This window comes from Schistocerca cancellata, chromosome 2 (genome assembly GCF_023864275.1).
Source record: "Schistocerca cancellata isolate TAMUIC-IGC-003103 chromosome 2, iqSchCanc2.1, whole genome shotgun sequence".
Taxonomy (NCBI): domain Eukaryota; kingdom Metazoa; phylum Arthropoda; class Insecta; order Orthoptera; family Acrididae; genus Schistocerca; species Schistocerca cancellata.
This window is the reverse complement of record NC_064627.1, coordinates 513,235,356-514,260,656: the sequence shown is the minus strand read 5'-3', so window position 1 is coordinate 514,260,656 and position 1,025,301 is coordinate 513,235,356. Positions and strand designations below refer to the sequence as shown.

Genomic DNA, 1,025,301 nt, shown 5'->3' with positions numbered 1-1,025,301 from the left:
TCTTCTGTACATGCGAGTTAGAATGTCAAAACTGCAAATCTTTGTATCTGGAAATTACAGGCAGAAACTACAAAACTAGATATCAAGAACACACAAGAAGCTGGAGATATTAATAGCCAATCTACCTTTCCTGGTAATCTAATAAAGCATGTGCATGACCCATCTAACATGGAATAGGATAGGAAAACAGTTAGAATGAATAAGTACAACAGAAAATGCTGATTTCAAAGGTATACTTTCACATACAAATAGCTCTGGCGATGAACAAAAATGTATTAAAAGACCACAACAACACAAATAAGAATTCACTGATCATGTTAGCCACCAAAACAACAACAAAAAGACATAGAACATAACCATACTGAATAATTACTTAATGCTACACAAAGAAACAACACGCACACACACACACACACACACACACACACACACACACACACACACTCACAAACGAACGAACATCGAACTACATACCGGGAACAACAACACAAACAAAAGAAGAATAGACAACACACTGTTACAGATGGTAAGGTTAGATATAGTAAACACACAGCCATAACACACACTGGTGAAAGTGAGGAGATCAGCTGCTATATTTCGAAAATTGCCGCAAATCGAACATTCTGGTGCACGGGGACCAACTTAGTAGAATTCGAGGCCAGCACATATCTACATCTATACTGCTATATAAAGACAATTCGTTGTTTCTATTACTAAAAATCTCGAAAAGTACTGCATCGATTTACTTCAAGTTTTGACACGATACTCTAATGAACATTGGGACAGCCAAATCTCGAAAAGTTCTTGGCGGATTTATTTCAAATTATTACACAATAGTCTAGTAAACATTTGGAAGGATATACAGCAATAGACTTAGAGAAAGGTTTTGACGATGTTGACTGGAATACTCTCTTTCAAATTCTGAAGGTGGCAGGGGTAAAATATAGGGAGCGAAAGGCTATTTACAATTTGTATAGAAACCAAATGGCAGTTATAAGAGTTGAGGGTCATGAAAGGGAAGCAGTGGTTGGGAAGGGAGTGAGACAGTGTTGTAGCCTCTCCCCGATGTTATTTAATCTGTATATTGAGCAAGCAGTGAAGGAAACAAAAGAAAATTTCGGAGTAGGTATTAAAATCCATGGAGAAGAAATAAAAACTTTGAGGTTCGCCGATGACATTGTAATTCTGTCAGAGACAGCAAAGGACTTGGAAGAGCAGTTGAATGGAATGGATAGTGTCTTGAAGGGAGGATATAACATGAACATCAACAAAAGCAAAACGAGGATAATGGAATGTAGTCGAATTAAGTCGGGTGATGTTGAGGGTATTAGATTAGGAAATGAGACACTTAAAGTAGTAAAGGAGTTTTGCTATTTGGGGTGCAAAATAACTGACGATGGTCGAAGTAGAGAGGATATAAAATGTAGACTGGCAATGGCAAGGAAAGCGTTTCAGAAGAAGAGAAATTTGTTAACATCGGGTATAGATTTAAGTGTCAGTAAGTCGTTTCTGAAAGTATTTGTATGGAGTGTAGCCTTGTATGGAAGTGAAACATGGACGATAAATAGTTTAGACAAGAAGAGGATAGAAGCTTTTGAAATGTGGTGCTACAGAAGGATGCTGAAGAATAGATGGATAGATCACATAACTAATGAGGAGGTGTTGAATAGGACTGGGGAGAAGAGGAGTTTGTGGCACAACTTGACTAGAAGAAGGGATCGGTTGGTAGGACATGTTCTGAGGCATCAAGGGATCACCAATTTAGTATTGGAGGGCAGCGTGGAGGGTAAAAATCGTAGGGGGAGACCAAGAGATGAATACACCAAGCAGCTTCAGAAGGATGTAGGTTGCGGTAGGTACTGGGAGATGATGAGGCTTGCGCAGGATAGAGTAGCATGGAGAGCTGCATCAAACCAGTCTCAGGACTGAAGACAACAACAACAACATAGCAATGCATAGGAATTTTGTTGCTGTGAAAATGTGCTGCTTCGTTTTCTTTCTTGCATTCCGTTTTAACTATGACACCAGAGCATTTACACCATTAGACAACTTGTTTCTCATTTACAGGGTGATTATTATTAGCGTTTAAAAACCCCAGTAGTGACATAGATGACGCTCAGAGAAGTAATTTAATATAAGATACATAGAGCCATCGGGAATTACCACAAAAACAGATGACAAATGTTGAACATGTAACGTCACCACATGACGTACCTCGTCGTACGAGCAGTAACTGGGCTTGTCGATCATATCCTCGCCGGTAGGGAGCAATGAGTTCTACATGTCGCCCCGCTTGGCTACTCTTATTTTCGAACATCTTTTGTAGATGTGATCTGTTGTAAACGTAGAAGTAACAAAATTATTGACCTCGCTGTAACCAAGCAAAAGCTGTCCTTACTTCTTGTTTCTTTCACTTTTTTTTTTTTTTTTTTTTTTTTTTTTTGCATGCTCTTGTTTACTTGTGATGCAATGTGATAGGTTTCTGCTATACTGAGCTTCGCAGCGAACCAGTGGAGAGTGTGAAACCGGTAAATAAAATAATCATTATTTACCGAATGCAAGCACATAACTGGCTAACGCAACGCGTGTCCCGAACCCTGAGCTCTTCGCGCGATCAAGTCGCGCCCGTTGGCCCGGAGCCGCACCGGAGTAAATAGTTGACTTGTATTGTGATGATCAAGTACGACAGACCGATAGGCTTCATCACTGCACTTGTGGCGAGTAATCTGAATCATCCGATACGTTGTAATCGTAACCACTTAGAGATGCGAAATACTGCCATTGAAGCTTCTATCCTCACAGATCCAGCAGCTAGAGATGTCTTTTTCATATCCCATAAACCAATCTCTACATCTACATCTACATCTAGGTGATTACTCTTCTTTTCACAATAAAGTGCCTGGCAGAGGGTTCAGTGAACCACCTTCAAGCTGTCTCTCTACCGTTCCACTCTCGAACGGCACGCGGGAAAAACGAGCACTTAAATTTTTCTGTGCGAGCCCTGATTTCTCTTATTTTATCGTGATGATCATTTCTCCCTATGTAGGTGGGTGCTAACAGAATGTTTTCGCAATCGAAGGAGAAAACTGGTGATTGAAATTTCATGAGAAGATCCCCTCGCAACGAAAAACGCCTTTGTTTTAATGATTGCCACTCCAATTCACGTATCATGTCTGCGACACTATCTCCCCTACTTCGTGATAATACGAAACGAGCTGCCCTTCTTTGCACTTTTTCGATGTCATCCGTCAGTCCCACCTGATGCAGATCCCACACCGCACAGCAATACTCCAGAATAGGGCGGACAAGCGTGGTGTAAACAGTGTCTTTACTAGACCTCTTGCACCTTCTAAGTGTTCTGCCAATGAATCGCCGTCTTTGGTTTGTTCTACTCACAATATTATCTATGTGATCGTTCCAGTTTAGGTTATTTGTAATTGTAATCCCTAAGTATTTAACTAAATTTATAGTCTTCAGATTTGTGTGACTTATCGCGTAATCTAAATTTAGCTGATTTCTTTTAGTACTCATGTGAATAACTTCACACTTTTCGTTATTCAGGGTCAACTGCCTCTTTTCGCACCATACAGATATCTTATCTAAATCATTTTGCAAGTCGTTTTGATGATCTGATGACTTTACAAGACGGTAAATGACAGCATCATCTGCAAACAATCTAAGACGGCTACTCAGATGGTCTCCTATGTCGTTAATATAGATCAGGAACACAAGAGAGCCTGTAACACATCCTTGGGGAACGCCGGATATTAATTCTGTTTTACTCGATGACTTTCCGTCTATTACTACGAAATGTGACCTTTCTGACAGGAAATCACGAATCCAGTCGCACAATTGAGTTGATACTCCGTAGGCACGCAGTTTGGTTTGAAGACGTTTGTGAGGAACGGTGTCGAAAGCCTTCTGGAAGTCTAAAAATATGAAAGCAATTTGACATCCCCTGTCGACAGTACTTATTACTTCATGAGTATAAAGAGCTAGTTGTGTTTCACAAGAACGATATTTTCTGAAACCGTGCTGACTATGTGTCAATAAATAGTTTTCTTCGAGGTACTTCATAATGTTCGAATACGGTATATGTTCCAAAACCCTACTACAAATCGACGTTAGTGATATAGGCCTGTAATTCAGGGGATTACTCCAACTTCCCTTTTTGGGTATTGGTGTGACTTGAGTAAGTTTCCAGTCCTTAGGTACGGATCATTCTGTGAGCGAGTGGTTGTATATAATTGCTAAATATGGAGCTATTTCATTAGCATACTCTGAGAGGAAGCTACTGGTATACAATCTGGACTGGAGGCCTTGCCTTCATTAAGTGATTTAAACTGGTTTGATACAACGAGGATATCTACTTCTATGTTTCTCATCTTGACAGTTGTTCTTGATTGTAATTCTGAAATATTTACTTCGTCTTCTTTGGTGAAAGAGTTTCGGAAAACCATGTTTAATAACTCTGCTTTAGTGGCACTGTCATCAGTGACGTCACCGTTGTTATCGCGCAGTGAAGGTATTGATTGCGTCTTGCCACTGGTGTGCTCTATGTATGACCAGAATCTCTTTCGGTTTTCTGCTAGATTTCGAGACAGAGTTTCGTTGTGGAAATTATTAAAAGCATCTCGTATTGAAGTACGAGCTATATTTCGAACTTCTGTAAAACTTTGCCAATCTTGGAGATTTTGCGTTATTTTAAATTTGGCATGCTTTTTTCGTTGCTTCTGCTACAACGATCTGACCCGTTTTGTGTACCATGGGGGATCAGTACCATCACTTATTAATTTATGTGGTATATATCTCTCAATTGCTGTTGATACTATCTCTTTGAAAACGTTCCACAACTTTTCTACACTTATATGATCATAACGGAAGGAGTGAAGACTGTCTCTTCAAAAGGCGTTAAGAGCATTTTTATCAGCTTTTTTAAATAGATATACTTTGCGTTTCTTTTTTTATGGTTGTAGGTGTTACGGTATTCGGCCTAGCAGCAACTGCCTTGTGGTCGCTAATCCCTGTATTCATAACAATACTCACTATTTGTCCAGGATTATTTGTTGCTAAAAGGTCAAGTACGCTTTCGCAACCATTTACGCTACCAATGGTCCCAACCTATTTACCCATTCATTTTAAGGAACTTCAGTTCCCAGTCAACGTTTCGTTTGGAGTACCTAGTGATCGGCAAACTCGTTAGTCAAAAGAGCCAAATATCGGCAGTACAACGAATACAATTTTGTTTAGAGCCAAATTTTTTAAACTTAAACTACATACACTATGTGATCAAAAGTATCCGGACACCCCACAAAACATACGTTTTTCATATATTAGGTGCATTGTGCTGCCACCTATCGGGCATGTACTCCATATCAGCGACCTCCTTAGTGATTAGACAGCAGACTGGGGCGCTCCGCGGAACTCACAGACTTTGAACGTGATCAGGTGATTGGGTGTTACTTGTCTTACACGTCCGTAAGCGAGATTTTCACACTCCTAATCATTCCTAGGTCCACTGTTTCCGATGTGATAGTGAAATGGGAACGTGAAGGGATACGCACAGCACAAAAGTGTACCGTCTGTGGGCTGACGGAGACCGCCGACAGTTGAAGACGGTCGTAATGTGTAATTGGCAGACGTCTATCCAGACCGTCACACAGGAATTCCAAACTGCATCAGGATCCACTGCAAGTACTATGACAGTTAGGCGGAAGGTGAGAAAACATGGATTTCATGATCGAGCGGCTGCTCATAAAACACATATCACGGCGGTAAATGCCAAACGACGCCTCGCTTGGTGTAAGGAGCGTAAATATTGGCCAACTGAACAGTGGAAAAACGTTGTGAGGAGTGACGAATAACGGTACACAATGTGGCGATCCGATGGTAGGGTGTGGGTAAGGCGAATGCCCGGTAAACGTCATATGTCAGCTCGTGTAGTGCCAACAGTAAAATTCGGAGGCGGTGGCGTTATGGTGTGGTCGTGTTTTTCATGAAGGGGGCTTGCACCGTTTGTTGTTTTGCGTGGCACTATCACAGCACAGGCCTACATTGATGTTTTAAGCACCTTCTTGCTTCCCATTGTAGAAGAGCAATTCGGGGATGGCGATTGCATCTTTCAACACGATCGAGCGCCTGTCCATATTGCAAGGCCTGTGGCGCAGTGGTTATGTGACAATAACGTCCCTGTAATGGACTGACCTGAATCCTACAGAATACCTTTGGAATGTTTTGGAACGCCGATTTCTTGCCAGACCTCACCGACCGACATCGACACCTCTCCTCAGTGCAGCACTCCGTGAAGAATGGGCTGCCATTCCCCAAGAAACCTTCCAGCACCTGACAGAACTTATGCCTGTGAGAGTGGAAACTGTCATCCAGGCTAAGGGTGGGCCAACACCATATTGAATTCCGGCGTTACCGATCGAGGGCGCTACGAACTTGTAAGTCATTTTCAGCCAGGTTTCCAGATACCTTTGATCACATAGTGTAGATAGGCATAGCTTTATTTACTTAATTAGGGTACTCCTAAGCTGACCTTTGCCAAAGACAACCTCATTCTGGATGAGGTACTTTCGCTGAGGTCAATCCCTTCCAACTCTCCCATCGACACTCGTCTTGTATTCTTGTTTCGTCTATCTCCTCTCGTTCATCCAATCTATATGTCCAAACCATCTCAGCAAACCTTTCTCTATACTTGACACCTCATCTTCTTTCATTCCACAACGCTCCCTAAAATTGACCTAATAAGCGATATTTAACGTTTTAAGTCTTAGTAAAGCTTTAGATATGTTGAATAAAACTTGGTATCACACACAACATCGATTCTATTTATTAACAAAAGTAAATTGTAAGATATGCTAAAACTAAATCATAACAATTACTGACGTTTATATGTCGTTAATTTTAGGTACGACTCCAGGTTCTCATCAATAACAGGACTTCTCAGTTTACTCTTCACGAGGTTCATGTTTGGAAATGATTGTTCGCATGAATATGTAGACCCGAATAAGGAAACAACAGCAAACATTAATTTTTGCTGTTGATTGTGAGTCAGGAATACTATCCTACGTGTTAAACTCTAAGATGTCTTCAATAATTATTGATAACATTTCTCGTAGAGGAGAGCGGACTTTAACAATGGACACAAATAGTCTCGACAAGAAAAACATTTACTTTGATGGTAACTGGTTTTGGTCTGTTTTTGACCGCCCTCAGACACTCATACTATGATGGTAGGTGATGGCGGTATGACGTTCAGGGATTACAGCAGCCGACCCATTCACCGCCACTGCATACCATCGTGGTATGAGGGTCTGAGGATGACTGACCGAAACCAGTTACCATCACACTAAATGTTTTTACGGTCGAGACTATTTGTATCCATTTCTAAAGTAAGATGCCTTCGCTTCAGAGCACTCGACCAAAGATTATGACACAACAGCTAACCATGCAAAAATACGATTTAGAAAACCAGTCATACTCACTTACCTTTAATTGTTATTACACAAGCTGATACATCTTTGTCACTCTCATCGTCTGTTTCACTTATTTCCGACTCGGAATTACTATTAAAACGATTTCCAAATGATCCCTGCTACACTGATGTTACAAAAGTCGTGGGATAGCGATATGCACATAAATACAGATGGCGGTAGTATCACGTACATAAGGTATATAAGGACAGTGTATTGGCGGAGATGTCATTTGTACTTAGATGATTCATGTGAAAGCTTTGCCGACGTGATTATGGCCACACGACAAAAATAAACAGACTTTTAACGCGGAATGGTAGTTGGAACTAGACACATGAGACATTCCATTGCGGGAATCGTTAAGGAATTCAATATTCTGTAATCTAGTTCAAATGGTTCAAATGGCTCTGAGCACTATGGGACTTAACTGCTGTGGTCATCAGTCCCCTAGAACTTAGAACTACTTAAACCTAACTAACCTAAGGACATCACACACATCCATGCCCGAGGCAGGGTTCGAACCTGCGACCGTAGCAGTCGAGCGGTTCCGGACTGAACCGCGTAGAATCGCTCGGCCACCGCAGCCGGCTGATAGTGCCTAAAGTGTGCCGTCAACCAGTGCGGGACGTGCGACGACCGTAGCCGTTAGGACAGTGCGCCGACATCTGGGGTTAAAGCAACTGGAATCACTCAACAGAGGAAAGTCCACTGGACCTGACGGGATACCATTTCGATTCTACACAGAGTACGCGGAAGAACTTGCCCCCCTTCTAACAGCCGCAAGTCTCTAGAGGAACGGAAGGTTCCAAATGTTTGGAAAAGAGCACAGGTAGTCCCAGTCTTCAAGAAGGGTCGTCGAGCAGACGCGCAAAACTATAGACCTATATCTCTGACGTCGATCTGTTGTAGAATTTTAGAACATGTTTTTTGCTCGCGTATCATGTCGTTTCTGGAAATCCAGAATCTACTCTGTAGGATTCAACATGGATTCCGGAAACAGCGATCGTTTGAGACCCAACTCGCTTTATTTGTTCATGAGACCCAGAAAATATTAGATACAGGCTCCCAGGTAGATGCCATTTTCCTTGACTTCCGGAAGGCGTTCGATAAAGTTCCCCACTGTCGCCTGATAAACAACGTAAGAGCCTATGGCATATCAGACCAACTGTGTGGCTGGATTGAAGAGTTTTTAGCAAACAGAACACAGCAGGTTGTTCTCAATGGAGAGACGTCTACAGACGTTAAAGTAACCTCTGGCGTGCCACAGGGCAGTGTTATGGGACCATTGCTTTTCACAATATATATAAATGACCTAGTAGATAGTGTCGGAAGTTCCATGCGGCTTTTCGTGGATGATGCTGTAGTATACAGAAATTTGCAGCATTAGAAAATTGTAGCGAAATGCAGATGATCTGCAGCGGATAGACACTTGGTGCAGGGAGTGGCAACAGACCCTTAACATAGACAAATGTAATGTATTGCGAATCCATAGAAAGAAGGATCCTTTATTGTATGATTATATGATAGCGGAACAAACACTGGTAGCAGTTACTTCTGTAAAATATCTGGGAGTATGCGTGCGGAACGATTTGAAGTGGAATGACCATATAAAATTAATTGTTTGTAAGGCGGGTACCAGGTTGAGATTCATTGGGATAGTCCTTAGAAAATGTAGTCCATCAACAAAGGAGGTGGCTTACAAAACACTCGTTCGACCTATACTTGAGTATTGCTCATCAGTGTGGGATCCGTACCAGATCGAGTTGACGGAGGAGATAGAGAAGATCCAAAGAAGAGCGGCGCGTTTCGTCACAGGGTTATTTGGTAAGCATGATAGCGTTAGGGAGATGTTTAGCAAACTCAAGTGGCAGACTCTGCAAGAGGGGCGCTCTGCATCGTGTTGTAGCTTGACGCCAGGTTTCGAGAGGGTGCGTTTCTGGATGAGGTATCGAATAAATTCTTCTCCCTACTTATACCTCCCGAGGAGATCACGAATGTAAAATTAGAGAGATTCGAGCGCGCACGGAGGCTTTCCGACAGTCGTTCTTGCCGCGAACCATACGCGACTGGAACAGAAAAGGGAGGTAATGACAGTGGCAGGTAAAGTGCCCTCCGCCACACATCGTTGGGTGGCTTGCGGAGTATAAATGTAGATGTAGCTGTAGAATGCGCTATGGCAGCAGACGAGCAATGCGAGTGCCTTTGCTAACAGCACATCATCTGCAGCGCCTCTCATGTGCTCGTGACCACATCGGTTGGTCACTAGACGACTGCAAAACCTTGGCCTGATCAGATGAGTCCCGATTTCAGTTGGTAAGAGATAATGGTAGGGTCCGAGCGTGGCGCAAACCACACGAAGCCATGGACCCAAGTTGTCAACGAAGCACTGTGCAAGTTGGTTGTGGCTCCACAATGTTGTGGGCTGTATTTACATGGATCACTGACTGGAAATGGTTATGTTCTGTTACCTAGAGACCATCTGCAGCCATTCATAGAGTTCATGTTCCCAAACAACGATGGAATTTTTGTGGATGACTATGTGTCATGTCACTTGGCCACGTAATATTCGGGACGATCTGAGTGAATGGTTTGGCCGCTCAGGTCGTCCAACATGAATCCCATCGAACATTATGGAACATTATCGAGAGGTCAGTTGGTGCACAAAATTCTGCGTCGGCAACACTTTCGCTATTATGGACGGCTGTAGAGGCAGCACGGCTATATATTTTTGCAGGGAAGTTCCAACAACTTGAGTGCGTGCACGCTGAGTTGCTGCACGACGCCGGGCGAAACGAGGCGCGACACGATCTTAGGAGGTATCCCATGATGGCTGTCACCTCAGTGTAGTTCATTAATACATAAATATTTTTTGTCGCCCTATCTGACGCTTTTTAACACACTTCGGGAGAAACTGTTCCACACTGTTCAACAGAATAAATATTCCTTGAGGTGCGTCATTCTGCGTCTATTTGGTCGCGTTAAAATTATCCTAGGCGCCTTACTTCGAAAAATTACCCACCACCCACTTTCGCAGACGTCGTCATAAATAGCAAAAGCCGGCGCGGATGGAAGCGAGTACACTTTGTCCACGGCTGTATAGCGCTACTTCTTCAAAATGGACTGGCGCGAACCGTAAACCGACATCTGTGCATGACCTAAGAAATTTCGAACGCGCTGTACTTCATGGAAGAGCCACAATGAAGGGGCCAAAGAGCCTCGCGTGGCTCGCTAGCCGCCATTTGCCGACCACTGGGAATACCAATAGAGAAGGCTCAAGATGAGGGAGAGGTGGTAAGAGGTAGTCGACAGGGAGGAGGGGCGGGGGGTGCAGAAAATGGACATCGAGAGGGGAAAGGAGGAGATGAGCAGGAGGAGGAAATGGAGAGAGAGAAGAGGGAGCTGGGGTTGGGCAGAGACAGGGCGATGAGGTGATGGACAAGAAGAGGGGGGGGGGGAGGAGAAGGAGGAGGAGATAGACTAAAAGAGGGGGAGGAGGAATTGGACAGAGAGAGGGCGAAGAAGGAGATTAGGATGTACATCCAATAACCATAAGTGTTTAGCAATTGCATTGTCATCATCACTAGTGGGTTCATATAATAGCAAATTGTAAGTAGAACCAAACAGTAATTTCACCCAGGACTGGGTCGAAAACATTTTTCTACATAAGCGATTTATCTTTTAGCGTAACCCCCCCCCCCCTCCCTCCCTTTCCCCCATCTTCCCACAAACACTTTCACCTGTGTCACTTTTCACTACTAATCCTGATATGCATTGTATACAAATGTTGCAATTGAATGCCCATGGCACCCCTCTGAGTCTAACCACCAAGTGGCCACGATTTATGACTCGTCCTCTATAAAAATCTTACATTTATTGCGCCTTTCGCACCCCTCTTAGCTTGTCGCCCCAAGCGGCGCTTGTGTCACTCTGACCCTAAGCAAACCCTGAGTATTGGAGCAACAGGGTTACAACACCCAAAGTATCGTTATCCAAGATGGCGGCGATGACGTCATCCAAGATGGCGACCATGATGGCAGCTGATGACACAAGTAGTTTTTTCCAAGATGGCGGACTTTGGCGTGAAGTTTGAATTTTGGCGGGAAAGTGCCATGCCCCCTATCCCAGAAAAATGATGGGAAGTTCAAATTCCAAGAGGATAATGCATCACACAATCAGTTATCTCTACTAACCAAAGAAAATCACGGGAAGATAGCTCACTTGGGCTACCTCCACTAACCTAAGTCAACCGACCGCCACCTCTTCCTACAAACTTCCACCAAGTTTGAATTTTTCCAGTAAGAAAGCTCACTTGTTGTTTCGCTACTAAGCAAAGATAATTACGAGAAGATAGCTCACTTGGCCTACCTCAAATAACCTAAGTCACCCGACCGCCACTTCCTCCTAGAAACTGGCGCTAGACAAAGGTCACTTGGGGCTTAGATCCTAAGCTAAGAAAATGGCGCGAAAGAAATGACACTTGTACTAATCTTGATCCCCACCTCATCCTAAGTACTCGCCAGCGAGAAGGACTTGTCTTTATTATTAAACCAATTTCATGCAGATGTGCTCGCTACTGGGTCCAAAGCCCAGCTGACTTCGTACACATCGCCACCATGAGAGGGCGCTCTCATAGCTGACATAATCCAAGATGGCGGCATCCAGTGTGTTCACCACCAGATGCAGACTCCAACTGACTTAGTACATTTCGTCACAGCCAGAGGGCACTACCGTGACGTAGGATGATGGCGCAAGTGCCGTAATCCAAGATGGTTGCATACATTTTGTTCGCCATGTGGCCTAGTACATATTGCCAGCACCAGAAGACACTACCATAATGTCAGCTGATGATGCAAGTACCATTATTCAAGATAGCTGCACACATTTTGTTCGCCATGTGCTCTAGGACACAGCCACTGCACGATCCCATTATGTAATCCAAGATCGTCGCTCGCAGTACGTCAAACACACGTCACCCCTGTAGTAAAGCGCTGAAAGAGAGAGATGCTGTACTACTTCCTCTCTCACGAATCTATAATGGCGTTTGCTGCACGTGAAGAGACCACGAGCGCCACAGCGAGTCATCTGGAAGTATGCTAGTGAATGTAAATGAACACATGTGACACCCACATCGTGCATCTAACTTATCATTTACCTAAGTACTATATTCCAATTCAATTTTAATTGTAGTACATATATGAATCTACGATTTCCATATTCAAATATCAAATGAGAATTTTCCCACTTTCCCTCTAGGAGCGCAGTGTTCATTCATGACGTAGCACCCTCCACCCCTAGAATGCTGCACTTCCATTGGCTACTGCATTAGTCACGTGATTCTACGCCTTAGAACCCCAGATGGTGGTCTGTAGAGGGAAAATGGCACGAAAATGACTCAAGATGCGCTGGGCTGCTGGGGAGAGTAAGGAAGGAGTGCATTCCATTTATTTTTGAACATTTTATTTAGGGATGGAGTACATTTATCACACTGATACAAAAGACACGCTCTCACATGCTTGGAGCCATCTCACAGAGCCCACAGACCTGCAAACTACTTGTAAATAACGCTCTCCAGACACGCAAACAACTTCTAAATTAGCCAAATAATTTCAGTACACACTTGTAGACTACTCCTAAATGATGCAGCACAGTGATGTGTAAACACGCTCAGTACTTGTAAACTGTCCAAACAGCAAATGGCACAGCCTACAGGCCCACTCGCATAATAATGCAATCAACTCGCACATGCACTGCCCCCCCCCCCCTCCCCACACTCTGTCCACAGACCGCAAAGTGACGCAGCTGTCAGCTGTCAAACCACTCACAGGCCGCCGATCAGGTCCCACAACCATGAGGAGGCCACATACCTCTCATGCTTAATTTATGAGAAATTCCTATCCAAACACGTGTTCATCTAGACACAGGTCCTGGCGCGACCATCCAGGAACCAACGCCGCCGAAAGTAGGTGAAAGTTGCATCTTGGAGCCACTGATGACGCGATCGGATGGGAGCGAAGACTTATTTACAAACTGCAGACGTTCCAAACTTCGCCGCGCACGTGGGTTTGTCGCTACCCTCACTCTAACTGCGGTATGGCGAAGACGCTGCAGAAATCCATTCCTGAATAGCACAAGCTGCTTTCTCTTTAGCGATTCTAACAGACCATGCCTGACGTGTGGTTGGCGCTTCGCTGCACGTAGTTACTTACCATTGCAAGCGCATATAGCAACGTTCTGAGTGTTATACTGAAGCCGCATTGCTATCTAAAATAATAGCCATGTCGTACTCTAGTAAATTGTATAAATACTTAATGTGCGCTTTTGTAGGAGTTGTGTTGTCTCGGCTTGTATGCACGGGAAGTTCTTGCCCTAACAGAACCTCTTTACGAAAATAACGCACAATAACGTCGAATGCAGTCTTCCTCGCGGACCTAACGTGGTACCTACACCATCACATGCTATCCTTCCTGCTCTCAACATACACAAATGTTCTCACCTCTATGTAGATGCTCCTATATTCCAGCACAAAGGATGTGAATGAATAGAGCATTATGATTGGCTATTAACGAACTTACTCGCCGAAAAACTAACACCGCCGATATCGAAACACTGTCACCCTTTTTTCTTTCTGCAGACGAGACTTTCAGTGGTTATTTTACACAGATCGCCATATTGCACTGACAATTAAATCATATAAACTACCATACATATCGTCAAATATGGAAAGACTCTTACAATAGGACACACAGTCATCCTCCCCACTCTTGCCATAACATAAACCATAGTAACTTTACAATGCAATATATACACATTTTACACAACATAAGCCACAAAAACTTTACGATACAATATATATATACATTTTACACAAACAGTGCAGTTATCTTTTATATCTGTACAGAACCCAAAAAAATTATCGTACGCCTACACTCACACAGGGTATATAACACGATGCTCCCCAGTCCCATTAAAGCATTTCCACCTTTCCTTTCTTTCTACAGATGTGACATTCACTTGCAATAAACTATTTTACACTGATCGCCGTACTGCACTGACAACTAAACTTTGCAAAGTGCCATACATGTTGTCAAATACTTAAAGACACCTACTCATTTACACTGTCGTCCCACTTATGCCAGGAGCTTGAATATTAGAGCGTGAAACCGATATCCAAATCAGCAATATATCAATGCTTACCACGTCGATGTAGTAAACATACAAGTCGTATCATATGTCATACAAAATCACCCCTTTTACACCAGAAAGCACTCAGTGAATCGAAGTCACTCTCAGAACTAATGTGCAAAGACAGGCTCGTTTTCTCCTCAGTACAAACGCACTACTGTTTTTGGTCCAGACCTGCCTGCTTGCTTGCATTTCTACACCCATCTCCAGACTCTGGGATTACATAAACACAAGTATTTCCGTATCGTCTGCCATAATATTATATCATTTTCCCTGTACTTCTCAATATCAAGCACACAGCAGTTGCCACACGATCGGTCATGCAGCTTAGTTCCAAATATATAGACCTGAAATTATTTCTCTACAAACCCGAAACTTTAGCTACGTGGAGCGTCCTCTAGATAATTGAGTAACTAGAAACAAACAGATCTAAAATGATATTTCCACCCGCAAATACCAATCTCGCTGATGTAACAGATTCCAAATCATGCCTCGAATTTACAAGCCAACTAAGGTCTTTCCCATGTCTAGAGAACAGGCAAATGTGTCTTCCACATGACAGATGCACACACCACAATCGATCTTCTCTCAACGAAATAAGGACCCAAATGTGCAGAAGCAGTCAACCGAACAATTTACATGGGAGGGAATAACAGTCGGCACATCATCTACTACTACTGTTTCTGTTTCTTTCAATCAGCCATCGCCTATAACTCAGAGGATATATGGCAGAACCTCTCATATGGTATCGAGACAAAATGTGGTAGAAATACTATAGAATTAAATAGTTGGGGTGATGTGAGGGTGTCGCAAATACCGCTTACATACCACGTTCCTTAGCCGAATCACTTTCAAAATGGGGTAATTTTATCACAAGGTTGCATCATGAACTGGTAATACACATTCCTACGATCACCATCATGGTATTTGTCCGGAAAAAATCACCTCATTCAGAGGTAATGTCGTACCTCGATTCGTAAAGTGGGTATAGCTTTTAACATGGATACTTGTGTGCACTTGTAGAGCCAAGATCGCTTGTGACAGTTACTTAATGGTAGTTACTGCAATCGGGTTTTTCTTTAAAATCTCTCCGATTACGTCTCTCTTTCTAGGACAGGGTGGTAGGACTCGCAAGAAAAAACCTAAGATACATGCACAGATCGAAGATTTTCGATCAGTATTATTTTGTATCGCAGGCAATCATCTATTGATGAAGTATTATACTTAGTAGTAGTAGGGAATGGGTGATATGTTCGTGTTTGTGCATAAGGTTTATAAGGTATGCGTTTGTGTAAAGGATATGACTATGTCCAGTCGTAAGGAGGATACAGATTATTGCTATTTCCAGAGCCACTGCCGACAGCAGGGTGTATTTCCGACACTTCGCTCATTGTCTAGTGCCGTTCAATTGAGACCGGGATTGTAACATTTAATTTTAAGTATAATGATAACAATATATGTGACCAGTTTTCTGGAATAATTCCGTGTATGGATGAGCTGTGGTGGGAATGATTCACGTTCCCCATTAACGGCAGCAGTTGTCCGAATGCAGAGGCCTGTTGAAGTGTAGGAATGTATATGAGTTAAATTTGATGTCTCTAGACGATCGAAATGAGAACTAATACTAGATATGTATTGGGTGTCTTTCCTGATCAAGTGGAAATTTGAGAAGATGGTGCATTTGCCATGACTGTTATTCCCTCCCATGTAAATTGTTCGGTTGACTGCTTCTGCTCATTTGGGTCCTTATTTAGTTGAGAGAAGATCGATTATGGTGTGTGCATCTGGCATGTGGAAGACATGTTTGCCTGTTCTCTAGAAATGGCAAAGACCTTAGTTGGCTTGTAAATTATAGGCATGATTTGGAATCTGTTACATCAGCAAGATCGGTATTCGCAGGTAGAAATATCATTTTAGATCTGTTTGTTTCTAGTTATTCAGTTATCTAGAGCATGCTCCATGTAGCTAAAGTTTCGGGTTTGTAGGGAAATAATTTCAGCTCTGTATCTTAAGAATTATGCTGTGTGAGCGATCGGGCCGCTACTTCTGTGTGCTTGATATTGAGAAGTACAGGGAAAATGATATAATATTATGGCAGATGATGCGGTAATACTTGTGTTCATGTAATCTCGGAGTCTGGAGATGGATGTAGAAATGCAAACAAGCAGGCAGGTCTGGACCAAAAACAGTAGTGCGTTTGTACCGAGGGGGAAATGAGCCTGTCTTTGCACATCAGTTCTGAGAGAGACTTCGATTCACTGAGGGCTTTCTGATGTAAAAGGGGTGATTTTGTATGGCATAGGATACGAATTGTGTGTTTACTACATCGACACGGTGCACAATGATATATTGCTGAGCTGGATATCAGTTTAACGCACTAATATTCAAGCTCCTGGCATAAGTGGGAGGACAGTGTAAATGAGTAGGTGTCTTTACATATTTCACGATATGTATGGCACTTCACAAGGTTTCGTTGTCGGTGCAATACGGCGATCAGTGTAAAATAGTTTATTGCAGCTGAATGTCACGTCTGTAGAAAGAAAGAAAAGGTGGATGGTGCTTTCCTAGGACTGGGGATGTTATATAGCCTGTGTGAGTGTAGGCATACGATAATTTTTCTGGGTGCTGTACAGATATAAAAGATAACTGCACTGTTTGTGTAAAATGTGCATATATATTGTATCGTAAAGTTTTTGTGGCTTATGTTGTGTAAAATGTGTATATATTGCATTGTAAAGTTACTATGGTTTATGTTATGACAAGAGTAGAGAGGATGATTGTGTCTTATTGTTAGAGTCTTTCCGTATTTGACGATATGTATGGTAGTTTGTATGATTTAATTGTCAGTGCAATATGGCGATCTGTGTAAAATAACCACTGAAAGTCTCGTCTGCAGAAAGAAAAAAGGGTGACAGTGCTTCGATATCGGCGGTGTCAGTCTTTCGGCGAGTATGTTCGATAATAGCCAATCATAATGCTCTATTCATTCACATCCTTTGTGCTGGGATATAGGAGCATCTACATAGTGGTGAGAACATTTGTGTATGTTGAGAGCAGGAAGGGCAGTACGTGATGGAGTGGATACCATGTTAGTTCCACGAGGAAGACTGCATTCCATGTTATTGTGCGTTATTTTCGTAAAGAGGTTCTGTTAGGGCAAGAACTTCCGTGCATACAAACTGAGACAACACAACAACTCCTACAAAAGCGCACCTTAAGTATTCCTGGGGGACTACACAATTTATTAGAGTATGACTTGGTTATTATTTTAGATAGCAATGTGGCTTCAGTATAACACTCAGTGGCGAATGTGACAGCGCGCACTTCCCTGGAAGGTCGCGCCAGGACCTGTATCTAGGTGAACACGTATTTGGATAGGAATTTCTCAGAAATTAAGTATGAGAGGGATGTGGCCGCCTCATGCTTATGGAACCTGTGCGGGGGCCTATGAGTGGTTTGACAGCTGACAGCTGCGTCACTTTGCGGTCTGGTGGACAGGGTGTGTGTGTGGGGGGGGGGGGGGGGGGGGGGGGGAAGGGGCGGTGCTTGTGCTAGTTGATTGCATTATTTTTGCGAGTGGGCCTGTAGGCTGTGCCATGTGCTATTTGGACAGTTTACGAGAAATGTTTACACATCACTGTGCAGCATTATTTAGGAGTAATCTGCAAGTGTGTACTGAAATTATTTGGTTAATTTAGGAGTTGTTTGCGTGTCTGGAGAGCGTTATTCAAAAGTAGTTTGCAGGTCTGTGGGCTGTGTGAGATGGCCCCAAGCATGTGAGAGCATGTGTTTTGTATCAGTGTGATAAATGTACTCCATCCCTAAATAAAATGTTCAAAAATAAATAGAATGCACTCCTTCCTTACTCTCCCCAGCAGCCCAGCGCAACTTGAGTCATTTTCGCGCCATTTTCCCTTTACATACCACCATATGGGGTTCTAACACGTAGAATCACGTGACTAATGCAGTATCCAATGGGAGTGCAGCAATCTAGGGGTGGGGGGTGCTACATCATGAATGAACACTGCGCTCCTAGTGGGAAATTGTGAAAATTCTCGTTTGATGATTGAATATGCAAATCATACATTCATTTATGGAATATGATTATAAATGAATTGGAATTAAGTACTTGGATAATTGATATGTTAGATGCACGACGTGGATGTCACACATGTTTAGTTACATTTGCTAGCATACTTCCAGATGACTAGCTGTGGCGCTCGCAGGCTTTACACGCGCAGCAAACGCTGTTATGGACACATGAGAGAGAAAGCATTACAGCATCTCTCTCTTTCAGCGCTTGACTACAGAGGTGACGTGTGTCTGACGCACTCCGAGCAACGATCTTGGATTACATAATGGGACTGTGTAGTGGCTGTGTCCTAGAGCACATGGTGAACAAAATGTGTGCAGCTATCTTGAATAACGGTACTTGCATCAGCAGCTGACATTACAGTAGCGCCCTCTGGTGCTGGCAATATGTATTAGGCCATGTGGCGAACAAAATGTATGCAGTCATCTTGGATTACGGTACTTTGGAGTCGTACCCTGTTGCTCCAATACTATCGTGATTTGTAGTGCCCTCTGGCGGCGACGAAATGTACTAAGTCCAGATCTCGTGGTGAACACACTGGATGCCGCCATCCAGGATTACTTCAGAAATGTGAGCGCCCTCTGGTGGTGGCGATGTGTATGAAGTCAGCTGGGCTATGGACCCAGTGGCGAGCACATCTGCATGAAATTGGCTGATTAATAAAGACAAGTCCTTTCCGCCGACGAATGTTTAGGAGGAGGTGGCGACTGAGGTTAGTACAACTGTCGTTTCTTTCGCGCCATTTTCTTAGCTTAGCAGAGATGCCCCAAGTGTCCTTTGTTTAGCGCCAAAATTCAGTCTTGGCGCCTGTTTCTAGGAGAAAATGGCGGTCGGGTGACTTAGGTTAGTGGAGGAATGCCAAGAGAGCTATCTTCCCGCGATTTTCTTTGCTTAGTAGAGATAATGGGGTTGTGATGCATTATCCTGTTGGAATTTGAACTTCCTGCCATTTTTCCTGGGGAGTGGAGTTTGGCACTTTCCCACCAAAATTGAAACTTCGCGCCAAATTCCGCCATCTTGGATAACGATACTTGCGTCATCAGCTGACGTCATGGCCGCTATCTTGGCTGATGTCATCGCCGTCATCTTGGATGACGGTACTTTGGAGTCGTACCCTGTTGCTCCAATACTACCGTGATTTAACCTCGCACAACTTGTGCTACAAAAAGTTATTTTTCGCCCAACAACAACAAAAAACTATATAGTTATAATTCTGCATTTATTACACCATGCAATTATTATGTACAGAAAACAAACACTGCTGGATAAAAATTAGTACATCCTTTTAGAGTTTTCCAATTCACTCAAGATTTATTGTTGCAACAGTGCATATGGAGTACATGGAATGATTTCATTTACAGAACAGTAGCACAAGCGGTTGTGAGATACCGTATATCGACCCACGATGAAACACCCATATTGGTACGTGGTTTAACCTCACGGGCGGCAACGTAATCACTGACTCTGGCATCCAGTCGCTGCTACAGATGATTAATACTGTCCGATACGTTATGCCAAGCCTGCTCGACCTGTTCATGTAGTTCTGTAAGAGTTGTCGGTTGACGAGTTGCAAGAGTCAGTTCTCGTCTCTTCATATCCCACATGTGCTCGGTTGGAGACAGGCTAGGAGATTGGGCTGGATAGGGTAGTTGCTGCACGTCTTGCACAGCATGCTGAGTTTCACGGGCAGTGTGTGGACGAGCATTATCGCGTTATAATAACATATCATCTTCCTCTTGCAAGTACGGCAAAAGAATAGATTTAACAACATTTTGCACGAACCGAGTGCTGGTTAGCGACCCCTCCAGAAACACCAAAGCTGAACGGGAGCTGTAGCTTATTGCACCGCAGATGGCGAGGCCTGGGGTAGGGCCTGTGTGTCTCGGATAAATGCACCCAATGAGACAGCGTTCACCAGGTCTACGTCGTATGCATAAACGACCATGACTTTCGTGCAGGAAGAATGTGCTTTCATCGCTGAAGACCATGGTGCGCCGTTTTATCTTCCAAGTGATCCTCTAATGGCATCAGTCAAACGGTACACGTCGATGCTACGGCATGAGTGGAAGACGGGTTAGACTTGCGTGAGCCCGTGCTATTAATCGGTTCGCAACAATTCGTGTTGACACGTCTGACCTCACAGGCCCCCTTAACTGTGCTGTTGTAGCTGTGCGATCTGCCACTGCTGCCCTTACAACACGATGATCCTGGAGGGCGTCTGTGCTGCGTGGACATCCAGAACCTCGTCTACAGTTGTGAGACAGTTGGCGTGACCACTGATACCAGCATCATTACACAACTGATGCAACACATCCATCTTGTGTGGCAGTTCTCTGAAAGGACTCTCACACCATTTGGAAGGTCCTAATTTGACCCCTTTCAAATTCGCTTGGTTGGGTGTAGGAAGTATGAGTGGGTGTTCGTGGCTTGCCTGCTTGCTTCAAAAGTTTGCACGACACTGAGCCTTCTGGCTGTGAACCCTCGCTCTTAAATAATAGTGAATAGATGGCACTCTGGTAGCTGTTGGTGGACGACGTTCAAAACAATATCAGTGCATCTACTACCCCACAGGTAGCACATGCCGTCATCGGATTAAAATCGATGTCGTCTTTCCAGTTTTTTTTTTTCAGTGTACATTCCAGCCCACTGAAAACTCATAACATAAACAGAACCCAATGCGTATGGAACAAAACAAGCGGCCTTTCATGAAGTTGGAAAAACGGATCACATCTTCGAAATAAAGAAGAGTGGTTTGTAGGGTTTGTAAAACACGTACCTAGGAACGATAAAGGAAAAGGAAACTGTCGCATGACATTAGTGGCTGGTAAACCCTCAAAGATAAATTCAGGCGTTTAATTGGAAAGGATTTCCTTCTTCCTCGTAAAATGGCTCATTTTCTCGCGGTTTGTGAGCTTTGTGTGTAACTCATCACCTGTTGAGTGTCGAAGACTGTGATGGCTGTATGTTGTTACGTTTGTGTTGTATGATGATGATGATGATGGTGATGATGATGATGATGATGATGATGAGAGAAGAGGGCAGGTGATACTCAATGTTGCCACATAGCCTAATTCTTTCCAGTAGTACCAAGAGGACCACCGAGGTTATAGTCCCCATTCAATTAGCGTTAGTGATAGGAACAAACGAATGAAAGCAGTCAATTGGAAACTACTCATTCGGTTGAACTTGTATGTATCGGCTGAATTATTCATTCATTCTTTTGAGTGAAACCAGTCTGTAGGAGCAACCGAGTGAAAAAAAAATCAATTCAGTCGATTGCAGCTTTGCGTATAAGGTTATTATTCAACCATTTCTTTCGAGTGAAAGAAGTCTATGGGAGCAGCCGAATAAAAACAATCGTTGCTGTCGCGTGATTCATGACGCATTCACTTTTGAGCGTGGACATTCGAACGTTTTGGTACTGTTAAATCGTTATTGCTGACAGCACTCTAATCATCTGTCATCACTGTTATTGTCGTTCCGATATTTGCTTTTTACTGAGTGCCAGTATGTAGCTTTTAGTTCAGTTTTCGTCCTTGTTTATGAATAGGCGTTCTCTTAACAGTGAACTTTCAGTTCAGATCAAAATGTTGCATTGGAAAGAATCTTGTGGATGGATAAAAGATGATCCTCAAGATAAATTCAGTGCAATATAGACTGATGAGCCAAAACATTATGACCACCTCCTCAGTCGCTTGTTTGGCCGTCTTTGGAACGAAATACATCACTGATTCTGCGTATCACAAATCCAACAGTTTGTTCGTAGGTTTGTGGCGTTAGATGTCTACGCACAGCTCATGTAGTTCGCCTAAATAACGGGTCTCGATTTGCGTATGCGATGATGGCTCCCAACAGCGACCCAGATGGATTCCATAAAATTTACATCAGGCGAATTTGGTCGCGGAGACACCAACCTGAGTTCACTATAAAGCTCCTCAAACCACTGTAGCACGGTCCTGGTTCCGAGGCACGGACAATTATACTGCTGAAACATGTACATCACCGTCGGGGAAGGCTTCAACCATGAAGGGATGCAGGTGGTTCTCAGCTGTCAGCGTGTCTTCGGTTACTACCACAGGTCCCATGCAAACGCAGAAGAACATCTCCCATAGCATAACACCGCTTCCATCAGCCAACATCCATGGTGCGCTGCACGTTTCGAGCCGCGTTCACCTCGATGACGGCGTTTATGGAGACCACCATCGACATAATGTAGCAAAAATGTGATTCACCCAAAGATTCGACACTTTTCCTTTGGATGACGGTCGAGTCCCGATGGTCTTGTGCCCACTGCAATCGTAACTGGCGATGTAGTTGTGTCAATGTATGAACACGTAGGGGTGGTCTGCTGCAGACCTCCATATTCAACAATGTAGAATGAACAGTGTCCTCTGAAACACTTGTGCGTGTACAAGTGTCGTGGTCTTTGGCAGGCATGCTGCAGGTCAGTATCTGTCCTACTTACCAGGACTGTCAAGCGTCCGTACCCCACGTTCTGTGAAGAGTCGTGAACGTTCAAGCATTTAGCGCAGAGTGGTAGTTTCACTGTCCTTCTACTTCTTTCTGTCGAGGCTCACGATAGTAGCTCGTGAACATTCGACCAGCTTCGCCGTTTTCGAGATACTCGTTCACAGATTCTGCGCAGTAATAACCTGCAGTTTGTCAAAGTCGCTTATCTCAATTGATTTCCCCATTTGCAACCCAAATCTTCGCTAGGGTGAGTCCCCATCTGTGTCTGCTCCGCGTGTCCGCAACACCACCAGGCTGCATCCACCGTTGCGGTGATGTTTTAGCGTTTCAGTGTACAGTATCTGCAAGGGTGGTTCACATACGGAAAATATAGTAATTGTTACAGAAATCCGAAGAAAATTAACAGAAGATGGCAAATATTTGTCGCAGAAAAGAAATTTCCGAGAAGTGACAATATACACTTAAAAAGTAACTGATTAAGTCACGAAACAATTAAACGTATTTTATTTTACATGTTTTCTATTCACGTCACCTCGGATTTACCGAAACAGAATTGTCGGTGATGAGTGTACACCAGCGGAAAGAGGTAGAGCTACAATAAATTTAAATAGATAAGTAACTGTTCATTTATTTAAACACAAATTTATAATCCCCGACCCCCCCCATCCCCCAGTTATTAACCTTTTAAAACAAACCGAAAATCTATATTTAAAGCTAGTTGGACGAAAAATTTGTATCAAACAAATAAATTCAGAAATTTTGAAAATACCTTATTTTTAGAAATATACTTTTTATTCACCTCTCCTTAAAATAACACACTATATTTGTCATTAAAAAAAGTTGACATCCGTAATCATGGTGCAAGTATAACCGAATAGGCTAAAAACTGTATAAGTGAAATGACTCAAACCCAGAGGGTGAGTGAAAACAGTCACTCAGTTATTTAATGTTGATTGAAACCATTCAAGGGTGAGTGAAAAACATTCGTATAGCTGACTTGACCACAGAGACTGGTTTCATTTGGTTGTTTCTTTCGAATGAAAAATCCGATTGAATGAAAAATCAGTCAACTAGCCAATCTATTGTTAAAACCAGTCGGTTGTTCTATCACCAGCTGGAGGCTCACCATCAAATGTTTCATGCCCTCTCGGCATGACACACTGTGGAGCCTTTGAATTCATTCCATGAAACTGATGCAAACTGCGTGCCCCACCTCTCTCTCGCAATGATTTGAACCAGCTACCTGGAAATCGAATGCCACTGCCCAGCCGCAGCAGCCATGTAGGTGGGTGCTGGGAACAATGTTGCAGTGTTACACAGCAATATAAAAGTGGAAGTACTGTGTTTAGACACCATGATAACTACAGTATATTCCAACATAACACAACGGAATACCTACTGAGTACGGATGACACGTTTATTGGTTTGTTACAGATGGTACGGACAGACAGTCATGCAAACAAACTCTGAATACTTTAACTGAAAACTGTCTCCAGCAACTTGAGTGACAACTCACGTTATGGAAATATTTTAGAACTCGTAGCCACATATAGGCCCGTACTTATCAACAGTGTTGGGACCTAGGGTGAGATTAGCGATCATGATTTCATCATGGCCTTATGACAGTTAACAAATACATCAAGAAGGCTAAGAGGATTTTTCTGTTGGAATGTTTTAACAAGAAATTGTTAGGATTCTATTTACACTACGCATTGATGTATGTAGTTCCATCTGGACGTAGAGGAATTATGAAACCTGATCCAGAGTAGATTTGTACAATCAAAGATTGTCCAGAACCTCAGAATATAAGGCAGTTAAGGTCATTCCCAGGATTAGTGGGGTTTGACCATCTTTATTTTTATGGTCAACCTATGAATGCTTGACATTTGTTAAAACTTCTTAAGCAAAGATCAAACTGTGTTTGCAGAAAAGAGGAATCAGAAGCTTGTAACGACATTAAGTTAGCTTTAGTAAATGCACCTATTTTGAAACATCTGTGTATCGATAAACCATTTAAATTTAGTACTGATGCTTTGAAATGTGGAGTTGCTTGTGTACTACTTCAGGGTGAATGATATCCTACTATAGAAGCACATAATACACTAGTGATTGCCAGTAGAGCTATGATCAAATGTGAATTGAATTATACAGCAACAGAAGAAGAATTATTAGCCATAGTAAACAAAAATTCCAAGCTTTGATCTGTGGAACCAAAATAGAGGTATATACTGTAACAGTTCCTGCTACTTAATGTAACTGGGTTTTCTCCTTGATGCTGTCAATTGTCAGGATGAGCATTCTCAAGCATTTTGTCAGGGTGAAAATATTAAATAAATAAACTTTTCTCTCTTAACAACATGTGGGCAGGGTGGGTTCTTCCTTGGCTCGGGTATGAGGTAGAATGAAACAGCATTTTTACATAAGATAACTTTTATTGGAAGTTTCGTACAACTGTATCTTACTGGGACGTTCTGGTTCAGAGAGCGGCAGCCGTGTCGTTTGCGTAGCCTTCTGCTGCGGCAGCGGCAGCGGCGGCGGCGGCGGCGTCTGATTACGCGTAGCTGTGAGTATCTCGTGTCGCCGTCTCGCCCAGCTGACCGGAGACGCGCAGCGCGAGGTGGCTCGTTTAATTATTGCGAGCAATGTCGTGCATCGGATGGTGATACCTTGAATGTGGCGTCCCAGTGTTTCTCTTCTCTAAGCGGCCGCGTGTGTTGTGCGTCGACCAGCGGAGCGGCGCGGCAGGGGAAGGCCAGTGTCCTGGACCCAAACCACGGACTCCCGCTTGCCAGTCTTCGGCTGTCAGGTCTTCATCCCAGCTCACAGGTGACTGCTGATGTGAGGCCGTCTCCTTCCTGTCCTCACGAGTCACCCGGGTGCGTAAAATCAGACTTCAAATACCTTTTAACTTCTGTCTTCTGGCGCTGAGGCTGCTGCTTGCTATTCCATTACAGCGGCGGACTTGTTGCGTCTGTGCATGATGTCGTCTCTTCTTGCATGACGGGCTTCAGCACCGAAACTGACTTAAAACAACTGCTACGCTTCTTCACTTCTTCGTCTTCTTCGTCGCTCGTCTCCGTCTTCGTCTCCGTCTCCGTCTTCGTCTTCCGTCTTCGTCTTCATCTCTCGGGCCCACTGCGTCTCGCGTATTAATTCACTTCAGTTTACTGGAGGTGAACGACTTCAAGGCCATTGCCTCTTCTGTCACGTTGAAAAGATTCTCGAAGAATCTTCTTAACGTCGGTCATTGGCTCTTGGAATGTAGGCGAGGGCCTTTGCTCACATGCGACAACTGAGAAACACGTGAGCCGGTCATTGCCTCTTCTGTCACATTGAAAAGCTTCTCGAAGAATTTTCTTAACGTCGTTCATTGGCTCTTGGGATGTAGGCGAGGGCCTTTGCTCACATGCAACAACTGAGAAACACGTGAGCCGGTCGGGCGATGCCCTGACGGCTGAATCAACAGCGCCCGCTTATGTGGAACTTGCTGACTTCATGGTCATTGTCTCTTCTGTTCTGATGTTCTGCCCGCTGAATGCCAGTATGTAACTCTCTAAACTAAACCAAGTTTTTCATTTATATTCTAATTTCTACTTCACTTTGATTTCACTAATTTATTTACTTAAGTACCACTCAACAATACTGATCATCAAGCTCTAGTGTTTCTCATGGAAAGTCGCTTATTAAATAGAAGGCATATGTGGTGGGTGTTATTCTTACAGAAGTACCAGGCTCAAATTAACTACATTAAGAGTTCACAAAATGTGATTCCTCATGTACTATCACGTCTTCCATTGGGGCTGAATCATGTGATACGGACAGAAGATCCTGGAGGTACTTTCTGTATATATTTTTTAACATTAAACTGCACTAACAACAAAGTGTGGAGATTAGCTGTACACATAAAGAAGGACGCAACCGATGATCCATATTAAAAAGGTAAGTGGTTAATGATCAAACCAGGTTCAACCATAGATGAAAGAAAATTGGAATGGATGACTCATAAAGATGCATTATTCTGGAAAGAGAAGAAAATAAGGTTCAAATGGAAACTTTGTATAACTGTCACATTAGAATTAGACCTCATTACATTTATTCTCAAGGGGTATGGACACTTTGGGGTATGGAATTGCGTAAAGCATATAGTAAAATTCTATTATTTTAAGAACTTAAGTAGAAAAGTACTAACAATAGCAAAGAACTGTGAAGTGTGCCAAAGGATAAAGGCCAACAATTGAGATTAGTATACAAGTTGTAGCCTATAATACATAAGAAACTTCATGACCTTACTGTAGCAGATTTTTTTGGTAAACTTCCAGCAGGCAGGGAGGAGTAACATACATACTTGTGCTAGTAGAGTGTTAGTCCAAATATGTTAAGCTTTACCCTATCAAATGTGCAAATTCTGAGACAGTAACATACTGTCTGAGAGTATACGAGGCCTGTTCAAAGAATTCTGGCACTCTGTCCACAAAATTTTTCTATGCTTACATTTTACTTATTGTGCATAATCCAGAAGTAGTCTTGGTATGCCTCTTCCTGGACTGCATAAAGTGCCAACTATGAATTTGTATTATTTTTTTCTATCATTTATCATTGCAAATCTTTATGCATTCAATGAGGTTTTCAATTTTGGAAATAAAAAAAGTGCATAGGGCCAATTCTGGAGAGTACAGAGGATGAATCAGCACAGTGATTTCATTTCTTGTGCACTAGTCATGAACCAACAGGGATGAATATGCAGGTGCCTTATCATGATGCAAGAGCCATGTATTGTCTCACCACATTTCAAGCTGTTTCCTACCTGAATTTTCTCGCAGGCATTGCAACACGCCCTGATAGTACCTTCGATTAACAGTTTGTCTCTATGGCACAAATTCAAGATGAACTAGTCCTTCAAAGTCAAAGAAAACTATCAGCATGGCTCTGACTTTGACCTGATCGGACAAGCTTTTTTTGGCTTGGTGAAGTTTTCCCCAACTGATTGGTCTCAACATCATAACCGTAGACCCACATCTCATCAGAAGTTATGATACTCTTAAGAAATATCTCATTCTCATTTGAGTGATCCAAAAGCTGTTCACAGACTGTGACACAAACGTCTTTCTGGTCTTGACTCATGAGCTGTGGGACAAACTTGGTGGCTACATGATGCATTTCAAGATCCTGTGTCAGGATTTCATGACATGATTCACCTGACAGTCACTCTTCAATTGGTATGCACAATTTCATTGACACTTCTGACATGAGTGTTGTTGGTATGTCGAAGAGTGTCCTGAACAAGGGTCATCTTTAACTTTCATCCAGACATTTTTAATCCATGTGAACCACTTGTAACATAGAGTATGTCTTAAGCACTCATCACTGTAGACTTTCTGCATCATTTGGTGTGACTCTGTAAAGTTTTTCTTGAGTTTCATGCAAAATTTAATGCAGACTCGTTGCTCCTCTAACTCTGCCACCTTGAAATTTGCGAACTGTGTGACACAACATTCTACTCAATACAGCACTGAACAACTATACAACAATAAAACTTCCAGCTGTTACACATTAAACACTGGCTTGTGCAGAGATGCACACTGCATTTCCCTCCAGCATACTAGTGGTAAGAAATTGTGGGTGTTCCATAATGTTTTGAATAGACCTCACATGTTATAGATGTGGGAAAGCTCTGCAGATTACTAACTGATAATGGACCGTGATTCACCAGCCAGGCATTTAAAGAATTTTTAGCCTGGGAATAAGTAAAAATATGGCTATTTCCAAACATTACCCATAATTAACCCTGGTAAATGAATAATAAAGGAAATTTGGCATCTTTGTAGGAGATACTGTCCCACAAAACATATATCTTGGGCACAATTAATCCCCGAATTTCAGGTATGGTTAAATAATCTACGAAAGTTGACTACAGGATTATCACCTGTGGAGGTAATGGATAAACCGTCCATAGGAAAATAGTTATTAGACTTTTTAACTGGCACAAAGAAGAAGAAATAACTACAGATGAAGTACAGATGTGAGCTGAGGATCATTTACAATATAGTGTCCAACAACATCTGTGGCAACGGAACAACCTTGTCCAGGTACCAGAATTACAAATTGGTGATTTAGTTTTAAATTGTGATCATCATTTAAGTTCAAATACTAAAAAACAGGTAAGTAAATTATTATTTAAATATGTGGTACCGAATCGTATAAATAAGATACCACATCCTAAATCAGTGTTCTTAGTAAATCCAGAAAATGCTAAAGAAAAAGAATTATATAATGCGGAAATGATGAAATGATTTCAGCCCAAACTATAACTAGCTAATGTTCATTAATATGATATCACTACAATTAATTTTAAGTGTTATTTGTTTAGAATCAGTATATAACTCAAATAACATAAAAGTAATCATCGATAAGTTTTCTTGATGATACATGTAGGAAAACAGATGACATGGAGTTAACAAGGAGGTTTAAAAAGAGATTAGGAAAGATGTAGCCTGTTCATGTTTTTTGGAGGGAGGATTACTCTAAATGGTCTCCTTTTTGTATGAAAAATAGATGACATGCTAACACTGAAGAGGTACAGAGGTCACTGTCACATGAGGTAAAAAAGAGAACATGGTCAGAAAAGTATGATTGACAGTGAAAAGGTAAAAAGGGGATGTGCTGTGGAAATAGTTAGAAGTATATGAAAAGGACAAAGAGGAGGCCTGAACAAAGTAGACCGCAAAGTGACAGGAAGTCAGAAATGTCTGGTGGATGATCTCTCAGAAGGAAGGTTGGACAGTATTGAGTTTTGAAGGAAAACAGTACTTGAGTACTCATTATTATGGTAAAGTAGGGATGCGACGTAACTTGTTAACATAATGTCGACGGTTGTGTTGAGTAGGTTATCCCATAGATGGGAACCAATACCATGTTTGGATGGACCAATATGAGGGTTGACCCCAACCATATTTTTGTTGATGAGAGAAGGCGGTAGAGGAGTACATCACATCACATTTTGAATAAATAAGGATAGAGTACTGATCCATGGAAGAGTGGAGCAAAGATTAAATTAAAAGGAAATAAAAGGGCAAACGCCTAAAATAAGATGAAATTTCCTTTAGACTTGTAGAATGAAAAGCAAAAATAATAAATAATTTTATCTGACTTGACAGTTCCGAGATTCATTAGTGGAATACTGTCATGTTCTGGGATTTGATCCTTATAGTAAGGTACTTTAAGAAAGTCTGTAAAGAAGTGCTAAGGCACAAGCACATTCCTGAGGTCTAGAAATAAGTGATAGGCCAAGTATAACATGTATTTGTTAGAAATCTGGAGCCAAGAAAAGAATGAAAACCAAGTTGGTAAGGAAACCATAAAATTGTATAATTAAGAACCTGTGTAAAAGACTGGATTCTTTATTAATCATACTAATTTTAAATGGTAGAAGTAATTACTCAGAAAATCTTAAATTTTAGCTATACTATTACAAATGCTCTGTGTGTCCACCAGCAGCAGCATCAACAACACCTAGATGGTAGCTTAATTCGTCATAAACTTTATACACTGTATCTGCTTTTACAAAAGTTATGGCAGCTATTATTCTGTTCTTCACATCTCCTATGCCATTAGGGAAAGTGGATATGAATGCATTTTCCTTCACATGTTTCCACAAGAAAAGAATCGAAAGGGGTCGTGCCTGGCAATCTTGGAAGCCAAGAATGCAGGGCAGTGTCTCAGGGTCCCATGCACCCTGTTCACCATTGAGACAGTGTGCCGTTGAGAAACTGATGTCTGTTGGTGAGCCAGTGTGGTGAGCTTCATCCTCTTGGAAAAGAATGTCATTGGAGTCTTCCTGAAGTTGTGGAAAAAGCCAATTTTCTTCTGCAGGTCACTGGTGTGATGACATCTTTCCTTCGCAATGACAGGAGAGCACCATCATTCTGGTGCTGAGACCTGGTAAAAACCCGCTTGATATGGATATCTATCAGATCATCAGCCTCACCAATGTTCTTTGTAAGCTGCTGGAATGTATGGTATGTCGGCGGTTGGGTTGGGTCCGGGAGTCATGTGGCTTGCTGGCTCCATGTCAGTGCGGCTTCTGCCAGGGTCGCTCTACCACTGATCATCTTGTGTCCTTTGAGTCTGTCATCTGAACTGCCTTTTCCAGATGGCAACACCTGATTGCCGTCTTTTTTGACTTACGTAAAGCATATGACATGACTTGGCGACATCATATCCTTGCCACATTGTATGAGTGGGTTCTCTGGAACCACTCCCGATTTTTATCCAAAACTTTCTGTCACTCATACTTTCCGTATCCAAGTTGGTGACTCCCATAGTTCCATCCATATCCAGGAGAATGGAGTTCCGCAGGGCTCTGTATTGAGTGTTTCTCTATTTTTAGTGGCCAATAATCGTCTAGCAGCAGCTGTCGGGCCCTCCATCTCATCTTCTCTGTATGCAGACGACTTCTGCATTTCGTACTGCTGCTCCAGTACTGTTGTTGCTGAGAGGTGCCTCCAGGGAGCCATCCACAAGGCGCAGTCATGGGCTCTAGCCCACGGCTTCCAGTTTTCAGCCACAAAGTCATGTGTCACGCACTTCTGTCGTCGTCGTACCGTCCATCCGGAATCCACACTTTACCTTAGTGACGATCCACTCACTGTAGTGGAGACATATCAATTCCTAGGACCAGTTTTCGATGACTTGGCTCCCTCATCTTTGTCAGCTTAAGTGGAAGTGCTGGCAGCACCTCAAGGCCCTCCACTGCCTGAGCAACATCATGCATGCTGCTGCAGCTCTACATAACCCTTGTCCTATCCTGAACTGACTATGGGAGTGTGGTTTGTGGTTTGGCAGCACCTTCAGCATTGCATTTACTCAACCCTGTGCACCACTGTGGGGTTTGTTTAGTGACAGGAGCTTTTAGGATGTGTCCAGTGACCAGCATCCTGATGGAGGTTGGTGTCCCTCCACTACAGATCAGATGTCCGCAACTACTCGCCAGTTATGCAGCACACATTCATAGTTCCTCTGAGCATCTGAATAACCATCTCCTTTTCCTGCTCGCAGCAGTCCATCTCCCTCATTGGCAGCCTAGATCACGGCTAATGATTGCGGTTCACGTGCAGTTCCCTTTTCACTCTCCGCTTTCACTTCCTCTCGATTCTTGATGTGTTCTGGGCCCCTGAAGTGGTTTACACTGATGGCTCAATGGCTGAGGGTCACACAGGCTTCACATATGCTCATGGAGGACATATTGAGCAGCACTCCTTGCCAGTTGGCTGCAGTGTTTTCACTGCAGAGCTGGCGGTCATATCTCTTGCTCTTGAGTACATCCACTCATGCCCTGGCGAGTCATTTCCCTGTGTACTGACTCATTGAGCAGCCTACAAGCTATCGACCAATGTTACCCTCACCACCCTCTGGTAGCGTCCATTCAGGAGTCCATCTATGCCCTTTATCTTGAGTACATCCACTCATGCCCTGGCGAGTCATTTCTCCTGTGTGCTGACTCATTGAGCAGCCTACAAGCTATCGACCAGTGCTACCTTCGCCACCCTCTGGTAGCATCCATTCAGGAAGGAGTCCATCTATGCCCTGGAACAGTCCCGCCATTCTGTGGTGTTTGTGTGGACCCCAGGACACATTGGAATCCCTGGCAATGAACTTGATGACAGGCTGGCCAAACAGGTGACGCAGAAACCACTTCTGGGGATAGGCAACTCCGAAGCTGACCTATGTTCTATCTTACACCGCAGGGTTTTCCATCTTTGGGAAATGGAATGGCATAACAGCATGCACAACAAACTGCGTGTCATTAAGGTGACTATGAATGTGTGGAAGTCTTCTATGCAGGCCTCTCACAGGAAATCAGTTGTCCTCTGCCGGCTCTGCATCGGACATACGTGGCTAACGCATGGTTACTTACTCCATCACGAGGACCCATCTCAGTGTCACTGTGGCTCCAAAATGGCAGTCATCCACCTCTTGCTGGACTGCCCACTTTTAGCCACTCTGCAGCATACTTTTAACTTTCCTAGCACTCTGCCTTCACTGTTGGGCAACAATGCCTCCACAGCAGCTTTAGTTTTACATTTTATCCGTGAGAGTGGGTTTTATACTACTATGTAGTTTTTAGTGAATGTCCTATGTCCCTCTGTGGCCTCCACCCTAGTGCTTTTAGAGTGGAGGTTTTAATGTGTTACAGAGTGGCTGGCTTTCTCTTTTTATTCTCGTGGTTGGCCAGCCACTGTAATCTGCTTTCATGTTTTACTCTCTTCTGTTTCTTCTGTTCCTTTTAGTGTTCATTACCTTCCCTTCGTTCTTGTGGATTTTCCTGTCTTTCCGTTTTGTGCTATATGATTCGTCCATTTTATTGTCACATTTGAGGCATTGTTTCATTAGGAACAAGGGACCGATGAAGTCGTAGTTTGGTCCCTTCTCCCACCTTTAAACCAACCAACCAACCAATCTAGCATTTGGTAATCAACCCGTAATTTAGGTAAGGAAACATTTCTACAAACTAAATCTGTTGATGCCATTATTGTTGGTTTCCCTTCTCTAAAACCATGTTGCTATGGGTGCAGAATTTAAAATTTATTTATAAACCTCACAAGTCTACTCTTCATTACCATTTCATTTACGTTTGAAAAACTGGGAATAATGATATTGGCTTGTAATTCCCTAACTCACCTCAGTTTTGTTTGTTAAAAGTTGGTTTCACTTCATTTGCTTTTAGTGAAACTGTAAATATATCTTCCTCTATTGCAGCATTCAGCTCACATGTTAATAGTTTTAGTATACTACTCCTACATTCCTTTATAGGTGTGCTATAATTGCATCTAAGCCAGATGAACGTTTGACTTTAACTTTCTTTATTAGGTTTTGAACTTCTGTATCAGTTGCCAGGATGAATGCATTGGTTTGGTTTGTACATGGGATTTTTGTCATTATACTTTCTTCGTCTGTTTTATTTTATTTTATCATTCCTATGCTGCAGTTATATAGTATGTGTTAAAGGCGTTTGATATTTTAATGGAATCTACATCATTTTTACCATATTTCAGTGGGCAGGTCTGTCAATTTTGTTATTTTTCCTCTCTCTTCATGTATGAAGGATCATGGGTCTTTTGAGTAATCTCTCCTTTATCTGCAGCTGTCTTAATGTCATGTGACTAGGGCCTTCCGTCGGGTAGACCATTCGCTGGGTGCAAGTCTTTTGATTTGACGCCACTTCGGCAACTTGCGCATCTATGGGGAAGAAATGATGATGATCAGGGCAACATAACACCCAGTCCCTGAGAAGAGAAAATCTCAAACCCAGACAGGAATCGAACCCAGGCCCTTAGGATTGGTATTCTGTCACCCTGACTACTCAACTACCAGGGGCGGACAGCTGTCTTAATGAAAATGCCTTTGTTTCTCTGATGAAACTGTAGTAACCTTTCTTTTTTTTATTTTGTACAAAGTATTATATACCGCAGTGGTTGTTTCGTGACAGGGCATCTGAAATAACAACAACAACAATAACAATAATAATAATAGTAATAATGAAAGAAAGATAAAATTAACTTTTGTAAGTTTATCTGCTCCTTTTCTCCCATAACTTCTGCTCATTTCTTGTGTTAATGTCTATTAAGTGATCAATCATAGTTTTACTATGTTTAGTTGCTCTGGTGGGTTTATCTATTTTCTATCTATTTAGCCTTAAAACATGCAGGAAGTCTGATACGTCTTAGAGTTTCCTGTATTTTTTCTGGTGTCTATGTTCAAATCCACAACACTTGTTAAAAAAGCTTTTTTTTTCACTGCTATAGCTTCAAATCTCACTATTCTAGCACATTTTATGATATTTTGGAGGGATTTGATTCATTTGTGGCTATAAGAAAAGAACTCCACCATCATTATGTAATGTGCTGCAAAAACTGATTACATCTGCATAATTTTTCAGATTGTAGACCTCCATTTGATTTTCTTTTTGTCCATCTTCTGTGACTACTAGAATGTTTGGCTTATATGATACATTCTATTTATTGATTGTAATGTACCATTGTCACCTTATTTTCTGTATGTGCTTTTTGTATGATTACACTGAACAGAAACACTTTTTAATGCACCGATTTGTTGAGATTATTAGATATTTCTCACTCATTTTCACTAATTTAAGTATAGTCACCACCTTTTCACATTGCACTCCATATCTTGTTGCAAAGACCATAATGTCAGTTTTTGTAATACTGAGTTTTGCTACCACCAATTATGAAGAGGATATATTGCTACTCACCATAAATATTGGCATGTTCCTAGTGCTCACAGGGAGATGTAGAACCTACCAGTTACTTACGTCCTCCCAGAGCAGTAGCACACAAGTTTTGTAAAATCAGTTTGGTTGTTAATATCTTCTGGATACTACTGTTGCCTTTAAATTTATCTTGTAGAGCTGGTCCTAATAGTCAGTCCCAGTTATCAATTTTGTTTGCCGTGCTTGGCTCCTCTTCTCTGAAGATTATGTGTATCAGCTGGAAAAAGAGCTAGTCCCAGTTCCCTCATTTGAGCCATATACTTCAAAAATAATGCTTGATACAATGCACTTTACAGTAAGCACAAGGCTCCTTCTCTTTGGTTCATACACAAAAATGTGAGGCAATTTCTTTTTATTTTACATCACATTCGTTGCTAATACAGTGTCTTTGGCTGTTCTTTGGTGGACAGCCATAAAACCTTTCATCAAAAGCTGCATGGAATAACACATCCAGCAAAGCAAATGGAAACATCCATTCACCACTCATGTCCACAGAGGAGCAACTCCTGAACATATTCTTAACTCTGCATAAACAGGAGCCTAGCGACAGTGTTTTGCTCCACTTGAGTGCTCTTAACATAAAGACTCTTTCTATCTCTATTTATGTGAATATCTTCCATTTGTCAAAGAGCCTAAGAGTGTACAATGGCATTTCCTCATGAAATGTCATGTTACACTACATACTCCCTGATTCAAATGGAAGGTACCATGCAAACTTCAACACCTTATATGATTTCTACATTAACAATGAAGAAATTTCTTATTATCTAATATATACTTCATTGTTTCAAATTTATCCTTCCAACAAACAGGTTGTCTCAAAAAGAATGAGCTGATTTTGGACAGTGATAATTATGAAGTCCAAGTCGACCTTGAACGTCTGATGACATGGTGGAAACAGCTATATTCAAAAGCTGCAGAAGTAAATTGGCTTTTTCCACAACTTCAGGAAGACTCCAATGACTTTCTTTTCCAAGAGAATGAAGCTCACCACACTGGCTCACCAACAGACATCAGTTTCTCAATGGCACACTGTCTCAATGGTGAACAGGGTGCATGGGACCCTGAGACACTGCCTTGCATTCTTGGCTTCCAAGATTGCCAGGCACGACCCCTTTCGATTCTTTTCTTGTGGAAACATGTGAAGGAAAATGCATTCATATCCACTTTCCCTAATGGCATAGGAGATGTGAAGAACAGAATAATAGCTGCCATAACTTTTGTAAAAGCAGATACAGTGTATAAAGTTTATGACGAATTAAGCTACCATCTAGGTGTTGTTGATGCTGCTGCTGGTGGACACACAGAGCATTTGTAATAGTATAGCTAAAATTTAAGATTTTCTGAGTAATTACTTCTACCATTTAAAATTAGTATGATTAATAAAGAATCCAGTCTTTTACACAGGTTCTTAATTATACAATTTTATGGTTTCCTTACCAACTTGGTTTTCATTCTTTTCTTGGCTCCAGATTTCTAACAAATACATGTTATACTTGGCCTATCACTTATTTCTAGACCTCAGGAATGTGCTTGTGCCTTAGAACTTCTTTACAGACTTTCTTAAAGTACCTTACTATAAGGATCAAATCCCAGAACATGACAGTATTCCACTAATGAATCTCGGAACTGTCAAGTCAGATAAAATTATTTATTATTTTTGCTTTTCATTCTACAAGTCTAGAGGAAATTTCATCTTATTTTAGGCGTTTGCACTTTTATTTCCTTTTAATTTAATCTTTCCTCCACCCTTCCATGGATCAGTACTCTATCCTTATTTATTCAAAATGTGATGTGATGTACTCCTCTACTGCCTTCTCTCATCAACAAAAATATGGTTGGGGTCAACCCTCATATTGGTCCATCCAAACGTGGTATTGGTTCCCATCTATGGGATAACCTACTCAACACAACCATCGACATTATGTTAACAAGTTACGTCGCATCCCTACTTTACCATAATAATGAGCACTCAAGTACTGTTTTCCTTCAAAACTCAATACTGTCCAACCTTCCTTCTGAGAGATCATCCACCAGACATTTCTGACTTCCTGTCACTTTGCGGTCTACTTTGTTCAGGCCTCCTCTTTGTCCTTTTCATATACTTCTAACTATTTCCACAGCACATCCCCTTTTTACCTTTTCACTGTCAATCATACTTTTCTGACCATGTTCTCTTTTTTACCTCATGTGACAGTGACCTCTGTACCTCTTCAGTGTTAGCATGTCATCTATTTTTCATACAAAAAGGAGACCATTTAGAGTAATCCTCCCTCCAAAAAACATGAACAGGCTACATCTTTCCTAATTTCTTTTTAAACCTCCTTGTTAACTCCATGTCATCTGTTTTCCTACATGTATCATCAAGAAAACTTATCGATGATTACTTTTATGTTATTTGAGTTATATACTGATTCTAAACAAATAACACTTAAAATTAATTGTAGTGATATCATATTAATGAACATTAGCTAGTTATAGTTTGGGCTGAAATCATTTCATCATTTCCGCATTATATAATTCTTTTTCTTTAGCATTTTCTGGATTTACTAAGAACACTGATTTAGGATGTGGTATCTTATTTATTCGATTCGGTACCACATATTTAAATAATAATTTACTTACCTGTTTTTTAGTATTTGAACTTAAATGATGATCACAATTTAAAACTAAATCACCAATTTGTAATTCTTGTACCTGGACAAGGTTGTTCCGTTGCCACAGATGTTGTTGGACACTATATTGTAAATGATCCTCAGCTCACATCTGTACTTCATCTGTAGTTATTTCTTCTTCTTTGTGCCAGTTAAAAAGTCTAATAACTATTTTCCTATGGACGGTTTATCCATTACCTCCACAGGTGATAATCCTGTAGTCAACTTTCGTAGATTATTTAACCATACCTGAAATTCGGGGATTAATTGTGCCCAAGATATATGTTTTGTGGGACAGTATCTCCTACAAAGATGCCAAATTTCCTTTATTATTCATTTACCAGGGTTAATTATGGGTAATGTTTGGAAATAGCCATATTTTTACTTATTCCCAGGCTAAAAATTCTTTAAATGCCTGACTGGTGAATCACGGGCCATTATCAGTCAGTAATCTGCAGAGCTTTCCCACATCTATAACATGTGAGGTCTGTTCAAAACATTCCGGAACACTCACAATTTCTTACCACTAGTATGCTGGAGGGAAATGCAGTGTGCATCTCTGCACAAGCCAATGTTTAATGTGTAACTGCTGGAAGTTTTATTGTTGTATAGTTGTTCAGTGCTGTATTGAGTAGAATGTTGTGTCACACAGTTCGCAAATTTCAAGATGGCAGAGTTAGAGGAGCAACGAGTCTGCATTAAATTTTGCATGAAACTCAAGAAAAACTTTACAGAGTCACACCAAATGATGCAGAAAGTCTACAGTGATGAGTGCTTAAGACATACTTGATGTTACAAGTAGTTCACATGGATTAAAAATGACTGGATGAAAGTTAAAGATGACCCTTGTTCAGGACACTCTTCGACATACCAACAACACTCATGTCAGAAGTGTCAATGAAATTGTGCATACCAATTGAAGAATGACAGTCTGAGAGATTTCGAAAGAATGTAACACTTCAGCTGAATCATGTCATGAAATCCTGACACAGGATCTTGAAATGCATCATGTAGCCACCAAGTTTGTCCCACAGCTCATGAGTCAAGACCAGAAAGACGTTCGTGTCACAGTCTGTGAACAGCTTTTGGATCACTCAAATGAGAATGAGATATTTCTTAAGAGTATCATAACTTCTGATGAGATGTGGGTCTACGGTTATGATGTTGAGACCAATCAGTTGGGGAAAACTTCACCAAGCCAAAAAAAGCTTGTCAGATCAGGTCAAAGTCAAAGCCATGCTGATAGTTTTCTTTGACTGAAGGACTAGTTCATCTTGAATTTGTGCCATAGAGACAAACTGTTAATCGAATGTACTCACAGGGCGTGATGCAATGCCTGCGAGAAAATTCAGGAAGGAAACAGCTTGAAATGTAGTGAGACAATTCATGGCTCTTGCATCATGATAAGGCACCTGCATATTCATCCCTGTTGGTTCATGACTAGTGCACAAGAAATGAAATCACTGTGCTGATTCATCCTCTGTACTCTCCAGAATTGGCCCTATGCACTTTTTTTTATTTCCAAAATTGAAAACCTCATTGAATGCATAAAGATTTGCAATGATAAATGATAGAAAAAAATAATACAAATTCATAGTTGGCACTTTATGCAGTCCAGGAAGAGGCATACCAAGACTACTTCTGGATTATGCACAATAAGTAAAATGTAAGCATAGAAAAATTTTGTGGACAGAGTGCCAGAATTCTTTGAACAGGCCTCGTATACTCTCAGACAGTATGTTACTGTCTCAGAATTTGCACATTTGATAGGGTAAAGCTTAACATATTTGGACTAACACTCTACTAGCACAAGTATGTATGTTACTCCTCCCTGCCTGCTGGAAGTTTACCAAAAAAATCTGCTACAGTAAGGTCATGAAGTTTCTTATGTATTATAGGCTACAACTTGTATACTAATCTCAATTGTTGGCCTTTATCCTTTGGCACACTTCACAGTTCTTTGCTATTGTTAGTACTTTTCTACTTAAGTTCTTAAAATAATAGAATTTTACTATATGCTTTACGCAATTCCATACCCCAAAGTGTCCATACCCCTTGAGAATAAATGTAATGAGGTCTAATTCTAATGTGACAGTTATACAAAGTTTCCATTTGAACCTTATTTTCTTCTCTTTCCAGAATAATGCATCTTTATGAGTCATCCATTCCAATTTTCTTTCATCTATGGTTGAACCTGGTTTGATCATTAACCACTTACCTTTTTAATATGGATCATCGGTTGCGTCCTTCTTTATGTGTACAGCTAATCTCCACACTTTGTTGTTAGTGCAGTTTAATGTTAAAAAATATATACAGAAAGTACCTCCAGGATCTTCTGTCCGTATCACATGATTCAGCCCCAATGGAAGACGTGATAGTACATGAGGAATCACATTTTGTGAACTCTTAATGTAGTTAATTTGAGCCTGGTACTTCTGTATGAATAACACCCACCACATATGCCTTCTATTTAATAAGCGACTTTCCATGAGAAACATTAGAGCTTGGAGAGCTTGGTGATCAGTATATACCTCTATTTTGGTTCCAAAGATCAAAGCTTGGAATTTTTTTTACTATGGCTAATAATTCTTCTTCTGTTGCTGTATAATTCAATTCACATTTGATCATAGCTCTACTGGCAATCACTAGTGTATTATGGGCTTCTATAGTAGGATATCATTGACCCTGAAGTAGTACACAAGCAACTCCACATTTCAAAGCATCAGTACTAAATTTAAATGGTTTATCGATACACAGATGTTTCAAAATAGGTGCATTTACTAAAGCTAACTTAATGTTGTTACAAGCTTCTGATTCCTCTTTTCTGCAAACACAGTTTGATCTTTGCTTAAGAAGTTTTAACAAATGTCAAGCATTCATAGGTTGACCATAAAAATAAAGATGGTCAAACCCCACTAATCCTGGGAATGACCTTAACTGCCTTATATTCTGAGGTTCTGGACAATCTTTGATTGTACAAATCCACTCTGGATCAGGTTTCATTACATTTATCCCTTCCAGACATTAAAAATTATGGTTCTTCCCTGCTGAACTGTGACTTAATTGTAATAGATTTTATGTGAAACCTCTTCAAATTTCTTTTAAGTAGAGTACAATGTTCGTTGTAAGTTTTGAATACCAACAATATGTTGTTCACATAGATGATTAGATCTTGTATGAGTTCCTTTCCTAACACTGCATTTAACGCTTTAATGAATACTGACACTGAAACGTTCATACCAAATGGCAAAAACTTAAATTTACAGGACTTAGCTTTGTACAAAAATGCTGTATTTTTCCTAGAAGCTTCAGCAAGTTTTACCTGTCAGTATCCCACAGTCAAGTCCATTGGACTAAAATATCAAACTCATTCAAATTTTGCTAAAATTTCATCAGAACTAATTAGTCTATCTCTTTCCATTTCTATGTGATCGTTTAGTGTTCAAGCATCGAGCCCTAAATGGATTCCTCCTGCAGCTTAAAATACCACCAACAATGGATTATTGTAAATGCTAGGGCTATGTTCCACAATATTATTTTCAATCAATTTATCTGTTTCTGCTAACACTGCTGAGAATATACTCAAGGGCAATAGGTATTGTTTACAAAAAGAGGTGTCTTGTCCTTTATCCCAAAACTATGTATGTAATCTCCTTGTACATGTGATTTATCTGATAACTTTTTCAGATTGTATCATTATCTTACATAAATCTACCGTCTGAGAATGGGTTAACAAATCTGATTCACAAGCTTTCATTTTAATCTGTTCCCTCAATGCCTCTTGGGGACTAGTTGGATTTTCTGAAGTCATTGTCTTTAAGTGGTGATTAAATGCAATTCGTAACTCTCCCTGTCCACCAGTTCTTAAATGTTATCATATAGTTATGGTTATTGTATGCATACCTTAACTCTTTATACCCTTAAGAAGTTAAGTAGGGTGTACATCACTATTGATTTTAAATTTTGGAAAGTGCGTCTATAGACTGCCATTATCTAACTGCAATTCTTCCAATAATGTACTAGTGAAACGAGATTATACCATGCACTTATTTTCTTTAAGTTCTTTGCATGTTTTACCCAACTCATCCAATAATTGTTTACACTCTTTGTTCTGTTGAATAGCCTCTTCCCTGAAAAGTGTAACACTACTCAGACTTTTTTGCCTTCTCCTGAAATTTTCCTCCATGCTAGTAATCATCTGATGTGAAAAAATATTATCCTCATTTTCACACCTCTGTTCTAGTGGTTTGGTACATCCCTTTGCTTTTGTGATTTGATCCCTAACAATTTCATATTCCTTTTTCACAAACTCATGGACACTGCCTATGTTCGTATGCAGTTCTTTAATATGTTCATGTACCTCCATACTCACCAAGTCACAATGCTCTACAATTTCAGTTGTATCTCCTCTTTCAAAGCAGTGAGTATACTATCTATCACATGTTTTAGATGACTGCAGAACTTCAGGAGCTTCTTGAATATTCAGTTCTCTTAATTTAATGTTATTCCTTTCTAAGTTGATTATACTGTTACGCATTTTTGATAGTTCATTACTGATCTTATCGTTACTGTCCCATATTTGTGATAGTTCATTACTAATATTATCATTACTGTCTTTCATTTTCTTTTTAATGTTATCCTCTTGGGTCTTAAACATTGCCACCAATTCTTACTAACAGTCATCACCTTTTCAAATTTCATAGGTAAAGTTGTCACATCTATTCCTTGTGCATCCATGGTCATTTTCCTAGTCAGCACAGACATATGCTGTTTATTGTACCTCTAATTACAGGAAAACATCATAACTTCATTTACACGTTTTTCACTTCTACCTTTTACTCACTTATAGTCTTTTTTTGTGTATCAGCGAAATATCCACAGTGTTACGGTATATTGATAATTTTTACTTATGGACCGTCTGACAGCAACTGAATAAAACACGATTTTAGTGCCATACGCGTTTCGCCTTTATTTTCTGCAAGGCATCATCAGTGGCAGGTTGCATGGACAGTTTCTTACATATTACGCTCCTGTTGCATTTTTGGTGTTGTTCTTCTTCTTATGAACGCCAATTTGCGGTTTTTTCCACATCCCACAACACTATGCACTGAACGCTTGTTTTAATGCAATGTTTTGGTTTCAGTTGCTGTCAGACGGTCCATAAGTAAAAATTATCAATATACCATAATATTACACACAACTGAGGAAGATGGGACTACAAAAGTTGAAAATATCCACAGTGTGCACAAGTTTTGATGCAGTGTTTCAGAGTGGGTTGCAGGGAAGTGGATTGTTAAGGCCAATATTAGACTATTATAAAACTTGATAGCGTAATAAGGAACTTTGCCAAAGTTAGGCATTGGTCAAATTTTCTTTGATCAAATCTAGCGCCTCGCCTTAGATTTGATCAAAGGAAGCATTCGTCTTATGTTTACTGCATGGAGATATCAACCACATCAAGCACTAGCATCAGTGCAGCTGTCTGACACACAATTTGTATCAATATGACTCCCAAATTTACACGGTGCGTCGCATATATAACAAAATTGACAGAAATATTTGAGGCACATGAAGCACTGTGTAGCTTACATCCTGGATACAAAAACAGAATAAAAAGTGAGAGCTATAAAAAATTGCGGATGCTGTTAGCCATGAAGTATGGGTATGGTCAGGATATATATACACAATCCCCCGCGCCAAAAAAAAAAAAAAAATATATACTCCTGGAAATTGAAATAAGAACACCGTGAATTCATTGTCCCAGGAAGGGGAAACTTTATTGACACATTCCTGGGGTCAGATACATCACATGATCACACTGACAGAACCACAGGCACATAGACACAGGCAACAGAGCATGCACAATGTCGGCACTAGTACAGTGTATATCCACCTTTCGCAGCAATGCAGGCTGCTATTCTCCCATGGAGACGATCGTAGAGATGCTGGATGTAGTCCTGTGGAACGGCTTGCCATGCCATTTCCACCTGGCGCCTCAGTTGGACCAGCGTTCGTGCTGGACGTGCAGACCGCGTGAGACGACGCTTCATCCAGTCCCAAACATGCTCAATGGGGGACAGATCCGGAGATCTTGCTGGCCAGGGTAGTTGACTTACACCTTCTAGAGCACGTTGGGTGGCACGGGATACATGCGGACGTGCATTGTCCTGTTGGAACAGCAAGTTCCCTTGCCGGTCTAGGAATGGTAGAACGATGGGTTCGATGACGGTTTGGATGTACCGTGCACTATTCAGTGTCCCCTCGACGATCACCAGTGGTGTACGGCCAGTGTAGGAGATCGCTCCCCACACCATGATGCCGGGTGTTGGCCCTGTGTGCCTCGGTCGTATGCAGTCCTGATTGTGGCGCTCACCTGCACGGCGCCAAACACGCATACGACCATCATTGGCACCAAGGCAGAAGCGACTCTCATCGCTGAAGACGACACGTCTCCATTCGTCCCTCCATTTACGCCTGTCGCGACACCACTGGAGGCGGGCTGCACGATGTTGGGGCATGAGCGGAAGACGGCCTAACGGTGTGCGGGACCGTAGCCCAGCTTCATGGAGACGGTTGCGAATGGTCCTCGCCGATACCCCAGGAGCAACAGTGTCCCTAATTTGCTGGGAAGTGGCGGTGCGGTCCCCTACGGCACTGTGTAGGATCCTACAGTCTTGGCGTGCATCCGTGCGTCGCTGCGGTCTGGTCCCAGGTCGACGGGCACGTGCACCTTCCGCCGACCACTGGCGACAACATCGATGTACTGTGGAGACCTCACGCCCCACATGTTGAGCAATTCGGCGGTACGTCCACCCGGCCTCCCGCATGCCCACTATACGCCCTCGCTCAAAGTCCGTCAACTGCACATACGGTTCACGTCCACGCTGTCGCGGCATGCTACCAGTGTTAAAGACTGCGATGGAGCTCCGTATGCCACGGCAAACTGGCTGACACTGACGGCGGCGGTGCACAAATGCTGCGCAGCTAGCGCCATTCGACGGCCAACACCGCGGTTCCTGGTGTGTCCACTGTGCCGTGCGTGTGATCATTGCTTGTACAGCCCTCTCGCAGTGTCCGGAGCAAGTATGGTGGGTCTGACACACCGGTGTCAATGTGTTCTTTTTTCCATTTCCAGGAGTGTGTGTGTCTATATATATATATATATATATATATATATATATATATATATATATATATATATATATTTTATAGAAAGAAACATTCCACATGGGAAAAATATATTAAAAACAAAGATTCCATGACTTACCAAACGGGAAAGTGCTGGTAGATAGGCACAATAAAAAAAACACAAACACACACCCGGAAGGTGTACACGATCAAAGGCAGAGCCACGTGTGAAAGCACCCACGTGATTTACCAACTGTCCTGCCTACACTGTGACGCTTTCTATGTGGGAATGACCAGCAACAAACTGTCCATTCGCATGAATGGACACAGGCAGACAGTGTTTGTTGGTAATAAGGATCACCCTGTGGCTAAACATGCCTTGGTGCACGACCAGCACATCTTGGCACAGTGTTACACCGCCCGGGTTATCTGGATACTTCCCACTAACACCAATCTATCCAAACTCTGGAGATGGGAACTTGCCCTTCAATATATCCTCTCTTCTCGTTATCCACCAGGCCTCAATCTCCGCTAATTTCAAGTTGCCGCCACTCATACCTCACCTGTCATTCAACAACATGTTTGCCTATGCACTTCCGCCTCGACTGACATCTCTGCCCAAACTCTTTGCCTTTAAATATGTCTGCTTGTGTCTGTATATGTGGACTTGCAGCTCCCGTAACAAATTGTGTTGTACATCTTTCACATCTTGCCGTGAAGTCCACGGCTTCACCCAAGTATGTTTCCTTTCCTTCTGCTTATCTTGCAAATGCAATGACAATGCAATTGCAGTGCATACAACTGCAGACAAGGTATGAGGGTTGTTTTTTAAGTAAGGGCCGTTTTTATTTAAAAAAAAAAAGATACAAATACTTTTGTAAAAAAACTTCTATTTTCTGATTCTACACACTTTTACCTATTTTTCTACATAGTTGCCTTGTTTATTTAAGCACTTGTCATACCGTGCAACTAAGTTTCTAATTCCCTCTTCAAAGAATTCGGCCGCCTACTCCAACAGCCAAGAGTTCACGGCCGCTTTCACTTCATCGTCGTCATTGAAGCGCTGCCCGCCAAGATGGTGTTTCAGGTACCGGAAAAGATGAAAATCGCTAGGAGCAAGGTCGGGGTTGTATGGTGCATGATCCAAAACTTCCCAGCCAAAAGAATCAAACAAATCCTGAGTCTTTTGAGAGGTGTGAGGCCTAACGTTATCGTGCAGGAGCAAAACTCCTTTTGTCAGCATGCCGCGCCTTTTGTTTTGAATTGCTCTGCGGAGCTTCTTTAGAGTTGCACAGTAGGCATCTCAGTTGATTGTCGTTCCTCGTGGCATAAAGTCCACTAGCAAAACACCGCGCCGGTCCCAGAACACAGTTGCCATAATCTTGCACTTTGACAGTGTCTGTTTGGCTTTGACCTTGACGGGTGAGGTTGTGTGTCGCCATTCCATCGATTTTCGCTTGCTTTCGGGAGTGATATGGGATACCCATGTTTCATCTCCAGTGACAATTTGACTCAACATGTCATCCCCTTCTTCCGCGCAATGAATCAAAAAGTCCAATGAAGTGGCAAATCTCTTCCCTTTGTGGTCCTCTGTGAGGAGTCTGGGTACCCACCGAGAACACAGTTTCTTAAAGTTTAAGTTTTCAGACACAATTTTGTACAAAACTGATCTTGAAACTTGTGGAAATTCCAAAGAAAGAGTGGAAATTGTAAATCTTCTGTCCTCACGAATCTTTGTTTCGACTGCAGCCACCAAATCATCAGTGATCACAGAGGGCCGGCCTGAGCGTTCTTCGTCATGGAAGTTTTGACGGCCATTTTTAAACTCTCTAACCCATTGATGCACTTTACCTTCACTCACTGCATTCAAGCCATACACTTCTGTTTACTGACGATGAATTTCTGCAGCTGATAGGCTTCTTGCGGTCAAAAAACGTATCACTGACCGTATCTCACATGCGGCGGGCGATTCAATAATCGTAAACAATATAAAGTAGCACAGCGATGCGTACACGTCAGCTACAGAGCTGCAACTTGCATCAGTGTGAACGGGAAGGATACTGGCAAGTGGCGCGGTGGCTTGTTGCGGCGTCCGCGTGAACTACGGGACTATACGCGCGAACGGCCCTTACTTAAAAAACAACCCTCGTATAATTTTACTTACGGCATCAGTGGCGTAGTGTGTTGATGCTGGCAATGACAATTCATTGCTGGGAATTCGTTTGACCATGAAGTAAATAATTAAATCTGTTCTTGCTCTATGGTTTACAGATTCTTGTATGTACCCTTGCCCACTCAGTAAATTAGTTATACTCATAAAATGAACATTTCATAACAAAACATTTGCATTATATGAAGATGGTGTTGCCAACATCAGCACACTACACCGCTGATGCTGTAAGTAAAATTTAACTGCAGAGAATAGTATTAAGTAGTCATCAGTCCGGCGAAATATTTGATGACAGTGTAATATCCCCTTTTGCGCCATGTCAAAGAAAATTTGATAGTATACTACCAGCCTAAGCTCCATCTATTATCACGGCGCCATGGTTGCCAACTAGAAAATCACTTTGTTGCGAGCATCCGAATCCAACTAACACTTAATTTTTAATGCGACACACTTGAGATTGTTTTATAGATTGACAGATGCACAACAATAGTGTAAACTGCAATAATAGAGTCGTCACAAAAACCAGATGTTATACAGAGGCTGTACAGTAACGGAAAGTACAGTATAAGCTTACTATTACGGCAGTGGTGATAGTCATACGGAAGATTGGTAGTAGGAGTAGCACTCATTTGTTTTCCTGGAATTACACGACTTCTGCTAAACTAGGGCACAACTGGACAAGAATTCTTGCATGTCACTCGGGAATCCCAAAACACATCACTCCTCACACTGTATAGGCTATACTACCATATTACTGTGTTTCTAATTATTTTGAGAACTGGTAACATTAGTGGAAGAAAAAAGAAAATCATTACTATCGCTGAAAAGCTACAAATTTTGAGAGTTGTGAAGATAAACAGTAATCGAACGCGAGTGGATATTGCCAAGGAATTTCAAATTACTGCACCTACTTTAAATTCTATAGTAGCAAAGGCAAAGGAAATTGAAGATAAGTGCATGTGTGTTCGGAATTTCTTCTAGTAATCGGACACACATTCAGAGTGGGAAATACGAAGTCATGGAAGACTGTTTGTTGCAGTGGTTCAGGCAATGTAGAGCAGAAGGCATTCCTATTAGCAGTACAATACTTTGTAAAAAAGCAAATGAATTTGCAATTTGACTTGGTGTGGAAAATTTCAGTGCTTCATCAGGTTGGCTGCACAAATTGACGGTAAGACACGGCATCAGCTGTCAGAATGTATGTGGTAAAAGCAAAAGTGTCGATCCCGAGACTGCGCGAGATTGGAAGGAAACCCATTGGAAAGAACTGACATCTCAATATGGTCCTAAAAACATTTTCAGTGCAGATGAGACGGGCTTGTTTTACAATGTAATGCCTGACTGCACAATGGCATTCAAAGGTGAGAACTGCCATTCTGGAAAACTAAGTAAACAATGTGTAACAGTGCTGTTATGTGCTAACAGTGATGTCTACATCTACATCTACATTTATACTCCCCAAGCCACCCAACGGTGTGTGGCAGAGGGCACTTTACGTGCCACTGTCATTACCTCCCTTTCCTGTTCCAGTCGCGTATGGTTCGCAGGAAGAACAACTGCCAGAAAGCCTCCATGCGAGCTCGAATCTCTCTAATTTTACATTCATGAGCTCCTCGGGAGGTATAAGTAGGGGGAAGCAATATATTCGATACCTCATTAAGAAACGCACCATTTCGAAACCTGGACAGGAAGCTACATCGCGATGCAGAGTGCCCCTCTTGCAGAGTCTGCCACTTGAGTTTGCTAAATATCTCCGTAACGCTATCACGCTTACCACATAACCCTGTGACGAAACGCGCCGCTCTTCTTTGGATCTTCTCTATCTCCTCTGTCAACCCGACCTGGTACGGATCTCACACTGATGAGCAATATTCAAGTATAAGTAGAACAAGTGTTTTGTAAGCCACCTCCTTTGTTGATGGACTATATTTTCTGAGGACTCTCCCAATAAATGTCAACCTGGCACCCGCCTTACCAACAACTAATTTTATATGATCATTCCCCTCCAAATCGTTCCGTATGCATACTCCCAGATATTTTACAGAAGTAACTGCTACCAGTGTTTGTTCTGCTATCATATAATCATACAATAAAGGATCCTTCTTTCTATGTATTCACAATACATTACATTTGTCTATATTAAGGGTCTGTTCCCACTCCCTGCACTAAGTGCCTATCCGCTGCAGATCTTCCTGCAATTTGCTAATGCTGCAACTTCTCCGTTTACTACAGCATCATCTGCGAAAAGCTGCATGGAACTTCCGACACCATCTACTAGGTCATTTATATATATTGTGAAAAGCAATGGTCCCATAACACTCCCCTGTGGCACGCCAGAGGTTACTTTAACGTCTGTAGACATCTCTCCATTGAGAACAACATGCTGTGTTCTGTTTGCTAAAAACTCTTCCAGCCACACAGCAGGTCTGATATTCCATAGACTCTCACTTTGTTTATCAGGCAACAGTGCGCAACTGTATCGAATGACTTCCGGAAGTCAAGGAAACTGGTGTCTACCTGGGAGCCTGTATCTACTATTTTCTGGGTCTCACGAACAAATAAAGCGAGTTGGGTCTCACACTATCACTGTTTCTGGAATCCATGTTGATTCCTACAGAGTAGATTCTGGGTTTTCAGAAATGACATGATACGCGAGCAAAAAACATGTTCTAAAATTCTACAACAGATTGATGTCAGAGATATAGGTCTATAGTTTTGCGCATCTGTTCGATGACCCTTCTTGAAAACTGGAACTACCTGTGCTCTTTTCCAATCATTTGGAACCTTCCGTTCCTCTAGACTTGCGTTGCGGTACATGGCTGTTAGAAGGTGGGCAAGTTCTTTCACATACTCTGTGTAGAATCAAATTGGTATCCCATCATGTCCAGTGCACTTTCCCCTGTTGAGTGATTTCACTTGCTTTTCTATTCAGTGGACACTGATTTCGATGTCAGCCATTTTTTCGTTCGTGCGAGGATTTAGAGAAGGAACTGCAGTGTGATCTTCCTCTGTGAAACAGCTTTGGAAAAAGGTGTTTAGTATTTCAGCTTTACGCGTGTCATCCTCTGTTTCAATGCCATTGTCATCCCAGAGTGTCTGAATATGCTGTTTCGATCCACTTACTGATTTAACGTAAGACCATGATGGGAGTGAGAAGCTCCCCCAAAATTACGATCGAGAAATTTGCCAAGCCCCATTGCTTTAAGAACATTGTCACGTTTCCCACAAAATACACTAGTAACAAGAAATCGTGGATTACGACAAATGTTTTCAAAAGCTGATGTGTTGACGCGAAAACAGGTGCAGCAGGCTGGAAGATTTTATTGTTCGTAGACAGGTGTGCAGCACATCCTCCCCTTACTTCCATTTGAGAAATGTGACAGTGGAATTCTTTCCAGCAAATTGCACGTGTGAGCTCCATTCACTTGACCTTGGAGTAATACATAATTTCAAGTTGCATTATCACAAAATGCTTGTGCAGCATGCCATCAGGTGTGTAAACATCGAAAAAAAGGAAGAAATGAAAATAAACATTTTACAGGTAACATTTTTACTTGCCATTTATTTCATATTGTGCTACTGGAGTCAAAGAACATTTTGAGAAATTATTAATGAATTTGTTTCTTCTGACAGGCAATGCACTACGTTGCAGCTTCATGGCACAGAGTTTCAGACGATACCATTCAGAACTGTTTCCGAAAAGCCGGATTTGGAAATGAAGTCCATAATCATGGTGGAAATGATCATACTGACGATATTTCACTTAAAGATGAAGAATGGAATCAACCTGAAGAGCAGGCATCATTTGAGGATTACGTGAACATGATGAAAACCTCATCACTACATAACCCTTGACTATCACTGAGATAGTTCATTGTGCTTCGTGGGATGAGGAAGAAACTGATGATGAAGATGATACAGAAGAGCCTGAGCATTCCTCCATGACGTTTAATGATCCAGTAAATGCGTTAGAAATAATTAAACAGTTTGTGATGCACCACAATGTTTCTGTCGAAATAATGACAGAGTTATCCAATTTTGAGGGTACAGTGTAAGCTATTGGCGCATCAAAGAAGAAAACAAGCAAAAATTACAGACTTTTTTACAAAATGACGTATCTTCTGTGTAGAAGTTTACATTTTTCTTTGTATCTTTGTTAAGTATGGTATCTAGTAAGCCTATATAATGTTTTGTATAATGTGACTTTTTATTTACTGGATTTTTCATTTTTTACCAATTAATTTGATAGTATGGTGCTATATTTCAAATATACCTTTTTCGCACTTGTACGTTTTTTCTGTAGTCCATTGAAAAATGTATAAACATAGTTTTACTGTACTTATAATACTAATAAGTCATTGCTTACTGCACAAAGTTACTGTGATCTCTTTTTCACTTCTTAATTATATTAGCTAGTTATTCTCACCCCCAAAACACAGAGAAATAGTGTTCCCAGTTGTGATAATCACAGCTCACCTGATGATGAAAGCAGCATGCTGGGGATGAACTGTGACTGCTCTGTGACTAAACATGTTGAAAAACTGTGCCGGGCTGCCACTGGACTGCCAACAAATACCCAGTATCTCACGACTGACAAGTGTCATGACAGTGTGCCCTGTTGAGCAGCTGAAAGGATGTCTATTGGCTGCTACAAACTTGTCACTCTTCCTCTATAAATCAGCCGAGAATTCTTCCATATTGTAACACAAAACTGACATGTATAACTTGTGTTCATATTTTCTCACACATACACAACAATTTAACAGTGTATCCAGTTATTATAGTCAACCATACGATGTATCATTTTCTTTTGTGAAGTTTCTTATTTTCTTGTAAAAGTACATCAGATATCTTCTTCTTTTGCATATTAACAATTTCTTCAGTGACACTGAATAACATGTGCTCTCCTATAGACACTGTTCTCCTGTAACTATTTGCTGTTGTTGCCCCAGGGAACACATATTTCTTGAATATTACTCATTATGTTTCTTCTTCTTACCTTTTTTATGTCTCTTTCTCTTGCCATTACTCAGGTCTGTCACAGTCACCATATAACATGTTTCTACTGCTCGCAGGGAGACATTAAACCTACCAGTTATTTACATCCTTCCGGAATAGCGCACAACTTTTGTAAAATCAATTTGGTTTTTAATATCTTCTAGATACTACAATTGCCCATAAATTTATCTTTTAGAGCTGGTCCTAATAGTCAGTCCCAGCTAACAATCTTCTTCACTGTGTTTGGATCCTCTTCTCTGAGGATTTCATCAGTTTCTCTTCTCTAACTCCATAAATCATTCATAACCAGAATTCCTTCATTTCAGCCATATATTCTAAAGATTACACTTGATACAATGCACATCAAAATAGTAAAAAAACTATTACTGAAGGTATACCTAGAAGAAGGTCACAGTAACCATGGCTGAAATGTTGGTTTCTCCAGTAATAGTTCTGTTCTATATGGCATGATACAATACCCAGAAAACTTTTATGTCAAAGTGTGATGTAACTTCTTGCAACGTCTCAAGCAGCTACATATCACAGAATCTCATACTGACCAGTTTTGATGGAGTATCCCTGTTCACCAGGGTGCCACTGAAAGACTTACTGAAACTGACTGCAGAGGAATTTGACAATGCTCTGTTGGACCTGTTCAGGCATATAGTGACCTCAACTTATTTTCTGTGTGGGGCCAATACTGCAAGCAGACAGAAGGTGTAGCCATGGGCATCCCAGTGTTTGTCAATACATTCGTGGAGATACTTGGAGAGGCAGTAGAGACAGTTAGATACAAACCTGCATGCTTCTTCAGGTATGTGGGTGATGTGTTTTTGATCTGGTCTCACGGTAGGGAGTGGTTGCATGAGGATCTGGAATATCTTAAATCATTTCATCCAAATGCTGGATTCACCATGGAACGAGAAAAGGACTGTCAGTTGCCATTTCTGGATGTACTTGTCAGAAAGAAATCAGATGGGTTATTTGGCAACAGTGTCTATCACGAAACTACATACACTGATTTATACCTGCTAGCCACCAACTGTCATGACCCAGCTCAGAAGAATGGAGTTCTGAAGACATTGGTCCACAGGGCACACACCCTGTTGGACTTAGATACTTTAGCAGTGGAAATAGAGCTTCTACGATCAGTGTTCTGCAAGAATAGATACATAATATCAAGTTCGTGTTTGTCCACCTACCAATAAGTGAACTACTGAGAAATGTGAAACATGACCTGGGACTAAGACAACCAAAAATTTATAACAACTTTACCCACATAGCAAGTTATACATTGGCAAAACAACTACAACAGTGGACATTAGATGTAAAGAACGTCAAAGGCACGCTGCACTAAGACAGGCAGCTAAATCAGCTATTGCCCAAAACTGTCCGGAACTCAATCATTCCACGAACTACAATGAAACGAAGGTGCTGGCACTGAGCTCCATGTAGTGGGACATGGTTATAAGAGAATCTATAGAGATAAAGGTGGTGGAAAACATCATGAATCATGACACTGGGTACCAACTCAGTAGAATCCACAAAAAGAAGAACTGACAGCATGGGACAAGGGAACGAACCACGGACAGAATCAGACCAAGATGGAACATCACAGGACACTTCCAGCAGGAACAGACTGCAGAGGCAACACTTAGAACTGCACCAAAGCAAAAACAGAACACCAGCACATGTATGGATATAAAAAGGGAATGCCAAAGGACACTTCTAGTGGGAGCAGACTGAAGACACAATGCCTGGAACTGACCATGGAGGGGAAGGCCATAGGTACAAATACTGCACATGTCCCACTTGATAAGCAGGCTCAGGTAGCACCTGATGAAGATAATAAGTCACATCAAAATGTTATGCAGTCTCTGTCCCACATATCAAAAATAGGATTATCAGTGCATTCACCAGAGCTCCTGGGAATTTTTTTTGTAACGACAGGTTGCTGAAAAGTAATACCTCCGAATTTTTTATGTGAAAAATCTTAAAGCTTTTTTAAATAGAACAAATGAAGATAATAAGTCACATCAAAATGTTATGCAGTCTCTGTCCCACATATCAAAAATAGGATTATCAGTGCATTCACCAGAGCTCCTGGGAATTTTTTTTGTAACGACAGGTTGCTGAAAAGTAATACCTCCGAATTTTTTATGTGAAAAATCTTAAAGCTTTTTTAAATAGAACAAATGTTAATAACATTTTACATATTTACTCTTCATGTCTACATATTTATTTCTCAACATAAGTCATCCTGACAATGAACATGTTTTTCCCAACGAGAGCCCAGTTTGTTAACACTGTCTACTGTAGAATGTTTGACTTCATTGACATAGCCACAATCTCACCTCTGCTAGCAATGTTTCACCACTGTCAAAGTGGAGTCCTTGAAGCTGTTCTTTAAGTTTTGAAAACAGATGAAAATTGGATGGGGTCAGTTTGGGACTGTAGAGAGGATGATTGATGCCAGTGAACCAAAGGTGTTGGATTGTTGCAGATGTCACAGATGTTCCACTTGCAGATGAATCTTCAAATTTGAAACTCAATCATAGCATGCTGTTTCTCATGCACCACCAGAGTCACATTACACTTCACCATATTATATACTACAGTTTGAAGCCCTCTAGTGGCACAGGACTGCAAATATTAAGACATGAAGAATAAAGAAGTAGAACGCTAATAACATTTGTTTTATTTATAAAGCTGTATGAGTTTTCACATAAAAAATTCAAAGGCATTATTTTTCAGCATGCCGTCATACTATTTTTTTCCATTACCTTTGCATCAACATTCTTGCATCCTTACATGAAGGAAACTTTTAGGATTTTATAACAATTGTATATCACCTAAGCAGGTATCATAGGTAAAAGCATCTCATACAAGGTGTGATTGGAAAGTTTTAAGAATGGGCTTGTAATTGTACAATGGTGGTACTTACATGCTACTGATGCATCTATTTCAAAATAATCCCCTTCTGACTGAACTCACTGACTCCAACAGTGTTTCCACTTTTGGAAACATTCCTGGAGATTTTTTTCCCTTATGTGTGTTAAGGATGCTCTCCGAATTTGCCTGAATGTCTTCAATTGAGTCAAATTGCTTCCCTTACAGTGAAAATTTCAGTTTAGGAAGCAGGTAGAAGTCCACAGGGACCAAATCAGGGGAATATGGCAGTTGTGGCAGCACAGGAATTTTGAATTTGGTCAAAAATTCAACGATGGAGAAGGCATGATGAGCCAGAGCATTGCCATAGTGTAGCACCCAACTCCTGTCTTTCCACAATGCAGGCCTTTTCTTCCGCACCTTGTCATGCAAACGCTCAAGGACACATTTCTAATATTCCTGGTTAATTGTCTGTCCTCCAGAGGCAAATTCACGATGCACAATACCCATAGAATTGAAGAAAATCTCCAACAGTCTTCACCTTCGACTGACTTTACCGTACTTTTTTCGGTTGTGGTGAACCTGGAGTCTTCCACTGTGAAGACTGCACTTTAGTTTCAGGATCATATCCATATGTCTATGATTCATCACCTGTAATTACCCTATTCAACAAATCTGGATAATTTTTAGTCCAATTAATCAGTTCTTTGTACACTTCAAGTTGGTATTGTCTCTGGTCACTTGACAACACTTTTAGAATGAATTTTGCAGACATTTGACACATGTTCAGATCTTCAGTTAAAATTGACTGAACCGCATAGAAACTTACATAAGTTCATCAGCCATCTCCCTGATTGTAAGTCTATGATCAGAGTGTACTAAGTCACGAACTTTCACAACAGTTTCATTCGTTTTTGAGGTGGAAGGACGGCCGGACTGTGGTTCATCTTCAAATGATTCACAGCCATTTTTAAATCTGTTGAACCAGACAAAAACATTTGACTGGCTCATACAATTATCTACAAAAGCTGTTTTTAATAGTTCATAAGTCACAGAAACTGATTTCCTTGTTTTACAACAAAATTTCACACGAAGTCATTGCTCCGTTTTCAAGCCCATTTTCACGCAGACAGAATCCAGCAACAAGCCCTAACAGAATCGCACTCAACCAGCTGCCACAACGAACTGAATAAAGGAAATGCTGTTTCCTATCAGAGGGCTTACAAGGACAAGGCAATGACTCACTCCCCACCCTCTGTGTACCCGCCTGCCAAACCAGTAAGCAGTAGTGGATCCATTCTTAAAACTTTTCAATCACATCTCGTATTTACTACAAAAATGAAACTCTTTGAAGTTCTGAAGGTAGAAGGGGTAAAATATTGAGACTGAAAGGCTATTTACAACTTGTACAGAAACCATACAGCAATTATAAGAGTCAGGGGCATGAAAGGGAAGCAGTGGATGAGAAGAAAGTGAGACAGGGTTGGAGTCTATCCCCATTTTTACTCAATCTGTACATTGAGCAAGTGGTAAAGAAAAGCAAAGAAAAATTTGGAGAAGGAATTAAAGTTTAGGGAGAAGAAATAAAATCTTTGAGGTTTGCCAATGAAATTCTAATTCTGTCAGTGACAGAAAAGAACTTGCACGAGCAGCTGAACAGAATGAACAGGGTCTTGAAAGGAGGATATAAGATGAATGTCAACAAAAGCAAAAGCAAGAATAGTGGAATGTAATTTAATTAAGCCAGGCGATGCTGAGGAAATTAGATGAGGAAACAAGACACAAAAAGTAGTAGATCAAATGTTCTGTTTGGGCAGCAAACTAACTGATGATGGCCACAGTAGAGAGGATATCAAATGTAGACTGGTAATGGGACGAAAAGCGTTTCTGAAGAAATTTTAACATATAATATATAGATCTATGTCTTGGAAAGTCATCTGTAAAGGTATTTGACTGGAGTGCAGCCATGTACAGAAGTGAAACACAGATGGTAAACAGTTTAGACAACAAGGGAATAGAGCCTTTTGAAATGTGATACTACAGAAGGATGCTGAAGACTACATGGGTAGATCATGTAACTAATGAGGAGGTACTGAAAAGAACAATTTTTGGTACAACTTGACTAAAAACAGGGATCAGGTGATAGTAAACATTCTGAGGCACCAAGGGATCACCATTTTAATATTGGAGGGAAATGTGGGGGGGTAAAAATTGTACAAGGAGAATAAAAGAGAATACAGTAAGCAGATTCAGAAGGATGTAGGTTGCATTAATTATTCACAGACTAAGAGGATAGAGTAGTGTGAAGAGCTGCATCATATCAGCCTTTGGACTGAAGACGGCAATAACAACGAGGACATGTGATCATCTGGATACCACCCTATGACATCACCTTCTGTTGGTCTTAGAGCAGCGTAGGCCAAGTAATTTATTGAACTTCAAATTACTTTCTTGTAATGAACCAAGTGCCAATCTTAAAAATATACAGGGTGTTAAAAAGCATTCCATATTTTGATAGCTGATAGTATGGACCAAAACAAGAAAAAATTGTCCAGTAAACATGGTCTCAAAATGTATACCTTAAGAGCTATGAGCACTTGTTCATCTTCACTACAGTGAAAAACTGCAAGCTCTTTGCTATTACAAACAAGCTTCAGAACACAGTAAAGTAATGAAAACACATTCTGTTGCAGTGAAACAGCAGAGCTTCTAACGTAATCTGCTTGATTTTATACACGACTTGCACTTTTGAGCCATCAGTTAAGAACCTGCCCCATATAGTGTCCAGTCATAGTAAGGCATGTTTCTGTCTGAAGTCTTAGGAAAGCATACACACTTTGAAAAATTCCAAATTGGTATTGGATGTGCTCATATGCATTGGCCAGGATGGCGCCTGTTGTAGCAGGACAGGCAAGTCATTTGATAGGAAATGAAGATATCTTGCAACAGTCAACCTATTTGGGACTATGTAAGGTGCTATTAATCTATTGTCAAAAATTCCTGCCCATATATTTGCTGAAAATCAGCACTGATGCCTTGTTTCTTCTACTGTTTGTGGATCTGCATCAGCCCACACATGTTGGTTATGAAAATTGACAATCCCATCTCACATGAAACTAGCCTTGTCTGCGAATAGTATCTTTGTTGTAAAAACATACCATATCTTTGCAACAGCCATTGACTGAAGTGCTTTCTGGCACACCGATTTTGTGCCTAAAGGGACTGTATATGCTGTATATGACATGGGCATAGCAACTGCTTACGAAGCATTGTGCAAGCTAAGAGAAAGACTAAACCTGACAGATGCTGAAACTGTACATACCCTACTTGCAGGACCCTCTTCCACTCATTGCAATAGTCATTCCTCTACAACAGTATGAGTGGTGCGAGGTCTGTCACAGTCCACCATTGTTGGAGCTATAGAGCCAGAATCTGCTACTCACTGCTAAAACAGCTGAATGTTTGTGCAGATTGTATCCTGCATTCTGGGTATTTTTCAGCATGCAGGATATGGGTTTGGCCATTGCTTCCATTTACTAGACCATAATGAAAGATCCAGTCTGCCATTTCCTGTCTGGAATAATAGGCCTCCATTATGCTAGTAAGTGCAAAAATAAAACTACAATGTAAAATCTTCTAAAAAATGTTTTAAAACAAAAACTGGTTCCAAAAGAACTAATATTTGTGCCACAGTTATCCAGATCTGTGAACATAATTTACAGTACCAACTTTAACACATGTTTACTACATGCTGTATCCATGGACCACAACAGAGGAATGTGTTACCATTTGTTTTCTATAGATCATTCTTAATAGCAAAGAGCTTGCAGTAGAAAAGGTGCATTTGACAATAGGGATGATGAACAAGTGCTCATAGCTCTTAAGGTATGCATTTTTGAGCCAATTTTTCCTCGGCATTTTTTCTTGTTTTGGTGCATACTACCACCTCACAAAATATGGAATACTTTTTTCACATTAGCATATTTATATCTAATTTTGTTCTTTTAGGAGAGAAGTTTGTTGCACCAAAAGTCAATTGGAAATTGTACCCCATTTACATTGAAGTACACTCCGTTGCTACATATGTTGCATTCCTTGAACACATATCACTGTTTACAGTGACTGTCATTCAACTTAGAGAATTTTAAGCATTTAACACTTCTGGATCATCAGTATATCTGTAACCATGGATAACTGATCCCACTGTATTACTGTTTGACCTATATGCAGGGAAATGGTGCTCTTGAAGTTACAGTTTTTAAATGTTTTGAATGATGTATTAATTTTGAAAGGAATCTCCAATACAGCACAACTGTAGTCTAATGCATAACCTAAAATGGACAGGCTAGAGAATTGTTTTTATTATTCTAAACATCCACATAAGAATTGTTATAAATGTGATGCTGCAGCATCAGCGACATGGTTGGGTAGTTCCATACCCAAATATCAACATATGGCAATGCAGTATTGGAGATGCAATCCTGAATTAGTACTTAATTCAAAGAATTAAAAATTATACTCTCAAAGGATCACTTGCCTGATCCTGACTCTAATCATCATAAATGACTACTTTGAAATAATGGGTGACCTAGTCATTCTGTGATGCATTAAAATTTCACACCTAATTTTTTTGGAAGGAGTCCTGACATCATACAAAACTGTAAAACACAAACCACACTCACATCACCATCATTCCAAATAGAGTGCAGGTAATGAGGGAAACCCAGGTGTACTCTCAGGTTGTCATATAGCCTTTTCAGTTCCAGTGATAAAATTTTAAAAAAGTTTTTGTAATTTGTTTTTTTGTTGTTACACACAGTTACATTCTAAATTACAAAGTTTATTTTCATTTTTTTCTAAAATATTTAAGGTCTGCAAAAGTTTGCTTCAGGTCTTAACCAATAGAAGCAACAAACTGTTGCCTCATCAGGAAAGAGGGAAGGAGAGGGAAAGACGAAAGGATGTGGGTTTTAAGGGGCTCCGGAACGCCCTATACTTGCAATGTTAAAATAACGCTTATAAATTACATCTTTCCTCACAAAGTATTTGAGGTAGGAAGTTGAACTTTTTACAGATTATTTATTGGAATATGGGCTACAACTTAACACAGGGATTTTACAAAATTTTAGTTCAGTTATTAAAGATGATTTTTTTCAATTGTAATGAAAATTCACGACATTTTTTTGCTATTTTTTATTAATATATTCAAAAATATACAGTTTTTTGGAAAAAGGCTGTGTTAAATTATGCAAAAGGTACTGTGTAACATTTACTGAAAGTTTGAAACAAATATGTTTGGAATATCCTTAGGAAAACATGTAATTAGTATGAGAAAATAAAAGTTTTGGGAATCGAGCGACAAAGATTGGATTAACTTTTTAGTGCATTTCAGGTCCATAGGATGGATTATCTTCATCCTCTGCAAACTCCTCCTCCAGCTTCCTCTTGTTCCTCCTCCTGTTTACTCTTGCTTGTATTTCTGGACTCTTTACAGCCCTGTCTGCAGCCCGAAGGCATTCCTTGTCTAAAGCAAGCATCGCTCGTACCATGTTAGAACCTATCTTCATTCCCATATTTCTAAATACCTTGCACCTTACAATGTTGCCATCATTGAAAGTCGCAACAGCAACTTTACTTTTACTCATTATTATACTTCAACAAAACAGAGACTCAAGAAACAGAATTAATTACGAATATTTTCGAGATAACAACAGAGTAAATAAACATGAAACAATTGACAATCACACCAGCGATATATATTGAACCATCACAGGTTAGCCACAACACATGCTTTATCTCACATCACTAAAATGTACCTGATGAACACGGTCGTTAATAATAACACCATTTGACAGCAGTTTAACAGCGCCACAGTGGGTCACGCCCATGTAGAACACATTTCAAAAAAAATTTAAAAATAGTTGTAGTCTTCGGAATTTAATAAATTATATATCTATTAAAAGGTAATAGTCTGCAGATTCAGAAAACGCAAAAAGTAAAAATTGAACTTTTCATGATTTTGAGCCTTTCCGGAGCCCCTTAAGGGAGAGGGTAAGGAGTCATTCCAGTCCCGGGAGCGGAAAGACTTACCTTAGGGGGAAAAAGGGACGGGTATACACTCGCGCACACACACACATATCCAGACACAAGCAGAAGCAGGCAGGAGCAAGCAGACATATTATGTCTGCTTGTGTCTGTATATGTGTGGATGGATATATTTGTGTGTGCGCGAGTGTATACCCATCCCTTTTTCCCCCTAAGGTAAGTCTTTCCGCTCCCGGGACTGGAATGACTCCTTACCCTCTCCCTTAAAGCCCACATCCTTTTGTCTTTCCCTCTCCTTCCCTCTTTCCTGATGAGGCAACAGTTTGTTGCGAAAGCTTGAATTTTGTGTGTATGTTTGTGTTCGTTTGTGTGTCTGTCGACCTGCCAGCACTTTCATTTGGTAAGTCACATCATCTTTGTTTTTTTTTACACACACACACACACACACACACACACACACACACACACACTCACTCACTCACTCACTCACTCTGCTGACAAAGGCCTTAATGGCCGAAAGCTATGATTGTGTGAACTTTTTATTGTGCTAGTCGCGGCTAAGCATCTCCGCTATATGCTGAGTAGCAACTTTCCTTCTCTTATATTGTTACATTCCATTCTGTATTTTCCATTGTATGATAACACATTAAGATTTTTATTCATGAAAATTAAAAAAAAAAGTTTTTTAAGTACACACAAATATATATTTCACTTCTTGTCTATGGTTCTTGTGCATGAAGTAGATCCTTCATAGCTACATTTAGAGGCTTTCAAAAGATCGTAAATGGCACTGTAAGCCGAGTGTGGTGTGATCTAGTGGCAAACATTGAAACTACACATCCTGCATGAATGTGTGACACACGTCACAAGTTGGTAAAAATCATTAGTTTTACAATGTGCTGTCCCACTCTGAGAACTGACTTTTCCTTTGCTTCTCTCTCTCTCCCCCCCCCCCCCCCCCTTCCTCTCCAAAAATACTTTATAATAGTTACTGTACAATTTTCAACATAACACAGACATAGTCTCATCCAGTAACATACAAAAAATGTACTTGTTATTTGGTTTATTCTAGAAGTTTCACTTTTTTCTTACGAAATAATTAGCACTGCTATCTTTCACAGGCTAGAGCTACAGCATCATCACTATGTTTGATTGTGATCATCTTTTTCTTCTTTTCCTCCTCCTCCTCCTCCTCCTCCTCTTCTATTTAGAGCGTAGTCATTATTTTTAGCATATTGCCAAAGCCGACCAGATATTTGGCATATTTGTTGATTTTCCTGTGTTAATTTTTAATTTATGATAAATAGTTTTAGTATGATGTTGCTCTGGGATTCATTATATATGATGCAATACATTCAAGCATCCACCATCTCAGATAGCTGTGCACATTAAAGCACCACTTCTGGGACAGGAAGGGGTGCCGGACCCGGACTGAATCTGCCTGGCAGATTAACGACAAGGGTTAGTGTGCTGGGCAGTTTCACACATCTCACTACGTGAATACTGGATTGGTAACAAAGTTCCATCTCAGTTACACAATTTGTAAACACTTAGAAAACTTTTGCTTACTTTCACAAGAATTACACTACAAGCACACAGTTGGGATGCACTCATTCTGTCCCCAGGGTTATGGGGTGGTGACACGAAGAACATCCATCCAGCCACCTCTTACATTAACCTTTCCAAATCAGTTAATAACCATGCCAACCCTGTGCTGAAGTGGGACAAAGGCACAAAACAATGTAGTGGTATTACATTCAAGCACTCAGATTGCAGTGTTATTCATTGTTCTCAGGTATTTGATATCTCCAGTCGATTCAGTTATACCTACATTTACAGGTGTTAACCTGTTGATCAGTGCCAATTTCTGACAGAGGAAAATTCACAATCATCTGATGACCACAAGTAATGTATTGACATTGCTAGATTATAATGTGGTCTTCAGTCCGACTTAAGATGTATTTTGTGGAGTTTTTCTCTGTTCAGGAATTTCTCGTTGACAATGATGTACCATTTAGATCCCACTGCCAATGTTGGGTGAACATATCTCCAGATGATGTTCCATTTCAGTCAATGAGATTTTTCCTCTTTTTCTCAAATGGTTCAGTCAAACTGTAAAAATTTATTTTAAACATATTGCCTTTCAATGAGACCTTGGAAAAGGGTCACTGGGTGTTGCTGCCCAGTACATCTGGGATAAGCAATATGTGCCCCATGTATTTTAGTTTACTTGCTATTAAAATATCTATCATCTTCAACTTTTGAAGTAAGCCCAGTCCCCTGTCAGAGTGGATTTTCAAGTGGCTCTTACTTTGTTTAGTAACTATCTCAAAGCATAGGTGTAATCATCTGAGCTGGAATTGCATTTAGGTAACATAGTTGTTTTCTTTGTACTGAGCTTGGCTCCTGTCACTGTTGTGAAGTCTCTGAGAATATGTGCCAACTTTGAGAGAGAGGGACTTCAGGTGCTGATATAGTTACACAGAAGTTTGCATCCATTGTGCAAAACATTTTGATGTTATGGCATGTTAAACATTGCATCTTTGGTGCTATGTTAACCAAAAACAGTTCGACAGAAATACCATACATGGCTACTGACAGTGGACACCCTTGCCTCAGGGATTGACCAGTAGAAGAAACATCTTTGCTCAAGTGCTCATTCAGTAAGACCTCTGGCCTAGTGTTCGTGATGATGACCCATTTCCTGGAGTATCTGTAATAGGTAATTTGTGGATGGCATGGTCAAAAACTTTTTCAAGATCATGAATAGTAAGCTACCTTTCATTTTACTTTCTGCAGCTGTGCAGAAACAGGGTGGAATTATAATGCTTCAACCAGGTATGTCACACTTATGATACATCAAGGCTCTTTTCAAAAACAGATTTCATCCTTCATTTCACCACTCAGGTTATTATTTTGACATTGAGGTCTGTGATAAACTTCATTGTCTCCACATTCTTGGTAAAATGCATGGAAAGGCCATCAGGACCCATTGATTTTCCTCTCTGTGCCTTGAAAATTGCTAATTTGATTTCATCGTGCTGAAAAGATTGTTTATGAATAATTCTGTTTTCCTGTATGAGATTCTTCTGAAATATGTTGTTTAGCTATGCATTGGTACCTGTACAAGAGGTACCTCAAGTACTACTCACCCCTGTGGATCCTGTCTACTCTGCAGAAAACACAGGATTGTCATTACTTATCCACTTGACTGCAAGTGGCATGTCAATGATAGCTCCCGTACAGGGTGAGCGGGGACCAAGGATGACTCGGGGCATTGTACTGATCCCACCAACCAACAAGTTTGAGGTGCTGTCTCTCACTGAAACTGAAACTGTCCAATGGAACTTGCTTCATCAGTTCTGGGGAAACCCGTTTTGTCTGGTGTCAGGAGGAAGCATCACCAAAGGGTAGGGAGGAAGGGGCAGGGGTGTCTGTTAATCGTCAGAAGTTCAAAAGTACGGCAAATCATGGTACCCTTGAGGGAGATGGCAGCAAGGGACAGGAAGTGATACCAGGTGCACTCAGTGTGTGTGCTGTGTACGTCTGGGGGCCTCATTCAACATGTTGAAGAGGCTATTCCAGCAGCTACTGAGAGAACAGGGTGCAACCAACTGCAGATTGTGGCATTTGATGGAATAAATTATGCCTGTTGTCTGGGCTCCAAAGTCGTACTTGGGTCATTCCAGTGATTGGCAGAGGAGGTTGAGATGACCAGCCTTGGAGTTTCAACAAAGCTCACAATTTGCATCATTGTCCCCAGAACTGATCTTGGCTCTTTGGTTCTCAGTTGAATGGAAGGACTAAAACAAAGACTTCAAAGGTTCTGTGACAAGCTCAGCTGTGACTTCTTGGACTTGCGCCACAGGGTTGACAACTGTAGGGTCCCCCTACATGCGAAGGGTGTGCACTACACATCAGAGGTTGCTACTCGGGCAGCTGACTGTATGTAACATACGCACAAGGGTTTTTTAGATTAGGCGACTCTCCATCCAATCGAGATAACAACATCTTTAGGAAACTGGGTGGTATTGGTGTAAGATCAAAATAAATGCCTTCAACAGGTGAGAGCATTAAAATCCTAATGATAAACTGCCGAAGCATTTGCAACTAAGTACCAGTGTTTTAATCGCTTCTGAAAAGCAATGAAGCTCACATAATACTAAATTATTAATGGAAAATCTCATATAAAGATGTGAAACAAATACTAACAAAGAGACAGAGGGGCTGGCCAGTACTTAGCTCAGTACAGCCGATAGATACACAAAACAGAACAGAAAATTTATGTATCCTAGCTTTCGGAACTTTGTTCCTTCGTCAGGGAGGAGAGGGGGGGAAAAAAGGGAAGAAGGGAAAGTGGATTCAGTTACTCACAACCCATGTTATGGAGCAACAGGGGAAAGGTAAACAGGGAGGGTAGCAAAGATGGAGGCATGGGTATCAGAGGGAAGCCAAAGAAATTCTACTGTAAGTACTGTGCCAGCTTCAAACCAAAGAGGATGCATACAGAAGTAAATAGGTATATAGTATAAAGATAAACACAATTATGTAGGATGTGCAATGCAGGCACATCAGCTGATAAATGACGTGTTGTTTCACATGTGGACCTGCCTTGAATTACATTGGTATGACAACTAAACTGGCTGAGCGCATGAATGGGCACAGACGAACTGTCCGCCTAGATGTCCAGTACCCAGTAGCAGAGCATGCCCTCCAGCATAATTCTCGGGACCTAGGAACCTGCTACACCGTACGTGCCATTTGGCTTCTCTCACCCAACACCAGTCCCTCGGAACTGCGAAGATGGGAACTTGCACTCCAACTTATCCTTTCATCCCGCCATCCCCTGGACTGAACCTATGTTAACCAACCTCACTCCTATTTACTCTTCAGTCTTCTCTTCTTTCCCTTTCCTCTTTAGCCATTCACGCGTCTTTTCATCCTACATAGTTGTGTTTATCTTTATACTATATACCTCTTTACTTCTGTATGCATCCTCTTTGGTTTGAAGCTGGCACAGTACTTACAGTAGAATATCTTTGGCTTCCCTCTGACACCCATGCCTCAATCTTTGCTACCCTCCCTGTTTACCTTTCCCTGTTGCTTCATAACCTGGGTTATAAGTAACTGAATCCACTTTCACTTCTACCCCTTTTTTTCCCCACTCTCCTCCCTGATGAAGGAACAAAGTTCCGAAAGCTAGGATACGTAAATTTTCTGTTCTGTTTTGTGTATCTATCGGCTGTACTGAGCTGAGGTAAGTAATGGCCAGCCCCTCTATCTCTTTGTTCATATAATACTAAGTACAGAAAGCTGGTTGAAACCTGAAATTGATAGCAGTGGAATTTTTGGGGAAAATTTAAGTGTATGTCAAAAGGGTATGCAAATGGGAAATGGAGGTAGTGCATTAGTAGACAAGAAACTCAAATCCACCAAGATAAAAATTGAAGCTGCATGTGAGATTGATTGGGCAAGGCTAAATATCAGGGATGGCCACAAAATAATAATTGGATCCTTCTATCGCCTGCCACGACTCGTCTCTTGATGTAACTGAAAACATTAGGGAAAACCTTAGTTCACTTGTACAAAAATGTTCACCAACCATACTGTAATTATCAGTGGAAACTTTAATCATTGGTGGAAACTTCAATCATCCAGAAATTAATCTAGAAAATAATTGTTTTGTTAGTGGTGGGCATTATAAGACATCCTGTGGAACATTACTAAATGTCTTCTCTGCAAATTATCTAGAACAGATAGTTAGGAACCCCACTCATGGTGAAACATATTGGATTTAATGGCACCAAACAGACATGACCTCTTTGAGGATGTCCACATCAAAAATGATATCAGTGTCCACGATATGGTTGTGCAACAATGATTACCAAAGTACAACTGAAACAAGCACAAAGATGTGTGTGTTCAGTAAAGTAGATTTAAAAAAAATCAGTAGTGTCATATCTTCATGCGGAACTTGAAACTTTTAGCACAGGGCAGGGGCATGTAAAGGAACTATGGCTCAAGTTTAAAAGAATAGTTGACCAGGCACTGGATAGATGTGTGCCCAGTAGAACAGTCCATAGCAGAAGGGAATCACAACATACAGTCACTATAAAGAAACTTTAAGGAAACAGGGATTACTGCATAACAGGTGTAAAACAAATTGCAGTGCTATAAATAGACAGATGTGAATGAAACGTGTGTGGATGCCAAGAGGGCAATGCGTGATGCCTTCGATGATTACCGTAGCACAATATTGTCAACTTATCTTTCACTGAACCCAAGGAAATTCTGTCATGTGTAAAGACTGTTAGTGTCCAGTCCCTAGTGAACAATACAGGAACAGAATCCTTGTACTACTGAAAAGATGAATGAAAGAAGTATTAGTGTAAGTGGTGTTGAGAAACAGCTGAAATCATTAAAACTGAACAAAGTCCCAGGGCCTTATGGAATCCCTTTCAGATTCTATACTGAATTTGTGGCTGACTTACCTCCTTTTCTAACTGGAATCTATTGTAATTCCCTTGAACAAAAGACCAAGCCCAATTCTTGGAAAAAAAGCACAGGTCACACCCATCTACAAGAAGGGCAATAGAAGTGATTCACAAAACAACCATACAATATCCTGGACATCAATTTGTTCTAGTATGTTAGAACATATTCTGAGCTCGACCATAATTAGGTATCTTGAACAGAATGCTCCCCTAATGCCAACTGGCATGGATTCCAAAAACATCGATCATGTGAAACCCAACTCGCACTTTTCCCATGTGACATACTGAAAGCTTTCGATCAAGGCAGTCAGGTAGATGCAGTATTTCTTGATTTCTGAAAAGCATTTGACTCAATAACACATCTATGTTTGTTGTCAAAAGTTTGATCATGTTGGATATCAAGTGAAATTTGTGACTGGATTTGAGGATTTTTTGGTAGGGAGGACGCAGCACGTTATCTTGGATGGAGTGTCATCGTGAGCTGTGGAAGTGGCTATGGTTGTGCTCCAGGGAAGTGTGTTGGGACCCTTGCTGTTCATGTAGTATATTAGTGACCTGGTAGACAATATTAACAGTAACATCAGGCTTTTTGCAGACGATGCAGTTATCTATAATGAAAGACTATCTGAAAGAAGCTGCATAAATAGCAGTCACATCTTCACAAGATTACAAAGTGATGCAAAGATTGGCACCTTGCTTCAAGTATTCGGAAATTTGAAATTGTGCACTTCACAAAATGAAAAAAACATAATATCCTATGACTGCAACATCAATGAGTCACTGTTGGAATCGGCCAACTCATACAAATACCTTGGCGTAACACTGTGTAGGGATATTAAATGGGATTATCACACAGGCTCCGTTGTGGGTGAAGTCGGTAGTAGACTTTAATTTACTGGTAGAATACTGGGGAAGTGCAACCAGTCTATGAAGGAGACTGCTTACAAATCACTCGTGCGACCAATCCCAGAATATTGCTCAAGTGCATGGCACCCATACCAAATAGGACTAACAGGGAATATTGAATGTATACACAGAAGGGCAGTTCAAATGCTCACAAGTTTTTTTTAAACTGTGAGGGAGTGTCACAGAGATACTGAAGGAATTGAACTGGAAGACTCTTGAAGGCACACATCAACTATCGTTTCAAGTTAAATGGTGACTCTAGGAACATCCTAAAATCTCCTACATATCGCTCACATAGTGATCTTATGGATAAGATTAGAATAATTACTAACACACAGTGGCATTCAATCAATCATTCTTCCCATGCTCCATACGTGAATGGAATGGGAAGAAACCCTAATAACTGGTAAAAATGGGATGAACCCTCTGCCAAGTATCTCACGGCGGTCTGAAGAGTATAGATGTAATGTAGAACATCTAAGCATCTACGCTGGGGACAGGTTTCTTTACCAGAAACATAACAAGCGGCAAAGGCACGATTTCATTTCCTTATATTTGTTTTTGGTTTCTGTGTAAGGGATCTGCTTTGTAACTTTTATTCTATGATTTTTTTTCTTTCTTCAGTGAATACCAGGCAGTCTCGTCTCTAGACCCAGTGGCTCCCAGAACAGCTGATGTTGACTGCTGGAGACAGGCAGTCAGTGCCAGACTCATGGGCTGCTGTCCCAAATTTTCCGCAAGTCACTTCATCTCTGCTGCTTAATGTTATATAGCAAAATTGTTAGCATTTGTAACACCTCAAAGAGTTAGGCATCTAAGCTCAGCCCAAAGACGGAAGAACCCTTTCATGATATACTCACCTAGTGATGAATTAAAGATCGTAATGAAAGCTGAGGCTTATCAGTCTCTCCATTATGCCTTCGTAATTCCTCTAGATCAAACAGAAAGAAACACATTCTGATTTATAACTTCTTGAGCTCCATTACTAAATACAGCCAGATTATCAGGACAACTAGCCTCTGTCTGTCTTTTAGAAGAGTGGGTGTTGTTATTCCCAGATGGCACACCTATTCTGCAAGAAGAAATTTGATGTTGCTGAAGCATGCCCACAGCTTATGGTTACAGGAGGCTGGTGGCATTCACTACTCTCCAAATTCAGGAAACCTGTACCTAGTCAACAAAGACTGAGCTTCCTGAAGTATCCACTATTTGGCATCATCCAAGGAGCATGTGAGGCTTGCCGAATGCCACAGATGCTGCGAGCATTACCACCCCTCCCCTCCCCTCTCCTGTGCAAAAGTCTCACATTGCCATTTGAGTGATACATTTGAAACAGTTTTTACTTTTCTTTACAAAAATGTCTCTGCATGTTTTAAAAAGTTGTTAATAAAATGACAGATTTCTTTACTGACACACACATTTGCAAAACATAAATTTCCATAGAAAATTTATTTACAGAATTGGAAGTACAATAAACAAAGGAAATTTCAAATAAAATGTGTATGTATGTATGGAATATTGTTGATGACATCACAAAATTCTACATAAACCTGTCAATCAAAGTTGAATCTGAAACAGCTTCCATTTAATGCTTCATATAATTTTTTTCTGTCTTCAGAGGTTTCAGTACATTTTGCCTCATCACAGTTCTCCATCTCTTCTTTAGCATTTGTTGTTGTATTGCTGGACAATGAAGAACATTTTTTGAAGAAATGAGACTTTTTGTCTGGTGCTACAGCAGCCACTCTCAGCTGTGTTTTTGCTGAAATATACAACAAAACTAAGATCAGCAATAACTACCAAAGTTTTCAAAATAAGATCTGGATAACAATTTACAACCTTGAAACATCTGGTATACGTATCTGCAATTAGAAAACATGCAGGAGCAACATTAATGGGTACAGCTGGAGCAGCTGAAGACCCTAATAAACAGTGGAGTTGTTATCACACAGTTCACGTCAAATTGCTAACTGACGAATTGGAACAATACAGTGGGAACCTGTTCCAATATATAGTGTGACATTTCTGCAGATTGTACTCTACAGCCTCCCTCCCTCTGGTGTCTTTTTTTTTTACTTCCATGGGATTTGGGGGTGGGGATACAGCATGTGCACACCCATGTGTGCATTTGGAAGACGTTAAAACATAACAAATAAAAAGAAAGATTGCAAGTAAATGTAAACAGATAAGAAAGGAAAATAATAGATCATAATTCTGGTTGGATGGAAAGAAATGACAGTGATAGGCTGAATATCAGCACTTTGAATGTGGAACGATACTTACAAAATAAGAGCCAATGTATTATGAAATATGCAAGCAGTGGACCGCAGTTGGAGACTCAACAGATTGTCAAGGAATAAAGATATAAACTGGCCCACGACTTGAAGTGTTAAGTTCGGTATTTTCTTTCTATATGATATACAGGCAAACCACTCAGAACTGACACATGTGAAAGAGAAAGACTTGGTTGACACAAGAAACCTACAAGAAATGATTGATTTCAAAGCATTTCTGTTACTTTCAAATGAGCTGCTGTATACTTTGTGTACAGAAAGAAAACAAAACCAAGGTAGAAGATATGGCATGATTTCAAAAAGTAATTGCCATGACTACTAATACATCTACCCCACTGTGACCCAAGACAGTCAATGCCTTCATGGAAAAATGTTTACAGTTGTTTATTGTACCCTGGCATGCATCTCTTCATCCGAAGCAAATCGACAGCCACAAATGTCTTTTCTCAGGGCTCCAAAATACTGAAATTGCACGGGCAGAGAACAGGGACTTCCCAGCATAAATTTTGCAGTGTAGTCGAAACAACCTTAGCAAATGTGGACAGACCTACAGAAGTTTCACTGGGAAGCCCTTACACATCCTGCATACAGTTCTGATTTCTCCCCACACAATTTCCACATTTTTGGAGACCTGAAGAAAGAGATTCATGGCCATCAATAAGCCAGATGATTAAGTGCATGCCTGGGTACAATCATGGTTCTGTAGGCAACTGTAAACATTTTTCCATGAAGACATTGACCATCTTGTGTCACACTGGGGTAAATGTATTAACAGTTATGGTGTTTACTTTTGAAATAATAAATAGTTTACTTACTTTTTTCCATCTGTCTTGCCTTCATCTGACTGTCTCTTATATATGATGATGATGGTTGTGATGATACCTCATATTAACATAATTTGGCGCCTGAGTGATCATCAATTCCTTAACATCATTTTTAGCAGACTGAAGTGTCAAAATGAAACTACCCAACTAGTGCAGAAACATACACATGTCAAAAACTGAAATATATCCATTGTAACTGAGATTATGAATAGTCTTCACAAATATGAATTGTCATTAGCATGCAACCTCATGTTTTTATGAATGAGTGTTTCAAATTTCATTATTTTCTTTTTCCTACTATGGTGTGGTACTACCTAATGTATTTATCTAATGACTCTAGATTAGTTTACATAACAAAGTATAAAAAGGTTTTCTATGTTATAACTCAGAGGGCAAAACCTTAAATGTATGAGGGGAGTCCAATAAGTACTGCAACACTTCTTCTGAAAACAGTTTGGTTTTATTCAGGATTCCAATACACCATATTACTCCCCACTCTTTTGGCTACAAAATCTTATTTTTCAACATAATCTCTGTTCAATGTGAGGGCCTTGCACCACCTTACTGGCAGGGCCTGCATGCCTGCACGATACCCTTCTACTGGTCGATACCTGAACCAGTCTTGCTACATCATTAACCTCCCCATCACCCACATACTACTTCCAACAGAGTAAATCCATCATTAGGCCAAACAGATGGAAGTCTGAAGGTGCTGCAAGAGCCGGGCTGTAGGGTGCATGAGGAAGAACAGTCCAATGAAGTTTTGTGAGCACCTCTCAAGTGCGCAACCTTGTGTGAAGCCTTGCATTGTCATGGAGTAGTTCATGTGCATTTTTGTGGCCACAAACATGCTGAACTCATTTCTTCAATTACCCGAGAGTAGCACAACACATTTCAGAGTTGATTGTTGCAACCTGAGGGAGGACATCAGACAGAATAAAGTCTCCAGAGTCCCAGAAGACGGTCACCATGATTTTACCAGCTCAGGATGCAGTTTTGAACATTTTCTTTGGAGGAGAGTTGGTGTGTCACCAGTACATGGATTGCAGTTCTGTTTCTGGTTCGAAGGGATGAACCAATATTTCACTGCCCGTGACAAATGTTCAAACAAAAAGGGTCATGATCAGCCTCAAAACGCGCAAGCAGTTCCACATAGATGGTCTTTTGTTGCTCTTTAAGACTTTCTGTTAGATGTCGAGGACCCAGCCAGGTACACACCTTTGAGCACCCCAACTGACGGACAAGTGTGTCAGCACTACCAACAGAAATGCCCAGCTGAGCATGTGATCCATCGATTACCTTGAATGAGAGTGTCTGCACATTCCAACATTACATAAGTCACAGCTGTGTGTGGCCAGCTGGCACACAGGAGATCTGACAGGTTTGTGTGACCTTGTTGCAATGATGAGAGACACAATGCACAATGACTCAAGAAGCTTTTGTTTACTGCCAGGTCTCCTTAAACACTCTGCAGGTACCTATGAATATTTACAATGCTCTGGTTTTCTGCCAAAAGAAACTCAATGACAGCTTTCTGCTTGAATGCAACTCCATTGCAGATGCCATCTTGAAGGCTAGTACTGCACTGCCACCTATAAGAAAGTCATGAAACTATATGTGCTGAAGTGGCAATTCCCCAAAATGCCCAACAAAAAAATTTGCGTTTTTTCAACCACAATTGGACCAGAAAAGAAAAGCGTTCATTACTTACTGAATGCCCCTCTTATATATGTGCCTAAATTGGGGGCTGAGTTACCTTCTCCAACATATTTCGCCTTGCCTGCTCTGCCCCAGGAAGAAACAAAGTTTCAAAAGCAGGACAGTGTCACGTACTTTTAAGTTTGACTGTTGGCAGTACCAAATATTTTGCCCCTGAAGCAATTCTGTCTTATTATTTGCACCTACTATGCTTTGTCATGTCCTTTCTAGGTATTACATTAATCTGATGGTTTCAAAGCACTTTACAATATAGCACAACAGAAAGAAAGAGATAACAATTTCTAAAGCATGCAGTAAAATTTGCAAATTTTTTTTCAAATGAGTTATTATGGTACTCATATTTAACATTCCCTAAACAAATATTTTTGTCAGTTACAATTTACACTGCTAATTCTACACAGTCTTTCATTTTATAATTCTTTCTGGCTGCAATCATAAGTTTCAGAAATCACCTTCTATCAGCCATTTATCCTATATCAATTTTGCAGTTTCCCTTCACAGCAACTTTAAATTTTTGTTGTATTTTCTCAAGTTCTACATTTCTTCTTAGGCCAATTTTTTGATAATCATCAAATTCAATTAAATCATTTTTCTAAAGAATTCTTGAGTTTCCAATTCCTAGTTCTACCATAACACAACTTCTGCTACAAAGACAGACAACCACTTCACACAAGATTAGTGGTGTAAGCACTAATTAAAGTATATATCTAATTTTAAAAGATATCATACTCTTGTTAAATTGCTTTTCCTCCTCCGACATTTTGACTCTGTAGTCACCAAATGTTGTCCTCATAACTTGGCGTTTTTTTATTAAAGGTGCAGTTTTGCTCTTTAGTACATTCAATGCGCGACTGGCATCTTGAGCTGGAACAAAAGTAATTTAGTTATACTACCATAAAGCTACGCAACGTATGCGAGTTGCAAGCAACACTAAAGATTTATATATAATACTGTGATCACAGACACCTCTGCAGTCTTATGCAACACAAAATGCAATTGTTACAGGTTGGGCAAGGCATGAGCCATTTACATTGGAGTAGTTTCCAGGGAGCAGTTGGTGCATCAGAAAGAGTATGGAATGGTAATCTGAGGGTTGTATCCCTATGCATAAACATTTTTTCCTTTTTATTTTTCAATTTTTACATTCCTTACACTGAAAATAAACTGAATTAATGCTCAATATATTATATCTATTAATACATTCACAACAGGCATTTAAAAAAACAGGGAAATTTAGGTTTGCAAATAAATTTCCAGGAAGGGACTGAGAAGTGTACACAAGAAAGTTGTATACAAAATTAGATACTTGCACTATTTTACTGTTGTGATTTATGCATGTTGGTATGATATTCATAGTAAAAACAGGGGAAGAAATAATTTTCTCAGCACCTTACACATGTTATAATTACATCTAGTTCTTTTATAAGTACATAATTGTTTTAAAGTTTCTACAGAAAAATAAACTTGATTTACATTTATAATAGGTACACTCTCAATGCACTGTTTGGCAGTGAACCATGTGTAACACACCATTTCACCAAATATCGGCAAGGATAGCTGATGTACAATGGAATGTACAGCCTCATGGGGGATGCGATTTCTTTTTCTCTCTCAATGAGATAAGAGCAGTTTTGAAACTTTTCTATCAAATTCTTTGCCTGACAATAACAAGAAACATTGTAAGGTTGCACTAGCAGAATGTATCTGGAGAGTGGGGGATCATTTTAATACTGCACAATGGCAATCCTTCACCATCTTAAATATCTAATCCCATGATTGTGGATATGTTTGTTTTTGCCAAGAGTAAATTAATAGAGGAAATTCGTTCCCCTGCATGTAAGAGTTCGTTACATCAGTCAAAAGCTTTTTCTTTAAGACTGCTTTAAGTTTCCCTGATTGTGATAAGTAATGATAGTCCCATACTTTGCCACATAATCATCCACCATTGTTTGAATCTTCAGTTTAAAGGGCCAATACTCTCTTATTGGCATATGTATACTGTTGGCAATAATTTTCCAGAAAGGTTACAGCATACTGCACTTTATACAAGTGGCTTACTTTGTTCATATACCGTCATTTCACAAGAACTACTTTTTCCTCTCAATGGTCCAGGATTTGGTTATATGTCAATTGCTACTGGCAACCTGCAAAGAGAGCATACAAATGTGAATATTTTTTTTGTACGTGAGGTTAAAAAGAGTATTTCAGCTGATGTCAATGAATGAGGATTCTCCACTTGCCTGTCTGGGGGTAAGAGCCCGAGCCCCACTCAAAACTTCTCTTCCCAGCAAGAGTTTCCTCTAGAGTGGCAGTCTCTCTTAAATTTCCAAATTTCTGTTTGATGAATCTTATGCTTTTGTTTGACCTCTCTGATCATGTTTCTGAGGTTTTGAATTCCAAATCTAGAAACTCACTCACAGCAGCAAGTGCCCATTGTTGAAAGTTTCTCGTGGTGACTTGTTGGTTACAACTCTGCACTTCTACAAAGTTATCATATGTCCAGGTAACAACAGTATTACATTTATCCTTTCAGGTTACACGATTTATAATGAGTTCTTCCCAAATTTTCAAATCTTGTGTATTCAACGGTTTTACATTTATCCTTCAGGTTACGTGATTTATAATGTGTTCTTCCCAAATTTTCAAATCTTGTGTATTCTTCAACTGATGTTGTCCTTTCGCTTTTACATTCTCCAAATTTTGGGTGGGTTTTTGCAAGATTAACCATTGTGACTGAATGGAACGAAATCTAGATATTCTCATTTTTTACATCAGTGAGTCTTTTATACACACTTACAGCTATAGTTTAAGTGAAGTGACTCTGACAAAGGAATAATCCCTGTTCTCTTCTTTGGACCTGGAACCATTACTGGAGCCAACCGAAATGATCATCTCTTCAATTTGTTCTTCCAGCAGTCCATCATGAATCCATGTCTTCTCAACATACCTTCCTGGTATGGCTGACTACACGAGACCACAAAACATAATCAGTTTTTATGGTTACATTTCAATTATTTAACTTGCTGATATTCTAGGAGATGATTGAGGTGTGTAGCTCCTGGTTTCAATTCTACATAATGTCAGGCAATTTGGACAAGTTTGCCAAAAAATAACATAGTCAAAACACACAAAATACTTTTAAAATAGGTTTAGTGCACAAAACCTGATGTAAGGCTGATGCTAGACTGACATGTACTAACTGCTGCCACGACTACTGTCACTAACGGTGTTATAAGATCCAACAATTACAGAAGCTTTTTATATATTGTTTAAATCGAGCATAACTGAACTTAAAATTTAAATTTATACACTTTCATAAAACTGGTTACAGATTTTAGCTTTACCAATCATGACAATATCTATGATACACTTACTAGTTGAAAAATCTGTTTTCATATTAAAATTTCATGAAACATGCATCATTAATAATGCCTTAATCTTTTCTGTTAATTGCTTTTCAATTACAGTACAACTTTTGTTCCTAACATGAATCCTGCAGTCAGCTCTATCATAATTACTATTACTCTTCACTGTATTAATCCCACAAAGAATAATTTCAGCCTTCATGTTTACATTATGTTTAACACATTTTTGGATTGCAATACAATCTTCTTATAAATAGGTTGTAACTGAATATTACTGGTTTCATTTCATCATAAGTTAACATGTATTCATACATAAATTAAGCTAGCAATGTTACAATTTAAACTTCTGCATGCCCTTTGCATAAACAACACAGCATGATGGTATAGCAATTTCTGATATGTGTGGAATTGTATTCTTCATTTAACACTGTCTTATTCTGCTACATTACAACTAGTCCTGTAGGATAACATCCGCAATGGTTTCTTTTAACAGCATTTCAACCTCACTGAGCATAAGCTGCTGCTTGTTTCTTGCCCCATTATCTTTGACCTCGACCCTTATATGCTCAATTACAAATTCCATTAACTCTACCTTATTCATTCCAGGTTTTATTTTATTCAATACAACAATTCTTTGTACTCAAAGTAAAATATCCACTTCCCTCGACTGTACTGTTAGAGCTTCCTTTATCACAAGAGAGTGGTATGTCACATTGTCCATCACTACTGTCGAAATCACAGGAATATTTTGCCACAGAACACTAGAAAACCAGTCCATGAAAATTATAGCATTCATTTCCTCACAACAGTCACTTTACTTCCTGAAGTGGACCAGTAATAAACAGAGCCAGTGTAAAGCACCATTAACCTGTCACCCTCTCCTAATGGTGCTTTCGTCATTCCTTGTCCTGCATGGTCCATCCACCCCTTGGTCAACATGAGACAGGCGTAAACCCATGTCTCATCCAACCACACCATGTCTTCAAATGAAATGCTTTTTGTGGCATGCAGATATTGGTACCTCGAGACCACTATGTCATTTCTCTCAATGATAAACAACTGAGACAAAAACTTTTCATGCAGTAAATTACGCTTGTAAAAACAATCCTGAAATGATGACCTACTCCTATTGAATAGCTCCACTCCTTTGGTGTTAAGAAGAAGTTTATTTAAAGAGGGTTATTCCTTATTCCACAAAATTTCACGATTGCAGCCTGATAACATCAACTTCATGCCATGATACTTCAGCTGACAATCACTCAATCATCTTCAGTTGAGTGTTCTGCTGGAGATCGTTAGTTCACAGCACTACTTTTATACCAAAAATAGGTGTGACGATGCATATGCAAAGACAGCCACTATATAAGTGACCTCTGTCAAGTTACTCTCCTTCAAATATTGCTCCATCTATGGCGCGCAGGCCACGAGAGTATTAAATTTATGATGGAGTGGAGAAGGGTGGCTGTCTGCCATTTCTGGACATCTTGGAACCGGATCTAAAAGCACAACAGGATGGGGAGGGGGGGGAGAAAGTAACTTGCAGTCACATGGGAGGGGGGGTGCCTACCCTAAGGGGATACACTCTCCCTCCCCCCAACCCTGAAGTGGAGGACTGCTATAGTTTAGTGTAAAATCTGCTCTCCCTCAGAAAAAGTAACACTTTGGTAGAGGCCATCTCATCATCCACAAGGATCGCAGATAGTGAGATAAACAGGCCTAGAGCTTGCCACAGACCAGCCAGCAGGTCGCACTCAACAAGAAAATGTGCTATCGCCACTAAACTACAGCAGTTACAGTGAGGCGTATCCTCCCGACGCAGAAGGAACTGGCCGATTCATAGTTGGCAACACAATGGCATCTGTTTTGAGGGGCCTGGGAAGATGCATGCCGCACCTTAGTGAAGATCTGAAGCCTTGGAAAGTAGCTTAACTTTCTGCTTATGCTTGTGAGACTTCAATTTCTGTGAAGATTTCCCCATTTTATCTTCAGTGTGGGAACCACTGGTGCAGAAGGTATAGGGGGCAAGGCAGCTGGCATTCCCTCCCCCAGCTCTAGGACCAGAGTCAGGACGTGTCGTGCAAGATCATGTCACCGCATAATGTATGGACAGTGACACACCAGTCACAAAATCTGAGACTATGTCACTCAAATGAAGTCTTTCAAACTTTTTCTCTGCATCTAGATATGACAGGCAGTCAAGTGTTTTATACTCTTGAATTTTCTTCTCCTCTTGAACACTGAGCACTGCAGTGAATGAGGAAGGTGCAGTTCCAGAGAGTTGACGCATTGAGGGGGTTTGGTCACAAGGGCTGCTATTGTGGGATGCCCGTCCACATGCTCTACAGATAGCCTCATCAGAACAGTGGGAGGATGTGTGTCTGATACTTTGGCACCTAAAAAATCTCACTGGAGGAGGAAAATAAGGCCCAACATCACACCTATAAACAATGACCTTCACCTTCTCAGGAAAAATGTTGCTTTCGGGGGCTATGACAAAAGCTCCAGTGTCCACTCTATTAACCTTAGGTCCCTCCTGGATACAGAGAAGAAAATTGGACTCCATGCCATGGCAGATTATTACACAGCTCTTCATCAGCTTGTAGCATTAAGTCCAGATGCAAGAAACACCTCGAATTCCTACTGAGCTTGTTATGAGAAGAGATGGTGACTGGTATATCTCCTCTCTTGACGCAGAACTGAAGTGCCAGTGATTGATCAGCAAAAATCCATTTCTGATCTTCTCTATTAGAGCAACTTCCTCAGACCAATCTTCAATATTCTCAATGAAAAACAATGGCTTCGTTGTAGCGAAAGATCCACCATCAGTTCAGGAAAAACCAAGAACTCGGCAAACTGTCCACTTCCTTTTCTGGTTACCTGACACTTAATCTTGAGGCAGAGTCAAAGATGCAAATGCCACAGGATAGTAAACCTCTGCATTAAAATCACAATTACTCACTGTCCAGATGGCCATGTTGGCACAGCCACAAAATCCTTTTCCTGTGTATGCATCCAGCTCTACTTTATGCTTATTTGGTTTACTACTTACCCAGCACCACCTGTTACTTTAAACCCACTCACATAAATACATGGAAACTGCTTCCAATTTTAAGATATGCTAATGGAGATGTAGATATTACTTCCCTACTATCTACTACTGATCGTTAATTATAGTCTCCCAAACACCAACAGTGCTCAAGAGTGGGTTGCACTAGCATTCTATATGCTGTATCTTTTATGGCTGAGCTACATACACTCAAAATTCTCTCAACAAAACGAAGCCCAGCATTCCCCTTCACTACTACCAACCTGACATGCTCATTTCATTTCATATTGCTTTGCAAAATTACACCTATATATTTAATCACTGTGACTGTGTCAAGCAATACCCTGCTAATGCTGTATTCAAACATTATAGGACAGTTTTTTTTCCTATTCATTCACATTAAATCATTTTTTTTTCATATATTTAGAACAAGCTGTCATTCAACACATCAACCAGGAATTCTAAGTCATCTTGTACACTCAACAATGACACCTTCCAGCACATCAAAGCATAATCAGCAAACAGCCATAAATTGCTGTTCCTTCTGTCTGCCAGATCATTTATGTATATACAGAATAAGAGTGGTCGTATAACACTTCCCTGGGCACTCTTGATGATACCCTCGTCTGTGATGAACACACACATTCAAGTACAATGACCTGGGTTCTATTACTTAAGAAGTCTTCGAGCCACTCACATATCTCGGAACCTGAACTGTATGCTTAGACCTTCATCAACAGTCTGCAGTGGGGCACCATAGCAAATGCCTTGGGGAAATCTAAGAATATGGAATCCACCTGTTGTCCCCCATCCATGGTTTGTAGGATATCATGGCAGAAAAGGGCAAGCTAAGTTTTGGACAAGCAAAGCTTTCTAAATATGTGCTGATTGGTGGACAAAAAATTTTCCATCTCAAAGAAACTTATTATATTCGAACTCTGAATGTGTTCAAGAAATTTGCAGCAAACCAATGTTAAAGACATTAGTCTGTAATTATGCAGATCTGATCTTTTACCTTTCTTTTATATAGGAGTTAGCAGCACTTTTTTTCAGTCACTTGGGACTTTGCACTGGGTGGGAGATTCACGATAAATGCAAGAGAAGGAAGGGGTCAACACCACTGAGTATTCTCTGTAAAACCCAATTGGTATTCCATCTGGACCTGGTGACTTATTGGCTTGCAACTCTTTCAGCTGTTTCTCTATGCCAAGGATGCCAATTTCTGTCCTCCATGTGGGAGTCTGTACGACAATCAACCAACAGTATGTTTCATCATACAATGTATGATTTCATGGCTGGTACTGATGTCACTTAAAACTTCCAGGCTGTTACACCATAGTCGATGTATATAACTTTCTCCTAATATTTCCTCCGCGACAGCAAGACACATCTTCAGAGGTAAAATGGTGAACTCGAGGGAGCATCGAATATAAAGTTATCCATAAACAAACTGGCAACAGCTGGATTAAGAGGACTGCCCATAGCACCGTGTCAGTCCATTCATAAAATCATTATTGTACTGAAAATAGGTTGTGGTGAGGCAGAGTATGAATAACTCCACAACCTATTTTCAATACAATAATGATTTTTATGAACGGATTGATTGGGTAGCTATGGGCAGTCCCCTTACTCCAGCTGTTGCCAATTTGTTTATGAAGAAATCTGAACAACAGGTGTTATGGACTGGCAGAAAAAGACAGTCAGGTGGTACTTCTATGGAAATGATACTTTAGTAGATGGACACATTGTGCACAGCAATTTCATGCATTCCTGGTACATCTCAACAGTACCAATCCAAAAATACAATTTGCTATGGAGACAGAACAAAAGCCAGCTGAATTTCTTGGATATGTCTGTTGTCAAACGAGGGGATTGGACATTGGGTCATATACAGGAAAGCCACATATATTGAATGTTACTTGCATACAGATTTTAACCACCACTCCAGACAAAAAATGGGGCTGATTAAAACCTTGGTAGATAGGATGCACAAAATTTCTGAACTGGCTTACCTAAATGATGAGCTTGAAAATCTATGGTCGACATTCAAGAAGAATAGTTGTTCTAACAAGGTTATAGATAGAGCACTTCGCCCTAGGGAGAAAATCAGGATCAATGAGGAACGATGGCCACCCAAAGGGAAAGTTTTCCTTCTGTTCATCAGCTTGATTACAGATTGTATTGGGAAAGTTTTGAGCATGTACATTCAGATGTACCACGAAGATAAAAGAATATTTAAGACCAGCAAAAGATATACAACATCCCTTGCCTACACCGGCTATATATAAAATTCCCTGTAGTTGTCTACTGGTTTATATCGGCACCACAAAATAAAGTGTTAACACCCATCTCATTGAACACAGGAGGAATAGCCACGTAGGATATACAGATACATCATCCACAATGGACCACCTTTACCAAGAGGATGATCTTGAAATAAAATTCACTGAGACGAGTGCCATATCAAAATCATCGCATTACCATGCAGATGTGTAAAGAGAGGCTATTGAGATTTATAAACACCATAATAATTTTAAGAGAAAAGAGGAAGGTGTTAAATTAGACAAAATGTGGATGTCAACATTGCAACTTAAGAATGATGTCTCATTACTTTCAATTGAGAATGTTGGCAACACAAGCAATAATCTTGTCGCCGACATCACATGATAGACTGTGGTGCCCTCTAAACTGCCTGTATATTCGGCAATCCCTCGAGTTCTGGTTAAAGTTTGTGTACATTGACAACAGCCTACTAGTCCCGAAGCTTTAAGTGAAAATGCTATGTTTGCATGATCCTCCTGTGTAAATGATTTCTTAAACATGAAACTTAAAACTTCAGCTTTCCTTCTGTTGCCACCCCAGACTGTTTGAAGAGTCACTAAACAAAACCCTTTAACCTGGTTAGCGATTTGTGATTTTATGTATGACCAGAACTTTCTCGGGTTCTTCACAATATTTTTCACTAAGCTATGATGGTGAAAGCTGTTACATGCTTCACGCACTGAACTTCTTAAGGAGGCATGAATTTCTACTAACTTTTGCCCATGAACATTTGCACTTCCTTTTTTGAACCAAGAGTGCAACAATCTCTGTTTCCTCAGCATTTTCCCAATGTGATTATTAAATTATTAATGCTGAGGAAACAGAGATTGTTGCACTCTTGGTTCAAAAAAGGAAGTGCAAATGTTCATGGGCAAAAGTTAGTAGAAATTCATGCCTCCTTAAGAAGTTCAGTGTGTGAAGCATGTAACAGCTTTCACCATCATAGCTTAGTGAAAAATATTGTGAAGAACCCAAGAAAGTTCTGGTCATACATAAAATCACAAATCGCTAACCAGGTTAAAGGGTTTTGTTTAGTGACTCTTCAAACAGTCTGGGGTGGCAACAGAAGGAAAGCTGAAGTTTTAAGTTTCATGTTTAAGAAATCATTTACACAGGAGGATCATGCAAACATAGCATTTTCACTTAAAGCTTCGGGACTAGTAGGCTGTTGTCAATGTACACAAACTTTAACCAGAACTCGAGGGATTGCCGAATATACAGGCAGTTTAGAGGGCACCACAGTCTATCATGTGATGTCGGTGACAAGATTATTGCTTGTGTTGCCAACATTCTCAATCGAAAGTAATGAGACATCATTCTTAAGTTGCAATGTTGACATCCACATTTTGTCTAATTTAACACCTTCCTAATTATTAAATTATTAACCCACTTGGCACACACATCTCCAGAGCACGATTTACAATCAGTTCAAACATTTCATATAATTCCCCTACATCTGTCGTATTAGACCTAAACGAAGTCAATTCATTTATCAAATGAGATGCTAGTAACTGCTTATGTGCTTCTTCTAGCACAAATACTCCCCTAACATTCTTGACAGATTGATTAGTTTTAGTAGCCATCGTTGGTATGGTGACAACTTTATCAGTAATCTCTTCTCTATACTGTCACCGCCAATAAGATTAGGCCTGTTTGTAGGTACAAGTTCTACAATATTTCCACCATCTGTGGGTTGTCTAACCAGCTTTCAGAAAACTGTGTTCAAATGTACTTCACAAGATTTTCCGTCCGTATCACCTGCAGTGAATCTATAGATGTCCCAGTCAATACTCAATGTTCAGAAGATTATAGTCACCTGCAACTAATACTGCATGATCTTGGCATTTTCGCACTGCTGAGCGTAGACTTTCCTTCAATGATTCTACAATAATTTTAGCAGAACCAACTGGCTAGTAAATCATTTGATAATTAACTTGAGTTCACCTAAGCCTGCTACTTGTGTCCACTTAACTTCACAGTCAGACTCAATTTTGTCCTCAACAGACAGAATATTTTTGCTGACGGCAATGAACACTCACCCTCCTACAGCACCTAACTGTCTTTTTAATATACATTCCATAATATGCTAAACATTTGAATAGTCCAATAATTTACTGTTAAAATTTTGACAGTTGAAGTGCCTATTTTGTACACTATCTGTTTCCACACTATGCATATCAGAGGACCTAAAACTAGTGCCTAGTCTTAAAGAAAAAACCTTTGCACTCCACTACCTGAGTAGCAGCTTTCTTTGTGTAGAGCTTTCCTGACCAATCAAGAGCAGTTGTACAACTCTACACCCCACAACAGAGGTCTGGAAATCTGCAGCCATGACCACCACAGATTCAACGGAGCCTCTGGTTTAGACTCTCCACTCGGCAGCAAACCAAAGGACCCTGATCAACTCTGGGTACGATGCTGCAAATTGTGAGCTTTCTTTGCACTGCCGACTACCACACCCTGCCCCCTCCTTAGCCACAAGCACAGTGTCCTCCATGTCTGGATGAGGCCCCCCAGTAAACACACTGAGTGAATATTGGAACTTGGAGTAACAAGTGCAGTGAATGCGGAGTCCTGTGTTGGGTACACTGGGAGGTGCCCACACGCAAAAGAAGAGACACCTGAGGCACCCCACTGCTAGGGCCAGTTTATCCACTGCTGCCACACCCCGAGGCAGCACCCTGCAGACTGTTTAATGTGTCCATAAGTATCTTCTGTTGTTCACAAACTGCAGCCTGCTGCTCCTGAGTCTGCATACAGCATGCACGCAACCTATCCGTCCTAGTACCACTAACTTGAGTATCAAACAATGAAAACAAATAGAAAAAGCTATTTATGTGATTCACTAGTCTCCTGGTGCTTCACCAATGGAGGCTGGCAGCTGACTGGTTGTGATCAATGGTTATTGGCCATCTAACATGAATGACTACAGCACTATAGACCATGTGAGTGTAAACTTCATCTTTACTAAAATGTCTGGCAGATTTGCTGTTGAAATGTTGATGTCATCTGTAAACATGATATATTTGCACTCAACACTATTCACAGCAGCAGGCAGATCATTATTAAAAATTAGAAACAATAAAGGACCCAATCCTGTGAGATTCCTTTACCAATAACACCACAGTCCGAGACGACAGGTGGTCCTGATTCGTAATCCACAACTTCCATAATTACTTTCTGCTTCCTGTTAGATTTTGGCAGGTTACCTAATGAACCCTGATACAATACTGCTGGGCTTACTCTGATAGTAGCTGGTGAGCCACTCAACTGAAGGTATTGTAGTCAGATCACAGAAGACAGCCACTGGTGAACTGTCCTCCTTTACTGACTAAAATATCTTCAAAAATTTGAAGACTTACTGTTCAGTCAATGCTTTTTTTTAACCAAATTGTTTTCTATATAAAATACTACTGCCTGTTCAGTAAATGCCTTTTTTTAAACCAAATTGTTCTTTATATAAAATTCTTAAGTGTTCAACGTTTTTGACAATCCTTACATTCAACCATCTGTCAAATACTATTGAAGACACTGTAAGATGTGAAATCAAACTGTAATTGTTCATCTTTGAAGCACCCTTTTTTTTTAAATAAAAAAAGGTTTAAAAGTGGGAATAAACCTCAGTAGATTGCCAAGTCAACGAAGTGGCTCAGTATTAACATATTTGCTAGAGTATTGTTTCAGTTGCTTGCTTGAGGTATTGTCCGAGCTAGATTAAGGATAATTTTTTAATGACACAATGGTATTCTTAAGTTCTCTGGTTCTTATACATTGTCCAGTCACATTAATGTGACCAGCTGTCAAAAGCTAGAATAATCATCTTTCACAGTGCATACTGCTCTGTGACATGCATGAAGAGAGTCAGTGAGGTTCTGGAAGGTGCAATAAGGATGTGGAGCCATGTCAACTCCAGTGCCATGGCCAGCTATGCAAGATTTCTCAGTTGGGGATCCATGGCATGAACAGCCTGATTGAGATGGTCCCACAGATTCTCAATTGGGTTTAAATGCGGTGAGTTTGTTGGCCAGGGAGTATAAAACTCATCCTGGTGCTGTCCAAACCATGCACATAAGCTGTGGGCTGTGTCAAACTGCATTGTTCTGCTTGTAGATACCAAGGACAAATAAACTGCATGTAAGGGTGGGCATGTGCCCAAGGATAAATGCATACTTCTGTTGATCCACTGTGCCTTACAGAATGAGATCACCCGGAAATGCCATGAAAACATTCCCCAGATCATAACACTTCCTCCTCTGGCTTGGGCCCTTCCGACGATTGTTGCAGAATATTTGTTTTCATATGTTTCATGCCACACACGCCAACAGTCAGCTGTCTGACAGAGCACAAAACATTATTTGTCTGAAAAGGCTGCCTGTCACCACTCAGTGGACCAGTGGATGTCCAGTTGTGGTACTGGCATGCAAATTCAAGTCTTTGTCAGTGATGAACAGCATTCAGCATAAGTGGATGAAGCTGGTGCCTGCTGTGGAGGCACATACCCAGCAATGTCCACACTGAATGATTTTTAAGTATAAACTGTTGATAACCACTTGTTTCACCTGGTTGGTCAGTTGCTCAACAACCACATGTCTAATCGCTAGCAGACATCTCTGCAGCCGTCATTCAACCTTGTTATCTATGACCCGTGGTGCACCACAGTTATTCGGTGCCAGTTTTGGATAGTGCCATTTTTCCATGCACAATACACTTTAACCATGGTAGCAAGCAACAGTTTACAAACTTAGCCGTTTCCGAAATGCTTCCACCCTAGGTCCAAAGGCCAATGATGATGCAGCTCCGAATTTCAGATAAATCGCTCCTTTTTGCATTACAAAAACAACTGCACTTTTTCTTCCCCTCCTCCCCCCCCCCCTTTCCTGACACGCTTCATATACCCTCCACTGTTAGCACTGCCAATTGCCATCTATGTGTGGTTATTGCACATTGACTTTAAACTGAGGTGGTGGTCACATTAATGTAGAAAATAACATTTCAGTGTAGTGTTTAGATCTTGCTATTTGTTAAAATTGACCGCCTCACAAAGATCTGACTTACAGCCTGTGTGTTCAGTGACACTTAGGAAGTGTTCATTGAAGATCTTAAGGGGGGGGGGTGGTATCACTAATTATATATTATTGTGGTTAATGACGATGTAGGAGGCCTTTAGGGGAACAACACCTGTCTCACTTTTTATAACATTCCACATACCTTTGACGTTGTTAGTTGAATTATTGGTTATGCCCAACACACAGGGTTGGAAAAGTGACATGCCTTGCGAGTTAGTGAAGACAACAGATGTCAATAAAAATGAATGTTACCAAATCAGAGTGCTCTGTGGCATAGCCCAAAGTCTACATTCAATCCATTTCACACACTTCTTGTTATAAAGGACAGACTACAAGGTAACTCAAAAAAGCTGTAATACATCATAGACAATAATATGACAAGCATTTTGATAGATAACCTATTATGTTCATAGATCATACATCAACTACGGGGAAGGGAGGGCGCAGCTACTCAATTTTTACCACATCTTTAACCATTCCTATATAACCTTCACACGGCTTTTTAATTTTTTTATTCTCTTATGTTCACAGAATTAGCGTTACACACACACACACACACACACACACACACACACACACACACACACTCTCACCTTGCCTTGGAGTCATTTTATCTGTATGAAGCACTGCCTCCAACTGCCGAATACACCAGTACAATTCTAACTGAAACTGCTGTGTCTGTTCACTGCTATCTTCTGCACTTGCAGCAATTTGGTCATTACCATTATGGATTGGTTTTGACCCATTTTTACCCTTGGAAGTGTGACCCTATGAAAAAGACAGATCACATTTATTTATTTATCAAATAACACTTTATCATACACCCTATAAACATTCTATCATACTGCAATGCCTATCACACAAGGATGTAGCTATACATACGTAAACAACAGTGTGTTAGTGTGTTATTTGAAGCATTTCCTCCAAATTTCCTTGAGACAGTTTATTGATGGTCACCATAAAATCCAACTGGACAAGTTGGTGCCTAATGATTAAATTTCATTAATAACACTTAAGATCAAATTCAACTAGATGTCTTCACATTTTCTTTCTTTCTTAATTCGCTCCTGGTGAATACCGAAGCAGTTCCACGAACTGCTGTCTCACAGTTGTCAACATTCTAATAACACACACACACACACACACACACACACACACACACACACACACACACACGTATGTACTGGTGGTCAGTTTCTCGACACACACACAGTACATAGCACTGTCCATTCAATGTCGTTTAAAAATAAATAAATCAAAATTATAAGAATATGCCTGCCAGTTGAAGGAAAACTCCTGATCTACACCTCCACGTGGTAGAGTGTCAACAGTGTCACTTCATGTGATGGCTAACATAGACATGGACCGAGGGATGACAGGGATAAGTCATCACCCCAGCATATGCTGTGCAGGGCACCCTCTTGTCCTGGAAATGAGAAATCATTTCCAAAGGCAGTAGAACCAGCTGATTTACAATGGCATAGGATGTGAAAGGCAAGGGGAAACCACCATATTAAAGAAGTACGGTTATCCCAAGCATCAGCAGTAAACCATGCCAGTATCTTCTGTAAAAGTTTCTGGAGATAAAATAGTCCCCCCAATCAGATATCCGGGTGGGGACTGCATAAGATACAGACAAGGCGAAGAAAAAGAATCCAAATTTTAACATAGCAACTTGGAACATGAGAACGCTGCTTCAGTGTAGCAAATAAGAAACTCTAAAACTTGAAATGCAATGATTGGAAATCGATATCCTAGGCATATCGGAGATGAGATGGCCCCAACCAGGTGATTTCTGGTCTGAAGAATACAGAGTCATTCACATTGGAACCGACCAAGGTAGACCAGGAATGGGAGGAGTTGGAATAATTTTGAGGAAAAACTATGGCTCACGTGTCAAGGGATATGTGCAATATAGCTGTTGAATAATGCTAGTCAAACTTGAAACTAAACCAAAGGACACTCTGATAATACAAATATACATGCCAACATCCAAAGAAGAAGATGCAGTCATTGCCGAAATATATGAAGAAATAAGTAATGCAATGAGAAATGTTAAGAGAGATGAGCACATGACTGCCACTGGGGACTGGAATGCGATTGTGGGTGAAGAACCGGACGAAGGAATTGTTGGCAAATATGGACTTTGACGAAGAAATGAAAGAGGAGACCGACTAATCGAGTTCTGCTCGAGGCACCAATTAGTTGTTGCAAACACACTTTTCCAACATCACAAGAAAGAAGATACACATGGAAGGCCCCTGGAGAGCTGAGGAGGCAACAGATTGATTACATTCTAGTGAAAGCACATTTTAGGAACCAGGTAAAAGATTGCAGGAGCTATCCATCTGCAGACATAGGCAGTGACCATAACCTGGCCCTGATGAAAAGTTCACTCAGATTTAAATGTTTGAAGAAGAAGCCAGTAAAACTTAAATGGGAACTAGAAAAACTGAAAACAGAGACTGCCAAGGCACTATGCTCATGAATGGATTACAACAGATATTATTGAGCCTATAGAAGACAGGAGATTAAACAAAAAATGCACCTGTTGAACAAGGAAAAGCTGCATACAGAAGACTACGGAATTTAGTCAATAGGTAATCTAGGAAGGCAAAAGAAAATTTTCTTGAGGAAGTATGCAGGGAAGTCTAAAAAAATATGCAGAATGGATGAACTGATTTAGCCTACAGAACACCAAATAAATTTTGTAACAAACGTAAAACAACACTCACAGCTACATTAGAAAATAAAGAGGGGAAAATGCTGTTTGGTGAAGAGATGGAAAGAATACACAAAGGAGTTGTATGCCAGAACACCTCTTTCGGAGGAAGTAATACAAAGAGAAGAGGAAGTAAACGAAGATGACAAGGGAGATGACATCTACATCTACATCCATACTCCGCAAGCCACCTGACAGTGTGTGGCAGAGGGTACCTTGAGTACCTCTATCGGTTCTCCCTTCTATTTCAGTCTCGTATTGTTCGTGGGAAGAAGGATTGTCGGTATGCCTCTGTGTGGGCTCTAATCTCTCTGATTTTATCCTCATGGTCTCTTCACGAGATATACGTAGGAGGGAGCAATATACTGCTTGACTCTTCGGTGAACGTATGTTCTCGAAACTTCAACAAAAGCCCGTACCGAGCTACTGAGCGTCTCTCCTGCGAGTCTTCCACTGGAGTTTATCTATCATCTCCGTAACGCTTTTGCGATTACTAAATGATCCTGTATCGAAACGTGCTGCAAAAATAATTTGACAAAGCTCTAAAAGAACCACACGACAACAAACCAACGGGTATTGAAGATATCTCTGCAGAACTAATAAAGAATGCTGATGACAGCATGAAAATGATACTCCTTAAACTTATTACGTCCATCTATAACACAGGAGAGATACCGACAGACTTCCAGAAATGCATCATTGTTCCTATAGAAAAGAAGGCAGCGGCTACAAAATGTGACCAGTACCGAACTTTAAGTCTAATATCACATGCATGTGAAACTTGACAACGGGAAGAGAAGAGAGAAGATGGGTAAAGGCCCAGGAGATGTGGTACTACGGTATAGAAGGTTGATGATGATGATGATGATGAACAAAGTAACACATGAAGAGGTGCTTAGAAGAGTCTAGGAAACCAGATTTCGGTGGAGGCACATCCAAACAAGAAGAGAAACTTTTAGGGCACATCCTACAACACAATAACATCGTTGGAATAATAGCAGAAGGAGCTATTGAGGGAAGGAATCAGTGGGAGCGACCAAGGATATCATACATGCAACAGATCATTAATGACACTGAATGTAACACATACACGGAATTGAAGAGGAAGGCAGACAAAAGAGAGGAATGGTGCTCTGCTGCAAACCAAAGTCAGGGTTGAACACTAAAAGAAGAAAGATGCAGCCTGTCAGTCATCATCAAATGGCTTTACATAAATATTATACAACTTTCTCAGCGATACACATTACGGATATTAACATCCTGGGGTTCAAATTCACAGAACGCATACAGCTAACCCAGCTGCCTGCGCCACGCTATACGGGAACACTGAGTAGTCAGTGGAAGCCAGTACAATGTTGCCTGGGTCCATTAACTGAAACGTTTCAATTACATTGTGATGTTTAGTTATAAAACACTCAATGCTTTGTAAAACACTCAATGCTTTGTATAGCATGTAGCTTCTCTACATATATCAGATGAACTATACTGATCGATTAATATATACTTTTACCTCCAAGTCTTGAAATCTTCCGTTTCTAAGACATCGACATCGACGTGCCGTTAAACCCTAATCTTCCTTCCTTTTTTCTTCAAACCTCACTTGCTAACCTATACATAACTCAAGTACGAAACCATCACATTCACAGAACGCATACAGCTAACCCAGCTGCCTGCACCACGCTAGACGGGAACACTGAGTAGTCAGTGGAAGCCAGTACAATGTTGCCTGAGTCCATTAACTGAAACATTCCAATTACATTGTGATGTTTAGTTCTAAAACACTCAATGCTTTGTATCGCATGTAGCTTCTCTATATATCAGATGAACTATACTGATCGATTAATATATCCTTTTACCTCCAACTCTTGAAATCTTCCGTCTCTAAGACATTGACTTCAACGTGCTTTTGAACCCTAATCTTCCTTCCTTTTTTCTTCAAATCTCACTTGCTAACCTATACATAACTCAAGTACGAAACCATCACATTCACAGAACGCATACAGCTAACCCAGCTGCCTGGACCACGCTAGACGGGAACACTGAGTAGTCAGTGGAAGCCAGTACAATGTTGCCTGAGTCCATTAACTGAAACGTTCCAATTACATTGTGATGTTTAGTTCTAAAACACTCAATGCTTTGTATCGTATGTAGCTTCTCTATATATCAGATGAACTATACTGATCGATTAATATATCCTTTTACCTCCAACTCTTGAAATCTTCCGTCTCTAAGACATTGACTTCAACGTGCTTTTGAACCCTAATCTTCCTTCCTTTTTTCTTCAAATCTCACTTGCTAACCTATACATAACTCAAGTACGAAACCATCACATTCACAGAACGCATAGAGCTAACCCAGCTGCCTGCACCACGCTGGACGGGAACACTGAGTAGTCAGTGGAAGCCAGTACAATGTTGCCTGAGTCCATTAACTGAAACGTTCCAATTACATTGTGATGTTTAGTTCTAAAACACTCAATGCTTTGTATCGCATGTAGCTTCTCTATATATCAGATGAACTATACTGATCGATCAATATATCCTTTTACCTCCAACTCTTGAAATCTTCCGTCTCTAAGACATTGACTTCAACGTGCTTTTGAACCCTAATCTTCCTTCCTTTTTTCTTCAAACCTCACTTGCTAACCTATACATAACTCAAGTACGAAAACATCACATTCACAGAACGCATACAGCTAACCCAGCTGCCTGCACCACGCTAGACGGGAACACTGAGTAGTCAGTGGAAGCCAGTACAATGTTGCCTGAGTCCATTAACTGAAACGTTCCAATTACATTGTGATGTTTAGTTCTAAAACACTCAATGCTTTGTATCGCATGTAGCTTCTCTATATATCAGATGAACTATACTGATCGATCAATATATCCTTTTACCTCCAACTCTTGAAATCTTCCGTCTCTAAGACATTGACTTCAACGTGCTTTTGAACCCTAATCTTCCTTCCTTTTTTCTTCAAACCTCACTTGCTAACCTATACATAACTCAAGTACGAAAACATCACATTCACAGAACGCATACAGCTAACCCAGCTGCCTGCACCACGCTAGACGGGAACACTGAGTAGTCAGTGGAAGCCAGTACAATGTTGCCTGAGTCCATTAACTGAAACGTTCCAATTACATTGTGATGTTTAGTTCTAAAACACTCAATGCTTTGTATCGCATGTAGCTTCTCTATATATCAGATGAACTATACTGATCGATTAATATATCCTTTTACCTCCAACTCTTGAAATCTTCCGTCTCTGAGACATTGACTACAACGTGCTTTTGAACCCTAATCTTCCTTCCTTTTTTCTTCAAACCTCACTTGCTAACCTATACATACCTCAAGTACGAAAACATCACATTCACAGAACGCATACAGCTAACCCAGCTGCCTGGACCACGCTAGACGGGAACACTGAGTAGTCAGTGGAAGCCAGTACAATGTTGCCTGAGTCCATTAACTGAAACGTTCCAATTACATTGTGATGTTTAGTTCTAAAACACTCAATGCTTTGTATCGCATGTAGCTTCTCTATATATCAGATGAACTATACTGATCGATCAATATATCCTTTTACCTCCAACTCTTGAAATCTTCCGTCTCTAAGACATTGACTTCAACGTGCTTTTGAACCCTAATCTTCCTTCCTTTTTTCTTCAAACCTCACTTGCTAACCTATACATAACTCAAGTACGAAAACATCACATTCACAGAACGCATACAGCTAACCCAGCTGCCTGCACCACGCTAGACGGGAACACTGAGTAGTCAGTGGAAGCTAGTACAATGTTGCCTGAGTCCATTAACTGAAACGTTCCAATTACATTGTGATGTTTAGTTCTAAAACACTCAATGCTTTGTATCGCATGTAGCTTCTCTATATATCAGATGAACTATACTGATCGATCAATATATCCTTTTACCTCCAACTCTTGAACTCTTCCGTCTCTAAGACATCGACTCAACGTGCTTTTAAACCCTAATCTTCCTTCCTTTTTTCTTCAAATCTCACTTGCTAACCTAAATATAACTCAAGTACGAAAACATCAGCATAATCTACTAATACAAGCGTACTTTTCTTGTCTGAGGCATTCTCGATTATAATGTTTTCCAATCACTTGTATATATGTATGCTCTTTTTAGATCTACTTTGCACCTTAGTACACACACACACACAGCTAACCCCACACGTCGAATTAGTTGCAAACAATCCGCTTCACACTGAAGTCACTTAAAAACTGAGGAATGGATAGAAGCAGTGCCACCTAGTAGCTGTGGTGCAAAACCAGGGTAACTTCACTAACTTGTGTCCATAGAGTAAGTATGTATTATGTTTGTAAAGGCGCGTTTACACTAAGTTCGCAACATTGTACGGAACATTGTTCGTGGCTAGTAATGGACTACCGAAGTTCGCAACATGGTGGCAACATGTTCGCAACAGAAAATCAATGTTCCGAGGCTACGTCGGCAGAGATCAATGAACATTGTTCGTGGCCTGCTACGACTGCGCAGCGCTAGTGTTCGTTTGCTCTGAGCTGGAGTGCAGTGATGCGTTTATTTCACGTCCCTTCATTTTTATTTGAAATGCAGTGGTTACGAGACAAAATTTTCCAATTGATATCGCTCTATGAGGCACGTTGCGAAGGTTATAAAAATACTAAAATCAAACATGATTCATCACAAAAAGATGCTGCGGTGCTCGGCACCAGCAGCAGTGACGTGGACAAAAGAATTAAATCTCTCTTGTCTCAGTACCGACGAGAGAAAATAAAAATATAGGAAAGTAAAAAATCTGGATGTGGTACAGACACACTTTACGAAACGAAGTGGTTTGGATTTAAATATCTACGTTTCCTGGATGATATCCAGGAACCAAAGGAGACCCGGGACACAATTGAAGAGGTACACAAGGTTATACTTGCAAATGATTAACTTTATTCTCTTTCCAACAATTTTAACTGTAATTATTTTGCCATGGAACACCTCCTTGTGGGCTCACAAAGTAGTTGGCAAATTCGTTGCGAATTTCCTTCAATGTTTGAGAAGTTCTCCGTGGTAGACTTGGGAGTGCAGAATGGAGGATGCATTAGCATCTTGTTTCCATGCCCCTGGAATGACTTCACCTGTTTGTGGACAAAAAGAATCTAAGCTTCCTGGTAATAACTACTTGACTCCGAATTTCTTCTTAAAAAATTGTGCAGACACACCGCTGTCATTGTGATGGTTTGTACCTTCTGTGGTTGTAATAGCATCGGTTTGCCGAAGACACTCATCCTTACCCTTGACAATTTGTAGTTATAGACTCTCTCTTTCGAGCCTCTGTTGTGCCTACCTGGATACGGCTTCATGATGTTTTCCTGTAATGGAAAAGCATCTTCTGCCGTGAATACGGAATACGTATGGTAGTGGCTTTGTCCCTCCATGTAAACACTCGTGACGTGGCATGTTCAGTTTGTTTTTGTGAATTAGCTCTCTTATGGAGGCATTCTTGAAAACACCTCCATCAGAAATCCTCCCTTGGCAGCCAACGTCAGCATATAAAAAGTTGTAGTTGGCGTCAACAACAGCAAGCAACAATGTTAAACGATCCTTTATAGTTACAAAACTTGCTCCCACTAGTAACAGGGCACTTTAGAACAATGTACTTCCCATCAACTGCTCCCACGCAATCAGGGAAGTGGAGTGCCTGGCGGCACACACTTTCTTTTGAACGCCATTCGTCTTCAGTAGCTGGCACCTGAAACAAGTAAATTTGGCATCAAATTTCGCAAGAGCTACCTCAACATGCAGCAGCTGAAACAGAGAAAGGTGAAGAGGACAGCACACCACCTCCACAAAAAGAGGCCAAGAGGGGGGTAGGGGGGGGGTGGAAGAAGCGACCCCATACTTCATGCAACAGAAATGTTGCATAATGCATAATATTATGCAGCAGCAACATCAACGCCGTCAACAACAGGACTCGGCAACAGATTTCGGAAAATTTGTTATCACTAAATTGAAAGCGCTTCCGCCCTCTGAAAGGGCGGTGGCTACAAAATAAATAAGTGATGTGCTGTATGAGGAAGAACTGAATGCTCTGAGGAAGCAGCAGCACACAATAATAAATATAGACGCAGCAGGATCATCAGCGTCAACTTCAACTGCAGATTTCCCTATCACATTCATTGGCAGCATATCTGATTTGGATTCTGAAGAAATTATATTCATGGAATGATGCAAATATAAAAATAAATATCTAATCAATTAAATACGTCGCAACGTGGCAAGAACAGTGACACAACTCAAAAATGCAATATTTGAGAAAATACTTTTAAAGAATTATACTAAACTTATAGTGAAGTAGTACAAGCTTCTCTTATATTTCAAGTAAGTATTTAATGGCAGTATATACTGTTATATTATATACAAAAGTAATACTATAATTGTATCCATATTTTTCAGTGAAATAAACTCAAAACTGCCATTTTCGAGTTTTGTCAGTTTTCTTGCTGGGGTATGTGTTTCAGTGCTGTTAACATAGCTTAATTACCTTAACATAATCCTTCAATCGTTCAACCAAAGCTTCACAAACTTCCAGAACTATTTGAGACATGGCTGGCTTTGAAATGTGGAATAAATATGCAAGACTTCGATAGGAGTCTCCTGATGCCAGAAAATGAAGAGTAACAGCAAGTCTTTGCTTCACAGGGATTGATTTTCTGAAATTTGTGTCTTTCTTTGTAACAACTGGTCCTATAATATAATTGTGTTTTAGTGACAGCTATGGTGCACTATTGTCGTTGCTCTGGATGTTAAAGAGTAGTATCTGAAGGGAAGACCAGTTACTTTTCACAGGTATGTACAACAAATGTACTATTGTTGTCATGAGGCACTTTATATGTTGAAAAATATCGAGGCATGGTATTATAAGGTCTTGTATTGTAGAGATAATTTCAGCGATTTTATGGCCATATGTTTACAAGACAGGTGGTAGATAAATTGGGTCTAGTGAAGCAGGGGATACAACCTGTCAGTCACTTATAGATAATAATGTCTTCACTTTCAGCCATAGATAAAAAAGTTCTGTGTTCCAGATAAGTGCTATCATTGTACATTAAAATAATTGAATGTGATTTCAAAAGAGATCGCTACATATTGCTCAAAATATTCTTCATGTGCATTTATTTAAATAATTGGTTGTTTGCAATTGATTTGGTACTTAATTCCATTCTTAGTGATATCGGGGTAATTTGGACTATTAGTTCCTTATTTTAGGACAATTTTTAGTATCTTATTTTCGTCTGTAGGTATGGATTTATCTGTTCTGATGAACCTGGATGAATTGAGAGAGGCTAGGGGCGTAAGCATGTTGGCTATATATCCAACCTCTAAATGATTTCACAAAGATTTACTAAAGTGCCAGAACTTAACATAAGATCAACAACAGAACAACTATATATTTTTTAAAATTTCACAGATCTCTAATACAAAGACAAATACATCAAAGATACTTGCACACATGTAACAGAAACAAATATGAACTTGTAATATTATTTACAATCCTTTAACACTCTCCAGCAATTTCATATTTCATCATCAAATCAAAAATTTAACTCAGTCTTTATTTTCGTTGGTTACTTCCATCCCAATCAAAGTTTTCATTCTTGATAGTTTCTTTGCTGATAAGCCCTTAGTAAGAATGTCAGCTGCCTGATCTTGTGTTGACACATATTCGACATTGATCTTCTCATTGCCTAACTGTCGTACATACTGATATCATGTTTCAATATGCTTAGAGCATTCATAGAATCCTTCCCCTTTGATACATTTAATAGCACTTTGATTGTCAATGTGTAAAGTAGGAATTGAACTCTTTTTCAACAACTTCAGTTTCTTTCAATAAGAGATCAAGCCATACTAGAGATTTACTTGCCTCATTGGCAGCAATAAATTCAGCTTACATTGATGATTGTGCGACACATTTCTGTAGTTCACTTTTCCACATTCCTTGTCCACCTCAAAACTTCATTAAAATTCCACTTGTTGAACATCCAGTCAATTTTTCATTTGCACAATCAGCATCGCTATAACATTCTATAGCAGAATTGTTCATTTTCCTAAACTGAATTCCATCATTTATTGTATTCTTCGAATAGCGAAGAATTCGTTTAATTAATTTTAGGTGTGCTTCAGTAGGCGAATCTTGTGCTCTTGAAGCAACATTTACAGCATAAGCTAGATCTGGACGTGTCCCCAGTGTTAAATATGTGAGACTGCCTATAATTTCTCGGTAAGTGTCGATATCAGTAGCTGGTGGTGAATTACCAGGTATCCATCCAGGCTCAATTGGTAATGATATTGGCTTTGCATCAGTCACATGATATCTGGCTAACACTCTTTTTACATATGCAGTCTGATTAATCTTCATACAATCATTTAATCTTTGGACTTGCAAGCCAAGATAACAATCCACTTCACCTACTACTATATCAAACTCTTCATGTAATTGTTTTGTGTAATTATGAATTGTTTCACCAGGTCCTATTATCAATCCCTCATCCACATTAAATAAAACGATTAAATTTTCATTAAAATACATACAAGGATCAGCGCTACTCTCACGCAAATTTGATTTCTTAAGGTATAACTTTAAACACTCATACCAACATTTTGCTGCTTGCTTCACTCCATACAAGCTTTGGAGCAACCTTCAAATACGGCCTGTGCCATCATCATAACCTAGTGGTTGTTGCATGTAAATTTCTTCCTCCAGTTTACCATTCAAGAATGCTGTTTTAATGTCAAATTGTTTGATGTTCCAATTTCTTGAACAGCAACACACAAGAGGGCTCTCAGAGTTTCTAACCTAGCCACAAGACTGAAAGTTTCAGAAAAATCAAGCCCTGGCCTTTGGCTAAACCCTTTTGCAACTAGCCTTGGTTTGTACCATATAATGTCATTGTTATCATCCAATTTAATTGCAAACACCCGCCGATTTCCAATGGCCTTCCTTCCAGCTGGTAAATCAACTTATTTCCAAATACCAACCTTTTGATGCGAGTCCATTTCTTCATCCATTGCAGCTTTACAATTTTCTGCATCTTAGGATTTCACTGCTTCATCATAGTTCCTTGGACCTTCTCTCAGCATCATCGTCTTGGGTCGCTCAGGTTCATCTAGGTAACATATCGCCCTTCTAATTGTTTGTCCCTCAAAACTCGGTGACCATCTGCATTTTCAGTCGCTTCTACATGATGATATTGATGATCCAGGCTTGTAATATTTTCTTTTGATATTTCGTCATCATTAGAATCAGATGGTCCTATATCATTCACAGTCGATATGTCAACTAATTTGGTAACATCACTCTTCAATGATTGCTTCAATTTTTCATCGTTGAATTTTACATCTCGGCTAACAATAACTGAATGCCTATCTGGAAGGTATACACGATAGCCACACTCATCATAACCAACTATATAACCTTTCAGAGACTTGGCATAAAATTTTCACCATTTCTGTGCTGGAATCCAGACAAAACATTCTGTCCCAAATACTTTTAGATGATTAAACTGACTCTTCCTTCTCAAAAATAATTCTGTTGGTGTCTTTTCTTTAACCTTCGTAGGCACAGTTCGCTTCAGAGTGTGAGTAGCTGCAAGTACAGCTTCTTCCCGTAAAGCTTTTGGAATATGCTTTGCTGACTGAAGCCATGAACGTACCATTTCGCAGATATCCTAATTTCACGCTCAGCAACTCCATTTTGCTGTGGTGTATATGACACAGTCAAAGAATGTCTCAATCCAATTGACTCAGCACATCTTCTCAGATCGTTATCGTCAAACTCCTTGCCATCATCAGTCTGCAGTTCTTTAATGGTACATTGAGCTTGTGTTTTCACCAACTCAATAAATACTGGCAACTTCTCCTTTACATCATCATTTTTTAGTAAAAGATATGTCGCTCTGAAGCTTGAGGAGTCATCTTTAAAAACAAGAAAATATCGATGGCCAGCTAATTCGTTTTCCTCCATTGGACCACAGACATCAGCGAAGCTAATTCACCTGGGCTAGTTGACTTGTCAACTCGTGAACCAAAAACTAGCCTATGACGTTTACCCAGCATACAACCTTCACATAATTCATTGTCTAACCTTACATTGATATCACGAGCAGTCAAAACTGATTGTACATGTTGTTTGTTCTGGTGCCCAAAACTTTCATGCCACAATTGAAGAGTATCAGAAGCTTCCTTTACTACACAGGACTTCCTTGCTTAATCACTTTCACTGCCAAACGATAACGTTCATTCTTGCTTTTAGATAGAGCAACAGCAATTGGAATATTGTCTCTATAAAATGACCATATTTTACCATCTTTTTGATACTTTGATCAAGACCTTTTTCTCCGGCCTTTTTAACATAAAATAAATTACAGGCACCATCTGGACAACACCATACATCTTCAAAATATCGTCTAGTCCACTCCCTTCTATTATAAGTTTCAACATCAATACGACCACTCCCAAATGCTTTGATATGCACATTATTTTTAGCACTGTACATTTTCTGTGGTATATCAAAAGGAGTGTATAAAACATACCAGTCTTGACGATTTGTAACGTGATGCGTCGCGCCACTATCAATATACTACTCGCCACATTCTGATACATCTACACTTGTAGGTAAATTACATAGTTTCAATAAAGTTTCTTCTGGAATTTCTTGTGACAATGTTTTCACAGCTGATAGAATTGCAAAACCATCACCACCACCACTAGGACAGTTCCTGGAGATATGACCTTTGCTTTTGCATTAAAAACACACTATGCCCGTTTTGCAGTCTTTCGAAATGTGTCCAATCTTACCACGTGAAAAACATTTCTTCACATCGCGGTTTCTTGAATTTTGCACCTTTTTCGCATTATCCAATTTAATTTTGCTTCGTTGCTGTGTAGATACACTTCCCTTGGTTCATGAAAAGATTGCAGCAGCTACATTTGTTTCTTCTCTGTCTTGAATTCGCAGCTCATAATTCAAACACCAATTCTGTAGTTAATGCCATGTTTTGTCAGCTTGTGGTAGATCATGCCAAGTTACGTAAATGTGATCAAATTCTTTTGACAGTGTCTGAAACAAATGTGCACATAAATCAGCTTCCACTGTTGGTTTATTTGGCATAGACATATTTATTTCTACTTCGTCAAATTATGCTAAATAAACTTGCTTACCGCCTGACCATTCCCCTTTCGATATTGTGAAACTTATGTCGCAACAAGCGATATTTTCAGCAGCTTCAATATCATAAACCTCGAGTAATTTATCCCAAACATCTTTTGCAGTTTCACATGTAGCTACTCGAAGTAGCGGTTTTGTTTCTAGTGACAAAACAAGACGTTTCTTCGCTTTTGAATTCGCTTTCGTCCAAGCACTTAATTTCGTTACATAATCTTCAACATTTGTTTCTGGTTTCACAAAAGATCCGCATACAACATCGTAAAGAGCGTGACATTCCAAGACAGCCTTCATGGGAATACGCCAGGTTGCCCAATTTTCTTCGCCATTGAATTTTTCAACCTGTTGTTTTTCTTCAGTCAAGATGTTTTGCCCTTATTTTCTCTTTAAGCTTACAAACACGTCGAATAACTTCGTAAACTGTCCTCAAAAAGGGTGATCGCGTCACAAGCCGTCTGCTTGAATTAGTCGATTCTGACACTATTAAACACGTCTCAATTATATATCAAATCAATGCTAATCTCAACCACGCTCCTCTGCTTCCATGATAAGATAAAAATACATATATCCAAACTCTAAATAATTGCACAAAGATTTATTAAAGTGCCAGAACTTAACGCAAGATCAACAACAGAAAAACTATATATTTTTCAAAACTTCACAGTTCCCTAATACAAAGAACAAATAAATCAAAGATACTTGCACACATGTAACAGAACCAAATATGAACTTGTAATATTATTTACAATCCTTTAACATTTACAAATGTGTGGTCTCGTTGCCGAATATGTTCGATGTCGTAAGTGCAGCGAACATAGGCGCCTCACAAGTGTACATCGTCGCCATACTCACGACTTATTCATATGGCGTTGCACAAAGATCGGTTGTGGCAGTCCATTAGATGAGGGGCATGGTTCGAAAAAGCTAAGCTCGCCTTGAGAGACATTATGAAAATCCCGTACCATAGGCTGTGGCTGTGTGTCCATGAATGTCGTGTGAGTAAGCATACAGTATGATAGAAGAATTTAAAATATGCAATAAAAATATTCTAATCTACTACAGCTGCTGTATGATATGACCACTATATTACTTGAGCTATTCCGAAAATTTGTTGTATCATACTTAGTGATTAACAACTATCAACATCTCTCATTAATATTTGTTAAAATGTTTTTATCTGTATGTATGCTGTGTTTATCATACTGTTTCTTCTTTTGTCATCTGGCATGATGTAAGTATGTTGAGTTGTGTAGTAGTAAAGAACAGTTTAGTGATTAATTAATCTTTTTTCTATAAAGTGCCAGCCCACACCACTTGTCTTTAGAGATTGTTCTCCTTAATACTACCACACTGGACAAAGGAGAGAAGTAGACTGACAGCTGAATACATAAAATGGTAAAATTTTATTTAAGTCAACATAAGGAACATTTGGACAAGAATCAGTACAGTGAAAAATACACTAGGGATATGGGACCTAAAGTAAAGTAGGTGTGCATGATGTGTAGGCTATAACATTTTTATTTTGTTTGTTTCATATCAAATGTAGTCATATGATATCATAAAACTGATGTAATAATGGTCAATTTGGCAGTCCTCAGTGGTTTAGTCTGGATCTTGATAGGGAAACTGCAGTCACTGTTTTGCAGTAATCATACCTGCTTATCTAAAAGAAAAAAACACAAATCTAGTGCAGATTCCCTGGGCTCTACCATGTATAAGAGGTGTGGTAGTCATACTTTATTTAAAAAAAAAACCTTTCTTTGTTCACATCCACTCTGCAGAGCTTAGAACATTAGTTATGGTTTAGTTTGATAAATATACAAATTTTGATGCAGACAAAGCTAGTTACATTGAGCTAAATAGTGAATACAGAAAAGAAATCAGGTTAGCAAAGTGTAAAGCCAATGACAATTACATTAGTAAGTCCCACAACAAGTGCAAAGCTGCTTGGTGGAATGTTACTAGGACTGAACTGGATAGAAGCAAGAATTATAAAAATGATGATTGTGATGTTAATATCACACAGATGAATTATCTGCCTATTTTGTTAATGCTTGTGACAGAAGTTCCTCCATTGTAACTGAGTCTAATAATAAATATAAACAGGACATAATGGATGTTTTCTCATTCCTACAACATTCTGAACACATTTCCTCTACACATGAGTGGAAAGGGTCTATTTATCTAATACCATAAAATCAATTGCGACGTTAAGCAGCTCAAAAGCAGAAAACATTTCTGGTTTGTCTAATTTTGTAATTTAAAAAGTAGTATACATAATTGCATATCAACTCTGTTTGCTTGTAAATTGGATATTTAGTAGTGGTAAACACATAAAAAATGACAGTAGTCACACAACTATACAAAAAGGGAGATAAGTCATGTCCAAGTAAATATAGACCAGTTTCTATAACACCCATTTTATTGGAAGTAGCAGATTACTGTATGCAATTCCAAATCTTTAGGCATCTATCTGACAACTACATTCTCAGAGATTCTCAGTATGGATTCAGACCTGGCTTATCAACCATGAAAGCAGTGGAAAATATTCTCTCTTTCACTTTGTCTGCACTCAAATCGAAATGTTATGTCAATGCGATACTTGTAGACCTGAATAAAGCTTTCAACTCTGTCAGCCACAGAATTTTATTAAAAAGACCCTTATGAGTTAAAAGGTGAAGTTCTCTGATATCACGTTATCTGAGTGAGAGAAGACAAATTTTACATTTTAACAAAAACGAACCAGACACTCTGGGTGTAACACATCTACATCTACATATACGTGATTATTCTGCTATTCACAATAAAGTGCCTGGCAGAGGGTTCAATGAACCACCTTCATGCTGTCTCTCTAGCGTTCCATTCTCGAACAGTACACGGGTAAAACGAGCACTTAAATTTTTCCGTGTGAGCCCTGATTTCTCTTATTTTATCGTGATGATCATTTCTCCCTATTTAGGTGGGTGCCAACAGAATGTTTTCGCAATCAGAGGAGAAAACTGGTGATTGAAATTTCATGAGAAGATCCCGCCGCAACGAAAAACGCCTTTCTTTTAATGATTGCCACTCCAATTCACGTATCATGTCTGTGACACTATCTCCCCTATTTCACGATAATACAAAACGAGCTGCCCTTCTTTGTACTTTTTCGATGTCATCCGTCAGTCCCACCTGATGTGGATCCCACACCGCACAGCAGTACTACAGAATAGGGGGGACAAGCGCAGTGTAAGCAGTCTCTTTGGTAGACCTATTGCACCTTCTACGTATTCTGCCAATGAATTGCAGTCTTTGGTTTGCTCTACCCACAATATTATCTATGTGATCGTTCCAATTTAGGTTATTTTTTTAATTGTAATTTCTATTTGTAATCCCTAAGTATTTAGTTGAATTTATAGCCCAAAGATTTGTGTGACTTATCGCATAATCGAAATTTAGCTTATTTCTTTTAGTACTCATGTGATTAACTTCTCACTTTACTTTACTCAGGGTCAATTGCCACTTTTTGCGCCATACAAATGTCTTATCTAAATCATTTTGCAAGTCGTTTCAATCATCTGATGACTTTACAAAACGGTAAATGACAGCATCATCTGCAAACAACCTAAGTTGGCTACTCAGATTGTCTCCTATGTTGTTAATATAGATCAGGAACAATAGATGGCCTATAACACTTTCTTGGGGAACGCCGGATATTACTTCTGTTTTACTCGATGACTTTCCGTCTATTATTACGGACTGTGACCTTTCTGACAGGAAATCACGAATCCAGTCGCACAACTGAGGCGATACTCCGTAGGCGCGCAGTTTAATTAGAAGACGCTTGTGAGGAACGGTGTCGAAAGCCTTCTGGAAATTTAAAAATATGGGATCAATTTGACATCCCCTGTCAATAGCACTTATTACTTCATGAGTATAAAGAGCTAGTTCTGTTCCACAAGTACGATATTTTCTGAATCCGTGCTGACTGTATGTCAATAAATCGTTTTCTTCGAGGTACTTCATAATGTTCGAATACAGTATATGTTCTAAAACCCTACTGCAAATCGACATTAGTGATATAGGTCTGTAATTTAGCGGATTACTCCTACTTCCCTTTTTCGGTATTGGTGTGACTTGAGCAATTTTCCAGTTTTAGGTACGTTTCTTTCTGTGAGCGAGTGGCTGTATATAATTAATAAATATGGAGCTATTTTATCAGCATACTCTGAGAGGAACCTGACTGGTATACAATCTGGACCGGAGGTCTTGCTTTTATTAAGTGATAAGCTGCTTTGTTACACCGAGGATATCTACTTCTCTGTTTCTCATCTTGGCAGTTGTTCTTGATTGGAATTCAGGAATATTTACATCGTCTTCTTTGGTGAAGGAGTTTCAAAAAACCGTTTTTAATAACTCTGCTTTAGTGGCACCAGTGACTTCACCATTGTTATCGTGCAGTGAAGGTATTGATTGTGTCTTGCCACAGGTGTGCTTTGCTATGACCAGAATCTCATTGGGTTTTCTGCCAGATTTCGAGACAGAATTTCATTGTGGTTATTATTAAAAGCATCTCGAATTGAAGTACGCGACATATTTTGAACTTCTGCAGAACTTTGCCTATCTTGGGGATTTTGCGTTATTTTAAATTTGGCATGCTTTTTTCGTTGCTTCTGCAAAAACGATCTAACCCGTTTTGTGTATCATGGGGGATCAGTACCATCACTTATTAATTTATGTGGTATATATCTCTTAATTGCTGTTGATACTATCTCTTAGAAAACGTTCCACAACTTTTCTACACTTACATGATCAGATCGGAGGGAGTGAAGACTGTCTCTTAAAAAGGCGTTAAGAGCATTTTTATCAACTCAGAGCCAGATATATTTTTGCGTTTCTTTTTGATGGTTGTAGGTGTTACAGTACTCAGCCTATGAGCACTGCCTTCTGGTCACTAATCCCTGTATTCGTCACAACACTCACTATTTGTCCAGTATTATTTGTTGCTAAAAGGTAAAGTTTACTTTCGCAACCATTTACGCTTCGAGTGGGCTCATGAACTAATTTTCTGAGAAAGCATTCAGTACAATTTCGGATGATGTTTTTTGCCTGCCGCCGGCTTTAAACGTATAATTTTTCCAGCATATCGAGGGTAGATTGAAGTCACCACCGACTATAATTGTATGAGCGGGTTACTTAATTGAAATGAGACTCAAGTTCTCTTTGAACTGTTGGGCAACTATGTCTTCTGAGTCGGGGGGTCTGTACAACGATCCAATTAATAGTTTAGTCCGATTGTGAGGTATAACCTCTACCCATACTATTTCACATGAACTATCTACTTTAATTTCGCTACAAGGCAAACTACCTCTGATAGCAGTAAATACTCCACCACCAACTGTATTTAATCTATCCTTCCTGAGCACTGTTAGATCGTCTGAAAAAATTTCGGCGGAACTTATTTCTGGCTTTAGCCAGCTCTCTGTACCTACAACTGTTTGATCTTCAGTTTGATCTTTCTATTAGGGTTTGGAGCTCTGGTTCTTTCCCAACACAGCTACGACAATTTACAACTACAATACAAATCGTTTCTGCAATTACCTTACGGTGTTTTACCTGCCCACTTTCTGACGGACGCTCTGTCTGTGGTACCCTGAGACCCTCTAACCTAAAAAACCGCCCAGTCCCTTCCACACAGCCCCTGCTACCCGTGTAGCCGCCTCCTGTGTGTAGTGGACTCCTGACCTATTAAGCGGAACCTGGAAACCCACCACCCAGTGCCGCAAGTCAAGGAGTCTGCAGCCTAAACGGTCACAGAACCGCCTGAGCCTCTGATTCAGACCCTCCACTCGTCTCTGCACCAAAGGACCACAGTCGGTTCTACCGACAATGCTGCAGATGGTGAGATCTGCCATAATCTCGGAAGCAAGACTAGCAGTCTACCATTTCCACTAGCCACCCGAAACCAGACAGAATCTGCTCTGATCCAAAGCGACACACATCATTGGTATGGACATGAGCCACCACCTGCAGTTGGCTGCACCCTGTACTCTTCATGGCATCTGGAAGCACCCTTTCCACATCAGGAATGACTCCTCCCAGAATGCACACAGAGTGCACACTGGCGTCCTTCCCCTCCTTGGCAGCCATGTTCCTAAGGGGCCCCATTACGCGCCTAACGTTGGAGCTCCCAACTACCAGCAAACCCACCCTCTGTCAATGCCGAGACCTTGCGGGCCGAGAAGCTTCCTCTGGAACAGGGTAGACGACTGTATCCGGCTCAGCGACATCGTCAACCACAGATAACGCCCGAAATCTGTTCGTCAAACGAACCGGGGAGGCCCTACAATCAGCCCCACAGAAAGTTTTGCACTGCCTGCCAGACTTTGGAATGGTCTCCCATTCCACCATGGGTGAGGGGTCAACGTTCAGTGCAGGCAGTAACCGGAGAGGTCACAGCAGTGGAGCGATCGGAGGACACATGGGACGTGCTCGACGTCCCTCGCATCCCCGCATCCGATCCCCCACAGCGTCGCCCCTTGGCAGCAGCCTCAGGCTGTTTTACAGAAGCCAATGCAGCCTGAAGCTGTGAGCGAAGGGTCGCCAGGTTAGCTCGCATCTGTACACAACAATCACAGTTCCTATCCATTACTGCACATCTGCTGTCTGAAGCTCGTAAAAATATGTAACAAGCGAACAGAGTACTCGCCTTAGTAGTAGCAGGAACTAGCGGTGTGCTCTCGCTGACGGTCTAACTGACACTGAGCTGTTCTAACCAAACAAAGAAAAGCCTGCAGAATACGAGAGTCGATACAACGAGTCGAATGCAGCGGCGGTAATGTACACTACACTGTTATTGAAATAAAAGGTTGTGACTAGTAAGCACTTGAACACGCAAGAAATTACAAAAATAAACTAGTAACTACACAGATAACTGAAAATAAGTCGCTCCTGTTTGAAGCTCGTAAAAATATGTAAAAAGCGAAAGGCGTACTCGCCTTAGTAGTAGCAGGAATTAGCGATACACTCTCGCTGACGGTCTAACATATGGTCTAACTGATGAGGTGTTCCACAAGGTTCAATGATTGGACGCCTTCCTTTTCATAATTTGTATACACGATTTGTTCAATAAGATACCACATAAAGCCATATTAAATGCAGATTACACCACCTTCGTTCCAGTTGATATTTCCTCAGACACAATCAACCAGAAAAGTATAGAATAACTCAGAATATGGTTCAGAGCAATCGAATTACAAATTAACCATTCTAAAACAGTAAAGATTTCTTACAGTCTGTGTAACAATGACAACTGTGTTACCTCAGTTAAGTATCTTGACATTTATCTTAATTCAAAATTCGCTTGCGAAACACACACTAACTATGTATGTAAAATTTAGCCTCAGTCAACTATCTGCTAATTAAACTTTAGACTTGTGTGCCTTTTTTTACAGCCACCTCACATATGCAGTGCTGTTATGGGTCAAAAAGAATTTTTATTTGGCAGAAAAAGACCATTAGGTGAGTTGCTGGAGTAAGAAACCATATATCATGCAGTGAATACCTTAAAGGGCTCAAAATACTGACAGTTGCCTCACTGCTTATTCTCAGCTGCTTGGTGCATATCAAGGAAAACCAACACAGCCGTAAACTGTAACCATGATACACGTCAAAAGCAGATTATGGACTTTTCAGTTACTGCACTTAAAGAAACCCAAAATATTTAAACCTGCATAGGGATACAATGATTTAATACGTTACCACCTACAGCACACATTGTATCACTGAATGTCTTCAGAAATATTACTAAAAGGTGCCTTGAACTAAACACCTTCTATATGATAGAAGAATTTAAAATATGCAATAAAAATATTCTAATCTACTACAGCTGCTGTATGATATGACCACTATATTACTTGAGCTATTCCGAAAATTTGTTGTATCATACTTAGTGATTAACAACTATCAACATCTCTCATTAATATTTGTTAAAATGTTTTTATCTGTATGTATGCTGTGTTTATCATACTGTTTCTTCTTTTGTCATCTGGCACATTTATATTTAATCATTACTGAATGTGTCCAGTATGAAGCATATGTATTCCTTGATCATTTTAAACATAAAATGTCGACATCAACTACATGGAAAATACTTGAAGATGGATCAATAAATGAAATCAAATCATGGTTGCACTGTGGTTGTAATTGTGTTAGCTAATAGATTGGTATTAGCTATCTAAATACCTGGTAATTTCTAGCAATAACAACACACATTTTACCACCAGTTGTAATTAACTAAATCTCAAGCCACGATTTTTTTTTATAATTAGCTTGTTAGACTATTCACCACATCCACACAGAGAGGACAAATTCAGAAGTTTCAGCATGAGTTAAGCAAAAAGCACACATTACCCTGCAACCACCCTGTATCCAAGGTTTTACTGACTTCCACAATACAAAATCAAATTAAGTGAAGATACGCAAAATATAAAATTTTATGGCGAATCTTGTTTTTGTAAGGGTATGAATACTCATTTTGTATTTCATTAGTACCAATGTTAACACTGCAATCACAGATTCGATGAATTCCAAATTACTGCATCAACAAACAGGAAATATTAAATGTGAAGATGAATCATGGCTTGACAATAAAATGAGACAAACACGCAAAGTTCCACAGTTTGGCAAACTGCTGCGATTTGTGGCTTTTGCAATTCCCAGCGATTTCATGGTGTATATTTCTTTTGTTTCTCCAACCATTTACTGACACACAAATGTTTTGGAAACGTCAGAGGTTAATTCATGCTGAAAGTTTTCATTGGTTGATGGTAACCTTGTTCTCATTGATTGACTGCACTGTCGAGCCTTATGTTTGACATGGAATGTATTTTTGGTCAAGGAAATAAGCACATGTCTGTCGCATGGGTAACAGCTCACTCATATCCCTACCGGCAGAGATATACCACAGTCTAAGATAACAGTCGCGACACTCATTGCTACAAAAGTTGTTACCGTTAGACAGCTGGAGCGACACTAGCGCTCTAAGCAGATAGAAAGCAAAACTTCAGATGCGTCGTAAACACAATGTTTGTTTTACATTTCCTACGTGATTTACGAAATATTTGAATTATTTTTTTGCCTCCAAGACTTTGTGTAATATAACAAGACAGAGATGTCCAGTGGCAAGGTACAACACATTTGTGAAGAAACACTTGTGCCATTGGATAGAACTGCAGGTTACCACGTTGATATGAAAGAAATATAAACGCACAGATTGAAATGTAAGAAGCACAGACATGTACCTCTGTGCGCAAAAGAGATCGTCGTCCCATTTGTCATTCCACAGGCTTACTGTGGTTTAATCATTGTCACCTGTTGCCACTAGTACGTCATTCATCTTTATCGTATTCTAAGTGGGACAAGCAACTGCCAAATCGCGGGAGAAATACGCAGTGCGTGTAAATCCCAAGTCCTCAAAACCAATAACACTCTCAGAAGTGCTCTCATATGTTAAATTTGCCATTACAGGCATTTCTTCCAATGACGTATTCATTAGTTTATCGGTATCGGAAAAATGCTGTACCTTATGCTTTAAAAGGTGGAATATATTGTCGCTTATCCCACATTTTATTTGCATGCCTTCCACATACCTCTGTAATGTATGCACTGATGGAAGCATAAAACATTCTGACAAAACCTGTATGCCTTAGTGCTGTAATGTAATAAATTTAGTGCAAACTGCTTATTTTCGTCTTTCCACCTTGCAGCACGTTTCTCCTTCAGTGGCATGATAATCTGACTTAACAGCAAGTGAAGAGCATCTGTTTTTAAATATTGGAATCTTATAGTCAACAAAATTTGTTTTTCCTTCTCCACTTGATCATTCTGATACAGTTTCTGTTGCTGTCTGTACTTAGAATGATAGGCACTTTCCTCGTCCCTTAATAGTTTTGCACAAAGTCTAGCAATCTGCACATCCTGACACTTCACACACTTTTGCAAGACATGAATAACTGCACTTAATCTAGCCACTTCATCGTCAAAGCAGGTCTGCTGACGATTCGGATGAATCTGGCACTGACATATTCACTAGTTCTTAAAAAGGAACATTAATCATTAATACTCACGTAGTTTCCAAGCGAATGCTGACGATACGGTTTAGTAACCTGATGGTATATACCTCTCAGGATCCTTAGGAAACCTACGAAAGACAGATGAGGTGTCTTCTTCTTGTTGTTGCTGCAATTTATTGCATTACAAACGCTCACGTTTGTAAAACCAATTGTACAAACCAAAATAAACAACTTCTATTCGCTTTCACGATCGCACCAAACTCAACATTTTTAATTATTGGCCGCATCGCGCGCTGCTGGCGCTATAGGCAACAAAATTGAAGTGAAGTGTCGCGCCTGTTATGTTACTGTGGATACACGAACTGGAAGTGCAGTTGGTTCGCAGGAGCACTTATGAGATGAATGTTGTTAACAAAATATTTGTGATAAGGAAGAATGTAAATGTTACTGCTGCCCTTTTCACTCGCAGCAATTTGAACTGTCCTCTTAAGTTACGTTGTGCAAGACGCGACAGTTGGCTGCGACTGCGACGCTGCCCCCTCCTCTTTTCCCACCCTGGCAGACGGCGGCACGGCCGCAAGACGACTGGAGTCGTCGCCGTTTCCCAAGCTGCGGCCGGCGGCGGCGGATTCAAATACATAAGAAAAATAAGAATTCCGATTTTCTTGCTGTAAAAAATACTGTATGTTAATGCAACAAAGTTACATCGGCTCCCAGAGTTAGTTTTTCGCTACAGATTCTCCTTTTACTTTAAAAAATTGAAAAGTATCTCTTCCGGTTTTGCGTGTTTTTTTCGCTGTATATTACTTCTCTATCAATTGTGAGGAAAGTAAAAGGCACAAAAAATTGATGTTTGCGTATCTTACAGTTTCACATCACAGCTTGATAATGAGGTGTCTATTTTTCCGATATTCGTCAAAGTTATCCCGATACTTAATTTACAAGTAACCTACTGCATAAAATTTGAATTGTGTACAGTGAAAAATGTGGTCGCTGGCTACTTTAGGTATGGTTTCCGTTAGGTCATACATCGTTGCCGATGAAAAGAAGCTAACCTATTGAAATTATTTTTAAAGTTGAGATCAGAATGATATCGAACTTCGTTACCGAGATTTGGGCTCATATATCTCCGGGAGCGTCGCGACTAGCCGCCAGTTCTATCGACGCGCAACGAGAATCGTGTGGTCATCACACGATAGAGAATGCATTTGTTTTGTTTCGCTGACACATTTGGACCTAATGAAACCATTTTATGTCATATTTCTCCGGTATGAGTTACTAATATTTCTCCATATGCTCTTGACAATTTCATTTAAAATGCCACGAAATGTAGGTTTCTTAAACCCAAGTGATCAAGCAGAAGCCATTTTCGTGGTTTTGCTGAGGCATCTGAACCTGTTCCAAGCTTTCTTTCTCGTTTATTTCTCTGATACGAGTCCCGAATATTCCTCCATCTGTTTTTGCACATTTCACCTAAAATTCCAATGAAAGATAAGTTTATTAACAATAACCGCACGCTTGCGTCATTGCATTGTTTCAAGTTCCTGACAACAAGATAGGGTTACACCTTAAACATCTCTAGAATTTTCATTCTGAACGTCTACAGTATACACTGGCAGAAATGTGGAAGAAATAATGTCCGTGCTTGTTCACAAAATTTCCCCAAATTATACTTGTCAGTTTCTCCCATGCAGAAACTTTTGGAACAAGCTAAGGCAACTTTCATAGCCGACTGAGTCTTTATTCCCATCCAAATGAACTTCCATATTCTTATATTCTGACAGCATACATCGTTATGGATGACATGAACATTTAATCTTGCCAAGCTGCACTCAAAAGATGACTCCAGGATTTACAAAAGACGAATTTCAATTGTGAACTGTGTCAGACCAGAAGGGCCTTGTAAAACAGTAGTGCACTTTTGGCACAATTTTTTTGAGCACCATCTTCTACCAATGAATTGAAGCGAATGTCACAAATTACTTATTGCAGCATACTGTTTGCGCAATCTGTTGAGAAACGCCTTCCTCAAAAACGAGCATCTATTGATTACAGAAAGCTGTACAACAATCTGGTGGTGGTTTTTCACAACTAGAAGGTATCATCAAGACACCAATCTACCGTTTACTTTCAAAGTGAAGGTATTGTAAAATGTAACTTTCTCGTTGTTCTTTAGATTGTTCATTTTATAATGTACTTGACGTTTTCAATTTTTATCGTCACAAAAAAGAGTAATGCGAAAATTGACCTTCAAGTTCATTTTCATCATTCTAATTCTACATCTGCATGGATTATACTGATTTTCATAACAGGCCTGAAAAATTTGCATTAATGGGAAAATATTATATATTTCACTCACCTGCCAGTTTCAACTGTGCACCAATTTCTTCGCAAATTCTGTCTCTGAACATAGTGTCTCTATATTTAGGGTTCTTCAAATCGTAAAGGCAAGGATGTCGCGAGACCAGCTCACAGAGCATCACATCCTGTGGGTGGCTCATTTCAGTTTCCCTTGACTGGCTCGACATCTTTCTGGCAGCCGTACGTCTTTGTGTCGTGCGACTTCCGTCGCAACACTGCTCACTGGTGCAGTGCTGCGGGAGCTGTCGCAAGAGCCACGCGTCGCATCCCAAACTCGAACTGCGCATGCGCCAGCAAGCAACTTCTGACGTCACGTAGCGACCTGTCGCAGTCGCTAGTGTGCGTCGCGTCTTGGACAACGTACCTTTAGTGTGCTCCCTGCCGCCGTTGGATAAGCAGCTGCCAGCAGCAAGTCGTATACTCCTAGCTCACTTATTTGTTACATAGTTTAATTCTTAATTTCTTTGCGGGTTTTTGGGTACTTGCATTGTTTAATTCATAAATTTCGGGCGTATTATAGTATTTGAGAGTTGTAGCATCGTGTTTTAGTACCTGAATAGTGTGAATTCGCGTAGTCGTTTATCTTCTGTTTTTGTTTTGAATGGCCAGAGTCGGTTGGTCACAGCAAGTGTGCTCCCTGCCGCCGTTGGATAAGCAGCTGCCAGCAGCAAGTCGTATATTCCTAGCTCACTTATTTGTTATGCAGTTTCGTATAAGAGGTGTAATTTCGAGTTTTAGTTACTGTAATCGTAAATTCAGGCAGATTGTAGCGCAGTCGTTAGGCATTTGTACAGTTTAGTTCATACATTCTTTGCGTGTTTCCCTTGCGTTATCTAGGCAGGGACTCATGTTTCGGATGAGGGCTGAGTTGGCATCCCTTTGGTCACAGCTGCAGGCGGCGCTGACTTCGGTCGCGCAGCTTGAGGCTGTTGCCAATGGGCACCACTGTGGGGAGCCAGACTCGGGTACACGGGGATGTCAACCTCGTCCCATCTGTCCCTAGATCGGTCTGCCGCTGTGGTTGCCCCGGTTGCTGCCTGCAGTGGGGCTCAGCCCTCGCCTGTGGTTGATTGGGAGGTCGTACCAAGGCGTGGCAGGCAGCGAAAGACGTCCCCAGAGGCTGATCAGAAAGCCTCCCCGGTGTGTCTGACAGATTTCGGGTACTATCTCTGGCTGAGCCAGATGCAGCTGCCTGCCCTGTTTCAGAGGATGATTCTAAGCCTTCAAGGTCCGGCAATCGCAGAGGATGGGCTTATTGGTAGTTGGGAGCTCCAATGTTAGGCGCGTAATGGGGCCCCTTAGGGATATGGCGGCTAAGGAGGGGAAGAAATCCAGTGTGCACTCCATGTGCATTCCGGGTGGAGTCATTCCTGATATGGAAAGGGTCCTTCCGGATGCCATGAAGAGCACAGGGTGCAGCCAGCTGCAGGTGAGGGCTCATGTCAGCACTAATGACATGTGTCGCTTTGGATCTGAGGAAATTCTCTCTGGATTCCAGCGGCTATCTGATTTGGTGAAGGCTGCCGGTCTTGTTTACGAGATGAAGGCAGAGCTCACCATCTGCAGCATTGTTGACAGAACCGACTGCGGACCTTTGGTGCAGAGCCGGGTGGCGGGTCTGAATCAGAGGCTCAGACGGTTTTGCGACCATGTTGGCTGCAGATTCCTTGACTTGCGCCATAGGGTGGTGGGGTTTGGGGTTCTGCTGAATAAGTCAGGAGTTCACTACACTCAGCTGGCGGCTACACGGGTAGCAGAGGCTGTGTGGCGTGGACTTGGCGGTTTTTTAGGTTAGAAGGCCTCAGGAAAGTACGGGGTGGGTTGCAATCTCAAAGGGTGCATGGCAAATACAGGACGTGCTTGGATCAAGGAACAGTCGGAATTGTAGTTGTAAATTGTTGTAGTTGTGCTGGGAAAGTCCCTGAGCTTCAAGCGCTAATAGAAAGAACAGAAGCTGAAATCGTTATAGGTACAGAAAGCTGGCTAAAGCCTGAAATAAGTTCTGCAGAAATTTTTACGAAGTCTCAGATGGTGTACAGGAAAGATAGATTAGGCAGAATTGGTGGTGGAGTGCTTGTGTCTGTCAGTAGTGGTTTATCTTGTAGTGAAGATAATCCGTGCAAATTGGTATGGGTGGAGGTTATACTTAACAACCGAACTAAGTTAATAATTGGCTCCTTCTACCGACCCCCAGACTCCGATGATATAGTTTCTGAACAGTTCAGTGAAAATTTGAGTCTCGTATCAAATAAGTACCCCACTCATACGGTTATAGTTGGTGGGGACTTCAACCTTCCCTCGATATGTTGGCAAAAATACTTGTTCAAAACCGGTGGCAGGCAGAAAACATCTTCCGAGCTTGTCCTAAATGCTTTCTCCGAAAATTATTTCGACCAGTTAGTCCACGAATCCACGCGAATTGTAAATGGTTGCGAAAACACACTTGACCTCTTAGCCACAAACAATTCAGAGCTAATAGAGCACGTCCAGGGTCAACGTGCAATGCAAAACGATGCGGCAGCCTCCGCTCCACCGCTCACGCAGCCACAACACGTAGTTGCACCAACTTTTCGTCCTTTTGATTCTGCACTGGAAAGCTGGACGGAGTGGTCACGCCAATTTGGATTCCATCTCGCCACCTACAGAATTCAAGGTAACGAGCGGCAGCCTTTCTTATTATCTTCCATTGGAGTGACCACGTACCGTGTGATAGTCAAATTATTTCCCCGACACGACGTAGCAACTCTGTCCTACGAAGAAATATTGTCTGCATTAGATGCATATTTCAAAGAATCAGTCAATGTAGTTGCCAAACGGTATACCTTCTTTTGTACAAAACGTACAGCAGGTCAGACTAATAGGGAGTGGGTTGCAACCTTGCAAGGCCTTACTAGGGATTGTGCTTTTGAGTGTCAATGTGGACTCCCTTATTCAGATACTATGGTACGTGATGCAATTGCACAGAACGTTTCTGATGTTCGTATAAGGGAACAGATTTTGAAACTAGTCAATCCCTCCCTTCAACATGTGATGGACATATTGGATCGGCACGACACACTTGACTTTACTCAGGAATCATTTGATACTTCGCCATCCGTGTGTCAGGTTAACCGGCTCGCCGGTCGAGCTGCACGGAACAGTAAACAGTCCATGCGCCCGGCTGTGCCAATGCCGCCTGGCTCTAAGCCACGTGTCCCGCGCCGGCATGCAAATGCAGTGCTAAAATCATGCCCACGGTGTGCTACTAGACATTCGTGTGAGAATTGCCCGTCATGCCAAGCTATTTGCTTTTTCTGTAATAAAAAAGGACATGTTCAAAGTGTTTGCCAGAAAAAGCTCAGATCAGAAGCTCAAAACCATTCCACGCCCTTTGCTTCGCGCCGGAATCAGAATCGAACCAGGGATACTCAGGCTCGCGACACTTTGCCCATGGAAATTCATGTAGTTCATTCCACTCCGCCCAGTGCCACTCTCTCTAACAGTGACTGTGTTCGTCCCACAAATAGTGTGGGTCAACATCGCCAGAACTCTTGTCAAGTCGTAAGTGATTTTGTACCAGTGTCAGTTCACGTTGCACGAGACAGTCGCTCTTGTCGTCAGCAGGACAATAAACTTTTTGTGGACTTGGGCATTAACGGCAAAGTAATACCATTCCAGCTCGATACCGGGGCTGCAGTTTCACTGATCAATCAAGACACTTACAAACTGCTGGGCACACCTCTGTTGCGTGCCGCAAATGTTAGGTTAAATACCTATTTAGGTCACGAGCTCCCTGTGTTAGGACAGTGCAGCCTTCTTGCAACATACAAGGGACAAACAAAACTTGTGTCATTGTAGGTCCTTCGTTCTTCTGCTGCAGTGAACGTGTTTGGTTTCGATTTATTTCAGTTGTTTAACTTGTGTATAGTAAATCAGGTCCTATCAGTTAACCAGACTGTGCCTTCAGACAGTGTTTCTCGTCTATGTGCCGAGTTTGCAGACATTTTTGCACCGGGCCTCGGTTGCACTAAGAACTATCAAGCACATTTGGAACTGTAAGTCAACGCGCAACCGAAATTTTTCAGAGCGCGCAATGTTCCCCACGCATTGCGTGATGAGGTCGCAAAAACATTACACGATTTGGAATCACAAGGAGTAATTGAACGTGTGCAGGCTTCTCTGGGCATCACCCTTAGTAATTTTGCCAAAGCCTTCCGGAAAATTGAGACTTTGTGTGGAATTCAAGGGAACGGTGAATCCACAACTAGTTCAAATGGTTCAAATGGCTCTGAGCACTATTCGACTCAACTGCTGAGGTCATCAGTCGCCTAGAACTTAGAACTAATTAAACCTAACTAACCTACGGACAGCACACAACACCCAGCCATCACGAGGCAGAGAAAATCCCTGACCCCGCCGGGAATCGAACCCGGGAACCCGGGCGTGGGAAGCGAGAACGCTACCGCACGACCACGAGATGCGGGCTCCACAACTAGTGACTGCAACTTTTTCTTTACCCCGCCCGGAAGATCTTTTTGACAAACTGTGCCCAGGTAAATATTTTTCGAAGTTGGACCTAGGAGATGCGTACTTGCAAATACCGGTGGACGAAGAATCCCAGCGCGTTTTGGTGGTTAACATGCAGCTTGGTTTGTATCGATTCAAACGACTGCCATTCGGGTGTGCATCCGTCCCTGCATTGTTTCAGCAATGTCTACAAACTGTTTGTGCGTCGGTCCCTACTGCAGCAACTATCTGGACGATATTGTGATCTCCGGAAAGACGGAAGAAGAACATTTAGCCAACCTCCGAACATTATTTCAGGTCTTGCGACAAAATGGTCTTCGCTTGCGGAAGGACAAATGTGTGTTTTTTGCTCGTGACTTACCCTATCTGGGACATGTACTCAATGCCCAAGTCATACATCCCAGTCCAGAGCACCTCCGTGCCATATAAGACTTGCCTTCGCCGCAGAATTTGAAGCAGCTACAGAGTGTGCTGGGAAAAATAAATTACTATAACAAATATGTGCCACATGCCTCTTCCATTTCAGCTCCGCTTCATCGCTTACGCCGTAAAGGTGTTCCGATCGTCTGGACGACGGAATGCGAACGCGCCTTTCGCCAGTTGAAATCGGCGTTGCTTTCCAATACTTGCCGTACGCCATTCGATCCCCGGAAGCCCCTTTTGTTGATGGTGGATGCATCGGATTTCGGGATCGGTGCTGTGCTTGCGCACAAAGATGGTTCGCACGATCGTCCTATTGCCTTTGCGTCCAAATTGCTCTCGTCTGCGCAAAGAATTTATTCACAGATCGAGAAAGAAGCATTGGCTTTCGTATTTGGTGTTACAAAGTTGCATGATTTCTTGTATGGTCGTCACTTTACCATCATCACAGACCACAAACCTTTGACATCGCTTTTTCATCCGACCAAGCCTGTACCTCCACGTACAGCGCAGAAATTCATTCGCTGGTCTATTTTCCTCTCACAGTACCGCTACGATATCTTGTATCGGTCCACTGCTAAGCATGGAAACGCCGATACGTTGTCCCGTTTGCCTGTTGCTGAGCATAGAGCATTCGATTCCTTCGAACTTGCTTGCATGTTCATTGATTCGGAAACCGATGACGTGGTCGAATCGTTTCCGATTGATTTTCGTCGTGTAGCTACAGCTGCCGACTCTGTTGGTTCGCCGATTTTTTGCTCACAAGCAGAGACTTTTTGTACGACGTGGTGTTTCGCTGTTGCGTTCTGATAATGATCAGTCCAGGGTAGTGGTCCCACGTTCGTTCCAGTCCTCTGTCTTACAGCTTCTCCACCAAGGACATTGGGGTATAGTGAGAACGAAACAACTTGCTCGTCAGCACTGTACTTGGTTCGGAATCGATGCCGCGATTACGAATATGTGCTCTTCTTGCATGGTGTGTGCCGGACAACCGTCAGCACCGCCGCGGAAATTCTTTGCATGGCCAAAAGCCACTTCCCCTAGGCAACGCTTACACATCGATTTTGCTGGTCCATTCTGGAATGCTCGATGGTTGGTTGTGGTAGATTCATTCAGTAATTTTCCTTTTGTTGTCCAGACGTCTTCTATGACGTCATCTGCCACCATCCAAGCGTTATCTGCTATCTTTTGCATTGAAGGTCTTTCACAGACTATTGTTTCCCGCAATGGCCCACAATTCATGTCCGCAGAATTTGTCATTCTGCAAGGCCAATGGTATTCAACATCTGACGTCCGCGCCGTTTTCGCCACAGTCAAACGGTGCTGCTGAGCGATTGGTCAGGACTTTCAAGTCACAAATGTTGAAGTTGAAAGAGTCACATTCTCAGGAGGACGCGTTATTGCTCTTTTTGTCATCGTATCGCTCTCAGCCCCGAGATGGTCGCTCACCGGCTGAGTTGCTCCACGGTCGTCCTCATCGAACCTTGATGTCTTTGCTACATCCGCCGCATCAGGTTCCTGTGCAGCAGCAGACATCTGCTCTTGCCCCAGGCGACGTTGTCTACTACCGCAACTATCGAGGTTCACGGCGTTGGCTCGAAGGGCGCATTCTTCGCTGCCTCGGCCGCGCTATGTATCTGGTTTTGGGGGCCTCTGGTGAGGTGCGTCGGCATCTCAATCAGCTGCACCTCTGTCGTCGCACGGAATCTGCCGCTCCCCGTCTGCTTTCAGCGACGGTGCCGTCCGGTCAGCGCCCTGGGGACCCATCTACTGGCTCGCCTCAGCCCCAGGTGTTACCGACGCTGCCTTCCATTTTGCCCCATGGCGACGCGCCGCCGCCGCCGCCGCCGCCTGTTCTCCCGCCGGCGACGCCCGCAGTGGACGCGTCGCTGCAACCGCCGGGCGCCTCCCTGGGTCACGCGCCGCCGATCGCTTCCCGTGACCAGTTGTCCTCCGACTTGGAACTCTTGCCCGCTCCGGACCATATGTCGTCTTCGCCCGTCGGGTGCCCCGGCCCGATGGAGGTCGACCCTTCGGCCCCTCCTGTCTCTCTACGGGCGCATACACCGCATGTTGGCGTGCACCCTGGAGCAGGTTTTCAGGCGTTTCCTAGCTCCCCTCGGTCCGAATGGCAGGGTGCGGGTGGCACAGCCTCGCCTGTTGTTAGGTTCCCCACCTCGTCGCATACGTCAACATGGGGTCCTCCCCACGGCGGGCGGAAGCCTTATGCCTTAACCGTCCGCCGATTTGCGGGGGAGGAATGTGGTGTCACCGCCAGACACCACACTTGCTAGGTGGTAGCCTTCAAATCGGCCGCGGGCCGTTAGTATACGTCGGACCCGCGTGTCGCCACTATCAGTGATTGCAGACCGAGCGCCGCTACACGGCAGGTCAGGAGAGACTTCCTAGCACTCGCCCCAGTTGTACAGCCGACTTTGCTAGCGATGGTTCACTGCCAAAATACGCTCTCATTTGCTGAGACGATAGTTAGCATAGCCTTCAGCTACGTCATTTGCTACGACCTAGCAAGGCGCCATTACCAGTTACTATTGATGCTGTAAAACATGTACCGTCAAGAGCGACGTTCACCATTTATGGATTAAAGTTAAGTATTCCACAGCTACGTCCTTTTTTGCTAGTCTAATTTCCTTGACCTGTTCCAGACCTGACGCCAGCCTGCGTGAGCTAAAACGCGTGCCTTTCGGCTTCCTCTCAAAAACCGGGTTGGCTCTCTTGCCAATCCACAACAGAGAGCATCATGACTGATACAGGGATTAGTGATCACAAGGTCGTTGTAGCTAGGCTCAATATCGTTTCTTCCAAATCCACCAGAAACAAACGCAAAATAATTATATTTAAAAAAAGCGGATAAAGTGTCACTAGAAGCCTACCTAAGAGACAATCTCCATTCCTTCCGGACTGACTATGCAAATGTAGACGACATGTGGCTCAAATTCAAAGATATAGTAGCAACAGCAATTGTGAGATTCATACGTCATAAATTGGTAAGAGATGGACTGATTCCCGATGGTACACAAAACAGGTCCGAACGCTGTTGCAGAGGCAACGGAAAAAGCATGCGAAGTTCAGAAGAACACGAAATCCAGAAGATTGGCTAAAATTTACAGACGCGCGAAATTTGGCACGGACTTCAATGCGAGATGCCTTTAATAGGTTCCACAACGAAACATTGTCTCGAAATTTGGTAGAAAATCCGAAGAAATTCTGGTCGTATGTAAAGTACACAAGCGGCAAGACGCAGTCAATACCTTCGCTGCGCAGTGCCGATGGTACTGTTATCGATGACTGTGCCGCTAAAGCGGAGTTACTGAATGCAGTTTTCCGAAATTCCTTCACCAGGGAAGACGAATGGAATATTCCAGAATTTGAAACACGATCAGCTGATAGCATGAGTTTCTTAGAAGTAGATACCTTAGGGGTTCCGAAGCAACTCAAATCGCTTGATACGGGCAACTCTTCAGCTCCAGATTGTATACAGATAGATCTGTACCTACAGATTGGAAAATTGCGCAGGTCGCACCAGTGTTTAAGAACGGTAGTAGGAGTAATCCATCGAACTACAGACCTATATCATTGACGTCGGTTTGCAGTCGGGTTTTGGAGCATATACTGTATTCAAACATTATGAATCACCTCGAAGGGAACGATCTATTGATACGTAATCAGCATGGTTTCAGAAAACATCGTTCTTGTGCAACGCAGCTAGCTCTTTATTCGCGCGAAGTAATGGCCGCTATCGACAGGGGATCTCAAGTTGATTCCGTATTTCTAGATTTCCGGTAAGCTTTTGACACCGTTTCTCACAAGCGACTTCTAATCAAGCTGTGGGCCTATGGGGTATCGTCTCAATTGTGCGACTGGATTCGTGATTTTCTGTCAGGAAGGTCGCAGTTCGTAGTAATAGACGGCAAATCATCGAGAAAAACTGTAGTGATATCAGGTGTTCCCCGGGGAAGCGTCCTGGGACCTCTGCTGTTCCTGATTTATATAAATGACCTGGGTGACAATCTGAGCAGTTCTCTTAGGTTGTTCACAGATGATGTTCTAATTTACCGTCTAGTAAGGTCATCCGAAGACCAGTATCAGTTGCAAAGCGACTTAGAAAAGATTGCTGCATGGTGTGGCAGGTGGCAGTTGACGCTAAATAACGAAAAGTGTGAGGTGATCCACATGAGTTCCAAAAGAAATCCGTTGGAATTCGATTACTCGATAAATAGTACAATTCTCAAGGCTGTCAATTCAACTAAGTACCTAGGTGTAAAAATTACGAACAACTTCAGTTGGAAAGACCACATAGAGGGAAGGCGAGCCAAAGGTTGCGTTTCATTGGCAGGACACTTAGAAGATGTAACAAGTCCACTAAAGAGACAGCTTACACTACACTCGTTCGTCCTCTGTTAGAATATTGCTGTGCGGTGTGGGATCCTTACCAGGTGGGATTGACGGAGGACATCGAAAGGGTGCAAAAAAGGGCAGCTCGTTTTCTATTATCACGTAATAGGGGAGAGAGTGTGGCAGATATGATATGCGAGTTGGGATGGAAGTCATTAAAGCAAAGACGTTTTTCGTTGCGGCGAGATCTATTTACGAAATTTCATTCACCAACTTTCTCTTCCGAATGCGAAAATATTTTGTTGAGCCCAACCTACATAGGTAGTAATGATCATCAAAATAAAATAAGAGAAATCAGAGCTCGAACAGAAAGGTTTAGGTGTTCGTTTTTCCCGCGCACTGTTCGGGAGTGGAATGGCAGGGAGATATTATGATTGTGGTTCGATAAACCCTCTGCCAAGCACTTAAAAGTGAACTGCAGAGTAATAATGTAGATGTAGATGTAGGTTCCTGCCCAACCACATACTCGGAAATCGCCACATATTCGGAAATAAAACACCAAATACTTATTTAAACTTCCGTTCTCTAATCAGACAGAAATGTTAAATAACAAGAAATATTACAGGAAACTGGCAATACTTTCATAAGAAAGGCCCAGAATGTGCTAACAACACTAAAGAAAGGTATTAGCATCTAGAGAGATACAAACCTACATCCTTCGATCCCAGAACCTGCGACCTCATCCATTATGTTACAGCCATGGAGGTAGAATAAGGCGAGATGGCGCTACAGATTTACACTGTACGTTGTTTTGAAGCCAGTGGTCGGGGCCTGCCGCCATCTTCGATCCCCCAAAACATTAACAGACGAGTGTTTACAATTGCTTCTTGTTCGTTATTTCTGTCGTGTGCACGCGATATTTGTTTCATATAATAAATGTTACATTGTTTTAGTGAACAACACAGCATAAGGAACGCAACTTCAAACGGATTCGATACAGTAATACAAAACGAAAATATGACGCTTATGGCCACAGTATTCCTTTTTGTTCATACACTTCGAATAATCGAGACGAGAAGTATGTGCTATGAAAACTGTGCTTTCGTAATCCATTTCTATTCACTTTCATTGTGTTTTGTGTCGATAATTGATAAAACCAGAACTCCAAAAGCAATGATTGATAGTTTAAAGGCACCGATTTGTATTCGTTGCATTTTCAAGTCAAATGCAAATTTTAAATGTTCAAGTTTGCAAGAAACTCACCTTATTTCCTTTGGTGTCCCACATATGTACTCAGGGATGATATAAACAAGCCAGCTGTCATGTCAACAAAGTGAAAGATTCGTTAAATTGCGAAGGAAAAGAACTTAATTTAAGATTGTTAGGCACACTGTAGTTTACACATCTGCTTTGTTTTTAAATTGTGCCTACCAAGTGACATTCAGTGCGGCAAACAACAGCAATTTACAGGGTAACACGACAACACAGTAATTAATGTAATGATATAAATAGCCTGGACTTAGATAGAGAACTTTGCTTTAACAAATATGTAACACTTTAAGTACTTATAATTTAACCATTGTAACAGGTGTTCCACACATTATACTGAAGATTTAATTAACTATATGTAGTTACATTACTTTTATATTAAATTATTGCATTTTAAAACGTCAGTCCCCATTTCCAGGATATTTCTTACCAGGACTTTTCAGTTACTTGTGAGTAACCAAGCAATGAAAACCAAGGGTATTGCTCACCTCTAGAGAGCTCTTCGCGTTGGACTGATAGGAAATCTAAAGTCAAATCAAAGAAATAAAAACATACTGTAAAACTTTACAGTGCATCAGAATTTCAAGTATATATAAGAAAATAGCGCTTAAATAAGTCCACTTACGAATGAAATGTGATTTGTTTAAACTTTAGACAACAATCAGAACAATTAGTACACCTGTAAACGACGCAAGCCGGCATTTTTCATCAAAACACTTCACCACTACACGGAATCAAAACACCAGAAGCGAATGTTTTGGGGTAGCTAACATGGCGGATCTTCGCTTGGGCCGGCTTCAAGTTTGTAACGTCACGACAACTCCTCTTATTTTTACCTCCATGGCTACAGCCTATTCGTATGATATATGGCTTAAGTCTCACTATCATAGTACCTCTTAAAGGCTTCTATGATTGACATGTTATTAACTGACATTTAACGATAAGGGTGAAGTGTTTGCGACATATTTTCAATGCGCTGTCGTCTTGAAATAGCATACTGCAAATTATATACGAAATAAGCTAAATATGCGAAAGCAAATATGGCACCTGCCGAATCGACTGTCGATATTGCATGTGGCTTCAAAATGGCATCATGATTGCAGGAAGTGTTGTGAGATGAATCTTACCAGCAGCTTTTGACAGAACTGGTATTCAATATCTCGTCATGGAATAAACATGTACTCCTGCTTTAAACAGTGTTACTTCTTGCCAGTGAGTGCCATCATTTCTCAGTGGTTTGCAGGATATGCATGTAGCTGTAGATGAGTATGTGTTGCAGTCTTAGCGAGTAGAGCAGTTGTAGTCAGCATGGTCCCTAACGATCAGTACTGGGTGTTCCAGTTTTCATGGAGGGCGATAGGCAGTAGGGGTTTTAAAAAATTTTAATTATGTTTTGATGAAAGTTTGACGTTAAGCATTTGGTAAATAATTATTATTACATGTTTTCATTTTCTGCAACTCTGCTTTATAAACTCAATAAAGCAAAGTTGTTTCCCTTCTTTTTAAGTAACAATTACTGTGGAATTGGAGGGCAGTTAGGATATTTTACTGCTAATGGTAATACAGTAGTGGACAGCAGGTCAAAACGTTGTCTACCCCTGGACTAGAGCGTTCTTCCTTTATATGCTAAAAATTCTGCAGCAGTTGCGAGGTGCCGGGGCTAGCAGTGTATTTAACACTCAATTCTACTAGAATCTCCATATGTACATGATGCTCTAAGCCCCCCCTATTCTAACTCCAACTTTTTCTGTTGCACAAGGATAAAAAAAATGCGCGAACTGACTCTAATCAACCCTGCTAGTGGAGTAGAAGAGATTTTGGCACCTGCAATAATTTAATTTGATAAATAAGTTAATTAAACGAAGGTTTCATTAACATAGTGAGGAATGATGGGGTTGCTCTACCGATTAACAGAATGAAAGTTCTGTCCAAAATAACAATATGATTTATTAAGACTAAACACAAAATAATAAACAAAAACACATGAAACATTAACAATACATCAAATTGGCTCAAATTGGATACTCAAACAAACGCTGTGAATGTGAAGTTGTCCCTAAACTAGATTGTGAGGATTATGACGAAGTGGTATGTGCAGCCAATTCCTTGCAACTCAAATCTTAGAGAAAACACATAGCCAACCCAACATTAATTGCTGCTACCCAAGACAGAACAAAGTTAGAAAAAAAGACGAACAGGCGCGCTCTGCTGAGCTCTGATTATCACCTAGGAAAATCCCTATCTGCCGGTGCTGCGGACATACATTACCAAACTGACTTCTTGACTCCCAGGACACGATCTGGCGTACCGGAGCCGTTGGCTGGTTGCTTCGACGTCCTCGACCGAAAGGCGAGAGCCGACTACCCACAAGAGCACCCGTACAAAACCGAACACAGAACATTCCCGCCCCCACGACAGTGGCCGTGGTTAAACGTTCCAATCAGCAACCCGAAAACCAGCGGAAAATTCCACTCCATTGCCGGAACGCTACCATTCCACCAATGGAGATTCTTGGCGCCAATTTCTGCGCCGATCTTGCTACGTCACGGAGCTATGCCCTGAGCAAGCCAATCACAGTTACTATTTTGCAGAAAGCGCGGGAATTTTCCCGCCACAGCTGCCTGGGTACACAAGTCATTCCCACGCCTCGCTGGTAGCCCGCCAGAAAATGTTTTCGCTAAGTTTCTGCGAAGTAACGGAACCTCTAGCCCCGCCGCTACTTCAGGCCCTGCGGGCGTGCCTCTTGACAATGTCGGCGTCTGGAAAGCATTCACTCGACTCCCTCACACCTGTCGGCTTAATCCTTTCAAAGTCAAACAAAGCCCGCCTGTCACTGGACCACCCGGGTGACGAGAGACGCTGCGTGGGAAGTCCGCGTGTGAAGGAATAGCAACTTTCCACTGCATGCAATTAGAGAGGAGAATCGTAAGATAGAAATATGAGAGGGGGCTCTTGCCACCTCTCACAGTTACACAAATGTGTTCACACATTATAACGGGTACTACAAACAATACATTTTAGCAGAAATCGGTGTATTAGATTCATCCTCTTAATTTTATGAAGATTTCAGTGGCCTCCATTCACCACAAGAAAGTACAAAACAGGAAATCAAATAAAAATAATGTGGAGTATGAGCAATATACTTACCGTGCACTTAAATCGAGCAGTTACTCAGAGATCCATAAGCAGTAACAAATAGACATGAGTCCACAGGATAATATGCAAAGAGATCAGATATTGTTTTGTATAAACCAGGAACAAATATGAAATCATTACCTCCCAATAATGTAGTGTAGATGCAAAATTAAACAGAATACAAGCAACGTATTTACAATGCATCTTAAATACTGAAATGCACACAAGATCATAATCAAGAACAGAATGCAATAAAACTAGCTTATGTGTCATGTCACGTCAGATGATTTTTTACGTTTTGACATCTGCTAAAGCGCAATTATTTCCACTTGGTAATGGCCACATGGCCGACAATAAACATATTTAACAGTCAGAAGAGAACCATGATGTTCTTACAAAATTTTACATGGTTGCAAACTCCAACTATGTGAAATTAGTCTTACTTTTTGATTGAGATTTCTTGAATACACTATTCTGTGAAGTCACAAAAACGTTTCCAGTTATACAATTTACCACTAGACTATGAGACTCACCCATTAAGCATAAATGAAAAATATTATCATCTACTACTCTTAACTTTGCAAAGCATATTTGAAGTTCACTGCCAGGTCACTATGAGCCATACTGTCATTCTCTGTTTTCATATTGTAACATGGGTTTTCCACTTCTTATAATTTGGCATTCTGTGGTGTCATCTGTGTGTAATTACGTAGAATGTTTCTATACCTTGTGACTGCACCATGAACAATGCAGTGACAAAATGGCATCACATGTAGGCATAGTAGTGAATCGCTCTATTGAAATTCTGAATCTAATTAATTCAAGCTGTATAGTGTGCGAAAAACAGTGATAAAAGGTGTTTGAATGACCAAGTGACACATGTGTGGGCTCACCTATCTTGTTTGGCGAATTTAAATACGCCAAATCCGTGGTGTGAATGGGTTTAACATACTGTAACTGTCAAAAAACTGTCAACACGTCATTCAGTGCTGGTTTGGAAGAATCTGTGGTACAAGGCCTCAAACCAGAAAATTATTTGCGGAATATTGCTGGGTATACTCCTCAAAAAAGTAGAATCACTTTCAACTCCTTTGTTCTCAAAAAGCAAAGAAATAATCATGCTGGGCGATTTTAATGAAAATTTTTTTATCAGTAGTAATGATAGAATAGATTCTGAGAATATAATGAGGTCTTTTCATCTGAGGGTAATTGCTGAATTCCCCACATTAATACAAAAGGACTGGTTTGATTGACAATATTTTTGTAGACAATAACAGAATTTATAACATATGTGTAACACAGATCATAAATGGTGGTTCTGACCATGATGGGCTGCTGTTGAAAATAAATGGTGTAAGCCCTGCTAAGAAGAGTAGTTTTATTATTAGATATTTTAGACTAATCCACAGTTAGGATCTGGAAATCTTCAGTAGACATTTGCAGCAGTTGGAGTGGGACACAGTATACCATGTTAAAATGTCAATGGTAAATTTAATCTATTCCTGAATGGATTTGTTACTCTTTTCGAAGCTGTATTTCTTAAGATAATTTCAAAAAGTACCATCTTGAGTCATTGCAAGAGATAGTGGCGCACTAAGGGAATCAAAACATCCTTTGAAACACTCAGAAATTCTAACAAACTTCAGGATAGGAAGCACTACAAATTATATTGTGGTGTCCTAAGGAACATGTTTATTGAATATGAAATTTACAGTTCAAGTAATAAAATACAAATAATTTGGAAGGTGATACAAAGGGAGACTGGAATAATTTCAGAATATACAGACAGTATCAAGATGTGTCGTAATGGCAGCATGGTAGAGGAAGGGAAATAGTTGCTAATGTTTTCAACAACAATTGTTTGACAGTAGCTGAGCAAATTGGTTGTAAATTGTCTGCGGATTGCAGCCACTAAACTTGGCACAGATGGGCACAGAAACCCAACTAATCAATGTAGCTCAATGATATATTTGTATCTCAAACACACTATAAACAAGCATGCATGTACACAGAAATGATACAAAACAAACTGAAGTCAAAGATCTTCTCTTCCTTCATCAAAGTTGTTCAGTTCACTGTTGATAGTCGCCACAGAGCCCCCCCCCCCTTTCCCCAGCAGTGCGGAGCACAAGGATGAGGAGGGACTAACAAGGCTGGTGTGGAGCCATGTAGGGTAATTTGGTGGTCGGCTGCTGAGGACCATGTGGGTTGCTCACGTGAGCAGCTGTGTCATGACACAGAAAATCATGGCTGGCTCCAAAGCAGGAACAGCTGGACCATTTCTCAGTGCCCGATGCAGGTCGATGGCATGAATGCCTGTAACGACTTTGTCTCAGAGTCAAATTCGTCAGTCTGGAAAGGAAATGGTTATCTCCATAGAGCGCTGAAGATCTTGGGAAGGTGTGAACAGCAGAACAGTAATGGGGAGGCAGTCGTCTCTGGCAATTCTGGCCATGATATTAGTGATGTGGGTTGTGGATGAGTCATCATGTGTGGGCAGTAGAGCAGCAAACCTGAAGACTGCTGTCACAGAGTTGGATGGTGGGGTCCTCAACACGAAAGTCAGAGATGTTGGCAGTGAACACAGGAGCACTGCGTAGGGAGGGGGCAAAGAAGGTGAAGAACGCTCGCATATCCCAATTACACCTTCCAGAGGGGAAGTGTCATGTGAAGAGGCAGTGTCCTGGCACACACTGGATGGAGTGTCACACCAGGTAGAGTCGTCATCACATAGGCAGGGGCTTTGTTACAAGTCAGTTCCACGACAGTGGTGATAGTCGAGGAGGGCTGGTTGCCCAGGATCCAAGAAGGTTTTAGTCTCTTGATGAAGACTGCTTGGGATTTCCAGTTGAGTAAGGTGCATGAACAGCGTCCTTGCATAAATTATGAATTCACAGTGATCCAGTTCGTTTTCTATAAACACACGTGACAGGGTGTGTGGTCATTGGGCTGGGGCATGTATGTTCACAGCGTGTGAGCAGACACACTAGACTAGGGCAGGGAGCTCGTCCCAGGGCATGAGCTTGGAATCTTCCACAAACTCGGTCATTAACACTAGGGTCTCGCTGTAGAGGATATCTGCATGAGAACCATTGAACTCATCTTTGTGAGCAGGGCGAATGCTGAGTAGGACCCATGGCAGGGCCTCTGACCAGGAACCACCTTGGCACACTGAGCAGCTTCCAGTGTGTGGTAACAACATTCTAGAAGCCTGTTGCTCTATGGCATAATTCAGCGAGAAGTAAGGATTGAAACTGTTGTCCCTTGTCAGTGGTAATAGCCAAGGGATACTTGAAGTGCACAATCCACTTGGTGACACAGTCACATGTAACCAGATCAATGCTGATGTCTGAAAGAGGTATGGTGCTGAGTCATCTGTTTACCTAATTAATGGCTGAAAAATGTACCAATACATCTCAGATAGGGGAAATGGGACCACTATGTTGAGATGCACATGTCAAAGGTGTCCCTTTGGCATGTCAGATATGCCCAGTGGTGGTTGTATGTGACGTCCGACTTTGCTTTGTTGACACAGAATGCAAGCAGGAGTCGGTTGTAGGTTTAAATCCTGCCTCGGATATGGATGTGTGTGATGTCCATAGGCTAGTTAGGTTTAAGTAGTTCTAAGTTCTAAGGGACAGATGACCTCAGATGTGAAGTCCCATAGTGCTCAGAGCCATTTTTTTGAGCAAGCCGAAGTCCATTTGTGACAGTCGTTTTTCATGCCAGGCCAAATGAAATTCTCTGTGAAGAGGTGTGTTGCAGCCTTGATGCCTGGCTGTGTGAGGTCATGGGTAGCTGAGAAAAGTGTCAGTCAGAGAGGGGCTGGGATGGGAAGCTGGTGACTGTCTATAGATGTATCACATAATATCATGTGAAGAGCCAAAAAAGGTGGCAGGAGACCAAGGCCAACGCCGAGTTAGGTTCCTTTCACAGATTTTGGAGTTAAATATCATCTGTCAGTCGCCATTCCAGCTCATACAAGTCCAAAGGGAAGTGATGGAGTTCACTCCATTATGGAGCTCAATCTGGAAAGGTAATCTGCAACCATATTTTCTGTCCTTCAGATGTACTGAATGATGGTGGGATATTGGATAATCATGTCTATGTGATGGTATCTCCTCAGAGGAAGTTCCTGTGCTGGACTGTGAATGGCATCGGCAAGTAGCTTATGGTCTGTAAAAATTGTAACCATGTGCCTTTCAGCGTCGTCGCTGAAGTATCTGATGGCTTCATAAACCACAGGTAACTCACAGTCGAATGCTGACAACTTGTATTGAGAATGAGATTTTCACTCTGCAGCGGAGTGTGCGCTGATATGAAACTTCCTGGCAGATTAAAACTGTGTGCCCGACCGAGACTCGAACTCGGGACCTTTGCCTTTCACGGGCAAGTGCTCTACCATCTGAGCTACCGAAGCACGACTCACGCCCGGTACTCACAGCTTTACTTCTGCCAGTACCTCGTCTCCTACCTTCCAAACTTTACAGAAGCTCTCCTGCGAACCTTGCAGAACTAGCACTGCTGACAGAAAGGATATTGCGGAGACATGGTTTAGCCACAGCCTGGGGGATGTTTCCAGAATGAGATTTTCACTCTGCAGCGGAGTGTGCGCTGATATGAAACTTCCTGGCAGATTAAAACTGTGTGCCCGACCGAAACTCGAACTCGGGACCTTTGCCTTTTGCGGGCAAGTGCTCTACCATCTGAGCTACCGAAGCACGACTCACGCCCGGTACTCACGGCTTTACTTCTGCCAGTACCTCGTCTCCTACCTTCCAAACTTTACAGAAGCTCTCCTGCGAACCTTGCAGAACTAGCACTTCTGAAAGAAAGGATACTGCGGAGACATGGCTTAGCCACAGCCTGGGGGCTGTTTCCAGAATGAGATTTTCACTCTGCAGCGGAGTGTGCGCTTATATGAAACTTCCTGGCAGATTAAAACTGTGTGCCCGACCGAGACTCGAACTCGGGACCTTTGCCTTTCGCGGGCAAGTGCTCTACCATCTGAGCTACCGAAGCACACTCCGCTGCAGAGTGAAAATCTCATTCTGGAAACATCACCCAGGCTGTGGCTAAGCAATGTCTCCGCAATATCCTTTCTTTCAGGAGTGCTAGTTCTGCAAGGTTCACAGGAGAGCTTCTGTAAAGTTTGGAAGGTAGGAGACGAGGTACTGGCAGAAGTAAAGCTGTGAGTACCGGACGTGGGTCGTGCTTCGGTAGCTCAGATGGTAGAGCACTTGCCCGCGAAAGGCAAAGGTCCCGAGTTCGAGTCTCGGTCGGGCACACAGTTTTAATCTGCCAGGAAGTTTCATATCAGCGCACACTCCGCTGCAAAGTGAAAATCTCATTCTGGAAACAGCCCCCAGGCTGTGGCTAAGCCATGTCTCCGCAGTATCCTTTCTTTCAGAAGTGCTAGTTCTGCAAGGTTCGCAGGAGAGCTTCTGTAAAGTTTGGAAGGTAGGAGACGAGGTACTGGCAGAAGTAAAGCCGTGAGTACCGGGCGTGAGTCGTGCTTCGGTAGCTCAGATGGTAGAGCACTTGCCCGCAAAAGGCAAAGGTCCCGAGTTCGAGTCTCGGTCGGGCACACAGTTTTAATCTGCCAGGAAGTTTCAACTTGTATTGAGAAACCGTGAGTTTCCTCAAGAAGGACCATAGTGCTGGGTTGTATCACCGATGTGTTGCTGAAGAACAGTGCCGATTGAAGTGTCACTCGCATCAGCTGAAATGAAGATGCATGTCTCTGGGATCGGATGTGCGAGCGTGATGGCATAAGTAAGTTCAGTCTTGAGTGCGTTGAACACTTGAATTATTTCGTCAGATAACTGTATTTCTCGTTTCCCAGAGGTGTTTTTCTCATCCGAAGTATCTGTGACTGGGGACTCGATGGAGGCGGTGTGGGGCAAAAGTCTGCAATAGAAAATGACGCAAATTAGGTTAAGTCATGGGTAGGGGGTTACCACATATGAAACTGATGCGATCAGAGGTTGGACGGACGTTGTCAGCGTTGAAGGTGCGATGGAGGAATGTTACAATCACATGGTCCAAATGTGATTTGTTGTCGTTAGTTTCTATGCCCGACCCTCGGCCAGATGATGCTCGTGTTCCAGAGTGGGAGAAGGTTATGATATTGTTAGTGTAGGCATTGCATCATGTGAAGTTGTACAAGATACAGTCAGTGAACCTCTGCCATGTCTGGTAGCGTTTCTAGGCCCTAAGGCGTATAGTGGAACTCGAATAGGCAGAATGATGTAATGATTGCCACGTTAGCAATGTCGCCTTTGCATATAGGGAGCTGAAGGTATGCTTTCTGGCAATCAAGAACGTCAAACACTCATGTCCCATTAAGTAGCTGGGTGAATTCCTGGATGTGGGGGAGAGGTTAGTTGTCGATAATGGTGCGAGCATATAGTTTTCGATAGACACAACACAACTGGACCAAGCCATTGTGCTTAGGCACAAGGTGAATGGGTGACTACCACTTACTTTCTGAGGGTGTATGATACCCTCATTTAAAAGGCATTAACAACCAATTTCGTGTGGTGTAGTTTTTTGGGCAGGAGGTGGTGAGCCTTGTGGCACATGGGAGGGTCTTCTGGCATAGTTATCCTGTGGTAGGTGCCATTAGTGATTGTGCCTAATTGCACATCTTGCACATACGAACAGTGAATACAGCTGTCATTGTGTGGGATGGAGGCACAGTCAGACAGTACACAGGGAAACAGAATGTCACTAACCTTGGTATGTGGATCCTGACGCCCCGGTAAGGGCGTGTCGGCTGAGGGAGGTGTTTCATAATCTGCAGTGCACTGGTGAGGTGGCAGTGTGTGCAGTGAGCATGCCACGTTTCTCCAACACAGTGTCAATCAGCTGTTTCAGCTTGACATTGCAAGCATGTGTAGGGTGTTAATCTTGGAAGGCTTGATAATATTCTCCACCAGTGGGGAAGTGAGGTGAGCAGTCAGTCTAGAGCGCTTGGAGAGGCAATGATGGGTGGAGCTAGGGACAGAAGCTCCAAAAGATCTTGTGATGCATGGGGCAGTAGCATGGTGCAGTAAGCATGCCGTCTGTAGGTCCAGGGATAGGCCAGAATGCTTGAGGATATCGATCCCCAGTACTGATTCGCCGATATCAGCTACGCGGAAGTCCAAGTAAACTCCATCCCCAGCGTAAGCACGACCAGAAATTCTGTTGCACAATGAATATTGATGGGGGATCTGTTGGCAGTGCATAAAGAGAGTTTCAGCCTGATGAAATTCAAGATGCAGAGTCTTCCACTAGATTTTATGGCAGTGTCTGCTGACTGCTGATTGTGATGGTGCTGTGTGCAGTTGTCGCGAGCCTTCAGGCCTAGAGCTGCCCACGTGCAGAGTTTGGGTAGCCCTGCATGAGGCCAATAGTTTCTCACTCTATTAGCAAATGTAACATGAAACCAGTAGAATGGGTATGCGGGTGGGGAGTGAGGCACTCTGCTGGAGGTGACCTGCATGTTCTGGTGAAATAGCAGCACAAGTCATCGACAGTTGGGGATCTGGCAAAAGTAGTGCCTGATGTCGGCTGCTAGGTGGCTGTGGATTGCTCTGATATGCCGCGCCTGCTCTCAGTTGGCCCCTGCCACCCAAGCGTACCATAGGGGCCAGAGAGTGTCTATACTGGTGCCAACCTTGTCATCTGCTGGTGTACTGTAGGCGTGGGAATAATGGACCATCTAAAATCAATACCATTATTTTAGTTCTGAATAATCGGTATTTCTCGGAATTGGTTGTAACAGGTGTTTTCATTTTTAGCTAACAACCAGGTAAAAAACAGCATACCAATTTGCCACAGCAGCAGTGCTAGACTTTTTGGGTTTTAAATAAAACATTTTCAATAAATGAGTAATGTTCATTCGTAAGCTTCCCGCTGGCTTGAAGTATTGGATTACTGTAGAAATTGGGAAAAGTGATCAGCACTACTTTATTAACAACACCTACGGTAAGAAACTAGCAACAAACACATGACCTAAGAATCGATTCAGCATTTCAGAGAGAATAATGCATATGTTGCCATGTGGCGTGGCCATTAGAGTTTACTTGTGTATGTGCAGAGTGCAAAACTTGCCCAAACCCGGTCTGTAAAGTAGTTTCTAGCTGTCGTTCTCGGGCATCAGTTTAATTCCAGAATGGCGCGACCTCTAGTTTCGAAGTATTTTACGAAGTGTGGTAACAATGAAACATAATCCTCCATTTGTTTTAAGGGATTAAAAATTGGAAAAGGTTCAAAATACTCGCAACGTCATACAAGGAGGAAACATCCACAGCGTTTCTTGGAAGAGAAAGTAAATTTGATTGATAGACACATAATTTTACTGAAATGCTATAAACTTGAGATTATAACTGAACCCTCAATTTTGTGATTGCTTCACAGTGAACAATTCATATCATCCAAAAGCAATGCTGCAAGAAGTCATCAACTTGTGATTTTTCGTTCTCACTATTGCCACGCCCATCTCCTTCACCTTCACCACCTCTGCTGATGGCAGTGAGACTAATTTCTGCTACAGCCTCACTCCCATATCGATCATGTTCTCCTACTCCTTCACGTTCATTAGAAATTTTCCATCTTTGTTTGAAGTCTAAGTTTATTACTGAAAGAAATGACAATAAAGAAAATCGAAATTTGGCTATTTCAGAAACTGGTTAATTTTGATTGGTTTTAAGAATCAGGTTAAACTGTGCATACAAAGAACCATTGTTTCTGGAAATCGGTTGTTTCAGAAATAACTGCCATCCATAGTGTACTTGCAGTTAGGAATAACAGTCTATGGCGAATAATTATGTGGGCCTGTTCTGCAAGCCAAAACTTAGTTTCCAATGGGTCTGATCAATGCAAGAGAAGCTAAAGCTGTAATTCATGCAGACTTTTCACTATTTATGGTGTCTACATCTACATCTACATACAGGGTGTTACAAAAAGGTACGGCCAAACTTTCAGGAAACATTCCTCACACACAAATAAAAAAAAAAGATGTTATGTGGACATGTGTCCGGAAACGCTTAATTTCCATGTTAGATCTCATTTTAGTTTCGTCAGTATGTACTGTACTTCCTCGATTCACCGCCAGTTGGCCCAATTGAAGGAACGTAATGCTGACTTCGGTGCTTATGTTGACATGCGACTCATTGCTCTACAGTACTAGCATCAAGCACATCAGTACGTAGCATTAACAGGTTAGTGTTCATCACGAACGTGGTTTTGCAGTCAGTGCAATGTTTACAAATGCGGAGTTGGCAGATGCCCATTTGGTGTATGGATTAGCACGGGGCAACAGCCGTGGCGCGGTACGTTTGTATCGAGACAGATTTCCAGAACGAAGGTGTCCCGACAGGAAGACGTTCGAAGCAATTGATCGGCGTCTTAGGGAGCACGGAACATTCCAGCCTATGACTCGCGACTGGGCAAGCCCTAGGACGACGAGGACACCTGCAATGGACGAGGCAATTCTCCGTGCAGTTGACGATAACCCTAATGGCAGCGTCAGAGAAGTTGCTGCTGTACAAGGTGACGTTGACCACGTCACTGTATGGAGAGTGCTACGGGAGAACCAGTTGTTTCCGTACCACGTACAGCGTGTGCGGGCAGTATCAGCAGCTGATTGGCCTCCACGGGTACACTTCTGCGAATGGTTCATCCAACAATGTGTCAATCCTCATTTCAGTGCAAATGTTCTCTTTACGGATGAGGCTTCATTCCAACGTGATGAAATTGTAAATTTTCACAATCAACATGTGTGGGCTGACAAGAATCCGCACGCAACTGTGCAATCACGTCATCAACACAGATTTTCTGTGAACGTTTGGGCAGGGATTGTTGGTGATGTCTTGATTGGGCCCCATGTTCTTCCACCTACGCTCAATGGAGCACGTTATCATGATTTCATATGGGATACTCTACCTGTGCTGCTAGAACATGTGCCTTCACAAGTACGACACAACATGTGGTTCATGCACAATGGAGCTCCTGCACGTTTCAGTAGAAGAGTTCGTACACTTCTCAACAACAGATTCGGTGACCGATGGATTGGTAGTGGCGGACCAATTCCATGGCCTCCACGCTCTCCTGACCTCAACCCTCTTGATTTTCATTTATGGGGGCATTTGAAAGCTCTTGTTTACGCAACCCCGGTACCAAATGTAGAGACTCTTTGTGCTCGTATTGTGGACGGCTGTGATACAATACGCCATTCTCCAGGGCTGCATCAGCGCATCAGGGATTCCATGCGATGGAGAATGGATGCATGTATCCTCGCTAACGGAGGACATTTTGAACATTTCCTGTAACAAAGTGTTTGAAGTCACGCTGGTACGTTCTGTTGCTGTGTGTTTCCATTCCATGATTAATGTGATTTGAAGAGAAGTAATAAAATGAGCTCTAACATGGAAAGTAAGCGTTTCCGGACACATGTCCACATAACATATTTTCTTTCTTTGTGTGTGAGGAATGTTTCTTGAAAGTCTGGCCGTACCTTTTTGTAACACCCTGTATACTCCCCTAGCCACTAAGTGGTGTGTGGCGGAGGGCACTATTCGTTCCAAAGTCATATCCCCGCCCCCTCTGTTCCACTAGCGGATCGCGCGAGGGAAAAACGACTGTCTGAACGCCTCAGTACGAGCTCTAATTTCCCTTATCTTTGAATGGTGATCATTGCGCGATATGAAAGTTGTTGGTAATAGTATACGCTCTACATCCTCGGGAAGATCGGATTTTGGAATTAAGTGAGCAGCCCCTTCCGTCTAGCGCGTCGTCTATCTGCAGGTGTGTCCCACTTTAAACTTTCTGTGAGATTTGTAACGCTCTCCCGAAGGCTAACTGTACCAGTCACGAATTTTGCCGCTCTTCTTTGGACCTTCTCAATCTCTTTGATGAGACCCAACTGGTATGGGTCCCATACACTGTATCACTTCAGGATTCTACCAATAAACCGCAATCTAGAGTTTGCTTTACCCGTTACTTGCATAATCTGATCGTCCCATTTGAGATAATTTCGAATAGTCACACCCAGATTCTTGGCGGATGTTACCGTTTCCAGAAACTGGGCATTTATTTTGTACTCGTACATTAATGGCGATTTTCGCTTTGTTATACGCAGTAGGTTACACTTACTAATATTGAGAGATAACTGCCAGTCATTACACCACGCATTTATTTTCTGCAAATCCTCATTAATTTGTTCAGAACTTTCGCATGATACTACTTTCCTGTAGACTACAGCATCATCGGCAAACAGTCTAATGCCGCTGTCAATATCATTAACCAGATAGTTTATGTAAATCGTAAAAAGCAGCGGACTCATTATGCTGGGCACATTTGATGTTACGCTTGTTTCTGTTGAAGTCTCCCCATTCAGGACGACATACTGCTCTCTGGCTGTTAGAAAACTTTCTATCCAACTGCATATGTCATCGGATAGACCGTAAGCGCGCACTTTTTGGAGCAAGCGACAGTGCGGAACTGAGTCGAGCGCCTTTCAAAAGTCGAGGAATATGGCACCAACCTGGGAGCCGGTATCTATAGCCTGTAGTATATCACGCACAAAGTGGGCCAGCTGTGTCTCGCATGACCTATGTTTCCTAAAACCTTGCTGATTACTGCAGATTGACTTGTAATTACGTGCATCCGATTTTCTACCCTTTTTATAGATTGCTATGACCTGGGCCTTCTTCTAGTCATGTGGAAATTCCCGCTATTCCATGATCTCTGATAAATTATGGATAAGAATGGTGCTATATTTGTAACATAGTCAACATAAAATCTTACGGGGATACCGTCTGGGCCAGATGCCTTCCTGGCGTCTAAGGATCTTCACTGTTTTACAATCCCAGATACACTAAACACTACGTCAGCCATCCTTGCATTTGTTCGACAATTGAAAGGGGGAATGGTGCTGCAGTCCTCTACCGTAAACGAGTGTTTGAAAGCTAGGTTTATAATTTCGGACTTCTGGTCATCATCATCCGTTACATTACCCTTACTGTCAGCAAAGAGAAGGTATTGAATTACTTGTAGCGTTCGTAGTTTTTACGTACGACCAAAATTTGTTGGGGTTAATTTTAGAATCTGTATTTAAAATAATGCTTTCAAATGCTTTAAAAGAATCTCTCATTGACCTTTTGACAGCTGCTTTCATTTTGCATAATTTCTATTTGTCAGTGGGGCAGAGACTACGTTTAAAACGACTGTGCAAAATTCTCTGCTTTCTCAGCAAGTTCGTTGAACCAAGGTGGATCCTTTCCCTCCCCTGTATTTTTGCTAGGCACATATTCCTCTAGTATGTGGTAGACAATACCTTTAAATTCCGACCAAAGATGCTCAATATCTTTGTGTCCCACGGAGAATGCTTGGAGGTGACTATGAAGATATTCATTAATGACACATTTATTTGCTTTCCCAAACAAGAAAACTCTACGCTGTTTCTTTGATTTTTTTGCAGCGTCCGCTGACGTAGAAGCCACAACAACATTATGGTTGCTAATACCTTCTTCTAGATTAACTTCCTCAAAAAGATCAGGTCTGTTTGTCGCCAAGATACCTAATATGTTCCCATCTCGATTTGGTTTTCTAACCAATTTCTCAAGGCTGTATATTGAGAGCGCTCCTATAACAACTTCACACGAGTCTTTGCTTCTGCTCCCTGTGATAAACGTGTAATTTTCCCAGTCAGTGGACGCCAGATTAAAGTCTCCACCTGTAACTAGTGGATAATTTGGATATTAATTTCCTATGTACTCGAGACTTTCCCAGAAACGTTCTGCGACGTTTGTTGAGGATGCTGGTGGTCTATAAAAACATCCTAATACAATGGTCACTCCTTGTCCGATTGACAGCTTTATCCAGACTACTTCACAGTCTGTCCCAGTATCGATCTCAACTGCATTTAAACGGCTTTTAACTGCAATGAACACACCACCTTCCATAGCATCAGTCCTATCCTTCCTCAACATTGTCCAATCCAAGTTCAAAATTTCACTGCTATTTATGTCTGGTTTCAACCAGCTTTTGGTACCTAATACAATATTGGATTTACTACTGTTTATTTCGTAGAGTAATTTGGGGATCTTGCTACAGACACATCGTCAATTTACTTACATGCGGCGCGGGCCAATCCCGGCCGGCCGGAAGAGTGACGTTTATCGCTTCCCCCTCTTACGAGCAACGGTCGCCCGGCCAGCTGCAGCCTGTTTTTCAACTTCCGGTACTCCATCAATAGCCCGCGCAGCGCTAAGTAATACTAGCAGTGCCGCGCTCCTAAGCGCAGAGTCCGCTCTCTTAAGACGACGTAGTTATCGTCACCGTTGTCGGCGCAGTCTTTCTGTGTACAAGTCTTTGAAAGCAGTAGACATTGACCTTGCTGGCCAATTCAACAAACAGCAGCTTATTAATGGTCCAAATGTCTTTTGTGGACTGAGAATACAGTTCACATGTGATGTTAGTGCTGTCTTTGGAGGCAGTGCATGGTTGACCTTGGCTGTTGTGTAGAGGAACCATGCACGCTATGGTGGCCTTGAAGTTTTCCATGATGCAAACATTTTGGCTTGGAGGACCTGGAGTATAGTAGAGAGTACAGGATTACTAGCGAAGGTTCCCTATGGCACTTTGGTTCCAGACAAGCCGTTTAATTTGGCTACAAGGAGAAAGAAGAGATGTTGGACATGAAGTCTTAAACCACGTGTACATAGATGGCACCAAACTTGCAAGGTCTATCTTTAACCAATATACTCCTTGTGAATATCAAATGCTTCAAATGGCTCTGAGCACTATGCGACTTAACTTCTGAGGGCATCAGTCCCCTAGAACTTCGAACTACTTAAACCGAACTAACCTAAGGACATCACACACACCCATGCCCAAGGCAGGATTGGAACCTGCGACTGTAGCGATCGCGCAGTTCCAGACAGTAACGCCTAGAACCGCTCGGTCACTCCGGCCGGCCCCTTGTGAATAATATGGGGGATTGCTTCAGCTGGTGGACACAATAGGTAGTCGACAATGACAGACTTTGCCATGGCATATTTATGGTGTGACGGAGGGTACATAAGTAAGTCATTTATGACATCAGTGGAATCATGGACATGGCTGACAAGGCAGACGAATTGGGCGTCATCACTCAGAATGCCCTGTATGTCAAGGAAACTGTCTACCAATGTGAACCATATATTGGAACTGCCCTTCTGCAACTGAGGTAGCTTCGAGGACTTGAGGTTCTCATCTCAAGTCAGAACTTGGTGCATAAGTATTGGCTGAGCCAACATAAGGTGAGAATGCAATGACATATCCACTATGGCAGGAGCCGGAAGTGGATTGAGAGCACCATGAGGAGCGAGAAGCTGATGTGCTGTGTCGTCTGGGGTCTAAATGGGAAGGGTCAAGTGGTGACAGCAGGTGATGCAAGATGTGGTAGGTATGGGCACAAAGTCAACCAGTGAGGATGACACAATAGTGGTTGTCAAATAGCAAGGTGGTAGACGTGCAAAAAACGAATTGGTTGGCCTAACAGAGAATTGTCCATCTGCTGGGAGTGAACAACTGGCGGAGCTGCTGGCAGCGCAGTGGTGAGACATTGCAAGGTGATACCTGGCTTGAGCAGGAGTAAATCATGGTCTTGTGTAGGTGGTGAAACTTGGAGACCAACGCACTGTCAGGTGTATGCAAGTACAAGAGTGTATTTTTCTCACCACTGCATTCTAATGAAGATTAGGTTGGACACATGGTGCTCAGTAGAATATGAATTACATGTTCACTCCAACTGCCTCTTGCATCATTGATGGCACTTGTGCTTTGCAATCTTAGTCAGGTAGGTATACAGGAGAAACAGAATCCGATGTGCCACACAGTAGGGGATTCACTGTTTCAGTTAATGAACACTGAATAAGACACGAAACTGGTAATCACATAACGAAACAGACTTAGTGCCACCAATGTGCATTTCAGCTGCTAAACTCGATGGAAACAGACGCAGAAACTCAGCTAGTTGATATACACTGACAGACAAAAAATCGCAACACCAAAAAATAATTTATATAATGTAAGGAAATTTCGGGAATAAATTTGTTTAGGTAACATATTTAAGTGATCAACATTGCAAGATCACATGTTCATGTAAATGCAAGATAACCCATTAAAATGTGAAATTATGGTATATTAATAACTGGTGTAACTGCCAGAATGTGAATACAAATATGCGAATGTGCATGAATTATGTGGTACAGGTGCCAGATGTCAGTTTTTGCCACACTCGGTCAGTCAATACAGGAACAGTTAATGCTCTTTGTGGATGACTCTGGAGTTGTCATCCGATGATGTCACCTGTGTACTAGACTGGAGATAGATCTGGTGATCAAGCAGGCCAAGGTAACATGTCGACACTGTGTGGAGCATGTTGGGTTATAACACTAGTATTTGGGCGAGCGTTAGCTGTCCGAAAATATCGCCCAGAGCGCTGTTCCTGAATGGTACAATCATGAGACTGATGCACAAATTTGCAGTCAGGGTCGTGGGATAACCACGAGAGTGCCCTTGCTGCCATAAGAAATTGCACCCCAGACCATAACTCCAGGTGTAGTTCCAATGTGTGTAGCATTCAGAAAAGTTGATTGGAGGCCCTCAATTGCCCTCCTCCTAACCAACTCACAGCCATCAATGGCAGCTATGCAGAACCCACTTTCATCAGAAAAGACAACGGACCTCCATCCTACCCTCTAATTAGCTGTTGTTTAATACCACTGAAGTCGCAAATACTGGTGGTTTGGGGTCAGTGGAATGCACTCTACAGGGCCTCTGGCATGGAACTGTTCTTGAAGTAACGCATTTGTAACAGTTCGTTGCATCACTGTGGAGCCAGCTCCGGTTCAAATTGCCGCTGCCGATGCAGTGCGATGCACCAGAGCCATACATTGAATGCTATGATCTTCCCTCTCAATAGTGTCACGTTGCCATCTGGAGCCCGGTATTCTTGTGACCATATATTCTCGTGACCACCGCTGCCAGGAATCATGTACAGCGGCTATATTCCTTCCAAATCATTTCGTAGTATCGCAGAAGGAACATCCAGTTTCTTGTAGCCCTATTACACGACGTCGTTTAAACTCAGTGAAGTGTTGATAATGCTGCCTTTGTCACCTTAAAGGCATTCTTGATTAACATCAGATCACCACATCCAGTCTCAAAAGTAATTAACGCTAAAGATCGTTTAGCGTATACTTAAAGCAAACCTGATTTACAACTTCATAGCTGCGCTACTAGAGATACTATTATACGGCTAGCGCGAAATTTGAATATACATCATCTTTCATATGTAGAAACATGCCTAGCAATTTTCGTTTATGTCGCAGAACTCCTTTTTGGTGTTGCGGCTTTTTCCATCAAGGTAAATCAGTTATTTTTTCGTTTCTCAAACACACTAAAAGCAAGTATGCACGAATACAAAAACAATCCAAAGGCTACCAAACTGAAAGATCTACAGTTTCTAAGTCGAAGTTTCTCGGTTCACTGTAGATAGTCGTAACAGAAGTACAGTTGAGTCCTTGTACCTTCTACAAAAGTCAGTGCAGAACAAAATTAATTAGGTGCATGTACCCTGTATCACAACTACTGAGATTCAGGAGGTAACGAACCAAATGAAAAACAAAATACCACTTTCGTGGACAATAAATATATCAAAGTAGTAAAACACTGCTACATATTTATTCTTAAAGTTATCTGTCTCATATTTAATGAGTTTTTTTGTCAAGGTATAGTCCCTAATAGTTTCAACTTCGCAATCGTTATATCACTGTTCAAAAATGGCGATAAAGCTGAAATTTTCAGTTACTGGCCAAATTTCATTGCTAGAAAGTCTTTCAAACACTCTAGAGAAATGTATTCAAGAGAATTATAGTTCATCTCAATAAAAAATAACATCCTTAGCAAAAATCAATTTGGTTTCCTGCAGAATATTTGAACTGAAGAGGACATTTTCTCATTTTTCAACTAACTCTTCGAGTCCATAAACAATAAAATTGAAACGTCCCCTTAGGACAATTTCTGAATTACTGTGCTGATAAACCTCTTACATTATTTGGTTTTCAAACAGCTGAGCAAAACTGAACGTACTCAAACATTCACTAAAGTGACACACAATATTTTTAGCGCAACGCAATCTGACTTTCAAAAATCCCTACAAAAGAATGCCCTGACTAACATTAACCTATACCTTTCACAAATCACTTACCTCACAAAAATCTTCATTACTCGAACTACTGCAATACAGCGAGCGTCAATACTGCCAGCTAAATAAAAGATTCAAACTACGGAAGGCACTAACTACTGATAGGGATAGTTAGCAAATGAAAGATTTTAATAGAGAACAAACAATGTATTTACCTTAACGATCATAATATATATAGCAGTTCATGCCAACCAGTCTTACAAATTTCACAACTCCGCCATCTCTCTCCCCACATCCACCACTGCTGGCGGCTCACCTCCAACTGCGCAACGCTACGCGCTGTTCACGTCCAGCTGCCCAACACTACAATGGCAGACAACAATGCAAACTAGCCACAGACTGCACACAGCACAGCCAGTGATTTTCATACAGAGAGCGCTACGTGGCGGCGGCGTTACCAATATAAGAACCTAAACAGCCTACTTACATAGCCCCCATGCTCCCCACAAAAAAAATTTTACAAATTGTTTTGGGCACTGGGCAATACATATTTGTTAAAATTTTTCATGATCGTAATTACAATAACAGAGAAATCAAATGCACACACTTATTGATACAATGTTGGTCAAAAGCTAAAATTTTCTCACAGTCCATAAAGATAGTCCTGATCATTCATCATAATAGTAATTACAGTTTTTTTCACAAAGTCTCATTAGTAAAAGAAATTGCACACAGAAGTAGTGGATTTCCATGCAGTCTTGAAGAAGTAGTGTTGTCCTTCCAACGGAAAGACAGTGCTGACTCCTGACATGCAGACAGGTAATGGGCCACAACAGAGCAAACCCACAGCAGAGTCAGTCGAAGTTTTGAAGAATATTGGTAGGCAGGTCATCACAGAGTAGACCCACTGTAGTCCTGGTAGAGATTAAGGTATTGGTGGGCCACCAGAGGTGCAGACCCACTGCAGTCCTTGTAGAAATAATGATACTGGTGAGTCAGCAAATGTGTAGACCCACAGTAGTCCTTGTAGAAATAATGGTATTGGTGGGTCATCAAAGGTGTAGACCCACTGTAGTCCTTGTAGAGATGGCCAGCAGCCATCTGCTGCGACTGTGCAGGTGCACAATCACCATCGAAGAGTCTTGCAGAGAAGATAGCAAGTCCATAAACCACCACTTGTACACTCACGAAGTTTTTGGAATTGTCCTTAGAACCAACTATGCTGTTATCCAGTCCCTTGCTGAATTAGTAACACATGTGCAAACACTAACAGTCCCAACTTCTCACATATTGTGCATTACTATGACCAACAGAAATGTGTGCAGTGAAATGAATGCTTACAAGTTACTTAATTTGATGAACTGGTGTCAATTACAATATTATAACATGAGAATACAATTACAAAGGTACAAAATACATCATTAAAAACATAACAATACAGATAATATTTGTAGTAATACAGGATTTACAAAAGAATAGAAATAGACATATACATCAGTGTTACAGGAATTATGACATAAGTAAATACATAAAAGATCAGAATAATTACTGAAACATCAACTTCACACATGAGCATTAAAACAGAACAGAATAAATAATGTCTAAGCATATTTACAAGGTAAATAACATATTATTAATGCCAATTATATTTGAGGATAACAGTATTCCTCATCATAGTGAATGTAGCTTTATATTAGAAGAAGAAAAAAAATTCTGTGAAACAGTACACAGAGACAGGAAGAAAACAAATACACAAGGGTACACAAACACCTAGTGGGATAACACAAAATGACAGGGTTCGTTTTCAGTGTAACATTTGGTACTGCAGTCCAACCCAAAACTTCATTCCATAGATCTTTTTTTTCTTATTTCAAAATTTGTTTCCACCAAAAATATCTTATCCAAGTATGCTTTTTGTATTCTGTTCATATCCTCTTTCAAAAATAGTTTTTCTCCACTGTACACTACTTTATTTTGCCAAACCATTTTCTTATAGTTTCTCAATACATTTCTTCCAATCCATCATAGTTAGTTTCTTATATAGTCTATCCCCTCTTAAGCTAACTTAAATCTACTGAGCTCATATGCTAAACTAAGGGACGAGGCAATGCAGCAGCACAAAACAATTAACACAAACAGGAATGATAAAAAATACAAATGGCAAAGCAAGCAGCATAAATTAGCAAAGCAAATGCAATATTACAACTAATATAAGGCAATGCGCAGCAAACAAGAAAAATAAATTCGTAGTAAAACTGGCTTAACAGCGTAATACAAAGTCAAATTCAGTAACATAATGCCTGGCAAACAGCAGCAGCAAATGCAATAACTTATATCTAAACATGACAAAGCTCAAGCAGAAAAAAAATATTACACTAAAGACAACAGTGCAGACAAGGGAAATGCATATTCACATCGTAATGTCTATGTAATTAACGTGGTGCACCACAAAAACTAATTCTACAAAAAATTACCAAGTACTTGAAAAGAAAATTATATATGCAGTTATTGTTATCAGTCCCTTCTTATTGTTCTTTCCATTCCAAGAGCTCCTTTTTCGAAGAATGTGGATCATAAAATAATTATTTAATAGATCTGTTGACAGAAAGTGTTCACATTAGCAAATGCATCTAAGTTTATTTCATAAAACTAATGCTGCAACACAGCTGGAAACCAGATATTAAACAAAATGAGCAATCTCTCAACTACAAAGACAATAGATGTAAAATGTTTCTCATCATTTCATTAGGGATTTTAGTAAATATCATAAATTAATAGCTCCACAGTGTTATCATGTTTTCAAGTTTGAGGGTGTCGTATTTACGATGCTTTCTACAAAGGAATGTCAATAGCGAGGATAATGCCCTCCCCTTTCTTTTTCTACCTGTGCCTCTGAAAAGGCACACGCTAATGGCTTTTTCTCCAGCCGTCTGACACAGCTGGGTGCCCACAACGCATTACGTGCAGGTGCTCACTTAACTTTCTTATGGAAATATTTATGACAGCAGTTTCCGCTAAAGTGACAGTCTGATATAAAAATATTTCACAGGTCAAGAATTTGCGTTACAAAGCTGTAGAAACAAAATCCTATTGATATAACAGTGCCCAAAAATTTTCATCGTCATTGTAATACAATCACACATTTACATACATTTCATAACTCTTAAAGTACGATTCTTGGTTTCCAACAACCTTTTTCACAAACCAGAGTCCCTAACCACTACTCTTTATCCCTTACCTTATTCGTCGACACTTCTTCAATATTTCATCTTAATAAATATGTAGCATAATCAAATTCCTCATATAACATTGGCTTACTGATCATAAACATACCTCAACAGCATAATACACATTGTCGTCGTAAAAATAACATCGTAACACCTCAGTCAAATCTCAAAAAAGTCGTAGCTTTCTGCAATAATTTCAAACCATAAAAAATATTCTCTGCTCATTTCAATAGCGTCATCTACCTCGAACGTACTTTAAAATCATGCTCCCTTACCAAATACATCATTCAAAGCTCTCATAGTATCACAATGGTTCCAAAAAAAATTGAACAGTTCACAAAGTACAGACAAAATACAATTTCATAAGTGTGAAGTCACCCAACTGTGTAATTGCGTAAACACGTGTCACTGATGTAAAAAAAAGTTTATCTCTCAGTTAAATGATCAGATAGCTGTGTAACTTATGTGTTAGAGGAATATGGTACCGATGTGTAAAGTTGTATAAGCAAATACCATATTAGCTAGGGTTCCTTGTGCTTGCCAAACACATGGTACACAAAGTAGGCGTGTACCCCCCTGAGGATTAATGTAATTATACCCTCAGGTGTTACAGATTACAACAATGGAATGAAATGTATTACGAAAAACCTTTGTATCATTGTACTTCAAATATCTTTAAAAATAAATGATTTAAGTACAAAATTAATCACTCAAATACGTGTACTGTAGTGCTAAACTGTGCGTCTTGCTGTAGGATAATCTCTGTGGAAGTGTCGTAGGTATCGTCCTCCGAAAGCTAAGTTCTGCAGAAGTCAGTGTACTTACCTCATGGTACACAAAAGTGAAATGCTTTGCGTGTAGATACCTTAGTTATTACGCTTATTGCCGTGATGAGGAAAGAAAAGGCTGTCTCCTTGTAGCTATAGCACAAAAGTTACTACTAAAACATGTTTTACTTTACAGAAGAATTCAGAAAAAACTGTGCAGATATAAAACAGATACACCGCAAAAGCAACATTGTAAATTGCCACTCATTAGCAGCGTCGTGATAAAATCGTGTAGCTGTCACATAAACTAACCACTGTCTCATCTGGTATCTCACAGAAAGTACCTTAAATCCAGAATGTATTTTCAAGTAAACCAAAATGTTGCATTAGAATCTCATTAGCAGTACCAGTATATGTTCTAAGTATGTGAGCCTTATAGTCGTTACTTAATCGTGCAACTAACAAGCAAGAATGTACACACACAATAACACTGTGTCGTCTGTTCGCAATAACAATGCATTCGTAATTTCTTTTTAAATAAGTTCTCTTGGTTCTTGACTGGATATTTAACTTCAAACATTGTTGCATGGTAACAGTTTCTAAATCATACTAGTAACGTGAAGTGAAACGTTTTATGGCAAAGACAAAGTTAAAAAGCAGATTATCTTTCAATAAACGGTTTTACATGTGAAATGTGGTGTAAACCTTTACTCTTCCTAGTACGCAGAGTTTCAACTTCAACGTAATTATCATGTGGTATACGTCGGATTCTGTAAGGTCCATTGTAAACTAGAAAGAATTTGTGACTCAAGTGTTTCTTCTTATGTGACAATGAATGAGCTTTAATGATAACTTTCTGACCAATATATAATTTCTTTGCATTTGCTTTACCGTGTAGTTTTCTCCTTTTGTCTGCTGCAGATTTTATATTTTTAAGAGCCAATTCAATTATGTCTTTGTGTCGAAGTTTACGTGTATTCGGGAAAGGTACAAGCTCTCTGATTCTGTTCGGTGGTTCTTCATTCTTCAGTACAAGAGTAGGTGGTAAAGCAGTGGAGTCATGAGGCATTTCATTCAGCACGTTTTGAAATAAGTGTAAATATCTGTCCCAATGCTGATGCTTTCTGTGACAATAAAGTCTGCAAAGCTTACTGATTTCTTTCATAATCCGTTCGGAGGGGTTACAATGTGGTGAATACAATGAAATAAAAACAGGTTTGATTTTATGATTCCGAAGCATGCGTGACCAAACAGCAGATCTGAATTGCGGTCCGTTATCTGAAATGACTTTAGCAACGTGGCCAACTTCAGGTAAGAAATTTTTGACAAAGGCGTTGGATACAGACCGTCCAGTGGCTTTACGTAACGGAATGAAAGAAACAAATTTTGAAGTAAGTTCAACAGCGACTAGAACGTATGAAAATCCATTCGATGTTCTGACAAGGGGTCCCAAGAGATCAACAGCAGCAAATTCTTTTAATTTAGAAGGAATAATAGGAAACAACGGAGCACGATGTGAGATAGTAGATGGTTTCGCCTTTTGACCAAGTTTACAAATAGACAAGACTCTTCGAATTCGCTTTTCCATATTGTTAAAATAACAAGTCGTTCGAAGAATATGATAACATTTTCGTGGGCCAAAATGTGCGTAGCTGAAATAAGTCTACCAAATGAGCTTATTAACAAAATCGTCAGGAATGCAAAGTACCCATAGCTTGTCATCAACAATGCAGCGTTTGAACAGTATGTTGTTTCTAACCAGATAATAATGCCGAATCTGTGTGTGTGTCTTTTCATGCCATTTGCTATTGATGTCTTTCCAAATCGGATCTTTATCTTGTTCATGAGCAATGTCCTTTAAAGATGTGGTGATGAAGTTTTCAAATGCGACTTTCTGAATGTAAAGAATACTGAACGTTTTCTCAATGTTGCCTTCTGCGTTACTTTTCTCAAGCCCAACCGGTGCGCGTGACAGTGCGTCCGCAACAATGTTCTCCTTGCCGGGAATGTAGACTATTGTGAAGTGGAATTCTTGCAGAAACAATACCCAACGTTATAACCTGTCATGATTTAATTTTATAGACATAAGAAATTGTAATGCACGATGATCACTGTATACTTTTACGTGCTTACCAGAAAGAAAGAAACGGAATTTGTTAAATGCCCAAACGATAGCTAAAGCTTCTAATTCAGTAACGGAATAATTTTTTTCAGATTTTATTAGCACTCGGCTAGTAAAAGCAATGGTTTTCTGAACGGTAGTGTCATTTTCTATGGCTTCTTGAAATAAATGGGTACCAAGACCGACTTTAGAAGAATCCGTGCTAAGGCAGAAATCTTGTGACAGATTTGGATGAGCTAGTATTGGCGCGTTAAGTAGCGATTCTTTCAAAGAATTGAATTCCAACTGTGCTTGTTCGTCCCAGTTCCAAATAGTATTTTTTCCAGTGAGAAAACAAAGTTTTGGTGTAACAAGAATTTGCATATTCAGAAAACGACGGTAAAAATTTACGAGACCTAGAAAACTGCGGATTTTTTTTGTGGATGGAACTGAAATGGCTCTGATTGCTTCTAACTTTTCAGGATCCGGCTGAATGCCTTCAGAAGAAATAATATGTCCCAAAAACCTCACATTTGACCTACCGAATTCAGACTTTTCCAAGTTAACTGTAATTCCAGATTCTGCAAAAATACGTAACAAACTGTTGAGGATGCGATTGTGTTGTTCCCATGAGGCTTCTGCTATCAGAATATCGTCCACATATAAGGTGATGTGACGTTTTAAGAACTCAGGTAGTACGGAATTTAACCCGCGAATGAATGCTCCTGAAGAAATGTTCAAGCCAAAAGGAAGTTTCCAAAACTGATAACAAACGCCGAAACAAAGAAAAGCTGTGTATTTCCTACATTCTGGATGAAGTTCGATCTGATAAAAGCTGGATCTGAGATCAATGGAAGACAACACTTTTACACCATTAAAATTTTGAAGAAGTTCTTCCATCGTCTGCGGCCTGTCTGTTTCAGGAATAATGATAGTATTGATTTGTCTCGAATCTAAGACAAGCCTGATCGATCCATTTTTCTTCTCAACAACATGTAACAGATTGTTGTATGAGCTTACTGCAGGCTCAATAATGCCCTCGTCAAGCATAGATTGTATTTCTGTTCTAACACGGTCCCTATAATGTGCTGGAATTACGTATGGTCTAACACAAAATTTAGTATGCTCACGAACACGAAATTGGTATTGAAATCCCTTGGTTGTTCCTGTTTTGTGAGTAAAAACTGTGGAATGTGCTTGTAAAATCTCAAAAAGGTCCTGCCTATCAGTGTCATTACAATTCTCAATTGTTTGAATCTTATTCTGAATTAACTCATTAATTTCAAATATGCCGTCGATATCATCCCTGACAGTACTTGCAGAGTGATTGTTAGTGTCTAGTTCCGAAGAAAATTCTGAACTGTTGTCTAACAGAAGGTAAAGCCGATTAATTTCCTCGTCATGGTTTGAGAGCCAATCTTCAAATTTCAAAGCTATTGACTTACCTTCCTTCTCTAAACTTACGGGTATTTCAGCATCGTGAAAGTTTAAGATTGCTTTGTATTTATTCAAAAAGTCTACTCCCAATATAATTTCCGTCGACAATAATGGAACATTAAGAAAGGTCATAGAGAAGCTGTGGCTTTGGCAAAAGAATTCTAAATTGGTTTGTTGGCGTACATCTACACTTTTTCCAAAGATTGCACCTTGTAATTTAATCTTACATAACGGAAGTGTGGGGCAATCGTTCGATTTGTTGCATTTGCTAAAAGCTGTTTCACTAATTACTGAAATGGGACTGCCAGAGTCAAGTACTGCTGTAAATTTTACGTCATTTACAGTAATGTGAATCACAGGATATGCAATGTTGTTATGTTTTACGTCGTGTTCCTGGAGTAAGATGTCCCTAATGTCTTCCATTTTTACGTAATTACTAGCTACGGCAGCTGCGTCTTCAGTTTCATAAGTACATTTTGTGGCTGCCAGTGGTATGAGTCATTGCCTATTGTGTCTTTGTTGGCGCGCGTCGTTATTGGGATTTGGAGACCTAACTTCTACAAATTCACCTTGTCGAGAGGGCTCTGCTCTGTTTGAATCCCGCCAGTTCTGATGCAATTCAGGTCTGTCGTTACGATCATATCGTCTGTCGTCATGTCGGTAGATTCCATAGTTTCTTTCTTGTCGGTCACGTGGTGGAGAATTTCTCCCTGAATCGTAACTGCGCGCTGGACCGTTGTATCTGAAGTTATTCTGTCTGCCTTGATAATAATTATTTTGGTTCCCATATTGTCTGTTTCTCTGATTGTCTCTGTGATAGACATTACCACAGAGAGGTGATCTTTCCCTGTAATTATTACTACTCTGCCAATGGTTGTCATACGGGTGGTGTCTGTTTCGGTCACGATTTACGTTGAAAGAATAGCCTTGTCGTATATTATTTCTGTCATCACGGAATTGTGACGGATGTGATCTGTAATTGTTGTGCTCCTGTTTTCGCGTTCTGCGATTGTCAGTGTCAATTTCCAATTCTTATAAGAGTTCTTGAACAGCTTCAATGTCGTCTTTGCAACGTCCTGCCAAAATAATATGTCGTAAATGTTCAGGTAATTTGATTAAGCAAATGTGGATAAGTTCTGAGGGGCTGTATGGGTTTGACAGGTACTGATTCATGTGCAACATGTCTTCAAAATATTTCACAAGACTGGAAAATTCAGATTGTTCGTAATGTTTCATCATTATGATGTTATGTTTTACTCGGTCTTGTGTAGCTTGAGACCAATATGCTGAGAGGAAGGCATGATAAAATTCTCCTTCACTGTGACAATCGTGAAAGACCGAACGCATTCTTACAGCTGGTTCATTCTCCAAGTAGCCACACATAAATTCTAACCTGTGCTCCAATGACCAGTTGGGAGGAAAACAATGAGAGAATTGATGGAGCCACGCTTGTGGATGAATGTCGTTGGCAGAATTCTTGAACGTTTTGAATTTACGTGTAGTAATGAACAGCTTATCGTCATAATCATTGTGTCGGCGAGTAGCATATCGGTCAAGTTTTCCTGAGTTTTTGCAAGTTGCGTAACCGAATCGGTAGATGCAACTGAGTCAATTTTAGCTTGCAAGGTCTCATGATTTTCATAAACAATAGTTTGCAGTTCTTTTATGGCTGCTTTGTGAATCTGTAATGCATTTTCATGCTGCGAAAAAATAGGTTGGAAATGCTCACAAATTTGTGTTTTTACGTCATTACAGACTTTTTGACATTTCGATTCAATGTTATGTAACTCAGTAGTTAAATCTTCACGTGTTTGTTCAAGCTTATGTTCCCCTGTGTCTAACTTTTGAAGCTTTTGTTCCATTGCGTCTAACTGTTGCTGTGTTTGTCTCTGGTGTTGTTCCATTACGTCTAACTTTTGAAGATTTTGTTCCATTGTGTCTAACTTTTGAAGATTGTGTCCCATTTGTTTCTGATTTTGTTCAAGTGTTGTGTCTAACTTTTGAAGATTTTATTCCATTGTGTCTAATTTTTGAAGCTTTTGCTGTGTTTGTCTCTGATTTTGTTCCATTTGTTGCATTAATTGCAATAATAATGTATTAGTGTCTGGAATCTGTTTTTCTATGCTTTTTGGCAGTGCGTTTTCATCGGCAGCATTCACATTTTGACAAGCAGAAAAAGTGTCTTGACTCTTTTGAGAAAACGGTGAGGGCCCAAAACCTAAGTCTACAGTATTTGCAATATTGTGTTCTGTCATTTCGGTTTCCTGAGGCGAGCTGTTGCCGACCGATCGATCGATAATGCTTCCCTGTTCACTACCTGTTTGACTGTCTACACCATTATTTGCCGCCCGCTCCAGTTCCTTATGCACAATTACCAAATTACTACTTCGAATGTCTGTTAATTCACTACACAGTGGTGCTGATAAGCTATGCTCGTCGTCACTATTATTTCTCAGTTTACTTTGGAGCCTAGTGTTACGTTTTTCACACGCCATTATTGTTACAATATTTCACACGATAACACAGAAAAGCACAATTTGAAGAGCAAAAATAAGAGAACACATTAACATAGCACTGAAAATAATATCTAGTTAATTGCAAGCGCAGCTGTGAAATACTTGGTGCAAATCTACATGCATGCCACAACTGTTTTACAGTACAACAATGAAAGACTGCAACTACAAAGGAGATTCTCTCCAAAATTACGCGCTAGCAATAAACAATAGCTACACTAATTACACAAACTACAATAAAAAAATCAGAAGATTCCAGTGAGGTATCCTAGGCTAAGGGTCGACATATGAAACGTCCCCTTAGGACAATTTCTGAATTACTGTGCTGATAAACCTCTTACATTATTTGGTTTTCAAACGGCTGAGCAAAACTGAACGTACTCAAACATTCACTAAAGTGACACACAATATTTTTAGCGCAACGCAATCTGACTTTCAAAAATCCCTACAAAAGAATGGCCCTGACTAACATTAACCTATACCTTTCAAAAATCACTTACCTCACAAAAATCTTCATTACTCGAACTACTGCAATCTACATCTACATCTACATCTACATTTACATCTACATTTATACTCCGCAAGCCACCCAACGGTGTGTGGCGGAGGGCACTTTACGTGCCACTGTCATTATCTCCCTTTCCTGTTCCAGTCGCGTATGGTTCGCGGGAAGAACGACTGTCTGAAAGCCTCTGTGCGCGCTCTAATCTCTCTAATTTTACATTCGTGATCTCCTCGGGAGGTATAAGTAGGGGGAAGCAATATATTCGATACCTCATCCAGAAACGCACCCTCTCGAAACCTGGCGAGCAAGCTACACCGCGATGCAGAGCGCCTCTCTTGCAGAGTCTGCCACTTGAGTTTGTTAAACATCTCCGTAACGCTATCACGGTTACCAAATAACCCTGTGACGAAACGCGCCGCTCTTCTTTGGATCTTCTCTATCTCCTCCGTCAACCCGATCTGGTACGGATCCCACACTGATGAGCAATACTCAAGTATAGGTCGAACGAGTGTTTTGTAAGCCACCTCCTTTGTTGATGGACTACATTTTCTAAGGACTCTCCCAATGAATCTCAACCTGGTACCCGCCTTACCAACAATTAATTTTATATTATCATTCCACTTCAAATCGTTCCGCACGCATACTCCCAGATATTTTACAGAAGTAACTGCTACCAGTGTTTGTTCCGCTATCATATAATCATACAATAAAGGATCCTTCTTTCTATGTATTCGCAATACATTACATTTGTCTATGTTAAGGGTCAGTTGCCACTCCCTGCACCAAGTGCCTATCCGCTGCAGATCTTCCTGCATTTCGCTACAATTTTCTAATGCTGCAACTTCTCTGTATACTACAGCATCATCCGCGAAAAGCCGCATGGAACTTCCGACACTATCTACTAGGTCATTTATATATATTGTGAAAAGCAATGGTCCCATAACACTCCCCTGTGGCACGCCAGAGGTTACTTTAACGTCTGTAGATGTCTCTCCATTGAGAACAACATGCTGTGTTCTGTTTGCTAAAAACTCTTCAATCCAGCCACACAGCTGGTCTGATATTCCGTAGGCTCTTACTTTGTTTATCAGACGACAGTGCGGAACTGTATCGAACGCCTTCCGGAAGTCAAGGAAAATGGCATCTACCTGGGAGCCTGTATCTAATATTTTCTGGGTTTCATGAACAAATAATGCGAGTTGGGTTTCACACGATCGCTGTTTCCGGAATCCATGTTGATTCCTACATAGTAGATTCTGAGTTTCCAAAAACGACATGATACTCGAGCAAAAGACATGTTCTAAAATTCTACAACAGATCGACGTCAGAGAGATAGGTCTATAGTTTTGCGCATCTGCTCGACGACCCTTCTTGAAGACTGGGACTACCTGTGCTCTTTTCCAATCATTTGGAACCTTCTGTTCCTCTAGAGACTTGCGGTACACGGCTGTTAGAAGGGGGGCAAGTTCTTTCGCGTACTCTGTGTAGAATCGAATTGGTATCCCGTCAGGTCCAGTGGACTTTCCTCTGTTGAGTGATTCCAGTTGCTTTTCTATTCCTTGGACACTTATTTCAATGTCAGCCATTTTTTCGTTGGTGCGAGGATTTAGAGAAGGAACTGCAGTGCGGTCTTCCTCTGTGAAACAGCTTTGGAAAAAGGTGTTTAGTATTTCAGCTTTACGCTTGTCATCCTCTGTTTCAATGCCATCATCGTCCCAGAGTGTCTGGACATGATGTTTCGAGCCACTTACTGATTTAACGTAAGACCAGAACTTCCTAGGATTTTCTGTCAAGTCGGTACCTAGTATTTTACTTTCGAATTCACTGAACGCTTCACGCATAGCCCTCCTTACGCTAACTTTGACATCGTTTAGCTTCTGTTTGTCTGAGAGGTTTTGGCTGCGTTTAAACTTGGAGTGAAGCTCTCTTTGCTTTCGCAGTAGTTTCCTAACTTTGTTGTTGTACCACGGTGGGTTTTTCCCGTCCCTCACAGTTTTGCTCGGCACGTACCTGTCTAAAACGCATTTAACGGTTGCCTTGAACTTTTTCCATAAACACTCAACATTGTCAGTGTCGGAACAGAAATTTTCGTTTTGATCTGTTAGGTAGTCTGAAATCTGCCTTCTATTACTCTTGCTAAACAGATAAACCTTCCTCCCTTTTTTTATATTCCTATTAACTTCCATATTCAGGGATGCTGCAACGGCCTTATGATCACTGATTCCCTGTTCTGCACTTACAGAGTCGAAAAGTTCGGGTCTGTTTGTTATCAGTAGGTCCAAGATGTTATCTCCACGAGTCGGTTCTCTGTTTAATTGCTCGAGGTAATTTTCGGATAGTGCACTCAGTATAATGTCACTCGATGCTCTGTCCCTACCACCCGTCCTAAACATCTGAGTGTCCCAGTCTATATCTGGTAAATTGAAATCTCCACCTAAGACCATAACATGCTGAGAAAATTTATGTGAAATGTATTCCAAATTTTCTCTCAGTTGTTCTGCCACTAATGCTGCTGTGTCGGGGGGTCGGTAAAAGGAGCCAATTATTAACCTTGCTCGGTTGTTGAGTGTAACCTCCACCCATAATAATTCACAGGAACTATCCACTTCTACTTCACTACAGGATAAACTACTACTAACAGCGACGAACACTCCGCCACCGGTTGCATGCAATCTATCCTTTCTAAACACCGTCTGTGCCTTTGTAAAAATTTCGGCAGAATTTATCTCTGGCTTCAGCCAGCTTTCTGTACCTATAACGATTTCAGCTTCGGTGCTTTCTATCAGCGCTTGAAGTTCCGGTACTTTACCAACGCAGCTTCGACAGTTTACAATTACAATACCGATTGCTGCTTGGTCCCCGCATGTCCTGACTTTGCCCCGCACCCGTTGAGGCTGTTGCCCTTTCTGCACTTGCCCGAGGCCTTCTAACCTAAAAAACCGCCCAGCCCACGCCACACAACCCCTGCTACCCGTGTAGCCGCTTGTTGCGTGTAGTGGACTCCTGACCTATCCAGCGGAACCCGAAACCCCACCACCCTATGGCGCAAGTCGAGGAATCTGCAGCCCACATGGTCGCAGAACCGTCTCAACCTCTGATTCAGACCCTCCACTCGGCTCTGTACCAAAGGTCCGCAGTCAGTCCTGTCGGCGATGCTGCAGATGGTGAGCTCTGCTTTCATCCCGCTAGCGAGACTGGCAGTCTTCACCAAATCAGATAGCCGCCGGAAGCCAGAGAGGATTTCCTCCGATCCATAGCGACACACATCATTGGTGCCGACATGAGCGACCACCTGCAGATGGGTGCACCCTGTACCCTTCATGGCATCCGGAAGGACCCTTTCCACATCTGGAATGACTCCCCCCGGTATGCACACGGAGTGCACTTTGGTTTTCTTCCCCTCCCTTGCTGCCATATCCCTAAGGGGCCCCATTACGCGCCTGACGTTGGAGCTCCCAACTACCAGTAAGCCCACCCTCTGCGACTGCCCGGATCTTGCAGACTGAGGGGCAACCTCTGGAACAGGACAAGCAGCCATGTCAGGCTGAAGATCAGTATCAGCCTGAGACAGAGCCTGAAACCGGTTCGTCAGACAAACTGGAGAGGCCTTCCGTTCAGCCCTCCGGAATGTCTTTCGCCCCCTGCCACACCTTGAGACGACCTCCCACTCTACCACAGGTGAGGGATCAGCCTCAATGCGGGCAGTATCCCGGGCAACCACAGTCGTAGTCCGATCGGGGGATGCGTGGGACGAGCTGGCCGTCCCCGACAAACCCCCATCCGGACCCCCACAGTGATGCCCATTGGCAACAGCCTCAAGCTGTGTGACCGAAGCCAACACTGCCTGAAGCTGGGAGCGAAGGGATGCCAACTCAGCCTGCATCCGAACACAGCAGTTGCAGTCCCTATCCATGCTAAAAACTGTGCAAAGAACGTCTGAACTAATCTACAGAGAGCGCAAACAAAACGACACAAAATTGAAGCGGTTATTAAAATACAAGATTGCCTAGTAAATGCAGTAATGCTGCCACTTGTGCACTGCTGACACACCGCTCGGCGGCGGAAGGAGACTACGCGATTTAACACTATTCGAGTACTAAAACGTGATGCTACAACTCTCAAATACTATAATACGCGCGAAATTTATGAATTAAACAATGCAAGTACCAAAAACACGCAAAGAAATTAAGAATTAAACTATGTAACAAATGAGTGAGCTAGGAGTATACGACTTGCTGCTGCAGCTGCTTATCCAACGGCGGCAGGGAGCACACTGACTGTGACCAACCGACACTGGCCGTTCAAAACAAAAACAGTTGACAGACGACTACGCGAATTTACACTATTCAGGTACTAAAACGCGATGCTACAACTCTCAAATATTATAATACGCCCGAAATTTATGAATTAAACAATGCAAGTACCAAAAACACGCAAAGAAATTAAGAATTAAACTATGTAACAAATGAGTGAGCTAGGAGTATACGACTTGCTGCTGCAGCTGCTTATCCAACGGCGGCAGGGAGCGTCACTACTGCCAGCTAAATAAAAGATTCAAACTACGGAAGGCACTAACTACTGATAGGGATGGTTAGCAAATGAAAGATTTTAATAGAGAACAAACAATGTATTTACCTTAACGATCATAATATATATAGCAGTTCATGCCAACCAGTCTTACATATTTCACAACTCCGCCATCTCTCTCCCCACATCCACCACTGCTGGCGGCTCACCTCCAACTGCGCAACGCTACGCGCTGTTCACGTCCAGCTGCCCAACACTACAATGGCAGACAACAATGCAAACTAGCCACAGACTGCACACAGCACAGCCAGTGATTTTCATACAGAGAGCGCTACGTGGCGGCGGCGTTACCAATATAAGAACCTAAACAGCCTACTTACAAAATGTTATCAGTGGAATCATTTGTGATATATCCAAAGCATTCGACTGTGTGGATCACAAAATTCTACTTATGAAGGCTGAGCGCTATGGTAAAACAGGGATTCGAGTCATTGGTGGTTGATTACCATGTGCTAATGTGCTACATCACACTATAAATATTTCACTAAAACTATGCCATTTCTCTTCGAATGCGACCGAAAATCTCTTTGAATGTGACTCAAATCACACAAAGATTACGTTATTTCTTTTTCTGGTAAGAAAATAAAATTAACGAGAACATGTTTTGTAGCGCCCTCTCTCTGATACCTAGAAACCAGTGTCAAGTGCTGAAATGATGGACAGCCATACTACAAGCAACTGTTTTCGACTGTGCATGCTCTGGTGTGACTCCATCCCTTCTGGCTCTATGAGTGCTTCATTGTTCACAGCACCAGGTCAATATATTTTTTTTCAAATTAAATGTAATGTACTGCACAAGCATAGAGTATAAGGGGTCTTAGACGCCAGGCTGCAGCAGCGTTTCTGTGGGAAAGTGATTAGCTGTTGTTAAAGGTAATTTTTTGACCCAGTTACGATCCTGTTGCTACCAAGTTCTTCTTTTATTCCTTACAATATCAAGCGATTCATTATAAAATTTGAATGCATGTATATAGCTCAATTTACACACCGGTTCATAAAATTAATATATTCATTTCAGTTATGATTACTACCCTTGTAAGTCAAAAGGCTGTAGATGAGTGTAAAATTTCTCTGCCTCGTGATGACTGGGTGTTGTGTGCTGTCCTTAGGTTAGTTAGGTTTAAGTAGTTCTGAGTTCTAGGGGACTGATGACCGTAGATGTTAAGTCCCATAGTGCTCAGAGCCATTTGAACCATTTTTTTGAGTAAAAAAAGCGTGTATAAGTGCAAATTTAGTACTAAGCTTGTTTTCTGTAGTGCGTACCACAGCAATGAATTTATTAATAGAAGGTGGCATTTTCCATTTGTAATGTATTAATTTGATTTTTGCGCGACCTGTTTCAGCCTTCTAGGCCATTCTCAAGTGATTTTGCGGTTCTGGAATAGAATATTATGACTTACATATTGAAATATCACTTCTTCTCCCTTTTCCAGCAAGACAACCCATGAAGGGCCTGGGCCTTGTCCAACACCTGTCTCCTCCAATACTCTCTGACTTCACGAGCCTTCTCCAGTTCTGTACTCCAAATTTTCGCAGATCTGTCTCTATACAACCCAGCCACCACAATCTTTGTCTCCCGACTGAGGAGCTACTCTCTGACTTTGCAGTTCTTGGCTCTCGCTGTTCTTCCATTCTATGCACATGCCCCAACACTATACCCTTCATGCTTCCACATGTATGGTTATTCGTTGGTTCTTATACAGGGTGTTACAAAAAGGTACGGCCAAACTTTCAGGAAACATTCCTCACACACTAATAAAGAAAAGATGTTATGTGGACATGTGTCCGGAAACGCTTAATTTCCATGTTAGAGCTCATTTTAGTTTCGTCTGTATGTACTGTACTTGCTCGATTCACCACCATGATTTCATACGGGATACTCTACCTGTGCTGCTAGAACATGTGCCTTTACAAGTACGACACAACATGTGGTTCATGCACGATGGAGCCCCTGCACATTTCAGTCGAAGTGTTCATACGCCTCTCAACAACAGATTTGTTGACCGAAGGATTGGTAGAGGCGGACCAATTCCATGGCCTCCACGCTCTCCTGACCTCAACCCTCTTGATTTTAATTTATGGGGGCATTTGAAAGCTCTTGTTTAAGCAACCCCGGTACCAAATGTAGAGACTCTCCATGCTCGTATGGTGGACGGCTGTGATACAATACGCCATTCTCCAGGGCTGCATCAGCGCATCAGGGATTCCATGCGACGGATGGTGGATGCATGTATCCTCGCTAACGCAGGACATTTTGAACATTTCCTGTAACAAAGTGTTTGAAGTCACGCTGGTACGTTCTGTTGCTGTGTGTTTCCATTCCATGATTAATGTGATTTGAAGAGAAGTAATAAAATGTGCTCTAACATGGAAAGTAAGCGTTTCCCGACACATGTCCACATAACATATTTTCTTTCTTTCTGTGTGAGGAATGTTTCTTGAAAGTTTGGCTGTACCTTTTTGTAACACCCTGTAGAGTTCGTACAGCTCTGAATTAATCCTAATTCGCGAAGCACTATTACCATATACTGCTCTGTGTATTTTGGATCATACGTTGCATTCCCATGGATCCAAGGCATTCCTGATCTGTTGTGTTATTGTCCATGTTTCAGACCCATACATAACGACTGGTTTTATAATCATTTTGTGATCTATCGTCTTCAGCTGTCTTGAAATGTTAGAGGATGATAACATGTTAAGGAAGCTATAATAGCATATTTATCAGCAGCTAATCTTGCCTTTATATCTGTTGGTAACATCTTATTTTCTGTAATCATTTTTCCCAAATACTTAAACTGATTTACTTTTTCAAAACCTTTAAACTATTCAGTACCTCCCCACCTCGATTTCTTTCTGGTGTTGATCATTATTTTGTTTTTTCCTTACTTATGACCAGTGCATGTGCAACCCCTTCACGTTCCAAAACTACATAGGTATCCAGCAAATATTCTCTATTTCTCCTAAGCATAGCTATGTCATCCATAAATTCTTTATTTTGAGTTGTCCCATTGAAAACAGTACCATCTGGTTTGTTTGGCAGTTTTTGCATTACAGCCTCCAGAGCTAAGTTAAATAGTGTCAGTGATGGATATTGTCCTTGCGTTGAAGATTGAAAACTATAGGATTATTTGCCATTAGCATTTTGGAGTTGGTGTTGCTTAGGGTAATTTTCACAAGTGTTATTAGTTTTAAAGGCATCTCCAGCTCCCATAACACCTTAAAATAAGCTTTTCTACTGGCATGGTCATAAGCTCCTTTAAAATCCGCATACAGCTGATGCACCATTATATTTCAGTCGTAACACTTTTCCTATAATAACTATGAGCGAACATTTGATCTGTTGTTGCTCTTTCCTTTCTGAAAACAAACTGTTGTTCACCAATCACAGCTTCTGCATATGATCATAATTTCTTTTCAGCCTCCTAGCCGGTATTGTATTGTGCTATTCCTCTATCACTACTGCATTTTGTCCATTACCCTTCTGATGTAGTTGTATAATGATGGATGTGTTTCAGTTTGATGGTTTTTATTCACTTCTCTATATTTTCTGAACCGGTTCATGCTTTTTTTTTAAATATCTCAGTACCAAATACATGAATATTTCACTTGGTGTCTTATCTTCCCCCTCCCCCCCAACTTTGTAGTTCTTCAATGCCTTAACAGTTGCAAATACTTCTTCCAATGCTGGTTTCTCTTCATCATCATTGCTACCAACTTGTTCCACCTGTTCCTGTTCTTCAAATTTCTTGGTTTCCTTGGACTGCAATAGCTCTTTAAATTCAATTTATATGTCATTATGTAACATTAATATATTCAATTTAGTTACGCTTACTATCCCTGTTAGCCAAAAGACTATAAATGGTCATAAAAAAGCAAGTATACAAGCAAATTTAATGTGAAAGTTTTTTTCCATAGTGCAATAAATTTATTATATAAATGTAGCTCTTTCACTTTCACTATATTATTTTTATTTCTTCACAACTAGTTTCAGCCTTCTAGACCATTTTCAAGTGACATTTGTGGTTCAGCAGTAGGAAACTGTGACTTACATATTAAAATGTCAGTATCTTTAAATTTGTGTTTTCCATTCTTTTGGTTCACAAACACTATCTCGTTTGTTTGACAGCTTCACATTTATAAAAGTATTGTAAATCAGCAGTTGCTGCACCAACAAGACAACATTTATGAACAAAAACGAATAGAAAACGTAAATTTAATGACACTAACATTTCAATTTGTAAAGTCTAGTTTTATACTGCAGATTGTAATTCACCCTTGTAAAAATTATTTTGTGTGTAATGATTCTGGACCAAACAGTCCATAAGTTAATATTTACATTACCTATACAAATAAATGAATGCATTGTCGTTAGTTTTTTCGAGGGCAGCTAGGAGGTTCCTGTCTGCCTGCTTTTGTCTTTTGCCTTCCTGCTCTCATCATGTAAGCACTGTACTCTGTAGTTCTGTATAAATCACAATGTGTTAATTTTCAGACAAAATATGTCTGAATACTTTCTTCATACTGTCCACATATTTATGCTAACTTTAATGTATTAACAGTGTAGCTTCTCAGCCTTTTGTCAGAATGATGCAACATGTAGACATGACAAAGATCCGCCACTGGCATGACTTTGCTATAAATTTTCAATACCTTCTTTTCTTTCGCTTATTATACAACTCGAATCATCAGTTATTCTGAGCAGAAGTCTGTGAATTTCAACTAAATACACCGAATAGAGTGATTATCAGGTTGTAAAATGCAATTTACATTTGAAAAGTCCATCAGTTCTCATGGTTGGTTGTGCTGCTTCCAACATCAGTCTGTGATAATTTCATCTCCCTGCTTCAGCAGGACCACACCCATAATATTATTAAATAATGTCTGCTGTATAAAATGGTAATGTTTTAATCGTTATAATTGTTTATCTTCCTTTAATGGTTAAGCAATGGCTCAAAACATCATTGTATGGATACCAAAACCTGGCAATGAAAAATTAACAAGCCGCAGCAGAATGAAAAACAACATTAAACTAAGAGAGAATTTAGTATTGTGCTTTACTGCTTGATGTAATGAGTGCTAGACTTTGACTTTATGTTTTATAAATCTAACTATCTCAGCAATATATTACTTTTCTATCTTAGTTAGTCACTTACTTTCATACAGTGCAATACATTTAACAGTGCCAAATATAACAAATTTAGCTGATCCATGGTGTATGATCTTGTTATATCTAACACATAATGGTGTGTTCCATTATTTAAGTGAATGCAATCAGTATTGTGGTCATTGAGCAGTGGTATTAATAGTGTCCATTGTCAGTTAATGTTATTTACTGGAAAAAAACGTTTATTGTATTATGGTCAAAACAGGTAAGAAACAAAAAAATGACAGAAAGACATCCTGGGAACATCTCTTCTGATGAAGAAAGTAATGGAGTAGAAATTAATTCTGACATGGAGAATATGAATGCTGCAGTGTGTAAAACTAATACATAATCTGAAACTGACACATTTCAATAAATATGCAGTAAACTACTAGTAATGATCAGGTTGCGAACACAATGATTTGACACTCAGCTGCCCTGCATTCCTTCCAGTACAAACTACTAGTGAACTCGATATTCAACGAATGTTGCAAAAAAGATTAACTAAATGAACACTCTGTATATTAAAGGTGCAATGATTTCCAAGTTCGATGAACTCACAAAAATATCACAACAGAGATTTCAAACACACATAGAGGTAGAAAACTCTATAAATGATTTCTCTTTATTACCTTTAACAAATCTTGAACAGCTGGATGAACATAACGTAGAAAATTATAGAAATGACTTCTTGATCCGACCTTCTGTCATCGCAGAATTAACAGATGATTGCAGTAACACATCAAAATTTTAAAATTGCTTTTCTCCCTCGCCATCTGCCGACGATAATTTGTTCAGTGGAAGTGGAAACGTTGATGCAGTATCTGGAGTCAAATAGAATGCAAGTGACAGACAGCCACTAAATAAATTTATCAAGGATATGAATTGTGGCACTTTTGTGACGAAATTTAAGAGAATTTGTATAAAAAAGTTTTCAAAATGGCCTTAAAACCTCACATCACTCATGTACACAATGTGAAGTCAGTTGAATTTTAATGCATTTAGTAAATATTCTCACTTATGTCCATTAGATAATGTGTATTCCAATGTCAGTAATGTTTTAGTATACACAATAGACTGTTATGAAATCAAGCACTATAGTAATATTCTATATGGAAATGTATTTTTTCACAGCCAGCCCCCCCTTCTAACAGCCGTGTACCGCAAGTCTCTAGAGGAACGGAAGGTTCCAAATGATTGGAAAAGAGCACAGGTAGTCCCAGTCTTCAAGAAGGGTCGTCGAACAGATGCCCAAAACTATAGACCTATATCTCTGACATCGATCTGTTGTAGAATTTTAGAACATGTTTTTTGCTCGAATATCATGTCGTTTTTGGAAACTCAGAATCTACTATGTAGGAATCAACATGGATTCCGGAAACAGCGATTGTGTGAGACCCAACTCGCTTTATTTGTTCATGAGACCCAGAAAATATTAGATACAGGCTCCCAGGTAGATGCTATTTTTCTTGACTTCCGGAAGGCGTTCGATGCAAAACTATAGACCTATATCTCTGATGTCGATCTGTTGTAAAATTTTAGAACATGTTTTTTGCTCGAATATCATGTCGTTTTTGGAAACTCAGAATCTACTATGTAGGAATCAACATGGATTCCGGAAACAGCGATTGTGTGAGACCCAACTCGCTTTATTTGTTCATGAGACCCAGAAAATATTAGATACAGGCTCCCAGGTAGATGCTATTTTTCTTGACTTCGATACGTTCGATACAGTTCCGCACTGTCGCCTGATAAACAAAGTAAGAGCCTACGGAATATCAGACCAGCTGTGTGGCTGGATTGAAGAGTTTTTAGCAAACAGAACACAGCATGTTGTTATCAATGGAGAGACGTCTACAGACGTTAAAGTAACCTCTGGTGTGCCACAGGGGAGTGTTATGGGACCATTGCTTTTCACAATATATATAAATGACCTAGTTGATAGTGTCGGAAGTTCCATGCGGCTTTTCGCGGATGATGCTGTAGTATACAGAGAAGTTGCAGCATTAGTAAATTGTAGCGAAATGCAGGAAGATCTGCAGCGGATAGGCACTTGGTGCAGGGAGTGGCAACTGACCCTTAACATAGACAAATGTAATGTATTGCGAATACATAGAAAGAAGGATCCTTTATTGTATGATTATATGATAGGGGAACAAACACTGGTAGCAGTTACTTCTGTAAAATATCTGGGAGTATGCGTGCGGAACGATTTGAAGTGGAATGATCATATAAAATTAATTGTTGGTAAGGCGGGTACCAGGTTGAGATTCATTGGGAGAGTCCTTAGAAAATGTAGTCCATCAACAAAGAAGGTGGCTTACAAAACACTCGTTCGACCTATACTTGAGTATTGCTCATCAGTGTGGGATCCGTACCAGATCGGGTTGACGGAGGAGATAGAGAAGATTCAAAGAAGAGCGGCGCGTTTCGTCACAGGGTTATTTGGTAACCGTGATAGCGTTACGGAGATGTTTAACAAACTCAAGTGGCAGACTCTGCAAGAGAGGCGCTCTGCATCGCGGTGTAGCTTGCTCGCCAGGTTTCGAGAGGGTGCGTTTTTGGATGAGGTATCGAATATATTGCTTCCCCCTACTTATACCTCCCGAGGAGATCACGAATGTAAAATTAGAGAGATTAGAGCGCGCACAGAGGCCTTCAGACAGTCGTTCTTCCCGCGAACCATACGCGACTGGAACAGGAAAGGGAGGTAATGACAGTGGCACGTAAAGTGCCCTCCGCCACACACCGTTGGGTGGCTTGCGGAGTATAAATGTAGATGTAGATGTAGATGTGATCTGTGGACAGTAACTTCATGTTATGATAACGTTGTACAGGACATCAATCTTGTAACACACAACAAAAGGCAGAACTAGACACTGTCCCATCACCTAATGTCATAAATCTAGGGGCAGTAATGAAAGTTTCACATGTTTTCATGTCCCACAACATTTTGTTCAAACACAAACAGTTAAATATTCAGATCTGAAATGGTCTTCAAAGAGTTTTATTGCTAGACGATTTTGCAGCCATACAGGAACTAACACAAGGCCCATACGACCACAAGAAGAAAAATATATAATAGCAGGTGTCAGCTGGATTTCCACTCACATTATGACAAGTTAGCCATGTATTAGGTAATGTGTAAACAAGAAACAAAAACAATAGCAAAACGATTTCTCATGCTACATTCCGATGTGTAGCAGACAGTGTAACCAATCTATGACTAGTGACATATAAACATCACTAAATGGGTACAGTATGACACATCATTAGCTTCAATCATAATCGTAAGGGGGCACAGGTTAATATCAAGAACCACAATACACAATATAGTAATCAGAGACACCCTTGTGTTCTTATTGAGGTACAATGAAAAGATAGGTCTTTATGATGAGTTACCCTAAGAAAATACAAAATGTCATTGCCAAAAGGATGAAGTGATACAGGCCATAGTGGAAGCTATTGTAAGTGGTGTACCGACCACAACTGTTATAGACATGTGGTCAGTAATATGTGCTGATCATACTATTTTTATAAGAGGTTGAGGAAATTAGGCTCCATCCCACGTTTTCCTCTCCAGAAATGCCAAATCGTGATCGCAGTTGACGTTAAGTCATGTGGTTTTAGATGCAGCTTTTCATGACTGGGATTTCAGGCTGGGATATGGAGTGATGGAATGCCCATTCCTAGTAAATTATCGTTTCGTTACTGAGTGCCTGATGGGTATAATTTTCTGATGGAGAAAGACGCAATAATCGATTCCTCCTTGGGAAGATGTTTCTTGACGCACAGTGACATAAATATTGAACTACACTCCTGGAAATGGAAAAAAGAACACATTGACACCGGTGTGTCAGACCCACCATACTTGCTCCGGACACTGCGAGAGGGCTGTACAAGCAATGATCACACGCACGGCACAGCGGACACACCAGGAACCGCGGTGTTGGCCGTCGAATGGCGCTAGCTGCGCAGCATTTGTGCACCGCCGCCGTCAGTGTCCGCCAGTTTGCCGTGGCATACGGAGCTCCATCGCAGTCTTTAACACTGGTAGCATGCCGCGACAGCGTGGACGTGAACCGTATGTGCAGTTGACGGACTTTGAGCGAGGGCGTATAGTGGGCATGCGGGAGGCCGGGTGGACGTACCGCCGAATTGCTCAACACGTGGGGCGTGAGGTCTCCACAGTACATCGATGTTGTCGCCAGTGGTCGGCGGAAGGTGCACGTGCCCGTCGACCTGGGACCAGACCGCAGCGACGCACGGATGCACGCCAAGACCATAGGATCCTACACAGTGCCGTAAGGGACCGCACTGCCACTTCCCAGCAAATTAGGGACACTGTTGCTCCTCCATATCCCAGCCTGAAATCCCAGTCATGAAAAGCTGCATCTAAAACCACATGACTTAACGTCAACTGCGATCACGATTTGGCATTTCTGGAGAGGAAAGCGTGGGATGGAGCCTAATTTCCTCAACCTCTTATAAAAATTGTATGATCAGCACATATTACTGACCACATGTCTATAACAGTTGTGGTCGGTACACCACTTACAATAGCTTCCACTATGGCCTATATCACTTCATCCTTTTGGCCATGACATTTTGTATTTTCTTAGGGTAACTCATCATAAAGACCTATCTTTTCATTGTACCTCAATAAGAACACAAGGGTGTCTCTGATTACTATATTGTGTATTGTGGTTCTTGATATTAACCTGTGCTCCTGGACCATTCGCAACCATCTCCATGAAGCTGGGCTACGGTCCCGCACACCGTTAGGCCGTCTTCCGCTCACGCCCCAACATCGTGCAGCCCGCCTCCAGTGGTGTCGCGACAGGCGTGAATGGAGGGACGAATGGAGACGTGTCGTCTTCAGCGATGAGAGTCGCTTCTGCCTTGGTGCCAATGATGGTCGTATGCGTGTTTGGCGCCGTGCAGGTGAGCGCCACAATCAGGACTGCATACGACCGAGGCACACAGGGCCAACACCCGGCATCATGGTGTGGGGAGCGATCTCCTACACTGGCCGTACACCACTGGTGATCGTCGAGGGGACACTGAATAGTGCACGGTACATCCAAACCGTCATCGAACCCATCGTTCTACCATTCCTAGACCGGCAAGGGAACTTGCTGTTCCAACAGGACAATGCACGTCCGCATGTATCCCGTGCCACCCAACGTGATCTAGAAGGTGTAAGTCAACTACCCTGGCCAGTAATATCTCCGGATCTGTCCCCCATTGAGCATGTTTGGGACTGGATGAAGCGTCGTCTCACGCGGTCTGCACGTCCAGCACGAACGCTGGTCCAACTGAGGCGCCAGGTGGAAATGGCATGGCAAGCCGTTCCACAGGACTACATCCAGCATCTCTACGATCGTCTCCATGGGAGAATAGCAGCCTGCATTGCTGCGAAAGGTGGATATGCACTGTACTAGTGCCGATATTGTGCATGCTCTGTTGCCTGTGTCTATGTGCCTGTGGTTCTGTCAGTGTGATCATGTGATGTATCTGACCCCAGGAATGTGTCAATAAAGTTTCCCCTTCCTGGGACAATGAATTCACGGTGTTCTTATTTCAATTTCTAGGAGTGTAGATAGCTTAGTCTGCACCCCGGGTGTGATGCTAATTGCCTTCACCAAATCAGCCATCTGCTGAAAGGAGCCCTGAGAACCCAAGCGGCAGGCGTCATTCGTCCCGACATATGCCACTATATGCAGCCGGTTGCACCCAGTGCACTCGATAGCCGCTAGCAAGGCTTCTTCCACATCATGGATGAGACCCTATGGAAAAAATACCGAGTGCTCACTAGCATTCTTTCCCGCCTTACCTGCAATTTCCCTGATATGCTTCATCGACCACCTGACACTGGAGCTCTGAATAACAATCATACCTACCCTTGGCACTTGTCAGGACTGGGCAAGAAAATCGGCCTCTCGCCCAACAGGAGAGGTATGCTGTGCTGGCCCTGTGTTGTCATCAACACTAGGTAGCACCTCATACATGTTGCTATGAAGCAGTGGGTCACCAGGGGATTCCAACAACACACAAAGGTGTCGCAGGTCTCGTCACAAGCGCCATTTGATGTCGCCACAGCTCGGAGCATTAGTTGGAAGCATGTCAACAATAGCTGATGCAGGTTCCAGCTATTTACAGACAGCAGTCGATTCTCCTTGTACCCACTCACAACAAGCACAGTCGGTAGCCATATCGTAGTGTGTAAAAACAGGTATAACATTTCAAGTGGCGCTACTGAGTGTGGAATGTATGCAGAATATAGCGAGGAGAACAAAGATACACTAAAAACTGTTCTGCAGATCTTTCACTATACTTAGAGACGCCAAACTCTCAAACAGTAGATGTATCTACAGTTATCTGTTACTAGAAACTCTGGTTACCCAAAATCTACTACATGAGGTAAGTATGCAAACTAGAATTTCTGATGTAAACTATATGCTGTGTATCAGCACGAGATTTAAACTTAGTGGCTTGATGTGGAGGTTCTGACGGCGGGAAAATTACATTAGGAAGCCGCTTTACACAAGGATATGCAGCAAGAGTTATGCAAAAAAGAAAACTTAGACTAATTTGCTAATCATTAATCTACACAGGTACACAGTAAAACACACAAGTATAGTTCACTTCTTTGCGGAAGTACGTGAAAAAAAACAGAAACTAAATTAAATGACTGTGTATCAGAAAATTTTTGCTGCTGCTACCACTGCTGGCACATCCACTCAACTGAGCATCTGCCATTACACTAGTATGACTTTGTTACAAATTTTCAATACATATTTTCGAAAATGCGAAATACTTTATGAAATGTGTTTCATTTTAAGCACTACTACAAGAACTGAATATGTAGCATCGACATTTCACTTTTATTTGAACGCTCTTTGTATGAATTAGAATGTAAATCTTAAATTTTGTCATGTGACTGGTAATACTACTATAATCAGATTATCATTTCAACACATGGACCTCACTTTTCATGTATCTAGTTGTATACTGATTTAGACTGTAAACCTGATGAACATTTATGTATGGTTATGACAAAAATAATCAGACATGTTCTGCATCCTAGTGACAAATCTGTGTCATGGATACTTGGAAGCTGAAAATAAATAAGATAAAATAATAAATAGTGTGTGAAAGCCAAGCATTGTAAAATGATTCAACTACATCCGACATATATATCTGAAGCTGTATTTTGCCTAAATTAGTCCTTTTTCATCAAAAAACTAGGATGGCACCTCTCAATGTGTCCATAATAAGGAAAGCACAAGGTGAACCTTGTTCGTGAAGTAAAGGATCGAAATTACTTCAAAGGCTTAATCATTTGTTCCATCAGTGTAAATACAGCCACTGTGATAATTTTTCAGCATTTCACCTTGAGTACTAACCATAATAATGAGAAGAAAGTTTTCTTTTCACAAGAATAAATACCTTAGGCTGCTTACATCTTTTAATCTGTAGAGCAACACAAACAGATTATGGCTGCTGTTGATCTCATTAACCCTTTTTGTACATTAGTGTTACATGTGAATCTGAATTAGTGTATTACATAATATTATATAATTTCTTTAGACATATTCACTCTAACTTGGAAGCACATAGAGCTTCTCTTATTCTGTCATATACTGTATGGAATTGTTTCCTTTTGGCAATGTCAAGTGCTAGCTTTCTTCTGTATTTGTCAATCCTTAATGATTTACAACATTCTGGTAACCCACATGTGTAGTCACACATATTGGACTTTGCATTTACCACCTCCAGTCTTGGTTACTTCAATACTGGCAAGATATACAACTTGTTCTTTGTTACTGGTTATGGGACATTATCTGCTTCGTGTTGTTACGTTAAGTGACAACATGTTTCTTTCATTCTGCTGGTTCCCCTCACTGAACTTCTAGAAAAATTAAAATGCAGTCTCTTTGATGTGATCGACACATCATGTTTTATGGCCAAATGATCGAAACAGAATATCTTAGAAACAACTAATACTAAATAACATTCTGTGAAGCACATGCGTTTCTTTCATTATATATTAAATTACCATCCTCATCATCTTATTTACCACATAAACTTTATGAATGTCTGGAAAATATTTGCACCTTCAATTTTTGACTGACACATGTAATTTTTATGGAAGTGTCTGTAATACATATTTTCTTCAATTATTTTTATAATCAAATCTTTTTTATGCACTCTAAACATTAGGCATGTAGTCACTCAACAACACACTTCCTGCAAGAGATCTAGTCTGCAGAGCGATAGACACACATTAGGGGCTAGACACAAGTTGCAAGGTAGAGGCCCTTGCCTACATGATGTTAACTAAAGTTATCTGTATAGTCATCAATGGAGCATTGATGTTTGAAGTTAATGTACTTAGTGAGTAAGTGACTGAAGTGAAAGTGGAAGCAAATATATCTCGAATTTCTACAGCAATCATTTATGGCAATCAAATGACCTAATTACAAAATTTTGTAATAATATAAAATTATCACAGAGAATTGTCCGTAATTCACATGGTGATCCTTGGTATGGTGATCCTTGGTACTGTGTAATAATGTTGATTTTATAGACCCACTTCATGATTTGTTTGTAAGTGAATCGTTTGTGTCATGTGAGTAATTTGTGTGTAATTAAAAGTGTGTTGGTCAAATCTATTATTTTAGTAACAGGTTATGGGATAGGCATCATCAAAATGAAAGAAATATAGTTTTGAAGAAGAAGACTGAAAAAATTCTACGTGGACTCACTGAAAGAATTTTTCATGAGTGGCAACATGAATCTTCTATAAGAAGCTTACCCACAAAGGGTGAGCCTCTGATACAAGGCGATAACCATATAGTTTAACTTGCTACCTCTCTGACACAGGTATAGGAATAAAACAAGTTTCGAAAAAACTTATGGGATGGATGTGACAATTTAATTCTCCAGTTTTTTTCCAAGAAGACATCATTGGATGGGAAGGAATTTGTGCAGGAGGCATCACTTACATTACCAAACATCTCATTGTCTCTCCCAGATTTTAAATGTGTCTGTCGGAGTTACTCTAAAGCAAAGGGAAGGGACAGAGGCGATGGATTGAAGGGGTATCCCCCATCTCCCCCCTCCCACCACCTCTCCCTGGCTACACCTAGGGAAATACTGGCTGAGGGCATAGGTCTTTGGTGACGTGGCTTGTCTGCTCAGCAGAGTTTGAGGCCCCATGACCTCAAGGGATGTATCATTGATACAATCCCTTGGGATAGTGTTGACACTAATCAAAGGTGCTCCTCCCCTTCCTATTTGATTAGCAGTTCCCTTGTTAACAGACAGCAAATGAATAGCTTTGACTATCGGGATCCTACCATAAACTGCTGCATGTAGATTTCGCTTCGCACCATCTAATCGACTGATCTTAATCGAAGCGTGACACTGGTTTCAGGCCTCATTATTTACTGTTTCTTTCGTAGAATTTAGGACTAGCTATAACCTTTCCTCTGTTCCTGTGATCATAGATTCCATGGTCATAAGCTACACTGTTTGATCCAAGATTTGTACCTCAACTTCGCCCAGCTGTCTGTGCAAGGTTTCAGAAGCACTTGCGTGCTCGTGTACCCTGTCATCTATGTTACTCACTTGCTATTCGAAACAGTCGGACCTACAAGGTAAATTTCTTTGTATCTCGGCGTTTCCCAGCAGTCCTCTGTCCAACAGGTGGTTGTGGGCTTCTAGTTCCTCTTCTAATTGATTACCTAAAGATTTGAACTGAATCTCAATTCCTGCTTTCTGGGAATCCAGTTACTGATAAGTAATCTCGGTTTGAGAATTTACTTTCTGGTTGAAAGCACCAGTATTCTGAACTTGGGAATCGAATTTCAGATTGAGAGTTTTAGCAAGCTCAGCATTTTGTAAATACAGAAGAGCTTCCACTTTATGTACCTGAGCCATCACTGTCTGCAAAAGACTGACGCTACCACTAGCGACTGACTGCGAGGCAAAACTTGCCTGTATGGGAGGTACAGCGAGAGGTGTTGTGGTCGGTATCATAGTGGTAGTATCAACGACGGCGACGTCAACAACAATAGAGACAGCTGTAGTGGCATCGGCGATAGTGTCGGTGGCCACGTCATCGGCCACAGTTGCAGCCGTCACGGCGTTGGTGGGGTCGCTAGGCGTTGCTGTGCGCCCTCAGATCTCTATGTGGCGCCTGGAGCCGTCGGAAAAAAGTCCGCAACAGTTGGTTGGGCGTCACCATCCATGATGTTGTCCATTGTGGCATTGCTGGAGCTGGCAGACAAGTGTTGTTCTAACTGCTCATGTTGCAGCGTCAGTCTACCGACTTTCGGCCTTAGGACTTCTCTCGTGGCTCTCGTTTTATTTCTCTATTGGTTGATGAATCTCCTCTGACTGTCGTTCTCTCCCCAAAATTCTGTGGCGATAGTGTCTGGCACTATCTGTAAACTTGGTTAAAGAATTTGTTTTGTCTGGCAGGATGCTGTATAATGCTGTCACTGTTGCTACCAGCCTCAGTTCTCAGGCTGGGTCGAACATCTAAGGAAATGCTTCAGCAGGGGGGCTGTAAATTTCACTTCCCACAGTATGGTTAGTGAAAAGTGACAACCTGTCATTAATGTGGACTCAAAACAGGACCTGTAACCATTTCCCAAAGTTGTGCCTCCACACCTAAACTATCTAACACAGTGCTTGTGTCCTAGTTGACATAAATGAAAAGAAATGTCCCAGTTTGTGAAAGAGATTAATATTAAGAGACCATTAGGATCTGAGATTAATTTCTGCTCCATGATAAGGCGTTGACTATGTCCCTACTTGCAGGGGCCACTGATTTGTATGGATACCGGGCAAAAGGTAATAAGGATTTGCAACATTAATAAACAAAATATCTAGATGCTATAACAATTGATATGCATTCTGAAGTCAGAAAAAAAGCAAGATATTGTTTAACTAAGAGCAGCATCCACAGACAGAAACACAATCATGAAACTACATAAATAATTAATAGTGAACTAGAGCTACACAAAAAATACCTGAGAAAACATTAGAGAGAGGACGCTGAACCATCAGAACCACATTTAGACAACAAAAGTGGGAAGATGTCAATAAATGATTGACACTGCTACTGATCTGTGCTATCGTGAAACTCTAGCGACTGCCAGGCGAACGAAATGACGATCGAAATCGGCGATATTAGTAAACTCTGTTCAAAGTTCTTGTAATGGAGAGTTGAATTTCACTACAGGATGATTGTGAATGCCTGCAGTGAAGGTCAGGTCGTTGGAAAAGCAGCTACTCCTAGAAGATCTCACTGAATGGCTGAAGTGACAATAGACAGTCCTTTAAAGTACTAGCTGGCGCGACACACCAGTATACCTATGGCCTCAAAAATAGTGCTAGTGTCAACCTGGTCGGTGGTGAAACGACTAGATCTCCCTGATGGGCCATATATAGACAGATAGCATCCTTTTTTCCCAGAGATTTCCTAACCTGGATCAGTCTCAAGCATAGAAATAGTGCATATCTCATTACCAAGTTGAATCTGTTTGAACGGTTGCCACCTTCTTGAACAAATTATCAACTCCCAAAACGATGGCGGCCTAAATCTCTTTTTTTCTATGAATTTTCTTTAATTCACATATCAAAGATATTCATTGTAGTTAATTGCAGCTTAAGAACTCTGAATGAAGACAAATTTAGACACTTTGACATAGTATATTAGTTTCTAGTCAGTTCGTTGTACAACTGATATTCAAGAACTGCAGAAAAAAATTTAATGTTTCTGCAATGTATCACATACCTTTTATTGTATTGGGTATAGGGCAAGTTAATTTTGATAAACAGAGAGAGAGAGAATAAGACATAAAGTCAGCATGAATTTCAATTTTCAAATATAAAAAGCCAAATAGTTTTAATGTAAATTTACAAATTAGAGCTATATCTTATAAATGATTTCTAACAGAATTTAAATTTGATTTTTCATTGTATGAATGGTAATTTAAATGCATAAGTTACAGACTGTTTTTCACAGCTGAACGATTTTTTTACATAATAAAATCGAAGGTCCTTAAGAAATGTTCCAAGTTTATTTTGGAAGGAATTTTTATTTTCCTATTGTTCTATTTAGTTATGTTGGTTATTTAATTATTTATCTGTAATGAATAAAACTGTTTCCTATTTAATGCTGTTGTAGACTGGATCCTGTGGATAGTACTGATCGTTCTCACCATTTTTATTTTCTTACAATTGCCCAGTCTTGTTTACAGTAAACCCGTATCTGAATGGGATGGATTTATAAATGTGAAGGTAATCGGATAAAAGGAAGGTAAGTTAGTCTCATTATATTTTCAGTGATGAATAATTATCGGCACTTGTCTAATTTCTTCAAGTTACAAACTGTCTTGACTGCCTTTTGCTTTCCTTTTAGGGCCTTCTTTTCCTCATAACATTAATGCATGCCAAAGTAAATGAGAGGAAGTGTAGATACGATGTTTGAATTAGTTTTTACTTCCGGTACTTGGCTTATCATATGTAGGTTGTGGCAGGAGATTGAAAATTTCGTCTGAAGTGTTGTCACTTAACAGTACTATTTTAATTTTCTTTGTAACTGTATTCCTAGAAGTTCAGTTTCAGACCTGAACGATCTGTTGACATAATTCACTATTGCATCACATTATTCCAAAAATGGGGAAGAACAGGAATTCATGAAAGCAGTTTTTCTTTATTTGTTATTATCTTATTCTAATAAAAATAGTCAATACTCAGAGGCATCGAAACGTCTACTACTTTTGACAAGGACCTTCTGTCTGCAGTTGAAGCTAAAATGAGGATGCCACCTAAAAATATTTTTTTTCGTTTGTAATAAAAATGGTTATGGTGAGATAAATGTACTAAGCGATCTTAGATCATGTGAAATGACCAGTTCCCAAGTTGAAGAATCAAAATCCAAAAATCCACTAATGTATAGCTATACGAAAATATATAAATGTCAGCTTATATAAACACATAATGTAATCAGGATGATGATTATGGACTTCTTAAAAAGAAAAGCAGTAATAACAAATTATTTGAACTTTAATTCTGAAATGTATTTTTCAAAGATGATTTTGCACAAATAAATCGGCATACGATGGTATTTTCTTCGCTACATGTTGTTAGAGGTAAATCTCTGTCTTTGGGCAGTAAGTAGTACGAGTTTGAAGTGTGAGGATGGAGTACGAGTTATCTGTGTTGTTTTAGCATGCTGGCGAAGTTGATTTGTATTGTGAAGGGAAATGACTCTAAATATATCTGTTCAACAATAGAAAGTCCACTAGTGTTCGTATTATTTAACAAAATGAAGTTGAGCATCCTCTAGACCACTATACAAAGCTGCATTTCAGAATGGACTGAACTTACAACTTATGACAAAGAAGAACTGTTTATTCAAATTCTACTGTTGGTATCTCTGTCTGGACTGTGCCACTACTTCAGTGTGCCAAGTGCTGTGAAAATGCGACCACTGCCCAAGTTATTAACTTACTTCAAAGTTAATAAATCAGTTTTTGGCTAGAAGAGGGTGGTGACGGTCAGACCTTTAACATAAATACTTAACATCATCTATGTAAGGACGAGACAATAGAGCCCATAGATCGAACGCTATTGTATACCACACTTAATTAGTGATTTATTGTACAATTTTTGATGGTCTTCTAATGTATTCTTTGATATCCCTATGCCTTAATATTGTCGTCTGCTGCCTGTCTTCTTGGTAAGGGTATATAAGCTGGTTTGGACTGTCTCTTACTCATTTTGGATTAATTTGTGATTCAGAAAGTCATTGTTGGTTGTGTTAAATGATTTTGAGATGTTTGGTAAAAATACAGATGCTTAGTAAAGGATCATTACTGTGTTCTCTTCAGTCCAGATCTTTAAGATTGTAAATAGTTCTACATAACTGACATGCAGATTCAAATTTTAAAAAAGCCATGAGATTTTTTGAGTTCTACAGTAAAAACTCTTGCTATTGCCTTCAAAAAAGCCACGAGACAAAATACTGTATCGTTGTCATTCACATTTTCAATTTTTTCCATTTTCAAAGAAGTATTTCATTGACTGATTTTAAGATACCAGGGAAGTTTCAATTTGGAAGTATGTGTTAATGATGTACATCCATAGTGTTATTGAACTAAATGACTTCTATAGTGTTAAAATAAGGATCAACTGAACAGCTGCATTTCTAGTGTCTGGGTTTCTTGCGTTTTCTACCAGATGGGATTTTTTTTTAATTTAGGTTTCCCTGTGCTAATTCACAATCTTATCATCTTTCTGAAGGTTTTTCTCCTATTTTGCTGCAAATATAGTTATCATTAATATGTCTGTTGCCTATCATACTATTGAATACTCGATTATATTTTTTCATTTACACATATGAGTCAAAATATCACGACCACCTGCTTAATAGCTTGTTTATTCATCTTTGGAACGTAATACATCACTGATTGTGCGTATCAGAGATCCAACAGTTTGTTGGTAGGTTTGTGAAGGTATGTAGCATTAGATGTATACACACAGATCATGTAATTAGTGTAAATAAAGCGTCGCACTTTTACGCTCGTGGTGATGGCGCCCGATAGCGACCCAGATGAGTTCCATAGCATTAACATCAAGCAAATTTGGTCGCCGAGTCATCAACGTGGGTCTACTATAATGCTCCTCAAGTACTGTAGCACTGATTCTGAGACACGGACAATAATACTACTAAAAGTTGACATCGTCGGGGAAGACATCAAGCATGATGGGATGCAGATGGTTTGCAAGTGTTAGCTGGTACTACAACAGGTCCCATACCAGTGCAAGCAAATGTCTCCCATAGCATAACTCTGCTCCCACCATCCTGCATCAATGTCACGCTGCGCATTTCGAGCCGCCATTTTCTTCGAAGACGACGCTTCTGGAGACGACCATCGAACAAGTGTAACAAAAATGTGATTTACATGAACAGCTGACATATTTCCATTGATCGACGGTCGAATCCCGATGGTCTCGTGCCCATTGCAATCGAAATTGATGATGTCGGTGTGTCAACTTATAAACACCTAGTGGCTGTCTGCCGCAGAGCTCAATGTTCAACAATGTCTGATAAACTATGTGCTCTGATACACTTTTGCGTGCACCAGCATTGTACTCTTTCAGCAGAGATGACACAGATCATCATCTACCCCACTTTACAGAGCAGACAAGCCTCTAAGCCCGATGTTCTATGAAGAGTCGTGGACATCCTACCATTTAGCATTTAGTGGTAGTTTCACTGTCCTTCTATCTCTTTTTGTAGATGCTCATGACAGTAGCAAATGAACATTTGACCAGCTTCACCGTTTTCGAGATACTCGTTCAAAGGCTATATATAATATCAATATGCCCTTTGTCAAAGTCACTTGTCTCAATGAGTTTCCCCATTTTCAGCCCGTATCTTTGCTAGGACGATGCCCCATCTTTGACTGCTATACTTACATACTATTGTTACTGCGTCACAAGCCCACAATGCCACCAGTGGCATCCAGTGTCGTGGTGGGCAGTGGTCATAATATTTTGGCTTATCAGTGTGTTTTCTGGTGCAGTTTTATTGATTTTATGTAATTAGTGGCCAAAAATTTTCTTTCTGCCTGAAGCTATAATGCCTTTTGTCAGCCAGCAGTTATTTATAATAATTTCAGTTCTCCAGTTTTGCTTTGGGAATGGTGTTTGAAATAGCACCAACACACATTGCAGAAGTCATCAAACGTACTATCTACTTCAATTCTACAAAATACTTGTTTTTTTTATCTCAACAGCACAAATTAAATCATCTGATATTGTCATCAGTGATATTTCTATATTCAGTAATTGTGTTCTATGTCCCCCATTTTTCTGAACATTTAGCTCAACTGACTGTAATTATGTTGTAGGGACAATGTAATCCATAATTATCAAGTAAATATCAAAGTTAATGACATATAAACTTTAAAAATTTCATTGTAGGTGATGAAATCTTTGAGCAATAATTCTAATTTGAGAGTTGACTGTTAGTATTAACACAAAATTATTGACTTTGCACAGTACATCAATTCTCTGGTCTGCATCCTTCAAGCAATTAAGATTTAAATTTTTTTGATAAATTTAATGTGAAAATTCTATCACATTCAGAATTATTAAGCTGCTTCCAAAATAAATAATGAAGTTTTTCTAGATTCACGTGGAGACTTTTAGCAACTAATATATGCGGACTTGAGGGCCTGTTTTCTAAAACTATGACAGTAGATAAGAAAATGGAGACAGGAGCATTTTATATCCAAATGATTGTGTTTCATCTACCAACGACAGAGAAATGTTTGTAAATGGCGGAAATTGAATTTTAATGATGAGCTATGGAAGTGCAATGATGTCTTCTTATGCTATGACGCAGTATGCAAGCCATTGCAACCATCATACAATGGACATTACTGTGTCATCAGTAGAGAATACAAGACATTCAAAGTTGATGTTATGGGTATGCCAACCACCACCAGTGTCGACAGGCTTAAACCTAGTTTCCGCACACCCTACATTGGTACAGACTTATCTACCCACACCAAGGAATCGACAAATACTCTAGCCGCTGCATCACCCATTACTGCTCATCTGCAATGGACGTTGAAGGCAACCTCTAATGTGTCACAACAGCCTGTGCATGACCTGTTGTTACATGATCCAGGCAAGAAGTCTGATTCAACAGAAAATATCGCTGACATTAAGGAGGGAGAGGTGAAATGCAGTGTTATGTGCTGTGTAATGCTATGCACAAGTGATAACTATTTTTAATGATTATCTTTGGCGCAGTCGCTGACTCATGTATTTCTTTTGTTTTTTTATATGTTTTATTTTGTTGTTGAATGTGCTTTTTAACAGAGTAGTATGAGTTGCAGTTTAATTTTTATGTCGCAGTTAAGGTAATTATCTACCTCTGCAACACCTGGTGACCCCAATGTGATCACTACTGAAGCAGTATTTAATTGCGTGACAGTAAAGGTGCTACCGTTTTGGCAACAGGACCCTGTGCTGTGGTTTGCCCAACTAGAAAGTCAGTTTGTGCTAGCGCATATAACTGTAGGCGACACAAAGTAAGCGTACAGTTATTTAGTTGCTGCAGTCAATGAAGACAGAGCCACAGAAGGGCAAGACATTCTGGCATCACCACCGAGCACTGAGCATTACTTAAGCATCAGGAACTCCCTGATTAACTGACTCTCGCAGTCTGAAGCGAAGATATTGGAGAAACGACTCCACGCTGAAGAACTAGGCGATTGCATCACATTGCAGCTATAAAGCCGACTGTAAGCATTAGGGAGCAACGCAATCAGTGATGGCATACTATGGAATATATGGTTATCATGCCTACCACACGATGTGCAGAAGATATTAATGGTGAGCGCCAGCAATCTTGATTCTTGGTGCACTTGTGCAAACCATGGATGACATAGCAGAAATTTATCCATCCGCATGCATTGCACCACTCTACAAGCACAGGTTGCTGAGCTCACCATGCATTACGGACCCAGACACCTAGTAACTGATCTCGTCGTCACTGCTCACTGGAAAGGTGCAGCTGCTTACCTTCATCAGCAAGAGCTTGTTGGTACCATTGACAGGACGGATCTGAGGCATGGTACAGGGAAACTCAGCAGAGAGTCAGTGACGATGGTCTCCGGCTCTCCAGATGGCAGCCATCGACTGTTTGTAATGGAACATGGCACAACGTTTTTGGTAGACACAGGTACTGACATGTCAGTCCATCCATCAGCTATATCGAAAGCCTGTTGACTGCCGCCAATGGTTCTACAACCACAACATATGGTCGTGTCACAATACTGCTGAACTTAGGCATGTAGTGTAAATTTGAAAGGCAGTTCTTCATAGTGGACGTGACACATCCATACTCGGAAAAAACTTTTTATCGTTTTATGAACTGCTGTCTGACCTCTGTAACCGACGCCTTCTTGACACTACTACCGACCTGCAAGGCAAGGTAGTGTGTGCCATGTGGAAGACACAACAACATGGGTGATTACCAGTGATTCTCCGTTTATAGAGCTCCTCAGATGGTTCCCAGAGATCACATGGCAGATTCCCACACTATATTTTGACTACGCCTGGACCACTACTTCATGCTCTACCTCACCGTTTGACACCCCAGAAACTGAAGATAGGTAAGTAGGAATTCTCGTCAATTCTTGCGCAAGGAATGTGCCGCCCATCGACCAGTAGTTGTAAATCTCCACTTCACGTGGTTCCAAAAAAGAATAATGGGTGGCGTTCATGTGGCGATTATAGATGGCTAATTACCGGAACTAATCCAGATCGATATCCAGTACTGCATATCGAAGACTACATTCAGTATCCACAGTAAACACGTCTGTTCTACACTGGACTTAGTTTGTGCATTCTACCAGATAACTATGACACGAGACGATAATTCTTAGACTGCACTCTGCACACTGTTTGGACTATTTAAATTTATCCAAAGGGCTTTCGGACCCTGTGATGCTGCCCAAGCATTTCAACGATTCACGGTTGAAGTCACATGTGACTTAGACTTTTGTCATATGTGTACTGATGATGTCAGTCATGTGAAACTCGGATGTAGAACACCCATCACAATTACAACAGATACTCACTCGTCTACATGTACGTGGCCTGCTCATCAACTCATCGCAGTGCATTTTTGGAGCAGCTGAAGTACAGTTCCTAGGTGTACTGTCAATGTGCAAGGCACACGCCACAGTAACAGAAATTAGAAGCTATACTTAATTTTCCACAGTCTACAACAGTAAAAGAAGTACAACGATTTCTTGGTGAAATCAATTTTTACCATTGATTTGTTCCCAATAATGCCCTCGAAGCTGCTCCACTGAACAAATTCTTGCATGGTTCACCAAACCCAAAGGACAAACTCCAGTGGAATAATGAGGCTGTATTGGCATTTACCAAGTTGGAGACTACCATCACATCCTGTGCGCCCTGTTCCATAGGCACCTCTCGCCCTAATGGTCGACACGTCTGCCACAGCAATTGGTGCTGCATTGCAACAGCAAATAGACGAACACTGGCTGCCCTTAGACTTTTTCAGTAAAAGATTATCGCCATCTCAACAGTGTTGGTCCACCTATGATCGTGAACTGTGTGCTGCTTATGCTGCTATCAAGAAATTTCGTCACATGTTGGAGGGACAGCAGTTCACTCTCATCACAGATCACAAGCCACTAACATATGCTTTCCGCCAGCGTCCTGAGAAAGCGTCACTTCGACAGTTGGGACATGTCGACTATGTCGAACTGTTCACTACCAATATTGTTCACATTGACCGAGAACTGAACATGCCAGCTGACTGTCTCTCTCGGATTGAAGCAATCACTGATGCAGTTGGTTTTGAACCTCACTGCAGGGAAATAGGTAGATAGTGAGTTACGAGATTTGTTATCACACCATCGGGCTTACAACTCTGCCGTGTTACACCGCCACCATCAACTGCGCTGCTGTATTGCAACATCTCCACTAACAAATCGCGACCATTTGTGACCACTGGCTTTCGCCAACAAGTAATCGCCTCCTCATATCACATGTCGCACCATGGAGCACGACGTACTACCAGCATGGTGAAACAAGCTTTTGTCTGGCCACATACAGACAAAGATTGCAAGCAATATGTATGACAATGTGTGGCCTGTGAATGAAATAAAATTATCAGCACATTAGGTCACCTCTTGGCATGTTTCTTTCTCTGAATCATTGATTTGAACATGTCCATCTAGACCTTGTAGGACCTCTGCCTCCATCAGCAGGATACACCTACTGCCCTACAGCCACTGATCTTTTTACACGCTGGACCAAGGATTTCCCTATCGGCGACGTTACCGCCGAAACTATCGCGATTGTTTTCTTCCAGAAATGGATAGCTTGTTTTGGTGTGTCTCTAGGAATTGCAACAGTCCAGGGAAACAATATGACTCATACCTGTTCAAAGCATCCGCTGGGTATTAAGTAGATTAGAGCTACATCTTTCCACCCAGCATCGAATGGTTTAGTTGAAAGCATATACCACCAACTGAAAGTGTCGCTTTGATGTTACAACTCACAGTGGTGGACAGAGATGTTGCCCATGGTCTTCATGGGTCTCTGTGCATCGCTGAAAGGGGACTTCTAAGCCACAACTGCAGAACTTGTTTATGGCCAGCCGATAAGGCTGCCTGGCAAGACTTTGCTGATGTGCCAAACGACTGCATTGACCCATCAGATTTTATACAAAACTGAGTACACACCAGCAACTACATCCTATTGCTCCAAGGGATCAGCAGACCCATCGCCCTTTTGTATCTGACAAGCTACAGGCGTGCCATCATGTCTTCATGTGGCATGATGTAGTATGTAAGCCACTACAATGGACATTACCATGTCATCAATGGGGAATACAAGACATTCAAATTTGATGTGATGGGTATGCCAACCATTATCACTGCTGACAGACTTAAGCCTGCTTTCCACACACCCTGTGTCGGTACAGACTCATCTACACAACCTAAGGACTCGACAAATGCTCCAAACGCTCCACTGCCCATTACAGATCAGCGGCAATGGACGTTGGAGGCAACCTCTAATGTGCCATGAGTAGTCTGTGCATGACCCGTTGTCACCCAGTCTGGACGACTCGTCTGATTCAACAGAAAATATCTTTGACACAAAGGAGGAAATGGTGAAGTGCAGTGTTATGTGCTGTGTAATGTTTTTCACAAGTGATAACTATTTTTAAGGACTATCTTTGGAGCAGTCACTGACTTATGTTTTCTGTTAATTTTTATAAATGTTTTATTCTGTTGTTGACTGTGCTTTTGATTAGAGTGGTGTGTGCTACAGTTTAGTTTTTATGTTGCAATAAAGCTGATTATCTAGCTCCGTAACATGTACTTCAAATGATGTTGTGTTGCTTTCCTAGAAATAAGTGATTATGGAGAATAGTTGAAAGCTAGAATGAGGTTTAACAACACTTTCCCACTTTACAACATTTTTATTTACTTAGTTGAATACAGAGCCCATATTTTTGCATCATGTACACAAACAAATGGATCAAAACCTGTGCTTCCAAAACATACAACGAAAAATGAGAACAGATCCACCTCATGGCAGTTGCTGAATCTCTTGGGCAAAGGTGCATGTGCTCAGCTTTGTTACTGAAAGAAGCCAAAGCAGTGGTCACCAGGTACACTTTCACAGTTTCTGTCTCGTTTTCTGATTTGTGAGACGAAGCATTGTTTAATTTGCGGGTTAGGCGTATATGTGAGAAGTAACATGTGAGTATGGTGTGGCAGCTGTTAAACTAAAAATAAGTTATTCAAAACGCAAAGACCAATGAATACTATTAGGTTCTAAAATCATGGAAGACTGATGTGTGTGTGCAGATGATATTTACACATCAGCTGTTAGTTAGTTTGCCAAAGCAGACAGCATATTCGTCTCCAAATGTTGTTTCTTTTGTAAAAGTGTTCGGGGTCCCTGATTTATATCTGCCTGAAATTTGTTTTCGGACATAACATTTGGGTTTTGTCTACCTTGTATTTATCTTTAGTGACACCTCTAATGCCATAAACTGCGTTATAATGGTAATAGCCACCCGTATTATTTCACCTGTGTGAACTGTAGATCAAGGTGCCACTACAGGAAGCCACAAGCTATGACTTCACATTAGCTGCCTGTGTAAACCTGGTTCAAGTTAAATGACTTTATACTTTCTGACTCTAAGGTCAAGTGGTTGGTAAAATCTTTTCAGAGGTTGGTCGATTGGCCAGTGTAGTGGTGCAGGGATGCATCTGCAAGTTTTCATTTCTGTTTGAGGCTGGTCCTTAACACATTGCAGTCCGGCCACAGGGAATGTTGCAGCCCCTTAGAAGATGTAGACTTTTGCACCTTTTTTCATGGCTCCTGGCCAAAAGATAATGAAGAAAAGCAAAACCCTTAAACTTATGTTTGTATTATCATCCTATGTCTCAACATTTGTTTAACATTTTTTGGAAGATATCACATATTTACAGAATCATTATATTTTGAAAATTAGAAAATTCAGAGATAGAAAAAAGTTTGTAATTGCAATAAATCGGAATTTATTATAAAATAAATGTACAAAACTATTTCATTGAATTTATACAAGTCTTTTCATTGAGCAAAATTTGTCTTTGTGTTACATTGCTTGAAATAGACAGGTAGACACAATCCTACTTTACATTCTTCACACCACCATCTGGTCTCCCTTCTCACTCGTTTGCCAGTACTGCGTGCACCCTTCTCAGAGTAAACAATGCAGTATCTTGATGCATACTTCTGGCTTGTTGTCGATGGGATGTGAGTGGGGAAATGCCTTGCTGTTAGCCTGTTTGCTGCTGAACCCTGCTTTTCATCTTCGTTGAAGTTTGGTTGGTTGGTTTGTGGGATTAAAGGGACCAGACTGCTATGGTCATCGGTACCTTTGTTGAAGGCTTCACCTGATTTCTCGAGTATTTGTTTTCCCATGTTCACCATAAAACTAAACAAGCTGGTTCGTTTGTGAGAGGCTGAAGTTTCTTGTACAGAATGTAAGAATTGACCACACACATGATAAATACATGAAAAAATACAATTTTCCAGTATTTCATCGTTCATTGTTGAATATAGTAGTAGGTCACTAGCTGATCTCCATGATCAACACCAGTTTCATTTTCATTATAATCAAGTATGAGATCAGGCTTCAGTTTTTCTACCACTCCAGCCTCGGATTTTGTCTTTGTAAAACTACTTGTCATTCTATGTTTGGTAGAAGGGGCAAACACATCCCTAGTATCTTTCCAGTGAAGTGCTAGTGTGGAATTTGTTCTCTTGAATGCTATTTCAGCTCGTCTTAGCTTATTCTGTTTGAATTCCTGTGGTAAGCCTCCTCTGTTACTCATTACTGCGCCAACAGCAGATGCGCCCTCATCAAACAATCTTTCAAATAATTTTACAGAAATATAAAACTGGTCAATGTACAGTGTATGACCCTTACGTACATAACTGTTGCACAAACGAGGCACCACTGAATCTGCACTGTTGTCTTTTTCACCTGCACCAGTGTACACTTCACAGTTCAGTACATATCCTGTTACTGAATCACTTAGAATGAAAAATTTTATACCATACCTGCTCGGTTTGTTCTTGATATATACTCGAAATCGAATTCTCCCTCTGAATGGACATAAACCTTCATCAACTGTGAGACTCTCGCCAGAATAAAAGCTATTCTTGGTTTTCAGTTCAAAGTTATTAAAAAGATGTCGGATTTTGTGTATAGGATCACGGTTTGGTTGACCACTTCGTACGTAATTATCCGTGTTATTCACGTGAAGCATAAAGTGAATTGACGTAAATCTGTCTCTTTTTCATGATTTTTGCAGGTAAAGAGGAATCTAGCTTTAGCTCATTGCTCCATTAGTCCGTAACATTTGGTCAGTGACACAACCGAGAATATAATTGTTACCCTTAAACACAATGACTAACCATTATAATTACCATCTATTTCAGAACTATTTTCAGTTTCAAATCCCTCATCGTCAATTTCAGATCCAGATTCTTCGAGCAGCCTCAGAATTTCCTCTTCAGTCAAAACGTCCCCCATTTTACAACCAACGCTTGCGATAAAGAGAACTACAGAAGCACACTGCAAGGGCGAATGAGCGGGAATTGTTTTGGCGCCTTTGATACCATCTAGCGGTCGTCCGATATACTACAAGAACGAAAAACTCAACTCCAGACGTCATCGCACAGACGTAATTCACAGCAACCTGAAATAAAAATCAAGATTCTCCGAGCGCCGACTATTTACGGCAATAAATGCGCGCTCGTAGTTTCTACGGGCAGCGACCAGAATGTTAATCGATAATTTTTCCCTGCCTTTAACCACGGCCGTCTAGATTTTACTTTCCAATAAGTAACGTACCTTGCCGAGCAAAGAGCACTTTCTGTCTTAATTGTTATTGAAATTCGATATTTTTCTTAGCTCAGACTCAGATGTTGTTTGACTACACATAAAATCATTATGAAATAATAAAACCTACATTTAGACATCGGTGCGCTAGATTACTAGAGCCTCGTAAAGTTTACGATTGCAGTTGGTACCAGTTCACGGTTCCCGCCAATCTGGTATTGTGAATAGGGTGTATAAAAGTGGCCTTTTTGTAGTATATCTACTTATTTTGTATCTGACATACGATTGGAAACCTTATAATTGTAAATAACTAGTGATTAAAGTATAAGTTAGGACTTCTTTTTAATAAAACATGAAGTAGTAGTAAAATTTATGATAGTAAGTAGCAACGTAACGTTATCCACACTAATGTTTTAGGGTGAAATATACATCTAGATGTCTCCACTATAAAAGACAGTGCCTTATCTCGATCTGTTATTCTGAACTGATGATTGAGGCGAAGTTTTTAAGTTCATTCTGTGTTATCATCATTAGGTTATGAGATAAAATAAATTTAATCAACCTCCTTTGGCATCGTTTCAAAGTATTCCACCAAGGGCTTATTTAATACAGTATTTCTTTTTATAGTCGGTTCTTCATATACCAATACTTGACCATGCAACCACCAGGTGCTTCACAGTCGATGTAGCCAAAAGTATATCAGTACTTTTCACAGTGTGGAAATTATAGCCTTCGTCGATGGCACAAGAGCGTCATGAATAATACCTTTTGTTTCATTTCGACTTTGTTACATTAACATCAACGATGTCAAAAATTCAGTTGCAACGTAAAAGAGCCAATGGTTTGTCTTAAATTCTCTCTTCGGCCAACTTTTGTGCAATTATATACCTACCGTTAATCCGGAACAACCGTCAGAAATGTTTACAGCTGTCTCACAGTATCACTGGTACCACAAAACGTCAATCACACTCATCATTCCTCACAGAGCTGCCAAGTCAGAATACCATACATTGATAGGAATAAAGTTCTTATTATAGCTACACATCGAAATTTACGATACTACTCGCTACAGTGACAACGCTGACAACACCAGCTGAACATTGATTAAAACGTTTTGAAAGAATGTTAATACCAGTGCCATAATAACATTATTTGCACGAATACTTTGACATTGTAGGAGAATAATCGAAGCGTATAAATTTTGTCAATTTTCAAATAGGTGGAGCCTATGTTTCCTAGCAAAAGTTACTGTAATACCAGGAGTTATTCATCCCTTGTAGCCTACTTGCTTCTGGTTGATTTTGCCCTTGTTTGTTTGGGGAAAAATAAGACTTAAATGTGCAGTGAAAATATTTGTGAGAAAAAATGAAATTTTCCATTTATATTGTCTTATAATTCAATTCTGTATTTCAGTAGGTGCAAGCACACTGCACCCCTTCCCTCCCTCTCTGTATCTCTATCTGTGTGTGTGTGTGTGTGTGTGTGTGTGTGTGTGTGTGTGTGTGTGTGTGTGAATACAATGACTGTTACTAAAAAAATAAGAAAAGCGTGCCAGTGGATCACGAGCAGTATGGAATGCAATGTGGTCAAAGGAAAGGATTAAGATGACTTTTTAGTGTCTAATTTGATTTATGAAAAAGACATGTGTTTACAGCAATAAACAACAGACAGTACATCTTATTCTGTCACTCATCATCCCCAATGTAGTCTTATTATGCAACATCTTTGTCTCATTGCGTTCCGTACCCATATCCATTACCTCGACTAAAACCTCGAAGTTCAATCTTCTGCTGTCGCCCACCACGTCTAACTCATTCATTCCATTGTAGTCAAGTCCGCTGCATTCTCATCAGCAACTCCAGTTACACAGTGCATGTTAACCTGTAATTATGCACTGCTTCATAAACACTATTGCATCCTGAATATGTTAAATTTGTTTATATGTTTTTATTATGTTTCAAGGTCTTATGATGTTTGAAGACTAGGCTTTTGCTAACTGCATTGTCGTTTCCATACTGTAATCAATTAATGGAGCTGTCATTTCTGTGTTCCTGTTAGTCCGACATGTTGTAATCATATGCCAATGTGAAATATGTGTATTTCTAATCCATAACAAAAACAAATTAAACATAACTGTCCTTAATTCACTGCTAATTCTGTCTGAAGAAGAATTAACTCCCTTAACTTCTTTCACAGTGGACAATTGAGCTAATGCTAATAATGGCTTAAACAAAACATTACAGTCTCTTGTAAAGGATACTTTTATATAGATGATGAAGAGTAACATCTTTACAAAGGGCAAAGGGTTTAATACCCCAGTGAGACCTTTGCAGATATTTCTGACAATTACTGAAATACTGTGCTTAAATGTTTAGAACACATAGATCAAGCTTGTAAAGGAATCTCCAGTTGTGAAAAGGTGCATAGGTGTCACAAATCTCTCATTGCAAATATAGCACTCCTATGATTTGTTTCTCAATGTTGCATATTCAGTCAGAGTCAACAGATGTTCCGTGTTCTCAAATGATACTTCATTAAAAATTTTGAACTGTCTAGTACTGTCTGCAAACAGTTCACTAAATATTAATGCCACCATACAGTTCCCCACTTTTCAATATTGGGGTTGCTCATTGCCCTTTCCCTTTTTAAATGATGGTATGCCTCGTACTGCACTCACAATTTGGCCGACTCCATTGTGCTTGTGACCTGGAACCAGCTGTATGTCCATGAACACTTGGTATGGTCTTCGCTGCCTTATGTGGTTTTGTGCGATGCAGTGTGGTGCGATTCAGCGTGTTGTATGGGTATGCTTTGTGGTTGAAGCTACTCACAATTGCATCTTTGAATCAGCCTTTCGCTTGTGTGGATTCCCACCTTCCTCCCAATGTGATTTTAGATGCTCTATTCATACATTCCATTTATCAGTTCATCTGCTCCCTTTGGCCCTTCATCCAATCATATTTGCCTCTCATAGCAGAAATTGCAACATTTTCTATCTGGACTGCAAGTAAATATGTTTGTTTACAGTCATGATTTTGGCTTGCTATGGCATGCTGAACTGACAGGTCTCTATGAAGGAATGATTATGCCTTGATGCACTATGATTATGAAAAATAATCTAATAACAGTTCAGCTGGAAAATTTTGTCATTTCTTTTGGTTTATTAAATAATACTTTTAATTAGGGGCTTCATAATTCAATCTGTCTCCTCACAGAAATACCAAACTTTGCTGTGTAATCAACAGGTATGCTATACTTCATTAGCTATCCTTCACTCAAAGTATTTTAACTAAACTCACTTCTTATTGCTGCCATTTATTCACGTATCACCTATAGTCTCAATGGCAGGCTTCACTAATCCACAAACCCACCACTTAATGTATTTCAAGAATGTTTTTATTTAAGTGTAGGGATTGGCTGTGAGGATACAATTAATGTTGCATCCCTGTCTGCACAGAGGATATGTAAGGTTCCTGCTGGTGAAGTGCAGCTACTGCAAATGAGGTGCATGTCCTAGCTTCAGACTAATGGTTGATTTGCAGTTGTAGGTTTTCCCCTCGTCTCTTGGAAAAGCAAATGATAGATATGCATCAGCAACAGTTGACTATGGTGACAAGACACATCTTTGGCTGCCCATTTTTTCTGCAGGAGCTGTCTCAAGATGCTAGTCACCTCTAAAATGTGTTCCTGGAATCTAAGCACAGCCATCACAATGATAACATCATATTGGATACTACACACCCCTTGTGCAGAAAATGAGTTTAACTATGAGTGGTGCTGGTGCTCGGGTGATGTAATATCCCTGATGAATTACTGGTATTCAGTGTTATCCTGCCGCTCGTTGCTGGACATCCTACATTTTTTTTAACTTTCTCAACTACATTTAACTCAGCAAAAGTTTCAGTTCTTTTTAAGCAACATTTTTTAATCTTTCATACTGTTGACCACTCTAGTTTCTTTTGCGGCTGAGCCACTATTTATACTTCATTTTGTCATGTAGCACGTGATTATTAACCCCTAATGCTACATAACTGTTTTTACACATAGTATAAAGTCTCGCCGCATGATTTGAAAAGCTATTACAGCAATCTCTCCCTTCTTCCACTCTCCTTCTGTTGCTTTCTGAAATAACTATGATCCTTTGTCTGTCTAATAGTCATAGTATGCTCTGGTATTCAAACTGTGAAAATATCAAATTTACTCTCACAGTATTTCTTTTTCTTACACTATTTTTCTGTAGTAATGTCTTTGTTTTTCATTGGCTTTTTAAAATTTTATTTATAACTAGCAAACCCAGAAATTATTCACAGTTGCTAAATATATATTGGAACTGAATATATGTTCTGATCTCCTCGCCCACCTCTCTGTGTCCATCCCCTCTCAGGTCCGTCTCCACCTCCTCCCCTCTCTGTCCATCACTTCCTCTCCCCCCCCCCCCATATCAATTTACTAACCATCCCTCCACCTCCCCCCTCCCCCCATCCAACACCCACCCCTCTCTGCCCATTTCATCTTTCCCTTACTCACTGATCTTGAGCGTTGTTGATTGTCATGCACTATGAAACCTTGATTGGGAATTGAAGTTGCATAAAATAAATGGATAAATCTGTTGGGATCATTGGTATATGTAGTATGAGAGACCTCACCAGCTGTTGGATCTGTGATGATAGTAGCGTAAATGACAGTATTTCACATAGTTTTAATCTGCAAAGAGGTAGGATTACAAACTTTTGGATGATTCAGATAAGCCCTCAGCCATAAATACAGCTTAATTGTTTCCTGTTAAAACCATTTGTAAGGAAGAAAACATGCCAGCACACAGTTGGGTGCCCAGTTTTTGTTTAAAATTATATGTAAGGAGAAGGGATGTATATGAAAGAAACAGTTTGTCTGATGGTTTATATGCCAAGCTATTGGAGTTAAAACTAACTTCAAGAAAGAAAATGAAATCGCACATTTTCACAGCACAGCATACCACACTATTTTCTTTGTCGCAGTCTGGTTTAAGAGAAAACCTGTACATTGCTATTTAAAAAAACATATAACCAATATCCGTCTGAATGTTTTGTTGTTTAAAACAGAAAATATGACTAATGTTTACTAGAGTATTGTGTAAAAATTGGAAGTAATTAGGCCAAGAACTTCACGAGGTATTTGCTAACAACTTTTTCTTGTTGTCTGTCCAAATGTTTATTACAGTATAGTTTAAAAATTTGAAGTAAATTGGTCATGAAATTTTCAAGATGTTTGTTGACAACATTACTCCCATATATATTAAAAACAAATATGTAGCCTATGTTTTTCTAAATTTTTAATAGAGTATCATTTAAAAACTGGAAGAAAATCGCTCAAGAGATTTTTAAGATTTTTGGTAACAATGTTAAACATTGACTTATCTTTATATATATAACAAAATAGGTTTTAAATGTAAATTTTTATACAGTATATATAAAAAATATTTAGCCTTTGTCCGTCTGTAGGTTTATTACAGTATCATGTAAAAATTTGAAGTAAATTGTTGAAGAACTTTTTGAGATTTTTACTAATAATGTTGCCCATTTATGTAGTACATGTATACTTATATATTACATATACACTACTGGCCATTAAAATTGCTACACCGAGAAGAAATGCAGATGGTAAATGGGTATTCATTGGACAAATATATTATACTAGAACTGACATGTGATTACATTTTCACGCAATTTGGGTGCATAGATCCCGAGAAATCAGTACCCAGAACAACCACCTCTGGCCATAATAACGGCCTTGATACACCTGGGCTTTGAGTCAAACAGAGCTTGGATGGCGTTTACAGGTACTGGTGCCCATGAAGCATCAACACGATACCACAGTTCATCAAGAGTAGTGACTGGCATATTGTGACGAGCCAATTGCTCGGCCGCCATTGACCAGACATTTTCAATTGGTGAGTGATCTGGCCAGGGCAGCAGTCGAACATTTCTGTATCCAGAAAGGTCCGTACAGGACTTGCAACATGTGGTCGTGCATTATCCTGCTCAAAGTGCCGTCAATGCGAACAAGAGGTGACCGAAATGTGTAACCAATGGCACCCGATACCTTCACGCCAGGTAATATGCCAGTATGGCGATGACGAATACACGCTTCCAATGTACGTTCACCATGATGTCACCAAACACAGATGCGACCATCATGATGCTGTAAACAACCTGGATTCATCCGAAAAAATGGCGTTTTGCCATTCGTGCACCCAGGTTCATCGTTTAGTACACCATCGCAGGCGCTCCTGTCTGTGATGCGGCGTCAAGGGTAACCGCAGCCATGGTATCCAAGCTAATAGTCCATGCTGCTGCAAACGTTGTCGAACTGTTCGTGCAGATGGTTGTTGTCTTGCAAATGTCCCCAGCTGTTGACTCAGGGATTGAGACGTGGCTGCATGATCTGTTACAGCCATGCAGATAAGATGGCTGTCATCTCGACTGCTAGTGATACGAGGCTGTTGGTAGCCAGCACGGCATTCCATATTACCCTCCTGAACCCACCGATTCCATATTCTGCTAACAGTCATTGGATCTCGGCCAACGCGAGCAGCAATGTCGTGATACGATAAACCACAATCGTGGTAGGCTACAATCCGACCTTTATCATAGTCGGAAATGTAATGGTACGCATTTCTCCTCCTTACACGAGGCATCGCAACAACGTTTCATCAGGCAATGCTGGTCAACTGCTGTTTGTGTATGAGAAATTGCTTGTAAACTTTCCTCTATCAGTGCATTGTAGGTGTCGCCCCTGGCGCCAATCTTGTGTGAATGCTGTGAAAAGCTAATCATTTGCATATCACAGCATCTTCTTCCTGTCAGTTTAATTTTGCATCTGTAGCACATCATCTTCGTGGTGTAGCAATTTTAATGGCCAGTAGTGTAGTTTTTAAAAATTGTAGCCTGTGGCCATCCGAACATTTATTAGAGTATCATGTAAAAACTGGAGGTAAATCGATCAAGTACTTTTTGAGATGTTTGGTAAAAACTTTAAGCAATGACTTAATCTTTATATAGTAGTATAGATTTTCTTCCAATTCTTTTATTCTTTTATTTTATCCTGTCTGCAAGACATTGTACCAGAATTTGCGGGTTTCAATGGGCAGTACCAAGCTTACGTCTTCCCTGATTTAATTTTTTCGCTGTGTCCACATAGAAAACACATCAACCTCATCCCATGTAATGAAGCTACAGATTTCAATTGTTCAGAATCGGCATTATCACCATTCCATTGATGGTGGTTGTACTAAAATGAAGACTATTTCTATTGTACAAATTCATTAATTTATTCAGTCAATATTTTACAGATTGTCTTCTCTGAGATCTTTACCATTCATAGAGTGGTTTCAACAAAGAACAAGAAATTGTTATTTAGTTTACAATGGTTATAACATTTTTACAGTTATATATATATATATATATATATATATATATATATATATATATATATATATATATATATATATATATATATATATATGTACTGGCAATGAAGGTTAAACCACATTCAGTCATTGTCTCCTTTGAGGTGGCTCTGGCTGCCAACTGCTGCAGTGGAACCCAGGAGTACCTTGAACATACAAACACCAACCGGTATAAGGTCTTATCATTGGCATATAAGGTTTCTAATGTGATACACTGGTGATAATGTCCCTTCATTGTATTAATAACCTTAATAGGTTACAGAATCAAAACAGTAACATTATTTCTGGTGCATATTATTTGTTTATAACAAGTTACTTTCAGTTAATGGAACCAAATGCAATAAGTGATCTTCATTTAAATGCCATGCCAAATATTCTTTATTTGATCTTTCTCCTGTTAAATTTATCAGTGCATTGAATTGAATTGAATTTTATTTGATCCTGTAAGATTACATTGTGTAATATAGGACATGTCAAAGTATTAACATTCTTTATCATTTATTTTTCTACACCTTTAGCTTACATTTTTACATCATTGATAATGAGTAACAATATATACAAATTTAATGGCATAAGTATTCTGCAACGCTGTAAAACTCTTTTTCAATGAGATAGTCTTTAAGTTTCTTTGGAAAGTCATTGTGAAGTACACTATCTTGCAGGGTTTTGGGCAGATTTCTTAGTAGTCTGATACCAGAGTACTGGGGTCCTTTTTCTAGCATTGCCAGTCAGTGGGGTATGCTCCGTACTTCATTCTTCTTTCTTGTATCGTGGGTGTGTACACTAGCATTTGTAATCCAATCCTCACTACCTTTTGTGATGTACATTATTGTTTTGTATATATACAACGATGAAAAAGTTAAGATACCTAAATTCTTGAAACAGTTTCTGCATGTTTCAGAGGTCTTTCTTCTTAAAATGGTCCTAATTGCTTTTTTTTTTTTGTAATGTGAACACTCGTTTTGTCTCTTGTTTGTTTGAGTTTCCCCACACAGCCACTCCATACTGTAAGTATGATTTGGAAAGTCCATGATACACTGTACACAGAAGGTTCTTGTCTGAATACTGTGGTAGCTGCATCATTAAGAATATGACAGAGCTCAGTTTCTTGCAGACATTATTAATATGTTTTTTCCATTTCAGTTCATTATCCACAAGAATACCTAAGAATCTAGCAGATTCTACTTCTTCCAGCCTTGTTCCATCAACCTCTAAATCCATGTCTACAGCCTTTTCCTTGTTTTTAAACACTGCATACATAGTCTTTTTTAGATTTATAACCAGTTCATTTTCCAACAGCCATTAAGCTGTGACATTTGCAGATATGTATGCTCTTCTCTCAAGCTGTTCCATATTTTGGTCACTATTTAATATTGTCATGTCATCAGCATACAATATTTTCTTTTCTTCCTCCTCAACACCTATATCATTAACAAATACATTAAATAACAATGGCCCCATTACCGTACCCTGCGGCACTCCATATTTGATGGATTTGGTTTCAGATTGGTACGAGTTTCCTAATGATGCATACTGCTTGCGGTTGCACAAGTATGATTTTATCCATTCACCTGGTTGCCCCCGAATGCCATAGTTGCTTAATTTTTGTATCAGCATTTCATGGTCAGTGGTGTCAAACACCTTTGAAAGATCCAGAAACATTGCAGAGACAACCTTTTTCTCATCTAAGGACTGTAAAATGTTTTCTGTTAGACTGACAATTGCTGATTCTGTAGATTTACCCTTTCTGAAACCATGTTGTGAGGTCATGAGAATGTTATGTTTGTCCAAATAGTTAACTAATCTGGTATACATAAGCATTTCTAGGATTTTTGAGAAACCTGATATCAGTGAAACTGGTCTGTAGTTGTTGGGATCATCCTTACACCCTTTCTTGTACACTGGCACTACCTTCGTTATCTTCAGTTTTTCTGGAAAAATTGCATCTCTGAAAGAACAGTTTGCTATGTTCAGCAGTGGTGTTGTTATCTCCTCACATACCAGCTTTATTACATGATTTGATATCTCATCATCACCAGCTGATTTCTTGGACTTCAGTTTCTGTATAGTTTTCCGCAATTCATCTTCCGTGACTGGTCTTAAGAACATAGTACTGCATGATCTTTTTGGTACCTTAATACCCTTCTGTTTTTGACTATTTCTTTTCAATTTTAGGTTTTCTACTACACTGATATAGTTATTATTCAGTATGTTTGCTATTTCCATACCATCTGTGACCACTGTGTTGTCTACTTTAATTGACCTAATACCTTCTTCTTTGTTTGACCCATCTTTTTCCTTTCTTTCAGCATTGATTGCATTCCAAGCTGCCTTTGCCTTGTTTTTTGAGTTCGCTATAGTGGTGTCAATTGCTCTTGCTTTCGCTTCTCTTATTGTTTATCTAAACTTCTTTTTTAACATTTTATAGTTTTTAGCTTCGCCCATCCGTCTCATGTCCTGAAGCTTCCTTCGCTGTTCTAGTATTTCACTGGTAATCCACTGTGTTTGATCTTTCTGCCTTTCTTGTCTCTTTACTTTGGGAAATGCTACATTAAAATGGTACTTAATTGTTGAAATAAATGCATCATATTTTTCATTTACACTCTGGGCCTGTAGGGTTTCATTCCAGGTTTCCTTACTTAACATTATTCTAAAGATGTTGATATTTTGTTCACTGATGATCCTAATTTCTTTGGTTGTTTGTTTTGGTTCTGATACTGTGTCATTACTTCTGCAAAAGCTGATTAGTTGTCCATGATGATCAGATATTTCTGTCTGAACTACATGTGACTCATAGTTACACATATTAGTAATTATGTTGTCAATAATTGTCTCACTTTGTGAAGTCACTCTTGTTGGTGCAGTTATTGTCACTTTCATGTTATGCTGTATTAACAATTCTTCAAAATCCTGTCTTATTTTTGTGTCTTTTCCCATGTCAATGTTGAAGTCTCCACATATAATAAGATTTCTCTTCATATTCATTCACAATAAGCTAGCAACTTTTTTTAGAAAGATGCTAATATTGCCACATGGTGACCTGTACACACAAAACACTCTAAAATCCTCTGCCACTATACCAGTAACTTCAAAGTCTTTTTCTCTAGCTATGGGAAATGTAGCAGCTTCACTGTTTACATTCTTTGATAGAGTACCTGTTTTAATATATATACAAACGCCACCACCCTTATATTTAGATCTGCAGAAGTAACTAGCTAGTTTGTAGTCCTTTATTGCCACATTATGTATTTTACTTTCAGTTAGTCCATGTTCACTTATGCATAATATGTCTGGTCTTACTTCACTCAGGAGTACTTCTGCTTCTAATTTTTTGTTACCAAAGTATTGAATATTTTGATGAAGTACTTTTGTGTAATTTTTCTTTTGTTGGTTTACATGTTGTGAGCTGTATTCTGGGGCAAATTCTTTAGTATCGTCTTTTTTGTATGGTGCTTATATTTTTCTTTTCCAGCTGGAGTGTATGATTTTTCACCCCCTTCAGGCCATATTAGTTTCCCTTGTATCTAATGATTTTGCAGACATCTGCAAACATTCTGCTGAACGTTACAGACCCCAGTCTATGTAAATGCAAGCCATCCTTCGCTAGTGAGTTTTCACATAGGAATTTGTTTGGGTCTATAAAAATTGCCCCAAGACGATCACATTGTTCTTTAAGAGCACAGTTTATTTTGGCGATATATTTTTCACTCACCGACCTTCTGTTTATGATTCTGCTAAGTATCAGATGAGATCCTGCATACATATTTCTTGCAGAACGAATCATGTTTCTTGTTTCGCTTGCCATTTCTTCCTCACTGCTGCTCCTTAACGAATTCGTTCCAACATGTATAAACACCCCATTATAGTTATGTCTGGTTTCAGAATCTAGTTCTGTAGTATCTTGTCTTGCATTTACCATATTTTTAAAATGGTTACCGAGTTGATGCGTTCTAATACCAGGTCGTACGTCGATCTTGCAATTGGGGACAGCGATATTCTTCAGCAGCAAATCGCCAATTATTAAAAAGTCATTTTCCTTTTGTTGCGTATCTGTCGCCTTGTTTTTCCTTTTGCTGTATGTCACCACCTTCCATTTATATTCATCTTCCGGTTTTTGGCTTACTGAGTTTACCGAGACATCAACGGGAACACCTGAAATGTTGTTTTTAAAGTACTATCGGTCATTCGTATTTTCGCGATCTTCTTGCTTTTCCGTTTGATGGCTTTTACAAGCACAGGACTTATTTTCTTGTATTAATGTATCGTTTTCTTTCCTGATGGTTGAAAGTTCGGTTTTTAATGCCTCAATGTCACTTCGTAGTAACTTTATAATTTCGTTTCTTGTATCAACTGAACTTACAAGATCGGCTGTTTCGTCACGTAAACAACCGTGACATGTCCACGGAAAATCATCGCTGACGAACTTTAGATTTACTTTCGCGCACTTTTCGTGTAACCAGAAGTTGCATTTGATACACAGAATACCCTTCATCACACGCTTTTTACATTCTCTACACGAAGAACTGTTCATTTTTTGCCTTTTTAACGAGAGAGAAGCGTCACTAACTTTCCTATCGGTGCCATCTTACTACATATTTAAATGATAAATTATTATGCAGGGCAGGGGGAGAAAACAATATCTAAAACACTTTAACAGTAAGTTATAAAATAAGGGAAAGGCAGTCGGTCACCTATAGTGGATCAGTGCATGCAGCACAGAAACATGTAACAGGAAACAGCATCCACACTAGCTTTCGAGCACAAGTTCTTTCTCTAAGAAAAGCACACACAACCACACCGACATCCAAATGCAAATTCCTGTGGGCACAGTAAGACTGATTATTGATGCTCGATTATTGAAAGCAGTTGCTTGAACTGATGGAAGTGGGTGAGGGTAGCAGGAAAGAGGCAGTTCTTTGGACAGATGACTTTGTGGCAGCATAACAAGATGAAAGGAGAATAGCATTTGACTCCATACCATACCTATGCCTATTGTCAAAAATATTATCATGTGGGATATCAAGTAAAATTTGTGACTGGATTGAGGACTTTTCGTATGGAGGATGCAATATGTTATCTTGGATGGATAGTCTTCATCAGATGTAGAAGTAACTTAGGGTGTGCCCCAGGGAAATGTGTTGGGACCCTTGCTGTTAATGTTGTATATAAATGACCTTGCGAACAACATTAATAGTAACCCCAGAATTTTTGCGGGTGCTGCAGGTATCTACAATGAAGCTGCATAAATATTCAGCCACATATTGATAAGGTCTCAAAGTAGTGCAAAGATTGGAAACTTACTTTAAATATTCAGAAATGTAAAAATGTGCACTTCACAAAATGAAAAACATGACTATAATATCAATGAGTCACAGCTGGAATCAGTCAACTTGTACAAATACCTGCATGTGGCACTTTGTAAGGATATGAAATGGAATGATCACACAGGTTCAATCATGAGTAAAGCGGGTGTAGACTTCGGTTTATTAGTAAAATACAGGGGAAGTGCAATCAGTCTACTAAAAAGATTCATTACAAATCACTCATGTAACCAGTTCTAGAATATTGCTCAAGAGTGTAGGACCCATACCAAATAGGACTAATGGGGGATATTAAACGTATACAAAGAGGGGCAGCACAAATGGTCACATGTTTATTTGATCAGTGGGAGTGTGTTACAGAGATACTGAAGGAACTGAACTGGCTGATTCTTGAAGATTGACGTAAACTGTCTGGAGGAAGTATATTAACAAAGTTTCAAGAACTGGCTTTTACCCTTGAGCGGGCGCGCCTATGTAAACAGTACGCCAACCACAAATAACAATTATTTGTATCATTCCATTGTTGTTTTACAGTTGTGAGCCCACTTCTATTCCTTCATTATTGCTTCAGCTGACACAGTGATAAGCTTTGATTTTATACATCCAAATGAGCAGCAGAAATATACACTGGTGTCCAAAATTAAAGCAACAAAAGGAAGCTTTGCAAGGTTGAGTTTATTTTGCCACAGAACAGTGTAAACAGGTGATAGTAAAGTATAAACAATATAGAGAATACAGAACGCAAATGACTGCAACGTACATAATGATAGACAAAAATGTTCTTCATTTTTTCCAATTTAACGGATTTACAAACACACATTCCGACAACTGGTTAATGTACTCAGTACAGGGTGTGTGACCACCTCTGACAGCAATACAGGCCTGATAATGATGGGGCATGCTGTGAATGATGTCATCATTATCATGTTCAGGCAGTAACGCCCATTCTTCCTGCAGAGTTGCTCACAGTCTTGGAGAGTGATTGGTGGATGCTGACGTGATGCAAGCTATCTCCTTAGTACATCCCAGACACGCTCTAAGGGATTCAAATTGGGAGAGTGAACAGGCCATGCCATGCATGCAATATGTTTCGTTTTCAAGAAAACATCAACCACCGACGCTCTACGGGGTCAAGCATTATCATCCATTAATAGTACATCAGGGCCCACAGCACCTCGCAACAGCCACTGATGAGGTCACAAGATTTCGTCACGATACCTGACTGCAGTTAAACTTTGCTGATTCACCTGTACAATGTCATGAAGAGTTCAAGTGGTGAACATAATCCCTGCACACGCTATTAGTGATCCTCTTCAATCTCAGTCTCTTTCCACAATGTTTGATTCCCAAAATCTTGTTCCACATTTGCCCCAGATGCAAATCCATTGAGAATCAGTCTTCATACTAAATCGGGAGTCATCTGTGAAAACAACATTGGCCCACTGTTTGAATATCCAGGTGGCTTGTTGGTGACTCCACTCTAGGTATTCCCTTTGTGACGGCGTTCTTCCTTTGTTGTCCTCAGTATTAATGTACTGCCTGAAAAAATAGGGGGTGGAAGTGCAGTACTGTCCACTGTAAATGATGTAGCCGACAGGTACACATTTGTGTTTCACAGTTGTTTACTTTCACTTTTCACAACCCCCCATATACACATTTAATATGGCCAGTGCACATTAATAGTTTTCAGGTGAACATCCACATACTGCTACAATAGTTTACTGTTGAATATCTAAGAGCAGTAAAAAACATAACCACAAAGTTCACAATTCTTGAAGAATAGAAAGGTACGTATGGAGCAGACCCTGTCATAGTTTTAACTCACGGCCTAATTGTGTAACACTTATTTCACAGTTAAGTTGGAGCATTGTTGTTGTTCTAACCAACAAAGGTTTCTCGTCTGAAACTTGGCCGTGGACTGACTGTCTCGGGACCAAAAATTGGGCCCTTATATATCCTCACGATAATAGGTGCTTAAACTATACATTATTGTAGTTTAATTTACAGAAATTACAATTAAAACTTAACTCATTAAATTAACTGAATACATCGAAAAATTGGTTCTTTTTAACAGCTTCTTCTACTACAAGAGTTAGGCCAAATTATTTGCTTAAATCATGGAATTAACAAATATCATTATGCAAACAATACTTTTGACAAAACTCTTAATTGCTTTGGAATTAATAAAGGACTGGTTCTGCTAACATCTTTCCAAATAGTGCCAAATAGATCCTTTAAGAATACTATTAGTTGTTCCTCCAAATGTTTATAATTAGTACAGAATTTATATTTGTTTATATGTCAACAATAGACTTTAAGTTATGAAACAATTACTGATTTCACCCAATAACAAAAGATACTAACTAGGCATAATCAAAGTAAATTAGAAAACCAATTACATACATAAAACTAATCACAAAATTAGATCTGGTATTAACAATGAGGACCAACGTTACTCTTTTATGAAAATGCAGATTATATTCACTTACATACGTTAATCGTAATTAGTTAAAATTGAAAAAATGAATTTAAAGAGGTAGATGGCAAAACAAGAGGGGTAGTAAAATTATTCCAGCTTGCTTCATCACACAGGTGAGAAAAAAATCAAAGATGCATGCAAGAAAATGACCCAGATACTGAGCTAGCAGCACAACCCCGTAATTACATCTACATCTACATGATTACTCTGCATTCACATTTAAGTGCTTGGCAGAGGGTTCATCGAACCACAATCATACTATCTCCCTATCATTCCACTCCCGAACAGCGCGTGGGAAAAACAAACACCTAAACCTTTCTGTTCGAGCTCTGATTTCTCTTATTTTATTTTGATGATCATTCCTACCTATTTAGGTTGGGCTCAACAAAATATTTTCGCATTCGGAAGAGAAAGTTGGTGACTGAAATTTCGTAAATAGATCTCGCCGTGACGAAAAACGTCTTTGCTTTAATGACTTCCATCCCAACTCGCGTATCATATCTGCCACACTCTCTCCCCTATTACACAATAATACAAAACGAGCTGCCCTTTTTTGCACCCTTTCAATGTCCTCGGTCAATCCCACCTGGTAAGGATCCCACACCGAGCAGCAATATTCTAACAGAGGACGAACGAGTTAGTGTAAGCCATCTCTTTAGTGGACTTGTTGCATCTTCTAAGTGTCCTGCCAATGAAATGCAACCTTTGGCTCGCCTTCCCCACGATATTATCTATGTGGTCTTTCCAATTGAAGTTGTTCGTAATTTTTACACCCAGGTACTTAGTTGAATTGACAGCCTTGAGAATTGTACTATTTATCGAGTAATCGAATTCCAACGGATATCTTTTGGAACTCATGTGGATCACCTCACACTTATCGTTATTTAGCGTCAACTGCCACCTGCCACACCATACAGCAATCTTTTCTAAATCGCTTTGCAACTGATACTGGTCTTCGGATGACCTTACTAGACGGTAAATTACAGCATCATCTGTGAACAACCTAAGAGAACTGCTCAGATTGTCACCCAGGTCATTTATATAGATCAGGAATAGCAGAGGTCCCAGGACGCTTCCCTGGGGAACATCTGATATCACTTCAGTTTTACTCGATGATTTGCCGTAATCAAATAAATGTTGGTGTGAATCTGAAGCAACTGTACTGTTTAATGTTGTAAGTGGGTCATTACTGTGGGGCAACACTTGAATGCAGCAACAGAGTGATACAATGAAAGTTAATTTTATTATTGTTTGATCAAACAGTTACTTAGCTCATATAGTATAAGTTTATTTTACCACTTTAATTAAACTAAGATTAAAATATGATTTTGCTCATACATGTTTACCTTTGTAACATTAGGGCAGTTGTACATATGTGTGTATAATGTACACCACATGCCCACTCATGTTATGAAAATTGGTGTGCTCTCTCGAGGGTTAAATTATGACTGCAGGAACACACTGCAACCCTCAATGTATCACTCACTTAGGACTCTTGAGGATAAAATTAGAATAATTATTGAAAGCACAGAGGCATTCAAACAGTTATTTTTCCTGCATTTCATGCATGAATGAAATGGCAAGAAACCCTAATAACTCATACAAGTATAGATGTAGATGTAGAGTAGAACAAAAAAAAAAGGTGTAGGCAGAGGGAGGGTGGAAGGAGAGAGAAAGGTGAAGATGGAGAAAGGAGGGGAGAGAGGAGGGAGAGGGGTAAGATGGGAGATTGGGGGGGAGTGAGAGAGAGAGACCACAGGGGAGGGAAGGGGAGGAAGAGTGGTGGGGGAAGGCAGTTCACGGTCTGGGTGGAGTAGTAGTAGAGTGGACAGAAGGGAAAATTTATGGTGCAGCAGTGGGAACAGGTTACTGGAGGGGGTTTGTGAGAGTGCAGGGTGTGCTGGAGAGGCAGTTCCTATCTGCACAGTTCAGAAAAACTCGTGCTGATAGTGAGAATCCAAATGACCAGCATAGTGAAACAGCTCTTAAAGACATACGTGTTGTGCTGTGCAGCATGTTCGATAACTGGACAGTCAAGTTTGACACAGTTTTGCAGTGTCCGTTTATGGAAGTAGACAGTTAGTTACTTGTTATACCGACATAGAATGCTGTACAGTAATTGCAGTGTAACTGATTTAACAGTCATCTGCTTTCCCATATGGCTGTACCTTTTATTAGATACAAAATGCCTGTTATTGTACTATGGTTGGAGGTGGTGGGTCAGTGTATATGACAGGTCTAGCACCTGGGCCAATTACAAGGGAATGACGCATGGGGTACAGGTTTGGGAGTAGAGTTGGAATGGGGATGAATAGTGATGTTCTGTAAGTTGGGTGGACGGCGCAACACTACTTTGCATGCTGTGGGTAGGATTTTAGGTAGGATATCTCCCATCTCCAGGGACAATGAGAGGTAGTCCAAGCCCTGGAGGAGGATGTGGGTGAGCTCAAGGCCAGGGCGATACTGGATAATCAGAGGAGGGGTGCTCAGTGGCCCGTTAATAGGTTTACAGGTAATAGAGGAACAGATGGTACTGGAGATTTGTTTATGGATGATCTGGGTAGAATATTATGTGTCAGTAAAGGACTTTGGTAAAGTTATCGGTATATTTCAACAACTCTAGCTTTCCATTGTAGATGCAGCATCCATAGGAAATGAGGCTGTAAGGAAGTGACATTTTGACATTGAGTGGGTGATAGCTGTCAGAGTAGAGGTGCTGCTGGTGGTTGGTGTGCTCTAAAAGGACAGATAGATGTGTTTATGCAGCTATCAGAGACGTGGAGACCAATGTTTAAGAAGGTGGCTTGATTGTTTGAGAAGGACCAGGTGAAGCAAATAGGATAGGAAGGAGTCCTCCAGATGGTCCATAAATAAGTTTGTATGGCATAGTGCATTGCGAGTGCCCAAGGCAGCATCTACATACATGTGACTACTCTGCTATTCACACTTAATTGACCAGTAGAGGGTTCTTCAAAGCGCCATCAGACTATTTCTCTTCCATTACCCTGTCTAACAGTGTGTGGGAAAAATGAACACTTAAATATTTCTGTATGAGGTCTGATTTCTCTTATTTTATAATGAAGCTCACTTCTCCATATGTAGGTTGGCGACAGTAAAATTTTTTCACATTTGGAGGAGAAAGTTGGTGACTGAAAGTGAAAAGATTATGATTGCCATCCCAACTTGCTTATCGTCCATGTCACTCTCTCCCGATTTTGCAATAATACAAACTGAGCTGCCCTTCTTTGAACTTTTTTTATGATCTCTGTCAGTCATATCTGTTAATGATTCCATATAGTACAGTAATACTCTAGCAGAGGATAAATAAGCACAATGTAGGCAGTCTCTTAGGAGACCTGTTGCATCTTCTTAGTGTTCTGCCAACAAAACGTAGTCTTTGGTTTGCCCTTCCAACAACATTATCTGTGTGACTATTCCAACATAAGTTCTTCTTAATTGTAATTTCTAGGTATTTAGCCAAATTGACAGTCTTTAAATTTATGTGATTTCTTGTGTAACCAAAATTTAATGGATTTCTTTTTGTACTCATATGGATGAGACAATTGCCACTTTTCAAACCATTCAAATATCTTGTCTAAATCACTTTGTGATTGGTTTTGATATTCTGATGACTATAGTTGATTATAAATGACAGCATCATCTGCAAAGAATCTAACAGGGCTGCTCAGATTATCTCCTAAATCATGTATGTAGATTAGGAACAGCAGAGGGCCTAAAACACTCCTTTGGGGAATGCCAGATAACACTTCTGTTTTAGTATTTTAAACATAGCTGCACAACAGCAACGGTTCCACGTAATAAAATTATAAACAGCTGACTAGTTGCAATGGATAAATAATTCTTTACCTAGGTTTCAACATATTTAAATTTGTCTTCTTCAGAAGGTGGCCTAAGGACAATGAACATCATAGCTTACATTAGAAAGGTATGAAACTTAAGTCAAGAATAGATTTTAACATAAATTATAGAGCTCTTGCATTACAGAAATATGAGAACAACGACTGGTACTTACAATTTTACATTAGTAAGGACTAATGTACTATCGCCGTTTTTACAAATGTCGGCATAGATCCATTTGTCAAAATTAAAATATAGCCGTAGAAATAGGGTTTGTCATGTAAATGTAAATTAGTACATGGATCTTGCAGAGCTCACAATCGACTGAGTGTAATCGGCCAGCGTAGTTACTCTGTGACCAGGGCAGGTGGCGCTCATGGCGCGAACCATGTGCCAATTGGCGTACAAAAGCACCGTGTAAATTATCAGTATCAATAACGTCCTTAGATAAAGTGACAGTAAAAAGAAGGAAAGTGTTTAACACTCCCGTTACAACAGTATGGGAGCCTTGATACAATTAATGTAGTTATACATCAAAAAGGCAGGTGGCGCTTACGCCGAGAGAGTTACGCACAGTGGCATATACAGCCAAAATATAAAAATTACATTACTATATTAGTGAAGCCCACAAACAGTATATACATCAGAACTTTAAAATTGACAATAATGGCTCTTAAGACAGAATTGCGAACCCTGGTCCACAATCCAGTTAATACACATTCGCAGGGAACCAATGTTTTAGAGCCAGACAAAATCACATAAGGACCGATGTAGTGGCAGCCATACATCGTGAGAAAAACACATTACATAAAGGGTAGTGTGCTTAAAGCATTGAAAGTGCATCATAGCTTCCTGAGAAAATAGACCACTAAGGTTACCAGCATTAATGTTATACCATAAACAGTACAGGTTTAAAGCTTTCGAAAAATTGTCTACAAGCAAGGTTCAACTGGTCGTTCAGTATATTACCGTCCTTGAGCTCTAGATGTTTAAAAATTTGTAACTCTTCCCACAGATCTAGTCTACGTCCTTTGACTTCTCTGTGTAGGATAACAGTGTCTTCTAACTGTTTAGGTGTATGGCCGGCTATCAAGAGGTGTTCAGCAAAAGTAGAGCTGTGTATATTTGCTCCTTTTTTACCTAATAGGTGTTCTTTATATCTTGTTTTCACAGTTTCTGTTTTACTCTATAATTTTTTATCAATTACTATGTATTGTGACCTTTCTGGGAGGAAATAATGGATCCAGTCACAGAGCTAAGCAATACTCCATAGGCATATAAATTGATCAGAAGTCTCTTGTGAAGAACGGTGTCAAAAGAAATCTGGACATCTAGAAATATGGAATCAATTTGAGATCCCCTGTCAATAGCACTCATTATTTTGTGTGATTAAAGAGTTAGTTGTGTTTCACAAGAACAATATTTTCAGAATCCTTGCTGGCTGTATGTCAGTAGACCATTACCTTCAAGGAAATTTATAATGTTTAAATACGTATATGTTCCAGAATCTTACTGCATATTGATGTTGGTGATATGAGTCTGTAATTCAATGGATTATTTCTATATCCTTCTTGCAACTCTCCAATCTTTTGTTATGGATCTTTTGTGAAGTGAATGGTTATATATGATTGCTAAGTATGGGGCTATTATATCAGCACACTTTGAAAGGAACCTTATCAGTATGCTAGGTGGACTGGAAGACTTGTGTTTATTAAGTGGTGTAAGCTGCTTTACTACATCGAAGATATATACTTTTAAGTTACTTGTGTTGGCAGTTGTTCTCGATTCAAATTGTACAATGAATTTGTTTGTAGATGTGTCCTTTGAAAGTAAAAACATTGTGAGTCAGGATGTGGTTGTCAAGGAGGATTCAGAAAGAGGTGTTGGGTTTGGTATCAGGTGGATGTTGGGAAAGGTAGTGTTCCATGGAATGGTCATGGGGGATGTTGGTGTACAAGGACGTCACCCACAGTGACCAACAAGGAGTCTGGTGGTAATGGGACAGGTACTGTAGAGAGACAGTGGAGAAAGTGAGCAGTGCCTTCTATATAGAATGGGAGCTGTTGGTCAACAAAGGTGGAGGTTTGTTCTGTGGGAGCACTGTACGCAGCCACAGTTGGATAACCAGTCGGGAGACCTGTGGGATTGGGTGTGTGCAGTTTGGGGAGTTGTTGAAAGGTAAGAGTGCAGGAGGTTGCTGGTATGAGGAGGCAGATGTATTCAGGTGTCAGGAGCTGCTTAAGGACTTGTTGGACTTTTGTTTTGGGATCATGGTTATGTTTGTAGGCAGAAGTGTCAGAAAAGTGGCAGAGGCACTTAGCCACAAAGTCACTATGGTCATGACCACTGTGATGGATACTTTGTATGTGGGAAGGATGATAAGGTCTGCATTTTTTTCAGGTCACACATAGCAATATGTCCCATAGACGTGATGTTAAACAAAAATGCAGGCCGTATCATCCTTCCCACAGACAAATGCTCCTGCTCAGTGATCATGAATCGTAGTGACTACGTGACTGAGTGTATCTGCCACCTTTTATACTTTTGCATTCAAATGTTACAACCATGATCCCATCCCAGAAGTTCAACATTATCTCAGGCAGCTCTTCTAGACCATAAGTCCATCCCAAAACCTGACAACTGAATATGTCTCTCTCCCCACACCATCAACCCCCAGCAGTTCTGCATTTTAACTACTTTCCAAACTCCACAAATCCAACCCTACAGATCTCCGTATTGGTCATCCCATTGTGGCTGGGTACAATGCTCCCATAGAAAGAACCTCTGCCTTCACTGTTCAACACCGTATTGGTCATCCCATTGTGGCCGGGTACAATGCTCCCATAGAAAGAACCTCTGCCTTCACTGTTCAACACCTCAAACTATTTACTGTAACTTCCCATTCTACATTAAACACACTGCTCGAATCCTTCACAGTCTCTCCACAGTTTCTGTCCCATTACCACCAGGTAATTGGAAGTGATGTCCTTGTACACTAACCCATAGTCTAGACTATGCCCATAGTCTAGTGGCCATTGAACACTACCTTCCCTAACTTCCTGCTGATACCAAACCCGCCTCTTTCCTAATTGTCCAAGCCAATCACATGCTGATCTATGCTTATTTCACCTTCAAAGGCCAAATCTACAAGCAAATCCATGGTTCTGCTATAGTATTCGTATAGCACCATCCTATGCCAACTTATTTATGGGCCATATGGTGGAATCCTTCATATCCACTCAACACCTAAACCCTTTTGACTTGTTCAGATTCATTGGTAACATTTTTCATGATCTAGATTCATGACAAAAACAACCTTTACTACATATTCCAACTCGAGCCACCTTCCTAGCTGTCAATCTCCACCTCTCAAATAGCTCCATAAATAGGCCTGTCAATATTTGGTGCATCAACCACCAACAGCACCTCCACTTCGACATGTCACCTGTTCCATATAAAAAAATCTCTTCCTTACAGCCTCTCCATCCATGGACACTGCATCTGGAGTGGAAAATGGGAATTGTCGAAATATACTGATAACCTTATCAGAGCCTTTACTGACAGACAGTATCCTTTCCAGATCATCCATAAACAAATCCGTGCAATTTGCTCCTTTGACACCAGTAAATCTGTTAACCAGCCACCGAACAGCTCTCTTGTGATCACCTAGTATTACCCAGCCTTGCAAAGCTCACCCACATCCTTCATCATCCTCTCATCATGTCCTGAGATGTGGGATATCCAACCAATCTGCCACTCCTGCACCCTACAAATGATTCCCCTGCTGCAGTATACACCTTAACACACACAATTACATACAAACCCAAATGGATACTCCTGTGGCCACAGCAAGCCTGACTGTTAAAAGCAGTTGCCTCAGCTGATGAATGTGGGAAGGGGCAAGGGAAGGACATTTGAAGGGAGTAGCAGGGCACCCATGTGTGAGACCTGTCACATATGTCCATCCACCACCTCTTACTGCAGTCCAGTCACAGGCACTTCCTACATAATAAAAGGCATGACAGTGTGTGAAAGCAGTCATGTTTTATATCAACTATGCTGCAATTACTGTACAGCATTCTATGTGGATGTGGCAAATAACCAACTGTCTACTCACATGAATGGACATTGTCAAACTGTGACAAACTTGACCATCCAGTTGCTGAACATGCTGCACAGCATGACACAAATGACTTCAGCAGCTGCTTTTCTATGTGGACGATTTGGATAATCGCACAACTTTATCTGAACTATGCAGGTGGGAATTCTCTCTCAAGCATATCCCCACTCTCACAGTCCCCTTTGCCTAATTGTCTGCTAACCTGTTCCCATTGCCTCACCTTACCTTTCCCCTTCTCTCATCTGACCGTACCACTCCTTTGCTTTCCAGATTATGTACTTCATTCTCCCACAACTCTTGCCGATCCCCACCCCCAAATTCTCTCTCTCTCTCTCTCTCTCTCTCTCTCTGTCCCACCTCCCCCTCTCTCCCTTGCTCCCTTCCTCCTCTCCTCTCCTCTGCTACCTTTTCAACACTATATTTTCTCTTGTGTTTCCATGGTGTCGTCTGACCAAAGACCTGTCTCTTTCCTGCTGCCTCCACCAAGTGTCCTTCACTAGCCCCTTCTCACGTCTGTCAGCTCGGGCAACTGCTTTTAACAGTCAGGCTTGCTGTGGCCACAAGAGTATGCATTTGGGTTTGTATGTAATTGTGTAATTTATTTTGCTAAACGAAAAGATCTAGTGCTTGATGGCTAGTGAGAATGCTATTTTCTGTTACATGTTTCTGTGTTCCACGCATCAATTCACTGTGGGTATATACACTATGTGATCAAAAGTATCTGGACACCGCCAAAAACATACATTTTTCATATTAGGTGCATTGTGCTGTCACCTACTGCTGGGTACTCCATATCAGCAACCTCAGTAGTCATTAGACATTGTGAGAGAGCAGAATGGGGTGCTCTGCAGAACTCATGGACTTCGGACATTGTCAGGTGATTGGGTGTCACATGTGTCATACGTCTGTATGGGAGATTTCCACACTCCTAAACATCCCTGGGTCCACTGTTTCCGATGTGATAGTGAAGTGGAAACGTGAAGGGACATTTACAGCACAAAAGCTTACGGGCCAACAATTGAAGAGGGTCGTAATGTGTAATAGGCAGACGTCTATCCAGACCATCACACAGGAATTCCAAACTGCATCAGGATCCATTGCAAGTACTATGGCAGTTAGGCGGGAGGTGAGAAAACGTGGATTTCATGGTCGAGCAGCTGCTCATAAGCCACACATCACGCCGGTAAATGCCAAACAACGCCTCAATTGGTGTAAGGAGCACAAACATTGGATGACTGAACAGTGGAAAAACATTGTCTGGAGTGACGAATCACGGTACACAATGTGGCGATCTGATGGCAGGGTGTGGGTATGGCGAATGCCCAGTGAACGTCATCTTCCAGCATGTGTAGTGCCAACAGTAAAATTCGGAGGCGGTGGTGTTATGGTGTGGTCGTGTTTTTCATGGAGGGGGCTTGCATTACATGTTGTTTTGCATGGCACTATCACAGCACACGCCTACGCTGCTTCCCACTGTTGAAGAGCAATTCAGGGATAGCAATTGCATCTTTCAACACGATTGAGCATCTTTTCATAATGCATGGCCTCTGGCAGTGTGGTTACATGACAATAATGTCCCTGCACAGAGTCCTCACCTTAATCCTATAGAGCACCTTTGGGATGTTTTGGAACACTGACTTCGTGCGAGGCCTTCCTTACCGACCGACACCAATACCTCTCCTCAATGCAGCACTCCTTGAAGAATGGGCTGCCATTCCCCAAGAAACCTTCCAGCACCTTATTGAACGTATGCCTGTGGGAGTGGAAGCTGTCATCAGTGCTAAGAGTGGGCCAACACCATATTGACTTTCAGATTTACCGCTGGAGGGCACCACAAACTTGTAAGCATATTCAGCCAGGTGTCCGGATACTTGTGATCACATAGTGTAGATAAGTGGTTGCCTTTCCCTTGTTTTACATGTTGCTCCATCCAGGAATTTTCAATATTGTTATTTAGTGTTAAATTGTGTAAAGTTATTTATTTTTTAAGATGTCTAATGAATTGTGTTCCTCAAGCCTATATGGAAATTTATTATCTTGCAGTTTTCAAAACTTCATATTGTATGGAGCTATGTTATGAACCTATTCCATTTGTCTCATGAGATCCTGTTCATGTAGAATATAGCCAATAAAGTAATTACTGTATCTCAATATAAAACACTTTGTAAATCTTCATTTTCTCAGTAAATAAGTCTGTAAAAAAAACCACACATCTATGATATTTTAATTTACATGAAGAAGAAGTTTCCAGAAGCAGTGCAGAGAAAACATTCATCACTAAAATACAAGAATCAGTTTGCAGCTTTACTCATTAATGCATAGATTGATGAGATTGTTAATAGCTATGGAGTAGTGTGCTATTAATTATTTAATAATTTTCCTCCAGTTGTAGAAGATCTTCCTGGAAATTCATTTAGATATATCATCATTTATCTGACGTCTATTGCTTGACAAAGGTCTTTTCAAAACACTTCCATGCATATGTGTCCTCATTTGAAATAAAGTCTACACCTGAATTTCCTTCCTCCTTTGTTCCTGTGTAGTAAAACATGTCTTGATTTTAATTGTATTTGGTCTTCAAATTTTTGTCACCTATCTGATAACCTTACAATATCCCTTTTGACCTTATTTAATTCCCCATCCAGCTACACTAACAAATCTTTGAATCTCTAAATTCTGCAGCTTGTTATCCCTAAATAAAAAATAATAGGAGCACTTGGGTTCTTCAAGTCCATGATATTATCTATATAACTAAACTTTGTGAGGAATGTGCAGGGAGTGTAGTAACTTGGCATACCCCATGATCAGAAGTCACTCGGCGTGAACAGTAAGGTAGGACATATGATCAGTATTCATTCTTGGCAGAGTTGCATTCACTGCAGTCTTAGCCCAATTTGAGTGCTTCTGAATCAGGGAGCCTAGTAGCTATACTGCTTATTTGAACTCTGTTAAAATGTCAGTAAAGCCCTGGAGTCTTCAGTCAATATTGTCATTTGTCAGTCAGTCAGTCTTTGTGTTGCCTATAACACGTTTGGTCAAGAGGATAGCAAATGTGACTCACCATGCTGTCTAAAGTGTGGTGTTTGTGATGTGTGATCCCCATAAAGTAATCCATCGACATTGTTAGGTTATGGGTGCAAATAGCTGCATACCATAATTTCCTTGATTGGGCATTGGGATCAAACTTTGTTGGCTCACTTTTTGAAGCACACTCGCATATCTACTTTTTTGTCCACACATTCTATTGGCAGAATTAATCAACTATGATGTAATGTTGTAATGTCAATATATTACATGTGTTTTTACATACATGTCATAATAATAATAATAATAATAATTAGTATTACATCATTTGTTGTGTTTTCAGTCATTGTCAATATTGGTATCAATTAACTCGCAAAGGAAACTTTAAATTAATGATATTATCTATATAACTAAACTTTGTGAGCAATGTGCAGGCAGTGTAGTAACTTGGTATACCCCATGACCTGAAGTCACTTGGCCAGAACTGTATGGTAAACAATATAATCAGTATTCATTCAGAGTTACACTCATTGCAGTCCTAGCCCCAATTTGAGTGCTTCTGAATCAATAAAATGATCTGAGGAAACAGCTTAATGAGAATGTTTAACATAGACTAAGATAAATTTGGTCACATCTTCATTTATCTTCAAGATAACTACACCAAATGTCGTAAAGATATATCAAATAGCACAGTTGTTGATACTAAGAAATAATATTACATGTTTTATGTGAATTTATGTATTTTCAGAAAACAGATGCATTAATGAACATCTTTTTCAAAAGTGGCTGGTTTTGTTAGACTGTACTGTTGAGCAGTGGATATGTGTGTGAAGGGATCGGAAGAAGAATGTGTTTATCATCAATTTCACAAGGATTAGTTTTATGACATCATCTGTTGTGTTTTTGAATGCACCCTTACTGGTAACAAATAGTTCAGTTTTTACCATTAGAAAGAACTATCAACTACACTCCTGGAAATTGAAATAAGAACACCGTGAATTCATTGTCCCGGAAGGGGAAACTTTATTGACACATTCCTGGGGTCAGATACATCACATGATCACACTGACAGAACCACAGGCACATAGACACAGGCAACAGAGCATGCACAATGTCGGCACTAGTACAGTGTATATCCACCTTTCGCAGCAATGCAGGCTGCTATTCTCCCATGGAGACGATCGTAGAGATGCTGGATGTAGTCCTGTGGAACGGCTTGCCATGCCATTTCCACCTGGCGCCTCAGTTGGATCAGCGTTCGTGCTGAACGTGCAGACCGCGTGAGACGACGCTTCATCCAGTCCCAAACATGCTCAATGGGGGACAGATCCGGAGATCTTGCTGGCCAGGGTAGTTGACTTACACCTTCTAGAGCATGTTGGGTGGCACGGGATACATGCGGACATGCATTGTCCTGTTGGAACAGCAAGTTGCCTTGCCGGTCTAGGAATGGTAGAACGATGGGTTCGATGACGGTTTGGATGTACCGTGCACTATTCAGTGTCCCCTCGACGATCACCAGTGGTGTACGGCCAGTGTAGGAGATCGCTCCCCACACCATGATGCCGGGTGTTGGCCCTGTGTGCCTCGGTCGTATGCAGTCCTGATTGTGGCGCTCACCTGCACGGCGCCAAACACGCATACGACCATCATTGGCACCAAGGCAGAAGCGACTCTCATCGCTGAAGACGACACGTCTCCATTCGTCCCTCCATTCACGCCTGTCACGACACCACTGGAGGCGGGCTGCACGATGTTGGGGCGTGAGCGGAAGACGGCCTAACGGTGTGCGGGACCGTAGCCCAGCTTCATGGAGACGGTTGCGAATGGTCCTCGCCGATACCCCAGGAGCAACAGTGTCCCTAATTTGCTGGGAAGTGGCGGTGCGGTCCCCTACGGCACTGCGTAGGATCCTACGGTCTTGGCGTGCATCCGTGCGTCGCTGCGGTCCGGTCCCAGGTCGACGGGCACGTGCACCTTCTGCCGACCACTGGCGACAACATCGATGTACTGTGGAGACCTCACGCCCCACGTGTTGAGCAATTCGGCAGTACGTCCACCCAGCCTCCCGCATGCCCACTATACGCCCTCGCTCAAAGTCCGTCAACTGCACGTACGGTTCACGTCCACGCTGTCGCGGCATGCTACCAGTGTTAAAGACTGCGATGGAGCTCCGTATGCCACGGCAAACTGGCTGACACTGACGGCGGCGGTGCACAAATGCTGCACAGCTAGCGCCATTCGACGGCCAACACCGCGGTTCCTGGTGTGTCCACTGTGCCGTGCGTGTGATCATTGCTTGTACAGCCCTCTCGCAGTGTCCAGAGCAAGTATGGTGGGTCTGACACACCGGTGTCAATGTGTTCTTTTTTCCATTTCCAGGAGTGTATATAAATCATTTTGTCTTATATGACGCTCTCATGAGCGTGCTCTTTCTAACAAGAAACCCTTCATATGCAGGCTTGCTGCCATAGCTTTCTAGACTTCTGCAGTAGGAATATATTTGACCCAGTGTTCCTAAAAGACCATCCAAGACGAAAGCTTGTATGCGTCTACATGTGCCAATGCCATTAGCTTAATTTAAAAATCAGTTTTTCGTTCAGTGGAATTTTCAGTACTTGGATTTTTGTCATTTCTAGGTCTGTTATGAATATTTTCTATAATTACTACATATTTGCATCAATTTTTTGAATATATTTGAATATACACATGGAAATAAAATTATAATGATTTTATTTTCTGCTACGGCTTAATACTTGTATACTCAAACAACCTTTAAATTATTGTAGATATACTTTATTTTTCAGTTAACAACTGATGCTAGAAGGCAACAAATCACAGATGTATGTTGTAACAAGGTTTGCAAAGATTTTAGACACTATTGGCAGTAACCTTGTTGCGGTGAGATTTCATTTTGTAGTTTGTTTTTCGTTTCTTTCCCCTTGTTCCAAAATATGTCAGTAAAAGTGTTCAAAATTATGAGTGGTAAACTAATATTTTTTCATTTTGTATTTCATGAGGTGTTTTTAGGAAATGTAAACAAATTTCCAGTTGTTCGCAAATAATGGTTATTTCTGTTGCTTCTGATGTAAAGTACTTTTGTTTCTTTTTTATGTTGTTTGTAGTGTGTCCAGAGCTGTTGCTGATTTATCAAAGTGGCAAAGCTGAAAAGCATCAATGTTCTGTTTTAAATGTATGTGGATGCCTCTGATTATCTGACCACTGTGCTACACTGAACAGCTTGCACAGCATACTTTAAGTATGCTACTATTTTCTGTTTTGCTCTTGTGTGATTTTATTTTGTGCACTGCTAGCTATGCTAACTTGTTTTTTCAAGAATAAATTTTTAAATCTGTCTTCTTCAGTAAGTAACAATTTTTTGGATACACATTCTAGATACTGATGCATGCTTGCATCATTTGCCATGGTGTAGTAGTTATAATTACTGTTTGGCATGCGAGTCATCAGTTTGATTCTGCCTTCTGCAAATATTTATGAGTTGATATTACTGATTTTTGTTAGTTCTTGTTTTTTACCCTGTACTTGAGTCCAGATTGTACATGACCACCAGATAACTCCGACATCAGAATCAGCTTGGTACCAATAAAGCTACACAAAATCTGTCACCTCCACAGGCAGAAACCTAAATACAAACAATATGTGGGAACAAGACACTATACTTGATGGCTATAACAACATGTGACCACTTTATTTAACAAAACACATTTATTATGCTGGCCTGCCCCCCTCCCTCCCCCTGCAGTGTGGGGCACGCAGGAGAAAATGTGATCAGCTGTGTTGTGGTAGGTTCGTGAGGGAGACATGACAGCACCATTTCTCGAGGCTGGAGGCAGTATGATGTTGTGGATGCCAGAGGCCATGTAGTCCCGTAGCCAGTAGGAGAATTCAGAAGTCAGCCCAGTCGAGAGAGAGGGATTGTTGGGTCCCGTGCTGTAGAGGGAGGGTGCTTGTTGTCGATGGAAACGTTGTACTTGTCGGTGTCATGTAGAAGCTGTAAGGAGCAGAGAAGAGTGAAGTGGGTGGTTGCTGAATTTTTGAGCATTTGTGGAGGACTGTGGAGAATGAAGAGGGTGTTGTCTCAGAGTTGGAGAGAGAGAGGGATTCTTGACACAAAATGCAAATATGTCAACCATGAAGATCGCAACACTGGGAGGAGAGTGAGTCAACGCTGCTATGGGGGCCACACTGGGAGAGCACACATCATCCAGTAGGGAGTCCTCACACAGAATGTTGGTGTTAGTGGTTACAGAGGGAGAGGTGAACTTGGCTGACAGTAGGCTGCTGCATTTGGAGGAAAGCAAGTCCATGGATGACATTTCAAAATCGGAATGTTGACAGAGGATCTTTGTCACAGGTTCAAGCAGGGTTACCTTGGTTAAGTGACAATCTGTTGTTCCCTGTTGAGGAGAATGTCCAAAGTGTTATTTGTTGGTCAAAGCACCTTGTGCAGGCTGGAGGAAGGAGGGTGTAATGCTGCCTTGACTGTGTCACCTCGCAGCATAATCAATCAGTATGTCATGATTGCAGATGTTGGCAATGTGCAAGCGGACGCAGTCAACTAAGGCAAGGAGCTTGGCAGGGGAGAGGAGGTCAGAACCTTCGACACACTTGGCAGGGAGTATCAAAAGCTCACTGTATAAGAATTCAGCTAAGGAAGAGTTTTGGTTGTCTTTAAACGTTGTATGATGCAAGAAACAACAATGGAAGAACCTCTGAAAGGAGCCACAGAGACACATGAAGGCCATTTAAGTACCTGATGCCAATGCTTGACCAGTCCATTGCTCTGGTGTGGTATGTGGTCATGTGGAATTTGTTGACACTGCACAGGGCACATAACCTGGTAAAGGGGAATGACTTGAATTGTCTCCCGTGGTTGGTCATGATAGGAGAGGGCAACTGAAGCAGGAGAGCCATGTAGTGATGAAGGCTCATGCAACCAAATCAGCAGCCTCCATCCACCTGCTGGCATGATCGATGACTGATAGTATGTACCTAAAACCACCCAAACGGAGATGAGGACCCATGAAGTCGAAGTGCGCATGGCAGAATTGTCCTTTCAGTATTTCAAATTGTCCTAGAGGGGCATGAGCATGATAACCAACCTTGTTACACTGGCAAGGTACGTGTGTGTGCATCCAAGACCAACATTTACTTTTTACTCCAGGCCAAATGAAACATTTTGTCACAAGATGCATGGTAGCCTTAATTCCTGGGTGTGTCAGGTCATAAATAACCAAAAAATCATATTTCAGAGGGAGACTTGGACCAGGGGACGGAGAGTATGAAGAGGTATCCCACAGCACTGGATGTGAAGAGCTGGGAAGACAGTGGGATTCCACTGTCAGTGCAGACGTAGTATCTTGCTGCAAGTTTTGAATGCCTGGGTCATCCATCTGCTGGGGCACCAGTTCATCCAAGTCCAAGGGAGAAGAAATAGGATGCACACGTGACTTATAATAGGTGACAGTGTTATTGCTCCCCCCCCCCCCCCCCCCCCCTGCTGTAACAGACACCTGTGGTGTATTGACCAACAAGGTCCATATGACAGAACTGTCATGGGGGTATATCATTGGCAGGATTACGGAGTGCATCAGTCAGCAGTTTGTGATCATGAAGCTCCTGACTTCATATCCTTTAATGTCCTTGCAGAAGTATTCCAAGGCCTTTTGAATTGTGATGAGTTCCTGACCGAATGCTGAACTCTTGCTTTGAGAAGGAAAGAGCTTCTTTGAGAAAAAAATGGAGAGGTTAGTTGTATCACCGACACATTGCTGAAGAATGCCACTAATTGATTATGCAATTACTTCAATCATGATAGAGATGTGAGCATTATTAAATGGCTGAGACAATAAACCCTTTGCCACGTCTGAGCAGTATTCTTGAGACCATATGGCATAAAGCAGTATTAAAACGAGCTGAACAGCATAATGTACATAGGGATCTGATGATACACTTTGCGACAGTCAGACACACTAAAAATCTGTGTAGCTTTGAGTTGTTGAGCAAAGTCTTGTATGTGAGTAATAGGGTAGTCGTCCATAATGGAACAAGCATTGAGCTTGTGATAGTCCCCACACAACCAGAACGAACCGTCCTTCGCTGAGTCTAGATGAATGGGCAACGTCAAGTTGCTATCTGGTGGATGCACAATTTTGTTATTTAAGAGTTCACAAATGGCTGCTTTTGTGTGATGTATTTTCTTAGAAGTTAGGTGTTGAGCCTTGTAACAGCCTATAGAGCCTATGGGAGGTAATGTTTGTGATCATGCAAATGAGCAGTTTGTATACGTGGGAGGAACACTGATCTCATACTGATACGCCAGTATGAGATAGAAGTGCCTGATCTCATGAAACAGTCATAGTTTGAATGTCACTGACCTGTGATGTATGAAATGTAATTGGGGTGAGGGAGCAGTGGACACAGAGGCAGAAGCTGTGATGAAGCAGCTCCGAAACGATTAGGTCATTGTGCAAAGAACATGAATCAGGTTGGCTGATGAGCAGTGGACATGGAGACAGAAGCTGTGACATGAAGCAGCTGTGACACAATTAGGTCATTGTCTGTGCAAAGAGCTTGCACCAGGTTGGCTGACACATCAGCGATCAGCTGATGAAGGATGTTGTTGTTGGAGCGGAAGGCACTGATCTCACAGTGCTGATTCATAAGCTCAGCTAGTGAGCTAACGAGGTTAACTGTCAAATGGAAGGACTTGGAGGAAATGTGAAAAAGGGGATCACAGTGAACCAACAGTGAGGAGGAAGGGTAGTAGGGGGTTCATACTCTACCAGCTATGGGGGAAGGTCATATTGAACAGCGATGAGACAGGGGGGTGTCGTATTGAGCCAGTAGTGAGGGGGAGGGGGATCCAAGGAACTGGGAATATGTGTGCCCATTGTGTGGGGGAGTAAGATGGCTGAATGCAGATCAGGAGAGAGACTGAAATGCTTAAGGAAATTGTTCCTGAGGACCAGGCTGTCCACATCAGCAACATGGAAGGTCTGAGGGAATTGTAGATTCAGTGTAAGCTGAAGGTGGAGGTCAGCAGCGCTGTAGACAGCGATGTCGGAGTTGTTGGAAGCACAAAGAACTAGTGTCATTGTGAGAAGGCTCAAAGGAGTGCGGAGGGGGAATGACTGTGGCATCCTCCCCATTAATAACATGAGGTTGCTGGCAGAGTCCAACACATAGAGTCTGTCACTGGGAGGAGTTGCCATGTTGGACAACTGATGTGAGTAACAGAATCCTGTACTGTCGCTATGAGCCGTGGCCCCTAAAGTGACCCACATGTTAAATTTGGGGAGATGTAGGAGGAATGACTAGTTGTCACTGAATCGCCATAGGTCACGTGTTATCATCACTGTGGGCTGTGATGTAGTCAAGCCATCCAATGAGCTGTGTTAAAGGTCATTCGTGACGTCCGAGGGGGGAGGGGGGGGGTGCAGTAGAGGACAGAGCAGGAGGTGTGAGCAGCATTGTGAGCAGCAGTCAACCAGGTGGCTGGGAGGTAGCTTGTTGAGCTGTAGCAGCTGGTACATGATCTCGACCAGTTGGGCGCGGAGGTGATGCGCAGGAAGCAGGAGCATTGTTACTATCCTTACAGGTTGGCAATGAACCAACCATAGTGAGAAGTTGTCGTTGTTGGATGATACAATATGTCTGATCCATCAACCAATGTTTGGATTCCAATATGTCATCGAAGTGTGAAAGTAACTGAAGTTGCAGGCCGGCAGGAAGTTTGATGAGCCACAGTGTCCACAAGGTGACATCACTTGTGTCCTCAGAACCAACGTGTGCTCGAGGGTACCTCCACAGCTGCGAAGGTGTTCTTTCTTGAAGTTGTACCTCATGGATGATGTAATGTATCACCTCTTGACGGAGGGCATGGCATGTGCCCAGTGATGAGAGACTTTGCGGTGGTTTATTTATATTGAGTAGGCAGGGTGAGAAGCAATCACTAATAAGGTCTGTATGATTGTGGACTTGACTCATAAGACAAATAAAATGAGCTTCATAATTAATTATTCCCTGAATGTTGAATATATTGTCCACCAAAGCAAACCATAGTTTTGGGCTCTCTTTCTACAGCTGGAGAGGTTTTGGGAATCTGCCCACAGAAATGTGCTGCAAGAAGCAGGGTAGTCCATTGGCTGACAAGCAGATGGCGAAGATGTAGATAGTTGAGGAGGGACACCATTGTCAGCAGAATTTTGATGAAGACTGCAGACGAGATAGACAGAGGATCTGATGTGTCGTCTGAGGCCTGCATGAGGGGGATCGGTGGTCACTGTCCACGCATCACACTGGTATGGCTGGCACATAAGGTAACTCACTGGTGCAGATGGGACAACTGTGGCTGCAGGGAAACAGTTCAAAAATTTTGTAGGAAACAGTTTGTATGAGTGAGTGGGACATGGTACTGCATGCTGATAAACAAAATTCACAGGCTGCTGAAGCAGTAAAGATGAGGTGGCAGTGTGGCAAACTGGTACTGTGATGTGGCATCATGCTTCATATTGTACAGCACACACTCTGGAGAGGGTGAATAAGCCTGGAAAAACACATAAGTACAAGTAGTTCCTGCCATGGTGGTGTCGGTCGGGTGAATTTAGGCTCTGAAGCAACAGTATGAAGTGAATGTGCATGTACACATGAATCTGGGAAGTGTGACAAAGGCAAAGTTTGTGCTTCACAGTCAAACTTCACTGTAGGAGCCAGCTATGAAGGGGTCAAGTCACAGTGTGGTAAGCGATCCACTGTTTACAGGGGTTGGTGTGAAATCGGTAATACACAACCCGTTTTTCGAAACTGAAAGAAACAAATTGGGGTCACTAAGCTGGGAAAGAGGCACTATACACGGTGAATATGACATGCGACCACTGTATTTAACAAAATGTGTTTATTATGATAAACTGATAATATATCGTAATTTGCTCACAGTGGTGACAGAAAACAGACTGAGTCCAAAACCATGATATCATTGAGCTTCACATCAGTTTAGGCAGACTATCCAGAGTCATTCTACGATCAACAGTCACCACAAATGCATTCCTCTGACTATCTGTGTCGTTGAGGTAATATTGGACAGAAAAGCATCAGTGAGTCAAATACATATGAGACATCCATCACTGTTTTTGGGTGATGCTGGTCAGGCTCTGACTAAATGTATCAGAGATTTGACATATCCATAATTACAAAAGCTAGATGACATCACTTGTCTTGCCATTGTCAACTTTTAGTGGTACAGCCCAGCAATGGTTCGAGAACAACAAGATAAACCTCAAGAGCTGGTTCAAATTTCAGGTGGAAAGTAAGAAGACACTTTGGGACAATAGACAGTAGGTAAGCATAGTTGAAGAACAACTGAAGAACATATACCATTGCCAGGGGTGATGACTTGGTCATATATACAGTGTGTTTTGGGGTGTGTCATAGAGTAAATCCATAAAGACTAAAGCTGACAAAATTTCACATCTAGTTGTCACAGAGGATGCTTGTCAATTACTGCTTTAGAAGAATGTCACCATCAAATCAATGGACTTCACCAAGTAGTGCCTACACATTGATGAAATGCTCCAGAATAGGTTACACCTAAAGGTATTCAATACAGTTGCCAGTGTCGTACTCATGGCAGACCATCAGACCTTGCATTGCTAATCTGGCTATTAATCAGAGAAGAAATACAAGAGTTTATGATGTCTCTTAATGCTGAACCAGATGGCCAGAAATAGCAGCACTGAATGCCGAATCCAACCAGGAGGAAGTAGCATCATTTGTTGAAAAAGTTGATCATCTGCACCAATCTCAACAAGGCAAACCAACAAAAGAGAGTTGGAAAACCTGTAATTATGCCACAATCATCAGATAAAGCCTAAATTATCAGTGATTCAGATATACCTGACTCCCTTGCAAACTTGATCACTACATAGAGAAAAAGAGAACAGAATACTGGTATTTTCCATTGTGGACATGTCATATAGTACTGTAGAAAAAGACACCAAACAGCAGAACAGTTCTGTACATGCCACTGAACTCTTATAAGTAAACAGTTGACCAATGAGATTAGGCCCACTGCCATATTCTAGCTGATGTTGCTCTCCATTGTGTCAGTGTCATACCCCATCACCATTCAAAGGTTTCAGCCACTCAGTCAGTCTCCAAAATTGGGAAAGGTAAATTAGGCAACTATCTATGGATGTGACATGGCCACAGATGAAAATCTTTCTTGTGTGATAACTGCTAAGAAGTTGGGAAATCAGATCGCTATCATCACTGATGACCAACCACTCTGGGCACTAGTCAACCAAGAGGCACCATTTTCTTTAATATTGGATGCTTATCATTACCAGCTGAAGAAGGCTATATTCTGAGTCTTATAGGTCATTGTGATGCAGATTGTAAATGGAAAATATGTCCAACTAACAAGAATTCACGTTTGTGAGGATAATTATCAGTGAGAGAACAGAGAAGTCTAAACTGCAGAGGTCTGTTTGGTAGCAAAAAAAGAACTTAACAACAGTTGATACCTGCATGCCTAAGATGATCATAACCATCACTAGTGGACACCAAGAACTCTATGTCACCAACTGCCATTAATAGCTGCAACTCATCCACAAGAGATGTGCATAGGGACCACCAAACCAGTCCCAGAAGGTCAACTCAATGCTGTCAAAATGATATATTGTGCTACACTATCATTACAGACTACCCACGAGAGAAATGTACAGTCCAGCCACCAGTGGCTTGTCCATGGAAAGTATTTGTGAGTCTTTTTTATTTATTTACTCGTTTAGTTCCGTAGGAGCAAATCTCCAAGGTCACGGAACGTGTCAGTACATGAAATTACAACATAAATGTAATAACAGATAAAAATAAATGTTCATGAACCTTAAAAAAGTCAGCCCATAAATTTGAGTAAACACTATCAACAATACAATAAAAAACAGCTTAATTTTTCAAGGAACTCCTCGACAGAATAGAAGGAGTGACCCATGAGGAAACTCGTCAGTTTCGATTTGAAAGCGCGTGGATTACTGCTAAGATTTTTGAATTCTAGTGGCAGCTTATTGAAAATGGATGCAGCAGTATACTGCACACCTTTTTGCACAAGAGTTAAGGAAGTCCGATCCAGATGCATGTTTGATTTCTGCCGAGTATTAACCGAGTGAAAGCTACTTATTCTTGGGAATAAACTAGTATTGGTAACAAGAAACAACAATAAGGAATATACATATTGAGAGGCCAATGTCAAAATACCCAGACTCATGAACAGAGGTTGACAAGAGGTTCGTGAACTAGCACCACTTATTGCCCGAACCGCCCATTTCCAAGCCAAAAATATCCTTTTAGAATGAGAAGAGTTACCCCAAAATATAATACCATATGACAATAGCTAATGAAAATAAGCAAAGTAGACTGATTTTCGTGTCGAACGATCACTTACTTCTGAAACCATTTGAATAGTAAAAATGGCAGTATTAAGTCTCTGAACAAGATGCTGAATGTGGGCTTTCTACGACAGCTTGCTATCTATCTGAACACCTAGAAATTTGAACTGTACGGTTTCACTAATCGTATGCCCATTCTGTGAAATTAAAATGTCAGGTTTTTTTTTAAATTGTGTGTTAGAAACTGTAAAAACTGAGTCTTACTGTGATTTAGAATTAGTTTATTTTCTACGAGCCATGAACTTAGGTCATGAACTGCACTATTTGAAACTGAGCCAATGTTGCACACAACATCCTTTACTACCAAGCTAGTGTATTCAGCAAACAGAAATATTTTAGAGTTACCCGTAATACTAGAGGGCATATCATTTATATAAATAAGGAACAGGAGTGGCCCCAACACTGATCCTTGGGGCACCCCCGACTTGACAGTACCCCACTCAGACCCCGTATCACAGCCGTTATCAACATTGTGAATAATGACCATTTGCTGCCTGTTGCTAAAGTAAGAGGTGAACCAATTGTGAGCTACTCCCTGTATTCCGTAATGGTCCAACTTCTGGAGCAATATTTTGTGATCAACACAATCAAATGCCTTAGTTAAATCAAAAAATATGCCAAGCGTTTGAAACCTTTTGTTTAAACCATCCAGTACCTCACAGAGAAAAGAGAATATAGCATTTTCAGTTGTTAAACGACTTCTAAAGCCGAACTATACATTTGATAGCAAATCGTGTGATGTAAAATGATCAATTATCCTTACATGCATAGCCTTTTCAATAACTTTTGGAAACACTGATGGCATAAAAATAGGTCTAAAATTATCTACATTATCCCTTTCTTCCTTTTTATAAAGCAGCTTTACTACTGAGTACTATAATCGCTCAGGAAACTGAACTGACAATTCCTAAAGGAAAAATTACAAATATGGCTAAATACAGGGCTAACATGTGCAGCACAGTACTTTAACATTCTGCTAGACACTCCATCATTCTGCTAGACACTCCATCATAACCATGAGAGTCCTTAGTCTTCAGTGACTTAATTATTGACTCAATCTCACTCTTGTCTGTATCACAGAGGAGTATTTCAGACATCAGTCTCGGAAAGGCATTTGCCAAGAAAGTTATATGATTTCCTGTAGGAACTGAATTTTTATTTAATTCACCAACAAAGAAAATGATTGTTAGATACTGTACATATATCTTCATGATAACATTTTTAAGCACCTTACAATACTGTTTGTAATGGGCTACTGTAGCTTGGTTGTGACTACTTCTAACATTTTGATATATTTCCCGCTTTGTTCTACATGATATCCTTATTCCACTAGTCAGCCATCCGGGCTGCCCATTACTGCTAGTACCCCATTTAGAATGTTCTAATGGAAAGCAACTCTCAAAGAGCATGAGAAATGTGTTAAGGAAGCATTGTATTTATCATCTATGTTATCTGCACTATAAACATCCTGCCACTATTGTTCCTTGACAAGGTTTAAAAACTCTCTATTGCTGTTGGATTCACTTTCCTACACAGTTTGTAATTAAACATGACATTGATTTGAGTACAAAAGCCTTTTAGTGTTAAAATTTGTGCATCATGGTCTGAAAGGTGATTCATGCTTTCACTAACAGAATGCCCATCTAGTAATGAAGAATGAATAAAAATATTGTCTATGGCTGTGCTACTGTTTCCCTGCACCCTAGTTGGAAAAAACACAGTTTTCATCAGATCATATGAATTTAGGAAATCTACCAACATACTTTTTCTTGCATCATCATATACAAAATTTATATTGAAGTCACCACATATAATTAATTTCTGGTACTTCCTACAAAGTGAATCAAGAACCTTCTCTAGCTTGAGCAGAAATGCTCTGAAGTCAGAGTTAGGGGACCTATAAACAAAAACAATTAGAAGTTTAGTTTCATTAAATTCAACTACCACTGCACAACATTCAAATATCTACTCAGCGCAGTGTCGTGATACGTCTATGGACTCAAATGGAATACTGTTCTTTATGTACAGAGCCACTCCCCCACCCCACAAGGAATTCCTTGAGAAACAGCCAGATAATCTGCAGCCTGGTAAAGGAAGCCTCCGAATTGTCAGATTATTTAAGTGGTGCTCTGATATACCAATAATTTCATAGTCAACATCTATAAGCAGTTCACTAACTTTATCTCTAATACCTCTTATATTTTGATGAAATATGCTAATTCTTTCTCTACTTGGAAACATTACATCCTCGGAAGATGAGCCCTTAGTTAGAGGGACTTCCTTTAAGCAGGTATACCTATCAGCTGACTTCAATCTAAAAAAGGTGCACCTCTAACACCAACTACTACAGGGGTTTTTCCATGAGTGACACCACCACCCACTACACTGTCACCTATAAGCGTAGCCAGCATCTCCTTCCCATACCTATAGAGGTGCAGGCCATGCCTAGTAGGTTACAGTACGCTTGTTCGCCCACTGCTTAAATACTGCTCAGCAGTGTGGGTCCATACCAGATAGGGTTGATAGAAGAGAGAGGGAAGATCCAACGGAGAGCAGCGCGCTTCGTTACAGGATCATTTAGTAATCGCGAAAGCGTCATGGAGATGATGGATAAACTCCAGTGGAAGACTCTGCAGGAGAGACACTCAGTAGCTTTGTACGGGCTTTTGTTAAAGTTTTGAGAACATAACTTCACCGAAGAGCCAAGCAGTATATTGCTCCATCCTACATATATCTCACGAAGAGACCATGAGGATAAAATCAGAGAGATTAGAGCCTACACAGAAGCATACTAACAATCTTTCTTTCCACGAACAATACGAGACTGGAATAGAAGGGAGAACCGATAGAGGTACTCAAGGTACCCTCCGCCACACACCGTCAGGTGGCTTGCAGAGTATGGATGTAGATGTAGATGTAGAAACCTGATCTACTGATAGACCCAACTGGCACCACTGAGATGTGACCCATGCCCTCTACCATCAGCACCCTCCCCAGCCCCACGTTAATGCGCCTAAGAGCCGCATTAAGGTGCGGCAGATCATGACACTGAAACAGTTGCACGAAGTGCACGTTAGTGCCACCAGTTTGAGTAGCTATCTGTACCAGGTCACCACCTACATCATATTCCCCGACCCCATCGAGACTGTTCCCTGCTCCACCCACTATCACTACCTGATCCTCCTTCGTAAAATTCTTACATAACTCCCCTATGCTGTCAGTCACCTGAGCCAACCCTGCACTAGGCTTCACGATGCTGGTGACCTGGTACTTACTCCCCAACACTTCCTGCAACTACTGGCCCACACCTCTACCGCTGTGAGAACTACCTAGCAGCAGAACCATCTTATTTCTGCTAGACTTTGTGACTAACCTAGGCCTCCTAATTGTTGAGGACTGCTGCAAGTTCCCTACATCTACAGCTACACGAGGCTCCTCTCCATTCAACTCTGGCGGTTGGTCATGTCTATTGCATGTATGCAAAGTAAAACTGTCTGAATACCTCTTCTTCCTAGCTGCCTTCTTGCCAACTGCTAGTTCCCATTCCCCATCGCCCTTCACCCTCTTCAACCAATCTAGTTCCTCCTTTGCATTGTAACTGCACCTGAAGGGCACAGATCTTACGCTGCTCCTCTATCAACTTATTTCTACTATAGATTCTGCATTCCCAGGAGAGGATCTCACTAAAATGACCACTGGCTTGCCCACTGCATCCCCCCAATGAAAATACTTTGAACAAATCCCACACTGTAACCCACATCTCACAAACCTATGACATACTCACAAACCTATGACAGAGCCCACACTTCTCACTCATGGTAAAATTTTACAGTTACTGAAAAAACTATGTGTCTACATTACCAAAGTTCAGTTACACCAGTAGAACTATTTAAGAACTAACAATAATGGTATAGAAATTCTCTGCCTATTAAGAAAGCAACTACTTGTATTAATACTGCTACACCACAGCTAATACCAATACCAACAAAATTTAACAAAATTATTAGCTAAAACCAGAAAATTCAAACGGCCACTGGAACACTAAGCAAAGTTAAAACACTGAAAGAAAATTTTATCAAAATATTTCACTAGAAACAATAATAAACGTCAGTTGAAGACTAAAGCACAAAATTTACTAAACGACTTCGACGCACAGAAAACTCTAAAAAACCCAATGAGTGAACGATTACAAAAGTTTATTATGTTGTTATTTCACCTCAAACAGCTGAAAACTATTAAATTTAATAACAGTATTACAGAGCACAAATAAGTTTGTCAGTACTTAGCTTTATAACCGCTACAGCTGCAGTGCATGTCGCAAAATGTAAACACCCTACTGTGGTGCGAGGCTTAGACGAACGACGCAAGCACACTCACGAATAATAGACCACTCGAGTCAGTAACACAGGAAGAAAGACTGAGATTAATGAAAATCCACTAGTAAGTTACTTTTACGGCAAATATGAACACAAGTAAACTTTAAAATAAGTAAATGAAGTCTAAAATTTTATAAAATATTAACGAGCAATTTCAACAGAAGTGCAGCACATGTGACGTCTTGGCTATTTTGCACCATTTTTTAGATACATTGAAGTCTGAAGTGGAGACAAGACAAACCAAACAACTCAATGTGAAGTACCATATCAAACACTGGGGATCTTCCCCTATCTGTCAGTACACATCAGCTGAACAACAGGTAATACAGAGGGAAGTGGAGAAGATATTGTGAAATGACATCTTTCAACTGTCAGGAAGTCCTTGGGACACTTAGCCAATTGAAATGGGGTTTATATTGATCCAATAAAAGTAATCACACAAAAGATTTCAGTTATAAGGCACTGCCATTAACAGAATTTCTACAGGGAGACATAAGGAACAAGTAAGATTTCTCTGTATTATCAACAATGTACAGACATCTTCATCATTAGCAGTAGAACTGCATCTGTCCTATTGCCAGTAGCACAAGTGTGTAGTTCCATCTCTGCAGTATTGTGCAAAAGTGTTGGCATTTTTGGATGAGAATGCTGAGACAGAACTACATACTGATGCTACTGGTTACAGGATAGATGCAGTTCTACTGCAGAACTGTAAAGAGTGATTGCTTACTCCTCCAGAGTACTCGGCAACTCCAACAAGATACAATCTGTGACTGAGAAAGATTGCCTTGCAGTTGTCTGTGAAATCAGTAAGTTCTGAACTTATTTATATTGCAAACCTTTCGCAGCTGTCAGTGGCCACCATTCTTTATACTGGTTGGCAGGCCTGGTGGATGCATAAGAACAGTTGGCAAGAATAAGTACTGAAGCATCAGGGATATGGTGCCACAGTAGCATAAAAAATTAGTGCAAACACAAGGATAGTAATTGCATTTCATGGAATCTGTTGGCAGAATATTTCACCACTGGTGATATCACAGTAATTAACTTTACACCACAGGCGGATAAAGACAGTAGGACCCTAATTCATAATGTTTTCTTTGGTGAACCTCAAAGCAAGAAAATAACTATTTACCCAGTAACAAATACTCCTGAGTGGAAATAATTTAGAATAATTAGTGACTTCAAGACAAATATTTTTAAGAATAGTTTACAAGACATGACCTATGAAATTTATGATGATCCAAATGCTAGCATAACATTTGATCTATTCCATGATAATTTCATATCATAAATAACTTCCCACATAAGCTAATCAGAAAGGACATTAAACAACCATAGACACTAGAGGGATTAAAATATCTCATGAAAGGAAAAGGGATATGTATCTGTTGGCAAGAAAAAGTAGATATCCTGCAGTAATTGCATACTACAAAAGCTATTCAAAAATGCTAATAAAGCTTATTAAAAAAAAAAAAAAAAACAAGGAACATGCTAAAATGTTGAAACCCTTAATTCTTACAACAGACTTAATGCTATATGGAAGGAAATGCGAGATGGTTCAACCAAGCACAGAACAGGATAATATCACTATTGAACTGAATGGAAGGACTATAAATGATCAGTCACAAGACATGTCTGAAAGAACAGACACCACAGGTTCATGTAATTGATTCACCTCAATGAGCAATGAATCTACAACCTTCAATGCGGATGCACATTTATGTTTGACCTCTAGCAGGAATCTAAAATTAGTGACATGGACAGGGACTGTGGATATGTGGCACTTTTTGAGAGCATACTGAGATAGTCTGCATGTTTGTGATAAACACTGTGTCCGAGTGGCACAGTGGTTAATGCAACTGCCTGGTAAGCAGGAGGTCCCGGGTTCAAGTCCTGGTATGGCACACATTTTCACTCGTCGCCGATGATTCTCCATGTAGTCCCAATGTAGCTAATAACTTTAGTTCCTTCCCTTTCCTTTCTTTTCTCTCTCTCCACCTTCAATTTACATAATATTATACATTCATTCAAAAACAAAAGCTCATCTCATTTTGAAAGTGTTTCCAGTAGAATACCAAAGATTTGCACATACAGGGTGGTGCATGATAAGTCACCTGATTTGTTTCATGAATAACACATTTGTTGTTACAAGACTTGTAATTTATTGATGTAGAACTAAAGAATACAGCTTGGAAATACAACCTTATGAATCACTTGTCCAATATGACTGCCATTTTCATTTACAACTTCTTCAAGTTGCATACGTGCATTTGTGATGACTCTCCCACACAAATCTTCTGGAATGGCACGGCATAACTCCACAATGATGGCCCTAAGTTGCACTGCATTTTTGGGTTTTCTGTGGTACACCTTCTCTGTAAGGAACCCCCAAAGGAAGAAGCCATATGGGTTAATGTTCAGAATGTGGGGCAGCCACATTTCTACTCCTGCATAATGTTCTGGAAATCTGTTTGACAATACCCTAAGGCCAAGTCTTTCATGTAGGAAATCAAGCACAGTGTTGGCAGTATGAGGTTGTGGCCCATCCTGCATGAACCATTGTGTCTGCAATGGAAGACATGAGGCCATGAGTTGAGGAAAGAACTGGTTGCACAGCTTGTGTGAATAGTGTTCACGGGTTACTGTAGTGTCGATGATTCCAGGCTTGACATTGTGACCCACACACACACTTTCCCCCTGTATGTGTCTTTTGTTTAGATTATTCACAGAGGTTCACGTGTGCAGAATCGAATGTTCTCTTTTGTTCACAAAGCTGTTCACGTAAAAATAAACTTCCTCAGAAAACCATGTGTTGTGTAGCACTGCCGTTTGGTCTTAATCGGTTGCCCACCTTGCAAACTGCAGTCTCCACTCCTTATCTCTCGCAGTAAGCTTATGCGCCACAGTCATCTTGTGTGGATACAAGTGAAGGTTGGATTGAAAGATTCATTGTACACATTGGCATGAAATTCCCAGCTCAGCACTGTCTCTTCTTGTTGATTTACTCGGACTATGAGTCAAAGCCACTCGAACTGCTTCAATGTTTTGCAGCGAACATACGTTACGTGCATGTGGCCACTGACACTCTGAAACAGATCCAGCACTTTCAAATTTTTGATCTAATCTATGTATTGTCTGTGGGCTGGGAGCCCACCGTGTGCTGAAATGAACATGAAACTTTTCTGTGTCAATGTAATGCTGTCCATCACTGCTAACAGTAACACAAGCTTTGTCTTTTGTGCGATGGTCAACCGTCCTTTGTCTGCCATGACAGCAAACTAAAATGGCAGACTCACAACGGATGCGATGAAGTCGCAATGACATCTGGTGTAATTTCCATGAACTGCATGAAGTTGAGCGCACAGCTTGAAAGCTATTGCCCCAATAGTATACTTGTAGGATCAAAATTCAATCTGGTGACTTATCATGCGCCACCCTGTATAAGAACCCTGGTCTAATCTAAAATATGTAATGTGTTACTAACTCAAGGCATTTTTTGAGAGAGACTGAAATATGCCATTGTCAAACCCCTATTTAAGACAGGTAATAGGAATGGTGTCAATAACTATAGACTTGTTTCACAGCTGACATCATTCTTCAAAATTTTTGAGAAAGTGATGTATTCTAGAATAGAATCTCACCTTAGCAACAGTAATGTCTTCAGCAAATCACAGTTTGGGTTTCAGAAGGGTTGCTGTACTGAGAATACCATTTACATGTTCTCTCACCAAATTTAAATTAAATAATAAAATAGTGCCAATTGGTATTGTCTGCAATCTATCTAAGGCATTTGAATAGACATATTAGTAAGTTGACATATTTGCTTATTTTCATTCAGTAATGTTGTAAATAATCCACTACAGTTTAAAAGGAACAATTATGTACGTAATTACAATACCAGCAGGTAAAATGAATTTCATTACTCCACTTTAGTGTTGTTTTCAGCGTAAAAAGGGATGGACGATGCTGTAACTAAATTTTTGATCATTTACCCAGTGACAGACAGACATGACCACTCTTCCAGTTCTGTAGAAGGATTTCTATTATTGTAATGCGTAAAAAATGGAGGATAGGAATTACTAACTCACATCTGTGTATTAAATAACTTATAGATGTTCAATACGTAGCTATATTTATCAATTAATTTGCTTTGTGAATGTAAAACAGCTTGTTCCATATCGTAAGATCTATCATGCAAAATTATCCATGGATCATGAAACTAACTAACTAACCAGTGATCACTGTGCGAACAAACATTGTAGATGATGAAAGGGAAGATCCAGTATAATGAAAGACCATAGTGGATTTACAGAGAAAAGAAGCTACCCAAGGAGAATTCAGTTTAATAGATTAGAAGTTCTAGAAAACGAATCATGATCCAGGGAGTGAAAACAGTTTCTTTTACAGCCAGCCATACTCTCCAACATCAGGTCATCTGGGATTTTGTTGGTATCAGAATCAGGTAAACTGCCCAAGTCCCTACCAATTTTTCACACATTGTGTCAAGTACTGTAGAGAATGTCAACAACAGAATCAAGTTCCTCAGTCTGTAACGACCTATTTCACCTGCAGTTGCTGTGTTTCACCAGGCTGGAATTAATCTAATGGAGATATTTCAAAAGCTGACAAATGCGAATAAATGAACAGTAGTGTGCAGTGACTATCTCACCCACTGTGCTGTTTCCAAGGCTGCACAGACTTACAAAGCTCTGAAAAGTGCCAGATTTCTTATCAAAGACATAATTTTGATGCATGGAGCACTATGTGCAGTAATGTACGACCATGGAAAAAATGACTTAGTTTAATTTGGTGTTTTTACAATGTTACATCATCCACAGGATGACAACTGGCTACTACCTGAAGACAATGGCCACAAGGTATGCCTCAGTGTGTTGATATTGGACAGGGATACTAGGATAAAATACTGCCTGTTTGACTTTTACATACAACTCAGCAAAGCAAGATACTACAAATTCTATGTCATTTTTTGTGATCAGTAGGCTAAAATAACACTGGATATTATGTTCCTGTTTCAATCTGTTAATGCTCATAATGATTCCCTCAAACAGCTCATCACTAGAACTGAAGAAGCTTGACAGCTGGCACAAATACAGACCTTTGATGCCTATGATAAGGACTGCAAAAGTTATAATGCCAAACACAAATCTGTAAGCTACCACCAAGGTGACCTAGTATGTATTTTTAAACCCATGCAGAAGATCAGGCTGTCAAAAAATTATTAAAAAGCATTGCTTTGGCCAGTAAAGATTCCTAAGTAGGTTGTCAGGCATCACCTACAAAGTCAAAAATGGTGATCTTAGATCTAGGAAACAAATTTCCTTTGCATGAAGTTCTATCATAGACCTAAGACACAGGTCAAAGATAAGGGCTTTCAAAACAAGAAACTTGAATATTTGCCCAACAAATGAATTGACATGATGAAAGCAACTCCATTTAAATATCACAGTGACCATGAGAGTGTGACAAAATCACCAAAGCATGATAATCTTCCTGTGCCATTATACAAAGGGCAAATGACTAGTTCCAGATCCAGAAAGCTGTAGCTCACTCCAAAACAGTAGGCCGATGTTCTGCCAGGAGAGCAATAATAGTGTGTGCTGTATATCATCCACTGTGGTGTGGTGATTGTAGTCTCTGGCTGGTGAGTTACTGCCCACAGGTTTGATTCCTGTCTCCACAAATTATGATGGTTTGATTTCTGGAAGGTTCTGGGACCTAATGAAAAATTGTAATTTGCTGGCATACTCCATGTATGTATAAATAGGAGCACTCTCTTCTGAGGCAGGTGGTGCTGGTCTACATATACCTTGTGTGTGCTCTATAAATGTAGTTTCTTTGTGAAATGTTTTTTCTTGTTGATGACTCTGCTGTCGTAACTGGTACTTGATTCAGAATTTTGTGAGACGTAGATACTGTATATTGATATACTTTCCTGTTAAACTTGCTACATTTTCTGTATTGGTTGTGAGCTTGTTTATTTGTACATAACTTGTCAGTGAGGTTTTTGGTGTAATCTGGATCTACACCTATGTTCTGCAAACCACCGTGAGGTGCATGGCAGAGGGTATGTCCCATTGTACCAATTATTAGGGTTTTTTCACATTGTATTCACATATGGAGTGCAGGAAGAATGATTGTTTCAGTACCTCTGTGTGTGCAATAATCATTCTATTTTATCCTCACAATCACTGTATGAACAATATGTAGGGGGTTGTAGAGTCATCATTTAAAGCTGGTTATTGAAACTTCATTACTAGACTTTTTAAGGATAATTTATGTCTATCTTAAAGAGCCTGCCAGTTCAGTTCCTTCAGTATCTCTGTGACACTTTCCCATTGGTCAAACAAACATCTGACTGTTCGTGCTGCCTTTCTGTTTGTATGTTCAATATCCCCCGTTAATTCTATTTGGATCCCACAGTATTGAGCAATATTTTAGAAATGGTCACATGAATGATTTATAAGCAATTTCCTTTTTAGACTGATGGCGCTTCCCCAGTATTCTACCAATAAACCGAAATCTACCACGTGCTTTACTCTCCAATGAGCCGAAGTGGTTGTTCAATTTCATATCCCTCCAAAGTGTTACAATCAGATATTTGTACGGGTTAGCCGATTTCAACAGTCTCACATTTATATCATAGTCATAGGATACAATGTTCTTTTGCTTTGTAAAGTGCTCGATTTTACATTTTGGAACATTTAAAGCAAGTTGCCAATCTTTGGACCATTTTGAAATCTTATCAAGAGCTGACTGGATATTTATACAGCTTCATTGTAGATAACTGCATCATCTGCAAAAATTCTGAAGTTACTATTAATGTTGTTTGCAAGGTAATTTATATACGACATGAACAGCAAGGGTCCCAACACACTTTCCTGGGACACACCTGAAGTTACTTCTACATCTGACGATGATAAGATAACCTGTTGCGTTCTCCCTACTAAATAGTCCTCAATCCAATCACAAATTTCAACTGATACCCCATATGATCTTACTTTTGACAATAAACATAGGTGTTGTATTGAGTAAAATGCTTTTCGGAAATCAAAAAAATACTGCATCTATCTGAGTGCTTTGATCCAAAGCTTTCAGTATGTCATGTGAGAAAAATGCAGGCTGGGTTTCACATGTTCAATGTGTTAGGAATCTATGCTGGTTGGCATCGAGGAGGTCATTCTGCTCAGGAAACCTCATTATGTTTGAGTCAGGAGATGTTCTAAGGTAATACAACAAACCAGTGTTAGGGATATTGGGTGGTAGTTTTGTGGATCACTTCTACTACCCTTCATGTAGACGGGCATGACCTGTGCTTTATTCCAAGAACTGGGCAGCCTGGTTTTTGTTCACGGGATCTACAATAGATTATTGTTGGAAAGGGTGCTAACTCAGATGCAAATTCGGTATAAAATATTAGAGGGATTCCATCAGGCCCTGAAGCTTTGTTTAATTTTATTGATTTCAGCTGTTTCTCAATACCACTGATGCTAATACCTGAATCATCTTTTCAGTCGTAGGAGAATGAAATTGGGGACATTATTGTTGGTTTTCCTTTGTAAAAAGGTCCATTTGAAAACAGAGTTAAGCATTTCAGCTTTTGTTTTGCTATTCTCAGTTTCAGTTCCTGTTTTATTTGCTAGGGACTATTCTGCTATAGTATCCATCAAAGGCATCGTTCATTACTCACTTGACAGCCAAACACATTTCATTCAGCATGTCCCTATCTAGAACCTTATGTTTTGTTTTATACCTATTATGCAGTAATCTCTGTTTTCTTAAAAGTTTTGTTGCAGTGACTTTATACCATGGAGGGTCGCATCCCATTATTGTTCTACTGTGTACATATCTACCCAGTGCATGGTCAACTATTCTTTTAAACTTGAGTCATAGTTCCTCTACATGCATGTGCTGTGCGCTGAAAGTTTCAAGTTTGTCAATGGCTTAGGACACTACTGATTTTTTTATCTATACTTTGGTAATTGTTGCCACAACCTTGTACTGGTTACTGATACCAGATTTGATGTGGTTATCTTCAAAGAGGTCAGTTCTATTTTTTGCCATTAGATCCAATATATTCTCCTCATGAGTGGGGTTCCTGACTATCTATTCTTGGTAGTTTTCAGAGAAGGCATGTAGTAATGTTTCACAGAATGTGTTATCATGCCCACCACTAACAAAACAGTAATTTTGCCAGTTAATTGTTGGATGATTAAAGTTTCCACCGATTATTAGAGTATGATTGGGGATCTTATGTACAAGTGAACTGAGATCTTCTCTGATGTTTTCAGTCACATCACAAGATGAGTCTGGCAGATGACAAAAGGATCCAGTTATTAGTTTATGCTCACCCCTGATATTAAGTCTTGCCCAAACAGTCTCTCATGCAGCTTCAGTTTCTATCTTGGTGGATTTGAGTTTCTTGTCTACTGTGACAAATACACCAGCTCTATTTCCAATTTGCCTGTCCATTCGATATACGTTCAGTGTGTCCCCAGAAATCTCACTGCTATCGATTTTGGGTTCCAACCAGCTTTCTGTACCTAGTATTATGTGAGCTTCACTACTTTTTAGGAGTGCTTCAAACTCTGGCACTTTGTTGCGAATGCTTTGGCAGTTAACCATTAGGATTTTAATACTCTGACCTGTGGAAGACCTTCCTTTTCATCTTACACTGATACTTCTGGGTTTCCTACAGCTATTGTTATCTAGATTGAGTGGAGAGTCACCTAATCTACAAACACCTTGTGTGCAAACCACACGCTCTCAGCTACCTGAGTAGCAGCCTCTGCTGTATAGTGCACATCTGACCTATTTAGGGGGACCCTACACTTCTCAACCCTATGGCACAAGTCCAGGAAGTCGCAGCCTAGCTTGTCATAGAACCTCCAAAGTCTCTGGTTGAATCCTTCTGTTTAACTCAGAACCAAAGGCCATGATCAACTGTGTGGACAGTGAGCAAATTGTGAGCTTCATTGAAACTCCATGCACGAGGCTGGTCTTCTCAACCTCCTCTGTCAGTTGCTGGAATGACCACAGTTTTCAGGTGGGTGTACCCTGTTCCCTCAGTGACTGCTGGAACAGCCTTGTCAACAAGTTGAATTAGGCTCCCAGTCATGCACACCGAGTGCACCTGACATTCTTTCCTGTCCCTTGCTGCCATTTCCTGAAGGAGTACCATCGTTTACCGTGTTTTTAACTGCTAAAAATTAACAGACCCCTATCCTTTTGTGTTTACCTCCTCTTGACACCAGGCAAAATGGTTTTCCCCAAAACAGGTTAAGTGAGTTCCACTGGCTCAGTTTCAGTTTCAATGAAAGACAGCACCTCAAACTTGTTGGTTACAGAGATCGGTACAACACCCTGAGTCCTCCCTGGTCCCTCTTCACCCTGCACAGGGCACCTAAATGTACTGTTGACGTCCTACTCACAGTCAAGTGGACGAGTAATGACAGATTCTGTACTTTTTGCAGAGCAGACAGGATCCACAGGAGAGAATAGTACTTCAGGTACCTCTGGTACCAGCATCATAGATACATTATTCTCAGGAGCTTTTCCATCACACCAACTCATAGCAGCTGCCAATTATCTGACAGTAGTCAGGACAATTTCCAGCTGTGTACAAACATCAACCATTTCATCCCATGTTCGAGAACAGTGTTCACAGTGGGCCGCATTTTGGGTGGTGCAATGTATTACAGGGCAGTGAACAATTAACTTCAAATTAAGTCTGCTGACTATCTTTTGAGCCGTTAAGCTAAAAAGTTGTCCATTCCTTATAAGAATGGAAGCAAATACACAAAACGAGATTTATATTAAGGCAACACAAAAACCTGTGATAAAAATTACTAGTTTCCTAAAACATTTTAAGGCTAATTATAATTGTTTGGAAACTCGAAAACAGAGTTAATTTACAATAACTGTGAATAAACAGGGTTACTCCTCTTCAAGGGAAAACTAGATGTAATACAGTATGTTAGAGTATCTGCTACAGTAACTAAATCACGAATGCCAATTTACTACATATTGTTCATAGATTATGCAAAGGACAATGGTAGCTTTGAAAATTCTCAAAAATGCATGTTTATTTGCGTTGATATAGAATAAAATTAAGGGTTGATGTTTTCTTCGGCAGTAACTGTGAACCACAAACATTGATTTGCTATGAAATAAGTTACGTATCCAAAACACTCATACTGATAAGTTAGGAAAATAAAGTTTTGTAAACCTGCAAAAATTCTCAAAAATAACGTGTTACTCACATAATTTCACAGTGAAATTAGGGAACAATTGTTCTGAACAAGAATAGGCCTACTGTTCTCAAAAATTTTAAAAGATCACAATTAAGTTTAAGCCTACAATTGACAGTAACTGCACAAATTGTTTCCCAGCACTTATGAATGCTCAAAATTTCACAGTATATCACAATACAAACAGCTATTGATGCTATCAGTGAGAGATTATGCAGAAGTGACGTGAACAGTGAAATTTTGCAAGTCTAGAACTTCAGATCAGTACACGGTTCTCGTACACGCAGTCTCACACAAAGGAAAATTCCAAAGTTGGCTTTTATATATAAATAAATGTGTGTATTGCAGAGATTTTTTACGTAACTGTTTCTGTGCACACTGGCATGACAAAAAAGAACCATTGTTCTTTGCTGTTTTTTTACTGTCATTTGTTCCTGTTGAAGGTAATTATGTGTGAGGGGTAATGTAAATGCTCTTTGCAACATTGATGTAAAGGCAGAATATTTATGTTTACTTAGGTGATGAGGTTTGTTGTATATAGTGGTGTAAGCGGATGGTTACTGTGAATGTAGAGTATGTGTTATTGGTGTTCTTTACTGATTGTCAGAAAATAATTTGGTAGTTGTCTTCATGCGTAACTGGAAACCATTTTTATTTCTTTTAATATGTTGAATTCACAGAGTAACTGCTGTACTTCTTCTTGCTTCCATCAAACAAGAGTATTGTGTCATTAACTTATCTCTTATTACACAACATTCTAAGCAAGTGTGTTATCTTTATTGAAACACTTACTTTTTGAGCAATTTGTGAAGATTTCTGCAAGAAAATGAGGTGTACTTCTTCACAGGGCTAGACCTTCCTTTTGCTTATAACTTTTATTATCAAAGACTACATAATTGTTCACATTAAGTTCTGTCACTGTCTGAGTTTTCAAAAGTCCTTGATATGTTGATATTGATTTTATCTTACAATGTATGCTTTTTTATTGCAAAATTTATTAATAAAAGGAAGGAGCAGACATGTTCCATAATTTATCTTGTTCATTATTCTTTGTATGAAAAATAATTTCCTAAAAAATGTTAGCTTCATGTGATCGCTTAAGGGCTACTAAAATGAAACTGTGACTTTTTTATGCATAGTTTCTTTTAAAGTAGATAGTTCTTTGGCTCAGTTTCTGAGGAAAGAGCCCTTGTGTCAGTTGATTTGGTTTGTGTACTACCTGCTCAGGCTGAAGTATACTGACTTCATACTGTCATACCATGAGTTTTTCCGTAATCAGTAAGTAATGTAATTTCTGACAGAGGAAGGTGAATCGGAGTTATCAAGGTAAGGGTTACCCCTGCTCAGGAAAACATCATGTACAGTGCTTACATTATCTGCTGCTTTTTTAAAATTTATTGAGAAAATGTTAAAGCTCTGGCAGTGCCCTTAAAAAATTATATTCCGTCTGCACCACCTTTCACTTTGCTGTTTTTTTTTTTTTTTTTTATGTATATGATGGCTGTTAGGTTTGTTGATAAGCTGCTGATGAACAAGTAGTACTGAATCACTAGTGCTGTCCTTGTCCAGGTACATATCATTTATATTATGCTCAAAGTGAAAAAAATACAGTGTTTATAGGAAGATATTTTAGAAAATCAAGACTTATTTTACTTACAGTGCTGAATAATTATATGTACTTAATAGTCAATGTATTGTGAAATAGCAATGTATCCAAGTGAAAAGGAATATACAGTTGTTACTTAACTTTACAGATAATTATAATATAATAAATATTCATTCTTGCATACAAAACTTTAAGACATGAGAGAATGCCAATGACTTTCGTGAGATCAAACTTAATGTTTCTCAAAAAAATCATAATGCTGTAGACTATAGAATCAAATTTAATATATTCCTTGCACAGAAATTTTATTCTTCTTCCTTCATTTGCAAGCATGGAACCATTACAGAGAATCTATGATTGAAAACTGAAGTTAGATTTTAATGCTTTTCAGCATGTAACTTTCATTGACAAGGAGTACCACAACAGCATCTGAGTAGGTATATCATACCACGACTGCATGTGACTCTGCTTTATTTACAACTTTTAGAGCGTTATAAGTATTTCATACCAACAGGCATTCCATGCATAACATATGTTAAATATAAGTTGCTTTTTATTTTCAGGTTCTTCAAAATGCTTTGCCTTGCCTGTTAAATAACATCTAGTGAATTTTTAGGGACCTTGGAAAAATATAAACAACATAAATTAGTCTGAGGCATTAGGAGCTTCATTGACTCAAAGAATAACAAAATGACCAAATGAGGGCAGCTTCCATTAAGGAAAAAGTCCAATGAAGTGTTTGCCTGATAACGGAGGCAGCACTGACCCATGTCATCCTGCACTGTGAGAATAAATACAATTACATATAAGGAACAAAGGTACATTTTAATTACCAAAAGCAGTAAAGAGAATTATTTACCATGGTGAAATGAACAGCTGCTTTCTTGTTGCTTTGTTTCTTATTTTGTTGAATACACAGTGTTTCTATATTTCAGCTCTGCAGATCATACGGACAACAATCAGTCTGAAAAGGTTACTTTGTCTTTCCAGATATTTACTTCACCTGTTAGAACTATAAGACATGTAGGTGAATGTTTCTGTTGCTAGGGAAAAACAAATTACTGAAAAATTAGAGGTTTGAATAAACTTTGAATCTAACAGAAATTACAGTGAATGTAAAGAAAAGCAAGGCTAAGTTTGAAACACTAGTTAAAATATCAATGATGACAAAGAAAAAATTAAAAGGAGTTGAGAGCAACTAGAAAAAATTCTTTCCTGCCACACATTACATGATATCAAGAACAACATTTCTGAAATTTGATCCATAAAAGCAAAATAGTGCATAGAATTTTATTGCTGATTCTCGAGTAGATGTATTGCAACAAAAAAATAACCAGCTGCTGAATTCGAAAAAAGGTATTGTTAAGATGATAAATTAATTCACCAGTAGAGAATGCAGGTGAAAGTACATTGTGAATGAATAACTGACTGGACAGTAAAAAAATGATCAGTTATGGCATGCAGGGAATAGTATAATGTTTATTTTATGTCTGTATTTGTTTCACATTCTGGTGATTGATGTTGTGATTGTATGACAGGATATGGAATGTGTCAGTATTACAAATTTGTTATGGTATTATGTGAGTGGCACAATTATTCATATTTAAATATCTACACCTTAGGTTCTAGGGCAGAAAAATAAATTTTACAGTTAAATAAACATTACATAAAATATATTATAGAAAAATAAATACATTTACAATAATAAACAAACAGCATCACAAATGAAAATCTTGGAATGTATCTGAGTGTTACAGGTACTATTCATTGTGGTTCAGGAACTTTGGTGTAATATAAAATGACCCTTGGTGCACAAACTGCCACGAAGTTGGGTTTTTTAACAAGAGTCATCTACTAAACTCTTAATTTGTGAAGGGATGGCATTAAATATCTTACAGCCACTGAAGTTGACCTTGCATACCATACTCAGGTTTGCATGATCATACTGGATACTGGCTTTTCTTCTTGTACATGACTATTGATACACACTATTAACACTGAAAAGGGGCTTTTTTCCCTTGTGAAACACAGCAGGGAGAATATGTATATATATTCTGCAGTGGATGTGAAGATTTTGATTTCTTTAAATGGGGTCCTGTATGTGGCCCTAGGGTGGACTCCACCCATGATTCATATGGTTCTTTTCTGTGCACATAGTGCTTTTCTAGAAAGTGGCTGATTTCCACAAAATATGATCCAATATGCCATAATAGCATGAAAATAACCATATTAAGCTAATTTAATGGTTTCCATATTGCTGTAAGAGCAGACAATGCATAAAGTGTAAGTTGCAGAATTCAGTCTTTTACACAGATTCAGGATGTGGTTTGACCAGTATAGTTTGCTATCAATTTGTAAGCCAGGTGTTTTGAATTGTCCTCCATAGCTATCTGCAGGTCACCTAGTTTTCCTCCTATTTCTTCATCTTATGAGATTGTAAAACTGGATATAGTTTGTTTTGCTGTAATTAACAGAAAGACTATTTATGTTAAACCAGTTCACAATATCCCTAAAAACCTTTTTAGCTGATCCATCAAGTTTGTCTAATGAATTATCAATAATAAGCTTAGTGTCATCAGCAAAGATGATGAATTTATAATGATCTGTACAAAGAGGTAGATCAGTAAAAAATAATAATAAAAAGTAGGGGGCTCAGATCTGAGTGCTGAGGCACTGTACATATGTTGGTACCCCATTCCAATGATGCTGAGACATCTTCTCAACTATCCAGTGCAGCTTTGTTTTCTGTTTGAAGGATATGAATAAAGTCACTTCCTTGCCACTTATTCCTACACATTTAGCTTTATGTGAAAGTATTTGGTGACTGGCACAGCAAAATACTTTTGATAGGCCTCAAAGTATTCCAATCATCTTCATCTTTCTACTGATAGACCCTAGAATATTGGCGGCAAATGCAAATATTGCATCTCTTGTTAGCAACCCTTTCTGAAATGCAAACTGACTTTAGCTGATGATATTGTTTTCATTGAGGTGGTTAACAATCCTGGCATGCATTAATTTATTTAAAACCTTGGAAAAACTTGTTAGTATTGAGATTGGCTGATAGCTTGCAATATCTGCCTTATCTACCTTCTTATAGAGATGTTTCAAAACTGCATACTTAAGCCTTTCGGAAAATGTTCCTTGCTTAAGTGATGCATCAAAAATTTGGGAAATGATTTTACTTATATGATTGCAGCAGAATTTTAAAAATTTGCTATACAGTTTGTCAACTCCAGTAGAGTTTTTACTTTTCAGAGATTTAATGACTCTTTCTATTTCTGAAATAGTGACTGTTGCTACTTTGATCTGTTGTACTGTGTAGGTACAATGGCTTGCAGAAAATTTGTGGCTTGATTTATGGAGCCTTGTAATCCTATTTGTTCTGTTACTGTTAAAAAGTGTCTGTTGAATACATGAGCAACTGTTTTTGGATCACATTATCCTCATTTTTTATTTGGTTATTTTCATTGTAAACTTCACTTTTCCGTTTCCTTCTTTAAAAATTTCCAGATAGTCTTTACTTTATTACTTGCATTACAAATTTCTGCCTTCAAGAACATGTCTTTGATGCCTATATGGTTTTGTTAAGAATTTTATTGTACAATTTGTAATGCATAATCTTATTCAGATCATCTCTTGGCTACTGCATAGAGCTCCCTTTTTGTTGTACAAGAAATTTTGATGCTGTTAGTGAGCCAAAATCTATGACCTGATTTAAACAAATTTTCATTCACTAACTTTTTAGGAAATGTTTCTTCAAACAGAATTGCAGCCTGACTGATAAGTACATTAACTTCGGAGTTTACATCAATAGCATCATATACAGGAGACCAGTCCACATGCTGTAGTTGTTGATTAAAGTTTTCCATGGTATGTTTGTTTATAATCCTGATGTTTTTCGATATTTGTACGTTTGTACGTTTATTTGGCTTATGGTTAGGAACTTTCCAACATGATCAGAGGCCACTTATAATATGTTTCACAGTTAAATTATTGTATGCATCCTTATTTATAAATATGTTATCTGTTAAATTATTAGAAATGGCTGACTCTAGTTGGACTGTCTAGTACTAATATTAAGTTGTAAGAGCATATCAGGTGTTGAGGATCTGTTCTGTTTCTGTTTTCTGTTAAGAAGTCCACATTAAAGTCACCCTTTACAAAGAATGATTTAGTTTTTCTAGACAGGCAAGAAATATTGCAACACTCCCTTTCTCATACTAGATTTATAATAATGAACAGCTGAACAGAAGTTTTCAGTCTATATGATATGGATCCTGTTCATGATATGATGTTCAGAGAAACACAGTGTACCTGGTTCACTTCTATATTTTTCATCTTTTAGGTGTGTTAGCGGTTGCTCTTTTTTATTCTTATATTTTGATGAACTACAAAGTTTGAGACTTGGTCACCACTGCATTTGTGTATTTATTTGGAGCAGTTTTTCCTCAATAGACGATTTAGTCCTGCTTGAGGCACTGGAGGCCTATTTTGAATACATGAGACTGATGTTTCACATGGTTTTGAATGCTTTTCTCTCATGGGACTCATCATAAAAAATGCTGAGTTACCTTTCTGTTGTATAAGGCACAAGTTGCTGCTTCTGCTGTGTGTTGTAATGTTTCAACTGCAGGTTTTGGTACTGATGGCACTGCTGTTTTTGAGGAGGATGATGCTGCTTCTGCCAGTGGTGTTGTTGGTCCCACAAATGGAATTACATTGTTCATCTTCTCTGTGCATGCAATGATGTCATTTATTATTTTACATATGAAGTTCTTTCTTTCATAATTCAAATGCATTCCATGCCTGGTATGCTGGCACCTGTCCAATTTACCTATATCGAGGATGCTGCATTTTCTGAACAAAGAACACATTTATTATTATTATTATTATTATTATTTTAATGTTAGTTTGATGGAATGTACCCTGTCAGTCCAAAAAGTTTCAAGACTAGATTAATATAAACTGGAGAAAAGTTAACGCGATGGCTTTAATGCTTCAGTTGTTCTACATCTTCTCCCCCACTTGAGTACAACAAACAGAACGTCCATACAGTGAAACAGCCAGAAAAGTCCTTCTCTGGAATGTTCAACATTGGGTTGATTGTCAGTTATTTTGCCAAAGTGTTAACCCTTCATGTGAATTTCTGCACTTTGTCGTTTTGTAGTAGGTTCGTACTGAGAACACCAACCCACCAAGTCTCATCAACCACGATGATTTTTCCAGAAAAGAGTTGTCCATTTTTGCATTTCAGTCAAGTTACAGAAAATATTCACACTATTTATTTTGTTCAGGAATCAAGATGCGTGGGACAAACTTTGGATACACTTTTCTCCACTTCAAAACATTCTGGACAATGGTTTGACAATTTGATTCAGAGATGTTGCTTCATATGTTCGCTGATAGGACCTCATCAAATGAACAGGAATTTTGACCAAATAACGCATCAAATTTTGTGTGATTATTATTTTGTTGCTAGATAGTTGACCAAGCACTGGATAAATATGTACCTACAACAGCTCATCATGGAAATGACCCTCCATGGTATAGTCATGGTAAAGAAACTTCTAAAGAAACAATGACTACTGCATAATGGGTTTAAAACAAAGTGTAGCACAGTAGCCAGAGAGATACTGAATGAATTGCATTTGCCCATGACACCTTCAATGACTTCCATAGCAGGATGTTGCTGACAGATCCCCCATGAAACTCAAAGAAATTCTGTCTCTGTGTAAAGCATATCAGTGACATCACACTTATTTTACAAGCCCTCATGGATGACACAGGAACCAAAGTTTTTGGTAACAAAGCAAAAGCAGAAATACTGAACTCTGTCTTTAAATGTCCTTTACAATGGCAGATACAGGAGTACTGTCAAAGCAGTGTGAAGGCAAAATGAGTAATACAGATGTTAGTATCACTGACACAGAGAAATAGCTAAAATCACTAAAATGAAATGAGGCTTCAGGAACCAATGGAATCCCTGTCAGTTCTATACAGAATCTGCAGCTGAGTTGGTTCCTGTCATAATCATAAAATACCATAGATCACTCAAACAAGAGACCATGCCCACTGCTTTGAAGAAAGCGCAGGTCACACATGTCCACAATACAGATAGTAGAATTGGCCTGAAAAACTTATCCAATATAATTGATATCTTTTTGTTGTATAATCTTAGAACTTAGTTTTAGGTCAAAAATAATGAGGCAGGTCAAACAGAATGACATTTTCCATGCCAACCAGCATGTATTACAAAAACACTAGTCATAGTGTTCAACTTGTGCTGTTCTCAAATGGTTCTGGAAGCTAATGATTAAAAGTTATTAGGTGGATTCAGTGTTTCTTTACTCCCCGAAAAAGTTCCACTAGTTCCACACTGACATTTATTAACAAAAATATTACTATGTGGGGTATCAAACAAAATTAGTTGCCAGATTGAGAATTTATTGGTTGGGAAGATGCAGACTGTCTTGGATTGGAGAGTCATTGACAGAAATACAAACAGGGATGCTCCAGGGTAGTGTATTAGAACTATTGATGTTAATGTTGTGTATTAATGATGTAGAACATAATATTAATATCACCCTGAGACTTTTTGCAGGTGACACAGTTACCTGTTGTGAAATACTATTTGAAAAAAGCAGCACAAATGCCCAATCATACCTTGATAAGATTTCAGAGTGGTACAAAGATAGACAATTACTTTAAAAATTCAGGAATGCAAATTTGTGGATTTCACAAAATGCAGAGAAATGGAATCCTTTGAGTACATCATCATTGGGTTACAATATTGGAATCAGTCATCTTATAAAAATTCCGGGGTGTAACAATTTGTGGGGATATGAAATGGAATGACCACATAGGCTCAGTTGTAAGCAAAGCAGTTGCAAGGCCTTAGATCATTAGTAGGATACCAGGAAAATGCAGTTAGTCTAAAAGGAGATCACTGACAAAAAACTCATTCAACACATCCTGGAGTACTGCTCAAGTGTGTGGAAGCCATACCAACTAGGACCAGCAGAAGATATTACACATATAGACAGAATGACAGCACAAATAGTGACAGGTTTGTGTGACTCGTAGGAGAGCACAGAAACCCTGAAAAACATTAATTGACAGATGCTAGAAGAGATATGACAATTAGCTCACTTTAATTGTTCTCTGGGGTGCTTCTGATCCTGCCAGGCAAGTTATTATTTTACGGTGAATACACCTTTACAGACAATAATCTGTGACTTCAATAAAACTTAGTTCTGTGTGTCAAATGTATCAGAGCTGACAATTTTTCATCATGTACTCACTTAAAAATTGCGACAGTCTGAATACCTGCACAGAATCCTAGGATGAAACGTGCCATCATAAGGATCAGTTCACACTCAGAAATGGGATGGAAAATGATAGGATGGAGGGACAGATCTACAATGTAACGTGCAATCAGAACCACGATGTGACCTTATTTTCTTGATACACAAATCATTGTTTGTTGCAAAGGAGCAGTCAAGCATAAGAAACTAGATAGTGAATGCCAAACTCCTATTAATGTAATGTCAAGTTTAAACATAGCATCATCAATAAACTGATAAACACAATCAGTAATCAGGTTGGATTTTTATGTTCTGAGTAAACATAGTGATAATAAAAACTGGAAAAGTTATTTTGTCGAATTTCAAAATGACCAGGTTTGACTACCTTTGGCATAAGACCAAATGCCTGCTTTGAGTGTATAGACATCTCCAGTAAACTCTTTATGACCCATGAATAAACATTGGAAGAAAAAATATAACATTTCCTTTATAATCTTTCTTTTTTGTTACAAAAAGCAATAATATGATAAAATAACAGTAAAATTTAAATTTCATAGTGAAAGTATTTGGATGGTTTCAAAGTAAAACCACTGGGTCTTCTGATGATTTTCAAGGCTACATTTTTTTGTGAAATTTTATGAAAAAGTTCTTTGTTTTTGTTAAACACGAATCAACATTGCATATTTCACACATTGATCTTGTGTGATGCGGTACTTTGGCAGTTCTACAGTGTGCACATCTTTGAGATTGTCCTCTTTCTGGCGTATGGGATGTATTGTCAAAACACTTAGCTGGTGCAATGAATGGCTTGAATCTGTTCTGCTGGATCCGAGACCTCTTGCGATTAGGATATGATGAAGATGCTCCAACTAGACTGTCAGCTGCAGAGAATCTGAATTGCTTTGAGGATATTTGCTCATGACTGCAATGTTCCATATAAGTGATGAAGGCATGGTATAACAGTGACATCAAGAAAGTGCCAGAAAATCCTGTGCCACCACTTTTTGCTTTTTCTATCGATCTCATAGACTGATTTTAACATGTCGGATTTGTCTGCAAGCCTCACGTAAACTGTGAAACGCATTACAATATCTGGTCATAAAATTTCTACCTGGGAACCATCTTTACACTTCTGAGATGTAGTGGAAATTTGAAGGAAACTGTATTGGGTTGCGAGCTTTCCAAGCAATTGCTGAAATACCTTTGCTGCTACATTGAAACTGGAATTCTCCCCAGTTCTGAAGTAAGGTGTTTTACAACTCGGGAACCAAAGCACTTTTCTCTCCCCTGGCCTATTTTGCCACTATAGAGTTGATACTTGGAAACATAACCAGGCACATGCTGCTTGAGGGTTGACCACCAGTGAAATAATCATTGATTCATCCACAGTAAAATGTTCTGTTGCCTTATAACTTTCCGAGTACCTCTTGCTAAGTCAATCCAGCAATTGGCATATCTTGAGCAGCTTGTTGTAGCCTTTCTCCCCCTTTTGGGCTAATGATTATTATCATTTGCATGTGTATGCCATAGCAAACAAGAAAAACTGTTCCGAGGCATGAGAACTGAAATGTAGGAATTATGGAGAGCGGGGGCTGAAGACCAGTAATCCCTATGTGAGGATATTTCTTGATACCAATTAATAAATTGATGGCAATTAATTCCTTCATTTCTCATTATCAGTTGGTCTGAAAGCTGTGGAAACTCCAAGCTTTTGAGTTGCATACATATTGGTTTGAGATATTAGACGGTCTAGTAAATCATTACCAAATAAGCAGCCAAATATGTCATTGGGGTTTACTTTGTTAAAATGGATATTTGAACCATAATTATCTGAAAATTAAATAGTTTCTTTTGCAAGCATCTTTTGCACCCATTCCATATGCTCCGTTAGTTTAGCATTTACATTACATACATCATCGTCACTTTCAGCACAAACATTTTCACAAACATCCCCTCCAAGTTAAACTACACATTCTCTTCAGGTGGAATAAGTTGTGCTTGTTGATCAATTTCTTCTGATTCACTTTCAATATGTGAAGCAGCTAATTCTGGATCACTTGGAGTTTCAGTAAGTATGTCCATTAGCATATCTGTGCTGAGGTTACAAGCTCTAAATCTCTGGTCTCCTCTGTGGTTTACTATTCATGCTGACACTATAAAGAAAAAAAAGTCTGCATGTTGGTTACAAGTATGGGTTCCACGCCCTGGCACTCAGCACAACACTACACTGAAAAGGTGGGCAACTTTCAACAACCACTTTTCTGCTGCAGGTAGTTATCAGCACTGATGCTAGGTGCCACCAGCAATCAGTGTGCAATGACTTCAAGATAAAAGTAGTGGGCCACAAACAGAAGCAAAGTAAAAATATGATTTCAGGCTGAAACCACTGGGCCAGAAGGAGTTAAGATGCTTTGGATCCTGTTAATTGTTTTATTTTAGAATAATTATTCATTTAGACAAAATATGATTACTGCACATCAGAAATTACCTACAGTTACATCCAGTATTCTGCAAGAGAACATCCTCTGAAGTAAAAAATAATAAAAACAGCCTCACACTATGTGTCAAAATGAAAATTTGCCATCCACAACACGTTCCTCCTTGACAGCTCCTTCTGTCCATAATTGGTTATTGTATAGGATCAAGTAAGTTATTTGTTTGTTTCACCATAAAAGCCTCAAAACATAATATAATGTATAGTATGTGCTTGTACAAATTTTTAAATTTCAGATTGGTGTGTGTAATTGATGTGCAAATGACATGCCTGAATTTATCATGTGTATTGTAAATAAGTCTAGGAGAGATGTAACCAATTAATTAACTGATTTTCCTGGATTTATTTATTTATTGGAGGGGGGGGGGGGGGCAATGAGTACTCAAGGTATTTTTCTCAGGTACTTGTCTACATTCAGCACTTGTTTGGAACGTATATATAATTGGAAAGTGATTAATAAAGCATACTATTAGCATTTTTTGAAATTTTAATTTATTTACATTGCACAGAAACAGTTCACTGTAGATTTTATAAAACAGCTTGTTTCTTCTGTTATGCATTAGAAAGGAAATTATACCTTTTGGTCAATGCGAACATAATTTTCTTCAGTATGATATCTGTTTATATATGAAATAAATTTCAATGAAAACAATTTCATATATATGAATGAAAACTGAAATATCTACAGTTTGCGCTCTTCATTCTTAAGCAGTATTTCTACATCTACATCTACATGAATACTCTGCAATTCACTCATAATAGCCCAACAGAGGATTCTTAGAAACACCTAACCATTTAATTGTTATCATGTTGACATTAATCAGAATGTAAAGTGATGCAACTGTTTCGGACAGTAAAACTGTAGGAATGGACAATATGTCCTGCACTTCAGACATAAGTGTAGGCTGTGTATTTCAAACTATTCTCCCAAAATCAGATTACCTCATACATCACCACTCTCTGGGGACCTACTAATGTACTTTTAGGGAGAGGGGAAGGATGAAGGATGCATTAACAAACATGTAGTCTCTGTTATACTGATCCGGCTGTATAATTATGTGATTTCAGTGGAAATAGAATAAGATGTAGGCAGATCCACATCAGAATTTAAATATGAAAGCTTACATTTAGATCTAGATGGAGGTTGTGTGCTTCTGAATGTTTTGGAAGTGGGAGCTGTATTTTTCAAAGGATGAGAGGAGAACACTGGCTGAAAGATATGTTTGTTTATATGATTAGTGTAGTAGTTACGGGAAAGGAAGATCTGGGAGAGAGGTAGTTTGTGTAGAAGGTAATGGATTCAGTGGTGGAGCAGGTTCATCTGCAGACTCAATATCACATAAGGCTAGTGGAAATCCATCATGAATTTAATCAATTAATTAATTAATCAATTGATTTAAGACTGACTTATCTCAAAAACTTTGTGTTACATGCAAATTTGTGAATGATACATTGCCAGCCTGCCTCTAACAGGATGGCCTCACAGTTTTTCCAGTTTGGTGAAATTAAATTCTGCTTGACTTGGGCTGATTCAGCTGAGCCAATCACTCAAAGGGATTTCAACAACCCTGGCAGCATTACAAACTCACCAAAAGACATACTAGGTCATACAACTGCTGATGCCATTCACATTTTGTGACAAGGTGATTTTTAGCATGTGTACTGGTTCATACAGTAACCGACATTGTTTAGATGCTTCAGAATTGAGAATGAAGTATAAAAATTATTGATTGTAAAAAATTACAGTTTTCTGTGGTTATCTAACTGTAAATGAACTGTGCTGGTGCTCAATGTTTGGCAGTTCATCATGAAGAAAATGTTACTACTCTGTGGGAATCCACACGGTCATATCAGCTTTTCACATAAGTATCAGTGGTATTCTAATGTGATGTGTTCTCACGGATTAAGCATAAAAAATGAGACTGGTGCTGTTAGTTCTTAGACACTTTATGGAGCCTTGTGCACATTCTTTCGATTGTTTTGCTGCACACATTAGAGAAGGAAGCTTTAAGATATAGTACTCCAGGTGTGCCACATGTACTGAACATATGTGGCAATTTAACTTTGGTTAGAAATTTTGTCAAATTTACAGAGCCACTGAAGATCTACAAGCCAATAAGCATATGATGATTGAGTTTATAGCAATATGTTATGATGAGTCCATATGTCTTACTGATCCAGTAAGTTTTTGTGTGTGATTTAAAGTTTAGGAACAAGATATATTATCTCCATTTTAAAGAAATACATCTTGTGGTGAAATAAGTAAAATCATTCCTGGCAAAGAAACTTGAAACAAAACACAAACATTTGGTTGTGGTGTACCTTGAGCATTAATCTTGGGCATAAAAAAAACAATTGTTAATAAAAGAAATTGAGGTCCAACAATTTATATCTGATCAAAACTCTCAAAGAGACATTATATAAATATCTTCAAAGGTGGAATTTTTGGTGTTGCCAATAGATATTTATAAAAGTAAATAAAATTATCCTAGCTTTTGAAAATCGTAGTTCCTCCCTCAGGGATGAAAGAGGGATAGGTTGGAGAATATTAAAAAGGTCACTCAGATGCCAAGATGAAAAAAGTCCACGTATTGTCAGGATAAGGAGAGACAAATATGAAATGGGGGGTGTCAGAGGGAACAGGTCAAAGAAAGTGCATTTGGTAAGCACAGAGCCAGTTTTATTCCAGAAATGATGAGGACAGAGTGACAAGTAACAGTAGACTAAAGTGATGAGAAATGAAATGAATAGAACAATTACAATGTAAGAGGAAAATGAGATTGTGGGGGGAATGAAGATGAAAAGTGAAAATAAAGAAAATAATTAAAAAGGAAGTATAAAATAAAAAAGATGATGATAAAGAAATAGGAAGAGAGGTTTGTATATTAAAGGATGTGTAAGTCCAGGATGGTGTTGGAAATCCAAGAATTTGTTGAAGGAAAAAGAAATCTAGTATCAAGTGGGAGGATCCAAATAGCCTCTACAGTGTAGCCAGAGCCCTTGAGTAATCAGGTACTGCCTTCAAACCTCTTATCAAATGCATCTCACCTTTGGCTGACCGGCATCTCCAACTCATCACAAATCACCTTCTGTCCTACATATAAGACATCAACCACTTGCTGGAATCTCTCAAATCCATTCCTATTCCTCCACCACCTGGCACCTCCTTGTGGCTATCAATGTGACCTCGCTGTAGACAAATATCCCACACACATGGACTCACTATCTTTCCCAAGGCCCATTTGAAACTCTCCCTAAAACATTATTTGTTTTCACCACCCTAGCCAATTTTTATCTGTACTCATAACTGAGGACCAGGACTACAAATAAATCAGAGAGACTACTATGTAATCTATGATGATCCTGTCAAGTACCAACCTTTTATATGGACCATATGAAAAAAGTATTCCTCAAACCTGCAAAGTGGCCCTTAGACTTCTTGCAGATTTATCAATGACATCTTTGTGGTTTGGACACATGGTGAAGAAAAAACCCCATTACTCCGTGCAACAGCTTTTCCCAACTCAAAGTCTTGTAGTCCTTTCCCAGAGCCAAAGCCACCTTCCTTGACTTTGACCTCCATCTCATTTAAGCCCACATCAAAATCTCAATCCATACAAAAGCAACCAATAAGAAACTATGTCTCCAATTTGGCAGCTGCTTCTCATTCCATATCAAATGATTCTTTCCCTACAGTTTAGGCACTCATGGCAAATGTATCTGCTCCACCACTGAATCCCTCAACTTCTGAACCAACCAACTCTCCAATGTCTTCCTCTCCTGCAACTACCACGTAAACCTTATTTGCAGACAAATATTTCAGCCAGTGACTAATACAGCTCCCACTTCCAAAAATCTCAAAAATACATGCCACCATCCAACCCTCTTGTCACCGAGAACTGACCAGGTATCAATACATTACTCAGTTAAGACCCTAAAAAGCTATCCTTTTTCACTGGTTCCCTCCCTACATGACTCATTTTCATCTTCTGTCACCTCCCTAGCCTCCATGACATCCTTGTCAAGGCATATGAGATATGACATTCCCAGACCATAATCTCTGCACCAACACTGTTATGCCTGCAGCAGTTCCCGCTGTAAAACCTGCCCCATGCACCCACCCACTTCTACGCACTCCAGCTCCATCACTGGTAAATTCCACTATTTAAAATGTAAAGAAACTTGTGAAACAAGGTATGTGTTCTTCCGCAGCACACAATTTTATATAGGACTGACCACCATTAAATTTGCTGAATATATGAATGGGTACTGAAGTACTGTCTGCCTTGGGGACACCCAGTATCTCATTGGTGAGCATGTTCTACAGTGTGACTCTTGATCCATGTACCTTATTACACCACATGGCCTGTCTGGATTCTTTCATCTGATAATGGTTTCCCTGGACTCAGCAAATGAGAACTTGTATTCCATGTGTATAAACTGGCATGATTTATTTATTTTCTTTATCGCTTTTTATTTTTTATCTTAGTGCTCCATCTCTAACCCCTTCCTGCCTCTCTGATTGCTTTTATTCCAATCTCCACTTACTTCTACTTCTTAATTGCATTACTGATTTCTCTTCCCCATTAATCTATCTTTCCGCCTCACTCACTCCTAATCACCTCTGGACCAAAACTGGCAAAGTGCTTAAAATAGCATACTACACACATCAAAAAAAGTTTTGCATCACCTTGGTTCCCAAAGTTCCGGAACCTGTACAGAAAACTGGAATAGAGATCAACATAAACATCATTTCCACCCTTTTTATTGCTCATGAAAACCACACATTGCACGTTGTACCGTCATACAGAGAGACCTTCAGAGGTGTTGGTCCAGATTGCTGCGCAAACTGTTACCTCTAATATCCAGCAGCACGTCCTCTTGCATTGATGCATGCCTGTATTCATCGTGGCATACTATCCACAAGTTCATCAAGGCACTGTTGGTCCAGATTGTCCCACTCCTAAATGGCGGTTCTGCGTAGATCCCTCAGAGTGGTTGGCGGATCACGTTGTCCATAAACAGCCTTTTTCAATCTACCCCAGGCATGTTTGATAGGGTTCATGTCTGGAGAACGTGCTGGTCACTCTAGTCGGGCGATGTTGTTATCCTGAAGGAAGTCATTCACAAGATGTGCATGATGGTGGCACGAATTGTCGTCCATGAAGACAAATGCCTTGCCAATATGCTGTGATAATGTTGCAGTATTGGTCGGAGGATGACATTCATATATTGTACAGCCGTTATGGCACCTTCCATGACCACCAGCGGCATATGTCAGCCCCACATAATGCCACCCCAAAACAGCAGGGAACCTTTACCTTGCTGCACCCGCTGGACAGTGCGTCTAAGGCATGTAGCCGGACCGGGTTGCCTCCAAACACATCTCCGACAATTGTCTGGTTAAAGAAACATACGACACTCATCAATAAAGAGAACATGATGTCAATCCTGAGCAGTCCATTGGGTTGTTGGAACCATCTGTACCACGCTGCATTGTGTCGTGGTTGCTAAGATGGACCTCACTATGGATGTTGGGAGTGAAGTTGTGCATCATGTAGCCTATTGTGCACAATTTGAGCCGTAACATGACTTCCTGTTGCTGCACAAAAAGCATTATTCAACATGATGGCGTCGCTGTCAGGGTTCCTCCGATCCATAATACGTAGGTAGTGGTCATCCACTGCAGCAGTAGCCCTTGGGAGGATTGAGCCAGGCATGTCATTGACAGTTCCTGTCTCTCTGTATCTCCTCCATGTCCGAACAATATCACTTTGGTTCACTCCTTCCGGGCACAAAGTAACAATGTGGACACAGTCGAACTGCAGTATTGACTGTCTAGGTATGGTTGATCTACAAACAACACAAGCTGTGCACCTCCTTCCTGGTGGAATGACTGGAACTGATTGGCTGTTGGACCCCCTCCGTCTAATAGGCGTTGCCCATGCATGGTTGTTTACGTCTTTATCTCTGAACAGTCAAAGGGACTGTGTCTGTGATACAGTATCCACAGTCAAGGTCTATCTTCAGGAGTTCTGGGAACTGGGGTTATGCAAAACTTTTTTTGATGTGTGTATCATTGACCATTTACCCACTCTGTCACCTCCCATTTCATCTTTGTTTCCCCTTGTCCTCACCACAGGTGATCCTCTCCCATCCTGGCATCTGAGTGACCTACCCTTCCTTTTTAACCATCCCCAACCTACCACTCTTTCCTCCCTGAGGAAGGAACGAATAGATCCAAAAGTTAGGATAATTTGATATGATGAACAATGGAAAATCCAGGATGGAATAACAATAATGTTATGAAATATTATGGTCCGGCCTTACTGGTCAGAGACAGTGGTTATGTGTGTACTAGTTGTACTTGCGTGAACGTGTGTATTTACCCTATTTAGAAGAAAGCCTTTTGGCTGAAATCTCAGATGTGTAGCAGTCTTTTTGTTGTGCCTGTCTGCGACTCAACATCTCCTGTGTGTGTTTGTGTGTATGTGTGTGTGTTTGTTTGGTAGTTCTTCATATTTCATGTCTTGAAGCCACTTCAGTATTGCTCAGTTATTCTGCCTCATAATTTTCTGGGGTTTCCTTTCGATAAAATTAAGAGCATGCAAATAAACTATTTTAAACTTAAAAGTGTGCAAGTAATCAGAAAAACCATTCCAAAATTATTGATACAAAATAAAACATATCTATTTCTGCATACAGTGTAAGTGGATACAAATAATTTGTTACAGTAATTATTAAAATTGATGTAACATGATAATCTGGTGACACACAATTTTCATGATAACTGCATAAAACATGTCCCACATTCTTGCAGATCATGTGTTCACAATATTTCACAGCATGTATGAAGAATTACATCAGCATTTACTTGATTGAAATATAAATTTTTTATGGAATTTTATTGTGTGAGATAATTTCCGAATTGCAAATGTTAAGAAATAAATGTAAGTCTGTTATTTGTTTTGAATATTTCAGCCAGTAGATCATGATTAATTGTAATTCAATCAGCTGGTTTTTAATTTAGATTGCACATCATGAAAAGTAGATTTGGAGATGGAACTTTAGAGGATGGCGCATGAGAGAACTTTTGTAAAAAAAAAAAAAAAAAAAAAAAAAAAAAAAAAAAAAAAAAAAAAAAAAAAAGGTCTGGTTATTACCTCAGGTGAATGTAATTTCAGTAGTTCAGGAAATGTTTCATATATAAAAGTGTACAATAAATAAGACATCTGTCTTATACATTATTATTTGGTAAAAACTCAAGTTTCATGTTCTATGTTCTAGTACTATTAACATGATGTTTATGTAAATTAGATAAATTTTCAGTTACTGATCATTTAATTTCTTGTATGGAAATGTGCCAGTACATATACTGAGATGAAAAAGTCAAGGGATAGCGATATGCTTGTCTATTGACATTGACAACTCTACACAAATATTGCCGCTCTTGATCTTTAAGTGAATGTCATCAACCACAGCACTGTCCATGGTGAGAGATAATGCCTGAAAATTAGTATTCTCGACACACTCTTGACACTGTGGATCTCAGGATATTGAATTCCCTAACAATTTTCAAAATGGAATGTCCCATACATCTAGCTCCAACTACCATTCCATACTGGTGGTGACACTATTGTGTACATGAGGTATAAAAAAGTAGTGCACTTTTTTGTGTGTGGACTGGATACAAACACACCTCTATCACATAGTCTTGTAATCACTACAAGTAGAAGGCTGTGTTGTGGCCTAACTACAGATCTGCAGCTGTACATTAGCCAGGTTTGATGGGTTGCCAGCTCAGACTACGACAAGAGCTCACAGCTTGAGAAAGGCTGAAGCCACCCCATAAAAAAATAATGAGTCACTGGCAGGGTGAGAGGGCAAGCAGTCCGTAGTGCTTAATTCTGTGACAAGTTGGCACAAACTGGCCTTAAATTACTGTGCAATATTGCATTAGCAGGGCTGTGATTTATGTGAAAAGGTTCCTGATGTGGGTGTGACCGCACAATGGGAATTAACATCTTTGAATGTGGAATGGTAGTTGGAGCTAGATGTATGGGACATTCCATTTTGAAAATTGTTAGGGAATTCAATATCCTGAGATCCACAGTGTCAAGAGTGTGTCGAGAATACTAATTTTCAGGCATTATCTCTCACCATGGACAGTGCTGTGGTTGATGACATTCACTTAAAGATCAAGAGTGGCAATATTTGTGTAGAGTTGTCAATGTCAATAGACAAGCAACACTGCATGAAATGAATGTGGAATGTACAACAAATGTATCCCTTAGGAGAGCATGGCAAAATTTGGTATTAACGGGCTATGGCAACATACAACTGATGCGAGTGCCTTTGCTAACAGCACTACATTGTCTGCAGCACCTCTCCTAGACTCGTGGCCATATCAGTTGGACCCTAGACAACATGAAAACTGTGGCCTGGTCAGATGAGTCTCAATTTCAGTTGGTAAGAGCTGATGGTAGGACTTGTGTGTGGTTTAGACTCCATGAAGCCATAGATCCAAGTTGTTAACAATGCATTGTGCAAACTGTGGTGGCTCCAAAATGGCGAGGGCCCTGTTTACATGAAATGGACTGGGTCCTCTGGTCCAACTGAACTCTTCATTGACCGGAAATGGCTACGTTTGGCAACTTGGAGACCATTTGCATCCATTCATAGACCTAATGTTCCCAAACAATGATGGAATTTTTATGGATGACAATGTGCCATGCCACCGCACCACAGTTGTTCACGATTTGTTTGAAGAACGTTCTGGACAATTCAGGCGAATGATTTGGTCACCCAGATTGCCCAACATGAATCCCATCAAACGTTTGTATGGGACATAATTGAGAGGTCAGCTCATGCAAAAAATCTTGCATTGGCAACACTTTTGCAATCATGTATGGCTGTAGAGCGAGCATGGATCAATATTTCTGCAAGGTACTTCCAACAACTTGTTGAGCCAATACCATATGAGTTGCTGCGCTGTGCTGGGCAAAAGGAGGTCCATCACAATAAAACTAGGTATCCTGTGACGTTTGTCACCTCAGTGTATTATGCTATAGCAAAATGCTAATGCATCCTTACCCACCCAGATAACGAAGCATGTTGAAGTGCCCACTTCCAGGACCTAGAGTGATACATTGTCTCCAGATTGAATGTGCCATTTGGATTAACCTTTTAGGTAAATAACAGACCAGTTTCCAGGTCTCACCTCAGTTACATGATGTGCAAACAAAAACACTGTCTCATTTGGCCATGCAATATACACTATATGCGGATGAACTCCTCCCTGTGGAATGGGGAGTGAGATGGGAGTAGCTTAAAAACACCTTTGAGAGTGGTAACCCCTTCATAATAATCATCTATATACAGGTGTGGTTCTCCACAAAATCAGAGAAATACTGTACCAATCCTGACATGACATAAGCTAGATATAGGGCACCAGAATGAATGGATGGACTAAAGCATCCTTAGTTTATGTAATTCACGTGGTAATGTTACATAAAATGCTATGGAACTATAAGATGAAGATCAGGTGCCACAGTGCAAACACGTAGTGTTTTAATCACTACAGGTGAACGGCTGTGTCGTGGCTTAACTGCAGCCCAGCAGCTGTACATTCGACTGCCTCAAGGACTCATGGGTTGAGAAAGGCTGAAGGCACCCCAGAACAGGACAATGGGTCAGTGGCAGGCTAGGATGGGCAAGCAGTCCATAGTGCATAATTCTGTGATATGTTGGCACTAAATTAATGTTTTTATCTCAAGGCACATCACAATAATGATTTCAAACATAATTTTAAAAGTGGTTTTGGATCTCTTCAACTGTTTCCTTTGTATCTCATACAGGAGATTTATGAAGACTGTGAAAACTAAATTGCAGTATATGTCAAAAAAAAACCATAAATGTATATTTTCAAATTCTCCATTCATAAATAGAAAGTACATCAGTGTTACCAAATGGTGTTGAATTTTACCCAGCAGTTATTACTGATTTCACAGATGTGCACTTTCAGACAGACTGGATTTACTTTGGTTATTGTTTATATTTTTTATTTTTTCTGTCATTCCAACTCTCCTTGAATCTAAACCCATACTCACTTTCACAATTCTGAGCAGTGTATTTGCTGCTTTTTTTTTTTTTTTTGTATGCCTTCCTGCAATCTGATCTACACGAAAATGAACCACAGCACGTTACTACACTGTATATTAGACACAATGTGTTTGATACATGGTAGCATGTTTTCTACTTCCTTTGACACTGGGATAATATTGACCAATATTTGTAAATCCCTCTATGGAGTGGAAGGAATCATCAGCTGTTCTTGAATCATTCCTAGTGTGACAATGTTTGTGGGTTTTGGGCACTTTACAATGCTGTCAAGAGGACTCTATTTCTATTGTCTATCATAATATTTTATATACTGAAAAAAAATTGCCCAGTATTTGTATAGGTACATAATTTGCTCATTTCTGTGCCAGATGTAATCAAGTCATGACAGAGGACTTCATTATTTTACTTAGCATCATAATTGCACTGCTGTTTTCAAATTGTAATGTATTGTGATAGTCCAGCTTAGTGAAGAGTAAATCTAAAGATCAATGTTAGAGCAAATTAAAATCAATATATTATGTATGACATTTTACAGTCTTTATTATTCTCCTCTCTAGAGACAGGGCATGGAAAATATGTACTAAATACATCTTGGGCATACTGTATTGTGTCCCTTTAAGTATGAACTTCACTACAATGGCAAATAATGGCAGACTGCAAGAGAGTAAGTGTGTTGCAAACAGTTGGCAGTGTGCTTAGAATCAAAATGGTGTAAATTAAAAGATAAAAGTGATTTACTAAGTTTCAGCAACATACAATATTTACGACACAAATATACCTTCTTATCTAGTTGTTGTGGGAGGTCTAAATATGCTCATCACAAATCAAATTACTATATTGGCTAGTGAAACATTCCACTGCAGATCAAAAATTCACTTTGGAAGAAAGAGTCATTCTGTAAACAATTTCTGGGCCATGGATTATCCACTTCTTCACTAAATCCTTTATTTCCTCAATGGATGCTGGTCCACAAAGGTAGGAAGGTGAGCTTCTTTGAAGTTACTAAAGTAGGAGAGAGGTATTGCTAGAATTGATGTGAAGATGGTTCACAAGGCAGGCCTCAGCCAGCAAAACTACTGTCCACAAAAGGCAAAACTCGTGAGTTCAATCCTAGTATGGCACACATTTTTATTCTGTCAAGAAGTACCATAACATACACCCCACAGCAGTGTGGAATATTACTTCGAGCAGGAAGATTTACACTGAAAAGAAATTTTAGAAGGTGGCTAAGCCATTTCTCGGCCATATAATTTCTTCCATAGGGCTTGAGCAGCAAGGTATGTAGGAGAACTTCTGTGAGTAGGAGAGAGGAACTGGAGCAGCAAAAGTTGGTGTGAGTTGTTCCTGAATAGTTCAACTGGTAGAGCGACATGTGTTAAAGGGAATGTTTGTGGTTTGGTTCCAGTCCAGTACACAGTTTTATTTTGTCAGGAAGTCCCACTACTCTGTCTGTTGTCAGCTCTTAGTTGGCAGTGATCCTCTGACTGTTATCGGGCTTATAACCCAAAGAGACTTTATCAACCAATCTTTTGTGTAGGGTTGTGAGTTGTACTGCAGTTATACTCAAGTAACAGTGTGTAAAAAGCTATCAAACATAATAATCTCAGAAAATATTTGCAAGCATACAAACTTGCACTATGCATTTTCAGCTTCCTCTACCCTCTTGTAACGAATTACAAGGAGCATGATTTTTCTGTTCTGAAGATGAGTTGGTGGAAAGTCTGACAGTAAACAGCTAAATTTGGTGATGATTTTTAAGAGTTACATTAACCAAAAAACTAAAACCCTTAATTTTACAGTGTTTACATAGGTGGCTTCTCCCATTTATCCTCTGTCACTGTAATTCAGTTTAGTTGATTCTTATGAAAAAAAATTGATGCACAAAGAATTTAAACAGTTTCAGCAATATTATGATATCTATGACATAAACTTTTTTAAATCTTTTCTCTAATGGAACACTTGTGTTGTTATAGTGAAAATTCTACTATCAGAAGATGTTCTGTTGGTATGCACTAGATACAGATAATGCATTTTTGTTGGCTGTGGAAATAGCATTATCAGATATTGTAACATTTGGATATATTATAGCAGATTTTGTTACACGTTTTATCATAACGAACACAAAACTCACTTTATTTGTAACCATCGACAATATGTTAGAATGGCACGAACATCATTGTAGGCATTCTGCAGATTTGTGAAATGATGGAAACTTGTAATATTCTCAAACACATAAAAAATAATCATATTGATTAAACTAATTTTTTTAGAAAAAGAAAATTATATATATATATAGGGTACCACTTGCTTGAAGTTGAACAGAAAGTATTTTTACTATATCTGATACTGTGTTTCTGAAACAATCCATACCAAACATTTCACTAGCTGCCATGCATTTATTTGTAAAGAGAAAGATGAAGCATCTCCCGACTAGGAAGTAGTGTCATGGATAAACGCATCCATGGTGTCAGGTATCAATGGAATACAAGTTGTTATTACATTCTCCTTCCTAACAGTGTAGTTGTCATGATTACTAATTTATAATGCCTCCTGATGTAATGAGACATAATAGTTAACAGAAAACCTGTGGTATTTTTTTATATTGGGAATGTGGTCACAGATTTTTTATTACTGCTATCTTTAGGAACCTGTCACCTGTGAGCCAAGTATAAATAACTTTTGCTAAAAGAGTTCTGTGCTGTAAGTTTCCACACACACCTCCACTTTACTATCCTGGCTGACTATATTGTGCCAGAACTGCAGAACAATTGGTGTGAGGATTTGTGTATGGTGGAATGGGGGAGGGGGGGAGGAGAGAAAGGAGGTGTGGAGGGGAAGGCTGTTGCCTGGGAGGGAGAGGCAGCAAGTGGCACCAGTAAGCTCTTTCTGGTCGCTACCAGGGAAAGTTATGCACATTTCACAGTGAGGAATGGGGTGGGAAGAGGAGATAGAAGAGAGGAAGCAGTCATCTACATCTTCATCCATACTGCACATGTCACTGTGTGGTGCCTTGTGGAGAGCACTTGGGAACCAATCACTACCCCCCTCCTCCCCCCTTCTCTTCCTCTCGCTAATGGTCCACGGGAATAACAATTGTTGATAAGTCTCAGTGTGAGCTCGGAACTCTCTAATTTTACCTTCAACATCTTTTTGCAAACAATTTGTAGCAGGAAGCAATATATTGGCTGACTCTTTTAGGAACATACACAGTCATTGTTTTAACAGTAGCCCACCATACCTCTTTTGTAGCATCTGCCAGTAGACTTGGATGAGCATCTCTCTGAAGCTTTCATACTTACTAAATAAACCTCTAATGAAACATGCTGCGTTGCTTTGGTTATCCTCTATGTCCTCTACCATTCGTATCTGGTGTGTATCCCAGACTGATGAGCAGTATTCAAGTATTGGTGGAATGATGGTTTCATAAACTACTTACTTCACAGTTGGACTGCACTTCCTGAGTATTCTTCCAGTGAATCTTAGTCTAGCATATGTCTTCCCTGTGACTAGTTATGTTTGGTCTTTCCAATTTAAATCATCCATATGGATACTCCTGTACATTTAATGGATGTGACTGCTTCCAGTGATTGTCTACAATAACATAATTACACAACAAGGAATATTTCTGTCTATTTATGTACAATACAAGACATTTGTTTATGTTGAGGCTCAGTTGCCAGTTCCTGGACCAAGCTTTGATCCACTGCAAGTCTTACTGCAATTTGCTACAATTTTCTTGCATTGTGATTTCTCAACAGCACTATCTGCAAAAAGCTTCATGGAACTTCAGATGTTGTCCAGTTACCTTTACAAATGTCTGCTTGTGTCTGTGTATGTGCGGATGGATATGTGTGTGTATGCGAGTGTATACCTGTCCTTTTTTCCCCCTAAGGTAAGTCTTTCCGCTCCCAGGATTGGAATGACTCCTTACCCTCTCCCTTAAAACCCACATCCTTTCATCTTTCCCTCTCCTTCCTCTTTCCTGATGAAGCAACTGTTGGTTGTGAAAGCTTGAATTTTGTGTGTATGTTTGTGTTTGTTTGTGTGTCTATCAACTTGCCAGCACTTTCGTTTGGTAAGTCACATCATCTTATATACGAGGGCAGTTCAATAAGTAATGCAACACATTTTTTTTCTCGGCCAATTTTGGTTGAAAAAACCGGAAATTTCTTGTGGAATATTTTCAAACATTCCCGCTTCGTCTCGTATAGTTTCATTGACTTCCGACAGGTGGCAGCGCTGTACGGAGCTGTTAAAATGGCGTCTGTAACGGATGTGCATTGCAAACAACGGGCAGTGATCGAGTTTCTTTTGGCGGAAAACCAGGGCATCTCAGATATTCATAGGCGCTTGCAGAATGTCTACGGTGATCTGGCAGTGGACAAAAGCTCGGTGAGTCGTTGGGCAAAGCGTGTGTCATCATCGCCACAAGGTCAAGCAAGACTGTCTGATCTCCCGCGTGCGGGCCGGCCGTGCACAGCTGTGACTCCTGCAATGGCGGAGCGTGCGAACACACTCGTTCGAGATGATTGATGGATCACCATCAAACAACTCAGTGCTCAACTTGACATCTCTGTTGGTAGTGCTGTCACAATTGTTCACCAGTTGGGATATTCAAAGGTTTGTTCCCGCTGGGTCCCTTGTTGGCTAACCGAACACCATAAAGAGCAAAGGAGAACCATCTGTGCGGAATTGCATGCTCATCATGTGGCTGAGTGTGACAATTTCTTGTCAAAGATTGTTACAGGCGATGAAACATGTGTTCATCACTTCGAACCTGAAACAAAACGGCAATCAATGGAGTGGCGCCACACCCACTCCCCTACCAAGAAAAAGTTTAAAGCCATACCCTCAGCCGGTAAAGTCATGGTTACAGTCTTCTGGGACGCTGAAGGGGTTATTCTGTTCGATGTCCTTCCCCATGGTCAAACGATCAACTCTGAAGTGTATTGTGCTACTCTTCAGAAATTGAAGAAATGACTTCAGCGTGTTCGTAGGCACAAAAATCTGAACGAACTTCTCCTTCTTCATGACAACGCAAGACCTCACACAAGTCTTCGCACCCGAGAGGAGCTCACAAAACTTCAGTGGACTGTTCTTCCTCATGCACCCTACAGCCCCGATCTCACACCGTCGGATTTCCATATGTTTGGCCCAATGAAGGACGCAATCCGTGGGAGGCACTACACGGATGATGAAGAAGTTATTGATGCAGTACGACGTTGGCTCCGACATCGACCAGTGGAATGGTACCGTGCAGGCATACAGGCCCTCATTTCAAGGTGGCGTAAGGCCGTAGCATTGAATGGAGATTACGTTGAAAAATAGTGTTGTGTAGCTAAAAGATTGGGGAATAACCTGGTGTATTTCAATGCTGAATAAAACAACCCCTGTTTCAGAAAAAAAATGTGTTGCATTACTTATTGAACTTACTTATATATATATATATATATATATATATATATATATATATATATATATATATATATATATATATGGAAAAAATATATCTAAAAAGAAAGATGATGAGACTTACCAAACAAAAGCGCTGGCAGGTCGATACACACACAAATGAAAAACCCAAATCCTTTCGTTTTTCCCTCTCCTTCCCTCTTTCCTGACGAGGCAACCATTGGTTGCGAAAGCTAGAATTTTGTGTGTATGTTTGTGTTTGTTGTGTGTCTATCGACCTGCCAGCGCTTTATATATATATATATATATATATATATATATATATATATATATATATATATATATATAGAGGGAAACATTCCACGTGGGAAAAATGTATCTAAAAACAAAGATGATGTGACTTACCAAACGAAAGCGCTGGCATGTCGATAGACACACAAACATACACACAAAATTCTAGCTTTCGCAACCAACGGTTGCTTCGTCAGGAAAGAGGGAAGGAGAGGGAAAGATGAAAGGATTTGGGTTTTAAGGGAGAGGGTAAGGAGTCATTCCAATCCCGGGAGCGGAAAGACTTACCTTAGGGGGAAAAAAGGACAGGTATACACTCGCACACACACATATCCATCCACACATATACAGACACAAGCAGACATATACAGAGGCAAAGAGTTTGGGCAGAGATGTCAGTCGAGGCGGAAGGGCAGAGGCAAAGAAGTTGTTGAATGACAGGTGAAGTATGAGTGGCAGCAACTTGAAATTAGCGGAGATTGAGGCCTGGTGGATAGCGAGAAGAGAGGATATATTGAAGAGCAAGTTCCCATCTCCGGAGTTCGGATAGGTTGGTGTTAGTGGGAAGTATCCTGATAACCCGGACGGTGTAACACTGTGCCAAGATGTGCTGGCCGTGCACCAAGGCATGTTTAGCCACAGGGTGATCCTCATTACCAACAAACACTGTCTGCCTGTGTCCATTCATGTGAATGGACAGTTTGTTGCTGGTCATTCCCACATAGAATGCGTCACAGTGTAGGCAGGTCAGTTGGTAAATTACGTGGGTGCTTTCACACGTGGCTCTGCCTTTGATCGTGTACACCTTCCGGGTTACAGGACTGGAGTAGGTGGTGGTGGGAGGGTGCATGGCACAGGTTATACACCGGGGGCGGTTACAAGGGTAGGAGCCAGAGGGTAGGGAAGGTGGTTTGGGGATTTCATAGGGATGAACTAAGAGGTTACGAAGGTTAGGTGGACGGCGGAAAGACACTCTTGGTGGAGTGGGGAGGATTTCATGAAGGATGGATCTCATTTCAGGGCAGGATTTGAGGAAGTCGTATCCCTGCTGGAGAGCCACATTCAGAGTCTGATCCAGTCCCGGAAAGTATCCTGTCACAAGTGGGGCACTTTTGTGGTTCTTCTGTGGGAGGTTCTGGGTTTGAGAGGATGAGGAAGTGGCTCTGGTTATTTGCTTCTGTACCAGGTCGGGAGGGTAGTTGCGGGATGCGAAAGCTGTTGTCAGGTTGTTGGTGTAATGGTTCAGGGATTCCGGACTGGAGCAGATTCGTTTGCCACAAAGACCTAGGCTGTAGGGAAGGGACCGTTTGATGTGGAATGGGTGGCAGCTGTCATAATGGAGGTACTGTTGCTTGTTGGTGGGTTTGATGTGGACGGACGTGTGAAGCTGGCCATTGGACAGGTGGAGGTCAACATCAAGGAAAGTGGCATGGGATTTGGAGTAGGACCAGGTGAATCTGATGGAACCAAAGGAGTTGAGGTTGGAGAGGAAATTCTGGAGTTCTTCTTCACTGTGAGTCCAGATCATGAAGATGTCATCAATAAATGTGTACCAAACTTTGGGTTGGCAGGCCTGGGTAACCAAGAAGTCTTCCTCTAAGCAACCCATGAATAGGTTGGCGTACGAGGGGGCCATCCTGGTACCCATGGCTGTGCCCTTTAATTGTTGGTATGTCTGGCCTTCAAAAGTGAAGAAACCGCTCCCGGGATTGGAATGACTCCTTACCCTCTCCCTTAAAACCCAAATCCTTTCGTCTTTCCCTCTCCTTCCCTCTTTCCTGACAAAGCAACGGTTGGTTGCGAAAGCTAGAATTTTGTGTGTATGTTTGTGTTTGTTTGTGTGTATATCGACGTGCCAGCGCTTTCTATATTATGAAAAGTAATGGTCCAATAAGACTCCCTTGGGGTACTGATGTTACTTTTATGTCTGACTGTACTGAAACAAGCTGGGCACCAGTATTTACTGGCTTTTGGGTCTCATGGATAAACAGAGTTAGCTGGGTTTCATGCAATTCTTGTTTGCAGAATCCATGCTGATTGCTACAGGGGAATTTTTCAGTCTCCAGAAATGTTATAATACACTCTAAGACAAAAAAAGATGATGCACCAAGAAGAAATTATCCGAAAGGGATGGAAATTGGCAGATGTGATGTACAGGGTGATTATAATTAAAGTTAAACTTTCAAAATGGTGTAGAAATAACACCACTGGTCAGAATGATGTCAAATTGCAAAAGAATATCATTGGAGAAGGTGGAAAACGTATGACAGAAGAAGAAAAATAGTGTGAAAATTGATGAATAGATGGCGCTGTATGTGTCAGAATACATATATGAAAACACCTAACATGGGCACGACCCATTGAAGTTGATATAAACATGCCAAGTACATGGCGTTTTCTTCTTTCGCATCTGTGATGTTCGCCATGACTGTCTCAATGCAGGATCGTGCTCTGCTTTTTAAAGCTGTATAACAAGAATGATGACTGTGCACATGTCACTCTGCAGAAGTTCTGGACACTGAAGGGTTTGAAAAAAGGCATTGGCCTGATGGCTGCAGTGGGTCTTGAGAAAATGATTCGGAAATTCGAAAAGACGGGTTCTTTTGGTGTGCAGCCTGGTAGAGGGAGGAAATGAATTGATTCAACATCAGTGGAAGCAGTGGCCATAGCAGTGCAGGAGGAGATGAGTGGTGGTGTGCAAACAGGTAGTTTATGGAGAATTGCCAAAACATTGGACATACCCGTGAGCATGGTGCGATCAATCAATGCCAAGCTTAATAACTGCTTGCATAGGGGCCAGAGGTGAGCAATGTATTACTGACTTGCTCAGTTTGTGAAGCTCTTTCTCTTGAATGAATCATCTTTTTCTTCTTTTTTAGAATTCAGATGGGTCGGATTGTGAAGCAAATTCAACATGTTATCCTCGGCAGCATATTCCACCACTCGTTAGTCAACTCTGCTGTTGTCCGCAGTTTGACAGTGGCCATTCACTTGGATGGGCAGTGGTTGGTTGTCCTGTCTTCATAAAATGTGGTGTAGAAATTACTGTGGAGTTGGTATACAATATGAGTGCTTCAGCAGGGCTCCTGCCTCTGATAGGATAGGATAAGCCTACAGTAGGACCGGAGAAGGATGTATTAAGTTTTTGAGTGTAGTGCATGGGTTTTGCACCTAGGTCTTCCACAAGGATACGATCCCTGTGTCAAGGGTTTGTGAGTAGATACGGCATAAGGATGGACTAAGATGTTATGTAATGCCCTTCAAAAGGGCCTTTTTTAGCATCATGCCAAGAAATGAGGAACATCCTAACCACAACCTCTCCTACACCTTCCAGTGTGATATTCTAATGTAAACCCAACCTACAAGATATTTAGTCCATCCTTAGACCACATATACTCCCAAACCCTGGTCTCATGTGTTACATCTCTGTGAAAGATCCAAGCCAACAATGACCAAGAGAGAGGTGACCACTCATTGGCAGAACACATTGCTGAACACAACATGCTCATTGTCAATGGCTGCTTCATTACCCATGTCATATGGACCCTTTTCCCCAACAACAGCTTCTCTGAATTACAAAAACTAGGGTCTCGTTCTTCCTCTGTTTGATCTTCTCCTCCCAGTCCACATCTCCATATCACTTCTGTGCTGTGCATGACTTCCCCTGCCTGTAACTAGAATAGACTAACTGATGCCAAACTCCTATCCCGTGCACACACTGCCACACTCTCCCAGCCATCAGTCACCCTTTCGTAACTTCCTTCCTCCCCTTCCCCAACTCCTTCCTTGAGTTGATTTGTAGTCACCACGCTGTAATCAGCCAGTGACAATGTATCTGTGATCTCTCTCTCTCTCTCTCTCTCTCTCTCTCTCACTCACTCTCTCTCTCTCTCTCTCTCTCTCTCTCTCTCTCTCTCTCTCTACTACATGTATGTGTGTGTTTTAAGGATTCATCTGAAAACTAGCAAAGTTCTGAATTCTCAATCATGGTTATGTGCACCTATCAATGACACAGCACCTCAACTATTCAGTGAAATGCTGTCTGTACTCCTACAATTATTTATAGTGGCCTGTTAATAAGTTTCTGTTTGAGGACATTGCTGCTGTGTTTATGTAACGTAGCACAACTCCAATGTTAGTATATATGCACTGACATGTAGGTAAGGGATAAATGTGGAACTTGTGTCTTTTTGACGTACATATGGTAAATGTGGAAATGTGAACTGTGGAGAATGAAGAATGTGTATAGGGCAGACTGTCTGCTGAAAAGTGTGTCGAAAACTTTCATTGTGTAATGAGTATTGCTACTCCATGACTGTGCATGTACCCATATGCAATTGTGTAATGCAGGAACTAGGCCAACTCAATTGGGAGATGACACTCGGGCATCTGCCCTGCAATCCTGATATCTCCCCACACAATTATCACAATTTTGGTCCCTTAAAAAAAGGCTCGGATGTTTGACAATTCCTGTCGGATGAGGATGTGCAGCAGGCGGTTCGGACTTCTTCATGCAGCAGGACATGGTGTTTTACCACATATGTATCTTCAATCTGTGCATTGGCGATTTTGCCTGACTGGCGTACCAATTCTGGGCTGCACAGCCTTCAAATAGAAACTTTTTGATTGTCCCTTATATATTCACTTTATTAAATTAAATAGCAATTATGAAGCATAAATTTGCTAAACAAGTTGTTAATGTTGATCTCAAGAACAGGAACAAAGTAAAATGTTGAACATGTATCATGTGCAATAAATTTACTTTTATATATTATGCAAGAAGTAGCAGAAAAGTAGTACAAATGAATGTGGCAGTTATTTCAGTGGAGGCTTTCTGGTTGCCACATAGTTTACCTACAATAATTTATCCATTGTAAATGAAGTAATTATATGACAATTCTTAATTTTAGATTGTGTTGTGATAAGAGTAGCCAGTCACAACTACTGTAGCTTCATTTCTGTACATCACTAATTTCAGTCATTTCCAAATGACAGGACTGCATAATACCAGTCACAGTGTAAAGAAATTCATCTCTTTCAACACATGGCTGCTCCCTGTTATTCCATACAACCAGTCTGCCTCAGTTTTAGTGAAGGAGATTCTGTAGTTTTCTTAAAATTGGACAGGATTTGTTCAAAACCCAAAAAATATATATTCTATCATCAGGGGTACACACAAAAAAGAAACTTAAATCCATGTCTCTTAATTCTTCATACATTTCTCCAACACAGAATATGTAAAGCTACCAAGTGTTCTCCAAAAGTGTGAATCTTCTGAATGTCACTATGTAGTAAGAATGAAAGTACTATATTCCCAAGATAATACTGACAAATTGATGCATAATGTGTCTTCAATGTACATACACTTGGTTTCCTCTGTTGCAACCTTTTGCACTCAGCCCCTTTCTCTTTTGACAGATCCCAATCTAGGAACCATTATCAGCACAGAATAGTGCCTGACCATAATAGTTACATTTATAAAAGTTTTTCATCAGATGAGAAGATAGTACCCATTTCTGTGACGATCACAGAACTTTTACAATAAAGATAGCAGAAGTATGTACCATAATTAACAATGTATGTAGATTAACACTAGTCAAAATTGTATCTTAGAATACTGAACAGAAGTAGGCTTCTTCCTGGTAATGAATAAACTGTCCCATTCTGCATCCTTGAAGGGTTTCCAAGTACATGAATCCAAATTAAATTGATCTAACCTGCTGCATTAAAATATGAAGACAAGACAATGAAATGTTGGATGTATATTACCAAAAATCACGCTGTGTCATACAAAAACATATGTCTGGTGATAATTCCATTTCCAATGGTTGCAGGACAAAATCACACTAACATGCGAGTTGGTACTATTTTCTGGTGGAAAGTTTTATTTCTTCAGGTAAACTGACTAATAAAAGAAAGTGATTATGAAGACGCACAATTAATAAAATCTCAATAGAAGGAAAGTAGTGGTCATAAATATAATGAAATAAAAATGCAATGGTTCTCTTTATTATTTATTAACTACTGTATTCAGAAAATGGGGAATAGGGATACTTTATATTTACTTTTGTCACTTCCATCACAGTTACATGTGTGTTTAGATGAAAGTGGTTTATACCCGATCATGCATCTGAAGGAGTAATATCTGCCTCATTTCATGGGGTTAGACTGTGTTTACCTATTCAGTGATATGTGAAGACAACTCATGAATAACAATAAAGATTAAATATTAATTTAAGTGAACAAAGACATAATGAGAACAATATATAATGTTACAATTATCATCATAATTTGATGTGGAATGTAAGATTGGCACAGAAAAAACTGATCATTTCTCAATTGAAACTATTACTATTATCAACATTAACAAAAAGTATAATGGGATCAGAGATGTCTTCACAAAAACCGACTTAAAATTCTTTCAAGATATTTTTGATGTAGGTTAAATGTAGGTCAGTCAAAAGTTTGTGAAAATTGTTAAAATGAGTTCCAGTGTGTTTTATGGCAGGAATGCATTATACCTCAGACTGTGGTATGACCCCTCTAATATTAAGAGGAATTTACAAATTTAGTACAATAGTTGTGTGTCATCAAACACAAGTTTCCACTTCCTTAAAATATACTTAAATCTGAGCAATCTGAAACATTTGTTGTATTCATTATGCCGAAAGTGTCTTCTTTTTTCCTATAATTTCTGCCCATGTGCTGTATGCTTTAAAGAATATTTAAAGAAAACTACACACAAATATTTCTATGTACTAATATGAAAAAAAAGCAGTTCACTTCCCACTTCATGCCACGAGTGTTCAATGCTGATTCTTTGGCACAATCAGTACAACAAATTAAATGTTCAGTCTATCCATATTTCACATGCAAAATATCTTGAAAGACATATTCTTTGTATAAATAACCATTTTTTAAAAAATAATCACATTTTGGAACTTTGGTGTGATCAATATTCTATCCACTCATTGCAGATATTAACTTCCACAGAGAATAGGTGCATATGTGTTATACACATTGCAACACCTAATTGTTATACATGTTATTCAGTAATAAGGAGAAAATCAGGTATGGAATGAGAGTCAACACTCAAACTTCTCACCTATTTTTAATGACATTACGTGAACATCTGAGTAATTTCAAAAAATAAAATATTTCTTTTACTGTCCATTTTCTCCTCATTTCTAAATACTGTAATATAAATTGTATAATCTAACAATAACACAACAAGGTACAATTAATGATTATAGTGATACTTAAATAACAACCATACTAAAAATATCACAAAATGATGGATGAAATCAAAAAATAATGAGTCACTGTCACATCCTATATGAGATCCACTTTTCCCAAAAGTGACCCATGTTTTAAATCTTCTTTGATCTTCAAAAATAGATTCAACTAGATACAGTACACTGGACTCAAAGACAATCAGCCTACAAGACAAGTGAAAGAGTGGGAAACAGGCCTTGATTTCTTATAGTCAAGGGGGGAATTATGCTTTTGCTAGTAATGTTCAAACACAAATACAACTGTCCAAGGTGCAACATAAAGAAATTGTATGATGCGTCATATATACTTATTTACATGTTCATTGTTGTTTTTAGTGCATAAACATACAATTTACATTATGATGGTTTCCTTAGATTCAGTGTTTGTTAGCTGAGCCTGGGATAGTTAAAGTAAATAATGCATGACCTAATCAAGCTGCTTGCAGGGTTGCCAAAAAGCCTGATGAAAGCTAAATCTTTACCAAAATTAAAGAGAAAACTTACTCTCTACATTTTCGGTATGTACAAATTATGGTGTACAGTCCTCCTTTCCCCTCTGTAAGATGTGTTTAACCTAAGCTTGTATCATCTATGCTTGTAACAGTGGACTTCTGAGCCCTAGTGGTGAATGGACATTATAAATTTTTGTATTTCAAACAAAAAGGAATCTTTTCAGAATTAAAGTAAGGCATGCAAGTAAAAGCTATGCATATGTGAAAACTGGCTTGATATTAAGTTTGTCTGAATGTGTACTGTGTCCAATCTTATAAATATATGAAATTAATAGATACATTTTTTAGGCTTAATCTTGAGGTGTAAATGAATGATGAGCAAGTTTAACATGACATTGAAAAGATCCCTTCTATTTGAATCCACTGGAAATTGAAGACAGTTACATTATTTTATAATTTCCTTTATACGTGTAACATATATATATTTATATATATTATATATGAGCCAAAATAATTATGATAAAAATTTATATTTTTAATCTATATAATGGTACACAAAGTATGTATATTACATCTGTCACTTTCCAGTGGAACAACATGCACATTAAAATATATCTCTAAATGTACTGAATATACTGATAGCCTAGGAAGTGTAGTTTTGAATAGCTATGAGATCTCTAGAACATTACAATGAATCATTCTCTGTCCTGAAAAGCAGTCTACACACACACATGTGAACGAATGCGCGCATGCTCTGCATTATACAAGGAATAATCCATATAAAGCTCTGTGTGGAATTCTGATCTACATATACCCACGAGAGCTTTTTCGCAGCCAAACTAAATATTTTATTTGTGGCTGGGTCAGTTATTGGATCTAAGCATACAGAAAGAAAGCTAAAACTACATCTTCACACTCAAGTAATAGGTTACATGCTATGTAAAAATGCAAGGGTATATATTGCTTTAAACAAAGCATGTCCATTCTTGAATGAATACACAAGTACTCTTACCTACATAAATAATTACTGAGGGAATACATTATCTACCTTTATCACATTACATTTTATTTTATTACATTACTAATGTATAACTACAGCATAAACTCTATATGATAAAAAATCTTACAACATCTGTGAATGGAGCCATGGGAATCTAATCTGTGGCACTTTGTTTGTTTAGTGTCTATGTGGAATATGGGAATTTATTTAAAGGTAATGGGTAGCAAGAATGGAAGTGCTTTGTTTCCCAGTAAGCCACAGTGAGGTTTGAATTAAGGAGTAGCAGAATGCTCTCGAGTCCCAGGTGCACGACAACAACTGTCTGAATCTGGGAAATACAACCTGTGGACAACAAGCTAGCAATGCTCAGTTTTCCGTTGTGTCCTTTATCTTATGCATTTGTGACTGGGATTAAAACAAGTGATCAAAGCCATTATTATGGTAACATCTAGAAGCTAGCAAGCAGCGACTCAAGCTAACCCTGCTCTGCCGGAACTGTTCAGTAAAAATGCTGCCTAGACCCTTGACTACAGTCAATTTTGGAAGCTCACTCTTCTAAACCTTGGTATTAAAGGGAAAGACTCACTTCAACAACATGGCCTAAATTTTCATTAGTCACTACTTCTAACTCCGTAATAAAAGCAACAATCATTTCTCAAAAATTGTTCATTATTAACGTTAGTTCATGTATTCTTGCACATATACATATATATACATAGAACATTCCCTTGTACAACAACACCAGATCTGTGGCCTATACGTTTATAAGATGTGGATGATTTGTGATGAGGATCAGTTTGTAATACTGAAGGCTAGTACAAACAACATAATTAATATAAAAACAAGATGACAGAAGAGTTTCATCCACTAAAGAGAATTTATTATTATCTCAAATACTTCATTATCACATTTCTGTTTCAACAAGGTATGTGACTGTAAAAGATTTTACATATATACAGTAACATCTTGCCCTTTAATACCAAATACCAATTCACTGACATTGGGCAACTTGACTGTTTACCGACAGAATCCAACCAAAACAACACACTATTGAGCCTGCTATGAAGGAAAAATCTTTCGCCCTGATGTAACTCTGATTCTTAAATGCTGTACAGGAACATTTACTTCAGTTTTAAAAAATGTGGCACTTCTTTCATCTGAGAGATATCACGGAGTACAGTAAAGATTTAGTGCAAAGAAGACCTCCAGATTACATACATTCATTCTTGCGAGGCTCTTTGGTCCTGTTTGCACTATGTACAATTTAAGGTAAATATCCAAATATGTTTTTGTCACAGCCTCTAAGGACAGAACACCAGTTAGAGACTGAGTTACAATCACTCATTTGACTAGAACCAATGACTGATTTTTTTTTTCGTTTCATCTGCATGTATGTCCTGGCAGGATATAACAATTGAGAATAGTACAGACACATGACAAATAAAGCAACACTGTGGCAGTGACTTTAGACAGTCTTTTATATCATATTTTAATGAAAAATTACTTATACAGATCTTACACAAATTATTACAAATAAATATCAAAACATTTTATAAAGTCAGTATGTTGATGTTTGCATTATTTAGGTTTCCTGCCAAGTCATACAATCAAATACATTGTAATCTAATAAACAATAAAATTATATTTTATCTGTATATTTCATTCAGATTAATTGAAATGTGGTGACTCAGTCTGTAACCTGCCAGTGCTGATAATCCCCGTCTATCTCACTTACACCTTCATTTCTTCTTTTGTTCTCCCACTGATAATAATATATTTATGTCCAACTTTCACAATCAGTGGGAGACTCTCAGGCCTTAAGCTTCCCCACTAGTTACTTCAAGACCTAGGAGCACATTTGTTAAACTACTATTCTATACAGGGAACGATACAAAACAATATTTTCGTTAACCACCCCTTTAGAAGGGAATTATTTATGTAATACAAAAAGAAACTAGGACAGTGAGTATAAAAACCTTCCCTCTCAGTGTATCTTGTGGACTTGAGCGCTCCTACAGAAGGACAGGCCTCTTCCATCGGCTGCCCACTGTGTATCTGCACACTCCACATTCACAATGCCTTGGCAACCTGTCATGTTAGAACTATATAATGCAAAATTAACGTTATGCATCAAGATATTCTTTGTCATTTTATGACTTTATAATTGTTACAATAATTATAATGATATAAACATTGTAATAAACAAGTTGATTTCTTTGATAAGTAAACAAAACACTCTACAAATCATGTAACAAATATCATCATATTAGTGTAAACTAGGAATTAAACGCAAATACTTGTTGAGAAAGTATGCGATTTGATGGAAGGACATTATCAGATGTAGTCGTATGTCCTTGATCCTCCAGTTGCACCATCTCATTAGCCGGGGGCAGTGGAATAGGGATGTGATAATATTTACACAGTGGGCGAACACATTTCCCCTTCACTGCATCCCGGCAAACAGTAACTTTCATGTCCACAACCTCCACGTGACCTGCAACAAAAATTTCACAATGACAAAACTCTACAGCTAGTTACAAATGTAGCAGGGCAGAGAGACAATCACATTTTCTGTAACTGTTTGGGAGTAATGTGTGCTTGTCTTGCTGTTACACATTACCAACAAGTGAAAATTTTGTACATCATGCTGCACACTAGCAGACTAAATATGAGGAGTTATAGATGGTGCCTAGGATTCAACTGTAGCTATTCCCTCACACAGTTTTGATAAAGTGCATTTACAATAAGAGAGAAATGGAATCCCAACATTACTGTCAAATTATTTTCTTCACCATGACAGCTGCATGTACAGCCAACAAATTTCATCAACTCAAGTCATTTTGGCACTACAGAGATAATGACTACAGTAAATGTGTGCACAAATCCTGCTTTCTAAAATTAGAGTAAAATCACAAAAGCAGCAATAAGCCAAGAAAATCAACTGGTCCAAAATGTAAGTATGGTGTTAACATGGTAATGGTTGTTAATCAAATTCCCTTGAACCATTATTTACTTGATACAATGGAGGGGGGCCATTAACAGTTTGAATGCAAGTGCAACAAATGTAAAGGTAGATAAATATTTGCTGTTCAAAAATGATGCCAACAAATTCTCATTTAGGTTTGGTCTCCAGAAGGCTCAGACAGCAAAGGTCTATGATAGGTGCCAATCAAAGGTATATTATATCATGCCCTCAAGTAAACAGGACTGTGGCTCTATTGCACTTAGAGTTCCTTTGCTGTAGACACCATAACAGTAATATAATAGAGCACTGAAATCGAAAAGCTTTATGAATGTGGTAAGTATTTGTTATATCCTAGCCAGTAATGCCAACCGAGCCCGCTGCCAAAAGGTTGGCAGCATCAAAGTCCGCACGCCGTCCGCATAAGCAGCGCCAGCGATACAGGAAATCGCCGCAAGTCTGCGCGCGCCACCGCTGGCTTCTGGCTTCTTAAGCGCTGGAGTCGCGAGCGCTAGGACAGTTCTGTATTCGCCGCTCAGTTGTATACTCGCCACCGATTTGTGTACTTGCTAGTCAGTTGTGTGTTCATCGCAGCAGAGTAGTTGTTTGTCGTCAGCCGACGCTGACCTAGCCGCTCCGACTCGAACTAGACAGATTTCTGTAGACACGGAGTTCACTACTGTGTTTCTGTATCTTCGTTAATAAAGATAAGTACCGACTTTTATTTAATCAGAGTGTTTGGGTTTTCATCTTTCTGTTCACTGTTCCAGCGGACTGGTCGGCCCGCTATTAAAAGTGTGGCGGTGACTTCGTAAGCTGTTTCTACAGCGAAGTGTTTGTCGCTACGAACGCCACCACAAAAGTATTTGAGGTGACCAATCACATATTTACAGCTAATCACCTAACAAAGGGGTGAGAGTATTTGTAACAGGCACTTTAAGATGCTAACTGGACTGCTCACAAATCGAGACCTGCTCCTAAAAGTGACAGCCACCATCTTTCAAATTTACATGATGCTGGAACCTATTATTGTCCATAAAACATGCATAAATAGATGTGTGTGTGTGTGGGGGGGGGGGGGGAGGCACTCAGAGCCAATTACAGGGTGTATATCTTCAACAGGAAACAATTTTCCAAAGCATGGTCTCACAACCAGAATTTTATAGATCATGTCTGGAATTCTTTTTAGAAAGAATTTTGGTGCTCACAGTACTCCTACCTCAATCCTTGCTGAAGGATTTCAAGGAGAATAGCTTTCACTTCCTGTAGACCTCATAGGCACCATTCAGTTACACCATCATTTACTAGTTTATGTACTGTGTTGATGCCCATATGGAAATTAGTTGTGCTATATCAAACTGAGACAATCAGCTCTTTATTCCTAATATGTTCTAGGCTCAAATATAAAATCTTTCCATTGAACTATTTCGTTTAGGCCATACCACATGTTCTAAACTTTCAATCAAGTTCATCCTATTTGATATACAATCTATCAGACACAGTGACCTTTTTGAGTTAGTTTTTGCTCTGGAAAGCAGTATAATACCATGTATGGTAAGTGGTCTCTTTCTTATAATGAAGCACATGTAATATGTGTGTTTCAGTTTCACAATAATACAAAAACTTCATCTACCTTGGTTATTTCCAAATAGAGATAATACACTGTTTGGCACATTGGGATGCGATGGTACTGAAATACAAAACAGAAGTATACACCAACAATCCACTGATAAGTATGATTATTGTAGCCATTCGGCAGAAAGGTTAAACATAACAGTGAACAAGAATAATATTGGAACAGATACAACAAACATATCTCTCAGCTGTAGGATTCTGAAACACCTGTTTGGGATCACTGAAATTTTGTGGCCATTTTGGATGCATTTCAACAAGCAACATTCATAGTTGGACAATCAGGAATCATAAACCTAACATTCTGAATACATATATGTAGTTGAGCCAAAAAATAACATTGGGTGGAGAGGTTCTGGAGATAGGATCTCCATCTAGGTGGCTCTACTACTCACTGATTTAAGTCAGTTGGCCAAATGCTCTCCATGCAGACATGTCAATAAGGTCAGAGAGCTTGTTTTCAACAATGCTGTTTCACGTGTTCAGTGATTTTTCAGTGGCAGATGTGACAGAACAAACAGTTAACATAAGGTGTTAATCAAAAGTTGATACAGGTGATGAGACATAGTGTTCTGTTTAGGCCCTTGAAACAAAATGACATTTAAGCCAATAGAAGCCATCTTAATTTTTATGACTGAAGTGAACACTCTAGCATGAAGTTGATCCACGAAGATATAACAGTTAAATCATCAGCACTTTATTCAAGTACTAAAATGGTTGTATGAGGCTCCTCTAAAGAAACTGCCTGCCTATATTGTGGTCAAAGGTTTTACTTCATCACTGTAACCATGATAATGATCACTCATCACTGAGTTTCAAACAGTTTATACTAGGTATGGGTGCAAGTGATTCGTTTTGTTCAAAAAAAGTAACTAAAAGGGAAGTATCGAGGACAATGAAGAAGTGAAACAAAAACTAGCTAATACATAAGACAGCATTTACAAGAACTTTGACCCAACTGAAACTTCTACACATACAATATTTGGTCAGCAGACACAAACAGTTTGGCATCAGAATCCATAGTTAAACCCATCTATCAGCAAAAAAGAAATTCTTGCTGCTTTTGTGTCCCCCTCTACACTACCTCAATGATAATAAAAGAAGGCAATTCAATTAAACAGAAATGCAATCATGTTTGAAAATAGAGGTCAGACCTGCAGCTGTATGTGTTACTCCTCCAAATCATTAGTTTTCATGTACATTTTAATCAATTTGCATTAAGTCACATAGAAATTCTGATGTTTGAGGGAGAATAAGGAGAAACAATGAAAGAAAAGTAGTGTTTAGATGGCTCTGGTTGTCTTTCCAGTTGGTTGACATCATTTATGTATTATTTCCTGACTCTTTAACCTAAATTTGTCAAATAACTGTTTGTATATCATTCTGGCACTCAGTTATTGGCAATAATATGCATCTAAAATAAAACGTTGTATTCCATGCTTGAGGTGAAAGTAATTCATTAGTCTTCTTCGCTAAACTCAGTCAGATGTGCATAACATAATGAGCATTTATGATTTGTCTTTATTCATTCATCACTTTTCTTTTTAGTATTATGGTTCCCAGTTTTTAGAAACTCTTAAAGTTATTGGTCCTGGCCCTGAATTTCTGTCTGTTTTATTAATCAAGTCCTTTCTCTTTTTTAAAAAAACTAAAATATTGAAAATATTTGCAGTTCTACTCTTTCAGGTACTCAAGTAAAATGGCTTTAACTCTCCAGTTTGCATTTGAGAGTTCTAGGATTTTTCTACAGAGATCTTCATTGTTTCTTCATATGTAGTTGCCACTTCACATTATTTTCTGCCACACAATTTTTGAAGAGTTTTCTTTTTATCCTTGCTCTGACTTTATTTTTAATGTTTTGAGTGTTGCAGTGTACCTTGCTATGTTGAGTGCTTGTGATTTTATTACTACATAATGATGTCTGATCTTTAGCTATGGAGATGATTTTTGATTCTGGGTATCCTTGAAGAGTTGTTACTACTTTGTTTTCTTTTTCGGTGTCTCCATCTGTAGTTAAGTCTGTTAGATGAGGTACTGCAGATTCAGAAAAGTAATCATAGACATGCTCATGACCAAAGTATTTCAATTATTCTTCCATTAATAACATTTCTCTCTTCAAGATATGCTGTTTTATACATGGCATGTCAGTGTACTAAAATTCTCTCATAATCTATGAAGTGAAATAATGTAGAATCTCTCAGAAAAGATATTTCAAAATATTATGTGGTCTATATACAATGGATAAGAAAGTCAGACACCACTTTGTTTAAGGAACTATGCAGGCATTTGGCAGAAGTTATTTAGAGAAAAAGTACATCTGGATGGGAAAGTGGTGACAAAAACTGCATTACTGAGATATTGATTGCCTTCTAGTGTCAATTTGCTCTGCCATTTGTTTCAGTGGTGCTCTTTAATATTTGGCGAATCTGAGGATGATTACTTTTGTTATGTATCTTGCCATGAGTTGTGTATGTACCTATTGTATTGGACACTGAACTGCCCACATTTCTCTGCCAGTCTTCCCACAAACTAGTTCCAGCGAAAAGGTATCTTTCAATCACTTAACACTCCAAGTGTTCAAGAATCAAAGTATGCATAAACATGTGGGAAAAATCATTAATTTTTTAATTGTGTTGAAAGTTAATGTTCAATGTGCTTTGAGGTAAAATCCAACAGTTGAAGTTCCAGCCAATAATTGAAATCTATTTTCTTAGATGATAAGGTGATATTATCAATATAAGTCAATCTTTTCATGCACTCACTGTAACATTAATGACAATTTGATGCTATAGAGAGAAGTATACTTTTGAAATTTATGTGCATCTGGCATAAGTCTGCCTTGAATATTTTAATAGCAATAGTGAGTTGTCATTTAATCATGACAGGACTTGTTTACATTTCACAAGCAGACAGATATGATTGTTATGTACGGTCATGCAAATGATAATTCGAATGAAACTGCGAGGTTCTACAAAATGAATTCCAGAGAGAAGACAGCCAAACCAATGAATCCTTGCTGTTGTTTATTTCTAAGTCAGTAAGATGGGATCCATAGTACCACAAATTGTGGATCAAGGTAGACCAAGTTTTGCTCATATGGCTGACTGGGAAGACTGCATTCTGCAAGCTATCAAAGGAGATCTAGATGTTAGCACATGACACATGGTCATAAAATGTGATATGGCTAGTACTATCACATGAAGGAAATATCATGTGCAGTTCATGTAACTGCATCATGTTCAGTGAGTGCAGAGACTTTCAATTGCCAATCACAAACCACGGGAGAACTTTTGTAGATGGTTTATTGCTTTATCTGTTGAACCATTGCTAATGTCTTCAGTCTTATTTGCATATGAGACAACATTTTGAATAGCATATTTTTCCAACAAACATTTGTGGGTGAATAAAAATCCTTGTGATTCAATTCAAGTTAGATGACAGAAGCAGTTGAAGATCAAAGGAAAGGGCTGGAATTTAGAGGATTGTCAGGTCTATGTGTTATCCTAGAATGTTTTAAAAGTGACTTCTATAAAGACTTTATTTACAACATATGAGAGGCTTGCCGCAGGATAAGAGCCGCAGCAGATAAGAGGAAACACAGTTTATATGTTACAGTGCTCTGACACATTTCAGCTGCATTGTTTGGAATGCACTGAATTATACTTGTCATGAGAGATTTAGACGTAGGGGAGAACCAATTCAATGACTTGCATGTTTCTATAACCTCAAATCTTTTAATAGTTATCTGTGGAGCAACTTAACAACTGGTTTAAGCAGCAAACATTCCTAATGTAAGGAAACTTCACCAACATACCGTGTAAGCATTAAACATCATTATGATGAAGCCATGTGGATGTGTAGAGTGATTCAGTGTGTAATAAATGTTTCTAAATATGAATCAATTAGTCTTTCATTAACCAAATAAATAAATAAATAGATAACATGAAAACACTACTCACCAATTGGCATATCCTGTAAATTATTTTATTTGCTAGAGATATGGTCATTCTTTGTCAGTCATAAAAAAGTCTGACAGATGTGTCAATAAAATAAGCAATTCAGACACAGACGTAACCTCTTATTATCACCCCAAGTTGAGACTCATTATGAATGTTACATGACTGGCCATATATCTGGCAGATCAGACCACGATGTTGTTGTAGTCTTGAGTCCAAAGAATGGTGTTGGTTGGCTCATTCAGTGGAAGGGGACCAAACAGTGAGGTCATCAGTCCCATCAGATTAGGAAAGGATGGAGAACGATGTTGGCCGTGCCCTCTCACAGGAACCATCCTGGCATTTACTTGAAGCGATTTAGGGAAATCATGTAAAACCTAAATCAGGATGGCTGGAAGCAGGTTTGATCCATCGTTCTCCCAAATGTGAGTCCAGTGTGCTAACCACTGTACCACCTCACTTGGTAAGAATGGTATTAAGAAGCTCTCCACACTAATCTATCCTCTGCAAGCCTGTTCGTCTCTACATAACTATTGCAGCCTACATACATTTGAATCTGCTTACTGCATTCCAATCTTGATCTCTCTCAACTTCCTCACCTTTTCCATAAATCCCTCCATTACTAAACTGACAATACCTTGTTTCTTCCAAATGTGTCCTAAAAAAATCTTTTTTCAGTAAGATAGTGCTGCAAATTTATTTGTCCCCAATTTGATTCAGTAACTCCTCATTAGTTATTCAGTCTACTCACCTAAGCTACAGTATTCATATGTAGCAACACATTTCCAAAGATTCTATTCTCTTCTTGTCTAACCTGTTTATTGTCCATGTTTCAGTTCTGCATAAGGCTATAATTTAGCCACATATCTTTAGGATAGACTTCCTAATAATTTAAATTTTATATGTTAATAAATATTTCTTTTTTAAGAAATATTTTTCTTGCTATTCCCAGTCTGTGTACTATATCACCTGTACTTTGGCATCTGTAATTTGGCAATCATGTTATTTTGCTCCCCAAATTGTAAAATCATCTTCTATTTTTACTTTCTCATTTCAAAATCTAATTGCCTCAAAATTGCCTGATTTAATTTGACTATATTCCATTGTCTTGTTTGATTCTTTTTGATGTTCATCCATAATCTCTTTTCAGGACTACCCATTCCATTCAGCTGCTCCTCCAAGAACTTTGCTGTCTCTGACAGAATTAGAATGTCATCAAAAACCTCAAAGTTTTATTTACAAAATTAGGAAAAAATAGATTGCTACTCACTGCAAAGATGACCCATTGAGCTGCAGGCAGAGACAATGAAAAAATTATAGATGCCAGCCAAAGCCTTCTTCAGCAAAGACAACACACACACATTCACACAGGCAAGCAAACCTCAAGCACGTATAACCACTACCCTTGACAACTCAGTAGGTCATCTTTATGATTAGTAGCAATCTATCCTGTTGCTGATACTCCAACCTGGAGTTTCCATTGTTCAAAGTTTTTATTTCTTCTCCCTGAACAATAAATCCCTCTCCAAATTTCTACCTGGTTTCCTTTACTACTTGCTCAATGTACAGATTTACTAACATTAGAAATAAGCTACAAGGACATGGAATGTAAGGGACACAGTAGTTGAGACAGTAATGAGACTGTCTTCCACACTGTTTCATTCACTTCTCAACTACTGCTTTGCTTCCCTGTCCTTCAGTTCTGCTAACTGCAATCTAGTTTCTGTACAGGCAGTAAATAGCCTTTCTCTCTCTTTATTTTATCGCTTCTACCTTCAGAATTTCAAATAATGTATTCCAGTCAACATTGTCAAAAGCGTTCTTTAAATCTACAAATGTGATGAATGTAGATTTGGTGTGTTCTTACATTTCTGTGGAACCCAAACTGATCTTCCCCAAGGTTAGCTTCTACCAGCTTTTCTATTGTTCTGTAAATAATTCATGGCAGTGTTTTGCTACAATGACTTATTAAACTGATAGTTTTGTAATATTCACACCTGTCACCCACTACCTTTTTTTTTTGGAACAGGAATTATTATGTTACTGTTGAAGTCAGAAGGTATTTTGCTTGTATTGCACACTAGCTAGAGTAATTCTTTTGTGGCTGGCACTCCCAAGAATATCAATAATTCAGATGGAATGTCATTTATTACTGAGACCTTGTTTTGTCTTAAATCATTTATAGCTCTGTCAAATTCTTTTTGCAGTATCATGTCCCCATCTTTTCTTATTCTAGTTTCTCTTTCTTTTGTATGAAACTGTCTTCATTTCCCTTGCATAGCCCATCTATAGAATCCATCAACCTTTAAGCATTCCCCTCTTTTCTTACTAGTGGCTTGCCATTTGAGCTCTTTAATTTTTTCTTGTAGGTGCCATCTATCTTTTCACTTGTCATGCATGCTTAAACAACCTTGTAACATGCATACCCATTTTGCACTTTCTATCAGTCTCATTTTTTGATGCCTGTATTCACTTTTGCACACTTCATCTGCTGCATTTTAACATTTTTTCCACCTTTCATCACTTAAATTCAGTATCTTGTGTGGCATCCAAGGATTATTTCCAGGTTTTGTCATTTTGCCTATTTGATCCTCTGCTCATGAACTAGTTCATCTTTTAAAGTAGCCCATTCATTTTCTACAGTATCCCTTTCCCCTGTTTCTGTCTTTCATTGCCTAATGTTCACTTAGAAACTCTCAACAACTTCTATTTCTTTCAGCGAATCCAGATCCCATCTTTCTAAAATTTCTTCAGTTCTAATAAGTATCTACAATGGACATTGTACAGGATTTAAGTATAAAATTTTACTTGTGTACCCTACAAATGGAGGCAAAATTATAAATATGCTCCTCACAAAGATAGCCAAATGTGTGTATAGGCTTACTGTATACAGGGAAAATACACACTTAGTTGGAGACAGTATCAAGTTGAGTTATTAAATTAAATATTTGATTTTTAATTATTGCAGTACTCAAGTTTTAGCACTGACCATGTCCAAATGGTGTCTTGAACTTCCTGGGCTCCAGTTTCAGTGGGATATGGTCATTAAACACACTTACTGCTTTAAATGTTGTAGGAAAGCTCTGGTATAATGTAATACTTTTGAAGTAAAGGAGACCACTCCTGAAAAGCAGAATCATTGAGACACACACATTTGCATGTGCCCATCGATGACTCAGCACTTATTGCTTTAGCAATACAAGGCTATACATTCAACGCTAAGTGTCAAGAGTCAATTAGAGGAATGAGGGATTCAAGTTACTTCAATAAACTGAGATATTCATGTAATAAATTACACAATGGAAAAGGAATTATGTTAAAAGAAGTAGGAAAATATTAAAACAGTAACAATCTACATTATAGCAGAAATGGTGGATTACATGTCAATGAATGTTTCAAGGCATCAATCAGTTTCACTAACAAGAAATGATGTCCACCATGGACATTTACATGGAGTAAATTGGGAAAAAGAAAACAGTAAAAGCAGACAACTGAAATAAGACTGTCGAACTCTGTAAAAGTATTTCAAGGTGCATATGGGTACTCACTGGTGCTGAAGAGAAGAAATCTGTTACATTCATGTAGCTATGATAAGCTTCCAGAAAAGTATCTGTAGAACTAGGGCACCATTTTATGCTCTGAGAGATAAAGCTCGCATCACTTATACCTTAAATGGAAACATCAGTTTTATCCACTGCTCTCCAATTTCTTTTGCTAGTGAGACCTTTGACTCCATATGAGAGAATGAATACTGTGGCATTCGCACATCCAGATTTGATAACCACCTACTCATTATTTCTGAAGTCACAGAATTAGTACTCATAAAAGATGGTCTGGAATAGTGTAAACCATCAACTTGAATATTGACTGAAATAAAATATTTAATAATAACAAATGTTATCCCCAGATTCAGTTTCTTCTTTATGGGTATTATAGACTACTTGACTATATGTTCCTTAATTTACAGCTGTTGGTCATCATCATTGTACTGTACAGTTCCCAGCTGCTTACCAAGTCTGTTTGGCAAATAGGCCTCTACATCATCTTCTGTCTTCCCTCCAACTCTGTGCCTCCACTTTCTTTCATGCACAGTCCTTCACTCCTTTCAGCCGCTTGGCTCTTGGCTTTCTTCCTGGTCTTTATCCCTTCTCTTTCATCTTGTATATCTTTCTGAGTATCCTGTCCTCCTCCATTCATTTGACATGTCCATACCATCTAAGTCTTGATCCTGTAATGGTTCTCCTTTAATTCCCTGATCCTCTCAGTCCTTAACCTGTTTGTCTTAGACACTTCAATACTGTTTCTCAAGAATTTCATATGACTAGCTTGTATTTTACTTCTCTCTCTTTCATTTGATATATATATATATATATATATATATATATATATATATATATATATATATATATGGTTATAATAGAAGGAAACATTCCACGAAACATATATATATATATATATATATATGTTTTGAGGGATATCCTTGCTCCATATCAGGTTTCTGACACTCTTCCAGAATGCTTATGCTCTTCTCCTCTGCTTATTTCTTTCTCTGTCAGTTCTTCTTGGTTCTTGTACACATTGTATATATATTACCCATCTTTCCTCATAGCTTACCCCTATTTTTCTCACAATTTTTAACTTCTTGCACCATTTTACATTCTTCATTCTTGGCAGCAACTTGAATGCATGAGCTGTTAAGCTAATTGTGCAAAAATTATCACACTTGTCAGCTCTTGCTGTCTTCAGAACTGTGTTGATGATGTTTTACCATAAGTCTGATGGTATATCTCCAGTCTTATACAGTCTACACACCAAGGTGAATAGTCATTTTGTTACCAATTCCCCCAACAACTTTAGAAATTCTGATGGAATGTTATCTATCCCTTCAGCCATATTTTATCTTAATCATCCAAAGATCTTTTAAATTCTAATTCTAATACTGGATCCCCAATCTTTTCCCTATTGACTACCGTTTCTTCTTCTATCATGACATCAGACAAGTCCTCCCCCTCATAGAGGATTTCATTATACTGTTTCCACCTTCCACTCTCTCATCTGTATTTAGCAGTGGAATATCCACTGCACTCTTGATGTACCTGTCCGTGCTTTTAATTTCACAGAAGGTTCTTTTGATTTTTCTATATGCATAGTCAGTCCTTCTTTTTCGATTTCTTCACATTTTTCATGCAGACATTTTGCCTTGGCTTCCCTGCACTTCCTGTTTATTTCATTTCTAACTGACTTGTATTGCTTTATTCCTGAATTTCCCTGTACATTTTTGTACTTCTGTCTTTCGTCAATTAACTGAAGTGTTTCTTCTGTTATCCATGATTTCTTCAGAGTTATCTTCCTTGTACCATGTTTTTCTTTCCAACATCTGAGATTGCTCATTTCAGAGAAGTACATTCCTCTTCAGCTGAACTGCTTACTGAGCTATTCATTATCACAGTATCTACAGCCTCTGAGAACTTCAAGCATCCTCTCTTCATTCCTTACTACTTCTGTATTCCACTTCTTCACACTCCAATTCTTCCTGACTAGCCTACTTTGTCACTAAACTTTGAAAAAACACACTACATGCAGTTCAGAACTTGTAAGGGGTGTCCCAAGAGTATATGTCTAACATACGATGACAAGAAGATAGAAGAAGTGGACAGTGTTAAATTCTTGGGATTACAGCTTGATAATAAATTCAACTGGGAGGAGCAACCACAGAACTGCTGAAGCGTCTTAACAAATCTCTGTTTGCAATGCGAATTTTGTCAGACATAGGGGATATAAAAATGAAAAAGCTGGCATACTATGCTTACTTTCATCCATAATGTCATATGGGATTATTTTTGGGGTAATTCATCAAGCCAAGCTAAAGTTTTCTGGGCACAAAAACGTGCAGTAAGAGTTATATGTGGTGTGAACTCAAGAACATCCTGCAGAAGCCTGTTTAGGGAACTAGGGATACAAACTACTGCTTCCCAATATATTTATTCCTTAATGAAATTTGTCATTAAAAATATATCACTTTTTCAAACCAACAGCTCAATTCATGGAATCAATACTAGAAATAAGAATAATCTTCACAAGGATTTAAAGTCACTTAGTCTTGTACAAAAAGGTGTGCATTATTCAGGAACACACATTTTCAATAACTTGCCAGCAGCCATAAAAAGCTTAACAACCAATGAAATTCAGTTTAAGAGAAGCCTAAAGGATTTATTGGTGGCCAACTCCTTCTACTCCATTGATGAATTTCTTAGTAAAACTAACTGATTTGTATATAAGTACAACATAACTTCTGCACAATTTCAGTGCAGTAATCTGTTCATTGAAAATTTGTGTGTGTGTGTGTGTGTGTGTGTGTAAGTATAATCTAACTTCTGCACCATTTCAGTGCAGTAATGTGTTCATTGTAAATAAGTATTACAGTAGTTGTATTACATGTTTATTACCTTATAAATAAATAAAAAACTTTTTTATTTTAAATTCAGTGCATTAGTATTTGTAAAATGACTCTTAGTGTTCATTAAAAAATGACGATCATTCCACGTGGGACCTGTGGAATGGCACATTAGCTTATTTGTTTTAGTTGTAAATATTTGTCATGTATTGTTGTTTTTCTGACATGTTCCACATCCTGGAGGACCTCCTCACTACGGATCAATTGGAATGAAAGTAAATCTAATCTAATCTAATCTACACTTCAGCCTGCTTGTCATCATTACTAAATTGTGATCTGAGTCTATATCTGCTCCTGACTACATCTTACAATCCAATATCTGATTTTGGAGTCTCTGCCTGACCATAATATATTCTAACTAGACTCATTCAGTACCTCCCAGCCTTTTCCAAATATACTTCCTCCTCCTCCTGTGATTCTTGAACAGAGTATTCGAGTCTTTCTCTTCTATCATTCCTACTACCAAGCCCATATTCTCCTGTAACCCTTTCTTCAGCACCATTGCCATTGCCAACAACTGCAGTCCAGTCACCCATAACTTTAGATTTTCATCTCCCTATATGTACTGCATTACCCCTTCAAGAATCTCATAAACTTTATCTATCTCTTCATCCTCTGCTTGCATCATTGGCACATATATCTGACCTGCTGTTGTCGGTGTTGGTTTGTTGTTGATTCTGATGAGAAAAATCCCATCACCCATCACTGAACTGATCACAGTAACTCACTCTCTGCCCTACCTTTCTATTCATAACAAATCCTATTCTTGTTATATCATTTTCTTGTTATATCGTTCCCTGCACTTGTTTGACCAGAAATCCTTGTCTTCTTTCCATTCCACTTCACTATATCTTGATTAAGTTGCAACATTTCTCTTTTCAAGTTTTCTAGCTTCCCTACCACATTCAAACTTCTGACATTCCACACCCTGACTCACAGAACATTACCCTTTCATTGATTATTCAAACTTTTTCTCATGGTCACCTCCCTTTTGGAAGTCCCCTGCTGGAGATCTGAATGGGGGACTTGCCCTGATAGTCCAGAATCTTTTGCCAACTGAGAGATCACCATAACACTTTCTCAATTTTGGGCCACAATGTCATGTGGATACACATTGTGTGTCTTTAATTCAGTGGTTTCCATCGCCTTCTGCATCCTCACTGTTGATAATTGCTGATTCTTCTGCCTTTTAGGGGCTGTTTCCTAACCCCAGGGCAAGAGAGAACCCTGGCTTGACAAAGACATTGGCAGATGAAGGGTAAAGTGAACATATTGAAATATAGTCACCAATTTCTTCTAATTTCTTATGCTGTACACTACATACTTGTTTTTAGTTAATTGTATCTTGCCATTTCAGCAGACTTTCTTTGGCTCAGTGAGAGGAGTTGTGTTGTTATTTCAGGTTCCCCATATTCTAACATGACAGCTTAGAAGCCATGATCAAAGCAGCCACATAGATGCAATACTTAACATCCAAAAAGCATTTGATTCAGTACAACACTAATGCTTATTAATGAAAGTAAGATCATATGGGATAACAAACAAAATTTGTGACTGGATTGAGGATTTATTGGTAGAGAGGAAGTAGCTTGTTAGCTTGGATAGAGAATCATTGCCAGAAGTAAAGTCGGGCATTCACAGGGGAAGTGTGTTATGATCAATGCATCTGACATAGTACCCCACTGCACACTGTTAAAGAAGGTACAAGCATAGACACTAGGTTCCCAGATATGTGAGTGGCTTGAAGACTTCCTAAGCAATAGAACCCAGTATCTTTTCCTCAACAGTGAGTGTTCATCAGAGACAAGGGTATCATCAGGAATGCCCCACGGAAGTGCGATAGGATAGCTCCTATTCTCTGTATACATAAATGATCTGACAGACAGAGAGAGCAGCCATCTGCGATTGTTTGCTGATGATGACGTGGTGTATGGGAAGATGTCACTGAGTGACTGCAGGAGGATAGAAGAAGACTTAGACAAAATTTACTGTTGATGTGATGAATGACAGCTTGCTCTAATTGCAGAAATGTGTTAGTTAATGCAGATAAGTAGTAAAACGGTCCCATAATGTTCTAATACAGCATTAGTGATGCACTGCTCGACAGTCACATTGACTAAATATCTAGGCACAATGCTGTAACGTGATATGAAATGGAACAAACATGTAAGAACAGTAAGAGGGAAGGTGAATGGTCAACTTCAGTTTATTGGGAAAATTTTTAGGAAAGTGTGGTTCATCTGTGAAGAGGACCATGTACAGAACACTAATGTGACCCATTATTGAGTACTGCTGGAGTGTTTGGATTCCCCACGAGGTTGGATTAAAAGAAGACATTGAAACAATTCAGAGGTGGGCTGCTAGATTTGTTTCCAGTAGGTCTGATCAACAGGCAAGTATTACAGAGATGCTTCGTCAATACAAGTGGGAGACCCTGGTGATAAGGCAATGTTATTTTCATGGAACATTATTGAGAAAATTTAGAGACCTGGCATTTGAAGCTGACTGCAGAACAATTCTGCTGCTGCTGATGTACATTTCACGTAAAGACCACGAAAGTAAGATAAGAGGGTGTATGACTTTTATGGAGGCATATAGACACTCATTTTTCCATTTCTCTATTTGCTAGTGGAACAGTAAAGGAAATGATTTGACTAGTAGTGGTACAAGATACCCTCTGCCATGCACCATGCAATGACATATGGAGAATGTATGTAGATTTCTGTTCCTGTTGTACATTAATGATCTGGGAGACAACATTGTTAATAACCTCAGCTTTTGCAGACAAATGTGGTTAACTATTAATGAAGTACTATCTGAAAAAACTACACAAGTGTTCAGTCATATCTTGCAGAGATTTTAAAGTGGTGCTAAGGTGGGCAACTCGCTTCTGATGTTCATAAATGTAATACTATACACTTTATTAGAGAAGAGGGGGGAGGGGGGGGGGCATTTTGTGACTACAGTATCACTGGATCAAAACTGAAATCAGACAATTGATCAAAACTGAAATCAGACAATTATTACCCAAGTGTAACAGTGTGTATGAATATGAAATAGAATGATCACATAAGCTCATTCATAAGTAAATGTAGTGACAGGCTTTGATTCAGTGGTAGGAATCAGTCTACAAAGGAGAGTGATTACAAAACATTTATATGACTTATCCTAGAAAACAGATCAAGTGGGTGGGGCCTATACCAAATAGGACTATCAGGGGGTGTTTAATGTGTACAAAGGAGGGCATCACATACAATCACAGGTTTATGTGAGCCACAAAAGTGCATCATGGAGATACTAAAGACTTGAAATGACAGATGCTTGAAGATAGATATCCTACCCTCAAAAGTCTACTTAAAAAGTTTCAGGAAACAGCATAAAATGAGGAATCTGAATATGTAGTACAACCTCCTATTGATCTCAGAGGAAATGCGAAAAGAAAAGTAAATCCAGAAAAAAGCTGCAGAAAGAACTGTCAGAAAATAACAAAATACTCATATGTGCTGACAGCCATGGAAAAGGAGTCTTGGAGTTATTATATAAAAATTTGGATCGGTACATGATTCATCCTGATGCTCTGGATTGTGTTGAGGATAATATTGTACAGTAGTCTGGGGGATTGAGTTAAAAAGACTGTGATCCTTATTGGCAGTGCCACATAATTTTACTGAAATGTATAGGAAATTGGCAGCAGGTCATTTTACAAAGGCTTTTTACAACTTGTACCATAAATATCTAATTATTCTTGATGTACTTAAGTGACATGACTTCCCTATTTGGTTCTTGGGCAATGATGAAATAATAAAATTGAGTACTGACCTCTGAAAAATACCTGGTACATAAAAAGTATGGGGTTTAAAAATCTAAGTAATCAGTACAAAGATCTTGGAAGTCACTGTTTCACATCTATCTTATGGGTAAGATGTATATAACTGCGTAAAAAGAATGCTGAGGAACAAAAAGTTTGCTTGGTTGTAGCATGAAATATAAGGAACAGTCCAACCACAAAAGCTGTCAAAAGGAACCTGCTCACTATGTTGTTAGTTCACATTTAACACAAAAACAGTAATTAGAACAGGCACATACAACATATATATTACTATTAATTATATTAATATTTAATTAACTACTAACTACTAATTATATTACTATTAAGTATATTACTATTAATATACAGTCAATAACAAATAAGCTCCTAGAACTCCAGTACTGGCTGGAATGTTTAAATTGTAATGGATCTTTGGTGAAAAAACATTGGAAGTCAGAAACTAAGCTATGAAACAATAGATGTATATTGTCTCTATATGGAAATAAATTCTGCAGCTGTGACTATACTGTTTCCAAGACTAAAATAGTAGCTTTCTATCTCTCCTTGAGAATAAAAACTGCAGAGAGCTATTTACCTGACACATTAAGATCACTAAAATTTTACAGTATAAATGACAAGTATATGAGGCTGACTATATAGCTTCATTGATGTATAGGGATTCGTCCTAGGCATTCCTCTTTAAAAAATTAGGAATTCTGACAGCAATATTTCAACATATACACTTACTGATGTGTTTCATTTTAAAGACTTAGTTCCCATACATATCACACAACTCATGTTGCAACCACAATACAAGGAAAAAGCTTGGCCTTACATTGTGTACTATAAATCCTTAGTATTTTAAAAAAGAAGTGCACTACACAAGTACAAAAGTGTTCAACGCTCTCTCTCCTTAAAGCAAACCTGCTGCCAGTGAACCTTCAAAATTTAAACAGCAACTTAAAAAGAGCCTAACAGAAAAATTATTCTATACTGTAGATGATTATTTATGTCAACACTAACAATTTCTTTAATTTGTTATAATCTGCAGTTCTGTTCCACTTGTAGTAACTTAATTCTCAGGAACTTTGTTTTGTGATAAAAGTGGGTTAAGTAATATTTGTGCTTGTAACATTCTACATTTTAATACATATGTAGTTGATTGGTTATCAGAATCCTTTAGCTATCAGTAAATATCTGTAAACATTGATTAGTCAATGGTTTGCAGATTCTGTAAATATCAATTAATCAGGTTCATTTGCAAAAATATTTCACTGAATTGTTATGACTGGACCATTTTTTACATTTTATTTGGTATATTTCAGTTTACATTGTAATAATCTCTGTGAAATGTATTTCTTTATTTACTTATCCTACATTCAAGCAAGTCCCTCACTAATTAGGTACATAGGATTAAAAATAAATAAAATTTGTAATTTTAAATTTAACTGAATGAAATTTACTTCAACTGCTAGGTACATCTGATCATGAAGGATCCTGGCTTAGGTTATCTACATAAAATAACACAGATGGCTGTTTATTTGAACAGTGAAGAGTAAATAGACACATTAACAAATTAAAGCTAAATCAATTAAAAATCCAGATTAAACATGTGAATGTAGATTTTCCTGGCACATACTGCTGATGAAATTTTCTCGAGCTTCCAGCCAGGTGGCTGCATTGAAATTCTGTCACCAGGGTGGAGGCCCGAGAAGATTAAACATAATGGAATTTATTACACACAATATGGGAGCTAATCAGTCAATCAATAAATATATATATACACCAACTGAAATCTTTGGATAAATATTTCCCAGACACCACAATCAATGCTGCTAGTGGGGCTCCCCACATCCTTTTAAATCAGTAAGTCTAAGTCACTTGTACATAACAAAGGTACATAATATTTACATTGCTAATGTAGTACGATACATTAGGAATCTACTATAAATGTAACACAATTCTGAACTGCAGAGAGATACAGTCTTAACTTATTTTTTATAAGAAACTTTCAAGTATCTGTGGGTGGATTCTCAGGATATGACATGTGTTATGCAGCAACTTTTTGTCAATGGAATTTGTCATTATTGGAAATTAAATGTCATCTAGTTCTTTATTATATTCTTATTTGCCTTGTGTCCTCAGATTGTTAATCCTAGATTCAGTCTGGGGCACATCTGGAATTCACCATTACAAATTTGCAGTGAAGCTGGGTATAAACTTTTGGAGCACATTTAACTGTATTCATCACTCCAATCCTCATTATATTTTTGACACTGCTTCTACTTTGTTTGCTGCCAACTCTACAGATGTCAGTCTACAATGGACAAATAAAGTAATCTTTGTGGTTCCAGACTCTCCTTTCTTTCTAGATTATCTATCACAGACAGTAAAAAATACTGCAATCAAAATTCTTTTTGCAGACGAAATACTAAAACAAACGTTCCATCTTTTTACCGTATTTGCTTCACACATGTACAGCTTTTATAAAGACAGATCAGTCAATAAGTGACTGCTATTCTGATGTGAGTTACAATCTATAACCTGCATATATCTACTACATGGTTCTCTTAGGTCATGCCTTAATATTATGGGTATATAAGCCAATATTTTCTACATTTTAAATGTGTTATTACACTAATGAAAAAATACAGATATTTGCTAAACACTGTGTCCCATGCTATTGTACAATACCATGGGCTCAAGATTAAAAAGAGCTCTAAATTTTTCTACAGCAGTTTAATTCCTCCTCTTTAGAAAGACTATCTGGAACCATTGTTATTTTTCATGTATAGAAGTTATGGAAGACTGCCCTCAGATTTCAATATGTTTTGCACTCATTGTAATATGAGAGTTATCAATATACACTCCTGGAAATGGAAAAAAGAACACATTGACACCGGTGTGTCAGACCCACCATACTTGCTCTGGACACTGCAAGAGGGCTGTACAAGCAATGATCACACGCACGGCATAGCGGACACACCAGGAACCACGGTGTTGGCCGTCGAATGGCGCTAGCTGCGCAGCATTTGTGCACCGCCGCCATCAGTGTCAGCCAGTTTGCCGTGGCATACGGAGCTCCATCGCAGTCTTTAACACTGGTAGCATGCCGCGACAGCGTGGACGTGAACCGTATGTGCAGTTGACGGACTTTGAGCGAGGGCGTATAGTGGGCATGCGGGAGGCCGGGTGGACGTACCGCCGAATTGCTCAACACGTGGGGCGTGAGGTCTCCACAGTACATCGATGTTGTCGCCAGTGGTCGGCGGAAGGTGCACATGCCCGTCGACCTGGGACCGGACCGCAGCGACGCACGGATGCACGCCAAGACCGTAGGATCCTACGCAGTGCCGTAGGGGACCGCACCGCCACTTCCCAGCAAATTAGGGACACTGTTGCTCCTGGGGTATCGGCGAGGACCATTCGCAACTGTCTCCATGAAGCTGGGCTACGGTCCCACACACCGTTAGGCCGACTTCTGCTCACGCCCCAACATCGTGCAGCCCGCCTCCAGTGGTGTCGCGACAGGCGTGAATGGAGGGACGAATGGAGACGTGTCGTCTTCAGCGATGAGAGTCGCTTCTGCCTTGGTGCCAATGTGGTCGTATGCGTGTTTGGCGCCGTGCAGGTGAGCGCCACAATCAGGACTGCTTACGACCGCGGCACACAGGGCCAACACCCGGCATCATGGTGTGGGGAGCGATCTCCTACACTGGCCGTACACCACTGGTGATCGTCGAGGGGACACTGAATAGTGCACGGTACATCCAAACCGTCATCGAACCCATCGTTCTACCATTCCTAGACCGGCAAGGGAACTTGCTGTTCCAACAGGCAATGTACGTCCGCATGTATCCCGTGCCACCCAACTTGCTCTAGAAGGTGTAAGTCAACTACCCTGGCCAGCAAGATCTCCAGATCTGTCCCCCATTGAGCATGTTTGGGACTGGATGAAGCGTCGTCTCACGCGGTCTGCACGTCCAGCACGAACGCTGGTCCAACTGAGGCGCCAGGTGGAAATGGCACAGCAAGCCGTTCCACAGGACTACATCCAGCATCTCTACGATCGTCTCCATGGGAGAATAGCAGCCTGCATTACTGCGAAAGGTGGATATACACTGTACTAGTGCTGACATTGTGCATGCTCTGTTGCTTGTGTCTATGTGCCTGTGGTTCTGTCAGTGTGATCATGTGATGTATCTGACCCCAGGAATGTGTCAATAAAGTTTCCCCTTCCTGGGACAATGAATTCACGGTGTTCTTATTTCAATTTCCAGGAGTGTATATTCCTCTCACAGTCAGCCTGTCTGAATTAAAAATAAGCTGTTTTCATGCAGAAACTCTTTAACAAAAGTGTTGTCAACATCCATAAACCTGACTCAAAAGCATTTATCATTTTCATTCAGAACATAATTAATTTTTTGCTCAAACAGCCCAACAAATTAATGAATTATTAAAGCTGGTGAAACTAAATAACATAATAATTATTATTAAATTATTGAAGTTATTGAATGGTTTCCTGATGCAGATGGAAATAACAACACAGACTATGTTTAGTTACCGTATTTACTCGAATCTAAGACGCACTCGAATCTAAGCCGCACCCGAAAAATGAGACTCGAAATCGAGGAAAAAAATTTTCCCGAATCTAAGCTGCACCTGAAATTTGAGACTCGAAATTCAAGGGGAGAGAAAAGTTTTAGGCCGCACCTCCAAATCAAAACAAAGTTGGTCCATTGTAATACGAGACACAATTTAGGTCGAATGAATGACGATACAGCTACAGGAGTTTGGTTCGAGTCGTAAGCTTAACAGTTAAGTTTTACCAGGTAGCCATTGCTATACGTCAGGCGCTCCGTCCGTATTTATACGGGTACCCTTCCTTTTCACGTGCTTCGTCTGGTTTGAATCGATTGCTTATTTTGCTTTGATCTGATAAGTGCCGTTTTCTTTGTTATAGGTGTTAACGTCACTCTGAGCTGAAAATGCATTACTGTACTGTGTCATGCATTGTTTGTCTCATTCTGATAGTGCGTGTTTACGGCCTGTCGCCGTGCGCGGCATGGCTGCTTTTGTGCGCGCTACCGCCGCTTACAATTAAAAAAAAAGAAAAGAGAGGAATCGCCTCACTAGCGAAACAATGGCAAGAGACTGCTATTTGTTGTTACTTACACTGCTTTCTTTGATAATGATCAACAAGAACCAAATAATAGACTGCATATGATAGAATATGTTCTGAACGAGAGTTAGGCGAAAATTTTTCTCCGTTTGAAAATCTTTGCGGCCGCTTCTCTAGTACGTCAAATTCTGCACAGGAATTAGTCATCTTAGATTTAAAAATCTAATCAGTTGCCGTGCTTAATTTCTGACTGTATCACTATTAGGCATAAGAAAAATACGAATGTAAACATGACACTATACGTATATTCTTCCGCGTTTGCTGTTGTCTCACTCTAGTTTCGTAGTTTATTAGGCAGATAGGATTTAAATGAAATAGCAGCAAACACGAAAGAATACGTGGCATAATGTTTACATTCATATTATTCTTATGGTGAAGAGAATACTGCATGTGATTCACATTTCGTCAGGTTCCTATTAGCAACCACCTCTGCTCACACGTAGTAAAAAATTCAACACGTAGAGTTGGCCATATTGACAAACATCCCAAACAGTCTTGCCAGTCGGATTTTCGTAGTACATTGAAATTCTGCTACATTCGAAGATGAACAATACGGAATTTGTATTTACTTCGTTGGATAATGTACGAAAATGCAGTGGTCGAAACTCGGGGCGGAGAAAAAAAGCTCGTCTTCCACCTTTTTTTTAAATTTATTTACTGACGCAGAGTTTTTGGCGCCAGTATTTATCTCTGTGCCTACAAAGCATCCCCTTGTAGCGCTACATATATTCGACGGCAGAAGTTAGTTGTGGCGGCACCTACCAACATTTTTCAGAACTTCCACTTGCTTTGCACTCGATTCTAAGCCGCAGGCGGTTTTTTGGATTACAAAAACCGGAAAAAAAGTGCGGCTTAGATTCGAGTAAATACGGTATACACATAATAATTTCATGCAGATATCTGCAATTCCTGTTTCTGTTCTCCCACTAATGACGTGCCACACTTGGTGAGATACTATAGAGGGTGATTATAATTAAAGTTCTAGTTTCAAAGTGCTATAAAAAATTGAACCACTGCTCAGAATGACATCAAATTTGAACATCATAGTGCTGACAGAGGGGGAAACATTATGCAAGCAAAAAAAAATTTAAGGAAAATTTTACCACTAGATGGCACTGTAAGTGGCAGAACATGCAAAATAAAAGATGTGTCATACATGACTGTTCGTCAGCACATGCCTGTGATTCTCAGCATGACTGTCTCAATGGAAGATCCACACTGCTGTAAAGCCTTTTTACAATGATGGTGACTGTGCACCAGTAGTTCTGCAGACGTTCCCGACCCTCAACGGTATGAAAAAAGGCATTGGTCTGATGTCTGCCAAGGATCTGGACAGGCTCTTTTGAAGTGCAACGTGGGAAAGGGAGGAATACAACTGATCTGACACCAGTAGAAGATAACTTATGTTCAGAGGTTTCTTCATGCTGACATGTCAATAAAATGGCTCTGAGCACTACGGGACTTAACATCTGTGGTCATCAGACCCCTAGAACTTAGAACTACTTAAACCTAACTAACCGAAGGACATCACACACATCCATGCCCGAGGCAGGATTCGAACCTGCGACTGTAGCGGTCACGCGGTTCCAGACTGAAGCGCCTAGAACCGCACGGCCACACCGGCTGGCACACACCAATAAGACACATGTTTCCTCTGGAATTTCTTGCTTGCATGGAGCTGGACAATGAATGACCATGGAATGTTCTGTGGATGGACAAAGCCCATTTCCATCTTTAAGGACTTATAAATACAAAGAAGTGTAGAATACGGGCCAGGAAAAATCTGCTCACACATCAGTCATTACAGCTTCAATCTGCAAACGTAACTGTGTGGTGTGGGTTGATAACATTGTTTATCAAATGGCTGTATTTCTTCAAAGAGATGGGTCCTACTGGTCTTGTTACCTGTACCAACACTGGCTAATGCTATAACAGTCTTTTGTACATCAATGTCATTACAATCCTTCAACAGTGTTGATGTATGGGTAGGATCATTTTTATGTCCAGCTCGCACAATCTTAATTCATGTGACTTCTGGCTGTGGGGTTATTTGAAAGATGTTGTGTTCAGAGCTCTGATTACAAATGCAGCTGATTGAAGGCAAGCACTGAGCAACGCAATCTGAACATGACCTGTAAGACACTCTGATCTGCTGCGGAGTAAGTTGTTTTATGATGTAGCTTGCTGCAGCATACTGAACATGTCTTGTGCCAGTCTCACAACAATTAAAAAGACAATCAAATACTGATTTTTTCCATCCGATGTGGTACAACCTTGCCATGGTGGATGGCATTATGTAAATAACAGTGCCGCAACTGTTTAATGCCAAACTTATGCAGTCATGCACATTGCACAGTATGGTTTGTTTAATGTGCAACTCACATCATAGCTGTTGTATTGTGATTCATCTGTCATTTGTAGCCAAACCCATTTACATTATGACAGTGTTTTGAAACTAGAACTTTAATTATAATCACCCTGTATATTCATTTCTTTATGGTATGGCATGTGATGCATTGCTTACTTCAAATCATTTGTTCTCTGAATCTAACAATAGAGTCAACAACACACCAGACTACACAACAATGCTATCTGTCAAAACAGAAGAAACAGCAACCTGTGACTTCTTATTACACAAGAGAACAGTAAATATTTGAGATTACACTTTTCTTTTGAGTGTGGGGCTTCACTGATATCAAATTGAAATTCAAGTGTCAGTAACTTGATTCTGAAGGAATTTGTCTGGAGGCAGCTTTGTATGGAAGTGAAATGTGGAGAATAAACAATTCAGAAATGGACAGGAGCTTTTGAAATGGAGAAAGCCATAGATTATGTGGGCAGATTAGATAACTAACAAAGATGTACTGAATCAAACTGTAAGGAATGGTTTGATAAGACACATTCTGAGACATCAAAGAATCACCAGTTTGGTAATGGAGAGATCTTGGGAGGCAAAAAGCACAGAGGAAGGCCAAGACTTAACTACAATAAACAGTTTCAAATACATGTAGGTTACAGAAGTCACGCAGAGATGAAGAAGCTTGCACAGGATAGACTAGTGTGAAGAGATGCATCAAACAGTCTTCATACTGAAGACCACCATCACAACAACAACAGCTTCTTATAATGGTATTCCTCAAGAAACATGACCTACAACATACATCATATTCTAAGGATTTAAAAAGTGTAAAATTTGCATTTTTTAAAAGGAAAAAGTATTGTGGTGCCTAATTATTGAATCAGTTCACTATAATTGATCCAGCTTGAAACCACAGTCATAGTGTTCTTATCTTTATTTCTGTTCATAGATACTCTGTACACTCATGACTAACTCAGTTGTGATAGGTTAAGGCATTAATGATAATCCGCATCAGATCTTCTTTTACCAATACTTGCAGAGTGAACTGAAACAGGACAATTTTGCAGTTCCATGCAAGCAACTTGAAATTCTTGTGCTTGAGCATCTAGGCATCAGCCAAGTCCAATTGTTAGTGAAAATTGAGAAAAAAAGGGGGGGAGGGGGGGGTGGAATGTTGTGGTGGTGGTGAGTCAGCGTACTTGTCATCATGAAATCAATTTGTTTAAACAATCATTATAGACATATTAAAAACAATGACAACTTGATACTCCATCTTGAATTAGCTTCAAGCTGAAATTTTACTTTAACAAGGAAAAAGCACCATAAAATTTATGGAAGTATTCTGCTTGTACCTTCCTGAAGATGAACAAATCTGCAGGCAGGCCGATTACACAGTTGTCGGTTAAAATCTTGGCACACCGGGAGGGTGTCCAGTAACTGAAACAGGAAATTTATAGTACAGAATGTAACAAGACCCCAAAAAAAATTATGCTCTCATTTAGCAATAACAAATTAGATGATAAAAAATGTTTCTTCACTCTGTTATATTATATATGATATTTTATGTGATTCAAGTCACAGCTATATTTGACAGGAATAATTACCAAGCTACAGAAACATGTAACGTGCATTTCTTAAATTCATGTAACAATTAAAAATGCAGATATGGACATGCGTTACTATATATTTATATACTACTCTGTTTCTGAAAACCTCACCATAACTATTGCTTCTCAGCATTCAACAAGTAACATAGTTTCCTTGAGGGTTAATATAAAGCCAAAACCAGACAAATTACAAAGAAGTATCACATGCATCACTGCTTAATCTGAAATTTGTTGTTCAGATTTTCTAAGAAATGTGCAAAAATAGAGATTCTTAAACTGTTCAAAGCGCATGTTAAGTCCTACCATTAAACTAAGGAATGACAGATTTTTTTTCTGTAAATATTAAATCTGTTTTGATCTCTATATAAAACAATATGAATTTGGATAAAAAACAGTAACATGAAATACGATGAAATAAAAGCTCAACTACCTGTCCTTGATCATCTGTGTAGACCACAAAAGGAGCATTTGCGGGCACTGTGGCTAGAGCTTGGTGCCCGAACCAAACGACATGCAGCGTAACAAGCATGTGGCGGGCGTACGTGAGAAGGCAGCAGTGCAGGCCAAGGGGAAAAGCACAGCCAGATGCGCATCAGCGTTCATTACCATTTTATGTTTCCCCACACCGCAGCAGCACATTCCGAAGATGGTGTACGTATTTCAATAATCCACAGCGGCACGACAATCCGTTGCATTCCATCAAGGCACACCAATGTTTAAACCACCAATACGCACACACATAACACAAGATAACGAAATAAAGAGTTGTTTTATTATGTAATTTTTGAAGGAATGACAGTTAACCGCCACACAGTAACAATGAGAGGATATTAAAAATTTGATATGTCGAGGAAAACGGAACAGTTCCGAGGTGTGGGAGTAGAGCGATTGTTGGCGTGCGATGGGAATCGTTATTCAGCCAAAGTGTAGGAAAGCATGAAAAAAAGAGAAATAGCAGAAAAATTACATAAGGCATGCGAAATATTAAGAAGATAGAAAACTTAATATCAAATACTAGTGTTAATTTGGCTATAGCTGTAAACATATTATCTCTCTCAAAGCTGGTTTATCACAGATAAGAATTACTGCTCAGTCCAAGTGAAAAACACTATTCTTTGCCCAACGTCACATAAAGCTACTACTGTTTTATGTCATGCTCTTTTCCTTAAACAGAAAAAAGTGTTTGGTTTGAAGAAGTTCAGGATTCTTAAAAGGAAAACCGGCTGTTGTAGAATCTTTTGCATATAATGTGAATTTAATAGAAAAAAAATACTCTAGATATAGGATAGTTAATCTTGTGTAACATGTATGTATGTATGATTTAAATACAAATATATTATATATAAACAAGAAGGATTGAATATATTGGCAGGATCATTAGGATACAGTATCATATCTGAAGTACTTCATCTTAAAATTCAGTCTTTATTGACTCAATGTTGACAATTCAGTTCAATTAAGAGTGTTGTGGACACACACAATGTGATGTTTCTTTAAATGACTGTGAGGTACATTACTTACAAATCTCATTATCTGAATGATAGTGGAAAGTGTTAAATACATATGAAAGAACAAATACAAATCTTTACAACAGTAATATCAAACACGAAATTACAATTCAGTGCTCCACAGCAAGCTGTACTACATGGTTAATATGTTTCAATGCGCTTACCAACTAAACACACAACAAAGGTCTGAACAGTACACGCCATGAAGAGAAAATAGCAAAAAACAAACCTACTGCGTGGTACTGCTAGTCATGCTCCAGTCTATAAAACTATTTACCTTGGCAATACTAGTTATAGAATAGTGTTTGCTCAAACAGCTATCATGTACAGAATGTATTCATAAGCAGTGAAATAACAGCAATGTAATGATAGAAGAACTGTTATTTATATAAAAATTCACTCAGATATATTTGTTATTTTAAGAAACACACAGTAATGAGGGACCGTTTTGCAGACAATGTATAAATGCTCCAGCCTCAATAACTGACTTGTGTTGTTTCAGCATTTCCTTAAGGAAACTGGCATTGATGTTAATAAGAGGCATGAATGAATTAATAAAATGAATGTGTAGAATGTTAACAATACCATTTGAGCGGTATAACAGATGTATACATATAACCCATTTTGATTATATATTCATATTTAAATATATGTACATATAAGTCAAACAACAAGCACTGAAACTCTCTGTCAATACATACATGACCAGAGATATGGACATAAATTTATTTCATTGTATGCTGCTGTTCAAGTTTTTGGTATCTATTTATTAACTTAAAAAAAAGTAGAAATGAAATTGTGGGAGTAATGTTCAGAAAAAAACTGCATTAGAAATTTTCAGAAGTTTCTGAATATTTTACACTCTTCTCTATTAAATTGCTTTTTTTCCTGACATATTGTATTCTCAGCACATGAAAAACAGTGTTTACTGAAGAGAAAGCATGAAAAGTATTTCTCAAATTTGCAAAAGCCACAAATGCATTCATTTTTCCGATAGTACGCTTTCCACATTTACAATGTACATAGCAGACAGTGCACTGAAGATGTCAAAAAGCAATATTTATACCCAAAAAGTCAATGAGAATAAATGACCATCTCTGTGATTATAACTTAATCATGCAACCATTACATAAATGTTGATTTCCGTGCTAGCATTCTAGAACTGTAGTTTGTTTCTTTTGTTGTAGACAGCTGTACATGTGACAGATACTTTGTTAACAGATTAGCTGTTACTATGCAAATACTGGTAGTAGCCCATTTCTCACACTGTTCTGCATTTCATTCACCCTTACTCCTTGAAATAAGCAGATTGTTTTACAAAGATGCAACAGATGTAAAGCTACAGGATAACAACAATCATTTAGCAGTTTGACATGAAGTTGTAATGCTACAGGTAGTGTGAAATATGACATCAAGTGCATTCACTACGCAAATAAGGACTTAGAGACAAAGACTGGTAGTAAATTAAAACTTGGACTTATAAATATATTTATATCGTATAGAATGAGTAATATGCAACAAATTATCTCTATAAATTTCAGAACTCTCTACTATTGCTAACTCCTGCAGTTCTGAACATTTGAGGAACAGGAATGAAGGTTAGTATTAGAAAAGGAATCTAACTGCCTTACCTGATGGTGCCGCTCTATAGACATGTAGAGAAAGGAACGGAACACTGGAAAACTAAAAATTTAATTTTATGGTTCTGTAATTAAATACTTTATTTATTTTGTTTCATGTAAAACTAAAATGTAGGAATATGAGGGGATGAGAAGACTGAGAAAAGAAGCATTAATAAAACAAATAATCATGCATTTCCAAGCATTATTATTACAAATACTGGCTGGTGTTTGTTTCTTTACATACAAAGATCAGCAGGATTAGACAATACAATACACATTTGTATGGAATACAGTCAAAACTCAGTGATGGCAATGGCAAATAAGCGTGACAAGTCAGGCAGACTGTAATAAAAACCCAAATCCTTAAAAATCAGTACAGGACAGTAGCAGAAGGCACTTTCTTCGGTATGCCACGAAATGAAGCGAGCATAATAATGCTGCAGTGTGTGACCCAATGCCCACTACAATTGTCTCTGTTGGGTAAGCACTTCCACAAGCATCTGATCAACATTACATTATAAGTATAAACTGGCAGACACTTCAGTGGTTACACAAAACTTTAATAGCACTTGAAATAAGGACAGAAATTAGATTTTTTGTTATAGCTTAAAACAACATCTTAGAAATGCAAAATGTTTTCATAATTAGTAGAATAAAATTCTCTTTAAATATTATATATTTTTATTTATATATCTTTCTATATCCTACTTTAAAAGAAATTATTTCATTTTAACATTAATACCAAAATATTAAAAACATAGGTCAATGACCATTAAGATACTATACTAACTTGCTAACATAGGAACACTTAAAAAGTAGAACTGTATGAATTCATTACAGCAGCACCATTTTACTTTCAATTTTTTAAAGAAAGAATGCCCCTTTAAGCAATTAATTATTTGTCAAGGTGCTGTACAAATATGAGGAAGCATACAGTTCCTTTATGAATTAACTACAAATATAAAAGCTCTCTACATAACAGATTATGTACTGGACAAGATTCCAATAATAAGAAGATTGACTAAAAATAACAAACAGATATACAATAATAAAACTACAACATTAAATAAGTGAATACATAGCCATAAATATGTGGCACATAGTGAACAGGGAACAGCATAACCCAAAAAGCCACCAGATGAGTTTGTATTCTTTAGAAGAGACTGAATATTATTATTCTTTTACAACTTGATATCTTTAATGTTGCTTATATGTACAGATAAATGCGAGTGCTTTGGATAGTAAGAAATGGGTCTTCTTGGGTTAATAACAGACAACTACTGTGGCACTAACTAACAGATTTTAAAAAGTATACAATGTCCATATATCTACCATGCTAAATTTCTACTGGTTTTGTTTATTTTATGCCCCACTGCATGCAAATCAGGGAGACAGGGAAATTTCATTGTCAGAATACAGTTCTCTCTGGCACTTAAAATTCAAAACAGTAAACATAGTTAAAACTTTAACTGCCTTTTACACTGTCTGAGTGAAACGGCACAGAAAACTGATACAAGGAACTATGCTGACAGAAGAACTGTTTATTTTCATACAGCACCACTGTCATACATAATTAGTTCTACCTAAAGTTAATTTATCACAGCTCGTTACAATGTCAATGTGACTACGAGCCATAAATGAGAGCCTCCCTTGGGTGCCCTCATGTGGCAGCATTCCTCCCCCAACATATACTAGCCACACACTTTTTGGTCCATTAGTGGCAAATGAATGACTTTGTCATAAGACAGGAGAATTTTTCATTTTCCCCTGTGACCTTTATTCCTCATAATTTCAGCTGAATTTTGACTAGACATTTTAAATGTTTATAATACACAAATGTATACAAAAATTTATGTAGTTTTCATCTTTTTGTATGGTTGAAGTGCTACACTTGTAATGACATTATTATTGTTTGATGGGGTCGTAAATGTGCCATAATGAGCCATCATATGGCTGAAAATACCATTACTGACCACAGGTGTGGGAGGCTGTGATACAACAGCGTATGGTGAAGGCATCAGTTGTGGCCTCAAAAACTGGTACTGGGGCATAAGGGCAGATGGATTAGGGGCTCTGTTAAAGGTAAACAGTCCAGGTTGTGGTTGTGGATAAGCCACAGGGTGTCCAAGACCAATCCCAGGTACTGTTCCAGGTGACGGAGTTTGAGGAGCAAATCGTGGAGGTGGGGGAGGCATTACAGCTACAGCCTGTTTGTTGAGTGCAACGCCAGTATAATTGAGTGCCATCATGGGGTTTATTCCAGATGCAGCCATCTTCACTGCTTTTGCATAGTTCTGTTGCGCTACTTCCTTTGCAGCAGCGGCAGCAGCAGCCGCGGCTGCTGCTGCTGCTGCAGCTGTCCCCGGATCAGAAGACTGAGATGGGGCAGGAATGCTACTTGCTGAGGGCACCTTCTCTGGTTCGTCCGACTTTGAAGCTTCAGCCACATTCACACTGCTGGTTCCAGGTGAATCAGTAGGGCTGAGGGAGGCACTAGTCACAGTGGCAGTGGGGGTACTCGAGTACTCACATGACACTGGGACAAATGGCTGCTGCAACTGCATCAGCTGCTGGTAAGTTGTGGTGTTGGGCTGGTATACAGGCATTCCAGATTTATCTGCGGCTGGTCGCTTATAGGGGACCATTCCAGGGAAGCCCTGCAAAGAGACTAACTTTTACTCACTTCTTGAATACAAATTGTGCATGGAAAATGTGATTAACAGACACTGACAACACACACTTATTTCTGAATAAATATCTTCATTTCTACAGATTACAAATTAAAGAACTTATGGATCTTACAAATCTGTCAGAGCAAAGACAAAAGGCATTTAAATTCAAATTGGCACCATTTACATTCTATAGTGATAGTTCTCAGTACTGCAATAATATGCCACACATACCAAAAGTTATCACAAAAACCCATATGCACTAGCCAGTACCCAAATTTAGCACACATTTACTTGAGTGTAACAAGTTAACATTAAATCATCAGCATCAACATATTCCTATGATCACATGTGAAAGTCCATAAATGGAACTTCATTTACAAACAAGACATTCAGAAAAATATTCTTGTAGATGTTAGCTTAGAAGGCAGTTTGATAAAGTTTTTACCCAAAAAATATGCAGCAAATGACAGTTTTCACTTCAAATGACAGTTTCACTTCCATTTGTGCAGTGGATGTAAAAATCTTTGCTACAATTCATACACTTACATGCAACATTTTAAGGGCATTGCTTAATTGAAAATGAAGATTGTACACAAGCGCAAAAATGACTTTTCAACAAAGTTGTAAGAGGAAACTGTACGGTGAACCTCAAATTGCGTTAAAGCTGCTGGAAAATGAAAACATAGGACAAAATTATGACTTTCGAATAGAGCTCTCAAAATTGAATTTTTGGCCTAAAAAGGTTTATGGTACTTTGTGCCAGTTCAGTGTCATCAAAAGCTTACACCATCTCACACCAGCTTAACAAGGAAGTGGGAACTGTTCATACTAGAAGTGTAACTCGAAGACTCTCACTTTTGTGTCTTTACTCATGTCTAACAACCAGAATTTTGATAGTACGTTGTCAAAAAGTTCATGTGGTTGTCTTGACTATGTTTATGTTATTTGCTCAGTAATAGGCATTTGATATGCTTGTAGTAGTCAGACAATGTGACCAAAATTGCCAGGAAGCAAAGCAGGTTTATGCAGAGAGATACCTAGGTTACCTAAAGTGGTTGCAACATGTTTTTGGTGGTTGGAGGCATAAATTCACAATACTGGCTGCACACAATTGACTCCTGATCATAACTAGTGATTCAGAGTATGTTTTAGAGATGATCGGGATGCAGAGGTTCTTGCTGCAATAAATCTCAAACCACATCTTTCCACACAAAAATTGTCAGTGCATTCTGAAAAGTAATGCCTCTGAATTTTTTATAACTCTTAAAGCTTTTTTAAATAAAATAAAAATCTTTAACAGGCTACAGGCTTATTCTTCATGTCTACATATTTATTTCTCAACATAGTAATGAGCACATTTCTCACAACAAGAGACCAGTTTGTTGATACTGTCACTGTAAATGTTCGAGACTGTTGATGGCACCACCAAGCACGTCGCCTTTGCTTGGACCACTTCACCACTATCAAAGTGAAGTCCTCAGAGGTGTTCTTTAAGTTCTGAAAACAGTCAAAAATCAGACTGGGCCAAGTCAGGGCTGCACAGAGGATGATCAAAGACGGTGAACCCAAGGCAGATATAGTGGCACTAATGTGTGATCTGGCAATGTCATGCTGAAGGAGAGGATGTTCCATGTGTGGTCCAACTCTTCAAATTTGAAAATCAATAACAGCATGCTGTTTCTCATGCACCAATGTAGTTACTTTACACACCTCCATGTCACACACTACAATTCAGAGCCCTCTAACTGCAGAGGGCTGCAAATATGTAGAAATGAAGAACAAACATGTAGAATGTTAATGTTTGTTTTATTTAAATAGCTTTAATGGTTTTTTGCATACAAAATTTGGAGGCATTATTTTTCTTGATGATTTCGAAGTCACATTCATCAGAGGGGAAATGATTTTGACAAAAGAATCATCCACTCCAACTGATTTACAAATCAAAATTTGGTCTTCCAGACTTCCATTCTTTGGACTACTGAACACACGTCCAAACTCAATAACAATGTAAAAATTCATAAGGTTATACCAGCAAGACAATCAGCATCTCTGGAACACAAATGTTTGGTGTAGCTTCATCCATAATCAAGGTACTGGACCTTCTTTACAGTCAGCTGTATGGTCAGCAATTCTCTAAATTTCCTGAACATGCATTGACATATTTGCTGGAAGGCATTCCACTAGCTGTATGAATGTTAATGTGATTGCAGTAATTGCAGTAATATGGATATCTGGCACATCTGGTCAGATTTTCATGATTAATGGAATGGTCATAAGATTTAACTCATCTCGATTATTTATTCTGCCTACGTCTACTGAAAAGAGAATTAAATTGTAACCAGTTGCCAAGATGGCACAACCTTCTATCATATTCAAGAAATAGCTGATTCTTTACTGATCTTTGCTGTTTTTATTTAAAAACTAAAATAATCAAATTACCTAATGAAAAGAAGGCTTAAAGTATCCCAATATGGTTCTGAATATTGCACAGTGCTGTATGTCACATGGCATGCTTGTCGAACCAATGGCCTTAACTATCTGGTAGTACCTATTGGTAATCTGAAAAATATCTAATGTGCGTTTAGGTGAACACGTACTACAGTAAACAGTCCTATGGAGTTACACAAGTGTACTAGACTGGAATTCAAACCTGGATCTTTCCCTTTTGTAGGCAACACCTCAGAGATTGAGCCTTCAAGTATACCAATTGACTTGATTTTAATCTCTATTCTGACAGTATTTAACCCACACTTTTCCAAACACCATAGTGTGTGTCACCATACCTATTACCACCTCAGAAAGAAACAATGTGATGTGGAATGTGAAATGTAAATTGGATTCTGGAATTTCCAAGGTTTCAGAATAATGGTCCACTTCTTAATTATCATGGAAGATATCTATTTTTCCTATTTCATATGTGACAGAGCAAAGTGAAAATTTCTCAACATGTTTGCTATTATCAAGGAAACTCAGCCTGAGAGAAATTGTGGAAGGTGATTTACTACCAATAACTACTTCTTTGCAACATTCTTTCTACATGCCAAGTTTGTAAGATGATATCCTACACCATAGAATCCAGTTCTAGAACTACTGACTGATCTTAAGAAAAACTCAACGTAGAGTATCTCTTAATGTGCTGTTTACTAGCTTCAAATATTTCATCCTACTTTTCCATTAGAATTAGAATTTTATGAGATCATATGTGGAAATGAGGAATTTGCTGCCCACTGTTCTCTGACTCTGCTTGTAGTATCTGCATTTGAAATTTTCCATCCATTGTCAGTACTTGAGGACTACAAATAAATGAGCTTGTTATACAGTGTAAACTTTATTCAAATCACCTATATGGGAAAAGTTTATCCAAAAGTACTCTACTCACTGTTTGCAACCTTCCCCACCTACTCCTCTGCCCATTTCAACCATCATTTCCCCATTTCTTAAATTTATTATTTTTATAATTCACTGGATTTACTTGGTGATGCCAAAACTTCAAGAACATAGCCAAGACACCAATGGTAAAAATTATTAAGTGACAGAAAATCAGTAATTTTTTAAATTAAAGGGTATGCACATTAAAACAATCACATTTTATCCTAAATGCTAAAACTGATCTAAACTGTCTTGACTGATCTTAACTATCTCATGTGTTTCCAATAATTTCTGCTGGACCTTGCCCTTTTCCCTATTTGATCCTCTGCTCCCTTGACTATTTTGTGTCTCAAAGCTGCTTATTTATGTTCTATCAGGAAATGTCCCAATGTTTAAATCTAGAACAACTAAAATACACTAAAATGTACACATTTATGAAGTGAAAACTGACAAGAAACTTCCCAGTAAAGTGACTTCCAATTGCTTGACATTTTTTGAGAATGTAACTTGCATGTAAAGCAGCCACTGTTCTCACAGCAGTCTCTCAATAACTTCTCTGGATAGAAAAACATACTACACTCCAAAGTTTTGACAGAGTTAAATGTGGTTTTTGATTGTCTTGAACCGTTGACTTTGGCATAGTGGGGTGGCTTGTGTGTCTCAGTGATAAAGATACCTCTGATGTATGTGCAACTACATGAGAGAGAGATATCGGTGGAGTAATCTCACTAGCATATCATTCCTGCAAACGGGCAGCAATCTTTTTAGTAGGTGAAGGGACAACATTCAGAATGATTGATGATCTGTCCTGATAACATTAACCAAATTGGCCTTGCAATGTAAGTACTAAGAACAGCAGAAAGTAAGGGGGAAACTACAGCCGTTACATTCTCTCAAGGATATGCAGGTCTACTCTATAGATTAAAAATGATGACACCTTATTGGGTCAAATATTCTGGAGGTAAAATAGCCCCACCATTTGAATACAATAGAACATAAATAAGCAGCTTTGAGACACAAAATAGTCAAGGAGCAGAGGATCAAATAGGGAAAAGGATAAGTCCAGCAGAAATTATTGGAAACACATGACATGTTGAATATAACTGGCAAAAAAGAAAATATAAAAATGCAGCAAATGAAGCAGGAGAAAAGGGATACAAATAGCTAAAAAATGAGACTGACATAAACTGGAAAATGGAAAACAGGAATGGCTAGAGGAAAAACTCAAAGCTGTTGAAGAGAGAGATGTTGCCAAATTAAAATTAAAGAAACCTTTGGAGAAACGTGAGGTAAGTGTGTACCTCACACAGGAAAGAACAGAAGGCTGGAAGGTAGAATTAATAGACTGCAGGGCTGCACAAAGGAAATGAAACTTTAAGATAATATTGTGGAAAGGGAAGAGGAATTAGATGAGATGAGATGGAAAGTATTATACTGAGAGAAGAATTTGACACTGCACTGAAAGACCTCAGTTGAAACAAGGCACCTGGAGCAGATCAGTTTCCTCACAATTACTGAGATCTTGGGAGAATAAACCAGCACAAAGATAAAGGAGACAGACAAAATACTCTCAGACTTCAAGAACAGCATAATAATGGAATTTTGAAGAAGGTGGGTGTTGACAGGTATGAATATTACTGAAGCATCAGTTTAGTAAGTTATGGTTGCAAAATACTGATACGAATTATTTACAGGAGAATGGAAGATTGATACAAGCCAACCTCATGGAAGATAAGTTTGGGTGCTGAATAAATCTAAGAACATTTGAGGCAACACCAATCCTACAACTTATCTTAGGAAGAGACTGAAGAATGGCAAACTTATAACATTTGTTGATTCAGAGAAACTTTCAGCAATGTTGACTGGAATGCACTCTTAGAATTCTAAAGATAAAAGGGAAAAAATACAAGGATTTAAAACTTGTTACAGAACCAGACAGTAGTTATAAGAGATGAAGGATGTGAAAGGAGAGCAGAAGTTAAGAAGGGAATGAGACAGGGTTGCATTCTGTCCCCAATGTTTACTCAGTCTTTGAAGAATGTGAAAGGGAAGCAGGACTGAAGTGGAGAGTGAGGCAGGTTTGTAGCCTAACTCCCTTATTATTCAATCTGAATATTGAGTGGCAGTAAATAAAACCACAGAGAAATTAAAAAAGAGCATTAAATAAGCTTGCCAATAGTACTGTACATCTTTCAGAGATGCCAAGGAAATTAGAAGATCAGTTGTACAGAATGTATGCCACTGAAAAGAGGGACTATACACATATGATGGTAATGAAAGTAGTTAAATGAAATCAGGAGATGTAGAGAAAATTAGATTAGGAAATAAGACATTAAAAGAAGGACACTTTTTGCTAGGTGCACTAAAAAATATCTGATGATGGCCAAAGTGGATGGGATATAAAATGTAGACTGGCAACAGCAAGAAAAGTGTTTCTGAAAAAGAGAAATTTCTTAAAATGGAATGTAAATGTAAGAACTGGAAGTTATTTCTGAAGGTATTTGTGCAGAGTGTAGCTTTGTATGAAAGAGAAATTTGCTCGCTAAACACTTCAGACAAGAATAGAATACAAGCTTTTGAAATGTGGTGCTGCAGAAGAGAAGAGGTACTGAACCAAATTTGGGGGGGGGGGGGGGGGGGGGGGGGGGATGTATGGCACTAAAAGAAACTATAGGTTGATAGGAAATATTCTGAGGCTTCAAACGATTGCCAGTTTGGCAACAAGAGGGAAGAATGGGTGATAAAATTGTAGAGGGAGACCAAGGCTTGATCACAGAATGCAGGTTCAAATTCAGCTGTTAAGGAGAGATGAAGAGACTTTCACAGGATAGACTAACCTGGAAAGCAGCACCAAATGGACTAATGGCCACAAAAACAGGTCTATTACTTCGGAAACTGTGGCTGAAGTCTCACTGGATATTTTGCCACAAAGCAGCAAAAATATGAAACTAAGCTCATAGAAGAGGAAAAATGAAATCTGGCTTCCTTCAGTGAGATCATTAGATGTTGCACTTCTGTTTCTGATCTACCTAAATTACTTACTAGAACCTTTCAAAGACTATTAACAAATGGCCCAGTCTACTACAGCCGAGACAGTTTTAACATGTTCATAATTAAATCAAGGCAAATAGCTTAACTCTTCTATTTTTGAAAAAATTACTCATTCCTCAGAAAAATAAAATTATGTGCAGGCCACAGAATAAAATATGGCTGATCCCTCATAGACTGAAACTCTGCCTGTGAAGCTACTTCATGTCTAAATAGTACAAAATAAATAAATAGTGATCAAAACAATGAAAAAAGCTGGTCAAGAAGTCTGATCAAAATGTACAGTTCAGCATTTCAATCAGTATTTATAATGTATATCTAAAAAGAAAGATGAGTATAATAGAGGGAAACATTCCACGTGGGAAAATATATTTAAAAAGAAAGATGATGAGACTTACCGAACAAAAGCGCTGGCAGGTCGATAGACACACAAACAAACACAAACATACACACAAAATTCTAGCTTTCGCAACCAACGGTTGCCTCGTCAGGAAAGAGGGAAGGAGAAGGAAAGACAAAAGGATATGGGTTTTAAGGGAGAGGGTAAGGAGTCATTCCAATCCCGGGAGCGGAAAGACTTACCTTAGGGGGAAAAAAGGACAGGTATACACTCGCACACACACACATATCCATCCACACATACACAGACACAAGCAGACATTTGTAAAGGCAAAGAGTTTGGGCAGGGATGTCAGTCGGGACGGAAGTACAGAGGCAAAGATGATGTTGAAAGACAGGTGAGGTATGAGCGGCGGCAGATTGAAATTAGAAATTAGCGGAGATTGAGGCCTGGTGGATAGCGAGAAGAGAGGATATGCTGAAGGGCAAGTTCCCATCTCCGGAGTTCTGACAGGTTGGTGTTAGTGGGAAGTATCCAGATAACCCGGACGGTGTAACACTGTGCCAAGATGTGCTGGCCGTGCACCAAGGCATGTTTAGCCACAGGGTGATCCTCATTACCAACAAACACTGTCTGCCTGTGTCCATTCATGCGAATGGACAGTTTGTTGCTGGTCATTCCCACATAGAATGCGTCACAGTGTAGGCAGGTCAGTTGGTAAATCACGTGGGTGCTTTCACACGTGGCTCTGCCTTTGATCGTGTACACCTTCCGGGTTACAGGACTGGAATAGGTGGTGGTGGGAGGGTGCATGGGACAGGTTTTACACCGGGGGCGGTTACAGGGGTAGGAGCCAGAGGGTAGGGAAGGTGGTTTGGGGATTTCATAGGGATGAACTAAGAGGTTACGAAGGTTAGGTGGACGGCGGAAAGACACTCTTGGTGGAGTGGGGAGGATTTCATGAAGGATGGATCTCATTTCAGGGCAGGATTTGAGGAAGTCGTATCCCTGCTGGAGAGCCACATTCAGAATCTGATCCAGTCCCGGAAAGTATCCTGTCACAAGTGGGGCACTTTTGGGGTTCTTCTGTGGAAGGTTCCGGGTTTGAGGAGATGAGGAAGTGGCTCTGGTTATTTGCTTCTGTACCAGGTCGGGAGGGTAGTTACGGGATGCAAAAGCTGTTTTCAGGTTGTTGGTGTAATGGTTCAAGGATTCCGGACTGGAGCAGATTCGTTTGCCACGAAGACCTAGGCTGTAGGGAAGGGACCGTTTGATGTGGAATGGGTGGCAGCTGTCATAATGGAGGTACTGTTGCTTGTTGGTGGGTTTGATGTGGACGGACGTGTGAAGCTGGCCATTGGACAGGTGGAGGTCAACGTCAAGGAAAGTGGCATGGGATTTAGAGTATGACCAGGTGAATCTGATGGAACCAAAGTAGTTGAGGTTGGAGAGGAAATTCTGGAGTTCTTCTTCACTGTGAGTCCAGATCATGAAAATATCATCAATAAATCTGTACCAAACTTTGGGTTGGCAGGCCTGGGTAACCAAGAAGGCTTCCTCTAAGCGACCCATGAATAGGTTGGCGTACGAGGGGGCCATCCTGGTACCCATGGCTGTTCCCTTTAATTGTTGGTATGTCTGGCCTTCAAAAGTGAAGAAGTTGTGGGTCAGGATGAAGCTGGCTAAGGTAATGAGGAAAGAGGTTTTAGGTAGGACGGCAGGTGATCGGCGTGAAAGGAAGTGCTCCATCGCAGCGAGGCCCTGGACATGTGGAATATTTGTGTATAAGGAAGTGGCATCAATGGTTACAAGGATGGTTTCCGGGGGTAACAGACTGGGTAGGGATTCCAGGCGTTCGAGAAAGTGGTTGGTGTCTTTGATGAAGGATGGGAGACTGCATGTAATGGGTTGAAGGTGTTGATCTACGTAGGCAGAGATGCGTTCTGTGGGGGCTTGGTAACCAGCTACAATGGGACGGCCGGGATGATTGGATTTGTGAATTTTGGGAAGAAGGTAGAAGGTAGGGGTGCGGGGTGTTGGTGGGGTCAGGAGGTTGATGGAGTCAGGTGAAAGGTTTTGTAGGGGGCCTAAGGTTCTGAGGATTCCTTGAAGCTCCGCCTGGACATCAGGAATGGGATTACCATGGCAAACTTTGTAAGTAGTGTTGTCTGAAAGCTGACGCAGTCCCTCAGCCACATACTCCCGACGATCAAGTACCACAGTCGTGGAACCCTTGTCCGCCGGAAGAATGACGATGGATCTTTTTAAATATAAAAAGAAAGATGATGAGACTTACCAAACAAAAGTGCTGGCAGGTCGATAGACACACAAACAAACACAAACATACACACAAAATTCTAGCTTTCGCAACCAACGGTTGCCTCGTCAGGAAAGAAGGAAGGAGAGGGAAGTTTGGTAAGTCTCATCATCTTTCTTTTTAGATATATTTTTCCCACGTGGAATTTTTCCCTCTATTATATTCATATCAGTATTTATAATGTTAATGTCTTGACAATTTTTCTGACAATCTGCTCACAGATGTAAGACAAGAGTTTGGAATGCCTGTCAAGTTCATACAGGTAAGTAAAAATTTCATGTGAAATAATATCAGTTTGCTACATTTATGAAAGGGGTAAAATTAAGTTATCATCTTCACAACTGATAACCAACTGTAATATGTAATCACATTGTTTTTACTGGTGCCTTGTAATGATACAAAGTTTTCAGGTTTCCAGCCAGATAAGCTCACCAGTGACATTTCAATGAGTATCACTTTTTTCATCTGATGGGAAATTCAGTACATTTATTTATTTATCATTTGATGAGAGGAGAAAATTCCAGACAATAAATGTACATGTTTCTATACAGACACACACACACACACACACACACACACACACACACACACACACACACACACACACACACACACACACAACAATCTCAGGTTCACAATGAGTTAATAGCCCTAAGTTCACATCTGTAAACCAGCCAGAAACTTCTGCAAACTAACTGTAAAGGTCTTTCAATGTTTCTTTGAAGGCTCTGAGGGAGCATTCAAATGTTATGTGATGTACAGTTTGCTGCTCTTCACCGCATCGCATTGAGGAGTGGGCTTCCATCCCCATTGGTACAGCAATATTTTGCATTTGCACTGGTCAGTTCTGATGTGATTCAGTATTCACCAGTGTTGTTGGGGTAGATGAAAACCTGCTGGTTGCTCCCAGGGAATTTTAATTATTTGGTGATTAACCAAGGAAATCTGCTCCTGCCACTCTCTGATTGTTACAGTCATGTTGAAATGAATGTTCTGCAGACTGATTGCTGTGCAAAACAATGGTTTTCCAGACCTCATTCCCCGGAGTTCTGATAATGAAAATTCTGAATGAATTGGCAATTCTGGATTTTTTTTAAATTATTATTGTCCACACATTTAGAAATTACTGTGGTCTTCTTTGCCTAGTCAGCATTGCGGGTCTTCTGTATCATTCCCTATGCTCCTCAGAGTACGGGACATCATCATCATCATCTTATGGATGGTGGTGGAATATTACTAAGAACTGGTGGTCAGTGCATGTTTGTGGGGTGAATACACCATGTAATGAGGTACACGGCTTTACTGAACTCTGTGTCAATTACTTTAGAGTGAGCACTGTTTAACATTATGGAGCAGTAGTACTCTGCAATTGAGTATGAAAGAGCTAAGGCTGATGATCTGATAACTGTTGCAGTGGCACCCCAGGAGTTCCTGTTAACTGCTGGAATATATTGTTCTGAGTTTTGATTTTAGCTGCCACATTCCAGAGAGGTGTTTTAGTTGTCAGTTGTCTACCTATGATCACACCTAAGTATTTTGGAGAGTATTGGAAGGCCTGATCTCTAAATGTGATGTTATGTCTGTAATTTGATTGTTTATTCCACACGCAGAAAGTTGATACAATAGTCTTTCCACAAGTCAATCAGAGAGAATTATGTTTGAAGTATCCACCCAACATATTCAGGTCTGATATTAGTGTTGTTTAATCAAAGTAATATTATCAGTGTAAATAAATTTCCTAGACTTTGTTTCTGGAAGGTTGTATGTATACAAATTAAAAAGGAGTGGACTCAAAACAGAACCTTGTGGGATACCATGATTTATTTTATGAACTCTACTTTTACTGTTCTATGAGGATGCCTGGAAGTAACTGTTGTTCAGCATGTTGCCAATTAATGTGGTTAATTTCCAATATGGAATGACATTGATGACTCTGAGGAGGAGTCACACCAGATGATTTCATTGGCTGCAGTTAGGTCTAAGAATACCTCCGCCCTCCAATGTTTATCTTCTGCTTCTCAAAGCTGTTATCAATATAGGTTGCTATTGTCAGCACCTCTTCTCATATCTTCTTCCTGGTCAAAGCCCAGCTTGGTTTATAGTGACGTGTTTGTTGATGGCACACCAGATTCTGTTATGAATGATCCTCTCCAAAAGTGTGAATGTGATACTAGGAAGAGCAATATAGCAGTAGTTTTCAACTTTTGAGGGATTGTTATTTGGCTTTAATCTAGCAATGATCTTAGATTTTTGATGAGTGGCAAATGTCCTATCTCTTAGATGACTGAAAAGAAGTTGTTCAGCCATTTGACAGCAGAAACTCAGGGTAAATACCATAAATGCCTGCTTCCTTTCCAGATTTCATGATCACTGTAGCTTCTGTGTTCTCCTATAACTGAAATGAAATGGAAAACTTGATGTTTTTGGAGCTGTCTGTTTACTTAGTTTTAACTTCTAAGGGATGCCTAACTTCTCATTTGATGGGTTATCTTTTGTTGGCTTGGAGGTGGAGATCACATAGCTGCCCGTATAATCAATATTTACAATGCATTTTTGTCTGGTGATGGCCCAGGCCTTCCCAATGGAGTAGGTATGGTCCAAGAAAGCTGAAGTTTCTTTCCATCTGCTTTGTATGCTCTCATTTAGTGATTGTAGAAGATCGGAGGCAGTTGCAGGATTAACACTGTCTTTGCTTTACTTGAGAAGCTTTTTGCTGTCTTCTTTCCAGCCAAGAATATTCTTCGTGGTAAACTCTTGGTGTGCATTGTCTTGCTGTTCTTTTCAGTAGTCCAATAAATCTGTTGTTGTTAAAGGTGAGTTTTTATCTCTCTGATGTTGGCATCTGGTTGTTTTAAAAATTAAAAGCTGGTTTTTTTGAAGTTATATCTCAGTTTTGGATAAGAGAGGCTAACAGGAATGAACAATTCTGTCTGAGAATGCTGACTGTGGAGAATATGGTTACAACTCTGCGGCACACTTGAAGACTGTGTGATAAAGCATAGGTCAAGTCTGCAGCCCATTTTCCATCAGATGAAAAAAAGTTGCCTTGACTTTTGTACTCTACATAAATTTGAGGATTTCTGTTCATGTCCAGTTAACAAGTTTTTGTGCATTTGCATCGCTTTCTTGATATTCACAGCGTATATGGTGACTGTTGAAGTATCCAGCAATGATACATGGTTGTTGTGGTGAGAGCAAAGCTGGAGACTGTCAGTTACCTCTTGGTGGTCTATCATCAAGTTCTCCACAGGTTACTAATCGATATTTAGGGTGACTGTCTGCAGTTACTAGCTTAAAGCCTGAGATTCTTCCTCTGCTATGAAGTTATTCATTGCCTTCCACTGCATTTCTTGGAGTAAGATAATGTCAAGTTGGTGCTCTTTCAATGTTTTGAATAAACATTTACTACTCTTTGGTTTGCTTATGCCTTCTATGTTCAGTTGGTAAACTGATATTGAATCTTACACACCTGGCCGTCTTGAGAAGATACTCTTTAGATGTCTTTCCTTTTTAATCTCTGACTAAGAGGTCATTTAAGGTAGTCCACTCTCATCTTAGTAGTTGTCAGTTGTTAACAAAGCTGTACTAATAAATTTATGGAACTTAAAATATTCATGATATCCACAACGTGAAGCAAACAACTGTTTTATTTTACTAAAACCAACTATTCTGCTCAGAGTAAAGATTTGGAAAAAAAGAAGAAGAAGAAGAAGAAGAAGAAGAAGAAGAAGAAGAGGGCAGTTGATTAAAATGACAGCCACTGAAATGTCGCACTTTTTATAAGTTCACCCAGTTGGAAACCTGATAACTTTATGTTAAGTGCAATATGTTTTCCAAATATGGTTCTTCTATTTACTATGTTCATGTTTAATCATCAAATCTTCCAGTATTAAAGGATTCAACTCCAGTTTCCTCATATATAATATTCCACATAAATGTGTTTGCTGTTTTAAATTTCAGTAAGGGGCAATAAGTTTTTATAACTGCCATAAGTTGTTCTCCAGGCATTGGCATGGAATTCAAACACTTTTGCATGATGGTACTATGGTCAACCAGAACTGTTATAGCATCACAAGGCTTCATTAAATACTTATAAATCGAGTTTTTTATTATTATTATTATTTTGTTTACACAAAAGCGTATGGTCCGCAATGGCTGATTTGTTCAGTTGGAGCTTGCTTGTGTAGTGCACATGTTTCTCCAGTCTCTCTTACAACACTCCTATTATCTGTCATTTGTACTTCTTTCCACAGTTGCATGGGATTCAATAATATACTTCTGGTTTTCAAAGTTTGAGGCCATGTTTGACCATGCCAAGGGGCATTCCACAACACATATAAGACTAACTCAAACTCAGAAAACCAGGACTATATCACATTCTGAGCAACATCAGGCACACCATAAGAATGGTGTAAGAGAGACTGGAGGAACACATGTAGCCCAAAAAATCAGTGGTACCTGTGACCAAGAAATATGGAAGGTGTTTTTGTCTGGGGGATCAGGGAAACCCCTCCCTCTATTTTGTACTAGTTGCTGCTCAGATGTTCTTCAGTGCTTAGGAGTAAAGATTACATATTGTTTCCACAATCATCACACTTGGTGTTTGTCTACTATGGCACTCCACAATGAAGGCTGCCAGATTTTGGTAACCAAGGCAATGTTTAACTGTCTAATACAATATGGCCATTTCTGTTACTGATGGGTTGAAACAGACTCATAAAAAAGGCTACCTTTGTTACTCGGAATGCCCAATGGCATTTGAGGGCTGTGTGGTTTATCAAAAATGAAACCCAAAAAATGGCATGCATGCCACCAATCTGGCATACAGCAGGCAGCCCTGATCAGTTTGTGTACACAGGTTCACAGTTCTAGGTGTGCTCCAATGGAACACTTGCAGTGTTTAGGTATGTTACATACTTGTGCACAATATGACAGTAATCACATTCTATGGTCATATTTCATGATTGTAGTCTTCACACAATGTAGAATGATTTCCTAGTTGCAGTTTTACACATCCATCAATGTCAAAGCAACAAACCCTGGATGAACTCACATGTTACGGCATATAAAATCACTTTCCAGGATTCCGGTCATTCCATCCTATTCACAAGCTGATGTGGAAACCTTTGACAGTGAGGATATATACAGGAATTTGCTTTCCATTTTCATTTCATTTCACTGAATCAGTTTGGAATAAGCTGACTTCACAGTCACACAAGAGGTGCATTTCTGAGCCCACGTTTCACCAATGTACTATTTTAAAAAACACCTAATGTTCAGATACATTCAGGACATTCATTCAGTGTGTTGGAATTTTTAAAAATGTTGTTTCATTTACTGTAGAAAACGTTTCTTTTACTTTTTAAAGGAAAGATGTGGAATAAATTTTCTTAAGAAGTTGAAGATAGTTTGAGCTGACATCTGATAAGAGTGTGACAAGCCCTGAAGAGGAATTAGTGGTTGAATGAAAGAGAGAACACATTGCTCCAATTTAGAAATACCAAAGAGAGACAGCTGTTATTTCAAGAACCACAAATGAAATTATATACAGCAGTAAATTTGTAATACAAAGGTAAACTCAAAAGTTAAAAAAAAAATAAAATGAATTAGTGAACAGAACTTGATGACTTACAAGACATCAGGACTTTGCTTTGTGTGAAATAAAGCAGTGAAGTAAGTCAGACAGTTAACACACTCAAAGGAGATTATCTTGCCATTTTAGTTAAAGAACTAAATAATTCAGAACATATTTTAGTTAGAATGTGTAATCAGTAGCAATAAAACAAATATACCAAAGGAAATTACTTGTCTATAACACGTAACTACTCATGCATTTAAAGAAAAGAAAATGCACAGAGGTCAAGAATGTGCTCAAACACAGCTGGGAATTGGTTGCAGTAAAAATAAACAACAGAAGAAATTCTAGTGTTTGAGGGAAGAGATGCTACTGTTGCAGAATATGTGGGAAACTGAATGACCCACAACCTATACACAGTATTTCAGAATACTAATCAAACCAGACTATTGTGTTGCAGTAAGCTGCCAGATCATGGTAATACTAGTATAAAATTGAGAAGAAAGACAGAAAAATGACTCAGGAAATCTTAGAAATCAAAGGAAAATAAAAATTTATGAATCAGAGGAATGGTTTACAGATACAGAGAAGAGAAAATGCACAATGACATAAACAGTATTTCCATTTGATGTCCTGAATTTCCATTTTATATAAACATAGATAAAAGCAAGATAGCTCTCATATGCAAAATAAAGAACTTGAAAGCATCAGATTACAGCATAGCAATAAACCTCTAAAGCTTGTCAAATAATATAAAAATTTGGGGATATTACCACAAAGCAATATGAACTCGAACAAACATGTGAAATCAATAGTACAGAAAGCCAATGGAGACTTAGATTTGACAGAGTTTTAAGAAAGGGCTGAGCATCTGTTAAGGAAATCACATACACGACCCCAAAGTAATCTCTTCTAGAGTACTGCACTTACTTCAATCAGTCTTAAGGAAGAAATTTAAAAAAATCAGACTATAGTACTAGTACTGAAATAAGATATGTATAGCCTACACAAAAAAGTAACAGACAACTTAATTGGAAATCCAAAGAAAGTTGTTCTTGCAGAAACAAGTAGAGTAAATTTAGAGAACTGATACTGAGAAAGGTTGTGCAATAATTCTACTGATTTTGTTATGCATCTCACGGAGTTATGAGAATAAGAAAGATTAGAATGTTTACAGAGACATGTAGTCAGCATTTCCTTATTCAGTGCTTGACTGGAAGAGGACAGGGAGTAACTACTACTTGTATACAATACTTTCCATTGGGAATCTATTGGGGCTTCCAGAATACACATGCTAATGTAGAAGAAGATCAGAGACATAATGAAGAAGAGCCAGTCAAGGTCAGGGAAGTAATCAAAACTTTTTTTTTCTTTCAGAGGTCTACATGAAGGACTATCTAAATGTTGATCACATTTTCCACAATAAACCATAATACTACATGCAACATTTAGAATGTGGTTGAATACAATACAAATAAAGATATTGTTCAATAGCCAGTGCTGCATTAGGACTGCTGGAATGTGTTTAACAATGCAATAAGAATAGACTACAGAAGTGAAGGATATTTGGGATTTAGTTCCCATCCAGCACAATGTTTTGAACTATCATGAATGATCTGCTTATAATTTTTACTCTGAATCAAAACAAATTCAGTTCACCAATAATGGTGAGAAACACAAATAAATAAATATCTAAAACTTGTGTTGAGTGCAGGAAGGGGCTAGGGCCGAGGGGGCAGATAGCTGAAGAGGAAAATACACTACTGTTATCTTCTGAAAAAATTGAACACAGAGAGAAAAGTAAGACTTAACCACAATAACTGTCTTGCTGCTTAAATAATATGCAGTCAACCCTTAAGGAATAAAATAAATAATGCATGTATAAAATGCAAACGAATGATCAAAACAAGGATCAGCACATATTTTTGAAACATTTTCATCTTGCCTTAAAATGAAATATCGAAATAAAAATATAAAAATCTTTGCTCTGACTATGAAACATCCATCAGCTAAAAGAAGACTAACAGGACACCTGTAAAAGTATGTAAGACAATGTGATTTCTTGTATTCATAGCATAACTGTTACTTAAGTTGAGCAACTTGTGTAATCTATTAATGCCATGAAATATAATGATGTACTGGAGAACTAAAATCATGATGATACTGAAAGAAGGAAAAAAAATGTTAACATTAACTTACAAAGTTTTCGTAGTAGAATGATCCAACAGTCTTCATATCCATCTGAAAAAGGAAAATAATGTAGTAAATTAAGCATCAGATAATAATAAAATATCACCATTTAACTGATTAAAATACAATGCTGCTTAAGATTCAATATCACTACATGAACATTAAATGCTTATTTGCACAGAATGTAGAGAAACCCTATATTAAAACTGATTTCCTAATACTCTCATATTAGCTTACAAAGGAGCAATAAAGTAGAGTCTAACATTTGTCTGATCTAAACCCTTTCCAGGTGATGATTTGGATTTGCAAGAGTGCTTCATTCTGGACAACCGAACACAAATATGATTTTTCATTAATTACCTTAAATATAACACATGTTCTTTGAGGTAATTAGTAGAGGACAGTCATCAGTATTCATACTGGTAAAGTAATTATAACTGAAAAGGATCTAAAAGTGAATATTTATGCAGATTAAATTTAGTGTCCTGCTTCTGGCACCAAAATATTTTAGTCCAAAAACATATGTAGCTCTGGCCATTGGGTACCTGCATTTAACCCCCTCCCGCCACCAATTTCCCTCTCTTTCCTTGTGGCCATTACCCATTAACAACCAGTTTGTTCCTAAAAATTATCCGTTTTGGGAACCAGGAAAAAAGGGAGGGAGGTTGGCAGAAAAAGCAACAGAAGAAGGAGAACAAATGGGAGCATGGAAAGGGTAGGGCCATATGGGTAATTGTTTTAAATTTGATGTGACAATATGCAGTAAAGCAGTACAATTCTAGCAATGTTTTGCAAAGCTTGCTGTTCCATTCCAGCATGAAAACTGATGCACAGGAATAGGACTTGATGTGAATGATTACATGACTTCACTTACCATAAGAATAATTAGTAGCAGTTTTATTACTTTAATCTTAAAAACAGGAAATTAAGGTAACAGGTGTATATAAGGACTGAAACAAATCACAAGAACAGAACACAGATCAGAGATTTACATCAGTTTGGTCCAATGACAGTTACTGAATGTTTTGCCTAGATAAATTTATCATCAGTGTTCCACAACAAGGTAAGATGGTGCCAAGGATTGCATTTACTACAGTGCAGCAAAGCGTCACTGGGAGAAGAATCACTTAAAACAGTCAACGAGAAGGAGTCGAACAAATTCAAATCCATCACCATAGGCACTGTTCCCACCATTCTCTGCCAGCAATTACAACTGATTCTTTTTTTAAAAAAGCTTTACATGCATTTTGAAAATTATCAGATCCTAATTGTCTGATACTCAGATGAAAGTTCCTATATTCCAGGGACAGACTGTATAATTTTTTATTTGGACAGTTAGGAAAAGGCAACAAAAGTTGAAGAAGTTGCTAGAATGTTGTGTCTTACAATGTGATTCTGATTCTAAAGGGAGCAGAAGTAAATTGATAACATGCCAAACACGCGCGGAAAACACTAAGCCATTATTTCAATAAGAAGCGATTTTGTTGGTCTTTGGAAGGATCGGAAGCACACCAGCATTGCAGGCCTTGCACAACATGCTAACAACTTATGTTTCCTCTACTATCTTTTTTATACTACATGTTATAAATTAACATCTGAGCTACATAATTTTGTACTTTGATATATGAAGCGAAGTGATAAGTTTACTGTGCAAAGTACATAATTAAAAGAGCATGAAGCATGATCACATGACAGTAAAGCAATATAATCTTCTCCTTGCAAACTACAGCAACAAATTTTAGATTAGCATTACAAATTTGAAGAGGCATTTGAAAGAGTGACAGAAAAAAAGGAAAAGAAAAAAGTGACCACAGCTCTATAGTGCTGTATTTGGCATACTGTTGATGTTCAGAACTAAAGCATCAACAAATTAAGAATTGCTCACAATTACAATTAAACAACTACCCATCCATTCAGTCCTTTCATTTCTTCAGCCAGTGTTATATCACAATACAGATGTAACCTGTAATGTAATTCACAGATAAATTTTTATGAAATAGCATGGGAAATCCATAACAAACATACAAATGATTTTTATATGCTTGCGAAAATTTCATCTCTCTTCTGAATGTGTCCACAGATTTTTAAAGGCTTACACATTAGTAAATAGCCTATTCATTTGTCAGATTTAAATTAGAAACTTAGTGTCTTTCGACCGATAGCCATGTGACCCTGCTTACACTCAAGTTGAACTACATCTACTTGGGAAATCAAAGTGACATGCAAAGCATTATGGTACCAGTAGTATGTCATCACTAGGGTCGCGGGCGCGTTTCTTCCCCACTTCCACGCCGCCAACAGTTGCCACGGAAACGGGCTATTAGTAGCAGGCAGACAAGCAGCCAAGCATCGGGGAGGCCCGAGTGGGAAGAAAATGAGCACAACAAATCAGAAAAAAAATAAAAACTTTAGAAAGGCAACCATCAATTAATCAAAGGTAATAATGATAATAATAATAAACTATAATGAACCAGCACAGAAGTGATCACTCAATCACACTGTGTGAAAAAGTGCTGGGCAATAATAAGACATGGATATTGCACAAAATGATAGAAGAGCACATAAAAAGAGATGTAAACGAGTGTCTTTAAGTGAAACAAGCCAACCGTATGTTGGTATACACACATACAGTAGAAGAGGTGTGGTACATGCAGCTCTTTGTTGTTACTGAAACAGAACTGGCTGAGATGAATTCTGACACAAGAGCAGTAAAAGTGAAATCAACATTTACATTCATTTAAGTTAACTACACACGTGACAGTATATGTCTTCTTAGTTTCACAGTTAAAATGTCTCATTACACAGTTAGAATGCGTTAATAAATTTCATTCAGAAATTCATGCTGGAGACTGGTTCTATGTGAAATTAAACAAAAATCTGTAGTCATTTCAATATATTCTGCTACCATACAAAATATATTTCATGCTCTTGTGTTTTAATGCATCTGTCAACAGCAGGGAATATAAGAGACATGACTTGATGTGGCCCATAACCTACAGCACAGTTTAAATTTAAATAATGGTAGCAGCATGCACACCTGTAAAGCAAGGAAACACAACAACAATGACAACAACAATCATTAACAATCAAAGCACCTTTGCCAACTGTTCAGCACTCAAGCATATACTTAATTCAATACAGCGTGTAGGATCTAGCTATTGTGGTGAGCTGGATACAGGGATTGGTGATGAGTTTTAGTTGATGAAAGGAAAGAGAAATGAAGACTGTAGGTGTATATCAAATCTAACTTACAAAGACATAAAACTGTAAAAAAAAAAAGAGTTTACTTTCTTTTAGATTTCAGATGTCCACAATCAGGCACAGTTCTGATGACTGATGTGAAGGCATTCATAAAGTGTGGGTTCTGTGGTATGCTGTCTATCAATGTAAAATAATTATGAAATATATTAATTAGACAAACTTCAGAACCATTATTTATATACTACATGCCTTCACATACCCTGAAAAACAGAAATAATTTAGACCTTAACAAAAATTTAACATAGAGACAGGAATGCCACAATAAAAATACTACAATATGGAATGTAAGTATAAAAATCATTTATTTTATAGTACAAATAATTATTCTATAAACAAACTCATGAAAATTTGTAGCAGCACCTTTCACTGCTAACAAGCCCTTCGCTGGAGCAACACAGCATCTCTCTACCTTCAGCTTACCTACTGTTGAAAAATTTATGGATGGTGCACTGCCCAACTTCAGAGTGGTTTACTGATGGAGCAGCTTGCAGAGGTGATAGTAAAAATTGGTACCTAGATATTACACATGAATTTTATTTGCTCACTAATCAGGTTCAGGTGGAAGAGATCAGTCAGACCCTCCACTAAAAGATCTGTACTGGGTAATTTTGCAAAGGCCTCTGAAAGTAATAATTTTATACAGTGGCTAACAATTATCTAAGAGGGTGGCACTGACGCAAACTTGATGGGCAAAGAGAGCACTCAATAACTACAGTGGCAACAGCTATACAGAGTGACCAAGAGAGACAGAAAAGAGAGAGACTGCAAAAGTGCACGCGCACACGCACCAAGCTGATGATGGGCTAGGCAAGCCAGGGGTGGGGTGCATTACAAACCAGGTGCAGGACATATGACCACGGCCCCAAAACCTTGTGGTGATCTGAGCGCAGGGCTTGTCAGCACAGAGGAAAAGGACAGTGTGCAGCACACGAGAGCTCCCGGGGTGAAACGTCTCGTGCCGAGCCTACGGTAAGCTACAGTTAGTTTTACAGGTTGCAGGAACAATTGGGACAGGTAGCACGCTACATTTCACCCCGAGACAGAAAGAGACAACAGGTTTAAAAAATTCAGAAACATATGGGAAATGGTACTTAAAAACAGTCTTCTGTTGGAACACACCCAGTTATATGCTGGAAAGAAATAGAGTAAGATAGAAGAAAAGAACAGTAGTGATTTGCTACAACTAACATTATAGAGAAGAGGAAAAAAATGATAAAAATGAACATAATTTTCTGCATACTACTTGAAAAATGAAACTAATAAGGCACAAGACACAGAGAAAAATAAAAAGAAAAAAAAAAACACATGTGACAGCTAGGCGAGAGCAGAAGAGCGCGGGGGCTCCGTGAATGCCTACCGGGCTGGCCCGAGACTGTGCGGCCTTGATATGGGCTTGGAGGTGCAGAGGGGGGTGGAAATAGCGGCAAGGGTCGCGGTTGCATCGCCCCTTCACTGCGTCCATGCAGACCGTGACAGTGCCGTCTTCGTTGGCCGTCACGGTGTCGGGGGGATGCGCAAAGCGGCACTCACTTTCAGCACGTTTGCACGCCCCTCGTTGATATTCACGACAGACCTATAGCAGAGACGAATGAAGCAAGGCTACAGCTACAGCCAGGTGATAGGAAAGGGCAGAGGGGCAGGTCAAGGCTTCTATTCTACAAGGATAATTGTAGTTGGGCGATTTGTGCAGGCTTGCTTAAAATAGCATTGCGATTGTGATTCAAGCAACATATTTCGATTACTTCAACACAGAGAGATAATGAAATCATGACTTAGCTATTCCTGATATTCTGAGTTGCCAAAGTTATTCCATTTCCAGCATTTTATTGATATTCAGTGAGATATGTCTTGCAGAAAGTGAGCTAACTGAAGTTATCACATTGGCAAACTGTTAAAATACATAAATAGAAATTCATTAAGTTTATTATTTAATTAGTATTTGTGAAGTGATACAGTAAATATTTAAGGATAAGCTTCACAACAACACAATTTAATTTATTAGCATTTCAGTGACTAAAATACAATTGATTTTCAGCATGTTTAATTCCAGTCACTTTCAGATGGATAAAAATTAGTCATTCTGTTAGTTGAAACCGAGTTAGTGTGATAATAATGTGGCTGGAACGTATTTTGGAGATGGATATTTCTAACTAAAGATTTGGAGACTGCTAAGAGCAATGTTGCAAATGGTTAGTTGATAATGAAAGGGTAAGCATATAGGTGCAACTGCAAGAACCCTCGCAGAAATAGAGCACAACAGAAAGTGAAAGTCTAAGCTCAGGTTTACACAAGAAACTACTATACAACTGCCCTCAGCATTTGCCACCACCATAATATACTGGTCCCTTGGCACACTCAAAGACACGACACAGGAATGAGTTCCACCCAACAGTTAATGTTAATTTCTAGTTCAGATTTCATAACTGTGTTAGACATTTCTTCTCTGTTGATAAGTTATCTTTATCAGTTATAAATTTAAATGCACTTACTAAATATAAATAGTTCAGAAACAACACCAAGATTAGTGTATTTATAATGCCATCTGAAAGAAACAATACACTGAAATAAAACTACCATATAAGAAAGTGCTGTTAAGTACAACCAAAACGAAATTTTATTACAACAAAAAAAACCATGCAGCCGAAGAACACAATCACCAAACAAGGGCCCTAAAATAAAAACAAGTGTAAAAAATACTGCTGAAGGCTGGAGGGCGAATCATCTTTGCGGCGATCGAGCTGCACTCGATGAAATAAAATAAAAACATACGAGTCAAAAATTAAAATACTAATTACATACAACATGAAACAGGCTACAAATAATTAAACAAATTACACAAGAAATAAAGTAATACAAAATAAAGCTTATTAAAAAATCAAATAATGCAACAAATGAAATCTACTGTCCAAAACAAAGCAACAATTAAAGAATGAAGAACAATGTCAGCACATACCTCTAGCCTATCAGAACGGGGCATCTTCTGTTGTGCAACAACTGTTTGTGGCACAACTGAGAGTGGAGAGCCAACTGATGCAGGATCTGGGCCCAGAATTGCAGGCATCACTGGCCCCGGTGTGAAGTATGGACTGAAAGTGCTACCCACCTGAGGCATTCCGGTCAGGTATGGACTGGTGGCCTGCTGGGGCAATCGCACAAGGCACAAAATTTTTAGTGAAAATAAAATGAAAGATATTTACTTTGGAAATTTAAGGACATAAGTATATATTTTTATTATTCTAAAATAAAGTTCCCACTTGTGAATGAACTGAAGGAACATTGAACAAGAAACTGAAGTGCAGTGTAGCAATCATATAAAACTGGATCAACTTTTTTCTACAGTGCACTGGATAAAGTGTTCTGCTCTAAAGTAGTATTTAAAATAATCTGATAAACACAATAGAGTCCCTGAAATGATATCTCTTGATACACAAAGTGTGTGAAATAGTGATCTTAGTGATATTACATAACATTTTTAAGTTACTGACAAAATGAGGAGTCTAAGATTCATGCATATGATGTAAGCTTATAGAAGTCAGTTTCTCCAGATAATCACATTAATATTTTTTGTTGTTTCCTAATACTGCTATTTTGTAATTGTTCTTCTTTACAGAGTAGTTACTGGCCATTCCCTTAGCACTGAAATCATTTCAAATAGTTTTCATTGTTAAAATCTTAGCCATACGATGGCAATATTTGCACATTACTAAAAACTGGACCATAACTCTTACCATTAAGAAGCAACTGCCAAAAAAAGCTGTTCATTAAGCATACACTCAATATAAATCTAAGCTATAGTGTGAAAGCCACTACACAGCATTTAAAACAGGTGAGTCTCTCAAACTGAGAAGGCAAAGAAGTTTCATCAATATTAAATTAATAGTTTTTCCCTGGGAAATGATTACCCAGCATTAACTTAGCAACAGTTTTAATCTCATCTATACGGTTTGCTGTTACATTTACTCCTTCTATTGTTTGTATGCCACCCAGGACATTCCCATATGATATTAACATTTACTTTGCTGTTTCAACTGTTCTCATAAAGTATGTTATGGGGAAAAGAGATTATTGGAGTTGTATGGAAAAGAAAAAATTCTGAGTCAATATTTCCAAAAATACAAATTAAACTCACGTAAATGAGCATTCGCTTAACAATCTACCAGCTCCCCGTATTCTCCAAACTAGTATAATACCAAACAGGCAATCTCTTATTGTTTAAGAAATTCTTCTTTGGCTTCTATAACTTAATCAAATTTAACAGCTTTTCACATCTATATGTACATATGAAAGAAATTATGGAATATATTTCAATTAAAGCCCATCATATATCATGTGACTTCCACATATACCAAGAGTGAAGAAGGAATGTATAGATGACATGGTATATATCAGCAAGAGCACCCCACTAGTAACCATATCATACAACAGCTAAGTGATACAACAGTGCATTGATTATATCCTCTGTGGCACAAAGAACATCATAACCATTCATTCAGCTTGCACCATGAGTGAACTGATCCTCTTTATCACAATATTTTGAAGCATTCATAAATAGATAGGCAATGAAAACCAAGGAACAGCTCAATGATTCACTAAGTAATTCTTAGCATTTTTCCCTGAGGGATAATAGTACAGTATATTACTATTTCTGTTGGCCCACACTCCTCACTCTACACAAAACAAAATAAAGCCAAAAGATGTTGCACTGACAATCTAAACAAAATACACGCAGAAGTACATGTTAAAGGTTCCATGGCTCTATTAGTATAGGGCAGTTTTTCTTTTTCTTAAATCAATACCCTTCCCCACCATTAAAGGGAAGGCAATGCTATTTCAGTTTCTTGACTACCTCACTAACATGATACTATAAATGGAGATTACACAAATCTAAACAGACACACTGGAATTTGAGCTTTTCTCCTTCAAAGTGTGCAACAATGTTTTGGCCACTATTTCATAGCCATAGTGAGAGAGGAGGTAGGCTGTACATTTGTAAGCAAATCTGTCTTAAAGAGTTGGTGGTACAATTTACAACCACTCACTTTAAAGAAACTGACAGGCAAATTTTTATAAACTACTTATAATTAATGGAATGCTTTCTGTTGTTCATCTGAGTTGTTGATTCCATTTTATGCTTAAAATGGAATAAACAGCTCAGCTGCATACTTGAAGGAATACCATTAATCAGTCATGGAGAAAACCTGAGATGTTGCTTATATTTACATTATAGAAAAAAGGAAAATAATGAATTCAGTTATCTACTCCTAAACCATTTTAGGAAAGGGAAGCCCCACCACTTGTTCACTTTAAACTAGATTATAAACTCAATCTTCCACCCATAACTGATTTGGCAAGACAACTGGATATGCAGCATCAACATATTATAAATTTCAATATCAACTGTTTTTTCTTGTTCTTTGATATTTTGCACTCTTATTTCCACTGCCAATTATCCCAATATGTTGTTTAAGTAGTATGTTCTCCACAGGCTCTATCAATACAATGAATATGTATCATTTACCACTTCCTAATTTTATGCTTACCACTTACCAAAATGATCCTCTACCATGTACTGCAGAATTGTATTATAACCTTTATTATAAGAGTATTCTGCTCGTATTATAATTCTCACTACTAAAAAGCAATGCACCTATGCTGGTACCTATTATCAGTGTTCAGACTGCAAACATTCCAGTAACTGAATAATGCAATAACAGCACAGAAATAATAATTTTATTTTAAGGGCACTTATTTCAATTCACATATTTTTAATGAGCTGATCTGCAAATATTTGATCCTTGCTTTGAAGGCTCTACATATGACTTGTGGCCTATGAGTGTGGAACAGAGCTGGGAAACAAATTTTCTAACTTCTCATACCCAATTACTGTGATCTAATTTGTCTACACTGGCATATGTACAATGGAATGCAAAAAGTCAGTATCTGTGGGCACATACTGCTACAGTCTTCTTGCACAGTAGCCTGACTGGAATAAGTAATGTCCACAATGAAGCAGATGTAGTGAACATGGAAGACGCATGGAGAAGTGAGGCAAAAGGGAGAGGGGCAACAAGGACTATGGAAAGGAACCTTACTCAAGGCTGTCTCCCTCTGCTTATTTATCATTTTTTCTGCCCTTTGATCCCTCAATATTCATCTCATTCCCTCCATACAGTCACACTGACACATGTGTGGATATAGTGTTGAAGTTTTTGTTTATGTGCCTATACAAAGTAGAATACTTCCATTTGCTATACAGTGAGTGCATATCTTTACTCATTCCACTGTTAGTTTTCAACCCAGAATTTCCCATTATCACATTCATTTTGTTTGTACTGATTATGATAGTCAGTGCTCCAAGAGCTAGAGCACAGTTGTACAACAAGAATCTTCAAGAATTTCTAATAAAACACATACTCCATTACTGAAATATATTTCCCAAAGCATATTAATGATCCAATGTTAAACTATATACGACTCTCTGTGAGTGATAAATGGCTGTACATGCATAGTTCATTTGTTAAGAGTTATAGATTAATTCTTGTGGCACCAAACTTTATAATAATGCATTGTCATTGGTTCTACACATTAAGACACAAGCCACTACAAGCTTTGATAGAAAAGATAAGAGAGCTGACAGTGAGAAGATTACAGAAGCCAAACCATGTTACCATTAAAGGCTGCCCAAGCGTCAGTGGGGTAGCAAACGGCAACTTCCCGCCAACCTCAAAAATAAAGAAAAATGTGAAAACATAGCAAAAATATCACTTAAAGTAATTAGGAGTGCAAGACATGGTGAACTACAGCATTCCACAATACTGTTACACTATTATGAAAAAGAGGGATAACTCTTGTCAAACTAAGCAAAACAAATCATACATATGGGGTATATCAGAACCATGCTATGAAAAGAACTTTCAGGAGAATGTGTTAAATAACATTTTCTATGTCTACAACAGTCTCAGTGTTTCACACTCTGCCATATTATACAACTCATAACATGGCTTGACATGAAAGCTAGGTAACTCAGGCAAACTTAGGCTGCCTGCAGCATTACTTGGATGTTGTTGCAAACTACATTCTTAAAATTACAACTTTTTACGAAGAAGTGGAGTGTTCTAATTGCTAGAAGTACAGTAAGGCTACCTAAACCAACATGAAAATATTAAATTATGGTAACAACTAATATATTTATTGTTGAAACAAGTGTTATACTTAAGCTGCCAAGTACAAGCGAAACACAGTTTTTCTTCTTATTTGCTATTAGTCAGTAACAAATACATGCCATGATAAATCTAAGTATGTACACAAATCTCTGTACTTAATCATTCTTTCGTCATCACTCTGAAGCTGGGCTATTCCTACTGCAACTGACCCTGCAGAGCACCTCAAAATACTAAAAGGAAATATAAAACATATTGCATATTGAAGGACAACATCACTCAATAGTAAGTGAAAGTACAGCTGCTGAAACAGAAAAATAGAAGAAAGGAAAGATGGAAAAAAATGTGGCTTGTAAATGGACCTAAACCATGATTCAGGTTCATGGTCAGTTATACTGTAAACTGAAATATTTGTATTGTGAAAGTCTTTTTACTTAGCTTAAAAATTTCACAAAATTATTTAACTAGATCTTACTGGATTTCTTATTGATTGGAATCACTTCATATGAATTCATACCAAGCCCCATGATAGCACAGTACATCAGGGAGAGGGAAAAAAGCCAATAACTTCCCCATATCCCTTTATTTTATTGTGCTCATTATCAAAATAAAAATTCCTTGTGGATGCCTTAATTCAACAAAAATACAAAGTTATGGTGATTTCCCCATGATAGCACAGTACATCAGGGAGAGGGAAAAAAAGCCAATAACTTCCCCATATCCCTTTATTTTATTGTGCTCATTATCAAAATAAAAATTCCTTGTGGATGCCTTAATTCAACAAAAATACAAAGTTATGGTGATTTCTTTTACAGACTAGAGTTTAAGAATTAAGTGCAATGTCAAATTTGCTGAGGATTTATCAGACGAGAACTACAATCTTCTTTTTGTGGCTTCTGGGCTCAGCATCAGTTGCAATTCTGTGGCAAATCACATTATTCTGTATAGAACCACAGACAGCCAAGTTGCAGCAAATAGTGCTATTGCTTATGTTACAGGTGAATCATAATATTTTTTCGATATATCTCATGTTATTTAATATGCCAACTCTCTTGACCAAAAAGAGAAAAAGAGAAAATAACTGCAAGTTCAGCTGTGAGTGCTCACAGAAGAGATGTGTCTAAAACAACAATAAAGCAGTAACAGAGTCGGCAATAGGAGGTAACAGAGGGGATGGATCCAAGGATAAACAGAAGCGCAAGCATGCTGGTGAGTCTAGCTATGGTGGTCCGCACTTACCACAGTGACCTGGCCTGGGATAATGGGCTGCCCAGGAGGCGTCAGCCCCATTTGCTGCATCAGAGCGTTCTTTAAGGCCAAGTGATTGCGACCGTTAATCAGCAGCTGATCCTTCAGGTGCTGCGGTGGGTGGAAATACTTGCAAGGAGGCTTCTCTCGGTTACACCGCCCCTGAAACAGTACACACAAAATACAATTAGCTCATTACCAGCAAACCCAGATTCCTTAACGAATTGCAGTCCCTTGCATAAAATGGCTTCAAACATCTGATCACTTTACAAATGAGTTAATGTGTTCAATTTTTTTACTTTACGTGTGTAAGTGAGAAAAAGTTATTTTTCCCCCAATAGATCATATTTTACAATGATATCAGACATGTCATATTGGCAGTTCTTCAAAATTTGTCACTGACACATATAGCACCTGCACCAATGATTTTTATGGACTGAATACCACCAAACAAAACTGAGATAAGTGATGTAATAATAATGCCCTTAGGAAATTTGCACGTTAATTTAAAATACAGTAGACAAATAAATTGCAGTGACAAGTATTTCTCCGTATACCACCAGAATGTCAGGTCAGTCACAAACAAGGTATCAGACATTGAGATTTTGCTAAACACTAAACTTCATTTTGTCAATGTTCTATGTTTCTCAGGACATTAGTTAAAGGCAGATCAGATTGCTTCATTTATAATACCAGGTTACACACTTGCAAACTACTTCTGTAGAGGAAAGTACAAAAATGGAAGTACTGCTATTTTCATTGAAAGTGGGCTGAAATTCAAAACTATTGAAGTTTTCAGTACCTAATACAGAAAGAGACTTTGAAGCAACAACTGTAGAGCTCAGTGGTGCAAATACAGTTGTCATTTGTATCTATCGCTCACCAAACTGGAACTTTGAGGTATTTATCAATAAACTTAAACATTACTAAATAGGATACATGTATGCAAGAAATCAATAGTGCTGTGTGGGGATTTCAACACTGACTTTCTTGCAACAAGCAGGAGAAAAGGACTGTTGCTCAACCGAACAGTAAACTTTCAATTCAAAGCAAACAATCACAACCCCAATAAGAATCACAAAAACTTCTGCCACTACTGTGGACCAAATATTTGTTAACACACCCTATACAGCAAAATGTGTAAATAAAAATTTTAGTGATCATGAAGCTCACGTGTAACCCTCTCAGACTGTTTACTATCAAGACAAAATCATAAAAGTACTGTGACTGCAAGAAGTTTCAACACACAAAACACGGAAATATTCAATCACTTGTTATCAAGAGAAAGAAGTTTCTCAGTTGCGTGACACCAACAAAAAGTTTGAAAAATTCTCTGACATCTTCAACTATTGTTTTGAAGCAGTATTTCATCTCAAATCACGGGTGGTAAGAACACAAACCTAAAAGCAAAGTCATGGATAACAAGAGGCATAGAAGTCTCAAGCTACACAAAAGAAAATTGCTCAAAAGTAAATTGCTCAGTTACAGGAAAAACCACAACATAGCCTCTCCCCTTAACAGTTATATCACAAAATATATTCAGGTGTATAGAAAGGTCATATGTTAGGCAAAAATAATGGCCAATGTAAGTCTACATCAGAGTCAGAAAATAAAAGCAAAACAATCTGGAATGTAATAAAGCAGGAAGCAAATAGTAAAAAGGAAAATATCACACTGAACTGTGACAACAAGAGAGTTACTGACCCACAGCAGACTGCAGATCTCTTCAGGCAGTACTACGAAGACAATACAAAAAAATCTAATAATTAATAATAAGAAAGATAGCCAATTAACCAAAAGAATAAAGTAAATCCTTGCCTCCCACTCAGTCCATCTCCATGACACATCCTTGAATGACATCTTTCACAGAAAACGCTTTAGAAGCACTGGATACTACAAAAAAGAAATGCTGCTGGTATTTTCTTAGATCTAAGCAAAGCTTTTGACAATTTGGGCGACAGAATGCTGTCGGAAAAACTCCAAAAGTATGGCATTAGAGGCATCACATTACAATGGTTCTTCTCATACCTGACAAATTGGAAACAAAAAGTAGTAATAATATATGAACTAAATGATAGCAAAAGAACATGTTTTTCAGATGCAGGCAAAATCAAAACTGGAGTCCCTCAAGGTCCATTCTTGGGCCTTCTTACAGGGTAAACACAAACACAGTATGAGAAAATATAAATCAAGCTACAGACCAGATAAGTGGTTGGTTTGGAGGGAATAAATTAATAACAAACACTTCCAAAACAACTGTGCTTAATTTCTGTTTGAAAGGGGAAGCCTGTAACACTTCTGTAACAATAAATGCCAGTGGAATTACACCCTCACTGAAAACAAAATTTTTAGGCATATGGTTTCAAAATGATTTTAAATGGCAGAGGCATATAACAAAAACAAATACAACAATGAAAAAAGTATGCTACAGCCAATGCTTACTTGCACAAAAAACAAGCTTCCACACTATTAGAATTGCATACTTTGCCCAGTTCCACAGTATTCTACAGTATGGAATTATATTCTGTCATAGCACAGCTGGCCAAGCAGTTCTGGGCCCTTCTATCTGGAACTGCACGACCGCTACGGTCGCAGGTTAAAAACCTGCCTCGGGCATGGATGTGTGTGATGTCCTTAGGTTAGTTAGGTTTAAGCACTCCTAAGTTCTATGGGACTGATGACCTCAGATGTTAAGTCCCAAAGTGCTCAGAGCCATTTGAATCATTTGGCAGCACAGCTGCTAGCTCAGTAATCTTCCTGGCCCAAAAACGAGCTATAAGAGCAATGCACCATGCAAAACAGACTGACTCATGTAGGTCCCTCTTTCAGAAGTCTTCCATCCTCCCTCTCCCCTGTCTTTATATTCTAGAAAATTGTAAATATCTGAGGAAAAATATCAAAGAGATTAATAAAAACTGCAATGCACAAGAACATAACACAAGGCAAAAAGACAAACTCCATGTTTAATCAGTAAGGACAACAGCCTTCAAAACCTCCAATACAAATAGTGAAATGCAAATGTGCAATAGTCTGGCACATAGAATTAAAGTTATTTCTTCATTTTCTCTGTTTCACAAATCCCTAAGGGCATTCCTATTAGATCACTGCCTCTATTCAGTGGCAGAATTCTTAAACCATGTGAAGCACAATAGACATGAAGCAAGAATATTAAAAAACTACTACTGCTGCTACAGCAATATCAACTATAATGAATTTATTGTACTATTAAAATAAATTTTGAAGTTATATGTAACTTGTGTGTGTGATGAACAAATGACACCCCACAATCTGTAGACACATACTGGATGAATAAATAAATAAATAAAATTAATAATAATGTTAATAGATAATCAGTAGTAACCAGCTACTGCAGATATGGTAAAAAAAACTCAGAGAAAACTATATTTTTAGTAATACACAGTTACGATAAATACTAATAGCCTGCACTAATTTATGTTATAGTCTTGGATAAATAAGCAAAGTCGACAAATCTATATGTTTTTCCATACTGCAGAAAATACTAATACCTTTATACAAATTGAAAACTAATTTTTTAGATCATACATATCAGGCATACTGCAGAAAATATTTAGGCATTTTTATATCTGGAAAACTCTTTAAAATCATATTTGCACTAATACACAGAATCAGGAACAATTTTCGACTTAGTCTGCACGTTCCTTTCTGTATTTTCAGCACTACAAGGTGTCTTCCATTTTTCCTTCTTTTGGGGAATTTGATACCACATAAAAACGAAATGTTTTACTCAATTTCCAACTTCAAATTCACATTTGTCCTGTGGTAGATAACCGCCAGCACTGCTTCCCCCTAGACCAACATCTGGGGAGGAAATGTATCTTCAGTTTTCTTTTGAAGATGCTCGATTCCTTTATGCTCTTTATGTTAGCTCTTGGCCTGTTAGAAAATGAGCTCTCTGCATCTGTAGGGTGTTTATTTGTCATTTTCAAACTTTTGCTGCAGATATGGTAATTTTCTCCAGTTCTTGTGTTACTGTCAAGAAAATCTCTGTTTAGGGGTTGTAGTGCCTCAAGAATTTCGGGATAAATTCTAGAAACACTCAGCCTTCCATCATCTTGAACACCCGAGATTTTAGGTACGAGTGCTGGAGAGTGAGAACGTTTCTACCGATCCACCTGTTTCTATGTGCAGGTCGGAAGTTTGTTATTAGAAGACTGTAAGAAGGGTGAGTCACTGACAATGACATGCGTTTGCCACCAGTGCCACAGAAGGCATGATGAAAACTCAGGGAATAATTATGTAGTGTCGTCTGATGTGTTAGTGTCTGTGGTGATTGTAAAAAAGACTAATGAACAACTGAATATAGATTTCTATGCACATTCATGTATAGGACTCGCTAGAGACTTACTTTATATCTTAGATCTGCATGAGACAGGACACATGTGATGTCCATTAATTATTGGATTGTTACAACATATGATATTATACTTGTGTTTATTGAGTCTGACATTTAAAGACACCAGATGGCTTGCCAGAGTTTACTTAATTATGTGAAAAGGAGTAAATGTTGCTTTGTGTTTGAGAGATGAAAATATACCATGAATGAACTGAAAGTGTTCCACAAGTACACAAATTATTTCAAGAATAGAGATGTAGCTTAATAAATTCCTGTACTCACTATAGTCTTTGGAGAAGAAGCTTTTGGGAGATCGACATAGTTGATTACCTGGAGAAGAGGATCGGCTCCACACAATACATAAGTCAACTGCGAGAGATGTGCGAGTCTTGCGCCCCAGTACCACACTGTCTCATGTTGTCAGAAAAATGTTAGAACATGCTGTGCAATTTACTATTAAAAAAGTATAGTCTGTATATGTACAAAATTGGCACAGATGATATTTAATATTCTTTTCATTTCTTTTTACAAGAGTCCTGTGGTGTTTGTTTTGCTAAGCATCTGATTGTTTTCTTTTAAAGTTTTAAAATTCTCTAAATGTGTAAATCTGCTATTCCTCCCCATGTTGGCATACAGTACAATATATGTCGGAAGATAAACCCATATTACATTTTTAACAATGTTTCTGTATCCACCTTACGGCATTAAAAATATATTTGTACTTATTTTTAACATATCTTAAAACTGATGTTTTCTCATGTCAGAAATTTGTCCACCTTTATTCCCAGGAACCTATTGCAGTCCATTTCATCTAAGTCGATGATTAGGATAAAATCCTCTGACCTGTTAGTTTGTTTTAAATTTTGTAGGCTGCCCCCCCTCCCAAAACAAGCCTTTCTGGCATTTACATGCTAAGAAGTGGTTCTCTTTTCCAAGTCCTTCAGTGAGTGGCTACATACTAGTAAAGTTGAGTCATTGGTATACTTAATCACTTTTTCATTTACTGCAATAGGCATATCATTTATACACAAGATAAAGAGTGAAGGTACTAGTAATGAGCCCTAAGCTATGGTATTCCACATTTTACCTGCAGAAAATCAGAACAGACATTTTCCTTTGCATTTACAGATTTCATTTCAGTATACTGTAGTCTATTTTCAATAAAGGTTCTTATAATACCCACAGATAAATTCTATGACAGGCAGAGTCAAAAGATTTGGAAAGGTCTAAGTATACACTAGATTATAAGGGCTGATCAAAAAGTTTCTGTCTGAGGACACTGTTACACAAACATGTAACAGAGTACGACTACAATGCACCAACATGTAGGTGTGGGATTGGTGTGGCTTTTGTGTCTTCTGATGTGCATATGAAAGACACAGAAATATGAACTGTGGCAATGTTAGTATCAAATGCTGGGCGCTGTTATTCTGCTGAAGGGTAAACAATGACAGACATCCTTCGGAGAATGAAGAATATGTATTGGTCAGCACGTCTGTCAAAAACCACTGTTGTGGAATGGTTGTTGCTGCTTCATGATAATACACACTCCCTTACTGCAAATGTCGTAATGCAGATGTTACGCTAACTCAAGTGGCAGACACTCGAGCACCAACCTTAGTCCTGATCGCCCCTCATGTGCTTATCATACCTTCAGTCTCTTGAAGGACTTAAAGGGTCGATAATTTCTGTCAGATGAGGATGTGCAGCAGTGAGTTAAGGACTTCTTCACACAGCAGGATGGACAGGGTGCCTTACCAAACAGGTATTTTCAACCTGGTGCATTGGTAGGCCTGATTGGTGTACCAGTTCTGGACTATACGAGCTACAAACAGAAACTTTTTGATCGTCACTTATATTACCCTTCGATGATCCCAGGCCTCAATGATGCGTGTTATGAAGTTTTCCAATGCAGTCTTAGTGTTGTGTCTCATTTAACATGTCTTGTTTCTCTATGAAGTTACCACTTTTATATTTTATGACTGTTTCTACTACTTAGACAGAACAGTTGTGATCGTTATGGGTCTATAGTTTCCTGGATCTACTTTACCCCCTCCTTTAAATACTGACAGTACCTTGCAGCTTTTTAATCATTTTAGAATACTATTTCTACCGTTACTAAATTTATCAGGAATGTCAGAAGCTTTGTAAGATACCTAGCACAGCGTTTTATCACTTTTGTTGATATGCCTTTCAGTTCTTCTATATTTTTATTTATGTTGATACTGTTTGCAAAATAGGTAGCAAATGGAGTTGGTAGTAAAGAAGTAATAAATTAAAACGTCAGCTGGACTGCATGAACAGCGGAAATGTAGTAAGCGATAGAATTTTTTGTCTATCAGCATTTTGTGGAAGAGTGTCAGCGAGAAAAAGTTTCCTAAAGGTTTGAAATGATGTATAAAAGTTGTTGGAAGTTACTAAGTGCCCAAATACTGGACAAATAGAATCCGGGTATTTGCGCGCGATGCCGCTTCAGATTTATACTATACCTGTCTTATTGCGTTCAACTTTTATCGTAACGTTATACTATTAGTACCTCTAAGTGGGTATATTATAACAATATTTTAAATTCGATCAATAATTTCGTGAAACATTGAAAATCAAATTTTTGTTGTCCCTGGATGGCGTTACTTAGGCAACTTTCAACTGGAATGCGTTCCGAAATAGCGATTTAGTAACAGATTATACAGCTGATAGTATTTACAGTTCAACCAGCTGCCAGGTTATGCTTCAACAACTGATGATTATGAGGATGTAAACGTTAAGCGTACTCCTTCTATGTTAAGCTTTCACACTAATTATGGATAGCTCGTGAACGAATCGTTCAAAATGAAATTTTCACTAGTATGAAGTGTGAGGCAAACACTCAATTTCAATGAACTGGTGTTTCAAATACTTCTTGGTTCTCTCATAAGTCATTTGATTCGGCTGCAACAATCTCACTCTTGCCCTCTCCGTCTTCATCGTCGCTGTGTCACTCATCGCCCTTCTCTTCACCGTGCTATCCTGTCTATCAGCTGTGGTCTTACGCCATTAAGGATACAAATGAAGACACTGACAGTGTGAACACAGCCAGCATGCAAGTAAAATGCGTACTTTCTGAGCCTCGAAGTGAAGCATGTGCAGAATCCATGGCAGAAAGAAAACTCTTCCTGTAGGTATGTTTATTTCACGCACAGTACTCAAATAATTACACTAAATGACACTCTGGGGATTAGCCTGATTATAAAGATACTTCTATGAGTAATATTAAACGGACTAGGTCTCACTTCTGAAGCGAATGTTTAGATATTTCCGTTTAAAAACATGATACACTCATTTCCTATCCTGCCTTCGAGAACCCTCTTTCACATATCGTAGAGGTTGCAAAAGTACACAGTCGCATATTTGCGAGTTCAAAAAGTGAGAGCTGCACTGACTGCCGTTCAGAACATCACAGAAGCGGACAGCCTTGCCTCTGTAGGGGGGGTTCTAGCAAATACAACGATGGAAAAAAATCGTAACATCAAGAAGGAATTGTGCGACTTAAACGAAAGTTGGTAGGCGTGTTTTTTAAAAGATCATGTCTATTCAAGTTTTAGCGTCAGTCGCATAGGATTAGCGCTAGTAGTGCCACTATGAGGACGCAGATCAGGTCTTCATTCAAATACACAATGTAATGGCCGTGAGCGTTATTTACTATGAGATTGGACGCGGTTGGTTGAAGTTCGTCAAGAATCTCTTTAAGGCGACAAAGACGCCACTATCAACACCTCACTGAATTGAACGAGATCATGTAATAGGGCTACAAAAGCTGAAATGTCCCTTCTGTGAAATTGCGGAAAGACTTGGCAGGAATGTAGTCCCGCATCTACACCAGCAATTGGCTCCACCGTGATAACAAACTGTTACAAATCGGTTACTTCAAGAACAGCTCCGAGCCAAACGCCCAGTAGATTGCATTCCACTGATCAGAAACCACCGCCATTTGCGACTTCGGTGGTGTCAAGCGAGAACTCATTCGAGGTCAGGGAGGTCTGTTGTGTTTCCTTATGAAAGCTAGTTCTGCCTCGGTGCCAGTGTGTTGGTTAGAAAGAGACCAGTTGAGGGCGTGCAACCAACCTATCTGCGTGATAGAAACACGTACACCTGGAGCTATGGTCTGGGGTGCGATTTCATTTGACAGCAGGAGCACTCTCGTGGTTAAAAAAAAAAAAAAAAAAAAAAAAATGTTCAAATGGCTCTGAGCACTATGGGACTTAACTTCGGAGGTCATCAGTCCCCTAGAACTTACAACTACTTCAACCTAACTAACCTAAGGACATCACACACTTCCATGCCCGAGGCATGATTCGAACCTGCGACTGTAGCGGTCACGCGGTTCCAGACTGTAGCGCCAAGAACCGCTCGGCCACTCCGGCCAGCCTCTCGTGGTTATCATATGCATCATGACTGCAAATCTGAGCGTCAGTCTGGTAATTCGACCGGCTGTGCTGTCATATGTTTTCCAACAGGACACCGCTCGCCCACAAACCGCTGTTGTAACCTAATATGATCTACTGAGTGTCGATATGTCCCTTGGCCTGCTCGATCACCAGATTTATCTCCTGATGGGCCTATATGGGACATCGTCAGACACCCTGGTAACGCTAAATGAACTAACACAACTGGCGGCAGACCGAACGAAGAATTCCTGCCCCACATCAGAGTGAAACAGAACGACAGACAAAGCGCTATGCAACTGACTAAGGATTTCGTACCGTGCATCCGAATCTGCCATTTCAACATTGAGGACATATTGCCCTCGCAAAGTCTGGTCAACTCTTAATCGCATCAGAAACTGTGGGAGATGCGCCGACTCCTCACACAGATGGGGTAAACTTCCTTCGGCCGCTTGCGACTGTGGCGCTGAGAGACAGACGGTCAAACACATCGTGCAGGAATGCCCACTAAGGCCATATGAGGGTGACCCACAGGATTTCCTAATGGCGACCCAAGAGGCAATCGACTATATATTATCTAAGCTGGACGTTTGTGATTGCTCTTCTGTGAGTGTAAATTTACAATTGGTGGTGTCCTTATATACAAACTGTTATTTATTGTTCTGTTTGTACATATGTGATTTTTTTTAATCGTGTTGTTTCTTAAATTTTTACTATGATGTTATGAGCCATACGCTAAATAAATAAATAAAATCCAGCACCATCCACAAATAGCATTAACCACCCCTGTATTGATCGACCAAGTGCAACAGGCTTGGAACTCCATCCTACAAACTGACTTCCGACACCTGTACGACACAATAAATGCCCGTTTGCATTCTTGCATTCAACATTCTAGCAGTTACAACGGTTAATGTACCTGAAGTTCACATTTGCAATAGATTATCTTGCGCTTGCATTGACCTGTGATCTTGCAATGTTAATCACTTAATTATGTTACCTAGACAAATGTATTCCCGAAAATTCTTTACTCTACGTTAACTATTTCGCGGAGCTTCGATTTTTTTCCGTCAGAGTATATTTTCACTTCCACTATTGCAGCAGCTCTCGGGTGTGGATTACACTACAGCCTGGAAAACACGTCATCAAATTCAACCCAGAGACTGGAAGTATATTTGGTAAATGGAAAGGTGATTTTTGAAGTAGCAGTGAATGCGTCCGTCATGTGTTTCTCCCAACGCCTTATCAAGTTTAATTTTACTTTCTCACCGGAATTTTTTTTTTTTTCAGAAAATTCGTGTAATTTGAACCAGGATAAAATAAAGTTGCTTCTGCCAAAACTGAATTAGCCTCTCTACTGCGAAATCATTGGTTTAGCTCTTAAGCTAGCTTCGCAGCCATCTGCTGACCACCACCACGAATTTCAGTGTTACTGACAAATCTTTAACACCATCTAGAAAGACTGAGGAGTATAACTTTCCATGAAATGGTCACCATTTCACTGCTGAATTCCTCAGTATAGTCTTCAAAAACTTTGAATGCTTCACTGGCTTGTATTATACTTACAGTGTCATCTGTAGTCAAATTTGGAAGATCCCGATAAGCGATAGTTATAAGCGACACCAGGAAATTCTTGACATCAGCTGTTCTTTGCAGCATATCAAAGGCTGAATTCCACGTTGTAATGGTATCCTGTTTTAATGTATTTAAAATTTCAACATTCCTGCGACTTTTTGATTTTCGTGCTGATCTGCGAATGTTTCTCAAAAAAGTGGGATTTTTTTTTGCTTTATTCAAAATTAGTTGAATGTTCTGAAGGCCATTTTAAACAATTAAATTCAGGCAGTGTGCAAAACAAAGTATGTGTTTCCAATCCGAATATTAGCAGCATTGTCGCTAACTACACACACGACTTTTTCTCCGAATCCATTGCCTGTTAATACGTCACGGTTCTGAAGTGTGGCTTTCATCGTATTTAAAGCATTCTACGAGGGCAGAAGCCAGCTTTAGCTCTTTAACAAAGTGTGCTGTCATCGACAAACAGCTCTCATTTCTGACTGACAAACTGAGCAGCTTCGTCAGGCTTTAGCACTTCATGAACGATCTACTGCAACTGAACGCTTCACAGTAAAGAGTTTGACAAATTTCAGAGCCGTGAGTACAGGAAGATAAAAGACTTTGTATACTTTTAGTTTAGTCTTGATGTTGAGTTAATCACCTTTCAGCAGCGGGTACATTTGGTATAAGGATTGATTTCCTTTGCTACAGATGTTAATTTAGAGCCGTTAATGAGATGTAGGTATTGGATATTGTTTTTCCATTGTAGGGTGGCTCAATTTGTAATAATTTGATCATCCTGTGTTATTCGTTTGTTGGTAAACATAATAACCCGAGTTTTGTATTTATTAATTGCAATTTTCCAAAGAAGAGCACCTTTCTGGATTTCTTCGAAGTGTCACTGTAATTTGCGGCGATGGTTTAGGTTTGAGTAGCGTCTATAAATAGCTGTATCGTATGCAAACAACAATAGTCGCCACCAGGTCGTTGCAAAATGTCGTTAGTGCTGACAGAATAAAGGGTAGGGACGGCCGGGGTGACCGAGCGGTTCTAGGCGCTACAGTTTGGAACCGCGCAACCGCTACGGTCGGTTCGAATCCTGCCTCGGGCATGGATGTGTGTGATGTCCTTTAGGTTAGTTAGGTTTAAATAGTTCTAAGTTCTATGGGACTGATGACCTCAGAAGTTTTTGTCCCATAGCGCTCAGAGCCATTTGAACCATTTTGAATAAAGGGAAGGGTTAATAACGAATCATTGACGTAGAACAGCTTTCTATTATGCACAAATGATGATGCAATTTTACTAAAAGGCGTAGGCAGTTGAGTTGAAGTAATCCACAAATGAATCCTAATGTCACACATGATTAAATCCTTTTCCTGTCCTGTGCTTTATTTGCTAGGCTATGTAGATGTGTTCAAAAAGTCTCACTGATTGATAAATAGTGCTGTGTCTTCCACGGAAACTGAACTGCTGTGGAGTGGTGATTTATCTTGAGTTTTGGAAATCGCGGAAAAAATTTTGGATATTTTTTCCAGAATTTTTCCAAGACAGCTTAAAAGAGAAACTGGTCGATGATTTTGCAGAAACAACTGATCCTTCCTGATTTTGGTTGGGTTATAACTTAAGCAAGTTTCCATACTTTGAGGAAGGAAAATTTATTAAATACAGGTGCCGTAAATATTTGTAACGAAGTCGCTACTATTTGGAGACAGATGCTTCCCAGAGATTTAATTGACCCGCCTGGCATATGACTGATTGTGGGAATACAGTTGTAAGAGGGGGGTGAGGCTCTAAACGCTCTCGAAACCGATCTGATGACCCACTGGCTCAGAGTCAGTCGAGGTGTAGTTAAGGCGTGAGGGTGGCCTGCCACAGCATGCAAGTCTCGAGCTGTTACTATGAAGAGCAAACTATGATTTCAATTGAAACAACGTGTGATACACGCGAATGGAGAGTGACTAATTATACGAGAAGTAAACTAAGGTGACAAAAGTGATGGGATACCTCCTAATATGGTGACGGACCTCATTTTGCAGATACTGGACATGGCATGGATTCAACAAGTCGTTGGAAACCCCCTGCAGGGATCCACGCTGTCTCTATAGCCGTCGTTAACTGCGAAAGTGTTGTCGGGGCAGGATTTTGTGCACGAACTGACCTCTCGATTATGACCCATGAACGCTCAATGGGATTCATGTCGGGCGATCTGTGTGTCCAGATCATTCACTCGAGTTGTCCAGAACGTTCTTCAAACCTGTCGCGAACAACTGTGGTCCAGTGACATGGCGCAATGTCATCCATAAAAAGTTCCATCGTTTTTTCGGAACATGAGGTCTATGAATGGCTGCAGATGGTATTCAAACAGCCGAACATAATCATTTCCAGTCAACGACCTGTTCAGTTCCATTTAAACACAAACCACATCATTATGGAGCTACCACCATCTTGCACTGTGCCTTGTTGATAACTTGGGTCCATGGCTTCTTGGGGTCTGCGCCACAGTCGAACTCTACCACCATCAGACATTACCAACTGAAATTGGGACTCATCTGACCACGCAACGGTTTTCCAGTCGTCTAGGTTGTAACTGGTATGGTCACGAGCCCCGGAGAGAGGGTGCAAGCGAAGTCGTACTGTTAGCAAAGGCACTCGCGTCGGTCGTCTGGTGCCATTGCCCATTAACTCCAGATTTCGCCGCGCTGTCCTAACGGATACGTTCGTCGTACGTCACGTATTGATTTCTGCTATTATTTCAGGCAGCGTTACTTGTATGTTAGCACTAACAACTCTACGTAAATGCCGCTGCTCTCCTCGTTAAGTAGAGGCCGTCGGCTATTGCGTTGTTCGTGGTGAGAGGTAATGTCTGTAATTTGTTATTTTCGGTACACTCTTGATACTGTGGATCTCGGAATATTGTATTCCCTAACGATTTTCGAAATAGAGTGCACCATGTATCTAGTTGCAACTACCGCTCCGCGTTCAAAGTGTGTAATTTTCCGTCGTGCAGTCAAAATTACCTCAGAAACCTTTTTACATCAATCAGTGGAGTACAAATGACAGCTTCACTAACGCACTGACTTCTTATGCCTTGTATACGGGATACTATCGCCATCTGTAATATGTGCACATCGCTATCCCATGACTTTCGTAACCTCGGTGTATATACGCATTCATGCAGCACTGAACACTGTCAGTCAGGCGATACCACTACTCTTTCAAGTTTCATAATATGATCAGACAAACAAAAATGACCACATCCGTAGCCGAATGGTCGCCGGAACGTTAGCTCAATGTATTAGGTCAGGGGACGAATCACGCTATGTAATAGAAAAAAAAAAAAAGAAATGAACTTCTCACCGACAAAATTTGAAAGATGTATTGCAGCATCCGCACAGAACCACTGACGATTAACGACGAAAAAACTGATCGAAAGAAAGACGATAGAATCGGAGGAAAAGTTAGCGTCACTGCCTTTGGTTATGAAGGACCCGCATTCGATGCCTCAGATTTTTCTATGAGATATGGAGGTTTGGTACGGCACCCACTCAGCCCTTTTAAGGCCAACTGAAGACTGCTTGAATAAAGAATAATCATCATGATTGATCAATTGGCAATAACACATGGAAGGTTTGGCGATATGTTGATCACATTTTCCACGATCATAGATGATGCCTCGCTTTGTCTTGTAGGCAGCAGTCGGCCATCGGAACAGGCGTAATTCGTAAATAGTACTTGCTTTTATTTTACAAGCAAGAAATAAGTACTTAAGGATACAGGGTACTTATAAATGGTGGAAAAATCGAATTTTTTATGACTTTATTAAATTCTGTAGTCTTTCCTGATTACATTGCTATATGCATTAAAGGGTTTCAAATGAAAAATTACCTATATATACCAAATTTTAAAGTTACAGTCATGTATGCCGCCATGCCCCCTTTATTTCTATTACAGGAACCAGTATAATTTCGAAAAGAACTGTGAACTTCCTGTTTCCAGCGATTATACGTGTGATACATTGTATGTGTTGGTAATAGTGAAGGTTTCTAGTGTCTGAGGCGCTGCAGTCATAGACTGTGCGGCTGCTCCCGGCGGAGGTTCGAGTCCTCCTTCGGGCATGTGTGTGTGTGTGTTTGTCCTTAGGATAATTTAGGTTAAGTAGTGTGTAAGCTTAGGGACTGATGACCTTAGCAGTTAAGTCCCATAAGATTTCACACACATTTGAACATTTTTTTCAGAGGCGGGCTGTTAGATTTGTTACCGGTAGCTTTGATCAGCCCCTGGGGCAACGCTGACGCTCTTTTCGCGACACACTATTGCGGAAATTTAGAGAACCAGCATTTGAGGGCGACTGCAAATCGATTTACTGCCCTCCGCCCTCCAACGTACATTTCACGTAAAGACCACGAAGATGTGATGAGACAAATTAGGGTTCATATGGAGGCATATCACTCACTCCGTCTTCAGGCCACAAGTGGCCCATCGTGACCATCCGACCGCCGTGTCATCCTCACATGAGGATGCGGATAGGAGGGGTGTGTGGTCAGTACACCACTCTCCCTGTCGTTATGATGGTTTTCTGTGACCGGAGCCGCTACTAATCGGTCGAGTAGCTCCTCAAGTGCCATCATGAGGCTGAGTGCACCCCGAAAAATGGCAACAGCGCATGACGGCCCGGATGGTCACCCATCCAAGTGCCGGCCACGCCCGACAGTGCTTAACTTCGGTGATCTGACGGGAACTGATGTATCCACTGCGGCAAGTCCGTTGCCATGGAGGCATATAATAGTCATTTTTCCCTCTCTCTATTTGCGAGTGTAAAAGTAAAGGAAACGACTAGTAGTGTGATACGTATTACCCTCCGTTATGCTCGGTGGCTTGTGGAGTATGTATGTAGATATGGATGTAGATGATATACACTGAGGTGTCAAAAGTCATTGAAACGTCCTTTGAAGTGGAATGATCATATAAAATTAATTGTTGGTAAGGCGGGTGCCAGGTTGAGGTTCATTGGGAGAGTCCTTAGAAAATGTAGTCCATCAACAAAGGAGGTGGCTTACAAAACACTCGTTCGACCTATACTTGAGTGTTGCTCATCAGTGTGGGATCCGCACCAGATCGGTTTGACGGAGGAGATAGAGAAGATCCAAAGAAGAGCGGCGCGTTTCGTCACAGGGTTATTTGGTAACCGTGATAGCGTTACGGAGATGTTTAACAAACTCAAGTGGCAGACTCTGCAAGAGAGGCGCTCTGCATCGCGGTGTAGCTTGTTCGCCAGGTTTCGAGGGTGTGTTTCTGGATGAGGTATTGAATATATTGCTTCCCCCTACTTATACCTCCCGAGGAGATCACGAATGTAAAATTAGAGAGATTAGAGCGCGCACAGAGGCTTTCAGACAGTCGTTCTTCCCGCGAACCATACGCGACTGGAACAGGAAAGGGAGATAATGACAGTGGCACGTAAAGTGCCTTCCGCCAGACACCGTTGGGTGGCTTACGGAGTATAAATGTAGAAAAAAAAAATATCGTGTCGGATCACCTTCTGGCCGGGTGGTACAGCAGTTCAACGAGGCATGGACTCAACAAGTCGTTGGTAGTCCACTGTGAGCCACCTTGCCTCTATAGCTGTATACAATTGCGAAAGTGTTGTCGGTGCAGGATGTCGAGCACGAGCTGAATTCTAGATTATGTGCCATAAATGTTCGGTGGCATTCATGTCGAGCGATCTGGGTGGCCAAGTCATTTACTCGAATTAACCAAATTATTCTTCAAACCAACTGTGAAAAATTGTGGGCCGGTGACATGACATCGTTATTTGTGAACATGAAATCCATGAACAGCTGCAAATGGTCTCCATGTAGCCGAACGTAATTATTTCCAGTCAATGATTGGTTCAGTTGGACCAGAGGACCCAGTCCATTCCATGTAAACACAGCCCACACCATTATAGAGCCACCACCTTCTTGCACAGTGCCTTGTTGATAACTTGGGTCCATGGCTTCTTGGGGTCTACACCACACTCTAACCCTACCATCAGATCTTACCAACTGAATCGGAACTCATCTGACCTGGCCACGGTTTTTCCGTCTTCCAGGTTCCAATTGATGCGGTCACGAGCCCAGGAGAGGCGCTGCAAGTGATGTCGTGCTGTTAGCAAACAACTCGCGTCGGTCGTCTGCTGCAATTGCTCAAATTTCGCCGCTCTGTCCTATATGGATACGTTCGTTGTGCGTCGCACATTGATCTATGCGGTTATTTAACGCAGTGTTGCTTGTCTGTTAGCATTGAAAACTTCATGCTAATGCCGCTGCTCTGGGTCGTTAAGTGAAGGTTGTCGGCCACTGCGTTGTCTGTGGTGGGAAGAAATGCCTGAAATTTGGTATTCCCTCTTGGCAATGTGCATCTCGAAATACTGAATTCCCTAAGGAGTTCCGAAATGGAATGTCCCATGCGTCTAGCTCAAACTAGAATACCGCGTTCAGTGTCTGTAAATTCCCGTCGTGGGGCCATAATCACGTCGGAAAACATTGCACATGAATCACCTGAGGATGAATGACAGCTCAGCCAACGTGCTGCCCTTTTATACCTTGTGTATGCGATTCCATCGCCATTTGTATATGTGCATATCGCTATCCCATGACGTTTGTCACCTCAGTGCATACACATACTGAGAGAAGCAAGTCAAAAGTAAAAATGCTATCTCTATTTTCAAATGTTTCTTCGCGAAAGAAAACCCACTCGCACCACTTCAAAGATGAGTGATACACATCTAATTGTCAGTGGAGTCGACAAACTGCTGAACTGGTTAAAACTGGAAAAAACTCCAGAGCCGTATTGAGTTCTTGCCAGTTTCAACACATAATCTGCAACTGTGTTAGTCCCCTTTTTAACCGTAATATACTGTAAATCCCTCGAATAAATACAGTGTCCAGTAGTAGGAAGAAGGCACAGAACACACTAGCCTACAACAAGCATAGTAGAAGTGAAGCAATAAACTATCGTCCATTATCATGACGTACATCTATTATAGAATCTTAGAACATATTTTGAGCTCAAGAGTAATGAAGTATCTGTGCCACTGAATGTTCGTCACGCAATGTGGTTTCAGCACGATGGTGCACCACCTCACTCCTCTCGAGTGGTTAGGAGATATCTCAACAGACGATATGGTGAAAGATAGATAGGCCGTGGTGGCCCAACGGCGTGGCCGCCACGATCGCCGGATTTAGCTCCTATCGATGTCCGCCTGTTTAGCTGATGCCGGCACGGTAGCTCAGCGTGTTCGGTCAGAGGGTAATGTGCCCTCTGTAATAAAATAAACTGAGTTAATCGATCAACAACGAACTTAAATGGATGTCTTACGACATCCGCCCCGAGAAGATGCAACGAACTAAAGCGAACAAAATGAAAATAAAAAAAAAAGCTGAGTGGTAACGTGCTTGCCTCCCATGCAGCGGTTCCGGGTTCGGTTCCTGGCCAGATTAGAAATTTTCTCAGATCGTGGACTGGGTGTTGTGTTGTCCTCATCATCATTTCATTCTCATCATCGGCACGCAAGTCGCCCGATGTGTCGTCGACTGAAATAAGACTTGCACTTGGCGGCCGAACCCGAATGGGGGCCTCCCGGCCAACAATGCTATACGATATTTTCGTTCTTTCACTCCTATGGACTACTTCCCTTGGGGTCCCATGCAACGTTTAATTTACGAGACTCCTGTAGGGACAGGGAAAGATCCGGTAGCGTGAGTTCTGGCTGCCGCGTGGTTTGAGGCGCCATGTCACGGACTGAGCGGCCCCTCCTGCCGGAGGTTCAAGTCCTCCCTCGGGCATGTGTGTGTGTGTGTGTGTGTGTGTGTGTTTTACTCTTAGCATAAGTTAGTTTAAGTAGTGTGTAAGTCTAGGGACCGAAGACTTCAGCAGTTTGGTCCCTAGGGGTTCACGCACATTTGAACATTTGAGTTGTGGCTGCTGCACTAGAAACTGAAGAGACATCAGGTGGGATATAAAGTGTGTACCAGAACATGCTTCGTAGATACAACGTCTGTAACAACGCTGGTTGTCGTCACATCGAGCCGCTGTTGAAATGCATCAGTTCTTCTCTATAAGTACAGTATGCTGGGTTTTTCTTCGTTTTGGAATAATATAAACAAGCAATGTTTAAGTGTTGATACAAACGAATGTGCTTAAGTGATAAGTGGATGTTTCGTCACGTTTCCTTTCGAATTGTTACCTAATGACTGTATTGCGCCACGAACTAATTCAATACCTCAAGCGGAAGTCGATCAGCTAAACACCTGAACTGAAACCGTCATAGAACGGAAACGCTACGTTTCCGGACATCTGTTCCTATACAAAATATTATGCATTCACTCTCGCCTACAAGTCCTAGAAGTTTGTAACGTGAATTTCCGAACACCCTGTATAGAGTCCAATCTACAGATTGACTTTTAGTGTAGCTCACAGAGTTAATTTATCGCTGGAACATTACTTGGACAACGCAATTGCTACAGCGCTATCGCAGGTCGCGTACGATCGTTGGTCGCTGGAGACCGCGTGCAGAACGCAGCTCGAGGGGCCCGCTGTACTGGAGGAACGCGAACTGGCGTGCGAGCAGTCGCTCGTGCTCGGACGGCCCCAATCAGCTAATTGGTCGCATAAATCTATCCAGCGCGGGGGCGCGCCCCATCGCTTCCGCTGCAATCCAATTTATGCCGTGCCGGGATGCCACGGAGACTTCCGCCAAGGGCGGTGACGCACGAGGACTCCACCGCCTGCAGGTCACGTCATCCTAGTCTCAAGTGTGTCGTCTCTCCGATATCGATGCCACTGAAGATGAGGCTCTTTTGCCCCAACAGTGGAGGCCTTGGGAAAAGATCCATGACCACTAATCTCTGACTGATTCGAGAATGTTCGTAAGCTCACCGGGGAATTTTTTTGCATTGCATTTAAGTTACCTTGCACTTAATGTGAGGTTTTTCTCACGAACGAAACGATTAAAACTACAGAAAATACTAGGCCATTCGCAAAGGAAGACGCAAAACTATAGCTGGGTGCATCTTTGTGGGATGATATACACGATTTACAATGGCATTCAGTATTAGATAGTTTTCAGAAGGTTGTTGGTCCATCAATTGTTCTACTGTCCATCTAGTTCACGCACTTGCCTCCAGAAGCGCTGCTGTTGTTCATTCGCATATTAAATCAGCTTACATGATAGGAATAGGAATGATGTCTAAGCCAGGCGCGGATCCAAAGTTTGGTACTGAGAGGAGGGCTCAGATGTTTACTTCGTAATATCACATACCATCACATCCATATTTAACGTGCCACAAATGTCTTGGAGTTTAATAATAATAAAAATTAAATATATTAATGTAATCATAGTAATTAGTTTACTTTGGAGGTTACTCTAATGCTTCTGCTTTTTTCTTTCGGGAGGGGGGAAGTAATGCCCCCCATTTACCCCTCCTACAATCGTGCCTGCTCTAAACAGTGGTGTGTTTGGTCCAAATACATCTACATCTATAAGGGTGGTCAAATGGAAACGAGACAGATGTAAAAAGCACGTAAACTGTTTATTTTTTAAAAAGTAATCACCATAACCGTAAATACATTTATCACACTGTACGACAGACGCTCAATCCCTTCATGCAAAAATATCTGCGGCTGCCTAAGGAATTGATTGTTCCCAGTCATGCACCTCGGCCACAAATATCGTTCTTCATGGCATGAAAAATGGGGACGTATCGGGGCTGTATGGAAGATGTGTAAGGGCTTCCCAGCGAACTACTGCAGCGTAGGTCGAAACAACCACCTCAACATGTGGGCGGGCATTTTGTGGGCAGGTTGTTTTGACTACGCTGCCAAAGTTTCGCTGGGAAGCCCTTACACATCTTTCATACGGTCCCGTTACCTACCCATGCGATATCCATATTTTTGGAGCCCTGAAGATAGAAAACTGTTGCCGTCGATTCACTTTGTCTTGTCTCACAATGAGGTAAATGCATTTATGGCGATTACTTTTGAAACAATGTGCTAAACTTTCTTAATTGTTTTCCATCTGTCTTGTTTTCTTTTTACTTATACGTCTATAGCATGAAAACAACTGTGAAGTAGATGGCAGAAGGTACTTTCCATTATACCAGTTATAAGAGCTTCTTCCCGTTCCATACATGTATGGCTTCTTCCCGTTTTGTTCAGGTACTGACCGCGGGGAGAATGGTTGCTCGAATGCATCTCTGTGCACTGTAATTATTCTCATCTTGCCTTCGTGATACCTCTCTTAATGCTGGTTTTGAAACTTCGTAAGTAGGCTCTCACGGGATAGTTTGCAACTTCCTTCAAGCGTCTAACGGTTCAAATTTTTGAGCTTCACCTTGACGCTCTCCTATGGGTCGAACAAACATATGGCCATTCTCGGTGCCCTGATTTGTGTACGTTCAGAATTCCCTGTTAGTCCTGTCTGTTAGTCCACACACTTGAACAATACTCTCAGAAAGGGCTGCACGAGTGTTTTGTAAGCAATCTTATTTGTGGGCTGATTGGATTTTCCCAGTAACCAGTTAATGAACCCTAGCCTGCCACCCGTTTTTCGTATATCCCTACAAATTGTTATATCCAAGTGATTTTACTCGTCAGTCACTGATATCACAGCCATACGATACTATGTTTTTCCTTTTGTGAATGGTACAATTTTACATTTCTAAACATTTAAAGCGAACTGCCAATCTCTGTATCATTTAAAAATTTTATCAGTATCTGATAGAATATTTGTACAGTTTTTTTATATATGTTTCATTACAGATAGCCTCATCGTCTATTAAAAATCTCAGGTTGCTATTAATATTGGCAGTACGAACAGCAAGAGGCTCAGCACACTTCCCTTGGACAAGCCTGAAGTTACTTCTACACCTGTCGATAACTGTCCATCGAAGATGGCATGCTGCGTCCTCCCTACCAAAAGCCGGCCGCGGTGGCCGAGCGGTTCTAGGCGCTTCAGTTCGGAACCGCGCGACTGCTACGGTCGCAGGTTCGAATCCTGCCTAGGGCATGGATGTGTGTGATGTCCTTAGGTTAGTTAGGTTTAAGTAGTTCTAAGTTCTAAGGGACTGATGACCTCAGATGTTAAGTCCCATAGTGCTCAGAGCCATCTGAGCCATTTGAAGCCTACCAAAAAATACTCAGTTCAGATAAAAACTTCACTTCATACACTGTACGACTGCAATTATGATAATAAACATAAGTTAGGTACTGAGTCAAATACTTTCTGGAAGTCGTATCACCGATTATTCGCTCCACTGCACCAGAGATGCTGTTTTTCGAAATCATCTAAGTGTCCTGTTAAAGGTGCAACACACACAAGATCACTGACATATCTCCACAAAGAGAAATCGACGGGAGGTTAAATTAGCTGGCAGAGCAGCATCGGCGTATGAGATTATCAGCAAAGCCGCGCCAGCATCCTGGTAGAATGGCATTCAGGCGATCACGAGCAAAATTAGCAAAATCACCTCCTAGTTGACGTAGTAACTCTATGTCTGCTAATCGCACCAAATACACTGATTTTTGCCGAGTCTCTCTCTTACTTAAAAGTAACTACATAGATTTCTGAGTCTCAGATCCGAAAATGTTCGTCATTCACCTTCCTGCTCAGGTTGAATGTTGTCTCTTTACTGAAAGTTATCTAATCAGGCTTGTTGAATTAATTACTGCTAATCAATACGTACGTAGGAGAGTATTACCGCGTCTTTAACATCACTTTTCCAGTCCATAATCGCATTCTCTGAATTATGCGGAATCTGACTCTAACGAAATTCTTTAAAATAGTGAATAATTATACCAAGTGACGTCACATTGGTCCCAAAATAAGTTCAATTCAAAGGCAGTCTATTTGGTGCCATCGAAGGTAACTCAGAACCAGTCATGGCACTACGAGAAATGCAATGGAAATGCTATTCAAGAATGGGAAGTTCATCATACGCTTTTAGACAAAAACATTCAGACTCTGCTTTTGAGAGAATGAGAGAATGGTTTAGTAGACTATAGTGAAGTTTTCATTTATTTATTTTTTATCATTAGCATATTTAAAAACTGGAAATTTGTGGTAAGGTCTTATGGTCGTCGGTCCCTAAGCTTACGCACTACTTAATCTAACTTAGACTAACTTACGCTAAGGACAACACAGACACCCATGCCCGAGGAAGGACTCGAACCTCCGACGGGGAAGCCTCGCAGACCGTGACAAGACGCCTCAGACCGGCTAGTCCGCGCGGCAGCATATTTAAGTCACCACGACTCAAAGTATGATTGTTTTCGGTAAATAGCTTTTTACTTAGCTTGGAAAAACGCATATTTAATCTGTACGAGGAAAATATATCATGCACTATGAGAGAAAGGAAATGTGTAAAACCGTTTGTTCAAAATTCCTGAGTCTGTGTACAGATCATAACTTATTGTTTGGTACCGCTGGACCCAAAACAAAATAAACGAACTGCATTTTACGGTATTCGGGTCGGGTAACGTGATGTTCCTGACTTGCCACTTTGGAGGCCCCCCTATTGGATTTAATCGTAGTTTCTTGTTTCTATATTACCACTTGCGTGTCGCGACAGTACGCCGTTTCAAGGTAATGGCACACTGAGAATTTACCACAAACGTTACTGTTGGTACTATTTGTTACAAATAAATGTCTGTTAATGACACATCGGTGGAAAAAAGCCTTTAGGAGATTAGAAGATAAATAACAGCAATGTTCTAAATTGTATGTGATCTGGGTGGTCTTGTGGTTAGAAACGTATGATTATGAAATCATAGGATGTAGGGTCGCGTCTTGTTACATCCTCATATTTTTTTCTTATCTTCACATTAGTCACAGATTCTGGTTCTTTCTTATTCATGCAGCAAAAGTATGTTTTATAATATTCGATGTTGTTTACGTGTAAGAGCTCTTAGGAAAGAGTACCTTCAATTTTGTGACTTCAGTCTGATTAAAAAATGAAACATGAAACACCTGTAAGTGAAACGACCAGCAGTGATATTTGTATTCTTGATTGTCACAAATACTTCCTCATATGCGCGATTTCCGAGGATGTGGTTTGGCAGGAATCTAAAAGGGCAGCTTAAACTGCTGCAAGTGAATCGAGCAGGAATGACGTTCATATTCTTGCTTGTCACAAATATTTAGCTGCGACCGAATCGTTAACGCTTTCGTAAATTCTGCGATCAAGACTAAGCGAGCGAGGGACATCGTGTGACCTGAACGCCATCGGAATGCCAGTTGCAGCTTCCGAATATTAGTACTTGTCCGCACAGAGGCTCTACCGAAGCAGTTCTATTGGGTTTCGCTACCCTGAAAAGCTACTGATTATTCGTGCTTCGGGCCGAGTTTTCCCTAGCGATAAGTTTGATCACATTATACAGATCTCCTCAAACGCTGGAGTACAGCAAAATTTGCTCGACATGTAGCTACTCCTGAAAGTATTAGTAAATTTGCATACTTTGCATTCATCAGTGTCATAAGGAACAATTTTTTGAGGCAATTCCGCACATAATCACAAAGTATTCATTACACAAAAACGTGCTTCTAGGATAACATCCGGCGTCCATTCTCGAACGATTAATCGTTTGACGTAAGTTGCTTGTTGGTAGTAGTTTATTTTACGGGCTAGTTTCTGGCGCTCGCCAATCATAGGCGGTATCTTGTACGTAATGCTTTTTAGAGTATGCCAGTGATGATATTTCGTAATAATCGTGTAATAATACGATTATATGTTTTATACATGTACATATATGCCATCAGAATAAGGTATTTTTTACGAAAGTGTATGCAGTCGTCAATGGCAATTGCCGTTCATGTAATTGCCAATGACAACTTTTTGTACAAGACCTTTAATTTTTCTACGTTTTCACAAAAGTTCTTATTTAAAATTACTGTTAATTATTTGTTACAATTTTGCAAATGTTTTTCACTTTCTTTTCCTAGAGCGTAATCAGCTTTCTTATGCTTCACGTAGCCGTTTACAGAGATCGGCGAGAACGGGGATCTGCCCTGTGGTACGTCTCATCTTACCCCGTAACTTGTCTGCAAGAAGCAAATTTGACATTACACTTGGTGAGGAAACACTTGTTTACCGAAATTCCATTTATTTTAAATTTTCACCAGCTTTCGAGTAACTATCCAGCAGGCCCTGTGGTACGTCTCATCTTTAACTTGTCTGCAAGAAGCACATTTGGCTTTACACTTGGTGGGGAAACACTTCTTTACCGAAATTCCATTTATTTTAAATTTTCACCAGCTTTCGAGTAACTAGCCAGCAGGCAATTTTTTCATTGTACAAATCGACAAATGACTAGTTACGTGAGATGGTGAATTTTGGCGCCTGAACCACCTTTTATCACAAAGGCATCCACAACTACGACACACTCCCCAACTTACGAACGCTAAGCGGTGGAGGATCCACCCCCCCCCCCCCCCGCTCCATCAATCCAACCCTGTTTAATTCACGGATGCTACATAGATCGAACTGTCGAGGGTACGCTTCTGGGTAAGATCGATTTTCTATGTTGGCGAAACTGATATGTTTCTTAGCTCGTCTTAGCATATTGGCTCACGGAGTTTCCTAGCTATGTTTTTTCTGGATGCACAACGCCTGTCTACTCTCGACTACTGCTTGGGTTCGTCAGCATTTCTGTCATGTTCTTGCGCTGACAATAGAAGCCTTCAACGTAACTCTTTTCTAATATTCCATTAACCCAACATGCTACGAGACCACGTGAAACGAACAAAACCTAAAAATTGGTGGTACAAAAGACTGTAGACTATCGTTTTCGTACTCCTCAAATGAATATCAGTATTTTTTCTATAGCTATATTTATGTGACCATTTAACTTTAAATTGTTCCGGATTGGGAACTCCAGGTATTTGATGGTAGTGTGATCAATGATCATTGATGGATAGATCAAACTAGTTAAAGACTTTTCGGTCGTTTGGCTGTGTGTCATCATGCTAGTTCCAGTCCTCTCTCGTGCTGGCAGCTGATGTTTCTGACGCCGTTTCGGCTTTCGAAATTACATATTTGTTCTCGAAGACGGCCCCCGAGCCGTGCTGGCTCAGCAGCTAGCGCTCGGTCCTCTCCTGCGACTGTGGAATTCGTTCATTACACGACTGCGCTTTCGTGAGCGGCTGTCGCAGAGGGCTGCCGGCTTATTAATGGTCGTGTTTTTCGCGCGGCGCCCAGAAGTCAAGTATTATTCGTTTCGGCGAGCACCCATTTATCAACGCCTCTCGCCGAGGATGTACTTGTTCCTATACGCAGAGCCCAACCTAATGCGAGTTCTGTGCGGTGACAAATTCTCCCAGCGTATTTTGCGACAGATAGTTCTCCCCTCTTACGCCTTAGAGATACTGGGTGCACATGTCACTAAAGAATGATCAGCTAACAATAAAAAAATCTTCCTCGTGAAAATGTCCGTGTTACAATATAGGATACACTTGATTTTAACCTGAAGTAGCTGGCCCATGCCACTCAGGAGCTGGTTTGTAATTTTATAAATTATTTTAATAGTTCCATGGAGTGACAGTTTTTCATTCGTGTTAGAAGAATTTTAAGCTGATAAAGAACCAAGCAGTCATAGGATCGGCAAAATGAAGATTTCGTTCAGATATGTAGTTCTTAACGCCAACGAAAGTCGAGTCGGCAGCCATTACGATCGCAGTGAATAGCCTTCAGTATCAAACTTCGACAGAAATTTAAGGGCATACGAATCAACGTTTCGATTGCTTCTAACAGCTATCGTGGAAAATTTTCTGCAGTTTTACTCCTGTAAAAAAAAAAAAAAAAAAAAAAAAAAAAAAAAAAAAAAAAAAAAAAAAAAAAAAAAAAAAAAAAAAAAAAAAGAAAACGCTTCTGGACAGACGTCCCTGCTGGATTTTCATAAGTCTGCGAAAAGAAAATTAATTACCTTCATCAAGAAATCATACAATTCTCAGGTCGGAACCAGCAAAGTGTAACGCTGCCAGTAATATCATACCCTGTTTTCTTCTTAACCTAAGTCGACGAGCACGTTCCATCGCATATGTCTGTAGTATCTGTCTGCCCTGCTGCATAGCATAATGCAAAAATCGATATGTGATTCTATCGGGAAATAAACGTTGTTTAGTATTACGGAATCTCCACTGATCTTCTCAGTTGGAAGAGGACAGTTGTGTACTCTACGTGTCCTCTGGTGTCCTCAATGTGTAAACAGATCGCCCTCGGTGCAATGTGATAACAGATTCATCAAGTATCCCTAATATTACGTGCGTCCACCCTCTGATGTGCAGTTATTGCGTTACTTACACCATTAAGGTATCTTCTTTGTATTCAGCTGGTTTACTAGAGGTTTGTCAACGCTGTACCATGGCTGTTTTGTTTATGTAGTCCTCGTCATACTATTTTCTTTGACACTGTACTCTCTGCACGTAAATAAAGCTTAGCAGATGCCTTTGTGGCACAAGTCGTCGTATTAGAAAGTGACATTCCTTAGTACTTCCCTCATTTCCCTATCAGGAAGTTTTGTTTTTCTTCCATTACTGTGATTAACAGGCGAAGTTACCAGTTGTTTTCTGCCATGCAGCATCACCACGTACCTCTAGGAAGATGTCCGACTATTTTCATGGATGCATAACGTAAATGGGCATCGACAATTAGTCCTCGCTAAGAGTTCACATTATTTGTCCAATTCTGAATGAATGCAAAAGTATTGCGAATCTGTTAAAGAAGTATTGTTAGCGTTTGATCTACTCTTATATATATACAAATACACTAAAAAATAATGGTGTTAATTTAACGCACCGATACCGGATGTCATCTTTGATCCATGACGTAGTGATGATTTGACGCATGGCGTCATTAGTGCGCATACAGGGTATGAACAGAACACTAACATTATTTAGTTTGAATCTACACTATGGTTCGAAATGTAGGTACTGGCGACAACGGATTTCTATCACAGCCCGTATTATAGGCAAAGCTGAAAATTGATGGTCTGGTTGTGAGCTGGTGTTGTTCACGAATGCAAAGTCACGAAACTAACTATAGTTCTTGTGATCGTCGTTGAAGAAACAATATCGCGTAAGTGACTCCGTACAATTTGCCGCGTAAATACAAAATCGTGCGCATCCACAGCACGCTGATTCTGCTTGTTACGAATCCTTACCTGCTGGAAAGCAGTTATTGTGTCAACGCTCCAATTGGCGTTTCACAAAACGATCTTTTCAACGAGTAATAAATCGTTGCTTACCTGAAAGTAGCGCATGCAAGTGGAGATTTATTTTTGTGAGTGATTGACAGCGGCCAGCCTACACCGGTGGCAGACATTGCGAAGCATCAAACTATGTCATCTGGAAAATCGTGGTGTTGTTTCGTTTCTGTTTCATATTAAATATTTTTAGAATGAGGAATGAATCTCATCTTTTTGTGCATCCACTTTCCTGCGGTTAAATAAATAAATAACGTCTTGTTTGCATTTTCTATTAAGAGTGCTACAACTTTTATTGGCCGCAGTGGTCTAAGCGATTGGCTTCTGATCATTCGTCCGAGATAGGTCAAGGTTCGAATCCCAGTGAGGGGTCGGCCAGGATGGCAGAGCGGTTCTAGGCGCTACAGTCTGGAACCGCGCGACCGCTACGGTCGCAGGTTTGGAATCCTGCCTCGGGCATGGATGTGTGGGATGTCCTTAGGTTAGTTAGGTTTAAGTAGTTCTAAGTTCTAGGGGTCTGATGACCTCAGATGTTGAGTCCCACAGTGCTCAGAGCCATTTGAACCATTTGAACCCAGTGAGGGAAAGACTTTGCGGTTGTCTAAAGGCAGCGGCTCTTTCCGTTGCTAAAGTTTCGTACTTAATAACGGCTGTTGTAGTACTGAGGTAGGTAGATTCAACGAGTTTACTTTCGTTCAAGTAAGTAAAACTTTATTAAGTACCTGTCCCGTATGCTTTTGGAAACAGTTCGGTGTTTCAGTTTTTCATCTTTTCCATTTTTTTCCTCATCTGCTCACTTTTTTTCGCTGACCGATTTGAAATTAATTTTTTTTTCCTTCCTTTGCCACCTCTAAAATTTTTCCGCTCTAGGCGGCCGCCTAGACTTGCCTAATGGTAGAAACGGTCGTGACCACAACTACGGGATTTCCCTGACCCACGTCTTTGAGGATGTCACGTGAGAAAAGTGCAATTTGCGTTTCACACGATGGATGTTTTGGATATCCCTACTGGCTGGGGTGCCCTGTTTCGAAATAATGCTGCTCACGTGTGTGAGGAGAACAGCAGCACAGCTGTTCGTGACTGAGGTGGGGCGGCAATGCGCAGCGGTGTTCTGGAGGAAAGCGAGCCGTCTCTGCCGCGTTCGGCTTGGCGGGCAGGAGCGGAGGGCAGCCGGGATGTATTCTGCGCACACGAGGGACGCGGGCGCCTGCCGAGAATCCTAAAGGAAGCCACCGCGCCGCTCCGGTGAATAGAAAATGCCCAACTGATCAATAACGCATCAACGGCGCGCGAATTACCCTCCGTGGTTCTCGACGGCGGTTTCCGCCCTTACAAATTACCTTCACTAATGGCGTTGTAAAGGATCACGTTAATAATGCCACGTATCCTTCTTTGTATGTCAGAGGCTTTGGACCTAAGTGTCGAAAGAACAAATGTGTCGTAATCGGTATCATCTTGATTCTTACTTTGGGTAAAAATGATTTACGATAAGAGCCTGTCCTTAACGAAAGTAACAAAAATATGTACTCTAATAAAGAGGCACTGGGAACTAAAAAAAGATGATAGGAGCAGCAACTGCGACATTATGCAGATTACAGTGTAAGTGTATAGCACGTGGAAGAAATGAGAAGATTATTTCCCTTAACGGTAGTAAAAAAATTTCCTAGTGCCACTAGGCGAACTGAGTTACGCCGCAAAATTAGAGTATACACTACAAAACTCAGGTGATTCTCCACCAAAAGGGGTTGCACAAAAATATGTAAAATACGTAAACGCAGCGAGAAATGCATGCTTGAATGTAAATTCAGATGCTAGCCAAGCCTGCAGGTTGTGCTGTTGTGTTTGTCTTACGTCCTCAATACGCTGTTAAGTGTCAGTCGAGCTTAAACAGTGTTCTCTGTAGCTGCGAGTGCATCATGTCGGAGGCCAGTGCATTTGAAAGTCAGCAAGTTGTTAGCGACTGTATGGTGGGTGCTCCGGTAACCAAAGTACCTGAAGTGTTTGCTGTTTGAAGAGGTCTCGTATTGAAGATTTATACCGCGTGTAGGAAAAGCGGAGTAAGTCACTAAGCGGACGAAAATGTGTGTTGAGTGATTGCGACAGACGGTCACTGAAGAGGATTATGATGAAAAAATTGCGACTAACAGTCATTGAAGGGGACTATGATGAAAAACAAGAGGATGACAGCTGCAAAAGTTGCTGCAGAACTGAAATTCGCACTCGTAGCCATATCGTGGTATTCCATGGGCCCCATGGTTGCGTTACTTCCAAGCATTATGTGACCATTTTGGATGATCAAGCCCATTCCATGACACAATATTTGTTCCCCAATGGTGATGCTGTGTTCAAAACGACAGGGCATCTGTTCATACAGCTCGCATCGTCCAGGTCTGGTTTTGTGAGCACGAGCATGAATTGTCGCCTCTTCTGCGGCCACCAAAATCACCAGATCGCAATATTATTGAGCATGTGTGGTCTACTTTGGAGATCGCTATCCACCTCCATGATCGTTATCTAAAATTGCCACTATTTTCCAAGAAGAATGGTATAAGATTCCCTTGAAAACCTTACAGAACCTGTATTTATCCATTCAGAGGCGACTGGAAGCTGTTTTCAATACCAACGGTTTCCCTGTACCGAATTGGGAATGGTAATGTGTTGTGCTTTTGGTGTTTCGATATTTTTGTCCATCCCTTTACTGTCTCCACGTGCAACACTACTTTTTTCAGCGTCGTTATGTAGTGTCCGATCTTCGTTCGCTCTAACTTCTTTTATCGTTATCAAACAATTAGCTGTCACATCTTCATCTCATCTTACATTCTCTCACTACTCCTATTTCTTCCTATTATGTATGCCTCTATGTACTTAAAGTGTGCTACGTTTCTGCGGTGCCTTACAGTGGTTACTAGTCTCCAGGGGTGTTCAGCGTCGTTTCCTTACTATAGGCTATTCTTAGTTCTATCTTTCTGGCTATATTGTTGAAGCTGTTAGTCCACAACTTCTTTTGTCGCACTTACCACGCCTACGTAGTCCGCGACGGATAAGCAGTCCACCAGTGCTACCTGAACTATCTTACCCTGTGGTTTTCTGGAATACCTATTCTCTCTTCTGTTTTATCGCTTCGTCCAGTGTTGTGGTATAGATCTGTCCCTGCTTGACGATGGATTTTTTTCTCAAATTCTTCTGATTCTGGTCTCCTTACAATTATGTCTGACAGCATCACGGTTATAATTTCTCATGTACTGCTGTCTAGTCCTATTTTAATTACTAGACTCCCTGCGTCCATCTGCTAATCGACTATTGCGCCGCGAAGCTGACAAACATCTTTTTCGCTTCTAAGCCCTGTGGAATGTATGTTATGTTACGTTAACCGGGGACCTAGAAACGACGGAGAGGCTCCGTGCCCGCCGCAGCCGCGGTGGTCTGCAACCCCACGACGACTACCGCAGTCCACTTCACCTCTTCGCCGCCCCACACCGAACCCAGGGTTATTGTGCGGTACGGCCCCCGGTGGACCTCCCAGGGAGCGTCTCGCACCAGACGAGTGTAACCCCTATGTTTGCGTGGTAGAGTAATGGTGGTGTACGCGTACGTGGAGAACTTTGCGCAGCAATCGCCGACATAGTGTAGCTGAGGCGGAATAAGGGGAACCAGCCCGCATTTGCCGAGGCAGATGGAAAACCGCCTAAAAGCCATCCACAGACTGGCCGGCTCACCCGACCTCGACACGTATCCGCCGGGCAGATTCGTGCCGGGGACCGACGATCCTTCCCGTGCGGAAAGCCGTGCGTTAGACCGCACGGCCAACCGGGCGGGCCTGTAGAACTTAAGCTGCTTCACGGTAAAGATCTATTCTGTGCACCGCCGTCCTTTCCCAGAGCCAACGTCGTCATTTCCTAATTACTGTCTCTTGTTTTGTTTAGGTGAAGTCTCGACACATATTCTAGCAGGTTTCTAGAAGTGATATTCATCTGTAATTGTTGAATCCCTCGTGCTATTCTTGATATATACCGATATTATGGTCGCATTCTTGCTGTACTTTACTTTTCAACAAGATCTGGTAAACGTCCTTGGTCATTCTGTCTGCCAAATCCCCGTCTCTCCATTTTTACCAGACACCCACAGCCAGCTACAACATCCTGAGGATACGCAGACTTTGTGAATGGGACCGAAGGCTTTCATATCAGCGTTTCACATCGGCTGACAACGAGAGAGGTGGTGCAGTGATCAGCACACTGGACTTGCATTCGGGGGAGGACGAAGGTTCCAAGTCAGCGTCCGGCCGTCCAGGTTTCGGTTTTCCGTGATTTCCCTACATCGCTCCACCAGGCATATGCCGGGATGATTCCTTTGAAAGGAAACGGTCGATTTCCTTCCTCCATCCCTGAAAACTTCCGATATTGTGTCTGTATCTAATGACCTCGATGTCGGTTAAACCCTAATATTCTTTCCTTTTTCCCAACGGTTTCGTAGTAGATGGGACGTTAAACACCAACATTCCTTCTTTTAGATAGGTTGACGTCAAATGACCTATATACGAAGGTCTCGGAACATAGCCCATGATACAAAAAGAATACATATAGGAAACAAACACCTGTCGGAAAAGTGTCTTAATAAGAATCGGATGAACACCAAAAAGTAATTAATTTCGGAAATACATATATCTAGGTAACATATTTAAATGATTAACATTGCAAGATCATAGGTTAATGTAAGCGCGAGATAAACCATTGCTAATGTGAAATGTGTAACCGGGAGAAAGTTGAACGCAAGCATGCAAACGTGCGTGCTTTATATTATACAGGGCCGGATGTCAGTTTGTGAAATGGAATTCAATGCCTATTGCACTTGGTAGGTCAATACAGGGACGGTTAATGTTGTTTGTGGGTTGTTTGTCGATGACACCGAAATTGATGTCTGATGATGTCCCATATGTGCTCGATTAGAGACAAATCTGGTGATGGAGCGGGCCAAGGGACATGTCGACACTCTGTAGAGCGTGTTGGGTTACAGCAGCGGTATGTGGGCGAGCGTTATCCTGTTGGAATAAAGCCCCTCGAATGCAGTTCACGAATGGTAGCACAGTAAGCCGAATTACCAGATTCACGTACAGATTTGTAATCAGGGTGCGTGGGATAACCACGAGAGTGCTCCTGCTGTCATACCGGCCTCCTCCTAACCAACACACGACCATCACTGGCACTGATGCAGATCCAGCTTTCATCAGAAGACACAACAGACTTCATTATCGGTTGATACTACTGAAGTTGAAAATGGCGGTGGTTTGGAGTTACTGGGTGTCATGCTCGGAGTTGTCCTTGAAGTAACCGATTTGTAACAGTTCGTTGTGTCACTGTGGTGCCAACTACTGCTCGAATTGCTGGTGCAGATGCAGCACGATGCGCCAGAGCCATACGCCGAACGCTATGGTCTTCCCTCCCAGTAGTGCGACGTGGCCGTCCGGAGCCCGGTCTTCTTGCGACCGTATATTCTAGTAATCACAGCTGCCAGCAATAATGTACAGTCGCTATATTCCTGCCAAGTCTTTCTGCAGTATCGGAGGAGGAACATCCAGCTTCTCATAATTCTATTACATGGACTGGTTCAAACTCAGAGAGGTGTTGATAACGACGTCTTTGTAGCCTTAAAGGCATTCTTGACTAGCATCAACTCACCATCTCCAATCTCTTAGGTAACTTACGCTCACGACCGTTATAGCGTGTATTTCCTGCAAACCTGCTTTGTATTCTCATAGTGGCGTTACTACCGTCCCTGTTATGCGACTGGCACAAAATCTGAATAGACATCATCTTCCATATGTACAAACACTTATGGGTGCTGCGATTTATTTTTTCCGTCAGTGAATTTGAAGTTGGACTTTCTGAAAACAAAAAGGCGTGATCAAAAAGTTTCCTTTCGAAGGTCGCACATCCCAGAATTGGTATGCCAAACAGGCAAAATCGACGTGAGCATTGAGGCAACTATCCCAGTGACGAAATGGCTTGAAGATACACGTTTGGTAAAACATCGTGTTTTGCTACGTGAAGAAATCCATAACTGCTTGCTGTACGTTCTCATCCGACAGGAATCATCGACCCTTCAAGGCCTATTTTAAGGGACAGAAGATGTGATTATCGCTTTGAGGAGAGTTCAGGAGCGGGTGCTCCAATGTTTCCCACTTGAGTTCTTTGTCCGATGGATGTCTACCGGTGTTTGTCCTTCGGCAGCCAAGAAAAAAATAACACCACTTTGGTCCTGTTTGGATGCATTTGATAACAATGTCGCCGTAGTTCGGGTTTCTGCATTTACCGTGGGGGCGTCGGAATTACACGAATGCCACACCAGTCCATTGTCTTCATGTCGGTGCTTATGTACCCACATTAAAGTCACGCTACGTTGGATATACGCTGCAGCAATGCCTCAAACGGAAAGTTTTCGATGGTCCGTTATACAAACCTACACCCCCAAGAGGAAATGAAATTAGGACAACAACTGCAGTATAGTACATGGAGAGCACTGAATAGACTAATGACACTAGTCGCTGTAAAGTAAACTTGATCAAGTGGGGCTACTCTGAAGATGACCAGTGTAAATGTGGAGAAACCCAGACTTGCTCATGTGCCTAAGGATGGAGTGTGCTTGCACAGCAGATCTATTTTTATGCAATGACAAGACTGCTAAGGCACCAGAGTTTTGGAAGAAGGGAGTTTAGATGTTCTTGTCCGGACACGGAAAGTAAAATAAAGTAAGTAAGTATGTAGATGGGAATTAATTAGGAAAGATGAGAGGGAATGTAGAGGGAATTAATTAGGAAATGGGACACTAAAAATTAATGTAGTACACGAGTTTTACTATTTGGGCGGAAAAATTTCTGATGTTGACAGAGGTTGAAGAGGTAAAAATATAAGCTGGTAGCATCAAGGAAAACTTCCCTGAAAAACATTAATATTTCTATACTTATTAATAAATTAAGCGCCTGCTGCAGTTTTTTGTCTGTATATTACCGGTAATCTCAAGTATTACTATAAGGATTTTGATACGGTTTCCACTATTAGCTAGACTGTTGACGAGGAAGGGTTGTGTAAATAATTTATTGTCTATAGTAATACTGAGTGTGTAATATATGTAACGTAATGTGTTCCATACATAACTGCTGTTTGGAATGACATCGCGTGGCAAAAACGGGGGCTACGGCATGGTTAACTAGAGAGCAGGCGCTGTCTAGCGTGTAACGTATTATTTCTCTATACATCTTGTTTTGTTGACATTTTAAATTTAAATGAGGGCAATAAAAGAAAAAAGACATTTGTGCACGCTAAGCAAAAGCCGATTACGTTTACAATTGTATCTCTATGTAACCATTGCAAACACAGTGGTCTCGTAATGAAAAGGCCAGACAAACAAAACGATTTAATTGATTTTTTACACTGTTAAAACTAACTACGTTTTTTAGCCTAGTTTTTAGCTCGTTTCCCTGCTTGATAGACCACAAGTGTCCTGTATCAAAAACTGCTTATTATTCACTTCATAACAATAAACGACCTAACTGACAGTACAACAGTGATTACGTAATGGGCACTACACTTCCATATGTCTGCACTGTATTATTATTATTATTGTTGTTGTTATTAGTATCAGTGGCGATGGTCAGACACAAAGCAGTGGCAGCCTGAAGTATTACAGTTTCTGCCACTTCAAAAGTAAGGAGTCGAAGACAGAAGTGACTTACGATAGTGGACCTAAACATAGAGCACACGTTGTAATTTTAATGAGGATGCATGTTGTGCGTGAAGCAAGTGCCGCTAGAAAGAGGAGTGTAACAGGTGTCTACCCTGAATGTGGATAATTGGCTTTCTTTTCGGAGGAGATGGTTTAGGTCACACTCGCAATGCACTGACAATTACTTCTGCTTCATCATTCTATAAAAAAACGGTCATTACAAATAAGGGGTATCAATTGTCTCTTAGTTTAATAATGCACCTACAAAGACTACCATTTATCTTCCATCATTTTAAAAATTGATAAAAGAAATTTCTTTTTCATTCTAAAGTTTAGTTTCGCGCTGAACTTCATATCGAGAGAGAAAGAGAGAGAGAGAGAGACAGACAAGGCGAGGTGGTGCTAGGTAATATCTGGCTACATTCTCGGGTGGTGCTTTCCGAAAGGTTAGAAACCACTGGCCCCAGTAGGGCATAACCCGAGGCATCAATGAATCGTCAATTTGGTAATGGAGGGAAGTGTATCTTATAGAGAGGAGTCTTAAAAATTGCAGAGGATGATCGAGGATTGATTGCAGTGAACGGGTTCAAATCGCTGCAAGTCGCAGTTGCTATGCAGATGAAGAAGCTTGTACGGGCTAGACTAACGTGGAGAAACGTACCAAACGAGTTTAGGGGCTGTAGACCACAACAGCAAGCTTGGACACACTGGCCAGTCAGTGTAAGATACGTGTTTATGAAGTTTCGCCCGTAGCTGGACCGTGACAAGTTTGAGTTGTCGTCGGCAGCGGCGCGGCCCGCCGCCTTCCGTCATACGCCGTGGCTCGCTCAGCTCTCGTTAGCCTGCCGGCGCGGTAACAAGCACTCCGGGGAGGGCGCCACGTGAGTTACGCGGACACCAACGGCCGGCTGGGGACCTGTTCGCCCGCCAGCGGCGCTGCCTGCAGCCATCCTGATTGGCTGCCACTGCGCCCGTCTCTCATCTCCTCTCTTCCAAGAGTATTTTTTTCCATTTTCCGTTACATTGCTATCCGTCTGATTGTCACAACCTGAAATGTTTTGAAATTTGAGGTACTTTCGAGAACACACCTTAGTGGATGAATGACGCTTTGAACCAGTCTATGAGATCTATTTGGATATCTCCCTTAGTAGTACAGTCCCCCTCCCTTTAAACCTATTCTCTCTCCGTACTTTCAGAAAGCGAATCCGATGGTTTAAGTTCCGCGCCTACACAACCAGGCTTCTTGATATCAAGGTTCTGAGCCCAATGAGAACGTAGAATTTCGGGGCTGTTGTCGATGATGTTAGATGTCATTGCGTATTGATACCGCGTCATCCTTGCATAATTTTCCGATCCAGATTCTTAGCCTTCTTATTGGGCTGCACGTCGCATGTAGCCGGTTCCCAGAAAAACGTCGGTTTCGAAGACTCTGCAAGAATGACGTGGTATCAATACCTAACAACATCTAACGCGTTCTCTATGTACTTGCAACCGACAGTCTACTTCATTTCACTTCTGAGCCAAAACCACATGTTCCTGTTTCTAGGTTCCTAGTAGCGAGATAATGACGCTGATAGGAGGCTGTGTTCGTTGTTAAAGATTAACGAGTGCTTCTGGTAACTTCCACGTGCCATTTGCTTCAGAAATCGAGATTTCAAACTAGGATCCCGCAGCGTGAAGATCGTTAAGGCCTGAGCACTACTTTACCTGGAAGAAGATAGGGAAGCGATATGCCGTTGCCTTATCGAAGAGCCAGTCCCATAATTAGCAGGAAATGTTTTGAGAGAAATCACGGAAACTTGTCGCAGTACAAAATTAAACTACGTTTAATTTCCTACAAAAGCGTTCATTTTTTCTCAAGGACTAATAGGTTGCGTGAAGAGAGTATGCTCTGTAGCTTAGGTAGTTTTTGTAGGCTAATTCAATGTAGTTTCCCGACTTGATAGACCGCAGTTTTCCAGGATCAAACTGTTCGTCTCAACTTCCTCTACACTGCTGTGGTTGCTTAAAACTGTGACAAGGTCTGGATAATACAGAAAACAAATAACAAGGTACATTAAATGTGTTATATCTCAGAAACCATTCAGAATATGGCATATGCCCATGTGAATTTTTTATTTGTTCAGAATCACCATAATACTACCACCCCTCAAAGCATGTACCTTTCCTCCTGACTCACCCTGCATGTAATATTCACATCGCCGGTTTCGACGCCAAGTTGTTATCTTCAGTTGTGATTAATGCACTAAGAAGCAAAAATGGCTCTGAGCACTATGGGACTTAACATCTATGGTCATCAGTCCCCTAGAACTTAGAACTACTTAAACCTAACTAACCTAAGGACATCACACAACACCAAGCCATCACGAGGCAGAGAAAATCCCTGCCCCGCCGGGAATCGAACCCGGGAACCCGGGCGTGGGCACTAAGAAGCATTGCCAAGTCATTCAACTGTTATTGTTACATACATTGAACACCTCGACGTTTAGAATACGTCAATGAAGATACATGACGTCGTCTCACGCTAACTTCCATTTGGAAATGTGTCACTTTTTTAAAAGTACTTCGAGGAAATGGAACTTGCGAAGAACACGTCACGAAACAAAGGTTACTCTGACCTGATTTCACACTGAGAGCAACACATTTTGACATGTCGCGCTCAACGGAACTCGTCAGAATTCCTCAACAAATAATACAAATCGTCACATCACATGATGCTATACCACATATTAAGAGCTCACTGTCATTGCGTATCACTGTATGCACGACGGGTGTTCACCTGTATTAAACGGTTATTTGGTGTAATCCATGTGTGTTTGTAAGATGTTAATACATCTTTGGGTATGGAGTGTAATGCTTGGTCAGTAATCACAAATTTTCCAAATTTTGTTGATTTTGATGAGGCGAACTGAAGAGAACCGAAACATTTCAGTATCCAGCAGCGCAGTGCTACGTGTGAAGGAAAGACTGACATGGCCTTTGCTGACAGTGACAGACCGTGGAGTTTTGCGTCGAATGGGCTCTAAACGTAACGTCGATGTGAAAACGGTGCTGCCTACGTGTACCACACTATGAGATATGCTGTGCTTTCCCTTGGATAGGATCCCTATGTCTCATTCTGCAGTCATAGTATTAACAGACAGATGAAATACCAGCAACTGGGATTTTTGTTTTACACCTGCTGTAGCCTGCCCTAAATCTGATGTAGACAAAACTGTAATCGAATCGTTGCTACGCTTTTCATCTGGTCACGACAGTAACCTCTACCTCATGAAGCTATCTCTATAACGCTAAACCCCAGCTGCATTACGCCCGAGTGCACATCATTCACAGAACACCTGAGCATCGATGTTCTCCAGTAGACGGTTTTACTCAACCACGCCATGTAAGTAGCTTGGCGGGCAGTATGGCGACGGATTGCCGACCTTCACGCCGAACTGAACATCCCACGCATCTCCGATCACATCACATATGCAACGCCTTCATAGAATCGATGAACTCAGGCCCACTACCCGACACCCGGAGTACACCGGTTCTATCGCGCCACAACGGTGGCGCCGAGTGCGGGTCCCTCGTGCAATCATCGAGGCCCGCCAATAACTGGATTCAACGGTAACCAACACCTTTAGTAGGGCCACGGGCTACGAGCCCTCCCCCCTGCTTACGTCTGAATAAAGCGTGAATAAATCCCTGTACCCAGACATCCCAGAAGTCCAGCCGTAATGCAAGGTAGTACTTCGGTTCACCTCACACACGCAAAAAAAAGTATGCCGGACACACACCCATTATTTCTCTGAATGTGTAATTATCGACGTAAAAGTAAGTGAAGTTGTCCTCAATGCGAATGTTGGTCTGAACACTGCGTTGCTTTACTGAGCATGAGCCTAGTGGATGTGTTATAGCGTTGCCTTCTTCCGCCAGGACCTTAGTTTAACGTGTTATTCAAAACACGGCGCAGCTCGGTAGTTTTCACTTTAACAGATCATTACCATAGCTGAAAGAAGCGACAAGTGACAGAAAAAGCCTCAAGACCGGCGGGAGATGGAACCGGGACCTCCAGCTTTGCAGTTCGATACTCACCCACTAAGCCCTTTCTTTGTCTCCTTCCTCCCTTTCTGTCTCATCTTTCACCCTCCTTAAATAGCCACCGAGACACACATAACGATTTTAATTGCAAGCAGTGACAGCTTAAAATTACCCAGCACTCTCTTTATATTTGTTTTCACTTTATTCATTTATTTGTAAAAGTAGTAATTATTTATGCTATTCACTTCATGTTTCTATACTATAACCCTCGCAGCGTTTTTTTCTTTTTTTTAAACTAAGTAATACAAGCCGCGGGAGTATCGATAATGTAGTGAAGTGGTTAGCCCAGGATCAAGTGCTAACCATAATTCTATAAAAAGCGATGTCGTGGTAGAAAGGACTGAATAAAACTACAGTGCACTTATCACACATAACGGAAACGAATGGTGATATACTGAGAACATAATGTACGAAAACAGAACAGATAATTTACAAAATTAATAGAGGACAACCACCATAAATTACCGACAGTGTGTGTTTTCGGCGTCAAATGGAAAACGAACTGTCGACCGGAAAAGTATGTGCGAAACACACAAGACGTAAACAATTATTTAAATGAGGCATAAAATGCAGAGAAACCTCGTGGTAGAAGCATAAATCCTAACGAATGTATCGGGAAGATGGCGGAACACACGAGTAACCGACCCAGTATTCGCTGAAGACAGTGAAACTCTCAGTTCTATCACGACAATGCTGAGCATATTGCTGCTTCACTACCTGCCAGCCCTCTAAAACCCACTCAATAAATAAAGTCATAACACTGCACTCGTCTAAAAGTATTCCTCGTAGAGATTTAATATTTAGACGCACCTGCTAAACTGCACACAAATAATGTCGCCCAGCTCATATATGCGTATGGGAGTTCTGAAACGTAGACACTTCGACAACTCGCATGACGAACATTTGTTCTACTGCAAGCAAACACGTGTAGAACATTCCTTGTGTGTACTATTTAGTTCCGTACTTCAACTGGCTGGTGCCAAGCTTTCAAGTAGTTACAAAGTCGTCCTATAATAGCGTTAAAAGTTCACTGCTAAAATGATTGCTGAAATCTTATCTACAAAAGACAATATGGGAAAGGCCTGCGAAGGAGTGGACAGCCGTCGTCAGTTCACAAAAGAAGATTGTAGGATCCAGCCATACGCGGAATGAGCCCTGTAGTTTGTGCTCCTCTCCTGAAACTGGGATCGATCGGAGCAAACAGTAAATTATTCGCGGGCTGTGGGCGTGGCACCGGTCACGCCTCCATCTACCGGTGACGTCAAAAAGTAACAGCCTGCTATGAATAGCCACAGCAGTTCTCTCGAGCAAAGGTCACCAACGCAGAACGAACAAGCACACGCCCACTCCCTCAAGCCTTTCATACTGCCTCGGTTTGCTTAACTAATTGTTCTTCCAATCAGATATTAAATGAACCGCTGAGAGAAAGGGCAAATGTGTGGTGGTCTTAGAACATCGATGGCCTGAAATGATTACAAGGTGATTGTCAAACACAGAAAACACTGGCTTCGATAACAATATCATGCCACTAAAAAAGGGGAAAAATTATCATTGTGAACGTATCAACAGAAATGTAGGCTGCGCGTGGTTGATAGAAAGGATTCTTACAGCACTCATATTACCGATATGAAATCAAAATTTTCTGAGGCTTTTGCGAACTACAAAGAGCTTTTTTTCGTCATGAAAGGGAAGGGCGATGCTTAGATTCTAGCAGGCTCTTTTGATCGGAACAGACAGTCAGTTCTAAAGAACACAGATATTCCAGCTACTGATCGACCACAATCCGTCCACACCCAACGAGTGATATCTGGCAAAAGACAAGCCAGGTAAGTCGTGACATATGTTGCGACATTCCAAGCAACACGTGGGCCTAACTGGATACTGTGCTGAAGGGAATCGCATCTTCCTCGTTGTAGAGTCTGCTGTTAAGACAAACTATTATTGCTAGTAATATTCGCAGCAGATGATACCTAAACGCTTTTGCCATTTTGCATTTTAAGTTACTTGCGTATCGAACTCTCCACAACGTCAAATATATGGGTGCTCTCCACTGCATAGACCAAGATCAACTGAGTCATCTGAAAACACGATCTGGTGCCAAGTGCAACACTTCTGTCCGTATTCATGAGTCTTCCCCCAAAGGTGAATACTTTCAGTAGTAACACATACCTCATGGAAGTTGTACAGGCGAAGCCATCATTCAATTATCTGCTGAAGATATCTCAGGACAACACCACGTCCGAAACACATTGCTCGAAATGCTCAATGTTATTTCCACTACATCGCTAGGATTCAGTCACTTGGTAATATCTATTTTGATGACAAACCTGATGTTACAGAATTTGTTTATAGACGTGCCCATGATGAAAAAACACAAAGAGCAGTCTGAAACTGAAACATCTAAAATGTGAATGTCAGTGCCAGTCAATTCGCTTAATCAAGTACAAGATTATCTGCTAATGCCATGTGTTGAATTTAAAGCATCTCCGCATTATCTTACGTTGTGAAAGTGGGTCCAGCTTTCACTCATTTTCGTTGTTTCATTCCATTCTCACTCGTAACAACACAAACGTAGCATTAAACTGCACAAACTGTACAGTTGTCAGAAAATCCATTCGATTATCTGCATCACAATTATTCACATGTGGAACAAGTTCATACTTATCTGGTAGTTTATTAATAACGTTGCCATTTTTCTTGTGGTTAGAGTATACGATAGCTGTGCCCACGTAAATATACTGGGGAAAAATAATTTACCTTGACGATACAGCTAAAATATTACCCGTTACTATAGTGCTGCAGGTTCCGCGATTACCAACGTAAGGAGCTATATCTCCCTTCTCACCCTCGAACAATTTGACGTCAAGATTCCGTCATCTTAAAGATTACTTTCTGATTCGTGTTTTATATTGTCGTTCTTAATCGATTTTTTAATGACTGTTATTAAATTTTTAATGCTGCTGAAAATATTTTTAGTGTAGTAATATCTTCTAAATTACTTGGCTGGTACTTAAACACTCTCTCTCTCTCTCTCTCTCTCTCTCTCTCTCTCTCTGGGAGGGAGAGAAAGAGAGAGAAAAGAGCAACAAGTGAAGCAGTCAAAAGTTCTATAGGGATAAACAGGAAAGGATGCATGTTTCGCAAACATAAGCGATAGAAGACGGTAGAAGACGGAAGTTTTATCCTACATACGATGCAAAAATGAAAAAAGGTAAATAACTGATCGTGAGATGGGAATTGGAAGCAATACAAGTTATCAAACAAAACAAACCATGACGCCAAGATCAGACAGTTTCGTTAGCTACACTCTCTTTGTCGTTGACTTCACGAACTTCAGTGCTTCAGCCGCTGGAATTTTCATCTGACAGCCAAAGGAGCGCCGTTAAAACGACTATAAACCGTTTCTTAGTGGATGAACTTCATTCTGTACACATTGTTAAGAGTATTATTTGTATCAACTGAACATAGGTCAGTACATAAAGAAGATTATAGGACGGGGTTGTTCATATTTACAGTTTCGAGGATGGTTTTGGGTACGTGAAAGTAGGTTTTGTCATTTTGCCTCTATGTAGTAAACTGTGTGATGCTAGAGAAAGTGTTGAGGAACACCTCGTGAAAGAAGTGAGACAAGTGAACGACATTATACTACTTTGCATCGTGCCCCCTACATATTGTGTCACCACGTCACAGTCAAATCTCACCTGGATAAAACTTTAGTTGGCAGTAGAAGACAGAAAAGAAAAACTTGAGGATCCCAAGCCTACAGATGCAGTATCTGTGAATTACAGAGGGTCTTAAAGATGACGCAGGTACACCACAACGTTGAAGGCACTAGATATCACGAAACCTGTGACTATGACAGTTAGTGTGTTTGTGGCCATGTAAATCACAGTTGCTGTTTGGCACTGTACTGGTGCGTTTGAAGATCGGACTTAATAGCTACTCTTTTAGATATATTGACTTCAAGAGATCGCCTTTTAAGATCATTCACATTCACTCATCTGATCTTGTCATGTTACATTTCTGTATGATACTGGAGAGGTCACTATCTGAAATGTAATCGAAATTGGATGTTTGACCTGTTCACACTTCACTACAGAGGACTGTGCGGGAATAATTAACAATTGTAACTGACAATGGAGGTAGCAGCACACGAAATGACAACAAAGTAAGAGTTAACATCGAGGTGTAAGCGGACTCGAGTCTGCGGCTCGCCACAAATAAAATTATGTTACCAATTGCATCCGTCATTTTCTCTAGAATGTCAATGCTTCTGCGACGCTAGCTGCTCGTTCCATCAACTGGGTGTATCCAGAGTCGCGCAGATACATACCTGAAACAAGAAAAACACTAGTTAATCTCACGTGTGCTTGTAAATAAAAATACAGTGAAAATTTAACAGACAGGCTCTAGTTACCAATATCGTGACAGAGTTTGAGAGCCTGATGCTCAACCTAAAAAAGTACACGAGGTACGAACGATATCTTCCACAACGTACCGCTGTGGTGTAGGTGACACTGAGACAAACAATTGGATACAGGGCACTGGTGGTCTATCAAGCCGGGAAACGACCTCAAACTGAGCTACAAAACGTAATTAGTTTTAACAATGTAAAAAAAACAATTAAATCGTTTTGTTTCTCTGGCCTTTTCATTACGAGACTACTGTGTTTGTAATGGTTACATAGAGATACAATTGTAAACGTAATCGGCTTTTGCTTAACGTGCACAAATGTCGTTTTTCTTTGATTGCCCTCAAGCGCAAGTTTAAATTAAAAATGTCAACAAAACAAAATTGTTAAAAAAATCTGATCGATTAAGCCGGTGTTGTAAGAGGGTGAGAGGACAATCAAAATCTCACGCGGTGCGTGTGCACTGCATTTTGGGTGGTTTTTTGTAGGCCAGTGTGAGGTTGTTTGATAGACCATGGGTGTCCTATATCAAACTGTCTGTCTCGACTTCCTCTACATCACAGTTGCACGTTGCATACTGTTATCGTTTACACGTTGCATGTTCTTGTAAGGGCGATATTTTCCGTGGACTTGTTTCATTAAGTGTATTGGAAGTTTCCACTCGAACCAGGACAGTCAAAGAATTTTGAAAGAATGGTCCTCACTTGTGACATGTTATGGTTTGAGTACGAAATGTGCCGAAAACGTAACGCAGTGAAGATTCATCGTAAATCTGTTGCTTACTTTAGCAAAAGGAATCAGTGACAGTAGGTATGAGATAACGATGAATGATTTATATATACTTTCACGTTACCACAGGCCTTAAGGAAAGAACGACGATATCGGAATACATGTACAGTTTCGAGTACACACCATGTCCGAAACACGCGAAAACAGTAGATCGTTCTTGCAAGTTAAGAAACGTTACAAATTTTGCTTATCTTTATCTGTTGGCTTTCTCAAAATCCGCGAAGTGGGTAGCCTTCTTCCGAAGATGTGAAGCACACCCCTATGCTATTTCTTAAAGCGTTTTGTGAAATTTATGTCTTTAAGCAAATCAGTTATCAACTCGAGGGTTTGTTTAGAGTGTTTTAGTAGAGAAAGAGCTATTGGAAATTTCCTTCGTCCGGCCTAAGAACGTACTCAATGTGGAAGTTATACGAGGACCTATAGTTCAACGGTGAATGAGGACCATAGTACAACTTGATTTTCCACGTAAATAAAGTATTTTCGGAAGTATCGTTAAGTGTCGTCAACAGTCGTAGCACCAATAGGGGTTTCATTTCTAGAATTGTAGTATAGCACTTACCCGTAAACTGAAGACTGAATGACATTACAAGACTCAAGGCAGAGATGATGAGTGAGCATTTGTCTGTTGCAAGTGTAAGGTAAAATAACCCGACAATGTGGCGCAGCTCATCATCATTTGTTCCTAAAAGGGGCAGACAGCTTCCCGTTGTTGAGGAACGCTGGTGGCTTTATCCTTATTTTTCTTCGACCTATCTGAACAATAAGGTCGTTACTGAACTGGGCGAATGACATTCACAGCCACTCAGCCAAGCGATAATTAGGTGAAGAAAAAGTGTGAAGTAAAATAAAAACGGGAGCCGAAGCATGGAACTCTGCAGGAGGCAGAGCACACGGAGAAACGGCTGCGGGCAATTCTCCGGCAACTTGAAACTTGCATGAAGGCGGGCGGTGTCCGCCCGGCCGGCGCAGCCAGGTGGGGCTCGTTGCAGGCTCCCGCGGGAGCAGTTACTCACCCTGAGAACTTCCAATGCATTTCAGAACACGAGCCCTCCTTTACCAAGTTTCTAATTTCGTAGCGTACGCTGCTGCCGTCGCACAGCGTAGGGGCGAGACGAAACGTTTCTCGCGGTTGTGACTCTCTCAGCTGCCACCTAAGCCAGAGCCTGTTTTACATAAGACTCGTACGCAGTGAGACGCTTAAAAATTCTCTGTTTAGCGAAGCTCTTAAATCCAAGTCTCGTTTCAGTCACGGGACGCAAAGCGTGTGGTATCATCCCCAAGATGTCTGTGCGAATAAAACTTTTGCCCAAAAGCTTGACCAACGCAACCGATACTTCTGCTGACAGTTCTTCTGAAGTGTCAACATCTTATTCTCCGTACGGCGAAAGGAAGTTCCCGTCAGCTAACAGCGCTGTTGCCAGCTTACAACTGCGAAATGCAAACGGCTTTCGCAACACTGACTGCGACGCTGAGACATTGCCAAGAAACGTAAACAAAATTCATTATATATCTTCGGGATGTTATTACAATGAAATGGCATTTCCGCCTTCGACTATAATGGCTGTTTATTTCCCACTGTTGCCCAGTTTTGGCTATTATGGCGTCGTCAAACGATGGTTGGTGCGCATGCGGGTAGATCGCCATGCCGTCCGTCCAACAGCATGTGGCGGGAAACCAATAAAATGAGCCACTTTACACGTGACTCCCCCCATGAACCATGGACCTTGCCGTTGGTGGGGAGGCTTGCGTGCCTCAGCGATACAGAGGGGCAGCAGCCTTTTCAGTAGTTGCAAGGGCAACAGTCTGGATGATTGACTGATCTGGCCTTGTAACAATAACCAAAACGGCCTTGCTGTGCTGGTACTGCGAACGGCTGAAAGCAAGGGGAAACTACGGTCGTAATTTTTCCCGAGGGCATGCAGCTTTACTGTATGATTAAAGGATGATGGCGTCCTCTTGGGTAAAATATTTCGGAGGTAAAATAGTCTCCCATTCGGATCTCCGGGCGGGGACTACTCAAGAGGATGTCGTTATCAGGAGAAAGAAAACTGGCGTCCTACGGATCGGAGCGTGGAATGTCAGATCCCTTAATCGGGTAGGTAGGTTAGAAAATTTAAAAAGGGAAATGGATGGGTTAAAGTTAGATATAGTGGGAATTAGTGAAGTTCCGTGGCAGGAGGAACAAGACTTCTGGTCAGGTGACTACAGGGTTATAAACACAAAGTCAAATAGGGGTAATGCAGGAGCAGGTTTAATAATGAATAGGAAAATAGGAATGCGGGTAAGCTACTACAAACAGCATAGTGAATGCATTATTGTGGCCAAGATAGATACGAAGCCCACACCTACTACAGTAGTACAAGTTTATATGCCAACTAGCTCTGTAGATGACGAAGAAATTGAAGAAATGTATGATGAAATAAAAGAAATTATTCAGATAGTGAAGGGAGACGAAAATTTAATAGTCATGGGTGACTGGAATTCGAGTGTAGGAAAAGGGAGAGAAGGAAACATAGTAGGTGAATATGGATTGGGGCTAAGAAATGAAAGAGGAAACCGCCTGATAGAATTTTGCACAGAGCACAACTTAGTCATAGCTAACACTTGGTTTAAGAATCATGATAGAAGGTTGTATACATGGAAGAACCCTGGAGATACTAAAAGGTATCAGATAGATTATATCATGGTAAGACAGAGATTTAGGAACCAGGTTTTAAATTGTAAGACATTTCCAGGGGCAGATGTGGACTCTGACCACAATCTATTGGTTATGACCTGTAGATTAAAACTGAAGAAACTGCAAAAAGGTGGGAATTTAAGGAGATGGGACCTGGATAAACTGAAAGAACTAGAGGTTTTACAGAGTTTCAGGGAGAGCATAAGGGAACAATTGACAGGAATGGGGGAAAGAAATACAGTAGAAGAAGAATGGGTAGCTCTGAGGGATGAAGTAGTGAAGGCAGCAGAGGATAAAGTAGGTAAAAAGACGAGGGCTAGTAGAAATCCTTGGGTAACAGAAGAAATATTGAATTTAATCGATGAAAGGAGAAAATATAAAAATGCAGTAAATGAAGCAGGCAAAAAGGAATACAAACGTCTCAAAAATGAGATCGACAGGAAGTGCAAAATGACTAAGCAGGGATGGCTAGAGGACAAATGTAAGGATGTAGAGGCTTATCTCACTAGGGGTAAGATAGATACTGCCTACAGGAAAATTAAAGAGACCTTTGGAGATAAGAGAACCACTTGTATGAACATCAAGAGCTCAGATGGAAACCCAGTTCTAAGCAAAGAAGGGAAAGCAGAAAGGTGGAAGGAGTATATAGAGGGTCTATACAAGGGCGATGCACTTGAGGACAATATTATGAAAATGGAAATGGAAGAGGATGTAGATGAAGATGAAATGGGAGATACGATACTGCGTGAAGAGTTTGACAGAGCACTGAAAGACCTGAGTCGAAACAAGGCCCCCGGAGTAGATAACATTCTACTACTGACGGCCTTGGGAGAGCCAGTCCTGACAAAACTCTACCATCTGGTGAGCAAGATGTATGAAACAGGCGAAATACCCTCAGACTTCAAGAAGAATATAATAATTCCAATCCCAAAGAAAGCAGGTGTTGACAGATGTGAAAATTACCGAACAATCAGTTTAATAAGCCACAGCTGCAAAGTACTAACATGAATTCTTTACAGACGAATGGAAAAACTAGTAGAAGCCGACCTCGGGGAAGATCAGTTTGGATTCCGTAGAAATACTGGAACACGTGAGACAATACTGACCTTACGACTTACCTTAGAAGAAAGATTAAGGAAAGGCAAACCTACGTTTCTAGCATTTGTAGACTTAGAGAAAGCTTTTGACAATGTTGACTGGAATACTCTCTTTCAAATTCTGAAGGTGGCGGGGGTAAAATACAGGGAGCGAATGGCTATTTATAATTTGTACAGAAACCAGATGGCAGTTATAAGAGTCGAGGGACATGAAAGGGAAGCAGTGGTTGGGAAGGGAGTAAGACAGGGTTGTAGCCTCTCCCCGATGTTATTCAATCTCTATATTGAGCAAGCAGTAAAGGAAACAAAAGAAAAATTTTGAGTAGGTATTAAAATTCATGGAGAAGAAATAAAAACTTTGAGGTTCGCCGATGACATTGTAATTCTGACAGAGACAGCAAAGGACTTGGAAGAGCAGTTGAACGGAATGGATGGTGTCTTGAAGGGAGGATATAAGATGAACATCAACAAAAGCAAAACGCGGATAATGGAATGTAGTCGAATTAAGTCGGGTGATGCTGAGGGTATTAGATTAGGAAATGAGACACTTAAAGTAGTAAAGGAGTTTTGCTATTTGGGGAGCAAAATAACTGATGATGGTCGAAGTAGAGAGGATATAAAATGTAGACTGGCAATGGCAAGGAAAGCGTTTCTGAAGAAGAGAAATTTGTTAACATGGAGTATAGATTTAAGTGTCAGGAAGTATTTGTATGGAGTGTAGCCATGTATGGAAGTGAAACATGGACGGTAAATAGTTTGGACAAGAAGAGAATAGAAGCTTTTGAAATGTGGTGCTACAGAAGAATGCTGAAGATTAGATGGGTAGATCACATAAATAATGAGGAAGTATTGAATAGGATTGGGGAGAAGAGAAGTTTGTGGCACAACTTGACCAGAAGAAGGGATCGGTTGGTTGGACATGTTCTGAGGCATCAAGGGATCACCAATTTAGTATTGGAGGGCAGCGTGGAGGGTAAAAATCATAGGGGGAGACCAAGAGATGAATACACTAAGCAGATTCAGAAGGATGTAGGTTGCAGTAGGTACTGGGAGATGAAGAAGCTTGCACAGGATAGAGTAGCATGGAGAGCTGCATCAAACCAGTCTCAGGACTGAAGACCACAACAACAACACGTGACTATTGTTATAAGTGTATTGCCGTAGGCATGGGGTCATAGAGATTGGACTGCGGATCAGTGGAAAAATATCGCCAGTTCGGATGAACGACGTTTTTTGTTGCACCAGGTCGATGGTCGTGTTCATCCAGCCAATGGGGTGCTCGGAACGTACACGCGCCAAAGATGCAGGCCTGTGGGACAGTATTATGCTGTGTTGGACATTCACCTGGTCCTCCATAGGACCGGTGGTTAAAGGCCCCATGATAGCTGCCGACTACGCGAATATTATTGCTGACTACCTGTATCCCATTATGGTTCATGTGTTCCCTGACGGCGATAACATTTTCCAGCAGGTTAACTGTCCGTATCAGAAGACCAGAACCGTACTACATTTGTTTGAGAAGCACGATAGTGAACTCACGATGATGTTTTTGCCACCAAATTCGCCTGATCTGAAATCGATGGAATACATCTGGGACGCTACTGTGCGCCAGCTTCCCGTTCTGAAACTACCAGCCCGCAACTTATGACTGCATACTGTACACAGACATCTAGCACCCCATATCTCCGGAACTTATCAACGACTTGTCGAATCCATCCTATGATGCTGTATTGTGTTCCAAATGTATGTCAACGCGTTATTAACTAGTTGGTTATAACTTTTTCGATCATCAGTGTATGTAGGGTGTATCAAAAACAAGGAACAGCTCTTAAGGATAAGATTTCTCATGTAAAAATAAGAAGAATAGTTGGAATCAATAAGGACCCGGAAGTTACGAGACCGTAACGTACAGCACATCAGTTTATGCAACTTTTCATTCCGAATAATTCACAACAGCTCACACAGAGTGTTCAAAGTGGCCACTTCCACGCGAATACGAGCTGCAGGAAGTTCTAACACACTCGGACACCGGCATAGTGCGTACTGTCTCAACTGGTTTCAAGAGGAGATGTTTATTCATGCAGAGGTGTTTCGTAAGGCATCGACCGGACATAACTACACACGAAGAAGTCTAATGGCTTTAAGTCAGGTGAGTTTGGAGATTAAGGAATCGCTTGATCTACTAAATTGAACAGCGCTACCTTGCATAAAGTACATCCTTCGAAGATTTCTAATTGTACGTCATCCAAGTTCATCTATTTATTGAGTTAATGTATACCCTACAGAATTATGTTTTATAAGAACATACAATTAAGTTAATATAAGCTGGATATAAATACAGATATTTTTATTCGTGACTGGGGACAGTGTACTGAACAACATTACATCAGTATTTACTTCATTTGCAGACTAGTAATGATAGTTATTAGGAGTAGTATGTTTTTAGGTTGGTTAGTACCTCCAATTACATGTGGAAAGAGCAAGCCATTAACGTTTATTTTCCCTGGGCAGCACGTCATGATTGTGTCGATGTGTGGTTCAAAATGTTTAGCTGTACTGCAGGCGCAGTCCACTTTGTGGTGCAATTATCACCGCGCAAAAAGCATTAGGAAGTCAGTTATGTGATGTGTTTGTAGGAAGACTGTTTGAGGCAGAGAAATAACAACCAGCACACTGTTGTGCGTACATATAAAAATACCTGCACGTATACCTATTACAACATATACATCGGTTGTGTGTTTAGGTAATAATGAAAGCTGGGGAACCAGCACTAACTAAACGAAAATGAAACAGAGTCGGACATCCAAAGACTCCAGTCAGTTAGTTTCTGCAGGCATTGCGTCTCCGAAGTGTTTCCAGGTACTCATGAATTTTATTTTTGAGCAGTCGTGCAGAATGTGCTCCAATGTTAGTTCTGATGTTCCGCAGCCGCATTGGTCGGCATCGGTAATTCCCCACTTGTGTAAGGTTTCTTTGGTCACAGTGTGGCCAGTTCTGATATGGTTGAGAGAGCTCCATATTTTTCTTGGTTGGTCAGCTCCCAGGGGTTGGATCTATATTACTTAACTTCTTATGGTCATGTGTATCCTTGAGTCAATTTTTTTCGGTGCGATTCCCAGTCTGCTTTCCTCAGATTGCAGCGTGGTTTCTGGCCTGTTCTTGTTAAGGGAATTTGTATGCCAATGTTTTAACAACTGTTTTGTGTCGGGAATGCAGGAACCTAGGTGGGACTTTCCTCGAGTTACCTACCGGCATCTTGTGGATGTCAGTAGTTACTAGGCAGAGATCAGGTTTTCTTTCGCTTTGCTATCTTGCTGGCCGGAACGTTGGAACGTTTTTAGATCTTTAGCAGGGTAGACAATTCGTTTTCTTCCACGCATTTCACTAATACTTCGCTGGTTGTGTCGGTTGAGGTATATCCCCAGTTGGTATGATGACAGTCGAAATCTCAAGTGTAACTCACTTGGTGCAGTAAAGTTGACAATGGCTGATTTGTTCAGTGTTAGGTAGTTTGTAAATGGACATTACACTTAAACCTTGATAATTCGAGGGAGACAGGCTCTATCTCTTGTTCTCTGTTAATGTCAGTAACTTCATATTGTTTAATATTGTTACAAAGATACATTATGGAGCCGTGACTTTCTGAGGCTATGCTTCCAACAATTTTAATCCAGGAACTTTTGCTCTGGATGACTGTTCCTCGTCCAGTGTGAAGTATAGAGAATCAATTGAAATACACACGAAAGGAGACAGAAAGTATAGCTGACTGTATCGTAGCTCGGATACTAAGCACTTCCGAACCCATGTCGATATGGTATTTTCTTATCATTATCCGATTCCCAAGACCTGCTCAATGTTGTCAGTACACCCTACATATACAGTTGAGCCAATACATCACATTTAAACATTTATGTTGTAGAAATAATATGTGAAACGTTAATTTATATCATACATTATCATGCGGACGTACACGACAAAAATTGGACTGAATCATCGAGACTCGCTAACAGCGTCTCAGAATGCGATAAAAAATGAAGCAAAGCATCTGAATTCTCCTGAGAGCAAGAAATGTTGAAATTTGTCTTTAAGAACTATGCTTCCACTTACTGCTCGCACTCAGCTATTTTTTTGCTCTTCTGTCGGCTGTTATCTATGGCTAACAAGAGTGTAGTAAGACAGGAGAATGCAGAGAATGAGGAGAAAAAAAGTTGTGTGTGTTGTGCAGACTGGAACGCACGATCCTCCACGGCACGTGTGTTATGCTAAAGCAGGGCCGCACAAAAGAAACCTGGCTTCTGTTAATTGCTCGTTTTTGCGACAGTGGGATTAGGGTGTGCACTGCCGCGTACCTAGCTCTGCTTCCTTCACAATTAAAAGCCAGCTGGTGTCGGCGTCGTTGTCGCCAGTTTAGCCGGACTCGTGCTTTTAGTCCTCTGCGTTGTCTCCATAGTAAGCTCCATCGCGCGCTGCCGTCTACTCATACGCTTGGAAGACGACGAGTGCCAAGCGGTAAGATACGCATTTACGCTGTCTGAATTTATTTTTCCACAGCCGTTCTCTTAATTTAGAACAGGGCTCTTATAATATATCAAAACCAAATTAAGATAGCGGTACCGGAAACACTAATATTAACCACACAAAAAGATATTATATACTATGGCAGTGGTTCCACTGACTGCAGTCAGATATTAGCTACTACCCTTCCTCCTCCCTTCCCCCCACCCCTTAATTAACGTTAGTGCTAATTAAGCTTCAGAATGAAAAAGAATCTTCTTCGAACGCTTTCTTTTCTGAAATGACGAAAGGTAAACGATATTTAGTTTTTGTAACCTTTCATTAAACGACGAACTAATGAGTCAAAGAGACCAATCGGTGCTGCTTATTTCTAACAACATTTTCTTATTGATTGATGAAGCAATTCTCAGTGCATCGCGAGTGCCACCTATAAATTCTTCTCATAAAATAAAGTTAACTGCCCACATTGAAGTTAGAGACCAGTTACAAAACTGCCTTTCACTGGACGACTCCTCTCCTTACGGTACTTCCTTCCCCCACATCTTACTCTCCCATTTAAAATTATCCAAATTAAAATGTGTGTTCTATAATTGGCGTACTTCACTTGATTTAGCAAGAGTAATAGGAGACAGATATCAGACTACCTAACAGATCAAAACGAAAATTTCTGTTCCGACACTGACAATGTTGAGTGTTAATGGAAAAAGTTCAAGGCAATCGTAAAATGCGTACGTGCCGAGTAAAACAGTGAGGGTCGGGGAAAACCCACCGTGGTTCAACAACAACAAAGTTAGGAAACTACTGCGAAAGCAAAGAGAGCTTCACTGCAAATTTAAACGCAGCCAAAACCTCTCAGACAAACAGAAGCTAAACAAATGGTTCAAATGGCTCTGAGCACTATGGGACTCAACGTCTTAGGTCATAAGTCCCCTAGAACTTAGAACTACTTAAACCTAACTAACCTAAGGACATCACACACACACATGCCCGAGGCAGGATTCGAACCTGCGACCGTAGCAGTCCCGCGGTTCCGGACTGCAGGGCCAGAACCGCACGGCCACCGAGAAGCTAAACGATGTCAAAGTTAGCGTAAGGAGGGCTACGCGTGAAGCGTTCAGTGAATTCGAAAGTAAAATTCTATGTACCGACTTGACAGAAAATCCTAGGAAGTTCTGCTCTTACGTTAAATCAGTAAGTGGATCGAAACAGCATATCCAGACACTCTGTGATGATAATGGCATTGAAACAGAGGATGACACGCGTAAAGCTGAAATACTAAACACATTTTTCCAAAGCTGTTTCACAGAGGAAGACCGCACTGCAGTTCCTTCTCTAAATCCTCGCACGAACGAAAAAATGGCTGACATCGAAATAAGTGTCCAAGGAATAGAAAAGCAACTGAAATCACTCAACAGAGGAAAGTCCACTGGACCTGACGGGATACCAATTCGATTCTACACAGAGTACGCGAATGAACTTGCTCCTCTTCTAACAGCCGCGTGCCGCACAAGTCTCTATAGGAATGGAAGGTTCCAAATGATTGGAAAAGAGCACAGTTAGTTCCAGTTTTCAAGAAGGGTCGTCGAGCAGATGCGCAAAACTATAGGCCTATATCTCTGACATCGATCTGTTGTAGAATTTTAGAACATGTTTTTTGCTCGTGTATCATGTCATTTATGGAAACCCAGAATCTACTCTGTAGGAATCATGTATTCCGGAAACAGCGATCGTGTGAGACCCAACTCGCTTTATTTGTTTATGAGACCCCTAAAATATTAGATACAGGCTCCCAGGTAGATGCCATTTTCCTTGACTTCCGGAAGGCGTTCGATACAGTTCCGCACTGTCGCCTGATAAACAAAGTAAGAGCCCACGGAATATCAGACCAGCTGTGTGGCTGGATTGAAGAGTTTTTAGCAAACAGAATACAGCATGTTGTTCTCAATGGAGAGATGTCTACAGACGTTAAAGTAACCTCTGGCGTGCCACAGGGGAGTGTTATGGGAACATTGCTTTTCACAATGTATATATATCTGATCTAATAGATAGTGTCGGAAGTTCCATGCGGCTTTTCGCGGATGATGCTATAGTATACAGAGAAGTTGCAGCATTATAAAATTGCAGCGAAATGCAGGAAGATCTGCAGCGGATAGGCACTTGGTGCAGGGAGAGGCAACTGACCCTTAACATAGACAAATGTAATGTATTGCGAAACCATAGAGAGAAGGATCCTTTATTGTATGATTATATGATAGCAGAACAAACACTGGCAGCAGTTACTTCTGTAAAATATCTGGGAGTATGCGTACGGAACGATTTAAAGTGGAATGGTCATATAAAATTAATTGTTGGTAAGGCGGGTGCCAGGTTGAGATTCATTGGGAGAGTCCTTAGAAAATGTAGTCCGTCAACAAAGGAGGTGGCTTACACAACACTCGTTCGACCTATAATTGAGTATTGCCCATCAGTGTGGGATCCGTACCAGGTCGGGTTGACAGAGGAGATAGAGAAGATCCAAAGAAGAGCGGCGCGTTTCGTCACAGGGTTATTTGGTAAGCGTGATAGCGTTACGGAGATGTTTAGCAAACTCAAGTGGCAGACTCTGCAAGAGAGGCGCTCTGCATCGCGGTGTAGCTCGCTGTCCAGGTTTCTAGAGGGTGCGTTTCTGGATGAGGTATCGAATATATTGCTTCCTCCTGCTTATACCTCCCGAGGAGATCACGAATGTAAAATTAGAGAGATTCGAGCGCGCACGGAGGCTTTCCGGCAGTCGTTCTTCCCGTGAACCATGCGCGACTGGAACAGGAAAGGGAGGTAATGACAGTGGCACGTAAGGTGCCCTCCACCACAAACCGTTGGGTCGCTTGTGGAGTATAAATGTAGATGTAGATGTAGATTTCTGGACTCCTTACTTCTGAACTGGCAGACACTGGAAGACTTCAGGCTGCCAATGCCTTGTGTCGGATCATCGGCACTAACAACAACAGCTAAAATAAAATAATAATAATGACAACAATACACCGTCCAGTCAACATTCAAAAGGCTAAATAACCACGTTTTGCATCGTGGACTGCTACGAGACATGCAGGAAGAGTCAACGAAGTTCTGGAAGGCACCTGCAGTGATGTGGGGCCATGCCAACTCCAATGCCGTATATAGCCGCGCTATGTTTCTCGGTTGAGGATCCATGGCGCGTACAGCCTGATCTAGATGGTGGCCAGATGGGTACGGTAAACTCATCCTCGTGCTTTTCGAACCAGGCATGTACACTGCGAGCTGTGTGACACTTCGCATTGTCCTGCTCGTAGGTGCCATCGTGCCGAGGAAAAACGAACTGCGTGTGGGGGTGGACAGAAGCATACTTGCATTGATTCATTGTGCCTTTCAGAATGATGAGACCACCCAGGGAATGCTACGAAAACATTTCTAAGACCACAACGCTGCCTCCTCCGGCCTGGACCCTTCTGACAATTGTTGCAGGCTGATTGCCTTCTCACGGTTAACATCGTACACACTATCGGCCATCTGTCGGATGGAGTATAAAACATGATTCTTCTGAAAAGGTCACCTGTCGCCGCTCAGTGGACGTACAGTTGCAGTAATGGTGTGCACGTTCCAGCCTTCTTCGCCGATGAATATCAATCAGGATGGATGCATGTCATACGCGCCTCCTGCGGAGGCCCATACGTAGCAACGTTCCCTGGACGGTCGTTGACGAGACACTATTCGTAAACCCTCGGTTCCTCTGGGCAGTCAGCTGTTCAACAGTTACGCGTCTTCTCGCCCGTACACATCTCCACAGCCGTCGTTCGTCCCTGTCAATTACGGTCCGTGGGGCACCACTGTTGTCTCAGCGCCGGTTTTGGACAGCGCCATTTTGTCATGCACCACGGTATGCTTTAAACACGGCAGCAAGTGAGCAGCTTACAATGTTAGCTATTTCGGAAACGTTTTCACACTTGTCCCGAAATGCAATGATCATGCCCCTGGACGTCAGCTAGATCACTCTGTTTTCACATTAAGACAACAACTCCACTTTTTTTCCGCGTCCCCTCGACACGCTTTATATACCCTCCACCGCTAGTGCTGCCACCTACCGTCTGTGAGTGGTTACTGCACGTTGTCGTCGAACATGAGCGGTGGTCACGTTAATGTGACTGGACCGTGCAATACAGTGTAGGCTCTACAGTAGTGTAGAAGCCATTACATAGTTACTGTTGTATTGTGCTGTCAGTTAGTTCGCTTATTGTTGCGAAGTGAATAATGAAGCAATTTCTCGTCTATTTCTGGAGGAGGTATTTTCATGAGATATTTTAGCACATGTGGTACAAAGTATGTGTGTAGGAGATTGTTTGTTCTGGTCTTCAGTCCAGAGACTGGTTTGATGCAGCTCTCCGTGCTACTCTATCCAGTGCAAGCTTCTTTATCTCCTAATAACCACTATATCCAACATCCTTCTGAACCTGCTTACTGTATTCATCTCTTGGTCTCCCTCTACGATTTTTACCCTCCACACTGCTATCCAATTGGTGATCCCTTGATGCCTCAGAACATGACCTACCAACCGATCCCTTCTTCTAGTCAAGTTGTGCCACAAATTTATCTTCTCCTCAATTCTATTCAGTACCTCCTCATTAGTTACCTGATCTACACACCTAATCCTCAGCATTCGTCTGTAGCTCCATTCTCTTCTTGTTTACACTGTTAATCGTCCATGTTTCACTTCTATACATGGCTACACTCCATGCAGATACTTTCAGAAAAGACCTGTAATGTTCTATTTGTTAGGAACTCTTCTGTACCTTCATAAAGTTCGTCTGATATTCAGGAGGCTCGTATTTTGTTCATTAGGGGAGAGTGTGTGACTTTTTCAAGTCAAGGAACGCGGCATCAACCTGGACACCGGTATCTACTGCTTTCTGGGTCTAGTGGACAAACAGAGCGTGCCAGGTTTCACAAGATCCTTGTATGTGGAATTTTACGATGGTATTTATTACTTAAACATAACTTACATCATTAAAATAATGTGGTACTTTCGCACAGAGTAAATAAACCTATCACTTTATGACACATAGATCAGTAAACAATAACAATAACATTGCTTATAGTTATACGGAGCTATGTTCACAGTGGGGTCGAAAATGATTGTATTGACAACATATTGAAGCCGAACAAGGATATTTATATTCGTTTTGTAAATAAAAACCACCTTTTTCTTGCTACAATGTATTTTATTGGTCCAGACGCTTCTCGCCTTTTACTTTAAGGAATATTCAGTGGAATAGTTATTCGAATTTTTGGCTGGCATCTGCGTTTCCTCTCATCTGGTCGTATGCTGAACGCAGGTGTCAGCCAAAAACTCGAATAACCACTGCACTGAAGATGCCTTAAAGTAAAAGGCGAAACGTGTCTGGAATAAATAAAATACAACGCGGCAAGAAAATGGCGAGTTTTGTTAAAAAAAAAATTCTGTGCTTGCTGCGTATGATGGCCACGCAAACGAACTTGTAAAGAAAATTACTTGAATTAGTGTAACAACTATCAGCACAGACTGAATGCTTTTCTTACAGTTTTCACAAAGCGTATTACATATATTACAAAATATTCAATTTTATTAAGAATCGACTCGGGATTGATACAGGTATTTATGATTTTACTGAAGCAGTGAATCAGGCAGCCAGCTGTGGAAAAGTTATTGAAAATGAGCCACATTACTTCTTTCTAGCTTGTCATTCAGCAATTTATTCCCGTGCTTTGTGCTATTTATGATGGTGTAAGTCCACTCGATAAACTTTGATAATATGTCACGTTAAAAAAGATTATGACTGCAACCCACTGAATTTCTCCATACAACTTCACGATCTAACCACACTGGCACACACAACAAAAACATCTTACCCGTGGCGTACGTAATCACACGAAATAACGTATAATAAATACATTGCACCTCAAACAAGTCGTGCGGAAGTAAATATTGCTATTAAACGTGACTCAACCAGCAAATGTGTCGCTTGTAAAATTCTTAAGTGAATCGGAGACGTCAACCAAATCCATATGACATGGATACATTCAAGCTGTTACGGAAGAAGCACACCGCTCCCTTAAAAAAAATTAAAAATGAAAAAATAAAAAAGCGTTGTCGCATCAACATCGTTTTGGAAACCTTCAAACCCATGAATCACACAGTAAGTTAATTTCGTCTTTGTGTACTGTCAAATGCGTTTTTGATACTCTTAAACGATAATAAGGTATTAGTGGTGATACAATTTAAGTGTTTTACACTGTATACTGCCTGATTTGTGTCAACACACGGTGGGAATGCGCCCCATAAAGCTAGAATGTTTATTTTTACTAACAATCTGGAGGAAAAGTTGAAAAAAAAAATGAAATGCTACTACCGGGTGCAAGGAAGCAAAGCAAAGTTGGGTTTGGAAGAGGCGCTGACACGTGGAAGAAGATAACAGGCAATAAGGAAACGACTGCAATTAGCGAGCGGGGGAGGGCGCTGGTGAGGGGGCGGTCCCGGCGCCAGCCGTCTGGGCGCCGCCTCCGGCGCCGCGGCGGCACAAACAGGCGGCAACCTGGCGGCGCGCCCGCCGATGACGTTCGAGCCCGCGAATCGATATCGTGGTCGCCCCTGGCAACGCAACTACACTCCAACTATTGCGAGCGGGGCGCGACATCAGCTGGTCGGCCCTCTCCTCCCCCCGCTCCACCACTAGCGCCGCTTTCCGGAAGGGCCGCGTGTTGCCGCGGGCACGCCCCCGCCAACGTGGCGGTTGCTTTGCAGGCGCCGGCGCCACTTCACGACATCGCGGTGCAACGGATGGCACGTGAGCGTCTTCGTGACGCTCCTCTGCGCATACAATGTGTCCCAAAAGTACACAGTTGGTGATTAAAACTGTAATACCAGGAGGGACAGGGTACAACGAGATTTTACTTATTTCGTGTGTACTTGGCGGGTGGTGGACTTTATCAGACCAGCCAGGAGACTAAATAAAAATAAAGAAAAAACAGTATAAGAGGAAAATTAGATGTTTATTTATATACAGACTGAATCGACGGATGAAAATTTGCACCAAGATCGTGGTCCAAACCCGGGTCTCCTGCTCTCTAGGCAGATGCACTAACAATTACGCCAGCCTGGTACAGTCGCTTTGCACTCCTGCACGGACTAGCTTTAGTGTGCGCCCTCCTCAACCCAGATTATATTCATGTGGTTACCGCAACTGTCTAGTGAGCAGGAGACTTGGGTTCGAATCCTAGCCTTGGCACAAACTTTCATTCATCGCTTCAGTCTCCATATATACACCATAGATATGTAAGACTTGAGAAGGTGTCTGGCAGCATATCGTTTTGTTTGGTTAAATTTGTAGCTAATTTGCGGGTATAGTGTGCGAAATTTATTACACAGTGCTGTCACCTATGGCAGTCTCAACAGCACTAACCCGGATGGGCCTCGAGTCGAAATGAGCTGGTAGTTGCTTCAAGCGCACGTCCGACGTCTTCTATAACAGTGGTTGGCGTTTGGTGGTAAGCCAGTGTCTCTGCAACCCTCGACTAGATATTTTCACTGTCAGAGATCTAGAGAACGCGTTGGCCCTCTATACTGAGGTCAGGACAGTATAGACAGTTAGGACAGTATGGAAAACCTGCGGTCTTGTGTTATCTTGTTGAAAGATAACATCGCCGGCCGGAATGGCCGAGCGGTTCTAGGCGCTACAGTCTGGAACCGCGCGACCGCTACGGTCGCTGGTTCGAATCCTGCCTCGGGCATGGATGCGTGTGATGTCCTAAGGTTAGTTAGGTTTAAGTAGTTCTAAGTTCTAGGGGACTGATGACCTGCTGTCCAAACTACCGGCTACGTGAACCTGAAATGATCGTATTGCGTACCCAATCGCTCTCCATACCATCACGCCAGGTGCTTGGACCCTAATTATGACGATGACGCACGAAATGAGTCAACGTTCGTTCTGCGCCTGAGTCTCCACACGGTGATACGTCCATCGTGATTTGGTACGCAGAACCAGAACTCGTCTGAAAAGACGACATCATCTCACTCCTGTATCAAGTGTTGTCGTAGGGCGCGACAAGATCGGTGTACCATTCTCATCTGTCGCACCAAGGGAAAACGCAACAATGGTCACCGTGCTGATAGCACGTGGTCCTCCAACCGTCGTAGCACTGCCCGTGTGGATACTCTGACTTGCTGAAAAATTCCCTGATTCAGTGAACGTGACGTGGCTGTACAATGCTGCACGGCCAAAGGAGCAATATGACCGTCCTATCGGGCGCTAGACGCGTGGGGCCATTAATATCCAGCCTGGAGTTGCGTACGGCCCTTCTGAATCCATAGGTTCCATATTGACATAGCGCTTGTAAGATCCCGACCTACGTGACCATCAGACATCGCTGAATGATTAACCCCAGTCTAAAAAGACCGCTATCATGCGCTTTATGGCACTAATCATAGCAACTTTGTGCGGTTATTCAAAAATGCTAATCGTTGCATATCCAAGCGTGTACTTTCAAATTGCTCTGAGCACTATGGGACTTAACGTATGAGGTCATCAGTCCCCTAGAACTTAGAACTATTTAAACCTAACTAACCTAAGGACATCACACATATCCATGCTCGAGGCAGGATTCGAACCTACGACCGTAGCGGTCGCGCGGTTCCAGACTGTAGCGCCACTCCGGCCGGCCGAGCGTGTACTTTACTACATGCTACCGCCTTCATGGTGTTGTAATTTTAATAGGCACCGATATTTTATAAATGCACATAAATTGTGTGGAAGAAAGAATTGCAATTGATCCTAATGTGAACCACACTAAGACAAGCGCAGGAGAAACTAAAGCTGTCGCACATTGCCGTCATGGGCCATGTCCTAACGGAGGTGCTTTCCACTGCCTTCCTTTGCACAGATATACAGCGTGTACTTATTCTCATATAGATGACTGCGATGAGTCACTCTACAATGCAATGTTGTGCTTGTTGTTACGGACGAATTTGGAATGAGACGAAGAAAGGAAGAATGGCGGAGTGAATGTACGTCACAGGTGCTGCCAATCATAACATCTCCACATGCCCTTATTCTATGACACGCTGCGGGGTTCTTCCGAATTTAAGCATACGACACAGTGCAAAGTCTGATGATCGGAAACTTTGCGTAACTACCTCCCTCCCCCCTACGGGTCAAATATTGGCGACGGAAACAACACCAGGTTTTTAAATTTTTTATTTCATTTGTTTGATGCTGAGTTCACTTGACTAGATACCATTATATGTCACAATGAGACTTAAAACACGACATCTGTTGGACTTTCATTGCAAAACATTAGACACGATTTATAAATTAGAATCAAATTATGTAAAGACATGAATACAATTATGTGAGTTATAATAAAAGCAGTTAAACTTTTTGCCGGCCGGTGTGGCCGTGCGATTCTAAGCGCTTCGGTTTGGAACCGCGTGGCCGCTACGGTCGCAGGTTCGAATCCTGCCTCGGGCATGGATGTGTGCGATGTCCTTAGGTTAGTTAGGTTTAAGTAGTTCTAAGTGCTAGGGGACTGATGACCTCAATAGTTAAGTCCCATAGTGCTCAGAGCCATTTGACCCATTTGAATTAAACTTTTAATGATCCCTTTCACAGTGACGGATGAAGCGACAACTCCATTTAGCAAGAGAACTATTTCAAAAAGTAAGAACTACTCTAAGAGAACAATAATCAGTGGTTTTAAAACATTTTACAGTGTAACTGTTTATGGATGGTTGTATTTATCATATTCTATTAAAATAGGTATAATGCCCTTTTGAGTAGGGCAGGACTCACAACGCGGGAATTCGCACAAGATAGCAACATTCGAGCGTCGCCGCTCTACCGTGTGTTATGATGTCTTCATCAGCAGAGTTAATTCATTGTTGGCTGGAGCCTTATCAATCATTTTGACAACCGTCTGGTAAATACTGTCTTCTATAGAATCCAAAAAAATCAGTCCAGTGCTGGAAGGTGATGAGGCCTGAGAGATCTGAATTAGGCGACATTTACCACTTCAATGGACAAATGCGTTAGTTCATCAGGCTGCTGCGGAAAGACCTGCATTTGATGGTCATCTCACTGAAATACAGCGTACAAATAAAGTACATCAACATAATTTCTGGCATTAACTGTTTCTTATGTGTGAAAGAGAATCCCAGTAATACTATCTATTACAAGATACAGTGGCGGTCAAAATAATAGAGCCACCTGGCAAAGGTTTGGAATAAAGTGCACATTTATTACTAGACATGTTTGAACTATGATGGAAACCATTACAACCGAGTCACATTGTACTATAGTCAGTTATATCGATAACACAACACAAAATAATCAGTAATAATCAATAATATTCAAAAGAATACCAGACCACAGGGTCAAAAAAATAGAGCCAATTGAAACAAATATATTGTACTTGATCTCAGTCTTATGAAACGTACAGGAACAGTCTTTTTTGCATAGGACTGCATTAGTACTTCGTGGGGTAACCCTTATTTTTGAGGATTGCCCTGCACCTCTTACCCATAGAGTCTACTAAACGCCTGCATTCGTCACTACTGATCGCATACCAGGCTCTCTGGATTTCTTCCCACAGTTTTTCTGAAGATGTAGCTTTTGAGCGGTCAATTCTCTTGTCTAAGATCTCCCATAAGTTCTCAATGGGTGATGCGTCAGGGGACTGAGGTGGCCACTCTAATACTTCGATATTGTGCTCTTGAACAAACTGCCTTATGATCCTTGCAGTATGCTTTGGATCGTTATCGTGCTGAAATTTCCATTTCAGCGGCATTTCCTCTTCAGCATAAGGCAGCATCACATTTGCCAAGATGTCTTTGTACATTTCTGCGTTCATTATGCCGTTGATATGGTGTATTGGACCAATGCCGTACCACGAAAAACATCCCCATACCATAACACTTCCGCCACCGTATTTCACAGTTTTTAAAGTGTACTTGGGATTAAATTCCTGGTTTGGTGGGCGGCGCACATAGACTTTTCCGTCTGAGGCAAACCTATTAAACTTGGATTCATCGGACCAAAGGATGTTCCTCCACCAAGTATTAGGTTTTTGTTCATTTCTCCGGGCAAAGGCTAACCTTTTCCGAACATTAGCTTGTGAAACATGTGGCTTCTTTCTTGCAATGCGCCCATTCAATTTTGCAGATCTCAGTCGTCTTTGAATCGTTGAGGTTGATGGTTGAACATCATGTTCGTCGCTAAACAAAATGGCTTTCAGTCGTGGTGTTGACAAAAATGGGTCTTTCTTCACTTCCCTAGTGATGAGTCTGTCTACGCGAGGAGTAGTTACACGAGGTCGCCCCCTGTTCTCCACCTGCGGCTTTGTTTGTTTTGACCGTCTCATGGCGTTCTGGACTCGTTTTCGCGAAACGTGCAAGACATTGGCTATTTTATTCATGGACATCCCACTTTTGAACATCCGGAACATTACTATACGCTCATCTTCACTGGTATGCTTTGCTCTGCCCATCTAGACGAATGTAAACAAAACCACACGTCAATTTACATACAAAACAACTGCATAAAAATCAATTTAAAGGCACATGTGTAAAGCGGCTCTATTATTTTGACCCATAAGATTCTTACCTTTATGCCTCTTGTCACACGTCTAGCTCAAACGCTTCCTTTCGGACGACTAAAGATAGCAGCAACGTCTTCCCTGATGTTGTCTACAAGGGACTGACAACACGGCACTCGTGGCGATTTCGCGAACTAATAGATATCCTAGTTCTTAATCTCGTCAATAGAGGTGGCTCTATTATTTCGACCGCCACTGTATATACTATGGGCCGGCCGCGGTGGTCTAGCGGTTCTAGGCGCTCAGTCCGGAACCGCGGGACTGCTACGGTCGCAGGTTCGAATCCTGCCTCGGGCATGGATGTGTGTGATGTCCTTAGGTTAGTTAGGTTTAAGTAGTTCTAAGTTCTCGGGGACTGATGACCACAGGTGTTAAGTCCCATAGTGCTCAGAACCATTTGAACCATATATACTACTTCGGTGTCATGCACCACTACTCACAGTGCATTTGTGTTCGCTGGACTTAGAAGCGTATATATGTTTATCTGCGTTTCCATGCTCGTGAAAAGTTTGCTGCAAGGAAAACTTTCCCTACTTTAGGAAATGTTCATAATTTTCAACACCAATTGCGTGCGGCCCAGGCTGTCATCTGGTTTGACTGAAGTCGGTATAGGTAAGGTGCAGATGAAAACGTTTTCCCAGTGCCCTATGATGTGTGCTGTCGTACGAGACGTATATATTTTCGGTGATAATCTACGAAAAGGTTTATGTGGCGATTGCTGGGAAGTGTTCGATGTCTTCATCAGTTGTACAATGTCTGTCACTGTGGTGCTTCACGTCAACACTTCCCGTCTCCAGGAACTGGTGACATCAGTATTGTGTTCCGAAGTTTTCTGCAGCCTTCGTCTGATTTGGGAACAATGCACGATACTTTGCCGGTAATTTTTCAGAGTTAACTTCAGTTACCGGAAACATAAACACGAAAAATACCCGTTGTAAGCTGGTGTGTCAGGTGGGCAGCAACTCGTTCGTGTACGATTACTGGACATTACTGGATTATTCAGTTCAGCTAATTGTGGGTTGGCTGCACATGCTACGAAATGAACTTACAGGCATTTATCTTCCTTCTTATTTCAGTTTTACTTTGTGGGGACTAAAGCATGCTATAAAGTATTATTTAGGATTTAATGCAATTTCTCTCAATCGGTTGCAACATTCGTGACTCGTAGACTTTCGTCTTTCGGACAACAGTTTGCTGCGAAATGAATGAAGCATTGTCCTGAGCTAATCGGGTGCTGCATTCTACACATTCCTTGGCACAAAGCCATCCGTCCTCTGGACATGTCACAACAAACGCTTCTTACGCAAAGGCTTGCGTACCTGTTAAATCACCTTCTTTCGCTTTCATTCTTACTAGCAGTTGTTTACGTCATACGTACTGAAACTGATCTCGTGCACTACATTTTTTCTCTCTGCTGCGGTGGTTAGTTACGTGCACTAAGGCGAGTTATCTGGAACCAAAGAGAGGATTACACATCTACAATCACGAACAGTTGACCAGAGTAATGTGGGAAATGATAAACAATGACTCCCATGCGACTGGACGAGGTTTCTACTCTCCTTCCATCAGACTGATTTATTTGCACCGAGTCGCCCTCTACCTCTAAAGTACGGTACACGAATACGAGAGTGGTATCTACGTCGGACTCATAGTCACTTGTATCCCTCACCATTTCCTCAGATTATACACTGACGGAAAAAAATCGCAACACGAAAAAACAATTAATGTAGAATAATGAAATTTCGGGAAAATGTTTGTCTAGGTAACATACTTAAGTGATTAACTTTGTTAGATCACAGGTTAATGTAAGTTCTGACGTCAGTTTGTGGGCTGGAGTTCCATGCCTCTAGCACTTGATCGGTCAATATAGGGGCGGTTAATGTTGTTTGTGGATGACGCTAGAGTTGAAGTCCGAAGATGTCCCATACACTATGTGATCAAAAGTATCCGGACACCAGGCTGAAAATGACTTACAAGTTCGTGGCGCCCTCCATCGGTAATGCTGGAATTCAGTATGGTGTTGGCCCATCCTTAGCCTTGATGACAGCTTCCACTCTCTCAGGCATACGTTCAGTCAGGTGTTGAAATGTTTCTTGGGGAATGGCAACCCATTCTTCACGGAGTGCTGCACTGAGGAGAGGTATCGATGTCGGTCTGTGAGGTCTGGCACGAAGTCGGCGTTCCAAAACATCCCAAAGGTGTTCTATACTACTCAGATCAGGACTCTGTGCAGGCCAGTCAATTATAGGATGTTATTGTCGTGTAACCACTCCGCCACAGGTCGTGCATTATGAATAGGTGCTCGATGGTGTTGAAAGATGCAGTCGCCATCCCTGAAACTCTTCAATAGTGGGAAGCAAGAAGGTGCTTAAAGCATCAATGTAGGCCTTTGCTATAATAGTGCCACGCAAAACAACAAGGTGTGCAAACCCCCTCCATGTGTGATGTCCTTAGGTTAGTTAGGTTTAAGTAGTTCTAAGTTCTAGGGGACTGATGACCATAGATGTTAAGTCCCATAGTGCTCAGAGCCATTTTGAACCCCCTCCATGAAAAACACGACCACACCATAAACACCACCGCCACCGAATTTTACTGTTGACACTACACACGCTGGCAGATGATTCACCGGGTATTCGCCATACCCGCACCCTGCCATCGGAACGCCCACATTGTGAACCGTGATTCGTCACTACACACAACGTTTTCCACTGTACAATTTTCCAATGTTTACGCTCCTTACACCAAGCGAAGCGTCGTTTGGCATTTACCGGCGTGATGTGTGCTTATGAACATCTGCTCGATGATGAAACCCAAGTTTTCTCACCTCCCGCCTAACTGTCGTAGTACTTGCAATGGATCCTGATCCAGTTTGGAATTCCTGTGTGACGGTCTGGATAGATGTCTACAGACGAGGTCGACCTGTACGCTTTTGTGCTCTACGTGTCCCTTCACGTTTCCATTTCACTATCACATAGGAAACAGTGGACCTAGTGATGTTTAGGAGTGTGGAAATATCGCGTACAGAGGTATGACACAAGTGACACGCAATCGCCTGACCACGTTCGAAGTCCGTGAGTTCCGCGGAGCGCCCCATTCTGCTCTCTGACGATGTCTAATGACTACTGAGGTAGCTGATATGGAGTACCTGGGAGCAGGTGGCAGCACAGTGCAACTAATATGAAAAAAGTATGTTTTTGGGGGTGTCCGGATACTTTTGATCACACAGTGTATGTCCTCAACTGGAGACAGATCTGGTGATCGAGCAGGCCAAGGCAGCATGTCGATATTCTTAAAGCATGTTGAGTTACAACAGCAGTATGTGGTCGAGCGTTATTCTGTTGGAAAACATCCCCCTGGAATGCTGTTTATGAATGGCAGCACAACAGGTCGAATCACCAGACTGACGAACTCCTGCTGTCATACGAAGTCGGACCCCACAGCATAACTCCAAGTACAGATCGAGTGTGTCTATCATGCAGACACGTTGGTTGCAGGCCCTCAACTGGCCTCCTGCTAACCACCACACCGCCGTCACTAGCACCGAGGCAGATCCAGCTTTCAACAGAAGCTTTTTAATAGACAGTCTCCACTCCTTCCGATCTGATCACGTAAGTGTAGAAAAGATGTGGAATGATTTCAAAGAGATTGTATCGACGTGAATTGAGAGATATATACCACATAAATTAAGCCGGCCAGAGTGGCCGTGCGGTTCTGGGCGCTACAGTCTGGAACCGAGCGACCGCTACGGTCGCAGGTTCGAATCCTGCCTCGGGCGTGCATGTGTGTGATGTCCTCAGGTTAGTTAGGTTTAATTAGTTCTAAGTTCTAGGCGACTGATGATGACCTCAGAAGTTAAGTCGCATAGTGCTCAGAGCCATCTGAACCATCTTGAACATAAATTAATAAGTGATGGTACTGATTCGCCATGGTACACAAAACGGGTCATATCGCTGTTGCAGAAGCAACGAAAACAGCATGCCAAATTTAAAAGAACGCAAAATCCCCAAGATTGGCAAAGTTTTACAGAACTAGAAATATGGCGCGTACTTCAATGCGAGATGCTTTTATTAATTTCCACAACGAAACCCTGTCTCGGAATGTGGCAGAAACCCCAAAGAAATTCTGGTCATATATAAAGCACACCAGTGGCAAGACGCAATCAATACCTTCACTGTGTGATAACAACTGTGAAGTCACTGATGACAGTGCCACCAAACCAGAGTTATTAGACACGATTTTCCGAAGCTCCTTCACCAAAGAAGACGAAGTAAATATTCCCGGATTCCAATCAGGAACAACTGCGAAGATGAGAAACGTAGAAGTAGATATCCTCGGTGTAGCAGAGCAGCTTACATCACTTAATAAAGGCAAGGCTTCCGGTCGAGATTGTATACCAATCAGGTTCCTTTCAGAGGATGCAGATGCAATAGCTCCATATTTAGCAATTATATACAAACGCTCGCTCACAGAAATTCCCGTACCCAAAGACGGGAAAGTTGCTCAAGTCACACCAATACCCAAAAATGGAAATAGGAGTAATCCGCTTAATTACAGGCCCATATCACTACCGTCGATTTGCAGTATGGTTTTGGAACATATATTGTATTCGAACATTATGAAGTACCTAGAAGAAAACGATTTACTGACACATAGCACGGATTCAGAAAATATCGTTCTTGCGGGACACAACTAGCTCTTTATACACGTGAGGTAATGAGAGCTATCGACAGGAGTATCAGAATGACTCCATATTTTTATATTTTCAGAAGGCATTCGACACCGTTCCTCACAAGCGTCTTCTAACCAAACTGTGTGCCTATGGAATATCGCCTCAGTTGTGCGACTGGATTCGTGATCTTCTGTCAGAAAGGTCACAGTTCGTAGTAACAGACGGAAAGTCATCAATTAAAACAGAAGTAATATCCGGCGTCCCCCAAGCAAGTGTTATAGGCCCTCTATTGTTCCTGATCTATATTAACGACATAGGAGACAATCTGAGTAGCCATCTTAGATTATTTGCAGATGATGCTGTCATTTACCGTTTTGAAAAGTCATCAGATGACCTAAACAAATTGCAAAATGATTTAGATAAGATACCTGTATGTTGCGATTGACCCTCAATAAAGAAAAATGTGAAGTTATTCACATGAGTACGAAAAGAAATCCGCTAAATTTAGATTACGCGATAAGTCACACAAAACTGAAGGCTAGAAATTCAACTGAATACTTAGGGATTACAATTACAAATAACTTAAATTGGAACGATCACATAGATAATGTTGTGGGCAGAGCAAACCAAAGGCTGCGATTCATTGGCAGAATACTTAGAAGGTGCAACAGATCCACTAAAGAGGCTGCTTACACCATGTTTGTCCTCCCTTTTCTGGAGTATTGCTGTGCGGTATGGGATCCTTATTAGGTGGGACTGACTGATGATACTGAAAAAGTTTAAAGGAGGGGAGATAGTGCCATAGACATGAACGTGAATTGGAGTGGCAATCATTAAAACAAAAGCATTTTTCGTTGCGGCGGGATCTTCTCATGAAATATCAATCACCAGTTTTCTTCTCCGATTGCGAAAACATTCTGTTGGCACCCAACTACATACGGATAAATGATCATCACAATAAAATAAGATAAATCAAGGCTCGCACAGAAAAATTTCAGTGCTCGTTTTTCCCGCGTGCCGTTCGAGAGTGGAACGGTAGAGAGGCAGCTCGAAGGTGGTTCATTGAACGCTCTGCCAGGCACTTAATTGTGAATAGCAGAGTAATCACGTAGATGTAGACAACAGACCTCCATCCTGCCCTCCAATGAGCTCTCGTTTGATACCATTAAAGTTGAAAATGGCGATGGTTTGTGGTCAGTGGAATGCGCGCTACAGGGCTTCTGGCTCGCAGCTGTCCTTGCAGTAACCGCTTTGTAATAGTTAGTTGTGTCACTGTGATGCCAACTGCTGCACAAATTGCTGCTGCGGATGTGGTACAATGCGCCAAAGCCATAAGCCGACCACGGTAGCCCTCCCGTCCAAAGTCCAGTTTTCTTGCGGGCGTACCTTCTCGTGACCACCGCTGCCAGAAATCATGTACAGTGACTACATTCCTGCCTAGACTTTCTGCAATTTCGCAGAAGAAACATCCGGCGTCTCGCACCCCTATTACACGTCCCCGCTGAAATTCGGTGAGGTGTTGATAATGGCGTCTTTTTCGCCTCAAAGGCATTCTTAACTATCAACTAACCACGTCCAATCTCAAAGCTAACTAACGCTCACGACCGTTACAGCGTGAATTTAAAGCAAGCCTGATTTGCATCCTCATAGTGGTGCCATTAGCGCCACTCTCATGCGACTGTCGCGAAAATTTTAATAGACACCATCTTTAAGATGTAGATGTCGCGATTTTTTTCCACCAATGTACATATCACTACCGCGACGAAGGTGGCGCATTGTCACGGATTGTAGATCTCACAGAAATATGGCAGCTACAGGTTGTGAAAAGGAAGATTACAGCTTTGGGTGCCGTTGCATCATATATGGCTTGAAAGGCGGCGGTCAATAAGACAGGGGGATTAGCAGAGTCAAAAATACATTAGAGTCTATGGGCTACGCCAGGACGACAGGAGAAGACCACGGACCTCCAGTAACATCTATCTGTTACAGATACTGCAATATATCACAAAGCTTTCTTCTCTTAATGGAATATCAGCATGATGCGTCTAGCTTTCTTCTCTTAATGGAATATCAACATGATGCGTCTATCTTTAATATACACTGTGTTGGGTAAATGACAATAAGAGGTCTTCACTTTTAGCAAATCCCAACAATATGTTTCCGAAACGTTTCAATCTGAAAACTGACAACTCTATTATCAATGTAACCGTCTTTCGAAGAGCAATGAAATGTTGTTAGAGAAAGCGTTCTTTAAAAATTGCGAAGTTACTACTGTATTTCGTCAAATAAAAAATTGTGAGTATGAAACATACAGCAACGAAACGCTTTGCATACTATTACTTCTCACGTCATTAGTTTGATATCTTGGTTGCAGTCACATTGCTTTGGACATACTGTTTATTTGGTAAGTGTCGCAGGTTTGGACTTGCCATAAGGAAACAATTCTCTCCATATGTACTATAGCATGCAGTTGTTTTGTTCTGCTATATTTTATATGATTTAATGCAAATCTTACCTTTTTAATTTGATTATTTTCCATATTTCTGATTTTTCTATTAGATGATTTCGAACTGCTGTTAAACTCTGCACTGTTGTAACATCAGGGTTTGTATTGAAATGGGAGCTAATTCTAAGATCTTACGATCCGCTATTTTAACCAAGAGAGCAGGTCGCACAGTTACGCAGCATACAGAAAGCTATATCGGTAAACGTGATGCATAAGATATAAGTTGATGAATAATGTGCCTTTTGCACACAGGAGTGTGGAAGGTGGGAAAAAATTTGTGTACACCGCCAGACTCCTATGAAGTGAGTGGCCCCATAACTTTTACAGAGCACCGTCAATTAGCTGCCCATCTTTTAACGTCCGCGGTTGAATTCTGTCACTCACTTTGCCATTCCTAGTAGCATCTAGCACTGTATTTTGCAATATGACACGTCAACCTGTCCTGCACAATCAACTCCCTGTCGGGAGCTGTTGAAACTATGTTGGGTGCGCTTACCTGTATCAGCCCCTTTGTTTAGCGCCGGCGCCTCGTTCTCAGCCAGCCAAGCACCGTACAGAGAGTACCTTGTGCATATTTTAAAGCATTTGCGAGAATAAAGGTACAAACATACAGGCACTATGAACCACATGACTACGGCATTTTTCTGTACGCATCTAGCTGACACTCGCAAAAAATGCGATACGTATAACCTTCAGAAGAAGAGCACAAAGTGCCAGAAACCGATGAAGAAATTAAATTTCTTTTATACAACTGGTTACTTATTATATCGTTATATACACTATATTCAGTGGAAACAGGGGCGTGGTGTTCGGGGGTAGGAAATGAGTCCTTTTACTCTACGCAGGACCAAAGGCCGCAAGTGAACAATTGCGTACATCTGGGTAGACAAAGCAAGGACTTACTCGAGTTCTGAAAAAATAAATTAAATGTGAGGTATCCTGCTGATATAACGTGTCACTACACGCCCCCTGTATTTTGCGAAATTTTTATTTTAAAGAAACGGTGTTAAACGAATATAGCAAGATAACGTACATACAGAACGCGATAATGACTGTGTAGAGACCTGCTGCTAGCTAACCATTCAATAGAGCTGCACAAGGGTATATACTATGTCAAAACTACTTGTAATCGGAGCGGCTGACCGATGTGCAGTTACTGTTTGCCGCTAACGCTACGGGCGCACGAATGATATGCTTGCGCCAACATGCAAACACAGCATTTCATGAGTGCGCGAGTATATCTGATTACCGACAGTAGCGAGTGAATCATGGAAGCGTGAGGCCATAATTTGATTCGATCCGAGGAGCAATGGTGTAGAGAGCGCTCTGAAGAATGAGCGAGATGCAACGATGTATGGTCCTCTCTGACGTATTGGCTAATGCTAAGAGCGTTGCATATGTCGCAGCAACTACCCTTTATCGCGCGGTCTAGATTTTGCAGTTCCGTCTAACTGCTCTTCGTAACTCCACAAAACACTGGCTTCAAAATGAACTGCAAAGCGCAATTCTGCGCTCTGAAGGTTGGTTTGCTAATTTTTAGGGTATCACAGTCGTCTCACAATAATTACGAAATTGGGAAGTAGCCATTCGTCCTAATTTCCATTTTTCTCGTTCGCTTAAACAGCACAGTGTAAAGGCATGGTCTAGCTAGACAACGCGCGTCTATAGAACATACCTCTTGACACGTCAAGAGAGAGAGAGAGTAAGAACGAAAAAGAACACAAAGGGGAAGTAAAGAAAGAACTATTAACTAAGAGAAAGAACTATTAACTAAAATATGGAGCAGAATTTGCATTGGTGATTTACATCGTAGGAAAAAAAATGTGCCTCAGATTCACACGAATTTATCGAAGGCGTGGATTTATCTATACGGATAACGAAACTGTAAAACCGGTGCATATCTCTCTCTCTCTCTCTCTCTCTGTCTCTACATGCTAGCTAATATCCAATTTACACTGGGTTTCATAGGTAACTTGGGCGTAGCTTGGGGCAACGTACGGGCTGAATTTGATCAAAATCGGACCAGGAATAAAAAAAATCGTGATTTAAAGTTAATCTAAAATCGCCTGCTCAGCTTAGCATTTTTAACGTTTAATCATCGTGGCGCAGAACATCAAAGAACCAATAGATGGGGCTGTTAGTTATTTAACTCATTGTCAGTCACATGTATTTTCGGAGGTTTACGTCGGAGACAAAATTAAGCTCCGAAATCTTACCTTTACGAATACAAACTAACATCGAATTTTCTTGGATAGGATATAGGGATTTACAGATTTCTCTTTACGTATTAAAAACTTAGCGACATTAATTTGCTTCTTTCGATAGGTTTTATTTGTATCTGCTTTTTTCCCACAAAGAGTTTTTTTAATCTCAGTGACAAAAGTATTTGCGGAAGTTTATGTCAGTGACAGAATTAAGCGCTGCAATCTTATCTTCACGAATACAAACTAATTGCGAATCTGCTTGATTAGGATATAGGGATTTACTGATATCGCTTCGTGTATTAAAAGCTTAACAACATTGATTTGCTTCTTTCGATAGGTTTTACTTATATTCTTTGCTAGGAAAAATGAATTTATTAAGTTTGATTTGTATTTTGCGTGCCAACTCATTACATTGTGATTTAGTTTTGTTTAGTCTATGAATAAAAATGCCAAGGAAACGATCACATCTTTCTGAATACACGAGAACAGCTAAAAGACTGAGGCCTATGCGATCCCAAGAATCCAGTCAGGATCGTGAGGCGTGAGTTGCTGCGGCTCGAGAACATCATGACTTTAAGTCGCCCTTTGGAAACTTCTCCCGAAAGCGAGGCGCGACGTAGCTCTGATCGAGAGCGTCATGAATTATCTCGCTTCCCATAACACGCACTCAAAGATGCTTGAATTTACTTCTCTCCAATGTAACATCATAGAAGCGAAAATTTTAATGAGAAAAGGCGCAGGCAAGCCAGTTTTTTTTCCCCGCGAAACCCCCTAATTCCTAACAGTTTACCATAGCGCATTGAAAACGTACAATTCATGGTGAGATTATGTTATGTCATGACAACAAACAAAGCACAATGCCAGACGCTGCGTGTTGCCGGCATGGGCCTTAGTGTCAGTGGCTCTCTACCGCATTAGTGAAGTAAACAAGCTCTTCATTCATATCCCCAACCATACCAATTCAAACGCTGTATCCAAAGAAGCTTTATAAGTCAAAAATAAATTCCACAAGCACGAAGTCTTGGACACAGCTGTAAATAAATACGCGGGCAACGCCGGGTTTGCTCCACGCGTTGGAGGTTCGAGTCCTCCATCGGGCATGGGTGTATGTGTTATCCTTAGTGTAAGCTAGTTTAAGTTACATTAAGTAGTTTGTACGCCTAGGGATCGATGACCTCAGCAGTTTGGCCCCATAGGAACTTACCACAAATTTACAACGCCATATTTCTCAGCTAGTATTGACAATAAACCGCATGATTTGCGTTTGGTGAAAACAGTCAACACAAAGTGCTTTTGCAAATCTCAATCTGAAGAATGATACTGGTTCTCATTGCAGGGCTATTGAAAATAACTTTTCATTCAAAACTGATTAGCCTCTAAAGACTTTAGGCGAGTATGGGTTTGTAATAATCTTTACAGTTAAATGATGGTGGTGTTAATTTAATGACTGATTTCATACATTTCGTACGCGTGAATTGCTACCAACACAGTTGATTTGCAGTCGTAATCTCGATTTGCTTACTCAGACCGTGTTTGGCACACCCCTTCCCGTGAAATCACAATTTTTATTTATGCCACAGAGCAGAGTGTGACATTACAAAGCGGTGGCGTCGTAAAGGCGACAGATAACGTTGCAGTTTAAAACATACTGCCTACTGGTCGCTGTGTGACAGGAAGCTCAGAAATCGCTGCAATAATCCTGCGGAGCATTGACACAGTGAGAGTAGTTACTTCGAGATAAGGCGACAGACACTTCTTAGTCTGATATGGTCTGTCTAGTACAAGTTTATACAACACAAATTTAGATACATCGTCAGTAAAACAAATTCTTCGGAAATAAAACCCGAAGTTCTTTCCCCGATAAAAATTACATGTTTGGAAACATTAGAAGAAATATTTTTTCTGATTTAGAATTTAACATCTCATCAACAGGGATGCGTAAGCTAAGACTGGGATCAGCGTGGCATCCTATTATTGAGGGAAACATCCTGTTCTTTTTTTCCTGAAGCGCTTACTGAAATTTCAGAAAAAAGAAATTTCAATCTTTAGGACGGCTACTCTTCTCGCTTCGCGCACTGAGAAAGGTGTTACTCTCTTCTCGCAATTTACTGTGTTTTGGTAATATATGAAACACTGCAGCAATGACAGTAGTATTTTTAATTAACCAGTTTCTCTAGCAACGAAGAACAGTTTACTGTAGGCAATATGGCATTAATTTTTAGGGGAGGGAAAAGTAAATAAAACAATGATATTCATAAAGTAACACCTGAGACGAAGAGGAATGGATGGGAACGGAGATATGGTCAGAAATAAATAGAGCAAAGGAAGGTCGGATCTCAGGACAGAGTTCATTGTCTGGGAGAGAGGGATTGTTGAAATTGCGTTGGGAGGGAAAGTGGAGAGTGTGTAGGTGGGACGTTTTGGAACAAACGCGATAGAGTACCAGTATTGCAATTTGTTTGTGTGTGTTGAGTGGGGGGGGGGGGGCAGGGATGGAGGGAAGGGTCGAGGTTGTGAGATGTACACGAGAATTGCGCTATTCAACGTGGGTGAGGAGGAAGTGATTGAATTTTAGTAGAGTCTGAAGCGAGGCGAAACTGGCGTACGTGATATTGCATCAAGGCTTTGTAAAGTGGAAAGGTTGGTGGGGTGATGTGAGACTCATGTTCATCCAGCTAGTAGTTTTCCTTATTTTGAGCATTCTATTGAATGGCTAAGAGCCCCGATGTTTGCTGCCACCGCTCATAAGAGGCATTACAAATCTCACTACAGTGCAATTAAACGTTACGAGTTCTGTACAACGGACTCAAACGTAGCCTATATCGAGCCCGTGGTCCTACGACGCAGCGAGTAGGGGGTTATTTCCGGAACACTAACACACCAGCTATCCGCTCAGTGCACGCATCACACGCACGTTATAGCGACAGCCATCCGCACATATTGGTGCGCGCAATAAAACAGCACTGCCGTTGGCTCTTTATTCACGCGGACTCGTGTGTATTCGGAGCCATGCAAATGAGACGCTATTTGCAGTGTACATTGCGTTAGAGCTGTCACAATCCTCTGCGCAATACCTTCTCAATTACGTTCCGGCCGGACGTAGCGGAAGACACGTGCGTAAACAACGACACAAACATTGCTCGCGTATCAGCTTCCGCAGCCACGCCATGTGATACAAGCGGAGTAAACGCGGTGATGAGATCGTACTTAACAGAGAAGCTCTACCCTCTCCCTATCACAGCACCGCAGCTGCCACGTACAAACGAGCCACCATTCCAGCACGATTTTGTTGGTCACTCGTTCCTTTCCGCATTATTCAAATAGACAAGCTGCAGAAGTTGGGTTCAGATCTCCGTCCGACCATCCAGATATAGGTTCTTTGCGGTTTCCCTAAATCACTTCCATGCCCCATGGAAGAGCACCTCTTAATGCCATAATATGGCACGCGGAATGTAGATGGAGATGTCTAAAAGAATCTGAATCTCGACGCGATGCTGAACCTTTACCTCCTCTGTATCAGCACTATGCATCTGTTTCGTAACTTCTCTGAAATTTTTGTTTTTTGTGAAACAGTCAAACCCAGGAAGGACTTGTATAAGGAAGGCCTTAGATTCGACATTGACACTGACATCTATAGGTTCAAGCACACAGCTTCTCATTAAGTTCACAGCCTTAACTTTGAGGCACTGTCAACTGATAACCAAGATACGATCATACGAGGGGCAGACAAATGAAGACGAGACAGATGGAAACAAGTAAGTGGGCTATGCATTGTTTAAAAAGTAATCGCCATAACTGTTAAAACATTTATCCCACTGCGAGACAAGACAGTCAATACCTTCATAGAAATAGGTTTGCGATTACCTGCGGAATGTTGATTGTACCCAGATGTGCAAGTCTTTGTCCAAAGCAAATCGACGGCCACGATTATCTTTCCTCAGGGCTCCAAAAACATGGAAATAGCACGGGGGGAGATGGGGGCTACATGGAGGATGTTCAAGGGCTTATCAGCGAAACTTGTCCAGCTTAGTCGAAACACCATGCTAACAAAATGCCGCCCACATGTTGCCATGGTTGTTTCAAGTACGTTGCAGGAGTTTCGCTGCGAAGTCCTTACACATCCTGCATACAGTGTCGATCTCTCGCCATGCGATTTCCATATTTTTGGAGCCCTGAAGAATGACATCCGTGGCCTTCGATTTGCTTCCAAAGAAGAGGTGCACGCCTGGGTACAATCATGGTTCCGTAGGCAATCGCAAACATTTTTCCATGAAGTCACTGAGCGTTCCGTCTCACAGTGGGACGGAGATTACTTTTGAAATAATAAGCAGTTTCCAGAAGTTTCATATCAGCGCACACTCCTCTGCAGAGTGAAAATCTCATTCTGGAAACATCCCCAAGGCTGTGGCTAAGCCATGTCTCCGCAATACCCTTTCTTTCAGGAGTGCTAGTTGTGCAACGTTCGCAGGAGAGCTTCTGTAAAGTTTGGAAGTTAGGAGACAAGGAACTGGCAGAAGAAAAGCTGTGAGGACGGGGCGTGAGTCGTGCTTAGGTAGCTCAGTTGGTAGAGCACTTACCCGCGAAAGGCAAAGGTCCCGAGTTCGAGTCTCGGTCTGGTACACAGTTTTAATCTGCCAGGAAGTTTAATAAGCAGTTTACTCACTTTTTCCTTCTGGCTCGCTTTCATTTGACTGTCCTTATAGATAGCACGAGGATGTGCTGAAAAGTAATGCTCTGAATTTTTATTATGAAAACTCTAAAAGCTTTTCAAATAAAACAATTATTATTTTCACTCTGCATCTTTACTGTTCATAGCTACAAATTTATTTTTCAGCATAGTCATCCCGGCGATGAACACATTTCTCCCAACGAGAGACCAATTTATTGATACCGTCACTATTGAATGTTTGACTTTGTTGATCGTACCACAATCTCACGTCCGCTTGGACCGCTTCGACACTATCAAAGTGAAGTCACGAAGGTGTTCTTTAAGATATGGAAACAGATGAAAATCGGATGGGGCCAAGTTGCGACTGCACGGAGGATAATCGATAATAGTGAACTCAAGGCGTAGGACTGTTGTAGATGTTGTGTGTGGTCTGGCAGTGTCATGCTGAAGGACAAGGTGGTGTGTGGTCCACCTCTTCAAATTCGAAACTCGATTACATCACACTGCTTCTCACGCACCTGCATAGTTACGTTACGCACCGCTATGTTACACGCTACAATTCAGAGCCCTCTAGCAGCAGAAGGCTGCAAATATGTAAACATGTAGAATAAATATGTAGAAAGCTAATAACGTTTGTTGTAATTAAAAACGTTTAAGATTTTTCACGTAAAAAATTCGGAGGCCTTACTTTTCAGTACTTCCACGTAAATTTCTTATGTTTTTTAGTCTAATTGGTTAACGTGTTTGACTGCTATGCAGAGAACCTGCCTTGAATTCCTGATAGAGTCGGGCATTTTTTTTATTGGTGTTAATACTGAAAATTGATATACTCAGCCTCGTGTTGCCGATTCAGGAGCACGCCACATGAAAGGCGCAGCGGAACTTTGCAGCTGTCCCCGATCCAGACGACTTCTTTACCGCCTAATCGCAATGGGCACGTGCATCATGTATCAGCATGTTTCCGGGCCAGCATAGCAAACAGTGAAAACATGTGGATTCACAACCACCGAAAAAGCAGAAGATAGTTTTTGCGTGGAGGGGGGGGGGGGGGGAGGCAGGAAATGTCCTTCCACGCTGAGGTGCTAAGAGATTATGCTCGTAAGGGACAATCCGTCACAGGAGCATACTATCTAACTCTCCTGACGAATTTACGGTAGGTCATCAAGACCACTATGAGGATGGATTTACTTCCACGATACTGCCCCAGCTCATTCTGTATACGACTCACTCACAGATACTGCTTGTTTGGATTATCAAATTTTGCCTGAGCCCCCCCACCCCCCTCCCACACCTAGTGTGCTGCTGACACGACACCAAGCGTTCCTACCTCTTTCCTCGGATTCAGAAACTGTTGTGATACAGGCATTTCCAGAATGACAACGAGGTAATTTTCCAGGTGGAACGTTCACTAAACGGCCGAAAGGCAGACTTCTACACCAGTGTTTCCGTCAAGCCATCCAACGTGGAGGAAAACGTGTCGCACTGATGGGTGATTTCGTAGAGACCATACCGTGTTAGATGGTCGCAGTTTCATTTCTGGGTGATAATTAGAAATTGATATCTACTCCTCGAATGTGGACGAAAATGTAGGTAAAAATCCTTCGGAACAGGAGTGTAAAGACGAAAATGTAAACAATAAGTAAATATTTTGTTGGTAAGATGTAGCATCCAGAGAGTTAACTGAAGCTCTTGTGTGTGTGTGTGTGTGTGTGTGTGTGTGTGTGATGGTATACACCGTAAAACAGCAACGGCGAAGGCTTACAAAGGCAACACGGCGAGCTTATTTACGACCTGAAGGAGGCAGAGGTCTCTGCCTCGCCCAGGCACACCCTGGAGATCTGCAGTCCCATCGCATCGGGATTATATGATATCTGTGCGCAGCAGAATTGCGGTCTCTTCAAGATCGGGGAGGAACGCCCCCTTTCCTTCTCCCTATCTCTTTTTCGACTCTCATCTCTTCCTCTTTTGCCACTCCTCCTGTTTCTCTTTCACTTATTTCCTCTTTTTTCCCTCACTGCGAAAAAGCCGACGCAGCAGCAGCAACGGCGGTGGAGGCGTGCCGCCCAGTGTGAGTGAGAGAGTGAGCGGCGGGGTGGGTGAGTGAGTGAGTGAGTGAGGGAGTGTAGGGTCGAGGCGAGACGAGGGCCGCGCAAAAGTTTGAGGCGCCCCAACCCCGGCGGCCGGGGCTGTACGTCCGACGAATACCGAGTGCCCGGCAGCCTGATTAGCGGGAAGGTGCGTCGCGCGCGGTCTCATGAATTTTACATCGCCGCCGGCGTCTCCAGGGCTTAAACGCTGATTGATGCTACTTCCGTCACTACTGGGTCAAAAAACCGCTGCCAACTTGGCCAAAACCAACTACACAGCCAATTTTGTCTTCGATATCGCTCGCTTCGTACTTTTATTCTATAACAAATTCATCACCTTCGTTATATATACTATGCAAGCAATGTTTTTTTAATTATTTTATTGCTTATTTAGCCTGATCAGATTAGCGTCTTCAGGCTGTCTCTTCCACTGGACTAAGAATAAAACATGTCAACATATACACACACAGTAATAAACATACATATGTAATAACAGTAACTGGCTTTAATCTACAAAAAAGTATGTATGTGTGTACGTACGTGTATGTGTGTGTGTGTGTGTGTGTGTGTGTGTGTGAGTGTGTGTGTGTGTGTGTGTGTTACACAGTTCCTCCGAAACCACTGAACCAATTTCAAACAAACTTGGTATACGTATCCCATACTGTCAGACAACAATCGCTGTAAGGTTAAGAACCATCTACCTATTATAGTTCAGGAGATATGACGTTACAGACAATGAGATGCGTGGAGAAGCTGCCTCAACATCCATAAGTCTAACACTATTCACAATAAACTTCGCAGGCGGTATCCGCATATGCCACAAAATGAACATACAAACTTGTGTTATCGTACCCGACATAGTGCAGGAGATATGACGTCATAAAAATTGAAATGTGTGAAAAACTACCGTATTGTGGACGACGTTTAAATTTTATTACTTCTTTGCTACTAACGGTATTAGCAACACGTTTTGCAGACGGGGTCCACATATGCCGCTGGATGTACCTACAAAATTATATCGTTTTATGTCACATAGATCAGAAGATATGTCGTCATAAACATTGAGAAGCACCAAAAAATTCCCCATCAGCGTGAACTTTTAATAAATTCATTCTCTACTACTAAGACACTCGGCAGTCGAGTCAGCTTAAGGAAATTGCTGGCATCTGAGAGCGCTTTTGACAGCATTCAACTGCGAAGTGCAAACGGCTGTAGGAGATAACAATAGCCGACTATAGAGCTATAAAGAGGCGTTGCCATAGAGACAGTTATAATATCGCGTTATAGACACGTAAAGCAGCTGCGCCCAGCGAGCTGAAAGTGTGCGGGATCATCTCACATCGAGTCTATTGCACGAGTACTTATAAGGATGCGTTTCTAACAGGTTTGTCAGCTAGTAATGCTAATAACTACAGAACGTTGAGAATAACAGTATTATTGATTTTCTTAGCATATTTGAGGCAGTGTTTAGTATTTTCATAAACGGAAGGGAAAGTGAAAAAGGAGAAGACTAAATATGGGACTGACAGTAGCTGCTAAGGAAGAGCAGTATTTCAGTAGAGGATTATATGACAAGGGGGGGGGGGGGGGGGGGGGCAAAGGAAAAGTGGAAGAGGAAGGGGTGTTGACAAGAGTGAGATACGAACAGGTACCGCGTCGTTATTATGAAAGTGCAGCTGCTGACAGAGATCCAAGTGTGGGCTGTAATTATCGCATGGCAGCTAAACTTGGTATATATTCTAGTGCGTCAGTGCGGAATCGATTTACGATGAGAAAAAATTAGTTGGTCATCAGGTGCAAACGTGTCGCTGTGATTGCAAGAAAGACGTATAAAAATGTTTCCATACGTAATGGGTTTGTAACGACATGGGCAGAAAATGTCAAACAAGTAAGGAAGGCATAAAGTTGATTTTATTATTAGCCGGGGTCGTAATAAAAACGGTGAATAGCGCCATATTCGCTCCTGACGGCCAAAGTTGGAACTTAATTTTTTTTTTAAAATCGGTTCCACATTAACGAATTAGCATATCTACCAAGTTTCGCTGGCGTACGATAATTACAGCCCAAATTTGACCTCTGTGGGTAGATGCACATAAATTATAACCACCCGGTATATGGAGAGGCTTTTGTGATAGAAGGTGCACCATTAGTTGTCTTTCGTAGTTTGAAAGGGATTTAATTTCTCTGATATTTTGAAGAAGACCATCCCAAAGTCGAGTTCGTGGTACAGAAAATGATTTTAGGAAGATGGCTGTGTTATGTAGTGGTACAGAGAGAATATTACTGTGTTGAGAACGAGTATTTCTGCGGTGCTGTTCATATTGTAGTATAAGAGTTGATGAGAACACGACAGAGCAAAGGCAGGCTATGACAGTCTCTACACCTATTAGCACTTAGCCATAATAATTGTTTGTAGACACGGGTCATATGACGAAATAGCGAATTTCACAAATGCGTCGCACACAAGCATTACAGCCGCCGTAAGTTCTCATACGAAAGTGCTTGAAGACTATAATCATGTATGTGGAGTATTAGTGACCCTTCGAGTTTCTTGTTAGGTCCGAGAGGAAATACTTTTCCATATTTCTGTAGTGAATGAAGTGATGCTGGCACCTTCTTGTAGACTGCAGTTGTGTATTCAGTCCAGTCTAAGTGATGGTCCAGAATTATCCCCAAGTTATTTGCAGAAGGCAAACCTTATTTCTGTGCCATTTATCATTAGGAGTGGAAGAGCTTCTCTGACCTGAGGAGTGATTAGGCTTCTTTGAGCAATTTATTGGGTTTCGGACGGATTAAGTTTCAGATGTTTTGCGCCCACTCCGGAAAGGCAATTAAGTCGCCATTAACAGGCTCGATGGCTGTGCACATGTTGGATGGAAGACAGCGGCTGCGACACGAGTTTGGCTATTGGAAATCAATAAATGCCTCAACCTTTCACTCTTCCCGTTTAATTAACCATCGACGACCCTTTTCTAGCAGATCTCTTCTAAAGCTTCCCAGACCTTGGAGTCGCTACTTCTACCTCAAGTACCCTTCCCCCTTCCCCCCAGTTCGCATTGCGAGGCTGGAGACACCATATTCCAGTCTTCTCACCGATGAAAAATTCCTACCAGTACCGGGAACTGAACCCAGGTCTTCCGCTTAGAAGGCAGACACGCTGACCACTTAGATAAAGAACATAAGCGGTTTATATAATTATAAACTTCAGACCCACGTAACTGATCTGAAGCGTGAAACTCAACACAGGCGTCAAAAATAGGATGTAAATAAAATGTTGTCCACCCAAAGATTTGGAGATATCTTCTACAACCATGTCGTGGATAACGGAGGAAACGTCAAAAAGGGAATAGTTGTAATGCTTATTGGCGTGGATAACAGAAGAAACGTCAAAAAGTGAATAGATGTAATTGTTATTGATTTCCAGTGAAAAAAAAAAAACATTAATCGCAGCTGCTCCATTCCAGCTTCTCAGATACTCTCCTCTGTAACCGAGGTCGCTGCCGCTAACAAACGCTTGGGTGGCGACGGTCGAATAGAATGGTTCCCAGTTTTATACTATTTCCATTAACGATATGTAGGGAGGAAAGTAGTAGCCTAAGATTCCTGATTGCAGGACGTTGCACCAATGCTCATTATCAACATTGCTCCAGTGCCTCATGTGATGAAGTCATGTGACATTGTTGTTGATAAATCGTCAGCTGAATGGGAAAGTTAAGCTTTCCGGTTGCTGTTTCATCCTGTTTCAGTCATTCCTATCTCAATGTTAAGCCCTATCTTCATTCATGAATCAAAATAAGAGACACTTAGAACCACACATCTGTAGCGTTGGACACGTAAGTTGCCAATACGCCGAACAAATGAACCATTTACACTGGACGATGAAGAACATGGAAGGTATGGACCATATAACATATAATTGCTTGATAGAAGAAAACCGTAAAATTAAGAAAAAAGTTGTCTGCTGTCCGCTGGCGAACATATTAAACACTTTCACACAGATTCCGCTCCGGACATGCACCTGATCTACTGAAAAAAATCTTTCGATTAATCAGTACTTTCGTACTTTCAACGTTCGTCATTAGAGTGACAAGTAGAAATGAAAGTTTGGAGTTCAACGTTTCGTCTTTATTGAAGATTCAGCACTAATGCAGCTGCGCGTGGGTGAACCAGATTAAAGGAAGAATCGCGCCATTGGTCTGAAGTTATTTACAGAAATCTACGGGAAATTTACGGGAAATCTAAAAGAATGTATACAAAGAAAATGTATAACAGGCGATGTTAATATTGTCCAGCTATTGTAGTACTGCGTAGCTCACCATTTTATAACCGTGCGGATAAAAACTGATTAGCTTAAACCCATTCGCAACAAAATAATTCCTTCTCTCCGAAAATGTAACGTAGGTGCAAACGGCAGAATTATTCCATTTAGTGTTCTAATTGTTCTAAACAGTTATCTGGAAACCCAACAGCAGGGAGTTTTAAGGGAACAGAATGAAAGGACCCGTTATTGGCGAGATAATTTTTAAGAAGATAACATTCAGAGCTGAAATAAAGTGGGTATCATATGGAATCTCTGCAGTCTCAATGAGGGAACGCAACAAATAGCAATAATAATAATAATAATAATAATAATAATAATAATAATAATAATAATAAAAGCAAGGACGGACATAGTGTCTTTAACTCCTTACCCCAGTCGTGTTTTCTGTTGCCACTTTCGGCGTCTCGGAAAGACTGCAAATGGAAACGACAATAGTATGTGCAACCAAAAAGAATACAACGACGGAATGAAAGAAAACGGAGTAAAAGGCTGCATTCCTATGATGTTCGTCACGAATTTCGATAAAATTTATTACCCTTCCTAAAATTCCAGTGCGTTGACAGATTTTACGCTAAAAAGTTGTCGAAAAAGCGTTATCTCACCAAATACTTTGGAAATTGTTTTTTCAGTCCAAACATTTCCCATGCTGTAAAACTTTCGTAAGGAAACAAATAAATAATAAATAAAATAAAGCTGTTATCTTATCCATTCCAACAAGGAACTTCATCTGCGTGTCACATGCTTCGCCGTAGTCTCAAAGAATTTTTCCGCCACATTCGCCACGGAGAGGCATTAGCCCGACTTTGCATTCCAATGCAGTTCCACAGAAATCTCGGCGGCCTCCCGCGAATACAAATGCGGCGCGCATCTGAAGCAAAGCTTGTTTCTGTGTCTCGCGTTCCGCGCATGAATGTATGTATGCTTCTGTCCGAGCCAAAGAAAAATGTAGTAGCGTAGGGACATTAGGCAAATGGTGGAATTGAAGGAAAAGCGGTACGTAACCCTTGGAAGCACTCGCTTAGGGTACTGATGAACCATCGCGAAGATGGATGAGAGCAGTTCGCCAAAGTTTCTCCGTGTAAAGACTTCGCACTAATGCACTAGACCACGCGTTTCTATTGAACAAGTTAGCCACAGCTAAAGAGCTTTTCAAGACAATCAACCGATCAATAAATTCACAATTTCAGAACTGTTTTATCTTTAATTATAATCACTCCTCAAACATGTGAAAGGCATGACAACGTATTTTTTCGCGGCAACATTACTATTGCTTCAATTATTTCTTGCCACGTCAAATTTGTACGCAATCTCAAGTTTATGACTTCCTCCGTCGTTATCCTCAGTAGTTACGTGTAGGCCGTGTCTACGAATTCGGCCAAAAATAAAGTATCACAGACCTTCTGCTTATTCAAATATTTTTTCGAATGGTTACGTTAACATTGTCCTTTCTGATACCCAATCCTACCTTTGTTTTCCTCGAAGATAGTGGCAAATTTCTTCCCAGTATTGTCGCACATGTTGTATGATGTTGACCGTTATGAAACTTAGCGGTTTACCTGTAAGCACGAACGGAACTCCCACGTAAAAGACAGCTTAAAACGTATGATTAATTTAAAAATGAATTAATATATTAAATCTTAGACGTTAAGCCTCGAAGGGAGATAAAGTTTATAAAAGGTTAGAAATTATCTTTAAAGTTTCTTGGACGTCGCTAAGTGCTCTCATTAGTAAACACTGGATGGTTGTATTCCAAGTAATCTGCGCTCCGTTTTAAGTAAAAGCTAGTTATGCAAGCGTCTCAACGTTTCTGACGTCATATTTCCCGCAAAATGTTTCGTACGGTGATATAATTTTGCAGCTGCTTTCAGTAGTACATGTGAATACTGTCTGCAAAGTGTGTTACTAATGGAGTTTGTAGTAAAGAAGTAATAAATGAAAACGTCAGACCGGATGCTGAAGTGTTACTGCATAATTTTTTTACCATTAGTGTGAGGCGTCAGCGAGAAAAAATTTCGCAGAAGTTTCAAATTATGTGTAAAAATTTGTTCGAAGTCGCGAAGTGCTCTCTTTCTTAAATACTGGATGAACATATTCTGGGTAATTTTCTCGCACTGAGTGACACTCCCTCACGACATATGATGGGGTGCTACTGTAATAAGTAGCTTTTAGCGTCAAACCTTTAACATAAGATTAGACCTCTGATGAGTAGATTAAGACAGCGTTTGAAATGTTTAAATTCGGGCAATAATTTTATGAAATATTGAAAATCAAATTTTTGTTGCGGCTGGTAGCCGTTAGATGGGCAACTAGCAACTGTGTTTTTTTTGCACCATGAACCACGTAGCGGGATAGCCGTTTAGTAATGTATATGTAAGAACTCTAAGATTACGTGTTGCTTCACCGTGCTACTACAATGACATTCACACTCACAATGTCCAAGCTATCGTGAAAACCAAGTGACCGCAGAACAATGAAACTTTGTGGTAATATTAATTGTAAGGACATGCGGAAGAGGACTAAAGAATAAACCCTTGAAAGAAACACATTTTAATTTTTACGTGAGAGGGTAACATTTGTTAACTACCTGCCATATTTACGTTCTAGATTAAAATCGTTGTTCAATGTGACGACCATCTGCATCCACGAGAGCCTGGAAACGCACTAGAGATACCACTTCGCAATTATTCGTATCAGTTTTCGAACTGTGGACCATGGAATGTCCAGATATAGTGACACAGCTCGTGCACTACCTGAAATCGCACATTGCGTCCAGCATTCTCAGCCATAGCGGAACAATTTGTGTCGCAATTTGTCGCCGGCCCCTCTCAGGAGTATTTGCCAAATCGCCAGCTAATTCGAACTTCCGAACCACGTTCTTCAACGCCGGTGCGAAAAGGGGACCTCTCTGTATTCCTTTAAGGCGTAAATGGTCGCGAATGGCAGCAGCGCTACTACAGTTGTTTCAATAAAACAACATTACGAGTAAAGCTCTGCCCACCTCGTCCAGACCCATGTTGGCTGTCGCAACTATAATTCACTCTGTTGCTTGTGTTTCAGCCCTACGTCAACGCACCAGCACCGGCGCCTAACAGAAAGTCACGACACAAATGCTACTAATTACGCAAATCCTGCAGCGCACAGTCGGGTACCGATAGGGTAAATAGTTTTCCGTCTACACTGGCTCAAGTAGCAAAAGTTTAATTATAATCGCCCTGTAGACTGCTGCTGGTAGCTTTTTGTTGCTACACGTTCTGCTGTGAAAGATTAATTAAGACGACGTCCCCAGACGGATTACAAGCCACAGTCGAACTCGCTATGCGATTGTGACTGAAAAGAAAGTTGCTTTATCGAACAAACTGCTTCATCTCTGACAGAATATGAGCAGATGTGTGCGACAAAGAACTAGCGTGCAGCAGCAACAAAGATCGCAACTACAAGGGGCGTTCAATAACTAATGCAGCACACTTTTTTCTCGGTAACTTTCGGTTGAAAAAATGCAGAATTTGTTGAGGTACATCAGGGAATATTCTCGCTTCGACCTCTATAGTTTGACGAAGTTCCGATAGTTGGCGGCGCTATATGTAACCTTCAAAATTGTGTCTGTAATACAGATACGTTCCAAGCAGAGAGCTTTCATCGTGTTTCTTTTGGCGGAAAACCAGAGCATTGGAGATGTTAATATGCGCTTGCAGAAAGAGTAGGAGACCTGGCAGTGAACAAAACCACGGCGGGTCGTTGGGCGAGGCGTCTGTCGTCATCGCAAAGACGCCGCACAAACGTTCCCGACCTCCCACGTGCCGGCCGGCTCCACATAGCTGTGACTCCTGCACTGTTGGAACGTGCGGACACTCTCATTGGAGGCCATCGACGGATGACAATCGTACACCTCGCTGCTCAGCGGGATGTCTGCATTGGTAGTGCTGACACAATGGTCACCCAATTGGGATACTCAAAGGTGTTGCCTGCTGGTTTCCTCGACGCCTTAAAGAGTAACGAAGGACCGTCTGCGTGAAACTGCTTGCGCATTACGGGGATGATCGTGGCAATTTTTTGTCGACACATCGTCACTGGCGATGAAAAATAGCTTCATCGCTTATAAATCGGAAACAATACGGAAACCCATGGAGTGGCGTCACACCACGTCTCTTCCGAAGAAAAGCTTCAAAGCCGCACCCTCAGCCGACGAAGTCATGGCGACTGTCTTCTGGACACTGACGACGTTTTTCTGTTGGTGTCGTCCCTCATAGTGCAACGATCAACTCTGAAATGAGTCCTGCCTTCAGGACTATGAAGATACGACTACAGCGCGTTCGCCGCCACAAAAATGCAAACTAACTTTCTCCTCCTCCATGACAACGCAAGGCCTCACACAAGTCTACGCACTCGACAAGGGCTCATAAAACTTCATGGGACTGTTCTCCCTCATCCACCCTGCAGCCCGGATCTCGCACCTTGCGACTTCCATCTGCTTGGCCCAATAAAGGATGCCCCCCCCCCCCCCCCCCGCGGGAAGCAGTACCTGGATGACGGGGAGGTTATGACGCAGCAAGACTTTAGCTCCGACGCCGTCCAGTAGTGTGGCACCATAAGGACATAGAGACCCTCCCAGTAAGATGGCGAAAGGCCGTCGCACTGAACGGGGATTATGTTGAAAAATATGTTTTTGTAGCGAAAAGAGTGGGGAATAATATCGTGTACTGGAATCCTGAATAAAACCAACCTGATTCCAGAAAAAAATTCTTTCATTACTTATTGTATGGCCCCCGTACTTACCACATGCAAACTCTTGACTCAGCCGACTGCGGTTCGCTGCGGACGAAATGGAGCGTCGAGCGGGCACGGGCTGGCGCTATCTGCGCGGCCGTTCCCTTGTGGTGCTCATTTCTCTAATTAGCGGCGAGCAGAGAGCGGCTACTCGTAAAGTTGGGAAGGCCAGCCTTCTGCGGCTGACGTAATGAATTGCCCTGTGGTTGGACATTTGCGGGCTTTATACTACCGGCCCTGGACGCCGACTCCGTGAATCCCGGAGCGGATGACATGTCAGATATGTTTGTTGTGCTATTACTCATTCTGTCACGCAGACCACTAGCTGTTACAACAGTCAGCGATTGGCTTATTACGAAATAGATTATATTTTTACCAATGTCTGAAAAAATCTCGTGCAGGAGTTTACGAATAGTATACTACGAAATGTTACACAAAAAAGATGGCAGGAAAATACACATCAGAAACATCATGAAAGTGTGGTCAAGGGGCATTTCTTCTGATGGAGAGCTAGCAACATAACTCCAAGCTTTTACAACCAATGACACAAACGTGTTCGGAGTTAGCAGGTTCGAAACGTGATCGTTGAAGAAATTTCCATCGTCAGTTCTGGGCGGCAACAGGAGATGAAATGGTGTCATAAGTTTCTTGCTCACAAGACTTAATGCCCTGGGTTAAATTTCATATCTGTCTACAATAACCCATGCAATGAGGGCATGTGACACTCCTGGTTGTGATCCGTGTCAAGTACAGAGACATTAAACTCGGCCGTGGTCCTTCTCGAGAGTAACAGTCACCGGGTTTCACTACCTTCTACATGCCTTCATCACAACCATGGCCATTTTACAGTTAAACATCTCACACGTCGAAATGGCGTCTACATCTACATCTACATTTATACTCCGCAAGCCACCCAACGGTGTGTGGCGGAGGGCACTTTACGTGCCACTGTCATTACCTCCCTTTCCTGTTCCAGTCGCGTATGGTTCGCGGGAAGAACGACTGCCGGAAAGTCTCCGTGCGCGCTCGAATCTCTCTAATTTTACATTCGTGATCTCCTCGGGAGGTATAAATAGGGGGAAGCAATATATTCGATACCTCATCCAGAAACGCACCCTCTCGAAACCTGGACAGCAAGCTACACCTCGATGCAGAGCGCCTCTCTTGCAGAGTCTGCCACTTGAGTTTGCTAAACATTTCCGTAACGCTATCACGCTTACCAAATAACCCTGTGACGAAACGCGCCGCTCTTCTTTGGATCTTCTCTATCTCCTCTGTCAGCCCGACCTGGTACGGATCCCACACTGATGAGCAATACTCAAGTATAGGTCGAACGAGTGTTTTGTAAGCCACCTCCTTTGTTGATGGACTACATTTTCTAAGGACTCTAGCAATGAATCTCAACCTGGCACCCGCCTTACCAACAATTAATTTTATATGATCATTCCACTTTAAATCGTTCCGTACGCATACTCCCAGATATTTTACAGAAGTAACTGCTGCCAGTGTTTGTTCTGCTATCATATAATCATACAATAAAGGATCCTTCTTTCTATGGTTTCGCAATACATTACATTTGTCTATGTTAAGGGTCAGTTGCCTCTCCCTGCACCAAGTGCCTATCCGCTGCAGATCTTCCTGCATTTCGCTGCAATTTTCTAATGCTGCAACTTCTCTGTATACTACAGCATCATCCGCGAAAAGCCGCATGGAACTTCCGACACTATCTATTAGGTCATTTATATATATATTGTGAAAAGCAATGGTCCCATAACACTCCCCTGTGGCACGCCAGAGGTTACTTTAACGTCTGTAGACATCTCTCCATTGAGAACAACATGCTGTATTCTGTTTGCTAAAAACTCTTCAATCCCGCCACACAGCTGGTCTGATATTGCGTAGGCTCTTACTCTGCTTATCAGGTGACAGTGCGAAACTGTATCGAACGCCTTCCGGAAGTCAAGAAAAATGGCATCTACCTGGGAGCCTGTATCTAATGTTCTCTGGGTCTCAAGAACAAATAAAGCGAGTTGGGTCTCACACGATCGCTGTTTCCGGAATACATGAATCCTACAGAGTAGATTCTGAGTTTCCAGAAATGACATGATACACGAGCAAAAAACATGTTCTAAAATTCTACAACAGATCGATGTCAGAGATATAGGCCTATAGTTTTGCGCATCTGCTCGACGACCCTTCTTGAAGACTGGGACTACCTGTGCTGTTTTCCAATCATTTGGAACCTTCCGTTCTTCTAGAGACTTGCGGTACACGGCTGTTAGAAGGGGGAAGTTCTTTCGCGTACTCTGTGTAGAATCGAATTGGTATCCCGTCAGGTCCAGTGGACTTTCCTCTGTTGAGTGACTTCAGTTGCTTTTCTGTTCCTTGGACACTTATTTCGATGTCAGCCATTTTTTAGTTTGTGCGAGGATTTAGAGAAGGAACTGCAGTGCGGTCTTCCTCTGTGAAACAGCTTTGGAAAAAGGTGTTTAGTATTTCAGCTTTACGCGTGTCATCCTCTGTTTCACTGGTATCATCATCCCAGAGTGTCCCGGGAAAGGTTTGCACCAGTCCATTAGCTGCAAGGGTAACAAGAAAAATAACAGTACAACTTCTCCTAGTCCACAAACAGCAGGTATCCTATGGTTCAGTCATTGTCACAAGATCGTTAAAATTTGAGCAGAGATTCAAACACTAAATTTACGCGATTACGTGGTATGTAGTTGACATTAGATTTTGTGGAATAGTGGTTGTTGTTGTGTTCCTCTGTCCGAAAGCTGGTTTTATGCACCTCTCCATCAACTCTCTTCATCTCTGTAGAGCCACTCAATTTTCGTATCTACATCTCCTTGAACTTGTTTGCATTAGCCAAGCCTCTGTCTGTCTCCACAGTCCCCCCCCCCCCCCCCAAAAAAAAAGAAATAAACACATAAACATAGTAACACACTTCCCTTCAGTAATAAATCATACGTGGATAAGCAGGAATATAAAACTGAGGTTTATGAGAAAACCGTCGTCATTCATTCGATATAATCATAACCAGTTCCTCTCCTGTAACCATCAACTGCTTTATAGAAGGAATGTTAATGGAGTTAAAAAATAAATGAACCGAGATGTAGCAGTGACACTCACTGCTCAGTACTAAAATCTCGTCAGACTAGTAATATTTCCTCCCGCTGCACTGTGCTGCCTCTCCAAGCACAATGCACACTACGTCCGGCAGATGGATATAGTGGGCGCATATAAATGTGTCATCAGGTTTATTCGCGAGTGGCGAGCGGAGCGCTTTCCAGGGTGGAGGGGTTTACCCCATTTCGTGCACTTGCGCTATTACGAGTATTGCAGCCAAGAGCAAGGCACGTTGGCGCAGAATAATAAAGGAGCAAGATTGCTTTCAGCACGCGAGTATTTTCAGATGCTTCTCGTATATTTTAGCGCACCGTAAATGGGAGTCCTTGACGCATGAGATATGCGGCACGTGTCGGCCCACGGTCGGCACGCACGGGAATAACACACAACGCGCAATTTCCATGCCAAGTGGCGACAGCCAAGTTAAGAAGTTAGTCAAGCGGCGGCGCCCTCCACCGGAAGGTTACTGTGGGATCTGCTAGCACGCGCGTGAGTCAACGCTGCCGAGGTGGTCTCTGTCACGTCACATGCCAATTTGCCTTGTTGCGAGTCTTTCTATGTAAATGAGCGAACTGCTCAAAAGACACTGTCATTTGTTACAACGACATTTCTTAATAAAACGATAGAATTTTTGTGTACGAATTACTGTAACATTGCTTTCGAAGCGGAGTTCGCTACCACGTGACAGTGCGGTGGCGGTCTACCGCAGGCGACTCGAGTCTTTGCGGTGCAAGAAATTTCATCAAGACTATTTCGACGCCGTGGTGGTGGCGTTAAGAACCTGATCACCGGATCTTACGCCACTGTCCTTACGAAAACCTCGTTCTTCCTATTCTTGAGTACTGCTCGCCGTTCTGAGGTCCTTACGAGGTAACATTAAAACAGATGCAAGTGAAGATTCAAAGAAGGGCGGTGCGTTTCGTCACCGGTTCGTTCAGTACGCGAGAGCGTTGCAGAGATGCTCTTTAAACTCCAGACAGTTTGACTGTTAAAGTACAGAGATCATGCGTTCCAAGAAGATTCAGAGAATATATTATGTCGGTCAAGAAACATCTCACGAAGTCAGAGAAATTAAAGCTCTCCTTTCCGCGTACCATCACGAAGAAGGAAAATAACAGTGTTAGTCAAAGTAACCCACAACACACATCATGAAATGTTTTGCAAGATACGCGAAATGATTCCCGTACCAAAGAGATGCAATGCTAATCAGAGTAAAACTGTAGGACAGTTAGTTTTATAAGCCATGTTACAAGACTGTGAACAGAACAGTGCTGAGAATAATGGGAAGGAAAATAGAGGAGAATATAGGACATCAGTTAGAATGTAGAAAAGGGAGAGGGACCACAGGTGGTACTGGGTGTCTGAGGATGATGGCAGAAAGATTTCTGGAAGTGAGTAGAGAAATGTATGTTTGTTTTATCGACTGGGAAAAAGCATTTGACAGAACTGACTGGTGTTCACTGTTGAAAATTCTGAAAGCTACTGGTATAGATTGGAAAGGTCGAAGATTGATAAAATAACTCTATATGGGACAGAAAGTGGTAGTTCGAGTAGAAGAAGATGGAGATGAAGAGGTGGGTTTTTTTAAGAAATGTGGGACAGAGTTGCTGTGTATTACCAGCACTCGTCAATATATATGCTGGAAAACTAAGGCCTTGAAGAAATCAAAAGGATCTGATGATACTGACTGTGCTATCAGAAACGGAGAATGAGCTCCAGGCAATGACAGAGAATATTCTAAGTGTGGTTTAAGAATTCGGAATGAAGTGCTAAGAATCGGAAAAGAAGACGACGCGATTAATATGTCACTGGACAGAATAGTATTAGAACAGGTTCAGTCATTCCAGTATTTGGGAAGGTTGATACATTCCAGCGGAAGTTGTTCAGAGGAAGTGAGACGCAGAATCTCCATGGGAAAGAGAGCTTTGAGGAGAGTGAAAGGTTTGCTGACGGGCATCGGTATCCCCTTTACACTTAGGAAGAGAATCACCAAATGTTTTGTGTGGAGTGTGGTATTTTATGGTTCTGAAACATGGACATTCAGAAAAAAAGAACAAACAATATTTAGAAAGTTTTGAATTGTGGTTGTGGGGAAGAACGGAGAAAGTGAAATGGATCTTTAGAATGAGAAGTGAGGAGATGCTGAGGAAGGTAGGTGAGGAAAGGAACTTCACGAGGATGACACAGAAGAGGAAAACGTCTTGTAGTGGACACATGTTAGGTATAACCTATAGAGAATCATGGAGGGAAAAGTAGAACGAAAAAAAGGGGGAGGAATAAGGAGGTTGGAATGCTAACAGATGAGAAGGGAGAAAGAAGTTAGAAGAAAATGAAAGAGGAGGATTAGGACAGAAAGATACTGAGGAATTGCATTTGATACCTGTCTGAGGACATATTTACTAAAAGAAGAAGAAGCAACGTCCCGAATTAGATTCCAAACCTCTGTGAGTGCTTCATAGAGTGGAGATATGATTGTGACGGCCCGTGATACACAAAAGCAGTTCAGTTTTAAAAACAACTTCTTTTACACCCTCTTTTCCCTCACCATTTTGTGCTATTTTCTCAGTCACAAACATTTCAGGTAGACCTGGACATAGGAGAGGGTTTGGTGCATCCATATTTTGCATGGGAACGAGGAATAGCTGTATTCTCGTTTCCTCCAAAGATCGCTTCTGTTACTTAGCTTTCTTTTAGTCTACGCTTTACGTGAGGCAATACCATCAAATTTGATGGAGGAGTTCCAGACTGTGGTGAGTTAACTCTACCATCATCAGCCGAGTACTTCCCAAATTATTGTGCTGTATTTGGTGTCTACTGCAGAAGCGTTGTGCTACAAAACTGACGTAACTTCTGTTGAGCGTTGATGGATTTTTCTGAGAACTGGGCAGATGCCTCATGACCTATAAGGGCGATCAAGAAGTTTTCCGTTCGAAGGCCATACAGTTCAGAATCGATATGGCAATCAGCCAAAATCGCCCTGAGCATTAATGCAATCAACCCACCGACGCACCCCGGGTTGAAGACACCCGTTCGTGAAAACATCGTGTCCAGCTGCGTGAAGCAGTAGGTAACTGCCTGCTGCACATCCTTGTCCGACATGAATCGTTGACCCTCAAGTCCTTTTTAATGGAACGAATGCGCGATAGTCGCATGGGGGAGGTTAGTGTGCTCAAGTGTTTCCCGCTTGAGTTGGCGTAACTTCTGCGTTACATTTGCGATATGGGGACGTGCGTTATCCTAAAACAGCAGCACCCTTTGTCTCGCAATATTCCACAACGCTTGTTGATCGGCTCTTATACTACATTACTAAATAGATGTAACTGCCTTCTACATTCTATGCATGATTCTCTCCAAGTTCCTTGACAATAAACAGGGGCAGTCTTCATTTCCCTCCCTCCTCTCACCACCTTATCGTTTGTCATTTCAGCCATCATAGGCGTCTTATCTTCAAGCACTTAGACGTGTTACTGTTTTTTAATTTGTCCGCCATAGCCATCAAGCTTGTCTCAAACATTTCTCTCATTCACGCATCACACAGAAACACATTCCACACTGATTTGTACAGGGTGCTTCATAATTAATAGCGACAACTATCACTGGTGAAATTAAACGATAATAGAAGAAAAAATCGCTAAATATGGCTCCGAACTCGAGCTTTCCCGAGAAAGTTGCAAATGTGTGGTTATGAGTCGCCACTGATTTTAATAGAATATTGTCCTAGTTAGTGCATATGTATTTGAAATGTAAACTTCTCGATTAAGTCCCCATTTAATTGGGCTCAAATTTCGCCTATGGTCCATGGTTGAGGAATGTGTTACACGCACGACGGATGTGTGACGTCTAATGCGCCAGTATGGTCAAAGCAGAGCCTGTATCTCGTTCTCCAAGATAAAAAAAGTGAAGAGTTTAGCGCTCCCTTTGTTATGGTTGAAGAACTTGAACAGCAAATTTTACAATTTTCTCAAGAATTATCAGATGATCTGTGGCTGTTTGATACAACTCATAACTAAATGTAGAGAGTGCAAAGACGACACGTGGAACACCTCCTTACAGTAAATTGTGAGATATAGTGCACTGATGTAGTATGTTATATCTTGCTAAGGTAGGTTACGGTTGAAATTTGGGCCCAATTAACCGAAAAAATTAACGTTTAAAAGGACAACACGGAGGCAGATGGTCACGTACTACCAATAAAAACACCGCGTCTGTTGGATCAATAATCGAACTACTTTCAGCACGTACTACCTGAATAAAAATACCGTGTCTGTTGGATCAATAATCAAAAGACTTTCAGCTAGCTCGTGCTGGCAGCAGCTACTTTCTCTCTAATAGAGAAGTATATTAATTTAGGCGGTTCTTTGAACAGTCTCTAGTCTGAAATTCCCTCTAAGGTGATTGGTGTAACATGAACATGGTAGAAATGACCGGATCGACGCTCGAACAATTTCTTTTCACTTTTCGACTTTTTGCCAGCGAGCATTTTAGCGCCAGAGCTCCCGCTGCAAAACTTTCCTAGCAGGTTGATGCACGGAAGTGTGCGTGAATGTTGTGCTGAAAGATAAAGTTCCGCGTAGGAAGAAAAAGAGGGCCGGGTCGCAGGTCGATGGCTTGCTGGTGGCGCAGTGCGTGACGGTAGCCATTTCCACGCGGCGCGCCGCGACGCCAGACATCGAGACGCTGCCCTTCCGAGCACTTATACCGGTAATTTACATGCAACGTCGCAGTCGTAGCGCCCGCGAGGGGAGGGCAAGTGCAACGCTGCGCAACGTATTGCCCCCGATGGAAATAAACAGAATGGTAGTGCCTGCGCGCCGCTGCCTAGCAACAAACAAGTTGGCGCCGACGCCCGGCTCGCGCATGCGCAGATCTGTGCACCGCGGTGCGGGGATTAAAGCCGCCAATTTATATTCGCCAGTGCTGCAGCCAGCAGCCCGGTTCCCAACATTTCACGCACGCCTGCAAAACAGTGCCCGCGCTCACGTCGCATCGAATGCAGCCGCAATTAAAACTTGTCCCGTCGAACTGGCAATCGATGGTGTTCGAGACGGGGCGCTCTGACGTAACGTGCTAACCATGACGGTTCAATATCTGCTTACTCTCCAATGTGCTACCGGAAGTTACAAGTCACCTTATTTTCCACTAACAGTCTACCCTATCTTCTTCATTACACCTGCCAAATGCCTTATAGACGCGCGGGGTAGCCGTGCGGTTTGAGGCGCCTTTCATGGTTCGCGCGGCTCCCTCCGTCGGAGGTTCGAGTCCTACCTCGGGCATGTGTGTGTGTGTGTGTGTGTGTGTGTGTGTGTGTTGTTGTTCATAGCGTAAGTTAGTTTAAGTTAGATTAAGTAGTGTGTGAGCTTAAGGACCGATGACTTCAGGATTTGGTCCCATAAGACCTTACCACAAATTCCCAAAAAAACTTTTATTTTATTGGTCTCTGGAGCAAGTGACCAGGGAATTATTTGGTCGTAACTGCCCATCAGACACTTGTTTGTCAGTCAGGAGTACGAGCCAGTCAAGGGTCGTACACCTAGACGTTATTTCCGGGTGGTTAGCAATGGTCTACTTCCCGTTTCCACCCACAATAACGTCATGAGAATATTACCACAACTACAAGCCACTACAATGCATCCCGAAGAGAGAAAGCTGATCATGTACATAACTAGCTGAGGACCCCGCCTTGTCTGTGCTTGTATTTATTGCAATCTTCCATTAGTCCCTCTCCTGCCTCACACTCTGCTCATCTCCTCCTCTCCCCTCTCTTCCTCCTTCCTCTCTCTGTCCACCTCTTCCACTTCTCTCTCTCTGTCCATCTCTTCTTCCTCCCTCACGCTCTCCTTCTTCTCCTCTTTCCTTTCTCCGTTCATCTGCTCCTCTCCCCTCTTGCTATGTCCAGTTTTTTAGCATCTCAGTGTTTATGACGTTAGATCCCCTGAACTATGTGTCGTACACTGGTATAATTTTGTAGGTATATTCAGTAACCTACGTGGATAACATGTGTTGCAAACACAGTTAATAGTAAATAATTAATAAATTAAAAAGTAAAGCTTGATGCGGCAGTTTTAGTGAATTAACAGCGAAAACGTAGTAAGCGTCAACATTTTTCTTTCATATTTTACGGGGGTTGTCAAAGAGAAAAAGTTTCGTAAAGGTTTTAAATGATGAAGTTTGTTGCAATTCACTAAGTGTTCTCATTCTCAAATACTGGATGAATAAATTCTGGTTATTCGCGCGTATTGAGCTACACTACTTTTTCATACCCATCCCCACCCCTTGATAGCTATGTTGTTCTTACCCCAACAGCGATTCTTTCCAGACAGTATGCGTAAGTGTCCCAAATTTGGTTGAAATTGGTCCAGTGATTTAGGAGATGTGAAACAAATATACAAATATACATACATATACATACATCCATTTTGATAAATATGTGTGGATTCAGCCATCATGATTTAGATTTTCCAATGACTTTCCCAAATCATCCCGGGTGAACGCCGTAATGATCTCCACTAAAGCGCCGAAACCTTTCTCTTTCCTTGCCAGTTATTAAGAGAAGTGAAATGAACTAAATACTTACCTATAATATATTATCATAATCGTCTTAATTTTCAGTGCTATTTCCATTTCGGAATTTCATGATTACATGTTTCACTGCTCTGTTTTGTCTTCTTCCAACAAGTTTTTTGCATGTAATGTAGTAGTATTTTTTTCGTGGTGTTCTTCCTCACACAGAGACTTTGTATGCGGTAAGCTGTCTTTATTTGTAACGCAACTTACTTCGCTGCTACGAGTATTCGTCTTGTTCATTTAATCCTATTTTTCTCTGGTCTTTACAAGACTATTGTCAGCTTAGTGGCCAGAGGTCTACCTCTTCTTCTTTTATTGAGGCTTTGGACAGGAGTTCTTCATACAGAAATCATCTGATCTCCACAGGACGTGGATGTATCACCTCAATCCAGACTCTGGTTTGATTTTCCTTATCCTTGAGAGTAGTCATAGAACACCAACAAACTAGGGATTGGGGCTTGAAAGTGTTGACCATGAACGAGAAATTCCCAATAAGCGCGAGTCATAAACTCACTTCTACCCATTCAATAATTTAGTGAGGTCTTCGGATGAGAAGGCACGAGTGACTCCTTTGTTGTTGACGTTACTAGATATATGGTCAAACTTGATAATTTAGATGAAGTAGGGGAAGGCGGGGCAAGACGGGGAGGTGGGGTAAGACGGGGAAGGGCTATAAGCTACAGTTAGAGTATTGCCATCCGTGGATAGCTACGTCAACGTCATCAGTACACAGGTTTCAGTGTGTTGACATTGCTGAACCTTAGTTTCGCGGCGCTTTCTGTGACCTTTGCAAGGTACGTACAATTGTCGTACTGATTTGCAATGTTTTACACCTTTCGAGGTCCTAAAACATGTGGTTCGTGAACATTTGTCCAGACTGTATATATAGCACTGAATAGTACGTCTTGTTAACAGTAAACTGCTTTGTCAGTAGTCAATGTTCACTTAATAGTGTTCATGTAGGCGTAATATAACCTGACAGCATAGTAGGGGGCAAGACGGGGTGGGGCAAGATGGGGAGCTTCCCCGTCTTGCCCCTACTATTTGTCCAACCATTACGTTCTTATCGTCTCGCTGCGGGTTTTGAACACGTACATTATGCGTTGAATACAACTGTAAATGGAATGGTATTCGTTATTCCAACGTTTCCTAATTAACTACAAAGTATGCCTTAAGCTATATGGTGAATAAAAATATACAAAACGTGCAAAGTCAGTATTCTTGCTATGCTTTAACGACTGACTATTGGAAATATGGTATTTACTATATAATATGGATTACCAGGAATGATCTGACTCAATAGTACGTTCCACGTGTTTTATTTCAGATGGTTCGCAAGTATCGGCGACAAACGTCTAGGCAAGATTGGTCATTGGAGTCAATGGAAGGCGCTGTAAATGCTGTTATAGAAGGTCATATGGGTTCTTTCATGGCTTCTCGACAGTTCAACGTGCCACAGAAATCTGTGTTTCAGCGTCGGGGTGCCCACGACACTTGTGCAGCGACAGAAAGTGATGATGACGAGGCTGTCAACACTTCTGTACTATGTGAGTGTAAGAGGCCTAAATAAAACGTAATACCTGATTCTACAATTCGCAGAAGCATATTTCGAAACCTTATCGACACATGATTTCATTATTCCAGTCCTTATTGAAGCTTTAGAGATGAATTGATGCTAGTTCCCCATCTTACCCCGCACATGGGGCAAGACGGGGAATTGGTAGTTTATGTTTCAAATCGGGATATTTCTAACTAAACGTAACAAGTTTGCTGGTTTCTTTGCATGCTATTGTAATTCAATGGTTAAGTAAACAAATGATAATCAAACCTAGTTGAATTTGTTTATTTTTGTCCCTTTTGTAAGGGTTTAAAGTTAACTTCCCCATCTTGCCCCGTCTTCCCCTAATAGTCGTTTCTCATTCACAACGGCAAAAAACATAGTGCGCTCTACCAACTTTTACTAAGAAAACGTATAGTCTGCACAAACACAACACGTTTTTTCCAAGGTCTCTTTCTCACTTTGCGTTAAGGCGTGTGTAAAGGTGTTACACTATTGCGAGCATAATCATTCAATTCAGTACTTGCAGTGGCGTTATGATTTGTTCAGTGCTGGTGCTAATATAGGGTTCAGTTAAGTGTCTGTGGGCTAGTATACGGGTTTGTAAGGTAGCCCCGAAAATATTTATGCGCAAGTACAAAAAAAAATTTGAAATGTAAGTGCGCGACCGCTGGACAATTAATATTATTTTGTTCTGGGTAAAGGCTGTCTATTCATTACGTAACTATTCCATATTGGTCAAAAACAAATACAATTTGAAGAGGTATTTTATTTCGACCCGTGCCTATCACCAAACATGTGGTGGATAAGTACGAAAATATTAAATAATAAATTAATAGGTATTCATTCACTACATTATAAAATTTATGTAGAGATTTGCGGCATTGCATGGCCTTTAGTGGCCGAACGTGGAATTTGTAGTAATGTAGAGCTTTTTACCAGAGCATTAATTTTTAAATAAATGAAATATGAGCTAGCAATCTACTTTAATTCATTTAATATTATTTTGTTTTATAGACTAATTTGGACTAGTTCTTGATACGGATTTGGCTCCCGAACTAGATAATGTTGCTAAATCCCGCTTTATAGTTGGTAATTGCTCATCGAGATACAAAATATTATACAAGCACGGGCTGTTTAGAATCAGTTTTGAGAGCGAAAGCGAACCCGCTCCTCCTACTCCACCGTCCGCTTCAGCTGGCGCACTCTGATCTTCCACGCTTCACTTTACTACTCAGTTACTAATATTAAAAATCAATGAAACATATCCTCGTATTTTTTCTTGAAAATGTAAGTACTGAATATTAACCCCCGTCAAGCGCATCACTGAAAAATGTTAATTTTGTCAACTAGATTTTTTTTATAGAAAGTTGTAAGTAGGCTGTTTAGGTTCTTATATTGGTAACGCCGCCGCCATGTAGCGCTCTCTGTATGAAAATCACTGGCTGTGCTGTGTGCAGTCTGTGGCTAGTTTGCATTGTTGTCTGCCATTGTAGTGTTGGGCAGCTGGACGTGAACAGCGCGTAGCGTTGCGCAGTTGGAGGTGAGCCGCCAGCAGTGGTGGATGTGGGGAGAGAGATGGCGGAGTTTTGAAATTTGTAAGACTGGATAGCATATATATTATGATTATTAAGGTAAATACATTGTTTGTTCTCTATCAAAATCTTTCATTTGCTAACTATGCCTATCAGTAGTTAGTGCCTTCCGTAGTTTGAATCTTTTATTTAGCTGGCAGTAGTGGCGCTCGCTGTATTGCGAGTATTGTATTGTATTGTATTGTATTGTATTCGAGTAACCAAGATTTTTGTGAGGTAAGTGATTTGTGAAACGTATAGGTTAATGTTAGTCAGGGCCATTCGTTTGTAGGGATTTTTGAAAGTCAGATAGCGTTGCGCTAAAAATATTGTGTGTCACTTTAGTGAATGTTTGAGTACGTTCAGTTTTGCTCAGCTGTTTGAAAAGCAAATAATGTAAGAGGTTTATCAGCACAGTAATTCTAAAATTGTTCTAAGGGGACGTTTCACAGTTACCTCGCTTCAGAAGTTTGTAGACAAATTTTGTTTTTAAAATTCATGGGAAAAGTCAGCTATTTTTTTAAAGTTTTTTCATAAAATAAAAATTTAGATAGTTAAAAAACACACCCATCAAAAGCGCAAGTTTTTCATAGTCGATTTTTGATCCTTACAATTAATAAAATCGCAAAAATTACTTAATAACATGGTAGCACGACTCTTTCCGAAGAAAATTACGTAAAACTGTTACTGTACGGTCACCCACTGAGAAGATCAAATCAATTATCGAGAGCGCTTTTTTTTTCAAAAATCGATGTAGCTCGAAAAACAACTATTGTTTATTAATTTTTTAAACGAGTACTTCTTTAACTTACCGTGGACTATACTTAAAGTAAAAATAAGTATGGGAACGTGAATATTGACGGTTTATAAAGACCCCCACTTTAACGGCTTTTCCGATGTCTCTCGAAAGGAATCGATACTTATAAAATAATATATAAAGTAAAATAATCCAACTTTCTCATTTAACAATTTTCGATCACAGTTATAGCTGTTTACTTTTTTACGAATAACAGTTTTTTGCAACTTCTCGAACTTTTTTTGTTTTTGCCATGTTCGCCATCTTGCATCGAAGTCGCGTAAGCGGTATGCGCCAATTTTAACATAATTTGGATGTTGTATCAGTGCTATAATGGACACTATCAAAATATATGGAAGTCACAAGTTTTGCAGGACTACTTTCTTTAATGAAGCATTTCGATTTATACATCACCAGATTAATCAAGGTTAAGGAGAACACGTCATAGTCACCGCGCAACCTGTGACTTGCATAAATTATTTATAGCGCCCATTATAGCAATGGATACAATCTCCAAAAAAGAAACCATTTAAAACTTAATTTCCTATACCTTCTCCTTTTTTTCAGGTAATAATTTTTGCAATCACCTCTTCATAATGCTTGGACTACTAGTGAAAGGAGGCAGCACAACGGCCAGCGGTAAGAACCGCACAAGCATCACAATTACCTGTGCCTTGCAAGTTCGTCTGCAATGTTAGCATTCTATGCGCGGGTCCGGCACGCACTGCTGGGAAACCGAGCACTCGGGGGCGCGTCACGGTTTGGGATTCGCGACAGTTTCTCGCGGGCCTCCCGGGAGCAGCGGCACGACGGACTGCGCTCATTAAGTGCGAAACTTTCCTCGGGAAACCTCTTCCCGTCCAATCAGGACTGCGACGCGGAGCGACGGGTCGGGGGCTCACCTTGATGAGTCGCGCAGGACAAAAGGCGGCGTAAGCAGCGACTAAATTACGAATGTTATTCGATAAAACTCGAGAGGCCGTAACAAAGGGCTCGGCGTTGATTACGGCGACGAGCGATATGCGGATTCGATTACGTCTCGATTTCATTAGCGCGCTTCGCCTCGTCTCTCCTCGCCTGGAGTGACGTCCAGGGACACGCCGCCGGAATGACAGCTTGCGCCTTATCGCCGGCGAACTAAATGTGGCGCTGCGCACGCCGCCAGATGAAATTCTCCCCGTCGCGACAACTTCTTGCTGTACAGTCTCCTGTCGCTCCACATTTCTCCGGCACTCACAATTACACGCGTCTCATCATCCTTCTCCCTCTTCCTCTCCTTCGTCGTCTTTCTCTTTGGAATGTGGCTGACTGACTGGAATCTTGAATCCCATACTCTGCATGATCACAATGTGTAACGCCTCTAGCGAGAGAAGTGGGGCATCAGTTAAGAAACTGCACTCGTATTCGAGAGGAACGAAGGTGGGAACCGTGACTTTGATTTACGTTTTTCCCTACGATACTTTGCACGTTGTTCGATCCTGTATAGAGGATGTGTTCTTGGTGTACACATTCGGTCAGCGCATTTCGTCGCTCGACAAACAATAACGCAAATTGTCTGGAGATTTTAAAGTGGCATTCGGCCGCGTGCATAAGTGAACGAAAATTAGACTGCTGGGGGAGCGGGATGGAGAGGAGCAAGCACCCCAAACGAGGCATTCGTCCTGACTCCCACTGCTTCGACGACTGTCACCACAAGAACAGTACCACCACTTCCACTTACCCGGGGAAGAAACCACCTGAACAGGGAGTGAAATTGGACGCCCAGCTACTAAGCGGTTTCAAGTTTACTATGGCGACAAATAAAACCCGCCCTTGCAGCTCACAAGTCAATGACCTTGTCGCAGTGGCAACACCGAATCCCGCCCGATCACCGAAGTTAGGCGCTGTTGGGCTTGGCTAGCATTTGAATGGGCCGGGCCTGCAGAGCGCTGTCGGGAAGCGGGGTGCACTCATCCTCTGTGAGGCCAATACTAAGGAGCTACGTGACTGAGAAGTAGCAGTTCTGGTCACGAAAACTGGCAACGGCCGGAGAGCGGTGTGTTGACCTTATTCACATCCAGAAGATGACACGGCGGTCGGTCGGTACCGCTGGGCCTTACGAGACTCCGCTGACAAGACAAACGCCTTTGCGTGTGTCTCTGAGTGAAACTTCCGGTCAACAGAGCAAACTGTCAACCAGCGGTACAGGCAACTGGTCGACGACAGACTTGTGTTCTTACTTGTTGACGAAAACGAAGAAGAAGGTATCACGCCTACAAGTGACCGAGAGCTGATTGCACATCTATGTCGCCAAACAACAAAGCAGCAGGACACAATGACACTGACGGCAGGACTCTCAAGTCTCTCCTCCACTAAACTCCTTTATAATCCGGATCTTCAATACCATCATCGCGAAGAAACAATACGCTGACGCTTAGAAGCGTGCAATTTTGGTGGCAATCGCGAAGGCAGGCAAAGACTGTGCAGAACCTACAGATTAGCTTCCTATTGGCCTACTCCGACTAGTAAGGTTTTCGAGAGTATTTTTCTTACTTGCCTCAACAGACCGGCTCCAGCCGGCCGCGGTGGCCGAGCGGTTCTAGGCGCTTCAGTCCGGAGCCACGCCAGCTCGTGGTCGTGCGGTAGCGTTCTCGCTTCCCACGCCCGGGGTCCCGGGGGGGTCAGGGATTTTCTCTGCCTCGTGATGACTGGGTGTTGTGTGCTGTCCTTAGGTTAGTTAGGTTTAAGTAGTTCTAAGTTCTAGGGGACTGATGACCATAGCTGTTAAGTCCCATAGTGCTCAGAGCCATTTGAACCATTTTTTTGAACCACGCGGCTACTACGATCGCAGGTTCGAATCCTGGCTCGGGCATGGATGTGTGTGATGTGCTTAGGTTAGTTAGGTTTAAGTAGTTCTAAGTTTAGGGGCCTGATGACCTCAGCTGTTAAGTCCCATAGTGCTTAGAGCCATTTGAAACGGCTCTAAATGGGCGGAATTTTGCTGCAACATCAATTTGATTTCTGTCAAACCCCTTCAACCACCCAGCTGATATTCCGCGTTGTAGAAGAGGCCACCCTTGCATTCAGTGACAAGGAATATTGTAGTGTCATATACTTTGATGTTTCGAACGCTTTCGAGAGTATATGGCGTAGGGGGACTGCGGAACAAGTTATTTTTTCAAGGCCCTCCACCAAGCTTCGTCCACCTCATCGCAAGCTATATCCATCGAAGAACGTTCGCAATCCGTGTTCGTACCGGGCTCTCGACTGTAAGAGAAACCAGACCTGGTTTCTCACAAGAAAGTGTGCTCTGTCTCACTCTCTTTACCACGTACACGACGTACCCACGTCACCAAAGTTAGCAAGGTCATGCATGCTGACGATACTGCTCTATTTACCAGGAAGAGACGGACTGAGGTAAGCAGCGGCGACTGCAACAGACTTCCCACGACTTGGAACAGTGTGCTCTAAACTGAAGAGTTGGACTAAACACCTCTAAATCCCCAGGAATGGTGATCGCAATGAAGTACCCAGCGGACATTCCAAATATTGTCCTCTTCGAATAACACATTGAATGGACGAGGACGGACAAGCAGCTTGGAGTAGTACTCAGGTGTAAACTCACTTGCCGAGAACACATCCACCTCGTGCACAAGAAGAGAGCAGGGTGTTCTGTAAACACTCATTAACGAACATTCGCCCTGCTGATAAGCAATGGACTTTTACCGTTCTGAATGTGTATAGGTACTGTCATGGACTATGTCTGTGAGGTATGTAACAATGCTGTCGCATAATACATTAAAAAACTGCAGGGACTGCAAGATAATATTCTCAGAACAGTGTTCTACGTTCCGAACATCTTCCCACATCAATATCTTGACTAAGATGGTGAAGAAAAACTGGTCACTAAGCGGTTTTGATAATGGCCACGAAACTTCTGCACCCGCTCCAGGAAAAAGTGTTTGCCGACATAGTGTAACTGAGGCGGAATAAGGGAAACCAGCCCGCATTCGCCGAGGCAGATGGTAAACCACCTTAAAAACCATCCACAGACTGAGCGGCACACCTGACCTCGACACTAATCCGCCGGGCGGATTCGGGCCGGGGACCGGTACGTCTTCCCATCCAGAAAGCAGTGGGTCAGACCGCACGGCTAGCCGGGCGGGCTGGACGAAGGTTACTCTTCAGCGATTTGGTTAGAAACACTGCAATATCCTTCGTACAGCCCGGATCTTTCACCGTGTGATTTTCACATCTTTGATGACCTGAAGAAGGAGATGTGTGGATATCGGTTTCAGTCGGACGAGGAAATGCAAGAATGAGTGCGGTTGTGGATTCGTCAGCGGCCGACCGCGTTCGATGAAACAGGAATTGGTGGTATCCTCTCCCTGTAGGATAAATGTCTGAATACATGTGATTATTACTTTCGAATGGAATCATTCCGTGGTCCCGTTATGCACGTGTTCAGTTTTCATTTAACTAGCCCTAATAATTGTACAATACACCAAACTGAGATTATTTCACAGTGGCTAAAGTTAACCTTTAAACGTTGTTCCGAGAGTTTTCCACAATGTAACAATCTAAATTTCATGAGTTTTTTTTATTTGAAACAAATTTGTTGGCCGCAGGTTGCGCTGAAAGTAATTTGGGAAGAATAAACAGTGCTTGCATCGAAGACGGATCCATAAATCCAATACCGTTTTTCTCAGATAAATCAGGAGAAAGCCTGCAATTATTGTATCAGTCAGGCCTTTACCCACGTTGGTGAGCCACTATACCGCAGCACTTGTTGCAAATAGTGCAACTGAAATGCGGTACTTCAATCGGGAAGTGGTCGCTCACAAAACTGGCCACGATGCCGAACAAAACCATTACCTAACTTCACTCTCTGTTCAGTTAACACCATTATTCACTTCGTCCCAACTATGAGTCGATCTGGTCTAGTCACCTCACATAGAGGAGCGTCCTCGGCAGATGCTGAATAGTAACTGCAGTAAGTAATTCAAACATCTGGCATCCAAATAACGTATCACTTGCTTTCACAAACACTGCTTCACTTGTTATCAAAAACTGAATTTCATGCTACTTTCAGATCGTGCCAGACGTCTCACGGTACACAACCTAATCTGTATGTCCTTAACACAAAAACAATAACTAACTGCATTACTAACGGCTATCCCGGTTCGTGGCTCATAGTTCACTGTCACAGCTGAGGTTGGCTATCTAACGGTTCCCAGGGGCAACGAAAATTATGATTTTCACTATTTCGCATTATTATTTACCGAATTAAAAATATAAAAAGCTGCCATAACCTATTCATAAGAGCTGTAATCTTATGTTAAAGATTTAACGCAGTAAGACAAGTATCACAGTTAGAAACTGTTTTTATGTCTTGAAGCAGCGTAGCTCACGGAGCTCAAATTATCCAGTCTAAATTCATACAGTATTTCCGAATGACAGCAGGGCCCACAGGAAATCAATACGTCAATGAAAAGGTACCCACTACGGGTCTCAACTGTCTTTCTCGTGGGCCTCAGACACGTGTAAATGACGTTGCATCGTTCATTACCGTTGAGCAGATTTTCCGATCCGTGCGATAAAACGTAAGTGCAGATCCCGGAAGACAGCGGAAGAGTAGCGAGCACGCACCTAGGACCGGGGGCGACGGGCTGGCGCGTCGCATTGTCCCGCGCCGTAAGCAATTACGCGCCGGCCGGCGGCGTGCGCGCGTGACTTATGGCTGACAGGCAATATCTCATTATCGCTGACGCGGAAGCGGCCGCCGACAGCCGGCCAGGCCGCGGCCACGCACGCCGCTAACACCACGATTTAAGCCTGCTGCTAGCGCCTCCCTTATGCTAATTCAGCGCCTGCGCGGGTGCGGTGCAGGTGAAGTTTCGCACGAATGCACCATTTATCGTATTCCTTCTACGTATGTAAAGTACCTTCACTCACAACTTCGCGCAAATCTGATGATGGGAATGCAGGTGCGCCCAGCGCGTTAAACAGATGACCACCCAATTCGTGTAGGAGACGGCAAGCAGAAGACTGGTCGGTGGTCTGTCCGCACTGTAGCACCACGAGGACGGCGAGTTGTAGTGGCGAATCTCTCTTGACGTAACTATCCGCTGATAACTATGTGTCAGTGAATCTTCTTCTTCTTTGTAATTTTTTTTTGTTTCGACTTTGCGTTTTACTAGCGACCCCGGCAATGCTTCGCAATTGCTGAATGTGTATTGGAACTGGATATACGTCCTAATCTCATTCTCCCTCCTTTCTCTGTCCGTCTGCTTCTCCCACCTTACTCTCCATCTCCTCCTGCCCCAGCTTTCTTCTCCGTCCATCTCCTCCCCCCTCCCACTCTCTCATAACTTGAGCTTTGTTTACTATTGAAGCAAACGAGACCTTCAGTGGGAAATAAAATCGCTTAAAATGAACCGGTAAATCGATTGATATCACTGGTATATGTGGCCGAGCGGTTCTAGGCGCTTCAGTCCGGAACCGCGCGCCCTGGTATATCCTGAAGATTGACGTTGACTGTGGATATTGTATCACAGACACACTCCCTTTGACTCACTAAACACGTCCAAAGATGTAAACAACCATGCATGAGCAGCACCTATTAGACGGAGGGGGACTGACAGCCGATCAGTTCCAGTCATTCCACCAGGAAGGAGGTATACAGCTCGTGTTGTCTGTAGTTCAGCCATGGCTAGGCTGCCAATACCGAGTTCGATCGCATTCGCATTGTTACTTTGTACCAGGAAGGGCTCTCAACAAGGGAAGTGTCCAGGCGTCTCGGAGTCAACCAAAGCGATGTTGTTCAGACATGGAGGAGACAGGGAGAGACAGGAACTGTCGATGACATACCTTGCTCAGGCCGCCCAAGGGCTACTACTGCAGTGGATGACCGCTACCTACGGATTATGGCGCTCCGGCTGGGGTGGCCGAGGGGTTCTAGGCGCTACAGCCCGGAACCGAGCGACCGCTACGGTCGCAGGTTCGAATCCTGCCTCGGGCATGGATGTGTGTGATGTCCTTAGGTTAGTTAGGTTTAAGTAGTTCTAAGTTCTAGGGGACTGATGACCTCAGAAGTTAAGTCCCATAGTGCTCAGAGCCATTTGAACCATTCTTTTTTTTTTTTACTATGGCGCGGAGGAACCCTGACAGCAACGCCACCATTTGAATAATGCTTTTCGTGCAGCCACAGGACGTCGTGTTACGACTCGAACTGTGCGCAATAGGCTGCATCATGCGCAACTTCACTCCCGACGTCCATGGCGAGGTCCATCTTTGCAACCACGACACCATGCAGCGCGGTAAAGAAGGGCCCAGCAACATACCGAATGGACCGCTCAGGATTGGCATCACGTTCTCCTCACCGATGAGTGTCGCATACGCCTTCAACCAGACAATCGTCGGAGACTTGTTTGGAGGCAACCCGGTTAGGCTGAACGCCTTAGACACACCGTCCAGTGAGTGCAGTAAGATGGAGGTTCCCTGCTGTTTTGGGGTAGCATTATATAGGGCCGACGTACGCCGCTGGTGGTAATGGAAGGCGCCATAACGGCTGTACGATACGTGAATGTCATCCTTCGACCGATAGTGCAACCTTATCGGCAGCATACTGGCGAGGCATTTATCTTCGTGGACGACAATTCGCGCCCCCATCCTGCACATCTTGTAAATGATTTGCTTCAGGATAACGACAATGCTCGACTAGAGTGACCAGCATCCTCTCCAGACATGCCTGGGATAGATTGAAAAGGGCTGTTATGGACGACGTTGCCCACCAACCACTCTGAGGGATCTACGCCGATTCGTTGTTAAGGAGTGGGACAATCTGGACCAACGTGCCTTGATGAACTTGTGGAGAGTATGCCACGACGAATACAGGCATGCATCAATGCAAGACAACGAGCTACTAGGTATTAGAGGTACCGGTGTATACAGCAATCTGGACCACCACCACTGAAGGTCTCGCTGTATGGTGGTACAACATGCAATGTGTGGTTTTCATGAGCAACAAAAAGGGCAGAAATGATGTATATGTTGATCTCTATTCCAATTTTCTGTACAGGCCCCGGAACTCTCGGAACCGAAGTGATGCAAAACTTTTTTTGATGTGTGTATATGAACTAATTTCAATATCCACGAAAGTGTTTACGGAACCTGCGAACTTCCACAGTCAGCGTCTTGAACCGACCTCGGTGAATGTGCACAGGTGCTTCACAAAGAATTTTGACTTCAGTTGCACCACATAATGAAGCAACCCGTTAGCCGATAGCAGACAAAAACCTTACAATAAAGGTACCAGTCATTCTTTGTGGCGAACAGGCATTACGACTACTCATTTCAGCCAGCCGCAACTTGAGTCTAGCAGCTAGCAGTCACTGGCGTGTGTCTGTTAGTGATTAAAATACGACTCGCGGAAGTCTCACACAAAACTTGGGCTACATCTATACGCACCGTAACAAACGTTAAGTAGAAACAGAATTCTGAAATGAGATTAGCGACAATTACCAACAGAGAAAGCCCCAAGACAGGACGAAATCTGACTTGCTAACGCAGTATCTGGCGTGTGCCGGAACAGAAAAATGCGGCGGACGTAAAATCTCCGGACGGTGAGAATTTAAAACAGTGCCCTGGTAGCCGTGTTTGTTTTTTGAGTTGTGGCGCTGGAGGCGGCGCAGCGGGAATACCTAATGATGTGTACGCCTTCTCCTGCTGTGCTCATCCGGCATCCGATATAATTAAGACGCAAGTTTTAACTAATGAAATTTGCCCTGATGAAACTGAGACTAATAAGGAAGTTCTGCGCAACCCTACCGGAAGGATAGTTAACCAGCACGATGCGCGGACTCAGTGATAGCCGAAATCGAATCACGAACCACGTGACCGACCTCTCGTCGGCAAGTCCCGTGAGCACTTACTTGAGCTGAACTGGTCTCACATTAACTTTTTGTATAAGTTCACACGCTCAGAAGAATGTCGAGCGTTTAGGGAAGGTAGTAAATACATGCGGCAAACACGTTGTAATCTTGCATGAGCAGTGGAACCAGGTGCGACTAAATACAGCGCCACGAAAATCAACATGACGTAAAGGAAGACTTATTAGATATTCTTTGATTAGTAGAAATAGCATGATAATTCGAAGCCATGTGGTCAACAGGTATTTAGGTGTTTGCTTAGAAATTTCAGGCACAAACAGAATATGCAGCAAGGAAAGATGTCGCATAATGAATAAAATTATTGATATAGGACAAAGGAGGTTTCGTTTCCCTCTGAATGTAATTAGACTTCACCAAGGGTCTATATCAGTTGGAATTTTTAGCTATACTGTCAGTGCTCGGGTGCACAGCCTACGGCTAGTCAGACCTGCTGCTGCGATCTGGAAGCACAGTGAGGAATGGTAATAAGCTGGTATGGATTCATCAGCAGCACATCTACAGACATCCCCACTATATTAGTGGACGTTTGTCTGTTGGACCTACAAATCAGAAAAAGGGCTGCCATCTATTGGGCAAAGAAACAACAACACGAAAAAATACACGACGTCATTGGTGAACCACCAACGAATTCGTTAGTCAAAAATAATTTAACATTTATATAATGGCAGCAGATATGAAATTTCCCAGACGCAAAAAGGGTAAAAAACATTGTTTCTTACTGATATAAATTAAACGCTTTAGCTAGCACATTTTGGGTAAAAAACCGGACATGCGCCCTAAAGAAATGGCAGGTGAAGGACGATCAGCTGTTACTGTGGTGCAATTAATGAGTGTAAGTCGAAAATTATTCGATGTTAATACTGTTAGGTTCCAATTAAAATAACGTCCATGTGCAGGAATTACCGAAACGCTAATCTTTCTTCCGAAGAAATTAACATTTCTTGCTGATAAACTTGGGGGGAAAAAAAAGGCGAGTAGAATTTCGCGAAGTCACCGTCAAATAAGCAACGCAGCGGCAGCGCGCCTGCCACACGTTACTCCTACTAAAATCTCGAAAGGTACGTTTTCAGCCCTCACTGCTGATTTACAACGCCTCTCCACGTTTTCGGGCGTTAATGGCGGAAGCGGAACGCCATGTTTACGACGGACGATCTGCAAGTGGGACGAAGAATACCTGCCATATCTGTGCGGCGCTCGTAAAACCAGTTAACAAAAGCGTTATCGTCGCAGCCGTAAAAAACACCAAGTTTTCTGGTTACATATCTGGTGACAAAAAATATTTATAGGGGGAATGTGCGCCAATTGCGACAGCAGCCGAAAAAAAGAGCGTAAAAAAGGCGGCTGCGCCGTAAAAATGTCGGCTGGCGGCGGATCTGATAACGGACAGCCGCTCGCTGCGCCCTGCGCTCCGCTCCCACGGCACGGCCTTCGCGCTCCGCGTCATTATGGCCAGGGCAGCCTCCGGCTGCTGGTGCGTGGCATCCGGGACACACACAGAGCCGTGCCGTTTCGTAAACGGAACTAAAACCGGTGAACGGGAGTCATCGCGATCACTAAGGGGCTTCTAAAGAGAACCTTCTACACTACTGGCCATTAAAATTGCTACACCAAGAAGAAATGCAGATGATAAACGGGTATTCATTGGAAAAATATATTATACTAGAACTGACGTGTGATTACATTTTCACGCAATTTCGGTGCATAGATCCTGAGAAATCAGTACCCAGAACAACAACCTCTGGCCGTAATAACGGCCTTGATACGCCTGGGCATTGAGTCAAACAGAGCTTGGATGGCGTGTACAGGTACAGCTGCCCATGCAGCTTCAACACGATACTTTTTCTGCATCCAGAAAAGCCCGTACAGGACCTGTAACATGCGGTCGTGCATTATCCTGCCGAAATGTAGGTTTTCGCAGGGATCGAATGAAGGGTAGAGCCACGGGTCGTGACACATCTGAAATGTAACGTCCACTGTTCAAAGCGCCGTCAATGCGAACAAGAGGTGACCGAGACGTGTAACCAATGGCACCCCATACCATCACGCCAGGTGATACGCCAGTATGGCGATGACGAATACACGCTTCCAATGTGCGTTCACCGCGATGTCGCCAAACACGGATGCGACCATTATGATGCTGTAAACAGAATCCGGGTTCATCCGAAAAAATGACGTTTTGCCATTCATGCACCCAGGTTCGTCGTTGAGTACACCATAGCAGGATCTCCTGTCCGTGGTGCAGCGTCAAGGGTAACCGCAGCCATGGTTTCCGAGCTAATAGTCCATGCTGCTGCAAACGTCGTCGAACTGTTCGTGCAGATGGTTGTTGTCTTGCAAACGTCCCCAGCTATTGACTCAGGGATTGAGACGTGGCTGTACGATCCGTTACAGCCATGCGGATAAGATGCCTGTCATCTCGACTTCTAGTGATACGAGGCCGTTGGGATCCAGCACGGCGTTCCGTATTACCCTCCTGAACTCACGGATGCCACATTCTGCTAACAGTCATTGGATCTCGATCAACGCGAGCAGCAATGTCGCGATACGATAAACTGCAATCGCGATAGGCTACAATCCGACCTTTATCAAAGTCGGAAACGTGATGGTACGCATTTCTCCTCCTTACACGAGGCACCACAACAACGTTTCACCAGGCAACACTGGTCAACTGCAGTTTGTGTATGAGATTTCGGTTGGAAACTTTCCTCATGTCAGCACTTTGTAGATGTCGCCACCGGCGCCAACCTTGTGTGAATGCTCTGAAAAGCTAATCATTTGCATATCACAGCATCTTCTTCCTGTCGGTTAAATTTCGCGTCTGTAGCACGTCATCTTCGTGGTGTAGCAATTTTAATGGCCAGTAGTGTAATAATACTTCGCAATACTAGCGTTACGACCAGGGTGGGCTTAAGGTTCGAGCGAAACAAGCAATTGTGATTACGAGCAGCCAACGTATTCAGTACGGAATGTTATCGTAGTTAGTATAAAATCTGTTTGAAATCGAAATTTTTCGATTAACTACGCTTATAATTGTGCTCAAATTTCACCCAAGTTCCATTTTAACCCCTTGAGCCCCTGAGCCCCTGTGTTGCCTGCCGCTACCCATCATTTGCAATGGGAAGGAAATAAAAACGTTGAGGTATGTCGATGACGCTGTAATTCTGTCAACACAGAGAACTAATTGGAACGTACCTACACCAACGAAGAGAAGGTAGAAATGCTAGTACACTATTTGACATACATGTACCCGTATTGTAAACAAGAAATCATTGTTGAAATTTGAGAATGAATTTTTACTCTGTGGCGAAGTGTGCGCTGCTTTGAAACTTCCTCACAGATGAAAACTATCTAGCAAAGATAGCCAAGGTTTGACTCCCGGTCCGACACACAGTTTTAATTAGAAAGTTTCAATTATTGCAATTACAGTTCTGCTAACTTACATTGTCCACAGACGAATAGCATTTCTACCATCCTTTCGGCAGAGGAGATTGTGCTTATAAAAACGTTCAACTGAATGACAGGTGTACATTTTCCTTGTGTTTCCATTTGCTTGCTGCCAATTACAGCACAAGGACGACTTAGTTTATCCCAGGTACCTACAAAGTCAGTTTTGTGTTATGTTTGTAATAACAGCCGATGGCACCGTAATTCTGTCAAAGACACCAAACGAATTGGAACGTACCTACACCAACTACTATGGTACATGTTAATTCCTATATTTGAGGAGCGGAAGTGGATTACCAAATAAAAAATGCAGTGCTCTGTTTAAAAATAATGTATCTTCGTAACGAACAAAGTTACAAGAAATTAAATTTTGTTGGTTAATGTCCCCTCGGTAGCAAAACAACAATTGCTACTGTTGATATGTTCTTTATTTTGATTGCGGGTAAGGAATTATCTGGGGTAGCTAAGTTAAATGAGACAGCGTATATACGTTATTGTGAACGGCATTTGATATAATGCATATTAAAATAGCTACAGCGGGCGATCAAAAAGTTTTCGTTTGAGGGCGTTGCTATATTGTATATGCAACGTAGTGCGTCTTCCATGCGGGTATATAAGCACTGACATGTAGGCAAGGGATTAGTGTGGCATTCGTGTCTTTCCGACGTGCGTGCGGCAAATGCGGAAAAGTGAACAATAGTGACGTTATTACCAAATGCGTCCAAACAGGGCAACGTGCTGTTTGTTATTCCTTTCTTGGCTACAGAAGGACAAACACCCGTAGATATCTAACGGAGAATGAAGAATGTGTGTGGGGCAGCATTTCTGTCGAAAGCCACCGTTGTGAAATGGTGGTTCAAATGGCTCTGAGTACTATGGGACTTAACATCTGAGGTCATCAGTCGCCTAGAACTTAGAACTACTTAAACCTAACTAACCTAAGGACAGCACACACACCCATGCCCGAGGCAGGATTCGAACCTGCGACCGTAGCGGTCACGCGGTTCCAGTGAAATGGTGCGCCAAGTTCCGTGCTGGTCGCGATTCACCACAAGACGCACGTACTCATGTAGCAGATGCCGTAATGTAGAAGTTACGCCAACTCAAATGGGAGACATTCGAGCACCCGACCTACAGTCGTGATGTCTCCCCATGCGATTATCACGCCTTCGGTTCCTTAAAAAGCTCCTTGAAGGGTCGACGATTCCTGTAGGTTGAGGATGTGCAGCACGTGGTTACGGACTTTTTCACACAGCACGACACGATGTTTTACCAAAGGTATCTTCAACCTGGTGTGTCAGTGGTACGTTTGACTCAATACTCACGTCGATTTTGCCTGATTGGCATACCGAGTTTGGACTGTATGGCCGTCGAATGGAAACTTTGAGATAGCCCCTTATATTAAGAATTTGAGGGGGGACGGAAGGATATACATACCATCCCACGCAAACTGAAATACAGTTCTTTGAACGAGTTATATTACTCGTCAGGTTTCCGTCTCTTACTATGCCATTGTTGGGTTTAACTGCAAAATTACCGCTACTAGATTCAGCAGCACTTGTACTCGCTCTTGAGGTGTCCTTTGCCATTACGAGATACTTTCCTGAACACAAGCAGGGCAGACAGACTACGGACACCGTTGTAAGATACACGACAGAATATAATTTATGTGCGATAAAAATAGCTAGGGTGGCGTAGGACGAGCCTGAGGGGTTATCGAACAAGGACATGGGAGAAAAAGAGGGGGTGGGGGCAAGGAGGGGTCACCGACTCTGCGGCGGAATGGGATAGTGGAAGCGCGTGCGAAAAAAAAGAGGGAAACGAATATGCAGGAGCGCGTATTTGCGGATGCAGTGTAAGAGGCGAACAGGGGAGGAAAGCGTGGAAGAGGCGGCAAGCTGGCGCGGGGAGAATTACTGCGTTGTCCGGTAAGAGAGGGCGAGGGCGTGACATGGCGCCGGCCATTAATTACGGCGACGCTGGCTGGCGCTCGCAGCGCGGGGGCGACGCGACTGGCGACAAATTAACGCCGCCGCTGATGGTCGCCGCCGCCGCCACCGCTCCAATTTCTGACACAACAATTCCCCGCTGCCTGTATTTATGGCCGCTCCGCGCTAAACCTATACGGCCCGCGGCGATTGGCCTCGGATTTACCTGGCGGCACGCCGTATCTGTCTTCATTCCGCGCTGATCTGCGCCCTAATGGACTACGCGCCACGTGACACAACTGGAATTAAACCCTTATCGCTGCTGGCTCCCTCGTAGTGCAAAGTCCCTGCATCGCGTTTGCCGATGACAGGGGAGCATCGCCGCTCGCTACGCACTAGTAACTAGCTCAACTGCAGAGTAAGACGCGGGCACACTACAGTTGAAAGCAACATCTGACTGCCTTAGCACTTGACCTGGAGGTACCTGGTTCTCCAAGTGATGAAAGAAATCTATAGCACCATTATTTGTCCGGCAGGGAGAGAAGAGGTGAGTATATCACGCTTTGCGCAAAATACTTCAGTGTCTCGTGGAATGAAATCCTGCGACACAGTAGTAGTAATTCGTCCGTCAGACTAAGATGTTAACCTCGTCTGCCCTCTTGGTGTGTAGAAGAAATCGGCTACATAATAGCCTGTGCTGTAAGGATGCTTCGGAAGACAACCAAAGGGGTCCTGCTATGATAGGAAATGGTTTTGCAGACTATTATCCTGGTTGTCGGGCAATATCGTGGACATGGTGTATATGGTGGACAAATTGGTATCCCACCGCCGTCTGGGGCATCTTAGCTGTTCATCGGGGCTCAGTTCGAAGCGGAACTCATCACTCACCAGACAGTTCTGCTCCAGTCAATGGTATTCCAGACAGAATGTGCTCGACATCACAGCAAACGGGCTTGTTGGTGTACAGAAGTCAATGCTAGCGGCGGAAGAGGCGCCGTGAGCTCAACCCCCTTTCTGTGAGACGCCCCTTAATGGTCCTTGTGGTCACTGAAGCACCAGTTTCCAGTCGGATCGGTGGTAATGATGAATCCGTGGCTCTGAGTGCCCCTCTGGCGTCTCTCTAGGTGGGCCGCTTTCTTCTTGACGATTAGTGTGGCCTGGTTCACCCATTCCTGTCAATATCGTCGAATAGTGGTATCCCTCCTACAGAACTGTCGGAGGTTTCACCGGTTACTCCAATCGGCTTCTTTGAGCCCAACTATACGTCCTCTCTCTAATGCTGGCACCTGCATATATCGTTTACGCGCCTGTCTGCGAGGTACAGTTACCGTCCAGCAGAGTACATGGAAAGAAATTCGCAAAGACTTTATGCCCTGGTATCCACGTCTCCTCTGTTCACTGCCCTTACCAGCGGCCGGTGAAATTGCGCTACAGCGTCACACATTCATTCACGGGCCGCCAAAGTGTACAATTTTGCATTTACCGTCGACATCTGTACGAATATCGGTTTGCGACCAGTTTGCACAGGTTTTTTTTGTCTTAGAGTCTATTTACACTTAAGGCTCAACATTTCTATTTCACGTAGAAAACGGACCAACTAACGCCAAAATAACAATTTTTTTACGAATTGCAGACCTCTCAGTTGACAAGAAATCATCTACGATCTTAACGGGAAAACGTCACAGTCTTTGTTAACTACTGACGTAGAATCATAACCAATGAGAAATAGCCGGCTGGTTTTATGTACTAACTTCGTTACTAAAGTAAGAATAGCTAGACTGCATTTTGACTTCAAAAGTTTTGAGTCAGTGCTCACACGGTATTGTTTACTGGCAATACCGGTTCCAAACGTCAATCGTTTTCAATAGCCCATACTACTTATTAGTCGGTAGCTGCGTCAGAACGCAAGAGTGCACCATGAGTAAGCATCTCCAGGGCTCCTACTAGAGGACTGTAACAGGAGCCTTGAGGAGACTATAATTCCTACTAAGTTGTGACGCAGCCATCGGCTAACAAGTAAGACTATTGAAAATTACAGACGTATCGAAACCGGTTTAGCCGATAAATAAAATTGTGTGAGCATTGCTTCAAAATCGTTGCAGCCAAATTTAGTCGTTCACGGACGCCTTGCGCCACAAGGCTAATGTTAACAAAAAAAAGGTGTAGACTGCAGATCGTAGTGGACATGGCGAATCTACGAAGAGAATCTTTAAAACTACGTTTGACATACTCGTGAAAACTCTTATCATCAGCATCTTTTCAACGCTCTCTAAATAAAAAGATACAACGAAATCATATATGCACTGAAATTTACGATTCCTTGAGTTGGCGTTGATTTGGGGGAAGAGACCAGACAACGAGATCATCGGTCTCATCCGATTAGGGAAGGATGGGGAAGGAAGTCGGCCGCGCCCTGTCAGAGGAACCATCCCAGCATTTGCTTGAAGCGATTTAGGGAAATCACGGCAAACCCAAATCAGGATGGCCGGACGCGAGATTGAAACGTCGTCCTCCCGAATGCGAGTCGAATGTGGTAACCACTGCGCCACCTCGCTCGGTCTACGATTCCTTAATTTAGTCACTACGAGAGATACAGATGTTCAGAAAATTGACATGGGGAAGATACACTGCATTCGGGTAAACTGGCACACAACATTTCGAGAGCCAATGTTCGAAATAAATGCTGAAAGGTTTTAAATACAGCAATTTCGTAGACGTACAAAATAGCACTGAAGACACCATTTAACAGGTATTTAAATTTTCCAATTCTCTCCATTTATAAACACGATGTTTGAATAAAAACATACAATATCTTCATTATTTCAGAATTTAAAGCATTCTTTTAAGTGTCAGAGTAACGCACATGGACTGGAGGTGATGCAGCAATTGAAGACCTCAATTATTCTCCGAAACGCTTCCTGAGGAATAAAATGATCAAAACGGTGCTTGTTTATAGTTTTTTCGTCGTATGCAAACGCATGGTCTGCCGAAATTCTGAGATACATAGTCGGACATATACTACTCGCAGGTTTTTAGAATGAGATGAAATTTTCATCGCCTTTATTTAGTCGGCAAAGGGAGAATAGCTGGCAGCGTGAAATTAGTAATGACTAGACTCTGCTCAGTGTCCTGGGCTACATTCCAAGCTTGTCGACAGTGTCTCAGTGGTAAGGCCATGCGACATTGTTGATAGTGACCTCTACGTTGGATGGGAACGTTAAAACTCGCTGGCTTTCTCGGTGCTATTCGAGACGACTATGTTACGTGCCGGGGCCGAGTTCCGGTCCTTTCCCCTTTCTGACATCATCATAAACAACAACACCACCACCACCAACAACAACAACAACGCCAACGCGACGGTAGACTGTATACTCGTACGCACTCATTATAGTCTCTCACGGAAGACAGCTGCTCTCACGAGACCTGAAACTCAAGTCCACCAAGTGTCGTAAACCAGTAGGACTTCCACCGGGCCAAGAGCAACGTGTGTGTGTGTGTGTGTGTGTGTGTGTGTGTGTGTGTGTGTGTGTAATGCAATCTGGATAGTCACCTGAGAACAAACTGAAGTTCGTTACGCGAAGCAACAAATTAAACACAGTAATAACTTGCATGTTGTCTGAGAAATTATATTTTCATCTAATACATGCAATTTAAAACAACGTCAGTGCACTAAACAACTAGTTAAGGAAATTAGGGAGATATCTGGAAAAGAAATTAAAGTTTAGAAATAAAAACTTTAATGCTTACACTAATCATGTCAGACACAATAGTGAGCTTGGAGTTTCTGCTGGATGGAACTGATAGCTTCTTGGTAAGAGTTTATGAGATGAGTATTAATAAAAGTAAAACAGGATAGTAGAATGTGGTCGAATTACGTCAAATGATGCTGACAAAATGAGATTACAATATGAGATAACAAAAGTGGTAGGCGAGTTCAGCTATATCGACATCAAAATAATTGAGGATAGGAGAAATAAAGAGGCTATAACATATAGACTACCAATATCAAGAAAAACATTCTTGAAAAACAGAAATAAGTTAATATCGAATATCAATTTAAGTATTAGCAAGTCTCTTCTGGGAGTATTTGCATCAAGTGAGGCCTGGTATGGAAGTGAAACATGGGTGAAAAATTTTGGATATTTTTGGTAAGGTCTTACGGGAACAAACTGCTGACGTCGTCGGTCCCTAACCTTACACACTACTTAATCTAACTTAAATTTACTTACACTAAGGAAAACACACACACCCATGCCCGAGGGAGGACTCGAACCTCCGACGGAGGGAGCAGCGCGGACCGTGACAAGGAGCACTAGACCGCACGGCTACCCCGCGCGGCGAAATATACAGCATAATTTGGCCAAAACAAGGGGACGGTTGATAGGAAACACTAAGAGACTTCAAGGAATCGTCAATTTGTTCATGGAGGGAATTGTGGGGGATGAAAATCACAGAGCAAGACGAAAGCTCGAATACAGTAAACAGATACAAATGGATGTAACTTGCAGTGTATATGCAGAGATAAAGAGACTCGCATAGGATACACTAGCACGGAGAACTAGTTTCGGAACTGATGGCAACAAGTTTTGTTTGCGTACAATTTCTCAGCTTTCAACACGGCAGGGTATCGATTATCTGAGTACCTATTAATCGAACTATCAGTTAACTGAAAGAGTTGCACCCGGCTGATTTGTATTTGCAAGAGCGCCATGTAGAAGTTCGATGGCGCTGGGTTGACCAGTTTCGCCTCCTGCCAAATGACATTGTTGCTGTTCTGTGTAGACGTCTGGAACTTCGTCTCTGAAACTGAAACGGTTCCAATGGCGACTAAATTTAAAACGCATTGCTGTTTCCGATAAACGTGAAATAAAATTTAGCGACAAAATTGTAGTCTCACTTTCTGAAGCAAAAAATAATTATGGACGTCTTTTTGCAAGCTCCAAGTCTGCTTTAATAGGTTGGTTGGTTTGGGGAAGGAGACCAGACAGCGTGGTCATCGGTCTCATCGGATTAGGGAAGGAAGTCGGCCGTGCCCTTTCAGAGGAACCATCCCGGCATTTGCCTGGAGTGATTTAGGGAAATCACGGAAAACCTAAATCAGGATGGCCGGACGCGGGATTGAACCGTCGTCCTCCCGAATGCGAGTCCAGTGTCTGCTTTAATAGCCATCTGAACTTTTCAACTAGGCTATGTAGGTAATTCTCTGCGCTATTTGTATAAAGAGGGATACAAAATATCTACGTAACTAGGTCCTTTTTCTGGGAGCGAAGGAACGAGTGGAAATCGTATGATTTCGGGCCGATACGGAATGTCGTTGCCGCCCCTTGTCAACCTTAGCTACAAAACGATACAACTAAAGAATGGATTTTCAAGTGCACCACCTTTCCAAAAATATAGCTATTTTCACACAGACAAGTCAATGTAGCATTTGCGTACATGAAATGAAGCGAATTAAGTACAGTTTATTGCACCTTTTCGTGAGATTACTACATTTCGCAACTTTTCCCCTTTATACCATGCTTAAGCGCATTTCCCACATTTTTACCTGCGTTTTTAATACATTAGACAAATTTTTTTTCTTTTCTTGAATAGTATTTTAAGATTTTGTTTAATCAGAAGTCAACAATTGTCAATAAATATCAAAATACCAGTAATTATTCTTCATACCACCCTCCCCCCCCCCTTCAGTAACAACGGCCAACCTCAGTCTAAGTAACAATGATCAGCCTGCAGCTGTTAAATGAAATAAAATTTAAAGAACGATGCTGCAACAGCTGAAACCTAAATTCAGTTAGTGCTGGCATGAATTTAACGGTTCCTATATATCCATTGCGTACAGTCTTGTTGGCTGAGTTTGTGTTTTACCAGAACGAATTTTTCACAACAGAATCATGTCGAAAGTTAAGAAGAATTAGTTTCGTGCACTTTCAGAAAGATACGAGACTCAGTCCATCGAAACTGATGGCGTCGTTTTGCGATGTGCCGTCTGCGAAGTAAATATTGCAAATGAAGACAAGCATCAGAGAAACAGAATATATCCGCACATCCTGAACAACAAACATTTAAAGAATACTGAACTTCGCAAATAGAAACCTTAGCAAACTACCTTGATACACCCTTTAACTTTAGGATCTGAAAAGCAGCGGTCATTGAATGAGTTCAGTGCGGATCTTGCTATGGCATTAATTCAGTCAGGAATTCCAATCCACAGTGTAAACAATCCTGCTTTCAAATCGTTTATTGAGAAGTACACACAAAGGCCAATAAGGGATGAGAGTTCTCTGAGAAAGTTACATACATCCAATTTATGAGTACGCTTTAGAGAAAATAAGAGGCGGTTGGCAAACATGAAATGGGATTCGTTTTAGATTAATCTACTGATGAGCTATAAAGATATACTTTGAATCTGTTGGTTTTTTCATTATTCAGTGAAAGGGTAAAATCAATGCTTTTTAAAATTTACCAGCTCTAGAAGACAAATGCATGCAAGATAATGCAACCATTCAGCGATTCATATATGGACCTGTAGCCAGAGGCATACAACATGAAAAAGTCAGGCTTGTCGTAACTGACCAAGCTTGCTACATGCTTTCAGATTTCGAACAATTAAAGGGGATGTACGCAAATCCAACCGTGTAACATGTACCGTACGTGCTTTACGCCGTGTTTGCGAAACTACCAGGCATAATTTCTGCAGGGCAAATGACTTCACTGATGCTGTGAAGAACATTCCGGTAAAGGCTCCCAGTCGTCGAGTTTTGTATCAAGAAATGACAGGGTTCCATCTTCCACAGTTTCCTGTCATCCCAAAGTGGGCTACTTTGGTAAGATATGCCTATTTTCTTGAGTGGAAACTTTGATAAAATAGAACACTTCATATGTGCTATAGACTCAATGGACGCAGCAGCCATCCGTCAGGTCCAACAATTACTCAACAACAAATACCTAGAGTTGTAACATTTGGCCGAGTATGGCTATAACTATATGCCCGAGGTGATTCAGTGTTTGGAAGAAGAAAGTAAAGAGAAGAAGGAACAATGAAAGAAGTTGATGAGTGTAAGGTTTATTCCTGTGTGCTAAGTCACACTGATCAGCCACAACATTATTACCACCCACCTAACAGCCCGTATGTCAGACTTTGGTACGGATAACAGCGAGCAGCGGCGACGCGTCGTGGCATGGAACCAATGAGGCTTTGGTAGGTCGCTGGAGGGAGTTGGCACCACATCTGCACACACAAGTCATCTAATTCCCGTAAATGCCGGGGAGGGGGGCGATAAGCTCTGCTGTCACGGACAATCGCGTCCCAGATGTGTTTGGTGGGGTCCAGATCTGGCGAATTGGGGGTTGTGGGAAGCGGACAGCATATCAATTGGAACTCTCCACTGTATTCCTCGAACAACTCCGTCACTCTCCTGGCCTTGTGACATGGCGTGTTATCTTGTTGAAAAATGCCACTGCCGTCAGGAAACATGTTGTCATGACGGGATGAACGTGGTCTGCAGCAAGTGTACGATACCCCTTGTCCTCATGGTGCTCTGCACGAACAACACTGGACCCATGGGTGCCCACGTGGATGTTCTCCAGACCACGTATTAGAGCCGCCGCCAGCTTGTCTCCGTCCCACTGTCAAACAGCTGTTCCCCTGGAAGGCGGCGGACTCGCGCCCTCCTATCGGCACAACGAAGAAGGTATCGGGATTCATCAGACCATGCAACGCTCTGCCACTGCGCCAACGTCCAGTGCTGATGGTCACGTGTCCATTTCAGTCGTAGTTTCCAATGTTGTAGTGTTAACTTGGCACATGTATGGGTCGTCGGCTGCGGAGGCCTATCGTTAGGAATGTTCACTGCATTGTGTATTTAGCCACATTCGTAGTCTGCCCAGCATTAAAGTCAGATGTTAGTTCCGCCACCGTTCGCCGCATGTCCTGTTTTACCAGTCTGTCCACCCTACCTCATTCGACTTCTGTAATGATGTCCCATAAGTGTTCGATTGGAGACAGACCTCGTATTTAGCAAGCCAAGGCAATATGCCAATAGTCTGTACAGCATCATGGATTATAGCAGCGGTACGTGGGCGAGTGTTATCCTGTTGGAAAACACCCCCTGGAATGCTATTCATGAATCGCAGCACAGCAGGTATAATTACCAGACTGGCAGACAAATTTGCAGTCAGGATGCGTGGGATAAGCACGAGAGTGCTCATGCTGTCACACCGAATCCCAGACCATAACTCCAGGTGTAGGGTCACTACACCTAGCACGCAGATTGGTTGCAGGCCCTCAACTGGTCTCCATCTAACCACCTCATGGCCATCACTGGCAACGAGGCCGAACCAGCTTTCATCAGAGAACACAACAGATCACCATCTTCCCCTCCAGTGAGCTCTCGCTTGAACCACTGATGTCGCAAATGGCGGTGGCTTGGGGTCGGCGGAATGCACGCTACAGGGCGTCTGGCTCGGAGCTGTCCTTGAAGTAACCAACTGCTGCTGAAACTATTGCTGCAGATACAGTAGGACGCCCCAGAGACCAGCGCCGAACGAGATGGCCTTCCCTCTTGGTAGTGCCAAGTGGCCGTGCAGAGCCTGCTCGTCGTGCGACTGTACATTCTCGTGACCACCACTGCCACCAATCGTGTTCAGTGACTACAGTCCAACCAATTCTTTCTGCAGTAGCGCAGAAGGAAGAGCCAGCTTTCCATAGACCTATTACACGACTTCGTTCAAACGCAGCGAGATGTTGATAATGGCGTCTTTGTCGCCTAAAAGGCATTCTTCACTAACATCAACTCACCACGGCCAATCGCAAATGTAACAAAGGCTCACGACCATTACAGGGTGTATTTCAAGCAAGCCTGATTTGCAGCTCGTGGTCTCGCGGTCGCGTTCTCACTTCCCGAGCACGGGGTCCCGGGTTCGATTCCCGGCGGGGTCAGGGATTTTCACCTGCTTCGAGATGACTGGGTGTTGTCCTCATCATTTCATCATCATTCACGAAAGTGGCGACTTTGGGCTGAGCAAAGATTGGGAACTTGTACGACTGCTGATAACCACGCAATTGAGCGCCCCACAAACCAAACAGCATCATCATCATCAAAACTTGATTTGCATCCTCATAGAGACACTACTAGTGCCACTCTTAAGCGACTGGCTTGAAATTTGGACAGACGTCATTTTTCGGATGAAGAAATTCGGCTACCATCTTTCGTCATTGTCGCACAAGTCCTTCTTGGTAATGCGATGTTTTTCCGTCGGCGTACTTGCTGCTGAGCCCATTTGCAGCATTCCTCTTACTTTAAAGGTTTGGGGAAGGAAAAGAGAAGGGATAGAACTATCCACTTATCTATATATGGTGTACTGTCAGTGAGTAGCACATCCGGGAAAATGTTGGCACAAGCGAGACTTTCACAATCAAGTACATCAAGTGGGCGGGGCACATAATAACGGTGGCAGAGTAACGATTTCCTTTGCGCATCATTTAGAAAGTACGTGCGCAGATAGAGAAATATGGTGGCCGGGTTGGCGGCGCGGCGGCCGCGAGCAATCCGCAGTTAAGTGTGCAGGCGGGCCTTTGTGGCGTTGGCAACACAATGAGGCCGGATGTGCGCCGATCGCCGCCCACCATTGTCGCTAGCATGGCGCGCAGGCCTGCTCTCACGGTGCCAATTCACCTTTCGGACGGGTTCTTGCCGAATGCGACAAGCCGGATATTTCGTGACCAGAATCCAACGGCAAAATTTACGCCCACAGCCATTAGTTTTCCAAACGGCGAGCCCAGCGCGTTACAAAAATGCTCTGTAGTAGAGTACATGCAATTTCGCTGCGGTGGCAGACATTAAAAGTGCAGAATGTCAGGCTCTCCATAACGCAATGTTTACTCCTTCAACCTTATTTTACGAGCGTCATTCCGAAACTAATCCTTCTTTTTTATATTGAATTTGAACGACCGAGCCAGATTGTGTTGGGTTAGTACAAATTTTTGAATCTTCCCGCTAATGTCCTGCTGGTTTTGTTGTCCCATGGCAGACAGCAGCAGCAGGGGCGGGATCCAAAATGTCACTTGATGTAGAGCAAAGTATCAAATAGAGACGTGTCACTTAATTATTTACTGGTGAACAAATTACGCCGACTGAAATTCATCGACGCTTGTTACAGCTGTATGGTGACGATACAGTAACTGAAATTCATCGACGCTTGTTACAGCTGTATGGTGACGATACAGTAGCTACGAGTTATCTGAGGATGTGGATATTGCATTTCAGCAGTGGTGCAAACGATGTGCACGACAACCCGAGCCAAGGTGATCCTGGTCAGCTGCCACTTCTCATAATGAACAGCGTATCGATCAACTCATCCGTGATGATACTAGGGCCAAACAATTATGTGCATAGCTGAACGTCGGCTGCTGTGTCTTAGACAAGATATTACGACATTTTGGTTATCGCGAAGTGTATGCTGAAGCTTACACAAACCAATCAAATGGAAATTTCTCGGGACCTACTTGACTAATGTACTTGACTAATGCGAGGTCGAAGGTGACAATTTTCTGAACAATATCATCAACGGAAACGAAAATTCGTGTCACCACAACGATGAGGAATCCAGAAGACAGTTCATGCAGTGGACAAAGAGGAAGCTCAAGACGCGGCCACCTGCAAGCAAAGTGATGTGCACCGTCTTCTGGGATCGGCATCGTGTGGTTTTTCTTTTTCTTTTAGATGTCTTGCAGCTTAAAACAATTATCAGTTCAGAACGCTACAAGACGACGCTGACGAGGCTGCAAGCCCGAATTTCCAGTACAGCGTCAGAGTAGAAGACAAATTCCGCTTGCAATATGGTAATACCAGGCCTCACAACAATTTCGCGATCTTGAATTTATTGCCAAATTTGGCTGGACTATCCTACTTCATCAATCGTACAGTCCTCTTTTACCGCCTTGAGACTTGCATCTCTTTGGGGCTATGAAAGATGGAGTACGTACGTTCCAGATTATGATGCTGTCGTCAAAGCTGTAAGAAGGGTTTTTCGAGTGCGGCATGCAGTATCTTACTCATAGCTGGCAGATGTGCGTAACGAATGGTAGTGACTATGATAGAAAAATTTAAATCCTGCCTCTATTGAACTGTATTATTGTGCTTTCTTTATACGTTGTTGTTCCCATGAAAATAAATTGGAAACATTCGTTTCGGAATAACCACTACATTTTGTCAAGTTACGAGAGGCCCCCGCAGCCAGAGCTACTTGCTCGAGGAGCGATACGGTGTATATTGGACGTCCCTCTCTCTTGAGGGTTACCAAAGTGTCTTTTTCCCTGGAGATTAGTAATATTTTCAGTTCAGATTTTATACTACGTAAGTGCAGTCAACCGACAGGAAAACAGTCAACTAACTATTGAAAACAGCAACCAATGTCGACTAACAACTTAGTTGTGTTTCCTACCAGAAAAAGTTGGTTCATATGTTTTTTTACGATTCTAATCGATGGTACGGTTTCAAACTGACCTGACCTTGTGCGGTTCTCATCTCAAGGGTAGTTATAAACGGTGTCCGCCCCCGATAGCTGAGTGGTCAGTGCGACAGAATGTCACTCCGAAGAGCCCGGGTTTGATTCCCGGCTGGGTCAGAGATTTTCTTCGCTCAGGGATTGGGTGTTGTGTTGTCGTAATCATCATCATTTCATCCCTATATCGACGCGCACGTCACCGTAGTGGCGTCAAATCGAAAGACTTGCACCCGGAGAACGGTCTACCCGACGGGAGGCCCTAGTCACACGACATTTATTTATTTATAGACGGTAACAGCAGAATGCGATGAACAACCAGTGTTTACAGCAGCGACTGAATACGGCTGCGTTGTGACGGTATCTGTAGATAGCGGAAAATGGCACACACTTACTAGAAACGCGATTTGCTTTTCGTGTTTTAATATCACGACATGAGAATTTTCTTGAGTTTCACATCGCAGTAGACTAATCTGACACCCTTATCAGACTCGACAGATAAAATAGCCTTGTAATTTTATTTCCAATTCTAATCAAATCTTCTTTTTTTCCGATGAGCAATGCACCATAATAAACATCCTATAAGCACTTTGTGTATAGACTAATTCTACCTGTGCGTTATAAAAACTAAATTGCAAAACATTTCTTCCTAAAAACCAGAAAAAAGCGCCTTACGCCTCTAATGCTTTTGTAACAAAGTTCAGTCTAGTTCTGACAAGTATTAAAATTAATAGAGAATAGTGAAAAACTACTGTGATACCACAGGAGAGCTTCTGTAAAGTTTGGAAGGTAGGAGACGAGATACTGGCAGAAGTAAAGCTGTGAGGACCGTGCGTGAGTCGTGCTTCGGTAGCTCAGATGGTAGAGCACTTGCCCGCGAAAGGAAAAGGTTCCGAGTTCGAGTCTCGGTCGGGCACACAGTTTTAATCTGCCAGGAAGTTTCATATCAGCGCACACTCCGCTGCAGAGTGAAAATCTCATTCTGGAAACATCCCCAAGGCTGTGGCTAAGCCATGTCTCCGCAGTATCCTTTCTTTCAGGAGTGCTAGTTCTGCAAGGTTCGCAGGAGAGCTTCTGTAAAGTTTGGAAGGTAGGAGACGAGATACTGGCAGAAGTAAAGCTGTGAGGACCGGGCGTGAGTCATGCTTCGGTAGCTCAGATGGTAGAGCACTTGCCCGCGAAAGGCAAAGGTCCCGAGTTCGAGTCTCGGACGGGCACACAGTTTTAATCTGCCAGGAAGTTTCATATCAGTGCACACTCCGCTGCAGAGTGAAAATCTCATTCTGGAAACATTGGTTATTATTTGCTTTTGGAGAACATGGTCGCAGTTCGTTAGTACCTAACGCGTTGTCTGAATACAGAATATACATGTGTACCGAAACTGGCGGTATCAAATGAGCGGTACTTTTTGGTTTGGACACTCACGTTCCAAAGCAAACAGGTGCGAATAGCTAAAAAGACTATGAAATACACTCAAGTCGTATAATGTGACTGACTGTTCCCCTCAAAAAATATTCTGTCACATGAGAGGAGTACTCGCCGGGAGATTAAGTGTGCATGAAGTTTAGCAAGGAATTTAAGCGTATTGGGTTCAAAATGGTTCTCAGCACTATGGGACTTAACATCTGAGGTCATCAGTCCCCTAGAAATTAGAACTACTTAAACCTAACTAACCTAAGCACATCACACACATCCATGCCCCAGGCAGGATTCGAACCTGCGACCGTAGCAGTCGCGAGGTTCCAGAATGAAGCGCCTAGAACCGCTCGGCCACCGCGGCCGGCACTAACCGTATTGGGTGTAAAATGCGAAATGGAATACACGTGCAGTGAACAAAGCATGTAGATAGTGAGGTAGCTAATTCGGAGGAAGAAACTAACATTCCACCACAGTCGCCGGTGCGTAAAACTAGACTGTAACTTTTTCTTGCACTCGTATAATACTGACTCTCGGACTTCTCATAGAAGATAGGTTAAGGAAAGATGTTTGTAGCATTTGTAGACTTAGAAAAAGCTCATGACCATGTTGACTGGAATACTCTCTTTCAAATTCTAAACGCAGCAGGGGTAAAATACTGCAAGCAAAACGCTGTTTACAGTTTGTACAGAAGTTATGAGAGTCGAGGGGCATGAAAGAAAAACACTGGTTGAGAAGGGAGTGAGACAGGGTTGTAGGCTACCCCAGATGTTATTCAATCTGTAGATTGAGCAAGCAGTAAAGAAAGCAAAAGAAAAATTTTGCGTAGGAATTAAAGTCCAGAGAGAAGAACTAAAAACTTTGAGGTTTGCCGTTGACATTGTAGTGCTGTCAGCGACAGCAAAGGACTTGGAAGAGCAGCTGAACGGAATGGACAGTATCTTGAAAGGAGGATATAAGATAAACATCAACGAAACGAGGATAATGGAGTGTAGCCGAATTAAATCGGGTGTCGCTGAGGGAATTAGATTAGAAAATGACACACTTGAAGTGGTAGAAGTTTTGCTATTTGTGAAGCAAAATAACTGATGATGGGCGAAGTAGGGAAGATATAAAATGACAAGAAAAGCGTTTCCGAAGAAGAGAAATTTGTTAACATCGAGTATAGATTTAAATGTCGGGAAGTCCTTTCTGAAAGTATTTGTATGGAGCGTAGACGCTGGCGCAAGGGACTGCTCAACCGTTGGTTCGGGTTCGATCCTTACTACCGCCCCCTGTCCAATGATTATACCACTCTCTTGTTCGGTTTTAAAAAACCAAACGAAGAACACGTTTGGCGACACCGACTCTGGCGGGCCCCTTGAATTTGCGCGCGCAACGGCCTCACTGGCTAACTTCAATGCTAATTAACTTGTAAACGAAGCAACGCATCGAATTTTTTCTTAACAATTATTTCTCAGCAATACCTACCCTCCAGCATCCTTATAAGTTTTTCAGACTGTTTACGATCATCATGTAGGTCTTTCGTTTTGATTTATTCATTTACCGTGCCAGAACCGTGCAATGTAGATCAAAAAATATACACAGCTGAACTAAGGAAAAGAGGACGTTGAAGAGAAGAAATAGTTAAACAACCCCAGACTAAATTTTGCTCAGATAGAATCATAATGAATATCACTGTCAGTGTATGTGAAAACATACAGAAAAATGTGACTGTTACTCGTTGGGGAAAACGGACGAAAATAATTGTGCCAGGCGGCCACTCCACTTAAGTTGTTCTACTGACTCGAGTTTGTAGAGCAGCCATCGTTTTCACACTTTTGAAACTGTGAGTTCTTGTTTATCCAAGCGAACTCAACCGTAAACAAATGTATCATGTGTTTTGAGAAAAGCATGCAAGCCGTGTGACAATGAACGAATAAAGCGGAAACCGGCAACGGTGAATTTTCAATAAAGAAAACCGAAAATAAAGTGTGGCTGGTTGCTGCTGTACGGTATCAACACTCTGTAACACGCAGTGACGCTGTGTCAGGGAGGCACCAAGCAACAGTCCACGGCGGAGCGCGGCCCTGTTTCAATGATTCGCGATTGACGTCCATTCCCCGATCGGCCAATGACCACCACCAAGGAAGCGCCAACCGCGATGTTTTGGGCGTAAGAGCGTTGAGAATGGCTTCGGACGCAGGGTGCTGGGTGCGCGTGCAGCGGGGTCACTGACCCCTGGCCGGGCCGCGGCGCCGTGAATGATTGAAGCGGCGGCTGCCCACGCGGGGCCGGTTTGTTCTCGGCTGGCCTTCAGGCAGCGCTGACTCAGGCGCGCAACCAGAGAGCTCGTCCCGCCGTTTACACAGCCCGGCCGGCGCATGAACGCCCAGCTGACAAATCACATTTCAGTCTAAATTCAGCATTTCACACAGTCTCAGCTGCAAGGTAATTCTGGTGAAAATTCGGTTTCAGTCTACAGTCGTCATGAACAGATTTATACTAGACTAGTTCAGAAACCTGGCGTTGTCCAGGTATTTATTTGTAGCAGTGCCGGAGGCTTCTACGCGTGGAATTTATTTTTTACTTATAAAGCTTCTCTCTTTACACTGAGCTAACAAAACTCATGGAATACCTCTTAATATTGTGTTAGACCTCCTTCTTCACGGCGAAGTTCAGCAGCTCGATGTGGCATGGACTCAACAAGTCAATGGGAGTCCCTGCAGAAATATTGAGTTATGCTGCCCCCATAGGCGTCCATATTGCGAAAGTGTTGCCGCTACAGAAGTTGTAAAATCATTCGCTCGAATGGTCCAGAATGTTATTCGAACCAATTACGAACAATTGTGGGCCGGTGACATGGCGCATTGTCATTCATAAAAATTCCGTCTTTGTTTGGAGGCATGAAGTCGTAGAATGACTGCAGATTGTCTCCACGTAACCAAACACAGCCATTTCCAGTCAATTATCGGTTCAACTGCACAAGAGGACCTAGTCCACTGCATGTAAACACACCCCACATCTTTATGGAGCCACCACCGGCTTGCACACTGCCTTGTCGACAGGTTGGCCCCTTGGCTTCGTGCTGTTCTTGCCGCACCCAAATGCTGTCATCAGCTCTTACCACCTTGAAATCAGGACTCATCTGACAAGGCCACGGTTTTCCAGTCGTCTAGGGTCCAACCGATGTGGTCACAAGTCCAATGCTATTAGCAAAGGCACTTGCGTCTATCGTCTGCTGCCATAGCCCATTAACGCCAGATTTCACCGCAGTGTCCTAATAGATACGTCTTTCGTACTTCTCACGATGATTTCTATTATTTTACGCAGTGTTGCTTGTCTGTCAGCACTTACAACTCTACGCAAACGCCTCTGCTCTCGGTCGTTAAGTCAAGGCCGTCGACCACTGCGTTGTCCGTGGTGAGAGGTAATACCTGAAATTTGGTATTCTCGGCACACTCTTGGCAGAATGGATCTCGGTATATTGAATCCCCTAACGATTTCCGAAATCGAAAGTCCCTTGTACCTTGTGTATTGTACTGCGTTCAAAGCCTGTTAATTCCTGCCGTGCGGCCGTAATCGCGTCGGAAACCTTTTCACATGTATACTGAGAGTGCAAATGACAACTCCACCAATGTACTGCCCTTTTATACCTTGTGTACACGATGCTACCACCATCTGTGTGTGTGTGCATATCGCTACCCCATGACTTGTCATCTCAGAGTACATCTGTATCCTGCAAACTATTGTGAAGTGCATGGCAGAAGCTACGATCATTGTACCAGTTATTTGGACTTTTTCTCGTTCCACGAACGTGTGGAGCGCTGGAGCAAAGGTTGGTTAAATGCCTCTGTGAGCGCTGTAGTTAGTTTAACGTTGTCTTCTGATCGCTATGGGACTGATACGTAGGGATTTTAATTCACTGGTATGCGAAAATACGAAAGCAACTTTCGCATGATACATCGCTGCTAAGTAACCTATCTCAATGAAACTTCGATCATAGAAGGAACTGCTACAGTACAGAACAGAAGGTACTGATGGAAATACACAATCAGACGAACAAAAATGATTCTTTTATTCAAAGACAATAACTACGTGGAAGGTACCGCTATTTACTGTTTATGGTCCACTGAACATTGCAAAAGATGGAGCATTATTCTTAATAGAGTGTTTGATCACCACGGACAGTCATGCATGCTCTGCAAAGTGCTGCCAAGCTGGCCGTAAGGTTTCTTCTGTTAGGTCGCTCTATTCCTCAATCAGCGCGGATCCCAACTCTTGCCGTATGACAATACATGCAATGCACCCAGGAACACTATCGAACATGATCGTTTTGCTGGTCCAGGTGGTTTGGTGTTGGGACGCATAATGTTGAACACGGCTGTGCGGTTCTAGGCGCTACAGTCTGGAGCCGAGCGACCGCTACGGTCGCAGGTTCGAATCCTGCCTCGGGCATGGATGTGTGTGATGTCCTTAGGTTAGTTAGGTTTAAGTAGTTCTAAGTTATAGGCGACTGATGACCTCAGAAGTTAAGTCGCATAGTGCTCAGAGCCATTTTTTTGTTGAACACGGTACACTAACCGGTCAGCGGTGACACCATACTCATTCCCCATGTACGTTTTTTCAGGAGTGCATTCAGCCTTGACTTTATTAATGACAGTGCCCAACCGCATAGAACAGAGCTGGTGGAGGAGCTTCTTGAACGAGAGGGGAATGGAGTCGCCTGCTGTAACCCCGACCTAAGGTGTGTTGGAGAGACATACTGCAATATGTCCACATGCACCTCATATTAACTTTGTAGACTGAAGGTTATTTTTTCGATTGTAATGGATATGCTTGAGTGATGGGTAAAGTTTGTGGCTTGTTATAATGGAGAGGCATAGGCGTACAGAGTAAACAAAAGCTTTGGAATGATAGCTGAAACAACGCAAGGTGGTCTCCGGAATATTTCAAAGGCATTATCTGTGACCGTGTGTCTTTATTGCTGGCAGGCACTTTTGAACGATTTGATTTCAGTCACGCTCGTGCTGATTTTTTCCCCGGGAGGATGGGATTTTTCATTTTCCAGCAAGAGAATGGGAAATTTCGTGGCAGATTAAAAGTATGAGCCGGACCGGGGCTCCACTCTGGGACCTTTGCCTTTCGGGGGCAAGTGCTTTACCGATTGAGCTATCCAAAGGCGGTTCACCACCCATCTTCACAATTTTGTTTCTGCCAGTACACCTCATCTCTTACATTCCAAACTTCACAGAAGTTCTGCTGCTTACCTTGCACTCGTCGAAGAAAGGATATAGCGGAGATGTTGCCTAGCCACAGTCTAAGCAAGGCATGCAAGAGAACATACGTCAAGTTTGGAAGGCAGGAGATGTGGTTATGCCGGAAGTACGGCTGCGAGGGCGGGTCGTGAGACGAATTGCATAGCTCAGTCCGTAGAGCACTTGTCCGCGAAAGGCAAATGTCCCAGGTTCGAGTCAGGCACACAGTTTTAATCTACCAAAAAGTTTCAGATCAGCACATACTCTGCTGCAGAGTGAAAATCCATTCTGGAAGAAAATGAAAGGTGCAAGTTTCCAAAACATACTTTAGAGGAGCACAATAAAAAAAGAAACACTTCAACGTATCTCCATAATGTCTAAAGTTCTGAAATCTAAATTGAGTAGAAAGTATGAGATCACTTCAAACGTTGTGTTCCTATGTAAGTCCACCACCACGCTCCTTTTTTTCGCTCCGGCTGTTTCATAACTTGTCAGACTGTCCTTTGAAACCACTTCCGTTTAATGGTTTCTCTGTTTTGCGCCTGTTGACGCTACGACTCAACTTATATGATAGATTAAGGAAAGGCAAACCTATGTTTCTAGCATTTGTAGACTTAGAGAAAGCTTTTCACAATGTTGATTGCAATACTCTCTTTCAAATTCTGTAGGTTGCAGGGATAAAATATAGGGAGTGAAAGGCTATTTACAATTTGAACAGAAACCAGATGGAAGTTATAAGAGTCGACGAGCATGAAAGGGAAGCCGTGGTTGGGAAAGAAGTGAGACAGGGTTGTAGCCTATCCCCGATGTTATTCAATCTATATATTGAGGAAGCAATAAAGGAAACAAAAGAAAAGTTTGGAGTAGGAATTAAAATCCATGGAGAAGAAATAAAAACTTTGAGGTTCGCCGATGACATTGTAATTCTGTCAGAGACAGCAAAGGACCTGGAAGAGCAGTTGAATGGAGTGGACAATGTCTTGAAAGGAGGATATAAGATGAACATCAACAAAAGCAAAACGAGGATAATGGAATGTAGTCGAGTTAACTCGGGTGATGCTGAGGGAATTAAATTAGGAAATGAATTTGCTATTTGGAGAGCAAAATAACTAATGATGGTCGTAGTAGAGATGATAAAAATGTAGACTGGCAATGGCAAGGAAAGCGTTTCTAAAGAAGAAAAATTTGTTAATATCGAGTATAGATTTAAGTGTCAGGAAGTCATTTCTGAAAGTATTTGTATGGAGTGTAGCCATGTATGGATGTGAAACATGGACGATAAATAGTTTGGACAAAAAGAGAATAGAAGCTTTCGAAATGTGGTGCCATAGAAGAATGCTGAAGATTAGATGGGTAGATCACATAATTAATGAGGAGGTACTGTACAGAATTAGGGAGAAGAGAAATTTGTGGCACAACTTGACTAGAAGAAGGGACCGGTTGGTAGGACATGTTCTGAGGCATCAACGGATCACCAATTTAGTATTGGAGAGCAGCGTGGAGGTAAAAATCGTTGAGGGAGACCAAGAGATGAATACACTAAGCAGATTCAGAAGGATGTAGGTTGCAGTAGGTACTGGGAGATGAAGAAGCTTGCACAGGATACAATAGCATGGAGATCTGCATCAAACCAGTCTCTGGACTGAAGACCATAACAACAACAACAATGTTGGCGGTAGGTGATGTCATGGGGGGCGAGGGGGAGGGGGCGGGAGTTGATACGCTACATACTCCACACTGGCCTGCACCACGCAATTTTGAACCGCAGAAGGAATCACTGCCGACAGTATGACGCCGGATCGTGTAGTTCGTGGTAGGTGAACAACAGTGCAGCAGATGGCAGATTGTGTTTAGACAGTGTAATGCAACGCTTTGCCTTGCCTGGGAGGCGCAGCATGGTGCCACAGAGGCTACAGTGAAATCGGCGCAGGAAGGAAAGTGTTGGGCTGACAGTGAGACGCAGAACGGAGCGCAGAGCGTGTCGGCGGCGGTTTCCCTCGGCTTCCCACCAGCGCCAGCAGCTGCGCTGCGCTCAGGCCTTTGTTCGGCCAGCGCATCCTTTCACGCGGGGCGCCAAGTAGCACACGGGGCCACCGACAAGCCACCTCTTGTTTAGACTGAGGAAGACAGCTGTACAGATCACCACCGGAAGTCCAGATCCCGACCAACTGCTGCGAGAACGTAAACGTCTTACAACATACTCTGAGCTCAAACGTAATGAAGTCTATCAAACCGAATGACCTCTACCGTGACAACATAACTCGTGTTTTCCTCACGTGAGGTCATGAAACCCATTGATCAAAGCACTCAGATACATACAATTTTTCTTGATTTTCTAAAAGTATTTGACTCTGTACCATGCCAACTCTTACTACCGAAACTACGGTCCTATCGGCTTTCAAACGAAATTCTTGACTGAATTATGGATTTATTGGCAGGAAGGGCGCAGCAAGTTATCTTGGACAGAAGTCATCGATGGATTTAGAAGTACCTTCAGGCATGTCCCAGGTAAGTGTACTAGGACACTTGCTGCTGACGTTGTGTATTAATGGCAGGGAAGATATTTTGCAGATGATGCGGTTATCTACGAGGTGTCTCAGGGATAATGGTCGAGATTCAGAGATACGACAAAACGATCTTTCGAAGCAAAGTGGTCTAGTAAACATCGACTCTAAAATGCGCACCTTAAAAGCTGTGAGGACATTTTCATCTTTGATGCTGGAAATCTTGTCTACTGGAAGCTTTTTGCCTTCCATATTTTAAGAGGTGGTAGTATGGACAATAAAAGGAAAAATATCCAGTAAACATGGGCTCTAAAGTGCATACTTTAAGAGCTATGAGTATTTATTCATCTGCGCTAATTTGAAACATATCTCTTTTACTGAACAGGTACTCAAAGTTCTTAAGGTATGCACTTTAGAGCCTATGTTTATTGGACATTTTTTTTCTTGTTTTGGTCGATACTACCTCCTCTCTAAATATGGAAAGCGAAGAGCTTTGTTTCACAGTATCGAAGATGTGCACTTAGCTCTTAGGGTGTGCATTCTAGAGCCCATGTTCGCTAGACTTTTTTTGCGTCGAATTATCGTTCCTGTCATTGCCCCGAATACTGACCTTTCGTCGCGCGGGATTAGCCGAGCGGTCTAGGGCGCTGCTGTCATGGACTGTGCGGCTGGTCCCGGCGGAGGTTCGAGTCCTCCCTCGGGCATGGGTGTGGGTGTTTGTCCTTAGGATAATTTAGGTTAAGTAGTGTGTAAGCCTAGGGACTGATGACCTTAGCAGTTAAGTCCCATGAGATTTCACACACATTTGAACACTTTTTTGCACTGACCTTTCGTTCTGTGAGACCCTGTATAATGAAGCACTGTCTCCAAAAAGCTGCACAAATATTCTACATCTGCATCAATACTCCGCAAGTTACTTGACAGTGTGTGGCGGGGGGTGCTTCTGGTACCTCTAACTGGTAACTGATCTCTCCCCCCTCCCCCCCTCTTCCTTGTAGCACTCGCGAATGGCACGTGGGAAGAATGATTGTCGATAAGCCCCTGTATTGGTTCCAATTTCTGGTTTTTCTCTTCGTTTTCATTTCGCGAGATGTATGGGAGGAAATAATATGTTGTCTGTCTCTTCCCAGAAAGTAATCTCTCGAAATTTCCGTAGTATACATCTCCGTGATGCACAACGCCTCTCTTGTAGCGCCTGCCACTGAATGTTGTTGAGAACCTTTGTAACGCTCTTGCGCTGACTAAGCGATCCTGTGACGGATCTCGCCGCTCTTCTCTCTCTCTCTCTCTCTCTCTCTCTCACTGTCTCTCTTCTATCAGTCCTGTCCTACCTGGTAAGGATCCCAGACTGGTGAAGAGTACTCAAGAACCGGTCAAACAAGCGCCTTGTAAGTCACCCTTCGTGGGTGAGTTACATTTGCTTATTAAGATTCTTCTTATTAATCTTGGTGCGTTATCTGCTTTTCGTACTGTTTGTTTTACGTAGTCATTCCACTTCAGGTCACTCTGGATACTTACTACTGGATATTACGCGGTAGATACTGTCTCCAGCAATTAGTCGTGGGAAGGTTTCATGTGACACATTTCTGTGAGAAGGGTTTCCTAACGCTGCTGTGCATTGTTCTGAAGGAAGGTAGACCTGTTGCCACAGAAGAGATCTTGGAACTCAAGTAGCGTCTCCAAGTTCCTGTTGGCACTTTCTACATAAATATCTTTATAAAATTGAGATAAGTGGAGAACAGCTGTTTCCAAGATTCACTTCAGTGAGAGCAGGATAGTACACGGAACTCTAACGGATGATTAACAATGATGTAACTGATGAATGGCGTTTTTCCCAATTTTTACCATAAACGTCAGATTCTTGTTATCAAAATCTGAGATAACGTCTATTTCTTTATTTTGATATTATCCTGATCTTTGTGTCTGCCTTTCTTCGTTCTCTGCTCTCCTCTCTCACATTTTTCTTTAAAGACGTGCCTGTTTGGGTTTTACACATACTATTTGAGCTTTACAGAAGATATGGATTGTCTGACAAAGGTGCCGCCGCTAAAACTCAGAACACGGCTTAAATAGACCCATAGTTGCTCAGTCTTGAGCTGCTGTATATGCTTATTAACTTCCTGGTCACTTCAAATGTTTGTATTTAACAATAGCTACTGTTGACTATAGTCAATGGAACCGATAAGCTTTGCAAACTACATTAAAACACTTGTTTTCTTTTGTATTTCTGGAAAGATTCTATGCAAAGAGAGATGCACAGCCGCAGCTGAGACTTGTTACAGTTTGTATCTACGCCTACATCTACAGGATTACTCTGCAGTCCACAATTAAGTGCCTGGCAGAGGGTCCATGGAACCACCTTTGCCGGCTGCGGTGGCCGAGCAGTTCTAGGCGCTTCAGTCCGGAATCGGGCGACTGCTACGGACGCAGGTTCGAATCCTGCCTCATGACCTCATATGTTAAGTCCCATAGTGCTCAGAGCCATTTTAACCACCTTTAAGCTACTTCTCTACCGTTCCACTCCCAAACGGCCTGCGGTAAAAGCGAACACTTAATCTTTCCGGGCGAGCTCTGATTTCTCTAATATTATTATAATGATCATTTCCCCCTATATAGCTAGGTGCCAACAAAATATTTTCATACTGTGAGGAGAGAGTTGGTCATTGTAATTTCGTGAGAAGGTCCTGCCGTAGCGAAAAATGCCTTTGTTTTAATGACTGCCACCCCAGTCCGTGTTGCATATCCGTGGTCCGTGTTGCATATCCGTGGCGCTCTCTCCCATATTTCACGGTAACACAAAACTAGCTGCTGTTCTTTGAACTTTTTCGATGTCATCCTGTCTAATGCGGATCCCACACTGCACAGCAGTACTCCAGATGAGGACAGACAAACGTAGTGTAAGCAATCTCTTTAGTAGACCTGTTACATTTTCTAAGTATATGAATCAGTTTAATACAAAATACTACCGGCAAAAAGAGACATAAGAAAAGTGCATGCATTTTGCAAATTTACCTTCCTTTGCCTAACATTCTGTACAAGCTTCGTATTGGAAACTGGCCGTTAAAATACAGCGCTGGTGGCTTACGTCTTTTTCGCTTTCGCCTTGACTTTCAACACTGCTGGACAGACATTCACTTTACGCATTTTTTCACCGCCTCACTAAGAGCTAAAGACATAAAAAAAGAATATAAGAGGTGACTTTCAATTTAAAGTGAGTCGCCGTTCGTGCTTCTGTCGGGGTTAAAGAGGCACGACTCTACGGCTAGCAGCACCACTAGGTTCTTTCGAGCGAATCCCTTGCTGCGAAAGCAGCTACCTTTGCAAACTACACGAGTACAATAAGGTTCAGTCGACACGAGCCAATCTTGCGAGCTACACGGCAACAAATAATAACTGGCTCACGGGGAAAGAAGACGAGACGGTTTATTTAATTTTCCTCTTTTCACCGCAAGCGTTATTGTGCTCCTCACTTCAATTACGGCGGGTAAACGCCAATTCTGGCCGATTGTGAGCGTCTGCGGGACGATATTGAATTGTGCAGACTGTGAATAGGCGCGCTCGCCGACGTCTGTGTCAAAGGAGCGCGCCACCTCGAGGGCTCTCCGAGGAAACATACTTACCGGCCTCCGAGGTGCCGCCCGCGGCCGTGCCAAGCCCTGGGGCCGAGCAGCATCTAACAAGGCACTGCTTCGCTTCTCCGCTCTGTCATACGATAGAAATTAACTACACTGAAGGGCCAAAGAAACTGATATAGGCATGCCTATTCAAATACAGAGATATGTAAACAGGCAGAACACGGCAACGCCTATATAAGACAACAAGTGACTGGCGCAATTATTAGATAGGTTACTGCTGCTACAATGGCAAGTTATCAAGATTTAAGTGAGTTTGAACGCTGTGATATAGTCGGCGGACGAGCGATGGGACACAGCATCTTTGAGGTAGCGATGAAGTGGAGATTTTCCGTATGACAATATCACGAGTGTACCAAGAATATCAGGAATCCGGTAAAACATCAGGTCTCCGACACTGCTGCGGCCGGAAAAAAGATTCTGCAAGAATGGTACCAACGACGACTGAAGAGAATCGTTCAACGTGACGGAAGTGCAACCCTTCCGCAAACTGCTGCAGGTTTCAATGCTGGGCCTTCAACAAGTGTCAGCTTGCGAACTATTCAACGAAACATAATCGATATGGCTTTAGGGCCGAAGGTCCATTCGTTTACCCTTGATGATTGCACGACACAAAGCTTTACGCCTCGCCTGGGCCCGTCAACACCGACATTGGACTGTTGATGACTGGAAACGTGTTGCCTTGCCGGACGAGTCTCTTTTCAAATTGTATCGAGCGGATGGACGTGTACGGGTATGGAGAGAAACTCATGAATCACTGGACCCTGAATGTCAGCAGGGGACTTTTCAAGCTGGTGGAGGCTCTGTAATGGTGTGGGGCGTGTGCAGTTGGAGTGATATGGGACCCCTGCTATGTGTAAACACAAGTCTGACAGGTGACACGTACCTAAGCATCCTCTCTGATTACCTGCATTCATTCATGTCCATTATGCATTCCGACGGACTTGGGCAATTCCAGCACGACAATGCGATAGCCAAGGCGTCCAGAATTGCTACGGAGTGACTCCAGAAATACTCTTCTGAGCATAAACACTTCCGCTGGCGACCAAGCTCCCCAGACATGAACATTATTGAGCATATCAGGGATGCCTTGCAAGGTGCTGTTCAGAAGAGATCTCTACCCTCTCGTACTCTTACGGATTTATGGATATCCCTGCAGGATTCATGGCGTTAATTCCCTCCAGCACTACTTCAGACATTAGTCGAGTCCATGCCACGTCGTTTTGCGGCATTTCTGCTTGCTCGCGGGGGCCCTACACGATATTAGGCGTGTGTACCAGTTTCTTTGGCTCCTCAGTATATTTCCCAAGTATCAACTTGCAAAATGAAAAATCAGCAGTTTGTCACATGTGAAATTTATTCACATACTAGCTTATTACCTGACATTTTCCGCTCATTTCTTTATCTGAGTCTTATAGTGATAGGAAACGGAATACAATCAGTTTATAGTTCTGCAGTCTGTGAGATTTCCTCGACGTGACTGATTAATGGTGTATTTTCGGGTGTGTAGCCCAGTTACTGATTTCATTTTTCTCTATCATATATCGATGACCTACGTAGGCGACTTCTTCAGGTGCTACAAGCGTACTCGCTGTCTGGATTCCAACCAGCCTGCGACGATGATCTTTTTTTTTCTTTAGAGCCTGGTAAATGGAGTTCTTTTTTGATCATTTTTTCACGCCGCCGCCTTCAGATCCCCATCCGAACCCTACACGTGCTAAAGATATCTTAGCCAAATAATATATCTTTACCAAATGGTAAGCCATACACCTCATCTTAGAAGATAGGTTGATGAAAGCTAAACCTACGTTTACACACTGCCTGAAAAAGAAATTGGAGCACTCAAAACATATGGTCGGATGACAATTTAACTTCATGCAAGAGCACAGCTTTGCTGGGTATGTAAATGATTAGAGTTGCAATTCTCTGTAGCAGGTAGAACAGACACCAGAGTGCTCTAGTGCTATTTACCAGGCATGTTAGGGTATATAAGGGTAGGGTATACAAGGGTCCTGAACACTGTGAGATGTTGAGTGATTTTGTGAAGGAGATGGACATCTGATACTTCAGTGCGACGGCGTTGGCAGCACCTGACCGACTCTGAAAGCAGCATCACTGTGGATCTCCATTTGGCCAGCTGGTCGAATTTTGCAATATACAGATTAGTCGGACTACGAGGGATGTGACAATGGACCGATGATGGACTGCATGAGAAAGTTAGGGCCGGAATACTCATCGTCAAGATTCCGGTCCCCCACGTCTGACTACAACAACTGCTCCGAATGATTATCGTCCGTGAGCGCGGCAGCGAACTGGGGAGAAGTTCCATTCTTCCAATGTTTTATAGAGGAACAGTGGTGTTACTCCTGCCGTCACGGAGCGGGGAGCCATTGGATACGCTTTCAAGTCACGACTGGCACAACGGCATGTCATGGACAACCTTCGCCCTCACGTGTTACCTATCATACGACAGAATTGTTGTGCCACTTTTCGATAGAACAACGCTCGTCCACGCATGTCACGTGTCTCTATGAATTGTCTACGGGATGTTTAGGTTCTCCCAAGGCCAACAGCATCCCCAGATCTGTTTCCAATAGAACACTATAGAACATTTGTGAAACCAGCTCGGACATCAGCTCCATCCCAGAGTCAGAACCCATTATATCGAGGACCAAATACGACATCTGCGAGCCAGCTTGACTCAGGAGGGGATTCTACGTCTTTATGACACCCTTTCCAACAGAACTAGCACGTGCATCCATACCACAGTAGGTGCAACATCATACTGATAAGTGGTACCATACCGCTAAGTTCTTTGTAAGTCTGACTCTATCTTGTAGTCAATGAAATCACATTACATACCGTGAAGTTTCAATGCGTTTCTTCCTCCATTTCTGGGGCTTCAATTTTTATGTCAAGCAGTGTATCGTTTGCACAATTAGAGAAAGCTTTTAACAGTACCGAGGGGCTTCACTTTTTGAAACAGTGAGCGTATCAGAGACAAATACAGAGAGCGAAAGGCTATGTACAACTTGTACAGATACCAGACGGCAGTGATAAGCGTCGAAGGAAATGAAGGGGGAGCAGTGGCTGAGAACGCAGTGAGGCAGGTTGTAGCCTATCCCCAACTTCAGTATGTGCCTTGAGCAAGCAGTAAAAGAAACCAGGCAGAAATTGGGAAACGCAATTAAAGTTTAGGGCGAAGAAATAAAAATTTTGAAATTTGCCGAAGACATTCATTCTGTCAGAGGTCATAGCTTTAAGAACGAGCTTCGACTGTCGAATCGTTGAGTTCGACTTAGTTGACAATACGACCGTTCCAAAAACGGAACAACGCAGCAAATGAACGCGTGATTAATGGAATGGTGTAACTATAGAAGTGAGAAATATCTACATCTACATCTACATTTATACTCCGCAAGCCACCCAACGGTGTGTGGCGGAGGGCACTTTACGTGCCACTGTCATTACCTCCCTTTCCTGTTCCAGTCGCGTATGGTTCGCGGGAAGAACGACTGTCTGAAAGCCTCCGTGCGCGCTCTAATCTCTCTAATTTTACATTCGTGATCTCCTCGGGAGGTATAAGTAGGGGGAAGCAATATATTCAATACCTCATCCAGAAACGCACCCTCTCGAAACCTGGCGAGCAAGCTACACCGCGATGCAGAGCGCCTCTCTTGCAGAGTCTGCCACCTGAGTTTGTTAAACATCTCCGTAACGCTATCACGGTTACCAAATAACCCTGTGACGAAACGCGCCGCTCTTCTTTGGATCTTCTCTATCTCCTCCGTCAACCCGATCTGGTACGGATCCCACACCGATGCGCAATACTCAAGTATAGGTCGAACGAGTGTTTTGTAAGCCACCTCCTTTGTTGATGGACTACATTTTCTAAGGACTCTCCCAATGAATCTCAACCTGGTACCCGCCTTACCAACAATTAATTTTATATGATCATTCCACTTCAAATCGTTCCGCACGCATACTCCCAGATATTTTACAGAAGTAACTGCTACCAGTGTTTGTTCTGCTAGCATATAATCATACAATAAAGGATCCTTCTTTCTATGTATTCGCAATACATTACATTTGTCGATGTTAAGGGTCAGTTGCCACTCCCTGCACCAAGTGCCTATCCGCTGCAGATCTTCCTGCGCCAAAAACAGGTTTTCCCGTTTGCGAATGAGGCAGTAAATGTGAGCGTGGTGCGAAGGGATGGGAGCGCGGGTAGCAACATCTCCGGCGAGCTCCTCGGACGCTATTCTAATAACACAAGTCGAGGCGAGCGACGCCAATATAGGCGGCCGTGGCAGTGTTAACATGTGCAGCGGTCAACTTTTTAATTACAGCGGCTCAGCTCCGCGCCGCGCATCGCAGCGCCCGAGGCAGTAATCCGGCGGCAGCAGCGAAGGCGCGGTTTGCGGGTTGAGAGCTGCGGGTAGCTAGCAACAAGCAACGGGGCAACGCCGGCGCCCATCCTCTGTAGGTGCACCTCCTACCTCCTCCCCGATGTCAGCTGCCCTCTTTCTGCACTGTGTCACAGATACCAAGAATGATACGAGTCCAAATCTTCAGAAAATTTACCTTGCGTCCAAGCCACGGTGCCAACCACAGTAGAAGGTTACGTTCCATACAAGAAAAAAAATCCAAGACTATCTGTACTTGAACGCTGCTCCACGTGTTATGAGGGAACGAAACATATTATTTACTAGAGACGCGTACACAAAAGTGATGGGCTAGCAACGTGCACATAACAATGGTGGTAGTATTGCATACACAAGGTACAAAAGACCAGTGCATTGGCGAACTGTCATTTGTACTGAGGTGATTCATGTGAATAGGTGTCAGATTGATAATGGTCGGAAGATGGGAACTAACGTTGAATGCGGGATGGTAGTTGGAGCTAGACATATGGCACATTTCGTTTCGGAAATCGTTAGGGAATTCAATATTGCGAGATCCACAGTGTTAAGAGTGTGCCGAGAATACGTTATTTCAGGCATTAGCTCTCACCACGGCCAACGCAGTGGCTGACGGCCTTGACTTAGCGACCGAGAGCAGCGGCTTTTGTGTAGAGTTGTCAGTGCTGACAGACAAGCAACACTGCGTAATATAACCGCAGAAATCATAATGGGAGTAGGACGAACGTATCCGTTAGGACACTGCGGTGAAGTCTCCCGTTAATGGGCTATGACAGCAGACGACCGACGCAAGTGTCTTTGCTAATAGCATGACATCGAATGTAGCGCCTCTATTGGACTTCTGACCGCATTGGTTGGACTCTTGACGACTGGAAAACCGTGGCCTTGTCAGATGAGTCTCGATTTCAGTAGGTAAGAGCTGATGGTAGGGTACGAATGTGGCGCAGACACCACGAATCCCAAATTGTCAACAACGCACTGTGCAACATTTGTTCGTGATTGGTTTGAAGAACATTCTGGACAGTTCGAGCGAATGATTTTCCGCCCAGATCGTCGGACATGAATTCCATCGAGCATTTATAGGGCTTAATCGAAAGGTCAGTTTGTGCAAAAAGTCCTACACTGGCAGCACTTTCACATCTTACGAATCGATTTTATTTGTGGTTTATTATTGAATACTGACGCGGAAAACTTAGGGGACGAATACGATTTTCGCATGATGTGTCACTGCGAAGTAACATAGCTCGATGAAACTTGGGCCATACAACGAAAGAACTGCTACAGTATAGCTCATAAGCTAATTGAAAGAAATACGCAATGATACGAACAGAAACGACACTTTTATTTAAAAGGCAGTAATTATAATGAAGTCAGTGCGATTTATGAGGTCCCCTGGACATTAAAAAAGGCGGAACATGGTTCTTATTATGGTGTGTGATCGCCATGGATGGAAATGCATGCTCTGCAACTTGCTACCAAGCTACCCACAAGTTTGATAGGGAGTTCTTGTAGGGCGCTCCATGCCTCCACCAGCGCGGTTGCCAACTGATACATGGTCGCTGGTGCATACAGATGTGCTGCACTATGTCTCCCGATGGATGGGGTTTACGTCGGGAGAACGTCCAGATCAGTCCATTCGACGAGTTCCAAGAGCCCCTCCATCTGCACTTTCCGATGTATTCGCGCATTGTCATCCATAATAATGAAGTCAGAGCCGAATGCACATGTTGCAGCAGTACAGTGTCACGATAGCCTTGACTGGTGAGTGTAGCGTGTTCAAAGGCATGGAGGTCAGTATGCCGACACAATATTATGCCTTTCCATACTATAACATCTGGACTACCAAAACGATATCGTTCGACAGTATTCCTGGGTGGATTGTGTCAGTATTCCTGGGTGGATTGTGTGTTCCCACCTCAAGCTATTTGAGCATACGTAATGCACCAAGAAACAATGTCGACCATCATCGTATTGGCGGTCCAGGTGTTATGGTGTGGGGAGGCAAATGTTGCACGGGCACATTGACCTCCAAATCTTCGAACACGGTGCACTCACAGCTCAACTTTATTGTGACATTTCATTCCTTTCCCATGTGCCTCTTTTCAGGGCTGAATTCACCTGTGACTTAATTTTCATGGATGACAATGCTCAGTCGCATCCAACCGCTCAGATGGAGGAGCCCTTGGAACGGGAGGATATTCTGCAAATGGACTGGTCTGCCCGCTATCCCGTCTTAAATCCCGGCGAGAACATGTAGGCTACTGCAGCTCTTCCACATGCAGCAACGACGACCCTGCCGTTTTCAGTCGCGCTGATGAAGCAATGGAACGTCCCACCACAATAACTGCTTATACTTGCCATGTGTGGTGTCCACACATCCTATTAAGAACTCTGTGACACCTTTTAACGCCCAGGGAACCATCATAAATCGCGGTAAGTACAGTGTAATTATTGTCTTTGAATTAAAGTGTTGTTCATCTCATTGCGTATTTCCTTCAGTTACCTTCTGCATTATAATGTAACAGTTCTCTCTATGTATCGTCAAAGTTTCATCGATTTCATAGAGCTATATTACTTGGTAGCGGCACGTCAAACGAAAGTTACTTTCGTCCTAAGGTTATCCACGCCACTGTATTAAATGCTTGTTGAATATGTTGTAGTTTCACAGGGATATAATGTCTGTACATGTGAGAGGTGTCTGTAGATTACGTATCGGAAATCCAAATTAAAATAAAACTAGAAACCTGGACGTCTGGATTACTGCTTCCGTACGTAACCAAGTGAGCAAGTCAGGTCTTTGCACCATTTATATGGGATTAAAGAAAATATGTGAGATTTTAGCGTTATTGTGTGCACGACTTTTATGTTTTCTCAAACTCTCGAGAGACTGATGCCTCTCAGTGCAGCAAAATCTTTCCTGAGTGGCGGGCTGTTCCAGCAACCTGCAGGCGGAGGGGTGTACAGAGAAATCAGTTAAAAGAAAGTGGTGGAAGAGATGCTGAAAAACCATTATTTGTCACTGAATAGGGAAATAGAGACAGGACAGAGGTAGATAAAAATCTAATACGAAGAACAAGAAGAAGAAACAAAGGAGAAGAGGTAACTGATAAATCGACAAATTTTTATTTTTATTTTAGCTGTCCCCCCTCTCCCTTTTTAGCCATCGACCTTCCGACAGGTTTAATGGTCCTTTTCACCTCTTCTCACGTAGCGAAACTGTCTTAGTTTTTTTTATCTTGTAACATCAGCTGCAATGATAATCCTCAATACTCAGTCTAAGTCAGTCTGTCTTTTGCTGAATCAGCTGCTTCTTCCAGTGTCTTATCACATACTCCATTAACTTCTGCCTTCTTCTAGGAAGGATTCTTCGTCTAGAGACTTCTTTATTTTCCGGTGTTACTTCAGTCTGTACTTTACTGTTAATTTTTAAGGTATATCTGTCATACGATATTTTCACTGCCTCCAATATTACTTCTTCTCTAATTTTCGAACGGCTCATGTTTTCTCCGACAGAATGATGTTTTCCAAGTGTACTGTTCCAGAAATTTCTTCTTCAGCCGCATGTAACAATTTGTTAGTACATCTCTACTGCTCAAGAAAATTTCCGTCAGCTTAACTAAAGAGAAAGTGTTAAGTTTTGTCACTATCAACACTAACACACTTTTCTAATTATGCATCCGTGTGCTCAGTGCTCCCTCTTTTGCAGGAAAGATCTGAACAGCACGCACAATTAAAAGAATTTTTGCATGAATCTCTACATTTTGATATTTTGAGACATAAAATTTGAAAGCTATCTAGCAAAGTTCTACGAAGTTGTCAAAAACTTATCATATAATTGTCATACACATATGTCTGCATTTCGACAACACACAACAGTTAGCAGTTAAAAACATACGCATGAAGACTCAAAATATAACCAAAAGTTTCATAGAAGTAACAGAATGTAAGATGTTTATCACTGCCCAAATTTTCTATCTTTATTGTTATTTCACCACATTTTCAAAAACTGGACTGAGGGGGAAAAGAGGTGAGGAGTGACATTCGTACAACGCTATATGCTCTTCAGCAAGCGCTTCAAGGAGATTTAAAAGGCAATTCAAAAACACTAAAATATTGATAAAATACTGTATAGAGTTGCATTAGAGTGACTGTGTGGTGTGAGAGCATGTATGTTACGAAGGACTGGTGACGACCAGATAGGAAGTTTTAGATGTAGATCCTGTGCTGATGTTTAGGAATCAGTTCCATTATATAACTCGTATCTAAATCACAGAACGGCGAGCTTGTAATGTCCAAATTTCAGTGTGATCTGGATTCAGCAGTAAGAAAGATACAGACATGCCACTCATACATACTCGTACATATCACATGGCTCTGGAGTTGGTTCTCCATCAAACTCATTCAGTGCTGTAGAGCTGGGATGTAAGTTACGAAAATGGCATCCGTTTTGTAGAAGGGAGAAGAAGTTTTACGATTCCGCTATGAGATGAGTTTTCGTCCATTATTATGGTGGAACGGGCGTATCGTCGTGTGTATAGCAAATCAAATAATAAATAAATAAATAAAAGCATTATCAAGACAATTTACAGTCACTTAAAAAGTGTATGAAATGCTTGAAAGATGACAGTGTGTCTGTAATGGACAGGTGGACCAAAACATATGATTAAGGAAGTCCATTAGACAGCCTTTGCCCAAATTCCGTTGAACAAAACAACTGCATGTCATGTTCTGAAAAAGTGTTAGAGGCCCTTTGCAAACGAAGTGTATTTCCTGTGGAGGCAGCAGCCAACAGACAAGAAACAACGATGCAGCCCTTCATATAGTATTTTGAACAACTTTGAAGGAAACCGTGATTTTCTGAAATTATTTTATGAAAACCATTCCGCCCTCCGAAAATACTGCGTCGAACATTTTGGGGACAGTTAATAGGAACAAGTTCTGGCTGTGATACAGCATCTCCGCTATTTTCAAGAACACTCGCCCAAGGTAACATCTACTGCGAAATGACATGTAACGTGGTGGCAACTGGGCCTCTTTTTTTTTCCCCACCGAGGGCAATTATAGAATGAGTGCGCATAAAAATGCTGACAGAGTACTCTATTCGACAGCTTGCTTAACAACAGCCACAGATCTAATTGCAGCAGGACGATTTCCCACTCCAGTGGGTGCTGGAAGTGCGGGATGCTCTTGATTGACATTCTCAGCGACAGTTGATGGGACTAGTCGGCTACCTTTTCGGCCACCACTTCCTCCGGGACTTACGTCCCTTGATAACTTCTCACCGGGTTACATCAATGATCGGTTCTACCGGACTATAACAAGTAAAGAACTCAGGGGCCGGATTGTTAATTACTCGAGATATATTCTTGTAGAAACAATAAACAGCCAATCAGTTGAAAAATGGAAGATTTATTTAAACCTATTTCCATGATTTCAACGCTTATAAAAATGTCTTCTTCCGAAGGAAACATTGACAACGGTGTTACATGTTGTGGCAGAGGTACGTTAAAATACAGCGGCAAGGTGACAGTCAAATATAAAATTTCACCTTCCAACTAATTAAAACGTGTACACAACATGACTGTTGTCAGTTGGTATTCCCTCAACAAAGTACATGTCAAATGACAACAACCATGTTGTGCATGTTTCAGTTATTAGAGTGATGAAATTTTATATCTGAGTGACGCCTTGCGGCTATATTTTAACATGCCTTTGCCACAACATGTAACTCAATTGTTACTATTTCCTTCTGAAGAATACGTTTTTATAAACGTTCAAAACCATGGTAAAGGGAGTTACATAACTCTCCACTTTGCTACTGACTGGCTGTTTATTATTTCTAGAACATTTCATCCTACTGTTGCTGTTCCAGCCATGTACAAAATTTTAAAAATATAAATAATATGTTGGTCATAACTCACAGCTGCAAAATACTAACGCGAATTCTTTACAGACGAATGGAAAAACTGGTAGAATCCGACCTCGGGGAAGATCAGTTTGGATTCCACAGAAATGTTGGAACACGTGAGGCAATACTGACCTTACGACTTATCTTAAAAGAAAGATTAAGGAAAGGCAAACGTACAAATGCTAGAAATATAGCATTTGTAGACTTAGAGAAAGCTTTTGACAATGTTAACTGGAATATTCTCTTTCAAATTCTGAAGGTGGCAGGGTAAAATACAGGGAGCCAAAGGCTATTTACAATTTGAACAGAAACCAGATGGCAGTAATAAGAGTCGAGGGGCATGAAAGGGAAGCAGTGGTTGGGAAGGGAGTGAGACAGGGTTGTAGCCTCTCCCCGATGTTATTCAATCTGTATATTGAGCAAGCAGTAAAGGAAACAAAAGAAAAATTCGGAGTACGTATTAAAATCCATGGAGAAGAAATAAAAACTTTGAGGTTCCTCAATGACATTGTAATTCAGTCAGAGACAGCAAAGGACTTGGAAGAGCAGTTGAACGGAATGGACAGTGTCTTGAAAGGCGGATATAAGATGAGCATCAACAAAAGCAAAACAAGGATAATGGAATGTAGTCGAATTAAGTCGGGTGATGCTGAGGGAATTAGATTAGGAAATGAGACACATAAAGTAGTAAAGGAGTTTTGCTATTTGGGGAGCAAAATAACTGATGATGGTAGACGTAGAGAGGATATCAAATGTAGACTAGCAATGGCAAGGAAAGCGTTTCTGAAGAAGAGAAATTTGTTAACATCGAGTATAGATTTAAGTGTCAGGAAGTGGTTTCTGAAAGTATTTGTATGGAGTGTAGCCATGTATGGAAGTGAAACATGGACGATAAATAGTTTGGACAAGAAGAGAATAGAAGCTTTCGAAATGTGGCGCTACAGAAGAATGCTGAAGATTAGATGGGTAGATCATATAACTAATGAGGAGGTATTGAATAGAATTGGGGAGGAGTTTGTGGCACAACTTGACTAAAAGAAAGGATAGGTTGGTAGGACATGGTCCGAGGCATCAAGGGATCACCAATTTAGTATTGGAGGGCAGCGTGGAGGGTAAAAATCGTAGAGGGAGACCAAGAGATGAATACACTAAACAAATACAGAAGGATGTAGGCTGCAGTAGGTACTGGGAGATGAAGAAACTTGCACAGGATAGAGTAGCACGGACAGCTGCATGAAACCAGTCTCAGGACTGAAGACCACAACAACAACGATATGTTGGTCGGGGGGTGGGGGGTGCTGTCGTTGAAGTGTTAAGATTGTTGTTGTAAAGTAAAGTATAGTTGTGTGTACGAGCTGCATGTCAGTATCTTTATTAGTGTGAACACGCTGCAAGTAGGCCATTGAGAGCCGGACACGCTATACTACGGCCCGTGCGCTGGAGGCTGACAGCGTGGAGAGACTCACCGCGTGGCTGGGTCCCGTCGGCGCGGGCAGTGGCAACAGATGCAGGCTGCACTCACCTGGAAAAGAGAGAAGGCGACTCGTAAGAGACAATGCAGTTGGGAAGCCGCCAGGAGCGCGGGTCGCGGGTTAAACGCGGAGCCCATTCATCGCCGCGCCGCGCCTCGCGACCCCGCTGTCCGCCTGACGCAGCCGCACCTTGTACAAAGCGCTGGCACGCATTGCGTGCGCACCACAGCTCCCAGACAAAGGCCTGCGCCGCCTTTTTGGCCGCGCGGTTCATTCGCCGTGTACGGTGGTCAGCAATCGCTTCGCACATCCGTCTTACGCTCCGTACAGCGTCCTCTCCCGACAAATGCCCCTACGTCAAACTGTCAATACTTCCCTTAGCTGTTCAAGCGCAGTCGGAAATTGTGAACACGTCCCTAATGGGAGGCGTCAGACAGCCACCACCCGTCCTACGCTCCCCTCCCCCCCCCCCCCCTCCCCAAAAAAAAAAAAAACAATGTGAATTACCCCAATAAAGTCGCATTTTCAAATATATGTACAGTGCGCGCAATTCGCTCTTCTTTAGGCAGAAAGGCATTAGTCTAACCTATACAGTTCAACTGAACTCATATCCTCCTCAAAACTCAAACTCCGTCCGAACAGGCCTCGAAAGGCCCAACGGTGCCGACCGATCACGTATCATCCTCAGCCGATAGGCGGCAATAGATGCAGATTTGGAGGGACACGTGGTCAGCACACTGCTCTCCCAGCCGCGACGGGAGCCACCACTTCTCGATCAAGCAGATCCTCGTCTGGCCTCACGAGGGCTGAGTAAACCCGCTTTTCAATAGCGTTGAGCAGGTCCGTACGGTCACCTATCCAAGTAACATTGCAACGAGGCTTTTGGCACACATATACATCTACATACATACTCCGCAATCCACCATACGGTGCGTGGCGGGGGGTACCTCGTACCACAACTAGCATCTTCTCTCCCTGTTCCACTCCCAAACAGAACGAGGGAAAAATGACTGCTTATACGCCTCTGTACAAGCCCTAATCTCTCTTATCTTATCTTTGTGGTCTTTCCGCGAAATGTAAGTTGGCGGCAGTAAAATTGTACTGCTGTCAGCCTCAAATGCTGGTTCTCTCAGTAGCGATTCACGAAAAGAACGCTTCCTTTCCTCCAGAGACTCCCACCCGAGTTCTTGTAGCATTTCCGTAACACTCGCGTGATGATCAAATCTACCAGTAACAAATCTAGCAGCCCGCCTCTGAATGGCTTCTATGTCCTCCCTCAATCCAACCTGATAGGGATCCCAAACATTCGAGCAGAACTCAAGAATAGGTCGTATTAGTGTTTTATAAGCGGTCTCCTTTACAGATGAACCACTTCTTCCCAAAATTCTACCAATGAACCGAAGACGACTATCCGCCTTCCCCACAACTGCCATTAAATGCTTGTCCCACTTCATATCGCTCTGCAATGTTACGCCCAAATATTTAATCGACGTGATTGTGTCAAGCGCTACACTAATAATGGAGTGTTCAAACATTACGGGATTCGTTTTCCTATTCATCCGCATTAATTTACATTTATCTATATTTAGCTGCCATTCTTTACACCAATCACAAATCCTGTCCAAGTCATCTTGTATCCTCCTACAGTCACTCAACGACGACACCTTCTACCTGAACGTTTTTTATGCAGGGTGTCCCCAGAAGGAATGGTCAATATTCAGGGATATGACAGGAATGTTCATTTGAAGCAAAATACCTCATATAGACATATGCCATATTCCGAATTGTTTCCGAAATAGAAAACATCTGATGTACTTGTTAACAAGTCGATTCGTTTTAGAAGAGCGAATAACGGGAGACAATTACTTGCATTTTTTGGAAAATTCGTTAGTCGAACACCTTGAGTGCGTCCGTTTGGCAACGCGGACTGCAATGTACTTCTAGCATGACGAATCCCCATCGCATTTTAACAGACGTGTGAGGGGATATCCGAATCGTACTTACCCTAATCGCTGGGTTGGTCGTGGTAATACAGTCAACTGGCCACCAAGATGTCCTTATCTTATGCTGTGAAACTTTTGTTTATGGGGTGGGATGAAGTCAGTGGTGCACAAACGAAAAGTGAGTACACGAGATGAACTGCTTGGTCGAGTCACGGACAGTTCAGCCCTCATTAAGAAACGAGCAGAGGCACTCAGACAAACAACACAACATGTTACAATGGAGTGGAAAAATGCAATGCATATCCGAATATTTATTGTGAACAGCCGTCAACTGACATTTACGATATTTCTAAGAGCTCGTTTGTGTTCAAAACACATATTTTTCAATTGATACTTTGTAAAACGCTTGTTGTAATGTTTACTAACTATTGTACATGTATAAGCCTAAGAAATTTACTGAATAATACAGACTACGGTCGCAGCTTCGAATCCTGCCTCGGACATGGATGTGTATGATGTCCTTAGATTAGTTAGGTTTAAGTAGTTCTAAGTTCTAGGGGACTGATGACCACAGATGTTAAGTCCCATAGTGCTCAGAGCCATTTGAACCATTTGAAATAATACAGAATATAAATAACAACGTACATTAAATGTGTTCTATCTCAGGAACTACTCGGGATAGGGTACATATCAATTTGAAACTTTTTGCTTCATATCATCGTTCGTATCATATCCTCGAATATTGACCATTCCACCTGGGAAATCCTGCAGTTGTGAACATCAACCTTAAATCCAAAAAAACAGCACTCCTGGTTAACACTGACTAAAAAAGACTTTCTTGTTAAAGTGTTAGGACAGTCTCATATCATTCTGCTTAAATAAAGCTGTACTATTCCCCGTAAGAGAGTCATCTTATGGTTTTTTTCTACTTTTGGAATTATACCTTTCTGTCCTACGAAGAAAGAAAATTTCTTTTCTGGTACGGTGAGTGTGGGGGCAGGTTGCGGGTGCAGAAAGCAGAAGAAGACACCATAGTTCCGCGCACGACGGGGGGAGCAGTGGTGCGAGGAGAGTAAGTTCCTCTTCCCTTACGATGTAGCCATTCAAAGAAGTTGTATACATGGCAACTAACTTTAAATTATTTCGTAAATCAAATTCCTAAACAATATTGCTATAAATAAAGTTCCACATAATACTTAATATGTTAAATAACACGTTGATCTAACGCGCTGTGGGTGTTAATATGCTGCAAAACTGATACAGATGCAATGTTTATTTACCGATTTCACAGTTTTCGAATTGAGGCTGGGGAGTCAAGGTGTCAATAAAAATGTGTGAAGAGTATGGCCCAACCAGGGGAAGCTATTGCTACGAATAAAAGGGGTGTATTTTGGTACTGCCTAAGATGCAGTACGTCTAATCTGCAATAGTGCGCAGTTTTAAGGCCTATACTTCGTGTTTCATTTTTTGTCAGCTACCCTAGAACACCATTAGTTTCACCTGTCTCCCGTCGAAAAACGACAAGGTACAGTATTTTCCCCATCGGCAGTCACACAATACACATCATAGCGCCATAGCTTTCGTGATTTAATTTGAGCGCAATTTAACACTCATTTAAAAGTACATCAAATTGCTGTAAAACAGTTACATGTTTGATGTTCACACGAAGCTCCCGGCAAACGCACTTTATCAACTCTAATCCCACTTACGTACTGCTGCTGACCCTTAGAGCGAATTACGAAATAAAGCTCATTTGCCATTCTTGTATGGTATTCATATACCGTTACGTTTTATTATTGTAAAGTGTACAACATAATCTCTTGTAATTACCAGATGAGGTAAAAGAAACAGGAAGAAGTAAATACATCGTTAATGTGAAAGTAATATCAAGAATGTTATCCAGTTTCCAGAAGAATGTACAAAAAGGCGTGGTATTTCTTTTCATTCATTAAATAAATGTTGACGGAACAGTGATTTCTCTCAGCGAAAGATAAAGTTTAATTTGAGCAAGTAATCTGTGTACTGATGCAGCGAACCTCAGAGCTGCGTGCATTTATACTTTCAGTATATGAAAAGTGCACACCTCGTCTGTCTACTGGTCGTTTAACAGCCAGATTACCTTATTTTACGTTTTTTGCAGTCAGCATTTTTTAAATAACATTGGGCGCCAGCCGTGGCGGGTCGCACAGCAACCTACCGGTGAAAAACGTAACTATACGAAGAATAAATATTTTCATTGTTTGAAGTGTCCCACGTATCCCTGTGTATCACTCTGAAAATAGCATCAGCCTGGTGGCAGTACTTTACGAATTATTCTTTTCCCAACTTTTTTCCTCACTCTTGGACCATTGGATATTTTTTACTGATATTGTGGTAAGTATACTCACTTCCTTCTATATTTTAAACATAAAGTTATTTTAATTACTTAAGTATCTATATTACTGTGCAGTTAACCCGATGCTTGACACCCAGTCCCAGTCGAAGGAAGCGTCTCTAACGGCATCCAGGGCGGACAAAATCTTGCTTTTCAAAATTTCGTTTGGTTACTGACCGAAGCAAAAAATTCAAAATACTGTTATTAGTAATTCATTAAGAGGTATAATCTTACATTACAGATTAAACGTAATAAGACAAGTATTCCAGTTAAAAACTTAGTGACCTCTAACAGAGGCTCGTACCACATTTACTGAGACGAAAATTTCAGAACACGTGAAAAGCCTTGGATAAATTTACATCTGAGAAGACAAAGCAATGGTCGCTAATTTTTATTACAATCTTCGTATTAAAAGGACCAAAGTACTAAAGTAGAAACAGAAATGTTAAATGAAGAACGAAACGACAGAGTCCTTATGCAAGAAATAAATTAATGAACTAATTTTGTTATCATCAAAGACCTCTTGTGGTTTGTTACAAACTGCGCATGTCATCCACTGTTTGTCTTTGCATTTGGACTAAGGCCTGACCATTCAGCGAAAGCCTCTAGGTTGATACGTAAAAATACTTATGTAGTGAAACGTGCTTTAAGATAATGTGCTCAAATACTTTTTTTGGCATTGAAGACACCGTTAATTTGTGATCTTCGGAGGACAGGAAATCAAATCATATATATTACCTAGTCCCATTTCGGAAAAAAAAAATTTAGCTGGAAACAACTGAAATAAATTACCTCAGTGTTCTTCGCTATTGTTGGTTTATGTTGTAGCATATATTTATTTGCACGCTTCGTATAACTACAAAGACTATTAAATCGTTGCACACATCAGGCGAATTGTTAAGTATTGCCAACTAAGGTAAATTTCTCTGAACAGAGCGGCTTTCAGTGATTCGCCATTACTGCATTCTTAAATACTACTACTTTTATTTATGGAAGGCGACAACAAGCTGTTGGAAACAGTGACGATTTTTTTCTGACTTTTTTTAATGTCAAGACGGAGATGAAAGAAAAGGGGGAGAGGAGGCGTACGATAAGGAAGAGGTGAAGACTGGAACTTTTCTTTACTTTGCTTCTTTTGTATCTGTTTCAAATCGGTAAGAATCTCATTAACGGACCAGGAGAAAGCATTTCGCAGATGAAATACTCTGAAGGAAGTTCGATTCGGTTTTACTCGAAAAAGCCAATGCCGTCCAAGTCTTTTTCCTGCGCGGAAAAATGTGAACAGGGAGCAGAAGGGACGACAATGCGACTGACTCATTAATACACAGCCGATGGTGACTGAGTCAATTTGCTGGCGGCTGAGCGAGCCAGACGTAACAACCGACGCCGCCCCCGTCTCCTCATGCAAATTTAATCGCCCACAGCCGCTCCTTACTACCTCGACTGTCGTGCGAAGTATTCCCCGCGGCTTGGCAGTACCGAATTTCTAGAAATAACTTTCTGAATACACTGCCGGAGAGAGCCAGATGCCGCAAGTGGATGCGAAATAATATATTTATTTTTCAAACTGACTACGTGCGGAATACAAGATCATGTTATGCGTCTAAAAAAAGGTACTACAATTAAAAAAAGCTATCTCGTGGAAGAAATCAATGTTTGGGCGCACTACATCCATAACTGCCCAAAAACGTTGTAAATTCCCGTACGGCATGTTCTTTTCTTGTCGTGAAATGTAGCTACATTTTAATGCTCCCGCATTTTAAAACCAACATTTTCGCGTAATTAACAAGATCACTTGACATTGTGGATAGTATAGTGAGTAACCAAGGAGGGACGGGTGGGAGAAGGGGGGGGGGGGGACTCGTTAATACGAGGGCGTGAAAAGTAATGCCTCCGAAATTTTTATTTGAAAACTCTTAATACTTTTTAAATCAAGCAAAAGTTATTAACTTTCTGTAACTTTGTTCTTCATATCTACATATTTGAAGCTCTCTGCCACTAGGGGGCTCAAAATTGTAGCGTGTAACATGGAGGTGTGTAACATAACTATTTCGGTGCGTGAGAAACAGCGTGCTTTAATCGAGTTTCGAATTCAAAGACCCTCTCCTTCAGAATGACAACGCCAGCTCACACACGAGTGCGATGACATCTGCAACATTCCAGCGTCATGGGTTTACTGCCATCGATCATCCTCCATACAGTCCTGACTTGGCCCCCACTGATTTTCATTTGTTCCCAAACCTTAAAGAACATCTTCGAGGATTTCGCTTCGATAGTGATGAAGCGGTGTAAGCAGAAGTGAGGTTGAGGTTCCGTCAACAAAGCCAAATATTCTTCAGTGACGGTATCAACAAGGAGGCCTCTCGTTGGCAGAAATATGTCCTTCGCCAGGATGACTATGTTGAGAAATAAATACGTAGACTCGAAGAACAAAGATGTAGAATGTTAATAACGTTTGGTTTGTTTTTCACATAAAAAATATGGAAGCATCACTTTTCAGCGCGACCTCGTATATGGATTGGCAACATGTATTAGTTAAAATTTTTATTCCACTGTTGTGATGGAGACATTTTACTACCGTTCAGTCTTTCTGTACTGATGCGTCCCTCTCCAATCACTGCGCCAAAACCTGGTATTAAATCTTCTAGATGTGTACATTTCTGCCGGGATACTGCAGCTTTATAACCAGCAGTGTAGTCCGTATTTAGATCAGGTTATTATTCATTGCTATTACCGGTTTCGAACCAAGAAAAAGTTTGGAAATTTGTGGTAAGGTCTTAAAGGATCAAACTGCTGAGGTCATCGGTCCCTAAGCTTACGCACTACTTAATCGAACTTAAACTAACTTACACTAAGGACAACACACACACACACACCCATGGCCGAGGGAGGACTCGAACCTCCGACGGCGGGAGCCGCCCGAACCGTGACAAGAAGCCTTAGACCGCACTGCTCGATCAAGATATTTCATCTTTTGCTGCAGCTGAAATAAATCCTGTTTTCCGCGAAACTCTGTATAAGTATAGCACTAAATATAAGCAGAGCTCTAGAATGCCAAGTCTCTTCATTTTATTTTCTGTTTTCAGTACCAGACAGCTCCTTGTACTGTTCATTACCAAGATAGTATTGCTAAATTTTTTACTCGCAAATTATATCCCACGTGGCTTTTTAACTGGGGTATCTTACGATTGTTTTACTAGAAGCAGTGACCACAATGACAGATGACTCAACTTTCTATTTCAGTCTTATATGTGAATAAGAGCTTCACTATTTCTCTGGTACCGCTGAACTAAAACAAATAACAAACGGTTAGTTTATAGCAAACACCAGCAGCCATGTGGAAATGAACTGTCTTGTTTAGAAAACGCTCGTACCCACGAATAATAAAATAATTTAATACAAGTAGTATGTCTGCGACTGCAGACAAAAGAGGCCGAAAAATAAAGAAGATGATGATTTAAATATTTTGCTCATTTAGTGACTGGTAACTGTTTCATGGTTCAAATGGCTCTGAGCACTATGGGACTTAACATCTGAGTTCATCAGTCACCTAGAACTTAGAACTACTTAAACCTAACTAACCTAAGGACATCACACACATCCAAGCCCGAGGCAGGATTCGAACCTGCGATCGTAGCAGTTGCGCGGTTCCGGTCTGAAGCGCCTTGAACCGCTCGGCCACCACGACCGGCGGTAACTGTTTTACAAATATCTTTGTCCTACTATACAGCCAAGGTTATCCACAACAAACCAGATTATAAACATAAATGAATCACACGCCGATACAACACAGACTCAGATTTATTTTGCGGTAAAAAGCCTTCGACAATTTTAATGCAAAGTTGTTGTGGTGATATTAAGTAAGCGACAAAATAAATAATTATGGTAATATTAACGTAAAACATAGGGCTCGTTATTTTCTAGGACGAAACACGGAGTACTGTGTCGGAGTTGCATCTGTCCAGTGGCCACAGTGGACAAAGGAGCAGATATTAACTGACGCATCACGTAATACACTGTTAACGCGGACGAGAATGCCAGTGTTTTGCAGTGAAGCACGATGCCATGAAAGCGGGCTAGGGGAGGGCCGGGCTCGGCATTTCTTAGCGACGGGAAAGCCCTAAAGCGCGGCCGGAGCGGGCAGTGGCGGCGCGCGCTGCCTTAATAATGAGGCTTTAGCGTGCGGCCGCCTCGTAGCCGGGCTGCACAGCGCTTCAGCGGATCGCGCATAACGCCGCTGCTTACATAGCGCCAAACCCCGCAGCTAATAACCTCCCCGCTACCAAAATAAAATGAGCATTTATCCACTTCAGCATCGAGTATTAATATCGCGACTCATTCGCCGCGACGTGCGGTATCTTATGACACGGATAGAAGCGAGGCAGGTGAGTCCGCCATTTAGCACACGGAAAACAACTATGCCATTGTCGTCAAAGATCAAGCAAAAGACGGTAATCATGTTCAAAGCTATCAACGAAATAATAATGAAAGGCAGTCACTGTACAACAACTGAGTGCTTTAAGCCGAAACGCCACAAAATAACATCTATTACAATCGAAAAAAACCTTCATTACACAATGTTAATACACCGTGCATATGGACATGCAGCAACACGTCTCTCCGATGCATCCCAGCCGTGCTCTACGGGATTTAAGATGGCAGAACGTGCAGGGAAGTCTAGTCGTCGAATTTCCTCTCGTTGCAAGAGGTCCTCCAAATGCGCTGTTCTATGGGGTCGCGCGTTGTCATCCAAAAAAATCCGCCAAACGCGAGTAGGTCCCGCACTCTGAAGGTTCCGTACAAACTTAGTTATCTTTATATACTGAAACTCCAAACAGATATGTAAACAGGCAGAATACGGCGCCGCGGTCGGCATGCCTATACAGGGTGTTACAAAAAGGTACGGCCAAACTTTCAGGAAACATTCCTCACACACAAATAAAGAAAATATGTTATGTGGACATGTGTCCGGAAACGCTTACTTTCCATGTTAGACCTCATTTTATTACTTCTCTTCAAATCACATTAATCATGAAATGGAAAACACAGCAACAGAACGTACCAGCGTGACTTCAAACACTTTGTTACAGGAAATGTTCAAAATGTCCTCCGTTTGTGAGGATACATGCATCCACCCTCCGTCGCATGGAATCCCTGACGAGCTGATGCAGCCCTGGAGAATGGCGTATTGTATCACAGCCGTCCACAATACGAGCACGAAGAGTCTCTACATCTGGTACCGGGGTTGCGTAGACAAGAGCTTTCAAATGCCGCCATAAATGAAAGTCAAGAGGGTTGAGGTCAGGAGAGCGTGGAGGCCACGGAATTGGTCCGCCTCTACCAATCCATCGGTCACCGAATCTGTTGTTGAGAATCGTACGAACACTTCGACTGAAATGTGCACGAGCTCCATCGTGCATGAACCACATGTTGTGTCGTACTTGTAAAGGCACATGTTCTAGCAGCAAAGGTAGAGTATCCCGTATGAAATCATGGCGGTGATCGAGGGAGTACAGTACATACAGACGAAACTAAAATGAGCTCTAACATGGAAATTAAGCGTTTCCGGACACATGTCCACATAACATCTTTTCTTTATTTGTGTGTGAGGAATGTTTCCTGAAAGTTTGGCCGTACCTTTTTGTAACACCCTGTATAAGACAACAAGTGTCTGGCGCAGTTGTTAGATCGGTTACTGCTGCTAGAATGGTAGGTTATCGAAATGTAGGTGAGTTTGAATGCTGTGTTATAGTCGGCGCACGAGCGATGGGACACAGCATCTCCGAGGTAGCGATGAAGTGGGGATTTTCCCGTACGACCATTTCACGAGTGTAACGCAAATATCAGCAATCCGGTAAAACCTTAAATCTCTGACATCATTGCGGCCGGAAAAAGATCCTGCAAGAAAGGGACCAACGACGACTGAAGAAAATCGTCCAACGTGACATAAGTGCAACCCTTCCTCAAGTTGCTGCAGATTTCAATGCTGGGCCATCAACAAGTGTTATTTAATATGGGCTCTCGGAGCCGAAGGCCCGGTCTTGTACCCTTGATAACTCCACGACACAAAGCTTTACGCCTCGCCTGGGCCCGTCAACACCGCCATTGGACTGTTGAAGACTGGAAACATGTTGCCTGGTAGAACGAGTCTCTTTTCAAATTGTATCGAGCGGATGGACGTGTACAGGTATGGAGACAACCTCATGAATCCATGGACCCTGCATGTCAGCAGGGGACTGTTCACACTGGTGGAGGCTCTGTAATGTTGTGGGGCGTGTGCAGTTGGAGTGATATGGGACTCCTGATACGTCTAAATACGACTCTGACAGGTGACACATACGTAAGCATTCTGTCTGATTACCTGCAGCCATTCACGTCCATTGTGCATTCCGACGGACTTGGGCAATTCCAGCAGGACAATGCGATACCCAAGATGTCCAGAATTGCTACAGAGTGGCTCCAGGAACACCCTTCTGAGTTTAAACACTTCCGCTCACGACCAAACTCCCCATACATGAACATTATTGAGAATGTATGGGATGCCTTGCAAGGTGCTGTTCAGAAGGCATCTCTACCCTCTCGTACTCTTACGGATTTATGGATAGCCCTGCAGGATTCATGGTGTCAGTTCCCTCCAGCACTAATTCAGACACTGGTCGATTCCACGCCGCATCGTGTAGCAGCACTTCTGTGTCTCGCGGGCCCTACACGATATTAGGCAGGTGTACCAGTTCCCTTACCTCTTCAGTGTATATAGTTCATCCATCCTGGGAATCAAGAATCCCGTTGATTTTTGCCCGTTATCGATATCCATACTGGCAAAATATCGGTCCCGGGATACCAAAAAGATGGAGAATGTTTTAATTTTAAGTTTCAAGTTTAAATGTTTTGTGAAATTTTCCATTTTCTATTTAATTACTGAGGAAAAGGGGTCTTAGGAGACAGACAGACAAAAAGACGAATAACAAATGAAATGCAACAAAAATTGATGAGACTAAAGTACTAAATAACAATTTTCGTATTCTTTTCCTTTATCTCTATAGTGAAACCTTGCTGATCCTCAAATTACATGATCCAAGTGAAAACGGAGAATCACATAGGTTTCGATGAGTGAGTTGGCGATTATCAAAGTATGTGACATAAATGGCTGTATCTTTTGACTGTACTGACTTAGAAGATCTCAGTAAGAGAACGTGGACCACAGTATTAGACAACTTGACATGTCTACACGTTTCTCAGAAAAAGGGTTCGTCACAGTAGCGCAGACAGAGAGACGGACAAAAAACGACCCTGTAACGGTTCCGTTTATACCGACTGAGTTACCGGATCTTAAAAATTCCTTCTCGATGGGATTTAAGTCCGGATGGCGGGCAGACCAGCCCATTTTGAAGATAAACCTCTCGTTCCAAGACCTCCTCCATCTGCGCTGTTGGACGCGGCTGCGCATTGTCATTCATAAAAATGATGCCAGGGCCCAATGCAACTCCAAAAAGACGCACACAGGGAACGAGTACAGTGTCACAGTATCGTACACCGGTGAGTGTATTGTAGTCAGAGATTTGGAGGCCAGTACGCTCGTGCAGCATTATGCCTCCCCACGAACACAAAACGTGCACCTTCAAAACGACCATGTTCGGCAATGTTTCTGGATGCATTACGAGTTCCCACCTCTCGCCATGTGAGGCTACTTTCAGCGTTGTCGAACATGATCGTTTTGGTAGTCCAAGCGTTATGGTGTGGGGAGGTATAATACTGCAAATCTTTGAACACGGTACTCTCACTGGTGAAGGATATTGTGAAACTGTACACCTTCCCCACGAGGGTATTTTCACATGTACATTCGGCCCTGACTTCATTTTTATGGACTACAATGGTAGGCCGCAACGAACAAGTAGAGGACATATTGCAACGAGAGGATATTCGGCGAACGGACTAGCCTACCCGCTCCCCGGTCGTAAATCCCATCGGGCATGTGTGGAATACGTTGGGGAGACGTATGCAACATATCAAAATGGCGTTGAGCACTATGGGACTTAACTTCTGAGGTCATCAGTCCCCTAGGACTTAGAACTACTTAAACCTAACTAACCTAGGAAGGAAGTCATTCACAAGATGTGCACGATGGGGGCGCGAATTGTCGTCCATGAAGACGAATGCCTCGCCAATATGCTGCCGATATGGTTGCACTATCGGTCGGTGAATGACATTCGCGTATCGTTCAGCCGTTACGGCGCCTTCCATGGCCACCAGCGGCGTACGTCGGTCCCACATAATGCCACCCCAAAACAGCAGGGAACCTCCACCTTGCTGCAGTCACTGGAAAGTGTGTCTGACCGGGTTGCTTCCAAGCACGACTACGACGATTGTCTGGTTGGAGGCATATGCACGTGAAGAGAACGTGATGCCAACACTGAGTGGTCTATTCGGCATGTTGTTGGGCCCATCTGTGCTGTACTGCATGGTGTCGTGGTTGCAAAGATGTACCTCGCCATGGACGTCGGGAGTGAAGTTGCGCATCGTGCATCCTATTGCGCACAGTTGGAGTCGTTAACATGACGTCCTGTGGCTGCCCAAAAAGCATTATTCAACATGGTGGCGCTGCTGTCAGGGTTCCTCCGAGCCATAATCCGTAGGTAGCGGTCACCCACTGCAGTAGTAGCCCTTGAGAAGCCTGAGTGAGGCATGTCATCGACAGTTCCTGTCTCTCTGTATCTCCTCCATATCCGAACAACATCGCTTTGGTTCACTCTGAGACGCCCGGACACTTTCCTTGTTGAGAGCCCTTCCTGGAACAGAGTAACAATGCGGACGCGATCGAACCGTGGTATTGACCGTCTAGGCTTGGTTGAACTACGGACAACACGAACGAGCCGTGCGCCTCCTTCCTGGTGGAATGACTGGAACTGGTCGGTTGTCGGACCCCTTCCGTCTAATAGGCGCTGCTCATGCATGGTTGTTTACATCTCTGGGTGGGTTTAGTGACATCTCTGAACAGTCAAAGGAACTGTGTCTGTGATACAATATCCACAGTCAGCGACTATCTTCCGGAGTTCTGGGAACTGGGGCGATGCAAAACTTTTTTTGATGTGAGTATATTAACTGAATGTGATGAGTGAAGATGTTACGTTACTAACTGGTAGAGAAAATTGATGAAAAAATTATGAAAGCCGGCGTCGGGAATTTTTCATTGATTTTGGGTTTGTTTTACACGAAATAATGATTGAACAATTAGGGTTGCAGCACTAATTCTTTTTGCGTTGAGTTTCATAGCTCTCCGGCAGCACAATTTTATGCAGAGGTAATTCGTCAGTTCATTAAGACATATGTTAATTCTTAAATCGGAATGGTAAATATGTAGATCACAATACAAAGGTGTAGCTTTAATACTGTCTAATAAATTTGCTTTAGTGTTCTGGTATATGATTACTTGCTTAACGGATTTTGCTTTCTGGATAACTGTTGTAACTGAAAGCGTTTTATTCAAATGCTGAAAAGAATGAAAAGAAGAAACTAAAGCTGCTGCCTGCCTGACGAGATAAGAGTATGCTGTTTTCATGTCTTGGCTAAATTTTCCATGAGGCATCACGAACTTTTATTTGCACTGTGTCGTTACACAGTATCTTCGCAAAAACTTAAGTGGCTGGAGGAGTATTTGACTAAGAGAACGCAGTATGTTATACTAGACGGCGAGTGTACCACAGAAATGAAAATAACAAGGAAGAGTAAGAAGACCCCTAACATCTATACTAATATTAGATCCGTAAAACTATATTACCTGTCTGTTTGAACACGTTTCTCCAAAAATACTAGACGAATTTTCATGAGGTTTTCGCAGGTAACTTTATCGTAGCTTGGGGCACCGTATAGGCTTTAGTTCATATGAATCAGATCACAGAAAAAAAGACATATCAACTGAAAGTTTTACCTATATTAATATTATAAACGCGAAAACAATTATGTCTGTTACGTTTTCACGACCAACACGCTGAACCGATATCGATGAAATCTGGTATGGAGATAGCTTGAACCGTGAGGAAGAACATAAGCTGCTTTAGAAATTATGTAGTACGAGATACTTATTTATTTCAAGAATATTACGCCACTTAGGAAAAATGTATTTGCTCTTTGACTTTTGATTTTTCTCATATTTGCGAAAATGCTTTTATTGGTTGATATGTGCTACGTGATACGATCCAAAGTAATGAATACAATGATTATACAATCTTCAGTGTGCCTCCACACTATTTGTTGCATAATGTGCACGTTATACTGTATAATGTATAGCTACTTCAATAGCACGATGTACAGGGATGCGCACTCCTGCCCATGCCCCTCTGTACACACTGCTCGGCAGCAACAATGCGCAAACCGACTCATTGTGCGTTGGAATAGCTTTGGTGGGAAGAGGGGCGGGGGGGGGGGGGGAGGGGGGAGAACAGGACGCACGTCATGAGCCATGTATATCCAAACAGGCACACGTGAGGGCAGCTAATATTATTGCACGTACAGTGTAGCTTACTTATTCACCATCACTCATCACAAAAATACTACTGATATGCCAGCGCAGCTGCGGATAGCAGCTGCCTGCTAACGCACACAAACGATTTAACAGGAAGGATCAGCAGCACGTAAGATCGTTCACTGACAGTACAGTCGTATACAGGACAGTATCGTCGTTGGACGATCGTAAGGAATTGCAAAAAGACTTGGACAAAATTTCCACTTGCTTCAATGAATGGCAACTCTCTTTAGATGTGAAAAAATTAAGATAATATTTATGACAAAGAGGTAGATAACTAATTTAATGATGAAAATTTTGTACATGTCACATCGTATAAATCGAATCCACCGGCCGGATTAACCACTAGAGTCGGTGTGCCGACCAGCGTAGATGTTCTCACCTCAGTTTTCACGATTCGCAAACATTTATGAAACTTTCGCTCACTTTCAGACGAAAACACTACACGATGGCTGTTGAGTTAGACATATTCTGTCCTGGGTGGGAGGGGTGAGGAGGTTAACGAGATGTTTACAGAAAGGGCAGTCGGCCACCTCCTAAACTAACCGTGCCAAATCAGTAAATAAACATGCTAATACTGCGCTGATGCAAGACAAAAGCACATAAAATGGCGAAGATTAAAAAACAACGTGAAATAGAACAATCACGTAAAAAACTATATTAGGGAAGGCGAATGGAAGAGTTACATTTGCTGGAAGAGTTTCTGGAAAAACGCGGTGAATCTGTACAGGAAATTGCAGAATTTTTTCATTCTTTGGAGTCCTTATCAAGTGAGCACGACAATAGAGACGTGTTGCTAGGGTTACAGATAATCGTCACCGTCTACACTGGCACCAAAAACACCCCAGGCGGCCTCGCTCAAGAAGGAGCTTCTTTCGAACGTCAGAACCAATCAGCGTTACCGACGAAGAGCGAACACTTTAGCTATGGATAGATGCAACACCAAATCCTGTAATGGAGCTAAAGAAACAACTTGCGGCTGGAAGTAACAAATCTTTCACTACCTGGAAAGCTCTCAACAGGCTGAGAACTAGAGTTTCAAATTGCGAGTGAAGCCTTGCCGGACGGGGCTACTTCGATAGGGAACCGCTATGTGACTGTGGGAATGTCCAAACGAACGGACCACGTACTGACGTGTCCAAACCCAAGCACAAGTTGTACCTCGTTAGATTTACAGTTAGCTAATTAAAGGCTATCTTACTATCTGTGACAGGGCAAAATATATTTAAACTTTAAATTTTATTACAGTTGACTTTTACACTAGATTTTAATGTATGGTGCTCTGGTCACGGAAAATAAATAAGTTCGGTACAACCCATAAGGAAGTGTGACAGAAATGCTTGAGGAAGAGTTCTCTCGAAACCTTTTCGGTTAAATTTATAGAATCTGTACTCGTTGAGGATTATTGGACCATGATGCTGCTACCAACGCATATTTCGCGTAGGTATCACGAGAAAAGATTGGGGATTATGGCGCGCACAAAGGCATAAAACAGTTATTTTTCCCTGGCTCATTATGCGAGATGAGAAGGAAAAGAAACTGATAATATTTATACGATGCACCCTCCGCGATGCACTGTACCGTGGCTTTCGAAGTATCTACGTGGATATTTTGAGAGAGCAACAGTTTTCAGCGCATGTGTAGCTCCCTTTGAAAGACGTACGTGCTCACAGAGCGGCCACTTAGTGCACGGGGATGCTAGGCGCGATCTAACGTACCCCTGACGACCCCTTCTTTGGGCCGCAGGCCAGCTCGTAATTACAATGAGAAGCCGGGTGGAAGGCGGAGGTGTTCTGCCAATTAACGCCCAAATCCGGCGCGTCCTCGGGCTGCGGCAAAGTGGCTCTTCCGGCTCTCTCCGGCTGCTTAACGAGTTGCGCAACGCCGCGCCGAGGACCGCCGCTTAGAGTCGCTGGCTTACATCACCCTGTCGCTGTCGGCCTGGCCAGCGCTCCCCTGCATTACGTTACCCCGTGCCGCACCTGCACGGGTTCGCCGAAATAGTGCCAACATTCTGCCGTAAACACTTCACTTCATTTCCCGTCCTTGTTTCCCGACTAACTTGTAAAGCACTGGTCTTCTCTGTTGTATTCTCCTTTTGCCATGACACATCTGGACGTGTTCTCTACCGGATTCACGCCTGTGATAACTTTTGTGTTCGCTCTCTACAGGATTTATGTCTGTGATAGCTTTCGTGTTTCGCTAGCGCCTTGTCGCACTCTACAACTTCCAGGGAAGTCAAATTCTCGTTTGAAACCAGCAAAATAAATAAATAAATAAATAAATAAATAAAAACTGTGAGGAGGATTCGTCAGTTGTGTTAGGGTTGCTAAGTTGGTGGACTGCCATACACTACAGTTTGTATACTTTGAGAAAGGACGGATTTCATATCCGATCGCATTAACAAACACACGGTTGTGCTACGGTCGCAGGTTCGAATCCTGCCTCGGGCATGGGTGTGTGTGATGTCCTTAGGTTAGTTCGGTTTAAGTAGTTCTAAGTTCTAGGGGACTTATGACCTAAGTTGTTGAGTCCCATGGTGCTCAGAGCCATTTTAAACACACGGTTGTAATTGGGTTTTAGGTATCAACATGGTTGATTTCTTTCTAGACGCACATAACTGACATGCATGTCATTGATACAGAGACAAATCATCTAAGTAGATTTATGTTCCTGCTATTACATAAACAATTGTCACGTTTTAGAAATTGATGTACACACGGCTGTTTGTTCTTCTGTGTCAGATATCACTGACGATGGGTTACACACCCGAATGCATCCGAATACACTGTTGTAATCTGCCAGAACGTTGTGTATCAGCACACACACCGCAGCAGAGTTAAAATTTCATCTGGACTGCTTCAAGTCTGTTTCGGTAGAACATATCCCGCCGGCCGCTGTGGCCGAGCGGTTCTAGGCGCTTCAGTCCGGAACCGAGCTGCTATTACGGTCGCAGGTTCGAATCCTGCCTCGGGCATGGATGTGTGTGGTGTCCTTAGGTTAGTTAGGTTTAAGTAGTTCTAAGTTCTAGGGGACTGATGACCTCAGATGTTAAGTCCCATAGCGCTCAAAGCCATTTGAACCATTTGAACTGTTGAGGTCATCGGACCCTAAGCTTACGCACTACTCAAACTAACTTACGCTAAGGACAACACACACACCCATGCCCGAGGGAGGACCTGAACCTCCGACGAGGGGAGCCGCGCGAACCGTCACAAGGCGCCTCAGACTGGACCGCTGGAGATAAGCGGGAAATCCGGGCTTGAATCCCGGTCCGACACAAATTTTCATTGTCACCATTCCATTATACAGCTGATGGTTGTCCATATTCGCAATTGCGAATACATTTTATGTAAAAATATAAATGCCCAATACGTGTGTCAGTATTCTGTTATGCGTGTAAGAATGTATTTTTGATAACTTTGTCGACATATGCACCGACCGCTCGCCTAAGTGACTTACATGGGACAACAGCCGTGAACGAACTCTGGGAAACTATAGTTACCGTATACCGTCTCACAACAGTAGCCATACACCATGAGAAAACTTCGTTCGGTAAGCTTAAGAGCTCGAGGAAAACTAAACTCACTGACAGAGCAAAGAAGACATTAAAGAGAATTGTTACACCTAATAATAGGAAAGGAGGAGTAGGATTTAATGTCGACGTCGAGGTCATTAGAGATGGGGCATCAACATGGACTAAACGAAGTTATTGCATTATATTTTCCAAAAGAAAGAAACTGAATCCGCATTAATCGATTTAGGAAAATCAAAGGAAACCTAAATCTATAAGGCTGGACAGGGATTCGAACTTCACTATCAGCGCCTTAATTACTTCTTGCCTCCCGTCGCGGATAACAGTTTTACGCATTACGTCTCCAGGAAACAAATATTCAGCTACAGTGCGGACATTCATTATAGTTTTCAGCAGGAACATGAAATTTCAATTGCTTCTTTGAAAGTTAGCCACATACGGAGTCAAATGAGAAGAGATATTTCAACGAAAATTTTCTACTAAGACGGTAACGTCTGTATGTGACAATAGATAGTACATTATGTTGAGTACCCCGATTCCCCTGCAAACTCTTTTTCTTCAGTGATTCCTGTAACTTATTTCCTTAACACAATACATTGTCGATTTCCAGTAGGAAGAAGTGTCCACCGAGGTGCTGCGAACGATTAGCCTTGCTCAAGTGAAAAGCCGGTGTTTCAATTAACTGGTCCGATATCGAGTGTCCATCGTGTCGAATTCCTGGGGAAAGTTTGCGGTACAAGCGACACAGGTCAGATTTGTGCCGTCACGCTTCTCGCCCATTCAACGGAAGCGTGTTTCACGGACGGCAAGGGAAAGTTTACAGGACACCACTCTTCGCTACGAGCTTAGAAAGTACAATTCTCTTGTCGCAGGTGACGTTGCCAAAGGTGGCTGACATGTACGTATTCTCAATAAGATAATTATGTACTTTTGATAATGAATGTGAAGAAGAACGCTTTTTTATGACTTGCGGCGAATTGGTGCACAAAATCTCATCATTCTCCTCATCGTTTGGTTTTAAACCTTTAACAGCAGCCGTGTTTATAGAGTAAATTATGGAGCAAGTTTGTCTGCGTGGTCAAGTTGCCATTTACGTTAACAAATAAAATAAAATTTCACGCGTGCGTATAGGACTCGCGCACTGAGGGTTTCGTACAAACTTAATTATGTATATAGACATTTCGTCCATTCCGGAAATTGAAACTCCCGACCGTTCGACATTAATACTGGCAAGATATTTGTCCCAGGGATCCCAAGACTTTCGAGAATGTTTTATTTTTTCAAGCTTAACGTCGGATAACAAATGATAAAAGAAATATTTATTCGTGTGATGTACTTACAAATCAACAGTTTTCTTATTTTTTTCCTTTACTTGTATGTGAAACCTTGCTTCTTGCCAAATCTCATGATTCTACCTCAACAGGAAGTACCCTATTCGTTTTGATGAGTGAATTTTCGAGTATCAAAATATGTGACCCAAATGGCCGTATCTTTTGATTGCATTGACTTAGAAGCTTGTTATGCATCCCAGGGCAGCATAGATCTTAGTATGTGACAAATTTCAGTTTGATGCATCTACCCGTTCCTGACGAAAAGGGGTCTTAACAGACGGATGGACAGAGAGACAGTTCGATAACAAATGACAAAAATTGTTTTTAGGTTACATAATTACAAATTTACAGTTTTCGGACTTTTTTCCTTTGGTTGTACTGTGAAACCCGGGCGGAAACATGAATTAGTCTAAGTAGTAGTTTATTTACAAAAATTATGACGTGAACTGTTTTCTAATCTATACAATAAGGCAACAAACTGAACAGACATAAAACGTTGTACGCCTAATTTTCGTTCCAATAATTATTACTTAAAACATATTTGTATTTTACAGACCTGAATATAAGTACCCAATGATGATAGTACAAATGTGCTGAAACATGATTCGGCACTAGAAAGATTATTTGGTTGCACTGTAAGCGAACCTTTGGTCTCATAATTCCCTCATTCTTTTTACCGTAATATCCCAGTTGAAAAAGAGCGTAGTCTTCTTTGATACATTTCTGAATCTTTTTCCGTAAAAAATCTGTTTGCGACCCACTCCCCCTTCTTTCTTTTTCTGCAAACTACATAGCCGTGCCGCTTCCACCACTCCTGTTTAATATGAGAACGACTATGTAAGCTCGAATTTATCCTATTTTTACCGTCACTGCTTTTTTGTGGGGTACATGTGTGCGGAAGTAATACGTTGGCGGATTGTTCTACGAACAAGGACTCGGAGAATTCTACCATACTCGCGATGTATGATCCCTCCCCTGCAGCAGCAGTCACTGGCGATGGGTATGCATCTGCGTGAAGCTGAGCAATCGCTTTATGTGCTGTATAACTGTTCGCGGTATTGACTCTCCACACAGCCGTTATTTGCGCTTTACCAAATTCATATTTCCTTGACGTACATTTCAGACTGTTTGTGTATGAACACACTTGACAGTTCGTAAATGCATTTTCGTGTTTTCTTACAGTCGCGACATGAGCTACAAACTGTCACCACTTCCCTCGACGCACTTGCACGACTATCGCTATTTTGTAGTTTATTCGTAATTTACAGAAGTATGTATCCTAAGGGGTTCGGAAGTGAACAGTAAGTATTTTCACTCTATGGTTTTAGAGTACATTACTCTTTATCTGTAACACTTAGAAAGTTGATGATTAATGCCAACACTGAATGACATTAAGTGAAGCAGTTTTAGGAAAAGTGTTTACTACAGGAAGTTGTGTACGAGATAAATTATAAAAGCATGCTTAATTTTTGGTACAGTTATCTGGGGTATTGTGTGTCTCATTTCACTGAAACTGTGACAGGCCTTTGCCTACATTCATAGAAATATTTTGTGTCTAACAACTTGTAGTTCGCAGTGTAACTAGGGAAGTGACAAAAAAAGTTTCACCTGATCATAATTTTGTTTAAGAATTACCACTAACAGCGATATGTAGTATACTCACATCAGTACAGTTCTCGGAAGTATTAGGCATAATACAAAAATATCATAAGCCAAGTCCCAGTGGTGAGACGTACACAACTGGATGTTAACCCACAACAAAAAAATTAAAATAGCTCTTTGGGACCCTTTGAATAACATATCAGCAGATTTTATCAGCCGAAGTAACAGTCTTCGACTTAGTGAGGGTGACATTGTGGTCAGTTTTGATGTGGTGGCGCTGTTCTTTTTAAGTGACGTGGTCGAGCTATTTGGGCACACCCTTAACGTCTTATTATTTCTGTACAACCGCCAGCATTACGATCAGGCACCCGGCGTTGCAATGGGTAGCCCGATGGCTCCAGCTGTTGCAAACCTTATCGTGGAGAATTCTGAAGATATTGCCGTAGACACGGCGTAGTTGCTAAAGCTTTGTTGTTTCTTTCGATACGTTGACGACACGTTCGTCATTTGGCCCCAGTGATGCGAGAAACCTCAACGGCATTAACAGTAACATCCAGTTCACCTTGGAGATAGAAAAAAACAATGCATTGCCCCTCCTCAACGTCCTCGTCCGCTGCAACCGAAATGGACTCCTTGGCCACAGCGTCTATAAAAAGCCCACCCACACTGGTCTGTACTTGCATGCCATCACCCGACATCAACCAGCACGGAAGTGTACTGTGTTACAAACATTGGTGCGTCGTGCAAAAATGATATCAGACGCTGATTACCTGCCTTGTAAGCTGAGCCAGCTACGCAAGGTCTTCAGGAACAACGGCTATAACGTTCATCAAACAAATGAAGTGATATGAAACAAGATTCACAGTAAAATCACCGACGAAGACGAGGAAAAGAAACTTCCTTTGTTGCCTTTCTGTGGATCTGTGTCAGGCAAGACAAGCCGTCTGCTGAAAAGACACAAGATCAAATCAATCTTCAGGCCTCCGACAAAAATCCGTCAATTACTGGGACCACTTAAAGACGCAGCATGTCTTAGGACACCTGTGGTCTACAAGATACCTTGCGAGTGTGGCCACTCTTACGTTGGACAAACAATAAGCACTCTGAAATAACGCAGGAAGGAGCATGAGAGGTTTTATCGCCTGCTCAACTCCGAGAAATCTGCTTTATCTGAGGATGCTTTAGAAAACGGTCACGGGATAAAATTTGACGGATCATCCGTTGTGGCTCGCACTTACGGCTTCTGGGACTGAATAATTAAAGAAGCCATTGAAATAAAACTCAACGATAATAACCTAAATAGAGACGGTGGCCTGCAGTTCATCATGGGATGCGATCCAGCGGCCATGCGGCTGAAGCGGACACATCAAAAGCCGAGTTAAGTATGCCAAAAATATGAAGATTCTTCTGGCACCAGTGAAGTCACAGCCGGCAGCTAGAGTATATAAGGAACGTACCATCACCCTACTGGCAGTCATATCACCTGACGATGGAGAAGGTGGGCTTGGCCGAAAGCTGGACGCGCCTAGAAACCATACATCTTTTTATTCAGTGCTACCACCGCCAGACTCCGCATTCTTACAAAATGGGTTTTATTTAAACTGTGTTAATGGTCATCACCTTTTGAACATATTCGTGGATCCGTTCTGGCAATGTGACTCCCAGTGCTCAAGATAAATCAATTTCTACACTCGCCATGCATCGTCACTGAGATGAAAGGAGGCAGGGTCTATAGAAAGCCTTTGATCAAAGCACCTTCAAGACCAAATAGTGCACATTTTAGTAAACTAGAAATTTTTGAAATTATAATAAATTGCTTTTTCTTGTGGGATATAAAAGAAAAATGCGATTTTTTGTCTTTTTAACGTCAAGGTCCCCGTAAAGGAAGAGGCCCTTCCCAGGCATACGTTTAGTGATTCATCTCGGGTTAGCTCACAACGTTTGCACAGACTGGGTTAGCACCTCGTGAGGCCTTAGGTGCGAACCCCTCCTAAGTCTTGTCCGAGCTTACGACTGACGAATGAGGAGGACGTTATTGTGGAGAGTCGGAGACGCACGCTCGGTGGCGTCATTGCGAATTGTGGGCGTGCCCGTGGCGGACGCCGTGAAAGCCAGCTAATGAGGTGACGGCTGCCATGTCGAGTGCCATTGTCGACAACACGCCTGTCGCGTCGCAGGGCGGTGATTAATGAGATCAGGCCACGGAATGAGCGCCGCCGGCCCCAATGGCGAAGCTGCATTATGCTGCGGCGCAGGTGCGCGGACTCCGCCTAAAGCTCGATATCCGTCCGCGCGACACAACTGAATTGCTGCCACCGTGTCCCGGAGATAGCGGCTTGCTTTCATTCCACAAATCTGCAGCTCACACAAAAGAACTGTAGCGCTGAAAGAAAAAAGGAAGTACCCGACACAAAACGAGCAATGGGGCGCATTGCTTAAGGGACGGGATCTGTTATTCACACATAAGGGAATTCCGCCAGAAGTACGCGTGGTATAAGAGCATATTCTACAATTTTTTTTGTGTTGGCTACACTCGGCAGGAAATTAAAATTGGCTAGTCGTTGTAGATCAGACGTTTTCTGTTGCTCCCCTATTCTTTCTTGGTAACCAGGTGAAAAGCATTTTTGTTAAAAACGAGACTAAGATACGCATATTGCAATGTAAGCAGTTTTCATCACAGTCAACGACGTTCAATTTATTACATTAATTGTTAATTAAGTCTATATGGTACTGCTTCCTTGCACATACGGTAGCAGCCATGTTTCTGTATGGTGTGGGATCTAACTATATCTTTATCAACTAGTGAGTTCTCGTGGGGGGGGGGGTGGCAGGGGTATTCAGGACAGCTACTTTTCTACTGCTGAACAGCAACAGTAGAGAGGAGAGCAAAAGCATTTGAAGTAACGGAAACATGTCGGTTCAGTCCTAATGTTATTCGATGGAGGAGTTTTCCCCTCGTATAATGGCAAGAGACGAAACTACAGTTCATGTCATCGATTATAATAACCAGACTGGGGACAATGGTGCAGCGATGGAGAACCAGCCAGAAACTTCTACGGGAGTTCTAGAGTTCAGAGCGGCAAGCGTGCAACCGCCCATTTATGACATGCCCTCTGCCAAAACAGTCGTCATTTGGCAGGAGGAATTGGAAGGTCCAAAAGTCGGAAATCCTAACCACACCACCCGTGAAAAATGCTCTCGAATAGAAAGAGAATTATAAGGAGGAGAAGGAAAATCAGAGGGAAGAGAGAAAAAGAAAAGAGCATTTTCTAGAACAGAAGAAACCTCATTCAACCAGAAGGAAACTGATCATAGGTTCCCAGAAATCTGATACCACGAGAAAAAAAAGATGCTTTTCTCCAGTGTGCGGATATGCTATTAATGCTGCCTCGGTACAGTGTGTATAAATGTAAAGAATGGTGACTTGAGGACTGTACGAATTATGATGATATAGAACGTTATCACTGTCTCCACTGCTTAAGATTTTAACACGCTGCCTCTTGCCCAATTGAATGCGCGTAAATGTGCGCAGTTACCGCTTTTATGCCCTTGTTGTTATTGTGTCTGTCTCAAGATCTAAAATTTAGTTATCTTGACAACGATTAGTATGCAAAGCTTAAATGTTACATTGTGTGTAAACAAATTTTAATAAAAAATTAAGAACATATCCGCATATTTTTTCTTCTCTGCTTACTATTGCCACAAACTTTCTTAACTTAGTCACGTTTATTTCGGTTTACGGTTGTCTCTCCAAACGAGACCAACAGAATGCAGGCATGAGTGAATGTTAGTGCTGGCCCAAGTCCTATTGGTGGCGCCTCGTGTGATATTCCCGCTTGGCGCTCAGACACTGCGTAGCTCCGGCGAGTCATTCAGTTCATCTTAAACTGAAACAACTCCGTCTGATTTCAAGAGGCTTTATAACGTTATTTTCCGCTGTAGAATTTATCATTATATCAAAAGCTATAACGTGAATTTGTGTAGTCTTTAGTGTTCCACCCAATGGTCAGTAACTCGTTCGTCGTTCAATACCAATCCATCTGACCTACGTTGACGACGAAAACGATTCTGTTCAATCACGCTTTTGGATTTTTATGGTTTTGCGAAACAGCTCCAACAAAACTTCAGAATCATTCCTTGAACGAATCTACATGTGATTTATTTTTACTCTTCCCTAAATTACGCCACTGGTATCGCCTTCGGCAGGAAATGTTGCAATCCTAATATTTTGCACCGTATCTGTAGTGATTTTTTTGTCGTTTCTTCTGACCGGTGCGATGCGGTCTGCCACGAATTCCTCTCCTGAGCTCAGATTAGCACTTGTGCCCAACATCGTCAATTATTTATCGGATATATTCCAATCTCTGTCCTTCCCTACAGTTATTGCCCTCTACGACCGCCACCAATACCGAGGAAGTTATTGCCTGATGTCTTAACACATACCTATCATCTTCTCCCTGTTTCTTGTCAGTGTTTTCCATTTGTTCCTTTCCTCGACTATTCTGCGAAGGATTTCCCCTTTCCTTGTCATGGCCGGCCGCGGTGGTCTAGCGGTTCTGGCGCTGCAGTCCGGAACCGCCGGACTGCTACGGTCGCAGGTTCGAATCCTGCCTCGGGCATGGGTGTGTGTGATGTCCAACGGTTAGTTAGGTTTAAGTAGTTCTAAGTTCTAGGGAACTTATGACCTAAGATGTTGAGTCCCATAGTGCTCAGAGCCATTTGAACCATTTTTGAGCCTTTCCTTGTCAGTTCACCTATTTTTAATAATCTTCTGTAGCACAACAACTCCAACGCATCGATCCTCTTCTTCTTCCTTTTCCCGCAGTTAATGATTCACTACCATACAATCCCGTACTCCAAACGTGTTCGGTAGATGCATAAGTTCGTACGGTTTCTGTTTCGCATGGTGGTCTTCCGTTTGCTATAGTTTGTTTATCGACTCTCACTTTTTATTTGTAGTTCACTGTTGGTATTGGATTTTACATACTGTCATTTTGTCATTTGGAGACAGTACGTGGATCTGTGGACGCTAGAAAATGGGGTGCCAAGTGGAGAAATAGGAAAATTTGAGACATTCTTCTGTTTGAGTTCAGTTGCACCATGTGTGGAGATAGTAGCATTGGATAGAGCATGGCAAGAAAATGGATTTCTCATTTTAAGGAGGATTGTTTTGGCATCAGTGAATCTGCACGTTGAGGAAGACCTTCCGGGTTTGATGAAGATCCTTTAAACACGTTAATCCACAATGATCGATGTCCGTGTACTCGAGAACTGACAGATATAATGAACTGTGGTCATTCCACCATCGTGCGACATCTGCATGCAATAAGAAAGGTTTAAAAAATCAGATGTATTGCTACCGCATCCTCTAAGCCCAATCACAAAAATTAGCCGGTGGCCCTATGTTCATCTCTGCTTGCTCGTCTCAATTGGCTCGCGAACTACACCGGCCATTCCTATCCTGTATTTTTACTGAGAAATGGTGTCTTATGTTAACGTACGGAAAAGATAGAAATGTTTGAGTCAAAACAAAGGAGCATCTTCCCGTACAAAGATCTGCCTGCACCCACACAAGATAATGTTAGGCATCTGGCGGAACAGCGGCTGTGTGGTGTACTACGAATTGCTTCCCCGGGGAGCAACCCTCACTTCTGACATCCATTGTCAACAACTGAGACGTCTTGCTGCGAGGAGTGGCCGCGCGGTTTAGGGCGCCATGTCACGGATTGCGCGGCCCCTCCAGCCGGAGATTCGAATCTTCCCTCGGGCACGGGTGAGTGTGTGTTGTTCTTAGGCACGGGTGTGTGTGTGTTGTTCTTAGCATAAGTTAATTTAAGTAGTGTATAAGTCTAGGGACCGATGACCTCAGCAGTTTGGTCCCTTAGGAATTCACACACATTTGAACATTTGAACATTTGAGACGTCTTGCAGACGTAGTCCAGGAACAATGACCAGGACTGCGTGAATGCGTGAAGTGATGTTCCACGATAACGCCCGTTCGAATTCTGCTAGACTGACAAAAAAACACTATTTAGGAGTTGGGCTGGGAAGCCATTTCGTACCCATCTTATTCACCTGATCTTGTGCCCTCAGATTTTCACCTTTTCCGCTCTCTGTCGAACAACTTTCAAGGAACTTCCTTTCCTGATGAAAATGAGCGCCTAACATTGCTCGATGGAGTTAAACCACATGATTTCTATAGTCGCGGAATCTAAAACTTACTACAGTGTTAGCAGAATGTTGTAAATAGTGAAGGAGGATATATTATTATGACTAAAGTCTCTGTTACGTGTATCTGTTGTGTTTAAACTATGCACCAACCTACTACATCCTCAGAAATGTCTTCCTCAAATTAAGGTGTAAGTTTGATAGTAGTAGACTTCTCTTGGCCAGGAATGGCCTCTTTACCTGTACTAGCCCTCTTATAACGTCCTCCTTGCTTCATCCGTCATGTGTTACTTTGCTTCACAAATAGCAGAATTCCTTCACTTCGTCTACTCACTACTGCGTGATCCCCAACTTTGATGTTAAGTTTATCGCCAATCTCATGTACGCTACTCCCTATTACTTTCGTACTTATTCTGTTTAATCCCAGTCGATATTCAGTGCTCATTAGACTGTTCATCTCCTTCAGCAAGCCCTGTAATTCTTCCTCACGTTCACTGAGGACAGTGGTTTCATCAGTGAAATTGTCGCTGGTACCTGCAGACACGACACTATATACTAAGGTGACAATACTCAAGGGATACCTCCTAATATCGGTCGCACCTTCTTTTTCCTGGCGTAGTGCAGTAACTGGACGTGGTATGGACTCCACATATCGTTGGAGGTCTCCTGTTGAAATACTGAGCCATTCTGCCTCTGGAGCCGCCATTAATTGTAACAGTACTGACGGTGCAGGATTTTGTGCATGAACGACCTCTCGATTTGCCCTATAGAAGTTCGACGGGATTCATATCGAGTGAACTTGGTGGCCAAATAATTCGTTCGAATTGTCCACAATGTACATCAACCAATCGCGAATAATTGTGACCCGCCGACATCGTTCTTTCGGAACATGAAGACCAGGAATGCAAATGGTCTCCAAGTGGCCGAAAATAACCAATTCCAGTCAGTCAACCAGGGGACGCAGTCCATTCCATGTAAACACAGCCCACACCATTATGGTACAGCACTAGCTTGCGCAGTGACTTTTTGACAATTTGGGTCCATTGCTTCGGGGGGGGGGGGGGGGGGGGGGGTCTGCGACACAGTCGAAGCCTACCATCAGCTGTTACCAAAAGAAACAGGGACTCATCTAACCAAGCCACAGTTTTCCAGTCGTCTATTGTCCATTTCATAAGGCCACGAGCCTAGGTAAGGCGCTTCAAGCGATGTCGTTCTGTTACCAAAGGCACTCGCGTCGGTAGTCTGCTACCATAGCCAACTGACGTCAAATTTCGCCGCACTGTCCTAACAGATACGTTCATCGTAAGTCCCACATTAATTTCTGCTATTATTTCACGCATTGTTGTTTGTCTGTTAGCACTGAGAACTCTACGCAAACGTCGCTACTCTCCGTCGTTAAGTGGAGGCCATCGACCACTGCGTTATCCGCGGTAAGAGGTAATGCCTGAAATTTGGTATTCCCGGTACACCCTTGACACTATGTGTCTCGAAACATTAAACTCCTCAACCATTTCCGAAATGGAATGTCCCATGCGTCTAGCTCCAACCGCGTTCAGAGTCTATTAACACCCGTCGTGCGGCCATAATCACGTCGGAAACCTTTTCACATGAATCAGGCGAGTACAAATGACAAATGACTGTCCTTTTATACCCTGTAAATGCGATACTACCGCCATCAGTATATGTGCATATAGCTATACCACGACTTTTGTCTCATCAGTGTAAAGAGAACGGTCGTGTTTGGAGGAATGAAGCTGTAGTGCGAGACAGTACTGCCACGTGAAACAGGAAGCTATTACACCGGCCCACTCGGTCAGTGTGGCTGGTGTTGGCAGGCGCAGCGAGCGCACGGCAGCTGCTCGCGCCGGCGTGTGCTTTAATATTCCCGCGAGCCACGGGCCATCGATCAACCCCGCATCCCCGTTGCAGCCCAGCGCGGGCACCTGCTACAGCCAGCCGGTCAACTCTGCCGCTCATATGGCTGACCCGGCTCTCCAGATTAGCCGAGGCCCACACGCGGCAATATCCCGGATGAACGCCTTCATCGCGACGTTCTTCTGTATGCTGCGATAAGAATACGTGCAAGCTAGATCATTCGCTGATCTCGGACGAAATCACTCTGCTGCACACACGTTGTGCGTGTCGGGTTCTCACTCCGACACTTGATAACGTATGATCTCTGCCCAAAGATGATGATTTTTATTATAAAACAGGTGGTTACACCTGTTTTCCCTACTCGTTTCAGTAAGCCATTTGTCGAAATTTCCTGAACTGATAAAACACGACATACGGTAGACGAGAAGAAAATTACAGCAGGCCGGAATTTAGCAGAGATGTTGCTAATATTTTTGAATTATGCAGAGTGTCAGAAAACGGAAAGAAAATCTGGTAAGTTCTAAACAACCTTATGTTCGCAGAATGTCAGATTATATGTAAATAATTTTCTTGTTATTAGGATTCACAATCATGTAGAAATGGTAATGCTAAGCTGTGTTGCTTTTGCCATTTGATTGTTATTTTCTTTCCTTTTCTGGATATATCAGTGAAATTTCAGCCTTATAGCAATTTTCACGTGATTGATTATTGTCCTTTCGAACATCTGTAGAACATATCATTAACTGTCCATGCACAGGTTCTCATGTAAACGCCACTTTTTAAGCGTGCCACACTTCTGTAAAAGACATATTCATGTTACTTATATATTAGGTCACAGTACTATGTATCAAGAATCAAATAAAATTGCATTTAAATGGCGAAAGCATTGTCATTTCGACGATAAATATCAACACCTCTTTTAAAACTGATGAAAAGAAATGTAATGTTGTAATGAGAAACTTTTGATACAGTGTTTGTTTTCTGATTGAAGTAATTTAAAATGACGATGCACGTCAATTGCAATAAGAAAAGCAAGAGCGAAATGGGTTTCAGAGACAGATTCGTGTTTAAAAAAGTAAATATTCTGGTACGAAGAGAGGAACAATAATCAGTCAAGCCATTTACAAGGAGTGTGAAAGTAAGTATCTGCCAGGAAATAGACGGTATATAAAAAGAAGAGAAGTATATATTTGGAAGGGAACGAAAAAACTACAAGTTGGAAGAATGAAGGTAGGACTTTACAAAGAAGCAATCGAAATAAAAAAAAATATAAATTAAAATTAAAAAATTAACAAAATAAAATAAAATACAGGACACCAACAGTTACCAAACGGAAACGCAAAACTAGATCATTACATTTATTCAGATACAACAGATTTCAAATTAAGGTATGTGAAGATAATTCTTGATAGAGACATGAAAAAAGGGTAAATGCAAGTTGATGTTGAATTTATAATGCAGGTCGCATTGGAATTGCCACAAATTAAAGAGAGGAGGAGACAGATTTAGTGAACAGGCCCGAATTAATCCCCTAAAGAAGTAATACTTTTTCGCATACTCTTCAGATTAGAGACTCAGCTGTAAGCTGCAGTTCCCGTCTTCTGAAAATATGCATTGCCTAAATATCTTAATTCTGTTGATTACCAACGAATCAATATCAAATGTTGAAACGCTCGACCAATGAGAACGAGGACTTCCAAACGAATTAATGTATGTGGTTTACGTGCACTCGTGCTCTTATTACGCTATTCCGTTACTACAGTCTTAATCTAGCACGTTTCAGTAAGTAAAACAAATTGCCATCACTGTTTCGCAGTATACGATCCTCTGTCGGTGGGCGTTAAAATTACTTTGCAAGCATCCGAAACGCTGAAAACAAGAACGTGCCGATTTTTACAACTGTCCCACTATGTATGCAGTATTATGAAGCGCATCATTACTACCGTATTGAAGATATTTTAGTACACGGAATTTTTGTTCCCACATTATCTATCGTTACATGTAAAAACATGAAAGAAATATCAAACATAATAGAAAACGTGACGCTGAGCAGCTAGAAACCGTCCCTCAATTCGTTGCGAAACGTGATTATCGTCTCCTTTACCGTAAATCACGCTGGCGACATTCAGTATTCTGTTCATAAAGAACGACTCCAACAACGGAAATTTATCGACAGCAGCGGGAGCTGGTTAGCAATAATTTTGCATCAAAAATTTTTCGAAGTCACTGGAAAGCGGAGAGAAAAAAGGAAAAATAAGTCTATCTGCACATTAGGAAAAAGATCCCAAACTCTGTCGATGAAACGCATAAATCACCGGTCTGTTAAAACTGCGAAAACTTCCTTTTTCTTTTGAGAAGGGTAGAGCTAATGCTCTATAATACATTCTCCTCGCACCGTTACCAACTTGATCACATCGAACGTTGCAGCACGGAAGTTATCTATGCCGTAAAGAAGTAAAATGGCTTCACTAACGAATGGTCGTAGATGCGAACTAGCTGTGCTTCCCACAATGTTCGATTAACTACGTAATAGGGATCCAGCGCCTGTGGCAATTTTCTCCGAGAGAAACGCAGTGCTGTTCGAAGGAGGTCGTTTCCTTGCGGAGTGTACGCTTCTCGGCGACTTCCAAATGTTCGAGAAATTCACCAGGCAGCGAAACTTTAAATAGCGTTTTCCAAGCAAGTGGTACCTTCTGAAGATCGATCTTCGAAAGCTGGCTGTTCCTTTTACTGTCGGCTTTAATAACATGAGAAAGGTGGAATGAGATACCGTCACCAGTGCGAGGACCTGCCCACGCGGCGGTATCTCGAAAGCGACGCTGCGAGAAAATTCCTTAGCTCAGCTCAAGAAACACAGTCGTATTACTGCTTAAGTTCTCCTTATCTTCTTAGCCAGCGAGGATTTACATACATTTACCTTATCCCTTGAACTTAGGCTGCAAAGAAAATAATTTATGTGCGCCCCAGAAGCGGTCCGCAGAGACAAAGGTCGGTGGGGTGGAAGCTGGGGATGCAGTGGTGGTACGCGCGTGCTCTGCGCGACGGCTCGACGCCTCCCAGTTGTGTCCGTTGCAGTAAACAAGAATTAGGACCGCTGCGTGTTACCACAGCTGCGCGTAAGCTATGCGGGCATTCCGTGCTGAAACGGCGCTTCCCATCTTGCTGCCCACCTTCATAAATATTAGTGGCGCTCAAATAAAAATGGGCCAATCTACAAAAGATGTTACAGTTAGAGTTGTAAAACTACCGTTCGCTACCGTAGACTATTACAAGCAACCGCAGACTACGATAGTTTTCCTAGTAGCCTCGATCCGTTAGGATCATAACCGTATTACCTGTACGTTAGGTGTGCTTGTACCTTTCGGGCGTTATTTCATTTCGATCAAATGTCGCGTGTGCGATCAATGTCGTACTAGATTCCCTTAGAAACCAGAAGCAGTGAATCGTATGGAAACTGAGTGAGGATGTATATGGGGCCATGTAATCTACGGAACATTTTTGTTCTACATAGTTATCCTCCTGTCTCTTGCCGCGCAGGATTAGCCGAGCGGTCTAAGGCGCTGCAGTCATGGACTGTGCAGCTAGTCCCGGTGGAGGTTCGAGTCCTCCCTCGGGCATGGGTGTATGTGTTTGTCCTTAGGGTAATTTAGGTTACGTAGTGTGTAAGCTTAGGGACTGATGACCTTAGCAGTTAAGTCCCATAAGATTTCACACACATTTTTCCTGTCTCTTACTTAAAAGTAAACAGAATTCATAGCAGAATTGAAATTTGTGTTAACCAAACTGTTGCAGTCATCAGTCCCTATGCTTACACACTATTTAATCTAACTTAAACTAACTTACGATAAGGGCAACACACACATCCATGCCCGAGGGAACACTCTAACCTCCGACGGAGGGAGCGGCGCGAACCGTGACAAGACGCCTGAGACCTCGCGGTTACCCAGCGCGGCAACAAAATTGAAACTGTCAATGCTTGATTCAGGTTTTATTCGAAGACTGTTGATTTGTAACATGAAAGGAATGTCGTAGTACAAATAAAATAATGCAATACAGGTTTCTCATATAGTGCTAGAAAGTGGAATTTTTCTCAGAAGAAGGGAAAATAATAAAAAACGTAAAATAAAAACATATCGAATATCGCTTCATAACTGCTTGGACCTTACATAAAATATGTTTCAGTTATTGATAAACAGCCTTCGCAGCCGCACGAGGTAGCCGTGCGGTCTTGAGCGCCTTGTCGCGGTTCACGCGGCTGCCCCCTCGGGCATGTGTGTGTGTGTGTGTGTGTGTGTGTGTATGTGTGTTGTCCTTAATTAGTGTACTTGTACCTCCGTTGGTAGTCTAATCTCTCTTATTCTGCTGTTATGGCCCTACTGCTATAACTTATATCGATGGGGGCAGTATGATTTATCTCTAATACTGAATCTTTAAATTCGACCAATAGCGTTTCGCAGAGAAAGAAAATAGTCTGCAAAATTAATTTCTTTTATTTCCGTCAATGGCCACAAAACTGACCTTAGACTACCGGTTTCGGTCAGCAGCGACCATCTTCAGATCTGCAGCAAAACATATATTCCGTGGTCAATTCAGTCCACGAAGATTAGGGATTACAGGACTGTAATACACTCGTGATCCTATAAGAAACAGAGACCTAGAGCCTGACTCAAAAGATATAAAAAGAAATCCACACTTGGGAGAATCCTGTTCTGAGACAGGTTTTTGAACCAGTGAAGGACATAGATGACTGGAGAGAAAGGAAATGCAGGAGCCGCACAAATCGCTGGACATTGTGGCAGTGATTAAAGAGAAAAAACAGAAGTGATTTGAACACTTAACTGATCGAGAAGTTCAGATCACCAGGCAGATTGTGGAAGAAGACATCAGAGGTAACAGGGCAAGGGGAAGACCACGGCTGAGATGGATTTACGGGATCAGAGAGGATATGAGTATGATGAGACTGAAGAAGAATAAATGGGCTGATGAATTTGGAGGACGTTAATTGGCGGGGCCAAATACTGACTGCAGTTCGTGTGGTATATCTAGTAAGTAAGTAAGTGGTAAATTCGAAGGAACCGTGTCGTCATTCGTCCAATTTCATTTAGGGAAACCGTGAAAAAGTAAATCGCGACTACTTGACAGGAATTTTTTCAAGATCGTCCTCATTACCTTTCCAGTCTTTTAAACAGTAGGTAAGTTCATGAGTGTTCACATTTAACTTGTAACTCGGATGAAATGGTTTAGAGAGACTACGGAAAACAAGGATTTTGGACTGCTGGACGTGGGTTAGATGTTCATTCCTTCCATATAGAGATCCAATGTCAGCCACATCACTTCACTTAAACTTCGGAGTGTAAGTCTAATGGCAAGTCATCACGAGCAACATCCGAAACCGAGCTTTTAGTTTTAACCGTATCAGGGCATGCTGTTGGCAGATAAATTTAACACCAAGAAACTTAATACGTTGTACTGTGAGAAGTATCCTCTTCCAGGCGTCCTATAGCGAGTTGCAGAGTGGAGCTATAACTGTATGCAAATACGAAGGGCAACAAGTTGATAAGGATTCAGGTCGCAGATATTTCTGCGTAGGACACTCAAGGCCAATTTCAAGGTATCTGCTTACTAACTTTCTTGAGAAAAGAAACCAATATGAGCTCAACGAAGCGTTACGGATACGGTTTCCTTTAAATTCTCGAGGACAGAAAAGTTACTAAGAGACGTGGCGTAAGCTCAACGGGTGAAGAATCGGGAAGGATTTTGGCCTTGACCTCTATGAAGGGACCACCGCAGCATTCACCTAAAGTGTACTGCAAATCTGCAGAAAATCTGCATCACGATTACCATACAGAAATTTCGATTCTGCTACTTCGGCAAATGAAGTTCAGTAGTGACGAGCAAGACAATTCGAGCAGACAACTAAATGAAATTACCACCTGGCCGTCAGCAACGGGAGAGAACTAAGTTACCCGATTTCACATTTTAACCAGCTTCTACAAACACGGGAAAAAGCTTTTAGAAGCAAGTGCAATTTTTGACAAACGCCACATGTTAATTCCACGCCCGCGTCCGCTGTATTATGTTCTATTGTGTGTTCGACGGGAAGAAAAGAGAACAAAAGCGCACGGGCAGTGCTCGGTTGACGACAGTATGCACAACATGCGGCATAAAAATTCCTCTGTTTCAGCGGCGGTAGGTAGTAAAGAGAGTGCAGGGGCTGCAACCATTAAATCTACGTTTAATGGCCGCTGAGCGTGTGCCAAAAGCGTGCGGGATCGCCGCCCTTGGCGTGCCACTACGGGCCCGCGCATCAAAAGGCCTCTTTTACGCGCTGCTTCAAAACACTCCACCTGCATGTTATTAAAACTTTTGATTAAAATTATTCCTACGGGCTATTCTCATTTCGTACTTCTACGTAAAAAAGGAATACGATCGCGCGGAAGATTTTTCAGGAACTTTGTTCGTTAAGTTTTAACTAGTTTCACGGGTTCCGCGAAGTAGGAAAAAGGTTGTGTGAAGATTCGCCCAGATCTTTGATTCTGATGCCAGGAATCAACGAAAGGTAACAGTATTCATTTCGTGGATGAAAGAGGCTACCAGAGTAGAGTGGATTCAAAGTACAAATAATACAATAGGGGCAGTGTTTGATACAACACGTGCTCTTCGTTGAGACAAAGAACATGCACAAGTTTATTCCCGATAGCCTGAAAATAAGGACAGTCCACTGACAGTCTCGATGGAAAACGTTGAAGTTACTGAAGCTGACTTCAGTTCTTTTCATTCTTTTTCTCCTTTGCCTATTCCTTTTTTTCTCGTTTTTCTCTTCGGCTGTAATTTTACCTTACTGAAGTCACAAACAGAACACAGACGAAGCACAAACGTAGACGTCAGAGTAAATTAATGTGGAGTATTTCTTCACACACGGTACAACCGTAATGAGACATATGATACCTAAACTGTATCAGTCATTTTCGTGTTTTTTTAGCTGCAAACTTTAAATGGCTAGTCTTAAATACTTAGAACATTATCGTGACACATGTGAAGCATTAAACATTCCGATAATCAGCAGACATTTCATGTTGCATGTGTCCCTCTGACAAAGATATCCTACAAAAAGCCGACTAGGTACAAAAAAGAGCATTACTTCAGTTTGTTGCAGGATTCATCACGTGACTGTAAGTCATGGGATACATCTAATCACTTGCTTTTAGGTATGCAGTAATTTAAAACTTTCCAAGTAGATCGGTCTTACAGAGCAGCAGTTTTGCGACTATAGCAGGACGTTGGTATGCGAGTCTCGTGTAATCTAACCACCATGATATTTAATAAAGCGTTAAATATTCCGAACGTAGGTGTAGTCAATACGTAATTTTAGTTTACACGTTAGAGGCGAACACAAGAAACCCCTCCGACTACGTTGGTGGTCGACAGGAGACACAAAATTCTGCAATGGAGTAAGGGCACATCATATCCAGCCAGTCCAAAAAGTTTCGACGCTGGATTAATAAAAACTAGACAAAACTTAATATGGTGGTTTTAATGCTTCTGCTGTATTACATAGTCTCCCTTACTTTGGTATCACCAAGTCTCGCATTTGTGATGACTTTTTCCAGAAAAGTATTGTCCGCATTTTTTTATTTTAATTAAGTTCCGCAGGCGTCCACGTGTCTCTTTTGTTTGGCAGTCACGGTGTACAGGGCGATTTGTGGCACAACGAAGGTGACACATCCATTACTTAACAACGTCTGCTCAAAACTGACTCATCCAATGCGTATCTGTTGTTTACGGTTGTTAGCTCAAGCTACCACCGTAGTTACTGCGCTGTCGTCGCTTGGACACCAGGATTAAAAGCAGTCTCGGAACTTTCTGGACGGACGGTGTATATTTCGAAGGCAGTATACTGTTGCAGGTGTTATAAACGCCTTTCAAGTGAAACCCAGAGCAGCAAGTTCTAATCGAAGAAACTCAAGACAGTATTGAAGTGGGTTGACTGGATACTGGAACAGGATAGGGAGGTAGGCGGGAAATGTGAAAGAAACTGATATCAGTAAAGCTAGATTTGCACTTAGCCTCGTGAGGTCAGTTGAGGAACTACTTGACAGAGTATTAGCGGCTCCAGATCACGAAAACTGTCAACGGTAGGGAGAACGTCCAGTGACGCCATTGGCACAGGGTGACACGGCGGTCGGTCGGCAACGATGGGCAAGACAGGGCCTTTGGACAGAGTTATAGCTAGATTTCCGTCGGGACCGGTTGATGAATGCGGATTGTGGTCCCTCTCTCAACAAATTGTGAAAAATTTGTTTCATTTATTATCAGTTTTGTAAAATAGAAGATTTCAGAATTATGGGCAAGATTTGGTGACGGTCTTTATGATGGCGTTACATACATTCAGAGGGCAACTGATATAACGCGAGACAAATATTATAAGATTTTCTGACTAATTGAACACTCAACGGCAGCATGTTACACCAGAATCTCAGCCCGCATCTCGTGGTCGTGCGGTAGCGTTCTCGCTTCCCACGCCCGGGTTCCCGGGTTCGATTCCCGGCGGGGTCAGGGATTTTCTCTGCCTCGTGATGGCTGGGTGTTGTGTGCTGTCCTTAGGTTAGTTAGGTTTAAGTAGTTCTAAGTTCTAGGGGACTGATGACCATAGATGTTAAGTCCCATAGTGCTCAGAGCCAGAATCTCAAATAACAATATGTAGAGCAGTTATTTTGCGTTTTTATACAACAATGTAATTGCGGCAGTCAATTTAAGAGTCATGTATGTTTTGACTCTTGTTGCATGCAATACTAGGTGTATGCAACGAGACGTTAAACCTTAATCGTCGTCTTTTTTTCCCTCTAGTCTTTATAATTTGTCGCTAAGAAAGACACCGTGGAAGTGTTTTCGAAGAATTAGTGTAAAGAGGACGTATGGAACATCTCAGTGTCAAACTCGTTATCGGAATTAAGATGTAATCAAGGCCACTTCTACCGCCTGTACTGTCTGAGATCAGTACATGCTAGACCAATAAACTGTCCATTACATTGTAGACGGGATGTGCTCCGTAAAATGTTGAACGTAGAGAAAAGTCAGCATAGTGACTCATTTATATTCACGTACGTACAAATCCCCGAGAAGTGAGTGCAATACTTTCACGCGATGGTAAAGTATCCATCGGAGCATTATAACATAATGGGCTTGTGGTGCGGAATCGTGTCAATGTCCAACGATAAAAACGTAGAATAAGTCGCAGCATCCGAAGCCACCAACAACCGTTAGTGCATGCAAAAGCGATTCACAGCATTAAGTACTAGTGTATAGTCAATAATCAATTACCCTCAAATCGAGTTATCTCTACCTAAGAGGTCAGAGAGCTGTGAGTGTTGTTCATTATGTGATTCTCTTTTTTTTTTCCAACCCATTGGCGCTGTGCGTTACGTATTCAAAACAACAGACTAGGTCGCGTCTTACAGTAACTACTTCACTATTCGTGGGACTGCATCACTAACACAGAGCTGATTTTATATTTGCTTATTATGCTTCAGATGTGGTGACTGAGGCCCCAAATAATTATGCACTGTGCTTTCTGTGGGGCTACTTACAAGTTCGAGGATATTTCTTACCGTTAAACCATGACGTAGAGAGAAGGGTAAATGGAAGGCCGATAATGTAGGTAATAGCAGCCCGGAACTGCACCATCCTTTAAATTTTTTGTCGTTTGGTTCCTACACAATTCATTTCTAATCCTGGGTTTGTCAAGTTGATATATTCATACAGGATTATCTTCTGCCACCCAAAGATTCAGCATTTAAGTCGCGATCATCTCGTGCGTACATATATATTGCCAGATATCGCTACCATAATGCAACTCCCGGTATTCATTTCCGGGGCAACTTTTAGAGTAACGAGGCGCATCTGTCATGGATACTTCCCCAGTACGGAACGAAGGAAGGAAGGTAGATTTCCGTTCAACGTCTCGTCAACGACGAGATTGAGATGAAAGATAATAAGACCACAGTGGAAAAAGTTGGAAAAGGATATCAGCCGTGAGAGTAGATCAAACCATTCCGAAATTCGTCTTAACGTATTTAGGGAAGACATGGTAAACTTAAATAAGAATGGTCGGACGCGGATTTGAATCCTTCTCGTACGGGGGACGTGACCAGTGCGTTTCGCTGCTCATTTGTGATGGCTAGGGGTAAGTCACTCTAGAGCCATTAACATGAGATGATTGTAAACACTGTCATTGCCTATAACATAAGCAATTATGTTGTGAACGAAAGTATTAATCCTGCAGCACGGAAAATTTGTACGACGAAAATGCTTAATCGTGTAAATAGGTGTGCTTAATAATACTTATCATAATACGATTTTGGTTAAAGCAGCGCTTTCTCTTTCTGAGAAAAATAATAATTCTGCGAACAGGCTCAGAAGTCTACGCTCTGCCGACCGCCAACTGCGCCATTCTCTGGCATATCGTGTCATTTGGATGCATTATGGAGGAGCCTGATGTCACCACACTGCTATCCCGGCCGTTGTCAGCTTTCGCCACCTCGCTTGGCTCGAAACATCTATTTGTCATTCAGACAGATGCTCAGTTGGCCTCCCGAGGCTGACTGCACCCCGTTGCAATCCTCCCACCAAGGAACAATTCCTGGATGTACCGAGAATCGAACCCATGTCCTCCGTAAGAAACCGATCGGCTACTGAGTAAGATCGCTGCTGTTATTAGGAAAATTAAAACTAAAATATCCAGTGAGATGATATTACAAATGCCGAGCAAGTCCTGTGAAGTTTGTGTCTGAGACTAAGTGGTTCATTGTCTTGGGCGTCACAATACATCTCAAAAAGGAGACCAGATAACACCCTTTCTCTGCTAACGATACTAAGGTGGTATTTGAAACTAAAACAGAGGCATCATCACTTCTCAAATCCAAAACACGCACTCAGTTTGAAACTCAAACTGGAAGACCGAGGAAGTGACGTTATACTTGTAGTGAACCCAGCAGAACACCGTGTCACTGAGAAATTGTAGCTGGTCGCGTTGTGGCAACTCCCTAACGCATAGCGTGTCGTTTCCCGGAAGAGCGCAAGTTGCGTGCCAGAAGCCAGTAAAGGGGAGCCGCCTGCTACAGTCTGGTGGTCGGTCGGTAGTCGCCACCACACACTGCATGGGGTCCTCAGCTTGTTTATCTGAATCGAGAGACGCGGAACCTTCTTCTGGGAACGTCAGTATTTCTTGCGGATGACGCACAACGCGACATATCAAAGAATTATCAACACCGCCTTTCTCCAAACTCACACATATCTCTTCCGTGAACATGTCCCTCGACATTGATAAGCAGCTGTCAGGAATTACCTACGATTTTAATATAAGACAAAGAATACGTTCTGAAGAAGTGGTGTTATAACAAGAATACGGGACAGATAGAGAAAGAGCACTATTGCATAGCATATACCGATCCCCCAGGTGCTTCTCTCCTCTACTGCTTCGACATCACTACGCAAAAAAGCCATCCCCATCTGGTTAGACATTTGAATCTTTGTAAAACACAATGAATCCCCGTCATAGCACCCTATGTTCTCGGGCTCGACAGCGGACGTAGTTTACCGGAGCGTCTGTTTTCAAATTGATTCCATTCAAAACGAAGCGTGAAGTACAACAATGACTCAAATAACGATGCATGTGCACATGTTTAGACGGTCTGTGATGGATAGAGTAACAGCACAACACGTGTAAAACTTTTTGAATCTGTACACGAAAACTGAGTGTTGGTCACGGGAGACAAGCGCTGAAATATTCATGGAAAGCAGCGCAAATGGAAATCAAACGGGAAGCTGTGCCCAAGGATAGAGGCATTTGAGTGTAGCCCTCAGAACGTTTGCTGGTATAGCAATTTTATGTTTCAAGATTGCTAGCGAGAAAGACATTCCACTTCATGCTTCTGTGTTACATCGTGCTAGTTTCAAGTCGTAACACCTCTGACTTCTTTTATACCAATGTGTAACTTACTTTTTGAAGAACTTATCATTGGAAAAAGAGGGGCACGACACCTCCTGTAGAAGCATGCCTAGTGAAGTACTGTAGTGTTCAAAACTGCCTTCGAATTATGGACGACTTAACAAATACAATGCACATTACAAAAATGGATGTATGTATGTGTGTATGGTCCACATATCCTCCCAAAACACTGGACCGATTTCAACCAAACTTGGTACACATATCCGTTACTGCCAACTAACAATCACCATGGGAGTAAGAACCACATACCTACCAGAGTTCAGGCGGTATGACGTCATAAACAATAAGACGTTTGAAAAACATTTGTGTGACAGGCAGATCAGGAAATATGACATTATAAACACCGAGGTGCGTGAAAAACTTTTGCATCGTGCATGACGTTTAAATTTATTACTTCTTCGCTTCTATCTCTATATTCGCAACATATATTGCAGACAGTATTCACATATGCCGCTGAATGTACTACACAAATTATCATTGTGGGCAAAGAAGCTGTGGAAATACAATTAGCAGACAACCTGCTTAACAGAGACAAGGGTTTCCAGTACGACGAATCACGGAAACCTCTAATTTCAACTCTTCGCTCTCGAAGGAAATATTTTAAGTCTTCATGCCGTCCACAATTATCAACACATTTTGCAAGCACTGCGGATTAGCCGTATCTGTGCTTGTTTTGTTTTACTCTTTGACGCATCAAGTTTAATCTATGATTGAGGCTGTTGTTACCTACAGTGTCATCTCTGACGCATGCGCGTTTACAGTGTGTAAAGCGATTTAAAAACTTGCACATAACTTACACTGAGAATGGCTGAAAGGTTGTCTGCCGAAATATCGGAACATTAATTAAAAATATCCCGGATGCACGCCCGAAAAATGATGGAATAAAATACTGTCGATGTTTTACATTAGTGTAAAGAAAGTTTCAAAAATGAACATTTTTACTGCACTGATCGCGTGTTATGTATATTGGCTTATTCAAAACGACACTATAATTGGAAATTTCAATATGAGGTCTACTGTGAGAGGAAAAGCTTAATACATGATACTACAACTTGTAAAAGTAGGCATTCTGTCATGATTCTATTAAATGAACGATTCTCATACTGTTATCGACATTGTGTCCCAATTACGTCGTTCATTTAGCTTGTAACAAATGTTTAATGTTAACTGCCTTACTGAAAATAATTTCTCCGGTATTAAAAAACTGACGAAATATTTTTACCTAGCATATTTTACATTCTTTACACGACTGACATTGTAGTATTTTCCTTTTTAAATGACTCACTCTTTGCATCTCTCATGTACTATTACATATACGTTTATAAAAAAAACCTAGAAAATATTTATTATTATTCATGAGACTACTGCTATCTGCTGGTACTCTCTGTACTACTCTATTAACCTGAATGGTATTCTGCAGCATGCAAGAGGCAGCCAACCCATACACATGCGGCACTTCTTGATGTGCCACTCTTGTATGACTATCTTGCTACGAAGACACAGCTATATTTTTTAATGTTCTACTCTCTGTTTACTGTTAGGTAATGTTACCTTAAGCACACATTGGAATATTTGTATTTACTACAATAATAACTTACGTAATGGTAATTTTGTTTTATTTCAAATTCACGGACCATTACGATGGTAAAAAAGCGGTGCGGTTTATCGCACAGCTAGATTTCCTAACTTGTGCACGGCGGGTACGTCAAATTATTATTTTACAATTACACTGTTGTTGTGGTCTTCAGTCCAGAGACTGGTTTGATGCAGCTCTCCATGCTACTCTATCCTGTGCAAGCTTCTTCATCTCCCAGTACCTACTGCAACCTACATCCTTCTGAATCTGCTTAGTGTATTCATCTCTTGGTCTCCCTCTACGATTTTTACCCTCCACGGTGCCCTCCAATACTAAATTGGCGATCCCTTGATGCCTCATAACATGCCCTACCAACCGATCCCTTCTTCTAGTCTAGGTGTGCTACAAATTTCTCTTCTCCCTAGTTCTATTCAATACCTCCTCATTAGTTATGTGATCTACCCGTCATCAGCTACAACATTGTGAATATTTGTGTAACTTTTGTAACTTGCAGATCTGAATATGGCAGCTTAGCTCTGTCGAAACTAGTAATCGAGTGTCCATACACGCAGTCAAGGCAATAACAAACTTCATTTCAGAAGCCTTCTTTCCACTGGATTAATTGATCGCTCTCCAGCCGGTAATGTCAGGTATTTATAATATTTTTCATTAGTACTGAAGGATTGTCTCAAGCTGGTTTTTCTCATTGGCATTGTGAGGAACTAATAACAAACACTAATATGGAACTGATAAGGCACAAGCAAATGAAGAAACGACATAGACACAGTAATTACACATAGTATAAATGGAAGACTGGTTACGTCGACGTCGATTTGCCATATGCCGCTTCGACCACATTCGCCAACAGAAACAAAGTGCAGCTGTTATTCAGGACGAGTCACCGCATTAGGCTTTCTCTCATGCAATGGTCGTAAAGGATGGATCGTGGAGTTAGTGCGTACAGTCTATCTGTAATAACCCATAATTTTTTGCCAAGTAATCATACTTAAAGAACTGTACGCAGAAAACTACGTAACGCAATGAAATAAAGTGATTAATTTCTTTCTGGAAAAAGCTTCTCATACACCTACGGTGCACACAGTATTTTCGTTGGAGGATGTCACGTAACTTCAAGAGAGAGAGAGAGAGGGGGGATGGGATTAATACTTCACGAGAGGTCCCTGAGACATTCGGCTGCATATCTGTTATTGAAAAGCTGCACGATTTTGCCGGCCATCACAAACGAATCACTTCGACACACAGAACTGCGGTCAAGCCCCCCTAGTAAATGATTGCGGGCGGCTTGGTTTCGACAGCAGGAGTATTTAAACCGCGTCGTTAATGGTTACTGTCATTGTTAGCGTATGACACACGCGTGGTATAGCGCAGATAGTCCCTGTGCTACTCGTGGAAAACAGAGCTCCCACATCACACACATTATGACGTCCATGCCGCTATTCGCGTAGATGAGTGTCAGATCTGGAGTTTCACAATTTTCAAGAAAACAAGGAAAACGCATTATTGTGTCGTCTGATAATTTGTTTCCACTGTCGATGGGTCAGATTAAAGAGAACGCCACACCCAAGAGGAAAACACGGTCTTGCGACAGCGGTTCTCTTCATCTAGCAGTAACGACAAACCTATTCGGACTTCAGCGCTACGTGGCAGCACAGCTGTTTTGCAAACCTATACAGCAGACACGCACCGGCGACAGGCTTGAGTTCTCTGCGCACGTGGAATGGGCTTGAGTTCTCTGCGCACGTGGAATGCTGGCCAACAGCAAGAAAGACAAGATTCGACCAATGTTATAGGCAAGTCAGCATTATTCTTTCACCGTTTCCTTACGGTGCTAAGAAGTTGACAACCCAGACGAATGACATTGGAATGTGTAGACAAATCGTGACTTAACTGTCTCATATACTAAATAAAGAAACCTTGCACTTCACAATACTGAAAGCAAAGGTGACCTGCTATACGCTAAACCCTTTGGGCATATCAGCTCATTACGGACCTTCACAGAACTCTATAGGACACTGTCAAAGAACGCGAATATTTTATTACGTGGAACCCATCGAATTAAAAAGATGCTTACGTGGTTCGAGTAGGCACTGCACATAACAACTAATGACTACTGTACTATCATGCCAGCCATTACTTTTGTGATATTAACATAGAGCAAACTTCAGGAATAAAACTCTGTGATAGTCCAACTAACGAAAGTAACCTTGTACATTCCGTATTCTTACATTAATAAAGCAATGCAGTTACATTTTCTATGTCTGAAGTAAGGAATGTGACTGAAACCTAGTAAAACACATACACACACACCAACTACAAGCGGGAGGGGAGAAAGTAGGGAGAGAGAGGGGAGGAGGTTCAAATGGCTCTGAGCACTATGGGACTTAACTTCTGAGGTCATATCTCTCCTAGAACTTAGAACTACTTAAACTTAACTAACCTAAGGACATCACACACATTCACGCCCGAGGCAGGATTCGAACCTGCGACAGTAGCGGTCGCGCGGTTCCAGACTGTAGCGCCTAGAACCGCTCGGCCACTCCGGCCTGCAGGGGAGAGAGAGAGACTATTCACAACAGTCTTCGCTGAAAACTTTTAAACACCTTTGGATAACATGTGAGAACACATAATGAATCGAGACTATAACGTTTGCGCATTAAAAACTGAATCAGAAAAAAAAGTCTAACCTACGGTTTTTCTCCTCAGGATTGCTGTGTTTCTGCGATAATCAGGAAAATCAGAAAAAAATATATAAATCTCAGGCAATACCGCATTTTTTCGTGCGCTGACTGAGCTGCAAGAAAGATATCTTTGGCTCTTCATTAAATTGCATCAAATTTGAAACTCCAATTCTGTCGTCGTATACTGTCCTTGATGCATATCAGTAAAGTTTACTGGGGTTGCTAGCCTGAGCGTGGCGTTTAATTCGATGTACACACGCAACGAAATAATTGCGAAAAACTTTTAATGGTATCCATGAAAACGGCTCAAGATAAACTGAACTCGGCAGACGTCAGCCTGGAAATGAGAACTTTACTTTGGCTTTGCGCCTTGCTCATGAAAAGTTGTTTCATGAATGTAATTGGCAGAGTAAATGAAGCACTATTAAAATCGTACTTCTCTCTCTTCTCCCCAGTTACTAGATAGGAGTTTCATTAGAAAGTCATTTTTACTTTTACACGTATAATTGAAGTCTACTGTTTTTATACTGTGCTCAAATCACTACTCGTTTAACTTGTGAAGAAATCATGTATCATGAACTACTCAAAAATTAGAAATTTCCTGAGAGCATCTTCCGACATGATCGTGAAAAAATTGTATACTGCAAAGTACAAAAAAAGTTCAACCCTGTTCACGCCGGAGGGAACAGAGTTATAAAGCGTGTTTTTACTAATACTTTCTAACTACAGAAGATCTGGGGGTTTAGATTAATGGATGACTACTTTGTATGTGAGTAAATGAGGCCTTCCTTTATCTGGTCTTTTAAACTATCCATTAACTTTGCGTGCTATCTTACGGTTATAAAAAATTCCACTGACAGTTTTGAAAAAAGAAATCACAAGCGAAAGATCATATTTCCCTGTAAAAATCATCTGATCGGACTATTATTTTATTTCACTCTGACAGTAACGAGCCTTGGTTTATCTTCGATTACGTAGGTATGGCAGGATTATTACGATTTCGTAGGAATAGCTCCGATTGCTCTCTACACATTTTTGTCAGTCCAGACTAGAGTATATTCCTTGTATGCAAATAACGCTGCGAGATATTGTATATGCGATCTCTGCGTTGCCCACATTGCTAGCCTTCCATCCCGCAACCCGGTGTTGAAGTGGGTTAAGCGGATGGAGCCGCGCTGTAACGGCTGTCTTACCTTCGTATTTAACACATTCGCCCCCATTTTCGTGAAATGTTTTTTTTTTTTGAGAATTAAAACAAATGGTTTATCAAAGTACGCGTCTTCTCAAGGGCTCTACAACATCACAAAATTAAAATGTGTATTGTTCCATAAGGAAACATACTTGTCTAAACGTGTTAATCAATTTAAAAAAGTCATGAAATTGAGAACACGTCCATCATCGTACTATCACTTACCAGAACACTTATTTCTATATCTATATCTTTGACGGTACAGGAAATGTCTCAAGTTCTCAACTAAGGTGACTCGGTGGGTGTCAGGCGAAACTTATACCTGCAACCAGCAATTTCGACGTCCCTAAAAATGTCGGCCAAAACGTCAGCTCTTATTCTGTGTTACTTTCACAGTTGAACGCATCATTATATCCAAAAGTGATTCCATGATGTAAACTCATTATAACAACGAAGTTCTCAGTCACCATCACAGTCAGGGAAAGTAGGCCACGTAGGGATGCGTACAGATATACACTTCGCTTCGCAGATAAGTTGTGGAGGGCACTTGGTACGAAACTTATTTGCGACTCCAAACGGTAGCTTGCAGGGTATGATGTAGGTGTGTCACATTTTCCAAGCCATCATTACAGGACGTATGTGGACTCCTGGCGTATAAACTGTCGGAAAGGAGAGCAAAGCCTTAGACGGCTGTATGTATTGGCCAGTTCACATGCCACATACACCGCATGATGAAAAAAAGAAAGCACCCAAAAGAGAAGGAGGAAATGAAATGAAACTTCACGGGTGGGAATGTATGTGATGTTATTCCAGTGATTACAAAATTGAGTTAAATTTGCAAAGAACTTAGCAACATGAACCGACTTATCAGTGTGATATTGGGCCACATGTTCTATTGGGAACAGATCCGGAGATCTTGCTGACCACAAAAGCAATTTAATATCACGCAGACAGTTCATAAGAACACATTTCATCTGTGGACGAGCTATAGCCTATTGAAAAATGGTACCACGGTACTGTCGAATGAGAAGCAGTACATAACACGTAGGGTGTCCTCGTCGTACCGTTGTGTCGTCTAGTTCACTTAATCACTAGCCACCGTGACCTTAAGTTACAACCGATCGCTTCCCACACCATGACGAACCCGCTGGGAATCGTTCCCAGGACCCCGTGATCTAGAGGCAGCATCGCTACACACCAGACCACGAGCTGCTTAATGAGCTTAGGTGCCTGTAATGGATATGAATAATATAGTGTCACGATCATGTTGTACACACATCAAGAAAAGATTTGCATCACTATTTAATACGAAATTCATGGCACAAAAAACAAAAACTGCTCTGAGGTAAGTGCAAGTATTCATTTTCATTGTGTCCAGAGCACAAAATAAAAAAAGAAACCAACATCTGTGTAACGAGGAAGAAGCCTGTTTTCCATGGGAGGGAAAGGGTGCGGCGTTTCATAAAGCTCCTCAGCAACGTTAATGCATGGTGGAACGTCTCCTTGCTCGCATGCGGGCTTGAATCGTCATGCCATACCATGGATGAGATCACCAAGCCAGCCCTGGTCAAACTGTCACGCTCTTCAATAGCGATTCTACGTAAGTCCCAGAATACGTATTTGTTATCGACGTCGGAATAAGCCCGTTTCAGTCGATGCCATACATGTCCAGGGAACAAGGAGACCACTTCTTTCTGGTGATCTAAGCATGCTGAAGCAGCGTGTTCACAAGAATAGCACGATGAGCAGGCGAGTTATCACACATCAAGTTGAAATTGTCACCAAAATGTTGGCAATACGGTCTCACTACTGGTTGCCGAACCTCGTCCCTGTACCGAACAGTAGTGAGATTCCCCTCCACAAACATGGTGGAACAATGTATTGCCATCCCAGAACATTACTCCACCACCACCTTGTTGCCCACATGGGACGCAGTGTTGGAGGCGTTCTGTATTAGCGGGTTGTCTCAAAACACGTTGTCTGCGATTATCAGAGTTCAAACTGACCCTAGTTTCGTCCGTAAATAGCACCGGAGGGCATCATGGGGCGTCCGTTCTGCGTGATTTTTTGCCCCAACTGTAACGAAGTCAGTGGTGATGTGGTATACGACGTGGTGCTCGTCATGGTTTTCGGGAATAGGAATTCTCATCATGGAATCGTCTCCTAATAGTTTGATGCGCTCAGCCCATCGTTCCTTTGACTCAAAACTAGTAGATGTCGATCATCCTGTGTACCTGTCGAACATGGACGACTTGTGCGTTGTATGTCCTCAACACTACCTGTCAATTAGAACCATTTCCATGTTCACAACAGATCACTTTGATTCCGGTCCATACATCGATTAGTGTCCCTGGTTGACAAGCCTTCAGCACACAGTGTGATGATGCTGAGCCGACCATTGGTCGCGATTGTCCTTTGTGGAATGTTTTCTCTGTTGTTTCACAGAAGCCAATAGTGCGTCGCTTCTGCTGCTTTTCTTAAAATGCGGCAATCTATTCGAGTGCGGCGTTCCATGTTTGGGAAGCGCTCACGGTAATTATGTGTATGTTTACAAAAAGTGTTAGGAGTGAGTTTCCAATAGTACAAGAACAGTCACCATAGCAACACACCTGAACGACATATCGGGATAACGCAAAACTGTTGTTGTTGTGTAGATGATGAGGGAAGGGAGAGCGTGACACCCAGTGCAGGCACACAGTCTACCTTTCTCGAATAGCACAAAGGTGGCCGCCGAGCATAAGCACCACATCTGACGGACGGACCACCGTCGACAGTGTCATATGCCCTCACATCATGGACACTGCGGAGAACTTTGGAATGTAATACAGGAAATGGCGCAAATTGTGCTGATGCGTAAGCCACCAACTCTCCTCTCGATGCGGGCCAAATGCTGATGGTAAACAATTCTTGGGTCATCAGGATTCGAGCCGTGTCGAGCGCCACCAAAAAGTTGCGCGTTAGCAACCTCAACTACAGAGACGAATCTGTTACCAGTGATTGTCTGGGAAACGTCTGGTTCCGCCTTTTTGAGCAGAAAGCTGTGGTCTAGACGATCATTTATCCTTTCGTGCGTGCTGCAACACGGACCTTCGAACGAGGTGCTCGGACCGCTCGGCATCATTTACACTGATTTTACTGTGCTGAAATTCTTCTAAAGGAGTCAACAACAAGGGAGTTTCTGAGTAGCATGGAAATAATCTTCGCGAACGTCGCTTTTCTGGCCAGTATAAACAACGACAGAGGTTGATCGGTTTAATTGGAATCAAAGGCTGACGCCGCTGCCTTCAAAGGTGTGCGTGCATCAACACTTCCGTAGGATTTTCACCGGACTTTCCTAATAACTATCATATTCTATCCGAGTAGTATACACTTCCGAAGAAAATCACGTTCCTAGGATGAAATGAGGGGGCAGACCGGACATGCGGCCCGTCGGTGGCAGGGGAGCATGCACGTGCGAGGGGCCGCTTTATCCGCAGTACGGCAGCGAGTCGCGTGCAAAACAGGCCGGCGCCGGGTCTAATGAGTGCAATCAGAGCGGCGCCTAGCCGCCGTAGTTGCGGGAGCCCCGCCGCCAGCAGCAGCAGCAGCAGCAGAGGGCAGGTAGGCAGGAGGGCAAATTTGATTTGGGGCACGGCGGGCGAGGCGTGGTCTATTCCTGTAATGGTCGCGTGCCGGGCCGGCCGCTGGTACGGCGTGGCTGCGCCTTCCTCCGCGGAGCGATCGATGCTCTGGCGCCAGCAGGGCCGTCGCCGCTGCCCAGTCTAGACTCGCCGGCGCCACCACGCCGCTACTGGGTCACACTGCGCCATCGCCGCTAATGCACACCACCAACGCAAACGACATCCGATACTTAATTTCCCTCCGCGTCCTCGGAACTTGTCCCGCGAGTGGGCGGGGTCCGCTATGCGAGGAGCGCTTGTTCACTTTGGATCATGCTCTTGTTTCTGAGGTCGGATAACCTTTATGTCTGGACTTTGCCTCGACGCGAACTGCAGAGGCGAGACGCGTACGTCGTATTTCAATGAATCGCAGTAAGTTTTGACATGTGTGTCTTTTCTAATTTAATTTCGTTCTGCATCTAGAATCTTGTCTTCGTTGGACTGTGATGTTCCACTGACCCGAGACGTCGATGACACGTCAACCTCAGAATTTCAAGATTTCCATCTCTCATCTGCTAATCGGTACGGGTAAGACACAGGACCTGTCTGCCCAGAGCCATGTCACTGAGAGCAATAGTCTAGCTGCGTCGTTTACACAATGACGTCACATCTCCAGCCGCTCATCCGCTCCAGGATCGTCACCATTGCTGGAGCCTATGGTTATTCTGGAACGTTGTCTGCGATATCTGCTAGTATTTCTATTTGACGGTCTGTGTTTCAAATCAGCAAAAAAAAATTATCAGGTCTCTGTGACAGGTACAACATCCACCAGAGTGCATTAGTATTGTTACCAGACCAAGAAGGATGTATACAGGGCGTGAACAGCGTTAGATATCGAGTAATCGCCGTGAATAACATGGGAATACCACGACCTCGTGTGCGACAGCCTTTAAATGCCTGACAGAGTTTGAAAAGGATCTCATTGTGAGTCTGCATGTCGAATGGTGCAATAACCAGATGTTTGGGCACTCGAATGTGGCAGTGGTCGGATGTTGGGCTGTATGGGAACGTGTGTCAAGGTTCCTATCTACCACGACTCGTCACCAGAAGGGAGTATCGTCGTATTGTGCAACAAACGCCTCGTAACACTTCGTATCCACACTCCCCCACCCCCTTTTTTCTTCACGTAAAAACCCCTGCAACAGTGTCAACCTGCAATACTGGTCCGAGTTTAGCACCACTTGAGAAAGGAATTACCGTCCCGTGAACAGCCTGCTGTTAACATCACAACACAAATGGCTCCTTTTTTAGTGGTGCCGTGAGCGGGAAACGCAGACAGCTGATGAATGGTGTCGTATTGAGTTCAGCAAAGAATCGCGGTTTCCACTATCCCGGATGGACATCGTCGGCAAATATGGCAATGTCCTGAGCATGGGTCCCGCTCTTCCAACGTTTTGGAAAGGCACAGCAGTGTTACTTCCGGCTTTATGGTGTCCGGAACCATCGGTTATGACTTACGGCCACTGCTGGTAGTGACTGAGGGAACTCTGGCGGCAGAACGGTACGTCACCACTTTTCAACAGCACAACGCTCGTCCACACGTGGCGCGCTTCTCTATGAACTGTCTGCGTGATGTTGGGGCAGCAAGATTTCCAGATCTGTCACCGACAGAACACAGTTTGGAGTAGCTCAGACGTCAACTCCGTCCCAGGCCCAGAATCCAGGATATAAAGGACCAGTTTCAACAGTTGTGGCCATATTGCCTCAGCAGATAATATAACAGCTTTATGACACCTTTCCCAAACGAATCCAGACAAGAGGAGCTGCAACGTCATACTTCCAAGCTCTTTGTAAATCTGATTCGAATTTGTAATCACAGCAGTAATATCACATAGCGTCTAAAAGCGTGAATTTTTCATTTCGTTTCCTCCTCCCCTTCTAGGTATTCTACTCTTTTTTTCAGGCAGGTTATATTTATAACACCGAATGCTTGTCTTGAACTTCCCCAAGAACAGTCTAAAACTGTTCACAATTATGAAACTGCTTCTGTCAGTATTTGGGAGGAAACAGTAAAGCATAATATGCCTCTGAATATAAAGTGAGTGGGAATAATCGTAAGATGGACTTCGGCCATGCCCAAGATTGAAGCATTCCCCTGAACAGAATCTGTCGCCTTTCAAACGGTCTCAGTCCTAACAATAGGCTTTTGATCGCAGTTACACGCCGACTGCAAATCCTTTTATCTATGTTTAACTAAGCACGAAATGATCAGAGTGACTGTTATCTCGCTTCTTCGACATCAACTCTCATTCTTCTGTTATGAAGAAACATCAGCTCTCATTCTGCTGTTATGAAGAAGTCTGAAACAGGTTCCAATCAGCATCGCTAGGCACAACGTTAAGCTGATTGAATAAATAAGCAGCGACTGAATAAATAAGCAGCGACATTCATTGACAAGAAAAAAAAAAAAAGACGAGCACACCCAAAGAAGGGCGCTGTGCGTGACCACAGGCTAGTTTGACGCGCGGCAGAGTGTAACAGAAATATTGCATAATCTGAACTGGCTGACTGTCGTAGCAAGCCGGCCGGAGTGGCCGAGCAGTTCTAGGTGCTACAGTCTGGAACCGCGCGACCGCTACGGTCGCAGGTTCGAATCCTGCCTCGGACATGGATGTGTGTGATGTCCTTAGGCTAGTTAGGTTTAAGTAGTTCTAAGTTCTAGGGGATTGATGACCTCAGAAGTTACGTCCCATAGTGCTCAGAGCCATTTGAACTATTTGTTGTAAAAAGGCGCCCAAAATTGACAGAAAGTTGCTTAGAATTTTCCTATAGCCATTTTTCTGGGAGGAGTCTACGACATGTTTGTCCGATTAATACAGCAACGGTTAAACCTGAAAAATAACGGCTCGCACAGAGGCATAACAGTCATTCTTCTGTCCGTTAACGAAAGAGAATAAAATTCAACGAGCCACAAAATAAAAAATGCTCCAAGCCTAGCACTAAACAGTGGTTTGTAGACTACAGGTAGTTACACAGCTGTAGATAAACGGTAGAAATGTAGATTCAGAGCAGGATTTGACTAAAAAGAATTGGGAAAATGCCGGCAAATGACATACTACAACGAAAGTCATTCACCCACTATTCATACGTGACTGGAGGCGTTCGCTTACGGTGTGGCACGTTTCTCTTTACAAGGTGAACTTCGTGCGAATGTACCTACAAAGTGTGTAAGTACATAATCGTTCATGACAAAGATTTATGAACAAACCTTCATACCAACGACAGTGGAGCATCAAATACATTTTTTATGGGCTACTTCCGTGGTACCGTTAGACATTGGTAGCAACTGCTTAAAATAAGTAATATCGAAACAGATAGAACAAGAGTAACAAAACAGAACAATAATTACAGTTGAATATTGAAACAGAACTGAAGAGCTCATTTGTGAACAAAATTAACGTGTATGAAGTATTGCCATATACCAGCTCCAGCTTCTCGACGAGTGGTACCTTGTTTAAAAATTCATTCATGAAAGTGAAATAGCGATTAAACACCCCCTTGCACGCCACTCGCTATCCAAACTGGCTATTCACCATCGTAAATGAGAGTGTTATAATTTGCCACTTTCGAAATAACGCTTAGGTTAAATATACGCTGCTTCTTTAAAGCAACGCGTGCTAATAAATCTTTACATTAGATATAACGAAAAGAGCCACCCAGAATAGAGAAAAATATACACATTATCCGCTGCAGAAGACGTGCAACCTTTCTCTTCACATGACTTGCACTTGCACTATATCGTTCCTGCAACATAACCATTTTTTTAAAGGATTGGTTTATGAACCAAAAATCAAATTCCTCCTATTGTTGGGTTTAGAAGATCTTCCTGCTTGTTATCACCAACAACGCCTAAAGCTGACGAGGAACTAACTTGATGAAAAGTAAAGTCAGAACGATGCTGTCCGCCTTAAATACTATACGAGTGGCGTAAGATACTTTATGCTGCGTTGAACTAGATGAATTTTACCGGAGCAATTGTTAAATAATGGAAATCCATTACGTAATGGTTTTAACAGTTACTAAGATTACGTCAACTTCACGATTTCAAACAGTACAATAATGTTTTACTATCTTGCAATTCCTTCTCGCTTATTAAAAGAGAGAAATTTAAACAGTATCACTCTGGAAAAGCCGATAAATAATTTCGAAGGAAGTCATAGCTTTCAAACTGGAATATCCTGCTGTTCACATTATGTCAAATATCGCAAAACACGTGATATCTTAGAGAGTTCATGCGTTTGGCTGATGTCTCCCTTCTATCTGCCACAGCAAAGTGTGTATGTCATCTGCAATAAACTACTATTTTCTTCAGTTTTGTACTTTGTATTTACTTTCGCTTAGATGCACATGCCCTCAAGCTACGGTTTGATACCACTCGTATTTGTTCGTAAAGATGTAGATGCTGCCTCTGGAATAAAGAAGTTTAATAAAGAAAGTGAGGTACGCCTTGATAAAGAAAGACCATTCACACAACTTGCAGAAGTGTGAGTCCAGCACAGCTATTAGTCACGAAGTAGATTCCATTACATTGGGTGGGAGGATTTCCTGTATAAAATTTTCTGCATCCAGATCACTCTGCAGTTCATCGAAACAGCTAATTACCTTACAGAAATTCACAGTTCACCTATATTTGACTCCATTGTCCTACGATTCTGCTTCTTTTTTAACTTCAAATATATTTCAAGTGAAGAAAGAATTTGAAAGGAATGTCCTCGGATACCATTTAGAGTACCGGTAATCTACGTTATTTTAGACATTCTTAACGCTGCTTTTCTCGACAGGACATGCTTGGCAGTCATGGCGTAGGAGCGTCACAACGACTTTTTCCCATTTCAACTCAAACTTAAAAGAAATAGACAAGAATACTACACGGCGTTTGATTTAGTTTACACAGCAGAAGCGAGAACAGGTAGGCAAGCAGCGCAAACGTACCGTGCGTGGTAGCGTTCCGGCGACCTGGCTGTCTCCAGAGCGGCCTGTGCAGGAGTGAGCGCACGACAAAGTGTGTCCAAAGCGCTTACGTGCCAGTAATTCACTTTGCGCCTCCCCGCCTCCCAACCCTCGCCAGTTGTCAGGTTTCCCGAAGCGTCTTCAAAGCGACATCGGCGCCACGGCACAAAAACGCAATAACTCTCTTACTGCAAAGGCAGTACCTGGACCTGACAAAGCACTTCTGGTTTTTATATACTCTTTGACATGATTAAACCGACAGGAAAATTTGATTGCAGCCGATTTCGTCTTTTTCATCGTATTAACCACTATAGAGTTGATCTGCATCAACGCAGGGCAAGGCATCGATAATGTCTATTTCTCAGTACGCCATCCGTTTAGGCGTTACTACTGAAAGGAATCTGACAATTTACTTAACGACTAAAGCTCTCTTAAGGGTCCGTAGAACAACTCAGTTCTCTTTGAGAATGGTGTGAAATATTTTGTTCTAACTTGATACATCCAAACTCAGCGCAGTGTACCGATTAAGCCATACTTAACGCAGTATATAGTAGTAATGATGAAACGTGACCTTTTCTCTCGGCGAGCTCCAAGACCAAGCGATCAAGTGATATATCGTTGCCTTTCACAGTACTTTGACGTGGCACATATATAAAATGTGGGAGACTCCAACGAGTACATCATGGACGCTGTCTGTCCTTGTTATTACAGGTAAGTATGAAAATGAAAAGACGAGAATTACAAAATCGGAGCCCGCATATGGGATTCTCCAGAAATGTTGTGACGCAATCTCAAGATTGTGGAGGTTTCTTGAGGAACAAACAGAGGATAGGAGCCCGTGATCGGGAACGTCATCCAACGACGCTACAGAGCGTCGAAGTTATAGGTCACCCTTTCGGCAGCAAATGCGACTTTGTACGCTCACGGACTGTAGGCGGAACGTCTCGCAATGCTGGTTGATATTCCCGATCGCGACTGATTGGCACGTTCGTCAATTGGGAAGAAGAAGCTAGCTGATGTGTAGATAGGTCTTGTCTCCTATGGAGGCAATACACTTACGTCGTGGTTGATGACGGTTTCGGACTCGGGTTTCCATATGCAGTTTATTTTTATCCTGGAACTCTTGAAAATCTCCAACGTTTTTCAGTACGCAAGAGAAAAATAAACTGTAGATGGAAACCCGTGTCCCAAACCGTCATCCATGGCGGCAACAGAGTATTGCATGCATAGGAGATCGGGCCTGTCTACGCAGCACCTAGCTACATCTTCTCCACTAGCGATCGTGGCAATGAGTCACGTTCAATGCATAACAAACAACATGGCGAGACGTTCCGCCTACAGTTCGTCAGCCTACAAAGTCACGTATGCTGCCAAAGGCGTAGCCTAGTGGCAGGCGCCGACGCATATAACTTCGACGTTCTGCAGCGTTGTTGGATGCTGTTCCCGATCACGGTTTCCTATCCTCTGTTTGCTTCTCAAGACACCCTCTACAATCCTTCCAATTTTGTCGCAACATTTCTGGGACATCCTGTATAGTGGTAGCGAACAAAAAAATAGAGCGAAAATAATATCCAGTCATAATTTAGTCCACCGATATTGTACGATACCTTTTGGGGTTTGAATGCCTCCTCTTTAGGCATGTATAATCTATAATAGCTTGGTGACCATCCGCCTGGGTAATATTATTATAACGTTCTGGCAGGACGAAGTAAAGTTACTAAATGCGAGTAAGTTAAATTTAGGAAAAGTAAACGTTGCGATCGAAGTTAAGTAATAATATAATTTTCAGTATATTTTATCCTATTTAAACATGGGCTAGCAAAAATGTACCGATAATATCAGCTGCGAATGTATTTACTAGCAGGATTTGTATGATACAGACACGAATAAAGCTACACGAGTACATAGGAGAACAGTGGAAGAAGGACTGGAGCTAAGTGGTCCATCGACGCTTAGGTAGTTGGAAACGAAACACTATATTAGTAGGACACAGATGAGCCCCATGAAAGAATCATTCTGGCATTCGCTTGAAGTGATTTGGGGAAACTATGGGCAACTTAAACCAGTGTGGGAATTCAGCCCCTGTTGAATACGAGCAAAGCAATCGAGACGGGCCTTCCACTAAGCATATACAGTCAGGACCAGCTGTTATGAAATACACAAGCTCTCATAAATTATTTCAGCAACTGCCTGCGTCCGCAGCTCGTGGTCTAGTGGCTAGGGTTGCTGCCTCTGGATCATGGGGTCCCGGGTTCGATTCCCGGCAGGATGAGGGATTTTCTCCGTCGGGGGACTGGGTGTTTGTGTTGTCCTCATCATTTCATTTGTGACTGTAGCTAGATTGGACTATGTAAAAATTGGAATTCTGTACGGGTGCTGCTGACCGCGCAGTTGAGCGCCCCACAAACCAAACATCATCATCATCATCACTTGCCTGCAGATATTTCTTACCTGGCAGAGTACGAAAATATAGTAGCACGCTATTATATATTTAGTAAACATTTGAGGAGGATTTATGAATCCCTTATTTTGGTTAACTAATATGAGAGCAAACGTAAAGAACTACGGATATACTCTACGGGTTATCTACCAAAGACATTCAAATTGTTATTCAACGACACGTGTGGGTGCTGCTGACAGTGAATAGCATTTGACTTAAACTTCTATAACTGTCAGTAATATATTGGAGTTAAATAAAGGCAGCATGTACCATGTCCTCCCAATACCAGCACAAAATATACATAACCAAATTTCTTTTGTCTAAATGGTTCAAATGGCTCTGAGCACTATGGGACTTAACATCTGAGGTCATCAGTCTGCTAGAACGTAGAACTACTTAAACCTAAGGACATCACACACATCCACGCCCGAAGCAGGATTAGAACCTGCGACCGTGGTGGTCGCGCGGTTCCAGATTGAAGCGCCTAGAACCGTTCGGCCACACGGGGCGGCTTGTTTAGTCTAACTTCTGTGGTATTTTCTAAAAACGGTAATATCCATTTTAGAGAATTTCAACAAAAAAAAGCTTCTTGCTTGACACACATCAGTGATGACTCTTTAGTTTACACGAAACAGTTCATTTAAGCGTGTCATCTGGTTTCAAACAAGTTATTGCGGGAGTCCCTCCGTGATTTAGCGAATTCACAGCCACAGTACGCCAAAAAAATGGTAAATTCGCTCCCGTTGTAACTGAAATTACATTTCCCGAACGACGAAACGCAGAGCAGTAGCCTGTATCGTAGCCAGTGAACAAAGCACACACAAATTAAGTTTGCTGTCAGAATGACAGCTGGACAATCCTCACAGTAACGAAATTAACGGCTGCCGATACCAATTACTATTCGCACCTAAGGCAAAATCGAACAGAATGTCCTGTCTTATTGTTAATGACAGCGATTTAACCAACTTTGCACGCTGAAATGAGTGATCGCGGGAAACAAATTCTCTGTCAGACATAACCACAAATGATAGGGAATAACGCGACAACCTTGTGCACCCAAGCACTCTCATGTAAGACGCAAGTGACTGCAAACAGTGACTGCCAGGTAGCGGATTTGCTTCAACTCAGCTCATAAACAGGAGACAGCATGCCATGGCAGCTCTAGCCACACCGCGCAGACATGTGACAGTCGCCATAAATTACTAAAAGCCCGCAGGGGACCTCCCTGCCAACTGCACGTGCCGTGTACATTAGTTTACAAAGTTGCCAGGCTGTGACAGAAGACACAGAACCCATTTTTAACAGTTACTGGACCACACGAGAGTATTACTCACCAAAATAGCGACAGGGCTAACTTAACTTTCGATATACGCGCTGCTTCATAACAGATCACCCGCTTTTCGGTGTAATGACTGAATTCAAATGCAGCCCTGACAATAGATACAAAGAGGCTTCTGCCGTTTTCAATGGCATAAACACAAAATCTAAAAAAATAGAACAGTCTTTTGGGCTTTTTTCAGTGACGGCACTCCATCAGTTCATTTCGAAGTGAAATTGTTCAATAACGAATACTTTCTGTTGGGGTCTGATACTCTGCGAAGAGCTTTATCGAAACGTGGCATTATTATGAAGTAAGAAAGCCTTGCAGCTTCAATCGAAGAAATCGTCCTACAATTCGCTTGAAATGTATAAGAGGTACAGGTCTCCGGAAAATACAGAGACCATGAGTACCATAATTGATCTGCTTCTTTCTAAACAGGAAACTAACGTTTTGCCGAAGTGTCACCGCAAGCCACTTGATACATAAACACAGAACAGTGCAGTTTATGGTTAAAATGGCTCTGGGCCCTATGAGACTTAACATCTGAGGTCATCAGTCCCCTAGACTTAGAACTACTTAAACCTAACTAACCTAAGGACAGCACACACACCCATGCTGGAGGCAGGATTCGAACCTGCGACCGTAGCAGCAGCGCAGTTCCGGACTGAAGCGCCTAGAACCGCTCGGCCACAACGGCCGGCGAGTGCTGTTATTGAAGATTTCTTTTACTTTCTCACCGATTTTTATCTTCGCACCTCCCATCCTCTAACACTTCCACGACTGCAGTCAGCCGGTCTGAAGCTTAGAGGCTCAGTCTGTATGACAATTTCTCCATTCTTCACGGCGAGACAGCGGAGGAAAAAGGAAACCAGAGATGAAATACGACGTAGGGGGAAATCATGTTAAGTTTGGATTACGAAAATTATATCCATGCAGCAGAAATTTATTTCGGCCCTGGTTTAATAATACTGATCAAACTGCCAACGCCTAGCAGCCTTAGTGGAAAGCTATAAGCGACTGCTGGCTACGTACTGGTGTAGACATTCTTACGTTTAGGTACATTAACTCCATCGTGCGATCAAGAAGATACTATGCATGTGCATTAGCTCACCGAGGCGGAAGCACACCCTGCGGATAAAAATAATCTTGTGTATGACTCCGGATTAAAGCAGTACTACGACAGTCATGGTAACATGCAAGGAAATCATTTTTCTACAAGAAAATATTTCATGACTAATATAACAGTAGCATTTGTACGTCACAAACACAGAAGCTTATATCTGTCTGTCAGTATAACTATCATCTTTTTGCAATCATAGACAAGCGCGTTACAAAGCTGATGATGATGATGATGATGTTTGGTTTGTGGGGCGCTCTACTGCGTGGTTATCAGCGTCCGTACAATTTCCCAATCTTTGCTAAGTCCAATTTCGCCACTTTCCTGGATGATGATGAAATGATGAGGACAACACAAACACCCAGTCATCTCGAGGCAGGTGAAAATCCCTGACCCCGCCGGGAATCGAACCCGGGACCCCGTGCTCGGGCGTTACAAAGCAGCATAACCATTGTCATCATCGACAGGGGAGAGACAGAGAGAGAGAGACTAGAAAAGCTAGAATTAACGCCCCATAAAGTTCGAGGTTATTAGAAGTGGATCATACAGTGTGTCCAACAAAGAACTCTAATTTTAAAATTAAAGAACATGAAAACAAAGATCGATAGAAGAATGCAGCAAACGGTATGTTTTCCGAGAACCTATAATAATTTTAAATGCAAGTTTATGAACAGCAGTTACAGAAGCTGCTAGCAAGAAGCGCTGTTCCTTGTGACTGAATTTTAAATGGAAACATGTGTAGACTGTTTTACAGTATTGTATGCGTCCCGGACGGCTTCGAACGGATGTCTGTTGCAGCTCTTCGGACGGATTTCTTCGGATGTCGTTAAACAAATCGAGGAAGTGAGGCGACGTTTGCAGCAGTAACTACAGTTGGCGTATGGCCAACATTCCCCACTAGATCATCAGCCACACTGCCTATCCATTCGAATTTGCCGAACAGCTTGCGAATGGTTTTCGCATGCGGTCCTATCGGAACACATAAATCGTGTTCGAGAGCTGGCTTTGATGCCGTAATACTATGTTCTAAGCCGTCATATTCCACTGCTAGAAAAACAGAATGTTCAATGTGATACACGATTTCAACTTCTTGCTTCTATACGCTAACCTGCTTTCACGTACTAACGGAGAAATGATCGTTATGGACTTCAGAGTACTGTTTACAGCCGGCCGGAGTGGACAAGCGGTTCTAGGCGCTGCAGTCTGGAACCGCGTGACCGCTACGGTCGCAGGTTCGAATCCTGGCTTGGGCATGGATGTGTGTGATGTCCTTAGGTTAGTTAGGTTTAAGTAGTTCTGAGTTCTAGGGCACTGATGACCTCAGAAGTGAAGTCCCATGACGCTCAGAACTATTTGAACCAGTACTGTTTATAGGCACTATGTACTGCGATTACAGCACCATATCATGGCAACTTTTGTTGGACGCCCTGTATCAAAACAATACAAAAGTTTTGTGTAAGAGGCAGCGATCATTTTAGTACTTTTATGAATAAATCTTTATAAATATTTTATGGAGGTGGTGTGGTACAGCTTTAATGAACGTTAAGAACTGCATTAAGCAATACACGGCTATAAGGTTATATTCTATTAGAGACGATCGATTCGGTCTAGGATCAGTCCATCACCGTGTCAAAAAACCTTCTCACCTATGCATTTGTGTAATTGGAACAACAGTTACCATATGTACATTGTTCCATTATTGATATTAGCTGTATATAAGTTGCATTACGTCCAATTAACCTCACAGACCTTTTTTGTGCGATGTGCATGAGTATGTACGATTATAATAAGAGAGATGGATCTACGCAAGTGCGTGCCTAGCACTGGATTATACTGTCTATTACACGAGTTAGAAATATTACGGAGAAGCGTTATTAGTTAAGTTTTAGGGCAAATAAGTAGCAAAGAAACCGGGAAATTCAAAAGCAGTAATGAAATACATCAAAATATAGCAAAAAATTAATTAAACAACAAGGAAAAGAAGACTGATGATTCTGGACATTTATACGGAATTAATGACAATAGGATGACAAAACAGCTCTTCAAGTACCTCTGGGTAAATAAGTTAGCAACAATTTGGAACCGAAAAATTAAAAAGAAGATTTAGGAATAGACAACAGCACAAAGAGGTATTGTCATTATGAAGAGGGTGAATTGAGTAGGATTCAAAAGCAGAAGTAATAAAACCACTGGTGTGAAATGATCTGAAGAAAGAAAGACTTTTCGTGGTTCCTAGTTGACCAAAACAGAAGCAAAAAATAGTAATACATCAACATGTTTCATGTTTGTTATAACCGCGTTATTTTGTGATTGTAAATGGTTCAAATGGCTCTGAGCACTATGGGACTTAACATCTGAGGTCATCAGTCCCCTAGAACGTAGAACTACCTAAACCTAACTAACCTAAGGACATCACACACATCCATGCCCGAGGCCGGATTCGAACCTCCGACCGTAGCGGTCGCGCTTTTCCAGACTGAAGCGCCTAGAACCGCTTGGCCACACCGGCCGGCTTTGTGATTGTAACTGGACCTATTACAGAGAGGCGAACAGCTCTTGTAGTTTCAACGTTTCCACACCCTTCGTGGCGAAGTGATTAGCTACCGTTTGCTCTTGATGCGGAGTACGCACCTTTTACTCTTTATAACCTTCTTCGTTTCTTTTCTGCCAGGGAATGGTAGTACCCTCTAAGCATTGAGAGGCCAATACCTAAATCGAGAAATCGTTGACGTGCCGCCAAACTTAAACACACCCCACGCCGCGAGGTGCACCAAACAGGCGGACGCTCCGTCGCGCGAGGCGGCTTCACCTACTCGGCAACTTTGTCCCGGAATCCGGCCAGAGTCCGGCAAGCTGTGGGCAGAGACCGCAGCCGTATTTCAGACGGCGGGAGTTGTTCCCGCGCGCGCGCTCCTAAGCCGAGATCGGAGCTGCCGGTAAGTGCAGCGCAGGTTGCGGTCTCGCAGCGACCCACCTTCACTTCTGTTTACGAGGGTACTCCGCGCTAATGCAGATTTATCGTCGGACCGCTCTCCCGGGGGACGGGCGCGCTACGCGCCGGCGTGGCCACTATTCTAACTAAATAAGCGGGAAAAAGAAGGGAATCGGAAGGAAGCAACAAGAAGAAAGCCCCAGGGTCTTGCGGCTTTATACGGATTCCAACTCCGCGCGAGAGGGCCCCTCCCGCTACAGCTCAGGACTTGGTGCGAATTAGGAAAGTTCAGAGAGTAGGCGCTGCCGAGGGGGGCGGCTGCGCAAATACGCGCCGCCTGCCCCCCCCCCCCCCCTGCCTCTCACCCTCTTCCTGCGCCGCTGCTTGCTATAAATCCTGCCACGACAAATTACAAACTCCGTACTTTATGCGGGTTCCGGAATTGATCACGATTTAGGAGCCGCACGGTTTCGAACTGCAGCAAGGAAGTTGCAGGTAGTGTGGCATGAAACGAACAGGTATTTGCACAGATCACTGAGCCGCGGAAACACTACGAGAAAAACAGGATTCGGGAGAGCGAAGCTGGATGTGCAACCGTGGACGCAGTTGGTTGCTCGCGCTGCCTCATTTAAACTGCACTCGCAGCGACTGCAAACAGTTTCCAGCGTCTTAACTTTACCTATCATAACAGATAGTACCGAAATTCCGCAAGTCGCTAAATATAAATTCAAAAGGTATAAATTACTATGTCATTAATTTTTGTCTGTTTTTCTTTTCTTCTTCTGATTTTCCGAATCGAGGGGCGGTATAATACTTTATTCCTAATCTGTATTGTGAACCATATTTTCAAGAACGTTATGTATGTGGGCGTGTGTTGATACGCAAATTTTTTAGATGAGTGATCTTTTATAATTGCATTACAGCTGAAAAAGTTACACAAAATGTTAATGCCGTATGTAATACCGTTTGTATCTACGTGAGAAACTGATATTGCATAGTAACAAGTTTGTTTACGTGGGCATTATCCCCAGAAAGCACAGAAATATTCGTTTTGTAAATACAAACCGCCTTTATCTTGCTGAAATGTATTTTACTTGTTCCAGATGCATTTCGCCTTTGCTTTAAGGCATCTCCAGTGGAATCTAGAACGATACAATTTTGTACTGCCTAAGAGATATATAATATGTGTCATTCTAGACTCGACTGAAGATGCCTTAAAGTAAAAGGCGAAACGCGTCCGAAACAAATAAAATAGATTACAGCAAGAAAAAGGCGGTTTTTATTTTCGAAATGATATATATAGTACATGGCTTCATATTGTAGAACTACGATACAATTATTTAACGCAACGTTTACCACAATAATAAAATTTGTAAAACTTCTCGGCAGATTAAAACTGTTTGCGAGAACGGGACATAGTCTGAGATCTTTACCTTTCGCAGGCAAATAGTCTACCTACACAGTCACGCTCAGTCAGCGTATTTTAATGGACAGAGATTTTAGTTTGTTTTTATTGGATAATTAGTGTCGTATATAGTCTGCGACACGGGTACAACTCAAATACTTTTTTTTAGTTTTTAGGCACCTCATTTTGTTTTATTTTTAACACACAAGATTTCACTTCTATTACCGATGTCTTCATAAGTGATTACAGTTATTCAGATGCGAGTCTACTGGTGAAGAAGATACTGACACGTTCCTACAATAAGTGACACCTCATTTCTGACAGAGGTCATCCATCTGCTGAGACAGATCCCAGCCTAGGTACGGGAACTGTTGAATGTCACTCGTCTCAGAAGATCCGATTTGCATCGTCCTTATTCCTCTAGTGGGGCCGAAAAATGATTATAGTTCTATCCATTTACCGTATGCTCATTTGTTGTCTTTTCTTCAGTATTATGTCCTGAAACCAATTTGCAGTACAGTCGATGTGCTTACGATATGCGTTCCAACTGTGAGACACATTAGAATTTAACGTCCCTTCGACAACGAGGTCATTAGAGACGGAGCAACGCTCGAAATGGGGAAGAAAATCGGCCCTATACTTTCTAAGGAACCATTCCGGCACTCATCTTAAGCGATTTAGAGAGCTCGCGTAAAGCTCAAATTGGGATGGTCAGACGGGGATTTGAATCCAGCGTGAGTCTACTATCTTAACACTGCCTCCGCCCGCTTCTCTGTGTAAAAAACGCAAATATTCATAGCTTGAAAATGAAACAATAGTGATTTACAAAATTAGTTCTCCGTGGATTTTTTTTACAAGGGGTTGAGAGCTTTGTGATTCTCGTCACCTATTTATCCGCGTAAATTCCGTTTGCATATTTTTTTCTTATTGTAGGAATGAGCAGTGTGTTTTCTAGAATACTGTTTACAACAGATACATGTAATTCTAATTACTATCATTATACTTGTTTTGTACTGTAACTGTAGTAATCATTTGTTTGGGAAAAAAATTAGAAACAAGTTTTTCACCATCAAATGAAGATAAAAACGCACGAAATCAGTAGAACCTATTTTTTCACGAACTACTGCAAATGCTGGGATAGTTCTTAAGGAAAAGCTATAGCCATTTCCTTTTCTCACGGTTGTTAAAGTGGACCTAAAACTTTAGAAATGGAGACCAGGGCCAGAGATTTGTTAATGACAGTTCGATTGATTTCATTTACCCTCCATTTCAGCAATTAAAAACATCTAAAGTGTAATGCTACTCGCATTGTAGGATGGTGTGTTTTCAGTCATTGCTCCTTCCTCCTTCACGTTTAGATAGCTGCACTCTGCTACATGCAGCGTTCGTATTATACGTCCCGTGTCGAACTTACTGAACGCGACGGAACAGATAACTGGCAGATCATCCCTCTAAACAAACAGCCTCTGCTCTGGCAATATTATAAAGGAAAAATTGATTAAATGGCAAAAGGCTACTGTTGGTCGAGCATAATTAGTAAAGTAATGACCAAACACGCAGAGAATAAAATCAGCCTACACAACGGAACATTATTCAAACAGAAGAGGCGACATTTACAGAGCGAAATGGATTTTCCACTGATGGGTAGATAGAGGGCAGATTCGGAACATGTGTTCCAAACACAAAGCGCAACTAAAGTGGCGCGCAACGACTACTACATTTGTCGCATTAACACCTGAATGAACGCGTCGCCGGGAACAAAGCCATGTGTTGGATGTCTCTATCAGTACTAAAAACTTAACGGTCGTCTGTGGCTCTCTGCAAAAGACCGCAGATTTTTTTTCACTTTTCCCAATATCGATTTTCTCGACATTCCTGTCGACATCACAAACAACTGGACTGGCCTCCACGTTGCCATGCACAATACTAAAGATCATCCAGCAATTGTCTCAACACCACGAGTCATGAGACGACTCACTCGATTTACTACTACGCTCTTTTTCGTTCCTCAAAAAAATTAGCTCAGGCACACATTTTAGGAAAGGCTTAAAAATACTTGTCAGAAATTTTCAGTTTTTCTGTAGTATGAAAACTTACATGATAAACATTAGCCCTAGAATATCAGCTGTCGTGCGATATTCCAATGTTTCGTGGCAAGGTAGTACAGTAGAAACAAAGAACGGTATCTTTGGTGTCTGCATCTTACCGAGCTCGAGAAAACGAAAGAAAAATGTATACATATCGCCTTGATAACCTTGAAGGAAAACAGCGAACGCACATTCTCCAGAGAAACTATAACTGCAACTGTCTGCGTCCCCAAATGAGGTTCGGTGTAGTCTGTTTTCAACTGGACGTGTATATATCATTTTAGCATAGTGCTGCTTTACGCGATAAGATAATATAATATAAACTATAGATTTAAGCGTCAGTAAGTCCTTTCTGAAAGTATTTGTATGGATTGTAACCATGTACGCCGGCCGGTGTGGCCGGCGGTTCTAGGCGCTTCAGTCTGGAACCGCGTGACCACTAGGTCGCAAGTTCGAATCCTGCCTCGGGCATGGATGTGTGTGATGTCCTTAGGTTAGTTAGGTTTAAGTAGTTATAAGTTCTAGGGGACTGATGACCACAGATGTTAAGAGCCATTTTTTGTAACCATGTGTGAAAGTGAAATATGGACGACAAGAAGTTTAGGCAAGAAGAGAATAGAAGCTTTCGAAATGTGGTGCTACAGAAGAATGCTGAAGGTTAGATGGGTAGATCACGTAACTAAAGAGTAGGTACTGAATAGAATTGGGGAGAAGAGGAATTTGTGGCACAACCTGATTAGGAGAAGGGATCGGTTGGTAGAACACGTTCTGAAGCATCAAGAGATCGTCAATTTAGTATTGGAGGGAAGCGTGAAGGATAAAAATCGTAGAGGGAGATCACGAAAAGAATACACTAAGCAGATTCAGAAGGATGTAGGTCGCAGTAGTTACTCGGAGACGAAGAATCTTGCACGAGATAGAGTAGCACGAAGAGCTGCGTCAAGCCAGTCCCTGGACTGAAGTCCACAACAACAACAACAGTAACTATGGCGAAAGGTGCGACATGTAATGCACACAGAAACATTGTCAAACATGATTGTTTTAGTGGTCGAGGTGTTATGGCGTGAGGAGGCGTAATGTTACATGGGCGTACTGACCTCCAAATCTACGAACATAGTACATTTGCCCACGTGCATTTTTTCAGGGGTGCATTCAGTCCTGACTTCATTTTTAGGGATGACATTGCGTGACCGCATCGAGCAGCGCAAATGGAGGATCTCTTGCAACGGAGGACGTGCGCCGAATGGACTGGCCTCCCAGTTCCCATGCACTACATGCACAATACTAAAGATCATCCAGCAATTGTCAAACGCGTTGATAGAGGAATAGAACTCCCCACCACAGGAGCTCCTCACCTACTTTGGGACCAAAAAGGGGGCAGGTTGCAAAGCATGCACTGCCGTCCCTGGTGATCGCTCACCCTATTAAGAACCATGTCGTGCCAGGGTACCACCACAAATCGCGGTAGCTTCAGTGTTATTATTTTCTTTGAATACAAGTCTCAATTCTGATCATCTCACTATGTATTTATTCGGTTATCTTCTGTACTATACTGCAGCCCTTTTAAACCGCCGGCAGTGTAGTGCTGTGCGGCAGGCTTATGAGAATCATGGTCTCCACCAACACGAGGATTTTATCGTCTATGTGCATTTTACTTGTGTGTGTATTTTATTAGTTGTGTGCGTTTTATGAACTGGATTTTATCAAGACATGTATATGTGGGCAATGCCTTTTATGTAAGATCAGATGATGACAGCATAAGACTGTTGAAACTTGTCACCCTGGAACGATAAGAGTGCCTACACTGTGATCGCGGGGTTCGAAATGTGTTCATTTTGCATGTGTGGTCCAAGATTCACCGAGTTATGTTATTTGGTAGTGACACATCACGCGGAATTAACTTTCGTGATGATGATGTTTGGTTTGTGGGGCGCTCAACTGAGCTGTCATTAGCGCCCGTATAAATTCCTATTTTCTACACAGTCCAATTTTTTTTCACAGTCCAATTGAGCCACTGTCACGAATGACGATGATGATTAAATGATGAGAACAACACAAACATCCAGTCCCCGGGCTGAGAAAATCTCCAACCCGGCCGGGAATCGAACACGGAACCCCGTGATCCAGAGGTAGCAACACTAGCCACTAGACCTCGAGCTGCGGACGAATTTACTTTCGCCCTTCAGTTTTGCACACCAGAGTGTTATAAGAAATATTTGCCTTCTGTAATAAAGATATTGCCAACGATGGACGAACGCCCGAAACTAATCCAGGAAACATAAACTATTATCAAAAAAGCAGCTTACGTCAGGTGCATAATTATTAATAAGAGTAAAAAATAAATGTCTTGTGACTAGAGCCTCCCTTCGGGTAGGCCGTTCGCCGGGTGCAAGTCTTTCGATTTGACGCCGCTTCGGCGGCTTGCGCGTCGAATTAATACGAGTGACATATCTGTAATCCATAAGTATTTTTGAGTTACGCTGACAGATGTTTCTTCCCAGGACATATGTGAATTACCACTTTCTGCCTGTTCCTCCGATGTAAGAAATGATGTTCGGTTTTTCATAGCGATTGTTTTGAGCTTGTTGCTTTTATAGTTTGTAAGGAGGATGTGTGAGGCTGCCGACAGTTTCTGCGCACTCAGATTTCTTGCCTCAGACAAAGACTACAGTTACACGAGCCCCGTCTCATTGCGGTAGCTAAGTCGGGCAAGTTCTGTGTGCCCCGTACTCGCAGGTCGGGCATCCGATACGAGGCTGGGCTAAGCGACGCATTCCTGAGCAGCCCAGCCGCCTCTCAGTATCTGGCCAAACTGGCAGCACGGCCGGTTGCGCCCCCCGGGTGCTGGAAATCAGCGCCGAATGTGCACTGTAATCGTCCCGGCCCACAACTCCGATATCCGCGCCGCTATCTCGCCCGTTACACATTATCGGAATCTGCGCCCAGCGCGCCGCCAGGGGACGCAGCCGCCGCTGCGCGCCCCTGCTGCACCTGCTCGTGCCGCTGATGAATACTGAGTCCAGTTAGCGTTTCCGTGCCCACGCGTCACTAAAGGCGAACGACCTACTGCGTCAACTCATGGTTACCATACCACGCTCACCAGGAAACTGTTTTCAATTATATTAACGAGCGAAGTGGCGCAGTGGTTAGCACAGTGGACTCGCTTTCGGGAGGACGACGATTCAAAACCCCGTTCGGCCGTCCCGATTTACGTTTTTTGTGATTTCCCTAAACCGATCCAGGCAAATTCTGTGATGGTTTCTTTGAAAAGGGGCCGGTCGATATCCTTTCGTAATCCGAGTTTGTATTCCGTCGCCAATGATCGTGCTCTCGATGGGTCGTTTAACTCTAATCTTCCGTTTCAATATGTTACTCGATATTGCAGTATTTTAATGAAATCAAGAGGCCGCGATTATTAGTAGGATAGACGAAGAACAGTTGAGGACGAAATTAAAGCGGTAGCTCTCGATAAAAGTCAAGATGTGGATTCGTAAATTATTTTGGTTTGCTGGATTTGGGAGAGGGGACCAAACAGCGAGGTCATCGGTCCCATCGGGTTAGGGAAGGATGGGGAAGGAAGTCGGCCGTGCCCTTTCACAGGAACCATCCCGGCATTTGCCTGAAGCGATGTAGGGAAATCACGGAAAACCTAAATCAGGATGGCCGGACCTGGGTTTGAACCGCCGTCCTCCCGAATGCGAGTCCAGTGTACTATCCATTGCGCCACCTCGCTCGTTGTTATTTCGGTATTTCTGTTTTAGCTGGCAAATAAATTAACAGAAATCTTTTTTTCAGACTTGCAGCTGGATTCGGGGCTAGTAGTCCCTGTGTCTGGAATCCACTCTTCCGTTTGTTTTATGTACAAGTTTGAGAATATTTTGATAGATTTGGGTGCTCTTTATTTACCACTCTTTCACTAGTACTTATAAACAAGCTCTTTCATTATAGTTTTCATTTTAAAAAGACTAGATTGCAAGCCACCCTACAACACACTCCTTTCGTAATTGGTTTTGACGGCATGTATTTCTCTATTGCTGGTGTTTTCACCCATTGGCGTAATGTACATACATATTTTTCCATAAACAGTCCTTCTGTACAACTTTTATTATATCTAAATATGTTCAATGGTTCAAATGGCTCTGAGCACTATGGGAATTAACATCTATGGTCATCAGTCCCCTATAACTTAGAACTACTTAAACCTAACTAACCTCTATGGTCATCAGTCCCCTATAACTTAGAACTACTTAAACCTAACTAACCTAAGGACAGCACAGAACACCCAGTCATCACGAGGCAGAGAAAATGCCCGACCCCGCCGGGAATCGAACCCGGGACCCCGGGCGTGGGTAAATATATATTAAATAAAGAACGATATTCTAGGTTATAATAGTTTCCAGCAGCAAACAGTCTAGGCAACTAACTTTATTACCCATGTAACACATATTGCTACTTTCAGTGTGTGCTCACTGTGACTTACTCCACTGCACAGCGTTTGCTTCTGTTCGCTGGTGCTCCTCTAAGACGAACCTGAACGGCATGCCACCACCTAATATGATCATGTCTAACAATGCGCTGAGGAATTCAAGTCAACTTCCGGACTGTGGATAGCTTGTTAATGTATCATAAGTGATCATAGGCTGTGTTTAGCCGTAACGGGAGATAGCACTCGACGCTGCAGGTTTCGAACAAATTGAAAGGCGCGAGGGGGCGGGGAAGTATCGTCGTTGGTGCATCCCCCTCCCCTCCCCATCAGCCGCTCACTGGCATCGCAAACGCGGCTGCGTTTTGGAAATGGAGCAAACAGAGGGCTGCTTTGGGCGTACGGCCGTTACGCGCCGCGCCGCGGCCCGGTGGGGGAGTTAATTTCACGTGGTCCGAACTTCCGGTGGAAGGAAGCAGGCGAGGGAATCGAGTTTCCACTGCAGCAGATGGTCGGCCCTTTATGCCGGCCACGCGCGCGGCCCGCAAAAACTGTTTGCGCAAATACGGGTGTGCGCTGAATCACTGTTCCTGCAGGAGGTCTCGCAACCGCGGCGTCTATGTGTTAATTAAAGGCAGCTCCTGCTAATTTCTGAACACACGGGCGCCGGTCGCAGCGCCGCCTTTCTGCTGACGCCAGGCGACTGCTGCCTCCATACGCGACGCTCTGCTTTCACAGGAATTTTCTGTGGTAATTGTAGCGAAATTATCATTGCGATAGGTGCGCGCCACGCACTTCCTTATCGTTTCGACAGTGTGAAAACGTTACGAGTAGGAGTGTGTGGAAGCAAGGGTCAACGAGCTGCGATTTGTGAACTCCACTCTCCGTCGTAGGAGTGCCTCTCTAACGCATGAGTTTCTTCTCCAACAAAAGGAACCTCGCAATGTGTATTGCTAGTGCCGTACAGCTACTGATGTATGAGCACTGTACCCAGTGAAATTTGCGCGCAAACAAAAATCTGTGAAATTTGCGTTCAGTATACCTGAAAACTGCCTTTTCACTATGTCACAGTCCACCTGCTCTCCGAAAATCCCCGTCCACTCCTGTGGATGACCACTTGAACAATTACCATTAGCACGACAACTTAGGTTTGCATTTTGATGAGGAGAAACTCAGCATAAATAACATTGAAGAGCAAATGAAAATGTTGCATAAAATAGAAAAAGGCAGTCGACTCGACGCTTTAGAACAATTGGAGATCTACTCAACATTATAAAAAGAAAGGAGACTGCTTAATGTGCAAAATTAATTTCCTACTACTTTAATTTTTTTTAAATGTGTTACCTTTCGGAAGGTGCTCATATAGCCATCTCAACACTGCAAATGTTATATACAGATTACAGTTTGTTTTGACAGTTCAAAGCACACATTAGTTTAAGTCGTGCCCTGGTACGAAGTTACATACGCTGTTGGTCGATGCCTGCAGTGAGGCTCTGTGCCGCCCCGTCTGAACATTGTCGACGCCGACATGCAAACGACCAGCAATATAAGCGTCCTGCTGCTGTAAGAAGAGCTTGGTTCTACGGTATACCCTTGTACGTACGTATATTGCATTGGTCTTAGTTATTTTGACGTTAAAATCCTGATTTTCTATTTTTTTTGTTGTACAAGCTATTCTGATATGAAAAAATCGTGTTATTCATTATGACCTTAAAATTTTTGTAAATTTGTTTATGCGTAAGTTATCCTATGATGCATAAGCTATCATTTCAGATTATATCTTACTTAATATACAGTTCATAATGTCCATAAATCTTCCACTTGGCAATCGTGACAGTGGTATGAAAAACGATAAAGAAAATTATTTTCACGTTTTGAAGTTACGTCTAGAGGACGCACGAGTCTATCACTAGGGTTGGGAAGAGAAGCTACATACAGCTTATGCCGCATACATCGGGGCATCTCCTGTCATTTTAGTTAGTATGACAAAGCATCTTATGTATATAACATGTACCATATGCTGACACACATATGGATCGTATTTTATTATTTGTTCATTTTAAGATATGCTTGTTCAAGCAGAAGAGACACGATTTTAAAATTCCACTGCATCAGAGAGAAAATAAAATAAATTACCATCACTTTCGAAAAAAAAAAATTGACACTGTAGTTCTTGTTCGAAGATCTCGAGTCTCTTCATCAGTCGTAGAACACTACGGAATAGCTCTCGTGTCTTCTTCGTGCCGGGTAAGTCGCGGATATCGGAAAGGGCAATTAGTGGACCTTTCCTCGATCTGTTCTGGGCGCAATTTTTGCCGGGAAGATATTACAGAACAGCTGTTTGTTCGTTACCTTTTAGAAGAAAGCATCCAGTTCGCTAACAAATGTTAGAGACTCACAAATTCTCAAAGGTATGGTAAACGTTTTGATACATAGTGTTGGGAAGTAAAACTCACGTTGGTCAAGGAGCTGGTTTCTACAAATCACCCCTTCCCTTTTGGAGACCCTTACAAATTCCTGCACCATGTGCATTTTTATTTTCAGCATTCTGTCTAGTTAACAATTTCTTATTTCTTATTTTTCTTTATGGTATTTACTGTAGTATAACCAGTGTGCGATTTGCAGTGGGGGGGGGGGGGATTCCCCCCCCCCTCTGCATCAGACTACCCCCTCCTCTGGTTTTAGTTTATGCATCCCAACCTGGGATGTTTATTTCCCACGCAGTGGAGTAAAACTTTACATATAACTTAAATTTATGGAGCCGAACATTGAAAGTTTTTAGTAAGTCATACTATTAATACTATTAATATGTTTCAGTTTTCTATCATCAGAATAAGTACAGCTTTTCACAAATGTGCCTCTACTTTTTGAATTCCTCTCGTATATCTGTACCCGTATGTAGATGATTTTGTAAATAAGCTTTACCTGTAATGTACTTTTAAAGATATAACAAGGGATGGCTTTTCTGATAGTTCATACCGGTGAATAGTGAGTTTCGGCATTAACATCTATTTATAAATAGCTGTTTAACCATGCGTAACGCCACGGTCCAAGCTAGTAACATATATAATTCTACTAACCCCGTAAGACATCCCCCCCCCCCCCCCCACTGGTAAAAGCACAAATCGCACCCTGCGTATAACAGTATATTAAATTAGCTTATGATTACTATGAGGTGCGCTCTTAACTCAAGTATCTTTAACATCGTTTCCTTGTGGCTTTGTCCCACACCAGCGCAGGGTTATTAAATGGATGTGGAGCGGTTACTTTAAGGGGTGGGCGGATGCCGTCCCGTTGTTCGGAGCAGACGCATAAACCGTGATAAAAATGGAGAAAAAATACCTGGAAAGTTTTGAAATATGGTGTTGTAGAAGACCAGAGTAGATCAAGTGGGCAGATTGGGTGACAAACCACGATGTATTGAGAAGAGAAGGACAGACGGAAAACTTCAGAGAAAGGCTAACTTGATCGGACACATACTTCTACACGATGGGCTCATACACGGAGTCATCGAAGAGGACATCAGAGGAACTACAGTACGAGGAAAAAGAAGAATTCAACATATTGACTGACGTGAAAGATGAAAGGAGACGCCGCTATCCCTTTTCTTTCCGCTCCTAGATCTAAAATACATTTTTGTTGCGCAGTCCCATTTCCTTGAAATTTTACATTTATTAATCATTTCTGAGTGTACTAAAGTAATTTAACTGGAAAATGCATGCCGTTAAATCGTGATTTGAATTGCACAGTATACAACAGATCAATAGCTGAAAGCAATTCGTGTTTCGTTGGATGTATGGAGTAATTTTACACAACTTACGACTGCGTAGTGCGAGCAAATACATACCGTCAGAATGTGTTTTAGTACTCAAATGCAAATGCACAACTTCCTATAAGCAAAACACACTGTTTCGGATACTCAAGGGCAAGAGTTGTTACCGATAGCGAAGCGATTAGATTACGAGCAATATAACAGACGTGCCATCTGGTGACAGCAAATCAAGGCTAGAGCGGAACTTCCTTATTACCAACTAATAATAACCTCTACCTACTCCTCTTCCAGCTACGCGGTCAGCGCGACGGATTGATAACCGAAGGAGCGCGGCTTCAGTTCCCGGCCGGGTCGGAGACCTTTTCTTCTCAGGGACAGGGTGTTGTGTTGTCCTTACGTTCGTATCGTCGTAATTGACATTCACCTGTTGAGATGGCAGGATGGCACGTACCGAAAGCTAATTAACTTTAAAAAGAAATAGTGCATTCTTTCGAAAGCGTTATTGGCTACAGGGTTATGCCAGCCGAGTAGTGTGGAGATTTCCGTGAAGGAAGACCGGCCGCACTTTGACGTTGTTCGTTAAGTCCTGTGGAGAAGCGTAGCGCGCCGCTGGGACGGGGAAGGAAGGCACGCTGGCGGCATGTCGAGGGCTCGCTTGGCTGCACAATGAAACCGGCTTAGGAAGCCCGCCGCGCCGCTCTGACCCCAGCGCGCTGCAGCAATGCCATCGCTCCCGGTCCTCCATACTCCGGACTGCCTTACATTCCTTCGTCACAACCTACTAACACTTTCAGTCATCAGGCTGGGTCACGGCTGTTATTCTTCACATCATAATGGGATGAAAGTTCTGCCATGTGCGAAGTGCATCCAACTGCGATATAGACCTGAACCATGTGACACTAAGTGTTCACGCTATGATAGACAAATTTCTCAAGGACTCGATCAGGTAGGAATGCCGCAACATACATCTATGGCTCAAATGGTTCAAATGGCTCTGAGCACTATGGGACTTAACATCTGTGGTCATCAGTCCCCTAGAACGTAGAACTACTTAAACCTAACTAACCTAAGGACATCATACACATCCATGCCCGAGGCAGGATTCGAACCTGCGACCGTAGCAGTCGCGCGGTTCCGGACTGAGCGCCTAGAACCGCTAGACCACCGCGGCCGGCATACATCTATGACGGGACTGTTCCGGCAGCTGTCCACAAGGGGCTGTGTCAGAACTACCCGTTTTCTGGAAGAAGCGGGTAAGTCGAACACAAAGGATCCAGAGTGAGAAGTTGTGACATATGGATTATGCTGAGTGTGTGAATGTACATAGTGTACCGCGAAATTTAACTGAAATTAATGTCATTTCTAATGCCTATGCTGTATACATGATACTGTATACTAAGTGTGAAGTTACTCACTTTTCTGGGCTAAGTGGTTAATATCAAACACTAATAAATTAAAGAAAGAAGAAACAGTTTCAGTCTCCCCTGCACGTCAGAGGGAGATTTTAGAGGCGTGCTTCTAGATTTACAGCCATTTGTACACAATGCTTCGACGACCGACCCAGATATCTTCTTCAGGTTCTGCGAGCTGTGTTATTAAGTGTACTCGCTGCCAGGATTCCAAGCAGGCTGTGAAGTATTGTTGGCCGCCGAGATCTTTAACGAAGTGCCCGACACCAAACATTGTTCACGCTGAAACCTCTGTCACCATTTATTACGTTTCCCAGCATCCACCACAGCTGGAGCGCATTTACAGAATACGTATTTCACAGAAAAACAAATGTACTTCAAAAGCGAGAGCAGGGAGTCGAACTCGACAATAAATAGTGGCGCTATATCAACAGTACTTCACAGTCTGGTTGAAGTCCAGGCAGCAAGTACGCACAACTCGCAGCACCTGATGAAGACGATTGGGTGGGTTCTCGAAACAGTGTGCATAATATGGAATCGACAACTCAGTTGTACACCCGTAAGCACAACATTAACACTTAGCTTGCGGCTGACGCAACAGTAACGCGCTTGCGGGAAATGGGTGGTCTGCGGTCGTAATATTACGTCACGGCAGTTCTGATCATTTTGTCGTATTATTTTCACAGATTATGTTACTATGAAGCATTTTCCTGCAGCTAAATCAGGAAACGAATCCGAGCATATGATTCCAGTGAGTGTAGTCATGGACTGTGAATCTCTCCATTTTCCAATTTGTGTCATACTGTGTTCCACTATGAACGCTAAATTTTGCTTTCTTTCTTGTGTTTTATGTGTTTCTTTAAATTTAAGTGGGCTTTAAAAGAAATTTAAACTGAAAGATAACATTTTTGCTTATCGGGGTGTGTATCTGAATACTAGAACTCCTTCTCAATTTTTTTCTGTAGTAATTATTAGCCTATTAAATTGAAATTTCATCTGTGGACAGAGATTTAACACTAGCAATGCCAAAATAAGGATATTTAAAGTGGAAAGTTAAATAAAACCAAAAATTTTTTGAAATTCCAACTCGCGACTGCTACGGTCGCAGGTTCGAATCCTGCCTCGGGCATGGATGTGTGTGATGTCCTTAGGTTAGTTAGGTTTAAGTAGTTCTAAGTTCTAGGGGACTGATGACCACAGATGTTTAGTCCCATAGTGCTCAGAGCCATTTGAAATTCCAACTAAATATTTGTACACACAAGTTGCAACTTTCAAAAAACCACATATTTTAGCCAGTTCGCAGAACATGGCAGATACATGACAAGCACTACAAGTGTCAATCAGTCACGTCGAGAAGATCAAGACAAAATTTTTAAAGATCATAAATGTAACCAGTTGGTTCAGCCACTGTAACTGATACTTTTCGAGTGAGCAGATTTTATTCCTGCAGCGCGAATTTTGATTACCTGGAAAATATACATCTACAGCTGCTATTGGACTCCAAACGCTACGCAACCGCATAGGCCTATTCATCTAGATGTACGAACAGCTAGAAAACAAAAAGCGCCAAACTTGGTGAAATGCAGGCCGTTTTTCCACTATCAAAGCACCTTTTCGGACCGGTGCATGGTCTTAATATACAGGATATCTAAAGCGGTAAGCGGATACAATTAAAGGTACATGATACCAGAAACAACAAAAAGTCTCCGTAAATGTGGGCTCTAAAACGCCTATCTCAAGAACTATGAGCATTTCATCATTTTCGCTACTGTGAAACAAATCTCTTTCCTTCCGAATTTTGGGAGGAGGCAGTGTGGATAAAAACAAGAAAAAATGTCCAGTAAATATGCGCTCAAAAGTGCGTACCTTAGGCATACCTTATGCCTAACACATGCATATGTAAGCTAATGCAACTTTTACTGTTTATGAGAGATAACTGAACCAAATTTTGCACATGGTGTCATTATGTTATTGGCTGCAATCTGGAATTTTACAATTTTTTGTCAAACAATTTAATCAGGACGTTACTGGATACTTTTAAAACACATATTATCATAGAATTTTTTTAAAGAGTTACTCTAATTATCGCTATTAAACTGTGATATGTTTTTCTTAGGCCCACGAGTGGCCGAGCGGTTCTAGGCCCTAGTCTGGAACCGTGCGACCGCTACTGTCGCAGGTTCGAATCCTGCCTCGGGCATGGATGTGAGTGATGTCCTTAGGTTAGTTAGGTTTAAGTAGTTCTAAGTTCTAGGGGACTGATGACCTCAGAAATTAAGTCCTATAGTGCTCAGAGCCATGTTATTCTTAGTAATGAGGTAAACAAATATGTGTACCAGTTTTTAATTTTAAAAAATTTGTGTGTATGATACATAGCAGTTTGTTTTACAGCCCATGTTGAATAATTTTTTTTATTTTTAGCATCGTGTACTTTCAACTTCATGCGTTTACGACAGTATTTATGATACACCCTGTATAGGGTAGGTAAAATGAAACTAGTCCCGCAAGTATTTACAGAGACTAAAGCGGAATTGTGCCTACTAAACACTTTCGCTGCTGTGGACGTATATACACGCCCTGCTACGCCGTTCCCCAGGTGTTTTGGACGTGTATATGCGCGCCCCTTGGTTTTCCTGCAATGCTTTGGATTTCTGAATGCATCCTGAGCTGCTACCCTCTCACTGCTGCGGTCTAATTACTTCTGCATGTCGGTCAATAAAGTTTAGAGTATTTATAAAAACAACATATGTGTCTCATTGCGCGCTATCATTTGCAACAAAACTCGTTTCAATATCTTGAATCTTTTATGAGATATGACGACTGTGATGACCACATGATTCGCGATGCACAAACGAATGAATAACTCGAGAACGAAATGAGATATCCTTCGGTTCTCAATCTAAAATAAATTTCGGTATCTTATCTACATTTCATTGGCTGCAATGTATGAGCTAAAATCAACCATACACAAATTTACGCAGTGCGTTTTCAGCTCTGCAAAATCTTTAAAATTTCGCGCAATGTTTTACTTAATTCGATGCATCGCAGTAAGTATGATGAGTAACCGAAAGAAATTCAATTATTTATCGAGAGAAGGCATCAGACTGTAAGATGTGCTAAAATTGAATTTTTTCACCAAATAACTTTCGAAAATCGGATGATGACTGTTTCATATCGGTCAGAAAGCTGTCTCTCAGCACAGACTCCAGGCAGCCATAACAAAAGCAGCCACAACGCGGAATGCATAGAGCTCGTCTATAGCAGCGAAAGAGTTAATGAACAGGAGACCTTCCCGTCACAGAAAATGCTGGAAACCGTAATTTCGATGCACCAAAGGGTTGCTGTCACATTTCTGCGCATGTGCATTCTCCGAATGCTCTGTCCCGAGTGTTCTACTGTGTCATTACATTTGGGTGAGTGGCAGGAGCAGACGTGGAAAACCTGTACAGAGCTGTTTGAGCAAGACTTTAAGGCTGGAAGTGTTCTGGAAAAACCTCCAGCAAAGTCCGCAATGCAAAACTTACGACAAAATCGGCTAAGTGGGCTCTGTAGCGAATAAAGCTGTAACTATTCGAAAGGAATCAAATACCAGGAAACACGGTTCGGATGAAAGTAAGTCTGGAACAAAGTTTGGCGAAATCTTAACGTCGTTAATCGGCGCAAGTGGGAACTAAGACATCGTCGTCTCGAAACAGTATCAAAAAAGTCCTTCGTCCGTAACTTCATACATTTGCTGTTGTACATGAATTGAAGCGCCCAGACAACCTTCGCTTATTAAGCTTTACCGGTGGTTTCTGAGAAAAGTAGAATCAGTACTTTTGGATCCTCAGTTATTTATTTCGTCACGTGAGGTCTGCCTTACCCTGCCACGGTATGTGAACACATAGAATAATCGCCACTTTGCATCGAAAATCCCCATCAGTATTTTTAAGATTCGTTGTATAATCTCAAAATCGGTGTTCGGTGCGCAATGTCTGGTATCCCATCGTAATGCGAGTCTTTCATTAAATTGTTATTGCAAACCAGTATATCCAGAAACTGTTTAATCCATATGCGGCTCATCACACACAATATAAACCACTGTATGGATATTTTCAGTAAGACGAAGCAACAGCAAACACCGTCTATATTCTCTTGTCGCGATTGCGGTGATGTGTTTGATGAGAAGAGGACAATCGGCAGAGACAGTGCAATCTCCTGGTAATCCCTACCGCCTGATTTCTTTCCCTGTGATTTTTACCTGCAGGGGAAACTGAAGCGACAAGTGTTCTCAAATAATCCTAATACACTGGAAGAGCTACAGCAGAACGCTGAGAACGTATTTGCTGCTATCCATCAGGTGGAGCAAACACGCGTCTCACAGTCTGATAAATCGAGCAAAGTGCTGCATCGATGTCAAAGATGACCATTTACAGCATATTCTGTGATGTTCATAATCAATGATCAGTCACACGTTAATCTTATTGTAAATATTTTCCGGACCAGTTTTATTCTCCCCACCCCGTATTATAACTTGCTTAGCATTCTTTGCAAGGAAACCCGCATCCGTTTTTCATCGCAGGAAAAATTGACCATAACCATTCAAACAGATGAAATCAGTGTTTTACGTAGACCCATCGGCTTCCTGAAACTAGTTATGTTAGACTGGTGTTACTTTCTAGAGGAAGTGGTAGATTCACGTACTTTAAAGGCTTTAATTAATATTTGCATTTCTTTGTGACCATTACTCAATAAATGGGAAACCCAGAGTTTTGTCATCGTTAATTCTTCCTGTGAAAAGTACCGTTCTTAAGTTTCTGACTTGCTTATGCTACCAGACAATTTTTACACTTGTAATCGCTCATGCTTCTGTAATATATTTTCATTAATGGTTGTACTTGGCATCTTTTGACATGAATAACGTTCAAGAAAATAACGTTTAAGACGTTTTAATTCACTAGTCGGTAAGCGTTGCAAATAAAGAAGCTGACTTGTTATAAACCTCTATCAACTTCGGGTTAGTTTTCGTTTGCAATAAACCATACAGGAGAAAGAATTTCTCGACCGCACATGACTCTAGTTCATTCCTTTGAACGAAACAAAACGCGACTGCCTTCAAAAGCCAAATCCACAAATCTATCCCCCAAGGTGACTGTTGATGTACATTTTTATACTGTATATAACAACATAAAAAAGTTAGTTTTCATTTATATCAATACAAAGAACATAATTTTTAACTTCCATTACTTTGATCTTCACTACCTATGTACAGTATGTCTGTCATTAAAACTTATCGTTACGATAGTTTGACAGGTGGAAGCAGAAGCAACTGAGTGGGACATATACATCTAATACCCACATAATCAAGCTGCAGTCCAGACTTCAATGTTTGGTAGAGGGTACAAGATCCCACTTTCAAACTATCGCTCTATCGTTCCACGCTAGAATATTGCATGGGGAAAATGTACAGCCCAGTCTTTCCATATGACCAATGATTTCTGTTATTTTATTGCACTGGTCATTTCTACGTATGTAGTGGCAGCTAATAAACTATTTTGGGATTCATATGAGAAAGATTTTGCCAGAGTGAAAAATGCTTTTGTTTTTATGTTTGTTATCTATATTCGCTTATCATATCGATGGTATACTCCCTCCCGTTTCCTGATGAGCAAACAAGGTCTTCTTCGAAAATTTTCGAAGTCTTTTTTTCAATCCCATCTGATAAGTGTCCCGTACTGAGCTGCAATAGTCTAGAGTAGGATAGACAAGTTTAGTGTCATAAGTTTCTGTGGTATATTTGTTGCTTCTTCTAAGTTTCGTATCAAATTTCGGTCTTGGGTTCTCCTCCCGTGTAACATTCTCAATATGATCGTTCCAATTACAGCTGTTCCTAACTACAATCCCTAGAAATTTAGTAAATAAAAAAAACGATGCTAACAATTTTAATGTTAATACGCCGAAAAGTTCGCAAGTGATTTTCAAGTGCTAATTTCAATCCGCTGACACACAAGGAGAAAATACAAAAACTGTCAAGACCTTGAGGACCAATTAATTATAGAGAGTGAATAAGGTTATTAAATAAAATAATATATATAAATATTGCAGCAGAAAAAATGCACTTTGTTCATAAATCAATGTTTACGACTGGAAAGAAGTCAAGAACTGACTGATGATGGTACATCACCATCATTTTCTTGTGTCTGTCACACATCAGCGCAGGGTCGGCATAGTTATTAAACAGATTTGGCATGGTTAATTTAAGGGGTGGCCGGATGGCCTTTCTGTCACCACCCAGTTACTGGACGGAAAATGTGCACCCCAACTGTCTGCAACTGAGCGGAAGTTGTTTTCTAAATTTTTTCGAATTGTATAACTGAGGCAGGACTTGGGCACAAGCCCAGTATTCACCTAGGGAACGTGGGCAACCGCCTAATAACCACATCAAGGCTGGCCGGCTGACCGAATCTCGTCGTTAATCCGTCGGGCGGATTCGATCCGGGGTCGCCTCATTTCCCGTCCTGCAAGTGCCTCTTTAACACCCACGGCTATTCAGGCGTGTTCGTTGATGGTGTTTCATAGTATTTTTAACTTGGTTTCGGTAATGTCAAAGAAAAAGATACTTCTAAGCATAAAAGAAAGTAATTCGACAGTTGAAAAAGACACCAAGGCGGTAGATAACAGGTAAGTTTCCCTCTGGAATCGCGTGACGCGAAGAAGTAAGCAGCAAGCCGATTTTTAAAGTTTTTGAGCTGCGCTACCTGTTACTTCTTCGACACCTCACGAGCCTTTAGCCTGCGACTTATCGGTAACCGATATTATAAACGTAAATCCGTAGTCTGGTGGGAGCTGCCTAGCCGGTCGACCCAACACGCGTGTGAAAATGCCATTCTCGGCGGAGCCACCTCCCTGTCGGCGTAAGACGGCGCTGGGCGTAGCGGCCGGAAAGAAAAGGCCCTCTCGCAATCGATAGCGGCTGGCAGCGCCTCGGGCCGGGGGCGGGGCTGCGAGGAGGGCGGGGGGAGGGGGCGACTACCTACGACCGAATGCAAAACCGTGCAGAAACCGCATTCCGACAGTCACGTGACCCGAGAGGAGGGACAACACGGGGGCCAGCCAATGGCGAGTCAGGGTTTGTACCCCAGGCCTGCCCTCGCCATACTACCTGCACCCTACGGCAAATTCCTCTGCGCTTTTCTTGGTGGGCCGCCTCCTACCTCACCTGGCTCCTTCCTCTTGTTCCGTCGCCTCCTCCTGCTTACCTCGGCCACCCCGGGGAATAGAGGCATAACTCTTCCGGCGCAAAGGCCGCGCTATAAAACCGAAAACTATCAACACAAATCAGTTTTATGGGATGACGCGGGATTCACCTCTCTGGGCTTCTTTCCCGGAGATGGCTCACAAACCGTGAGGAGCCAACCGACGATGAGGACTTTTAGAGCGGTCCAGCGCTACTCCGGTGTACAACAACTTTAACACGAGGCTATAACAACGCCCTCCTTGTTTACTCGAAATGCAATGCTGTTCAAACACGAATGGGTGAATTTCAACACTGCTTGCAGGATCGTCGCCTTTATGTTCACAACAATATGAGATTATACGAGACCGAGGCTCTTTACGCGGAAGTCCTTCCACCGATGCGAACGTTGAATCTAGTAGTGCTAGACAAGCCAGAGAGACGGTTTATGCCTGAGAAACACAGACACATGTCGTAAAACGTAGATTCTGGTATTCTGACAGACTGAGCACAGACTCATGCCAAACTTTGGAGGAGGAGCTTAGTGGCGCTCAATACCGAGGTAATCACGGACGCTAAACGTCTATCATCGTTAATACCATTCTTACAAAATTTTAGCCATGTGCAAATGCATGCAACTTGCTTATAATGTCGATAAAGGGAAAATGGTGCCCTAGAACAAATCTTTTATAATAATACTAATAATGATAAATTAATAAAACAGTTAAACTGTCTCTTTGTTTGAGTATAATATCCAAACTACTAGACGAATTTTCATGGGGTTTTCATAGGTAACTTTAGCGTAGCTTGGGGCAGCACACAGGCTTCATTTTGTCAAAATCGGATCACAGAAAACGAGACATACCTTTATTTCAAGTTTTAGATGTCTGGTCAGCTTAGTAGTTCGTATGTTATCATTGAGAGAATTAAGCAACGTATTCAATTTACTTGGATAGCATGGACAGATTAACTAATTTCGCTTCGTGTACTAAAAATTTAACGAAATTGCTTTACTTCTTTCAATAGGTTCAATTTATATGTGACTTTTTGGGGAGGAAAAAGGTCTTTGAATCGATCCTCTCCAGTCGTTTCCACCGCCATCTGCTCCAACATCATCTACTTCCTATTACCAAATGTGGCTTCCATCCCTCCTTCTCTGCTGTTGATTAACTGCTAAACCTCACCGATCTCCTATCAGAACAGCTCAACAATTGTAACCCCGTCATCTCCGTCTTCCTTGACGTAGAGAAAGCGTAGAACCGCGTATGGTATTCCGGATTCCTTTTCAAACCCCAGGCTTACGCACTTCCAATCAACTATGTCCGCCTTATTGCATTGTTCCTCTCCACTCGTCCATCCTATGTCCTTGTTAACAACACAAATTCTCGTACCTTCTACCTCACTGCAGTAGTGGCTCAAGGTTCTGTTCTCTCTCTCTCTCTCCCCCCTCCCCCCTCCTCTTACACACTGCTGATATGTCCAATCCACCTCCTCCCATCCACGTCCTTCAGAATGCTTATGACACCACTTTCCTTGCCTTCCAGAAATCCCAACGATACCTCCAAATCGACCTCCATCGCTTTACCTACTGGTGTAACCAATGGCTCCTTTGATTAACCTCTCGAAAACTCAGTCAATAATTACTCGACGTACTACCCGCACCTTCCATCTCCATGACTTCTACCTCACCGTTTATGACCGTCCCATCTAGATAACTAACACCCTCAAATACAATTGACTAACCTTCATCCGGCAGCTAACTTGGAAACGCACCCAGTAACCGTCCAACAGAAAGCCACAATAAACTAAAACTACTAAATGGCCGAACAAGGGTGCTACACCCCTCCACTGTCCTTCGTACGTACAGATTCTTAATCTGTCCCATCCTTTGCTGTGCAAATGTTGCATGGATGTCCAGCCTTCCCAGATTCTCTAAGTCACTCCAGATCCTCGAACGCCATTCACTCCGCCTCGCTTTTCGCATCTGTTTACCTTCCCCCACAAGGATCCTTTACCAACTCGTCACATTCCCGCCGCAACTCACATTGAACATCTCCGAACAATCTATACCATTCGCAAACTCGAGTCCAATAATTCTATAGTTTCCCCTCCACTTTCGAATCGTCATACGCTGCTGCCCCATTACCAATACATTCAATCATCCCTCCACTTACCCACCCTCAACATGCACTTACAAAAAAACTTCAACCATTTCCCCCTACCGGACCATGAACTCCCCCCTGACATTTACCCATCCTACCAGTTATAGGTTCACCCCACCCAGCCCATCTTATCGAGGCTTCCTTACCCTCCCCTCCTCATGTTTTCTTACCCCCTTATCTTCCCTTCTGACTTTTTTCCCCCACCCCCGTTTCCCCAACAGCTATTAGTGTCACCAATTCGTCCATATGCTCCAGCCTCTCTTCTGTCCCAACAGCCGCTACTACCCCATTGCTGCAATGCATCCGTCCTCTATCCTTATACCACCATATTCCTATCCTCTTCGTTGGCCACCTTTTCTCCCTTCAACAACTGACTCACTAACCCATGCCAGGTCCTTCCAAGACCTCCTGACAGGAAAGTGCTTCTTTTTACATATCAGTGTTTCGGCAGCATATTTTAGATGTGTGCTTACTGTATTTCATATTACCTTTTGTTATTAATGTTTTAACTACCACTGCAGAAAGTCTTCCATGGTATATCTCAAAACTTTCATTTTATTTTTCAGCTTTAGGAAGTTTTAAATTCAGCGTGTATATCTCCGCTATCTGTTTCTTGTTTTTTTTCCTCTACTTTACTATTTTACTGTCCATTGGCTGAAGAACGAGTTGCCTGTACCGCTGACAGCCCTCCCCCCTCACCCCTCCCATATGGGGGGATGAAATAGCTTGACTAGCATATACGAATTTATTGGTTTCGCTCTGTGTATTACAAATTTAACGAAATTGCTTTGCTTCCTTCGATAGGTGTAACTTATATGTGAGTTCTTGGCGAAGAAAAACGAATTTATTAACGAAGTGATCCCACAAAGGTTCCTTTTTTACCGACTGGGGTTTATAACCCTGAGCAGCAACGGTATGCGAAGGTCCGTCCTTAATTTCTGTTGCGAAGCATGGGCGTATAGTACTAACTATACTTACATGATTAATGAGTCACAACTGGAGTTATTCTTGCAATAGTTATACTTCCGAATAACAATGAGTAGAGACATGGATAGAACGAGCAAAATGAGTGCATTTGTACGTAAAGCAAATGGAAAGCTTCGTTTCATAGGCGTGGTTCTGTAGTCTGTTGACCGAAAAGGATATGCTCATAAAAGACTTGTCTGGGTTGTATTGGAATACTGCTTAGCTGTCTTGGATTCAGTCGAGGCTGAATAACAAGGAGCATGAAATGTATGCAAAGTAGGGCGGCGTGATACTTACAGACTTGTTTAACTGGCGAGAGATCGTATCAGAACTTATGGTAACTCTTAGCTAACACAGTCTAGGAAAGACACCGTGAATACCATTAACGTTTATGACACTTGTTCTGTTAAAAACGTTTGCTGCCAATCGAAACAGTATTTTATTATTATTTCTGTTTTGTATATGGGTCGCTTCAAACTGCGACAACTACTAAATACATTATATCACAGAACGTAAGGAGTTACAAAATAGCCCCATATATATTATAAATGCGAAAGCTTGTGTGTGATTATGTTTGTTAGTCCTTCACTAAAAATAGGTTGGACGGATTTGGATGAACTTTGGATGGAGGCAGCCTGTACCCTGAATTAACACACAGGCTACCTGTTATTCCGAAAAAGGTCACTGTTCCCTTGGGATTGTCAACGCATTACACTAGATTTCTGGCTCTCGATATACACCAAGACAATTAAGATCTTTTCCGTGCTAGGCATGTCGCAAACAGTCGCGAAATTATTTACTCCTTTTCCTGGAACATTTTGTAATGTGATAACCGGTAGCGTACCTTTTCCCTTAAGTAAACGACTGAGTTGTGAGCGACATGTATTCTGTTAGCTTCACCCGTCGTCTCAAAATTAAGTGTTTTTTTTTTCCCGAGGTCACTCGATTTGCTGGGCCGCAAGTGGCACGCGCCTCAGTACTTCCAAGAGATAACTTTTGTGATGGCGCTTACTCGTGGACAATAAGTTTCACAGTTAAGTTATCTTTATAAATAACTGTTTAAGCGCGGGCAACAATATAAAGCGCAGCTATTAGCGAGTATAATTATCGGAAGCAGTGAAGTGGAAGAGGAGTAGTGTAACCTGACTGCCAATACATCCACAGCATAATTAGACGCAGTGAGAAATCCGGTGAATAGTTTACTTTATTCCATGACTTTGGATATGCTTGACTTTAATTGGCTCCCTAGGCAAAACGAAGAAGCTTTATCTGTAGTTAGCTGAAGCAAGGAAGAAGGGCTAGAAATGAACGTCCCTTCGAATATCAAAACAATCAACGAACACAAAACATGGGGAAAACGTCAACTGAGTCCTTTATGAAGAAACTATTCCATCGTTCATGTAAGTTAAACCAAAGAAAACCTAAAGCAGGATGGCCAGATGGAGATTTGAACCCTGTTTCTCTAGAACAAGAGTCCAATATTCATCCAAAGCTGCCGGATAGTGAGTCTCCGAAGACGATGACAATTTAACGCCTCCCATGTCGACTTTGTGCGTCATCTAATGCCTAGAACTTTAGTTAACACTCATGTTCGCTGCCAGTAATTTATCTCATGCAAAAAATTACAAATCGAGCCTGCTGTCTATCGACAGGATAACTTATTCATCTGCGACCCTACCTCTTGTTAACACTAGAACACTAAGGAGGGGGAGGACGTTACATTGCTACTGAACCATCGTGAAGTGTGCTACTCCACATTTTGTTTAAAGGAAGTCGTTATTTATGTGTTATGCATTAGTCAGCTACAATTATTAGATCTCCAGCGGTATGTTAGATACCATATTAGGTAAAGAATGTCCTGTTTTATACCCTATTGCTATAGTAAATTTTATGAGTATTGAGTCATCTGGGGTTAAGAGCACGCGCACTTGCTTTCAAACTCGTTGTTACGCAAAATTTTTCAGCCGCCCGGTGCGCACTCAAGTCCGCATCTCGGCTCACAAAGCAAAGTTCGAACTTTTAACGCATCACCTTCGACAGCATTTGACTAAAGCGGAGGTGAAGTGTGCGAAGATTCTGGAGCGCTGAAATTCTTTCGCTCCCTTCGCAGAGGGATAAGGCAGTGTCAGCCTGTATTGATTGTATTGGAGGCTCGAGAGGGAGCGAATTTGATGGAACCGGCGAAGAGGGTGGAGAAGAGTGGCGTGGGGAAAGCGGCGGCGCTCACTTTACAGACAAATGTTCTGCTTACGGAGAACATCTGTTCTGGCGCGCTGGCGCGGACTGCGAGTGGCTGCCTGCCTTCGCCGCCGCTCCGGAAGGCAATCTTGCTTTTCCCACATCCTATCGGCCGGCCTCATGCCGCGCTCTTATTGCGTTACCCAAACCCAGTTTTGTGGCTGGAAATGAAAAGGTGATGGAATTAAACGTAATACGGCGAGGACACAATGCTATTGCTTTGTATTGCTCACCGAAGTGGGTACAAATTGACTTATCTCGGGCTAATTCCGGGTCGCGTAGCGCCATCTCCCGAACAATGTTACTACACGCGTTGTCTTCAGTATTAAGGGGAGTCGACGATGCAGTAATAATACAGACGTTGTGCTGAAAGCCGCTTTGCTACGGGGTTACTTTACGAGCTGCAGCAAAAAGCTGTAAGTCGAAATCACTGGGAAACTCTTACAGATGCCTAGTCAAGTATAATACGTGGTCATGTAGGAAATTGTTATGTGTACACATTGTGAAATGGAAGACACGATGACAATCTCTGACCTTAAAGAAACTATTGTTGCTGCAATATTACTAATATTTAATTAAAAAATTTAAATATGCTATAAGACACGATGCTACTGTGGCCTTCTATCCAAAGTCTGGTTTGATGCAGGCCCCATGCTAGTCTATCCTGTGCAAATATCTTCAATCCTACGTAACTACCTCAACCTACCTCCACTTGAGCCTGTTTGCTGCAGCCAGTTCCTTCTGCTACCAAATTAATTATTCTTTCATCTATCAAGAAGTGTCCTATCAACTCTCTCTTTTTTTTAGTCCTATTGTGACACAAAAAATTCTACCCTATTGTTTTCAGTACCTCTTCATTAATTATCCGATCTCTCCATCTAAGGTACAGCATTCTTTTGTAGTACTAGAGTTCAAAAGCTTCTATTATCATCTTGTGAATATAGTTTTTCGTCCATATTTCACTCCTACATAAGGCTACACTCCAGGCAAATACCTTCAGAAAATAATTCTTAATATTTATATTCATATTCATATAAGAGCTTAGCATGTTTCTCTCATTTAAATAGCATTTTCCTGTTTCTAGACTTCACTCTTTTTCTTTCTTCCACCGTCAGTTAGTTTACTGTCCAAAAGGAAAACTCGTCCACAACTTTTATTGTCTCATTTTGTAATTTAATTTCCTGAGCGACATATGATTCTATTCTACGACACACCATTACCCGTGGCTTACTTTAGATGATGTTCATCTTCTAACCTATTTCTCTGACAATTGCAGTTTCACTCCCAAATCTTAAAATTATTATTTCTTCTCTCTGAATCTTCCCAAATTTATCCTTGATTTCCTTCGCTACTCTCTCAATGCACAGGTTGCATATCATCGAAGACAGGCTACCACATTGTCTCATTTCCTTGTCAACTACTGCTTCCCTTCTTTTCCTTTGACTCCTATAGCTGCCGCCTGGTTTCCACACAAGTTGTAGATAACATTTCGGCCCCTGTATTTTATACTTGTTAACTAAGAATTTTCAAAGAGTATATTCTAATCAAAAGTAGACAAGACGCGCTATTTCACATCCAAGGAACATATCTCAAAGAAGATTCATCGTTCCGCAGAAAAACGTTTGCCTTAATAAACTAAATCAACATTAGATGAGAATATATTCATACGCTTCATTGACATATTTTCCATAATTTTGTATTTCTAGTTTCCACTTACTCAAGACGAAAAATACTCTTTAATGCGTTTTTGCCTTAAAGTAGTTTCCCATTTTATTAACCACGTTGTAGGTTGCTCCTTATCCTTCCAAAACCACCCATGCTGTTTGTAAGTCCGAAGTGAAGAAGCTTCACGATTTACTCACAATTCCATTTGAATGAAGACACAGTACTGGTTTTGACGGCTGGCAACTAAGTAAGTACGTGTTTACATGTGAAAACAATTACCTATAAGTTGGTCAGGTGACAGCTTGCTGATAAACCCTATTTGCCGCTAAACCGGTAAGCCGGAAATTAACTGACGAGGGCATTTTCACAGCATACATTCACAGACTGCTAGTATTGCAGTTCGTGAACTAGCACAGTGAGAACGCAGCTTTAGAATTTTTTTTATTTGTGGGAACAAATTCTTCAACATGTTGGTTGAACCCTTCCATGATGTCTGATGCAGTAGTCCGACAGGTTTTAAGGTCCCCAATTGGAAGGAATTCAGATTGCTGTTGTTCTATGTTGATGTTACACTGTCTCGGCGTGTGTAATCATGACATTTTGAGACTTCTGGTGAATATCATGGGTTTTAGTTTCAGTTCTTAGCAGGGAGTATAACAGTTCGTGCATTAATAACTTGAGATCTTGAAACACTGTAACATCTCTCATTACTAACGACCAAAGAGAGTTACTGATAAGGAGTCAAATCTCGCTGATAAAAGAAACGACATATTATACTAAGACAGTGAAATAACAAAAAAATGTTGGAATTAGTTATTCTACCCCAGTTTGAAATCGTACAAATTTATTTTTGTAGAAGCACTGGTTCAATATTATTATATCCAAGGTCTGTAGACAATCACGACATTTGCATGTGTTGAGTAAATGGCTTAATGCAGGATCTTCTTGCTGAGCGAAGGGACAATTTATGACAACACAAACTGCTTTCTTGCGAGGACCTCATTCCGGCATGTGAAAGGTGTGTTGGATGACTGATTCATTGGTTTCTCCTGGCGTACACAATTTTCAAACAACTTACGGGAATTCAGCCAGGTAATGTTTACAGCGACCGCCGATATTTAGGAGGGAGTACACCCTCGCCATTTTCAAGGCACAAAATGCAGTTGAAAATGGCGCGGTGTATTTCCGCCGAAATATCGGCAGTCGCTATAAACATTACCTGGCTGAATTCCCGTAAGTTGTTTGAAGACTGATTACTGGCTGCACAATTTACGAGACCATCTGCATTTATCAAAAGAAGGAAGAGTGTGAAACACAGTACAAGAACCCAGACTACTACTCTCAAATAATGCCGAAGGGTTTAGCTATTCTAGTATCTCCACCTCACAGCGAATAGCACTCAACAGTGACACATGTCCTCGCTTTACGATTCGCTGCTGAGAGATATCGCGCCGGCCGGTGTGGCCGTGCGGTTAAAGGCGCTTCAGTCTGGAACCGCGTGACCGCTACGGTCGCAGGTTCGAATCCTGCCTTGGGCATGGATGTGTGTGATGTCCTTAGGTTAGTTAGGTTTAATTAGTTCTAAGTTCTAGGCGACTGATGACCTCAGCAGTTGAGTCGCATAGTGCTCAGAGCCATTTGAACCATTTGAGAGATATCGTATTTAATATTGAGCGTTGGGGCACTGTATGGTGATCGTAAACTGTACGTTTCCACTTGCTGGTCAAATACTGGTGAAGAAAGTTTCTTTTACGGCCGTGATATGAGCCGGCAGCTTTATGGTCGAGATCACCAAACAAGCGTCATTAGCGATAACGGATGGAGGCGTGGGTCATAATGGGGAACGACACAGGAGAAACAACTGGAAGCACTGATCTTATATTTCTTGTACACCCTTTGTACATGTGTGTGAGTTCCTAAGGGACCAAACTGCTGAGGTCATTGGTCCCTAGACTTACACATTACTTAAACTAACTTATGCTAAGAACAACACACGCACCTATGCCCGAGGGAGGTTCAAATGGCTCTGAGCACTATGGGACTCAACATCTGAGGTCATCAGTCCTCTAGAACTTAGAACTACTTAAACCTAACTAAACTAAGGACATCACACACATCCATGCCCGAGTCAGGATTCGAACCTGCGACCGTAGCGGTCGCGCTTCCAGACTGAAGCGCCTAGAACCGCTCGGCCACACCGGCCGACCCCGACGGAGGACTCGAACCTCCGGCGGGAGGGGCAGCGCATTCCGTGACATGGCGCCTCAAACCGCAAGGCCACTCCGCGTGGCCTTTGTACACGACTGTTCCACTCTCACAGTCAGTGCTTTGTAATATTTGTGACTTTCTCGACGAAGGAGACTGAAGCTCAATACCAGCATTATCTGGAGTAGGCTGCTGGCGGAAGGGTGAAAGAAAAAAAAAGACTACTACCACCAAAAGTGCCTAAGCTATTTTTCCATAAGGCACGCTGTTCAGTGTTCATCTACGGGAAGACAATGGTGGAAAGGCGTAATGCTATCTGAGCAGTCGCAAGTCGGCCAGCCACGTCAAATGACATGCAAAATGTTCCCGGGCGAGTTTCAACTGCCATTAGAAGAAAAGAAACGGGGCCGCGTGTTTGATGGCGCGATGCAAATTCGGCGCGAAGTTTAGGGCAAACCCTGCAAGCGGCTTGTCTAGATGCCGGGAGAGATAATGCTAATGGACGAACGGACAGCCGCTTTATTACGGCGGCAACACGCGAGCCACGGCGGGAGGCCGCGTGGCCTTATAAGTGCAGCGGGGGCGGCCAGCGGCCGTGAGCCACACTGCACTGCCGAACACTGCGCTGCATCACGCCAGACAGCGCCACCGTCCGCGTCTGCACATACGGCACAGCCGTTTGCATTCCTCATTCCTGTGATTTGTTTGCAGACTTATCCGAAATGCGTGGTAGTTGTCTTTCGTTTCCTCCTTGTACCATGACCGCACCGTAAGACGGGTAGTCATAATGTTTTAATTACTATCTCGAAAAAATAAGAGTTGTGTAATTAGTTTTCTGTCAGTCTTCAGAGACAAGTCTGTAGTCTTACGCTACAGTTAAATAACCGAGCAACAGTGTCGCACCAGGCTGCAGAGTAACTACAAACTGGCACGGTCCATCTCCTCTTGATCAGTTGGCTACATCATTTTGTTTTGATTCCTCTAGTGGCGGTGCTACGGTACTGTGACGGAGAAATTTCGGTGTGTACCAAGGCTGCAAGCATGCACTTGTAAAGAACCAAACAATTATGACCGCAAATTTAACTTCTCGAGATGATAATTAAACCTACCCCTCGCGCTCCTAGCCGCCAGTACACCAGCGATTGTTCTCATTTGGTGATCTACAGCCATCTCACAACTTACTGCGAATAAACGTATACAAAGGGCAGCACTAATGGTCACATATTTCTTTAGCCCATAGGAGAGCTTCACGGAGATGGCGAAAACCCTGAACTGGCAGCCCTCTGAAGAAAAAGCCCAATCATCCCGAAGAAGACAACTTACAAGGTGTCGAAAACCAGCACTAAATCACGAAACTGAGAATATGTTACAATCCCTTACGTATCACTCCAGTAGCGATCGTGAAAACAAGGTCAATTACGACGTGCAAAAAGGTTTTTAAGTAATAAATCTTCCCCCGTTCGGCACAAGAATGGAGCGGTAATAGAGACTAAAATGTGGTAAAATGAGAAGTACCCTATGCCATGCACTTCACAGTTGTCTGCAGATTATAGTCGTGAATCTGTATTCTTTACTTGTTGCATCCGTAACAACAGTGGAAAACGCACTAAGAACATCTAGAGGTAATGTATCTGATGTCACGAAGTTCATGCGAATACACTGTCCCCTAAACACAACAGAGGACAAAAAATCACTAATAGAGGAAGGTACTGAAGAGAAATATTATTATCAAGATAGTGAATGCTGAATTTAATACGAATCAATAAAACTTTCTGTCAACGAGAACAGAGACGACAGCGCACAGTCAAAACATTCATGGTGTAGCTGCTAATGTCGTGCCTCTAGTAAGACTTTGCCCAGAAGATGTTTCAGCAGAGCAAGGAACACCAAATCTGGCCCAACCACCAATGGAAACGTAGAATGCGGTCTGACTTTTAGACTGATCTTTACCATAGGTGAACATACACACAAGTGTACAATACAGACTACCTATCGTGTTTCTCACTTTGAACATGGTGGAGGTTTAATGATTCCGTAGTATCGTTGTTGTCAGCAGGTATTACGGTCTCGATGACAAGAAAAATATTACGTAAGGTCTACGCTTCGCAACTACTTTACGTGTCCATGTTTGTTGCGGAGACACTATTCCCAACAGAAGATCCGAGCTATGAAGATGACGAATCTTCTACTCACACTGCCGATAATATCCGACATTGATTTGATGAGAGTAATAATCATATAAGGCATCGTTTATTGTGTCCAGAATCACCAAATGTTAATGTTACCGAACAACTGCTATATGTTTCGTAAAAACAATTACGAGTACATGGCACAAATTTTAACAGTTTTTTGGCAAATCACATAAAAATCATTGTCTTCCGGTCTTAAATATTTCGATATCGGTTTGGAAGTCAAAAGTGAATTTACACCACATTACGTGATTTTTTCCCTATTTTAATGCCTACATCCTTGTTGGTTCTGCGTTAACAGACGCCTGTATCCACAATTAATCGGTTTTGAAAAGTTCGGCACCACAGAATTGTTGTTTTGTTAAGATTAGAAAAGCATTAAGAGCGCTCGAAGAGCTGCCGCACTAAAAAAAATAATAAACCAAAGCAAGTACGTTCATTACTACTTGAAATCAGTGATGGTAACGAATACTAGTTACAACGTAGTAACACGACACAGCAAGTATTTGGTATGACAACTGTTTCTTTTTCTCATTTTTTAATTCGATCACTTGAAATTGACACCTAACAGACTGTTACTTTATTTAATGAAACGCGTTTCGTAAGCACGTTTGCTACTGATAACTGTGGAACAGATAGCACATCACTAGTATTATAAACTGCTTGTAGTATCTGTATCGAAACATAACCCCAACTGTTTAATCTTCCACTAAAGCACGGTATTTACTGCCACATTTTCTCACCCCTTAGTGAATCAGTAATAACGATTCTAAAATACGAAATTTACTCCAATATTTTACTCATAAACCTCTTAAATCTCCTACATCTCGAACTGTTTGTTATAAATAATAAGTTACAATTTTAAAAAGGATAACGCGTTTCGATTAGCATTCAAACCCCAAATGGAGATCTACGATGCAGTCTAACTAAAACAAGTAGTTCCAGGGTTGTGAATTGCCTAATGTTGTGCGACAAGTAGTGGGACGTTCATCTGGCGGCCTGCCAGCCTTAAAGACCTGGAGTGGGCAGTGAGATACTGGATTGGTAACTGGAGGTCAATAAGGTGAGTTGAGCTAAGCCGCGCGTTGGCGACAGGAATATCCTCCCACGGAAGTCAGCGGCAGCGTTCTATTGGCGTTACATCAGCCCAGCTAGCGGTGAGTCAGCCGGCATGTATCTGCGCTCCAAGTTGACCTGATTCTGCGCTCCCGTTCCAGGCGGACACTCCACAAGGCGCGGTTACTGCTGCACGACCACAACAGTAGGCCTTATGATACGTCACCTTCCAAGAACCCGACACAGCAGTGGCACGATTGTATTAGTAACCCTCCACCCCCGATTGTTTAAAGAATCGAACTCCCATGTAAAGGGTGTTTCACAATTCAAGTTGCACAGTTCTAGAGGTTGTAGGGGGGGAGGGTTTTACTAGATGAGGTTTTATATAGGAATGCAAGTTCGGAAACGTCGTTCAACGACGCTAGAGAGCGTCAAAGTTATAAGCGCCGGCGTCTGTATATGTGTGTATAAACAGAGTGATTCCATGATGGTGTTACAAATTTTCTAGGATTGTGGATAAGGATAATTGTATTAATTTGATGTAAGGGTCTCTGTACAGGAAACAAACGGGTCGAAAGTTATAAGTGAAAACCACTCTGATACCTCTGACAGAAGAGTAAGTGTAATGGTACTGTTGTTGCCGCCGGCCAGTGTGGCCGAGCAGTTCTAGGCGCTTCAGTCTGGAATCGCGCGATCGCTACAGTCGCAGGTTCGAATCCTGCCCCGGGCATGGGTGTGAGTGATGTCCTTAGGTTAGTTAGGTTTAAGTAGTTCTCAGTTCTAGGGGACTGATGACCTCAGACGTTGTCCCATAGCTCAGAGCCATTTTGAACTGTTGTTGCCACGACTGTAGGATAGGCAACTTTCAGAGGACCAAAACGAGGAAAAAATGTCCAGTAAACATGGGCTATAAAATGAATACCTGAGGAGCACTTGTTTATCTTCGCTCTTGTGAAACACATCTCCTCTATTGAACAAGTACTCATAGCTCTTAAGGTATGCATGTTAGAGCCCATGTTTACTGGACATTTTTTCTTGTTTTGGTCCATACTACCACCTCTTAAAGTTGCCTATCGTACAATCTTAGCAACAACAGTACCATTACATGTATTCCACTGTCACAGGTATCATAATGGTTTTCGCTTATAACTTTCTACTCGTCTTTTTCAGTTACAGGGACTCTTACCTCAAATTTATATATTTACCCATATATATATTTACCCATTTTCCTAGAAAATTTTTAATATCACCACGGAATCACCCTGTATATACATATATCTATGGCGCCGGCGCCTATAACTTTGAACTTTGTATTGCCATTGGATGACGTTTCCGGACAAGGGTTCCTATGTAAAACTTGATCAACTAAATACGTTCAAATGATATATGTGTGCATAGTTTCAGCAAATGTATTACAAACAGAATAGGTAGTAAAGAAGTATGAACTAAAACGCCACTCCTGTTGTTGTAGTTTTACTACATGAACAACGAAAATGTAGTAAGCGAAAACACTTTTTCTTTTATCATTTTTAGGGGGGTGTCTGCAAGCAAAAGTTTCGTAGAAGTTTGAAATTATATCAAAAGTTTGTTAGAAGACGCTAAGCGCTCTCATTATCAAATACTAGACGAATAAAGTCTGAGTAATTTGCGTGCCGTGGGTTACGCTGCCTCACGACATATGCAGGGTTTCTAACAGTAAAGCTTGTCTTGCTGTGTTAAAGTTATGAGTAGATTATGACAGCACTTTAAATTTTAAAAATTCTATCAATAACTGCATAAAACACTGAAAATCAAATTTATGTTGCCCCTGGAAGCCGTTAGGTAGGCAACCTGCAACTGGGATTGTCAACCGAGTTAGCGTTTAGTAACACCGACAGTCGCACCAGTGTATTAGCGAGAACTCGCGTAAAGTAACTTGTAGAATGCAGGGAGGAGGACTAACACCGAATCTCATTTTTGTGTTGTGTGAGCGATAGTTGTTCAGTGGGGGAAAAGAAGAAAAGATGTCAACAACGAGATCGTTACAGGCGGAATGATAGCTTAGGTGGTGAAGAACCTCCTCGCCTAGTCTTAAAATGGGGAAACAAGGAAAAACCGTAGTCAGTATGAAGCCTGCTGCTCCCCCTGTCGAATACGTGTAGGGCGCCTAAACCACAGCGACACCTCTATCTGTCCTTGGCATATCAGGCAGTGCGAGTAAAGCTTGCGCAAATGGCAGAGCGCTTACCCAGCCACACCACGCATATTCAACAAGCAGACACTTAAACCGTGCAAATACGGAAAGCAGACCCAGCCTGGAAATTTAGTCACTTGTAGGATATTGCGTGCGGATCCACAAAGGTGGGAACAACGCAGAGTGTTTTAACGTATTACGAAAATTCGCTTCAACAGACGCGGTGAATTATTAAGCGAGTGGAGAGGCGTTTCACATTAACCTCGTCCGACCACCTTGACTTATTAGTTCTGTGCTTTCACTATATCGGTTAAAGTTCCATCTAAGCTAACGATCCGTTAAACTTGTTATATGAAACGACGTTCTCCTTATATGTCATTCGAGATTTTTCTCTTTTTCGTACGTACTTCGAGGAAACAATGGCGGTTATTTCGCATCTTGATGACCGTTTAAGTCTTAAAAGACGTAAATATTACTTCATTAATATCTGCTAAGTAATTCGTTAAGTGAGGGAAAAGATCAAAATGATCCTTTCCACTAGTCCTAGCCAATTTTCTTCTCCACCTTAGTCGAAAAACGCAAATTTTCCCTCTCTAATAAGCATGCCATTGACGGATATTGAAACTAGAGAATTCTCTCTTACTTGAATAGCGAGTACGAACGATTGCTCTGTTGTACTCTTAACTGCAGCTCTTGAGGTATACCATATTCATAGTATTTGAGCAACAGGCGGGCATACACTTAAGCAAGAGCTGTCAGAATTATGATAAGAGAGTGCTGGTTGTGCTAGTTTCTGTGTTCTTAAGCCGGCCGAACTGGCTTGTCACATAAGCGTTAACGTAAGAAAAGCGTAGAGTAACGACTGCAGCAGTAATGTTAGTATTACCGTGACATTTATTATGCTTTGCTAACGTGCCACTGGCTAGAGAAATAACCTACAAAATTCACATCTCATTGTATGTCTGATTACGCAGATGAATCAAACAGGAGAAGGTATTTGGACGAATTACTAATTTAAAGAATAAGCACAAAAACAACCTCATAGTTGCTTTATTCATAGTATTCACTAAGTTCAGCGTCGGGCCTGGTGGCCTAGCGGCAAAGCGCGTGTCAGAAAACCGAGGGGTTGCAGGATCGAATCCTGGTCGGGCCTCGAAATTTGCAGTCTGCCTTTAATCTGGCTTTCACCTCTCAACGATGTGAGAAGTCGCCGGAAACAACATGTGGTTAGGATTCCAGGTCCGATTTCCACGGTTAGATAACTGGAGTAGATTAAGGACAAGCAGTTCGACGAAGTTCTATCCACACGAAATTACTATTACTAAGATCAGAACCTTATTCTGATACTAGCTTCTGTCCAAGAAAACAATGTCGCTGTTAAAGTCCCTATCGGAGCATTTCTTAATAGTTTATACAAAAATAACAACCCTCTTAGTGCGTAACACTGAATACACTCTGAAAAAAAGTATGCTAGTTAACAGTTTGTTTTCCAAAAATCCGAAGAATTATTCGCTTTACAAATGAAATTTGTACCTGAGGAGCCGGCCGGGGTGGCTGAGCGGTTCTAGGCGCTACAGTCTGGAACCGCGCGACCGCTACGATCGCAGGTTCGAATCCTGCCTCGGGCATGGATGTGTGTGATGCCCTTAGGTTACTTAGGTTTAAGTAGTTCTAAGTTCTAGGGGACTGATGACCTCAGCAGTTAAGTCCCATAGTGCTCAGAGCCATTTTGTACTTGAGGAGGGGAGCATAAAGATGGAGGTGTCTTTGATCAAAGCTGTCGCATGTATCAGTAAACAAGTTACCTAGATACCTGAAAATCCTTAGTCGTGTTCATAATTATCAGAGTCAGTCAAGTATGACGAGGACATCTAGATCACTAAAGCTGCAGCCACAGTCAGTGTTCAAGAAAAGATTTTTTTAAAAATGTTTAATACCAGAGCTGCTATTTATTTCCTGGCTGACTATGTCTCGGGACGAGATAATACCTGAAGGAATGAACGCCCCGACACGATCGGCGAATCTATGAATAAGGAATCTGGAACTGTATAGGCAATAAGAAAAAAAAAATCAACAACCTGCGAAGATAAGCACGCAGGATAAAAATTTACTGAACCGCGTAAGAGATTAATGCGTAACACCGTCTCTAGCCTTGATAACGTCTTCAATTCAGAGAAAAGGGGTACAACTTTCAGCAAATAAGCCATATCCAGCTGAAGCCAGTACCTAATGATTATATCCCGCAGAGCTACCAGATTTCCGGAATTTTGATTGCTATACTTCACCCACTGTTCCAAATAGACCCAGACGTTTTCTAAGAGACTAGGATCGAATTATGTAACGTGGCAGTCGAGGTGCGGTAGGGCATGTCGAGCATTCGTCAAACTCGTAAAGTATGCGTGCCGGTCTGTGAACACAGCTACTGCCATCTGGTAAGACTGGGGTGTACACAGCAGACTCGTCATGACGATGTTCCACGATTTCCTGAAAGAGTGAGCCGAAGTTGTGGATCGAAAGAGACTCCCACCACATCACGGAACCACCTCAGGCCTCCACCTCCACACTCTGCAGGTTAAACGCCTCTTTTGGCCGTCGGTGTATCCGGTGCCTTGCATCATTTGAAACAGAGGAAAAATAACGACTAGATGGTACTGCCCAGATTCTGTGTCGTTTGGCATTTGTGCCTTTTGCGAGGTAGCCTCGCCCACAGGACCTGGCGGGGCGACTGGTATATATCGACTGACCGTCGTGTCATCCTCCTCCATTGGCGTCATTGGACGAGGCATGGAGGGGCGCGCGTTCAGCACCCCGCTCTCTTTGCCACTGTGACTTGGAGCCGCTGCTGCTCGGTCAAGTAGCTCCTCTTTGGCACCACGAAGCTGAGTACCCACCGTTCTAGTCATTCCACAGAAGGAAATATCCCAGGCAGCACTGGGAATCAAACAAGGGTCCTTCGCATGGCAATCAGTCGCACTGACCACTTATCTACGGAGCAAGACACAAAGCAGAGACAGTAGCTGCCAGTCAGCACTGATTTATATCAATGGGTTAAGTTGAAAATTTGTGCCGGACCAGGATTCGAACTGCGTCTCCTGCTTACAAAGGAATCGCGCTGACCACTACGCCATCCAGACACAGTGGTCAACACAACTGCACACACTGCCCTAGCACCCATCCCGTTAGACTCAAATTCACAACTTATCCACACACTACTGATGTAGTGCCCCTACTCACTACCCTCACTACCACCGGCAACTCGTCGATTCCCGTAAGAGCTCGAGCTTATCTGCACAGAAAAGATCATTGGCGGTCATCGCCTTAATCACATTCGTGTGGTATCTGTTCTTTAGGACTACCCTCACTACCACCGGCAACTCGTCGATTCCCGTAAGAGCTCGAGCTTATCTGCACAGAAAAGATCATTGGCGGTCATCGCCTTAATCACATTCGTGTGGTATCTGTTCTTTAGGACATGTCCGAGAGAACAGACAACACACATACATCATCTACAGAGCCTAACCTTTTGCGAGGTACCTGACACTAGACTTCCACTGCACGGCGTTTCCTTGGGAACGTGGTTGAGATGGACCACCATTCACTGGGATCAGCAGTTACTGTCGCTTGTCACTGAGAATGCGTGATCTCCGATCGCTGCAGCTTAGAATCTGTTTATGACCGCTGTTCAGCGAATGGTACACCATTCTTTTGTGCTACATGTGGGACAGCTCGCGCTGGTGCAGTAACAAATCGGACAGTTCGTTCACAGTGTGGCTATGGGCTCGTTCAACCGATAGCTGCCACTCTGTCACGTGAGCCATCTTACTATGCTGATTCCGTACAACAGATTGGCACGTACAACTTCTCTGCCAGTGCTTACGTCAGCATTGGAAGTTCAAACGATCTCCTGCTACCACTTCTACACTACCTACACCGCTCCAAAGCGATCGCTGGGCTCTTTTAACGGAGTGATTAACACTTTGCCTGTGGAGCTTAGCACGCGTTCAGATGTTGGTGTTTTCTTTGTGAGTGCTCAGGGCGTGTACCCAGTGAGGTGACCCTTTATCGAACTGCAGAAGTGAGCGCTGCGTCAGCGGGAGGCGAGTTGAGGGTGTCTCCTGGCGTAGAGTAAAGGAGGGGCAGACGGCCGCACGCAGCTGATTAATGTCCTGACGTCAGAGCGCAGTTCATCACGCGATCTATCAGGCCGAGCCGTGCGGGGCTCCGCTTTCACACCGTCACCTCTGCGCTGCTGCCTGCGAGCCGAGCACGTAGCGCTGCAGTCCGCATTCCTGCCGTCTTGCTCTTCACCCAGGGGAAACGCGAGCAGTAAATTCGTCTGGCCAAAGGAAAAGATAAAACACTGACACGGTATAACGTTTATAAATCGCGTTCGGAATAAAAGCTGTGCACAAGGAGTCCGGTGAATGTGCCGGTAACTAACCTGTAATAAGCACGCCCATCCGTTGAAATGTGCATAGAAAGGTATATGGAGAAGAGTACCATGTAGCAGTTACAGTCATTGCAAATCACAGGCAACCCGCCTCGTTCCTGGAGATAACATGAAGCAAATTTGCCTGTTGCGGACATTCGTAATAAGTATAAAGACCCTTGTCATGGTGTGATGCTTTGTTACATACTGCAGAAACGGCTCACGCAATACCAGTTTAACTGTTGGGACTAATTTGCGTGCACACCACTGGTTCGAACTCTTGCTGTTGACCTACACATAACAAGTGCAACATTGAGGTTTGTCGATATAGTATGTATGTGTGTGTGTGTGTGTGTGTGTGTTTTAGAGAGAGAGGAAGATAGAGAGACAAGCAGAACGTAATGCTGCAGACTTCACTGATATGTATGACCGAAAGTGAGACTTGGCGCTAGCTGTTCGTCCCGGAGTAGACAGCCATCACGGCCGCATTGCACAGCTGTCTGCATTAGATGTCGACGGATATACACAGGGGTGTTGCATCAGTGCTTCATTCGTTAAAAAATAAGCCTTCCCTTACAACTTACAACAGCTATTTAAATGATGACAAAAGTGTATGGGCTGGCAGTGAAGATATTTCTAATGCGTATTACGGACTTTTGTTTTTATCTTTTGTTGCTCCTCCTTACAATATCACACTGCGACGAGTCGTGTGTCATACCGAAGTGATGCACTGGACTAGCATTCAGGTGGACAACGGTTCAAACCCCCGTCTGGCCATCTTGATTTAGGTTTTCCATGATTTCCCTAAATCGCTTCAGGCAAATGGCGGGATGGTTCTTTTCAAGGAGCACGGTCGACTTCCTTCCCCATCTTTTCCTAATCTAATGGGACCGACAACCTCGATGTTCAGTCCCTTCCCCCAAATCAACCAATCAACCGAAGTGATGGCACAATAAATTAGCATGCCGAGGGAGCAGGGTCCGTACATTAATCATGATATAAGTTTTATTTCGTTACTCTATATCACTTGAAGTTAATTATACGCGAGTCCCTCAGAAAAGTCCCTAGCTGATACCTTCCCCCGTTCTTCTCCAAAACGGCTGATACTCCTCGTACAATAACCTCAATCGCAACTGCCCGTTGACGTTTCCTTTTCTTTCCCTAACGGCCATGGAAATGATACTTTCCTTGAAACTTGTAATGAACTTTTTATGTTCCTATATCTGTTGCGAACCTTCTCTTACAGTTGGACTCTGTACTATAAACGTAACGTATCATGTATGCCGAGGTGACAAACATTTCCAACGTTGACACGGGAGAAGCCGTAATTCTCTCAAGCAACATATTTCATAAGTATATCGGTATGAAAAGGTAGAATTCGTTAACCGCAACCAATTGAGGTTTTAATTAGTACATAACTTAATTAAACGGCATTCATATTGGATCTAGGCTGACACGACAGATCAGACATGCCACAACGAGAATGACGATTATATGATCTAGAAATGTGTTGTCGAAAAAATAAATAAGAAGTGTTTTATCTTTCATTTAATTATCTGACAGTGCGAAAATTTTTAGAAAAACGGAAATAACAAAATCGGCGGCGCGAGGAGAAGCAAATTACAATAAAAGTTTCCTCGAACAGAAAAAATATTGTTTTCCCTCTAAAACATAAATTCAAATGTATCGCGAACAACTAAGTCATTATAAATCAAACAGCTGACGTGGACAGTTAGCTCTAGTTCCACAGGGAAGCTAAATATAGAGACAGACTATATCTTCCATTCACAGCTCATCCACCGCATGTCTTTAGATGGAAAACAAAAGAAAACAGGGAGAAAGCGTAAGAACTATCTTACTGAGCAAATAGTCGGAGAATCGATGCCCTGTTTACGCCTGACATTCCCAAACACGCGCTGCCGCCAAGAATTAGCACTAATGAGACCAGAATTAGCGACGGGAAAGCGAGAGTTAGGTAATTAGTAGAACGGGACAATGAAAGTGTTACGGGAATTCCACAAATGGAGCCAGTACAGCCAAGTTTTAGGGCGAACTTGCTGACAGGCCTACAATCAACGGCGCAGAAGCTGTTCTGAGAAACAAATTAATCTGTCGACTAGCTTCTACGCTCGTGTTTCCCTTCTCTGAGGTTTTCACTGATACTCCATTCGGAGAAATTAAAAATTATTTGCTTTTGTCGTCTTTCCAACTGTTTTCCACATGTTATAAGGCGAGTTATGATTTCTATTTGGGCCAAAAGCAGCAGGTCTGATAACTATCAGAACCGTCGGCTGTTTTAACGATTGCGTTATGTACATTTTAGGCACAAATATTTACGTTAACCCTAGAAATTATTTTTTAATTAAATATGCGCCATCTGAAGTGCAGGTACAGCTCGCATCAATGTAAATTCAGTACTAAGTGAGATGGAAAAGAGGATGAACGTTAGACAGTCTGTGGCCAATTATCCATATTACTAAGCACTGTTACAGAACCCACCGCCAGTTGCAGGTTGCTTATCTAACGGCTTACAGGGTATCAAAGATTTGATTTTCAGTATTTCGCTTAGTTATTGAAGGATTTAAACATTTGAAATGCTGACGTAGTCTACTAATTAAGAGGTATAAGCTCAGGTTAAAATTTTAATACAATAAGAGAAGTATTACACTTAGAAACTGTGTTTGTCTTGAGGCTACATAATTGCAAAAGATTCAGATATATTTATCCATTATTTCAGTGTGAGAGCAGTTAGCAACTTACGGAAAACTTTACACATAATTTTAAATCTTGACGAAATTTTTTCTGGTTGACACCTCCCTCCCCAAAATGACGAAAGAAAAAAAATCATCGCTTACTACATTTTTGCTGTTATGCGTAAAACTACATCACGCATGACATATAATTTAATACTTCTTTACTACCAGTTCTGTTCACAACACACTTTACAAGCAGTATCTACATATATGACTGAACGTACCTGCAAATTGATATCCTTGTACGACACCATGTTCAGAAGATATGACATATTAAACACTGAAATGCATGAAAAACTAGCTTCTGCTTACAGCGCAGAGCAAATTACTCAAACTGTACTCATGTATTGTTTCATAATGAGAGCAATTAGAGACTTGCAACAAACTTTAAGCATGATTTCAAACATTTCCTATATTTTTTCTCGCTTACATAGCCAAATATTTAACACATTAACTCATTTGTAATCACAGCTTTGGAGCTGTTTTACACGTGGGAGTTTACTATTTGTTACTGCTTCGATAGAAAGAATTACCAAACAGTTAGTTGACCACAATATTATTGGACCCGGGAGTGAGCGATATTCGGTCGGCTAGTCGTGAATCAGCGCGTAATTGGGGTTTGTAGTATATTCACAACTGACCTGAAATCACTGACAGTGCGATGCATGTTCCTTGCTTTCCTCGTGCTTGTTTACTGGAACGTCGCCGCGTTTTTCCGGTAATGGAGAAGTGCAATAATATCGTGTCTGAGCAGTAGCCGTATCACCCTGGCGTACGTGTTTTGTAACTTTTCTCTATCGGTGCAGGAATCGTTTCGCTGTGAAAACATTATATTTTCACAACAGAAATTGGAATAGAAGCAGCGTTACTAGACGGATGCAATCGAGAGAGTGAAAGAGTTAAGTGATGTTACTTATGAAACTGACTCGGAAGATGATGCATCTACAAAAGCTTGTGACTACACCGAAATGACCAGTCCGCTCATGTCTTCATACAGCTTGACGGAAAATGCAGCTGATTCTGTTGTCCGAGGAAGAAATAGTGTTGTAGCAAAAAACCTGTCTGGAGAAGACGTCCGTTGCTGACAACATTGTGATTCATATTTTGTTGGTGAATGGCGCAAAAAATGTAATGTATGCGTATAATACTATGATTAATAATACTGTATCCCTCCCAACAGTGACAATATATTTAAACCTTACTCTGGAAGCCAACTCAATAAATTCTCTTGTGCTTCCGTGAATTTGATTCCTTGTATTCATATATTGAGGAGCACAGTACATCAGCTCATCTTAGGGCAATGGATGAATAACACTGCCAAAAAAATGAAACAAGCCCGTTTTATCAGACATTCGTACCTTAAATCTGCGACCGAATTAGCTACATTTGTGGAGTAGCTATTCAGCTCATCTCGGAAGCACGTGCTGGAAGCGCTACTATGGCAGAGCAAGAGAATCCTACACAACTTCATTAAAATTCAGTGAAATATGATTATTTCGTCTGCTCTTTCATATTGACACTATATGGTGTAACTTAAGAGTAATGACAAAAGTCTGAAATTAAAAAATTGGGCTCTCGTGACAACGTAGGCGCACACAGAAAGAACCTATTGTAACTGAGTATGATGAGATACGGGTGAAATATTGAATAGGAATTACGAAAAAAAAGGACTAATTTTGCTTCAGCGGATCGCCTCCATCACTGTGTGTGGTTGTTACATGGAAGACCCCGGTTCGATTTCCAGTACTGACCAAATGTTTCCGTTCGTGAAGGGTCCTGAAAACAGTAATCTCTTCTTCGTGACGAGTCTAAGGGGCTACTTGTGTAGCGGCTCCTGAACGGGTAAGCGGAGAATAATGTCTGGGAAGATAGTGTGCTAACTACAAGTCTCTTCAGAATGACGTCCGTCAAGAGGATAACATATCAGTCGACATCGCTTCGTGTCCTGCAAGTGATCGTTAGCTTTAGTTCTTAATTTTGCTTCAGCTCCTCGCTGATAACAGATACGTGACAGCGTATGCTCAGTAAAATAAGCGATAAACATAATAAATGACTTCAATGAGCTCGATATTAGACTTTCGTTCTGCTTATATTTTTGGTATCAGTATTGTCCGTGACGCAGAAAGTTTTCAAATGGCAGCTATGAGCGTACCTCCGAAACGGCTCTATGTGTTATTACCACACGTACACTGATAAGACAAAACGTGACGACCACTGCCCACCACGACGCTGGATGCCGCCTGGTGTCGTTGTGGGCACGTGACGAGGTAACAAAAGTATGTAAGCGAAATAGACACAGGCGGCGGATCATCCTAGCGAAAATATAAGCTGCGAATGGGGAAATGCATTGAGATAAGTGAGTTTGACAAAGTGCAGATTATTATTACGCAGGGTCTGTGAAGGCGGGTACCTGGAAAACGGCAAAGCTGGTCGAATGTTCACGTGCTACTGTCGTGAGCATCTACGGCAACAGGTAGGGCAGGGAAACTACCACTAGGCGCTAAATGGTTGGACGTTCACGACACTCCACTGAACGTGGGATTCGGAGACTTGTCTGATCTTTAAACTAGCACAGATGGATATTTGTGGCATCTCTGCCGAAAGAGGAGAGTGCTGGTGCACGCACAAGTGTTTCGCAGCACACCATTCATCGCACTTTGTTGAAAACGGAGCTCCGCAGCAGACCACACCTACGTGTTCACACGTTGACCCATTGGCATCGACAATTACGATTGCAGTGGGCACGGGCCATCGGGATTCGACCACCAATCACTGGAAACATGTCTCCTTTTCGGGTAAATCACATTTATGCTACACTAGGTCGAGGATCGTGTGCACAAACGCTGTCATCGAGGCGAACGGCGGCTTGAAACGTGCAGCGCGCCACGGACGCCCGCTGGTGGGAGTAGCATTATTCCATGCGAGGCATTCTGCTGCGTTTGCATGGGACCTGTGGTAGTAATCGAAGACACACTGACAGTTGCGAACCACCTGCATCCCTTCATGCTTCGTATCTTCCCCGACGGCGACGTCATCTTTCAGCAGTATAACTGTCCTTGTCTCGGAGCCGCTCCTCGCTGCTACAGTGGTTTGAGTAGCATTATAATGAACTCACGCTGATGTATCGGTGATCATATTCGCCTGATGTAAATCCTATGGAACCCATCATGGGCGTTATCTAGCACCATCACCACGTATGCAAGTCGGGAGCCCGTTATTTAGCGTATTACATGTCCTGTGCATAGACGTCTAATGCCACAATACCTCCACGAACCTAACGACAAACTGGCGCATCCCTGATACGCTGAATCAGTGGTGTATTTCGTTCCAAAGATGGATAAACAAGCTATATGTTTTGGCTCATCAGTGCATAAGAATACATGTGAATGCCCCCTGTGTGAACAGCAGAGGATCGTGTTTTGCGCACGGTAACACTATCCTCACTGTGTAGCTTTTGCGGTGCGCTGACCGTTATGCTAATGGACACTGTGAAAAAGTCGCTCGAGGCCGCTGAGTGCTGATGTATAGAGACTGACTGTTGCGAAACACTTGGCAACTGTGCGCACGCAGTATCTTCCACATATTGCCCGTGAGATTACGCAGGCGGTGGCCTTCCTCTCGTCTCCTTTCGCTTCAGTCTGCGCGGCTCAGTCCCGCAGCGGAGAAGTGATCACAAGGCGCAGGCGGTTGAGTGGGCGGAATGCCATTTTAATGGCCAGAAAGGAAACTTTTAGAAAGGACTCTTCAAGCGAGCACAATTTGTGGAATACGCTTAAAGACACTTCGTCCAACTTCCCCACTGCCGCCAGCCGGCAAGGGACACTGCTCGAGTCGTTAAATGAGAGAGAGTGCCGTTGAAACGGGACAAATCCTTTTACATCGAGACCGCCTCTACCACGCCCGGTATCCGGGTGCCACTTAACAAGTGTGTACGTCTCGCCTTGCAAGGCCAGCCGGTTGACAGTTAAACTGAATCGTCGATTCAGTTCCACGAAATACGCGATACGTGTAGTATCTATGGCGTCTGAATAACTTTTGTTTTCATTTCTAAGACTTGCGTCATCCACTTGATTGAATAATTGACGAAGAAAGCTCTACACCACTATCTAATGATTCTTCTAACCCAACTTCCAGTGAAAGCCAGATCTGACAGCTCATTACTCAGTCTTTGTGCTTGTATTTTTAGATATACAAGGGTTGGCAAAAAATATGGAAATACCGCGAGAAATGCATGCCAAAACATAAATACAGACGCTTGTCAAGCCTGTTGATTGAGCTGTTGCATTTGGCCACGAATCGTATCTGTGCAATGTCCGCAACACGTCCCAAGTATCAGTCGTGAGTGAATTATGTAGGAATGAATTCGAACGTAGGCAAATGGTTGGTTCTCGTATGCATGGTGGATGCTTCCGTAACCAGGGGAGATGAAGTGTTTGGAGTTTCAAGAGGCACCGTATCGAAGATTTATACTGAATACAGGGAAAGCGGGAAAACATCACCAGTTAAGTCACAACGCCGATGAAACTGTGTCTTGAGTGATATGGACCGTCACCGAAGAGGATTGTGATGAAAAATAAGAGAACAGCATCAGCAAAAGTCATTGTAGAAGTGAATGGCGCATTCGCGAATTCTAACACCGAAACAACACGAAGCAGGAAATCGCAGGGAGAGATCGAATTCCAAACCCACTCACCAATGATTCAAACGCCCGTAACAGGAAATCGTGATGCTGATCCCATCAAACATGACTATGGATCAATGGAAGAAAGTCAGCCGGCCGGTGTGGCCAAGCGGTTCTAGGCGCTTTAGTCTGGAACCGGGCGACCGCTACGGTCGCAGGTTCGAATCCTGCCTCGAGCATGGATGTGTGTGCTGTCGTTAGGTTAGTTAGGTTTAAGTAGTTCTAAGTTCTAGGGGACTGATGACCTCAGATATTAAGTCCCATAGTGCTCTGAGCCATTTGAACAAAGTCATTTGGTCTTGTTTCACATTGTTTACAACATCTGGACGATGGTCGAGTTTACATTCCAAGAGTCAAACATGGCGGTATTCGGTGATGACTTGGCCAACGATATCGTGGTGTTCCACGGGCCCCATGGTTACTGTGCAAGGTCGCATTACTGTCAAGGATTATGTGGATTATGTGAACATTTTCGTTGATCTAGTTCATTCCATTGTACAGTGTTGTTTCTCAATGGTGATGCTATACTCGAAGACAAGAAAACAGGGCCCCTGCTCATACAGCTCACTTCGCCCAGGAGTGGCTTTCTGAGAAGGAGGATGAATTGTCGCATCTAATCCTGACCACGACAGTCACTAGATCTCAATATTATTGAGCCTTTGTGGTCCGCCCCCAGTAGCTGAGTGGTGTGCCGGTACGGTAGCTCATGGTGTTCGGACAGAGGGTTAGCAGCCCTCTGTAATAAAAAAAAACTGAGTTAACCGATCAAAGACGAACGTAAACGGATGTCTTACGACGTCCGCCCCGAGCACATACAACGAACGAAAACGAACAAAAATGAGAATTAAAAAAAAAAAAAGTGGTCAGCGCTACAGAATTTCAATCCTAAGGGCCCGTGTTCGATTCCCGGCTGGGTCGGAGATTTTCTCCGCTCAGGGATTGGGTGTTGTTTTGTCCTAATCATCACCCTTTCATCCCCATCGACGCGCAAGTCACCGAAGTGGCGTCAAATCGAAAGACTTGCACCCGGCGAAGGGTCTACCTGACAGGATGCCCTAGTCACACGACAATTTTTGAGCCTTTGTGGTCTACTTACGAGAGAAGTGTGCTTGGTCGCTATCACCGTTACCTGAATTCGACACTGTTTTGCAGGAAGAATGGTATAATATGCCCCTGAAAAAACTACAAGACTTGTATTCAACCATTCCGAGAGGTTTTCTGAATTCTATCAGGTTTCCTACACCACATTACACATGGCAAAGTGTTGTGATTTGGTGTTTCTGCATTTCTGTCCAACCCCTGTTCCTCTAGTGTTGCATATTCATTTGCAGCTGGACATTCTCTCTGGCAATCGAGCCTGAACCACATACCTCACACGGTGTACTATCTGGGCCTCGATGTTTCGATTGTATTTTGCTGCTACTTCGCCCCAACAAATATTTGGGAAAATCTTTTCACATTATTACTTTTTTAGTTGCGCTTGATGAGAAGCAAATTGGAACTGTCCACAACCAATTAAGGTATTTTACACTTTATATTTTCTCTCTATATGTAAAAGGGAATGTCCCGACTAATTCACTGACTTATCATCGTCTACCTTAATCCGCTAAGAAAGAAACTTAAATTTGGAGTGTGTTGGTATTTTACTGTAGGCATCGTTTAAGAAGAGTTTTTTTTTCGAAATTCCACCTCTAAGGAGTTGAAATAGAGGATGAAAATCTTTATGAAAAAATTTCCTTATATTACAAAAAAGAGGGTATTGATCTTATACTGTAGGCGACTTAAAGAAGGTATATTTCGAAATTTCACACATAGGGAGTGAAAGGTGTTTTGAAAATATGTCGCTATTAAGGAAATTTTGAAGCTAGAATATTAAAATTGGTACTTTGTCTCTGGGTCAGAAATAAAAAAATGTGTTTCAGCTCTTTTGAAAATTCAATCCCTCAGGTGTTGAAATAGTGGATGAAGATTTTTAAAAAATAAATCATTATTAAAGAACTACTAAAGCATATTTAAAGCTACGTCTATGAAAACTGGCATTTGACTTCTCTGTTAGAAATAAAAACAAAAAATAAGAATTTCAATGTGTTTGGAAATTCAACCCGTAAGTGGGTGAAATAGGGGATGAAATGTTCTATGAAAATATTTCGTTACAAAAGCAGAATCGCTTTTGGACAGAAGTACATTCGAAAAAGACCATTCTTTTATAGCCTTAATTACTGTGAAAAGTTTAGAAGGTGTTGCAATTTGTGAACTAAATCAAAGAAAGCTATTTAACAGTCACCACTACAAATCGGCTTTGTCAGAATTACATAGAAAAGAAACATCTTTAATACATTAATTTTTCAGTTTACCTAAATTACATTTATAAAATTATTTTGGTAGTGATTACTATGCAGACTAATCATTACTGATGACGAAACAGGTACCACATTTAATTGCGATTCCATGCACAGGTATATCCGTTTGAGATTACAGAAATCAGTACAGGTTGTGAGACTGGCGCTAATAACTCTAGACCAACTTATCCTCTGCCCCTCTTTCTTGATTTAACTTGCTGTGTGAAATTAAATTAAATCCGTTGGACCACTTTAATTATACAAAGGCTGGCAGCCATGTAAAGGGTCACTAAGTATTTCACTGTGCATAGATTTACACATGAGCAATGGGCGAAACAACAAACAGATTCGATTTAAAAAAATCTGTGCAGTTCTTACAGCGTACGCGATTTAAGCGGCGGACTCTAAGCTGGTAGGTTATAAAATATGCAAGACGAACATGTAATGCTACAATTTTAAACCAATAGGAAACTTATAAAATAGTAACATAAGCAACACAAGAAATATTCATCTGGTTGAAAACAATATAAAAAAGTAAGTGCTGAATGTAGAAGTAATTGAGTGATGAAGAACGAAGTGAAGAAATGAGACACAAAAGGAGTTGGCCGGGCGAAACTTAACGCACATCACATGAATGAGCCAAAACATTTTATGAATTTCTGCTGTACTTTGGACATGGATAACGCACTGACCTATGTGCACTCTTTTGTCTCTCCCTCCTACCGCTTGGCCCCGAAAGCAACATTGGTATACATTTTGCTTCTGATGGTGGGTTTGATCTTAACAAATTATGTTGTTTTGGCGATGTCGCAAATTTCTAGAGAGACAGAAAGGAAAACAATATCTGTTTGAGGCAAGGCTATTTGGTTCACAGAATATAACTCTGCAATTTTGTATGCTAGACACAAAATCGTTATGGGGAAGCCACTTTTAGTGAAATTGAGGGTGATAATATTTTTACTACTTTACTCAGATACCAATGACTAGAACTGAATATAGAAGAGCTGTGTCGCTTACATCTTCGAAAGCATGCCTCGGAAATATTACGTAAAACTCAGATCCATTTTCTCAAATAACCCTACAGACGCCTTAGAGCAAAGGCAACTAAATCATCTTAATCCTACGTATGTGTTTGTTAGATAAGACATTTGCGTGACAGCAGAGAAGGCAGGGGAGAGGCTGATGTAGTGTCAGCTTAAGATAACTATCTGGCAAACACGTCTAATATCCTCTTTCTAACATTTGTTGTTCAATGAAACTTGTTGAGGTTTTTACAAGCTTAAAGCTCCTGGTACCTATCAGCTTGGGTAGCCTAAAATGGGATTATCTACTTGTCCCCCGCAGTAAGTTTTACACTTGTGGCTTTAACTAAAAAGCAGCTGAAACGACTGCGGTACAAACCACGGACGGATCCGACATTTTTATCTGACTTGTAATATAATTGCCGTCCCTGGCAAAAGCTTTATGTGTGTGATAAATGTCATTATGCACCGTGTTCGCGTCCCACATTAAACAGCAGGCTGAATTTAAATTGCCTGAGTGGTTTAGTTCACAGGCCGAAGAAAGACAAATGCATACTACCTCTAATATAATAATTGTTGTCCGCACGTACCTTCAGGTAGGTATAGATTATTTTGATTGTTTTAAAATTTCTAAAAAGCAAGGCTAGACTGCTGGCTGTTGCAACTCTGCTGGATATGTCTATACTAAATGAAACTCGTTCACTTCTCGCTCACACTACTAAGTTTCTGACAATGTCTTTGCGATGCCTCACATATGTCCTCGTAAGGCTTTCGAACAGCTATCGTGGGGTGCAACACTCAAACAGTAAAGGGAAATTGCGGACAAGTTACAGAGTACACAAGCGGAGTCGCACGGCACAGCAGCTTCTGGTTAAAATCAACAGGCGAACAGCAGACACTAAGTTTCCTGCAGCTACGGGAGCTCTTAGAACAAGTCTTACGTCACGTGATGATTTTTTTCTAAAACGCGCTTCGTACGCAGGTCTGGAGTAGCAACACGCGCCCCTCCCCGTCTGCTGATACGACTATCAGCAAGGCCTGGTCCCACATCGGCAAGGTTGCCAACTCGCACAGCGAACCGTAGTGTACACACGACACTGTCACTAGCCACTGCGGCCATTATCGTTATAGCTACCGTGTACTGCAAGTGTCTGTTGGACTAAGATAAACATCGCTTCTTACATGCAGGATGAGCCAGCAGTTCCCAATTTCTACCACAATGACATGAGATCGTAGCAAACTAATGCACGGGAGAAAGTGAGAGTTGGGTTCTTTCAATTTTTTTCAATTTTTTTTTTAAAGTGTAGCATACTCGCCTGAATCTAAATTATCCTAAACTTCTTCACAATTTGTCAAGTATAACGCTGCATTTATTCGGTGTTAGTACCTCTGTAATGTTTACTGGAAAAGTGTTTTGCTTTCATGGTTTACTATAACTCTACAAACGTTTGTGGTTAAATGCACCTCGGCTCAACACTTCCTTAGTTCTCGGACTTCTTCTAGTACTTAACGTGACTTTCATCACCTCAAACATCGGGCCTAGTGGTCTAGCGTTAAGGCGGGTGCCTGGAAACCGAATAATCACGAAGTCGAATCCAAATCGGGCTGCGAAAATTTTCAGTTTGTCTTAACCTCTCAACGATATTATGAGTCTCCAGGAACGACATGGGGTTCGGATTCCACATTATACTGTAACCTCTCCTCTCCCGGTTGCACAACTGGAAGGTAGACAGAGGCACGCAAATCGGCGAAGTGGCGTCTAGTTGAAAGACTTGAATCCGGCCAATGAGCCACACGAAATAATAATGTGATCTTACGAAATGCTTTGCGTACGTGTAAAACTCCACGTTGCAAGGTGGGTCGACTTCACTGTAGTTCCCGATAACTGTTTAAATGACACAACTCACAATTCTAGGGACGGCAAGGGCACCCCATTCCCAACAGGGCCGTTTCTGGTGTTGAAATTATCCGTCGAGATGATGAATGCTGACGAAAAGTAAACTTTTCTGAACATTCTGGAACTGACAGGCTAAATCTCGGGCCCTCCGGCCTCATTTTTGTTTTCTATTGTTTTTTGAAATCTTTCAACGCAAAACTGAGACTGGTCAGTAGTTTACTACCTTCTAATTTTCAAAGGAGCAGAAACAAAGTTTTTTACGAAGCGTATTCAGGGATGACGTGTTCGTAACGGAGACTCTAGTTCGGTTTCCCAGTTTCGCAGGAGAGGAAGTTAAGACATCGGCACAGTATTGGCGCATTTATAATTTTCATCGTAAACAGTTCTGAAAATCGATACAAGAGACGAATTTTGGAAGAGAGCATTTAAAGTGGGATTATATGTGAACCTTAGGAGTGAAGAATTGCACATTTTAAAATGAATTGTGAATTTGCTTGAACTGACTAAATTGTATGAGGCTCACGTACGTATAAACCGTGTCCCAACGTATAGTGTTGCCCGTGCACACACACAACATGTAAGTACCTTAACCCTTCAGTTATTTCATTATGGTATAGTTTTATGTCTCTTAGACCTTCAGAAAAATAAAAACTACCGACTCGAAACATTTTGATAAATTTTATTCAAGTATTCACTCCAATGAACGAAGCCAGATGACAGTCTAGCGGACACTGCATTTCGTGATGTTCTCGAATGTAATTAAATTAATTAATTTGGAATTTTTTACTTTTAATTTATATTTAATTGGACTTGACAATCTGAACAGATATTTCTGTTTCAAGTTCCATTTTTTTTTCAAAATTCTTCATCAGAATGTATTTAAGTTATTGTATAAAACCCCGTTTCTGAAATGTTGGATAAAACAGCTCTTCAAAATCAGATCCCTGGAGAACTTTCGCTGGACGGACCAAAATGCCATAACTGCTATCTTTAAAGAACTAGCTGAAGAGCATAATAAATCGCGGATTTGCAAAGGAAATGTCAAAATAAACGAAATACGCGCGCGTGCTGAAAAGCATTAACTCCGAAATTTTTTATGTGAAAACTGTTAAAGCTCTTTAAAAATTAACGTTATTAACATTCTAGCTCTTTATTCTACGTGTCTACATATTTATTTCTCAACGTAGCCACCATGGCGACGAACACATTTCTCCCAACCCAACAGGAGACCAGTTTGTTGACACTGTCACTGTAAAATTTCTGAATTTGTTGATGGAGCTACAGCCTTACTTCTGATTACACCGCTTCATCACTATCAAAGTGAAGTCCTCCAAGACATTATTTAAGTTTTGAAAACATGAAAATGGGATCGGCCGAGTTGGTACTGCTTGGAGGATGATCGATGACAGTGAACCCAAGGCGTAGGACTGTTTCAGATGTCGCACGCTCTTGTGTGGTCTGCCACGCTGAAGGAGAAGGTGCTCCACGTGTGGGCGAACTCTACGCGTTCGAAACCCTATTACAGCAAGCTGTTTCTCACACACCGACATAGTTACTTTACACACCGCCATATGAAACACTATAATTTAGAGCCTTCCAGCGGCAGAGGGCTGCAAATATGTAGGCACGAAGAGTAAAGATGTAGAAAGTAAATAACATTTGTTTTACTTTAAAATTTTTAAGAATTTTCACATAAAAACATCAGAGGCATGGCGTGTCAGCAGCACGCCCTCGTAAAAGTGTCACTCTGACAGCATCTATTCACTTTAAAAAATTATGCTAGGTGTCTGCGACCGAAGTTTGGCGACAAAATATACACGCCTTTAAACCAATGGCTGGTGTTCCTTTTTCTAGTAGATTCCTCGGTGTGTTCCTGTTATTGTATACAGAATGAAAAATATTTAAACCGACAAACTCTGGGAGGTTGTAGGGGACAACAAAACAAATATTTTTCCCTAATTCCATTTTTTCTTATGAGGAGTATTTAAGCCAAAAGAGGAGGATTTCTCTGGCGGCAAATTAATTAAGCCAACCAGCACTTTTCTAATTTTTTTTTTATGACCAAGAGACAATACATTAACACAACCCATTTTCAATTACAGTACATTTTCAAAAATGCCTCCATTGACACGTAAACAAAGGTTACACCCTCGGATCATGTTCTGTCTGACACGGGCAAAAACCCCAGGAGTATCCTGAATTGCTCCTGCTGCTGCTACTATCCGGGCAACCAGATCCTCTTCTGATGCAACAGGAGTTGCGTAAACAAGGTTGCGCATCTCTCCCCAAACAAAAAAGTCCAGAGGGGACATATCTGGGTATCGAGCAGTCCATGGTACAGGACTACCTCTGCCAATCCACGTTTCTGGGAACCATCGGTCCAGGAATCGACGCACACGACGACTGAAATGTGCCGGCGATCCGTCATGTTGGAACCACATGCGTTGTCTTTTATGGAGCGGGACGTCTTCCAGAAATTATGGCAATGCTCTGGCGAGAAAGTTGTAATAGTGCCTGCCATTTAATGGCCTAGGTAGCAGATACAGCCCAATTAAACAGCCCCCAACAACACCGACCCACACGTTAACGAAGAACCGCACTTCATGAGCGCTAGTAGCTGTGGCATGTGGGTTATCCTCACTCCAAACATGCGAATTGTGGATGTTGAAGACTCCATCACGCCCGAACGTTGCTTCATCGGTAAACAACACTAAGGATGGAAATGTAGGATGCATTTCACACTGTTCCAGGTACCATTGCGAAAACTGTGCTCTGGGTGGATAAGCAACTGGTTCCAGGCTGTGGACACGCTGTACGTGAAATGGACCTAACAATTGCTCTCGAAGGACTGTTCTTACATACGTCTGATTCGTCCCCATGTTACGTGTAATTGCACGAGTGCTGATTGAAGGATCCCGCTCCACATGCTGCAAGACAGCTTCCTCAAATTGCAGCGTTCTTACCGTGCGACGGCGGCCCTGTCCAGGTAACCTGCAAAATGACCCGGTATCACGCAGACGTTGATACACAGCAGCAAAGGTCGTATGATGCGGGATACGGCGATTAGGATATTGTTGTTTATAAACCCGCTGTGCAGCTCGTCCGCTGTGGTGCGCTACGTAGTACTGTGTACTCACTCCAGGTGTATCGCTCCATTAGTAACAGAGACAATGCACTACTACACTGGTGGACAGCAGTTGACTACAACTGAAGAGCGTAATACGCCCTATAACAACTGAAGATCATAATACGACCTCTAACAACTGAAGAGCTAATAAGGCCTCCCCCGTTTTAAATAATCCTCATAGGAAAAAATTACATTGGGGAAAAACATTTGTTTTGATGTCCCCTACAACGTCCCACAGTTTGTCGGTTTAAATACTTTTCATCCTGTAGAATCAGATACGCGAATAATCAGTATGAATTTCAAAATGGTTCAAATGGCTCTCAGCACTATGGGACTTAACAGCTGTGGTCATCAGTCCCCTAGAACTTAGAACTACTTAAACCTAACTAACCTAAGGACATCACACACATCCATGCCCGAGGCAGGATTCGAACCTGCGACCGTAGCAGTCGCGCGGTTCCGGACTGCGCGCCTAGAACCCCGAGACCACCGCGGCCGGCTAGTATGAATTTACGTATGGTTGCAACTGATGACATTACGAAACGTATACTTGTATAGAGAAATATAACTGATTGTTCTTAAAATTAGATATGATCTTAGAGCGGAGATCAAGTCGAGAATGAGAACCAAAACAACTCGCCGAGGAGACGGGAAGAGCACTGCAAAGGCGGCAGGAGCTTAGAGCGCAAGCGTCCTCAAGTTACGAGCACAGCTCCAACGGGGGACAGAACAAGGCGAACGCTGTTCTCAAGCGACTGGCGATCTGCCAACACCACTCGTTTTCTGCTTTTTGTCGGAGAGCTCATGAAAGTTACGCGCCACAGTTCGCGCTCGCTGCTTGTGATCAATGGATCAGTAATAAGGTCCGATGCCCTCCAGGTTACTGAATTATGTGACTTTGCAGTGTACAATTCTGCTGTAGCATAAGTACTTTATGTAGTTCTACTGCGCTTTCCAGCAAGAAAAACGAGAGTCTGCAATGAGCAGCGATAAGGCCGACGTCGAATCGAGTGAAATGACAATGTAGGGCTGCTTTCATAAGTTTTTAAATCTTTATTTATTTCCCAAGGCATTCTACACTACTTCCAGCCCGACTTTTCTAATCTGAACTTACGATAAGCAGATGTGTGTAGCAACACAGTCGTCGTTAAGAACTTGCTTTCCCTGGAGCTAGTGTTCCATCATAGGGTAGTTCAGATTACATAGTTACTGCTGCTTATTTGCCAAATGCTGAATTTTTAACGCTTTATATTTCCAACGATAAATCACTGATTTCTCACAAGCAAACGAACATCTCTTAAGATGTTCAAGCGTGGCTTTTAACAGTCCTTTGAGCTATCCATAGCCCGCCTGTGATCCCAAATCTAAGAACAATCGTCATAAAGGTTTCAGTTTCTTTCTGCCACTGTTGGATATTGAATCTGCCTGCATTACTTCTACGGTTAACTGTTAACCGGCAAAATTTGTCGTGCAACTTACGTGTTAGTAGTAACGTAATATATTGTTCATCTTGCAGTTAGCATTGGATGCTGTTCCAGGCGAGAACCCTGTCGTAAATTATATTTTTTTCCTGAGTGTCAAGAAATCGACTAGGCCACAGGGGTATCAGAGTTACTAAAATAAATTCTCCCAAATTATGTGTACTAGTACCGAAAGATCGAAAGCTACCGACAAGTTTTCGTTTCTTACGTTATTCCTGATAGAGGAAAGTTTAGCGTCATCCTAAGCTTCATTTCTAATTTACGAATTATTAATCAAACCTTCCATTTTCTATGGCTGGGTCTAAGTGGACTAACGAACCACCAGCACTACGGTTTCAGGAAAGAAAATGTAAATATTAAAACAACATCTACGTCATTCACATACTTTTTACTCAATCATTTTCCTTCTTCTTTGGTCTTCCAGATCTTCTTTCACTGGAGCACGAATTCTTTTAGTCTACTCAGAGAGAATGCTCTGGTGATTGTATGTCTGTCATTAACCCCATCTAAGCATGTTGTACGGCCCAACTCCAAGCCTCTGCTTACCACAAACAGTGCCCTTTTCCACCCACACTCGGTCACTTTAATGGGTGAAGAGATTTCAGATCTACGTGCAGTCCCGGCCATTGCAAGGTGATATTATTGTGAAGTTGATATTATTATGAAATTAACTGCTACGACCGACAGTTTCTCAAGCTAAAATTGCTAGGTACTCTTACTGATTATTTCTTAGTACTCCAATTACATTTTCAAGCTCAGAGACCAGTGACAGAATATGTATCTAGCGGCGATAGGAACCAGGTTTCCAGGATTGTGCTGCTATCCAGAAAAGACTTATCTCAAGAACGAACGTACGGCATCTCTTAGGAGTACGAGAAAAACAGGCGCTATTGTTTAGTGAAGCAGTGGAAGATCAAGGCGATGCCAGGCGAACTGTAATTACCTAACTGTGTTGTGGCATTAGTGAAATTCAGTGGGGGTGGTATGATGGCTATGAACTGTTTTACAGTCATGGGGTCCGAAAATTAGTTTCGGTCGATGGCTAAATTAAAGCGTCGTCTTGGTTCGAAGAGAATCGGACGATTTGTCTTGACTTTTCAGCGTTCTGGCTTGGAACTCATGGTATAACTTTGGGGTGGACTAAAGTGTCCGTTAGGTTCCAGAACGTTTTGCCCAAACACAAGGCAACTGCTATTTACCAAGTTTCAGTATGGAACTAAAATGTGGACGATAAACGCTACACGCAAGCAGAGAGTAGAATCCTGTGAAATATCGTCCTACGGAGGAATGCTGTAGATTAGATGGATACAGCTAGTAATTAAGAAGTCATAACGATTTGAAAAGATAGGAAAGAACTCTATGACACAACACTAAAATAAGAGGTAAGTTGATAGGACACATCGTGATGCATCAAGGAATCGTAAATTTAGCAGTAGGGGGAAGATAAAAGTCCTAGGTTTGAATACAGGAAGAAGCTTCAAATGGATGAGGCGCAATAGTTATGCAGATATGAAAACTATGACACAAGATAGACTGTCGGGGAGAGCTGCATCATCGCAGACTTCGGATGGATGAATACAACATCCGTTGTGAGGAACATGGCTTTTATCTCTGGTGCGAAAAGAATTTGTATCCATAGATTTTTGCCCATCCATTGTGCTGTTACGCATCTAATATGAGGGGGTATTCATTTCAGAACATTTGTCAGCAGCAGCATGATCTAATTCTGCCTAATATAGCTAACTTACGAGGAGTAGTCCTAAAGTTTTAATTACCACCTCTAATAAAAAAGCTAATTTTTGTATGTTTGCAGGTACATACCTGAAGTCTCTGAAATTCCTGCTCGACAGTACAGTAGCACGTTACTAAAGGAGCCAACACGAAACATAGTTTTTTGGCTCCTCTATCAGCATACTTAGGAACTACTGCACGGAGATTTGAAAATGTACCAATACTGCAGACATATAGCTCCGAAGAAGCAAAAAATTAATTACGCAACTTTATTTCTTTTAAGCTTCTGTAGTTCCATCTTATGTGCATTGAATGGGACTGCGATTGATCAAAGACTTGAAAAAATTAATATCGACCACTGTAATTCTATTAATTATTTCATTTGACTGCCAGTAAGGGTGCCTTATTGACTTCGTCTTCAGGCCCCGACCCATGTAGCTAGATAAGTCATCTAACCGTTTGTGATGTTATAGAGACCACTAATTTCAAATGGTTTTTGTAGATTTCTAAAACTCCTCTGTAGTTAGAGGCCTGAAGAGTCCACATCTATAGTGCTTAGAGCCATTTGAACCATCTGAAGTCCACGTCTACGGAGAAGTTTTAGAAATCTACGGAAACCAGCCGAAATTAGTAATGCGTATAACATCACAGACGGTTAGATGACTTATCTAGCTACGTGTATAGAGGCCTGAAGATGGCGCCAGTGAGACACCGAAACTGGTAGACCAATAAAATAATTAATAAAATTGCGCCTGTCGGTATTCGCTTTCTTCAAAAATTTTTTTTCAGATAGGTAATTAAAACTTTATGACTACCCCTCTCAAGATACGTGTATTAGAAAGCATATTAAATCACGCTGCTGCTGACGATGATGACGATAGTCATGAAATGACCGTCAAACTGTCTCCCGCCTCATAAGTCTACAGTACGGAGCTGGTCGGGTGGCGCGGACGCCAACGGAAGTCAAAGTTGGCGCTGCGTGTCTGAAGAATACGGCGAGCGCTTCGCAACCCATTTCCCGCAAGGATATTATCTGCGGGAGCAGCGGAGCGCAGCGGCCCAGCGGCGCCTGAAATTCGCGCGATTCCTGTCCCATCCCGCGGCCGGCCTGGAAATAATACGCGCCATCTCCCGGGAAACTTTATCAAGACACTGAACAAACCCTGAGATCTGATACGTTCGTGCGCCGCAGCAGTCGATCGAGATGGAACTTATGAAAGCCCGGAAACCTTAATAAAAAGGGCCACGCACCCTTTTTTTCCAGGAGGAAGTCACCGCAGCCGCTAACCCCGTATCACATCTCTTCGGCATGTTCCACATATACGTAGAAAGCGGGGTAACTCCAGAAACTGTCTCCAGGCAACAAGAAGGCTCCGTTGCAACAAGAAGGCTCCGTTTATATGCCTTAGAGTTAACGCAAATCTCTCTGATGAGAGAAATTCGTTGCCAGCCATTGTCTCGTATATTACACGCAATGAGCAAAAGAGTCTACTGTCTGTGAAATATGCTTTGTGATAGAACCTGCAGCAACAGAAACAATAAAAATTCAATTTTGTATTTATTTTACTTTTAGAGTTGCACATATCTTTTTCTGCTCGAGTTTTATTGCATGCTATTGCCAAAAGAACAGAAAAAATCCAAACATATAATAATTTATGTATGCATCTATGTACGTATGTATGTGTGGATATATATGTATGTTCTACATCTCTTCCTAAACCACTGGACCGATTTCGACCAAACTTGGCACACATACCCATTACTGTTAGGCAACAATCGCTGTAGAACCGTCTACCTATTATAGTTCAGGGTATATTACCTCATAAATAATGAGATGCGTGAAAAATAGCCGCATCATGTCTGAAGTTTAAATTTATTACTTCTGTCCTACTAACTCTACTCGCAACTTATTTCGCAGACAGTAACCACCTATGCTATTAAATACACCTACAAAACTACATCAAAGTACCACACTTATTTCAGGACGGGGCCAATGAGTTATATGACCCCCACCCACAGCGCATTTGTGACGTCACACTAGTTCCCTTGTCCACCATATTCCGCGAACTCTGGCTCTGAGCACTATGGGACTTAACATCTATGGTCATCAGTCCCCTAGAACTTAGAACTACTTAAACCTAACTAACCTAAGGACAGCACACAACACCCAGTCATCACGAGGCAGAGAAAATCCCTGACCCCGCCGGGAATCGAACCCGGGAACCCGGGCGTGGGAACGCGAACTCTCGGCTCCGTGCAGGGCCCACGGAAAATCAATATGCCAATGAAAAGGTACCCACTGAAGGTCTTAACTCGGTCGTGTGCCATCGAGAACTTGTGAGCATTTAAACGATCAGTTGAGAATATTGTTATACTCTTTTGAAATAAATGCTCGCTCCCCATTGTAGACAACTCTTGGGTTCGTAAGACTTGCAGACTCATGCTGTGACGTACGCATCGCGGTCTGTCTTTCTCGTGGGGCTAGGTTCAGGAGATATGACACCGTAAACTCTGAGATGCGAGAAAAACTACCACATTGTGTATGACATTTACATTCATTACTTCTTTGCGACCAACTATATTGGTAATACATTTTGCAGACACTATCCATACATGATGCTGAATGTACCTATAAAGTTATGCCATTGTATATCACACAGATCGAGAGACACGACGTAAAAACACTAAAGAGCGTGAAAAACTATCGCATCATGCAAGACGTTCAATTCTTTTACCTCTTTTTCTAGTAATTCTATTCGCAACATATTTCGCAGACAATATCCACGTATGCATGTACCTAAACAAATAAATCGTTGTGTGACGTTATAAACACTGAGATGTGTGAATAAATGCCGCATCATGCATGAAGTTTTAATATATTTATTCTTTGCTAGTAAGATACTCCTACAGTCGATTCAACTTAAAGGAAATACCTGACAACTGGCAGCGCTTTTGACAGCTTTCAGCTGCAAACGCAAACGGCTGTAGATGAAAATAATAGTCCTCTATAGAACTATGAAGAGACATTGCAGTAGAGACGTCTACAAAATCGCGTTGTAGACGCGGGAAGCAATTGTACTTATACATACACAGTTGCTGTTGCAACCATGCTTAAGATTCTAAACTTATACATTTTTATATCACGCACATTTCTTTGTAAGGCTGTTTCATAAATTCAAATGTGTTTTCACGAATATGTGGAAATCAAATTTTTTCTATGTTACACTACAAACACAGTTCATTAATTGTTTCTGTTTCTAATAGAAAATGGGCAAAATGAATATCAGGGCAATGCCGGTTTTGTCAGCTAGTTACAACAATAAAATGCCGCCTCATGGTCACGTCAGTCCTTGTAACGCTGTGTGTGTGTGTGTGTGTGTGTGTGTGTGTGAGTGTGTGTGTGTGTGTGTGTGTGTGTGTGTGTGTGTTTGTGTGTGTATTTGCATGCGTGCTGGCGCTAGAAAGTAAATTTTTCGAAATTAGTTCACACATTTTAGTAGGCTAGACTTTTTCGGTTATTTCATTAACTTGAATCACTCTAATCTCATAATATTTTAATACGAGCGTTAAACACCCCGCTACAGGCTGAAGAGATTAGCTTAAAACGTCATCATTTATAATCATCCTTGTCGTTGTTTGTCTTGGCATCGCCACTACCACCATCCCTTTCATTGCTAACGTCATGTTCCGTAGTCCTAAAAGAACCAACGCATAGCTGGTTTAGTCTGTTAAATAATCTCGGTACGGTTTCTAGGTGGTCTCCTCTTAAAAATGTAAGAGGATGCCGGATATACTTCAGTTGCCGGCCGAAGTGGCCGCGCGGTTCTGGCGCTGCAGTCTGGAACCGCGAGACCGCTACGGTCGCAGGTTCGAATCCTGCCTCGGGCATGGATGTGTGTGATGTCCTTAGGTTAGTTAGGTTTAACTAGTTCTAAGTTCTAGGGGACTAATGACCTCAGCAGTTGAGTCCCATAGTGCTCAGAGCCATTTGAACCATTTTTTTTATACTTCAGTTACGCCCTATAGGCTACGTACACAAGCAACTGGAGTAACTGCAAATACGCTTCTCGGGTTTGTCGCCGGATCGTATTGTGTAAATCGTACAATATTTCTTCGATGCAACTGCTCGACATCATCAGGTGGTGGTAGCTGCTGCTGTCACTGCTACAAGGCGCGACTTGTAGCAGTGACAGCAGCAGCTACCACCACCTGATGATGTCGAGCAGTTGCATCGAAGAAATATTGTACGATTTACACAATACGATCCGGCGGCAAACCCGAGAAGCGTATTTGCAACAGATCCGTCGGGAAAGCATGAAAAGTCACAACTGGAGTAACTGTTTGCAAACAGTTGGAGTATAGCACGTTCGCTCTCACTACTTGTAAACGTAGCGTTACGCCGTCCGGAAAAACGCCTGGCCGTGAAAACAGCTACCAAAGTCAAAGGCGAGATAAAGCCTCATGACATGACGCTTCATGCGAGAGGAGGAAACGGCTGATTAACAAACAATTTTGCCCGAAATTCACATTCAACTGAGAGATGAGAGCAGAGGCTGGTGACGAATGATTGGACACGTAATTCTGCCCACGCTAGTTCCGATCTCGATCACACCATCCTCTTGCTGGTTTTTAGGTACTTAACTAAATCGCCACAGTACTGAAATGCAACTTATTGCAAATCTAAGAATAAGTGCTAAGTTTCTAACGAACCTTTTACTGACCGTAAGTCTGAAATTCGTCAAGCAGGAGAAGGCGCAAAAACAATTTAGATTGTAATTATGGGCTTAGAGGTGCTCTCAAATACCCGCGTTGGTAAGTACACAAGTAAAGAATGTACGAAAGAAAGTTAAGAGATTAACAGTGACTGACACTGGAGGTACTAGAGCCGGAACATTTACGTAGTTGAGGGGTTTGGGAGTAGACCACTGTCCTGTTGAATGAACCGTTTCAGTGCATACACTACCCGTTTTAATAAGATTTCGTACCTTCCGTTTCCTTCCATTATCCAACGACGAGACAAGTTTTGAAAGGTAATGAGAATTAGATGCAGTAGCCATGTTTCCAGCCTACTCGAGGAATTAATGTGAACGGAAGGAACATTATAATTTAACGGTCCGTCGAGGATGAGGTCATCGGACATGGAGTAAATCCAGTTTCATAAGGATAAGACAGGAAATCGCCCGTGGTCTTTTCATAGTGACAGTATTGTCATTCGTCTCATGAAACCAAATCCACGAAATTATTTGTATTCATTGCCATGAATAAAAGAGGAAGAACCGTAATGCAATTAAATATCAGCGAGGTACGATTAGAAAAGACTGAACTCCAATTTAACAAATTTCTCGCAACTGTTAAATATTTTTTGCGAGACCGAGATTTCCGCATTCCGCGAGCGGTCAGTTAAACAATCGGACTGTGCATAAGCACCCACATCCATTGAAAACTAACAGGAGGAAAATCTGTGATAATGAAAGTTGGCGTCGGGCTTGAAGGCGTCTTCCTTCATATAACTTAATCGTTAAGGCAACTGGTCGCGAAATGTAGGAAATACGGATATTAGGAATTGATGTAGGGATTTTCATACCGTTTTCACTACTAGAAGAGCTATTTATGAGGAAGGTTTATGTATATAATTTATTGTTTATAGTAACGATGAGAGTGTAATATGCATATTGTTTTCTGTTCTACATTTAATTGGCGTTTGGAGTGACATCTCGTGGCAGTGATGGGAGGTAAGAGCTAGTTAACTAGAGAGGAGGCGGTATCTAGCGGGAAGAGCAGTAAACAACCGCCGCAGCTCCTAAGAGCAGCGACGCTTGACTTGAATCTATCCATATTATAAGGTCAGGCACTACTGCACGGATTTTGATACGGCTTTCACTTAGACAGACTGATTAACAACGAAGGTTTGTGCATCAGTACATATTATACAATTTGTGTATGTATTGTGCATGTATTGTGCACGAGTTGTCAGCCCAAAGGTACTTAGTCCTAATATTCATTAAATTACGGATCTCAGCCAGGGCTTTGAACCCGCCGACTCCAGACTGTGGATCCTGAGGGAACTGCTGAGCTGACTCGCTTGGTCTAGTGTAGGATTCAAGTGAGAAGGACTAAACGTCGAAGTTCAATGTTCCTGCGAGTCCATCGCACCGAGAGTCGCGGAGGATTTTAATGCAACTGGTTGAACCCAATGAGAACGCATCTTATCAGAATCAGTGTGAATCAAGTCACCACGCTAAATTCTTTCCTGGTTACGGTTATTTTGATGCCGATAATAGCTACAGCCCGTGTTCGTAAACAGTCGAGCTGAGCAGCGATCTCTGTTTGTTTGTACGACACCTGTTTACGTGTCGCGTGGACGCTTTTCCGAGCTCCGTAATCTTTTCAGCAGCTCACTCTTACGCCTGGGGGTCGTAAAGTGTCGTCGGTGACTCAGGCTGAATAATTTTGACCGGCTCCTGCTGTCTGCACAAAAAAAAAAAGTTAGAAAAAAGGGGAAAAAAGTTTCCCTTTCGTTACACCGAACTGGCGTTCCGCTAAAAATACAGGAAAGCGGGAGCATGAAAAATAGGTTGACACGTTACAGACGAGGGAGATGGGCAGCGGCTAGGCGAGCTAAATCAGGAAGCGCGGACAGTTCCGAAGTTGGCACCACCTCCGGCCCCTGTTGAAATAAACTAATTGCCGCTCAGAAGTTTCAAAGGCCGGCCAGCTTCGCGTTTCCCTATTCAGCAGCGCCCACTGCCTCGTGTGTTTACCGCGATGTATTCTCTTTTCAGAAAGTGAAAGCCGCTGTTACCGTCACAGGAGTTGTTGAATCACCGGCGTTTGGAAAGTTTGCGACGCGTGCTAGTGAGATATCGATGAGATATCGAGCAGTATCAATGCACGGGGAGCGATAAGAGAGCTGAGAAGCAGCCGCCTGCTTGCCGTGTGACTCGTGCGCTGCTCGCTTGACTAACCGCGCGTGACAGCCCAGAGCCTAGCTAGCAAGCCAGAGGGCTGTGATGCAAGCAGCGAATGCTCCGCGAAACACGAGGACAAATTCGTTTTATACAATGGCAGCACGTATAAATTCAACAACAGTTTTACGAAAAGACATCGCCTAGGAGCGACTGATGCCCTTGTGTGCACATGTCATGTATTGCGAATACATAGAAAGAAGGATCCTTTATTGTATGATTATATGATAGCGGAACAAACAATGGTAGCAGTTACTTGTGTAAAATATCTGGGAGTATGCGTGCGGAACGATTTGAAGTGGAATGATCGTATAAAATTAATTGTTGGTAAGGCGGGTACCAAGTTGAGATTTATTGGGAGAGTCCTTAGAAAATGTAGTCTATCAACAAAGGAGGTGGCTTACAAAACACTCGTTCGACCTATACTTGAGTATTGCTCATCAGTGTGGGATCCGTACCAGGTCAGGTTGACGGAGGAGATAGAGAAGATCCAAAGAGGAGCGGCGCGTTTGGTCACAGGGTTATTTGGTAAGCGTGATAGCGTTACGGAGATGTTTAGCAAACTCAAGTGGCAGACTCTGCAAGAGAGGTGCTCTGCATCGCGGTGTAGCTTGCTGTCCAGGTTTAGAAATGGTGCGTTTCTTAATGAGGTATCGAATATATTGCTTCCCCCTACTTATACCTCACGAGGAGATCACGAATGTAAAATTAGAGAGATTCGAGCTCGCACGGAGGCTTTCCGGCAGTTGTTCTTCCCGCCAACCATACACGACTGGAACAGGAAACGGAGGTAGTGACAGTGGCACGTAAAGTGCCCTCCACCACACACCGTTGGGTGGCTTGCGGAGTATAAATGTAGATGTAGATGTGGAGACGAAAAAGGTATGAACTAAATAACTTTAGGATGACAGAAAAAGAAAGTCAGGCAGATCAAACATTAAGATGAAAGTGTCTAACGAGGTGCAGATCTTCAAATGGTTACCACACTGTTAGAAACGACAAACATTAGAATTCACACTTCTGGAGAAGTTATGAGCTTAGAGATGAATAGCCAGTTACAAATTCGGATCCTAGGTGTTAGACCTTCATCAGCAGCTTTATGGGGAAACCAGGAGATTCGTACGAAACTTGCGAGCATTTATAGTTTTAAAAAATAACGGTATTTGGAACAAGTGTCGTTGGGATAATAAAGGGAAAACGTCTTTAAAAATAAACCGAACGACGTGAAATGATAACAATAAATTTATGATACAGCCTAGTATATTCATTTACATGTGTCCAAAAATGTGTTTTGCATTCGGAATGTTTGTCCTGGCTTGTATGGCGGGCAGAAATCAGAGACTGCCACGTTACCTACAACTTTAGCTCGGCAAACATTTTCAGTTACAGTAAGCACGTTAGGCGTTTGCAGCAATAGGTAAAGCACAATTCAAAGCGACAGTGACAAATATGTTCGTCGTTTCGGGAAGTATAATTGTTTAGCGAAGTCAACCTGTACGACGGTGGAGATAATGGTCACGGTTATTATCTCTGACGACGATCTATACAAATTATCCAGTTAGTAAATACTTTAAAAAATAAAATAGTATTTATAGTAAGATAATGTGAAAAGGGAATCTCTTATTCAAGATAATATGAAAAGGGAATCTCTTATTTAAGATAAGGGAATCTTTTATTCGCGATAAGTTATCTTTGTAAAATATGGATATGAAGCCGGCTATTCATTATCCCCTTTTGGCTACGATAATTAGAAGTCTCTTTTGCGTTAAAATTTTCCACAAATAGCACGTTTTACCGCAAAATCGGTATGCAAGCCAGAAGTTGGTTAAAAAACCTATATAACGATACCTCATTTATCCCTATACGATTAGTATGTGTTGGTTTGAAAAATAACATAAGTGATAATTTTGATACCGTGTTAAATATGCGAATAAAATGAACAATCTCCGTAGAGGTGGCAGAAACTACCCTGACTCAGCAAAATAAGAAATTGGCGTACACACTGTTGTCGTTCATACTTTTCCCAATGGAAAGATAGCTTTTCGTTTTATATCCATCTTCTTTGGGTGGTAGTAGTATATTTACATCAGTGTATGTTTATATCATTGTACATGGATAATACTTAAAAGCAGAATATTTCTGAAACATATTAATCATGAGTGGATTGCTTTCTCATGAAAACAAAAGGCGCTAAATATATTAAAAAGTCTTATTTGTAGTAAGAGCTGTATGGAATGGTGCAAGTTCTTTTTGTTGTTAATATTATTGTTGTTATGAATGACCAGAATAGCTAAAGATGCAGAACACGTAAAAGAACGTGCTTCAAAGTTGTGAAAGTATCTCCAGATTAAATTAGAGACATCTGCCTGCTGATTTGCATCACTCACTTTTGCCATAATGATTGCAGTGACGTGTAGTGGCAGGATTCCTCGAGACACCAAAAGCTATGGGCAAGCAGCATGATCCATGACTGCTCAACCGTCGCCTAAAACGCATAGAGATCGATCGGAACTGGGTATCAGATATTCTCAAGAGTGTTGAAGACAAGTGACCTGGGGGACGACACAAGCTCGTTCATATCCGTTGAGTGTTCCCCAACCATACTGACATAATAAGGAGAATCTTACTGAAAGTGCAGGATACATGAAGGCTGGCATAGACGAACAAATAACTGCACGTATAGGGGAGTAGATTCCTCTATCGTTCGCCGGTATATGCAACAAACAGCTCAATATGACGGACAGTAGGTTTCATCTACATCTACATACTCCGCAAGCCACCTGACGGTGTGTGGCGGAGGGTACCTTGAGTACCTCTATCGGTTCTCCCTTCTATTCCAGTCCCGTATTTTTCGTGGAAAGAAGGATTGTCGGTATGCCTCTGTGTGGGCTCTAATCTCTCTAATTTTATCCTCATGGTCTCTTCGCGAGATATACGTAGGAGGGAGCAATATACTGCTTGACTCTTCGGTGAAGGTATGTTCTCGAAACTTTGACAAAAGCCCGTACCGAGCTACTGAGCGTCTCTCCTGCAGAGTCTTCCACTGGAGTTTATCTATCATCTCCGTAACGCTTTCGCGATTACTAAATGATCCTGTAACGAAGCGCGCTGCTCTCCGTTGGATCTTCTCTATATCTTCTATCAACCCTATCTGGTACGGATCCCACACTACTGAGCAGTATTCAAGCAGTGGGCGAACAAGCGTACTGTAACCTACTTCCTTTGTTTTCGGATTGCATTTCCTTAGGATTCTTCCAATGAATCTCAGTCTGGCATCTGCTTTACCGACGATCAACATTATATGATCATTCCATTTTAAATCACTCCTAATGCGTACTCCCAGATAATTTATGGTATTAACTGCTTCCAGTTGCTGACCTGCTATTTTGTAGCTAAATGATAAAGGATCTATCTTTCTGTGTATTCGCAGCACATTACACTTGTCTACATTGAGATTCAATTGCCATTCCCTGCACCATGCGTCAATTCGCTGCAGACCCTCCTGCATTTCAGTACAATTTTCCATTGTTACAACCTCTCGATACACCACAGCATCATCTGCAAAAAGCCTCAGTGAACTTCCGATGTCATCCACCAGGTCATTTATCTATATTGCGAATAGCAACGGTCCTATGACACTCCCCTGCGGCACACCTGAAATCACTCTTACTTCGGAGGACTTCTCTCCATTGAGATTGACATGCTGCGTCCTGTTATCTAGGAACTCCTCAATCCAATCACACAATTGGTCTGATAGTCCATATGCTCTTACTTTGTTCATTAAACGACTGTGGGGAACTGTATCGAACGCCTTGCGGAAGTCAAGAAACACGGCATCTACCTGTGAACCCGTGTCAATGGCCCTCTGAGTCTCGTGGACGAATAGCGCGAGCTGGGTTTCACATGACCGTCCTTTTCGAAACCCATGCTGATTCCTACAGAGTAGATTTCTAGTCTCCAGAAAAGTCATTATACTCGAACACAATACGTGTTCCAAAATTCTAGAACTGATTGACGTCCCTTCTTGAAAACGGGGATGACCTGTGCCCTTTTCCAGTCCTTTGGAACGCTACGCTCTTCTAGAGACCTACGGTACACCGCTGCAAGAAGGGGGGCAAGTTCCTTCGCGTACTCTGTGTAAAATTGAACTGGTATCCCATCGGGTCCAGAGGCCTTTCCTCTTTTGAGCGATTTTAATTGTTTCTCTATCCCTCTGTCGTCTATTTCGATATCTACCATTTTGTCATCTGTGCGACAATCTAGAGAAGGAACTACAGTGCAATCTTCCTCTGTGAAAAAGACATTTAGTATTTCGGCCTTTAGTCTGTCATCCTCTGTTTCAGTACCATTTTGGGGTACAAAGTGTCTGGACATTTTGTTTTGATCCACCTACCGCTTTGACATAAGACCAAAATTTCTTAGGATTTTCTGCCAAGTCAGTACATAGAACTTTACTTTCGAATTCATTGAACGCCTCTCGCATAGCCCTCCTCACACTACATTTCGCTTCGCGTAATTTTTGTTTGTCTGCAAGGCTTTGGCTATGTTTATGTTTGCTGTGAAGTTCCCTTTGCTTCCGCAGCAGTTTTCTAACTCGGTTGTTGTACCACGGTGGCTCTTTTCCTTCTCTTACGATCTTGCTTGGCACATACTCATCTAACGCATTATGTACGACGGTTTTGAACTTTGTCCACTGATCCTCAACACTATCTGTACTTGAGACAAAACTTTTGTGTTGAGCCAACAGGTACTCTGAAATCTGCTTTTTGTCACTTTTTCTAAACAGAAAAATCTTCCTACCCTTTTTAATATTCCTATTTACGGCTGAAATCATCGATGCCGTAACCGCTTTATGATCGCTGATTCCCTGTTCTGCGTTAACTTTTTCAAATAATTCGGGTCTGTTTGTCACCAGAAGGTCTAATATGTTATCGCCACGAGTCGGTTCTCTGTTTAACTGCTCAAGGTAGTTTTCAGATAAAGCACGTAAAAAAATTTCACTGGATTCTTTGTCCCTGCCACCCGTTATGAACGTCTGAGTCTCCCAGTCTATATCCGGCAAATTAAAATCTCCACCCAGAACTATAACATGATGGGGAAATCTACTCGAAATATTTTCCAAATTATCCTTCAAGTGCTCAGCCACAACAGCTGCTGAGCCAGGGGGCCTATAGAGACATCCAATTACCATGTCTGAACCTGCTTTAACCGTGACCTTCACCCAAATCATTTCACATTTCGGATCTCCGTCAATTTCCTTCGATACTATTGCACTTCTTATCGCTATAAACACGCCTCCCCCTTCACTGTCCAGCCTGTCTCTGCGGTATACATTCCAATCTGAGTTTAGGATTTCATTACTGTTTACGTCTGGTTTCAGCCAACTTTCTGTCCCTAGTACTATATGGGCGTTGTGGCCGTTTATTAATGAGAGCAGTTCTGGGACCTTTCCGTAGACGCTCCTGCAGTTTACTATTAGCACATTACCTACCTTGGCGCGTCTCAGGAGGCGTCTTGTCGGGCCTAGGGAGGGGATTCTCTAACCTATAAAGCCCCCATGTGCACTCCACACGTACTCCGCTACCCTTGTAGCCGCTTCCGGCGTGTAGTGCACGCCTGACCTATTCAGGGGGACCCTACATTTCTCCACCCGATAGCGGAGGTCGAGAAATTTGCACCCCAGATCTCTGCAGAATCGTCTGAGCCTCTGGTTTAAGCCTTCCACTCGGCTCCAAACCAGAGGACCGCGATCGGTTCTGGGAACGATACTACAAATAGTTAGCTCTGATTTCACCCCGCGAGCGAGGCTTTCCGCCTTCACCAATTCCGCCAACCGCCTGTACGAACTGAGGATGACCTCTGAACCCAGACGGCAGGAGCCATTGGTGCCGACATGAGCAACAATTAGCAGTCGGGTGCATCCAGTGCTCTCTATCGCCGCCGGTAGGGCCTCCTCCACATCTCTGATGAGACCCCCCGGCAAGCAGACAGAGTGAACACTGGCCTTCTTCCCCGACCTTCCCGCTATTTCCCTAAGGGGCCCCATCACCCGCCTAACGTTGGAGCTCCCAATAACTAATAAACCCCTCCCCCAGTGTGCCTGCTCGGACCTTGCTGAAGGAGCAGCCACATGTCCACTCACAGGCAGAGCGGGCGATGCCACACGGCCAGCCTCCACATTGACCCCCCGCCTCGTGCGCCGCGAACGCCGCTGAACCCGCCACTCCCCTTGGGGAGAGGGTGGCCCAACCGCGCCCAGTACCCGCGAAGATGTCTCGACAGCAGGGACAGTGGGTGAAGCATGTAACACCTGGGGTGTACCTTGCGACGCACCAGACTCCCCCCTGCCGCTACACTCCAAGGCAGCAGCGTGAAGACGGCTGACCGCGGCCATCAACACGCTCAGCTGTTCGCGAATAGTGGCCAGCTCCTCCTGCGTCCGTACACAGCAGTCACACATCCTATCCATCCTAAGGAATCAATTTACTGAAGAGAGTTAATCAAGCTTTAACTAGACTGCTAATTCACTAAAGGCGGCTGTTTATTCACTAAACTGTGGTTGCTAGCCACTTCTTGTAGAAAACAATGAAAATAGCACTACCTGTCTCTGGACTGTATTGAAAACAAACACTAGCACTACTGGCACTATGGTTGACTAAAGGGACTCTCTCTGAATGTATTCAAAACAAACACGAAATCTATGGAACACTATTAATAGCACCCGACAATTAAAGCTTCCTAAAAGCAAATACACACGGAAGAAGAAGTGACAAGTAAGAAAAATACAGTTAATACTTAAATTAAGGTAGCTCGCTGCACAGCAGACGTGAAGCAGACGGCAATTACGACGACACTGACTCTACTGGCACTATGGCTGACTAAAGGGACTCTCTCTGACTGTATTCAAAACAAACAAAGAATCTATGGAACACTATTAATAGCACCCGACAATTAAAGCTTCCTAAAAGCAAAAACACACGGAATAAGAGTGACAAGTACGAAAAATACAGTTAATACTTAAATTAAGGCAGCTCGCTGCACAGCAGACGTGAAGCAGACGGCAGTTTCTGTGTCGTTCGCCGATGTACACAACAAACAGATATATCGTTCACCAGTATACACAACAAATAGCTGCACATTATCGGAGAGTAGGCTCCTGTATTGTTCGCCAGTGTACAAACTAATAACTGCACGTGCTTTGTTAGTAGGTTCCTGTATCATTCGTCGGTATACACAACTGATGCATGTGATCGAACATTTTGTTCGTGTGTCGTTCACCGGTATACAGAACAAATAACTGCACGTGATTGGACACTAGGTCCCTATATCGTTCGCCGATATACACAACAATTAGTTGCAAGTATTCTGACAGCAGGTTACTGTATCGTTCGCTGAGTAGAAACGATACCACACTTATCAGGGGCCCAATTTCATCACATGAAAAAAAAGCTATACGAGAATACCTCCACTACGTATCTGAAATGTTTCCTACTTGCCAGCGAGATGCATTGTTCCATGTGGTTACTGACACACTTGTCTCCTGTTTCGTATGGGTACATACTTGTGAGTTGGTAGCTTCTAGACCCTATAGCGAAGTGGTGGCTATGCATTGTACTGCTGCTCGATGGTTATTACTGTCCATCACTAAAGTGACAAACGATTTACCGTACTGAGGCATATCTACGACGGTTGTTCGGAAAGTAAGGAACCATCAGTCGCTGAATGGAAACCACAGTGAAAAATCCGATGCAGCTTTGCACAGATGTGTTGCACTGTGACTCTGGTATGCCAGTAGATTGCGTCAGCCACTCTTCTCAGCTCTTAGCACACAATGAGCGCTTAAAATGTCTAGAAAATAGTGTCTCCCGCCACGTATGGGCGCCTGCCGAGAAATTTCGCCTGATTTCATGCAACCCCACGTAACGTAACTGTCATGCAGTTCTTTCTCACGACAGATCTCGGCCGCACACTGCATGGGCAATAAGGACGCTCTGACAGTGTTCTCGATAGGAAGTATTTGACAATCTCCCATACAGCCCAGACGTGGCTCCCTCTGATTTTCATCTCTGTTCAGATGAACTGCTGGCTATGAAGGCAATATTTCGGCACAGACATCGAGCTGCAGTACAACATAGAAAATAGTCGGAAAGCACAGGAGGCTGCCTTCTATGACGAGGGTATGTAAAGTTGGTACAATGCTGAGTCGGAGCGGCTAACTGTTGCAAATAAAACAGTTTTTATTTTCAGTGTGGTTTCTACATTGCGACTGATCATTCCTTACTTTCCGAATAGCCTCGTATTTGTTGTTACAATCCCCTGTAATAGATGGCGACACCTATCATGAACACATTGCACACCGTGGCAAATGTCTCTGGAGTCGAGCCGATGGTTTTCCCCTAACCGTGGCATGTACAAAGCCCATAATCTGCACATCAGCCTCCACAATCTAGCCTTCATCGAGTGATCTGACGCCATATGTCTTTCCCAAGCTGTGCTCTACTGTACACAGACGGCCAGTACAAGATCTAACCACATCCTAGTCACATGACATGCTCAGTTAAAATTGTTTTTTGTTTTTTTATTTTATTCTTTTTTAAAGTTCCGATCGGGAGCTAACTGGAAACCACAGTAAAAATCAAAAACATTTTGTTTGCAACATACAGGTAAGTAGACCTTCCAGCAACTTTTCTATGTAGTCACCACTCTGACTTAGACATTTGTCATAGCATGGCACCAACTATTCAATATCCTTGTCATAGAAGGCAGCTGCATGTGATTTCTGCGTTCCCTACCATCGTCTGCAACATGTTTTCTGTGCCAAAATGCTGTCCTCACAGCTAGCATTTCATGTTAGCAAAGAGATGAAAATTACAGGGAGTTGTAGCTGGGCTGTAAGGAGGGCGATCAAACACTTCCCATCAAACACGCTGCAGGAGCGTCTTCTTTGCATGTGCAGTTAGCAGTTGAGAACTGTAATGAAGAAGGAAACACATTACAGTTACGTTATGTGGGTTGCATGAAATCAGGCGAAACCCCTCGCCAGGCACTTCACACTTTGTGGGAGACGCTATTGTTCTAGGCATTGTGCGCTCAGAACTGAAAAATTTGACGTGAGACGATAGACGAGCATACTAGTGACACTGCGCAACAAACCTGCGCAAAGCTTAATTGGATTTTCACTGTGGTTATACACTCCTGGAAATGGAAAAAAGAACACATTGACACCGGTGTGTCAGACCCACCATAATTGCTCCGGACACTGCGAGAGGGCTGTACAAGCAATGATCACACGCACGGCACAGCGGACACACCAGGAACCGCGGTGTTGGCCGTCGAATGGCGCTAGCTGCGCAGCATTTGTGCACCGCCACCGTCAGTGTCAGCCAGTTTGCCGTGGCATACGGAGCTCCATCGCAGTCTTTAACACTGGTAGCATGCCGCGACAGCGTGGACGTGAACCGTATGTGCAGTTGACGGACTTTGAGCGAGGGCGTATAGTGGGCATGCGGGAGGCCGGGTGGACGTACCGCCGAATTGCTCAACACGTGGGGCGTGAGGTCTCCACAGTACATCGATGTTGTCGCCAGTGGTCGGCGGAAGGTGCACGTGCCCGTCGACCTGGGACCGGACCGCAGCGACGCACGGATGCACGCCAAGACCGTAGGATCCTACGCAGTGCCGTAGGGGACCGCACCGCCACTTCCCTAGGGACACTGTTGCTCCTGGGGTATCGGCGAGGACCATTCGCAACCGTCTCCATGAAGCTAGGCTACGGTCCCGCACACCGTTAGGCCGTCTTCCGCTCACGCCTCAACATCGTGCAGCCCGCCTCCAGTGGTGTCGCGACAGGCGTGAATGGAGGGACGAATGGAGACGTGTCGTCTTCAGCGATGAGAGTCGCTTCTGCCTTGGTGCCAATGATGGTCGTATGCGTGTTTGGCGCCGTGCAGGTGAGCGCCACAATCAGGACTGCATACGACCGAGGCACACACGGCCAACACCCGCCATCATGGTGTGGGGAGCGATCTCCTACACTGGCCGTACACCACTGGTGATCGTCGAGGGGACACTGAGTAGTGCACGGTACATCCAAACCGTCATCGAACCCATCGTTCTACCATTCCTAGACCGGCAAGGGAACTTGCTGTTCCAACAGGACAATGCACGTCCGCATGTATCCCGTGCCACCCAACGTGCTCTAGAAGGTGTAAGTCAACTACCCTGGCCAGCAAGATCTCCGGATCTGTCCCCCATTGAGCATGTTTGGGACTGGATGAAGCGTCGTCTCACGCGGTCTGCACGTCCAGCACGAACGCTGGTCCAACTGAGGCGCCTGGTGGAAATGGCATGGCAAGCCGTTCCACAGGACTACATCCAGCATCTCTACGATCGTCTCCATGGGAGAATAGCAGCCTGCATTGCTGCGAAAGGTGGATATACACTGTACTAGTGCCGACACTGTGCATGTTCTGTTGCCTGTGTCTATGTGCCTGTGGTTCTGTCAGTGTGATCATGTGATGTATCTGACCCCAGGAATGTGTCAATAAAGTTTCCCCTTCCTGGGACAATGAATTCACGGTGTTCTTATTTCAATTTCCAGGAGTGTAATTTCGCGGCTAGGCGGAGCTTGCACAAAATAAATAAATAAATAAAAAACCTCCTATGGCAGTGGAAGTGTTTTCATTCCAACACAGCAACTACCACTAACTGAATTTCTCATGTTAGTATAAGAACACTGTAAGTTACTCAGAAAAAGAGTTCGAATCGCTGGTTACTGAAAATCGATTACCTACCCGATACAATTGGGTTGGCTCTGAGCACTACGGGACTTAATATCTGTGGTCATCAGTCCCCTAGAACTTAGAACTACTTAAACCTAACTAACCTAAGGACATCACACACATCCATGCCCGAGGCAGGATTCGAATCTGCGACCGTAGCAGTCGCGCGGTTCCGGACTGAGCGCCTAGAACCGCTAGACCACCGCGGCCGGCGATACAATTGGGAAGAGGAAATGCACTTACAGGAGATCATGCAAATGTGCTACACGGTATTTATTGTTCCCAAACTGTTGCAGAATAAGGAACTAACATTTTTGTACAGAATGTACAATGTCGTGTTGCTTCATTCTGTGGACTTGCGGTTTCGTAGAGTTACATTTAAAACAAATTTATCGCCACCTAGCATAGCTCTTGTACTCGGTTCTGAAGCCGAGCTCGCTAAGCACGTCTTTGCGGTGGCGCTCATATCGCAAGTAAGCCAGTTAGAATGCTGGCAGTGGATCAAATTTTCACTGCCAGTAGTTGGTAGACAGGCGTAAAGTTCCTGATGACCAGTCTTTGCGTCAATGTCCTGGATTAAATTCCAAACGTCTCCGCAATGTCTCATAAAACGAGGGCACGCGAAACTGTTGATGGTGATCCGTCCGTCGAATGTGGACATTAAGTTTGACGGCTCCCTTGGTGCTATTCGAGAGGAGCAGCCTATGTACTGGCACCGGGTTTCAGCATCTGCCCTCTCTCATCGTCATCGTGCAATACAAAGAGAACACTACGCTATACACGAATCCATTACGCTCGCCGAAACTCGACAAATACACATACCACACAAATCTTACATATCTGCATGCATAAGGGCCATTGTGCACGGAGAAGAAACACCCTTTTCGAAAGGCGGCTGAACCCACTCATTGGGGTTTCCCAACCAACAATGCCATGCAACATTCGCACTGTCCTTATAAGTGATTACAATAGAGGAAAGTAAGATTAGGGTTAAACGTTCCGTGGACGACAAGGTCATTAGGGACGGGCACAAGCTCACCGTGTACTACTTCAAAGTAATCATTCCATCGTTTGCCTTAAGTCGATTAGGAAAACAACGGAGAACCTAAATCTGGATGGCCGGACGGAGATTTAAACCGCTGCCTTCCTGAATGCGAGTCCAGGATCTTACACACTGTTCCACCTCGCTCGGTGATCACCCGATCAGGACAAGAGCAGGCTGATACATCGGACGTGTAACTGATTTTGATACGCGATGAACGTGACGAGGTAAGGAGCATGAAGTTGAAACGGTAATTCGTGCTGAACTACAATAATGTACTTAGAGAGCCTTATGAGTGTACTTATTATAACGTTGTTATGATGAAAAATCTTGCTAATAAAAGCTGTGGTCCAAATTTGTTTACTTTTTTAACCTGCCCAAAAAGAACTAAAAACAATAAAAGGAAAAAAAATATTAATTCGTGTTAGCTGTGTAACAGAGCGTCACCATCGCTAATTGATCAGCGTAGATGATACAGAACTGTAGTGAGTCCACCCTGAGAGGCCGTCCTCAGACATACACAAGGGAAAATGAAGGATATCACAACGGGGAAATTACGCTTGACCAGAGCAGGATTTTCCACATTTTCCCCCAGTAATAGGGGCGCATCCTTTTCAAGCAGTGACCCCTGCCTTAAGCACGTATGGAGATGCAGAACAAAGTGCACAACATCCGCTCGAATACCTTTTCTTTCGTTTTAGATCAGCAATCGTTTCAACCGATAAAGGCAGGAACTCGGTTTTTAAAAAGAAGACGTGCTATGCTCCTTATTTCATTAACATGTTAAGAAAACAAGCAGAGAAACGTAGTTACATCTGCAACATTCTTCCTCCAATACTTTTCTTAGCTGAGCAACGAATTTTGGGATACCTCTAGAGGTGACTGGGTGTAGCGTGCTCCTAAGGGCTACTACTTCTGGCATTAAACCGGCCCAGAGAGAACGCCACGGGTCGGCGGTAGCGGGCCAGTCTATCGGGCAGGAAAGCGAGAATGGAGAGCTGGCGGAATGCGCGCTATAAGAAGCGGATATTGATTGAATGCCTGACGCGGGCCCGCCCCCGTGCATTCCTGGTGGGCTTCATAAAACGCGCTCCGGACGCGCGCCGCTGCCGTTTTATGAGACGGACGAGGAGCCACCGCGCCGGCATTCCGGCCGCGCTACCCACTACTCACTACCCACCACCCACTAGCCGCTCATCTCGCCTGATCACCCTATAGGTCAACTGCAAGCCGTTCCCTTAACCACTCGAAGTCTTCATGTCGGTGTCATGACCAGCAAGGTGTGATTACGACGAGATTATATAGAGCATCAACTTCTTCCGCAGTTGTGTAACTCGCGGGACTGCGTTAGACCATTCTGGCATCTAAAAAACCAGCCAGTGTAGTCTGCCTACGTAGCTGAGTTGTCCGTGCAACTTACTGACATGCGAAGGACATGGGTTCGACTCCCGGTACTGTCAGAGACTCTTTCTTGTTGGGGAGGACTCGATCGCAGTACACATAGCCTCTTGATGCCAAATGAGGAGCTACGTGACAGAGTACAAGCGGCCCCATATCATGAAAACTGACAACGGCCGGGAGAGCTCGCCGGCCTCGTTGGCCGAGCGGTTCTAGGCGCTTCAGTCTGGAACCGAGCGACTGCTACGGTCGCAGGTTCGAATCCTGCCTCGGACGTGGATGTGTGTGATGTCCTTAGGTTAGTTAGGTTTAAGTGGTTCTAAGTTCTAGGGGACTGATGACCTCAGATGTTAAGTCCCATAGTGCTCAGAGCCATTTGAACCGGGAGAGCCGTGTGCTGATCCCACGCCTCTCCATACCGCATCCAATAACGCCATTGTCAGAAGATGGATCGGCGGTCGGTCGGTATCGATAAGCCTGCCAGGGCCTGTGGACGGGATTGTTTTATTTATGTACATACACTGGTGACCAAAATTAAAGCAACAAAACACTATTTCCCCGTCCTGTGTTTAATTCACGATATAATCATACAAACTGTCACCCAGATGTCCGCCTGATCGTGTTCTGCATGGAAGGTGGCAGTCCAGTCAACGGACAACCATGCCAACAACGACGTCAGGGCACCTATTAAACGAGGTAGTGTTCGTCGGGCAGCCTCACATCCACAATCGCTGTGTACATAGTCACAGACGGTGCAATGTGGCACAGAGAAGATACCTACCAGATTTTCTACGGTGGAGGGCCAGAGAAAGAAAGGAAGCAGGACAGTCGCAAACTGATGTCACCCGATGGCTTAGTTGAATCGTTCTGTTGTTTCTCGGTTGTAGCGAAAGTGTATAGAGACGTAAACTGTATCCCGAAGACAGGGTAGGGCCTACCACGTGTGACTGCAGAAGAGAGGACCGTTATTTGGCTGTAAGGGTAGTACCGCCTTAGTGCCGCACGGCAACTGGCATGCGAGCTCGCAGCATCCACTGGACGTGTCGTATCGAGGCAAACGGTGTGTTGAAGGCTTCGGTAGAGTGGCCTTAATTGTAGGAGACCTGCTGTGTGTCAGCCTCTGCCACGTCTTCACAGAAGGAACGTCCAGAGGAGTTATCAACATGTCACCTGGCCGGTCGAACAGTGGCCCAATGTTTCATAGATGAGTCCCGATTTAGTGTGGAGAGTGATTCTCGGGTGGATTCGCGTCTGGAGGGAACGTGGAACACGATTTCGGGACCCAAACTTTGCGGAAAGAGACCGATATCGAGGAGGATCCCTAATGGTGTGGACAGGGATTATGTTGGCCACTGGAACCTCTATTCATGAAATTGTACGGGTAAATCGGCAAAGTTTCACTACTTTCAGATATCGTGACGAGATCTGGGACTTCATTTGCGGTTGTTGCGAGGTGCTGTGGGCCCAAACGTCGTACTGGTGGACGATAATGCTCGACCTCATAGAGCATGGGTGGTTGACGTTTTCTTGGAAAAGGAAAATATTGCACGTCTAGCATGGCCTGTTCACTCTCCCGATTTGAATCCCATAGAGTATATCTGGGATGCACCAGGGAGACGGCTTGTATCACGTCAGCATTCACCAACCACTCTCCAAGACTGAGCGTAGCTCTGCAGAAAGAATTGCCTCGTCATGAGGCTGATGGCATGATTGCATCATTCACAGCATGCCAAGTCGTTGTCAGGCCTGTATTGCTGCCAGAGGTGGTCACACCCCATACTGAGCGCATCAACCAGTTGTCAGAATGTGTGAGCAAATACGTTAAACTTCAAAAAACGAAGAACATTTCTGTCTACCGTTATGCATGTTGTAGTTGTTTACTTTCTGTATTCGTCACATTGTTTCTACTTTACCATCCCCATTTTATACTATTATTTCGCAAGATAAAGACAATCTTGCAAAATTTCCGTTTGTTGCTGTAATTTTGGACACCAGTGTATATAAAAAGGAAGCCAATAAGAGAGATTCTAATAAAGTATCAACTTGGGAATCGCTTTTTGCCATTATCTAGGTCACTCTGCAGACCCATTATCCTAGCACTTTCGTTCCCGCATCTCGATTCTGTCTTCTTCAAATTAACTGTGCAGACAATTGTCTTAAAAAATTTAGGGAAACCATGGTAATCGTAGATCCGGACGACCAGATGGGGATGTGATCCTGCTGTTTCGGAACGGAATAATTCTTCATCACAAAGAATGATTTTGTTCTTCATAGTTATTGTCTCTGTTTTCGTCTCCCTTTCAGAAACGAACTGAAATATAATGTTCTGCATCACTGTCAAATCCAGCATTCTCCAGCCCTCTCGGTTTTCGCCATCGTTTTTGTAGCTACTCCTGATGCATTTATCTTGATGCTGCCAATTATCTGATACCTTCATTTTCCTCTGGCCCTTTTCCTAGCACCATTCCTTCCTGTGCGTCCTTTATTTCCATGAACTGAAATACAACGTCCTACAGGTATAAGGAAAAAAGTTGCCCATGCACCTATCAAATATTTTTGTTTTCCAAATCGGTTTCGGAGCGTCTGCTTTTAACGCAGTCAATTATTCAATTCATTTGGATTTGCACAAATAGTGTAGCACCACCACGTCAGTTCACTGTCATATCGGCAATCAAAAAGAGTAAATGCACCCTCGAAAACTGTCAGATGATGATCCAGATACATATAAGAATGTAAATATATTTAAAAAATTGAGATACACTTGGTCATTGGTGCACGTACTCTTTTTGAATGCCGATAACACAGTGCTTTAGCATGGTGGGAGTGTACAGGGCTATTACAAATGATTGAAGCGATTTCATAAATTCACTGTAGCTTCATTCATTGACAAATGGTCACGACACACTACAGATACGTAGAAAAACTCAAAGTTTTGTTCGGCTGAAGCCGCACTTCAAGTTTCTGCCGCCAGAGCGCTCGAGAGCGCAGTGAGTCAAAATGGCGACAGGAGCCGAGAAAGCGTATGTCGTGCTTGAAATGCACTCACATCAGTCAGTCATAACAGTGCAACGACACTTCAGGACGAAGTTCAACAAAGATCCACCAACTGCTAACTCCATTCGGCGATGGTATGCGCAGTTTAAAGCTTCTAGATGCCTCTGTACGGGGAAATCAACGGGTCGGCCTGCAGTGAGCGAAGAAACGGTTGAACGCGTGCGGGCAAGTTTCACGCATAGCCCGCGGAAGTCGACGAATAAAGCAAGCAGGGAGCTAAACATACCACAGCCGACGGTTTGGAAAATCTTACGGAAAAGGCTAAAGCAGAAGCCTTATCGTTTACAATTGCTACAAACAGATGGATCGGTCGTGGTGGAGATCATGATCAGCAATTCATGTCATGGCCTCCACGCTCTCCCGACTTAACCCCATGCGATTTCTTTCTGTGGGGTTATGTGAAAGATTCAGTGTTTAAACCTCCTCTACCAAGAAACGTGCCAGAACTGAGAGCTCGCATCAACGATGCTTTCGAACTCATTGATGGGGACATGCTGCGCCGAGTGTGGGAGGAACTTGATTATCGGCTTGATGTCTGCCGAATCACTAAAGGGGCACATATCGAACATTTGTGAATTCCTAAAAAACCTTTTTGAGTTTTTGTATGTGTGTGCAAAGCATTGTGAAAATATCTCAAAAAATAAAGTTATTGTGGAGCTGTGAAATCGCTTCAATCATTTGTAATAACCCTGTACTACGTCTGCACTCCGATTGAATAAAATGAACCGTTTGCGTTGAAAATCGAGCCGCAATGCTCTGAAACGGGTATCCGGTAGATACGTGGTTAAATTTATTCCCTTATGCAAGGAAAGTCGCAACTGAAGATCCTGTGCACATCATCACAATGTGGGAAAGCCCCAAGTTCAACATGTAGTTTCGGGGAGAAACAGTCGACCACTAAAGCAGTCTCTAAAACCGTAATAATACTATCAACATAACTGTGACGCTACTGCCTATAAACCCTCCTCTGAAAAGGAAAGTCTGAATGATAATTTAAGTTACTTTTAACCCAGTATACAGTCAACATATTTCCTCGAGTTCACGCTTTAAAAACTGGACACGTCCTGTCATCTGAAGTTATCATCCGCTTCGTGTAATAGAGGCAGAAGATATCTCGTTATTCATAGTAGAATTATGAACTGTACATACCAAAACTGCCAATAAAGCGTTGCTTTGAGCAGCCAAATGCTTTACCAGGTAGGTATCGATCCTGTTGGATGTGACTGCCCTTCCCTTCTCCCGACATACGAACCACATCACGCAACTCATATTGATTTATAATTTAAGGTTCGATAAAACAGTCTACTGATGAATCATAACGACATTTTTTGCTGAGATTTCCACATACACTGTGTATTACCGACATTTAATAGGTATTGTTTCGTAGGTTGCCACGTGAAGGGACCTAGTAATCGGGCACCCCCGAATTATCAATTATTAATCCATCGTATTTCCAGGTGAGACATCGAATCACACTCATCCGCAGGAGTAAAAGATTAGTAGAGAAAGTTTTTTAAAAATGTCACAAATGGCTACTATTTTACAGCAATAGATTGTCAGGCAAAGCAGGAAAATGGCGACGTTCGTTGTGCTGAAAATTTACGGGCGGCGACAGGGAAAAAGCACACAGTGCAATAGGGCCGTCAGCGTTATCGCGTGCAAACCGGAAGCGGGGACTATCAGCGGAAGGAAGCTGTGGCCACCCTCCGGCGATCGCTCGGGCCGCAGCCCTGCACCTCCCAACTCTCCATTTTAAAGCAGCGACAAATTCTTCATTTTTCAACCTTACCACATGCACTTTTCCGTCCGCTGCGAATTTTTCACCATTTTATAAGTCGTCACTGTTCGTCGAGCATCGATGCAAACAATAACGTCAAGCAAAGCAATGAATGAACGATCACGTAATGAACTACTTGGGGCAAGAACGGACTATATACTTTACTATGTTACAGCAGATCTCGTAAGATGAGTATTACTAAGAATGGCAATTCCTGTTTTCCGTTCCAGTTACAGCACGATCTGATGCGGATAGGCAGCTGAAACGTTAAACAGCTGACAGCTCTTTCGCAATGCAGCAGCAATTACGCCCGAAGAATATCCTGTGATAATTCACCACCTCTTTCTCTTCAGACTCAGTAGTGCAGCCATGTATTGCAACAACTGTTAAGTCGTTGGTGTCGTGGCTAAAGCGTGAATTTGCCACTAACAAATGAATTCAGCTGGAAGTAACCATTTACAACAGCAAGGGAAAATATGAAAGTGAAAGAGGATCAAATTGATTCACAAAGAAATAATGGCAAATTACTAATTCAGAATATCATGAAAACTTGTGATCGACGTGTTTCATTATAATTATGGTCGACACCACACCTTCTTATGTAAATGCAGAAACTCTAGTGAATAAAAGCCTTAGTATATGCAAACCAAACCACCAGTGTTTTGTGAACAATACACCAAAGTATATTTATGTTTTTTATAGTTTACAGCACGTCGAAATCGGGGGGGGGGGGGGGGGAGGGGGGGCAGGCCTTACTTCACCTGGATAAGAAGACAGATAATAACTAGACGAAAGCATTCGCTAGAAGTGATTCAAGGATATTAATACCTCGACGACAAGACTGGTAAGAAAATTCACCTCCTCTCAAATACTGCATGTGCTCACTGTCCTCGCTTCCCGCGCCCGGGTTTCCGGGTTCGATTCCCGGCGGGGTCAGGGATTTTTTCTGCCTCGTGATGACTGGGTGTTGTGTGATGTACTTAGGTTAGTTAGGTTTAAGTAGTTCTATGTTCTAGGGGATTGATGACCACAGCTGTTAAGTCCCATAGTGCTCAGAGCCATTTTTTTGCTCACCGTCAGGCCAGTTCTCCTTCTGTACAACTGACTCCAAAATTCAGCCTGCAAGTCACCTCTGTGTGAAAGAGGCGTCACAAATGTCTCTCCCCTTCTTTAGCACAATTTGCAGGGCATAAACAGTGATTTAACACACCTGCAGGTAGTTGAAAGAGACAACAGCACTATATTCAGTATACAAACAGCCTGAGTCTCACGACAGATTTCAATATGGTACAAAAAAAGTGCTCAGCCCATGACTAGCTAGGTCTGCAATCTTGTTGATTTGTCAGCGTAACAAGTCTGCATCTTCACTAGCAGACTGAACAGTATTATACACCATTACAGATCCAGCTTTTAATCAAGGAGATCCGAAGCTCAATTTTTATTTATATTTACCAAAATTTCTAAGATCTAACTCACCACTTACTAGTCAATGAGGTGACGATAGGGATAACGAATATAATACGACATAATTTTCATTAAATATAATGCAGAAATAACTTGCATCAACGTTCAACTTAAATTTTTTAAATAAAAAAATAAAAACAACACCTTCCCAGCACCTGGGGTGCTGCACAGGTGGAATGCACCTCAATGATGCTGCTACTTCATCCGAGCATTTCCTAGGTGAGGTGGAGGCTTGTCCAGCGTTCCGATCCCTAAGGAAAGCACAGGTGCCGATCCACCTCGAAGTTTCCACCTTAACACTCTACTATGCTGTCTTCAGCTCCGCTGACGTTTGAATGCGAGACAGCAGCGATCGCTTACTGTCGTTACTCCACGGATACGCGGTAGGCACAAGCTATGGTTGGTGTGTGTGTGTGTGTGTGTGTGTGTGTGTGTGTGTGTGCGTGCGTGTGTGATAGATCGGAGGGCCCTATGCAACGCCGCAGCCGTGCACGGTAATAACCTTGGTCCAGCCGCCGTCCGGGCAAACCGGTTGCGGAAGGTCAAGCCTTCCCTAGCTCAAAGCACGACTCGGCTGAACCAGTCGCCGGCCTGTGACCAAATCCAAGCTAATTGCTGTCGCTCCCCTCAATGTTCGAAGCCCAAACTAGCTGCTTTATCGTCCCTGTCCCCCGCGTTCTGCCCATCGCTCCGCAATTGGAGCCAGTAAGTAAAGGCTATGTCAATAAGCAATTTACAAGATGGAACCCTCTTTCTGGTAGTTTACTGAATCTGGAAATTATCATATCAAGGTAAATCGTGCAAACTGACGTGGAACCAAATTAAATCAATAAACTTGTTTGTATTGTCACAGTCAAAAGTTTCCACTGGAGGAGAAATATGCTTGCTGCTCATAATAATTCAATGTAATGATCTCATTAAATCTATAATTTAGTCTTGGCACTGAACTTTTACATAGAGAAGCTGTTCTGTGAGCTGCGACGATGTGGCACAAAAAAAGATCAGGATCTGTTTTTTCTCCTAGAGCTAAAAGTCCAACAGAACGAGTGTGCTCATAGGTCTCGCATGTCACAAAGACCAGCACCTGACAACATACCAGAATACCAACCCCAGCTCCCACATGGAGACACCGAAAGCAATGAACAAGTAGTATTGTACAACGAATAGCATTGGACACTTCGTGTCCGCTGTATTCTCGTGCAGAGCGAAAACACAAATGGTAGTGTGTCACTGAACGTGCCTTAATCTTTTGTATCTTATGCGAAATATAAGACGAAAACTGTAGAACCATTATGGATGCTATATTAAACAACTGCTCTCTGAATCAAAGCATTGACGTTGCGCGAGAGGGTCACTGCCATTTTACCAAATATTTTGATTTTAAAACGGTGAGCATCTTCGAAACACTGTCTAACGGACTGAACCGACTAATACCAATTCTAGTAGCACATCTCTGACTTTTTTTCTAGTCAATACTTCATGTTATCTTGTTGAACAGTATTCAAAAACTGATCGCACAAGTGAATTCCATGCGCAATTTCCTTCCATCTGCCATCAGCTCTATGTCTGTGTACTACATTCAATGAATGGAAACTCCAGTTCGAGGAATACAACCTCCACATCAGGGAAATTAAGACAGTGGTAATGGCAGTCAGCCGAGATGAGCATCCCACAATGGTGGAGCTCACGCCAGCTGAAGCATATGAACGCTTTTCCGTACATCGAAAGTATATTCTCCAGGGAAATTTGATTAGACAGCAGATAACCAACAGGGTGCGATACAATTCTGGATTCAGCCAAAAAGTAAGAGGCCTTAAATGTGCCGACTTGATGGCAGAACACGCAAAGTCACTTATGTTCAATAGCTACTTCATACCAATATTGACATATGATATCGATCATCGAGACTTCAGACATCATAAATGAAATCCGTTAGATCAGCTACCCAGAAAACAAGATGGATAAATTAAGGACTGAGGAGGTAAGGAAGAAAATGTGAGTCAAAACATCCCTTTTAGAACGAATCAGCACATTCATACTACAGTGGTACGGCTATGCAAGGAGGTTGGACAATACAACAAAAGTCCGAATAAATTTGGAAAGAAAGGTGGAAGGAAAACGTCCTTTAGGAAGACCCGGAACCCACTGTACAGATATAACCAAGCATGAACTCACTGCCATGGGAAGTACAATGGATGGTCTCCCCCCTAGGTGAACGGAAAGAAGTACAAGAGACTCATTAACACCGCCCGGGAAACTGGAACTGTACAACCATGGTTACGTATTTGTAATACTACATGATTTTTTATTCTGTTTTTTGATACAAATAAAGTTGCCTATTGGTAATTAAGTACGGGAATGTTAGCTCCTATAGAAAACAATGATACAGTAATTTAAAAAAAAGATTAAAACTACACCATAGTTGCGAACCTGTAAGTACGGGAACAATATTTGCATATTTTGAGAAAGTTCAAATCAGAACAATAATTTTTCCGATCTTTCCGAAATTGAAATCCTTTTTTATTATTTCAGTAAGGAATCGTAATAGGGCCTATTTATGTGGATAAATTATAACAGTTCTTCATTGAGACAAATGGACGAAGACGTGCAAATTGGGTGCCTTGGCGTTTGGTGGTCCAAAAGCTTTCTGATGACCGATTTCTCGTCTCAGGTCAGTGGACTGGTCGCAGAGAATCAGTTTCGTGGTCTTCATTTACTCCGGACTAGTCCCATCTCGATTTTTTAAAAAACAATACAGGTAGAGACATTGATGCGGAGGAAAGAGGTAGCGTATTTTCCAAAGGAACCATCCCAGTGTTTGTGTTATTCGTTTCACAGAAATCAAGAAAACCACACACCTGTGTGGCCAAATGGGAATTTGAAAGCCGATTCACTCGAATGCGGATCCACACCTGAAGTACAATGTCACTTCGCTTTGAAATTGCAGCAAAGACGGAATGTTTGTTTATCTTCTACAGCCAAACGCGCTGAGCTTAAATGTTGAATTCAGACCGCATATGAAATGACATCTGACTTACTGAATCGATCGTAGTCAGAAAACGACCCAGAAAATATATTTTGTATGTTACAAACGTTTTGACGTAAGGCAAAAGATAATATTTAATAAAAAATGTTTCTGGCTTTGAATGACAGTTCAATAGATACCGGTACCGTAAATCGTATGAACGTTTTCATATGCTTTCAAAAAAATGAAATTCTTATTCATAACTATTATGTGCAGTCTTATAAAAGTCTGCTTTAGTCAAATGTCTTTGAAATAAATAAAATATACTCGACCAACAACAATAACGCGCCATTTTACATTTTAAATTTTAGCCTTCTCTCTTTTAAGGTGGGTAGTAAGACTAATACAAATTGTGACAGGTACCATTATTATTTGCTTTCCGGTTTCAGTGAAAGAATAACGAGCCTGAACAGGACTATGAACTAGATCGAGAAGATACTGAGGTTTTTTTTTTTTTTTAATATATATAATGACATAATACTAGGGACGGAGTCAGGCCTACGATCCCCTACCAATCTTTCAACCATACTGGTTTGCAAGAAGCAAAATTAATTCTGGCGTGTATAAGCAATGTATCAGTGTCACAGAGAATAGAAAGCATTATCTACAGCTCCAGAGTATTATTGCTTTCCGGTCACGTCTAGTTTGAATGACATATCGTACGCTTTCCAAAATTCAGCAAAGGAGATTCTGTGGAAGCAAGTTAACTGTGCTGCTAAGATACATCTTGAATAATAATAATAATGCGAATATTCAAACATTTTTGGCTTGACGACAGAAGCCTTAAATTCGACGTGACACGGTGGAACTAGCACCAAGAAGACAAGAAGAGTTTCACACGACGTAGGGAAATTACTTTTCCCGACATTGCGAAAGTAAATTTAACCGTTCATGATGAATTTTACGTTGACTATGAGTCCGGCTGCCCGTGCAGCTGAACACGCTGTCTGACATGTTATCTGGCACTGGGAATGCTGCACCCTCATAAAACTCATAAACCTGCCACAACCTGCATTATTTATGTAGGTGCGACTCGTTTCTGCGAACCTGTAGCCAGAATGTCGACAGTGTGCTTGTCAGTGCACATGAAAATTATCACACAAGCTAAATATAATTTAGAGTGCGTTAGTATGTAAACTACTGGTTCCTCTGAAAAGGCGTGAGGTTGTGTCTACAACACAGACTTCGACACGCGGATCCAGTTACAACTGCTTGAGCGTAAATCAGCGAATCCTCGTTACATAGTAAGTAATCTGCTCCATTCCGACTAGAACAAGAAGTCATCATTTGTTCTTGATGTCCGAGAAATGGATGACAAAACAACCGTTAATTACAGAGATTAAAATGTCTCATAATGGAAATAGAACCTTTCATTGCTCGTGTGTTACAATGCAGTTTTACGTCATCACGTTAACGCCCTTTCATATATTGTTTACCGAATGATTCTAACATCAACGGAACCATGTGAACAGAGAAATACAATGTTATTCCAGGCATACTCTCTCCCCTTTCAATTCATAAATCTTCCCTTGTTAGATCGTGAAGAATAAATGTTCCTATCCTAAATGCTACTGCAGTATATAAAACTCTATCTGAGAGCATAGCGTTTCTTTCAATGACATTGTCTAATACTCAGAACGATAACGGAAAGGTCAAGTAGGATTATATTAGATTATATTAAACACGGATTCAAAATATCAGCAAGTGATATCAGCAAGTGACGCCCAACGCGGCTTCCAGAAAACAAGAAAATGGCTGTAATTTTCCTCGAGGGAGTATTATGGCCCCTCTGCTGTTCCTAATATGTATAAACGATTTAGGAGACAATCCGAGCAGCCATCTTAAATTGACTGCAAATGTTGCTGTTATTTACCGTCTTGTAAAGTCATCAGAAGATCAAAACCAATTGCGAAATGTTTTAGACAAGATATCCGTATGGTACGAAAAGTAACAATTGACCTTGAATAACGAAACGTGTGAGGTCATCCACATGAGTACTAAAGAAACCCTTTAAATTTGTTACAAGATAAATTGCACAATTTCAAGGCTGTCGATGCAGCTAAATACCTTGGACTTACAATTACGAAAAATTTAAACTTGAACGATCACATAGATAACGTTGTGGGAAAGGTACATCAAAGACTGCTGTTTACTGGCAGAACACTTAGAAAATGCAATATATCTATTAAAGAGACTGCCAACATTACGCTTTCCCGTCCTCTGCTAGAGTACTGCTGGGCAGTATGGTATCTTTACCGTAGTGGATTGACAGAGAACATCGAAAAAGTTCGAAGAAGAGCAACTCGTTTCGTATTATCGCGAAATAGGGAAGAGAGTGTCACGGATATGATAAGCGAGTTGGTGCGGCAATCATTTAAACAAAGGCGTTTTTCGTCGTGGTGAGATCTTTTCAAGAAAACCTAGTCACTAACTTTCTCCTTCAAATGCGAAAATGTTTTGATGACACCCACCTACATAGGGGGAAACGAATCAGCGTACTTGTAATAAAATAAGAGATATCTGAGCTCGCACGGTACGACTTAAATGTTCCTTTTCCCGCGCCCTGTTAGGGAGTGGAACGGTGGAGAAATAGTGTGAAAGTCGTTCGATGAACCCTCTGCCAGGCACTTACATGTGATATGCAGAGTAGTTATCTAGCTGCAGATGCAGATATAGATGTAGGACTTAAAAGGTGTCACTCTTCATAGTAATGCAATCTGTCTCTGTTCTACTGATGCTTTCTCAGACAGGAATGTGGAAGCTCTTCTACAAAGTCACCAGGTGACTAAAGAAAAAATTAACAAGACTTTTTCACTTGTCCAGGGAGAGAGCGTGTATTATTGTCATTTAAGTAAAGAATAACAAACCCAATGTCATTGGCATTACTTAAATGATCCTTTACAGAGAAAAAGAGTCTCTGAAGTTCAATAATTAGAAATTACGAGATGGGCAATGCTAAAAATTGAAACATTTTATCTAACGTAGTTGTCATTCGTCTTTCACTTTTACAATACATATGAAACGAGCATCGGGAAACGACAGATAACGCTGCAAGAGAAAGGACGGATGGTTGCAAGACTACAAGGGGCAAGATAAATTTTGCTGGTTAAAAGAAATGACTGAATGCAAAGATAAATACATCAGTTAATACTGCACCAAAAACTAACATTTATTTATTATTAACGTGTGGCATAGGAACGTAAGTTCTATAACATCGCATCTAACATATCAGGTGAAGTGCTGAGCTTGTGCAATGACTTAATTTTGTCTTCTGCCAGAAAAACCAGCTTTATTAGCATAACACAGGCGTCGCAGCGATCACGAATTTCGTCGCTGGGCAGTTGGCAACAGTGTAACAGGACGCACACGGCTGCAGAAATGGCTGCCACGGCCAGCCGGAAAGCGCTGAGCGGCGGTCACTTTCTCCAGCGCACTCTCGCTTAGCAAGTAATAGCTTCGTGCCTTCTCGCTCAAATAGGCTACTTTGCTCTTGCGCAAGTGCGCATGCTAGCGACGCTGGCGCATAAAAGACTTTGTTATCTTCCTGCGCAGATAACAAGTATGTAGTTCGCTAATTGTCTTTCTCCCTCGAGTGCGTGCGAGCTCGTGTGTAAGTGAGAATGTGTGTATGTGTGTGTGCGTGCGTGTGTGCGTGTGTGTGTGTGTGTGTGTCTGTGTCTGTATGTGTGTGCAGAAAGGGAAAGGGGGATGGGGATTGTGAAGCTGGATGAAAATGTTCGAAGCTGGCCAAACCACGACGAAGATTGTCACGGTGCAATCTGTATATGTAAAAATAAATGTATGATTTTTTGTATTATAAAAACCGAAATATGCTGGTGGTGGGTAGAGGCGAGAAGGGGTGAAATGTAAAAATAAGCGTGACTGAAAATCGTATTGAACAGTTTCAACTATATTTGGTGACTAAAATTTTTAAAAGTTTTTGAGGATAACATACCTAACACCGTTAGGAAAATGGGCCTGCGCCGCGATGGGAAGGGGGTAGTACCTTACAAAAACGAAATTCAGGAACGTTTGGAACGTTTTCAACCGATCCTGCTATACATCGGGTTTACTACATTGAAAAACAAATACTGTTCGGCTAAGACACACACGACAGCCCTAGGTGGCGGAATTGAGGGTAGGATGGGCATGAAATGTGAAAGTAACCGAAAAATCCCGATATTAGTGTCGAATTCACAGGTTTTCTGTTTGCTAAGGTGCGTCTGCTGATAGTCCTAACGTAATTTAAGTACTCAGTATAATAAGACATAAGAAGTATAATAAGACGAATAGAACTCTGTAACACCTCTCGGACACATAACAAACGGACATATAGATTAGAGCAAGAAATTATATTTCTTTTTCGTTAAGAACAGATATAAAGTAGCTCATATTTTCGTAGTAATGAGGCACACTAAAGCGACATCTACTAACTTAACGGGCCTATGCTAGTTCTATAAGTCACTTGAATCTTACCAATAACTAAAGAGATGTGTATAAAAATTTCGATGGAAACGATTACCAAGTCTGGATCCATCTGAAGGGTTGTGGATCATTTTATTGTATTCACATGTTAGGAAGGCAAATTGCTTTCCACTGCGTCAACGATTTGCTCGAATGACCATAAAAATTCCAAGCCTTCGGAATCAGATACATAGTTTTCTATCTCGGATGAACATCTTTGACTTCAAGAAAACAGAAATTATAAAAAATGGCAGTAGCCCATTTAACAAACTACTAGATAAATGAAAGGCTAATAACAACGGTTAAGGGGATTACTATTCGAGCATACTTTCAGTACACAACACCTTCGACAATTTGCAATATCAACGCAGTGACTTGATCCTGTTTTTCTCATACATACGAGGTACACAATTGAAGGAATACAACTTGAGACAAGCTCTCTTCTAATTAATACCAGCAGGAAGTACAACCGAATGACCGTAGTAGGGTTGTGGCTCAAACCGATCATCAGGCATTTCATATCTACTGTTTTAGTCTCACAGCAATAGTCATTTATTTTATTAACAGCGACTCATGACGCATGTTCTAATTAACTACAGCAACATTTTACATTTATTCGAGAAGAAACGAGAAGCCATACAGACGACCCAAGACATTACTACCAAAGTGGCGTTGTTGGTTGATTCGGCGGAGAGGACCAAACAGCGAGGTCATCTATCCCATAGGATTGGGGAATGATTGGGAAGGAAGCCGACCATGCCCTAGCAAAGGATCCATCCCGGCATTTTCCAGAAGAGATTTAGGAAAATCACGGAAAAACTAAATCAGGATGGCCAGACGCGGATTTGAATCGTCGTCCGCCCGAATGAGAGTCCAGTGTGCTTCCACTGCGCCACCTCGCTCAGTTGTGGCTTGACACTGCGTTACAATGTTTTTTATACCCTGACACAGCAGCAGTGAAAAATGCTTACGCAAGTTCGCAGAAGCCATGACAAAAGGCATTGAGAAGACGATGGATAAGATGGGGAATGAGAAGAAAAAGATGAGGCAGGCACAATTCTGACGTCCTGTGACAGTGGAGATGCTGCATGCCTCAACAGCTACTAACGAAACAACCAGCTACTGGAGTAGTTCCCTCAGTTTTAGTTGTTACCGTTATAAATAACTTGCTGATTTCGTTTTAGAAAATGTCTTCCCTTCCTTAGTTTTGACAGCTATGAGAAAGTGGAAAAAATGTGCTCTGATAAAGACTGATGTACTGTTCGATTCGATTCGTTATCCGGAATCAGCTATTAAAACGAACTTGCGTGTGAGCGCTAACAGTTCAAGGCATTTGTGCAAATGCGTAGTTTCTTGGCATCAAGCAATCTACCGTCCATCACTGCTGCCCTTCGTAACTCAGAGTGATCTCGCTCGATGCGAACGAATTGCAACTGATTTCAAAATTTTCTAGCACGGTTGTTCAAACTCTCAATTGAGACGATTATTAGCTACAAATGGGTACATGTATAAGGAGAAAGAATTCCGAAATCACAAGAATGAGGATTGAGAAGAATGAGTGTAACATATTAATGGAAGTTTCTGAAAAATATCGATCCAGCTTACGACGTTGGAGAAAGTGAAACTTTTTTGCAAAAGGATTTTAGTGTAGAAAGAGAAACATTCCTGACAGTTTAAAAAAAATTGATTGGGGTGGGGTGGGGTTTTGGCTTTACCGGCAGTGCCCAACACCAGACGACTTCCAGCAAGGCAATTTATCTGCTCAAAGGAACGAGTTCGTTGAACGACAGATGGAAAGTATTATCCTTGAATCCTTTACAAGTGTGTCTGACCTTTCTGCGAACATGGAAGCGAAGAGAAGAATTCTTTGCTTCAACTAACGGAAAAGATCCATTAAGATCACAGCAAAATTTCTGTCTGGTTCAAAGACTTATTGCCGACTCTTAATGTAGAGAAATTGAAGTTTAGTACTTCAGGGAACATATACGTATAGTAGCATTCAAATGAACCGTTAGTGAGCTGCAACCTCCAGTAATGTCCAACAACAGCTCGAGAGAAAAACGTGTTAGAATACCAAGTGGTACGCTCACATACACTCAGTTCGAGGTTAAGCAAGAAGCAGACTTTGACTCATTGTTGGGACTCTAAGAAACCGCGGTTTGTCTACGAAATAAACACTTACAGTCTTCAGTCAAATACTGTTCGGTTTAGTTTGGGGGGGGGGGGGCATATCATGTTGTTCTTGTATTAGATGCGTAACATGCCTTGCAATCTCAGACTTTTTACAGATGGTTCGGTCATAATGATGGAGAAAAACACTTCCTTAAAAATGAACTACGTGTCGAGAATGTACGTATCGATTTTTAAAGTACTTTTTGACAGACCGCTTTCTCAAAGAGAAACGTTCTCAAAAATTACTTACTAAAAATAGTGCGAATACCCAGTAAGATTACGATAAAGTATCTGCCATTACGTACATTGTCAACTAGTTCTTAATGCAGGGAAAAGAATTTGTGAGCTTCAGGAAATCTAGTAGCCTCTGATCACAAAGTTAATGAGTCAACACTACAGTTACATAGTAACAGTGTGAATGTCATCAAGAAGAGCAGACAATTGAACATTTAGTCCAACGCTGTCCACTTCATTCATACCCTGGAATTCCCGATGACTTGTTCACTCTCACACCCAGCTTAATTAACTGATTGAAAAACACAGACTTTAAGGTCTTATATCATATGTATATTGTATAAAATCATTTGCCTTATATCAACTCTATATTGTATAAAATCACGATACAATTAAATAAATAAACACTACAGTCGGTCATGATGTGCAAATATATAAGTGGAACGAGCACTTAAGTTCAGTTGTGGGTGGAGTAAGTAGGGCGCTTTCATTTATTAAAAATACCGGGTGATCAAAAAGTCAGTATAAATTTGAAAACTTAATAAACCACGGAATAATGTAGATAGAGAGGAAAAAATTGACACACATGCTTGGAATGACATGGGGTTTTATTAGAACCAAAAAAAGTATTGCTAGACGCGTGAAAGATCTCTTGCGCGCGTCGTTTGGTGATGATCGTGCGCTCAGCCGCCACTTTCGTCATAATGGCCTCCCAGGTCCCCAGACCTCAGTCCGTGCGATTATTCTCTTTGGGGTTACCTGAAGTCGCAAGTGTATCGTGATCGACCGACATCTCTAGGGATGCTGAAAGACAACATCCGACATCAATGCCTCACCATAACTCTGGACAAGCTTCACAGTGCTGTTCACAACATTATTCCTCGACTACAGCTATTGTTGAGGAATGATGGTGGAGATATTGAGCATTTCCTGTAAAGAACATCATCTTTGCTTTGTCTTACTTTGTTATGCTACTTATTGTCATTCTGATCAGATGAAGCGCCATCTGTCGGATATTTTTTGAACGTTTGTATTTTTTTGGTTATAATAAAACCCCATGTCATTCCAAGCATGTGTGTCAATTTGTATCTCTCTATCTACATTATCCCGTGATTTATTCAGTTTTCAAATTTATACTGACTTTTCATCACGCGGTGTATTGAGACCTCCTACAAAAGAGATTGCTCACAAAACACGTATACGGTCTATAGTGTAATAACTCTTTAGATACGTGACATCCATTTCAGGTCGGAGTAACAGAACATTTAGCGTAAAACAAAGAATGATAAAGCAAATGGCCTTAGACATCCTTGCCTGATGTGACACTGAAATAAAAGTGCTGAAAAATGTGAAATGCCAGACACTTGAAGAAACGTGTTTTACTATGGCTCGTCAAAACAGTAGCGTCGTGTAAGCCGTCACTTTTCATTGATAAATGGAACAGGAAGAAATATATACTGCAGTCTCTAACGAACATTACAGTTCTTAGGTGAGAATAGTCGCAGATCTAAAGCTCGAAACACGCGCTGGACGTAGCGAACGAGCGACCAGATCTCGTTACTGCGTGCTATTCCGAGCGTGCAACTGGACAATTTTCGCGCATGCGCAGAAGAGTCAGCGTGCTTATTGGCCAGTTTTACACGTGAGGTAAACTGCATAGTAACGAGATGGCAGTAGCTGATTCGCTCGTAGGCGGTATCGTGTATTTCGAGCTGTACGGCTTTGGCGAGATGGGCTAAGCGGCGGGAGGGAGGGAGGGAGGGAGGGGATTAGAGATAGATAGAGAGAGAGAGAGAGAGAGAGAGAGAGAGAGGGCGGCGCGCAGCTGGGCAGCTGGCTGGTTACCTTGATGCTGTCGTAGCAGGCGGTGACGCGTCCATTCTGCACCTCGACGTTGGCCGGAGGGTGCGCGAACTTGCACTCGGTGTCGGGGCGCGTGCACTTGTTGCGCTGGAACTCGCGGCACACCTCGAGCTGCAGCCAGCGCGAGTCCTTGCCGTTGAGCAGGTTGTTCATGTTGACCATGGCCATGTTGTTGCTGGCGGGGATCTGAGGGGGGAGGGGAGGGCTCGCTAGCCCGCCGGCGAGCCGTGTGGGATCTGCTTGCACTAGGGCTGCCACCTTCGCGGCAATGGCTCGCTCTTTTTGTGAAATCTACACGACACGCACGGATCCGGGTTACAAAAATTTCACTCGCTTCGTTACAAAATTTATACACTTAAAGTCTCTTCTCTGTCGATTATATCAATCACAAAAAATGTCTATACTTTCGATATATATATAATATATATATTTTATATATTTCTTAATATATTTACTTGGAACGTGATTCTTTTTATAATATATATATATATATTTGTTAATATATATATATGGCAAACGAAGACTAGTAACGAGAAAAAATGTTAAGATTAATAATTATATATTATTATCACTGGACCATAAATTATCACCGTTTTCTTGAGGACTACCAACTGTCACACAGGGTATCCCCGAAATGTTCCAGCACGATCGTCTTCGACAGTTCTTTTAACAAATTCGAACGACACTACTTCAATCGCCTCCTTCCTGGAAGGAGTTAGATACTAGAATAGATTCCTCTATGTGTCCGTATATATATATATATATATATGTATATAAAGTTCAATTTTACACGCCGTTGCTTTGTTTTATATCGATTTCTTTGTACAAATTCGATTTTTTTATTTTCTTTCAGCTGGGTGCGCAGGAAAAGATGTTTCTTTCAGTCCCGAAAGCTTCAGATGCAGTTCTACGTAGCGACTTGAGGTTTCCGTTTTCTCTTATTTCTTTCCTTTCCTAAGCTGAGCTTTGAAGTGTGTTACTGGTAAGTTATTTCTTGAGTAGGTACTGTTGATGCTTTTTTGTAGTTGTTTCAGCCACACAGAAAAAGAGTTGAGGTAAGCAGAAAGCAGCCCACAAGCTAGTTGTCTAAAAGCAACGCACGCACGCACCTTCTTGAAGTAGGGGGTAGGGCAGAACAGGGGGGTAAAAATCTGAAGCTAGCGCATGTTTGGCTGAGAATGTCTGGGCCGGGTGGATGTAGCAAAGCAAGCTGGCTGGCTGACGGTGTAGCACTCTTCAAGGGTTAGAGGTCTGCAAAAAAACGGAAGAAAAAACACCTATGTTTTAACTGGCATATTAGACCAACCGAGCTCTACATTATAAAAGAAAAACAGCCACAAGCAGACACACACACAACATACTCCGCCCTCCGAGCTGTCGCTTCCATACTCCAGCTAAGATGTAAATGCAAGGAACAGAAACACACACATACGCACATACACAGAGCAATTAAAAGGTTTAGTAATCTATTTTATCCTATAAGGTTACTAAACTAGTAAGGCAGCTAACTGTTTAAAATACCCAAGACAGCCACAACTTATGGAAATCAGTCAAGGACAGCATACTGCACATAGGCAAAAAGCTCTAGGAAAAGTTACTAAGTACATGACACTGTGCAATGTGGAGAGAGAGAGAGAGAGAGAGAGAGACAGAGAGAGAGAGAGAGAGAGAGAGGAAAAGATCATAACGGACATTTCTGAAATGGTAAATCGGGAGAATGTTAATATACGTGTCGTCCACATCTGGCTCGTACTTGGTTCGCGACTGGCGTTTGATCTTGGCGTGAACGCGGTGGCAAGTAAAGTCAGTGCCCGTCGGAGCGTAATCACTCACTGGCAACACATTTAAGAACGTTGTGTTACTGAAATAAAAGCGACAAGCTCGAAAGTGCGACGGTGATCCCGCGGACGCCTCCTGGTTACGAATCTGGCAGTACAACACACAGACGTTCGCCGAGAAGGCCGAAGCTCGCCGCCGTGTCCAGGGGCGAGAGCCGGAGCGATTTACCTGAAGGCGCAGGCGGAGTCCCGGTGATTAGGCGCCGCCGCGGGGCGATGCGCTAGGCTCGGCCGTGAGCGCGAGAGGCGGCGGCGAGGCGCCGGCTGGAGTCATGGTATCTGGGTTGCGCAGAGGACGCGGGGACGGGCGGCGCACTCTTTGCGGTCTGGAGGCTCGGCTTGGACTGCTCCCCCACCCCGCGGCCGCTCGCCGCTCGCGCGCGGCGCCTTGACGCCAGAGACGCCTGGCGGAAAGACGCGGCGCTGCGCCAAACCCGCCACCCGTGGCTGCGGCTGGCTGTTGCAGGCGCCGTACGCTACACTGCTTCACACTATTTCGCGGAAACTGGTTTCTGCGCCTCTATCCCTTTGTCGGCATCGAAACATTTCTGCCCTGAAATGAGAGGGGTGCCGAATCATTTCTGACCCTCGCGCAAGAAACTCGTCACAAGTGCGTGTTCGAATCCCATTCGTTTGTATGTAAACGCAATTTTCCGAAATGCAACCGGTGCATAATTCTGCATAAACATCCACTGACAATCTTTTGGCTTGTGAAGACGGGTACTTTCGGACACCTACCATTTGTCCCCTTCCCTGTTTCATTCGCTAATGGTGCGTGGGGATAGCGACATTTATGATACGCTTCCACTTTCCTCCGAGTCTCCACCTTTCTTGTTCCAGTTCAAACTCTTTCTTCTTCAACTGGGCTTGATCGAGTCAATTCAGCTTGCTCTGGGTCTCCCTCTTGCCCTCAAATTTGGCAGTGGCCGGCCGGAGTGGCCGTGCGGGTCTAGGCGCTACAGTCTGGAGCCGAGCGACCGCTACGGTCGCAGGTTCGAATCCTGCCTCGGGCATGGATGTGTGTGATGTCCTTAGGTTAGTTAGGTTTAATTAGTTCTAAGTTCTAGGCGACTGATGACCTAAGAAGTTAAGTCGCATAGTGCTCAGAGCCATTTTTTTTGGCAGTCTTCTATTTTCCATTACCTTTACGTGTCCAGACCATTTTAACCTGTTCCTCTCAATTCTCTCATTCAGCTTTTCTACACCAGTTACCTTCTCAACATCATTATTTCTTACTCCGTCTCTCCTCGCTTTTCCTAGCATGCTTCTCAAGAATTTCATTTCGCTAGCTTGGATTCTATTCTCATCTCTCCTTGTCATTGTCCAGGTTTCGATGCATATCTCAATGTGGGAGTAAAGAATGTGTTGTATCGCATTTCCTTGTGTTTCACTGGCACATCCCTTCCCCAGACTAAGCCCCTCGTCCACCGGTAAACCGCATTGCTCTTTTGCATCATTTTGTTAATTTCCTCCACCATCCTTGCATTCTGCATCATCTCACTGCCTAAATATTTGAATTTGTCCATATTTTCAGTGTTCCACTCTGTAATACTCATTTGTCCCTGCCCTTCACTTACTCCGCTAGTTCTAGGCGCTACAGTCTGACACCGCGAGACCGCTACGGTCGCAGGTTCGAATCCTGCCACGGGCATGGATGTGTGTGATGTCCTTAGGTTAGTTAAGTTTAAGTAGTTCTAAGTTCTGGGGGACTGATGACCTCAGAAATTAAGTCCCATAGTGCTCAGAGCCTTTGAACCATTTTGCTCCGCTAGTTACCACATATATTATTATAAATAATAATGGTGACACCAAACTTTTTGTGTCAGCTCTGTAACATTCCTAAACTAAACAGTTCTTCCAACTTGGGTCTGTTGATAAATCACCGTATGAGCTGTAATTTCCCTGATTCACTCGTCGTGATCTCTTTGCGAGGCATAAGTGTATTAAGTAAGATCGTGGTCGGGTAAAATAGTAGAAAAATTTATTTGACAACAAACTAAAACATATACGTACATCATACATGAACAAAATAAAAATACAATTACAGTTAATAAAACGTCCAGTCAGCCGCAGCGTCGATAATTGCTTGACGTCTCCGAGGCATGCTTGAAGCCAAGTATTGCACATATTCTTATGGAAGAGACCTATATCGTTGGCAGTTGTTTCAAACTGAAGATCTTTGTTTCTTGCAACTTCTTTTTTATATAAAACCATACATTTTCAATAATATTAACGTCAGGCGACTGTGAGGGCCAACCAGGTACCTCCACACCTCTCTCCTTTTTCCAGTGGCTGCAATGCCTGCTGCGGTGCCTCGGATCATTGTCCTCTTGCAGTATCCAGTGTTCATTTTTGTCGATGAATCAAGTTTGGATGTCGGCAACAAACGTCTTTGATAAATTTGTAACATCTTCCGTGCATTTAAATTGTCGGTAAACACAGGCCAATCTCAGTCAAGAAGTCAATTCGAACTATTCGAACAATTCGAACTATTGCTTTGTGGATGTTGCATGAATGACAAAGGTTCCGTTTTGTGGGCTGTGAAAGAACTAACGTGATACCTTTTACCATCCGTGTACAATGCCGACCACTGTAACTGGGAAGAAATAATATGTTACCGACTGTTACTGCAACGTAAGCAATCGAAATTTAAACAGTAAACCTATCCGTGATACACAACGCCTCTCCCGCAGCGTCTGCTACTGAACTTTGTTGAATATACCCGCAACTCTTTCTCGCCGACTAAACGATCCGCTGACGAAATGCGCCGCACTTCCTCTCTAGCTGTGCTGTTTAGGGTACCTAATAAGCAGTCCAGATTTACAAGCAATACTAAAAAGATCTTACAATATTTTGCGAGCCACCTATTTTAAGAAAGAATTTCATTTCCTTAACATGCTTCCAAACAACTTCACCGTTTTATTTGTTTTTCCTACAGTTACGCCGGCCGGAGTGGCCGTGCGGCTCTAGGCGCTACAGTCTGGAGCCGAGCGACCGCTACGGTCGCAGGTTCGAATCCTGCCTCGGGCATGGATGTGTGTGATGTCCTTAGGTTAGTTAGGTTTAATTAGTTCTAAGTTCTAGGCGACTAATGACCTCAGAAGTTGAGTCGCATAGTGCTCAGAGCCATTTGAACCGTTTTGAACCTACAGTTAGTTTCATGTGGTCATTCCACTTTATGTAGCTTCGGACGATTAGTCCTAGGTATTTTACGGTTGTTAGTGTCTCCAGTGGTTTATCAGCAATAGCATATTCGAACAATCTACCCTCAATGCAATGGAGACGTTGGAGACTTTTGCAAGCTGAACAATACGCTAAGCGTAATTTTAATGAATAATGGCTTCTTGTTTTTGGAATTACTTTTGCTCAGTCTGCCACTGAAAGACTGCCCTTCCGAAATGGTAAGTGGCTGGTAAGGCGTTCGATAATATGAAATCGTGTTACTATCTAGACTCGTTACTTACAAATGAAAATCCGTGTACCTGACGACATTGACGGGCAACAGTAATAGCGCATTGCTGCAGGACCTCTCGTGCCCTTCATCGATTTGAGATGGTGCTGTGGTTGGCAAACTATTACCGCATTCTGGACGAGTTCGCCACGGATTCCCATTCGGGCATTCGCTCTCAAAATATCCGCTATTTTACTAAATACCTTCAGATCAATAAATGGTAGATTTTCCCCTTTCCCAGCAGAGCTAGTGCTTCAACTCTAAGGACACTGTCGTCGCTTATTTCTTGGTATTAATTTCAATCTTTGCTACACTACGATTTTATTCTGTTCGTGGAACCGAACGAAGTCTCACTTCTCCGGGGTGACTCATGACAAATTCTATTTTGTGCTTCTCACTTATACCAGGCGAACTGTTGTCATGTGAGGAACAGAAATAGCACGGAAAAGAAAAGGAAATTTTTGTGGTCAGTGTCGGACTAGCATAAATTTACTGGTTGATTAAGAACATATAAATGTGGAATTTATGTGCACGAGTGAACCACGACCACTGTGGTGATGGCGTTCAAGCAAGCTGTATGGTGTTATGGTTAATCAAACCCAAAGTGCATGCAAGTGCCAGAACGAATATTCCTTAAATTTTTAGGGAAAAAAGGTTATGAGATAATTTTCTAAAGTAACATGAATTATCATTAGTGGCATTACTGGTAAAACTAAGTTCATCTACTCTAATTTCACGAAGAAAAGTATGTTTTAAAACCACCCAAGACGTCGGAAGAAATATTATGAAGTTTACGTCAGTTTATGCCATCAAAAAACCACATCCTTCCAATTTTTTTATACATCTCTTATACCTTTGCTTTAGCTCCCTTCCAGGACAGCATTAGGGGCTACTTACTGCGCGACAGGCTTAGAATAACGAAGTACTAGTAACTGCTGGTCAGTTTAATCTACTACGGAATAAAATGTTTATGTTCAGAAATGCAATATTTATGAACATCATATTTATCAGCAAAATGTTTCAGTAGGTAGCCACTGCCACCTGCAGCTATGATTAAATAACATTTTATTTTGGAGACGGTTAACGTTTACGTAAGATATTTTATTGTAAGGAGTTATGTGTTCCACTGACACGGAGAGCATTATGTACCACCATCATGAGTCCGATCTCCTCTTCTGCATTAGCTAACACTATACCTCTGATGGAGTCAAGAATTCCTTTAGTCTTGCCATCGATGGAGTTGGTGACACATTTGTGGAAGGATGTAACCCAATCCTCCGTTTCTCTCGGAAGGCTGGTACCTGGAATTTCAAAAGCAATTCTTTCCGTCATGTTTGACCCATCTATTTTAACCTCTTCCTCTGTAACTTGTCGAGTACATGTGTGACGTTCTTGCTCTATCTTAAAGAACCTTTGTGGAATCACTCAGCTACTGCCTGAAACTTTGTAAACTCTTCTGTGAATCCTCTTTGATTACGCTTCACTTTTACTAGGAACTCTGCGAATAAACAATAACCTAGTCTGGCTGCTGGCAGCAAATATATTTGTTTGGTTGTTTCATCGGACTTGACCGGCTCCTCATAACTCGTCGTCGTGACCGATTTATAGCAAACTGTGTGTTAGAAAATATAGGACACTTTCTGTTGTTCTTGTGTGTTGCACTGATTTTGTTTGTACTGAGAGCTAGGTGGAAAACTTCGCACCAAACACTGATAAATCTTACTACACTTCATTACTGAATTTTACCGATGTTACCTCGTGATCCGAAAGCTCTATAATTACCCGTTTCTGTTCCGTATTTTCATGGTCTTTCTGTAGGAGGACTCTCTCTCTCTCTCTCTCGCTCTCTCTCTCTCTCTGTAGGAGGACTCTCTACCTGTAACTCATTTTCCGTTGAATCAAAATGTGCACTATATTCTCCCTTTAGGCACGCAGGACACTAAAGTTGGTTTTTAATGATGTCGCTCAACGGAAGATAATAATTCCGCCTAATGTTGTAACACAAAATGAATACGTAGTAAAGTCTAAAATAATATGACACTTCATCATTTATCTTGAACTCTACTAGAACTCGACTGAAATAGATGTCAAATAAAATGTGGTGTATCCGTTCTGGAATAAGTTTCAATATGTGCTGTGTATCACTCTTAATGTCAATATAATAACGTCACTCTACACGTGAAAATGAAGAAGCCTGTGTTAGAAAAAAAAGTGCTGTAGAAGAGACATCAGACAAGGAGACACAATCTCACTTAAATTATTCACCTTGGCTCTGGAGGATATGTTCTAGTGTCTACTCTGGGGACAGAAACACATAAACTTCGCTTTCCGGATGATATCATCTTTTGTACACAAAGAAACTGTCAAGAATGAACTTGAAAACTCAAAAATGCTTCCCAAGCTACACGCCTCAGAATCAGCCATCAAAAGACCAGAGTCATGTGCGGCATCAACATCACAGTCTCCATCGAAAGCCATGCTCTAGAAGAGTAAATGAATACACTTATCAGGGACATAAAATCCAACTTGAAAAGATAACCAGACAACAGAGATCACTCGACGAAGTGGCCTCACCTGAATGGCATACGAAAAACTTGATTAAATACTTCGTAAACCAGCTATCCCTACAAATTATATATCCCTATAAGTATTGTGATGATTCCCCCGGCGGGGTCAGGGATTTTCTCTGCCTCGTGATGGCTGGGTGTTGTGTGCTGTCCTTAGGTTAGTTAGGTTTAAGTAGTTCTAAGTTCTAGGGGACTGATGACCATAGATGTTAAGTCCCATAGTGCTCAGAGCCATTTGAACCATTTTTGAAGTATTGTGATACAGTCATCCTGCCAGTAACAGCATAAAGGCTCGAAACAACAAGCAACGCAAGTCGACTCCGGGTCTGCCAAAGGGCAATAAGAGACCAATGTTTGTAATTCGTCTGGGAGACTGGATCAAGAACGAAGAGATAAGCAGAAGAATGGGAGTCTATAACGTTGCCGAGCGGATAGCGAGGCTGAAGTGTCGGTAGGCAGGGCATGCGTCAGGGGTAACTTCAAATGGACCAAAGCACTGATGCAGTGGCGTCAGATGGAATCAAAGAAAAGTGTCGAACGTCCTCTGGAGAAATGGAGAGACTAGGTCTAACGACATAAAAACTGGACCCAGACCGTCCAGCAACTGGAAAAAGCCTATGTCCAGGACTCTAGATCTACAGACTGAAGAAGAAGAAGAAGAACGTCATTGTATCAGATGCTGCTGATGATGTCAACTCTCCTTATTACAACGATGATGCGGGTCGTAGAAATCTCTAGTTTCTCCCCGTATTTGACGAGGACATCGTATGAAAGGATGTCATCGCACAGGACTTGGTCGCCCATGTTGTCATTGGACGCTATTTGCTTATTTTCATAAAATTCGTTAAGGATAAAAGTGACATTATGCTTCCAGCCGGAGCGCGTCACAGGCTTGGGACGCGGATCCTTGTCATTTTGGTTCCAAGATTAGGATAAAGTTGCCGAAGTGGCGTTCACGACGAAACTACGGCGCTGAAAACACGTTAAGACCCAAATTACGGTGGATATTAATATTCAGCGGTGGTCGGCGCTTCGCAGCCGCCCGGCCGCCAAGAAGACACGGTTGTCAGTGCGCTCGGTACCGGCCCTGTGCTTGTACGAGTAAAAATATCTTCCACGCGCCGGCGCTTCTAACAGGCAGGGCGGAGTAATTAGAATTAATGGCACCGAGTAATCAGGCTTTGCTGAGGAAAACGCTACCACGGCCCCCGTACGTAAATCAAGAATTATGCGTGCCGTGATTACAACGTACTACCAAGGAGGGGTGGGCATCCAGACTCGGCCCGACGCTCCCAAGTGCTGCGCACAAACGCACCGCTGGGGAGCGCAGAGACGCTAACGGCCTCTTTTCGGAAGACAGAATAACGATTCAGCCTTCTGAATTACACACATAGCGCACAGTCGAAGGTCGAGTGGTACTATGTATCTAGAAGTTCTGCTTCTCATGTACATTTTCTGTAATGTGTTATTGTTGGTGAAGTAGTAAGGAACTGGAATTGCTGTTTCACATGTACATTTTCCGAAATATATGTAACAAATAGTTACGCCTAGACGCAAACAATCATTTGACCAAGATTCAAATCTTGTCCATTCTCCTTGCGCATTTCATTTAGTGAATGTCATATTACAGGACGAATATGCCTAAACCTACATCTATACCTACAGGTACCTGTTTGATCCGCAAGACACCTTATGGCGAAGGGTACTTGAGTACCATTGCTTCTTCCCTTTCCTGTTCGAGTAGAAATTGGTTCGCAGGAAGAACGATTGCCGCGTGAGTTTGAATCTCCATCGTTTTAGCTTAATGGTGTTTTCGCGATAATACACAATGCCTCTTTCATAACGTCTGCCACTAGAGGTGGACGAGCATCTCCGTGACGTTTCCACGTTTACTAAACAAACCTATGACGAAACGCGATGCTCTTCTTTGGGTCTTTATGTCAATCGCATCTGATAAGTGACCATGACCGACGAGCAAAACTTAACTAACGGTTGAAATAAGGTTTTGTAAGTTGCCTCCTTCGAGAGTGGAGTACATGTGAAACCTATATGATAATGCAGCCGCGGAAAAAGTGCGTGGCTCGTGGTGTTAAGAGTGACAAAATAGACAACTTCGGATGCTGAGCCTTGCACTGGATTTATCGTGCTAGTACCGTACTGGACACTTATGGACGTAGTCCAGAATGGAACAGAGAACAAAATCTACTATTATACAGTGATGAGCCAAAATAATATGACCACCTGCTTAGTAACTTGTTTGTTCGTCTTTGGAACGAAATACATCGCCGTTTCTGTTATCAGAGACCCGACAGTTTGTTGGTAGATTTGTGGAGGTATGTGACATTAGATGCTTACGCACAAGTCACATAATTCGCGTAAACAATGGGCCGCTGATCTGTGTACGCGGTGATGGCGCCCGATAACGACCCATTTAGCACCTATTGGTAGTTTCGCTGTCCTTCTACCTCTTTCCGTAGATACTCACTACAGTAGCACGTGAACATTCGACCAACTTCCTCGTTTCCCAGATACTCGTTTTCAGGCTCCGCGTAATAATAATCTGTTCTTTGTCAAAGTCGCTTGTCTCAACGGATTTCCCCATTTGCAGCCCATACCTTCGCTAGTGTGATACCCGTCCGTCTCTGCTACGCTTACATACTCTTCTTACTGCGTCACGTACCTGCAAAGCCACCAAGCGGCGTCCAACGTCACCGTATGCAGTGGTCATAATGTTTTGGCTTTTCAGTGCCTCTTGTAGTGTAAAAATGGTTGGAGACATAAAGGAAGAAAAAAGAAAAGTGATGGCATGGTTTCAGAAAGTTGCTGAAGCCGGCAGTTCAAACGGCAGCACAGTTGGAGACCTCTGGAATCAAACAACCAAACTGCCTCATTTCTTGCAGAAGAAGTAAAAATTCCTTGTCACAGTTTTTAAAGAAGTGGGCGGGTCCGCATGTTGCCAATGTTGTTTCGACTTCGCTGCAGAAGTTCCACTGGGAAACCCTTACACATCCTCCATACAGCCGCGTGCTTTCCTTTGCGACATCCATATTTTTGAAGCCTTGAAGAAAGACAATCGTGGCCGTCGATTTGCTTAGGACGAAGAGGTGCACACCTTTGTGCAGGCACGGTCCTGTAGGCAACTGCAAAATTTTTCCACGAAGCCATTAACCGTCTTCTGTCAGAGTAGGATAAATGTATAAGTGGTGATCAAAAAGTTTTCGTTCGAAGACCGTACATTCCAGAACCGGTGTGCCAATCAAAGTCGCGCTGGTGTTGAGGCAGTCATCCCAAAGGCGTGATAATCGCATGGGGAGAGATCAGGTCTATAGGATGGATGCTCGAGTGTCTCCCACTTGCGGTAGTGAAACTTCTGCGTTATTATGAAGCAGCAGTACCCTCCGTCGGAGTTTTCATGCCACAACGATGGTTTCGATAGACATGTTGCTTCATTCTCATTCTTCGTTATCCGGTGGATGTCTACCGGTGTTTGTCCTTCGGCAGCCAAGAAAACGATAACAGGCCGTTGGTCCTGTTTCGACGCATTTGGTAATAACGTAACCACAGATCACGTTTCCGTATTTACCTGCACTCACGTCGGAAAGTTACAAACGCCACACGAACCCCTTGCCTAAATGTCGGTGCTTATATACATGCATCACAGTTGCACTATGTTGCACAAACGCTCCAGCAACGCCCTCGAACAGTAACTTTTTGGTTGTCCCAAATATTAACAGTTATGGCGATTTCTTTCGAAATAATAAACAGCTTACTTTTTTGCAGCTGTGTCGTTTTCATGTGACTGCTCTTTGTAAAAGGTGTCCCTCGTTACGTGGACATCAATAACATTCTACAAATGGTTCACGATACCTTTACAGTGTTTCAGCGATATCACTCTAAGGAGGCAAGAATTTTTTTCCGTGTTGTTAACAATCGTAACTTTTTAGCTAGTGGGATACGAACATAATTGCGTTTGTTTAAATGAAATATGCATGATAAAACTTTTCAATGAAAAGGTGAAAATGTAGTAAATTTGAAGGCAACGAAACGAGGACAGCACAGAACCCACCCTGTTGTATGACGTTGCCGTGACAAAATAGATGGAGCTGCACTGCACCAGCATTCTTGGGCTTCACAAATAGCACACTGGTCGTATCTTTCTCCGAATGTTTGACTGCAAATCATCACCGGTAACACGTCACTTAATATCTGCCGCTGTCCGCGCACCATTAGTTACCGGAAACATTGCATATCTTGAGCCGCATATGAAATAACAGGAGTATTCACTGTACCTGCGAGAGCGAATGCGAGTATAGAATTCGAAGAAAGTGAAAAACTTTGACATTAATCGAAAACATACGTGGATCGCAGGGGAAAAGGGAGTAAGTTATTTCTTTGTCAGAGTTACGTTATCCTCCATTAGTGTGCTTGAGTTCTGTACATTACTTTGAACAAATGATTTTGGGATTTAAGAGGTTAGTTACAAAAATGTTGAATATTACTTGTACACGTGAAAAAGCGATAAAAGCCAATGCCTATTGGGAGAATAAAAAGGCCCGTCTGCAAATATCTCACTGTGCCGTGCTAACGGAGAAAATTTTTGATTTTGATATAACCAACAAGCACTTACCTAACAGACACCTGTTTTATTCTCCTTTCCTAGCCTCGTATCATATGCTCAGCTTTTTATGTTTGTTATTTTGCTTGCATAATTAGTCATGGACCACGGACAACTTCCCTAACGACAACAAAGGAAATACTCCGACAAAGCCTACGACTACTGCTCGTCATTCCCTTGTGAGTATTGTCTTCTCTTCATTACCACACGAGCGACATAACAGTACTTTCAAAATATTTAATAATGCAGTTCACTATAAGTAAGGAAATGAATTCTTTTTTGTTGTTGTTATTGTAAGCATATTCATCCCCACAATGTACAAAATGTGTTTTTGAGCATACGATCTGAAACTGCCTCTTTTGCCCCTGAGCTGGATCATGCCACAACAGTCTCTATTGTGTTTTATTTTTGTTATGAAGATGCTCGTATAAAAACTAAAAGGTGTGCAATTATTCCTAATACGTACTACTAAAAATGGAGGTCTGAGAAACAGAATGTTGACATATGAATTTCTGCATTTCATTTTCTGAAATACCTATCCGGTAAAATGTATTCACATTGTCTAACATGCTTTTTTTTCTCGTGATCACTACTGAGTTGGAGCACATGAGAACAAATTTCTTGCGCGTTTATCCTGTTAATGTCTGCACACACATCATTCTGTTATTTACACGCACATTACAGGTTAGTATGCCTGAACATGCACACGAAAATGTACCACCAGTAGTCACTGCTCGTACTTATCATTCACTCTCCGAGTCGTACTGTTTAAGCTGCGGCCGTGCGACCGACTGAGTTTAATTGAGTACAGCACCAGTTCATCCGTTTCGCAGCTATCGACTCCGGAGCCCTTCGTTCCTACAGAACGCGCTCGCGCGAAAGCGTGAAATGTGCGCGGTCGCGGTCAACGAGCTTAAAGGAGAGATCCGGCGGGGACGGAGTAGAGCTGGTCCGGGCAGGCCTGAGTGCGCCAGACAATGGCCGCGCGCGTTCGCAATTTATCTCGCCGTACGCGGGAAAACTGCGCCTGACGAGCACAATCATACGGCGTAAATTCTCTGATGACGCTCTCCGCCGTGTTGTGAATAATATACTGGCCCTCCCCAGGTGTTCCATACAGTATTGAAAAACACGTCGGAATTGATTTATTTTCCTTCTGGCGTATTCACGGCTGTGTCGTGAAAATGCATAACACACTAATGGAAATGTATCTCTACATAGATGACGTCGAGAGGTTGAACATAAAAACATATGATGGAGTATCAGAATTAGCAACACGCAGTAGTTTCAGAAGGCTATTTCTATACCTCCAGACCGCGAAGCTCTAATAATGATACCGGCTCCTTGAAATCGATTACTAGTCTTGAAAGCGTTTTGCAACTGTTTTTTCTTTCTAATTCCTTTTTTCTTTGTTTTGTTTTCGGTATTTATCCATACATCACTTCACAACTAGTTTTGCTGTTGCTTTGTTGTTAACATTTGAAAACTGTATAGCATTATGTAGAACATTCAGGATCTTAAATTTATCAAAGTATAAATTTTTGCATGTAAAGATCAAAGAAAGAAACCCGCCTGTACCACGTCCCGCCCCAGTTACACCACAGGCCAACAATTCGGGAGAAAAAAAAAGAAAAAATTTCGTAGGCTATCACTTGTGTAACGCTACAGGCAGGCAGTTAGGATACACAAATTCCCTCCCGGTGGAGGGTGGGGAGGGGTAGCTGGGTGGCGATAGGAAGAGCATCCAGCCACAATCTAACATTAACGATGCCAAACCTATGAACAACCAGGCCAACCCCTGAAGGTACGGGATAAAAGAAGAAGAATGTTTAAAATAAGGAGTGGTTAGATGAAGAAGGTGACAAACTGATACACTGATAAACTCACTTTTCCTATTGCATAGGTCCTTTGCATCTCAGTCTATATTGAACGCAGACTATAAGCCTTTAGTTCTCCGTCTTAGATGTATGTTATAAGACGAGGTGCAGTAGTCATCAACCGGAAGTTTGTTCTGAAGAAACTATTGCTTCTTTCAAACCACCATACTCGCAGTGATACCGATCAAGTTTCATCCTATTTTCTCATTTAACATCGAAGCAGAGTCTCACACAACCACCAAAGTACATGCAATTAAACTAATATACTGCATATAAATGCACCGATACACAACAACCCACATGTGTGCGTCCACGTCCCCTGTCCCCCCTCTCTCCCTCCGTGCCCCCATCCCTCTCCCCCCCCCTTCTCTCTCTCTTTCTCACCCCCGTCCCGCCCCCCAATCCCGCGTCCGGCCATCCTGATTTAGGTTTTCCGTGATTTCCCTAAATCACTCCAGGCAAATGCCGGGATGGTTCCTCTGAAAGGGCACGGCCGCCTTCCTTCCCCATCCTTCCCTAATCCGATGAGACCGATGACCTCGCTGTCTGGTCTCCTTCCCCAAAACAACCAACCAACAACCAACCGCCCCCCAAACACACACAAGTTCTTGGAACCCTCTTTTTTATCGCATCATCGCAGTACATAATGCGGATGGCACCATGTCATTGTTATGTAGGTATTTCCTGCAGAAGCTATGACTGTCAACGAATATGATATTCTTGAATCATCTGGGACATCAGCGCTTTTCGTGCCAGACGGTAGTGAACACTACCGCTTTTACTTCAGCATTATTCCTTATTTTTTCATCTGGAATACCGTATGTCGTTATCACATCTCTTTGTTTGGATAAAACACCTTTAAAATGTTATGTAGCTAGTACTGCTGTAGTTCTCTTTCTCCATATCAAGCAATTATTTAGCTACCATTTCTGCTGCTTCATTTCCTGGAATGCCGTAAAGAGCTTTCACCCAGTGTATTATAATTTCCTGAAGTCTACTTGTGAATTTTTATATCACATTAATGGTTTTTCTACTGTTGGGATATCATAGTAATTTGAATGCTGCTCTTCAGCCGGGAAGGATCCAGAGTTTCTACCCGAGGTCTTAGATATCACACTCTGTGCCAACTTCTAATCCATAAAGCTCAACCTTGTAGAATGATCGCACAAGAACCTTAAGAATCACTAAGTATCCAGCTGAGAGTCCCTCGAATCAGATTTTTTGCAAATAGGCCAAATCGTATCTCATTGCGATTCGTTAGTGCTTTGGGTTTAGTCGAATTAAGTCATGTTCAGACATGTTAGCCTGCTTCACTGCATCATCTACATCAATTAATGCTGTACTATGAGTACTTGTACGTACGTAAGTATGTCAGAATGAATATTTTCAATAAAAAATATCTTTACAATTTTTTACTATGAATTCTAACAGACATTAAGTCTAAAATTCAGAGTTACGATATGCTACTTAACCTTTCGGCCACGAAGTAAAATGTACAAATTTCAATCGTGTAGAAAATCGGATGTCAATATGTATTACATTTCGCAAAGGATTGCTAATGCATGACTTAATGCTCAATGCTAACAGTGTAATTAACCCCAGATTGTCAAAAATTTTATTGTTGCATTAGGACATAAAACAGGCCATTCTGAACTTAATCTGGTTTATAACATACCATTGGAGATCTAATAAAGATAATTAACAATTGCAGAACCTATAAATAATGCTTCCTTTGAATAAATTTTGCAGTAGAACGATTTACGATGGTTTAGTAGCGATGTAATATTTCTCCGTCTCTGGTATTGTAAGGTTAATAGGAATGTGCAGTTTTACGCGTTTTGATATTTGTTCTTAGGGAGAACAGTACCATCAAGAAACTAGTACTTTTTTTTAAAAAAAGATGAGGGGCAGAACAACCATGAAGGCGGAAAACTTATTATTAAAACCTTCGTACAATCATGCTAAGGAGTGCGTACTATCGCTGTTATATCAAAAACAACGTAAATATGTGCAGCTCGATCTGACAACGGGATTCATCAGTTAGGTCAGAACGGTAACAGTCTCAAGGCACATTTCCATTATGTATTGGGTTGCTTATGATGATAAAGTTATAATGAATGGACAACAACAAAGTAACCACAGTCCCCTATTTTTGGTTCTGCTTGTGACTCAGGATGTACGAAAGGACCAGATTTGTTTCAGATATCATCTCTATTAAAATCGCCTTCATAGGCTACTACTGATTAGATGGAATAAACACACACTTTCCCGAAAACTTGTCTGACAACAGCGTTCGAATACACTCATTCAAAATTTGGTGCTACAGCCTTATAGCGTTTTTCTTTGACTTGAGGCAAGGAAAACAGTTTTTCCGTATGACAAAATCAAAACGATTCAGCGAACAACTGTAACTGAAAATAGCGGGACCAGTTCTTCATGTGTTTTGTTTCCCCTGCATGTTTAATAAAAGATAGTGGCGTACTACATAAGCGAGCATCGTTACAAATTTCATCCCCGGTTCGTTAACGAAGCATGCACGCTCGTGTGACGCACACTGAGGCAGGCAAAATGTCGGACGTACTGCGAGTCATGCGCCATTTATCAAGAGGAATGGCTCCGTGTTGCGTCCGCTGGAGCGGTGTCAGGCGCACAGTACAGTATATGTAGGAGGCCAGGCTGCCCGCTAATGACTCGTGCCTGCCTTGGTATCATATTTTCCCAAGCCCCAGCCCGAAAGCGATGATACACTCATTTCTGAAAAGCAAATGAGAACTTATCTGGAGAGACAATCAAGGTCTGCTTTAATTGTTGTAAGGGAAATAAACCGTTAAAAAACAGCAGAGTTAGATCCATCTTCGCCTCAGGAACACAATAAAACAACATTTAAACATTAAAACACAGTTAAATGTTTACGCTGTTTGCAGACAGATGGTGCATACGATATTCCGTTTGGATTAAGGCGATGCATTCGTTGTAGCAATACCCACTAACATATACAAACGGAAAATTCATGACCGGCAAGTGCGGAGCAAGCAAATCAGGGTAATAATAAGGGAAATAAAAGCGTATTTGTTCATCCTTAGCGCTCCCGGTCTAGAAACAAAACAAGGAAATTTGCTGGTAAACCAGATCTTTGTTAGATCTCTCCCCTCAAAATATACGATCTTCCAGAAGCGTTCGCCGGAACATGGTCAGCTGAACTATATTTTCGTCATAATGTATTCATTGATGCTTATTGAAATTTAAACCTGAAATTCAATTTCACTGTAATAGCTTTGGATGTAATACCTAAAACGAAAATTTGTGCCGGATCGGGACTGTGCTCGGATAGCCTAAGTGGTAAGGCGACCGCTCATGACTAGAGGGAAATCCAGGTTGGAGTCCTAGCCTGTCACAAATTTTCGTATGTCGCTTTAGGTAGTAAATCATGCGGATTACATATAAGTTGAATTTCAGGAATAAAAGCCAGCCGCGGTGGCCGAGCGGCTTTAGGCGCTTCAGTCCGGAACCGCGCGACTGCTACGGTCGCAGGCTCGAATCCTGCCTCGGGCATGGATGTGTGTGATGTCCTTAGGTTACTTAGGTTTAAGCAGTTCTAAGTTGTAGGGGACTGATGACCTCAGTTGTTAAGTCCCACAGTGCTCAGAGCCATTTGAACCAGGAATAAATATGACAAATACGTATGACAGAACGTTTCTCTCATTGGTGTTATGGGACACTTCTAAGTCATATTTGCTAAACTTTCTGCACTGGACATTCCAAGAAAGGTCACAGTTCAAGTATATTTGAACATGATTATCGAGAGGGTAATGTTGTAGTCAGATAAGCAGCTATTTGCACAGGTCGTTCCTACTGCGTGAGCCACCGAAACTTCCTAGAAAGGGAAGTGTGTAAAACAATGAATTAATCTGCGTGCCTGTTTATCGTTCAATGGTGCAGTAAATAGGTCAGCAAGGGCGTTATTTTTATGCGACTTTCTAACCGTGTTTACATGAATGCTTCTGATTTTCGACTAAAAAAAACAATATGAAACGATTTAAAAGGGAAACGCGCAAGACAATGCGTTCAGCGATGCACGGAAGCGCAGCGTGCACAACACTTTCTCCGAAAGCTATTGCGCAAGTCTTAGCCCCCCACCGGGGGCTCTGCGCCAGATGCGGGCGTTGTCCATATCCGGGGAATGGATGGCGACCTGCGGCGCAATACCTCTTCCGCGATTCCACTGTGCAGCGCTTTTGAGAAGTGTGATAAGCAAGGCTATCTTTATACAAGGTACGGCTTAAGCGTTCGGCGAACTGACAGCATCTTAAACGGGAAGCGTTTTGAAAATATGTACGTGCGCATACACAAGCCCCACGAAGCATAGAAAATATCAACCTGAAGTGGTCTTTTATATTGATACCTATCGAAAGTGTGGATCTTCGTGTTGTAGTGCAATGAGACAGCACACAAGCAACAACTATTTTTACAGATTTTGATAAATGGAGACAGAGATGCATGCAGTGATGTTAAAAGTGTACAGATTAGGACCCGTGAAGAAAAAAGTGTTTTTAGGAAAAGTAGGAAATTGTCAAAAGTGACCTGTCAAGGATGTACGACTCTCACTCAGGCCGAATGTTAACGTCGAGCAAGTAGGACAGGCATTGGCACGAAATCGTTGTAAATCTCTGAGACTGGTATCGGAGGAACTCACGCTTATCAATGGCATTATTCACACCGGAATCTTAAGAAATATTTATTTTTCATTGGTGCCTCAGTAAGTGATTGACGAATAGAAAGCAACATCGACGACATCACTGGAGATTTCATTGACACGTGTGATCGACATCCAGTCTTAACGTAAGCCATGATCACACGGTGTGAGACATAATTTGCTACCACTTCGATTCATATTTCGACGGGCATCCAAAGAGAAGTTTCAAGAAGATACTTAGTTTCTGTAAGGGCGTGCTGAAAACTAACGCTTCCAATTTTTTTACGTGAAAACTCTTAAAGATTTTTAAATAAAACAAACTTCTTTAACATTCTACATTTTTATTCTTCATGTCTGTGTATTTGCAACCCTCTGCCGCCAGAGGGCTCCGAATTGTAGCGCATAACATGGCGGTGTGTAACGTAACTATGTCGGTGCGTGAGCGAGAGTGTGTTGAACCGAATTTCGGATTCGAAAAGTACGTCCATACATGGAACAGCTTCTCCTTCAGAATGACAACGTCAGGTCACATGTCTACAACAATCCGACGCCTTGGGTCCACCATCATTGATCATCCTCCATTACAGTACCGACCTGGCCCCATCCGATTTTCAACTGTTTCCAAAACTTAAAGAACATCTTTGAGGATTCACTTTGATAGTGATGAAGCGATGCAAGCAGAGGTAAGGTTGTTGCTCCGTCAACAAAGTCAAACATTCTACGATGACAGTATCAATAAACTGGTTCCCGTTGGGAGAAGTGTAGTCGTAGCCAGGGTGAGTATCATCAGAAATAATTATGTAGACATGAAGAATAAATATGTAGAATGTAAATAATGTTTGTTTCATTTGAAAAACTTTAAGAGTTTTCACACAAAAAATCGGAGGCATTTTTCGTTTTCTAGAAGCTTTTTGTTTCAATATGTCATTTAGTTTCAAGAAGTTTCTTTGTTGCAAGGGAATTTTTAATTTTCGACCAGTTTTTTTTATTTGCAAGATGATTTTCAGCTCTCAGGATAAGTTCAGTTTAGAAAGTGAGTTTTAATTTTGTTTTCATTGCTTTGAGGTTCTTCTCAGACAGAGCCCCAAGGGCATTTAATGGGTTACGTTACGCATTACATTTCATTAGAAAGAACACAAGCTGGGCTGCGCGGGTAAAAATATGTGAACCAATTCCGAATTGTCTAGTTCACTGACAGATTATGAAAAGTATATGGTACTAATACAGAAGCCCTAAAACGGATGTATGTAGTTTGTCTGTGTTCTCTGTTTTCTTCGTCTGACGATACCATGAAGCGAACTATTTCTGTGAACCTCATACGTCACGACTGAAGCAGTTGTGTTTGTACAGTAATACCAGCACTTACTACACGAATGCGCCAATGCAGCAAGCGGTGGACAGGATGCGGGCGGCCACCCAAAAGGGCGAGCACTGGTATGCCGAAAGGCGCTTTCACCTGTGCGGTAACAATGCTCTTACGACACGAAACGCTCTCTGGCCGTCCGTGTACTTACCGTCGCGAGAACAGCCACCACAGTCAGACAGATAACTTAGGTGGAAGATACGCCCAACAGCTAAAGGCATCAGAATGTGAAATCCTTGCCGGCGGGTGTGGCCGAGCGGTTCTAGGCGCTTCAGTCTGGAACCGCGCGACCACTACGGTCGCAGGTTCGAATCCTGTCTCGGGCATGGATGTGTGTGATGTCCTTAGGTTAGTTAGGTTTAATTAGTTCTAAGTTCTAAGCGACTGATGACCTCAGAAGTTAAGTTGCATAAAAAAAAAACCGTTTCGCAAATGCTTTCTCTCTTGATCCCTAAGCCCGTGATCATTCCCCGCTGGACATCAGATATTCGCACCGTTTCCGCATTACGACAACGACTGCACTGTTTTCGGCGTCCCCCGACTGGCTTCACATACCCTGCAATGCTAGCGCTGCCGTCCGCCGTCTCTTAGTAGTTACTGCACGTTGTAATCGATCATAGCCGGTGGTCACGCTAATGTGTTTACACCGTGTATCAGCGCAGCTCCACGCCTTCATTTCACGTCGACTAATGTAAAAAATACCCTAAAACCACAAAAATCTGACAGTGTAATTGTGAGTGGATTTCTGGCCAGAATACCGCTTGTGCGGCACCTTTGCCTCGCACCGCGACGCAGTGCGTGCTCGCCGACAGCCGGCTCGCGGCTGATTGTATAAACTGTTGGCCAGGTAGCGCGGATGTGACACGGTGTGATCATAAGAGCGGCCAGACGCGTGACCGCCGTGCGCTCGCATACGTAATGCGCCAGCCTCCATCCGCCCCGCGACTCGCCGGAAGGCTCGCAACAACACCAGGCGTCGCATTTACATGTCACACGTGCTGCGCCAAATGAGCGACGCATCCTGAAAGGAGTTGCAGCTTACGAGATTCTTATGCTAATCCCCACCCAGTTACGTCATAATTAATATTTCAAATCACAATTCCATCCCATTTCAGCACACAGTCACATGCCGTGCTGAGAGATAAATCGTTCTTGCTTGAATCAATTGTTTACAGTCGACCAAAAATTACTTTCGGAAAATTTTTAAAATAAATCTATACAAAGTCGGAAACAGTTGGACGCGAAATGATGTTGGGAACTGATGCTTCGAAAAAGAAAGACAATGAAAACATCTGCAAATCTCTTACGAAATGCGAGATTTTCATGACCTGGCGCACGCTATTAAAATTCGTGTTGTGAATCATATACCGGGTGATCAAAAAGTCAGTATAAAATTGAAAACGGAATAAATCACGGAATAATGTAGATAGAGAGGTACAAATTGACACACATGCTTGGAATGACATGGAGTTTTATTAGAACCAAAAAAATACAAATGTTCAAAAAAATGTCCGACAGATGGCGCTTCATCTGATCAGAATAGCAATAATTAGCATACCAAAGTAAGACAAAGCGAAGATGATGTTTTTTACAGGAAATGTTCAATATCTCCACCATCAGTCCTCAACAATAGCTGTAGTCGAGGAATAATGTTGTGAACACTACAGTAAAGCACGTCCGGAGTTATGGTGAGGCATTGATGTCGGATGTTGTCTTTCAGCATCCCTAGAGATGTCGGTCGATCACGATACACTTGCGACTTCAGGTAACCCCAAAGAGAATAATCGCACGGACTGAGGTCTGGGGACCTGGGAGGCCAAGCATGACGAACGTGGCTGCTGAGCACACGATCATCACCAAACGACGCGCGCAAGAGATCTTTCACGCGTCTAACAATATGGGGTGGGGCGCCATCCTGCATCTTGGTTCTAATAAAACCCCATGTCATTCCAAGCATGAGTGTCAAGTTTTACCTCTCTGTGTCAATTTTTACCTCTCTATCTACATTATTTCGTGGTTTATTAAGTTTTCAAATTTATACTGACTTTTTGATCACCCGGTATTTTGATGAAGAGAACGACGTGTGATTTACTTGAACGACAGCAGAGACGCTATTTTAATGGTAACCAGTTCTCCTTGTCGACTATAGCCAGAAATATGTGTCCAGCTTTGGGGATGAATCTACAGGATGTCTCTCCTACTGGCTGGCTCTGAGCACTATGCGACTTAGCTTCTGAGGTCATCAGTCGCCTAGAACTTAGAACTAATTAAACCTAACTAACCTAAGGATATCACACACATCCATGCCCGAGGCAGGATTCGAACCTGCGACCGTAGCGGTCGCTCGGTTCCGGACTGTAGCGCCTAGAATCGCACGGCCACTCCGACCGGCTCTCTTCTACTTGTCGTCAGGCGCATTTTCTCTGGTGTTTCGGCAGACTCAGCAATTTCGGCTTTGCGGTGTGTAGCTGGAGTCAGCCGAAACAAATATTGCTCATCAAGTCATTCACATGACGCCAGGGCCGACAGAATGTGTCAGTTTGTTTCCCGTTACAAGCAAAAGTGTTCTTTAAAGCGGAATCTTACATGTCCATTCGACTGAGCGGTCCCAAATTAGTCTATCAAGATATTCTTTTTATCGATGTGTATTAACAGGGACAGTGAAATACGAAGAATAGTCAGCATCCAGCAGCGACAGCACGCCCTGGCCCAAGCTGACCGCTACCGTGATGCAGCAGCGCTGCTCGGTAACTGCTGGTGTAGAACTGATTATTCATCGTGATTAACTGTCCCCATCAAAACATATCGATAAAACAAATATCGCACTAGACTAATTCGGGACCGATCAATCGAATGGGCATGCAAAGCTCCACTATAAAAAACAGCTTTGCTCCTAACGGAAAAGAAACCTAGGCTTTCCGTCCGTACTGGGATCGCATGAAAATCTTGTTGAGCAGTATTTGTCTGGGCTGCCTGTAGCTATACGTTGTAAAAAGAAATTGCGAATATCTGCCAAAACACCTGAGAAAATGCGCCTGAAGACAGTTAGGAGAGATACCCTGTATATCAAGCATATGCCGCATGCAGTAAGAAGACTGGGAACTGGGTGCACTTTATTTCGACGTATTAAAAGGATTACAAAAGCGTTATTTGCTCTATGTTCGTCATATATTTCCTAGAACAGATGTTCCATAGAAGGCCGTGTGTGCCTAACGGCGATAAAGTGGCAAACTGATAAGCAGTATCCTAAAAAAGAAGAGAAACGTCTAGCATTTCCTGTTTCGAGAGCGGAAAATTTTTACGTCTCTGATCAAACTTGTAGATCTGAGACCTGTTAGTGATCTACCTCCCTCCACCGATTCCTTGAGGAATCCCGTGTATAAAACAGCTTCAATCGTTTGATTGCTTTGGAAATGAGATAATGTGTTAAATACGAGGGTTGGAACTTTAATAGTGGCAACTATTTATTTACGGCTCGTACAAAATAGATCCATGTTTCAAAGTTTTAGTGACCTTCAAAGTGGCCACCAGTATTGTGTATAGCGTGTTGCTAGCGATGTGGAAGTTGTAGGATACTCTTAGTAGTGCCAGTTGTGTTGACAGTTCGAGCGGCGCGGTCTATTGCCCGACGAATTTGTACAAGTTCTGAAGCGAACGACGTGAAGTGTTTCCTTCAGTTTAGAAATCGAATCAAACTCACGAGGGCTTAAGTCAGGGGAGTGCAGTACGTGGTTTTGCACTTAGCAACCCCATCAGTCAAACAAATCAGTAACAGCTTGCACTGCACGTGCTTGAGAATTGTCCTGCAAAATGACGGTCAGGTCCTGCTGAAAGTGTCATCACTTCCGTCTCTATGCTGTTAATTTTTGGAACACAATCTACGACCAGCTTAGGGACAGGAGTGATGACAAAGGTGCGCACGTCCCATACTGAGCACATAAACCAGTTGTCGGAATGTGTGTGCAAATCCGTTAAGCTGAAAAAAACGAAGCGCTTTTTGTCCACAGTTATGCATGTTGCAGTTGTTTGCGTTCTTTACTTTTTACATGTTTCTACTTTACTATCACCTATATATACTGTTTTGTGGCAAAATAAATGCAACCTTGCAAAATTTCAGTTTCTTGCTTTAATTTTGGACACCACTAGTGCTTTGCAGGTACAGTCAATTGTACATGTGAAGACTGTCTAGAAAATGTGTTGCTAATAGAATTAGTAGGAAAGAAGAAATAAATTAAAACGTCATGCTTCATAAAAAGAGTGAAAATGCATAAGCGATAAACGTTTTCTCTTTCATCACATGGGGGGCTGATAGAAAAAGTCTCGTAAATGTTTGAAACTATGGTAAAGTTAGTTGCAAGTCACTAAATGTTCTAATTCTCAAACACTACATGAATACAGTCTGGCTATTTGCGTGTTGTGAGCTATGCTACTTTTTCACCCCTACCTTTTTGAGAGGTAGGTGGTTCTCACCCCCATAGTTGTCCTTTCCAGACAGTTTGTGGTATGTGTACCAAGTTTGGTTGAAATCGATCGAGTGGTTTAGGAGGAGACATACATACAAACATCTACTTTTATAATATGTGTGGATACAATTATTTTTATCTTTTCCATTTACCGGAGACAAGTTTCTCGTGCCACAGAAATTTTCTCACGTTTATAATTTGGCGTCGATTTGTGGAACAGAACCCCATCCTAAGCGCGGAGCACATTTTCATGACTGTTTCGACCGTTAATGTCGACGAATTTGCTCCTCGTTGCCGAGGAAACAACTTTCAGTAACATGTCACGCCCGCGCTAGCAATAGACGCGGAATACAGTTTTCCGGACGACTTAACAAAATACGCCGGCGCTATAAAGTAATTCGTTGAAGAGGTACAGCTGAGAAGATTGATTCTGAGATTCCAAAAGGGGTGGGGAACTGAACGTGAAATGCAGTTATACAGTGGAGATTAAAAAGCTCCAGACACAGAAGTGTGAGGTGGACGTGCGAGTTCGGAGGCGAGCGCGCCTCGTGCCGGGTGAGCAGACAGACAGTGGGAATTTAATATGATAGGGGCGCAGGGCGGCACGGCGCTGGCGCCATGTCCTTCGTTTGCCTATCGATTGCGGAAGCCAAACACGCGATACAACCGCCGAGCCGAGCCCGCCAGCCTTTCATCGCATGAATCATGCAACGGCCGGCAGTCGCCCGGCCGGGAAAGCGAAAAGGGGCTGCGCCGCCGCCACTGGCGCCAGCGCGCCCGCGCCCGCGGCTAATCCGGAAACCTGCTACGCCTCCCACAAAGACACGGATTACTGCGGCCGCGTCCGTCTCGCCCTCGAACTCCCAGAAGTGACGTTTCTGCTCTGATTTGGCCTGCACGCGGGGAAAAAGGAGTCAGGAAAAACACAGCCAGTATCCGTCAGCTCTGAACGGCACCCAGGTGCAGCCCCTTACTCCGGATTCATCCTCGTTGGCTAGGGAAGAGGCAAAAACATAAAGCACCTCACCTCATAAAGCGATTCACTGCTACACACAACTACGCTCAAGCTTATGTGTAAACCCACTTTATCCTATGATCTTTTCTGCCGCTCTGTGCAGGACAAGCTGTTCAGGCTGTGTCTCCTTTAACAACTCGTTCTCTTGCGACCGCCGTCTCTGGTCTTCCAGGTTTGTTAATTTGTAACATATATCATTTCCGTGCATCGCCTGTGTAGTCGTAGGGATGCTACTGCACACGTCGGAGACAGTATGCGGGGGAAAGGGGCGTTCTCCATCCTGGAGGTGATGAGCTGTTCTATACCTAATCCACCTAAATGGGTTGTGGCCGGAGCCTACAAGGTTGGGGGGTTAGGGTTGATGTGGGCGAGGAGACCAGACAGCGAGGTCATCGGTCTCATCGGATTAGGGAAGGACGGGGAAGGAAGTCGGCCGTGCCCTTTCAAAGGAACCATCCCAGCATTTGCCTGGACCGATTTAGGGAAATCACGGAAAACCTAAATCAGGATGGCCGGACGTGGGATTGAACCGTCGTCCTCCCGAATGCGAGTCCAGTCCTACAAGGTTGGCTTAAAAATTTGTTATTTCCTATGATGACGGTTGTTTTCCGATACTCGCTGTAGGAAATGTTCTAACAACCTAAGAGGAAACAGCACCTTTCTGAGAGGAGGATACGGCCAATAAAAATGCCTACATTCTGCTACTGTTTCAAATTGGCTGGAAGATCTAATCCCACACGTACTACAAAAATGGATGTATGTTTGTGTGTGTGTTTTCCAAATCGAGTACTAACCACTGGAGCGATTTCAACCAAACTGGTACAAATATTCTGTGCTGTGGGATGCGTGAAACAGCGCCACAACTTGCATGAAATTTTAATACTTTTATTCTTTACTTCTAAGGCAGTCGTACGGTAAAGTCAAATGAAGGAAATCCTTGACACCTGGCAGCGCTTTTGACACTTTTCAACTGCGAAACACAAACGACTGTAGGCCAAAGCAGTAGCCATGAAGAAACGTTGGCACAGAGACGTTTACAAAATCGCGTTGTAGGCACGCGAAGCAACTGCGCCCAGAGTACAGAAACTGCCCGCCGTCATGTTTCCTAATACAGACGCTGTACTTACACGTTTGAACAATGTGCATATTTCTTTGTACGACTGTTTCATAATTTCAAAGGTGTTTTCACGAATACTTGGAAATGAATTTTTTTCTATACTTCACTACAAACACAGTTAATTTTATTTTTTTTTTTTTTTTTTGCTTTCGTTTTCCATGGAAAATTGACAAAATGAATACCCAGGCTACCAGGTTTGTCAGAAAGTGTTCAGTAATTTCGTGGCGGTTTGGCTCTCGCGAAGTCGGGTGGCAGGCCTCATCAGGTGTAGAGGTTGTGTGTTTTCTGGGGCAGAATTGGTGTCTTCGTAGTTAACTCGTATTTCAGAAGTCGGGAAAGGCGATCCTTCGTGATCAACCGAGTTCTTTCTTCAAGTAGGGAAATTTGAGAGATTTCAAAAGTGCGGTCCGGTGCACGGACGTGAATTTCGGGTTGTACTTTCCAGTGTTCCACAGCCTGCCTTTAAGTGAGCATGCACGTGTCCAATAAGCAGAGACCTAACATAAGATCGCAGAGCCAGCAGCTAGCCACATGGTAGTGTTTTATTGAACAGATGGAGTTAGCAAGGTTTAACATGAGCGCGTGCTGAGAAGTTCAAAATGTTTAAATGTGTGTGAAATCTTATGGGACTTAACTGCTAAGGTCATCATTTCCTAAGCTTACAGATTATTTAACCTAAATTATCCTAAGGACAAACACACACACCCATGCCCGACGGAGGACTCGAACCTCCGCCGGGGCCAGAAGCACAGTCCATGACTGCAGCGCCCGATACCGCTCGGCTAATCCCGCACGGCTAAGAAGTAGTGCTTCAGAATTTTTTATGTGAAAACTCATAAAGCTTTTTAAATAAAACAAACGTTACTAACCTTTTGGACGTAATCCACTATAATTACCCTTTCTGCATCCCAGAAAACCGATCCATCACCTTACTGGCTGATTTTTGCGCTGGGAACTTTTTTGGGTAAGGGATGAAGGATGTGTCCATTGTTGTGACTCTTGTTTTGTCTCAGGATTAAAGTGGTTAACCAAAGTTTCGTCCATTGGCACATACCTTGCAAGAAAGGCATCTTCATCCGCTTGAAGTTGGCGGACGATTTCTTCACAACACTGCACACGCTCCCGTCTCTGAACTCCATTCAAGTCTTTCGGGACCCACCGAGATGAAGCTTTTCGCATGCCCAAAATATCCACAACAATGTCATGAGCACGCGCATGGGAGATTCCAAATGTGGTTTCAATGTGCTGCAACAACGTTGTTCGACAATCCTGCGAAATCGTATAGTGAATTGCAGGCACTGTTTCATCAGTGACAACGATGAGAGACCTTCCGCTCCTTGGCGCATCTCCCCCACTCATTCTTCCACTTTGATGTCGAACACCCAGTTTTTCAGATGGAGCATTGTGTCCTTAAGTGTATTCCGCATGTCCTCCGCTATTTCCTTGGGCCTCATTCCCTTCAAATGAAGATATTCAATAACAGCACTGTTCTTGATTCTCTCGATATTCACCATTCTGCTTACACTACGGTATACAACGCATCCTAGCGGCAAAACTAACGAAGCTGGAGCCGCGAAATCTGACTTGCATACCCACAAAGGGTCACCATAAAAGTAGGTGGTGTTGTTTGTGCAAGACATGACGGTACCTACTTCAGGCTTGAAACTTTTCGACCGCCCCTCGTATTTTACCCCTACTACATTCAGAATTTCAGAGAATGGTAGATAACCTTGAATAATTGACACATAAGTGTCAGAACACGGTAGTCCGCTTGGTTTCTTGTCGACTGAATATATTGATTTGCAGTCTGGAACTCGTGGCGTCGGCTGACTCAACGGGGCTATTGGCCGCACGCAAGGCGTTTACTGACAGGAAGGCGGACGGCAATCAATGGTGACCCAGGGGCAATTCGCCATCAGCACCCGCCAACTTCGCTGCAGGCCGAATGTGGGTCGGCGGCTTGTCCCTACCGACAGCGCTATTCCATTTCTTTGTCTGTTTACTGCACTCGATCGTGTTCAAACAGTCCATCGAAAATTTCTCTTGATGTTAACATCTGTTCCGTTTCTCAGCTTTCTTTTCTCTTCGAGTGACGGAAAAACCCACTTCGTATTGAACCGTGAGGCGTATCGAATACAGCCTACGTCGAAAAAGAAGAGACATAATTTTGCCTAATTGTTCCCACGGAACGTTCTACAGGCACAGCTAGATATATAGGGTGTTACAAAAAGGTACGGCCAAACTTTCAGGAAACATTCCTCACACACAAATAAAGAAAAGATGTTATGTGGACATGTGTCCGGAAACGCTTTATTTCCATGTTAGAGCTCATTTTAGTTTCGTTCACCTACGCTCAATGGAGCATGTTATCGTGATTTCATACGGGATACTCTACCTGTGCTGCTAGAACATGTGCCTTTACAAGTACGACACAACATATGGTTCATGGATGATGGAGCTCCTGTACATTTCAGTCGAAGTGTTCGTACGCTTCTCAACAACAGAGGCGGACCAATTCCATGGCCTCCACGCTCTCCTGACCTCAACCCTCTTGACTTTCATTTATGGCGGCATTTGAAAGCTCTTGTCTACACAACCCCAGTACCAAATGTAGAGACTCTTCGTACTCGTATTGTGGACGGCTGTGATACAATTCGCCATTCTCCTGGGCTGCATCAGCGCATCAGGGATTCCATGCGACGGAGGGTGGATGCATGTATCCTCGCTAACGGAGGGCATTTTGAACATTACCTGTAACAAAGTGTTTGAAGTCACGCTGGTACGTTCTGCTGCTGTGTGCTTCCATTCCATGATTAACGTGATTTGAAGAGAAGTAATAAAATAAGCTCTAACATGGAAAGTAAGCGTTTCCGGACACATGTCCACATAACATATTTTCTTTCTTTGTGTGTGAGGAATGTTTCCTGAAAGTTCGGCCGTACCTTTTTGTAACACCCTGTATATATATTCCACATCCACTGCACAGTGCATGGCGGAGGGTATACTGTCCCAATATTATCGATTTTCTGACCTATTCTATTCCATGACGCCGCGCGGGATTAGCCGAGCGGTCTGAGGCGCTGCAGTCATGGACTGTGCGGCTGGTCCCGGCGGAGGTTCGAGTCCTCCCTCGGGCATGGGTGTGTATGTTTGTCCTTAGGATAATTTAGGTTAAGTAGTGTGTAAGCTTAGGGACTGATGACCTTAGCAGTTAAGTCCCATAAGTTTTCACAAGCATTTGAACATTTTTTATTCCATGACAGTCTGTATGTCTCTGGACTTGCCATAATTTTTCTTCGGTCTTCCCATCCAGGTCGTTTTCAAGTGGACCTGAAATTATAACATCTGTCGGCAATGTTATACGTTGACGATGCGATTCTTGCGGCGGACACCACGGAGGAACTTGATGCTAAAGTCCAGGAATAATAAACCCGGGCAAAATCTGTGACTAGCACTACGACAGGCCAAGAATACCACGATTTGTGTGAAGGCGTATGCTGTTTCCCGTGGCCCCTGGTAGGCGTAGGAGGTACACAGTAGGCCAGACGTCGTGTCAGCCAGACGGCTGCGGGCAGCAGAGACGAGCGTGACCCAGTTGCCGGCGTTTACACTCCGTGCCGACTAGATTTAGACGCTGACAGACAGCTGGGCGGGCCGCTCACGGAAAGCTCAGCAACAGTGGCGCCCTGTTCACGAGCCTAGATACGCCTGAACATACGTATGGACAACAGTTCACGAGACGTTAGCGGTTTACGTCATGTTGTTCAACACACAGTGTCCTCATACATTAATCATAGCCATTTCGATAGCACAGAAAATAGAGAATTATGAAAAGAAAAAAGAACTTATTTTTGGTGATGATCGTTCTATGGGCGTCAGGCCGTCGGGTAAGGCATGTTTCTGTGACTAAAGTTGCGTCCCCTCCTGCGTGAGACATCGTCACTGACTCTATTGACACTTGGTTTATTTACAAACTTGAGCTTTTTGAGTTAGTCGAAACTGCCAAACTGATTCTCGATATACCACAAAGGTAGATCTGTGACGCCATCCGACCGCTGCAAATGATCGCGAAGTCATGTAGACGTATGATATGGGTCTTGTAAGGCATGTACGTGGTGTTAACAAAAATATTCCACAATTTGGGGGTTGGTAGTATGGGTCAAAACAAAACAAAAAAGTCCAGTAAACACGTTCTGTAAAATGCATACCTTAAGAGCTATGAGCACTCGTTCATCTTCGCTACTGTGAGACACACTTCTTCTACTACAAGCTCAAAGGCTATTACGAACGACGCACGGAATGCTGTAAACAAATGAGAACCAACTACTCTATTACTGTGAAACAGCACAGCTTCTAACGCGGTCTTATGAGCCATCGTTAAACGAGGTGCTCAGTATGGTGTCCATTCATAGTAAAGCATGCTTCTGTTCGACGCCTTAGAGAATCAAGCAGTCTGTTTAAGACGGCTGAATAACTGTGCAGATGGCACTCTGCGTTCTCAGGAAGCGAGCACGACAGTTGCTTTCATTTTCCAGACCATAACAGTAAAGCATCTATGCCATTTCAGGTATGGGATAATAGGAGTGCAAAGATAAAACTACGACGTAAAAGCATTTCGTGAACTTACCAAAACACAAATCGGTTACATTAGAACTAATGTATTTGCTGCAGTACCCGGAACTGGAAGCATGGTTTACGGTAACAGCACTAACATATGTTTATTGCAGGCTGTATGCATGGACAATAAGAGAGGAATGTGTCCTCATTTGTTTACTACATTCTGGGAAGTTGTTCGTAATAAAAAAAATGGCTCTGAGCACTATGGGACTTAACACCTGAGGTCATCAGTCCTCTAGAACTTAGAACTACTTAAACCTAACTAACCTAAGTACATCACACACATCCATGCCCGAAGCAGGATTCGAACCTGCAACCGTAGGGGTCGCGCGGTTCCAGACTGAAGCGCCTAGAACCGGTCGGCCACTCCGGCCGACTTGTTCGTAATAGCATAGTTCTTGCTATTTCACAATGGCGAGGATGAAGAAGTTTCTTGTTTTGGTCTGTAGCACCACCGTTCATAATATGGAATACTTTTTTAACACCCTGTATATAGGCTTATAAAAAATCAAAAGGTAATGTAGCTTCAGACGGAAGATACTCGTTTTGAGGAACGTCATATTTTCTTGACTAATTTTGTCACATTTGATCTTTTTTCTCCGTTATTTTTAAATTGTTGTTTTAGAACGAATATGGAAGCATTAAGATCTGTATTTGCACCATAAGCTAACAATTCACAACGATTACCCGCAGAATTTCCAGTGTGCTGACACATATAGCAAACTAGTCCTACGTAAGTACCATTTTGGTATGTTACCTTCTTCCAGATCGCGAACCAGTACCACATTTCGTCTCACTGAATACGGGTGCAGGTTTAAAACTCCGAGCTATTTCGTTGGTTCATAGGCTCAAGACACTAGAGAAAAGCGACAGTGAGTAGTCTGTAATACATCCATTTATGTTTCTGTGGCTCAGAGAAAGATCCAGTTTCATCCAACGCACGAGGAAAACCGAGAACGTAGCTCGAGGAAGCGGTAAGTGATGTCCCTGTTGCACAATGCATGACGGCAGCTTCTGCGCCGCTGGCTTCCGGCAGACCTCTTTCTGCAATCATCAGTGGAGAGTGGAGAGACACGAGTGCTGTTGCCGGCGAGGGCGTTCCCCGTGGAGTGGCAGAGAGCTCCCAACAGGCGGGCCGTTCCCCGCGCTCCACAGCCACGTCTCGCGTCTGATGTGCGAGAGGGCGCTCGCGGTCCGCCGGGCGGACGCAGCGCAGAACAAACCGGCGGGGCCGCTTCCCCGCAGCCAGCCTGCCCGTCACAATCGGATTACGGCGCCTACCGAGCGTGCAGTTCCCGTCTTCCCCGCAGCCGGCCGCCCCGTAATTACACAACGCGCAGGTTGCAGAAAAACTCGCGCTGCGAGCGTCGCATTCCGGCCCGTGGCCAGCCGCCGGCGCGCTCCCCTTCCTCTCACAGGCGCACTCGCGACGCAGCTTCCACACACAGGCTGAAATGTGCGACTCCGAACAGTCTCTCTTCACCTGCTGGGCTTCGCCACTTGCGCGGACATTCCGCTCCCTGATATGATTGTTTAACATGCTGTTTGAGAAGAGAGCCGCGTGTTATGGTCTTCAGTCCGAAGACCCGTTTGATGCAGCTCTCCACGCTAGTCTACCGTTTGCAAACCCTTTCATCTCTGCATAACTACCGCAACTTTCATCTCCTTGGGCCGGCCGGGATGGCCGAGCGGTTCTAGGCGCTACAGTCTGGAACCGCGCGACCGCTACGGTCGCAGGTTCGAATTTTGCCTCGGGCATGGATGTGTGTGATGTCCTTAGGTTAGTTAGGTTTAAGTAGTTCTAAGTTCTAGGGGACTGATGACCTCAGAAGTTAAGTCCCATAGTGCTCAGAGTCATTTGAACCATTTTTTCATCTCCTTGAAACTGCTTTCTGTATTCAAGCTTTCGTCTCCGTCTATCCCGCCTCCTACTAGCGCACACACTACCCTCCATCTGCAAACTGTCATTCCGCTAGTGCCACAGGATACGTCGAATCAGTCTATCGCTTCTAAAGCCGAACATATTATAAAACTGTACTACTACGTATTTATGTGTGTGCGCGCGCGCTCGAGCACGATTGTGTGTGTGTGTGTGTGTGTGTGTGTGTGTGTGTGTTCTACTTCTCCTCCTAAAGCTACGGTCACAGGTTCGAATCCTGCCTCGGGCATGGATGTGTGTGATGTCCTTAGGTTAGTTAGATTTAAGTAGTTCTAAGTTCTAGAGGACTGATGACCTCAGCAGTTAAGTCCCATAGTGCTCAGAGCCATTTGAACCAGTTTCTCCTCCTAAATCACTTAACCGAGTTCAATCAAACTAGGCATACATATCCCTTAACGTCAGGCAACAACAGCTGTCGGGCTAAGAATCACCTACCTATCACAGTTAAGGAGATATGACGTCATAAAGAATGAGATGCGTGAAAAGCTGCGCATCTAGCATGACGTTTAAATTTATTTCTTCTGTGCTACTAACTCTATTCGCAATAAATTTTGCAGACATTATCCACATATACCGCTAAATGCACCTACAAAACTATATCATAGTACCACACATAGTTTAGAAGATATGACGTCATAAACAATTAGACGCGTGAAAAACTACCACATCTAGCATGACGTTTAAATTTATTACTTCTGTGCTACTACCTCTGATCGCAACTTATTTCGCAGGCACTATCCACATGTGCCGCTAAATGTGCCTTCACAAATATATCGTTGTACGACATACAGTTCAGGACGGCGCCCACGATAAATACGGGCCCCGCAACGAACTTGTGACGTCACAATAGTCGACTCGAGGCGTACTAGAAAGACAGGCCGCGGCGCGCACGTCACGAAGGTAGTCCTGCGCTCGCTCGCTCAAATCAGCAGACAAACTGCGTTTCTACACCTGTTATCTCGTAACTAGGAGTGTCCGTACAAACGAAAACTGAATCTTCCACTGGAATCTGCTATTATGGAATCTTACTGTTGATGGGAAGTCCATTGGCCTACTTATAATTTGTTACAGCTATACTCGTGAACAATAAAATAAAATCATGCTAAAATGATTATCAGTTGCATAAAGCACCACTTCCAGCATGTAATGAGTACTGTTAAGCAGAAGAGATAAATGCTATAAACACGCCGTTATATAATTTATATCGAGTATTGATCTTAAATTAAATTTTTGCTGTAGTACTGTTAATCAGTAAGACTTCATAGTAGCAGATTCCAGTGGAAGATGCAATTCTCGTTACTGTTTACGCGCCCAGCTGCGAGTTAACAGGTTTAGAAACGCATTTTGTATGCTGACCTGAGCGAGCGAGCGAGTTCAGGACTACTTACTACCTTCGTGACATACGAGCCGCGGCCTGTCTTTCTCGTGGGCCTCGAGTCGGCTTGTCCGCCACAATTCGCCAACGCTCGGCTCCGTGCGAGGCCCACGGGAAATCACCACGTAATCGAGTAGGTACCCACTAAAACTCTTAACTTTGTCGTGTGCTACCTAGAGTTTGCATGCATTTAAATGTGCCATAAAGAATTATTAATCTCATCTGAAATCGTTACTTGCTTCCGGGCAGAGATGGCTGCTGGGACTCGTAAGACCTGCAGTGTCACGTGTCGTGACGTACGCACCACACGGCCTGTCTTTCTTGTGGGCCTCGGTTCAAGAGATATGAAGTCATTAACACCGAGATGTGTGAAAAAATGCCGCATCATGGATAAAGTTTTAATATACTTGAACTTTATTGCTGAGACACTCCTGCAATCGAGTCAACTTAAGGAAATCCCCGACACCTGGCTGCGCCTTTAACAGCTTTCAATTGAAAGCGCAAACTAATAGAGAAAACAATCGCCGTCTACAGAGCTATGAAGAGGCGTATCCACAGATACGTTTACAACTTCGTGTTTTAGACTTTAGACAAGCGAAGCAGCTGCGCACAGGAACTGTCTGGGATATTACACTACACAGTTCTTTTGTTTCCGTTTTCAACAGAAAATTCGGAAAATGAATGCCCGGGCAATGGCTGGTTTGTCAACTAGTATGCAATAACGCTCACTGACAAACGCGAAGTGGTCCATTCTACCCTCCTACCCCCATCCCAACCCAGGAACCGGAAGGTAAGTATATAGGGTGATATTTCTATGGGGGCAAATTGCGAGAAACGATCCCTAAGAGCATGAGAAACAAAAAAGTTCAGATGGACATAGAAAACTAATGTATTCCAGTGGAAGTACACCCATTTGAAGGTGGAGATAAAAGTGACCCCAGTATCAGCACCAGACATGTGGACCGTCAGCATTGGGTAAGACGGATGGTCGTGTGGAACATTCTCCACGACAACGGCTGCTATCCGTATCATTTACAAAGCATTACGCCTTATTACCTACAGACTTGTCTCCGTAGAAACGGTTTTTTCGCTGGTTCGTCGCACAGGCTACCATCGTGCTGGGATTTCTGTCCTCCATCCTATTCACAGATGAGGCTATCGTTACAAGGGAAGACATCATCATTCTTCACAACATCTATCTGTAGCATACGCAGAATCCCCTTGGTATGACGGCAGCGAACTGTCAGCACTGGTTCAACCTCGATGTATGGACGGGGCTTACTGGCGACCGCCTCATGGGACTAGTCATCCTTCCAGAATGCCTCATAGGCGAGTCATATCTGTACTTCCTATGGATGACGCTGCCTCCCCTGCTTTTGCTGGTATGAAGAGTAATGTGGTTGCTATATGATGGTGCTCTGACTCACTACCCCTTGAGTGTAGTGCTGAAACGCTAGTACAGAGAAAACATTCGCACTTTCCCGATGTTTTCTCATGCGTGCTTTCTATCATTGAAAATTACCATGTCAGAGATCTTTTATCTACCTTTGAACGCGTTTACAGCCAATTTCTGTGTGTCCATTTTTGCTTTTTATCCTCTCAGCGATCATTTCCTGCACTTTGTCTCCGTTTATCAAAATCACCCTATGTACTACCGTAGATCTCATTACTCCTTGCTACAGATACCTCTTCTGATTACTTACTTTCTGAAGGTGAAATTACCACACTGTTTGCTTGATACCCCCAATACTTCGTAATCAGAAGCCCATCTATCTGTCTTCGCATACAGCACTGCTATACGTACTGGACATTCCGTTTTTATATTCCAAATTACTTTCAATCCACAAACTTATTGCAATTATCCTTCTATCCTTCTGTGACGTAAGCACTCGACTACGAAGCAGTCTGACATTTAACATCCAGGAGGATATACATTATTCTCGTTTCATAAATAAAATAACGACTTATCTCTTAATAATGATAGCTCTGCTTTTGCTTCTCACGAAGTGCACTTTGATCTCAGTCAGCAATATCAAGATCGTTACCCAAACTCAAAAACGCTTTAGCTAGTTGCACCTATTCCTTTTCTTTCAAATTCTTCTCCCTTCCCGTCGAAAGTTTTGATTTTATATTGTAATTATTACTCTATAAATGTATTATGTTCTGCCATGTAGCCATTATATATATATATATTACAAAACGTATCTGATAGGGTGTAAGAGTGAGCCCTAAGTACCTAACCTGGTTCAAATGGCTCTGAGCACTATGGGACTTAACGTCTAAGGTCATCAGTCACCTAGAACTTAGAACTACTTAAACCTAACTAACCTAAGGATATCACACACATCCATGCCCGAGGCAGGATTCGAACCTGCGACCGTAACGGTCGCGTGGTTCAAGACTGTAGCGCCTACAACCGCTCGGCCACCCCAGCCGGCACCTAATCTGGCCAAGATAAACAACGAAATAAATAAATACTAAAACATGCCTGTTTCCTCTTGAATTTTTGCTGATTTCACCGACGCTCATGATTAGCTCTCCCCACTCTGGATTTACCATTTGTTGCTTTCTGCAGTCTTTTGCCATTCCAGTCACTTTTTAGGGTTCCGTATCTCGTTCAGTGAAAAAAAAAAAAATAGAATTTTGTGGTAAATTCTTAAGGGACCAAACTGCTGAGGTCATCGGTCCCTAAGCTTACACACAACTTAATCCAACTTACTCTAAGGACAGCACACACACCCATGCCCGAGGGACGACTCGAACCTCCGACGGGGAAGCCGCGCGAGCCTTGACAAGCGCCCAAGACCGCGCGGCTATCCCGCGCGGCATCGGTAAAAACGGAAGCCTTATAGGATCAGTTTGTTCTTCGCCTGTCTGTCAGATTGTCCGGCTATTAACAACCCATCTTCTAAAGTAGAAATTTCTGTCAGATACAAGTACGGCACCTTGGCGGTGTAAAAACTTTAAGCTTCCAATTCAGTGCAATCAAAAGATACGACCTTCTCGTATATATTTCGATACTAGCAAACCCACTCATCAAAACCTATAGGGTACTTCCCATTGACTCAGAATATGAAATTTGGCAAGAAGCAAAGTTTTACAGCACATGTAAAGGAAAAAATCAAAAGAAGTGTTGAATTGTAATTATATCACCAAAAATTTTTTTTGTCGTGTTATCCGACTGTCTGTCTGTCTGTTAAGAATCGTTCTTCTCAAGAACGGGTAGATTTATGAAGTTAAACTTTACGTCATGTACTAAGGTCTATGGACGCTCTTCAGTGTAAAATATTTAAGCTTCTATGTCAAGCGATCAAAAGATACTTCCATTTGTGTCATATATTTTGATATCTGGACAGTATCAGTATCGATAACGGATAAAAATCGTCGAAATTCTAGATTTTCGGGAAGGATGAACGACCTACATACGTAATTAAGTTTGTGCGGAACTCTCGGTGCTCGACTCGTTCTCGAACTTATTCGGATCCTTAACCAAAATTGGGCACGAAAGTCATGTACTCTGTGTGAATGTGAATCATGTAAATTTTCCTCCGTGTATTTTTTAACTGTTAGTGTGTTGTTTTTCCGTGGTGGAAATCGGGAACCAAGCTGGAAATTGGCTGGAAACATTTGGGAAACTACCTAATTTTGTATTCAGATGACATATTCTGATGTATGATAGAAACAGCCAAGGGAAACGTAACCACTGAAAGTTTTATATGGATTAAAACGATGCTCATGTAGTGATGAAGAACGCATTTTTGTTCTGCGCAGTTGCTTTCGTTAATAGAATGTTTGTCATGGCATCTGCGGGTCGATTTACCTTCGCGTCATACTGAAGTGGCATACCTGCAATTGAGCAAAGTAACACCGGACGTGCGGTTTAAAAAGCGAGGAAGAAGTACGCTCTATTTGTCACAGAAAGTCAGCTTTGTAGCTCAGGTAACAGACATTTGTAGCCTTTCACTCTTTCGTTGTGAACGTTAACATCTCTCTGGAAATCGGCAATAGAACTTATCCAAACAGTTGCTGCCAGAATCAATCAGACATAAGAAAGAAATAGTCTCACGGAGTACAGAGAAGCTCTGAAAGCGAGGAATGGTTCTGACTTCTCGCGGTGTAAACAAGCACTATGGGAGGTGCTGTGCCAATATAAACAAGTATTTCAGCGCGCAGATTTGGGTGACGTAAAAATAACGGCGTAATGTTTAAACTGGAAGCCGTTTACAAGGTAGGTATCGTGGTACAGTCCCCGCTGGCAATTCACAACTGCAGAACCCCCTTTGGCGTCCATCCTAGAAAATTCTAAATATACTCTTTTAAAAACAAGCTAGGAACATAGAGGACTGTTCACTGCATTGCAAATTTGTTCTAAGGTCGTCTGTGGGTCTTTATCAAGATGTTCGTTTCGTTGCTTTATTAATGGGGAAGGATAACGTCCATTTTCGGTCCTTGTGTTTCAAGATCATCGATTACTTCTCGAAACGCCAAGGCCTGTAAAGACGCGAACCGGACACTGTGTAAAAATGAAGAAAGATCCTAGTTTACTGTCCAGTTGAGGTTAGGCCAGTTGTGATGGACTGGTACCTCAGGAGAAGGAAGGGGACAGGTATGAGTCCCGGAGTATATGTGAGTATATGGATGGATGAACGAATATCTGAGTTCCGTTTCTCCCAATAATACGGCTCTGATTAACTACAGCGCCACCACGGGCATCAGGCTGCGGAAAACGGATCCAAACAGGAGAGACTAGCAGTCTCTAAATTTGTGGCGTGGAACGTTGTTTATGTGTCTTCATTATTCAAACGCAGCTTATCATTCGTTATACACGAATGCAAGAACAAATGTATTTATCAGATAATATGTATACAACTGTCATATTAAGAGCAGACAATTGAAGGAATGCAAATAATTACTCTAAATGAAGGGCCTTCTATGCTGTTTACAATAGTTTAGTGCGCTGGATGATGTTATGATGGTATATCTTTTCCAACGAACCCCAGAGAGGTTTCGAAAGTAAATACGGAGTTCTAATGCCCGTCAAGCCAAATGAATCACGTTCTGAGTTATAATTGTTAAACTCTTCTATACGTGATATCTGATTCATTGTATCACCTGCTGTATGATCGATACGTCTCTGACAAAGTCGTTATCGATACGATGTTAAAACCTAATCTCGCATCGCTTATATCAAGAACTAAATTGAGTTAACGTGCACAGAGGGTAGCGATGCATCCAGGATGAAACATCTGTCACTTTGGACGATACTCACCCGTTGAGTATTGTGAGAAAGTTTTCATTTCATTTTAGAATGAACATGCACAAGTTGACTGCAAAAAATTAACTGACAAAACATCATTGTCATTTCTAAAATTGAGCTGTCATTTTAATGACAAGATTCTATAGAAACAGGTTGACGAGAGTGGCGTATCGTTGTGAAACTGTCTGATTGCACAGCACCTCTGAGTTAGCAATAAACATAAGTCACGTTTTTATCTTGACGTACGGCTTCATAACATTGTAAATACGACCTATGGTGGAAAAGCTCGAATAGTGATGGAATGTGTATAGAGTTAATTTCATTCTAGATTCACTATCACACTAAATAAAACTATTAACTTATGATAACATACCACAAGCGACAGCACAATTTTCACACAGGGCATACACTTGTTGTCAGTCTGCAACTTAGTTCACTTTAAATGCCCATTTCAGCCGTAGCTGAGATCGTAAACAAATGCTTGTGCGTTGTCCGAGGTAAATGGTTCGAATCTTGGTGATGGAAATCACGAGAATGTAGCCAGAAAGGGCAGGTGAATTGGTGGTGTAACGCTTTCGACTACTAGATTTAAAATAAATGTGCTAGACTGAACTCAGAACGTTTCTGGTGTGTCTCACGAAGTAAGGGCGTGCGTTACTGTTGACAGTGAAACGCCTATCGAATTAGGGCGTCACGTTTTGTAGCCTGGTTGCTGCTACTGGAAAGGTGTAGGTTATGTATGTATCTGGTTTCACACTCTCCTTCCTCTCATCATCATCGTCTTCATCATCATCATCATCATCATCACTACCACCACCACCAACATCACTAGCAAAAACATTACTACTCTTACAAAACCACGATCCTATGCTCTACACGTATTCAACAAAATAGCCTAAACAGTTAAGACTTAAGACAGGCCGCGCCACACGTGAATAAATATATGAAACTTAAAAAAAAAGTAAGAATAATGTGCCCTCTCTTGGAGGCTTAAGTGTAGTGGCAGTTGGTTCCAGTCTGTTACTTACGAGAACATTGAGGGTGTGTCACAAAGGAACAAGTGAAACGCCCTGTGCGTGTGACGGTGAACACAGAGGTTGGGCGGAGAGGCTGAAGACGTTAAAAAGCGCGGCGCGTCGCGTCCCCGCTCAGGGTCGGAACACAATGCGGCCGCTCAGAGAGCGCTGCGCTGGTGTCATAACGCGCTGACATCACTCAGCTGAGTCAGAAGCAAGTGGCCTGGTCGCTCTACTCCCACTGAGCCATGCTTAAATATTCATGGACACCTCTCAATCCGCCATCTGGCGCAACATACACCGTCCGCTCCAAATCTTCGTGTTATTCATTAGTGGACTGTATCATCAATGGAACATTCCACTGTGAGTCACGTGGTCTTGCCAGTGTTTTCGGTCTCTTCCAACACATCCAATCTGTGGCTGACATCGTACGATTTTGGGTTCACTCTGACGCCTCACCGTATGTAGTCCAATAGAGTGTAGAGAGGTTAACAACGGCATTAATTTTAATTTGTCGCCTAAAGTTCCTACCAATGCACATTCTGAAGGCACAAAGGAAGGACGATTGGGATTTAACACTCCGTTGGCGACGAATTCGGTAGGGATGGAGCAAACGCGCAAGTTGGCCAAGTGGGAAAGTGGCAGCGACCTGACCTTTTCAAGTATGTAAACTCCGTCCACATGCCCTGGTAGGGCCATCGGGACCGACCGACAGCCGTGTCATCCTTCACCAATGGCGTCACTGGACGCTGTACGCATGGGCGTAGAGTCAGCACACCTCTATCCCGCCTGTTGTCAATTTCGTGACCTACAGGCGCTACTATTCGGTCAAAGAATCCCTCCCTCAGTCGTCCTCACGAGGCTGAGTGCACTCCGTTCCGGTCCTCCCACCGAGGAGAAAACCCTGGCAATAGCGGGACACCAGTATTTGTCGTAAGAGATTTAAGGTAAAGATAGAAAATCTAAATCATAATGTTCGCACAGAGGTTTGAACGCCGCATCTCTCGAATGCAAGTGCAATGCCTTAACCAAAGTGACACCTGGCTCGGTGCAAATTCCGCCTACTGACTTCAGTGAAGTAATGAGACCGCTTCCTACGTTGGCAGTCTTTGAGTGACACGTATCCTATCGGCTATCCCCAATGAAAACATAGTTGTTACTGAGAGAATGTACAGCCACGACAATTGAGTGAGAATTGCCGCCCGTTTCTATAGCTGACACGTCGGTATATACGGGCGGGTGATAAAGAATCCAACCAGATACAGATATGCCATACCTCCCACTACACATGTCCTCTGTGCACACAGCTGTCAGGGGCTACCGCTTCTGGTCCCTTGACATTTCATGAACAGGTTTCTCATTGTTGGCAAGATCCGCTTCAGCAAGTAAGCAGCATGATGCAACATTAAATGAATATGGAGAAAAATTAAACTGACTGCACCAAATGTGAGGGCTACTTTTTTTTTAGGTCCAAAATGCGAAATGGAAACCACTTTGAGAATCTATAACGTTTTATTTGCGACGTTTATCTATACCTTCCAGCTGCTTCTCTACATAGTCACCGCTCTGACTTAAGACATTTGTCCTAGTGTGAGAAAAACTTTCCAATATCCTCATAGACGGCAGCCGTACCTTTTTTTCCCATCAGTTCCCTACGTCGGTCTGCAGCTCGTTGTCTGTGCCAAAATGCCGTCCTTGTCACAAACGGTTCATGTCAGGAAAGACGGGAAAACTAGAAGGAACCAAGTCCGGGCCGTACGGTGGTTGATAAAACACTTACCATCGTAAACGCGTCAGGAGCGTCTTTGTTGCAGCTGCACTGTGCGGATGAGCATTGTCACTTAGGACAACTGAGAGAAAATTTGGAATACATTTCACATAAATTTTCTCAGCATGTTATAGTCTTAGGTGGAGATTTCAATTTACCAGATATAGACTGGGACACTCAGATGTTTAGGACGGGTGGTAGGGACAGAGCATCGAGTGACATTATACTGAGTGCACTATCCGAAAATTACCTCGAGCAATTAAACAGAGAACTGACTCGTGGAGATAACATCTTGGACCTACTGGTAACAAACAGACCCGAACTTTTCGACTCTGTAAGTGCAGAACAGGGAATCAGTGATCATAAGGCCGTTGCAGCATCCCTGAATTTGGAAGTTAATAGGAATGTAAAAAAAGGGCGGAAGGTTTATCTGTTTAGCAAGAGTAATAGAAGGCAGATTTCAGACTACCTAACAGATCAAAACGAAAATTTCTGTTTCGACACTGACAATGTTGAGTGTTTATGGAAAAAGTTCAAGGCAATCATAAAATGCGTTTTAGACAGGTACGTGCCGAGTAAAACTGTGAGGGACGGGAAAAACCCACCGTGGTACAACAACAAAGTTAGGAAACTACTAAGAAAGCAAAGAGAGCTTCACTGCAAGTTTAAACGCAGCCAAAACCTCTCAGACAAACAGAAGCTAAACGATGTCAAAGTTAGCGTAAGGAGGGCTATGCGTGAAGCGTTCGGTGAAAATTCTATGTACCGACTTGACAGAAAATCCTAGGAAGTTCTGGTCTTACGTTAAATCAGTAAGTGGCTCGAAACAGCATATCCAGACACTCCGGGATGATGATGGCATTGAAACAGAGGATGACAAGCGTAAAGCTGAAATACTAAACACCTTTTTCCAAAGCTGTTTCACAGAGGAAGACCGCACTGCAGTTCCTTCTCTAAATCCTCGCACAAACGAAAAAATGACTGACATCGAAATAAGTGTCCAAGGAATAGAAAAGCAACTGGAATCACTCAACAGAGGAAAGTCCACTGGACCTGACGGGATACCAATTCGATTCTACACAGAGTACGCGAAAGAACTTGCCCCCCTTCTAACAGCCGTGTACCGCAAGTCTCTAGAGGAACGGAAGGTTCCAAATGATTGGAAAAGAGCACAGGTAGTCCCAGTCTTCAAGAAGGGTCGTCGAGCAGATGCGCAAAACTATAGACCTATATCTCTGACGTCGATCTGTTGTAGAAGTTTAGAACATGTTTTTTGCTCGAATATCATGTCGTTTTTGGAAACTCAGAATCTACTATGTAGGAATCAACATGGATTCCGGAAACAGCGATCGTGTGAGACCCAACTCGCTTTATTTGTTCATGAGACCCAGAAAATATTAGATACAGGCTCCCAGGTAGATGCTATTTTTCTTGACTTCCGGAAGGCGTTCGATACAGTTCCGCACTGTCGCCTGATAAACAAAGTAAGAGCCTACGTATTATCAGACCAGCTGTGTGGCTGGATTGAATAGTTTTTAGCAAACAGAACGCAGCATGTTGTTATCAACGGAGAGACGTCTACAGACGTTAAAGTAACCTCTGGTGTGCCACAGGGGAGTGTTATGGGACCATTGCTTTTCACAATATATATAAATGACCTAGTAGATAGTGTCGGAAGTTCCATGCGGCTTTTCGCGGATGATGCTGTAGTATACAGAGAAGTTGCAGCATTAGAAAATTGTAGCGAAATGCAGGAAGATCTGCAGCGGATAGGCACTTGGTGCAGGGAGTGGCAACTGACCCTTAACATAGACAAATGTAATGTATTGCGAATACATAGAAAGAAGGATCCTTTATTGTATGATTATATGATAGCGGAACAAACACTGGTAGCAGTTACTTCTGTAAAATATCTGGGAGTATGCGTGCGGAACGATTTGAAGTGGAATGATCATATAAAATTAATTGTTGGTAAGGCGGGTACCAGGTTGAGATTCATTGGGAGAGTCCTTAGAAAATGTAGTCCATCAACAAAGGAGGTGGCTTACAAAACACTCGTTCGACCTATACTTGAGTATTGCTCATCAGTGTGGGATCCGTACCAGATCGGGTTGACGGAGGAAATAGAGAAGATTCAAAGAAGAGCGGCGCGTTTGGTCACAGGGTTATTTGGTAACCGTGATAGCGTTACGGGGATGTTTAACAAACTCAAGTGGCGGACTCTGCAAGAGAGGCGCTCTGCTTCGCGGTGTAGCTTGCTCGCCAGGTTTCGAGAGGGTGCGTTTCTGGATGAGGTATCGAATATATTGCTTCCCCCTACTTATACCTCCCGAGGAGATCACGAATGTAAAATTAGAGAGATTAGAGCGCGCACAGAGGCTTTCAGACAGTCGTTCTTCCCGCGAACCATACGCGACTGGAACAGGAAAGGGAGGTAATGACAGTGGCACGTAAAGTGCCCTCCGCCACACACCGTTGGGTGGCTTGCGGAGTATAAATGTAGATGTAGATGTAGACGTAGATGACAATATTCCTCTTCGCATTCTCTGAACTGCCCTTCGTAGACGATTTTCTCGAAACGCCTAATGCACTCGCTCAAAAAGGTCATCGCTTGACATCTCACTTCCTTCCCTGATCGCCTGCAACACGAACGGCTGTATGTTGTACCTCAAAGTTCCCGCACCACTGCCACGCTTCGCTGTCACGCATGACAGCTACATTACGTGGGCTGTATGAAATCAGGTGCAACCACTCAGCATAAAGGAATCAAATGATAGCACGCTTTTCACATTTGGCAGGAGACTCTATTGTCCTGGGCATCTTTGCGCGCTCATTATGCGCTCAGAACTATAAAGTGCGACGTGGTGCGATCGACGGGCTTACTAGAAACATTGCGCAAAACATTTGCACAAAGCTTCATCGGATTTTCATTGTGGTTTTAACTTCGTGACCGATCGGACCGTGAAAAAAGGATATCCCTCGTATATTCTCTGTGGCATAAAGTGAACTGTGTGGCTATTATTAGCTTCAGACATTGTATTATGCTCGCCTAACCAGAGTAAGAGAGATGGCGTACCTCAATGAGGCACAGACCTATTTCCTTTACTCTGCTATCACCTCACAAGAAACTTACCTCGCTAGAGGGTACGTTCTAGCGGTAACCTGTCTCTACGACTAATACGCGGGTAGATCGTAGGCATCACGGCCCCAATTTTGTCATGTATCATATTCACGGAAAATGTTGCGCAATGCCATTGAAATATTTTCGCTGCAAATTCAGCCGGACTTTACCGATGTACAGTGAAACATAGTTCTTTGAGATGTCACCGACGTACAGTGAAACATAGTTCTTTCAGATGCGCACTGCTCATGCTTTAACGTTCTAAATAAAGTACAACACACATTTACCTAACGCAATAAGGGTGAATACACAGAGACTCGGAAAGTAAATTACACACGTTGTCTCATTCCAAGTCAGTTGCGCACCGCGAGTACCCTTTGTCAGAACAGAGCGCATGTTCCGTGTTTCCTGCGTAGTTTTGATACGTTACGGATAACAGGTGCATTATAGCGCGCGACCGTACTGGAGTAGCAACTGGAAACATTCTCCGCAGCTGAAGCACGCGGGACAACAAGATTCTGCGCAAAATGTCTAAATTCCACGCATATTTACCGTGAAATACTGGTGGTGTATTGACCAAATAAAATGTCCCATCTAGCCTTAGTGAAATGGTTCAAATGGCTCTGAGCACTATGGGACGTAACATCTGAGGACATCAGTCCCCTAGACTTAGAACTTCTTAAACCTAACTAACCTACGGACATCACACACATCCATGCCCGAGGCAGGATTCGAACCTGCGACCGTAGCGGTCGCGCGGTTCCAGACTGTAGCGCATAGAACCGCTCGGCCACCTCGGCCGGCTAGTGAAATGGTCCCAACAGTTGTACGGACGTGGGCCGTGTTGATTGGGAAGTCCAGATCTTGCAACATACGATCTCTGTCTTTTCCGTAAGTTGAAAGAAAGTCCGAGAGGGAAGAGATTTTTCCAATAATGAGGGCGTTCACACAGCGGTTCCGGAATTGCTGCGTGATGAAGGCGCGGATTTCTATCACGAGGGATTGAATTACTGGTAGAAAAAATTAGAGATTCGAGCCCACACGGAGTCTTACCGGCAATAGTTATTTCCGCGAACAATGCGCGACTGGAACAGGAAAGGAGGGAAGTGACAGTGGTAACACAGAGTAGCTTCCGACACACAACGCAAGGTGGCTTCAGGAGTTAAATGTAGATGTAGAACGCTTCGATCATTGCTAACAGAGACTTGGTGACTATGCTGAAAAGTAGTATCATGTATCTTTGTCACTTGCCATAATAACGTGAAAATTACTTTTTGAAATCGCCTCGTATTTGCAGTGGAGGCTCGGAAATTTAACGTTTATAAGCCTTTCATTACGGGAGTTTTCTCCTGTGTCAGGAATGAAGGGACAACAGAAGGAAAGATCATCGGTCGCGTTCCTCTCGCAAGAATGTGGGTATTAATAAACATGTACGGTAGGTGCTTGGTGCAAAGTTATTAATCCCCTAAGAAGGCAGGGTAGGTCCGTGGGGAACGGTAATTCAGCGCGAGGGACATCCCTTGCTAACTCCATCGCTCGTAACGCACACACGCACGCCCTCCTCTCTCCCTTTGCCCCACGTGCGCAGCCTATCATCAGACTCGTTAATAAACATATTCCCATAGAAGGTTCTAGTACTCCATAGGCACTATCGTTATTCAAACGGAGATTACTTACTTTGTCGACGCTTTTTTAGAACTTTGTATTTGTTAAACAGTCTCAGTACACATTCTTGAAATCCATTACGAATCTTCTCACAGAATTAACACCGTATTTCAACATTAAATCCTATGCAATTGGTTAATGTTTAATAACGGGACAACGGTACTGAGAAATTCACTTTCTCGACTTTAACTGCGAGTTACAAAGATCTAATAAGTTTCAGTATATGCTTTCCTTCTGCTCAGCATCTGTTCACTCGTCGTCTAATGTTATAATTGCCCTAAACAGTATTCACGTGAATTCAAAATAATTGCTTTAGAGACTGTGATCCACGAACTAACTGTCTAAACATGAGCACCGTTACTCGGTGGCTTCTAATGAAATGGTATTGCATATCAGAACAGAGATGGAAAAATTCTTTGTCATAATTCCAGTGGGTGTTACTATTGTAACTGATATATAACGTTGCCAAAATACAGATCTATAGCTTCGGAGATTGATCCCTCAACGACCAGGCACTTAACGTGACTTGCATCTCTAGCAATGATTTGTGAACATAAAAATATAGAAGTGTTCCCCGATAAAAACTGTTGATGCTCTTAAATGTGGCTGGCCAATTCTTACATCAGATAGAGATTAAGACGTTCTGTATCCGGTAGGAACAAGCCAGTCTTTAAATTGACCACTGTGTTATTGCTTATCCCTCTATTCGTATCTCGGAGTTAATTCCGGGGAATGTTGGGATGGCTCCTATTCTGTTTCTAATTGGAAATCGCATGCTTCACCTCGACGCAACTTTATCGCTGAATACCAAAAAAAAAATCTCTGAGCATGGGCATTGCTGCTGTGTTTAGACACAAGAAGAGTATTATTAAGTATGTACTTCTGGAGAAAAAAAAAACAAGCGCGATATCTCGTTACTCCTGCCTCGGACAAGAATATGTTGGTATTAAATGTGCCGTTACTATGACTGCACTCTCCACATACTGGATTAAACACAAATATTCCGAATCTAAATGAAAATGTTATAATGTTGTACTGAGCACAAAGAAGATTGGTTTCAAAGTGAATGGGTTGGCTGTATTTCCTAGTAGCCAAATGCCATTTTAAATTACGTGAATAAGAAGTCCTTTATAAATGTGAGGAAACTTCATCAGCAACAAATATGCTCATCAAAAAAATCGGCTGATGAAGAAGTAAGTTACATGCACTCATATAAATCGCATTTGAATGAAAATGTCACAAAGGACCCAAAAATCGCAGTTTCAAACATTCCTTTTCGACTATTGAAACATTAACTCTAGTGGTCTTTCTTGACACCCAAAATGCGCGAACGCCATTGTTAAACGCCCGGCACGATCTGAAAATAACGCATGTGAGTGACGTGTTATTGACAGATGCCTCACAATAAATCCATCTGCTACTTGCTTCGCTAATCAATCAGATGCCTGAAAACTCATTAATATTTGATCGGACATGGTGAATCCCTCGGCACGTATATCATACGTCTATCACAATACATCTCTGCTCTGTAACAAAATTGTCTCCTCCTTCACCCAATAAAATTTTACGTGTCTATAACAGATGAATTTAGAAATATGCCAATCATTTCACGAATATTGATTGTTAGGTTGAGGCAAGTGGACATCTCACAGAGTTTTTTTTAATTATTATTTTACAAGTATTTGGTAGAACATTCTGTTGGTAAAGGCGCATTTATTGCAGGTAGTGGAAATACAGGTATACTGCTGTTTTCAGCTAGACTTTGTTCTTGATAGTAATTAGTTTGTATCTTACGTTGATGTTCTTAAAATTCTTTTCTCTACGGACTTCGGGTATTGTAAAGCTTTAAACGCTTGATGATAACGATCGAAAGAATCGGACCATACTAAGAAATGCGAACGTCCCTTAATTGTACAGGGCGGGGCAAATAAAAGTGGTTCGTACGAGTGGACACTGTTGGACGTGAATTTGTGGCAGCATAAACGGAGGGGAACACCTACAATTAATTTCAAAAGTATGGAACAACTGCCAATATAGCCGGCCGAACCTTGGAGCACATTTACACGGTCTTCTTGCCTGACAGCGTTGTTAGCAGAAGTTAGTCTAGTTGCGGCCCTAGCTGGCCATCCAGGTCACCCGATCTGTCCGTGTGCACCTAATTTGTGTGGGGAGCCCTCAAGTCTCAGATGTATCGAAAGAACCCTCTTAGTCTTTTAGAACAGCAACAAAAAATTTAGGATGCGACTACAGCAATTCCAGTAGTCCAGCTTCGGCCGGTCTTCAGCAACTTGCTGACCATGGCCCAAAAGTGCCAAGAGATGAATGGATCTGTTATAGTCACATTTAGTACTATATTTCCTTTCCTCTGTTGTGTTTCTTTGTACCCCGTTAATCTGTTTCCGGGCCATTTTTATTTGCCCCACACTGTATATGGTAGCATCCCTACAATCATTTAGACAAAAGAAAAAGGAAAATTGTGGTTTTAATTTGGTTCAGTTGGCTCCGAGCACTATGAGACTCAACTGCTGAGGTCATAAGTCCCCTAGAACTTAGAACTACTTAAACCTAACTAACCTAAGGACTTCACACACATCCATGCCCGAGGCAGGATTCGAACCTGCGACCGTAGCGGTCGCGCGGTTCCAGACTGTAGTGCCTAGAACCGCTTGGCCAATCCGGCCGGCTATGGTTTTAACGCCCGTCGACAACGATGTGATTGTAGACGGAAAACAAGCTCGGATTGAGAAAGGAAAACGCCGGTGTCCTTTTGAAGGAACACTCGCTTTATGTGATTAAGGGAAATCACGGAGTACTTAAATCAGGAAGATCGGATGGGGATTTGGACCGCCGTCGTCTCCAGTATAATAGCTGTGTCATACCACATCTCCTCCGGTTCCTTTCAGACGAAAGCTCACGTCCATTTTCTTCTTCATTTTGGTTCCGATCTTGTTTCGAACCGCTCTCAACACCTACAAGGTCAAAGCCATGACTATGCCGTATCACAGCTTCCTTATACCACTTCAGAATAACTTGTACTTTCAACGCCGCTGTTTATTCTATAAATAACTTTACATTTCATGCATTTTTCATTCGTTTTGCAGTTTCTTTTTTAGATAAATCCTGAAAACGTCTAATGCCTTCAAGTTGACGAACGGGACGCTGTTTTCGAAGTTTTCCTTATGTTTCTTTGTTTAGCCGTTTGTTACACCAATATTCAGCGTGAGTGAGAGCAAATGAAACCCTTATTGGTGGAATATTATTTTATATGCAGAAATCATGCATTATCGCTCGTTAGCTTCACAGAGAAAAAAGCGCAGGGGAAAACCCTAGCGCTCATTAGCGCATGATATACACGTTACTAACAGCAAACTAGACGTTATAAAAGAGAGCCCGCTTTCGGCACTGAAAGAATGAATAGATGCAGCCTTACTATTTCTGATCAGTGAAAGAAAATGGCTGAGATACAACGCGAGTTAATGTTGCGCTTGTGAGTCATCAAAATCGTCTCAACTTTAAGAATAAGAAAGACGCTCGCAACTAAATAATCCACTATATAGGCTTGTTGCTTAGGCATATGACAGAAAAGCTAATCTATAAGAATATACTGCCAAGTTTTATCACTGAGCGACGGGTGGAGCTATCAGCATAACGCCAATATACGCTTAATATGACTCCAACCTACAATCTGGGATATGAAATGTTAGCAGCCAATAAACGTTCCTAAGGACTTATTAGCGTGAGGTAGCCCGCCAACAAGCAATAACATCCTTTACGACCTGAAGCTATAAAAATGTTTATGGCGCTGCACTATTGAATGTTCTCCACAAATATCGTGCTCTTTGTTTGTGAAACAGCTGTTCCTTGCTGACAAAGGATTTGGCAGTTGGTAAAACAGAAAGCGTGAAAATAATGAAGCGTAAGTAGACTCAATCAGAATGGGAGCTATCCAGATGAATATTGAGAGCAGTGTTCTAAAATTCCTTTCGTAACGGCACGAAAAGGCTTACTTACCGCTTTAACGCATTCAGCAAGTGCAATTTGTCAAAAAGATGCACTACTAGAGAAACTGAACTATCCTGTGAGGAGTAGAAAGGTATATAGTGTGTGCAAAAAAATTTTGTTGGAAAATTTTTTCATGCACCTTAAGATAGCCAACTCAACTTAGACAGTCCCCCTCAGATGTGGAGGATGTAAGGTTGGTTGCTTATCTTAAGGTACATAAAATATTTTTCCAGGCAAGTTTTATTTTACCAATCCTGTATTAAGGAAACGTCCCTGTGTTCAAGGCAATGACGAAACAGCAATCTGTTGCGACAAAAACGTGAAGAAAAATACCGGATGGTTAAAGATTTATTGATGTTTACGACTGTAAAATTAGTTTCGATTTTTTAATAGGTGCTGGCGAATTCCGCAGTTGAAAAAGCTAACGTAGATGTGTCTTCTGAGGAAAAGGTTGAGAATAGCACACCATTTCTGTTCTGAGATCAAATTGAATCAATAAAAAGATAGACAATACGCAAGCAAAGTAAAGATGGTTCAGTAATGAAGAAACGGCATAGCTCTATTTTAAAAATGTTACTTCGTCTAAAACAAATACCGAAATGAAGCCGTTTTCTCTACGAGCAGCAGAAAATCTGCTGGAACACCCCTCAGATATCCTTTTCAGTTGCAAACAATAATCTGAAGTACACACTATACAACTTTGTCTTAGTGTCTGTCCACACTAAATGTTGTTACACGTTGTTCTCTCTAGATTTCGGAAAGAACGCAGACAACCCACCTCACAGTCAATAATTACAAGACCTTTATGCTGTGCACTCAGCTACAGGCGGCTCTGATAAAGGCTTGAAATGTTTTGTACTTAAAAAAGCTCGAAAATCTTCAAATTTTCAAAGGTGTTTTTTTGTTTTGCTTCTAAGGGCGTGGTACCGCGAATTCTTTACAGACGAATGGAAAAACTGGTAGAAGCCGACCTCGGGGAAGGTCAGTTTCTATTCCGTAGAAATATTGGAACACGTGAGGCAATACTGACCCTACGACTAATCTTAGAAGAAAGATTAAGAAAAGGCAAACCTACGTTTCTAGGATTTGTAGAGAAAGCTTTTGACAATATTGACTGGAATATTCTTTTTCAAATTCTAATGTCGCAGGGGTAAGATAAAGGGAGCGAAAGGCTATTTACAATTTGTACAGAAACCAGATGGCAGTTAGAAGAGTCGAGGGACATGAAAGGGAAGCAGTGGTTGGGAAGGGAGTGAGACAGGGTTTTAGCCTCTTCCCGATATTATTCAATCTGTATATGGAGCAAGCAATAAAGGAACAAAAGAAAAATTCGGAGTAGGTATTAAAATCCATGGAGAAAAAATAAAAACTTTGAGTTTCGCCGATGACATTGTAATTCTGTCAGAGACAGCAAAGGATTTGGAAGAGCAGTTGAACGGAATGGACAGCGTCTTGAAAGGAGGATATAAGATGAACATCAACAAAAGCAAAACGCGGATAATGGAATGTAGTCGAATTAAGTCGGGTGATGCTGAGGGAATTAGATTAGGAAATAAGACACTTAAAGTAGTAAAGGAGTTTTGCTATTTGGGGAGCAAAATAACTGATGATGGTCGAAGTAGAGAGGATATTTTATGTAGACTAGCAACCGCAAGGAAATCGTTTCCGAAGAAGAGAAATTTGTTAACACCGAGTATAGATTTAAGAGTTAGGAAGTCGTTTCTGAAAGTATTTGTATGGAGTGTAGCCATGTATGAAAGTGAAACATGGACGATAAATAGTTTCGACAAGAAGAGAATAGAAGCTTTCGAAATGTGGTGCTACAGAAGAATGCTGAAGATTAGATGGGTAGATCATATAACTAATGAGGAGGTATTGAATAGGATTGGGGAGAAGAGAAGTTTGTGGCACAACTTGACTAGAAGAAGGGACCGTTTGGTAGGACATGTTCTGAGACATCAAGGAATCACCAATTTAGTATTGGAGGGCAGCATGGAGGGTAAAAATCGTAGAGGGAGACCAAGAGATGAACACACTAAGCAGATTCAGAAGGATGTAGGTCGTAGTAGGCACTGGGAGATGAAGAAGCTTGCACAGGATAGAGTATCATGGAGAGATGCATCAAACCAGTCTCAGGACTGAAGACCACAACAACAAGAACAACCGCTTTAGGGCACTGATGTGCGGGCACAGATCCTCAGATCCAACAAATACGAAGAAAATGGAAGAGGGGTAGTCTGTAACGTCCCTCTTGCGAGCAGATCGTGCTGAGAGTACTACTCACGTACTATATCCAGACTTTCTTACTGTTGGCAGGGTAGATGTTAAGCTACATCTGTATCGCATCTTCTCCGAAACTATCTTAAACATAAGTCTCATCAATTCCTAGAGGAACCATCAAGTATCTCCGTTGGCTGCGCATTTAATCCCGAAAACACCACGGCGCTGTTCGCACGGAGCGCCCGCCCTTGCGCCCCTCTGTTCTGTGTCTCCACCCGCCTAGCGCCCGCTATCCGCGCCAGCCAGAATCAGATTTAGTGCCGATCATTTACAACGTGCTGGGAAACTGGATTTTAAATTCGATTTGTAAGCGCGTCGGCTCAGAGCCGGCTCGCAATAAAGAAGGCACGTTCGAAACGTGCACCGTACGTGATCGGGGACGCCGGCAATCAGTGAACAATGCGCCAATTTGTTCAATTCGGCGTAAACTTGGTGGGGTGTGCAACCGTGATTGTGAAAAGCTTTCCTCGGTTAGTGAGCGGCCTGCGCGTATCCGAGTCCAAGCTGTACTCGAATCCTACCGTAAAGCGTGCAACGTGACATAACTTTCACACTTCCTACGTAAAAATGATTCATGTTCGACAAATGTAACTCCTTCTTCTTCGCACAATGAATGTGTAGCGTAAATTTCGGCATCTCTGGACGAAAAATTTTGAAAATCTTTCCTAAAAGTCAAGTCACAAGCAAATCCCTTGCTTTTTTGGTATACTTGTCTTTGACAGTGAGACAGATTAGGGTCGTGGAAATCTCCTGAAAGGTGTTGAATCCCTGTCTGAAATTTCTGTGGGGAGTACCGCTAATTTTATGTTTCAAAAGTGACTCAAGACTGAATCGCCATGGCGTATTATGAGTGGTATGTCACTTTCGAGCCGGTCGCTGTGGTAGAGCGGTTCTAGGCGCTTCAGTATGGAACCACGCGGCTGCTACGGTCGCAGGTTCGAATCCTGCCTCGGGTATGGATGTGTGTGATGCCCTTAGGTTAGTTAGGTTTACGTAGTTCTAAGTCTAGGGGACTGATGACCTCAGATGTTAAGTCCAATAATGCTTAGAGCCATTTGAACCATTTTTGTCACTTTCGAGATATAATCAACGTCGTAACAGAGTTAAAAGTTACAGTAAATGGAAGCGAGAGTCCGTACTGCCGAAAACATTCACTACCACAAATGAAAATTCAGTAAGACACTTGGTGGAAAAAAAGCTGTGTGCCGGACTCGAACTCATAGCTTTGACTTGGCGGGCTATGCTGTTACCGAATCAGCTATCCAAGCAAGACTTGCGACCCGTCTTCACAACTTCAGTCTGTAGTAGGAGTAATGAACATGAAAGATTTTGGGTTCGAGTCCCGGTCCGGCACAGTTTTAATCTGTCAGGCAATTTCAAACCAGTGCACCTACTGAGCTGCTATGAGTGAACGGTTCTTTCCGGAAACATTTAACATTCTCGTGCCTGTTATCTACACCCTCTATGGAATGCAAGACACTGACCAAGAGATCACTATATCGCACGTTCCTCATCATCGGCGGCACTTCTCCATGAACTAGTATGAAAGGTGATATAAGCCCAAGAAGAGCAGACAATTCATGCCGTCAGCTAACACCAGCACTTCTGCTCAGTTTGTCGTTTAGCGCTCAGTGCTAGTGTCGTGCTGAGACTTATCGCTACACCGTTCCTGCTGTAGCTATCTTGTGTTTCAATATAGTACTTTAGCTCTGCACAAAGCCCCTTGCCGGTTTATGTTCCAATTGTTTCTGGTTTGTTTACTGGCAACACTACTCTCAGTATTGTACTTTACATTGTGTTAACGAACATAAATCTGCTTTCTATCGGTCAGTATTCTTGTGTTCGCTCTTTTCATTCACTTTTTATTTCTAAACTACGCCTTGGTTATCTTCGACTTTATAAATAAAATAAAATATTTCTATTCATTCCGGAACGATCTGTTTTAGTTTCGTGATTTGACGTCGCGTAGTGCTCTTATAAAAACCATGAATAATACTCTTAGATACAAATAAGACGTTATTGCTTGCAATCTCACTGGGTGTGATTCATATAAGGCCGCAAGTGCTGCAATGACACAAAAATATCCAATTTAATCGTTTTCTTGTTCTTATTCTTATTCTTTCGTGTTTATTATGTCCCATCGTTTCCTTTATGATTCGGAAATCTTTTTTGTTAGTGTTTAACGTTCAAAGACATCAGAGTCAGTGAAAGAATAATGCTAGCTCCGTACGGAGTGGACGAAGAAAAGCATCATTGGTGATTTAGCTGAAGCAAACATCCGGCGTTTGCTAGAAGTGTGCCAGAAAAAAAGACATAAAATACATTACGAGAACCGTAGCGAGAATTCGATACCAAATCCTCGTGAAAAGAGTCTAGGATTTTTCACTGCTTCAGTTGCATCGATATGCGGGAAACACAAGCTGTAAATGTGTAAAACAGATTGGTGATGACCTTCATGAATTTTGCCCCCAACCGTGTCGTCTGGTGAAATCGGACAGAGAGCGAACTGCTGAATACCGACTCACGGTACCATTACACTGAAAATGAAAATGTCATCACAGGTACGCATGGTTTTGTTCATCTCAGAAATTAGAAGTGTCCCAACTAATGCGAACACTTAGTATCTCATAAGCCGTTCAAGATACCGAATCGATTTTTAGCATGTGCTAATACGACAAATAAGCTAGTGCTTTGCTTTGTGGTTAATACTTGTAAGTTTTTAGCTACTGAGAAATCGTAGGAATTATAGAATAACATTTTGTCCAGTTCGAGAGCTTTTGAAAAGAGAGGAATAGAATATGACAATGAAAACTGCTGTCCAACTTATCGCCTATAAGGTGGGAAATGTGGTACCTACTAGGGTCAAGAGGCCCGGTACATCAATGTTTCGCATCCACTATTACATAAATGTCGCATGACAGGGAGAAAACATCGATATGGCAAGCCCAGCCATCAATTTATTACATTTTCCGTTTTTCGTAAAAATGCTCTGTACGAACTTTATGAAGTATTATATTACCGTATCTCTCTTTTCGAGAGCTTTCGAATGAAACTCGGAAACAGTACATCTTACCGTCTAGAAGGAAAGTCACTGCCGTAGGAATAATAATCACATGGCAAAATACTGCGTGCATTTGCTACTGCCATTTGAAGATCACTTGCTTAGGCGTCTTGAAATATTTGTATAGCATTAAACGGTCCAGTCCATACTTAATTGTGCTTTTATGTGTACTTACTGTCAGTCTGGTTGAAGTCCAGGCAGCGATTACACATAACACCACAGTTCGCACCAGCTAAAGAAAGCGGATGGGTTAACGTCGAAATATTGGGCATAAAATGGAATCAACTTGGCTGAACAGCCAGAAGTACCCCATTAGGGGCCTGGACGTCAGCTCTTGGAAGAATAAGTATTACAGAAGAATATGAAAATAGCGTTTGGTTGTTGTTATGTCCAAGGTATCCCATATTGACGTTCTCAGCGTCATTCGCATAGTAGCGTCAGAAAATGTTGGCAGAGACAAGTGGACGATAGCACCTTTTGCAGACAAAGAAGATTTGAAACTGAAACCTGAATTACTTAATCGACAGCAATGTATATGTAAGACTTCTGGCACATTAAAACTGTGTACTGGACCGAGACTCGAAACCGGGGCCTTTGCCTTTCGCAGGAAAGTGCTCTGCCGACATTTTTCCGACCATAGGCGAATCTGGATATCCGTTCGCTATGACACTGCCTCGTCTCTTTTTTTTTTCATTTTGTTCGTTATTGTTCGTGGCATTTGGTCTGGGCGAACGTCACATGACACCCGTTTCTGTTCATTGTTGATTCCTGCACTTAGTTTTGTTATTATTACTGTTATTATTAACATAGTTTGGACACGAAGAGAATAGAAGCTTTCGAAATGTGGTGCTACAGAAGAATGCTGAAGATTAGATGGGTAGATCACATAACTAATGAGGAGGTATTGAATAGAATTGGGGAGAAGAAGAGTTTGTGGCACAACTTGGCTAGAAGAAGGGATCGGTTGGTAGGACATGTTCTGAGGCATCAGGGGATCACAAATTTAGCATTGGAGGGCAGTGTGGAGGGTAAAAATCGTAGAGGGGGACCAAGAGATGAATATACTAAGCAGGTTCAGAAGGATGTAGGTTGCAGTAGGTACTGGGAGATGAAGAAGCTTGTACAGGATAGAGTAGCATGGAGAGCTGCATCAAACCAGTCTCTGGACTGAAGACCACAACAACAACAGCAACATTATTACAGACGGCCGCCAGCCCTCTGACAGAACACGCTGAGATACCGTGCCGGCGCCGACTCAGCTATCTAAGCACGACTCACGACTTGTCCTCATAGCTTCACTTCCGCCAGTACCTTATATCGCCTACCGTCCAAACTTCACAGAAGCTGTCCTCCGAAACTTGCAGGACTAGCACTCCTGGAAGAAAGGATATTCGAGAGTCATGGCTTAGTCACAGCCTGGCAATGTCCAGAATGAAATTTTCATTCTGCAGCGGAGTGTGCGCTGATATGAAACTTGCTGGGAGTTTTAAGCTATGTGCCGGAACGAGACTAGAACTCGGAACCTTTGTCTATCGAGGGCAAGTGCTCTACTGAGCTACCCAAGCACGATTCACAACCCGTCCTCACAGCTTTACTTCCGCCAGTATCGTATCTCTTACACAATTTTAATCTGCCTTGCAGTTTCATATCGGCGCACACTCCACTGCGGAGTGAAAATTTCAGTCTGAATGTAAGTGTAAGCCAGAAATTGGTTTCCAATGCACGTAAAAGAAACGCTGGAGTTTAAACGAGCACAATATTTTTATAACAGCGTCTGTCACTTTACGCCGTGTAGAGAGGCACCACAGGACTCGCACGTTCGGTTTCCATTACGGCCACACCGAGCTCGCAGTTGACGGCGTAGATAATCTGTTCGGCGGAAGACACTTTCCTCTTGAGTTTGGAATCCTGTTTCTCAAACGCGGGCTGCGGCGAGGAAGCGGGCGCGGCAGCGGCGGCGAGCCGAGCCGTACGCCTAGCAGCTGTTTCCGGCAAAGTGAGCAAATAAGGCGGCAGGCGAGCGACGGGCTCCGCAGAGTTCCCGACAGACGGCGATCGGCCGGAAAATGGCCCGCCGCGCCAGCCGCTGCTTCAGCCTGCGCCGGCGCGCCTTCTTAACCGCACCGAAATAAACGGCGACAAAACGTGGCAGGCGCAGCCGCCCACTTTCGCAGCTACGCTCATTCTCTCCGCGAGACGACGTCTCCGCCAACTGTGTCGCCGTATCTGTGACTGGAGAGAAAGTGATCCTCAGAGATTACTCTTTTTGGTATCCTTGGGCTTGAGGAAAGAACAGCACTGACACACTGCAGACTGCCGTTGGCGCGAAATACACTGAAGCGCCAAAGAAACTGGTACAGGCATGCCTATTCACATACAGAGTTAAGTAAACAGACAGAATAGGGAGCTGCGGTCGGAACGCCTATATAAGACAAGTGTCTGACGCAGTTGTTAGAGAGGTTACTGCTGCTACAATGGCAGGTTATCAAAATTTAATTGAGTTTGAACGCGGTGTTATAGTCGGCGTATGAGCAACGGGACACAGCATCTCCGAGGTAGCGATGAAGTGGGGATTTTCTTATACGACCATTTAACGAATGTTCTTTGAATATCAGGAAACCGGTAAAACATTAAATCTCCGATACCACTGCTGCCGGAAAAAGATCCTGCACGAACCAATGACGACTGAAGAGAATCGTTCAATGTGACAGAAGTGCAACCCTACAGCAAATTGCTGGAGATTTTAATGCTAGGCCCTCCTCAAGTGTCAGCATGCGAACCATTCAACGAAACATCATCGATATGGGCTTTCGAGGCCGAAGGCCCACCCGTCTACCATTGATGACTGCACGACACTAAGCTTTACGCCTGGCTTGATTTTATGAGAAACTTGAAGTGTTTGATTTGCAGTGACGTGAAGTGAAATTATTCACCATTTATCTTCTTTAGCGATGAATAAAAACATTGCAAACGGTCACATTTTCGTTGAATGAATGAGTTTTTATCCTCAGTCTGCCTCGCAAGTCCTGGAGGTCTCCATGAGGCATTTAGGGTATTCTGTAATATTACAGAAACAGCAGTCCGTAACTGCTGGAATACTTATCACAATAAATACACGACGTCGCCTGGAGAAGTATTTATTTACGACTAGCTACAACTAAATAAACTGTTTAATTATTGACCACTTACAATTATAATTCTAAACTGTCACTCAATAATCTACCAGTCATGAAGAGGAAGCTGTCTACGAAGTTTCGGCACATACAAAAAGGAAAAACAACATAAATTAATCTTGATTATTGCATTATTTTTGAAGCTTTAAGGGTATCAATCTGTGCACTTTTGAATTTTTGGAATCCAGTTTTGAAAACAATATTTTCCACTCGTTTTCTTCAAAGCAGTAAATTTCTCAGGCGTCAGAAGCTTTTGCAGAGCGGGAGAATCTTCTCACATGATGCAATTTTTCGTTGTTTTCACCAATCGTGATAGGATTGTTGTGACAATGAGTAGTAAGTTTGACTTCTGTGGACTCCAGAAACTAAAAGGCGATATTAGTTGTATGAGTGAGAGTACCGTGTGGACGCATGACGTCTTCTCAAAGCCCTGTGTTTGGCCTCTGTTCTCAAGGTTACTCAAAAAATTAATTATGCGTAAGATTTTGTACCACTGAGCAGCAACAGTTGTTTGTCGCTCCAGAGATTCAGTTAGAACACGATCACTTTTCGAGTAGAAAGCTGTCTCCGACTTGTTTTACTAACTTTCATCGGTGAATCTTCACGGGGAAAAACTGAATGACCTTAAGCTTCTGGATCGAATTGGTAAACACAGGTTTCATTGTTCATAATAACAACGCGAACACCTTGCCTTCGCGGATTCTGAGCAGAGTTTGTTTGCACAACTAATTAGATATCCTTTTACTCATGTCAAAGAGAGGAGCAGCCATAACGACAATTTGTTTTAACTGGAGGGCAATAGTACAGAGTTTTGGACAGGTCCGACGTCCTTACATTTCCTCAGACAGGCAGCGATATTCTCGACAACGACTTCTCTTCTTGTTTTCCAGCGATGTTTTACTCGTTTCAGATACGAGAAACAACAAAACTGTTGTTGGAAGGGAAAGAGGAAGCTTTGCAAAATACTCTAGCAAACTTTCAGTCTCGCTTCATACACTTCTGATATCGTAAACTCTTTTTCTACCAGAGTGCCCCCTGAGCGTTCCAATTGCGGAAACAGTCACAGGCGTTCTGAAAAGATTAAAAAGGTGCACAAGGTGAGTCTTCCATGTATTACATGTGCCGTATCACTACATGAGCACGACAATGCCCGGCCAAAAACGCTCACAGTAACTGTTATAAATTAATTTACTTCCAGGTAGTGAGTTTCAGCAGTGTTATGGAATTTCCTTTGCCGTCGAAAACAGTGAATCTGTCTGGCATTAGTTCACTGTCGCTTATATAAGTGGAAATACACTATCTAATTCAAAGTATCTGGATACACGTTAGTGAAATTTAATAAGAGATTTATCGACACTTTGCCTTTTTGGTGTCTTGAGCTCTGATAGGAGACTTTCATTGAAATACGCCAATGTCGGTGGAGAAATAGCAGTCCATTCTTCCTGAAGAACCGAAACCAGAGAAGGTTTACGCTGCGGTCTGGAGCAAAGTCGTCCTAACTCATTCCAAAGATATTCCGTTAGGTTCAGATAGGGACTCTGGGCAGGCTAATCTACTTCAGCAATGTTATTATCCACAAACCATTTCCTTACAGATGCTGTTTTGTGACAGGGTGCATTGTCATGCTTATACAATCATCGTCTCCGAATTTTTCCTCTACTGTACGCAGTGGAGAATGCTGTAACATGCGTTCGTTTCCAGCATTTAACGTTTTCTTGAACGCAATAAGAGGAACACACCCTAACCACGGAAAACAACCCCTTACCGAGACAACACTTCCTCATTACTTCACTGTAGGCTCTAGACATGATGGTAGGTAACGTTCTCCAGCCATTCGCGAAACCCAAACACATACATGGGATTGCCCCGGGATGCGGTGTGATTCATCACTCCGAGTCATTCGTTTCCAGTCATTCGCTGTACTGGGGCGTCGCTCTTTACATCACCTCTTGTGTCGCTCAGCAATGCCCACAGAAATGTGTGACTTACGAGGAGCTGCTCGACCATTTTAACTTCCTAAGCACGGTCACGGTGCTAGCTGGACTGTTGGCTGCAATTTGAAACTCACGAGTGATTTCTTCCGCTGATTTCGAGCCATTTTTTACACCATGCTCGGCTGTCCCTGTACGTCAGTATTCGAAGTCTGTCTGGCCTTGAGAATTAACTTAGCCGTGGTAGTTCATTCACATTTCCACTTCACACTCGCATTGCCAATAGAGACCTGGGCAGGTTTAGAAAGGTTGAAATGTCCCTGGTGGACAAGTTACTCAGGTGACATCCAGCGACTAGGCTACGTTCGAAGCAAGTGAACTCTCCTGATCCACCCAGTTTGCTGTTAGTGCTTCTGTATTGTCAACATAACACTGCCCGCCTGCTTTCACACTATCGCGTCTACCTTTCGTTACATCTAGTGGAGAATGCCACATTACATGTGGATATCTGGATACTTTTGATTAAGTAGTGTATTTCGCGTTTGCTCTGTTAGTAATAGCATTTGATGCGCACCTAGGGGTCAGTGACTAGCACTGGGGACTAGCACACGTTTTGCCAAAATGACGACTCGCCGTCGACGAGGCAGCGTCAGACTGAATGTAAGCAGCGGTATGCGAGCGCCGTAAGCTATCTGCAGGAGGCAGGAGAGCTGAACGGAGTGCGTGCCCACCTCGCCGCGCCGCCGCGCGGGCTGCCAAAGCAAGCGCCGGTATTCTTAGCCCGCGCCGGCCGATGCCAGCGTGGGCGTAACTTGGCCCGCCAATTCTCGGCCTCGGTTTACGCGCGTGCGGCCGTTATCTGGGATGGGATCCCTCCGCCGTGGGATGCGAGGCGGCTCTCATTCTGCGGCCGCAGGTTCTCTCCCACGACCCGCCAGAGCTTCCAAACTCACCGTGTATGCCGCCACAAACAATGAGCCTATTAACCTTTGTCAATTTGCATAATCATACGGCACACAGCTCGGCAATCTGGCTACGTTTCCCGGGATGGATACGTAAGAACAGACGGAACCTAATAGTAGAAATTAATTTCTTAATTTATTTTCCATTCATTAACAACACAATCAGCGAATTCTAGAATGAGGCTACGTCGGTAAGGGGAACTTCAGCCAAAATAGCGGACATTGGTAAACGCTGTGAAATGACTGCGGTGAAAGACGGTGACGTCTCGTTTCCCTAGGACCTAGTAGTTCATAAACTTTCCAACTATCGAACAATTTTCCACCAAATGATAGAACAAAACTTTCCAACTATCGAACAATTTTCCACCAAATGATAGAACAACAAGGGACGAGTAGTTTTGATACTCCTAACTACTTTATCTACCGATGTATAAAACCACCTACTTTCTTAAATAATTTCGTGGTCGTTCCTCCTACACTTCTTGCACTTCACCACCTCCACGTCTCAATCAAAGCATTTTTCCATTTTTATCTATATGAGTGGTGTCTGTTCTTTCGAACATGTCCGAAAGAACTGTCACTACTCATATAGCTATATACTCGCCGTGAAGGCTAACACGATTATTCAGTGGAGAGTACTCTTTGCCCGACCTCGTGCGTACAGAGAAAAAAAGACTAAGGGAGCTATTTTGGTAGTATGTGACAAATAGGAATTTGGATTGAGGGGTGAGGCGTCCCTGAGTTGTAGGTGCAGTTATGTCTAACCAGTGGGTCAAGGTGGATGACGGCACGGTAGCTCAGCATGTTCGGTCAGAGTGTTAGCTGCACTCTGTAATAAATAAAAAAAAGCGAGTGAAGAAATACAACGAACAATAACAAACAAAATGAGTGGAAAAAAAGGTGGCGGATCTCGTTAACGCATCTGCCTAGTAAGCAAAAGACCTGGGTTCGAATGCTGGCGTTGGTACACGTTTTCATTTGTCACCAATGAATCCTTTCGTTGCCCAAATGCGGTAGAGACTATAATTTCTTCTTCTGAACATTTCCATTTTAAAAAGGAGATATTAGATGGTATTTGTCAGACACTCACTCAGAAGAAAGCGCAATAAAGGTTACTTCTCTGTACGCACGCAATGTAATTTAGCTAACTGAAGAGATCCCTAGCAAGATCTCAGATGCGTTGGCGAAGAGAAAAAAATGACGCAGCTTAACAACTTAGAAAATTTTATTGTTTTCTCTGTGAATGAACCGATGTCTTTTACCGGCGTTTGAGAGCCTTTGAATAATCGAATACAGTGATAAAATTCATATTAGTGTCAGCGATGGAGTGACTGAGAAGTTTGATGAATGTGAGAAACAATATGTCACAACAAAGCTTCTTCACACCTATTGCTATGAAGGGATGGAATCATGTCTCACCCCCCTACAAATTATATTTCCGAAAGAGTTCGTTTACCGAGTTTTATACCGACGTAATCGTCTGTTCAAGCGCTCTCAAATTCTTCTAATCTAAGTAGCCATTAAAAATATAGCTGCTTCAATAGGTAAAAACGTTTAAAGTAACAATCGTACAACCATATACTCGCACCTTCCCGCGCTATCAGCTTGTCTCGACATTTATAACACATTTGGGTTCACGTTACGTGCAACACCCAGTGCAATGGCAACAATAGTAATAACGTTGTGTGCGTCATAAATTACATTTCGAATCCGTGAATATATATACATCCCTAGAATTAAAGTTTTCAGCGTGGTGTGTGTGTGTGTGTGTGTGTGTGTGTGTGTGTGTGTGTGTGTGTGTATAAACTCCGTTTTTCCATAATGGCACCTTGTAAACTATAGAAGTATAGTGCTTACGTTTGAGGTAAAGACACACATCTCAGCCAGATAAGTATACTTGAATCGGTAGCTCCAATAACAGCTTGTAAAAATTAAGAACAAATGAGGATAGAAATAATGCAAAAACTATAATATAAATCTGATATAGGAACCTACGACCAGGGTAAACTAAAACAGGAAAGCGAAAATGTAAAAGGAAATTCAGCTGATTTTCGCTTCAATCAGGGTTCGACACTTAATTTGTACTCTTTTTGATTCCCTAAATGGCCATAATCGAATTAAACTAGAAGATAATTTTACTTCATAAAATAAAGCAAAGCAATATGATCTAACACGTAAGAAAGGAGTTTCGTCGCAACGTGCAAATTGACGGCCAATGATCCAAATAATATCGATAATTCCGCAAATTTGCCATTTTCCACCCCTCCGGACGTCTTAGTTAAGAGTTCTAGGTTATCACTTTTCACAACGGAATTCCGCTGAAAGATTTCGTCTAGCAGCTAAACTGCAGATTTTGATATCGACCATTTCAATCCTTCGTTTTTTCAGGTTACGTGGTGTTGTTTCTGTCAAGAACAAAAATATGAGCATGAACTATGAAAAGAGAAAATGTATGTGAATGACGATGTTATTACTGTAACAATCACATTTCCTTATCACACTTTGGACCGTAATTTCGCGTTTTGAGTGAATATGTTCACCGTTACATGCCTTTACTTTAAACTGGTGTCTGATTTGTTTCCAGGTGTCAATTAAGAAAGGTCAGTCATATTTTGATGACGAAACGAGGGTGGAAGAGAGGTAAAGAGAGAGAGAAAGACTAAATTAAAATAGCTGAACTTTATTTAACAGTTGCAATGAAGGCGTTCATAGGTCCAGTAACTGAGCAGTTTCTCATTCAAAATGACGCTGCATTTTTGTAATGGTACATATGTACGAAAACGGACGTCTTGTGAATTTTTAATGTATACACTAAGCACATTTAGAAGGATGTAGGCTGCAGTACGTACTGGGAGATGAAGCAGCTTGCACAGGATAGAGTAGCTTGGAGAGCTGCATCAAACCAGTCTCAAGACTGAAGACCACAACAACAACAACACACTGTGTGTGGGCCGAAGAAACATGTTATCCCATTTTTAAAAAATGTGCTATAATACTGAATGACACAGTAAATGCATATTCATTCACTTGAATATACCACCAAGGAGTTCTGAGTTCGCATACACGCGATAGAGAAGTTAGAAAAAGCACATACACGAAGAGTAGAGCGGATGTATGACAGTATTTCTGAACATTGATAATCACTGATATGCAGTGCGGCATACAGAAAGACAGGGTTACCGATAGGCGGTGACTGGGAAAGCGAGATACTCATCCGTCAAACGTACTTGAAGCGATCTATGGGGCGGTTTTATTGGGAGCGCGAAACTTTCTGCGGCGGATACTGTTTACCGAGCCATCCATTTCTTCTCGCGGAAGACGCCTCTGCCACTGGCTCTGACGAGCGAGCTGATAAAACCTTTTCTGACAAAGGGAGTCGGTTTGAAGCCGCAAGAAAAAGAACAAAGGACGCGCCCCGGACGACGTCACTCATCTCCGCGGCCGCTGCCGTGGGGGCCGCCTGTGTGGACGCCTCACTACACTCCGCAGCCTTTGCCGCAAAAATTTGAGCCTCGATCTCCACCAGTCCCTCGGGCACTTCTGAGAGGCCAAGTCAGTAGCATCCCAGGTGCAAGCAACCTGCCCGCCTCGCGGGGAAGCCCTTTGTCTGTTCCACTTCTTAAAGGAAAAGGCACAAAAGTATTTCATCTAGACTGGATACAGTTGCATGGAAGGCTCCACTGATCTGCTCCTGTTCACTGAGGTGGCCCACCTATCCGACGGAGATGCACACATCAATAATGAGAAAGTATAAATCGTAATGCAGCCCAAAGGAGAAACGTATTCGTAGTTTCACAGATCTAAATTAGCTTATTCATCAGGCATTAAAGTATTAGTTATTAATTTTTGCTAAGGAAAGCGACTTCGGATCGTGTTGGATTCTCGTTACTTTTAAGCTACTTGCGTTACAAAATTAGCATCTTCCTCTTGCATTGCGACCGATCCGATGTCTTTGCAAGAAATGTCTAGCCATTCCCATAAATAAGACAGAATATAGCACGCGGTTAATACTACTAGACCTAATTCTACATCCAAAGTAGACATGTCTCAATCGAAGAGTAAGACATTTACTAAAAAACCATCACACGTTCAATTACCATATTTTGTGGTTAAACATCGCTTGAGTTCTTCAAATACGAAATTCTGTAGGTTATCAGAATAACTATAAAAATACTCTGATTCGATGCAGACCCGCTATTCACCGACAGTAATCCATGAACAAGCATTTAAAAAGATTGGAAATTCCTTGGCAAGTCCATCAGCGCATTTTATCATGTACTGTGAATGGTCGTCGTCACCTGATGGTAAGTTATACAAGCCACAAAGAAACATGAGTACCTTTCAAATTAACAACCTGTTCAGAAGGCTTGCAATACATGGATGGTTCGTACCATAGTTATTTAATTAGTTTCCTGTTCCATGGGTCAATTGCACGATTAATCTTAATTGTGTGGAACGAGTCATTTTACATTCACATTACACATACACTTGTCAACTACATGCTAACCATTTACAAGGTGTTTTTTCCTACCCACTACTTTCTACAGATTACAAAAATAGAAATTCTTCTATGGAATAAAGAGTTCTCAAGGCAGAAATGTTTCCGTTAATTTTCAAATTTAACTTCAATGTGTGTCGGACAGTTTATATCAGTGGGAAAGTGACCAAATTTTTGGCTGCAGTACTGTCACACCTTTTTGTGCTAAAGACAGTGAATGAAAGGACGTCATTTGTTCCTGGCATTGCAATTACATACATCGTTGTTCCTTTTGAACTGCAGCGATTTATTTGCAAGAAACATCATGAAGGGATAAATATACTGTGTAGCAGTAGTCAAAATGCCGAACTCCTTAAATAAATATCTACGTGGTAATCGTGGATCAACAGCACATTCTTACAGTACATTTTTGGGCAATGAAAACTTCTTTTCTTCAAGATGGGTTACGCCAGAACATCATTTCATATGACATTACCCGATGAAAATACGCGAAGTATGTCAGCTTACTGATTTTTCTCTCCCCAAGATTTGCATTGATTTCGAACTGCTAATGTGACTGTACTAAGCTATTTTAGGAGTTCCAAAACGCATTTTTTTTTCAGTTTCAATCCTCATCAATATGAATACCTAAGAATTTTAACGTTTCCACCCGAGTCATTATGTCCTTGCTATATGTTACGCTTATTGCTGGTACAGAAATCTAGCTCTGCAGAACTGAATATGTTGCTTTTTTTCTTCTTCTTCTTCCAACTGAGAGTGTGACGATTCATAGAAAACCACTCAAGTGTACTTTTAAGAACATTATCTACCATTTATTCTGTCGCTGTCTGTTTGGAATGATTACAATACTAGTATCATCCAAAAAATTTTACAGTTAATTATCTCAATTTTTACCACAGTTTTTAATAGATTTGAAAAATCTAGAGTTTTTCATTAAATCGTTTGTGTTTAATAAGGATACCAAGTTTGAAAGTATTAGGATATTTATTTTGGATGCTACACGTACCTAAGTACAGAAATTTGTGTTTTGCGGAAAATGGCCATTAAAGTTTCTGCTTACATTTGGCATTCTTTTAGAACTGTCCAGCACCATAAACAAGTTCTTTTTAATTTTCTAAATCAGTTTTCTTTTTTTCTCAAATTCCTATGACGTACTCTTCTTGATTTTATCACCTCCAAAAATTATTTATCTGATTTCACTACACGCTCTCTATCTATCGCACACAAAGCTTTGTGTGGTTCACTCCGGGCTTAATTCCCATTTTCTGTAAAACATATTTCCTGCTTTGCACACCATCATTAAAACATGAAACTGCATCATAACTGGTTTTTGGCGATCTTTCATACACACATTCGTTAAGTTTCATTTGGGTTTTGGGTACCGCCATGAAGACATTTCTTCAGAGAAAGTATTGACATCAATAGTCCTTTGTTTTGCGTATGACAGTCTCTTTTTTTTTTAATTTAATCGTATGGGTAGGGCCCCCCGTCGGGCAGACCGTTCGCCGGGTGCGGCTCTTTCAATTTGTCGCCACTTTGGTGACCTGCAGTCGATGGGGATGACAGGATGATGATGAGGACGGCACAACACCCAGTCCCTGGGCAGAGAAAATTCCCCAACCCAGCCGGGAATCGAACCCGGGCCCAGAGGATTGATAATCCGTCACGCTGACCATTCAGCTACCGGGGGCGGACACAGCCTCTGGTACAAATACAAATATTCGAATTCTACAGAGGGAAATACACTTACGTATGACAGAAGAATGCTGTGCAAAGGGGTGAGGAGCTGTATCTGGGTACACTTAAGACCAAATAATGCGCCGTATAATCTCTCAAATATGTATGTTTTATACATCAAATTATTAAGGAAGAGGTCCGCTACAAAATAGGCATATTTTTGAAAATGGATTTTTTTTAAAATTTTTGACATCGTACCCCCCCCCCTCCCCCCCCCGTAACATATATACTTGTCTTTGCACAATACATATAAGAAACCGCGTGACCGCTACGGTCGCAGGTTCGAATCCTGCCTCGGGCATGGATGTGTGTGATGTCCTTAGGTTAGTTAGGTTTAAGTACTTCTAAGTTCTACGGGACTGATGACCACAGATGTTAAGTCCCATAGTGTTCAGAGCCATCTGAACCATTTGATTCATTATTACAGGCATCTAAAGTTAGTTAATCAGAAACAGACGATTACCATAAAGTGATCCACAATTTTCAACTTAAATGCCTCTGCAATGTATGCCCAAAGATAGCGCTGGCCAGAATTTCACTACACTTTCTCTTTGCTGTATCACTGTAGTACAACAAAATGCAGGATTATAGAAAGTAAAGCAGTGGCTATAACGAAGGATAGGAATACAGCAATCAGTCGCAATCTCATTGTTTTATCTTTATATTATTATTATTCTTGCATACGCAGATAGCTATAAATAGCCATTTTCAGTGCATTTGAATGAGTTATAATCCAATAAAAAGTCCCTGCGTACATATCACTACAGAGTTTATTGGGATACACACAGCAGGAAACTCAAGCAGTTAAACAAGATTAATAAAAACCCAGTGGGACTGCGACTGATTGCTGTGTTCCTATCCTTCCTTACAATAAACTATAGTCGCTGTGCACAAAGATTCCGTGTGGAGTCAAAGTTGATAAAGCTGTGGCTGTTACAATGCATGGAAGACAACAGATGCTTACGGACACATCTGTGTCTATGTTCCGAAAACGCCTGAGTGAGAATGTACGCTCCTCCCTGCCGACAGTCTTCCCCGAGGACCGTTGAAAAGAAAAGACGAGCATAAACGAAGAACTTGTCTGTTTTAGCGTGTTTTCAGTGAGTTCATGAATTCCGCAAAACAATGGCCGAAAAAGCTAGACGGAGAAACAGTAGCGGGCAGGCTGGCGTTGCGGCGAAAAGTGTTCCTCCTCGTAATTAACATTCCTTTCCCAGGAGACACCGAATGTAATAACAAGAGTGCGCGCGTCCTATGTTTCATACATACAAATTGGGCGGTGTTCGTGCAGAAAGGGCGGGACCCAGCCACGCGATGTTAACTCGCAAAACAGGGCGGGTCGCTAGCGGGGTCCGCGTGTGCACGGTAGCTCGCTGTCTCGCCAGCGCTCATCTCCCGGAATAACATCTACCTGGCTCACTATTAGCAATTCGCAAATGCGCAGGTTACCGCCTAAACCATTTTCAGATAAATGGTGACCAAGAGTCCTGCGTAGTGTGAAACCATTTTTATTCGCCTTCGTCCAGTTACTCTCGATTGCATTATTAAGTTCGAGGGTCAGCAGATTAATCAATTGGTACAGGGAAAACAAAAAATACGTCTAAAACGTTCAGGAAACGGACAGACATATAAATGTAAAAATATGTTGAAAACGAGCTATTGCGTTTGGAGAGATAAGTCGAGAATGCCATGAAACATCAAACACAAAGAGCTGTAGCAGCCTGTTGCCTGTTGTGCTCATCGTATATAACAAATGTCGCACTTCACGGTAGCAACGAAGAAGGACGTATTTTGTTACACATTGTGGGAACAGCGACGGAGACCGCTTTGAACGATGGGACAAGTACACTGAAGAGCCAAAGAAAGTGGTACACCTGCGTAATACCGTGTAGGGCCCCCTGAGCATGCAGAAGTGCCGCAACACGACGTGATATGGACCCGACTAATGTCTGGAGTATTGCTGGAGGGAACTGACATCATGAGTCCTGCAGTGCTGTCCAGCGGCGGATTTACACAAACTACCATCATACAAGATGACACCCATTTCCATCCCTAAAAGGCTAGGCAACCATCAACGTCGCAAAACATAACTGTCTGCGTCACACGCCGATGGACACCCACAGGCATGTGATTTCAAAGCTTGGACTGATTCCAGATGAAACCTTCGAGGACAGGTTCCAGCATCTTTTTAAAAAGTTGCCGGTGATCTATTGTGGACAATAGAGATAACTTTGAAAGCAAAAAAAAGGTATTTAGTACTTATCTTCTGCTTTCTTTTTAAAATGCCACTCACTTAAATTTTAGGCACATCCTGTACGAAACTGTATGAATCTGCAGAAATGCAACACTGACTTAAGCTAGATAAGGTTGTGGATATAGAAGACATCAACGTTCAATAGATTTTGCACAAAAAATATTATATGACTACTAACATACAGTCACAGAAGTTTGTCGAACTGTTCATAACGATCCTTCCAGTTTTCAACTTACTTAGCTTGGGTGAATCACCTGAATAAACCGATACTGAGGTTCGTAGAAAATGTCCATCACGTCATACACAGCTAATTCTCGGTCTTGAGTGTTTTCATTTTGGAAGAAGGAGATACGACTTCATTCGTTACTGAGATGGGCGATTTTCAAACTGCCAGAATTTGGCGTTACCTTCTGAAATAGAAGCGCAATCACAGAGTCTTTCAAAACTGTTTGACAACTGCAAAACGTTATAATATCACTTAATGTAGAAGAATCAATTACAACCTGTAAGTTTGAGGAAGCACAAGAAAAAGCGCAATCGATGAAGTGCTTTATTTAAACCAGATCAGACTCAATCACGCAGGGAAATACCATAGTGAAAACACAGAACAGGACCATCATTTCTGTTGCCGATACGCCAAGTGGTACAATGGTTGTATGGAATTGGGTAGCGTAGATATGAAGGCCTGTAATGCTAGAGCATGTGGAAGACATCTAACAGGCTCTTCCCAAGCACTCCAAGGCACCAAATGTATCGTATCGATTGAAGAAAACTAAGCCGTACGGTAGGCCGAAAAGAAGGTAATTTGCTGAGAAGATTATTTCACATTTGAAAAATGTTAAATTTCCAAAATGATGTGACTATTTCCAACAAATAAACGCTTCAGACTTGTAGAATAGTGAACAAAATTAACGTCCGCGTAAGTAGCTCTGCAAAAGAACATTCTGTTTGAAAAGTGAACGTGATACTGTAAAAGTTAATGCAGGGTGTGGTTTAGTGAATGAGAGAGAACTTTTTAAGTTGTTGGTGCATCTAAACACCCACTGATGATTCTACTACATCAATTATGCGTCATATCAACGCGACGTAAATCTGTAAAACCGCAAACTGAAGCTTAGAAACGAGAAACTAAGATCAATATTTAATGTCATTTCTACGATGAAGTCATTGGAGAAAGAACAAGAGCTCAGTCTTGGCTAAGGACAGATCCTAGAAATGACTTTAACTGGTTTAATGAAACCGAGGAAATTACAAATCTGAATGACTGGACGGAAATCTGGACTCCCTCTTCCTAAATTCTCAATCAGAATATAATTTGTTCTCAGACAACCCTCTGCCTATCTCTGCGTTAGAGAGCTAGTGCTTCGTCCACAATGAGACGAGAAGCTTAACAAGTAACGAGACATTTCGATTACCGTCATTTGGTAACTGTGACGCAAGAGTTTTCACGTTGATTCACTGTTCTTTGACATTGGCAAAAGCTGGATCTCGTACATAAAACAGTGGTTGAACGGAAATGCTTTCACTACGCGTTTGGTCTCTACATGTCACTGAATGTATGTCTGAGTGTCATTCGAAAAATAAAGAATGTTTCATTTTGACACGTGACCGCAGCCCCCCACCAATACCGCCGACCGTCCACTGACCTTGGTACTCATCCGCTCCAGTTTGGCGCCAGATATGAACCAGTACGGCTGCATACTGCTTCGTTGTGCGACTTCAACATGTGTGACGAAACTGGCGATCCCACCGAGCGTGAGGCGCGCAGTGTCATCCGCTTGTTAAACGCACAAAACGTCCGACCCACAGAAATTTATTACCAGATAACTGAGGTTTACGGTAATGTGATGAACTAAGCGTCAGTTCGGAAGTGATGTATCACGTTTAATGGCGGGCGGAAGAATGTTCATGATGAAGATAGCACGGCCGATCCTTAGTGGCGACTGACGAACTCAAAGCAAGGATTAAAACAAAAATCCAAGAAGATGGGCGTTTTACAATTAGTGGAATGTACTGATTTTTTCCAGACAGTTCAAGAACTATGTTGTACGAGACTGTCGGGGCAGATTTGGACTATAAAAAGTGTGTGGCAGATGGGTTCCTCGAATTTTGTCAGACGAACACAAAACCAAACGAATGGCAGTTGCACTAAAATTTCTTAGTCGCTATGAAAAAGTTCGTAATGAATTTCTGTTGATGAGACTTGGATATCACATCACTCAATGGTATGGCATCATTCGTAATCCCCAACTAAACCGAAAAATAAGAAATTTTGGGCACCAGAAAAATTATGGCTACGGTGTTTTGCCATCGTAAGGGTGTTCAAAATGATTCAAATGACTCTAAGCAGTATGGGACTTAACATCTGAGGTCATCAGTCCACTAGACTTAGAATACACATCCAAGTCCGAGGCAGGATTCGAACCTGCGACCGTAGCAGGCGCGCGGTTCCGGACTAAAGCGCCTATAACCGCTCGGCCACAGTAGCCGGCCGTAAGGGGGTCATGCCCATCGACTACATGCCTAGAGGTGAGACTATAAATGCAGTGACCTATGGTCAGACGCTTCAGCGACTTCGCCTCGCCAATAAAACAAGTGGCACGAAATGCTAACAGGTGGAATGATCCTCCTTTACGATAATGCACAACCGCATGCAGCTGGATTGACGCAGGACTTGGTTCAGCGGTTTCAGTGGGAAATGTATCAAGATCTGCCATACAGGCCGCATTTAGCCCCAAGTGATTATCATTTATTCCCCAAATATAAATATTTTTTGAGTGGACAAAGCTACACAAGTGATGATGAACTTAAAGAAGTGGCTCAACAACTTGAGAGCAACTGAGTATGCAGCAGGCAGAGAAAAGCTGATGAAACGGCACGAAAAATGCCTAAATTTGAACAATGACTACGTAGAAAAGTAGCTTGGGTGTCAAGTTGTATGTAGAATATTGTTTCGTTTAATTATACCAAATAAAAGTTCCGTAGGGAAAAAAAGTTTTCTTTACTTTCCGAACGATATAGCAAGCACACAACTGTTTTCAATTTCAATTTATTGTACTAGAACGTTTCCAACGCACTTACTAAGCCTTTATTGCATTCTGCGAAGGACTCCGCTTGTAGAGAAAAGACTGACGGTATCGAGAAAGTTAGAACTGCGGCAAATACAGCCAGGCTGGCAGACTAATGGCTTCTTTAGGGCAGCGTAATGGCTCATGGACAGGTAATTGTCGAATATTTGGCCGCTTTAATTTGCTGCTGCGCAAACAGGAATAATTGCAGCGCATTAGGCGCAGGCCGGAGCCCGTGCGCGGACACGGCTGGGCTTGTTTCCATGCAAATAGGGCCGGCTCGATAGCTCCGTCCCTCCTGCAGCCGCTCCGCCAAATCTTCTTAGGGCGGCTCGCTGCAGGTGGCTGACCCGCAAGAACGTCACTGCTCTCCCCCTGCAAGCGTAGCTCAACATACAGCCTGCGTAGTCTGTCCTCTCCCAACGTGCATTCGTATCCCACTTTGAAAATATACCATTTCTGCGGTGGCAAATGTACATAAATGTGACTCATTTACTGTACATTACCGATCTGTCAATCCGTGTTTATAATAACCATACGCAAGATGTACATATTTGGACTTGAATTGGCGTTATGCTTCTGTGCTGAAGATATTGGCATCTGCTAAATAGATACTAACGCGGACAGGTTAATCTGTTGAAACTGGTAAAGCGAAGTAAAAATATGCGTACAGAGAAAGACTGAATTTTATTCTGAAAGATAGCGTTTCTCTTTCAAAATAAGGAACAGAATCATTTCATACGCTTATTCGACTGCTTTCCAACACTGATTGCTCTAGGACAGGGCTTCCCAACGTGTGGTCTGCGGACCCCTTAGGGGTCGCCAGCTCTTTCTAGGGGGTCCGCCGCCACCTTTCACCAAATCGTTTAAAATAATGATTAAAATTATTGAATAAAAATGTGAAAATCTAATTCATCGCTATTTTTTTCCTGTGAAAAATAAGAGTATAGCATTCGAAAGTTGGCAATAACATTCGATCTTTGGCAATAATATTTGACAGTCGGCAACACAAACCAAAACATTGGTGCGGCTCCCGCTGTCGGAGGTTCGAGTCCTCCCTCGGGCATGTGTGTGTGTGTGTGTGTGTGTGTGTGTGTGTGTGTGTGTGTGTGTGTGTATGTGTGTTGTCCTTAGAGTAAGTTAAGCTTAGGTTAATAGTGTGTGAGACTAGGGACAGATGACCAGAGCAGTTAAGTCCCATAGACTTTACACACATTTGAACATTTTTCTTCCGATTTCACGAAAAACCACCCACCCACCCACACACACACACACACACACATACACACACACACACACACACACACACACGACTGTTACGAAATATGCATCCTCCTTACACAACAGTTGCCAAACAGTGGAAGTGAACAGACCTCAGGCGGCAGCTTGTCAACAGCGAACAGTTTGGACGTGACGTCGATTGCTCTTGGAGGAAGGCAGCTCCAACGTGTGAAATGTCATTTACCAAGTAATATTAATCAGGCTATAGTGTGTTGAACAAAGGGAGTAGATCCACTAGTAAGTGTCTGCATACAGTGGGAATTCAAATTGGATCGTTAATTTCAAGTTGTTTTCATATATCTCTGAACCAAAGACTAATCATACTCCGGTGGGGTGGGGGGGGGGGTCATTGGGAACATGGCACTTCCATTAAGAAGCTTCCAGTTCCCATGGGTTTTGCTCTGAAATTTAAAGTTACTGTGCTTTTGAGTGACTAGGGGTCCGCCGTGGATTTTCGACTGAAGTAGGGGTCCGCCAGCTGGAAAGGTTGGGAAGCCCTTCTCTAGGATATCCTCTATTGTTTATCGACTGTGGATGCGGTACATGTATCCATTTATTCCGAATATTGGTTAAAATGGCTCTGAGCACTATGGGACTTTACGTCTGAGGTCATAAGTCGCCTAGAGCTTAGAAATACTTAAACCTAACTAACCTAAGGACATCACACACATCCATGCCCGAGACAGGATTCAAACCTGCGACCGTAGCGGTCGTAAGGTCCCAGACTGTAGCGCCTAGAACCGCTCGGCCACCCCGGCCGGCTATTCCGAATATTAAACGGATGTATGTCGAGAAACAGATTTCCGAACTTTTCCTGTTGTTTACACGTTTTAATTTATTCTCTTCAGGTAATACCAAACAATGTAATTATACGAGTACATTACACCTCTCATCAAGTTATATTGCAAACAACTCAAGAAAAACATTTTGAATACAAGGCACTGAAATTAATAAAACGCAAATTCATTTCATCTGAGACAGTTTCTGGTGTCATGGTAGTTAATATTGATGGTTTATTTCTTTGTCGATAAGTAAGTCTGATCTGGAGGATGACGCACAAAGCAGACTGAGGACATAGGCCTGCTAATTTCGAATAATCTAAAGCGATGCGACGAACACTCAATGTAGATTGCAGACCTTCTTTTCCAAGCTGCTCGCGAGAATCTTATAACGAAAACCGACTCTTAACGCACTTTTGTTTAGATGTGGACGCACACCAAAAGAATTGCAAAGCCTTCGCTATACAGCGTATAAACTCCGTTCCCTTCAACCCTGCAATACGGCCGACAAGCCTCACTTTACCGCTCCGGGTAGACCACGTGTAGGTCGCAGCAGCTTAATGTATTCCACCCGGATGCTTAATTCATTCCACCAAAGCCCAAGGGAGTCCCAGCAGCACATCCGCCGGTGCTGATCTCCGACCGGGAATTGTGATACATTCAGTACAAGGTCCCTAGCGTCGCACTCTATGGTTTACAGCTATGTACGAGTATAAAGAAACAGAAGTCGGTCACAAGAAAAAAGTGGTTGTTTTTAATCTCTCCGCGTTGTTGACGATGGTATCTCGGAAGCAATGTTCTTTGTTACATGAAGGATAACAGTCTACCTAAGGCTCCACTTTATTGTTTTTGATTATTCGTTCAATGAACGTAATAGATATAGGAATTCATATTACATCATCAGATGTACTTGGGAAATCAGTCACATCTATATCTATTTAGAAGAGAACGCCTATCCATAGGTAGCCTATAACCGCCGGTAAGTTGGCATACCACTTTAACCACCTACGTGGGGAAAATCACGTAAATTTATGTTAAAACGTTTTGATTTATTTTACAGCATACATGGAACCAAGACTAACAGTGGAGTGTACCATCAAAACTTAGGTCTACCGGTAGGCGAACATGCCCAGCGTGACACGTCAGAGGGAACACGGTTTAATCTTTCACATATCTTGGAGATTCGATGCATCTACGAAACCAAATATCAGTCTGTTCGTTTTGCGCCATACGTGTTTATCTTCTCTTTGTTTATAGTGCACAGTAAGTAGCCCGTAATATATTTTTCTTTATGTATATAATAACTGCGTTGTATAATTATTCCAGATATGTTAGTATGTTCCAGTTTTTTTTAGTTGTTCTCTTGTTGTTAGGTAAGAAACACCAGTCTACAGTGCAATTTTCGTAAGATTAAATTATTAATCGGTTATATTTACGATTTCGTAATTTTATTTTACCATATGTGTCGTCCTGGAGTTGCTCTTAGTTGCGCTGCTACATCAATATGCCCGATTTTCGATAGTCTCCTACAAATTTTAATTGAACACCTTACTTTACCTGCGTGTTGGCAACGCTGTATTCGGTAAACACACGCAAACAACGCTATATACGGGAAACACGCACAACCAATGCTATATACGGTCAACATACACAACCAACACACAGTGAGAGTGAAGTGTTCAATAGAGACGCGTTCGAAAACGCCGAAAATCGGACATAACTGGTTTTGCAGGTCAAATAATTACATCTCCAGGATGACACCACATATAAAATAATAAGATCATAAAGTTATAAGTAGTATCAGACAGTCTCTTAGCCTTTCGAAACCTGCGCTCCAAAAAACTGTTCCTTATCTAACAAAAAACTGTAATATGGTATCATATCTGGAATCATTATATAACGCAGTTATTATGTACATAAAACAAACAAGAATTACAGGCCACATACAATGATTCAAAAATAAAAGGATGCCGAACGCGTGTACCACAAAACAAACAGCGTTCCTTTGATTGCGTAGATAGACCACTTCTGCAAAAATAGAGAAGCAACTAAGGACCGACGGAAAACACAAATAAATGCTATTCTGTATGTTGCATCAACAATCAATATCAAGAAAGTGCATCTGAGGGAGTCCGAAATGTCTCACGTAATAAGTAGATGAGTCTTTTGACTGTCATGATCTCAGAAGATAATATTTTACACGACATGGTGAAACTTGGGAGGGACTACATGATTTTTGTTCTGGAAATTGTTAAGATAGATGAAACGAAATGACACCTAAAATTTTTCCATTAGTGCTGCATAAATTTCATAATTTCAATAAATAACTAGAATTGTGAGGTACAATGCATAAATAACTACTGAGAGACACTATTCACCGCTCGTTAACTACTAGACTACCAAGGGGACTGTCAGACACTCAAATACGACCAAAAAAGCCCCACAACGTAACACGTATGTCACGGTAATGTTAACTTACCAGTAGCAGCAATTACACTTACGAGCAAGAAACCTTTCGGTTAAACGGAAAAGTTCTGCAGCTTTTAACCTATTAAAGAGGTCGTTTATAGGGTAGGATGCGGAAGAAGAGTCTGTCAGGAAACATGAAAACGTGTATAACAAATACAGATGACAATAAAATAAAAGACAGGACGAGTGCGACTAGGAATCGCCGTCTGAGGGTTCTGTACAAACTTAATTATGATTATAGACAGTTCGTCTACAGGTTTTGATGAGTGAGTTTACGACTGCCAAAATATTTGACATAAATGAAAAAAAAAGGATCTTAACAGGCGGACGGACAACGAAGTAGTCATACAATGGATCCTTTTCTACCGATTCAGGCACGCAAGCTTGGAATATAGCGGTATAAACTGTGTCCTGCGTTAAATATACGTAAATTATAGCGAAGAGAAGATGAGCAATTCTGTACATAATACTAAGAAATAAGAATAATGAAGAGGAGAGGGAAGAGGAGATTAGTGCTTAACGTCCCGTCGTCAACGAGGTCATTAGAGACGGAGCACAAGTTCGGATTAGGGAAGCTTGGGAAGGAAATCGGCTGTGTCCCTTCAGAGGTACCATACCGGCATTTGCCTGAAACGATTTAGGGAAATCAGAGGAAAAACCTAAATCAGGATGGCCGGACGCGTGTTTGAGCCGTCGTCCTCCCTCCAGATTGCTAGCCACTTCCCCATGTCGCTCGATAATAAGGATGATCAGTGAAAGATGTATTCCTGCGCAGGTCAGGTCGAGAATTTGAGAGGGAGGAAGGATAGTTGATGATTAATGTTTCGCCGCCATATAGGTCATTAGCAACGGAAGACTAGTTCAGTAGAATAATGGGGAAAGGATGTATCCGTCATTTGAACACAGCAAGCATTTAAGCATTCACTTCAAGTGCTTCAAACTAAGGAAAACCTAACTCTACATGGCCAGGCGGAGACGTGAACCCGGAGTGCATCGCCCTAGTTCAGCGCTCTCCCGCTCCGTGGTGCGAATGCAGGCGGACTTTTGTAGGACACATGCACAAGGACACAGCACTGGGCCTCTTTCACCTAGACGTTACCTTCTAGCGGAGTTCGGTGTTGAAAGCCGGTTTCGTAATCTCACTGTCTGGAAAGGCAATTCAAGGACCACTGCGTGGTTGCAGATTCGTAGAATGTCTGTGATGTTGCGTATTTTAATTTACCTTACGCGTAACGCAAACAAAATCGCAACCCTCTCGTGCTCCCCCACCCTTACCCCACCCACCCACAGAGAGAGAGAGAGAGAGAGAGAGAGAGAGAGAGAGGGGGGGGGGGGGAACAAAGAAAACTGGTTTTCTGTGAGGTTGCGCGAATGTACACATCCGCACGTACATACACGTACGTACGATACACACAACGATCGTGAAGATAACGTTAAATTAACTGCTCCACGCACCGTTATACATGAACAATCATTCTTCCACTGCCTTCTCTGTTAAGTGGTATGGAAAAAAATGTGTACTACCATACAATGACAAGTACTTTCTCACATGCAGGTGCATTGATTTATAGGCTACTGGCGTACAAGTAGAAAGTGAAGAAGAGAGAGAAAATTGCGTTGCAGCTCGGTACAACGTGAATGTAAATACGTCTGAAATGAAAGTGAGTACGAAAAGGTGGAGGGGGCTGGGAGAATAGGGGAGCAAACAAGGTTAAAGTCCCGCTGCTGAACGCGGAGAGTCCTGCAAGTGCTGAAGAGCACATAATCGTACGTAGGTGACTAATTTTTGACGAACTTTACAGAGCGCATAAAAAAGTAGTATCATCGTTCTATGAAAGGGAAGTACAGTTATCTTCCATAACGTTAGTCACTGAGTTTTATCTTGAGCATTCTCCTATACGAGACAAAGAAGTGGAATACTGAAGCGCCAGAGATGAGACAAACAAAAGGATATGAAATGCCTTGTTTATAAAACAGGCACACGATTAATTGGAAAGAAATTACGACAGATGAAATGATCTACTGAATGTTGGTCGATGCTGAGGCTGTGGAATGCCATTCTAAAAAAAGAGTGATACATGAATGCAAACAAGTCTACGCATGAATGTCAACTACACACGTGATTGGAAACGTTTGTGGAAGCAAAAAATGTGAGAATCCTACCAAGGAACGTGTGTATGTAATACTAGTCACGAATCCCGAAAGGAAGGAAGATTAGGATTTACGCCTTGTCGATGACGATGTCATTAGAAACGGAGCGCAACCTTTGACTGGTAAAGGATCGGCCGTGCCCTTTCGAATAGGTCATCCTGCCCTTCATCATCCCATGACTTAACAGTGAAACGACTTGAGGTACCTCAAGATACTAGCGGAGCATTGCAATGGGCTAGAAAACTGAGACAAATGAATTAAAGGATTATTAACCAGGGCAGCAGTAGTAACTGTAGACGTGGAAGTACAGAGATTCGGCAAAGTAATACGAACCCTCCCCCCTCCTCCCCCCCCCCAAAAATCCCCCCCTGCCGTCGGTGGGGTGGATTGCGTGCCTTAGCGAGACACATAACCGTACTGTAGGTGCAACTACAACGGAGGGGTATCGGTTGAGAGGCCAGGCAAACGTGTGGCTCCTGAAGAGGGGCAGCAGCCTTTTCGGTAGCTGCAAAGGCAACAGTTTGGACGATTGATCTGGCCTTGCAATATCAACCAAGACGGCCTTGCTGTGCTGGTACTGCGAACGGTTGAAAGTAAGGGGGAACAATGGCCATAATTTCTGCCGAGGGCACGCAGCTCTACTGTATGGTTAAATGATGATGGCGTCCTCTTGGGTAAAATATTCCGGAGATAAAATAGTCGGATCTCCGGGCGCAGATGTCATCATCAGAAGAAACAAAACTGACATTTTATGGGTCGAAATGTGAAATGACAGACTCCTTAATTTGGCAGGTAGGTTAGAAAATTTAAAAAGGGAAATGGGTAGATTGAAGTAAGATAAAGTGGAAATTGGTGAGGTTCGGTGGCAGGAGAATAGGACTTCTGGTGATGTGAATACAAGGTTATAAATATAAAATCAAATAGGGATAATGCAGGAGTGGGTTTAATAATGAATAAGAAAATAGGAATGCGGGTAAGCTACTATGAACAGCGTACTGAACGCAATAACGCATTCAAGACAGACACGAAGCTCACGTCCATCACAGTAGTACACATTTATATGCCAACTAGCTCCGCAGATGATAAAGAGATTGAAGAAATGTGTGGCGAGATAAAAGAGACTATTCAGGTAATTAAAAGAGACGCAAATTTAACTGTGATGGCAGACTGGAATTCGATAGTAGGAAAAGGAAGAGAAGGAAAATGAGTAGGTGAATATGGAGTGGGGGGAGGAGGGGGGGAGGACTGAAAGAGGAAGCCCCTTGGTAGTATTTTGCACAGAACATAATTTAATCATGGCTAACAATTGATTTAAGAAACATAAAAGAAGATTGTTAAACGTGGAAGAGACCTTGAGACACCAGAAGGTTTCGGATTGATCATATAATTTTAAATTGTGAGACGTTTCGAGGAGCGAATGTGTACTCTGACCACAGTTTATTGGTTATGAACTGTAGATTAAAACTGAAGAAATTGCAAAAAGGTAGGAAATTAAGGAGGCGGGACCTAGATAAGTTGAAAGAACCAGAGGTTTCTGAGAGTTTCAGAGGGAGCATTGGTCAACAGATGACTAGAACAGGGGAAATGAATACAGTAGAAGAGGAATGGGCGGCTTAAGAGATGAAATAATGAAGGCAGCAGAAGATCAAATACGTAAAAAGACAAGGCCTACTAGAAATCCTTGGATAACATAGGATGTACTGAATTTAACTGCTTCGGCTATCCGTGCACGAATCACGGCCACACTGAAACTTCTATATTTTGTCGTCCATTTGTCACAACCTGCACTCGTACGTTACCTATATTGCGTCCAGGATGGACCTATTTATTGCGAGTCGAGAGGCTGGTATTAGTGAATAAATACGAAACAGTAGTGCTTGTCTTATTAGGAAGTACATGGCATGCCTGTCCGAAGGAGCACTGCAGCATACTTCTTAATAACACAGGCACTGCTATTTCGTAGTTATAGGGGGACCTATAGTTCAATGCACATTCAGAACTATGGTGCAACTCGGCATTTTTCACTACAAAAACAACCAGAAATAAGAAGTGATGGGTGAAAGACGAGAGGCTCGAACCGAGACCATTGGGAAGTGAGGAGGGGGGGGAGGGGGGGAGACGGCCACCGAGAATTGTCGAAACCGCAACTTGGCGGACAAGAGGACGCTGGAGAAGGTAATAAGACGAGAGTGGGGCAGGAGGCGTGGGTCCGAGGCAGGACGGCAGAGGGCGCTGCTGCTGCTGCGGCCCCAAGGCTAACCGCTGTCGCTGGTCGGCAATATCGCCTGGCCCTGCGCGCCCGCCTCGGCTCGGCTCGCCTCGCCTCGGCCAAATTAATTCGGCGAGGCGGGCGGGCGAGACGCGCTGCAGCCGGCAGCCGGCCACGCCGCGCTGTCCCGGCGTTGCCAGCTCTCGCGCCGCCAGCGCCGCCGCGCTGCAGCCCCGCGAAGCGCTCGGTGCTGGCGGTATTCGTTCGTGGTTGCGCCTCATTAGCATCGCCACTGGTCGGTCGCCTGGCCGCTTTCGCTGCCAAAAGCCTTCAGTCTGCTTAAAGTATCCGCCACTGTCGTCAGTCAGTACTCTTTTTTGAAACACCGCCGAGATTTAACTGCAGTAGTGACGTCACATTGACGCTGTCGACACTGTGGTCAAATCGAGACCGCACTACACTTTCGCGACAAGTCACCGGATAGCAATGTGCGCATTTGCAGATGGCTGTAGTATCGCATACACAATGCTTTGCCGGAGTGGTCATTTCCACACAGGTGATTCATATGAAAAGATATCCAACGTGATTGCGGCCGCATGACTGGAATTAACAGAATTTCAACGTGAAATGGTAGCTGAAGATAGACGCGTCGGGTATTCCATTTCGGAAATCGTTAGAGAATTCAATAATCCGAGATCCACAGTGTCGAGAGTGTGCCGAGAATACCAAATTCCAGGTATTACCTCTTACCATAGATAACGGAGTGGCCGACGGCCCTCACTTAACGACCGAGAGCAGCGGCGTTTGCTTAGAGTTGTTAGTGCTAACAGACAGGCAACACTGCGCCAAATAACCGCAGAAATCGATGTGGGACGTACGACGAACGAATCCGTTAGCACAAAGCGTGGAAATTTGGCATTAATTGTCTACTTCAGCAGACGACGGACGCGTGTGCCTTTGCTAATTGCACGACATCGCCTGCTGCGCCTCTCTTGGGCTCGTGACTATATCGGATGGATTCTAGACGACTGGAAAACCGTGGCCTGGTCAGATGAGTACAGATTTCAGTTTGTAAGCGCTGACGATGGTAGGGTTCGAGTGTGGCGCAGACCCTACGAAGCCACAGACTCAAGTTGTCAATAAGGCACTTTGCAAGCTGTTGGTGCATCCATAATGGTGTGGGCTGTGTTTACATGGAATGGATTGAATCGTCTGGTCCAACTGAACCAGGGTCCTCTGGTCCAACTAAACCGATCAACGAATGGAAATGGTTATGTTCTCCAACTTGGAGACCATTTGCAGCCATTCATGGGCTCCATGTTCCCAAACAACGATGGAATTTCTATGGGTGACAGCGCGCTAAGTCAACGGGCGACAATTTTCCGCGACTGGTTTGATGAACTTCCTGGCCACTTCTAGAGACCACACAGATAGTACGACATAAATCCCATCGAACATTTACGGGACATAATTGCGAGGTCAAAATCCTGCAGCGGCAACGCTTTGGCAATTATGGATGGCTGTGGGTCAGTGTTTCTGTAGGGAACTTGCAACGACTTGTCTAGTCCATGACACGTCGATTGTTTCACTACGCCGAGCAAAAGATGGTCCGACACGATATTCGGAGGTATCCCACACCTTTTGTCACCTCAGTCGTTGAATAACAATGCCGAGTAACTGTCTCAATGTCGATATGCAGCAGAAATGCAATAGCGCTCGCGTCTGCACCACATTTTTATTGTTTGTTATATTTCTGTCCGTGTTTCAGGGTAGTTCTTTAGTCTTAATGGAACTGGACTGAGTTTCAGTTGGCCATCTTTTCACCGAGAAAGGAATCTTTGCATACTTGAAAGTAGTGTGTGAAAGTGGAGATTTGTTTTTGAGAGAAACTGACAGCTGTGGCCATAGCACTAATCGTCGACCCTCCGAAACCTTCGCTACAATTTCTGTCGTTGCAGCCTCCCTATGGGCAACACCATCGTCCACGGTCAGCGCTTCCGACGCTTCCGTTACACGGCATTTCGTTCTTTTGCAGATAAATGGAATTTACACGTGTTTACCTTGTGTGACGTGCAAAGTATTCTCTGAGTTCATTTTCACTGTAATGAACTGAAAAGTCGTCATTCCCGCGGTAAAAGCTAGTGCGCGAGTCAAGTATGTCAACTGACCGAAATTTGGAAAAGTCAGCTTCGCGGTAGTGTTTCTTCAAGGACGAAATTGTTACTAAAATGGGGGTATGTTTTAAACTTTTCAAAGTCCAATAGTCAGCAGCATTTCCTGCACGTCACTGGAAATTCAGAAGTTACATCCACTGTACCTGCTTATTATTTAGTAGTGCGGAAGAGCTTACTTCGAATACCCGTCGAACCATCATACATTTTTCATTGTTTCTCCCATCACCCCGAAAGGTTACAGGTGATTTCTGCTCCCGATTCTTCTTCAATTATGACGCGATGAGTAGTTAACACATTGCGGATGGCTCCCGAGTTTACTCATGTTTCGCGCGCCATCCGTTACAGAGGAATCTCGAGATAACTCGTGTTTTCTACTCGCCATCTACAGATGCCATCTACCGTGAAATATTTTAACTATTTCCTCTGTTTAGGTGTTCAAATTAGTAATCAATGTATCAAACTCGACTACCTTCGTGTAGCCGGCCGCGGTGGCCGTGCGGTTCTAGGCGCTGCAGTCCGGGACCGCGGGACTGCTACGGTCGCAGGTTCGAATCCTGCCTCGAGCATGGATGTGTGTGATGTCCTTAGGTTAGTTACGTTTAAGTAGTTCTAAGTTCTAGGGGACCGATGACCTAAGATGTTAAGTCCCATAGTGCTCAGAACCATTTCAACCATTTTTTACCTTCGTGTGCTCTTTCCTTACTTAGCATTTTGATTGTACTTCGATACTTGAAGTAGCTACTATTTTCTTCTTGAAGTGCCTCCTACTTTTAGGGGTGGTCTTGTTTGAAAACAGAAGGAAGTAAACGAATATGAAATACCTTTGGAGGGACGATGATTATTCAGACGTTCCTAGTGAGAATGAAAATCCGGATGACTGTGTAAATGAATGTTTTTGTGGTTCTGGGTCGATGTCAGTGGCAGTGACATCATTAGAGCTGCAAAGAAGAGTAAGGTGGTAGTGTTTCCAATTGACTTCGACAATAACGATGAAGGTGATTCTGTTCTTGTGAGTGATTCGCTTAGTCAGACTATTACAATCCATCCCTTTTATCAGGCACCATGGGTTGCGATGAACGACAGGCATCAAATAGTATTCTGAATCGCCGGCCGCTGTGGCCGAACGGTTCTAGGCCCTTCAGTCCGGAACCGCGCTGCTGCTACGGTCGCAGGTTCGAATCCTGCCTCGGGCATGGATGTGTGTGGTGTCCTTAGGTTAGTTACGTTTAAGTAGTTCTAAATCTAGGCGACTGATGACCTCAGATGTTAAGTCCCATAGTGCTTAGAGCCGTTTGAACCGTTTTTTAGTATTCTGAATCTTGTTAGACTCAAGCCTACAGTCCGTAACGCACCGAATGCACAGGATGTTTGAGACTTTGCATAGCGCCAGATTAACTACTTTTTTTAAGTGGGCTTCGAGATTAAAATCAGATTATATAAAGAGAGTCAGGAACGGGTCTGCTCAGTTTCGCGAGATCAACTTTGGAGGAACTGGAGCGACGAAACTACAAGGAGAGTGGTCGCTTTTCCGTCTCGCCATCCAGTGAAGCCTGAGGCAAAGCGTGTGAACCAATCAGTGTGCACAGTCAGCTGCACCTGATAGCGAACCTAGCTAGTCTTTACTGACACATAACCTGCGAGAATACAGGTTAACGAACAAGACATGTTTGTCCACATTCCACACCCTGGTGTCATCTTGCGTAAAGTAAAGTCACTCCAATCTATTACAACTTGTGTTTTCTTTTTGAATATGTGTGTAGACGAAAATTATTCATAAAATGTTCTTTTAAAAAAGGACAGCCTTGTCTGTACAAACGGTGCGAAATACAATCACATGGCACGCGTATACCTACTGATTTTCGTATGACATCATTGTCATCGTAATCAAGCTCTTGACATGCAGTGTTGGATAAATGCTTTCTCTAGAGTTCCCCATGCATCTGGACATTCAGCTTTACTCATGCATAGTTCCTCTGTTTGTTTACTAATGTCACCTATCCACTGCCCGTTAACCAGTCGTCTCCATCTTTCCTTACCTGTTGTAATCTTTCAGAGAACTTCCTTAGTTCAGCTACCATCAATTTCCCTGGCTGCACTCCATTTTCATTACACTCATATTGACGTCTCCACATTGTTTCCTGAAGCATGTATTTTTTCCCATATCTCCTATTAACTTCCCACATGAAACTATCCACTGTTCCCTGCGCGCCTTTCAGTTTTTGAATGATTTTTCACGTTAAAAGTCCATGTCTAACTTCCATAAATCAAAACTAGTAACACATATTCTACTATTTATCAAAGTAATGAAACTTATGATTCATACAGAAAAAGTACTGTTATCTTTCATAGTCTGCCTTGTTCTGCTAAATGCAAATGTTTTTTGTTTGGCAAAGCTCACATAATGCTTTTTGTGCAGATTGTGTACGTGAACATTACCAGATGAATTTTTAGGCCTGAAAGATGTTCGTGCAATTCAATATTCACTCAAAACTTCCTGACAGATTAAAGCTGTGTATCAAGAAGGAACTCGAACGACATTCAACGTTCACTACTAATTTTTTGCCTCACTGCTACCAATAATTTAAGCTTAGGCGGAAAATATGTGTTAAATCGACTTTCAAACTGTAGAATATGAAAGTTACTTGTGAAAAAAAAAACAAAAAGAACTGTTTCAAGGACGATCTGAAAGTTTTATCCTGCCACTTTTACCAAGATATACAACGTCTATAAGTCTCTTTTACAGTTTCTTTGGAATAAGGATTACAAAAATATAAAAATAAAGTGGAAGGATACTTCGCAGTTTTAAAGACGTACAAAACGAGATTTTAAAAGTTTGAATCTTGATTTAAGAACTGTTGCTTGTTTTTGAACGCTCATCAGTACGAAGTTGTAAGTGTATAACTGTATCCTGCTGCTTCTGTGATTCTTAATAATTTATGTAGTTTCAGTCGCCGGTATCAGATAGCGTTGAACGTTATGCAAAATTCAGTGGCACAAAAATGATGAGTATTCCAATTTAATGCTTTATTATTACATTAGTAATACAGTCAAGGAAGAAACACTGCAAAAATGGATAAAATAAAGTTACATGCTAATCTGCTGTGTTGAAGATGCAAGGTCTACTGTCCAAAATTTAAAAGTTAACAGAAGCAACCAGTTTGTTTGTAGGAAACCATTTGCACTAATGGCCCTCTTGTTACCTTTTAGTATCTTTCCCCTACGCATTCCTTCAAGAAAAAAACTTTGTATCGCACCAAGAGCCATGCTCAGATTGCGCAAACGCTATATCGCCTTTCAAATAGGGCAAAATTCTGTTTCTGGTTTGAGTCCGGCATAGAGATTTTGTCTCCCAGAATAGTATTCTAGACGTATAGACGACTTGCTTATTCAAAGGACGCAACGAGTGTGAATAAGTATGTAGTGACGGGCGAGCACATAATACCTTACCAGTACGTTTACTGCAAATACTGTTAGACCTCCGGCGCATTGTCTCCGACCGTTTCGCGTCTACAGCCAAAACCGTAGTGACCGGCGAACGGAAAATGCCTTGTCGACCAGTACACTTGCTGAAAATACTGTTCAGCCTCTGATGTATTGTTCACGGACCGTTTCACGTCAACAGCCCGTGTCTGAATAGCGCCGGTGGCATGCCGCGACCTTCCTATGTCAGTTAAGACATCTATCTGTCTGCCTGTGAAGGTCCTTCCCGTGCCATCTGCCGACTAAGCATTCAGATACGCAATACACTTGTCTGCAGCAACGTATCTTAATCCTGCACGAGCTACCCGTCTTTCTACAAACTCCTGCTACGACTTAGGGACAGTCATATCTGCAAATCCCGGATGGGTTAACAGCACTCACGAAACTTTTAACGAGCCCTGGGCAGTGACGCCATCATAAAAACGGAACACTATGTCAGACTGGAAACTCTCTGAGAGAGGGGCATAAGTGAATCCACTAAAAATTTCATAAAATCTGTTGTAGTATAGGATGAGGAGAGTCAGTGAGATGGAGCAAACACAATCAAAAAAAGTGTTGCATCACCTTGCTTCCAAGCTCTCATGAACAGTGACGTTAAATGTGCATCAATGTGCATCAATAACCAAGTCCCTTAGGTTGTTACAAAGATGTAATCAACTGTGCTTGCGCAGCGTCTATCAGACGGAGTGGGTGAGACAGCCGATCAGTCCCAGTCATAACACGAGGAGGAAGTACAGTACTTGTGTTATCTGTAGCTCCGGCATGCCTGGAAGGTCAATTCCGAAGTTTAATTAGTACCCAAATTGTTCCGTTGTGTCAGGAAGGGCTTTCATTCAAGGGAAATTTCCAGAGGTCTCACAGTGAACCAAAGCGGTGTTGTTCGGACATGGAGGAGGTAGAGAGAAACAGGAACGGTCAATGATTTGCCTCACTCAGGCCGCCCAAAGGCTGCTGCTGCAACTGATTACCGTTACTTGAGGATTTCAGTTCGGAGGATCCCTGACAGGAACGCTACCATGCTGAATAATGAATTTCGTGCAGCACAGGGCCAACTGTACGAAATAGATTTCATGAGCTGCAAGTTCACTCCCAACGTCCACGGCGAGATCCAACTGCCCGCATCTCGTGGTCGTGCGGTAGCGTTCACGCTTCCCACGCCCGGGTTCCCGGGTTCGATTCCCGGCGGGGTCAGGGATTTTCTCTGCCTCGTGATGGCTGGGTGTTGTGTGCTGTCCTTAGGTTAGTTAGGTTTAAGTAGTTCTAAGTTCTAGGGGACTTATGACCACAGCAGTTGAGTCCCATAGTGCTCAGAGCCATTTTTTCGAGATCCAACTTTGACATCTAGACACTATGCAGGGCGGTACAGATGCGCCCAACAACATGCTGAGTGGACTCGTCTGAATTGGCATCAAGTTCTGTTCACAAACGAGACTCCATATACCCTCAATCAGACAGCGTCGGAGACGTTTTTGGAGGCAGTCTGGTCAGCCTGAACGCATTACACACAGTGCCCAGAGAGTGCAGCAAGGTGGGGGGTTCCCTGATGTCTTGGGGTGGCTTCATGAGCGGCCAACGTACGCCACTGGTACGCCAAGATATAACATGATAAAACAGACTAGGGTATGTGTAAGACGATACTATCAGTTTCCCTCGCTCAATACCAGAACTGAGCAGGGTAGATGTTGACTAATACTGATGCGAAGAGCCCCCATACATGACTGTACAGTGTCTTGTGGGGTACACTATCTGATCAGAAGTATCCGGACACATTTTAGTGGACATTAACGAGTGTGTCCACTCTTCGCCTTTATGACAGCTTGACCTCTACTGAGGACACTTTCATTGACGTGTGTGAAAGTTTGTGGAGGATGATAGCCCATTTTACATCACACACCGAAACCAGAGATGCTAGACGCTGGAGAATGGGGAAGAAGCGAAGTCTGCGATCTGACCCATCGCAAAGGTTCAAAAATGACTCTGAGCACTATGGGACTTAACTTCTGAGGTCATCAGTCCCATAGAACTTAGAACTACTTAAATCTATCTAACCTATGGACATCACAAACATCCACGCCCGAGGCAGGATTCGAACCTGCGACCGTAGAGGTCGCGCGGTTCCAGACTGTAGCGCCTAGAACCGCTCGGCCACCCTGGCCGGCCATCCCAAAGGTGTTCCACTGGGTTTAGGTAGGGACTCTGGGCAGGCCAGTCCATTTTAGGAATGTTATTGTTGATAAACTAGAATCTCACAGATATTGTTTTATGACAGGATGCTCTGCCATGCTGATACAGTCATCGTCTGTGAGCTGTTTCTCTACTGTGCTGTACAATGCTTTAAAACGTGTTCAGATCCATTCCGCATTTAGCGTTTTCTCAAACGTAATGATGAGAACACACCCTAACCACGGAAATAACCTCATACCCTAATACCGTTCCTCCGTGGTTCACTGTTGGCACTAGAATGGCAGGTATACATCTACATCTACGTGATTACTCTGCTATTCACAATAAAGTGCCTGGCAGAGGGTTCAATGAACCACCTTCAAGCTGTCTCTCTACCATTCCACTCTCGAACGGCACGCGGGAAAAACGAGCACTTAAATTTTTCTGTGCGAGCCCTGATTTCTCTTATTTTATCGTGATGATCATTTCTCCCTCTGTAGGTGGATGCCAACAGAATGTTTTCGCAATCGGAGGAGAAAACTGGTGACTGAAATTTCATGAGAAGATCCCGTCGCAACGAAATGATTGCCACTCCAATTATGTATCATGTCTGTGACAGGTAACGTTCTCTAGGCATTTGCCAAACTCAAACGCTTCCATCGGATTGGTAAAAGCTATAACGTGATTCATCACTCTATATCTTCTTTTCCACTGGTATTGCTCTTTACAACGCCTCAGGCGTCGCTTGGTATTGACTGCTGACATCTGTGGCTTATGAAGAGCTGCATCCCGCACTTTTTAACCCCCTACGCACAGTCACTGTGTTAGCTGGACAGCTGACAGCAGTATGGAGCTTACAAGTAATACCTTTCGCTGATTTCATGTGATTTTGTACAATCACCCCCGCAATACTAGACGGTTCCTCTCCGCCAATAGACAAGATCTCCTTGGTCTTGGTTCGGCCGTGGTTGTTCCTTCTCCTTTACATCTCACAATCGCATCACCGACAGTCGACTTGGGCATCTTTAGAAGGACTGAAATGTCCCTGGCTAATTGTTACTCAGGTGATATCCAATGATTACTCCACGTTCGAAGTCAATGAGCTCTCCTAACCGGCCCATTTTACTGCTTCTCTCCTGACAACACATTTCCCGCGTCGTTGTTTTGCTGGTGATCAATTCCACGCTACATTGGGGTGTCCAATTACTTTTGATCGGAAAGTTTACATATGTACATTGGTAAGTAGTATTAATGGAACTGTGACAGTTTCAATGGCGAATTATGGTATTTGCAAGGGGAGGAAACATAGAAATAACAGGAGAAACGGGAAACCAGAAAGAAGAGAAACTGAAACGAAATGAAAGAATTTATCATGTCGTCCTGGTAGATTGAAAGGATGCACTGGACTATTGGACTGGCTCACTCTACGTTTTAATGTGAATTCCTCTGGGTGGGCTAGTGGTTTGGATCAGAAGCTCGACCTTACACACTAGCTTCTCTGAACATTGACAGTTTTATTGTAAATTTGGTAAACTTTCTTGATTTAACAAACCTGTCTGACTAGTAATGTCAGTAACAAAACATATGTGGAGTGATGCAGTACTGTCCCCAGTACATCAGAATAGCTCGCACAAAAGTTCCTTTTACAGATGCAAAGGCGTTTCTCAGAACTATCCTAACAGGTTGCCTAGTGATTCCACTATGCGTTGTGAGCATACGTAGATTTATGCGAACATAGGAAGGAATCTCCAGAAATGGAACTGATATTGGAAAATCCTACAGCTACACCATAGTTATCTTATTTTAAGTATGTAAACAAACACGTATCAAATTTTCTTTATTGCATTCTGAGCACACCCATGAATAATTGCCCGCTAACGGACGAATAACTGTGTTTAGAAACGGAGAACCAGCTTCTGTACAACTGCAAACAGCAGCCTATAGATCCTTCGAGTCTCGGAAAGTTTTTGGTTAGAGGTATCGAATTCACAGGCGTATAAATCAGACCAGTCACAATTCTGTTGAGGTTGGATCCAAGCACCGTAATGAACGATGGTAGCTTGACCTTTCACTGTGTCACCCCATTCATCAAGAAAATAGATTGCAAAAATTTATTCCACGTTCAGTGCTGTGCTTCCAGCAACTAGTCACCTCAATAACAATATCGGGAGTGACACACAGAAAAAAACATGACGTTTTACTTAGACTGATCAAATTCACTCATAACGAGAGGAAAACTTATGAGACAGCTTGAAAGAAACTTCTAGCCTTGTACATTATGCTGTAAAATAACGAAAAATACACAGGAACATACTTTTAAGAAATTATGAAATTAAATTAATTCATGAACCTAGGCCATATCGGAATAACTGTTTTATTACGTACTTCAACCGTGTTGACCGGAATCTCCCTTTCGAATGTCATCAGCTATTACAATTAGTGTCGTTACTGTCGTTTAACTGGTACCTGTTTTACAAACGTCACCTGAATTGGTATTACGATTTTCAGTATCCACTACAATCTATGAGTTTTGTTATTTACTGCAGTAACAAAATAAGGAATAAAAGATGAGCAGCAGAGAAACATTGTCGCTGAAGGTAACACCTACAACGGTTAACAAAATGTATTCTTTATTGCAGTGCTTACTTACGTACATTATTCTCGGCAAAAGTTAGTGTTGCAAGAAAAAAATTTATGATAGTAGCTCTTGCTTGCTGAAGAGGTTTTTAATCTTTGAAAGCAAGTAATTAAGAACATTTGTCAACGTACGCAAGTCTGTTAATTGCAAACATTTAGTAAGCTTTAGTTAAGCTCATGATAGAAGAACTCACTACGCTGATGAGCCAGCTTGCTAGCCAAGGGCAATACATTGAAGAAAATTAAATCGTATTCCACGTAAGCTTATTACCTTGTATCTAAAGAAATTATTCATCGAATTTTTTATCACACGTCGTACTCGTTGTCTAGTGACGGTGGCGAAACGTGTGTGTTCCAATGAAAACCATCAGTTTTTGTAGCACTAAATAAGGGTGCGATAGAGATGTGGTTACTAGTCTTCAAAATTCTGACAGAAACAAATAGTACGCTAACTCCTAAAAGTCGGACTCCTGCATGTGGGCCCATACCCGAAGCGGCGGTGTAGGCGTGGGAGAAAAAAAATCACGATTCCAGACTGCAGATTTTACAGACGACTCGGAGAAAGTGTTTTCGTAAAATCAGCATCGGAGTGGCTTTGGATGAAAGCAACTTCTCATCTCCCGAATTCCCTCTATTATCACCTTCCCCTATCGAAACGAGAAAAAGAGGAACACAGAAAACAGGGTATGGCGTCGGAATCACACGGAAACGGTAAAAAAGAAGAAAAAGGAACTAAAAGGGAGAAAAAACTGGGGGGGGGGGGGAGAAGCGTGGCATCCAGCTGTTAAGAGCTCGGCGCCTCAGCTCCGATTCGACGGCGCGCCTAAGTGGAGAGCGTCAGTTTTAAATGAGAGTGTACAGGAGGAGCAAGTGCGTATCTGCTCGGCGGCAGGCGCGCTCGGGTATTAGCGCCGTTCCGCTCCGCTCTTTAACAGCTCGCTATTAATTTGCGATGCGCCGTCTTGTCTTGCGCCGCGACGCAATGTTTTCTCATCTCGCCCGCCGCGCACATTACTGCGCCCCCGTTTAGCCGCGAACGCTCCCCTCCTCCCTTCCCCAGTCTGTGCGGCGCCGAATATCTCGCGATTTTTTTTTACCTGTCGCTAAGCAGGCACCGAGGAAATACGCTCACTCTTTTCCGTGGTGATGAAGAGTTATCGGGCGACCCGTGGGAGTGCTGTTGCTGAAGTTACTATGGCAGGGGAGTGGTAGGGTTGTGTGTGAAAAAAGCAAGCAAATAACAAGGCCCAGAAAACAGTGGCGGAGGTTTCCGTCGAACGAGTGCCAGAGAGCAGAGGAGCGAGATGCGTCAGGCGTCGCGAACGGCCGCCGCTTTCATCTGGCTGTTCCCCTCCCTCGCCCACTTGTTCGCACTCTTGCTACAAGCATCTCTTCATCCCTGCGCCGTCTGTTAAACCATGCGGCAACAGGCTATGGCCGCCGTGCTTCCTCTCAGTTGCCGTCATTTACCTTCTCGTGGCTTTCAGTCCTGTTACAACCAGGGAGCGGACTATCTGACAGTCAAAGTCTCGATTAAAATAAGTTGGCAACTGTCCGAAGAGTTAGGGAAAGATACACGAGGAGGCAAAGCAAAAGATTTTCGACAGTTTTCGTGGAATTTGGTTCACAATTCGTTACTGTTCTGAACAAATCTCTCTCTCTCTCTCTCTCTCTCTCTCTCTCACACACAGACACACACACACACACACACACACACACACACACACACACACGCGCGCGCTCACACCAACTACAAAGCAGAATGCTTAGAAAACTTCTGTTCGTTAGAAACTTTGATCAATCTTAAAAGAATGGAAGAGAAAACTTTTGATAGCCTTTGAGAATGGATGCGAACAGTTAAACTGTTGGCTCCGGAAAGGCGACAAGAACTCAAGGTGAATTTCTCAACAAAATTAGATTGACATCCTCAGATTGTGAAGGGTCGTAAAATTTTCTCCACAAAATTAGATTCACATCCTTAGATTGTGAAGGTATGGTAAAAGAACTCAATTCCAACCACGTACTAGAACAAAGAACCGAATTTCGGTTGAAGGAACACGAAACTTCTGTGAGAACTCTAACGGTAGCGCCTAACTGTATAGGAGACCCGGACCAATCCACGATAATGAAGGGGGTGCATCTTTCAAGACTATCATGGCAGTTTCGCCTGTGATTCTTGTCAATCTACGATAAATAGTTGTGGTTTCGCCTGTGATCCTTGTAAGACTACGGGAAATTGTTGTGGAGGTACCAGGCTGTCACCAGCAGTACAGAAAACACTAAATGGAAGCAATGCTTACATCTAAAAAATGTCGCCTAATCGACGTTAGGCGAAAGCTGTACTTCGAAATTATAGTCGCTAGAAAGACCTCAGAAACGGCTTACTTACTGTGTTTGTTTCGGAATTATTGTGTCAAAGTTTGCTTTAGTGTCAGATAAAATTCTAAATCAATTCTCTAGCCTCTTCTCTCCTCAGTACTTTGGAATTTGATTTCAGCCCATTAAGTTCTACACAGAGGTAGACTCGTTTCATAATAGGTCCCCGTCAACCATTCAGAAGCAATTAAGGAGGATAGATTGATAATAGGCGTCTCCGAGACAGGATCTGAAATTAAATACGTGCAGCTGTCAAATAAGGAAGGAGAACGTAGAGGTGTTTCAAAAATGGTCCAGTAGATAGTTATTAACACATAGTAAGGAATGTCTGCCGAGAAGCAAAGCCTTAGTACGGACGCACTGGGAAACGGAGAATGCAGCATGAACAGTAACGCAGCGTCTAATGCAGATTATTCAGAAGGCTATTTTTTGTGTAATGTGTCAGCCTCCGTAGCTGAGCGTTCAGGATACTGATTGCCAAGCAGAGGACGCATGTTCAAAAGCTGGTTCAGCCAGGATTTTTCGTTGGTGGAGGTATTGTAAGTTGGTGCTCTCCGCTTCGTGATGCTAATTGAGGAGCCGCTTGAACGAGAAGCAGCGTCTTCCAGCTCTGAAAAGTTGACGACTGCAGTGAGATCGATGTTCTGGCCATATGATACATCCAAATGTCGCCATTAGTGGAGGATGACACGACGACCGGTCGGCCCCGTATGGTCAAAAGGGAAGGAACGTGGAGTTTCTAACCATGATAAACAGAAAAAAATGAAAAATTGTTGCAGTGTCAACACAAAACTGGCAACATTAGTGCAGATGAAGCCAGCTTTAGAACGGCCAAACGGTTGTCGGAATTTGGCAAAAATGTGATCTTCCACGGGCGCACATTGTTTTTTTCCAACATTGTTTCACGGAGGAAGATCGCATTGCGGTGCCTCCTTTAAACCGTCGCAAGAACTATGAAATGTCTGTTATCGAAATAAGTGACCATCGGATAGAAAAGCAACAAAATCGCTCAATGGACGGAAGACCACCGAACCTACACGATTCTACACAGAGTGTGCGAAAGAAATTGCCCCTCCTCTAGCAGCAGTGTACCGTAGGTCTTTTGAGGAGCGAGATATTCCTGGTGATTGGATAAATGCACAAGTCATTTCCTTATTCAACATGAGTTCTCGAACAGAAGCACAAAACGATAGGCCTACATTTCTGATGTCTGTAAGCCGTAGAATTTTGGAACATGTTTCATACCTGCACACTATGACGTTTCTGGGAACCGAAAATCTCCACTGTAGGAATTAACACGGATTCTGAAAATAACAATCGTGCGAAACCTCGCTCGCTCTACGCTAGAAAATTGTAGCAAAATGCAGGAAGACCTGCAGAAGACCGACGCTTGACGCGGGAAGTAGCAATTGACCATCAATATAAACGAGTGTAACGTATTGCGTACACTTAGACTGAAAAACCCATAACTGTATGATTACAAGATTGTAGCACAATCACTGGAAGCTGAGCTGTTACTTCCATAAAATATTTAGTAAATGCATACGGAGTGATTTAAAGTAGAACGACCACAGGAAACTGATCGCAGGAAAGGCAGATGCCAGAATGAGATTCATGGATGAGTCCTCAGAAAATGTAGTCGATCAACAAAGGAGGCAGCTTACAAAACACTGTTCGACCAATACTTGAAAACTGCTCGTCAGTATGGGATCCGTACCAGACAGGACCGACAGAGGAAATAGAGAAGGTCCAAAGAAGAGCAGCGCGTTTCCTTAAAGGTTCATTCGGTAAGCGCGAAAGCATAAAGGACGTGATCAATCCTCTGCAAGAGAGGCGCTCTGCATCGCGGTGTAGCTTGCTGTCCAGGTTTCGAGAGGGTGCGTTTCTGGATGAGGTATCGAATATATTGCTTCCCCCTACTTATACCTGCCAAGAACATCACGAATGTAAAATTAGAGAGATTCGAGCGCGCACGGAGGCTTTTTGGCAGTCGTTCTTCCCGCGAACCATACGCGACTGGAACAGGAAAGGGAGGTAATGACAGTGGAACGTAAAGTGCCCACCGCCACACACCGTTGGGTGGCTTGCGGAGTATAAGTGTAGATGTAGATGTAGACGCTGCAAGAAAGGCCATTTTCATCACGGTGAGGTTTATTGTTTAATTTCCAAGAACGTGCGTTTCTAGAAGAGTAATGGCTTTGAGCACTATGCGACTTAACTTCTGAGGTCATCAGTCGCCTAGAACGTAGAACTAATTAAACCTAACTAACCTAAGGACATCACACACATCCATGCCCGAGGCAGGATTCGAACCTGCGACCGTAGCGGTCGTTCGGTTCCAGACTGTAGCGCCTAGAACCGCACGGCTACACCGGCCAGACCTAGAAGAGTACCCTCAGCCACACACCGCAAGGATACTTCCGTAGTATAAATGTAGACGTGTTGCTACGTCCTTGTTCTGTGCCCCTGAAAGTAGTTTGTTAGACGGTTGTGGTCAGCGATTGCGAATATCCGCTTAAATCATTTCCAGTGAGGATGCAGACTCATTTTTGAGCCAGAGTCATTTGGGGATAAAGTTAACAAGCCGAGGCCTGTCCCTAACACGGATGGCTAACTGAGCTGAACGCTATGCATGAGAAACAACTCGTTAGCAGCGTCATTACGGCCAGCAATCAGTGCAAGCGGCAATTCATTTCAGGGACAAGCTTAACAAATCACTGGGCATCTCTTCGGCTACCCCCCCTTTTTTGATGTAGACCTTTGCACGAGTTTCCCGTCCCAGAAACAGCGTCTGCAGCAGGCTGCCACTGAAATACGTTCTCTGGGTTCTCTAGTGATTTTTTTATCTTTTACAGTCGTGGCTCTCCTAGTAACCACACGAAACTAATATCCATTCATTTACCGTATATAGTAGCACCATCTATCACATCAATAACGCAATGTGTGGTCCATCTTCCGCACAAAATAAAAAGAGTGTTTAACAAGTTAAAGCCATATTGTTGCTATTCAACCGTGACTGATGTTTACAAACACGTTTCTCAGGGAGTTCACAGTGTACTGATTATAAAGAAATGTTCAAATGTGTGTGAAATCTTATGGGACTTAACTGCTAAGGTCATCAGTCCCTAAGCTTACACACTGCTTAACCTAAATTATCCTAAGGACAAACACACAACACCCATGTCCGAGGAAGGACTCTAACCTCCACCGGGACCAGCCGCACAGTCCATGACTGCAGCGCCCTAGGCCGTTCGGCTAATCATGCGCGACAGCTGATTATAATAAATTGTGTGTTGTTTGTGTGCTTTGTGGACTGACAAACAGTAAACAACAACAAAAAATTTAAAAATCCACAGGGATGGAAGAAAAAGAATAAGCTCCAAGTGATAAGCCATTATGATGAACAGAGCAATTATCAACACACGCCAAGACTGAAAACTATTACGTTAAGCATCTGAATATACGGTTTCGGCATCCACAGGTTAGATAAATGACGGAAATATTTTAAATTTTTGAAAAAAACTATTAACATCTAAAAAGCTTTAGGTAGCCGAATTAGCTGTTAGTGGTTCCTTTATTGTAGGATCATAGACATCCGATAATTTAGCATTGGATCGTAAAATATACACGTTCGCAGAACGTTCGGATGATGATAGAATAGACAGAGCCGCCTAAATTGGATGGTTACAAGAACACACACAAAAAATTCCAATGAGTAGCAGGCGCAGGCGGTGTACATGAGCACTGAGACCCTCAGGTATGGACCAGTGATGAAAAATCAACAAATGACCGCAAAAATCACATTTTTATTCTTCTTCATCGGTCCATACCCGCGGCTCCCAGTGCTCGTGTACACTGCCTGCGCTTGCTACTTATTGGAATTTCTGATGTTTCTTCTTTTAACCACCCAATTTACGCGGTTTCGTCTATTGGAACGCCATCTGAACGTTCGACGACAGTGTATTTTTAACGAATCAATGCTAAATTATTTATACGTACCGAGGATGCGATTAAATCATCACGAAACGGATCGTGTATGATCCTGAAATAAAAGAACGCCTAACAGCTATTGCTTCTACCAAAAGTTTTACAGAAGATTTTAATATAGTTTTTTTAATTATTAAAATATACTACTACATTAAGATCTATTTTTAATCACGTCAAATGTTTTGATACTGGCATTTTTGCCTGATGATGAAGCTATGCCTCGTTGCAATATTAAAAGAATTTAAGCGCGTTAACAAAGACTTGCGACATGCAATGATCTCAAGCTACACGTTTAGAAAAGAGTTCAAGACGTTAGACATTACCGTCTCGTTTCATTTATTTTCGGAGCATCCCCAGTGGTTCGTAACACACGATTAGAATTTGTCGTAGAGGACTCCAGAGGCGCTAAACTGTATTTCTGAGCAGCTTTCTTACTCCTGGATTTTGACGTTATGCTCTGTTTATATGTTGTAAACAGCTTCCGGCGCTAAATGTTCAGTTGTTACACCCTGTCAATTTCATTTACAATTTTCAGCGATCATTTGTGTTGTATAAACTTGCTCGTTTGAACACACCAGTAGACTGTTTTTACATCACCTGTATGCACATTTACTAGTTTTATAGCTTCCAATCCCACCAGTTACGCCAACGTCCTGTCATTTGAAACCGATTATCTAATTTTACACGGTGCACGGAGATTAAGGTGTTACAAATTCTCCTTGCAAATGCTCGAGCCTTTTTCCAGTTATAAAAACATTAGAGTGTAAAACATGAAAGGACAGTTAATGACGTACCTTGTTACCAATAGGCGTGAAAACCGGTTAAGGCTATACACACGGATCCCTACGTTCGTAAGCGATCTCTTTCGAGTCACAGGCTAGTTAGGCCCGGAATGGTTGTGCGTGTCCCACAGTTCGTGAATGAAGAGACGTCATTTTCCGCACGCAAAGAAACTGTGGCGTGCAAAGAATCTGTTTATTCGGAAACTTCTTCACTACTTGTCTAACTCGAGCAGCAGTCACCACAGGTTCCGACTGACATACTGACATACAACTGCTGAGAGCAGGTGCAACACTCAGTACAGTGAAATTCACATTCACATTTGATTTTTCATTGCTTCTGGGGATTTCTAGTGAACATTAATTAAAATAATTATTTGGAGTTTTCGTATTATTAAGTTGGGAACCAGTTTCCAAAGCTCAATGTCATTATTCAAGCATACCAGTTATTACGCCTGTTTATCCACATGTTTCTGCTTTCTTCATTCTGTATTCAGTAATGGACCGTTATTTGAGATTATTCGATAAGTTTTGTATGAGAAAGTGTCGCAGTGTATCTGTATGTTACGCCCGTTATCGTTCTGAAGAGGCTTCTGGTATTCTTGCATGTATTCGTCACAATCAGGATACGCATGATTTCGATTGCGCACAGTCGTGGACTGATGTTCGCTTCCCACGTAAGTCATGTCAGACAATATTAGCAAAAATAGTATTCCAAAATCTTTCCATATGCGGCGGATTTCACGTACGTATGACACTTTCTGATAGATCAAACTTGTCTTATCCACAGTTTCGCGCGGTTAGAGATAAGAGCGCTGCCGGGAAAAGGCGAGAGTTCAGAACTAACTTCTGGTTCGGCACGTAATACTAATTTATAAGGAAATTTCTTAAATTGGTTGCATCTTCGAACACGAGAAACGTGCCATACCACATAAACTTCTAAACAATTGCACCACTGTTCGCTTCCATTAAAATTGAGCATTTACGTAGTATGTAGGATACAGCGCCCGTCCCTTCCTGATAGAGCATAGTGCAAATCATTAACCTGGATTAATAAGCACGTGACTAAGTAATAATCTCTTGTCTCAGCAAGAACCAGATTGTAATTTACGCCACGTTTGTTTATCGTTGTTTCGCATACAAAAACTTTCAGATTTTGTTTCTCATGGTGAGCCGTATACTTCGGAATACAGCATAAGGAGAGTAGAACAGGAAATCAAAAGTTACAAAATAATTTATCGTGCAATTCAATCTTTCAACAAGTTCTTTAAAAGAACGAACTGATGCTTATCTCAGTTCAGTCGTCTTGATTCCAAAGATTACATTTTCTGTTATATTCCACTGAGTTAAGTGTGGCATGGTTTTTAAGACAGTTTACTTACGCATGGGAGGACTGGAATTCAAGTCCCCAAGTGCCATCCAGATTTAGGATTCCCATGGTTTCCTACGATTTCTTCAAGTAGAAGACGACAAAGTTGCTTTCCTTCCCCAATAGGATCTAGTGCTCCGTCGTCGATGGGACGCCAGACCGATATCTATTATATTTAATTTAATCTTACGCGTTCCGTATTTTATTTTTATTACGGTCTTGACTCATTTCAAATCCAACAGTAGACGTACAGCGCTGCGTCTGATTCACTGTCGAGAATTATTTTTAAATTTTTCATCACTATGAATTGTGGAATGAAGGAAGCGCCAAATGCTCACAACTTTTTGTGTCTTACAACGGCAGGAAACAATGTCCAATCTCCGAATTTGAGGTGACGAAGGTTCTACCATTCTCCTATTATATTAAACGAGTACGTATGAAGTTTTGACGTCTAGTACTGATCTCAAATGCAACAGAATTTAGCTGAATAAAAGAAAGCATATTTGTGCGGCTATATACTGTCCTTTTACAGATTTGCAATTGGCTACTTATTTCTACTCAATAATTTCTCTGTAGTTCGGTTTTACGAGAAACAACCTTAATTTGCATTTTAAACCTCTGTTTCTCCTTGCCAAACTTGCATTTCTGGGGATAGACTGTCAAAGATCTTCATACATTGTGAAGTTCTTTTCCTTGTAAGTCAAAGTTAGACACATTTGAGATCAATTTACTTTCTTATTTTATATCTATCTGTACGTGTCTGTAGTACTCTCAGACTCAAACGGTCGAGAACAAACATCGCAAGTGACCAAGTATGTTGTCAAGCTGCAGTGAATATTTCCAGCTTCTAAAATACCTACCTAAACAATATACATATACGAAGGTGTGATATAGCTCCAATTATTTTATTCTGTACAACGAACACTTTTATCTAGGATATGTAACTTACTGATTCCTGACCCGCCCAAATAGCCGAACTTCCGGGATTCGTGGAGGTGAGTCTGCCCCGGATGAAATCCGCCTCATGGATTGACGAGAGTTGGTGAGCCGGCCAGCCTGGATGTGGTTCTTAGGCGGTTTCCCACAGTCGACAAGATAAATATGGGGCTGGTGCTCAGGTCAGACACACACTACGCAAACTTTAAGAATAATGTTCTCAGACTTCAGCATGTGACTACTCTCGATGCAGACAGGTGGGATACATAAATTCCGACCCGGAAGGAGTGGTGGCGTCAGTAAGGGCGTTTGGCCACGGACTGCCACTAACGTTGCCACAACCCGTAAAAGAAGGAGAAGAAGAGGAGGAGGAAGAATAGGAGAAGGACGAAGAATACGTTAAATTGTTTCTGCGTCCTCAACAGTTGGCAGTTATCTTTGCGGGAAAATAGGATACCTAAAAGTTTCGGCATATCTGCTACATGGTTTTATATGTTATGCTTTCGTCTATGTGTACAGACAAGAACTTAGAATTTTAAATCATTTTTTCTGTCTTTTACAGGCCTTTAGTATTGCCGGGCCTGGTGGTCTGACGATAAAGAGCATGCATTTAGCACCAGCTCTCAACGATGTGACGATTAGTCAGGAACGACAGTTGGTTCGGATTCCATGTTAAACTGTAGGTCCCCAATCCCCGGCTGGATAATGGGGCAGATTGTGGAGATACGTTGCCGAAGTCGCGTCAAATTGACGCCACATGAGATTATTACTATATGATGCAAAGTCTTTAAATGAAGCCATTTCCCGCTTTTGGCTGTAACTGTTTTTATTGGACTATTACAATTTCGGCTTTTGTGCCACTGTCAGGTAACTATAAAAGTATAATACAACGGACTAGAAAAACATAGGAGAGCTACCGTATGTACAACAAAATTAATTTCAGCAGACTGCAAGTTTTGTTGTACATAGTGTTGTTCTCCTCTTACATTTTCCTACTGCGTTGTGCTGTATGTTTGTAGGTGCTTAACATTGTCACATAAGCCGCAACTGCGAAAGCACAATAAAAACAGCCAAGAGAGGGAAATGGCGCCATTTAAAGAATTTATACAGGCTACGGCCCCGTAATACGAGATAACATATTACATTAACTCAACGTGTATTTTTGATACTAGAATTAGGGATTAACTGCATTTTTCCAGAATTAAAATCAAAGCCGTCGTTAAAAATTAGTTATAACTTGCATATAAAAATCTTTCATTTTACTTCCGTAAATGTTCTTTTTTTGGCTTGATAACAATGTGGATATTACCATCCCACCGATTAAAATAAAACAATAGATGATTCAAACAGAGCAAGAATCGTACAAACATACCGTCATTTGACCATCGGTCAGGCTCCCGTATGGACGACGTAGTAATAATAAGCATCCCTGGCGTAGAGAAACGACTGAAAGATTTAAAAGTAAATAAGTCACCAGATCCGGATGGAGTCCCAGTTCGCTTTTACAAAGAGTACTCTATCGCAATGACCCCTCACGTAGCTTGCATATATCGTGAATCTCTCGTCCAGCACAAAGGCCCAATCTACTGCAAAAAGCCGCAGGTGAGTCCAGTATATAAGAAGGGTAAAAGAACGGACCCGCAAAATTACTGAGCAATATCCCTAACTTCTGTCTGCTGCAAAATCTTTGAAAATATTATCAGTCCGAAAGTAATAAATTTACTTGTGACTGAGAAGTTTATGACCACGAATAGGCATGGTTTTAGAAAGCACCGCTCGCGCGAAATTCAACTTGCCCTTTCCTCACATAGCATACTATATTTCTAGATTACCGGTAAGCGTTTGATGCGGTACCCCATTGCGGGCTGTTAACGAAGTTACGAGCATATGTAATAAGTTCACAGATACGTGAGTAGCTCTAAGACTTCTTAAATGAAATGGCTCAGAGCATTATGGGACTTAACTTCTGAAGTCATCAGTCCCCTAGAACTTAGAACTACTTAAACCTAACTAACCTAAGGGCATCATATACATCCATGCCCGAGGCAGGATTCGAACCTGCGACCGTAGCGGTCGCGCGATTCCAGACTGAAGCGCCTAGAACCGCTCTGCCACACTGGCCGGCACTTCTTAAATAATAGAATCCAGTATTTTATCCTCCTCGGCGAGTGTTCATCAGAGACAAGGATATCGTCAGGAGCGCCCAAGGGTAGTGTGGCAGGACGAAATGTGGAAAAATATAAGATAATGCGGATGAGTAGGAAGTTCAAACCTGTAGTGTTAGGATACAGTATTACTAGTGTACTGCTTGACACAGTCAGTTCGTTTAAATACCTGGGCTTAACGTTGCTATGCGATATGAGATGGAACGAGCATGTGAGAACTGTGGTAGGGAAGGCGAATCGTCGACTTCGGTTTATTGGGAGAGTTTTAGGGAAGAGTGGTTCACCTCTAAAGGAGACCTATTCTTGGGTCCTGCTCGAGTGTTTGGTAGGATTGAAGGAAGATACCAGAGGCGGCCTGGTGGACTTCTTACCTGTAGCCAGAATGAGATTTTCACTCTGCAGCGGAGTGTGCACTGATATGAAACTTCCTGGCAGAGTAAAACTGTGTGCCGGACCGAGACTCTAACTCGGGACCTTAGCCTTTCGCGGACAAGTGCTCTACCAACTGAGCTACCCAAGCATGACTCACGCCCCGTCCTCACAGCTTTACTTCTGCCGGTACCTCGTCACCTACCTTCCAAACTTTACAGAAGCTCTCCTGCGACCAGTTGGTAGAGCACTTGCCAGCGAAAGACAAAGGTCCCGAGTTCGAGTCTCGGTCCGGCACACAGTTTTAATCTGCCAGGAAGTTTCATATCAGCGCAGAGTGAAAATCTAACTCTGGAAACAGCCCCCAGGCTGCGGCTAAGCCATGTCTCCGCAATATCCTTTCTTTCAGGAGTGCCAGGTCTGCAAAGTTCGCAGAAGAGCTTCTGTAAAGTTTGGAAGGAGGAGACGAGGTAATGGCAGAAGTAAAGCTGCGAGGACGGGGCGAGCGTCGTGCTTGGGTAGCTCAGTTGGTAGAGCACTTGCCCGCGAAAGCAAAGGTCCCGAGCTCGAGTCTCGGTCCGGCACACAGTTTTAATCTGCCAGGAAGTTTCTTGTTACCTGTAGGTTCGAAAAACACATAAGCATTAGGTATATGCATCGGAAACTGAAATGGGAATCCCTGGAGGGAAGGCGACGTTCTTTTCGAGAAGCGCTAATGAGAAAATTGAGAAAACCGGCGTTTGAAGCTGATTGTCGAAAGATTCTACTGCCGCCAAGATGAAATGTGCGTACGGACCACGAAGATAAGATACGAGAAATTAGGGCTCATACTGAGGCATTACACAACCGTTTTTCCTCGCACTGTTTGCGAGTAGGACAGGAAAGGAAATGAATAGTATTGGTACAGCATACCGTCCGCCACGCACCGTACGTTAGGTTGAGGAGTACCTATGTAGATGTAGATGTAGATGAAGAACAGCAAAGGACGTGGGACAAGACCGGCAAGATACCCATTGTAATTTCTCTGCACCAAGACGTCATAATGGTGTTTTTAGGAGCTATCGTGCATCGCCGACATAAGCTACGTGCCGCGTCACAATCGGTTCAGCAAGTTGTACATCGTACCAGCAGCCGAATTCTTACGGAAATCAAAATGTGTGCTGGACGCTACACGGAGACCCAGGGACGGTCCATTCTAATTTGGAGGGCGGCGGCAGAGGCGTGAGCGTCCAGAGTAATGGGCAGGACAGCACATTTATGACGGCCGTCGGGTCAAGCAAGAATGCACACCGCCTATAAATAGGTGCGGAGGCGGCCGGTCGGATTCCTCAACGCTTTTAGCCGCCCCAGCGGACGTCACGCGCGCTCACACTCGGATTTCCCGCGCCGCCTGCGCCGGAAAGCGAAAACTACAAAACTGCGTGTCCGGCGCTACTCTCCCTCCTCCTCTCCTGCCACGCTGGTCGCGCTCTGTTTCCCTCCCACCTTTTTGCTCCTTTTCAAAGAGGACTGGAAAATAACAGGTACGCCACGTCCAGCGGAAGCCGACGTGATGTTTACAGTGACATTCTCTTTCCGCTAAAAGAGGAGTTCTCATTGGGACGAAATCAGGTTAGTCCACGACAGTGTTTCATTAGACAGCTGGAGAAAGTGGACGTGTCCGTCTCGCTGTGGACCGACAGCCGGCTCGCGCGGTCGGTTGTTAGGGACGGCAGGGGCGTCGCCGAAGCGAGGTGCGACATGACATTTTGTGTACCCACTGGCATCTGAGCTCTCCATTCAAAGGCGGATCTCTTCACATTTACTCAGCCCACCCACCGAACAGCACAGGTACAAATACGCGGGCTACCATCCTCATTTAGGTCTTGCGTGGTTTCCCTAATTCAGGAAGGTATAGTTGAGTGTTTGCTTACAAACAGGGTTCGCCTTGAGCAAAACACAATTTTTTCTTTTTCTTTTAGTCTCCAGACTTGTTTCGCTGAAGTCTCAGCATCACCTGTGGGTTACTGTAATCTTTTATAAAACAGGAAAAATACTTTCTGCAACCGGTACATATATAAATTTGAGTTTTTGAAGACATTATTTACATATATGAAAAACAGAAGATTTTTTGTGTATATATGCCTTGTTATCACACGCTGTGGATTTCCTAGACTTTATGTAAATTGATTCAATTGTTTTGCTTCACAGTTTGTCATCTGCGACCATATAGAACTTAATGTGGAACAGTTACAGTCATTTGCATCGAAAATTTACGACTGGGCATGTCACGATTGTGCCTACCATTAACTAATGTTCTGTGGAAGAATGTGTGTGTGTGTGTGTTTACGATACGTTTTACTTATTTTTACTGAAGATAATGGGGAAACAAGCAAAAGTAAAAGAAAGATATTGCAAAAATACACACACACATAAAGACACATTCTTCCACATAGTGTTAGTTAATGGTAGACAAAAACCATAAATGACTAGTCGTACATTTTCGATGTAAATAACTGTTCTAAATTAAGTTCTATATGCTTGCAGATGACAACAAAACAAATGCATTAAATTACGTAAATTCTAGGAAATCCACATCATCTGATAACAAGGTATATATACACAATTTTGTGTTTTTCAAATATGTAAATATTGTCTTTAAAAACTGAAATTTATATGTGTATCAGCAGTACAAAGCATTTTTCCTGTTTCATAGAAGATAACAAAAACCCACTGATGATGCTGGAACTTCAGCAAAACATGTCTCGGGAATAAATAGAAAAATAAAACATTTTGTTTTGCTCAAAGCGAACCCTCTCCAAAAACAAATGTATGTCGTTTGATGGTTGATATGGTAAGAAATAATCTGACAGCAGTATCAAGGTTTCGATTTATTTTTTTGGGGGGGGGGGCACAATTTGTTAACGCCCCCCTCTAATATGTCTTTCCACAGTTTTCTGTGGTTTGTCAGCTCCACCTGTGGATTTACGAACCGTGTCAGATTTGTTGTTGGCAGCTCGTACGTTCAGCCTTTTCCTGGCTAGTATGTTTTTTACGGCCAATCTGGCCGCAGAACAGCTCCATGAGCTATCTCTCAAGGGCGCAACTGAAAATCATCCTATATTAAACGAACCTCGTATTTTTTAGGGTTCCATATAACAATCGTTAAAAACGGCACCCTTATAGGATCAGTTTGTTGTCCGTCCGTCTATCAGAGTGACTGACTGTCTGTCTGTCTGTCCGACTACTAAAAACCCCTTTTTCTCAGGAACGGGAAGTCGTACCAAGTTGAAATTTAAGTCGATACTACGGTCTATGGTCCATTGGCGATGTAATCAAAGGATACGATCATTTATGTCACGTATCTTGGAATCCTGCCAGTATCGGTATCGATAACAGGCAAAACTAATCGAAATTCTCGGTACCGTGAATGGATGAACTATCTATATGCACAACCAAGTTTCTACGCAGTACTACCCGCACTTGATTTTTCTTTTTTTTTTTTTTTTTTTTTTTAGTTTATATTGCCGTTATCGAGACTCTACATTTACACGAGACAGTATTCCGCGAAAGTTAGCTAGAAAATTTGTATCTCGTTGCAAGGAGAAACTAAAGAAATGGGAATACATCTCAGGGGACGAACTATGTGAGTGTGGTGAACCCCAAGACCATTAGCACCTACTCAACTGCAGGAAACTGTCGGAACCTGTGTCCATGGACGATCTGATTATCGCCAATGATAAGGCAGTCTGTGCAGCGGATTCTGGGCAGTACATGGAACGTAAATACGCATATATTCTCTGCAATACTTGTAATATATATGTATAATATGCTATGTATGATAATTTATATTTAATATGTTATGTTATGGACACATATAAATAAAAAACGCTTTTAGTCAAATGTTGTTTGACTTACCATGACACCTACGACACAATCCATCTCCCTTGTTGGAAACCCGCCTGTATCAGCGAACAATCTTTTATCGGGAAGAACGACTAAGAATGCGTTACAATAAAAACGTAGCCTTGTGCAACTAAGTCACAATCTTCCAAACAAATTTATACGGCCATATAGATAGAAAAGGGTAAACTAATAGTGTTATACTCCACTTATCTATGAACAATGCTCTAATTAACATTTGAGCGTAGTTAAAAAATTCTAAACTCTTTCCGAACAGGCCTCGGAAGGCCCAGCAGTACCGACTGATCGCCCGCCGTGTCATCCAAATCCGATAGGCGTCACTGGATGAGGATATGGAGGTGCATGTGGTCAGCACATCGCTCTCCCAGCCGTTGTCAGTTTTCGTGACCGGAGTCGCTACTCCTGAATCAAGAAGGTCCTCAGTTGGCCTCACAAGGGCTGAATGCACCCTGCTTCCCAACAGCACCCGGCAGACCTGGACGGTCGCTCACACACGTGCTAGCCAAGCCCGACAGCGCTCAACTTCGGTGATCTGACGACAACCGGTGTTACCACTGCGGCAAGGCCTCTGGCTAAGAGTAATTAAAATGCCGCAGAAATGGACAGAGGATGAACAGCAAGTAACGCCTCGATCCATTAGGACGTAAGGGATGCAGTGTATTGTTGCCTATTTGCGGGTAACTGTCCTCGTAGAATTTAACGGAGGTGATCAAATGGAGCATAAAACTAGCCTGAACAGTATCTCAGAAGTTCCTACACCACTAAAACGACAGTGCATTAGAGACAATCTCGGATTTAATAAGGATGGGACTGGAAATCGGCCGTTGCATTTTCACAGGTATCGCCTTAAGCGATTTACGTAAACCACAGAAAACCTGTATCAGTACGTCTGCACAGGGATCTTGAATCCCTGAAGAACAGGGAGGAACGTCCCTATAAGGAAGGAGACTGAGTGACTAGAAAGAAGCGCAAAATGACAAGCGAGAAGTGGCGACAACGGTGAATAATACTCGCGATATCATAAATAAATTATGCTCTTTATAAAGTGAAAGGATACTTCTCTAAGGAATGACGTGGCACCATTTTGCAAGTTACTGATGTTGCTTTCAAAATTAATACTGCTGCGGCCGCTTGTAGTGTTATCTATCTGTGAAAAGCTTTACCCTCTTCCCAAGAATGTTAACAAGTATTAACCATAGAAAAATTCTATAAACTGGGAAGCGACGTCATGCTAATGTCAGATTACGTACACACTGTGGTATCACATACCAAAAAGTTATATGTGAAACTGAAAACTGTCATAAACAGAAATGTGGTCCCTCCACACAAAGTACGGATTTAGCAAACATGGTTGTCAACTTCCTACTGCAAATAAAGAATATCAGTATTGAACGTAAGTTGATAATAGTTATGATTGATTTAAGAAGTCAGAGGACCACCTAAAGAGACTAACCTATTTGTACATTCTGAAATTTGTCATTAAACAAATGATTATGCTAAATATATCTGGTAATGTCATTAATGTTATTAAAATATCTCATTATCGGTCATTGTCCGGCCTGTGACATGTGTCACAGAACATGCAAAGAATGGTCTTACGAAAGACAATTGAACTTATGCAGCTGCCTTCTCTAGCGGGCTGTCGGAAATTAAAGTACTTACATCGGCCAACAACATATACAGGAAGACGTGCAACGGAAGTTAGATGTGTTCTCTAGCATAACCGTATTTTACTTGACATTGAAGAAGTTAAATATTCAGGATGAGGACACTATTCCTTATTAGACCTGGACGCAATAATCACAGAAGGCGGAGAAACTGAAAAACTGGGACGCACTTCGTTAAGAATAAGTGTAAACATCCTCTTCGCGTTTTTTCCACAACAGTTACTGTAAAATGGCGCTCGGTTGAGGTCAGAAACTAGAATTCTACACAGCTCCGCGACTGGCTAGTAAAAGTGAAAAGGAATTCAACAGTCCCGTTACAAAGATGAATGGCACCCACAAGCGAGCAACTGTTCGGAGTTGTCGGTTTTCGTGAAACAGGTAGCGCTAATGAGTCAGCTTTTATTTTAGAAGTGATGCAGGCAGACGAGTTCCCAGGCAGGGACTTAAAAAGCGTGCAGATTATTCATGTTGCGGGAACTGAGTCACAGGGTCACGCAAGCTTCCTGTGGCCTCGCAGAGCCCTGGCCGCCAGGGGCTCATCACAGCACGGATCATGTGCCTTCCCACACTTAACTGCTGCTGCAAGTCTCTCCAGGCTCACAGCTGTGTCAAGAATATTTAACAAGAAAGTTACGTCATTCTTTTCGATAGTTATCTCAAACATAACCGCGTCGTGTAAGTCATTTCGATGACTGTCACTTTTGACGTTTTGTGTATATCGGAAAATAAAAAAATATTGTGAAAAAAAATGAAATGTATTCGCTGTAGTCGCCTCAGTGCCTGTTCTACTGGACATGCATGCATGTTCAGAGAAACACAGCACCTTAATTCGGAATAACACAGGCACTGCAGTATTGTAGAAAGATTTGTATTGATCCTCTAATTGTTCGCCGTGTATTTTCGTGAACAACTTCCATCATCAGTGATACCTCGATCTTAGATCAGTCAGTGTACCACCCAAGCATATCGATGTGCTACACACTCATTATCCAAAATATTACGACCACTGCTCACCATGAGACTGAATGCTGCCTAGTGGAGTGGCGGCTACATGACGATAAGGAAAGTATACAAGCATTGCTGAGGTGAATGACGAATCATTCTAGTGATGGTACGGGCCACAAATGGAGAAATCCATTGATATAAGTGATTATGAAAAAGGGCAGATTGCTATGGCATGGGGCCTGGGAACGAGCATCTCATAAACAGCGAAGCTGCTCAGCTGTTCGCGAGCTTCTGTTGTGAGCATCTGTGGAAAGTGAAGGACGGTGAAACCACAAGTAGGCGACATGTTGTTCAACATCCATGTCGCATCACAGAACGTGGAGTTTGGAGACTGGCCCACTCTGTGAAGCAGGATAAGCGGCAATCTTTGGCAGATCTGATAACAGAGTACAATGCTGAAGTATGCACAAGTCTTTCTGAGCATACCGTTCAGCACATATTGTTGAACTTGGAGATCTGCAGGTGGCGACCTTTCTGTCTTCAAATGTTGACCATGTTGAGACCAGAGTTGACTCTGGACCAGGTCGATAGTCGTGGCCGGATGTGCTGTTATCAGGCAAACGACTGCTCGAAACATGCAAAAAAAAAAAAAAAAAAAAAAAAAAAAAAGGCTCTGAGCACTATGGGACTAAACATTTGAGGTCATCAGTCCCCTAGAACTTAGAACTACTTAAACCTAACTAACCTAAGGACATCACACACATCCATGCCCGAGGTAGGATTCGAACCTGCGACCGTAGCGTTCGCGCGGTTCCAGACTGAATAGCCTAGAACCGCTCGGTCACAACGGTCGACTCGAAACATGCACCGCCCATGGTTGCCTGCTGGTGGAGGCCGTATTATGCTATGGGTGGACATTCACCTTTGATTCCATGGCACCTGTGGTAATAATGGAAGACATCAAGATAGCTGCAGACTTTGTGAACATTACTGCGGACTACCAGCATCCCTTCATGTTTGATGTTGTCCCTGATAGTAATAGCGTCATCCAGAAGGATAACTGTCCTTGTTCTAAGATCAGAATCATGCTGCAGTGGTTTGAAGAGCATGACAGTGAATTCATGTCCATGCCTTGGCCACGAAGTTCACCTGATCTGAACCTGATGGAGCACACTTCGGATGCTATCTGGCAACAGTTCCACGCCCACAAACAACCTGCCCGTAATTTACGGAAAACGCATAACTTGTGTGAAGGCATTTGGTGCCACATACTTCGAAAAGCATACCAAAGACCTGTCGAATTCATGCCACGCAGAATCGCAGTTTTATTGTGTTCCAAATGTCGACCATCTTGCCATCATGCTATTAAGCAGATGTTCATAATGTTTTGGCTCGTCCCCATCTGTTTTTCAAAGATGACATTTATTTTCCCACACTTAAGCTGCGTATCCGACGGCTTGTCTTTTTCCTTTTTTTACACCGATGTCCAACAGTGAAGCTGTTACGATTAGTGTTTTCACTCATCATACAAGACATAATCTTTTCAGAAGATGGAGTTAAACACAACATGATGCAATTAATGATAATATTAATAAAAACAATGGGGTATAGAAGTTGTTGTTGTTGTGGTCTTCAGTCCTGAGACTGGTTTGATGCAGCTCTCCATGCTACTCTATCCTGTGCAAGCTTCTTCATCTCCCAGTACCTACTGCAACCTACACCCTTCTGAATCTGCTTAGTCTTGGTCTCCCCCTACGATTTTTACCCTCCACGCTGCCCTCCAATACAAAATTGGTGATCCCTTGATGCCTCAGAACATGTCCTACCAACCGATCCCTTCTTCTGGTCAAGTTGTGCCACAAACTTCTCTTCTCCCCAATCCTATTCAATACTTCCTCATTAGTTATGTGATCTACCCATCTAATCTTCAGCATTCTTCTGTAGCACCACATTTCGAAAGCTTCTATTCTCTTCTTGTCCAGACTATTTACCGTCCATGTTTCACTTCCATACATGGCTACACTCCATACAAATACTTTCAGAAATGACTTCCTGACACTTAAATCTATACTCGATGTTAACAAATTTCTCTTCTTCAGAAACGCTTTCCTTGCCGTATAGAAGTTATAACATGCATTAAATAAAAATTTATTGTCACAAAATTGTCAGTCCATGTTGATAATCCCACATAGAACAAATATGTAAAACTGTCCATAAGTAATTAATAAGAAAATTTAATAGTAATACCAATGATTTTCATAAATGCAACTAGCATCAACATTTCATGCATAAAAAACCGTCACTAATTTCATATTAAATATACCACTTCTGTCCTTTAGGTACGCAAAATTTGCGACAGTTACGATAAATTTCACACGTGTCCCTCTCGTTATGTACGAAAAGGTTATCTGGATATAAAACGTCGTTTAGCAGAAAAAATAATCTGTGAAAAACAGTTTTAACTTTTATGCACATAGACTGAAGCGGCTACTGAACATTTGTACAAAGGCCGGGTATCAAACGCGGGTCTCTTGCTTAGTAGGCAGGTGCGTTACCCGCTAAGCAACCTTTGCTCAGTGGTTCACATAACTGCACGAATTACCCTGGCGCTCCCCCTCCTCGATCCAAATTCTTAGTGCCGCCCCAGTCTACTTTTAAATCCCCCTTACACATGAACAGAATTGTCGAGGCTCTCCATGTTCTGGAGCATCGAACATGAAGAGCCTTGGCAACTCTGTTCGTGTGTAAGGAGGAATTTAAAGTAGACCAGGGCTGCAGTGAGACTTTTGATCGAGAAGGTAGGCATGCAAGGGTAATCGGTGCAAATATGTGAACTGTTGTGCCTAGGTGACTTAGTGGGTAACACACCTGCCTAGTAAACAAGAGAATGAGGTTCGATTCCCGGCCTTGGTACAAATTTTCACTCGTCTTTTCAGTCTACATAATTTAAATCATTTCTGTATAAGACCAGTAAAGTCTCTAACATTGTCACTATAATTTTAACTTCCGAAGTTAAAGTGCTTCAATCATAATGATGATCACAAATTACTAGTGAATCACTGGTATGTTATCATATGCATAAAGTATACCCACAATCAGGCTTAATGCGGGAGTCGAACATGCAACTTCTGCTTTCCAAAATAACACTGCGATGTAGATTTAATATCTATGTTATACTTCTCCTTGTCTGAATTTTTAATAATAATGACTGATACGAATGATTAATTTAGTACTAGACATTCGCTTGCACATACGCACTCCAGTTTTACTGCCATACTGCTTTACTGGGATCCGCACCAATTATTCGCCGATACACAACGCAGTCCTAGACGTTTGGGAAGTGTCCGACTTGTGATAAAATACGAAACCTAGCATAGTGGCCTCATTTGATATGTTCACTATGGTTCAACATATTAAATAGGTCTTCTCTAAATCCTGAAAAAAATTAGCTTCGATAGCTAGAAGGGGCTATCATCCAGACAGAATCTTATTGGCACGTGCTCCAAAGTGAAGATTTCAAGTGCTTTTGAAATTCGATCGCAAGTCAGGCAAGGTGATGGACTGAGGAAGAAACGTTTCCTTCATGGATCAGAAAAATCGAAACAGCACATCAATTAACCAAAAGTGTCTACAAGAAGAAATCAGTATCAGTTAATACCAAGATACAACATTACTGTACAGTAATGCTACTGGAGGCCGCATACGCTGCGCAATGCCTTGCTATCAATAGAAAATGTCTGATCAAGAAATTACAAATAAGAGGGAGACAGATGTTGACGAACATTCTAGGCCCAGACAAAGAAAATGATGAACAACCGTAAACTCAGCACATGTCGAATAGATCACAGACACCATCTTTAGGAAATGATCGTTCTATTGCCCGTATGATACCTACAAAGTTGAGTAATTGGATCTTTCGTTATTTTTTCAACACTAGGTGGAGGCTATTCGTAATTGCATTCATGAACAAACTCCAAGAGCGCTAGCTTCCCAAGAAAAGTAAGAACTAAAAATTATTTAAATAAAAATAAATTTTTAATTTAGCTCATTTTGAAATCAGAATATAAAAATGTAAAATGATTTCTCCTAGTCCCATACCTAACGCCATGCAGATAGACCTGAAAATTTGTGATTGGGAATCTCTGTTAATTATGACGATACTTGAAAGATCTAAAACGAAAAACGTGAGACACATGCAACAGATAATAATAATAAGGCGAATTATACATGTATCAGTTATGTATTACATATGCCCACATTTTTTGTTACCCCCTCTGTCTTTCCATCTCCTTCTCGCCCTCTCCCTGCTGAACCCTGCCAGTCCGCAAGTATGCCCCCACGAAACACATTCCGATAATACTCCCACAACCCGAGGATCGTGCAGGGCTGGGTAAATGTCTGGCTTTCAAATCTTTTTCATTCCCGCCACCACCCCTACCGAACAGATCGACATGTGAGTGAGTTGTCATTCAGTTCTGATCCATCATTAAAAATTTCGAGTCTCTGGCTCACTGGGAAGTTAGTTTAAAATCAGCTGCAAAATTTGTACTTAGCATACAGACAGAGGAGACGGTGATCTAATACAAAAGTGGTGAGAAACGTAGACTGAAGCGAGGAAGTAAAAGCATTGAAAGGTAACGCGCGAATATTAGACTAAAGTGAAGCCACAGATGCACGGAAAACGAAAATAGTGCAGTTGAAATTATGTGGTTCGGAAGTGGTCAATACGAGAGTAATAATAACAAGACAATAATAATAATAATGGCATCAGTACGAAGGATCACGAGGGGCAAGAGGCTGGTTGAAGGTGGAAGACAGGCACACCTGCGCCCTGGCCAGAGTGAACCCTGCGACGCGGTGCTGGTGACAGTAGCGACAAAATGCGGCCGTGTTCGCACGCGACGCGGCGCGCTAGGGCAACTAGCGACAGCGGCGCTGATAACCGCAGCCCAGCCGCCTGTGCAAACACAGGCCCAGCCGGCAATACGAGCGGCGCGCGCAAACACCATTACACGACTGCATTATTTCCGTAACGCAATCTGCACTGCGCAACCTGATAGTAATTGCCGGGGAAGCACGCGCCACTGCGCGTTTCTCACGACGGCGGGAGGGCGCTTGATTTAGAAGGTGTGTCCGCAGCGGCCGCGATCATCAACACACCCGTGCAAATATGACTGCGGCGGCGGGACGTGTTTCAGCCATATCAGCGCGTTCCATCATCTATCTACAGAGGATGCCACAAAAAGCGTGTAGAGACTTTGATGGATGCGTCCTTACTCTTTAAAAAAAAATAATCTATTCAAAATCAGCCTCCATACTACCAATTTCAAGCAGACTCCTTGCTTTACAGGCTAATCATGCAGTTCACAGAACCTCATTTACATCCATTACAAAACAACCCACACATGCAAACGACGTAAATATGGACTTGCTTATGTTCAGATATATTTACAAAGGTACAGCTAAACGAGAGGAAGTCGTAATTCTTTGCGTTCTTTCAAAGCAGACACTAGTATGTTTCTAACGAAATTTTTTGAGTCCGTTATAGACACAAAATGGATAGTATACCTAAATTAAAAATGTCGTGGCGTTTTATCGCACTAGTACGAGCCGTAACACGTTTAAGACAATTTAGATGAAATACCGGATTCATCGACACATAAAAGTCGCAATCAGAACAGACGTGAAAAGCAAAAAAATGGTTCAAATGGCTAGGAGCACTATGGGACTTAACATCTGAGGTCATCAGTCCCCTAGAACTTAGAACTACTTAAACTTAACTAACCTAAAGACATCACACACATCTATGCCCGAGGCAGGATTCGAACCTGCGACCGTAGCAGTCGCACGGTTCCGGACTAAAGCGCCTAGAACCGCTCGGTCACCGCTGCCGGCTCGTGAAGAGCATTCTGAACAGTGGTGAAGCAGTGCGACCGAATTAAAATGGCCACCGTTGATCGAGACTAGGAATGAGCTTGGCCTAGAAACCTTCAGACACCAGAAAACTTTGTCACGTAACAGGTTAACTTGGAATTATTTATTGGCCAATAAATTGTGAATGTATTCACCACAACACGATGCGCAAGTCTATTAGGGCAACACCGACACAGTAATAATTTTTTTGTGTCACAGAAGCCCCCACAACAATAACGCGAGGGCCTAAATGACGTACATATCTCCAGGCGCCAAATCAACAGTATGACTGTGGGAAACGAGAAAGCAGATAGACGTGGTGTACAGAATGCCAGACCTCTTTGAGTGTGGATAAATGCAAGATAATGCCTACAATAAGAGAAAGAATCCGACAGAATCCGATTACAATGCAAGGTGAACACTTCTGGAGCTTACCACGTCTTTTAAATACTAGGTAGTAATACTATGGAGTTTCTTGGAATGAAAGGAACACGTGAAATCGTAAATGGATGGAGAATTTTGGAAAGTGCGGTACTCCAGTGAAGGAAATTGTATATAGGACGCTTTTCTGGACTACCGTTTTGGTCCTTACCAATTTTGTTTAACAGCAAACGTTGAATGTAATCAGAGATGCGCTTTAAATAATATAGGTATAGCCCACACAAAAGTGCAATATATGTACTCATGGAATTTAAATGGAAGCGTTAACAAGAAAGAAAGCACTGTTCTCTTTAAACACTGCAGAATAAATTTAGAGGACTAGTATTCGTAGTAGACAGTTCAGCAGTTCTGCTGTCTCCACAGTGTATCTCTCGCAGGGGTTATGGGACTAAGTTACGAGATAATATGTCATTTACAGAGGCATACAGCAGTCATCGCCTGTGAGGGTGCGGCACTCTTTAAAAAAATATCCCTATCTCATCCCCGGATGTAATAGGACAGTGGGTGGATAATATTCTCTACAGTATCTTGCGGAGCGTATTCAGTAGGTTTAAAAGATGCAGGTTGCTAATCAGTTCGCTACGACTATGCAGGAACTCGAGACATTCGAATAACCTCTTTATTCAGTATGTGGGAATTATGATCACATCCACAGGCAGAAACATAACCGACGAAAATAATCTTTTGTAGGGAGGACACGACCACCGACGTTGAGTTCGAACATAACCCAAACAACATGATGTCGGCGAGACCCTGACTCTCATCAGACTTGATTGGCTCTACCATCTACACTTATGCAGCCTAGCACCCGGCTGCAACAGCGAAGCCGATAATACGAAAATCATAAAACACACACACACACACACACACACACACACACACACCGATCTGCACTGAGAGGCCGATTTTGTAATCGAACTGAATTTTTTGAAGACGACTTTGGCATGTCACCGGAATGAGAACGCTGTGGTCGGCCCTGCAGACTTCGTAGGTGCCCAGTAACAACGGTAACTTCCTAATTATTAACAGACCATGCACCAATGCATTAACTGTCGGTGCTGACAAGAATAACAGACTAGCAGTCCTAATAGCCGAATAAACTGGCGCAGAAGTCTTTCCCCAGCTGCTTGCCTTGGGACTGTTTTCTCTCTGTTCAAAATAGCTACCCTTCACAATCTTCCTATCTACAGTTTGCTAGACGGGGCCTACTTAACACGCATACACACCCAGATGAATGGACAGCGTGACAGGAGCACAGTGGCGTTGGGCAGAATTGTGGTGAAATTTGATGCCATTGTGACATCATTAACCCACCGTAGACGTCACACGAACTTCTGAGGTCTGGCCTTTTTCCGCATCTGTCAAAACCCTGTTGTTTGAAGCGTCGCCGTGCCCGAGGGTGACGACACAGGGCGCTAAGCCTTTGCACTCTTACAGAGGGAGGTTTTAAGCTAAATTTCAAACTCCTGCGTCGCGGTGGAAGGCAATTACGGGGTTTTGAAAACGTGATCCTTTAATTCTGTTTCGCAGTGTATTTGCTTCTGCTGAAACTGTTTTATTGCACAATGGATGACGCTACTAACTAAACACTCAAACTTTCTTTAACGAAGAGTGAAAAAAAGAAAAAATACAGAAATGTGGTTTACCTCTAACTGAATGTAACGGTCTGGCAATGTTTCGTGGACAAACTAGCGACTTCCTCCCTACCTCCAACACACTTTAAGTTGCCCGCCCCACGGGCAGCACTAACAGCACAGTTTCCGACAGGGAAGGCAGCGCGTTGCTGGGAAGCCCACCCAATTACGGCAAGTGTTTGCTCTTTCTATCGGAGGACGCGCCAAGTTGTCCGCCGCCGCGATGGCGGCTGCGGAGCGGCTGGCCGACGCTCCTAACTCCTACTCCGCGCGCGCAGATCTCTCGGGCGGCGAGAGGGAGAGAAAAATATGCCTGCGAGGTAAGCGAAGCTTTGTGGAGGCCCGCGCTGCGCCATCAATTTGGCGAAGCCGCCCCCGCTCCCGCTCTGCCGCTGGGAGTATAGCGCGAGAGGCCCCTCCCTTTTCATTACCGCCGGCGACCAACAGCACAGCAAAGACTGCGGCGTTCCGCGCCACAAGCTGTAAGCTGTACTGAAAGCGCTCCCGCTGCCGGAAACAAACTGAGGGCTCTCGTCATAATGCGGCAGCCCTCCTCAGTCCTTGTGTCGAGCAACTTCCCAGCAAACCTTAACGCTCTTCCTTGCTATCGTCTAAACACAAAGATTTTTCAGCCTCGTTTTTATACGTACACAACTGAACTATTCACACACACAGCCACAGTAGATATGCACTTTATTTATGTTCATATATACGGGCAAAGGTCACACTAAATCGGAAAAAAGGCATTCCTTATTTGGCATTCTAAGAAAAGGGAAGACGCTATGCTCCGTAATGACATGTGATGATAGAAATAAGAATCTAGCATTGTTTAATTGGTAAAATATACGAGGAGGGGTATCACCAAATCTAAATCTTATGCTAGCAAATAAATGTCTTCACATTCTCATATTTCTAGAATACATACTGTTTATTCATGATCTAAAATGGCTCTGAGCACTATGGGACTCAACTGCTGAGGTCATTAGTCCCCTAGAACTTAGAACTAGTTAAACCTAACTAACCTAAGGACATCACAAACATCCATGCCCGAGGCAGGATTCGAACCTGCGACCGTAGCGGTCTTGCGGTTCCAGACTGCAGCGCCTTTAACCGCACGGCCACTTCGGCCGGCATTCATGATCTCTCTGGAATTTAAGGCACTCACTGCCACAGCTCTGGACCACGTCATGTCTCCAGACTCCAGGAGACTCTGCTCCATGAAGTCCAACACATGACCTTCTTAAGTCCTTTCATACGCCGGCCTGAGTGGCCGTGCAGTTCTAGGTGCTACAGTCTGGAACCGAGCGACCGCTAAGGTCGCAGGTTCGAATCCAGCCTCGGGCATGGATGTGTGTGCTGTCCTTAGGTTAGTTAGGTTTAACTAGTTCTAAGTTCTAGGAGACTGATGACCTCAGAAGTTGAGTCGCATAGTGCTCAGACCCATTTGAACCACTTCCTTTCACACGTTATCTTCTAGTAGGCAACCAAACTGTGGTGCACTGAGATACCACACAAGAAGAGTTTGCGACAGTACCGTGGCCGTCCGTCTGCAGCAGGAACATTGCTGCGTGCAAACCAATCACGTCGCCTGCGAGAATTACGCTCCTCGGAGCGGCAGTACCGCCAGGATGAGAGACGCGCGCCTAAGTAACAGTGCACGAGCAGAAGTTGGCAGTTGCACGCTCTAAATCAGTCCGAGTCTTGCTAGGGAGTTCTTTCAGAACGTTCGTCGTGTGTCAAGTCTGCAAGTCGTGGATTGAGATGGAAACAGTGGCCCATAGATAGACAGAGGTTAGTCTTCAGTAGAAACAGAACAGTGAATAGAATTATCGTGTATACGCAGAGACTGTCTGCCTAGATATTTAACTGAATAATTTTAGTTTGTAACTATTCTTCGAATAGTATATGAAGACAAAAGATTAGGTTTCCTCCGACTTTAGCTCAGAGAACATTATTTAGTTTGTGTTCGTGGACCTGTAGTCAACGTAAGACAGATAGACTAAACCTGCTATCTACAATCGTCGTAACACCGTTACCAAAGTTAAGTAATATATTTTACTATTCACTATTCTGTGTTACTTTCATTGTGTGTGTGCTGCCCTAGAACTCACCAACAGGCATATTAGAACATCTTCATTAGTCTTTTTTCATCGGTAAAAAGATTTTCATCAAAGTGGACGTTCCCAGTCCACAATACGAATTACCTCCTTTCCTCAAATTTCTTTTACATAGCTGAAGGTCGAATTCCTCCACAAACTGGAATACCAAAATCCCACTGTTTCCGTAATTCTCTCAACACTATTGAAGCCTCACTCCAATCCCCACCTGAAATCCTGCACTGACTTCTATCAGCCACAGTTTCAATCCCATGTATCAACTTTTAAGCAAAGGTGCGATATCTCACAAACATAACTGAAGCCTAATTCCATATTCCAGATCCGATGTGCTGCCCACATACATTTCAGTGTTCAACAACTAATCCCAGATCTCAAATTAGAGATCCCTCCATATCTTCCTTCACCTCTCCAGACTCATTTCTCATTCTTCTCATTCATATATGGTTCTAACCATTATGTACAACACATCATCTACTGTAAGCAGGAATACCGCAGCACGAGCCAAGTCACTGCTGTGTTTGCATAAAAATGTCATCAAAAGAAATCATCTTTCACTGTATTTTAAACTCATAATTTTGTTTTAATTATGAACATCTACGTGTACACTTTAAGTGGCGTTAGGCTGAAGAGCCATCACAGTAGGTATGAAGCTGTGACGAGTCTTGTTTGAACAGCTCAGCCAGTAGGCAAAGGTCTCGATTCAATTTCCATTTTCTTACACAGTTTTAATCTCTCAGGGAGTTCCAAAGAGCTTCACCCTACGTTGCATAGCGAACGATTCATTCTGGTAAGCAGTATGTCTTCGACCTGGAATCTTACTGAATGGAGTAGAATTGTCTTCAGTGATTTCTGCTTCAAACAAAGCCCTGAACCAGCGAAGACGTGGCTGGAGAGGTCTCGGACAGCGGTGCGATACCACCCTGACTGTCGCCGACCGTACGGCCTGACAACCAGGCGTAATGGTCTCGGTTGCCACTTCTTTTCAGAGCAGGACCCCTTTGGTTGTCATCCGCGACACCCTTTCTGCACAGCGGTACGTCGACGATATTGTACGCCCCATTTTGTTGGCCTTCATAGCAAGTCATCTTGGACTTACATTTCAGCAAGATAATGCTCGTCCGCACAAGGCGAGAGTTTCTTCTGTTCGTTTTCGTGCTTGGAAAACCCTACCTTGGCAAGCAAGGTCGCCGGATCTCTACCCAAATGAGAACGTTTGCAGCATTGTGGGCAGGTCCCTCCAACCACCTAGAAATTTCGACGATCTAATGCGCCAGTTGGACAGAATTTGGGACGATATCCCCCAGGGGAGTATCCAACAACTCTGTCAATCAAAGCCAAGCCGAATAGCTGATTGAGCAGTATAAGGGCTAGAGGTGGACCATCGCGTTATTGACTTACTCAATTTGTGAAGCCCTTTCTCTTGAATAAATCAGCCCATTTTTTTCTGAAACTGTAATCATCTATTTGTCTGTGCATGTACGTGGCATCTACCGATTTCCTCCCCATTTCGTGGTGCGTCGGTTTTTTTATCTTAATGTGTATTTCTTACCACGCACCATCCGCTAATGTAAGAGGAGGTGCGCTAAATACCACTGGCACAGTCGATACCTGGTGAATGATAATAAAAGGTAAACGATGGAGAAGAGTAACTTGGTGTTGCACTGAAGTGATGAGAAAGAGAGAGAGAGTGAGGAGGGGGGGGGGGGAGATCAGTTTGAACAACGATTATTTCGTTCGCTGAAGTGGCATTCTGTGGCTGTATCAAGAAAGATCAACTGAAGGGGATTCATACTCTAAAAAGAAATACGTCTGTGTAAAGTACATCCAGTAAATACAGCAACTTTAACAGAGTGCCACAGGGGAAGACTGAATACAAATGAACACATTAAGCGAATGTAGGATAAGGGTGCAGGTCGGGCAGATAAATTCCTGAAAGCGGAATATAGAATTAGTTTCTCTCCGGCGCTACTTCGTAAAATGGCAGTATTGATTTCGAGAACCAACCCCGGCGTCTGGAAGGAAGAAAGAGGCCGCGCAGTAATTACTGGATCGCCTCGCAAGAAAGGACAGGCGGCCGCGATGTTTGTCATTCTGTACTCCTAAAGAGATGCCAAATTAAACGCTTTAAAACCCAGATGCTGAGCGAGAATGAAGCGGCCCTTTAATTGCATTGTACACTTTCTTTGGTATCGGCGGCCGGTGGGCAGGGCGCGCGGAGGACGCGGTGAGGGCGCCGGCGCTTAATCACCAATTAAGGAAGGACCAGAGGCCGCTCGGGCCGGCCCAGCCCGGGACGCCGGAGCCTGCAGCCTGCAGCCCGACTCGTTAGGCGCAAGTGGGGGCAGTAACGAGCTGCGCGACCGGCCGACAGCTTTGGCAAATTATACAATTCCTCCGCGAGGAACCGCCGCCGCCGCCGGCATCCGAACCCTTTGACGTGAACCGCCCCCATTGTTGTTATGACGGTACTTCTCCGGCTCGCGGACACAACGGAACTTTGAGGGCACCACTAAATAAGGCACACGAGCTCGCAAATATAGTTAGGCATCGTGAGGTGAACGATGGTTCACTAGGATTACTGCAAATCCCGAGGAAAGGGAATTCCAAGAGACAGGAACTACCGATCCGGTACTCCATAAAGCGTTTCGCAACTGTCGAGATAGTGTTCCAATATGTTGCTCTCGTCTGGCCGAATCGGTGTCGGCTCAGAGTACCGAAAACCACGAGCTCACTGTGACTCAAAGTACTGGATACGTTTTAATACTTGCACCTAGGGACACGGTACTGTACGAACAGTATCGATATTTTGCTCGTGAGTAGCATCGTAAGAAAACTGCCCAACTCGTAGAAGTATCGATACTTTCAGGAACCATTTATTAAAATATTAAAGTAGATTCTTCTGGCTAATCAAACTTATCATGGCAATCGCATTGCTAGGACGTGATTTTCTAAGAGAGCTAGTTAATGCCGCAATTTTTGAAATTTGATTGTTTACAAACTACATTTTTTTTTATCTCTGTCCTTCTTCCATCCACTTCGTCACGTCTTTGTTCTAAGAAATATGTAGTACTCTATTCACTCTCATAATATTGTGTTAAACCAATAAACTGTGTGACAAAACTACTGGAGCACCCAGATACATGTGGTCAGATATGAATGTAACTTCAAAGATCAAAATAAATTGCAAAACGATTTAGAAAAGATATCTGAATTGTGCGAAAATTGGCAGTTGACCTAAATAATGAAACGTATGAGGTCATCCACATGAGGGAATGCTAAAAGGAATTCGTTACACTTCGGTTACGCGATAAATCAGTCAAATCTAAAGTCCGCAAGTTCAACTAAATACCTAGCAATTACGAATACGAACAACTTAAATTGGAAGGAACACGTAGAAAATATTGTGGGGAGGCTAACCAAAGACTGTGTTTCATTGGCAGGAGAGTTAGAAAATATAACAGCTCTACTAAGAAGGTGCTGCGCGGTGTGGGATCCTTACCAGATAGGACTGACGGAGTACATCGAAAAATTCAAAAACGGGCAGCACGTTTTGTATTATCGCGAAATATAGGAGAGAGTGTCACTGAAATGATACAGGATTTGGGCTGGACATCATTAAAAGAAAGGCGTTTTTCGTTGCGACGGGATCTTCTCACGAAATTCTAATCACCAACTTTCTCCTCCGAATGCGAAAACATTTTCTTGACAACGACCTACATAGCGAGAAACGATCACCACGATTAAATGAGGTACATCAGAACTCGTACGGAAAGATATAGGCCTAGGTGTTCGTTCTTTCCGCGCACTATACGAGATTGGAATAATAGAGAATTGTGCAAGTGGTTCGATGAACCCTCTGCCAGGAACTTAAATGTGATTTGTAGATGTAGATGTAGATGAACACGAACACATCATCGGTTGGTATGTATGTGATTATAGTACCAACTCTCTGTGTCAGGTACAACGGATAGCAGAGTGCATTAGCGTTGTTCATGTTTAAAGCTGCTACCAGGCCTGGTAGGGTGTATAAGGGGCGTGAATAGCACCAGATGTTGAGTGATCGCTGTGAACAACACGGAGATGCCGCGCACTCGTCTCAGACAGCGTTATCAGCACCTGACAGTGTTTGAAAGGAGCTCCATTGTGTGTCACCAATCGGCCGACTGGTCGAGTCTTGCAATATCCAGATTTGTCAGGCATTCGGAATCACGATTCTGATCGACCACGTTTGATGACCCCAAGTAAGCATTGCCGTATTGTGCACCAGCACATCGTACGCCCCTCACAACTACGCCTGCCATTCTAGAATTGGTAATGTACTCCCTGCAACATTCTGTGTTAGTCGGAGACTAGCAACATTTGGACTACGAAATTAGCGTCTCAGTCTGTTAACACCTCAACATAACCGTTTGCATTAGGAGTGTTTACGTGACCGAACACGTGGACTGCAGATGAATGGCGTCGCGTGGCGTTCGACGATGAATTGCGGTTGTGCACTGCCTCACATGACTATCGTCTGTGAGCATGGTAACCACCTCGGGAGAGGCTCTATTCTTCCAATGTTTCGAAAAGGCACGTCGGTGTTATTGCTGGCGTCATGGTACGAGGAGCCATCGGGTGTGCCTATAGGTCACGTACGGTGGTGATTGAGGGAACTCTAGCTGTGCAACGCCACAGATATCTGCATCCTCATTTGTGATGTCTCCCGTGAAAGTATTTTGGAGTCATTTTTCAGTAGGGCGATGTTCGTCCACACGTGGCACATGTCTCTATGAACTGCCTGTGTGACGTTGAGGTAGGCCAGTGACCAGCTAGTTTATAGATATGTCCCCTAGGCCTGGTGCGGCACCAGCTTTGACATTAACTACGTCTCCTTGCCAGTATTTAGGATATCAAGAGCCAGTCTCAATAGTTGTGGGCCAGCTTGCTTCAGAAGACGATAGAACAGCTTTGTTACAGCCTTGAGAACTGAGTCAGTGTATGCATCCAGGTCACAGACTGTACAACGTCGTACTGATAAATGGGCTCATACCGCCATGTACTTCCTAAATTCGACTCGATTTTCTAATCACTGAAATAACATCACACCCTCTCTACCCGTGAAGTTTCATTTAAATGATTCATCGCCTTGCGAGTGTTTCACTCATTTTTATCAGGCACTGTAATTTTACCTTCTGTTGCGGTGGGCATTTTCTGATATGCTTTTTTAATGATTGAAGTATGAGGTTCATTCAAATGAAACCTGGCCAGTGCTTCTACATTAGTCTTATACACACGTCAAAAATTTTTTGCTTCACCTCGGTTCCGAGAGTTACGGAACCTGCACAGAAAGTTGGAATAGAGATCAACATAAACATCATTTCCGCCCTTTTTATTGCTCATGGAAACCACACACTGCATGTTGTACCACCATACAGCGAGACGAGCTGATGTTAGAAGTGGAACGTATTCTGAACAGCCAAAATCCAGACTTCCACAACCACGGTCTCCGTCAACGCCCATCGTTAGGACAGATGTGTTGCATTGAAGGCAAATATGTAGAGGAGGACCAAAATCATTCCAAAGTTTGTTAGGTGCCACTTCATTTTTCGAGATGGTTATTAAAATTTTATGACTACTCTTCCTACCTTTTCTCGCTGTGATCGTACCTAACCATCGAATTTAGACGGCGAATTGTAGATTATTGTATAAATTGGCGCTGCTAACGATTTAATCGGGGCATTTATTATTGGTATCCTACAAAAAGCAACGATGCTCAACAGTAATCATAAGAAGTGTGACAAAAAATACGGTGAATAATTTTATTAGAAAAGAGTAATAAGCTTACATGGAATCTGATTTAATCTCCTTTAAGGTACTGTCCTTGACTAGCAACGCACTTATCCCAACGTTGAATCCGTGACTGGAAGTATTTCTGGAAGGCTTTTTTGGAAGGGTGTTCAGCTGCTCTCCCATGGCCTTCTCAATGCCAGGAATGGTGTCAAAACGTTTTCCTTAAAGCATGATTTTAATTCTTGGGAAGAGCCAGGAGTCTCGTGGTGCTAAATCCGGTAAGTAAGAAGGATGTGAACAGACAGGAACACTTTCTCCGGCCACAACCTCGCGAGTCAAAAGGAAGGTGTGAACGACGCGTTGTCGCGATGAAGAAGGAAACTGCAGGCTAATTATTCTGGTCTCTTTCTTCGTACTTCGTTTCACAAACGTTGCAGTATGTCCATGTAAAGTCCCAAATTTCATCTCCAGTTACAGTTTTGGACATGATGTCCGGATCCGAATGAAGACGATCCTTCAACTCCGTGCAAACTGACACACAATTTTTGTAGTGTTCATCATTCAAAAACCTGGAAATAAATTTTGCATTCACTCGTATCATTTGCAAATTACCGGTTAAAATACTTTACACGGACTATTACGAGATGCTAAAGTTCTTCGGTAAGCTCTCGGATAGTCATTCGCCTGTCCGAACGAAAGATTTTTTACACTTTTTGCATTTCTTGTTCTGTTTTTAGGTTAACAGACGTCCCGAACGTTGCTCGTCTTCTACCGACTCAAAAATGGTTCAAATGGCTCTGAGCACTATGGGACTTAACTGCTGTGGTCATCAGTCCCCCAGAACTTAGAACTACTTAAAACTAACTAACCTAAGGACATCACACAAATCCATGCCCGAGGCAGGATTCGAACCTGCGATCGTAGCGGTCGCGCGGTTCCAGACTGAAGCGCCTACAACCGGTAGGCCACGCCGGCCGGCTCTACCGACTCATTTCCGCTTTTAAATCGCTCATAATACCTGTAAACGGTCTTTAGAGTTACGGCATATCGGCGTACACCGATTTGAAAATGAGTTTCTTTGCCAGTTTTGTAACTTGAAACAGAATTTAATGTTCTCGTGTTGTTCGGAATCCAAGATGCGCGTCTCTGAATGCTGACTGATAAGTCAGAACATGTTTCAACTTGACGTTGCCTGCTTCAACGAATCAGGCTATCGGACGAATTACACGAAACGATTGTATCGACAGCAGCTGCTTCTAAAAAAATTCATTCGCCGTATTTTTTGATCACACCTCATAAACGTATAGCTGTCCTGGACAATAAGGTTGAGTTATTCCCCGCAGTGCTTTACTAGAACGATCCTACTGGAAGTAGTACGCTATTGCCTTCCTCCGACGTATGAAATGAAGATATGGGAGCGACGCTTATTGTTAGATCACGATCTGTTGACCTCCCACCTATAAAGTGACTAATTTGGCGAGTTATAAGAGGCCCTGTAGTTTATGAGTTACTTAGAATCACGGGTATGTTTGACAATGACAAATCATAGCAAGAGGTGAAAAAAGTTATACGCGATAGAAAAAAATCATACGACTGACCGAATCCCGGACGTTTGGATTGGCAGAGTGGCATTTAACCACTCATCCATTGAGTGACACTGTCTAGTACAATTACAATTGAGGTCTCATCATGAATGTATAATAACATACGCTGTATATACAAACATCTTCTTTTAAATTTCTTCGCCAGTCGTCTCATATATCTGTGGGTACGGTAACTGAAGCTAATAAGCAGGAACTGCCAATGGCGTGAGCCATGCAGTGTGAGCGACGCGTGTATTGCCGGACTTCGTATAGCACACCAGAAATGCAATTTAAAAAGGGGGTTACTGTTTCTGCACAATTTACGAGCGCGTGTTACGTTCAATTAAATTTTACACTAGTTATTTGCGTAGCTAAGTTACGTATGGAGATAATAATGAAAAAATCGTTCATTTTTGTCTCATATGTGAGTAGGTAGGCTGGTAGAGACCAAGATCTTTTCAGTCATAGATGTTGTTATACTTAAGGGCCACAGATTACATCATAAAATAGGAAACTGTTTTGCTTAACTTGGTTCTTTGTTTCTGGCATCTGATAGTTAACGAATATGACTATTGCCTAACGGGTGACGGAAACTACTCTAAAGTCTCACCTAAGAGGACGTATATTTTTGTTTATATTTGGTTCACTTATAATCCCGATTTCCTAATAACTTTCTAAATCTTCTTTCTTTTTTCTGTTCCAGTAGCTCTTGGCAATACGTGATCAGTCACACTTGGTGGACCTGTTGGCATTTGATTTGCACCGACGTCTTTTTAGTGTCTGAAGTACTGCGCAACTCAGCGAGCTTAGCAAAGGAATACCTGCTGTCATGCTGATCAATGGTAACGTTCTGCCAGATTCGTTATGCGTGATGCGGATTAGTGACGAAAGCAAGTACGTGTTGGGCAGTGCTGAACGCACACAGTTCAGAACTTAGCCGCTATCCTCTCGACCCTATCGTTCATCTACTCAATGGCAGAGTGCAGTGACAATGCGTCCTTACCGCACTTAGGGTGCTGTGTGAAGCTAACCAGGCGTGTAAGTACATAGTGTGGTCGACGCAAAGTGTTTGTGAAGGGCGGAGCGGTGTTTGTGTTGTTACGGATGAGATGACAGGAAGGGGGAGGGCGAACTCACTGCCGGCATTCTGTAAGTCATTTCGAGGGGAGTCAGCAGTGATTCAGCAAAACACGCCAGACTTCTGCGATGGGCGGTAAACTGTGAGTTATCTTGGAAGACATATATTCACGACCTCCCACATAAACTGAATGCAACAACTTCTTGGAGAAATACAAAAACCAGTCACTTTTGCATGGCTTTAGCAACATGCGTTTTCGGCTTTCACACATCATCAGTTGGTACAATAAGTTTATTTCGTCGTCAGTGCAAAGTTTTTATCGACTGCGTTTTGAAAGCTGCAGCTGCCCTGCGCAAAAGAGTTTTTATTTTTATTTTTGTGAGGTCATCAGTCTTCTGGCTGGTCTGATGCGGCCTTCGACGACTCTCTCTCCTGTGCCAACCTTTTCATCTCAGCGTAGCAATTACGTCTTACGTTGTCAATTATCTGTTGGACGTATGCCAATCTCTGTCTTCCCCTACAGTTCTCACCCTCAATAGCTTCTTCTAGTACAATGGAAGGTAATTCCTGTTGTCTTAACACTTGACCTATCACGGTATCGGGTTGTCGTGGAACCGATTAATGAGACATTCCACGTGGAACGGCAACCTGTCTGCAAGACATCATTTGAGTGTTTACGACATGGACGAGCAGTGGGACGGTTCGAAGCCGGTCAAGGTGTCACTACTGTGGCCACAGCAATGGGTAAGTCCGAAAGCATCATCTCGCGGTTAAAAAAAGACCTGAAGGTGGAAATGATATGTCGTTTGTCGTAGACAGACCACCACACCGCAAGAGGGTCGATAAGTAGACCAAGTAGGCAGATTGCTGCAGACCTTGCAACCGCTATCGGTACACGTGTCTCTGCCAGAAACATTTCGCGGCCATTAAATCAGGCTGGTTTGTACGCTCGGAGGCCTGTTACATGCATCCAACTTCAGCGACCTCATCTTGGAGAAAGAGTTCTTCGGTGTAGACAGCATGTTGGTTGGGGTCACCAACAGTGGACCAGCATGATGTTCGCCGACGAATCCTGATTCACTGTGACTTGTGATTCTGACCACCAGTTAGTGTGGAGAAACAGAGGGGGAGGAGGGGGGGGGGGCACGTTTAACACGACAGAATGTTCACGTACGTCCTTGGTATGTCTAGGTGTTATGGCGTGGGCAGGCACTACGCACATTGGCCGAACACTGCAGTATACCTTTGCGCGAGGTAGTGTTACAACACTGCGGTAATGCAGGGAGATTGTTCTGGATCATGCTCGTCTGTTTAGGTGTGCGGTATGTCCTGACTTTCTATTTATCGACGACAATGCCCTCCCACATAGGAGGACTGAGGTATCAGACCCAATGCAAAAATGATATTGAACGTATGGAATGGCGTGCGTATTTCCCGGATCCAAACTTTATAGCGCATGTCTGGGATGCTCTTTGCAGATGTTTCTCAATGAACACCCTCTCCCCGGACCGTGCAAGAACTGAAAACTGCCTTGGGAGGATAATGGGACAAAATCCCCCAAAGACTGCTCAACACTTTGAAGCTAGCATTAGTGCCTAAGGAGAGCATATTCCTTACTGTGACTCCGATATCTACCTTTACACTGGGTATATGGCCGGTGTCAAACATGAAAGTTATTTATGGCCGTTATCCAGCTTTTCCATGTGACGAAATCTGTACCATTTTTCGTTATACCACTCCACATTTATTAAGTATGCACTGTGTTTCAGTTTGTCCATCATTCCCTGTGGTTATTCCTGTCCAACAATGTCTCTGTTTCTTAGCAATTCTGAAGCAGTTTATATCCTAGATAACTGAATGGAAATGAATAATCTGACCATCGAATGAGATTTTAGATTGCGTATGGTAACACGATACTGATGCCGAGACTGATCGTCGGTGCCGGATATAATGTTTCTTACCCTGGGATATGCGCATGTTGTCATGGTAACACGTGACACAGGCGACAAGCAAGCGGCATTAGGGTATCGATCACCAAGCACACATCACGTGTAAGCCACGCAGCGGTTGCTGGCGACGCACTGCACGAGGGACATGTAACAACATACGTATCGAAATGAAGAAAGCGGTCGCGAATTTGTCGGAGAGATATCTTAAAACGGTGCAGTCATTCACTACATTCAAATACCAAAAGAAAAAAAAAGTATTTCCATAGCGGAGTAACGTACTCATTTCCGTAAAATGTTGCATGGTAACCAGGTACATTCGGAGAACCAAAGAAAATGGAAAAAAACAGGCGCTTGTCCTCAACGGCATTGCAGTGGAATTGTTTGTCACCATCTTATACTAAAGTAGTATCTAATGCCTGGCATTCTTCAGATAGTAGTGCGTGCAAGGAAGGAACAAATAAAGCATAAAGGAGCCCTTTGAAGTCACGATAGATTTTGTGATTGGAGCCGTGTTGCAGCTCTGCAACATGTTATATAAATGTCATAACGGCGCAGAATTACCTTTTACGTTCACTAAATAAGGAAAGGTTTTCTCTTCTCCACACACACACACGTAGGCGGCTGAAGCCTCCTACTGTTTATAGAAGCTTAGGAGAAACAACACTTGGAGCAGTGACCTTTCACCTCTGATCCTAGGATTACTGATCCAGAAGTTTTTTGATTATGCGAGCAGCTTTTTATATTCATAAACTCCATTTAAACAGCGAGAAAAATATAAACCAAAGTAGGAACATTAAAAGATACTGTAAACCTGTCATCAAGAAAATTCTGCAAGAAAAGGCAGAAAAAGCTCCATATACAATCGAGATTACTTAAAGATAACATGAAGATCTGCCGGTGCACCTGGAGAGGATGACCCACCACCGACCTTCGTCTTACATATAATATACAATTTACTGCAAAAAATCAATGTGATTATTAGCAAATTCCAACCACGGATGTTACAGTGAACTGCAACCGCTGGCGAGAGCTCCTCTGTAGATATTTTCAAAGGTTATAGCAGGTACAAGTATTTGTGTTACAATAGAATTTAAAAACTAGTTAAATATAATATCCCTTATACTAACTTTGTCTAAATTCTTCTACTTAGAAATTAACATAACATAGCAGAAACTGGAGTATGGTCTAACGAAGCGCTTCTGTTAGCAAGTATGTTTCATTGCTTAGAAATAGCACTACAGCAGTTCCAAATCGCTGCCTCGAAGATAACAATACTTACATGAATGACTGTAGATAACAGATTTATGGAATACGGATTTCTTTTAAAGAACATTTCCTTTCCATAGCGTTCTCATTCAAATGTCATTTTAAAATATAATTAATTACATATGGCGCCTTCCTCCTTCATCAAGTTCAGAACTTTGATGTGACGTACCTACTCACTAAGTAATTTGTCAACTGCTTACTCTGTTTACCTTATACAGACCCACAACAGTAAAGGGCAAATGGAGTTCCACACGTCGTAAATAATAAGAATGTTGCTACACAAATCGTTACAAAGGCGTGCACACGGCCTTATCTGAACAGAATGATACAGTTTCTGCTTTGTTACGTTTACTATTAGGTATTTCCCACTCACAAGTTTCAAACTCGTACTCTAGGATGCTCGTCCGAAACTGCATCCAGTAACAGAAGGACAATCGCTTGGAAACCAACCTGCAACAGAAGAAATGATTATTTATTATTTTTATCCAGGTGCAATCAGTATTCTTGACATACTTAAAACTATATAACTAAACGGCTAAACCGACGCCAATCTAAGTAGCATAGTTTCAGGGGCAACAAAATTTTATTTTCCATCTTTCGCATAATTATTGGCCGAATTTAAAAAATCATTGTCGCGCGAGGTAGCCGAGAGGCTGAGGCACCATGTCACAATTCGCGCGACTTCCCCGTCGGAGGTTCGAGTCCTCCCTCGGGCATCGGTGTGTGTGTGTTGTCCTTAGCGCAAGTTAGTTTAAGTTAGATTAAGTAGTGTGTAAACTTAGGGACCGATGACCTCAGCAGTTTGGTCCCATAAGACCTTGCCACAAATTTCAAAAACATTAAAAACTCATTAAGAGGTATAAAATTATGTTAAAAGTTTAACACAATAAAAGCAGTATTACAGCTAAAATCTGTGTGTTTGTCTAGAGTTAGCGTAACTGAGGGCACGCAAATACTAGGACTTAATTCATCCAGTATTTGAGAATGAGAGTCCATAGCGACTTTCAACAGACTTTACATGTAATTTCAAATATCTTTTCGATACTTTTTCTCGCTGACACCACCCGCAACATACTGAAAGGAAAACGTTTGTCACTTACTATATATTTTAGGTGCTCATGCATTAGAACTTCAGCATCCGACGTGACATTTTAATATATTACTTTTCTAACGGGTAGTAATAATTAAAGTGCAGGTACTCACGGAGGTTCCGTGTCGGCTGTAATTATCGTAGACATGCTAACGCGTTAATGCGGAACCGACTTACGTTGGAGCAAAATTAGTTCCAATTTTGGCCACCAGGTGCAAATCTGGCACTGAATAGTTTCTAGTCGACGTCAACGGTGCCCTTATTGAACAAACTGTGTAGGGGCAGCTGTTAATAATAAAATCAGCGTTATACCTTTCTCATTTGTTCGAACTTTTCTGTTCACGTCCTGTTCCTAATCCAATATATGTGGACACATTTCTATACGTCTTTTTTTTGTGGTTAAAACTGGAACTTTTTTTTTCAACGTAAATCGGTTCTCCATTAACACATCAGCATATCTATCTCGTTTCGCTACTACACAATAATTACAGCTCACACTGGGGCTCTTTGAGTTGCTGTAGTCTGAGTATAACCACCTGGTACTTCCAGCTCTACTCGCTACACATTTTGTAGACAGTATCCAAATACACCACTGAACGTACCAGTAAAATTATAGCACTGTACGACACATAGTTCAGGAGGTATGATATTTTATACATGACAATTCGATTCTTTAAATAAGAGTGATGTGGATACTAGTGTGATACTACTCCTGTTGTGAAAAAACGTAAGTAACATCACACGTAGACAAAATTGTTGTGTTTTCTGTAAAAATTTTGATACGTAATGTGCAGCTATTTTTAATGCGACTGGTTCTGGTGGTATAATACTAATATGCTTCAAGCCCATGAGTATTACTAACTCGGGAAGGCGCCTAGCAGAGAGCATCTGCAGGCATTTTAGGACCCACCGATAGCATCACGTGAGTCGCAACCCAAGCAGTTCTCAATTATCTCGAGCGATATCCCCGCCCCCTGTCGCCAACTTAAAATTCTGCGACTGCTTTTCGCTGGCCGTTGTACGCCGAGCACGAATTAGGGGCGCTAATCTCATGAAGTTGCCGCACGTGGCGGCTGCTCTCCGCTAGCCGCCGGCGCCAACAAATACGACTCCGGGTCTTAACTCTTGTTCACTTCTGCCTTCTGCGCCAGACAATATACTCTGCTGCAATGTTCTCTCGAATTGCAATAAAGCCCTTTATATCTTCAACGCGCCTCATTTGTTTAGCCTCGCGCTCTGTCGTTTGTTGTGTGCGCGCTGGTGAACACGTTCCACTTCAACGCGCTCGCATTTGTCATATCGCCAGAACATACTGTGCAAGAGGCACATTAGAAGACCGACACGCTCAGAGACGGATATTAATAAATAAAAAAGATAGAAAAGGAAGGGCAACAGAAACAAAGGGAAGATAAAAAAGCGAGTATGAGGTCCAAAGTACAAAATCGCCCATATCTTGGACGCTGATCTGTCTTTAGTCTCACATCTTTTTACAACAGGTGACGTTTCGCTTCTCAGAAAACGTCCTTCTTCTTCTTTTTCTTCTTCTTCGGGGTTTCCCACTAGGTGTTAGCAGCTTTCGATCACCAAGGCCTCTTTCGTTCCAGTCATCCAGTCCTAAATTTTTGTCTTCCATAGCTTCTTCTGTGTATTTTTCCCATCTTACCACTGCCCAACCTCTCCCTCTTCCGCGTCGCTCCCGGTGTATAACCTTCGTTCGTCACCTATGGTTGGGCATTCTCTCTCCGAAATTTTTGCTAGCGAGCACGTTATCTCCATTAGCCTTCTTATCTCCTCGTTTCGTATCCTATCTCGCCTTGTTAACTGTCGACATCTTCTCATATAGTCTGTTTTTACTCTTCTAATTTTCCCCCTAGCTCTTCTTGTTTGAGGTCACATCTCAGCTCCACATTGAACAATGTTCTCCAGCACACGGTGAAACATTCTTTTATTAGTTTCCTTCTGAATATTATTATTTCTTTTTACCCCATGCGAAGCGTTAGTAGCTCTCTTCCCTACTGCTCTTATGGAGCTTATATCCTTGCCACGTGTACCAGTCTTATCTATCGTTGTTCCCAAATATTTGTAGCTTCTGCACGATTTTATTTCTCCCCCCTCTGTATCAGTTTTCAGCAAATTCTTTCCCATACACACACACACACACACACACACACACACACACACACAAAACATCTTATCCAGATTTATAGCCAAATACCATTTGCTATACTCATCTTTCCGCTTTCTCAGTATGTTTTCCACATCTTCTTCAACTTGAGAGAATTTTACCTGGTCATCCGCAAATAAAAGAGTGTCAAGAGTATGGCCATTGGTCATTTTTCCAGTGCCTGTGCATTTCCTGTTCCAAATAAATGTTAAACAAAATAGGTGAATTCTACAACTTGTTTTAGGACTTCGTCAACGAAAATACTTCGGATAAACTTGTTTCCCATTTTAATCATTACCTCTGTGTTCTTGCATAACTTCTTAACCAGTTTAATTCATATTTCTTTCACATTAACTCTTCTCATTGCGTCCCATAATTTTATTCTCTGGACATTGTTATGCGCTCTCTACAAGTCTACAGAGGTCATGTACATGCCTTTATTTCCAATCTTGCATTTTTTGTAATAACTCTCTGATAGAGTGAATGTTATCAAGATATGATCGTCCTTGCCTGAAACTACTTTGCTCTTCACTTAATGCCGAGATGTACTTTTCTATTTTCTTACTCAAATTACTGGAGAAAAATATATCTGTTGCTGGCATAAGACTTTGTAAGGTAGCTATAATTTCCCATCTTACAAGCACCCATCCATATACTTTACCGTGACCTACAAACACAATTAGGTATCATGCGATAGGTTGTACACCGTATATATGAATATATAGAGGAGACTGACATTGTCACATACGCCTTGTAAATAATTGTTAACGCTCATTGCATGAAAGGAGATGGAGTGTCTTTATTATCATACTAGCAGATGTTGGAACAACAGTGGAAATGAAACGGCAGGCAGAACTCAGGCCCTGGGTGGAAGGCCCATACAGGTGTTGGTCCTGATTAAACACAGGAAGTAGCAAGATGGACGTTGGGACACCTGAGCGCTGGGGCACAATTGAGTTGCCACCGGCCGTAATTGTAGCCGAACCGGAAGGATTATACTCGGAAACTACGAAAATCTTGGACGCAGCTGAGAGGAACGAAGAAACGGCACCCCGGAAACCACGCAGGCTGTGTTATTTCCACGGATTTTTACTCAGAAGCGTACCACTGTACGAGTATAGGTCTTTCCTCACAAACTTTCCGCGCTGCCCGACAGAAGACTAAAATGTGGTTGGTCGGCGTTCGGAAGAATCTGTAGAGAAAGAGAATATTTCGTGGTTTCGGGAATATGATTCGTTCTCGGAATTACTAGGGTGGGGAGCCGAGCCTTGCTGGGAAACCAGCGGCGGAGAGGCGAGGTCTTCCATTGTGAGCGCTCTTGAGTGACGGTCGCTCGGTATCAGCTTTGTTGGTATAGACGGACTTGCTGTCTTTGCTCTCAGGAGAGTTTATAGCTAGAACAGTCAGTCACTGTACTGTTGCGAGCCTACACGATTCTGGACTTCACCTCCAGTTTGGAAGTCGTCGTTGAGTACGCAGCGTTCAGTAATTGAGAGCACTTCTTCCGCCTACACTTACGTTGAGATATTACCTGAACTCCGCCCTTGTGGCTGGGAGTCCGCATTTCTCGTCTGCAGGACACAGAGAGGAGAAGACAGTATTAGAGTATATGAGTCAGAGGGCTGCCTTCTACCGTCCTAGTGTATTAAAGAGTTTATTTGTGGCTGGAGTTCTTCCATCGTCGCAGACGAGTACGAGAACCATCACTTAGACGCACCGGACGCAGTAACTACGGAGATATCGCAAATTGCTTCGGCTTATTAGGGCTATAAAAGCTAAACAACAGTGATCACGTTAGTTTATTTCCACTGAGGTTCCACACCACTGTAGATCATCTTTGAAAGTAGTGTCTTCTGGTGTTTGGTATGTAGATGATGTCAGTCATTTCGCGTTATTGATATTAGACCGCACAGTCATAATAAGGGGCAGAGTTGGGCAATTGATTAGTAATTTTAATTAGGAATTATAAACTTTGTAATATAAAGTTTTTTTTTAAATCTACAATAAATATATAAGCAGTAACAACGTTTATCATTTAGTAGGATTAGTTGCCTTCATCATTCTATTATGTTTAGATTGTAATTTATAGAATTAAGAGGAAGGACAGACTCAGCATACAGGAAAGTCAAAACAACCTTTGGTGACATTAAAAGCAACGGTGGTAACATTAAGAGTGCAACGGGAATTCCACCGTTAAATGCAGAGGAGAGAGCAGATACGTGGAAAGAATACATTGAAAGCCTCTATGAGGGTGAAGATTTGTCTGATGTGATAGAAGAAGAAACAGGAGTCGATTTAGAAGAGATAGGGGATCCAGTATTAGAATCGGAATTTAAAAGAGCTTTGGAGGACTTACGGTCAAATAAGGCAGAAGGGATAGATAATATTCCATCAGAATTTCTAAAATCATTGGGGGAAGTGGCAACAAAACGACTATTCACGTTGGTGTGTAGAGTCTGGCGATATACCATCTGACTTTCGGAAAAGCATCATCCACACAATTCCGAAGACGGCAAGAGCTGACAAGTGCGAGAATTATTACACAATCAGCTTAACAGTTCATGCATCGAAGCTGCTTACAAGAATAATATACAGAAGAATGGAAAAGAAAATTGAGAATGCGTTAGGTGACGATCAGTTTGGCTTTAGGAAAAGTAAAGGGACGAGAGAGGCAATTCTGACGTTACGGCTAATAATGGAAGCAAGGCTAAAGAAAAATCAAGACACTTTCATAGGATTTGTCGACCTGGAAAAAGCGTTCGACAATATGAAATGGTGCAAGCTGTTCGAGATTCTGAAAAAAGTAGGGGTAAGCTATAGGGAGAGACGGGTCATATACAATATGTACAACAACCAAGAGGGAATAATAAGAGTGGACGATCAAGAACGAAGTGCTCGTATTAAGAAGGGTATAAGACAAGGCTGTAGCCTTTCGTCCCTACTCTTCAATCTGTACATCGTGGAAGCAATGATGGAAATAAAAGAAAGGTTCAGGAGTGGAATTAAAATACAAGGTGAAAGGATATCAACGATACGATTCGCTAATGACATTGCTATCCTGAGTGAAAGTGAAGGAGAATTAAGTGATCTGCTGAACGGAATGAACAGTCTAATGAGTACACAGTATGGTTTGAGAGTAAGTCGGAGAAAGACGAAGGTAATGAGAAGTAGTAGAAATGAGAACAGCGAGAAACTTAACATCAGGATTGATGGTCACGAAGTCAATGAAGTTAAGGAATTCTGCTACCTAGGCAGTAAAATAACCAATGACGGACGGAGCAAGGAGGACATCAAAAGCAGACTCGCTATGGCAAAAAAGGCATTTCTGGCCAAGAGAAGTCTACTAATATCAAATACCGGCCTTAATTTGAGGAAGAAATTTCTGAGGATGTACGTCTGGAGTACAGCATTGTATGGTAGTGAAACATGGACTGTGGGAAAACCGGAACAGGAGAGAATCGAAGCATTTGAGATGTGGTGCTATAGACGAATGTTGAAAATTAGGTGGACTGATAAGGTAAGGAATGAGGAGGTTCTACGCAGAATCGGAGAGGAAAGGAATGTGTGGAAAACACTGATAAGGAGAAGGAACAGGATGATAGGACATCTACTAAGACATAAGGGAATGACTTCCATGGTACTAGAGGGAGCTGTAGAGGGCAAAAACTGTAGAGGAAGACAGAGATTGGAATACGTCAAGCAAATAATTGAGGACGTAGGTTGCAAGTGCTACTCTGAGATGGAGAGGTTAGCACAGGAAAGGAATTCGTGGCGGGCCGCATCAAACCAGTCAGTAGACTGATGACAAAAAAAAAATATATATATATATATATATCTGCTTCTGGGGGTAGTCAGACAGGGCCAAATCTTCATTTTAGCGTTTACTATTCTGCGTTGCGCACATTCGTTTTACACTCGCCTGTAGCAGCATCTTGGAACTTATTCCTCTAAAATCTTGCATACGCTCTTGTCGTCTTTTTTATACATTGAGGAGGTATATCATAAATTCCGCTCTATGCGTGCGTCTTCTCCCGCTCCGTTTTCCCAAATGTTTTCTGCAAATATCTACACTTCATTCACATTCCAGAAGTTTCTACATATTTCTGAGAAATCTAAAAACTCGTCTTCCTTAAAGGAAATGCCAATCATACAAAAAGAAAAAGAGAGGGAGAGGGGGGGGAGGGGGCAAGAAGAAAAGAAACAAACAGAGATCGAGTGAGAGAAAGGCGAGCAGCATGAACATCGGTTCTTCGATCGTGCATGGTCCCAAACGGTGCATAAAGTCAACAAGTCCTGATATGATGAACCGACTCGTCGAGTCCCCTTCAATCGCTTACGAGGGAAGCTGAAAGAAAGACTACGTGTACTTTGGAAAAAAATGGTTCAAATGGCTCTGAGCACTATGGGACTTAACATCTATGGTCATCAGTCCCCTAGAACTTAGAACTACTTAAACCTAACTAACCTAAGGACAGCACACAACACCCAGCCCTCACGAGGCAGAGAAAATCCCTGACCCCGCCGGGAATCGAACCCGGGTGTACTTTGGAATACGGTATACTGAGAAGTTTCAACAGAGCAAAGGAGCTATATCAACAAATTTATCTACCAAGTTCGCACCAGGCGGAAGGAACGCGTGGACCAAGTGGTGAAAATGGTGCACAGCGTCTAGTTCGTAACGAAGTACCACACAATTATTTTCGTCGTACACTCGCCAATCAAGCAAAAATTTAATGGGATACGTTAGTGCAACTGGATTTTAACGTCAAAGGCACGTAACACTGGGCAGCTGAGCAACAGATCCCTCACTATGCTTGCTTTCTCAATTCTGCGCTCATGAGAAAAGCAGTTGTTAATAACAGACTAAGAGCAGGTCAAATTAATACTGATAAAACAAGACATTTGTTAAAATTAATACCCTACCTAAAGTGCGATAACTGCATCATTGAAGAGGAGGACATGGTGCTTGTATTAATAGAATATGGTAACTACAATCATACAATAAGAAAAGTACTCGGAAGCACACTTCCGACATTGTCGAGAGCGCCGGCCGCGGTGGTCTAGCGGTTCTAGGCGCTCAGTCCGGAGCCGCGCGACTGCTACGGTCGCAGGTTCAAATCCTGCCTCGGGCATGGATGTGTGTGATGTCCTTGGGTTAGTTAGGTTCAAGTAGTTCTAAGTTCTAAGGGACTGATGACCGTAGATGTTAAGTCCCATAGTGCTCAGAGCCATTTGAACCATTTTGTCGAGAGCTATACTGGAATAATGTTAATTTCTTTTGTACTTTTTTTTAGGTTTGGTCTGGAAATTCGCAGCAAACACCATGCCATCACTATAAAAATGGATGTATAGGTGAAGACACACCAATTCACTGCAACAAGAGGTTGTTTTTCCCTCAACCTAGCATTCGTAAATTTTCACTTCCGCCACAGAGAAGTCATATCAGCAACTGTTTCGCTGGAAGTACGTCCCACTAACATGTGGCAGCCCGCAGCAACCATTACTGCGCTGGTGAGAGAGGGTAATCTTTGCGCCTCGGTGTAAATTACGCTTTCTCCACGGCCCGAATGCAAACATGAGCGCAGTACACTGGCGGGTAAATTCTAATTTTCGTAGGTGCGTCTCGGGCTATAAAATTCCGACGGCCTTTTCATAATTACACAATAGGGCGGAAAGGCGCGCCGTCGCAGATAAGGAATATATTATTTCGTGCGAGCGATAGCCGGCTCCGCCGTAACAAGGCGTATTTCACGTCTCTTAACGCGATCCTAGCGCAGATACGCGCCGCGCGGTGTAATTAACAAGACGCGATGCGCATACGAACTGTCTGCTTTGTGGTCCACCTAAGCCCGACTGCATTACGGGGGAGATCTCAGGGGCTTATATCCTCGCAAACATCTCGCCGCTCAAAACAGTTGGCCGACCGCCCACAATCGTGCAGATAAAGTGGTAAGTCAGTTCACGGTATAAGGAAGGATGGAAGGCAAGTGAGTTACATCTCGTCATTGCCCAGATAATTTCGAACAAGGTGAAAATTTCTAGGCCTGACAGAGTAAGAATGAAAGGCATTTGTTTTTCAACATATTCCCCTTTTAGTGCAACACATACTGTCCAAGGTCTCTGGTTTAGTGACTAGATTCGATCCCTGAAATACGATTTTAGATGTTTTGCAAGTAGCCGCTTCTGCCGTAAGTCTTCACTGAGATCAGAATATTTTTAAAAAGAATCCCTTAGATATGGAAATAAGTGAAAGTCAGAGACAACTAAATTTGTTAAATAGGATGTTTGCGTAAATAATTCATAATTCAAATTCCTCAGTTGCCCAATTTGTAAATTACCTTCTATTATCCGGAGTAAAGATGATTTATTTGTTTTGCATTATAGACCATCTCTTATTACTTTTTCGTGCTATCGGTCAGGCACACTCGTGTAGAGTCTGTCAGTTACTGTTTTGACTTTGGAAGGTAATCAGTAATACGTGCCCCTTTTATGTATTAAAAATATTAGGCATACCTTTTTTTCGACATATGAAAATATTTCACCTCTATCGGGGCAATCCACCAGCTTTCATCAACTGATTGCTTTTTTTTCTGGAGTCTCTGTTCATGTCGTACCGCCAGTGAAAACTCGACGAACAGAAATAATTTGCATTCTTTTTCGCACGGCACATTTATGAGGAGAAATTGTATTTACATTTCGCTTTTGAATATCATCCGCCAAATGTGGAACCCACCTTGCACTAACCCTTTGCCATAGTTAATTCTTCATGTAAAAAGTACCGTACTCTCGCACGGTACATGTTAACGGCATCAGTTATTTTGTACACCTTTTACCTCTGAATTGCTCGTTTAGCAAAACGATATAGTCACCTTCTTAATGCAATCATATTCTGAAAGTAAGACGTCATGTTAAGACTTGAAATATTATTCACTATCCCATTAGTTTCCCAATTTACGTATTTTAGCAGAAAATATGACAAAACGTCTCATTCGATAGTTCCACAAAATTAAATTAGACGCTACTAATGACATAAAGAAAAGCGTACTTGATTACTACACTGGTATGCGTCGATCTTCATATTCAAAATTCCTGAGTTAGATCTTTCGCAGGTTCTTGAGCTTTCTCCGGTCGTGAACTTGACTGTATCCTTTGCAAAGTGATTATTTTGTTCTAATTACGAACCAGAGTAAGGATAAGAACATAGGAAATCGAATAATTAATTACTTATATTGTACCAGTGTGTTGTCAAGTATGATACTAGGGCTGAAAATAATGTAAATTGCAAATCATTATTTCTGCTGTTTAGCCTGCATGCCTCGATGCAATGGAAAACCTAAAAGAAAATTTCACAATAGGTATACATGCACAGAGAGAACAAATTCGAGGCTCATAGTTGACAGGAATGAGCAGAGGTCTTAGCAAAGACACCATGTTAAATATACGAAGAATTAGAGCAAAAATGATATTCAACAGCAGGATGGAGAATATTTCGGGATTATACAACAGAATAAACTATTTAAAAAAACGATGTGTGGAAAGTAAAGTATACGATACAGGATGAAGGCAAAGGGCTGATTGTCACAAGGAAAAAAGCTTTTCTTAACAAAATAAATGCACAATTGTCACGCAGTGGGCTATAGATTGAAAACAAGCTTTTGCTACAATATGTTTAAGCTAAGCACATTACTCGTATCGATGTTAAATGTAGACTGTAGGTTCGAATCCTGCTTCGGGCATGAATGTGTGTGATGTCCTTAGGTTAGTTAGGTTTAAGTAGTTCTAAGTTCTAGGGGACTGATGACCTCAGCTGTTAAGTCCCATAGTGCTCAGAGCCATTTGAACCATTTTTTGTAGACTGTAGAAAAACAGGGAAAAGAGGAACTGGGAGTTCCTGAATTATGAAACTACAAACAAATTATGCACATGATGAAAAGCGCGAAATGAAGATGCATTACACGGAATAAGCGGAGAGAAAGGGCTATAAAAACTTACTCGAGAAGAAAATGGGATATGGTTAAGTCATCCAGAGTTACTTAAAGCCTCTAAATAAGGGAGCACCTGAAGAAAAAAAGTGAGGGACAACTAAAATTGGAGTAAACAGTACAGATGATTAATAACGTTCGACGTAGCAGTTACTAAAACGAAAAGTGACTGTATTTAGGGTAGAGCTTTTCGAACTTTTCCTCATGGCGACACCCTTCTAATACATACCGTTCAGTCTCACAAGACACCACTTCACTCATATCAATAAAAGAGTTTCTGTTGTAAAATATGGCACTTTGAAAAACTATTCATTTTTGTATTTCATTTCTAAGTACGTATAATCATAAGTTAAAACTTCTTCATAGATACAAAACTTTTCAACACTATCCTGAATTCAATGACTCAAGTGGGGAAGCCTGTCATATATTAGCTCAAACGTTACTGTTTAACTGATTTTATATTAAGAATAATAAAAAATACACGTGCACTCTAATATGTTGTAGAAAATTGCAACAAAATGACGAGTTATCTTTTACTTATGTGAGGGTGTTCTCTCTGAAAAGAAATCCCAAAGTTACAGAAGTCTGATTCTTGGTAATTAAGTTTTAAAATGCTGTTGTTCATCAGTTACGCCAGTTCCTCTTCTTCAACAAGTTGAATTTCACAAGTTGAATTTTGTGGTGTGTTGGTCAACATCCGTCCAGCTCGTCTTTCAATTGCACTAATTGGTCATGACTCAATGGTTGGAAGGAAAGGAGAAAAGAAAGACTAGCTTCAACGTCCCTTCGACATCGAAGTCATTAGGAGCAGAGCACAAGCTCGGATTGTTTCAAGCATGGAAAAGGAAATCGGTCGTGCCCTTGAAAAGGAACCATCGTGGCGTTTGCCAGGAGCGATATAGTGAAATAACGGAAAACCTCAATCTGGATGATTGAGGGTTTGAACCATCGTCCTCCCGAAAGCGAGTCCAGTGTGCTCATTCGGTAATCAATGGTTGTATTTTGTTATTAACTGCACATTTAAATGCCAAGGAAAACATTTCAAAATTGCTTTCTTTTGTTTTTCTCAGCCATATCTCGACTTTGTCTCTTAAGGCTGCAATTTTTTGGTTGGCGGCAAGGGGATTTGAACCCATACCTTGTAGACTAACATTTGTCTTGTTGGTTTTTTCAATTAAATCAGAAAGGAAAACTAGCTTTGTGCTCCAGAGTTCGTCTATTAATGCATCAACAAACTCAGTTTTCTTTTCCTGTTCAAATAACTGCAGCATTTCCTCCTTAAGTACATATACACGATTATTCTCCCTGTGGATATTCAGCGGACTTCTGTATGAAGGGGGAGGGGGGGGGTGCTGCGTTCCATACTAGTCACATATCTGATAGAAAATTCTTGACTTGAGAGGCTTGTTTCAAATATAATTTATCATTTTAACAGCCTTGTCCAAAACTGATTTGAAGCCCTATCGAATAGTTTTTTGTAACGCAGATACCGTTCAACTACGTTCCATTCGTCAATGAAACGAATAAAAAAACGAACTGAGCTAGCCCACTTACATCGGTAGGTCCTCCCAGCTGAATCGCAAATATTAAATTTGTTTCATCGAATCGAGTTTTAACAGAGGGCCCAATGTTTTGAGACATATCCTGACATAGTCTCCCATCTGTACTATCGCCCTAGCGAATATTTTTCACATCACGTTAGTACTCAGGGTGAAACAATGTCTTTACTTTAGCGCAGCAAGCTCGAATGATGACTTTCTCTGCAACTACTGAGATAATGAACTTTTTTTGCAGTAGTCTCAGATAACTAGCTTAACAGACGTAGTAAATTTGTTTGTAGACAAATAACTCTGATTATTCTTCTGGCTTCGAATTTCTTAGAAATAGTATCAACTTTTTCTTTGTAAATGTTTGCGTTTTGTTGAAATGCGGGGTCGCAATTTATTCGATACCATGCTTGTATTGGGAAATTTCTCTCCACATATCGCATACTCTGGTGTAGGACATACTTCATCTCCACACCATGTGATCCCTATATTTAAATATTCTTAAATATGGCCTCACTTTGTATTATTGGTACTGCATAATGGCGCAGAATAAACTGCAGTTTGAGAAGCAGTATTTGATTGTTGCTCTGTTTTACTGGAGTTCCAGACACACTGCTTAACTGTTGCTCTGCATCTGGTGTTTCACAAATTGACGAGGGTCTCTTTCAGACAGTAAATTCATTCCTTTTTGATGACTTCTGTAAATTATATCAATTTGAAACAAGTAAAATAATGACATGTCACGAATGAAACAAAGAAACGGATTGAGGGGAACGTGTACAGCCTCACACTATTGCTGCTCGAAGTGGCTGTTAAGACACCGATCGGGAAAGAGCTACAAAGTACAGCAGCACAAGAGTGCCAGAATTGGAAGCTATAATGTGGTGCTACAGAAGAATACTGACGATTAGATGGGTAGATCATGTAACTAATGAGGAGGTACTGAAAAAATTGGGGAGAAAAGGAATTTGTGTCACAACTTGACTAGGAGAAGGGATCGGTTTGTGGCACACGTTCTGAGGGTACAAATCGATGAGGAGGACCAAGAGATGAATACACTAAGCAGATTTAGAAGGATGTAGGTTGCAGTAGGTGCTGGGAGATGAAGAAGCTTGCACAGGATAGAGTAGCATGGAGAGCTGCTTCAAACCAGTATCTGGACTGAACACCACAACAACAACAACAACAACATGAAGAAACTAATAGAGTTCAACATACCGATCACTCATTATATATATATATATATAATATGGTTGCAATGAACGAAAAGAAGGATGATTTTTTATCGCAAGGTTTTCATTTGTCTTACACTCTGAATTTACTAGTCTTCTGACGCACTTGGTGCTACCACTCGACACCTCGGTGTGTCGAGGCACACTCCTTGGAGAGGTCTAATCTAGAGAAAGGTAATACGAAAACAAATCAGTCAGAAGAATCGTAAATTCAAAATAATTATACGTATAAAATTAATGAGAAAGCTTGGAAGTGTGACATATTAAAATTAGAAAGTCTACCAAACAGTTTATTCAAACTAATCGCGTCATGCTCAATCTTCAAAAAATGGTTCAAATGGCTCTGAGCACTATGCGACTTAACTTCTGAGGTCACCAGTCGCCTAAAACTTAGAACTTATTAAACCTAACTAACCTAAGGACATCACACACATCCATGCCCGAGGCAGGATTCGAACCTGCGACCGTAGCGGTCACGCGGTTCCAGACTGAAGCGCCTAGAACCGCACGGCCACACCGGCCGGCCCTCAATTTTCACAGCATAATGTTATGAAATAGTGTAACGTAAGCAGTTAACGTAAGCAATATTCACAGTTTCTAAAAATCGAAAACTTTCACTTTTAACGTCGAAAGGACGCCCCTTACAGAGAAAGCTCAGGAACAAGTGACGCAATAAATTTTTTGTGTCTTTTGCCAAAGACATCAGAACTTAGTTTCGCGCTTAGTACGACGTTATTTTTTTTATCTTTCAGCATTTATTATATAAAATAACTTATTTTCTTAATTATTGTATTGTGCAGTTTGTTATACTTCGTGTGAAATGGTCAGGTTATATTCAAATGCCACTGTTCCGCCCAGGCAACAAGTCGATACAACACTCGTCGCGAAGTACGAGCTTTGGACGGAAATGGGCTACAACTACATCAATAACAATACTGATGCAGCGGTTTGGGTAACAACAAAAATGGCAAACATTTTGGTGCTTCGTTTTGGCACTGTGGTGGCATTGTTCGCGCACGCCTCCCGCCTTCCGCCGACCGTGTCCGGAGCAGCTCCGATCGGACGATGACGACAGCTCGTGGCATTACCTCACAGGCGAGAGTGGCCGCAAATGCTACTAGCCTGCCTTGACGGCGCGGCAGACAGCTCACCCCGGACCCACGTGACTGTCGCACAGGGCCGCGTAATGCCGCAAAGGCCGCCGTCTCGGCTAACGGTCTCTGTGCTGTCGTAGGGGGTCGCTCCATGCAAATCGGGTGGAGTCACATTACGAGACCGCACAAAGTAATACAGCATTAACACTGACCAGATCCACGTGAACCGCAATGAACGTACATCTTAAAACAGTCTTATATTTTAGTTTACCGTATTTCAACGTCATCACGTTCTACATGTTGCGCTTGTTGATGTAGTCACTCTTTTTGTCCTTTGCGATTTATGTCAGCTCGTTGCAGTTGTGATATGTAACTCCACTGGTCATACTTCGTAGGGCAGTAGTGTGCGTCTAACCCTTGAATTTTTGCCTAGATAAGCTACAGGAAAACGTAATAGTGAATTAAGTGTGCAGCTGGTATTAATACTTTTTCTATTTTACGTCCTTTCTGCATGATTTAAACGCACAGCTTTCGACCAGAACATGACGTGTTTTAACAAATGTTTTTCTTGGTTCTATAGCAAAGTGACTGCTTTTCAGTAGATTTCTTTGATTTTAACTGGTTGCCTGGTCAGTGCAGCTCATTTTTCTATACCCATTGTAGACCAGTTGTCTCTGGTTGTTTTGTTACCAAAATAACAGAATTCATTTACAGGACTTGCGGGTACGTTTCCTACTCTGACATATGGTTCTTTCAACAAACTAACGTACGTTTCCTTAAGCATAATTTTCCACGCCAGTCTATAAATGTATATCAGTAAGTTCGTTTACACGAATTCTTTGACCAGTTTCAGCACAGGGAAAGAAATATTAGCTGTATAATTGCTCTTGTATCTGCACTGAAGTCTAAGCTCAATTTCTGCATTTGCATTTCACATTTAGCCCTTGTAAATAACAGTCCATAATCTGTATAGGTCGCAAACGAGTTTTTAAAAATACAACTGGGCCATTAATGCTGACAAGTGAGAAAGAGTGAAAGCTACGGAAATTAACGAGTCTAGAATAATTACAGCCAATTAATTTGTCAGTTGGCTGCAGTTTACATGGATAAACAGACGGGAAAGCGGCTAATCACAATTTATCGTGCAACAATTGAAACAAATCATCTTGATGGTCGAAGAAGTTGAATCGGATAATAGTAATCTTAATAGGGTCCTTCTCTTTGCCAGGTGACAATAACTTAAAGAGGCTATATGGCAAAAGGAGGAGAAGACAGTAACCGAAGAAGCACGGCTGTAGATATTCTGCCGACAGCTTTCATTCGATATTCAGTAAACGATTCTCGTGGAAAGTTTCAATTAAAGTGCAACTCCCCCGAACGGCAGAAAGAAACAAAGTTCAATAAGAAATTTTGAAGAGCAGCTGCTGCTACTGCTTCGCAGTGAGGGAGCAGCGCTCCCCAAATGAGGAAATGATATTGGAGGAGGAAGAAAGTTCTGATGGATGTATGACGCCTGCTCTGAAACTTCTGAGAAGGACAGGAGGTAAGGACAGCAGGCAATAGCCGTAGCAGAGATCACAAGGGCCGCGTGTCCCACGCTGCACCTCAGTCGTATCCGGCATTCCGGGTGCAGGCGAGTAGCTGGTTTTCTTAACGTCCTCTCTATACGACCAGTATTTATGCAGCTATCGACTAATAATTAAGTACTGTAAGGATTTACAAACGGTAGAATACACACGCCGAGGAAGAAGAGCAAGTTTCCGTTAGCTTCTCTACGGAAAATCTACATCTGGTACTGAAATAAAGAGACTAAGAATTCCAGTAATCGTCTTCAGTTTCTATTTCTACGAGTTTCCTATCCTAGAACTCCAATATTAGATGAAACCTCTTTTTGTGGAAAATAATTGTTAACAACCTATACAGGAGACCCAAACGAAACCTCTTTTTGTGGAAAATAATTGTTAACAACCTATACAGGAAACCCAAACGAAATTTGGTAAGGGGATTATAGTTCAAGGATTAGTGGCGACATATTAATTCTATCGGGGACGGCAAATGACTTGGAAGTTCAGCAGAACAGGATGGATATTCTTTTGAAATATGGTTATAAGATAAACATCAAAAAGTAAAACAAGAGTAATGGTGTACAGTCGAATTAAATCATGCAATGCTGAGGAAATTAGATTAGGAAATGAGACACAGACATTACTAGACTATTTTTGCTATTTGGGCGGAAATATGACTAATAGCAGAAGTAAAGTGGAAATAGTATACAGATAGCAATAGCAAGAAAAGATTTTCTAGAAAAGAGAAAATCAGAAATATCTAATATAAGTTTAGGTGTTATGTAGCCACTTGTCTGGAGTATATCCTTATATGGAAGTGAGTAATGGCTTTGTTAGACAAGCTCTTTTTAAGGGATACAATCGCTCACAGAGTAATGTAAGTAATCACATGTAATTGTGATAGTTTAGAGACAGAATTATCTGCCAAAAATGCGAGGAGGACGTTTCGTGTTTGATCTGTTTATCTTTTCAGTAGATATAAATAATAAAAACTGATTTCGGAGAACTGCAATTTTATCTTCTTATTATAATAAGAAATGATATTCAATACCGCACCCACAAAAAAGACAATTTTTTAGACGCGTGTGAAGAAGAAAACTGATGAATTTAGCTACACATGTTCCCTAGTAATGAGTATTTCCCTGCAGCCTTGTTGTTTCAGATAGTTCTGCTATTTCCCAAGGTGCTATTAATTTATAAAAGACGAAGAATAGCCTTGAAACAATATCCAGTATTTTGTAACGAATCTTAGGTTGTCTTCCGCATACTTCAGTGCACCAACCTGAAATATATATTTATAAATAATAACTTTAGAACATATCTCATAGCGGTACGTGGACGAACCCCTGATACTAGCAGTTTCAACTACGGTTTTCGACACACCAGAACGTAGGCCTAAATCCGTAAGGTTGTGGAAAGGTATATACCCAGCTGGATACGAATTTTGGAATAGCACTGTTCTTATACTTGTTCAGCCATTCTGCTTTAGGCTTCCCGTGAGGCCTGTAAATCTCCACAGGATAGTTCTGGGATGGTTCCTCCGATAATGCCTCAGTCGATTTGCCCCGACCACCTACGCATCACCCCCCTCCCCTCCTCCTACACCTCCACCATCTCGCTGACCAATAGAGCTAATGCTCAACACAAACGCTCATACAGCTCAAGCTCAGTTACAAACACGAACATAAAATGGATGTGTGTGGTCATCAACAGATACCGTAAATCAGAGACTCCTGCAGTCGTCTTATGTATTGGGATCACCTCCCTGTTCGGGCTCCGCCAAAGTGAAGTCTTGCACTGATATGGGGAAGCACCATTCTAATGCTACAAATAACGAAACGGAAGAGAGGTGAATATAAAGAAGCAAAAATCGGAAGTACGACAGAAAACCGCGATGGCAGGATAGCGCGTGCGCTTCTTGAATGAGCAACGTCGCTTACTCGCTGGAAAAAAAGAACTCCGGCATTCGCAGTATGCTAGCAAAAAGTCGACTACCTCGAATGACTGGCTCAGTGCAGTAACGGAGCAAAAATAGGTGCGTCGGCCTCAATCTTGCTGCGTATTTTTATGCGCGCGGAATGTGTGCGCAGGCAAGGACGAATGCCACGATTCTCTGCTGCCACAGCTGGCACGCCAGCTGCTGAGACACACGTCACATTTACTCGGCAGGCGAAAGTCGGTTAGCCGGAGTTCACGAGAAGTGTCACAGAATTTCTTGATTACCGTTGCTCGGTTGACCTGTCGAGGAAAGCGAGGGAGGGCGAATTGTCACAATAACATGACAGGCGTACTGCGCACACTTAGAAAATTAACACCACTATTATGTAAAAGATATGTCTCGGGAAAACATTACAGGCGTTTGCTGAAAGGAAAAAGCGAACTCAAATGGGTCTTAGCTGCGTTCTCGGAAACACCAGCAGAACGTTATCTTTCGCCACGCTGTTGGTCAGTGCCGCCTGGCGTCACTACTTAGTTTGGCATTGAAATTATTAAGAGACGACAAAATACGGAGGGGTCTAAACAATGATTTTTAGCATCGTGTGGTCTACTCGCAGGTAAGAAGGGAAACAGCCAGCATCTTAAAATCGAATTGTTTATGTCTTAGTTCCACTTTTTAAAACATATATTTTTACCGAAGCTGAATCAAAATTTTCTCGAGGATTCGGCCTTCTGTTGCTGAAGGTATGCTTGTTAGGTGTATTTAATTCCACTCACTAACATTACTTTTCGTGTAGGTGACAGGATAATACGCATAAATCTCCACAAAATGCAGCTCAAATACCGAATGGCTGCTGTTTAGTATATATATTATTGTAAGTTCAAGTGGCGTTGATCTTAAAGAGCTGGAGAACGGTAGAAATACAACTGATTGTGGAGTCACAGTAACGTTTAGGAAATGAACTCAAAGCAACAGACTATGGCGGCTAACAATCATCATTTCTACTGTCACTACTTTTTTTAATCTCGATAAATAGGCGCAGATACGAGTTGGAGTTCAATTCCTGGTTCTGCAAAAGAGTTTTCAGCAGTCGGGTATTCCAACAAAATGTTCAGAGTCCTACCAGCATCGACGTGATCAGACGCGGAAGGACAAGGAGAAAGCCGCAATGGTTGTGGTGTTGTTGAAGGAATCATTTCGTACTTAGACGTAGGGAAATTATGCAAAATATAAAACAGAACGGCCGGCCTGGGGATTGAATCCCGTCCCTCTGGCATAAGAATCGAGGGTCTTAATCACTGCACCCGTGTCGCACGGTGCAACACAAACTATAAACACGTGAGCAGACGATTATTGCAATTTTCATCCGTTATATTAATACCGAGAAGAAGGTATAACGTTTGTTATGTGTATAATGAAAAATGAGTAATAAACCTGGATAGGATGAATCTTATGTCTCATCTTTGATTTTTATTTGTGCATTTGGAACCAAGACACAGAAAACGTACTTTTTATATGAAAAACTGTTATGCTGACTCACCTATGTAGCATTTAGCTCAAGAAAGTGCAGTTCTGCAAGCTTGATCAAACGAAATTTCTTCTCATACAGGAATAGTCTACAAAACTGAAGACACACGCATTCTAAATGCAAGCCTAATAACAACAACGTCACAGTAAGGCTCTTTAGAAATCCACCGTGACGTATGGTCCTAATCACGAAGATCCAATTCTGAAAAGGCATCTTTTCGTAATCAGGATACTCAGACCGCCCTTATGATTAAATAGTAACAACGGAATATTGTAACTAATGTAGAAGCAATACTTGGTATGAATAATGATTTCAAAGGTGCACATAATAATAATTTGTGTCAGAAACATTCCACACATGTAAAATAACTTACGCGGCAGCCGATAAAAGACAACAATAAGTATCAAACTGAAATTTTTCTTTCTGTCATTGCATAGAAATACTATCACGATACTCTGAGTCTATCAGTATTACATTACAATTCATTCACACGGATTAAAGGATATCAGACTGCGTCACATTCCACAAGATTTTCCTAGCCATTTGCACTTCACACTTCTTTGTTAAAAAAAAAGCGTGGCCACATAATGGAACTTCGTCGAAAACAGGGTTCACTACAAGCAGCTCTTAATTCGCCTGCTACAGTGAAGGCCATAGAACTCGTCTTAGCGCGTTATTATGTCGGAGGGCAATGGACTGCGTTCTAAATGCAATAGCTCTTGGCGAGAGGGTCGTTGAAGTATTTGAAGAAATGGAAGTTCGCATGAATGAGCTTACGCGTGCTTTGGATCGACGGAGAAGGATATTAAAATCTTTCTTCTCTTCGCTATTTATTTTTGAAATCTCCCCTGGCACAAAGCCCTGGCTACACTAGTCTCTACACCTGTTCCATTCTAAAACAAAATAAGACTTTTATAGCTAATGGAGGTGGGTACTTACGAGCCGTTACATATCCTAAATCTTTCTTTTGAAGTGAAAGAAGTGTTCGGTCCATAGTGTCTAAAACTCGACGCAGTGCCAACTCGGAATGGACAGTACTGTACATGTAACGTTATCAATGAAAGGTAGTATATACACTTAACTTTGGATACAAATATAGGTAAGGATCGATGAACATAAGTGCTCCAACGGTACTAATTCTTCAACACGTCCGAATAAATACATCGCTTGTTTGCCGCTAATAAGCATGCAATTAAACAATACTTTATTGGACGAAAAATTAAATGAAGGTAAAAATAGAGCACTAAGCTGGAGGTGGTAGATTGCTTTAGAACTGAGGTCTGGTCGAGACATTCATCCAAGAGTGAAGGTCATATGGTTGATGATGGTGAAAATACATTTACTGACAACGTCTCCGGTATGCAGTAGCTTGTTTAAGTTTTCGTAGTATCACACAGAAAGGTACAGTCGGTTTTCATCATTCGGAAAAGTGGACAAACATTTCTTCTTCCATCCAAACCACAAGGCTCTTATTTCCTCCATGCACGTAAAGGAGCGTAGACGGTGCTGTGATTGTCGTTACCAAATGACTGACAAAGAAACGTTCAGCAAGCATGCTACTAAAGTACACCGATTGTGCAACGCAATAAAGTCACCCTAAATATCCCACTGATTTTATCTGAAATCGTAAACTAATAATTTTCTGTGTTTTTATAAGATCTCAGAGTATTTAATCATAGAACAGTTTCGAGGCGAAGTTCACATGTGTACACAGATGACAAAAAGACATGGAAGTTAACACTCACTTCCATTTGGAAAACAGAACGAGTAAAGGTTCTCATAGCGCTAGTTAAGACTGCAGAAAATTATCATAGCAACAGCAGATTTGCCACTTTTGTTGTTTTATCTGACTCCTCCTTCGACGTCTATGGTACAGAAGTATTTCGGAGTACATTTACTTTATTCTGTCTTTCTTCTATGACGAATAGTGCTTTCCCACAGAAACTTCTCAGTGTTGATTTGATCAAAAGCCTAACACAGCATTTGTGTACTATACGTACAGTATAACTATTTTGAAAATGATGTCACACACCACGATGGAAAGATCATTATAATAACAGAATAAACATGACAAGTCCACCGCAAACCTTTTCATATTCTGGACTTTTTACTTTTTCACATGCACATTTCAGGTTCCAGCTATGAAAATTATAAACCAGCATAAATTATGGAAACATAATGTTTATTCTGAGGGAACAGGAAAAACATCGAATCCGAGATGTGTATAACTGCCTTTCCTTGTCGGGTCGGAAGCACAAATATTGACTTTAATGTTTCCTTGCATTCATGACATACACGATATGCCAAACATGAATTCCTTTTTATGCGCTGTACAGTATAACATTACAAGATGGTTCTTAAGTCAAGTGTGGAAATAAAACAATGGAAAACAGCCTTCACAGCTTCCGCAGTGCTGCGTGCAAAATGTGTAAGGCTCTGTGGGTGCAACTGTTGAACGATTGCCATACGAGAAACAGCGCCATTTTAGGAAAATGGTGCCAAATGCAAGGCTGAAGTGCCAACGCCATTCGGTCACGTTCCGTCCCAAATAATGGCGTGTTGGCTGCAGCTTTTTGCGACAGTATTTTCTGTTTACCTGTGTAGGGGGTTGTGTTTACGAGCACAGCCGCTGTAATGAGCATTCGTACGCTGCACGACAAACACAGAACCAGGAAACTTCACACGGCATATCTAGCGAGTTTGCAACCACTCTCAAAACTAGTTTCCATGATCAGCGTGTGGCGTCGCGACGTCTTTTTTCACTTAGTCTGGAACAGTCGGAATTATTTTAAAAGATCTTTCTTTTTTGTAATTGCATGCGAAAAAAGTTAGTGTAGTGAATAAAAGAGAAATGGTCATCTTGCAACAGTGGAAGTACCCCAAGAGCAGCTTGTGTACCTGTTATTAACACACCTTTAAAGTGAAATATTATGAGTGCCATTGTGCAGAATAAGTGAGTTTCTTTTTGAAAAATCGTCAGCATCGAAGAACTCGTAAACTACATTTAACTTAATAGGCACTGAAAATAGGAACACTTTCTTTTTCTATTTTCGTTCCTACTGTGAAGAACATTTTTCGTTCTTCAATACCGAACGCAAAAGCAGAAAACTACAATTCCCGGAAAGACAAAAGGTTAGTTTTTTTTAATTTTTATAACGAAACATGTTGTCTTGTTGTATGTAAGTATTGGTCACAGCCGCGCGGAGTAGCCGTGCTGTCTCAGGCGCCTTGTCACGGGTCGCGCGGCCCTCCCCTGTCGGAGGTTAGTCCTCCCTCGGGCATGGGTGTGTGTGTTGTCCTTAACGTAAGTTAGTTTAAGTTAGATTAAGTAGTGTGTAAGCCTAGGGACCGATGACCTCAGCAGTTTGGTCCCATAGTCCTTACCACAAATTTCCAATTTTTATTGGTCACAACTTTCATATTTTTCCTTATCGAATAAAATGCTTGTTGTAGTTCCCCTGCGTCATCTGATTTCTATTAATGACACAGAAAGATTTCGATCTAGGATTACTGAGTAACATAACGTTTGTATATGGCGGGGAAAAAACACAAAATAATGAAAATGTCTCGCAAGACGACTGCCAAATATAGTCCTTCGTTCACTCTTCATACGCCAGGAGTCTGGCGTATGATTTACTTATCCTTAGAGAAAATTGTTGCCATAAGGTGTGGAATCCTTATGAAGCTTTCCAGTTTCCCCTATGGACTACAAACTGTAGCTCCAACGCAGAACAACTTGTCCACGGAAATATGAGTAAATCGTCCGAATTGGACTGTTGATGAAAAGAGATGCATACATATCTTATCTTAGAGAATGTGATTTCAAGCAGCTGAGAAAATAACCCGCTCGTGGACGTAACAGAGATATTTCTTGGAACACGCAGCGTTATCTTATCAAAGAAACGCAAAGCAAACATTTACCGGAACTACACAATGAATCTGCTGAGGCCAGTGAAGAATCATCACAACCCGTCCTTTACGTACTTCGCCAGACTCGTAACCGTGGTAACCAAGAGCCCTAAGGAATTTGAAGACACTGATCTATACTTCTATCGATAATATAAAGTAACCTATGTGCTTTCTTCAGCAGCGAGCGAAGAAGTGCAACGGTTAAGACATTGTGCTCATCTTGGTGTAAGAGACATCAAATCGACGTCTGATCACCCTGGTTTTTAGTTTACAATGATAATTCGAGTAGGTAAGTGTCAATTTCTACAGCAGTCCTCAAACTAAGCTGTTGCTTCAGCTGTAATGACATAGTTGTCGACGAGAGGTATATTCTACCTTGCCTTTCCTTCTTTTAACTGTGGATATACCTCACAAATGACGCAACCACATCAACAGTACATAGGATCTCTAAGAGGACCCGTCCTAATTGCTGGCCACCAGCTTGAACTACACGATTTCGAAGTTTTCATAAGCAACTACTAGAAATCCATCCAGTGCCGTTGTCCGTCTCAGTGTACTTGTAGTTGTTCGGTATTTTAGTTATTAGTATCTCATCCTACTGCAATGCTACCGCGTTACTGCTTTGTTAGACAACATCTGTAGGGCAATGCTCTGCGAACGAAGGCAGCAATCTGATCTTTATTGATTGAGTAACTCTGTGCGATAACATCACCACTCAAGGCAGTTATCTACTTCGTGTGTAGATGATCTGAAACTTTTCATTAAGTGACAGATACGCGTCTCTACCGCGGCATTACATATGACGGGAATGTATGATTTAGGTAGCACTATATTCATAAGTTAAGTATAGGTGGGCTCTCGTATCTAGATCGATTTACAGAGCTGTATCAAGTAAAACGCTCTGATCGCTCTAGCCCAGTTTCAGCTGCATCACTCCTGCCAAAAAGCAATGAGAACTACATTAAAACTGTGAAACTTAATACTTTCCCGGCGCCTAGACTGTTCCATGAAATTTCGGGCATAATGCCGGATGTCAGTAACTTGCTGCCATATTTCGGTACAGAGTCTTCTGCCCATATTCAGATGTATAATGGCGGACTTATCCTTAGTTCCCCTATTTAAGGCCCCGCCGGAGCATGCATAGTATACCCAGTTGTTATTCGACAATGTGCGGAATCCTGGTCTGCGTGGCCGATATCGTTCTGCAATTTTACCGTGTGAAGATGATCGATCTGATATCGATGTGAGTTTTCGCCATGGAGAGTTTTCACCACGGAGAGCCCTCTCAGCAGCCCACAGACTTGAGGCGGAAGGTCAAGCACCCTTGCGACGAATGCGAAGCGAGAATTGAAGTGATTAGTTTCGTAACGAGTCGATCAGGTACTTGATTAGATAAATGATTGGATTTAATTTGATATGACCCGTTCAAGATGTATGCCATTGCATGGATCCCGACAGCTAGTCACAAGGCGTCAAATAAGCTTTTAATGTGACAGTTTTCTTTTCAGTTACCAAAAGTTCAACAGCAGCCATCGTTCATTATACCAGAAAAATTTCTGTAAATCGGCAAGGAAAAGTAGTTGCATTATTTATTAATGTTACACACGAAGTGGAAGTTTTTAAGAGTCTCCAGAAAAGAGTAGTTTACACAATGAGTTCCTTAGAGATACTAGCTCTTATACTCAGTTTATGGTCTCGAACCGGACCGTTTCGAAACAGAAGGACTGCAAGCGAATAGCTTGATTCCGTTATTAAAATCTACCCTTACCTTCTTCATACGCAGCAGAAAGACCAACGAAAACAGCAGCAGTTTTCAATTTCCTTTCAAAACCGTCTTCAGTGTGTTAAGTCAGATTTAGTGCTTAACTACAACGTACTTTCCCTGGTCTGACTGGCTGTTGTTATGGTAGTGTCCTGTAAACGAGTATGCAGTCACTTGCTATTGTTCCCACGACATTACTGACATGTTACGCGGTATGACGAGCGAGCCTCTCCCTTAACAGAATTAGATTTTACGAAAGAGAAAGTCTCAGATAGATGGTCGCAGACCTGCAGGGAGCACGTGCATCAAGCTAAGAATCTTAGTGGCAAATGAGTTTTTGAGATAGAGAGCGGCCGGTCTAAATACGCAGTAAAAGCTTATGCGAGCCGGGAAGCGGGCGGGGAGCGCAGAACAAATGTCAGCCGCGAGATAATCTTGCGAGGGCCGGAACGGAACGCCGAGATGATAGAAGCCCCGCGGGCCGCGGCCTGCAACGGCCCGGTCGCGACGTGCAATAACAGTTTGCGAAGAAAGGCACAGTGGCCGTTGTGGCGCACGGCTGCGGCGGATATCGCGCGCCTGCAGGAAGCGCCGGGGCATTCAGATAACTCGCGTGGGGAGGCGCGGCCCGTTGTGCGCGTTATCTGCGCGCCGCGAGGGCGACACACTGTTTCTCCACTTGCAGAGGCCAGCCCACGCCCGCCGGACGCCCAAATTGCGGGGAACCCACAACCCAGCCAGACTGCCAGAGCATAGCGCGGCCACGAGCGCGTTGCTCGACCTGAGTTCTATTACTACGCCGAGGTGACAAAGGTCATGCGATAGCGATATGCGTAAATGCATACGGCGGTCGTAACGCGTACACAAGGTATGAAATGGAAGTGATTGGCGGAGCTGTCACTTGTACTCAGGTGATTCATGTGAAAAGGTTTCCGACTTGATTGTGACCCCACGACGGGAATTAGCAGACTTTGAACGCGGGTTGGTAGTTGGAGCTAGACGCATGGGGCATTCTATTTCGGAAATCGTTAGGGAATTCAACACTCCGAGATCCACAGTGTCAAGAGTGAACCGAGAATACCAGATTTCAGACATTGTAACGTCCCCTTAAGAAAAATTTATGAATGACTGTGCCGATAAGCCTCTTACATTATTTGATTTTCAAACAGCTGAGCAAAACTGAACGTACTCAGACATTCACTAAAGTGACACACAATATTTTTAGCGCAACGCAATCTGACTTTCAGTAATCCCTACAAAAGAATGGCCCTGACTAACAATAACCTATACCTTTCATGAATTCTTACCTCACAAAAATCTTCGTTGCTCGAACTACTGCAATACGGCGAGCGCCAATACTGCCAGCTGAATAAAAGATTCAAACTACTGAAGGCACTAACTACTGACAGGCATAGTTAGCAAATGAAAGATTTTGATAGAGAACAAACAATGTATTTACCTTAATAGTGTTCAAAAGTTATATATATATATATATATATATATATATATATATATACTATCTCTGTCCAGATCATCCGCTCTCAAAACTCCGCCATCTCACTCCCCACATCCACCACTGCTGGCGGCTCACCTCCAACTGCGCAACGCTACGCGCTGTTAACATCCAGCTGCCCAACACTACAATAGCAAACGACAATGCCAACCAGCCACAGACTGCACACAGCACAGCCAGTGATTTTCATACAGAGCGCTACGTGGCGTTACCAATATAAAAACCTAAACACACAAAACCTACTCACAACATTACCTCTCACCACAGACAACGTAGTGGCTGACGGTTTTCACTAGACGACCGAGAGCAGCGGCGTTTGCATAGAGATCTGAGTACCGACAGACAAACAACACTGCGTGAAATAACCGTAGAAATCAATATGAGACGTACGATAAATGTATTCTTTAGAACAACGCAGCGAAATTTTGCGGTTATGGATTATGGCACCAGTGCAAGTGTCTTTGCTAACAGCACGACATCGCTTTCATCCAGGAAAGTGGCGAAATTGGACTGAGCAAAGGTTGGGAAATTGTACGGGCGCTGATAATCACGCAGTTGAGCGCCCCACAAACCAAACATCATCATCATCATCATCATCATCATCGACATCGCTTGCAGCGCCTCTCCTGGGGTGTTCAAATGGCTCTGAGCACTATGGGACTCAACTTATGAGTTTATTAGTCCCCTAGAACTTAGAACTAGTTAAACCTAACTAACCTAAGGACATCACACACATCCATGCCCCCGAGGCAGGATTCGAACCTGCGACCGTAGCGGTCTCGCGGTTCCAGACTGCAGCGCCTAGAACCGCACGCCACTTCGGCCGGCTCCTGGGATGTCGGTTGGACCCAACAATACTGGAAACCCATGGCCTGGTCATACGAGTCCCGATTTCAGTTGGTAAGATCTGATGGTGGGGTTCGAATGTGGCCTCGGACCTCACGAAGAAATGAGTCCAAGTTGTCAACAACGCACTGTGAGAGCTGGTGGTGGCCTCATAATAACGGTGTGGTCTGTGTTTACCTGGAATGGACTGGGTCCTCTGATACGACTGAATCAGTCATTTACTGGGAATGGTTATGTTCGGCTACTTGGAGACTACTTGCAGCCATTCATGGACTTCATGTTCCAAAACAACGATGGAATTTTTATGGATGAGAATGCGCCGTGTCACCGGGGCACAATTGTTCGCGATTGGTTTGAAGAACATTCTGGGCACTTCGACAGAATGATTTGGCCACTTAGATCGCCCGACATGAGTCCCATCGAACATATGTGGGACAAAATCAAGAGGTTAGTTGTCCACAAAATTACGCACCGGCAACACTTTCACAGTTATGGACGACTATAGAGGCAGCATAGATCAGTATTTCTGCAGAGGATCTCCAAAGACATGTTGAGTCCATGCCACGCCGAGCTGCTGCAACTACGTCGTGCGAAAGGAGGTCCAACACAATATTATGAGGTATCCCATTACCTTTGTCATATCGATGTATTGTGCAGATACATTCAGTGGTACTGCGGATCCTATCTGCCAAAATGTGTTGCGAATGGAGTTACTAGCAAATAAGTAATATATTTAAACCTTATGCCTGATGGTGAAGTTTTGGTACATGAACGTCGAAAATGTAAGCGAAAAACTTTTTTGCGTTGCATCGTTTTGTGGGTGGTGTCAGCGAGAAAAAGTTGAAATTATGTGGAAAGTTTGTTGCAAATCGCTAATTGTCTTCATTATCAAATAATGCATGAATATAGGCTGGTTAATTTTGATAGCCAAGTGCATTAAAGTGCCGCTTCCGAAACATGGGGAGAGAGTCTGCCCAACATCGGATCCATCTCGCAGATTAACGACGAAGGCTGGCGAGTCGGCCAGTGTGGATGTGGTAAATACCGGGCTGGTATCCAAGTACCACCATAGATACACGCTACGCAAACATTTAGGCAATATTCGCACTCTTGAGCACAGATTTACTCTAAATGTAGACACGTGGGGCACACATTTTCCGTCCCGGTGGAAGTGGTGGCCTCAGGAACGACGCCCGGCCAGCACCTGCCTCTAACATTGCCTCATCCCATTTGATAGGCCGACTCGTCCAAAAAAACGGGGAAAGGCAGAGAAGAAGAAGAAGAAGAAGATATTCTGGGTAATCTGCGCGCCGTTAGTTACGCTGCCTCAAGGCACAATCACAGTTTCTGATTGTGATACTTGTCTTACCGTGTTAAACCTTTAACATAACATTATATCTTCTAATGAGCAGCTTATGGCGCTATTTTAAATGTTTAAATTCAGTCAATAATTATGTGACATAATAAAAAAATCCAATTTTTCTTGCCCATCGAAGCTCTTAGAGAGGCAACCTGCAGCTGGATCAGTGCCCAATGCAATGGGTTGACTGTTTCATAATACAGATTGGTAAAACACATAAGTGGAGCAGCCTGTAGCTGCAACAAAAAAGATTTTGCAGAGACAAACATCTCATCTCACTTCGTTTGCTTACGAACAAATGAAGACATTTGGACTAATGATCCTTCTTCATCTCGTCTCCATGACATGACAGAGATCCGTCGTGATTAACTGTTCGCACGGTAGGATATATATATTAGCAATGTGTTTAAGATACAGAACATGTCTTAATCAAAAGCTTATATCAAAAGCTTTTATCATTCATAAAGAAGAACATGAGTCAACTATCTTAAAGAAGTTTAGTAGTTTTTCTTTTTCTTGTCTCAGTACCATCGGAGAAGGAAGGAATGAAGATTTGATTTAACGTCCCGTCTACATCGAGGTCGTTAGAGACTCAGCACAAGCTCGGATTGTGTCAAGGATGGGAAAGAAATCGGCTGTGGCCTTTTAAAGTAACAATCTCGTCATTTACCTGGAACGATTTAGAGAGATACGGAAAACTTAATTCTGGATGGCCAGTAAAGCACGTTCTAAAACTATGAATTGAGAAGTAAAGCTTTAATTAGTTCCCATCAAGTCAGGTTGCCTTCGTGCAGAATAGAACCCCCCCCCCCTCCCCGCGGGAACGATGCACCCCATTGTATTGTATTGTATTGAACTGGGGACCTAGAAACGACGGAGAGGCTTCGTCCCCGCCGTAGCCCTCACAACCCCACGACAGGCTACAGCAGTCCACTCACCCCACCGCCGTCCCACACCGAACTCAGGGTTATTGTGCGGTTCGGCCTCCAGTGGATCCCCCCGGGAACGTCTCACACCCCCCAAATGTTTACGTGGTAGAGTAATTGTGGTGAGCGTGTACGTGGAGACAGTGCTTGCGCAGCAATCGCCGACATAGTGTTGAGGCGGAATAAGGGAAACCAGCCCGCATTCGCCGAGGCAGATGGAAAACCGCCTTAAAAACCATCCGCAGACTGGCCGGCACACCGGACCCAGACACTAATCCGCCGGGGGATTCGTGCCGGGGACCAGCACGCCTTCCCGCCCGGAAAGCAGTGCGTTAGACGGCACGGCTACCCGGAGGCACCCATGATCAGTACTGTTTACAGCCAAACTACAGAGTTATTCATCAGGTACAGAATGTTCCACCTGGCTTCACATTACTGTATCTCCCAGGCAAATGAAGACAGAAACTGATGATGAACTCTTCTCTTGTGATCAACCGTTTGGTGGCGTCGTTTGGTACAGAATGTTCCACCTGGCTTCACATTACTGTATCTCCCAGGCAAATGAAGACAGAAACTGATGATGAACTCTTCACTTGTGATCAACCGTTTGATGGCGTCATTTGGTCGCATCGTTTCGATGAGTTTCGTACCCGTCATCCTCAAGCGAAGATGATGTGTACTAAACTCATCGAAACGTGTGACAAGACGACGCCACCACGCGGCTGATCACCTGAGAAGATTTTATCGCTGGAATACGTAGAGAAAACCTGCAGTCGCATATAAAGATAGAAAATTGCAATGAATTTTAACGGGCTGCCCTCGTCGAAGGTTCGAATCCTCCCTCGGACATGGGTGTGCGTCTTGTCCTTAGCGTAAGTTAGTGTAAGTTAGATTAAGTAGTGTGTAAGCCTAGGGACCGATGACCTCAGCAGTTTGGTCCCATAGGAACTTACCACAAATTTCCAAAGAGCCACTTGATCTTAGGGTGTATGTCCTTCACGCGCAGTGAAATACAACACTGGAGTACTTTTCAGTCTTTTTTAGCGTCAAAAGCTTCAATTATTGCTCACAAATGTTCATTCTCCACCATAAACGTAACAAATTTCCAGACGATACTCAAACTCGTCCCATACTTTTTCGAGCACCGTCAGTGCTGCCGTTATGCGACGTTGCAACTCACCAAAAGTTGTTGGAGAGGAGGCAGATACACCAAATATTTCACAACAACCCCCCCTCCCGCTAAAAAAAAAATAAATAAATAAACTGCTATCAGACGGCTTCGAGGGGCTAATGATGCAATGTGAGATCGATCCGCCGACGCCTCACGACAATCCATCATTTCAATGGCGTACTCTAAATGGAAATTAGCCCTCACAGGTGTAACTGAACTGGAGCAATTGAAACAGAGAGCTCAAAATGCCTTTTGCTGCTGTGTCATCGCTGTCTTGACTCGATGCACACGGGCAAATGGGCAAGCGAGCGAACCAGCAGCAGAGAGACCTCTACCGGCAACCACATGAACCAGCAACTCAATGTACCTCAGGTTTCTGTCTTCACTCATGTACAAGATACAGTCTTGTCAAATCGAATGAAGCTCGTTGATAGACCCTTCATAATTTATTATCACTGGACAATGCTATCAAGCACATCATCGCGAACTGCCGCAACAAATCATCCAGCGGCACCCAGGCGACTTCCTGTTTGCGGCTTTGGAGTCCTTAGCCTTTAATTTGCTCTCAAGCAACACTGATTTTCAAGTGGCCATCATACGAGCACTAAGAGCCCTTAATGCATTTTAGCTGGCAGTGTTCCTTACAGTCATCCACTGGCAATGCATAGCTGACAGCGCCTAGTTTTATAGTGCTGTATTTTATCACCAGGTAGTGCACATATACAATGGGTCGGACGAAAACTGTGGCCTTCCCGACGATATGAAGTGTTTTCTTTTGATGATTGTGAAGGTGTGAGGTTCGCGTTTGAGGGAAGACTTTCACGCAAATTTTGTCAGTTCACTTTTAAAAAAACATATTCGTGTACATTCACATAGATTTACAAAGCAATAAGGTAATATTTTTTGGCCTAAACTCACTTAATTGCTTATGAGCAACATCCCACAGTCTTTAAAATAAAATCGTTACATTCTCTAAGTCCCATTTCCTCGAAAACTAAAATTATAAAAGAAGCACTAAAACAATTCTCAAAATTTATAGCGGTGCAAATACAGTTTGGTAGTAGTTTTTTTAAATCTTGTGTTACTGTCACTGTATTATTTATGTTCTAATTTTGTAACAAAATGTGCTGAATAAGCGATACGTTACATCAACAATGTTACAATGTCCCCTCCATAATGAAGAAGTCAAAATACCTTAAGGTCATCATGGAAAGATTGTGCAACGAGCTAAACATAAAGGTAACAGGTTCAAAATTCGTCGGTGAATCGTCATTTGATCAGGAAATGGACGAATAGAGAATAGGAGCGTACTGCTTCCAATCCTCAGAGACTGGGCACATGTGCAAATAAATGTCGTATTGCCGCGATGTCAATGCAAGCTTTCTTTTCAGCGTCGCTTTCGCAGCTAGCGTGACAAGTTCATGTCTTATTTCATCTAACAGCTTCTGATTTGGCCTCATGAGACTGAGTGAACACCCAAGCAGACTTTCTCACCCCAGAAAATCCAGAGTGTTCACGGAAATCAAAACAGGTACGTTCAAGTCAGTAGCCAGCAAGATGCCGTATAACAGTGGCCATAAACTAAGTGTAACATGAATATTTAAAACATTGACAAACGAAATATCACGAACGGTAAGACGTACTTAAATAACTGAAAGATTGTTTGGTAAACATCGTACTACAGCAAGTTATATTAATGACTCTTTTTAGACAAAATTTCATGGTCAGATGATAAAAATAACGGAGCCAGTAAAAGGTGTGGCGACTCAGACTGATAATTACGGTGGTCATATGGTTCCGTTGGCAGCTGGTACGATGACTCCCGCAATAGATGAACCGCCAATGGTAAAGGCAAACATCTACGAGGCCGTGCTGAAAAGTAATTTCACCGAATTTTTTATGTGAAAATGTTTAAACCGTTTTAAGTAAAAGAAACGTTATTAACATTCTGCATCTATGTTCTTCATGCCTACTTACTTATTTTTCAACAGTCACCCTGACGATGACCTCATTCCTCCCATCAAGAGACCATTTTGTTAATACCGCCAGTGTGGAATGTTTGGTTTCGTTCTTGGAGCTACAACTTCACTTCTATGTACACCGCTTAGCTACTATTACAGTGAATCCTCTAAGGTCTTCTTTAAGTTTTGGAAATAGATGAAAATCGGATGGTGTCACAGTACTTGTGTGTGCACTGGCATTGTTTTGCTGAAGGGCGGAGGGGGGAGGGGGGGCTGCTCCACGTGTGGACGAACTCTTCGAATTCGAAACTCGATTTCAGCACGCTGTTTCTCGTGTACCGAAACAGTTACATTACACACCGCCATGTTACATGCTACAATTCGGAGCCCTCTAGCGGCAGAGGGCTACTAATATGTAGACATGAAGAATGTCAATGACGTTTGTTTTATTTAAAACAACCACTAATAGTTTTCATTTAAGAAATTCGGAGGCATTAATTTTCAGCACTACTTCATAAAAACATATCACGAGCAGTCCGCAAGATTTACGTTTGCCTTCATTTTCGGAGCCCATTCATTCAGGTTTCTGCGCAAGCAATACCGCCCAGAAAGACGACTGCTAGTCTACAAACTACTCTTATATATTGTGAGATTTTCTCATATCTGTCCTTCTGCGTAATACCAATAATTTTCATATCTAATAAATACAGCGTTGCTTCTGCCAGTACGCTAAAGCACGAACTGATCCTATCCTCCTAAGTTCATGTTTTAAAACTGAAACAGAAATGATACTAGGAAAGAACGTCCCTCTTTACATTCGATGATAAACTCTGGTTCAAATGGTTCAAATGGCTCTGAGCACTATGGGACTTAACTTCTGAGGTCATCAGTCCCCTAGAACTTAGAACTAGTTAAACCTAACCAACCTAAGCACTTCACACACATCCATGCCCGAGGCAGGATTCGAACCTGAGACCGTAGCGGTCGCGCGGTGCCATACTGTAGCGCCTAGAACCGCTCGGGTCACCCCGGCCGGCGATAAACTCTATTCTAAGATTAGAAGTAACTTATAGTTGTGTTGGCTCAGATTCTGTATGAAACGATTTTCCTGGACGACCACTTGCGAGACTATGATGAAAATCTCCTGTCTCGAAACAGTCGCTACATCAGGCAATAGCACACTGTGGCACATAATCCTAGACATCCGGTGTTTCTAACTTTAAGGGACTGTTCCACAGACCTTCACCCTTCTACAGCAGCTAGGACTTTGTTTAGGAGTGGAAGCTGGCATTGCGAACAGATATTTCAATGAGAATGTAATTAATTATTATGTAATAAATTTTTGGAATTTATCCTTTCGTCGTCGAACTTTTTGGAAATACCTTTGCGAAATTACTCGATATTAAAATACCGGAGAAAAAATGTTTCTAGCCTCCACACCGGCCAAGCCCTCAAATTCGTTGCTAGAGTGCACACAGAGGAGAATGAGAGCCGTAATGAGAGGTCAGCTCGTTGCTAGTTGCAAGAGTGTCCGGTTGCAAGTGGCGAGACACAGTCAGGACGAGATATTCAGTGACGCGGCGATTGCACCCAGAATCTGGCGCAGCAGCTCATTACCGCCCGTCCTGCGCGGGAGGCACTCACAGGAAGTCACTGGCTTCCGGTTCCGCCAGCAGTTACAAAACCGGAAACGGAGCACAATATACACTGTCGTCAAGGTTGCGTCATTTCACCCGGAACGTTCCGCTTCCTCGTCTGTTTCTGCACTTTTTCCCTTTCAAGCTGTTATATACCACGCAGCACAGAATGCCATGGGACCAGGTGGTCCCGCACTCATTTTACGAGATGACACTTTCCAGCTTTAGGGAACAAGTGAAAATAGTCGAGACATTAGAAGGCTTATTGCTTATGATTTTGCGGATTCATTTCCGGCTATCAACAGGTTTTCCAAGTGCTAGTAATTCTTTAATTGTTTCGTTATTATACAACACGGGTGCCTGTTAGGCTTGTCGTGGATTGAGTTTTCCCGTGCCCAAAAGCTTCTCTAGATTGTTAATGGCCAAAGAACTAATAGAATACTTGGCTCATTTCATGGCAAACGTCTGCTACCAGAGGAATTACTCTTAGTTTTTAAGGATAAATAAATAAGTTGTAATAAAAAAGAAATGAAGTGAATGAAGAAGAGCCATTATATAATAATTGTGAAAAAAAGTAATAAGCGGCATCATTCTCTTGAACTGGATTGAACAGCGAAAAGAATATAAACCTGTCTACTGTGCACTTTCATTGTTTAATGCTGCTAGGAATAAAGCAACAGCCACTGAAAGTTTTATGTGTTGAGTTTGTTTGCACGGCATGTTTTCTTTCCACCAAGCAAACGCTTTCGTGCAAGGGTAGTAGCGCCATTGAATCCCGAACAGTTACATCTGTGCCTAGAGCTTACGATTGATTACAGTAGGAGGCAGAAGGGGTGGGGGAAAGAACTCATAATCATTTCGTAGAAAGGGGACGGGGGAGGAAACTAAGCACTATTTCTTACATAATAAAAGTCAAAGTTACTGCAAAATTTGGCTTACTAATCACCAAATATGCTAATACCACCAGTTGGCAATAGGTTCATGTTATTTACAATGCGCTTCACTGAGAGAATTTGTTTGAATGAGATCTGTACGTACATAACATTTTAGTGTCAGGCAGGTAACTTTCCCATAAATGTGAGTGCTTCCTTTATTCACATTTTAGTATTTTTTGATATTTAACACTAATATGGGGAAAAACGTTCTGACACAGAGATGTTCCAGTGTAACCCACAAGGAATTAAAATATATTCAAGCTTCACTTCCTTCCAAAGAGCGCGACTTAAGCCTTTGGTACTGTAAATCAGAGGGTCGTGACGAAGTCCACGTGGTAGCCATTAACATATCTCTCAACCGATAAGGAATTAGTTGCATGAGCATATTAAAGAAAATAATTCAATTTTTATTTTGTTTAATTTTTATTTATTTAGATGGCTCATTTGTACGCACAAACAAGCAGAGACTAATTTCATTTATCAAGTCAGTTGTTAATTCGAACGCAGTGAAACAAACAAAATACTCAGTTCTGTCGTCATTGGTTTTATATCGGCATCGACGTAGATTGACACGTAGTAACGATACATTTAAAACCCAGACACTATGCCTGAGCTGCGATTTGAACCCTAACTCCGCTTTAAGCGGTAGCAAAGCTATCCCGAGATTGTAAGTGCCAACAGCAAATCAGGGTTTAGTGTCACATTAGTGACGGGGTCTTTGGGAACAAAGCACAAGCTCTTTCAAGGGGGACATCCAGGTGTTGACAGGTCACTAGGTGAGCGGGACTGTCGCAACTGTAGAAATCTGGATAAAAAATAACAGATACAGCTGCCGTGAGAAGATTTATTGATCTGCTATAGGAGTTATTTACTATTCAAATTCTGGAATTCGACTGAAGCGATTCAAATGAACTACAGAAACTCTATGGCTTGGTGGACGGTAGGGGATTTAAATCCTGCATGCTGCGCCTGTGTCAACCTGCGAGCGGCGTATTTATCACTACATTATTCGTTCTGCTATTTCCTTACGTACAGATTTGAACCAGAAGGAGATGAAAACAGGATTCTCTGCTGCGCATCAGTCCCCTCAAGTACTCTAAATTGGCATGTTGCTCTTTGGTCGCTCACATATTTTTTACCGGTGAACGATGTGGAGACACAGTTCACAAGCAGGCGATGGAGTCGTCGGGAGTGACGGGGTTCAAATTCTTATCCAATTATCCGACTTTAGTTATTCTCTTATTTTGCTAAATCATTTAGTGTGCCTAAAAGAATATATTTTGCGAATTATTTCTCGCAGAACCTCAGCTAAATAACAGAGAGAAATCTTGATAACCCAGATCATTAGCTGAAGAAATCGGTTCAAGAGGAATCCGAACCACGTTGCAGCTAATGGTTGTCTGGTAAAACCGTCAGAAGTACATCACTCGTTTGTTATAATTCTAGCGCTAAAGGTGAATAAAAGACCCATACCTGCCGCTAACTAATCCGATAGCCTATTGAGTCAAAACTGTTTACTATCGATAGTTCACCGTATGTTCCTATGTATGTTTCCGCTTCATGAAATAGCTAAAACGAGAACAAAAATGCTATATTTCAAATATAAATTATATGAGGTACGACAGTGACAGCAGGAATAGGGGAAGCTGTGTTGAAATGCATGAACAGAACGATGGAAGTCGTCAGAATCAAATCGCTAGAGAGAATTACGAAAAGAACGAGTTGTGCAGTTTTTTGGAGAGACGCGAGATAACATGTATCTGTGTGACAATTAACGTGGACAGGTGATGTGAAAACAGTAACACTGAGTGACACCTGGCTGTCAAAAAATGCGATGTCTGTAGGAAACATACATACATACATGATCTGTTAAGATTAGCTAGAAATCGGAGACACGCATTAGCCATCCACTGCAGCTGCAAAAATGGCACCAGAGACGATCGTTTGAAATAATCACTGATAGTGGAGCATAAAAATAAGAAGAATAATGAAAGCTTTCGGTGAAATGGAATGTGACGGGGCTATTTTCGAATGAAATCTGGCACGTACTCGTAACGCGTACCCCGACCGCTACAAAAGAGCCATCGCGTGATAATGAATGGAAATAACGTAAAGCAATTGGTGTCTAATTTGAACCAGTGACCAGCGAGTGTAATCCGTTCAGAATGAGAGTTATTAAGTGAAATGAAACTGATGGCCACGCTCGAGCAGTTTTACTGCCGTGTTTTAGCCGTCTTAATCTTCGGCTTCAATTAAGAACCGTTGCGTTCATCAGCTGGCGTTGCTGCAACAGCAACAAAACTCGACGGCCACAACTAAAACATATAGCACTGCGTGACGAAAATAATCTTCAACGGATCGTTAAATTCGGAGCACAAAGACGGAGCCGCGAAATTAGTAATTACGTCATAGCCCCATATCAGGTCCATATTGTTTGCTTTCCCCTGCGCTGCCATGGGAGAGGCCTGCTCCCCTACTTCGCCGTAAACAATGTTGGGCAAACAGATATAACGTTTTAACTGGCCAGCATCCTGCGGCACGCACAATGAAGCCTTGCGATCGGGTCGCTAAATTTTAGCCCGCAACGCTGTCCTATATGTGGTCGATGGTCTCTAACACAACGCAGCGACGCCTGTGGGGCTGGCTCTACACGACACCCTCCATTATACAGCCACGAAGTATTTAGTGTCAAATTCACAGAACTAAATCAGTTCTAGCAAATGATGTTACGTCACTACTGAAGTATAGCATGTGAGGACAACACGTCCTCCAGTCAAAATATACCGCATGGATCGTTTCCAATTTAGATTCGTCGACACGTAAGATTACGGGAGCCCAATAATACGTCTGCGTCTCATACAATATGATGTCATTTAAGCTGTTTGTTCCACATGAAAATTAATTTATCTTTAAAAAAAAGCTTGTCGAAAACGTGACTGAAGAGGTTTGTTTATAACTGTCTCTTTTGGTAAAAGTAATCTTATGATTTATGAAACGTAGAGGTCTATTTTATTTGTTTTTTATTACAACTGTGGTCCATCCGTGAGTTCATGATATTCTATGGTTTCTAGTGTGATACGAGTTATTCAATAACAACTCATTCGTTAAATTTATAAACTGATCCTACTGCGGCATAATTGTTCCTTCACTGAATAATTGTAGATTTGATACCCGTATACTGGATTGCACAGAAGGGTTAAACGACAGCGAACAGTTCACGTTAAAAATAGAAGATGCGCTAAACAAGTTTGTCAATTTAGTTCCGATATCTGGGACCTGGGGTCGGTCGTCGAAATATTGCACATAAAAAGGAAACAACAATTCGGCAGAGCACGCAGAAGCAGACCACTAATCAATCAAGCCGAGAAAATCTGAGAGCTCACAGTACGTCAAGTACCATTCACTATCTTTTCGCCGGCCGCTGTGACTGAGCTGTTCTAGGTGCTTCAGTCCGGAACCGCGCGCCAGCTACGGTTGCAGGCTCGAATCCTGCCTCGGGCATGGATGTGTGTGCTGTCCTTAGGTTAGTTAGGTTTAAGCAGTTCTAAGTCTAGGCGACTGATGACCTCAGATGTTAAGTCCCATAGTTCTTAGAGCCATTTGAACTATCTTTTCCTTCTTCCTTCTTTCATCTTCGACGGCGCAAGTGAAGAATGGTTGTTGGTAAAGCTCCATCTGCGCTTTAGTCCTCAAGATTTTCCGTACGAAGTTCAGCCTGGCTTCTGCTTTTCCTGAAATTTGTTTTATGTGGTCACTTCATATTTCAGATTCAGTCTTTTTATCAGTGTCGCGATATGTATATTCAGTGAAATATGTTAAATTACTCCACGAAGTGCAAAGTGTTTAAATATGCTTGCTTATACAGGGTGTCTCATCAGAAACACAGCCCGTATTCAGGAATATGACAGAAACCATCATACGAAGCAAAAAGGTTGAGGAAACAGGGGTTCGTTCCATAATGCTTACCTTAAGAGTCACCAGCACTTCTTTTTCGATAGTGTGAAATAAATATCTTCTACATCAAGGGTTTTGCTTTTCGTATTTTGTAAGGATGTAGTATGGATAAAAAGAAGAAATAATTAAGATCTACCAGCACTTCTTCATTTTCGATGCTATGAAGTGAATCTTTTTACTGCAAGAACTTCGCTTTTCATATTTTCGCTAAAAAATGACCAAAATAAGAAAAAATGTTAAATAAACATGGTCTCTAAACAGTATACCATTTGTTCAGTAGAAGAAAGGTGTCGTACAGTAGCGAAGATAAACAAGTGCACATAGATCTTCAGGTATGCCCTTTAGAGTCAGTGTTTACTGGACCTTTTTTTTCTTATTTTTGTCCATAGTGCCACCTCACAGAATATGGAAAGCAATAAGTCCGTAGTAGAAGAAATTTGTTTCACAGTATCGAAGACGAAGAACTGGTAATAGAGCTTGAGGTATGGATTTTAGAACCCATGTCTGCTGCACTTTTTTATTTAGAATGATCGTTCCTGCCATATCCCTGAAAATGGACCATTCCTCTTTGGACATCCTGTAAATCTCTACGAACTTTCTTAAGCGAACTAAGTACACTGAAAGATGACAATTATGCCGAAACCGGTAAGGTGATTGATTTGAATATAGTGAGTAGTTACAATTGAAGTGCAACTACTCATGGAGGTACCGCCCATGTTGGCTGTAATTATCGTATGATAGCCAAACTTGGTAGATATGCTAGTGCGTTAACAGGGAACCGATTTACGTGGAAAAAACCTGTTCCAGTTTCGGCCACCAGGTGCAAATCCGGCGCTGTGCAGTATATCGTCGACATCTCCTGTAGTCATATTGAACAATTTGTGTAGTGGCGACGGTTAATAATAAAATCAACATTATGCCTTTCTCATTTGTTTAACCTTTTCTGCCCGCGTCCTATTCCGAATCCATTACATATCGAAACATTTCTATGCGTGTCTCTCTTGCATTACTAGCGCCAGATTTGCACCTGGTGACCAAAACTGGAACTCATTTTTTTTCCAGCGTAAATCGATTCCGCATTAACGCATTAGAATACGTACCAAGTTTCGCTGGCACACGATTTTTACAGCGCATAATGGACCTCTGTGAGTAGCTGCACTCCTTCAGTTGTAACCAACCGGTACATAAGCGATCGTGACTAAATAAATTTTTATATTGTCATTTCAGTGTAGATTGCTCCGGATGGCCACTCCTAGGTATTCTGTTTCCAGAGATTTGTCGCGAATAGTTAGCTTTCCTCTGGAACCCGCGTCGTTGTAATTTGCGCGACGCTGTGCCGTGGCGGACAGAACAGGACTCCACGTGGCCAGGAACCGGCGGAGTCACGTGGCAGCCATCTGAACGGCGCCGGCGGGCCCGGTTGGCTGGCTGCACTCGCGACAAGGTGTGTGGCATTGAGCGCCGGGGCGCCATTGTGCGCATCTGTCAGCCGCAGACGCTCGTTTAAGTGGCTGCCAGCGCCGCCGGCCGCCTCGCCCTGTGTACAAGATGTTCACGACACTAACTTAATGAATTCCTCCTCCCTTCTAGTTCATATACATCCCGGAGGGGGCCACGATAAGACTCTGCATTTTCGCCGGGATCCAGTAGTAACGATCGATTTTCGACGAGTAAACAATGCGCTCCTGACACTTTACTTCACCTGCGGAACGCGAAATGCCCGGTAATTGCTACGTAACAATAGGTGCTCTTCCGGCCTTCTGACGATGGGGAGGGCAGACAGCTTCAGAGCGAAGCGAGGAGCACCACCGACGTCCCCTCAGTCTCCTCTGCGGAGAAATACCGGGGCTAACCAATTCCCAAGAGGGACGCGGAAAGAATGCGGCGAATGCGCAAGAAAATGCCTGGCACAAGTAATGCCTCCTCCCACTGCCTCCCCAGCGGAGGCCTTTGTGCGCGACTGCAGTGGGGGCGGCCGGCATTTGATCCGCCAATCTCAACTCATCCTCCCGACTCCCACCCTGCCCACATAATCAACTTCCGCCCGCCTTCGGTTCTGTCCGGTCGACGTCGATTCGTCCAGTCTCCCCGATGGACAATACTGGAGACGCTCTTAAGAAGACGATGAAACGGATTTTGTTAACAGTATATATAGGAAACGTAATTCATCCACCAAATTTGTGGCTTCTAAAATACTTTGTACGTATTGATCATCAGACTGGGACCCTTACAAGTTGGATTAATAGAAGATATACAGGGTGTTACAAAAAGGTACGGCCAAACTTTCATGAAACATTCCTCACACACAAATAAAGAAAAGATGTTATGTGGACATGAGTCCGGAAACGCTTAATTTGCATGTTAGAGCTCATTTTAGTTTCGTCTGTATGTACTGTACTTCTTCGATCACCGCCATGATTTCATACGGGATACTCTACCTGTGCTGCTAGAACATGTGCCTTTACAAGTACGACACAACATGTGGTTCATGCACGATGGAGCTCGTGCACATTCCAGTCGAAGTGTTCGTACGCTTCTCAACAACAGATTCGGTGACCGATGGATTGGTAGAGGCGGACCAATTCCGTGGCCTCCACGCTCTCCTGACCTCAACCCTCTTGACTTTCATTTATGGCGGCATTTGAAAGCTCTTGTCTACACAACCCCAGTACCAAATGTAGAGACTCTTCGTGCTCGTATTGTGGACGGCTGTGATACAATACGCCATTCTCCAGGGCTGCATCAGCGCGTCAGGGTTTCCATGCGACGGAGGGTGGATGCAAGTATCCTCGCTAACGGAGGACATTTTGAACATTTCCTGTAACAAAGTGTTTGAAGCCACGCTGGTACGTTATGTTTCTGTGTGTTTCCATTCCATGATTAATGTGATTTGAAGACAAGTAATAAAATAAGCTCTAACATGGAAAGTAAGCGTTTCTGGACACATGTCCACATAACATATTTTCTTTCTTTGTGTGTGAGGAATGTTTCCTGAAAGTTTGGCCGTACCTTTTTGTAACACCTTGTATGGAAGATCCTACGAAGAGCGGCACGTTTCATCACGGTATCTTTCAGCAAGTGCGAGAGCATTACGGAGATGTTCAGCACACTCCAACTCATTTCAATGGCTGCCACCACAAGAAAGACGTTATACGTCAAGGAGAGGTTTCCTTGCGAAATTACGAAAGCGTGTCTTCTGAAATAGAGCCGGGCAACATATTACTTTCTCGCACATATGTCTTGCGAAATGACCAATAAGAGAAAACCGGAGAAATTAGAACTCATACGGACAGTCGTTCTACCCTGTTTACAGTGTATATATAGCCTCTCACTCGTAATCGTCTAGCGCAGTCCATTGCGATAAACGTAAATGTTTTATGCCGTCTCTGGTTGGGAAATCCTCTAGGATTTTACCAATCTAAACTGAATTGGTGTTAATTAACTGCACCCACGAAATGTATCTGTTTTCTGTACCAAACCGAGGTGTAGTCGTTGCCTTCGCTGCCTCTAGATCTTGGAGTTCTGGGATCGATTCCCAGCCGGCTCGGAGATTTTCTCTGCACGGGACCAAGGTACTTGTGTTGTCATCATCGTTTCATTTCATCATCATCGACACACGGGTCGTCGCAGTGGTATAAAACAGAAAGACTAACACTAAGCGGGTGCATTATTCTAGCCGGAGGCTCCAGATCATTAATGACATTCGATCATTTCTTTTACTTGTTATCTGAACGTGGTTATTAGGAGTGTACTTTCCAGTTTGTGTTCTTGGGACAAAACAGAGGAATAGGTTGCCACCTTGTACTGTCATAAAAGAGACTACGAAGCTTAACGACCCTAATGTAGGAAAGTAACCATTCCCTCCTTCCATGAAACACCGTGGAGTTTTGAGACAGGACTCAAGAAATTACTCTACAGTCTAGTGAGAACGAATTTTGAACTGCAATCTTTGATCGCCGCATCGACTAAAAACTAGAGAATCACAAATCTTCCGACGTCAAGAGTCGAAATGCACGTATTCGGGTTGAGCTCCACGTCATCGCTGCGCGTTTACGATCTCGGTGAGGAAGAGGAGTGTAACGAATAGGTACCAATCGTGGTGCGGTGCTTCTTACAGGGGAGATGCAAATGAAAGTAAGACAGATAATATAGTGCCAGCACGTTCCTACCCCTGCAAAGTAGAGTCAAACGAGGAGCTACGTTTAATAATACCTTCCTATCACGAATATTTCTAGTGTTTCACGTCCTCTCTGTTAAATAGAGATGAGATTAGGGGCTGGAAGGACATCAATATCGCACTTTTATTAGAGGATATGCTACTTTACTTGAACGAGAGTGAGAAGAAGGGTACGAAACAATGTTAGGTGAAGAACTGTTGCAGTAATGACTTACTTATGCTAAGGAAATCCTAAATGGGGAATACCGGCAAGTAACCTCCAACGCTCGGTATGTATCCCTCCTCCGTGGACGAAATCGATCATCGACGCTAGTGCTGTTCGCCGGAGGTAGTCGGTTCCAATCCAAGTAGTGTAACTTTTCCATCATTTCCACGATCATCGACAACGACACATACGAAACATTAAATTGCAGAAGCGGTCAACAGAGCCATCTATGTGAAACACATCTGGCACTGCATCCACAGATGGCAGGAATGCAATGTTTAAATCAAGACCTTGTAAACTGGCAATGGAAAAGTCTCACATTGTCACCACCATACTAACGAAGACTTAGCAATGCCATACCCTCCTCAACATGGCACCATTCTTTTTTTTTTTTACCAACTGCGACATCTAGGCCTAAAACGGAGTTGATGTATAGGATGTCGGCTTAAACTCACGATTTTGGAGCACGGTCTTGTGAAAGGGAATTGTATATCCAAGGATGACAAGTGAGGAAACGAGATTTAGCAGATAAGACCATAAAGGAAGTTTTAAAGAACAGAAGAAGCCTGGAACTCATTTTCTAAAAACCGCACTAATGCCTGTGTTGATGTTTGCTTTCTCATGAATCAAGTCTGTGTTTTCTTCTTCCAAGCAAAACTTCTGAGGAACAGATCACTTAATCTATTATAATTTACCTTACGATACAGATTCAAGAAAATAGATCTAGTAATTTCTGTCACGTGGACCAAAAGGAAGAAAGCGCACTTTTTGGCTCTTGCTATTACCCTTACAAGTTAATCCCAAATCGGCTTCCATATTTCTATAGCCATTGTAATATGGAAAATATCGGTTCCTGAGAAACCTAGTTGGCGAACAGGCTGTTAGATACACGTAAAGTGCAGATCACATGTAACTGGTGTGTTCACTGATAAGTGTGGACCAATATGCTCAGTGTAACAGAAAAAATCGTACGTTCTGTTATTTGGGCGCTCTCTAAGGATAGCGAGCGTCTTCTGTAAAAATCCAGGAACGGTAACTTTTTAATGGATATATGTTGGAAACAAGTAGTACCTCAGGCCATTTCTGAGTTCGCTCATTGCAGCAACAGTCAAGATCAGAGCGTGGTACGTCTTATTTTCTTAGATATTTACTTTGTAAGTTGACAGAATTTTTTTGCGCAACGTTCGACTAATTTCTGTTTCGGCACTCTGCGCGTACATCACCATTAGAAGACTCAAAGCAATCTTCCTCTTAAACACAGAATGTCCATTCTAGAGTGAGCGTTGAAGGCCATTTACGGGTCCTTAGAACTCCAAGGCTACGAACACGACACCTTCACGAAGTTCAGTGAGGTCAGCGTCGCTGAAAGGCGCTCAGCAGTAAACAATTTACCGCTGTAATAATACGCACGTAATTAGAAGTTACACAAGCGTGACTAAACTACACCGCTATAACTGTTGTACGGAATCATCAGGCATACCAGCCATTATATGCCACGTTCTCGTTACTTTCGACGAATGTCATAATGTCTGTTCGAATTTGATACAATTTTGAGTATTACGCAGTACCGTGAGTCACCGAAGCTTCTGCAAACGCAGAAATTAATACAAACGATCGTTTGTTAGAGCAGTGCAAAAAATGACGACGCATTGTGGCTCGGAGAGAGAGAGCGAGAGAGAGAGAGTTTGTGGTTGTGAGAATTAATGGTGCCGCGTCTGCTGCGACGAAACACAATCAGTTCCGCCGCGCGCAAACATTCTACCTCTTTTATTTTTTTAAATAAAAATACTCGTAAAGTATAACAAATACCGCGAAATTTGTTCGTGTAACACGCGGGCAATGTATAAATTACAGCATTCGGGCCGGCGCGAATTTATATATAAGCTGATAACTCCGTCGGCGTGCATTAGGGGCTGCTGCTCGCATTCCGAGCGCGCAGTATAAATCTTGCCCTCATGCGCGGCCACCTAATTTAAATTTTAATTATAACTGTTAGAATTTAAGCTGATGACACAACAGCTTAATATATCAGAGAGAGCGTTCGCATGGGCGGGCGTGGGCAGACGAGCGAGAGAGTCGCAAGCGTTGCTCTTTTCATTTCCTGCAAGAAATGCCGCGGCAGGTACACGTTGCAGCTTCCCTGTGAGCTGAGCGCCGCCATGTTCCTACTGCAGCACTTACTGTTCTGGACTGGCATAACACAGATATTCAGGACAGTGTACCAGACACCGAGAACCTAAATATTTTTGGAGTAATTCTCCTGTCGTCGTCAGCTCTTTGATTTTCTCAGTTTCATGTAATACTAATTGAGAAACCCGCCATTGTCCGGGCTTCCATTCTGACAATTTTCTATTAGAAGCGAAAACAAAACATGAATTGTGTTTGTAGCGTAATATGGCGTAAATTTTTTATCAGCTGGGCGCAGCTGCTTCTCGTGTCTACAACGCGATTTTGTGAACATCCCTGCTGCAATGTCTCCTCATAGCACTACAGACGGCGACTGTTTTCGACTACAGCCGCTTGCGCTGTCAGGTGTCACAGATTTCCTTAAGCTGACTCGACTGTAGGAGTGTCTTAGTAGTAAAGAATAAATGTATTAAAACTTCATAAATGATGCGGCATTTTTTACGCGTTTCATTGTTTAAGGCGTCATCTTTCTTGAACTATGAGTGGTACAATAATATATTTGTGTAGATGCATTCAACAGCATAGGTAGGTACTCTCAGGAAAATGAGTTGCAAATAGTTAGCAGCTATCAATGAAGCAATAAATTTAAATGTGATGCACGAAGTGGCAGTTATTCACGCATCTCAATATATGGCGTCATATCTCCTGAATTATTTATGGTACCATGGTATAACTTTGTAGGTGCGTTTAGCGCCATGTACGGCTACTGTCCGCGAAATTAATTGGAAATAGAGTTAGTAACACACAAGTAATGAATTTTAAACGTCATGCACAATGCGGTTGTTTTTCACGCGTTTCATTGTTTACGACGTCATATCTCTTGAACTTTGGTAGGTAGGTGGTTTTTACCCCACAGCGACTGTTGCCTGACAGTAAGGGATATGTGTGCCAAGTTTGCTTGAAATCCGTCAAATGGTGTAGGAGGAGATGTGGAACACATCCACCCACCCACCCACCCACACACACACACACACACACACACACAAACACACACACACACACACACGTTTCCTGGTGTTTAAGTATTAACTTTGGATAAATCAGATCCAATATGACCCCAGTAATCCTGATTTTCCTCTAGCAAATACCAATGATGTGCTTTCACGATTCCCCAAGTTTCTGAATTGTTTACCCATTGATTCAGAAACCCCCAAACAGCCCTCGCATTCCTTAGGTTTGCTGGCTTCCTCCTCTCTCTTGTCCTCGTGGAACCTCTGCCAGGGTCGAGGGGCGCAGCGTGTATTATTACCACCGATCCGGCTTCAGTTATTAGTAGCCAGCCGGGGACGGCCAGCTCGTCCCACGCATCCCCCGATCGGGCTACGACTGTGGTTGCCCGGGATACTGCCCGCATTGAGGCTGATCCCTCACCTGTGGTAGAGTGGGAGGTCGTCTCAAGGTGTGGCAGGGGGCGAAAGACATTCCGGAGGGCTGAACGGAAGGCCTCTCCAGTTTGTCTGACGAACCGGTTTCAGGCTCTGTCTCTGGCTGATACTCAGGCTGATACTGATCTTCGGCCTGACATGGCTGCCTGTCCTGTTCCAGAGGTTGCCCCTCAGTCTGCAAGATCCGGGCGGTCGCAGAGGGTGGGCTTACTGGTTGTTGGGAGCTCCAACGTCAGGCGCGTAATGGGGCCCCTTAGGGATATGGCAGCAAGGGAGGGGAAGAAGACCAAAGTGCACTCCGTGTGCATACCGGGGGGAGTCATTCCAGATGTGGAAAGGGTCCTTCCGGATGCCATGAAGGGTACAGGGTGCACCCATCTGCAGGTGGTCGCTCATGTCGGCACCAATGATGTGTGTCGCTATGGATCGGAGGAAATCCTCTCTGGCTTCCGGCGGCTATCTGATTTGGTGAAGACTGCCAGTCTCGCTAACGGGATGAAAGCAGAGCTCACCATCTGCAGCATCGTCGACAGGACTGACTGCGGACCTTTGGTACAGAGCCGAGTGGAGGGTCTGAATCAGAGGCTGAGACGGTTCTGCGACCTTGTGGGCTGCAGATTCCTCGACTTGCGCCATAGGGTGGTGGGGTTTCGGGTTCCGCTGGATAGGTCAGGAGTCCACTACACGCAACAAGCGGCTACACGGGTAGCAGGGGTTGTGTGGCGTGGGCTGGGCGGTTTTTTAGGTTAGATGGCCTCGGGCAAGTACAGAAAGGGCAACAGCCTCAACGGGTGCGGGGCAAAGTCAGAACATGCGGGGACCAAGCAGCAATCGGTATTGTAGTTGTAAACTGTCGAAGCTGCGTTGGTAAAGTACCGGAACTTCAAGCGCTGATAGAAAGCACTGAAGCTGAAATCGTTATAGGTACAGAAAGCTGGCTGAAGCCAGAGATAAATTCTGCCGAAATTTTTACAAAGGTACAGACGGTGTTTAGAAAGGATAGATTGCATGCAACCGGTGGTGGAGTGTTCGTCGCTGTTAGTAGTAGTTTATCCTGTAGTGAAGTAGAAGTGGATAGTTCCTGTGAATTATTATGGGTGGAGGTTACACTCAACAACCGAGCTAGGTTAATAATTGGCTCCTTTTACCGACCCCCCGACTCAGCAGCATTAGTGGCAGAACAACTGAGAGAAAATTTGGAATACATTTCACATAAATTTTCTCAGCATGTTATAGTCTTAGGTGGAGATTTCAATTTACCAGATATAGACTGGGACACTCAGATGTTTAGGACGGGTGGTAGGGACAGAGCATCGAGTGACATTATACTGAGTGCACTATCCGAAAATTACCTCGAGCAATTAAACAGAGAACCGACTCGTGGAGATAACATCTTGGACCTACTGGTAACAAACAGACCCCAACTTTTCGACTCTGTAAGTGCAGAACAGGGAATCAGTGATCATAAGGCCGTTGCAGCATCCCTGAATTTGGAAGTTAATAGGAATATAAAAAAAGGGCGGAAGGTTTATCTGTTTAGCAAGAGTAATAGAAGGCAGATTTCAGACTACCTAACAGATCAAAACGAAAATTTCTGTTCCGACACTGACAATGTTGAGTGTTTATGGAAAAAGTTCAAGGCAATCGTAAAATGCGTTTTAGACAGGTACGTGCCGAGTAAAACTGTGAGGGACGGGAAAAACCCACCGTGGTACAACAACAAAGTTAGGAAACTACTGCGAAAGCAAAGAGAGCTTCACTGTAAGTTTAAACGCAGCCAAAACCTCTCAGACAAACAGAAGCTAAACGATGTCAAAGTTAGCGTAAGGAGGGCTATGCGTGAAGCGTTCGGTGAATTCGAAAGTAAAATTCTATGTACCGACTTGACAGAAAATCCTAGGAGGTTCTGGTCTTACGTTAAATCAGTAAGTGGCTCGAAACAGCATATCCAGACACTCCGGGATGATGATGGCATTGAAACAGAGGATGACAAGCGTAAAGCTGAAATACTAAACACCTTTTTCCAAAGCTGTTTCACAGAGGAAGACCGCACTGCAGTTCCTTCTCTAAATCCTCGCACAAACGAAAAAATGGCTGACATCGAAATAAATGTCCAAGGAATAGAAAAGCAACTGGAATCACTCAACAGAGGAAAGTCCACTGGACCTGACGGGATACCAATTCGGTTCTACACAGAGTACGCGAAAGAACTTGCCCCCCTTCTAACAGCCGTGTACCGCAAGTCTCTAGAGGAACGGAAGGTTCCAAATGATTGGAAAAGAGCACAGGTAGTCCCAGTCTTCAAGAAGGGTCGTCGAGCAGATGCGCAAAACTATAGACCTATATCTCTGACGTCGATCTGTTGTAGAATTTTAGAACATGTTTTTTGCTAGAATATCATGTCGTTTTTGGAAACTCAGAATCTACTATGTAGGAATCAACATGGATTCCGGAAACAGCGATCGTGTGAGACCCAACTCGCTTTATTTGTTCATGAGACCCAGAAAATATTAGATACAGGTTCCCAGGTAGATGCTATTTTTCTTGACTTCCGGAAGGCGTTCGATACAGTTCCGCACTGTCGCCTGATAAACAAAGTAAGAGCCTACGGAATATCAGACCAGCTGTGTGGCTGGATTGAAGAGTTTTTAGCAAACAGAACGCAGCATGTTGTTATCAACGGAGAGACGTCTACAGACGTTGAAGTAACCTCTGGTGTGCCACAGGGGAGTGTTATGGGACCATTGCTTTTCACAATATATATAAATGACCTAGTAGATAGTGTTGGAAGTTCCATGCGGCTTTTCGCGGATGATGCTGTAGTATACAGAGAAGTTGCAGCATTAGAAAATTGTAGCGAAATGCAGGAAGATCTGCAGCGGATAGGCACTTGGTGCAGGGAGTGGCAACTGACCCTTAACATAGACAAATGTAATGTATTGCGAATACATAGAAAGAAGGATCCTTTATTGTATGATTATATGATAGCGGAACAAACACTGGTAGCAGTTACTTCTGTAAAATATCTGGGAGTATGCGTGCGGAACGATTTGAAGTGGAATGATCATATAAAATTAATTGTTGGTAAGGCGGGTACCAGGTTGAGATTCATTGGGAGAGTCCTTAGAAAATGTAGTCCATCAACAAAGGAGGTGGCTTACAAAACACTCGTTCGACCTATACTTGAGTATTGCTCATCAGTGTGGGATCCGTACCAGATCGGGTTGACGGAGGAGATAGAGAAGATTCAAAGAAGAGCGGCGCGTTTCGTCACAGGGTTATTTGGTAACCGTGATAGCGTTACGCAGATGTTTAACAAACTCAAGTGGCGGACTCTGCAAGAGAGGCGCTCTGCTTCGCGGTGTAGCTTGCTCGCCAGGTTTCGAGAGGGTGCGTTTCTGGATGAGGTATCGAATATATTGCTTCCCCCTACTTATACCTCCCGAGGAGATCACGAATGTAAAATTAGAGAGATTAGAGCGCGCACAGAGGCTTTCAGACAGTCGTTCTTCCCGCGAACCATACGCGACTGGAACAGGAAAGGGAGGTAATGACAGTGGCACGTAAAGTGCCCTCCGCCACACACCGTTGGGTGGCTTGCGGAGTATAAATGTAGATGTAGATGTAGATGTGGCCGAGCGATTCTAGGCGCTACACTCTGGAACCGCGCGACCGCTACGGTCGCAGGTTCGAATCCTGCCTCGGGCATGGATGTATGTGATGTCCTTAGGTTAGTTAGATTTAAGTAGTTCTAAGTTCTAGGGGACTGATGACCTTAGAAGTTAAGTCCCATAGTGCTCAGAGCCATTTCAACCAAGTTATTAGTAAAACCAGTCAACTTTGAAGTCTTATTATTTCCCTTAAATTTATTTATATTTTGACTATTTCAGCATCACAAAAGCATTTATTAATCACACAACGTATAAAATATGTCATTAAAAATAAATGTAAAAGTAGATCACCTAACTCCAAATAACTGCACTAATTTTTTTCGGCCAGTTCAACGTTCATGTTCAAAATAACTCAAATGGCTCTGAGCACTATGGGACTTAACATCTGAGGTCATCAGTCCCCAACCTGTTATGTCTCTCTCCAGCCTACAGATGTCGTCCTCCAATAGGTGTTTCATAAGTTGCACGTATCCACAGTCACATTGACGGCCACCTTTTGGGTTCACAATTTCACAATCTTCCTACATCTATGTTTGGTGGAGCTCATATCTTCCATTCCCCTTGTGGACGAAAGTTTACTTCGCGTGTCTGTCATAACGGCTGTCCGAATTTGAGGCAGTAGTGCCTACGTGACATTGAAGTACGAATATCGGAATGACTGTTGACATTCTGTTTTTCTAGAAATGCCATATGCGTAAGTCGTGATTATAGAGCAAAATACCTGGGAGTCACATTAGAGTGAATGCTGTGGTATAGAAGCAGAACTTGACAATGGTAATCTATTTTGGCCACACTGTCGGGTACGTTACAGCACTGTGTTGGATATAACTTACGGAACTTGGCTCTGGTACTGCGTATCTGGCTGGTACACCTGTTTGTATACGGACAGAGAAGACGTCTAACGGATACCAGGGAAATAGTATCAGATGCTCTTAGAGCCAGACAGCCCCAATCGGTTCTGTTCCCGGTACACGTCGGACATTCCCAAGTTAGCATTCGGATAACCAAAACGTACTACAAAGTACCCCATAACCATTCTAGATGAATGAGAGAACCGTTCCTGTAACAAAGACACAGTCGATTTCTTCATCGGGTTCTCCGTCGCAATAACTAGCAATCTTGATTAACTGAGAAATTTTAATTAACTGAGCAATGGCCGAATATTTTTATAGCTGCATAATTTGACCTTATTCCTCGCAAGAGCAAATAGCAGTGGTAATTTTATTTCTACTTTTATATTCATGAACGCAACTGTTGTTTTAAAATTCTAGCTCGAAGTAAAATAATGAACAGTCCTGTTCATTTTACGTAATATTCCTCGTTTCTGATACTACGTGGATACCCAAAGTTGAATTTTGCCGTCAGCTGTAAAAAGAAGAAAAGAAAAATGTGGTAGTTAGATTAAGATTTAATTCCCCGCCTAAGACGGAGTAATTTTGCTCAGTGATATCATTATAAACACTATGTGAAACAACTTTTAACGGCCGGGTTATTCTCAAGATAATTTACTTAAAATGCTACATATAGGGTAACGATAGACCTATATTCACTTCATTTTTCCATTCTGTGTTCATTCTGAAAGCCAAAATGAAACCAAGTTATTTCCGACAACAGTGGATACAAAGCAGGCAGGAGGCTACACACCTCTGTCGTGCCCGTGGCTCCTGACAGTCTACAGCTGGCTGCCGTGAAAGCTAACAGCCTGCGACCTGACGCCCGTCTGACCCCATTAGTAAAAGAAGCAACAGAGAAAGTCTACAAGACCCTCGCTTGCTTCACACTCAGCATGCAACGTGTATTGCCGTGCCGTGCGGTCGCTATATGAGTGTTAATATATACCACGAAGCGCCTGGTAGGGCAAGAAACATCTCCAAGTTACGCGAAGATGTTGCGGAAACAGAAACTAATTGCTTCGCTCCGACCACGATGCCAGTACTATGTTTATGAAGTTTTTAACTTCGTTTACATAGAGTTTCATATCTTGCTAGGATTGAGGATTTGCTCTGCTCGGGGACTGGGTGTTTGTGTTGTCCTCATCATTTCATCATCATCATCATCATCATTTGTGACAATGGCTCTAGTGGAGTGTGTACGAATTGGACTGTGTAAAAATTGGGACGTTGTATGGGCACTGATGACCGCGCAGCTGAGCACCCACAGATCGAACACCATCATCATCATCATCATATCTTGTTCTGCAGTAGGCAACTCGTTCCGGTCGATAGAGAAGACCAACCTCTAGATTGTAAATTAAATATATTCTCTGACATGATGCGATCACTGTCCTACACGAAGCCAGTAAAAATTAATTTTTACAGTTTGCCGATGACTAGGGACATTCCACACTGCTGTAATATGTGGAATGGTAGAAAAATCACATTATTTTTACTATTTACAGAGAATGCCACTCAAATTACCCGCCTCCGTATCCAAAATTGCTAACTCACAACTGTACGGTAACGCTCGACACTGAAGTACGCCGGTTCTAATACTGGTAGTGGAAAGTTTTCGCTGCCAGTATTTAGCCTGCAAAGGGAGCAGAGTTGGTGGTATAAAGTTCTTAATCACCAATCCTTGCGCAAAGGCATTAGTTTAAATTCAAACTTCTCCGCGGTGCCTCATGGAGAGAGGACATGTGGCACTGCTGATGGTGATCCGGATGAGCACGGCGACCCCCTTGCTACAGTTCGCAAGGAGTAGGCTATGCGCCGGCACCAGGTTTCATCCTCTCCCTTCCCTTCATCCATAACAACACATACTCACCACACACTAATCCACACGAGATACACAACTGACACTCCATAATAGGCAACGGCAAACCGCCTCCGGGTCGATGATGCAGTATTCCTGGACCTTCTCCTCAACTCTCTCCCTGAGTATAAAATTTTATGCTCTGTATTTAGAAAAAAATGTAATAATACTTTGTGAAGTGAAGTAGAATATTATATGGACCCATAAAAGGAGTATAGAATAAAATGTTGGACGCTATCAGTATGTGATTTTCTAATATATAAGAAAGGTACAACTAAGACAAATACAACTCAGGAGCAAAATTCTATGTGAATTAACAATATCGCTGATGTACGATAATTAACAATATTGCTGCAAGGATGCCACACATTAGATGATGAACTACACTCACAGCCCCAACATTATTTGAGTAAACTCACTGAAGGTCTCACTCATCAGTAATTATACGAATTAGAAGATAATAACAGACAGTCACCTAATGGTAGCAAAGGTTCTACAAGTTGATGACAGCACATTATTAAGAAAACTATTAAAGCAAATGTAACGATACTGTTGTTTCCTCTTCATCAAAGAATGTATGTCGCGCATTGTTTCCTTTGAGATGTGATGTTTCGTGGGACCACCAAGTTAAATCTACATTTTACGTCTCTGTGTGTTGACAATCACATGCTTTGCCATTAAAGAGCACATGACTTACCTGAATTAACGGCAACAAGAGAGACAGTGAATACAGAGCTACTAGCATACACTGGCGTAAATAACTTCCATAGGTCGTTTAACAGTGTAGATAATATCTGAAGTAGCTGCTTCGTGTTGCTGAGTGGTTATAAATTTAAAAAATGGCGAATTGCTTGTAGGATTCGTGCTCTGAGGGTTCCGTGCAAAATTAATTGTGTATGTAGACAGTTCATCCATCACAACATCGAGAAACTCGGCGATATTTGCCCGTTATTGATAACGATAATGGCAAGGTATCAGTCCCTGCAATTCCATGACTTTCGAGAATGTTTTAAGTTTAAATTTTCGTGTAATTTCGCGTTTGATATTGTAATTTTTCATTTGCTTTATAAATTCTAGAGTTATATTAACATGCTATCCTAATTAGAAAGACCAATTCTTTAAACTTTTTAAAAAAATTCCTTACTGAATAGGGTTTGAGTTAGCTGAATCAAAGTAAATTTTTTGCGATCCTATGTCCACAGTCATCATTTATGTTTTAAATTATAATAATGAAAGTAACATAATTATGATAGAAAGTCACTAACAGATACTGAAGTCTTATGCTTCTCTTCAAACCACAGGGAATTTCGAAATTCAGTCCAGGAAATTAAATTTCCATCGACACTAAAAGTAGATGATTTACTAACAAATCTTTTCTTACATAAAAAACAGTCTGCGAAACGTATAATTAGAACATTGGAATCGTTAAGGCGAGACGGATTAAGTATTTACAAGACGAGTGCGTGTTCGACATTATCTTCACTCATAATCAGATGAAATTGCGGACCGCCGCGGGTTTAGTAGTTCATGGGGTAAAATTGAAAACGAAATTTAAGTATTAAATCTGAACCAAATTTGTAAGTGACGACTGAAAACATAATCGATAGCACAACATTGTCTACCAAGGTTGGAAGAAACTTTGTCGATAATCGCGTTACCTCTTGTAGTGCTTTGTTTTAATGACGGTAACATGCCTTTGAGGAGTAATAGAGCAAAATTAAATTGTGGCTTATGATTTTAAAACCTATGTTGAAATCTCCTTCAACAATCACACGAGAAATAAAATCGTTGTCCATTGTTATCGTAAATCGAGATGTCTATGCATTCTATGGCAAAACTGGTTAGACATTGTGGCGACCACTAAACAGCAATCAATCGGACGACGAACATTTCAAAATGTGCACACTCATAATGGCCATTTGCAGCGTCCGCGTTAATTAGGCAATACCTTTTACATGAGCCATCTGTCACAGCATCTCTTAAGACGTACATACGCAACAGAACCCCAACCTGGACTTCCATTAACTATTACTGTTGGATGTCTACCCTGCACACCACATCAAAACCACGAAGTTTAAAAGCGTCGCTACGACATCCCCAAGTTTCAACAATTCAACAAACAGTGCGGACATGAGGGCATGAGAAGAAAGGAAGATATGATCTACAATTATGCCTGGCAAGGGGACCGTACATATTTGTAAGTGACACAAATTTCAACTTGATATGTCTACCTGTTTCTGAGGAAACAGACAGACAGACCGATGGAAAACAAAGTGATCCTGTAACGGTTCCGTTTTACCGTTTGAGGTAAGGAACCATAAAAATGGTCGTCTTATGAGGACTCATTTGCGTTTAGATAAATATGTAAAAACACAGAAAAAGTCAGGGAAAGCGTGCATCGAGAAAATAAAAACGAAATATTTTTAAAATGAAGCACAGCTAAAAAATCATCAAGCACATGCTAAAAATGTGACTTCTCATGGAAAATATGATGAAATTGAAATCTAAATAAAGATATGCATTTACTAGCCGAATTTACTGAAAATAACAGGTGACTACAAAAAGCGTAAAATACCTCAACAAAATTTTAAATACCATGAAAATAAAGTATTGCAACAGTTGATGTATGTTAGCCACAAAAAGAGAAAATCCAAGAGATTCACTCTAAATGAAAATCGTTAGGCGTTGCTATTATAATACACTTAGTCCTTCTAGTTATTGAAGTATGGTTAAGAGATGTGTAGCTCGAGAAATGATTTGTACAACCATTTACTAACTCTTGAATGATTATTGGTAGTAAGGTGGCTTCTTTCACCGCATTCCTAATGTATCGCCATTACATATGAAAACTAGACGTACCAAAACATAAAGATTGATTGACACATATACGCCTCGAATTATTTCACATTCAATACAGCTCGCTACCATTCAGTTGCATTGAAATTTTTTGTTATTACACGTTTCGAAAACGTCTGTTATAACATACGTATGACATTTCTCAGTCACTTTACGTATGTTCAAACCCGACGATTGTGTATGCCATCTGTTATATCCAAGAGCTACCCATCTCGAAATCGTATACGTTGGAGCATCAAAAACGTATATCTTTCCCAGTCCTGTACTTCTGAAAAAGCAGCGAAATCAAAGCATATTCAACAAGCATAGCATCGCATACTGTTAATGTTTTGTCTGTCCTAGGGAAACACGTCGGGCAGATGAGGTCATTTAATCGATCCAACCCTTTAATGTCAACAATTTTGTCGTTGGGGACCCTGTGGAATTAAAGCGATGTTATGTTTCCGAAAAAGACACAAATGTAATATGTGAAATGCAATTAATCATGGGAGAAGCCTCGTACGAGAGGTCCACCGCATGAGCGTCTTGGGAAGTGATTCCAGTGGTGGTTTCCCGTTGCCTTCCACTGATGATGATGAAATGATAATGAGGACAACACAAAACCCAGTCCCTGAGCGGAGAAAATCTCCGACACAGCCAGGAGCCGAACCCGGGCCCCTTGGCGTGACAGACCGCCGCGCTGACCACTCAGCTATCGGGGCGGACTTTGTACTACAGAGATTAGGGTTACAAAGAAATGGCCTTCTAATGCAAGCTGTGACAATGGAAAATGTTTTCATAAGGCCTGTCCAACTTAATAATTAAGCACATTTGTTTCGAGCAACGTGATAGGAGTGTATCATACGGAAATACAGATATCTGTATCCACACAAAGGCCCTACTACATTCATGGCCAAAAAGACAAACTACACAAGACCTACCAAGCTAAGTAATTTTTTCATGGAGTATATTGAAGTCTACAATAATGCTTGTCGATGTTCCATTTATAAATCTCTATTTTGGAGCTTGCATAACTCTCGGCTGTTTCAGTACATCTACTTGCAATGCGGGCCGACTCCCTGTTTCAGTACATCGACTTTCAATGCGCGTCAACTACGGCAAAAGGAGTGTCACAAGAGGAAAACCACCAACACGCTAAAAAGGCGCAATAATAAATAAAAATTGTCTGGGGCTAAGAGACATCAAAATTTCAATCTCAATCGATAAAACACACATCAAAAAACGTTTTGCAGCACCTCGGTTCCGAGAGTTTCGGAACCTGTACAGAAAATTGGAATAGAGATCAACATAAACAGCAGGGAACCTCCACCTTGCTGCACTCACTGGACAGTGTGTCTAAGGTGTTCAGCCTGACCGGGTTGTCTCCGAACACGTCTCCGACGATTGTCTGGTTGAAAGCATATGCGACACTCATCGGTGAAGAGAACGTGATGCCAATCCTGAGTGGTCCATTCGGCATGTTGTTGGGCTCTTCTGTTCCACGCTGCATGGTGTCGTGGTAGCAAAGGCGGACTTCGCCATGGACGTCGGGAGTGATGTTGCGCATCATGCAACCTATTGCGCACTGTTTGAGTCGTAACATGACGTCCTGTGGCTGCACGAAAAGCATTATTCAACATGGTGGCGTTGCTGTCAGGGTTCCTCCGAGCCATAATCCATAGGTAGCGGTCATCCACTGCAGTAGTAGCCCTTGGGCGGCCTGAGCGAGGCATGTCATCGACAGTTCCTGTCTCTCTGAATCTTCTCCATGTCCGAAAAACATCGCTTTGATTCATTCCGAGACGCCTGGACACTTCCCTTGTTGAGAGCCCTTCCTGGCACAAAGTAACAATGCGGACGCGATCGAACCTCGGTATTGACCGTCTAGGCATGGTTGAACGACAGACAACACGAACCATGTACCTCCTTCCTGGTGGAATGACTAGAACTGACTGGCTGTCGTACCCCCTCTTTCTAATAGGCGCTGTTCATGCATGGTTGTATACATTTTTGGGTGGGTTTAGTGACATCTCTGAACAGCCAAAGGGACTGTGTCTGTGATACAATATCCACAGTCAGCGTCTATGTTCAGAAGTTCTGGGAACCCGGGTAATGCAAAACTTTTTTTTTGATGTGTGTATTTTGAAAGAACTGATCTGATATTCTTCTTTAGTTGCTGTCTTGGGGCTCTGATAGGCTATATCTTATAATCATGGGACAAATTGTACATATTTATTGTTATTAGCTTCAAGATTGCTGCCAAGAACATTTAAGATACAGTTATAAGGAAACGTAGCAATCAGTAAATAAGAGAGTAAGTGTGCGTAGGTGGCAAAGCATTTACTTTAGAGAAGAGTGGCAGTTCATTATTTGATTTCATGATCGTTAATTCAACAATTTTGTGAGCACGGAGCGAAATGTAGTACGAGTTTCTATTAAAAAGTTCGTCAATGGCCAACTCCTTCTACTCCATTGACGAATTTTTTAATTGAAACAAATTATGTATTGTATATATTCATACTATTAGTATTGTTATTTCAGCTAAAAAAAAAAGTTGACATGTTCCACATCCACGAGAATCTCCTCAGCATGGATCTATGGAACGAAAAACTAATCTAATCTAAGTATGCGGTTCAAATATGAGGTATATGAGTGGAAGGTGCATTAGCAATCGGATCTGTAAATGGGTGTACTTCTTAATCACATTTTACGTTATTGTCATCAATGGGAATAATCTACAATCTTTATCGCAAACTAAATTTACGTCCAATGTGTGAGTTCTTAAATGTCAAAAGAAATTTGTCCGTGTTGCTTAAGCATAAGTACGTCATTTTCTGACATCAACAGTCATGTTCATGAGAGAAGTCATTATTATCTGGCAATATTTCCTCCACGAGATCGTAGTCAAAGTGTGAGGGAAGGTGAGTCATTGATTTTTCGTAAAAATAAAACTGTTCTCAATAATAAGGTCGGTTTGAAGACTACAGTACATTACTGGACATGGTCCTACTGCATGTGGTAGGCCATTATCTTCTTCCGACCTGCGAACTATCTTATTCAAAAAGCTTTTTGTGGAATTGGAGTCACAGTCCCAGTTGGCCTTTCATGCAACACAAATTGCCTCCGTTGATGAAAAATGCGATAAAAGACAGAAAAAATTCTAAGACTAAACTTGAGATTTGAAATCTTGACACTTACCCTTTCAGTCAAACCCCACACTGATGAATGCGAAAAGCTATATGGTGGTGCAGCATTGTACAAATTAAGTTATTAGTAGAAGTTATTCTAACGCAATCATGTTTCAGCGTTATTATTTTCTGAGCTTGTAAGATATTTTTTTCATCCACCTCTGAATGAATGCCTCTTTAACACTGATCTCTACATTATGTTCTCTGGTTATACGCATTCAAGTTTATTCTACCTGTTTACTGAAAATACATATGCGTCCGACGTAACTTCATTATACAGAAAGTGTGCTATAAAAACGGGTCCAACAACGACGTGTCTTACTACATCGTCGGTTAGTTCATCCAACTAATGCATGTTTAAGTCTGATTGTCATTCAGTGACATTAATAGGGAAGTCCTCAAACCCAATCTATTTTCTTTATCTGTTTGTCTTTCTGCTCTTCTTATTGTTCTCAAAATATATCTTTCTATTGTTTTTTGCCTAGCTCCCAGTTCCAAGATAACTACCAAAACTAATTTTCGCGATAATTGATACAGTAGTAATCCAAACTGTCTCACAAAGTTAATAATTATTGTGCTTTTCTCTTTTTCTGGTGTTATATGTATGGCACTGCACAACTCTTAGTGCTGAAGCTCCCCGTATCATTAACACAGCAGCGTATGTTCTTTCTCGCTTCTGTGAACCATGCTGGTTCACTATTACTTTTTCGAAGATACTCCACTCTACTGTATGCCTTAATGAAGAGGGGATCCTCTTGGATAAAATATTCCGGAGGTACAATAGTAGTCGCCGACTTGGATCCCTGAGCGGGGACTACTCAGGAGGATACTGTCAACAGCAAAGACAAAACTGGCATTCCACGGCTCTGTGTGGGTAGGTAGGTTAGATAATCTAAAAATGAAAATGAGTAGGTTGAAGTTAGATACAGTGGAAATTAGTAAAGTTCAGTGGCAGGAATAACAGGGTTTCTGGTCAGATCAGTTCAGGGTTATCAACACGAAATCAAATAGGGGTAATGCAGAAGTAGGTCTCATAAGAAAATAGCAATGCTGGTAAACTACTATGAACAGCACAGTGAAAGTATTATTGTAGGCAAGATAGACAAGAAGCCAATACTAACCACAGTTTTATGCCAACTAGCTCCACAGATAATGAAGTTACTGAAAAATGTATGACGAGAAAAAAGAAATTATGCAGATAACTAAGAGAGAGGAAAATTTAACTGTGATGGGGGACTAGAAGGAGAAGGAAGAGAAGGAAAAATAGTAAGTCATATGGATCGGGCGAATAGAATGAAAGAGGAATCCAATAAGTAGAATTTTGCACAGAACATAATTTAATAATTGCTAACACTTGCTTTAAGAATCTTGTAAGAAAGATATATACGTGGAAGAAATCTTGACGAACTGTAAGATTTCAGATTGATTACGATATGGTAACACAGAGATTTCGAAACCAGATTTTAAATTTTAAGACGGTTCCAGAAGCCGATGTGGACTCAGACATTAATTTATTGATTATAAAGAGCAAAAAATGGTTCAAATGGCTCTGAGCACTATGGGACTTAACATCTGTGGTCATCAGTCCCCTAGAACTTAGAACTACTTAAACCTAACTGACCTAAGGACATCACACACATCCATGCCCGAGGCAGGATTCGAACCTGCGACCGTAGCAGTCACGCGGTTCCGGACTATGAAGAGCAGATTAAAACCGTAGAAATTATAAAAATGTAAGAATTTAAGGAAATGAGACCTGGATAACTCGAAAGGACCAGAGGTTGTTACGAGTTTTAGTGGGATAATTAGGCAATGTTTGACTGAAGCAGGGAAAGGAGTACAAAGGAAGACGAATGGATAGCTTTCAGAGATGAAATAGTGAAGGCAGCAGATTACCACATAGGTAAATCGACAACGCCGAAGTAAAAACCCCTGAATAACACAGGAGATACTGAATTTAACTGATGAAAGGAGGAGATATAAAAATGCAGCAAATGAAGCAGGCGAAAGAGAGTAATGACGTCTCAAAATGAAACTGACAGGAAATGCAAAATGGCTAAGCAGGAGTGGTTAGAGGAAAAACGCAAGCTTTAGACACATACGTGACTGGGCTTAAAATAAATGCCACCATCCGAAAATTAAAAACGCATTTGGAGATAAAAGAAGCAGCTGTGTAAATATCAAGAGCTCAGATGGCAAACCAGTACTAAGCAAAGAAAGGAAAGCTGAATGGTGATGGAATATACAGAGAGTCTATATAGCGGAATTAAACTGAGGGCATGGTGTAGAAAGAGAAAATAGTGTAGGTGAAAATGAGGTACGAGATACGATACTGCGATAAGACTTTGACAGAGCACTGAAAAGTCTAAATGGAAAGAAGGTCCCTGGTATAGACGGCATTCCCTCGCCATCACTGAGATCCCCGGAAAAGCCGAAGATGACAAAACGTCTCCATCTGGTGTGCAAGATATGGATGTAGGTTGCAGCAGTTATTCAGAGATGATGAGGATTACGCAGAATAGAGTAGCATGGAGAACTGCATCAAATCATTCCTCGGATTGCAGGCCACAACAACAACAACCTCCACAACGTTCTTAGTCGGGGAGTGCAGTGCACTGCACAACTATTCTATGGGGGAAAAACTGTCCAATGCAGCTGTTTCTTTCGACATGTGAAAGAGACGTCTGCACATGTTAACTAAGTGGCTAGACATTCAGTTAACGGTACACGCAGTACACAGAAGTTCACACGAGCGACGAAACGGCGAAACCACACGAGCGACGAAACGGCGAAACCCCGAGCGGAAGAATCTGTGAATTGAGCAATGAGACAACTGGGGGACAAACACGAACTGATTGCAGGTAATGACTCTAAATTACGGTGGTGGTAGAGGAATTGTAGCTGCGCAGTGCTGTGCGCGCTGCTGAAGGCTACACTGTGATACGTTGAGTTCGCTCACCTGCAAGGCACGAACTGGAGCGCCGCTTCGACGGAGCTATGCAAATTGCATTACAGCTGTCGCACCTCGCCGGCCAGACCTGCGCCGGTCGCACACAAAAGAGCGCACACAGTTCCAGCAGCTCCTGGACGGCGCAGGTGACACTGGGTGTAGTTTGGTTCATTTACAAACCGCGACAACATTCAGAAAATAACTGCATTTTGTCAATCTCTAATCACCATCTGACGCATTATCAACCGTACATTGCACTCACTGTAGCTTTAAAGTAAAGTTATACAATTTACAATTGCAATAAACGTCATCATCATCATCATCATCATCATCATTTAAGACTGATTATGCCTTTCAGCGTTCAGTCTGGAGCATAGCCCCCCTTATACAGTTCCTCCATGATCCCCTATTCAGTGCTAACATTGGTGCCTCTTCTGATGTTAAACCTATTCCTTCAAAATTATTCTTAACCGAATCCAGGTACCTTCTCCTCGGTCTGCCCCGACTCCTCCTACCCTCTACTGCTGAATCCATGAGTCTCTTGGGTAACCTTGCTTCTCCCATGCGTGTAACATGACCCGACCATCTAAGCCTGTTCGCCCTGACTGCTACATCTATAGAGTTCATTCCCAGTTTTTCTTTGATTTCCTCATTGTGGACACCCTCCTGCCATTGTTCCCATCTACTAGTACCTGCAATCATTCTAGCTACTTTAATGTCCGTAACCTCAACCTTGTTGATAAGGTAACCTGAATCCACCCAGCTTTCGCTTGGTCGAAAGATTGAACAGTGCACAGATAACTTAGTCAATAAACGTCCTGTCACTAAAAAGATACTCATTCACCACAAACATAACACAATCATCTCAGCTGCAGTGCGCTTATGCCAAAGTTGTATGTGGCAATGAAAGTAGTTAGTCAATGGAACCGTAAACAAACCAGCCAACTCACATTTAGAAACGATAGTCAATATTCCATCTGATTTATGAGATTATAACACAGGCCAACAATGAAATACTTTTTTCAGTGAAAATGTATTTTTGAGGGTTTTAGTGTGCTGTATCTCATACGATACAAAAAAAAAAAAAATTGCCCCAGCCACAATTTTTTTAAAATATCGACACTCAATATTTCATAAATTCTTTTTTTCTCATCAATTTTGATGACATACATTTCATATACTATTTCAAATACCAATAATATGAAGTTACAGTTTTGGTGACAGTGGTTCAACTGGTTAGTATTTGTGACAGCTACTATGAGTTCGACTCTCGTTCTTGCCCAAAACCATCGTGGATCACTATACTTGTGTTTATTGTACTGGCCACCAATACAAAGTGTACAGATTAATAAAAAATTTGGATCATATCCTGGAGTAGATCTTCGAGCGTGACGTGATTCGACTACTGCACTTCACTGATGTAGTTTCTTCAATACAGTCAGCTCATCAACCGTCTTTCCCTCGTGAATGTTCCGCATTCCGCGGTTCAGTGGACGTAAAACAGCGAAGTAGCTGTGTTAGCCCTCTACACAGGTAATCTTTCCACTAGGTAAGGCTATCAACTCTTTCCGCGTTTCGCCACGGTATACAAAAAAAAATGATAGAAGCACCACGTCGAAACGTCTGACACCGCATACGTAGTCTTCCACCTATCTGTGCAACTTGAGCCCGTCCTAAAGTGCCTTTCGAGCCTGCAGAATGAATGGACATCGAAAGGCAAAGGCTCCGTGGAATGCAGTTCGGAGTAGCCTTTTAGCCGATGGGCTGCTTCGTCGAAATCATCGACAAGTGACTGATATCATTCTGATTAGGAAGAAACAGACTAGTGTCCAATGACACAACGCTTGGTGAATCAGCTTAGCGGGCTAATACGCAGTAATTAACTTAAAATCTGAGGAATTTGTGTGAAAAATCCCATTTGAATAAAACTCTCTTTTAGTCCTTTGAAATTCTAAATAACTAATAGAAGTGAATTGCATTAACTGGTGCTGTTTTCAAACCTGATGACTTTTCTGTAGTTTAGTAGTTCGATTATTACGAGGGCACTTCAAAAAGTAAGTAAAAAATTATTATGGCAGACGAAGTAACTTATAACTGATGCTGCGCTATACTTGAGAGTGACACAGATACATGACACTATTTTTTAACATAGTCACCTGGTATCTGTAAAGAATGGTCGGAATGTTCTGCCAATCGTTCAGTTCCTCGACAGTAGAAATCCGCTCTTTGGGTCACGAAACCATTCATGAAACGTGTGAACGCCCCCATCGTCGGAAACACTGCGATTACTGCGAATCAGTTCCTCGATTGCTTGTACATTGACGTCTGTATCAATGTCGATGGCCTTCCTTCCGGATCATTATCACCGACGTCTATGGCGCTTTGGTCAAATTATTGGCACCATTTCACTACGGCTTGATGCGAAATTTCACTTAGTCCATAAACAGCCAGAATTTCACAGTGAACCTGTGAGCAGTTTAGACGTTTTGCCAACAACAATCGTACTGTCCCGCGTACTTCAACTTTGAAGTCCGTTTCCAGTTGCCGCGCCTCGCACTGTGGAGCACCTGTTACACATGATCCAGTCACATTAATGTGACCACCTGCCAAAAGTCTGAAACGCCACCACCGTCGGAAACACTGCAATTACTGCGAATCAGTTCCTCGATCGCTTGGACATTGACGTCTGTATCAATGTCGGTGGCCTTCCTTCCGGATCATTATCACCGACGTCTATGGCGGTTTGGTCAAATTACTGGCACCATTTCACTACGGCCTGACGCGAAATTTCACCTTTTGCAGCGCGGTCGTGCAGAAAGAGAGTCGGTGAGGTTGTGGAAGGTACCGAAAGGGTTGTGGAGCCACGCCGACTCCAGCCCAGTGGCCAGCTGCGATAGTTTTTTCGATTGAGGATCCACGGCGCGAAAAGCCCGATGGAGATGGTCAAATAGCAGCATATAACGGCGGACATGGTCCGTAAGGATAGATGCATAGTTGTGTTGATCGTGGCCGGCCGCTGTGGCCGAGCGGTTGTAGGCGCTTCAGTCCGGAACCGCGCTGCTGCTATGGTCGCAGGTTCAAATCCTGCCTCGGGCATGGCTGTGTGTGATGTCCTTAGGTTAGTTAGATTAAAGTAATTCTAAGTCTAGGGGACTTTACCTCAGATGTTAAGTCCCATAGTGCTCAGAGCCATTTGAACCATTTGTGTTGATCATCTGTGCTTTCCAGAATGCCGAGATCACCCAGAGAATGTCACGAAAGCGTTCCCTATACCCTAACTCACGCAAGGTGTTTGCTTTCAGACGTTTCACGCCGGATACGCCAACGGTCATCTGTCCGATGGAGCAAAGAACGTGATTCATCTAAAAAGGTCACTTGTCGCCTCTCAGTGGCGTGCAAATTCCAGCCTTCGTCGCCGATGGACAGCAGAGAGCATGGATGGATGAAATGGGCGCCTGTTGCAGAATCCCTTACGCAGCAATGTCGTCTGAACAGTCGTTGGGGGACACTACTGGTATCCAGTTCGTTCATCTGGGCTATCATTTGCTCAGCAGTTGCACGCCTATTCGCTACCGTCGTTTTCCCCTGTCATCTAGGGCCCGTGGTGCGTCACAGTTGCCTCGGTGCCGGTTTTAGATAGCGTCACTTGGACATCCACGGTATACTTTAATCACGGCGGCACTCGAAGTTTACAAACCCGTTTCGGAAATGCTTCCACTCTTGGCCCTTTTGGACGTCAAATAAATCGCTCCTTTTCCGCATTTCGACAACAGCTGCATTGTTTTCCGCGTCCCCCAGACAAGCTTTATATAACCTCCACTGCTAGTGTTGCCACTTGCCGTCTGTGAGTGGTTATTATACGTTGTTGAATATAGGTATGGTCACATTAATGTGATGGACCGCGTATATATCGCAGCAGTAGGGCGCCTGCAGGAACACAGGTGTTACTAACAATGCGCTGTTCATGTTGTGCAGTTGTGTTAGCGTGGGACGAAATGTGCACCAGTTCGTATACAAATATGTCGTTTCAGACTTTTTCAGGTCTGTAGATTGTCTTTCGACGTTGCTACGTCTCCAGTGAATCGAGCAGTTTGGAGTACATGGTGACAGTTCTGGTTCCAAAATCACGAGCGATTATTAGTTTCGGTGGTCAAAAGATTAGTTAAATAGCCATTCCCGTCGACTGCAAGATGGGTCGATTTACGCAAGTCTTTCACCTGCTCGTGCAACTCGATACGTAGCACACTAGCGAGTCACAGCTAAAATAAATTCGAACGCCGAATTAACTACCTTTGTATTAAATGCACGTAACACCAGTGTGTTCTTTAGGCGATACCCCACATTCGTTCAAGTAGTTGCTAGGTCTGTTGTCCAATGTCACCTTATAAACCTTATGCAAAGAACATTTATAGAAACACGAAAACTCATACAATAAAGTTTGCACGATTGACATACGGTGTGTAGGACCATACGGTGAATAATGATATCTTATCAGCAACTGCATCCTGTCCCAAAAGCACAATACTTGCCAAGGCAAGGAGGCCATCGTCTAACATTTGCGATCCGAATGAGACGGCTTAATGGTTGCGCATTCGAAAGGACGGTAGTTCCAAATCCACGGTTAGCCATCCAGACTTTGATATCCCGTAGTTTTCCTAAATCACTTAAGGCAAATGCGGGAAATAGCTGGTTTCATTCTACAGTCCGAGCTTATGCTCTAACGACCTCGTCGTCAAACCCTAATCTTCCTTCCTGTCGGGAATATTTATTAATGTTTCATTCCAACTGCTCCATCCTGAAACAAGAAATCCTCTCCCGGGCGTGCACGAGACAGCCACAGCGCAGATGGCAGCTTGCATATTCCTAGCTGACAGGCTAGCAGGAACACGCCCAGAGGTCGGCAGAGAGGCGGCGACGAGGTCAGACGTGGCGCGGGGCTGGGCAATGTCAACAGAGTTGGCTTTAACCTTTCTAAGGTTGAAGGGGATTACAGCGGCCATAAAGCATAAACGAGCAGGCGCTTATAAAAGGGCCACCACGCGACGCCGTGCCGCGAGGCTCGATATCTGGCGGCGTGCAGGCGCGATACACCGCTGCACTCCGTAAAAACGACGGCGCGTGAGAATGGCCAGACACGCTCTTACCTGCTGCCTCAGGGCGCTATGCTGGGTTGCTGTATTGTATAGCTCTGAACGATCGAGGCATGTTGGTAACGTAAAAATTTCTTAGTCTCCCAGTCAAAAAGGGTTTCTAAGTCTAAACGGCGCATGTTGACTTTCAGATCGATGCACTCTGTCAATGTTTTCGCAGCAAGCAGACTCCATTCCCGTAGGTCTACACTTCAGAGGATAGTGGACCTACAAGTATATTCTGTCGTTTTTCACGTCAAGAAAGTGTACTGCTGCAAGTCAACATAAAATAAGGCGGAAAACATCAGTGGTTAGGTTAGGTCAGGTTAGGGTAGTGCAGGAAAACCTGGGAAGTGGGCACACAGACGACATTTCCAGATGTAAGTGCAAGTAGGACGGAAAATGCTGTAAATAAAAATCGCACTTCAATGTCTTCTGTAACGAACCGTTTTTAGGTCTCGAAAGCAAATCAAAATTGTAATTTTGATCCGTTCCAGAACACTGACGGTATTTGACTCAATAAACCGTAAATCAAATTGTAATATAAAAAAGATTTTTTCGTAACTGGAAAAACGGATTTTAATTACCATTGATAGGTCTATAGAATACCAACACCGCACTTATTAGTGAGGCGTATTAGTACGTGTATATGTTTCTATCTTGAAATTTGCCTTCTGCTGTGACAAGTTTAAGTAAAATCGACGTATTCAAGAACATGGGGAGACCTAATACTTAAAAACCTTTTATTCCACTTCACCCAAACTAAAATGAGTGATACTGAAATTTTTGCCCTTCTAAATATGTTCAAGTAGTGGTTGTCGCTTTCAGAGTAGGCCAGTTTGAGTTATTTATGACGTTTTCAGGGCAGGAGAAAGTAATCTTACGTGATTTGCTAAAATCAAAAAGATATTGTTTCAACAATATTTTAATTACCTAGACCGCATGCATGTACAACAATGAAAATATGATGAATAGACTAGTTTCAGTTGCCAATGCAACCATCCTAGGATCATGCTCGTATTAGACGCACATGAATAAAAACTAGACGTACCAGTAGAAACCATATTTTGCAGTAACTTGCATTAGTATAAGATCCAAATTCATTAAAAAAAATGTTGGTTGTAACAGCACAATAAAAATAAGACCGGTTATACACCACGGGTAATAAAATCGAAGTGAAAGGTAAAATAAGAACAGGCCATCGTTACATCACTTAACTTGTCCACAGCAGTATAAATTGTTTGTTGTCGAATCGCATAATATATGGCTTACGGTTTTGCATGGGTATTAGTCAAGTTAGTCCGATTGGACTTGTCTTTCATACAAGTACAGGTTGTCGCATGATACCGTTATTACCGGTAAATCCAGTTTTTGTTCAACCTGCGTCCTATACGAGTATGATCTGACAGTTGCATTGAAACTAGTCTATTCATCATATTTTCATTGTAATGTATGTACGCAGTCTAGGCAATTACAGGATTATTTTACATTTTAGCGGACAAATTTGAGTCTACACACCACTGCGCTCATTCCTTCTACTGCTCAAAACATTTCTGCATTTCTGCGTGTAGTTTGCCGTAAGGCTGCGTAGCAGCTCCGTCGTTTTTTTTTCGTTTCGAGGAGACTAAAAACACGTTTGTAGTAAACTGCTTACCCACTGTCACTGATTCTATCGTTTTTGATAATACTTATCACCGCATAAAGACACAGTTAAGAGATCTGAAAACAGTCGCCTGCTAGTAAGTCGCAATAAACTGTTCCTTAGCAATGATAGCAGTTTCACTTTTTTTAAAAAAAAAGGAGACAATGTATGCCAATATAAGACTATCATAACCCCTTCATTCGACGCAATACTTTTTACGTTTATGTCACAGGAAGACAAATGAGTCAAAGAAGAATCCCTATCACACCTCAGACACCATTAGCCATAATATCTCTATCTAATGATATCGAACTGTTTTAGGGCTATCTTTATGCATTCGTTTCTTTGATTACTGTTTCTCTCTGGCGTGAAGCGGTGCACCATCCTCATGTCCACAGCAGCAAACTGGAACATAAACTCACTTTGAATCTTTTTAAGGCAGTCCGAAAATTTCTGAGGATTTAGTTTTAGGTTTCGGCTAATATTCAGCAAATGTAACCTGAAGCTTGCAGTTTTTTTCGTAATTAAATCTTCATAAAACCAACCGTAGTCAGTTTTTTATTATTTATGTATACTTTCAAACGGCGATTAAGCAGTACCATATTGAGCACTTTTTCGATGCTTGGACGTGCTTCACAGGGATCATCTTCGAGAGATGTTAGGTTAGGTTAGGTTAGGTTGGCACGTTTAGAATCAATCACCTATGTCTTAACTCCTGAAATCTAAGTAGATAGCTTATAAACTTTTATGGCGAGTCTCTATTAAACCGTTCAGACCAGTGAAATTTATGACGTTTAGGTACTCCAGCTGGTACATAAGAATGAAACAAATACAACACGACTATTTTGAAAAGTCATACAAACAAACCTATTCTGCAGATCACCCTGAGATTTTACTCACGTCTTTACGCATCGTGTACCAACCTATGTATATCAACGTGATGTCTGGCAAAGGCCTAAGCATATTCCAAAATACTGGGTGTGCATGAATGAGCTGATGAAAGCAAGCACTCGTTTCTGTTTATATCGGTAGGCTCGATATTACCTGAATGCAGAACTGTAGTCTCGAATGTAGAACTTCACCGTGCCAGCAGATTCGTAACGTCTTCCTTGACTGCAAACACTTTCTATCGGTTAGCGATTAAATATTATTTACTTATTTCTTGTCGTAAAAATATGTCATTGGTTTGTGTCCTCGGAGTCTTTCGCGGTGACATACGTGAATAAAATCTTCATTGATTGTCACAATATTTGAAGTAGGAAATTGTTAAGCCAGTACAATACTGCACTTTGTCATGAGATGATTCCTACACAATCACAATAATTCTCTTCTTCGTATAAGCTAAGTGTTTTCAGTCCCTCACATGATTTTGCTCCTGCAAATCATAAATTATGGCCAATATATTAAAGTAAAAATAAAAACTGTGAAGGCGAATGTAGCGTGTATATCGTGCACGAAACTGACAATCATTTGCAGCACTATTCATGAAATCCATTACCCATTACCTGTCACCATGTTGCACATATTTCTCCGTTGTCAAAAAAGACACATTTACTGATCGGAATTGCAGATTATCTTCCCGAAAAGTCAACGTTTAGTGTCCTGTTGTGCGAAATACATACTCATATTTGCAGTGCTTTTCTCTGTGGCAATTTGTGGCAAAATAAATGCAGACAGGCTACCCTTCACTTCAGATACCCAGTACGTAAAAATGCATTTTGCTGTAGTTCGAGAAGTAGTTTCCCTTGCAGAGATATCAGTTGATCAGTATACTAGCTTAGTTTATACGTAATTTTTATCATCAGTAGTGGCACGTCTGAACAAACTACGTCAACTTTGTTCAACAGGCGTCTGCGTTATTTCAGACCCTTGATTTTACATGATTCATCGCGGACGGCAGCCGCCTATAGTCTAGACGTTAAGTGGCGGACGGCTACTTCAGAAAAAAATCTGACCATTTCTATGAGCCTTGCGGCACAAAATACCACCGGACACAGCTAGGCTTTCTTCACTCTAGGATAAATCTTCGATAAGAGCAGTTGATAGCTAATTGAAAGTAAATGCAAACAGAAATCAGACGAAGAAAATTCTATTTAATTCTGCAAAAACCATGCGCCATGAAATTTTGCGGTAAATTAAACTCTACCAAAGTGCAAACAATTGTTTTCACACCTTCATATATTAGACGAAAAGGAGTTGTATTTGCTCATTAGAGTTTCATCAAAAGAGTATGAAAGAGTTTGTCTTTTTATTGTAAAACTATATGGTCTACACAGATGTTTTGTTTTCGTTTAATCGGATTTTTATGTAGTTCACAAATTGCAGAATCTTCTGAACTTTTCACGATAATTTAGGCCATAGAAGCATTGTCTTTTCCGAATGTATTTCTGGTCAAAAAGCGATTCTGGTAGTAGGAGTCTAAGGTTTTTATTAATCGTGCCTTTTGCGTTCTTGCGGTGATACTGCCACAGAAACTTTCATCTCCTAACACATCTTTCTTAATATCTAACCGAGAAGTGAAACACCAGTTTTCATAGATTTAGCTTAAAATTTTTTTTAATATAACGAAATATTTTCTTAAAACTTTTCATCCCCTACTTCACCCTCTTAAGTGTTGAATTTCCAAAGACAGTGAATCACGTATTTTTGTTATTTCTAACCGAGAAGCCAAATTCAAATTCTTACAGATTTAGTTTTAAAATAGCTCCACAAAACATTTCATCCTGTATTTCACCAGCTTAGGGGTTGAATTTCCAAAATCAATGGAACACTTATTTCTTTATTCGTAACCGAGATGTCAAATACCAATTTTCATAGATGTAACTTTAAAATACTTTAGTAGTTCTTTAATAACGATTTATTTTTAAAGAAACTTTTACACACTACTTCAGCGCCAAAAAGGTTAAATTCCCAAAAATGCTGAAACACACGTTTCTTTATTTCTGACCGAGGAACAAAATAGTAGATAGTTTTTGTAGGTCTAGCTTCAAAATTGCCCTGATAGCGACATTTTTCAGAAAAACCTGTCACCCCTATTTCACTCCCTTATGGGTGGAATTTCCTGAAGTCCTCTCTTAAAAGACACCTGCAGTATAAGATCTACACTCTCTGCAAATTCCAAGTTTCTATCCTTATTGGTTTGGTCTGAACGATGATGAGTCTGTGATTCAGTAAGTCGGGACACTGCCTTTTATACATAGAGATTTAGTCACAGGATATGAAGCGCTTTACATTTCGACCTGTTATTAACGACGGCAAGGAGCCAAAAAAGACGGCGACTGTAATTAAAATACGATGACAATTTCCATTATGCTATGGAACACGCCACCACCTGGTCGAAAAAAAAACAATAACGCCGTTGTTAGAAATACATTAAAGTAGAACGGACGACTAATCAGAGGTGCTAAATCCACTGACAGGGCAGCTCCTCTGGGTCGGGTCTCCTGGCTGAGGAAGAGTAGAAGTTTCCTGCAAAATCTCCATCTTCTTAACAGCTGTGCCTAATAAAACTCTGCTCTTGTGCCAGCGACACGGCAGGTCGGCTGATGATAAAAGTTCAGCACTGCCGCAGTGCCGCCACGTTGCTTAGAATATTCTGCACCATTCGCCAAAATTGGCCGGGAGGGACGGTCTTTGCAATTTTACTACGCGCCTTGTAGTCACCGCCACGAATCTGCAAAAAAAGCCACTGCGGGAAAAGAGACATCTCGCTCTGTTAGTAGCCGTGCTCACGTTCTCTCATTTTCCAAAGTAATTTCACGTTCGTACCGCTCAGCATGATTACTGGGTGACAAATACCATTCCATTCATTAAAAGGAGTCGTGCGTCAAATTCACATTATCTCCTCTTTCCTCAAAGCGCTGAAAATTACGTCGTTCATTACTACTACTTGTTGCCATAATAGAAGCAGAAGGACAATGAGAGCTTCGGAAGCAGCATTGCGGGAAATAACTGCTCAACAAACGTTCCGTCTCACTAACAGTTATATACTTATAGTTTACAAACTTCGAAGCACTCTTTTCTGCAGCGTTGTTAATATATGAACAATTTATTTACGATCGTTTTGTTTCATTTCTGTCAATTAAAGAGAATCTTGGAATAACATAGTGTTCTCTCCACTATTTAACTGTTCTCCGTAACTAAATTTACAATTCAACAAATTTTCCACGTAAAACAGAATCGATTTTGGCATATTCTTATTCCAGGTGACTTAAATATTTGCACCTTTCCTGGATTTTTAGAGCTTTTACGTATTTCTTTATCTTAAAGCACGATCATATCTCACCTGCTGCTTCTAGCTAACACGAACGAATTTTCTGACTCTATGACCTCAAAAAAATTCTGAGGCGCCCCGTAGTCCACTTTGTCTACGAAAGGTTTCTTGGTCTTATTCGTGTTACTACAATTCATATTACAGCTAGAGCGTGAAATTGCCTTCTCGCGCACTGGGTAACGCACTCAGTCTGGCTGTACCATCTCTGTGTTCATTTAAGTCGTCTCTTCACTCTGGTACTTCTGATACTGCCTAACTTTGCCGAAATACATGTAACGCCAAGTGCACCTCGGCAGTAGCGTTTATTTTACTTCTTGGTCAGATGTATTCGGCTTTTCACACTGAACACAATGCACTGCTATAAAAGTCTGTTTTTGTACTTGGATTCGAAGGTAATGAAAACTGGGTAAATGAATACTGATGTACCTTTGGATAGTTGTCCTATTTATTACCAGATTTCCAGTGAACCTTTTTTCTTTGTAATAAACGCTTGTTGTGTAAACGTAACGTCACATTCTTATAACTAGTTTGTGTAAGCCAATCCCCTCTTACTTATTTGGGTAACACAGTATGTTCCAGATACATTTCGTAGTTGTTGAAGGAGCGATGTAGCGCGGTGGGAAGAGAATGGTTCAAATGCCCTCCTGATAGGCAGATGTAAGTTTCCCGTGCTTTCCCCACATCACTCAAGGTTTCTTTGACAAGAACAGGCCGATTACTTTGGCTATCCTCGTCCAGTCCAAGCTTTCATGACTAACTCTACGTGTTTGTGATACTTATCGGATACGGAGTACTGTGATGTTACCGCTCGTCCAGTTCTTATTTTTTGCCACCAAGCGAGAATGAAGTCACTGGTCTTCAGTTGCATATCTTGATTCACAAAATGTCTCGTTTCCGAAAATCCGATACTCTTTGCATAGCTTTTCTACAACATTTATTAAGTTTCACTTCGACTTTTGTGATGACGTATTCAAGGAAAATCAAAACTTAATTTTTATTTGGTGTCTATTTTCATCTCCAGATTACTTTTAGATCGAAAAATTCGGACTAACCACTCTCAAAAAACCTTAATTACCCCTTTAAATAAAGGATGCTAGTTTCCAAACAAGTGTTACTGCAGGTCAAACCATACCAGTTTCTTCTAAAGTATTTAACTATGGGTCCTCCACAACGTGCAAGAATCGTTCTGTACATCGTCTGAAGAAGGGAAATAAGAGAAGCGATTAAAAGAAGACAGGCAGAAATACGTACTGCAATTCGTAAAATGAGAGGATTTTATTTGATGTTTACCGTAGCTGTTTTAATGCACGATGTGTGTGTGTGTGTGTGTGTGTGTTGTGACATTTTCTCGGTTGTGAGTCTCTCATTGTGCACTGTCTTCGAGTACATCTCTTCCTGCGCAAATCCAGTCTACCACCTTTCGAAGCTATAATCTAAACCCCCTTCCTGGCTCTCGAGAAACCATTGTATTTCTCTTTTAATCCGAATTTCTTAGCCTCAGGCAGAGATAAAGAAGATCAATTGCGCCTTGATGGATGTTATCTACATAAGACGCAGTAATTACTCGACAGCACCACACAATTTGCCGTCTTAACACAAAGAAATATCCTAGCTCCTACAAGCAATAGAATTTATGTGTTCTTCGTAGGCTTCCCTTGTGCATCAATCTTGGAATTTTTGTAAATAACTATAGGCTTACTGAGCCAAGCTGAGCGAGGCGGAGCAGTGGTTAGCATAATGGACTCGCATTCGGAAAGACGACGGTTCAAGCCCGCTTCCGACCACCCAGATTGAAGTTTTCAGTGATTTCATAAATCGCTTCAGGCAAATGCCGGGATGGTTCCTTTCGAAGGGTACGGCCCATTTCCTTTCTCATTCTTCCCTAATCCGAGCGTTTGCTCCATCTCTAATGACCCCGTTGTCGACGAGGCATTAAACATTAGTTACTAATTTCCTCTTCCTCCTTGAATGCGTCAAGTTTTTTTTTCCAGCAAGTATCACACACAACAGTACACATTCTCCATCGCAGTAGCGGCAAAAAATTATATGAACACAAGAACATTGCCTTCTCACTTATGTTGGTAAATGTTCGTCTGGAAAGAATATTAGAAGTAGTAAAAGAAAAATCTAGTGGCGATGTACATCTGGTATGTCAATCATTACGAGAATTAAAGACATACAAGCATAAAGAAAATATTTTATGAGGAACGGGGATAAAATGTTGATGGAATGAAATAAAAGCATAATAAGAAGAAACTGCTCTTGAAGAGAAACAATAGCGTCGATGTTAACTCTGCAGTTGAGCAACATTTCATCACACTTCCATGTTAATAATTCATTTAACTTTTAGAAATAGACCGAAGCTCTCACAAAAGTGTTTGACAGGCAAATATTTAGTTAACAGAAACTGATTTGTCTCTGTAAGGATTGCTTATGTCTGTGTAACATGTACTATAGAAAGGCAAACACATCATACTGGATCTGTGACACAGAAACTGGGAGATTCCTACTCGTAAGTTTAGCTCTAGTGAGTAAAGTTTCTCCGAAACTAAAGGGCATTAGTTACAGGGCAGCGACGTGACAGCATCTCCAGAAAATAAAAAAGTGTATGCAAGTCGTGGAGAATGCGTTCTCGGTTACAACTGATTCGGCGACTCGACGCAAGAAAGGCACGTCGGATACATTTTGGTCCTCTTTTCTACGCTGGGACGACAATGAAAGTAAAGCGTCAGACAACCATGACGAACAGGGGAAGCTGGGAGAGCCACGGAAAGAAAACGAACACCGAGCCTACGCCAGAACTTAAGGTAATTTTTCCTTTTAGCTACATTTTGAAGTCGAAGAGCTGAGCTCGAGCTTGTGGATCGCTGACGATGCTCTGTATTCAGTGCAGTAACTAATAACTCCTTAACGGCAAAAGTGACAACTCAATCAACGTAAGGCCAACGCAGTGGTGAAAGTTACTATACAAACATTGAACAAACAGTAATGAAAGACATTAAAACGTTTTTCCTGCGTTCTATTAGTTTCAATAGTTGTAATGCAACAGTATAAGTGCTGGTGCGCGGAAACACTTTGATTGAAACAGACACCAATAACGTCCAACTGAGTACCGACTTCAGCACAAAGTTCTTGAAAGAAATTAGTTTCCTGAATTGACTGTTCTTACATCCATTTTACTTTTATTTTGTATACTACAACGTTTCGTCTGTGTAGCCGTTTTCAAGCAAAATGTTTAACCCGTTCAACAGTCATAACTTCTGAATTCCAGTCATACAAGTTCATGGTTGAGATTGAGAGCTGTACCATGATGTCCGGTTCAGTACAAACAGTACCACATATCAAAGGTATTTACTGGTGTGAGGGAACACTAGACTGTGTGCAGCAACATCTCTTGGCAAACAGGTTAAATGAAACTAATTTCTTTCCAGAAGTTTATCTTGGCTGGGGATCCGTCGCAACTAAAATCTAGTATGAAACACTTAAGTTGGGGAAATCCGAAAAGTATCTAAAAGACAATCGCCAGTATTTATTTATTTTCTGCACTTTGGGATCTAATGGTTTTCTTTATTAGTGTTTCTACCTTCTTATTTTATTGTGTCCTACTTCTTGTTACTTTTATTTACGTGTTCAGAAAGCTCTACATTTCTAAACACCACAAGTAAATTGCAGTGATGCCTTTGCGCACAGCTGGAAGTTGCAGTTTGTCCGCAAAATGTTATTTGGAAAGGGTGTTTTGATTGGCGCCCACTGTATTCAATGCAAGTAGCCCACTAGCGTACAAAAGCCCGGTGCATTTCTAAGTGCATTATGTAGCGCACGAACCGCCTCGCGTGCTGTGAGTATCCTTGGGCAGTGTGTTCTGGGTCTAACATTAGCATTACGTTCACAAATCTTCAGATATGCACCAACAACACTACATGCAGAACACAGGACCAATAATCTAGTTTTATGGAAACTCATCTACCGAGACTACAACGGAAATATGTGCGTGCGATTTAGTATGTTACCTCCCGGGAAGCCAAATGTTCAGCGGGTATTTCCTGTGTCGCGCTTACGGGGATGAACTTTCGCACCGTTTCAGCCCAATCACAGGCAGATCCACAGTCGAAGTCTCTCCAGTTTCTTCGCTCAACTGTTCAGGTCATAACGACAAAAGTAGACATTGGGACTCTCAGTGCGCTTTGTTACCACGATTGGTCTCAGAGCATACTACTGGACTTGGCGTCGGATCGGACTCGCACTTGGTGCTATCCACCATTTCGCTCTGTGGTATTTGTGCCTTTACGTGCGATGATGACGAGTCCGATAAAGACTGTCTTTACGAGCCAAAACAACATCACCATCTGCGACAGAACATCTCGCCCCATTCAACTGTGGTGCCAAGAGGCTCCCTTTCGCCTTAGGGTTTACATTCCTTGTGCTAAGTGGTTGTAGCTGGGCCGCACGATCTCCGGCTTACAACTCTACACCTGCATGTACATAACTACTCTGCAATTCACACTTAAGTGCCTGGAAGAGAGTTCGTCGAATCCCTTTCTCACCATTTCTCTACCGTTCAACTCTCGAACAGCGCGCGGGAAAAACGAAAGTTCAAATCTCTCCGTGCAGCTCTGATTTCTCACATTTTATTGCAATGACTAGTTCTACATGTGAAGGTGGGCATCAACAGAATATTTTCGAATTCGGAGGAGAAAGCTGGGGACTGAAATTTCGTGAAAGATCTCGCAGCACCGAAAACTTATTTGTTGTAACAACTGGCACCGCAACTCGCGTATCATACCCGTGGCTTCTCTCAGCTGTTTCACGATAGTACAAAACAATCGGCCCTTCTTTGATCTTTTTCAATATCCTTCGTCAATTCTATCTGGTGAGAATCCCATACCGAACAGTAACACTCTAGGATAGTACGGGCAAGTGTAGTGTAGGCAGTTTCTTTAGTGAATTTGTTCTATCTTCCTTGTGTCCAGCCATCAAAACGCAGACTCTGGTTCGCTTCCCCACAACATCAGCTACGTGATCTTTCCAGTTTAAGTTGTTCTAATTGTTATTCGTATTTAGCTTAATCGACAGTCTTTAGATTTGTGTGATTTATTGTGTAACGATCTAAAGGAATCTTTTTAATACTCATGTAGAGAACCACACCTTTTGTATTATTTAGGATCGATTGCTACTTTTCGCACCATACAGGTGTTTTATATAAACCATTTTGCGATTGTTTTCACCTTCTGATGACTTTACTAGACAGCAAACGACAGCATAATGTGCAAGCAATCTAATGGCTTCTCAGATTGTCTCCTAAATTGTTTATAGAGGTTAGAAACAGCAGAAGGCCTATAACGCTTCCTTGGGATCGCCGGGTATCTGTTATGTTTTATTCGATGACTCAATTAGTTACTGCGAATTGTGACCTTTCCGAGAGGAAATCACGAATCCAGTCACACACCTGAGACGATACGCTATAGGCAAGCAGTTTCGTTAGAAGAAACTTGTGAGAAACGGTATTAAAAGATTTCTGGAAATTAAGAAATATGGAATCAATTTGAGATCCTCTGTCGGTCTTGTGAATCACACTATACATATCAATGCAGTGAATGACTTTCTACACCACCTATCATTTTAGTACATTGTCTTATTATAGGTATGCATTTACACGTGTAAAACGGGACATTACTCACCTACAGTGGCGAAACAGGATACTGTGTTTCATGGAGGCGATACGTTGCGTCAATTTTTCGTATTCATCGAACACCGAAAGATAATTGTGCCTGTGTCCGCAGCTCGTGGTCTTGCGGTAGCGTTCTCGCTTCCCAAGCATGGGGTCCCGGGTTCGATTCCCGGCGGGGTCAGGGATTTTCTCTACCTCGTGATGACTGGATGTTGTGTGTTCATCATCATCATTCACTCGCAAGTCACCGAAGTGGCGTCAACTAAAATGGACTTGCAATACGGCGGCCGAACTTCCCCGCATGGGGCCTGACGGCCAACAATGCCATACGATCATTTCATTTCAATTGTGGCTGTATCATCACCTTTCTCGGCAGTGAAACAAGAGACACGTGTGACACTGGAGAAGTTTATTAAAGGAAAATGCACTCGCATTTGAGAAGATCGGGGTTCAAATCGCCGACTGGCCATGCAGGTTAGGTTTTCCCCGGTTTCCCCAAATTGCGAAAGGCAAATGCTGTTAGTGTTCCCTTGAAACAACCACGGTCGAATTTTTACACTGCATTTTCCCAATCCGAAGGTTAGCTACGGTTTCTAGCGACCGCGTCGGGGATGGGAGATTAAATCCCAGTCTTCCTTCCTTCCACTCTTCCCGGAAAAAAAAATTAATTATTTGAGTCAGACGACGAATTCACGTTAGTAGGTTACCAGTAACGTGCCCTTTAATGAGATGAGCACTCTACTTAAAATCTTGTTACGGAGAAGCCAGCAGGTTTTTCGGGGTGCATCGGTCACCGACGCAGTCTTGCGTGCACGGCGCACTTGGCGACAGGAATGCAAACAATTTCCGCGAGAGAAGCGAATGCAAGCAAACCATCTATCAGAGAGAAGGGGGTCAGCCGACAGTCCAATCAATGTGCGGGTGGGCGCCGCGGTGACGTGGCCAGGAAACCCTGGGGGCAGACACGGCCAGCGCTGTCCGACTGCCCGGCCGTCCATTTCCCACTCGCCACGTCTCGCCGTCCCGCGCCACAATTAAAAGCGCGCACGTTGTTAAACACGGCTGTATCCGCCTGAATGGCTTTATGCGCCGTCGAAGCAGTGATTGCACGGTTCTGCGACGCTTGTTCGACCAGCAGCTCTATATGTCCCTGCGTGTTGGCATTGCCAGCCATAAAATATACGTTGGGCACAAGGCACAAACGAAAGAAACACAGGTTCGTAGCGAATAATACCACCTGAAATAAATGACGACCTGCTAAGCTAAAACGAAAATGTCTCATTGGCAGAAACAACAAAGAGAATTCGTCGGCTCTCTGTTTCTCCCGCATACATTCATTTGCGTTTCTTTTCCTATCAATTCTACCAATACTGCCGGTAATCCTATCATTTACTGCATCATTTATGTGATTTACCAAAACTAACAGACTGTAATTTTGGTAGAGAGAAATTCTAGTTGTTATCATCGTTAGTGTCGCCGTTACTGATCCGGCGACGCAGGGTTGAAACACAAGGATCAGTATGCATTACAGTTGCAGACAGTCAACATGGGTCTGGACAAGGTGAGTAGGACTTTACTCGTAAAGCTGGTCTAATTACGCATTAAAATATCGATACATTAAAGAAATACGGAGAGGTCCTCTTTCCGCACAGGGTTGAAGAGCATGATTCGGAAATTCGAATTAACTGGCAATTTGGGAATCGCCTCTGGGAGAGGTCGACAGTCAATTGCGTCACAAACTGTCGAAGAAATTACTGTTGACATGGGTGAGAATGCTGGACATAAGGTGTGGTCTTCAAACAGTGCACTAGCTGTATTCTGTCAGCTGAATATTCCATGGCCAACCGCTCGAAAAGTGCTGCGAACGATTGTGAAATGGTATCTCCAGTGCGGTTCCAGGTTGTCGTGAATGCAGAAGGTCGTCATGTTGAGCAACGCTTGTAACATGCAACGTAAACTTGGTACGCAATTGATAAACATTACTCTTTTTTTGGTAGTCGGGACAGCGTTCGCGCAGACCCGGTCTAATTTAAATTAAGCATGGTTTAAGAGGCGGTTTGCACTAATTCCTGAAAACTGTGTGTGTGTGTGTGTGTGTGTGTGTGTGTGTGTGTGTGTGTGTGGTGCTCCAATGAAAGTAATAGGGTCTACTTCGCGCTTGCAATATTTTAAATTCATACCATTTTGAACGTAGAGATCATGCGGAAGTTAAAATATGTTTCTTTCAATGGTGTATTCGTTACTTCTCTTCCGCATGTACTTACAAATGTTTCTACAAAGGTTGCCTGTCCTATGGTCGCACGTTTTTCGTGGGGGGGGGGGGGGTCCCAAATAGTTAAAGTTTAATTATAACCCACCTGTATGTACATTTAGATGTACAAGCAGTGTAAAAAGTAAGGAATTTATAACTTGTCACATTTTGAAATCTGATATCTCTGAGAACACGCTCCTCCAACATATCTATAGTTAATAATGCAGGGCCATTACGAAGGACTACTTCATTAACAATAATTAAAAACATTATGCTTCATTCTGAAAGATTATTAAAAATGTTAGGCTTTATTTTGCATGTTCTGTTTTAAATAAAGATCCAGCAGAATTGAAAACAAAATTAGCGGCAAAGTCCCGGTTTTTGAATCTAAAGTAAAATGTTCCTGTACTGCTACTCCTCTCAGTTTGGCGTAAACCCATCGTGTTTATTTTATGTACGGCCTCCGTAGCTGAGTAGCCAGCGTAGATGCTTATCTTGTGGAAGGAACGGGCTCGATTCCCGGTACTGCCAAACATTTTTCCTTGATGGGAGGGCCGGTACGGAGAACACTCAGCCTTGAGACGCTAACTGAGGAGCTGCTTGACCGAGTAGTAGCGGCTTAACGGTCTGGAAAGTCTGCAAAACGCCCAGGAGAGCGGTGTGCTGACCACATGCCTCTCCATACCGCATCCGCTTAACAGTGCCAGGCATAGTATGAAAGGCGGCCGCTCTACATCCCTTAGGTCCTCAAGGCCTGGACGAGGAGCTTGTTATTTACTTTCGCAAAACTCTTCATTTCGGCTTTTTATATTTCCTTTTCAATTATTTTCGTTATTCTTGTTTATAGACAGGGTGGAGAAAATCAACCTGCTAATAACGTCAAACTGATAATGATCTCAGGGGAGAGTAAGAGAAGTCGGATCGAGCGAAATTTCCCCAATGTCCTTATGTCGTAAATATATCGCCGTGGAGCTACGGTCATAAAACGGTAACCAACCAGCGACGAATGTCTACATGTAAACTAACTTCCTATATTTAATACGACTAAGGTACATCAGTTAGTGTAAACTATGGGAATGACTGAAAAGAGAACAGAAATTAAATCACAAAATTTTTGAACTCAGATCACATATTTTACAGCAAATATTCGAAATTCCTGCCTCCAACATCACTACCAAGTTGACAACAACCACAATATAAGACAGTGGCAAGTTGGACAAAACCGCAGCACTGCCAGACCAGACACAACCGAACACGTTCGCTTACCGGACAAACTTCCGCGCGCTTGTCGGTGGTTTTGTGTCGTTTAATGGTTTGTGCATTTCAGACCTATGATTGGAAAATGTTGCCGGAGTAGACGTCTTCTATCCTGCTGTGTTACTGTTTTTATACAGCCTGTATATGGCACCTCTTTCCATGACCTCTTTGGATCGTGCTGTATCATGGAATATGAGCGCGTAACTAAATAAATACAACTTCTATTAAAGTCAGGAGGTAATAATCGCCTCTCCTGAAGCAAGTGGCCCTCGTGGCCTTGCACCTATAAATCAGATTGTCAACATTTCATCTAAAATTAATATTTGAAATTAATACAGCGTAATAGTTAATTCTGAAAGCACGCATTAGTACTGGACTCTAGTGTACTGATCCTGTTTCCCCGTAACTGATCTTTTGTAATCACTGCATTTCGTAAATTCCTGAACTGTAGGCACAGCGTTATCAAAAACATAGGGATTTCAGAATTACATAAAAATCAAATGAAAGAAAAACTCATTTCATAAGAAATAAGCTTGATAATGTTGAGCACCACAGGTGACAATGTTATTGATTAATAGAAACCACCACTGCTGTTAGTATTGCCCATTTATGGTGTTATGACCAGAAGCTGTCGAACGAGATGTAATAATACGGATGAAATGATTTTCATCCGTCATGATCATTTCATAAGTACCGACACAGGCAATATTTCCAGCATTCTGAACAAAGCCATATGAAACAACACATAGTTAACAGAAAAACATACAGCGTCAATATGACCACACATTTAATACGTTACAGATTTTCATCTACGCAGAACCCTCCAGAAAACAACATTTGCTGTAGCATTTGACGTTATCATGTATCTACTGAGATAACAAGGATCAAAGGAGTTATCTTACTCAGTACAGAACTGTCTCACCCGAAAAGCGTGCAACGTACTAACAACATTTTATCAATTTTAACACATAGTTCTGCAAGTTTAATTGCCATTGGAAGTCGGAGAGGCAACCACAAGAAAACAAGAACACCATTAAATGTTTAGTTTGCATATGTACAAAGTGTTCACGTAAACATTTCGTAATTTTTCGTATTTAAACGGTAACTATTCATTACTGCATTTGTCTTTCATTCATATATACGTTACTAATCATATAGAAAAATTATGTTTTAAATTTCTTGGGCAAATTCACATAACAACGCCTATTAACATTTTTTCAAACGGGATGACTCTGACTTAGAATCTATATGCCATTTTCATATGGTTGCAGCAGAACTCAACAAAAATACTGTCAATATCATAGAAATAGTACTCTGTATTGCTGTCCAAATGTTCACACATATTGCTGAGTACGAAAATATAAATTAAATTTTGTATTAAGATAATATATTTTTATATCAAGTTTTTAAAGTCGTTCTGTTGTCATGTTTCTGGGTCACAACATAAAATAAGACCGTACAATCAGTTCATTACAGTCGAGATTATTTGGTAATGATACTTTGTGATAAATATTGCTCCGATACAATCTCGGTCACATTCTGTGCCGGCTGCCTTGAGCTACTGTCAGTCCGTGCTTCATTGTCATGCTGAAAAATTCAAAACAAGAAAAGTCACACACGTGCGCTACAAGTTATTTAAATCATCAAGGAAACGAAACCTACACCACTAGACAACAGTAAGGCGACATTTTCCCCGCGTGTTTAATTTGTGACCAGTGCACGGGAAGGAAGATTGTCGGTACCCCTCTGTAAATTCCCGGATTTCTCTAAGTATACCTTCGTGATAACTACGCGAGATATGAGTTCGATGAAGCAATATGTTTTTGACTCGTACAGGAACACGACCGCGGGAAATTCTGACGGTAAAGTTCTCCGGACACATCCTATCCTTATTGTGGAGTATCCTAAGACAATTCGTTGCGCAGTGTGCAATTTTATAACATTCTCTTGCTGACAAAACGACCCGCTGAACAACAGCACAAGTCTTCTTTGAATGTCCATTTTTATGGTTCCATACCTAATTCGGAAAGAACGAAGGCATTATAGGTTGTCCGTTAGTCTGTCTGTCCATCTGTTAAGACCCCTTTTTTTGAGGAACGGATAGAGATCTTATACCGCCATATACAACACGTCACACGAAAACACGGTCATCAAAATCTGTAGCTGAACCGCCTACGTAGATGCTCGGGCCTGGTGGCCGAGCGGTAAAACGTGTGCTTGGAAACCGGGAAATCGAGGGATCGTATCTCGGTCGGACCACGGATTTTTCAGTCTTCGTTTAAGCTAGCCTGCCCATCTCAACGATGTGAAGAGTCGCCGGAAACAACACTGTGTTAGAATTCGGCGTCAAACTGTAGCCTCCCCTTTCTTCCGTTGGATAACGGGTAGGTTAGGGACACGCAAGTCGCCGAAGTGGCGTCCTATAGAAAGTCTTGCACCATGCCATTGAGCCACACGAAATTTATTATCATCTATATACATAATTAAGTTGGTTCAGAACCCTGAGAGCGCGGGTCTTACTCGCACTTGTGCGGTTTTCCATTTTCTTTTTTTTAAGTTAGTTCAACTAGGTTAGAGTTTTCGACCTAAGAACTGGTTTTGTGAGCGACATCCCTTGCCGGTGACCATTTGTTTGTCGTTTCTACAGAGCTAAGAGGAAGGTAATGACGCAAATTGATAATTTCCTTCAATCGTTTAGGAACGTATCACTTTCTAAACAGGTGGAAATGAGGACGTTATATCTTATAACAAGTGACACGGGAACTGAAATGACAAATATTGTGGCCAGGAAGACCTGTTGAAGAAACAATGTGCTATCTGCCCTCGTTTTATATCAGTATCCGAAACATACTGACCTGTGCAGGAAAGATGCTGAATCTTCGGAAGCTGCGGTTACTGTCAATAAGCACCTAATTTTGGCATTCCTCATTTTACACAGCGTCAATCGGGATATCGCGTTGCTCTATAATTCACGGTAGTGCGGCGACGTAGTGAATAGTACGCTCACCGCAATAATCGTATAATTTAAAAGACTGCATTTGTATCCTGACAAGAGGGCAGCTAGAATGTTTCTTGACGAGTAGTCCCTCCACTATAGCCGACGGTTTCAAAATCCTCGTCAAGTTTTCAAGTTTTCTGATGGAAAAGTTGTGGAAGGAGATTTCATGATGTTTCTGGAATACATTCCTGAGGAATTTTTGGAAACTATACAAAGGGGTATTACCTGCCATTGTTTCAGTCTATACTCCGCGTTCACATTTAATATAGCACTGCAGTCTGACTGATGGAGGCTATTTAATTCAAGTGATCACACAGTCAAGTCCATCCTAGATTGTTTTAGGTTTTGTTTAATAATTTACATTGTACTTTCAACAATAGGGCCTATCTCTTATGCGAGCATGGTTCATTCACTTTTTAAAATGATGAACAATTCGAAGTTAGCCGAAGTAATATTGTCTAGTTTTGTTTTGTAAATTTTTACTGTACTTTTATGATGCATTTAACGAAGACCACGATCATTCATTCCTGTAGGCAATTAACTAGACACATTTGTCGGATAAACTGATTTGAATTCTGCTGAGATACTTTCATAACGCGGCACAATATGTTTTATGCAAACCTAGTTTCAATTATTTTGCTTTCGTGCGGCTTAGGGGTGCCCGTTTGTATGATTTTGCTGGCGTGATTACCATTAATATTTATCAACCGTTAATTTTAGTTGTTACTCTAAAAACCTACAATTTTTCTGGCAACCGTTTGTCTTATTTTTGTACGAGTAGAGATAGCTGCTCTATAACGTCCTTGAGGTGCTCAGTAATGTATCAAATAAACACCCTTGATCATTTTGAGCTATGCAGCTGATTCTTATTAGCAGTGAGGAGGATTTTTTTTATCGAGGTTGTTGGTAGTGTGAGTTGCATATCATTTGTTATGTGTAAATTAATAGCCTATAACCTGACTTTTGTTTTTCCAACTGCAGGTCACTTAATGATGTTCATAGAACGAAACCATTCATGACATATTAAATATACATTAATACAGTTGTGATGGTTCCTATTATCATTAAGTATCAAATCAACCACCAATTTACGAGAAGTAATCCTACTACTCACATTAATTATGTACTCTCCTTACAGTCATCTCGCTTAAATTTACTACGCTAGTCTTTGATAATGACGGTAGAAGGCAGAGGAGTAATTAATGCTGTGATTTCGTATTAGACGGTGATCTCCCTTCTGATTACCTCGATACAGGTTTTCGATGTATATCTTCTTACATGAATTCCAGAATAGTTTCTTTAACTAAAGGCCGATTTCATTCAAACCTTCTTGTACAACAGAACCACTATTCCGTATTTTATCAGACAGATATCGTGAGAAATATATGCTTCAGTCCTTCCATCCTTGGCTATACAAAACCATATCACGCACTATAAATTAAATTCTACGATTAAGAAGTAACACACAAAATATCACCAAAGGAGCTGGAAATAAAAGATGCGGGAACGGAAAAAATTGAGAGTTGAATTACCAATTGTGTCGGTTCGTCACTGACCTGCATGTAACGCAGGAAGCCACACGAGTTCAAGAGTTAACTACGCTCATACGAAAGTATTTACATGCTTTCCAATTCGTTCACTGTTAAGTCTGACTATTTTCTGTCCCACAATTAAACTGAGCGAGATTCGTGTAAAAAAGAAGTGAACCACGGATGTTGAGTGAACGACACTTCAGCGTCTTTCACATGTTTTCTGTCAACGCGAGCGGTGAAACGTCACTTTCTGTATGTCTATTCTGTGATACAACTAGAAATGGAAACCTATGTAGGCGCGTTGCGATTTGTATTTATTTTTGATCTATTTTATATTGACTGTTACGTGCACGGTACAAAGTAATACACACTTAAAAACCGAAAAACATTCAGTCCATGCAGTCTATATGCATTTCGAACTTACTCTGAATTCCCTTATAGTAAAATTAAAACGATTCAACTATGACGCTGAACACAAACTAAACAGAACACATGCAGTTTTGAAAACACCTTACCCAACAGCCATTTTGAGAGTTCGTGTACGCTTCAAGATATTTCAAATCGAAAGTCGTCTACCGTAGAAGATTCGGTCTTGTACACTATAAAATGGTTCTGATGATTATAAACTGAATAACATCGCGTTATGTCTATTAAAGTATATTCAGTGATCAACACTGAAGGACTTCCACTTTTCTCTCTGTGATATCTGAGCCTGATAATTCAAGTGTGTACGCTTTTTTGAACGTACGTTTCCACTTCTAATCACTTGACAGGTGTATTTGAATCATTCTTCTTTTGTCAGTGAAACTTCCGACCTGTGTATTAACCTTATTTTCTTGGAAAAATATTGTCATAACAGGACAATTTTATACAGTGTAAACTGAAATACTATACTGAAAATGCTTGTTACACGCTAATTTTCGATACTGAATCTCACGATTTGCAAGCCCAAAAATTACGGAACATTTGATATTATTAATTTACCAATTTTCGAATGTCACGGGCGTCAGTAATTGCAGGAATAATTAAATACAATTTTTTAAATTGATTCTGCAGTATTTTTGACATGAAAGGTTACGATTCACCACATTTTTGTACAATTAACCGACATACTTGATATGGTACGCACTACCCAGTTAATTTTTCAATTCTTTGTTTAACCAGCCAGTGCTGTCATCTCGCGTTATCCTGATTTACGCAGAACCGAGAATAGTACACAAAAACGATCAAATGGATTTATTGATGAGAACTCGCCTAGCGACGTAAACAGACGTCGAAAGAGGTAGTTTTATTTTACTGAACACAGGTGGTGAGTTTTCTCTTGAACCGTGATTGTTACCGCCTACTCAGATGGCGACGGCGAAAAGACTGTGTGGAGGATTTACAATATGGAGCTCTGAATTACAGTCATAATAGACTTTCACCGTCGTTTGGAGTCCACTTAAACAGTAGTTGCCCCTAGAACTGGCTGTATAAGTCAGTTAAAAGGTCAGAGGAAGGCAACGGCATATCACAAATTAGACCATGCCAAGTACAGCACCGTGCTGCTCAGAACAAATCTTCAGGATAATTGCAGCTTTAGCTTTGTCTTTACCTTAATGAATATGTCACGAGGGAGACGGCGAAATCAGGATCTACTATATAAACTTTAGGGAATTCGAGAGGTTAATGGTAAAATATGCTTACCCCCTATTCGTTGTGTATAGTTGTAATAATCAGGTCAAGACCTCGCAATTTACCTCTCTAATTTCTGTGGAGGTTGTTGTAGACCATTAATGTGATGGCGTGTAGCGTCACAAATGTTTGTAGCGTTTAGTCGTGTATTGTAAGCTACCCTCGACGCCGAATGAATCAGAGCAGTTTGTCCCACATGTGTGCTGCGTAGATCGAACTACCATTCGATCGATTCGGCGGCGGCTGGTTTGCGAGCGGGCGCAGAGCGAAGGCCCGGGACGGGCACGGCAGAAATCGATCTGGAGGTTAAATGTCACGCGGCAAGAGCTTGGGGCTCCCCGTAGGTTGCAAGCCAGCGGCAGCACGTGAGCGGAGCCCACCACTAGCCCACATAGGCTGCGACCAGCCTCGCCCACGCGCTTTCTAACTCGCAACAACGCGTTCATGGTCGACAGCGCTGCCAACCTTGCAGCGGCGAACAGGACGCGCAGTCCGCGCGACATCCGCGGCATGACATCACCTCGCGCCTACGTCACTGGCTGTGTCCACGCAACAACTGCGCACTACGCGCTGTTTATAGGACCAGTAGGAAATTAAAATTAAGGAGCCCCTCGTCGAATATGGCACTAAAGTAATTCACATAGCTCTGAAAGTTGGATACGACCAGTGAATTAAGATATACGTGGATGTACTACTGTTGATGTCTCTCTTCAACTGTGGCTGAGAGATGGTGCAAAACAGTTGCCAATAATACGGGCTTCCCTGCAATGAACTCCTTTAAAAGCATTGCTGCTCGCATAGCTGTTTGTTATCTTTGGAAACTGTCCGAAAACTGCAACCTAGAGATAGCGGAGACTGACTTACGAATTTCGACAAATTCAGTCCATCCTCCATTAAGATACTGGTACAGAGATATTGTAGTCCTACACAAGCACAAAAATTCGAGACACATTCTTTATTCCAGATACAATAAAGGGCTAAATAATATTCGACAGTAGTGGTGAATTTTGTTAACGTGCATTTTTATCGCATAAAATAATGAATTTTTTATGCTATAACATATGCTCAAAACAGTTTCGTAGATATGTGAATCGATACTGTACCAGCTAAGAGCCACTGAAGTAAAAACACAACCTGTACTCCAGCGCCAAGGCCAACTTTTCCAATGATTTCTCAATAGTGTGAGAGCAGTTCCTGAAATACGGAGTTAAATATTTTATTTATAAATGACTTCGTAGCGAACCTTATCTGTCGAGTAGGACGCACACACTGTCACACTAAATTCAACCGAAAACCGTGGCTCAGATTAGATGAAGCAATCTACATGAACAAATGGGTCTATGACCACAACAGGGAAAATTTTAATGAAATTGTCATGGTATCAATAAGTATGGACGCAGTTAAGAAACATTTCGGGCAAAAATGCTTAATTCCAAATTCATACGCAATAACGGCGTTGTATTCTAGAAAAAACGAGTAAACCCAATAACATAACAAATTATGCCAAAAAATTTCGTCTGTAAGGAGAAAAGGTGGTTGTGCTGCGGAATTAAGTTGCTTAGGATCAACGACTATATACGTATAGTTCAATGTTTGTCAGTACGAGTACGAGTACGTCCATTACAATTTTTTTTTTTAACTAACAGGACACTGTTAAAAGTCGAGGTCGTGTAAATCTTGTTGAACATCTGTGTGTCTTGTGTACCACAATTCAGGATGTAAATTATTATGAGATGAAGTCAAACCAACCCATGATAATTATGTTGTTTTAACTAATCTGCCAGCCTATCGTAAGAAAGGGATTTAAACATCTGTAAACAATTTTTGCCTTTTGTATTATCAGCGAGGTATCCTGTTGATGATGCATGCTCGATATGGTACACTGATTTCAGTAAGGCAGTTAACAGCTGCAGGCGGTAAGCAAATCACAAAATCCGAAAGACTCCAAATACCAATAAAGAAAAAAATAAGATGTCTGAGAGACTCGGTTTTGGGCAACACAATGCACTCTTTGAAAGACAAAGACTGATAGTTGTTTTCATGGATGCCTTGCCTGCCTTCATTGGCACATTCACTTGTTTTCCGTACCCATCACTCATTTCGTAATAGGTATTCGGTTATGAGCAATAGTAAATGTTCTACTCGCAGTTACAAATTAGTTTACACACAAGTGATGACAAATGGAGTTAACATTGAACGCTACTGCAGCTATTTAACACAGTGATAGTTATGAACAGCTTTTCAAAGACATAGTATCAAGTGTTCAATACAATTACAGATTATATAAAGTTATGTTTTCTACGTTGAACCTGGGTTGTGCAAAACGCAGTTACGTTTACATGCATACAAACACGTTTAGCAGTTGGTGATGCAATTTCTTGTTTATTCAGAAATTATTATTTGTCAAACCAGGTGCATTATTTGTTTTTATACTTGTATAAGAGTCTTATATTTTTTCCCTACTGCACGACGCCATGAGTATTTCGTCGGTGATGGTCATATCTATAATACTCTACAGCAGAAGACATGAATTGGGACAGTTAAGGCAAACATACAGAAAAACATGGAAGTTCACATCATCATGATTAAAATTTGTTGGTAATTTCAGAATAGAGAGTAGTACTCTTCCATGATGAGATAAGAAAAGGTTGAAACGAATATGAACATAGCTGTGTTTCGACAATGCAACACCAAAGAGTAGAAAATATTGTTATATGCAATATGCAGAAACAGTGCTGAAGTTCAGTTACAACACCTTTCGTTGATTATAATGTTTACAACTAGCTATCCCAATCATTATCAATAAATCTGACGTTATCTCACGTGCTCCTGTTCTATGTAAAGGTACGTTTACACGTTTCCTAAACACTATTTGAGACGGAAATCAGTAATGAAAATATGTAGTTGATTTTAAAACATGCAGTACAAAAAATTTGACGAAACATACTCAGTTACAGTGACATACTTGCAGAAACGATACTGTGAAATTAAACTGAAAAATTAATTACAATCATTTATCTTTCTGTCATTATAAAAATAACAAGTTGTCTTACTTCCCCCAACATTAAAAATCGATGGTGATAACACAAGTGGTTTATTACAAAAGGAAATGAACTAGGCTGAAGAAGACTTAACTACATTATGCATTGTTTTGGAGAATCAAAACAATGTATTTTGAAATCTTACAACCCATAATAAAACAAAGAATACACATCTATGAATCGAATAATTAATTATTATGTATGTGTTTTACATGAAATGCGGATTTAGTAAATGTTAATATATTTCGCCAGAATTGCCAAGCAGTGATAAGTCTCATCAAAAGTATTAACTAAAGCGTTGCACTCTTACAATAAGATCATTGCAGAATGATGCGCATCATTTTAATGAGCCAGAACGTCATATTCTAATCAAACGGAGAAACATGCAACGATTACGATTTATATTTTTTCCTGACACATCCTAAAAACAGTTTTTTTATATCTATTTGCTCGTCTACAGAGAAAGCAGCAATGAAAAGTAGTAGGCTGATTTTAAAAATTTACCAAGAAAAATTCGCTATGAAATGAATGTGCACTTCAGAATCAAATCATTTCTGAACGATGCGCATGGTTTTAATGAACTAGAGCGTCATTTTGTAATCAAACAGAATCCTCAGAAACAGAAGAGTTCAAATTATTCCCGATTGCGATCCTCTCCGTAATAATTCCACAAGCATAGCATATGTTTTACTTTGAAATGTTTAGAGCCTTTGCTGATGACATTTCTCGTGTACTGTAGAAAATGAGATGTGGATGACAAATCTTATTCAAGCAAGAAAGTTCTAAAGTATTTCAAAGTTAGAACCATACGACACAGAATGAAGAGTTGATGGAAGAAGAAAAATATTTCACCTTTAATTTACTTCTGTCGTATCTTACTTTTTTATTCGTGTGTGTGTCCTGATTTTATGACAATCGAAGCAGGTAAAGACACGTTCTCTTCATTTTAACATCTGGCGTTAGACCTTTATCCCGACTTGAGTATTTTGTATCAGAAGTTACAATATTTCTTGGTGGGATTCATTTTATGAAGTCTTCAGAGCTTGCGCAAAACATTAAAAAAATAAATAGAAAACGGAGCTGCTAGCAAATTTTACGCAGCAAATTTTACGCATACACAACGCAGCAGCAGTAGCACTACAGTTTGCAACAATTAATTTCATTCGATGTTTTAAGCAAAAAATATTCATGCAATCAAACTTAAGACATTTACCAGTTCAATTACTGATATGAATGTGAATTAAAGGTGAACATCCGATGCCTGCTACGCTACATCCAAGTGAAAAAAGCAAATTACAATCACTGTTACGTATGGAGTTCATGATGGAGAGCGAAAACTTCCGAAAAGATTTAAGAATGTACGTAGAATACTAAAAGCACAAATAATTTCTTTCAACTGCTGCATATCGTTTAATCTGGCGAAGTGCTATAGTTGTGAACGTTGTCACTTTCCGACGTCAAAAAGTGAAAGTACTAATGTATCACATCACAGCTGGGAATCACCGTGGTCGTATCCTTTCTGTTTCGATAGATGGCGTTGTTTCCATTCACTTTCTTGAGAAGGAAAACAGAGAGCAATTTTGGCGTTGCGTAAACTTCATTATATAATCTCCTTCATTGCATCATCACATCAGCATTACGTGGATCACACGTCTGCACGAAACGTCATCACTGAAACGTCGCATAGTGTGCTGACAACACATTTCACTCGGACACATCACATCCTTCTTTACTGTAAAATTCACTTAATCACTTTCACGAAGGACGGAATACATTTCGTTGATAGCTCTCTTTAAATAATTGTCTCTGTTTCGTCAAAGCACTGTATTCTCACACACGAAATTTCAATTGACGCTCCGTCGTGAAAAGTTACAGTCGGCTGAAAGAAGGCGACAAACGCAAAATTTCTGTTTGATACTGTAATCTTCTTCCACAAGCACCTGAAAAAAACCTGAAAACACGTAGGAAACAAGTAGGTACTCGCACAACTAACCTGTACAAAAATGCCGCATAGGTTCAGAATGATAGCACAAGCTTAAAAGGCTTCTCCATTGGCGTTGCAGCAGCAGCACAAGCGGCGGTGAAGATAAAACACAGTAAATTTGATGAATACAACACGCACAACGGGGACAAAGTTCCAACCAGCCAGCCACCTAGCAAGCACGAACCTACTGCTACGGCACTCCGCTGGGCAGAGTCAAATCCCCAAGCCTTTGCTTCGGGCGACATCGGCTGCTCCGTTCGGATTAATTCGGCGTATAGCGTTGAATGCGGAGGAAGAAGGGAAACTGCCGAAGTGGTGGGGAGCGCCGCGCGCTGGAGGGGAGGGCGAAGCGGAGGGACGGCAGGAGAGGACGAACGCTGAAAAAAAAGGAAAAAAGAAGTCGTTCCATGCGCGACTGCTTCACCATCCAACAACAAAATGAACGACCAGCGAGATTCATTAGGTAGGGAAGTTGGGAACAGAAAAGATTAATTTTTGTCGAGCTGCACCACTCGATGCCGTGCCGTGCAACGTTATCCGCGAATCGGCTGAACAGTTATTATTGAGCCCATTTCAACAGCTCACCCCTCTAAGTACGTTTCCCATCTATCATCATTTTTTCCGAACTCCTCGAGGCAATATCTCCTCTATTCTGCGTCAGTTCTAATATTCAGCTTCTTTCTTATTCGACTTCCCGAACACTGAATCGAAGCCTAGGATGCATTTATTTCAAATTTGTTCGTTTGTCTTCGTGTCTCCCCCTTCTTGGGGACACTTTCCGGTCATTAGAGAATGCAGGGAGAACGCGCATGATAAATTATTGTGAATGGAACGGTGTAATAAAATCGGCTGTGATAAAATCGATGGAAACGAATGCCCCTCCCCGCCGAAGTTAGAGGGCACAGTCTACTGACCGTCCGGGTTTCCTTCCAGCGTTGCATTTAGTACCTGTTACGCAATAAATGCCACTAACCATATTTATGAAAGGTCCATCTGTTTTACTAACGTAGCCCAGAAATGTCAAAACAGGAATCTAAAGAAAAATCTGTTCCAACGCAACAGAAAACGCCCGAAATGACAATATCAGCTAAGTGCAATGACGGTGAAAGTGACCACTGCCAATCTGAATTGTCTGGCCATCACTACGGCCAGTGGTTCTGCTGTGCAGTACTGCCTAAATTGCGACTTTTCTATGCCACGTATGGAACCTCTAATACTGCGCGGCACTACAGGCTAAGTTGTCGGTATACGGAAAATAAGAGCAGAAAAGTGTGATCGTTAGCATACTGTCTCTCCTTAGTAGCAGGAACTTGTCGGTCCTCGCACTTTATTGCCATGCCTTTCGCTGTTCTTCACTTACGTATATTTCATTACCACTGAAACAAGTGTTAAACGAAAAGAGAGGAAGATTGGGTTTAAGTCCCGTAGACACCGAGGTCATTAGAGGAGCACAAGCTCGGATTGCGTCAATGATGGGGAAGGAAATCGGCTACGCCCTTTTCAAAGGTACCATCCCGGCATTTGCCGGGAGAAGCAAGTGTTCTTGCTTGCAGTCAGATTACGAGTGGTGCTTCGGACAGGACGTGTCTTGCGTTACTGATTAACTAGGCAGCTAACAATTAACTCAAGTGAGTTATTTTTAATTATCTGTCTAGGTTCAGGCACCCATGTCAACTGAACTGCACCCTAAGATTGACATAAAAAGACAACAGGATGTATCGAATTTCGCCGAATGCCACCGAGACAGTTCTTATTATTACCTCAGCATTTAAAACAGCACCATTGCGCCTCAATAAAGAAATCTATTAACAGAAAACCAGCAATCTTAACTAACATAAATATACACTACTGGCCATTAAAATTGCTACACCAAGAAGAAATGCAGATGATAAACGGGTATTCATTGGACAAATATATTATGCTAGAACTGACATGTGATTACATTTACACGCAATCTGGGTGCATGGATCCTGAGAAATCAGTACCCAGAACAACCACCTTTGGCCGTAATAACGGCCTTGAGACTCCTGGGCATTGAGTCAAACAGAGCTTGGATGGCGTTTACAGGTACAGCTGCCCATGCAGCTTCAACACGATACCGCAGTTCATCAAGAGTAGTGGCTGGCGTATTGTGACGAGCCAGTTGCTCGGCCACCATTGACCAGACGTTTTCAATTGGTGTGAGATCTGGAGAATGTGCTGGCCAGGGCAGCACTCGAACATTTACTGTATCCCGAAAGGCCAGTACTGGACCTGCAACATGCAGTCGTGCATTGTCCTGCTGAAATGTAGGGTTACGCAGGGATCGAATGAAGGGTAGAACCACGGGTCGTAACATATATGGAATGTAACGTCCACTGTTCAAAGTGCCGTCAGTGCGAATAAAAGGTGACCGAGACGTGTAACCAATGGCACCCCATACCATCAAGCCGCGTGATACGCCGATATGGCAATGACGAATACATGCTTCCAACGTGCGTTCACCGCGATGTCGCCAAACACGGATGCGACCATCATGATGCTGTAAACAGAACCTGGATTCATCCGAAAAAATGACGTTTTGCCATTCGTGCACTCAGGTTCGTCGTTGAGTACACCATCGCAGGCGCTCCTGTCTGTGAGCAGCGTAAAGGATAACCGCAGCCATGCTCTCCGAGCTGATAGTACATGCTGCTGCAAACGTCGCCGAACTGTTCGTGCAGATGGTTGTTGTCTTGCAAACGTCCCCATCTGTTGACTCAGGGATCGAGACGTGGCTGACGATCCGTTACAGCCACGCGGATAAGATGCCTGTCATCTCGACTAGTGATACGAGGCCGTTGGGATCCAGCACGGCGTTCCGTATTACCCTCCTGAACCCGCCGATTCCATATTCTGAAAACGGTCATTTGATTTCGACCAACGCGAGCAGCAATGTCGTGATACGATAAACCGCAATCGCGATAGGCTACAATCAAAGTGGGAAACGTGATGGTACGCATTTCTCCTCCTTACACGAGGCATCACAACGTTTCACCAGGCAACGCCGGTCAACTGCTGTTTCTGTATGAGAAATCAGTTGGAAACTTTCCTCATGTCATGTACGTGTCGCCACCGGCACCAACCTTGTGTGATTGCTCTGAAAAGCTAATTATTTGCATATCACAGCATCTTCTTCCTGTCGGTTAAATTTCGCGTCTGTAGCACGACATCTTCGTGGTGTAGCAATTTTAATGGCCAGTAGTGTAGTTTGAACTAATGGAGTCTTTTCCTAACTGATGACGAATTGATGATTTGAGAGATATACAGGGGTTAATCAAAAACATGGAAACACCAAAAACCACAACATACTGCCGCGCCTGATATGGTGTAGAAAAGCTCTTGTCATTCTGAACAGCTTCCAGTAGACTGGGAATGTTTAAAGACAGGTCTTGTGTGGTTTTCAAGGGAATCTTATACTATTCTTCCTGCAAAATAGTGGTTGTTGGGTGGTTTGTTTTGGTAAGCGGATCCTAACAACGAGGTCAGTCAGTCCTGGACGATGCAGTCTGTCCGAATAGGGACCCTGTCATCTTGGATCACGGCATCACCAGTGGGAAACAAATACTCTACCATGGGATGGACCTGATCAACCAAAACGTTCTCACTATCTTTGGCAGTAATGCGACATTGCAGAGTGACCATGTGTTCCACTGAATACTATTACGATTACCCTAAACATCACCGAACCCCCGCCTTGTTTCACTCTTGGCATGTAAACTCAGCCAGAAGTTGGAGACAGCGTGGAACAAGACTCAACCGACTACACAACTTTCTTCCATTGCTCCCATAACCGAGGTTTCGGCACCTTGTTTTACGAGCATTTACAACACTGAAATTCACTACTTCTGATGCTGCCTTAGTTTTATTTTGGCACTGACAGGGTACGCAAGTGCCACATTCAGTTTTGCAGCTGTTGCCCTTTTATTTTTTGTCTCTGTCCCACGCAATGACCACCCGTCACGATCACTCAACGCACACTCTCGTCCGCGTTCTGACTTAACTGTTTTTCCGCTTTCCCTGTATACTGTATAAACCTTCAGTACGGTGTCTCTTGAAACACCAAACACTTCGGCTCCCTTGGTTACGGAAGCATCCACCATACGAGCTCCAACCATCTGTCCATCGAATTCCCTTAGCTCGGACATAATGCACTCACAACTACATAGCTCACTGTTCTGGTTTCGACTGATACTTGCACAGGTGCCGTTCATGATCAAATACAACAGCGTAAGCTGCAGATTTGGATAGATACTTCATTTATGTTCAAACGTGTATTTCTCGCAGTGTTTCCATATTTTGGTCCAACTCCTGTAGATATCAATTGTACAGTGCATTGCGCAATTCTGAATTAGTTATACAGCATTTTTTCCATAGATTGGTGAAAAAAACGTTACCACAAAACGTCGCTCGACAGAAGCATTAATCTACATCTACATCTACAAGGATACTCTGCAAATCACATTTAAGTTCCTGGAAGAGGGTTCATCGAACCACTTGCACAATTCTCTATTACTCCAATCTCGTATAGAGCGCGGAAAGAACGAACACCTAGGCCTATATCTATCCGTACGAGTTCTGATTTCCCTCATTTAATCGTGGTGATCGTTTCTCCCTATGTAGGTCGTTGTCAAAAAAATATTTTCGCATTCGGAGGAGAAAGTTGGTGATTGGAACTTCGTGAGAAGATCCCGTCGCAACGAAAAACGCCTTTCTTTTAATGATGTCCAGCCCAAATCCTGCATCATTTCAGTGACACTCTCTCCCATATTTCGCGATAATACAACACGTGCTGCCTTTCTTTGAACTTTTTCGATGTACTCCGTCAGTCCTATCTCGTAAGGATCCCACACCGCGCAGCAGTATTCAAAAGAGGACGGACAAGCGTAGTGTAGGCAATCTCCTTAGTAGGTCTGTTACATTTTCTAAGTGTCCTGCCAATAAAACGCAGACTTTGGTTAGCCTTTCCACAATATTTTCTATGTGTTCCTTCCAATTTAGCCGGACGGAGTGGCCGAGCGGTTCTAGGCACTACAGTCTGGAACCGCGCGACCGCTACGGTCGCAGGTTCGAATCCTGCCTCGGGCGTGGATGTGTGTGATGTCCTTAGGTTAGTTAGGTTTAAGTAGTTCTACGTTCTAGGGGACTGATGGCCACAGAAGTTAAGTCCTATAGTGCTTAGAGCCATTTGAACCATTTGTACCTTCCAATTTAAGTCGTTCGTAATTGTAATACCTAGGTATTTAGTTGCATTTACGGGTTTTAGATTGGACTGATTTATCGTGTAACCGAAGTTTAACGAGTTCCTCTTAGCACTCATGTGGATGACCTCACACTTTTCGTTATTCAGGGTCAACTGCCACTTTTCGCACCATTCAGATATTTTTTCTAAATCGTTTTGCAGTTTGTTTTGATCTTATGATGACTTTATTAGTCGAGAAACGACAGCATCATCTGCAAACAACTGAAGACAGCTGCTCAGATTGTCTCCAAAATCGTTTATATAGATAAGGAACAGCAAAGGGCCTATAATAATACCTTGGGGAACGCCATAAATCACTTCTGTTTTACTCGATGACTTTCCGTCAATTACTGCGAACTGTGACCTCTCTGACAGGAAATTACAAATCCAGTCACATAACTGAGACGATATTCCATAAGCACGCAATTTCACTACGATCCGCTTGTGTGGTACAGTGTCAAAAGCCTTCCGGAAATCCAGAAATATGGAATCGATCTGAAATTCCTTGTCAATAGCACTCAACACTTCATGTGAATAAAGAGCTAGTTGCGTTTCACAGGAACGATGTTTTCTAAACCCATGTTGACTGTGTGTCAATAGACCGTTTCCTTCGAGGTAATTCATAATGTTCGAATTGGAAGGTAAACTGCGTTATCACACATACAGTGCTATTTATGGAACGTTAACACTATGACTTCGTGATGCAGTGTTCAACTGCATCGCCCTGTTTGTGAAACAATGATTCCCGGCTTTGGCGTATCGCGTTAACAGATTTATTGGAATCAAATGGAATATCATAAATATAATCTTTTCTCAATAACCAGTCATAAACTCTTCATGCGATGTTGAAATAAGAGCAGGATTACTTTGCGTCTCGATTGTATTTTCGCATTTTATGACTATGAAACAGTTTTGTCACGACCTGCTCTTCACGCTATTAACATAGCAACTAAAGTTCGTCTGATAACGGTAACTGAATTTCACGAAGTGAATAATTATTTAGCAATTCAATTTAATTTTAACTTTTAAATAAATGCAGGTGCTGTAGCCTTTCAACCTAGTGTTCGAGAACATATTAACCGAGGAGAAAAAAAACGATGTGCGAATTATATTTATCTCTTGAATCACAAATAGCGTGAATGTTGTTCTCTGTAGCATACACGGGACCGCAATGCGGGCTATTGCTCCCAAATGGGTTATTCCGTTATATATACGTTTATAGCTGAAAGATCATTCTACGGCCCACTGGAAATGTTTACAAAGTTTAAATGGACGTACTGATCATTTGCGGTCGAAAGTTGGACCACAGTAGAGCAATTTCCACGGCGGTGAGTTATTAACAATAAGCTGGCAATACACGGAGACAGTTATTTGTGGGCTATGCTTAAACTTTTATTTGATGTTCCAGACGCGCTTCTAGTCACTCTAATAAGTCGTAAATGAGACATTATCAAAACTTACCTTGTTAAGAGAAAAGTAATATATTTTCAGTGTCCTCTGTCTTTTCTCCAGTATTAGTATGGTAAATGAAGACGATAGGGGCCTGTTTTCAATTCAACTAACACGCAGTATGAGCACAGTTTGGCTACTGGTGTTCTAAGTCAGTGTAGAACTATTTTCTCAAGAATTTTCTAGCTCAGTAAAACGGTAGAAGAGGAGCTTACTTAAGATACAGAAATAAATAAAATGTAAGAGTGTATATTGAGAAAGTCTCAATAGTTAATTGTGGCACTAAGCGATTTTTTCATCATAGGGACTTCATCCTCAAGATAGAGAAGTTGTCATATTATCGGAAAAGTACCTTTCGTCTATTTTTGTAAAATTCGCATTCTGTCATGGAGTGATCATTTGCTCGTGATAGGAGGAAACTTTCTTTCCACAACCTTAATTTTGAAGCAAGGGAGTAGGAATAAAAGATACACAAGAACGTAGAACTATTTCTAATCCTAGTTGATGTAGTTCCGCCATTGGCTACTGGAATGTTGGCTGGATATTTGTCCTGATGAAAGAGCAAGGTCTTGGATGTTAGTCTTAGTCTTTTTCAGTCAACTCCAGTTTCCAATGGGCCAAAAACTATGACCTAAAAATAGACTTTTTCTTATTTTACCTTGGAAGTAATCACACTTTCGGTTTTATGTTTCTGATATAGTCCATGACACACTAAATGTAATTCGAGAATCGCTTCGGCGTTTTATGATGTCACTGTGTTTATAGCACATAGGAAGGTCGGAAGCTAACACATAGCACAGTATTCTCACAGTTTTCGCCTTTTAGCTTTATTCTGAATTAAAATTTTATAGAAAATTGGTAAATAAGTAGCCCCCGTAAAGTAATACAGCTTAGTTTTTCTGTCTTTCTTGTCTCGAATCCTACTCCAAAACCAATCCGCCAGCACAGCAGATACTTAATTTTCTTCATATCTCCTTTATATAGTAGAAACGTCTTTCGGAGTCTTCAACAGGTTAATTTGATGCTTCATTACAACTCTCTGCAAAGCAGTCCAGGTGAAATACACGTTGTACCTTATACCTCGAAATACTTCGATAATATCATGCACCATCGCTTTATAGTTGGTAGCTCTTCCTCTTCCGAATACCCATGCCCTGTTTTCTTTTGGTATTACCTGTGCTTCAAAATGTACATCTCTCTACATCACCTTCATTTCCAATCCCATAGACACCTTCCTTTATCTTTACGTCTGAGAGCAGAGGAAACCTGTCGTTTAGATACGCAAAACCTTGCCAGTTGAATCCATGTTCTTTACAATTTATTTCATTAGAAATAGAGCGTGTGAAGTGTTGGTAGCTAACAAAGTTTCACTTTGTAAATTTTTTCCGCCCTCTTTCCAACCCCGCTTAGGTCGTATGTTCTTAATGTCACGAGATTTTCGGTCACGAGATTTTCGGTCACGAGATGTCACATGCAAAGAAAACATGTGAACTTCGTGTGGTTTGCATTTCTACCAAGAAAATTTCTACTTTGCAGTAACAGCATATTTTCCATTAGTCTTCATTATACTATACTCCATTTCACACGCTGGAGCAATGCTCGGGCCGTCTATAATAATTCACCACTCCCATAAAGTGTATTAAGAATATGCCTGATGATGAAATTATGTTTCCTGATTTGATTTTTCCTGGTACATTTATTTCGAATCATCCACTTAAATACCAAAAATAGGACTCTTATAAAACAGTGAATGAAGCGCATTAGGAACCATTCATCCAAACCGTTTTCGAATTCTTTGATGAAGCCTCACGAGACTTTATCAGTACTACTTCGACTGCAGAATCCAAGTTTCACTCATGGATTGTGAAGAAATGTTGCCAGATTCTGGGTTGAAATGCACTTCTGCGTCACTTTATGTTCAATGGTCAGAATATGTGACACGACATGCACACGTTATGATGTCATATCTTGGAGACTGTAACTTACTCGCTCACTTGGGACGCCGTCCCAACATCTGTGTTTGTCCGACAACATCTAAATTATTTCATCCATAAGTAACTAATTTAACACACCAGTGCAAAAGCCACAGGACCGAGCGAGGTGGCGCAGTGGTTACCGCACTGGACTCGCATTCAGGAGAACGACGGTTCAAACCCGCGTCCGGTCATCCTGAATTAGGTTTTCTGTGATTTCCCTAGATCGCTTCAGACAAATGCCGGGACGGTTCCTTTGAAAGGGCATGGCCGACTTCCTTCCCCAATCTTTCATAATTCGATGGGACCGATTACCTCGCTGTTTGGTCCCCTCCCCCAAATAAACCAACCAACCAATCCACAGGAATTCAACATAGTTTGTTTCATGTGCACAGCAGTCGAACCTTACAAATAAAAAATTTTAATCATGCAAATGGTTTTTCCTCGTCTTCTACGCTAAACATTCCATTAAACATTCAGATGGATGCTAACAAAGAACTGTAAGTATATTCACTTGAAACTTTCAGTAAATGCGATGAGAAAATTAATTTTACCAACAACGGCACTATTTTCAAAATATCTTTCTCTCATCGAAACTAACCAAGATTATCAGTTTACTTCAGCTTAGAAATTAATGTCGTGCGTTTACATATGGAGTGATATTAGGTAGCCTGTTGTTGAAATATTCACATCACCAATTTTGTAACGGTAATGTGAGGGAGGCAATGGAATAATATGAGTGTGATTGTAAAGCGACACGAGTGGATGTCATGTATATTTATAGTTAAGTCCGTTGTGCACAATATGCCTCACGTGAATATGACGTACAGGCGACTTTAGTTACGGTGTGGGATTAAAAATTCTGTTTTTCAAACACGTAGTAACAGCAACAAGCGGTTCGCAGCAGTGCGGAACGTGAACATTGAACTACAGACGGTTAAAGGCATTCAGTAATCATGGAGCAGGGCAACAGGCACGATTACGCTTTCACCGCAAAAATGTTTTTAAAAAGCAACGGCTGTTTGGAAGTTGTGCAGGAACAGTGCCGAAGTGTTTCTCGGCAGGGGCGTCAAGGTCTGGTGCCCTCGAATCATGTATAAAAACAGTGGATTGCTAACTTTGGAGTGACTGAATCGGCTCTGAGAAAGAAAGCTACTGCAAAGTATGACGAGGCAGTACGTGTTTCATTCTTACGGACCACTCAGCGTCTATTCCGTAAGCAAGCAACTGCATTAAGTTTGTCTCTAAGCTAGTGATCGTAGATTTCAATATTATGATTTAAACTTCTATCTGTAACAGTTACAGAACGTACAACAAATAAAGAAGAAAGATAATCGGCTGCGATCTGAATGCTGACAACAAACGAAGACAAACGTAAACGGTGATTCTATGTTACCGTATAGTTCGGCAAGTCAGTGGGTTTCATTTCTGACTCAGCTGTGTGAACAAGCCGAACTATAGTTATAATGTTAATCTTTGGAGCTATTGCTTCTCAGTTGCTACTTTAATACAATAGTCTTAGAAAGTCAATATCAAGTACAACGAACAACAATGTTCTAAGATGTGCACTTACCAGAAAAATAATCAAAAAAGTTAGAGTCTAGAAGTACTGACAAAAGACTTAATTGATACATACAGAATATAGGAGACACAGAAGTAAGTGCTCAGTTGACATCCTTTACTAGTCAATGTGAATCTTAGGGCTACTTAAAATGCTCCCATATGAGACACTTCGTACCTAAAAAAAGGGTTAATAAAGTAATTATTTCTTTGTAGAACAGTGAAGATGGGTCAAACATTTATTTGAAACTAGTTTGTTTAAAAAATAATAAAATCTCATTTGCAATATATGAGTAATAATTATTCTTATCTACAGGCGACGCTGAGAGGATTAGATCTGGAAACGACATACTAAATGAATTAGATAAAAAAAAATGTCGTTTGACTAGGGCCTCTTGTCGGGAAGACGGTTCGCCGGGTGCAAGTCTTTCGATTTGACGCCACTTCGGCGACGAAACGATGATGATTAGGACAACACAACATCTAGTCCCTGAGCGGAGAAAATCTCCGACTCAGCCGGGAATCGAACCCGGTCCTTTAGGATTCACATTCTGCCGCGCTGACCACTCAGCTACCAGGGGCGGACAAAGAATTAGATGAGTTCTGCTATTTAAACAGCAAAATAACTGATGACGGCCGAAGTAGTGACGATATAAATGCAGACTGGCAATGACAAGAAAATCGTTTCTGAAGAACAGAAATTTGTTAACATCGACTATAGATTTAAGTGTTAGAAAGTATTTTTATGGACTGTGGCCTTATACAGAAGCGAAACATGGACGATAAATGGTTCAGAGATATTGAGAATAGAAACTTTTGAAATATGGTACTCCAGAAGAATGCTTAAGATTAGATGGGTAGGTCAAGCAACCAATGACGAGGTACTGAATAGAAATGGGCAGAAAAGAAATTTGTGGCATAACATGACTAAAAGAAGGAATTGGCTGACAGCACACATTCTGAGACCTCTACGGATCACCAGTTTGTTATTGGAAGGGAAGCATGGGGAAAAAAACCGTAGAGACCAAGAGATGAATACTTTAAGCTAATTCGAAGAGATGTGGGTTGCAGTAGTTATTCGGAGATGAAGAGGCTTGCCCCATATACAGTAGTATGGAGAGCGGCCTCAAGTCTGTCTTCGGACTGCAGATCACAACAACACATCTACAACATAAAAAATCTTAGAAGTTACTAGGGAGACAGCAATCCGATTGCCCGTAACGTAATTACAAGATACAGCTTCTTTACTTGCGCCATCTTACATTACATTCAGCAACATAAAGATAGGACTACCAAGTCTGTTACTTCCAGCCGACAGGGTGAATGCTGCAGTCTTTTGTTGAACCTGAGCTGAACAATTTTTGCATGCAGAATTCTTGCATAAATGACTGACGGACATCTTCGTTGACATAAAATATTTTGTGCCACACACAACACGTAGTCGAAAACACTAAACCTACACGAGTAGTCGCACTAAGTGGTCTCGTACTGACATGTCTTGATATGTAATGTGCTTCCGTAAGTTTTTCCATAGTTTAGTCTACACAGTGCGGCCATGGAACAGTTCCCTTAAATTAAGGGCGTAAGGGTGGCTCTCACTTATACTGATCCACTTCTCGTAGCATCCACTTCGCTGCGAAAGGGTGAACCCTCTCTGCATCGAAAAAAATCGAAGGTTATTCAGGGACGTTTTCTCAGTATTTTGCTATGAGAGGCCCGCTGTCTCCGACGACCCGTTGCAGAGTAGTGTAGTTCAGATTTATTTGGCGTATTCTCTGCTTACCTTTATTTCTGTGAAAATACCTTCACAGTAGCGAAAAAGCCTGTGATTCGCAATGAACAAAATGTACAACACGAAAGACAGAAAAATGCAACAATCCTCAGAGGAGCAGAGTTGTGCCGCACTTCCAACAATCGCACACATGATACACATCGGTCAATTCTCCCTACTGCTATGTCCCACTGTTATTATAACGTACGACTAGCTGAAAATGCAAGCCCGATATGCACCCCAGCAGTATTGAATGCACGCCTGAGGACGAAAAGGAAAGTGGTAAAGTGGGGATTACTGTTCTCAACAGAAAGTGCCGTGAGAGAATAAAAGAAGTTTGTTTCTAAATAACACACCATTTACATTTACACTTTTGTGTAGATATTTTAAGAGCGATCCGACTAACTCGGACCTCAAACCACTTGCCGGTGCCTAACTAAAGGATTCGAGTGGCAACAAAAAATTGATATATTATTAACCGACTAAAAATATGCTGTCAAAGCATATCGATTAACAGATATTATCTTACATAAAAATTTAGTTAGAAATTTCGTGTTTGCCTTGAGGCACCGCAATAGACGGAGCGCAAATACTCGGAATATATTCAACTACTATTTGAGAATGAGAGCACGTGTCTTCGAACATTTTTAAACCCTTACGAAACTTTTTCTCGCTGACAGATCCTACAAAATGATGAAAGTAAAAAAGTTTTTCTCTTACTATATTGTCGATCTCATGCAGACTTCAACATCAGGTACGATGTTTTAATTTAGTACTTCTTTACTACTTGCTCTATTCGTAAAACGCTTTGCAAACAGTATCTACGAATATCCCTGAATGTGTAAAAGGCAGTCAAACGAGAATGAGACAGATGGAAAAAAGGACGTAAACTGTTTATTATTTTAAAAATAATCGTCATAACTGATAATTCATTGATCCCACTGCGAGACAAGAGGGTAGGTGCCTTCATCGAAAAATATTCGCAGTTGCCTACGGAACGATGATTGTACCCAGACGTGCACCTCTTTGTCGGAAGCAAATCGACGGCCACGAATATCTTTCTACACGTGTTGGCATGGTTGTTTCGCCTAAGCTGCAGAAGTTCCGTTGAGAATCCCTTGCATATCCTCCACACGGACCAGATCTCTCCACATGCAATTTCCACATTTCTGGTGCCCCGAAGAGACATTCGTGGTCGTTGACTTGCTTCGGACGAAGATCTGTACTCCTGGGTACAATCATTATTCTGTAGGCAACCGCAAACATTTTTACATGAAGGTATTCACCGTATTTTCTCACGGTAGAATAGATATTTCAATAGTTATGGCGATTACTTTTGAAATAATAAACAGTCTACTTACTTTTTTCCATGTGTCTCCTTTTAATTCGACTGTCCCTTACACATGCAAAATTATTTCATTGTATGATACATAGTTCAAAAGACGTGACATCACAATCATTGAGTGGGTAAAAAATTAGCTTTTGCTTCAAATGGGGCACAAATTATTCAGAATATATTTAACCAGTGTTAGATAATGCCAGCACTTACCGACTTCCTACAAACTTTAAGCACTGTGGGCTACGATAAGTAAGCGTGGGCTACGGTAGGTTTTCCTAGTTCTTTGGTCAGTTAAGGTCTTGCCCATGTTACCTGTATGTTGGGTGTGTTGCATACCTATTGGGCGTTACCCCATAACGATAGATTTCTTTACTTTTGAGACCAGCGTCTTACTAGATTCCTCTAAAAACAGTTTACAAACTGAGAGAGGATATATAAAATGCCGCGTAACCTATGGAAATGTATCAAACATCGAACATTGCTTCACTAGTTCGTCGAACTAATATAAAACATGTTATGTTTGTGTATGTAAATTTTACTTGCATCAAAATCAAATGGCTCTAAGCATTATGGGACTTATCCATGCCCGAGGCAGGATTCGAACCTGCGACCGTAGCAGCAGCGCGGTTCCGGATTGAAGCGCCTAGAACAGCTAGGCCACAGCGGCCGGCTTACTTACATGAAAAGTAGTTTCTTTGGTTACGTTAAAGTGCAGAAGTTAGCGATCAATTAATTTTTATTACTTATAAAGTGTAATTTACATTTTGTAAGGATATAAAATACACAATGAGCTAACATTGAGACATTGAATGATGTGCGACTCTAATTATGTGCAAAAAAATAAAAAAAATAAAAATAAAATAAAATAAAATAAAATAAAAAGCAAAGAGAAGTTCCCCTCTTACACATTCATTTATATTTCTTTCCCCATTTACGAAGTGAACAAGTACTACCAAACCATAATTTTGGTATTTAAGAATAATTTCAAACTTTGCTAAACTTATTCTCGCTTGCACGCTTAACGGAAAACACACTGAAGACCCAAAGAAACTGATAGATCTGTCTAATATCGTGTAGGGCCCCTGCGAGCACGCAGAAGTGCCGCAACACGACGTGACATGGACTCGACTAATGTGTGAGGTGGTGCTGAGGGGAAATGACACCATGAATCCTGCAGACCACAAATCCGTAAGAGTGTGAGGGGGGGGGGGGGGGTGGAGATCACTTCTGAACACCACCTTGCAAGGCATCCCAGACATGTTCAATACTGTTCATGTCTGGGGAATTTGGTGGCCAACGGAAGTGTTGAAACTCAGAGGAGTGTTACTGGAGCCACTCTGTAGTAATGATTGACGTGTGGGGTGTCGCATTGTCCTACTGGACTTGTGCAAGTCCTTCGGAATCCACAATGGACATGAATGGTTGCAAGTGATCAGACAGGATGCTTACGTGCGTGTCACATGTCAGAGTCGTATCTAGGCGTATCAGTGGTCCCATACAATCCAACTGCACACGCTCCACACCGTTACATAGCCTCCACCAGTCTGAAGAGTTCCCTGCTAACATGCAGGATGCATGAATTCATGAGGTTGTCTACATACCCGTACAGGTCCATCAGCTCGATACAATTTGAAACGAGACTCGTCCGACCAGGCAACATGTTACCAATCATCAACCGTCCAATGTCGGTGTTGACGGGCTCAGGCGAGGCGTAAAGCTTTGTGCTGTGCAGTCGTCAAGGGTTCACGAGTGGGCCTTCGGCTCTGAAAGCCCATATCGATGATGTTTCGTTGAATGGTTCGCACGCTGACGCTTGTTGATGGCCCATCATTGAAAACTGCGGCAATTAGAGGAAGGGGTGCACTTCTGTCACATTGAACGATTCTCTTTGGTCGTCGTTGGTCCCGTTCTACAGGATCTTTTTCCGGCCGCAGCGATGTCGGAGATTTCACGGTACAATCAGGAAATGGTCGTACGGGAAAAATCCCCACTTCACCGCTACCTCGGAGATGCTGTGCCCCATCGGTCGTTCGCCGACTATAACACGTCGTTCAAACTCACTTCAATCTAGATAACCGGCCATTGTAGCAGCAGTAACCAATCTAACTTATTGTCTTGTATAGGCGTAGCCGACCGCAGCGCCATATTCTCCTGTTTACATATGTCTGTATTTGAATACGCATGCCTATACCAGTTTCTTTGGAGCTTTAGTGTATTTAACATATTAACACATTTGTAAAGTAATCAAATATTTGGGGGAGAGCACTGGTCCATTATTCTAAAATACTCAGGAAGAACGTCCGAAATTTTGTCGACGGAGTTCGGGTTCACACGGTAGATGGACTACATAGCTGGAAAGCGCTGATTATTCTTGGCGCGGGTAGAGTCGCAGCTCGAGCATAATGTGGCGGCGAGGAGCAGCCCGTGGTCTAGGCTGAGCCGAGCACGGCCGGACGGAGGTGCAATTACGCACGCCGTCCGGGGATCTGCGCTGAATGGAGCGCCTCGCCGTCCTTTGTAAGGAGTAAGGCAAGACAGCGCCAGCCGCACATCAAAGACGCGCGTCCGGTGTTCCCTCATAAGATATACGCCAGCATGGACCTTACCTGCTCGTTTGTCGTCCGACCGTTGTCTCCCGCTTTGTATCCGATACTTAGTGAAAATCCCATGCGTACACCGTCAAGTCAAATTCCGTCCGTGTGACGATCCGATCCGTGCGCCTGCAAAGAAGCGAATGTTTCGCATTTTTTCTGCCATGGAGCGAATCGGTCCACGGTTAGCGAACAGGAGGAAGATAATGTAATATATCAACCGCTTGAAGCTAAGGGCACAAAGGAAACAATCCCCTACTTTCAAAATATTTAAATAAGTTGCCAGTTCTTCTAAAAAGGATACAAGAAGCAGCATATTGTCGACAATGAGAAGACTAGGTTGGCTTTCGAAGTGGGAGGTACCGCTCCAAACAAATTTTGTTCTGCGAAACGTAATAGAGCAATACATACAGTACATACAATGTAACCGTCCACTCCATCGTTGATATTAAAAAAGGTTTTGACGGTATACACCGAGAATCAAGTGGTATATTGTAAGCCCGTATGGATTTTCTGTTCAGCTCATTTGTGCTTTCAGATACCTGTAACTAGACTCGAGTTGCTGTATACGAACAGAAGATGGGAAGAGCCCTTTCTTTAGCATTCTGACAGAGGTCAGACAAGATTATTAGTTGTAGATTTCATACTGAGAAAAACTATGGACAACACCAACATGGACATAAGCTTGAATGAGCAACCTAGTTTAACGAATCTGGATTTTGCTGATGACATCGTTCTTCTGGCAGAAACGCCAGAAAAATTTTGGGCACCGAACTGGATGGAAATACCAGCTCTGTAGGGCTAAAAGTAAATAGTGATAAAACAAAATAAATATGCATAAAAAGTCGAAATTTATCTACTCAAGAGAAAGTACCACAAGGCGTGGAGCGATTTCCATATCTCGGCAACCTTATATACGATAACGAGGACGCAGACGGAGACCTGATGACCTTAGCTGTTTAGTCCCCCTTAAACATCCCAACAACAACCACCACCACCACCGCAGACGGAGACCACCAGCAGAAATGGGAAAGCTTCTGCAGTCTTTCAACGAATGCGATCCATATGGCATTTAAACTCTATAACTATGTCCACAAAGCTTCGTCTCTACCCTCTATCATACTACCTATGGCCACGTAAGTATGTGAGACCTTAAAAATCTCAGTAAAATCAGCATACAAGCACAGCGTCTTGTAGCAACATTGCCTGAGACGAACCTCGAAAATCAGTTATCTCGACTACGGTTCAAATGATGTAGTGCTGAGAAGAAGTGGTCTACGCAGTCTGCACAAAAGCATTCCTGAAAGAAGGTTGAAGCTAGCCGGATTTTTCCACGCATGAAAACTAGAATAATTCCTAAAACACCACTGTTGTGGAAACCAAGGAATGGATAGAGTAGTAGAGCAAGATCTCGACACCTGGAAAGGTACTTTTGCAAAGGATCTTCAGTGCATGGTCATATACTGGGAGGAAGTTAAAAACCCTGCAGCTGATCGAGTTCGCTGAAACAAATCTGATACCGATACACATCTTAGCACTGGAGAACTAAGAGAGTCAGGAACGCATTCGTTTTCGCAATCCACTACATGAATTTTGGTTTCACTGTAAAGAAATATTCAAATACTTTTCGTGTAGTCTCACTATTTGTATTAAGCAGCGGTATCAGCCATCCTCAAAGACTGGAAGAAGTGCTTACGCACCTTGGATGTCTGCTTTATTTTCTTCATACTGTAGGTTCTAACGTCACTTCATCCACCTGTCCTAATACTTTTTGGGTATGACCAGATTCCCGTGCACGTCTGCTACCCTAAAGTATTTAAACTTGGACAAAGTGAAGACGGTGTAGCTGAATTAATTTGCACTTAGCTTTTTGGTGTTGCTGAAGTTTTGGGCGATGTCTCCCAGGCTGCCGCTGCTTCTTGTTTTAGTTTATAAAAATAGGTTCTGGTAAGAGGTTTGACGTTTGTCTTTAAATAAACGACCTGATGCCATTTTCCACTACACAGTTTAATTCCAAATCCTGATTACACTTTCACCACCGGTTACAATATTCACAAATATTAGTGATGACAACAGTTTTTAGCGACCCTCAAAACACGTCCACTACCAACCATCCCTGACAAGCAACTGCCTCGTGTGCGTCGAGACGTCAAGGACCTTGTAAAACCACCAGTTTCAGGCTGCAGTTTTTATTCTGATTTTTGTTTACATGCTTTTGGGTCAGGTTAATATCCTTACATAAACTAGAAAAATGTGAAACTTACAGGTTAAGAATAATGCTTACAGTAACTACTGGTAATTTTTTTACGGAAATATGTTTATATCGTGTTGACAATGATATAATTAATTCGACTTTGGCGTGTTTTCCACTCTGATAACCAAAGAGGTGTTTTGCAGTTTTGTGTTTTCTACGAATAGATTACATCTCTTTTTATTTTTCCTATCAGGATGTACAAATAATAAAAGTAATTTTGGTGTGAACAGTTTTGTGAATCAATGATGCTTTTTAATTCAAGCTGGCCGGAGCGGCCGAGCGATTCTAGGCACTTCAGTCTGGAACCGCGCGACCGCTACGGTCGCAAGTTCGAATCCTGTCTCGGGCATGGATGTGTGTGATGACCTTAGGTTAGTTAGGTTTAAGTAGTTCTAAGTTCTAGTAGACTGATGATCTCAGCAGTTAATTCCCATAGTGCTCAGAGCCATTTGAACCATTTTACGATGCAATTTTCATATTTCAAATTTAGCTATTTTCTGTTTGGGGTAGAACTGACACAAACTGGGAAGCATTTCGGTGTCTCTGTCTCCTAAGTTTTCGGATGGGACATAAAGTTCCAAAAGATGATTTAATCAATAATTTGACAATATTACACGATTTGTAATTTTCGTCTCTTGGTTCGCTATTGAAATTAGCAAGGTTATTTCTATGACGTCACTGCTCAGAGATTTGTTTACATGTACTAGGCATTTCGTCTGTTCCAAAAATTTATGTTTTCTTGATAATTGTGTGGTTGTAAAATTTGGTTGTAAGTCTACATAATTTTCGATAAACTGTAAAATCAATCCAGTATTTCTTGCCTATAGAACTTACAGGGTGTCTACAAATGTTATTTGTCGAAATACTGTGTGAACAGTTTGAACAGATTTTAAAGATGAACCAGAAAATTGTACTGTATCTACCGATACCATCTCCAGAATGTTACAAATTATTATTACATTTTCAGAACTTTTTTTGACGTACTATTGTGAACATTTTTATTGCGAAACATATCAGGTTGCCCGTCTGCTACGAGTCACTGCATCCACTTTGACGGAGAGCCACTTTTAAAACACTGTGTCATGAGCTGTCGAGGTGGTCAGACGTAGCGTGTGTCACGTGTTAAGGTACGACGTATATTGCGTGTCTGAGTAGGGACTGTACGATTACTGGTGTGCTGAGAGCTAGGGAGTGTTCCTCGATTAATATTTCGCTCATGTCATTATATGCGGTAGGTAAAATAAAGTTGGCTCGGAAAATATTTCGTGAACCTTAAGGTAGGCAAGCCAACTTACTTCATCTGCCCCATGTACGAATAAGGTAAGTAGGGTTGCCTACCTTAAGGTTCACGATATGTTTTGGAGCCAGTCTTATTTTGCCCACCCTGTGTACAGGGTGTCCCAGAAAGGTTGCAACAAACTTCGATGGGTTGCAGAGGGTTCTTAAGGAAGAAGTCGAGGAGAGGAACCAGTGTCTGGAAACGTCATCCAGCGAAGCTACAGGGTGTCGAAGATATCGGCGCCGGTGCCTGCCAATGGGCTACCCTTCAACAGCAAACGTGACTTTGTACGCTGACCGACCGTAATCAGAATTCCTTGCAATGTTGTTTGTTATTCATTGATCGCGAGTAATTGCCACGATAGCCAGTGGAGATGATGGAGCTAGCAGCTGCGTAGAAAGGCCCTGTCCCATATGAATATGATGCTGTGTTGCTTCGGTGGACGACAGTTTCGGACAAGGGTTTACATCCACATTTTATTTTTCTCTTGTATATCGAAAAACATTGGAGATTTTAGGGGGTTTCAAGAGAAAAATAAACTGTGGATGCAAACCCATGCCCGAATTCGTCAGGCAGCGACGCAATAGAGAATCGCATTCATAGGAAAAAAAAAGTTCAAATGTGTGTGAAATCTTATGGGACTTAACTGCTAAGGTCATCAGTCCCTAAGCTTACACACTACTGAACCTAATTTATCCTAAGGACAAACACACACACCCATGCCCGAGGGAGGACTCGAAACTCCGCCGGGACCAGCCGCACAGTCCATGACAGCAGCGCCCAAGACCGCTCGGCTAATCCCGCGCGGCCATTCATAGGAGACAGGACCTTTCTACACAGCAGCTAGATACCTATTTTCTCCACTGACGATCAATGAATAACAAAAAACATTGCCAGACGTTCCACCTACGGTCTGTCAGCACGAAGTCACGTGTGCTGCAGAAGGGGTAGCCTATTAGCAGGCACCGGCGCCTATAACTTCGAAACTCCGTTGCGTCGCTGGACTACGTTTCTCAACAGGGGTTCCTATCCTCGATTTGTTCTTCAAGACACGCTCTACAACCCCTAGAAATTTGTCGCAACATTTCTGGGACACGTGTGTGTGTGTGTGTGTGTGTGTGTGTGTGTGTGTGTGTGTGTCTTTTGAAGTGAATGCAGTGTTTACCTTTTATCGTTTGTCATGGGGGGATATGTCTGGTATGAGACGCCAATGACAGTGTGTAACAGTGTGTAGTTTTAGGGACAGTGAAAGATAAATAGTAGGCAGGCAAACTGGCTTAGTCAACCGATCTCAGCTAGCAAATGTGAGAATGGTAATATCGATATTGCAAAATTCAAATTCATTAGTGGAAATGTCACACTTAATAAATATTTCGTGCCATTTTGCCCGGCTCAGTTGCAAGTCAGTGTGTGCAATGGATCTTCTAAAAAGCTCCAACCGTCCATGAAGCTGTTCTCTAGAGATGGGCGCGAACGTTGGACTTCAACAAGAAATACATCCGATCACGGCTCAATAGCCCAGTATATTTTAATAAGTGTGATACTGACATTAGTGTTTACTTAATGCAGTAGACTGCAGCTACACTACACTGCTGTTGTTGAGTGAGCTGTAAAGAACTAACATTAATTAATTATGTAAATTCTCGTCCACTATATTTCTCAAATTCAAGCTACAGATTCTGGATTCTCTAAGGCTTTAAACTAGTTCGTGATTTTTGATAGTTCTGTTCTTCTTTTAGATTTCCAAAACAAATTAATTTAGATTTGTGTTTAATGTGTTTTATTCTTGTTTATTACAGTATTATTCATTCTTAACTGATTTGATATGGAAATGCCCTACGTCATTCCTTCTAAAATACTCCACTTGTGCCGAGATACCGACAGTCCAGGAGCTGGCACGCTGCAGTAACACGCCAGACAACCTATCAGTGATATGCCACCTGCAAGGCCAATGGATTTACGTGGGACTCACGGCTAGTACTACCCCTCGACAGAAAAGGTCTCACCGGTGGTTCAGAATGTCTCCCACTGTCTCTTAATGATACGCTAGTAGCTTTCCACAATCAGTTCATATAGTGGATGTTTACTGGCAAAGAATTATTTTTTATGTTAATAAGGAAAAGGATATTGTAATTCTGGCATGCACAGCAAAGGAAGTGCAGTGGAACGGGGTGGGCAGAGTCTTGAAAGGAAGATATAAAATGATCTCTAGTAAAAGCAAAGTAAGGGTAATGGGATGAATTGGAATTAAATCAAGCGATGCTGAGGGAATTAGATTAGGAAATAGACAATGAAAAGTAGTAGATGAGTTTTGGTGTTTTGGTAGTAAATTAACTTACGGTGGGAGGAACAGAGAGGATATCAAATGTATACCGGTAATGGCAAGAAAAGTGTTTCTGAAAAAGAAAAATCTGCCAGGAAATCTTTTCTGAAGCTGGACTACGTGAGTGAAGTCTTCTATGGAAGTGAAAAATGGAAGATAAGCATCTCAGCTCAGACAAGAAGAGAGTAGAAGCTTTGGTAATGTGGTGTTATAATATTATATGGATATACCCAGTAACTAATGAGGGGTAATGAACAGAACTGGGGAGAAAAGAAATTTGTGGCGTAACTTGACTAAAAGAAGGGATCAATTGATAGCACATATTCTGAGACATCAAGGAATCTTCAATTTAGTATCGCAGGGAAGTGTGAAGGGTAAAAATTACTGAGGGAGCCCAAGGGACGAGTACTGTAAGCAGATTCAAATGGATGTGGGCTGCAGTGGTTACTCGGATATGAAGTGGCTTGCAAAGGATAGAGTAGTGTGGAGAAGTGCATCAAACCAGTGTTCGTACTGAAGATCACAACAACAATAATAACACGAAAAAGACAGTTTTCTTTGATAGGCGGAAGCGTAATCTGTATGAAAGACTGGAAATAATTACCTCCTTTTATACATAAAATGTGTGCGGCTTAGAAGGCCACACCGTTAGTTACGTTGCTAATAGCTCTAAGCTTCGGGTCAGCACGCACGCCTCTCCAATCTCACTCACAGTAGCACTCCGTGAGTGCGAGGCCCGTCGCACAGCAACAGTTCACATAGTTATCATCCGTCGATACCGACGACGTGGGAGGGAGCGGAATAAGCGAACAACGTAGATTTCAATTATCTTAACGTACGATTCATGTGTGCTGTGGTATTTCTGTTGTATGATGTTAAATTAACTACGGCAAACATTCGGATCGTTTATGTGTTTTGCCGGAGAATTTTCGTCATGCACAGCTGGATCTGTTTCAATAGTAATCAGTGCCGTAAAATGGCGGAACAGTGATTGCGTACTGCACCCAGCGCAATCAACTAACATTTCAGCTGCCGATGCGCAGGAACGCTACTGAGATATGTACAGTCGCTTCTGAACAGTCAAAACGATGGCCATATATGGTTCATTTCCGTTTTGCGAAGAGGGAGGATTCACATGGAGCCAGATACCGGCTATAAGGTGGATACGAAAGGATTTTCCCGCTATCCAAGGATGAGCGTAATCGTGGTGGAACAAGATCCCAAGTAATACCAGCTTTGACAGCGTTTGTTCAGTGTTTGAGAAAGCTTAATACGGCTTTGGCCATTTGCTACTGAATGACCTACCTTCGTCAAACGTGAATCTGACAACGCGTTGACAGTGAAAACAGTACACATAATTCTTTTGCCCACACCCCTTGACGTCTTCATTTATATTAGGTGAGTATCGCAATGGGAGATCCGGAGGCGTGAGGGGGGCTTTCTTTCTGGATTAAAATGGTATAGACACGTTTCATTGACCTCTGCTGTTCCTGATTTATATAAATGACCTGGGTGACAATCTGAGCAGTTCTCTTAGGTTGTTCGCACATGATGCTGTCATTTACCGTCTCGAAAGGTCATCCAACGACCAGTATCAGTTGCAAAGCGATTTAGAAAAGATTGCTGTATGGTGTGGCAGGTGGCAGTTGACGCTAAATAACGAAAAGTGTGAGGTGATTCACATGAGTTCCAAAAGAAATCCGTTGGAATTCGATTACTCGATAAATAGTACAATTATCAAGGCTGTCAATTCAGCTAAGTACCTGGGTGTTAAAATTACGAACAACTTCAGTTGGAAAGACCACATAGATAATATTGTGGGGAAGGCGAGCCAAAGGTTGCGTTTCATTGGCAGGACACTTAGAAGATGCAACAAGTCCACTAAAGAGACAGCTTACACTACACTCGTTCGTCCTCTGTTAGAATATTGCTGCGCGGTGTGGGATCCTTACCAGGTGGGATTGACGGAGGACATCGAAAGGGTGCAAAAAAGGGCAGCTCGTTTTGTATTATCACGTAATAGGGGAGAGAGTGTGGCAGATATGATACGCGAGTTGGGATGGAATTCATTAAAGCATTTTTCGTCGCGGCGAGATCTATTTACGAAATTTCAGTCACCAACTTTCTCTTCCGAATGCGAAAATATTTTGTTGAGCCCAACCTACATAGGTAGGAATGATCATCAAAATAAAATAAGAGAAATCAGAGCTCGAACAGAAAGGTTTAGGTGTTCGTTTTTCCTGCGCGCTGTTCGGGAATGGGATGGTAGAGAGATAGTATGATTGTGGTTCGATGAACCCTCTGCCAAGCACTTAAATGTGAATTGCAGAGTAATCATGTAGATGTTATACTGTTGAATATAGATTTTAAATCGTCGGAGTTAAATAAATGAAACATCTATTTAAGGAACAGCAAATGTTAAGACGGCGTGGTATCCACCGACTACAAACTTCAGTGTCACGAAGACTCTCTCGTTTAGAGCTTATGAGACAACGCTGATCCAATCTCCAGAGCACGCTGAATGTGCTGGTACATGCAGCGAGAGTCCTCTGCAATCATTTTACGAACACGAAACGCAGTTTCTTCGATAATGGCTGTTGTAAGGAACAAAAATCAACTTCAGTCTTCAAGAGAACATTTTCGTGCATAAGTTCTTTGAAGTAGCAAATGAGCGAAGACATTGTGTAACTCAGAGACTTTTCGAAGACAAGTATAAGATTTGGTGAACTCTCAGCGGCTGCCCAATCTGGTCCTGTTACAGTGAGAGAGAAAGAGAGAGTAAAATAAAAATATAAAAGCGTTTACAATCGCAAATCTCGGACTGCTCATATAGTTACAAATTAAATGGTATGAGATATGGGTCTGTGCGACAATTAATTAAAAAGTCGGCGAATTTAATCAGATTAATTACAGGTTGAAATTAATTTTCTCAAGCCAGTTGAAGTCACCGACAGCTTGCCCAAGTAGACGACAGTTGAAAGATGGGGGAGGAGCAATTTCGAGATCGCCCATCATTTAATTCATAAAATATTCAAGTTGGCGTAAACTTGCAGAAGTTCTAGCGGCCGTTAGTATCAAATTCAAGCCAAGGCAAAGGCGCTGCGGAGCGACAGCAACTCTTTCCGCTGTCAGGGAGTTGGCGCCACCCCAGGATCACCAGGCTGCGCGTGGGCGCGACGAACTACCCCTCATCAGAAAGCCTAGCAACCACTGTCCAGTCCGCGCTCAATTAAGTTGACTATAGGAGCCATTTGCACACGGCGTTCGAGGTACCAAAATTAGTGAGAGACCTCCTCTTGGTCTCAGTTCGTTGCTGTTCTTGGCTGGCATCTCTTCATGACTAGCAGTAGCGCGGTAGTTCCCGACTTTTTGGCGATGCATATGCTTGTTTCTACCACCACGAAAGCAATCAGCTCAGTGTCGTTCAGCATTAGCTTACACCTTTGCAGTCGAATACTCGTAGCACATCCGTCCGCGATTAAGCTGCAACTTCGCGCTTCGCACCGCGATGAATTAGTTTCACGGTATCTACAGCGACAGAGTGACAATGATAGATCGGTAATCTTCGTCCCGCTTCCCCGTCTGCGTGCTCGCAATTCGAGATTGCTCATGCTTCATTACTTTCGTTCATGATTCTAAATTCTCAACCTTCTTGGTTGATTTTCTGATCGACGCTATCTCTAGGGACTGGAGTAGTCATCATTATTCCTAATGTATTTCTGCGCCTTTTCATGTACATGGGCTTGATCCGCAGCAAGCCTGCGGATCGTCGTAAAGTCCAAAATTTTGGGCTAGCGAATTCCCAATTTGTGTAATGAGACTGCCTCGAATTTCTGTGCTGTATCATGAACACATCAAATTTAATTACCTTTGTCCGTCTGTTAACAGTCTGTAGTCTGCCCTTGTTCCTCTCATTAACCAATTTATTTATTTATCACGGCAACTAAATCCCCTGCAGGAAGAGATTCGCTGCCTTCACAAATCAGAGAGCAATGGTATGGGGACCATTCACAGACAGAGCTCATTTATTTCTCGCAGTTCAGAGCCACCAAATTTTAAACATGTACAGCTGGAAGTCTTTCTGTAGTCTTGTTTAACCTAGTTCTGCGTAACCTGGTTCATTTAATAGGTAAGAGAGACACAATAGTAATAAATCTAGCCAGTCCTGTGCACATCATGACGTTATTGCAATTCTGTCAAGAGGAATAAATAACCTCAAAAATATATGAACTAATATAGCAAAAGCAGCGAAAACTGGATTCCAAAGTAAGCTGAAGTACATAAATCTATAATTCTAACAATAGAACATCACACGACATGAACATACCCAACAGAAGTCCTTTTATTCTATGAAAATAGTATACGACAAAGTATCAAACAAAGGACACAAGAAACAGACGGAAACAATTTTGCAAAGCCCTATTGTGTGACCAACTGCTACATATTGTTCCTATGTGTGGGCCACGCAAAGTGCCGTCAGGGATCTGAACTTTACACCCTGCAGAAAATCGTTGGGTCAATTTCAGGAGAGGGAGAGTAAAATGTAGCCACAAATTACAGAAACTGATAAATATGAAAGACATAGTAAATGTTGTCAAAACATGCAATGGTTAAAACACCTGAGGACACTGTCAGATCACCGGATGCAGAGAACAATGATGAAAGTAAGAGTGCATTCCACCAGAATTAAGAGACAGAGACAAGCAAGAGAAGTGAGCAGTTTGTTGGCAGGCCTTGCTAAGAAAAAGATCTGAGACGAGAAAAAAAGCTGAACGCATGGACGTAGACTGTTGTCAATAACTGAACAGCCGAAGAAGAAGAAAAAGCACTGTGGACACTTAAGGTGAAGAAAACGAAAACACCAAGTGTAGTAGCTAAATCACTAGTCCATCTCAAATCCAGTATGACTATATTTCGAAAAATTGATCTTGCTTCGACTTCACAGCTGACAGCGATTGAATAGCTTGCAGGACACGACATGCCATTAGAAACAGAGTACTTATTTTGTTGGAGAAGGATTCAGCGTGGCCGGCCGGGGTGGCCGAGCGGTTCTAGGCACTTCAGTCCGGAACCGCGCGACTGCTACGGTCGCAGGTTCGAATCCTGCCTTGGGCATGGATGTGTGTGATGTCCTTAGGTTAGTTAGGTTTAAGTAGTTCTAAGTTCTAGGGGACTGATGACCTCAGAAGTTAAGTCCCATAGTGCTCAGAGCCATCTGACCCATTTTTTGATTCAGGGTGGAAGTGACAGCGATATTTTTTTTAATGGAGTCGCTCTGACATTCCCCTGTTGCAATTTAGAGAAACGATGTAAACCGTGGATGGCCGTACGTGCATTTGAGTGCCGTTACTAATTCAAAGTGTTAACGAGGTGAATGGCGTAGAATGCAGTCATTTTTCAATATTTCAGAGTGATCCCTGTATGTGTTCACAAGAGGAGACAGAATTAGCGAAGCATCTCTTTTCATATAACAATGTCGAATAATTCTCTTCATAATCGTTCGAAAAGTTATACTCTTAAGTAGAAAATATCGAATTCGGTGCTTTCTTAACAGAGAGGCCATTATTTAATGTATACTGCAATCTGAGAAGGTCAAATGGCAATAAAGATCATAGTATTTCTGCATGAGCTGAAACGCAAACATCGTCTTATCTGTTAGTGTCACTTCAATGGCAAAAGGCTGCTTTCTGCAGACACTATTCCATGTTAATGTTTAGTATGGTTCAATGGCACGGCTTAGTTTCCAACGTCATGTCACAGAAACGGGTGTAAGAATTACTAAAGTTAAGACAGATATTTCACTGTAGCGCACCTATTGCTCTCACCAAAACTAAAGGGGGAAAAGCTCAAAAATTGCTATACTGTAACGTCTACTTCTTATCACATGAGCCACAATCTGAGGACTCTGTAATGCATAGCACTGTATATAATCGTTCTACGAAAGTGTTTATCTTTTCTGATTTAGCTTTAACACCTTTTCTCGTGCCCTGCCTGTGTTTATAATGAACGACATATCCGTTGCCACTTAACCTGCGTTCCCAACAGAAGTACAAACCAAGAACTGGAATAAGATGAATCGATTAGACACAACTGGTCTCTGCTAATGCCGGTGGGGAAACACAAGAAGCAACATGTAATGGCAACAACTTAATCTTCTTTACTCAAAGGAAATAAATTGCAGCAGAACTGTAAAAGAAAATAGCTAACATGATAAATAAAAACAGTAAAAAACAACAAAGAAAAAATATAACAAAACGACGTGGAACTTAACGGTGAAAATTAACTAGCGCCGATAAGCAGTAAGAGGTTGCAGTAAGCATATCGATACGATAACACAAAGAGAGAGCTGGGACGTAAGCGGTACTCAACCTCGAAACAGAGAAAACAAGACAAGCCTGTCTACTGTAGTTGTCGCCTGTATCTAACTGACATATTTCGTCTCACGTTTTATAACTGTCTAATCATACTCAACACCTAGGGCTGGGTGGAAAGGAAGCTAATTCTGAATTGAAATACATTATGACAGCTTACGGAAAGGGCATTCAAAACTCTAGGTTAGCAAACAGCTTACAGCACTGTTTGATTATTCGACGGTAACGTCTAACGTGAAAAGGATTCACACTCGAACCAATAATGCGATTTGTGGGTGAGACATTGTGCTGGCGTTAATTTTATTGAGAACGATGACATGCCACTGTTAGAGAAAAACGACAAAACCGGGAGCAAAAAAATTTGCCGTAAATAATTAAAAAGGAAAAAAGGCAATTACCGTTTGTTTATTGGAAGGGTTCTGTGATATAAAATTGCTGGGGATAATGAAACCGCACAAATATGTGTTACAAAATGAATATGAAGTCAATTCTTTTTCGATTTGTGTTAGGATTCCCTGCCGATTATTAAAATTCTTTGTAATTAACTCAAGCATTCAATTTTTACAAACAGCAATGATGTGATTCACGTTGCCAATCTCCTCAATGGCACAAAATAAATCTGTGTCATATAAATAAACAATAAATTCGTAGAGATAAATGTCTGACATGCGTATAACTTTTTCTCGTTAAATTTTATAATCTACTGGTCAATGGGTTCAATTATTTTTCTTTCGTTTATGGCACAATCTTTCGTGATTTTTCTCGTTTACTGTTAATAGTTTCTTGTGAGTATTATATTTTCTGTTAGTTTAAAACATTGTATTAAGTGACAATTTTTTTTCTAATGAGTCAGTTATTAACATTTTCCTACCAAATAGGTTGCAACGGAGAATGAAGTTTCAGCTGAGCTATCAACTACTTGCTAACTTGATATAGATAATTACTATAATTAACTTTTCGTTGTTATTCGCATCAAACTCCAGTAAATTGCGTTATTTAGTTATCAGCTTTCATTTCACAAATAAATTTTACTTTGAGAAGAAACGGTGTTCATGAGCATCAAGTGACACGTGTGCTTCTTGTAACTGCACGTCTGTATGTCCAAACAGAAATAGTATTTTTTAGAGCACACACACCAACACACGCGCTCTCACATACACACGCACACACCCACATCCATCCATAAACACATACACATACACACACACACACACACACACTTGCGCACACGCACGCGAACACAACGCTCCGATATGTAGGCTAAGCCTTGCGGTACAGAGAGGCATGCAAGTGTTTCTGTAGTAACAAAGAAAATGATGCAACATGCGATCATCATTTCTCAGAATTCGCTTCTTGAACTCGACATCTGGACGATCTCCGCCACTTTCCCTTCAATTAACAAACATGTAAATTTGAAATTTGTGGTAAGGTTTTATGGTACCAAACTGCTGAGGTCATCGTCCCCTAAGCTTACACACTATTAATCTAACTTAAACTAACTTACGCTAAGGAAGACACACTCACACCCATGCCCGAGGGAGGACTCGAACCTCTGACGAGGGGAGCCGCGCGGACCGTGACAAGACGCCCTAGACCGCTCGGCTACCCCGCACGGCTTCACAAACATGTCTTACTAGCTGTAAATGAGCCCATGAAGATCCATTTCCCATACCTGTTGAGTTCCCCTTTGTTAAAAGTTTAAAGGTAAACGCTTTTCTAGTCTGCGCCAGTTCTGATTCTTGCCTCCTTATTTTCAAATTTTATAATACGTATTCGAAATAAAACTTATCTGTGTTGCGTCTATTTCCATGTAAATCCCTACTTATTTTTATCCATACATAACGTCTTCATATACGCAAACCTGTTAGAGCCAATATTCTTAATCATCTTTGGCCTACGTTCCTACCTTTCACTTCCTCCAATTACTGTACTTCATAACCTCGTCTGTCAGCGTATTACACGATCTGAAAATGCCCGTTCCGACGGCCTACCTCCTATTTTGGATAAGTAATTAAATAAAGTTCTTCTCTCACCTCTCATTAACAACTCTCGTTTTCAATTCATTCGCTTCGTTTCTAACATTTACCTATAAGACCATCTCTCTAGTGTTATTATTCTAGTTTTCTCGATGTTTCCATAAAGATCTGTTTTGGAAACGTAACTCCAGAAATTTCTGTATCAGTCGCAGAATATTCGTTAACAACATGTTACCATTAATAGAAAAAGCGTTGTATACCGATATTAGTCCATTTCTCACACCTTAGTTCTGTCTATTATTTTGAGTCATTCTGGTTCCTCATCTCCCATTTCTTTTTGTTGTACTACTCGTAAGTCTTATTTTGTTAATTTCGTATCCTCTATATTTCATTACTTTTACTATTGTTTCACGTATACTGAATTAAACTATTAACCGAGAAATCTGTCGATTTTATTCAATAATTTGACATCCTTACCATCATTAAGGCTATCTTTAATATCAAAGCTGACCCGGCACTGCAGTTCTGAATGTTTCTTCCATTCTGTCGTCTATTTGCACAGTAAAAGTGAAAGACAGCTGTGAGAAACTTCATCATTCAAATGTAATCTCTTTTTCCACATTTCGTTAGCTCTTAAAATGTATCATATCTATTCTTTTTATCTTCTACTAGCGGAGAAACCCTGCGTTGACCAGGTATTTATTTGTATAAAATTAGTAAAAAACAGTCTAGATCGCAATGGTTATTTTTTTTAAATGACTTGTTTCGGCCTAGTCTTAAGCCATCTTCAGAATAGTACCATCAGCTGAAGTTGACGATGTCCAGAACAGTGAGTAGACCTCAGTCGCTGAAATTTGAGTAGTTTCCGAGACTGAGGTCTACTGACTGTTCTGGACATCGTGTACTTCAGCTATTGGTCAAAGAATAAAATAAAATAACCATTGCGGTCTAGACTGATTTTTAATAATTCTATCTAAAACTTCCTGGCAGATTAAAACTGTGTGCCCGACCGAGACTCGAACTCGGGACCTTTGCCTTTCGCGGGCACACAGTTTTAATCTGCCAGGAAGTTTCATATCAGCGCACACTCCGCTGCAGAGTGAAAATCTCATTCTGAATTCTATCTAGCTTACAAGATCGCTGTTCTCCGTAAATGTTACCAAAAATTAGTAATGTATTTATAGTTATGCGCCCACATTCGTACCACGCAGCGTCTGGCCTTGTGCTTAATGTTTAAGACGACATATCTGCCAAACTATGTGTCGTACAATGATATCATTTCGTAAGTATATTCAGCGGCATGTGTTGCGAATGTAGTTAGAAACCCGTCATGCACGACGCGGCAGGTTTTCACGTATCTCGTTGTTTATGACGTTAAATGTTATACAATGATATAATTTTGTACTGACATTCAGTGGTGTATATGCATAGTGTCTGTAAAATGTGTCGCAAACGACAGTTAGTAGTAAAAAAATATAAATTTTTAAATAATGCCTCACGCGGAACTTTTACTATATGAACAGCGGAAAAGTAATTGGGGATAAATATTTTTTTCTTTCCTCATTTTTAGGGGTTGTCAGTGAGAAAAAATTTTGCAGTGGTTTGAAATTACGTGTAAAGTTTGTTCCAATGGCGCTCAGTGCTCTCAGTCTCAAATACTGGATGAATAAAGTCTAGGAATTCATGCGTCGCAGGCTTCGCTTCTTTTACAAACCAGCCGCTTTGATAGGTAGGTGGTTCTTACCCTCCCCCCCCCCTCCCCCCGGGGATTGTCGTCTGACAGGTCGAAATCGGTCCAATGGTTTAGGGAGAAACGTGGAACACACGCACATACTCTCTCTCTCTCTCTCTCTCTCTCTCTCTCTCTCTCCCACACACACACACACACACACACACACACACACACACACACACACACACACAAACAAACAAACAAACACACACACATACTTTTTTGTAATATGTGTGGATTTAAGAGGCGAGGTAGTGAATCTTCAAAATGCACGTTGGCGTGGTTTACTTTCCGTTTTGTAGCTTGGTTAAGGTTTAACGTCTCATCAACAAACAATTCTGTTTTGAGAAATATTCTACCACCAAGTTGTCTGTTAATATACTCAGTACCTCATTCCCTTATTCATGATCACTTAATTTTGGTTAAATCGTTCATTGATAATGCAGTCATTGGCTTACAGCGGCCTTTCCAAAATATTTCTCCCATGTCCATTTATCTTTGAGAATTCCAACCACATCTGATTTCGTCCACTCCAAATAGGAAGTAAGTTTTCGTAGGACACTCTTTGTACTTTACGTAAATGTACGACCAAATTTTTATCATTTATATTATCCCAAGTTTCTTAGGATTCTGAAAATGACAGATCAATCTGTCGGAACCGGTGAAGCAAAATAAAGATAACTGTGCAACTGACAACTGAATTTTATTCTGAAATATATATCATATTACAATTGCTGAGAAAATAACTGTTATGAATAAGGTCGTGAATTTATTATTCTGTTGCAACACAGCAATGTTTCGCCCTGAGCGATAACAAGATAGTTTTGCATTGTAACCAGTTTAGAATGTGCTTCGCGTACACTCAAGCATTATTCATTGAGCAGTGAACGATGTCGGCTCGAGATTTCAATCTGCTCTTAGAAAAACGGTATATTACGGATCTTCCGCCCCGCGAGCTAACGAGAAGCTTTCTACCCAGCAGAGAAGTGCAAACAGAACATTAATAGCAACTGCCTCAGATGAAAGTTTAAGACTGAGACATCCAAAGGGAATATAATTCACAACAGCTTGCACGGTAATTTATTCCAGGATTTCACCATGGGGCAAATGGAGAAGGAGTTGCCGTTGCCTTATTGAATGATTCATCCTGGCCCTTTCCAGAGTCTACAATAGAAATGAATACCAGTACATCAAAAAGCCGTCCCGAAATCTGAATCTGGTTTCTTGTGTGTTCGATCCCCTATTTCGCCCCTACCCTACTACTCACAAAACACGAGAAGTAATGAAGTACATTCCGGCGACAGAATCTTATTTAATTATTTAATATAGTGTCACGATGTAGACGGCCACTGATACGAAGTTTTTTCTCGTTTCGGTTTGGTTTTTATGATAGGCTCCTCTAGCCTATCGGCTCATGTCGATAAAAGTATAAAAGGTAACTGCAGGCTACTCTAGCTACTATAGAAACGAAAGTGTAACAAAACCAGCTATCAATGTGAGTCAGTTTGATCTGGCACATAGCAGACATTCGAGAGTACCTGTCGACGTTTGACTTCACATCATAATCTGAGGGGGCCACTTCATAGATGGTTTGTCAGATCATTTCCTTTATAAACAACGCTGTTTAAATATTACGACACCACAATGTTGATTTTGCAAGTGTTGTTCGCTGATGGGCATTTATACCCGATCAGGAGAGCGTTGTAGCATTTTTGCTGTAGCAAAGGCATGGACGCGCAGCAGCCCCACTCCCAACCTTCATCACAACAACGCTCCATGTGCCGAACAGTCGTGGTGCTACAGGAATGCACCGACGCAGTGTGGCGTTTTCAGTGGGAATGGCGAATTAAGGCTGCCCATTGAAAATCGCCAATTTATATTTGTGAGTTTTGCAACGATCTACAGAATTTGAAGGTAAAAGATCCACGGTCTTTTTGGACACTTTGGCCTACAAATGTTTCACGATTTTCCATTGCACTACGAAACTGAAAAATGAAAAAAAGAAAAAAATAAGGTGCAGTAAATAAAATAAATCAGAGAATTAAAACACACTTGTCCAAAAGATTGCTACACAGGTTCTCGCTACCGACTTTTGACGTTGAAGGTAGTTCAACTGACTTTTCGATCAAGCTAAATATGTAGTCCTATGCGCAGGCCCTCCGAAAAGATTCCCAGACTGATTTTATTCTGGGCGTAAAAGCGACCTCAGTGCCGTTACTATGGCGGCAGCAACTCTAAACTACAGTTGTTGATTGCTATTCGTTTGTGAGCACGCGATATTAAGTAGTAAACGTACGGTGGTTGTGTGTGAACGCCGTAGTGTTGCAAATAGTAAAGGATCAACATCTCTAAATCAAGTGTTCAAGACATTCTCCAGAATGCTTTGAAGAAGAGAAAAGTGTGTGCGATGTTTGTCCCTCACATCTTGAAACCAGAACAAAAATATCGACGCGTGGGCTCCTGCCGCAGCTTGATTAAAGTGCGAAACGGGGGAAATTCTTTACGGAATAAAATCATCATTTGCATGACGAAACTTGGCGTTAACAATACGAGCCTACCACACCACAAAACGACAAAGCGCGGAAGTTCACATGAAGGTTCAAACCTGTTACGACATAACCGACGCCCGAGCCAATGTGAGGAGCGAATTGCACAACATCGCAAATAAGGACACTATTTTATAATTTCAGGCGGCTGTATGAACGTTCTGAGCGTTGACCCAAGTGGAGGGAGAGTATGTAGGACACCTGAAGCATTAAAATCACCGCCTTACCGTTTCTCTATTTTTTTTAATCTAGTCTCGAAACTTTTTGAATTGACGGGGTTAAGTCTATGCGGATTATGCCCTAGTTGTAACAACAATCGATGTAATGACTGCCAGTGTGATATAGCACATAAATTAATTATGCTCGTTGCTACTAGGAAGCGGATTAAGAGATATGATGCGAAGTAAATAAATGAATCGCAATTAGTTTCTTTTATAATTTAGTGAGAGTTGGCGGGCGCTTATGTTACCCAGTATTATAACGCAACACTAATTTCATGACACGTTCATATGCAGTAATTCTGCGCACATCCGTTATGGCAACAAATCAGCAGATACAACATGCTAGAATATAGCGTGAGTTTGTGCTGTTTTCATTAATTATGAGGGGAAAAATAATCTTCATTACGGCTACTGATACAGTTAGGCAAGAGATAAACTACTGCAATTTATTTCCAAATTGAGTAAAGGGAGTTTCGTACAGCATTTTTAAAGTATTTGCGACCCCTAGCGCATCATTTTTCTTCTGAGATTATCTTGCAGCAGTTTCATTAAGCGCTCGAGTGAACTGCCCGTATGTGTATTGATCCACATGCTATTCCACTTACTAACGCAGTCGGAAGATTCTAAAACAATTATTATTTCACTGAACATTGCATCACGTAGAAAATTTCAAGGACAGTAACAGCGATATTTTTCAAGTCACTTCATGCGAGGACAATGTGAAAATTTTTCTATCTTTCAGTAAAGATTGAGTTTTTTTTAGTTAAAATGCACTCATTTATAGACTTGGTTGGTTTTTAGGTCAATATATGTTGTCTAACATTTTGCCAGTGAATATACGCCATCCCTGGGGTGCTGTTCTGTAAAGTCTACGCAGTACACATCTACCACTGTCGTGAAGTCTTCAGTGATATCAAGACGCTCTCCAGCCTCAGTTGTCTTTAGGCGTGGTAAAATACGTGGAAGTCAAATGGTTCGAACTCAGGGACTTGGATTTTCCAATAATTAGTAGTTCAGATCTCTCACTGTCAAAAGATTTCGTGGAGAGGCGCATTATCGTTAACAAGACTTCATTAATTGCTGTTTGGTTTTTGAAGTGAACTTGAGTGTACACATCACATATACAGTAATAAATCAACGCACCATGTCTGACGGATTTTTTTTTTTTTAATTCAAACACTTTTGAGATATTCATTTCAGCAACTGCTTATAGTCATCATTCAACAAATGGGGAATCCTTGCACAAAGCTTTCCCGTCACTATGAACAATGTACCGTTCTCTTTTTTCTAGCGAAAGTATGGCGTCGTCTCTTTCATGTCTTTAATCGTCGATGTTTTCATCTTTGGACGGAGTTTTAGAATGAACGTCATGTGGTTAGTTTTCAAGAGACGTGCGACCACGTTTCAATTCATCTGACTGTTTCTTAACTGTTAAAAATGGAAAAGCACGTTCGTTATAAGTCTTTACTAATACTTGGATGAATTTTCATTGACATTTAAATACAAGGAAAGCATTTTTTAGGACGTGTCCATTTGAACGAAATATACACAACATGACTCTTTCAATAAGCAGCAATAACATAACTATTCTGCGCTCCATAATGGCAGGTTTATAGTTGAAGAAAAATGAAGAGCGAATAACGAAAAAGGAGAAAAATGTTACTATGCCTTTAAAAATCCTAAGAACCTCTGCCAGCCTAGACAGCGGTTCAGTACGAACCACATATTCGGAGTTACAAGCAAGAACCCAGTTAGAAGTCTGGATTGTGGTACATATGCTAAATGAAGGCAGTTCGGGCGAGGGTTGTTGTAGAAGAAATATTCAGCACAAGTGACTGCAGACGATGACGATGATAGCAATTCTGGTACCTTCATGTGCGACTTGTGTAAAGGCTACAAGTAGTAAGAGCATCAATGCAGTAACCTGAGGAGTCGTTCACCAGCAGCTTTCGAAAATCTGAAAAAAGTGGCGTACATCGATGTACTAGAATTTTAAGTATTAGCTATTTTAGGAATATCTGGCTTAAGAGGGTGTCCGTATAAGTTCCACGCAGCAACTGAAATCCTTCACATAGTGCGGTGTTATTGCCTGTGGCGCTTTTCTTCTTCTATGTGAAGGTGTTAGTTAATATTAGTTAATGTTATACGAAAGACTTTTTCAAATTAGGGCGGTACGCATCTGGGGAAATAAGTATCAATAATTTAGCTTGTAAAAGACGTTTAATTTGTAAAAAAAACTTTTATTAGTCACTACAGAGTATTGCCTCTCGAACAAATTTGTTAAAAGCACGTTTATTCAAAGGATTAGGAAGGGAGGAGAAAGTATGTATAGTCAAAGTTCAGGAAGGAATAAGGAAATTCGAAGAAAAAACAAACCACACTAAGTATATCAGGTTAACCACTGTGCTATTTACACGATGTGTTTCATTAATGTAGCCGAACAGTGTCTCAAATGGCTAGGGTCGGGTGCACAATCAGGCTGCATGATCGGCGATTTCATTACTGGTACCGGAGTTCGATCTGGTTTTTAAGTGAACCTTCACGTCAACAGAATCGCACTTCAAACTATCATACGTTTCTTATCTGCTTCCTAAACACCTCAAATAACTCCCTGTTATAGTTGTGCTTGACCTAAGAGCGTAACGACTTTTCATTATCATCCTGCTACTTCCTACTCCAAACACTACATTTTACAACATCCCCTAAAGTTATGCAAGCATTCTTCGTGTTGTCGCTATTTTGTACGACATTCTTACAGGATAGTGCGATAAACGGATTGTTTTCTGTACAAGGATTCGGTTTCAATTCGTTACTTCTGCTATTATGTTGCAGGTGGAACACAGTTAATACGAAGTGATAAAAGACGTTTTCCTGTCTTTATAAGTACTCACAGCTCCTATAACTGAGAATATACTCCAGTTCTTACTCATAAACAAACGTTCAAATGGTTGAGGATACAAAACACAAGCGTAGTGACGGCGCAAATTTCTTCAGCAATGAACAATTATTCACAATAGTTTAGTTCATGTATTGTTTCTGCATTCCTGTAAGCCAACGGATATTTCAGGAGAGCTAAATGACAAAGCTAAAAAAATGAATAAATTAAATAGCGATGTTACTCGAACTCAAGTGTATAGTGGATAAATGACTGCATTTTTGCTAGCTTATCTGTCCGATAAATTGTTCGTCAATGAAGATGACTGAATCTGGTGCTCATTACTCTCTCGATTTCTTTGAATTGCAATGTTATTCATTTTTACTGTTAAAACAAATCACCAAAGTAATTAATAACAGTCAGGCATGCCACTCTTCTGACAGCGCTTCACCACTGGAGGCTGTCACCGAGCTATAAGTGGTAGCAAGCCAGTGCCGCCTCCACGTAATGGAGCTTGCTTCTGGAAATAAGACTTCCGTCATATCACGTGGGACGCATGAATATGTGACACGGAGAGGTCGAGATACGGCTCCAGATAAAACAGGCGACTTCCATAAATCGAAATGTGAAACTGACACACTTCGTAAGAGCGGATAGAGGGAGAACGAATATAATTACCAGTCAATCAATGTGCTGTTACAAGCCTTTAGTGTGCAAATTAAAATGTGGAGATAGTTGCTCACTGTGCAAATCAACGTAGCCGCGCAACGTCTGGGGAAGTCAGAATAAGCACTGTGATGGTAAATGCCGTTTGCGGTAGTTATCAAGTATTGATTTCATTTCTCGTTACGGCTATAATCAAATTATAGAAAAAACGTGGTCCTGTGCTAAAACATACGCGATGTTAGAGTTAAGCTGAGGTTGTGAGTATCACGTAGAACGCGAAGCACATAGTACTCAGAACTGAGAGTGTTACGCACCCAGTTGTCAAGTGTTTAATTTATTTACCACAACATGTTTCGGTACTATATTATCCCATTATGAAGTGGTATAAAACAAGGAAACAAATCAATACATCGCATTACTACGGAGGCTGACATCTAAAGATGAAAATACATATTTATGATGAACCTCAGGGTTCTTTCTATTGGAACATATGCGAAGTGAAACTCAAAATAGGCAACAGGCTGCATCTAACAAATAAAAATTTAATGTAATCCACTAATCAATATGAAGATGACGGTGTAAGCCCTCGAAAAGCAACATGTGAGAAAATAAGAAAAATGACTGACACAGATAATTACTTTAATTTATCTTTTATTGTCATCAACAGTCGTATTTTCCAACATAGACGACACAAGGCCATTAACTTTACTGTGAAGGTTACAGGAAAAGGGACGAAAGGCTGACGGGTGGTTAACTTCTTACCTTGCATTAGGTGAATTTCCGATTTGGGTCTCTGCAAGTCCATAAGCCCGAGTAACATGAATTATGGGAAAAAACCGTTGGTTAAAAACGATAATTAGCTGCATTAAAGCAATGAGCGGAACTACGGTATTGGTACGAACTTTTATGTACGTATAGCAGACAGTGACTTTCAAGTATTATTTAATATGTTTAAGAAGACAAAGCTGCACGAGTTTGCATTATATTTATATACGTTAACGCCTTGTGATTACCGAAACATAAGCGCTTTTGAACTTCTACGTTCAGAAGTTCTTCCCTATTAAACAGACACTGTACGTAATGTCTATTATCAACGAAAATAGTAATGATGGACATTCGTCACTTCATAAGTGGCCACCAAGTTCCTTACAGTTTAAAACGAGTTTTCGTTCATTGACTCCGACAGAAGGACGCTTCTTTCATCGGCAACATACACTAAGTTTATTGTTCCAATTTCATCTGCCGTTTGAAGAATACAATAATCGTTGTGACGATTGGCTTTTTCTTCTTTATATTTTTAGAGTGTAGAAGAAGTGAGGTGGTCTGCCGTCATATATCCAAAGAAGCAGAACTTTGACTTTGTTGACGGCATAAGTATTGTAGTAAGTATTATCTAATGACGAGTGGAGAAACTTCAAGAACTGTAAAATGTAATAAACATTTCTTGAAAATTAAAAACCCGTTTCTCTGAAAATGAACTGTCATTGAAGAAGATAAAACACAAAAATTGCAATTATATACTGCAGAAGACCTTCCCACACGATTAGAAACACCGCATGAGGGAAAACCAAAAAATGAAACAGAATATTCTATACCCGTAGATGTTTACTTTGATAAGAGTCTGATTGTTACAGACTTTCTTAAATGACTAAGCTATTCACTTTTGCAGTGCGAATAATATCTAATTTTGGAGATGAAAATAGGAAACGTTGGTCTCATTTTGACTTTTTCATTCACTAGATGTCTAATGGCATGCTATACAGGAGTAAGTGATCATCGAGTGGCAAAGATAACATGTGGCAGCCGCTGTAGAGCCTCTTATAGAAATCTCTTTAAACAGTTGGACATACAAACAACAGCCTCCCCCTTCCTCTACTCCTGTATGAAGTTCGTTCGCAACAATCAATCACAACACTCAGTCTTAGTGTGTCACAGAAAGTAGTGAGGAATTCAGCCACAAAAAACATCTTCGCGGTGATGTAAAGAACTTAACAGATAATAAAATTAAGTTTAAACAGAAACTGAAATCAGGTGTGCTTAAGAGCTCCTTCTATTCCATGGAAAAATTTCTGAATTTATAGTAACATGTTGTGTGTGTGCGTGTATTCAGAGAGGGAGATACCTTAAGAGAAATATGTAAATGGTCAGCACGTTGTTATATCTTTTATAGAGAAAGTGTACTATGAATGTACAGAAGGAGGTGTTTTATCATGGAACATGTGAAATTTTCAAATTAACTGAGTTTCGTTTCTGTGTGACCAATTTTACCTGCTTTGAAAATGGAAATTTGTGTTAGTGTCCAATAACTTCAGTCTCAAAATGTATTGATAAAACTTCTTTTCTTGGCTTCAGTTACTGATTATCAAACAACAGACCGGCGACTAAATACAGTACTGACGGGATTTTCTCGATTGCAACGCTTGTAAATCCCAAATGAATATTTGTTCCCTGGTACATGGCCATTTTGTACTTTGAATATTTCGAAAAACCTTGACTTACCGGAGTAATTTTTGTAATTTCAGAAAAATTTTTCAGCTCATAAAAATCGAATGCCGTCATTTAAAAATGTAATAAGAAAATATATTAAATTTCAGTTACAGGACTGACTAAACGCGAAGTCTGGAGAGGGTTCCATGGTACAACACTTTCTACTATTACAGCAGTTACTAAAACATCTACTTCTACGTGAACAGCTGTGCTCCACTGTTGTTGCTGTTGGTTTAAGGGCGCATGACGCAATAAACCCACTTTGAATTAGAACAATAAAAAATTACGTTAGTAAAGACTTCGAATTGTAGCGCATGTGTAAAAACAGCCAGTTTGAAAAGACGTTACGTCCTCCTCTCTGCTACATTAGATACAATACATATTTCCCTTGCAAACTGTTGATTGTACGACTCTTCCAGTGTCATCGTCTGAAATAGAAACCAAGTCACCAGGTTGAGAGGAAGATGTCCTGAATAATACTTCTCCATTGGTTATATTTCCTGAACTGTCTAAAAATGACACAGATATCCGGAACAGATGAGGTACTTAAATGTATGCTGATATAGTATATGCAACTTATTAAATCCCCATGGTGAGATTCACCAGCGTTTTCCACTGAAAAATTAGAGTACATGTTTCATATATTCCGGATAGTTTGTCAATAGGTACAGACTGCAGTTTTCACCTTGAAAGTAAATAATTCAAAATTAAGACTGCTCCTGGTGAAAGGTGGCTGCTTGAATCAATACTACGAAAGGAGCCTCATCCGATTTACGACGCATTCGTTCGTTTAAGCCCAACGACATTGCAGCGCTTGGGTGAGAAACACAACTCATCGGAGGGGTGGCAGTTGGTGACATTTGTGTGTAATGACACTTGGGTGAGGACGGAATATATTGACATTTCTGCGGAGCACACACTCTTCAGGTAGTTTTTTGATTTCTCTTTCGTTGGCATCGCCAACTCATAACCAAAATAACACAGTCAAACCTAACCTACACCTCGGGCTAAGCTACAGATTAGTCTTTCACCATGATCAGGTATCTTTGTTTTCACATTCGCTGGCTTCGCCAACTCACAACCAAACTCTCAAATTCCAGCCTAACCTAGATCTCAAGCTAGGCTATAGATTAGTCTGTCGTCAAAACCAGGTTCTTTTTGCTTCCATATTCGTCAGCATCGCCAAAGCGCTACCGAATTCTCACATTCCAACCTAACATAGACATCGAGCTAAGCTACGGACTAGTTTGTCACCAAAACCAGGTTTCTTGCTTTTCATATACATTGGCTTCACCAACTCGCAACCAGATTCTTACATTCCAACCTAAACTAGATTTGCGACCAAGCTACAAATTAATGTGTCCCAACAACCTCGTTTTTTGCTTTCGCGTTCGTTAGCTTCACCATCTCCCAACCAAACTGACACGTCCAAACTTAACCTAGACCCCGGTTGGCTACAGATTGGTCTCTCACCACAACCAGGTTTTTGCTTTCCTATTCGCTGGCTCCACCATATCACAACCAAACTCACACGTTACAACCTAACCTAGACCTCGGGCTAAGCTACACACTAGTCTGTCACCAAAATTGGGTTTTTTTCTTTCACATTCACAACCAAACTCTCACCTTCCAGCCTAACCTAGAACTCGAGCTAGGCTACAAATTAGTTTGTCACCTCAACCACGTTTGTTGTTTCTACTTTCGTTGGCTTCACCAACTCAAACAGAACACCTGCTAAAAGCCGCTTATCCCAGCAACAGCCCCAGGCTCCAGACAAATATCACTCCACGAAAGTGTCGCTCCGTACTAGTGTTCCAACCCCGTATGGTGGTGGTAATGGTGGTCAGTGGGTAGGGATATGCAGCGCACTAGTATAATTTTCTCCATTTCTATTTCATCTGCAAACAGCAAGCTGCAACAGCGACTATTATACACCCCAGTACGATTCTGAATGTCTTTAATTTGCTATAACGGTCGCTATGTTAAACGATAAATCAGTCTAATCTAAAAGCCGTAAATTCAACTAAATACCTAGGAATTACAATTACGAACAATTTAAATTGGAAGGAACACATAGAAAATGTTGGGGGGAAGGCTAACCAAAGACTACAATTCATTGGCAGACACTTAGAAAATGTAACAGACCTACTAAGGAGACTGCCTACACTACGCTTATCCGTCCTCTTTTAGAATACTGTTGCGCGGTGTGGGATCCTTACCAGATAGGACTGACTGAGTTCATCGAAAAAGTTCAAAGAAAGGCAGCATGTTTTGTATTGTCGCGAAATATGGGAGAGAGTGTTATAAAAATGATACAGGATTTGGGATGGGCATCATTAAAAGAAAGGCGTTTTTCGTTGCGACGGAATGTTCTCACCAAGTTCCAATCACCAACTTTCTCCTCCGAATGCGAAAATATTTTGTTGACACCGACTTACATAGGGAGGAACGATCACAAAGATAAAATAAGGGAAATCAGAGCTCGTATGGAAAGAAATAGGTCTTCATTCTTCCCGCACGCTATACGAGATTGGAATAATAGAGAATTGTGAAGGCGCTTAAATGTGATTTGCAGAGTATCCACGTACATGTATCTGGGAGGATTCACACTGGAACACGTGGTCCCAGGATTCCAAGAGCAAAGTCTTCCATGATGCGAAATAACATTCCCTGGTTCCGGAATTTCGACTATCCTTGTCTCTCGGACTCACATGCATATAAGAAAGTAAATGACAACGAATAACACAAATGCAGTAAGGCGACTGTTATAGGTAGTCGTGCGAAAAGGACTGGTGAATTGCATAAACGCCGAACTTGGTGAGCAGTGCGCGGTGCATAGAGCTTCAAAGTTAGGCGGCAGTATTTTAAACAGCGGCAAGTTCGGATCGCGTGACAAGTGCGCGTCGGGAAATTCCTGCTCTGCGGAATTCGTGCGGAGGCTGGCTGTCACGTTACTTCCGGGAGTGGAGCCGTCAAACTGTCTCTCACAGCGCTCCGACCGCAGTGCGGCGTTCTCACGTTTATCTCCTTTGTTTCTCCTCTTTCTCGAAACGAAACACCAAAAAAGAAACCGGGACTGGAAGGCGGCGCGCAGCCGAGGGTGAGATAAACGGCGAGGCGGGCGTCGGCGCGCAGTTTGTCTCCTAATGTGAATAACGATGAAATATTCAGGTGGCGCGCGGCCGCCAGCGCCGGCGCCTTGTCCGCCGGTCGAACTGCATAAGCAGACCAGTATTGTGCATTAGCGGCTGATGACATTTCATTAGCGGCCGTCCTGCCCCCCGTGTTTGCGCAGCGAGCACACCGCCCATATTTCACCCCGCTCTGCGAAACTGGTTATTGTTAGCTCTAATGTCTTCCGGGATGACTCGAGTTTTTAGGCCGTGCGACGTCAACCCGGCCTCGTATTACCTCGGCCATCCGTCTTCGTAATTACGCTGACCGGTGGGCGTCGCAGGCAGTTTCGGGGTCATGTCGCCGAATATAAGCGCAGGCTCCGCAGTGTAGAATGACTCTGCACAAGCCACAATCCTGCGAGCGTCGGCACGATTACATCGCGCTGTAGCCGGGAGTGGCACGCCGGGGAACTATAAAATGAAATAGACTCCAGTCGACTTTTTATAGCTCGGCAAATTGGAAAAGCTCGTTTCAACAGCCATCAGTACGTAGCTTGGTGCTACACTACACGACAATAATAATAACGACAACAGTAATAATTACTCTTCTCTGGCTTGAATATCGGCTGGTGTTCTCGACTTCAGCCTTTTCGTTGACTATCAGTGAAATGTGTTGCTGCAGCAGAACGCTGAAGATCAGATGAGCAGATCGAATAACTAAACAATCGAATCGAATCGGGGAGAAAAGTAGTTTATGGCAAAATCTGATTAAAAGAGAGCATGGGTTACTAGGACAAATCCTGAGGCACCAAGGTATACTCAGTTTGGCAGCAGAGTAGTGCAGCGGGATGGTTGTGGTCGGAGGGGAGGGGGGAGATATGCCATGGGAGGCTCAGGTTTCACTATTGTAAGCAGATTCAAATGGATGTAAGTAAGAGCAGTTACACATAACTAGGATAGACTAACTTTCAGTGGTGCATTAAATCAATCTTTCAACTGAAGACCGCAACAACAATATCATATGTGGCTCCATCGAAAGTAAAGCAAAAGTGGTTGGTATCTCTTTACTAAGCGATGTAAGCACATACAGTTCGAGTGACTTTCTCTATACAGATGCTTCAGACTTTTTTCAGTTTTTCCTTTCAGTATAAACATGTATCGCAACCAGCAGTATTGTGCTGTCATAAAATTTCTGACCAGGATCGGGTATCGGCTGTCCGATGTCTAAAAAAGGCTACAAGACATGTACGGAGTTCCCACCATTATCAGGAGGAAACTGCACAGATGGAAGAAAATAAGCCGGCGGAGGTGGCCGAGCGGTTCTAGGCGCTATAGTCTGGAATCGCGCGACCGCTACGGTCACAGGTTCGAATCCTGCCTCAGGCATGGATGTGTGTGAAGTCCTTAAGTTAGTTAGGTTTAAGTAGTTCTAAGTTCTAGGGGACTGATGACCTCAGAAGTTGAGTCCCATAGTGCTCAGTGCCATTTGAACCATTTGAAGAAAATAATTTAGAGCACAAACTAGCACTAAAGACCAAGAATGAAAAGGAGAAACCATCAACTACGACCACTGACATGAATCGTCAAACAAGAGTACGAGTTTATTGGAGAGTGTTCATCGCGCGCATGAATCTTGCCACGCAATGGAATACAGGGTACACAGTATTGGAAAGTGACTGTCAAGTCGGTATCTTGGCAGCTGACACCCAATTTGGAGGAGACGAGTGTGTATGACTGCTATGGTCCGCTTGAAAAGTTCTAAGCCAATAACACATCTTTTATTCTGGTTATGGGACAGAATACTCGACGAATTTTTATGATCCAGTAGCGAATAATTAGTTCACTGAATGGTGTTACATTTACTCTCAAACACTTAAGAATTTAGCAGCCACTGATTAGCACAGAGTATTGAAGTCATGGTGATGACAAGAGCGTCATCCTTTTTCATTTATCAGAACTCACCCGTATCATTGGCTCCGAGTAATACATTAAAACTTTCCAGGAGTCTAGAGAAGCCATTAACAAGAAGGTATTGTACACGAAATTGAAAAGAATGTAAATTTGTAGTGATAACACGCGACCACACTTTGCTGACTAATCAGGTGATTAGCAAACTGATGCAACATTACATAGTTTACTTGTTGCGAGGAAAATTAGAGAACACACAAATGTATTGTTTCCTTCTCAGTCGTCTCAAGTCGGTATCGGACTGGTATCTAAAAGAGAGCAATGGCCAATTTCCGTCTCATACGTTTTCAAATAAAATATTACCGCATCTCCAATGACCTCGTCGTTGACAGGATATAAAACTTCAATCAATCAATCTCAATTTCTGTTTATAGCTGCAGTTGATACTGCGTCTAGGTACCCGAGGGGATGAATTTAGCTACTAGGGTATTACGTCTACAGCAGTAATCGTTGTTCTTAGGTTGCTTTTTTATGGTTCGTTGATCTATGTAGACTTTTTCATTAGCACAATAATTTCGATTTTCCCACAAGACTCTGTATAGAACATGCGACGTAATGTAGTTATGACTTTTCATTTCAGAATAGCAGTGCAGACAACGTTTCTGTAATTTAGCTACGTTTGTGCGCAACGAAGCGGCTACTAGCAAATTACATTCTTTAAAATAGCTTTCCATATACCGTTCCTTACGTGCTGGAGTATGTCATATGGCTCGACCACAGTTTTCTTTACAGTTCCCCAGTACATACACTGATCTCTCTTTTGTTATCAATGAAAACTGACATTCTTTCTTTAGATTCTTCATGCGTGCTTAAAATTCAAATGAACTGAAAAACTTAGTCACTTCAGAAATATGAGATAATAGCTACAACTTTCTGACTGAGCGAGGTGGTGCAGTGGTTAGCACACTGCAGTCGCATTCGAAAGGACGACGGTTCAAACTCGTATCCGTCTATCCTGATTTAGATTTTCCGTTATTTCCCTAAATCGCTTCGGGCAGATGCCGGGGTGGTTCCTTTGAAAAACCCACGGCCGATTTCCTTCCTCATCATTCACTAATCGGATGGAACCGATGACCTTGCTGTTAGGTCCCCTCTCCCAAATCAACCAACCGATCAAAAATTATCTGTGCTTCTGAGAATTATTAAATTCCATCCAGTCACGAGCTTCATAAAAAATTCTGATATCTTAGTATTCTCCAAATAAACTTTCTACCAGTTCAAGGTGGTAACTAGACTGGATATCTGTGCTCACATGGCTGACACTGTTGGTACGCTACTTGATGAAAAGAGTCTACATGCGGCTACGTAACGAGAATTGACCATCCCAGATGTCACGAGTGGTGGATCCTCCAGTATAAAAAGAGACGGGGATTATTTTTCTGCCAGTAGGGAAGCAGAAACAGCAGAATGGGGCCGTCAGGAGTGCTCAGTGACTTCGGCCGTGGGATATTCATTGGAGGTCAACTGAATAAACCAGGAGCAGTTCTAGACTTCTAACGTTGCCCAAGTCGACTATTGATGATGTGACTGTGAAGTGGAAACGCGAAGGAATAACTACAGCTAAACTAAGATCTGGCAGAGCATTTCGTAGGGTGGTTGTAAAAAATCGCATGAAATCAGCAGAAGGGATCACTTCTGAGTTCTAAAGTGATACCAGCAGAAGCGAGCTAACACAGTGACTGTACTTAGGGAGCATCTTCTCATAAGCTACACATTACTGCAGTCAATGCTAAGCAACACTTGGAGGTGATGTAAAGAGCGACGATATTGAACCGTGGATGAGCGGAAAAGAGTGATTTTGAGGGATGATTCACGTTAGACCCTTCCGATGAAAGAGTTTGGGCTTGGTGAATGCCTGGTGAACATTACCTGCCATCATGTGTAGTGCCAACAACGAAGAACGGAGGAGGTGGTGTTACGCAAGGGCGTATTCTTCGCGGTTAGGCTGTTCCGGTGTAACATCAAGCATCGGCACGTCGACCTGGAACTTGACAGCAGAGAGGGCCGTGAAACGAATTCAGCCAATAGTAGGCTGACTAGGGCGTCACCACGACAGGAACGGCCCTTATACGAAGAGAATATAAGCACCGCTCCGCCTAGCCGCGGCCGCGCTAGAGGACAAGCCGTCATCCATACGCTTCAGCCGTGACATGGATTGTTGTGTTTTGCTTGCATTGAAATTGTATACACCAAAGGACATTGATTAAGCGCATGTCGCCAATTGCTTGCGACACCTCTGTGTGAAAACGCAAAGTATTGCCGATTTAACTCACTGTAATAAACTCTACTAACAAGATTTGCTTGAATTGTTGTCTAGCTATCAGAGAAAACAGATTGCTAGGCACTCTATGCTAGACGAGTGGGCAGGACACGACATAAGTCGTGGTCACCTTAATGCGCTTCAGAAAATGCTAAAACCAGAAGGATATGAACAAATTTTGCGGCATTGTGTACTGCGTCAGTAGACGAACAATTCGAAGACGATGATTGATTGCATCAACTTGACAGCGCACCACGCCACAAAACAGCATCCGTGAACAATAGTTTGTGGACAGTAACATTCCTGAGATGAACTGGCCTGTCCATAGTCCCGAACTGAACTCATGGAGCACCTGTGCGACGAGTCAGAACATCGACGTGGCTCCAGAACCAACGTTCATCACCGCCTTCTCTCGTTTCGGTTCACGACGAAGAATGGGCTACCATTCCGCCTCAGATATTCAGACCCCTCATTGAAAGCATCCCCAGCGTATCTCAAGCCGTCATAAAGGCGAAGGGTTAACACAACCCATATTCATGTCTACTAATAGATGTCCGTAAACTTTTTATCATTTACTGTATCTACTAATAAGTTATCCTTCGTCTACCGTTTATTGCATTCGTCGTTAACACTCGAAAAGAGAACAAATTGCCAGCGGGTTAGCCCGTTTGAGGAAGCATTTTACCCCTCGTCGCCAGTCGTTAACTTCGTATATCTAACTAGAGAAATGGTTTCAGACACGGACGTTTTAATGCAAAACACATAGTAATTTACTGTGTTGTATGGAATCCTGTTCATGAAAGATATCTCTCAGCAATTTGTTGGCATTTGAGAAAAGAATGTAATTTAAAGCTGAAACTGGTTCGCGTAAGAGAATGAAGTTGTTTGCATCAGGGCTAATAACAAATCAGGAAAAACAGCAGGAAATATTCAAAATATGCCGCCTTTTTGTTTTTGAGGTCTGTCATCGCAGCCACAGTGTTACAAATAATATAAGGGTTATGCCGTCTCTGGTAACAGTGTAAACCATTATTTGAAAAAAAAAAAAAACGCGTTACGGTTTATTTAAAAGCGTCATCAGGGTTCAGTGTTGGTTCCTATATTATTCCCACATGTTGTCCCATATAGAGGCACCCAATATTTAACAAAATGCTCTGCATTTGTCACAGTACAATATTTTTTTGCATGTATTTGTAAATACACGCTAACCTCGTGGTCACGTGTATTTTGTTTCAAACGTGTCTTTGGTCCAAATAAGATTTTATACACTCGCAAAACACGACCTGACTATTACATTATTTCTAAATATTCGAGGATTTTACGTTAATGCTTACTTGAACGTATTTTTTGTGTTTGATTTCAGGAGCATGGACTGAGAGATCGACGTTGGACACTAAGAAATGTAAAGGATTCCTCGGCAAATATTTAATGTACAGCAGACTTCTTATGAGGCGAGTAATTAATTTTATAATTATGTACCGGTGCCTCCTAAAATTTTTCTGCACCTATGGGATCTTACTGAAAGTCAACGTTTCTGACTCGGGTCTCTCATTCCGGTAGTTGTGCTCTCCAGCTCAGAAATAATCCAAACTAAGCGGAGTCTATTTCTAGGAGGGGGAACTGAGCTTTTTTGAACTACTTGAGGTGCAGTATGCACAGAACGTATTTGCTCCGCTTCTTTTGTATTCTTACTCCAGAACGGAGAATAATGCGGATCATAAAAAGATCATACTCGGCATTCCATTTTTCGTGTACCCTGAGTACACGAATAGTTCTAGCTCTTTCCACCCGAAGCGGAAAATGGCTGCGCTCTGCCTTGATCGCCGTGCACACATCACGCTGGCTTGTACACTACTGGCGGCAGCGCGTTTATTAAATATCTGTTCATAGCTCTCCTTTTTATTTTGTCGCCAGCACAGCTATTGTGTCTTCATTTCCATGCCCCATTTCTTTCGCACGGAACAGATTTGTTATGCGGAATATATATTTATGGATCCAGCGTTCAGCCTGAGATGAGTATTTTGGAAACTGTCATCACCGAAATGCCACGTGGCGGGGTACTATTTATGAGTGTTTTTTTCCGACAGACAAGCTATGTCGCTTGATCCTCTTTCAGAGCGCCTAATTTCCAGTCAGAATCTAATAAGAAACACTTACACATGCATGGGTATATACCAGAAGTGTGTGTGTTTTGACTTGACTTATACAGACGGATGTTAAAATAAAGATTTTCCGTAATTTAACTACTTTCTCTTGTTATGTTATGGTTTAGCCGATCAGAAACAGAGTACTGCACGTGCGTTCAAGGATGGGATGGCCCTGGACATCCCAGCATTCATTTAGACAGGGTAATGGTGGATTTAATTAAGGTCCCACGTGGTGAAACTACTTATTTTATTACGATATCGCAGTGCCTGTGTTATTCAGAATTACAGTGCAGAATGCCTTCGGACATGCATGTATGTCCAAAGAAACTTTGCATCGCAATTCGGAATAAGAAGATTATAACAGGCCTGTGGTGTTGAGATGTCACTGGTAATTTTCTGCGTTTTAGTTATCAATGAAACCCTGCCCTCGATTCTTTAGAGAATAGAAATCCCATGTACGGAACAGGTTCAAACTCATGATTACTTTACAAGTAAGTTAACGTGGTATATATTTGACCTTAAGCGTATAAGCGTAAAATGTTTGAATGGGTTGCGCCCCGTTTTAAACAACAGCTAGCTTTTGACGCAGGTCAATGCAAATGACGTCATGTCTCCTGATAATTTCCGTACAATGATATAATTTTGCAGCTACGTTCAGTGGCTTATATTTGGATTCACTCTGCAAAATGAGTTGCTAACAGAGGTAGTAATAAAGAAGTAATAAATTAAATCGGCCCTGAAGTTTTAGTGCATGGGCAGCAAAAATGTAGTAAGCCATTAACTTTTCTTCTTTCGTTATTATCAACGATACACTGTTTTATAGAAGATTTGAAATCATGTATAAAGTTTTTTGCAAGTTACTGTTGGCGTTATTTTGGGGCATAAGGGACTGGTTTATTTTTTAAGATAGTTAACTTCTCTCAACGTTAGGACTCATGTTATCATACATCGGAATGCCTGCATCCTGGAGGAGCTTTGTGCAAGCTCACCTACCATGAAAACTGCAAGATCTTGCAAATCTGAGGCAACTAATTTTTGTGACGACCTGAATAACTACGAATATTTCTTACATATATCATTCCGCCGAGACGGAGCGTTTATTGCATTAATGTTTTCTGACCTAAAATCATCCTTGTGTATCCGAATTTTGCTTTTTCTAATGGGAAATTTCTCACAAATTATTTTTATACCTAAAATTACAGATTATTTTACCTGTCACGATGAAAAAGCTAATTACTGATTAGATAGGATGTTCTGTAACAATTTCTTAGTGTTGATGGCTCTGTTTTCTAGTCCTTCTTGCAGAATGTTTTATGTTATTCGGGTACTAAAATTCTGATAGTAATTTTTGGTCCTGTAACAGTTTTTTTTTCTTGTCTGTTCCAGATCTGCCTTTCATTGTGTCGTCATAAAATGGATAGAGCCGGCCGAAATGGACATGCGGTTCTAGGCGCTACAGTCTGGAACCGCGCGACCGCTACGGTCGCAGGTTGGAATCCTGCCTCAGGCATGGATGTGTGTGATGTCCTTAGGTTAGTTAGGTTTAAGTAGTTCTAAGTTCTAGGGGACTGATGACCAAAGAAGTTAAGTCCCATAGTGCTCAGAGCCATTTGATAAAATGAATAGAGCATTATTTGATTTGCCTCTTCCATACTCTAGACAGTGCCAGATATACTCCCGACAGATGATGGCTTAGTTTTTCATTTGTATCTAGAAGAACTTACCTACTATCCAAATTATGCTTTTTCTGCCTTCCACAACATACCGAATAAACAATTTTTTCAGATCTTTAATCACATGTATTATGTTGATAATAAAGAATATGAATATTTCATTATACAAACGTGTGTCAGCTGTAACGAAGCTTCCATTGGCTTTTGCAGATATACTCTTAGTGACAGAGCTTCCATTATGTGTCTCCCCCCCCCCCCCCTTCCTCTGCACTGCCCGACTCGCACCTGAATTTTGCCATTCCTTTGCATATGGCAGTGGATGCATCAGATTATGGATTAGAATGAAAAATATGGAAAAATTATAAGCAAATTTCAGACTTTATATGAGGGACCAACCTTAATAACTAAGATGCCACACTCAAAAAGGGTCATTTTAACTGACCTGGAATCAGGGAAGCTTAAAACCATTCTTCAGTGAATAAGAGAAGAATAATAACAATATAAATGGTCTCAATGTTGCTGCTGTATTAGTACATTATATAACCTCAGAAATTTTTTAATCCAGGGAGAATGTATTCACCATTTAGTTGAGTCGATAGATCGGGAAAGGTCATAAATGGTTCAAATGGCTCTGAGCACTATGCGACTTAACTTCCGAGGTCATCAGTCGCCTAGAACTTAGAACAAATTAAACCTAACTAACCGAGGCAGGATTCGAACCTGCGACCGTAGCGGTCGCTCGGTTCCAGACTCCAGCGCCTAGAATCTCACAGCCACTCCGGCCGGCGGTCATAAATATTAGCAGGTTGTATACTATGGAAGCTTTGGAAGAAAGATAACCATAAGGAAGAGACAATATGTGATTTCAGTATGACAGTGAGGCTGTGAAGTAGCAGTAGTTCTGAAAGGAGGCTCTGAAAAATAGGTGGCAATAGGTGTGTGCTTACAATATTAAAGGTTTTAGTGTGGTTGTTGGGAATCAACTTTCAAATGTTTTGTTGTGTTGTGCTGGGAAATGAACAAATCGAATTGACTTTAAGGTGTGGTTTAAAAGGGTAGCTGAATCCAAAAGGTGTTGATTGCGTATAGGTCGAAGTGTACATGGAGACAGCAAAATGTGGGAAAGAGGCTGTCCATGGTGTAGAAGAGTACTCAAGATGTATATAGTATGGATCCTGGTTACAAAGAATGACAAAACGATTGTAAGAACCTTTCTGTGCTTTCTGATCTATACAAGTCTTGTCCTAAATGGCCAAATAATATGGAATATTAAGCTAGACCTATTACTGGATCACCAGAAAAGATAAAATTGTGTGTAATTTTGAAGTTTGTAAAGCTTTGTGGTTTAGAGGGGATCTTTATGCTCTTTCTCAAATGCTGGGGGAGGATTTCTATGTTTTTATGGGAAAGTAGAGGCAGCTTGAACCATTATTGTGGGGAAAGGCATTTTATCTTGTGCCTTTTTTTAATAAAATGGTATGGGTTGTACGAGTTTTTGTTTGGTAAGGGTAGTTCTACTTAGTTATTAAGTCGAATCCATTTCCGTTCTACGTAAATGAGCTATTGTCTCTGAAAGCTTTGAATAAGCAGGCGTATGATTTAGTACAATTGTCTCAAGTTTCATTATTCCCTCGTTTCTCTCCGGAAATCGTACTAGGTAACTGCACTATATTTTCCATCGGCATTCCATAGTAGGGGGTAGGGACCACTTTTCAGGGCCTGGGATGGTGAAGCTGGTGGTGTTCATTCGGCAGTTTCGACGAACACCACTATTCTCGGGCCCACCAGCGAAGAACCTCCCCTATGAGGGCAGTCCGGGGAAGGGGAGATGGGAGTGGGTGGGAGGGGTGGATAGGGTACCAGGGAATCGTAAGTTACACATTATTGTGGCATGCCACATGAGATTTATTGAACGCTGAAGTACACTTCAAAGCGACACAGATACGTGTCATAATTTTTCAATATCGTAATCAAGTGTCTGAAAACGACGGTCAGAACATTCTACCAATCGTTCAGTTCCTCAACGATAGAAAAACGCTAATTAGTCACGGAGCCTTTCGAGAACCGCTGTGTGAATGTCCTCATTGCTGCGGATCAGTTCCTCGATTGTCTGGACATTGTTTTCTGTAGTCCATATCGATAGCCTTCCTTTCAATCGGCGTCACCTCGATCAAACTGCTGGCGCAAATCCACTACGGCTGGACGGTACATCGCATTTGCTCCATGTATAGCCAGAATACCACAGTGAACCTACATGCACTTTCGTCGTTTTGTACGTAAGAATAATGCTACACCGCGTACTTCAACTTTGAAGTAAGTTTCCAGTTGCCTCGTCACTTCATCCCCACACTTGATGCAACTGTTATCAGTACCGCAACGGAAATGCGTCTACAGGAAATCCAGAGCATGTATTGTCTTCTGGCAATGCACCGCTCTTTTGCGGAATGGCAGTGTGGCACAGCACATGCGTTACTTCCTTTTTGAAACCCCTCGTAGACCTCGATAAAAAATCAGCCTGTTGTAACGCTTAGTAATAACCTTCTACTGTAGGGAAATACAAACTTCTGGTCGTCACGTAAGGTAAAATTGTACTAGTCTCCGACAACACAATTAGCATCAAGCGGTTAGTGGAACCATACATGTCATCCAAATACGTTGGTGTAACTGTATATCAAGAGCTCAGATGGAAACTCAGTTCTAAGCAAAGAAGGGAAAGCAGAAAGGTGGAAGGAGTATATAGAGGGTCTATACAAGGGCGATGTACCTGAGGACAATATTATGGAAATGGAAGACGATGTAGATGAAGATGAAATGGGAGATACGATACTGCGTGAAGAGTTTGACAGAGCACTGAAAGACCTGAGTCGAAACAAGGCCCCGGGAGTAGACAACATTCCATTAGAACTACTGACGGCCTTGGGAGAGGGAGTCATGACAAAACTCTAACATCTGGTGAGCAAGATGTATGAGACAGGCGAAATACCCTCAGACTTCAAGAAGAATATAATAATTCCAATCCCAAAGAAAGCAGATGTGAAAATTACCGAACTATCAGTTTAATAAGTCACAGCTGCAAAATACTAACGGGAATTCTTTACAGACGAATGAAAAAACTGACAGAAGCCGACCTCGGGGAAGATCAGTTTGGATTCCGTAGAAATGTTGGAACACGTGAGGCAATACTGACCTTACGCCTTATCTTAGAAGCTAGATTAAGGAAAGGCAAACCTACGTTTCTAGCATTTGTAGACTTAGAGAAAGCTTTTGGCAATGTTGACTGGAATACTCTCTTTCAAATTCTAAACGTGGCAGGGGTAAAATACAGGGAGCGAAAGGCTATTTACAATTTGTACAGAAACCAGATGGCAGTTATAAGAGTCGAGGGGCATGAAAGGGAAGCAGCGGTTGGGAACGGAGTGAGACAGGGTTGTAGCCTGTCCCCTATGTTACTCAATCTGTATATTGAGCAAGCAGTGAAGGAAACAAAAGAAAAATTCGGAGTAGGTATTAAAGTCCATGGAGAAGAAATAAAAACGTTGAGGTTCGCCGATGACATTGTAATTCTGTCAGAGACAGCAATGGACTTGGAAGAGCAGTTGAACGGAATGGAGAGTGTCTTGAAGGGAGGATATAAGATGAACATCAACAAAAGCAAAACGAGGATAATGGAATGTAGTCGAATTAAGTCGGGTGATGCTGAGGGAATTAGATTAGGAAATGTAGACTGGCAATGGCAAGGAAAGCGTTTCTGAAGAAGAGAAATTTGTTAACATCGAGCATAGATTTAAGTGTCAGGAAGTCGTTTCTGAAAGTATTTGTATGGAGTGTAGCCATGTATGGAAGTGAAACGTGGACGATAAATAGTTTGGACAAGAAGAGAATAGAAGCTTTCGAAATGTGGTGCTACAGAAGAATGCTGAAGATTAGATGGATAGATCACGTAAGTAATGAGGAGAATTTGAATAGAATAGGGGTGAAGAGGAGTTTGTGGCACAGCTTGACAAGAAAAAGGGACCGGTTGGTAGTGCATGTTCTGACGCTTCAAGGGATCACAAATTTAGCATTGGAGGGCAGCGTGGAGGGTAAAAATCGTAGAGGGAGACCAAGAGATGAATACACTAAGCAGATTCAGAAGGACGTAAGTACTGGGAGATGAAAAAGCTTGCCAGGATAGAGTAACATGGAGAGCTGCATCAAACCAGTCTCAGGACTGAAGACCACAACAACAATTGTATCTATTATACGACCTGGTTTACCTTGATGGCAGAGGAAATAGGAGGCTCCAGTTTTTTTTTTAATACTGAGAAACTGCAGCATTGTTGACGGCGGAAGAAAGTAATAGAAATTCTTTAAAAAATTAAGTAGCAGACGTTCGAAGAATGATGCAGTTTATCACGCAAAAACTTGCATGGAAATTTTCAAGCAACGGCTTCCATGGCAGAAATATTTAAAGCTGTACAGTCTATTCGTAAGAATCCCACAGAGTGAGTGAATACAGATTTATATTAATAACAGCTCGTGCAGGGAGTGCATGCTATTAAGTCTTCCCGGTTTCTAACAGTGAATGCAAAACGGAGAAGTCTCTATACATGTAACAGTAAAAAGTACCGTCTGCCATAACTATGCAGAAGATGCAGACGTAAACAAACGGTGCTTAGTGTAACATATTCTACCTAGGGATGGCTCCTGTCATTCGTAAGGTAATACGGGTTATTCAATATGAGCAACGGTCAACGCTAAACAGAAGAAAGTTGACCAGCTGTGTAGGCAGAAAGAACCTGTCCAGCAAGTCGAGAAATGGAACATCGGCAACAGGTATTGCAGAGCCTGGTTCGATATGCGGTTTGAAAGTAAAGGCAAAGCTTTTCCCAATCAAAATGTTGCTTTGAACTTAACAGTGATTCACTACACATGATAAGACTGGAGGCAATATGCTCTTTCCTTCCTTCGTTCTATGAACTGACTTACCAGTCAGTTATAGGAAGACATGCAGTTTAACATGTAATGTCACCCATGAGAATCATTGCTTATAAGCGACTGAAGATTGAACCCTGAACGTTTAAGTTTGTAGTTTGAAAATTACCCACTTAAACATGACGAATATAATGAAGAAAGTGAAATCCGTAGCAGAACTATTTAATTTTGTTTCGCTCTTGTGGTAGCAACAACTGACTGTAAGCACAGGATACGTTCATTCTCAGTCCCTGCCACTGAATACTCTATCAAATATTACTCTTCGTGTGCATCTGAGAAGTTTACGGTTCCGGTGCCTTGATTCGTGTGTAACAGGTAATCCTACGCCTCCGATTCTTTAAAGAATTTAACTACCTTGTGTAAAACGTCATATTTCCAGTGCTATGTGTCGTTTCATCTTATAAGATGAACATCTTATAAGATGAACATCAACAAAAGCAAAACGAGGATAATGGAATGTAGTCAAATTAAGTCGGGTGATGCTGAGGGAATTAGATTAGGAAATGAGACACTTAAAGTAGTAAAGGAGTTTTGCTATTTAGGGAGTAAAATAACCGATGATGGTCGAAGTAGAGAGGATATAAAATGTAGACTGGCAATGGCAAGGAAAGCGTTTCTCAAGAAGAGGAATTTGTTAACCTCGAGTATAGATTTAAGTGTCAGGAAGTCGTTTCTGAAAGTATTTGTATGGAGTGTAGCCATGTATGGAAGTGAAACATGGACGATAACTAGTTTGGACAAGAAGAGAATAGAAGCTTTCGAAATGTGGTGCTACAGAAGAATGCTGAAAATAAGGTGGGTAGATCACGTAACTAATGAGGAGGTATTGAATAGGATTGGGGAGAAGAGAAGTTTGTGGCACAACTTGACTAGAAGAAGGGATCGGTTGGTAGGACATGTTTTGAGGCATCAAGGGATCACAAATTTAGCATTGGAGGGCAGTGTGGAGGGTAAAAATCGTAGAGGGAGACCAAGAGATGAATACACTAAGCAGATTCAGAAGGATGTAGGTTGCAGTAGATACTGGGAGATGAAGAAGCTTGCACAGGATAGAGTAGCATGGAGAGCTGCATCAAACCAGTCTCAGGACTGAAGACCACAACAACGTGTCGTTTCATTATATAATGTTGCAGGTACATTCAGTGGTTACTGCCTGTAAAATGTGTTGCGAATAGAGCTTATCATAAAAAGTAACGAATTAAAACGTTAGGGCTGATGCATCAGTTTTAATCCACGAACAGCGAAAATGTCGGAGAGATAAAACTTTTATCCTTTTATTATTTTGTGAGGGGTGTCAGCGAGAAGTTTCGTGAAGGTTTGAAATTATGTGCAGGCTGCAGCTTGCTGCAAGTTAGTAAGTTCTCTTTGTCTCAGAAACTGGGTGAATATAGTCTGGGTAATTTGCACGCATTGAGTTACACTGCGTCAAGATATTACTGAGTTGCTAACTGTAACAGTGATTCACTGCGTTAAACATTTAATGTAAGATCATAGCTCTCAGTGAGTAGATGCTAGCATTTTAAAGTTTTAAATTCGATCAAATTATTTTACTTGCCCCCGAAAGGTGTTAGATAGGCAAGCTGCAACTGGGAATGTGGGACCGTGAACCGAGACGGCTGTTTAGAAATGTAGATACTTACGGAAAAGTCCTTATTTGGTGAGTTTGGACATAGATGAACACTAGACTAGTACATGGTTTTCCCATTGGTAAAATTGCAGGAGACGCCAAAAGCATTTTCAAGTACACTGCGCACGAAAGAATGAGGCGTTTTTCGGAGCTCGTAATCCAGTGGATAGCGATGCTGCTGCTAGATCAGGGGGGCGCCGGTTTGATTCCCGAACGACTCTGATATTTTATTCGCTAGGGGATTGGGTGTCGTGTTGTCCTCGTCATCATTTCATCGTCGCGCAAGCAGCCGAAGTGGCCTCAAATAAAGACTTGCACTCTACTGCCGAACAACTCCAGATGGAGTCTCTTGGCCAATAACGTCATGCGATCATTTCATTTCCAATGAGGCATTCACGCTAAAGTAGTCTTCCACAGAAGCTCTGGTGGTTCGCAGTTACTCTTGACCTCTTCCCTTTGTATTTTCCTCTTTTCCCAACATCACTAATTTTTGGGCACTAGTGTAGCGTGGAGAGATTAATGCTCCTCAATTTTCTTGTTCTAGCTCTGACTTCGCTGTCTGAGTTCCGCTCTTTGTTTTAAAACAAATATAAAGTTCAAAGAAACGATTGATTCATAACGAGGCCTTCTTCATTATAACATGAATTTTCACTTAATAAGCGTTGAATCTAACCTAAGAAACTACTTCCGTTATTACAAAATATTATTTGAATCTATCCGTCACTTTTCATATCGATCTTTACTTATACTTGCCTTTTTAATTTATTCATCTGCGAGTTCGTGGTGAAACATTGCGTATTGTATTAACTAAACGAAACACTTTTTAGGCTTGTTTAACCAACTTTATTATTACTGTGCGACCTAAGTTTCTTGATATAAGGTCATTTTCTGGTACATCACTGATCCCAAAGAAGAGAATCAAGCAAAAATAAAAAAAATTTGAAGTATCGATTCTTGGCTTAAGCTGTAGAAGTCATCTCTGATAACACTTTGGACAAAATTACATAAGGATGTACAAAATTCATGAAAACATTTGCAATAACTGTGACTAAACATATTTACAAATTTCATTAGAATAGCATTTACAATAACTATGACAAAATATGTGGCTCTGTAATCATCATTTGACAAAACATATTAACAAATTTCTTTGGGTTAGCATTTACGCTAACCATGACTAAACATTCATTGGAGTAGAGATATGCACAGGAATGTAATTTTATCAAGTGAATGAAGGCACAAACGTTTTTCTTCCATGTAGGGGTTACAACATTTTCCAAATGAGGTGAATAACTGAACGGAATTTGCTCACTCCGTAACACATGTGTGGATAGATACACCTGTTTCTTAATTTCTAAAACTTCTGAGTGAGCTTTGTACCCTTTCGCTTTGTGCGTCAAAATTGTCAACAGAAATAACTTGAACAGTTTAAGTCAAGAATCGATACTTTAAAAGTTAAATTGTTTATCTTGGCTAGATTCTCATCTTTTGGATCAGTTATGTACTAGAAAACGGGTTTAAAACCAGAAACCTAGGTCATACAGTAATCACAAAGTCTGGGAAACAAGGCAAAAAAGTGTTTCCTTTGTATTTACTTTATCACCTGTCTTGTCCTTCAGGTCTTCATACCTGGTTTCCATCCTAGAAATTATCCTCAGTATTATAAAAACATTCATTAAACATCAAAACAACTAATTATTCGCAATGACGTAACAGATTTTGTGTTTGGTAGCTTGTAAGGACTAATCCCTGAATCCCTGTACGAGAGAACTGCTTAACTTACTTTTCGTAACTTTTTTAGACAAGCATTCGTAAGAATTTGAGATACCACAGTCGATTTACAAGGTCGAAATGCATCAATGCAAATGATTTATTTCATACAGATGATGATGTTTAAATTTATATTAATCAATTAAAATATCGATAATTTATGAAAAATTTTGCCATGTCTACATTTGTAATTAATGTATCGAAGCCAGTCTTTTAGTTATATTTAACCTACTTTCTATTTAATTTTTATTTTGACCCTTTCAATATGGGACAAATACGATTTGCACGTGAACAGAACTGGCAGTCTTTCACTGTCCCCGAATTTTAGTTTGATCTACTGAATCATACCGAAAATTTGCTTTCATTGTCGTTGACAGTTGTACAAATAATAATTCGATAAATAAAACACTTCGTAATTCTATCGTAGGACTAGGTTGATGCCATAAAAATGACGTCGCAAGGCACCATAATAATAAGAAGGCGACCCAGCAGAAGACGGACAGGTGTGGGCAGTTCTAAAGAGTTTTCATTGCGTTAGGCTAGTTACTAGCAGTGAATGGGAAGCATTAGTTTCAGAATATTCATTTCTAGTAAACAGTCTGACAATGCCAAACTCAAGTGAAGCAATATGTTTTTATTTCGTTCAGAAAAATATAGATATCACGTAGTTTTTTCGTTTGTTATTTATAAGTTTCAGACCATCTTAAACATTGTATGAAGCTTTGACAATCTACATATGAGAGTTAGCTGATTAGGCCAAAATACGAGTAATATACGTAGGTAGATTACAACCGTCAACACGGTTTCTGTGTAAAGTTGTTATACGTTGGTACGCCTTCTCGAAGGAGGCGTGCTTGGGGGCATGGCACAAACACGGGTGGAGGGTGGACTCCCCACCCTAGCAGACGCTGGCTCGCGATTGCCAATCGCCGAGAAGTGTGCCCGCCACTCCCGCCTTTGTCCGCAGAGCGGCACGGCGGCCAAGGAATCTGCCCGCAGTAACACAGCAACGCCCCTTGCGTCGTTTGCTTCTGATTGTCTCTCTGGATATACTCACTCTCTTGCGTGTACCCTGGCTGTTGAAAATAGGAAGAAAAAGCAAAAATAACTGCTACAAATTATAATACACTGCTTGATGCTGCTAAGGAACATAGTCTTTGTTGGACACGGATAATCACAGGCAATGATGGACGACATGAAAAACGGGACATTTTTATTTATTGGCCACGACATCTTGGTAGATGATTGTTACAGTGTCTGTGTGTTTATGGGTTGCATTTTTTCATGTGACTTGTCAAGCCAATGGCAGCACGGCATCTCTTGCCGCAATTGTCACAAGTGTATCTGGCTGCTGAGGCAGGAGCAGTGGTAGCATTGCGAAGCTTTTTCTGCCTTAATCTGTCTAACAAGCCTTCATCATGCTTCGACATTCCAGATGATATATCATCAAGCCACTCTGGTCTCATGCTAACCCGTACCTCCCATCTGTTTGTGTCGATTCCAAAGCTCTCCATATCTCGTTTACAGGAGTCCATGAACCTCAATACAGGACGTCCTACAGGTCTTTTGGCTATAAAGATCTCTCCAAGCATCACCTCACGTGGTAATCTGTCAGGATCCATACGGTTGGTTGGTTGGTTGGTTTGGGGAGAGAGACCAGACAGCGTGGTCATCAGTCTCACCGGATTAGGGAAGGATGGGGAAGGTAGTCGGCCGTGCCCTTTCAGAGGAACCATCCCGGCATTTGCCTGGAGTGATTTAGGGAAATCACGGAAAACCTAAATCAGGATGGCCGGACGCGGGATTGAACCGTCGTCCTCCCGAATGCGAGTCCAGTGCCTAACCACTGCGCCACCTCGCTCGGTATCCATACGGTGGCCGTGTCCCAGCCAGCGGAGTCGTCTCTGTTTCAATATAGCTGAAATACTGTTGCAGTTAGTTTTAGATAGCACTGCTTCGTTGGTCACTCGGTCCTTCCACGTTACTCCGAGGACGGATCTCTGGCACCGCATATGGAAAGCATTAAGCCGACGTTCTTGTTTGGCATAGGTAGTTCATGTCTCCGATGCATACAAAAGGATGCTGAGGACGCAAGTTTGATATACAAGAATTTTGATGGTCAAAGAGAGTTTGTTGTTTTTCCAAACACGTTTAGAGATTTTGCCAAAAGTTGTCGCAGCTCTTCTAATGCGAGCGTCAATTTCCTTGTCAACAGACATGTTTTATTCTATAGTAGATCCAAGATACATACGTAACAGAGATTGAGTGGTACAGGATGTTTCACAATTAATGTTATACGCTCCTTGAGGATGTTGGGGGGAAGGGGGGTGGTCTTACTAGATGAGGTTTTACATAGGAAGCCATGTCCGGAAACACCATCCGACGACGCTACAGAGCGTCAAAGTTGTAGGCTCCAAAGGCTGCAAATGTATGTACATACAGGCTGATTCCGTGATCATGTTAGAAACTTTCTAGGATGATGGAAACAATAAATGTATCAATTTGAGGTAAGTGTCCCTGTACCGGAAACGAACGAGCCGAAAGTCATAAGCGAATACCGTTCTGATATCTCTGACAGTGGAATACATGTACCGGTACTCTTGTTGCTAAGAATGTTGGTTAGGTAATTTCCAGAGATGATAGTTTGGACCAAAATAAGAAAAAAATGTCCGGTAAACATGGGCTCTAAAACGCATAACTGTGCAGCTATGAGCACTTGTTCATCTTCGCTGTTGTGAAACACGTCTCCTCTATTGAACAAATTCTCATAGCTTCTCAGGTATGCATGTTAACTGGACGTCTTTTCTTGTTCTGCTCCATCTTACCACCTCTTAAAGTTACTTACACTACAATCTCATTAAAGACACTATCAGTACATGCATTGCACTGTCAGAGACTCAGAGGTATCAGAACGGTTTTCGCACATAACTTTCCACTCGTCCGTTTCTGGTTCAGGGACACTTACCTCAAATTGATACGTTTGTCCTTTTCCATTATCCTCGAAAGTTTGTAACGTCATTACAGAATGAGAGGCGTTAGCGTCGATAACTTTGACGCTCTGTAGCGTCTTTGGATGAAGCTTCCGGACACGGGATCCTACGTAAAACTTCATCTGCTAAGTCCCCTTGCAACCTCTAGAAGCGTGTAATATGAATTGTAAAACACCCTGTATATTTATAACGAAAAATGGTACAGATTTCGCCACATGGGAAAGCTGGATAACAGACATAAATAACGTTCATGTTTGACACAGATCAGACTCCCAACCTAAAGGTCGATAGCGGACTCTCAGGCACTAATGCATATTTTGCACCTGTTTTCATGCCGGCAATCACACTGTTGAGAAGTCCTTGCGGGATATTGTCCCACTTCTCTTACACAGTGGTTTTCCATTCTTACAGGTTCGGGAGGCGGTGTTCGTTGAGAAACACGTCTGCCAAGAGTATCCCCGGCTTTCTCTATAGGGTTTAGGTCCAGAGAGTATGCAGGCATTCTCACTTCACTTTCTGGTGTGCTCGACAGCTCAGCGGTGATAAGTGGGTGGGCATAGTTGTCCTTACCCTCTCGCTACGGTGAACTTCTGTAGAAGTCGAGAGCGAATTTGCCGCTCTGCCGGTGGACTGCTGTAGCAGTTCCGCTTCGCGTCACTTTCTCCGCTTCACTACGATCGACTTGTGTGGAAGTTTGACCTATGCACCATTTAGCGGTTTTGCTTGAGTTGCACTGCTCATTTCCCGCCTTGCTTCTAATCTGAAGTGGGGTGTTGTTAACCTCAGTACTATGGAGGAAGCTCTTTCTCTCATACTGGATAGTGACTTTGAAGATGAAAACGAATCATTGTCCGAATCTGACGATGAACATGAACTACCTATTGTAGTTGCTTCTATATCAGGTGCGCGCGCTACTCCAGCTGTTTCAATTACATCCCCAGACTTGAATTTGTTCACAGAAGATGAATCTACAGATAGTGAGGTAGAACCGCCGAACAAGAAAAAAATAACGTGGGAAAATCACAACTTGAATCCGAAGAAACATGTGTTTGACGCAGCTACTTCTGGACTAAAAGGCATCGTAAACAATGACAGCATGCTCAGTTTCTTTCAGTTGTTCTTTAGCATGGGTATCATAAATATTTTGTGTGAGGAAACTATGAGATACTTTTCTCAAATGGTGGCTGCTGGTAGCGTTCCAGAAAGGATCCAAAGAGTATAGAGTGACGTGAGTGTAAATGATATTTACATATTTATTGCCACTATGTTTATCATGATAAGATTAAAGAAATTGAGCCTGTCTGAAAACTGGTCTGAGAATCCAGTTATTCATACAATGTACGTTTTAAATAATAAAGCGCCCACTCCACCAGAGCTGAATCCAAAACACGGATCTTATAGAATGTACGCAAAAAATACGCTAATTATCTGAAAGATCCAAGAAAACTGTTTTTATTCAAAATGAATATCAAAAACATGTGTGATTTGTATAAATCTTTTCCCGAATAAATATGAAGTCCAATAATTGTGATAACACTACGAGTGTGAAAGCAGGATCGAGTATTGCCGCGGGGAGCTCGAAAAAATTCGCCGTACAGGGGGCACGGCCGGGCTGGACTGCCGCTCGTCCACAGCGCACCACGCAACAATCACGGCGCCGGCGTGAAAGGGTTAAACAGAAAAATAAAAATGGCGTGTGACGAGGGCCTCCCGTCGGGTAGACCGCTCGCCTGGTGCAAGTCTTTCGATTTGACGCCACTTCGGCGACTTGCGCGTCGATGGGGATGAAATGATGATGATTGGGACAACACAACACCAAGTCCCTGAGCGGAGAAAATCTCCGACCCAGCCGGGAATCGAACCCGGGCCCTTAGGATTGACAGTCCGTCGCGCTGTCCACTTTTTTTCAATTTTATTCGTTATTGATCGTTGTGTTTGGTCGTTGCGGACGTCGCAAGACATCCTGTTCAAGTTCGGTGGTTGATCCTTCCACTCAGTTTTTTTATTACAGAGGCCAACCGGCTCTCTGACCGAACACGCTGAGCTACCGCACGGCTTATCCACTCAGCTACCGGGGGCGGACAGAGTTAAACAGAAAGTTGGGGGACCTACTGCACAGACATGACATAACCCAGAGTAATCTTCCTGCAACATCTGTGCTGTAACGGTATCTCGCACGAAGATATGCACTGATATTCGGCCATTGTGCATAATGCTTGTCCACACCTTCCTAGACATACCGATGACGCTCATGAACATTCTGTGATGTGTAACGTATTCCCCTTTCCACACCAACACTTTTACAGGCTTCGAGCAGCTCAAACTGTTCGTCCACGACCTTAAGCACTCAAATAATGTCTTGACCAGCCATGCTGCCGTACCACTAGGAAAGTGGCACTTACCGGTACCACAACAATATTTGTTAAACGCCTTACTGCATGAACCTTGCAATGCATACGGAGCGTTCAATGCACCGACTGTGCTCCAGTTAAGACATTCCGCCCTCTATATTTCCTATTATTATTATTGGCCGGAGTGTTAGTTGTTCCTTAGTAATTGTCAAGCGGTGTACATAGGTGTACTTAATCGTACAAACGCCAACGACATTAATCTAAAACGAAATCAATGGGTGAAATATCTGACCCCTTAGTGATCAAAACCGTTGTGTAACACAGCGACAGTCCGTCTCCATTCTCTTAACATCGTTCTGGATAAAGTCATCCAAAAGTGTGAAACCCATACAACCCATACAACTTAGAAAGATGGTATCAAAATTTTATGCCTAGCCTTTCCAGACGACTTGTTCAGATTAGCAACTGACGAAAGAGAAACCTTCAAAGAAAGCGTTGAAAAAAACTGACTTACAAATTTCTTCCCAGGAAAACTCGATTGATGGGTTCAGAACTGTCCACAACCCATGGTCATATCGAATGAATCCCGCAGTCAAATATCTAGGCGAGATCGTTAAATGCTACTGGGAAAGAAAAATATTATCTCTCCACACTTAACAACTATCAGCCACCACAACACAGTCATCCAACGAGAAACCCCACCTGCGAGCGAAACTCTCACACTTCATGCAAAAGGAACCATGGGGAACTTACTGAAAGAGGAACGCAAAATTATGAGAAAGATTCACTGCTCTAACAGAACGGAAAAGGGCTACAGACTAAAATCCCGGGAAGCAAAGGAAAAATTATCCAACACCTCGGCATCCACTGAGAAAAAATTATCAAAATTTTTGGACATATCCACAGGCTCATGGCAGCAGGATTTACCCACAAAATTTAAGTATACGCAGTTCGTTGAAAACTGTACTCTCGGTTCAACAAGTAAAAAAAAAAAGATCTAAAAGAGCCCAAAGAAATTCATCGGAAGTTTTAGCCAAACACTCATAGAAACAAAAACTGAGAGATGGAACGTGTATCGGAGAACGGAACTGCGAAGGGAAAAGAGACAACATGGACTGATGGAAGAAACAGAATTCATGGAGAAGTAAATGAGAGCAGCTTGGAAACTTAGAAAATTGATTTATAAAACTTTGTAAGCCAATAGGGTCCAATTACATTTAATAACAATACTAAAATAAAGAAAGATTCAATACTCGGAGAATATTATGAGAGCCGAGAAATATCACGATTACAACTAATTATTGACGTTAATACAAGTGGCAAAAGATCCATTTGCAGACGGAGAATCTGGTGGCTGAAGTACATTCGACGGCTGCACAGTTGTCCATTAGAAGAATCTTTCCATGCTGCACTGTCAAGATCAAAGCTAGTTCACACACTAAGGATTTGTGATGAGAATATAGTATTCAGATAATTACGCAAAGTGAATCACCTACCATGTTAAAAATATCTACAGTATCTAGCTGCAAATGTCTCAGACAGATGTAGTCGGCTAAGGCTGTAACATTAACGACTAAATTTTGTACCGTGTGTATTCGGTATTGTGGAGCCACGTTCCCACTGCAAAGTATTTGTTACTCGTTACTTTCGTAACTGAACATCATTACTGACGTGGTGGTTAAATATAAATACTTCTTCGTTAACTCAGCAAATTGAGCATATAACTGTACTGGTGAATGCGTTATTTAAGTGTGTTTCTCTTACCAGAACAGATTTTTCTTTTCTGCATACTGACGAACAGGCAACGTGGCTGTACTGGTGTGAATGGTTAACTGTTGAAGTTGCGAGACTTGGACTCGTAATTATATAAAAACAATTCCAAAGCGAATCACCACTTAGCTGCCTGAAGCACACAGTCTGATCGAAATTATCCAGACACCGATATGTAAGGAATGTGAACTGGCCACTAGAGTCACGAGAGGCGGACTCGTCAGCCCAAAAGGAGGCGGGGAGTACAGTGTTGTCACTAGAGAAGCAGTAACAGAAGAATGGGTCAGCCAGGAGAGCTTAGTGACTTCCGAAAGTGGAGTAGTCATTGGGTATCAACAGAGTAATAGATCCAACAGAGACATTTCAGCCCTGCCAAAGCTGCCCCATTCGACTGCTGGTGATGTATCTGTGAAGTGGAAACGCGAAGGAACAAACACATTTGAATCGACACCAAGCAGACCTCACGTTCTGACGGGCAGCAACCGTCGACCATCTCCGACGGTGAGTGTAAAAAACACATGAAATCAGCAGCAGAAATCACTCGTGAGTTCGAAAGTGCTACTAGCAGTCCCAGCTTGCACAATGACTCTGCCTAAGAAGTTAAAAAGAATGGGTTACAGTGGTCGATCAGCTCCTCATAAGCCACACATTTCTGCTGTCAATACTAAGCGACGCTTGAGGTGGTGTAAAGAGTGACTCCATTGGACAATGGATGACTGGAAACGACTGATCGCAAGTGGTGAGTCACCCTATATCTTGTGAGCGTTCGGTGGAAAGGTTTGGGTTAGTCGTTTGGCTGGGGAACGTTACCTGCCATGATGTGTAGTGCCAACAGTCAAGTACGGATGAAGTGGTGTTACTTTAAGGGAGAGGGGGGGGGTGATGTTATGTCTAGGGTGTGGTCCCCTTACGGCACTTAAGAAAACGCTAATTTCGGAAGGATATGAGCACATTTTTCACCCTGTGTACTGCGTAGAGGAACAGATACGGTGACTGTTTGCATCAGCATGACAAGCACCCCGTCCTAAGGCACCATCTGTGAAGAAATGATTTGGGGACAGTAACATTGTTGATATGGACCGGCCCGTCCATACCTGAATCTAATGGAACAACCTTAGATTGAGTTAGTACGTCGACTTTGCTCCATAACCCAGCGTACAACACCACTGCCTTCCCTAGTTCCGGGTCCTGAGGAAGAATGGCCTGCCATTCCTCTACAGACTATCTTACACCTCATTACCCGCAGCAGAGTTCAAGCCACCATAAAGGCAAAGGGTGGAAACGTCCCATGTTACTGTCCACTAACAGGTGTCCTGATGCTTTTGATCAAATAGTGTATGCCCCTACAGGCAGACTCGACAATTCTGCCACACGAGTACGCCCTCTGCCAGTTGTAAGGCACGGCGTCATGCGGATGGCGCACGGCAGTAGCTGTTCCGGGTGCTTGTCATAACAGTTTTAAGAACCCCGTTGCCGACTGCCGAAAAGTCGGCGATTTTCCGTACGGCGAAAACAGTAGTGTGTAAAAAGAAAGAATTGGACAATTACCAATACCGCCGACTCCGCCCGAGTCGGTTACGAAGTGATGTGCGACAGAAAACAGGGTGAGTGAGAAAAGCCGCGCGGGATTAGCCGAGCGGTCTCAGACGCTGCAGTCATGGACTGTGTGGCTAATCTCGGCGGAGGTTCGAGTCCTCCCTCGGGCATGGGTGTGTGTGTGTGTGTGTGTGTGTGTGTGTGTTTGTCCTTAGGATAATTTAGGTTAACTAGTGTGTAAGCCTAGGGACTGATGACCTTAGCAGTTAAGTCCCATAAGATTTCACACACATTTGAACTTTTTTTTTTTGAGTGAGAAAATCTATTTAGTATTCAGTGTCACCAAAGACTTACTTATTTGAGCAGAAACTGGTGAACTACCGAAACTATTGAGTCAGCTGAAACGTGCCGGAAAGAAGACAGGCGATTAACAAAACGTTTCCGTTGCTCCCAGTCTGCTATGGGTAATGAATTTGAGAAGCACGAAAACTATCGACTTGACCCGAGTCGGGCTTGAACAACGGGGTGGTTATCATTCATGTGCAGCTACTCACTCAGTTCCAGTATGGGTTGTAAGTACCGTATGGCAGCGGAACTTGGTAGATATGCTAAGGAGTTGATATGGAACTAATTTACAGTGGAAAAAATTTACAGTGGAAAAATTTTCCAGTTTTACCCACCAGATGCAAATCTGTTGGGGTGGCCTTTCCCAGAAGTACTCTACCGTACAGGAAAACCAAGAACCAATTTCACGTCTAACAAAGTGGAGAATAGGGAGTTGATTTACTTACTGTTACGTTCAATTCGTAATGTAGATTAAAGCTGTAGAAACTGCAAAAAGGTGGGAATTTAAGGAGGTGGGACCTGGATAAACTGACTAAACCAGAGGTTGTACAGAGTTTCAGGGAGAGCATAAGGGAACAATTGACAGGAATGGGGGAAAGAAATACAGTAGAAGAAGAATGGGTAGCTCTGAGGGATGAAGCAGTGAAGGCACCAGAGGATCAAGTAGGTAAAAGGACGAGGGCTAATAGAAATCCTTGGGTAACAGAAGAAATATTGAATTTAATTGATGAAGGGAGAAAATATAAAAACGCAGTAAATGAAGCAGGCAAAAGGGAATACAAACGTCTCAAAAATGAGATCGACAGGAAGTGCAAAATGGCTAAGCAGGGATGGCTAGAGGACAAATCTAAGGATGTAGAGGCTTATCTCACTAGGGGTAAGATAGATACTGCCTACAGGAAAATTAAAGAGACCTTTCGAGAAAAGAGAGCCACATGTATGAATATCAAGAGCTCAGATGGAAACCCAGTTCTAAGCAAAGAAGGGAAAGCAGAAAGGTGGAAGGAGTATATAGAGGATCTATACAAGGGCGATGTACTTGAGGACAATATTATGGAAATGGAAGAGGATGTAGATGAAGATGAAATGAGAGATACGATACTGCGTGAAGAGTTTGACAGAGCACTGAAAGACCTGAGTCGAAACAAGGCCCCGGGAGTAGACAACATTCCATTGGAACTACTGACGGCCTTGGGAGAGCCAGTCCTGACAAAACTCTACCATCTGGTGAGCAAGATGTATGAAACAGGCGAAATACCCTCAGACTTCAAGAAGAATACAATAATTCCAATCCCAAAGAAAGCAGATGTGAAAATTACCGAACTATCAGTTTAATATGTCACAGCTGCAAAATACTAACGGGAATTCTTTACAGACGAATGGAAAAACTGGTAGAAGCCGTTCTCGGGGAAGATCAGTTTGGATTCCACAGAAATGTTGGAACACGTGAGGCAGTACTGACCCTACGACTTATCTCAGAAAATAGATTAAGGAAAGGCAAACCTACATTTCGAGCATTTGTAGACTTAGAGAAAGCTTTTGACAATGTTGACTGGAATATTCTCTTTCAAATTCTAAAGATGGCAGAGGTAAAATACACAGAGCGAAAGGGTATTTACAATTTGTACAGAAACCAGATGGCAGTTATAAGAGTCGAGGGGCATGAAAGGGAAGCAGCGGTTGGGAAGGGAGTGAGACAGGGTTGTAGCCTGTCCCCGATGTTATTCAATCTGTATATTGAATAAGCAGTAAAGGAAACAAAAGAAAAATTCGGAGTAGGTATTAAAGTCCATGGAGAAGAAATAAAAACTTTGAGGTTCGCCGATGACATTGTAATTCTGTCAGAGACAGCAAAGGACTAGGAAGAGCAGTTGAACGGAATGGACAGTGTCTTGAAAGGAGGATATAAGATGAACATCAACAAAAGCAAAACGAGGATAATGGAATGTAGTCGAATTAAGTCGGGTGATGCTGAGGGAATTAGGTTAGGAAATGAGACACTTAAAGTAGTAAAGAAGTTTTGCTATTTGGGGAGCAAAATAACTGATGATGGTCGAAGTAGAGAGGATATAAAATGTAGACTGGCAATGGCAAGGAAAGCGTTTCTGAAGAAGAGAAATTTGTTAACACCGAGTATTGATTTAAGTGTCAGGAAGTCGTTTCTGAATGTATTTGTATGGAGTGTAGCCATGTATGGAAGTGAAACATGGACGATAAATAGTTTGGACAAGAAGGGATAGAAGCTTTCGAAATGTGGTGCTACAGAAGAATGCTGAAGATTAGATGGGTAGATCACATAACTAATGAGGAGGTATTGAATAGAATTGGGGAGAAGAAGAGTTTGTGGCACAACTTGACAAGAAGAAGGGACCGGTTGGTAGGACATGTTCTGAGGCATCAAGGGATCACAAATTTAGCATTGGAGGTCAGCGTGGAGGGTAAAAATCGTAGAGGGAGGCCAAGAGATGAATACACTAAGCAGATTCAGAAGAATGTAGGTTGCAGTAAGTACTGGGAGCTGAAGAAGTTTGCAAAGGATGGAGTAGCATGGAGAGCTGCATCAAACCAGTCTCAGGACTGAAGACAACAACAACAATAACAACAACACAACTACAAAAGGGTCAATATAGCCTGTATGTCCTTCTTGTGAAATAGTTGCGCGAAGGGAGTGAGGATTCGCTTGCTCGCTCTTCAGTTTGAAGACAGAGGATAAGGGTGAAGGAGAATTTTGCTTCCAAACCTGCAATTAGTCAGAACCCACATGTGTGTGTGTGTGTGTGTGTGTGTGTGTGTGTGTGTGTGTGTGGGAGGGAGGGTGGGTGGGTGGTTGGGTGGGTAGGTAACAGGTGTTTTCCAGCAGTTTGATTATAAATTCCTTGACAATTTCATAGAACTATATTTTCTGCGAAAATGAATGTTAATATCTCATCTCCCACTTCTGCCTTATGGTGGCCACATATGTAACTGCAAGATCGACAAGCGTGAATGATCAAGCATTTTCTGAAAGTATGCACAAATCTCTCTTCCTCTTCACAGAACAAGCATGATGGGTCAAAACATCAGTTTCTGGTTCGAATATGTCGAGCTTGGAAGGCGACGATACTTTGTTTTGTTCTTGTTGGACGATAAAAAGTAGAACCTGAAGAGGTAACATGATATGTGGTATAAATCCACTGAGTGACATGAAGATGATATCTACGTGTTAGCAAGATTTTTCTCGTTTTGACAAAACCAGAGGTCCTAATAACCAAGACTCGGCATGCCAATGCGCTGGACCTCGACGTCGAACCACGATCTTGGGAAAATGATTATCCAAACTCGACCTACATCCGAAATGTTGTGCACTGGGGTCCCATCATGCATGAACCCTAAGTGGGTGCATTTTTCAGGTTTACAGGTGGAGCAATCTACAAGAAAGTCAAGTATGTTGATCAGTTAACTCCTTGAGTAGCATGCACGGGCCAGTCGGGTTATCATAAGTAATACTACACAATACAGTGAGTACCAATAGGAAATGATGACTAACGACAGAAGTATCACATATATATAGCGTCATTTAATCAACGTGTGAGTATGATGCCATGTCCTCCGAAAACGATCTTGTCGGAGAACACAATAATACCACAGTGACGCATCTATCATTTTTTCTGTAGCAACACAATGTCGGGTATGAACAATGGAAATTTTGGATGGTTTTTATCCTAGAGTTAAACACCCTCTCCACCAAAGTTTGTTACAAATGTTTTAATTGATTAGAAACATTTTAACTTTTTCACATTTTTGAAAACACGATACTGTACCTGAAAGTATATCGTCCCTTGTCAGAGATGTGAGCAAAGTAGAAGTTTATATTCAAAATGCGTTTCATACGTGCTGTTAGGCAATCGTTTCGGAATCCGTGTTGGCCACACATTTTCGTTCACATTACTGAGCTGACGTTTCGTTCAACGTATATTCCACAAAGCAATTTATTTCGGCCTAAAATTGTATGTGTTCCTGAGAACGCTGAGCGTATGTATTCAACAGCTAAAATTATTTTGTCCGTGCAATTTAGCGACATTCATTCTTTGTGCAGGGCAATGTTTTTCTTATCTTTTCTTATTTCAGCAAAAGCCAACGTTCAGCTCTGTGGTTGACGTAGTATCCAAATGAGGATAGCTAAATATGTTTTTTTTTTCCAAATAAATGATTAAAGTGCATAACATGTAACCATCGTCTCCCAACAGTAGAAGAAACGCATTCATTGGCTCCTGAGTTAACGATCTGTTTTCACCAGAACTTGTGAGGGATGGAAACGTTATTTTAACTGGAGAGCATTTTCCTTAATAAGCCCCGTTGCAGGCCCTTAGCGGGCTCTAAAGCCATACTCTAAAGATAACATTCGTCACTCCCGTGCCTGTGCTGGCGTGATGGATCAATTTCTAACCGTTGATTGTATATTTTAGTGAGCCACAGGCAGAGCTTTAGCCCTCAGCTGTGATACAGCGATAAAACCGCGCAATTATTCCAGTGGGTCCGTTACACAGGGCACAGATAGAACAAGCGCACAATCGCGTGAAATGTGCGAGAATTTTCTCATCAACTGTGAAACTGGGAAATTCATTGTAATGAAGTAATGTTGAAAATGCCATGAAAGCAAACAGTTCGTGAAAGTACCAAATGACCACAGTAAATTGCTAACAAGTAATGAGGCATTCCCAATTTAGCATCACCTCGTTACAACGCGTTACTCGGTTTCACAACTGAAGTTATTTGTTCACACATTTTTTAGCGCCTGTACGAATGTTCGCGTCTGCGGTTGCAAATGTTTTTCTTTTCTCGTTGAAACGGGTGGACCTATGAAGGCGTATGACCTTAAGGCACCGTAGAATTATTAATCGCTGTGTGTTACCACTGGGAAAATCATGGGCGAAAACCGAGCTCATACTGCAGGAAGAGAAATAATTTTTTTACAGCTCTTCCTCCCAAAGTTAAGTCCAATAACATTCTGAAGCCAAAATCGCATACCTATATCTCTATTTAAAACAACCGGTTTCGACAGGCTGTGCTCTTATCTTCAGGTCTTAGAAAATGTTTTTGTTACGAAAAGTGTTCATTTTAAGCTGGACCTCACGATAAGTTGTAATGTGGATAAAAAACAGCATCATAACTAAAATATTTAAAAACGTGTGTAGTTTGCCATGTTCATGTATACACTGCTCACAGATGATTGTTACGACACAAAAACACAGTACACAGTAGCACATCTGTTTACATAAGCTGGACGTATTCTAAACATTACGTTTCATAACAAAAAGATTTTTGACGACCTGACTATGACAGCAAAGTTTGTCGAAACTGGTTGTTTTAAATAAAGAAATAGTGATGCGATCTTTGCTTTAGACCGTTTTTAGGAAGTAAAACACATCGCTCTTTCGTCTTCTCAAAATGAGAAAATTCAATCAGCTAAGTCCATAATACTTGACTCATGAAGCGCTAACGTATACAGATCTATAACGGTACATTAAACCGTACATTATATCTGGAATGTAGCCACTCAATAAGAAATCAGGCCAGAAATTACGCTTTGTTGGCCAATTTACATGCATAATTCAGCAACATGTCCTCATCATGGTTCAAATGGCTCTGAGCACTATGGGACTTAACGTCTGAGGTCATCAGTCCCCTAGAACTTAGAACTACTTAAACCTAACTAACCTAAGGACATCACACACATCCATGCCCGAGGCAGGATTCGAACCTGCGACCGTAGCAGTGTCGCGGTTCCGAACTGAAGCGCTTAGAACCGCACGGCCACACCGGCCGGCGCCCTCATCATGCACACAGTCGTACGTTCGTCGAGTATTTCTACATATAGACTCTTCAGATTCTTTAGAAAGAGAGTAATGTTAGCATACATCAGTGTTTATTGCTCTCACATTCACTCCAACGGAGTGTGGGGTGTATGATTTTTATATGAATCTGTGGAAGTAATATGTAGTACAATTCAGTTTTTACTATCTCTACAAAAGAAAGGTTAAAGAGACACCGAAATTTCCTTACATTCTGTCTTAGAAATCTGCACTGAATTTCTCTAAGTAGAATAATGCGACATGGTTAGGTGTATTTCTTCCAGTGACCGCCTTTTCAGATTACGAATTATTTCTGTTATATACCAAAAGTACATTTCATTATGTGCCGCTCAATTCTGGAGCTAAATCGATTGCTTACACGCGAGAAAAAGAGGAGGGAAAAATGGTGAGAAAGCGAATGGGGACGAAAAGAATATGCGTAAGTGCGTATGCATGCAAGGACCCGTCTGCATCCCCCCTTTATCTCTCTTTCTCTCTGTTTCTGTGTGTGTGTGTGTGTGTGTGTGTGTGTGCGTGTGTGTGTGTGTGAAACGCAGGAGGCAAGCAAGGGTCACTTTACATCTGTTACACGTCTGGTCTGTGTCGCAAGACGTCAGTTCGAATGCCCAGTAGAGTGATTTATCGTCAGCTGCTTGTAGGTTATATTACTGGGATCAAGTAGAATACAGTTTTTCTCCCTTCTTACATTAAGATTTATTTAGTGTCACGGTAACAGGTGGGCCCTTCAGTGTCTACGAGACGTGCTGGAAAGTAGTGCCTCCGAATTTTTTATGTGGAAACTCTTAAGGCTTTTTAAATAAAACAAACGTTATTAACATTCTAGATTTTTATTCTCTGTGTCTACGTATTCGCAGCCCTCTGCCGCTAGACGACTCCGAATTGTAGCGTGAACATGATGGTATATAACGTAACTATATCGGTTTGTGAGTAACAGTGTGCTGTATTCGAGTTTCGAATTCGTTCTCTCCTTCAGCAAGACAATGCAAACCACACACGAGAGCTGCGACATTCACAACAATCCGACCCCGTGGGTTCACTGTCACTGATCATCTGCCATACAGTCCCGACTTCGCCCCATTCGATATTCAGTTGTTCCCAAAATTTAAACAACACCATACAGTCCCGACTTCGCCCCATTCGATATTCAGTTGTTCCCAAAATTTAAACAACGCCTTTGAGGAGTTCACTTTGATGATGACGAAGCGGTGCAAGCAGAGATGACGTTGTGGCTCCGACACCAAAGTCAAATATTCTGCAGTGACGGTATCAACAAACTGGTCTTTCGTTGGGAGAAATGTGTGTCGTCAGGGTGATTATGTTGAGAAATAAGTATGTAGACATGAACTATAAAGATGTAGAATGTTAATAATCTTTTTTTTATTTAAAGAACGTTAAGAGTCTTCACATAAAAATATTGGAGGTATTACTTCTCAACACGCCGTCGTATATCTGACTATAAGCCTCTGTGAAACGATAGGCAGAGTGTTGCCTTATCGTATGCTTACAGCAAAGGCAGAGTGTTGCCTTATCGTATGCTGACAGCAACATAAACTGTGTGACCTTCGGAGGCAATGAATCAGATGGAGGAACGGACATTACGACTAACGACAGCTTCTGTGGCACACTGAAGCACGGGACAAAATAGAAGGGTAGAAATTACATCTGAAAATGCGATACCCTGCATTCATGATCCTCCCGCCTCAACGACGTTCCCTCTTCACGGGCTGGCAATAGTATACCTTCGTATAAATAAACAACTTAAAAAAAAAACTAATTGACATGAAAACGTTCAAACTAAATTTCGTGATTTATTCCCGCAGTAGACACTGAAGCTTATTCCGACAGTAAGTATGAATGATCAGATACGTGGATCCAGGAATCAGTTTGTTAAACTCATTATGTTGGTAACAACAGACTATCTCACGGCGTATGCGCAGTCAGACACAAAAAGAGGTACATCAGAAGTACTCTACTGAGTTTCTGCCCGACTAGTTTTGCTTATAATCCAGTCCGCAGATTTTTTGAGAAGACAGTCGCGTTCTGTCTCTTAAGTCTGCTTCAGGGTATTGGCAAGAAATTTTGCGTTGCTCTTGAAGATCGTAATCATTCATATTACTCTAGTTTACAATTTGTCTGTGTTACTTAAACTAAATAAAATGTTGTTCTTGACATTGTTAATCGTAATAATGTGTCCAAACATGTGAAATGAACATGCTGTGTTAATCGTTCGTTTACGTAACAGCCAATGCAAAAAAAAAAAAAATGATGTAAAATACATAAAATAACAGTACCAAGAACTTTAGTCCGAAAACAAATGATCCGGATAGCAGCGATGTGATCAGTGCTATTCTTCTTCAGTAATATGATGTCTCTCGAGTGGAGCCAGTTATTTGTGACAAATAATGACACGCTCTCGCGTTCAACAATGAAGAGACTATTGTTTCCTGACAGATGTCAGTCTCTCGAAATCGTGTTTAATAATTCGTTTAAATGTTGAGAAGACTCTGCTCTTTTGAAAATATGGGCAAGGGCTGTTTAGATGAAACTGAAATTTATGTAACTACTATGACAGAACGACAAGCGAACCCGATTTCCGTTTCATGTCCCGACAGACACACAACCACATACACCATTCGAACTGTTTGTTTATGCCGTCATAAACTGAACTTTTTATAAGAATACCTGTGATAAACGTGCGAACACATAAACGCTAGCTACAGCTGATTAATAACACGCCTTGCTAACAAGTTTGTCAACCATCAACAGTTGAACAATATATATTGTGGCGACCATAGAGTTGTAACCATTCAATCCATTTCACATTCCATCACTTAATATTGCTGTTGTTTTTAAGGAGCCCTTAATAAACGTACGGAACCAATCAGACACAGACATTGCAATAGAATTTGATCACAGCTTCACTACATTTCAAAATGTGAACGCTCGGAAGCTTGTTTGTAACACTCCAACCCTACAGCCAACAAAAAAAATGTTCTTGCAGTTGCCAGCGTTTATAGTTTAGAGTTTTCTTTCTAATCACAGCTTCTGTCAAATGGTATGGTTCACAGCTAGAGTGGACACTCTTTTTTTTTTTTCCAAGTGAAGCGCGCTATACTGGTTGTTAAAGGTAGGAAAAAAGTAAGGCGTATCAAAATAAAGAACCGAAATTATTTATACATTTTGCTTAATTGTTTCGTTTAAAATATATTACTGATTGCTTTTATCAATATTCAACAAATAACAGCCACTGCTTCACAGCAACTTTTGAGTCTATAATTAAGATAAATAAATAATTGATTTTCATCATGTTCAGAGACACTTTGTTTCTTTCGTTTCATAGGTGCAAAGGGACGACGCAGTTTACTAAATTTCCCTTTAGCAATGATTTCTATTACATATAGCTATAAAACTGAATATTCGAACTTTAATGGACTCAGTCTGCCTCATACAATAGAAAGCAGTCAAGGCTTTGCCACGCTACAATAGTGCCACAACTGTTGGATCGCTGAGGTTGGCAACAGTTGTCTCCTAAGGGCACGAAATGTTGTGACTGTAGTCCGATTAAAATTACTCGATAGTTAATGTCGTCAGTTGGCGCTGCTCACGTAATGCGGAGCAATGTTGAAAGCGGCTGCCGCCAGGTATAGCGAGAATGCGACATGCTCCGTCCACGACCGATTTTAATTGATAATGACTAAACTGCGGTAGACGACGCGTTTTACAGCCTTAAATTTACACTCACGTCGTAACCTAACAACAACCGTGTGATGTGCAACGTATCAGAGAAAGCGACGGTAGACAAATTGCGGCAGATCTGTTATCACGCTCGCTTTGTTCACGGCGATTAGAGTTGAACTCTATGATCAAACTCGGGGCAGAAAAAAATCTTTTTCATCATTAAAAGTGAACTGTAGCTTCTCGCTTTCATATACTATCTGAAAACTATCCTCACATTGGCTACACGAGCTGACGCGATACCAACCGATGAGCTGCCTTGGTTGGTACTTGGTTACTGGTTACAGGCGACAATGGCAGACTACAAGCGAAAAATGAATGACAGGAAGAAAATATAGGAGCAAATTAAGTCTATACGATGATGAAAATGATGTGACAAAAGATTAAATAATTAAATTGTATCCAATTAATTGAAAATAATAATCAGGATCATTTCGACAAAGATTTACAAATGAAAAAAGATTGTGTCACATGACAAACCCACGCTCTTCTGCATGTCAAAATTCTACCTTAACGACTGCACTACGGCATGTCTTCGCGTTGTAGTGTTACATTTACTCTACATGCAACCAGTTGCAACGATGATTTGCTGCCTGCTAAGAGTTCGGCCGCATTCAATGGCTTATGAAGCTTACCTGCTGGAGGCCGGTCTCTGTGGTGGTAATAATCGAATACGTCACGCCGAATCGGGTCTTAGGCGAAAGAGTACAGTTGTGTTGTGTGTACAAAACATGCCTATTTTGTTACTATCGATTTGTCTGTGTTCTTTTTGGTGTGGTTATCATCTTCAATGAAATGTGAAATAAAAGAGCCAGACCTAGGATTCGAGGTCTCAACAGGCAGAAAAAAGCCAGACAAGGAATTAGGAGCGAAGTGTAACAGTCCGATATGGCTGGAGACTGCAATGCCGATATGTAATGAACAGTACTTTGTAGGCCATCAGCTAACTTTTAGTGAAATAAATAACTCATTATACAATCTAGCAAACTCAAATGATGTAATGTAAACTTAACGTGTTCTCCATCTTTCTTCGTTGCAACTTTGACCATGACAATATCGAAATTTGAGGTTAGGTTGCATTCAAAAATTCACTGTTCACTTACTCCGCCTATCCGTTATAAGCAAAATTACGATCAACTTTTGTGGTCTTTTAATGATTTACGTGAAAAGATTCCAAGAAGTAATCAAATTATGTGCAGTAAAGTATTTTCACGTACCTTATGGTTCTCACAAGATATAGGGAACAATTGCCGAAATAATGCACAATACTTTAAAGTACGGGTGGCAATCCTATCTACAACACTGACTACTGAGTGACTAAGCATTTCCCAACAGCGCGGGAATCCGAACTACTGTTTGTATGTCTGTCATGTCCTCGCTGCTGACTGCACTTCGCACCATAGTGCTAATTGCGGATGAAAATAACACAGTCTGTGTTAATCAAACATTTCACCTTCGTTAACACCTAAAGTGCATTTTATACGTTTCGTAACCGCAAGAAAGTGAAACTTGAGACCAACCCAGCATACCTCTGGACGCGCGCAGACGAAGGTATAATAAAATCTTGGTATCATAAAGACTGAATCGACCAGTATCCGAGCAACGTTACAGAATCGAATAGCGCTGTGAACACAAAACAGAGAAAAATGATAAATGCGCGGCTAAACAGGAATGTGAAATCGATTACAAAAACTTCATAATTATCTGCGACGCGTTACATATCAAAGGTTTACGTGACTTGGATGGCTGTGTTATTCGCATTATTTGTTTAATTTTGTTCTCTCTCTCTCTCTCTCTCTCTCTCTCTATGCGGCTTTTTATCGTTTGGATTGAACGCGACAACGAGCTTACAAACACTAACGCGCTTTCGACAATAGTGGGAAGAATTGGCTGCAGCCTCGTTGAAGTAACGAAATGCGCCTTTATCGAAACCATACAAAACTCGTTTGAGGCCGGTTCTATTTGCCTTTGGTCTCATTCATTCGAAAACTGTTTTATCAATGTTCATGTTACGACGTTATGTTCCTGTAGTTAACAATTATATTCTCGAATTATGTTTTTCAAGTCCTCTTTTGCCATTCTTTTCTTCCTTGGGTAACTGATATTGGTAACAGCCTCGGAGACTTTTTACACGACACGTGAGCTTTAGACAGACATATTTTGTCTTCCTTAATTTGAAACACAAATGCAAATATGGATTTAGTTTTCTCTGGAAAAAGTAAATAATTTTTTTTTCTTTCATCATGGATACATCATTTGGGTTCACAACACTATGCAGTGTGGCCACGTGTCAGTGAGTTATCACCGACTAATATGTTTAAAATTTAAGCACTGTGCTTGCTAACTCGTGAGAACATAATCATATCCAGTTTTCTTTCGACGATCCGTTGTGATACTTTGAGCCCTAGCTAGAGCTAACTAAGGACTAAGGAGAGAGAGACTATATGCCATTGGTTTGTGTATATCCTGTTTAAACTAGACAAAAAGACAAGAAGCGAAAAAAACATTTTTTACTGTCAGACACGGCACTAAGGAAGAATGGACTCACTCGAACAATACTTGTAAACATTGCCCTAAGCCGAAGTAAGCTTATTGTGAAGCACACTTAACATGACATTACTGACGGCTGTGAAGGGTACAATATTTATATCCACGACATGAGAACTGAATAAACATACATTCAAAATTTAACTTTCTCAAAGTGACATGAGTATCTACGTGTGATCGATCATTGACAGACTTTTGGAGAAAAACATAAATAACCCTGTTCAGTTCTAAATAGTATCGTACCGGTTTACCTCCCCCTTCAGAAAGTTTCTTAAACCACGTAAGGAATAAAGGCAGATGTCAAACGTAAACATTCTTGATGTTCTCTCACGCATTTGAATTACATCATATAGAAGATGCTGCTCAACACATTGTCAAACATGGCTTACAAATTTTATACCCAGTTTACGAAAGTCGAAGTTCATAAATATGCAGGGAAAATTAATCGGTGTGGTATGAACATGATTAAGTTCCGCTGTAGTCGCGTAATAGCACCTACTATTCATGCTCATCGTTAGCACATGCATGAAGATTGATAAATATTAAGAGAAAGTTGCTTAGATTCTGGAGAATATTTGGCACGTTCTTTCATAACAAAGAGATAGTGGTCATAATGACATAGTACAAAAATGCTCTGATGAGTGGGCGTCTGTCACGTGCTGTGGATTGTATAGCGCATTGTCGAAGTTCTTGAGTACAGAAATTGATCCTTCTCTGAACAGAATCATGATTCAGTTTTATTCTGATATTCTAACCGTACCCATTGGAACAGGATAAATACTATAAAATTGGAAAGATTATGTATGTTCACGACACAAGGCTACGTTCACTAGTTCGTAGTCAATTGCCGCATTATACTCACTTCAACATTTACTGTTAAGATGGATACTTAATTGATAATGGTTAATATGTTTTTCACATGTACTCACACAAAAGTCAATCCATGCAAAGTCTCCTAGACGCTGCATAACATTAACTGCGATCCACTATCTCGAACAACAAAACATTGCAATAAATTACAGATCGATACGTCTAAGATTAACTCATTTGCGCACTGAGGGGGAGGAGTAGAGATATCTTTGGAGTGAGCTCTCGGATGCGCAGATCAGAATTTTGTACGCGATATACGTTGCCACCGAGATTACGTCATTCCGAGAGGGCGTAGATTTACCCGTAAAGGTCGCAACACATTTTGTATGTCATTACATTGCTTTACAGACAGATCCCCTCCAAAAGTACCACGGATTTTGTACTTGTTGCGTAAGCACTTTAAGAAGTTGCATTTGATATTTAGAATGAGCTTGGTTTAAAGATTTGAAGAGCAAAATAAAGGGGAGATTCGGCTGAATGCGACAAGTTCCACAGTTCGAATTTCGCTTTTTTTGTATTATTACGATAAAGAAAGGGTAGTCAGCGCTATTTTTTAGGTTTAGGTTTGGATTTATGTCGCAGAAAATTACCGATTTATACCATACGATTATTCGTTATTTTTCTCCGTTATCCTTTATTGATTTTTCACCTTTTTATAAAAAAATGCACAACTATATTGAACATTTTAATGCACCTATTTAGGGAATTTTATGCACAGGTGCCCACTACACTACCGTATGAAAAAATTTAGAAAGCTGAAGAAATGTGCAATAAAGTCAACTACCATAAAGATACATTTCACGTTCCCATAGCGACGCTCTCATATAGAAATGAAACTTGCACGAACATTTTATCCTGTAGTTGTACATTCCAAAGTTTTACTTTACCAGTGTTACCTGTTAAGAGGACAGTTACTGTGGCAACTACGAAGGGAAGTGAGTAGAGTGACACTCATGAAGAAGTCAGGTACAGTCTTATAATCCAATATATTGTGCATATTAACACATAGTGAGGACCATAAACCTCTACAAAGATTATGTCTGATTGTTGTTCCTCATTATCACAAATTATCCTCCTCCCCCCTCCCCCCCCCTCTCTCTCTCTCTCACACACATACACACGCACACACACACGACATAATACTTCCATTTTTATTTTCTGGTACCGTATATTCATATTCGTTTATCCTAAACTGACGTATGAGCCACACACAAATATTATCAGGTCCCAGGAACTGACAAAGTTGATACCTATTCCGATTACTATAAAATAAATGTAAGGGACTGAAAATCTGCATAAAACGAAGATAGTAGGCAGAGGGTTTATCGAACCACTTTCAGACTATTTGTCTACCGCGCGAGAGAATCGAGCACTTACACATTTCTATGCGAGCTCTAATTTATCTTGTTTTATTGCAATGATCATTTCTGCTACGTAGGTTGGCATCAACAAAATATATTCGCACTCAGAAGAGACGGATGGTGACTGAAATTTCGCGGAAAGATCTCGGCGCAACGAAACACGCCTCTGTTTTAATTATGGTCACTCCAGCTCGCATATCATTTATCTGTGACAATTTCTCCCCTATTTCGCGATAATAGAAACGATCTGCCCTTCTTTGAACTTTTGCGATGTCCTCCGTCAATCCTATCCGGCAAGGATCTTACACCGCGCAGCAGTATTCCAGAAGAGGACGGACAATGGAAGTATAAGCAGTCCAATTAGTAAACCTGTTGCGCTCTATCAACGAAACACAGTCTTAGGTTCGCCTTCCCCACAGTATTTTCTATGTGATCATTCCAATTTCTTTAAAATTATTTTTAATATTCAATGGATGCACATCGCATACTTCCATACTTCTTAGTTTATATCTCTTGTCATGGTTACACAATCACAAAAACCATCTTGATGATATTAAGACTTTTTCGATGTTTTTCAAAAGTTAAAGTGCCTCTCATTAGTATTTCCCTAGGGAAATTAACAGTTCATGCTTTCACGAACTTCTCTTTTCATCCATAGCAGCTACAGTAATACACCATCGCAGTAACAAATAAAAAAACTGCCTAAAACAGGGGAAGTGTGTATACTATTAAACTTTTTGTCTTTGCGTAACGCATAAACTAATAGCGTTAACCTGTAGTCACACAGCAGTCCCAGTTTTATATTGATAACACCTGCCTTAGGCAAAGATATTTCATTTCTCTGTAATGAAGAACTCAGAACTTCGTTTAAGATGGTAGTTGAGTGGAATCCGTTGAGTTGTGGTGACGCCATTGTTTACAGGCTGTTCGGAAACAGCATCGTTGCCAGTTGTTGTTCAACTGAAGTTTCTGCTGCAAAATCTGAAACATGTGCTTCTCGTCAACACTCAGCGCTGCATTATCACAGTTTTCGTGAGTAGGAAGCTTCTTCGTTGGACGTGCAGTGCACTACGATAAAAGCTTGTTTTATAATCCCACACAAAAGAAAGTAGAATAATTTGCACTTTTGACGTAGAAAGCATAGATATTTAGCGCTTGTATGTTCCAAAAGTTGGTTCGCGGTCCATATGAGCTGTGTCGTAGTGACATCAGCGGCCATTCTTTCGTGGATGAAAATCTCTTGAAACTTACATAATTTATGTTACTCTCATTTGATTTACGTACACTGCCGTAAAATAATTTGCACTTATTATTTTTCTATAGTTTCATTGTTGGATTTCAGCACTTTTCTTAAAAGTGTCCTTTTGATAACTTGATAAATCCTAAAAGTTAGACTGTAGTCTATTGTAAATGTAGATTTCACACATGGCTTATTCCTGTACGTTGTCCGAACACTGAGATACATCTTATTAGTATTTTCCTCGTCTGCACTATTGAGAGTAAAGAAAACTATCATTTTCAGCAAAATAGGTACTGTCTTTCGCCTATAGGCTCCTATACTGCATGAGTATGTGTTGCTAAATAAATCACACAGCATTGTCCTCAATTTACAGATACATTAATTGCCCTTAGTCAACCACAAATTACATAATCAGAATAAACCGAAATCGTACTATATATTAACACTATTCTCGTACAGAGAACGCTTCTCGTAGTTTCAGTGTGAGCTGTCACTACCCAAATTGTAAATAAATTGTACCAGGTACATTTAATTGAAACAAAATACACTTTTGATACTATATGGACTACTCATTATGTACTGTAATAGTCTACCAGTGTCTATAAATTGCAATGATACGTCATACAAATCACGCGAAGCATTTTACAACCTATCTGCGTATGAGGGCAGTATTTTGTATTTGCAACGTTTGTTTTGCTTTTATGCTCTTATCACTAACAACCTGCCTTTTTGCCTATAAAATGATAAAACAACAAGAATATCTCTCAGTTCTTCACACGTTTAACGCTGCCGATAATGGAACGTGAAATCTTATAGGTTACACGGTTATCACTCAGTGTCGACCAGAGACGAAGTCTGTACAGTACTTCTCTATTCCTTCCGTTAACTGCATTGATATTTCACTCTGTGTCTGTATTATTTTTCACTAAATGTCCAGTGCTCTCTGTTTTCATCTGTTTTTCTTTTTTTCGATTAATGGTTCACTGCAGCTTTATAATTACCATTTCATCCTCCTTGTCTCCCTCAACAGTTTATTTCAAGTTATATTGTATTTGTGTTTGTATATGATTCGAGTCCTAGTGTTTGAAGTAATATCTGTCACAATTTTAGACCAGGAAAAGAGATATGGTGTTCGCGAGCAGCTCTTGATCGGCACAGGGACCAAAATCTGGGAAAAAACTGAAGGGAGGGATGCGACACTGTTTATCCTTGACTTAATGGTGACTGGATAAGGACACTTAGCTTGGCGGCCGAACTCGTGCTACTCAATAGAAGCAGTCTGTAAGTTAAAACTAAATCCACACTTTTCTTTCATCATCAATAATGTAAACACGACACTTAACTGTAACTGCTTCACCACAGTTAGACTGAACACTAAAACGCTACACAGAACGCGTGTCACTTAAGTCTTTAATCATCATTTGATGAATTAACTGAACGGTAAACCAGTTTTATTCGCTCAGGCGTTTAACTGACCAACAAATTAAAGGTGTAGGCAGCTAGTCACTCACAGCAATGATTGGACAAGTCTGACAACAGCATCTACTTTTATACCCCCACAAACTTCATTACCGTGTGTGGTGACAGGTACATCTAGTACGGCCATACGTCCCCCTCATGTTACCATTCGTGAATACTGGGCAGGAAGACCTAGTCTCAAAAAGCCTTACAGATATGCTCGAATTTGTCGGAGTCTACTGTCATTTTCATTTCGTGAGTTAAATGTAGAAGAAAGTAATGCGCCATTTTATTTCTCTTGTAATGTGTCTCACAGTTTAGCAAAAAGTCTGCCGCGGGCAGAACGTTTTTCTAGTAGCGTCTGTCACAGGAGGTGGGTGAGCACTTTCATGCCTGTGTCGCGCTAAATAAATAAGCCACTGACGAATCGCGAAACTCTTCTTTTAATCATTACTTTATTCATTTTACGAGCAGCGGGCGTCGATCCTGTTTGGGTTTTCTGGCATTTCACTGCAACTTTTTGTCGATGGTATTTCCCTACATAAAACAATTTATTTTTTCAAAAATAGCAAACAGCGGTTGTTTTGAACTGTCCGACCGTGGTGTATTCGACCCTTTCTTATATGCCGCAAGTACCGTGGCACTTCCAACCAAAAAGTTTTGCGCCGTGGCATAATTCCGACTAGAGCTGCCCCCCTCTGTTTGCAATTGAGACGTGTACCATGTACCGTCACTGCTGCTCATTTCACTCACAGCAATTTAGACTGTGTTCTTAGGTTCCTGCCTAACCACATACTCGGAAATCGGAAATCACGACATATTCAGAAATGTGCAGTCAAATATTTGTGACAAGCAAGAATACATATATCATTGCTGCTCGTATCAAAATGTTCAAATGTGTGTGAAATCTTATGGGACTTAACTGCTAAGGTCATCAGTCCCTAAGCCTGCACACTACTTAACCTAAATTGTCCTAAGGACAAACACACACACCCATGCCCGAGGGAGGACTCGAACCTCCGCTGGGACCAGCCGCGTAGTCCATGACTGCAGCGCCCAAGACCGCTCGGCTAATCCCGCGCGGCGCTGCTCGTATCACTCGCAACAATTTAACCATCTGTATCTACAAATAAAAATCATTTAAACATGCCTCTGTACTACGTGCACTGCTACACTGAGGTAACAAAAGTCTTGAGATACCTCCTAATATACAGGGTGTTACAAAAAGATGCAGCCAAACTTTCAGGAAACATTCCTCACACTCAAATAAAGAAAAGATGTTATGTGGAGAGGTGTCCGGAAACGCTTAATTTCCATGTTAGAGCTCATTTTAGTTTCGTCCACCTACGCTCAATGGAGCACGTTATCATGATTTCATACGGGATACTCTACCTGTGCTGCTAGAACATGTGCATTCACAAGTACGACACAACATGTGGTTTATGCACGATGGAGCTCCTGCACATTTCAGTCGAAGTGTTCGTACGCTTCTCAACAACAGATTCGGTGACCGATGGATTGGTAGAGGCGGACCAATTCCGTGGCCTCCACGCTCTCCTGACCTCAACCCTCTTGACTCTCATTTATGGGGGCATTTGAAAGCTCTTGTCTACGCAACCCCGGTACCAAATGTAGAGACTCTTCGTGCTCGTATTGTGGACGGCTGTCATACAATACGCCATTTTCCAGGGCTGCATCAGCGCATCAGGGATTCCATGCGACGGAGGGTGGATGCATATATCCTCTCTAACGGAGGACATTTTCAACATTTCCTGTAACAAAGTGAAGTCACGCTGGTACGTTCTGTTGCTGTGTGTTTCCATTCCATGATTAATGTGATTTGAAGAGAAGTAATAAAATGAGCTCTAACATGGAAAGTAAGCGTTTCCGGACACATGTCCACATAACATATTTTCTTTCTTTGTGTGTGAGGAATGTTTCCTGAAAGTTTGGCCGTACCTTTTTGTAACACCCTGTATATACTGCGTCTATAGCTGTCCATACTTGCGAAAATGTCGCCAATGCAGGATTTTGTGCACGAACTGGCCTATGGATTACACCCCATAAATTTGCGATTGGATTCATGTCGGGCGATCTGGGTGGCAAAACCATTCGCTCGGATTGTCCAGAATTTCCTTCAAACCAATCACGAATAACTGTGGCCCGACGACATGGCACATTGTCATCCATGAAAATTCCATCGTTTTTTGGGAACATGAAGTCCATGATTGACTGAAAATGGTCTCCAACTAGCCGAACATAATCATTTCCAGTCAGGTTCAGTAGGACCAGAGGATCCGGTCCATTCCACGTGAACACAGCCCACACCATTATGGAGCAACCATAAGCTTGCACGGTGCCTTGTTTACAACTTTTAGGCCCACGGCTTCGTGGAGTCTGCGCCACACTCGAATCCTACCGACAGCACTTACCAACTGAAACTGACAACTCTACGCAAATACTGCTGCTCTTACTGGTTAAGTGAAGGTCGTCGGCCCCTGTGTTGTCCACGGTGAGAAGTAAAGCACGAAATTCGGTATTTGCGACACACCCTTGATTCTGTGGATCGCGGAATATCGAATTCCCTAATGATTCCCGAAACGGAATGTCCCATGCGTCTAGCTCCAGCTCTCATTTCGCGTTCAAAATCTGTGTGGGCATTATCACATCGGAAACCTTTTCACGTGAATCACCTGAGTGCAAATGAAGGCACTGGCTATGCACTGCCCTTTCATACCTTGTGTACGCGATCCTACCGCCATCTGTATATCTGCATATCGCTATCTCATGACGTTTGTTACTTCAGTGTAATCCTAACCATGGATAAAATGTGAAGGGATGTTTTTATTACAAAACTGTCGGAAAAGCCACGGCTAACACTACCCAGTTTTCCACCGTGGTACTTCCGACCAGAGATTCTCCCACTGTTGCGGTTTCCTTTGGCGATGGGAAAAGCCAAGGCTAAAATATTTGTGGTAGGAAAAACAATGTTGATGTCACGGGCGGGAAATCCATGACGCCGAACAGCACAGACCATGTACCAGGTTCTAAAGGGATATATTAAAACAGACTCTCACATTCTGCGATTTCTCCCCGCTGACACACTACGCTAGTTAAAGAGAAGTTTATTTTTTTTCCATGCAGCCCGTCTCGTTCTTCTGACCTGTGTACTATAGTTGCCTGTATACCTCTGCTTTAGAAGTTTGGCCGGCCAGAGTGGCCGAGCGGTTCTAGGCGCTACAGTCTGGAACCGCGCGACCGCTATGGTCGCAGGTTCGAATCCTGCCTCGGGCATGGATGTGTGTGATGTCCTTAGGTTAGTTATGTTTAAGCAGTTCTAAGTTCTAGGGGACTGATGACCTCAGAAGTTAAGTCCCATAGTGCTCAGAACCATTTTTTTTAGAAGTTTGTCGAATTTTAGCCTATTTATCACTTTCTTTATTCGATATTAAGGCAAGTTCCCTAAGTGTCTTGGTCAGGTGTCGCCCGCAGATATCGTTGCTCGCAGTTTAGATTCCAGTGAAACTGAACGAACAGGCCGCGTGACGTCTTGTTGAAAACAGGTGTAAATAAGGCAGGCGGTACACCTTTCTGAAGCTGACAACTAGATCAGCTGTCAGCGAACATTGCCTCGTCTTTGAACATGAGAAGGTATAGGAAGATACCAACATTGTGGTGCAAATGACGACCTTCCAGGGTTGGTTCAAATGGCTCTGAGCAGTATGGGACTTAACTTCTGAGGTCCTCAGTCCCCTAGAAGTTAGAACTACTTAAACCTAAGTAATCCAAGGACATCACACACATACATGCGTGAGGCAGGATTCGAACCTGCGACCGTAGCGGTCGCGCGGTTCCAGACTGTAGCGCCTAGAACCCCTCGCACACCTCGGCCGGCACGACCTTGCAGGGCACTGTAGACGTTAGAGTGGTGAATTATTTAACTGCCAAGGATGTAAGCTCTAGTTTCAGTAAAGCGGTGCTTCTCATTTTTTGTAAGACCAATACTACTGAATGAAATCGGATGTTAAAAAAATGGTTCAAATGGCTCTGAGCACTATGGGACTCAACATCTTAGGTCATAAGTCCCCTAGAACTTAGAACTACTTAAACCTAACTAACCTAAGGACATCACACACACCCATGCCCGAGGCAGGATTCGAACCTGCGACCGTAGCAGTCCCGCGGTTCCGGACTGCAGCGCCAGAACCGCTAGACCACCGCGGCCGGCTCGGATGTTAATCTATACCCCCAAGGCTACTGAAGCACCGAGGTAAGCATCAGAACCGTGAAGTCTGACGGTCGTTCTTTTAAAACAAGGAAAGACAAATACTGCTTAGTTAAGGTTCAAAAACTAAAAATTCCCTATTTTTGTAATGTTTTACTAAGGAAGGATATATTGAGTCAATGAAACGGTCAGTACTCCTTATTTTCAAACATTTCTTTTGTATTCGTCTTGGCTTCGGCCAAATAACGTCAACCGAAAGTCAACTTTCTGTATCTAAAAATATTCCTTTACTTTTTGAAAATGTGCTTGAAGCCCAGACATTAGTTGTCGAAAAATGATTGCTAGTAGAATTCGTTGCTGGTGATAACTGCTCACTTATTTCGTAAGTGAGTGGACATTTTCCATGGCTTATGTCGAGCATCGTTGTTAGTTCTGAGACTACCGAAAACCCTCGACTGCAGTCCTGTGTCGATAAAGCACCAGGTCGTCAGTAAAACTGGGAACACTATGCTGTGCTCTTAAAATATTCACCATATCTCCTCGCAAGCTGAGACAAAGGAAATAAATGTCGGCGAGCTAACAACTGACTGGCGAAACAATGAATGGCATGAGAGGCGATAATTTGGTGGAGCTACTGGACGAGCAGTATGCTGCTGATCACGCACTTTTATTTGACCCCTCTGTGATCGGCGGACTTGGTGCTGGTCTGGAGTGTTTACGGTCGCTGCCAACTTTAGCTACGTAACAGTCTTGTGGGCCGTAACAATAAGCAGCCGTTATGAATAGGGTGTTAATCCGTGTGCGGTGTTGTGCTTAGTGGTTGTCAATATCATTTACAAAAGAGAAGGAAGAGGCTGTACCTGGTCCTTGTAGAGACTCACCGTCAACGTTCGTTTCACTTCTGTAATGCGTTAACCTATCAAACGTCCACTCCTTTTATAAACTGTCAGATGGCTGCTCTCGGAAAGGAGGAGGGGCTTGTTTCAGCAGCCATTGTGTTACGAGACTATCGCAAAATTCCCCAATCCAGCATCCTCTGCTCAGGGCAAAAGTAAAGTGTTCTGTCAGTAGTAACAAAAGACTTGACGTTGTTAAAAATATTTTAGTCTAGTGATTGAATAAGGCGTAATTACCCCCCGTCTGAGAACCATTGGAGTAAAGAGTACGACCCGATGTTCAGTTTCTTAAATCAAGATGGGAAACATCTTCATATTCCCTCTCTCTTGTCACAGATAAGTGTCTTTCCTCCATTTCTGCCGATTGGCACACGCTTTCGGTTCGTCGTTAATTTCTGTGAGACTTTTATTCTCTGATGGTGCCGAGAAACAACGGCTGAATCGACGAGCCCACAGTGTAACGTCCAGGAATACCAACACCGAGCAACCAAATCTGCGCTAGGCAACTGTGAAAGACAACTAGCAATAATTTGTCAACTAAAGTACAGTCATATTAGATACCAAACGAAATTTTAGACTGGACTGAAATTTCTTGAAATGAGGAAACATGTTGTTAGTTTGGATGGGGAGTTATCAACGTGTGTAGAAATAACTTCAGGCTTACCCAGGGAAGTATGTTGGGATGTTCGCTGTTTGTGATCTGTATTAATAACCTGGTAGGCAATATTAATAGGAAGCTCAGACCTTTCACAGATAATGCAATTGTCTTAATCAAGCACTATCTGAAAAAAAAGCTGCAGAAATATCCAGCAGATTCTGTTAAGATTTCAGTGGGCTAGAAAGACTCGCAACTTGCCTTAAACGCACAGTGGATTTAAAAACAGAAATATAGCATCAAATGACTACAATATCAACGAGTCACAGTTGGTATCAGGCAACTCATAAAAATACTTTGGTGTAACTATTTGTCAGGATATGGAGTGGAATGATCTGAGATTCAATCACAGGTAAAGCAAGTGACAGACTTCGGCTCGGTGGTAAATTCAACCAGTCTACACAGGAAATCACTTAAACTCTCGTGCTGCCCAGTGTAGAATATTGTTAATGTGTGTGGGAGCCCATACTGAATAGCACTAACAGGGGATATGGAACGTATAGAAAGAAGGGTAGCACGAATGGTCAAAGGTTTGAATAACGGGAGGGCATCATGGAACTGCAGAAAAAGTTAGCTAGCAGACGCTAACTACTTCATGCAATACTACTTGGAATACTACTTTCAGACTTCCAAGGACCACAATTAAGTGAGTAATTTAGAAACATACCATAGCCCCTTATTTATCGGGCTCATAGGGAACGCGAAAGCAAGACAGATTAATTACAGACTGCACAGACGTACCGAGGCAATAATTTTTCCCGTGGTTCATTCGCGAATGGAAATACATGATAATATAAGAAGTATCCTCCTTCACAGTGGTTTGCAGAGTATGCACGTTGATATCGAAATATCGCGAAAAAACGACAGCATTAAAGCTCCAAATCCAAAAAAATCCTTACAACCGATTTCAGCGAGGAAGCTTGAAACATCGCGTCTGGGTTCTTTGGTTAATAAATCTTGTACCTATCACATACTAAACACAAAGCTGTACCTATTATACGATGCTGATGACTGTCTTATTAATCGTTCGTACCGTTCTCGATTGTGCAGTACGATCGAAAAGATGCAGACATGAAAATAAATGTGTCTGTAAATACAAGTTCCATTCGTTCTATCAGTCGCTGCAAGATGGGATTACAGGCATTATCGATAACAAACGGAGACGCCAATGCAACGGGCGCAAGTTACGTGACGACTGTAGTTTTGCGCATTTCATTCCTTGGTAAAGATGTCGTTGTTCCATGAACAACGATTTATTATTGTCCACCAGCATTTTACCAGCCGTTTTTGTGTGCACAAGTTGTAGACGAATTTCGTGAGAAATATCCAGATAATGCAGCGCCGAACAATTGGTCACTAACAAGATTAATCGCCCATTTCCGGGAATTCTGATCAGCTGCAGACATGAAGAGAACTTGGAGACCGACCACTTTGACGAACGATAAATTAGCTGAGATGAGGAATGCTTTTGCTTTCAAAACGCTTTAGTATACTATCTGTCAGATTTCGTTCGGTAGAGCTCACAAAGCAAAGCAGAAATTAAAATTTCGTGCATATCACGTTCCTAGTGCGCAGGAATTGAAGGTACCTAATAAAGAAGAGCGACTAGAGTACTGCATATGGCTTCGGTCACTGGTTCAAGGAATCGCAGAACTGGACCTTGTTTTCTTCACTGATAAGCCGCGATTTCATCACAGTGAATACGTGAATATACAAAAGACAAGAATTTGGTCAACCGAAAATCCATACGTCTGTCACGGAAACACCTTGCGCTGTCAGAAAATTGGAGTATGACATGCTGTATCACGTCGTCGAGTGGTAAGCCCTTTTTTGATTGAAACTATAGTGAACAGTGTTGTGTCCAAGATCTCATTACAAGTTTATTTCGCGTCCTGGAGCTGATGTGCGCGACCTTACGGTCACCTGTAGCAGGGATGGTATTTTCAGTCCCGGTTAGGAGGTTACTCAACTACGCCTTTTAGCAAGATCGGTTGCCACTCATTTCATTACGTTGTGTGAACAGGTCCATTCTGTCCGACTGCTCGTTGCTGCTAATGTCAAACGGGACGACGTACAGCGAATGTTGCTTTTGGGCAGCGTTGGCAGAAGCGCCCTGTGTGAGCTATCTGACCTCCGGCGACGGCTGTTGCTGTCCTCTCGCAAGGCTGCGGTTAATTGGACCTCATCCCAGTCCAATAACCGCAACCATGTGGCGGCCGCGACTCCTCCTGCCCAGCGCGCCGCGCCGCCCCGACAATCGATAAGCTTCTCGACGTCTGCTTACACAGCACCGCCCCCGCTGCACTCCCAAAATTGGAAACTTTCCCAGCCGCCTGACAACTAATAGTCTTTCTGAGCGCCTACTGATGGCTACTAAATTGAGGGAACAGTAAAGAAACTATTCTCTTCTTCTGTCAGCTTACTAACGGCGAGTCGAATCACAGCTCAGCCATCCACCTCTACGTTTTCAGTGGTTTCCCTAAGTCGCCTCTATTTCTACATGTACGTACAGGGGTTGGTCAAATATATGGAAACAACGCGAGAAATTCATGCGTGAATATAAATGCAGTGGCTAGAGAAGTCTGCAGCTTGTGTAGTTCAGCACCTGTGCAGTTTACTTGATACACTGCAAGTATCAGTCGCATTCAGAACAGTGTTCTGTGTAGTTGTGAGTGCCTTATATGAATTCGAACGTGGGTATATTGTTGGTGATCATACTGTGGCTGCTTCTGTAGCCAAGAACTCCGAAGTGTTCGGTGTTTCAAGAGAAACTGTATCGAAAGATTATGTCGCATACAGGGAAAGCAGGAAAACATCCTTTGTTAAGTCACAACGTGGACGAAAATGTGTGCTGAGTGATAGCGACAGACGCTGGTCCCGGCGGAGGTTCGAGTCCTCCCTCGAGCATGGGTGTGTGTCTTTGTCCTTAGGATAATTTAGGTTAAGTAGTGTGTAAGCTTAGGGACTGATGACCTTAGCAGTTAAGCCCCATAAGATTTCACACACATTTGAACATTTTTTTTGATAGCGACAGACGGTCATTGAAGACGACTGTGACGAAAAATAACATCACTCCGTCTGCAAAAGTCATTGCAGAAGTCAGCACGGAAACAACGCGAAAGGAGCTCCAGGAGAACGGAATTGCACGGCGAACTGGAATTCCACAACCACTCACCAGTGATGCAGGTCTTCCTAACAGGAAAACATGGTTCCGACGCCATAAAACCTAGGCTATGGAACAGCGGAAGAGTGTCATTTGGCCGTATGATTTCCTTCTCTTTTCTTTCCCAAGGCGCGATTCTGTTCCGTCTCTAAGGATCTCTACTTCGGTGGAAAATAACAATAACCATCTTTAACTGTCACAAGGCATGCTCAGTTGGAGCTCATACTTGTGTTGTGAGAGTCCAGTCCCATTTAGAGGCAAATGGCGATTCAGTACATATATATGTGCCCAAGGTCATATGTCTCACAGATGCAAACTCATCATATTAACATAATGCTTATATTTATGTGGGGAAAGATAGCGATGGAGCGTCACTATCACCAGAAGAGAAAAAGTTCCAAAAGCCGACGCAGTTTGTGATTCGCCTTTTCAAATGTATATATGGAACAAACAGGAATATCACAGCAGACTGTTGGTAGTCCTCCATTGAATTGTATAAGAAGTAGCTGAAAAACAAGTTGACAAATGTTGAATCTGTAAAATTCAATAAAAGAGAAGCCCAGGAGAGTTTCTTCCCGACCCAAAGAAAGAAATGGGCTCCAGTATTTATAGTTTAAATTAAGATCTTACGCTATTGTCCTTTATTCCAAAAAAATCTTAGGCAGCTATAATGCTTACTTCATTACACCACTCTGCATATACCGATGAAAAGAAGCACCAAAACAGCAATTATTAATTTCCATAATGCCACGAAATCTGGCGTATATGCTCTAGACGTGGAGTGCAGCAGTTACTCAGCTACCCGGCGAAAGCGTTGGTGGACGCTGGCAATATTTTACTTTCTAATATCAGTGAGGTGCGCAAAAGCTTATGTTATGTATTTACATAATGGTACAGTGTCAAGATTTGAGTTCATGAAGAGCATAGGAATGAGCTTAGCCAGAAGACATATACAGAGAAGGCTCCAGATTCCAAACTTACCGGATGAAATTACGAAAACTATTCCAAATGTTCTGGGTGAAGAGCAGCGAGTTGGTGATCCAACAAAAAGAGAAAGAAGCGACAAGCCAGAAAAGACAAAAAAACTGTCGTTACTGTCCCTACACACTGGCCCGAATGACGTCATACAAGTGCGTGAAATGTGATAAATCCAGCTGCTTACAGTTTTCCATGAAAATATGTACCCAGAGTTTGTAGTTTTTTTCTTTACTTCAATAATAGCGTGAAATGTGATACACCCAATTCCTTACAGTACGCCATGACAATAAGAAAAATATGTGCAGAAAGTTGTAATTTGTTTCTTTACCTCCGTATATTCAACATATATGAAAAAGCACGTAAACTTTACTAATTATTTCATTGGAAACAGTAATATTTAATTTTTTGAATTTTACAAAAGAATAATCAAGTTTATGAATTACTTCATGAAGAAAAGATACGTGATCTTTGCGTATTGTAACGGAAATTATGATTTAAACACAATAAAAATATTAGTATTAGTATTTCATAACGATGGAAGTGAAACATGGACGATTAATAGTTTGGACAAGAAGAGAATAGAAGCTTTCGAAATGTGGTGCTACAGAAGAATGCTGAAGATTAGATGGGTAGATCACATAACTAATGAGGAGGTATTGAATAGAATTGGGGAGGAGTTTGTGGCACAACTTGGCTAGAAGAAGGGATCGGTTGGTAGGACGTGTTCTGAGGCATCAAGGGATCACAAATTTAGCATTGGAAGGCAGTGTGAGGGTAAAAATCGTAGAGGGAGACCAAGAGATGAATACACTAAGCAGATTCAGAAGGATGTAGGTTGCAGTAAGTACTGGGAGATGAAGAAGCTTGCACAGGATAGAGTAGCATGGAGAGCTGCATCAAACCAGTCTCAGGACTGAAGACCACAACAGCAACAACAGCATTTCATAACGCTTTTAAGCTTACTTATTTTCGATATTCACTAAAGACATAAATTGCAAAATTTGGTAACCTTAGTCCCCCAGACGGATGTTACCATTAGTGCACATTTTTTTTTTTACATTTTACCAACTAAAGGTTTACTACAGTTTGCTTTCGTCGCCGCAGCTACACAGTTTTTGTATGGCAGTATTCGATTGTGATGTCAAGACATATATGTAATGTGACCGCCCAGCGCGACTCCAAGCTTCTAGGCAATATTGAAAGTGACTGTCTCTGCGGTGAACGAAATTCACATTGTCTCATAAAATACTTACTCTAGACCCTTCTAGATGCACTTATACTACATGAGTCCTGTCAAAACTAAATCTCATATTTCCGCAGTTTCACAAACAAAATCGAAAGTCATTAGAAGCATCGTGTGGATTCGTGCATGTCTGTTTGGCTATAAGGAGAGTCACTCAGCTCATTTATTGTGAGGCATCAGACTGCGAACATACTCGCGACACAGATTAGGAGTACTGTGTAAAGAGAACACAGTGACCGTCTTGTAGACGAATTTGTTTTACTGTATTTTCCAGTCTCGGCCCGTACAAAACCGTGCTTGATTTTGACTTCTTAGCAGGTAATAATCAGATGATCTGTTCAGAAAGAAAGAGAAGGAGTTTATCGAAATTCGAGAGTACCAAATTACAAAATCATACTGACTTCTCCTTACAGTCACCCCCTCCCCCCCACACACACATACACTCGCACTCTTGGAATGTTACGTAGGAAGTCGTTAAAGTGCAGCTGAATAGGCCAGACGAGGCGTTCAACAATGCAAACATAGCTACGCTCTTGAGTGTTGGAAGTTTAGACTGCAGTTAACTACGAACAGCGTGAAGTTGGTAACTCTAAGGATACCAAGGATAAGATCAAAAATATTCACAGTATACAACTTATTGTGAGATACATGCTGCTCAAAGTGAAAACTAATGAAAAATTACGTAACTGCTGGGGTATGTAAGCGAAGACGTACTTTGGAAGCAGTTTGAACAGCACCCGCCGAGAGATGGCCTACGTGAGTGGAAACTGGTCATCGGCGGTCGCAGGAGTACACGAAACAGCCATTATGAAGCAACTGATAACTTAAGCTACCACTGAAAAAGTGCGATCCGGAGGAAAATGAAAGCCCTACTAATGTGGGGAAAAACAGTGGGAAGAAACATCATACTTCTGACAACTGCAAAAGAAAAGATAAGGAAAATATAATATGACAATTAAAATATTTGTCATCCGCAACTGTGACGTTATAACTACATCCATGTTTTGTGTTTCTATAATTTTTATTATATAAGCGCAGAATGTGCTGCAACTTCCTACTTCCTTTTGTTGTAGCAACTGAATCTCATAGAAGTTATTTCGGCGCAGATGCGCGGCATTTGTAATGCCTAGCAAATAAACACGCTGCACCGGTAGTGTTTCAATTATCTAAAGCTGTAACTGTTATTTATTTTACGCGGAAAGTTAATTACATCACAAGACTAAACGTTTCTATTCTCCAGCTGTCTACGAGAGACACTTATAGGAACAGTAACATGTAAACATGTATTACCTGACGAAAACGGTTTTCTTTTTTGTTTTTACGTTGGACCTGCTTTGATTTTGTGCCGTCCGTGTAATCGGCCAGTGTCAATAAATATTAATTATTTACGTAAATAAGTCTGGTCTGTATGAACACCCACAGATAATTCATTCATGCAACATCTGTATTCTCACTGACGCTAGAAGAAAGCTGTAAATGAATATTTTCTATGTTACTTATTTCATTTAAAAGGAATCCAGTGTCCCCTTAAAATGACTAATTCAGAAAGATTTGGGAGAAAAAAATGTATCCGATTAACAAAATGCAAGTTCATAATACGAGATTTAATTACAAAGAACAGAGGGAATGGCTCTGAGCACTATGGGACTTAACATCTACGGTCATCAGTCCCCTAGAACTTAGAACTACTTAAACCTAACTAACCCAAGGACATCGCACAACACCCAGCCATCACGAGGCAGAGAAAATCCCTGACCCCGCCGGGAATCGAACCCGGGAACCCGAGCGTGGGAAGCGAGAACGCTACCGCACGACCACGAGATGCGGGCGAACAGAGGGAATGATTATTAATCCTTGGTATACTTCAAAATCACAATTTAATGCGGGTTCTTGGTATACACAAAGAATATCGCCCTTCTCAGCGTGATGTATAGTATGTGGACGACAATGATGAGACCTTTAACAGTTTAGTGTAATGTTTTTTTATGGATGCTTGTGGAATTGAAAGCAAGGAGAGGTTGAAAAGCAGCAGTGGGACATAACCTTCTCATATCGAACAGTAACGAACTTATGGCATCACATCTCTCCTTTCTGGCCACGTACTGATGATGTAAATTTCGCCTACCATCAGTATGGGACTGGTTGCTTACAAGTGAATAAGGATTCACAGCGTAACTGTGATACCACATTCTCAGTCCAGCTGTGACATTCAGCACTACAGGACGTGTAGGACCTCACCATGCAAATTGTACGTCCTGAAATTATATTTCCTACACAGGAAAAGGGATAGAGCAATCAGAAGAATGCACGTAAACCACTTAAACCACCGTACAAGGTCGTAATCCTTGGAGACCCAATTTCCTTAGGAATTCTGTCACGTGTGTTGCGATCCCCGTTAAGGCACATGAATCATTTCGTGCCCCATTTATTCATTACTATTAGTTTGGTGCAGAGGTTCATAGAATTTCTGTTTTGCATCTTGGTATTCCGGTAGCTACGGGTTTATTTATAGATTGTCATTTCTATTTGTATTTCACTGTTGTGATTTGAGTTCACAAAGACATTTTGTCATCTGAAGGCAATGAGTGAAGCTATGGACGTAAGAAAATAGAGTGCTAAGTGGAGAAATCGAAACATTCTTCTGTTTGATTTCAATAGCGGGGTGACAGCAGCGGAGATAGCCAGAGGAAATTGCTTCGTTTATGGGGACAACGTCAATGAATAGAGCACGGCAAGAAAATGGTTTTCTCGTTTTAAGGAGGATAGTTTTGACGTTAGTGATTCGTCGCGTTCAGGAAGACCTTCGGGGTTTGATGGAGACCGTTTAAACGCATTAATCCGTACTAATCCTCTTCAGTGTGCTCGAGAACTGGCAAATGTGATCAACTGTGATCATTCCACCATCGTCCGCCATTTGTACGCTGTGGGGAAGGTTCAAAATCAGGTGTAGGCCCCAAGGGGTACAGCATGCTCTAAGCCAAACTCACAAAAATTAGCTGGTGGCCAAATGAGCATCTCTGTTTGCTCGTCATCAATTGGCTCGCGTACAACGACCATTCCTGGTGACGAGATACTGTATCTTTACGCTAATGTGAAGGGAGGAAAGGAAGGGTTGAGTAAAAAAAAAAAAAAAAAAAACAGCAACTCCGTGTACAAAGACCTGCGCGTATCCACAAAGGATGTTGCTATGCATGTGGTAAAACGGCAACGGTACAGTGTGTTACGAATTGCGTTCCCGAGGTGTAATCATCACTGCTGATATTCATTGTCAACAAATCAGACGTCTTGCAGACACAATCCAAGAACAACGACCAGAAAGACTGTGTGAATTAATGCTTCTCCACGATAACACCCTCATGCATTCTGCTAGACTGACAAAAAACACTACACAGGAGTTGGGTTAGGAAGTCATTCGGCACCCACTCTATTGACCTGATCTTACGCCCTCAGATTTTCACCTTTTTCGCTCTCTATCGAACAGCCTTCAAGGAACTTACTTCCCTGATGAAAGCATTCCGAACATGGCTCGACGAATTCATCGCCTCAAAACCATGTGATTTCTAAGCTGCGGAATCTTGAACTTGCCCCAGTATTGGCAGGCTGTTGTAAATAGTGATGGAGAATATATTATTAATTACTAAAGTCTCTGTTATGTGTTGTGTTTATTACAGTAATGGAAAAACGCTACTAACATATGCAAGACCCCAATGTGAAATCTCAGTGAACTGCTCTACTGACGAGCGTTGCTTCGTCTGCTCTTTTTGCTCATGTTGGATTCTAATAACCTGTGACGTGCCTAACTACGCTGCATAATAAGAAAAAAAAATTACACATATTATCAAGTTGGTAAATGTGTGACAGGCTGCCGTAAGTGTGGAGAAGTAAATGTTAATATAAATTGCAGTGTGAAGGACTTGGTTTGCTTTTGCCATGGATCTCAAGCTAACGAGTGGGAAGTGTCTCGGAATGATTTGCAAAAACGGTAGAGAGGTTGTCAATGAGACTGCAAAAATGCTGGGTATCGGTTCAGGATCTGCATAATTCTTCGATGACGAGCATGTTCAGTTTCATTACGCGCGGGTCAAATGTTGCGCCTACGGTAACTGCTTATTCCTTTACTTGGCCCGTTATCGCCAAAATAAATGATACATAGAAGATAATGCCAGTGTTCCAGATCAGTTTAGGCTCAGTGAAGCAAAGAACAACAGAGCATGGGAAGAAAATATTTCTGCTGCGTCTGGTTGTGGGCAAATAGTCAGTCACAGTCTTCTTTGAGCGATATATCTATGTTAAACTGTTTACAAACTGCAAGAATCATTGTATGTGCAGTTTCAGCGGGAACTCAGATCTAAAGATCACATTAAAAAGAAATGGCAATCTCAAAACAATGAAGTGAGACGTTACAACATTTGATTTGCTTTTGCTTTAATAGGTACAACAATTCTACAGGACAGAAATTTTTTGTGTAGGAAACTTGGAAGCGGTACCCATTAAAACCAAGGGCACATTCTTCTGACATCAATATTCACTCAACAGAACGTTCGGGAAAAATTATCTGTCGATCAGGATGACTATGTAGGACAAATGTTATGTGGATTTCTTCACTAAGTATTTTCTGATTTAAAATAGATCACCGTTGTTTTTTTGTGTACAGTGTGTTGAAAGTTTGCCAATAAAGGCGAATTATTCACTAATTATCGCTATTAACATCAACGCTGTGGAATTACAGACATATTTTCGTTCGTTAATTTTTAAATTTTTCAAACGAGTCGTGTTGAAAATAGAGGAACATGTAAAACCATTCTGAGAAGCCGCGTTCAGATGAAAGGAAACCGCCCTCAGTCAACCTGGATAAGTCGTTTCAAATTTGTTGCTACATATAACGCAACTAATTGGTGGTATTTCTGGCGTAAAAGAGTGGATGCTGAACATTAATAAAGGTCGGATGTATGACTAGCCATGATTCACAGTGTCAATTGTAGCACAGTCTTTGATACGAATACCCGAAATAATTAGTTTTTCGCAACATGATACAGTGCAATGATTTTAAATAAGAATCTCTATTACGAGATGTCTGCCTCGTTGATTCCATGTATTTCCACTCCTAACCACGGGAGTACTCTTCAAGTATGGTCTAGAAACGATTTAGTACAGCCTGAAGGTGACATGAATAACTTTCCTCTTCAATTTTCTACTAGTGCTGAGTATCATCGCAAGAGTATCATCTCGTAAAGGTGTGCAAACTGTTTGACATCTGAAATGAAGAAAAGGGGACGCTATCAGCTGAGAAAATTTTGAAATAATTTTTTGAGCTTTCTGGGAACTAATTTTGATGTAGTACCAAGTAAGATATCGAAGCACTATCGGTAAATTTGAAAGGCTTCAAAGACAGTAAAGAAAAAGGAAAAAGTAGAAGACACAAACCAGTTTTCGTACCGGTACGCTACAAGAATAAACGCAATTTATCCGTCAGCTGTTATCTTCCTTTCAGTAGGTGTTTCCGATTTTCTGCCCTGCTTCTAGTTCATTCAGTGCACCAGATTTTGTTCCTTCAGGTAGATATCTTATTCTGTAGTTAAAAATACGTCTGTGGGAATGTTATCTTACCTGTTGACAGTTTCTCCAAGCCGTGGGCTTCGTAGGGGTCCAATTGGAAGACTTTGTCATTTTGTGGCAATGTGCATCAGTTTTCTGAATTAATTAATTATCTGATCTGGGAGGAGGCTAGGCATGAAACAAAAAGCTTTGAAATAATTTTTTTTATTTTTATTTTTTTCTTATCTTTTACCGGGCGAGGTTAAGACTCTGAACGCTCATCCGACAGAGTGGAGCTGAAATACCTTCCGGCCATCCAGATTTAGATTTTTCGTGTTTTCTGTAAACAATTTCAAGTGCATGCTGGGATATTTGTTCTGCTGATTTCCTTCATTTTTTTTCATCCAGATACCCGGTCTCTAATGACCTGGAAGATGACGAATGATTTACCTGTAGGCTTCATTCATTTCTTTTTCGGTTTCATTGCAGTTAGAAACTCTGCAGTCACTCTTGGTAAAGTTCTTTCCAAGATTGTATACGTGACTGCTCTTAAATCGGATGGAATGTTCGGTGCGTGGCCAGACATGATCCGAATGCTCAGATGCACTTGCCAGCAAGAATATGAGTTTTAGGTTCATATTCATTAAGAAAATTCTGCGGAGTTTTTCCACATCTGCATCATATACGCTGTACATGAATTTTATGAACATGAAAGGAATGCAGATCTAGTCTCCAAAGACGCACATGTATCTACTTCGTTTATATACAGTGTAAGGGTGTTCGGAAATTCCCGTTACGAACTTCTAGGCCTTGTAGAAATGGGAGTGAGTGCATAACATTTTGAACTGGAAACCATGTCCGGAAGCGTACCGTTTCCGTGCTACTACCATTTGAAATGGTTCAAATGGCTCTGAGCACTATGGGACTTAAAATATGAGGTTATCAGCCCCCTAGAACTTAGAACTACTTAAACCTAACTAACCTTAGGACATCACACACATCGATGCCCGAGGCAGGATTCTAACCTGCGACCGTAGCGGTCGCGCGGTTCCAGACTGTAGCGCCTAGAACCGCTCGTCCACCCCGGCCGGCTCAATTAAGTAACCTGATGTTAAACTAGTGGTATGCTTCTTCCATTTGTATAAGACACTTCTTCAGACATGGTTTTTCCCGTTTCGTCTGTGTTATCATTTCATATTTGCTCGTTTGTGCCAGTTCCTTCATTGTCAATACTTGACACACTCAGCACCATCAATGATTTGTTTTGTATTTTCTCGTGTTTGATCACCTCTCCACAGACTTGACCCCCAGCGAATTAGACAAGTTTTAAAATTATCGTATGGGTGCTAGGAAATTTTTCCTTTGAGTAAGGTTTTTCGACGTTGTCCTGTTATTCACTTTTCTCTTCACCAAAGCTTTACTTCCCGATTTTACCCTAATTTTTATTTGTGACATTCACATTTGAAATGGTATTGGTATTTGTTTCTTAGACTTTATTCACCATACTTTCTTCTCATTATACCTTACCTAAACGCATTGCTAGATTTACATTTCCACTCAATAACAACCAGAGAAACAGAAAGGGAATTTAACCAGTGTTCAGAAACGGTTCCAATTCCAGTTCGGACGTGCGCCCTCTTTTTGGAGCATAATAGTCACTTCTGCTGACGGTGAAGGTACCTTTCCCAGAAGTCGTTGTTGTGTAGTTGTGGGGGAAAGGTTGTGCGATCGAGTAGAACGTTGTGGTTAATGATCCTGATGAAGGCGACGAGCAGCTCTTCCATTACCATGAACTTCGCCATACAGAAGGATCATGTCGGTGTACTCCGCAAACGCACACTTAGCCCTTCGACCAAAACTTAGCCGCTGACACGTGGTTTTGGTGTTTCTGTGAGGCATTCCTACATTGTGCATATGACAAGAAACGAACTACGATACAGCAGATGGACATTGCTCTGGATTTCTTCATATTCCCTCAGCATGCACTCCGCAGTGCAGTCCCACTTTATGAGATCGACTCTGTACCGTAGAACCTGCGTTCAAAAGTAAGGATCTCGTCCGATATCAAACAATGATTTAAGTTTGCTCCCTAGTTCACTGGTTTTTGACTCTATCTTGCTGCAAATGTCGGTTTGGTCTTAATAAACTGTTCCTTGATTTGTGACGTTGGCGTGCTGGCTGATGAAAATGATGTTTGTGCCTTGGTCCTTTTTGTGCTAGCTGCTGTCCTCTCCCCCCCCCCTCCCACCGCCTAACCCCCCCCCCTCCCCCTGTGCCAACTGAGCACAGGAGCACAGCTATTTCTCCACTGTACAACGCTGTGGATCTGAACACAGAAATCTGATACAGCTGCGCCCCAAAGGTAGCCCGAGTTTCAAACTAGCTCTTTTCGGGGAGCTGCGATCCTGGCAACTACGCAGTAATTAGGGAAGAGGAAGTAGTTGACCGAAATACAAGGGAGGAAACGGTTCCCCTACACATACTCGGGAAAAAATGTTGAAGTAAAATTCCTTTTCAAGAAGCCTCGAATTTGTACTCACCGGGTTAGGGATGCGGATCTCGCTTTCAGACTTGGGACAGGGAAATGTAGCCAGTTTCGCCGCCGTACGGAATGTTACAAGGAGAGAAAATTTATTCCGGCGTTTTGCCTCATTACGGGTTTGTGTGAGGCGGCGCTGGAGGCCGGGGAGCGCCGGAGCCGAAGCCTAACGAGCGCCGAGAGGGCGCGCTGCTGATCATTACCGCGCGAGGAGGCGCCGAACAAAACATGCGGCCGGATTGTGCCAATGTCGCAGGCAGGCTGCGAACCGTCGGCGCGTCGCCTCCCATGCAAATTCCTCCACAGCCAAAGGAGTTCGCCCGTATTTCCAGGTGTGACTACGGACAGGCGAAGACGGCTTTCGACAACACTTCCAAACTAAGATAACTGGCATATTATCGAGGGTGAGGTTGGTCGCTTGACTTAACGCCGTTTCGGCGGCGTTATTCATCGTCATCTTCAAGTGTCGCGAGTCAGTTTGAAGTCGAGAATGGATCAGATAAGTAGCATATATCCGTACCGGACGAATTAATATTGTAATAATGAGCGTATGGTACTGGTGGCCGGGAGACCCCTCGCGGGGCGGTCCGGCCACCGCTCCACGAGTTCTTTAACGCCACTACGGCGACTTGCGAGTGAATGAGGATGAAATGATGATGAAAGACACACAACACCCAGTCATCTCTAGGCAGAGAAAATCCCTGACCCCGCCGGGAATCGAACCTGGGACCCCGTGCGCGGGAAGCGAGAACGTTACCGCAAGACCACGAGCCGCGGACAATTAATATTGTGAACATTTATCATTAACCAATATCCATTTACCACTAAGAAGAAAAGGCAACACTCGGTCACCGAGAGTGTTGAAATAAACATTCTGCCTCATGTTCACGCTGAACTAAAAGAGTGGATCCAAGTCGTGACACGGGAAATACCCCCCGAAAATCACCGAACCGTCTCCGACTTGAACTACACCTTTCACACACTACAGATCGTGCATGCACTCGACACCATGCGTCATTGGAAATGAGGCAGAAGTGTGGCTTCCAGTGGGTTCCAGTTATCCAGTTTCTGTGTTCAAAAAATGGTTCAAATGGCTCTAAGCATTATGGGATCCATTCATTGCTCGCCCATCTGTATTTCGTTTACGTAATTGCGTAGTGGGATTTAGCACAAGAATCACTTATGCGGGCGTTGTATTTTTATGCCTGGCACCTTCGTCCCATGATCCTTCTGGACCTGAATCCCACCTTGCGTTTTAGAGCTCGCTCGCATTTTGAGACGTCACTGCGTAAGATTTATTGTTCAAATGGCTCCGAGCACTATGGAAATTAACTTCCTAGGTCATCAGACCCCTAGAACTCAGAACTACTTAAACCTAACTAACCTAAGGACATCACACACACCCATGTCCGAGGCAGGATTCGAACCTGCGACCGTAGCGGTCGCGCGGTTCCAGACTGTAGCGCCTAGAACAGCTCGGCCACTCCGGCCGGCAGTTTCTGTGTTGTCTGGCTCACTGAAGACGTACAAAATTATGTGTTGCTGTGAGCAATGTCAGATACCCGACTCCAAATTTGCACTCCACTCCTATTCCAGGTAGAGCGCGATGTAGCTATTCATATAATTTGAATTGGACGGATCAGAAAAACCAGAAAACTGAAACAAAGCCATTGAAAAATGATACCCTGCACAAAGAAAGAAAGATCCTATATCATTTAGCTACAATATAGCAGGTCAGCAACTGGAAGCAGTTAAGTCCATAAATGATCAGGGAATAGGCATTAGGAGTGATTTAAAATGGAATGACCATATAGAATTAATCGCCCGTAAAGCAGATGCCATTGGAAGAATCCTAAGGAAATGCAATCCGAAAACAAAGGAAGTAATTTGCAGTACACTTGTTCGCCCACTGCTTGAATACTGCTCACCGGTGTGGGATCCGTATCAGATGGGATTGATAGAAAAGATAGAGAAGATCCAACGGAGAGCAGCGCGCTTCGTTGCAGGGTCATTTAGTAATCGCGAAAGCGTTACAGAAATAGTAGATAAACTCCAGTGGGAGACTGCAAGAGAGACGCTCAGTAGCTCAGTACGGGCTTTTGTTGAAGTTTCGAGAACATACCTTCACCGAGGATTCAAGCAGTATATTGCTCCCTCCTAGGTATGTCTCACGAAGAGACCACGAGGATGGAATCAGAGGGATTAGAGCCCACACAGAGGCATACCGTCAATCTTTCTTTCCACGAACAATACGAGACTGGAATAGAAGGGAGAACCGATAGAGGTACTCAAAGTACCCTCCACCACACACCGTCGGGTGGCTTGCGGAGTATGGATGTAGATGTAGATGTAGAAAGAATCCGACCATCACAGTACGATGCCGGCGGCAACATCATTCGCAAGATAGAAAATAAGCACGGAATGGTGCTGGCGACAATATAGTCCTCAACAAATCTGGCAATTACGCCACCGAACGAACGACAATATCGTTTGCAAGAAAAGATCACGGTATTGTGCTGAACGACAATGGCGTCCATATTATCGACAACAAATGATGACGTCTAGTGCCAGCGACAATATTGTCCGCTAGAAATCCTACATCATGCTATGGTGTTAGTCCCAAAAAAAAAAAAACGATCACGGTGCGGTGCCAGCAACAATATCGCCCGCAAGAAACCCGACAATCAGAGTACCACAGTATAGTGTTGGCGATATTATCGTCAGCAAGAAATGATCACGGACAGTGCCGACGATAATATCATCCGCAAAAAAGAATCTTATGCAAGAAATCCGACGATCACAGTACTGTGCAGGCGACAGCATAATCCGCAAGAAACGATCATGGTAGGGTGTGGCGAAAACTATCGTACGCAAGGAATTTGATGATGTGCTATGGTACCAACAACAGTGTCGTTCAAAAGAAACTATCATCAGTGTGTTGTCAGTAGGGCGTGCAGCATGAACTACGTCGAAATGCAACGTTACAAGATTCCAGTAGTTGTTCCAATGTAATATTTATTTGTTTTTGGTTAGATAATTCTGCACAACAAGCTTGCCCGTTTCCGCTTAGAATGCCATTTTCAAGTGCACGTGTGGGTGTTGTGGATAATAAATCTTATTTACGTCTTACTTATGATGAAGAACGTAATTTTTATACATTACATTTCTACTTAAACCTAGTTTGCCTTGATTATCGTACGACATACATGGGCCAACTGTGAGCTTACTGGTATGAGATATTATAATCACGTAGTTATTATAAAATATGAAATTTTTCGCGATAATAATTGTTTTGACAACTACCTGACAGCTGGGACCATTAGATGCTATACGTTTACAGATTATTTTGTCTTTGGGACTCAGGTATGGTGTGTTTGTTGCATAGATATTATATGCTTCAATAACTGGCCTATCAGATAAACTTCTAATCCTGTCGACGGTGCGTTGATAAAAAGTCCCATCATCCATTAAGTCCTCGTTCTTCTGTTGTTTGGATTTTCCGTGCTGAATTACCATATCCATTTGTTTTGACTTGTTTCGGTTTGGTTTTCATTCAAAATCAGAGCCATCACGAAGGGTTCATTATCCAAAATTATCGTCCTTCTGACCACTGTCCAAAGAAGAAATGTGTGAAGTCAGGAACAGTGACGTCATTCCTCTGTCTCTTTTTTTTTATACTGGTATCGTGGCAGTGCAATCCCTTGTTTCCTCCTTATACGACGTGACATATTTCCTTATTTGAGTATGATAGCAATCGTTCTCACGTTCAAAACAGATAAATCCTAGGTTCTAAATATTGTAATTTCCTCGGAAACTAGTGATCGGATTTTTAAGAGTGAAACGCCGTTAAATTCATATCGCTTAGAAGTACATTGCTAGCGGCAGAAATTACTATAGTTTCATGTAAAAAAGAAAGACTGATACCGATATCTCTGTAATTAATATAGTTATGAAATGATACTACACGTAGTTTTGTGAGGATTGTCTCACAATTCATCTGGATGAAAACATTGTTGTAATATCGTAAGCGGTTCAGGAGCTACGAAAGGTAAAAAGATTAGCTGAGTGACCATGTATGATTATGCACACTGACAGGGAATTTTATGCACGACTGCCTAGGATTCGGTTTTCAGAGAAACGATTGAAAGACATTTGACGAGTGATTACGGTTTTAAACTTAACAGAAGGTAAAATGCTGCACTGGCAGAAATTCCCTCTCATATTAATGGCTCTGCTCCCCTGTCGCCTAGAATTTGTGACACAACATCCTTCGCAGAGGGTGTTGGAGTATCATATACGAGTATCTCCGCTGTCCGTGAGGTATTTCTTCCACAAGGATAGTCCGTGTACACATGCACAATTTTGTCTCCCCCTACCGCTACGTTAGGTGAAGGGAGCGCTTTACCGTCCTTCTACGCAACATACAATTCTATGACATCATGCAATGACCAGTTACGAAAAATAGCAGCAGGAGCCCCTGAAGGCTCCATCATGGTTCGAAAATTCTACTCTATCTAGAAGAATGACATTCTGCGTTATCTAGGAGGGTGTTTACCTACCTTTGCTGATGGTATAGCAGTTTACAAGAGTAGCTCCAGCCTAAAATATATCGCACAAAAACTGCAGGAGAACATGGATGAAATACAACGTAGGGCACTCCTCCAGAAAATAACCATCAACGCAGCCAAATCTCTAGCCATATTCTTCACCTTGAAACGTATTTCCCAATATGCCTAACTAACAGCAAATGGATTTGTTGTTCCAACGAAGGAACAGGACTTCTATACGAAGAATCAGGATGAAAATCAGACCTCAACACATACCTGTTCCCCGTCATGACATATGGATCAGAAGTCTGGGCATTAGCTGCTGACATCAACACCACGGTGATCCAAAAGCTCGAAAATCGATTTTTCGGTATAGCAACAAATGTTCCTCGCCTCCCTTCAAACGTTTACATATACAGTTAACTTCACAAAATATTTCACAACATACCATTATTCAAGCTCTGGCCGAAACCCAGGACCAAATTTCACCGCTTGATCATCTATCGATACTTCTACTTCTGACATCTTAATGCACACACAAACATATTCAACACGATCCTCATACGACCGATCCCATTATTCACGACTCATTTTAGACTCAAGAAAGGGACTAAGTTAGTCGCTTTCCTTGAAGTCGTAGGGGACTAGGACCCATCGGCACCAGCGGTCGGTCAGTACTGTCAGTTTTTACGGCTGGCTGCGAAGATGGCCGGACGGCTCACAGCAGAAAATTTAGCAGAAAACAAAATTTCTTTTGCAATTTAATTTAACATTGTAGTTGTTTATTGCATCCTTCTTTCCAAACTCTCCTATCTTTCGAATGTTACGTCTGAAATTTCTCTTTGAGATAAGTCTCCTTAGTCCCTCTTCATAAGTTGTGTTCGGGCTTCCTCTTCTACTATTAGTTGTAATCCATTCCACTATCTTCCACTATCTTCTCAGACGGCACACAAGCCCATACCATCTCGTTGGTTTTGTTTCGATTGTATCCGTTACAGTGGTGCCCAGGTTCTTCTCTCACGTATGCCTTTATTTTTAATTTTATCCCGTAGTGTTAAGCTACTGCAACACCTCCAAAATCCCATCTCTATTAACAATAAGTTCCTCTTAATTCTTCCCGTTTTTGCTCGACACGTTGCGATACTTTCTACAGTAGTCTTAAAAATCCTGACTTTCGCTTCTGATCTAATACGTTTTGCTCCAATAAAACTCCACGTAATTGTTTGGTTGTTTGTCTACCTTGCCCAATGCAGTTCTTAATTGCGCTTTTACTGGATCCATCTTTCTTAGTAATGAGTCCCAAATATTAATGAGAGTTCATAGACCTTACTATCCCCAAATATAACATCAATTTTACGAGTTGGGCGAGTCTTCTAGAGATGCAGGAAGGACTGAACTGGCCGACTGAAAATAGACGGAAACTGTCTCGAGACAGCCTACTTACGAAGTTTCAAGAATAGTTTTCAGATGATGACTCTAAGAATGCGCTGCAATCTGCTACGTATTACTCCCGTACTGATCGTGAGGACAAGATTAAGCTAATTACAGCGCGCAGACAGGCATTTAAATAGCCATTCTTCCCGCGATTCATTCGTGAATGGAATCGGAAGGAACCCTAATATGAGGGCGCACTGAAAAGTAATGCCTCCAAATTTTTTATGCGGAAACTGTTAAAGGTTTTCAAATAAAACAAAAGTTATTAACAATCTACACCTTTATTCTTCATTTCTACATATTTATTTCTCAACATAGTCACCCTGACAACGAACACATTTCTCCCAACGAGAGATCAGTTTGTTGATACCGTTACTGTAACATGTTTGACTCTGCTGACGGAGCCACAATCTCACCTCTGCTTGCGCGGCTTCATCGCTATCAAAGTGCAGCCCTCGGAGATTTTCTTTAAGTTTTGGAAATATAAATTCTGTCGGGGCCAAGTCAGAACAATATGCAGAATGATCGATGACAGTGAACCCAAGACGTCGGAATATTGGAGATGCAGTACCGCTCGTGTGTGGTTTGCCATTGCCATGCTGAAGCAGAGGGTGCTCCGTGTGTGGACGAATTACACGAATTCGACACTCGATAACAGCACCCTGTACCTCACGCACCGACATTGTTACGTTAGACATCGCCTTTAGCGGAAGAGGCCTTTAGCGGAAGAGGCCTGAAAATATGTAGACATGAAGAATAAATATGTACAGAGCTAATAACGTTTGTTTTATTTGAAAAGTTTTGAGAGTATTCGCACAGAAAATACGGAGGTATTACTTTCCAGCACACCCTCGTAACTGGTACAATGGGACTTATCTTATGCACTGCACTTCACAGCGGTTTGCAGAGCATAGATGTAGATCACAATAAAGGACATTGCAACACATCCAATGGCAGACGGCAGAATGTTATCATTCAGACCATTTCGGGCGGCTGCTGACGCTGTCAACTACTAGATCGAAGCTCCTACGAGCCACGCTGTAAGTGTTTATGGCATTAAAAGAGAGACTCTAAAAGCTAGGATTTGAGACGCGCATGTGGTATCTTTAGCAGGCGGGACCCGCGAAAGGTAAAAATGCAGAGGCGAGGTGCAGGCGGGACGGGAACGCCGTGTCAGGGATAGGGAGGCGTCGCCTAGGGCTGCAGGGAGCAGGGGCAGGATATTGCCGGCGCGGATTATCTGCTCTGCGCCGCGCAACACCGCTCCGCGCCCTATCGCTATCGCCGCTCCACCCACAGCGCCCTCTGCGTGTCCCGGGGCGCGATGCGCCAGTTACCGTGCACCACCCGCCGCCGTCTTTTACTCCTCTACGCTACACTCACTACGCAGCTGCGCTATTTCGAAACGGGCCTCCGCTAGAGGAAGCTATTTTCTCAACGCGCCCAGATGCGCAGCATATGCAGCGCCTTAGGAAACTATATCAAAATGCAGGAAGATTTGCAGAGGGACAACGCTTCGTGTAGGGAATGGCAACTGATCCTCGACTTAAATATATGTAATGTATATTGTGCATAAACAAGCGAGAAAGCCCGTTATCGTTCGGAAGGGACCTGCAGAGATGTGGAGCCATGCCGATTCCAGTGACGTCTCCCGCTGTGCTAGGTTTCCCTGTTGACGACGTATTGTGCGAACAGCTCGATCGGGGCAGTCACAAAGATCATCGATTGGATCCAAATCCGGGGAGTTTGGCGATTCAACCTGGTGTTCTTTTATTCATGCACGTACACTGCGAGCGTATGACATGTTGCATTGTCCTGCTGGCTTGTGCCACCGTTCCGAGGTAAAAGAAACTGCATGCAGGAGTGGACATTTTTCACAAAGAAACACTATGTGATCAAAAGTATCCGGAAACCCCCAAAAATATATGTTTTTCATATTAGGTGCATTGTGCTGCAACCTACTGCCAGCTACTCCGTATCAGCGACCTCAGTAATCATTAGACATTGTGAGAGACCAAAATGGGGCGCTCCGCGGAACTCACGGACTTCGAACGTGGTCAGGTAATTGGGTGTCACTTGCGTCATGTGTCTGTACGCGAGATTTTCACACTCCTAAACATCGCTAGGTCCATTGTTTCCGATGTGATAGTGAAGTGGAAACATGAAGCGACACGTACAGCACAAAAGCGTCATGGCCGACCTCATCTGCTGACTGACAGATACCGCCGACAGTCGAAGAGGGTCGTAATGTGTAATAGGCAGACATCTATCCAGACCGTCAGACAGGAATTCCAAATTGCATCAGCATCGATTGCAAGTACGATGACAGTTAGGCGGGAGGTGAGGAAACTTCGATTTCATGGTGTAGCGGCAGCTCATAAAGGCACACATCACGCCGGTAAATGCCAAACGACGCCTCGCTTGGTGTAAGGTGCGTAAACATTGGAGTGTTGAGTGTCGAATCACGGTACACATTGTGGCGATCCGAAGGCAGGATGTGGGTATGGCGAATGCCCGGTGAACATCATCTGCCAGCGTGTGTAGTGCCGACAGTAAAATTCGGAGGCAGTGGTGTTATGGTGTGGTCTTGTTTCTCATGGAGGGGGCTTGCACCCGTTGTTGTTTTGCGTGACACTATCACAGCACTGGCCTACGTTGATGTTTTAAGCACCTTCTTGCTTCCCACTATTGAAGAGCAATTCGGGGATGGCGACTGCATCTTTCAACACCATCGAGCACCTGTTCATAATGCACAGCCTGTGCCGGGGTCGTTACACGACAATAACCTCCCTGCAATGGACTGGTCTACATAGAGTCCTGACTTGAATGCTATAGAACACCTTTGGGATGTTTTGGAACGCCGACTTCGTGCCAGGCCACACCGACCGACGTCGATACCTCTCCTCAGTGCAGCACCCCGTGAAGAATGGGCTGCAATTCCCCAAGAAACCTTCCAGCACCTGACTGAACGTATGCCTGCGAGAGTGGAAGCTCTCATCAAGGCCAAGGGTGGGCCAACACCGTATTGAATTCCAGCATTACCAATGGAGGGGGTCACTAACTTGTAACTCATTTTCAGTCGGGTGTCCGGATACTTTTGATCACATATTGTAGATGCGTACTTGTGTTGATCCATTGTGCCTTCCAGAATGACAAGATTACCGGTGGAATGCCACGAAAACGTCCCCCAGATCCTTCTGACGACTGTTGCAGGGTATTTGTCTTCAACGTTTCACACCGTGTACGCCAACGGCTGCCTTTCCGATGGAGCAGAAAACGTGATTGATCTGAAAATGCAACCTGTCGTCAGTCCGCTTGCGGTATTGGCGTGCAGATTCTGGCCTTCGTCGCCGATGAACCGCAGTAAAGTCAGCATGGTTACACGAACTAGGCTCATGCTGCGGAGGTCCATACACAGCAACGAACGCAGAACGGTCGTTGAGGACACACTGTTCACAGCCCCTTGGTTCACCTGGGCAGTCAGTTACGTCAACAGCTGTATGCCTGTTCCCACGTACACATCTTCGCCGCTGACATTCACCCCTGTCATCTGTGGCCCGTGGTGGACCACAGATGCCTCGGCGCCGGTATGGATAGCGACTTTGTCAAACACGGTACACCTTAACCACGGCGACACGCGAACAGTTTACAAACTTAGCCATTTCAGAAACGCTTCCACCCTTGGCTCGAAAGCCAATGATCATGCCTTTTTGGACGTCAGATAAATCGCTCCGTTTCCGCATAAGACAACTGCACTGTTTTCCACGTATCACGACTCGCTCTGTACGCCCTCCACAGCGAGTGCTGCCACCTCCTGTCTGTGAGTGATTATTGAACGTTAATGTCGAGCATAGGCGGTGCCACATTTATATATCTGGACCACGTATTTATTTTAGAAGATAGATAAACTATGTGCAATATTAAAGTCCTAAAAATTATGAGAACAGTGCTACTGGAACTGAAAGTAAAAGTCATTGGTGAACCCAATCCAAGTGCTACATCGAAAGAAATACACTGCTCAAAACAGTTAGGGGAAAACGACTTCGAACGTCTGCCATACTTGATTGAGGAGTAATTCAGGACTGGTTCTTCTTCTTCTGCTGCTGCATATCCACCAATTGATGTTTGGGATCACATTTGCCCAGTCTTCTCTATCTCTTCCAGCATGGATCAAGTCGCCGGCGTTTCTTATTAATGTCCACTGTCTGATGTTGTGGAGCCATGACATGTTTCCCCTGCCAATTCCTCTTTTGCCTTCAGTCTTCCCCTCGATTATCAGTTTAAGAAGGTGATACCTTTCATTTGCTATCATATGGCCTAAGTGAGCTATTTTCTTACGTTTGATTGTGGTTAGCAGTTCGCAGTCTCTTTTACTATTCTTAAGATCTCTTCATTTGTTTTCGTTGTTGTACATCGATTTTTAAGTATTCTTCGGTACAACCACATCTCGAATGCTTCCAACTTGTTCACGGTGTTCACTTTCAATGTCCAATTGTCCACGACATACAAAAGCACTGACCACACAGCTCTTCATAAATCTGGTTATGTTTCAAATTAAGCCTTTGTCTTTCAATAACTAAGTACACAAGAAGAAAATATCATTTCATCCTCTATCGTTTACATAAAAAACTATAACATCCGACAGGTCTCGAAAAAAAGTGGAAACAATCGTTCATCCCGTCAGCCTGGGTGCTTTTCATTGGACTCTGAGAGCTTCAATAATTTGTATACCCTTCGTGAACGTTTATCACGGCCTGAAATCTACGTGGCACGCTGCATGTAAGTCTACATAGATCGTCTAGCGGTATCCGTCCCATTCTTCAATGAGAGCCCTTGAGTGTTCTTAGATAGTCTGTGGTGGAACAGGAGGACCACGAACACGTCTGTCAAGCATGTTCTACATGTGCGCATTGGGGTTTAGTTCGGGACTCAAAGCCAGTCATTCATTGACTTAAATCTTCAAGCTTCGCAAGACATCCCTGCTGACGTCCGCCACACAGCCCCTGGCATTATAAGGAATTCGGGGTCTTCACCCTATGCAGCACAGTCACACATGGTCCAACAAGACCTGTGTGATTACTGCCTGCCGTTAAGGTGACCACGGTTAACGACACTGAAGCCTCCCCACAACATCACAGAACCCTGGAAATGTTTCGATCTTCTGGACAACATTTGGCAGATAACGCTCACCAAAGGCCTACACACGAACATCGCCATCAACGTGCGTCAGAGGATATCTAGACTCGTCTGTGAATAACTCGTTTCGCCTGTGAGGAAGTTGACAGTTGATACGGGAACGCTAGATCTGAAGGCGAGCTGCAAGACGTTGTCGTTTCAATCCGGGTACTCGAACAGGATATCTGCGTCGTAAGGTTCTTTATTGTTCCACTGGCCCTTCGGAAACGTCTTGCATTTCTGTAACGGTATCCGTACGACGTCGCAACGCAGAGATGGCTACATATCGGTTTTCACGTGGGGTTGTAATGCTCCGAGACCTTGCCCAATTCGCCTTTTGTACTGACCTGTCTCCGTGTAGGATGTCCACAACCTATGGATGTCAACTGTACGACCGAAAGTCCATCCTTTTTGCATAAAACAGACCGTCCTTGCAACTTGCACTGCATTAACATGTGCTTGGTTGGATACAACGTCCACAAATGACAACTGCCATCTGTGTACGCCACTAGAAAACACTGCGACACCTCTACTAACTTCCTTCTGAGTAGTCGCCTGACACTGTAATGCATAACACAGCCAATAGGTAGCGAATAATTTTAATTGTTGCCTACAATGAAAGCGAAAATCTCAAGCCACAATAAAACCACAAGAACCGCCTGATCCAAATAGATTTGACATACCAGACGTTGATACATGTGTTCCTCTAAATTTTTTTGAAGAGTGCTTATGGCTGTATTGTTATGATGAAATATACACTCGCTTATTTGGTGGTGTAGGGTATATTAGCATATTATAGCTCGTTCTAAACGACTTCTATTGCAAAAAAAGAACAGAAATTATCTTTATTTCTCGTAGACATGCTAACACTGCGATGAACAAATTTCTTAACGCAGATGGTGGCACCTACTGGGAACAGGCAGAAGCAAAAACAACTGCCGCACTGAAAGCACATGGTGTGGGATATTAGCTGCAATGATGCACAACGAGTTTACATTGAGATGACGAAAGTCGTGGGATGGTGATATGCACGTAAACAGATGAAGGTAGAATCGCGTACACGAGGTACAGAGGAGCAGTACACTGGCGGAACTGTCATCTGTGATCAGGTGATTCATTGAAAAAGTTTCCGACGTGATTACGGGCACACAGTGAGAATTAACAGAGTTTTAACGCTGAATGCTAGTTGGAGCTAGACCCATGGAAAATTAAGTTTCGGAAATCGTAAAGGAATTCAACATTCCGAGATCCTCAGCGTCAAGAGTGTCTCGAGGTACCACATTTCGGGCATTACCACCATGACCACCACTTAACGACCGAGAGCAGCGGCGTTAGTGTAGTCAGTGCTAACAGGCAAGCAGCAACGGGTGAAATTACCGCAGGAATCAATGTGGGACGTACGGCGAACGTATTCGTTAGGACAGTGCGGCGAAATGTGGTGTTAACGGACTATGGCAGCAGACGATCGACGCGAGGACCTTTGGTAAGAGCACGGCATCCTTGTAGCGTCTCTCCACGGCTCGTGACCATATCGGTTGGACCCTAGACGACCATTTTCCCAAAAAAACGATGTCATGTCTCCAGGCCATAATTGTTTTCGATTGGTTTGAAGATTATTCTGGACAGTTCAAAAGAACGATTTGGCCATCCAGATCGCCCAACGTCAATCCCATCGAACATATATGGGAAATAATCGAGAGGTCATTTCGTGCCCAAAATCACACATCGGAAAGACTTGCGCAATTATGGACGACTGTAGAGGAAGCAGGTCTCTATATTTCTGCAGGGGACTTACAACGATGTGTTGAGTCCATGCCCGCTAGATTGCTATTGCGTCTCCTCAAAGTGTAATTTACACCTTACTAAAACCCCTTGTTATAAGGGAGGAAGAAGAAAAACTTTAGAAATACCTTCTATTTGCATTAACTATCTTACCTGTAGCTTAAGTAAATATCTGCTCAGTGATTAAGCTAATGGGAGCACCTATCCTAAAAGCAACTAGCGCACTTCTGTTATGGTGGCCCTCGTGCCTATTTTGGTCCGAAAGATTGTATAAACAGGCTTACATGCTCCGTATCGAACTTCTGATGTTATTTTTTGAGTGATTGTGGATTATTAAAATTGATTATAGTGCAAACGTTTGTATTTTACCAACCGTGCTTATAAGTTATTAATGTGATTGGCTGGAATGTAATACGAAAGTTGTAGGACCATAGGTTGTCCAGGTAGAAATTTTGAATCCATGCTGTGTTGTGAATTCATGTATTTATGTTTTATATTGCAATGAGAATTTAAATGTGGCAAACACACGTTTTGTGATTAATAATGAAAGATTTAAGAGTGCGTTTAATTAGCGCTTACTTATGTGTTGTGTTATTATTATTTTTAAAAAATTATAATAGGCGTTTTAGTTTCTTAAATTAAAGCCTTTCCAATTCGAAAGTGGTGGCCCTCCCACTTTGGGCAATTGTAAGCATCGAAGCAGGATTTACGTAGTTGGTGTTATGTATTGCATGTTATTAATAAATTATTTATGTGTTAAATCACGTCTGATATGTATATTCCTTGGCCCCGTCCACACCTTGGTCGTAGTCTTTAATATTAAATGACCAGACCACCGTACGCCGGGCAACATGAGGTACCTAATAACTTTTGTCACCTTAGTGTAGTTTATTCCCTGAACTCGAAGACTAATAAAATTTGAATGTAGCATATATGCTATACAGGGTGTTACAAAAAGGTACGGCCAAACATTCAGGAAACATTCCTCACACACAAAGAAAGAAAATATGTTATGTGGACATGTGTCCGGAAACGCTTACTTTCCATGTTAGAGCTCATTTTATTACTTCTCTTCAAATCACATTAATCATGGAATGGAAACACACAGCAACAGAACGTACCAGCGTGACTTCAAACACTTTGTTACAGGAAATGTTCAAAATGTCCGCCGTTAGCGAGGATACATGTATCCACTCTCCATCGCATGGAATCCCTGATGCGCTGATGCAGCCCTGGAGAATGGCGTATTGTATCACAGCCATCCACAATACGAGCACGAAGAGACTCTACATTTGGTACCGGGGTTGCGTAGACAAGAGCTTTCAAATACCCCCATGAATGAAAGTCAAGAGGGTCGAGGTCAGGTGAGCGTGGAGGCCATGGAATTGGTCCGCCTCTACCAATCCATCGGTCACCGAATCTGTTGTTGAGAAGCGTACGAACACTTCGACTGAAATGTGCAGGAGCTCCATCGTGCATGAACCACATGTTGTGTCGTACTTGTAAAGGCACATGTTCTAGCAGCACAGGTAGAGTATCCCGTATGAAATCGTGATAACGTGCTCCATTGAGCGTAGGTGGAAGAAACTAAAATGAGCTCTAACATGGAAATTAAGCGTTTCCGGACACATGTCCACATAACATATTTTCTTTATTTGTGTGTGAGGAATGTTTCTTGAAAGTTTGGCCTTACCTTTTTGTAACACCCTGTATAAGGACTGGGGAGGATAAACATTAGTCTAATGGACATTAGCTGAGCCACAAGCGACATGACGAACTCATTCTAGGTCAGTGACTCCGTCGCTGTGCTGCTCGGGCCGCAGGAAGACCGCGGGTGTTCAGCGGAGTGCCGTCCCCGTGGCTGCCGCGGGGCTCATCCTGCGCCGAGTTTTTATCGGCAGGGTGGCGGGGGTGACTGCCCCCTTCCTTCCCTTGCCTCCCTCACCTTTCAGCCGTTTAATGTCGCCGCACAGCGCTGGCGGCGGCGGTAGGGAGACAGCAGGCTTCCCGCGCAGGTCCGCGGGCAGATTAGAAGGGCAAACGGACGGCCAAGGAAGCGGAAGGCGGGGCACAGAGCAGGAGAAGCCACTTTGTACATCAAAGTACCCCTGTTGTAACATATATTGATCGTGAAAATTTTCCGCCAGAACAAGCGTTTGAATGGCACCAGTAAAGTTTTTCTTTTCCTTTTTGCTCTGTTATTCTCCTTGCCCCTTCCCTGCGCTCCCGTCTCCCGCAGCGCCCGGTCGCAGCGGCTTCGCGTCGTGTCGGTCTTCCCCACCGCCACCGCAAACAGTTCCTTCCGCCGATATGAATAGCGCAGAGATGGGCCGTGGCAATCGGAAAGGATGAGGCAGTCTCGCAAAGAAGAAGCTAAGGAAAGGGCCGCCGCTGTGGACTGCTTCCTCGGGAAAAAAGAGGCAAGGGGAGCGAGGAGAAAGTCTGTGTGAAGAGCAGATTGTACGTAATTAACTATACAAATTTTACTTTTTCCTTTAACAGGAAACCGGAAGTTGTGGAGAGGGGGGGCGAGACCGGCCCGCGATACCACGGCACATGGGCCTGGAGGCTTCGCGGAAGTGGCGGAAGTCCAAGACAGGAGTCACGAGTCTAATTGTCTTGTTACATGACTGCCAGTTTTTGTAGTGCCGGATGATCGTAATTAAAGTGCAGCTACTCACAGAAGGTCCAGTGTGGGCTGTAATTATCGTATGGTAACGAAACTTTGTAGATGTTCTATTGGGTTAATGTGGAACCGATTTACGCTTGAAAAAAAATTGTTTCAATTTTGGCCACCAGATGCACAGCTGGCGATGTGAATGCAAGAGCCGGCCAGAGCGGCCGAGCGGTTCTAGGCGCTACAGTCTGAAGCCGCGCGACCGCTACGGTCGTAGGTTCGAATCCTGCCTCGGGCATGGATGTGTGTGATGTCCTTAGGTTAGCTAGGTTTAAGTAGTTCTAAGTTTTAGGGGACTGATGATCTCAGCATTTAAGTCCCATAGTGCTCAGAGCCATTTGAATTTTTGAATGCAAGAAAGACGAATAGAAATGTTTTTATGTCTGATCGATGTGCGCCCCGGTAGCTGAGTGCCGGTACGGTAGCTCAGCGTGTTCGGTCAGAGGGGTGCTCGCCCCCTGTAATAAAAAAAACTGAGTAAAGGAATCAACGATCAACTTGAACGGGTGTCTTGTGACGTCCGCCCAGACCAAACGCAATGAGCAATACCGAACAAAAAAGAAAAAAAAAAAAAGAAAAAAAGTGGTCAGCGCGACAGAATGTCAATCCTAAGGGCCCGGGTTCGATTCCCGGCGAGGTCGGAGATTTTCTCCGCTCAGCGACTGAGTGTTGTGCTGTCCTAATCATTATCATTTCATCCCCATCGACGCGCAAGTCGCCGAAGTGGCGTCAAATCGAAAGACTTGAACCGGCGAATGGTCAACCCGACGGGAGGCCCTAGCCACACGGCATTTACATTTTATATCTAATGGATTAGGAACGGGACGTGGGTAGAAATGGTAGAAGAAATGAGAAAGGCATAATGTTGATTTATTATTAACCGCCGCTTACACAATTTATTCAATATAACCAACAAAATCGACGAGATACAGCATCCACAGAACGGCGTGATCAACAGTTGCTCTAAGCACTTCCGGTGAACTCGAGGCAACGTGTTCCTGTATACTGGCCTTCAGATCACGTAGAGACCGAACGTGTCGCTGGTAAACTCATTCGTTTACATGTGGCAAAGAATCACATGGATTCAGATCAGGCGATACTGCAGGCCATGCGTGTAAAAAGCCTCTGGAGGTAACACGTTTGTGGAAGCTTGCATTTAGCAGATCTGTCACTGCGCAAGCGGCATGAGATGTTGCCTCATCTTGCATGAAAACAGGGGTTTCAACACAGTTGCGCCCTTCCAAAGCAGGAATCACATGCTGTACAAGGAGGTCTTGATAACGCGCAGGCGTCACAGTACACCTGGCATGTCCTCTGGGTATATTCTCCTCAAAGAAGAACGGACCGAGAGTTGCTTGTGAGTCCACACAACACAGTCTGATATGGCGAGTGCAATGGTTCTTCGTGCACAATACACTGTTTCAAAAATGGTTCAAATGGCTCTGAGCACTATGGGACTCAACTGCTATGGTCATAAGTCCCCTAGAACTTAGAACTACTTAAACCTAACTAACCTAAGGACATCACACACATCCATGCCCGAGGCAGGATTCGAGCCTGCGACCGTAGCGAATACGCGGTTTAAAATGGTTTAAAACGTGCCTCGTCACTGCATAGAATATTGCCCGACCACATGTCATCAATTCCGAACCGTCTCAGAAACCGAAGAATGTTGCTGCGGATCACGAGGATTCGGTTGCTGCAACGTCTGGATCTTATACGGGTAACAGAGTAAAATAGACCGCAAAAATTTCCGTACTATAGACCGTGGGACGGACAATTCTTATGGTACTGCATGAGCAGTATCAATACCGGGGGCACGTGCTGAATTGTCAGTGACAGCAACGCCAACCTAGTCGATACCTTCCTCCGTGATACGACGTCTCCGTCTTCCAACTGCCGTCCCAAGCTCACCTGTCTTTAGGAATTTAATTATCTCCTTCTTTAAACATTTTAATGACATCGAACTACTCTTCAGACCGTTCAGTTGGCGATACTCTCTCCAACCAACCCTATAATTACTGCAGTTCATTTAAAACAGTTTCATGAACAGCGCACGATCTGTCTTCTCTATCGCCATAATGTTCACTCATGTTACGGCCTGTCAAATGACAGCGTGGATGTCATACCCTCATACAAACAGAGATTTCCACAGCTGAAACTTATTTGTTTTCGGTCATAATTCGGTTCCACATTAACGCATTAACGTATCTCCCATGTTTCGCTGCCATACAATAATTACGGCCCACACTGGACCTTCCTGAGTAGCTGCACTGTTAATTATAAACACCCGGTACATTGGTTTTCTTTTAATGACTTAGCAGAAAACATACGCAGTACAACAAAGCATTCAACGCGAACCCTTGAGAATTTACGTTTCTCCCATGCAAAAGAAATGCATTGCGATACTACAATTATGGGACATAACTATTCCCGCCACATTCTCCCTCGCAATCTTACTTCACTTTCAACCAGAAAGTATCTGAGCGCCAGTTCTCTATAAGCGGCTGGGATTTGCACTAGCGTGACTCGATTACATATCTAGGCCACGAAATTGATAGACGACTAACCTGGAATAAGCGTATAGTCGACGCCACAAACAAAGGTTGCGCGGTCTTATTTAGGCTGTGCATTCTTCTTAAAGGTCAAAGGCAAAAATAAATTGTAAATTGCTACTCTGATGCCAGCTTATACTTTCAGTCGTCTTGTAAGGGCCAGAAGTGTGGTCTGTCACGAATGAAACCGACCTTCTGCGCCTCCAAAATCGCCAAGCAGAGCATTCCGCATTAAATCAGGAGCTCGCAGTTGAGTTCCCAACACACAAATTTTGTCCCACTTTCTCATCGAAAATTTAGGCACTGAGTCTCAAGCTTAGCACAAAAGACAAAAATTGACCCTTATATTACATTTTACAGATTAACGCGTGCACACACACACACGGGCAGAGTTAGTGGCAGCAAGAGATTTAGCCCTAGTTCACTACTTCGGCAAGCCATAAATAACAGACGGTTATCTATGTATGATATACATAGTGTGTAGTGTACAATAATCTCCGAGCAGTCAAAACACGCCAGAAAGTACATAATAGATATAGGTCTGCCTTTTGGCGTTGCTAATACTACTACTACTACAGCGATGTTAAGGGCAGAGGTTTTCTATATCCTGCTACACGGAAAACGGGATCAACTTCCTGGCTTCTAAAATATGATTCATTGCCAATTTCAGATGTTTAGGCGAATTTATCTGACACGCAATCGATGTTCTTTCTCGTCCCGAATCTGTTAGAGGGGGTTAAAGCCTCAGCTTTTACCAAGATTTCTAAGCAAACGAATTAGACTTTCTCACAATCATTACACAAGTGTCGTACCTGCCTGGGTAGGAAGTTTAGTTACGGCAGATACCAAACTGATACAGCGTATGGGATGAATGCTGTTGCCTAAGCTAAAAACTGGGAAAGAAAACGAATATTAGAATGGTTAACACAAATCATGGAACACGTTGGATGTAGTAAGTAAGCGGAGATAAAGACACTAGTAGATATAACATTGTCATTGCCAGCGATTGAACTGGACGGATACCAGAGGAAAAAATTGGGAGAAACATTTGTCCAGAAGTACAACGATGGCTGAAAACCACAACAATAACAACGTGGTCATATTAGACGTAGCAGGAATGAGGAGATGAAACGCTTGACAAGGGGTACATAAACAACTAACGGTTGGCACAGAAGGCATGATAACAAAAACCTGCAGGGTGGTAAGGTTTTCATCGTCAGGGATGTCGACTGGAATTTGCTTACGTACTTCAAATTGGCTTCCGCTTAAATATCAGTATACGACGACTCGAACAATGAACATTTCTTCTTCTTCTTCTTCTTCTTCTTCTTCTGCGCTTCAAGTATTGCGCCTTTACCTGTTACGGTGCCTACTCTTTCTCAGCCTTCCAAGACTGCACATGTGTATTTAGTATACTCTGCAATAGAAAGCAGTGCCTGCAGAACCGATTGAATCTACTGAGAAAAGTTTCCCATTGGGCATCTCCCTGAATAGAACTGTCTCACCGTGGACAGAAACAAGGGAAAAAGTCTGTTGTTTAACGCGCGGAGATCTGATCAAGGGTCTCGACAAATAATTATTCACACAGCAGACTTTGAAGACATGGTGCTGGACCATGTGGCAGGGGACTCGTCAAGAAGCACCCTTCAACTTGTACGTGAAATGCACGCTGCGAAGACTACACTGTATAGGGTGTAGGCGGAACTTATTATATTATAATAACCAACGATTTTTAACTTAGTGTTGTGTGAATGGAATACGCTATTACCAGTGCATCCGACTTTGAACTTTTGTTATGAGGTTAAGTTGTTGTATAAATGATTGACTAAATATTCATTTCCAGAAATTACTATCTCATCTTGAGTATTAAGTTTGGGATCGTGTCAAATTGGTATAATTTTGAACAAAAATGTATGTATATTGTTGTTAATGCGGAGGGATTGAAAGATTGGTACTATTATAGATGGCGTACTTCTTCGTCATTTGTACAAAAGGTAAAAGCTTAACATTATTCATGGTTCGGGTTCTCTATTACAAATGTCGCTCGAAGAACTCGTCAGAATTACGTATTTCGTTTTGTGACAGCCTTAAAGTTGGAAAATGTATGTATTGCTGGGTTTCAGTAAGCTTATGATGATAAATGTGGGATGTCTGTCGATGAGTAAATCGTTTGAAATTTTCAGCTAGTTTGGTAACAGTAAGATTTCCTTCGAAGGGAATATAACTTGATAATACTTGAGTTCCGTGGAACCCATTTGGGAACTGTGCTAGCAGATAAATGTTAGTGTGGGAATTACCTGATATTTTAGTGTACAAATTCTTTCGCATGGATGTTGTAATTAACCATTCATACTGTTGCTTGGATCAAAACAAATACTCATCCTAAGCCGTTCATATTGCTGCAAAAACCTTGTTTCTTTGCATCTGAGGATCTGACACCTTAATGTATGAACACCCTGAGTCTAGAACTGGAACAGGAAAGGAGGGAGGTAACAGTGGTGCACGAAGTACCCTCCGCCACACACCATAAGATGAGTTACTGAGTATAGATATAATAGATTAGTCATCCTATCAGCGATAAACTTCACTCTCGGAGGAGTCGTCCTATATTTATATCGATCAAAGAAAATGAACCAATGGACTTCAAAGTGTGCAGTTGCACACGACTATACGAGCTGTCTTATTGCATCCAAACCGATGGTTAAAAATTTAATTTGACCTCTTACATCAGTTTTGTGATGCGTTCTACAGTATTCTGCCATACTGCTACATAAAAATGGTAGTAAGCTTTATGAGCAACATAAAGAATACTATGTGTGCCTTCCTCGATGTGAGGATGGGGTGTATCGTTCTCCTCAGTGTGTCGCAGCGAGGAGCGCGAACGCTACGTGGACACTTAATGACGCCGTACTTCCGTTGTAGGGTAGTAAATGGAGCATTATCACGAGCTATTGGTGCGTAACCTAACACGACGGTCTTGCATCGCCACTTAACGCTATGGCGCGGGCTCGTGAACGTAAAGCGCGGATTGGGGCTGGACGGTCCCCCATACCGGTCCCTCTTCATTCCAGCAACCTAGAGAGTATCCTCGACAGACGTGTTTCGCTGCTCCCTGAAGGACAACGCATTCATTTTGCCAATAACAATTTATTCCGCAGAAAACTGAGGGCTTGCAAGGTAAACCGAACAACTGTATTCATATTCTTTATACATCTATATCTATACTCCGCAAGCCACCTTTGGAATGTGGCGTACCGAACTTTGTGTATCATTGTGAACTTCCTCCCATTCCTGCTCCAGTTGCGCATACCGAGCGGTCAGAATGATTGCTGGCAAGCCTCCGGGCGATCGCGAGTATCTCTAATTTTGCATGTATTAGGAAGCAATAGAGGGTGATTCAAAAAGAAAGAAAAGGTTTCAATTGTTTATTGGAGAAACTATGAAAGAAACACATTGCGAATGTCACTGAATAGAGGAGGTATCAAAATTTTATATTTGCACAGACACTACAGCATTCACTCAGCATGAGCATCATGCGTAGCTCGAGGAACATTGAAACGGTAGTCCATTTCGTCCCACACACGAATCCTGTTTCTTGAATCGACAGCTTCAACAATTCGATTTCTCAGCTCTTGAAGACTATCTGCCATAGTTGAGACAAAGACTCTGTCTTTTAAGAACCTCCACAGAAAAAAAAATCGTAAGATGTGAGGTCTGGTGACCTGAGAGGCCAAAAGTAATGAACAAATCTTTTTATCTATCTCTTCCAGTCCAACGCTATGGGGTGGTGTTGTTAAGATAAAGCCGCACCTAAAGGTAAAAGTGAGGCGGGGCGCCGTCATGCATAAAAGTGAAACCAATGGAAGCTTCGTGAAGTTGAGGAAACAACCATTTTTGTAGCATGTTCAGGTATGATAGCTTCCTCCGCAAAAACGAAAGGTCCATAAATTTTGTGAAGAGAAACGGCACAAAACATATTAAGTTTCGGCGAGTCTCTTTCATGTTCGACGACGATGCCAGGATTTTGTGACCCCAACTTCTTACGTTATGGTGGTTTGCTTTACCCGATCGGTGAAACGAAGATTCGCCCGAAAAGATGAGTCGTTCGGAAAAAATGTCCTCTGCCATATCATAGAGAACTGAAATGCAAAATTCGAAGCATCTGATACGGTCGCCGGGATGTCATTGCTGCAGTGAGTGCAACTAGTAAGGCTTCGTATGCGGCCTCGTTTCAGAATGCGCCTTATCGTTCTCTGAGGAAGTTGCGGTTCCTGGCCTGCCCGTCTTTTACACTTCCGAAGGCTCCGTACGAAAACATCTCGGATACGCTCGACATTTGCTTCCGACGTGCGTGGCCGACCATTGTTTTCCCCTTGGTCATGCAATCATCTTCCAAGAATTTTGTATGCCAATCATAAATGTATTTGTGCAGAGGCGGCTTCTTGCTGAATCAATGGTGGAATGCACGTTGCACTTTGAACGATGGATTGACTTCGCGCAAATTCCAACACACAAAATGATTTCTCTTGTGCTGCATTCGCCATGATGTTACAGACAAACAGCGCAGTTCTGTCAAAACTTTAAGCCCTCTCTATTGAGTGACATGTGCAGTGAGTTTCTATGTGTTATATTTTGTCTGTAATACACAACTGAAATCTGTTCTTTCTTTTTGGATCTCCTGGTATATTGCCGGGAAGGTACGAAGTCGGGATTTTAATAGTAAACCACACTATGATGGACAACGCTTCCCTTGTAGCGTGCCACTGGACCTTGATGAACATCGCCCTGACGCTTTTGGTATTTATTAAAATAATGAACCTGCAATGAGACGCGTTATTGTTCTTCTTTGGATCTTCTGTATTCCCGCAATCAATCCCTTCTTGTAAAGGTGCCAGGCAGATGAAGAAACTGAAGTGTCGTTCGAACTAGGGTTCTGTAAGCTACCATCTTTGCGGGTGGACTGCTCTTGTTGAGGATACTTCCAGTAAATCTCAGTCTGGTATATGCCTTTCCCGACAACGTGCAACGCTCAGACAACGCGGAATAAACACTCATTGGCCTTACTATTGTTCTGCGCGGAACTAGTGTGTTTCACCGATCGAGGTGGCGCAGTGGTTAGACACTGGCCTCGCATTCGGGAGGACGACGGTTCAATCCCGCGTCCGGCAGTCCTGATTTAGGTTTTCCGTGATTTCCCTAAATCGCTCCAGGCAAATGGGGGATGGTTCCTTTGAAAGGGCACGGCCGACTTCCTTCCCCATCCTTCCCTAATCCGATGAGATCGATGACCTCGCTGTCTGGTCTCCTTCCTCAAACAACCCAACCCAACCCAACTAGTGTGTTTCCCTTGCTCCGCATATGGTTTTCGTTTGATCTGTCTCCGTTCTTCCACAAAACTACGTGTTTGTGTGACTTTCGTGACTGCATCTCGATCCTGGTAATGTGACTATTCTAATTCATTGCCAAGAGAAAAGCTCTAAAGTTTGGTTTGTATATGACAGGTTTGTCATCAGTTGTTGCGGACCATTGCTGAAATGCTGTAGTGCAGATCATCGATCACTTTTCTGGCCGATGGGCTAGGTCGTTTCTCTTTCTCGTGTATGCAGCTGTTCCTTTCAAAACGAATGCATGTTTTCTGCAACAAATCTCCTCAGTGTACAAGTCCCCAGTTGCTGTTTGATACCGTTCCCACTAATGTCGCTGCCATTACATTATTCACTTGGAGTGTCCAAATGGCGAATATACTGAAACGAGCTCTCTCTAAATTATTTTGTTCTATATTCCTTCTCGGAACTGACGTGAAAGTTATATCCATTTACGCCCCTTTATCTTCTTAATATCGAGGATCTACAAGCCTTTTGAATGCGAGTAAGAGATGCCACGTTACAGTGGAATCTAATCCCCTGGAACTTGATGAGGGTTATCAGTACCGGTGATATTCCTGTTCTCAACTGAACTTTGACAAAGGAGCTCCAACTTCCGCCTCCCTTACGTAACCAGGTAAGCATATTGTTAAAAAAATCTATTTCAGAATAACAGGTTCATCAGTTAATATACTTAATATGAAAGACATGCACGCGAACAACAATTACGATAAAGTCTTTCTTTCTTCCTCTGTGTACAAGTATTAAAAAAATTTGTAAGCATTGTTTCACAATTTATGTCTGCGTCTCCCTGTTTCCGAAGAGCTATTGCCAATATCGTTCCCAGACATCATATTGCAAATGTACCTTGGGAATCCCCAATAACCTTAAATAACCTAAATTTTAGTTCTATTTACAAAATAAAATCATTGTGCTTGAAAAAAAAATTATTTGACGTCGGCAGCGTTGGCGGCCGGTGTGGCCGAGCGGTTCTAGGCGCTTCAGTCTGGAACCGCGCGACCGCTACGGTCGCAGCTTGGAATCCTGCCTCGGGCATGGATGTGTGTAATGTCCTTAGGTTAGTTAGATTTAAGTAATTCTAAGTTCTAGGGGACTGATGACCTCCAATGTTAAGTCCCATAGTGCTCAGAGTCATTTGAACCATTTTTTGGGCAGCGTTTGACGTGAGTTATATATTTTTTTTCCATTGCTCTTGTGAATCTTTCACGACAATAGTACCTTTTTGTTTTCGTTTCCCTTACATTATTCAGTGGATGTGTGTGAATTTTGTGTGACGTGGTAAGTCGATTATTCTGCTGCTCCAAGCCGCATTTCCATCTCCCCTCTGCTGTAAAACGCGCTCTCACTGAATAGCGCTCTGAAGCCCATTTGGAAACTCTTAACGATCGTAGAAATTTGTTTTCAGACCGAAAGTATTTAAAATTAAGTCATGAAAAGCGCGTAGGGATAGCCAAATTAAAAGAACACACTTGTTTTGAGAAAAAAAGCGAAATATGATGAACATCAAATGAAACATTTCCGGACACACGGAAGCTTTTTTTTTTCTTACGTATTAAATTATATTTAATTCCGTTTACTTCCAGATGAAACACAGTGTATGAACCACGCTAAAAATGTATTATTAATAGACATTTGGCCAAGGGTGTTCGTGGCTACGTTGCGGATATTTTTACCGTAAGGGGCAGTCAAATAGAAACGAGACAGATATAAATAAAACAAGCAAACTGTTCATTACTTCAAAAGAAAGAGCCAGAACTGTAAATAATTTAATCCCACTGTGAGACAAGGCGGTCAATGCCTTCATGGGAAATGTTTGCGGTTGCCTATTACGAACGTGTCGTAGTATTTCGACTCTTCAGTGTGTGTGTATATGTGTGTGTGTGTGTATCCTAAGGATCTTCAGACGTGTAAATGGCGTCGGTTCAAGTAAACAGTGGCCGTCACGTTACTCATGCGACGTCCAGTGTAAATTATATTACCTGTGACGTCTTGTGTTGGTGACAAATTTTTTCTTCCTGTGTTCTTACAATAACTAGACGCTGATCTTAACTCTGTGGAAATTTTCTGAAAGTGATGCAGTGCAGATTTGATCCGTTGTTGAAATCGTACTGGGAGGGAACAGCTAGGGCAGTGGGAGCGGACGGAATGGCAGCTCGCAGGCTCCACCAAATAAGGGGCCCTGCTTGTTTTACGGGGCGCGCCTTATTTTGGCGGCGCCAGCGCTGGCGGCAGTAAACATGGCCATCCGTCTGGGCGGCCCTCCTCTCAATTAGTGGGCTCGAGACGTGGACGCCTGGATGGATGTGCGCTGCGCACCTCCTGCTTCCCTCCTTCTTGAAGGAATGGCCCTGGCTGCAGCCACGTGAGCGTGTCTCCGCCACGCGCACGATGTTCCACAGGGAACCAACGTAGGCCATGTCTTAACCTCGTAGGACAGTTTTGTCCTCGTTATAAGCTCACCGGGCAAATCATTACAAGTCATGGGACAGCGGTATGCATGCATTCAGATGACGGTAGTACAGCGCACACAAGGTATAAAACAGCAGTACATTGGAGGACCTGCTATCTGTCCTCAGGTGATTCATGTGAAAAAGTTTCCGACGTTATTACGGCCGCACAGTGGGAATTAACAGACTTTTAACGCTGAATGGTAGTGACACTACACCTATGGGACATTCCGTTTCGGAAATCGCTAGGGAATTCAATATTCCGAGATCCACAGTGTCCGCTCCCGGGATTGGAATGACTCCTAACCCTCTCCCTTAAAACCCACATCCTTTCGTCTTTCCCTCTCCTTCCCTCTTTCCTGATGAAGCAACCGTTGGTTGCGAAAGCTTGAATTTTGTGTGTATGTTTGTTTGTGTGTCTATCAACATGCCAGCGCTTTCGTTTGGTGAGTTACATCATCTTTGTTTTTAGATATATATCAGTTCATGACATCCAGTCTTACAAATTTACTCTCTCTGATGGACACTCGTCCAGATCATCCGCTCTCAAAACTCCGCCATCTCTCTCCCCACATCCACCAATGCTGGCGGCTCACCTCCAACTGCGCATCGCTGCACGCTGTTAACAGCCAACTGCCCAACACTACAATAGCAAATTCCAACAATGCAAACCAGCCACAGACTGCACACAGCACAGTCAGTGATTTTCATATAGAGCGCTACATGGCGTTACCAACATAAAAACCTGAACAGCCTACTTACACACTTAACGACCGACAACAGCGGCGTTTGCGTAGAGTTGTCAGTGGTAGCAGGCAGGCAACAGTGCGTAAAGTAACGCAGAAATCAATGTGGGACGTACGACGAATTTATGCGTTGAGACAGAGTGGCGAAATTAGGTGTTGACGTGCAATAGCATCAGACGAACGTGTTTACATGCAATCCACTGGGTTCTCTGGACCAACTGAAGCGATCATTGACTGGAAATACGAGTTACGTTGGGCAACTTGGAGACCATTTGCAGCCAGTCATGGACTTTAGCTTCCCAAACAACGATGGAATTTTTATGGGTTACAATGCGCCATCGGGCCACAGTTGTTCGCTATTGATTTGAAGAACATTCTGGACATTTTGGGCGAATGATTTGGCCACCTAGACCGGCCAACATGAGTTTCATCGAACATTTCTGCGATAGCGAGAGGTCACTTCGTGCAAACAAACCTCCACCGGTAACACTTCCGCAATTACGGACGCTTATAGAGGCAGCATGGTTCAATATTCCTGCAGGGGCTTCCAACGACTTTTCTAGGCCATGCCACGTCGAGTTGTTGCACTATGCTGGGCAAAAGAAGGTCTGACACAAGATTAGGGTATATCTCACGTGTTTTTCACCTCAGTGTAACTTAACATCTACATCTACATCTACATCTATACTCCGCGAGCCACCTTACGGTGTGTGGCGGAGGGTACTTATTGTACCACTATCTGATCCCCCCTTCCCTGTTCCATTCACGAATTGTGCGTGGGAAGAACGACTGCTTGTAAGTCTCCGTATTTGCTCTAATTTCTCGGATCTTTTCGTTGTGATCATTACGCGAGATATGTGTGGGCGGTAGTAATATGTTGCCCATCTCTTCCCGGAATGTGCTCTCTCGTAATTTCGATAATAAACCTCTCCGTATTGCGTAACGCCTTTCTTGAAGTGTCCGCCACTGGAGCTTGTTCAGCATCTCCGTAACGCTCTCGCGCTGACTAAATGTCCCCATGACGAATCGCGCTGCTTTTCGCTGGATCATGTCTATCTCTTCTATTAATCCAACCTGGTGAGGGTTCCATACTGATGAGCAATACTCAAGAATCGGACGAACAAGCGTTTTGTAAGCTACTTCTTTCGTCGATGAGTCACATTTTCTTAGAATTCTTCCTATGAATCTCAACCTGGCGCCTGCTTTTCCCACTATTTGTTTTATGTGATCATTCCACTTCAGATCGCTCCGGATAGTAACTCCTAAGTATTTTACGGTCGTTACCGCTTCCAATGATTTACCACCTATGGCATAATCGTACTGGAATGGATTTCTGCCCCTATGTATGCGCATTATATTACATTTATCTACGTTTAGGGAAAGCTGCCAGCTGTCGCACCATGCATTAATCCTCTGCAGGTCTTCCTGGAGTACGTACGAGTCTTCTGATGTTGCTACTTTCTTGTAGACAACCGTGTCATCTGCAAATAGCCTCACGGAGCTACCGATGTTGTCAACTAAGTCATTTATGTATATTGTAAACAATAAAGGTCCTATCACGCTTCCTTGCGGTACTCCCGAAATTACCTCTACATCTGCAGATTTTGAACCGTTAAGAATGACATGTTGTGTTCTTTCTTCTAGGAAATCCTGAATCCAATCACAAACCTGGTCCGATATTCCGTAAGCTCGTATTTTTTTCACTAAACGTAAGTGCGGAACCGTATCAAATGCCTTCCTGAAGTCCAGGAATACGGCATCAATCTGCTCGCCAGTGTCTACGGCACTGTGAATTTCTTGGGCAAATAGGGCGAGCTGAGTTTCACATGATCTCTGTTTGTGGAATCCATGTTGGTTATGATGAAGGAGATTTGTATTATCTAAGAACGTCATAATACGAGAACACAAAACATGTTCCATTATTCTACAACAGATTGACGTAAGCGAAATAGGCCTATAATTATTCGCATCTGATTTATGACCCTTCTTGAAAATGGGAACGACCTGCGCTTTCTTCCAGTCGCTAGGTACTTTACGTTCTTCCAGCGATCTACGATAAATTGCTGATAGAAAGGGGGCAAGTTCTTTAGCATAATCACTGTAGAATCTTAAGGGTATCTCGTCTGGTCCGGATGCTTTTCCGCTACTAAGTGATAGCAGTTGTTTTTCAATTCCGATATCGTTTATTTCAATATTTTCCATTTTGGCGTCCGTGCGACGGCTGAAGTCAGGGACCGTGTTACGATTTTCCGCAGTGAAACAGTTTCGGAACACTGAATTCAGTATTTCTGCCTTTCTTCGGTCGTCCTCTGTTTCGGTGCCATCGTGGTCAACGAGTGACTGAATAGGGGATTTAGATCCGCTTACCGATTTTACATATGACCAAAACTTTTTAGGGTTCTTGTTTAGATTGTTTGCCAATGTTTTATGTTCGAATTCGTTGAATGCTTCTCTCATTGCTCTCTTTACGCTCTTTTTCGCTTCGTTCAGCTTTTCCTTATCAGCTATGATTCGACTACTCTTAAACCTATGATGAAGCTTTCTTTGTTTCCGTAGTACCTTTCGTACATGATTGTTATACCACGGTGGATCTTTCCCCTCGCTTTGGACCTTAGTCGGTACGAACTTATCTAAGGCGTACTGGACGATGTTTCTGAATTTTTTCCATTTTTGTTCCACATCCTCTTCCTCAGAAATGAACGTTTGATGGTGGTCACTCAGATATTCTGCGATTTGTGCCCTATCACTCTTGTTAAGCAAATATATTTTCCTTCCTTTCTTGGCATTTCTTATTACACTTGTAGTCATTGATGCAACCACTGACTTATGATCACTGATACCCTCTTCTACATTCACGGAGTCGAAAAGTTCCGGTCTATTTGTTGCTATGAGGTCTAAAACGTTAGCTTCACGAGTTGGTTCTCTAACTATCTGCTCGAAGTAATTCTCGGACAAGGCAGTCAGGATAATGTCACAAGAGTCTCTGTCCCTGGCTCCAGTTCTGATTGTGTGACTATCCCATTCTATACCTGGTAGATTGAAGTCTCCCCCTATTACAATAGTATGATCACGAAACTTCTTCACGACGTTCTGCAGGTTCTCTCTGAGGCGCTCAACTACTACGGTTGCTGATGCAGGTGGTCTATAGAAGCATCCGACTATCATATCTGACCCACCTTTGATACTTAGCTTAACCCAGATTATTTCACATTCGCATTCGCTAATAACTTCACTGGATATTATTGAATTCTTTACTGCTATAAATACTCCTCCACCATTGGCGTTTATCCTATCCTTGCGGTATATATTCCATTCTGTGTCTAGGATTTCGTTACTGTTCACTTCCGGTTTTAACCAACTTTCCGTTCCTAATACTATATGCGCACTATTTCCTTCAATAAGAGATACTAATTCAGGAACCTTGCCCTGGATACTCCTGCAGTTTACCAATATTACGTTAACTTTTCCTGTTTTTGGTCTCTGAGGACGGACGTTCTTTATCAACGATGATAATGTCCTCTCTGGTAAGCCGTCAGGTATTTTATCGTTTCGCCCAAGGGGGGGTTCCTCTAACCTAAAAAACCCCCGTGTGCACGCCACACGTACTCTGCTACCCTAGTAGCTGCTTCCGGTGTGTAGTGCACGCCTGACCTGTCTAGGGGGGCCCTACAGTTCTCCACCCAATAACGGAGGTCGATGAATTTGCAACCATTATAGTCGCAGAGTCGTCTGAGCCTCTGGTTTAGACCCTCCACACGGCTCCAAACCAGAGGACCGCGATCGACACCGTTTAATTCGGCCCCAGGACTTCATAATAGTCTGGATGCGGTTAGGAAGTGAATCCACAAGACTGCTGGTACGACCCGTCCAGGTTAAATCACTCGATGATGATTGAACACGTAATTCCACCAAATTTCGGGGATGCTGAAGTCGGCCTTTTACCCGCTGTTCCAACATGACACACAGATTCTCTATGAGGTCGAAGTAAGGTGATTTTGCAGGCCAATCGTGATGTAAAACGGTGACAGAGTGTTCAGAAAACCAGTACATATTCCTCCAGCCCGATGATTTTGCTGTTGTCATCTTGAAAATAGGGCTACCAATCGCATACTCTTCATGCAGATGTTGACTGAAACACCAGAGCGTTTCAATAAACATACTGGTTCATGTTAGTGGTAGTCACCTCAGTGAGCGAGCCCAACTGATGATAAGAGAAACATACTCAGAACATCACAGACCCACCCCCAGTTTGAATCTGACCTTGCACTCATTCGGGATGAAATGGTCCATTTGGCCTTCGGTGCACTCGACGAAGTCCGTCACTTGAATAAGGGCAAGAATGCAAATCATCAGAACATATTACGTTCCGCCAGTCAGAAACTGTCGACGTTCGATGATTTCTAGCTTATTGAAGGCGCCCAGCTTTATGTGCCTGTGTGAGCAGTGGTCACTTGCGAGGTGACCGACACCACATGTTCATTGCAAGAAGTTCCCGTCGCAATGTTCTCTCACTGACAGGTTGTGATGGCCTTCATTCACTGCCTTTAGTCGGGCGTGGGAGCAATTTTGATTCATAAGCCGTGAACGCGTTTCCGATCTCTCTCAGTCAGGATCTTTTTCCGACCACAGTTCTGACGTCTTGTTTTGTGGCCACGTGTGTTGCACCACCGTTTGTAGACACGGTGGATAGTCCGCCACGAAGCACCAACTTCACACACCGAATGGCTACGGGCACGGCCAAATACGATTGCCCCTTTTTACCGCTATGTACGTTTTTAAATTTACCCAAGTTTACGTACAGTGTCCGCTTGAAACGTAAACGTCTCATTCATAACTGCTTCCTTACGCTCACCTAGAGGCAGTGCGTGCGCGGTTGAGCGCGTGAATCGATTGCTGCGCCATCTTTTAAAGCTTAACAATTTACGTGTGCACGCGATCTGGGGTGACTAATTTTTTGTCTTTTGGGTTGATGATTTTTGGTTTAGGAGCAACTGTATGTAGATGAATACCGACAATATTTTTTATGCCAAACGCGTTTCACACCAAGCTACATCAGCGACTGCGTGTGTCAATATTGTTCTACATTTGCTCATGTTGTTGTGCTGGCGGAGCTGTTACTCTGCCTGTAGCACTGAACAACATTCGTTCTAGCACACTCACTGTTTCACCATGTTAACTTGTCGTGGAGCTGTTATAAATAAGTTAACTGTTAGTATGTGAACTTCAAAATATACTTGTTATGAACAACTTAATACATTAGATGAATGTGTGCGCAGTTTGCATCCTGTGCCAAAAATAGTATTCAGTGCTACAGACAGGGTAATAGCTTCGCCAGCAGATGAGCAAGAACACAGGTAGAACGGTATCAACAGAAGCAGTCTTTGATGATATCTGGCAAAACAAATGCGTCATTTCCACAAGTAAGTGTGTATGGATGTGATCTGCAGCTATGCATCACGAGAGGATGGTCTTTCACGATCGTGCTATGCGAGACAAGGAGGATGTATCCACATCTGTTATAGGTGAACTTGAAAATCAGCCATGTCCGAAACTAGTAGTGCTGAATAAAATATTTTAAAATAAAGTCTGGTGGAATGAGATCACATCAATTTTGTTGAGGCTGTGATGTTCACCCGGAAGAAAACGAAAAGGTATATTGACTTTATTCAGTTGCATAAAGAAGGCCCTAACCTAAAATCAGTCATATAATATGAATAGAAACTGAGGACTAACAGATCAACATTTAATATGTTACTACAGCCGTGTCCATAATTCTATCCACGTTTATTTAATCCTCCTGCTGTTCTAAAACTAGCTTGACACGGTTCAAATTCAGGAAGACTTCGTCGCAAAGAGTCCTGCTGGTGAAACTGAGTGTAATGTAGATCGATTTTCCCTACTTGTCTAGGAGTAAAGTGTTTTGCTCTCAAAGTTCTGCTAATGTATGTATAAATCGGACCACCAAGCAAGACACACGCGACTCCAATCATATGTGTACCACAGGGGTAGGTTGGGAGGAGGGGGGTGAGGGGAAAGGTCAGTTGTTAGATACCTAGAATAAAAATTTTCGTAGATCTTGTTGTTAATCATTCGCTGTCTACATGATCTCCTCAGTGGCGTGATTTCCGATACTTGTTTCATGTCCTATGGAGCAATATGATAACGATGTCGATAAGAATCATGCCACGATCTCATTTTGCATAATATGGTAATTAATCATAGATAATTACGGCGTAATTCTGCTGTCAAATCTAGGTGATCAAATCTAGGGGACCACTTGATTCCGCTGACAAGCTGCAGTTTCGGTATGAACCTACCTCGTCACTGAACTACAGTATTGGAGGGAAATATGGTTACTGCATTATCCTACCAGCCACTGACGCGGTATTTCGAAACAGGAGCCGCTACGTCTCAGCAAGTATGTCAGCTGCCCCCAAGAGGCCGATTCTGTCAATTTCCTGCCGGCCGGTGTGGCCGAGCGGTTCTAGGCGCTTCAGTCTGGACCCGCGCGACCGCAGGTTCGAATCCTGCCTCTGGCATGGATGTGTGTGTTGTCCTTAGGTTTAAGTAGCTCTAAAGTTCTAGGGGACTGATGACCTCAGATGTTAAGTCCCATAGTGCTCAGAGCAATCTGATCCATTTTTTCTGGCAATTTCATTTATAGCCTACCAGAAAAAATTCCTGTCAGTCAATGCAATCGAGTCCAGACGCACCTTTCGCCTCTACGACAACTCAGGTACGACGTCAAACATTAATTCCTGAAGTGAACGAAAATCATAGAACTGTTTTCATTTACTTTCTGCTGCCACCATGGGTTCCCGACTGGAATTGTGCCTCTGATTATTTGTTTCATTATTTCAGACGAAATCTTCTAAACTGGGTTGTATAAAGAAACAGCTAATAGGATGAGACGGCACACTGGTTAATACACGGGCTCTCGTTCGGGAGGATAGGAGCTGAAATCTACATCCGACAGTTCTTATTTAATGTTTAAAAGGTTTCAGGAAAATGTCAGGCTGGTTTCTTTGCGACGGCCACGGTCGTTTAGTTACCTGCATCGTCGTAATCCAGTCACAGATTGTGTTCCGTCGCTTGTAAGATCGTCTACCACTGGGCGTTCTAACCTTCCATCTGAAACAACCCAACAGCTGACCAGCTGTTTACTGGCACATCTTCTACAGTCTAGAATCCAGAAAATTTACGATTTTGGGTAGTTTCCCATGCTTGCGTCACACAGTACTGCACTGCTTCACTGCTCTTCTGCAGCAGAAACACTACACTTTTTCAGTAATCAAAAGAAAGAGCGATACGAGTTTTTTAAAAATAAGAGCATACGTCTTCAAAAAGGACCCCTCTTGTTATTTTCGGGTAGATTTATGGCACATGTGCTAACATCATCGTCAGAAACAAATAGATAACCAGCTGATATCCTATTTCAGAATTTGGCTGCTGAGCCGAATCACAGTTTCAGCCTCTGGTGAGACCGGTAATTGCAAATGACATAACCGCAAGCACGTGACCTTTTCGCATTAGTAGTTTTCATCAGCAAAGAAAGGAAAATGGAAAAGATGTACGATCGCCCTATTGTTGTGACTAATTTCACCAGTACCAATATGCAGGTTGTACATATTGAAAATTTCCGTCGAAACCCTAGATACTTAGTAGCCTTCGCTCAACAATTGTGGGAGGGAGTCAAACAAAGTATATGGCATGGGCTCGACTCGGACAATTTTCCGATTTCTTCTCTTGTGCATTTCCCGAAATGCTATTTCTTTAAAGTTTCGCAAATATTTATGACGGAAGCTTCTGCTTCACCCATCAGGAGGTCACATGTCGCTGTTTTAAGTTGAAAAGCGCTTTGTGTGAGCCTCAATTTTTGTCGTTTGTTGTCCACAACGATCAGTCTGTAATTATAATATTTAGCAGTATCTCATAATTTACAAGTATTTGCTTTTAATACGGATGTTTCGCATCTCTTGTTTACATGTGAATTCCATATATGATTAATATTTACATAAAGCCAGTAATTTGACAGAGAATAATTCATCAACGCCACATCTTAATACTTTGTGTGATAATAAGCTCGCTCACGGTCATCAAAATTACGAATGTGTTGTTCATTTCACTGGCAGCTTCTGTATTAGCAGTTTCATTCTACTAGGACACATCATTACGTAGTGCCTTATGCATTCGTGGCATTCGGCTTTTAAAGACTACAACAGGAAGCGCTGCATACATATATTTTCAAAACGTTTCTCGCTGTTCCCAATACTGTGTCAAACCTGCAGGGATGTCGGACGGATCAGCAAAACGTCGTAATTTAGAGCAACCGTGATAAAATATCTCTGTGCTCCGTATTAGCTATCAACATAAATTAATATTAGCTCGCCCTATGTCACTTGCGCTACATAAAGTCATTTGCATCTAGCCTTTATGAAACATTGAATATCTTATACCCCGCCGACCAAAAAAGCCATTATTTTCGTGTTGGATTTTCAGTTAGTTGTTGTTTATCCATTTATCCAATAATTGAATTTGTTGCGTAAACATGTAAGCATTTGCAACTGCTGCTGTCAATTTATTTGCGCTTTCGCGTTGCAGAAAATGAACGAAGTTTTTGTTACAGATGAACATTTAGTGCCACAGGTGTTGATTGTGCCGCGTTCTCTATCCCATGCAAGAGCGTTACAAGTTAACTTCCGTTTATAAGAGACATCTATAATAATCTGTCTCCCTGTTCCGCGATTTGCAGGCATTTTTGTTCTGTTGATTTTCCATTGCAGAAACTCTGATGGGACGTTAATATTTGAATGAGAGGTAAATGCAGTGGGCGCCATAAAAACCATAAATAACTCCACCAAAATGATATGAAAGTTGAGTATGTTGTAACCAGAGCTGGGCTGTGCGGAACTACTTCACGCAAACTAGCGGAACTGAAATAAATTTGCGTCATTTCTGAACAGTAACAAATGGGGAAAAAAGACATGTTTATGCGTAGGATGGCAATTGGTGCTCTATGAGAGCGTCGGGGAAAAGACAGCTGGGATAACCTATTTGGTCGAATGGCATGATTTTCAGGATATATGCGATATGTGGCTATTAGCAGATTGAGGCATCTCAGGCACAATCAGATGGGATGAGGTGGGAATATGTTAACGTTTCTGCATTTCCAGACTGTAGCAGCTACATAAAAGCATAGCTTCGGCACTCAGATGGCATAATAAACGCTGATTACTGTTACCGGTAGTTAGGCATTCAGAGGAATAGGTGAACCATATGAAATTATGTGCGTCCTTAGGTCGCTGAAGTATGTGATGACTTCTGCTTATAAGAAAGGTGTGATAGAACACACTTAAATACACTCCTGGAAATGGAAAAAAGAACACATTGACACCGGTGTGTCAGACCCACCATACTTGCTCCGGACACTGCGAGAGGGCTGTACAAGCAATGATCACACGCACGGCACAGCGGACACACCAGGAACCGCGGTGTTGGCCGTCGAATGGCGCTAGCTGCGCAGCATTTGTGCACCGCCGCCGTCAGTGTCAGCCAGTTTGCGCTGGCATACGGAGCTCCATCGCAGTCTTTAACACTGGTAGCATGCCGCGACAGCGTGGACGTGAACCGTATGTGCAGTTGACGGACTTTGAGCGAGGGCGTATAGTGGGCATGCGGGAGGCCGGGTGGACATGCCGCCGAATTGCTCAACACGTGGGGCGTGAGGTCTCCACAGTACATCGATGTTGTCGCCAGTGGTCGGCGGAAGGTGCACGTGCCCGTCGACCTGGGACCGGACCGCAGCGACGCACGGATGCACGCCAAGACCGTAGGATCCTACGCAGTGCCGTAGGGGACCGCACCGCCACTTCCCAGCAAATTAGGGACACTGTTGCTCCTGGGGTATCAGCGAGGACCATTCGCAACCGTCTCCATGAAGCTGGGCTACGGTCCCGCACACCGTTAGGCCGTCTTCCGCTCACGCCCCAACATCGTGCAGCCCGCCTCCAGTGGTGTCGCGACAGGCGTGAATGGAGGGACGAATGGAGACGTGTCGTCTTCAGCGATGAGAGTCGCTTCTGCCTTGGTGCCAATGATGGTCGTATGCGTGTTTGGCGCCGTGCAGGTGAGCGCCACAATCAGGACTGCATACGACCGAGGCACACAGGGCCAACACCCGGCATCATGGTGTGGGGAGCGATCTCCTACACTGGCCGTACACCACTGGTGATCGTCGAGGGGACACTGAATAGTGCACGGTACATCCAAACCGTCATCGAACCCATAGTTCTACCATTCCTAGACCGGCAAGGGAACTTGCTGTTCCATCAGGACAATGCACGTCCGCTTGTATCCCGTGCCACCCAACATGCTCTAGAAGGTGTAAGTCAACTACCCTGGCCAGCAAGATCTCCGGATCTGTCCCCCATTGAGCATGTTTGGGACTGGATGAAGCGTCGTCTCACGCGGTCTGCACGTCCAGCACGAACGCTGGTCCAACTGAGGCGCCAGGTGGAAATGGCATGGCAAGCCGTTCCACAGGACTACATCCAGCATCTCTACGATCGTCTCCATGGGAGAATAGCAGCCTGCATTGCTGCGAAAGGTGGATATACACTGTACTAGTGCCGACATTGTGCATGCTCTGTTGCCTGTGTCTATGTGCCTGTG

General features: G+C 41.9%; 2 protein-coding genes, 1 long non-coding RNA gene and 1 pseudogene across 30 annotated transcripts; 1 reads left to right on the top strand and 3 right to left on the bottom strand.

Moving 5' to 3' along the window:
* Positions 1–70,219: 70,219 nt before the first annotated feature.
* On the bottom strand, positions 70,220–94,416 carry LOC126162058 (UPF0488 protein CG14286). Of its 20 annotated transcripts, none has more exons than XR_007535001.1 (7): positions 93,738–94,228; positions 93,046–93,391; positions 92,798–92,928; positions 92,354–92,451; positions 92,008–92,236; positions 91,662–91,890; positions 88,060–88,197 (listed from the first exon to the last, which is right to left on the bottom strand). XR_007535001.1 is itself a non-coding variant. In XM_049918309.1 (4 exons), the coding sequence occupies exons 1-4, from the start codon at positions 94,250–94,252 to the stop codon at positions 70,347–70,349; spliced, it is 537 nt and encodes a 178-aa protein (XP_049774266.1). In that variant the 5' UTR covers positions 94,253–94,416; the 3' UTR covers positions 70,220–70,346. The 20 variants fall into 20 exon arrangements, 1 of the variants encoding a protein (XP_049774266.1); XR_007535013.1 differs by lacking the exon at positions 93,046–93,391 and adding an exon at positions 93,392–93,489 and having other exon boundaries at positions 93,836–94,228; XR_007534996.1 differs by having other exon boundaries at positions 92,798–93,391.
* A 148,828-nt stretch (positions 94,417–243,244) lies between these two features.
* On the top strand, positions 243,245–244,653 carry LOC126162057 (uncharacterized). The gene is made up of 3 exons (XR_007534994.1): positions 243,245–243,319; positions 243,450–243,704; positions 243,822–244,653. It is a non-coding gene; the product is annotated as an uncharacterized LOC126162057 (long non-coding RNA).
* A 29,860-nt stretch (positions 244,654–274,513) lies between these two features.
* On the bottom strand, positions 274,514–882,623 carry LOC126162056 (protein muscleblind-like). 9 transcript variants are annotated; one of them, XM_049918308.1, is made up of 12 exons: positions 882,396–882,611; positions 653,141–654,409; positions 339,500–339,670; positions 337,769–337,822; positions 334,054–334,236; positions 332,458–332,673; positions 330,079–330,156; positions 327,849–327,890; positions 310,859–310,985; positions 305,629–305,687; positions 304,944–305,028; positions 274,514–279,732 (listed from the first exon to the last, which is right to left on the bottom strand). In XM_049918308.1, exons 2-12 carry the CDS (start codon positions 653,324–653,326, stop codon positions 279,515–279,517), a joined length of 1,419 nt encoding a protein of 472 aa, XP_049774265.1. In that variant the 5' UTR covers positions 653,327–654,409; positions 882,396–882,611; the 3' UTR covers positions 274,514–279,514. The 9 variants fall into 9 exon arrangements, with proteins under 9 accessions (XP_049774265.1, XP_049774256.1, XP_049774257.1 ...); XM_049918299.1 differs by lacking the exons at positions 274,514–279,732; positions 304,944–305,028; positions 305,629–305,687 and having other exon boundaries at positions 308,517–310,985; positions 882,396–882,618; XM_049918300.1 differs by lacking the exons at positions 274,514–279,732; positions 304,944–305,028; positions 305,629–305,687; positions 882,396–882,611 and adding an exon at positions 655,166–655,327 and having other exon boundaries at positions 308,517–310,985.
* LOC126163772 (5S ribosomal RNA) lies at positions 354,513–354,630 on the bottom strand (annotated as a pseudogene).
* Positions 882,624–1,025,301: the final 142,678 nt, after the last annotated feature.

What these genes read in the sequence shown, in the direction of transcription:
- LOC126162058 (XM_049918309.1), bottom strand. An exon ending in TAAAATGACTCCAAGGCAAG is followed by an intron (nt 74,495 to 88,022) that starts GTGAGAGTGTGT and finishes CTTTTGTTCCAG; the next exon opens with CTCAAGATGCCAGTCGCGCA. An exon ending in GGAAAAGCAATTTAACAAGA is followed by an intron (nt 70,556 to 74,359) that starts GTATGATATCTT and finishes TGTATATTTCAG; the next exon opens with CAAAAACACAGCTGAGAGTG.
- LOC126162056 (XM_049918299.1), bottom strand. Translation starts at nt 653,326, where the DNA reads ATGGCCATGGTCAACATGAACAACCTGCTCAACGGCAAGGACTCGCGC. An exon ending in CCCGTTCTGATAGGCTAGAG is followed by an intron (nt 332,674 to 334,053) that starts GTATGTGCTGAC and finishes TCTCTGCTATAG; the next exon opens with GTCTGTCGTGAATATCAACG. An exon ending in CTAGTGATGACATACTACTG is followed by an intron (nt 327,891 to 330,078) that starts GTACCATAATGC and finishes TTCCTTTTTCAG; the next exon opens with ATGGATATGAAGACTGTTGG.